At 39.3% G+C, this 1044093-nt stretch overlaps 1 protein-coding gene across 1 annotated transcript; it reads left to right on the forward strand.

Moving 5' to 3' along the window:
* The first annotated feature begins 365014 nt into the window (after nucleotides 1-365014).
* On the forward strand, nucleotides 365015-874847 carry TAFA1 (TAFA chemokine like family member 1). Its single transcript, XM_052647367.1, has 4 exons — nucleotides 365015-365132; nucleotides 758211-758351; nucleotides 869021-869145; nucleotides 874830-874847. The coding sequence occupies exons 1-4, from the start codon at nucleotides 365015-365017 to the stop codon at nucleotides 874845-874847; spliced, it is 402 nt and encodes a 133-aa protein (XP_052503327.1).
* The last annotated feature ends 169246 nt before the right edge of the window (nucleotides 874848-1044093 follow it).

A 1044093-nucleotide genomic window follows, 5' to 3' on the forward strand; every position in this document is an offset into this window, starting at 1 on the left:
AGGGTGACCCTTTAAGTTCCTGACACGCTGAACAACAGAGAAGGACCCCAGACAAGGGAACCTCTAAGTGCCTGAATGGGTGGGGTTATGGAGAAAGACTGGCCAAAGAGGCCTTCTGATCTCCAGCTATAAGAGGCTCAAAAAAAGACTCTTATAGGGCCATAACTCCTGCAGTGAAGGCAGTCCATGTCCCTGCACCCTTGGCGCCACCAGGGTCCCTGCAAGCCAAGTGGCTATGCCACCTTCACACTCAACTCTCACTAGGGCAGAGATGCCACAGGCAAAAAAATCTTGCATCTGTGCACACAAGGTCATTTTGGTAGTGTCCAGCTCTTTGAGACCCTATAGTCTGCGACCTGCCAGGCTTCTCTGTCAGGGCGGGTCTCCAGGGAAGAATTCTGGAGCGTATTGGCTAATACTGGTTGCCACACCCTTCTAGAGCGCTATACTTCTGTTGCCCTAGCCGCCAACTCCTCTGAGTACCTGGTGCTGCCAGAATCCCTGCAACCCAAGCAGCTGCACCACCTCCACACCTGGCCCTCACAGGGGCAAACCTAAGTCCTCCAGGGGAGCCATGAGAGCAAACCCCAGTGGAAAACCCACATGCAGAGGTGAAAATAAAACCACAACTGAAACCCTGGGGCAGTGGGGCTAAGGAAGAAGACCCGAAACTTTCCCACCAGCTGTACATGCTGGAGGTTAAATCCACAATATCAGCTAGGCAGACTCTGTGGCTATGGAATATATAAAAAAACACTGAAAGCTCCCACGAAAGAAAACACAGTAGTTCTAATAGCTGTGGACATTGGAGGCAACAACACACAGGAGTAGGACCCAATTAGAATCTGAGATGCCACCACAGCAGGTCCAGAGTTGAGCACAGTGTTGGAGGGCATCCTAAGGAAGTGAGGTGGACTGTGACTCCCAAAGAGGGAAAGGACTCAGAGCAGTGACTCAAGAAAAACATTTATTATTTTTAAGTTTTGACTTGTTCTGTAGATTCTTTTGGATTTATGTCCTCCCCCCTGCCCCGTTGTAGTTGTCAACTTTATTGGCACTATGAAATCTAATTAAGATTTTGAGCTTTTTTTTCTCAGTCACATTTTTTGTTGTTGTTATAAACCTCTGCCTCTACATTGGGCTTTTGCATTTCACTGGAGTCTTTTTTTTTTTCTTTCTTTCTTTCTTTTCTCTCTCTCTTTTTTCTTTTCTCTATTTTTAATTTTAATTTTTAAACTTATTATTATTTTGTCTACATTTATTCCTTTGTTTGCTTTTCCTGGTGTTCTTTTTCCCTTGCAGTTAATCTTTAATGTATATAAATCTTCTTCATCTACCTCTATCTAACTTTACATATCTATTATTTCTTTCTATTCTTTCATTCCTTTCCTCTGCATATTTGTTAGATTTGTTTACAGTGCTTTGTTTCCCACTTGGTCCTTGCTTTAGTTTAGCTTTTCAGTTTGTGCTTAATTAGTTTTGTTCTTAAATGGTAAATATAATTTTTAACTACTTTGTTCATTGGGTCAATCTACTGTACTTTATTTTTTTTGGTGGACAGTTTTCACTTTGCTTATGGGTGTATATGTGTATGTGTATATTCCATTATTTTAATTAATACTTGCTTGATTTGGTAACTGCCATTTGTCTGGGGTTCATCTTCGGTTTCTTGTTTTTGGTGTTTGTTTTCATCTCACTTAATGCCATAAAAAACCACTTGTGGAATCTTTCTTCCTGACCAGAGACAAAGCCCCGAGCCTTTGGTATGGGAGCACTGACTCCAAGAAGCTAGACTACTGGAGAACTACCCCTCAGTTCAGTCTCTCTGTCGTGTCCGAATCTGCCACCCCATGAATCAAAGTGGGCCAGGCCTCCCTGTCCATCACCAACTCCCGGAGTTCACTCAGACTCACATCCATCAAGTCAGTGATGCCATCCAGCAATCTAATGCTCTGTCGTCCCCTTCTCCTCCTGCTCCCAATCCCTCCCAGAATCAGAGTCTTTTCCAATGAGTCAACTTTTTGCATGAAGTGGCCAAAGTACTGGAGTTTCAGCTTTAGCATCATTCCCTCCAAAGAAATCCCAGGGCTGATCTCCTTCAGAATGGACTGGTTGGATCTCCATGCAGTCCAAGGGACTCTCAAGAGTCTTCTCCAACACCACAGTTCAAAAGCATCAATTCTTTGGCACTCAGCCTTCTTCACAGTCCAGCTCTCACATCCATACATGACCACTGGAAAAACCATAGCCTTGACTAGATGGACATTAGCCAGCAAAGTAATGTCTCTGCTTTTGAATATGCTATCTAGGTTGGTCATAACTTTTCTTCCAAGGAGTAAGCGTCTTTTAATTTCATGGGTTCAGTCACCATCTGCAGTGATTTTGGACCCCAAAAAATAAAGTCTGACACTGTTTCCACTGTTTCCCCATCTATTTCCCATGAAATGATGGGGCAGGATGCCATGATCTTCATTTTCTGAATGTTGAGTTTTAAGCCAACTTTTTCCACTCTCCTCTTTCACTTTCATCAAGAGGCTTTTGAGTTCCTCTTCACTTTATGCCATAAGGGTGGTGTCATCTGCATATCTGAGGTTATTGATACTTCTCCTGGCAATCTTGATTCCAGCTTGTGTTTCTTCCAGTCCAGCATTTCTCATGATGTACTCTGCATATAAGTTAAATAAGCAGGGTGACAATACACAGCCCTGACGTACTTCTTTTCCTATTTGGAACCAGTCTGTTGTTCCATGTCCAGTTCTAACTGTTGCTTTCTGACCTGCATATAGGTTTCTCAAGAGGCAGGTCAGGTGGTCTGGTATTCCCATTTCTTTCAGAATTTTCCACAGTTGATTATGATCCACACAGTCAAAGGCTTTGGCATAGTCAATAAAGCAGAAATAGATGTTTTCCTGAACTCTCTTGCTTTTTCCATGATCCAGCAGATGTTGGCAATTTGATCTCTGGTTCCTCTGCCTTTTCTAAAACCAGCTTGAACATCAGAAAGTTCATGGTTCATGTATTGCTGAAGCCTGGCTTGGAGAATTTTGAGCATTACTTTACTAGCCTGTGAGATGAGTGCAATTGTGCAGTAGTTTGAGCATTCTTTGGCATTGCCTTTCTTTGGGATTGGAATGAAAACTTACCTTTTCCAATCCTGTGGCCATTGCTGAGTTTTCCAAATTTGCTGGCATATTGAGTGCAGCACTTTCACAGCATCATCTTTCAGGGTTTGAAATAGTTCAACTGCAAATCCATCACCTCCACTAGCTTTGTTCATAGTGATGCTTTCCAAGGCCCACTTGACTTCACATTCCAGGATGTCTGGCTCTAGGTGAGTGATCACACCATCGTGATTATCTTGGTCGTGAAGATCTTTTCTGTATAGTTCTTCTATGTATTCCTGCCACCTCTTCTTCTGTTAGGTCCATACCATTTCTGTCTTTTATCGAGCCCATCTTTGCATGAAATGTCCCCTTGGTATCTCTAATTTTCTTGAAGAGATCTCTAGTCTTTCCCATTCTGTTGTTTTCCTCTATTTCTTTGCATTGATCGCTGAGGGAGGCTTTCTTATCTCTCCTTGCTAATCTTTGGAACTCTGCATTCAGATGCTTATATCTTTCCTTTTCTCCTTTGCTTTTCACTTCTCTTCTTTTCACAGCTATTTGTAAGGCCTCCCCAGACAGCCATTTTGCTTTTTTGCATTTCTTTTCCATGGGGATTGTCTCCTGTACAATATCACGAACCTCTGTCCATAGTTCATCAGGCACTCTGTCTATCAGATCTAGTCCCTTAAATCTATTTTTCACTTCCACTGTATAATCATAAGGGATTTGATTGAGGTCATACCTGAATGGTCTAGTGGTTTTCCCTACTTTGTTCAATTTCAGTCTAAATATGGCAATAAGGAGTTCATGATCTGAGCCACAGTCAGCTCCTGGTCTTGTTTTTGTTGACTGTATAGAGCTTCTCCATCTTTGGCTGCAAAGAATATAATCAATCTCATTTTGGTGTTGACCATCTGGTGATGTCCATGTGTGGAGTCTTCTCTTATGTTGTTGGAAGAGGGTACTTGTTATGACCAGTACATTTTCTTGGCAAAACTCCATTAGTCTTTGCCTGCTTCATTCCATATTCCAAGGCCAAATTTGCCTGTTACTCCAGGTGTTTCTTGACTTCCTACTTTTGCATTCCAGTCCCCTATAATGAAAAGGACATCTTTTGGGGGTGTTAGTTCTAAAAGGTCTTGTAGGTCTTCATAGAACCATTCAACTTCAGCTTCTTCAGCATTACCTGTTGGGGCATAGACTTGGATAACTCTGATATTGAATGGTTTGCCTTGGAAACAAACGGAGATCATTCTGTCATTTTTGAGATTGCATCAAGTACTGCATTTCGGACTCTTTTGTTGACCATGATGGCTACTCCATTTCTTCTGAGGGATTCCTGCCTGCAGTAGTAGATATAATGGCCATCTGAGTTAAATTCAGCCATTCCAGTCCATTTTAGTTCACTGATTCCTAGAATGTTGACGTTCACTCTTGCCATCTCCTGTTTGACCACTTCCAATTTGCCTTGATTCATGGGCCTGACATTCCAGGTTCCTATGCAATATTGCTCTTTACAGCATTGGACCTTGCTTCTATCACCAGTCACATCCACAACTGGGTGTTGTTTTTGCTTTGGCTCCATCCCTTCATTCTTTGTGGAGTTATTTCTCTATTGATCTCCAGTAGTATGTTGGGCACCTACTGACCTGGGGAGTTCCTCTTTCAGTATCCTATCATGTTGCCTTTTCATACTGTTCATGGGGTTCTCAAGGCAAGAATACTGCAGTGGTTTACCATTTCCTTCTCCAGTGGACCACATTCTGTCAGACCTCTCCACCATGACCCGCCCATCTTGGGTTGCCCCGCGGGCATGGCTTGGTTTCATTGAGTTAGACAAGGCTGTGGTCCTAGTGTGATTAGATTGATTAGTTTTCTGTGAGTATGGTTTCAGTTTGTCTGCCCTCTGATGCCCTCTTGAAACACCTACCATCTTACTTGGGTTTCTCTTTCCTTGGACGTGGGTATCTCTTCACAGCTGCTCCAGCAAAGTGCAGCCGTTGCTCCTTACCTTGTATGAGGGGTATCTCCTCACCGCCGCCCCTCCTGACTTTGAACATGGAATAGCTCCTCTAGGCCCTCCTGCGCCTGCACAGCCACCTCTCCTTGGACATGGGGTTGCTCTTCCCCGCTGCTGCTGACCCTGGCCTCGGACGTGGGGTAGCTCCTCTCAGCTGCTCCTGTGCTGTCGCAGCCTGGCACTCTTGGCCAATGCCCCTGACCTCAGTCGTTGGGTAGCTCCAGCCGGCCGCCACCCCTGACCTCGGAGGTGGGGTAGCTCCTCTTGGCTGCTGCCCCTCAGGCATGGCGTCCACCTGGCTTCCGTAACTAGGGATTATCAAATAGTGAAAAATCACACAAAGGAAGATACTTGAATACAAGACCCAGCACCACCCAACCACCAGTAGCAGTCTGTGCAGGACACCTCATCTAAACAACAAATAAAATGAAAATACAAACACAATCATCAGCAGACAGGATTACCACCTCACTCAGCCTTGCCCATTGAGGAAAAACAAACAAACAAGAAACTCAGCACAAACATCACCCTATATGTAGTTTGCACAGATCACTGGACCAACCTTAGGAGGGCAGAAGCCAAAAGGAAGAAAGAATTCAACCTTGAAGCCTGGAAAAATGAGACCTCAAGCACAGTATATTACAAAAAAATAATGAAAAGACAGAGAAATACTACACAAATGAAGGAACAATCTAGAAACATAGAAGTCCAAATAAACGAAGAAGAAATAGGGAAGCTACCTGAAAAAGAATTCAGAGTAATAGTAAACATGATCCAAAACCTTGAAAACAAAATGGAGAAAATGCAAGAATCAATTAACAAAGACCTATAAGAATTAAAGAATAAACATATAGAGACAAACAACACAATTACTGAAATTAAAAATATTCTTGAAAGAATCAATAGCAGAATATCTGCAGCAGAACGAAATCAGTGAGATGGGTTATAAAATGGTGGAAATAACAACTTCTGAAGAGCAGAATAAAGTAAAAAGAATGAAAAGAACCAAGGGTAGTCTCAGAGACCTCTGGGACAATATCAAACACACCAACATTCGAATTATAGGGGTCCCAAAATAAGAAGAGAAAAAGAAATAGTATGAAAAAAATTTTGAAGAGAATATAGTTGAAAATATCCTCAACATGGAAAAGGAAAGAGTCAATCAAATCCAAGAGGTACAAAGAGTCCCATATAGGATAAACCAAAGGAGAAACATGCAAGACACATACTAATCAAACTAACAAAGACTAAATACAAATAAAGAATATTAAGAGCAGCATGGGAAAAGCAACAAGTAACATGCAAGGGAAATCCCATACACTTAATAGCTGATCTTTCAGCAGAAACTGCAGGCCAAAAGGAAATGGCAGGATATATTTAAAGTACTGAAAGAGGGAAATCTACAACCAAAATTACTGTAACTGGCAAGGATCTTATTCAAAATTGATGGAGAAATAAAAAGGTTTTCAAACAAGCAAAAGCTAAGATAATTCAGTGCCACCAAACCAGCTTTACAACAAATGTTGAAAGGACTTATATAGTTAAGAAATACAAGAGATGAAAAAAGATCTACAAAATCAACTCCAAACAATTAAGAAAACGGCAGTAAGAACCTAAATATAAATAATTACTTTAAATGTAAATGGATTAAATGCTGCAACCAAAAGCACAGACTAGCTGAATGAACACAAAAACTAGACCCATATATATGCTGTGTACAAGAAACTTACCTCAGACCTAAAGTAACAAATGGACTAAAAGTGAGAGGATGGAAAAATATATTCCATGCAAATGGGAAGCAAAAGAAAGCTGGAGTAGCAATCCTCATATCAGACAAAACAGACCTTAAAATTAAAAAAAAATATTACAAGAGATAAGGAAGGACACTACATAATGATCAAGGGATCAATCCAAGAGAAAGACATAACAATTGTAAATATCTATCCACTCAACAAAGGAGCACCTCAATGCATAAGACAAACACTAACAGACATAAAAGGAGAAATTGACAGTAACACAATAACAGTAGGAGGCTTTAACACCCCTCTCACACCAATGGACAGATCATCAAAACAGAAAATTAATAAGGAAACACAAATCTTAAATGATACATTAGATGAGATGGATCTCATTGATATCTTCAGGACATTCCATCCAAAAGCAGAAGAATACACCTTCTTCTCAAGTGCACAAGAACATTCTCCAGGATAGACCACATTTTGGGTCACAAAGCAAACCTCAGTAAATTTAAGAAAACTGAAATCATATCAACCATCTTCTCCAACCACAACACTGAGATTAGATATCAATTACAAGAAAAAAAATCTGTAAGAAACAAAAACACATGGAGATTAAACACATTTCTAAATAACCACCAGATTACTGAAGAGATAAAAAGGGAAATTAAAAAGTTCTAGAAATAAATGACAATGAAAACACAGCAACTCAAAACCTATGAGATGCAGCAAAACCAGTTCTAAGAGGGAAGTTTATAGCAATACAATCTTACCTCAAGAAACAAGAAAAGCATTGACTAGACAACCTAACTTTATACATAAAACAATTGGAAAAAGAAGAATAAAAAAACCCCAAAATTAGTAGAAGGAAAGAAATCATAAAGATCTGAGCAGAAATAAATGAAAAAGAAATGAAACAATAGTAAAGATTAATAAAACTAGAAGATTGTTCTTTGAGAAGATAAACAAAATTGACAAACCTTTAGCCAGACTCATCAAGAAAAAGAGAGAGAAGAACCTCATCAATAAAATTAGAAATGAAAAAGGAGAGGTTACAACAGACAATGCAGAAACACAAAGGATTATAAGAGACTATTATGAACAACTAAATGGCATAAAATGGATAACCTGGAAGAAATGGACAGATTCTTAGAAAAGTTCAATCTTCCGCGATTGAACCAGGAAGAAATAGAACTTATGAACAACCCAATTACAAGCACTGAAATTGAAGCTGTGATAAAAAATTTCCCAAAAGACAAAAGCCCAGGACCATATGGCTTCACAGAATTCTATCAAACATTTAGAGAAGAGCTAATGCCTATTCTTCTAAAACTCTTTCAAATAATTGCAGAGGAAGGAACACTTCCAAACTCATTCTATGAGGCCACCATCACCCTGATACCAACAACAAAAAAAGACAACACACAAAAAGAAAACTACAGGTCAATATTGCTGATGAACATAGATGCAAAAATCCTCAACAAAATTTTAGCAAACAGAATTCAGCAACACATCAAAAGCTCATATACAATGATCAAGTTGGGTTTATTCCAGGGATGCAAGGATTTCTTCAATATACACAAATCAATTATTGTGCTACACCATATTAACAAATTAAAAGATAAAAGCCATATGATAATCTCAATAGATGGAGACAAAAGCTTTTGACAAAATTCAGCATATATTTATGATTAAAACTCTACAAAAAAAATGGGCATAGAAAGAACCTACCTGAACATAGCAAAGGCCATATATGATAGTTCAGTTCAGTTTGGTTGCTTAGTCATGTCCGACTCTTTGCGACCCCATGAATTGCAGCACGCCAGGCCTCCCTGTCCATCACCAACTCCCGGAGTTCACTCAGACTCGCGTCCATCGAGTCCGTGATGCCATCCAGCCATCTCATTCTCTGTCGTCCCCTTCTCCTCCTGCCCCCAATCCCTCCCAGCATCAGAGTCTTTTCCAATGAGTCAACTCTTCACATGAGGTGGTCAAAGTACTGGAGCTTCAGCTTTAGCATCATTCCTTCCAAAGGAATCCCAGGGTTGATCTCCTTCAGAATGAACTGGTTGGATCTCCTTGCAGTCCAAGGGACTCTCAAGAGTCTTCTCCAACACCACAGTTCAAAAGCATCAATTCTTTGGCGCTCAGTCTTCTTCACAGTCCAACTCTCACATCCATACATGACCACAGGAAAAACCATAGCCTGACTAGACGGACCTTAGTCGGCAAAGTAATGTCTCTGCTCTTGAATATGTTATCTAGGTTGGTCATAACTTATCTTCCAAGGAGTAAGTGTCTTTTAATTTCATGGCTGCAATCACCATCTGCAGTGATTTTGGAGCCCCCCATAATAAAGTCTGACACTGTTTCCCCTGTTTCCTCATCTATTTCCCATTAAGTGATAAGCCTACAGCAAACGTTATTCTCAATGGCCAAACACTGAAAGAATTCCCCCTAAGATCAGGAACAAGACAAGAGTGTCCACTTTCACCACTATTATTCAACATAGTTCTGAAGTCCTAGCTACAGCAATCAGAGAAGAAAAAGAAATAAAAGAAATACATATTGGAAAAGGAGAAGTAAAGCTCTCACTGTTTGCAGGTGACATGATATTGTACATAGAAAACCCTAAAGATAGTGTCAGAAAATTGCTAGAGCTAATCAGTGAATTTAGCAAAGTTGCAAGGTACAAAATCAATGCACAGAAATCACTTGTATTTCTATATACTAACAGTGAAAAATCAGAAAGATCATTTAAGGAATCAATCCCATTCATCACTGCAACAAAAAGAATTAAATATTTAGCAATAAACTTAACTATGACACCACCCATATGGCAGAAAGTGAAGAGGAACTAAAAAGCCTCTTGATGAAAGTGAAAGAGGAGAGTGGAAAAGTTGGCTTAAAGCTCAACATTCAGAAAATGAAGATCATGGCATCTGATCCCATCACTTTATGGGAAATAGATGGGGAACCAGTGGAAACAGTGTCAGACTTTACTTTTTGGGGTGGGGGGTTCCAAAATCACTGCAGATGGTGACTGCAGCCATGAAATTAAGACACTTACTCCTTGGAAGGAAAGTTATGACCAACCTAGATAGCATATTCAAAAGCAGAGACATTACTTTGCCAACAAAGGTCCATCTAGTCAAGGCTATGGTTTTTCCCGTGGTCATGTATGGACGTGAGAGTTGGACTGTGAAGAAGGCTGAGCACTGAAGAATTGATGCTTTTGAACTGTGGTGTTGCAGAAGACTTTTGAGAGTCCCTTGGACTGCAAGGAGATCCAACCAGTCCATTCTAAAGGAGATCAGTCCTGGGTGTTCATTGGAAGGACTGATGCTAAAGCTGAAACTCCAGTACTTTGGCCATCTCATGTGAAGAGTTGACTGATTGGAAAAGACTCTGATGCTGGGAGGGATTGGGGGCAGGAGGAGAAGGGACGAATAGATGGATAGATGGCTGGATGACATCACCAACTCGATGGAGGTGAGTTTGAGTGAACTCCGGGAGTTGGTGATGGACAGGGAGGCCTGGAGTGCTGCCATTCATGGGGTCGCAAAGAATTCGACACGACTTAATGACTGAACTGAACTGAAGGATACAAAACAACTATACACAGAAAATTATGATACTGATGAAAGAAAGCAAAGATGACATTAACAGATGGAGAGATATTCCATGTTAGAGAGATATTCCATGTGCCTGGGTAGGGAGAATCAATATTGTGAAAATGACTATACTAACAAATGCAATCTGCAGATTCAATGTGATCCCTATGAAATTACCAATGACATTTTTCACAGAACTAGGACAAAAAATTTCACAATTCATATGGAAACACAAAAGACCCTGAATAGCCAAGTAGTCTTGAGAAACAAGAATGGAGCTGAAGGAATCTAACTTCCTGACTTCAGATTATGCTACAAAGCTACAGTCATCAAGACAGTATGGTACTGGCACAAAAACAGAAATATAGATCAATGCAACAAGATAGAAAACCAAGAAATAAACCCATGCACCTATGGGTACCTTGTTTTTGACAAAGGAGGCAAGAATATACAATGGGGCAATGACAGCCTCTTCAATAAATGTTGCTGGGAAAACTGGATAGCTAAATGTGAAAGAATGAAATTAGAATACTTCCTAACACCATACACAAAGATAAACCCAAAATTGATTAAAGACCTAAATGTAAGACCAGAAACTATAAAACTCTTAGAGGAAAACATAGGCAGAATACTCGATGACATAAATCAAAGCAAGATCCTCTATGATCCACTTCTAGAGTAGTGGAAATAAAAAGAAAAGTAAACAAGTGGAACTTGATTAAACTTAAAAGCTTTCTCACAGCAAAGGAAACTATCAGCAAGGTGAAAAGACAACCCTCAGAATGGGAGAAAATAATAGCAAATGAAACTACAGACAAAGGATTAATTTCCAAAATATACAAGCAGCTTATACAACTGAATACCAGAAAAACAAACAAACCAATCCAAAAGTGGGAAAAAGACCTAAACAGACATTTCTCCAAAGAAGGAATGCTGCTGCTGCTGCTGCTAAGTCGCTTCAGTCGTGTTTGACTCTACAGATGGCTAAAATACACATGGAAAGATGCTCAACATCGCTCATTATTAGAAAAATGCAAGTCAAAACTACAATTAGATATCACCTCACACCAGTCAGAATGGCCCTTATCAAAAGACTACAAACAATAAATGCTGGAGAGGGTGTGGAGAAAAGGGAACGCTCTTGCACTGTTGGTGGCAATGTAAATTGATACAGCCACTGTGGAAAATGGTATGGGGATTCCTTAAAAAACTAGGAATAAAACCAGCATATGACCCAGTAATCCCACTCCTAGGCATATACCCTGAGGAAACCAAAATTGAAAAAGACACACTATCCCATTGTTCATTGCAGCACTATTTACAGCTGACATGGTCTCCTTCGGTGTCTGCCGCCGAGGACTTTGGGTCTCTGGACGCACGCCGGGCTCTGGACCTTTGGGCCGCCAGCTGGCGCCTGATTCTGCCCTTGCTGCTGGAGCCTCCCGCCTGGGCCTGTGCGCCGGCTCCTGTGTGGTGTTGTCTGGCTGACCCGACCCGTGGTGCCACCTCTGGTTTCTGGGCGACCCAAGGGAGGCGGGGCGAGGCGGCATGGGTCTTCTACCCTGTGCACTCCCCGCTGCGGGCACCCGGTGGTGGCTGGGACGACCCCTGCCCTGTGGGCTCCGTGCCACGTGTCAGGCGTTCTCCTCTTGGGGTCATTGGCCACTCTCGCCTGAGGCAAGGTGGGAGGTGGAGGTTGCTGGTGAGGCTTAAAGCCAGCCCCTCTGGTGACTGTCCTCACCGTGCCTCCCCCCGCTCCACCTTGGCTCAACTGATCGATGTGGTGTGGTCGTACTCTCCCGGGCTGAGCCTAAGCCGTGTCAGACGAGGGACGGGCGTTCCCAGTGAACGTGTCCGCTCTTCTCGGTCTGTCTACAGGCCCTCTCGCTTGTCTTTCCCCCCTGCCCATCGAGGAGGTTGAGGAAGGCAGGGATTGGGTGACACACGTATCCCATTGTTCATTGCAGCACTGTTTACAATAGCTAGAACATGGAAGCAACCTAGATGTCCATTGACAGATAAATGAATAAGGAAGTAGTGGTACATATACACAATGGAATATTACTCAGCCATAAAAGGAACGCATTATAGTCAGTTCTGATGAGGTGGATGAACCTAGAACCTATAATACGAGTGAAGTGAGTCAGAAAGAGAAAGATAAATATCATATTCTAACGCACATATATGGAATCTAGAGAAATGGTACTGAAGAATTTATTTACAGGACAGCAGCAGAGAAAGACATAGAGAATAGACTTATGGACAAGGCAGAGAGGAGGAGAGGGTGAGATGTATGGAAAGAGTAACATGGAATCTTACATTACCATATGTAAAATAGATAGCCAATGGGAATTTGCTGTATAGCTCAGGAAAGTTAAACAGGGGCTCTGTATCAACCTAGAGGGGTAGGATGGGGAGGGAGATGGGAGGGAGGTTCAAAAGGGAGAGGATATATGTATATCCATCACTGATTCATGTTGAGGTTTGACAGAAAAACAACAAAATTCTGTAAAGCAATTATCCTTCAATAAAAAAAAATTTTTTTAATGCAAAAATCTATAGGTATACTGCTGCTGCTGCTGCTAAGTCACTTCAGTCATGTCCGACTCTGTGCAACCCCACAGACGGCAGCCCACCAGGCTCCCCTGTCCCCGGGATTCTCCAGGCAAGAACACTGGAGTGGGCTGCCATTTCCTTCTCCAATGAATGAAAGTGAAAAGTGAAGGTGAAGTCGCTCAGTCGTGTCCGACTAAAAGGTGCTAAAGAAGCAAGGGGACAAATGCAACTTCCCCTTTTCTACCCCCTAAGTTGGGGAAATTCATCCCAATTGCAGTGAGAAGGGACCAAAAGCATGGCTTATGAAGCCCCTGAACTCCCTCCATCCAGGCTGCTCAGAGGAAGCAGGGCCTCAGAGCAAAGGCAGACATGACCCAGAAGCAGCAGAGGCTTCAGCACTGGAAGGGGCCTAAGGCACAGAGACAGTAAAGAACTCAGCAGCTGCTTCCCGAGCACCACACTTGACTCAGGGCCAGGGAAGTCCCTTTACCACTCACCTGGGGCTCTGCTTAGAATCCCAGCACTGAGGCTGTCTGTGGAGGCGAGGTCATAGGTTAGACTAAGATTTTTCTTTCCTTCTAAAAAATAAAGTGCAGTCAGAAAGTTGAAGTCAGAACTTAGGCTAAATTATTTTTAAAATAACAAAAATTAGCAGTTATGACAAATTTCACCATCTGTCTTTGAACCAAAGATTCGTATCTGTTGTATACATTCTGGAGTTCCAAGAATTGTCTGGAAATAAACAGGGCTCCCTGCTATGGGTCACCCATCATGCTAGTTTGCCTGAGACAGGGGCTTCTTCTGTCTTTCAATGCTAAAATGTTAAAACTGGGAAAGTCTTGAACAAAACGGGAAGAACTAGTTACTCTTGCTGCCAGTGAAACAGTTATAAAATACAGCTCCGAATAAGAACAAGTTTTTGAAAAGGAGAATATCTAACCAGAGCTGTGTTTGGAGGAGATCAATCTCCTTACTGTATGTAGGGTGAGCTGGGAACAACAAGAGGCTGGAGCCCAGCTCAAGGGGTACAGTGGCTCTAGTGAAGGGAGAGAATGCTTGAAATAGGAAAGAGACTCTAGGAATACAGAGGAGGGGCAGGATTCAGAAGACCCTGTAGTGGTAAGTGACCATACCACCAAACTGTTCTATATGGAGTCAGTTTTGATGACTAAATAGAACCTTAACTATGCTGGCTAATTTAGGCAATGGGTCCTTAACAAATAAGAATTAGAAACCCTAACTTAGGTGATAGAATATTTTCTATCTTTAGTTCTGTCAGTTTATACCTACCTATTTACAAAGACTTGGGAACACATTCCCCATCAGGCTAGGCTAGTGGTTTTCAACCACGGAAGACTTTGCACCCTTCCCCGAACCCCAGGGAACATTTGGCGATGTCAGGAGACGTTGTTGGTTATCACAACTGGGGCTTCTACTGGCATCTTGTGGGCAGATGCCAATGATGTGTCTAAACATTCAACAATGTGAAGGGTAGCTCTCCACAGCAAAATATTAACCAGCATTGAATGTCAATTGTTTCAAGATTGAGAAACCCTGGGCAATGTGAAAGAGCATGAGAAAGCATGGCCATCACTGTAGAGAGCATATAGTCTAAGCCTGGGTAATGATGGATGCTTTCATCAAAAATATTTGCTAGAGTAAATAAACTTTTTCAAGTCAGGTGTTTTTTACCTCTGAATTTCCGGGATCTTGCACATAGTAGCTGTTCAATAATTGCTTAATGGACAAAAATTAAAACAACAGTTATCTTTTATTGAGTTTTTTACTGTGTGTCAGGCATTTCTTTAAAATATTGCTTACTGTTCGTAAGAACCATTGGAGTTAGATACTATTTTTGTTATTCCATTTTGCAGATGAAAAAATAAGAAAAACAGATAATTAAGTCAGTTTCTAGCAAGAAAAGGAGCCAATAATGGAGTCCTTTTTAATCTGACTCTAATGTTTATTTTATTAATCATTACATGGCTCCATCTCTGTTTTAACATGGACCCAAATTGGGTCGGGAATAATCAAATTTCCAATTACCCAAATGCTGGAATAAATGCCTTTATAAGCTTTATAAACTAACCTCCCTCCTTTTTTTGTTTTGTTTTATTTATCGCCACTCTCTAAACTTGCTATTGCTGTATGCACATTGAATTTATAAAGTACCATATTACTCAGGAACATTCTATTTTTTTACAGCACAAACATTTCCAGATGTATTACTGCGATTTATGCATTAATATCACCAGTTGGTGTGTTTGATATTACTTCAGTAGATAAGAAATCCTTGAAAGGAGGCTTGATGATAGCAGTGAGCAAAAATTGTCACTTCTCTTCCTATTAAAAAAAAATCTCATTCTATTATTTTGGGGTGAAATGTAAACCAGCCCATTTTCATCTTATTCCTTGCTTTTATTATTCTCTCAGTAACTTTATTTAAGAGGGAAAAAAAAGTTTAACTGAGATGGGGAGAATTCAATAGCAGTGTATAGTAGGCTCAAAGAATATATGCTGCTGCTTACAGCCATTTGGCTGTCTGATTGTTGATTGCTTTCTGAAAACTCAAAAAACAGGAGATCAATATGTTGCAGGAGAAGTCTGCTTTAGCATCGTGGGAATCTTTCTACACTTTAGTGCTATCAGCAGGTGACCAGAATAGACTGATGCTACAAATAATTCATAAAAAGCCTTCCACACTTTTCACCATCTGGCCCCAGCTTATCTTTCCCATCTCATCTTCCATCCTCACCTACAGTCCTGCCTCCGAAGTGAAATATCATTGACTGAATGTGCCTTAGATGTTCACCTTCCAGGACATTCAGATGTTTGGTCTCAAGAATCCCACTGTCCAAGGTGAAGAACAATTTGTTCTTCTAAACCAATTTTGAACATCATGTCCAATGAGAGGCTTCTCCTGCCCTAGTTCTCTCTAATCAGAAATCATTCACTTGCTCCCTCATTCACCAAAGTTTTATGGAGCCCTCTGTTGGCTACTACTGAGAAAATGGCAAATAAGACAGATTTGGTTGCAGCGCTCATGGAATTTACAGCCTAGACAAATCAAGAAAAATTAAGGACTGCCTTCCTTGGTTTCCACGCTGTTGCTTTTTTTATTTCTATATTATGTCTTTATTTTTTTTATTGTGGGCCCACCTCTGAGCTTCATGAGGGATTCAGTGTCTTATTCAGCCCAGTCTCCTATACACGGTAAACGTTGTTACAGATTTGTCAAAAATTAAGTAGAGTGGTCCAGTCAGAGTCATTTGGTTTCTTCCATTTTTAACTATCCCAGGATTTGCACTCAGTTTATTCTAGGTCTGTGCTATTCGATACATATGGCTAGTTAGTGCCTCCTGTGTCCAGTCTGAAGTGAGATGTGCTGTAAATGAAATCCTGTGAGATATATACTGGCTTTCAGGGATGTAAAATACCTGATTAATAATTTCATATTGATTAGTTACCAAAATGACAATGTTCGATTGTGTCAGATTAAATAAGCTACATTATTAAAATTAATTTACCTGTTTATTTTTACTTTTACAATGTGGTTATCTGAAAATTTTTAGTTGTATATGTGGTTTCCTTTTTATTTATGTTGGACAGCACTGTACTGGATTCTTGCCCTCCACTTCTCTGACTTCTCTTCCTGGAGCAAGCCCTTTTGTGGCGCCCCCGTAACATTCTGGTGTCTGAGGTGAAAGTCCTTAATTCTGGATTTGTCTGTATATAGCATGTGTTATCTGTTTTGTCTGTGTATAGCATGTTGGCATCCTAAGTTGTATCTACCAGACATGGCTGGGAAAACACAAGGATATGAATTCTTGCCTTTTTTTTTTGGTCTCCCCCAAGACTCCTCCTGTCCACTCTGCCAAAGCTTCTTAGTCTTCCTCTTGGAAAGATCTGGTCTCTCTTTCCCTGAACTAAACTACCTCAACTTCTTGGCCTAATTGTCATGGCAGAAGGGCTGTGGATGGGGGAAACCATTTTTCTTCAGAGAAGCAAAATACAGTTTGATATTTAAAACTTTCATTCCCTCCATATTTGTTTACTGATTGGATGAAATATTCAGAACATTGAGCCTTAGCTGGAGTTCATCTTCTGTGAAATGAATCTTAACTTTATTCTCCTTTCTAGGCCCCAAAGCTTGGGAGGAAAGCACCTTTTGTCATTGTTTCTTTCATTTGTAATACTAGAGAATTTTTTAGAGAGGGAATATTGCACTAAGCCTCACAAGGAAGGACATAGGCTTTCTAGAAACCCACTCAAAGGGTAAATATTGGTTTTGCAAACCCAGAGTGACTCACCAAATAAACTGAACCATTTATAATTTCCCCAGGATTTAAAATTTTAAACCATGAGAATTTGAGTTTTCTCCTATGTAAGAATGGAATTGAAGGGTTTCCTCTAGGATTACTAGTTCCATGTCTTTCATATTACTCAAGGCTCCAGCTCACATTCTTAACAGTTCAATATAAAATAATTCCTTCTTTCAAAACTGCACCCATAATTAGGCTGTAGCTACACTAAGGGTATCAGTATCAAAGCTTCTTGGATGAATCTCTTTGAAAAGGTTGCTAAGCAAAGCCTCCATTTTATTTTACAGAATGTCAAATGATTACCCCTAGATGTTTGTCCTGTCCTTTTAATTCCTAATCTATAGTACTATCAACAAGCTGGTACTCCCCTTCTGAATTGTGCATCCCATTTTTGCCTATGGCAAATGTGAGTGTTGTTATTTTCCTCAAATAAGCTAAATTGTGAATTACATCAGTTTATCACAGCCAAACCTCTTTTTAATTGCAGATTAATCTCAAATGTCCCCCCTCCAAATTAAAATGAAACACACAAAACACTGCCAACTGTTTCTCCACCTCTTCCAATGTGGAGTATATCCAAAATGCTATGAAGTATTCTGATAGATTGAGCCACAGTAAGACACATAAACATTTAAAATCACTTGCATCTTCTTTGCTGTTTGGGAAAAATGTTAACGTTTGCGTCACGGAGGTTGCTGGTAAGTATGAGAGTCTGTCTGTTGATTACTTTCTGCTTTCCTTTGAAGAATGAGTTTTGCCAATTTTCAGTTGGATTTCTGCCATTTGAGATCAAGTGTCTGAGGCTGCATTGTTTATGAGGAAGGACAGAACTATCAGGGGCAGCCATTAAAAACATTAATAATTAATGTTTTAGGGTAGTGTTTTTTTTTTTTTTTTTTTTACGGAAACTTTCACTTGCCTCTCCTTTTTTAAAATTTAAGTATAGTTGATTTACACCATTGTGTTAGTTTCATGTATATAGCAAAGTGATTCTGTTATACACATATATTTTCAGATTATTTTTCATTAAAAGTTATTGCAAAATATTGACTATAATTCCCTATGCTATATAGCAAATCTTTGTTGCTTATCTGTTTTATGTATAGTAGCTTGTTTCTATTAATCCTATAATCCTAATTCATTCTTCCCTCTCTTCTTTTCCCCTTTGGTAACCATAAGTTTGCTTTCTATAAGTCTGTTTCTGTTTTTTATATAGGTCTATTTGTATTATTTTTTAGATTGCACATATACGTGATATATATAATAGTTGGGAGAAGGCAATGGCACTCCACTCTAGTACTCTTGCCTGGAAAATCTGAGGGATGGAGGAGCCTGGTGGGCTGCAGTCCATGGGGTCACTAAGAGTCGGACATGACTGAGCGACATCACTTTCACTTTTCACATTCATGCATTGGAGAAGGAAATGGCAACCCACTCCAGTGTTCTTGCCTGGAGAATCCCAGGGACGGGGGAGCCTGGTGGGCTGCTGTCTATGAGGTCACACAGAGTTGGACACAACTGAAGCGACTTAGCAGCAGCAGGAGCAGCAGCAGCAGCAGCATATGATAGCTGACTTACTTCTCTAAATATAATATTCTCTAGATCCATCCATGTTACCACAAATAGCCATAGTTCATTCTTTACTATGGCTGAGCAATATTCCATTGTACACATATACCACATCTTAAACCAACAGTCTGTGATGAGCACTTAGGTTGTTTCCATGTCTTGGCTATTGTAAATAGTACAACTATGAACATTGGGGTGCATGTATCTTTTTGAATTAGAGTTTTCATCTTTCCTGAGTATATACCTGGCAGTACAATTGCTGGATCATATGGTAGCTCTAGTCAAAGCTATGGTTTTTCCAGTAGTCATGTATGGATGTGAGAGTTGAATCATAAAGAAGGCTGAGAGCCAAATAATTGATGTTTTTGAACTGTGGTGTTGGTGAAGACTCTTGAGAGTCCCTTGGACTGCAAGGAGACCAAACCAGTCCATCCTAAAGGAAATGAATCCTGAATATTCATTGGAGGGACTGATGCTGAAGCTGAAGCTCCAATACTTTGGCCACCTGATGTGAAGAGCCGACTCATTTGAAAAGACCTGGATGCCGGGAAAGATTAAAGGCAGAAGGAGAAGGGGACAACAGAGGATGAGATGGTTTCATGGCATCACGAACTCAATGGACATGGGATTGAGCAAGCTTCGGGAGATGGTGAATGAAGGGAAACCTGGCGTGCTGCAGTCCATGGTGTCGTAAAGAGTCGGAGATGACTGAATGACTGAACAACAATGGTAGTTCTGTCTTTAGATTTTTAAAAGGAAACTCCATATAGTTCTCCATAGTGGCTGCACCACTTTACATTTGCACCAACACATTTACATTTCCGTTTCTTCACACTCTCTCTAGAATTTGTAGACCTTTTGATGACAAGCCAGTCTGACCAGTGTAAGGTTATACCTCATTGGAATTTGATCTGCGATTCTCTAATGATTAGCAATGTTGAGCATCTTTTCATATGCTTGTTGGCCAACTATATATCTTCCTTGAAGAAATGCCTATTTAGGTCTTCTGTCCATTTTTTATTGGCTTGTGTGTATTTTCAGTATTGAATTATGTGAACTAGAGCAGTTTTATTAACAGCACAGTTGAAGGGAAGGTATGGATATTTCCCACATACCCACTTCCACCACACGTGCATAGCTTACCCATAATCAACATCCCCACCAAAGTGGTACATTTGTTACATAATGATGATGAAACTACCTTGATGCATCATAGTCTCCCAAAGTTCATAATTTACATGAGAGTTTCCTCTGTGCATTCTATGGATTTTGATGAATGTGTAGTGATGTGTATCTCTCATTATGAACAGAGGAGTTTCACTGCCCTAAAAATCCTCTGTGCACCACCTATTCATTCCCGACACTCCCAACTCTGGCACCCATTAATTTTTTAGTTTTGTCTCTGTAGTTTTGCCTTTTCATAATGCCTTATAGGTTGAGTCAAACAGGATATAGTCTTTTCAGATTGGCTGCTTTCACTTAGTCATATGCATTTGAGTTTTCTTCATGACTTTTCATGTCTTGGTAACTCATTTCTTTTTAGCACTGAATAATAGTCGATTGTCTGGATTACTACAGTTTATCCCTTTATCTACTGAAGGATATTTTGTTTACTTCCTGGTTTTGGCAATTAGAAATAAATAAAACTGCTGTAAACATTTATATGCAGGTTTTTGTGTATATGTAGGTTTTCAAATTCTTTGGTTAAACACCAAGGAATGCAATTGCTTGGAGAAGCAACTCACTCCAGTGTTCTTGCCTGTAAAATCCCAGGGATGGAGGAGCCTATGTAACCCCATAGGCTACAGTCAATGGGGTTGCAAAGAGTCGGACACAACTGAGATCTTATGGTAAGGATATGTTTAGTATTGAAAGAAACAGCCAAACTGTACTGCAAAGTGGCTGTATCATTTTTCATTCCCACCAGCAGTGAATGAGAGTTTCTTTTGCTCTACATCCTCACAAGTATTTGGTACTGTCAGTTTTCTGCATTTTGTCCATTCTAGTAGGTGTGTAGTGATTTCTCATTGTTGTTTTCATTTGCATTTCCCTGATGTTATGGGAAGTGAGATGACCATTTTAATAGCTGTTTATCTTAAGTTTATCCCTTGATTTCTACAAACTTCAGCACCCTCATTCGTAAACTATTAATGGCAATACATATCTCGCATGATTCGATCCAGGGGACAATTATAAATAACAAATGTAAATGTATGATTCAAATAGACCTTCAACAGTGAAGTTGTGAGGATTCACAAAGAGATAATGCCCAAGTGTCAGACAAGTCAGCCCCCTTTCAGTTCAGCTCAGTCACTCAGTCGTGTCCGACTCTTTGTGACCCCATGAATCGCAGCACGCCAGGCCTCCCTGTTCATCACCAACTCCCGGAGTTCACTCAGACTCACATCCATTGAGTCCGTGATGCCAGCCAGCCATCTCATCCTCGGTCGTCCCCTTCTCCTCCTGCCCCCAATCCCTCCCAGCATCAAAGTCTTTTCCAATGAGTCAACTCTTCACATGAGGTGGCCAAAGTACTGGAGTTTCAGCTTTAGCATCATTCCTTCCCAAGAAATCCTAGGGTTGATCGCCTTCAGAATGGACTGGTTGGATCTCCCTGCAGTCCAAGGGACTCTCAAGAGTCTTCTCCAACACCACAGTTCAAAAGCATCAATTCTTTGGTGCTCAGCCTTCTTCACAGTCCAAATCTCACATCCATACATGACCACAGGAAAAACCATAGCCTTGACTAGATGGACCTTAGTTGGCAAAGTAATGTCTCTGCTTTTGAATATGCTATCTAGGTTGGTCATAACTTTTCTTCCAACGAGTAAGCATCTTTTAATTTCATGGCTGCAGTCACCATCTGCCATGATTCTGGAGCCCCCCAAAATAAAGCATTTTGGATTTCATGAACTAAGATAATTAATTTTTTTTTGACAGAGCTGATAGAAAGTTGATAAACTTTACTTTTATCTTGTTAAGACACTAAAGAAGAAAGTCAATTCAACTATCATTTACTCTCTATTATTTTATCTAAAAGAAAGGAATTTTTGCAATGATGACAAAAGAAAGGAAATACGTAATCCAAGAAAATAATACTGTCATTTAAATTTAATAAATACAGCTTGTGAAAGAAGTTCTTACTTTTTTTCACTTTTCTATGAATGGCAAAAACAATTTATCTGAAGCAGGCATTGGTTGGACTGATGAATTCTCAGGAAGGCCTGGAACTCTTTCTTTGTTGATGTGCTTGTCCAAAACCATGTTTCTCTCCTTGGCTGTGTGCCTCTTGTTTTCTGAATGGTCAACATGTAACAGTTATATCTTACTGGGAAGTAGAATGATGTTGACTCTTTTTTTTCTCCCATTGAGATTAAATTTAAATTCTGCTGTTTTAAATGCATCCTTTTGTCAGGTTTACAGCTTTCTGATCTATTTTCAGTGGCTCTCCATCTGACCTGACAACATGCATATGGGTGCTTGTTCACTGATGTTCCCATCTGTACATATCTGCTCACATTCTCAGGTTTAGCATGCCTTATTTTGCCTTCCCATTTTCAGAATACTACAAGTGAACTCCCTGAAAATCTTGTCATCCATGGTGTTGTTTATAATTTTTTAAGAAGATATTCATTTATACTGTACATTTGGCATTGATTCTTACCTTAAATTTTAAGGTTGTATATCCTACAAAACCGGGCATTTGGTTTAACATATGTATCAACAGAAGAAGTGTGCATTCTGTAACCACAGAAAAACACATGGGATTGTCTCTATAAGAGTGAAAAACTTGGAGGAAGAATGTCAAGTTGATATAGAATTAGAATTTGCGTTCAAAGATTAGCTTCTTGATAATATATAGACTAAGACCCTTATTTTCAGATGGAAAAAATTAGCATGCTAGAAGGGGAAAGATCTGCTGATGGTCACATGGGAGGTTAGATCCTGGATAAATAATTGTAAAATCATGTTGCAAAAGATACTGTATTGGTGATGGAGCTGTTAAAGAATGTCTACTATTCAAGAATTACTTCACTAGTATTGCACTTAGGATTTTGGATTATGACCCCCCTATAACTTAATTGTGATTGTCCTAAGACTTAAGTATATTAATTGCCCTGAAACTAAGATCACAATCATAAAGAGTTAAGAACAGAAATCGCCAATATAAATAATGCATTTGTATCCTAAACCAAATTTCTGGTTACGCATTCAGTACATATAGAGGCAGTTCCCAGTAATTGGTTTGGTGTCAGAAAAAAATATTTTGGCCCTTGGTTCTGAAACTCAGTATTTATATGAACTTCAATAATTTATTTAATTTCTTTCAGATTTAGTTTCTAACCTCTAAAATAATAATATTACCTTCAGGGGTTTTTTTGGTCAGTAGTTTATATTACTGGGATAGTAAACAAGTAGGGTATTGTTTCACTGGGGTAAGGCTGTACCTTAAAGGTTACTGCTCTGAACAATTTTGCATTATTAATACAGTTAGGAGGGCCAAATTTAAATGATCAGATACAACAAGATTATAAGAAGAATTGTGTAAAAAATATGAACAGGATGAAATATATAATAAAACAGTACAGGATGGTTCATGGCATCATATGTAGCAGTATACGGTATGTTATGGTATATAATATGGGTAGGCAAACCATTGGCCTGCTGCCTGCTTTTGTAAACAAAAGTTTTATTGGAACATAGCAATGCTCATTCATTTATATATCTTCTGTAGATATGCTGCTTTTGTGCTACAATAGCATGGTTGAATAGTTGGGACAGAGACCATATGCTTATGAAGCCTAAAATATCTCATCTGGACGTTTACAGAAAATGTTTGCTGATCCCTGGTATATATGTATACTGATACTATGGGTTTGTTTCCTTTTTTACTGGAAGACAGCAGAGCAGCCTGTATTTCCTGAACACTCACTGTAGTGCCTACCTCATTGTTCTGCACATGTTCAGCCACCTATGCATTCAGTAGCTTACTTTTACTATTTTCTATAACTTGAGTAAAAATAAATAATTAACATAAGGTGGCCCAAGTACCTTCTGACATTAGCACTGTAAAGGGCTAAATACTTTCCTAAAACCTGGTTCATAAAACCACTATCCCAGCACAAACCTTGCTGGTTTTATCTTGGTAGTTCTAAAACTTAAACAAGCCTCAGAATCACCTGGAGGACTGGCAAAAGCAAACATGGCTAGCACCATCCAGATTTCTGATTTAAGAGGTCTACTCTAGAGCCACAGAATTTGTTTTTTGTTTGTTTGTTTTGTTTCTTTGACTAAGCCGCATGGCTTACAGGATCTCATTTCCCCAACTAGGGGAGGAACTAGGGCTCTGGCAGTGAAAGCACTGAATCCTAACTATTGGACTGTCAGGGGGTTCCCCAGAATTTGTATTTCTAATAAGTTTGGAGGTAATGCTGATGCTGCTGGGTCACAGACCACCTTTGAGCATCACAGACATCTGGACTCTTTGCACAGGATGATTGAACTGCAATCTCCACAAGGTCCTGAACTTAGGCATTTCATTCATTTAAGCATATCCAGTCTCTGTTACAGGGCCTGGCACATCTTTACTGGGCACTCAGCACATGTTTGTCAAATGGATGAATAAAAATCCACTACCAGCTCAAAAATAGAGTTTCGTGGATCCTGAGAAAAGACATCTGAGCCCATTCTGAAAGAGAAAGCTTGGTGAGGCCTTTTCAGGACACAAGATTCCATCTTGATCACATCCGGACATTCATATGGCATGTATTCCCAAGTCCATGACAGCCATATTAAAAAAGTCTACTGTAAGTAAAAATGGGCACTCTTTTGGAAACTTTCTGGTCCACGAATGCTGCTTTGTGAGCTAGACCAGGTTCAAACAGCTTATTCTTGAAGGCCCAGTTTATAACTACTTCTTGCTTTGCAGGCAAAGAGGTAAGATGAAGGCAATTATACAGATATGTTTATAATCATTTAAAGTGTCATCATTTAAAATTATTTTTCATTTGAAGACTATGAAAAGGTAGGCAACTGGCTGAATTTGGCCCGTAGGCTGTGCTTTGCCAACCCCTGAGTTAGACATGAAAGAAAATAGAAGGAAGATCAGAAAGAGTAAGGAGTAGGTCTAAATATAAATGCTGAGGGGGAGGAAAAAGAAGTTAGGAAGGTGAAACCTAAGTAGAAACCCGTTTTATTCTTCTATGTGGGCCTGCCCTGAGACATTGATATCTTGTTGAAAACTGTGATGGACATAACATTATGAGCCACTTTCTAGTTTAACTCAGGGCCCATGATCCTGGTTACCTCTCTGTAACCTGACAAAGCAAACAGCTTTGCTTCAGTGTGTGTATGAATAAGCTGCACCCTTTACTTTATTCTAACAAATATAACTAATCTAGTCATTTGCAGCTCTGTGTTAGAAGAGGCAGAGAGTATTGAGCTTTAAGCCAGCTTTTTCACTCTCCTCTTTCACCTTCATCAAGAGGCTCTTTAGTTCCTCTTTACTTTCTGCCATTAAAGTGGTATCATCTGAATATCTGAGGTTATTGATATTTCTCCCAGCAATCTTGATTCCAGCTTGTGATTCATTCAGCCTGGCGGTTTGCCTGGTGTACTCTGCATATAAGTTAAATAAACAAGGTGACAATATACAGCTTTGATGTATTCTTTTCCCAATTTTGAACCTGTTTATTGTTCCATGTAAGGTTTTAACCGTTGCTTCTTGACCTGCATACAGGTTTCTCAGGAGAAAGGTAAGGTGGTCTGGTATTCCTATGTCTTTAAGAATTTTCCACAGTTTTTTGTGATCCACAGTCAAAGTCTTTAGCATAATCAATGAAGCAGAAGTAGATATTTTTCTGGAACTCCTTCGCTTTCTCTATGATTCAGTGAATGTTGGCAATTTGATCTCTGGTTCCTCTGCCTTTTCTAAATCTAACTTGTGCATCTGGAAGTTCTTGGTTCATGGACTACTGAAGCCTAGCTTGAAGGATTTTGAGAATGACCTTGCTAGCATGTGAAATGAGTGTAATTGTGCAGTAGTGTAAAATTGTTTGACATTGCCCTTCTTTGGAACTGGAATGAAAACTGACCTTTTCCAGTCCTGTGGCCATTGCTGAGTTTTCCAAATTTGAGGGCATATTGAGGGCAGCACTTTCACAGCATCATCTTTTAGGATTTGAAATAGCTGAGGTGAAATTTCATCACCTCCACTAGCTTTGTTCCTAGTAATGCTTTCTAAGGCCCACTTGACTTCACACCTCAGTTTGTCTGGCTCTAGGTGAGTGACCACACCATCATGGTAATCCAAGTCATAAGTCCTTTTTTGTACAGTTCCTCTGTGTATTCTTGCAACCTCTTCTTAGTCTCTTTTGCCTCTGTTTTGTCGTCATTTCTGCCCTTTATTGTGCCTATCTTGGCATGAAGTGTGCCCTTGGTGTGTCCAATTTTCTTAAAGGAATCTCTAGTCATTCCCATTCTATTGTTTTCCTCTATTTCCTTGCACTGTTCACTTAAGAAGGCTTTCTTATTTTTTCTTGCTATTCCTTGAATGTCTGCATTCAGTTCAGTATACCTTTCCCTTTCTCCCTTGCCTTTTGCTCCAGTGCACAGGTTAAGAGATTCTGGCACATAGTCTTTGTTGCTCCACAGCACATGTGATCTTCCTGGATCAAGGATCAAACCCATGTCTCTTGAATTGGCAGGATTCTTTACCATTATGCCACCAGGGAAGCCCCATTGTAATTTAATCTTCAGTAGAGTGACCCAAGTGTGGATGGTGCCAGAAGCTGATTCTTTCTAACTAAGGCCTGTGGAGAATCCTACCTTTAATTGTTGCTACACAGGACCCTGGAGCTGTTTCAGTTGTTATACATTTTATGGCCTGTGTTTTTAACTTCTCCTTTGATTCTTTGAGCTACACCAAACATATTTATTTTTGCTTTAAAGAGTTTGTTTTTATTTGTTACTTGCACACGTGCACATACATACACACACACACATTCCGATGCAGAGATTTCTAAAAATACCTATTTCCAGGCCTCATCCCCATCCCAACAAATGAGAATATATGAGAATAAGATTCTAGGACTCAGGAGCTTGACTGAATCTTTAAGTAATACTAATTCAGTTTGGCAACCCTGGACTAAATGCCACTTCAGACACACTGTTGCCCCTGAAACTCTGTGCCTCCTTGCTGATGATTTGGAGTGGGGCTGCGCAGCATGGAGTCTGGTTCACGCCTGTTCTCCTGTAAAGTAATGATCCTCCTCTCTTGAACCTTATTAAGTTGTGAAAACTCAAGTCAAGTGAACAAACCATCCAAGAACCCTGCACAGATAAGGTGCAAAGGGACATTTTCTATAGTCTTACCCTGCTCGGGTCTAGCTCCGTGACCTTGGGTAACACGTGTTTCGGCACAGCTGCATGCTTGTAGAGAGGGTATATTTCAAGAGCAGGAAGCCCTAAGGTTTCTAAAACATGAGCTCTTATGCTATGTATGGATATGTTTACTATTTATTTTTAGCTCATTTTATGTACTCCCTCTCTCCTAATATAAGCTCTATGGGGACAGGGACCTTTTGGTTTGGTTTATTTCTGTTTCCCCAGTTTCTAGAATAGTCCCTGCCACCTTGTAGGCTCTCAGTACTTTTAGAATAAATTATTTATTTATTTTCCATTTTTAGAATGAATTAATTTTTGAAAAACATATTGTACATTAACTGAAGTTTTACCAAAAGTTTTGTTATTAACTATCAACTTGAAAACCTTGCAACTATAGCAGTATTTCCAAGCTCAAGGCTAAGATGAGCTATGTCAGAACTACTCGAAAAACTTAGAGATTCCTAGGTTTGTTCCTGAAGCTGTTGATTCAGTTATCCTAGGGCTTTGTATGATATATTATTACTACTGTTACTGTTGTTCTTATTATTTTAGTGGTGGCTGTTCTGAATTTCATTCTTTAAGCACTTGACTAGATGATTGTTGAAGTCCCTTTCCACTTTGACATCCCAGCAGATGGTTCTGATGAGTAAAATAATGCCCAAAACGTCACCAAAACATCTCTGAGATCCATTCCCTTCAAAGTTTAGTTGTCTTCACAAGGAGGTGCTGATGTTACCTCGGAGGGTTTTACTTCCTTGCTTTAAGTAAGGTCTTGGAAAAAATCCCCATAAAGTAATTTCATTGCTTTGTGACCAAGGGCAAGCAGAAATGGTAGGGGGAGAGCTCCACAGTCCTCTTGGAGCTCTTGGGTTTCTCAAGATAGTAGAAGGTACTGTTTATGAAAATATCTTAGGTGTGTTCCTTCCCTGTGGCAGGCAGGACGGATTAGGCAGTGAGAAGGTTGACATATTTTTCTGTTTGTGCAGTTTGAAACTCTAGCAGGGGAGATACATATTAAACAATGACACAAACAAGAATTTAAATTACTATCATGAAAGGTGAAACACGGAGGGTTTTTAGAACAGTGAAACTATTCTATATGGTACTATAATGGTGGATACTTGTTATTATATATATGTCCAAATCCATAGAATGTACACCAAGAGTGAACCCTAATATAAACTATGGACTTCGGGAGATACTGTGTTATTGTAGTTTCACTGATTGCAGCAAATGTCCCACTTTGGTGGGGGAGGTTAATAGTGGGATAGGCTGTGCATGTGTGAGAGAAAGAGGTATATGCAAAATCACTATAATTTCTTCTCAATTCTGCTGTGGACCTAAAACTGCTCTTTAAAAGTCTTATGCACATGTACCCTGATGTTCACTGCAGCACTATTTACAATAGCTAGAACATGGAACAGTATTCTTGCCTGGAGAATCCCAGGGATGAGGACCCTGGTGGGCTGCGACCTATGGGGTCCCACAGAATCGGACACGACTGAAGCGACTTAACAGCAGCAGCAGCAGCAGAACATGGAAGCAACCTAGATGTCCATCGACAGATGAATGGATAAACAAGCTGTGGTACATATATACAGGGACTCCTACTCAGCCATAAAAAGGAACATATTTGAATCTGTTCTAATCAGGCGGAAAAAACTATGGCCTATTATACAGGGTGAAGTAAGGCAGAAAGAGAAATATAAACATCGTATACTGACACATACAAATGGAATCTGAAGAGATGGCACTAATGAATTTATTTTCAGGGAAGCAAAGGAGAAACAGACCTAGAAAACAGATCTATGGACATAGTGAGAGGAGAGGAGGGAGAAGGGGAGATGTATGGAAAGAGTAACATAGCAACTTACAATAACATATGTAAAATATATAGCCAGTGGGAATTTGCTGTGTGGTTCAGGGAACTCAAAGACGGGCTCTACCACATGGCCTGTGAAGGGTGGGATGTGGAGAGAGATGAGAGGGTGGTCTGGGAGGGAGGGGTTATGGGCGTATGGAAAAGAAATTCAAAAAAGTAAAATGGCTGTCTGGGGAGGCCTTACAAATAGCTGTGAAAAGAAGAGAAGTGAAAAGCAAAGGAGAAAAGGAAAGATAAAAGCATCTGAATGCAGAGTTCCAAAGAATAGCAAGGAGAGATAAGAAAGCCTTCCTCAGCGATCAATGCAAAGAAATAGAGGAAAACAACAGAATGGGAAAGACTAGAGATCTCTTCCAGAAAATTAGAGATACCAAGGGAATGTTTCATGCAAAGATGGGCTCGATAAAGGACAGAAATGGTATGGACCTAACAGAAGCAGAAGATATTAAGAAGAGGTGGCAAGAATACACGGAAGAACTGTGCAAAAAAGATCTTCATGACCCAGATAATCACGATGGTGTGATCACTCACCTAGAGCCAGACATGTGAAGCTGGAATGTGAAGTCAAGTGGGCTTTAGAAAGCATCACTACGAACAAAGCTAGTGGAGGTGATGGAATTCCAATTGAGCTATTTCAAATCCTGAAAGATGATGCTGTGAAAGTGCTCCACTCAATATGCCAGCAAATTTGGAAAACTCAGCAGTGGCCACAGGACTAGAAAAGGTTCATTTTCATTCCAATCCCAAGGAAAGGCAATGCCAAAGAATGCTCAAACTACTGCACAATTGCACTCATCTCACATGATAGTAAAATAATGCTCAAAATTCTCTAAACCAGGCTTCAGCAATACGTGAACCGTGAGTTCCAGATGTTCAAGCTGGTTTTAGAAAAGGCAGAGGAACCAGAGATCAAATTGCCAACTTCTGCTGGCTCATGGAAAAAGCAAGAGAGTTCCAGAAAAACATCTATTTCTGCTTTATTGACTATGCCAAAGCCTTTGACTGTGTGGATCACAATAAACTGTGGAAAATTCTGAAAGAGATGGGACTCCCAGACCACCTGACCTGCCTCTTGAGAAACTTATATGCAGGTCTGGAAGCAACAGTTAGAACTGGACATGAAACAACAGACTGGTTCCAAATAGGAAAAGGAGTATGTCAAGGCTGTAAATTGTCACCCTGCTTATTTAACTTCTTTGCAGAGTATATCATGAGAAACGCTGGGCTGGAAGAAGCACAAACTGGAATCAAAATTGCTGGAAGAAATATCAATAACCTCGGATATGCAGATAACACCACCCTTATGGCAGAAAGTGAAGAGGAACTAAAAAGCCTCTTGATGAAAGTGAAAGAGGAGAGTGAAAAAGTTGGCTTAAACTCAACATTCAGAAAATGAAGATCATGGCATCTGGTCCCATCACTTCATGGGAAATAGATGGGGAACCAGTGGAAACAGTGTCAGACTTTATTTTTGGGGGCTCCAAAATCACTGCAGATGGTGATTCAGCCATGAAATTAAAAGACACTTATCCTGGGAAGAAAAGTTATGACCAACCTAGATAGCATATTGAAAAGCAGAGACATTACTTTGCCAACAAAGGTCCGTCTAGTCAAGGCTATGGGTTTTCCTGTGGTCATGTATGGATGCGAGAGTTGGACTGTGAAGAAAGCTGAGCGCCGAAGAATTGATGCTTTTGAACTGTGGTGTTGGAGAAGACTCATGAGAGTCCCTTGGACTGCAAGGAGATCCAACCAGTCCATTCTAAAGGAGATCAGTACTGGGTGTTTTTTGGAAAGACTGGTGCTGAAGCTGAAACTCCAGTACTTTGGCCACCTCATGTGAAGAGTTGACTCATTGGAAAAGACTCTGATGCTGGGAGGGATTGGGGGCAGGAGAAGGGGACGACAGAGGATGAGATGGCTGGATAGCATCACCAACTCGATGGACATCAGTTTGTGTGAACTTCGGGAGTTGGTAATGGACAGGGAGGCCTGGAGTGCTGCAGTCTATGGGGTTGCAAAGAGATGGACACGAGTGAGTTACTGAACTGAACTGTAGCTGATTTCTGTTGATGTATGACAGAAAACCACACAATTCTGTAAAGCAATTATCCTTCAGTTAAATAACTAAAAAAAAATTTTTTTTAATAAAATGCAATTGCTAAGAAAAAAAACTAGTCTTCCAATGAAAAAAAATTATCATGACCATTTCCTTAATTGGGGAATAGCAATTAAAACAGAAGAATTAAGTATTTATCTTTAGTGTTTCTTGCACGAACAGCATTTTAGGATAAGCAAAGAGTCCAACCTAGTAAGGGAATATTCTTTGTAAAAGGGCTTTTACTAATAAAGGGGAAAAGAATAAGGGAATTCACAAATCACCATTTTATTACTCTTAAATAGTAATGCAGATCACACTCATCAACAAATAGAACCATTAGAAGGAAAGTTCCTGGGGAACTTGGTGAGGGAGGGATCAGGCTGATACATTCATTTGCTCACCTGAAATATACTGTCTCAGAATTCTAGAGGCTAGAAATCTGAAGTCCAGCACTGCTGCATTCCCTTCAGGGACTCTGGAGAAATCCTTCCTTGTGTCTTCCAGCTTCTGGTTGCTGGGTTTGTGGCCACATCGCTCCAGTCTCTGAATGCATCTTCTCACAGGCTCTCTGTGGCTGTCCCAAATGTCCTCTGCCTGTCTTTAATGAGAATACCTGTGATTGCATTTACAGTCCACTCAAATGATCTAGGATAAGTTCATTTTTTACAGTCCTTAAATCAATCACATTTTCCCCCCATATAACATAATATTCACAGATTCTGGGGATTACAATGTAGAATTACATTTTAGAAAAATATATTTTTGGGGACCACATTCTTTCCACTACATGTGTCTGCTGTTGGGGTGTGCTATGAAGCACATGGCATCACTTGTCATATTTTATTACCACAAAAGTTATATCTGAGTATAATAAAGCCTGTAGAGTTATGATCCTGCCTGAAAATATTGGGGATAGAGAAATAAGTGAAACGACTCTCAAATGTGTCAAAACCAAAGCAGAACAATCTATAAACTAACATTTTTTTTTCTTTTTGTATAATGGCATAAAAAATGGTGAGAGAGGACTAGTCTAGAATAAAAGAGATTTGAGGACATAGTATCCTTAACTAATTAAAGACATAATTTTTGGTCTTTGTTTAGATACTAATTAGGCCAAAGCAGCTCTAAAAGACATTTTTGAGGCAATTGGGGAAATTTGACTTTAGACTATTAGATGATACTAAGGAATTGAAATGAATTTAGTCAGCTGTGGCAATGGCATTATAGTTGTGTCCGGCACCTCTTGTGTCCTAGATCTGGTCCTCTCAGCTCTGTGTTTATCTAGCTGTTCCTGTTGGTACACAGAGCTGTACAGGTGGAAACTGATAACACCTCTGTCAAAGTGCCTCACAGACCTCCCAGCTTCTGCTCCGAGCTTCTCTTTGCCTCCTGCTGATCACCAGTAGCTACATTTCCAGCCCTTCTGTCTTATTCTGAAGCACTCCATTGCAAACCTGGGAGTGTAAAAAAGTTAATACCTATCCCATGGGGAATCCCTGACTATAGGCAGTATGGGAACTGTTGGATAAGCCCCTTTCCCCACTTTGGTCACTCTATGCACAATCTGAATAAAATTGAACAGCTTGTCAAGGACTCCTCCACAGAATCAAGCCCCAGGTGTCCCCAGGGCTGATCCTCTTGTAATGCATCTTGAGTTGGCTTTCCTGCCTTGCCTATTCCATTCTTCCCAGCCCTGCTTTCTCCCTTGGGATCACCTCCCAAAGAGATGACTTGCATACCAGCCTTTGTTTTAGGTTCTGCTTTTGGGGGGAACCTTGGTGGATACAGTGGTTGTGAAAAAATTTATCATTTTTGAGGCAGTCATTTTGAAGACTTCAGAGATGAAATGACATGATCCCTAGGTTTGGCTTTAAATATTTCATCAATATACAAGCACTGGGGAAGACAGTATGGAGGTTTCTCAGAAAACCAGAAATATAACTACCATATGACCCAACAAGTCCACTTGGGTATATATCCAAAACAACAACAGCAAGCAAAACACTAATTCGAAAAAATACATACTCCCCAATATTCATAACAGCATTATTTACAATTACCAAGAGATGGAAACTACCTAAGTATCCATCAACAGATGAATGGATAAAAAAGATGTGATATAAACACACACAGACACATACACAATGGAATACTGCTCAGCCATAAAAAAGAATGAAAATTTGTAATTTGCAACAGGATGGGTCATACTAAGTGAAATAAGTCAGAGAAGGACAAACGACGTATGATAGCACTTTTATGTAGAATCTAAAAAACAACAGAAAGTAGTCAATATAACAAAAAGAGAAACAGACTCTCAGATACAGAGAACAAACTAGTGGTTTCCAGTGGGAAGAGGACAGTGAGGAGGATCAACACAGGGGTAAGAAATTAAGAGGTTCAAACTATTATGTATAAAATAAGCTACAATAATATATTGTACAATACAAGAAACAGAGACAGTATTTTGTAATAACTATAAATGGAGTACAGCTTTTGCAATTGTGAAGCAACTATATTATATACCTATGGCTTATTTAATGTTGTACATTAACAGTACTTCAATAAAGAAAATAAAAATAAAGATTTCATGAACATAAAAGAAGAAAGAGAAGGAAAGGGGTAGATGAAGCAACATAGTAAATTACAACAGTTTTGGAATCTGAGTGTTGAGTATATCAGAGAACATTCTTGAGTATTTTTTAATTTGTTGTAACAAAAATGCAAAAAGTTAAAATTTGTATAAAAGCTTTGAGGTAAAGAAACAGAGTTCTCTTGATAATGTATACAGAGGACCTAGTCTAGCCTGAAGATTAAAAGACTTCTGATGAAGTGGCTTTTAAACAGTGGCTTAAAGAACAAAATGAACTTTTCAGATCCCGTTTCTCAAGGCACTTGTGGTACCTTGGTGAATTGTACCACAGTTTAAGGATCACTTTTGGAATCTTGCTTAGAATGCTAGATAAACAGCCTGCCACTCATGTCCTTCTAAGGCATTTGTTTGTTTGTTTTTAGCACTTACTGCTTCCAAATATCCCATTTCCCCCTGTGTTGAATGTTTCTGCTGTGGGTGATAAATCATTTTGAGTGAAATATAATTCATTCACCTGTAGTCACTGATTGTATCTCCCAGTGACTCTTTGAACCTGGATTGTTTCTTTTCTTTGTTGTGAATGGTAGAGAGGAAATAGGAGGATTATTTTAGGGTGGTCCAGTGCTGTATGAATTGCCTGGTAAATGTCATGAAATAGTCTTTTTGGGCTATTTGTGACATTAGAATGCCTAGATCTATTTGATGCCAATGGGTTCAAGCCAGGTTCTCTGTGCTGTCATTTTGTGCTGTGAATGAAGCGGCAGGAGGGGTTTTCCCCAGTTAAAGCACATTCATCCTCTATACACAGAGGGGAGAGGAAGATTTCTGTGTCGCTAACTGGGTTATGAAAGTGCATTTTGCCAATAATTTCAGAAAATAACCAGTCAAGTCATTCTTTTTAATTTACTTTGCTTTATAGTGTCTTATTTACTGTTGTTTTCTCCACTGGTATTGACATTTCATTCCCAAGGCTTACTGATAGTTACCAGTACTATTCTGTGATTACCCCTTGCACATTTGCTTTCTCTATCTCAAAGTACTTTTACAACTATATCTCATTTAGACCTCAACAAAACCCTGGGATATTTTCTCTCTTCCTTTCTTCCTCTTTCTTTTTGCTCTTCTTCTTTTTTTTTCCTCCTCCTACTTCCCTACTTTAACCTGTGGGATCTACACTAACTCCAGTTAGTGTCAGCACTGAAGTGAATTGTAGGACATCTACCTCTATTGCTTGGTGTAGGGGAATTCCCCTTTTCCCCCATTTGGGGTCAAAGTTTATGAGTGTAATAGATGAGAATTTAATTTCCTAGACAGAATCCCATGTTCGTGTTGATGCTATCATCACACTGTAGAAATGAAGATTCACACAGGTCAGTCACTAGTTGCTTAAACTTCCTAAGTACTCATCTAGTATAGCATAGCAGTTAAGAAAGGGGAGTTTAGAGCCACCAAGACACATTCTTTATCCTTTACTAGCTGTGAGAACTTTTGATGCCTCTGTTTATATTCTGTAAGGTTAACAATGGTAATGATTTCATTACTTTCATTTCATTACTGGCCACCTCATGAGAAGAACTGACTCATTGGAAAAGACTCTGATGCTGGGAGGGATTGGGGGCAGGAGGAAAAGGGGACGACAGAGGATGAGACGGCTGGATGGCATCATCGACTCAATGGACGTAAGTTTGAGTGAGCTCTGGGAGTTGGTGATGGATAGGGAGGCCTGACGGGCTGTGATTCATGGGGTCACAAAAAGTCGGACATGACTGAGCGACTGAACTGAACTGAACTGAATGATTTCATTGGAGAAGGAAATGGCAACCCACTCCAGTGTTTCTTCTTTTTTTTTTTTTTTCCTGAAGAATCCCAGGGACGGAGGAGCCTGGTGGGCTGCTGACTATGGGGTCGCATAGAGTCAGACACGGCTGAAGTGACTTAGCAGCAGCAGCAGCAGCAATGATTTCGTGGTGCTATTGTGAAGTCTTACTGAGCAAATTCGCAGAAAATAATCTACATAGAGTTTAGTATCTAGGAAGAGGTTATCACTGCTCTTCATTTGGTTGTTAAATGTGTTTTGAATACCTACTCTTTACTGGACATAGGCCAAATGCTAAAGATGCAAAGGTGAGCCCTGTTTAATTTACCCTTGAGGAGTTCACAAAGTGTTCTGAAATTATTTTTATATAGCAAAGCAGAACTATGGTAAAAAACAATTAATACTTAAAGCCTCCCAATTCACAGAGTTGCAATGATATGCATCAATTGTATAGTCTGACAAGGCAATTAATTTAGCCCTATGTATGACCATAACTGATTTTCAGTCTGACAGTTTCCTTTTGTGCTCAATGCCTGATGCTGTCATTCATTCCAAAGAAATATCTTTAAAGCAACACTCTTCGAAAATTGTTATGTTAAAACATTATCAGATAACCTAATGCAATTAGAGCCACACATTGCTGATGTGATCAATTTCAAAACCTCTAGTTTGAATATAACACAGAATGATATATAGTTAAACTCCACTGAATTTTTCAAGTTAGATTCCATGTTATTTTAGCTGAGTAGGAACTTACAGAGCCTGAAGGCACTAGGAAAATATAAGCATCTGAAAAAAGAAAAAGAACATAGACTACAGCTATGTTTGAAATTTAAATTTCATAGAAACTGGGGAGTCACAGATTGTTATGATACCATGTAATATCAAATCATTACTAATCATTAACTGGGTTGGTTAATTATTACAAACTTTTACAGCTGTGCAGAGGTCAAACAGGGAAGAAAACAAAAGATGGTTATAAGCCAAAGACTCAAAGAGGTGTATGCAGTTTTACCGAAAAATATTTGCTGGCTTCGGGGCAGAGCAATGAGTACCCCAGGATTAACAGCGTCTTTACCCCTCCTTGATGCTGACAGAAGTCACACACTTTGAGTTTCTTTATTTGCAGATGAAAAATATTGGAAAATTATCCTGTACCTTGAATTTAAGGATGTAAACCAAAATAAATTGACCTATCTGGGTTGATGCTTCAATTTCATTTTAGTGAAAATATAGTTTAAATGAAATACAACATGAGACATTTCAAAATCTATTTATCTGATTAAATAATTCAAAGACATGTCTTAAGGAACAGAAGCCATATGATAGTGAAAATTTCCTGTTTTCCGAGATGAGCAAGTGCATTTCCTCCCAGTATGGGTTTGCCTAATCCTTCTTGCTTTCTAACATTACTCTAGGCACCCAAATCTTTTCTCCTGTCTTAAATGAATAGATCCATCTGTATCTATTATCCAGCTAATATGAGTTGTCTATTGACAATGTACATTTCCCAGCTAATTTTCCAGCTATTTCCATCCCCTCAATCTTTTCCCCGTCTTTCTAGGGTTGTTTGACTTCCCCTAGTTATGTCTTACTGTGATCACACATTGGCATTTACTATTCACTCTCTGTTTTTGTTTGTCTGTTAGTTTTTTCTACATGATAAAGTCCTATTCACCTTCAAGACCTCATTTCCAATATCACCTCCTCCATGAGGTCTTGGCTATATTTCTCACGTGACTCTTGCCCTCACTGTTTACATTATCTTAACTTATTCCTTTGGTTTGGGTCTGCCTAAGTGGACTCTGGACTTTCAGAAGGGCAGGACCATATCTCATTCATCTTTGTACGTTCAGAGCCCAGCCCAGGCCTGGCACATGGTAGGTCCTTCATAGACATTTGCTGGATGCAGGGTTTCTTTATATGATGACTAGCATCATTTACAAAAACATCTAGCTAAGGGAAGCAGTGCAGTGAAATCCAGCTTGCCATGGTGTGTACCCTGATGTAGATCTGTAGACGACCTAAGGAAGGGCAGCTATTTTGTAATTTATTTACCAAAGAGGACCCCTTTTTACAGTTTCCATAGGGGCTATTGTACCTGGTAATAGCAGACCTGGTTGGACGGGTGGATAAACAAACAAGTGAATGAAGTTCCCCATAATTCCTGCTGCTGCTGCTGCTAAGTCGTTTCAGTCGTGTCCGACTCTGTGCGACCCCATAGACGGCAGCCCACCAGGCTCCACTGTCCCTGCGATTCTCCAGGCAAGAACACTGGAGTGGGTTGCCATTTCCTTCTCCAATGCATGAAAGTGAAAAGTGAAAGTGAAGTCACTGAATCGTGTCCAACTCTCAGTGACCCCATGGACTGCAGCCTACCAGGCTCCTCCATCCATGGGATTCTCCAGGCAAAAGTACTGGAGTGGGGTGCCATTGCCTTCTCCGCCCCATAATTCCTAGGACTCTTAAAAAACAAAAAAAGCTAAAGAAGCTTTTCCACTGGGCTAAAAGTACTATCTAGTCTAGATATCAAAACTAATCAGATTCAACAAGTAATTGCTCATCTCTTTATTCTAATTGATCTCTGACAAATGCTGTGAAGGATAAACTTTGACATCTGTATCTTTGATTGTATTACTCCATTGGCAATGATATCTAAATGATATTTGAATGCATGAATTTCTTATGATAATTCTGTGTATACCATCCGTCTTTCTCTCCTATAGTAATGCCAACTCTTAAACATTATACAGTGATACTGAAATGTGTCAATAAAGAGTCTATCAGATGTTACCTAAATATGTATATACTCAGTAATGGCCCCAAGGTTTAGCTGTGTAAGAACCATTACAAAAAGAAAAGAAGAAAAGAAAAAAAAAATCACAAAAATTTCTAGGCAAAAGGCAAGCTGTTTAATTGATTTAAAATAAATATTTTTGTTATAGTGGATTTTTTCCAGCATACTGAAAATGCTAACCCCTATATTGAAAAATCCCGTTTCCTATACCGGAAGAGAATATTGGATATAATCTCATTCCTTCATTCACTCATTAACTTACTGAAAAAATATTTATATGTCTTCAGTGCTCACTGTAATGCTTAACATATGGTAGATACTCAGTGAGTATATTGAATTTATTTACGTGTTCATTCTTCCATTAATATTTATGGGAAAGCTACCACAAACAAGATACTGCTAGGGATATGTCGCTGATCAATGAAGAGAGTCTCTTCCCTCATGGTGCTTAAAATAATTGATCTATATTACAGTTTTCATTCTGAATGAGTAGATTCTATTTTTAAATATTCTAATAAATGAAATATTTAATGAATAGTTTTCAATTCTGGCTACACTTTAGAACTACCTAAGATGCTTGTTTATAATATTTATGCCTGGGCTCCTAACCCAGACCAGTTAAATCAAAGAAAATGAAAGTGGGAACCAGGCAGAGCTAATTTTTTCAAAGCTTGCCAGGAGATGATGAGGCATGGCCAAGACTGAGAATACTAAGTCATTTGTTACCCTTTGGACTATCACTGTTAGTAGTTGAATTGTGTCTCTCTTCCCCCAAAATGCATATACTGGAGTCCTAACCCTTAGTATCTCAGAGTGTGACCTTATTTGGAAATAGAGTCCTTACAAAGATAATCAAGTTAAGATGAGATCCTTAATGGGGCTCTGATTCAGTGTGACTGGTAATCCCTATACAAAGTTTATATTTGGAGACAGACACCCACATATGGGATAACAGAGGTAGGATTGATGCTTTTACAAACCACAGAATGAAGCCCCTCAACCTGGGTGACATGCTATCTCTTTGCTCTTTCCAAGACGCATTATTTCTATTGAGGCAAAGTGTTGAAATGTAAATGACCATCCCACCTGGAGCTGGAGTCTGATAGCCTGATTCCATGATGAATAATCAATGCACAATAATTCCACTTGCCAAGCAAAGCTCAGGGTTAACAGTAGCTGCTTCTGGCAGATCAATAAAGTACTCGAAGACACTTGTTTCAGTGGTTCTTTAAATTGCACATCATTTGCTCTGCTCCGACAACATTCAAGTCTTGCCTCTTTAAGTTATTGTTTTAGCAAATTCAATTTACAATTACTTTCAATATGAAAAGCTTAAGAGATTCAGTTTAATGCCTTATTAGCTATAAAATCAACCACTGTTTCAACTGCACAGCACAAGGAGCCCTGAAAAGGCTTTTGTTGCTTGCCTCAGCTTTCCTTCTGAGTTTCTGACTGAGTGACAGCTTCTTCAGTTTCAGAACTGTCCTCACGATACTTGATTTCTGAACTCCTAATCGTTGAACCCAAATTTAAATATCATTTCCCTCCAATGTCAGGCATTTCTGGGATAAAAACAAGCTACTTTAAAGACATGACTCCCAGCGGTGACTTTTTGCTTGTCAAATGTGAATCCATGCAACGATTTCTAAAGCTCATACTGATGCAGATTTTATTATAATTTTTTTGGTTGTGCCAGATGGCATGCGGGATCTTAGTTTCCCAACCAAGGATTGATTCAACCTGCACCCCTTGTGGTTAAAGAATGGAATCTTAACCATTGGACCTTCAGGATAGTCCCAGATTTTGTTTTTAAATCAAGGGACAAAAATGGCCATTACAACAGGTGGGCCTTATTACAGGTTAAGAGGAGAGTCTGTTGCTGTGTTGGTTGAATCATTTCTAGCAATGGATATACTAAATGTTAAAAGTGAAGAAAATTCTCACTATGTCAAATATAACAGACCTTCTTACTATGGTGCACTAGGTCCCACGAGATCCTTTCAGCACCTGTTTCTCGGAACTCAACTTCAGCCACCCTCCTGAAGTCATTGCCCTCTTGCCCCCAAACTTGATGTCCCCAAGGCATGGAAGCCTGATCTCATGTGTTTTGACAGATAGTTTTTATTGATAGAAAGCTGTTCCCTCACAATTTTTTGCCTGGCTTATTTCTACTCAACATTCAGGTTTCTAATTAAACATAAAAAAACCCCAGAAAACCTCTGAAAGTCTCTTTGTCTCTGCCCACCTCAGTCACTCTCCCTTTTCCTGCTTTGTTTTTCTCACAGCCATTGCCTCTTTGTACGTAAAATTATTATTCATTTCACCATATTTAAATCATCGGTCTTTCTCTTCCTTACCCTCAGCAGTAGATGTAAAAGGCCTTGGAAAAAGGGACCATTGTTGATGTACACCTGTTTGTCCACCACTGGAGATTGGCATATAGTTTGCAGTCCATACATAAATATTTGTTGGATGGATAAATAGCTGAAGCACTACTTTACTTATTGTTGCCTAACAAACTACCCCAAAATGAAGTAGCTGAAATCAAACCCCTTGAATTCTTTGTCTGGCTTGGTGGGTGGTCAGACAATTCTGCTGTTCTCTCTGGGTGGTCTGGGCAGGCTCCCTTGTGATGGCCAGGGTGCCTGAGCTTCTTTCTGTTCACATTCTTTCATCTCATATTCTTTTTTTTTTCCTCTTTCATCTCATATTCTTTAATTTTGTCAGGCACAGTGATCTCAGGGCTTCAAAAGGTGAAAGCAGAAGCTGTAAGGCCTTTTAAAGGCAGACTAGAACATGTGCAAAGTCACATTTGCCAGATTCTACTGGTGAAGAAAGTTAAAAGACTTGCCAAAATTTAACTGAGTAACTAAATAGACTCGGCCTCATGACAGGAGTGACAATGGAGCATGTGCACAGGGAATGTGACTCATTCAGTTCAGTTCAGTTCGGTCCCTTAGTTGCATCCAACTCTTTGCAACCCCATGGACTGAAGCACGCCAGGCCTTCCTGTCCATCACCAACTCCCAGAGTTTACTCAAACTCATGTCCATTAAGTCTGTGATGCCATCCAACCATCTCATCCTCTGTCATCCCCTTCTTCTCCTGCCTTCAATCTTTCCCAGCATCACGGCCTTTTCAAATGAGTCAGCTCTTCGCATCAGGTGGCCAAAGTACTGGAGTTTCAGCTTCAACATCAGTCCTTCCAATGAACACTCAGGACTGATCTCCTTTAGGATGGACTAGTTGGATCTCTTTGCAGTCCAAGGGACAATTCTTCGGCACTCAGTTTTCTTTATAGTCCAGCTCTCACATCCATACATGACTACTGGAAAAACTATAACGTTGACTAGATGGACCTTTGTTGGCAAAGTAATGTCTTTGCTTTTTAACATGCTCTCTAGGTTGGTCATAACTTTTCTTCCGAGGAGTAAGCATCTTTTTATTTCATGGCTGCAGTCACCATTTACAGTGATTTTGGAGTCCCCGAAAATGAAGTCTGCCACTGTTTCACTGTTTCTCCGTTTCTCCATCTATTTAACATGAAGTGAAAGAGTCGGACGTGACTGAAGCAACTGAACTGAACTAAACAGATGGGACCGGATGCCATGATCTTCGTTTTCTGAATGTTGAGCTTAAAGCCAACTTTTTCACTCTCCTCTTTCACTTTCACCATGAGGCTTTTTAGTTAATCTTCACTTTCTGCGATAAGAGTAATGTCATCTGCATATCTGAGGTTATTGATATTTCTCCCAGCAATCTCGACTCCAGCTTGTGCTTCTTCCAGCCCAGCATTTCTCATGATGTACTCTGCATAGAAGTTAAATAAGCAGGGTGACAATATACAGCCTTGATGTACTCCTTTTCCTATTTGGAACCAGTCTGTTGTTCCATGTCCAGTTCTAACTGTTGCTTCCTGACCTGCATACAGGTTTCCCAAGAGGCAGGTCAGGTGGTCTGGTATTCCCATCTCTTATAGAATTTTCCACAGTTTGTGGTGATCCACACAGTCAAAAAGTTGGCTTAAAGTTCAACATTCAGAAAACGAAAATCATGGCATCTGGTCCCATCACTTCATGGCAAATAGATGGGGAAACAGTGGAAACAGTGTCAGACTTTATTTTTGGGGGCTCCAAAATCACTGCAGATGGTGACTGCAGCCATGAAATTAAAAGACGCTTACTCCTTGGAAGAAAAGTTATGACCAACCTAGATAGCATATTCAAAAGCAGAGACATTACTTTGCCAACAAAGGTCCGTTTAGTCAAGGCTATAGTTTTTTCAGTAGTCATGTATGGATGTGAGAGTTGGACTGTGAAGAAGGCTGAGTGCTGAAGAATTGATGCTTTTGAACTGTGGTGTTGGAGAAGACTCTTGAGAGTCCCTTGGACTGCAAGGAGATCCATCCAGTCCATTCTGAAGGAGATCAGCCCTGGGATTTCTTTGGAAGGAATGATGCTAAAGCTGAAACTCCAGTACTTTGGCCACCTCATGCGAAGAGTTGACTCATTGGAAAAGACTCTGATGCTGGGAGGGATTGAGGGCAGGAGGAGAAGGGGACGACAGAGGATGAGATGGCTGGATGGCATCACTGACTCGATGAAAATGAGTTTGAGTGAACTCCGGGAGTTGGTGATGGACAGGGAGGCCTGGAGTGCTGTGATTCATGGGGTCGCAAAGAGTCAGACATGACTGAGAGACTGAACTGAACTGAACTGTACTGAACACAGTCGAAGGCTTTGGCACAGTCAATAAAACAGTAGATGTTTTTCTGGAACTCTCTTGATTTTTCCATGATCCAGCAGATGTTGGCAATTTGATCACTGGTTCCTCTGCCTTTTCTAAAACCAGCTTGAACATCTGGAAGTTCACAGTTCGAGTATTGCTGAAGCCTGGCTTGGAGACTTTTAAACATTACTTTGCTATTGTGTGAGATGAGTGCAATTGCACGGTAGTTTGAACATCCTTTGGCATTGCCTCTCTTTGGGATTAGAATGAAAATGGACCTTTTCTAGTCCTGTGGCCACTGCTGAGTTTTCCAAATTTGCTGGCATATTGAGTGCAGCACTTTCACAGCATCATCTTTTACGATTTGAAATAGTTCAACTGAAATTCCATCACTTCCAGTAGCTTTATTCATAGTGATGCTTCCTAAGGCCCACTTGACTTCACATTCCAGGATGTCTGGCTCTAGGTGAGTGATCACACCATCGTGATTATCTGGGTCATGAAGATCTTTTTTGTGTAGTTCTTCTGTTTATTTTTGCCACCTGTTCTTAATATCTTTTGCTTCTGATAGGTCCATACCATTTCTGTCCTTTAATGAGCACTCATTATGGGATCATTATTATAAATAACTGCCTTAAATGATATATTTTTGTGCAAACAGCCCATTTGACCTCTAAAGGAGCATAAGCTTTGCGACATAGGATTCATGTCGTACATATTTATATCACGGACGTTCGCATTTCTATTGCCTCTCAAAATACCCCACATACCACAGACCATATACATCTCATTGTTTTTTGCTGCCACTGTTGTATTTTAAAGTGAAGTGAAAGTGAAAGTGAAAGTTGCTCAGTCCTGTCCGACTCTTTGTGACCCAATGGACTATACAGTCCATGGAATTATCCAGGCCAGAATACTGAAGTGGGTAGTCTTTCCCTTCTCCAAGGGATCTTCCCAACCTAGGGATCAAACCCAGATCTCCCGCATTGCAGGCAAATTCTTTACCTGCTGAGCCAGAAGGGAAGCCCAAGAATACTGGAGTGGGTAGCCTATCCCTTCTCCAGCAGATCTTCCTGACCCTGGAATCGAACCGGAGTCTCCTCCATTGCAGGTGGATTCTTTACCAACTGAGCTATCAGGGAAGCCTATTGCATTGCTCTATTTAGGATACACTTTATTTTTACACTCACATCAGTGGACATGGAGGTACATGTCCAAAGACCTTGATGATGCTGATGCTGATGCTCAGTCATGTCAGACTCTTTGCGACCTCATGCACTGTAGCCCACCAGGCTCCTCTGTCTTTGGGGATTCTCCAGGCAAAATACTGGAGTGGGTTGCCATGTCCAAAGACCTTAGGTACATCATTTGAAGAAAATGGGAGTGGATTCTGGAATAAATTATATTGATTGTAACTCAGACATTAAATTTTTTTAATTCATTTTGCAGTTGAAGAATTGATCTCAACAAGGCAGGCAAAACAAAAATAGATTGGTTTTATTGAATTCACAGTGACCTGATTAAAAAACATAGTCGTTATGAGGAAAATAATTTTCTTTCTTATTTCATTACAGACTCTTTTTCCTTCAAAAATTTATTGGCTTGATATAGTAAATAAAGAAGATGAATTTTACTTAGAGTTGTGCAGAATTGTTTGGAGGCAGTTAGGAAGCATGTTTCTTATTTTCCTAGAATATATCTTTTAATCATCATGTATTCAGGTGATTGCAAAGCTTGTTTGGATCAAAAAGGTGCCTCTGTGTGATGCTTTTAATTTTTGAAGGAGCAACAAACTGATGGTCAATCATAAAATTCACATTGAGCTGACTTAGATCTTTTCTCCTTAAAGAAATTTTGAAGTGTGAGTCACTATGTGAAATCTTTCCTTGGAAAATGAAACACACCAGTTCAATTGAGAAAATTTCCAGAGGATAGAGGTAATAGAGAAGAAAGTAAAAATCACCTCATCTCCTGAAATCTCATCTTCAGTGTGTATGATTAAGATGTAACTTTCAATATTTAATTAAATTTTGAGTGCTCCTATTTGAACCCAGGAGACATTTCCTGATAATTTCACACTAACCAAAGTGCTGCTACCAAATAGATTTTAGATAACTTAGAATGCCCTGTTATAGGAAATTTCTGTGTAAACTCCCCCTAACAGAAATCACATTTGGATAGCAAGGTGTCCTTTTATACATTATCTATGCTTTTTACAAAAATTGGTATCCTACTGATCCTGTAATCTATACTGTTTGTAAGTTAATATTTTTTTCCCCTGAAAAATGTATTGTGAAGATTCCAGCTGGGGACATGATTTGTCAATCTGTCTAAAGCTCCACACAAAAACAGAGTAACTAGACAGCGAAAAGGAAGCCTTCAGAGGATATCTGGCATAAGGCCATGACACAGCATCTCTCACAAACTCCACATGCAGTCCATGGGGAGAAGTGTGTCTACACAAGTAACAGACATGGTGCAGTAAATGCTTTGCTCTGAGTATTAGTGGGGTGAGGCCAAGGCACAGGGAGTCCCTATAAAACCTTCACAGAGCATCGCAGAATATTTATGAGGAAAAATGCCATGTTGTTTATTAGGGGTAAGCTTCGCACATAGTATTGCTCATATTCTTCTTCCTCATTCAGACTTATTTTTTTTCTTGCATGGTACTAGCTGATATTCTGAATTCTAAGAGTTGCTTTCTCGTTTTGCAAAATCAGTTACAGATTGTTTCAAGAAAATAGGTCTTGTCATTTGGGAGGATGACTACAGTCCAGTCCTTAATTAGAGTTGGACTCATTGTTTGTCTGCTCTCCAGCAGCAGCAATATTTTATTTTTTCCAGCTTTATTGAGATATAATTGACATATAACATTGTGTACATTTAAATGAACAAAGTTGATTTGATATTAATATATTGTATACTGTATTAATATATTGCAGAATGACTACCACCATAGTTGATACCTCTATCATGTCACATAATTGCCATTTTCTTTTTGTGGTGTGAACATTAAGATCTACTCTCTTGGCAACTTTAAGTATGTAATGCAGTATAATTAACTACAGTCACTGTGCTATACATTAGATTCCCAGAATTTATTAGTATTGTAACTGAAAGTTTGTATCATTTAGTGGCTATTTTTGTTATTAGTATTTTTCAACAAAGGGCACCATACACAAATAGTTGCCAGTTTTAGGTGTTTAAATGCAAATATAGAAGGTTGTTAAATCCATTATTTCTATGCTTTGACCTTTGATATGTTTCAACTTACAGTAGATAGAGTTTGATTATTAAACAATTACTGAAGCTTGTATCACTTTTTTATAAAACATGCTGGCAATATAAGTGATGCATGTCAATTTCAGAAAAATTATAAAAGATTTATTAGGAAAGGAATAAAAGGTTACCTATGCTTCCAGTTTGAGGAAAAATTGCTGTTTAATGTTTGAGTATATATTCTTTCAGAATTTTTTCTATTCAAGTATATTGTTTTCTCTAAATGAGATAATGACATATACTGTTTGCAATCTGATTTTCTTTTCACAATTTCCATAAATAATTCTCCACAGATTTATTTTAAATGGCTTTATGGTACTTTATTGTATGGGCATACCATAATAAATTGACTGATCACCTATTATTATTATATATTCACATTGTCTTCATTTATTTTTTACTTTCATGAAACTGATATAATAAAAATTGCACATTTAATTTGGCTAACTTGTACAATTGCTTAATTAAAAAAAATAACGGGCAATAGAATTAATGGAGAAATATATATGCATTTAGTGCTTTCAATCAAATTACCGAATTGCTTTTCAAAATGTACCATTTTATATCTTACTAGAAATGCAAGATGATACCCTCTTATTCACAAGTAATGGATTTTTTTGCAAGTAATGAATTTTTCTCATTGCTATTTTAATTTTAATTTGATTATTACTAAAGTTAAACATATTTGTTATTTATATTTCCCATCTACTAGTCGACCACAGGGAGACTCTACAGTAAATAAGAGAGCCTAATTAAATTGGGCCATGAAGTATTTATTGACTGGTCCTCAACCCAGTGATTTAGTATATTAACAGAAGCATTAAAAAATAAACTTTGGTTTATCTGTGTTGGAATAATGTACAGTTTTGAAAAAGAATTCAGCAGTCTTCTACGTATAGAAAAGAAAAAAAAATCAGTAAGGAATTTTACATTAAAAAATATAATGCAGAATAATCCATATAGTGAAATACCATTAATATAAAAAACAAGCAAAAAGAACTTAATTTTTTTACAACTAAAATTATTTTGTTTATGGATAAAATTTTAATTTCATTATAAATGTTATTTACCTGTTTAAGTTAAAAATGTACAAAAGCTTATTTGTTTTGAAACTCTTTCTCACCTCTGTCCCAGCCACCTGACTCATTTCCCTAAAGGTTATCAATTTTGTTTAATCTTTTTAACCTTTTCAGAAATATTTTCATGCATTTAAAATAAATAAAGAAAAATAAATGCGTTTTAAAAAATAAAGAAGGCTGAGTGCCAAAAAATGGATAGTTTTAAATTTTGATTCTGGAAAAGACTCTTGGGAGTCTCTTTGACTGCAAGGAGATCAAACCAGTCAGTTTTAAAGGAAACCAATCCTGAATATTCAATGTAAAGACTGATGCTGAAGCTGGAGCTCTAATACCTTGGCCACCTGAAGTGAAGAGCTGAGTCACTGGAAAAGACCCTGATGCTGACAAAGATTGAGAACAGAAGAAGAAGGTGGTAGCAGAGGATGAGATGGTTAGATAGCATCACTGACTCAATGGGCATGAGTTTGAGCAAACTCCAGGAGATAGTGAAGGGCAGGGGAGCCTGGCGTGCTGCAGTCCACGATGTGGCAAAGAGTCAGACACAACCTAGAGACTGAACGACTAAAAAATAAATAAAAATGGACACATACTTTACACAGTGTTGTATACCTTGTTTTTTTTCATTTGAGAGTATATTTGAGACCTGTCCACATTTATACATAAATTTTCCTGACTTGTTGCTTGCTGCCTCAGAGAATTTTATTACATGGATGAGTCTTTTAATGGTCTTGTAGTAATACACATTAAACTTTTTCTTAATCTTTTGCTAGTACTAAAAACACTGCATAAATATATAAATATGTATTTTCAAAATGAGTTGTAAAATGTCTGAAAGCTTAAAAAAAAATAAGGTTGACTACCACCATGGCTTGAAGAAAGTAGGGAAAACTACTAGGCCATTCACTTATGATTATATAGTGGAAGTGACAAATCGATTCAAGGGATTAGATCTTATAGACAGAGTGCCTGAAAAACTCTGGACAGAGGTTTGTAACATTATACAGAAGGCAGTGATCAAAACCATCCCCAAGAGAAAGAAATGTGAAAAGGTAAAATGGTTGTCTGAGGAGGTCTTACAAATAGATGAGAAAAGAAGAGCAGCAAAAGGCAAAAGAGAAAAGGAAAGATACAGGCATCTGAATGCAGAGATTCAAAGAATAGCAAGGAGAGATTAAAAAAAAAAAGCCTTCCTAAGTGAACACTGCAAAGAAATAGAGGAAAACAATAGAATGGAAAAGACTAGAGGTCTCTTCAAGAAAACTGGAGATACCAGGGAATATTTCCTGCAAAGATGAGCAAAATAAAGGACAGAAACAGCAAGAACCTAAAAGAAGTAGAAGCCTTTTAAAGATCTTAAAGCTTTAAAGATCTTAATGACCTGGATAGATGGTGTGATCACTCAACTAGAGTCAGACATCCTGGAATGCAAAGTCAAATGGGCCTTAGGACACATCACTACAAACAAAGCTAGTAGAGGTGATGGAATTCCAGATGAGGTATTTCAAATCCTAAAAGATGATGCTGTGAAAGTGCTAAACTCAATATGCCAGCAAATTTGGAAAACTCAACAGTGGCCACAGGACTAGAAAAGGTCAGTTTTCATTTCAGCCCCAAAGAAGGGCAATGTCAAAGACATTTCGCATGCTAGCAAGGTAATGCTCAAAATCCTTTAAGCTAGGCTTCAGTAGTACATGAACTGAGAACTTCCAAATGTTCAAGCTGGATTTGGAAAAGGCAGAAGAACCAGAGATCAAATTGCCAACATCCATTGGATTAGAGAAAAAGCAAGAGAGTTCCAGAAAAAACATCTATTTCTGCTTCATTAAATACGCCAAAGCCTTTGACTGTGTAGTTCACAACAAACTATGGAAAATTCTGAAAGAGATGGGGATAGCAGACCACTTGACCTGCCTCCTGAGAAACCTGTATGCAAATCAAGAAGTGACAGTTAGAACTGGACAGGGAACAATGGACTGGTTCCAAATAGGAAAAGGAGTATGTCAAGGCTGTATATTGTCACCCTGCTTTTTTACCTGCTGTGCAGAGTACATCATGCAAAATGCTGGACTGCATGAAGCACAAGCTGGAATCAAGGTTTCAGGGAGAAATATCAATAGCCTCAGATATTCAGATGATACCACTTTTTAGGAGAAAGAGAAGAGGAACTAAAGAGTCCCTTGATGAAGGTGAAAGAGGAGAGTGAAATAGCTGGCTTAAAACTCCACATTCAGAAAACGAAGATCATGGCATCTGGTCCTGTAATTTTATGACAAATAGATGGGGGAAACAATGGAAGCAGTGAAATACTTTATTTTCTTTAGTTCCAAAATCACAGCAGATGGTGACTGCAGCCATGAAATCAAAAGACACTCGTCCTTGGAAGGAAAGCTATGACAATTCTAGATAGCATATCAAAAAGCAGAGACATTACTTTGATGACAAAGGTCCATATAGTCAAAGCTATGGTTTTTCCAATAGTCATATATGGATGTGAGAGTTGAACCATAAAGAAGGCTGAGTGCCACAGAACTGATGCTTTTATCTGTGGTGTTGGAGAAGACTCTTGCAAGTCCCTTGGACTGCAAGATCAAACCAGTCAAATTCTAATGGAAATCAGTCCTGAATATTCATTGGAAGGACTGACACTGAAGCTGAAGCTCCAATACTTTGGCCACCTGATGCAAAGAGTCAGCTCTGGAAAAGACCCTGATGCTGGGAAAGATTGAAGGTGGAGGAGAAGTGGACGACAGATGATGAGATGGTTGGTTGGCATCAGTGCCTCAAAGGACGTGAGTCTGAGCAGACTCCAGAAGATGGTGAAGGACAGGGAAGCCTGGCATGCTGCAGTACATGGGTCACAAAGAGTTGGACAAAACTGAGTGACTGAACAACAACCTCCATGGAAAAGGAAAGGAGAAAAGAGTGTGCTAAGGGAGGATTTTAAATCATATAACATGAACATTTTTAATTTTCCTTTTTTTTTTAAAAAATCAAAGCTTGACTGCTTTGAATTTTAAAATCATTAGATTATCAATTTTCCAGGGTCCATCCCAAGCCAGGGACCAAATCCAGGTCTCCTGCATTGCAGGCAGATTCTTTACTATCTGAGCCACCAGGGAAGCCCTAGATTATGAATGGTGATTTAGATTCAGAATTATGGTTTGGAAAGATAAGTACATTTGGGAAGTTGGCACTGGAAAGAAGTTATAATGAAAAGTTAGACATTTCTAAACTAATCCCTTCTAATCCTGTTAGTGGTGATTAGGCAGATACATACCAGTTCACAGAGGAAAAAAGAAGAGCTTTTGTCCTTTCTTTTTAGAACCTCAGTTCTAGAAAGAAATAGGCTTAGAACTTGACTTTTTTCTTTAGACTAACAGATTCCTCAGATGAAAGTCAGGATGACTGAAGGCTGGTGGGGAAAGTTTTCTATAGTTGAAGAAATTATACATACATTAAATATCTATGTAACTCTCTGTCTAGAGGCACATTTGTAAATTAACAGTGATTCATGTTAAAATAAAGATTTATACTTTTAAAATGATTTATGCTGCTAAATGTTGACATTAGACTTTTCGCTGAATCTTAATATTTCACATTGTAATGCTTGATTAGATTGAATATTGAACATGAGAATGAGTACCAACATTTATAAAAAATGACATAATTTATTTTGTGAAACCAATTCCAAATACATGAAAACATGGGACTTGAATTAATTCATCAAGAATATCAATAAACTGATAGATCAGGGGCAGTTTCATTTCAATCATAATCTTTAAGCTATAGTCACAGAAAAATTACTTATAAAGAAGCCATATGTGTGATTAATAGGTTGGTAGTGGTACTAATTACTCATTAGAATGCAAGGACTAAAATATACTAGGACTTGAGAAAATAGTGATTTTTCATTACAAGTATTGGCTGGGTCCCAAATTCTCAGTGAGATTGTATTCTGAGCTTTACAGGCATGGTTTTGATCTAAAATGAGAGGGAAACTATCTTAGGAAGGTCTAAAGTTACTCTAACATAATAAGACCTTTCTTTAGTATATACTTTTCATCAAAAGTCCCTACCTTGAGATAAAGATCTAGGTTTCTGTCTACATATATTTTAAAAGTTAAAAAATTGAAATATGTAATTTATTTTAATCTATTAAATGCTTGATCATCTGACAAGGTAATTGTTCCTCCACTCCCCATGGCTAATTGCATGGGTGGTCTCTGTGGCTGTTTAAACAGTAAAACCAAACTTTAAGATTCATAAATTCAATTGGACATCAGATTAGCAGCATTAATCATCATTAGAAGACAACTAGTGCATGTAAGGATGACTTTCTTATATATTAAAAATATTTTCTCCATCATTACCACTGAACCTGCAGCTCAGAGTAGAGGAAATCCTGCTGTTAGGTAAAGATGAATATCCTAAAGTGTTACTTTTTGCACTTTTTATGTGCTTCAGATTAGTTGAAACACTTCAACTGTTTAGTAGTGATAGGGACTCAGTGAAGCTGGGATAGTGTTTTATTTTATATTCAGGATATATAGTAGGCATTCAGTAATGTCTAATGAATGAAAAAGCCAGGAATCTGATTTTCCTGTGGGCTCCTCACCTTCTTGCTGTTCCATGACTACAAACTACAGTACTCTCTGATGCACTGAAGAGAACACTTTCATTCCAATCCCAAAGAAAGGCAATGCCAAAGAATACTCAAACTACCGCACAATTGCACTCATCTCACACACTAGTAAAGTAATGCTCCAAATTCTCCAAGCCAGGCTTCAGCAATACGTGAACCGTGAACTTTCAGATGTTCAAGCTGGTTTTAGAAAAGGCAGAGGAACCAGAGATCAAATTGCCAACATCCGCTGGATCATGGAAAAAGCAAGAGAGTTCCAGAAAAACATCTATTTCTGCTTTATTGACTATGCCAAAGCCTTTGACTGTGTGGATCACAATAAACTGTGGAAAATTCTGAAAGAGATGGGAATACCAGATCACCTGACCTGCCCCTTGAGAAACCTATTTGCAGGTCAGGAAGCAACAGTTAGAACTGGACATGAAACAACAGACTGGTTCCAAACAGGAAAAGGAGTATGTCAAGGCTGTATATTGTCACCCTGCTTATTTAACTTCTATGCAGAGTACGGCTGTATATTGTCACCCTGCTTATTTAACTTCTTTGCAGAGTACATCATGAGAAACGCTGGGCTGGAAGAAGCACAAGCTGGAGTCAAGATTGCTGGGAGAAATATCAATAACCTCAGATATGCAGATGACACCACCCTTATGGCAGAAAGTGAAGAGGAACTAAAAAGCCTCTTGACGAAAGTAAAAGTGGAGCGTGAAAAAGTTGGCTTAAAGCTCAACATTCAGGAAACGAAGATCATGGCATCTGGTCCCATCACCTCATGGCCAACAGATGGGGAAACAGTGGAAACAGTGTCTGACTTCATTTTTTTTGAGCTCCAAAATCACTGCAGATGGTGATTGCAGACATGAAATTAAAAGATGCTTACTCTTTGGAAGGAAAGTTATGACCAATCTAGATAGCATATTGAAAAGCAGAGACATTACTTTGCTAACAAAGGTCCGTCTAGTGACGGCTATGGTTTTTCCAGTGGTCATGTATGGATGTGAGAGTTGGACTGTGAAGAAAGCTGAGTGCTGAAGAATTGATGCTTTTGAAGTATGGTGTTGGAGAAGACTCTTGAGAGTCCCTTGGACTGCAAGGAGATCCAACCAGTCCATTCTGAAGGAGATCAGTCCTGGGTGTTCATTGGAAGGACTGATGCTAAAGCTGAAACTCCAATACTTTGGCCACCTCATGTGAAGAGTTGACTCATTGGAAAAGACTCTGATGCTGGGAGGGATTGGGGGCAGGAGGAGAAGGGGACGACAGAGGATGAGATGGCTGGATGGCATCACGGACTCGATGCAAATGAATTTGAGTAAACTCTGGGAGTTGGTGATGGACAGGGAGGCCTGGCGTGCTGTGATTCATGGTATCTCAAAGTTTTGGACATGACTGAGTGACTGAACTGAACTGAACTGAACTGACCCAAGAACTTAGGGAAAAAGTATCATTGGAAAAGATCCTGATGCTGGGAAAGATTGAAGGCAAAAGAAGAGGGTGGCAGACAATGAGGTGGCTAGATAACATGACCGACACAATGAACATGAGTTTGAGCCAACTCAGGGAGATAGTGAAGGACGGGGAAGCCTGACAGGCTGCCAGAGGTTGCATGTGGTTGCAAGGAGTCTGACACAACTTAGTTGGTAAACAACAACAATCAATACAAATCCACCAGTGCCACTGAAAGAATATATTTGCCAATAGGAAATCAGTATCATCATCATTCACTGGAAAGACTTTGAATTTGAATTCAAATATAGAATTTGACTTCTATTATTTCTGTAATTCCACTTTACAAATAAATCTAAGTAAAATAATAAGGTTAAAAATGATGAATATCCTGAAAGAAATATTATAAGATGCAGTCTGAAGAACATCAGATTTTATATTTTGGATTACTTAGAAGTAGACTTCTAAGTAGGAACTATTATTTTCACATGAGTAACACCATTAATTTTCACAGGCTAACAGCAACAACAAAACACCCCACCCCTCCCCTCAAAACACTTTCATTTTAATTAAGCTTAGAGATAAGTGCTGTGAATCACAGGGGTGTTTGCTCTTAACACTGGATATAGAATAGAGACCTTGATGCTTTAATTATAATTTTTTAAAAGGTAGGGAGGACTCTAAATATATTACTATTACAAATAGCTTAAAAACACTGAAACACCAAGTTAATATTTTGTGTTGTGAGAGAATTTTATTTTGTGAATGATGAATCTTGTGAAATTTTTGCCTCTGTGGTAAAGTGAAAGTTCAGCAGTCCTTCCCTGTTCATGGGATGTGAGGGAAGGGCAGAAAAATCCCCAATACCATAAAGAATTAAGAAAGTACAAATGATGAGAAGAAAATATGGACATTAATTTGGATCTTTTTCTATCCATAAAGTATCCAGTGTATTCTTCTAGTAAGATGATCTAGCTTTAATACATGAATACATAGTAGGTCATAGTACCTTTTCTTGAAGAGGTAAATTAAAATTCTACTTCCTCTTTCTTCCAAGAGAAGTTTGACTAAAATGACTTGTCAACATTTCAGGGATGATGGGAAACTGAAATAATTGTTCTTATACTTGAAATTTCGACTCCTGACATCTGAGAAGACCCATAGAAACAAATATGTTGGTTATGCAAAGCTTTTCCTAAACCTACTGAATTAAGACAGATGACCACATTTGTAAAGTCTTAGTGCTGTCTGAAAATGTGAATTTAGAGGAGAACATTTATAGCATTTTAGGGCACCTGCTGGGCGATTTTACGGGCAGTCTTCCAAGGAAGAAAACTGTGATTGGGCAGAGTCTGTGGCCTGACAGCTCTGGGCTGGCGAACAGAGCGACATGAGGGTCTTCAAGACAGCTTGACGAGCAAGATGTTAGTCTTGCTGAGTAAACTATCTTAGTTTACACTCTTACCTTGCAAGATCATGTGTTTCTTGGAATAAGCCTCTGGGTAATATTAATTTCTTTGAAATATTTATTTTTGTATTTTATATTTTACACTCTACCTTCCAAGATCAGGTATTTCTTGGAGTAAGCCTCTAGGTAATATTTGTTTGTTCTAAGTATTTTTTATTGTAGAGGAAACATACCCCACTTAAGATTATGTAATATGGGGAGAAGGAATTGTATTATGTGACAGGCAGCCTCTAAAACGGCCCTAATGATCCCTGCCTATGAGTATTCATGCCCTTATATAATTCTCTGCCTTTGAGCCTGGGTTAGTCTAAATGGTTTCTATGAATAGAATAGAGGGGGAAACAAAAACAAAAACATGATGTATTGTTACCTCAGATTGGATTATAAAACATTGTGATTTCCATATTGCTGTTACCTCTTTTACTTCTTCTTGTAGACCTTGCTCTGGGCAAAATAAGCTGCTATTATTATGAGTAACCCCTTGGAGAGGTCCAAGTGGCAAGGAATTTGTGCGTCCAGCCAACAAACATCAAGGCCATGAGGCCAGCCAATAGTATAAGTAAGTTTGGCCTCCGATCCTCCTCTAGCTAAAGTGTGAGAAGACTGTTGACCCAGCTGATGCACCCTTGTGAGGCCTTGATGCCCTGCTGACCTGTGCCCAGATTCATGACTGTCAGACATTATGAAATAATAAATCCTTGTTATTTTAATTTACTGTTTTGGGATAATTTCTTAGGCACCGTTAGATAGCTAACACAGGTTGGTTTCACTTCTCAGGATGCGTGAGTATACTTCTACTGAGATGTCTGCTTTTTTCAAAAGAAGTGAATTTATTGGCTGAACTACTGGTTATATTTGCTAACTCTATTAGCATGATAATAAGACTTGAGAGCAATGTATCACGTTATATTCACTTTTATTTATTTATTTTTTCTTTTTTGGCTGTCTTGGGTCTTAGTTGTGGGTGCAGGATCTTTAGTGGCAGCATGGTAATTCTTTAAGTGCGGCATATGGGATCTGTTCCCAGACCAGGGATTGAACCCAGGCCCCCTGCATTGGGAGCGTGGAGACTTAGCCACTGGACCACCAGGGAAGTCCCCGTCATGTTATGTTTATTAGGAACATTTATTCCTTCTGCTCTGTAGAACGTGGCCACATTTGAAGCAGATAGTAACTATTCTATGAAGGAACAGCTAAAGGGACTGATGTGGAGTTAATGCTTCCTTCATGAGCATCCTCAATTAGTGCCTTGAAAGGAGTAGGAAAAGGAGAACGTCAAGGCTGTATATTGTCACCCTGCTTATTTAACTTATATGCAGAGTACATCATGAGAAACACTGGACTGGAAGAAACACAAGCTGGACTCAAGATTGCCGGGAGAAATCTCAATAACCTCAGATATGCAGACGACACCACCCTTATGGCAGAAAGTGAAAAGGAGCTAAAAAGCCTCTTGATGAAAGTGAAAGAGGAAAGCGAAAAAGTTGGCTTAAAGCTCAATGTTCAGAAAACGAAGATCATGGCATCCGGTCCCATCACTTCATGGGAAATAGATGGGGAAACAGTGTCAGACTTTATTTTTGGGGGCTCCAAAATCACTGCAGATGGTGACTGCAGCCATGAAATTAAAGGACGCTTACTCCTTGGAAGAAAAGTTATGACCAACCTAGACAGCATATTAAAAAGAAGAGACATTCCTTTGCTGCCTAAGGTCCGTCTAGTCAAGGCTATGGGTTTTCCTGTGGTCATGTATGGATGTGAGAGTTGGACTGTGAAGAAGGCTGAGCGCCGAAGAATTGATGCTTTTGAACTGTGGTGTTGGAGAAGGCTCTTGAGAGTCCCTTGGACTGCAAGGAGATCCAACCAGTCCATTCTAAAGATCAACCCTGGGATTTCTTTGGAAGGAATGATGCTAAAGCTGAAACTCCAGTACTTTTGCCACCTCATGTGAAGAGTTGACTCATTGGAAAAGACTCTGATGCTGGGAGGGATTGGGGGCAGGAGGAGAAGGGGACGACAGAGAATGAGATGGCTGGATGGCATCACGGACTCGATGGATGTGAGTCTGAGTGAACTCCAGGAGTTGGTGATGGACAGGGAGGCCTGGCGTGCTGCGACTCATGGGGTCGCAAAGAGTCGGACGTGACTGAGTGACTGAACTGAACTGAAGTAGTTTCTCTCTACCTTGGCGCATTTTCCTTCAGCTTTGTCTCTTTATCACTTAGCGGGCCTGAAGTTTGCTTGAGAAGAGTAGATGTATGCCTGAGACCCCCTTCAGAAGCTGGATTTTCCAGCCTTAGCCTCAAAGGAGCATTGCCAGAGGCTGCTGAGCAGTGAATCCTGACCCTCCCATTGTCTGTGATCCCCTCGACACCATCCATATAACAGCTGCTTGAAGGAAACAATTTCCTTCTCTGATTACCAACCCAGGCAAATTCAGTTACTGGGAGGCAGGTGTTTCTCAGAACTTTATCATTTATTAAATGTAAAAGTGTCAAGAAGGTTATTCTTACAAAATTTTAAAACAGACACAAGGTCACTGAATGGGACAAGGAAACCTAGAGTGTAAACCCAGCAAGAAATGGCTTCTAGGGTAATTTGTAAACAGGGAGTTGCCAACGTTGTTCTGAAAATTTTCAAGATAGCAACTTTCTCCAAGCCACTGTTAACAAGCTAATGAGTTCAATTGCTCCTGCTGGGGATATGAGACAGGCAAGAACAGTCAGAATGTATTTGGGTTCCATGTGTCTCCCAGTCAACTTTGGTCTCAAATGTGGATTCAGACAGAGTGGGGCTAAATTCCATTTGTTTCAGATATGCAACTTATTTTGGGCTGTACACATTGACTTAGATAGTTTGCTTTTGGATTCATGGAATTTATTAGCTCTTTGCATCTCTATTTTTCTTTTCTCTATCTACCAACTTTTGTGCCCATCCATTACCTATGTGTCTCCGGTTTTGTAATGTCTGTGAAGATGTTGAACAACAACAACAATGACAACAACAACAACAACTAATGGCCCAGGTGATGTCTGTTGACTGTCCATGGACAAATATACATAGAGCAGGCACTATGCAAATTGTACCACCTTCGTCCATCTGTCCTTACAATAGCAGTGTCCTTCTGGATAGTGATCGCAGTGGCACTCCTCACAGTAGCTGGGTGGCCTTGCTTGTTCTGCTGTCGGTGCCTCATTTTTATCATCTGCAGTCTATTCTGCCAACGTGAAGAACTTAACTCATACACAATTTATACTGAGAGTGTTTGCAAGCCATTTCTGAGGTTTTTATTTAGGAAAGTCAATGGCTTACGTGTTGGGGATTCTGTTCATATTGTCTAATTTGCTATATTCCTTTATTCAGGTATGCTGTTTCTAATTCTGCTGTGAAGTTGGCTTCCATCTGTAAAGCTTCAGGGCCCCCAAATGTCTATATTTTCTATAGTGTTCTGGGGCTGAGGCATCCAAGGCCACAGTTTGAATCATTATATCAGAGAAGAAAGGTATTGAGCCTTTATTAACCTAAACCCTAGGGTAGAAGAGTCTCCTGGGTAATCAAAAAATTCTAACTAGTTTCTCAGGCTAGGTTCAGGATGAGGGCGTTCAATGAAGCAGGGTGTACTTAGACGTTGAAGGTGGAAAAGGCAGAGCTTTGGGGTGAAGGTTGGTAATGGGACGTGCCTGGAGGGCTAGAGTTTTAATCAAAAGGCTAGTTAATAGTAAAGTGGTTCCCAAATGGGCAGTACATTAGAATGCACATGTGATCTTTTAAAACATACTGAAGCTGGTTTCTATTCCAGACATTCTAATTCCATTATGTGCAGTGTTACCCAGCACGAATATTAAAACAAACAAAAAAAAATCACCATCAATTTTAATGTACAGCAAAGGCTGAGAACCACTGGAGTAATGGCCAAAGGCTTAAGCTTTAAAATCAGATCTTAGTTCAAATTCCAACTTTACCACTAGGCTACATGACTCTGGTCTAGTTTTTCAACATCTTTGAACTTGAATGTTCTTTTTTTTTTCCTTTCCTTTTCTTTCTTTTTTCTTCCCTCCCACCCTCTTTTCCTTCCTTCCTTTTTCTTTTGTAAACTGTAGAAAATAATAATATCTGGCATATGCAGCTACTAATATTAACACTAAATGTATGTTCATTAGTGTCCAGCACATAGTAAATTCTTGGAAGACATCAGCTAGTGCACTACTGCCAGAGTTTCAGTGTTCGGAAAGGGCTTCATGGTGGCTAAGGCAAAGTGTACTTAAGACAGCGTAGCACGGAGGATAAACGAGGCTTCCTTCCTACTCTGGCTTCTCCCTCTGGCTGCTTCCAGGAATCAGGCAGGGGGAATATTTGACAAAATCGCTGTCTGTTATTCCCCAAGGGTTCCACCTTACAGGGTCTCATCAATCAACCCACTTAACTTATTACCATATGTGTAATTCTGAGGTGTGTGTCAAAGGAACAAGTTTGTCATGGTTGCTCTAATTATGGGGCAATCAGATAATATATATTACACATGAATTTTTATGGCAGGTCATTTAGAAAATATAATTTAACAAAAGAGAGAAGTGGTCTAAGGTTTAATTAAACCATTTTAAGTGCATTTTGGACTCATAATCTGTGGATTCATATATTTCAAATTTGTGTTGAAAACAGCCAAGAATATACTCAGGACTGTCAGTATTTAATTTGCGGAAAGATGTGTGTATTTTAGATCCACATTGTCCTTTATTTCATTTTTAACTAGAGCTAACTATACATTTTGTAGACACTCTTATCATTGTTGGCAGATGGCTGCATTCATACTAATGATCAGTGTCTTTTTTAAATTAAACTTTTCAATTTGAGATGATTATGATTACATAAAAAAATAGATTCATATGCAGTTGCAAGAAATTAAACAAACTGTTTCCCCAGTTTCCCCCCCAATGGTAAAACATCACAAAGCTATAGTACAATATCACACCAGTATATTTTTTTAAATTAAAATTTAAAATTTACATTGGAGTATAGTTGACTTGGGGCTTCCCAGGTTGCTCAGTGGTAAAGAATCTGCTTGCCAGTGCGGGTTAAATTCCTGGGTTGGGAAGATCTCCTGGAAGAGGAAATGGCAGCCCAGGCTGGTATTCTTTCCTGGAGAATCCCGTGGACAGAGGCGTCTAGTGGGCTACAGTGTAAGGGGTTGCGAACAGGTGGACATGACTGAGAGGTCGAGCACACCTGCATAACTGCCTTACAATGCTGTGTCAGTGTCAGGCACACAGTAAAGTGACTCAGTAATTTATATATTTGTTCTCTTTTAGCTTCTTTCCCCATATTCTTTATCACAGAATATTGAGTAGAGTTCCCTGTGCTATACAGCAGGTTCTTGTTGATTCTGTAGTTTAAATATATTACAGTGTATAAGATAATCTCAAGCTCTAGTTTATCCCTCCTTGCATCCCACTTTAACCCTTTGGAAACCATTAAGTTTGTTTTCTAAGTCTGCAAGTTTGTTTCCGTTTTGTAAATGAGCTCATTTATATCATTTTTATTTCATGCATAAGTGATATCACTGGATATTTGTCCTTTTCTGTCTGACTTTTTTCACTTGGTATGATCATGTGCAGGTTCATCCACATTGCTGGAAGAGGTGTTATTTCATTCTTTTTTAAGTTGCTGAGTAATATTCCATTGCAAATATGTACCGCATATTCTTCACCCATCCAACTGTCAATGGATATTTCCCTGGCTTTCAGCTTTTGCTGTTGTCAAGTGTGCATGAAATTTGGGGTGCACGTGTCTTTTCACATTATACCTTTTCTCCTCATGCAGGCCTAGGAGTGGGATTGCCACTTCATGTAGTAGCTCTATTTTTAGGTTTTTTTTTTTAAAGGAATCTCCACACTAGTTTCCATTTGGCTGTTACCAATCTCCACCCCCTAAAACAATGCATAGGACTGCTGCCTTTTCTCCATGCCCTCTCCTTCATTTACTGTTTGTAGACTTTTTTTTTTTTAATTTTAAAATCTTTAATTCTTACATGTGTTCCCAAACATGAACCCCCCTCCCACCTTCCTCCCCATAACATCTCTGTGGGTCATCCCCATGCACCAGCCCCAAGCATGCTGTATCCTGCGTCAGACATAGACTGGCAATTCAATTCTTACATGATAGTATACATGATAGAATGCCATTCTCCCAAATCATCCACCCTCTCCCTCTCCCTCTGAGTCCAAAAGTCCGTTATACACAGCTGTGTCTTTTTTCCTGTCTTGCATACAGGGTCGTCATTGCCATCTTTCTAAATTCCATATATATGTGTTAGTATACTGTATTGGTGTTTTTCTTTCTGGCTTACTTCACTGTGTATAATCGGCTCCAGTTTCATCCATCTCATCAGAACTGAATCAAATCAATTCTTTTTAACGGCTGAGTAATACTCCATTGTGTATATGTACCACAGGTTTCTTATCCATTCATCTGCTGATGGACATCTACGTTGCTTCCATGTCCTGGCTATTATAAACAGTGCTGCGATGAACATTGGGGTACATGTGTCTCTTTCAATTCTGGTTTCCTCGGTGTGTATGCCCAGCAGTGGGATTGCTGGGTCATAAGGGAGTTCTATTTGCAATTTTTTAAGGAATCTCCACGCTGTTCTCCATAGTGGCTGTACTAGTTTGCATTCCCACCAACAGTGTAGGAGGGTTCCCTTTTCTCCACACCCTCTCCAGCATTTATTGCTTGCAGATTTTTGGATCGCAGCCATTCTGACTGGTGTGAAGTGGTACCACATTGTGGTTTTGATTTGCATTTCTCTAATAATGAGTGATGTTGAGCATCTTTTCATGTGTTTGTTAGCCATCCGTATGTCTTCTTTGGAGAAATGTCTATTTAGTTCTTTGGCCCATTTTTTGATTGGGTCGTTTATTTTTCTGGAATTGAGCTGCATAAGTTGCTTGTATATTTTTGAGATTAGTTGTTTGTCAGTTGCTTCATTTGCTATTATTTTCTCCCATTCAGAAGGCTGTCTTTTCACCTTGCTGATATTTTCCTTTGTTGTGCAGAAGCTTTTAATTTTAATTAGATCCCATTTGTTTATTTTTGTTTTTATTTCCAGAATTCTGGGAGGTGGATCATAGAGGATCCTGCTGTGATTTATGTCTGAGAGTGTTTTGCCTATGTTCTCCTCTAGGAGTTTTATAGTTTCTGGTCTTACATTTAGATCTTTAATCCATTTTGAGTTTATTTTTGTGTGTGGTGTTAGAAAGTGATCTAGTTTCATTCTTTTACAAGTGGTTGACCAGTTTTCCCAGCACCACTTGCTAAAGAGATTGTCTTTACTCCATTGTATATTCTTGCCTCCTTTGTCAAAGATAAGGTGTCCATATGTGTGTGGATTTATCTCTGGGCTTTCTATTTTGTTCCATTGATCTATATGTCTGTCTTTGTGCCAGTACCATACTGTTTTGATGACTGTGGCTTTGTAGTAGAGCCTGAAGTCAGGCAAGTTGATTCCTCCAGTTCCATTCTTCGTTCTCAAGATTGCTTTGGCAATTCGAGGTTTTTTGTATTTCCATACAAATCTTGAAATTATTTGTTCTAGTTCTGTGAAAAATATGGCTGGTAGCTTGATAGGGATTGCATTGAATTTGTAAATTGCTTTGGGTAGTATACTCATTTTCACTATATTGATTCTTCCGATCCATGAACATGGTATATTTCTCCATCTATTAGTGTCCTCTTTGATTACTTTCATCAGTGTTTTATAGTCTTCTATACATAGGTCTTTAGTTTCTTTGGGTAGATATATTCCTAAGTATTTTATTCTTTTCGTTGCAATGGTGAATGGAATTGTTTCCTTAATTTCTTTGTCTACTTTCTCATTATTAGTGTATAGGAATGCAAGGGATTTCTGTGTGTTGATTTTATATCCTGCAACTTTACTATATTCATTGATGAGCTCTAGTAATTTTCTGGTGGAGTCTTTAGGGTTTTCCATGTAGAGGATCACGTCATCTGCAAACAGTGAGAGTTTTACTTCTTCTTTTCCAATTTGGATTCCTTTTATTTCTTTTTCTGCTCTGATTGCTGTGGCCAAAACTTCCAGAACTATGTTGAATAGTAGCGGTGAGAGTGGGCACCCTTGTCTTGTTCCTGACTTTAGGGGAAATGCTTTCAATTTTTCACCATTGAGGATAATGTTTGCTGTGGGTTTGTCATATATAGCTTTTATTATGTTGAGGTATGTTCCTTCTATTCCTGCTTTCTGGAGAGTTTTTATCATAAAGCGATGTTGAATTTTGTCAAAGGCCTTCTCTGCATCTATTGAGATAATCATATGGTTTTTATTTTTCAATTTGTTAATGTGGTGAATTACATTGATTGATTTGCGGATATTGAAGAATCCTTGCATCCCTGGGATAAAGCCCACTTGGTCATGGTGTATGATCTTTTTAATGTGTTGTTGGATTCTGATTGCTAGAATTTTGTTGAGGATTTTTGCATCTATGTTCATCAGTGATATTGGCCTGTAGTTTTCTTTTTTTGTGACATCTTTGTCAGGTTTTGGTATTAGGGTGATGGTGGCCTCATAGAATGAGTTTGGAAGTTTACCTTCCTCTGCAATTTTCTGGAATAGTGGGAGACTTTAATACCCCACTCACACCTATGGACAGATCAACTAAACAGAAAATTAACAAAGAAATGCAAACTTTAAATGACACATTAGATCAATTAGACCTAATTGATATCTATAGGACATTTCACCCCAAAACAATGAATTTCACCTTTTTTTCAAGTGCTCATGGAACCTTCTCCAGGATAGATCACATCCTGGGCCATAAATCTAAACTTGATAAATTCAAAAAAATCAAAATCATTCCAAGCATCTTTTCTGACCATAATGCATTAAGATTAGATCTCAATTACAGGAGTAAAACTACTAAAAATTCCGACATATGGAGGTTGAACAACACACTTCTGAATAACCAACAAATCACAGAAGAAATCAAAAAAGAAATTAAAATATGCATAGAAACTAATGAAAATGAAAACACAACAACCCAAAACCTGTGGGACACTATAAAAGCAGTGCTAAGAGGAAAGTTCATAGCAATACAGGCATACCTCAAGAAACAAGAAAAAAGTCAAATAAATAACCTAACTCTACAACTAAAGCAACTAGAAAAGGAAGAATTGGAGAACCCCAGAGTTAGTAGAAGGAAAGAAATCTTAAAAATTAGGGCAGAAATAAATGCTAAAGAAACAAAAGAGACCGTAGCAAAAATCAACAAGGCCAAAAGCTGGTTCTTTGAAAGGATAAATAAAATTGACAAACCACTAGCCAGACTCATCAAGAAGCAAAGAGAGAAAAATCAAATCAATAAAATTAGAAATGAAAATGGAGAGATCACAACAGACAACACAGAAATACAAAGGATCATAAGAGACTACTATCAGCAGTTGTATGCCAATAAAATGGACAACGTGGAAGAAATGGACATATTCTTAGAAAAGTACAATTTTCCAAAACTGAACCAGGAAGAAATAGAAAATCTTAACAGACCCATCACAAGCACGGAAATTGAAACTGTAATCAGAAATCTTCCAGCAAACAAAAGCCCAAGTCCAGACGGCTTCACAGCTGAATTCTACCAAAAATTTCGAGAAGAGCTAACACCTATCCTACTCAAACTCTTCCAGAAAATTGTTTGTAGACTTTTGATGATAGCCATTCTGACTGGTGGAAGGTGATACCTTGTTGTAGTTTTGATTTGCATTTCTCTGTTAATGAGCCATGTGGATCATCTTTTCATGTATTTTATATATATATAAAACTGGTGTGCGTTTAATTTACCTGTTGAAATTGGCTTCTTGACGGGCTGCTTGTTTTGAACATTTTTTCCAGTTACCTACCCACGGACATTTCTCAAGGGCAGATAGGCTTTATAGCCCCGCAGGCCTTGGAAATATGAAGTGACCAGAAGCAATGGTTTGAAAGTTGTTGTTCCAGAAAATGTCCACAGGGTGGCAGCACTTCTCAGAGCCCCTCTTGGATTCCTGGGGTAGCCAGTGGGCTGTGCTTAGTCACTCAATCATGTCCGACTCTTTATAAAAAAATTTTTTTATTTTTACTTTATTTTGCTTTATAATACTGTATTGGTTTTGCCATACATTGACATGAATCAGTCACGGGTGTACATGAGTTCCCAATCCTGAACCCCCCTCCCACCTCCCACTCCATATCATCTCTGTGGATCATCCCCGTGCACCAGCCCCAAGCATCCTGTATCCTGTATCGAACATAGACTGGTGATTCGTTTCTTACATGATAGTATATATGTTTCAATGCCATTCTCCCAAATCATCCCACCCTCTCCCTCTCCCACAGAGTCCAAAAGTCCATTCTATACATCTGTGTCTCTTTTGCTGTCTCGCATACAGGGTCATCATTACCATCTTTCTAAATTCCACATATATGTGTTAGTATACTGTATTGGTGTTTTTCTTTCTGGCTTACTTCACTCTGTATAATAGGCTTCAGTTTCATCCACCTCATTAGAACTGATTCAAATGTATTCTTTTTAATGGCTGAATAATACTCCATTGTGTATATGTACCACAGCTTTCTTATCCATTCATCTGCTGATGGACATCTAGGTTGTTTCCATGTCCTGGCTATTATAAACAGTGCTGTGATGAACACTGGGGTACACGTGTCTCTTTCAATTCTAGTTTCCTCGGTGTGTATGCCCAGCAGTGGGATTTCTGGGTCATAAGGCAGTTCTATTTGCAATTTTTTAAGGAATCTCCACACTGTTCTCCATAGTGCCTGTACTTCGTGTCCGACTCTTTGTGATCCCATAGACAGTAGCCCACCAGGCTCCTCTGTCCATGGGGATTCTCCAGGCAAGAATACAGGAGTGGGTTGCCATGCCCTCCTCCAGGAGATCTTCCCAACCCAGGGATGGAACCCAGGTCTCCCATGTTGCAGGCAGATTCTTTACCAGATGAGCCACTGGGAAGCCCTAGAGAAAGTCGTGTTCCTGGGTTGTGGGTTAGAGTGGAACGTGTCAGAAGAAACAGCCCAGAGCTAGTGTCTCTTTGCTTTGTCCCCCTTACTCTTCACTCCCCAGACAAATCCAGCCCAGATGATCCCCCATTCTTTGCGGACACTAGGCTTGGCTGAGCTGTAGGAGGGCCCCCTGGGATGTGGAGATTGGGGTCCCGTGCACATGGGACCAGGCATTCCAGGTCCAGGGCGTCTGATTTGCTGGCATATCCTTTCCTTGGGGCCAAGGCTGCTCAGGCTCCAGTGATATGACACCAGCCCAGGTCAGCCAGGCCTGAGGGGAATACCATGGGCATTTTTCTTTTTAAATTTGATTTTTATTTTATATTGAAATATAGTTGATTAAAAAAATTTTTTTTCATTGTAAGGCAATCCTGATTCACTTACACATACGGAGACCACACTATTCCTTCGGATTTCTTTCCCCAAACATGTTATTACAGTGTGTTCAGTAGAATTTCCTGTACTATATAGTAGGTCCTTATTGATTACCTTGTTTAAATGTATTACTGTGTAAATGTTCATCCCAACCTCCTTTTTACTCCTCATCCTTTAGAACTGTCTTCTTTGGTAACCATAAGTTAATTTTCTAAGTCTGAGAGTCTATTTGTGTTTTGTAAATGAGTTTACGTCTCTAATAAGTGATATAATAGGCTATTTGTCCTTCTCTGTCTGACTTCTTTCACTTAGTATGATCATGTCCGGGTCCATCCACAGTGCCGGAAAAGGCATTATTGCATTCTTTTTTATGGCTGAGCTATATTCCATTGTATAAATATGTACCACATTTTTATCCATCCATCAGTGGACACTTTGCTTGCTTCCATGTCTTGGCTATTTCAGTAGTGCTGCAGCGAATGTTGGGGGTGCATGTGTCTTTTTGAATTGTATTTTTTCTTGGCATACAGGTCTGGGAGTGGGATTGCTGGATCATGCAGTAGCTCTATTTTCACTTTTTAAAATGAACCTCTTTTCCATCATGGATGTTACCATTTTATATTTGCCTAAGAGGGTTCCCTTTTCTCCATGCACTCCCCAACATTTACTGTTTGTAGACTTCTTGATGCTGGCCATTCTGACTCATTCCAGATGATACCTTGTTGGAGTTTTGATTTGCATTTCTCTAATAATGAGCTGCTAAAGCTGAAACTCCAGTACTTTGGCCACCTCATGCGAAGAGTTGACTCGTTGGAAAAGACTCTGATGCTGGGAGGAATTGGGGGCAGAAGGAAAAGGGGACGACAGAGGATGAGATGGCTGGATGGCATCACCAACTCGATGGATGTGAGTTTGAGTGAACTCCGGGAGATGGTGATGGACAGGGAGGCCTGGCGTGCTGCGATTCATGGGGTCGCAAAGAGTCCGACACGACTGAGCCACTGAACTGAACTGACTGAATAATGAGCTATGTGGAGCATTTTTCATGGACTTAAAAAAAAAAAGGAAAACAGTGCGCATTTAATTTACGTCTTGAAATTGGCTTCTTGAAGGTCTGCCCTGTTTGGAACTGTTTTCCAAGTATCTACTCCAGGACATTTCTTGAGGGCAGGTGTGATTTACTGACTTGCAAGCCTTAGAAATAATGCAGTGCTCAGTAACACCAGTTTGAAAGTTGTTGTTACAGAAAACGTCCACAAGGCGGCAGCATTTCTTGATGCCCCACTCAGGTTGCTTGGACAAGGAAAGCTAAAGACAAACTCCTGTTACTGGGTTGTAGATTACGGTGGAATATGCTAGAAGAAACAGCCCCGGGCTCATGTCTCATACTTCATCCCCCTTACCCTTCACTCCACAGACAAATTCCAAGCATTTCGCTGAGACCACTATGTTGAGGGTGCCGTCATACTTAGGGGAGGTGACTCCCAGGAAGGAGCCTGCCAGGGGGAACCCCACCAACAGGAGACTTGAAGAGCAGGGGACTTTTCAAAGCTCTTCCAGCCCCGAGAGTCCACTGTCCTTTGAATGCACTAAGTTTAGTTGAGCTGTTGGAGAGCCTGCCTCTATCTAGAGATTGGGGTTCCATCTACAAGGGACCAGACCCTCCAGGTCCAAAGGGGGCTAATTTGCTGGCAGGTACTGTCCTTCCCTCTCGGCTCCACCCCAGTCCTGCCTTGGGAACCAAGGCTGCTCAGGCTCTGGGATGTGATATCAGCTCAGTTCCCCCATTCCTCGGGGGAATATTATTGTGGTTTGTTTTCTCTTTAAATCAATTAATGGTGTTGGAATGCTTCCTGAGCTCCATTGCTGCTGATGAGAAATCCATTATCATCCAAATTGTTTTCCTTATAAGTGTCATTACTCTGTTGCTGTCTTGAGGAATTTTATGTCTGTAATTTTCAGAAGTTTTGTTGTGATGGATGTTTCTTGGAGCTGCAGAATGAAATGTTGCCCCCAAATTTGTATGTTTAAACTCTAACCCACAATGTTACCATATTTGATGATATGGTCTTTAAGGAGGTTGTTGTTCAGTGGCTAAGTTGTGTCTGACTCCTTGCAACCTGATGGACTGAAGCACACCAGGCTTCCCTGTCCTTCGTTATCTCCTGGAATTTGCTCAAATTCATGTCTCTTGAGTCAGTGAAAATCATCTCATCTGCTGCCCTCTTCTCCTTTTGCCTTCCATCTTTCTCAGCATCAGAGTCTTTTCCAGTGAGTTGACTCTTCACATCAGGTGACCAAAATATTGGAGCTTCAGCTTCAGCATCAGTCCTTCCAATGAATATTCAAAGTTGATTTCCTTTAGGATTGATTGGTTTTATCTCCTTGTTGTCAAAGGGACTCTCAAGAGTCTTCCCTATCACCACAATTCTTCAGCACTCAGCCTTCTTTATGGTCCAACTCTCAGATCCATGCATGACTACTGGAAAAAAACATAGCTTTGACTAGACGGACCCTTGTTGGCAAAGTGATGCCTCTGCTTTATAATATGCTGTCTAGGTTTGTCATGGCTTTGCTTTCAAGGAGCAAGCATCTTTTAATTTCATGGCTGCAGTCAATGCAGTGATTTTGGAGCCCAAGAAAATAAAATCTGTCACTGATTCTACTTTTTCCTCATCTATTTTCTTTGAAGCGATGGGACTAGATGCCATGATCTTAGTTTTTTGAATGTTGAGTTTTAAGGCAGCTTTTTCCCGCTCCTCTTTCACCTTCATCCTCTTTAGTTCCTCTTCACTTTCTGCCATTAGAGTGATATCATCTACATATCTGAGATTGTTGATTTTTCTCCTGCAATCTTGACTCCAGGTTGTGATCCATCCAGCAAGGCATTTCTCATGATGTACTCTGCATAGATGTTAAATAAGCAGGGTGACAATATATAGCCTTGTCATTCTTCTTTCCCAATTCTGAACCAGTCAGTTCATATATTCACTCCTTTTAGGAGGTATTATATGTCAATTGAGATTATAGTATGAGGTGCTAATCTGATACAGCTCATATCATTATAAGAAGAGAAAGAGACTTGAGATCTTTCTCTCTTTTCCTCTCTTTCTCTCCCCTTCTCCCATCCACACCCCTCTGCCATGCACACACAGAGGAAAGGTCATGAGAAGACATACTAAGAAGACAGCTGTTCTACAAGCCAAGAAGGAAGGATTCACCAGAAAATCATTCTGCCAGCACTTTGATCTTAGAGTTCTAACATGCAGAACTGTGACAAAATTAAGTTTTGTTATTCAAGTCACCCAGTGTGTGATATTCTGTAACAGTAGCCTCAGCAGATAAACACACTTGCTGTGGATTAAAGAAAAAATTACACTCTTTGGGATTTGCTCGAGTTTTTGAATCTGTAGGTTTTTCAGTTCAGTTGCTCAGATGTGTCGAACTCTTTGTGACCCCATGGACTGCAGCACGCCAGGCTTCCCTGTCCATCACCAACTCCCGGAGCTTGCTCAAACTCATGTCCGTGGAGTCAATGATTCCATCCAACCTATTTGTCCTCTGTTGTCCCCTTTTGCTCCTGCCTTCAATCTTTCCCAGCATCAAGGTATTTTCCAATGAGTGAGCTTTTTGCATCAGGAAAAACTATAGCTTTGACTATATGGACCTTTGTCATCAAAGTAATGTCTCTGCTTTTTTAATATGCTGTCTAGGTTTGTCATAGCTTTTCATCCAAGGGGCAAGGGTCTTTTAATTTCGTGGTGGCAGTCACCATCTGCAGTGATTTTAGAGTCCAAGAAAATAAAGTCTGTCACAGTTTCCATTGTTTCCCCATCTATTTGCCATGAACTGATGGGACCAGATGTCATGATCTTAGTTTTCTGAATGTGGAGTTTTAAGCCAGCTATTTCACTCTCCTCTTTCACCTTCATCAAGAGGCTCTTTAGTTCTTCTTCACTTTCTGCCATCAGGGTGGTGTCATCAGCATATCTGAGGTTATTGGTATTTCTCCCAGGAACCTTGATTCCAGCCTACACTTCATTCAGCCCTGCATTTTGCATGATGTACTCTGCATATAAGTTAAATAAGCAGGGTGACAATATACAGCCTTGACATACCCTTTTCCCAGTTTTGAACCAGTCTGTTGTTCCATGTCCAGTTCTAACTATTGCTTCTTGACCTCCATACAGGTTTCTCATGAGGCAGGTCAAGTGTTCTGGTATTCCCATCTCTTTCAGAATTTTCCAGTTTGTTGTGATCTACACAGTCAGAGGCTTTAATGTAGTCAATGAAGCAGAAGTAGATGTTTTTCTGGAATTCTTTTGCTTTTTCTATGATCCAACAGATGTTGGCAATTTGATCTCTGGTTCCTCTGCCTTTTCTAAATCCAACTTGTACATCTGGAATTTCTCAGTTCATGTACCTTTGAAGCCTAGCTTGAAGGATTTTGAGCATTACCTCACTAGCATGTGAAATGAGTGCATACAGACCCAGGGAACTTACCACTGTGTTGTTCCTTGACTCCCCAAACCCGCAGATCATTTGTCTTCCTTTTCTACTTTTTTCAATCTCTGTATGTTTCTATCATGTGTAATGCCCAGAGTTTTTAGTTGTAGTTGACACAAGGAATAGGAAAAAGCATGTTTACTCCATCTTCCCTGACATGAAAGTCCCTCAAACTGTCATTTTAATGGCTAATGCTTTTTAATTTATCACAAGGTGCATCTTGGCTTCTCTAGATTAGAGAAAACAAACACAAGGTTTCTTTTCATTTGTTTGTTGCCTGAGTCAAGAGAACACCCTAGAACCGGTGTCAAACAGCCTTTGGTAATAAAGTTAGCATCACAGTCTCCCAAAAGGAAATGTTGACAAATATATTGTATATTTTACAATTCAGGGCTGGCCTTTTACAGGTGCCTTTAAATTTGTGCATATTATGACGTTTTTTGTTTGTTTGTTTTGTTTTTTAAATCTTGAGTATCTTGTTAGCATACTGCCAGCAACCCATTCTGTTTGGAGTTAAAACCTTTCCCTGGACATTAATGTTGTAGAAAAGGCAGAAATCAGCACTGTAAAATTGTCTTATTTTATAATCAAATGTCAACTAATTACTCAAATAAGTTAAAAAGCCTTGCTCATTTTTAACCAGGATTATATTCATTTTCAGAGGAATAAAAGTCTTCTGTTATGAAATATCTCTCTTCCTCTCTCACCTCCCTATTATAAAAAGTTAAGTGTTATTTTATCTGGGTTTTACTATAGGGGTGGTATAAATGACCAGATATATTAAGCATAGTCTGCGTGGATGCATTCATGGAAGAGAAACTTACAGCCATTTGTCTATGGAGCAATTTTAATCTGCACTGCCTTGTGCTTGGAAGACTGATGGTCCACTTCGTGGAGTCCCATGGGGAATCATTTGATTCAGTTTTTCTTCCCAAGCACTGTCTTACCTTTCACTGGGATTGTGTCCAGGAAATACCCAGTTTTCCATTCTTCACTGCTCTCAGCTCGGTTCATCTCAGGAAATCACTTTCTTACTGGTTCCCAGGTTTTTAAAATTGGCTATTGAGATAGATTTTTACATACTATAAAATTTACCTCTTTAAAGTGAATTTTTGAAAGTATAGTTGATTTACAATGTAATATTAATTTCAAGTGTACAGCAAAGTGTAATCTTTGCCCTTACAGATTATTGTAAGATGTTAAATATAGTTTCCTGTTCAACAGTATGTCCTTCTTGTTTATCTATTTCATATCTTGTAGTGTGTATTTCTTAATCCCAAACTCCTAGTTTATCCCCCCTTTCCCCTTTGGTAACCATCCTTTTGTTTTCTATGTCTGTGAGTTTACTTCTGTTTGGTAAAATAATTTCATTTGTATTACTTTTTTTAAATCCCACATGTAAGTGATAGCATATGATATTTATTTTTCTCTATATGTATTACTTCACTTAGTATGATAATCTCCAGGTTCATCCATGTTCCTGCAAATGGCATGCTTTCATTCTTTTTTATGGTTAAGTAATATTCCATGTGTCTATGTATATATGTACATTCAGATGGTAAAAAATCTTCCTGCAATGTGGGAAGCTTGGGTTCAATCTCTGGGTTGTGATGATCCCCTGGAGAAGGGAATGACAACCCACTCCTATATCTTTTCTGGAGAATCCCATGGACAGAGGAACCTGACAGGGTGCAGTCCATGGGGGTCACAAAGAGCTGGACACGACTGAGTGACTAAGCACACGTGCATGTACATTCATCTGTTGATGGCCATTTAGCTTGATTTCATGTCTGGCTTTGTAAATAGTGCCACTATGAACACTGAGGTGTTTGTGTCTTTTCAAATTAGAGTCTTTGTCTTTTCTGGATATATGTGCAAGAGCAGGATTGCCCATGCCTTTGTTTTAACTCTGGTCGCAATTCGTTTCCCTTACAGCTTCAGTTACTTTTAGAAATCTCAAAATCACATTCTCTTCTTAAACTAATATGGGAACAAGACCTGGGGAGATTAAAGTGATTTTGTTAAGATATGCATGTTGATAGTGAAAAGAGAGAAGAATTCCAGTTCTCTAACCAAAGAAAAAGTCTTATTATATTTCTATGATTTCTTCTTTCTTTTTGTTACATTTCTATAATCTTCCCGGGAACAGAGGAGGAAAGAATAAAACATTACTAACAATGGGCAGAGGAACCAAAGATCAAATTGCCAACATCCGTTGGATCATCGATAAAGCAAGAGAGTTCCAAAGAACAGACCACCTGACCTGCCTCTTAAGAAATCTGTATGCAGGTCAGGAAGCAACAGTTAGAACTGGACATGGAAAAACAGACTGGTTCCGAATAGAAAAGGAGTACATCAAGGCTGTATATTGTCACCCTGCTTATTTAACTTCTTTGCAGAGTATATCATGAGAAACGCTGGACTGGAAGAAACACAAGCTGGAATCAAGATTGCTGGGAGAAATATCAATAACCTCAGATATGCAGATGACACCACCCTTATGGCAGAAAGTGAGGAAGAACTAAAGAGCCTCTTGATGAAGGTGGAAGAGGAGAGTGAAAAAGTTGGCTTAAAACTCAAAGTTCAGAAAACGAAGATCATGGCATCCGGTCCCATTATTTCATGGGAAATAGATGGGGAAACAGTGGAAACAGTGTCAGACTTTATTTTTGGGGGCTCCAAAATCACTGCAGATGGTGACTGCAGCCATGAAATTAAAAGACGCTTACTCCTTGGAAGAAAAGTTATGACCAACCTAAATAGCATATTCAAAAGCAGAGACATTACTTTGCTGACTAAGGTCCATCTAGTCAAGGCTATGGTTTTTCCTGTGGTCATGTATGGATGTGAGAGTTAGACTTTGAAGAAGGCTGAGTGCCAAAGAATTGATGCTTTTGAACTGTGGTGTTGGAGAAGACTCTTGAGAGTTCCTTGGACTGCAAGGAGATCCATCCAGTCCATTCTGAAGGAGATCAGCCCTGGGATTTCTTTGGAGGGAATGATGCTAAAGCTGAAACTCCAGTACTTTGGCCACCTCATGCAAAGAGTTGACTCATTGGAAAAGACTCTGATGCTGGGAGGGATTGTGGGCAGGAGGAGAAGGGGAAGATAGAGGATTAGATGGCTGGATGGCATCACTGACTTGATGGACATAAATCTGAGTGAATTCTGGGAGTTGATGATGGACAGGGAGGCCTGGCGTGCTGTGATTCATGGGGTCGCAAAGAGTCGGACACGACTGAGTGACTGAACTGAACTGAACTGAACTGTGCTTTATTGATTTTGCCAAAGCCTCTGACTGTGTGGACCACAACAAACTCTGGAAAATTCTGAAAGAGATGGGAATACCAGACCACCGGACCTGCCTCCTGAGAAATCTGTATGCAGGTCAGGAAGCAACAGTTAGAACTGGGCATGGAACAACAGACTGGTTCCAAATAAGAAAAGGAGTACATCAAGGCTGTATATTGTCACCCTGCTTATTTAACTTATATGCAAAGTTTATCATGAGGAACACTGGGCTGGATGAAGCACAAGCTGCAATCAAGATTGCTGGGAGAAATATCAATAACTTCAGACATGCAGATGACACCACCCTTATGGCAGAAAGTGAGGAAGAACTAAAGAGCCTCTTGATGAAGGTGGAAGAGGAGAGTGAAAAAGCTGGCTTAAAACTCCACATTCAGAAAACTAAGATCATGGCATCTGGTCCCATTACTTCATTGTAAGTAGATGGGGAAACGATAGAAACAGTGGCAGACTATTTTCTTGGGCTCCAACATCACTGCAGATGGTGACTGCAGCCATGAAATTAAAAGACACTTGCTCCTTGAAAGAAAAGCTTTGACTAACCTAGACAGCCTATTAACAGGCAGAGAAATTACTTTTGCCAAAAAAGGTCCGTCTAGTCAAAGCTATGGTTTTTCCAGTAGTCATGTATGGATGTGAGAGTTGGACTATAAAGAAAGCTGAACACCAAAGAACTGATGCTTTTGAACTGTGGTGTGGAGAAGGCTCTTGAGAGTCCCTTGGACTGCAAGGAGATCTGACCAGTTCATCTTAAAGGAAATCAATCCTGAATATTCATTGGAAGGACTGGTGCTGAAGGTGAAACTCCAAACTCTGGCCACCTGATGTGAAAAACTGACTCATTGGAAAAGACCTGATGCTGAGAAAGATTGAAGGCAGGAAAGGGGGACGACAGAGGATCATATGGTTAGATGGCATCACCAACTCAATGGACATGAGCTTGAGTAAACTCTGGGAGTTGGTGATGGACAGGAGGGCTGGCATGCTGCAGTCCATGGGGTCACAAAGAGTTGGATGTGACTGAGCGACTGAACTTAACTGAACTTAACAGTGGATGATCAATGGTAGAATAGACTCAAATTGAGAAATGTGAACAAAATAATTAGTGACCTCTAATTCGGATTTTGGAAATCTCTGGAACCAGCCCACATGGTATCAGAATGTGGAGACAGCTTGTGTGGGTCTTCTTTGGTATCCTTACAGAAGTATTCTAAAACATAAACTATAAGTTGACATTTGTTGTAAAATAAATCAGCTCTTTTGATTGAAAGTGACGAAAGCCAACTAAAAATGCTTGAAATATAAAGGACAAATCATTGGCTCATGTATTTAAGGAACAGGCTTGAGACACAGGTGTTTAAAATGTGTAGTCAGAACTTTAATTTTCTATGTTCCTTGGCTCTACCTTCCTGTGTTGGCTTAATTTCCAAGTAGGCTCAGTGGTTGCTTTTTGTTGTTGTTGTCTTATAAGCAGCATCAGGCTTGCCTCTTACAAGCTTAGAAACTCTAGGGGAATGAAGGTCTTTTTCCTTAGAGTCTGAGTAAAGTCATGCACCTTGGTCCTGACTAGAACTGCTAAGATCACGTGCTCATCTCTGGACCAGTCAGTAAGGTGAAGGCCGAAATGCTCTGATTAGCCAACCCAGGACTGAATTCCCTGAATGCTTCTTAACTTCAGAGATGGAGTCAGTAAACTTCATAAACTGAGAGTGTAGAATTTTTTCCTCTGAAGGAATATTGAGATCAATGATGATCACCTGATGAAGGGGGAAGGGATGCCAGAAGGATAGATTGACATGTATCTGTTACGTATGGAGGAGGTGGTAATGCAGAGAATGAGGTCTGGGGAGAATTATTCCCATGAATGCCAAGGCTATCATTACTGCTGTTGCTGGGTTAAGCACTGCTGTTGCTGGGATGGGATTCTACAGGTTCAAATTTTTCACGAAATTTGTTTCAGAATCTTTCTAAAAGTTTTCATCTGTCGCATCCATTTTATTTAAAGCTGTATTTGCCAAAATATGAGCCTTCAAGAGACATTTAAAAGTAGAAACTTATTATTTAATTTTACTTCTTTATTTAACAATAAACACCAAGGCTGTATGAACATCCTTGTGAATATACGTTTTTCTAGCAAAATTACAGGCCAAATGAGTTTGGGGGCTAAGCTGGAAAAGTAACTACCTTTTATAAATACCTTTTTTAATGGAAAAATGAATTTCATGTTCCACATAACTGGTTTACAAATGGACCATTGAAATACAATCCATTGACAAGCCCACACTGCTAAGCAATCTGGCAGATACGTCAATGAACTTTAATTACACGGAACCATTTTGATAAATTTAGTTTTCTTCCTCTACTCAATAACTAAGGATCTACCTGGAGCAAAGTCAGAGCAGATATGATCATACATGTAAGAGTTGGGTCAACCATGTTTATGTGTACAGATGATGTAGAGAGGACCATGCTAAACAGAACTCACTATCCTTCCTAGTGAGTATAGAGGAGAGATTAAGAAAGTGTTCATATGTCCAGGGAATTATCAGGAGATCTTATTTTCATAAAGATAAAAAGATCTTAATGACTCTTAAGATAGGCAGACTCTTTGAGCTGATGGCTTTGGAGAAGTCCTTTAAAAGAACATAATTCTCAAGAGAGAACTTCCTAGGGGTGTGGACAAGCAGTCCTGATTGCCCTTGTCTGCTACCTTTGGTTTCCTGACTTGTAAGATTAATGGCCATGAGGTTAAACACAGTTCAGTCTTTCAAGGATTTCATCCACTCATTCATTCATCCTTTCATTCACTGAGACACACAGGTCCAAGAATCTGAAATGTGGGGACAGCCAGCCTCCAAGCCCCAAGCTTATGTAAATGTTAAATTCTGACATCTGCTCAAGCCCCAGTGTGCAGGGAAGTATCATGAGGCCTCACCACAGGTGTTGAATCCACTTGAAATCTGAGAAATCCAAGAATAACCAAAGAGTTAGACTGAAAGGATGTCCTCAACTGAATCGAAAAGTTGTTTAATTCCAAGATAATCTCTCAGGAAGCGTTTGTGATGTTGTGCTGGGAAAATAGAGAAACAAATAAGGAAAGATCTCGAATATACATTCTAATGGAAGAATTGATGTGTAGAATTTCATTATAATACAAGGCAGAGAAAACAGTTGCCATGCTGGCAGTATAAGCTTTGGGCCAAAGGAGGACTCAGGACAGCTTCAGTCCCACATTCTTGACCTTGTCTGGAAGCTTCTGTCTGATAGCCTTTGGCTCCTACCATTTCTGCCTTCACCTCTTAGGTGAATATCTTACTCTTTGTAGTTCCAGAGAAGAAGAATCCCCTGACCCAGAGATTCACAAATTTTCTTGTTTCATAATACTTGTAGACCAAAAGAAATGCCTAACAGTTTTGTTTGTTAAGTAGATTAAAATAGATAATGAATTTGCATCCTAACAACTTAGTAGCCATTTGAAAAAAAAAACACATGTACTTGAATGAAAAAAAATATTCCTTCCATTCTTTCATAACCACAGTTACTTTCTGATGGGTGTGTATGCTTGTTGAGTACTGCACAATTTTTCAAATCTTGGCATCGGATTGAACATTGACATCCTTATTTGCAGTTACACAGTGATTTTTGCAGGGCACTTTTTTAGTGCCTGGCATGTTGCAGTCCATGGGGTCACAAAGTGTCGGACATGACTGGGCAAGTGAACAACAATAACAGCTTTTCATCACAGAAACCTCTGAAAATCCAACTTTGAGAAGGTAGGGTGTCCTGAAAGGAGCTGGAGGTAATGTTGAAGCTGTGGAATACTGCAAGCTAGTAATTCATGCAGTGTGGGTGGATCTGGAATATCGCTGTGTTTCTCTCACAAGTTTAGAATCCCCTGTAGCACTCTTACGTTTGTTGCAGTGCCCTGTGCATAGTCTGGGAACCAGGACCTTAGTGGTCTTTCCCCTGTTCACTTTGGTACAAGAACCTTCTCCTAGTGTTATCCATGGCCTCTATCCCCACGTCCTGTTTTCAGGTTTGAACAGGGAATGAGGGATTTTGCAGTCAGAATGTGGACTTTGTTGCCAGTAAGCTGAATCAAGATCAGTTGTGTTGAACTGGACTACGTCCATGGAGATGAAGTATTAAATCTGGAGAAGATAATGGAATACACTTATTACTTGAGTGCAGAGTCAACATGGCTTGATGTATTTGTTTTTTCATGATTTGGAAGCACTCCTAAGTCTTGAGGTCCTCACCACAATTATTTACTAACATGGTTCTAGTTCATGAGTTCACTGAGGCCCAGTTTATAGATTTATGTTGTCAGAATACCGATTTTATCTTCACTGTACTGTACAACATAGCATTTTCTAACTAGACTAATATGAAATTGGTCTAGAGCTTCAGATGGCATTCCAGCCTCTGTTTTCTGAAAGCAATGAGAACGAGACATAGGATTTTAAGTAGGATTTTAAGAAATAGACTTACCTAAATATACTTACCAAAATTCTTTTTCAGGACAGAAAATAGGAGCTGTGTAAAGGAGTTAAGGTTTCTGAGATATATAATAAGTCCATTTTTTATTTAAGTGAATTGTATTGCTCTGTGATTCCCCATCAGTGGAATCCGTAGCATTCATTGGCTTAAGGGAAAAGACAGTTATCACTCAGGACAAAGAAATCATTGTTGAACTCTGAGTCTCAGAGAGAATATCCTGGACTCCTTACAGCACTGATTCTTCAATTTTAGCGAGCATCAGAATCACCTCGAGTGTTTGCTAAGCGATAGATTGCCGGGCCTCATTCCAAAATCTCATCCAGAGTTTCTGATTCAGAAGATCTGGGGTAGGACCCAAGAACTTCATTTCTGATAATTTCCCAGGTAACACTGATGGTGCTGGTTTTGAGAACTGCTGCCCCCCTCCCAGAGGACAATAATTCCTCAAGATCGAGTGTACCAGGAGAGAAAGGAGATTTATAAATTTCAGAGTTTCCATTTCCATATCAAAAGCAAAGCCTGGGGTTCTAAAACTGGGTCTTTCCTGTAAATAAATGTTAGTAGGCATCCCCAGACAAGATCTGAAGTCACCTCTGCTGCTGGAGAGAGGTGACAGAGAGGTGGGACAGGAAAAAAATGACAAAAGAGAGACCAGCTGCCTCTCCCTAACCTTAGAGTCTAATTTAAATGGCAAGAAGCAACGATCCTTAGGAAAGGCCAGGGAACCAAATATTATCCAAAGCCAGTGCCCGTTTTCTTGCCTTGAAAGTTATCCGTTCTGTCATGAAAACTTTTCTGCTATGGTGTTTCAGTACTTCTTCCTATTGCTATTAGGTTTTCTCCTATGCATAAAGAATTATTCTTACTTCAGAATCCAAGATCTAGCTTCATGAAAGTTTCACATACTTGAGCACTGAATTTACTGATTACTTAAAATAAGACGTCACTCTATTGCCCAATGAATCAGTGTTTTGCAAAGTATCAAATATCTCCCATTTTTGTATGAACAGAAGGTTCATTCAGGACTTCTAAGTGTTAAGAAGCTTCCTTATGTTTCCCACTGAGGACAAAAGTTATAGTCTTTCTGCAATGGGTACAACCCTGCAATGGCATTCTTTTCCTATTTGGATACGACAGATACCCTCTCAGGAACTAAACTCATTTCTGCACAATGTACTTGAGACTTGGAGAAGTAAACCACAATTTATCTCCTGTAAATAGCACTCCCCAGTTCAGAGCATAAGGCAGATAACCTCAATGTGAACTTTGCCTATGGATGTTTATCTACAGCCTCCAAGTTATATGGATTTATTCCCATAATATACAGACCATTTTGCAGATAATGTCGAGAGCAAACATTTTATTACTGATTTCTTGTAAATTACACATGGCTGTGTTTTAATGGATTTTCCTTCCAAGCCTCAGTCTCACAACATGAATAGTTATACAGATTTTTATTATGATCTTGAATATTGACTTTTAATTATGCACTGGTTAACAAAACAAATAAGGCTGTCATTTCCATCAAGGGAGCGTTAAAGATGGAGGGTATCTTTTGACATCCCTCCTGCTTTCCCATCCCAGTACTGTTTTTTTAAACATCACCCATACCAGGCATAAAAATGTTAAAATCTCACATAACTTTAAGAAGACCCTGGAGCAGTTTTTAATTATGTTTATCGCAAAGGATACATAGCTTACAGTAATGATAGTTGAAGGGCACCTTAGCAATCATATTCAGCAGTAAGAAGGACTGTTCAAAGGGGCATAGGATGCATTATTTCCAGCTCAGTAAAAGACAGACTAGAAAACATACTTTAAATTGAAGCCAGAAAACGTAGACAGTACAATGAACTTCCTGACCACCAGGATATCAGGGGAAACAAGTCATTAAAAAAATCCAAGGACTAACCTCCACTTTTTCTGGTATGTTTCAGTTCTTAAGATGGCCTTGTAGAAACTCAGCATCTGATGGCAAAGGCCCAAGAGTCCTGAAAATCTGAAGTCAGCATCCAGAAATGTTGACCCCCCCAACACCACTCTCATTTGAAGGCCCAGTGATCTCATCTTTGAAGATAAAAAGAGGTGGTAAGGAACTTCTATAGGGTGTTTATATTTTTAGATTCTGTTTCTGAGTTTGAGGAGGGTTAAAGCCTTTTGAAATTTCTTCCTGGCCATTCAGGCAGGAAAATAGGTCAAGAGCTCAGTAAGACCAAGGAGATCAGCGGTTTATTTCTGTATGCCAGTTACCATTCTTTTAAACTCTTTGTTCCCAAAATATCCTGTCCTGTAGTATGTCCTGTTTGGAAGTGTTAGAGGAAAAGACAAGTTCAAGATATTTGAGTTCTCAATGAATGTTCGTTGTTTAATAAATCTCGGTAGGAGATACAAATGAGTGAATGAACAGATGAAATTTTGACAATGATACGAATGGTATAAATAGGTTTAATGTATTTTATTTAGAACTACAGAAAATTGGAGTTCATTCAAGAAATGAATCTAATCCATTTTTAAAAACTCAGTTTTAAACTCATGGAGCAAAAAAATAATTTGCTCCCTCCTTGCCCTCCACCCCCAGCTCCCCCAAGAATAATAGTATCAGAACTGGGAACTGAAGCTATGAAGCTAGTTCAGTGATATTTTCCTTATATTTTACTCTTCTGGGATGCCAGTTCTCTCTGCAGTTTGTCTTATGGGAAAACCCTGGAGGTTTTTTTGTTTGTTTTAAATTCCTGTGCTGCTGCTGCTGCTGCTGCTAAGTCACTTCAGTCGTGTCCGACTCTGTGTGGCCCCATAGACGGCAGCCCATCAGGCTCCCCCGTCCCTGGGATTCTCCAGGCACGAACACTGGAGTGGGTTGCCATTTAAATTCCTATACATAACAACAAAAACAACAACTGAAAAATCCCCCAAACCAGTTATTTGGCTCAATCAGGGAACCAAAGAAACTACTCTCATGTCCTGCACGGTATTAAAATTCTTTATTCGCTCCTTGGTCTACCATGCCAACTTTGCAAACCAAAGAAAACAAATAAGATAGTCTTAATTACTACAAGAAACCATCACTACACAAAACAGTAGTTTTGTCATTATCTTAAAATTTTACAGGCCCTAGCCAAACAGTGAGAAAAATTGTTGCTGGAAAATATCAACTACTTTAGGAGTCAACAGACTCCTTCACGTCTTCTCAATTGATTAATCTCTGACTTACTGGTTAAAACAGAATGTAATCCAGGGATTCCATGGAAAAAGGTCACTTTGACTAGCTGTATTTTGAGAGCAAAGTGAAAAGGGGGGGCATTTTTCTAACACAAGGAACTTTAAGGTTGTCTTAATACTGTTAGAGAAAGAAGCACCTGCCTGATAGAATTGCAGCTTCTATGGCCAATTATGAGGAATTCTTTCTATCCCAATGATGGAATCAACTCTTAACAAGAAATGAAACAGCATAAGCCCACTGTGACTTGAAGAAGCTATGTTTATTTCAGATTCTCAAGGAGCCATGTGTTGTTAAACAAAATATAAAATGTGCAATAAACTTTAGGTATAAAGGACTTTGTTGGCTATAAAATTTTATTTTACTGCTGTCCTCCTATGGCTAAACACGTTCGAGATCAGTAAAGTATTAAAATATTCAAGATGACAGAACATGAATCCTAATTCCAGAAACGCAGTGAGAATGAATGACAGGGGGCAGACACAGAATGCCTAAAACTGTCATCTGTGTAAAGTCCATCATTTCAGTAGGTACTTAATTAAAAAGGATGTGGAGGGTAGAGTGAATATCCTTAATTGATCATTTCCATTACTCTTCACACAGACACCAGTTGGAACTGAGAGTGACAATTCTGAGCCAGAATCTCCTTGTTACAGTGAGTCGAAGGCAGGCATATCCATCTCACTGACACACACAGTCAGGATGTTGCGGTTTTCCAGAGGCCCAAATTATTCTTGTAAATCTATGGGAGACATGCATACTGTTCTAAATTTCCCTGAATGTGCAGGAAGAAAAGGATTTGTACTTTAAAATAGAAAACCCCTATATACCGTCTGAGGAAAGCCTTTGTTACTGAAACAAGTCTCCCTGTGAAGAATCGTAGTTTCCAGGGGAGCTATCCCTACTAATTAGACTCAAGGTTGATTTGGACAACAAAATTGTATTATATTCCCTCAGGACAGGAATTACTAAATAAGGGGAAGCAAAATCTTAAAAAGGAGGGAACAGTGGAGTTTCCTACTGAACCCTTGCAAAGTAGGAGAATTGGAAAATTCTTTTGGATCTTCTGTCAGACTTAAAAAATATGATTAGGATGATGTCACAGAAGCCCGTTATTTTTGTTTCTTCTGGAGTAGCACAGTTACATTTAAACTTGATTTTTCCAAGTTCCAGCCTTCCGGTACATGAACATGTGGTTTAAGGTGTCTTCTGTTGCTTTTGCTGTTCCCCTGTGTGTATATGTGTGTGTGGTGTAGGATGAGGGTAGGAGTTCTCATTATTGTATCCTTAGTTTTAGTACAATACCTGACACACAGTCGGATTTCAATCTGTACATTTTAAAAGAAGGTATTTTAGAACATTTACTTCTGTTCCTTATTTATAAAAATCATACTTTTTCATTGTAGAAAAAAATAAAAAGGATAATAGAAATAAAATTCACTCATCATCTAACATCCGGTATAATTAGTGTTAATGCTTTAGTGTAATTCCAAAAAGTTAATTTGTGTATGTATATATGTATATGCACAAGTATACCTAGAAACCCAGAAGTACACACACACACACACACTTATATACATACAGCAAACAATTAATATAAAACCAGATTCAGTTATATATTCTTTTCTTCAACTTAACTTTAATGAGTTAGGAGAGATATTCTACCGAGTAGATAATTGCTTACAGAGTTCACAGTGTCCACTCAATAAAAACTCTCACACCATGAATTCCACAATCTGGGGTTGAAGAAGTTACCTTGTGTTTCCCTTACCTGCTAGTAATACCATATATTGAGCAATTACTAAGTACCAGAAACTCTGCAAAGCATTTGCTCAGTTTGGTTCAGTTGCTCAGTCATATCCGTCTCTTTGCGACCCCATGAAACGCAGCACGCCAGGCCTCCCTGTCCATCACCAACTCCCGGAGTTCACTCAGACTCACGTCCATCGAGTCCGTGATGCCATCCAGCCATCTCATCCTCTGTCGTCCCCTTCTCCTCCTGTCCCCAATCCCCCTCAGCATCAGGGTCCTTTCTAATGAGTCAACTCTTCACATGAGGTGGCCAAAGTACTGGAGTTTCAGCTTCAGCATCATTCCTTCCAAAGAAATCCCAGGGTTGATCTCCTTCAGAATGGACTGGTTGGATCTCCTTGCAGTCCAAGGGACTCTTAAAAGTCTTCTCCAACACCACAGTTCAAAAGCATCAACTCTTTGGCGCTCAGCTTTCTTCACAGTCCAACTCTCACATCCATACATGACTATTGGAAAAACCACAGCCTTGACTAGACAGACCTTTGTTGGCAAAGTAATGTCTCTGCTTTTGAATATGCTATCTAGGTTGGTCATAACTTTTCTTCCAAGGAATAAGCATCTTTTAATTTCATGGCTGCAGTCACCATCTGCAGTGATTTTGGAGCCCCCCAAAATAAAGTCAGACACTGTTTCCACTGTTTCCCCATCTATTTCCCATGAAGTGATGGGACCGGATGCCATGATCTTCGTTTTCTGAATGCTGAGCTTTAAACCAGCTTTTTCACTCTCCACTTTCACTTTCATCAAGAGGCTTTTTAGTTCCTCTTCACTTTCTGCCATAAGGGTGGGGTCATCTGCATATCTGAGGTTATTGATATTTCTCCCAGCAATCTTAATTCCAGCTTGTGCTTCTTCCAGTCCAGCGTTTCTCATGATGTACTCTGCATATAAGTTAAATAAGCAGGGTGACAATATAGAGCCTTGATGTACTCCTTTTCCTATTTGGAACCAGTCTGTTGGTCCATGTCCAGTTCTAACTGTTGCTGCATATTTATAAAAACTAAAAATTGTAAGAAAAAAAGTTTAACATGATAACTACAAAGTTAATTACAATACAGTAATTAACACTGCTATATGTTATATATGTTTTTGAACCATGGTGTTGGAGAAAACTCTCCAGAGTCCCTTGGACTACAAGGAGATGAAACCAGTCAATCCTAAAGGAAACCAGTCCTGAATATTCATTGGAAGGATTGATGCTGAAGCTGAAGCTCCAATATCCTGGCCACCTGATTCAAAGAACCAACTCATTGGAAAAGACCCTGATGCTGAGAAAGATTGAAGGAAAGAGAAGAGGACGACAGAAGATGAGATGGCTGGACGGCATCCCTGATTGGATGGACGTGAGTCTGAGCAAGCTCTGGGAGTTGGCGATGAACAGGAAAGCCTGGCGTGCTGCAAAGCATTTGACTCATGGTGAAAGTGAAGTCGCTTAGTCGTGTCCGACTCTTTGTGACCCCATGGACTGTAGCCTACCACACTTCTCTGTTCATGGGATTTTCCAGGCAAGAGAACTGGAGTGGTTTCTGTTTAAACCTTCACAACAACTTTTGGAGAGAAATACTATTAGGATCTTCTTTCTAAGACCTGCAGTGTGTAAGTAATTTTCTCCAGTTCGCCCAATGGTAAATGAAAGAACTGGGTTTTGAACCTGGGCTTCCCTGGTGGTCAGTTTGTAAAGAATCTGCCTGCAATGGGGGAGACCTGGGTTCTATTCCTGGGTTGGGGAGACTCCTGGAGAAAGAAAAGGCTACCCACTCCAGTATTCTGGCCTTGAGAATTCTATGGACTGTACAGTCCATGGGGTCGCAAAGAGCTGGACATGACTGAATGACTTTTACTTTACTCACTGCCTAATTTAGATCCTGAGCTGAATTCTGGGTCTATCATTGCCTTGACTATGACCAAGACTATGTTACACATTTCCACTTTCCACCTTTTGATTACCTGGTTCTTTTAATTGTATTTCTGAAATATCCCCTGTTTTCCAATCCCCCCAAAATACCTTAACTCATTCTTTCTCAATAGAGACAGTCTGTCCTCTGGTGAGACATTTTTGTTGCACATTGAAGGGGGATACTACGGGGCATCTATTGGGTAGAGGCCAGGGACATTGCAAAACATTCTACAATATTCGAGACAGGCTCCCACAGCAAAAGAATTATCCAGCCCAAAATGTTAATAGTACCAAGGAGCCCTGCTTTAGCTCATTTCTCTGGGTTCTCTTGTCTAAGTTTCATGCTCATCCACACTGCTGCTTTGTCTGTCTCTTTAAACACAAACACAGATAAAATCGTGTCTCTCTCTTGCTCTGTTTAGCTCTGTAGTTATGGAGGACTGCTTGGGTCCAAATACAGATACAAATAGTTCTAGACTATATAACATTAGGCAAGTGTGAGGATTTTAACCCTTCACGGCTCAGATAGTTAAGTCCTTGGTAAATGTTATCCATCATTAAATATATATATCTTTGGAGGTTTTCAACTTCTTGCAGAAGAAAACCCAAACTCAACCCAGAATTCCAACTCTTACACCATAGAGACCCATCAGCAGCCTCTTCTCTGGGCTATTGGCCTGGATGACCTGTGCACTAGCTGTGCAGGACTACCTATCAGTCTCTAGATTCATGGAGACTTGCATGTCTATGTCTTTGCTCATGCTCCCCTGCCAGCCTGGGAAGCCCATTTCCCTGTCCCCACCTGGAAGCATCTGTCTGTAAGACTGAGGTCAAACGTCACTTCTTCTGTTTAGCCTTCTTTTCTACTACTCAGATGTACTTACTCCTTCCCCTAAATGATCAAAATATTTTTGTTATTCAATCTGTCAGTCCGCCCATCCATCCACCCACCCATACATCCATTCATTCATTGGTTATAATACATAGTAGTTAAGATTACAAACTCTGAAATCAGATTTCATTAGTTCATAATCAGGTTCCAAAATGAGATTTATGAAATCTTGAACAAGTTAGTTGGCTTTAAAAAGCCCTATTTTCCTTGCCTTCAAAATAAGTGTAGTAATAATATGCAGTCAATAAATTTATTGTGAAGATTAAATGTGTAAACCTTTTACCATATTGGTTGCTATGGACAAGCCCTAAATAAATGTCAGATTTCACCCAACTTGTACTTGTTGAGCACCTGCTGTGTGGCAGGCCTTCTTCACATTGTGCCTTGAATTAGAACCTGTGGTGCATGTTGCCCGCATCTCTCACTGGATACAGCGCTAGTTGCAGAAAGGTAATTTTGAAAAATCTCTTCATATCAACACTTGAAATGTAGGTGACAAAAATACAATTTCTGCCAATACACCCTCTATGTTTCATAAAACTGTGCTGGTCAGTATTTCACTCTTAAGATGCTATTTATACATCTCCTGGTGTGAGAAGTATGGCTGATAAAGGAGTCTACTATTCTCCTGCAGTGATAGACCCCCCTTCATTTCCAAGCCACCTTTTAAGCTGCCTCTCTGGGCATAATACAATCAAAAGAAATTTCTTCATGACTATAATACTGGCCTTGAGCCTCCTCAGTTACTCTGGAGCAGGAGAGATGATGTCAGTGACATATTCTTATAGAAGGAACTCAGTGACTGCTTAATTTTACATGTGGACTTTGAATGTTTTGTATTATGCTAAAATTCAGATTACAGTCTTCTCACTAAGCGAGTGGTCCAATCTGATTAATGTAATGCATTCTCCTCTGTTGCCCAACATTGCCAAAGGCAAGGTATTACTTAGGGAACCACCCCTTTCCCAACATACACTCACATAAATGCAAAATAAATAGATCTGTACAATCATTATTGAGCTAAAATAGCACTTAGAAATGTATTTTTATTGTGAAAAATGGCAGAAAAGAGTTTCTGAGTGTTTGTGGTGCTGTAATGTAAAAGCCAGATAAATTGGTGCCCAGAAATCTGACATTTCAAAAGCCCAAGAATATGTTGCACTTTTTCTGATATTCCATTTTTGTAATTCTCCCAACTATTTTTCTTCTGCAAAAAGCAATCCTGTGCCCAGGCAGTTCAATTAGAGCATTGTAAAATTGTCAGAATGACTTCAACATAAGTGCCCCTGAGCAATAGGCATAATTTCGGAGAGAAACAAGTTCTGTTCTTACCACCCTGGTGTGGGCAATGGTGTTAACTAGCTTGAAGAAAGAATGTACTATCTGTACCTTCTCCACTCAGTTAACCAGCCTGGAGAATTAGAAGCATACTGTCTCACCTCACAGCGGGTTCTTGTTCAGGGCAATTCAGTATCTTTGAGTCCTTCTTTTACCAATAGCACCCTCATTGTCCTCTCAATGTATATGTACTAAGTGGTGCCACCTCTGGGTGGCAGTTTTGTTGTTGTTCAGTTGCTAACTTGTGCCAGTTCTTTGAGATCCCGTGGACTGCCAGCACACCAGGCTTTCCTGTCCTTCCCTGTCTCCTGGAGTTTGCTCAAATTCATGTCCATTGAGTCAGTGATGCTAACTAACTATCTTATTCTCTGCCTCCCCCTTCTCCTTTTGCCTTCAGTCTTTCCCATATCAGGGTCTTTTACAGTGAGTCAGCTCTTTGCATCATGTGGCCAAAATATTGGAGCTTCAGCTTCAGCATCAGCCCTTCCAATGAATATTCAGGGTTGATTTCCTTTAGGGTTGACTGGTTTGATCTTGTGTGTGTGTGCTTAGTTGCTCAGTCATGTTTGACTCTTTGTGAGTCCATGGAAGGTAGCCCGCCATGCTCCTCTGTCAAAGGAATTGTTTATTTTATTGATCTCTTTCAGTTCAGTTCAGTCGCTCAGTCATGTCCAACTCTTTGCGACCCCATGAATTGCGGCATGCCAGGCCTTCCTGTCCATCACCAACTCCTGGAGTTCACTCAGACTCATGTCCATCGAGTCAGTGATGCCATCCAGCCATCTCGTCCTCTGTCGTCCCCTTCTCCTCCTGTCCCCAATCCCTCCCAGCATCAGAATCTTTTCCAATGAGTCAACTCTTTGCATGAGGTGGCCAAAGTACTGGAGTTTCAGCTTTAGCATCATTCCCTCCAAAGAAATCCCAGGGCTGATCTCCTTCAGAATGGACTGGTTGGATCTCCTTGCAGTCCAAGGGACTCTCAAGAGTCTTCTCCAACACCACAGTTCAAAAGCATCAATTCTTCAGTGCTCAGCCTTCTTCACAGTCCAACTCTCACATCCATACATGACCACAGGAAAAACCAGAGCCTTGACTAGATGGACCTTAGTCAGCAAAGTAATGTCTCTGCTTTTGAATATGCTGTCTAGGTTGGTCATAACTTTCCTTCCAAGAAGTAAGCGTCTTTTAATTTCGTGGCTGCAATCACCGTCTGCAGTGATTTTGGAGCCCCCCCAAATAAAGTCAGACACTGTTTCCACTGTTTCCCCATCTATTTCCCATGAAGTGATGGGACCGGATGATCTCTTTAGTGCATGTCAACTAATTCTCCACTTGAGCATGGGCTCACCTTAGGGGCTTATTTGCTGCAGAAATGAGACTGTGAGCAAAGTTTTTCTGTAAAGTGTCAGGTAGTAAATATTTTTGACTTTTCAGGCCATACCCATCTGGTCTCTGCCATAGCTATACTGCTCTGCTGTTGTAATTGGCAGTGCAAACAGGCTTGGCTGTGTTAGATGGAAATTTGTAAGATTAAATGAAGACTCAGAATTGTCCCACAGGTCATAGTTTGCCAACTCTGGTATTAGGTCATAAAAGATGTGACTTGTGCTGTTTCTTTCTCTTTCAATCTAAAAGGACAATATTTCTAGAGTAGTTTTAGGTTCATAGCAAAATTGAGCAGAAGGTACAGATGTTTCCGACATACCCCCTGCTCCATCCATAGCCTCCCCCATGATCAACTTCCCTCACCAAGTGGTACACTTGTTGCATTACATTGATAAAACTACCATGACAAATCATAATCTCTTGAAGTTCATAGTTTACATGAGGGTTCACTCTCGATGTTGTGCATTCTGTGGCTTTGGTCAAATGTATAATGATATTTATCTCTCATATTTATGGTATCATGCAGAGGAGTTTCATTGCTCTAAAAATTCTCTGTGCTCCACCTATTCATCCTCAACTCCCCCAGCCCTGGTACTAACTGATCTTTTTACTGTCTCTGTAATTTTGTTTTTTTTTTACAGAATGCTGTATAGCTGGAATTGTAGAGTGTGTAGTATTTTCATACTGGCTGCTTTCACTTAATCATATGCTTTTAAGATTCCTTCATGTCTTTTCACATGAATGGACAGTTCATTTCTTATTAGCACTGAGAAATACTCCATTGTCTGAGCGTACTACAGTTTATTTATCCACTCACCTACTAAAGGATAAATTTTGGTAGTTATGAATAAAGTTTTTGTAAACATTTGTGTGCAAGTTTTTATATGGATGAAGTTTTCAAGTCATTTGGGTAAATACCAAGGAGTACGGTTGCTGGATGGTATATTAGGAGTGTGTTTTAGTTTTGTAAACTAAACTGCTAAACTGTTTTCCAAAGTGGTTGTATTATTTTGCATTCCCACCAGCAGTAAATGAGAGTTCCTGTTGTTTCACATCCTCACCAACATTTGGTGGTGTTAGTGTTCTGGATTTTGGCCATTCTAGTAGATAAGTAGTTTATTTTATTGTTGTTTTAGCTTGTATTTCCCTGTTATACGATGTAGAGCACCTTTCCATATGTTTGATGTCTGCACATCTTTTATGGCGTCTTACTCTCCATTCAAGCCACCATGTCCAGCTGCCTTGAAAGCCACCTTGCTAAAGAGGCCATGAGGAAAGGCTAAGTAGAGGAAGAAGGAGATGTAGAAGTAGCCCCAGCTGCCCAAGTCTTTTCTCACAGATCTATGAGGAGGCAGTCTTCAAGATGAGTCCAGCCCAGACAAAATCTATCTGACTGCAACCATGTTGTGAGACCCCCAGGAAGAACAACCTAGCTGAGTGCAGTAATCTCCAAAAATGGGAGATGATGGGATGAGCATATGACATAGTCCTAGCCTTTCACTATGTTCCACCAACCTGCACATATTGCTTCCTAAAGATGCTTACTCCTTGGAAAGAAAGTTATGACCAACCTAGATAGCATATTCAAAAGCAGAGACATTACTTTGCCAACAAAGTTCCATCTAGTCAAGGCTCTGGTTTTTCCTGTGGTCGTGTATGGATGTGAGAGTTGGACTGTGAAGAAGGCTGAGCGCCGAAGAATTGATGCTTTTGAACTGTGGTGTTGGAGGACTCTTGAGAGTCCCTTGGACTGCAAGGAGATCCAACCAGTCCATCCTAAAGGAGATCAGCCCTGGGATTTCTTTGGAAGGAATGATGCTAAAGCTGAAACTCCAGTACTTTGGCCACCTCATGCGAAGAGTTGACTCATCGGAAAAGACTCTGATGCTAGGAGGGATTGGGGGCAGGAGGAGAAGGGGACGACAGAGGATGAGATGGCTGGATGGCATCACTGACTCGTTGGATGTGAGTTTGAGTGAACTCTGGGAGTTGGTGATGGACAGGGAGGCCTGGTGTGCTGCAATTCATGGGTCGCAAAGAGTCGGACACGACTGAGCGACTGAACTGAACTGAACTGAACTGATAGGGATGGACATGCATCTCAGTTTGGTCTGGTGACACTCAGTTCCTTGATCTTCACAGTAAGAAAGAGTGGACGAGTTCTCTTTTTGTTATGCTTCCTACTGGATAGCATGTAAATCTGGGGATGCTATTGGACATTTTGGCAGCATCCAGGGACACCCTGTTGAAGACAACAACCAGTGAAGAAAACAGGGCTGACTTACTGAGAGAGAGAAAGAGAGATAATGTGTGTGTATGTGTGTGTGTGTGTGTGTGAGAGAGAGAGAGAGAGAGAGAGAGAGCATCTATGGAGCCATTTCTGAGGATTAACCCTGGGTATTCCAGGTGTAAGAACCAACTGTTGATTACATATATTCAAAAATCATAATTACAGGTTGACCAGCTTTTTAAAAAATAGGCACAATCAGGTCAAGAAAGCAATGTGTACAGTTTTCCCAAACCCCTACCTCTTGCCTTCTTTCAACTTCCCAATGGTAAACATTATCTTGAATTTTACCAACATATATCAGTTCTTTCTCTTTTAGAGCTTTGTAGAAATTTAATCATATATTATATACTCTTTTCATGTGACTTCTTTCATCCAGTGTTCTATTATGACATTTTTCCTTGCTGTTGTCTGTAGATTTAGATTATTGATGTGCATATCTGTACAATTTATTTAGCCTATAGTTGATGGACATTTCTAGTGTTTGCCTATTATGAATAATAATGCTATGAAGATTCTTGAACATGTCTTTTGGTGAATACATATACTCACATTTCTACTGGGTATGTACCTTACAGTGAAACTCCTGAATCACAGGGGATACACGTTAGGCATTATTCAATAGTACAAAATCATTTTCCTAAGTGGATCTTCCTTCAGCAATGTAGAAGAGTTCTGACTGACCCACTTTCTCTTCAGCACTGATGTATTTCCATCTTACTCATTTTCATTATTCTGCTAGGAATAGTACAATACTGCATTGTGCTTTTAATTTACTTGTCCATATGACTCATGAGGTTGATAAATTTTTATTTATGTTTACTGATATCCTTTCTGATGAAGTGTCCAAGTCTTTTGCTTATTTATCTATTGGGTTAGCTCTCTTTTTCTCATTGATTTTAAGAAGTTCTTCACATATTCCAAATGTGAATTTGTTTTGAGGAAATGTAGGTACGTCAATACATTTTTAATTGTGTATTTGAATTAGGACTCCCTCCCTTAAAACTGTGGGTTTTTTCTTAAAAAAAGAACATAGCTTAGCTGAGATGCTTAATCTGGACCCCAAAACAGTTGTACACTTGCTGTTCCATGAAGGGGAAAGCCCGGAAGTTATGGCTTAGTTGAACAGTGAAGAATTTTTCTGACTCTACCACATAGGCCCTTGTTATGAACTACAAGTTCATCAGGTAAGCAGACAGAATCACAGGTCATGCCCCCTTCCCTGCTAAAATAGGCTGGTTAGAGGGGAAGGGATATTTAACTTGAAATGGGCTGCATGGTTGAATTCCTAGATTTTCTTTTTCTAAAAAAATATTTCTTTACAATCAAACTAGCATAGTGTATAGAAGTACTTGATAAGTAACACTTGCCATGAGGCATGTTAGTTCTCTGCCCAGTGATTGAACCCACACTCTCTGCATCGGGAGTCTTTACCACCAGACCATCAGGGAAGTCCCTCCCTGCACTTTCTATCCTCTCAATTTGACTTTCTCTATTTGTCTTTCAAAGGAGGTTGCCGTAGTATGCACTGCATTGTCAAATGTTGCTCCCCTGTGCACCAGACTCTGATGATCCTCCGGTTGGTCCTTAATGATCTTTTAGAAGCCTGGAAAAAGAAACCAATGCATCACTGATTTCAGTCATGAAAAAGCAAGTGGTGGGCCTTCTAGGCTTTCAGATTCTTCAGGGAATTTCCTAACTTCATAAATTCTTTCTTTCTTCCATGCCATTAACAGCGAGATCTAAATCAAACAAAACACTTAGCATCAGTGGGAGAAAATGTCTTTTCCACTCTCTTCTGAAAGCTACACTCACCTCCAGGTAAAACATTGAAATGTGGATTTTCAAGCCCTTTTCTTTCTATATGGCCTCATCATTAAGTCACCTTTGAAGTGTATGCTGGTAGAAGAGTCATGTGTAAATTAAAAAAATAGGTAGCTAGGATATGTGAAACAGATCGCCAGTCCAGGTTCGATGCATGAGACAGGGTGCTCAGGGCTGGTGCACTGGGATGACCCAGAGGGATGAGATGGGGAGGGAGGTGGGAAGGGGGCTCAGGATGGGGAACACATGTACACCCATGGCTGACTCATGTCAGTGTATGGCAAAACCACTACAGTATTGTATAGTAATTAGCCTCCCATTAAAATAAATAAATTAAAAAAAATACATAGCTAGGAAACTAGTAAAAAATAGAAAATGACAAATTAGTTAAAATAGAAATAAACATGCACCAATTGATAAGAACACATTTGCCTTAGGATTTTTAATATACTTGACTCTAGAAATCAGATATACTAAAGGATCAAGAGATCAGATATGCATAAGAAATATTTTATTAACCATTTTGATGACTTGCAAATAGATTTTATGTAAATAATAAAAACATTGGTCACTGCATCAGTTCAGTTCTGTTCTGTTCAGTCGCTCAGTCATGTCTGACTCCTTGTGACCCCATGGACTGCAGTACACCAGGCTTCCCTGTCCATCACCATCTCCCAGAGCTTGTTCAAACTCATGTCCATCGAGTCGGTGCTACCATCCAGCCATCCCATTCCCTGTCATCCCCTTCTCCTCCTGCCTTCAATCTTTCGCAGCATCAGGGTCTTTTCTAATGAGCTGGCTCTTCGCATCAGTTGACCAAAGTATTGGAGCTTCCGCTTGAGCATCAGTCCTTCCAATGAATATTCAGGACTGATTTCCGTTAGAATGGACTGAGAGTCTTCTCCAACACCACAATTCAAAACCATCAGTTCTTCGGTGCTCAGCTTTCTTTATAGTCCAACTCTCACATCCATACATGACTGCTGGAAAAACCATAGCTTTGACGAGATGGACCTTTGTCGGCAAAGTAATGTGTCTGCTTTTTAATATGCTGTCTAGGTTGGTCATAGCGTTTTTTCCAAGGAGCAAGTGTCTTTTAATTTCAGGGGTGCAGTCACTGTCTGCAGTGATTATCAAGCCCAAGAAAATAAAATCTGTCACTGTTTCTACTGTTTCCCCATCTATTTACCATGAAGTGATGGGAACAGATGCCATGATCTTAATTTTCTGAATGTTTCATTTTAAGCCAGCTTTTTCACTCTCCTCTTTCACCTTCATCAAGAGGCTCTTTAGTTCCTCTTCACTTTCTGTCACAAGGGTGGTGTCATCTGTATATCTGAGGTTATTGATATTTCTCCTGGCAATCTTGATTCCAGCTTGTGCTTCATCCAGCCTGGCATTTCATGTGATGTACTCTACATAGAAATTTTAAAAAGTAGGGTGACAGCATACAGCCTTGACGTACTCCTTTCCTGATTTGGAACCAGTCTGTTGTTCCATGTCTGGTTCTAACTGTTGCTTCTTGACCTGCATACAGATTTCTCAGGAGGCAGGTAAGGTGGTCTGGTATTCCCATCTCTTTAAGAATTTCCCACAGTTTATTGTGATCTACACAATCAAAGGCTTTGGTGTAGTCAATGAAGCAGAAGTAGATTTTTTTTCTGGAATTCTCTTGCTTTTTGTATGATCTCTCTTTGGCGATTTGGTCTCTGGTTCCTCTACCTTTTCTAAATCCAGCTTGAACATCTGGAAGTACTTTATAGTAATGCTGGCTACAAATAGTTAAATTGTTGTCCATGAAAATAAATCAGTGAGGGAGCAGTGACTTTTAACACATAAGCATGGAAGCCTAGTTCAGTTCTCCTCCTCAACATGTTTCCATCAGGTCTTAAGATCAATTAGAGTGTTTTTGCATGGGATATGACTGGTATCTAGAAGGAAGAGAAGCTCAAAGGATTAAGAGATAAATACTTATCCTGCCTTATCCATCCTTCCCAACAAACAGACTGATAAAAAAATAGCATCAATCTCTTTAGGTTGACACAGGCTTAGGAGGCCAAGTTCACTCCTGTGGGTGTACTGATACTGAAGTTAGTCTATCAGATGTCATGAAGCTCCTGGCCTTTACTTTGGTAAAAGGAAAACAAGATGATCAGATTGCAAAACCCATCAACTTTAATATCTGATCATGTCTAGACAGTTGATGGCCCTGCCTCTTAGGACAGTAGTCAACTGCTTTGCATCAATAATTGGATATAAGGGCATTTTTGAGATGCTACACTTTTTTGTCATATCTTGCTGTGCCAAACATCTATCTTTGTACATTCATTATGGCATAAATCAGTGGACTTAGTACATTTGGTTTAAGTTCCTTACAGAAGAACCAAGAGGGCTCATTACCTTAAAATACTACCTGTGGACAAGTTAGGAAAATGTTAGCTAAATTTTAAGCATCTAATGTGTATTTGCTGCAATAGAATTTGAAAGCAATTGTCACATCTGAATTTGGATACTGGTTTTAAAAACAGTATCATTTACATTTATAATTAAGGGAAGAATTCAAGATAGTATGGTAAATAATTTTGGGCAAACTGAAAGTGTTAGTTGCTCAGATGTGTCTGACTCTTTGTGACCCTATGGACTGTAGTCTTCCAGGCTCTGTCCATGGGATTCTCCAGGCAAGAACACTGGAGTGGGTTTCCGTTTCCCCCTCCAGGGGATCTTCCCCACCCAGGGAGAGAACCCAGGTCTCCTGCATTGCAGGCAGATTCTTTACCATATGAGCCACCAGGGAAATGAGAGAAAAAAGTCAAATGGTAAAATAGCAATAAAAGAGTGAGAGGTTAATGATACTGACAAAAATCATAATAACATCACCAGTATGTATTTGTATAAACATTGATTTGCACCAGTTTTACATACAGACTAATCCTGTGGCATTATATTGAGCCAATCCATATTATACTCGGGCTCCCCTGATATCTCAGTTGTTAAAAAATCTGCCTGCTATGGAGAAGGCCCCAGTTCAATTCCTGGGCCAGGAAGATCCTCTAGAGAAGGGATAGGCTACCCACTCCAGTATTCTTGGATTTCCCTTGTGACTCAGCTGGTAAAGAATCCACCTGCAATACAGGAGACCTGGGTTCAATCCCTGGGTTGGCAAGATCCCCTGGAAGGGAAAGGCTACCCATACCTGTATTCTGGCCTGGAGAATTCCATGGATTGTATTGTCCATGGGGTTGCAAAGAGTTGGACATGACTAGGCAACTTTCACTATTATACCCATTATAGAAAAGGATACACTGGATGACTTGATAAAATCTGTTTTAACAGGCAGAGCTAGAACGGGAATCTCTAATTTCCCACTTGTTCAAATAGATGATAAAGTGAAAGTGAAAGTCTCTCAGTTCTGTCTGACTCTGTGACCCCATGGACTATACTGTAACTGGAATAACAGGCAAATGTGGCCTTGGAGTACACAATGAAGCAGGGCAAAGGCTAATAGAGTTTTGCCAAAAGAATGCACTGGTCTTAGCAAACACTCTCTTTCAACAACACAGGAGAAGACTCTACACATGTACGTCACCAGATGGTCAATCCTGAAATTAAATTGATTATATTTTTTGCAGCAAAAGATGGAGAAGCTCTATACAGTCAGCAAAAATAAGACCAGGAGTTGATGTGGCTCAGATCATGAACTCCTTATTGATGAATTCAGACTTAAATTGAAGAAAGTAGGAAAAACCACTAGACCATTCAGATCAGTTCAGTTCAGTTCAGTCACTCAGTCGTGTCTGACTCTTGTGACCCCATGGACTACAGTATTCCAGGCTTCCCTGTCCATCACAAACTCCCGGAGCTTGCTCAAACTCATGTCCACTGAGTCAGTGATGTCATCTAAACATTGCATCCTCTGTCATCCCCTTCTCTTACTCTTCAATCATTCCCAGCATCAGGGTCTTTTCAAATGAGTCAGTTCTTCACATCAGGTGGTCAAAGTATTGGAGTTTCAGCTTCAGCACTAGTCTTTCCAATGAATATTCAGGTACGACCTAAATCAAATCCCTTATGATTAAACAGTGGAAGTGGCAAATAGATTTAAGGGATTAGATCTGATAGACAGAGTGCCTGATGAACTGTGGACAGAGGTTTGTGACATTGTACAGGAGGCATGGATCAAGACCATCCCAAAGAAAAAGAATTGCAAAAAGGCAAAAAGGTTGTCTGAGGAGGCCATATAAATAGTTGAGAAAAGAAGAGAAGCTAAAGGCAAAGGAGAAAAGGAAAGATATACACAACTGAATGTAGAGTTTCAAAGACTAGCAAGGAGAGATAAGAAAGTCAGGGATCAATGCAAAGAAATAGAGGAAAACAACAGAATGGGAAAGACTAGAGATTTTTTTCAAGAAAATTAGAGATACTAAGGGAACATTTCATGCAAAGATGGGCTCAATAAAGGACAGAAATTGTATGGACCTAAGAGAAGCAGAAGATATTAAGAAGAGGTGGCAAGAATACACAGGATAACTATACAAAAAAAAATCTTCACGACCCAGATAATCAAAATGGTATGATCACTCACCTAGAGCCAGACATCCTAGAATGTGAAGTCAAGTGGGCCTTAGGAAGCATCACCATGAACAAAGCTAGTGGAGGTGATGGAATTCCAGTTGAGCTATTTCAAATCCTGAAAGATGATGCTGTGAAAGTGCTGCACTCTATATGCCAGCAAATCTGGAAAACTCAGCAGGGGCCACAGGACTGGAAAAAGTAAGTTTTCATTCCAATCCCAAAGAAAGGCAATGCCAAAGAATGCTCAAACTACCACACAATTGCATTCATCTCACACGCTAGTAAAGTAATGCTCAAAATTCTCCAAGCCAGGCTTAAGCATTATGTGAACCGTGAACTTCCAGATGTTCAAGCTGGTTTTAGAAAAGGCAGAGGAACCAGAGATCAAATTCCAACATCCGCTGGATCATCAGAAAAGCAAGAGAGTTCCAGAAGAACATCTACTTCTGCTTTATTGACTATGCCAAAGCCTTTGACTGTGTGGATCACAATAAACTGGAAAATTCTGAAAGAGATGGGCATACCAGAACACCTGACCTTCCTCTTGAGAAATCTGTATGCAGGTCAGGAAGCAACAGTTAGAACTGGAAATAGAACAATTGACTGGTTCCAAATTGGGAAAGAAGTATGTCAAGGCTGTATGTTATTACCCTGTTTATTTAACTTACATGCAGTGTACATCATGACAAATGCCAGGCTGGATGAAACACAAGCTAGAATCAAGATTGCCAGGAGAAATATCAATAACCTCTGATACGCAGATGACACCACACTTATGGTGAAAGTGAAGAACTAAAGAGCCTCTTGATGAAAGTGAAAGAGGAGAGTGAAAAAGTTGGCTTAAAACTCCACGTTCAGAAAACTAAGATCATGACATCTGGTCCCATCACCTCATGGCAAATAAATGGGGAAACAATGGAAACAGTGAGAGATTTTATTTTCTTGGGCTCCAATATCACTGCAGATGGTGACTGAAGCCATAAAATTAAAGACACTTGCTCCTTCGAAGAAAAGCTCTGACCAAACTAGAAACTGAAAGTGAAGTTGCTCAGTCATGTCCAACTCTTTGTGACCCCATGGACTTTAGCCTACCGGGCACCTCCATCCATGGGATTTTCAAGGCAAGAGTACCGGAGTGGGTTGCCATTTCCTTCTCCAGGGGATCTTCCCTACCCAGGGATCAAACCCGGGTCTTCTGCATTGTAGGCAGATGCTTTTACCATCTGAGCCACAATAAGAGAGGACCAAACTAGACAGCTTATTAAAAAGCAGAGACATTACTTTGTCAACAAAAGTCCACCCAGGCAAAGGTATAGTTTTTCCAGTAGTCATGTATGGATGTGAGAGTTGGACTGTAAAGAAAGCTGAGCAGTGAAGAATTGATGTCTTTGAACTGTGGTGCTGGAGAAGACTCTTGAGAGTCCCTTGGACTCCAAGGAGATCCAACCAGTCCATTCTAAAGGAAATCAGTCCTGAATGTTCATTGAAAGGACTGATGCTGAAACTGAAGCTCCAATACTTTGGCCACCTGATGCAAAGAACTGACTCATAGGAAAAGACCCTGATGCTGGGAATGATTGAAGAAGGGAGGAGAAGGGGATGACAGAGGATGAGATGACTGGATGCATCACTGACTCTATGGACCTGAGTTTGAGTAAGCTCTGGGAGTTGGTGATGGAGCCTGGTGTGGTGCAGTCCATGGTGTCACTAAGAGTCGGACACAACTGAGTGACTGAACTGAACTGAACTGGACTATACAGTCCATGGAATTCTCCAGGCCAGAATACTGGAGTGGGTAGCCTTTCCTTTCTCCAGGGAATCTTCCCAACCCAGGGACTGAACTGAGGTCTCCTGCATTGCAGGTGGATTCTTTACCAGCTGAGCCACAAGGGAAGCTCAAACAGACAATAAGAATAGCGCAAAACAAAAACACAACCTCTACAGAATTGAAATTGGCTTTGGGGAGCAAATTATCATTTGCTTCATTTCTATTACATTGTAATTATCACTTAGAGCTACTGTTGCTTTTGCTTTTATTCATGACACTGTGCTAGTTACTCCATTTAAAATACACAAATTATTATACCTATTTTCCAGGTATAATTTAATTAATTAAATTAATTAATTAAATTAATTAATTAAATTTGTCAAAAGTTACATATAGGAACCACCAGAGAAAACATTACCAATATCCTGTGAACAAACATGGAAACTAAGAACAACAGGAAAAAAACCCCTATAGAACCCTGTGCCAAGACCTTGGTTTCTAATGCCATTCTTCAAAAAAGAAACCAGGGTTTCTGGGGAAAATGTCTGATTCTAGGACTGTAATAGAAAATAAACAAGATTTAGCCTGGACCTTTGTGTGGAATCAGGAAATTAAGTGCTCTGAAAAATGAAAGGAAAAAACCCACAGTGATGGGGTGCGTCAAAGGGACACAGAAGTGAAATGAAAGAGCTCCTAATGGCCAAAAGTGAAACTATTTGAGGAATAAAATAAAGTAAAATTGGATTACAATCCAAAGTGTAAAATAAATATCAGTGTGTCTGTACTGATATAAATAAGTAATTAAATAAAATAACTGGAGAAATATACAAATCTCCTCTGCAGAAAACTACAAATACTTTATATAGACACTCTGCTTCTAGGAAGTGGAGCATAACTCCCCACCCCTTAAATGTGAGATGTTCACAGTAACTTGCTTCCAAAGAGGACAGTATTAAGGGGGAGAGTAACACAATAACATGGTGGAGAAACCTGACAAGCACTATCTCAGCCAAGTGAACCAGGTCAAATGATAAGTAATAAGTCTAGCTGATAGCATGTACCCTTGATATGATATGATGAGAATGGCATTTTTCCTCTATGGTCTTTCTTCCAAAAACCTTGTAGCTAGCTCCAGTCTAATCATGAGAAATATACCAGATGAAGCTTAATAGAGGGACAATCTACAACATACTTGAATTTGCTAAGTCACTTCAGTCATGTCCGACTCTGTGCGACCCCATAGATGGCAGCCCACCAGGCTCTGCCATCCCTGGGATTCTCCAGGCAAGAACACTGGAGTGGGTTGCCATTTCCTTCTCCAATGCATGAAAGTGAAAAGCGAAAGTGAAGTCGCTCAGTCGTGTCCGACTCTTCACGACCCCACGGACTGCAGCCTACCAGGCTCCTCCGTCCATAGGATTTTCTAGGCAAGAGTACTGGAGTGGGTTGCCATTGCCTTCTCTAACACACTTGAATAGTACTCCTCAAAACACTTGAGATCATTATAAGCTCAGCTGAGAAATTGTCCCAGCCAAGAAGAACCTAACTCTTTAGAATCTTTAGATGTTACAAGTACATATGGTACCTGAAGTGGAATCCTAGAACAGAAAAAGAATATTAGGTGACAACTGAAATCTGAATAAAGTATGGAATTTAGCTAGTAATAACACATCAATATTGGTTCATTAATTGTGACAAACATACCATACTGATGTACGGTGTTAATAATAGGAGAGGGATATGTGATATATCAGAACTTTTTACTATCTTAGTACCTTTTTCATAAATCTAAATCTGTTCTATAATGAAATCACTGTTCAAAAAAACTTCTCTAGGCTTGAAATAAAAAGTGGGAAAAGCAAGCCAGTCAGAAGAAAACGTATTTATTTACTAATTATCAGTTCATCTGTTTATTTGTTTGCTTATTTGTTTACTGGTAATTGTTAATTGTTCAACAAATATTCTTTCATGTCTACTTTGTGGTGGTACAGTCCTAGTTGTAATGATACCTCAGCTCTACAATGGGCATCTAGTGACTGGCACAGTCCTAGGGAAGAAGTTGTATACTATATTGGGTAGTCCAAAATTCTAGGGCAGTGAAGTGCAGTGCAATGAGAGGAGAGAAGTATTGGAGGGGGTGGTGGCAACTGGAAGATTACTGTGGATAGAGAATTTCCCTAATTGGAGTTTGATTATAAATTATATTGCATACACTGACTGGTCTGTTGAAAATTACTTTGCTTTTTTGATGATATAATCTAATGCTTTGTAGTGTTACTCAGAACTTATAACGACTACCTGTTTCTGGTTGACTATAGCACTGCTGTTTTCTGAAAGTAGCAAATAAACCATTTTATGAAGCTCACCATTTTGGGTCTGCAACATAATTCAACAGAAGTTGGTCTCATTTCTTAAGTCTCATTCTGTAAAAGAAATGATTGAATTATACTATTGGGTTATTTTGCCTTTCACCAGGAGTATATTCTAATTGCAAAACTTATTTTCTAATTGAAAAATATATTGAACACAAAAAATGAAGTTCTCAAAGCATTTGGACACCTGTTTGTTTCGTAGTGACCTCTGCAATGTTGAGGAAGCTAACTAGAAATATATCCTCAACTTGATGATCTAATGGCTACACTCCAAACCTCCAGATATAACACATAGCATAAATCTGTGTTTTCTGAAAATATAACATTGTGTTCCTGAGAATTTCAGCATGGAAATGATCTCCAGTGTAAAATCTATATGAGATGTATGGAACTCTCTACAAGGAATATTGGATTATTGCACTCTGTAGCTTTGAAAACCATCTTTCTTGGATGGCAGCAGAAAGTTTCAATACACTTGCATGAATTATAGATGATACTCAGTACTCTTGTGAAAGTAGCTACAGGATGCTTTTCTCAGACCTTTCAGCCTATGTTATTATGCATCTGTCACACCAAACATTTGCCTGTGGAATTGCTTTAGTATTCTAGACATTTTTCAGTATGTTGAACATAGTATTCAAAGACTCTTTTTTTTCCCCCTCTCCTTTTAACTCTGAGAATAGTACAGGCATGTATTTAACCTGGAAATGATGTCATGGCTTTTAAACAATTAGCCCCAAAGAGGAATTGATTTCAAAGAAAGTCTGTCTGTGAAGGAGTTGGGAACAAAACCAACATTGATTCTGAAGTAGAGCTTTTTAATAGTTCAGACTTTTAGGTGCCTAAAAATGAACATCTTGTCAGTAGAGAAATGGGGTAGCATACAGATCAGAGGCCCCAAATCAACATTCTCCTTTCCAAAGACCTACTGCTGGCTTAGTTTGCATGTTCTTCCATACATTTTTTGATGTTCTCTCTATATACTGTATACATTACCAACATGAATGTTTATCATTTCAGCAATTTTCCTAGTTACAGACTAAATAAATAGCCACTTGGGTTTTTAGAAAGTACTTATTGTTTAAAAGACAGTGAAATGAAGTCAGACTCCTGAATATATAAAATGGAGATATATTCAATTGAAAAAAAGAGTATTTTATATTTTAATTCACAGTCTTTTTTACTTAGCAAAAAGTAAAATTTAGTACCTTAAAATGGTTTTCTCATTAATTATAAGTTGGCAAAGTCTCCAAAGAAGGGGACCATGACTGTGTTTGATATTGGATCATGTAGATTTTTTCAACAACATAAAATATTAATACAAAGTGCACTAGATATGCAGTTTTACTAACTCACATTGTTTTGAAAGGAAATTATAGACCAAAAATACACCTTAAGAGTATGCAGAGCCAAGACTGGTGGACAATGAATCCATAGTATCCTACAGATTCTAGCATCTTCTCTAGGGTTAACTTTTTGAAATTTACCATTCTCATTTGTAATAAAATTTTAGTAGATTTATAGTACGTAATTTAATATTAGAATCATGAAGTTAAAAGGGATCTTACAAGTTAATTACAGGGTCACCCTCACCAAATCAGCAACTTTGTGAAATAGAATTAGAAATGCACAATAAAGATTCCAAAGGAATTAAATAATGAGAGCTCTAAAAGGGTAGGGTGTGGAGTTCCAATTCCAGCTCCAACGTGTAATGTGATTGGCAATCTTTTCCAAACAATCTCATCCTTACAACAATGACAAAAAAGCTAAATAAACTGACAAATCAATGAGCTTTCTTAGCTGCATCAGAGAACTGAGGCCCCAGGGCAAATCACCATCTGAAAGTCTGGAGAGACAGAGGAACATTACAGAGAATCTCAGTCAAGATCAACTTACCTGGAGCAGAAGACACTAGAGTCACAAATTGGTAGGAATGAATTGATGGAAACTGAGTGTGAATTAACTTGAGAGTAAGAAACTTTCAGTGTACAGTCTTAAGGGGACCCTCACACTCTCATGAGTTTGAACTTGAGGAAGCTCACCAAATTTCCATGGTAATGATCCTAGGGAAAAGCCGTCTTGTTTTGGTCAAGTGGGGAAAGCTACCCTTTTGAAGTACTTTCAGGACATTCTCCATAAAAAAAGACTTACTCTTCAAGGGTATTGGAGCTTTATTTGACTTGGGAAGAGGGCTATAAGGCCCGTTTAATCTTCAAGTGTCACCTAAAGGAAGGAAAAAAAAAAAAGCCTAAAGAAAATACTTCCGAAGGTCACAACCCAGGGACTCAGGCCCATTAACAGACTGACATTTAATAACAATATTGTAGAATGCCTTCCTCTACCCACACACAACTCACCACCACATCAACAAGGACTCCACAAAAATAACAGTGAATTATGACAGAAGGAGCTATGGGACACAGACTTTGTTTAAGAAGGAGTTCTTAGGAAAATCCAATAGTGGAAGAAGCTAACAAGAACACGAGAGGAAACTGAAGCATCTGGTATGCGTAGCTACAGAAAATATTACACATAACTCAGTTCTTAGACAGGTTAACATAAAACCACACAGTAAAGACCACTTTGTCTTAATTCCCATTGCCTGATATATCACATCTGACTTTAGAAAAAAACTTACAAGACATGCTAAAAGGTAAGAAGCAAGGTAGTCTGGAGAGACAAAGCAAGAACTAAAGTCACATATGACAGAACTTAGGATAATTCAGTAGGGAATTTTAAATAACTATGATTAATGATGTTAATTTGCATGCTGCAGTCCATGGTGTCACAAAGAGTTGGACACAACTGAGCAACTGAACTGAACTGAATGACATTAAGAGCTCTAATGTAAAAAGTAGACAGTATGCAAGAATGTATGAGTAATATGAACAGAGATGGAAGCTCTAAGGAGGACTCAAAAGGAAATGATAGAAAAGAAAAAACAACAACACTGAGACAGAAATGAAGAATACTTTGATAATCTCATCAGTAGCCTGGACACAGACAAAAAAATAATCAGTAAAACTGAAGTTATATATGTAGAAACTTTATAAACTTAAATGCAGAATTAAAAATGAATGGAAATAATAGCACCCAAGAATGTCCAAGAATTGTAGGACAATTGAAAAAGGTATAACTTATGCATAATTGGAATATATGATAGAGAAAATAGAGAAAATTATTAAAGTGATAATAGCCAAGAATTTTCTAAAATTAATGAGAGACACTGAACCAGAGATTCAGAGGTCTGAAAACAGCAAGCAAGATAAATACCAAAAATCTAAATGTAAGCATATCATATTCAAACTGGAGAATATCTAAGACAAAGAGATAATCTTGAAAGAAGCTACAAAGGGTTTACAAGCTTATCTGTAAAGGAATAATGCTAAGAATTATATCAGGGTTCTTATCAAAAACCTCAAAACCATGCAAGAAGTAGAGAATGAATAAAACATACAAACTGTTGAAAGAAAAGGTCCCACCTAGTATTCTGTATCCATCAAACTTGTTATTCAAAAGTGAAGGGTATATAAAGATTTTCTTAGATAAACACTGAGTGAAGCTGCCACCAGTAGGCTTGTGCTCTCAAATGTGCTTAGCCGCTCAGTTGTGTCTGACTCTGCAACACCATGGACTGAAGTCTGCCAGGCTGCTATGTACATGGGATTTCCCAGGCAAAAATATGGAATGGATAACCATTCTCTTCTCCAGGAGACCTTCCAGACCCAGGGATCAAACCCAGATCTCCTGCATCACAGGCAGATTCTTTTCCATCTCAGCCACTAGGCCTGCCTTGCTAGAAATGTTAAGAGACATCTTCAAAAAGAAAGAAAATAATATAGGTCAGAAACTTGGATCTACATTAATAATGGAAGAGCATTGAAAGACCGCATAAAAGTAAAATATATCCTGTAGATAAGTGAAGTAAATGAAAGCAGTGGCAAAAGGGGCTGGAGGGAGGAAGAGAGAGTGCTCTATTATTTGGTGACTGCACTACCCAGGAATGCTTCCCTGGTGGCTCAAGATGGTAAAGAATCGACCTGCAATGCGGGAGACCTGGGTTCGATCCCTGAGTTAGGAAGATCCCCTGGAGAAGGGAATGGCGACCCCCTCCAATATTCTGGTCTGGAGAATTCCACGGACAGAGGAACCTGGAAGGCTATAGTCCATGGGATAGCAAAGAGCTGGACATGAATGAGTGACTTTCAATTCTCAGGAAGCATAACTGTGTTCATTGGTTGTGGTTACTTATAAAGGCATATTGCAAACTATAGGAAAACAACTAAAATATTAAAAAAGGAAATACAATTGATATGCTAAGAAACTAAATGTAATTTTATAAACTATGCTTAATTAAAGGAACTCTTTTTGACACCCTACCAGAAGTACTAGCTAGTGAAAAGACAAACAAACAAAAAAGGAAATAAAAGGTACACAGATTGGGAAGGAAAAGAAAAATGCTGTCTTCATTTGAAGATGACATGTGAACATTTCTATTTAGAAAATCCCAAAGAACAAAAACAACAACAACAAAAATCCTGAAACTAATAAGTGATTATAGCAAGGTAGTAAAATGTGGTCCACTGGAGAAGGGAAAGGCAAACCACTTCAGTATTCTTGCCTTGAGAACCCCACGAACAGAATGAAAAGGCAAAAAGATAGGACACTGAAAGATGAACTCCCCAGGTCAGTAAGGGCCCAATATGCTACTGGGGATCAGTGGAGAAATAACTCCAGAATGAATGAAGAGATGGAGCCAAAGCAAAAACAATATCCAGTTGTGGATGTGACTGGTGATAGAAGCAAGGTCCAACGCTGTAAAGAGCAATATTGCATAGGAACCTGGAATGTTAAGTCCATGAATCAAGGCAAATTGGAAGTGGTCAAACTGGAGATGGCAAAAGTGAAAGTCGACATTGTAGGAATTAGCGAACTAAAATGGACTGGAATTGGTGAATTTAACTCAGAAGACAATTATATCTACTACTGTCGACAAGAATTCCTTAGAAGAAAAGGAGTAGCTATCATATTCTACAAAAAAGTCCAAAATGCAGTACTTGAATGCAATCCCAAAAACAACAGAATAATCTCTGTTTATTTCCAAGGCAAACCATTCAACACAGTAATCCAAGTCTATGCCCTGACCAGTAATGCTGAAGAAGCTGAAGTTGAATGGTTCTATGAAGACCTACAAGACCTTTTAGAACTAACACCCCCAAAAGATGTCCTTTTCATTATAGGAGACTAGAATGCAAAAGTAGGAAGTTAAACACCTGGAGTAACAGGCAAATTTGGCCTTGGAGTACAGAAGGAAGCAGGGCAAAGGCTAATAGAGTTCTGCCAAGAGAATGCACTGGTCATAGCAAAAAACCCTCTTCCAACAACACAAGAGAAGACTCTACACATGGACATCACCAGACGGTCAACACTGAAATCAGATTGATTATATTCTTTGCAGCCAAAGATGGAGAAGCTCTATACAGTCAGCAAAAACAATACTGGGAGCAGAGTGTGGCTCAGATCATGAACTCCTTATTGCCAAATTCAGACTTAAATTGAAGAAAGTAGGGAAAACCACTAGACCATTCAGGTATGACCTAAATCAAGTCCCTTATGATTAAACAGTGGAAGTGAGAAATAGATTTAAGGGCCTAGATCTGATAGACAAGAGTGCCTGATCAAATATGAATGGAGGTTTGTACAGGAGGCAGGGATCAAGACCATCTCCAAGAGAAAGAAATGCAAAAAAGCAAAATGGCTATCTGAGGAGGCCTTACCAATAGCTATGAAAAGAAGAGAAGTGAAAAGCAAAGGAGAAAAGGAAAGATATACACAACTGAATGCAGAGTTTCAAAGAATAGCAAGAAGAGATAAGAAAGCCTTCCTCAGTGATCAGTGCAAAGAAATAGAGGAAAACAATAGAATGGGAAAGACTAGAGATCTCTTCAAGAAAATTAGAGATACCAAGGGAATGTTTCATGCAAAGATGGGCTTGATAAAGGACAGAAATGGTATGGACCTAAGAGAAGCAGAAGATATTAAGAAGAGGTGGTAAGAATACACAGGATAACTATACAAAAAAGATCTTCATGACCAAGATAATCATGATGGTGTGATCACTCACCTAGAGCCAGACTTCCTGGAATGCTAAGTCAAGTGGGCCTTAGGAGGCATCACCATGAACAAAGCTAGTGGAGGTGATGGAATTTCAGTTGAGCTATTTCAAATCCTGAAAGATGATGCTGTGAAAGTGCTTCACTCAACATGCCAGCAAATTTGGAAAACTCAGCAGTGGCCACAGAACTGGAAAAGTCAGTTTTCATTCCAATCCCAAAGAAAGGCAATGCCAAAGAATGCTCAAACTACCACACAACTGCACTCATCTCACATGCTAGTAAAGTAATGCTCAAAATTCTCCAAGTCAGGCTTCAGCATTATGTGAACCGTGAACTTCCAGATGTTCAAGCTGGTTTTAGAAAAGGCAGAGGAACCAGAGATCAAATTGCCAACATCCGCTGGATCATCAGAAAAGCAAGAGAGTTCCAGAAAAATATCTACTGCTTTATTAACTATGCCAAAGCCTTTGACTGTGTGGACCACAATAAACTGTGGAAAATTCTGAAAGAGATGGGCATACCAGAACACCTGACCTGCCTTTTGGGAAACCTGTATGCAGGTCAGGAAGCAATTGTTAGAACTTGAAATGGAACAACAGACTGGTTCCAAATAGGAAAAGGAGTATGTCAAGGCTGTATATTGTCACCCTGCTTATTTAACTTACATGCAGAGTACATCATGAGAAAAGCTGGGCTGGAAGAAGCACAAGCTGGAATCAAGATTGCCAGGAGAAATATCTATAACCTTAGATGCTGTATGTAGTGATTTCCTCCACCCACCCCCCCTCACCCCCCCCACAAAGACATTATGGAAGAGTGGGGCAAAAAAAGTGCAGTGAAGAAACTGACAAGCACTACTTTGGTCAGGTTATCAAAGTCAACATCAACAGCTATAAATCCCATGGATATAAACTGATATAATTTAATGCAAATAGTGTTTTATCTCTATAGTATTTTCCCCTAAATCCAAAGCCTCAGTATAATTACAAAACAAATATCAAAAAAGGCCCAATAGAGGGACATTGTACAAAATACCTGACAAGCACTCATCAAAGAGTCAAAGTCATGAAAACGTAGAAAATCTGAGAAACTGTCTCAGTCTAGAGGAGACAGACAGGCTAAATGTAACATGTATCTTGGATGGGATTCTAGGACAGAAAAAAGCCATTAGGTAAAATTTAGGAAAGTCTGAATAACATATGGGACTTAGCTAATAATAATGTATCTTTGGTTTATTAATTGTGACAAATATACCATTCTAAGACATGTAAGACATGTACCATTCATGTAAGACATGAATAATAGGGGTAACAGTCTACAGAGGCTTGGTGGGCAGATATGGGTACTCCCTGTGCTATCTCCTTATTTGTTCTGTAAATTAAAAGCTGCTTTGAAAATAATACTTATTGAGGGTGGTCCCGAAATGGTGGAGGATTAGGACGGGGAGACCACTTTTTCTCCCCCACAAATTCATCAAAAGATCATTTGAATGCTGAGCAACTTCCACAAAACAACCTCTGGACGCTGGTGGAGGACATCAGGCAGCCAGAAAGACAGCCCATTCTCTTCAAAAGGAGGTAGGACAAAAGATAAAAAGAGAGACAAAACAGTTAATGAGGAGACCCATCCTGGGCAGGGAGTCGTGAAGGAGGAGGTTTCCAAACAGAAGGAAAGCCTCCCATTGGTGGGTCTGTGGGGAGTTTTGGAATCTCAGAGGGCAACATAACCAGAAAAACAAAAACAAAAACAAAAACCCACAGAATAGGCTCCTAACCACCACTCCCAGTGGAGAAGTAGCCCAGACGCTGGCGTCTACCACCAGTGAGCCGGGGCTGGACAGGGAGGCGCGGGCTGAATGCTTAGGGTAAAGGACCAGGCCTATATGCCCTGGGGACAATCTGAGGGAGCAAACGTGAGATAGCAACCCAAAGCGTGGGATAGCCAGAGAGAAAAATAAGAGAACTTTCCCGTGTAAAGCTCTTACCTAACACGCAGCCTGGCCTGCTCACAGAACAAAGGATTGAGTGAATACCAAAGGAGAGCTAGTTGGCTGTGTATAGGCCCCTCCCCCGACTGGAGGCAGAGAGACAGGCAGGCAACAGCCAGAGCCGGAAGGCGAGGGGCAATCTCTGCCCCAGAGACCAGCATCCTCCACCAAACTATGAGCAGGCTCTCAGTTGCTAACAAAGTCTTCCTGGGATCCTAGATGGTTAACATCTGCCAAGAGGGTCGCAGCCTGAGATCAGCTCCCCAGAGGAGACGCACAATACACTAGAGACGGTGCTCTTGAGGTGCACCTGGGAAACTGAGCAGCCAGGTTGGGGAGGTAATTAAGATGCATGGTCCACCTGGGACAGTGCTCTCACCAAGCACCTGGTCGCCTGAGTTGCTCAGACCTGGGGAGGGCACAAAACGCATGCCCAACAGAGTCTGTGTCCTTGCAGAGTACCCGAGAACCTGAACCTGAGCAGCTTAGACCTGGGAAGTGCACAAAATGCAGGGCCTGCTTTGGACAGCACCCCTGCAGAACAACCTGGAGCCTGAACAGTGTAGACCCAGAAAGCACATGCCACTGTGAGCTGGGGCAAGCCCAGTGTGGTCCATACACTGTGAGCACGCCCCCCACATGCCAGTGATATTTGTTTGCAGTGTTCCTCCCTCCCTACAACACAACTGAACAAGTGAGCCTAAATGAGTGACCACCTTCACCCCCTTGTGTCAGGGTGGAAATTAGACACTGAGTTCAGTTCGGTTCAGTTGCTCAGTTGTGTCCGACTCTTTGCGACCCCATGAATCGCAGCACGCCAGGCCTTCCTGTCCATCACCAACTCCCAGAGTTCACTCAGATTCATGCCCATCGAGTCAGTTATGCCATTCAGCCATCTCATCCTCTGTCGTCCCCTTCTCCTCCTGCCCCCAATCCCTCCCAGCATCAGAGTCTTTTCCAATGAGTCAACTCTTCGCATGAGGTGGCCAAAATACTGGAGTTTCAGCTTTAGTATCATTCTTCCAAAGAAATCCCAGGGTTGATCTCCTTCAGAATGGACTGGATGGATCTCCTTGCAGTCCAAGGGACTCTCAAGAGTCTTCTCCAACACCACAGTTCAAAAGCATCAATTCTTCAGTGCTCAGCCTTCTTCACAGTCCAACTCTCACATCCATACATGACCACAGGAAAAACCACAGCCTTGACTAGATGGACCTTAGTCGGCAAAGCAATGTCTCTGCTTTTGAATATGCTATTTAGGTTGGTCATAACTTTTCTTCCAAGAAGTAAGCATCTTTTAATTTCATGGCTGCAGTCACCATCTGCAGTGATTTTCAAGCCCCCCAAAATAAAGTCTGACGCTGTTTCCACTGTTTCCCCATCTATTTCCCATGAAGTGATGGGACCGGATGCCACGATCTTCATTTTCTGAATGCTGAGCTTTAAGCCAACCTTTTCACTCTCCTCTTTCACTTTCATCAAGAGGCTTTTTAGTCCCTCTTCTCTTTCTGCCATAAGGGTGGTGTCATCTGCATATCTGAGGTTATTGATATTTCTCCTGGCAATCTTGATTCCAGCTTGTGTTTCTTCCAGTCCAGTGTTTCTCATGATGTACTCTGCAAAGAAGTTAAATAAGCAGCGTGACAATATACAGCCTTGACGTACTCCTTTTCCTATTTGGAACCAGTCCATTGTTCCATGTTCAGTTCTAACTGTTGCTTCCTGACCTGCATACGGATTTCTCAAGAGGCAGGTCAGGTGGTCTGGTATTCCCTTCTCTTGAAGAATTTTCCACAGTTTATTGTGATCCACACAGTCAAAGACTTTGGACACTGAAGAGACTTGCAAACAGAGGAAGCCAAAATAAACAAAGAAGAGGGAACCACTTTGGAAGTGACAGGTGTAACAGGTTAAAACCCTATAGTTAACATTGACTAAGCATTGGAAGGGGCCTATAGAACTTGAGAAGAAGCTGGAACAAGGAACAATCTGAAACTGAACTGACACTACACTGCCCACAACAGCTCCAAAGAAATTCCTAGATATATTTTTACTATTATCACTTTTTATTTTTATATTTTTAAGTTCTTTATTACTCCTTTAATTTTCATTTTATAACCTACTATTACCTTGTGAAAAAAGACCCTATTTTTAAAGCAAATTTCATATATATATTTATAATTTTTGTGATTGACTTTGTTTTGTACTTTTAATATTGTATTTTTGAGAATTTAAACTCTAGATTTTAAATATTTGCTTTTTGCTATTTTATTATCAGTTTTGTACCTTTAAGAATCTAATCTTCAATATCCATTTTCACTTAGAGGTGTGATTACTGACTTGATTGCTCTCTCCACTTTTGACTCTCCCTTTTCTCCTCTAGGTCACCTCTATCTCCTCCCTCCCACTTCTCTTCTCTACTTAACTCTGTAAATCTCTCTGGGTGTTCCAGACTGTGGAGAGCACATAGAGAATTGATTACTGGCTAGACTTCTTTCTCCCCTTTTGACTCCTTCTCTTCTCCTTCTGGTCACCTCTATTTCCCTCCTCTCTCTTCACTTCTCCATGTAACTCTGTGAACTTCTCTGGGTGTCCCACTGTGGAGAATTTTTTCACCATTAACCTAGATGTTTTATCATCTGTGCTGTATGGATGGAGAAGTCTTGAGGCTACTGTAAGAATAAGACTGGAAGCCAGAGGCAGGAGGCTTAAATTCAAAACTTGAGAACACCAGAGAACTCCTGATTTCAGGGAACATTAATAGACAGGAGCTCATACAAAAGCCTCCATACCTACATTGAAACCAAGCTCCACCCAAGAGCCAACAAGTTCCAGAGCAAGACATACCACACTAATTCTCCAGCAACGCAGGAACACAGCCCTGAGCATTAAACTACAGGCTGCCCAAAGTCATGCCAAATCCATAGATACCTCAAAATTCACTACTAGACACTTCATTGCACTCCAGAGAGAGGAGATCCAGCTCACTCACCAGAACACAGACACAGGCTCCCCTAACCAGGAAGCCTTGACAAGCCATTAGTTCACCCCCACCACAGGGAATAAGCTCTGCAATAAAGAGGAACCACAACCTTCCAGCCTACAGAAAGACCACTCCAAATACAGCAATCTAAACAAAATGAAAAGGCAGAGAAACATTCAGCAGGTAAAGGAACATGATAAATGTTCACCAAACCAAAGAAAATAGGAGGAAATAGGGAGTCTACCTGGAAAATAATTCAAATAATGATAGAAAAGATGATCCAAAATCTTGAAAACAAAATGGAGTTACAGATAAATAGACTAGAGACTATAGTCTATAGTTAAGAATTGAGAAGATGCAAGAAATGTTTAACAAGGACCTAGAAGAACTAAAAAAGTCAATGAATAATGAATAATGCAATAACTGAGATCAAAAGCACTCTGGAGGGAATCAACAGTAGAATAACTGAGGCAAGACCTCTGGGACAATGTTAATGCCCCATTGTTCAAATCATAGGAGTCCCATAAGAAGAAGACAAAAATAAAGGTCATGAGAAAGTACTTGAGGAGATAATAGTTGAAAACTTCCCTAAAATGGGGAAGGAGATAGCCACCCAACTCCAAGAAACCCAGAGAGTCCCAAACAGGATTAACCCAAGGCAAAACACCCCAAGACACATATTAATCAAATTAACCAAAGAAAACACAAAGAGTAAATATTAAAAGCAGCAAATAACACAGAAGGGGATCCCCATAAGGATAACAGCTGATTTTTCAATAGAAACTCTTCAGGCCAGAAGGGAATGGTAGGACATATTTAAAGTGATGAAAGAGAAAAATACTACAACCCAGATTACCATACCCAGCAAGGATCTCATTCAAATATGAAGGAGAAATCAAAAACTTTACAGACAAGCAAAAGCTGAGAGAATTCAGCACCACCGAATCAGTTCTTCAACAAATGCTAAAGGATCTCTAGATGGGAAACACAGAAAAAGTTTATAAACTCAAACCCAAAACAACAAAGTAAATGGCAATGGAATCATGCTTATCAACAATTACCTTAAATGTAAATGGGTTGAATGCACCAACCAAAAGACAAACACAGGGTGAATGGATACAAAAAAAGGACCCCTGTATATGCTGTCTACAAGACACTCACCTCAAACCAAATGACACATACAGTCTGAAAGTGAAGGGCTGGAAAAAGATAATTCATGCAAATGGAGACCAAAAGAAAGCAGGAGTAGCAATACTCATATTAGATAAAATAGACTTTGAAATAAAGGCCATGAAAAGAGACAAAGAAGAAAACTACATAATGATCAAAGGATCAATCCAAGAAGAAGATATAACAATTATAAATACATATGCACCCAACATAGGAGCACCACAATAATAAGGCAAACGCTAACAAGTATGAATGGGGAAATTAACAGTAACACAATAATGGTGGGAAACTTTAATACCCCACTCACACCTATGGATAGATCAACTAAACAAAATTAGCAAGGAAACACAACTTTAAATGATATAATGGACCAGTTAGACTTATTTATGTTGGAGCCTGGTAAGCTGCAGTCCATGGGATCGCTAAGAGTCAGACACGACTGAGCAACTTCACTTTCACTTTTCACTTTCATGCATTGGAGAAGGAAATGACAACCCACTCCAGTGTTCTTGCCTGGAGAATCCCAGGGTTGGCAGAGCCTGGTGGGCTGCCGTCTATGGGGTCGCACAGAGTCAGACATGACTGAAGCGACTTAGCAGCAGCAGCAGCAGCAGCAGCAGGGCATTTCACTCCAAAGCAATCAATTTCACCTTTTTCTCAAGTGCACATGGAACCTTCTCCAGGATAGATCACATCATGGGCCATAAATCTAGCCTTGATAAATTTAAAAAAAATGAAATCATTTCAAGCATATTTTCTGGTCACAATGCAGTAAGATTAGATGTCAACTACAGGAAAAAAAAACTATTAAAAATACAAACAGACAGAGGCTAAACAACATGCTGCTGAATAAACAACAAATCACAGAATAAATAAAAAAAGAAATCAAAATATGCATAGAAACAAAAAATGAAAACATAATAACCCAAAACCTATGGGATTCAGTAAAAGCAGTGCTAAGGGGAAGGTTCATAGCAGTACAGTCTTACCTCAAGAAACAAGAGAAAAATCAAACAAATAACCTAACTTTACACCTAAAGCAACTAAAAAAAGAAGAAATGAAGAACCCCAGGGTTACTAGAAGAAAATAAATAATAAAAATTAGGGCAGAAGTAAATGAAAAAGAAACAAAGGAGACTATAGCAAAATTCAACAAAGCTAAAAGCTGGTTGTTTCAGAAGATAAGTAAAATAGACAGACCATTAGCCAGACTCATCAAGAAAAAAAGGGAGAAGAATCAAATCAACATAATTAGAAATGAAAATGGAGAAATCACAACAGACAACATAGAAATACAAAGGTCTACTATTAGCAGCTATATGACAATAAAATTGACAACTTGGAAGAAATGGACAAATTCTTAGAAAAGTATAACCTTCCAAAACTGAACCAGGAAGAAATAGAAAAATTTAACAGACCCATCACAATCCTAGAAATCAAAACTGTAATAAAAAATCTTCCAACAAACAAAAGCCCAGGACTAGATGTCTTCATGGGTGAATTTTAGCAGAAATTTGGAGGAGAGTTAATACCTATCGTACTCAAACTCTTCCAGAAAATTGCAGAGGAAGGTAAGCTGCCAAACTCATTCTATGAGGCCACCATCACCCTAGTACCAAAACCAGACAAAGATGCCACATAAAAAGAACACTACAGGCCAATATGATGAACATAGAAGTAAAAATTCTTAGCAAAATTCTAGCAAACAGAATCCAACAACATATTAAAAAGATCATACATCATGACCAAGTGGGCTTTATCCCAGGGATGCAAGGATTCTTCAATATCCACAAATCAATCAATGTAATACACCACATTAACAAACTGAAAGATAAAAACCATATGATTATTTCCATAGATACAGGGAAAGCCTTTGACAAAATCCAACATCCATTTATGATAAAAACCCTCCATAAAGCAGGCATGGGAGAAGGCAATGGCACCCCACTCTAGCACTCTTGCCTGGAAAATCCCATGGACAGAGGAGTCTGGTAGGCTGCAGTCCATGGGGTTGCCAAGAGTTGGACACAACTGAGCTACTTCACTTTCACTTTTCACTGTCACGCATTGGAGAAGGAAATGGCAACCCACTCCAGTGTTCTTGCCTGGAGAATCCCAGGGATGGGGGAGCCTGGTGGGCTGCCGTCTCTGGGGTCGCACAGAGTCGGACACGACTGAAGCAACTTAGCAGCAGTAGCAGCAGCAAAGCAGGCATAGAAGGAACATACCTCAACATAATAAAAGCTATATATGATAAACCCACAGCAGACCCTATCCTCAATGGTGAAAAATTGAAAGCAGTTCTCCTAAAGTCAGGAACAAGTGGTGTGTATTCTCACCACTACTATTCATAGTTTTGGAAGTTTTAGCAATAGCAATCAGAGAAATAAAAGGAATCCAGATTGGAAAAGAAGTAAAACTCTCAGTGTTTGCAGATGACATGATCCTCTACATAGAACCCTAAAGACACCACCAGAAAATTACTGGAGCTAATCAATGAATATAGTAAAGTTGCAGGATATAAAATTAATACACAGAAATCCCTTGTATTCCTATACACTAACAATGAGAAAACAGAAAGAGAAATTAAGGAAACAATTCCATTCACCACTGTGATGAAAAGAATAAAATACTTTGGAATAAATCTATCTAAAGAAACAAAAGACCTATATATAGAAAACTATAAAACACTGATGAAAGAAATCAAAGATGACACAAATAGATGCAGAAATACACCATGTTCATGAACTGGAAGAATCAATATAGTGCAAATGAGTATACTACCCAAAGCAATCTATAGATTCAATGCAATCCCTATTAAGCTACCAGCGGTATTTTTCACAGAGCTAGAACAAATAATTTCACAATCTGTATGGAAATACAAAAAACCTCCACAAGCCAAAGCAATCTTGAGAAAGAAGAATGGAACTGGAGGAATCATCCTGCCTGACTTCAAGCTATACTACAAAGCCACAGTCATCAAGACAGTATGGTACTGGCACAAAGATCAATGGAACAATATAGAAAGCCCAGAGATAAATCCACGCACCTATGGATGCCTTATCTTTGACAAAGAAGGCAAGAATATATAATGGAGAAAAGACAATCTCTTTAACAAGTGGTGCTGGGAAAACTGGTCAATCACCTGTAAAAGAATGAAACTGGAACACTTTCTAATACTACACAAAAATAAACTCAAAATGGATTAAAGATCTAAATGTAAGACCAGAAACTATAAAACTCCTAGAGGAAAACATAGGAAAACACTCTGACATAAATCACAGTAGGATCCTCTATGCCTCACCTCCCAGAGTAATGGAAATAAAAGCAAAAATAAACAAATGGGACCTAATTAAACTTAAAAGCTTTTGCACGACGAAGGAAACTATAAGCAAGGTGAAAAGACAACCTTTAGAATGGGAGAAAATAATAGTAAATGAAGCAACTCATAAAGAATTAATCTCAAAAATATACAAGCAGCTCATGGAACTCAATACCAGAAAAATAAATGACCCAGTCAAAAAATACGCTAAAGAACTAAACAGACATTTCTCCAGATGGCTAGCAAACACATGACAAGATGCTCAACGTCACTCATTATCAGAGAAATGCAAATCAAAACCGCAATGAGGTACCATCTCACGCAGGACAGAATGGCTGCTATCAAAAAGTCTACAAACAATAAATGCTGGAGAGGGTGTGGAAATAAGGGAACCCTCTTGCACTGTTGGTGGAAATGCAAACTAATACAGCCACTATGGAGAACAGTGTGGAGATTCCTTTAAAAATTGGAAATAGATCTGCCATATGACCCAGAAAGGACACACACACCAAGGAAACTGGAATTGAAAGAGATACATGTACCCTAGTGTTCATCACAGCACTGTTTACAACAGCTGGGGCATGGAAGCAACCTAGACGTCCATCAGTAGATGAACGGATGAGAAAGTTGTGGTACCTATACAAAATGGAATATGACTAAACTAGTAAAAATAATTAATTTGAATCAGCTGTAATGAGGTGGATGAAACTGGAGCTTATTGTATAGAGTGAAGTAAGTCAGAAAGAAAAACACCAATACAGTATATTAATGCATATATATGGAATTTAGAAAGATGGAACGATGACCCTATATGTGAGACAGCAAAAGAGACACAGATATAAAGAACAGACTGTTGGACTCTGTGGGAGAAGGCGAGGGTGGGAGGATTTGAGAGAATAGCATTGAAACATGTATATTACCATATGTAAAATAGATCATCAGTCGAAATTTGATGCATGAAACAGGGCACTCAAAGCCAGTGCACTGGGACAACCTGAGGGATGGGATGGGATAGGGAGGGAGGGGGGAGTGGGGTTCAGGATGGGGGACACACATACACCCATGGCTTATTCATGTTAATGTATGGCAAAACCACTACAGTGTTGTAAAGTAATTAGCCTCTGATTAAAATTATATTTTAAAAAGAATAACACTTATTATAGCATGTCTTATCACTGAGAAAATTTTATACATAATGATATTAATCTATGGTATGGCTTAGAAGAGCTTCCCAGGTGGTGAGAGTGGTAAGAAAAAACCACCTGCCTGTGCAGGAGAAGTGAAAGACACTGGTTTGTTACCTGGGTTAGGAAGATCTCCTGGATGAGGGAATGGCTACCCACTCCAGTATTTGTGGCTGGAGAATCCCATGGACAGAGGAGCCTGGCTGGCTATGGTCCACAGGGTTGCAAAGAGTTGGATACAACTGAAGCGATTTAGCATGCACGCACATAGCTTAGAAGACTAATTTACATTTTAGCTGTTATTTCATAAAATAGTATTTAAGTTTTCAAAAGAATTGCTCCACCCAACCTATCTATGATGTTGTTTTATTTACAAATATTTTCTTGCAAATTGAGACACTCCTTAATGGAAATGATTGATATATTCATAATTTTTTAAAAGAATTCAGTTAAGTGTTTTTTTTCTTGATGCTTTAGATGGCACAATTAATTCAAAATATTAGCACCTCTCCTAACCAACCATACTTGTAGGTTATCATTATCAATAACAAGTACACATACATTGAATTTTACACAATGTTGCAATGATATCTTGGATGAATTCTACTATGAAATATTATTTTCAAAGTAGTGTTATGTTTAAATCCTGATCTGCTAATGTACTAAAAATGAATTATGCAAATTGTTTAATTTCTATATTTTTTTACCTCAAAATGGGTTATTAAGAAGAGTAACCTTTTTTTTTCTTAGTATAAGTTAAGACAATCAGTATAAAACTCTTAGCACTGAGCTTAGCCTATTTTAATATTAGCTCTTGATACTGTTATTACCTTATAGGGCATAAAACGAGCTTGGGAGTAAAAACAGCATAAGAGATTAATAATGCTTTACATTTATATGGAACCCTAAGGCTTTTAAAGGGCTAGATGCATGTGAAAACATTTAAAAAAACACTAATACTTTTTGCAGATGTAAAAAATAGGATTTTTTCTTGGAGATTTTTGCAGATCACTTCAACTGCACAACTCTTCTGTGAGGTCAGCGGGGAAAATATTTGTCTTGATTTTATAAATGAGGAATTGAGATTCAGAGGATTTACCAATGAAATCCATCACTTCCATTATGCCATCTTGAACAAATTCCCTAAATTCTTTGAACATCAGCTTCTCCTTCTTTATGTAATAAATGTACTGCCATTTACCTTTAGGATGGTTGCTAAATGAGTTAATGTACATTATGTACTTAGCTTCATGCCTGATTTTCTAGAAATGCTAAAATAATTATTATCACATTGTATTACTTTTGTATATTTTTTCTGTACTATGTTCAGCCTCACAGAGGGGAACAGAGTGAGTAGACAGTTGAGATAAGGGTTATTATTTCATTTCCATGATTCAAGACTGAGTTTGATCAATGTGGTTTCCAGATTCAAGGTTTTATTTGTTTATTAAGCATTTATTGAACTCTCATAGCCAAGCCCTGAATGAGATACAGTGGAAAGATAAAGGCAGCCTAATTTTTTTTTTCTCAAGGAGACAATAAACCTGTATAAATAACTTAAAGAACATATAGGGAGAGGATATAAAATTTTGCAGAAGCAGGTGAGATCACTCTATATTTGTAACATACATAAAAGAAAGTATGTGGGAATAGGTGGCATTTGGATGTGGTTTTGAACAGGGAGTGGATTGTGTGGCACACAGTTGTGTGCTGGGAATACGCATTTCTCAATTGGTTGACAGACTGTATTTCATTCTTTCAATAATTGTCAATGAAATAATAATTTTTATAATAAAAATAAATGAGCTTTTCTGTTATACATATTTCCATAATGCTCATCAGTTCACATACAATTGTTAATAAGTAATGATGTTAATTTAACACAAAAGTGATATTGGAGTTGCACAAGCATTTCCTTAGGCAGGGAAAGCTGGAATGATGGAAGTAGAATTATAAACTTCAGCAGAAAAGGATGGACTTTCATGTCACCTGTTGTTCATGCAGGAGACTTCTCGACTCCATGTTGTTGTTGTTTCTCTTGCTAAGTCATGTCTGACTCTTTACAATCCCATGGACTGCAGCATGCCAGGCTTCTCTTTCCTTTACTATCTTCCAGAGTTTGCTCAAACTCATGTTCATTTGTTGGCAATGCCATCCAACCATCTCATCCTGTGTCACTGCCTTCTACTCCTGCCTTTAATCTTTCCCAGCATCAGCTTCTTTTCTAGTCAGTCAGCTCTTCACATCAGGTGGCCAAAGTATTGGAGCTTCAGCTTCAGCATCAGTCCTTCCACTGACTACTCAGGGTTGATTTCCTTCAGAATAGACTGGTTTGATCTCCTTGCTGTCCAAGAGACTCTCAGGAGTCATCTCCAGCACCACAGTTCAAAACATTAATTCTTCAGTACTCAGCCTTCTTTGTGATCCAACTCATATCTGTACATTAACTACATGTTAAAGAAAGATAAAAATAAATGCCTGCATCCAATATTCTCCCTAGAAAGGAGCACCTCCACAGTACCTGGCTCTTGTCTGCAGCAGATTGCACTTCCTGGTGTGCCCACCTTAGCAGCAGCCCCACTGACTCAGAACTTTCTTTCCATCAACATTGATTCTGCTCTTAAGCCATCATTAGCACTGTATTGTTTCTTGTTCATTTATATTTCCTTTAAGGAAGTCTCATGCTGCTGCTTTCTTGAGCTGTTCAGATTCTCTTCCAAGGTACAGACTGTTTCATTGTTGATTTGGTTGTGAACTTGAATAGGGTTTGGTGTACCCATAACTGTATTGTTTTTCCAACAAGGGCATCATTTTTAATATACTATCTTATAGAACACAGATGTTTTGTTCAGACCACATGTGTCATCTTCCACCAAGTACTCCCCTTAGATCTTGGCAAAAGACATCTTGGGCCCCATGCTTTAGAAGACACATCTCTGGCACTCCTCAGGGTAGAGTTTATGTGGTTAGGGAGAAAGTGCTTGTGCAACCTTCTAGAAAATGCTCTCTGTACCTAGACCTAGAGTTTTCTAGATTCTACTTACAAAGCCTGTGTGAGCTTCTTTCTGAATCTCTCCCACTCAGGACAGATCAAGCTGACAGTTCGGAATACCTAGAACCAGAGTGTATTTGAGAGGCAGTTATTTGCGGGAAGTGGGCTGGGATTGGACATGCAGGACCTCACAGTGTGAGATGGAGCTGTGTGTGTGAAACAAAGGTGAGCAGGGCCTGGCATGACAGCTGGAAGCTGGCTCTTCTCAGGCTACCATTTCTGCTTTAGAACAACAAGGACTTTGATAATTCTAAATTAAAATCTGACCTTGCAAGTCTTTATGCTGATATATTTGTCAATGTATGAACTCACAAATTTATTGTCAAGCTCCAATTCTTTGGCCACCTGATATGAAGAGCTGACTCATTAGAAAAGACTCTGATGTTGGGAAAGATTCAAGACAAAAGAAGAAAGGAACAGCAGAGGATGAGGTGGTTCGATAGCACCACTGACTCAATGGACATGAATTTGAGCAAACTCTGGGAGACAGTGAAGGACGGAGGAGCCTGGTGTGCTGCAATCCATGGGGTTGCAAAGAGTTGAACACGACTTAGCAACTGAACAGCAACAACAACAACATCTGTCAATGTAAAAAGAGACTGTGTTTACTTAACACAATGTGAGATTGAAATATTTAGCTCTGTTAGTCATCTTACTCTGGACCTGGACAATATTAGAGGCAGAGCTTGTTAACAGTAAAAGTATTCATGCTAAGAAATTGAGCATTGGACATGAGTGTTCCATCTGGTTTGAAAGAGCCTTCACCTTAAGTTGTAGTACATATAGATTTAAAGGAAATAGTAAAGTAAGTTAGAATAGTTATTTCCAATGATTTTCAAAGCAATATAGAGGACATCATTATTATCTTTGCCATTATTATACTTTAAATCAGCATTCTTTACCCCTCCCCCTAACATCCACCCCTATTCTGATAACCATGTCCTGACTGTAGGATCAGACACATGATCATTCTGGGTCCATGATGTCTTTCTAGAATTTTCTTGACTGAAGGTGGTAGGATTGTTGCTTCTTGACCTTAAGTGTTGAATATAGAAAGGAAGTGACTCCAGATCTATTGGGGCCATGTCCACTCTTAAACAAAGGGTCTAAGATAATAAGGTCAGCAAGGGAGAACTGAAACAAGCAAAGTGTCAGTAGAGAAATACTGGGTACTCCTACTTCCAGACAGCCTAGGACCTGCCTTTGGTGCTTTGTTCATGCAAGTCAATAAATTATCACATTGCCTAAATTAGTTTCAGATAGATTCCTGGCATTTCAACCAGATTTCAATTTTGACTGGCACAAGTGCCTGTTGAGCATAGAATCTCATACAGATCATTGCACTGGAAATGGAAACCTCTCAATTATTCTTGTTCATTGATTGTGGTGAACAGTGGTTTGACACCACTGTTCATTAGAGGGAAGGCAGTTTTCTTTCCAGGAAACATTTGAAAGGTGTGAGGACATTTTTTGTTTGTTACAACTGGGGATGGGACATGGGTGGAGAAAAACCAAGGATGATGCTAAGTATCCTGGAATGCACATGACAGCCCCCTATGACAAACAATTATTTGGCCCCAAAGGGCTTCCCTGGTGGCTCAGATGGTAAAGAATCTGCCTGCAATGTTGGAGACCTGGGTTTGGTCCCTGGGTCAGGAAGATCCCCTAGAGGAGGGCGTGGCTCTCCACTCCAGTATTCTTTCTGGAGAATTCCATGGACACAGGAGCCTGGTGGACTACAGTCCATGGGGTTGAAAAGAGTCGAACATGACTGAGCGACTAACACGTTCCCTAACATTAGTGGTGCCAAGCTTGAGAAACCCTGATAACAAAGGGGAAAAAAATGGGTGGGAGATAGGAGAGCTAGATTCTAATTGTATTTCTGTCCTTAACCAGAGTGTGACCTTTATACAATTTATTTCACCATTTTGGACAGATGTACTTGCCTGCATTCCATAAAGTGGCTGAAATAAATGACTTTTAGGATCTACCCCACACTTAGAGTATTTTATTATCTTTCACAAAAATGGGGTTTGTTTTTTTCCTGCTTGCCCCCTTTTCTATCAGTAGAATCACGTTTGTGAATTTTCATTACCTGTAGTTTTTCAAACTGCCCTGGTCTTTTTCTTAAAACTCAGTGCTATACAAACCAAATTTGCAATATACAAAGTTATCTCTCAGGACTTTACATAAAACAATATTCAAGAGCTTCAAACTTGGAGTGACATTTAAGGATAGAAACAGTCAGATAAAAAGATAAGTTTCTGATTTGCTCTAAAATGAATTCTCTGAATCTGCATTTCTAAAGCTTAGTGGAAATGGTTGCTTCAGTTATTATGCATGGCAAGGTAAAATTCCCTCAGCCAGGAGGATTTAATCGAAAACCTTTCCTTATTTCTGCAAGCTACAAAACATTTTCCCCTTCCGTGATGATGAACTTCTCATGAAATCTCTTTCATATGTGACTTACATAGCCTTGGTGACAGCCTTTACCTTCCAAATCAACTAATGGTAAGAACATGGTGACAGATTCTACTGCTGGGGAACATTAGTGAGGTAGGTGGTGAAAGGTTATATTTAATCATATCACTAGAAAATCTTGTGCAGCCAGGGTACAGACAGCACTCAATTACATTTGCAAAAGAGACATAATCATCATAAGATTACAGTGTATTATAAAATAGATATCAAAGTGAGAATAATATAGGAGGGGTCATGAAATGCAGAGATGGAATTAAGTCAAGAAGTGTTTATCTCATGAATACCTGTGGGGTGCTTTGTTCTCTGCCAGTCATGGGAGAGGATTGAAAAACCAGAACATGGCTCTTACTCTTGAGCTTCTAATTTACTTGAGGGGACAAGTCATATATGGAACAATTAGAACAAAAACCAAGCTGTGACTGTTGTGGAGGAATTTATGAATTCAGTGAAGGAGCTGTACTTTGTGGAAAGGAACAGGCAGGGTGGAGGAGGACTCTGGTTTAGATTGGAAGGAAGGGAATTTTATTAAAATATTTAATATTTCCTACTATGAAAATGCCTTAGTCCTTCATTTTCCTGACATATTCATTAGTGTTTTTCATTAAGTGTAGTGTGCCTTTATGTTGAAGGCAATATTCTAATGCTGGTGAGCAAATATACTAATGGTTCAGTTCAGTTCAGTTCAGTCGCTCAGTCGTGTCCGACTCTTTGTGACCCCATGAATCGCAGCACGCCAGGCCTCCCTGTCCATCACCAAATCCTGGAGTTCACTCACACTCACGTCCATCGAGTCAGTGATGCCATCCAGCCATCTCATCCTCGGTCGTCCTCTTCTCCTCCTGCCCCCAATCCCTCCGAGCATCAGAGTCTTTTCCAATGAGTCAACTCTTTGCATGAGGTGGCCAAAGTACTGGAGTTTCAGCTTCAGCATCATTCCTTCCAAAGAAATCCCAGGGTTGATCTCCTTCAGAATGGACTGCTTGGATCTCCCTGCAGTCCAAGGGACTCTCAAGAGTCTTCTCCAACACCACAGTTCAAAAGCATCAATTCTTTGGTGCTCAGCCTTCTTCACAGTCCAACTCTCACATCCATTCATGACCACAGGAAAAACCATAGCCTTGACTAGACGGAACTTAGTTGGCAAAGTAATGTCTCTGCTTTTCAATATAGTATCTAGTTTGGTCATAACTTTTCTTCCAAGGAGTAAGCGTCTTTTAATTTCATGGCTGCAGTGACCATCTGCAGTGATTTTGGAGCCCCCCAAAATAAAGTCTGACAGTGTTTCCACTGTTTCCCCATCTATTTCCCATGAAGTGATGGGACCGGATGCCATGTCTTTGTTTTCTGAATATTAAGCTTTAGGCCAACTTTTTCACTCTCCACTTTTACTTTCATCAAGAGGTTTTTTAGTTCCTCTTCACTTTCTGCCATAATGGTAGAGACTAATAAATAAGATAAGTAATATGCAGACGGTGTTAAGTTCTCTGAAAAAAATGTGGAGAAAGGAATAGGGAGCAGTGGGAACGTGACATTCAAGCAGACACCTAGACATGGTTTGGGAGTTAGTCATGTGAATATCTTGAGGAGAAGCATCCGAGATAGAGGGAACAGCCAGTGCAGAGGCCCTGAGGCCGGGATTTGACTGGCGTATTTGAATAATAGCAGAGACCAGTAAGGCTGCACTGAAAGATGGAGGGAGGGGAAGTATAGGCGGTGCAAGGTCAGAGGGGTACAGTGGGAGTCAGACCATGCAGGACATGGAAAGCGCTGACCTTTTCTATGATGGTGTTTATGTTTGGAAGCCATTGAAAGGTTTTGAAGAGAAAAATGTCATCCTCTGACATGTTTTAAGGGATCACTCCAGGTGCTGAAAATTGACCGCAGAAGAACAAGGAGATAGTAGAAGACATTTATGATACTATTAGAATTATTTGGGTGATAGATAATGGTAACAATGAAATCAGTGAAAAAGTGGTCAGGTTCTAGATGTATTTTGCAGACAGAAACAACAGAATTTGCTGATAGATTGGGTATGAGGTATTAAAAAAAATGCGAACAATCAAGGAAAACTCCAAGATTTTAGGTGTGTTTAGATAAAGTTTTGGAAAACTAAAGTATGAGGACAATGCAATACTTCTCCAAACACATACTACAAATATGTATATTTCTCTAAATACTCAGATGCCGGAGTTCATATATATATTTGTATGCAATTTGGAGCCAAGCATAAACCACTTCAGCGTATTTACTCACACATGTTAACATCTGGTTATGTCAATCACTCAGAGTTGGTTGGGGTTTGGGTGTTTTTTATTTGCTTTGCTTTGTTTTTACAAGTGCTCAGCCTTTTATGACTGAAGAAGAAGTTGGGTAGTCTCTGCTTCCTTCCTACTTTGTTGTTTTAGTTAAGCTTTTGTTTTTAAATAAGTAGCTTTCTTTAAGTAGCTTAAAGAAGTAATACAGAGTGATCCTGGGTGCACTTTACTCAGTTTCTCCAAATGATAACCTCTTACAGAACTATACGGCATCATATTTTAAGTTATTAGCCTAGATTCAGTCAAGCTTCAAGACAATTCAATCACTAAAATCCGTAATTTTCAGGTGGTCCTTACAAATACCCCTGTTTCCCTTACTCTACTCCCTGATCTTAATGACAACCAGAGCCCTGTTGTTTATGTCACACTTAAAACACTACCTTTTTTGCTTTAAGGAAAAAAAGACAGTGACGCTGGAATGTGTTTAGAGAAGAGCTGTTTAGGATGGGGAAGGACCATAAAAGCATGATATATGAGGAAAAATAACTGAAAATGTTATAAAGAAAATCAAACTCAGAGCAAAGATAAAAAATTGAGCTCTTTTCATGATTTTGAAGGGCTTACCATGTGCATGAGGGCTTAAAGTTATTCTGTAGGAACAATGGATGAAGCTTCTTTAAAAGAGATTCCATTTTCAATTTCAGGAAGAACTTTTCAGACTGAGGAAAACTGTTACTGATTACCTCAGCAGGAGGTAAATTTTCTTTTGGTCCAAGTAAATAGAGGTTAAGTAATCACTAGCTAATAATTCAAGAATTTTCTAAGAGTTTGAACTGTATAATTTCCTTTCAATACTGACATTGTATAATTTTTTTCTTGGTGTGTTCATTTAGTTTAAATTTTTATTAAAGTGTAGTTGATTTACAATAGTGCATTAATTTCAGGTATATAGCATACTGATTCAGTATTTTTAGATTGCATGGCATTAAAAGTTATTATAAGATAATGGCTATAATCCCCTGTGCTATACACATTTAGTTTAATTTTTAATTGAAAATTTTTTGTGATATTGTAGACTAATATTAGTTGTAAGAAATAGTATAGAAAGATTCTGGGTACATTATGTTCAGTTTTCACCAATGGTAACATTTTACAAAGTTATGGTATAATATGGTAACTAGTGTATTGACAGTGATACCATCCAGCAATCTGATTCACATTTTCCCAGTTGTATTTCTACTCATTTGTGAGTCCTGTACAGTCTTATGGGGTTCCTTGGTAGCTCAGAGGTAAAGAATCCACTTGCAATGCAGAAGACATAAGAGATACAGGGTTGATCCCTGGGTTGGGAAGATCCCTTGGAGGAGGGCATGGCAAACCACTCCAGTATTTTTGTTAAAGAATCCCATGGACAGAGGAGTCTGGGGGGCTACAGTCCACTGGGTCGCAAAGAGTCAGACATGACTTAAAAGACTTAGCATGCATGCATGCATGCATACAGACTTATTATATGTATTTGTTGTTGTTCAGTTGCTCAGTCATGTCCAATTCTTTGTGACCTTATGGACTGCAGAAAGCCAGGCTTCCCTGTCCTTCACTATCTCCTAGGGTTTGCTCAAACTCGTGTGCATTGAGTCGATGATACCACCCAATCATCTCATCCTCTGTTGTCCTGTTCTCCTCAATCTTTCCCAGCATCAGGGTCTTTTCCAATGAGTCAGGTCTTTGCATCAGGTGGCCAAAGTACTGAAGCTTCAGCTTCATCATCATATGTATATGTTCTTATATCTGCCACCTCAGTCAGGTCATGAACAGTTCCAATAGCACAAAATGATCTCTTATGTCACGCTTTTATTTATTTTTTTCTTTTAACTGAAGAATAAATACTTTACAATATTGTGATGGCCCCTGCCATACATCAGCATGAATGGGCCATAGGCACACATGTGTCCCCTCCCTCCTGAACCCCCTTCCCACCTCCCTTCCACCCTATCACTCTTTGTTGTCACAGAGCACTGACTGGGTTCCCTGTGTCACACATCAAACTCCCAGTGGTGTTCTGTTTTACATATGGTAATGTGTATGTTTAAGTGCTATTCTCTCAAGTCATCCTATCCTCTCCTTCCCTGACTGTGTCCAAAAGTCTGTTCTTTATATCTGTGTCTCCTTTGCTGCCCTGCACATAGGATTATCTGTGATTCCATATATGTGCATTAATATATGATATTTGTCTTTCTCTTTCTGAATTACTTCACTCTGTATAATAGGCTCTAGGTTTACCCACCTCATTAGAACTGACTCAAATGAGTTCCTTTTTCTAGCTGAGTAATATTCCATTGTGTATGGATAACACAACTCCCTAATCCGTTCATCTGCTGATGGACATCTAAGTTGCTTCCATGTCCTAACTATTGTAAATAGTGATGCAGTGAACATTGGGGGTACATGTGTCTTTTTCAATTAGCCTCCATAGTGGGATTACTGTGTAATATTGTATTTTTATTCCTAGTTTTTTAAGGAATCTCCATATTGTTCTCCATGGTGGTTGTGTCGGTTTGTATTCCCACCAATAGTGTAGAGGGTTCTCTTTTCTCCACACCCTCTCCAGCATTTATTGTTTGTAGACTTTTTGATAGCACCATTCTGATCAGTGTGAGATGGTACCTCATTGTAGTGTTGATTTGCATTTCTCTAATAATGAGTGATGGTGAGCATCTCCTCATCTGCTTTTTAGCCATCTGATGTCTTCTTTGGAGAAATATCTGTTTAGATGTTTCATCAGTGTCTGATGATTTCTTTCATCAGTGTCTTATAATTTTCTGCATACAGGTCTTTTGTCTCTTTAGGTAGATTTATTCCTAAGTATTTTATTCTTTTTGTTGCAGTGGTGAATAGGATTGCTTCCTTAAGTTCTATTTCTGATTTTTCATTGTTAATGTATAGAAATGCAAGGGATTTCTGTATATAAATTTTATATCCTGTGACTTTACTATATTCATTGATTACCTCTAGTAATTTTCTGGTGGCATCTTTGGAGTATTTTATCTAGAGAATTATGTCGTCTGAAAATAGTGAGTTTTATTTCTTATTATCCAATCTGGATTCCTTTTATTTCTTTATCTTCTCTGATTGTTATGGCTGGGATTTCCAAAACTATGTTGAATACTAGTGGTGAGAGTGGGCACCTTTGTCTTATTCCTGATTTTAGAGGACATGCTTTCAGTTTTTCAGCACTGAGGATAATGTTTGCTGTGAGGTTGTAATATATGGCCTTTATTATATTGAGTTATGTTCCTTCTGTTCCTACTTTCTGGAGAGTTTTTTTTTTAAATCATATATGGATATTGAATTTTGTTGAAGGCTTTCTCTGCTTACATTGAGGTGATCATACGGTTTTTATCTTTCAATTTGTTAATATAGTGTATCACATTGATTGATTTGCCTATATTGAAGAATCCTTGCATCCCTGGGATAAATCCCACTTGATCATGGTGTAGGATCCTTTCAATGTGTTGTTGGATTCTGTTTATTAGAATTTTGTTGAGGATTTTTGCATCTATGTTTACCAGTGAGATTAGCCTGTAGTTTTCTTTCTTTCTTTCTTTCTTTTGTGGCATCTTTTCTGGTTTTGGTATCAGGGTGATTGTGGCCTCATAGATTGAGTTTGGGAGTTTTCCTTCCTCTGCAATTTTCTAGAAGAGTTTGAGCAAGATGGGTTCTCTAAACTTTTCGTAGAATTCACCTGTGAAGTCACCTGGTCCTGTATGTTGCCCTTTTATAATCACACCCACCTCCCACTTGTTCCCTTCCTCCTTCCCTCCCTCCCACGTCAGTCCCTCCCCCTGCCCCCTGCCCATGTCCTTCACCCTACTTCTACCCTGGGGCAACAACGAATCTGCCTTCCATTTTGAAAATGTTGGCCATTTCAAAAATGTTACAAAAAATGGAATCAATAGTATGTACTCTTTTGAGATTAGTTTCTTCCACTCAACATGATTCCCTAATATCCTTCTAAATGGTTGCTTGTATCAGTAGTTTATCTCTTTTACTCCTGAGTCATAATCCATGGCATGGTTGTGCTGTAGTCTATTTAACAGTTTGTGTAATGAACTTTTGGACTGATTCCAATTCTTGACTCATAGATAAAACTGCTATAGATGTTTGTGTACAGTTTTTTGGGGTGAAAATAAATTCACTTCTCTGGAAAATTTCTACTGGAGTACAATTTCTAGGTCATATGGTAGTTCCATGGTTAGTTTTTAAAGAACCTGCCAAAGTGTTTTCTAGAGTGGCTGTACGCTACATTTCCAGTCTTTTATTTTCATATTGTGGTTTGTCTTCTTTATGTGAAATTATAATTGGGCTAAATGAACCACAATTTGAGAAGTTTAGAAACTTTGCAGAAAAAAAAAGGTAAGTATGTTCTGTACTAATTTGGAGAAGACAAATTTCTGTTTAACTAAATACCTCTATGTAATAAATTCACAAAAGATGCTACTTAATAACAGATAGTATAGTTCTTTTGGGTTTTCAAAGAAACTTTTGTTAAAATTCTACATGACTCAGCTCTACTTAAAACCACAACCACAGCCACAGGGATTAAAGGAAAAATATAAAGAGTCAAAAGTCTTTTCTATGAGTTGAGCAGCCCATTTTATGCCTGGATTCTTGTGTACTTATAGCTGCTTATAGAATATCCCATCCAGATTTGCAAGATGTTCTCCTTGAGGTTGTTCGCTTTCCCAGACCTGCTTTGATGTCCTAGAACTACTAATGTGGACAGGATGAGCTGGGCTACAAAAGGATGTGAGGATACTGAAAAAGAAAGTATCACACCTCCATCATGCATCCCATCAGAGGGAATGTTTGGAAATAGAGATAAATTTTGATCATTGTTTTCATCCTGGGAACAATAAGCTCATAGTATAAATTATAGTATTTATAGTTATGGCTACCATCCTTGAGTGTCTGCTATGTTGCAGAAGCTGTGCTAGATAAATTATAATCATTGTAAGGTGTCTTCAAAATAAACTTGCAAAGAAGGCATTCTTTTATCTCTAATTTATAAATGACGGATCTTACACTATTAGAAGTTACTACATGAATTTATTAGTTTTGTCCATGAAAGTGATCTGAAAATTGTTATTAATATCCATGCTGTCGTCATTCTAATGGACCCTCAATTCCCATTTTCACCAGCTGTTAGTGATTTCTCCATTCATCATGACGTATTACAGACTGTTGGGGGACAGGAGAAGAGTTGTTGGGCTAGATGGTAGAGGTAGAGTGGCTTAAGATACATGAATATTATTACATTTATTATATTATAGCTACAGTATATTATAATATATATAATATTATAGTTATATCATATTTACATATTATATCATAGTTACAGTTAATATATTTATAACATAATATATATACATATATATTATACATACATATAACATATCATAGTTACAGTAACAATATTTTTATTATGCTATTGTTTGTTGAGATTCTACCATATGTCAAGTTCTTTGTTTAAGACATGTAAGATCTTAATACCAAACAGCAACCTATTAGGGTGTATGATTTTCTTGTGGCTCCTGAAGCAGCCATGCAAATAGATGAGGAAACAGGCTTGAGGAGGTGAAGTAATTTTCTATTCCGTCACACCACTGGAGACGAACCATGCTAGAATTTAAATAATGACCTACAGAAAGGAAATCAATCCTGGGTATTCATTGGAAGGATTGATGCTGAAACCGAAGCTCCAATACTTTGGCCACCTTACGGGAAGAGCCGACTCGGTGGAAAAGACCTTGAAGTGAAGTCGCTCAGTCGTGTCTGACTCTTTGCGACCCCATGGACTGTAGCCTATCAGGCTCCTCCGTTCATGGGATTTTCCAGGCAAGAGTGCTGGAGTCGATTGCCATTTCCTTCTCCAGGGGATCTTCCCGACCCAGGAATCGATCCCGGGTCTCCCACATTGCGGGCAGACGCTTTACCGTCTGAGCTACCAGGGAAGCCCCTAATGCTGGGAAAGATTGAAGGCAAAAAGAGAAGGGAGTGGCTGAGGATGAGATGATTAGATAGCATCACTGACTCAACAGACATGAATCTGAGCGAACTCTGGGAGACAGAAAAGGACAGGGGAGCCTGGCGTGCTGCAGTTCATGTGGTAGCAAAGAGTTGGACACAGCTTAGTGAGTGAACAACAACAACTGACTTGAAAGCCCTTGCTGTGTTTATTTGTCTGGGTATCTATATAAATGTGAACACACACACACATGCCACATTTGTGTATATGTTTGCCAATTATTAGAGACATTGGAGACACTTGGTTTTGAAACGTGCTAAAGCTTACAAGCATGATATACTAAAAATTAATTTATCAGTAAATATGAAAGATTATATTACTACATTTAATTTTTCTAAGTGCATTTAGGAATATAAAACTTTTCTTCATGGTGCTAAGGTGAACATTTCACTTAAACATCTTCCTGCAACAATAGACATAAAGTGATTTTGAGAGTTTTTATGACTCTTGAGCTTGAAGTCAAAGCTTGTGTAATTGTCAACAATTAATAGAATATTCAGAAATAAGATCATTATAGTGTTATGATCATTGACATGGTTTGTTCATGCTGATTAGCTCTCCAGTCTCAAAAATTCATCTTTATACTTAATGCTTAAGTTTCTTTGTGAGTGGTAATGGAAAACTTGTTTACTTGTGATGGATTGTAGATAATTTCCAACCAAGCAGGAGTTCCGTGCTCTCTTCCTTTTTCTATACTAAACACTTCCTGAACTGAATGGATGATTAAATCTTTCTTTTCTATGCTATTGACCTTCTTTATATTAATTGTTCTTTACATTTCCACCATCTCTGATATCTCCTAAGAAAATATGATTATAAAGGTGACTCTCCGTGTTGTGACTGAGCATATTGCTTACTTCATTGTGACAGTATTTAGTGAGTGTTGCCTCTTGGCCAGGAACTCTGCAGGGTACTCAGGGCAAGGAAATGGCTCTGATATCACCTGGCCTTCAAGGGACTCCCCATCTGGTAGAGGACACAGTGCAGAATGATAAGGGTATCTGTGTGAGAAATGGACAAAACCTCTTGGAACAGATGAATAATTGTCAGAGTAGATGAGCAAAGATGGCTATCTGCAAGGGATGATATCTGAAATGGGTTTTGAAGGATATGCTTTCTTTTTGGATAAACAAGCAAGAACTTTATCTTAAATAGAAAATGTTTTTGTTCCTTCACTTTGTTCTGGAACTTATTAAAAATGTTATGTTGGTTTTGAGTCTGTGGGCTCAGAATCAGAAGCTAGGATTTGATGTATTAGGAGTTTCACTTTCACGGTATGCCAAGGTAAAGATTGCTTGGTACAAGTACTCCTTTTGTAAACAATAACTGCCCCAACTTTTTTCTAGTTCCCTGATGAATGAAAGCCAAATGAAAATCTTCATGGAATATACAAATAAATCTGTCTTAAAACTTATTTAAAATCAGGAGATTAAATGCAAGCCTTCTCAATTCAAAACACTTTTTGTTTTCATTGTAAGTGAAGTGTGTATCCAAAAGCACAAATTTAAGGGGGACTCAGTATGTCAGAAAGTTGAAAAAGGATCCCCTCCCCATCAGCTCTAAAGATTGCTATATCCTTGATAAATACAATTCATGTGTCCAGACTGACGGTGGAAGTCATTTCCTGAAATGCTGTATTGAGACGAATTCTGAGTCAATATCAACGTTCACTGGGTAAAAGTGATCAGTCATCAGGGTATGTGTATGTGTGTACAAGGTTAATCATGGGTTGCATTTCTGCATCTCTCAATCAGGAAAATGATGAGCCTCCAAAATGACCTGAGAAGTTAGCTCACCTGATATTTAAATAATTATGAGCACCCCCCACCCCAGACACCCATGAGGAATCAACATCGCATTTTCAGCAAATTACTGAGGGATGATTTTCTAGTGTTCTTCCTTGTTAGAATGTAGCATTTTCAAAAGTGCAGCCATGAAATAGGTTGACATTTACTATGATTTTACATAAAATAATGGTGTTGGCTAGAGAATGATTACATAATAATAAGCACTTACTTTTACCTTTTTGCATACTTTATATGAAATAATAGGAAAACAATTTAATTTTGTGATATATCCATGAAAATAACCACTATAGCTTGGCACTTATAGCTTGACAATGCCCTGTAGATACTTCTATACAACAGAGAAGGCTCTCAATAAATACATGTCAAATGAAAGAATAAGTCCCAGAGTCCCATGGCAAAGGGAGTAAGAAAGAGGCTAGATGTGGGGAAAAATTAAGACAAAATTTAAGTTGAATTTTTCTGGCATACATGAAATATGGGATGGCAAAGGGTCCTTCACTGTTTTATTGCCACTTCTTAGGGAAGGGCTGCGTAATTCATTTGATGCTTCTCTTCCTGTGACTTATGCTGTCATCCCAGATTCATGGTAATGTACATTTACAGCACTCCAAATTGACATATATTCTTTCTCCACTGTGATTTCAATTCCTCTCTACTTCTGCTGTTTCTCCAGGGGAAGGGGTTAATCCCCCAAAGGTCCCCCTAGGGTAATGTTGTAGGTGGCATTGTCCCAGGTAAACAGTGTCAGCAATGCAGTCATTCCAGTGTGCATTAAACAGTGAATTTGTGTATAGCTTCTAGCTGGTGGCTAAAAGAAAGTTTGGCGTGCTTACCTAGGCCAAATATTTGTGAAGCAAATAGGACTTTTTTCATGCTTCTTATACTCTATTCTAATCAGAAAAAAAATATTTTATGGGTTATAGATAAATAACATTTAGTGAGTGCTTGCTCTGTTGCCAGATGCCATGGAACCTCTTTGTAGACATAATGTAGTGGATTCTTTCCAAACCACATCAGGGACCACCTATTATTGTTTCCAGTTTTCTACTGGAAAAATTGAGTCTTAAGGAGCATAACTAATTAGTCTAAGATTGTACAACATGTAAGTGTCAAAACCTAGTCAAATCAAAGAAAGTCAGATACCTGTGTTTGTACCCTAATCACTGCACAATGTGGCCTCTTGAATGAAAACTGTGGTTGACATCTTTCCACTTGCTTGGCTGATTTAATAGTTATTCCTAGAAGCTAGCAGCCTAGAGAGTTGTGTCAACCCTATAGACCAAACATCAGGAATGTAGTTTATAGCTTGAACAAAATGTCCACATGTAAAGGAGAGTGCCAGAGAAATAAGACACTGGTTTCTTTCCCTCTGTTTTCCAATCTTTTATTCTGGTCTTAAAACTGCTTGGTTATAACGAGCAAATGTTATTGGGTGAATAAATGTTCATCCAATATACCATTTTTGACATAAATAATGTAATATCTAAACAAGGCAGGAACTGGTTTAAATAAAATATGTGAAGCCTGGGTCTTTCTTGTAATAATTTGAAAAATATCAATAATGCTGTCAGTTTAACAGCAGAACATGCTATCTGCTCCTTTCATCTTCCTGGTTATGTTAGAAAAAGGAAAAATGCACCCCTTCACCACACTAAAAATTGTACTTCCCACCACCACTGTCTGAAGAGTTTGTTTTAGGAGCCCAACATTTAATTTTAGAAATGAGCAAGCAAATATCTATGTCATGTTTCTGAAAACTTGAGGAAAGTGATCTGGTTTAATAAGCAAGAACACTGACTTTAGAATCACATTACTTGAATTTGAATCTTAGCTGAGAAACTTTGAATATCACACTTACTTTCTCTGAACCTCTGTTTTCCTATGTATAATAAAGTAGAGATAATTATATCTACCTCAGAGAGTTGCTGTGAAGATTAAATGAGATAATTCATGGGTATCAGTTTATTAACCAACTTAAATTTCAGGGAGGTAAAAACAGGAAAGAGCATCATTTATTTTTTCCTCCAAACACAATTTTCAGTTTCTTATTCCATAAGGTTATCTAGTTGGAACCATGGCTATAAGTAACATTGAGTGATAAGAATAATTTCTTCCTTGTAATTATCTTAGTTTGGATTGACCCCTACAAAAGGACTATAAGACAAGAATTTGGGTGCAATTAGCCTACTGGGCTTCCCTGGTAGCTCAGAGGGTAAAGAATCTGTCTGCGATGCAGGAGATCTGGGTTCAATCCCTGGGTTGGCAAGATCCCCTGGAAAAGGGAATGGTCGCCCACTCCAGTGGTCATGTATGGATGTGAGAGTTGGACTGTGAAGAAAGCTGAGCTCCGAAGAATTGATGCTTTTGAACTGTGGTGTTGGAGAAGACTCTTGAGAGTCCCTTGGACTGCAAGGAGATCCAACCAGTCCATTCTGAAGGAGATCAGCCCTGGGATTTCTTTGGAAGGAATGATGCTGAAGCTGAAACTCCAGTACTTTGGCCACCTCATGCGAAGAGTTGACTCATTGGAAAAGACTCTGATACTGGGAGGGTTTGGGGGCAGGAGGAGAAGGGGACGACAGAGGATGAGATGGCTGGATGGCATCACTGACTCGGTGGATGTGAGTCTGAGTGAACTCTGGGAGTTGGTGATGGACAGGGAGGCCTGGCGTGCTGCGATTCATGGGGTCGCAAAGAGTAGGACACGACTGAGCGACTGACCTGAACTGAACCCACTCCAGTATTCTTGCCAGGAGAATTCCATGACAGAGGAGCCTGGTGAGCTACAGTTCATGGGGTCACAAAGAGTTGGACACAACTGAATGACTAATACACAGCCTATCTGGAAGGTGGTTCAAAGTAGCATAAGTGAAGAAATGGGGAGAGAGGAAATAAATAATTATTAGTAAAAATGTTATATGAACAGGTCACTACTCTGAGTAACTAGGGCTCAATGTCTGAAATTCCACATGCAACAGACCTTAGAACACTGTCTTTAGAGAAAGGTGAGCATAGTAGATGCTTGTGATTCCTGAACTGGATCCCTTTACTGACCTAGTGTACATGGTCTCTAGTTACTCTGAACTTTGGGTTTCTCACAGCCTCTCCTCCCTACCCCTTCTCTGGAGTGTTGTCCTTGCTTAAGGACCTTTCTATCCCAGCTGTCAGTAGCACTGACTGACTTGTATGGGGATACAAAAGCCAGCCTTTTACCTCCAGGGAAACATTTCTGCTGCATGGTTGATGGCACAGAGCCCTCTTCACCATGGACAGGCCAAGGCCAGCCTGACTGTGGCTATACCTAACTTGATTCTTTCCCCTTACTTTTTCTGTTTCTTTCCTTTCCTTACTAGTGTCTCCTGATATGTCTACAGTGCTTAATCTCACACATTTAAAATCCCTGTCTCAATCTCTGCTTCTAGGGAACTTGATCTGATACAGGGACATTGGGAGCAATTATTCAACATTGTTCATCTCCTGTTGGTTGAGGGTTTGGTAATGTTCACTATCTGCTGCCTCTTCTCCCCATTTGTTGAGGCTGTTTCCAGCCAGCATTCCCTTCCAGCTCTAGAAAACTTTAACAGGAAATGAATGTCAGCTTCTTGTTTCACAAATGCTCCCAAACTTAGGGGACACATGTGAAACTTTTTCCTGAGTCTTGTCACTGAGCTCTGTATAGAGAGGGATGGGGAGAATAGTGGGAAATTGTAAGATTTTTTTGTAGACCTGAAAGCAATCTGCTAGGGAATGAGACTATATGGATGTGAGAGTTGGACTATAAAGAAAGCTGAGCTCCAAAGAATTGATGCTTTTGAACTGTGGTATTGGAGACGACTGTTGAGAGTCCCTTGGACTGCAAGGAGATCCAATCAGTCCATCCTAAAGGAGATCAGTCCTGAATATTCATTGGAAAGACTGATGCTGAAGCTGAAGTTCCAACACTTTGGCCACCTGATGCAAAGAGCTGGCTCATTTGAAAAGACCCTGATGCTGGGAAAGATTGAAGGTGGAAAGAGAAGGGGATGACAGAGAATGAGATGGTTGGATGGCATCACCGACTCAATGTACATGAGTTTGAGTAAACTTCAGGAGTTGGTGATGGACATGGAGGCATGGTGTGCTGCAGTCCATGGGGTCGCAGAGTCGAACACGACTGAGTGACTGAACTGAACTGACTGAGGGAAAGAGACCCTAATCCCCTCATCTTATATTCAGTCCCCAATCTCTTACTGAAAACTTCTTCACTTGGTTTGTGGAATGGCTACTAGTGTCAACAACCATCCTGGCTTAACCAGTCTGTCCTAACTCTAGTCTTCTACTTATACAGTCTGAATCAGTGATGGGTGTGAGGGTCAAAAGACCAGTTTGGCCATCTTTTTTGAATAAGGGGTTATCTATTGCCTCTTTGGGACTTCGTTAATTTCTAGAAGTCACAGAAAACATTCTGCCTAATAATTTGTATATGCATATTTAAATTAATACTTAAATGCTCATTAAGTGGTAGCTGTTAATTAAATTAAAAAATTAGTTTCTAACATCTTTGATAAGCCAGCACATTTTACTGCTTGTTTTAATGATGTGACTCGGCACGTTTGATGTAAAGATCGCAGGGCCTACGAATCAGGACACCTGGGTCAGCGTGGATTCAGTCTGTGACCTTTTCCAAATCATTTCACCTTCCAAGGGCTTTGACTTCACAGCTGTCAAATAGGATTATCAAAGCTGCTTAACATATTTCACATGGTTGTTATAAGCCTGAAATGAAGGGAAGAATGCAGGAGCACATTTGAGACTGTAAAATACTGTCAGGCAATGATTAATAAAGTCACCCACTTTTATAGGAATCTACCCAAAGGCATTTTCCCCTTCTCTTCAGATACACAAATCTGACAAGCTGCTGTGGCTGAGACCTGACTCATTTGCAGCAAACAGATGCCATGCTAAATGATGACAAAGTGATAAACATATGTAAATATTTCATATGGAAGTGAAATCAATATGGACACATGCAAAAGACACAGTTCCAAGACTGGGAATGCCAGGATATGCATAGTCACAGCAGAAAAAGACACAGTGTCAGAGTGGATCATCAGCTAAAATCAAGCCCAGTGTTGTTATTTAAAATCTTACCAGAAACTATTAATAGGCATGGACCATGCATAATTTTGCCCTTTGTTTCAGACTTCATGATGTAGTATGCTGTTAATCTGGCAAGTGTGTCATATAGAGGAAAACAGGCTGGGTTCTAATCCCTGCTCCCTGGTGACTCTAAATGCACCAACTACCTTTCTAGGTTTTTTGCTGGTTCAAGGTGGCATCGTTATGTATATCTGTTCACATCAGTTACAGATAGTATGTCTTTCTGTGTGTAAAAGTGTTTTGAAAATCCATAGTTATGTTATAGGGGTAGAGGATATTAAACAAGTGAAAAAAAATAGATGAAAAAAAAATCCAGAAGAAAGTGAATAAACAGCTGGATAAGAGGAAGCTGGAAGGTGTCCAATTCTATCACATCACTGTGGGTTGCCCAAAAGAACAAGTGTCTCTAAATTTCGTAGTGAAAGGGAAGGAGGAAGAGAAGGCAAGAGAAGTTGAACGGACTCAGTGAGATAAAAACAGAGTAGAGAGTCCCAGCGTTGGACTAGAGAACCTAGAGAGGTGTGCAAGCTGCAGGTATGAAGGCATACTTTACGTGGTATGGACACTCACTTGTCCAGTGCCAGAGAGTTTTTATAAGATCTCAAAAGTGTAGCCCTTTGAAATGGCCCATGGTCAACACATGAAATCAGGCTTTAAACAAAAACCAAGTCAAATAATTTTTGAAAAAGCAGAGATCTTTGTTATGAAAAAAATTAACTTAAAATGTTTACAAACTGAACAGAATAGAAATCAGTCCTCTTACATACCCTTTACCCAACTTCAATATTATCACCATTCTGGAAAGACAAATTCCTTTAGGAAACATAGTATTTAAACATTTTCATTTGGAAGTAATTTCATATAAGAAAAGAATAGAATAATATACAGCAATATAATAAAAATAGAATAATTTTAAGTAAGACTAAGAATAGTGTGAAGAATATGCAGGAATCCTTTGTCCAGATTCACTTACTGTTAAAATTTTATTCCTTTTTGTTTGTCATTGGCACAAGTGCAGCACATTTTCTCTCATTCTCTGTAACATTTTCTTTTTCTGAACAACTTGAGGATAATTTATACCAACTATGGAAATTTACCCCCAAATGTTTCACCATGTATTTCCTAAGAATAAAGATACAGTCATATATAAACATATACTAATCTCATAAATTTATATTGATAGAATTTTATTATGTTCCAAGTATATCAGTTGACCATGACATGTATTTTATAGCATTTCTCTTCCTCCATTACAGTATCTAGAGTAGAGTCAGGTGTAGTATTTACATTTTCACCTCTTTCTGTCTCCTATAGTATGGAACATTCCTCCAGTCTTTGCTACTTAAGATGCTGACAATTTAATTTAATTTAATTTATTTATTTATTATTTTGTATAGATAAAATAATATCATTTTAATTTCTACATCTTTATTTTTTAAATATAAATTTATTTATTTAAATTGGAGGCTAATTACTTTAAAATATTGCATTGGTTTTGCCATACATCAACATGAATCCGCCACAGGTGTACACATACATGTTCCCCATCCTGAACCCCCCTCCCACCTCCATCCCCATACCATCTCTCTGGGTCATCCCTGTGCACCAGCCCCGAGCATCCTGTGTCCTGCATCCAATTTGGACTGGTAATTCGTTTCACATATAATATTATACATGTTTCAATGCCATTCTCCCAAGTCATCCCACCCTTGCCTGCTTCCATAGAGTCCAAAAGATTGTTCTATACATCTGTGTCTCTTTTGCTGTCTCGCATGCAGAGTTATTGTTACCATCTTTTTAAATTCCATATATATGCATTAGTATACTGTATTGGTGTTTTTCTTTCTGGCTTACTTCACTCTGTATAATCGGCTCCAGTTTCATCCACCTCATTAGAATTGATTCAAATGTATTCTTTTTAGTGGCTGAATAATACTCCATTGTGTATATGTACCACAGCTTTCTTATCCATTCATCTGCTGTGGACATCTAGGTTGTTTCCATGTCCTGGCTATTATAAACAGTGCTTTGATGAACACTGGGGTACAAGTGTCTCTTTCAATTCTGGTTTCCTCGGTGTGTGTGCCCAGCAGTGGGATTTCTGGGTCATAAGGCAGTTCTATTTGCAATTTTTAAAGGAATCTCCACACTGTTCTCCATAGTGGCTGTACTAGTTTGCATTCCCACCAACAGTGTAAGAGGGTTCCCTTTCCTCCACACCCTCTCCAGCATTTGTTGCTTGTAGACTTTTGGAGAGCAGCCATTCTGACTGGCATGAAATGGTACCTCATTGTGGTTTTGATTTGCATTTCTCTGATAATGAGTGATGTTGAGCATCTTCTCATGTGTTTGTTAGCCATCTGTATGTCTTCTTTGGAGAAATGTCTATTTAGTTCTTTGGTCCATTTTTTGATTGGGTCATTTATTTTTCTGGAATTGAGCTGCAGGAGTTGCTTGTATATTTTTGAGATTAATTCTTTATCAGTTGCTTCATTTGCTATTATTTTCTCCCATTCTGAAGGCTGTCTTTTCACCTTGCTTATAGTTTCCTTTGTTGTGCAGGAGCTTTTAAGTTTAATTAGGTCCCATTTGTTTATTTTTGCTTTTATTTCCAATATTCTGGGAGGTGGGTCCTAGAAGATCCTGCTGTGATTTATGTTGGAGAGTCTTTTGCCTATGTTCTCCTCTAGGAGTTTTATAGTTTCTGGTCTTACATTTAGATCTTTAATCCATTTTGAGTTTATTTTTGTGTATAATGTTAGAAAGTGTTCTAGTTTCATTCTTTTACAAGTGGTTGACCAGTTTTCCCAGCACTTGTAAAGAGATTGTGTTTTCTCCATTGTATATTCTTGTCTCCTTTGTCAAAGATAAGGTGTCCGCTATTGTGTGGATTTATCTCTGGGCTTTCTATTTTGTTCCATTGATCTATATTTCTGTCTTTGTGCCAGTACCATACTGTCTTGATGACTGTGGCTTTGTAGTAGAGCCTGAAGTCAGGCAAGTTGATTCCTCCAGTTCCATTCTTCTTTCTCAAGATTGCTTTGGCTATTCGAGGTTTTTTGTATTTCTTTTTTTTTTTTTTCAAAGAACATAATATAGTTTATTTCACTGAAAATTACATTTTATACAATGTTTTAGTACATAATTTTGAATGAATTCATCTCAATAACTTAAACAAGAATTTTTAAGTAACATGTACTTCTCAAGCAAATAAGTAAATAAATAGAAGAATGTAATCAGAGAAATAAGTACATGAGTAACAGGGTAAATAGGTATCTCCAGACAGGAAGATTTATACAATAAATAACAAAAAACACTTTTTATTTTTTGTGATTGACAGGGCAGAAATATTAAGCTCCATCTTTCTTACAGAAGATTTAAATCAAGAGACATAAGGAGGGCTCCTTAAAATCAAACAATTAGCACCCAGGACTGGATCCTAAACCAGTATCTTCTAACTTTTAACTTTCTCTCTATATATGTATAGTACTCTATAGTTTATAAAACATGCCCACCTAATTTGTATTTCTATACAAATTGTGAAATTATTTGTTCTAGCTCTGTGAAAAATGCCGCTGGTAGCTTGATAGGGATTGGATTGAATCTGTAGATTGCTTTGAGTAGTATACTCATTTTCACTATATTGATTCTTCCAATCCATGAACATGGTATATTTCTCCATCTATTTGTGTCCTCTTTGATTTCTTACACCAGTGTTTTATAGTTTTCTATACATAGGTCTTTAATTTCTTTAGGTAGATATATTCCTAAGTATATTCTTTTTGTTGCAATGGTGAATGGAATTGTTGCCTTAATTTCCTTTTCTACTTTCTCATTATTAGTGTATAGGAATGCAAGGGGTTTCTGTGTGTTGATTTTATATCTCGTAACTTTACTATATTTATTGATTAGCTCTAGTAAATTTCTGGTGGAGTCTTTAGGGTTTTCTATGTAGAGGATCATGTCATCTGCAAACAGAGAGAGATTTACTTCTTCTTTTCCAATTTGGATTCCTTTTATTTCTTTTTCTGCTCTGATTGCTGTGGCCAAAACTTCCAGAACTATGTTGAATAGCAGCGGTGAAAGTGGGCACCCTTGTCTTGTTCCTGACTTTAGGGGAAATTCCCTTGATGCTTTTAATATTTGTTCGTTGTGTTTGATCTTTGTTAATTTGATTAATATGTGTCTTGGGGTGTTTCTCCTTTGGTTTATCCTGTTTGGGACTCTCTGGGCTTCTTGGACTTGGGTGATTATTTCCTTCCCCATTTTAGGGAAGTTTTCAACTATTATCTCAAGTATTTTCTCATGGTCTTTCTTTTTGTCTTCTTCTGGGACTTCTATGATTCGAATATGGGGTGTTTTACATTGTCCCAGAGGTCTCTGAGATTGTCCTCATTTCTTTTAATTCTTTTTTCCTCTCTGATTCATTTATTTCTACCATTCAATCTTCTACCTCACTAACCCTATCTTCTGCCTCCGTTATTCCACTATTTGTTCCCTCTAGAGTGTTTTTGATATCATTTATTGCATTATTCATTATAAATTAACTCTTTTTTATTTCTTCTAGGTCCTTGTTAAACCTTTCTTGCATCTTCTCAATCCTTGTCTCCAAGCTGTTTATCTGTGATTCCATTTTGTTTTCAAGATTTTGTATCATTTTCACTATCATTATTTGGAATTCTTTATCAGGTAGATTCCCTATCTCTTCCTCTTTTGTTTGTTTTGGTGGGCATTTATCCTGGTCCTTTATCTGCTGGGTATTCCTCTGTCTCTTCATCTTTTTATATTGCTGTGTTTGGGGTGGCCTTTCTGTATTCTGGCAGTTTGTGGAGTTCTCTTTATTGTGGAGTTTCCTCACTGTGGTTGGGGTTGTATGGGTGGCTTATCAAGGTTTCCTGGTTAGGGAAGCTTGTGTCAGTGTTCTGGTGGGTGGAGCTGTATTTCTTCTCTCTGGAGTGCAATGAAGTGTCCAGTAATGAGTTATGAGATGTCATTGGGTTTAGAGTGACTTTTGGCAGCCTGTGTATTGAAGCTCAAGGCTATGTTCCTGTGTTGCTGGAGAATGTGTGTGGTTCATCTTGCTCTGGAACTTGTTGGCCCTTGGGTGGTGCTTGGTTTCAGTGTAGGTATGGAAGCGTTTGATGAGCTCCTGTTGATTAATGTTCCCTGAAGTCAGGAGTTCTCTGGTGTTCTCAGGATTTGGATTTAAGCCTCCTGCTTCTGGTTTTCAGTCTTATTTTTACAGTAGCCTCAAGACTTCTCCATCTATACAGCACTCCTTTTGAAGACAATGGGCTGCTTTTCTGGGTGCCTGATGTCCTCTGCTGGCATTCAGAAGTTGTTTTGTGGAATTTTCTCAGCGTTCAAATGTTCTTTTGATGAATTTGTGGGGGAGAAAGTGGTCTCCCCATCCTGTTCCTCCTCCATCTGAGGACTGCCTGATACTGACAATTTAAAAAATTAGTACAGCCACTATGGCGAACAGTGTGGAGATTCCTTAAAAAACTGGAAATAGAACTGCCTTATGACCCAGCAATCCCACTGCTGGGCATACACACCGAGGAAACCAGAATTGAAAAAGACACATGTACCCCAATGTTCATCAAAGCACTGTTTATAATAGCCAGGACATGGAAGCAACCTAGATGTCCACAGCAGATAAATGGATAAGAAAGCTGTGGTACATATACACAAGGGAGTATTACTCAGCCATTAAAAGAATACATTTGAATCAGTTCTAATGAGGTGGATGAAACTGGAGCCGATTATACAGAGTGAAGTAAGCCAGAAAGAAAAAACACCAATACAGTATACTAACACATACATATGGAATTTAGAAAGATGGCAATGATGACCCTGTATGCGAGACAGCAAAAGAGACAGATGTGTAGGACGGAATTTTGGACTCTGAGGGAGAGGGCGAGGGTGGGATGATTTGGGAGAATGGCATTGAAACATGTATACTATCATGTAAGAAATGAATCACCAGTCTATGTCCGATGCAGGATACAGGATGCTTGGGGCTGGTGCACGGGGATGACCCAGAGAGATGTTATGGGGAGGGAGATGGGAGGGGGGGTTCATGTTTGGGAACGCATGTACACCCGTGGTGGATTCATGTCAATGTATGGCAAAACCAATGCAGTATTGTAACGTAAAATAAAGTAAAAAATAAAAATAAATAAATAATTACACTTCTCCTTTGTACCCATTTGTTTTCATAGAATTCTCCTCATTTGGACTTTGTCTAATGTTTCCTCATTATTGTATTCAGTTATGTATTCTTGACCAGAATACTGAATAGATGATGGCAGTGTGTCCTTCTCAGATGTCGTATTTGGAAGTAGAACACTCATCTACCCCTAATTGGGGGTGTTTATTTTGAACACTTAGTCAGGCTATTGCTTGATTTCTCCACTGAATAGTATATATATATATATTTATATATTTATATATTTCCCTTGCAACATGGAAACAACCTGTGGGGAGACACTTTGAAAGCATGTACAGATTCTGCTCCTCATCAAGCTTCCCTCCTAGGGTTTAGCATCTTTGGAGGAGGGCATGACAACCCACTCCAGTATTCTTGCCTGGAGAATCCCCATGGACAGAGGAGCCTGGCGGGCGACAGTCCATGAGGTGGCAAAGAGTCGGACACGACTGAGTGACTAAGCACAGCACAGCACATAAATCTTGCCAGCTTCAGTTCTTACTACTATTATTGCAAAATGCTGATTTTCTATCCCAGTACACTTTCCACATTTATTAAGTATTACATGGCATTCTATTGTAAGTAAGAACCTTCCCTTTCTTTCTATTTATTACCAATAAGGAATAATGGATTGCTTTTTTCATTTCAACTGGCTTTTGGTATATTACTACATAGAGTTAATTATTTGGCACTGAAATTGTCCCATATTGATAGTGGGAGTATTTTTAAGTTGGCTTCTGTGTCTGGGACATGTCCCCAAAATAAGTTTGAACACTTACTTTATGACATAGCAAGGTGTTCCAAAGTCTCGTACCTATTCACCCAAACCCTGGCATTGGCCATTGCTCTAAGGATCTCTGGTTGATTTTAGGGGGGAATGATATTAAATCCTAGCTCTTGATACTGAGTGTGCTCATTGCACCTGGAGTGTGGCATTTTGGCCCCTTCAGTGCATAAAGGTTGGAACCATATGCATGCATAAACACATTTACATATATACACTTGCATACATATATTCTTAAACCTATGCACTTATATATGCATATGCACATACATATACATATCTCTAAATAAGAATTCACATCAATATCCCCAGTTTCTAAACCTTCCTTACGGGGTTCTTTCTTGTTTTTTCCCATTTTATGTTTTTATGTTCCCTCTTCTTGATTGATAAAACTGGCTCCCAAATTTATTTACTTGTTCCATCTTACAACACATCTAAAATAGTTTCACAATTCTTTTGCCCACTGCATTACAAAAAGCAAGCCATATTAAAAACAGTTCAAGATTTGTTTGCAATTCTTACCCTCACCCCATTCTGCCACAAACTGAGGGTGTATAGTTAGTTACAAGGATTAATTCCTTCTTTTCTCTTTCCCTCCTTCTTTTTCTCCCTTCCTGTCTCTCCTGTTCCACTTAAGGGCAGTTATGGCATTTGTTTGAAAAACAATTGAATTTATGTTGTTTAGTTGACTTCCTGTTTTAGTGTTCTTTTCCTTCTGTATATATGCATATGTGTACATTATATATACATTTGTATATATACGGTGCTTCCCATGTGGCACTAGTGTTAAAAAAAAAAAACTGCCTACTGATGCAGGAGACATTAAGAGATGCAGCTTCGATCTCTGGGTTGGGAAGATCCCTGGAGGAGGAAATGCAACCCTCTCCAGTGTTCTTGCCTGGAAAATGAAATGGACAGAAGAGACTGGCTGGCTACAGTCCATGAGGTCCAAAAGAGTGGGACACCACAGAAGTGACTTAGCATGCCCAAACACATATATTAATACATAGGAGATTAAAGCCTTCAGAAAGCCTAAAAATTTTTTTAGTCTAACTAAAATTATTTTTTAGTCTAACTAAAAAATAATATTCACAGATATCAGTTTTTTCTTCTCCACTCCTTTCCCACCCCAACATGACAATATATTAGAATAAAAGTATTCACATTAAACCTAATTACATGGTTGTCTTTGGGGGAACAAAAAGGAAATGGGTTAGAGGTGAATTGATCAGTCAGTTGATCAAAGCGGGAACCTTGCACTACGGGGCAGTGAAGATGATATACATAAACTGAGAGATAATACTGACTGTACTGTCAAGTACTTAGGGTTAAACATTCCCCCTCCCCCCAAGATCCCATAAACATGCAACAGCATTTCCCAATGTATGTTCTACAAAACACTAGTTTCATAAGATAGCTCTGAGCGGAAAAAAGTTGTTTTTGGTCAAATAAGAATGGGTAATAGTATATATTTGATCCCCTTCCTGGAAGGCTTTCTGTTAAGAAACTAAGTGTGTTTCTATAGTTTTTTTTTTTTTTTTTTTTTAACTCAGAGAAAGAGAGAATAGAAAAGTAGTCACCAGAGCCTGGGAATGGGGAAAATAAGGGGAGGCTGATCAAAGGGTACCTTTTTTAGCTCTAAGATGAATAAGGTCTGAGGGTCAAATGTATAATGTGGTGACTGGTTAGATGGCATCACCGACTCAATGGACATGAGTTTGAGCAAGTTCTGGGAGATGGTGAAGGACAAGGAAGCCTGGCGAGCTGTAGTCCATGAGGTCGCAAAGAGCTGGACTGAAGTACAATAATAATAATAATAAGCTCAGTATACCCCTTACTTGACATGAATATCTTTAAACAAATATTTTCTTATCTTTTAGAAATAATCTTTAAAGGGACAAATTTTGAATAATTTGGGTCCATGTACTCAGTGAACATTTACTGAACTCTTATTCTATACTGGGTGCTGTTTTTGGTGCTATGGGTGGACAGCCAACAAAACAAATAAAGTAACTGTCCTGGTGGAATCAATAGTTTAGAAGGTTTGTAGGGGAAGTGGAGGCAGGCAGAGATATCATACAGTATCCACTAGCCACTCAGGAAAGATGAATGCAGGCTGCCAATCCCCTTTCCTCCTTTGGGAATACTTCAAAATGCTGACCCAAAGGAAATAAATAAATAAATAAATAAAGTGGAGTAAATGCTGCAACCAGCTTGGATGCTAAGCATCAGGTCCAGAATGAATATATCAAGAGGGCTTCTTCATCCTTCTATGTCATCTGCACACATCTGAGCACAAGCCAAAAATTAAGAGTAGAAAATCACTAAAAAAAAAACCCAAACAAAACCACAAGGGAAAAATTCTTGAGTTTTTAATCACATTCCCATGTTGATAAAATATTTATGAGCTCTCTTTCAATTAATTAGGATAAACTATGTAACATTGCAGGAAACAAATTGAAAATTTAATAAAGTAAGTTCATTTCTAATTTCTTTGAAAGAAAGAAGCTAATTATATTTAGTTCTGTAATTATAAGTTTAATTAAAATGTAATGCAAAATATTCCATAAACTGAAAACAGTGCTGAGTAATAAAATTGGGCCTTTAATACAATTTGCTCTTTAGATGAAAATTTATAATTTAAAATGAGGTCTTTAGTGTATCATTCTCCAAAAATTTCATCCTTTCGGTCTAGATTTAATTTAACAACCTTTCTATAATGACTAATTAATGTTTATTTACTGTTTTAAACCTGTTTCCTTCTGTTTATTGCATGCTGAAAATCTCTTTTTCATTGGCTTTAGCCATTTTCCTTTTAGACTTGGTTTAAAGAGACACCCGTATTTCCCTCTTGCACATCATAATTTACAGCACATCCCTTCTGAGTTGGAACATGGCTTGAGACTTTCAGTGACTCAAAACTTGAAAGCTCAGATGCCCTTAGAAGTATGTTCACATATCAGTAGCCTTCACCTGGCTGACACGGAGATGATATGATTGCTCCAGGCAGACATGCAGGTAAAAGGAAATTTAGATCCTCTAAAATGAAATTAGGAAGATGATGAAATGACCTTTCGGTGATGTTTTTAATAATCATTTGCTCTCATACACTTATCAGAGGAATAGAGTAGACTAATAGTTTGCTCAGATGTTAGGCTTGAATCCCAAAGTCAACTGAAATTTGGGGCCATTTGCTGTGATGTTGAAGTAATATCCATTTCTAAAGGCCTTTCTGACTGTTCTTTAATTTGAAAGGGGCTCTGCTTTTACCCGAATCACAGAGGTTTGTGGAAGGGAAATGACACAGTGAAAAACTCACTTTTTCAATTCTTTATTCTTCAGCATTCAAGAAGGATTCACTGGTTTCATCTGAGTCAGTTTAAAATGACTAAAAAATATTTATTGAATGCACAGTGTATAAAATAAGTTATACTTTCTGTGCAAAGATATCTCCTTGAGGAGTCGTTGAAAATTGCATTTCTGTACCACTGCTCCTGCTCTCACATTCAGACCCACGTTTGGTGTGGATCCCAGTGATCTTATTCAGTTAGTTAGAAAAAGGTACTGAATGTTTATAGGCTTCTAGAGTTGAGTAATACAGTCCTAGAACTTATATCTCTGGAGGACAATGTTCATTGAATCAGTGGTTTGTTCTGCTTCTATTGGAGCAGAACTGACCTTGCCTCTGCAGGAGTCAAGATGGTTGAAGAAAGGAAGGAATAAGTAGGGAGAGGGGATTTTTAGCTCTTTGAACATAGGGAATGAAGGTCCTGTTGCCTATGATTTGGGTAACTTGCAGGGTGATTACCTCTATTACAGGGTAATCAAGAAAAGATATGCTAGGGGACTGTTAGCATTCAGGGTAGTGATGGATGCTTTGCTTTAGGGCCCACAACCTTGAGACCCCATTCCTTGAACACTCAAGAGAGAATATTTCTAGAACATTCTGAGAACATTCTCTTTGCTTTTCAAACCTCCTGATCTTTCCAAAAGGAATTGGTGGCTTCAGGACGGGACTTTATATGCTTCATCTTGGTCTCTTCCATGTGTCTACATGTAACTGCGGGTCTGCATGTACTGGGTACTTTAGTTATTACTGCCTAATTATAATTGATAAAACTATTTGAAAAAATACTTGGAAAGGTTTTGCTCATTCTAATAGGTCAAGTCACAAAAGGAACACATTTAGCAAAACCTCATCATCTCTCCTACTCTTGTTCCACCAACATACTTAATGTAATGAATGTGAGCATATTCATTATCTTCTGCGGTTTCAATGTCGTTTTTTTTTTCTTTATTTTTTCACCAAATAGTGTATGAAACACAATAACTTGCATCTTCTTTTCAAGTTTTGTAAAAGCATGCACTTCCCTGTGGAAGTCTGCTCTTACAGAACATGGATATACCTGGCGAGGGCATCACAATAAAGAATAGGGCTGTGGCACATGAATGAAACTTAAGGATATTATGCTAAGTGAAATATGTCAGTCATAAAAAGATAAATACTGCATGATTCCATTTAGGTGAGTTATCTAAAAGAGTCAAATTCATAGCGCAGAAGGTAGATTGGTGGTTGCTATGGTTTGGGGGCAGAAAAAGATAGGAGGTGTTCTTTGGTGGGTAAAGAGTTCCAGTCATGCAGAATGGGAGAATGTTCTGGGCTCTGGTATACAACAATGCAAGCACTTGACAATATTATAGTGTATACTTGGAAATTATTGGGTGGGTAAATTTTATGTGTTTTATTGCCACAATTAAAAAAAAATAATGTATTGTGCAAATACTCCCTTGTCAACAAAAACTACATCATCCCCTGAAAAAAAAAGAGAGAAAAAGTCTGTGGTCTTTACAGTTCTGGTCTCTGAGCAAGAAGCCTTCAACTCGGTGGTTCTGGGAGGGTGTGGCAGGGAGACTGTGTTTTTGCCCTTAAGAGGCATTTGGCAATGCCTGGAGGCATTTTCAATTGTTGCACCTGTAGGGGATGCTTCTGGCATCTAGCTAGTAAAGACCAGGGATCCTGTGAAATAGCCTACAATGCACAGGACCACAACCTCCCTACAAGCAAAGAATTACCCCGCCCAATATATCAGTAGTGCCAAGATTGAGAAAGTCCAGCATGGAGGAACTTTAAAGAACAGAAGGAAGAATCTGTTCTCATGCTTGTGAGAAATTCTGCCTGGGAAGACTACATGGTTACCTGTATTTTCTGTGCAATGCTTTTCCATTTATTTTCCTATTATTATGGACTACAGATTTGTGTCCTCCCCAAAATTCATATGCTGAAATCTCAACATCCAGTGTGATGGTATTAGGAGGTAGGGCTTTGGGGAAGTAATTAGGTCATAAGATGGAGCCCCCATGAAACAGATTTGTGCTTTTATAAAAGGGACTCCAGAGAGCTTTCTTGCCTGCTCTCTTTCTGCCACGTGAGGGTAGAAGAAGTCCTCTTGGGAAGAGGCCCTCGCCAGAATCCTCCAGGTGGACGTCCTGATCCTGGACTTGCATTCTCCCCAACTGTAGGAAACAAAATTCTGTTATTCAAGTCACACAGTCTATGGTACTTTGCTATAGCAACCTGAACTAAGACACTTCTTTCACCCGAGTGTGGTGTTTATTAATTGTGTCCAAGTGACCCCTTTAAGCCTCAGATTCCTCGCAGGTTTAGTGGACCCAATGTCAGTCTCTACCTCACGGAACTATTGCAGGAATTCAAGGAGATGGGACAACTGAAAGCACATAGCTCTGTGCTGGGTCTAAGAAGTGCTTCATATGATTATGTGATTACTATTGTTTGGCATTCAGGGTTTCACTGAATAAACGGAAATTACTCTATGTATTTCACTATGAAGTGACTGAATTTTGGGAATTAGAGGCGTGTGCAATTTTTGGAAGTTGTGAGGGAGGAAAGGCCAGGAAAGCCACTTCTAATCATCTCAGCCTGCAGCCCTAACAGGCTGGTTGTTGTGAACACTCCCTGAAAGCTGCTGTTACTTTCAACAGCTCCAGGAAGTGACTGGTTCAGTCTGCACGACCTAGGGGAAAGAGCCCAGAAAACATTGCCCACCACCTCACATACCTACAGCACTGAAGCAGGGGATGTGTAGGGTGCACCCAGAGGCTGTTGCAGATCTCCCAGCTGTTGCAGTACCTCTTCACACTAGTAATCACCTGCTTTCAGCTTCTGTTCACCACTACTTGTACCATTGATTTTCCCTGGCAGAATCCAACCTGGAGAGGCTTTGAGAAAAGGATTGTGGGAATTGTTCTAGCACTTTCTGTGCAATGTAGAGGGCACCCCACAAGGGAATGACAGTGATGTCAAGGTGACAACAGACAATTGGCATACTTTGTCATTACTCTTATCTCTGTAGTTCTTCAAAGCAGATACTATTCTCACTTTTTTATTTTTATTTTTATACTTTACAATTCTGTATTGGTTTTGCCATACATTGACATGAATCTGTCACAGGTGTACATGAGTTCCCAACCCTGAACCCCCCTCCCACCTCCTTCCCCATATCATCTCTCTGTGTCATCCCAGTGCACCAGCCCCAAGCATCCTGTATCCTGTATCGAACTGGTCAACCACTTGTAAAAGAATGAAACTAGAACACTTTCTAACAGCATTCACAAAAATAAACTCAAAATGGATTAAAGATCTAAACATAAGACCAGAAACTATTCTCACTTTTTAAATGAGAAAAATTGCTGCTCTGAGAGGGAACATAATTCTTCTTAAAGTCTGATTTGTGCCCAGACCTGAATTCTAAATTTAATACTCCCCTCCAATCCCACCATCCCCTAGATGGGTAGAAAAAAAACTAGCTACCATTTTGAAGTCATTAATGAGAACAAAAGATTTACTTTCCCATATATCTTTCTGTCATAGGTCTATCATTATTATTCACTTGGGTTAAAATACTGAATTATCTTTTAAAGTAACAGTAAAGTAGTAGGGGTAGATATAAAGGCTTTATTGATTATTAACACCTTAGACAAGATATCTTTTTCATCAAATTAGGGTATTATGTCAAGGAAATCCTATTGACCCTTTGACTGATTTCCTTGAGGAGCAACGTCATGGAGAGAGTGGACTTTTGAATTTGCCTCAGGTTTTGTAAAACATAATTTTATGTATTTATTTATATTTATTTTGGGCTATGCTGTGGCTTTGTTGCTGCATGAACTTTCTTTTTTTAGTTGTGGCAAGCAGGGGCTGCTCTCTGGTTGTATTGCATAGTGCTTTCATTAGAGTGGCTTCTCGTTGTGGAGCCCAGGCTTAAAGGCCCATGGGCTCCAGTACTTGTGACTTCCAGGGTTTAGAGCACTGGCTCAGTAGTCATGGTGCAAGGACTTATTTGCTCTGTGGCATGTGGGATCCTCTTGGATCAGAGATCAAATCCATGTCTCTTGCATTGGCAGGCAAATACTTTGCCATTTGAGCTACTAGGGAAGCTCCTGTGGGACTTTAAACGTTCCTTTAGGCAATTTAGCTTCCTCTGAGCTTTGATATTCTCATAAATAGGAAATGACATCATATACCTCAGAGTTTGATATAAAGATAAAAATAGGATAATATCAAGACAAGGTAGAGAAAGCACCTTATTTCATTTCATGCTTGTATGAAAAATACTCGAGGTGCATCAGTGTGTTAGGTGCTATGTTAAGCATCATGAGAAAAGATGTGGTTCTGGGGTTTATAACCTACTGTGTCTGGGAGAAAGGTGTAATATTCAAGTAAAGAACATACATAACACAAATACATAAGATAATACAGATTTTCATGATTACTGTGAAGAAATAAATAAGTGATAGGTGAAAGGATGGGGCTGTGGAAAAGTATTTTTGATGGGTTTGAAACCGTTTACCTCAGACTGGGACTTGAACCCACGTGGCTGGGACTGGAACCCAGTCAAAACACACGGTACCTGTTTTAGGACCTAATGAAGCTTAGGTCCTTGAAGTCTCACTGCAGAAAGAATTCAGTGAGAGAAAAAGTGACATGAGGCTTCCCAGGTGGCATGACTGGAAAAGAACCTGCCTGCAAATGCAGGAGACATAAGTGATGGAGCTTCAATCCCTGGGTTGGGAAGATTCCCCAGAGAAGGAAATAGCAACCTATTCCAGTATTCTTACCTGGAGAATCCCATAGACAAGGAGCTTGATGCATTACACTTGATGGGGTACAAAGAGTCAGACATGACTGAGCAGCTAAGCATGCAAGAAGTGGATTTATTCAGATTCAGAGAGAAGCACACTCTACAAACAGAGTGTGGACCATCACAGGCCATGAGTGCAGCTGCAAAATGTGTCATAGTTAGTTTTTATAGGCTGGGTAATTTCATATGCTAATAAGTGGGAAAATTATTCCAAGTATTTTTGGAAAGGGGTGGAGATTTCCATGAATTAAGCCACCCACTGCCCACTCTCTGGTCTTTTGACAGTGCCTTGGAACTGTCATGGGTGTGTCATTTAGATTGCAATTGAGGATCCCTAAGGCAATGGCACCCCACTCCAGTACTCTTGCCTGGAAATCCCATGGATGGAGGAGCCTGGTAGGCCGCAGTCCATGGAGTCGCTAAGAGTCGGGCACGACTGAGTGACTTCACTTTCGCTTTTCACTTTCATGCATTGGAGAAGGAAATGGCAACCCATTCCAGTGTTCTTGCCTGGAGAATCCCAGGGACGGGGGAGCCTGGTGGGCTGCTGTCTATGGGGTCACACGGACTCGGAAAGCGACTTAGCAGCAGCAGCAAGGCAATGCCAAAGAATGCTCAAACTACCACACAATTGCACTCATCTCACATGCCAGTAAAATAATGCTCAAAATTCTCCAAGCCAGGCTTCAGCAATACGTGAACTATGAGCTTCCAGATGTTCGAGCTGATTTTAGAAAAGGCAGAAGAACCAGAGATCAAATTGCCAACATCTGCTGGATTATAGAAAAAGCAAGAGAGTTCCAGAAAAACATCTATTTCTGCTTTATTGACTATGCCAAAGCCTTTGACTGTGTGGATCACAATAAACTGTGGAAAATTCTGAAAGAGATGGGAATACCAGACCACCTGACTTGCCTCTTGAGAAACCTATATGCAGGTCAGGAAGCAACAGTTAGAACTGGACATGGAACAACAGACTGGTTCCAAATAGGGAAAGGAGTACCTCAAGGCTGTATATTGTCACCCTGCTTATTTAACTTCTATGCAGAGTACATCATGAGAAACGCTGGGCTGGAAGAACCACAAGCTGGAATCAAGATTTCCAGGAGAAATATCAATAACTTCAGATATGCAGATGACACCACCCTTATGGCAGAAAGTGAAGAGGAACTCAAAAGCCTCTTGATGAAAGTGAAAGAGGAGAGTGAAAAAGTTGGCTTAAAGCTCAACATTCAGAAAATGAAGATCATGGCATCTTGTCCCATCACTTCATGGCAAATAGATGGGGAAACAATAGAAACAGTGTCAGACTTTAATTTGGGGGGCTCCAAAATCACTGCAGATGGTGACTGCAGCCATGAAATTAAAAGATGCTTGCTGTTTGGAAGAAATGCTATGAACAACTTAGACAGCATATTAAAAAGCAGAGACATTACTTTGCCAACAAAGGTCCATCTAGTAAAAGTTATGGTTTTTCCATTAATCCTGTATGGATGTGAAAGTTGGACCATAAAGAAAGCTGAGCACTGAAGCATTGATGCTTTTGAATTATGGTTTGGTGAGGACTCTTGATAGTCCCTTGGACTGCAAGGGTATCAAACCAGTGAATCTTAAAGAAAATCAGTGCTGAATATTCATTGGAAGGACTGATTCTGAAGCTGAAGCTCCAATACTTTGGCCACCTGATGCAAAGAACTGACTCATTGGAAAATACCCTGATGCTGGGAAAGATTGAAGGGGATGACAGAGGATAAGATGGTTGGATGGCATCACTGACTTGATGGACATGAGTTTGAGCAAGCTCTGGGAGTTCATGATGGACAGGGAGGCCTGGCATGCTATAGTCCATGGGGTCACAAAGAGTCAGACACAACTAGTGACTGAACCAAACTGGACTATGACATTCTTTCAAAAATTTTACCCTGCCCCTTTCCCTCCTGTTGCAGGTTAATCCATCCTAGGAAAACGAATATTTGATCTAAGAATTGAAACATAAATTTAATTCTTTCTGCAAATTCTAATTCAAAAATATGCTATGTTCTAGGCACTACAATTGAAACAGTGTACAAAACTGACAGTCTCTGCCCTCATTCTTAGTGAGGGGAGATAGATATTAAAAAAAAATTACGTAAATAATTGTATACTATCTCAAAGGGCAGTGCATTCTATGAAGAAAAATAAAGTAGAAAAGTAAAATAGGGCACATGTCCTTGCTAAGAAGTCACTGGAGTAGGCTCTGAAGGGAGTCATAGGTGAGAATATCTTGGGGAAGAGTAGTCCAGGTTGTTGGAAAGGCAAAAGCATTTTCTCCTGAGGCAGGAGTGTGTCCACCAGTTTGAGGAAAGTTTGGAAACCAAGGTGAATGGAGTGGAGTGAACAGGGAGAGGGTGGTAGAAGAGAAACCCTGAGAAGTAGCAGGGGTCCAGAGCACATGGGGCTTTGGAGTTTACGGTAAAAATGTTGCCTTTTTCTTCCAGTCAGATGGATGACCCTGACTGTGTGAAACAGACTGTATTGAGTGTTTTGTCAAAAGTTTTCACTTTCATCTCAGGTTCAAAGAATTTGTTAACAAAATAAGCCACTCATTATACACAAATAAATAATGCCAATATTTATTAGAGAATTATCTCGCTTACTTTCAATATGCTAACATTAAAAGAAAAGAGAAAGAGAAACAGCAGAGGATACACTACCAAATTAGGTTTTGACCGACATCCAGACTTGGCGCTAGGAAGTCCCACGTCACAGCACATCTAGAGTCCCAACTGGGAAAAGGTCCCAGGCCGCTCATCAGCTCTGTGGGTGAGACTTCAGAGACTGCATTTTAGGTTCCCTTTATAATGGGATGCCATTTGATATCATCATCAATCTGTGAGCAAATTGCAGCACCAGTGTCATGCTAATGATGTTTGTTTTGTCTTACAAAACTTGGAATGTGATTAAGCCTGGGGCTTGGTTGTCCAGGGCCCCTCCAAGGGCTCAAGAATCTCAAGATTTGCCCCCTATCTTATCTATGGTGCAAAAGTCTTGCACTTACAGTAGGCAGTCACATTCACTCGCAGTCAGGGCAGTGTCCAGGCAGGTGAGAAGCAAGGCCAGAGGCCTGCTCTGCTTTGTCTCTGAAGCCCAAACAAGACTATTTAATTTCCCTAACAGGGAGCAGGGATACCCATTAGGATGTTAGGGCAATAATCCAAATGAAAGAGGACAGTGGCTGGGGCCAGAATGGTAGTAGTGGTGGTGATGATAAATAGCTGGATTCTAGATGTATTTGAGGGCTTCCCAGGTGACTCAGTGGTAAAGAATCCACCTGTAATGCAGGAGATGCAGGTTTGATCTCTGATCCGGGAAGATCTGCTGGTGAAGAAAATGGCATCCCACTCCACTATTCTTGCCTGGGAAATCCCATGGACAGAGGATCCTGGTGGGCTACAGTCCATGGGGTCACAAAGAGTCAGACATGACTTAGCAACTAAACAACAACAGATGTATTATGAGAGTGAAGGCCAAAGGAGGGATATACTGAAAGACTTTATGTTAGGTGAACAAGAAGGAAGAGTCATGCATGTCTCCAAGATTTAGGGCTAGAGCAGTTCGGGAGATGGAGTTTTCATGTATCAAGATGGAGAAGCAAGTTTCAGGGAGAAAATTATTTCTGTTAAGGTCTTATTAAGATGCCTCTGGATATCTACACATGAAAATGGAAATCTGAAGTTTAAGGAAAAGTCAAAGATAGAGATCTCAGTTTGGGAGTTGGAAACATAGTTGGCACTCAAATCCATGAAACTAAGTGAGATCACTGAGGAAGTGATTGTAGACAGAAAAGAGGTCCTAGGTCTAAGCTCTGGGGCCCTGCTATTTACAAATGGAGTAGGTAAAGGGGTCCAACAGAAAGAATCTGTTAGCAAGACAAGTGAAAACCAAGGGAAGAAAGTGCTTCAGGAGGAGAGGTAGTTCAACTGTGTCACATATTGTGAGTAACTCAAGTAAGACATACACTGAAAATCCTTTGGATTTAGCAAAGGTCACTGGGGATCTTGGCATGAGCAGTTTTGACATAGTAGTATGGGCATAAACTTGATTGGAGTAGGATTAAGAAAGATTGTGAGAAAAGGAATTAGCTTCTCTTTGAGGATCAAAGAAATGGAAACTCAAGACAGAAGACAGATGTGAGGTCAGAAGAAGGTAAACTGTTATTTAAGAGTCCCTGGAACTTCGAGGTGCAGAAGTGTTTCATAATCACTTGGGAAGTGAGAGATGGTGCTTATTAAAACAGGACAGCTGGGTTTACTTCCAGAGTTTCTGCATTAGAAGGTCAAGAGAGGAAGTGATGGGGGGGACACACACAAGAATGTGCATTTTTATCATGATCTCAGGTATCACAGTTGTTGCTGGTCCAGGAAGTTCATTTTCAGTATCATTACTCCTAGTCATTGATTCCTTTGTTGACCCCTCTATCTAAAGTAGCGTCCACCCTCCTATCATTTTCTGTCAGTCTCTCACTATAAGAATCTGCCTTATGTATCATTCATTATTAAAATTCCCATTGGTATAGTCTTCATAGGAAAATTCTGTCTGCCTTGTTAACCATTGTTCCTCTTGTGTGTAACACAGTGCTTGTTATACAGCTGGAACTAAAAAGAAAAAACATTGGAATTAATTAATAAATGAAGGAATGAATGAATAAATAAAGAATTCCAACAGTGATGAGCATTGTTTTGTACATGTTTTGAGACACCTAACGCTTCTTTGGAACTGTTTGTAAAGAAAAAAACATATCTTGCCAAATGGCACATCAAAATATTGAATTAAATTTCAGCCTCTAAGACACTGTGAGGGATCTGAGCAGGCTATTTACATTTCAAAATTCATGGTAACCAGCCCAGAGATACCCAATGTGGCTGTTATGTGGTACTTCCAATGTGATCATGTAGCTTTCACAGAAAATGCTGCTTGAAAGTAATAGATTTAGTCATTAATTATTTACATGTAGGTCCCCAAATGTCTCTATTTTAGAGACCTCTCTCTAGTGTAAGAGAAAATAGTTAAACAATGCTTTGGTCTTCAATGCACTAATTAGCCTGTAATCCAAGCATTTGTAGCAAGCATTATATAACACATCTAGGTTTTACATGAGGGATATTTAAGGCCTGTTCGGTTGGAAGAATTTATCTGTCAATCCGAGACTCAAAAAAAGAAGCAACTAAAACAGGGCAGTCAGGTTCCTGTTGAAGTTTTTTTTTTTTTTCCAAGGGTGTTAAATGAAAACATCTCTGCTTGATATTCATCATTTGGCAATGACCATTTCATCACTCAGGCAACATGAATAAAAGATATTACTCTTAGTCATTAGCAACTCAGTCAGGGAATAGAGAAAAATTGAACATTTAAGAACATTTTACTTTTCTGTCATTTCAAACTAAATGACACTCTTAAATGATGGCCAGTCAAGCCTACAGAATCTGTTAGTAACTCGACAATAAGTGTGAGGGATGCCAAAACCCAAAGGAATCTCAAACTTGCATTTATCAGGCTTGTCACATCATTGCTACTAGTAATAAAAGCTTTTTTGTTTTATGTTGTAATGTCTACAGAGAATAATACTTTTTTGCACCAGAGTAAAAAGTAATATTGGAACATTCATCATATTCTTTTATATAATATGGCCTAAAAAGGTTTAAAATTGACATTCATTATTTTAAGGCTAATTTAAAAGCCTGATGCATTTATAGAAGTTTTTCTGGTTGCTTTTTATAAAGATCCAATATTTAATAGTCATTCAATTTTCAGAAGCATTTTCTTGCATGGATTTTGTTGGGTTCCCAGCAGTAAATGCTCAGATTTTAATGGAGGTGGTGACCAACTTATTGGTGTATTTATTTTCTTGTAATCAGTAAGATGCTGGTCCTGTTGTATTGCAATGACCAAAGAAACAAAGAATTATCATTTGTCAAGTTCTGTGAGATTTAATCGGAGTCTAAGCTTTCACTCTTCTATTTTTTCTTTTTTTTTACCCTCAAGGTCTCTAAAACACTGACTCAATGAAAGAAAACTTAATCTAGGAAGTGAAAAAGAACCCAAAACTCCAGGCACAGTTGATATGGATTGCCACAATTATATGTACATTGATTTTTACATGACTGCATTCAGAAACAAAACACCGTCCTCTGTGATCAATTCATTTTCAGTTCTCTTTTAAGATAAATTAAAAACAAAGTGAATCCAAAGTGAAGAAGCAAACATTTCTCAAGAAGCAAACATGTATTTATACACCCCTCATTTGATGGACAGCTAGGACAACAATTGAATTCTCTGAAGCTACTAGTAATTTGCATAGTAAAGCAGGTGTAATACCGGGCTAGAAATTCAGATTTAAGACAAACTGCTATACTGGAGAAGTACAAGATTCTAATTCTGCCACTTAATCATCCAAATGTTAGAGCAGGAAACAGGAGGTATAACATGACTTGTATTTTTTGTGGGCTACCAGCACTCATGCTAGCACAGTATTTCCCAGAGAATAGCACACAAATCTTCTGGTAAAATGCAAATTGATGTAAAGAGGTACATTAATCAATGCATTTTGTTTTACTGCTTAGAGATTCATTTTCTTTAAACTTTCATTTATTTTATTTTAATTTTTAAAAATATTTATTTATTTGGCTGTGCTGGGTCTTAGCTGTAGCTCACAGGATCTTTTAGTTGTGGCATGTGGGATCTAGTTCACTGACCAGGGATTGAACTTGGGCCCCCTTCATTAGGAGCACAAGGTCTTAGCCACTGGATCACCAGGGAAGTCGCTAGACATTCATTTTTATATTTATTAAATATTGTTCAATTCAGTTCAGTCACTCAGCCATGTCCGACTCTTTTTGACCCCATGGACTGCAGCACTCCAGGCCTTCCTGTCCATCACCAACTCCCAGAGCTTGCTCAAACTCATGTCCATCTAGTCGGTGATGCCATCCAACATCTCATCCTCTGTCGTCCCTTTCTTCTACTACCTTCAGTCTTTCCCAGCATCAGGGTCTTTTCCAATGAGTCAGTTTTTTGCATCAGGTGGCCAAAGTATTGGAGTTTCAGCTTCAACATAAGTCCTTCCAGTGAATATCCAGGACTGATTTCCTTTAGAATTGACTGGTTTCATCTCTAACGATATTTGACCTAAATATTGTTAGAACCTCTTTTCTTTTAACTTCATTGATAATATAATTAAAGCACAGTTAAAGAAAGAGCCAATGTAAAAGAATTAATGAAGATAATAGCATGGGGTACTCAAAGTTATAGGAAAATGTGAGTGACTGAAGGATGAAAAATACTGCTAAGGTTTAGTTATTTTTCTTTCTCCTAAGACATCATTAAGCTGTGTTCAAAATTTGCAAGGTATTTGAACAAAAGGATGGGAGAAGAGAGAAGGAGTGAGGGAGGAAGAGAGATGGATCTGACTTTTGGAGAGTTATAGCTGTTGAAAGTTTCTCGGAGAGGAAAAAGAAATATTAAAAACTTGAAAATGAATTCAAAATATAGAGAATGATATTCTGAACACTAACTCAATAATGATCAACTGATGGCCAGTCCTGTTTCCTCTGTATCTCTATTCTCTCAGATTACTCTGAGGCATCCCACATATTATATTAGTTCATCTGTAAGTATCTCTGCATATATCATTAAAAGATAACAACCACTTTTAAAAACAAAGTAGATTTCCAGTCTCTGGTCTGGATCTTATAAGCTGCCACTCTGTCCTAAAAGTTTACAGATAAAAATATCCTCTTGTAGAAAATCTGGAGAAACTGACAAAAAATTACTCTTGGAAGTAACAAGTGATTATAGCAAGGTTAATATATAAAAATACATTGCTTTCCTATATATGTGCAATGAGGAGGTGGAACTGAAATTAGAAACACACTATTATTGACATTGTTTGCTATTGTTTAGTCACTAACTCATGTCTAACTCTTTTGTGAGCTTGTCAGGCTCCTCTGCCCGTGGGATTTCCCAGGCAAGAATACTGGAGTGGGTTGTGATTTCCTTCTCCAGGGGCTCTTAATAACCTCCAAAATACAATAGCTAGGTTTATGTCTAACAAAATATGTATATGATGTATATGAAGAAAACTATAAAATTCTGTTGAAACATATCAAAGATGGGCTAAATGTGAAAGGAGAAGTACTTCATATTTATGGGCAGGAAGATTTGATACTATCAGGTTGTTCTTTTCAGCTTAATCTTTAGATTCAATTCAATCCCAATTAAAATGCCAGCAAATAGTTTTGTGGAAATAAAACTGTTTCTAAAATTAAATGATGAGGCAGAAGATTCATAATTGCTACCTCAGTATTAAAAGAGAAGAACAAATTTAAGGGACTGACACCACCAGACTTTCACAACTTCTGTAAAGCTGTAGTAATCATGAGAGCGATATTAGCGAAAGGATAGACAAATAGATGAATGGAACAAAATGTGGAGGGCAGAAATAGACCTATATACATACAGGCAACTGATCTTTGACAAAGGAACAAAGGCAACACAATGGAGCAAAGACAGTCGTTACAACAAATGTTGCTGGAACAACTGGACATCTGTATGCAAAAAAATGAATCTAGACACAGACCTGATATTCTTGACAAAATGAAGTGAATTGCATCAGAGACCTAAGTGCAAAATGTAAAACCGTTGAACTCCTTGAAGATAACACAGGAGAAAATCTAGGTGATCCTGGGTATACTGTAGGCTTTTGAGATACACACCTCCAAAGAGGCACAGTGCATTAAAGAAATAATAAGCTGTCCTTCACTAAAATCAAAAACTTCTGTCCAGCTAAATATAGTGTCAAGAGAATGAGACCATAAGCCACAGCCTGTGAGAAATTATTTGCAGAAGATACATCTTTTAAAGGACTGTTGTCCAAAATATACAAAGAAATTTTCAAACTCAACAAAAAAAAAGATACTCTGGTTAAAAAATATATCATAGCCCTTAACAAATCCCTCACCAAAGAGAATATGCAGATGGTAAATAAACACTTGAAAAGATGTTTCACATCCTATGACATCAAAGAAATGAAAACTAAAAATAAATTTAAAAAAAAATGAGATGCCACTCACTTCACATCAGTTAGAATGGTAAAAACCCAAAGCAATGATCGCATCAAATGGTGGTGAGGATGTGAGGCATGAAGAACTCTCATTCATTGCTTATGGGAATGCAAAATTGCGCAGCCACTTTGGAAGACAGTTGGCAGTTTCTTACAAGACTAAGCGTTCTCTTAACCTATGATCCAGCAATCATGCTCCTTGGTATGTACACAGATGAATTTAAAATTTATGCCCTCACAAAAACCTGCACTGGGAACTTTATTCATAATTGTTAAAACTTAGAAACAACTCAGATTCCCTTCAATAGGTGAATGGATAAACTGTGATATATTTGTTTACTAGCTAAGTTGTGGCCAACTCTGTGCAACCTCATTGACTGTAGCCTGCCAGGCTTCTTTTTCCGTGGGATTTTCCAGGCAAGAACACTAAGGTAGGTTGCCATTTTCTTCTTCAAGGGATCTTCTTGATCCAGGGATCAAACTCCCATCTGCTGCTTGACTAGCAGATTATTTAGCACTGAGCCACCTGGGAAATGCACTGGAATACTTAGTGCTAAAAATAAATGATCTATCAGGCCACAGAAAGACATGGAAGAAACATAAATGCACATTACTAAGTGAATGAAGCCAATCTGAAAAGGCTAAATATTGTATGATTTCCGGAAAAGGCAAAATTATTAATACTTACAAATGGTAAAAAGATTAGTAGTTGCCAGGGAGTAGGGGAAGGGAGAGATGCATAGGTAGAGCACACGGGACTTTTAGGACAGTGAAAAATTCTGTGTGATACTACAATGGTGCATACATGTCATTTTACATTTATCAAACTCATAAAATATATAACAACAAAGGTAAACTGTAACATATATTATGTACTTTGGGTTATGATTTATCAGCAGAGATTTATTTATTGTAACAAGTGTAGGATTCTCATGAGGGATGTGCATAGCAGAGGAAGTTGTATGTGTATGGAACTCTCCATACATCCTGCTCAATTTTGTGAATCTGAAACAGCTCTAAAAATTAAAGTTTATTAATAACAAAAAGTACAGTATGATTTTTATACCAAATAAATGACAGTAATTCCCGGGGCTTCCCTGGTGGCTCAGAGGTTAAAGCGTCTGCCTGGAATGAGGGAGACCTGGGTTTGATCCCTGGGTCAGGAAGATCCCCTGGAGAAAGAAATGGCAACCCACTCCAGTACTCTTGTCTGGAGAATACCATAACAAAAAGTACAGTATGATTTTTATACCAAATAAATGACAGTAATTCCCAAATACCATCAAACATCCACTCCATATTTACATGTCCCTGGTTGCTTTATGAATTTATTTTTGATTTTCAGTTTACTTCAGTCAGATTCTAAATAAGGTCCATATGTTGCCATTAACTGATTCATATAATCTCTTTTAATCCATAGATTATCCCCTCTTTCCTTTACTTTTTCCTTGGTATCTATGTTGAATCAACATAGAGTTTCTGAAGTCTTGATTTTGCTGATTGTATCTTCATGGTATCATTTAATCAGTTTGTTGCTTGTATTTTTGAGTGGCTAGTGAGATTGTTTTGATAAGACAGTTTTGATTTTTTTGGTGAGAATACTTTAGGTGGTATTGTGTGCATCTATCAGGAGTGTGTATAATCATCTGGTCTTGGCTTATTTTGTGGACTTAGCCATGACTGATGCTTATCAAGCGATTCCCTGGTGACTCAGACAGTAAAGAATCCATGTGCAATGCAGGAGACCTGGGTTCGATGCCTGGGTTGGGAAGATCCCCTGGAGAAGGGAATGGCTACCCACTCCAGTACTCTTGCCTGGACAATCCCACGGACAGAGGAGCCTGTTGGTCTCTAGCACAGGGGGTGACAAAGAGTAGGACATGACTGAGTGACTAAGCATGCATGGTGATTATCAAAGTCCTTATTTCATTGGGTGTTACAAAACAATGAAATCCTAATTCTAGCATTCCTTCTGCAATTTTTAGCTTAAATACTCCTCTGTAAAGGGAAAATTTCCCTTATCAACTATTGATACCTGGAAATAGAGTTCATTTAAGAAAGATAGGGTATATTTTTAATTTCTTCCCTCTCATTTTTTTATTTGTTGTTGGTCAGTTGCTAAGTCATGTCCAATTCTTTGCAACCCCATGGATTGCAGCATGCCAGGCTTCCCTGTCCTTCACTATCTCCCAAAGTTTGCTCAAATTCATGTCCGTTGAGTTGGTGATGCTATCTAACCATCTCATCATCTGCTGCCCCTCTTCTCCTTTCAATTTCAATCTTTCCAGCATCAGAGTCTTTTCCAGAATCCCTTTCATTTACCGGTTCTAAAAATAATGTGGCTATTCCTCTGGTAAAAGTGACCAACAATATAAGAGGTGACACAGTCAAAATCTTGCTGGCAAAATTGTATCATTGAATTGGCCCTTGAGTCAATTATCAGTTGCATTGTACCAATGTGCTCTTGGTTTTAACTTTTATTTTCTATTTTAGTGACAGTAAATGGCAATCTTTAAGCTATCATAGAGCCTTTAATATCAAGACTAACATCTCTTCATTTTTTTGGTGCCAGTCACCCAATGTGTCCAGCCACCTGGCATGTAACATATGAATGAAGTGGTTCAGGTGAAGGTTGTGGCCAACAGGAAGGTGCACCCTCCCTGAGGGTGGCAGAGGTTACTCAGCTCTGGCCAACGTTACCCTATAGAAATTGTGTGATGGTGGTGGGGGTGGGGGTGGGATAGTATAGCCAGACCTTCAAAGTAAGCTGGTGTTCTGAATTTTTATATGATGTCTCCTGATTTTTAAAACCTGTCTAATAGTGTGAAATTTTAAAACACCACCATACAAGGTCAAAGAAAATGCATCTGCACACAGATCTAGCTTATGGCCTGCCAATACATCATTTCTAATCTAGGTAATTTAACTATTTTCATTTCTATTGCTTTAGTTATTTTCCTTTTGGAAGTTAGGGGGACATGTGTTCCACTCCTTACTCCCTAGTCTCCCTCTCAATTCTGGATTGTGACCACACATTGGGAAGAGCTAATCTAGCCCAAAGGCTTCACTTTCCTGATGGGACACTGGGGCTCAGAGAGGAGGACTTTTTACATGAAGTTGACTGACTGTGTGGATGATCTGAACCTTGAATCCAGACCTAACGTTGGTACAGTGCACTTTCCACCGGGTACCATGGCCTTTTGCTGGCAAAGCAATTGTCCAGCACCATCATCACATCTCCCTACCAGAAGATCTGCTTTCCTAGGCCTTGGCCTCCCATCACTTGTCCTGTTGTTGTGAAATAGCGAAGGGAGAAAGAAACTAACAATGACCTAGAACCTGCAATGTTCTGAATCCCATCCTAGATGCATTATATTTGTTGCCGTAATAATTGTCACACAAAATCCTCAAGATGTGGGTACTATTATGTTTTACATAGATGAAAAAAACAAGGCTCAGAGATTTAAGTAACTTTCTTTGGGCTACAAAAGTACTAACAGAATCAGGTCTGTGTGACCTCAGGCCTGTTTTTTTTTTTTTTTTTTAATATAACCTCATACTGCCTCCCAAGCTCCCAATGACACTCAATGTCATTTTCTTAATTTCTGCAGCACCATAACCTAAGCCAGATGGCTACAGTAGTAGTGCTGCTTTCCTAGAGGACAGCCAAGGACCACAAACAGCATGTCGTCCTGCAGGTTGCTCTCCCATCAGATCTACTACTTTTTTTTCCTTCTCTTTGAATTGCCTTTCTAGAACTCATTGCCAGAACAAATCTAATGCCTGAGTTAGGGACCTGCAGGAAATAGATAAAACATTCAAATGGGGTATTTGAGTTGAGTATTATGAGGGGATTGTTATAAAAAGTATGGGCAGTGTTAAGAGAAACCAGGAAAGGTGGTGAAGCACCCCATGGCTAGCAGCAGCGGGGAGCAGTTACTGTTGCCCAATCCCAGCAGTAGTCTTGGAAGAACACAGCCCCTGTGTCCTCACAGCCTAGCAGGGAAGGAGCTGGGGAATAAATGAGATGAAGTCGCCTCCTTCCATCAACAATAATAATAGAAATACGACTAATAATAGAGAAGGGAGAAAGTGGAACTGGAGGGCCAAAAAATGATACAGGATATCTCCCCTGCTTTTCTATAAGCTGCTGCCACCAAAGTAGACAGGAATCCTGTTTTGAAGGGCATTTCTGTTAGAAAAGATCAGAATGCCTCCTCTTCATTCCCAGCTTCACTTCTGCCTCCCTGGCTGGAGGCCCAGCCAGCTCGCATGCAGACACACCTTCAGCTCTGCACTGGCAGAGGAGAGAATCTCCACCATCTGGGTCAGGCAACTGGGGTTTTCAAGTTCATATGATCATATCTTGAGTAGAAAAGCTGCATTCTTTCCCTAGCATATCTACACCATTAACATCTGTATGTTCCTACCCTTTCCAAAGCCCTGTCCTGTATTCTCATTTCACTCTCTTGCTTTCTCTGGCCCTACTCTTTTTCCTTCAACCCTTGGGATTATTTCTTCCCCAAACCCCACTGCTTCCAGGCTCAGAATGCCAACGAATCAAGTTATTTTCATTTTATGAATATGCATATATAAAACCCAAGATATTTTCTGAGAGAAATTGCAAATTTGATCTGCAAGAAATATGATGCTATTTCTGCCAATGGGTAGAGGCATTGCTAAATTACACCAAGGGCGAGCTAGTTGTGTGCTCTCAGAAAGTGTTCTGCCCTTTTGGGGAGCAGAACTACTTTTTTCAGGCTGGTGATGTTTTTTGGAAAATGTCTTTTCATTTTGCAAACAATCATAAAAAGTTGGATTTTTACCCTCTTTTAGAAAAGATGATGTATGCTCTTCTTTGCACAGATGCGTAAGTTAAGTGCTTTGCTTTAGAAATCCTAGTGTGTTTTTTTTTTTTTTCCTAAATCACATCAGGATTTCCTTCCTCATGGTTAAGTCCTCTTGCAGGTAGTCAGCAAGAATATTGCAATTTGATACTCTTTGGGTTCTTCTCTTGTAATATAAGGAGAAACTTCTCCCCTTCTCCTCACATTTGCTTGATGCATAACAACATGTGTGCAAAAAGAGTATGTATTATTTTTTTCACCATCTGCATCATGGTACAGAGAGCAGCAAATGAAAAAGAATGAACAGTGGGAATCTTAGTCACGAAAACACCTCAAAAATTGAAAGCTTATGCCTGTTGAACTTCCTTGCAATTGACAAAGATGGACCAATATTAAGTTATTTGTATGCCTGCTATATATGCCTTAATTCCTCTCCTAAGCAAGGGGTGTCCTTAATATTAACTTTCCTTTGCTCTTTCTATTTATTGATGCTGCAGCAGCATGGCTAGGCTTAGAGCATAGGCTCTGGAGTCTGACAGACAGATCTAGGTCTTTGTATTGGTTCTTCCACCCTTTAGTGACATGACTTTAGGTAATCCCTTAAATTCACTGAGTCTCAGATTCCTCACCTATAAAATTAGGAAAATAGTGGTACCACTACAGAAGAATTCCATGATTATCAAATGAACCAAATGCATGTAAATCATTTAGCACCAGGCCTGACATATAGTAAGTGCTATTAGGGTCAGTCTCATTTGGTAATTCCAAAAGCAATGCCACCTGTGGACTTAACCTTACTCCTTTGTAAGAACTTTTTTTTACAGACGTTTACATTAAATTTCTGTTTTTAGTATCCTCTGTCCCAGTGATTTGGTTTTGCATCATTCACAGAATTCTGTAGGTGCTTACTTCATTGAGTGCTGTATTCTGAAATGCCCATCCTTTTCCTTAAATCCGTTCATATACTGAAGTGCTAGTACATCTGATTGATGGGCAGAGCTTCCTGGGTCCTTTCCATCCAAAATAGTAAAGCCCTCATCTGCTTTTGAGCTTCAACAAGTTTTCACTTTGCCCATTGTTCTAAGACCTAGCCCAACATCATTATATGATATGAATTTAGAAAGTGATCCTCTCATTTTTAATCTCAAGTTATGAGTTCCCTTGGGAATTCCCTTTGTGCTCGGTGGTTTAGACTTGTTACTTTCACTGCTGAGCACTGAGTTTGATCCCTGATTGGGGAACTAACATCCCACAAGCTGTGTAGCATGGCCAAAAATATAATAAAAATAAATAAATGAATAATGTGTTTCCCCTTTATCTGTCATCTCACATTTCACTGTTACTTTGGCTCTATCATCTAATCATTTTCTGTTGTCTGACACAATTTATTCAGAAAGAGAATATAAATTTTAATCTTAATTGTTAAATACACCACTTTTTATTGAAGTATTTAGCACATATCACTGAGCGGTGTGGACTGTTCAATTTCTAGTTTATTGGTGCAATTAAGATATCCTTTAAAACAGAATAAAATACAATTTTCCTCCTTACTTTGAAAGGAATGTTAAAATGTAAATTATTTTTAAATTTTTAAAATATTTGTGAAGAATAAAGAACAATGATATAATGAATGCCTGTGTATCCATTACTCAATTTGTGGGGAGAAATATTACCTTTGAAATCCCCTTAAGTACCCCTGAAATCATCTCTTTCTCTCCTCTTCAGAAGTAACACCATTTATTGAATTTATCATCTTTGCTTTTGCTTGCATTCCAATGAGTATATGAATATATCACAATTTGCTTCTGCATTTTATGTTGATGAATTTTTGAGTTTTTTCCAGTGTTTTTAAAATTAAACATTTGGTTTGCAATAATTGTAAACTCATATGAAGTTGTAAAAATACAATGATGTCCCACATAACCTTTATTCAGTTTCCCCAATTGTAATGTCTTGTAAAACTCTAGTACCTATTGACATTGATGTAGTAAAGAAAGATACAGAACATTTCCATGAGCATCAGTTCATTTCAGTTCAGTTGCTCAGTCGTGGCCGACTCTTTGCAAACCCATGAATTGCAGCATGCCAGGCCTCCCTGTCCATCACCAACTCCTGGAGTTCACCCAAACTCATGTGCATCGAGTTGGTGATGCCATCCAGCCATCTCATCCTCTGTCGTCCCCTTCTCCTCCTGCCCGCAATCCCTCCCAGCATCAGAATCTTTTTCAGTGAGTCTACCCTTCACATGAGATGGCCAAAGTATTGGAGTTTCAGCTTTAGCATCAGTTCTTCCAATGAACACCCAGGATTGATCTCCTTTAGAATGGACTGGTTGGATCTCCTTGCAGTCCAAGGGACTCTCAAGAGTCTTCTCCAACACCACAGTTCAAAAGCATCAATTCTTCGGCACTCAACTTTCTTCACAGTCCAACTTTCACATCCATACATGACCACTGAAAAAACCATAGCCTTGACTAGATGGACCTTTGTTGGCAAAGTAATGTCTCTGCTTCTGGTTTTTTAATTTATTTTTATTTTAAAAATTTATTTATTTTAATTGGAGGCTAATTACTTTACAATATTGTATTGGTTTTGCCATACATCAACATGAATCCGCCACAGGTGTACACGTGTTCCCAATCTTGAACCCCCCTCCCACCTCCCTCCCCATACCATCTCTCTGGGTCATCCCAGTGCACCAGCCCCAAGCATCCTGTATCCTGCATGCTATCTAGGTTGGTCATAACTTTCCTTCCAAGGAGTAAGTGTCTTTTAATTTCATGGCTGCAATCACCATCTACAGTGATTTTGGAGCCCCCCAAAATAAAGTTTGACACTGTTTCCACTGTTTCACCATCTATTTGCCATGAAGTAATGGGACCAGATGTCATGATCTTCATTTTCTGAACGTTGAGCTTTAAGCCAACTTTTTCACTCCCCACTTTCACTTTCATCAAGATGCTTTTGAGTTCCTCTTCACTTTCTGCCATAAGGGTGGTGTCATCTGCATATCTGAGGTTATTGATATTTCTCCCGGCAATCTTGATTCCAGCTTGTGTTTCTTCCAGCCCAGCGTTTCTCATGATGTACTCTGCATAGAAGTTAAATAAGCAGGGTGACAATATATAGCCTTGACGCACTCCTTTTCCTATTTGGAACCAGTCTTGTTCCATGTTCAGTTCTAACTGTTTTTTCCTGACCTGCATATAGGTTTCTCAAGAGGCAGGTCAGGTGGACTGGTATTTCCATCTCTTTCAGAATTTTCCACAGTTTATTGTGATCCACACAGTCAAAGGCTTTGGCGTAGTATAGAGGTAGCCATATTCACTTTCTGCAAACCTCGCCTCTGTCTTTAACCCAAAGCAACCCATAATCTAGTTCCCATTTCTATAATTTTCTCTTTTCAAGAGTTTTTTGTAAATGGATTCTTTTTATTGCAAAGGCCTATTCCATGGTATGGATGTATCATAGTTTGTTTAAACACTTACCTGTTCAACAACATCTGGTGTTTTCAGTTTTTGGCTATTATAAATAAAGCTACTATGAGCATTTGGGTCCAGGTTTTGGTATAACTCCAATTCTTCATTTCTCTATGTTAAATGCCCAGGAAAGCAATTGCTGGTTCATATGATAATTACATATTTAGTTGTCTAAGGAACTGCTGAATGGTTTTCCAGAGTGACTGTTCCATTCCACATACCCACTGCTGCTGCTAAGTCACTTCAGTCGTGTTCGACTCTTAGTGACCCCATGGACTGCAGCCTACCAGGCTCCTCCATCCATGGGATTTGCCAGGCAAGAGTTCTGGAGTGGGGTGCCATCACCTTCTCCGACATCACTAGCATGCTTCAATAATTCAGTTTCTTCTCACCCTAGCCAGGTTCCAGTATTGTCATTGCACTTTATTTTACCTATTCTGATAGGGGTACAGTGGAATCAGATGATGGTTTCTATTTTCATTTCCATAATGGCAAATGATGTTGAACACCTTTTCATCTGCTTATTTACCATCTATATACCTTCTCTGGTGAAATGTCTTTTCAGCTCAGTTCAGTTCAGTCGTTCAGTCATGTCCGACTCTGCGACCCCATGGACTGCAGCAAGCCATGCCTCCATGTCCATCACCAACTCCTGGAGTTTACTCAAACTCATGTACATTGAGTCAGTGATGCCATTCAACCACCTCATCCTCTGTTGTCCCCTTCTCCGCCCTCCTTCAGTCTTTCCCAGCATCAAGGTCTTTTCCCATGAGTCAGTTCTTCACATCAGGTGGCCAAGGTATTGGAATTTCAGCTTCAGCATCAGTCCTTTCAATGAATATTCAGGACTGATCTTCTTTAGGATGGACTGGTTGGACCTCCTTGCCATCCAAGGGACTCTCAAAAGTCTTCAACACCACAGTTCAAAAGCATCAATCCTTCGACACTCAGCTTTCTTTGTAGTACAACTCTAACATCCATACAGGACTACTGGAAAAACCATAGCCTTGACTAGATGGACCTTTGTTGGCAAAGTAATGTCTCTGCTTTTTAGTATGCTGTCTAGGTTAGTCATAACTTTTCTTCCAAGGAGCAAGCATCTTTTAATTTCATGCCTGCCATCACCATCTGCAGTGATTTTGGAGCCCAAGAAAATAAAGTCTGTCACTGTTTCCATTGTTCCCCCATCTATTTGCAATGAAGTGAAGGGACCGGATGCCATGATCTTAGTTCTCTGAATGTTGAGCTTTAAGTCAACTTTTTCACTCTCCTCTTTCACTTTCATCAAGAGGAAATGTCTTTTGCCTGTGTTCTATGTAGATTGTTTGCCTTTTTAATGTTGTTCTTTAAGAGTTCTTTAAGCATTCTGATTAGTTGAACTTTGTTGAATGTATGGTTTGCAAATATTATCTCCCTATTTTTAGTTTGTCTTTTAATCTTCTCCATAAGATCCCTAGATCCCAGCCAGTTTGGCTTCTCTTTACTTTGTAGTTCAGTTCAGTCATTCAGTCGTGTCCAACTCTTTACGACCCCATGAACCGCAGCACGCCAGGCCTCCCTGTCCATCACCAACTCCCGGAGTTCACTCAGACTCATGTCCATCCAGTCAGTGATGCCATCCAGCCATCTCATCCTCTGTCATCCCCTTTCCTGCCCTCAATCTTTCCTAGCATCAAGGTGTTTTCAAATGAGTCAGCTCTTCACATCAGGTGGCCAAAGTAGTGGAGTTTCAGCTTCAGCATCAGTCCTTCCAGTGAACACCAGGACTGATCTCCTTTAGGATGGACTGGTTGGATCTCTTTGCAGTCCAAGGGACTCTCAAGAGTCTTCTCCAACACCACAGTTTAAAAGCATCAATTCTTCTGCTCTCAGCTTCCTTTTAGTCCAACTCGCACATCCATACATGACTAATGGAAAAGCCATAGCCTTGACTAGACAGACCTTTGTTGGCAAAGTAATGTCTCTGTTTTTCAATATGCTGTCTAGTTTGGTCATAACTTTCCTTTCAGGGAGTAAGCGTCTTTTAATTTCATGTCTGCAATCACCATCTGCAGTGATTTTGGAGCCCCCCAAAATAAAGTCAGCCACTGTTTCCACTGTTTCTCCACCTATTTGCCATGAAGTGATGGGGCCAGATGTCATGATCTTAGTTTTCTGAATGTTGAGCTTTAAGCCAACTTTTTCACTTTCCTCTTTGACTTTCACCAAGAGGTAGTTCTTTTTCACTTTCTTCCATAAGGATGGTGTTGTCTGCATATCTGAGGTTATTGATGTAACTTTGTAGAGTTATATATATATATCTTCCCCTAACCCCAGCAGGACTTTAGTTACATTTAGTGGGAAGAATAAGAAAAACTGCCTCTGCTCTTTATTCCCAGAAATGTAAATGGCCCACTACTTTCTTTTCTTTTTCTTTTGCCTAGGCCTGTGCTGTTTAATACATTAGCACAAGTGAGTGTTCTAATTAAAATTGAAAATGAATTAAAATAAAACATCCAGTTCTGCTGTCTCAGTTGCCACATTTTAATTGCTCAGTTAGCCACATGGGGCATGTGACTACTATATTGGACAGCAAGATTATAGAATATTTCCAGCATCATCAAAGTTCTATTGAGCAGCACTGGCTTGGAGTACATACCCAAGAGCAGAACTACTGGGTAGAAGAGTATGAGCTTCTTAAACTTTATTATGTAATGCTAAGATGTTTTCCAAAGTAGTTGTATTGATTTTTACTTCCATTAGCAGTGAATAAGAATTTCTATTGTTCCCTATTTGTGTTAACACTGGGTAGGATCAGACTTCAAAAAAAATTTGTGCTACTGATGGGAATAAAAATTGTAAGGTACTATTTTATCATTTACTAAGGAGAATGGCTATCTTGTTATGTGGTTACTGACATTATGAAGGAGGCTGTTCAAATCTTTTGCCCATTTTTCCATTGATACGTTTATAGTTTCCTTACTATTTCATAGAACTTTAAAAATGTATTTGCTGCTCATATTTTGTCAAGTAGATGTACTGAAAATGGTTTCTCCATTTTGTAGCTGTCACTTCTCTATGGTGTTTATTCATGAGTGTAGGATACACGAAACTAAGGTAACAGACTTTGATTGTCAGTGAATAAGGAAGGCTGATGTTAGTAGGTGATCCCTGATATTGAAGCTATGCTTTAGAAAACACACAGTAAAAGAAGGAAAGTTGGGTCTTCTGTAGGTGATTTCTAAGTGGGAGACCTGAAAGTGGTTTCTGTCACTCCTGTCCAAACTGCATCTCATTATGCAGCCCCAGAGGAGGCTGGGAAGTGTAGAATGCTCCCACACTGATGTTTGGGAGTACTCACGGTTTCTACCACATGGTGCTTTATATGAACAGATGCTCTTAATTTTAATGTAATTGAACCTAACTCTCTCTGTGTTTTCTACTTCTACTATATTTAAGAAATCTATCTGCTGCTGCTGCTGCTAAGTTGCTTCAGTCGTGTCTGACTCTGTGCGACCCCCTAGACGGCAGCCCAATGGCTCCTCTGTCCCTGGGATTCTCCAGGCAAGAACACTGGAGTGGGTTGCCATTTCCCTCTCCAATGCATGAAAGTGAAAAGTGAAAAGTGAAAGTGAAGTCGCTCAGTCGTGTCAGACTCCTAGCGACCCCATGGACTGTAGCCTACCAGGATCCTCTGTCCATGGGATTTTCCAGGCAAGAGTACTATCTCTACTACAGATCAACTCCAGAAAAAATGGAGAATTCCATGGAGGGAATGGTAAAGTCATTTTTTATGTTGCCTTCTAAAATTTTTATACTTTTGTTGTCATGTTTGGATCTTTAATTCCTATAGAATTGTTTCAGTTAGGTGTTAATTTTGTTTCAGAACTATTTATAGAAAAATTCCTGCTTCCCACTAATCTGTCAGTTGAACTTCCATAGTTGTATGGATATATTTCCGAGTTCTCCATTCAGTTCCACCAGTATATTCTGAGATCTATCCCTGGACCACTATAATCATATCTTAAATATTAGATTTTATAACTCTTGATATCTGGTAAGGCAAATATTTCCTGTATATATTTCCTGTTAAGGGCTCTTTAGACTACTTTTGGCCTTTGTCCTCTAAATTTCACAATCTTTTCTGTCATGTTTCAAAGTAAAAACTATTCAGATGGAAAATATGGATCATATGGGGGAGAAGTGACATTTTTACAGTACTGAATCTTCCCATCTATGAACCATGGTACATCTTTACTTAGCTCTTATTTAAGTGGTTTCAACAGAGTTTCACAGGTTTTTGATGTCATTAAGGCTTCATGCATCTTTGGTTAAATTCATTTGTTGGTGCTGTCGCAAATGGTATCTTGTGATATTTACATATTTCACCTTTTATCCTATATGGAAACTTTTTTTTTTTTTGTATATGTGTACTCTGTTCTTTTTAATTTATAAATATTTCCTCCTGGCTTCCATCCAGACACAAGGTTTAGATGGCTAATTTTATTTTCTACTCCTGAGAGGTACTGTTTTGTTTCTAGTTTGCCTGCTGAAGGTATAATTTTCTAGTTCAGGTTAATGTGTGGAAGCTCCTAGCAGGTTTCCCACTCTGAAAGATTTTCTTATGCCTTCACTCTCTGTGAGGCCATGCAAAGTAAAGTTCAGAGTTGTCTGGGCTCAGAAGATGCCTTTAGGGTAAAGGTGAACTCTGGTCCTCAGCTTACCGTGCTGTGCTCCCATTTTCCTTTAACTGTAGGTCTGTGAAGCATTCTTACCTTCTCATCAATTTGTCAAAGCAATAATATAGATAGATATTCATACTTTAGCTTACTTTAATTGAGAGCTGGTTAGATTATTTAGTCTGCCCTGTTGCCAGAAACTGAAATTGAGATACAGGTACAGATATATATATATACATATATTTAAACACCTTCAAAAATACCTATACTGATTCTTAAAATATACCTCTATAATAATTTTTAAAGGTTTGCCATAAATAAATTATTTCAGTTGAATTACAAATCTTGATAGGAAAATATTATCACTCTATCTTCTTAAATAGTTCCTTCCCCCACCCCCTCATTTTTCTTTCTTACTTGGCTGTTAAGTCAATAAAGTGCTCTAAGGCTTGTGGTCAACAAAGTTATCTTATTCTTCTTGTTAGAGGGATTGACATTAAAAAAAAAATCCCACTCAGTTTCCTAACACCATGGTCAACACTTTATATTCTGAGTAGGTGAGAGTCGGTGGTAACCTTGCTAGATTTTGCAAAGTCAAGTTGTCTCTAATATAAGCTTTCTTCCCTTTCTTCACAATGAATCAACAAGTGGCCATTGAGTTTCCACCACAAATCTGATATGTGATAATGGCAAACTTGTTCTGATAGCAGTGGGATGTTAAACCAGATCTTCCACGGGGTGAGAATCTGATTAAACATACCTTCTATGATTACTCTAACCCTGCACCTTCTTTTACAGGTTCCTTATAGCGAATTCTCAGGGAGACTAAAGTTTATTGCTTTTGGAGATTTCTCCTTTGTGGTGGTAAAGCCAGTACATAAAACACAGAAATAATTTAAGTCCTAAAATAAATCCAAATCATTATAGTTAACATTAAAATACTTCAAGCAATATCCATATATATTAACTTCCTTTTACTTGAGAAGTGAACATTGGCCCATAAATTATTGTATGTGGGTATATAATATCTTGTTAGAGATCTGTTGTAAATCTTGTTCTATAACTTCAAAAAATCTGATAAATATATCTCATGAAGTTAGTATTTGCTCAGCTCATTAAAACACTATCCTTTTGAGTGGTTGATAAAGTTAATTGATATGTCTTCTGAATACTTTAAATGTCATTAAAATACTTATGTTTTAAAAAAACTAATCTCTGCTGCTGAAAAAGAAAATAGGATAAGGAGATAGAAAAAACACCCATTATTTCATTACTCAGAAAAAAACACTACAGCATTTTCAAAAATGCTTTATTACAAAATAATTTCAAATTTACAGAAAGGTTGTAAGAATAATACAGAATAACTTCATGTACCCCTCACCTAGATTGCATATATATATAGAGAAATATATATATTCTATATTCTGCATATATAAAACCTATTATTTCCCATATATGTAATTTATTTTATACATGTATATACACACACACATCAGTTCAGTTCAGTTCAGTTCAGTTCAGTGGCTCAGTCGTGGCCGACTCTTTGCAACCCCATGAATCGCAGCACGCCAGGCCTCCCTGTCCATCACCAACTCCCGGAGTTCACTCAGACTTACGTCCATCGAGTCAGTGATGCCATCCAGCCATCTCATCCTCTGTCGTCCCCTTCTCCTGCTGCCCTCAATCCCTCCCAGCATCAGGGTCTTTTCCAGTGAGTCAACTCTTCGCATGAGATGGCCAAAGTACTGGAGTTTCAGCTTTAGTATCATTCCTTCCAAAGAAATCCCAGGGCTGATCTCCTTGAGAATGGACTGGTTGGATCTCCTTGCAGTCCAAGGGACTCTCAAGAGTCTTCTCCAACACCGCAGTTCAAAAGCATCAATTCTTCAGCGCTCAGCTTTCTTCACAGTCCAACTCTCACATCCATACATGACCACAGGAAAAACCATAGCTTTGACTAGACGGACTTTTGTTGGCAAAGTAATGTCTCTGCTTTTCAATATGCTATCTAGGTTGGTCATAACTTTCCTTCCAAGGAGTAAGCGTCTTTTAATTTCATGGCTGCAGTCACCATCTACAGTGATTTTGGAGCCCAGAAAAATAAAGTCTGACACTGTTTCCACTGTTTCCCCATCTATTTGCCATGAAGTGATGGGACTGGATGCCATGGTCTTCGTTTTCTGAATGTTGAGCTTTAAGCCAACTTTTTCACGCTCCTCTTTCACTTTCATCAAGAGGCTTTTGAGTTCCTCTTCACTTTCTGCCATAAGGGTGGTGTCATCTGCATATCTGAGGTTATTGATATTTCTCCTGGCAATCTTGATTCCAGCTTGTGCTTCTTCCAGCCCAGAGTTTCTCATGATGTACTCTGCGTAGAAGTTAAGTAAGCAGGGTGACAATATACAGCCTTGACGCACTCCTTTTCCTATTTGGAACCAGTCTGTTGTTCCATGTCCAGTTCTAACTATTGCTTCCTGACCTGCATATAGATTTCTCAAGAGGCAGGTCAGGTGGTCTGGTATTCCCATCTGTTTCAGAATTTTCCACAGTTTATTGTGATCCACACAGTCAAAGGCTTTGGCATAGTCAATAAAGCAGAAATAGATGTTTTTCTGGAACTCTCTTGCTTTTTCCATGATCCAGCGGATGTTGGCAATTTGATCTCTGGTTCCTCTGCCTTTTCTAAAACCAGCTTGAACATCAGGGAGTTCACGGTTCACGTATTGCTGAAGCCCGGCTTGGAGAATTTTGAACATTACTTTACTAGCATGTGAGATGAGTGCAATTGTGTGGTAGTTTGAGTATTCTTTGGCATTGCCTTTCTTTGGGATTGGAATGAAAACGGACCTTTTCCAGTCCTGTGGCCACTGCTGAGTTTTCCAAATTTGCTGGCATATTGAGTGCAGCACTTTCACAGCATCATCTTTCAGGATTTGAAATAGCTCAACTGGAATGCCATCACCTCCACTAGCTTTGTTCATAGTGATGCTTTCTAAGGCCCACTTGACTTCACATTCCAGGATGTCTGGCTCTAGGTTAGTGATCACACCATCATAATTATCTTGGTCATGAAGATCTTTTTTGTACAGTTCTTTTCTGTATTCTTGCCACCTCTTTTTTATTTTTTTATTTTTATTTTTTTTTGCCACCTCTTTTTAATATCTTCTGCTTCTGTTAGGTCCATATCATTTCTGTCCTTTATTGAGCCCACTTTGTATGAAATATTCCCTTGGTATCTCTAATTTTCTTGAAGAGATCTCTAGTCTTTCCATTCTGTTGTTTTCCTCTATTTCTTTGCATTGATTGCTGAGGAAGGCTTTCTTATCTCTCCTTGCTATTCTTTGGAACTCTGCATTCAGATGCTTATATCTTTCCTTTTCTCCTTTGCTTTTCGCCTCTCTTCTTTTCACAGCTATTTGCAAGGCCTCCCCAGAGAGCCATTTTGCTTTTTTGCATTTCTTTTCCATGGGATGGTCTTGATCCCTGTCTCCTGTACAATGTCATGAATCTCATTCCATAGTTCATCAGGCACTCTATCTATCAGATCTAGGCCCTTAAATCTATTTCTCTCTTCCACTGTATAATCATAAGGGATTTGATTTAGGTCATACATGAATGGTCTAGTGGTTTTCCCTACTTTCTTCAATTTCAGTCTGAATTTGGCAATAAGGAGTTCATGATTTGAGCCACAGTCAGCTCCTGGTCTTGTTTTTGTTGTATGTATAGAGCTTCTCCATCTTTGGCTGCAAAGAATATAATCAATCTGATTTTGGTGTTGACCATCTGATGATGTCCAAGTGTAGAGTATTCTCTTGTGTTGTTGGAAGAGGGTGTTTGTTATGACCAGTGCCTTTCTTATCAAAACTCTATTGTTTTTGCCCTGCTTCATTCTGTATTCCAAGGCCACACATAGGTGTATATATATTTATGTTTATTTTTTTCTGAATCATTTGATTGAAAATTGCAATTATCATACCCTAAGTGTATCATATGCCTAAGTGATATCATATGTATCATAGGCCTAAGTGTATCAGGATATATTTCCTGAGACCAAGGACCTTCCATTACATATCTATATTTCTATGATCAAATTGGGAAAATTTAGTATTGATACAATATCCTAATTTAAAATGAAATCTGTATTCAGATTTTGTCATTTTTTTTTCAGTAATGTCCCTTATAACAATTTTCCCCCAATCCAGGTTTCAATCAAGAATCCAGTATAGAATTCAGTGCACATAACTCTTTGGTTTCTTTTAATCTGGAACATTTCTTCAGCCTTTCTTTATCTTTTATGACACTGACATTTTCGTGGAGAAGAGGCTAGTTGATTTCTAGAATGAGTCTCAATTCATCTGATATTTCTTACTTAATTTTGAAAGGGCTTTGAAAGAGTTGTATAAACTCACTGTCAGCCCTGCCTCCCATTCTCTCTTGAGATCCTAATTTACTGACTTCTGTCCCTATCATTCTCCCAAGATTTCTTTTATTCAGGTCACCAGTGATCTTCATGTCACAAAATTCAATGGTCATTTCTCAGTCCTGCTCTTATTCAACCTTTCAGGAGAATTTGATAGAATTTATCTTATCCTCCTCTTGAGGGTATCATACTTTCATCACTAGGCTTTGTTCATGTAGCTCTTTCCTTTATCTCTTTGCTCAGTGGTCCCTCCTACGTTTTGCTGGACTCAAGCTTCTATGATGTAAAAAACAAAAGAATACGTGGCTCAGTACTCAGACTTCTTTGACTTCCACACTTCTTTTCAAGGTAGTTTTACCTGATTAGAAAATTGATTTAAATACCAGTTCAAATCTATAAAACCAGTCTAGAATACTCTTGAACTCTATATCATGTACCCAACTCTCTATCACCCATTTGGAACTCCTGTCGATTACCAATCTCTTCTGCCAGTCTTTGCACTCTATTCAGAAAAGAGTACTTACAGGGCCACTACATAACATGGTTTCACACTGATGTGCTTATCTAACCTCCTACTTCCTCTCCTCTTACTCTATCCCACACACCGAGTACTTTGGACCTTACACTTGCTGTGCCCTCTTCCTGGAATCTTGGTCCCTTAGATACGTACTACATGACATATTGTCTTACTTCAGGCTTTTAGGGAAATAACTTTTCATCAGAGAAGTGTTTCTTAACTACTTTGTATAATGTTGAACTATTCCCTGCACCAGCCCTATCACTCTTTATTCAATATTCTTGTTTTATTTCTCTTTGTTGCACTTATTACTATCTTAAATGCAGTCTCTCCACTCTGCCTCCTCCCCCACTAGAACGCTAACTTCATGTGCACAGAAATTTTGCTTTGTTTATTCTCATATATGCAGATCTTAAAATAGTCCTTGACTCATAGGAGGCTTTCAGTAAACATCTGTAAGGTGAATGAGTGAGTATCCTTTTAGATCTATTTGGTACATACAGGGGTCTACTTAAAACTTATTTGGATAATGCTCTCTATGGTTCTTTCAATTGATTTCTTACTTAGTAGTATGTCCTGAACATCTTTCTACATCACCAAACACAGATCTAAATCATTTTTAATAGCCTCAGAATATTCTGAGGTAGTATAACTGCTTTATTCAACCTTAACTGATAGACAACTGGATTGTTTTCATTTTTTTGCTATATCAAACAATGTTGTAATGAATAACCTTATATTGAAGTATTTTGTAATCTAATTCATCAAACAACTATTGGGTATCTGCTTTATGCAATTCACTGTTCTGAGGAATGGGTTGGGAAAGCAGAGACAAACGTGACATGGTTTCTGCATTCTGGGAGCTTATGACCTATTCAGAGAGACAGATGATGATAAATTAGGATGATATATTTTAGAGAATTGTGAGTGTTGTATGACCAGTAGAGAAGTACAATGAGCAAGCAGAAGTCAGAGATGGGGACAATCAGAGATAAAGAAAGAGACAGAAAGGCTAACTGGAACTATGTATTTTAATTGGGTTTTGGTAAAAGTTTCAAAAGAAGGTTGGGGAGAAAAGAGTGCCATATAATCAGAGGATGGTGGGAATATCCTTGGATAAGTTAGGTTTCTAATTCTCCTGTCTAGAACAGAAGATGAGTGAGGGATAAGGCCAGAAATGTAGGTTGAGGCAGGAGCATATGGCAGATAAGAAATCATTGTCAAGTCAAAGGATCCAGAGATAGAAAATACTATACAAATGGACCCATTCGACATATCAGATTTTTCATTTTGGGGAAAACAGTTTGCCTGGACTCTCCTGGGCTGAGGGAATGCTGATTCATTATTTCTAGATATTCTGGTATTTGAAGAGAAACTAAAAAAATCTGTCTTTTTAAAAAACTTCCTGACTTTAAAATGCTGGCTATCAACTCGTATTTTTTTCACAACTTCTTTTTGTGAACCATAGAACTAAGTAATAATAACAATAAAGCCCCCAGTTCACTCATTCCTGATGGACCATATGCATCCTGTGAATCTCCAATTTGTAAACACTGCTCTGAACAGACACTGTCCATTAACATGGTGAATTTCATTCTTTTGGACCTTAAACCACAGCAAAAATCCCATTCTACATTGAAACCTAATATACACATGCATAAACACAGATAAATGAAGCAAAACTTTCTAGAAAATAATGCTCAATACTAACAATAGACTTAACTGAAACAAAAGCACTTTGATCTATTCTACTTCAAACTAATCTATTCTATTATAAAGATAAATGTTTGACTTGACCTACTAAATTAACTTCAGGGCTCACAATGGTTTCAAATTTTATTAAAAACATTGTACTGACTATGATGGTTCTTTTATCCTCTGAATCTATGTTATGTGTGTGTGTGCTCAGTCATGTCCTACTCTTTGCAGCCCCATGAGCTATAGCCTGCCAGGCTCCTCTGTCCATGGGATTTTTGAGGCAAGAATACTGGAGTGGGTTGCTATTTCCTACTCCAGGGGATCTTCCTGACTCACGGATTGAACCCCTGTCTCTTGAGGTTCCTGCATCAGCAGGTGGATTCTTTACCACTAGCGCCACCTGGGAAACCCCTATCGGTTTGGCCAAATAGTTCATCTGGGTCTTCCATCACATCTCAAGGATATTGTTAAGACCTAAAATCTTGTTATATTGCTTAAGAGTTGCCTTCTCAGGTATTTAGAATTTAGGAAGCCAACCAGAACATGAATAGCTCTGGGTAGGATCTGCGCTTTTCTCTTAGCCCCATGGTCTCAGGAATAAAACAAGTATTTGACTCTTGGATGCTGGAACTGGGGCCTCTGAGGGTCTCCATCAATCACCTTTCATATTCTGAGTCCCAAGAGCCTTGAGTCTGTAAGCCTATTATTGAGCTGGAGGAGATGGTCAGTGCGTGTCGGTGAAGAAACTATCTGTGACTAACAGCTACCTCCCCTCCAACAATATGTCTGTGAACCTCAGCTTGAGATTGAGATCCTCTAGACCTCAAGGTCAAATTGAGTCAACTGACCTCTTCTCCAGCTCCTACTTCAACTCCAGTCTAGGTCCTGATCAGTAGATTCACTGTGAAGCACGATTCATAAAGGACCCTCATATTTTAAGCTTTGTGTGATCATGTGATCAGAATCCTTCTCAGTTACTAAGAAACACAAATGATTTTAGTTACCTTGGAATTAAATGTAGCCTAGAACACATCAATATTTGTCAGGATATATTGCAAATGAGCTACTGTATTCATAATGGATGTGTCACCATCATAAATACGACAAAAGGACATTTTCAAAAAGATGATTATCCACTCTGATGGGAGAGAAATACAAGCCTAAGAAATTAACATTCTCACCACTGCCTTGTCTCTCTTTGCTTTGCATTATTTAGGGATCTCTGGTGACTTGACTGAAGGCCTCCCTGCCCCCCGAAACCCACAGAGTGCTGAGCTTTTGGAATACACACCACCCTCATATCAAAGGAAGAACCCCTGTTGAAAGAGTTGACGTTTCCCCTCTCATCTCCAGGTTAATGGGAAGACCTGTATTCAGAGGTACATTTGTCTCAGTGGGAGCACGGTAAGACATCTTTGGTATTGATTTATATTGGTTGCAGGTACATGCTGGATCAAAGCACATGAGAGTGGGAGAAAGAAGTCAAATGCAGAGTTGATCCAGGGGAAAAATTGAAATATAGGGCATTTTACTTCCTTGTGTAGCTATGCTGTGTAATAATAACTGGCCAACATTTATTATTTATTATTATATTATTTATATTTAAATTTTATTTTTTATTATAGCATTTATTATTTATTCTTATTATTTATTACTGAACACTCATCATGCACAAGACCAGTAGTTCACAATCCTCCTGTCTATTCAAATATCTTTGGGAACTTTTTAAAACTACAGTTGTCCTGGCCTTACCCTCAAAGACTCTGGTTTAACTGGTCATGGCTGGGACCCAGGAACAGCTTTTGGATGATTCTAATATGCAGCCAAGGTTGAGAACCACCGTATTAGATGCTATTTAAAAGCTTTTAAATTAATAGCTCTTTCAATCCTCATAATGTCTGCATACTTGCTATTATTATTGCTATCCTCAATTTTCACATGAGAAAAGAGAGATGAAGAGAGTTAAGCATCATACCTGTGAGCATACAGTCCAGTAAGGGGTGGAATTCAAGTCTGAATCCAGGCATTTGGATTCCAACATGCAAAGCACGTTTAATGCCTAGATCAAGGGCAAGAGGAACACTTTCTGCCAGGTGTTTGGGGCAAGAGTCACGAAAAGATAACTGCAAAGGAAGACGAAAAAGAGTAGAAAGTCTAAAACATCTGCAGACCTGGCTTTATGGGTGTGCAACCGTACATGGGCTCAGACGGGCCCCATACATGCTTTAATGCTGTGTTGCTGTCTTTAAACTCTTAATACATTTTGAACAAGAAGTCCCACATTTTCATTTTGCACTGGGCTCCACACATTGTATAGTCAGTCCCAAGTGTCAGACTCATGGAAATGAAATACTGGCCATTTTCCTTGGTTTGATGGTGAGGGAGGTGATTGCTTCCCTGGAGTGATTTCAGTGATTTCCATACTTTGAGAGCACTTTTCCTGCAGCTGGAAAAACAAACATCAAAGGCCTTGACAAGGGAACAACAGAACCATGAGTTGCATGCACTCAGATGCAAAGGGCCAGAGTTAGGGGTGGATGAATAAAAAAGAGCAAATATTCTAAAAGATAGGTTTTTGCATCTTTCTCCATAATGATTGCTAACATTTACTGAATGCTTTCTATGTTCTAAGCAGTTCAGTGTACATTTAGCGTACACGCATTGTTTCCTTTAATCATTATCAGTCTATGAGATAAAAGCTATCATTTATCCCCTTTTTATGGCTGAGGGAAATGAGATACAGAAAGGTTAAACAACATTCAAATTCACATAAGAGGAGGAACTGAGCTTTTAACCTGACCTGTGCACTGCCCCACTACACTGTGGTGACCCTTAGAACATAATGGACCAATTCCTATGTGTTCACCTGAACTTCTGATCACTGCACTCTCCAGAGATGTTCCTTCCAATCTCCTCTCTCCTAATTCCTTTATGTGGAAAGAGTGAAGTATAGCAAACATAAAAAAAAAAAATTGAAACTAGGAAGCACTAGTTCTTGTCCAGTTTCATCCCTGCTGTTTACTAGCTAGATAACTCTAAGCAAGTCAGTTTATTAACATATTTATTTTTACCCCATCATTGCCATTCAATAATTATTCATGAGAAGTAAAGTGAAGTGAAAGACGCTCAGCGGTGTCCGACTCTTTGTGACCCCATGGATTGTACAGTCCATGGAATATTGGAGTGGGTAGTCGTTCCCTTCTCCAGAGGATCTTCCCAACCCAGGGATGTAACCCAGGTCTCCCGCATTGCAGGCGGATTCTTTACCAGCTGAGCCACCAGGGAAGCCCAGAAGCAGTCACAAGGAGCCGGGCGTGCCCGGTGCGGGGCGCAGGGCGTGGGCGCCTCGCGGCGGCTGAAACCCAAGAAGTGAGGAAGGGGGAAAGCGATCACCGGTGGCCCGACTCACCCGAGCAGCCAGCAGCGAGGACGGCAACTGCCCACGCTCGATCCATTAGGGGCGCAGCACGACGCTTTGGGCGTAGAGGAAGTAGGGGGTGACCCTCTTCTTGGGCCCGCCGCCCCGGCGGCCGGGGAGCGGGAGTGTTAGGCACTGTGGTCCGTTCTTAAATTTCAATAGCTAATACTAATAGGTCTCTTCCCTCTTGGGACATACCTCATTCTGAAAAGGGATTTGAGGTACTTAATTACCGGTCTCAGTTTCCATGTTTGTTAAAAAGAAAGCAGATGTGAATTGAACTGAGTTGTGAAAGAGAGTGATGGGAGATAATAGCTATTTAAATGTAAAAATGGAAGGATTGTGAGATGATGTACAAATACAATCTGTTGTTACGTGGGTTTCCACCTTCTAGACAGTTCGGGCTATTTACCAAATTCCCAAGTGTGGCTTGTGATTGCATGGCCAGCTATCTCATCTCCTGTTTGAATCCTACACTTCCTTTAAGACTAAGAGCAAATCCTATCTATTTCAACTGATTTCTTTTTCCAGAATTCTGTAAAACCTAATCTTAACAAAGATGGTGGTTCTAAGAGTAACTATCTTTTATGGAGCACTCACCATGTGTCAGATGCAGTGACATCACTCGTTTGGATCAACTCTTTAAATTCAACCCTTGCAACAACCCAATGAGATAGGTACATTATACAGGTGAGCGGACTAAAGCTAGGGAAGGAGTACTGATCCCAGATACTAATACACGAGTTAGGATCCAAACACTATTTTGCGTGGGTCTAGAAGGTCCCATGGATGGAGGAGCCTGGTAGGCTGCAGTCCATGGGATCGCTAGGAGTCGGACACGATTTCACTTTCACTTTCATGTATTGGAGAAGGAAATGGCAACCCACTCCAGTATTCTTGCCTGGAGAATCCCAGGAACGGGAGAGCCGGGTGGGCTGCCATCTATGGGGTCGCAGAGTCGGACACGACTGAAGCGACTTAACAGCAGCAGCAGCAGTTAGTGTTCAGGCTCTTAAACACTGCTGTGGTCAATCACTAATTTACTACTTTTGTTATTACATAAATATATGATATGTACAACTTTACATCCATTCAAATATTAGTATTTAACATATACTACTTTTGCATGTTGATATAACTCAACTTATTCAGTACTTAACTTAAAATATTATTGTACATTGACTTAGAACATATGTCATGTGTTAGCTTCCAAGCTCCTAAAGAAAACTATATTTTAGGCTTCATGTCATATGCAGCATTTTAAATCATGTCTTTCACAGTGTAAATATTCAAACATATTGATTGACCAAAGTCCAAATGGAAAATATATAATAATAACTAATCTCAGGTCAAGTAAAAAAAATCTACAAAATACTTTATATGTGTTTTCTCTTTATATGTATAATTTCTCTTGGTTTGACATCGCTTCTTTGCTGTTGAAATTTTTAGAATTTTATTTAGAAAGATTTGCTTTTCTCCCAGCCAAAGAGTGGTTAATATTATTGAGCATTTTTCCATATCCCAGGTATTGTCCAAGTGCTCTTCTACCTGCTTTCAGTCATTTAGTTTTCATACACAGAGTGGATGTAATCAGGTACTTTCCTGCCTGATTTACCCTTGCTGCTGCTGCTGCTGCAATTACATTACATAGAGAATCTGCCTGCCAAGCAGGAGTTAAGGATTCAATCCCCAGCTCGAAAAGACTCCTTAGAGAAGGAAATGGCAACTCACTCCTGTATTCTTGCCTGGGAAATCCCAGGGACAGAGGAGCCTGGCAGACTATAGTCCATGGGGTTGTGAAAAAATCAGATACGACTCAGTGACTAAACAACGACAACACTTTACGTTTACTCCTTGTAACACCAGTGCTGAAGAGGAAGCAAACCTGTTTTCAACTCCAGAATGAGTCTGATTTGTTTCCTATGTCTTTGATAGTAATTGGTATAGGGACTCAGGCATAAGATAGCCAACCATTTCTGGACAGAATAATTGGTTCAGAAAATGGCATGTAACTCCGTGTAAGCAAAGGCGACAGGAAGGGATGTTTGCTGAGGGCATTTGGAAAAGAGAAAGTCATGGAAAAAGATGACTTCCCTTGGCTGTGAACAATGTTGTGACAGATTATAGTAGCCTTTTCACTGCCAGCTCAAAGATGAGGTCAACAGAGAAAAACGAAAGAACAAGACAATCCCAAAGTAACAGATTCTGGGTCCTGGTTAATCTGCCCTATCTGTAGGATTTTTCATATGTTGAGCCAATAAATTCTCTTTATCATTTAAGCAGAGTTGAAATGGACCTTCTGTTCCTTGTCTCTAAAACTGTTTTATTACATAAATACTCTGTATGTTGAACATGAGTGTCTGTTAAGTTGCTTTAGTTGTGTCCGACTCTTTGTGACCCTATGGACTGTAGCCTGCCAGGCTCCTCTTCCATGGGATTCTCCAAGCAAGAATACTGGAGTGGGTTGCCATGCCTCCTCCAGAGGGTCTTTCCAACCCAAAGATTGAACTTGTGTCTCCTATCTTCTGCAATGAGAGGTGGATTCTCTACCACTAGTGCCACCTTGAAAGCCCCTGTTATATAATATACCACTTTTAACATAAAAGGATATAAAGAGAATCAAAATACAATAATAATAAAATACATATAACATCTGCAGAGTGCATAATATTTTAAAATTTTCCCACTATTCATTTTTAATATAAATTTATTTATTTTAATTGGAGGCTAATTACTTTACAATATTGTATTGGTTTTGCCATACATCAACATGAATCCACCAAGGGTCTACACGTATTCCCCATCCTGAACCCCCCTCCCACCTCCATCCCCATACCATCCCTCTGGGTCATCCCAGTGCACCAGCCCCGAGCATCCTGTGTTATGCATCAAACCTGGACTGGCGATTCGTTTCACATATGATATTATACATGTTTCAATGCCTTTCTCCCAAATCATCCCACCCTCTCCCTCTCCCACAGAGTCCAAAAGACTGTTCTATACATCTGTGTCTCTTTTGCTGTCTCGCATACAGGGTTATTGTTACCATATTTCTAAATTCCATATATATGCTTTAGTATACTGTATTGGATTGGAGAAGGAAATGGCAACCCACTCCAGTATTCTTGCCTGGAGAATCCCAGGGATGGGGGAGCCTGGTGGGCTGCTGTCTGTGGGGTTGCACAGTCGGACACAACTGAAGTGACTTAGCAGCAGCAGCAGCAGCAGCAGCATACTGTATTGGTGTTTTTCTTTCTGGCTTACTTCACTCTGTATAATAGGCTCCAGTTTCATCTACCTCATTAGAACTGATTCAAATGCATTCTTTTTTGTTTTTTTTCTTTATTTTTTATTAATTTTTTAATATCACTTAATTTTTATTTTTTTTTTAATTTTAAAATCTTTAATTCTTACATGCGTTCCCAAATATGAACCCCCCTCCCACCTCCCTCCCCATAACATCTCTCTGGGTCATCCCCATGCACCAGCCCCAAGCATGCTGTATCCTGCGTCAGACATAGACTGGCGATTCAATTCTTACATGATAGTATACATGTTAGAATGCCATTCTCCCAAATCATCCCACCCTCTCCCTCTCCCTCTGAGTCCAAAAGTCCGTTATACACATCTGTGTCTTTTTTCCTGTCTTGCATAGAGGGTCGTCATTGCCATCTTTCTAAATTCCATATATATGTGTTAGTATACCGTATTGGTGTTTTTCTTTCTGGCTTACTTCACTCTGTATAATAGGCTCCAGTTTCATCTACCTCATTAGAACAGATTCAAATGCATTCTTTTTAATGGCTGAGTAATACCCCATTGTGTACATGTACCACAGCTTTCTTATCCATTCGTCTGCTGATGGGCATCTAGGTTGCTTCCATGTCCTGGCTATTATAAACAGTGCTGCAATTAACATTGGGATACTATGCTATGCATTTTAATCTCATTGAGATTCTATAAGTGTAATAACTTAGGTTACATAGAAAAGATTGCAGTAGAATTATATCTAATTTACGAGATAGGCTCCATAATTATATATATTTAAAGTTACCTTTGAGAATCCCAGCCTTCAACACATACAACTTAGCCAGCTTCCCCTTTCTATCTCTTATATTGTTCATTCTATTGGTCAAAAATATTTATTGAGCACATTCTATGTGTCATATATTAGCATGGAAACATGACAAGTTCTCTGATCATATGAAAGTTACTTCCTACTGTATAAGAAAATTATTAAATAGATAAACATCGTAATTATAAACTGGGATACTTTCTGGAAATATTGGGATTACTGAGGTCAACAAGGAGAAGAAGACTTCTGTGAAGGTTTTCAGGGAAAACTTTCCTGAGGAAGTGACTGAGCCCTGAAGGGTGAGGATTGACAAATGCCCAGGGGACCATTGCAGACAAAAGAAAGAACAACAATGGCAAAGACCTCGGCTGGGAAAATGTTTGATGTATGTGAGGAACAGAATAGTCTACCTGGACAGTAGTGAAAGATGGGGAAAGAATAGGAGATGAACTCACAGAGGAAGATGATGGTTATATGCCAAATCTTTCTGTAGAACATGGTATGGGAATTTGAGTTTTATACTAATGGAGATGAAAGGCAAAGTCAATGCAAGACTTTGAGCAATGTAGTGGCATGTTTTGATTTGAGGTTTAAAAAAATCATCATGACAAGGGGTAAGAGAGGAAAATAAACCAAGTTAGGAAGCTACCGAAGTTCAAAAAAGTTTTACTGATGTGTGGTTGAAAATATTTCCAAAAATATTTTTGATGAAAAACCTGCAGACCTTGGTCATGTTTGGATGTTAGTAGTGATAAAAGGTAAGAAAGGCATCAGTGATGATGCTTAAGGTTTTGTCTTAATCATTTGGGGGGAGAGGGATGCCATATTCAAAAACAGGACTATAATATGAGCATTAGAATGAGAACAGAAGAGCTCTTTTTAGTACCTCTCAAGTTTGAGATACATAGGGGCATGATATTGTGCAATTTGAAAGAAAAAACAAAGAGAGGTCTAAATGATCTGCTCAAGTTATATGATAAATAAGTGGAGATCCTGAGCTTAGGTGCGTCTGAAAACACAGGTGGCTCCCTTCACCCCAAGCCCACAAGATTTTAGCAGTGACTGACCAACTGAGTTGTCATTAGATTATCGAACATCTCACAAATAGTAATGAATACATGCTTACATGCTTCACAATGGCAGCAACAGCTTTGAAGTGTTTGTGAGCATCTCCATTGACAAGCCCCACAGAGCCAAGATGGGAATGTCAATAGTGCTACAAGGCTAAGTTGGTTGATGGAATGGACAGCAGTTATTTTCTTCCTTGGCTAATTTTCCTGTCCTTTGGGGTATCGTCATCTCCAGTATTTCAACTGTAGAAATTTCTCTTGCCAGTTAACTACAGAAGCTATATACAGCAGTTGTGTTATATAACAGAGTTCCATACAACAGCATATACTATTAGGTGAAATCAGATAATGATACAAATTATTATGACTTTATTCTTGCCCACTCTACCATTACTATGAATAATATCATTCTATATTTTAATCTTATTGTGTCCTTATATGAGCCTGATGATTTAGGTTTTACATGCATTGTTATGATTATTATTGTAGTAGAGTTGTATCTTATTTGATTCAGTTCAGTTCAGCTCAGTTGCTCAGTCATGTCTGACTCCTTGCTACCCCATGGACTGCAGCATGACAGGCTTCCCTGTTCATCACCAACTCCCAGAGCTTGCTCAGACTCATGTCTATCGAGTCAGTGATGCCATCTAACTATCTCATCCTCTGTCATCCCCTTCTCCTGCCTTCAATTTTTTCCAGCATCAGGGTCCTTCCAATGAGTCAGTTCTTTGCATCAGGTGGCCAAAGTATTAGAGTTTCAGCTTCAGCATCAGTCCTTCCAATGAATATTCAGGACTGATTTCCTTTAGCATTAACTGGTTTGATCTCCTTGCAGCCCAAGGGATTCTTGAGTGTCTTCTCCAACACCACAGTTCAAAAGCATCAATTCTTTCTCACTCAGCTTTCTTTATAGTCCAACTCTCACATCCATACATAACTACTGGAAAAACCATAGCTTTGACTAGCTGGACCTTTGTTGGCAATGTAACGTCTCTGCTTTTTAATACACTGTCTAGGTTGGTCATAGCTATTCTTCCAAGGAGCAAGTGTCTTTTAATTTCATGGCTGCAGTCATCATCTGCAGTGATTTTGGAGCCTAAAAAATAAAGTCTGTTACTGTTTTCATTGTTTCCCCATCTATTTCCCATGAAGTGATGGGACCAGATGCCATGATCTTAGTTTTTTGAATGTTGAGTTTTAAACCAGCTTCTTTATTCTCCTCTTTCACTTTCATCATGAGTCTCTTTAGTTCTTCTTCACTTTCTGCCACAAGGGTGGTATCATCTGCATATCTGACGTTATTGATATTTTTCCCGGTAATCTTGATTCCAGCTTGTGCTTCATCCAGCCAGGGATTTCGCATGATGTACTCTGCATATAAATTAGTAAGCAGGGTGACAGCATACAGCCTTGATGTACTCCTTTCCCAATTTGGAACCAGTCTGTTGCTCCATGTCTGGTTCTAACTGTTGCTTCTTGATCTGCATACATATTTCTCAGGAGGCAGGTCAGGTTATCTGGTATTCCCATCTCTTAAAGAATTGTCCACAGTGTGTTGTGATCCACAACTCTGTTCTACTCACAATTCGTAAAATGGATGACTTCTCATTTGGATCACGCCATATCAAAAAACAGAGACACAATACAGCAAGATGCTCACTCTTTCTTCATTCCTTTTTCTTCTTTTCCGTATTTCCCTCCATCCATTCCTTCCCTAAATTTTATGGCCTCCTACCTGGCACATATTATTTTATACACTGGGAATACAGTGATGAACCGGAGTGGCACACAGAATGCAGCAACAATGGTCTAGGTCCCCCCGACACACAGTCATTGCCATTAATGATAGCAAAACTCTTGTATGAGAGATATTGTTTCCCTCTCTGGGCACTTACATTTGAGTTTGCATAAGCTAAACTCCAATAACACACAATTCTGTATTCCAATAATATATATGAAGAAATAGACTTTGTAAATATAGTAAAGTTGTTTTGAATCTAAGTTTTCAAAGTTCAAGTCCTAAGTTCTGTCTGCATGAGTATCTTTCTCACTCCTTTACATAGTCTCTTGGGCCTAAAGTCTGTTGGTCTCCATGTCCAGCCTAAAATCTGACCACTTGTGTCCTTACTCTTGCCTTTTGCTTACTGACTTTACCCTGTGTAGATATGAATGTCTAAGTATTTATCCTATTTGTGCTCCATCTCTTCAGTCGTATCCAACTCTTTGCAACTCTATGGACTATAACCTGCCAGGCTCCTCTGTCCACAGGGTTTTCCAGGCAAGAATACTCGAGTGGGGTTGTTACCCCCTCCTCCAAGGGATCTTCCTGACCCAGGGATCAAATGTGTGTCTCCTGCAATGCAGGTGGATTCTTTACCCACTGAGCCACCTGTGAAGCCCTATCCTAATCTTAGCTTTACCTTAATAAAGGAAGTAAGAAAAGGGTTCTTAATGTCTTCATGGCTTGGTCTTCTTGAAATCCTTGACTCTTGGTCAAGATTAGTCTAGGCATGGCTATTCAATAGGAAGGGCCTGACTTCACTTTACTGACATATTGCCCTTCCAGCTTCCCCAGAGATTCCATTATATTCCTACAGCCCAGGTAGGAGACTGTCATTGTTACTGAGGATAAAGCTATTTAGGTGAATGTCCCTCTGCAGAATCATTTATCTTCCATTCCAATTTATACAATACACAAGGCTCTGATCAAAAAAAAAACAAAAAACCAAAAACAAAACGGTGATTTATTAGGGTTTCTATTTAGGACTGTGTTTAAAGACACTATGCCCTATGTTGTGGGGTTGTTAAAGCAAGAAATATCCAAATAATTAAATTTAGAGTAGAAAAATTGGTGTGAGGGAGGAGAAAGCGTTTTCTAAATTACATAAAATTCTTACTGTTAAGACTTTAGAACACTTTGAGTGTGTCATGTCAGGTTGTCCTTTCCCATTACTGGGTAAAAGTAGAAAATCTAAGTAATGTCTCTTCATTTATCTGAATGTGCTGTGTTACAGAGCTGGTTTAAATGTTTTGGAGTAGTTGCCACTGCAATTTTATGATATAATGACTTGGTTTAATGTCCTGCTGGTACAGTGAAGTTTTTACATTTACCTGAGATAAGGTATGAAAGGAAACGAATGATTACTTACAAACAGGAAATTTTACAAGTTAGTTTTTAATAATAAGAGAGATTAAAAAATGAAGTCTTCTGTGAATAGAGCAGTATCATTGGGTAGAAAGAATTGCTATGAACTGGGTACTGAATTGCTATGCCCTTATTTCACTGTGGAACTTTAAACATTTTGCCACATGTCTGGACCTTGGTTTCTGTCAAGGTAAGTAATGTTAGCTGCAATGCCAGACAACCTCAGCATTTCAGTGATTTAATAAAATAAAAATTTCTTTCTCATTCATTTCAGCCTAAGGAGTGTGTATGGGGAGGGGGACTCTGACTTTTCCATATTGTAACTTCATCATCTTTAACACATGGTCTCAAAATTACTACTATTTTAAAGTTTTCTAATGGTTAACACCATTGCCCTCATGAGGAAGCCATCTTTAACACTAAAGTTATTTTTTTTCTTGTAGGATATTTTTCCTCTTATCCTTTTCTTACCACACTGAATGACTACAGCATTAATTTGGATAATAATGGAAGAAACATATCTCTTTGATGCTAAACTATTGTATTCCAAGAAAATGTTTAGGTTGTAGCTCATAATATTTTAGATTTCTTAAAGGTTTTAAAATAACAAATCTAGTAACATTTCAGTTTGATCATTCCAGAAGTGTTCTTCACAAAACCTCAGCCATAAAACCAAAAATGTCTAGTTTATTCAGAAGAAAGTTATTTTTTTTTCAGAAAACATTTCCCCAAATTCTTTTATGGAATTACAGTTTTTTTTTTTTTAAATCCAGATTCTTCTCTCTTTTCTTTCTCCTCCAAGAAGAGCACTGAAATGCTAAGTGTTACCAAGTAGTCTTTTTTTCCCTTTTATTTAAGTAGACTATCTACCAACATCTTGAGGAACACATTTTGATTAATGCCATTGGAGGAAGTAGAAAGAATCAGAAGACTGTAATAAAATATTGAAAAGAAATTAAAAAATTGTATTTGGAATGGATTAATTTGATAAATATGTGGGACAAATTGGTGAAGGATTGGACCAGAGAGACATGCAAATACATTTGAAGTCTTTAATTAAAACAAATAACCCAAGTTATTATTAAAACAATAACCCAAGCCAAATAAGCAAGTTTTAAAAAAGTAAATGAAAAACATAGGACTGTTGAATCTGCTATTTCAAAAGAAAAGAATTAAAAAAAAAAAGACTGAACAATAACTCAGAGTGGTAAAAAGGGGGAAAGCAGTATATAGACTATAGAAGACAGGATAGCAGGGTAATTAAAGACAATAGTGTTGAGAGAGATATCTTGGAATTTGTTTCTTGGCTCTGCCTTACTACCTATGAGACTCAGGGAAAGTGGCTTCACCTCTCAGACCCTAAACTTATTCTCTTGAATACACAGACATAATTAGAATAACTACTGCATGCTGTTGTTGAGGATTTAAAAGCATATTGCAAGCTCTCATAAAGGAGCTTTTATTATCATTTTCCTTTTTTTATTGAAGTATCGTTGGTTTACAATGTTGTATTAGTTTCAGGTATATAGCACAGTGATTCAGTTCATATATATATAAACTGAATATACATCATATATGTGTATAAATAATATATATGTATATTCTTTTTCAGATCCTTTTTACCTTATAGGTTATTATAAAGTATTGAGTATACTTCCCTATATTATCACTTTTCCTATTGATTTTGATTATTTTTGAGAAATTTGGAATGAAAACTGGATTTTTATTATAAATAGGAGATTCAGTTATTTTAAAATGTTTTTTGGAAAAACTATGGCGCCTCATTCTTCAAACTACTATAAGGGGTGACACAGCATGACTAGTAAAATGTAACTGTGGTTGCAGGGAGAAGTCCATTTACTTGCTTCCATTCCTTTTCCACCCTGAGGAAGAAGCAGTGTAGCAAACCAGGAAATCTATAGTTTATTGCTTGAAAACCATGGCTAAAACTAAACCATCAGTGGCAACATTAAAGATGAACTGTGAGAAGCTCATGGTACAAGTAGAAGATCTGTTTCCTCATAGTAGAGACAAATAGATATATCCTATCCAGTGTGAAGCATATGGGGTCCCCCGAAAACTGAATTCAAGTGCTGTAGAGGAGAAAAAGTGAATTGCTTTCATTATTCCAAATGAAAATTTAGGTTGCATGATAGTTATTATAACTTTGTGGGGAAGATGCTGGGACTTATTCACTCTCAGATCCCCAGTGACTCTTTCAATATATGCCACTTAATGGTATGCTCAGTAAATAGCAGAGGAATAAATGAATGATGAAACAAGTGGATAAAGGAATAAATCTTTGCATGAAAGGGGCTAGTACACATGGAAGGGTATAAATAGATATGAAAAAGAAACACTTAGAAAGAAGAATAAATCCAACTTGGCTACAACTAGATGCACTGAATGAAGCAGCAAAACTTCGTGATTTGTAAGAAACAAAATTGCTTAACTACACGATCCTCTTTGAGGTTTAAAGCCCACAATTCTATGTTTTATGAGTTCTAACATTCTAACTCTTTAAGCTTAACTCCAGGCTGTATCAGTAGTAGTACGTTTGATAGAAATTTGGGATTCAGGAGGAAAAGCCCGTTTGGAAGAGACGATAAAAGAACATACTTTGAGATCTATTGTATTAGAATATCGGACATTGAAGCAGAATAGCAGACAATGGAGATATGGAAGACACTAGAATGCATAAAGATTCAACGTCGTGGTTCCCAAGTTCCTTCCCTCCAGGAGAATAGTTTTGTGGTGAGGAGCAATCTGCTAACTGAGCATTTTCTTTGTGCCCTGAGCATTAGTCCTTATGTAATACCGAAGGTGTGGAGAGCACTGGTTAATTGGGTGAATTGGCATGGAGGTCAGTGAATAGGGAGATTAAAGCAATGATAATGATAATACCTTACATTTACTAAGCATAGAGTGTGTCAAGTACAATTGTATTTGCATGTATCTTTATAGCTATTATATATTATTTTTCTGTTATCATTACCACACAGTAAATATTTTAGACTTTGTTGACTGTACAATCTCTGCTATAGCTACTCAACTTTGCCCTTGTAGAGGAAAACAGTCATAGATGACATGTAAATGAGTAAGAGTGGATTTGTTCCAATAAAAATTTATTTGCAACCCCTGGATGTAGGTCATCACCCCCATTAGTGTCTTTTAATCTACAAAACCAACTCAAGTCTGTCTATACCAGAGCCTGTTCTGTTAATCACACCACTATATTGCTCAAAATAGGCTTCAGAAAAAACTGGATTGGAAAGAAAAAACTGGTAATAGACACAGGGAGATGAGATGGCAAAAGTCCAAATGTGGTCCAATAACACTAAAATGAGGGAGATGAAGGTAGCAATGGCTGGGAGAGAATGAGTATTGGTCCATTGTAGGGATGGAATCTGCATGGATTGCCAACTGATGGGATATATGATGATGAACTAGAACCGGGATCTGAAAACAGATCCTGACATTGTACTTGTTTAAGCTGTGACTGTTAAAACAGAGAAAACACCACTTCACCAAGATGAACCAGCTCTGTCTTTATGCATCAAAACACTGCCTTATCCCAAGCATGAAGACAAGACATGGAGTATGACCATCAGTGCAAATCTCCTGAACAAACTCTCTGTCTGACCAGAGCCTCAACACTGGTACAAGCCCATCTTCCCTTCTTGAACTGGCCCTGACTTTGCTTTTAATCACAGAAATACTTGGAAAACCACTTGGCACAGTTGTCCAGAGGAAGTCCCTGTAAATCTGTGACAAACTATGTCACTCCTATAAATGTTCTTGCAGCTACAGATGGTTCACAGGGCCCCAGAAATGCCCTTTGCATGTTTCAGGTTAGTTCTTATGCTTTTGCTGGCCACGTTGCCCATCTCTGAGAGATGCCACAGAGTCTGTGCATGGCTCAGTGCCCAAGCGTTCTCTACTCCTTTCATTGGAGACAAATTCTTTTTTCCTGTTTCCTACTTTTTGTAGCTATGTGTGAGTCTAAGCTAGGGTCTGCCTTCAATTGGAGCTATTTATTCCCAAGATTGTCTCCTTAACTTGACTGGAGGCAAGTTGAGGGTTGATGTTCTTCTAGTCTTTGGATTAGAACACAGCGGGTCTGCTAGTTGAATACAACATCAAATAATAAAGGTCCCAGAAATCTCAGCTGGATACAGGAGAGGGATGAGGGACTATGAGGGCTCATGAACAAATTTTTAGAAACACAGAAGTAGAGATAAAGACAATGTTTAAGTTTTCACAACATCTTTACATGCCAGAGAAATATGAAGTGAGGTGTACTTCCTTCTGGTGATAAAAGAAACATTTGGTAGCAGACATTTTTTTAACTTTTTAGTACACATACCTAAATAGATTTCAGGTGCTCAGAAAATTTAGAAAATAAGAATGCCATGAAGGTAGAACTGATGTTATTACTCTCACTATAGAAGCTGCTCCTGTCAGGAGCTCAAGTTTCCAGTCTGCCTTACAAGTTCAAGCACGGGCTAAGACAAACTTGGTCTATCAGGCTGCCCACTCCAGGCTTTGAGTGGTTTCTTGGTTTTGGATCTTCCAAGAGCTCACCCTGAGGCATGGTTTTTGGCTGGTTTGTTTATTTGGGGAGTAATCCCTAGTAGCTCAAGGGGAGGAATAGAAAAGTGAGGGGGAGGGTAGAGAAAGCTCACTAAAAGGAATGTTGATGAGCAGATTACAGCTATAAACAGATGAGTTGCAATCTTCCTGACTACTGTTTAAGAACGCTTCTAGAAAGCAGGCAAGAAGAGCCTCAGTTGGGCTATTTAGCCACCAACTTCTACACATCACTGGTTGAGGTTTTTCCCAGCGCATGGGCCACATGAGCTCCTGACCACCAAAGAAAGTCCTAGGAGGCAAAGTAAAAAGACACAAGAGAGATGGGAGGTTACCAGAGTGACAAGAATTGCTTGCTGTAGTCACATCAGTACTGGGCCTAGGGAATATGGGGCAGGGTGGAGGGGCATCAACAGCAGCTGCTCCATGTTGGGGACCTGGGTGCTAAAAGAAAAAACAGCAGGGGAATCTTCTGTAGTAAGGGAATCCTGGCTGAAGCACTCAGAATCATGGATCATCATCCATCAGAGGAGAGTGCCGCAGTAGTTAGGGATTTATTCTGAGGTCTTTTCATTCAGCCTTCATGACCACTTCTTCACATCAGGTGGGGAGGAAGCAAAACCTTGGGGAGGAAAATATAACTTGTCCATGATTATACAATTACTATCACAAGAAAAGATGTTCCTATTCAAAAAGTGCTTAATCAATAGTCCACAAACGGTGGCTGTTCTTAAAATTGAGGGGAAATTAGAATGTTATAATAATACTAATAGTGACAATTTCAGCTCTATGTAGAGCACATGTCAATGTGCTTTCTTATACATCTTGTTGACTTTGTTTCTTTCATATCGAGGTAGTTCTAGTCTCTTTTTACAGATGGGAAAACTGAGGCTCCAATACGTAATAATTTGCCCAAGAAGCTATGGAATCAATTGCAGTCTAAGTGCAAGTTGTCTGAGTCTCTACCCAGCATGAGCCCACCTTCCCTGCACCTCCCAGTAGGCAGCAGCTGACAAATGTGCTATGCAAACAGCGCAGTTCATTTCCCTTGTATGTGTATGCCTCTCTGTATTCAATTCCCATGAAACCTTTCATGAGGTTAAAGTATCTGTTTGCAGAAGTTTTGAAAAATCCCACTGTTGCAAAGGTAAACACAAAATCTTATACATATTTCAGTTTCCCTAGTTGCAGAATGGAGTTAGCAAACAGTTGATGTAACCACCTGGTTCTCTGGAGAGATGAAAGATTTAGAGGGGATGTGAAATCTGGAGAAATGGTTCCATAGAGAATTAAGACCCTTTTAAAGGAAGTCTCTGATTGTTACAACTGGATATATGCAAGTATTTCCTCAGGGTTTAAAAAAGAATGAAATTAGATTTTACAAAATATTTTCCTACTATCTCCTACTACTGACAATTTGCTGATCTAAACATCTGGATTTTGTGTGCTTTCTCTCATTTTGGAAAGACTAGGTATGAAAGTGAATGGCATTCCAGATGAAATGTTAGAAATTTTGGCTGTACACAGTTGTCCCCATAACCTACAGAAATGTGTAGCTCTGCCAAGACAGGTGATGTAAGGCTGAAGGATGGAATGGGTCACATTAGAGTCAGTTCTTTTTATCATCACCCCCAAATGCACTGAGGTGGTTGCAATTTTCGACACACTGAAATCTCTGTGTTAATTAAGTCATGACCTTTGCATATTTGACCATTCAGGTTTTTTTTCTGATGCTCCCAGGGTAAAAATGAATATGAAAAGTAATTAATCCCAGGCCTCGATTATTGGACTATTAGAATCAGATAACAAAATAGTTCCTCTTGGGTTTCTTCCTGATACAAATGTCAAACCCAAAGGGGTGAGAATAGATTAGCAAAAGAAGAACATTATTAGAAACTGGGATCAACTAATGTATGCATAACTGCTCATTTGGAATGAATATGTTGTACAAGCCAGCAGAAAGAGATGCTATGGACTGGGAATGCTGTATCAAGATGAATTTTTATACAGAACATATATGCTGAGTGGTTTCCCAGATAGCTCAGTTGGTAAAGAATCCACCTGCAATGCAGAAGAACCCGGTTAAATTCCTGGGTTGGAAAGATCCACTGGAGGAGGGATAGGCTACCCACTCCAGCATTCTTGGGCTTCCCTTGTGGCTTAGCTGGTAAAGAATCTGCCTGCAACGTGGGAGACCTGGGTTCGATTCCTGGGTTGGGAAGATTCCCTGGAGAAAGGAATGGCTACTGACTCCAGTAGTTGGACATGACTGAGTGACTTTCACTCACTATTTGCTGAGCAGGACTGGGCCATTCTTCAAGTTAGCTCTTTTGGTTTATCTGTTAACACTTAATGAAATACATCATACTCAATGGCTTAAACAAAACCCATTTTATTTATTTGATCCCAAATCACAGCTGGACTGCTCCACTGGGGCTGGAAGCTCCACTTCTAAGATGGCCTCAGGCACATGGCTGGCAAGGTGCTGCTGGCTGTTGACTGGGAGCTTGACTGGAGCTCCTGGCTGGGGCCTCAGTTCTCTTCGTGTGTCACTCCACATGACTAGGTTGGACTTCTCCCAGCAAGGCAGTTTTAGGAGAGTCAGATCTAACCCGACAGGGGCTTCCCCCAGAGTGCAGAAGCCAAAGCCATAGGCTTTCTTAAGACAAACACGTCATCATTTCTGCTACATTCTTGTGGTCACAGAGAGGGTCCAGGTTTAAGGGGAGGGGGCTACTCATGGGTATGAACACCTGGAGTATCCTTCATTAGAGGCCATTACAGTCTAATATGTCAGCTCTGTATATAATAACCTGGAACCAATTTATGCACTTTCCTTTGAGAATTTGTGTGCAAAGATGTGAAATTTTTCATGGTGCCCTGAGATGGAGTGTGCAGCCATCCTTATTGGCTGGAGAAGAATGTGAGTGCAAGATAGGTGTGGAACTGGACATTTTGAGATGTTGAAGTAGCACTGTTCGACAAACTGTTTTCAAAAATACACAGTTATTACCTGTTTGTACTTGTAAAACGCCAGGAACAATGTGAAACCCATCAACTACTTGAGATACATATGTAGCATAAATTATTTGAATAATTTCCCCGTTATGCTTTCAAGCAATGAAGATTTTAAGCAATTTGATTTAAATATTAATACATAGTACTAAATCTCTGTTTCTCTGGGAAAATTGTGGAGACGGGTAAAAATGTCAGCATACAGTTATCATTCAGCGGGCACACAGCATCCTTTCTTCTAGGTGGGGAAAAACTGTAACCTACCAATGGAGGAAAATCCCTTCTGGTAAAATTCAGACTTAAGTATTACTGAACATACCTCCATCAAACATGGTTATCCTTGCCAGCATCATTAAAATTTGATAATTCATTACTTAACTTTTTGGAAATGTATCAAAATTAGGGTCTCTACCCTTGCCAATGAGACTTTTAAAACACATCTTGGAAGTTTATATCCTAAAGCAATGTACCCGTTGATCAGTTTTTGAACCTGCAAGTTTCATGATCATTTTCATAATGAAGATTTCTGCCTGATCTTAATTTCCCTAAAGACTGCCCAGCTTCTTAGAAGGGATATTTCCTAATTTATATACCTTATTATGAGGTAGCATCAAAGAAGATGGCTAAGTACTTGTAGCCTGAGTCATGACAAAATGAGGCTAGTCAACAATTACTGAAAATGCTCTCTCTCTGCCACACACAGTGTTAAATTATTATTATCCCCATCTCCATGTCACTTTTTTTTTCCAAAAGAAAAATCCTGAAATACACAAGAAATAATTATGAAATTAGCAGAGCCAGGATTCAAACCTTCACAGGTTTGTGTCTAGGTCTAAATGATGAATTCTTCTGGGGCCCTCTGCTAAAGCACACCTTTCTAGACTGGTGGTTCTCAAGTGTGTTCCATGTACTGGGACTTGTGGGAGGGCAGAATTGTGATCCCAGTCTAAATCTACTGAATCAGAAGCTCTGGGGGCAGAGGCCCAGTGATGTGTGTTTTCTCCCTCCTAGTGATTCCAATACATGCTTAAGCTTGAGAATCACTTATTTTGACATCTACTTTGAGAAAAATGCTATAAATTACAGGTTTCACTAATTAGTGCTATGATTCCAAGGGCTTCTCAGGACATTTACTACTCAACAAAGATCAACATACCTCAGAGAGTGATTCACATCCAGCAAACATCCCAGATATAACTTGACAAAATGATCTTGTCTTTCACATTTGGCTTAGAATCTGAATTTGTCCCATTTCCCTACTCTCCAGTTGAGTCTATGCTTCAGTTTCCTTGTATTAAAATACAGATAATGATGCTTGCTTTCTTCTCTCACAGAAATACTCTAAAAAATAATGAACTGTATTAAACTCTTTCAGTTCCTGGAAGAAAGGCAGTATATAAACACTGTATTAATATTTGAAACAGGTTAACTTTTTCTATGTGAATAAAAGTCTTTTTTTCTTTTGGTAATCAAGCATGCTGCCTTTTCCCCAGGGAGTTTTTTGATTTTTTTCAAAAATTTCTTCTTTAAAGGCACAAGACAGATTTCTTTCTCAACACCAGGAGGAAGAGTATCAAGATTAGAAAGTACTTTTTCTGAGAAATGCTAAAGTTTTAAAAATTCTTGATTTCACTAGTGATAAGAGAGAATGTCAGAGAAGGCAATGGCAACCCACTCCAGTGTTCTTGCCTGGAGAATCCCAGGGACGAGGGAGCCTGGTGGGCTGCCATCTATGGAGTCGCACAGAGTCAGATACAACTGAAGCGACTTAGCAGCAGCAGCAAGAGAGAATGTGGCGATATACCAGGAATAGTAGGTTAGAGATCCAGTAATGCCAAGTTAAGCTATTTTACTTTTTAGTTTTATAAATTAGGGTGGCCTCTTCCTCTTTCTTGGCTTCATTTTACCAAACTGTAAAAAGTGACAACGTAGCACAGAATTATAGAATTATAGAATACAATTATAGAATCACTGGGTGTGATCCTGACTTGGCTATTCATCACCTGTGTGACTTTATGGGTTAGTCATGTACCCTCTCTGATCTTTTATCTCCTCATATGTAAATTGACAATGTGTGTGTGTGTGTGCACGTGTGTTAGTCACTCAGTCATGTCTGACTCTTTGTGACCCCATGGACTGTAGCCTGCCAGGCTCCTCTATCCAGGGAATTCTCCAGACAAGAATACTGGAGTGGGCAGCCACTCTCGTCTATAAGGAATCTTCCCAATCCAGAGATCAAACCTGGGTTTCCTGCACTGCAGGCAGATTCTTTACTGTCTGAGCCACCAGGGAAGCCCACAGTGAGAACAGTGAAAGGATTAAATAAGGCAGTACATTTAAAGTGCTTAGCTCAGTGACTGGCACTCAACAAGGAGTGCTGGCTATTGTGATCATTAAAAGAAAGTCATTTGTATACTAGATAATCCCAGAGAGGTCTTGCTGCTTTGGAATTTTAGGATACCTTTTGAAGTTTCTCTCAGACTCTCCGGTTACTTTCTTCCCTAGGACTCAACATTCAACCTGTAGTAACAGTACTTACTATGGGCCTGGACCGTTCAAAGCACTAGGGGTACACTGAGCACAGATAAACATCCTTGTCTTCAGAAGCCTTCATGCAAGGATGAGCTGGCCTTTCTTGAACTCTTCAGAGTGTGTGGGAGTACTCAATACATCTTAGTTCCATTGAATGGAATTCCTTTTTTGGACTGAAAAATCTTCAACACAAATAGGAAAGTATTTTTCTTAGCCTTCACCTATTCAAGGTGATAGATACTCCCTTTGATGAGTGTTTTGCTTGTTTATTTTTATGAAAGACTAGGTTACCTCTCAGCAAATGTGTAAAGAATTGTGGGAAGAAGGTGAATGTCCTTACTTCTTGCCTGGATTGAGAGATGACTTCATAAATTAGCGTGGGTTGGGGAAGGAAGGCATAGAAGCTTAATTAACAGGGAGCAAAAGACATTTTTGGAGAAGGCAATGGCAACCTACTCTGGTACTCTTGCCTGGAAGCTCCCATGGACAGAGGAGCCTGGTAGGCTGCAGTCCATGGGGTCACAAAGAGTCAGACACGACTGAGCGACTTCACTTTCACTTTTCACTTTCATGCATTGGAGAAGGAAATGGCAACCCAGTCCAGGGTTCCCTGGTGGCTCAGAGATTAAAGTGTCTGCCCACATTGCAGGAGACCTGGGTTCGATCCCTGGGTCGGGAAGATCACCTAGAGAAGGAAACGGCAACCCACTCCAGTATTTTCGCCTATAGAATCCCATGGATGGAGGAGCCTGGTGGGCTACCGTCCACGGGGTCGCAAAGAGTCGGACATGACTGAGCAACTTCACTATCACTTTCTTTCCAGCGTTCTTGCCTGGAGAATCCCAGGGACAGAGAAGCCTCGTAGGCTGCCGTCTATGGGGTCACACAGAGTCAGACACAACTGAAGTGACTTAGCAGCAGTAGCAGCAGCAGCAAAAGACATTTTAAAATCTGTGTCACTGCCAATCCCTGTTTGCAAGTTAAGACGAAAGGGGTTTTGAAATTTAGCTACCTGTCTGTGTAGAGGAGTATTCATTTATCTAGAGGTTTAGGGAAATCTGAGATTCTGCTGCTCAAACCTGTTGGGAGGAACATGTTAAACCTTTCTGGATTCAGACAGACAGTCTTCCTCCTGATGTTCTCTCTCCATAGCACAGGAAGAGCAGTGCCAGGTCTCTGCTGATCTAAACATTTTAAGCAGGAAGGAGCGCACTTTTATTTCTTATGATATAAATTAAACATCATTGCAGACATCAGGCTGGAAAAAGTTACAGGAACTTAAGGCACTTCCAGCACTTGACTAATGCAGTCTGGTCAATGGGTCTGAGAGGCAGTACGATCACCAGCAGGTATGGAGCCTGGGGTGATTCCTCGCCAGCCCCACAGACAGGCTGGGGCTCAGGAGGGCAATTATTCTGGCTCTGGATGCTGTGTCTCACCCACTCCGCTTAGGTCTGGAGACGGGAATACAGGCAGAGAGATGGGACGAAAGAGCCTAATCATTATCTCGCTGCAGCACAGAATCATGGTCAGGGCCAGCTAAGAAGGATCCAAATGAGGGGCCAGGCTGGGCTGGTGAGGGAAAGAGCAAAGCACTGCCCATGCTAGAGCAAAAGCCATACTTGTCCACATGGAAAGGGTGTGTAGTTAATGATGGGGCCTACTGGCAAAATAAGGTCAAGTCCAGATTGCTAGGCCAGACTGCACACCAGTTTAGCATCCAGGGAGACAGGTTATAGTGGGTGTACTATTTTCCTAGTGTACCCATAGGGAATCATCACAAACTTGATGACTTACAGTATATATTTAATATTTCTCAGTTCTGGAGGCTACAAGTCTCAGGTCAAGGTGTTTATAGGGTGGGTTCCCCTTGGAGGCTCTGAGAAACATTTCATCCAGTACCTTTCCTCCTGGATTCTGGAGCCTGCTTGGCAACTGTGGGGGCCCCTGACTTGTGGGTGCACCACTGCAGTATATGCCACCCTCCTCATATCATCCTCCCCCCTTCTGATAGGGACTCCAGATCTCATATTGAGATTCTTACCTACTTCTACAAAGATTCTTTTACCACGTAAGGTTGCCTTTTCATGTCTGGGGTTTAGGACTTGGCCATATTTGCTTTTGGAGCCACCATTCAACCTACTACAGTAGATACAGAATCAGAAACTTGGGTTTTTAACCTTAATTAATAGTATGATAATAGATACACGTTATTTTTATTTGCTTTTATTTGGCTGTGCCAGGTCTCAGTTGCAGCAGGAAAGATCTTGATGGACAGGGGCGAGACCTTCATTGCGGCATGTGGAATTTTTAGTGGTGGCTTGTGAACTGTCAGTTATGGTATCTGGGATCTAGTTTCCTGACCAGGGATCCAACCCGAGCCCCCTGCATTGGGAATGCAGAGTCTTAGCCACCAGACCACCAGGGAATTCTCAATAACTACACTCTAAGCTTTTACCATTTTTCAGGCACTCATTCATGAATAAAAAATATTTAGTGAGCATCCAGTATATGCCAGGTAAAGTTCTTGAATCTGGGATATTAGGAATAAACAAAATTGGCAGAAATCTCTCTTCATGAAGGCTATACTTTACTGGGGGTGGGTGGAGATAAACAAATGACAGATTGATTATATGGAACATCCAAGAGATGAACACCATAGAGTAAATTATAGGAGGTGAATAGGAAGTGCTGGGGAACAAGAATGGTGCCAATTTCATAGGATAGGCCAGGAACGCCTCAGTTAAGGCTACTATCTGAGCAAAGACTTTAAGGTCGAGCAGGCATGAGCCTGAGAGAAGACTGGAGAAAAAGTCTTGCAGGTTGAGGAAACAGCAAGTGTTGGGGGGTGGAGGATAGAAGATGAGTAGATGGGTCAGCCAGGCAGAAGGTGAGTGAACAAGAGAGAAGAATCGAAGTAGCTGAGTAGAATTGGGAGAGGTAACGGAGGCCAGATCATGCACATACAGCTGGCTATCTACTATAAGGACTTCAGCACGGACTCACAGTGGAGTGAGGAGCCACTGGGGATTTTGAGAAGATGTGTGTGACACGATGTGGTTGTATGATTGTAGCGTCGCCTCTGCAGATGTATGGAAAGTAGACTTATGTGCTAGTGAGTGCAGAGTGGGGGAGGAATTTGGGACTATTGCTTTAATTCCAGAAAGTGATGTTTGGGGCTTGGACCACAAGAGACTGGGAGAAGTGATGGAGTGCTGCATGTGTTCTGAGGCTGGAACTACTAGAACATGCTGATGGTTGAACGTAAGGAATCAGTGATACTTTCTCTTAAGGTGGCTTTAATTTCTCACATAACTGCAGTTAGATAGTGCAGTGACTGGAGTCACCTCAGAGACTTCTTCATTCACATGTGCTGGCTCTTGGTTTAGATTTTAGCTGGCATTGTCAACTAGAACATCAACACATGGCCTCATGTGACCCAGGCTTCCTCACAGCATGATTGACTAGGTTTCAGATACAAGTGTCCTAAGAGAAAGAATCAGGTGGAAGCTGTATTATCTTTCATGGATTGAGTCTGTGAAGTCACATAGAATCAGTTTTATCATACTTATGATCAAAGCAGGAATCCCTTTAACAGAAGGGGTGTAGACACCACTGTTGCTGGGGAAGGAGCAAAGTCACATATAAGTCACATAGGTAAAAAAAGCATATAGGATGAGAAAGGTTATTGAAGTCATTTTTGGAAAATATGATCCACAACTAAGTGGAAAGTATTACTACAGGGGAAGTTCATCAAGGCAAGAAGGCTTGATAAAAATAGATTGGGCTCTGGGTTTAAGCCAGGCACAAGTAAACAGAGGGAGAAATTTAGAGCAGGTAACTGGAAACAGCCTCCTGGAGTTGCAGCAGAATAAGCAGACAGCATCATCCACCCAGATGACAATGAATGTCTGGACCCAGATCAGGAAAATTCTGCTCATTGTTGCATTTTTTCCTATTATTTTTATGATTTGTTCCTAAACTTATAAAAGGAGCCAGGTAATAATGTTATAGGGGAAAAAAATAAAAGCTATAGGGAAACATAACAGGAAAACAGTTACCCATCATCCCACCATAGGTCCAGAGCCAATGTACATGTGCTGGTGTTGGCTAGGTCCTGTTGTCTGCTTGGGTGAACCCCAGAGCAGAGCATAAAAAGTCCAGGTTTGGAAATCCCACACGCCAGGTTTAAATTTTCTTTTAATTGGATGATCTTGAGCAGTTCTCTACGCTTCAACGTCCCAATCTGGAAAATGCTGGTAATTGTGAAATAATTCTATAATGCAGCCCAGGGACTAGAAAAAGTAAGTACTCAATGCACATTAGCTTGTAATTTTACTATTAAATAAATACATCATTCTTTTTATAAAAATGGTCTCATTTACAGAAACAGCATGCATGCTGTTTTGTAACTACTTTTTTTTTCCGCATAATTTTACCCTGAACATATTTCCATATGACTCTGGATACAGACACTTTTATCATTGTCTTTATGAGATGCACACCTTTGCATCATACACATGAACTACGGATTGTTTAATAGATTCTAAATGTTGAATAGTTAGCTTTTAAAAAATTAATTTTTACCTGTTGATGTAATATTGCAATAAACTTAAATATTTGTCTAACTATTTTCTTACTATTTGGCACATTTGTTCAATGAACAAATGAATATTTACAAATTTCTAGAAGTATATTTGTTAGGCCCAAACTTTGCCATTCAAGAGTATTTTTAAATTTACATTATACTATGAAGAATTTCAAACCAAATAAAATTAGGAAGGATTGTATAATGCACACAAATATATGGCTAGCACTTGTAATTATCCTGTTAGCATTTGCTTTATTTGATTGATCCGTGCTTTTCTTGAGTGTTTAAAAATAAAACACATCAATCATGACATTTTATTCTAATCCTAGTGTGTCTCATAAAAACATTTTCCAGCATGCCTGTTATATCATTATTATATATAAGAAAATTAAGTATAATACCCTAAAATCACCTAACACATTTATTTTAAACTTTCTGAATTTTCCAAATTGCCTTTCACATCTTTTACAGTATTTTTTTTTTTTTTTTTTAAAAGCAGGACCCAATCATGAACCCGAGTTACCTTTGGGTGTTATTGTCTCTTAAGTATTTTTCCATCTAAAGCAGCCCCTCCTTACTTTTGTTTCCCATTTTTAATACTGATTTGTTGAAGCATCAGAGCTGGTTGATCTTTTCACCTTCTCACCATTAAAAAAAAAACAACCCAAACCTACCTTATTTTAAAGAAAATGCTCAGAAGTGACATTATTGGGCCCAAAGGTCATCCTGATTGTAGACAGCCCTCCTGGAGTGAGTATGGACTGCTCCAGAATGGTGCTCTACTTGGTAGACAGGTATTTTGAAATATAAAGGTTAACTTTGGCTGGCTGCTGGGGAGGTCTCACCCTTCCAGCAGAGATTCAGGGGTGTGCTAATTTTATTTGTATTGCAATATAGTTGCTTCACAATGTTGTGTTAGTTTCTGCTGTACAATGCCCTTCCCCTTGGTCCTCCTTCTCACGCTTCCTCTCCATTCCTCCCCTCTAGGTCATCACAGAGCTGGGAACACCCTGTGCTATAGAGCAGCCTCGCACTAGCTAGCTATTGATAGAAGTTTGTGTGTGTGTGTGTGTGTGCTCAGTCGCTCGGTCGTGTCCTATTCTTTGTGACCCCATGGACTGTAGCCTGCCAGGCTCCTCTGTCCATGGGATTCTCCAGGCTAGAATGCTGGAGTGGCTTGCCATTTCCTTCTCCAGGGATCTTCCTGACCAAGGGATCAAACCTGAGTTTCCTGCATCTCCTGCATTGGCAGGTGGATTATTTACTACTGAGCCATTGGGAAGCCCTGACAGAGGTTTGCTCTTCACTAAACCTTCCTTTTCATGCTGTTCATGGGGTTCTCAAGGCAAGAATACTGAAGTGGCTTGCCATTCCCTTCTCCAGTGGACCACGTTCTGTCAGACCTCTCTACCATGACCCGCCCATCTTGGATTGCCCCGCAGGCATGGCTTGAAGAAAGGCAATGCCAAAGAATGCTCAAACTACGGCACAGTTGCACTCATCTCACATGCTAGTAAAGTAATGCTCAAAATTCTCCAAGCCAAGCTTCAGCAATACGTGAACCGTGAACTTCCTGATGTTCAACCTGGTTTTAGAAAAGGCAGAGGAACCAGAGATCAAATTGCCAACATCCGCTGGATCATGGAAAAAGCAAGAGAGTTCCAGAAAAACATCTATTTCTGCTTTATTGACTGTGTGGATCACAATAAACTGTGGAAAATTCTGAAAGAGATGGGAATACCAGACCACCTAACCTGCCTCTTGAGAAACCTGTATGCAGGTCAGGAAGCAACAGTTAGAACTGGACATGGAACAACAGACTGGTTCCAAATAGGAAAAGGTGTACGTCAAGGCTGTATATTGTCACCCTGCTTATTTAACTTCTGTGCAGAGTACATCATGAGAAACGCTGGACTGGAAGAAACACAAGCTGGAATCAAGATTGCCGGGAGAAATATCAATAACCTCAGATATGCAGATGACACCACCCTTACGGCAGAAAGTGAAGAGGAGCTAAAAAGGCTCTTGATGAAAGTGAAAGAGGAGAGTGAAAAAGTCGGCTTAAAGCTCAACATTCAGAAAACGAAGATCATGGCATCTGGTCCCATCACTTCATGGGAAATAGACGGGGAAACAGTGTCAGACTTTATTTTTTTGGGCTCCAAAATCACTGCAGATGGTGACTGCAGCCATGAAATTAAAAGACACTTACTCCTTGGAAGAAAAGTTATGACCAACCTAGATAGCGTATTCAAAAGCAGGGACATTACTTTGCCGACTAAGGTCCATCTAGTCAAGGCTATGGTTTTTCCTGTGGTCATGTATGGATGTGAGAGTTGGACTGTGAAGAAGGCTGAGCACCGAAGAATTGATGCTTTTGAACTGTGGTGTTGGAGAAGACTCTTGAGAGTCCCTTGGACTGCAAGGAGATCCAACCAGTCCATTCTGAAGGAGATCAACCTTGGGATTTCTTTGGAGGGAATGATGCTAAAGCTGAAGCTCCAGTACTTTGGCCACCTCATGCGAAGAGTTGACTCATTGGAAAAGACTCTGATGCTGGGAGGGATTGGGGGCAGGAGGAGAAGGGGACGACAGAGGATGGGATGGCTGGATGGCATCACAGACTCGATGGACATGAGTCTGAGTGAACTCCGGGAGATGGTGATGGACAGGGAGGCCTGGCGTGCTGCGATTCATGGGGTCTCAAAGATTCGTACACGACTGAGCGACTGAACTGAACTGAACTGAAACCTTCCTTAGGGTAAGAAAGACTACTCTACATTAGCTCCAGAAATGACACTCCGGTTTATTGCGCAAGGTGGCCTGAAGTCCGACACAAAACAAGATATTCTGAGAGATTTCATCTGACTCCAACTTCAGAGGCAGGTAAGTCTCTTCTGGGTACATTTCTGTTCCTGCTGGTAGGGTGGCTGAGAGCAGACCTAAACAGTCACAATGTACATCAAAATCCTGGTTCTGCTTGTTACTAGGGTAACATGTTTCCTTGGAAAAACCGCTTAAAATTCCATTCTCTTTGGCACTTAGATATGTGCAAGGGATTGAGCCCTTTCTAATGGACCTGTCTGCTGTATGTACTGTCAAGTGGCAAAGACAGCCTCCTTATCCTCCAAGATAGAACTTCTCAAACATTTACGTACATAAGAATCACCTGGAGGACAAAGAGGGCTCATGATAACCAGGTGACATTTTGATACAGTTAAATAAGCCCAGGCATCTGCTTTTCTTCATGGGCACCCTAAGGGATTTTGACTTAGGTGGTCCAGGACCATACTTGAAGAAATTCTTTTCCGGGAACCTCAATTTGCTTGTCTGAAATAGGCAACACTTTATAGCCATTACTGTGTGCCAGATACCCTTCCTTCTACTTTAGACACATTGACTAACTCAGTCCCACCAGTCACCATATGAGCTAGATATTCTTTGTTCCCATGTTTTATTGATGAGGAAATTGAGGCTCAGAGAAGTTAATTGGCCTAGATCCACACTGTTAGTAGGCAGTAGAGCCAAGATATAATAATACATGTGGAATATGGTGGTGTAAAACTTAAATAAAAAAGTACCTCTTACTGAATTGTAAATGCAGAAGTTCTTAAAGTAAGAGGTTGTTACTACTGTTGTTGATGTGCAGGGAGTATTTCCCATTGTGGCCAGAGGTATGTCTGAAGTATGCTTTTATTGAAACTGAAGTCAACTAGTAAAGAGTAGATGAATGCTTGGTGAATAAAGAACATTCAGTGTGTGCTTACTGAATGAGTAAATATGTTCCAGTATGGATACTCCAATACCCTGCAAAAGTTAGTCCTTGAACCCAGGCACTGATGACATACTTCTCTGTGTCCTCTTGTGATTTTTCCTCCTTGTCCGGTTCTGCTTTTTCTAAACAATATCACCAACTAGAGATCCAGTTGATCAATCATGGCAACTGTGGATTGCCAGGTGACCTTGAGGTGTTTGTTTTCTCCTGTCCATCTGCTATATTGATATAGTGGGGAAATCTTTGAACTGAAGCTTTTCAGGGAAGACTCCTAGCATTGCTCATTGAAACACCCCATACTGTGCTCCTTCAGCCACTTAAGGCTTCCAGTTTGTTTACATAAAAATGGTATTTAAAAGCACAGGCATGGGTTCAATTGTTCAGTTCTGACATTAGGGAAATAGATTCAATTCTTGAATGTGAGATGCTTCCTGTATCAGATGATATGATGTCAGTAATTTGCAATGAGAGCTTTGGAGATATTTTGCCTGTGTTTGAATCTCAGCTCAGTTGTTTATCAGGTCTCTGAATGTTGGGAAAATAACTTGCCTCATCTGCACAATGGGGCAAATAATATCTATGTTAGAGAATTAGTTTAAGGATAGACAGTGTAATATAGTAAATCACTTTGGCACAGTGCCCAGCATATAGTAAATAATCACTAATGTTAGCTGTGTTATTGCTATGAAAATGAGGTCATATCTACTCTTTGGGGAGTTTGAAAAAATGTAAAGTTCTCTGATGTTTTGTAACTGCTCTATAAATACTAATTGTTAGGATTACTATCACTGTACCTAAAGGTTAAGCTCATAAATTTATTTAAACAAATTTTTAAGCTCACAACTTTATAAGAAAATTTCCAGTGCTAACATTTTCTGATTTAAAAACAAAACAAAATAAATGAACTTCTTTGAAGGGTATGGCATCCCCACAAGATATAGTCATGTGATGTTTTGGAGGCTGCTTGGGTCATGAGGAGCTCTGAACTCAGGGTTGCCTTCCAAGAACAAGCTGTTGGCTTTAAGGACAAAGATTGATATAGATGTTTCCAGTGAGAAATTTCAGTACCTTAAGATTAGACAAGATCATTGAGATTTGCTCTTTTTTTTAACTAATGGAAATGTCAGTCCTTTTGAGTGTTGTTACATTAGTCAGTTTTGGGATAAGAAACGTACAGTCCTAAAGTCTGCTTTCAGAAACCAAAATTGAGTCTTTGGATGCCTTTTCTTGAAATTCTGGTAAACGTATCTGGTTTCCTTCAGGTAAATATAAGATGCCCAGGTAAACTTGAATTTCCAGTAAAAATATTTTTTTTAGTATAAATATGACTACCTATATATGTATGGGTGAGTATATCCCAACTATTGTAAATAGTTATTTGCTAGATTTGGTAATCCTAGGCTGTGGTACACAGCAATGTTTACAGTGGATGTAAATCACCTGGGAATTTTGTTAAACTATGAAATTTGATTCAGTGGATGCAGTGTCAAGACTGTTATTTTGAGGACCACATCTGAGTGGAAAGTGTGAAGGATAGAGTTTCCCAGGCTTGCTGGTTAGAAGAAATATCTGTGGTGGTGATTGAAAATACAGATACTTTGCTGAAACAAAATACCACAGACTGGCTGGTTTAACCAACATAAATTTATTTTTCACTGTTATTGAGGCTGGAAGTCCAAGATGAAGGTTGGTAGGGTTAGGCTTCTTCTGAGGCTTCTCTCTTTGTCTTGCAGATGGCTGCCTTCCTGTTGCCTTTTCACAAGTTCTTTTTTCTGTGCCTGTTTGTCCCTGGTGTCCCTCTGTTTGTCCTATTCCCAATCAAGTTGAACCAGGACGCACCCTAACAGTCTCATTCACTCAAGTAACTATTGCTACTTTAAAGTCACATATCCAAATAAAGTCATTCTGAGGATGTGCCAGTTAGGGCTTCAACATATAAGTTTTGGAACAGGGAAATAACTCAGTTGGTAACAAGATCTGAGACTCACTGAGACAGAATTTCTTTTGGAGGGGTTTTCAGAGGCTGATCCATTTCACCAGCTTATCAGGCAAATCTAAGACATCTGGTGTGGAGCAACCATGCTTGGACTTGAGCCTAAATCAGAATCACCTGAAGAACTTATTAAAACCCCCAAGTGTTTTATTCAGGAGGTTGAAGTGAAGCTCCAGTTCCTGCCTTTCTAACAAGCAGCCATCACTAGAATTACCAACTCAGAAGAATGCCTACACCTTCTGGAAGAGCAGGGCAGTGATAACATGGCTTTTCTGTTGCTCTTGTGGGTACTTCCTGAGATTAGGAGGCAAGAGCTCTTGGGGACTCTAGAGCCCTGTGTTAGATGAAAATGGGTCTTTGTGATACATTTTCTACAAACTCTAAAATGTAGGAAACAGTCAGTGTATTTTCATAAACAGAAAAAGACTGATTTTTAAAAATTTTCCTCTTATTCTATTCTTGAGAGTCAATGAACGGGCTTTTAGTCTTGTCACCATTGTGGTCTTTTCGTTAAATAGTACGTATTAGATCCCATGAGGTCATTTTCCAAGATATGATGGGGGATTGAAGATCAAATCATTTACCTACTGTTGTGAAGGAAGAGTTGGAAGGACCTAAAATCATGTGATTACACCTTCAGTCTCCTGAGAAACTGCTTGCTACAACTACAACTAAAGTTCCTGAGACATGAGTTACTTTGATATTGATCCTGTTAATAAACATATAAACAAACTCTGCAGGAACAGAAATCAATAGTTTTTTTTGTTTATTCATTTTTTTAGAACGTCTCTAAATTACTTACAAGATCGACTCTTTCTGACGTATTAAAATTCTAGAATTTAGCCCATCCAGGTAAATACAGAGGTCTTCAGAAAATGTACCTTTCTCAATATTACAGTCTCAAAAGAGTCTCTCATTAAAAACCAATGCTCATTTCCTTTTGTTTTACTGGAGTGAGATGTAAATGGTTGATTGGCAAGCAATTTTAAATATCTTGTTTCTGCAAGGAGATCCAACCAGTCCATTCTGAAGGAGATCAGCCCTGGGATTTCTTTGGAAGGAATGATGCTAAAGCTGAAACTCCAGTACTTTGGCCACCTCATGCAAAGAGTTGACTCATTGGAAAAGACTCTGATGCTGGGAGGGATTGGGGGCAGGAGGAGAAGGGGCCGACAGACGATGAGATGGCTGGATGGCATCACTGACTCGATGGACGTGAGTCTGAGTGAACTCCGGGAGTTGGTGATGGACAGGGAGGCCTGGTGTGCTGTGATTCAGGGGGTCGCAAAGAGTTGGACACGACTGAGTGACTGAACTGAACTGAACTGATAATCATGGGACTGTACATTGATGGTTTTATTATTATGGATAGCAGTTCAGAGTGTCTCTTGGGAGTCCAGGAAGTTGTTGGACTGTTATTGGGTGCTCTTAAATATGTTGTTTTCAGAGCTTAAGTTCCCCTTTGGTGCAGTGGATTTAAGAATACTACCTACCAGGACTTGGGTGAAAATTATGTTTGCAATACCACTGCTATGTGCTTGGTGACATAACAGCTTCATACATGGGAGGTGTCATTATTTATATGATTATACATTAGAATATGTTAACACTATTTTTTTCTACTCATTTTATCTTTCTTGTTTTCTTCTTTTCTTTGTTCTTCCTCACTGATTAAAAACGAGGTCTGTTTTGAATAATGGTACTTTGACCAGAAACATTATGAGTAGGACTTTTGTTTGTTTGTTTGTATTTGATTTTTAAGTAACAGGGAAACTGAGACCTGAGTTTAAATAACTTGACCAAGATCAACCGGCTGATTGTGACAGAGAAGAATATGAACACAGGATTCTGGTTGCCAATGCCATTTTCTTAGATTTATGCTCCTGTGATTATTCTTGGACTCAAGATAAAGAGTTATTGGATTTTGAAGTGAAAACTGATATAGAGGAAAAAATGTATAATTCACTGCTGTTAATTTGGTGGCAAACCATCCAGCTGATTGATTGGTAGAGCCCTCTGTCTCTTTGATAATAGTGTTTGGCTGCTGGGTTCATTAATATTTCTGCTAGATGCAAAATATTATGTATAGAATGAACAAAGAGCAAGATTCTATTGTATAGCACAGGGAACTATATTCAATATCCTGTAATGGCACCATAATAAAAAGAATATGAAGAAGCATATATATATATTTGTATAACTGAATCACTTTGCTGTATACCAGAAATGAATACAAAATTATAAATCAACTATTCTTCCAAATATTCTTCAATATAAAATGAACCATGCACTCTGATTTGAACTGCATAAAAATTTTAAAAATTCTCAAAAAAAAAATTACTTTAGAGATTTACCAAATTTGAAAATTTAGAATTCCTGAATAAAAGGGAAAGTTGGTTGAAGAGTAGAACAAATCTGTTGAAAACTGAAATATGATATTCAAAATAGCTAGTCATGCTAGATGTTGGGGTATTAGTCTATTGAAGTGTTAATGCTTTAGTTGCTGGATTGAGGAAGTTCTGGGCAACCAGGGTAGACGTTGGATTCTTGGGAGCTGAGGATAGTGGCTATTTACCAACAAACAAGCATTTACCATGGGCACAACAATATCAGTGTGAACAGGGTGGATTTCTGTACCCAAGTTAAAAGACTAGGTTCCTTAATATCACCTTCTCTTTGGATAATCAATAAAAAATGATGTTATACAAAGCCAAATTTGCAACACCAAGATTTTTAATTTTTCTGAAATAATAAGAAGTATAAAATGAAAGTTAATATCAGGGTTTTAAATTAAAAATGCTGCATAATCTTAATGACAGGTGTGCATCATAATAGCCTATACAGTTTGCTCAAAATTCATCTGCCTATGAATTTTGCTACAATTTGATTCAGGGAGAGTGGAGTTTGTGGAATCTGTGTTTTTGAATCCTTCCTAGGTGCCTCTGGTCCCTGCTGTATTGGATATCTTCTGTTTTACCCTCCAGATGTATACTCAATTTTTCAAATTTTTTTTTAACATGTTCTGTTCTGTTTTCAAGAGGCCTGGGTCTGTGGACAGTCTTGGTGAACTCCTTTACTTTCTGCCTTCCTGTTGGGAGCAGCCAGTGGGAAGTCCTGCCAGGATATGGGAAGAGGGAAGAAGGGAGAGGCTGGGACATTGTATTCCCTTGGCTGTCTCCTTAAGGGATAACTTTGGACTAGCTGTCACTTTGCCCAAAGATCACAGCTCTTTGGGAGGTGGTCCTCTCCATATGTCTCTTTCTGTCCAAGTTCCCATAACTGCACCCTCTCCCAGCTCCTTTCAGCTAAGCAGAGGGGACAGCTCTGTTGGCACTAACATCAGAGCACTAGTATAGCCTTTAATGGTTTTCTTATACCATTTGTAAATAGTCCCTTTATTTAACTCTCTTCATTTTTCTATTTGTGCCATTTATTTCCTGCTGGGACCCTACCTAAGCGACACTGTCTTATACACTTCCCTAATGTTTCTTTAGAATTAGAGGATATTTAAGGAATATGGTTCCCATTATCAACATTCTGACTCTATCCATAGCTCAGATAATTCAGGTGGGATTCTGCCATGGTTAGTCTCTCCCAGGTTCAAGAAGAGATATGGAAAACAGGCTGGAATTCTAACATTTACCTTCTAACATCCTACTTGCTTTGTGTGAACTGTTTGAAGAAAGGCTAATCCCAAATGGCAAAGGACAAATAAATTGAGGATCATCCTGTGGACAGAAAACTCAAGTGGACTTTGTTTCACTCAAATGATACAATATGATTAAAATATAAAGGAGTTCGCTCCCAAGGAGGAACACTTAAAAGGCCTTAACTAGGTTTCTGTTTGGCAGCAGAATTTTATGCCTCTCAGTATTTGCATGGTCAATTAATCCCTTAAAGTGATGACTAGTAGGCAATTTATTTGGATGGTACAAGAGGCTAATTGGTAATATTGTTATACAAAATCTTGTAGGCAAAAATTATGCCTGTCTTTTAAAAAACGTGCCTTTGGTATTTGAAGAGAAAGCTTTAGTGCCTTGGGCCTCAGAGGAATTCAGCCTGCTGATGTCAGAATTAATGAAGAATATGGAAACTTAAGTGAGGGATGGATGGAGTGAAACATGCATTAAAGATTAATGACAGTAGACTAGTGGGGGAGCCACATTTTCTGGTGATCAAAGACTCTGAGGCTTTCATCTCCCAGTGCCTGGGAGAATGTTGAACATCTTGGAATTTGTCGTATCGCCTATTGGTTATGTTTTATCAGCCTGCTCTCCAGCAAGGTGCTCCAAGGGAAACCCCTACCCTCCAGTTCTGATCTGTTCATTCATTCAGCAAATGTGTTTTGAGTACCTACTCTGTGGAAGCGCTGTTTAAAAAACAAATGGTGACAAGTCAAAACCCATATATTTGCCTTCTCTCAGGGAGATTATAGTGTAGTGAAATGGATGAGTTTTCTTAAATAAGAAAGTAAATGAAACAGAGCAGGGCACTATGGTCCTTTCCTCCCCTCCCCTCTATCCCCTCAACCTGTCTTTGTCTGTAGAAAAACTTTAGCTACAGAATAAGTTTAATCAGAGGAGAGAGGAGAAAAGCAAAGAAAAAGAGTCAAACAAAACCAAATAATAACAGTTTAGTCATTAAGCAGAGTCAAGGACCTTTAGTTCCTCCTCAACAGCTATTGGTAATATTCTGAGCTATATTCTTTGAGCTGTTCTGTAGATACTGAAACCCCCACCAAGTGGAAGAAGTTAACTACATGATGACCAGACCGTAGCCATGATAAAAGCTGTCATAATTCCAGGAACTTATTTCAAAGAATTGAGAAACCAACCCTGGAACTGAAGACTTAATTTAATTGAAAATCACTCAGTTGTGTCTGACTCTTTGTGACCCCATGGATTATACAGTCCATGGAATTCTCCAGGCCAGAATACTTGAGTGGGTAGCCTTTCTCTTCTCCAGGGGATCTTTCCAATTCAGGAATCGAACCCAGGTCTCCTGTGTTGCAGACATATTCTTTACCAACTTAGCCACAAGGGAAGCCCTATGCTACTCAAAGGAATCAAGATGTTCCTCATAAGACCAATTTCAAGATGACTGTCAGAGCTGACTGTGCAGTTTCTAAGTGTAGCTCCTCACTCCACCTATATACCCTTGAAACTCCCATTTTTAAAGCTCTTGCCCACTGATTATCAGTAGGGGGAGTCTCCTGCCCCAGGTTGCCAGCCTCCGCAATAAAGGAAGGTTTCCTTTCCAACCAATCTTGCCTCTTTATTGGCTTTCAAGTGGCCAATAGCCTGACCCCACTTTCAATAACATAAGAGCATACTGACATTCTTTGTTGGAGAAATTACATTTCTTGTAATAGTGTTTAATAGGATAACAAGAATTTCTCCAGTTTCAAAATATCCCAAACACTGGATGAAATATGGTAAGAAACATTTCATAGGTGGGATTGAACATCTCCAAAAGTCAATAAAATTCTCAGAGGCCAGAAAAAAACAAACTGAAACAAAAGAGAGGAGCGTGAAATAAAGATCTGGTAGCTTTGTTTGTGGAGCAAGAGGGGACGATTCTCACAGATAGCTCATAAAGAAACAGTTCACCATGAATGTGAATCAGCAGATATACTGGGCAATAGAATTTAAGCCCTCCTGACCAAGTGATGTTCTGAAAGAATCAAGATTGCACCCAGAGCACTGAACCACATCATCTGATCTAAGGTGGGCCAGGCATCTGTTGTGGAAGCTTCCCTAAAGATACTATGTGTGGAGAGGGCTCTATGGGATAAGTGGGACTGGGGAGTCAAGGCCAGGGCTGGGCAGTCCTAGCAGAAAGTTGACCATGTGATACATGTCTGGGCCAGATGGGTAGTAGTACGTTGAAAGGACAGAAAGGCTACTGGGGCCGGTGAGAGAGAATGAAAGGGAAAGCTCTTTAGTTCAAGACTGAGCAGCTTAGTTAAAAAAAAACTCCAATCTTTATAGGCAGGATTTTCATCTGCACCTGAAAGTCAGTGGGCAACTCTTAAAGATTTTAAGTGGTGTGAGTTGCTCTTATTAAATCTTCTTTTTGCCACTTTGTAGAGTAGGACTACAGTTGGGTAAGAGTGGAAGATGGTCCAGGCAAGAGCACAAGTGCTTTAAACCCTAGTGGGGATCAGAACCCCTACTCTTCTGTTCTTCTGCCAATCTGGAACCACGAAGCAGAGGAAGGGAAAGAGAACAAGAGGGAGAGATGGGAAGTAGCGGGCATATGGAGTTTTCTTTTAAAATGTTGAGGAATGAAGAAAACATAAAACTATAAAAATTGTATAGCCCTAGGATTTTCACATCGATAAAGGTTTTGTTTTGTCAGTCTTGTTTCATGTTTTTTTTTTTTAATGTAAAATAAACAAAGCATAACATATAATGTTCATTCCCTTTATCCCACCCTGTGCCCATTTGCTCTCCTACCCTCTCCTGAGTTAGAGAGGTGAACTTCACATCATGTTTCTCTACTTCTGGGAAATAATTTTCTAGATAATTTTTGTATACATATGTATAATATTGAATATTTAAAATATTCAGAAATTATACTATGCTCTAATAATCTACAGGGTACCTTTTTCACTCAGCATTATGTTTTTGACCTCTGTTCATGTTGAATCACATACATATGGCTTTTCATTTAAAATTATACTGCATCCCATCTTAATTATCTCCTTCTACTGATGGGTGTTTGGGTTGTTTATAATACAATGTCACAAATGCTGGTGTAAGCATTCTCAAACAGTCTTCTGGGACGCAACAATAGTTTCTATAGGTTACATATTAAAAATGGTATTGTTGAGTAGTAAATTATGTCCCTTTAAAAAATTACTGATCTGTTGCCAAATTGTTCTTAGAAGTGGTTGTAGCAACTCAGTTGCTTCCAGAAGTTTACACTGTCATTACTTCATTAGGTCAGCCCTTTTTTCCCACCAATTTGAGAAGTATAAAATGGTATTCTGTTGTTACTTTAGTAGGTGATGCTTTAGGTTGCTACTTGAAGTTGAGCTCTTTTTTTTTTTGCCCTATTGGGACCAAAAATGTTTTCTACATTTTTGTTTGTCCACATGTTTGGCTCATATTTTCTAACTCACATGTGGGCTTTTTGTTTCTTTTGCCCATGTCTTGCATCTTGTAGGATCTTAGTTTCTAGATCAGGGATTGAACTTAGATCACAGCAGTGAAAGCACCAAATCCTAATGACTGAACCACCAGGGAACTCCCATTAGTGGACATTTTAATCTGTTCTGAACACTGTTTCCTAACTGTGTATGAATTACAAATAACTATTTGTATTCTGTTACTTGTTCATATTATTTTACATTATCTTTAAGTTGATACTTTTCATTCAGGTGAATTTTGTTCTTTCTTTTGTGAATTGTACTTTCTCTTTATTAAGGGCTTCTTTGATGCAGCATAGCAGAATGGTTAGAATATTTGTCTCTGAAACTAGACTGCCTGAAATGGAAGCTGAATCGCTACTTTCCTATCATATCCTGTCCTGTCCACCTTATCTTATCACATTGCATTCATGAAGACCTTGAGTACAAGGTTGAATAGTAGACATGTTTGAAAGAGGCAGATCAATGGAGATCCTTGTAAAGTTGCAGCATGGTCTTGACTGGGAAGTATGAAATTCTTTAGTTTGCCTTGTGTAGCAGGCACTGAAGATGGCTTTTGTTGCTGATGCCACATCCTCTCAGGGGCTTTGGTCAAGTGATCATTTGCTCAGAGCTGTGTTATAATACATCAAGACAGAAAGGCTGAAAACTATTTTAGGTTCACCACTAATTTGCTGTTTTGACATCATTTACTCTTAAGTTTTCATTTTATTTATTGATGTCCCTTACTAGACTCATGAGGATAATGCAGGTCAATATTCAGTTCACTTCAGTTCAGTTCAGTTGCTCAGTCATGTCCGACTCTTTGCAACCCCATGAATCGCAGCACGCCAGGCCTCCCTGTCCATCACCAACTCCCGGAGATCACTCAGAGTTGCGTCCATTAAGTCAGTGATGCCATCCAGCCATCTCATCCTCTGTCATCCCCTTCTCCTCCTGCCCCCAATCCCTCCCAGCATCAAAGTCTTCTCCAATGAGTCAACTCTTCGCATGAGGTGGCCGAAGTACTAGAGTTTCAGCTTTAGCGTCATTCCTTCCATTACTTATCCAAAACCTGAAATATCGGGCTGGCCAAAAAGTTCATTTGGGTTTTCCTGTAACATCTTACAGAAAACTTGAGCAAAATTTTCAGCCAGCCCAATAATACCTGGCATATTATAGAGGAGAGTGGAAACTTTGGCTTAAAGCTCAACATTCAGAAAACTAAGATCATGGCATCTACTCCCATCACTTCATGGGAAATAGATGGGGAAACAGTGGAAACAGTGTCAAACTTTATTTTTTGGGGCTCCAAAAATCACTGCAGGTGGTGATTGCAGCAATGAAATTAAAAGACGCTTACTCCTTGGAAGGAAAGTTATGACCAACCTAGATAGCATATAAAAAAGCAGAGACATTCCTTTGCCAAGAAAGGTCCATCTAGTCAAGGCTATGGTTTTTCCAGTGGTCATGTGTGGATGTGAGAGCTGGACTGTGAAGAAAGCTGAGTGCCAAAGTATTGATGCTTTTGAACTGTGATGTTGGAGAAGACTTTTGAGAGTCTCTTGGACTGCAAGGAGATCCAACCAGTCCATTCTAAAGGAGATCAGCCCTGGATGTTCATTGGAAGGACTGATGCTAAAGCTGAAACTCCAGTACTTTGGCCACCTCATGCGAAGAGTTGGCTCATTGGAAAAGACTCTGATACTGGGAGGGACTGTGGGCAGGAGGAGAAGGGGTTGACAGAGGATGAGATGGCTGGATGGCATCACTGACTCAATGGACATGAGTTTGAGTACACTCTGGGAGTTGGTGATGGACAGGGAGGCCTGGTGTGCTGCGATTCATGGGGTCGCAAAGAGTCGGACACGACTCAGTGACTGAACTGAACTGAACTGAACTGAAATGATATCTATAAAATAGGGTCCTTGAAATTAACTCTATCTCCCACAGTGAGTTAGAAAGATTCAATCTGATGTGCTTTGAAAGGTACCCAGAGTTTATGATGACCATAGGTCTTGGTGTATCACAGCAGACAAGGAAGCATAAGTAGGTGATAACATTTTCCCCACCCTAGAGTGTGCATTCTATGAGAATAGGAATCTTGTCTACCTTGTTTATGCTTGTCACCCAAGTACCTAAAATAGTATCTAGAATTCAGGTATTTATTGAATGAGTGGAATAGAGTAAAATTTAATCAAGATCTTTATTTTACTCACAGAAAATAAAGGAGAACTTAAGTTGAATCCAGGGGTTTGATATGAAAACATACATACGAATGAGGGTGAATAGGAGAAGAATGAAAAAGGAAAAAAAAAGCAGAATAAAAAATGGATAAGAAAACTATAAAAGAGAATAAAGAAGACATTGTCTAGGACTTATAGAAATTCTAGACTGAAAAGGTCAATTTGATGTTTGACTTATCTTTCTGAGTGGGATCAATAGAATAACCAATCTGATTGCTTAAAACTGGTCTTAGTAAGAGAACTGCAATTTAAGTGTAAATTCTTGCTTTAGTATTTTTAAGTCTATGAAGAAAGATGAGAGACAAGAGTCTGCAGATCTCTGACCTTTTTCATTCTTTGGAAGTGCCTTAGAAATTGGACAGTTGCCTGTGGTCTGAAAACAAGAATAATGTATCCTAAAGAACTCTGAATTTAAACTTGAGTTTTGTCTTTTGTAACTTTCTCTATCCTCATAAAACTAGTTTTAGTGGGAATCTGCTGGTTTTTCTTGCCCTGCATCTATTGCCTTTTTAATTTTTCTCCTAATAGCATCCAAATTTACTCTGGGAAGTAACTTCCTAGCTTCATTCATTTGATTTGTGTTAGGATGGGCTACTCTTCCATTGCCAGGAATGGCCATGTGATAATCAGAATAGACCAGTTTCTTTTGGTGACAGTGCTTGACTCAAGAGATGGAGCACAGAGACCAAGATAGGAGAGGACACTCACTCTTGGAATTTTGGTCTAATTGTTGGGAGAGAGAAGTTACTCTTTAACTAGGGCTTCTGCATTGACTAACATCCAAAGAAGAGAACCCACCCCCAAAGAAAGAAAACTAATGAAACTGAGGTCTTAAGATTATGTATGAGTATCTGAATCCTTTCTTCCTTGAAGCTCTGTTTCACTTATGTCAGCCAGCACATTCTCGACTTCATTTAGTTTGAGTGGGCATTACCTTGCAATTCAGAAGAGTCTTGATTAATACATTTTGATTAAAAAAACTTTTTAATGGAATTTATTCTTTAGAAAGCAAAGCCCTCAGACCTAGATTGGTGAAAGTCAGGAGTATATGTCATCTAGCCTATCTAAGTAATTAGTTATTGAAAACATATCTTTAGAAACTTAACCTCTCAACAATGTTTGTGCTTCTATAGCTATAGGCGGTTGAATTAGATGATCTCAAGGTTATTTTGAGGTCAAAGTGTAAAAGTCTGCAACAGCCTCTCTTTCAATGACCTTATGATCTCTCATATTTGCTGACCACTCCTGCTGACCAAGACTAACTCTTACCATTTTCCAGAGTATGCCCTGCCATTAACCTCCCTTTCTTATTTCTGCCTTTGTTTCCTAATGCCTCATAACATAGGAAGACCCTGCAGCTGCAGTAATGGTGATGTAAATAGCTACCATTTTAAATCCTCACAATACCAAGAACTTCACATCATTTCACTTAATCTTGCCAATAACTTAATGAAATAGGAATTAATATGAAATATGTAATCACTGATCTAGTATAAAAATCTTGGATTTATTCAGTTTAACTTCACCTCACCTATGCACCAAGTGCAGACAGGTATAATTTTTCCATCATCACCTGAATTAATGTCCAGAGACTCATTATCATTTGAGGGACTTATAGGTTCCTTAAGAGATAAGAGGTGTATTCATGGGGTGTCAAGGGACAGTCAGGTGAAATATACCAATTCTTCTTCCATAAGTAAGCATTTTACTCCTGCTGGGTTTATAGGTGATCTTCTGTTCTTTTGGCTTTCAGGGAAGGTCAACTGACACGTTCCTTGTTTAACAATAGCTGCACAATTAGTGATGGGAATGCTGACTCAATCTCTCACTGATCCTCTAGTCTATATGAGCTGTGCTATGCCCAGTGATCCTTCTGTGAGTCTGGATATCTGGATCTTTCTGGGAAGATGGTTTTCAATCTTTTATGGAAGTTGTCCCTGTGTAACAACTAACCTTCCAGAGCTTTTTGAAAATCTTACCTAATTCTTCTACTTTTCTTTGATTCTTCTGCTGTCTTTTCCATTTTCTCCTTCTTATTCTTACTATTTTTTGGTAAACATTCATTTTTCTTGTTTTTTAACAATTGACATGAATGTGTCAAACCCACATGCAAATTTTTGGCAATCAACCCTAAAGTTGCTTTTTCTTCAAAATCATGAACTTAAATGAAACCGTGTCAGGAAGTGAAAGGAAAATTTTAGACCTGATCTTTGAATTTCATAAAGAAAAAAGAAAAAGAGCTAACTTTCTCTATTAAAAAATTGTGAAGAGTCTAAAACCACTTCAATCCTCATTTTACAGATGAGGAACCAGAGGCTCATAGACTTTGAGTCAAATCAAGAGTTATAAAGCTGTAGAGTTCTGGGTCAAAACTTGATACGATTAAAAACAAAGTCCTGCTATTCTCCACTGAGCTTAGAGGAAGTAGGAAGGATTGGCCCATGATATATTCTTAGGAAAATTATTCTAGAAAAATGTCACAAACAATGGTTTTTAGCAAAAAATTCTGTAAGTCACAAGTTTTGTCAGATACTCTTTTCCACAAATTGTTAGGGGGAGTGAGCCAATGAAACATTTAAAAGCCCATGTAATTTTCTGGAAAAGTTTGAGTAAGATAGGAGTTAGCTCTTCTTTAAATTTTTGGTAGAATTTGGCTTTTGTTTGCTGGAAGATTTCTGATTACAGTTTCAATTTCTGTGATTGTGATGGGTCTGTTAAGATTTTCTATTTCTTCCTGATTCAGTTTTGGAAAGTTATACTTCTCTAAGGATTTGTCCATTTCTTCCAAGTGATTGTGATGAGTCTGTTAAGATTTTCTATTTCTTCCTGATTCAGTTTTGGAAAGTTGTACTTTTCTAAGAATTTGTCCATTTCTTCCAAGTTGTCTATTTTATTGGCATGTAGTTGCTGATAGTAGTCTCTTATGATCCTTTGTATTTCTGTGTTGTCTGTTGTGATCTCTCCATTTTCATTTCTAATTTTATTGATTTGATTCTTCTCCCTTTGTTTCTTGATGAGTCTGGCTAACGGTTTGTCAATTTTATTTATCTTCTCAAAGAACCAGGTTTTAGTTTTGTTGATTTTTGCTATGGTCTCTTTTGTTTCTTTTGCATTTATTTCTGCCCTAATTTTTAAGATTTCTTTCCTTCTACTAACCCTGGGGTTCTTCATTTCTTCCTTTTCTAGTTGCTTTAGGTGTGCTGCTGCTGCTGCTGCTGCTAAGTCACTTCAGTCGTGTCCAACTCTGTGCGACCCCATAGACAGCAGCAGCCCACCAGGCTCCCTTGTCCCTGGAATTCTCCAGGCAAGAATACTGGAGTGGGTTGCCATTTCCTTCTCCAACGCATGAAAATGAAACGTGAAAGTGAAGTCGCTCACTCGTGTCCGACTCTTCACGACCCCATGAACGGCAGCCCACCAGGCTCCTCCGTCCATGGGATTTGCCAGGCAAGAGTACTGGAGTGGGGTGCCATTGCCTTCTCTGCTTTAGGTGTAGATTTAGGTTATTTATTTGACTTTTTCTTGTTTCTTGAGGTAAGCCTATATTGCTATGAACCTTCCCCTTAGCACTGCTTTTACAGTGTCCCATAGGTTTTGGGTTGTTGTGTTTTCATTCTCATTAGTTTCCATGCATATTTTGATTTCTTCTACGATTTGTTGGTTATTCAGAAGCGTGTTGTTTAGCCTCCATATGCTGGAATTTTTAATTGTTTTTTTTCCCCCCTGTAATTGAGATCTAATCTTACTGCATTGTGGTCAGAAAGATGATTGGAATGATTTCAATTTTTTTTTGAATTTACCAAGGCTAGATTTATGGCCCAGGATGTGATCTATCCTGGAGAAGGTTCTGTGTGCACTTGAGAAAAAGGTGAAATTTATTGTTTTGGGGTGAAATGTCCTATAGATATCAATTAGGTCTAGCTGGTCCATTGTGTCATTTAAAGTTTGTGTTTCCTTGTTAATTTTCTGTTTAGTTGATCTATCCATAGGTGTGAGTGGGGTATTAAAGTTTCCCACTATTATTATGTTATTGTTAATTTTCCCTTTCATACTTGTTAGCATTTGCCTTACATATGGCAGTGCTCCTATGCGGGGTGCATATATATTTATAATTGTTATACCTTCTTCTTGGATTGATCCTTTGATCATTATGTAGTGTCCTTCTTTGTCTCTTTTCACAGCCTTTATTTTAAAGTTTATTTTATCTGATAAGAGTATTGCTACTCCTGCTTTTTTTTGGTCTCTGTTTGCATGAAATATCTTTTTCCAGCCCTTCACTTTCAGTCTGTATGTGTCCCTTGTTTTGAGGTGGGTCTCTTGTAGACAGCATATATAGGGGTCTTATTTTTGTATCCATTTATCCAGTCTTTGTCTTTTGGTTGGGGCATTCAACCCATTTACATTTAAGGTAATTATTGATAAGTATGGTCCCATTACCATTTACTTTGTTGTTTTGGGTTCAAGTTTATACACTCTTTCTGTGTTTCCTGTGTAGAGAATATCCTTTAGCATTTGTTGAAGAGCTGGTTTGGTGGTGCTGAATTCTCTCAGCTTTTGCTTGTCTGTAAAGCTTTTGAATTCTCCTTCATATCTGAATGAGATCCTTGCTGGGTACAGTAATCTGGGTTGTAGGTTTTTCTCTTTCATTACTTTAAGTATGTCCTTCCATTCCCTTCTGTCCTGAAGAGTTCCTATTGAAAGATAAGCTGTTATCCTTATGGGAATCCCCTTATGCGTTATTTGTTGTTTTTCCCTTGCTGCTTTTAATATTTGTTCTTTGTGTTTGATCTTTATTAATTTGATTAATATGTGTCTTGGGGTGTTTCTCCTTGGGTTTATCCTGTCTGGGACTCTCTGAGTTTCTAGGACTTATGTGACTATTTCCTTCCCCATTTTAGGGAAGTTTTCAACTATTTTCTCCTCAAGTATTTTCTCATGGTCTTCCTTTTTGTCTTCTTCTTCTGAGACTCCTATGATTAGAATGTTGGGGTGTTTCACATTGTCCCAGAGGTCCCTGAGGTTGTCTTCATTTCTTTTGATTCTTTTTTCTTTCTTCCTCTTTGTTTCATTTATTTCCACCATTCTATCTTCTATCTTATTTATCCTATCTTCTGCCTCCAAAATTCTACTATTGGTTCCCTCCAGAGTGTTTTTCATCTCATTTACCCTAATACCAAAAACCAGACAAATATGCCACAAAAAAAAGAAAACTACAGACCAATATCACTGATGAACATAGATGCAAAAATCCTTAACAGAATTCTAGCAAGCAGAATCCAACAACATATTAAAAAGATCATACACCATGACCAAGTGGGCTTTATCCTAGGAATGCAAAGATTCTTTAATATCCACAGATCAATCAATGTAATACACCACATTAACAAATTGAAAGATAAAAACCATATGATTATCTCAGTAGATGCAGAAAAAGCCTTTGACAAAATTCAACATCCATTTATGATAAAAACTCTCCAGAAAGCAGGAATAGACGGAACATATCTCAACATAATAAAAGCTATATATGACAAACCCACAGCAAACATTATCCTCAATGGTGAAAAATTGAAAGCATTTCCCCTAAAGTCAGGAATAAGGCAAGGGTGCCCACTCTCATCACTACTATTCAACATAGTTTTGGAAGTTTTGGCCACAGCAATCAGAGCAGAAAAAGAAATAAAAGGAATCCAGATTGGAAAAGAAGAAGTAAAACTCTCACTGTTTGCAAATGACATGATCCTCTACATGCTGCTAAGTTGCTTCAGTCGTTTCCGACTCTGTGCGACCCCACAGACAGCAGCCCACCAGGCTCCCCCGTCCCTGGGATTCTCCAAGCAAGAACACTGGAGTGGGTTGTCATTTCTTTCTCCAATGCATGAAAGTGAAAAGTGAAAGTGATGTCGCTCAGCTGTGTCCGACTCTTAGCGACCCCATGGACTGCAGCTTACCAGGCTCCTCCATCCATATGATTTTCCAGGCAAGAGTACTGGAGTGAGGTGCCATTGCCTTCTCCAGATCCTCTACATAGAAAACCCTAAAGACTCTACCAGAAAATTACTAGAGCTAATCAATGAATATAGTAAAGTTGCAGGATGTAAAATTAGCACACAGAAATCCCTTGTATTCCTATACACTAACAATGAGAAAACAGAAAGAGAAATTAAGGAAACAATACCATTCACTATTGCAACAAAAAGAATAAAATACTTAGGAATATATCTACCTAAAAAAACAAAAGACCTATATATAGAAAACTATAAAACACTAATGAAAGAAATCAAAGAGGACACAAATAGATGGAGAAATAAATATACTATGTTCATGGATTGGAAGAATCGATATAGTGAAAATGAGTATACTACCCAAAGCAATCTATAGATTCAAGGCAATCCCTATTAAGCTACCAACGGTATTTTTCACAGAACTTTTGTATTTTTTATGGAAATACAAAAAACCTCAAATAGTCAAAGCAATCTTGAGAAAGAAGAACGGAAGTGGAGGAATCAACCTACCTGACTTCAGGCTCTACTACAAAGCCACAGTCATCAAGTATGGTACTGGCACAAAGACAGAAATACAGATCAATGGAACAAAATAGAAAGCCCAGAGATAAATCCATGCACCTATGGACACCTTATCTTCAACAAAGGAGGCAAGTATATACAATGGAGAAAAGACAATCTCTTTATTTTTTATTTATTAAATATAAATTTATTTATTTTAATTGGAGGCTAATTACTTTACAATATTGCATTGGTTTTGCTGTACATCAACATGAATCCACCACAGGTGTACACATGTTCCCCATCCTGAACCCCCCTCCTACCTCCCTCCCCATACCATCCCTCTGGGTCATCCCAGTGCACCAGCCCTGAGCACCCTGTATCATGCATCGAACCTGGACTGGTGATCTGTTTCACATATGATAATATACATGTTTCAATGCCATTCTCCCAAATCATCCCACCCTCACCCTCTCCCACAGAGTCCAAAAGACTGTTCTATACATCTGTGTCTCTTTTGCTGTCTCGCATACAGGATTAACATTACCATATTTCTAAATTCCATATATATGTGTTAGTATACTGTATTGGTGTTTTTCTTTCTGGCTTACCTCACTCTGTATAATAGGCTTCAGTTTCATCCACCTCATTAGAACTGATTCAAATGTATTCTTTTTAATGGCTGAGTAATACTCCATTGTGTATATGTACCACAGCTTTCTTATCCATTCATCTGCTGATGGGCATCTAGGTTGCTTCCATGTCCTGGCTATTATAAATAGTGCTCTGATGAACATTGGGGTACATGTGTCTCTTGCAATTCTGGTTTCCTCTGTGTGTATGCCCAGCAGTGGGATTTCTGGGTCTCATGGCAGTTCTATTTTCAGTTTTTAAAGGAATCTCCACACTGTCCTCCATAGCGGCTGTACTAGTTTGCATTCCCACCAACAGTGTAAGAGGGTTCCCTTTACTCCACACCCTCTCCAGCATTTATTACTTGTAGACTTTTGGATCTCAGCCATTCTGACTGGCGTGAAATGGTACCTCATTGTGGTTTTGATTTGCATTTCTCTGATAATGAGTGATATTGAGCATCTTTTCACGTGTTTGTTAGCCATCTGTATGTCTTCATTGGAGAAATGTTTGTTTAGTTCTTTGGCCCACTTTAAGACAATCTCTTTAACAAGTGGTGCTTGGAAAGCTGGTCAACCAGTTGCAAAAGAATGAAACTAGAACTCTTTGTAACACCATACACAAAAATAACCTCAAAATAGATTAAAGATCTAAACATAACACCAGAAACTGTAGAACTCCTAAAGGAAAACATAGGCAAAACAATATTGTGACATACTCACAGCAGGATCCTCTATGACCCACCTCCCAGAATATTGGAAATAAAGCAAAAATAAACAAAATGGACCTAATTAATTAAGCTCCTGCACAACAAAGGAAACTATAAGCAAGGTGAAAAGACAGCCTTCAGAATGGGAGAAAATAATAGCAAATGAAGCAACTGACAAACAACTAATCTCAAAAATATACAAGCAACTCCTGCAGCTCAATTCCAGAAAAATAAATGACCCAGTGAAAAAATGGGCCAAAGAACTAAACAGACATTTCTCCAAAGAAGACAAACAAAGGGCTAACAAACCAGAACTGAAAGAGACACATGTACCCCAATGTTCATCAAAGCACTGTTTATAATAGCCAGGACATGGAAGCAACCTAGATGCCCATCAGCAGATGAATGGATAAAAAAACTCTGGTACATATACACAATGGAGTATTACTCAGCCATTAAAAAGAATACACTTGAATCAGTTCTAATGAGGTGGATGAAACTGGAGTCTATTATACAGAGTGAAGTAAGCCAGAAAGAAAAACACCAATACAGTATACTAACACATATATAAAGAATTTAGAAAGATGGTAACGTATGTTGCCCTGTTACAGGGTATTTATGTTTGCCCTGTTACAGGGTATGTATATTAACCCTGTATGCAAGACAGCAAAAGAGACACAGATGTATGAACAGTCTTTTGGACTCTGTGGGAGAAGGGGAGGGTGAGATGATCTGAGGGAATAGCATTAAAACATGTATATTATTATATGTGAAACAGATCACCAGTCCAGGTTTGATGCATGATACAGGGTGCTCAGGGCTGGTGCACTTGGATGACCCAGAGGGATGGGATGGGGAGGGAGATGGGAGGGGGTTCAGGATGGGGAACACATGTACACCCATGGCTGATTCATATAAATGTATTGCAAAAACCACTACAACATTGTAAAGTAATTAGCCTCCAACTAAAATAAATAAAAAAGATTTTTTAAAAATCCCATGTAAATTTCTAAACATTATATCCCATAATAGTCCTTGACAGTGAACACTCTGAAATTCATAGCTTGAGGCACACTCCTAGGCATTTGTTTTTGTTCTATGTTAAAAAAATAAACAAACAAAAAAACTTTGGTAGTTCTCTGTATAACTTTACTGATTAAATTTTGCAACCAATATCTGTTTTTAATTCTTTCATAGCTTTGTTTCTGAATATCTAGTGAGGTATGGGGCTATTTTAAATAATATTTGTCCTTATATAATAGCTATGAACATAGTACTTTGCCATCCTACAGAAAATGGAAATTACTCTTTCTGCATGAAAACCTTTGGCTTCACAGTTCACATGAAAATTTTTGATGAATAAGTTTCTTCTCACCTATTCTTGACTTACCTTCCTGCTTTATTTCTGTGTCAGGATATGGGAAACAAAAAGGTGTGCATTTAATATCCTAAGAGAATCTGGCCATATCCAAAGTGGAGTAGTTACACAAGGTTAGACTTGCACAGGCTCATAAGTATGAGCCTAATAGTGAAATCTGCTTTCCATTAGCAATTTCCAACTGCAGAAACTAAATAGCATTTGGTATACAAAGTTAGACTTTCAAATGAGGGAGTACCTGATGCCAACTTGTTGCTTTATAACTATTTGTCTTTGCTGACTAGAGGCCATTGAAACTTATAAATTTCTGGTATTTTTTATGTTGTACATTTTCTTTCATGGCATGAGTATTAATCCTTGAATAGACAGAAGTACAAAGGTTTTATCCTCTTGTCTGATGTAGACAATGTATCAGTTGCTCTACACTGGATCAAGTTAGAAAATTGTGTGGACATGTTAAGTCAGTTGCTGTGACATCCCAGGTAATGTTAGAAATGCTTCTCCACTACTTTTCATCAAGAACTAAGAGGTTTGTGTTGAGGGAGGTGGGAAGTGGGGGTAGGGCTTAAAGTGCATCATGAAGGATTCCTTATAATATCAAAGTTGGGAGGGAGAGCTACAGTGAAAAATGCCAAAATGAAAATAAAAATCTACAGTGACAAGCTAAAAGGTGAGCAATTCCCTTAAGATTATTTCTGATTACAGTGAAGTTTCAGAGGCATCAAAAAATCCAAGAGTTGTTATCAGGATGATCTGGATTAAAATCTACTTATGAGGGGAAAAGTAGAGATCTTAGCTGACAAGCACTGCTTATATAATGCAGCTGCTTATTAGATGATACAATTTTAGGTTAAGCCTTGAGCCACTGCATATACAGTATTATCAGGTTATATCTAGAACGTAAACTCCTTTAATAAGGCAGTTGAGAAGTTGAGGCAAGTCCAAAATTCTAAGTTGGCTTTAAGAAAGACCAGGAAATGTTGCTCAAAGACACAAAGACCAAGTTAGAGCACATTTTTTTCTCTCTGGCCTGTTAATAGTTCAAACTTTACATGTCATAAATGGAATTGGTAATTTCCCCCTCAAATTTGCTTTTTATTAAGTGTTCTCTATCAAGTGGTAAAGGGTATACAAAATAAGATTAAAAAAGAAAATGTGCCACTTAGCTGTGAGTTTGGCACATGGCAAACTCTCAGGGAAGAAAGTACTACTGTTACCTGCAATCTCAGATGAAAAAGCTGAGTGTCACTGAAGTTAGGTGGTTGAGTCAAGACAACACAGGCTTCAGAGTAGGAGGTAAACTAAGGTCTCTCTGAACTTGGAGAAAGCTCATAGTGTTAACCAGTAATTGCTTCTGCCTCTCAAGAGTGTCTAATATGATTGGATAATGGTGATCAAGTGGAACTAGGTTATGATGTCCACATTCTCTTTTGACTTGTTCTGGAAGAATTGCTACTTTCCTTTGGGTTTTTAAAGCTTCCTGCACCACTCTTTCATACTTTGAATGTTCTTTTCAACTAGACAGAGAGGGTACTGCATTAGCTATTAAATTGGATACTTGACCATATATTAATTTCTGACTGAAATTTTTAGAACTTCAAAGACTTGAAGTAAAGTTTAATGGTGTTTTGGCTGTCACTGGAATTAAAAGTTGAGTGCTATTGTATGCTGGGTTTTGTCCCCCCTTTAGCTGATATTTGGAGAAGTAATTATCCTCCTTGAGGCTTGCAAAGAAGTGTGTACTGTGAAACAGACAATAAAGACAGACCTCTTGAGGTGTGCCATGGATTATTTATTTCCCCATAATAGTCCTCTCTGAGAACAACACACTGTCTATATTTTTGACCCACTGTAACTTTTTCCTTAATAGAAAGGTAAAGAGACCTTAGATATCATAACTAAATCACACAGTATTCAACCCACCAAATTGTCTAGTCCTAAAGGTTGCCAACACAGGGAAGCAAAGGCAGAGTTAGCCATCGCCAGATACTGATTAAACACACCCAAAGTGGTCGTTCTCCTGAGAGGTTCCTGAGGTGGACAGAGCAGATTACTAATTGTCCTGTGAGGAGTTTATCCTTCTACATTCCCTCCTTTCACTACACCAGGAGCAGACCTCTTCCCCTGGTTAAAATTTGTAAGTTTTTATTGCTTGTATTTTGATTTGCTGGTTGTTGGCCTGATATCCCAGTTAAAGCAGCATATCTCCTGCTTTCTCCTCTATTATGACACTCTGAGTCATCTTTATGTGCTAGGTTAATGCAGGGGAGCTCCTTCTCATCTTTGAGGAGTAGACAGACCAGTTTTCTCCTGAATTATTCAATACAATCTCTGGTTTGAGGTGTTCAGGAAATGCTTGATCAGTACCTGTTAACTTGGTATGCTTAAGAATGAGGCAAGAAGATGATGAAGCCGTGATTCCCTCCAAATAATAACCACAAGATGCTTTCTGTATCAGCTCTACCTGTGGCATATGCAACATGAACAGCAGCAGTTATAAGCCTTTTGACATTAGGAATATTTGTTGTATTATGGGAACCATTGACCAGATAGGAAAGAAATGGGTGACAGGAAGTGATCTATAAGACAAGAAGGCATTGTGGGGTTTGTGGGAACTAAAGAGGGTTTGTTACATCTAAAAGTACCAAATTCAATCTCTGGAAAAACAAAAACAAAACAAAAAGTCATCCACAGACCTTTTAGACTGTTAGTTGTTGGGTTCTGATTAAAAAGAAACTGGGCCAACTTCAGAGAAAAGCATCATGAGTATCAGGGGTTCAATCATGTCCTAGGAGGAATAGTTGGAGCCAAATACTTTATCATACATGAAGAGAACTCAAAAGGAAGATAAAATTTTCCTTAGATATCTGAAGGACTGACCAGAGTGAAACAGGACTTAGTGTCTGAGGCCAGTATTTGGAATCCAGAGGAAGAAAGAGATTTCGCTTGGGTATATTTGTTTGAGATTTTGATTGAATTCTGATGAGTAATGAGTTACCATCACTGAAAGAGTTCAGGTTTATCTTGAAAAACGTATAGCTGACATGCTGAAGAGGTGTTTAGTTTGAGCATATTATTTATTTATTTTTTATCAATTTTGCTACTTTATGATTTCTTGAAGGTCAAGGTGCAGAGAGTCATTCTAGGTGCATGGATAGGATGAGCATCTTTTCACACACAGTGCCTTGCAGAAGGAGTAGGTGGGCTATTTGTTCACTATGTCAAAGCACCCTGTAACTAGATATATACCAAGTAGAAGAACAGATAGACCTCTTCAGCCTTAGGCAAATCCCAACTTTGAGGTGCATAGATCACTGAAAGAATATTATGCACTTCATTTCTTTTCTTTTTTTTTTTTTTTGCACTTCATTTCTTAACAGTAATCAGCATTAACAAATACGTAGAAAAATTTTCACTCAATTATTAAATAAACAATAGCTTTACAGTCTAGAGAATAAAGAAACTAATTGTCTAGTAAATTGGGCTTCCCAGATGGTGCTAGTGGTAAAGAACCTAGCTGCCAATGCAGGAGACGTAAGAGATCAGGGTTCAATCCCTGGGTTGGGAAGATCCCCTGGAAAAGGAAATGGCAACCCACTCCAGTATTCTCACCTGGAGAATCCCATGGACAGAGGAGCCTGGCAGACTACAGTCCATAGGGTCCTGAAGAGTGGGACGCAACTGAAGCAACTTAGCATGTACAAGCATGCCTAGTAAATTAGTTATATGTCATAGCAAAACAAATTATCCCAGACAATTTGGCTGGGAACAACAATAATCATTTCTGACTGCATGACTTCTGTGGATCTGGATTCTGTGAGTGGCTTAAGCTGGGCAGTTCTGGCTCACAGTGTGTCATGATGTTGTAATCAAGATATCCACCAGGGCTACAGCTGTCCAAGCTCAACTGAGTCTAGAGGATCTGTTTCTGTGGTTTACTGACACGGCTGGCAAGTTAGTACCAGCTATTGGTGAGAAGCTTGAGCTTCTTCCCACTTAAGATTCTCCAGAGGGCTACTTGAGTGTCCTTGTAGTATGGCAGTTGGACTTCTCCAGAGTGACTGGTCCAAGAGCAAGCAAGGCAAAAGCCATAGTGTCTTTATTTGAAATCACACTTCTGTTTTGTAATATTCTATTGGTTTCACAGGCCAGTCCTATTCATTGTGGGAAGAGACTACACAATGGCATTAACACCAGGATGCAAGAAACACTGGGGACTGTCCCGGGGGCTGGCTATCACATGTCTTCTGGCTACCCGTGTGGATTCATGTCTCAAATAGTCCTCCAAGTTTGAAGCATCTTAGTCAAGGAGAATTTCATCATAATTCTATATTTCAGGGTTTGTTTTTTTTTTTAGTTTTATTTTTTCCTTCACTCTTTATAAGGGTGTTTTGAAGCACAGCTTGACAGCATTCAACCCTAAATCTCTTAGGGAGTAATTCCTCACAAAATCTTTTGTAGTTAACCACAAAGAGCAAATAAATTGGGAAAAATCTTTAAGAGCAGATATTGAACAATCTAATATTATTGTTTGAAGTATTTACTTGTTTGAAAATTTTAAGTGTTTTACTAAGTTTAACATTTTAAGTTCTTATAATTTCTGGTATATAATTAAAAATTATATATAGGCTTGGAAATTTATATTGTCCTTCATTGGTTACTGACATTTAATCTACTGCTCAAATCCTGATCAAACTCTATTTTTTAAAGTGAGGAATTCGTAAAAGGAAGGTTTTACTGAGTCCATTCCATCAGATTTTGGATGGATTTACTAAACCTATCAAAGAATTGCTGTGTCAGAATGTATCACTTTTTAAAAATGGGCACTTGCATAAGATATTTTTGTTTTCCTGGTTATAATATTACAGCACTGTCAGCTGCTGATTTCCACCCCCCTTATACCACAGATTGTTATAGTATTTAACGTTTATGTGTTCTCTCTCAGTACCAACTGGGGCTATGGCCAAAATTCTGATTGGGAGTGGGTGGTGGGATTGGAAACTATATATGTGATGGCTGAACAGCTGTGATAATCTATGTTTTAGAGGCAATAATCATGAATAATGCAAATTTAGCTATTAAAAGAGAATGAGGGGATAACGTCTTACTGGGTGGGAATTTTAAGGAAAAATGATAGTTTTAGAGTTATAATGATAATACCTATGGCTAGGTGTCAGTATTATTACTCACTATACACTCAGTTTGAGGATGAAAATGTAACATCTTTAAATTAACCCCTGAAGAACAGATGATGGGACATCCATATGATGGTGTCCCTTCTGAAAAGTCTTTCTCTGCCTGATTCCCCTAAATTGGGTCAGTGCTCTTGCTGAGAGCTCTCATATCTCCCCGTATTTATCCTCTGTTAGCAGTTTTTATGACTTATTGATTCATTGATACCTCTCACAAGAATGTTGATTCAGTGGAGTGGGATTACTATTTAATTCCCAGCATTGAGAAAGCTATAGGCAATACTGTTAGTCAGTAGACCTTTAACAGTAAGTGAGGGAAATGTAACTCAGGTAAGCATGACCATGAAAAGTAGCTTATTACTCAATATAATGCAAAAGTCTTTTGGTATAAGGCTTCAGGCACGATTGGACCCAAGTACTCAAAAGTATATGTATCTCCACCTTGAAACTTTTTTCCTTAGTACTGACACTGATTTCAGATAACTTCTTCCTTTGGGGTAACAAGATGGCAACCAGAATGTCCTGTGTTTATGAGAAGGGATTTTCTCTTTCTCAGTTATCCCAGCCTAAGTGGCAGGTGCCAAAACACTTTGCTTTGGTGAAGCCATCTGTGGTCACATGTTCTGAGCAATTCACTGGGAGGTACAGAAATCTAGTAATTGATACAAGCTGTCTACAGATAAAAGACCTGCCAAGAAGGTGGAACTAGAAGGTTTTGACTAGATCACTTGGTTTGAGAGAAAAGGGAAGACTTTCTGACCAGGCAAATTAAGGAGCAAAGACCAAAAAAGGATCATGGATGTTGAGAAACCAAAGAGGCAAGTAATTGATGGAAGTAGGATTTGAACCTCCAGATATTTGAACATGTATAACTTCCCTGGTGGCTCAGACGGTAAAGCATCTGCCTGCAATGCAGGAGACCTGGGTTCAATTCCTGGATCGGAAAGATCCCCTGGAGAAGGAAATGGCAATCCACTCCAGCACTTTTGCCTGGAAAATCCCATGGACAGAGGAGCCTGATAGGCTACAGTCCACTGTCCATGGGATCGCAAAGAGTCAGACACGACTGAGTGACTTCACTATAGCACTTAGCCACAGTTATGCCACATTGCTCTCTTATGAATGCTATCCTGTAAATGCTTTTTTTTTTTTTTTTTTTGCTATTTTTATATCTTTATATACTAATGCAGTTTCAAGCACTGAGTAGGGTAAGGTATCTCCAAACCATCTGGAGAAGACAGAAGGAGTTGATGTTTTTAGCACTCCATATATCGGTTGAACAGATTTTACCCACCTGAATGATAAAGTTAGGCATAATTCTAAAACTGCTAAAGTAACAAAAGAATGATAACAATTGACTCAAGTGTGATTTCTAAAATAGAAAGCAGATATATTAATCTATAAAGGCAATGATTTTCCTGAAATGAATATCAAAGCAGAAATTAAATTAGTGTTCTTTCACAGAGGATATTGAGACAAAGTAGTATGTCATTGTTTAATCCATAAAGATCCAAATGCTATTGGTTGGTTCATTGGCTGTACCATATCCACATAGGAGATAAGTAGAAGGCACTTCCCATTTCAGTTTCATTAAGTGATCATATGCCTTCAACACCTCATTTTCTTAGTTGCTAGTATTCTTTTTATACTCCCCAAACAGACACTCACTTAATGTTCATACATGTGCAAAAGCAGAACACCCAATTCCTCAGACACGTGAAATATTGCATAATGTCTGATGTATTTACAAAGAGTACTTTGTATTGGTGTCTTTGCACTGAGGTCATTTTCTCTGTTAGAATTTTAAATGCATGCAAAATATAAGTAGTTTTGAATATGATTTATTATTAATTGCCATTAAGATTTACTGGAAACCTTATTATGTATCGGGCCCAGGTGCCAAGCACTTTATAAATGCAATCTAATTTAACTGACCAGTATTTGTATAGATTAATAGTGGTGCGGATAGAGTAGAGGCAAAATTTATTTACCTCCTTCCTTGGAATTCACTTTAGGAGAAAGGTTATTACTTCCTTATCTCCCTTTCGAATTAAAATAAGTGGCCAAGACAATGGTGTCTGTTTCCTCCCCAGATCCGTATCATTCAGAACCTGTCTGCAGCCATGAGTAAGGTGGCTGTGAGTTTCTGTCCCATCCAGATGTTTCAGACCAGACTCGAAGGCAGACAAACACGTCCAGTGGAGCAGTCACTAGTTGTACTGGTGACCTTGTCTTTGGCACATCAAAAGAGCCTCACTGAACAGTTAGGAAATACGTGGACTCTTCTATGATTGTGATAGGGAATTGGACCCTTCTTTTAAAACAACAGTTTAAAAGCCAATGAATAAATTTTGCTCACAGTTTAGTCCAAAGATTAAAAAGAACAAATACTAACAGTTTCTAAATCATAAACATTTAGGTAATAAGGGGTAAATGAATTCCCCATGCAACCAGAACTATGGACAAATTTGTAACATCAAGTTTCCACTTGGTGAGTACTTGTTATACTAAAACACAAGTTTCCATTTCCCAGCTGCCAGTGAGACCTCAGGACTATAACTGTCCTTATTTTGTGTATATTTTTGTGGGTTAATTGTAGTAAGATATTATGGTACAGGTTTTGCCTCAACTGATATAGTTTTAATTATCATATTTGGTCAGAGATATTTCTGGTTAGGTTACATAAATGCTAGAGATTTTAGAGTGTAAAGAAATGGCATATTAAATGTTCATCAAACAAAAGGAGTTAAAAAAAGACCAAAGAACTACCAATCTGGGATTTTCACCTAGAAACATAATGATCCACTTCTATGGCTTGGCTTGCTCCACAGAAAGGGAGAATCACTTCTGGCCAGCTGTTGGTTCTGCAGCGTCTTGGCTGTCGCTGGCAGGAGGAAATGCTTTTCCTTCCCTCAGGCAGAAAAGAATTTGGAATTTAGGAAAGCACTGAGGAAAAGGTCACGTTTGATGGGAAAGGGCATTTGTAACAGCTGGTGAATACTACTTTTGTTTTTATGAATCGTTGGCTATTTCATATGCTAGAAAGCATTTTTATTTTTATAGAAAGTTCTGAAGTTTGTATAGAAGTATTGGTCTCTGTTTTTCAAAAATTCAGATTTTAAGATAAGCCTTGGTGACCTCAATGTTTCATTACAGGTAATCATTTTCAGCTTCTTAGATAAGGTAAAAGAATGTGTCACTTAGCTAGTGATGAACTCAGCTAACTGCCCAGCTTCAAAATCTCAATGAGACTTTGATATTGTTGATGTTTCCTATGTTTAGTAATAGTTATCCATTGATTAAAATAGAAACTAATAGCCACTTAGATTCTTTGGGAAAATGGCTACCAAGTGAAGGTGAAGACGAGGTAAGTTGAAAAGTGGACTATTGGTGGGGTAAAGCCATGCAGAGAAAGCATGTGTTTCTTGATGTGATTGAAAAGGAAGCCACCAACCTGTACTTATCAGTTTGAGCATTTGCAATGGTCTCATTTTACATTTGCCTCTGAAGATCAGGACATGACCGTCAATTAACATATGTGCTTTAGTAGGCAGTTTTATTTTAGTGTAAATAACACTGTAGTCAGAAGGCTGATCACTATTTAGGATGGGGTGAAATGAATAAACAAATGGCTTAGTCTTCAACGCTCCTTATCTTCTAAACAATTACAAAATCTGATACTGGCATCTTTCCCAATCTTGACACTTCATTTTTTCCAGAAGTAAAATAAGGGAGAGATTTAAAAAGAAAGAAAGATGGGGAAACCAGCATAGTGCAGGCTATAAGTCAACCTTGCACTTGTAGATGAAGAAAGAAGCATAGAGGTGACATCACTGAAAATGATGGAGTAGGACTTCCAAAAGTTTCCTCCTTCATAAGAGCAATGACAAAACTGGATGCATTGTCTGAATAAACTTTTCCAGAACTTTGGAAATGAGTAAAGACTTGTTAGTAACCTGGAAAGTGTTCATTCAAGAAAAACTGGAGAATTTTCATCAGAGGAGAGAGCTTTGCTGCACTTTAACTTGCTTGGCTTCCATCTCCCTCCTAATAGCTCCACAGTAGCACTGAAAACCAACAGATCACAGTTATTGTGAAAGAATGGGAAGATAGAATGTGGTTGGAGCTTCTTCAAAGTCACATTCCCAGATAATTGTCATTATTTGACCTGTATGATGGTTCCTGGGTCTTCCCAGGTAGCACAGTGATAAAAAATCCATCTGCCAATGTAGGAGATGCAGGTTTAATCCCTGGGTTGGGATGATCCCCTGGAGTAGGAAATGGCAACCCACTCCAGTATTCTTGCCTGGAAAATTCCATGGATGGAGGAGCTGGATGGGCTATAGTCCATATAGTCACAATGAGTTGGGCACGACTGAGCGACTCATTGCAATGGTTCCTGAGAAAACCCCACCTGCAAAGCCATCCTTATTTGACCTGACTTATAGCTCACTGAGTGAAGAGAGCCTTAGTGAAGAAAGTCTTTTCCATGGGGCTTTTGTCAAAAATATGTAGAGAAAAATGTTTAACTTTATGTCTGTCTGAGGCAATGGGCAACAATTGGGGCAAACATAGGCAAACCAAAAAACTTAAAAGAAAAATCTAGGGAATGAGATGCCCTTTATAAAGACTCTGAAAAATTCTTCTTGTTTCTTGGAATTTAGAAAGTCATACACATGTGTAGGGCTATGTGCATGCTCAGGGCTTTGTGAGTGCTGAGAAAGACCTGAGATAAATGTCCTAAGCTCTCACCTCTGGCTCACTTTGAAGTTCTATATAAATCTGAACTCAAGACTAAGGTAAAGTTGTCAGCTGGCTGGCTGAGTGTTAAGATGTGCCCCAACATGCACACCAAGATTCTAAGCAAAGACTGAGACACCTACTGGTTTTAAGAGTTTAAAGAAATTTCTGTTTAATAATTAGCAACTACGAAGCTAACTGTCAGAGAAGGCAATGGCACCCCACTCCATTACTCTTGCCTGGAAAATCCCATGGACAGCAGAGCCTGGTAGGCTGCAGTCCATGGAGTCACTAAGAGTTGGACACAGCTTAGCGACTTTACTTTCGCTTTTCACTTTCATGCATTGGAGAAGGCAATGGCAACCCACTCCAGTGTTCTTGCCTGGAGAATCCCAGGGATGGGGTCGCCTGGTGGGCTGCCGTCTATGGGGTCGCACAGAGTTGGACACGACTGAAGTGACTTAGCAGCAGCAGCAGCAGCAAGCTAACTGTAAAGCATCTGCCTACAATGTGGGAGACCTGGGTTTGATCCCTGGGTCAGGAAGTTCCCCTGGAGAAAGAAATGGCAACCCACTCCAGTATTCTTGCCTGGAAAATCCCATGGATGGAGGAGCCCGGTAGGCTACAGTCCATGGGATTGCAAAGAGTCAGACACGACTGAGTGACGTCACTTCACTTCACTTCACTTCAAGGTAACTGAGCAGACATTTCATTTACCAAATAAAACAGAGAATACAGATTTTATAAAAATAGTTCAGAAAAGTCACTAAACAAATAACAATCAGCAATAATAACAAACTCTGAGAAAGTGGGAGAATATAATTTTCAGAGTTTCCACATATGTCCCGTTTTCAACAAAAATTATGAGACATGAAAAGAGAGAATGGATAGCCCAAACAGAGGAAAAAAGCACATGATAGAAACTGTCCCTGAGGATGCCCAGATGGTGGACTAAGTAGATAAAGATTTTAAATCAACTATTTAAAATATATATTCAAAATAACTTAAAAATATCTTATTTACAAAATCAAAGAAAATATGACAACAATGTTTCACCAAATAGAGACTACCAATAAATATATAAAAGTTATTTAAAAAAAAACAAACAGAAATTCTGGAGCAAAAAAATACAGTAAGTGAAAAAAAAAAACTTACTAGAAGGGCACAAAAGCAGGCTTGATAAGGTGGAAGAAACAATCATTGAACTTAAAGATAGGTCACTTGAGGAACAGAACGAAAAAGGAAAGAAGAAAAATGATTAACAGAGCCTTAGAGGTCTGTAGTGTATTCAAATGTATGGACACACACATAATAGGAATCCCAGGAGAGAATAGAGCAAGAGAAGTAGAAAGAATATGTGAAGAAGTAACGGGTGAAATATCCCAAATTTGATAAAATAAAAACAAAACATTTATCCACATATCTAAGAAGCTCAGTGAGCTCCAAGTAGGATAACCTCAAAGAGAGTAACACCTAGACAAAACATAATCAAATTGTTGAAATGCAAAGACAGAGAAAGTCTTGAAAGCAGCAATAGAGAAATAACTCATCATTTACAAGATTAACCTGATTTCTCATCAGAAACCATGGACAGCAGAGGCAGTGGGGGTGGTATATTCAATGTGTTCAGAGAATAAGAATGTCAACCAATAAATTCATTAAATCTATCCTTCAAAAATAAAGGAGAAATTAAATCATTGTAACATAAATTTGAAAGAATGTTGTATACAAAAATTAACTCCAAAATGGATCAAAGACCTAAATGTAACAGCTAAAACTATAAAACAGAAGAAAACACAGATGTAAAGCTTCATGACCTTGTCTTAGGCAATGGTTTCTTAGCAATGCCACCTAAAGTGCAAGGAACCAAAGAAAATCAGATCAATGAATAGCATCAAGAAAGTAGAAAGATAGCCCCCACAATGGAAGAAAATATTTGCATAAACACACACAATGGATAATATACCCTTTTTGATATATGATATAATAAAATATTTGTATATGATATGAGATGTTATCCACCTTCATTCTTTTGTATGTGGATAATCCAGTTGTCTTTATATCATTTGTTGAAAAGACTCTTTTTTATCAGTTGACCCTTGTTTAAAATCAATTGATCAGACATTTATGGGTTTATTTCTGGATTCTTAATTCTTTCTCCTTGATCTATATAAATATATATCTTTATGCTGTCACCACACAGCCTTGCTTTCTGTAGCTTTATGCTAAGTTTTGAAATTGGGCTTTGGAAGCATTTAAGGTATGGACTGGAGAGAAGGGATCCAGTTTAACAGACAGCTGAAACAAAGACACATTATAATTTTTATGTTCAGTGCCTCAACTGGGGAATTTCCCAAACTGCATTTTGCCACTTGAGTCTATGTCAAGACATACAGCCAGAATCCTAGTTTGTATGACAGATTGAACAAACATCACGTGGGAGTGCGGCATTTCTGAAATTTGAGTCACCAAGTACTGTTGTGGTATTTTTTGCTATAGCCACTTACCTACTTTTTTCTTACTTTTTCTATGAATTGATTCACGTTAAATGCCTAATTGTTTTAAATGACAAATCTATGTTAAGTACATCATAAAAAGTGTTATCTGTGAAAGCAGGGGTTTTAATTGTTGGTAATATTTCTTCTAACACACATTAAAATAAATACATAATTATTAAAAATAAAGTTTGCACAGTTAACACCTAAAATTTTTTAGAAGCCATAAGGCGTATGAATAATCTATTTTGTGAGACACTGCTATTTGGAAAGAGCCTTCCTCTTTGGGATTTATTTGACCAGGTTTCTGGTTTCCATTATACTTTGTCATTCTTGATGAACCAGACAAATTCAGTGACCTTATCTGAAAAATGTGAGTGAAATATTTTATCTCATTTTAGCCATTATTCATTGAAGACCTCCTGGAAGTCATGATCTTGGGATCAGGGTCAGTGATCTGACCATGAAATTATGTGGTCAGTTTGTCTATTACCTACTGTCATGAACTGATGTGTATTTGTCTCCCCCAAAGAAAAGTTATTGTCCTAACCCCTAATACTTGTCAATGTGACCTTACTCAGAAATAGGATCTCTTCAGATATAATTAGATAAGGTCACAATGGATTAGGGTGAGACCTAAATCCAATGACTGCTGTTCTTATAAGATGAGAGAAATTTGGATATATGGGCACATTTTGAAAATGCCATGTGACAATGAAAGTAAAGATTTGAGTGATGGGTCAATAAACTGAGTAACACTGAGGATTTTCGTTAACCACTAGAAGCCAGGAGACTCAAAGAAGGGCCCTTTCCCTAGAGCCTTAGAGGGAGCATGGACCTATTGACACCTGGGTTTCAGTCTCCTAGCCCCCAGACAATAAGGGGATATATTTCTTTAAGTCATCCAGTTCATAGTAATTTGTTACAGAGCCCTAGGGAAATAATACACTTATCTTTTCCTTTCTGTGTGAACTAGATGAGGGCAAAGGTCTCTCATTTTTCACTACTAATCCTCAGGTGCTGAAACAGTTTCTCACATTTACCAAATACTCAATTTCTTTTCCTTTTTTTTGACTGAATGAATCAGTGAGGCTTGTTAACGATCCTGCTGCTGCTGCTGCTAAGTTGCATCATCGTGTCCGACTCTGTGCGACCCCATAAACGGCAGCCCACCAGGCTCCCCCGTCCCTGGGATTCTCCAGGCAAGAACACTGGAGTGGGTTGCCATTTCCCTCTCCAATGCATGAAAATGAAGATGAGAGTGAAGTCACTCAGTCCTGTCTGACTCTTCGCGACCCCATGGACTGTAGCCCACCAGGCTCCTCTATCCATGGGATTTTCCAGGCAAGAGTACTGGAGTGGGGTGCCATTGCTTTCTCTGTAACAATCCTGAGAGTTATACGTTTATTGTATTATTGAATAAACCAAGCCTAGGAGAGTTTGAGAAACATGTTCAAGTTTATATAACTAGCAAATAGTGAAGAGTCAAACTTAGATAATCTAATTCCAAAATCTCTGGCCTTTTCAGTGGCTCAGTTGTGTCCGACTCTTTTCAGCCATATGGACTGCAGCACGCCAGGCTTTCCTGTCCTTTACTATGTGAAAAATATAGAGCTGCTGGAACCAAATGATCTCAAGGGGTCGATGACAGCAAGTTTTTAGAAATCATCATGTGCATGCATGTGTGCTCAGTCGTGTCCAGCTTTTTTCGTCTCCATGGGCTAGAGCCCACCAGACTCCTCTGTCCAAGGAATTTTCCAGGCAAGAATACTGGAATGGGTTGCCATGCCTTCCTCTAGGAGATCTTCTGATATAGGGATTGAACCTGTGTCTCTTGTGTCTCCTGCATTGGCAGGTAGATTCTTTACCACTGCACCACCTGGGAAGCGAAAGATCATTGCTAAATATCAAGTCATTGCTTACACTTATTGAGTATACTTATTGAGATTGTAGTAAAATTGGGACTCCTAGAGAGAAAAGTAATAAGAATTAGTTTCCATTTTTGTTAATTCAGTAAGTAGAGAGTCAGACACGACTGAAGTGACTTAGCAGCAGAAGCAGCAACAGTGAGCACTTACTATGCACTAGAATCCATACATATTTTACTCAACAGATTATTTAATTTGCTTTTCATAGGTGCAAGTTGAAATGATTATCATTTCCATTTTACACATGAGGAAAGTGAAATAAAGTCATGCAACTTGATGAATATCACAGCTTGGAAGTGGCCAAACCTAGATTCAGTCCAGACTTTGAAACTGTAAATCTCAATCGCCTGAAATTGTTCCACCTGTTCTACAAATCCTAGTTCAGCATCTTGCAGCCCAGGAAAACTTCCTTTCATGTTTTACATCTTATGGTATATTCCTCCTTTGTACCACTCTTCTGGCCCTTCCCTCTACTTTGGCTGCCTCCCACACTTACATATAACACATGCATAATCCCCCTAGCTCGAGCTGGTGATATAAATGATGCCAAGGAAGGACCTGTGTGGATACCTGAGACACATTGTCCAAATTTTCCTGGATGACCACATTCTGAATTGGTTCAGACTACCATGTTGCCTCTGACCTTCTTAAGGTTTTTAATCTTTTGCATTAAAATCTCTTGGGTATGTTTGTTAAAAACTTATTTTCTAGGGCTTCTCTTCAGACATATTGAATCAGAATGTCTCACAGTGGGATCTTTCCAAACTCAGCGTATGTTCTTGCAATGCCAACAGTTCAGTGACTTCACTAAAAAAATTCTCTTTGTGTTACAGGTGTTAGTTGAGATGTTCCAGTCTTTAAGAATGTTTCTTTTCATCCCAGGCTAAAGATGAGACTCTCCTGCCCTGTTTTCCCATCGAGCAGCTTGGTATTTAGCATTTTGCATGCTCTAATATGCCTGCATCTTTACATGTAAGTCTCCCTTTGACTTCTCTGTGAGCTACTTGGGGCCAAGGTCTTTCACTGTATAGCCCATGTTTTTATTGCAGTCCTTGGCATTTACAGGTGGTCAGTAATAAAACAGACAAATGCACCAATAAAAAAGAGATAATAGAATTAATGTGCAATTAGGAACACTTAATTTTTACTCAAATTTCTACCAGGAATGCATAGGGACAGAATATGTCTTCTATGTTTAGTGTTAGCATTAGTGTTGCCCCCACACTCAACCATTTTACCTGTTGAAAGATTGAGTCAGAATTAATTGTTACAGAAAAACAAAAGGAAACCACAAGAGTTGATGGTATTGTTTGTCTTACCTAGTTTGAGAAAGACACAAATGCAGTCAATTTAGATGTCAGTGGAACAACAGCCTTAGCCTCCTAAATAGTTTGGGGCAGATTTGGCTTCTGTGGAAATGCAGGAAGAAACCAGTAATGACAGACACATAATTTTGCAAATCATAGTATTTCAAACAAAACACACCTTTTTGGGAATCCAGGCTATCTATAAATCAGAGGAGCTGACTTCCTGTTCTCCTAAAATCTAGGAGATTGTTACTTGCTGATATCATATGGCAGGTGCTTTATTGGCATTTAATAAATGCTTATAGATTGGATTTAAGTAGCTAGTAGCCTTCACACTCCTGTATATGAGAATAAAAATATGCTGCTGAGAAAAAATTTCTTTGTGGACCACATGTTTATACAAATCTGCCTTGCAGAGGAGAAAAAATCTACTCTGTTCACCCAGTCAATGAGCTTGTGGTTTGTAGAAAAATCCTTGAATCATGCTAGCAAATATCTTAGGCTCAATCTTGAGTTTGTCTCTAACCAGATGGCCTTTGATACATTTGACTTTTCTTAAGTTTTTATGTCCTTACTTCTCAAAGGAGGAAAGCGTCAGCCTCTTTATTAGCTCATGTGTTTATTCAGAGGATTTAATAAGACAATGTGCTAATGAGAGTTTCTCTTGTATATAAGAAGTAGTCACTTAGTAAATATTAGGAATAAATAAATAAGTAAACAAACCAGTGTGTATGAAAGAGCTTTAGAGTTATAGAATTACTAAAGATTATGAAGCCTGCTAAGAGATGAGAAATTTCCAAAGAAAATTATTTCTGAAGGACTCAGGTTTCTTCTTACTTAGAAAGAAATTTGAGCACTATATTATGTCAGAGTAAGACCTGAAGGAGACGGGCCATAGATTGGATAAGTTTGACAGAAGGAGTAAAGCTAAGGGCTTATAGAGAGAAGAAATGATTGAAGCCCAGGTGAAGTGTTTCAGAGTGGGCCCATGAACTGCCACACCTTGGGATCTGAGGCAAAAAAAAAACAACAACAACAAAAACAAGCTGATAGCAGTGGGGAGGGAGAGCAGAGAAGAACGTAAGGTGAAAAGCCAGCTTCTTGTACTACTGTTGATAAAGTTTCCAGCATACATAAAGAGTTCACTGGGATCATAAGCAGTGATACACTGGTTAATGTTCAACAGTTAATTCTTCAGAAACAAAAAGACCTGACTGTAGCGTTAGCTTATCTCCATATACCCACTATGTCTGAATTCAAGCTACCATTGGTTTAAAAATGGGCTTGTAAAACATTTAATGGTCAATTCTCAGGACTATTGTGAGCCAACTCTAGCAATAAGAAAATTTATTATGGAGAGTTTCAAGGAGCAGAGAGAATTGGCTGATAAACTCCCATGTCCCATTACTAGCTTCAGTAATGATCCAACCAGGCAAATTCCTGTTTCATCTGTACTCCATCTGCTCCTTCATCCCCAAATTAATTATTTTGAAACCGGTACTACAATGTCTCTAAAAGGGAAGGACTCTTTAAACATAAAACCATAATACAAAAAATACTAATAGCAATTTCTTAAAATTATCAACTATCCAACCTGTATTCCAATTTACCTGATTATATATATACATTTTGGTGATTATATATATATACAATTGGAGGGGGTATAGAATTGTTTTATTCAAATCAAGGTCCAAACAAGAGCTACTCATTGCATTTACTTGTTGTATCTCTTTTTTTTTAAAATTTATATATATATATATATATTTATTTATTTTAATTTTAAAATCTTTAATTCTTACATGTGTTCCCAAACATGAACCCCCCTCCCACCTCCCTCCCCATAACATCTCTGTGGGTCATCCCCATGCACCAGCCCCAAGCATGCTGTATCCTGCGTCAGACATAGACTAGCGATTCAATTCTTACATGATAGTATACATGATAGAATGCCATTCTCCCATATCATCCCACCCTCTCCCTCTCCCTCTGAGTCCAAAAGTCCGTTATAGACAGCTGCATCTTTTTTCCTGTCTTGCATACAGGGTCGTCATTGCCATCTTTCTAAATTCCATATATATGTGTTAGTATACTGTATTGGTGTTTTTCTTTCTGGCTTACGTCACTCTGTATAATCGGCTCCAGTTTCATCCATCTCATCAGAACTGATTCAAATGAATTCTTTTTAACGGCTGAGTAGTACTCCATTGTGTATATGTACCACAGCTTTCTTATCCATTCATCTGCTGATGGACATCTAAGTTGCTTCCATGTGCTGGCTATTATAAACAGTGCTGCGATGAACATTGGGGTACATGTGTCTCTTTCAATCCTGGTTTCCTTGGTGTGTATGCCCAGCAGTGGGATTGCTGGGTCATAAGGGAGTTCTATTTGCAATTTTTTAGGGAATCTCCACACTGTTCTCCATAGTGGCTGTACTAGTTTGCATTCCCACCAACAGTGTAGGAGGGTTCCCTTTTCTCCACACCCTCTCCAGCATTTATTGCTTGCAGATTTTTGGATCGCAGCCATTCTGACTGGTGTGAAGTGATACCTCATTGTGGTCTTGATTTGCATTTCTCTGATAATGAGTGATGTTGAGCATCTTTTCATGTGTTTGTTAGCCATCCGTATGTCTTCTTTGGAGAAATGTCTATTTAGTTCTTTGGCCCATTTTTTGATTGGGTCGTTTATTTTTCTGGAATTGAGCTGCATAAGTTGCTTGTATATTTTTGAGATTAGTTGTTTGTCAGTTGCTTCATTTGCTATTATTTTCTCCCATTCAGAAGGCTGTCTTTTCACCTTGCTGATATTTTCCTTTGTTGTGCAGAAGCTTTTAATTTTAATTAGATCCCATTTGTTTATTTTTGCTTTTATTTCCAGAATTCTGGGAGGTGGATCATAGAGGATCCTGCTGTGATTATTTATGTCTGAGAGTGTTTTGCCTATGTTCTCCTCTAGGAGTTTTATAGTTTCTGGTCTTACATTTAGATCTTTAATCCATTTTGAGTTTATTTTTGTGTGCGGTGTTAGAAAGTGATCTAGTTTCATTCTTTTACAAGTGGTTGACCAGTTTTCCCAGCACCACTTGTTAAAGAGATTGTCTTTACTCCATTGTATATTCTTGCCTCCTTTGTCAAAGATAAGGTGTCCATATGTGTGTGGATTTATCTCTGGGCTTTCTATTTTGTTCCATTGATCTATATGTCTGTCTTTGTGCCAGTACCATACTGTTTTGATGACTGTGGCTTTGTAGTAGAGCCTGAAGTCAGGCAAGTTGATTCCTCCAGTTCCATTCTTCTTTCTCAAGATTGCTTTGGCAATTCGAGGTTTTTTGTATTTTAAAATCTATAGGTTCCCTCTTTCTTTCCCCACCGTCTTTATTTTCTTTGTGATTTGTTTGCTAGGGAAACCAGGTCACTTGTAGTTTTCCATAGTTTGGATTTTGCTGGTTGCTCTTGCATGGTATTACTGATGTGTTCTCCTGTCCCCAGGTTTTTTTGTTTTTTGTTTTTTTTTTTCTGTACAGTGATAATCAGATTCAAAGCCTTGATCTGATTTTAGGTTCTCTGTATGTGCAGGTGTGTGTATATGTGCATACACATGGGTCTTTTATTATGGAACATATTCTGTCTGGTTCTCTTTCTTTTACTGATACTAAGATTGATCAGAGAGTTCAGCCTGAAATGGATGACATTCATTGTTGCCCAAAATAAAACCCCAAATCTGAGATAAATATTTTCTTTCTCTGTCTTGAAGATGGCTTTTTACCACAAACACATAAATCAATATACAAGTATAAACAGTTACTAAATCAACCCATCTATTTTATTCATGATCACTTCACATTTGAAAGCTCTTGCTGTGTTTATTTTCTTTGAGCTGAATTTGGGGCTTTGACTAGTAAGCCATAAATCCATTTTTTAATGAAATACAACTCATCATGCTACTAATGCCAGATTGGAAAACATTCCTTGCTAAATTTTTTTTCTTAACATTGGTTTGGTAGGTAGTAAGCATTCAATTTCATTCTGTTCAGGGTAATACACCACAAAATCAGTGTTAACATTAGAGAAACTTTTTTTCTTGACTGTTTAATTTTTGATGGACACAGCATTACCAGGGCCATTCAAATCTGCCAGGTTGTACAGGCAGGATTTGAAGGGTGCCTAAGGTATGGGCAGATGAACAAGTTCTATCACCTGGAGTTTAGCTGCTGCTTCTAACTTTCTCTAGCCACTAGTTAGGCCTTAATACACTTAGAAGGTTGCTCTTCTAATTTGAACTGTGTGAGACTTTGGCTGGAGGGTAGTTCTGTGTCCTAGTGATAAAAGAACACATAAAACAACCCAGTGCCTGATCATTCTCCCTGGCTGTCAGTGAATCATGTCTAATAGCATCTCCATGCAGTTTGTGCCAATTTGCTTGCAATGGCATCCTTTTCCGTGGGCTTGCTGCTCGGCAGGCCCTGAAGCAATCTATGAATAACTTCCCAACAGATGCTGTTTATGAATTGAAGCAAATGGCTTCCCTGTTTCTCTTTTTTCTCACTTCAATAATTTTCAGTTACATTACGATGAATATTTATAGTCCTGTAGCAGTGCATAAAAATGGAGAACAAGCGGACCTGGGCATTGTTTCATACGTGAGTGCTGTTCTAATGGGTTTTGGCTGACTGGTTTTAATAATGTTCTGTTGATGGACTGAAAAGAGGATGCAAATTGTAGATCAGTCATTTTCATTCACTGTTTTTAGCAGGATGAGCCTTGATGGAGCACTGGCTGCAACCGTCGCACGCGTATGACACCTTAACTCAGCAAAACAGCCCGTCCTGTTGTATGTCTGTCTCCTCTTGATATGTCTTTTGAGTAATTTCAAATATGTGACCGCAACAGGGACTCTGACACTCACATAAGGGCTCATTAGGTTGATTTTACCACTTTCCACAGGTACAATCATTTGTGATTCAGGTGACTAGCTGCATTAGAAACCGTAGCCCAACTAACATCCTATTCCTAGGAATTAAAATGTGAAACCACAAGGAATGTGTTGAATTTGTAGAAAGGTACTGGGTCATGTTTTACTCTAAAACGTCTTTTTCAAAATGCTTCATAGTTCCCTGTTCTCTTAAATATTACAAAAATAAGAGACTTATATCTAAACATAGCTCTTGAATTTGAGTCTCAAGAAATTACTCTGTCTTCAGTAGCTTATGTTTCGAATGAGCTGATATACCTTACTTGCGTTTTCTACTTACAATAATGAGTCAGTTAACTAGCCTATATTTTCCAAACCATTGACTGTGTCATATTGGCCCACATACAAATAATTGCCTCTTTGGCTATTTGCTTATAAATAGAGTGCTGAAAATTGTATGTAAATATATATATGCATGCACAATGAATATATATTGAGGCCTCCCCAAATATTCAAATTGTCCCATTTTCTACTCTTGCTTTATGAAATGTTCACCAACTACTGAAATGAAACCATATTTTTTATGCATGCATTCCTGCAATATCTTCACCACCTATCATTTGTATGCTATACACAGAAGGTTGTGCTGTAACACAACAATAAAAAATAAAAAAGACAATTTGAAGAGGAGTGTGTTTCCTGCCCTAACTGCAAAATATGCAAAGAGTGATTTTCCTTTGAAAAGGGGCAGTATAACCCCCAATTCTGAAATGTTCTAAAAATTAACAAAAAGCTGAGGAATTTAATATTTGATAGAGAAAGGTTATTTTTAAAGAAACTAATATACAGCATAATGCCTCAAAGGGATTATCCTGCCACAAAAGTGCAGAAATACAAAACTCTGGAAAGATTTCTAGGCCTAGAGCAAAAGGGCTTAAGAATAGAGTGAGGTCCCTACTTTTACAGAACAATTCACCACAGCACTTTTCATTTGTTTTAAATAATGGCAATCAAGGAAATGGCAACCCACTCCAGTACTCTTGCCTGGAAAATCCCATGGACAGTGGAACCTGGTAGGCTACAGTCCATGGGGTCGCAAAGAGTTGGACACAACTGAGCAACTTCACTTTCACTTTCAATCATTGTCAAAGTAACAAATGTAAATGCTATGTGAAACTAACATGAAAATTGTTCCCCTCACTAGGATAACTACAGTTAGCAGTGATTTCTGTATAGTCTTCCGTGGTTATATTGAGTTTGTAGCATTCGTACTAGAATGCTTTTTTTCATGTATAAGATTTTCTCTTTCTCTATTGGAAATTTCTAGATCTTTATTTCCTGTTTGCCTCTAGTTCTGTGGTCAACAACTGCTCTGATTTCTAAGAAGGCAAGTCTTTTATTAAATTTGTTTTCTTCCATGTTACCCCTTTATTGTTGTTGTTTAGTTGCTAAGTCGTGTCCAACTCTTTTACAACCAACTGGAGTTGGTTGCCATTTCATTCTCCAGGGGATTTTCCTGACCCAGGGATCAAACTCAAGTCTCCTGCATTGGCAAGTGGATTCTTTACTCCTGAGCCACCAGGAAAGCTGATATTGTCCATTCACTGTACAGTAACTTACAGTTTCATTTTAAAGAAGACTTTTGAAAATTAGGAGGAGACTTTGGGGAAAATCATCTTGTTTATGGTTCTTTTTATAGTGGTCATGTCAGGGCCACTTCCCAGTGCACGGGTGTTGCAAAAATATTTGAGTGTGGAGGACTGTGTGTGAGAACTGACACTGAGAATGTTTTAAAGTCACACTAACCCTGCTGGGCTTTGAGCCTAAATCTGTGTGAGACTGAAGACATTCTCTTGAATAGTGTGCTTCCCTCAACCTCTCACAAGAACTCCCTAAAGAAAGAAGTAGGACAAGCTCACAGATAGAAAAGGCCATCCCACAGGTAGCATGCTCCAAATAAAGAAAACATTCTGGATCAACCTCTGCCTACCAACTGATTCTCCCCTTTCGCTGATTAAGAGCTAAAATTGTTCCCACATCAGGCAGAAATTGGAGCAATTAGGATTGTGAAAATCATTTGGAAAATGCTTGTGTTTATGGGTGCCCAAAAAACTAGAAATAATGGGATTTATCACTATTATTATATAATATTATTAAAGAAATCTTCAAAGTAAAGGAAATAAAGTATTATTTGTGTTTCTAGACTTTATGGACATGCTATTAGAGAAACAAGAAGATACAGATCATTTTTTTTCCTCCTTAAAAAATACTTTCTTACATTGCGGTCTTTAATATATTATTGCTTGATTCTGGTATCTGAGGTGACTAAATTGCCCTGTTATGTTTGTCACGTCTCCGCTTTCTCATCTGTTCTGTCATATTCCTCCATATAGTTCATTTATCCATCCATCTCTTCATTTATTTGACAAATAATATTTGTTGAGCAATTACTGGCAGTCAGTGTAGTCAGCACTAGGAATTCCCTAGTCAATAAGACAGAGCTTGAACTCACCCTAAGGGAACAATACCTCTAATGGATTTTTGGAAAATCACAAAGCTCATTATGACATACTGAGATAAATGTTAGAATAAATGAGAGGAATGATATGCAATGTGCCTAGACAGGTGGATTTGGGGTAGAGGCGGATGGTGTATAAGCAGAGATCTGAAGAGATCTGAAGGCTAGATAAGAGTTAGCAGTGAAAGATTTAGAGATGATATAAAAGGGTTCCATGCTGAGGGACCAGGATATGTAAAGACCAAGTGGGAACAAAGATCATGACTTTGAGAAGAAATGAAAGAAGGTCTGGTGTCAGAGTAGGATGGGTCAGGGGGAGCCTGGGTGGAGATGGAATCAGTGTAAAGGCATCATTAGAGGTGGAGACCAAAGAGGTGAGGTGTGGATGGGGTCTGATTTTAAAAGGCTGGGGAAGGCATGGTAAACACCCTGTGTTCCATTATTCTGAGGGTCATGGGAGTTCAAGATTAGTTTTAAGCAGAGTAAGGATATGAAATTTTCATTTTGGAAAGACTGCACTATGAATACGGCATGACAGGTACACTGGGAAAGCCAAGACTGAGGGCAGTGAGGCTGCTGAGAATGCTGCTGTGGTCCAGTTAATAGGTGATGGTGGTCTTAAGGGAGGGTGTCCAGAGAAGTAGACTGACTAGCATCCTTGAAAACCACTAGCATATTAAAAATCACCATCCGGAAACCACTAGGTTGCTTGTTGGCCTTTCCTCAACCTGACATTCTAGATGTTTTCCAATATGGAGCTTGCTGCCCGAGTTAACCCTTGAAACCCAACAGGAAACTACAGTTGGGGTCAATAAGAATTCTTTATAGTGTCTTGACAAAACTTCCTTTTCTGTTTTCCCAGCCTTTCAATGTTTTTATTATTTCCTTTGTTTGCCTTACCCATGTTCTCTGTGAATCTTTCATTTAAATCTGCATACATTCAGAAATTTCATTTAAGTTTGGTTTATCTTGAAAATCTGTTGGCAAACATATAGGCTTTGGTGTTGGGCATACATAGGTTTAAGTTTTGCTGCTGCTGCTGCTAAGTCGCTTCAGTTGTGTCCAACTCTGTGTGACCCCATAGACGGCAGCCCACCAGGCTCCCCCGTCCCAGGGATTCTCCAGGCAAGAACACTGGAGTGGGTTACCATTTCCTTCTCCAATGCATGAAAGTGAAAAGTGAAAGTGAAGTTGCTCGATCATGCCCGACTCTTAGCGACCCCATGGACTGCAGCCTACCAGGCTCCTCCATCCATGGGATTTTCCAGGCAAGAGTACTGGAGTGGGGTGCTACTCAGTATCAAAGTGAGTTAGGACATGTTTCTTAACTTCCCCAAACTCTGTTTCCTTACTTTTAAAATTGGTCGCACCACCACCACCACCACCATCATCATCATCATTAATCTTTAAAGCCAAACACTAATTCATCACAATAACATTTATAGCATCTGCTTCATTAGCCCTGGGAAGGGGCCCATGATTTATAATAAGCATCTCCCTGAAATTCCAAATTGTATGTGGAAAAATGTGTTAGTTCATGTTTCTTTTTCACTGGGTTCAAATTCAAACATTTTAAGATAATGTAGACTAAAAATTCCATTATTGGAAAAATCAGACCTTCTAAACATTAACACCAACTGGCAAGTATAGGTTCTAAATTATTTTAGAAATTACATATAAAACATATTATTTTACTCACATAACCTAATAACTAGAGGTTAAAAATGATGGTTTCCCAGTTACCATAAAAGCATGCATTTTTAAAAAACATATTTTAAACAGCACAGAAAGTATCTAATAGCAATTTGTCATTGAAATTACTTTTTTTTTCCCCTGGACAAAGCATTCAGAGTCAATCAAAAACCAATCAACATAAACACTAATGTAAACTATAATTAAAGATGACAAATAGGTTCTTATGTGATGTTAAATAATGTATTTATAAAAATCCAAAGTAATACTTAATACCAAACCATCAATGTCTAAAGGACGCATGCCAGTGACATGCCTGCCAATTTCTGTTCAAATTTTTATAGATACCAGCAACTGACTATAAATCCCTTATAGGGCTGCATATACTAGATGTATGAGTCCTGTGATATTTTAAAGGTAGTTTAGGTTTTCATGTAGGGATGACTCACTTTCAGTCAACTCTTGATATTCAGTTGATGTATTGATAGAGTTGCATAATTCTGATTTTTTTTTTTTTTTGGTGGAAAGAGCAGAGATATCTCCGATGTATTTGGAACTTGAAGGCCAGATATCTCGCAGATGTTAGCTGAAATCAACACCTATAAGAACTTATATGAAGCAAAAAAAAAAAGATGCTGTCCATTTTAAAACAAGGGCTTACAGGGAAAAAGACATATCTAAAAGGAAGCCACCATTTGGGAAACAAACAGGGCTGCCATGCTGCACACCTCCAGGGGTTGCCAGTTCCATTGTGCTCCGATGAATATCATCCACACTGGGAAGTAATTATTCCCAACACAGAATATGAAGGTATAATACCAGTGCATTCAGACTTTACAGAAATATCATGATAACCAACTTATGGGTAAAGGGGCTGAGTATTTTGAAGAATCGAGTAGTTTATATTTAAATATGAGGGTTGCATTCTAAGCCTTCAGTATTTCTAATGAGTTGTTTAATGTTTTATATGTCTAATGTGCTATCTGATCAATAAAGTATAGATAAAAGATACTGTACAAACTTATAGCTTATATTATTAAAGAACACAAATTTAAATTGATGACTTGAGTTTGTGCTACTTGCAAGCAAATTTCTGTTTCAAATCATCGGCTGTTTATTTTGTATTTCCCTGTTTGAAGATAATTTTCTAAAGGGTTCATATATCTAATGGAGGAACACACTGATCATTTTCTTTAAACTTTGGTTCACATTCTGTCTGCATGTCTGACTTTGAATTCGCCTGTATGAAGGATTCTTCCAGGCTCTTTTCATAGGCATTGAGGAAGGCGGAGGGCTTCTGTGAATCAGATGTTGTGAATATCAGGCATGGCTATAGCAAAACCAGCTGGTAAGATTTACTTCGTCAGGAATAAGGATAAAAATATCTCTTCCTCCCTACCAGTTAGAGAAGTTAAGCAACAGGATCACCTGATCAGTCAAGTCAGTTCTTTGAACTCAGTCAGTCCTCAGGTTGTTTGCTTTGTCCTTTTTATCACTTGGGTTGAAAAAAGTCTTGCTAAATAACTTGTGATTTCTGTCTTAGGTGCATTGGTAGTGTGCTTCTCATGGACTTGGCAAACATATCCAGAAAAACTGATGAAGTGTTTTAAGATCTAGATTTCTTCTTTCTTCCTTCCTTTCTTTTCTTTCTTCCTTCCTTCTTCTCTCTTTCTTTCTCTTTCTCTGTCTCTCTCTTTTTACTGTATGTGCAGAAGTAACGATATACTAAACTGACTATATGGATTGTACTTTTTTCCAGCTCTCTTCAAGGTAAAAATAACTATTTACTGAGTATTGACTGTAAGAAGAGTGCTGTACCTTAGCAGTTTAAATATAGTATCTAATTTATTCTATGCAAGAATCCTACAAAAGAAGAATCTGTAATGTTTCCCCCTTTTATAAATGAATAAACTGAAGTTCAGAATGATTACGGAATTTGTTCAAGGCCAAAAATCCAGTGTTTATATCTAGGCATGTTAGACTCAGTTTTTCTGTAACTTTTCAATAACTTATCTGACAATTATATAGACCTGGCAGGAGATTTCATTTCTGTAGATACAGTTTTATCAACTGTATAATGAAAGGTCCTCAGTAAGTTACTTCTAAGGCTTCCTGCAATAATACAAAATCTTGATTCCATTAATCCATTGCTTTTCTATAGGATATAATTCAGTGCACTTCAGTGTAATGAGTGCCTTTCTTGGTCTCATCCCTGTTCAAGGGGGTTAGTGAATAAATTAGCCCTTATTAGGACTTGTTATGGAGGGGGTTTTGCCTAGTAATTAAGAATCTGGTATGGGGAGGGAATGGGAGGGGGATTCAGGATGGGGAAAACGTATGCACCCGTGGCAGATTCATGTTGCTGTATGGCAAATCCAATACAATATTGTAAAGTAATTAGCCTCCAATTAAAATAAATAAATTTACATTAAAAAATAAAATAAAATAAAAAGAATCAGAAACAGTATTATCAAATATGTCTAACGTACTATTCTCCTCTCCAGAGGTCAAAAAGAGAAGTCCTTCCAAAAACTAAAAACTTACAGGCAGATTCATTAATTATAAGATTTTGCACGTTCACATTTTATTCCAGGAATCATCAGGGCAGATATATAAATATTTTAAAAGTAGATTGCAATGCCTGTTTTGCAGACAACTAAAGCAATCAGCTAAAAATTAATTTTTAAATGATACTTGTTGCATCTCTAGGGTCCACCCTGGCAAGATTGAAAAAAGAGCCCTTTCTTCACTCAATTAAGAATACCACAATGATATCTCCATTTCTCTGTGTTTTCTCTCAGCATGAGATGACTCAGCCAGAAATAGCACGATAATATCGCAGATGTTCCTTTGCTCGGGTAGCTGGTTAATGCTTATCTCAAAGATATTTTAATACAAACACACAACTGTTCACCCTGTTTTATGGCTGTCAGAATTTTGCCTCATATTTAACAAATGGAAGTTTATGAGCATTGACTCAGGTTTACTTTTTCCCTCAATGTGTTACATGGATAACTAAATGCTGGAGAGGGTATGAGTCACATCTGGACTGATAGGCTATTGGATTCAGGTTGCTCATCTGGTCTGTCAGCTTCCATCAGCTTGATATCCCCAAGCTTCACTCTCTATTGTTAAGACCAAAAGATCAAAATTTGATTCTAGAGTCTTAAGCAAAGTTTTCCCTGTTCTTGACAATGAACTATGTTTAATAGCACCGTGTCCTCCCTTTGCTCCAGGTATGACTTTGTAGAAATATCGAGACAGTTTGCTCAACCATCATTTTCAAATGATTTTTTTTTTTTTTTCCAGATCTGACTCAGTACACTGAACAAGGCTTTGGAACCAGGCACATGTGGCTATGAGTTTTGACTCCCTCTTGATTTAAAGGTCCGTCTAGTCAAGGCTATGGTTTTTCCAATAGTCATGTATGGATGTGAGAGTTGGACTGTGAAGAAAGCTGAGTGCTAAAGAATTGATGCTTTTGAACTGTGGTATTGGAGAAGACTCTTGAGAGTCCCTTGGACTACAAGGAGATCCAACCAATCCATTCTGAAGGAGATCAGCCCTGGGTTTTCTTTGGAAGGAATGATGCTAAAGCTGAAACTCCAGTACTTTGGCCACCTCATGTGAAGAGTTGACTCATTGGAAAAGACTTTGATGCTGGGAGGGATTGGGGGCAGGAGGAGAAGGGGATGACAGAGGATGAGATGGCTGGATGGCATCACTGACTCGATGGACGTGAGTCTGAGTGAGCTCCAGGAGTTGGTGATGGACAGGGAGGCCTGGCGTGCTGCAATTCATGGGGTCGCAATGAGTCGGACATGACTGAGCAACTGAACTGAACTGATTTAACTGTATGACATTGGCTGATTCATTTACACTTTGATCTGGTCCCTTGCAATCTTCCAGCCTCATCTTGAGCTTCCATTTAATTTTACTTCAGTCGTAACTGGTCTTTTTTGCTTTATTGCAACAAGTTTCAGGATTTGCCTCTAGAGAATCTGAAGCCCCAGACTGCTAGGGGGCTGGTATACCTGGGGAATTCATTGTGCGCGATACCGAACTAGGCGCAAGGCTCTTAACAACGACTTCTACATGCTCAAAAGTCAGTCTCCAAAATTACTGAGATGAGCCAGAGGCCTATTGAAACACACAAATAAAAATGAGGCTGATAAGCAGACCCTTCCAGCTGACCTGCTGCAATTCTTACTCCAGTCATGGCATGATAAGCAGCTGGAAAAATTTAAGTCTAAAAAATTTACAGCTCTGAATGAATATTAAGAAGTCTGGTTCCAGGCCAAATTCAATGTATGATTTCTCAGACCAATGATAAGACTTTTTCCAGCAGGTTGTTGCTCTCTCCACACCAGACTTGGCACACAAGTCCCTCTCTCTTGCCTGTCTTCCCTTACTCTTTTGTCCAGAAAGATTCGGGAGCCTTTGTTTGGGGCTCCAGGATGAAATGATTCCCCCCACTATGTACATTGTGTCCACGTGACCTTCAACTACTACAATTCCTTGAGGGGCAGGAGAACTATGGGGGTCCGGCACCCTTCTTTTGCATCTCAGTTGCACTATCATAGTGAGCGACTGAAGCCATGATGGTTGTTCTCATTTGGGCTCATTGTCCTATCGGGCCACCTTGACACCTGATTGCTTAACCAAGACGCCACTGTGTTTCCCATTCTGTGTGCTTCAATAGGAACAAGATGGAAACTTAAGATTTACTGAGGAAATGGCAACTCACTCTGGTATTCTTGCCTGGAGGAATCCCATGGACAGCAAGCCAGGTGGGCTACAGTCCATAGGGTCACAAAGAGTCGGACTCCACTGAAGCAACTTAGTGATTGTGTGTTTGGCACAGTTTTAAGTACCTTACAAAAATGAGCTCATTTGAAAAAATTCAAAATAGGTATTGCTTCTGTCCCCATTTGTAATTGAGATAAGTGAGACAATAAGTGGTTAAATAAATTGCCTAAATCTTGTAGAGGTGGTAAGTGGGAAAATAAAGATTTGGAGTCAGGTAATGTGGGTTCAAAACCTGTACTCCTGACCTCCATGGCACATGACTCTCCTTTCTGTTTCTTGAAAGAACTTTTATCCTCTGCCTGTGACTTCCAATATGTTTCCATCAATCAATCATGTGAAAGCTGCTGGACATCAGGTCTGTGTCATTTTCCTCCTCAGGCCTTATGCACAAGAAGTCTGCTCATACATTCAGCCTACAGCCTTGTGTTCATCAGCTCAAAGATCCTTTTCTCAGAGAAACTTTCCTTGACTCATTTCTGCATTTATTCTCATATCCTTCTGTACCTCTACTTTGAGTACTGGCCACAATTGCAATCAAACAATTATTTGTTAACTCATCTCCACTGCTAATGTCAGGTTCCCTGAAGGTAAAGGTCTTGACTCTTCTGGTCATCAATGTACATCCATAGTGAGGTGTAATGCAAAGCACATTACAGAGCTTAATGTAAGACTTGTGCTTGAATAAATAAAACTTTATTGTCTGCTGCTGCTGCTGCTGCTGCTAAGTCGCTTCAGTCGTGTCCAATTCTGTGCGACCCCATAGACGGCAGCCCACCAGGCTCCCCCGTCCCTGGGATTCTCCAGGCAAGAACACTGAAGTGGGTTGCCATTTCCTTCTCCAATGCATGAAAGTGAAAAGTGAAAGTGAAGTCACTCAGTCCTGTCTGACTGTTAGCCACCCCATGAACTGCTGCCTACCAGGCTCCTCCATCCATGGGATTTTCCAGGCAAGAGTACTGGAGTGGGGTGCCGTTATTGTGTGCAAGTTTCCTCATTTATAGAGAAGGAACAAATACAATGATCTTACTTGGATTTTGTGGAGGTGAGATATAATGTATCTAATAGCATATAGAGTAAATCTTGGCATATTGTAGTTGCTCAAAAAACACTACTCATTATTAGGTATGGTAGCAATAGTATTCTTCAAAATTTTTTTTGCCTCTTTTCTGTGGGATGATTTTACAATCCTGATTCTTTGAGGTTAGGTTAGGCCTTGCAGAAGTGATATAAATTGTTTTCAAGTTGAAATTATGAAAGTCATTGATCCTCCAGTGCTCTCTTTTTTCCTCCACGAAACTGGCCAAGTCCCAGACATGAACTCCTCCTTCAAAGATGAGGCATACTTGAGATTCTGTTTAGCCCAGCCTTACTTCTACTGACATCAGTATGAAGTGCAATCCAGAACTTAAACTCTGCTGCTGCTGCTAAGTCGCTATTGTAAACCGATGAGATTTTGGCATTGTTTTGCATGGTGGTAAAAATTAGCTTGAGCTAACTGATATCTGAGTCGAACATCAAAGCCGATACATTATTATGTGTTATAGTGTATCTTTTTGGAAGTCATTTTATGATCATGCTTTTCCCAGTATCAAATGCTGTCTTAACAATTTGATACATACGTGAATGTATGGACAAAATAAAGTAATAGCTAACATTTATTAATTATAGTAATTTAATAGCTTTTGTAAAACTTATTAGGTGCAGAACAGTTAGAGTAAATGCTCTGAGGATATACAACTCATAAGTGACAAAGCCAGAACAGCAGTCCAAGTGTTCAGAGTTCAGAAGTGTATTCCATCATGTCACGTTTATAAATACACAAATATATGGACATTAGTAGAAACAAAAGCATCTACAAATTGCTACAATGGAAACAATGAGAGACTTTTTGGGCTCCAAATCACTGCAGATGGTGACTGCAGCCATGAAATTACAAGACGCTTGCTCCTTGGAAGAAAAGCTATGACCAATCTAGACAGCATATTAAAAAGCAGAGACATTACTTTGCCAACAAAGGTCTGTGTTGTAAAAGCTATGGTTTTTCCAGTAGTTATGTATGGATGTAAGAGTGGACTATAAAGAAAACTGAGCACTGAAAAATTGATGCTTTTGAACTGTGGTGTTGGAGAAGACTCTTGAGAGTCCCTTAGACTGTAAGGATATCCAGCCAGTTAATCCTAAAAGGAAATCAGTCCTGAATATTCACTGGAAGGTCTGATGCTGAAGCTGAAACTCCAATACTTTGGCTACCTGATATGAAGGGCTGACTCATTTAAAAAGACCCTGATGCTGGAAAAGATTGAAGGTGAGAGGAGAAGGGGATAACAGAGGATGAGATGGTTGCATGGTATCACCAACTCGATGCACATGAGTTTGAGTCAGCTCTGGGAGTTGGTGATGGACAGGGAGGCCTGATGTGCTGCAGTCCATGGGGTTGCAGAGTCAGACATGACTTAGTGGCTGAACTGAACTGAACAAATTGCTAAGAAGAATGTATATCATTGATCGAATATGATTTAGTTTCATCATATAGAAAATGAAAGGATGGACTGTGTTGAGAATCTTTCTCAGATCTCAAGTTCTATCATTTAACTTTCTTTTCTTCTGTGAATATGATTCAGTCAAGAAAAAGATCAGTCCTATTCATTGGAATCTCCCACCTGTTGCCCTGCAGGAGACAGTGGGTGGAGCAATGGTTCAAATTCACAGATGCTTGGAAAACATACCTTCATGAGAGTTGTTCCCAAAGCGATTATTCAACACTTCCCATTCATTTACTGACTTAATAAAGACTTAAGAGTGTCCACCATAAATATATAACCAACCACTCTGAAATTGGTAGGATGGCCCAGAGTACTGAGAGAGATTTTTGGATTCTCTATGATAACTCATAGAAAAATGTGTGCTTTCATTTTGTTGAAAGTGTAAAATATGAATATACACACATTTTGAATCATTTAGGAGGTAAATGGAAAGTTGAGGAGGAGCCAAAATGCTAGAGTTGTTGGAAGCAATGAGTTTTGAGTCATGCAGATTCGGTTTCAAATCCTAGTTTTATCTCTGTGTGATGCTGAAGCTTACAGTCCCTAAGTTTCACATCCCTTATCTGTAAATTGAGGATGATAAATTCCTAAATCATATGATTACTATCAAAAATAAATTAAATTTTTTATCATTACCTAGTGTTTAATAAATGTTCCAGAATTAATAAAGTAGCTATTATTTATAATTACCATTAATTATGAAACAAATCTCTTAAAAGGAAAATTCTACATTGTAATATGCTGGCTAGGTACTTATTAACCAAGATGTCTCCCAATGGACTTCTCCATGGACTGATAATGTCATGAATGCTACCACAGAAAAACTGGCTTCCTTTTAAAGATGTTAGCACTATTTGGCAAACAGGAAAAGCCCCGCATGCCCCAACTGTGATTCAACACAGTGTCTAAGCAGCACTTAGATAAATAGATATCCCAAGGAAGAAACTGTTTTAGCATTAAAACAAAATCAGGTAAAGACAATAAAATACAGCAAAACAAATATATTTTATAAATATAAAGTGAAAACCAAACCACCCTGGCAATTACAGCTTTCATATGATTTATGTCTTTAATTTTTCTAAATCAGTGACCCAAGAAGTATTGGCATAAAAATTTCAAATTCAGCAAAAACCTAAATCACTATAAGGAATCACTGGTTTTTTATTAGTTATTTTCTTTCACTGACTTCTCCCAAACAAAATGAATTCTTCCCTGAGTGTGGCAAAATGAAGGAGTGTACTTTACTAAGATATTAATGTTATCGATCGGTGATTCTTAGCATCCAATATGTCACAGAAACACAGAAACACAACCTGACTGTGAAATCAGCACTGTTGTATTACCATTCAAAGCTTCCCCCCACCCTACCTTTGCTTCTGTTAAATATTAACACTTGATATCACATTTATTTGATAGAAATCAATAGAAATGGAGTCTGACTAACTTGGGTTAAAAAAACACTTTTTAGAAAGATAAGGTATAATTCAAAAAGTCAAGAGAATAGGTCCTACCGAAGCCTCAGAAAGGGACAGAAATCAATGCCAGCTTCTTAGGAGGCATGGACAAATGACCAATCATTTCAGGTCCCCTCAGATGTGATGAAAGAGCTGCACTGAGTTCCAGTTTTGAATTGCTTCACTTAAAATTCATATATTTGGGAAAAACTGTCTGATTCTTCATAGGCCAGAGGATTCTTCATAGGCACCTTGATTATCACTGTTCACAGTGAGGAGATGTTCCTCACATTGGGGATCCCCACCTCCTCAAATGTTTGCAGTCTTATCAACTAAAATTTTGATTTTAGTCCATAATCTGAAGTGTGAGCTAGATTACCAAAGCCAGACTTGTGAGACTTGGTTGTTCTGTGTTCTCTTAGATTGTATATTTGTCTGTTTGGAATCCATTTGTTACAGGGCCAATTGAAGTAACTTTATTTTCTTATGTTTTATATTCTTGATGCTTTGGCATCTGGGAGGCTTATAGATCCAGGGAGATATACACTTCTCAGGGCTGACCAATTCTTAGAGACAGCAGGAGCTCAACCAGGAGCACATTTCTCATGTGCAAACCCACCAATCCCAAGTCTATTGCCCCAACCACCTCATTTATCTAGTTCTTACAACCATGCCAAGATTTCCCCTGCCGTAAACCATCCCAGAGCCAAGGACCATCCCTATGCCCCATAGTCCCCTGGAATGACTAAAACTTTGCCAACCCTAAGCTGTTTACTTTGTGCTACCTTGCCTTTCCTGTAGAAACTGCAAATACAGGCTCTGGCCAAGACTTTCCCCTTGCCTTTGTCTGTCTTCTGCCTCCTGACCACCTCAGTGCTCCCCTTTTGGCCTTTTGTAGTGTGGTATGTTCCCTTCTCATGTGAAATGTGAGCACCAAATTCTTCCTTTCCTGGCATTGGCCTCTCTGTGTTATCACTCAGTCAGACCACTCTAAATTAAATCCTGGGTATAACTTTAGAACAATGGCAGACCTGATTTTAAGAATGTTAAGAATAACCACCTCTGGCAGTTAAGGTTGAAGAATGAAGAAAAGTGTGGGTGTGCTGCACCCTTTTGTTTCCACACCATTGCCCCACCAAGGACAGGAAGGATGTGTGTCCTTCTATCTAAACCCGAGATGGGAAACAAGGGGAATGCCAAAACTGTGGTATCCATCTCTCTCTCTTTTTTTTTTTAAATTAGACCTGTGGGCTTCCCTTGTAGCTCAGTCAGTAAAGAATCTGCCTGCAGTGCTGGAGACCCGGGTTTGATCCCTGAGTTGGGAAGATCCCCTGGATAAGGAAATGGCAACCCACTCCAGTATCCTTGCCTGGAAAATCTCATGGACAGAGGAGTCTGGTGGGCTGCAGTCCATGGGGTTGCCAAGAGTTGGGCACAACTGAGCGCCTAACACTTACTTACTTCAAACAGAGAAGAATAAAGCACAGTGTATGGTTTTACAGAGGCATTGAGAAAGAGATTCCACCCAGGAGAATTTTAAGGAAGGGACCCCAGACAGAGGTGAATGGTAAGAAGTCCTGGGCTAGAAGGGAAGTTGAAAGTGGCCGGCTAGCTGGACAACAGGCAGAGCTAGTGTCATGGGAACTCTAGTCAGAAGCTCTCAACTGGAGAATGCCCCAGGCTCAGCTGCTAAACCATGGCATCCTTCTTGGATTAGATTCTCCAGGCCTCAGAGAGCAGTTTGCAGAAGAAGCTCTGGAAGAATGAGCATGGGAACAAGAGAAGCCAACCACACCCTCTGTGTTCCCTAATTATAATGGTTTTAGTGTACCTTGGACTGGACTTTAGTTACTGAAATGAGATTGCTCTATGACTTGAGAAAGCTAGGAGAAACTAAGGGACTTTTCCAGTAGCTCAGGTAGGAAGCAGAAAGGACCAGCATGCAGTCTAGGTCAGGAGAGACAATGGGAGCAACTAGACCAACTTTTTTCATGGTTGTAACTGGTTGAGCACAGCATTTTTCACATGTTGTTGTTTATACAAACAGGAAGAACATGGTAGACCCAAGGAAAGAAATCTACTACTAAAACAGTGTCATTACAGAACAGATACAGTAATTAGAAATACAAAGGGACAGAATCAAAATTGAAAATTAAATTATTGGCATAGAGGAAAGACTAGACATAATCATAATGGATTCTGATGAGAGCAGAACAACAAGAATGCTAGCAGATGAATAAGACTAAAATGGCTGACGTGAGAAGAGCTGATCTCCCTGAGGAGGCTGTTCCTCCAAAAGGGGAAAAAAAAAGCCTAAAATGAAGAAAGAACTACAGCTGCAGATCAACGAGCACACGTTGACACACTGATCCACGAATACATTCAGTCCTTCTGATTTCTATGTGTAAAAATAAAATCATGTACTAGGGTAAGAAATCAGGCTGGCCTCAGACCATCCCATTGGAATATAGCAATGTCCAATGCCTGAAGACAGAAAGCAATGTCTATGGTGTTTTGACACAGACAGAGTACCACCCAAGGAAACATTACCTGGCAAAGTTGCTTTTATTTCTAATGGCTACAGAGTTCACTTCAGTTCAGTTCATTTCAGTCATATCCGACCCTTTGCGACCCCATGAATTGCAGCACACCAGGCCTCCCTGTCCATCACCAACTCCCAGAGTCCAACAAACCAATCTTCATTGAGTTGGTGATGCCATCCAACCATTGCATCCTCTGTTGTCCCCTTCTGCTCCTGTCCTCAATCTTTCCCAGCATCAGGGTCTTTTCAAATGAGTCAGCTCTTCACATGAGGTGGCCAAAGTATTGGAGTTTCAGTTTCAGTCCTACCAGTGAACAACCAGGAGTCATCTCCTTTAGGATGGACTGATTGGATCTCTTTGCAGACCAAGGGACTCTCAAGAGTCTTCTCCAATATCACAGTTCAAAAGCATCAATTCTTCGGTGCTCAGCTTTCTTTATAATCCAAATCTCACATCCATACATAACCACTGGAAAAACCACAGCTTTGACAAGATGGACCTTTGTTGGCAAAGTAATGTCTCAGGTTTTTAATATGCTGTCTAGGTTGGTCATAACTTTTCTTTCAAGGAGTAAGCGTCTTTTAATTTCATGGCTGCAATCACCATCTCCAGTGATTTTGGAGCCCCCCAAAATAAAATCTGACACTGTTTCCACTGTTTCCCCATCTATTTGCCATGAAGTGATGGCACCGGATGCCATGATCTCAGTTTTCTGAATGTTGAGCTTTAAGCCAACTTTTTCACTCTCCTCTTTCACTTTCATCAAGACGTTCTTTAGTTCTTTTTCACTTTCTGCCATAAGGGTGGTGTCATCTGCATATCTGAGGTTACTGATATTTCTCGCAGCAATCTTGATTCCAGCTTGTGCTTCTTCCAGCCCAGTGTTTCTCATGATGTACTCTGCATAGAAGTTAAATAAGCAGGGTGACAATATACAGCCTCGACGTACTCCTTTTCCTATTTGGAACCAGTCTGTTGTTCCATGTCCAGTTCTAATTGTTGCTTCTTGACCTGCATACAGGTATCTCAAGAGGCAGGTCAGGTGGTCTAGTATTCCCATCTCTTTCAGAATTTCCCACAGTTTATTGTAATCCACACAGTCAAAGGCTTTGGCATAGTCAATAGAGCAGAAATAGTTGTTTTTCTGGAACTTCTTGCTTTTTTGATGATCCAGCAGATGTTGGCAATTTGATCTCTGGTTCTTCTGCCTTTTCTAAGACCAGCTTGAACATCTGGAAGTTCACGGTTCACGTATTGCTGAAGCCTGGCTTGGAGAATTTTGAGCATCACTTTACTAGTGTGTGAGATGAGTGCAATTGTGTGATAGTGTGAGCATTCTTTGGCATTGCCTTTCTTTGGGATTGGAATGAAAACTGACCTTTTCCAGTCCTGTGGCCATTGCTGAGTTTTCCAAATTTGCTGGCATATTGAGTGCAGCACTTTCACAGCATCCTTTTTTAGGATTTGAAATAACTCAACTGGAATTCCATTACCTCCACTAGCTTTGTTCATAGTGATGCTTCCTAAGGCCCACTTGACTTCACATTCCAACATGTCTGGCTCTAGAGGAGTGATCACACCATCGTGATTATCTGGGTTGTAAAGATCTTTTTTGTATAGTTCTTCTGTGTGTTCTTGCCCCCTCTTCTTAATATCTTCTGCTTCTGTTAGGTCCCTACCATTTCTGTCCTTTAACGGGCCCATCTTTGCATAAAATGTTCCCTTGGTATCTCTAATTTTCTTGAAGAGATCTCTAGTCTTTCTTATTCTATTGTTTTCCTCTATTTCTTTGCATTGATTGCTGAGGAAGCCTTTCTTATCTCTCCTTGCTATTCTTTGGAACTCTGCTTTCAAATGGGTGTATCTTTTCTTTTCTCCTTTGCTTTTCACTTCCCTTCTTTTCACAGCTATTTGTAAGGCCTCCTCAGACAGCCAGTTTGCCTTTTGCATTTCTTTTTCTTGGGGATGATCTTGATTCCTGTTTCCTGTACCATATCACAAACCTCCGTCCATAGTTCATCAGGCACTCTATCAGATCTAGTCCCTTAAATCTGTTTCTCACTTCCACTGTACAGTCATAAGGGATTTGATTTATGTCATACTTGAATGGTCTAGTGGTTTTCTCCACTTTCTTCAATTTAAGTCTGAATTTGGCAATAAGAAGTTCATGATCTGATCCACAGTCAGCTCCCAGTCTTGTTTTTGTTGACTGTATAGAGCTTCTCCATCTTTGGCTGCAAAGAATATAATCAATCCGATTTCGGTGTTGACCATCTGGTGATGTCCACGTGTAGAGTCTTCTCTTGTGTTGTTGGAAGAGGCGGTTTGCTATGACCAGTGCATTCTCTTGGCAAAACTCTCTTAGCCTTTGCCCTGCTTCATTCTGTACTCCAAGGCCAACTTTAACTGTTACTCCAGGTGTTTCTTAACTTCCTACTTTTGCATCCAGTCCCCTATATTAAAAAGGACATCTTTTTTGGGTGTTAGTTCTAGAAGGTCTTGTAGGTCTTCATAGAACTCTTTAACTTCAGCTTCTTCAGCGTTACTGGTTGGGGCATACACTTGGATTACTGTGATATTGAATGGTTTGCCTTGGAAATGAACAGAGATCATTCTTTCATTTTTGAGATTGCATTCAAGTACTGCATTGCAGACTCTTTTGTGGACTATGATGGTTACTCCATTTCTTCTAAGGGATTCCTGCCTGCAGTAGTAGATATATTGGTCATCTGAGGTGAAGTCACCCTTTCCAGCCCATCTTAGTTTGCTGATTCCTAGAATGTTGATGTTCACTCTTGTCATTTCCTGTTTGACCACTTCCAATTTGCCCTGATTCATGGACCTAACATTCCAGGTTCTTATGCAATATTGCTCTTTACAGCATAGTACCTTACTTCTATCACCAGTCCCATCCACAACTGGGTGTGGTTTGTGCTTTGGCTCTATCCCTTCGTTCTTTTTGGAGTTATTTCTCCAGTGATCTCCAATAGCATATTGGGCACCTAACGACCTGGGGAGTTCATCATTCAGTGTCCTGTCTTTTTGTCTTTTCATACTGTTTATGGGTTCTCAAGGCAAGAATACTGAAGAAGGGAACGGTTACAGAGAGACATTATCAAATATGAAAGAAATCAAGAAATATAATTCTATGAGCTGTTGTTGGAAGAAAAATATCTTGAAAACTGAAGTCAGCCAATTGAGTGATCAGTCAGAATGACAAAGCCAGGAATGATAAAAGGTCCTCTGAGAGCACTGATGGCATTTGAATATAAATATAGTATCTTTTAGATACATGACAGTAACTCATTTGTCTCCATTCTACCCTCCTTTGATAGTGCAAAATTATAACAGTAGGTCCTTCCTTCCCCAGCAGCTCTATTGGTTTAGGTTGGACTAAAGTTCCTAAGTTCTATTCTTTCTGCCTTCAGGCCCCCACAGAAAAGTCTTGAATTTTCTGTAGAGATGCTGCAACGAGTAATCAGGAGCTTGTGGTTTCAGGTTGGAGTGAAGGATACCCCATTTGCCTTCTCACCATTATGAATCCAGGCAGCATGGTGTGGCCCTGGGAGCGGTGGTTGTGATGGCAGTAGTGTCTGGGGTCTGTGTAGCATTATGTTTTAAATCAAGGAATTCTGTCCCGGGAGCTGTCCTGTACACTGTAGGATGTTGAGCCTCTATGCATGAGATGCCCATAGCACCTGTCCTCCTCCCCAGATTTAACAACCAAAACTGTTTATAGATATTGCCAGATGTCCCCTGGGGTTAAAATTAACTTCTATGGAGAACTACCCATATACAGTCAGGTAGCCTATTCTACAGTCCTTCTCTTTCTCTTGTTTGGTTTTGTTCTGTGTTAACATTTGAAAAAAGGGAGAAGGTTTCAAATATTTACACAGAGCAAGAATTTTAGGACAAGGATCACAGCATGGCTTTCTATCACTGGAACAGCAGGACTGTGTTTAGGGAGGCTGAATTACTCTCTACCTGGGGGTATATTAGGAGCAGTGACTGAGCATCGGGTACTATTCTCCACAATCCTCATTCCAGGAGTCTTTGAGGAGTCTCTTCTGTCCTCAATAATCTTGTGATACAGGTCTTGGGATGTTAGAAAACCGTATAGTAGAAGAGTATTTGAGGAAAAGAATTTACTCTGCCTCACCCTAGGGTCCAGTGCATTATTTTATCATATTTGTTATGATATTAATTCATGGTGCTCTAAGAGGTACAGTTCTTATATTTTGATAAATTATAAAATCTCTCTTTTTTTTCAAATTAACTTGGTTGAATTTTATTTTTTATTTTTATTTTTTTTGATTTTTATTTTTACTTTATTTTAAAATACACGCCACGGGTGTATTCTACTTCCCTATCCTTTATTATCTGTTGAATTTGGGGCAGACTTTTTATAGCATCACTTTTCAGATTATAAATTATAATTAATACATGTTCATTTCAGAAAATCTAAAAAATATAAAGAATACAATAAAAATTACCTGTAATCAAAATGGCCTCAGATATTTATTTATGTTTGGATACATTTTTTTAAAATGTCCTCTCTTACCTATCACTATATGTATGCATGCATTTATTTGTGATTATATGCTCCTTAAACCAAATGTCCATGTTAATGTGTAGTTTTCAAGGTGCTTATTCACATAGTCACATGCTGTATTTTATGTAATATTCCACATAACATTACAATGAAAATGCGAATTTTCTTCCCATTATTCTAAGTTTGTGCTTCTAAGGGCTACTCTTCTCCATCTTGTCTGTGCCATTCATGTATTCAATAAGTATTGAGTAGTTCCAGGTTCTGGCTTCAGCACTGAGTGAGAATGCACAGCTGAGCAAGAAAGCATTCCTGCCACTGAGGAGCTTTTTAAGCCAAGACACATAAAGAAACAAACAATTTCAGTTCCGTTTTCATTGCTGTCATTGACACTGAAGCTACTTTTCTGCCATTATTTAAAATTAGGTATTAAGTTCCTAATTACACAAAGGATTGATTTTGGCAGGAAGCTAGGGAAAACATGCTGATAAGACACAACAGTGAGCTGGTGACATCAACCAGAGGTTAAGGACAAGCGCATTTTTGCTAAAGAAGGCAGGGGTCAATACCTAATTGGTAGGAGAGCTGGAGAAGTGATCAGGGGTGCACAACACAATTGGTTGTTGGCCCAGCCAAACCTGGGAGAGGCTTTGAAGCAAAAAAAAATTGTAAGAGAGAAGGACCAATTCATGATACCAGCTGGTGGAACACTTTATGCTGAGTGTTACCTGTTGCTTTAGGGTTCAACATCTGCACCATTTATTAAATAGTACTGTAGCAGAAGTCACTTGCCTCCATCCCTTGCTTCCAAGCAGCCATACCCCACAGTCATCAGAAACAGACAGACTTGGCTTGGATTCACTAGATGCATGGAAGAAGTTCTGGATGTCAAAAATTCTAAAGTCACGAAGACTGTTGACATCTTACTGCAGTTCTCCATATATTAGGATTTTAATTGGCCAAACAGTAGGATAGTTAGCTCTGGTTACAATTAATCACGATGACATTTTGCTGCTCAAAGATATCTTGGAAGGTATTTTTGACCAAACTCTTCTATCTGTGAGAAAGCACCCTGTATTCTTTCTATGGATCTATGGGTGACAGTATGAAATCCAGGGTATATGTTTCCTCTTACATGCTCAGCATACCTACACCTTTTTCTGTGGGTGTCAGTTGTTTACCTTGTGTTCTATTAGTGGAAAGCCCTCAGTGGAGGCTTCTGATCTTATGGTTTTAGGGTTCTGGTCTTCCTTCCTCTGGGGACAAAAGCCAGACTACTTACTGTGTGAATTGCATTGTGCTTGCTGTGGTGGAAACCACAGCAGTTCCAGCCTCAGTTCTGGACCCACAGAGCTCTGGCTTTCCCAGTAGCTTCCAGGAAGGGCTTTGTACTGTAACCCAAATGTGCAGGAAGATAATAGACCATGGGGAGAACTTTGGCCAGTAAGTGACAGGAGAGGGAAATGAACCAGCAGATGAAGTGTTGCTACTGTTGCCCTTGATGGGTCGTTCTTATTGATAGCCATCCAGTGTGGCTTATGAGGGACTGGGTGACTGCTCTGTGTTCTTCTGGGAAGCCAAGGCCATCATAATGATTCACCATCTGGTCTTGGTTGCCTTTCCTTTTTGCTTGAATTCATTCTTCTCCTCAGTCTTGCTTCCCTAGGATTAAATACCCCTCCATAAAGAGGGAATGCATTTTTAAAAAGTATGTCCTACCAACCACAGGCTTCCTGGTGGCTCAGACAGTAAAGAGGTAGGGGACCTGGGTTCAGTCCCTGGGTTGCAAAGATCCCTTGGAGGAGAGCATGGCAACCCACTCCTGTATTCTTGCCTGGAGAATCCCCATGGACAGAGCAGTCTGGCAGGCTATAGTCCATGGAGTTGCAAAGAGTCAGACATGATTGAGCAACTAAGCACAGCACACTGACCATGATGGGAAACAGATAATTCTTAATTTTGACTTCAAATTTCACAAACATAAATGAGGAGTTTATAGGCCATCTGAACATTATTGCAAAATGACAGATTTCATCTTAACAGGGCAGTCACTGGCAGCAAGCCTATAAGGTCACTGTGCCTATGGTGTGAAAGTGAAGGAATGAGCTTAAAGACCATCCATCTGTGTTTGGAGTGTCTTAGAGAAGTGCGTTCAGAGAAGGCACTGGCGATCCACTGCAGTACTCTTGCCTGGAAAATCCCATGGATAAAGGAGCCTGGCAGGCTGCAGTCCATGGGGTTGCTAAGAGAGTCGGACACAACTGGGTGACTTCACTTTCACTTTTCATTTTCATGCATTGGAGAAGGAAATGGCAACCCACTCCAGTGTTCTTGCCTGGAGAATCCCAGGGATGGAGGAGCCTGGAGGGCTGCTGTCTCTGGGGTCGCACAGAGTTGGACACAACTGAAATGACTTAGCAGCAGCAGCAGCAGAGACGTGTGTTACCGGATGCAAGCATTAGGTCATTGGGCATGCCTAATGAGGAGAAGTGTGAATGTTTATAGGCAGAGAGTTCAGTACACTGGAAGTGATATTGCACAAATCCCCAACCTTTTGACTCTGTCCCTGCAAAATGTGTCACTGAAAAAGATGAAAAGACTAATGCATCCTACTCGTACCTACTATATTCCAATCAGCCAGCTGGGTATTTCTACTAAGGTATGACATGTACCTGTTCAACCATATTTTCCTAATTGAAGATGGCATCAACAGGAAAAAGTTCTCAGGCATAAAATCATCATACATGCTTAATATCAAAGGAGATGTTTTCAAATGAAAATAAGGTCCCTAATGCAGAAACTAACAGTTTTACTAGATGAAGTAAATTGAAACAATTGGCTGCTGAGAAATTTTTGAAGGACTGTTTGAGGTATCTAATATCAGTATAACCTTATTGCCAATTTTCACTCCTGTCGACAAATAACTTAGAATGTTTTCTAGAAGCAGCAAGTTAAATGCCTGACATCTGCCGGGAACTGAGGAAGCAAGCCAGAGCTCCCACATTCTGGCCACTGTTCCTATCTGTTGCGGGCAAACTTTTTAGTACTAATAAATGTTTTTCTTGTTCCTGATTTAGTCCCAGCTCCATGATTATTTTACTGTAACTTTTCTTTGACAGCTTATTTCCTTTGCATAGTCATTTGTTATTTAAAAAGGAAAAGAGGGAAATGAATAATACATACATTTTAAAAACTATCCTTTCTCAACTCTCTCACTATGGCCTTCTGTGTTTTTAGTAGTTTGTGTGTTGGAGGAGTGTTTGCAGTATTCATGACTTGAACTTCTAATTTATGGGCTCTTAAAGCTACACTAATCATCAGCACAGTATTAACACTGTACTCTAAGGATTTTCCTCCAACTCCTATTCCAGACAAAAAGAACAATCTTAAAAGTAATATTCAACGATTTCAATAAGCAGGCAGGTCAGGTTAGAACATGAGCCATTGGCATTGATGTGTGGACAGTAGCATTAGAAGAAGTTATTTACTACATGAAATGCCAGCCTTGCCAATTTTTAAATGTTAATGGCCTTATGGTGAAGATGAAAGGTTTATGCATTCTACCTAGGGATTTCAGAATTTTGCAATCTGGGCATAGGAATGGCTTGATTATCTAATAAATCATTTTTACTTCTCTTTAATTATAGGTGTTTATAAATTTTTATAAATTTAAAAGCAAAACTTTCTGGTATGTTGTGTATAATAATTGTGCCTAAAAGACTGAATTTAATATGCAGGATTTACTGATTTGAGGGGAAGACAAATTTTTTTGTTAGTCCTGGGGGGAAAATGAACCAAAATAAATTTTAAATGGATTATGCAGATTTGTCTAAGCAGATCCAGAATGTTCACTGCATTTACGGGAAATTCTAATTGACTTATTGTAACTTGAGTGTATCATATTTAGCAAATTAGAAAGAGTTGCCCAGGGCCCAGCTTATTCTAAGGGACTTTGCCTAAATGTTCATAGAATCACAGTTCATTACTTAATTTTTATTTTGAAGCTACTTTAAAAATGTTCAACTCAAAAAATATCTTACATTTGGATAATATTCCTTAGAAGTGTTTCACCTTAATTGATTTCATACTAGTTGCAATGTTTTAGAAAGCTATTCTTAGAGTCTTTATTTTAAAAAATGATTAAAAATTGCACAAATTATTCATGAGATGCTACTATAGTTAATAATAGGTGATGTGCATGTTATTTGTATGAATGATACCATGAAATATATCAGGAAGCATTATCCAAACAATTACTTAATAATAGAAAAGCTATATGTTCTCCAATCTGAAATTACTTATAGATTTGAGAGATTTAGAGAAATGTACTACCTTTTCTCTGTTCGTTTCCAAGGTAAACCATTCAATATCATGGTAATCCAAGTCTATGCCCTGACCAGTAATGCTGAATAAGCTGAAGTTGAATGGTTCTATGAAGACCTACAAGATCTTCTAGAACTAACACCCAAAAAAGGTGTCCTTTTCATTACATGGAACTGGAATGCAAAGGTAGGAAGTCAAGAAACACCTGGAGTAACAGGCAAATTTGGCTTTGGAGTACAGAATGAAGCAGGGCAAAAGCTAATAGAGTTTCACCAAGAGAACGTACTGGTCATAGCAAACAGCCTCTTCCACAACACAAGAGAAGACTCTACATATGGACATCACCAAATGGTCAACACTGAAATCAGATTGATTATATTCTTTGCAACTAAAGAGGGAGAAGCACTATACAGTCAGCAAAACCAAAACTGGGAGCTGACTATGGCTCAGATCATGAACTTTATTGCCAAATTCAGACTTAAATTGAAGAAAGTAGGGAAAACCACTAGACCATTCAGATATGACCTAAATCAAATCCCTAACGATTATACAGTGGAGGTGAGAAATAGATTTGTGGGATTAGATCTGATAGACAGAGTACCTGATGAACTATGGACAGAGGTTCGTGACACTATACAGGAGACAGGAATCAAGACCATCCCCAAGAAAAAGAAACACAAAAAGGCAAAATGGCTGTCTGAGGAGGCCTTACAAATAGCTGTGAAAAGAAGGGAAGCAAAAAGCAAAGGAGAAAAGGAAAGATACACCCATTTGAAGGCAGAGTTCCAAAGAATAGCAAGGAGAGATAAGAAAGCCTGCCTCAGCAATCAACGCAAAGAAATAGAGGAAAACAATAGAATAAGAAAGACTAGAGATCTCTTCAAGAAAATTAGAGATACCAAGGGAACATTTTATGCAAAGATGGGCCCGTTAAAGGACAGAAATGGTAGGGACCTAACAGAAGCAGAAGATATTAAGAAGAGGGGGCAAGAACACACAGAAGAACTATACAAAAAACATCTTTACAACCCAGATAATCACGATGGTGTGATCACTCCTCTGGAGCCAGACATGTTGGAATGTGAAGTCAAGTGGGCCTTAGGAAGCATCACTATGAACAAAGCTAGTGGAGGTAATGGAATTCCAGTTGAGCTATTTCAAATCCTGAAAGATGATGCTGTGAAAGTGCTGCACTCAATATGCCAGCAAATTTGGAAAACTCAGCAATGGCCACAGGACTGGAAAAGGTCAGTTTTCATTCCAATCCCAAAGAAAGGCAATGCCAAAGAATGCTCACACTATCACACAATTGCACTCATCTCACACACTAGTAAAGTGATGCTCAAAATTCTCCAAGCCAGGCTTCAGCAATACGTGAACCGTGAACTTCCAGATGTTCAAGCTGGTCTTAGAAAAGGCAGAAGAACCAGAGATCAAATTGTCAACATCTGCTGGATCATCAAAAAAGCAAGAGAGTTCCAGAAAAACAACTATTTCTGCTCTATTGACTATGCCAAAGCCTTTGACTGTGTGGATTACAATAAACTGTGGGAAATTCTGAAAGAGATGGGAATACTAGACCACCTGACCTGCCTCTTGAGATACCTGTATGCAGGTCAAGAAGCAACAATTAGAACTGGACATGGAACAACAGACTGGTTCCAAATAGGAAAAGGAGTACGTCGAGGCTGTATATTGTCACCCTGCTTATTTAACTTCTATGCAGACTACATCATGAGAAATGCTAGGCTGGAAGAAGCACAAGCTGGAATCAAGATTGCTGGGAGAAATATCAATAACCTCAGATATGCAGATGACACCACCCTTATGGCAGAAAGTGAAGAAGAACTAAAGAACCTCCTGATGAAAGTGAAAGAGGAGAGTGAAAAAGTTGGCTTAAAGCTCAACATTCAGAAAACGAAGATCATGGCATCCGGTGCCATCACTTCATGGCAAATAGATGGGGAAACAGTGGAAACAGGGGCTGACTTTATATTTTTGGGCTCCAAAATCACTGCAGATGGTGATTGCAGCCATGAAATTAAAAGACACTTACTCCTTGGAGGAGAAGTTATGACCAACCTAGACAGCATATTCAAAAGTAGAGACATTACTTTGCCATCTGTCTAGTCAAGGCTATGGTTTTTCCAGTGGTCATATATGGATGTGAGAGTTGGTCTATAAAGAAAGCTGAGGGCTGAAGAATTGATGCTTTTGAACTGTGGTGTTGGAGAAGACTCTTGAGAGTCCCTTGGACTGCAAGAAGGTCCAGCCAGTCCATCCTAAAGAAAATCAGTCCTGAATGTTCATTGGAAGGACTGACGTTGAAGCTGAAACTCCAATACTTTGTCCACCTAATGTGAGGAGCGGACTCATTGGGAAAGACCCTGATGCTGGGAAAGATTGAAAGCAGGAGAAGGGGATGACAGAGGATCAGATGGTTGAATGGCATCACCAACTCAATGGAGATGAGTTTCAGTAGCCTCTGGGAGTTGGTGATGGACAGGGAGGCCTGGCATGCTGCAGTCCATGGGGTCGCAGAGTCGGACACGACTGAGCAGCTGGACTGAAATGAACTGAACTGAACTACCTTTCCAAAGCTGAGTTCAGGAATAGGTAGAAATTTCTGTGACCATATTCAAGTTGGAATTTCCATTAACCTTTTTGAGAAACATTTGATCAAGACTATGCTGTAAGCTAAGAAAGATGTGAAATAATTTAGTAGCCATAGAGGATAGCTTTCTAACCACCCACTAGTGGAATGTAGTCAAAAAGTACTCAAGTTTTGTATCATCAAAGATAACTGTCATATCTTTTGATACCTTTTAGTCTTTTATGTATACAGAGCCTGTTTTTGTTTCATACAGTGCCATGTTCAAATATGAAATGAAGTTCTGTATTTTAGTTTTGCTATACATGTTTTTCTATGTAATTGCAATACAGTAATGGTGACATGACAGTGTGAGAGTGAAACTGTCAGTTACTCAGTCACGTCTGACTCTTTGTGACTACATGGACTGTAGCTCTCCAGATTCCTCGGTCCACGGAATTCTCCTAGGCAAGAATACTGGTTGTTGTTGTTATTCAGTGGCTCAGTCATGTCTGACTCTTTAAGACTCCATGGACTGCAGCATGTCAGGCTTCCCTGTCCTTCACTATCTCCCAGAGTTTGGTCACACTCGTCTATTGAGTCAATGAAGTCATCCAACCATCTCATCGTCTGTTGCCCCCTTCTCCTCCTGCCCTCCACTCCTCTTGGAGTGGGTAGCCATTCCCTTCTCCAGGGGATCTTCCCGACCCAGGGATTGAATCTAGATCTCCTGCATTGCAGGTAGATTTTTTTTTTTAAACCGTTTGAGCCATCAGGGGGACATGAAGGTGTCAGGTAATCCCTCTTGAAGAAAATAGTTTAAAAAGATTCATGTCTAGAATTTGCCATCTGTATATCCTCTTTTGTGATTTGTCTTTTCATGTCTTTTCTTGTTTTCTAATTCCTTGTTAAGGTTGTCTATATACCCTAGGTATAAGTCTACAGCAAAATATACATTAAAAGCACAATGTGATATCACTGTATACTTATTAGAATGGCTAAAATAAGACTGTTGATGAAGGGATGGATAAACTTGATCACTCATGCTGAAGGGAATGAGAAATGGTAAAGTAACTCTAGAAAAGAGCTTGCAGTTTTTTTTTTTTAAAACTAAACCTACGGTTGCCAAATGATACAGTGATTATTCTCTTAGGCATTTGTCCCAGAGAAATGAAAACCTGTGTTCACATCCACAAAAATAGCAAACTATATGTAAATGTTTATAGTAGCTTGATCCATGACAGCTAAAAACTGGAAATATGCCAGATATCCCTCAAACAGGTAAAGTCTAAAGAAAATGTGTATATATTCATTCTATGGAATACTACTCAACAATAAGAAGAAAGTAGCTATTGATATAGTCCACAGCTTTGATGAATCTCTTGGGAATTATGCTAAGTGAAAAAAGTAAATCCAAGATAATTATATAATGTTTGATTCCCTTCAGATAATATTTTGAAATGACAATATTCTAGAAATGGAATACAGACTAGTTGTTTCCAGGTGTTAAGGGAGGTAGATGTAGTCCTTAAAGGGAAGTTCATGGGATCCTTGTGATGAAAGAACTGTCGAGTACCTTGACCGTGGTGGTGTGTACACAAGTGATAAAATTTAATAGAATAAGACACATTCACACACAAACACAAGTGAAACTGGGCAATGTGGAGAAGATAAATGTATTATATCAGTGTCGATACCATGGCTGTGATTGATACTACATTGCAGTTTCCCAAAATGTTCTTATTGGAAAAATTGAGTAAAGTATACCTGGAATTTCTCTTAATTATTCCTTACAACTTCACATAATTCATAATTATCTCAACAAAATCTACCTCAACTTCCTTATCAGATGATAGATCAGAGCACAGAAATGTCTGAGCTTCAAAGCAGAACTTTCAAAAGTGGAAAGCTTCAAAGGTGCTTAAGTCCGAAATCTAAGTATAAACTCTACTCAAATTCCTAATTGATCACAAAACTACACATGCTTGGAATTAAGACAGCCCAGGGGGGAAAAATGTCAAGTAGAAACTAGAGAATCTGCTGCCTCTAAAATTCAAAGCTATCTGGTGGTAAGGTTTTTGAGTTTGCTGTGTTTTTGACTGAGTGTGTGCTCCAAATCACACACAACTTAAGCAGCAGAAAGGAGAATGCTTCTTTATCTTAAATATCAGAAGCATGAAGCTGGGACTGGAAAAACATCTGGAAATTTAGAGAACACCCCCCCCCCCAGAAACAAAGTTCCACTGAGAGTGAACCCTAAAATCTAAATGTAAAGTAGACGCAAATTTTTGCTGACAGCCAAACTATGCAGGCACAGAGAGACTCCCAGGGGTCGAGCCAAATAAGCAGCAGCTGGAAGCCAAAGAAAATTGATCAAACACCAGCTGCTGCACATTGTAGGGAGGACTGTTTCACAGTTTGATTCAGGGCAAGAAAATTTCCTTTAGAACAAATAGTAAAACAAACAACCCAGTCATCCTCAGACTATCCCAGCATCACTCCAAAGTATAATCTACAGGATACAGTTTCAAAGCAAGAATTACTAGATATGCAAAGCAAGAGAGTGCTTCTTTGCCTAACTATGAGTGACAGTCAATAGAAAATGAAATTGAGTGGGCCCTGACAATGCATTAAGCAAAGGTTTCAAATAGTCAATTTAACATACAGTCAAATACTTAAAGGAAAGTATAATATTAATGAGTAAACAGATAGGAAATTTAAACAGAGAGATGTAAGCTAAAAGAAAAAAAGCAAAAGAAAATTTTGGAACTATAAAGTATTACACTGGGTATAAACACCTCAATCTATGAACTCAACAGAAAATTAGAAATAGCAAAAGAAAAAAAAAAGTCAGTGAAATTAAAGTATCAGTAGAATTGCCCAGTCTGGACAACAGGGGGAAAAATATTTAGCAAAAATGAAAAAAACTGTAGAGGACTGTGGAATAATATTTAACAGTCTACTATATGTGCAGATGGAGTCACACACGGCAAAATGAGAGAGAAAAAGGGGGAAAAAACTGAAGAAAGATTGGTCAAATCTTCTTAAATGTGCAAAAGAAAGTCCATTAACTGAGAAATCCAAGAAGTTCAGTGAAGTTCACATAAACACACACACACATACACCCCATAGTTCAATCTCAATATACCATAGTAGAACATCTGAAAAACCAAAGATAGAAACTGTTGAAAGACACATTATGTGCAGAGAACTAACAATATGATCAACAGCTGACTTATCACCAGAAATGATGTGGGCAAGAAAACACTGGACTTACATATTCAAAATATAGAATAAGTAAACAAACAAAACCAACCAAACAGCAACAACAACAACAAAAACCCCTGGCTGTCAAGAAATCTAGAGTTCCTACAGGTATTCTATAAATATGAAAATAAGATAGAACTTTTTGACAAAAATTTACAAAACACGATGCTAGCAGACTAGCATTTCAAGAAATATTAAAGAACTATCTTTAGGTTCAAGGGAACTGACACCAGACAGTAGCAGTGATGTTCAGAAAGAAATGAGAAGCACTGAAAAATGTACATATATGGGGAAACATAAAAGATTATACAAACAATTTTTTCTCTTAATTTTTAAAAAAAGGCAGTGTAGAATGCTTAAGGTATATTAGTATATATGACAATTAAAGAACAAATGAGAATGGGTAAATGGAATTATAATGTTTCAAGATTTTGGTATTTTAATCAAAGTCATAATTCAGTGCCAGGCAAAAGTAGATTGTCATGAGATAACAATGTATTTTGTTATTCTTAAGCACCTAATAAAAATAATGTAATAAATATAGTCAAAATTTAATAGGGATTAAAATGACTTACAAAAATATTTTCAGAAAACCAAAGAAGAGAGGAACAAAAATGAGAGAAAACTAGGAGATACATACTGCAATGGCAGATTAAAATACTGATGTACAAAAATCATGTTGCTATAAATAGATTACCTATTCTAATTGAAAGGCAAAACTTGGATTAAAGAAAAAAGATCCAACTGTTTTCTTTCAATAAGAGATATATAGGGTATACAAAGAAATTAAAGGAAAATGATGGTAAATAATTCAGTATTCAAAAAGTAAGCATAAGAAAAAGGGGATGGATATAATAATATCATATAAATCAGACTTTAAGACAAGGATTAATAGAGACAAGGAGAGATATTTGATTCAAAAAAGATCAATGCAACAGGAAGATAAAGCAATTATAGGTTATGTTTTTGTTGTTTAGTCATTAAGTTGTGTCTGACTCTTTGTGACCACATGGAGTGTAGTCCACCAGGTTCCTCTGTCCATGGGATTTTCCAGGCAAGAATATTAGAGTGGGTTGCCATTTCCACCTCCAGGGGACCTTCCCAATCCAAGAACTGAACAAGTATCTCCCGCTTAGCAAGGCAGATTCTTTACCGCTGAGTCACTGGGGAAGACCATGGTAAAACGTTCATACACATTTAGTTCTCAAAATATCTTTATAAACCATATATTGTTATTACACTTATTTTTTGTAAATTAATTTATTTAATTTAATTGGAGGCTAATTACTTTACAATATTGTAGTAGTTTTTGCCATACATTGATGTGAATAAACCATGGGTGTACGTGTGTCCCCCATCCTGAACCCCTCTCCCACCTCCCTCCCCATCCCATCCCTCAGGGTCAACCCAGAGCACCAGTCTGGAGCACCCTGTCTCATGCATCAGACCTGGACTGGCGATCTATTTCACATATGGTAATATACTTGTTTCAATGCTCTTCTCTCAAATCATCCCACCCTTGCCTTCTCCCACAGAGTCCAAAAGTTTGTTCTTTACATCTGTGTCTCTTTTGCTGTCTCACATATAGGGTCATCGTTACCATCTTTCTAAATTCCATACACTTGTGTTAATATACTATACTGGCGTTTTTCTTTCAGACTTACTTCACTCTGTATAATGGGCTCCAGTTTCATTCCCCTCATTAGAACTGATTCAAATACATTCATTTTAATAGCTGAGTAATATTCCATTGTGTATATGTACAACAGCTTTCTTATCCATTCATCTGCCAACGGACATCTAGGTTGCTTCCATGTCCTAACTATTGTAAACAGTGCTGCAAAGAACATTGGGGTACACAAGTCTCTTTCAATTCTGAGTTCCTCTGTGTGTATGCCCAGCAGTGGGATTGCTGGGCTGTATGACAGTTCTATTTCCAGTTTTGTAAAGAATCTCCACACTGTTCTCCATAGTGGCTGTACTGGTCAACCACTTGTAAAAGAATGAAACTAGAACAATTTCTAACCCCATACACAAAAACAAACTCAAAATGGAGTAAAGATCTAAATGTAAGACCAGAAACTACAAAACTCCTAGAGGAAAATATAGGCAAAACATTCTCTGACATAAATCACAGCAGGATCCTCTATGACCCACCTCCCAGAGTAATGGAAAAAAAGCAAAAATAAACAAATGGGACCTAATTAAATTTAAAAGCTTTTGCAAAATGAAGGAAACTCTAAGCAAGGTGAAAAGACAGCCTTCAGAATAGGAGAAAATAATAGCAAATGAAGCAACTGACAAAGAATTAATCTCAAAAATATACAAGCAGCTCATGCACTCAATTCCAGAAAAATAAACAACCTAATAAAAAAATGTGCCAAAGAACTAAACAGACATTTCTCGAATGAAGACATACAGATGGCTAACAAACACATGAAAAGATGCTCAACATCACTCATTATCAGAGAACTGCAAAGCAAAACCACAATGAAGTACCATCTCACGCCAGTCAGAATGGCTGCTATCAAGAAGTCTGCTGCTGCTGCTGCTAAGTCACTTCAGTCGTGTCCAACTCTTAGTGACCCCATGAACTGCAGCCTACCAGGCTCCTCCGTCCATGGGATTTTCCAGGCAAGAGGACTGGAGTGGGGTGCCACTGCCTTCTCCAATCAAAAAGTCTACAAACAATAAATGCTGGAGAGGATGCAGAGAAAAGGGAACCCTCTTATACTGTTGGTAGGAATGCAAACTAGTACACTTATTTTAAAGGCAAGGAAAATAGGGTTTCATAAACCAAGTAACTTATTCAAGATTATATAAACTTCATTCTGGAATTTGATTTTGAACTAACAAAATCATGTTCCAGAGCTTGTGATCTTAACTACTACATATTATATCCAATGAATAGATGGATAGATGGGTGTAAGGATAGATGGAGTAGTAGAAGCAGCCCCCTTGGTAATTGATAGAATAAATAGCATTCACCAAGACACACCAAATGCAGGGCCATAAAGCAATCTCAGCGATGCCATGTATATGTGTATGTGTGTGTACATATTCTTTTTCCTTGTGGGTTATTACAAAATATTGACTATAATTCACTGCACTATACAGTAGATACTTGGTTATCTATTTTATATATGGTAATGTGTATATGCTAACTTCTAAACTCCTAATTTATTCCTTCCCCCACCTTCCCCCTTTGGTAGCCATAAGTTTGTTTTCTATGTCTGTGAGTCTGTTTCTGTTTTGTAAATAAGTTCATTTGTATCATTTTTTTTTGAGATTACACATATAAGTAATATCATATGATATTTGTCTTTGGCTTACTTAGGGTGATAATCTCTAGGTCATTCCATGTTGCTGTAGATGGCATTATTCCATTCTTTTTATGGTTTTATGACTGAGTAATATGCCATGATATACTGCTTAGTTGCTTCAGTCATATCTAACTCTCTGCAACACTATGGACTGGAGTCTGCCAGGTTCCTCTGTCCATGGGATTCTCTAGGCAAGAGTACTCAAGTGGGTTTCTACGCCCTCCTTCAGGTGATCTTCCTGACCCAGGGGTCAAACACAGGTCTCCTGCATTGCAGGCAAATTCTTTACCACTGAGCCACCAGGGAAGCATATATATATGTATTTATCCATTCACTGTGGATGAACATTTGGGTTACTTTCATATCTTGGCTATTGTAAATGGTGCCGCTATGAACATTGGAGTGCATGTATCTTTTCAAATTATGGCTTTCTCTGATATATGCCCAGGAGTAGAATTGCAGGCTCATATGGTAGCTCCATATTTAGTTTCTTAAGGAACCTCTATACTGTTCTCCATAGTGGCTGTACCAGTTTATATTCCCACTAGCAATATAGGATGGTTCTTTTTTCTCCACACCCTCTCCAACATTTATTATTTGTTTTTATTTCTTATGGTTTGTAGTTTTCATTGTATTTGAAACTTTAATTATCATTATCCATTATTGCTGGTTAAATCTGAATAGTGCATGATAAATCAAATTAAACAGAAAATATTCTTGAGCCATTGCATATAAGGCTATCTGATATTTGTGACATTCAGGCCCATTGAGGCAGTTTGCATTTGAACTGGTTCTAGGCAATGCAAATCCTTTGGAACAAACTATGACAAATTTGGAGGCATTATACCATTTGGATTGTTCCATATTGGGGATAATTGGCACTCATGATACTTAAAATACTTCATTAATTCTTTTTAAAAATCCTTCTTCATGGATATAGGGATTATCTCCTTCCTGTAAGAAACTTTGGCATTTAAAATCTGATTCTGCTACTTAGTGTCTATGAGATCCTGATAAAATTTCCTAATCTCTCTGTTTCCTCATCTTTAGATTAAGAGTGATAATTATCCCTATTTTTCAGGAAGGTTGTGAGGACTGAATGAGGTAATATGTAGAGGGTGCCAATCAGTGCCTGCAACTTACCTACTGCTAGATAAGTATTTATCATCATTGTAATCCATTTTCCTTGTTAATGCTGTGTTTTGATAGAATAGGTTTAAAAGTTTTATAACAGCCATTGTAATTAGTGATTGGATTAATGAATTAAGTTGAATGGAAGAGAAATTTTAACCAGTATTTTTAATAATGTCATTCTTTCCCAACTCATCTTCCACAGCAGTTATCTTGTCTGGGGATAGGGGCTCAATATGGGTTGAATGAAATAGATTCCTGTTCACGACCCGAGCAAATACAATAACCTTGTTGACCCTATTAAATTAGAAGTCTGAGTCCTCATAGGTGACTTGCTTGCTAATTATAATTCTCTCTTCTATGAGTAAAACCTTAACAACAATAACCAAACAATAACAAATAACAAAAAAACTTAGCCATAAAATGAAGCCTTTCTACACTGAATTATTGCTGTCTCTGCCAATTTCAACAGTATTTTGAACAGAATACTGTGTTTTATGTAAGATACCTTAGGGTTATCTGTTTGCTCTTATTGAACTCTGTGGACAGCAGTGTTGTCATGAGATGTCCTTCCTGATCCACGAGAGCCAGACTTTTGAACACTTCTGTCAGATGCTGTATTATTGTCTCTTCTTTCCCTAAGTGTCAGACACCACTTCTTGCTCAGTGTGTGTTTTACCAGCTCCCCTTCCCTTTCTTTTTTTTTTTTTTTACAATAGCTATTATACAGAGAAATGAAATAACTAAAACTGTTCGAAGTATGTATAAAATAAGAGTAAGTCATTAGTGAGTATGCTTTCTTAGGAGTAAAATACATCAGTTGAGATCAGTTCAGTTGCTCAGTCACGTCCGACTCTTTGTGACCCCATGGACTGTAGTACGCCAAGCTTCCCTGTCCATCACCAACTCCTGGAACTTACTCATACTCACGTGCATTGAGTTGGTGATGCCATCCAACCATCTGATCCTCTGTCGTTCCTTTCTCCTTCTGCTTTCAATCTTTCCCAGCATCAGGGTCTTTCCCGACGAGTTAGTTCTTCGTGTCAGGTGGCCAAAGTATTGGAGCTTCAGCTTCAGCATCAGTCCTTCCAATGAATATTCAGGAATGATTTCTTTTAGGATTAACTGGTTTGATCTCTTTCTATTCCAAGGAACTCTCAAGAGTCTTCTCCAACACCACAGTTCAAAAGTGTCAATTCTTTGGTACTCAGCTTTCCTTATGGTCCAACTCTCACATCCATACATGACCACTGGAAAAACCATAGCAGCTGACTTATTTTACACATCTAGAGCCTCTGGATTCTGTTTTGGGTCTTATTTACCCCAATCCTCCATCCTCAGTTGAATTTCATATATGAATTGAGTTAAAAAGTTTCTCCATCTGTAAGAACTCTTCTTGTAAGATGTCTTATATATCCATGAGCTCAACTGGTAGGTATTAGTTAGTTTTATTTTTAAAACAAATGATATGGATAAGACTTGTCTTTGATTATTTAAGACATGAACAGGAAAATATGAGGATTTAAAGGTAACAATTCCTAAGTACTAGCAACAATATACCACTTGGGTATGCAGTGGATTTTTCAATATTATAAAAACTTAGTTTTTGATCAGCACTGTCTAAGTGTTATAGTCTTCATTAAGCATCTGATTGATGGCCAAATTTGAATTTTTATGTTGCTAAATGTATAAAATAATTCAAATGTAACTAGGATTTGGGGTAAATGGTTCACCAGGTCCCTCTATAAATAGCTGTCAGTTCAGTTCAGTTCAGTCACTTAGTCGTGTCCGACCCTTTGCAACCCCATGAACCACAGCACACCAGGCCTCCCTATCCATCACCAACTCGTCGAGTCTACCCAAACCCATGTCCACTGAGTCAGTGATGCCATCCAACCATCTCATCCTCCGTCATCCCCTTCTGCCCTCAATCTTTCCCAGCATCAGGGTCTTTTCAAATGAGTCAGCTCTTTGCATCAGGTGGCCAAAGTATTGGAGTTTCAGCTTCAACATCAGTCCTTCCAATGAACACTCAGGACTGATCTCCTTTAGGATGGACTGGTTGGATCTCCTTGCAGTCTAAGGGACACTCAAGAGTCTTCTCCAACACCAGAGTTCAAAAGCATCAATTCTTTGGTGCTCAGCTTTCTTTATAGTCCAACTTGCACATCCATACATGACCACTGGAAAAACCATAGCCTCGACTAGCTGGACCTTTGTTGCCAAGTAATGTCTCTGCTTTTGAATATGCTATCTAGGTTGGTCATAACTTTCCTTCCAAGGAGTAAGTGTTTTTTAATTTCATGGCTGCAGTTACCATCTGCAGTAATCTTGGAGCCCAGAAAAATAAAGTCAGCCCCTGTTTCCACTGTTTCCCCATCTATTTGCCATGAGACAATTATTTTTAAAATGGATCTATCACTTGTGGTCAGCTGTATAATAGCAAAGTGAATCTCCCTTACTAGGAAATACAGCAAGCCATTGTCTAAAATAAAGAATGAGGTGATTCTCAGTGATTCTCATATACACTTGATATAGAGCTGCTTTTAATATTTTTTCTCATTGTTTGGGCTCTAGGCAATGCGATGGAGGTAATAATGGCATTTTCATAGATGCTGGCCTGCTTTCAGAGAAGACTTTCACAATACGGAGAAATCACAACTTTTACCATTAGTTTAAAGTAAAGGATCTGATCTTGCCTGCTCTAAGTCACATAATTCTCATTTTATGTTAATAGAAGTTATGCCTAATTATCAAGGGGAGAGTAGATTTCTAAATTATAGTCTCTTCCAGAAGAGTTATGAGTATAACCTCCATTAACACTGGGGAATATTAAGAAGGCAACTCTTTGAATGTTGAGATAAAAATATGTCCCTCTAGTGGAGGGTTATATTTTATCCATAACTGAGTAATTTTGACTCAAGTGACCTATATTGAGAAATAGATTTAATAGCGGAAAGACTGTGGATTGATAGATCCCTGCCAGGCAGAAACAGAAAGTTCAGTGCATTAACAGTAAGTGGAGGAATATAGGACATGATGTTATTCCCAAAATTATCAGGAAGAGAAAATAATAGAGGGGAAAAAATAGTGTGAACTCTTGCCCACCCCCACCTCCCTGGATGTTCAAGTTAATGTCTCCTCAGATGGAGTTTTGTATCAGATTTCTCTTTTGAAATGGTGAGTGTTTTATAGGCTCTTATCTAATCAGAAATAAACCAAAAGCATTTGTTTATTTTTGTAGCAGTCATTGTGCCTTCAGTATGCAATTCTCTGAAGCCCATTTGCTGATGTTCTAAGAAAATTTGCTGCCTCATCTGTGATAAAACCAGCACACACAATCATCTTCCAATTTAAAGTTCAGATAGGAATGTTTTCTCATCTTCAGAGCAGTCTAAAAGTCTCTCTCTAAAATAAGAATTGCTTCTCCATAGAAGGAAGTCTGGGGAGTAAGTTACATTGGTTCTTTCCGTTCCTTCCTTCCTCTCTCCTCTTCCACTGTTACCCTCATCCTGCTCCCTTCTGCCTTCCTCCATCCTTTCTTCTTTCTTTCCTCTCCCCTCTTCCTCCTTCCCCTCCCTTTTTGCACCTTCCCTGATCTTTCTTCCTCCCACATTAGTTCCTGTAACACTGCTGAAAAAATCTGTCCCAGATTTTAACTTTGAGATTTTTATACACCCAGAATTTAATCTGATTATTTAGGAAACACTTGCAGATTCAATTTGCTGTAGTAACTTGTTACTGTTTTATTGACCTGATGTCTTTAGGACTTAGCTAGCATCATCTGAAGTGGGTGGTAAAAGGAAAAGGAAAACCAACAAATAAGAAAACCCAAATAACCTGTATTCTTCACTATGTAGTGTGGGTGCTTAGTTGTTCAGTTGTGTCTCACTCTTTGCAACTCTTTGGATTTAGCCCACTAGGCTCTTCTGTCCATGAAGTTTTTCAGACAAGAATACTGGTGTAGGTTGCCATTTCCTCTTCCAGGGGATCTTCCTGACCCAGGTATTGAACACGAGTCTCCTGCATTCCAGGTGGATTCTTTACCACTGAGCCGTTGGGGAAACCCTTCAATATATAATACAGACTAAAAACTGTTTCAAAAGTTTTGGAATTGTATCACTGTTTTGTTTTTGTTTTTTTCTTTCTGTCCTAGGTGCTTAAGGGAATTTAGATGTGTCTGTGATGCATTAAACTATTTTTAAAGCTAATTTCAAGAAGAGCAATCATTAAGCCCACAAACATCACTCTGAAAGATGCAGATTCCTTAGCTGTATAACTTAGCTTCTGAGTGGGCATGGTTTTTGATCTTTGAACTGAGAGTTTGTATCGGCACAATCACTTCCTGAAAGATCTAATTATTTCCAGGCTTCAGTCCATAAATCAGCCATTTTGACATTCAGTAGTACAGCTACCTTCCTTAAAATCTAAGGATATAGATTGATTTCTCACATAAGCGTTCTGAGAAAACATAAGACTTGCTAGTATCATTAAAGCAATAAAATATTTTTAAAGAATTATATGCTTAAAAGAACTTGATCCAAGTTGAAACTCAATCTGTTTTTGCCTTTGAGGCTGATTTTATTAAAATCAGTGATTTTATTGAATATTTATTTATTAAAATCAGTGCCGGGCTCAACACATAGTGTAAGTTCATTAAATGTTCATTTATAGGGAAGAGGAGGAATGATCTCTAGGGACACCAGTTTCCCATGTGTAAAACCAAGGACTGGCCTAATTCAGGTCCCTTTCAGATCCACAGCCCCATGACTGAATCTTAAGCACACACTTCATGAACCATGAACTGGTGATAAACTAGTCAAGCCTTGGCTTCTGGCAAGTGAAAGTGTTATTCGCTCGGTTATGCCTGACTCTTTGTGACCCCATGGACTGTAGTCCACCAGGCTCCTTTGTCTATGGGATTCTCCAGGCAAGAATACTGGAGTGGGTTGTCATTCCCTTCTTCAGGGATCTTCCTGATCCAGGGATGGCCAACTTTCTGGCAATCATACCTTGTCCTTTTCTTTGGTGAAAGGAATAAAAATGTGAAAGTTGAGTAAAAAATCTGAAGTATTTAGCAGTCTTCCAGATGCTGGCAGATTTGTCATGACAGTCACCCCAGAGCATTGACATCTGTATCCCTTGACTTGTCTGGTTGAAGGTTCTGCCTTAAAATCTGTCTATACTGATGTGATGTGATTTCTAAGATAAACTAAAATGCAAAGGAGCAAGAAGGTGAGCAAGTCTACATGTATACACATAAATATATATGCATGTAATGTATATATACACTTATATGTAATGCATATATAGACATAAAATGTATCTATGTTGCATAGATTAATACATTATGTATACAAACATTCAGTATCTCTGAAAAGATGCATAGGAATTGGCATGAGATTGCCTTTAGAATGAGATACAGGGAAGAGGACAAATTTAATTTTCACTTTATGTACCTATTTAAATTTAAAAACAAGATTAAAAGTAACTTCTCCTACGTAACTATTCTGGGGCTAAGCTGATAGTAAAGCTGATCTCTTCAATTAGATGTCTCCTAATTATACATCAATAGTAAGGTGCTTAGCCCAATATCTTGACAAAAATCTCTTGTACATATGTTGGTTAAATTGCTTTTTTATAATGTGATAGATGGAAAATGACCAGATCACTGTTAGTTAGAGTCTAAGCGTTGGCTTTCTCACTGTAAATCTACAGGAGTTCCATTGAAAAAGAAATGTAGAAGGTTCCAGTGCAGGTTGAGGCATTTTTGTAAGTCACCTCTAGGTCTGTGTATATGAATGTGTCATTGAAATCTTGTGGGCTGTCTGAACATACTATATAATGTAAAGGAATACTAAGTTGTAGTTGAAAAAGAAAATTTTAAAGAATTGATGAAAAAATGCATAGTCTGTGTCAGTTAGGTACAGTTGAAGAAAGAATCACCTAAAATGTGATAACTTAAAGCAGCAAGCATTTGCGTGGTCCATGACTCTGCCGGGCTGTCCTGGTGTGGGTTGGTCCCCCTCATGTGTGTGTGGCCATTTGGGAGTGACCGTGAAAGCTGCAGATTGACTCTGCTTATTAGCTTGGGCTCTCACGCCTGTCTGGGATCAGCTGGGCTGACTGGCCCGTGGCTCACATGGTCTTCCCAACTCCTGCACGCTAGTCTGAGGTTGTTCCATGACCAAGGCAAAGAACAAAGTGATGCTCACGTGACCTCTTGAGGCCCAGGTCTGGAATGGACATTACGCCTCCTTTACTGCATTCTCTTGGCTGAGCACTCCACAAGCCAGCCTGGATCCAAGGGGCTGAGAAGTAGACTCTGTCTCGTGATGGAGGGGGCCTTCAAAGCCATTTTCTAAGAGAAGGGGTCCTAGAAGGGAAACCTCTTTTGCCACATGGTCTTGAAGCTTTATGGCAAGGACCCTAAGTTGGGTAAAAGGAATATATTTAAATTTAAAAATTTAATTTTCCAAGTAGTTTAAAAAAAGAGTAATTTTAATGTTTTGGGAGGAATGTATCACAGAAATTTCATCTGTTTTATTTGTTTTCATATTTTTCTACCACAATAATAATAGTTATAATTTGCTGAGAACTCCTAACACACTGGATGCTATCAACTCACGAGTTAATTTATATACATTTATCTCTCAGGTTTACTGCTATAATGTAAGGTCTCATTCCACTTTCTTTATTATAAACTGAGTTTCATCAGTTGACTGACAGTAGCAGACCAGGCCATTGATCTAGATCTGTGTGGCTATAACATTCAGGACTTTCCTTTGCCCAGTGGAGTTCCATATCTGGAATTAATTTTTGTGACTTCAACTGTGGATGTGCCATGGAAGGTCCAGATATGGGGATTGGGAGAGAATGAAAGAGAAAGTGATTTAAATATTATGGATAAACCAGCTAGCCATTTTACCCGATAAATATGTGTCCTAATGGAATCCTGATTTGACAGCTATAAATCTACTGTTGGTTTCCCTGATAGCTCAGTTGGTAAAGAATCCACCTACAATACAGGAGACCCTGGTTCAATTCCTGGGTCAGGAAGATCCAGAGAAGGGACAGGATACTCACTCCTGTATTCTTGGGGTTCCCTTGTGGCTCAGCTGGTAAAGAATCTGCATGCAATGCAGGAGACCTGGGTTCGTTCCCTGGGTTAGAAGATCCCCTGGGGAAGGGAAAGGCTACCCACTCTAGTATTCTGGCTTGGAGAATTCCATGGACTGTATAGTCCATGGGTCACAAAGAGTTGGGCACAACTGAGAGACTTCACTTTCACTTTCAAACCTACTTTAACACAGGTTATTACAGCTCCAGGTGCCTCTTAGGTGAATGTGATTTTGACATTTTTGTTTCCTTTTAGGAAGATGGCTCTAAATGTAAGAGAGCTCTTTTACCTTATGGTCAATCAGAGGGAAAAATGATCAAATTAGTGTTAGAGGGGGAAAAATTATCTTGCAGGGTTGTGAGTTGTAATGCAATCTTTGGTCTGTCACATTATTGGAGAATTTTCACAGGTAATTTTGACTGTGTGTGTGTGTGTGTGTGGGTGTGTGTGTTTTGATAGCTCAGTCATGTCTGACTCTTTGCAACACTATGGACAGTAGCCCACCAGGCTCCTCTGTCTATGGAATTCTCCAGGCAAGAATACTAGAGTGGGTAGACATTCCCTTCTCCAGGGTATCTTCCCGACCCAGGGATGGAACCTGTGTCTCCTGCATTGCAGGCAGATTCTTTACTGTCTGAGCCTCCAGGGAAGCCCTAATTTCAACTCTACATACTCTTTAAGAGCAAAGTTCCGATCTTAATCCACAGTAATATGCAAATTCAGTTAACTATGCTATATAGTATTTTCTGGAGAAATAAATTGTAATGTTTGTATAATAAAATGCTTTTTGAAGTGGGGTACAAAATATTTATTCTGCATTCTTCAGGTATGTTAATATAGTTAAGTCTAACAGAAAAATAAGTGGCATAACTACGACGATGCTACTGTAATGCTACAAGAACACTGCTCCTCCATTTTGTGGAAGAACTAGATTTTGCATCATGTTTTATGAATGTATCATTAGTTCATTTGTAAAGAATATTCTGCAAGTAAGACGATAGTCTTATTATTAAGTACACTTAGCTGTTTAAAATTAACATAAACAGTGTATAAATTGAAGTAAGCAAATGAAATTATTTTGTCACAAGCGTTTATAAAGAGACATGCACATAGGGCTTCCCTGGTGGCTCAATGGTTAAAGAGTCTGTCTGCAATGCGGGAGACCTGGGTTCGATCCCTGGGTCAGGAAGATTCCCTAGAGAAGGAAATGGCAACCCACTCCAGTATTCTTGCCTGGAGAATCCCATGGACGGAGGATCCTGGAGAGCTACAGTCCACGGGGTCGCAAAGAGTCGGACACGACTGAGCGACTTCACTCACTTCCACTTTATGCACATAGAAGTGTACAGTTAAATATATCTTCACAAGTTGTATACGCCTGTGTGAGCAGCACTCAAAAAGAAGCCCACTAGAAGCCCCCTCATGCTTTTGTCCACATATGATCCCCCCAACCTCCAGAGTAACCACTATTTTGACTTTTGATAGGATAGGTTAATTTTGCCTACATTATACTTATAGAATGGAATCAATGGTCTCCGTCTTTTTGTTTGTCTGACGTTTATTCAACACTGAATTGGCAAGTTGGTCTGTGAGACTGTATGTTATTCGGATGATTCATCCTCATTTTTGATGAGTGAATATACTGCTATGAATCCATTCCAGAGACATGAACTTTTGAGTAGTTTCCAGTTTCGGGCTATTAAAAAATGCTGGTCTGAATATTAAAATATTTAAATACATACCTTTTATGGACATGCACACACTTCTGTTGTGAATGTACCCAGGAGTAGAAATTTTCAGTCATGGACCATTCATGTTTTCATCTTTTTTCCGCTGACTTTTTTTTAGCCTGTATAGTTACCTTACCTAAAATACTGTAAGACTGAAGTTTCATATATATTATAAGAGAGAAGATATTATTTTTCAGAATTATACTGAAACTCACCTTCATAAAAATAGAACACAGAAAAATTATAAATTTAAGTTAAAAAATTATAAATTAAAAAAATTTTAAATTTTAAATTTAAGTTAAAAGTGATGGTAGTCGGTTTGTGTTATTTTTTGTATCTCCCTAATCAAACTGTTAGGACTGACTAACCCATACTATATATTCATTTAAAAAGCAAAATTTTAATATAACAATCTTTTTCCATTGGAGTTTTCTTTCCAAGTATGATCAAGGCCTAATTAAAGTTAGAAAATAGTCTTTTCAAAGCAGTCTTTTGCATTACAATCCTAAGACAATTCTATGTAGAAGAACTACCTGTGGCTTCATTTTCTCAGCATATGCTTAAGTTAAAGAAGAAGCCCATGGATACAGGCAAGTTCCCCTTTTGCATCTCAAAAAATAAGCTATTTAGCAAAATAGTAAATCTCTAGAGAGCATATGATTTTTGGCGAATTACATTTTCATTAGTTTTTGATTAGGGAATCATGACTTTATTATAAAGTCAATAATAGCATTTTTGTGAATTGCTCAATAAATTATAAATAGATAAGAAAAAGTTAAAATAATATAAATTATTGGAAGACAGTATTACTCTACAAATACAATGATGGCAGGATTTTAAAAGTTGGAGTTTCTTAGTTTAAATATTGTGCTTCAAAAGGCTTTATAAATCAAAGATATAGTCATTTTCAAATGATATTATTTTGATTTGATTATAGGCATTGGTTCATTTATAGTAACCCTAGTGGAAACAGCACAAGAAACACTGATTCATGTACAGTTAACCACTAATTATTTAAATTATTCTTTAAAATAAGACATATGAAAAGAGGCTGTTCATATTCATTTACAGGTCATGACTTTTCTGAACGATATTCTTATCTTATGGATAAATAGTATTTGGTGTGGGCCAAGTATCTTTTAAACGTGTAAGCCACATTTGGGGGACTGCAAAAAAAAAAAAATCCCATAAAAATGAGTGAAATACTACAATTTGCAGCAATGTGTATGGTCTTAGAGAATGGTATATTTAGTGAAATCAGACAAATATTATATAAATCACTTTTATATGGAAACAACAAAAAAAAAACTCTATACAAAATAGAAACAGATTCACATACACAGAGAACAAACTATGCTTACTGAAGGAGAAAAGCAAGGACAGAAGAATAAATTGGGAACTTGGAACTAACAGATACAAGCTACTATATATAAAGTAGATAAGCAGTAAGGATTTACTGTACAGCACAAGGAACTATATTCCATATCTTATAATAACCTATAATAGACAATCATCTGAAGAAAATACATAACTGAATCTCTTTGTTGTATACCTAAAACTAACACAATATTATAAATAAAATATACTTCAATTAAAAAGTACACATTCACCAAATAACATGGAAAACACTAACATCTATAAAGAAAAGGAAGCATTAAATATAACGTTTCCTAGTCATTACCATATTAACACTTTTAGCATCCTACCTGGTATATGAATGCCTAATGAGTGATAGCAAAAAAAAAAAAAAAGGAAAGAAAGAAACAAAAACAATGCTAAGTGCTGTTATTAGCTCCAGCTATCAAGGAACCTTATTTTACAAATAAAGACATTAAAACTCAAAAAAATTAGAATAAGTAGATTGTCAAGCCAGATAGCTAATAGTCTTCAGATGTAGGATTCAAATGATCCTACATGGATTATATCATCTTTTAAGCTATCTAGATGTACAGTCAAAGGAACTTCGTGAAGGCAAACTTATCAACATAAACAGGGAAAGGGATTGTGATGAAAATATGAAGGTGTCCTAGAAGAAGTGACATCAGAAAAAGTATTCACAGTAGAAGAGTTCTTGGAGATATTTCACGACATTGAAACTCAAGGATAAAATGTTGGAATGTGATTTGTACTTAGAAAGGGCTATGACAATTTTCCAAGGCAAGAAAAGATGCTGGCTGGGTATCATAAGTCCTGTGATGTAAAAGAAGAAGGCAAGCAGAGTTTAAACTACCCTTGATATGATTTTTCTTTTTTAACAAAGAAATAAAACACCTTGTCTTACTCAGCTTGGAATGCCATAACAAAATACCACAGACTGGGTGAGTTTTTAAAAAGCAGAAATTTATTTTTCACAGTTCTGGAGGCTGAGAAGCCTAAGAACAAGGTGCTGGCAGGGTAGATTTCATTCTGATGCATCTTTTCTTGCTTGGCTGGTGGCCATGATCTCATTGTATGCTTCCATGCTTGTTTGTGTGCTTGCACACAAGGAGAGATAGAGATCTTCCTCTTTCTCTTCTTATATGGCCATTAATCTTAATAATCTTAATAGATTAGGGACCTACCTAAGTTATCCATCTTAAGGATGAGGACACATTTATCCATCCACTCCCAGTCCCCAAGGTCAGAAGTAGCCGCATGGACATGAAGTACCTCACAGGCTCAGGAATTAACCACCCTTTTGTAGGTACCCCATGCCATGACTTAGATAAATTCTGGAGAAAGAAGAAAGAGATACGTGAAGACCGGCAAAAATTTCACATTGAAAAAAATCTTGAGGCTATTTCATGACATTGAAAGTACAAAGAATAAAATATTGGAAGCTGATCCAACTTTCAAAAGGAGTGAGTTACTGTGAGGTTGCACCAGCACCAGGTTGATCAAAACTTGGAAGAAAAGCATCTTGACATCAGTAGCTAGAGAGAATGATGGGACAGGAGGATGCAAAGAGCTATAGTATGAACTATTTAAAGAAATAAAAGGTGGAATAAAAATGAGCATCCGACTTTTAAAAGTTGTCAAAAGTAAGCAGATATTTGACAAGTGAAAATCTATTTTTATATCCAGTATAGCCAGCTCTTTGATATTAGAACTGTGCTAGAAAATAAACATTTGTGATTCATGAATGGAAATATATACAGAAAAAATTAATTCAAAGATTATTAGATATAAAAAGTCATTAAATAAAAAAATAAAATCTCAACTCACTAGGTAAAGGGAATAATTCTCAACGTGTTTCCACTTCACAAAATAGCTTCAAAAAATATAAAGCCAAAGTTGTTAGAAACACAGAGACAGTCTAATATCACATTAGGATATTTCTATAGCAAAGGGCTGGCACATGTTCATCGTATTAGATATTATTTGTTTTATTAATCTTTTCAATTTTACTAGTTCCTTGAAGACAATTGAGTCTGACTTTTTGGCATACAACATGAAACTATGTTATAAAATTTCCATGTTCACCAAGAAGAATGTGTCCCATTTACTTTTTAGGCAATGTTCAGTCTGTACTTTCTAGAGAGCCAGGCTTATTAATTGTCTCCCTCAAATCTTTTATAAATTTATAAATTCACTAATTCAAAGAAAGCACCAGACCAAGATGACTTTCTAGGAAAATTCTACAGCACTCTCAAAGAACAAATCTTTCCAATTTCATGCAGATTCTTTCACAGAATACAAAAGGAGAGATTACTCAACAATTCCATTGTATGAGCCAAAGTGGAAACAAGAAATGGTTTCATTCATAAGTATAAATGCAAATATATTAATCAAAATAGCAGCAAAATAAAATTTGGCACTATATACAAAAGGTAATGTATCAAAACTGAGTTTATTCCAGGGATTCAGAGGTAAGTTAACCTCTAGTGTTTCTTCAGTGATTTCTTGCCCAAAACACAGGCAACCAAGGCAAAGGTAGACAAGAGGGATTATATCAAACTAAAAAGTTTCTGCATCGCAAAGGAAACAATAAAATAAAAAGGCAACCTGTAGAATGGAATGCAATCAAATTGCAACCTATGCATTTGTTAAAGGGTTAATATTCCAAAAATTGTAAGAGATTCTTTCAATTCAATAGCAAAAGCAAATAACCTGATTTGAAAATGAATGAGCAAAAAACAGAACAGACATTTCTGCAAACAAGGCAGACAGAGGCAAAAGGTATATAAATGGATGCTCAACATGGCTAATCATCAGGAACAATGCAAATCAAAACCACAATGAGATATCACCTCATGCCTCTTAGAATGGCTATTGTTTTAAAAGACAAAAGATATCAAGTGTTGGCAAGGGTGTGGAGAAAATGTAACCCCCTGCATTGTTAGTGGGAATGTAAATTGGTACGGCTACTTTGGAAAAGAATATGGAGGTTCCTCCAAAAATTAAAAATAGAACTACCATATGATCCAGCAGTATCACTTCTGGATGTGTATTGAAACAAAGTAAAATCACTAATGAAAAGACATGCAACCTCATTACAGCATTATTTGTGATAGCTAAGACACAGAAACAACCTAAATGTCTACAAACAGATGAAAGGATAAAGAAGATGTGGTATATACCCACAATGGAATACTACTTAGCTTTATAAAATAAGGAAATCCTTCCATTTGTGAAAATATGGATAAACCTGGAAGACATTATACTAAGTGAAATAAGCTAGACACTGAAGACCAAATACTGCAGAAAACCTCTTACATGAGAAGTTTAAAGTAGTCAAACTAATAGAAACAAAGTAGAAAAGTGGTTGCCAGAGGACTGGAGAAAGACAAAACGGGAAAGTATTAGTCACAGGACACAAGGTTTTAGTTATGCTAGATGAGTAAATCCTGGAGATCTTGGGAACCGCATAATATCTATAGCTAACTATATTGTATTATATATTTAAAAATTTGCTAAGAACATGGTAAAATGTGTCATGTTTGGGGGGCTTCCCAGGTGGCACTAGTGGTAAAGAGCCCACCTGTCAATGCAGGAGATATAAGAGACACTGTTTCTCTCCCTGGGTGGGGAAGATCCCCTGGAGGAGGACATGGAGACCCACTCCAGTGATCTTCCCTGGAGAATCCCATGGACAGAACAGCCTGGTGGGATACGGTCCCCATAGTCACACAGGGTTGAGCATGACTAAAGTGACTTGGCAAGTACACATACACATAGTGTTTTTCAGTTCAGTTCAGTCGCTCAATCATGTCTGACTCTTTGCGACCCACAGACTGTAGCATGCCAGGCCTCTCTGTCCATCAACAACTCACGGAGTTTACTCAAGCTCATGTCCATTGAGTGGGTGATGCCATCCAACCAATTCATCCTCTGTCGTTCCCTTCTCCTCCTACATTCAGTCCCTCCCAGCATCAGGGTCTTTTCAAACGAGCCAGTTCTTTGCATCAGGTGGCCAAAGTATTGGAGTTTCAGCTTTAGCATCAGTCCTTCCAATAAATATTCAGAATTGATTTCCCTTCGGATGGACTGGTAGGATCTCCTTGCAATCCAAGGGACTCCCAAGAGTTTTCTCCAACACTATGGTTCAAAAGCATCAATTCTTTGGCGTTGAGCTTTCTTTATAATCCAACTCTCACATCCATACATGACTACTGGAAAAACCATATCCTTGACTAGATGGATCTTTGTTGGCAAAGTAATGTCTCTGCTTTTTAATATGCTGTCTAGGTTGGTCATAACTTATCTCCCAAGAGCAAGTGTCTTTTAATTTCATGGCTACATTCACCATTTGCAGTGATGTTGGAGCCCCCAAAATAGTCTGTCACTGTTTCCACTGTTTCTCCATCTATTTGCCATGAAGTGACGGGACCAGACGCTGTGATCTTAGTTTTCTGAATGTTGAGGTTTAAGCCAACTTTTTCATTCTCTTCTTTGACTTTCATCACCAGGCTCTTTAGTTCTTCTTCACTTTATCCATAAGGGTGGCGCCATCTGCATATCCGAGGTTATTGATATTTCTCCAGGCAATCTTGATTCCAGCTTGTGCTTCATCCAGCCCACCGTTCCTCATGATGTACTGCATATAAGTTAAATAAGCAGGGTGACAATATACAGCCTTGATGTATTCCTTTTCCTATTTGGAACCAGTGTGTTGTTCCATGTCCAGTTCTAACTGTTGTTTCCTGACCTGAATACAGATTTCTCAAAAAGCAGGTCAGGTGGTCTGGTATTCCCAACTCTTAAGAATTTTCCACAGTTTGTTATGGTCCACACAGTCAAAGGCTTTGGCATAGTCAATAAAGCAGAAATAGATGTTTCTCTGGAAGTCTCTTGCTTTTTTGATGATCCAGCAGATGCTGACAACTTGATCTCTGGTTCCACTGCCTTTTCTAAAACCAACTTGAACATCTGGAAGTTCACGATCATGTACTGTTGAGGCCTGGCTTGGAGAATTGTGAGCATTACTTTACTATCGTGTGAGATGAGTGCAATTGTACAGTAGTTTCAGCATTCTTTGGCATTGGCTTTTTTTGGGATTGGAATGAAAACTGACGTTTTCCAGTGCCGTGGCCACTGCTGAGTTTTCCAAATTTGCTGGCATGTTGAGTGCAGCACTTTCACAGCATCATCTTTTAGGATTTGAAATAGCTCAACTGGAATTCCATCACCTCCACCATCTTTGTTTGTGGTGATGCTTCTTAAGGTCCACTTGACTTCACATTCCAGGATGTCTGCCTCTAGCTGAGTGATCATCTGGGTCATGAAGATTTTTTGGGTATATTTCTTCTGTTTATTGTTGCCACCTCTTCTTAATATCTTCTGCTTCTGTTAGGTCCATATCATTTCTTTCCTTTATTGTGCCCATCTTTGCATGAAACATTTCCCTTGGTATCTCTAATTTTTTTTAATAGATCTATAGTCTTTCCCATTCTATTGTTATCCTCTATTCTTTGCACTGATCCCTGAGGAAGGCTTTCTTATCTCTTCTTGCTATTCTTTGAAACTCTGCATTCAAATGGGTATATCTTTCCTTAAGGTCTCCTCAGACAGCCATTTTGCTTTTTTGCATTTCTTTCTTGGGGATGATCTTACTCCCTGTCTCCTGTACAATGTCAGGCACCTCCATCCATATTTCTTCAGGCACTTAATCTATCAGATCTAATCTCTTGAATCTATTTTTCACTTCCACTGTATAATCGTAAGGGATTTGATTTAGGTCATACCTGAATGGTCTAGTGATTTTCGCTACTTTCTTCAATTTAAGTCTGAATTTGGCAATAAGGAGTTCATGATCTGAGACACAGTGAGCTCCTGGTCTTATTTTTGCTGACTGTATAGAGCTTCTCCATCTTTGGCTACAAAGAATATAATCAATCTGATTTCAGTGTTGACTATCTGGTGATGTCCATGTGTAGAGTCTTCTCTTAAGTTGCTGGAAGAGGGTGTTTGCTATGACCAGTGTGTTCTCTTGGCAAAATTCTCTTAGCCTTTGCCCTACTTCATTCTGTACTCCAAGGCCAAATTTGTCTGTTACTCCAGGTGTTTCTTGACCTCGTACTTTTCCATTCCAGTTCCCTATAATAAAAAGGACATCTTTTGGGGCTGTTAGTTCTAGAAGGTCTTGTAGGTCTTCATAGAACTCTCCAACTTCAGCTTCTTCAGTGTTACTGGTCAGGGCATAGACTTGGATTACTATGATATTGAATGGTTTGCCTTGGAAACGAACAGAGATCATCCTGTCATTTTTGAGATTGCATCCAAGTTTATATGCAGAGTACATCATGAGAAACGCTGGACTGGAAGAAACACAAGCTGGAATCAAGATTGCCAGGAGAAATATCAATAACCTCAGATATGCAGATGACACCACCCTATGGCAGAAAGTGAAGAGGAGCTAAAAAGCCTCTTGATGAAAGTGAAAGAGGAGAGCGAAAAAGTTGGCCTAAAGCGCAACATTCAGAAAACGAAGATCATGGCATCCGGTCCCATCACTTCATGGGAAATAGATGGGGAAACAGTGGAAACAATGTCAAACTTTATTTTTTTGGGCTCCAGAATCACTGCAGATTGTGATTGCAGCCATGAAATTAAAAGACGCTTACTTCTTGGAAGAAAAGTTATGACCAACCTAGATAGTATATTCAAAAGCAGAGACATTACTTTGCTGACTCAGGTCTGTCTCGTCCAGACTATGGTTTTTCCTGTGGTCATGTATGGATGTGAGAGTTGGACTGTGAAGAAGGCTGAGCGTCGAAGAATTGATACTTTTGAACTGTGGTGTTGGAGAAGACTCTTGAGAGTCCCTTGGACTGCAAGGAGATCCAACCAGTCCATTCTACAGGAGATCAGTCCTGGGATTTCTTTGGAAGGACTGATGCCAAAGCTGAAACTCCAGTACTTTGGTCACCTCATGAGAAGAGTTGACTCATTGGAAAAGACTCTGATGCTGGGAGGGATTGGGGGCAGGAGGAGAAGGGGACGACAGAGGATGAGATGGCTGGATGGCATCACTGACTTGATGGACGTGAGTCTGAGTGAACTCCGGAAGTTGGTGATGGACAGGGAGACTTGGTGTGCTTCGATTCATGGGGTCACAAAGAGTCAGACATGACTGAGCGACTGAACTGAACTGAGCTGAACTGAACTGCATTTTGGACTCTCTTGTTGACTAGAAGGGCTACGCCATTTCTTCTAAGGGATTCTTGCTTACAGTAGTAGATATAATGGTAATCTGAGGTGAAGTCACCCATTCCAGTCCATTTTAGTTCGCTGATTCCTAAAATATTGAATTCCTAAAATGTTCACTTTTGTCATCTCTTGTTTGACAACTTCTGATTTGCCTTGATTCATGGACTTAACATTCCAGGTTCCTATGTAATATTGCTCTTTACAACATCAGACTTTGCTTCTACCACCAGTCTCATCCACACCTGGGTGCTGGTTTTGCTTTGGTTCCATCTCTTCATTCTTTCTGGAGTTTTTTCTCCACTGATCTCCAAAAGCATATTGGGCACCTACTGACCTGGGGCGTTCATCTTTCAGTGTCCTATCTTTTTGCCTTTCATACTGTTCATGGGGTTCTCAAGGCGAGAATGCTGAAGTGGTCTGCCATTCCCTTCTCCAGTGGACCACATTTTTGTCCACATGACCAAAATGTCCACATGACCACAGTTCTGTGAGAGACCACAGAACTCTCCACCATGACCCACCCATCTTGTGTGGCCCTACATGGCATGACTCACAGTTTCATTGAGTTAGACAAGGCTGTGGTCCATGTGGTCAGATTGGTTAGTTTTCTGTGATTGTGGTTATCAGTCTGTCTGCCCTCTGATGGAGGGTAAGAGGTTTATGGAAGCCTTCTGATGGGAGAGGCTGAGGGGGAAACTGGGTCTTGTTCTGATGATGGGGCCATGCTCAGTAAATCTTTAATCCAATTTTGTGTTGATGAGTGGGTCAGTGTTCCCTCTCTGTTATTTACCTGGGGCAAAACTATGGTGGAGGTAATGAAGATAATGACAACCTCCTCCGAAAGGTCGCCTGTTTGTACTGCTACACTCATTGCCCCCAACCCTGCAGCAAGCCACCACTGACCCATGCCTCCACTGGAGACTCCTGGACAGGTCTGGGTCAGTCTCTTGTGGGATCACTGTTTCTTTCTCCTGGGTCCTGGTGTCCACAAGATTCTGCTTGTGCCCTCCAAGGGTCTATCTGCCATTCCTGTGTAAGTTCTGGCAGCTCTTTGGTGTGATTAATGGTGACCTCCTCCAACAGGGCTTATGCCATATCCATGTCTGCTGCACCCAGAGCCCGTGCCCCCGCAGCAGTCCACTGCTGACCCACACCTCCACAGGAGATGCTCAAACACAGTTCTGTCTCAGTCTCTGTGGGGTCTCTGGGTCCTGGTCTCTGGCAGGAATGTGGTTTGATTCTAAACATGAATTCACTCCCCCTACTGTCTTGTGGAGGCTTCTCCTTTGCCCTTGGATGTGGGGTATCTCCTCAAAGTTGCTCCAACGTCATGCAGCTGACGCTCCAGCACCTACCATCTTGTGGGGCTTCTCTGACCTTGGACGTATCTCCTCATGGCCACTCCAGTACCATGCAGCCGCTGCTCCAGTGCTGTGCAGCCATAGTGTTTTTACAACGCTCAAAATTAATGATAAACAAAAAGGGTGGGGGAAACATTTGGAAGTGATGGATTTGTTTATGGCAAAGATTGTCATGGTGGTTTCATGGATGTAATGTTGTTGTTTAGTTGCTAAGTTGTGTCCAACTCTATGTGACTCCATGGACTGTAACCCACCGGCCTCCTCTGTCCATGGCACTTCCCAGGCAAGAATACTGGAACGGGTTTCCATTTCCTCCTCCAGGAAATATTCTCGACCAAAGGATCACACCTGCATCTCCTGCATTGGCAGGCAGATTCTTTACCCCTTGAGCCACCAGTATACTTAATGCCAAAGACATTTAGATGTATGCTGCTGCTGCTAAGTTGCTTCAGTCGTGTCCGACTCTGTGCGACCCCATAGACGGCAGCCTACCAGGCTCCTCTGTCCCTGGGATTCTCCAGGCAAGAACACTGGAGTGAGTTGCCATTGCCTTCATATGTACAACTTTTTGTGTGTCAGTCATACCTCTCTTAAGTGGTTCTTAAACAAGTTTATTTATATATTTTCCACATTAATGCATTGAAGAATAAAACCCACAAATTTTCAATAGATGTCAAATAAGCTCTTGATATTTCTCATACTCATTTATGATAAAACTTGAGCAAACTGTGAATAGAAAAGTCTTTCTATTTTTTAAAGTATTTCTTTAGTCTGTTAAACAGTATGAAAACCTACAGCAAACATAATTCTTAACACTAAAACAATAGAAGCATTACATTTCAGACTAGGAACAAGACAAAGATGCCAACTTTTACTGCTACTGTACAATATTGTACTGGAGACCCAGCAAGTACAGTAAGGAAAGAAGGAGATGCAAAGACTCTAAGAACTGGAAAGGAAGAACCCAAGCTCCCACTTTTTTTTTTTTTTTGGCATGTGATTATATATAAATATACATAAATATATAAATAAGTGTATATAAATTAGTTAATAGACTATAACAAGGTGGATATAATACTGTCAATCAAAATTTGCAGTTATATATAAGCAAAGAATTTTTAAAACACAGTTTTGGAAAGATAATGTTACACTGAACAACAAGGTATGTACAGTATTTAGGAATAAATTCAACAGTAAGTGTGCAATTATAACACATTATTACTTTATCTGGGGATTCCCAGATGGCACTAGTGGTAAAGAACCCACCTGTCAATGCAGGAGACATAAGAGATGAGGGTTTGATCCCTGGGTCAGGAAGATCCCCTGCAGGAGGGCGTGGCAACCCACTTCAGTATTCTTGCCTGGAGAATCCCATGGACAGAGGAGTTTGGTGGGCTCTACAGGATTGCAAAGCGATGGACACCACTGAAGCAACTTAACATGCATGCATGCATTACTTGCATTACTTTATTTTAAAATATAAATAAATAATAATATGTAATCACTTTTATGATAGGAAGGCTTAATATTATAAAAATGTTATTCTTTCAAGTTGACATATAGATTATATAAAAGTCTCAACAGAGTTTTATAAAAGAGCTTTACAAACTGATTTTAAATTTAAATGGAAGATCAGAAGCCTGAGAACAACCAAGAGACTTCTGAAAAACAAAAAAAGGAAAGAGAAAGAATGTGATAGTATTAGCTCTATTAGATAGGAAGAACTATGATAAATTTATAATAATCAATAAAGAATAGCATGATAAGCAATTTGACCAATGGAACATACCCAAAAGCCCAAAAGGAAAGCCAAACTTATGTGGCATTTTCATATATAATGGAACTTTTGCAAAGTTATGGAGAAAAATGAACCTTTCAATAAATGGTACTGGAACAATTCATTATTCAAATAAATAAACAAAAGAATAAAATGAGATTCCTGTCTCATGCCCATAAAGAAAAGTAGTACGTGATGAATTCAGAGCTTAAATGTGAAGGCAAGTATCTACAATTTTAGATTAAAATATAGTTTTTTTTAAATAGCTTTAGAATTAAAGAAGTTATAATACAAAAATGGTTGACAATTGTATTAGTTTCTTGTGCTTGCTATAATAAATTACTGCAAACTGGGTGATTTACAGTACAAAAATATATTCCCTAATGGTTTTGAAAACTACAAGGTACCTCTACATTCTGAATGCTTTAAGAAAGAATTACTCCTTGACTCTTCCCAGCTCTGGTCCTTACTGGAAGCTTTGGTCCAGTGACCCTATTTCAGTGTCTGCCTTTGTTGTCATGTGATCTCCCCTGTGGCTGTTCTCTCTCTGTGTCCTCATTTCCCTTTTATAAGACATCAGTGATAGGATTTAGGGCCCACCCTAATCGAGTTCAACTTCATCTTAATGTGATTTTATTTGTAAAGACCCTATTTCCGGATAAAGTCTCACTCACAGGTGCTGAGTGGACATGAATTTTGAGTGGGACACTATTCAAGTCAGTACAACTGTGCAGGAAAAGGTTGATAAATCTTTTAACTGTTTCCTATAAAAAGAATGAAAAGACACAGAAGGTATCAGTAATATATTTAATGGGTACTTTTATATGAATGTAATAACTATATAAACAGTTGATATGAATCAATAAGCAAGAAAAATAACCCAGTAGGAAAATTGGCTGGGGTCATGGATAAACAGTTTTCAGGTAGGAAAACATATGTGGTAAATTACCTAATAAAAATGTGCCAAAATTGCTTAGTAAGCAGGGAAACACAAATTAATATCACAATAAAATATTATTTTACTTTCCCTAAATTATGAGTCTGACAATACCAGGTATTGGTAAGGATGGTGGAATAGCAAAAACCCATACATTAATATTGAAATTGTTCATAGAAACATTATTTTTAATAGTATATACATTAGGAGAAACCCAGTATTCACAGATAGGATAATTGAAAGGTTGTGATATATTCACTTAGTGTACTATTATACAATAATAAAAAATAGATTAACTGTAGTTACATACGACAGCACCGTTGATGTTTCAATTAAGCAAAATTATTTGACACAGACACATATGATCAATCTGTTTAAAAAAGCAAGAGATTAATATAAAATTCAAGACAGTGGTTACCTTCAGGGAGGAGGCATAAAGAGCACACAAAGATGTTGGCAATATTCTAGATTCTGGGTGGTAGATTTCTGTGTTGATTTTATTAGACATCACAGGGTAGATGCATGTTATCAACATATACACTTTGTGTGTAGCAAATATCTCATAACATAAACAAAATAAAATTCATGTTTAAGGGTCATGGTATGGGAACACAGGTACATCCAACACTTTGAAACTAGTCTCATTTTAATAGCAGTATTGATAGATTAAGGATTTAAGCAGACAATAGAATATACTGGCAAATCCCTGGAGTCCACTGCTGATACAGGAATCCTGACCCTGTCATTGACTAGCAGCAAGATATTGGGAAAGTTTCTTAATTTCTCTTTACTTCCATTTCATTCTCTTTTAAATGAGGAGAAAAATAGGCCTGGCTTTATAGCGTTGATGTGAAAATTATTTGAAAGAAAAAGGGTAAAGCATTCAGTTGCTTGAACACATAGTAAGTGCCTAGTGAATATGACGGTTAGAGGTCTGAAATGGGTTCCCTGGCACCTGTGACATTGCTCTGAAAAGGCTTTGCAGAAAAGGCTAAGTAGCTGCTGTCCCCTTTGCCTGGGCTTCAGAATGAACACACAGGAGCCCAACCCAGGATGAGAAGCCAAGCCCCAGTGGGCCTCATTCTGAGTCAGGCAGGGCTGCCTGAGTTTAACCAACATGCAGTTAGAGAAACTAAGAATAAAAAATTGTTGTTAAGCCTGTAAGTCTTCGAGTATTTTGTTTGCAAAAGTAATTAACTGATACCTGAACTGCTATTATTATTACTGGTATTATTAATATTAAAGATTTCATAGCTAGTTGCTACAGAATCTGCAAAGGTTGTCTCATTCACATTAGTTGTGCCTAGTCAGGTTGGATTTAGTGCCTTGAAAGACTAAGAATTTTCCGTTTCTATCTCAGGAAGCTGCCAGCAGCATGCATATCTTATTCCTGTCAACTTCGTCTTTCCTGTAGCCCCAGAATACATAGGTTTGAGTCAGCTTGGCTGCAGTACTCTGGCATCATCCAAAGGACCTGAGGACAAATGAGATGTGCTCTGTTTAGTTTAGTTAAAATTATCTCTGTTATGAACATTGTCCTTTACCGTTAGAGCATCATTATACAGCCCATAAACTACCCAACACACTGTTTTATTGATCTGCAATGCAACCTGCCTAGTAGCCAGGGTCAAAATCATGTTGCCTCTTGCAGAATGAAGAGCCCTAATCTCAGAACCATTGTAGTGACTTGCCCAAGGCCACAAAACTTGTAAAGGGTAACACTGGACTGAAATTTGCCACTTCTGGTGCCAAGTACTGCCTCTCTTCTACTGTTTCACAGATACCTTTTAATACCTCCAATTTTCTTGCTTGAGAATATACACTTTTCTACAGACTGGGTCACCAACAGACTGGGTCAGTCTCTTATGTCACAATGATGCCATGGGAAGTGTGCTAACACACAGGTAGCAACAGTCTGCCATTCTGATGTCAGGCAAATACATGGATTGTAAAACTAGCTTCTGCAACTCCAGGTCTTTGTTGATTCCTCAAACTGTGTTTGGTTAGAAGATCTGGAGATGCGAGTGCAGATGAGACAGGAACAGGTCTTTCCCTGAAGAAATGTGGACATACCTGAGGTCGTTAACTGGCCTGTGTATTAAATGGGACTGTAGAACCAATGCCCAAAGCCCTCTTTTCCTATGCTTATTTAGAAGTTAAGGTATCATGTGACATGAATTAAATAATGAATTTATCATATTTTCTTTAGGACTTCTGCACAAACAGAAACACAGTAATTGAGGCTTTCCAAGGATTGCCCCTGCTTAGAACATTATCAGACATCTTTGTGAATTCTTTTAAATAAGGTTGCAATATTTAAAATCATATGTCTTATTTTTAAGAAATAAGACTATATAAGAGTTTCTAAAAGTTTCTTGTTTTCTGAAAAGAAGTGGGTTCTATGATATTTAGTGTAGTGATGAAGACCTGGGCATTTGACTGTCTAAATTGCAATCTCAGTTCTACCACTTGCTGTTTGTGTGACTTTGATGGTGGCGGTGGTCTTAGTCGCTAAGCCGTGTCTGACTCTTGCAACCCCATGGACTATAGCCCACCAGAGTCCTCTGTCCATGGGATTTTCCATGTAAGAATACTGGAGTGGGTTGCTATTTCCTTCTTCAGGGGATCTTCACAACCCAGGGATTGAACCTGTGGACCTGCGTCTCCTGCACTGCAGGCAAATTCTTTACCTCTGAGCTACCAGGGAAACCCATGTGACTTTGGACAAGTTATTTAAGATCTCTCGCCCTCCGATTTCTCATCTATAATTTAAGACAGCTAATAAGACCTTTATTGTAGATTTTGTGAAGATGATTCAACATAATGTATATACATTGCCTAGAAAAATAACTAGCATTAGTGGCTCTTCAGTTCAGTTCAGTTCAGTTGCTCAGTCATGTCCAACTCTTAGCGACCCCATGGACTGCAGCACTCCAGGCTTCCCTGTCCATCACCAACTCCCAGACTGAGTAGGTCTTCACAAGTTAGCAATTCATTACAAATTGTTCCTCAACCAGATATTAGCTGGGTATGGCCTTTGGCAAAAGATCTCACCTTTGTCAATCACTTCATCTGAGCAGTATATGGTATGGATTGATTTATCTGAGTATTATGTGTTGGCTCAGAAATTGGACTTGAGTCAGAACTACTTAAGTTTCAGATTCCATGGGCAAGTAACAGGATATCTCAAGGCTCTAGTGCCTTATGTTTTTTGCTGGAAATAAGAGAATCTACCTCATAGAACTGTTCAGAAGATTAAATGAGAGAGTCACTTAGACACATGCCTCACGCATGCCAATATTTTTAAAAATGGTAGCAATGCTACAACTATGAGGGAGTTGGAAGAAAGAGCTAATGTTCATTATTTTTGTCTTTATTGGTTTGAGAGTGTTGCCCCTAAAAACCTCTAAGAAAAATGTATTGGGTTGACCAAAATGTTAGTTTGGGTTTTTCCATAACAGCATAGGGAAAAACCAGAATGAACTTTTTGGCCAATCCAAAATTAGAATCAAGCCATTGACAGCTTTGTACTGTTAGTTGCCTGTCCCTGGATTGTTGGTCTCTGGCTCCTCTTAGGCATTAGCTTGGCTTGTTCTTGGCTTTGGGCCCTCCCTCCCTAAAGAGGCATGTTCGGGATTGAGCCACAATTCATGCACATGTATTGGGTCCCACAGCTCACAGTGGCTGTCAGTATGCTGCCTAAAATACCCTCTCCTTGAGAGCATTTTTCTGAGTTGTCATCCGCTGGTGGTTGGAATAGAAGATTCCCCTCAAAAGTCCCTTCCTCCTGAGTTAGATTCTACTTTACTGACAATTCTGCAATTCCATTTCTGCGCATCTTTTACTCTACTCCAGGCAGGTTCTATCCTTTCTGATCTTTTATCAGTACCTCAAATACTTCTGTCTTTCACTCTAGCCTGTAAAAATCCAGGTCTTTCCACCTTTAAATGTCTGACTAGAAATCTTTCTTCCTTCACAGTTAATCTGAAATTCTCTTTTTTATCTAAATTTATCACATTTAAAAAAATCTAAACTTTCTACCATGGCCTGTAAAGCTCTGTCTGCTCTTGTCTGCCTCTCTGATGCCATATCCTGCTTCTCTTCAGTCAAATAAGCCTCTGTCTGCTCCTTTAAGACTTTAAGTTCATTATCACCTTGTCACTTTAGCACTTAACTGTTCAACTCTGCCTAGAAAGCTTTCTTCCAAAATATTTCCTGGTTGGATTTTTTTTTTGGTCTTAAAGAGGTCTTTCCTGACCATCCAAGAAAAACAAAAGCAAAAAAATCTCATTCTTATTCCCATCACTCTTGTACAGTGGTTTTCAGCTGGGGAGGAATTTGCCACCCCTGCCCCCCGCAAGGGGATATGTGGCAATGTCTGGAGATTTCACTGGTTGTTTTACCTGAGAAGGTGCTATTGGTATCTAGTGAATAGAAGCCAGAGATGCTACTAAACAGCCTACAATGCACAGCACCAATCCCATCGTAAAGAATTATTTGACCCAATATGTCAGTAGGGTTGAAGTTGTAAAATTGCATTGAGGATTTTTATTTCCTTCAAGGAAGTTGACATTCTTTGAAACTATCTCGTTCATTCATTCTTTTCTTTATTTGGTCTGTCTCCTGAATTAGGATGCAGGCTCCATGTGAGCAGGAATCTTGCCTATCTTTGTCAGTGTTTCATCTCCTGTGTCTACCATGGTGCCCAACACTTGGTAAAAGCTTTATAAGTTTTAGCTGAATTACTAAATCAATCAGTCAAGAAGTTTTGGTAGAAAATTTTACTGCGCATAGTACTTAACCACATTGAGTCATACATGGTGTGTGTTTGTATGTGTATCTGTGTGATGGTTATTTGTGCATGTCCTTGGATTATATTGGGCTTCCCAGGTGGTGCTAATGGTAAAAACCTGCCTGCCAATGCAGGAGATATGAGAGATGCAGGTTCGAACCCTGGGTCGGGAATATCCCCTGGAGGAGGAAATGACAACCCACTCCAGTATTCTTGCCTGGAGAATCCCATGGACAGAGGAGCCTGATGAGCTACAGTCCATAGGGTCACACAGAGTCGGACACGACTGAAGTGACTTAGCACAAACACGCTTGGATTATATACTTGCTGGCAGGGATATGACCCTGCAATGACTAGTATGATGAAGAAAGATATGATGGCTGAAATGAACTCCTTAGTAGGAAATACCCAATGCCCATATTTTGCTTTTCCTTTGTGTTTAAAGATCTGTGTAGCAATCGTCTATATCATACGCTCGTGGTTTTCTTAACTGTGCTCTGCTGAAGGTCCTCTACTCAGTGGTTCTTAGTACTTTTAATTCTGATTTTATTTTTAACTACCTAGTATATTAATAAAACCCAATATACACTTTCATAGTAACTGTGAATCAGTTTTAAACATGTTGAAATTCCAGGTTCACAAGCTTTTTTTTGTGCAGATTTTGAAATACCATCCCATTCTCTGAAACATACACCCTTTTTCTATATGTAGGCAGTGCTTGAAAGTCTTGATAAACAGGGATTGTTTAACTCTGCAAAGTGTCACTGAATTAAAATTCAGAAGTGCACCTGTCTGCTCATTTAAAACCAGGCAGGTAAGAATAAGCTCAATGGAAAGGCCAGCAGCACACAGTGAGGTGACAAGAACGTGTGTGGTGTGCACTGGCACTGTCCTGTTCTGGAAAGTTTCAGCAGTTTTTTAAGACTGATAGAATGTAGAATTGAACTTTACTTGTTGTCATGGATTTGGGGTACTATATAATCCCTTTGTTCAAAAAAGAACCAGTGTATCCACGTGATGCTTATTGAAAACTGTCTCCATCATTCCCACACTTCTGCAGTCTGTGTACACAGGAGATTAAACAAATTAAAGATCAGAGGGACCTATGAACTTTTCCCTTTCCTCTGGAAAGGAGGTCAGGGAATTCAAGAAGACCATGTAGATATTAAGGATATCTGATCAAGCTAGTTAATTGTGTTGATTAAAATTTTGTATCTCTAGTAAGTCTTCTGCTTGTACAAAATGCACACTGTTCTTCCATTCTGATGGTGAAATTGCCTATTTTTCATCTTGTACTCAACATTTTCTACTCTATGTATTTGGAAGTTGTGATTTTAGGTTTATACTAGTTTAGAATTTTTTATCTTCTTAGTGAATTAAATTGCTATTGTGCTTAGTACCAAAATATTACTATTTATATGAATTATTTTTGTCTTAAAGTCTATTTTGTCTAATATTATGATTTCTATACTCATTTTCTTTTAGTTAATATTTACCTGATGAATGGAGCTTCCCTGGTGGCTCAGTGGTAAAGAATCCACCTGCTGATGCAAGAGATGTGGGTTCGATCTCTGGGTCAGGAAGATCCCCAAGAGAAGGAAATGGCAATCCACCCCAGTATTCTTGCCTGGAAAACCCCTTGGACAGAGGAGGAGCTGGCTATAGTCCACAGGATTGCAAAGAATCATCTTCAATTCCCCTAAGTCTTCAAATTTAGATCTATCTCCTGGAAATAGCAGACAGCTGCTGGATTTTTTACAACCTGTATGACAATTCTGTATGTTGTCATCATGTGATTTACTGCAGTCTTTTTATCTTTTTTCTTTCTTCTCTTTATATTGATAATGGATTTTTTCCTTAGTTCTCCTTTATGACTTTATTTGTTTAAAAGTTCTATGCTGTATGTCGTTTAGTATTACCCAAGCCAAATTCACTGTAGATGGTGACTGCAGCCATGAAATTAAAAGACGCTTACTCCTTGGAAGGAAAGTTATGACCAACCTAGACAGCATATTCAAAAGCAGAGACATTACTTTGCCAACAAAGGTCCATCTAGTCAAGGCTATGGTTTTTCCAGTGGTCATGTATGGATGTGAGAGTTGGACTGTGAAGGAAGCTGAGCACCGAAGAATTGAGCTTTTGAACTGTGTTGTTGGAGAAGACTCTTGAGAGTCCCTTGGACTGCAAGGAGATCCAACCAGTCCATTCTAAAGGAGATCAGTCCTGGGTGTTCTTTGGAAGGATTGATGCTAAAGCTGAAACTCCAATACTTTGGCCACCTCTTGTGAAGAGTTGACTCATTGGAAAAGACCCTGATGCTGAGAGGGATTGGGGGCAGGAGGAAAAGGGGACAACAGGATGAGATGGCTGGATGGCATCACCGACTCAATGGACATGAGTCTGAGTGAACTCCGGGAGTTGGTGATGGACAGGGAGGCCTGGCGTGCTGCGATTCATGGAGTCGCAAAGAGTCGGACGTGACTGAGCGACTGAACTGAACTGAAGGTGTTGTAACATGTCTGCTTATCTTAAAGACATCTGAAGTTAATATTTTTATCATACTACAGAATAATATAAAACCTTACAGTTGTTTATTCTAATTATCTCCTCCCAACTTAAATAGTACCATTATCCAGTTTCAGTTTTAATTATTCCTAAATTAGACAATATTATTATATTTTATAATGTTAGTTATTTTTAAATTTACTCACATATGTACCAGTATATTTTATCACATTTCTTAGCCTTTCCATGTGACATAATTTTTCTTCTGCTTGATATGCATCCTTTGAGAAGATCCCCTAGAGAAGAAAATGGCAACCCACTCCAGTATTCTTGCCTGGAAAATCTCATGGACAGAGGAACTTAGTGGGCTACAGTCCATGAGGTCTCTAAAGAGTTGGACATGACTGAGTGACTAAACGAGAAGAACAACAGTAATATATCCTTTAGCATATATCAAAGATACTTCTAAAACATACTAAACTGTAGTTGTGTAACTTTTACTTGGTGGACACGAACTTGGGACAAACTCTGGGAGATGCTGAGGGACAGGGAAGCCTGGCATGCTGTAGTCCACGTGCTCGCAGAGAGTCGGACACAACTTGGTGGCTGAACAACAACAGCTCTTACTCTTATGGTAGTGTGTGTGAGCAAATTCTTGATATCATTAGCGATTAAACTTTAAAACAAAGTTTGCTGTATTTCCAGTTCTGGGTCTCTAAATTAAAGAGAATGGAAATATCACAGGTGGAAATACTTAAATACAAACACAATGACTACTGTTACCTTGAACTACACGATGTTTTCATATTTGTTGGTTACAATTAATCGATATCAGAAATTTTACATTGCTTCGCCTCATATTTATAGTTATATATAAAGGCACAAACACAGATAATGAGAACCAAAGCTTGATAATAATCTTAAACTAATTCTAAATATTTTAATTGATCACAGTCGCTTTTTTATTGATGGACACTAAGAAGAAAATACAAATTTGAACATACAAATAATTTATTTTAATAAGATATCACTTTAGTTTGTTTTACATATTGGGTTTCTGCAAAATATTCCCTTTGAGAATGCATTTTCTCTAACTAAACCAAACCAAAGTATGAAGCATGTATCTTGTCCTTAGATATCTAATTCTTAACCTGTTTATTACTCTTTGATATAGAAACTTAAGATTTACTGTTGTTATTAATATTATTTCAAATCAGGATATTCACTGCTTCACTCTGACTAACATACACAAAACTTTTGAAGAAACTTCTACAAATATGTGAGTTAATCCAAATTTTTCTCTCATATTCTGTCCCTGACATTTCTCTCTCCAAAAGTAAAGGGTAATTACAATTTATATCTTTAACTGCAAGCTTTTCCTAAAATTCTTTAACTACTTTTTAATGTGCAATCTTGTACTCTTACTTAGAAGAGCATTTGATGTTTGTGATAAACCAGTCAAGAATACATGAACTATTAAAAATTCAGCTAATCATAGTGCTTAACTGAACTATTTCTTATTAAAATTTTGCGTGTCCTGGTAAAATATAAAATCCCTTTAGTTGACTTGTTTTGTTGACACAGAATGTTGATGTAGAGTTTTATTATGATAATACAGTCAAAATGACTTTTCCCTGGCCTATAATATATTTCCAGTTAATATAGCTCATGGAAATAAACATTATCATTCCCATTATGTTACCCTATGTCCCATGATGACCTTCTTTATCTCTTGACATATTTTTAGAACTAAAGATCTAATTTTGGTGAGTAAATACAATAAGAACAACAGTTAAACAAATTTAATAATTATGTAACTGGTTGACATTTTTACTCTTAAGAATTTTATGTTAATGATTTAAGTAGATATCTATTTTTAGAACAATTTTCCTGTGGAAAGATTATTTAATATAGATTTTAGGTTAAAAACCACAATGCAGGTATCATCTTCCTCACCAAACACTAATCATCACTATTATCTTAAAAACAACCATTGTTACCATTCTTTACATCATATTCTCTACAAATTAAGTTAGTTCATTGTATCCTCAGAATGATGCAGAGAAGTACATAGAATATGTAATATTCCCCAATTTAGAAGTGAGAAAAATGAGCTCTGTGCATTTTAAGTGACTTAATCAAGCCAAGACTCGATTCTAGACCCTCTTTTTCTCCCTAGTGTTCATTTTCCTCCCTCCTGCAGTCCCAGTACCTGCAAAGCTGACACCTATCACCTGTAACTACCAGTGATTTCTATATAAACTAGAGATAATACCTTCTTACAATAATTTTTGAATCTCAAAATTGAACACATGATTTTAGAAGATTAACCTATTGTAATGCCTTAGACATTAGCCACAGTCTGTACAGACTTAAATCTGTATTGTCCACCTTGATAGTCACTCAGTTTAGTTCAGTCGTGTCTGACTCTTTGCGACCCCATGAATCGCAGCACGCCAGGCCTCCCTGTCCATCACCAACTCCCGGAGTTCACTCAGACTCACGTCCATCAAGTCAGTGATGCCATCCAGCCATCTCATCCTCTGTCGTCCCCTTCTCCTCCTGCCCCCAATCCCTCCCAGCATCAGGGTCTTTTCCAATGAGTCAACTCTTCGCATGAGGTGGCCAAAGTACTGGAGTTTCAGCTTTAGCATCAATCCTTCCAAAGAACACCCAGGGTTGATCTCCTGTAGAATGGACTGGTTGGATCTCCTTGCAGTCCAAGGGACTCTCAAGAGTCTTCTCCAACACCACAGTTCAAAAGCACTAGTTCTTTGTCATTGTTGAGCACTTGCAAGTAAATAGTCTGAACTGAGATGTTCTGTAAGTATCAAATCCACCCTGGATTTCAGAGTATATATGACAAACAGAAAGTAATAGAGCTCATGAATAATTTTTAATATTATATGTTGACATGAAAATATTTTGAATGTAATGTGTTTAATATATTGTTAAATTAATTTCATCTATTTACGTTTTTTAAATATGGTTGCTGCTGCTGTGTCACTTCAGTCGTGTCTGACCCTGTGTGACCCCATAGACGGCAGCCCATCAGGCTCCCCATCCCTGGGATTCTCCAGGCCAAGAATACTGGAGTGGGTTGCCATTTCCTTCTCCAATTCATGAAAGTGAAAAGTGAAAGTGAAGTCGCTCAGTCATGCCCGACTCTTAGCGACCCCATGGACTGCAGCCTACTAGGCTCTTTCGTCCATGGGATTTTCCAGGCAAGAGTACTGGAGTAATAATATACATGGTTCACATGTATATTTCACACTGTAGTTTTACTGAGCAGTACTGCCCAAGAATTATCATTTTTCTTTTCACTCTTTATTTAACATGATTTTCCTTTTAATGTGATTGAAACTTTTATGCCAGTACTTAAGCCTCATATTAACATATTATGTGTTTATTTCCTGTATTTGGCATTCTACACTTTTATTTAGAACCTTCTAGACTATTTAGAAATTTATTAAAATCTTTCTAGATATTTGAAAAAATTTTCAAGTTAGAATTTCAGATGGGTCCTAAAAGTCTAGTTTGTTCTAAAAGATGCATAAAGGTAGAGAGAGAGTTAGATCACAAAGCAGTTTTATCCTGCAAGGTTAGAACTTGATAAATGGTAACGATAATGATAAAAATTTAACGATATAGTAAAATTTTACTGAATAAATACACTGAGAAAGTTCTGGCTGAGTTTCCTCATCAACTATATATATATGTCTATATATATATATAATATATAACTTCCCTTTTATATATGTATAAATATATATCGGTTAGAATTATATCAATTAGAACTATATAATATATATCATATATAATAGTGTGCATAATATGTATTAAGGTATTAGTTTAAGGATATATATCTCCTTAAATATATATATATTATATATAAACTTTATAAGTATAAATATATTTATATATACATATACATAAATTTATATGTATATTTATACTTATAAATAAATATAAACTATATTTATACTTATAAATATACACACATACAGCTTTCCCAATTTGTGTGAGTGTGTATTTATGAGTTTTTCAAGGATCAAGTGAGTTTGTACACATATAGCACAGCACAGTGCCAGTCATAAACAATAAATCTTAGATTTTATTATATTATAAATGTTTATTGAAGAAACCTCAAAGATCATAATATTTTCCAAATGATCTATGGTACAGTAGAACTTCATAGCTAATATGGGAGTGATTGTTGAAAAAAGACAATTGTAGAAACATATATAAATAACATTATTGTCTTTTGACATCTTTTATACACTTTTGCAACTGTGTTCTTTATGTTTATATTCTTAGAATTTCACCACTAATGGGGAAAGGATAGGTTATTATCTCATCAAACTTCATTAATGAGCAGATGAAAAAGATGCCACCCAAAAAAGTTAAAAGTCATGTCTTGCACCCAGATACTTATTGAAGAGAAGCAAGACAATAGTGGCATTTTATTAAGTAGTTGCCACAGGCTGGAGGTGTGCAAAAACTTTGAAGATTGTATCTCATGTAAGCAATTATGCAAACAACTAAAATAACTACTGTAACTTCTCCTAAACATATGTGAGAAAATGAGAGCTGGAAGACATTGTCTTAGTTGTCCAAGGTCCCCTCGCAGGTAGACTGAGAATCAATGTATACATTCTAGTTTGACTTCAAAACTTGTGGGCTTGATCTTGTATTTTGTTTTCCTTGTTAGTTTTATTATTGTTGTTTTTAAAGTAAAGTGTCAACATACAAACTCTCTACTTTTGGTTAGTCTATAATGAAGGTGGATTGGAAGCATCTTGTTGAATCTAATTGGCAGCAAATGCCAGCACAGAAAGGAGATAGTCCAAGATTTATGGTTATGGAGCCCTGGGCTAACACCTCAGACAGGCCCTTGATCTATTCATGTCACTGGGAATGAACATACAGGATAAGGAATTAGCTGGGTTATGATGGACAAGATATATAGATATACTTCCTTGCGGGACATATAAAGTGATTGAAGGAGCAAATGGACTGTGAAAAATTAACTTTTTGCTTCTTCTCAGTTTAGAGACATCAGAGCTTAACTTTTATCTCCCAACAAAAGCATTAAGTGATCAAACAAATTTCAGGATCTTTAATTTAACAGACCTGGTATTAATGGATTAAATAACTTTAAAATTAGGTAAAAGAAAATTGAATTAATTTAATTGCTTGCTAATGAAGGAAAAAAATCAACTTCTTCCTTTATTATTACACTGGTTAAAAAATTATCTTAAGTAATGTATTTGAACTAATATAAGGTCTACTGGCCATATTGATTTGAACAGTCAAATTTGATATGGAGATGACAAGAATTCTTTGGATCCTTCTAGCTTGAAAAATAATCCTCCAAAAATAAATAAATCATTCATTCCTAACTTAAGGTGATGGCAGGAAGAATGGAAGATGAATACATTTTATTTAAACCAAAAATATTGTTTCTAGTTTACTGGATCCAGTGAGTACAATAAAAGATTGTTTGATAAAATTCACATGGAAACTGGCTACTTCTGGTAAGAGTGTGTGTGTGTGTGTGTGTGTGTGTGTGTGTGTGTGTGTGTGTGTGTTAGTCACTCAGTCATGTCCAACTCTTTGCGACCCCATAAACTGTAGCCTGCCAGGCTCCTCTCTCCATGGAATTCTCCATGCGAGAATACTGGAGCGGGTAGCCATTCCTTCCTCCAGGGGATCTTCCCCACCCAGGGATCAAACACAGGTCTCCTGAATTGCAAGCAGGTTGTGGCTCAGATGGTAAAGTGTCTGCCCGCAATGTGGGAGACCCGGGTTTGATCCCAGGGTTGGGAAGATCCCCTGGAGAAGGAAATGGCAACCCGCTCCAGTACTCTTGCCTGGAAAATTCTATGGACGGAGGAGCCTGGTAGGCTACAGTCCATGGGGCCGCAAAGAGCTGGACACGACTGAGCGACTTCACTTTCTTTACCATCTGAGCCACAAGGAAAGCCCAAGAATGGGTGTAGTGGTTTGCTATTACTGCTATAAAAAATTAAGACAAACTTGGTGGCTTAAAACAATAGAGATGTGTTATTTCTTCTGTAGACCAGAAATCTCACTGGGTTAAAAATCAGTGGGTCAGCAGGGCTTGGGTGCTTCTGGAGGCTTTAGCAGAGAATCTCTTTACTTGCCTTTGCCAACTTCTAGGTCCTGCCTGCATGTTTTTGCTTTTGGCCCCATTCTTCCATCTTGAAGGCCAACAGAATAGCATGTTCAAATCTCTCCCTCTGACTTTCACACGTGCTCTATCTTTCTCGTCTCTTTTTTCCACTCTTCAGGACCCTGATGGAACCAGCCTTCCTTAAAGAGATACAATTTCTTTGTGCTGTCCCTGTCTTCCCTGTGATCACCTTTCACACCCCTCTCTTCACATCTCTTCAGTGACCAAGTTTTAGTAGTCACAGGTCCTACTTTAAATTACTGTTGTTTCGCTTAGATAGCTTATTTGATTCTATTCCACTCTTATCCTAGAGGCTTTATCCACCAGATTTATCTGAGATCAAGTTCACTTAGTCACCTGTTCTCTTGGGACTTTGGACTAACCCACATACTTGAAACAATACAAACTTGAACGTATCAAGTTGGATGCTTTTTCTGCATCCAACTGGCATTGCTCATTCCATCCTGTCCATATAATTCCTTCTATGCCCTTCTACTATTCCTAGAGTTCACTATATCCATTTTGCCACGTGTTCAGTTGTTCACAATGTCTGTGTGTGTACAGACACACACGATATCTGGATGTATACAGATGCTCATGATATCTGGCTGTGTGGACAGGTGTACATAGTATCTGAATGTGGATACAGACACACACCTATAATTATATGTAATTTATGGGCATAAGTATTTGACAGAACACACCCACTGAAGAACAGCATCCTGTGCTTGTGCTAGGTATTTGAAAAGTTTAGAAGGTGAATGATATAGAATCAGTTATGATGAAATTGTGTAGATAGATTTCTCAGAAGAGATTGGTTGACAGGAAGATTCTCTCTGTGTGAAAACCAAACCTTGGTCTCTGGGACTCAGACAAGTCTCAGTATTGAGGCAAATCTTATCACAAGACCATGTGCTGTGCTTAGTAGCTCAGTCGTGTCCAACTGTTTGCGATCCCATGGACTGTAGCCCACCAGGCTTTTCTGTCCATGGGGGTACTCCAGGCAAGAACACTGGAGTGGGTTTCCTTGCCCTCCTTCAGGACCTTCCCAACCCAGGGATCGAACCCAGGTCTCCCACATTGCAGGTGGATTCTTTGCTGTCTGAGACACCAAATCACTATGGAGTCAGCTTATTAAAGAACTATAGTCCTATATTAAAATGGATTACTACTGGTGGATTAATGTTAGACACTAAATGTTATTTTACCATGTATTTTATCCCTTAATATAAACCATGGTATGAAACAAGGATACCTATAAGTGCTATATTCAGATTTAATAAATAGTAATTTTTTCCGTTGAAGTTTAATAAATAATTTAATAAGTCTCCCACCAGAATCCTATGGAATTCCAAATAAATCAGTACATTTTCAGTTTAGCTGTTTAGCGGTTGTAATGAATCCTTAATGTCTAACAGCGTCTACTGTTTACATTTGCCTGGGGTCTCTAAAACATTATGAGATGAAATGATTTTTCTGCTCCTTGGTGTATGGCTGTCAGAGGATGAAAGTGTTTCATGAATTTCATATTTGAGCGAATGACTTCCATTCTTCAGTCTCTTGTGGGAAAGGAGAAATAGGTGGGGCTGCATTGAATGACACGCTGTCTTGTCTAGATTGAATTTGTTATGAATTGCATGGTTCTCAATTGTACTCTCATGCATCCTTAAAACAAACCATGAATTCTATGGGATGTATTTTGTTCTTTGCTGAACACTAGAAATATATAAATGAGGATTTAAAGGCCATGAAACTGAAGCTGGTATAAGGCTGCAAACAGCATGCTAATTTTCTTTAGAAACATAAAAGAGAGCTTGTTTTGAATATCATTAAAAGTTTAATAAGAGTTCCTTTCAAGACACTATACAAAAGCAACTCCACAGAAAAATAAATATGTACCCATTAGCCTTTGCTAAAATGTACCCAGATTTTCAATTATGCAATGCTTGTAAAGCCAATGATTTCCTCCTTTTAGAATCACTTAAAACAAGTGCTAAGAATTATATTGTTATTTAAATAGGGAACATTCATGTATAAAGAATGGATTTCTGTCTAAACATAAGAGATTGCAGAACTAAAACATGATTCTGTTTTAACACTTTGGACAGTTCATTAGGAGGAATCAAAACAACACAGAGAATCGAATCAGTTGGCTGGTCTCTGGGGAACATTTGGTCTCTATAACCTCTTCTATGAGCTCAGATAACCGAGTTCATTCAGCAAATCTCCACGAAGGTTCTGTTATGGCTACCCTTTGTTCTAGGAACTGGGGTATAATGCTGGACATGTTAGCCAATATCCTGCCAAAGCCTGATGGCACTTACTTTTTACTGGGGTGACAGACACAACTCAAAAACAAGGTAACACCTAATGTAAAGTCAGCTGGTTAACTGTAAGCGCTCCTAGGGCAAATAAAGGAAGATCAGGGCCAAACTGACAGGAGTGTGACGTAATTGCCCAGATTTAACTTTTCTCACAAGGGTATTTACCTTATGATTATTATCTGCATGAGAATTTAAAGCAGCTTATACAAATGGACGAGTTTGAGCAAGCTCTGAGAGATGGTGAAGGACAGGGAAGCCTGGTGTACTGCGGACCATGGGGTTGCAAAGAGTCAGACACGACTGAGCGACTGAACAGCAATACAAATAACCAAGGCACAGAATAATTATATAAATATTGGTGGGAGTTTGCTATAATTATATTCTAAGGTTAAATTAGATCACAGAAATACACATCTTACAGCCTGGTTTAGGTGCTGCATATGAGCCATACATTTGGCACAGAGGACTATTCAAGGAATCCGTAAGACTGTCTAACTTCAAAACTTGAGTTCTGCCAAGGGGTTCAGGAGAAGAACATTTTGCTGAAATAGAGACACAGAAAGTTTTTTTCTGGGATGAATCAAACTATGCAACAGAGTAGATGATTCTTTGACATCCTTTGATGTCAAGAAAAACAATTAAATGTCTAAGTATCTCAGCATTGTAGTTCATTTTCTCCTCATCTTGTTTTGTATTTTTGTTTGTTTGGTGTGTGTGTGTGTGTGTGCTGTCCAGAAATGTCTCAAGGCCCTCCAAGACTTTAAGGAAAGCTATGGACCCTGTCCCCTGATTATGCTGTTATTGTTTAGTTGTTAAGTCATGTCTGACTCTTTTGCAGTTCCATGGACTATAGCCTGCCAGGCTCCTCTGTCCTTGGGATTTCTCAAGCAGGAATACTGGAGTGGAATGGATTGCCATCTCCTTCTCCAGAGGATCTTCTCAGCCCAGGGATCGAACCTGCATCTCCTGCATTGCAGGTGGATTCTTCACCACCAAGCCGCCAGGGAAGCCCCTGTCCCCAAATTATACCCACCTCTAATTGGGCACACAATGTCAAAGAAAGTCAAGGAGGTCTGAAGCCCAAACAACAATCCAATGATGTCCATTTCCCCTTTATTATAATAGCATGAAGAAGACAGTAACATACTGCTGTAGGCTCTGATTTTTTTTCTTAAATCACATGCTGATATTCTTTGGCCAGTTATTAACAGAACCATATGTTTTGAAAATTAAGACCTTCTGAGAAAAATTAAGGCACCCAGAAAGACACTGGTATCTCTGACCATATGTTAAACAGGTTGTACAAGCCAGCTTTCATATTGTATCCAAGTCTATCACCATTTATGTCTACATTTTTTAAGTGTCTACTTTTTTCTTTCTATTTTATTCAGTTATATTTTTAAGTAACATGGAAAGAAATTATGTGGCAGTGTGTATATCTGCTTGTCAGTATTATTTCATTTCCGAGGAAATTGAATTAACTAGGTAGCTAATAGAAAAGAATTGAATACAGTTTTTTAAAAATCTCTCTATTTGAGCCAAAATTGAAACTCAAATCACAAAAAGTAATACCAATCTGGGTGGATAAATGTCTTAATTGCCAAGAATCACATTGTAACAGTTCAGTTTGGCATCATTAAGAGTATTTCAAATTATTATATCACCTACTGGGACTCATTTAATCATGCCCACATTTGCCCACCTGACCTGCTTAAAAAAAAAAAAAGAATCAGAATAAAAATGCTCATTGTGATATGATATAACTTTACTCATATTTCAGAAGTGCCTTTTCCATTGTCTCTTTTTTTTTTTTTTCCATTTTTTCCCCCATGGTATTCAAAACCTGTATTGGAAGCCAAGAAAGCAGAGGGTGGAGAAGTCATTAGTTACCATGAAAGAGAAATAAGGTCTCTGCATGGGGTACACAAGTCTTTGGCACTCCAGTGGTGGTACTGAGTTAACGAATTGTAAAAACCTGCTTCTGTTCTGAAGACACACAATGGTAACACCCAGCAGGAGGAAAAAAAGCACTTTTTTTTTTTTTTTAAAGAACATAATTCCTTTTTAGCGTAAATTTCTTTTCAGGTACACTTGCATAAGCACTTGTTTTATATGAGTGGATCTTTTGATATACAGTGGGTGTGTTTCTTGATAATTCAATACCCATGAGAAATTTCTAACTTGAGTCCTATTTTCCCAGAGAAGTTGACTAGATGTTGAGAAAACTTTTTATTTATGACTTGCTAGTGTGCTGATCATTGCTTAAGATCAGAAACCATAATTAAATAAATATATCCTTACAACTGCTGGCTTGAGAATATTCTCTAGGGTTATCACATATGAGGCAGTGAATCAATGCCTGAGATTCAAGATATCTTCCCTGATGACTTTCGATTTGGGCCTGTTTTGGGGGAAAGAGGCATCTTTTTGAACCATGGTTAGTTTTCTGTTCCTGTGGTATATTAAAACACTATGACTTAATTTCCCTAATCATTAATTTGCTTATCATTGAAAAATAGAATAAAAGTAGTGCCTATGGCATAAAGTTGTGGTCAGGATTACACACGTTGATACATGTGAAACACATAGAACTCACATAGGCATACAGGCAGCACCCAATGGAACTGGCAGTCATGATATGAGGGTACCAGGTTTTCTCTCATTTGGCATATTCATGGATTTCTCTTTATATCCCACTTCATTTCTAGCTGCTCTAAAGGGTGACATCCTATCTTTTTTGGTGTGGTCCAATTTTGTATTCTTAATTTAAAAGTGTAAAAGTGTGAGTCCCTCAGTCTGACTCTGCTACAACCTCATGGACTGTAGCCCACCAGGCTCCTATCTTCATGGAATTCTCTAGGCAAGAATACTGGAGTGGGCAGCCATTCCCTTCTCCAAGGGATTCTCCTGACTCAGGGAGCATCTATACACATCTTAGTGTACCCGTAATTTGACGGGTGAGTCCTATCTCAAGTGCCCCCAAGTATTTCTCTGCTGTTCTGCTTCAAGACTTATCCTAAAGCCATGAGCAGTTATTATATACAAGGAAGATAAAACCCACAGTAAATCTCAACTATTAGAGACTAAGAATCTATAAATGGATCAGACTCTTTGGTTTTTGGTGGGAGCATTCTAGACATATTCTACCTTGTTCTCAGAGACCCCCGGTAGGAATGAACCTAGTGGCTTAAAACCATCACCAATTCAATATTCCAGCTTAATTGGATTTTTCTCCTTTCATGCTTCCTGCTTCTGGGATCATCTCTCAAATAAATTTCCAAGACTTTGACTCAGGCTCTTTTGTGGAGGAATCCAACTTCCAAAATAGAACATAGCCTATATTTTCACTTGGACCTCACAACTATATTAGTGGAAATTTTCAGATTATTCCTTTTTGTATAATGTAACAGCAAGGAGACAAACTGAAAGAAAACTAATTTTATTTATGTAGAAAATCCATAAACCTACGTACCTTTCCTTGAAATTTTTATGGGCCTCCATGTATTAAATGAATTATCAGTAGATAAAAACTTAGAAATCCTAAAGATGCTGACTTCTTTATCTTATTAATAGTTCTCTAAAAGAAACAATCCTATTTATAGTTTTCTGTCTTCACTTGTCTATTTTCTAGGTGTGGTTTTTGCATAGTTCTTGTGATTTATTACCAATGATTAAACTCACTTTGAAGCTGGACATGAATGGAGTCTATGGGGAGATATATCAATACATTTGAGGGAAGAAAAAGAAAGCAAATTTTCATCCTGTGGCCATTTTGATTGACTAGTCAGCCCAGCCATAACTTGTGCTGTTCACCAATTGGCCAATGGAGCTATAGCTCAAATCTCAGTTGGTAGGCCACCTCTGCAAAACCAGTTTGTCTTGCCCTGTAGGCATTTGTACAGTATCCCGTGTCTATCTTTCTGACTGTCAGTTTAATCTCTGGTTATTATGATGCTTTACTTAGCCTTTTCCTTGTAGGGGAAAAGGTTAGTAGTTTTGTTTTTTTTTTTAAAGAGAGAAAATTAATATGGACTCAGGCTACTGGATCCTTCCCCTGTGGAAACTTAGCTTGCAACAATAACACCCTGGAGGGGTAAATCTTATCCAATATTGCTTTCATCATGCAAACCAGTAGCTTTTAGATAGGATTGAGCTACCAGAGTTTGGCCTGCACAGTGATAATGTTTTAATTTGAATTGCTTGTCAATTTAAAGATCAAGGTGATATCAACAAAAATGAATATTTTGAGCTTCTGAAATCCTGGAAACCTTTATAAACTCACATCTCTAGCTCTTTATTGCTCACAGAGGCTAGAGCGTAGTGTCAATGTTCTTCAGTCACAGATCACCACGGTCCCCTCATCGGTGTCCATGGTCTCCTCACAGATGCCAGTTCTTAATCCTTGACTCTATTTTCTTGCTCGTCATCTGCTTCACCCACTTATACTGCAGTCTGGCCCCCAGAAGATTTGAATTTCAGTTTCAGTATTAGAAAGGACACAAAATAACATGACTTCCCTTTTCTAAAGTCAAAATAAACCTAGGATACAATAGTACAATTTAAATCAGCTAATTCTAGAGCTTGCCAGGGACTTTGGAGTTTGATCCAAACTCCCTTAAATTACTGATATGGAAACTAGGAACAGAGAAGTTAATTCTGCATTAGCTAATGATACAGTGTATCAGCACTGCTGCCGCTGCTAAGTCACTTCAGTCGTGTCCGACTCTGTGCGACCCCATAGGTGGCAGCCCACCAGGCTCCCCCTTCTCTGGGATTCTCCAGGCAAGAACACTGGAGTGGGTTGCCACTGAAGTGGTCTAAATAACACTTTGAAGATGCTTCACTTTTTCCCTTGAAATAGAAAGGACATAGGCTATGTCTTTGGTACCCCACTCCAGTACTCTTGCCTGGAAAATCCCATGGACTAGGAGCCTGGTGGGCTGCTGTCTATGGGGTCGCACAGAGTTGGACACGACTGGAGCGACTTAGCAGCAGCAGCAGCAGGCTATGTCTTTATCTAGGATTTTGATTGTTTCAAAACTCATCTTTTAAAAAAAAAAGTTAAGATATTTATAAAATACAAATTGCAAAATTGAGAACCTTACAAACAGCCAAGAAATAAAACCATTATATTTTGAAGACATCTCAGTAGCTATTGTGAGCTTTACCTTCAAGATGATAAATCCATAAGAAGGTGAGAGCACACAGGAAGTGGAAAAAGAAAGTGTTAATAGAAAGAGGCTATAAATAGGTTGAATGTATGATTCTAAGTATTACTTTTTTTGGTCATTATTAACCCTAGTAGTTTGTTTCATTCTTCACATTGGAAATTTCTTCCATGGTAAGATTCCGGCTTTATATAAAAAGATAATAGGTATTCTAACCTATTTTAGGACCTTTGTAAAGGTCACTCTGGGAGTGATCTGAGAGCTTTAACAGACATGCTCACTGGCGTCCTCATTAGCTACTGAAACAAAAACTCTTAAAATTCAAAGAATTCTGAGTTGCTGTTAGGATGGAGTAAAGGGACACTTTTTTTCTTTCAAAGGCAGTAAAAAAAAAAAAAAAAAAACCCTCAAGTGATGACCTATAGGGTGTATTAAGAATTTCCAGACTTGACAGGTGCTTGGTCTCTGAACTGGCTGTGCATGGACATGAGTGGAGGGGAAGCTGGTGACATGCAGAGGTCATATAGCTCTTATTAAGTAAGCGCTGTTCTCCAAGAATGCTAGGCTTTCAAGGTATCATGGTAATTCAGATCTCTTATTTATGTATTTGTTGTCTATGAATTAACCCAAATGCTCCTCCCCCCATCCAAATAACACCCAAACAACACATACCGGTCCCTGCTGCTGCTGCTAAGTCGCTTCAGTCGTGTCCGACTCTGTGCAACCCCATAGACGGCAGCCCACCAGGCTCCCCCATCCCTGGGATTTTCCAGGCAAGAACACTGGAGTGGGTTGCCATTGCCTTCTCCGATACTGGTCCCTAGGTACTTTTAAACAGGTGCTTCATATTATATACTTTTTATTCTAATAATCGTGCAATTGGTTTCTCTGCTTCTACCACTCACCCTTTGGTCACCCTATTCCCCAGCAGCATCCAGCTCAAACAGAAGTCCCCTGTGTCACCCCTTTAATCTAACCCTTGAAAAGCTTTTGGCTCACACACAGCAAAGATCTAAGTTGTTACAATGCCCAATATGTCCTATGACAAGGATTCTCAAAACATGGCCCCTGGACCAATGATATCAGCATCAGGAACTTGTTAGACGCGTATATTCTCAGAGCCTACCCCAGATCTGCTGAAACACTGAGGGTCCAGGGGTGTGCCCAGCTCTCTGTGTTTTAACAGGTCAGCCAAGATTCCCTGGTATTTAGATTCTCTTCCACTTGGACCTGAATGCTCTCCCTTTCCTAACCTGACCACAGCCACTCTGGCCTCCTTGCAGCTACATGAACCTGCTGTGTCCACTCCTGCTACTGAGCCTGTGTACTTGCTGTTCCCTCTTCCTCAGGGGAGCTGTGTGGGTGCTCCCTCACCAACTTCAGCTCTTTCCTCAGATATCATCCCCACGTTGAGCTTTCCTTGCTCACTATATTAATTTCCTATGGCTACTATTATAAAATACCAAACTATTGAGAAGGCTTGAAAAAAAAAAGATATTTATTTATTCTCCCAGGGTTCTGGAGGCTACAAGTCCAAGCTAAAGTGTCAGCAGGGCCACATTCCCTCTCAGATGCTGGGTCAGTCCCTCCTTGCCTTTTCTTAGTGCTGGTGATGGTCAGAGGTCCTTGGTGCTCCTTCGTTTATAATTGCAATGCTCCAGTCTCTGCTTCTGTAGACACATGATGCTCTCCCTGTGTGTCTAAACATTATCTTCTAATCAAAAGACAATAGTCATATTGGACCAAGAGTCCACTCCACTCAAGTATGACTTCTTCTTAACTCATTATATCTGCATAGATTCTGTTTATAAATAAAGTCACATTCTGAGGTCCTGGTGATTAGGACTTGAATTCCTCTCTGGAGAAATACAATTAAACCCTTAATACCCACCCTATTTAACACTGCATTCCACTGTCAGCACTTTCTATCCCACATTTTTTCCTTTTCTTTTTGCTGTGTATCACTTCCTCAAACTTCCTGTTTTACTTAGCTATTTGGTTTACTGTCTGGCTCCCTCCTCTGAAATTTAAGTTCCATGATGACAAAAATTCTTGTCCTTTTTGTTTTCATTCTCGCAATGTCCTCAGCTCTTACAACATACCTGGCACACAGTAAGTGAGTGAAGTCAAGTGAAGCCACTCAGTAAACCTATTCTGAATGAATGAAAATGAAATAGCTTAACAAGGCCATTTCACTGTTAAGAAGTCTGATTACCACAAAAATAATCTTTGTCTTTTTTTTCACTCCCTGGAGGCTAGGCATGCAGAGGGTAGTATGAAATACCCTCCCCCCACCCCCCCCCACCCCCAAACAGTCCATGAAATTCTCCAGGCCAGAATACTGGAGTGGGTAGCCTTTCCCTTCTCCAGGGGATCTTCCCAACTCAGGGATTGAACCCAGATCTCCCACATTGCAGGCAGATTCTTTACCAGCTGAGCCACATGAGAAGCCCAAGAAATGCTAAGTTCATTCTAAAACTAATGATAAACCTGTAGGTGGACTGGGCTTTCTCTCAGGGCGAGAGACTCAAGGGAAGCGCTAGAACTGGGGATCTTATTGGGTTCATAAGCCAGAATCCAGGAAATGGGCTGCTATCAGCAATATAGTTGGTGAAAGCAGGTCAGGGAGTAAAAAGCTCCTACACTGGTGTCTCTCGTGCCTGGATCTTGACATTGCTCTTCACTCACTCACTCACTCATTCCTTCAGTCATTCAAGAGATTCTTGGATACCCAAGCGCTACATTCTGGGCTCCAAGTTTGGGATACAAGACTAGGTCTGTGAACTTATGGAACTTGCACTGTATCAGTTCGGTCGCTCAGTCGTGTCTGACTCTTTGCAACCCCCTGGACTGCAGCACGCCAGGCCTCCCTGTCCATCACCAACTCCCAGAGCTTGATCAAACTCATGTCCATCGAGTTGGTGATGCCATCCAACCATCTCATCCTCTGGTGTCCCCATCTCCTCCTGCCTTCAGTCTTTCCCAGCATCAGGATCTTTTCCAATGCGCCAGTTCTTCACATCAGCTGGCCAAAGTATTGGAGCTTCAGCTTCAGCATCAGTCCTTCCAATGAATATGCAGGACTGATTTCCTTTAGGATTAATTGGTTTGATCTTCTTGCAGTCCAAGGGACTTTCAAGAGTCTTCTCTAACACCAAAGGTCAGAAGCATCAGTGTGCAAAATGTACTGTATGCATCAAAAATGTACTGTATGAGGGGATAAAATGTAAGTGAGTGCATGGTTGTACCACAGACACTTTTTTCATGGGACAAGACTTGCTTGAGGTGTCTTGTTATCCATCCCAAAGAAAATCAGTTTCCTTTCATCTGCTACTGCTAAGTCACTTCAGTCATGTCCGACTCTGTGCGACCCCATAGATGGCAGCCCACCAGGCTCCCCCGTCCCTGGGATTCTTCAGGCAAGAACACCGGAGTGGGTTGCCATTTCCTTCTCCAGTGCGTGAAAGTGAAAAGTGAAAGTGAAGTCACTCAGTCGTGTCCAACTCTTAGCGACCCCATGGACCGCAGCCCACCAGGCTCCTCCATCCATGGGATTTTCCAGGCTAGAGTACTGGAGTGGGGTGCCATTGCCTTCTCCATTCCTTTCATCTAGTAGGTACAAAATAATACAGGTGTTTAGTAGCCAGGTGGGAATTTACCAGAACAGACCCTGGATTGGACTGTCAGAGGTAAGGCTGCTGCTGAGCAGATCTTGTTTTTAGAGTCAGTACTTAAGCACACCCCTGCATAATGGAATTGAAAAGAAAGAGCTGATTAGTGAGGTGGATTAGCACGTGAGGCCATAAGCTTATACTGAAGTTAACATTTCTTCTCAGCCATAAATGAGCCATATAACTTTGGAAAAAGTTGCCTAACCTACCTGAGGCTTCATTTTCATATCTATAAAATGGCATTAACCTTTCTGTGTCATGAGATGGACATAGCTGAAGAATATAAGCATGTAGCCCAGCGGCTGGTCCATAGTCAGCACTCACTAATCCTATTCAGGGGAAGACACAAATCTAGAGCTGACAGATTTTGAATTTGGTAGATCTTTGCTTATCCTTAGTGATATCATGGGATAAAAGAGATGGAGCTATGGAAACAACATGAGCCAGAGATCTGAAATGTGAAACACCTGCCCGTATCAAAAGGTGGACCATTGTGTCAAGAACGGCCAAGAAAGTTACAACCTTCTCTTTTAGGAGAGTTTTTACTTTTGACTAGGTATGAATTTGGGGGTGACAAATATAAAGGGAGTTTCACAAAACACTACAGGGCAGTGACCCATAGTATAACACAAGATTTCATCCTGGTATTGCTAAAATTATGCAATATCTCTCTTTAGCGATCTCTCTGTTTATCTCTCTTACAAAAGACAGCAGTGAATTAAAACTGAACAGTAAACTGCAGTCTCACCATATGTCTCGAGAGAGGTATAACATGGGCCTGGCTGTCATTCAGATTATTTGGGAAGGAAAATCACTATATGTTTACCAGCCTCGGATTGAGCACCCTGTACAGAGTTTGAACCAAACTATTAAAAATACTTCCTCAAGTTATTTCCAGGGCTTCCATTGTCAATAGAAATGCTTTGACAGTGAAGTTTAGTAAAAGCGTTAGTTACTCAGCCATGTCTGACTCTTTGTGACCCCATGGGCTGTAGCCCACCAGGATCCTCTGTCCGTGGAATTCTCCAGGCAAGAATACTGGAGTGGGTAGCCATTCCCTTCTCCAGGGAATCTTCCCAACCCAGGGATCAAACCTGAGTCTCCTTCATCACAGACAGATTATTTACTGTCTGAGCCACCGGTGAAATTTAAGTCACTGATAATTCAAATGACTTTATAGACTCTGCTAACTAAAACACTGAAGGTAATAAACTCTCTTCCATCTTCTTCTGTCCTATTTTTTTCCCTCAGATTTTCCTCACCTGGCCACTGAAGTATGGCTAGGATGTCGGGCTGATGCAAAAGGGTCATTAATCAACAACCATGATCTTTGCTAACCATTTGGTGCCTTTGGAAAACTATATCTGTAGCCGCAATCCAGTTTAAAGCTGTGAGAATAATGTGTGTGTGTGTACTCAGTTGCTCAGTCATGTCCAATTCTTTGCAACCCCACGAACTATAGCCTGCCAAGCTCCTCTGTCCATGAAATTTTCCAGGTACGAATACTAGAGTGGGTTGCCACCTCCTCCTCCAGGGGTTCTTCCTGATCCTGGGAGCAAACCTACGTCTCTTATATCTCCTGCAATGGCTACCTGTGTGAATACTAGCATGTTTTTAAAAATTCTGGACCTAGACAAACAAAATGTCCTTTTTAGAGCAAGGACGTCATCAGTGTTTTAGAGAGGCAGAGAAAAAGAAAAACGCAAGTAGCCGCCATTCTCCTTTGCTAGAATCTCCAATGTGCTGTCAAGATATCAGTTTGCTGGCCCACTTCTGACTAAACATAAAGATCTTTTTTTAAAGGTAAGGTATTTGATATACATTTTTCTATTCTGGAAACATGAGCTGTGGCCTTTTTAGGTCAGATATATAGGTCTCATTATGGATGGGACCCAGTGCCTGCTTTATAAACTGATTGCTGTTCTGTCCTTGCTTACCCTAGTGCAGAGAAGATGTTCAACCCAAACAGGCATCTTTATGCTAAATGACCTTCCCTCAGCCTTCTTCTCGTTATAACTTCACAACATGTCAGCAGCATTGGATTAAACTAGGTCTGTTCAGTAATTCCTTGAGCAGTGGGTTTTCTTATTTAAAGCAATACAGGAGAGCTCTGCTTTGTCGCCAGTACTAGGGGGATGGTTTTATGTGGAGACATAATTTGACTTAGAATATTCCCACTTCTTGTAGCAGTGTGCTGTATTTTAATAGAGTTCCCATATATTATGCAAACGAAATGTTTTACAGACTCGTCACAGATGGCAGTTGGAAGTGACTATTGGACGATCACTCCTTACCATCTTCTGAAAAACGATGAGCTTGATTTGTCTCCCTGTGATCCCTAATTTGAGGAGCATAAGCCATAGAATTAACAAAAACTTCTGAAGAGTTATGCAGGGGTGGGAAAATACAGAGTTCTTTGAAGAGAGACTAGGAGAAAATATCTTCCTGTGTGGTTCCTAAAAGACAGAATTTGATGCCTTTACTAATAGGTATTATTTTTTTTTCTTTTTACTACATATTATGCATTGTGCTGGGAGGAAGGTGAACGGAGAGAAAGGAAAACATATCTGAAAGCTTTGGGGGCTGTTTATTTCCTACAGAGTTAAGCACTGCTCATTAGCAAAATTGTAGGTCAAATGTTTCCATCTTACTCATCTCCTTTCAGTCCTTCCAGACCAATTTTGGAACATCCCCTAAACACCATATTTTCTGGAATCCGCTTTCTGCTTCAGGTGCCCTTCACGTCTCCCTGGGCCAGCAACTCATAACCATCTAACCTCTATTTCATAAAAAAAGAGCCTTTCCCCCATTTTCATTTATTACTCTTGTTTCTAAATCTGGTCACCATTAACATCTCCATGGAGTTTAGCTTATTTATTGAATGAGCCACATTTTGTTTTAGTGAATGCAATTTGGCTGAAAGAAATCCAGTGAAGCTAGTTCAGTAGAAATGGGGATTGTAGACAGAACACTGAGAAATTTCATAGAAATAGGGTATGGGAAACACTGTAATGCCAGGGCCTTTTGGAGATGGGAGGATCTGGGGGTCTCAACAGCCACAGAAGCTACCATTTTCCTTTGAATGCTTTGGTGCCTTTTACATGTCCTTAAATTTTTGCCCTGCCACCAACCCATAAATGTTTTACAGTCCTAAATCCAGCTTCCTTGAAGTGGATTGGCTAGCCTGACCTCACCTTTCCCATTTATTTTCCTGGTCAGTGGTCAGCCTATAGTTGATTCTTCCTCAATTTGGGTATCCATTTCTGGTCCAATCAGATGATGCTGGACTGGGCTGTACTAAGGGGAGAGTATGGAGGAAGAGTCATACATACATGGAGTATCAGTGGCTATGGTCAGAGACTGATAGTTTGAGAAAGGGGTGTGAAGTGAAAATCACTCAGTCACGTCCGATTCTTTGTGACCCCAAGTGACTGTATAGTCCATGGAATTCTCCAAGACTGAATACTGAAGTAGGTAACCTTTCCCTTCTCCAGGGAATCTTCCCAACCTAAGGACTGAACCCAGGTCTCTTGCATTGCAGGCAGATTCTTTACCAACTGAGCTATCACAGAAGCTAACAGGGTGTGGCTATATCCACATATGGTCCCACTTATCCTCAGAGACCTTTATGGAAAGGTTGAACTTTGGGAAGACGCTAAAAGGAGGCATGGTGGGTTTTCACTTATACTGAGATTGTGTTGCATAAGTATTTCTTATTTTGCTCAGAGTTTATTCCAGACAACAATTACAAAATATTAATAGAAGACTTACATCTGCTGTGTGTGTGCAAGTGCGCTATGCACACAAATGCAGTAGGGACAGGAGAGGAATACTATATACTTTTACTGCTGAAAAGGACCTCAGAGATCCTCCAGCCCACACATTTCACAGATGAAGAAAGCCATACTTTTAAAGGTTATGTGACTGGCTTAAGGGCATACAGCTATTAAGTGGCAGAAAAGAGACTCAGTTCTCTTAAGTCTTTATCCAATGAGCTTTATAACCCAGCTCTATTATATTTTTCTCTAGAAAAAAAGTCTTTATTAATTGAAACAGGATCAAGCATATACTATGCTTTGTCATCACATAGTTTGCTTATTACCTTTCAAACCCTAGCTCAAAGCTTCCCACTCGAAAGGGCCACCTGGACCCTGCCTGATGTTGGTCCCACTCTTTATCCCTAGGATTTCTATTATATCATTACTTTCATAGCTTTTTATTACTAGTCCTAGTCCAATCTTTAATCACCTCATTCATTTTTTCTCATTTTCTTCCTTTGTGAGAATAGGAGATTCTAAGAAGGTAAAGGTTGTTTCTCTCCATCATGTTTGTATCCTCAGCGCCTGTGATCATGTTCAGCACATAGTAAGCACATATCCATAATTAGTTTGACCTTTGCAAAGTTAATAAATATAAATGTTAAAATAATAAAATTGTGGAGGGAGCACACAGACTCTTTTCTGGTCATTCATACTTCTTAATTATTGAGATCATGCACATTTTTATATCCCTATGGTATTAAATTCTCTAAAGGATTCTACCTATTTTTCTGTGTCATGTCACAATTTCAGGCTAAAACAAAACCAGGAACTTATAGCAAAGGGAACCAGCAACATCTGATTCAGATGTGGCTTTACCTGTGTGGGTATGTTCTATGTAAACTGTGAGTGCGTTCGTGACAGGAGTAACTTGGCTTAGAGATGCTGTACCCCAAATATCCTTTCTGTTTGTGAGTATTCCTGTGACTCTCTGACGGTAAGAGCTGTTCATTCTTATTTCTGGCTCTTGGCAGCCTACAGATGCTTCCTGTTAGTGCTCCTGGCAGGTTCCTGGTGGGGCCTGTTGTTTACTGCCCTATCTATCAAGTCCTATTTATTTTTAAAATAAACTTTAAGTATACTGTAAACTCCTTTCACAAACAGATTTTTCCTCCTCTTGTACACTTGACAAGCCTCTAAAAGAAACAGCAGCTCTGTCTCATAAATATCTGAATCTGAACCTTTTAGGAAAGAATTATACTTAAAGTACCTCAAGAACAGAGATGATCTCAGTCCAAAATCTCCTCTGCCACTACTAATTCTCTCTCGCTCAACTTCTCCCTCCCTGCTACTCTTTCTCTCCTTTGAATCCCTTCTTTTTTTGTATTATCTCATTCTTGTTTCCATACTGCACTCTCCTTTTGCTAATCATCCCATTCCAGGTTAAATTCACTAGTTGAAACTGCCATTCATATCTTCCTTAAATACAGCTTATATAATGTAAATGTCTTTAGCAAAAAGATTAAATAAAGGGTTTCCTTTTTTGCAAGCTCACCACATCTAAACATTTTACATCTCTTTCTTGGTCCTTAAAAACCTACTATTCCTTTACTCAGTAAACTACTGTTTTCCAGCACAAGGAAAGTATATTGACACAATACAACATAAAAGAACTTAGAATTTAGAGTCATACTGACTCTGCTGCTGCTGCTGCTGCTAAGTCGCTTCAGTCATGTCCAACTCTGTGCGACCCCATAAATGGCAGCCTATCAGGCTCCGCCATCCCTGGTATTCTCCAAGCAACGACACTGGAGTGGGTTGCCATTTCCTTCTCCAGTGCATAAAAGTGAAAAGTGAAAGTGAAGTCGCTCAGTCGTGTCCAACTCCTAGCAACCCCATGGACTGCAGCCTACCAGGCTCCTCCATCCATGGGATTTTCCAGGCAAGAGTACTGGAGTGGGGTGCCATGGCCTTCTCCGATACTGACTCTAGGTTCAATTAAAACACTGCTACTTTATTAACACTAACTTTGATGAAGTCTGCTAACTTCTCTTACTGAATTTCCTCATTGGAAACGTGTTTACCCAATATTTCTTTGGGTAAACATTCCTGCTATTCTCTAAATATTTCCAGCTCTTCTTCTGATCCATTTCACCAGCACTTTTCAATATAGGCATGGCTTTATGGCTTGTTTTTGCTAATGCAATCTGAGCAAAGGTGCTATATTTCACTCATAGATGGAAGTTTTTCTAGAGGCAGGGTGAGATTTGCTATGGTCCCTGCCCTCAGAGCGGCAAATATGAAAACATGTGTTGAAAAGGAAGCTTCGTCACCTTGAGATCTTGGCGGTTAAGACTAAGCACACTCTGCTACTGATCCACCAAGGATGTGCAGCAAGAGATACCAGGTTCATTTGTTACTGCAGCAAGACTTGTTCTATCCTTACTGATATGTTTACTGTACAAGACTGAAGGATGAGTGAAAATATATGTAAAGCATCCACATAATATGCAGTCAATAAATGGAAGATGTCATCATCAGTAGTATAAGTATCATCTGTGACAATTGCTGCTTTGCTAGTTTTTGGGTGTATTATATTTTTTCCCCATTATATACTATACATATGTATTTACTTTTCTATTTACCCTTCAATAAACTATGAGCTCTTTGAACAGGACAAGATACTTCATATGTCCTTATTTAGCCATTGTCAGTTAGGTTTGGTATCTATTTCAACTAAACACTACCTTGGCAGAATAGAAGCATTTATAGATAATACAGTAAAAATGGGTGTATTTGTGTTCCCATAAACAGGAGGCAGACCCTAGTTTGCCAACCCCTGATTTAGACTCTCTTCTTATCCCCTGCCTCTTTCTCCTTTTCTACCTTTCCATATTAGTTTGTCTCTTTCCCTTATGGGTGTGGCTGTGCTTCTGCTGCCATAGGTACAATTTTTCCTTGTAGCAAATAGAAATGGCCACCAGTAGCCCCAAGTCTATGCTATAAAGGAAGCAAATCTCTTTCTCCCTGATGTTCCTCTTGAATAATGTGCCACACTTGGACCAACCTCTGCTGAGAGGGCTTGGGAATTCCTGATTGGTCAGGCCTGAGTCATGTGACTACCCCTGCCATCAGAGAATGGTTCAGATATGTTGACTGATAAACCCTTCAGGACCACCTGGGGTAGGGATGGGACAAAAAGGAGTACTTGGTAGAAACAATAGGCTGCACTTTATAAGCCTCATTTCTCCTACACATGCAGAGAAGCAGGAAAGAACCATTTCTATCCATTTTTCACTGGGTAGTAGCCTTGATACTTTATAGCCAACCTCACTGGGCATTCCTCAAAGACCTCCTGTGGGATCTGGAAACAAAAGCACTGCTAGAGGTTTTGTATAGATGGTAGGTGAGAAGCAAGAAAGAGAACAACCAAGGAAGGCACTTAAACTTCTGTCTTAAACACTTGGTTAAGTAGATGGACAGGGAAGCCTAGTGTACTGCAGTCTATGGGGTCGCAAAGAGTTGGATACGACTGAGCAACTGAACCGAACTGAGAAGAGGTGCCCTGTATTCAGATGGCTACAAATCATTTCCCAAACTGCAAAAGAGGAAGCAGCAACATGGATAATTCCCAACTGGCTTCTAAGTACTTTTTTAATGATCTGAGAAAACTCACAAAACTTTACAAAAGGTAATCAACAGAGCAATAAGATGGTATATGAGTCAGGACTTGCTGGAAGCTATCCAAACTCCTCTCTGTAATATGGGGAACACTTGCAAAGTCCTAATGTGAAATGCCATACTAAGGGAAAAGACTTATTCATCCTAAAGGTCATCACTGGCTACCATGGATATCTGTTGGACAACTCAAAATCTGAGTCAGTTTGAGATACCAGTACTTCCTCTATTTTTACTTGGCTCAGAAAATTTAATGAAATTATACAAATCCCTGAAATCTAATATTTTTATGTGATAAGATTGTGTAAGAGGAGGAGGTGGAAGAGAAGTTTGGAAAATGTGGTGACAGATGGCAAGTGGGCTCAGGCACATAGCGTTCCTATATATAGGGGAGGGGACAATCTGGTTAATCAAGGGGTGGGGGGAGTATTTTTAAATTTAGATTCAAGTATTTTATATATTCAGAAACATCATTTACTGAAGCAGCCTAGCTGGATAGAACTTTAAATTTTTTTTTGGTTGGGGGTGGCTTGTGTGATATATATTTTCAACAGTTTTGCATATTCTTTCATGACGTCTGCATTTGAAAATCAAATGGTCTCTACAGGCTTTGAGTATGTCTTTTGAGAAAAGGCTGAGAATATCTATTTCTAGAGAGAGTTCCTTCCAAGGAAATTTAATGACATTTAAAAAATTAGGGTCATCACAGCTAATTTAGCAACATTTGAAAATTAAAGTGAATGTTTACAATAAAGACTTTATTCTTTAGTAGAATGAACAATGCACTGGAATGAGGACACTTGAAGTCCAGACCCAATTCTAGGTATCATAAGACCCAGTAGATCGCGTTGTCTTCCATGAGTCATTTTGGCTGTTTGGGTCTTAGTCTTCTCATTTTTTATTTTTTGGCCGAACCTCACAACATGTGGAACTTCCCCTACTGGGGACTGAACCCATGCTGCCCGCAGTGGAAGCACATAGTCTTAACCACTGGACCACAAGGAAAGTCCTCAATCTTCTCATTTTTAAAATGAAAGTTTGGGTTAAATAATCTTTGGGGTATTTTTAGTTTTATATTCCCACTGCTGCAGGCTGTCTCTTATGTCTGCTCAGTCATGTCTGTGAACTTCTCCAGACAAGAATACTGCAGCGGGTTGCCATTTCCTACTCCAGGGCATCTTCCCCATCCAGGGATAGAACCCACGTCTCTGACATCTCCTGCATTAGTGGGTGGATTCTTTACCACTAGCACCACCTGGGAAACCCAGGCTGTCTCTTCATGCTCCATTAATTAGGATGCTTTTGGTTGAAAGTAACAGAAAGCCACACTCAAACTGCCTTAAACTATTACAGGGAAAGTCTAACACTGAGTGGACTTAAGAGTCTGGTTCAGCGAAGGACATTTTTTCCATACTTGTTTCCTCTGCTTTTCATGGTATCAGTCTCATGCTAAGATTAGCACTGCTTCATAATGACACTGAGTCTATGACCTGCTCCCTTTCTCAGGTCTGGAGAAGAGAAAAAAAAAATTACTTCCTAAAACTGTCTTGGATGAATGAAAAAAGGTATCTTTCTAAGAGATCTCTGCAAACCTATCCTCGCGTAATTATTGGCACAGATTGACTTTTGTGCTCATCCCTGGTTATGGCAGGGAACAGGGCTACCCTGAGCCACAAAAGAGACTCCTAGAACCAGCAGTTAGCTCAGCACAGGACATTGTAACTAAATTATAAAAAGTCAAGCTTGGGGGGAATGTATGTAAGCGGAGCAATCATGGTGCGTACTAACCATCTCTTGGAATACCTAAAGTTCACATAATCTATGCACTTAAATATGAGGTAGGAAAAAAAAATCACAAAGTAATGAAATAGAGGTCTTATATGGTAAATATTATCATATCAAGCACATAGTAAGCTTTCCATAAAGAGGTACTGGAAACACTGGCCTAACCCTAAATCTGTTAAAAGGGAGAATGTGCCTCTTAGTTGGCAACTAATTAACAAAATATCACAGGTATTTATGGGGTTGCCATAGTGACCAAACACTGCAGTAAGGTTTTGTTTTACTGCAGTGGCTTTCAAACTTGGCTGCATGTTGGAACCACACAGAGAGCTTTGAAAGTACTGCTGCCCGAGTCGCACTTTCACAGATCCTGATTTGATTGATCTAGGGTAGGGTCCGAGGCATTTAGAGTTTTACAAACTCCCCAGGTTATTGTAACTCACAGTCAGACTGCGGACCTCTGGTTTAGGGAATCCAAGTGTGGGTGTGCTGAACTACTCTATCCTACCCGCTTTAGTCATGTTCGATGACTCCCTTGAACTCCTCTTTATAATTCTCTCCTCCTCTACTCTAAACTAGCAACTGCTAGATCTCCTAGCCTTGGGACTCCCAGAGATACCACATGTTCTTCACTACAGTACGAACGTGAAGGTGGAAACTAAGAGTGGGAAAGGCCTACTTTCAATATGGTGTGGTAGGAGAAAAGGACAAGAGGGTGGATGAGAAAAAACAAGAAGCAATTCAAAAAGCCTTTCTGGCACTGGGCTGTGGTTGGAGATGCACATTTAGGCATTCTCAGACTCAGATTCCCACACAAACACCCATACACATACAGACACATCATCTGAAATTCTTCCCAGCCTCCTCCCTGCTCAGCCCACCGCCAACCACTTGCTTAGAATATTGCTGCAAATTCATAAGACATCTAAAACATGAGAATGAGAAATGGCTGTGTTTATTCACTCACTGACACATTCCTTTATTCATCTAGTCTATAAATAATAATTGATCACCTACTATGTGCCAGGTACATTGTCAGAGGATGAGTGAACAGTGATGAATAAAACAGGAGTTTAGAGCAGGTACAAAGGCTAGAAAGCTTTTGGAGTGTGTGAGCAATTTCTATCTTATATACCAGTTCTTGAGTTCTGTTCTCTGTACTTGGCTTATTACATGAATGCATCCTAAAGGAAAGAATACCAAAGTGTATTACTGAGAGAAGTTAAGAGTGACTAGAGCATAGTGAATGTGGGAGTAGATAGGGAGGAATGGGATGATATTTAGATTGAAAACATAGGCACACTTTGGTTGTGTTGGGTCTTGTGGTCTGTGGTTTTTAAACCACATTAAAGTCATCATGTGTTTTCAAAAAGGGAGTGATAAGGTCAGGGAAAATCTCTGTGAGACCAGAGGGATAAAAAAAAGAGCCATCTGGGAAAAGAATAGATGAAGGAATGTTCCAGAAGGAGGGAATAAATTGTGCAAAATCTTTGACTGAAGAAGGCAATTTGTTTGAAGGACTGAAAGGCACTATGCTTTATCTGGGGATATGGAGGTGAGAGATAGGCTAGTGAAGTGAAAATAACTATCTAGTGATCACAAGATCACTATCACTGTCTAGTCTATCTCTCACATCCCCAGATAAAGCATAGTGCCTTTCAGTCCTTCAAACAAAATGCCCTCTTGACTCAAAGATTTTGCACAATTTATTCCCTCCTTCTGGGACATTCTTCCATCTATTCTGCAGCACTGAACAGTAGATGCTGTAGAAAATGTGGCTGGCACTGAATCTTTCAGAGACTGAGGGGTGTCTTACAGGATGGCGCTAGACAGAGGGGTGGCCAGTCTAGACTTGGGAGGCCAACAAAAAGTCCATGGAAAATAATGCACTAGAACTAACTCTAAAAAGTGATTTGATTTAGAGGAGAGAAAGGGAATAGGAAAGGTAAGTGGAGGTGAAAGAGGGGGGCAAGAATGTTTCAAATTTATAAAGCTGAGGTTTCAAAGACATGTGAAAGCATCTTAAAATGTAGAACCAAATCTTCGTTAGAGCCTAGAGATCAAATTTAATTTTAAAAGTTTACAGAGACTTATAATATACCTCATATTCTAATATGCATCTTAACAATAATCCTTTGAATTAGATATCAGTATTTGGCAACTCAGGAAAAGTTACTGGAATAAGATTGGACAGTTAATAAGAGATGCTGCTGAAAGAAGGACCCAAGATGTCTGACTCCACAGTCCATTCTCTTAGCCCTTCTATTTTGCTGCCTCTCTGACCAAGTCAAAAAGCAAAGAAATAAAGGAAGGGAATGCCAAGGAGATATGGATTAAAAGATATACATATCTATTTTTCTATACATTTTTCATTTCAGGAAATTATTTCTTTCTCATAATTAAAATTCAAACCAGATAAAAGAGAATAGATAATCAGCCATATTAAAAATAAGGCAAAGACCAGAAGAGAAATTTACTTGAAGGCAGATCAGATACAAACCGACAGTGTCAAATAAAGTTCACAAGATTTAAGCCCACACTAATCAGCAGGGATGTATGCTTTTCGGTTGCAGTTAACCATTGGTATCATATATGATCATGCAGAGAAAAGAAAAATCTTTTTGTTGTTAATTCTCTGTCTTGCATAGGAAGAAGTTTACTGCCATAAAAGTAAGAAGAGTAACCACAATTTACAAGCAATAAAGGAATGTGGAAAGCTTAGAAGGAGAAAGATATTTTAGGTTGATTATCTAGATTAAGTTCACCATTAGAGGAATTGTTATTGACATTGGAAAATGTGATATTTTCAGAGAAAAAAATACATCATAAAACATATTGTATAAATTGTATATAAAACATATTATATATCAGTCAGTCAATCAGTTCAGTTGCTCAGTCGTGTCCGACTCTTTGCGACCCCATGAATTACAGCATGCCAGGCCTCCTTGTTCATCACCAACTCCCAGAGTTCACCCAAACTCATGTCCATCGAGTCAGTAATGCCATCCAGCCATCTCATCCTCTGTCGTCCCCTTCTCCTCCTGCCCCCAATCCCTCCCAGCCTCAGAGTCTTTTCTAATAAGTCAACTCTTCCCGTGAGGTGGCCAAAGTATTGGAGTTTCAGCTTTAGCATCGGTCCTTCCAAAGAACACCCAGGACTGATCTCTTTTAGAATTGACTGGTTGGATCTCCTTGCAGTCCAAGGGACTCTCAAGAGTCTTCTCCAACAACACAGTTCAAAAGCATCAATTCTTTGGTGCTCAGCTTTCTTCACAGTCCAACTCTCACATCCATACATGACTACTGGAAAAACCATAGCCTTGACTAGATGGACCTTTGTTGGCAAAGCAACGTCTCTGCTTTTGAATATGCTATCTAGGTTGGTCATAACTTATCTTCCAAGGAGTAAGCGTCTTTTAATTTCATGGCTGCAGTCACCATCTGCAGTGATTTTGGAGCCCCCCCCAAATAAAGCCTGACACTGTTTCCACTGTTTCCCCATCTATTTCCCATGAAGTGAAGGGACCAGATGACGTGATCTTAGTTTTCTGAATGTTGAGCTTTAAGCCAACTTTTTCACTCTCCTCTTTTACTTTCATCAAGAAGCTTTTTAGTTCCTCTTCATTTTCTGCCATAAGTGTGGTGTCATCTGCATATCTGAGGTTATGGATATTTCTCTTGGCAATCTTGATTCCAGCTTGTGCTTCTTCCAGCCCAGGATTTCTCATGATGTACTCTGCATAGAAGTTAAATATGCAGGATGACAATATACAGCCTTGGTGTACTCTTTTTCCTATTTGGAACCAGTCTGTTTTTCCATGTCCAGTTCTAACTGTTGCTTCCTGACCTGCATATAAGTTTCTCAAGAGGCAGGTCAATTGGTTTGGTATTCTCATCTCTTTCAGAATTTTCCACAGTTTATTGTGATCCACACAGTCAAAGGCTTTGGCACAGTCATAATAGTCTCTTATAATCCTTTGTATTTCTACTTTGTCTGTTGTAACCTCTCCTTTTCATTTCTAATTTTGTTCATTTGATTCTTCTCTCTTTTTTTCTTGATGAGTTTGGCTAAAGGTTTGTCATTTTGTTTATCTTCTCAAAAAGCAGCTTCTAGTTTTATTAATCTTTACTATTGTTTCTTTCATTTCTTTTTCATTTATTTCTGCTCAGATCTGTATGATTTCTTTCCTTCTACTAATAGGCTGTCTAGTAAATGTTTTTCTTCTTTCTTGGGTAGGATTGTATTGCTATAAACTTCCCTCTTAGAACTGCTTTTGCTGCATCTCATAGGTTTTGAGTTGTGTTTTCATTGTCATTTTTTTCTAGAAATGTTTGATTTCCCTTTTGATTTCTTCAGTAATCTAGTGGTTATTTAGAAATGTGTTGTTTAATTTCCACGTATTTATGTGTCTTACGGTTTTTTTTTTTGTAATTGATATCTAATCTCATAGCATTGTGGTCAGTGTAGATGGTTGATATGATTTCAATTTACTTAAATTTACTGAGGTTTGATTTTTGAGCCAAGATGTGATCTATCCTGGAGAATGTTTCATGCACACTTGCGAATAAGGTGTATTCTTCTGCATTTGGATGGAATGTCCTGAAGATATCAATGAAATCCATCTCGTTTGATGTATCATTTAAGACTTGTGTTTCCTTATTAATTTTCTGTTTTGATGATCTATCCATTGGTGTGAATGGGGGGTTAAAGTCTCCTACTATTGTTGTGTTACTGTCATTTTCTCCTTTTATGTCTGTTAGTGTTTGTCTTATGTATTGAGGTGCTCCTATGTTGGGTGCATAGATATTTACAGTTGTTATGTCTTCCTCTTGGATTGATCCCTTTATCATTATGTAGTGCCCTTCCTTATCTCTTGTAATATTCTTTAATTCTAAGGTCAATTTTGTCTGATATGAGGATTGCTACTCCAGCTTTCTTGTGCTTCCCTTTTGCATAGAATGTATTTTTTCATCCTCTCACTTTCAGTCTATATGTGTCTTTAGGTCTGAAGTGGGTTTCTTGTAGACAGCATATATATGGGTCTTGTTTTTGTATCCATTCAGCCAGTCTGTGTCTTTGGTTGGAGAATTTAATCTATTTAAAGTAATTACATTTAAAGTAATTACTGATACATATGTTCTTACTGCCATTTTCTTAATTGTTTGGGGTTGATTTTGTAGACCTTTTTTCTTCTGTTGTATTTCTTGACTATATAAGCCTGTTTAACATTTGTTGTAAAGCTGGTTTGGTGGTATTGAATTCTTTTAACTTTTGCTTGTCTGGAAAGCTCTTTTATTTTTCCATCAGTTTTGAATGAGATCCTTGCCAGGTACAGTAATCTTGGGTTTATCCTGTATGGGATTCTTTGTGCCTCTTGGATTTGATTGTCTATTTCCTTTCCCATGCTGGGGAAATTTTCAACTATAATCTCTTCAAAAACTTTCTCATACCCTTTCTTTTTCTCTTCTGTTTCTGGGATTCCCTATAATTCGAATGTTGGTGCATTTGATATTGTCCCAGAGGTCTCTGAGACTATCTTCAGTTCTTTTCATTCTTTTTACTTTATTCTGCTCTTCAGAATTTACTTCCACCATTTTATCTTCCAGCTCACTGATTTGTTCTTCTGCTTCAGATATTCTGCTATTGATTCCTTCTAGAGTATTTTTCGGAGAAGGCAATGGCACCCCACTCCAGTACTCTTGCCTGGAAAATCCCATGGGTGGAGGAACCTAGTGGGCTACAGTCCATGGGGTCACTAAGAGTCAGACACAGCTTAGCGACTTCACTTTGACTTTTCACTCTCATGCACTGGAGAAGGAAATGGCAACCCATTCCAGTGTTCTTGCCTTGAGAGTCCCAGGGACGAGGGAGCCCAGTGGGCTGCCGTCTATGGGGTCACACAGCGTCGGACATGACTGAAGCGACTTAGCAGCAGCAGAGTATTTTTAATTTCAGTAATTGTGTCATTTGTCTCTGCATGTTTATTCTTTTTTTTTTTTTTCAGTTACCTTTATTTTTATTTTTATTTTTTTTGAACACTTTAAAAATTTTAAATTAAATTTTTTGTATAGTTTTTTTTTTTTAGTATTAAGTTTTTTATTTTTTTAATTTTAAAATCTTTAATTCTTACATGTGTTCCCAAACATGAACCCCCCTCCCACCTCCCTCCCCATAACATCTCTCTGGGTCATCCCCATGCACCAGCCCCAAGCATGCTGTATCCTGTGTCAGACATAGACTAGCGATTCAATTCTTACATGATAGTATACATGATAGAATGCCATTCTCCCATATCATCCCACCCTCTCCCTCTCCCTCTGAGTCCAGAAGTCCGTTATACACAGCTGCGTCTTTTTTCCTGTCTTGCATACAGGGTCGTCATTGTCATCTTTCTAAATTCCATATATATGTGTTAGTATACTGTATTGGTGTTTTTCTTTCTGGCTTACTTCATTCTGTATAATCGGCTCCAGTTTCATCCATCTCATCAGAACTGATTCAAATGAATTCTTTTTAACGGCTGAGTAATACTCCATTGTGTACATGTACCACAGCTTTCTTATCCATTCATCTGCTGATGGACATCTAGGTTGTTTCCATGTCCTGGCTATTATAAACAGTGCTGCGATGAACATTGGGGTACATGTGTCTCCTTCAATCCTGGTTTCCTTGGTGTGTATGCCCAGCAGTGGGATTGCTGGGTCATAAGGGAGTTCTATTTGCAATTTTTTAAGGAATCTCCACACTGTTCTCCATAGTGACTGTACTAGTTTGCATTCCCACCAACCATGTTCATGGATCGGAAGAATCAATATAGTGAAAATGAGTATACTACCCAAAGCAATTTACAAATTCAATGCAATCCCTATCAAGCTACCAGCCATATTTTTCACAGAACTAGAACAAATAATTTCAAGATTTGTATGGAAATACAAAAAACCTCGAATTGCCAAAGCAATCTTGAGAAAGAAGAATGGAACTGGAGGAATCAACTTGCCTGACTTCAGGCTCTACTACAAAGCCACAGTCATCAAAACAGTATGGTACTGGCACAAAGACAGAAATATAGATCAATGGAACAAAATAGAAAGCCCAGAGATAAATCCACACACATATGGACACCTTATCTTTGACAAAGGAGGCAAGAATATACAATGGAGTAAAGACAATCTCTTTAACAAGTGGTGCTGGGAAAACTGGTCAACCACTTGTAAAAGAATGAAACTAGATCACTTTCTAACACCGCACACAAAAATAAACTCAAAATGGATTAAAGATCTAAATGTAAGACCAGAAACTATAAAACTCCTAGAGGAGAACATAGGCAAAACACTCTCAGACATAAATCACAGCAGGATCCTCTATGATCCACCTCCCAGAATTCTGGAAATAAAAGCAAAAATAAACAAATGGGATCTAATTAAAATTAAAAGCTTCTGCATGTTTATTCTTTAATTCTTCTGAAGTGAAGTGAAGTGAAGTGAAGTGAAGTGAAGTGAAGTCACACCTTCTTGTCCAACTCTTTGCAACCCCATGGACTATAGCCTACCAGGCTCCTCTGTCCATAGGATTTTCCAGGCAATAGTCCTGGAGTGAATTGCCATTTCCTTCTCCAGGGGATCTTCCCAACCCAGGGATTGAACTCAGGTTTCCCACATTGTAGACAGATTCTTTACCATCTGAGCCACCAGGGAAGTCCAAGATTACTGGAGTGTGTTGCTATTTCCTTCTCCAGGGGATCTTCCCGACCCATGGGTCGAACCCGGGTCTCCTGCATTGCAGGCAGATGCTTTACCCTCTGAGCCACCAGGGAAGCCCATGAAGTAAAGTGAAGTGAGGTCACTCAGTTGTGTCTGACTCTTTGCAACCCTGTGGACTGTAGCCTACCAGGCTCCTCTGTCCATGGGATTTTCAGGCAATAGTCCTGGAGTGGATTGCTGCTTTCAATATACTTTCAATATACTTTCTTTGTGTTTAGTCTTTGTTAGTTTCCTTCACTTGTGTAGGATTTCTCTGCCTTTTCATTATTTGTTTTAAACTTATTGTGCTTGAGGTCTCCTTTTCCCAGGCTGCAAGGTTGAATTCTTTCTTCCTTTTGGTTTCTGCCTTCCTAAGGTTGGTCCAATAGTTTGTGTAAGCTTCTCATAGAGTGAGATTTGTGCTGGTTTTTGTTTGTTTGTTTTTCCTCTGATGGGCTAGGCTGAATGAGGTGGTAATCCTGTCTGCTGATGATTGGATTTATATTTTCATTTTGTCTGTTTTTTAGATGAGGCGTTCTGCACAGGGTGCTAGTGCTGGTTGGGTGATGCTGGGTCTTGTATTCAAGTGGTTTCCTTTGTGTGAGTTCTCACTATTTGATACTCCCTAGGGTTAGTTCTTTGGTAGCCTAGGGTCTTGGAGTCAGTGCTCCCACTCCAACGGCTCAGGACTTGATATCTGGATCTGATTCCACAGCTTCGCAGCTTTCTGCTTCAGTTGCTCCAGGTCCATTCATCCTTGAATATCCTCACGGAAGAAACTACCAAGTGAAATTCCAGAAATAATTCTGTTCAAGGCCTCAGCATCCCAATTCTTCTGCAATGTCACCTGTTCTTTTTCTCTGCAACTCCTTGAGAAGCACCGTTGCCTCCTCACTGACTCCAGAGGTGGGAGTTTGCTGGGGATGGAGCTACACTACTCCTATCCCATCTGCACTGTTACTTACAGACCAGGACTCTCTGATAGGCGTGGAGGAGGGAAAGAGATTCAAAGAGGGAGGGGAAGCTTACCTTTCCAAAACAAAACCATACTGCTTTTAAGTAGAAAAAAATACAAAAATGGCAAAGTACTTTAGTCCTAAAATATATATGAAAATACCACCAGCTTTTGTCCACACTGTGGTTGTTTTCAATATTCATCCTTTCTTCCAATTTATTGTCCTGATTTTCATGTAAGTGACTTCCCTGGTGATTCAGACAGTAAAGCATCTGCCTACAATGCAGGAGACCAGGGTTCTATCCCTGAGTCAGGAAGATCCCCTGGAGAAGGAAATGGCAACTCACTCCAGTATTCTTGCCTGGAAATCCCATCGATGGAGGAGCCTGATAGGCTACAGTCCACAGGGTGGCAAAGAGTCAGACACGACTGAGTGACTTCACTTTCACTTCATTTAAGTATCAGACCTCCCCAATTCCATTCATTTCTTTTGGAGGAAGTTAATTTCTCTCTTGACTTGGGTTTGGGACTAATGCTGTGGCCCTCAGTCCAGCCATGTGATCTTTTCCCCCTGATCAAGGTAGCTGGCTCAGGGAGGGGCAAGTGATCCAAGACAAGCTAAGGAGCTCCGAGAAGTGGCTTGCTGGGGGAAGCTAATGAAGACTCTTCCTTGCTTATCTCAGGAGAGCTTCTTGAAACAATCCTTTTTGTTCCCATACGTGGATGAATATGATCATACCTCAGACAGCTTTTGGCCGCTGTGTTTCATCCATGATGGGAAACGTACTTTAGAATGACCCCTTGCACTGCAGAGAGAAAGTTGAAACTGAGCTACATCCTTGATAGCTTAGTGGAGTTACTGAGTCAAACCCACCAGGAGGGGAGCCCCACCTGTGAACAAGGCACCTTTAAGAAAACTTACATCCTCTGTTTTATTTACTCCAGTTTGCATTGTTTCTGAACTTTTCCTATTACTTGTAACCAAGCTCATTTTACCTTCTTCCATGTTATCCTAATTCTGGAAGGTTACTGTGAGGTAGTTCAGATTTTTCTGCTAGCTTACTAAAAATTATTTGATGTCATTGCATTTATTTTCCTTAATCTAGCTAACGTATTTTAGAGCTGTGCTGTTCAGTACAGTTTCCACTAACCATATGAAGCTATTTAAGTTTAAATTAATTAAAATGAAATAAAATGAAAAATTTCATTTTCTTGTTTGCACTAAACACATTTCAAGTACTTTATAGCCACATGAAGATAGAGGCTACCATCTAGGTCAGCACAGATACAGAACATTTCCAGACTCAGAGAAAGGTTTACTGGATAGTGCTATGAAAGAGAGAGTGAGAGAGAGAGAAGAGAAGAGAAGAGAGCATATAAGATGAGGAGACTTGTATTCTAATGTGACCCACACCAGTGAACTCACTGTATTCCCTCAAGAAAGCCTCTTCCCTTTCTTAGGTCTTTTTATTTCTTGTATAACAGAGAGGCTGAACAAGGAGGTTTGGGGGAGATTTCTTCTAGGTTTAAAGTAATGAAATTCTAAGTGGTTTTTTTTTTTTCTTCAATTTTTAACATTTGTAGATTTTTGTTATTCTTCAGGGGTCAGCTGTGAATTGTACCATCAGATCATATTTAGATACTAAGTACCAGGGCTGAAAATTCAGGACAGTTTTTTTTTTTTTTTCTTCTAGCAAAAACAAACAAAAAAAAGTATCCAAAATAGATTTAGTGGCAGGTAGGTAAGGGTTTAAACAATACATGGGCCACTTTCTTTCACTTAGTGTCAAAACAATAGTCTCAAACAGAACAAGGCAGTCATCCTTAATATGTATTGCTACTTCATACATGTGTACTACCAAAAAGAACAAATAAAGCCTTGGAGGAGGGCACAAAATATACTTATTTCTGAAAAAACAGTTGATCATATATGCCATCTCGATAGTGGCCTCATATTTTATTTTTGATTCATTGATTATTGTTTATTTACACATACAAACACTTGAGTCTCTACTATATTCTACACAGTGTGTGTGTGTATATATATATATATGTATATATATATACATATACATAAATGTATATTTTTTTGATTCTGACAATAGAGGAGTGAACAAGGTGCTAGTTCCCCTCTTATAGTGTTTACAGTAAAGAGATAAAGCAGATATCATAAATAATTCTAGAAACAGTTATTTACAATGGTAATTAAGGCTACAGAGATGACATACTGTGAGAGCACATGTCAGGGTGACGATTTGGTTTGGAGCATTCCAGAAGACAACTGAGAGAAACCGTATCCCACTCAAGGACCCAGGAGTGTAGTAGGAGCTGAGTGAGTGTTTGTAAAAGATGAGCCTAGAGAAGTAGACAGGGGCCAACTCTTGCAGTCAACCATGGCCATGAATTGGGGCTTTGTTTTAAGCACAATGGGAAAATCACTGAAAGGTTTTCAAGGTTTGCTTGGGTGGCATGATCAACATGCATCTCAAACCCATTCCCTCTGGTGGCAGAGTGGGAAAGAGATGCATGGAATGTTCACATTTGAAGGCAAGTGGACTAGTTAAGGAAGTATTGCTATAATTCAAATGAAAGATGATGGTATTTGGGGGGTATATGTTTGAATGGACAGGGAGAAAGTAGAGAGATTTAAGACACAGAGTCTGTGTAGGGCCATTTCTTAGGTCAGAGTGGGTATGGGAGATAGTGACTATGAATCTGGCTACGGATCTGAGTGTTTTATAAGCCAAAGAAATCATGTTATTGTTTTTATTATTATCACCAAAGCAGTCATTTTCACAACCTTTATGTGCTCATAATATATATTCATATTCTCATTATAAAGAGACCACTTGTTCTTTAAAAGTTCAGTTTATTTATCACTTTCATTGGTGCAATGGAAGTGAAGCTGTTAGTGGTTTCAACTTTTTTTCTGTTCTAAAAAGAGAATAAGGAGATGAGATGTGGAAGAACAAAAGAAATGACCTTATTCTTTCTTTTCCTGCTGCCTGGAAGACAGACAAGATAAGCAGTGAGGAATTATAATTGATAAAGTAATTGAAGAGATAGGCTGCTGGAGGTGAAAAATGAGACTCCTACATGAAGGTTATCTTTTCCTCTGGCTGAAGAGAAATCTTGCCTTCCGTTTCCCTTTTCTTACAGTTACTGAAAACTCTGGCTTGTGTATCCACATCCAAATTACCAAACTGAGAGTCACCAAATGATTCAGCCTCTGCTCATTAAGTCTTATTTCTGGAGCAGTTTTTTGGCTTTTCTCATGGGTGTGCTTTTGCTTGGCTTTTTACCTTATGGATGCTGTACATTTTTATGAAATAAGTTGTCTCTTCTTCACTTCTGCTGCTAGGAGGTTTTCAGTCAAATTAGTACTTCCTCTGTCACTTGATGGTTTGGGGTTCACTTTCAAAGTTCTCATTAGGCTTATCTTACTTAGCTTATGTGGCTTTTATCTTTATTTTGTATTTTTTTTTTCATTTCTTGGCAATATCATTTGCCTAGAATTTGGTTGCTTAGAGCTTCGGTTCTGAAAATCAAATATGAGTTTGCATCAAAGGTGTTCAACCTTATGAGAAGTATGACATTAGTTCAATCACTTAACTTCTCTGAAATTTGTGTTTTCACTGATAAAATAGAGATGACTGTAATACAGACCTATTTGCATATTTGTGAGTATTAAATGAGACACTGCATGTGAACGCTAAGGGGGCTTGGCATATAAAAAGATTCCTCTCTCTAGACAAAAGGTATTAAGACAATAGCATCATCATTATTAATACATGTTCATCAATCATCACAGATATTATATATTATGTAACTCATATTCTCTTGTACTTCATTTGCTTTCTCTTCATTTTTCCCTCATCTTAAATGTGTTTTAAAACAATACAAGGTACAGAATAAAGAAATAAGATACATTTTATTTAGGTCCCAAAGTAAGACTAACAAGCTAGGGATGTTGTTGTGTATCTGATATGGGCCACATATTAGGACACCAGGGGAGACAGAAAAATTTTAAGTGAGTTCCAGACAAAGCATGATGTAACACAAACAATTTATGCAATTGTGTTACAGGAGAAAGATAGGGTAGCATTATTACTTAGCCAAGGGAAGAGGTATATTGTCTTCTCATAATCAGAGACTGAAAACAGACGTTGTCAGCCAATTGATGGATAGCCCCAGTGACTACAGAAAAGAGAAACTGAGTTTCAGTGGTATAGAAAGCATCTAGATTAGAGATAATGACAATGATCCTCTCATCCATAACTTCATTTCCATTAGCCAACTGAAATGGAACAAGAAAAAAACAATAGAGTTGTGAAATCACAACCCAAATTGTGTTATTTCAGGAAATACTTAGAACTCCTTTAAATGGCATACATCTAAACCACTTTCATTTGCATTGGACTGAAACTTGGCATCTTTCTCAGTCCAGATGTAATTTATTTAAATTCCTTTAGTTGTTTTTTTAATTTAGAAATATGCATAGACATAAAATTTTGCATGTCTCAAATGTGTTTTTCCTGCACACTTGTGAATTCAAATTAGCCAAATTATTAAGTGGCTTGTTCCTAAACTAAAGTGAAAACGGATTTTATTTCTAATGCCAAGAAATGGAAAGTGTGGTAATCAGGGAACTGAGAGATTTTCTGGTGGTACTTCGGGCCTGGATCCAGGATTTTACCCCTTTAATGCGTTTCCCAATTAACTTACTAACACAAAGTATATATGAATTTTTTGTATTTTAAAACTGTTTTTAATCATTTGAAGAGACCAAGGGTGAAGTCACACCCCACAGGATGCAGGTTTCCACTGGGAAATCCCCTTTGGACATTTCTGTTGCCCCCAGTCCTTCTCTTCCTGAGCCTCTAGAGAACCTCTGCCTCTCTCTCTTTCTCTCTCTGTTTTCTGCCCACCCCCACCATTTTTCCCCTTTCCAGGTTTCTGCCCTACTGGTTCCTCTATCCTCCATTCCTCCATCCCATACCTTTCATTATGCAGGGCAATATGATGAACATTCTTGGCTATGTAAACATTTTGAGTTTTATCTTTTACCCTCAATTATTTTCATTGGGTCTTCTGAGTAAACATGGGTTTTTCCACGGGGAGAAGTTCTAGTGAATATGATTTTCTCTCTTTTTTACATAAACAGATGTACATACACATAGATACTGTATTTGAAATTATATCTTTAGGAGTTTGGCCCCACTGAGTAGGTATCTTAAAGTCCTGTAACTGGAAGGGCTATAATAGTGGTGTGGTAGACCTTTGCCTTTTGCAATATCATGCTTGTATAATGGAACCAGCCTGGCCATGGGCATGTGAATGTTCAGTTTATAACTCCTGGTTTATGAGAATCTGAAGGGATACTGGCTGCAATAATCAATGCTTTGGATTTATAATGCTCTGATCAAAAATCTCCAGTGGGTATCTATACCATGGAGCTCTGTGAAGACATGAACTAGGCCTGATGTATATATTCTGCTATAGCTTAGGGAAGTAAATGGAACATAATTCAAGTAATACATGATTGACATAGATTAAAGTATCAGTCAGGACAGACTAGGTTATATTGCAGTAACAAATAGCCCCCAAATCTCAATTGCTTAAAGAACACAATATTTCTTATTTACTATCTACATCTGTTGTGAGTGGCAAGGTGAAGATGAGGACCCCTGCTCTTTACAGTCTCTCAAGGATCCAGGAAGATGGGTCCTGTTCCAGAGGCAAAGAGCAATCTGAAAAGTGTTGCTTCAACAGTCCTTCAGCCTCAAAAAGATACCATCAGTCTGGTTGACACCTCATTGGCCAAAACATTATGGCCCACCCAACAAGAAAGTGATCAGGTGATGAAGTCCTTTGATGGCCAAAGGTGGAAAGGCTTCTTTGAAAGGCGTGAGAATAACTTTGCTTTGCGTTGGGAGAATGGACTAAATTGCCTTAAGTGTCAATATTTGTTGATGCTTATATTATTAGGGAAAATGATCATTGGCAGCAATACAATGGACAGGGTATTTAGAAAAGAAAATGGAGCTAGTCTGACATTCTTGTTCCATCATATGCAAATATAGAAGCCACTTAAGATTGAAAGGGAAAGTCATTATTCCAATCTTTTTAAAAAATTCTAACAATACCTATCTGAGTGCCTTGAACATAATCCATTAGTATGTATTTCAAGTTTATTAAACTGAATCATAGATAAGAAATGATGTTGAACCTGTCTAATCCCTAGAAATGAAAAATATAATGTACAGTTTTCAAAATGGTAGCTTTTATTAGCAAATGTAAAAAGTAAAAGTTGCTGAGTCATGTCCAACTCTTTGTGACTCCCTTGGAATTCTCCAGGCCAGAATACTGGAGTGGGTAGTCTTTCCCTTCTCCAGGGGATCGTCCCAACCTAGGAATTGAACCCAGGTCTCTCACATTCTAGGCAGATTCTTTACCAGCTGAGCCACAAGGGAAGCCCTTTCCTTCTAATTTTAATGCATTATCATAGCAAAGGCTTCCCAGGTGGTGCTAGTGGTGAAGAACATGCCTGCCAATGGAGGAGACATAAGAGATGTGGGTTTGATCCCTGGGTTGAGAAGAGTCCGTGGAGGAGGGTATGGGAACCCATTCTAGCATTCTTGCCTAGAGAATCCCAAGAACAGAGGAGCCTGATGGGCCGCAGTCCATAAGGCTGCTAAGAGTCAGACTCGCACACACTAGCATAGCAAAAACAAAACAAAAAGCCATGAGGTAAAGACTGCTTTTCATATTTCTACACTTCAAATGCCTGGAATATACTCAGCATGTAAGTCTTGAATGAATATATAATAATTTTTGAAGACTGTATTAATTGTAAAGAAATAAGAAAATATAATGGCTAATTTTGGAGGGTAGGTTTTTTTGTTTTTTTTTTCTATGAAGTATTTAATCCTAGTGTTTAGGAGATGGGCTCTTGACCCAGATTGTTGGGGTCTGCCCTATCACTTAGCAGCTATAATACCTTGAGTTCTCAATCTCCCTATTCACTCTCTGGTTCCCCATTCATGAAATGAAGAAAATAATAATGATATTTATCTTATGGGGTTGGTAAAAAGGATTAAATTACACCTTATAAACAACATACTTTGGAGTAGCATCAGCACATGGTGAGGGTTTAAATACACCTTACCTACTGCTACTGTGGGCTTCCCTTGGTGATTCAGCAGTAAAGAATCTGCCTGCCAAGGCAGGAGATGCCAGTCTGATCCCTGAGTCAGGAAGATCCTGCAGAGAAGAAAATGTCAACCCATTCTTATATTCTTATCTGGAAAACTTCATGGTGAACTTGGTGAGCTGCAATCCACAGAGTTGCAAAAGAGTCAGACACAACTTAGCAACCAACCAACAACTGCTACTGTAGTTTTAATCACTTTTGTCTTGAGATTGAATGGTGTGAGCTTACTATATATATTCACCAACTCAACAATAATGAACCATAGAAATGAAATACACAATCACACCTAGAACTTTGGCACTCGACTTACTTTCACTCTAAGATTTGTATTTACTGTTTTCTTGAAATTTGTTTAATGATGAGCTTTAATAAACAGATGTTAGGGTCCAAGCTACTCTGTGCAGGACCAGGGATGAAGAGTGATGTGTTTGAAGGGTGTCTCAGTGTCTCACTTTGTGTAAATGGAGAGAGAGAACGATAGCTTCTGAAGATGCACTGCAACATCAAACTTTCTTTATAATGACTGCGAAAGCCCAGAGAGTACTCTGAGGCACTTGAAGAGGTTGTTGAAGCCAGAATATTATAAGAACTACCTTAATTTTGAAAAAAAAAAAATAAAGACTATACAGTATGATGTATGACAGCGGCAATCACATCAGTGGTATTTTCCCCCTTGTTCCCGAGCATCTAACACATAGTAGGTGCTTTATAAGTGGATAACTGATTGATTTATTTGAGTGAATCATTGTCAGTGCAATCTGTAAGTGAAAACTAGGTCACTTCCTATGCATCGTTTATGTGTAGGTACCATCATATCTATATTTTCAAAGAAGAAAGTGTCTAAACCCTAGCACTGGAAACAAAATGTTGAACTTTTGAGTGTTTCCTCTTCCCACCCCGGCATATTATTTGAAGGAAATTTTTATAAAATGTCTTGAGCATATTTCTTTGTCAAAACCCACTCTTCAATGCTGAAAATGATGTATTTCTATGTATTAAACATGTTTTTAAAAAAACTCAGAAGGTTTGTTTTAAGCTTACTCCTATAAACATCTATACTGTAGTCTAGGTAGATCATGTTCCCACATTTAGCTGCTGAAATAATTGACAGACTTAAATTTGTATAAACTCAACAATATTTTGGGTTAACTTACTGGTTAAAAGAACCTTAAAAGGTAAGAAATGGCTTATATTTTTCACTTTCCCATTTGCTGTTAGAAATCTAACACCCATTAACACTATCAGTATTTTGCAGAATGCTTTTTTCTTTTGTTTCTCCTTCCCTCTTTCTTCTTTTGGTAAATGAACAGTATCAGTAAAATCTCTAACAGAAAGTACTGGGCAATACAGTGTTAAAGTGCTGCTTGAGTTGTTCAATAGTTAGTGGGCAGGTATTACAATTCACTGTAGCTGTAATAGAGGGTAATGTCACTTTAAGACATGTGATACTTTACAGAGGAGGGATGTATTGAAAGAGACTATTGCTACTTACAGCGCCGTATAGCAGCCCTGCTCCTACATTTTGCTGCCTTACTCTGCCCTGAATGCTCTGGAGTGGGGATGGTCCGTCATTAACTATAAACTGATTCTCATCAGGAAACTGCACATTATCTCACCATCATTTCAAAGGTCTCGTCTGGCAGAGGTGACGCCAGGAGATGATTTAAAGGTGAAAATGACAAGGTTTCCAGCCCTCAAACCTTGGTTCCTTTTCTGACAATACAGTCTGAATGAACCCAATGTCTTCTTTACTGTGGAAGTAACATCGGAAGAGAAAAACATATATATATTTTTTTAATCCTGATAAAGAAGATTATTGGGAAGCTCTTTTTAAAAAAAATCTCCAATTGTGGCACAGATGGATTTTAGAAAGTGTTAGAGCTTTCCAATGAACACTAATAGAGTACTCTGCTCTTGGCTGGATTTTTCAGGTAAGAAGCCTCTTTAAGGATTTAAGATTCAGAAAGCAGATTTGAAATCTATTTAGTCAGGTCTAGAGACCTATGTAAGGCTGAATGCATTATTTTGGGGGGAAACACCTATTAACATAGAGATCACCTCTTGCTAAGAGAGTGAGCAAAGAGAGCTATTTGCAGGAGCCTTAGAAGTAATGTTAAGAATTAAAGAAAGTCAAATGAAAACAAAAATAAAAAGAAGGAAAATATTGCAAATGTCAAACCACAGCAATTTTGAGTGCTAAGATTTATATAGGTGAAGAAGAGAAAGCAGTCATTGAAAAACTGTTAAGTTTTTATCCTGGTAGGGTTTTTTCAAGTTTAGATGAATTCCTAGTACATTTTAACTGAAATTCACAAAGTCTTTGCATGCCACCATCCGCTCTATTTTGCCTTTCTATAATTTGCAGGCAACCAGATGCATTCATTTCAGAATTCATAGGAGGGGTGTTGCTTTTATCTGAAGAGAATGCATCTATGGTACACTGATAGTTCTGAAGACAATGAGGCTAAATCTGTTATACACAAAAGTAAACACTGGGCTGTGAAACTAATTATAAAGTGAATGGTCCATGTGAATCACAGACCGGGGCATGAAAGGCATCATGCTGTTGAACATAATGTTTTCCTACTTTGCACTTAATTATGGTTGTCACCATTTGTCTATTATAATTTTAAAACCCTTCTTAAAGACTAAGTCTCTCTCTCCTAAAACCCACAAATTATCTCGTATTTTGTCTGTATACATACACACACACACACAGGTATAATGTATATATTTTGCTTACTGAACATCACAGCTTTTGAAAGAGGGCCAATTTCCACGAATAAAGAAGCCACACAGGGAGGTCACTAGGAGGTTTTAAATGTAGAGTTTAAATACTTGAAGTATATGATTTGACAGTGGAAAGATGAAAAAAAGAAACAATCTTGGGTCCAAAGCTCTAAGAGAAAAGCATACACTTAACTGGATTCTTATATAGAAAATGCTTCTGTATCACTGGCTGAGTAAGGACGATGCTTCAAGTTTGATTAATTTGGCAAATATGAAATGCAGCATAAGGTGTTGTTTGAGAAATTGGACAATATGTAGCACAGTTGAGCTTTTGTACCTCCTAGGATTCTCATAGGTGCTGAGAAGACTGTCAAAGTTTCAGCGCCTGAGAAAAGGTGGATGTTCGTCCATAAATACGTATACCACCTGTATATGCATATTCATCAACACTCAACAAATGCCACAATAAGATCTTAGGAGGCAAAGCAATATTGTAAATTATGGTTTGCTTTAGGAGAGATGCATAGATCTTAGATCTTGTATCTGAAACTCGTTTTGGCTGAAGACAATTCCTTCTGATTTTAAGTCCAGCCCCAAACACCAGTTCTTTCAGGAGATTACAACATGCCTCAGAGAAATGATTTCTTAGTTTAGAAGACAGCACTGGAATTAAAAATTCATGACTGTAGAATTGAAAAAAAAAAATCCACTCTTTCCTTCCAGGCTTATGTCAGACTTGCAATGAAGTTAGAATGAACAGGAGCATGCAGCCTTTCAATGCCTGGAATAACTATAGCTTAAAGATAATTGTGTAAAAGAGGATATTTAGTCAGGGTATAGTGTTTCAAACTGCCTAACAGATAGTCAAAAACTTTATTTCTGTATTTCAGCTATCCTAAGAGTTTGGTTTTGCAGAATTTCAAAAATGGATTCATGATCTCATGGAGAGTGATTTCTCTCAATCCCACTTTATGCCATGACCTCTGCCAGGTCATTAATTCTAGCCAGCAAAGTAGCAAAGGGACATGACGTCTGAGACACCCCTTCTCTCATCAGTGGGACTGACAGAGCTGGGGGCTCAAAGCCGGGGGTAATTCTTCCTTTCTAATGTTCTCTTTAGAGAATGGCAATGGTCTCTGCGATGTCCTGGGTCCTGTATTTGTGGATAAGTGCTTGCGCGGTGCTGCTCTGCCATGGATCCCTTCAGCACACTTTTCAGCAGCATCACCTGCACCGACCAGGTAAGTCGGAGGCTGGCTCCACAGTAGCCTCCAATCTCCAGCCTCACTGTGGTCTTCTAACAGATGGTTGAAGGCAAGTGACAGAAAGTGCTACAGTGTGGGCAGCTTGCCTCGGAATTCCAAGACTTACTGTTGGCTGGATGCTACGGGGAGTGTGGGGGATACTGAAATGCCATGGATGTATTTCCAATAACTGTTCGGAAAATGTGATTCTGTCTAGGAGTCCCACCATCCCTTGGTGCATAAAGTAGAAGTCTTTTGTTTGTGGATACCTTGGCCAATAGTGAAATATTCTGCAAAAGGTGGGATAACTTTCAAGACTTGAAAAATTTTTAAAGAGGCAAAATACGATATTTGCAATCGAGAAAGTGTGTCCATGATCCTGGGCTGCATTTGTCTGAAGCATAGATACCATAATTTTGGTGTGTATGTGGCTAAGGATTTTGTGCGCATGTTAGTGCCGAAATTAACTTTGGAAGTAGTTTGTCAATGAAAAAAAATTAAACAGCAACTTACTATTTCTTGTCTGGTTTGTCTCCTCTCTTTTCTCCTCTCCTTCACTTTCTGTTCTTCCGGTATGCTTGGTGCCTTTTATTTTTTTTCCCTATCTCTCTTGGCAGTATCGGGGACAAGTTCTCTCTAGCGTGACTCCCCCGCCCGCCCCCCCCCCCCCCCCCCCCATATCGAATTTTATGTTCCAGATGCATTTTTCTTTCTTCGTTTTTCTTTTCAGAGTATATTTCTCACCCTTCCATGGTCTCACTCTTCAATCTGTATTTTTCTCTCCTTCGCCGCTCCAGCTTTCTCATTACTATTCCCTCAGCTCGACTGTCCTCACCCGTCCTGGTTCTCGGAAAGGTTGCCTTCCATTTTCGGCTTAGCTTCAGCCCTTGCACTTATTCCTCCACCTTCAGCGCACCCCATTCCCTCCCCCGCCCCCCATCCGATAGCCAGGTCCGGGCTCTGGGGACCAGTTGCGCGCTCAACCTCCGGATCCTTAGTTCTCTAGCGCTGCCAGCTTTCCACACACACTCCTTCCCTTCCAAATCCCTCTCTGGCTTTTTCCCATCCGCCCGGCTTCCTGCAGCTGCGTGGTCCAGCGTCTATGCCTTTGCCTTTCCCTGCCTCTGCAGCCGGCCTGGGCACCCATCCTGGGCTCTTCAACACTGTCTTCCAGCAACGCCTCCCAGGGCGCTGCTTGCTGCTTTCCTGGCTCTGCTTCCTGGCTGGGGGCGGGATCGAAAGAGCGCTGCTGCCGCCCAGGTTCTCCCCTGCGGGCTGCGGGCGAGCGCACCAGCCTGCTGAATGCTGCAACTTGGGCCGCCGCGAGAAGAGGGGTTTGGCGGGGCCTTAGCTTGAGGCAGAGGCCCGGGGTTGCCTCTGGGCTCCAGTTGCCCTTTCTCCACGCCCTGGGTCGGGGAGGGATGGCGAGGGGGCGTTGGTGCCCCTGCAGGTGGGTATGGAAACGGCTTTGCGGATGCTGCGCGCTGGTATTTCTGCTCCACGTGTATTCTGAGACTGGATCTACCACTGCCAGAGTCCGAGGCATCAGTGCGGAGTTGGAGGAAAAACAAACGTGGATCTTGGAATCCCCAGGTTACCTCCAATCAGTAGATGACCAATCTGCTCTGGAAAAAAAAAAAAAAAAGTCTTTGAGTTGTTACATAGTCATACAAATAACGTGAGAAATTTCTAGTCATGATAATACTTAACGATAAGCATGCATAACAGAAACAGCTAATGTGAGTGTTTTAGACAGATTCTGAAGGTTAATTCACGTTGCTTGGCTTAATTCTTATTCAGGTAGGTGTGATTTCCCACCGTGTTGCTCAGGAGACTGAAGTTCTGAGGGTCTGGGTGACTTAAGTTCACAAAGCTAATATCTGTCATTGGAGACTTCGATCTGATTTCATCTCCAAGAGCCTGTTTCCCAAAGAGGAAATAATGCCTCAAAGAGCAGAGAACAATTTTGCCATGTAGCCTTTTTGAAGCTTTGTGAGAACCTTCATGTAATTCAAGAAAACTTTCCAGTTATGTCAATACAGGGACTCATTTGAAGTGCATTCTGAAAGGTGTCTAGGCAGAACTGGTGAGGGGTGGCTTGTGGGGATGACAGAACTCAGGCCAGACCATCAGTACGCGTGCATGTGTGTGTGCGCGCACGAGTGTGTGTAAGTGCTCACAGGTGCTCTCAGTCATGTCTGAGTCTTTGCATATGTCACTTAACATTAGTGACATAACCCTGGGTAAGTCACTTTTCTTCTCTGGGCCCAATTTCTCATTTAGGGGTATTGTGGGGAGTGTAAATAAACTAATCTTCAGAAAAGTACTTCATAAACTATAAAACTCTTCAGAAATATCAGGAATTACTGACATCCTGGGGCTTCCCTGGTGGCTCAGATGGTAAAGAATCCACCTGCAATGTAGGAGACCAGGGTTGGCCTCATGAGTGGGGAAGATACCCTGGAGAAGAGAATGGGTACCCACTCCAGTATTCTCGCCTGGAGAATTTCATGGGCAGAGGGCCTGGCGGGCTGCAGTCAGTGAGGTCACGAAGAGTCAGAAAGTGCACAACTAACACACTTTCACCACTTAATAGACTACAAACGTGCGTGTTGCAGATGTTGAATTAGTGACGTCTTGCTATTCACACAGCTAATTATCCTTACTGATAACAATATTGTTTTTACTCTTGCTGTTAATTTTAACTATGTGATACCTGGCTAGAATATACCACCAAATTCCACCTGTCTTATTTTGTGCCCTATGCATACAGTCAAGAAATATGGCACTGTTTGCAATGAGTTTTCACATAGACTCTCTCTCAGTTAATTGATTAATATATTAGATTATTTTTGGTGAAGGGTTGTGGCTATGTAACAAGTAAAGTTATGTCTTTGTGGGGCTTGTTATCAAAATATAATAATTTTAAACTGGGAAACACATCATAGGTTCTCTCTGCAATTAAATTCAGTATTTTTTTCATTGTTTACTCTTAGTAATTGCTTATTATCATCAGTTCATGGTTCATCTGTACCTCGAATACTCCAAGAAACTGCAGCACTGAAACCAATTTCAACCCCAAGAACTTATACGTTTGAGACCTATTTCAGATTCATTGATGAAATGAAGAAACTATAAATACTCCCTTCTAGATGCAGAAAGATGAAAATAATATTAAAGTCCAATGTTTCTATGTATTAGGTTTATTCAACTTTCTTGGGTTTTCAACAATAGCTGCAAAGATTAAAGTCATAGATCTTGGACACAGCAATATTCTACATTATTTCAGTAAGAAATACAATCTCCTTTAATGCAATCTTCAGTCTTGATTTTAAGGGAAAATGTATGCTTCCTGTGATGAGAGTTGTGATGTTTCCCTTCATGGGTCTTAAATCTTCAGGGACACTAATGAAATGTGTATGAAAACAAGAGAGAAATCAGGGCCAGTTATCTGTGACAATCCCCTCCTTCAATGAGCAAATAAATAAATAAATAGCTGGATAAATGAGCAAAAAGGAAAAACATAATCTCATTTTCTCAAATCGGTTAAAACAAGTGACATGATGAGAAAAAATGAGACACCAGCAGACTCTGAGCTTTGCCACATTTGCCTAAGCTTGAAAAATCGCCTCTTTCATAAAGTAGGAGCTGGCAGACACCATGTGCATATCAAGTGTCTGGGAAATGTGAAAAATTACACATCTTTCACTCAGAGCCCTGGATGGAATGAAGGCTTTACAGTTGCCTCCTCGTCTGCTTAAGAATGTCTGGTCCCCCTCTCTGCAGGCTCTTATAGGTAGCTTCACCATCATCTCCTACACTGTAAGATGGATAGTGCTCTGATCGCAAGCAGCCAATCTCAATCTCTCAAGAAATAATCCACTCCACTGACAGATGAGTGAAACTGGATGTTCCCCTCATTCAAACTATGCCGTACCTGGATGGCACCAGGTAGCCGGAGTCCTTTACGGGAAATGGTTAGAGATTTGGGCCAATTTCTGCTGTCAGCCCATAGTATTAGGACCTTGTTTCTGTGAGGTCGTGAATTTGTGATCTGTCTTTTCAATGCTGTTTCTACACAAACAGAATGAGAATATGTTAACTAGAAAACGGACTGAATTTAATGTATTCCCCTGCAGTCCCAAAGTGCTTCCTATTTTTCATATTTATAGTATTAGGAATGCACCATTTGTTTTCAGTGACTCACTAGTTAAGGAAGATTAAAACAGTCAATCAAATGAAAGTGAATTTTAAAATTACACAAATAAGTAAAATGTGCTATAGATTAACAGATTTGTAATATCAATAATTTAATATTTGGCTAAATCAAGTTTTTTATTTTGGGAATGATGTAGAAAATTAGTGTAATAACTTGAAGAATACTCATGCCTTTTAAAAAATATGTACATTAAAGCTAGAAGAAGGACATTTAATTTTAAAAAGACAGACTGAACAGTGAAAACTCAGAGTGGTATTTCATTGTTTCCAGAAATTAAAATAAACAGCTTCAATTCTTTATAATCACCAGTTATTATGTGACAGGTGAAAAAAGATGAGTGGTTTGCTAAACGTAACTTTCTGATATAGGATTATTTTTTCCTCTTATGGGTATAAGATTATGATAGCAATTTTAATGGTTACTTAATTTCAAGCGTGAGGGTACATGGGTGTGGGTGTGAGAGGTTGTCCTTGAAATTTAATAAAATATGGATGATTTCAAAATACTTTAGTGAGAAAAAATCTTTGGGATTCTTTAGCAATTTAAAATTATAAAGATAAATTACATGAGACAAGAAGTTGTAAATGCCTTATGAATCATTTATTCTCGAGTCACTGCTATTTTATTGACAAGGGTGTATGGAAGTATAAAAAGATGACACTGAATAGAATTGTCTGTGTAACTTATACTTGGTTTGATTTAAAGCTTTATAAAGCAAACTGTACTTAGAGGTATTTGTTTGTGACTTAATTATTACATACTGAACATTACCATCCATTTTAAAGTGAGTGTTTTTGTAAAGATTGGAAAGCATTCTTGTATACCTTATACTTATTTTTACCTTACTGTTATATATTACTTTATTGAAAGCTGCTTATGGAATATGTATTAGAATACCAAGTTTCCTTACAATAAAGGGTTGTTTTATGATTGTAGTATAAAAGAAATAGTGAAAACAAGAGTGGTTGTATATTAGATATTTAGAATGTGTACCAATTCTAGATGGCTAAGTGTAGTGAATTGGCCTAAGGACTGGAGCAGACAGGTTGTTATTTGGTGTAACTGGTGCTGGTGATAATCCGTTGATCATGTGTTTGATGATATTGACCTCATCCCAGAATCAAAGTGCAGGCATGAGCATTTGATGGTGGCTCAGATGATAAAGAATCCACCTGCAATGCAGGAGACCCGGGTTCAATCCCAGGGTCGGGAAGATTCCCTGGAGGAGGCAATGGCTTCCCATTCCAGTATTCTTGCTTGGAGAATTCCATGGACAGAGGAGCCTAGCAGGTTATAGGGGTCACAAAGAGTCGGACATGACTGAATGATTAAAACTTTCACTTTTACACTTTCTTTTCAAAATCAAAATCAGGTAAAGATGCAAATAAAGATTTTCTGACATCCCCATGAATTTATAAAAGAATTACTACAATGCAGTCTAAGTACTGTTACTTATGACCTCAAGCCTATGGCCTTAGTTTTATACAACAGTGCAAACACATATTTAGAACTGGCATTAATGAACAGTAGTCTTCAGTTGTTCATCTCTTTAAAGTTCATTTAAAATGAAAACTGCTTTTTAAAAATCTTCCAATTTTGAAGTCTGTGTAAAAATTCAAGGCTTGGGTATAAAAACTGGTACATCATTAAAACAACAACAACAACAACAACAACAACAACAATCTGCAGTGTTTTCCAAAATGTAAAATGTGGAAGTCCTGACACAATTCCATTTCTAGATGCTTATACTAAGAAAATGATTGGACAGGTTTAAAAAGATGTATGTTTAAGGTTTAGTCACTGAAACAGTAATTTTGATGGCAAAAAATTAAAGGAAGTTTCCATCTCTATCAAAAGGGATGTGCATGCATGCTTAGGCACCTCAGTCATGTCTGACTCCTTGTAACTCCCATCAACCATAGCCTGCCAGGCTCCTCTGTCCATAGGAGCAAAATAGTTTGGAGAAAATATTTGTTTGTACATGCGTAAAAAATATCAGAAAAGATAAAAACATTCTTTATACGTTGTTAGTTAAACCTGATGGGAGGATAGGATTGACTTGACTTTTTATTTCCTTTAATTTTGAAAAATTTTCCAAATTCATTTCTAGGATGGGTATGTAATGATCTTTAATGAAAAGCTTAAAATCTTAGCTATAGAGAAGTCAATGATTAACTTAAAAATACATCAATGTTCCTTCCCAGTTTAAGGAAAAAGAAGCAAATGTAGGTTTCAAAAGTATCATTAGGCCCTTTTCCTTCTAAGAGCCTTAATCCAATAAAATATTCAGATTAGCATTTCCCAGTTCAAAAACACTGTCCCCTCAAGATGCTCTTTGGAGAAAAACTATTAACTGCTGCGGAAACACTCACTGTATGATGAGTCTTTCTCTTGGAGATTTGCAGTGTATGTGAGTGTATGAAAATTCTGAAAAGGTTTGCTGATTGTGTTTAAAATTTTCCAAACTTTTTTTTTTTTTAATTTGGAAAACATCTACAGTGCCTAGTCATATCACATGCATTGAGACGTATAGGCCTAGATAATCCTGGAATCATGTAACATTCATCTTTTTATCTTTCATTTCTAGTAAGGAACTTAGCATGTAGTAGGTACTCAGAAAATATATGTTAGATTATTAAAGAAGAAGGAATGACTGTTCTGGTGGAATCAAACTCTCCTTCATTTTTTCCTACTTATGTGTGAGTGTTTGTGTGCCTACGGTTGGGTACATGTGTGTCTATATGTGTGTTTGTAATGGAGAGTGGTATAAACACTAAATTGTCACTGTAACATATGCATGTGTTTGTGCGTGTATCTCTGCAGTATCTTTGGGTAGATATTTGACTCTATTCAATATTTAACATTAATCAAAAGCCATGGCTCAGATGGTAAAGAATCTGCCTGCAATGCAGGACCAGGGTTCGATTCCTGGATCGATCCCTTGAGAAGGGAATGGCTACCCACTCCAGTATTCTTGCCTGGAGAATTCCATGGACAGAGGAGACTGGTGGGCTACCAGTCCATGGAGTTGCAAAGAGTCAGACACGATTGAGTGACTAACACTAATATTATAGTACATTAATCAAAATGGTCCAAAGAACATACTTATAGCTGTAGTAAAAAGTCAAATCCCTACGGTTTTCAGTCACAGCATGAGTTTTTACTTTTTCCTATAGACTGGAAAATATTATAGGTGTGCTCTTGAGGGTCTGAAAAGGAAACTTCACTTAACAAATAGGAAAAGGACTTCTGCTTTCAAATCTTTTGATATCAAGAAAAAAATATTCACTTTATCTTTGCAGAAGGAAAAAAATAACACCAGACCAGCAGTTTATCATTTATTTGGGATAAATAGAAGAAGAAGAGTTATTTTGCTAGCAATTTGTATAAACTAAGTGGATTCCCAAAGATAGTGTCCTCAAGGCATTTAGGGAATCTTCTCGGCCTGCTGTTTCTTTCTCTTTCCCCGAATTTATATAATAAATGTCCAGAGAAAGAAAAGAAAAATGATATATCACAGCACCTTTCTCTCAGAAGACAGACATCAGAGTGATCTGCCTACTCCTTAAGCATATCCTTTCTCCTTGCAGGGCAGGAATCCAATCAAGCTTTCCCCTCAGTCTAAAAGGGAGGAAGACTTTCTACATCCTCAGCAAAGGCCATCTTCTGTTGATGAAATTACCTGTGTTTACTGTTACCTTGCCCTTACTAGACCTTCACTTGGAGATGTATCTCCTTTATACCTAAGACTAAATACAAGCTTGAGTCTGTGTATATCTAAAGGGATTTTCCAATTTCCCACTTGTGTGGGTGAAGAATGGACCTCTTGAGTCACATGCTTTGAAGTGAATAAATGTCACCTTCCAGATTTAGATGAATTACCGCACAGTGCAGGGGAGTGGGGGGCGGAGGAGGGGTGGTGGTGATGGTGGTGGTGGTGGAGGGGGGAAGGATTTCAATGCTCCTGAAGTTGACAGGAGGCCAGCAGTTCATCCTATCCCTGGATTAAATACTATGTAGGTATTTAATCAATATTTGCTGAGCAACTAGGCAAGAGTTTTATATCCTTAAAAAATGCACATATTGGTGGGAAGCACCACTTTACACCTTCCCTTATACCTACTGGTGTTGAGGAAAGAGCCAGAGTAGGAGTAGGACACTGGAGCTTTCAGCATCTCACTTCTGGTATCAATTGCAAAGCTCCAGATTAGAAGGTTGGGAGGAATCAACCGTTTTAATATTGCTCCTAGCAACTCCGAGGAGGTGATCCATGCATTCCACCAATAGTAAAGTATATGCTGCCAAATAAGAAAGCTTTAAGCAGCCCAAGGAACTGATTCATTGCCTTTATCCATTTGATAGAGCAAGAAGCAGTACAAAATCACCTTTGTATATTTAAAAAGCCTTCTGCTAAAACTATTTGAAAACTTTCTGGATGATTTCATAGATGGAGAAGGCAAATAGCTTCACAGACCAGGTAGTTAACAAAAATAATTGGATCAGCCTGGAGGCCAGATATTACAGAATGCTGAGAACTGTGGCAGCTTCAGAGCGTATGCACATCTAGAGGGCACAGCAGACTTCACCACACCTGAGACGGGCTCAATGTGACCCGATCATCCCATATTTCAAGGCAAGTCAGAAACCTAGAATTTTATGTGTAAGTTCCTTATCTTTTAAATGTCAAGTGGGCCAAACAAAACTTGACTCAGGGCTATATCCCCCTTGCAAGCTGTCAGTGGGTGACCTCAGACAAGATTATCTCCGGCTCCAACATTTTATGATTCCTAATGAATTTATGCGAGCACAGTGGAGAGAGGTGAAGGCAGTAGGGCCGAAAGGGGAATCTCAATGCAGATCTGTTTTGTTTTGGCCTGCTTTAAAATTATGCCTGTGGATGAGTCCTATTTTGAGTTAAATTCAACATGTTAAAATGCTGTGTGTCTCTGAGCCTTTTATACACAGTGAACTACTATCACTAGGGGGTCTGACGAACAGAGAGCATTTGTATTATGAAGCCAGTGGCCTAAGCAGAGGTCTCATTTGAATCTTAGCTAAAAGTCAATTAACTTAACTTTAGATTACAGCTAAGCAGAAAGAGTAATCTGTAAATGTAATAAAACAGAGGGAAGCATCAGACAGCATAATGATGCCTATGTAAAATCCTTTATTTATTAAAGTTCTCAAAATCTAGTCTGCAGTCCACTAGTGGATTATAAATTTATCTTGAAACCCAAGGTGTTTTTTTTTTTTCTTGTTGTTATTCTTTTAGGCAAATGATTTAAGATTTTATGTACATTCATTTTGTATATGAACAGAGGCTACTTAGTAACACACTGGCTGAGTTATCATTCTTCCCAAATGACATGTAACTAAGGTTTACTGAGCTTCCTTAATTCAGTATTCTACTAAGAAAACTGGCTGCTGCCTCTGGGAAACATTGCAAAGTGCCTGCATGCAAATAATTAGAACTCATGCAATTTGGCGAAGGATAATTTGTTATCACTGGATCTTGAGTGTTGTTTGAGTTGTTTGTGATTTTCCATTGCTGTGGTCCTTGCTTTTTAATTATAAATTGGTGTTGCTTCAGTTTCATCATTATCAATTAAGTTTGCTGTGGGTTATGTCATTAACCCTATAGTCTATAATAATGCGTATCTGCATACTTGGGGGTTTAAATTTGCTAAGGATTAGACTTTGAAACATTCTTTGGTTGTGGTTAGAAATGATTCATCGATATGCTTATTGTAAAACATGTGTTTGTATCACTGTCAAAACTTATCTGTATGGTGACACTAGTTTAGTAACATTTTATATATTGCCTGTGAACCTACGCAACATAAATTCTCAAGAGAAGAAACATTTTTGGGGTTATTTTTATGTCTGTAAGGCATTGTTTCATAATATACTAGCAGATTAATAGGTTCATCTTAGTTTACCAAAATAATGAGTGATTCATAAATGCATCTTTCCAAGTATTTATTACCCAAGTATTTTCCCACTGGAAGTGGAAACAGGTAGAAATTGAATATTGCACCTCCGCAGGGTTGTTGAGATTAGGAAAATTTGAACACCACTGTTCTTTGAAGAAATTGTATCTAGAGGCCAGACCTACTGGAACTCTGAATTAAAAACTATATGACAAAGCAAAAAATAAAATAATAAAATCATTTTTTTTCTGAGATAAAGTGGTAAGATATAAGACAGGAGAAGAGGCTACTTGGAAGATTCCCAGATGAGGTCTTGTTAAGTCGAATTGCTTTTGTAGCTTCTTACACTTTTTATCTGATGAAAATGCAAGATGCCATGCACTGGACATGTGTTTGAGAAAGTAGGTCACTGGGTGAACATTGATAGGGCAGCATTTTTGACAGTTACTCCCAGGATTGTTTAGAAGAAAAAGCAGATTTATGGCATACACGCTGCCAATCTCCAACCCTCTATCTATCACAGGCCAAAGAATCAATCACAGTGATTGTTCCCACAGAGCCTAATGTGATTTCAGAATCTTTTTCAATCCTTCTCTGGACACCACATACTAATTGATTGACACAAGCAAGTTGAGAGTTTTTGACCGTCCCTGCTGGTTCATTGACCATCTTTAGAATCCCTCTCCTATCCAAAAATGCATGCCACAAAACAGTTCGTAAAAAATAAAAAGATCCAAAGTGTGGTTAAAGCAAATATAAATAGCCACACACGTCTAGTAATGATGGTTTAAGGTAGTGGATCTTTAGTCATTCTGTCAGCTTCTAATATTTGCAGAACTTTCTTTTTATTTAATCCAAAAATTTTTGATTACTTTCCCCATTCTTCTCTTATTCTATGTCAGGGACACAGCTGCTTGTCGTAGGAGCTCTAGTCAATTAGGTGCTTAATCATAAAGCATGAAGCACTTCATTCTGAACAGAGAGGATTTGAGAAGCCCTCATAGAAAGCTGGATTTTGTGTTGGCTTTGAATATTGGGTAGGAAGTCAGCTAGTGGGAAAGATCAAGGGTACCACACTGAACCAGAGGAAACAGAGCAAGGAAAGTCTTAGCGGAAGGTAAGGGGGATAAGGTAGGACTGCGACCTAAAGGTCTATAGGCCCTAAACTAGTTGGAGAACTTCATATTATTGCAGATAAAGGGAAAGCAAGATTTTGTTGTTGTTATTGTTTTGTAATCTAAAGGTTGCCTTATCAATGTACACTGATGATCACAGATGAACAGCTAGTTAAAATGGAAGAAAGAAGCCCCAGCATCCACAGTTTGAGTCTATGTGGAAAGCAAATCACTTAATAATACAAGACAAAATATGCTACTTCTGCTGATTCTTAAAGTCTGGTTGTTACATTAGAGTAAACGACATATCTCTTATGTCAAAACCTAAGGATAATAATCTTATTTTTAATGGACAACAAATTTAATGTGTTATTCAACAAATGTTTACGAACTGCCTACTAGGTTCAGAAAACTACGTTTCCTCAATAGTTATAGCAATGCCTCTTTACTATAATCACTGGTTTAGTGTCGCCTTTCCTGATTGGATCACCATTTCTGTGCGGGTAGGGAACCGAGCAGTCTGGGGCTCCCTGACTGGGTGTCTGGCCCATGTGCGTGTGATTAATCACTCAGTCATTTCCAACCCTTTGTGACCCCATAGACTGTAGCCTGCCAAGCTCCTCTGTCCATGGGGATTCTCCAGGAAAGAATACTGGAATGGGTTGCCATGCCCTCTTCCATGGGATCTTACCAACCCAGGAAAGCCCCATCTGGCCCATGGTTCTGTGCTGTGCTTAATTGCTCAGTCATGTCCAACTCTTTGCAACCCCATAGACTGTAGCCTGCCAGGCTCCTCTAGGATTCTCCAGGCAAGAATACTGGAATGGGTTGCCATGCCCTCCTACAGGGGATCTTCCCAACCCAGGGATCAAACCCAGGCCTCCTGCATTGCAGGCAGATTCTTTACCAACTGAGCCACCAGGGAAGCCCCAAAGTATGGCTAATAATTAAAAGCTGAGAGGGAAACTTAAGTTATATCTTGTCTTTCACTCAGGTGCTCTTTCCATCACAACCAAGTATTACTTTTAGAATATCAGCAAGTTAGTCTTGGTTTAATATAATTACAAAATAAATTTCTATGTTGTGAGGCACTGTTAATAGGCCCTGTGTCTTAGGCTTGGCCACATCATGCTATAATTTTAATTTCCTGTGCTCAATAGAACTTTAGTGTTCATATTCCTTTGCATACAGGCCTGACTGAGAGCATGCTTTCTTTGCTTGTTGCATTAACAGGACCTCATTTTCAAGTATTTTTTTTTATAGGGCTAGGGTCTTATAATGTTTTGTTTTGATTTTTAGACTCTGGAGGCCCTTTGCTTGTGCTCCAGCAGAGGAAGAAGCAGCATAAGATGAATCTACATTTATTAGACTCAGTCTTAGTGTAGATTTTCTGTTTTACTTAAAATGAAGTTATAAATCATTCACAGTGGAGAAGAATTCTGCCTAAATGCAGTTTAACTTTTTGATAAGATTTTTTGGCATTTATCATGTTGAGACTTTATAAATTATCTAGAATATTGTAAAGTGGGCTGACCTTTCTGGTAAGTGGTTTGATCATTTGCAGCAGTATCTTTTTGCTAAAATATAGAATTTGCTATCTTTCAAATAAAACTTGCCAGATTCATAACTCAATAACATTTTTGGTAGAAATTGCTTACACAATCAGACCTGAAATTTCCCTTTCAAATTCCTCTCACCATCAAAACAAATCCTTTTGTTTGTTTGAAAATGTCCCCATGGCCAGTGGTGGCAAATTCCTGAAACGTAGTCAACTCTTCCTATAACCATACATTGCACATATGATTGCTAATCAATTATGACACTCTGTATTTTCACCTAGATTCAATCTCCAAATCCTTCCAAGCACTGTGTTCCAATCATGAGCTGTTAAAAGAGGTAGGGATGCTTTCAAAAACAACCACAACCACCACCCCCACAACCATCATCATTCAGCACCTACAATGTCAAATACAGTACAAAGTTTCTTACCTGGACTTACTTGTTTAATTTTGAGGTGAGACAGTTGTCCATTCTTGAGCTATGCTGTTCTTATATGTAATTGAAGTCCCCATCAAGATGGGATATATTATTCATTTAAAATAATGATATAAATAAGCATAAACATGTAAAATATTTAGGATGGTACCTGCAGCAAGACAGTTATACCCCATTTGTGTAGCAACTGTGTACATCTTTGGGAATGAGATAAAGAGCTGACTTGCTTGCAGGTTTTTTACCTGATCTTACCCTTTTTGCCACCTGTGATCCTTGGCCAAAGAAGCTGTAGGAATTGGAGTAGCTTGGTATGCTCATCAAACCAGGAGTTCTCATCCTAAGTCTATCACTACTAGCTCCAAGTGTGGACTAGACATTATAATTCTCCCTGCCTCACTCATGAAATGGGGATTCCTGTTTATAAAATGTCCACCTTGCTGACTTACATAAGGAATAGAGAAGGTATCCTTTCTATATCTGCCATATAGTACTTGTCTAGAACAAAGCATCTCACTATATTGTTATATAAATTTATGAATGTCACAGCAAAGATGGTATAGAAGGACTGCTTTATACTAACATGTATACCCATAATATTTTATTCTATAAGATGATGCATATAGAAATTTTATAACTTAGGCTTATTTGACTCACTTTATGAATACATCTGAGAATTCTGATAATAAAATTCATGTACTCAGAACAGTCAAAAGGTAGGGATTTTAGAGCTAGTCTCTACTCTGGAATACATAATGGTTAGCCATTAGTTCTAAGTCATTATGACCAGGTTAATACTCACAGTATACTTCCTTTCAATAGCAGGTTGTGTAGGTAATTACTGAAGAAGGTGCTCTAATCCATAAGTTTGGTAGAGTCTGTATGATGTCAAATAATAGGGAAGTTTGGTTAATTAATTAAAACATCTGGCCAATATTTCATTAACAAGAAATGGTCTAAAAGTCAGCATTGGTTCTTTGTGAGTCTCAGAATGGGTTATAATTGTATTAAAACCCTATTAAAAGAGCCACTAGTCAACAGAAATCTTATACTATTTATCCATATTTCCTCAGTTGTTTCTTTTTCCATTTATAGTGTTGTCCTTCCAATAACCCATCACCTCTTCATCATAAGACCCAACTGCTAAAGGAAGTAACCCAGGTGTATACTGATTTGCACATTAGTACCTAAACATTCACAGTTTTCATCCCAGGGTACCATTTTTGTGTATTATTATGTGTTACCCATATTTTCTACTTTGAATGCAAAATGATTTCTTTGTGTATTAAGGATGGCTTAAGTAGCATGGTGTCTAACATTTTGAGCCTTAGCAAAAGCAGCAACACAAAATAAAGTGCCAGTGGTCAGTTTCTTATGTTTTAAGACTCCAGGGAATTTGAATTAACATAAAAGAATAGCCTATGCAGTTAGAAGCATGGATTAAATATATTATAAGATGATGATAAATTTGCAATTACTGTTTAAGAGTCTCTTAAGAACCATATCCAATGTATCCAAGAGCTCTCTACTGAAGAGGTCAAAGCCTTATAGAAGTCTTGATGAGTTACCTGATAGAACTTTATCTCTTTTTTACTGTCTCATTAACATACTTCAAAAATGCTGTTAAGTATTTCTGGCAAGCTGAGCATCAGAGTAATTTTACAGTAGTGTAAAGGATTTATTATACTCTTTTCATGAGCCTATTTATATTCAATAGTGACATTAATAGGTTGCCAAAACAAACTAGAGTTAATTGTATTTAATTAAATTGTTGAAAACAACTAAGGGTAGTTTATTATTATTGTAGGCAGAAAGCTCTATTGATGTACTTACTTGTGTGAATAAGATCTGGGGTAAAGTTCTTTCTCATGGGTATGGTATTATTCATCAACAGAAAGCAATATAAAAATGCTAATTTGAGAAAGTTGTTATTATAATAGAACATTTGGAAGTGGAAGCTTCACATAACATTTATAATTTTATATCCAGTATTAGATAGATAAAGTGGGGTTTCTGCCAAAACAGACATCCCTATTGTCCTACTATGCATCCTGAGGAGTTCCAAGACCTTCTATTCATCTCTTCTTCCTTCCTTTGAGGGAATATTCGGTGGGGGAAAGGTCTAAGATCTGGGTCAAGTCTTCTGTGAAAAAGATGCTTTAAGTGAGACCTAAAAAAGTGGAAAAGGTGAGACCAAGAGTTACAGATGTAGTTTGGACAACAAAGAATTCCAGGCAGGCAAAGATAATAGCATTATGAACATCTGGAGTCAGAAAAGAAGATGCATGAAAAAACTCTAAAGAAGATCAGATCATGGAAAGGGCACCTCTTTGTCATGTTTTAAAACATCTAAATGTTTTGAACATAATAGGAGACAAAGAGTATATGCTGACTTTGGAAGGGAAAAGCTAAATTAGCACTTCTCCTCCTTGTCTGAGATATATATATACAGTTTTACTAAGTACCACGTGCCCGGCAGTGTGCTAAGAATTCCATATTATTTCATTAACCCTTATACTTACCACTGAAGGCAGCTACTCTTGTTCTCTTCTTTCTACCAATGAAGGAAATAGGGTTCAAAGAGTTTGAATAACTTGCTCAAAGTACACAGCCAATAGGTGGTGAAGCTATGATTTAAACTGGGTTTATCTAGTTCCAGATCCCATGCTCTTCATGTCTATAGCACTAAAATTATTTGCCTCTACCAGCATCATTAGTTTTAGTTGTGATGGACAGAATTAAGAAGGAAATGAATGTGTTTCAGAAGAGGCTACAAGATGCTATGATGACCAATCAGCTCCAAATTTCAATGGCTTAAAGCACAGAAGTTATTTCTTGCTTATGGTACTGTCCTCTGGGGTTGGCTGGAGACTGTGGTCTGTGCTATGGTTAATCCAGAATTAGGAGCAGCATCTGTCAGTCATCATGGCAGAAAAGAGGAGAGAATTTGAGGTAACATTAGCAAATAAATGCTTCAGTTTGGAAGTGACGCATGTCACCACTCACGGGCCAGATCTGGTCATATGGCTCAACCCAATGGCAAAAAGCCAGAGAGTACAAACCTATCATGTTCCCAGAAGGCAAATAACAGGAAATATCTAGTGAAGAGCCTTCATGGTAACTGTGAAATGCCTTAATGACTAGGAAATATTTTCTTTGTTACAGTGCCCTTTCATTCTTAGATATCCAAATTTAGATATCTCTGCTTATTTTAGTCGGAGAAGGCAATGGCACCCCATTCCAGTACTCTTGCCTGGAAAATCCCACGGACGGAGGAGCCTGGTAGGCTGGAGTCCATGGGGTCGCGAAGAGTCGGACGCGACTGAACGACTTCACTTTCACTTTTCACTTTCATGCACTGGAGAAGGAAATGGCAACCCACTCCAGTGTTCTTGCCTGGAGAATCCCAGGGATGGGGGAGCCTGGTGGGGTGCCGTCTATGGGGTCGCACAGAGTCGGACACGACTGAAGCGACTTAGCAGCAGCAGCAGCAGCAGCAGCAGCTTATTTTAGTATTTGGATAAGGCTCTAGACATTTCAGTTACTCAGTCTATAAAGACGATAATCCAGTTAGTTAATCTAAAAAAGCAAAACAAAACCAGATGCAATGTGACACCAAGCCTGCAGTTTTGTTTTGTTCTGTTTTCACATAGCTGACTTTTGAACAAATGGGTGTCACAGGGCCCAACTCCCCGTGTAAGTGAATGTGAAGCAAACCTCTGGGGCCATCAGAGACCATGCAGTCTTATCCACTGAGTCCTTTCCCATAGCAAACACCTAAAGCACTTGCTTGCTCACTCCCTCTCCTTCCCTCCCTCTACCCTCTCATTTGTGTGAGCCTAATAGTTGCTTTTGAACTGTGGTGTTGGAGAAGACTCTTGAGAGTCCCTTGGAGAACCAACCAGTCCATCCTAAAGGAGATCAGTCCTGGGTGTTCATTGGAAGGACTGATGTTGAAGCTGAAACTACAATACTTTGGCCACCTGATGTGAAGAGCTGACTCATTTGAAAAGACCCTGATGCTGGGAAAGGTTGAGGGCAGGAGGAGAAGGGGACGACAGAGGATGAGATGGTTGGATGGCATCACCGACTCGATGGACATGGGTTTGGGTGGACTCCGGGAGTTGGTGATGGATAAGGAGGCCTGGTGTGTTGTGGTTCGTGGGGTCTCAAAGAGTCGGACACGACTGAGTGACTGAACTGAATCTGTGAAGTGTCCATCTCAGAGGAGCCTGGCGGGCTACAGTCCATAGGGTTGCAAAGAGTCAAACACGACTAAAGCGGCTTAGCACACCCAAGCACACACAATGTGTGAACTGACCTCTGTTTTAAGAATTGTTGCCAGTGACCAAAAAGTCAAAGCATTCATTACTCTACCATCTGGGAGGCTGCTGTTTGCTTTAGACGAAACATTTATAAAGCATATTTAGTAAGAAAATATTATTTTTATATTATCTTAGTTATTTTTTAGTCTTGCTATTTCCTTTTTCAAAACTGTATCTGTTCCTAGTTGGCAGGCAGAGAAATCAGTTATGGATCATATGTACCCATTTGTCATGGATTAATGCATATAAATGCTCTGATGAAGGCAGGAGAGAAAGGCTGTAAGGACAGATGCTGACTTTGGAAGACAAAAAATTAATGAAGCTAGGGAAAACAGTGATAGCATAGCGCATTGCAATTGTAGGTGCTAAATGACTTATTTTCATACCCTAGGAGTATGGTAACATTTTTCCTCTCTTCCCTCCTTTAATTAGGTGCTCTTATAATCCATAGTGGCCTCAGCTGACAAAAAGTTGTTTTAGGAAGAGTCAGGCTTCCTGGGAGCTGTTATTTAACAGACAGGGTGTTTTTCTTATTAGTTACAAAACTGTGTGTGGATGAGCAGACAAAGCTGTAATTCACCAACATGTGTCTAAAGGAAGAGAAGAAAAAATTAGGAAGACTAGATTGGTCCATCAACACTTCTGTCACAAATGTCATTACCAAGCAGCATTTCCCATGGATGGTTCAGGAAGACGACACATATCAGGTTTAATCCTGTTAAGCATGGCTTCAGTCTCTAACTTCCTACCTCTTAGAGGTGGAAGAAGGCTGAGGTAATTATTTTGTCAGGATTTTAAAGGACTTTCAAGACTGTCTCCTTGGTACACACAGACACACTTGATTAAACATTGTTAAATTACTTAAAAATAATAATTAGATAACTTAAGAATGAGGAATTGCTTTAACAGTTGTCTAGATTAAGCTTTCCTTGGACAATTCATTTGCCTCAAAATAACCCCTGCCAAGTGGTCATGGATTCCCTGGTTGGGTCCTTTGATTTGTTGGGGCATTCAGAAATCAGGACTTATTTTTTGACCTACGTAAAATTCTTTCAATCATAAAACTGATTTGCCCCCATTCTCAAGCCTCTTCCATCCATAGTTTTATTCATCTCAGTTAATGGCAGTTTCAGCCTCCCCATCCTTTTCATCAAAACCCTGGAATCACCCTGCACTCCCTCCCTCAAATTTCATGTTCAATCCATCAGCAAGACTATACTTCCTGAATGAGTATATGTCTATGTCTAATTGAATCACTATGCTGATCTGAAACTAACACAACAGTATAACTCAGCTTACTCATTAAAAAAAAAAAAAATAGACTGTTAATTCCCTAACTTTAGCATATACCCAGACTCCAGCCACTTCTCACCTTTCCCCTGTTACCTCTGTGGTGGATTCTCTTAGATCCCCACTGGCCTCCTTGCTTTCCATTCAAAAACAGACACAACTTCTGTGTTTGCTGGCTCTTGCTCTGCCTGGAATGTTCTTCCCTAGATATATGCATGAAGTACATCCTCACCCCCTTCAAATTTCTGCTCGAATATTGCCTCCTGTGTGAGGTCTCATACAACCATTTTATATTAATTCTTATTTCACCCTCCTCCCAGCACTTCAGATCCTGTACCCTGCTCTCCTTTCACAGTAGTAGCATTTGTGGCCTTTTACACTGATATATCCTTCACTTATTTGTTAACTTTATTACTTGTCTTCCCCCATTAGAATCTAAGTTCCGGTGGCTCAGAGGTTAAAGCGTCCGCCTCTAATGTGGGAGACCTGGGTTCGATCCCTGGGTCGGGAAGATCCCCTGGAGAAGGAAATGGCAACCCACTCCATTGTTCTTGCCTGGAGCATCCCATGGACAGGAGAGCTTGGCGGGCTACAGTCCACTGGGTCTCAAAGAATCGGACACGACTGAGCGACTTAACTTTCACTTTCACTTTCCATAAGGACATAGATTTTCTTTAACCAACCTTAGTCCCTGATGTATCATAGGGCACAAAAAAGACTCTTAAGACATGCTGATTAACTAAATGAATGAAAAAATGAAAGAGGAACTTTAGGACCTCATGAAATAGAGCTCATTCTTTCTTGGTTCAGTTCAGTTCAGTTCATTTCACTCACTCAGTCATGTCCAACTCTTTGCGACCCCATGAATCGCAGCATGCCAGACCTCCCTGTCCATCACCAACCCCCGGCGTTCACTCAGACTCATGTCCATTGAGTCAGTGATGCCATGCAGCCATCTCATCCTCTGTCGTCCCCTTCTCCTCCTGCCCCCAATCCCTCCCAGCATCAGAGTCTTTTCCAATGAGTCAACTCTTTGCATGAGGTGGCCAAAGTACTGGAGTTTCAGCTTGAGCATCATTCCTTCCAAAGAACACCCGGGGCTGATCTCCTTCAGAATGGACTGGTTGGATCTCCCTGCAGTCCAAGGGACCCCCAAGAATCTTCTCCAACACCACAGTTCAAAAGCATTGATTCTTCGGCACTCAGCCTTCTTCACAGTCCAACTCTCACATCCATACATGACCACAGGAAAAACCGTAGCCTTGACTAGATGGACCTTTGTTGGCAAAGTAATGTCTCTGCTTTTGAATATGCTGTCTAGGTTGGTCATAAATTTCCTTCCAAGGAATAAGTGTCTTTTAATTTCATGGCTGCAGTCACCATCTACAGTGATTTTGGAGCCCCCCAAAATAAGATCTGTTTCCACTGTTTCCCCATCTATTTCCCATGAAGTGATGGGACCAGATGCCATGATCTTCATTTTCTGAATGTTGAGCTTTAAGCCAGCTTTTTCACTCTCCTCTTTCACTTTCATCAAGAGGCTTGTTAGTACCTCTTCACTCAATAAAGGACAGAAATGATATGAACTCAACAGAAGCAGAAGATATTAAGAAGAGGTGGCAAGAATACACAGAAGAACAGTACAGAAAAGATCTTCATGACCAAGATAATCACGATGGTGTGATCACTCACCTGGAGCCAGACATCCTCGAATGTGAAGTCAAGTGGGCCTTAGAAAGCATCATTACGAACAAAGCTAGTGGAGGTGATGGAATTCCGGTTGAGCTATTTCAAATCCTGAAAGATGATGCTGTGAAAGTGCTGCACTCAATATGCCAGCAAATTTGGAACACTCAGCAGTGGCCACAGGACTGGAAAAGGTCAGTTTTCATTCCAATCCCAAAGAAAGGCAATGCCAAGGAATGCTCAAACTACCACACAATTGCACTTATCTCGCACGCTAGAAAAGTAATGCTTAAAATTCTCCAAGCCAGGCTTCAGCGATACATGAACCGTGAACTTCCTGATGTTCAAGCTGGTTTTAGAAAAGGCAGAGGAACCAGAGATCAAATTGCCACCATCTGCTGGATCATAGAAAAAGCAAGAGAGTTCCAGAAAAACATCTATTTCTGCTTTATTGACTATGCCAAAACCTTTGACTGTGTGGATCACAATAAACTGTGGAAAATTCTGAAAGAGATGGGCATACCAGACCACCTGACCTGCCTCTTGAGAAACCTATATGCATGTCAGGAAGCAACAGTTAGAACTGGACATGGAACAACAGACTGGTTCCAAATAGGAAAAGGAGTACGTCAAGGCTGTATATTGTCACCCTGCTTATTTAGCTTCTGTGTAGAGTACATCATGAGAAACACTGACCTGGAAGAAGTACAAGCTGGAATCAAGATTGCCAGGAGAAACAGCATTCTTTCTACTCCACATTAAATATTGTAAACTAAGTATTCATAAATTACCTGCTACAGCATTCAGTCCCCTGCTGAAAAGGAAATTCTTTCCTAGATCCATTGGTCCTGATCCTCTGAATTGGCATGCCTCTATTGGCCACAGGAGTGAGCACCGGGGTTGGTCTGAAGCCCACAGTCCATGGCCAAACCCTGTGATAATAACGTGAGGAAGAAGGAACTTTTATAATCTCAGTTTTCCAGATGAATAAATACAAGCTCAGAGAGGTTAGGTAGCTTGCTCAATGTCACACAGCTAGCAAATGACTGAGCTAGGGTTCAGACCCAGACAGTAGTTTATGACTGTCATAACTCTAACTTGTGTGACCTTATTTCAGGAAAGGGGTGCACAGTTATCTTAGGATGTCACTCTTATGGAAAACAAACAATAGGTTCAGAATTTTTCTGAGTCTCTTGTAAGACCTGGGATGTTGATTACCTTTTGTGGTAGCCTGTTTCAATATTGGATAGCTGAAATGATTAGATTCCTATACCCCCATGATGCTTAGCAGAATCCTAGGGAAGAACATCTGGATGGTTTTTAGTTCTGTGGCAGGCTTTAGAACAAGCTCAATATGTTTTCCATAAAAGAACCATTTAGATGTAAAGACAGTATATCTCTCCTAGGACATCCTTTTCCAGGCTAATTGATTGTCATATGAAATAGTGCGGCCGTGAGCTAACACAGGACTATTGCCTGTGGAACCCCAATTTTTATTTAAACAGCCCAAGGTCACAATAGCTGTTTTGGCAGCCCTACCAACCTGCCAACTCAGATTGAATTTATCATCAGTGAAAACCCCCAGGTCTCTTTCACACGCCATAGTGAAGTCATATCTCCTCAAGTCTCTGTTTTCACAGTTGGCTATTTGGACCCAAGTGTGGATTTTAAATGTGTCCCTGTTACTTTGTATCTTGTTAGATTTCAACCTTTATTTCATCTTACTGGAAACTTTCAAAATTACAATTCTCTCATCTAATATTTTAACTAAACTACCCAAACTTAATGGTTTTGAATGAGTAGAGATATCTACAAATATTAAAAAAAAATTTTTCCTAAACATGAATAAAATAATCCTACATTCTAAGATGCTAACATTTTTGTGAATTTAAGAAGATGCTATCATTTTGTGAATTTCGGATTTGTAAGCTGCTTCTTACATATGTGACCTAAGAGATGGAAATTCCACACAAAATATTATTTGGAAGAATAGATAATCTCTGAGAGCTTATTCTGTAGCAGTGTAGTCCAGGAAAAATACAATGAGAGCCAAATAGGTCATTTAAAATGTTCTAGTAATCACATTTCTAAAGCTTAAAAAAAGAGAAATTAATTTTAATAATTTTTTAACCCAATATATCTATACTATGACTGTGTAACAAGTTTCCAGAGATTGGGAGGCTCTAGAGAGCAATCCCTTCTTTGTGTCTTCTTCTCATGGATATTAGTACTCCTTGACACGTGGCCCCCTCTCTCCAGTCCGTCTTGTCTCCTCCTTTGCAGTCTGTCAAATATCTCTTGGCCTTACTCTTAGAAGGACTCTTGTGTTTGGAAAGAGAGCTTACCTGGATAATCTGGCATAAGAGCCTCCTCTCAAGGTTCTTAATTACATATCTTTTGCTGTGTAAGGTAGCATTCCCTCATTTACATGTGAGATGATATTCACCAGTTCTGGAGATTAGGCTGTTGATGTAACTTTTGGAAGAACGCCATTCAGTCCACTCCAGATATCATGCCCGTGCATGCTAAGTTGCTTCAGTCGTGTCCAGCTCTCTGAGACCCCATGGACTGTAGTCCTCCAGGCTCCTCTGTCTGTGGGCTTCTCCAGGCAAAAGTACTGGAGTGAGTTCCCTCAGCCACTAAGGAAGCCCTGTAATCAATATAGAGACTTATTAATGCAATGTTTGGGCTTCCCAGGTGGTGTTAGTGGTAAAGAACCTGCCTGCCAATGCAAGAGACATAACAGACACAGGTTCGATCCCTGGGTTGGGAAGATCCCCTTGAGGAGGGTGTGGCAATCCACTCCAGTATTCATACCTGGAGAATCCCATGAAGTGAGGAGCCTGGCAAGCTATAGTCCACTGGGTCTTAAAGAGTTGGATATTATTTTTACTGTACTAAGTCTTTGGACTCTGGTGTGTGTTCTATACGTACAGCACGTCTCAATTTAGATTCCAAATTTTCATTAGAAAGACTTGATTTCTATTTAGATATTGTAAAATTTAAAGTTGGAAAGATAGATTCACATACTTGAGTTTTTCCACACTATTGGAAGTTTCTTAGTAAGAAATCACACAGCAGTTTTAAAATTTAAATTAAATAAATAAAGTTTGCAACTCTTTATTTTTGGTCTTACTAACCACATTTCACATGCTCAGTAGTCAAATGTGGCTGGTGTATTGCAGCACTAGAGCTTACTTCAATTATTAATTGTAAGGCATAATAGCCAGTGCATTGGAAAAGACTCTGATGCTGGGAGGGATAGGAGGCAGGAGGAGAAGGGGATGACAGAGGATGAGATGGCTGGATGGCATCACCGACTCAATCGACATAAGTTTGGGTATACTCGAGGAGTTCATGATGGACAGGGAGGCCTGGTGTGCTGTGACTCATGGGGTTGCAAAGAGTAGGACACGACTGAGCAACTGAACTGAACTGAACTGAATAGCCAGTGTGCTCAGACTTATAGTGCTGACAACTTTAAGTGGCACCAAGTTTTTCATTTGCAATACAAGTATCTCTGAGCATCTATAGTGTGTCAGGAATTGGAAACACAATAATAAACAAGAGAGACAGTATCTCTCTCTCATGGGATTTTCTGTCTGAATTCACATTTGTTTTCTTACCCTATCTATGTCCCACTTGACAGGAGTTGGTTTGGGATAATAGGGATGTAAACTAATGGAAATACATCTGAAAATGTTTGCCTATGAAGCCGATTTAATCTACGGCAATACTGTGCTCAGAACTTTGGCAGAACTTTGTTTTGGGCTTTCCATCAAGCATGATCTAAATGCCCTTCTAAGTTCGTCTAATTAACTTCTTTTCAGGACATTAACTTGATGTCTTGTAAGATGAAGAAATAAGAGAATATAGTTAAAATGTCAGGAGAATGAATGTAACTAGAAATAAAATGGATAGCATTATTAATAATAGCAAACAGTAATGTCACATCAGTAAAACAAGTTATAAAGATAAAACAACTTTATGCTTTTTCTTGACCAGCACATATCTTAATGGTGTTTTAAGCCATTGGTCTTTTATATAGTACAGTTTGCCTGGGAGGTTTCCCAAATAAAATGCTGATTGTTTGTTTGTAATAACAATCCTAGGCTGAAATGTGCCCTTCTTAGGAAGAGAAAGGATGTGCTCTTTTTTAGTGGTTTTGAAAAGACCACAAGTCAGCTTATATATCACATTACAAGAGCTTAGATTTAATACCAGAAAGAACTGCACCAAAAAAACTATTGTGGCTTTTGAGATGGTCAGGCAACTAAAACATGTTGCTACTACTTGGCTGGCATGCATCAATTTTCAACTTTGGAATTGTTTCTTAACTCAGAATTTCCTATTCAGAATCAATTCCCAGCAAATTTTAGGGGAGAAAAAAAGCTTATTTAAGAGCAGAAATCTGCAGTCAGTTGGAAATATTTTAATGCAATCATTATTAGAAAAGGATAAATATTCAGTAGGTATTGGGGCCTGGAATTATCCATATGGAGAGACTGATATTCAAGTAGTTTTCTAGTGGGATGTCTGGTGACTAATTTTATGTCCTACCTGGATTCCAATTTCATCCTTCCAACATTTATGTGGTGCTGTAGTAACACTGTTAGGTGCCAAAAGAGAAGAGAAATAAAAGTAGATCTCATGATCAAAGCTCTTAAAATGCAGTGAGGAATGCCTAAAGAAGGAACAATTATATAAGGCAAAGAGGAGGAAGTACTGAACAGAGGTTTGAGGAGGAGAAACCAGTAATGATTCTAACCTGGATTTAGACCAAGGTTAGAGAGAGGCTCTCGTTCATAGAGTAAATGGCAGATAAGTAGGCTGGACAGATAGATGAGAATAATCGTTTCCATTTGCCTAGTCGTCCTAGTTTGGGGGACTTGTCATAAATCTCAAAACCTAGCATCACAGAGTGGCCAATAATTTCAAACAAGTCATGAATAAATGAAACCAGGAGTTTAAAAAGTTTGATTTAAAAAAAACTCCCAGACTTCCCTGGTGGCTGAGTGGTAAAGAACCCGCCTGCCAACGTAGAAGACATGGGTTAGACCCTGATCTGGGAAGATCTCACATGCCGTGGAGTAACTAAGTCTGTGCACCACAGCTATTGAATCTGTGCTCTAGAGCCTGGGAGCCACAGCTATTGAGCCCACGTGCCACACTTACTAAAGCCTGCACACCCACAGCCTGTGCTCCACAGCAAGAGAAGCTGCAATGAGAAGCCCCCACTCTGCAACTAGAAAGTAGGCCCCTCTCACCTTAACTAGAGAATAGCCCTTAAAGCAATGAAGACCCAGCACAGCCATAAAATAAAATAAAATGATATATAATAATTTATATATAATAAAATAAAATTATATACAAAAAGTTGAAAACAAAACAAAACTTCAGGCTCCTTTGTATAAACATCCATTCCAAACAAAGTAGAGCTGTACTGTTTTTTTCAGGGAGTTGTTTCAGTGACTTGCGTCTTCTGCTACATTTCCTGTGGTCTCTGTTTTCAGTCTTACTGTACATAATGCGAGTCGTCTCCCATTGTGATAAATCAAGCCAGAACTGAGGAGCCACAGTTCCCCTACTTAATCTCTAAATTATACCTATTTGAATCTTCATATAGATTTTCCATCTCTAATCTGCAGGGTTTATTTATTTATTGGACACATGGAACATTGAGTGCTGATTGTTTTCTTTTCCAAGAGATTTCATCATGTTTTTAATCTTAAGCCTCAGGCAGGTACCATCATGTCTTTTCAGAATGTTTGGGAGTTTGACCAGCCTCCTCTTGGCAGAATGAACCAAGGGCTTATGTGGTCTGTGTCTGAGCTTCACTAGTTGGATCTCTCACAATATTTTTGTATTTTTATAGAGTTCTAGAAGGTAGACAAATCTCTCTGGTGAGCAAGTACACACAAGAAAAGGAAACGTGAAAGAAGATAAGTCTGCTAAAATGGTCAAACAAGGGCAAGTTTAGTCAAGCTGTTGTTTTTATCGCTTCTCCCTATTTCCTCCCTCCGTCTGTCCCTTACCCCAGACAAGTTGTGGACACCTAGTTCCCACCCAAAAGCCAGTCTCATCCCAGTAGTATACTTAAAAAGAAATGCCAATCAGAGAGCAAAAGTTTTAGAAGGTAATGCACACCTTGGCTGACACACAACCTCTTTCAGAGGTAATACAAAAGGACTTATACCTTTTAACATGGAGTGAGACCGCTCTAATCCTCCTCTTCAGCCCAGTCTCCTTTTAGCCACTACCTGGGTCCTTGTCTATGTTTTTCCAAACTCCAAACCACTCCTTTTCTATCACCTGGCTTGGCTTCCCTCTTCACCCTCCCTCTCCTCTCTTGCCTCTGCTTCTACCCTCCCAGACTCCTCTGTTTCCTTCAGGGGAATCCCAAGCCGTTTCTCAAGTACAGAAATCTGTTTCTCTGAAGACTAACCTTCATACCATCCTGCCCAGCAAAGCAAAAGGATCTTCCTTTTGTTATCTTTGCTCACATGCCTAACACTTCTTAGCACTTGTAAATTTATCATTTGCTCTGTTGCTCTGCCTTCTTCACCTTCTCACCTTTATGTTTTCCTTTCCTGCTCCCAATTCTTCATTCTATTCCTTTTCTTTCCTGTCTGTAATGCATGCATGCAGGTGTGTTAGTCGTGTCTGACTCTCTGTGACCCCATGGACTGTAGTCGTCCAGGCTCCCCTGTCCATGGAATTTTCCAGGCAAGAATACTGGAGTGGGTTGCCATCTGATACTCCAGGGGATCTTCCCAATCCTGGGATCAAACCCGAGTCTCCTGCATCGCCTACATTGGCAGGTGGATTCTCTACCATTGTGCCACCTGGGAAGCCCTGCGGGTAATATCCTTTTATTTCTTTCAAAATTAAATCAGAGGAAAGAACATTTGATATATATAGTTGATGAAAATATATATACTTAACGACCATTTAGGAGAGCAATGCCTAGTTGTGAACCACTTTTACAATCATGAAAAAGTGGCTAAATTGTCTTCAATTTCAACAGGAATAGATAGTATCTCTTGTAATTTTTCCACATTTTCCATTGACCTAGTTACTGTTTGATCATATGGAAGTGCGGACCCAAACATTTTTCTGCGTCTGAGCTTTTATACTCACTTCCTTTTCTGCCAAGTTGCTCAGCTGTCCCAGTCTTCACCTTCTTTCTGTCCTCACAGCTGGGGACTGCACTTTTACTTTCAACACCTGAAATATCTGGAACAATCTGTCTCAAAGACATTCATCTTTACATCTTTCTTTTACGAGCATTGCATTACTATGTGTTTATTTTTTAGTTGTATAGATTTTTTGGCCTGTGTGTTTTTAAAACCATTCATCATGCAAGTATTTAGCATCTGACATTGATCTTCACATCACATCATATGTTAGACGTTTCTTTTTTAGACAGGAATATTCTCCATCAAATTTTTAATGCACCTCTGATAGCCAGTGCTTTTGTATATTTATAAGCCAATATAATATGACAAATACCAGTTTATGACTTGTGGATTAAACGTATGCTGGACACTTCCTTACTAAGGCAATAGATAGAATAGAAAAATTAGCATTTGAAGAATTTTTTTGAAAGCAGGCAGTATTTATTCTTTACTGTAACTGGAATATGTCTCCCTGTCTAAAACCTTTACCAGAGGACAAGTTTATCAGTGTGCAAATACTAGAAATATACGATACAGTCTCTGCTGGGTTAGACAAGATGAACAAACAGATGCTCTGCTTGGGTTTCTGAAGGAAACTTTTGGTTTGGAGTTTGATGTAATCTTCAGATCAATCATTTTAATAGCGGGACAGACAGGTGACAATATCAGTGTAAAACAAATGACAACACCATTAGACGAAAGAGGAGCAAAATAATATAGTCAGAAGCACGATAGTCAATGTGAATTGATCCCTCAGCTTTGAACTATAAACTAGATATAGCAGTGTCTTTTGTAGTATAGCCCTGCCTCTTTGCTAACCCATGGGCTTCCCTGGTGACTCAGATGGTAAAGAATCTGCTAGCAATGTTTGAGGCCTGGGTTTGCTTCCTGGCTTGGGAAGATGCCCTGGAGAAGGGAATGTCTACCCACTTCACTATTCTTCCTTGGAGAACCCTATGGATAGAGAAGCCTGGCTGGCTATAGTCCATGGGGTCACAAGGAGTCAGACACAACTGAGCAACTAATACTTTCATTTTTGCCTATCTTTAATGCAGATATGAACTCATTTATAGATTGAGCCAAATAGTACCTTTGGCTTATAGCATATATAAAGTCATGTATTTATTTATTTATTAAAGGAAAATTGCTTTACACAGTTTTGTTGGTTTCTGTCAAACAAGCTGTGTAGTTTTAGCATAAAGGGGGACTTCGTTTCCCTAGAAGACTTCCATCACTTGATGTATGTTCATATTCATTATGACAATAAGAAACTTAAAAGCAATAAGAACTAATATGCAAAATTATGATGTTCTAAGCACTATTCTAACCTCCTTACTTGTGTTAATGAATGGAATCTTTACCATAAACCTGTAAAGTACTACTATTATTAACCCCATTTTGCTTAAGGGGAACCTGCAACACAATTCTTCATTGTCTTGCTGGATGATGTCACATGTTCAGTATGTGGAGGGCAGGGGGTAAGGATTTGAGCCCAAGCAGTCTGATTCCAGATGCCAGTCTCTTAAAAAGATCTTAAGTGGGCTACTCCAGCCTGGCCTATCATAGGAAACTTCAGAGAATTCCTTTATGAAGTGGTGCTTTCAGCCTCTAATTCCTGTCTTTCTTGGGGTAGAGCATGAGGAAGTCACTATTATCCTTTCATGTCCTTGCTTGGTGAATGAGAACACTCTCTGTTTTAAGATGTAAGCCCCAAGGATCCTCTGTCCCTGTCCATATGAGCGTTTGGAGGAGAGAGAGCTGGGTACATTATTGGTTGGTGAGGACAGGAATGCTGGGAGGAAAGTTTGGCTGATTGTGTGGGTTGGCAAATATATGTCACTGTCTTAGAAAGGAGAAATAAAAAATTCTACATACCAAGGCAGACATCTTATCTGCTCATCACCTTTACACATCTATCCTCAAACTGGATCCCAGGTTGGAGGCATATTAGGGCTGATTCACAGACTCTCTTTATTTCTACCTGAAGATTATGTTTCTGAGTCACTCACCCAACATTTACCTAAGGCTGCTAACAGTGAATTTGGACCTTCTCCACATTCCATCAGGACCTTAGCTTGGTTTCTTTTTCAAAGCCCTTAATTCTAATTTCTTTCCCAGATCTTTCCTTATTTCAGACAGATTTTAAAGAAACAAAGCGTCTCTCTGATTTATCACATGAATTCAGACCTTTCTTTCAGATGATTATGATTCATTCCAGCCTGTGGTCTCATAAGTCCATTGACAACTATTTCATCAGCACAAAACTTCTACTTCACCTGTAAGCATATGCTGTCTTAAACCCCAGACTCTCTTTGTATACATTTCCTCATATTTTCTCTATGATGTTAAATACTTAATATATTTGGTAAAAAGAAAACTATTGATTGTTACTATGTCATTGCTCCATGAACTTGTTTTGTCATATTATGAATACTTTTTGATTACCTGTTTAGAATATCACCTTCTGTTTCCAAGTAATCCATCTCCAAGATCCTGTGACTAGAATGGCCAAAAATGCAGGGCAGGGAGGGACAAAAGAAGGGTATGGAATTAACAGATACAAACTACTACAGTTTTTAGGGGAAAAAAAGAAATAAAAACCTCATCTGTGGCCATTCTGGGATCAACAGAAGTTTGAATACTTTCTTTTCACATTAGATTTCTTTTGTTTTCTTATTCGTTTATTGAACACTTGTTGAGCTCCACAAAGAGCCAACTTCTGGGCCAGGAACTTAGGAAGTGAAACTGAGTCCTGGCCTTAGAAGTTCATAGTCAGGTGGGGCAGACATACAATGGATAGATGTAGCATGGTAACTGCAGAATTGCAAAGAACTAGGAGGCAGTGATTAGTTTTCTTTACCTCCCCCCGCCCCTGCCCCCAATCCTTGGGGAGGTTAGGGAAGAATTAACCAAAGTGGTGGTAGCTTCAGTAAGTCTTTAAGCATGAGTACATTTTTTCCAGGCAAAAAAAGGTGAGAAGAGGGCACTCCAGAGAGGGAAGAACTTGTAGAGAAGCCCCAGAGCATGAACAAGTGCAGTGTGCTCCTGAAAATGCAATAGCGCAGAATTGCTGGGAAGTGACATATACAGGGGCCTGTCTGGAGATGATGCCAAAGAGGAGAAGGCCAGATTTTCAGGGCCTGGTGTATCATGCCAAGAAATTTGTACTTTTATCTTGCAAGTCTGTGATGAGTATCCCGTAAGGCACAAGTTCCATCTGATTCTACCTAACCCAATGATTCTGTTTGAGGTTGAAAGATGAAAAAGCTGCCCTCCAAAAATATCCAGGTATTAGCTTTCTACGGATAAACTGCAGCTTCCATCTTTCCCAGTGACAGTCTTCTGTTCAGTAAAGTAGGTAATCCACTTTTGGAAGAAGATACAGTGCATACATGGGCTTTGGTAAAACTAGTTTCAGTTTTAGTGGAAAAAAAATTCAGCCCATAAATATTTTTATCTTTTCTGCATTAGGTGAAAGGGGTCCTTTTAAATGGTTTTCAGCAGGGAAGAGACACACTGAGATTTGGATTTTAGAAAGATCATTCCAGAGGCGGTATGGAGAAGGAAGGTCTCCAGCAAGATATATTTTACTGCTCTGGAGGTTTAATTTAAGCAAATCCTTTCTAAGCATCTTATGGCCAGATAGGATGAAAGAGAAAGAAAACAAATTCTCACTCTACCGGTGGGAATGCAATATGAACAAAATTGTGTGGTCTCTCTCTTGTTCCTTCTCTCTGAAACACAAAAGCAAGGAAAAGAAAGACAAAGAAAACCACAAGGAACCTTTCCATATAATTGCATAAAACCCTGATGTCATTTGAATTATTATATTCTACATGATTCTCAACTGATTGTACCATTAACAGACCACAGAAGAAGCATTAGGAAATTCCACAGTGGTAATGAATTTTGCCTACATATATTTAGCTTAATGCACTCTTCTTTCACCTTATAGAATACTCTATCATGTTTTATCATAATTTTAAAGACTGTCATTGTCACATTTAAGAACAATAGATCACTGAGTCTGAGAAGTCTTCCTTGTACTTTTTTCATGAGTCACTTTGGGAAGGTGGTGGGAAAGAAAGAATTTGAAAGAAATTGAGACAAGTAATTAAATGCTTTTGATAACCAAGGTTCTGTGTCATAGGAATCTTTAGTCAACATTTTTGGAAATGTCTAATTTCAATAGAATTACATTGGAACCAATGTAAAATTTTCTATTGAGATCATTATAATAATTTATCCAAATGCTTTGCATAAATCAGTCTTCTTTCCTGGACTGTAAGCTCTATGAAGCTAGGATTCACATCTCTTTCTGCTTATAGCTGAATGCAGGGTATGTGGCATGGAACATGGACTCTAGCAGAAACTCAGTAAATGTCAATTTTGTGAATAAATAATGCCTGGATGGATGCAGTATTGATCTAACCACTGAAAGGTTGAAGACAATGATGAGATTAAAAAAAGGAAAAGCTAAAATCTGATGTGGAGTAAGTGTAGCTTTCCAGTTCTCCAATACAGTTTTTTGAAGAGACTCTCTTCTCTTTGTATTCTTGCCTTCGTTGTCATAGATTAATTGACCATGTGAAAATGGGCTGATTTCTAGGCTCTGTATTCGGTTCTGTTCATCTATGTGTCAGCTTTTACGCCAGTGTCATACAGTTTTGAATATTGTAGCTTTGTCATAGAGTTTGAAACCATGGTGTGTGATACCTATAGCTTCCTCAGATAATGTCTCTTCCTATTCAGGATTGCTTTGACTATTTGGATCTTTTGTATTACTTGTTCTAGTTCTGTGAAAAATGATATGGTTATTTTGATAGGGATGGCATTGAATTCAAATATTGCTTTGGGTACTATCAGTTCAGTTCAGTTCAGTGGCTCAATCGTGTTCGACTCTTTGAGACCCCCTGAACTGCTGCACGCTAGGCCTCCCTGTCAATGACCAACTCCTGGAGTCCACTCAAACCCATGTCCATTGAGTTGGTGATGCCATCCAACCAGCTCATCTTCTGTCGTCCCCTTCTCCTCCTGCCCCCAAACCCTCCCAGGATCAGTCTTTTCCAATGAGTCAGCTCTTCTCATCAGGTGGCCAAAGTATTGGAATTTCAGCTTCAACATCAGTCCTTCCAATGAACACCCAGGACTGATTTCCTTTAGGATGGACTGGTTGGATTTCCTTGCAGTCCAGGGGACACTCAAGAGTTCCCCAACACCACAGTTCAAAAGCATCAATTCTTTGGCGCTCAGCTTTCTTCACAGTCCAACCCTCACATCCATACATGACCACTGGAAAAACCATAGCCTTGACTAGATGGGCGGGCCTTTGTTGACAAAGTAATGTCTCTGCTTTTTAATATGTTGTCTAGGTTGGTCATGGACAGGGAGGCCTGGCATGCTGCAATTTGTGGAGTCACAAAGAGTTGGACTGAGTGACTGAACTGAACTGACTGACTGAGGTTGCTCATAACTTTCCTTCCAAGGAGTAAGCATCTTTTAATTTCTGGCTGCAATCACCATCTACAGTGATTTTGGAGCCCCCAAAAATAAAGTCAGCCACTGTTACCACTGTTTCCCCATCTATTTGCCATGAAGTGATGGGACTGGATGCCATGATCTTCGTTTTCTGAATGTTGAGCTTTAAGCCAACTTTTTCACTCTCCTCTTTCATTTTCGTTAAGAGGCTCTTTAGTTCTTCTTCACTTTCTGCCATAAGGGTGGTGTCATCTGCATATCTGAGGTTATTGATATTTCTCCTGGCAATCTTGATTCCAGCTTGTGCTTCTTCCAGCCCAGCATTTCTCATGATGTACTCTGCATAGAAGTTAAATAAGCAGGATGACAATATACAGCCTTGACGTGCTCTTTTTCCTATTTGGAACCAGCCTGTTGTTCCATGTCCAGTTCTAACTGTTGCTTCCTGATCTGCATATAGGTTTCTCAAGAGGCAGGTCAGGTGATCTGGTATTCCCATCTCTTTCAGAATTTTCCTCAGTTTGTTGTGATCCACATAGTCAAAGGCTTTGACACAGTCAATAAAGCAGAAATAGATATTTTTCTGGAACTCTCTTGCTTTTTTGATGATCCAGCGGATGTTGTCAATTCGATCTCTGGTTCCTCTGCCTTTTCTAAAAGCAGCTTGAACATCTGGAAGTTCATGGTTCACGTATTGCTGAAACCTGGCTTGGAGAATTTCAAGCATCAGTTTACTAGCATGTGAGATGAGTGGAATTGTGTGGTAGTTTGAGCATTTTTTGGCATTGCCTTTCTTTGGGATTGGAATGAAAACTGACCTTTTCCAGGCCTGTGGCCACTGCTGAGTGTTCCAAATTTGCTGGCATATTGAGTGCAGCACTTTCACAGCATCATCTTTCAGGATTTGAAATAGCTCAACTGGAATTCCATCACCTCCAACTAGCTTTGTTCGTGGTGATGCTTTCTAAGGCCCACTTGACTTCACATTCCAGGATGTCTGGCTCTAGGTGAGTGATCACAGCATCATGGTTATCTGGGTCCTGAAGATCTTTTTTGGGCACTATGGTACTGTTTAAATAATATTAATTTAATTTAATTTTAATAATTTAAATTCTTACAATCTATAAGCATGTTTATTTCCACTTGTTTCTTCAGTTTATCTCATCAGTGTCTTATACTTTTCAAAGTACAGATCTTTCACTTTCTTGGTCAAATTTATGCATAAGTATTCTTTTGATGCATTTGTACATGGGATTGTTTCCTAAATTTCTCTTTCTCATAGTTCATTATTAATGTATAGAAATGTAACCAATTTATGCATGCTGATTTTGTATCCTGCTACTTCCCTGAATTCATTCGTTAGTTCTAATATTTTTTTGGTGCAGTTTATAGTGTTTTCTGTGTACAGTATCATGTAATTTGAAAATAATGTTAGCTTTCCTTCTTCCTTTACAATTTGGGTGTCTTTTATTTCTTTTCCTTATCTGAATGCTATTGTCAAACTTCCAGTACTGTGTTGAATAAAAGTGGCAAGAGTGGGCATTCTTGTCTTGTTCCTGATCTTAGAGGAAAACTTATAGCTTTTCACCATTGAATATGATGTTAGCTATGAGACTGTCGTTTATGACCTTTATTATACTGAGGGGCTTCATTGGTGGCTCAGATGGTAAAGAATCTGCCTGCTATGCGGGAGACCCAGGTTCAACCCCTGGGTCAGGAAGATCCCCTGGATAAGGGAATGGCAACACTCTCCAGAATTCTTGCCTTGAGAATTCCAAGGACAGAGGCTGCAGTCCTTGAGGCTGCAGAGTTGGACGTGACTGAGAGACTAACACTTTCATGTTCCCTCTATGGCACTTGGTGAATGTTAAATTTTGTCAGATTTTTTTTCTACATCTATTGAGATGACCATATGATATGGTCATCATTTTTTCTTAACATGGTGTATCACGTTGATTTTTTTGCAAATACGGAACCATTCTTGCACGTCTGGGATAAAACCCACTAGATCATAATGTATAATTCTTCTAATGTCTTGTTGAATTCAGTTTGCTAAAATTTTGTTGTGGTTTTTGCATCTATGTTCATCAAGGATATTGCTCTGTTATTTTTGTTTTGTTTTTGTAGTGTCTTTGTCTGGTTTTGGTGTTAGAGAAATGCCAACCTTGTAAAATGAGTCTGGAGTTGTTTCATTATCTTCAGTTTTTTGAAGTAATTTGAGAAGGATAGATATTGACTTTTCATTGAATGTTTAGTAAATTTCACCTGTGAAGCCATCAGGAAAAGGACATTTGCTTAATGTGATTTTAAAAAAATTTTTTGATTCAGATTTCATCACTAGTAACTAATTTGTTTAGATTTTCTATTTCTTGCTGACTTTCTTGGAACATTGTATACTTCTAGGAATTTATGTGTTTCTTTCACATGAGCAGTTGAGTTCAGAGCCTCCCTAGGCTGCCATCTTGGTCCTCTCTTTAATTTGAAACTTTGCAGATCACTTATTGACTTTTACTTAATAAATAGACATTCCTAAAATCATATACTATCATTTCATGTGTATGTTTTTTGTATAGTTGAAATAATATCATTATTCCTATTTGACAAATTTTGGCCCCCTCAGTGATTATGCTGGAATTTATTTCATAATTACATTGTAATGGACAATTCAATTTCTTTCTTACCATTTAAAACAATGTTTCAGTGAACAAGTAGGATCTGTCAAATGCAGATCTTGAGGCATATATTAGAGGGCAGATAGTTTCCTTGAAGGTGATTGTTTCTCAGAAAAGGGGAGGAGGTCTATATGTGTTGCTTCCATAGCAGATCATTGCTCCAGACAATTGTAACTCGATTTCACTACAACCATCTGGGGAATGGTGCACAATATGTCTCTGAGAAGTCCTATTGAAGGATTAACAAACAGGTATGAATCCATCAACTTGAGCTTGTCATTGGCTGTGGGCTGCTCCCAGATGTATTATATTAACTCCACAGCACTTCTGACCGACTGTCCTGTGAATGGGCTGAACATGGCCCTGCATTCATGTTTCTAGAAAGTTCCCCATCAGGTGCTCACAGGAGGAAGCTGTCAGCATGAAGGGATGCTGGTTGCTGAAAGAATATGGGCAGGGCATTTAGAATATCTGCTACAACGTTCCTGTGCATGCTTTCTTGTACATTTGTGTCTGTATCTTAGTAAGTATTTTAGGGGAAAATTTTGAAATTATTCTTTCAATACTTTTATCTGGACCATGTGTTTTGACTGGATGTGTTTTCTTGTGGCAAACTCTTTTGCAAGGCAATCTTCTTACTCACCTGCTGCCTTGTTCAGTTCTATGCAGAACTGTTTCTATTCCTTTTGAGCTTTCTCCCCTGCTGAGTCAGCTATTTACTTTAATTGTCTTGAAACACTCTGGACCTCCTGATAAACAATCCAACTCCGTACCCTTCTCCCAGGGGAAGTTTACTGCTCCTATGGTTGGGTTTCAAGTGAATAGAGTCAAAGAATGCAGTCACTACTTAAGTGACTCTGGAGCTGAATGCAACCTGTGTGTCCAAGAAAATCTTTTTTAGTACGACTAAACAGATTGTAATTTTTTCTGGTGCTCCAGTGGTGAATTAATGATTTATCCATAGCCACTACAGCTTCGTTTTGAAAAGGCTATTAGATTTCCTCTAGTCCAGGGACTCATAAATGAACTTTTTGGCTAACTCAAAATCATGGCTAGTAGTTACACAGGCATGTGCCTTACTATATAGTCTCAGTATCACCTGGGAGTTTATTTGAGGTTCACATCCTAAGGCTCTCCCTCCTCCACACCTACCAACTCAGACTCTCCTGGATTGGGACTCAGCAGTCTGTTTTAAAAAGCCCTTCAGAAGATTTTGATAACCACTAAAATTTTAAAATAACAGTTGTAGCTGTTTATAATTCACATTAGTCCAAGTATTTATGGCCAATTAATTTTTATAAAATAAAATTTCCTTTTTTTTGAGGAAAATAGCAAATTTTTTCCCATTTTAACAACTTCTTTTTTTCTTTAATAACATATCACTAATGAAGATTACAGTGCCTAATGAAGATTACAGTGCCTAATCTGTACATATTTATGGACTATGCAACTGTGAGGGCAATGCTATTTTGAAAATCATATCAAGACAATTCTTTTGTTTTGCCCAGCACATCAAGGATTATTGTAACCACAAAAATAAATTATCTTATGGTTATATCTTTTCAATAATTTTAATCAAATGATGTGATTATATTTTTCAAATATCATGACTAGTAATTATAGAGCATGTACCTCACTGTAAAGAAATCTGTAATCCCAAACCCTGAAACTTTTATACCAGTCCCTTTCCCCAGCATTGTATGGGACTGCTGACATTCACAATAGTCTCTCTGTGGAGGTTCTTCTACATAAAAATATATTTATTGCTTGTCAAATGATTTGCTTAAAAAATAATCTAAAGTAACTTATTTGGTTTACCAGAATTCAATTATATGCATTCCAAGAGTTTATACACAGATTAAAGTGAAAGAGTACAGCATATATGCCTTTGAGCTTGTCTGGAAACATTCTTATGATGATGATTTCATGAATTTTTGCTCTGTCCTCGTGAAAGATACATTTTTTTTTGGTCTTTCATTTTCCTAATATGAATAGATAGGAATAACTCGAATGTAGAAAGGCTCAGGAAATTAGGTTGAAAAGGTTTGAAATCGAACACTTTGCCATTACATAATTTATTTATTGGAAAAAAAATATTTATTGAGTGTCTACTGTATTAGGCATTGTGCTGGGTGCTGGGGCTGTGTGAGGAAAGAGGACAGAGTGAGCTTCCAGTCCAAGACGGGCAAAACCCATGCTCTTTAGTGCATTCCCTGCTACACACCAATATTTTTCCAAGTTCTTACAATGGTGGAACCCACTGATTCAAACTGTATCTTATCTAGAAGTTCAACATCTAGAAAATAATGTTTGAGTTATTCTGGAGAAAGGGAATACAGAGCACCCCATGAATCCTAATCTCCCAATGTAGCTCTTGATATTCCACGGAATATGGTTTGAATACTGTTGACCTAGCATGGAGGTGGCAAACATATTTCACAGAAAGATTTTGCTAGATATGGTCATCATATTAAAAAAAAAAAATCTCAAACTATTTGCCAATATTTACAAAATGAAGAAAGATCTAGGATTCTGGATTTTCTGAAAAAATTGGCAGATCTGGCCACAATGAACTTTCATTTTCCCACTGCTGCTAAGTTGTTTCAGTCATGTCTGACTCTGTGCGACCCCATAGATGGTGGCCCACCAGGCTCCCCCGTCCCTGGGATTCTCCAGGCAAGAACACTGGAGTGGGTTGCCATTTCCTTCTCCAATGCATGAAAGTGAAAAGTGAAAGTGAAGTCGCTCAGTCCTGTCTGACTAGTAGCAACCCCATGGACTGCAGCCTACCAGGCTCCTCCATCCATGGGATTTTCCAGGCAAGAGTGCTGGAGTGGGGTGCCATTGCCTTCTCCGCATTTTCCCACATTTGGCTACAATTCACCATGGACTCCATCACTCCCTGTTTAATGACTACTGTTTTCTTGCCCTAATTTATAACAGCTGCCTTGAGCTTGTAGGGTATTCTGTTTATAACCTCAACTTCCGATCTGAGAATTTAATCAATGTAAAATAGTCGCAATTGAGATCAGAATAATCCTTTACATTTATCTAACTCATAGGGTTATATTCCTATGCAAATATTGTTTTCAATTTTGATTAATGGAAGCAGAATTTTATATATAATTAAATGCAGCAATGTCTATAGTGTGCATTATATGTGTGTGCATACTCATTTAACCCTCACTTCACATCTCTTGTAAGAGATAATTTTTCTCCTGCTCTATAGATTAGAGATACAGAAAACTGTACTGTGATTTTAGTTCCTAAACTTCACATGTACATTAATTTCCACTTCAATCACAATTTATATTGTGCTGTTCTGAGTTTACGTTAACAAAAGGAGGTGGAGTATTTTGTGTGAAAACAGTATCTTTTGTTTCACTGTTTGCTATATGACTCTGTCTCTGCTTGCTTAAATAGGGGAAGGTGGTAATCTTGGAGGGAAAAAGAAACTGTTAAAATTGTCTTCTCTGTAATTTCTCATTTCCGTTCCTTTTAAAATCACCTAGTTCCTCTGAATCTCTTACAGTTTTTCTATTTGGGATGAGAGAAGAATTGTTTTAAAGAATTGATTGGAAGATTAACTTGCTAAAAGAATTTCCTTCCCAAGCACAGACTATCCAGATAGAATAGGCAATATTATTCATTTTCTAAGAAATTACTCACAAAATTTTAATTTTTGGTGATGTATGTATTTGATGAAATACTTATTTTAATGTATGTTTTGGAGAAAAGTGATTAAAAGATTAGCCCACCTAAAACACATAAGCATTTATTATATTTTAGAAACTAAACACATTTCCCTTAATATGTATCAGACTTTTTCAAAGTAGATTGATTTTACTTTTGCTTCTGTGGAAGAAGCCAAATTCTTCACATGAAAAATAAAAATGTGAGTTCATTATTCATAGAATTTTCTATGAGATCTTTTTCTCTGGAATCTAAAAGTAATGCTGGAGTTTTGCTTTTTTTTTTTTTGTTTCTCCCTGAATCCTAAAAGAGGCTGGTGCTACTTGTAGGATTCAAACTTTTTTTGCTCTTCTTGTTTTCTTTCTTCTTGGGCCATTCTATACAGGATGCTGCTTGCCAGAATCAAAACCTGCCTAGGTTGCTGCTGATGGCATTCATTTCAAAGTATTTCTAAGAGATTCATATGGACATTTTTCAAGGAAAACTCATTCCTGTTTTCTGACCTGAATCCCCTTCCCATCATTCCAGCCACTCCTTCCACTGAGGTAAAAAGGTGAGAAAATTCATAGCCCTCAGCATTAGGGTTCTACCCTTTGAAGATCCACATTTGGTACCATGGATGACAAACATGTCATATCCTTTGATTTGGATGGGAATTGTTTCTATCAGTTTGTTCATTTATTCATTCATTTAGTTACTGTCTACTCCAGGATCTCAAAGAATTATGTACTTCATCCTCCTAGCATTTATGATAATTCTGTTTTTTACCTTTATTTTTGGTTCTTTAATTAGTATCTTGCTCTTATTCCCTGAACTGTAAACTTAATGACACTAGAGACTTTTGTACTTTCATTGCTGACCATTGGAAACCTAAAGTCTATCAAGGTGCCTGTTGAATATCTACTGAGTGAATACACAGGGCTTTCCAGGAGGTACAGTGGTAAAGAATGCCTGCCAGTGAAGGAAGACGTAGGAGACACGGGTGTGAGGTCCCCTGGAGAAGGGAATGACCACCCACTCCAGTATTCTTGCCTGAGGAGTCCCATGGGCAGAGGAGTCTGGCAGTCTACAATCCGTGGGGTTGCAGAGTTGTACATGACTGAGCAACTGAGCAAGCACACGAGTGACTATATGGATGAGCATGTTCTTTGTCCCCCATTTGCGGGACCTTAGTTTGGCTCTGAACTTTCTGCAATGACCTGGGAGGCCCTGTATAACTCAGCCCTGGTCATCTCCCTGATTTCTAGTCTTACTACCTATTTTCACCTTTGCACACCGGCATTGAGCTATGCTTTATTATGGTTAAAAAGCATATATATTTTCTTCTGGGATGTTGTATGGTTTCATATTGCTATATTGATATTCATATTGATAGCTACAAAGAAAGAGAGGGAGAATAAGTCTGGTGTTTAAGAAAGGTCATGGGTTTTGGGAATTGCATCAGAATTCAAACCATAGACCAGCCAGTTAGTGGTTGTTGGACCTTGGGCCCATTTAAAGGCTTTCTGAATCTCATTTCCCAGTCTCTAAAATGGGGCCACTGTTGTTGCAGAAAAGTCATGAGGATTAGACATAAAATGACAAAATGCCTGACATATAGAAGTTATTTGAGATAGTAATAATGATCATCATATGCAGCACAATTGCACTAATCAGCTGCTGTTGTGTAACAAATATACACATAATCTCAGAGCATAAAATATTAGCTTTTTTTTTTCCTTCAAGTCTCTGTGGAGTAACTGGGGGTACCTTTGATTTATCTTAGCTAACCCACTTATACAACTGGGAGTCAGCTGATATTGGCTGGGAAGCTCAGAGATGTGAAACCAATCTGCTCCTATAAATTATGTTTCACAAGGGCACAAGAGGGGGGAGTGATAGCACAGGTGATTTGTATATATTATGATGATTTATTTATCACATAGCTACTAGATGATCTCTTAAATCCTTTTTAGCTATCTAATCATTCATTTTATTATTTTCTCAAGTTTTATTCCATTTTGAAAACATGCCAAAATTCTCAAAGGGCAACATTCTTATGGTGAGACACCTTGTATTCTAGAGAAAATTTCATTCATAAATGACTATGAGCTGTAAATAATCTGAAGTGTTCTAGTGATATTGTCATAAATTACTTAGTAAAGTTTGGGGAATTCGCTTAGTTACATGTTTTAATTAACTTGCCCCATTGGCAGCACATTTTCCCTAATAGGTTTACAGTTCCTCTTAGACTTACAGTAAATCCTTCATTTTTCCCTTATCTCCATTATTTGTGTAAGCCATATTCCCATCGAGGATATTTGCTTTTGCAACCACAAATGTTGGATGGGATACAGTTATTTTGGCAGTAGTTCTCAGTATTTGAAACAAATCCATATCTTTATTTAATTTCTCTACTACTTGAAAAATTGAAATGCGGGTCTAGATAAAAATTTTTTATATTGTTTCTTATAATGATAAGGTTATGTTTAGTGACTACTTGCAGAGTATAAAATAATTCATCTTGGAAGACATGGCTAAGTAGACTTTTGGAAGTTGTAGCTTCCTTAATCTCAGAATTTACTTAATTTAACTTTTTTAAAACTTTTTTTTTTCATGATAAGGAACAGTTATTGAGTTTGCAATCATACATTTTCAACTTTTTAAGCAATTTATTAGTTATAAGTAAGCCTTCTAGAAATAGATCAACAAAATTGACCAATTTAGGGTCTAATTATCTTATTGTTAGGATCAATGTTGAATAGATAGATTTTTTGATAATAGTAAATATTGACTAAGTGCTTGCTATGTTTAAGCATCATGATGAATGTGGCCTGTGGCTTATCTCATTTAATTCACACAATACTGTATATGGTAGGTACACCAGGTGAATTTATAAATAAACCAAAATCCAAGGAGATTGTGTAACTTAGCTGGTTAGACAGCCAACCAGTAGCAGAGCTAGGAACTACTGTAGGTAGACTGATTCCGAATCCTGGGTTGTGAAACATGAGAAGGTAAAACCTGCTGATATGAATTTATTCTTAGTAAGTAATATCATACACAGAATATTGATTTTTAAAAGAAAAGTACAAGTAAAAGTGCACCAGATGTATCATAATTTGTTAGACATAAAATGTAAGTGCTTTGCTTAACAATTCGGGGAGAGCTTTTGTTTCATTAGTCATTCTAGTGTAATATCTATGAAAAACTGTTTTAATATTTAGAAGAGTTTTATCTCCTTAATATATCCATCTTCATGATGGTAAGCAAGCTGTGGGTTTGCCCACATTAGTTTCATAATGTACTTAGAACAGTTTTCCTCTCCTTCAGATAATTCTAAGGTGTGGTATGAGGTACTGTCACATTTTTCAACATAGGAAACTCCTGTAGAGATTCAAAGTGATCCTTTTCAGATACCAGTATAAATTCATCTGAGTCCCTGAACTCAGGTATGAAACAATTCTGAAACAATCTTCCAATTGAAATAAAACATACAGACAATATAAGAAAAATAAATTCAAGACAGAGCTCATCACAAAGGATTAAATTTTACCCCAAAGAGAAGTTTATATGAGTAGCAGTTTCTTTTAATGAAAACTGAAAGCCCTCATCTCTGGAATAAACTAGGAATTCATACATTCTGTTCTTTCTTTTGGAATGCCATGTAACTTCATTGGATTCAAACTGCAGTGAGAGAAAGCTTCCTTTCTGCCTGTAACAGGCATCTGAGTTGTCATAGCAATATGGTTACAAAGAGTAGAAGCTCACTTAAGTAATGGAGGATAGGAATATATTAGAAAAATTTATAGATGAAGAACCAAGGAACAAAGCAACCAGGCTTCGGGAAGATACCGCCTCTTAACTTCTTGGATGAGTCTAGATATGTGATAGAAATCTAACCTTCTAACTCTATCACTCTACTACAAGAGAAAGTAAAAATGTTAGTTGCTCAGTTGTGTCTGACTCTGCAGCTCTATGGACTGTGCCTGCCAGGCTCCTCTGCCCATGGAATTCCCCAGGCAAGAATACTAGAGTGGGTAGCCATTTCCTTCTCCAGGGGATCTTCCCAGCCCAGGAACAGGCATACAATTACTGTAAGAGCCTGAAAGGTTTAAGTAAATGAATCAAGTTGGCCAAGTATTTTGACAGATGATTGTGAGAGCTGTGGTAGCTATTTTATGACCAAGAGGCAGAAGCTAAGGTAAATGCAGAGGAATCAACCTGATATCATGGAATCGTTAAGGTAACCAACGCTACAAGGTCCTGTTTCCGTTCTTCCTGCTTCATGAAATATAACTGCTGTTAGCTGAGTACTCTGTTGCTGCCAAGTAGAAGCATTCTGAGACTCTGAAAATCGTTAATACTAAATAATACAACAGTTTTGATTACATGAACATATTGGGCAGGACAAATACAATCAGAATTCATGGGCCTTGGAAACAGGCTCAAGGCAGACCTGTCATGTATAGTTGGCCAGATTTTTCACTGTACAAGTATAAGGAGCACCAATCACACAATTTAAAATGTACAACATGTGTTGGTCCTGTCTGGATTCCTTATTTTCTCTATCTGAGACCATTCATTTTCTTAGAAATCTGCTTTTAATAGCACATGGCTATTAAAAGAAAATAATCCCCAAATCTTTGCCTGTAATGCCTGAGGTAAGGGCAAGTCAGGGGTGTCAATAAAGAAGGACTTCTCCCCTTGGGAAGCAGCTCTTAGCCACCAGGCAGGATGTATGCATGACAGACAGCGTGATTTCAATGCTTCTTATTATATGAGGATTGTGAGCTGCGTATAAAGAATTACGGTGGTGGTATATCCTTCAAATGTGTGATCTTTAATCCCTAATAAAAAAGAGAATGATAGTCTGTTTTCCACACTGAAGAGAAATAGACGTGTGATTTGGGTATGTGGCCACATATGGATTCTGAATCTCCACAGAGTTTCATAGCTACTCTAAGGCCTGGTAACTCCTGATTGTTTACTTGGAGCTTAAGGGAATATTCTGGGCCATGGCCGATAAGGGAGCACAAGCAAGGGAGTGTATAGATGTTACTTTCTCAGGCTCAGGAGAGGAAAATTGGCCTCTGTCCCTCTCTCTCGGGTGCTGGCAGGGAAATGGACTATCCCTCCTAGATAGGGAGGCGAAGAAGCAGAAAGAAGGCTTCGTGTGTGCGTGTGTGTGTGTGTGTGTGTGTGTGTGTTAGGTGCATGTGTGTTAGGTGTGTGTGTTTCTCTCTGAAAGGACTTTTATCCCTCCCAAAACAAACTCTGAGACAGTGTTGATAGCTATCTATTTTTCCTGCATAGTAGAGAAAGGAGAATAGGAATATCCAGAATGCCCCTATAAGTGACTATTACTTGGGAATGGTTTGGTTAAGAGTGGACTCTGGAGCCAGATGGCCAGGTTCAAATCCCCACACCACCAATTACCAGCTGTGTGACTGTGGGCTAGATACATAACCTCTCTGGGCTTTAGTTTTCTACCTATAAAAATGGAAGAAATTGAAATACCCTCAGACATAGAATTTGAGATAAGAATTCAAATATAGGTAGTTTATTTGGGAAGCGTTCCTAGGGAACATAGGTTGGGAATTGGGCAAGTGAAAGAGGGAAGGGAGAAAGTCAACAGAAGACGTGTTTTCAAAACCAGTTACCACAGTGAAACAGGGAACTTGGGGAATGAGTATAGAAGAGACCTCAATATATTCCACAACAGGGGCCAAGACCCTGAAGAATTTATGGCTAAGCTGTTGAAGGTTGCTTGTGTGTTATTTATTGTCTGGTGCTTCCCACTTGTCCCATGCTTGAGCCGAATATATTCCGAAAGCAAGGGAAGAAAAGCCCTCACTGTGTAGATGTGACTGCTGGGGAAATACGAGCAAGACACCAACAGCATCTGCTGTCACATGCCATGATGCCTCATTGGGTTATTCAGAGGATTAAATGAGTTTCCACAGATGGCTGCCGAGAGGAGTGCCTGGATCATAGTAAGCCCCAGCCCTGTGCTGCTGCCACTCCTGTTGTGATCCATAGAGCCCTGTGGGTTAGAGCCTGGCTGTCACTGGGCTAGGTTCAAGTTCTCTTTATGCTAAGTCACTCTGGTCGTGTCCGACTCTGTGCGACCCTATGGACAGCAGCCCACCAGGCTCCCCCGTCCCTGGGATTCTCCAGGCAAGAACACTGGAGTGGGCTGCTGTTTCCTTCTCCAATGCATGAAAGTGAAAAGTGAAAGTCAAGTTGCTCAGTCATGTCTGACTCTTAGTGACCCCATGGACTGCAGCCCACCCGGCTCCTCCATCCATGGGATTTTCCAGGCAAGAGTACTGGAGTGGGGTGCCATTGCCTTCTCCGAGTTCTCTTTATACTACTTACCATTGGAGGGACTAGCTTCTTAGCCTCTAAAGCAGGGATAGGCATCAACAGATCTTTTGTGCAAAAGGCCAGGAGAGAATAGATACATGTATGGTTATATATGTATGTAACCATGTATCTATGTAATAGATATATGTATGGTTGAGTCCCTTCCCTGTTCACCTGAAACTATCATGTGTTTGCATGCTAAGTCACTAAGAGTGGTGTCTGACTCTTTGCAATGCTATGGACTGTAGCCCATCAAGCTCCTCTGTCCATGGGATTTTCCAGGTAAGAATACTGGAGTAGGTTGCCATGCTCTTTTCCAGGGGATCTTCCTGACCCAGGGATCAAAACTTCCTCTCTTAGGTCCCTTGTATTGGCAGGTGAATTCTTTACCACTAGCACCACCTGGGAAGCCCCAAAACTATCACAATATTGTTAATTGGCTATACCCCAATACAAAATAAAAAGCTAAAAAATAAAAAAAAATATTTTAAAAAAGGCCAGATGGTAATACTTCTCATCTTTGTGAGCCCTGTAGTCTCTGTCTTGACTATTCAACTTGCTTTTCCAGAGTAAAAGTAGCCTCAGACAAAATGTAAATGAATGGGTGTGGCTGTGTTCCAATAAAAAATTGCTTGCTAAACCAGGTGGTGGGCTAGATTTGACTCTTGGACCATTGTTTGGCCCATAAGCCAGTTTATCTTTTCCACAACTATCTAAAGTGAAATAAAAAATAGTGTTTACTTCGCAGGAGACAGTAGAGCATGGACTGTGATATTAGAATCTGTGTTGGCCTGCCAAGTTTTGGATCCCAGTGGTTATATTTTGTACTTTGATAATTTTACACAAAACATTTATTCTCTGTAAATCTCAGTGTTCTCATCTATAAAATGGGAAAAGTAAGAGTACTGCCCCATAGGGTTGCTGTGAGGATTAAATGGATTATTCCATGTCCCATACTTAGCATAGTGACACATAATCAGAACTCAGTGTTTCCAACACACTCATTTTGATTTCTATCACTCCTCTGCGCTTTCATTGGAAGAATCTACTGAAACTCTACTTGGGCAAAAAGATAACAAGATAGTTCTTGGTATCCTTGCTGAGATTCAGATCTGGCACAAAGATTTACCAGTTAAATTTGAGCAACTTGTTAAACTGCATGGACTTAGGTCAGTGGTTCTTAACTAGGAGTGATTTTACAATGTCTTGATGGTAAAGAATCTGCTGCAATGCAGGAGACCTGGATTTGATTCCTGGGCCAGGAAGATCCCCTGGAGAAGGGAATGGCTACCCACTCCAGTATTCTTGCATGGAGAATCCCATGGACAGAGGAGCCTAGAGGGTTACAGTCCATTGAGTCGCAAAGTCAGACACGACTGAGTGACTAACTTCCTTCCTTCTTAATTGGGGTGAGGAAACTACTGGTGTGTGTAGAGCCACCATGCTGCTAAACATCTCTCAATGTACAGGATAATTCTGTACAGCAAAAGCTTATGTGGCCCAAAATACCACTCATGCTGAGGTCAAGAAACCCTGGTTTAGACAGAATATGTCCCTTCTCAACTTTTACCCTCTAACATTTGGCAATATGTCTATCACAACTTTTCACATGAGTTTTAAATTGTCATCATGATTTGTCTGGTTCACAGGCTTCCAAAAGATGCATGGAAATATTTTGTCAAGATAAATAGATTGAGGTGTAAAGTATTATATTTTTGAATGACATTATCATTTAAAAAATTCTCTAGATGCCTGGTTGACAAAACCACACACTTTATTTTCTGCTAAAACAATTTTAACTGTTGAGGAATCTTTTTGACAATACGAATGATGTTCTTTACATTCCATATCTTTCTGTCAATCGAGGACAGTTTAAGATGATAGAAGACAGCCTCTCAAATCTGTCATCTTTGTTGTGACGTAAAGAAACCTTTCTCTATAAATTACCAAGGTATCTGGCAATGGGAAGTGTGCAAGGCTATTATTTATACCTGTTTAACTCTCAATATTATGACAGTATGATTTTTGAAACGGACTATCTCAATTCAAAATGCTTTCTGTTCTGAATTTCACCACATTGGAGTGATTGTTAATAGCTCTTCACTGTCAAGAAATCACCATGACCTCTTCTTTCTCTTATTTTTAAGTGTTGATATATTCTCAACTTGACAGATGAATTTGTTAGAGAATTTTTATTAAAAGAAAACAAAACAGCTCTAAATAGGCTATCTCCAACCAAACATCCCTTCTGAGTGACAGTCTCTTTTCTTTCGGCGCTCAGTTTTCATTTAAATCTCTGCAGGTTTCCATGACTACTCTGGGTCTTCAAACGGCCTCACAGTGTTCTTGCATCCTCCCCTAATCCATGTGGAACATGTGGGCTACTCAAAGACAGGCATCCTACTCAGAGAAAATACCCCGTGAATGAAGTGAGGCGAAGTGAAGTCGCTCAGTCGTGTCCAACTCTTTGCGACCCCATGGACTGTAGCCTACCAGGCTCCTCCGTCCATGGGATTCTCCAGGCAAGAATACTGGAGTGGGTTGCCCCACTTCCTTCTCCAGAGGATCTTCCCGACCCAGGTATCAAACCCGGGTCTCCCTCATTGGAGGCAGACACTTTAACCTCTGAGCCACTCAGAGAAAATACCCCATGAATATACCCCATGAAAATTCCATGAATCAGTACACAGAGCCTTGACTGAGAACTCTTGAATACTCCACAATTTGTGTAATTTTACAGGGTACTCCTGAAAGCTGTATTGTAGCTATGCTTGTATCCTGACTTTCTCTCTTGTTGGGACATCACCATTTATTTGTTCATTTATTTATTTTGCCAATAAATATTCATTAAGTTCCTTCCGTGTGCCTGGCGTAACAGTAACACAAAGTCCCTCATCTGGTTGACTTAAATCTTGGGGCTGATGCCCTGGGATGACCCAGAGGGATGGGATGGGGAGGGAGGTGGGAGGGGGGTTCAGGATGGGGAACACATGTACACCCGTGGTGGATTCATGTCAATGTATGGCAAAACCACTACAATATTGTAAAGTAATTAGCCCCCAATTAAAATAAATAAATTTATATTAAAAAAAGGATAATTAAAAAAAAAGATAAAACCATGACTCTCACACAAATGCAAAATGAACACATGCCAAAGATTTTGACTGTTAATGGGGGAACCAATAATATGGTTCAAATAAGAATTGGATTTATAGAGATTTATCATTTCTATTGGACAATATGCATTTACCTTGCCACCAGCAAGAGAGAAAAGATTTATTTCAGCAGCATCATCTAAAATTTAACTTTTTCTTCTCACAATTGCAAAACAGATTAGTGAAAAACAATCAAAGATGTGCACCCCATGTTAATCAGTTTATTTCTGAGGGATCTGTTGACATCCTTCAGCATTCTGCAGCAGTCTTTCTTGATTCATTTTAAAGTCTTCACAACTTCTGTTAATACTAGAACAGTGTTCAAATAAGGAGTCATTTCAGGTAATGGTGAGTGTTCAGTTCAGTTCAGTTCAGTTGCTCACTCATGTCCGACTCTTTGCAACCCCATGCATCGCAGCACGCCAGGCCTCCCTGTCCATCACCAACTCCCGGAGTTCACTCAGACTCATGTCCATCGAGTCGGTGATGCCATCCAGCCATCTCATCCTCTGTCGTCCCCTTCTCCTCCTGCCCCCAATCCCTCCCAGCATCAGAGTCTTGAGTGTACTGAGAAACAAAGCAGTGTGCTATGGAAGTAGGTGGTTGGGTGAGGGCAGTTTTTAGAGGGCAGAACCAAGAGGATGTAACAGAATTGTTTAGCTGGGTAAAGTAATACACCCAACATTACCTATTTAAATTTTAACAGCTGTGATAACTTATTCTACAAGTGGAAAATGATATTTATGGCATCAGTGTAGGCTACTAGCGGAGTCCATTGGTAGTTTTTTCACTAGAAATAAAAACAAAATTAGATGTATTGACAAGTCTTCTCCATGTCTTTTTATTACCCCTTCTGAAACTGGATGTCCATATTTTTTTTTTACAGCTTTTAACAGTTTCATTTTATGTATTTTTAGTACATTAGTAACTATGTAGCAGCACTTAGAATTGTCTTACATTTTATTAATGATTGCTTATAATTTTGAGTATGTTTTCCATAAGATAATTTGTAATTTTATGTATAAAATTAAAATATCTGTTTATTATTTTTAACAGTAAAATTAGAAAGCTATTAAATTTTTGTTGTTTTATTAATGTAATTTAAATTATCTTATCTTTAGCAGAGATAGAGAGATTAAACAAGTTGCCTCTAAGTAAAAAAGGAGCAGGTTTAATTTACAGTTGCTTGAGAAGTTTTATTTTTATAAATTTTTTAAAGACTTATTTTGTTAATTTTTTTATTGATGCATAGTTTATTCACAATATTACATAAATTTCAGGTGTATTTATTTTATTTTTATGCAGTGGAATATGTCTGCTCTTTTTTCATAAAATTTATTTTACAGTAGTTTGTGTAGTATAGAATTACCCAAATGGCTTTCAGAAAGGCAGGGCCACCAAAAATGAGAAAATCCATTAAAAAATAATTTTATATTTTAAAAAGTACCAAAATAACCATCAGATAAGTCAGAATTTCTTCTAAACTTTACTTATTTGAAGTTTTGATATGATTTTAATTTTGATTTGCATCAAGATTTGGCAAATTATAGCCTATGAGCCAAATTGGCCCACTTTTATTTATTTTTTTTTGTAAATTAAATTTTATTGGAATGCAGTTACACTCACTTATTTACATACTCTCTATGACTGCTTTCATATTGCAACAATAGAGAAGGTGGAGACTATGGGACTTGCAAAGCCTAAATTTTTTACCATCTAGCCCTTTAAGGGCAGTTTTGCCAACTCTTGGGCTACATAATTGGTGGGAGCTCTGATGTTGTGCAGAGTACACCATGAGAAACGCTGGACTGGAAGAAACACAAGCTGGAATCAAGATTGCCGGGAGAAATACCAATAACCTCAGATATGCAGATGACATCACCCTTATGGCAGAAAGTGAAGAGGAACTAAAAAGCCTCTTGATGAAAGTGAAAGAGGAGAGTGAAAAAGTTGGCTTAAAGCTCAACATTCAGAAAACGAAGATCATGGCATCTGGTCCCATCACTCCAAGGGAAATAGATGGGGAAACGGTGGAAACAGTGTCAGACTTTATTTTGGGGGGCTCCAAAATCACAGCAGAGCCATGAAATTAAAAGATGCTTACTCCTTGGAAGAAAAGTTATGACCAACCTAGATAGTATATTCAAAAGCAGAGATATTACTTTGCCAACAAAGGTCCATCTAGTCAAGGCTATGGTTTTTCCTGTGGTCATGTATGGATGTGAGAGTTGGACTGTGAAGAAGGCTGAGCGCTGAAGAATTAATGCTTTTGAACTGTAGTGTTGGAGAAGACTCTTGAGAGTCCCTTGGACTGCAAGGAGATCCATCCAGTCCATTCTGAAGGAGATTAGCCCTGGGATTTCTTTGGAAGGGCTGATGCTAAGGCTGAAACTCCAGTACTTTGGCCACCTCATGCGAAGAGTTGACTCACTGGAAAAGACTCTGATGCTGGGAGGGATTGGGGGCAGGAGGAGAAGGCGACGACAAAGGATGAGATGGCTGGATGGCATCACTGACTCGATGGACGTGAGTTTGAGTGAACTTCGGGAGTTGGTGATGGACAGGGAGGCCTGGTGTGCTGCGATTCATGGGGTCGCAAAGAGTTGGACACGACTGAATGACTGAACTGACCTGAACTGATGCTGGGAGGGATTGGGGGCAGGAGGAGAAGGGGACGACAGTGGATGAGATGGCTGGATGGCATCACCGACCTGATGGACATGAGTTTGAGTGAACTCTGGGAGTTGGTGATGGATAGGGAGGCCTGGGGTGCTGCAATTCATGGGGTCGCAAGGAGTCAGACACGACTGAGCGACTGAACTGAACTGAACTGAACTGAATCTTTTCATTTGTTCATTTGTTTTTCATATCATATATTGAACACATATTTGATAAGTAGGCACTGTGTGCCAGAGATCAAGGGTTACAACACAATGGGAGAAACAGTTTTATGATCTCCAGGTTCTTAATTTGGTACTAAACATCTTTCCTTTCTTTCTTTAATTTTTGGGGTGATAGATTAAAGAATGTTCTCTAAAGTTTTAGTAATGAGATCTTTGCCTCCATACTTTGGCTTAGTATCTCCCTGAAGCAGACTCTCAGGCAAGGATTTGGGTGCAAATATTTTTCTGTTGTTGCTGTTAAAGAAAACACCCCCTAGAGTGGGGAAATAAGAAAGGGAAGTGAAGGCAGGTGGTAGAAGGAGCATTATTAAGCCACCTGCCTTGGTAAAATATTCCCAGGAAGAAAGCCTTTCAGGCCCCAAAATGCAGAGATTGGCATCTAGAATTTGCCTGGAGACACTGAAAGATCAGGAAGATATGAGTGAGGCAACACAATGTTTGTTAAAACTTTCATTCCTGCAAGTACTCAGATCCACTTATGACCCATGATAAGTTGCCTTTGTTGTATAGTAAAGGGTTGGCTGGACACAACTTATACAGGAAATTTGATGGGGAAAAGCTTCAGTCCTGGCTCTTAGACTTGAGCTGCAATTGAAGTCCATAATCTCTGTCCTCTCCCGCCTATTTTAGATTTCTTTTCCTCTTGGCCAGCAATTATGTTGGTCCCAGGTGTTCCTCCAAAGAGGGCAGAGCATTCTTTCCTGTATCAGAGTCAATGTATAGTTCACAACCCTGAATTGGGAGCCAAAGATAGAAATAAATCATTTACAGATTTGCCCCTGTGATAACTCAAGTAGTGTCTACTTGACTTGGAGCTAGAGATGTCAGTTATACCATCTGGCCAAATGCCGTTACTTAAAATGGAGCCCTACCCAAGCCAGCCTCCTCTCATTAGTGTTGGGAGAGGTGACACTATGTGTTTTCTTCACTCTTCTGTAGCTGACCACGTAAATAATTCTATTTTTGTGAGACCACATCAATTTAACTGCCTCATTTAAACATGGATCTTTGTCACAGAAAAGATGGTAGGATGGAAACAATTTACTTCCTTTCCATTTTTATATGCTAGAGACAGATGGTGCTACTGGAAAAGAAACCTCCTGCCAATGCAGGAGACGCAGGAGATGCAGGTTTGATCCCTGGGTCAGGAAGATCCCCTGGAGAAGGGAATGGCAACCCACTTCAATATTCTTGCCTGGATAATCCCATGGACAGAGGAGCTGGTGGGCTACAGTCCATGGGGTTGCAAAAAGTTAGATACGACTGAAGCATCTAAGCACAACAATTATTCAGACAGTTAACCTGACAATGGAAGAGTATGGTAGGCAAAAAAAAAAAAAAAAAAATTAGCTCCCTCAAAGATGATCATATCCTAATCCACAGAAGCTGCAAATATATTACCTTACATGGCAAAAAGGACATGGCAGATGTGCATGAATTACAGATCTTGCTATGGGAAGATGATCCTGGATTATCTGGGTAGACCTAATGTAATCACAAGTGTCTTAAGAGGGGGGCTCTAGTCAGAGTCAAGAAGATGTGATGATAGAAGAGTGGTCAGAGTAATGTGACCAGATGACCTTGAATACAAAGAAAGGAGTCATGAGCCAGGCAGTGGAAGTAGCCTCTAGAAGCTGGAGAAGGCAAAGCATGAATTCTCCCCTAGGACCCTCAGGAAAAAATACAGCCCTGCTAACACCGTGATTTTAGGCCCATAAGACTCATTTCAGATTTCTGAACTCCAGAACTGTAAGATCATTTATTTATGTTATTTTAGACTACTAGTTTTGTGGTAGCTTGTTCCAGCAGCAAGAGGAAACCAATTTATAGGGTAAAACAGATTATAATCATCTTTGGAGCTAGAGCAGAGGCAAAGATGTTTGTATTTCTGGTGAAAGTATAGTGTAGATGCTGAGTATCTAGGGACTGAATAAGTCGCATGGCTCTATAGTTTATTTGCAATGTGACCTTTAGAAAGTTACATAACAATTTTGAGTCTTGGTTCCCTCACCTATAAAATAGGAGTCCTAATAATATATGTCTTATAATGTTGTGAGTGTTGAATAAGATTATCTATATAGTGCACTTAAGAGTACTCCTAGAGCATACTGAAAACTCAAAAACATTGACTATTATTGTTGTAATCTAAAAATAATGATTTTTGTGCTTGTGATGATCTCACAGTTTACAGTGTTCTCATAAACTTAAATCAATCCTGTGAGATTGTTTTGCTTTTTCTCTCCCTCATGGAGGGGATAATGGAAATTCCCAAGGTCTGAGACTGGCTCCTAACTCAGTGCTCTTTTTCAGTACTGAGTCGATGATGAAAATATGACGCAGTAAGTGCAAAGTTTCAGAGATAAAGAAAACGCAAATGTGCTTCAACAATGTCACATGCAAAGCTCCACGTTTCATAACGTCTCAGAATGCAGTTGGCTTCCTTTTATTGGGTAGAGTTATATACTGATATCTAAGTTTCCCAACTTTTAAAACTTTTTAGTTTGGTTACTTTTAATGAATAGGCCATATTAAAAGGCTCATATAATTTTCCAAAAGACTGCTCTGTATTTAAGTTCAGTCACTGACTACCGAGCGAGATGAGCTCTGGTGACAGAAAAAAAAAAATGTCATAAATTGAGAAGTTTCAGGATCAGAAGCTACCAGTGGATTGCTGAAGATGGGACCAAATTGTGGAGAAGTTTGCTATTTTATATAAAATCCTCACATGCTGAGTAATAAGTAATCGTTCCAATCACTTTCAGGGTATGAATGATGTCAACATGCCTGCTTTCCTGACAACTCATATTTCCTACAGGAGGCTGAGAAAAAGCATTGAAGAAAATTCATGATAATGGCTTGAAAAATAAACCATATGATAAGAGGAATCTTGTATTGATACTTGATGCCATTTATAATGATAGTAGGGCTTTCCTGATGGCTAAGATGATAAAGAAGTCTGCCTGCAATGCAGGAGACCCAGCTTCAATCCCTGGGCTGGGGAGATTCCCTGGAGGAGGGCATGGCAACCTACTCTAGTATTCTTTCCTGGAGAATCCCATAGACTGAGGAGCCTGGTGGGCTCCAGTCCATGGGGTCCACTTCAGACAAGATTGAAGTGACTTAGCATGTTCACACTCATAATAACAGCAGCAATGCTTATTGAGTGTTTTGAAAGTGCCAGTCACTGCTCTAATCATGTTTTAAATATAAAAATACATTTATTCCTCACAATGACCTGATAAAGTAGAAATGATTCGTTGTCCAGCTTTACAGATGAAGCAACTGAAGCAGAAAAGCTAAATAACTTAGAGATCACAGAGTTATTACGTGTCAGAAGTGGGATTTCAACTCAAGTGACCTGGCCCCAGTGTCTACATTCCTACTCACTAATAAGCTACCTCGAAAGTTAGAGAACAAATTTCTGAGAGAGCAGAATACAGGAGAGGTGAATTTTCAGAGGAAAAGAAGGGGATGCTGGGTAGAGAATACACAGTCAGGTAAGACACCATCATAGGGTCCCTGAACTCTGTGGTTAGCAAGGGCCATTCAGCGTATGTTTGTGCAATGACAGATGGGATCTGGGAGGTAGGGAAACAAGTTGAGAGAAAGGCCTCATGAATAATGTTTACCTATTCCATGGTTTAGCCAAGGGATGGCACTAACTTAATACATGAAAGATTCAGAGGAAATAAGGTCTTGGTAAAAATGTGTTTGTTTGATTTACTGACTCAGTTGGTAATTATTAACCCAAGTGCCATGACAGAGAGAAGGTAATTGTTTTTACTTAGAAGAGCACCTGAGCCTAAATTATTGGATGCACATAAATCTATTTTTGTGAGTCAGTGGTGGTGGGGGTGGGGCTCCATAGACTTGTTCTGGCTTCTTCAAGTTGGGGCTGGATGCCATAGCTATTCACATCCCATTTGGAAGGCTAAAGTGAGAGAATTTGTTCTGAATATTTAAGAAGTCTTTCTCCTTTGATAATCAAGGCTTGCCCAAGCAGAACTGGGAAGGAAGATAAGTTTATCTTTGATGTCTCCACGTTATCCTTTAACCTGCGTGCTCCTCTGCTTTGAAAATCCACCATTGCAACCATATGTATGTGTGTTTACATACACACATAGCACCCCACATTCCCTTGTTCCCCCTTTATCATTGCTTTTATACCAGCTGGTTGGCATTCACATGTGCAGATGTTGGCTGTATGATGACTAATGAAACTTCAAGTTGTTACCACCAGCAAGGGTATATTTTATTTCAAAAGGTATTGTTGGAGGCCATGATACCTTACCTTGTAAGAGGGAAGCTAGAATGGGGGAATCGCAGAGAGAGAGGCTGATGGGTAGACCAACCAGTGAGATTCCGGGCCTTTCCTGGGAAATCTATACATTGTATTTTTATAGTGGATTTCCATTTTGATTATGAATCACATTGCCCTAGCCTGCATGAATGTGGAGAAACTGGCTTTGACTGAGACCACGTCCTGGCCTGTTCTCCGTTAAGCCATGGGTCTTTGTCATGGATGTCAGACACATACGCCTCAGAGGCAAGATAAAAGAGTTGGAGGGGCAGTCTGGAGAGAGGCTATATAATTTTATTGAGCAATATTTCTTCTTTAAATGGGCTCATGGATAATTCAATTAGCTGGGTTTTGATTGCTCTTCTTAGCGGGTAGACTCTATATAATGAAAATATGGATTCTTCATGACCCACTGTCACAAGCCATCTTGTCAAGATGGATGATTCAACATCATCCCATAGTGTGTTTTGACACTGGTTCAGATTTGACGCAGGTTCAAATTCCTCTTTAGCGGTGTGTGTATTGTGTGCTCTCTCTCTGGATGTTTCTCTCACCTTTTGTGGAGATAGAGCTAAGAGTTGTAGAGAGTAAATATCTACTTAAACTGAGTGGACAATGGCCATTGCAGAGGCCATGACCTTTTCCCAGTGGAGAGCTCTGGGACACAGCATGTAAGAGTTTGTCCTTCTCATCAATGCTGGGTGCTGATGGCTTATGTCTGGTGGCAGAATTTGAGGACATTTATTAAGCCTCAGGCTAAGAGGTTTCATATCTTGATTATGAAAATGACATAAAACAATTAAAAAATATAGTATTTGATAAGTTTCTCTATTTATACGGACCTTACATATCAATAATTCTACATTCAGTCTGATATGCCTCAAGGAGAATGGGGAAAGCAGGAGCAGTCCTGAGAAAAGAGACTGAATAAGGTCCCTGTGATGAGATGGTTTCTCTATGAGAATGGACTAGAAAGCACAGTGGGAGTCAGCTTAGGGATAGCAGGTCTGAGGAGGGATGTACACATATCCACAGAATTAGAAAGGGGTCAGGAGTGATTATGTGCCTTTGTTTACCACATCCCTAAAAACCAAAGGTTTTGTTCAAAGCTTGAAAGTGATGATTTAAGATGTAGAATAACAGATGCAGTTGGCACAGGTCATAAGCACTATTGATCATGTACAGTGGCTTGAAAGAGAAATAGATTCCAAAGAAGAGCAGTTTAAAAAGTGAAGAATAAAACTATAGTTGATGATTAAAGGTGCATTAAGAACATTCAGGAAATATCTCTATTTTTGAGGATGAGGTCATTTTTCTCCGCAAAACATCCTTCTGGGAAAGAGGGGGAACTTGAACCACTTGTCAAGCAGGGTTTCTCCCTTTTTATGTTTCCTGAATATATGACATTTATCCCTGATCAAAATGGGATTTTCCTCTTTTCTGGCAAGTGTAGAAATGACACCTCAAACAATTTGGTCTCTGTTCTCAAATTCATATTAAAGACTTTCATGTTTTCAGCATATATATATATGTGTATATATATATATACACACACACACACACACACTAGGCATAAGAAAGTAGTATTTTTATTGTGGAAGCTGTCAATTTATCTCCTGCTACTATATTTCTAACCACCACAGCCTCTTGGTAGATTATCACTTATGCTTTTTAAAAAGATAATTTTACCTTTGTTTAGACTAGGTGGTTTCAAATCGAGATGCTTCAGAGCAGGTGAGTAGGCAAATAATATAGACTACTGAGATGGCTCAAGGTGTTTGTTGCCCAGTTGTGCCTGACTCTTTGCAACCCCATGAACTGTGTAGCCCATCAGACTTTCCATGGAATTCTCCAGGCAAGAATACTGGAGTGGGTTGCCATTTCCTTCTCCAGGGTATCTTCCTAACTCAGGGATCGAACCCGGGTCTCCTGCATTGCAGGCAGATTCCTTATCATTTGAGCCACCCAGGAAGCCCTGAAATGGGTCAGGTGCACTTCAATAGGGAATGGTGAGGACTGTAGCAAACTGGAGGTCATATTCCTTTGGTAAGGGAGGCTTCTGTTGCTCACTTTCAGCCAATAGTTGCCACATGGGGCTCTAGGCCCAAAATTGTGATTCTGTACAAATATTTTATAGAGATGCCAGAAATATGCTCAAAGGAATGAAGAGTTCTGTCATGTGGAATGATGTGCAGGCCCCCAAAACCTTAGTCTGTGGCTTCTGGAGAATAGTCTGATAAAGGGAAAAGTTCAGCAAATGAACAGAGAGCGACAGCAAAGCATCAACAAAACAGAAAAACAGGTTCCTGGCCTAACCAACTCACATAAAATAAACAACCAATTAAAATTATTTTCTATGTATGTACAGGACCCTAGGCTTTGTCCACTGGAAAATCTAAACAGTAAATCAAACTATGTGTTGTGTTAGCTGCACATTGAGAGTAGGGGCACATATTTCTGTTTGGAGTAGGATAGGCGACTTGGGGGTGGGGTGGGTAATATTTGAATTATGATTTGAAATATAGATATGACCTGATTAAGAGCGAAAACATAATGAAGAAGCAGTCCTAATAGTTGAATTAAGTGAAGATAAGTCTATGGTAGGGAAAGATGGCTATTCCTTTCCTGGGACAATGGTGACACTATTTTGATCATTAATTTGATCAGTAAATATAATTCATTGAAAGCACCAGTTATTGAGGGTCTTAAATGACAGCCTGAGGATTAAGAGTTTTATCCTCTAGCAGGGGGTTGCCAATTCAAATGTCTTTAAAGGCCAGACAGGAAACAAAAAAGAAAACTTAATTTGGATAGGAGTCCACTGTATCTAGATGAAAAAACAGGCTCGGTTCCAGTGGACTGTTGCCATGTGGAAATGCAGAACCAGCATTGCCCACGAGAAGTTGGAAATCTAAGTTTTTAGTTTTTATTTGAAAGTTACGGTTTTTAAATGTTGGCAGCACATGCACATGAAAAAAGAAAAGTGTGAATCGAAGCTTATTTGGAAGCCCACATGTAAAATAAACTTAGATCTGCGGGGGAACAGGGGGAAGGTTATCATGAGCCTATATTCTCTCCATTCTTGAGCCAATTGGGGGTCTCTCATCAAAGAGTGGACTTTAAATGCTCCTGCTACTGATAATAGGAAAAGATAAAAGATATAATTTTGGTATGCATTGTAATTATAAATATGTAAAAAGATGCATGCACACAGACAAGAAGCATTAAATGAAGATATTTTTGTGTGTAAAAAGATTTTTTTCATGTATTATGCTTCATATTATAGCATAAAATTTTAAATTAGAGACACATTAATTAAAATATTTTTAAAAGTTTAGAAAAAAATTTTTTTCCAAATCAGTAGTTTAAAGCAGAGAAAATTCAGGTTTGTGAACTTGAGCAAAAACATAATTGTATCTTTATCTCTTTTATCCTCTAACTTAAGTGTAAAACTTAATTCAATTATGAAATATTTACCAAACCGTAGAAGCTTAAGTGTTACCCTTGTGACTTTGTCACCAATGGAAATCCCAGGAAAATTTCATACTGTTGAAATGCAAATAGCTGGAAGTCATAGTTAGACTTATTACTATAGATACTTGAAACCACAGCAGTTAGCAGACTCAGATCATGTTCTTCCATGCATTAATAAAGAAGTACATATACTACTATGTCACATATTTAAAAAATACTATTTTACAATAAGCGCTTTCATTTTTAATCCATATTTTAAGTGTTTTAATGATTACATTGAGCAGAGTCCATTGGCTTCACCAGATTGCCAAAGGGGCCTGTGACAGGAGAAAAGTTAAGAAGCCTGGCTCTGAACCAGTAAATAAAAAGATTTTCCACTGTGGAGGTTCTGAGATTGCTTTTTGTTTGTTTGTTTTTTACTGCAAGGTTTCCTATCTGGGGTATGAAGGTGAGAACAACCTTTTCAATTGGAGTTTCTTCCTGCTTATAAAGATTCAGGAGTAACTGGGATAATTCATTGTTGTGAAACAGAACAAAAAAGAATAAAAAAAAAAATTGAACACAGTTGAGTTCAAATGTAAAAAAACAGAATAAGGGAGGAAACTGACAGAATGTTGCTATATGTTTGTACCTGCGGCAAACCAAAATGAGGAAATGAAAACGTGATCAAGTGGGACCTCAAGTTGGTCAAGCTGGCTCACATAGAAATCATCCAAGTGCACAATTTCTTCAAAACAGAAGTAGGGCATCAATATTCTGGATGGTGGCTGGGAAGCAGGGAGCAGTCTCTTAGCTATTTAGAAAAAGCATCTTCTGAAGCATTTTTTTTTTTTTTTCACCTGAGTGGTGATTAAAGGACAGAGTTTCCATCTCCTGGGGAAATGTACTGACTGTGACCAAATTAGCTCTGAATTTGCTATTATTTAAATGCAGGTTCTTGTATTTATTAAAATGAAGTGACTGTCATGTTAAAATTGAAAACGAGCAGTTGCACATGCAAATTATTTCTAAAGTTCAACTGCTGCTAAATGAGACGCAGTGCTCCTAAACTTAGAAATGCTTAACATAAATTATGACCTAATTAACATTTGCATGGTAATCCGGACTTCCTACAGCTTATTCTGCTAATTAACACATGATAAATGAGCACATATTAATATTTTATTGTAACATAACTTGTCCAAGAAAGTGTCTTAACTCCTTGGAAATATTTTGTGTATGTGTGTGTATATTTTTCTATTTCCTGCCTGAGAAGTGTCCTATTTTGGCTTCTGCTGTTATATAATTTTGATGATAAAATTGTTTCATGTTGTAAATTTAATAAGACAATGAGGCAAGCTCTAGGAGTGCTTTTCCCCCCTTCATTTAAATTCTTTTTTCCGTACTCTTTCTGGGAAATATCTGCATTTTTGAGAGAGAAAAAGGATGGCCTTGGTATGTACATCTCAACTAATTATCACTTGTCATGGTTAGAATTTTTAATACCTGCATTGTGGTTGACCTGCACTAAAGGAGTCATGAGTGACTCTAGACGTGTTGAGTAGAGCAAAAATGTGTATAAAGGTATGCATTTTGTACTTAGCAAATGATTTCCTATTGGTCATATATTCAGCTAGTTTGTGTCTTTTAACCAAATCATGACAGCCATCAAGTAAGCTAGGGAGACAAGAAAGCTTCTGTCTCTAGCAGGGACAGGAAGTATCTTTCAATATCCATCACTTTCATTGTTGTTGGGTTGTAATTTTTCAGTTTTGGCTTACCTACCTGGTATACTGTAGGGGACCAGATGCCATGATGTTAGTTTTCTGAATGTTGAGCTTTAAGCCAACTTTTTCACTCTCCTCTTTTACTTTCATCAAGAGGCTTTTTAGTTCCTCTTCACTTTCTGCCATAAGGGTGGTGTCATCAGCATATCTGAGGTTATTGATATTTCTCCTGGCAATCTTGATTCCAGCTTGTGTTTCTTCCAGCCCAGCATTTCTCATGATGTACACTGCACAGAAGTTAAATAAGCAGGGTGACAATATACAGCCTTGATGTACTCCTTCTCCTATTTGGAACCAGTCTGTTGTTCCACATCCACTTCTAACTGTTGCTTCTTGACTTGCATATAGGTTTCTCAAGAGGCAGGTCAGGTGGTCTGGTATTCCCATCTCTTTCAGAATTTTCCACAGTTTATTGTGATCCACACAGTCAAAGGTTTTGGCATAGTCAATAAAGCAGAAATAGATGTTTTGCAGGAACTCTCTTGCTTTTTCGATGATCCAGCGGATGTTGGCAATTTGATCTCTGGTTCCTCTGCCTTTTCTCAAACCAGCTTGAACATCTGAAAGTTCACGGTTCACGTATTGCTGAAGCCTGGCTTGGAGAATTTTGAGCATTACTTCACTAGCGTGTGAGATGAGTGCAACTGTGTGGTAGTTTGAGGATTCTTTGGCATTGCCTTTTTTGGGGATTGGAATGAAAACTGACCTTTTCCAGTCCTGTGGCCACTGCTGAGTTTTATGGGGAAACAGTGGAAACAGTGTCAGACTTTATTTTGGGGGGCTCCAAAATCACTGCAGATGGTGATTGCAGCCATGAAATTAAAAGACGCTTACTCTTTGGAAGGAAAGTTATAACCAACCTAGATAGCATATTCAAAAGCAGAGACATTACTTTGCCAACAAAGGTCCATCTAGTCAAGGCTATGGTTTTTCCAGTGGTCATGTATGGATGTGAGAGTTGGACTGTGAAGAAAGCTGAGCACTGAAGAATTGTTGCTCTTGAACTGTGGTGTTGGAGAAGACTCTTGAGAGTCCCGTGGACTGCAAGGAGATCCAACCAGTCCATTCTAAAGGAGATCAGTCCTGGGTGTTCATTGGAAGGACTGATGCTGAAGCTGAAACTCCAGTACTTTGGCCACCTCATACAAAGAGTTCACTCATTGGAAAAGACTCTGATGCTGGGAGGGATTGTGGGCAGGATGAGGAGGGGACGACAGAGGATGAGATGGCTGGATGGCATCACCGACTCGATGGACATGAGTTTGAGTGAACTCCGGGAGTTGGTGATGGACAGGGAGGCCTGGCATGCTGCGATTCATGGGGTCGCAAAGAGTCGGACATGACTGAGCGACTGAACTGAACTGAAGTGATACTGTAGGGGATTTTGTTTGTTTTAGTTTGTTTTACTTGGGACTACCAAGGATGATTGCCAATTGGTGTCTTACTTAATCACTTAAATCTGAACATGGGATCTTTGGGAGAAGATTTTCTAAATCAGAGTGAGAGCAATTGACTATGGTGAGCAGTGCATTGAGTTTTCTGGAAGCCCATTAGAGAGAGGGGCATCTAACGAGCAACTGAGCTCAGAGTCAGATACAACTGAGCGACTTCATTTTGCCTTTTCACTTTCATGCATTGGAGAAGGAAATGGCAACGCAGTCCAGTGTTCTTGCCTGGAGAATCCCAGGGACAGGGGAGCCTGGTGGGCTACCGTCTATGGGGTCACACAGAGTCGGACATGACTGAAGCGACTTAGCAGCAGCAGCATAGTGTGTTGCTCTGTTTATAAACACAACACTGGGGTCACTGAGCAACTTTTCTTGCCTAATGCCTAAATGTTACTCGTGGTCTTTCAAACTCATTCCTTTTGAAAGTGTTTTCAGCCATACTTCTTACACCAACTGTGTGAGATATTCTCCACCATTACTGGTTCTCCAACTCTCTGGTCACCTACTGGACATCCTACAACCCAGTTCCATTCTGATGCTGTCTACTTGGATAAAGGTTAAAGGCTCAGTCTCACAGAACTGCTCCTCATCCCTAGCAAATATTGCTCAAAGTCCCAAGCCTCCCACAGTTCTGAACAACTGGGTATGCATTGAGGGTTCCTACAACCCCTTCCTCAGACTGGCAGATTTCCTAGAAGAGCTTATCGAAGTCAAGAAACACTTTACTTACCATTGACAATTTATTTTAAAGGATATTAGAAAGCATACAAATGAACAGCCAGATGAAGAAGCACACAGAGTGAGGTCCAGAAGGGTCCTAAGCACAGCTCTATCCCCTCCGTGGTGTAGTATACTAACTTTCCAGTACTTGCATGCGTTCTCCAACTTGGAAGTTCTTCAAACCCTACTGTTTAAAGATTTTTGTGGAGGTTTCATTTTGTAGGCATAATTGATTAAATTATTGGCTGCTGGCTCTGGGCACTGGTAACTAGAGACTAAGAACTAATCCACACCAGACAAACACTCCTGGCTTGAAAAAATAAAAAAAAGAAGTTTTGAACTGACTATTAGGTAATAGATAAGTTACATAACTGATGCATTCAAAGTAAGAAGTACAAAGTGGAGCAAGATTTTCAACTTGTGGATGACTGTAGCTGAGATGTCATTCTGTCCATCAAGGATCTTCATGCCCTGATGGGGTTAACTTTCTTGTAAATCTGCTCTTTCAGAACTAGACATCTATTTCTAGCTCAGAGTCCTCTTGTTTATATTAGCTGGCTCTTTCTGCTGTTCTGAGGCTTGAGATATCATTGTATGACAATGCTGATGGTTCTCAGCTTTTAAATCTTTAATCACACCAATTCCTGTACTTGGGGTCATGTTACTTAAGTAGGCGCCACTATTCTCGGGAACAGAGCTACTAAAATAAAAGTGTAACTGTGTCTTCTCTTCCCCTGTGGTTTCCCTGTAAGAAGCCCCAAAGAACATGGCACTGGAAACCACAAACTAATTTCCTTTCAAAATTTTCTCTGTCTGATCAAGGGAGACCCCCGTGTTATGGTTAGTTACATGGCTAGCTTTCTCTCTTTCCGACCTTTTTTTTAGTGAATAGAAAAGTTGTTCTGTTTCTTCTCCTTGGGTCAAATAGTAGTGAAAAACAACCATAATAACCATAGGACTAACCTTTTAAGTATTTTGCTGTGTCTTAGCTGATTTAATCCCCCACATTGTTACACATAAGACTCTACTATGTAGATTATTTGTGATGCATGTATCCAGTCTCTTTCCTCTGAATTTTCAAATTAGTAGGTCTGGAGTGAGGTATGAAATTCTGCATGTTAGGGATGATTTTCAGAAAAAAGAGAAACATGAATTCTTTATCTTGGAACACATATGCTGGATCATTCTGATGAAGGTGTTGCTAGGACTGCACTTTGGGAAACAATGGACTAGATGCACTATCAACCACTAGGATGGAAAACAAGCAACTATATCATACCAGGAAGATGGGCGGGGTGATATCGGTAAATCATGGAAGATGCTGGAGGAGGTGAGGGTAGTAGATAGGAATAGAACTCTGGAGCCAGGCAACCTGAATTCACATTCCAGCTCTGCCATTTGCTACATGTGTGACCTTGAGTGAGTCATTTAGCCTTTTTATGCCTCAGTTTTCCCACATTAAAATGAGAATAAGAATATTAATAAAAAGAGCCCTTGGTGAATATGGTCATTGGAAAAATTGAATGAGTTCATACTTGTAATTTGGTTAGCCTAGCACATGATAAGTACTACTCAATTATTTGCTTTTATTATGTTTTTATTTGAGGGTGGCTGAGATTTAAATAATGAGGAGGAGTCTGCCAGGTCACTTATCAGATGTGGTAGTAGCAGGTGGCCATCTCAGCAGAGCAGATTGTCTGAGGGCAAATTTAGAAGAACAGAAGAGTCAGATTTCTGTCTTGAGAACTGGATGAACAGCAATGCCATTAACTGAGATAAAGCATAAAGGAGTGCTTACAGATTCAATAAGTTCAGTTTTGGACTGTGGAGTTCGTGGTATCCAGAGTAGAATGTCTGCATAGAGATGTGTACAGCCAGCTGGACATTATGGGTTTAAAGTTTGTATCACTGGTTTGATCCGAAGTTTCGAACACATGGCATAATAAATACAAAAGATTGGGAAACTGAAAAGGATGCTACAAATATAAAGCATTCTGAGCAGTATTATCCTATTCTTGCAGTTTTCAGCAATAATTATTTATTTTAGGGTACAAAGAACTCCAGTGAAATTTTTCTAAAAAGGAATAATATACTCTTCTCCCAGCTCATTAGAAGGATTTCTGAAGAGAAAACACTGTGTGTAGTGACATGCATCTAAATTCTAGACTTTCAAAGGAAATTTTCAGACAGGCCATCCTTGTTCTTGGTTAATTAGAAAATAAAAACCAGCCGAAGAGACCTCCTTTTGGCAGATTTTTCCATTTGTTGTGGGGTTCTATGAGGATGACTTAGACCTATGGCTTTATTATAAGAAAAACAGCATTTTTATGGATTTACAGACTATTAGACTTAGAAGCACCCTGATAGTATATTCTCTGTGATTTTAAAAAAAAAAAAAGGGGGAGAGACTCACTGAGGCTGACTGATTTACTTTAGATTTCATAGCATATATATGACAGGACCAGGCTCTAAGAGCAAAGCCCGCTGGATTGGGACAGTGGGTTTCTCTGGGGTTCCATACTGGCTCTCATTTTTTAGCATTGAAATAGCTATCTCTATCTATCTAATCTTTGCACCCCTTGATTCTTTTTTCCCTTTCTATTATTTACCTTCCATCTAAGGAGAACATAAAAGTATGAATAAATATAGCACTACCAGGTTAGACATGTCGCTTGGAAATTCTGCTCAGTGAAACATGGCATATTGGTTTCAAACTGTCCAGTAAGATTTGGTTATGAAATTCTGTTGGATTAAAATGTTTCCATGTCCTTTTAATAAAAAAGGACGAGTGTCGCAATCTTTTGCGCAATCTTTCTTTTTCCCCAAGGACGTGTTAGTTGTGGTAGTGGTGGTAGAGACAGTAGTGAGCAGTGCAGCAGTCATGGTAGGAACCATAGAAGAATGATGGTAGCAGAAGGAGCAGCAATGATGATGGTGAGGGTGAGGGTGGTGATATATATTTCTTAAGCGCTTTCTGTAGGCCAGACACTCTATACATAGGAGACTGTACAGAATATAACTCAAAACTCTAATGCTCAGGTTCAGATTCCTGGGCTTGTATCCCAGTGAAAACATTTCCTGGCTATTTGACTTTGAGCAAATACTTAAATTCTTGAAGTCTCGATTTCCACGCGAGTAAAAATAGAGAAAATGAAAGTGCCTATGTGAAATGGATAAAGTGAGACTAAAATGAACAGAAAAGTACATAAAGCATCTGGCAAAGCTTATAACCCACACTCTGTGATGAAGGCTTTATTTTTATCCCCATTGTACATATGAGAACACTGAGGCTCAAGGAGCTGAAATAATTCCCAAGTCTTTTTTTCCTCATGGTAGTACTGGAATTCAAATCCAAGTCTATATGACTCCTCACCTGGTTCAAAACCACAATGTGTGTGTTCTTTGGAAAAGTTACTTCAATCTTGGGTTTTGAATATTGCTTCTTAAATCTTGAAAAACCTCTTTGCATTTGTTATCCGAAGGCTTTATTTTTTTTTTTTTCAACATATAGGATGTTCCATTTCTGAATCTTCTGAAATTGTTAAAGCAAGATGCCTCTGTTGTCAACATTAGTCTTTTGGGTCATAAATGGTTGGCCTTTCCCAGGAACCTGACAGCTGACAAAAGGTACACATTTGACTTGCAAGAATGAAGGCTGAAGACGGAACAAAGTAGTCACTGAAGATAGATTCAAGGCCAATAAATGCTGTTGTTAGAATATTATTTAAACCTATAAATCTGACTGCTTCTTGTGCATACAATATTGTGTTGGGACTGGCCAGCATTGGATTCTTCTTTATAGGGATTGCATAGTTACTGCCTTCCCTATTAATTGGCACTGGGGATAAAATTAACTGGTGTTTGACTTTCCACTGAAGTCTGGGACCCCTGTGACTCTGATTCTTACGCCTAGGCTAATAAACTGTTAGTCACCTTCAGTGAGTTTTCTTCCTCTCTGTTTCTTTTCTGTAAGCTGATTCAGAAACCAACTTGTAGTTTGTGGTAAGAATATTGAAAACCTAACTAGGATGTTACATTCAACTCCACAAAGAAAAGATCACTTCAGTAGAATTATAATTAATTGCTTTCCTTTTACACCATTTTAAGTCCCAAGAATTTTAACAAGGGGGTTGTTGAAAGTAAATGCTGTTTTGTTACATATTATGAAGGAGCAGCAATTAAGATATTGTCTAAGTAAGTTAACCTTTTAACCCTTAGATATATTCCAGTTCTTGCAAGTGGATAGAAAAGTAGTAGGTGTCAACATTAGAGCTGAAGGACTGAGTACCATTTTCTTTCAGAGGAAAAAAAAAGCCCTCCCAATCATTTAAGAAAAACTGCCATCAGCAGAATTAAATAAGCATCATGGAAATGTTGTGAGATATTTTTGCTCTGTTGCCCTTGAGAATTTTGTTCTGTTGCCCTTTGAGCAATTTTAGTGAAGGCTGAATGGAAGAGCTGGGACCTGAGACCAGGTCTTTTGGGTCTTAGTTATCACCGGGCATCAGAGTTTGATAAAAGAGAGCGAAATACCAAAATGCTCTCACAAATACCAATAAGCCATCAGGAGTCTTTGCATTATTTCTATTTCCTAATTAAAAGTGTCCCTCATTTTTATGCCTGGAGCAATTTATATAAACCTTAAATATAGGATCTGCTGCTAAGTCACTTCAGTCATGTCCAACTGTGCGACTCCATAGACGGCAGCCCACCAGGCTCCCCTGTTCCTGGGATTCTCCAGGCAAGAACACTGGAGTGGGTTACCATTTCCTTCTCCAATGCATGAAAGTGAAAAGTGAAAGTGAAGTCACTCAGTCGTGTCCGACTCTTAGCGACCCCACGGACCGCAGCCTACCAGGCTCCTCCATCCATGGGATTTTCTAGGCAAGAGTACTGGAGTGGGGTGCCATTGCCTTCTCTGTAAATACAGGAGACACATCAATATAAGTGAGTATAAGCCTGAACTTTGCTGGCTGATAAACCTGGATTTAGGCTTTAAGCATGACATGGTCTAACTTTGTGACATCAAATAGTTATTAATCCCTCAAAGTCTTTTTTCCATGTCTGTAAACAGGAGCCATTGATAGTGCCTAAATTCTTTTGGTTGTTTGAGGATGGAAACATAGAATTCCAGTGAAGAAAACAGGACAGTGCTAAAGTGTACATAAGTGTTGATGAGGATAGTGACAATGACAAAGATGATGATGATTTCCTTTGTAAAATGTGTTATAATGATTTGTTTCTGCCAACCTCCCCCACTAAACAGTAAAAGCCTTTAAAGTAGGAGTGAATTGTATTTATGTTGTGACCGCAGAGACTTATACAGTGTTGACTGTCTTGTTGTTGTTTAGTCACTCAGCAGTGTCCAGCTCTCTGCGACCCCCTGGACTGTAGCCCCCCAGGCTCCTCTGTCCATGGAGTTTTCCAGGCAAGAATACTGCAGTGGGTTGTCATTTCCTACTGCAGGGGATCTTCCTTACCCACAGATCAAACCCATGTCTCTTGCGTCTTCTGCATTGGTAGGTGTATTCTTTACCACTGTGCCACCTGGGAAGCCTTGACTAATTTGGAAGCATCTAATAAATATAGGACTGAATTGAATAAACTGAAGTTTAACAGAAATTGAGGCCTGGCTTACATTACTGATTATGCTGCTGTTTGACATTGCAGAAGTCATCTCCTCCCTTGGTTTATCCAGTTTTCCATATATAAGGAGGAGGTATCCTACTTGCCCTTTAGATCTGCTATAAGAATGATTTTAACATTCAGTGGAAAATTGTACCTTAATTTGTGAGGGATTAATATTTAATATTAATGAAGTTCATAGCCATCCATTTCCCTTCATTCATTTCTTTTTTTTTTTTTTGTAGTTGCAATATGCTTACGAGCTTAAAGGAGCCTGAATGAAAGCATATGAAGGCCATGCCTTATGTCACACACATACCAAATGACTGAGTGCCTCTCAAATCAGAGGAGATATCTGTCTAGGCAAAAAGAGCATTGCAAGCAGTAAGAAAATTAATTGAGGCATTTAACTGCACCAAGCCCCAGCCCTCACCTATTCATTTCCAAGCAGTTAAGTATTTTAGGTGATCGTCACTTTTGTCCTTGCTTCAATTACTTGAATTTTAATTACTTGTTTTCTATAGATCTTATATGAACATCATTTAAAATGTTTTTATTCATCAAAAACACCATGGATGAATACCCCCTAATGATCATTATGTGTGAGCAGTGAGATTATAAGTGATTTCTTTGTTCTTTCTCATTGTAAACCTGCTTTAATTTAGGCTCTTTTAGTGGCATGGAACAGACTTATTCAGGCTGGAGCAACTGAGTGAATGCTTATGGCTGTGAGGCTAATGGGGAGCTCCTAAGAATCTGAACAGGCACTGTTACACTGTTGAGGTTCCCCAGAAATGGAGATGAATGCAGAGCATCACTACAAACCTCTGTCATCATTCCCTCTTCCCTGTGGCAGATAACGGCTTCAGCCACTTTACTGGTCTTGGCTCCTTTTGGTGTGTTTTCTTACTTCTGGTCCATTATCAACTAGCCTTCCTTCAATCTTTGTTTGGTATTTTTCTCTCTCCACTTCTGTTTCCTCATGGTCTCTGCTTTTTCATCAATTCAGCTCACTCACCACAAAAGATTCAGTATGAATCTCGCAGGTTATCACCACCCCTGGCCCTTACAAGAGACCGAAGATGGAGATAGTGCCTTCTGCAGAGCTTAAAAGTGAATTTTATTTATTTTTTAACTTTTATCCATTTCAAAGATTATACCTACCTATGTCAATAGATACAAGTTTCTCTCACACATTCAGAGTTCACTAGAACTACCTAGTCATTCAGAGATTAGGAAAAATGTTTGTTACAACATTAGATTGTCTGTAGTTTGAGCGGGTTTTCAACAAACGCCCCCAGTGGGAGGACTTTGATAATCATTCTCTGAAGTGTCCTTATGGGGGCTATGCTTTTCCCCCAGTCTTTTTAAACACTGATGTACCAGCTGATGGACAACTACAGCACCCAGACATCCCTTCTGGAGCAGAGGTGCCCAGTGTGGATAATTCTAGCCACAGGTTTTGATCTACATTACAGAGCTGAGTGCTAATTCTGGTATTTGAGAAAACCAACACCAAATACTTGAAATTCACATTCCCTCCTGCCCTGAAGGGATTTTTCTCTGTTCATAAGAGGCATAGCCCATTTATAAATACTAAAATGGCCAGTCCTCAATCAAGACATCTGGAAGCAGCGGATAACCTGATGTTCTGATTTGATTAGCAGTTCAGAATCAAGACTTCTTGAAGAGGAAGCGAAGGTCACTTTCTCTCTTTTTCCAAAGTGTTCTGTGACCACAGACATTTCCAGAACATAGTCCTGGTTATTGAGGACACTGATTATCGCCTTCATCCGGGAGAGAGACCCCACCAGTGTCAGATGTAAGGAACTGTCTAGGGTCCTATGTTTGGAATGTCTTGGAGATGCAGGTTGTTTCCTGGGTGGTCCACACAATTTGCAGATTTCTCATCTTTCTCTCTGCCTTTTCATTCCATGAGTGTGAGCCATGAATTTTATATATCTCTATTGCCTGATTGCTATCTCTCAGTTGTATGTTAAAACAGCAGTCTTACCTCTCATGTTCATTTATTCTTGAGTCAAAAGACTGACCAACTGCATAAAAAAGCATTCTCACTAGAATTTCCCCTCTGATTTCAAAATTGGTTTCTGAATTGTTGTCTTATTATTATTTTTTTAAATCTTTATTCTGTAATGTGCATGTGAGAAAAGGAGCATGAGATAGTCATTTACTTTTAATTTAGCCTAGAGAGTGACGTGGTCCCATCATTTCATGGGAAATAGATGGGGAAACAGTGGAAACAGTGTCAGACTTTATTTTTTGGGGCTCCAAAATCACTGCAGATGGTGATTGCAGCCACGAAATTAAAAGATGCTTACTCCTTGGAAGAAAAGTTATGACCAACCTAGATAGTATATTCAAAAGCAGAGACATTACTTTGCCGACTAAGGTCCATCTAGTCAAGGCTATGGTTTTTCCATTGGTGATGTATGGATGTGAGAGTTGGACTGTGAAGAAAGTTGAGTGCCGAAGAATTGATGCTCTTGAACTGTGGTGTTGGAGAAAACTCTTGAGAGTCCCTTGGACTGCAAGGAAATCCAACCAGTCCATCCTAAAAGAGATCAGTCCTGGGTGTTCTTTGGAAGGAATGATGCTAAAGCTGAAACTCCAGTACTTTGGCCACCTCATGCGAAGAGTTGACTCATCGGAAAAGACTCTGATGCTGGGAGGGATTGGGGGCAGGAGGAGAAGGGGACAACAGAGGATGAGATGGCTGGATGGCATCATTGACTCGATGGACGTGAGTCTGAGTGAACTCCAGGTGTTGGTGATGGACAGGGAGGCCTGGCGTGCTGCGATTCATGGGGTCGCAGAGTCGGACATGACTGAGCGACTGAACTGAACTGAACTGAAAGACTGACAGCAGCTCATTGCCAGTAATATGTGATCTTGAAGCTGTCAGTCTATTGTGATATAAACCCATTTTCCCAGACAGTGAGGGGCCCATTGGAGAGGAATTCTTTGATTTTATTGGATAACAAAAAGCTTTAGGTAGTGTTCTCTTAAATGATTTACAAAAGGAATCTTTCTCCTTGATCAGGATAATTGAGGTTAACATGAGAGTCAGAGTATCATTTTTCTTGCAAGATCATCATTTTATCAAAATAAAAAGAGTCTTCAACAAGACACCCCACAAATCCCAAGACAGTAATTACACTCTTGGAGCTGGAAATCTTGCATGTTTGCAGACATTTTGGAGTTCGGCATTTGTGGCTCTGCGCACACTATGAAATATTTATGCATTGTTCAAATAACCCTGCTTAGTTACTATTGGATACCTACTGTTGTACAGGAATTGCATTTAGAAAGGAACTGAATCTAATTTGCAAAATCCATAAAGCTATCATACGCATATACACAGTGGAAATTTTTCTGAGACAATAGTTTAACATACTAGTAAATAGATGCTTATTTGGTTTGGAGGATTTTTTGTTATTTGCAGCAATGAAAAAAATCACTTACTCTCAACATATTGCAATTAATTTATCAAACATGAAGTTGCCAATAAAATTTGACTTTCTATACCAGACATTTAAAAAAAATGATTACTGTGCATGCAGTAATCCATTTTACTAATGCAAAAGCATAAAAATAAACAATAGATTATTTATAACTATCACCTAGAGAAAGCATTTTAGAAAACACCCTTCTTGATTACTGTTTTGTTTTTCTTCCTTTAAATATCTCCTTTCCTTCCTTCCCTTCCCTTTCCTTCCTTCCTGGTCTTCTTCCATCCCTCCTTTCTGTCTATCCATTCATCTGTCCTTGTATTTAAAACATGGTGTTATATTAGATATAAACTTTTTACAGTTTACTTTGATAATGAAACAGCATACTTTGAGTGTCTTCCGAGCCAGTAGATATACTTCTACTTAACAGGGATTTTATTTCATTGTATTAATATTCCATAAATTATATATCCAATCTCTTATTACTGGGTATTTATATTTTTTCTAATTTTTGACTAATATAAACATTTCTAAACAGATAAAGAGAATTAAAATTCATTTATTCAATAAATAGTTATTGAACTGACACTATGTGCCACATACTGGGGTTATAACAATATTAAAAACATCTCATGTTCTGTCTTTCTATAAGTCCATGATAAATAGATAAAACAAGATCTTTGAAATTTAGATTAGGGTAACATTTGTTTTTCCTGAGACAGTCTTTATCATCTGTTAGAGAAGGTTAATACTTCTGGTTATTATTTTCCAAGGCCATTAAAAGGCTTTCTTCCTGATTTCACACTGACCAACTGTAACTCCACTTACTAACTCCAGTTACTCCAGTCACTAGGGATGGTGAAAAATGGCCACATTCTGGATCTACATGGAAGGTAGAGATGACTGGATATGCTGATGGTTAGGATGTCAGGTGAGAGTGGAAGATAGAGATGACTGGATATGCTGATGGTTAGGATGTCAGGTGAGAGTGAAAGGTAGAGATGACTGGATATGCTGATGGTTAGGATGTCAGGTGAGAGTGGAAGGTAGAGATGACAGGATATGCTGATGGTTAGCATGTCAGGTGAGAGGGAAAGAGATGTTCAGGTGGACTCTACAGTTTTTAGCCTGAGAGAGTAGGTTGTCAGTCACTAGCTGTCAATCACTGATTGGTGGATAGGAGGGAGCAAAGGTTTCATGGAGGCAGAGATGAGGGTGATCAGCATTTTGGTTGTGAGGTGTTTATTAGGTGGAGATGTTCAAGTCTGAAATTGGATGCATGAATCTAAAGCTCAAGAGAGAGAAGTCAGAGTGGGAGATTTAAATTTGGGAATTATCAACACTGGCCAAGTGATCTTAATCAAGGCAATTAATCTTTCTGTACCTCAATTTAATCATCTATAAGATGGGTATAATGCCTTTTTGTAAAAGTTAAATGAAATAATACAAATTTTGTAAAAATGTCAGCACACTACCTGACATGGTGAGTAGATGATGAATATTACCTCCTCCTCCTCCTTCTCACTATGATGATGGATGGATGGGTAGGTGGATGATTGCAGTGTTGATAAATTAATTAATGTGAACATTTTTAAAACCCAGGTCAGAAGTTCAACTTATTTTGGAGAAATGGAGAAAACATAGGTTCATCTGCTTTCAGTGTAGGATATAGAGGTATAGGAAAAAAAGCAGATCCCAAAATACATTTAGATTAGAGGTTTAGTAACTATGGGTTATTAATTACATTTTCCAGGGAAACCAAGCCATGAATCCCAGGGCTCATATTATCATGGCTGACTATGCCAAGTCTAATCTTTGTGGTTGAAGTGTGGTCCTGACCTTCCTTGCCTAGATGGAAATGTTAACTAAAAAAAGCATTGTGTAGTCCTTGAGGTGCTCAGAGAGAATCCTTTTAATAATTCAGTCAACTGTATTTACATGGTCTCTTGATGTCTGGGCCAGGCCTTGTTAGGAATAAAGGATAAAATATTAAAGAGAGAAATATAAACAATCCTGGCTTGAATTACAATTTCTAGTTAAAAAAAGTGTTCATGACTCACAGAAGCTATTATGTGTGTAATCTCTGAAAATGGAATTGGCTGGCTGACCTCCTAAGAGTCCCTCTTAAACATTAAGTGAATATTTCACTATAATGACCAAGACTTTGCAGTTGATGTTAGCAGACTGCCTGCTCACTAAAAATTTGCAGTCATTCATTCAATCACCAAAGCTGTGAAGAGCAATTAATATGAGCCAGACATGCTACTAGCTGAGAATTGCAGTTTTTGAAGTTATGATGGCCAAGTTTCTGCTAACTCAGTCTTCTCTCCAACACATGAAACACATTTCTGCAAAATATATTTCATTTTTTTAGAAAGCAAACATTGATTTTGAGATACTTAAAGATTTGCGCACAAAAGATCCTGGGTACCCTTTACCCACTTCCCCTCAATGGTAACATCTTGTAAAACTATAGTTAATATCACTGTAGGGATATTGACAATTTATTTTTATATTAAGAAATGAAACCTTAAGACTATATTAAGATTTGGAATCACAAATGTAAGATTTAAATATACAAGTCTAAAGACATGTGACGATATCTCAGCTAATGCTATTTTCCCTATTTGGTACCCTATGCTGCTTCCCTCTGTCTGTGACCCTGTGAGTCTGGATACACCTTCTGTATTGCTCTAGGGATTTTTGTATACACCTCCTTTTGTGACACTCAGCTCACAGGAAATTCCTTGTTTAGAAATCTTTCTTTTGTGACTCAAATCTCAAATGGCAAAAATTACATCTACTATTCACTACTGAGAATCCCAGGGATGGGGGAGCCTGGTGGGCTGCCGTCTATGGGGTCGCACAGAGTCGGACACGACTGAAGCGACTTAGCAGCAGCAGCAGCAGCAGCAGCAGCACTGTTTCTATGGCATCTGACAAAGTATCTGATGCAGAGGGTCTTATTTGGATGAGAGAATCAATTAGTCACCCCTGTGACAGGTCTTCGAAAACTAGGATGTTAGTGGTGATGCTTCTTCAAAAGTCAGTAAGACCTTTCTTCTCTAATTACAAATCTATTCTCAGAAAGCTTTCCATCCACCAAAACAACCAAAATACGAATGTGATCTAACACATGTGAGAAAGTTATTGTTCTTCAAAACAATCTAATCTGAGTTAAATATCAATCCATCAGTTACTGAAATGTCTTGAAATCAGGTGTGAAAAGTAATCTATTCTAGAATACTTTTCTTGATGAAGGATTTTTTTTGGTTCACCCATGACTCTCTCGACTATCGTAGCTGAATGATTTCCCTACAAGGTACCTACAAGCTGGCTTCTCTCTGGGGGATAATGGAACTCTGATTATTTGATGTTTTAAATAGCTTGGCAGATTATCTGAAACAAATAGTGTAATAAAGAAGTATACCCTAATGGTTAGCTTCTGAGAACATATCTTAAAAGCTTTTCATTGGAAAGTTTTGTTTTTTGAAGCTGGGAATAACTGGCTGATTTTGAACCATTCTCATTTCTTCAGAACTCTGAGCCCTAAGCTTTAAATGGATATCTGTGTCTGATCTGAGACATTCCAAGATTGCTCAGTCTGTTGGCTGCTTTGTTCCATGGCACTGAGAAGTCACTTGGGATAAAATTAAGAGCCAATTAGTCATGATATCTATCTTAATAGAGCTTATTTTCTAGAATAAAGAATAGGAAAAAATATTAAGTGAGCAAAACAACAAATTAAATAATTATAATTTTTGAAAAACCACATCTAGTGAGTGAATGAATGAACATAAAGAGAGAAAAGCAGCCCTGAAAGGCAGAAACTAGCCTCAAACACACAGAGGTGGGCCTTGATTTGCTCCTGTTGAACATAAAAAATTTCACAAATCAACATCATCCTTTCTGAGACTGTAACTGATCAAGACAATGACATTGTAATCATTTTTGAATGCAGATAAAAACATGAACATTGTCCAAACCAGAAAAATGACCAAACATTTCTCCATAATAGTTAAAGCAGCAGTGACTGCTGCTTTTTTCTTTCACAAATCACTGGGTGCTTACATTCTAGGTGAGAATTATTAAGATACCCAATCACAGAATTATCCCAGCTTCCTAGCAGCATCCCACACAGAGCAAAGTCTCACCTCCTTGAATCATCTCCCAGATGACCTAATTTCAAATCCTACAATGAACCCTTTTCAATACTTCTCCCACCCACCTCAGCCATGGTGTTCCCCAGGGTGGACCTCTTTCTCCTTGCCATAAGGCAATAAACACAACATTACTCAATTAAAATGTGTTCCTGCTGCTCTTTGGTTTGAAAAGTGAATGCTGCTGCTGCTGCTGCTGCTGCTGCTGCTGCTAAGTCACTTCAATCGTGTCCAATTCTGTGCGACCCCTCAGACGTCAGCCCACCAGGCTCCCCTGTCTCTGGGATTCTCCAGGCAAAAACACTGGAGTGGGTTGCCATTCCCTTCTCCAATGCATGAAAGTGAAAAGTGAAAGTGAAGTCGCTCCGTCATGTCCGACTCGTAGCGACACCATACCAGGCCCCTCCATCCATGGGATTTTCCAGGAAAGAGTACTGGAGTGGGGTGGGGTGCCATTGCCTTCTCTGGAAAAATGAATGAAAGAAATTTTTTCAGATATCTAAAGCTTTCTTCACTCAGATTTAATTGCTGACTCAAATTTAGAATAAAACTTACTAAAATTTGGAAACACACATGAAGAAGAAAATGGTTTATCAATAGTAACTTGATACAGAAAAAAAAAATTAGAAAGACTTGAAAACCTGAGTGATTCTCAGAAAGGAAGGCTCTTAGCAGATGGAGGTCAGTGTATGATTTGGGAAGAGGTCTATATGTGTCTAGGTAGACACTGGAAAGAATAGATACCAGCATGGGAAAGATTTCAGCTTATTCAAAGAAGAATTTTAGACCAATGAGAGAGCTCTTGTGACAAATGGGCAAGAAAAGAAGGAAATTGAGCCATGTTCTGCTGGTAAGTTCTTCCTTCTCTCTTAAGTAAATCTTAAATGTAACTTCTTAAGCAGTTTTTATCAAAGAGCTTGTAAGTACTTCAACAGGCAAAAGAACTCTTCTTCCTTCCAAAACACATCTCTCAGAAATCATAAACAGAAGTTCTCAATATCTGGACACCTACCAAAATAGCAATTGCACTCCCCAAGTGTGCCAAAGTAAAATCAGTTGGCTCTATGTGCATACAGAATAAGGCAGGATAAATCCTAATAGCTGAGTCAGGAGCTAAATCTTTATCCAGGGATCAAGATTTATATACTACAACTCAGCTTTATTGTTTCTAGCTGCATACGGTTGGCTGGGAATAGCTTAATTTTAGGCATTTCTTTCACTGCTAATTTTAAACAGTCTCTCAGATTGTCTGAGTTTCTTTTAGATACATATTCATAAATTAATATTTGAAAGTAACTTTCATATGTGTTAATTTCCTCCCAAAAGGTTTCCCTGTCCTTCCTCAAAATCCAAGATGGCATTAGGTATAGATGAAGAGCTTTTGTGTACTCACAATGATGCAGAAAGGAAAGCTGGAGCGAGTGAGGATGGGTGGCTTAACTATCCCCTGGGTTCTTTTGGGCTCCATTGAGATCATTCTTGTCCAGCATGGTGACTGAACATCGTTCTCTGTATGTCTATCAAGTTTACAGCTGGTGAAACTGTTCTTTCCACACAGTGGGACCTAGCTCCTCTCCTTTCCACCTCCCATTTCACACTCTAGAACTTGGTCTCATTTGGCTCTTTCTGGCCCAGGTGATTCTCCTTGTTATCAGCTATGATAATATTAAATGGATGCTCATCGTCCTCATGTCAACTGTAAAAGAGAACCTAAAAATTAGCATATCAGTGGCAGGTTCTTGGTTCTTAATTCTCAGCTACTGCTTGTAATATCCAAGAGACACTTTAAAATCTTTCCCATATCATAGACAATCCATTATACACTATGCTGGGTTCTGGGAAGGTGGATCAGCCTGAAGGAGTTACCTTTTGACTATGTCATGTGGCCGATTATATCCTGCAGAGCTTTGACACCTTAAAAGGGTGAACTTTGGTTGTTCTTCAGTCACTCAGTTGCATCTGACTCTTTGCAACCCCATGGACTGCAGCATGCCAGGCCTCCCTGTCCATCACCAACTCCCAGAGCTTGCTCAAACACATATTCATTGAGTCGATGATACCATCCAACCATCTCGTCCTCTGTCATCCCCTTCTCCTCCTGCCTTCAATCTTTCCCAGCATCAGGGTCTTTTCCAGTGACTCAGCTCTTTGCATCAGGTGGCCAAAGTATTGAAGCTTCAGCTTCAGCATCAGTCCTTTCAATGAATATTCAAGATTGATTTCCTTTAGGATTGACAAGTTTGATCTCCTTGTAGTCCAAGGGACTCTCAAGAGTGTTCTCCAACACTACAGTTCAAAAGCATCAATTCTTTGATGCTCAGTATTCTTTATGGTTCAACTCTCAACACCTTGGCAGTTGCATTTTTTTTCTTTCAAGTTGAAAGTAGAAACCTGCTTATGACATTCCATGTCAATGTATCTTGTGTTTTTATTATTCCCTTTCAGGACTGGTCCTCAAAAGTGGATAGGGATTGATGAGAAATAAGAACTCTAACTGCTGGTGCCCTTGGAAGCATTCTCTATCTCCCTTTGATGGAAACTTATGTCATGTTCTATTCTGAATTTTCTCTACCAAAGTCATATAGAAAAGCCTGTATATGCAGTCACCAGATTTGTCTGTTGATATGGAGAAGGAATTTTGAGAATTTCTTTTTTCTTTTTTGACAAGGTCCAACTATCAGAACTATGATCTTGTTACAGACTCAAAATAAATCTAATTTGACAGCCAACACGAAGCATAGGTTTTGTTATTCTAGATGATCCCCTTTCTCTGAGGCACTGAAACCCATTAGGGTAGGAGAGCCCTAGGGTATTATGATTTAAGATGAATGAAAAGTACATCAATTTAATATTTTCAAAAATATTGTACCTATCAAAACTCTAATTCCATGCAGTCATGATTCCTACCTTTGATGGGTTCATGGATGTTTAAATCATTCATCTGCTCTGAGTCAATGAATCTTTCTCTGACATCTTTAATTATTTGTTTGTTTATTGAATGTACTGCTTATTGTATCACTTCTTCCTTTACAATAAGATCCACAAGGACAGGAATCTTTGTTTTTATTTACTCACTCATGTTACTGGTGTCTGGAACTTAGTAGGGCCTCATAACTATTTGCTGAATGAATAAATAATGAATGGATACAAGAAACAGATTCTCTTATGCTCATTTAGCAACAAATATTAAAAAGATAGTCAGGTCTTACATACAGCTGAGAAAGGAAGTTGTAATGATATGCACTGAAGAATGCTTAGGAAGTGTCCATTAGGTACTGTGATTACAGCAAGTATCTGAGATATGTGTCAGTTCTCATGGAAGAAGAAAGGAAGAGATATTAATTGTAATCCTGGCTATGCCATTTATTAACCATGTGATACAAGTAAAGTTATCCAAGCCCTATGAGCCTCAGTATTTGAATCTGGAAATTGGAAATAGGGTTATTATCTTATGGTGCATTCTCTTGGCAAAACTGTATTAGCCTTTGCCCTGCTTCATTCTGTACTCCAAGGCCAAATTTGTCTGTTCCTCCAGGTATTTCTTGACTTCCTACTTTTGTATTCTAGTCCCCTATGATGAAAAGGACATCTTATTTGGGTGTTAGTTCTAGTAGGTCTTGTAGGTCTTCATAGAACCATTCCACTTCTGATTCTTCAGCATTACTGGTCGGGGCATAGACTTGGATTACTGTGATTTTGAATGGTTTACCTTGGAAATGAACAGAGATCATTCTGTCATTTTTGAGATTGCATCCAAATACTGCATTTTGGGCTCTTTTGTTGACTGTGATGGCTACTACATTTCTTCTAAGAGAGATTCTTGCCTACAGTAGTAGATATAATGGTCATTTGAGTTAAATTCACCCATTCCAGTCCACTTTAGTTCACTGATTCCTAAAATGTCAATTTTCACTCTTGCCATCTCCTGTTTGACCACTTCCAATTTGCCTTGATTCATAGACCTAACTTCCCAGGTTCCTATGCAATATTGCTATTTATAACATCAGACTTTACTTCTATTACCAGTCACATCCACAAGTGGGTGTTTTTGCTTTGGCTCCATCTCTTCATTCTTTCTGGAGTTAGTTCTCCACTGATCTCCAGTAGCTTATTGGGCACCTACCGACCTGGAGAGTTCATCTTTCAGTGCCTTATCTTTCAGCCTTTCCATACTGTTCATGGGATTCTCAAGTCAAGAATACTGGAGTGGTTTCTCATTCCCTTTTCCAGTGGGCCACATTTTATCAGAACTATCCACCACGACCCATCCATCTGGGATGGGCCAACACGGCATGGCTCATAGTTTCGCTGAGTTACACAAACACTATCTTCCAACAACATAAAAGAAGACTCTACACAGGTACACCTTAAGACTCTTAAGAGTCTTCTCCAACACCACAGTTCAAAAGCATCAATTCTTCGGCGCTCACCTTTCTTCACAGTCCAACTCTCACATCCATACATGACCCCATAGCCTTGGCTAGACAGACCTTTGTTGACAAAGTAATGTCTCTGCTTTTTCATATGCTGTCTAGATTGGTGATAACTTTTCTTCCAAGGAGTAAGTGTCTTTTAATTTCATGGCTGCAGTCACCATCTTCAGAGATTTTGGAGCCCAGAAAAATAAAGTCTGTCGCTGTTTCCACTGTTTCCCCATCTGTTTGCCATGAAGTGATGAGACCAGATGCTATGATCTGAGTTTTCTGAATGTTGAGTTTTAAGCCAGCTTTTCCACTCTCCTCTTTCACTTTTATCAAGTGGCTCTTTAGTTCTTCTTTGCTTTCTGCCATAAACGTGGTGTCATCTGCATATCTGAAGTTATTGATATTCCTCTTGGCAATCTTGATTCCAGCTTGTACTTCATCCAGCCCAGCATTTCTCATGATGTACTCTGCATATAAGTTAAATAAGCAGGGTGACAATACACAGCCTTGACGTACTCTTTTTCCTATTTGGAACCAGTCTGTTGTTCCAAGTCCAGTTCTAACTGTTTCTTGACCTGCATACAGTCATAAGATGGGATACATGCCTCAGGGAAGTGTGTGATAGGGAAGTGGGTACAGCAAGCATATGTACACATTATTATGAGGGAAGATAGTTATGGTAGAGAGAGGAGCTAAGAGTGCCAGTCATATACAAAGAGGCTTTTGGCTCAGTCTAGGACATCCTGGAATGTGAAGTCAAGTGGGCCTTAGAAAGCATCACTATGAACAAAGCTAGTGGAGGTGATGGAATTCCAGTTGAGCTATTTCAAATCCTGAAAGATGATGCTGTGAAAGTGCTGCACTCAATATGCCAGCAAATCTGGAAAACTCAGCAGTGGCCACAGGACTGGAAAAGGTCAGTTTTCATTCCAATCCCAAAGAAAGGCAATGCCAGAGAATGCTCAGACTACCTCACAATTGCACTCATCTCACATGCTAGTAAAGTACTGCTCAAAATTCTCCAAGCCAGGCTTCAGCAATACGTGAACCATGAACTTCCTGATGTTCAAGGTGGTTTTAGAAAAGGCAGAGGAACCAGAGATCAAATTGCCAACATCTGCTGGATCATGGAAAAAGCAAGAGAGTTCCAGAAAAATATCTACTTCTGTTTTATTGACTATGCCAAAGCCTTTGACTGTGTGGATCACAGCAGACTGTGGAAAATTCTGAAAGAGATGGGAATACCAGACCATCTGACCTGCCTCTTCAGAAACCTGTATGCAGGTCAGGAAGCAACAGTTAGAACTGGACATGGAACAGCAGACTTGTTCCAAATAGGAAAAGGAGTACGTCAAGGCTGTATAATGTCACCCTGCTTATTTAACTTCTATGCAGAGTTCATCATGAGAAACGCTGGGCTGGAAGAAGCACAAGCTAGAATCAAGATTGCTGGGAGAAATATCAATAACCTCAGATATGCAGATGACACCACCCTTATGGCAGAAAGTGAAGAGGAACTAAAAAGCCTCTTGATGAAAGTGAAAGAGGAGAGAGAAAAAGTTGGTTTAAAGCTCAACGTTCAGAAAACTAAGATCATGGCACGTGGTCCCATCACTTTATGGAAAATAGGTGGGGAAACAGTGGAAACAGTGTCAGACTTTATTTTTTGGGGCTCCAAAATCACTGCAGATGGTGATTGCAGCCATGAAATTAAAAGATGCTTACTCATTGGAAGGAAAGTTATGACCAACCTAGATAGCATATTCAAAAGCAGAGACGTTACTTTGCCAACAAAGGTCCGTCTAGCCAAGGCTATGGTTTTTCCAGTGGTCATGTATGGATGTGAGAGTTGGACTGTGAAGAAAGCTGAGCACCGAAGAATTGATGCTTTTGGACTGTGGTGTTGGAGAAGACTCTTGACAGTCCCTTGGACTGCAAGGAGATCCAACCAGTCCATTCTGAAGGAAATCAGTCCTGGGATTTCTTTGGAAGGAATGATACTAAAGCTGAAACTCCAGCACCTTGTCCACCTAATGTGAGGAGATGACTCATTGGAAAAGACTCTGATGCTGGGAGTGATTGGGGGCAGGAGGAGAAGGGGACGACAGAGGATGAGATGGCTGGATGGCATCACCGATTCGATGGACAAGAGTTTGGGTGAACTCTGGGAGTTGGTGATGGACAGGGAGGCCTGGTGTGCTGCGATTCATGGGGTCGCAGAGTCGGATTCGACTGAGCGACTGAACTGAACTAAACTGAGGACTCTTAGGTCCACCAGATGGATACTGTGATTTCATAATCCTAGCCTCAAATTCAGTGTTTAAAACTGCTTGTCAGTAGGTCTGCTGTGAACCTTTAGACTGCATTCAGCTCAGTGCAAATCTAAGCATTCTTTTCCTGATCATTATTTATTATTCCAGCTATCTGTTTATCCAACATCAATCTGTTAATCAATAAAGGGATATTTCCTGATATTCCTTGCAATGAATTGATAAAGAATATTTCCTGAGCACATATTGTCTTTCCAGTACCTCGCTCTGTGATCAGAGATACATGAAATTCCATTCCTCTCCTTAAGAAGCTCCCAGTTTTAGGAAATGCAGGGGGAAATGCAGATTGCTGTAGCCAGGAGCAGAAATAGAAGGCTGAGAAACAGCGGAAGTTGGTGTTTTCACACTTTGCCAGCACCACATGCGTAGGGACCTGGCCAACCACTCCAGATACTGGGATGTGTAGACCCTGTCGTGACTGTGGGAAAGGCGCAAGGTGAATCTCCGAAGAGAAGGGAGGTCTCAAAGGTCCCACATATCAAAATAGAGAGGTTATGCAATAGAAAGAGCCTCCCTCGTTTTTGAAGCAGAGGAAAGGGGAGCAGCAGTAGAACTAGAAAGCTGTCCAGCTCTTGGGAGAAGGCTGAGGCTGGGAGGATTTTGCCCAAGGAGTATTAAATGAGCTTAGCTTTTTCTTCAGAGAAGGGGTAGGGTGAGACTTTATTTAACAACCAAATGCCTTGTCAAAGACAAAAATGAATCCTAGACTGTGTTTCACTTTTTACAAGAATAAAGATAAAGGTGTTACAGTAACTTTTTGTCATTTCTCCTCTGGAAATTATAGCTTTAGATTCTGGTGGAAATTCTTTCTTTCTTTCCTTCCATGCTAATTCATTTCAGCAAGACACATCAAGAGTGGCTTAAGCTGATGGGATTTCTTTAAGTTTAGAAGAGACAATTCTCTTAAAATTCTCCCCCAACAAAAATTTCTAAAACCACTTTCCAGTTCTTTAAATACCCTGAGCTCAGGATTTAAAAACCTGTTGCTTTACTACTATTCAATTATCTACCTCTCAGGTAACTGTGATATTATAATTTTGTGACATCCTATAGTGCTATCCAAGCATTCAATTATATGTGTAGCAGGGTTTTATACTAACCTAATTAATAAGGGAGGGGACTGGGTAGAGGCATTAATATCTGTTAACTCATCACATGCACAGGAAGATTTTATTTCCCATACTGAATTTCTATCTATACACACAAAATTTTAGCTGGCCCTGAGTCTCAGACCCATGGTTATGTAATAAAATCTGTAATTTGCTATTCTGTATTATGATTATTAGAACTTCACTGATCAATTTCTGGGACGATAGGAAAAAGATGCCTGGACTTGCAGGCTATCTCAGTTAGGAATCTACTTCCACCACTTGCCAGGAAGAAAACCACATAATTGTCTGGTTTTCAGATTTTTCATCACTTATAGTCAATACCATCCTCCCGCCCAGGCCAACTACCCCTGTTCTCATCTTTGGTCCTTAGGGTCCAGCTCTGCTTTCTGCCAGTTGTGTCCCTCCCCAGGGAATCTTCAGGCCCAGAACTGTGTCCATCCAGAACCCATGCCCTCCCTACCTCCCAGGCTGTGAGTATTTGAAACCCCAGGATTCTCAGTACACCCTGAACCTGTTTTCAGACTCTGCCTGAGTTTATTCTATCAAGGTAAGGAAAGGATATTGCGGGTGTATAGACATGGTGTGACCGAAGAGTAGATATTTCTGTGTTAGAGATAAAGGACTTGGGTGTCTGAAATCATGTGCTTAACTCTTAAGACCAGAGACTGGTATCAGGCATAAGAGAAGGGAGGCAGGCTGGAGAGAGGATCTCCATTTGTAGTCTTGCTTCCTGCCCCTCCAGTATTGGGTCAGGCTTGCTTAGACCCTTGAGTACCTGCTCTTTAGGAGGAGATGCAGCGGGATAAGCTGCTAGAAGGATAGCCTAATGCTTTTAGGTTAGAAGTGTCGTGGGCTAAGTGTGTTTAAAGATTTTCTTGTTCACAAATATGCTTATTAACTACTGTCACAGTGATGTCAGCCTTAGAAATTTATTCCTTGAGTTTTAACACTGAATATTTGTTGAAATATAGAAAGCTCTTCAGGGGTGCAAATACATCTAGATTTTTCACCAGCAGCAATTAACATTTTTGCATGTGTTTGTCCCATTAGCCAGTCACTTACCAAGGCTCAGGGTAAACACACAGGTTTCAGTAACTTTCACTGGTTGTGAATTACTGTCTGGAAGATTATTAGAATTCCTAATCTACAAGGAATTTCTAAGTTACAGGTTTCAGCACTATAATAATAAGTAATAATATAATAGTAAGTAACTAATCAGCACTGTAATAATAAGTAATGAATACGTAGTTAATATTCATTGAAGATTTGCTATGTACCTGGTTCTGTTCTAAGCACCTTGTATTGTGCTGTGCTGCGCTTAGTCGCTCAGTCCTGTCTGACTCTTTACAACCCCAGGGCAGTAGCCTGTCAGGCTCCTCTGTTCATGGGGATTCTTCAGGCAAGAATGCTGGAGTGAGTTGATATGCCCTCCCCCGAAGGATCTTCCCAACCCAGTGATTGAACCCAGGTCTCCTATATTGCAGGTGGATTCTTTACTGCCTGAGCCACCGAGGAAGCCCAAGAATACTGGAGTGGGTAGCCTATCCCTTCTCCAGGGGCTCTTCCAGGCCCAGGAATCGAACCTGGGTCTCCTCATTGCAGGCAGATTCTTTGCCAGCTGAGCTACCAAGGAAGCGCTCTAACCACTTACAAGGATCATATCATTAAATCCTCGTAGAACATAGGAAGTGGATTCTTTTCTTATCCATACTGTAAAATGAGAAAACCTGAGGCTCAGAGAGTGTAAATGATTTCCCCAAATCCTAGAGTTAATAAGCAGCAGAGTCAAACTTTGAACCCAAGTTTCTGATTACTCCTTCACATTTGCTTAAGACTCCTGCTTTATTTGCATATGTCTTTTATCAACCTAACTTACTGACTTATCATTCGTGTGTCTCCAGTGCACTATAGGAATTTGAAGTCTAATGTTAGGCCATCTTGCCTATAATAATTGATCTGTATTGCTTTTATAATTATAATTGTCCCATTCTAAACTCAGTAGCCACTTTATACCAGTCTCCTACCCTGATCATTAAGAGGCTTGGGAGACTGCCAACATTCATACTAATATGGGTCTATTGTGTTTATTTAACTAACCACCAAAGTGATAAACTGGCATTGAACAATTCCAAGGACAATTCCATAAGAATCATTATATCATTCAATTAAGTCTTTATTGTTTTGTAAGATTTATGGCAGATATAAAAATTTTAAATGAGAAAAATATATGTAAATATTGTGAAATACATTAACAGAAAAACATCATTAATTTTTTATTGGAATTAAAAATATTACAAACCTAGAATATATTGTCACCTTTCAAGGAAATGATTTACCTTTATATCTCATTTATTTGTACACTATTACTTTGGAATAAACTTCCTGTCTTTTAATGAAATGGGAGTGAAGATCTTTAACTCTGAACCAGGGGCCAGGTCAGGCCCGCAGCCTGTATATTTTTAGATAAAGTTCCATTGGAAAAAAAAACTGAACTAATTTGTTCACATATTGTCTATGACTGTTTTTGTGTGGCAACAGCAGAGTCAAGTATTTGTGATAGAGATCACTGGCATGCAAAGAATAAGATAGTTACTATTTAGTCCCTTATATAAAAGTTTAAAGACTCTAAGCAATTTTCCAAACAGAAATGTTGGTTGATATATATTTCAATAATAATTTAAGAGTCCCATCTAACTGGAGACATTCCAAATTGACTAAAACACATTTGTGTCAAATGCAGTTTCAGTTCAGTTCTATTCAGTTGCTCAGTCGTGTCAGACTCTTTGTGACCCCATGAACTGCAGCACACCAGGCCTCCCTGTCCATCACCAACTCCAAGAGCTTACCCAAACTCATATTCATTGAGTCAGTGATACCATCCAACCATCTCAACCTCTGTTTTCCCCTTCTCCTCCTGCCTTCAATCTTTCCCAGCATCAGGGTCTTTTCAAATGAGTCAGCTCTTCATATCAGGTGGCCAAAGTACTGGAGTTTCAGCTTCAACATCAGTCCTTCCTAGGAATACCCAGGACTGATCTCCTTTAGGATGGACTGGTTGGAACTCCTTGCGGTCCAAGGGACTCTTAAGAGTCTTCTCCAAGACCACAGTTCAAAAGCATCAATTCTTCAGTGTTCAGCCTTCTTTATAGTCCAACTCTCACATCCATTCTTGACCACTGGAAAAACCATAGCCTTGACTAGATGGACCTTTGTTGGCAAAGTAATGTCTCTGCTTTTGAATGTGCTATCTAGGTTGGTCATAACTTTCCTTCCAAGGAGTGAGCGTCTTTTAATTTCATGGCTGCAATCACCATCTGCAGTGATTTTGGAACCCGAAAAAATAAAGTCTGACACTGTTTCCACTGTTTCCCCATCTATTTCCCATGAAGTGATGGGACCAGATGCCATGATCTTAGTTTTCTGAATGTTGAACTTTAAGCCAACTTTTTCACTTTCCTCTTTCACTTTCATAAAGAGGCTCTTTACATCTTCTTCACTTTCTGCCATAAGGGTGGTGTCATCTGCATATCTGAGGTTATTGATATTTCTCCTGGTAATCTTGATTCCAGCTTGTGCTTCTTCCAGCCCAGCGTTTCTTATGATGTAATCTGCATATAAGTTAAATAAGCAGGGTGACATTATACAGCCTTGACGTACTCCTTTTCCTATTTGGAACAAGTCTGCTGTTCCATGTCCAGTTCTAACTGTTGCTTCCTGACCTGCATACAGGTTTCTGAAGAGGCAGGTCAGATGGTCTGGTATTCCCATCTCTTTCAGAATTTTCCACAGTCTGCTGTGATCCACATAGTCAAAGACGTTGGCATAGTCAATAAAGCAGAAGTAGATGTTTTTCTGGAACTTTCTTCCTTTTTCCGTGATCCAGTAGATGTTGACAATTTGATCTCTGGTTCCTCTGCCTTTTCTAAAACCAGCTTGAACATCTGGAAGTTTACAGTTCACGTATTGCTGAAGCTTGGCTTGGAGGATTTTGAGCATTACTTTACTAGTGTGTGAGATGAGTGCAATTGTGCGGTAGTTTGAGCATTCTTTGGCATTGCCTTTCTTTGGGATTAGAATGAAAACGGACCTTTTCCTGTCCTGTGACCACTGCTGAGTTTTCCAAATGCTGACATATTGAGTGCAGCACTTTCACAGCATCATCTTTCAGGATTTGAAATAGCTCAACTGAGATTCCATCACCTCCACTAGCTTTGTTCATAGTGATGCTTCCTAAGGCCCACTTGACTTCACATTCCAGAATGTCTGTCTCTAGGTGAGTGATCACACCATTGTGATCAACTAGGTATTGAAGATCTTTTTTGTACAGTTCTTCTGTGTATTCTTGCCACCTCTTCTTAATATTTTCTACTTCTGTCAGGTCCACACAGTTTGGGGTTTCTAAAATATTCAGCCAGTTAAAAACAGCATGTTTTCTTTTACTGCCACATTTATTTGAGAAAACTTGCAAAATCAAGGTGAGGTTCCCTCAATCCTATGGTTGTTCTTTAAGCAAAACTATGTTTATCAAATTTACTTATTACGTGGAAATGAAAAGGCACAGAAACCAATGGAAGGTTTGTGATAAAACCCAGAATCTGGTATTTACTTTTTTCTTTAAAGCAGAATTATAATGGGAAAAGGAAAGTACCAAAGTTCATGTGAGTAATATATTTTTTCTACTAAATAAAGTTAAAGTAAAAAGAAAACATACTCACACTTGTTTCCCACTAATAGAGGTCTGTTTTCAGAGACCCATTTCTATACAATAAGAATACAAATTAGTATTTTCATACTTTGATTGGATCATTCAATTAGTTTCTTTGTAAGAGGCAGAATTTCCCTTACAATTGCCTCCCTGTGTAAACCAGGCTTAATCTACCTGGTACCCCCGGATTAATCACCTAAAGCCTAGCAGACAGAATGTCAGAAACAGATGTTGGTTCAGAAGACAAAAGGTGGTAAAGAATACAGTTTTCACCAAGTGAATTTGATGACCCTAATTCAACCACCCTGGTGGCTCAGAAAGTAAAGAATTCACCTACAATGCAGGGGACCTGGGTTTTATCCCTGGGTTAGGAAGATCCTCTGGAGAATGGAATGGCTACCCACTGAGTATTATTGGCTGGAGAAGCCCACGGGCAGAGGGGCCTGACAGGCTACAGTTCATGGGGTCACAAGGGGTCAGTCAAGACTGACTGATGAGTAACAATTTTTTTTTTTCCAACTCAACCACCGTTTTTGGTCTCTAACATTTTATCCTGAGGTATGCCTTTTTTTGAAAGAAATCATAAAAATGCCAAAGGGAAAGTCTTGTGTCTACTTTGATATACAAAAATTGTTATGGTAGTAAAAAGGAATGTAGATTTCAAAAATGTTGCTGGAACAATTTGAAATTCATATGCAAAAACAAAGACTTTACCCATATATCACACCATATACAAAAATTGACTTGAAATATATTAGAGACTAAATGTAAAACCTAAAGCTATGGAACTTTTAGGTGAGTGATGTCCAAAAGGAATGGTACACCAAAATGGAAGTGTCCAGCAGCTACTCTGTTGGATAGAATAGCCACTAGCTAGTCAGGTTACTGAGCACTTGAAATGTGATTAGTGCAACTTAGGAACTGAAGTCTTAAATTTATTTAATTTTAATGAATTTGAAGTTAAACTATCTACATGTGACTGGTAGCTGTTGTACTGGACATTTGAGTTTCAGAGAAAAATATAGGAATATATATTTGTAACTGGGATTTGGCAAATATTTTTTAGGATAAAAAAGCAGATATCATAAATGAAAAAAAAAATGACAAGTTGAACTTTATAAACACTAAAAACATGTGCTTTTTAAAAGATAGTAGCAAAAAATGAAATGACAATTTACTGAGAGAAAATATTTACAACCAAATACCCAATAAAGGACTTGTACTGAGAGTGTATAAAAAATTCTCAAAATGCAATACTTAGAAAATAAAATAGGCAAATTATTTGAACAGACACTTCAAGAGAAATATTCAAAAGGCAAATAAGCATAAGAAAAGATATTCAACATCTCCAGGCATTAAAGAAAGTCACATTAAAACCACAATGTTACATACCTGATAGAGTGTCTAAAATAAATTGCTTAAAAACTTGAATAAAAAATGCCAGCTAGAATGTAGAGCAACTGGAACTCTCATACATGGCTGATGCAAATGTGACATTTCAAAGCCCGGTTAGAATAGTTGGGCAGTTTCTTATAAAGTAAAATACACACTTATGACCATTGCTGTGTTGGAATCAGTCCTTAACTCACTCATGAAAAGCATTCACCCGACTCCACTTTTAGTGGTGCCACATGGGAAGCTTGAAATAGGCTACGTGGGAGTCTATACTCAAGCACTGGCAAGTGCTACACATAAAACTTTTCTTCAGGGGAAACAATTATTAAATATCTACTGTTCAGTGGAGTTCAGTTCAGTTCAGTCGCTCAGTCGTGTCTGACTCTTTGCGACCCCATGTATCGCAGCACGCCAGGCCTCCCTGTCCAATACCAACTCCCGGAGTTCACTCAAACTCACCTCCATGGAGTCAGTGATACCATCCAGCCATCTCATCCTCTGTCGTCCCCTTCTCCTCCTGCCCCCAGTCCCTCCCAGCATCAAAGTCTTTTCCAATGAGTCAACTCTTCGCATGGGGTGGCCAAAGTACTGGAGTTTCAGCTTTAGTATCAGTCCTTCCAAAGAAATCCCAGGGTTGATCTCCTTCAGAATGGACTGGTTGGACCTCCTTGCAGTCCAAGGGACTCTCAAGAGTCTTCTCCAACACCACAATTCAAAAGCATCAATTCTTCAGTGCTCAGCTTTCTTCACAGTCCAACTCTCACATCCATACATGACCACAGGAAAAACCATAGCCTTGACTAGACGGACCTTAGTCAGCAAAGTAATGACTCTGCTTTTGAATATGCTATCTAGGTTGGTCATAACTTTTCTTCCAAGGAGTAAGTGTCTTTTAATTTCATGGCTGCAATCACCATCTGCAGTGATTTTGGAGCCCCCCAAAATAAAGTCTGACACTGTTTCCACTGTTTCCCCATCTATTTCCCATGAAGTGATGGGACCGGATGCCATGATGTTCGTTCTCTGAATGTTGAGCTTTAAGTCAGCTCTTTCACTCTCCTCTTTTACTTTCATCAAGAGGCTTTTTAGTTCCTCTTCACTTTCTGCCATAAGGGTGGTGTCATCTGCATATCTGAGGTTATTGATATTTCTCCCGGCAATCTTGATTCCAGCTTGTGTTTCTTCCAGTCCAGCGTTTCTTATGATGTACTCTGCATATAAGTTAAATAAGCAGGGTGACAATATACAGCCTTGACGTACTCCTTTTCCTATTTGGAACCAGTCTGTGGTTCCATGTCCAGTTCTAATTATTGCTTACTGGCCTGCATACAGATTTCTCAAGAGTCAGGTTAGGTGGTCTGGTATTCCCATCACTTTCAGAATTTTCCACAGTTTATTATGATCCACACAGTCAAAGGCTTTGCAATAGTCATGCAGTGCATATAGCCTAGAAATTGTAGTCCTAGAGAAATTAAAAAGTATGTCCATCCAAGTACTTTATATTACTGTTTATAGTAGCTCTGTTCATGCTTACCCCATACTGAAAATGAACAAAATGTTCATCAGTTGGTGAATGGATAAACAAATTGTGGTACATCAACAAATGAAATACTCAGTTCAGTTCAGTTCAGTCGCTCAGTCGTGTCTGACTCTTTGCAACACCATGAATCACAGCACGCCAGGCCTCCCTGTCCAATACCAACTCCCGGAGTTCACTCAAACTCACCTCCATGGAGTCAGTGATACCATCCAGCCATCTCATCCTCTGTTGTCCCCTTCTCCTCCTGCCCCCAGTCCCTCCCAGCATCAGAGTCTTTTCCAATGAGTCAACTCTTCGCATGAGGTGGCCGAAGTACTGGAGTTTCAGCTTTAGCATCATTACTTCCAAAGAAATCCCAGGGCTGATCTCCTTCAGAATGGACTGGTTCGACCTCCTTGCAGTCCAAGGGACTCTCAAGAGTCTTCTGCAACACCACAGTTCAAAAGCATCAATTCTTCAGCACTCTGCCTTCTTCATAGTCCAACTCTCACATCCATACATGACCACAGGAAAAACCATAGCCTTGACTAAACGGACCTTAGTCGGCAAAGTAATGTCTCTGCTTTTGAATATACCATCTAGGTTGGTCATAACTTTTCTTCCAAGGAGTAAGCGTCTTTTAATTTCATGGCTGCAATCACCATCTGCAGTGATTTTGGAGCCCCCCAAAATAAAGTCTGACACTGTTTCCACTGTTTCCCCATCTATTTCCCATGAAGTGATGGGACCGGATGCCATGATGTTCGTTCTCTGAATGTTGAGCTTTAAGTCAGCTCTTTCACTCTCCTCTTTTACTTTCATAAGAGGCTTTTTAGTTCCTCTTCACTTTCTGCCATAAGGGTGGTGTCATCTGCATATCTGAGGTTATTGATATTTCTCCCGGCAATCTTGATTCCAGCTTGTGTTTCTTCCAGTCCAGCGTTTCTTATGATGTACTCTGCATATAAGTTAAATAAGCAGGGTGACAATATACAGCCTTGACGTACTCCTTTTCCTATTTGGAACCAGTCTGTGGTTCCATGTCCAGTTCTAATTATTGCTTACTGGCCTGCATACAGATTTCTCAAGAGTCAGGTTAGGTGGTCTGGTATTCCCATCACTTTCAGAATTTTCCACAGTTTATTATGATCCACACAGTCAAAGGCTTTGCAATAGTCATGCAGTGCATATAGCCTAGAAATTGTAGTCCTAGAGAAATTAAAAAGTATGTCCATCCAAGTACTTTATATTACTGTTTATAGTAGCTCTGTTCATGCTTACCCCATACTGAAAATGAACAAAATGTTCATCAGTTGGTGAATGGATAAACAAATTGTGGTACATCAACAAATGAAATACTCAGTTCAGTTCAGTTCAGTCGCTCAGTCGTGTCTGACTCTTTGCAACACCATGAATCACAGCACGCCAGGCCTCCCTGTCCAATACCAACTCCCGGAGTTCACTCAAACTCACCTCCATGGAGTCAGTGATACCATCCAGCCATCTCATCCTCTGTTGTCCCCTTCTCCTCCTGCCCCCAGTCCCTCCCAGCATCAGAGTCTTTTCCAATGAGTCAACTCTTCGCATGAGGTGGCCGAAGTACTGGAGTTTCAGCTTTAGCATCATTACTTCCAAAGAAATCCCAGGGCTGATCTCCTTCAGAATGGACTGGTTCGACCTCCTTGCAGTCCAAGGGACTCTCAAGAGTCTTCTGCAACACCACAGTTCAAAAGCATCAATTCTTCAGCACTCTGCCTTCTTCATAGTCCAACTCTCACATCCATACATGACCACAGGAAAAACCATAGCCTTGACTAAACGGACCTTAGTCGGCAAAGTAATGTCTCTGCTTTTGAATATACCATCTAGGTTGGTCATAACTTTTCTTCCAAGGAGTAAGCGTCTTTTAATTTCATGGCTGCAATCACCATCTGCAGTGATTTTGGAGCCCCCCAAAATAAAGTCTGACACTGTTTCCACTGTTTCCCCATCTATTTCCCATGAGTGATAGGACCAGATGCCATGATCTTTGTTTTCTGAATGTTGAGCTTAAATGAAATACTACTCAACAGCAAAAAGGAATAGGCTGCAGTTAAATGCAATAACGTGATTGCTTTTTAACAAAACGTTAGATTTAAGTGAGAGAAGCCACAATAGATGACATTTTATAAGAATGGAGCAGGAAAAATTATAGGGACACAGAAAAAATTAGTAGTTGCAGAGACTAAGAGTGAGGGAAGAGGGATTAACTACAAAGGACCACAAAGAAATTTAAGGGTGATGAGAATATACTATATATACCTCTGTTGAAATGTATAGAAAGTTACACTTCAAGCTGGTGCAGTTTTTATTGTATCTAAATTGCATTTCACTAAGTCTCACTTTGAGGAAAAAAACAGATTTCCTCTGGAAAAATACCTGTCTTGTACTTTTTGTTTCTCTTGTAAAGAAACTTTTCTGAAAACTTACATGAAAGCAGTCACAATGTATAAGAGAAGTTGAGAGTTTGGTGAGGGAATCTCTTTCTGTCTCTATCTCTGTCTGTCTCTTAATCTCTCTCTCATTTAAAAATAAAACTGCAAACGTGAATTAATCTAGATGTTTCACTTGGGACCTGAATATGCAGTATTTTCTTTTAATACATTCCACATTGCCCCAATTATTTGAGTATAAAAGGTATTCTTGAATTACCAGGCAGCTCTAGTTGGTATTAAATCATCAAATGGGTGTTTAGGGACATGCCACATCTTACATCAAATTAAAGAGCTCAGAATTCTTCATGTTTATCAAGTTTCAAGGAGTGGTTTGATTTCATATGATTTCTGATATTCACAAAATAGCAATAAATAACAATTTTAGTTTCAAATCCAAATTCAAAGGGCTAGAGTCTTTAATCATAATTTAGCAACTGTTTCAATTTACTCCTTGTATTTTTCTTGATTTTACAGGAGCCCTTGGATAATTCTATTTTGGTCATTAGGATACTAATTCTATTGAACATTTGGTGGTTTTATTTTTTTCTTTTTATTTATTTTTTTTCAGATTTTTATTTTATTTACTTTACAATACTGTATTGGTTTTGCCATACGTCAACATTTGGTGGTTTTAGTCGCTAAGTCGTATCCGACTATTGCAGCCCATTTATTATGAACCAAATTATCTATTCATGCCCAGGCCTGGTGATTCAATGCTAAAGTGTAAGGGTCAGGGAATACAGAGATTAACAGGCTGATTGGATTTGTTTTCCAATCATATTGTGTTTCAATATTTCCAGCCACGTTTTCCAAGAATTTAGGGTTAGTAAAAGCAAAATCACCTTTAGCAAATAATTATTAGATAACTCTATGGGATGAATGTGACAATGTATGACAATTTATTATTTTTCTTCTTAAAGTGTTTATTTTGTATAACAAAATGTAGACACTTGCTCAGACAAGGGCAATAGGAGCTGTTTTTTTAAGTGAGGTTTGCCAGTTGAACTGACTTGTAAAAAGTATTACTGTAATAAGTATTATCTAATGCATCAGTAGATTCAGAACCCCTCAAAGTAAACCAAAGTATGTTCAAATTAGAAAACTTCTCTCTGGAATGTACAGTGTAGTAAAGCCAAGATAAGGTAGTGGGAGAGATAACTGATTTGAAATTTTTTACAGAGTTAAGCATTACAACATGCACTGGCTGTCATTCATTCATACCTATTTCTGCTTGGGCTATCACAACATTGATTGGTGAGTGGCAAGTTTCCTGGACAAGCTTACCAGACTAGACATGAAGTGGGAAGAAAATTAATTCAGACAGCTTAAACCTTACAAGTATATTAGTAATTTTTAACACCTTGAGAATAGTGTCATTCCTGATTAGATGAAGATGTACAAATACAGCTAAATGAGATGTTCAAAATTAAATGAGATGTGATATTTTAAATTTCTGAGTAGTTTTTGTGGCCTTTCATTATTATAAAAATATAATATGTAGAATGAAATATTAAAGCAGAGATATAGAAATAGTAAATAATTTTTTCCCAATGGCAGTTTCACTCAGTAACATGTTACATATTTTAATATATGCATATATACAATGGCACCCCACTCCAGTACTCTTGCCTAGAGAATCCTGTGGACAGAGGAGCCTGGTGGGCTGCAGTCCATGGGGTCGCTAAGAGTCGGACACGACTGAGCGACTTCACTTTCACTTTTCCTTTCATGCATTGGAGAAGGAAATGGCAACCCACTCCAGTGTTCTTGCCTGGAGAATCCCAGGGACAGGGGAGCCTGGTGGGCTGCCATCTATGGGGTCACACAGAGTCGGACACGACTGAAGTGACTTAGCAGCAGCAGCAGCAGAGACGTGTATTTTAAAAATAAAAGCTTTATCATTGTATACATCTACTTCTACAGTTTTTCTCAGTGAAAAACTTATCATTAACTTCTTTCATGAAAATATATTAGTCTTCCTCAAGGCAGCATATAATTAAGCTCTAAGATGCATTTTGATGTATTTAGCTGAACCTCTAAGAGAATATTTAGTTTTTCTATTTTTTTCCCCTATCATAGTGTACATTTTGTGTCAGTTATTTGCTTACTAATGTGACTGTTTCTTTGGATATATTACTAGTAGCTTATTTTTGTGGAGAAAGGTTGAAAAAAATTCTGTTTTATTGGGGAGGATATTGAGTGGTATTGAGAGATTTGAAATGAAGAATAAAAGGGAAGGACGAATTCATAAGACCATGACTGGATGAATTATTTGAGTTTCAGCAAGTGTATTTAGATATCTTCTATACGCCAACATTCTATCACATGCTTTTATGTGTTCTTTCTTTTTGTTGACTTAGATTTATAAACAATTATGACATTTTCAACAGTGTCTCCCCTATATAAAAAAGAGGTCTTTTCACATTATTGTTGACTGGAATTTGTTGCATGGAATAAAAAGCATAATTTCAGGGATTGGTAAATGCTATTAATGAAGTTAAATGAGGCAAAGCACAAGAGTCCAGAGAGAGAAGGACTTAAACGGGGTGGTGAGTGAAAGCCTCTTGGGTTTCTCTTCTTGTTTGTTTTTAGTGAACTCTTCTTGTAAGACACAATATTCAAGGAGAAACTGAGGGTCCAAGAGGAGATATAGTGAGGAAACTGCTCTTTCAGAAAAAGGAAACAGCAAGTACAAAGCAAGTAAAGCAGGAACTAATTTGGATTATTCATTAAAAAAAAATATGTTAGTATGCCTAGAGAGAAAGGCAGGGTCCAGACCATGGAATGCCTTGAAGGTCAGAGCGAAAAAATTGCATGTTAGAGAAACGGCACTCTGAGTTCAATGGGAAGCTCTTAGAGATGCTTAAGCTGGGGCATCATAATCTGGTTTATGTGAATTGTGAGGCTGATTTTAAATGTTTGGTGAATGGACTATAGGAGACAAGGGTAGAAACAAGGTGGGATGATCCTGAGGTTGCTTAGGGAAGAGATGACGGGGGCATTACAAATTGCGAGCAGATACAGCTTAAAGTACATTTTTCCCAGTTTTTTTTTTTTTTAATTTTTTAACTGAAGAGTATTTGCTTTACAGAATGTGGTGGTTTTCTGCCATATACCAATAAGAATCAACTATTGGTACACCCATGTTCCCTACCTCCTGGACCTCCCTCACATCTCCCTCCCCACCCCACCCTTCAGCCTGTCACAGCACCCCTGTTTGAGTTCCCAGAGTTATACAGCAAATTCCCCTTGACTATCTATTTTACATATGGTATTGTAAATTTCCATGTTACTCTCTCCATACATCTCCCATGTCCATAGGTCTGTTCTCTATGTCTGTTTCTCCAGTGAAGCAAAACATAGGACTTACTGATGAACTCACTGTGAAGTATGATGGAAAGAGATAAACTGCCACCATCAGAAAATTCTCTGACAGAGAAGTACTTCTAACAGAGATTGAAAAAGTTGGAATCCAGAACCCACTAGGGATGGAGTCCATACAAACCCTTTCTACTTTGAACCGGGATCCTGAAGGGTGGCATCCTGGGAGTGAAGATGAGCCACAAATAAGCTTAATGTCACAGGAACTGTATCATAGTAGGAGTTCCTTGAGTCAGCCTAAAAAATCTCTCTCCTTAACAGTAGCATTAACATGATCCTAAATTGCTAGGTTCAAGACCTCAGGCTGAAAAAAAATATATTATCCTTCCTAGAGAAATATAGGGTATTTATAAAGCTGAAATTATTTCTACAAATTACACTTTCAATAAAATTTCCATAGCACAATCAAAAATAACAAGTTACACAAGATTTAATATGCTGCTGTTTCCTGGGCCTTTTGGGCAGGAAATATCTATTAGTAGATGCTTACTCCTTGGAAGGAAAGTTATGATCAACCTAGATAGCATATTAAAAAACAGAGATATTACTTTGCCAACAAAGGTCCATCTAGTGAAGGCTATGGTTTTTTCCAGTGGTGATGTATGGATGTGACAGTTGGACTGTGAAGAAAGCTGAGCACTGAAGAATTGATGCTTTTGGACTGTGGTGTTGGAGAAGACTCTTGCAAGTCCCTTGGACTGCAAGGAGATCCAACCAGTCCATCCTAAAGGAGATTAGTCCTGGGTGCTCATTGGAAGGACTGATGCTGAGGCTGAAACTCCAATACTTTGGCCACCTCATGCGAAGAGCTGACTCATTGGAAAAGATCCTGATGCTGGGAGGGATTGGGGGCAGGAGGAGAAGGAGATGACAGAGGATGAGATGGCTGGATGGCATCACCGACTCGATGCACATGGGTTCGGGTGGACTCCAGGAGCTGGTGATGGACAGGGAGGGCTGGCATGCTGTGATTCATGGGGTTGCAAAGAGTCAGACATGACTGAGTGACTGAACTGAACTGAGCTGAGCCTTCTTAACAAAAATAATGGAAGCCAGAGAACAATGAAGTAATGTCCTCAATGAACCAAAAGAAAAAAAAAAGCTGCTAATCATTAATTAATTCTATGGCCTATAAAAATAGTCTTCAAAAGGAAAACAGAATAGACATATTAATGGAAAAGAGTGAGTGATTTGTCCATAATACCCAAACTAAAAGCTAAAGGAAGTTCTACAGAGGAAAACTGTTCCCAGAGAGAATGTTGGAGAAATAAGAAAGAATAAAGAATGAGAGAAGTAATAAATAGATTATGAGTATAAACTGCATATAAAGAATTAAAATATATAGCAATTATAGCATATGGGTCATGTGGGGGTCAATTGGGCTAATGTATTTTAAAATTCTTGAATTCCTTGGGAAGAGATTGTAATTTAAATTACTAATTAACAGTAGATTAAAATATGCTAAAAATACACGTAGCCATTATAATAACTCTGGTTGCCATTATAATAACTGCAAAAATTACAATGTTTAAAAAGCTTAGCAAAATAAACATAGAAGAAAAGAGAAAGAGGAAACATAGAACAGGACACATTTAAAACATTAACAAGACAGTAGATTATTTAAACAGAAATATACCAATAATTGCAGTAACTGCTCCAATTAAAAGCCAATCATTTTTCAGATGGTTATTTTACTAAAACGACAGGAAAGATACTCTATAAAATACTAACTAAGTAGAGCTGGTGTAGCTATAGTAATAGCATAAATATAAAACCAACTATAAAACAACATTACTAGAGGCAAAATGAGGAACAGTATTATAATACAACACTCAATTCACCAGGAAGATATAACAGTTCTAAAGTTGTGTGCAGTTAGGAACATGGCTGAAAAAATACATACAGAAAGATGGTTATAGTTATAAGCAGAAATCACGGTGAGTAATTAAAATCTTGTCTCAAATATATTCTGTTTTTAACTATCCTTGTCCTTTTTGTTGGTTTTCCAAGCCATTGTTCAAATGCATCCTTCATCCTATGGAACACTCATATTCTGTATTTGACTAATTGCTTTTTCATAATGTCATTTACCTTTGCTTTTCTACCTTTCATTTCCCAGTAAGTTGGTAGATAGTCCTGGAGAGTTGATTTGATGCAGGCTCAATTTATTTTAGAGTAGATTTCTTCCTGGATGGTGTTATATACTTTTTATTGCAACTCTTCATGAGGCATATGATTAATCAGTGGGTTTTGGTGAATAGGGGAAATTTTTGATACCTCTTGCTTAGTAGCTAATATAACAAGCAGACAAAATATCAGTAAGACTAAACAAGATTTTAAAAACTCAGTGGATTCTTTAACACTGTACCAAATAATTGCAGGAAGCACCTTTTCCCCCCAGCACATGTAATACAGTTATAACATTTACATTATTTTAGAATAAGTAAGTTTCAACAGATTAAAAAAAAACTATGTTATAGGGTATATGTCTTCTGACTAGAGTTTAATTAATGTAGAAACTGAGTACAAAAAGGTAACAAACTTAAAGGGAAAGTCTTCAGCATGTAACCATTCAGTTCAGTTCAGTCGCTCAGTCGTGTCCGACTCTGCGATCTCATGAACTGCAGCATGGCAGGCCTCCCTGTCTATCACCAACTCCCGGAGTTTACCTAAACTCATGTCCATTGAGTTAGTGATGCCATCTAACCATCTCAACCTCTGTCATCCCCTTCTCCTCCTGCCTTCAATCTTTCCCAACATCAGGGTCTTTTCAAATGACTCAGCTCTTCACATCAGGTGGCCAAAATACTGGAGTTTCAGCTTCAACATCAGACCTTCCAATGAACACCCAGGAACGATGTCCCTTAGGATGGACTGGTTGGATCTCCTTGCAGTCCAAGGGACTCGCAAGAGTCTTCTCCAACATCACAGTTCAAAAGCATCAATTCTTCTGCACTCAGCCCTCTTTATAATCCAACTCTCATATCCATACATGGCCCCTGGAAAAACCACAGCCTTGACTTGACAGACATTTGTTGACAAAGTAATGTCTCTCCTTTTAAATATGCTGTCTAGGTTGGTCATAACTTTCCTTCCAATGAGTAAGCATCTTTTAATTTTATGGCTGCAATCACCATCTGCAGTGACTGAAAAATAAAGTCAGCCACTGTTTCCATTGTTTCCCCATCTATTTCCCATGAAGTGAGGGGACTGGATGCCATGATCTTAGTTTTCTGAATGTTGAACTTTAAGCCAACTTTTTCACTCTCCTCTTTCACTTTCATCAAGAGGCTCTTTAGATCTTCTTCACTTTCTGCCATAAGGGTAGTGTCATCTGCATATCTGAGGTTATTGATATTTCTCCCAGCAATCTTGATTCCAGCTTGTGCTTCATCCAGCCCGGCGTTTCTCATGATGAACTCTGCATATAAGTTAAATAAGCAGGGTGACAATATACAGCCTTGACGTACTCCTTTCTCGATTTGGAACCAGTCTGTTGTTCCATGTCCAGTTCTAACTGTTGCTTCCTGTTAAGTAAATTATCTACTTGTGTTTTAGGTGAATATGCTATATGAAATTAAATAAATTCCCTTTTTGTTATTTCCTAGGAATTTTTTAAACAATGAAATAACATTTGTTTGTCACTTTTCTGCATTAATTGAAATGACTTCCCTCTTTTATTCTGTTAATGTGGTATGTTACAATTAAAAATCAATCAACTTAAGGAATTCTGAAATTCTTTACAAACCCTGCATGGCATTATATATGACTGGAATCAGTTTACTAATATTTGTTTACAATTTCTGAATCTATATTGTAATTTACCTATAATTTACCTTTTCTGTAATTCCCTCTTTGGGAGTTTTGGCAGGCTTAACAGAGCTCCTTAAGGAATTGAGTTTTGCAATCTTTAATATTTTGTGAAAGAAGTTAAGATTGTTATTGATTCTTTCCTAAATGTTGGATTGAAATACATGATGAAAGAATCTAGGCATCAAGGAAACTAAGCAAAATTAAATGTAATTTCATAGTTTAAAAAATTCTTAAGACATAAAAGAGAACTTCAATACATTCTATTTGCAGAAAACACAAGTAGATATTATACTTCATGGTTAAATGCTGAAAATTCCTTCTCTGAGCTTGTTTTAAGTCACTAAGTTGTGGAAGAGTTTTTCTGTCAGCAACAGTTAACTAAAAAAAGGTAATAGACTTAAATGGATACTGCACACAAGAGCAAAATGAATGACCATTTAAGTGTAGGAAGATGCCCAATCTCATTACTAAGGGAAATACAAGACCACAATGAGAGCCCTACCAGAAGAGCTAAAGTTAAAGACTAACAATCCAGTGCTGATAAAGATACAGAACAACTTCAGTTTTCATGCGGTGCTGGTTGAAATGTAAATTGACACAAAATGCTTTGACCAACACATTGGCATTAGCTAACAAAATTGAAAGTAAAAATATCTTGTGAATCAGCAATTTCTTTTCTAGATATGAAAAACATGTATACTGGGACATATAAAAGAATGTTCAATTCAACATAATGTATAATAGTCTTAAAGTGAGAACAGTGCAAATATTCATCAATTTATAAAAACATAGTGATACATTTTTACAATGGAATAGAATACAACTATGGAAAAAAATACAGTTAGGTAAAAGCAACTACAGTTAAAAGCAGAAACTTGATGAATTGGATAACAGAAATCAGATATATACCATATATTATATTACATAATTAGAAGAATATATACAATATATGTGTATGTGTTAGTCAGTCATGTGTGACTCTTTGCAACCCCATGGACTGTATAGCCTGCTAGGCTCCTCTGTCCATGGAATTCTCCAGGTAAGAATACTGGAGTGGGTTGCCACTCCCTACTCCAGGGGATCTGGGCCTCCTGCATTGCAGGCAGATTCTTTACCGAATGAGCCACCGGGGAAGCCCAATACTTTAAATATATTCGTCCAATTATATATACCTCAAAAATAAGCAAAACCAAACTAGTATAATTTATAGTTCATAGATGATCAAGGTATTAAGAAAAGCAAAGTAATGGTAAGTATAAAAATCAAAACAGTGGTTACAATTATCATGGAGGGAGGGGCTGTAATTGGGAAGGGGTACCCAGGGGTTTTCTTGGATGTTGGCAAAGTTTTATTTCTTATCTTAAGTGATACTTACATGAAGCCGTGCTATATGTTTCAGGTGCTTGCTGTGAATGCGTTCTATTCCAGAATTGAAACGTGAGAGAGAGAGTTCAAGAGTGGCAGGTGTGAATGCATTGCTGAAATCCGCCTACCCTACTGTCCCCCCTGCTGTTATGACAACTGTTTTGTCTATGAAGCAAAAATTTGGTTGACCGGGTGGATTTAAGTCCTCCTTTAGAATTTTGGGACTTTAAGTGCTAAAGGAGAAGCTAGTACAATTGGAACCTCACAGTCAACGATTCAATTAACCCGCAGATTCAGAACCTGTAAATAGGCAATATGGACACTTTTATGTGTTTTTACATAAGGAACTTCAGCATTCATGGATTTTGATATTGTAGGAAGTCCAATTTTGACACATGATCCAGATAATGAGCCCCAGAATTAGTGAGAAATGACATCCAATGGACCAGGTTGAAGTTTTGATGTAATCTGAGCCACAACCTACATTACCTGAGGTGCACTTCAGGTGCTTTGCTCCCTGCTTTCTGGGTGACTTGAGTCATGCCTCATGTGTGTCCATCCCTGCCTGTCAGTCTCAGACTTGGCAGCAGCAAACATAGGGGGATGCAAATCAGAAGGTGCTTTTGCCCGTGCTCAGGCTCAGTCGCTCCGTTGTGTCGGACTCTTTGTGACCCCATGGACTGTAGCCCACCAGGCTCCTCTCTCCGTGGGATTTTCTAGGCAAGAATACTGTAGTGAGTTGCCATTTCCTCCTCCAGGGGATCTTTTTGATCCATGGATCAAACCTGTGTCTCTTGCATCTCCTGCATTGGCAGGTGGATTTGTTTCTACTGTGCCACCTGGGAAGCCCAAATCAGAAGGTACCTATGTCTTATCAGTTCATCCCACATGTACTGCTCCTCTATCTTATCTTTTTGTGGCAAGAACATTGTTTATCTGTGTAATTCAAAGCCTGCTCAGTATATCTAGGATGATTTAAAATTGTTAGTAATACTGATACTTGTGTAGCACATGTCCTATTGTTCCTAAAACACTCCTGTAAAAATAAAATATAGGAATGAATTACCCTCTACAATTAATGTGTAAAATTATCCTCCAATAAAAATGTCTACATCTGAGAAATTCTTAAATACTAACATGGAATTTATGTCATACATGTAATGCATATGTAGTTAGTTTTCTCGTGTGAGTGAAGTGTAAGTATTTCTATCAGCCAAACTGTTTACAGTGCACATATTTTGTCCTTTGTGTGTTGAGGAAGCTAATTCATTAATAGTTCATTGATTCAGTTTTGCTATTTCTTATTTCTCCATCACTGAAATTAATACTAATAATTTTTCTCAACCATACCTCTAGAAACAAAGGTTGTTTGACCAGATATCTCACCTGCAGAACTTTCTGAAAAGTATTCCTCTTCAAGCTCTACCCTACACCCATTGAATGAATTTTTTTTCCAGATGAACTTCTGTAATGTGGATTTTTGACAGTCTATTAAGTAGCCAGATTGAAACCTTTAGTTTAGAAGATGTTGGAGGAAACTATTTTTGAAAAGAAATAACTGCGTATCATTTAACATTATCTGAAACGTCTTTGTTTCTTTGTGTGTCTCTGTCTCACTCTGTCTCTTCCTCCCTTCCTTTTTTCCTTTCTCTTCTGCATTCCTGCTTTCTTCCCCTCCCTCCTCACTCACTCTCTCTGCTTTCCCCTTGTCTCTCTGGTGGAATATAACCTTTATGAAAACAAGTCCTCTGGACTCAGTTCACCACTGGTTCCTAAAATGTAAAACAGAAGTTAGCATCTATGGCCTACGAGCCTAATTCGGCCCACCTGCCCATCCTTACAAATAAAGTTGTGTTGGAACACAGCATTGCTCATTTATCTAAGTATTATCCGTAGCTGCCTTTATGCTACACAGGCAGAACTGAATAGTTTGGAGACAGAGACCATCTGGTCTGCTAAACCTGAAATATTTACTATTTGCTCCTTTACAGAAGCAGTATGCTGATCCCTGATCTAGAAGAATGTGTCCAACTCTTTGGGACCGCATGGACTGTAGCCTTCCAGGCTCCCCTGTCCATGGGATTCTCCAGGCAAGAATACTGGAGTGGGTTGCCATTTCCTCCTCCAAGAAGAGTTAGTTATAGTATAGTGAGTTCTCCATAACTGTTGAACATTGAATAAATGAAAAAAATCATTTATCAGTGTCTCCAAGCAACTTTCTTTTGCCCAAATAAGTTTATTTTTGCAACCTACCCTTAGTGAATCATTTTTATTATACTGTGGTCTCTCTTAGAAAATTACTCCCCTCATTGTATTATTAAATGCCCTTCATTTCCCTTGGAGCTAGTGTGGGGTTTTTGTTATGCTAAAGTACAATGAGATATGGGAGTGTATGAATCAGTTTAAGCATAACTACTCAGGAGTACATTAATTAGACACCATAAGATTTGTTCCAGCTCTCTTTCATTCTCAGGAGAGTGGCAATAGTGTATCAGATTACAGGTTAAATGCAGAACCAAGAATGGAATGTGGTGTGTTACAGTGGCAAGTTGGATTTAATGATAAGTTATCAGTATCCAGGAATGAAGTGCATTATCTTTTAACAGATAGCTAACAGAAAATATCATGTGGACTGATTTTTAGGTTTGTCATTCCATTAGCTGTTTATAAACTTGCACAGTAGACCTTTTCCCCATATTCCTTGGTTCTTCCTTATTAACTAAAAAAAGAAATCTAGATTAGTTGATGTTTGTTTATAGTTGCTTATTATTTTATTGATTTATAAATAGGAAACTAGATAACAGCCAGAAAATATGGTAGAATCAAAATTTAATTTAAAGGTTAGGTTTTAGAGGTTTTCAGTACTGCATTATAGAAACTTTCATATAGTCTAAATGACCTTTGATTTTCCATAACTGACACAAACGTTTTTGTTAAATTGTGGTAAAATACACATTACATAAAATTTACCATCAAACAATTTTTAAGTATGCAATTCAGCAATGTTAAGTACATTCACACTGTCGTGCAACCAACCTCCAAAACTTTTTTGTCTTTTAAAGACGAAATGACAAATGTCATTTCAATGAAAATGCTGCTTTTCCCACTCTCCCCAGCCTACTGCCCTCTTGCCATTCTACTTTGGGTCTCTATGAATTTCACTATTTTAGGAACCTCTCATAAGAGGAATCACGCTATCTTTGTCCTTTGATGAGTGACTATTTCACTTAGCACTATGTCCTGAGGTTCATTCATGTTGCATTTACAGCCTGTGTCAGAATTTCCTTCTTTTTTAAGCTGAATAATATTCATGTGTGTATGAGCTTCCCAGGAATCCGCCTGCCAGTTCAGGAGATGCAGGAGATACAGGTTCAATGTGTGAGTCAGGAGGATCCCCTGGAGAAGGGAATGGCAAACTATTCCTGTATTCTTGCCTGGAAAATTCCATGGCAGGCTGTCCAGGGGGTCACAAAGAGTATATATGACTGAGTGATTGAGCACATATGTGTATTTATCCACTCATCCTTCAGTGGACATTTGGGTTGCTTCCACCTTTTTGATAATGTGAGTAACACTGCTATGCACTTGAGGGTACAAATCTATCTCTTTGAGACTATGCTTTCAATTCTTCCGGGTATAGAATCAGAAGTGTAATTACCATATCATATGGTAATCCTATTTTTAATTTTTTTAAGAATTTCTATACCATTTTCCGTGATAGATATACCATTTTCCCTTCCTACCAACAGTATACAAGCAAGCATTCCAGAATCTATCACTAATACTTGCTACTTTCTGTCTTTTAAAAAGTTAGTAGCCATCTTAATGGATGTGAGGCAGTATCTCATTGTGGTTTTTGTTTGTATTTCCCTAATAATTAGTAATACTGAGCATCTTTTCAGGTACGTATTGGCCATTGGTACAACCTTTTAGAAAATGTCTAATTGACACCTTTGCACATTTTAAAATTGAGTTGTTTTGTTGTTGTTGTAGTAGGGGTCCTTTACACATTCTGTGTATAAAGCCCTTATCAGGGGGTTGTAAATATTTTTGTGATTTTTAAATATTTTCTCCCATTCTACTGATTGCTTTTTCACTCTGTGGATTGTGTCTTTGATGCACAACTTATAATTTTTATGCAGTCACATTTATCTATTTTTACTTTCATTTCTTGTGCTTTTGATGTCATATCCAGAAAATCATTGCCAAATCCAATGTCAAGAAGAATTTCTCCCATGTTTTCTTCTAAGAGCTTTATTATTTTTTTAGCTCATACTTTTAGGTCTGATCCATTTTTAGTTAATTTCTGTATATGGTATAAGGTTAGGATCAAATGTTGTTTTTTGCATGTGGATATTCCGTTTTCTCAGCATTACCTATTAAAAAGACTGTCCTTTTTGCATTGAATAATACTGGCACCCTAGTCAAAAATCATTTGACTATATACACAAGAGTTTATTTTTGGGTTTTCTATTCTATTCCTTTGGTCTGTATGACTGCTTTTATGCCACTACCACAATGTTTTGGTTACCATAGCTTTGTAATAACTTTTGGAATTGGGAGACCTCCAATATCTTTCTTTTTAGTATCGTTTTGGCTACTCAGGATCATCCTTGCAATTTAGTATGCATAGTTTCTTGCAAATCTACAAGGTATCTTTAGGTTCATAGAACTATTCACATGTTAAAAAAAATACAGTGAGGGGAGGAGATCCATATGCAAATATCTGGTAGGAGTTTTTGGTTGACCCATTCTTCCTTTGGGAGAACTGTGAAATCCTCAACACCTGGGACTGGGTAAAGACTAGTCAAGTAGCCCTTTTTGCAGCCACAGTTAGCCAGTCAGTGTTCAAAGTAAGTCTCCAAAGCTTAACTTTTGTGTCTAGATCTGTTTACTCTAGTGAGGGTTACAGAAATGATACAGCTTCACCACACCTGAGGTAAGGTTGATAACCTTGAGGTAAACGGCTATTTGAAGACACCACTGTCCATGCCGAATATACTTTTTTATGGGTCTGCTCTTTTATGAAAACTCATGAAAGAAGTATGTTTTACTGTGTGCCTTTGAGGATCATTATTCTAGAATCCACGGTAATAGATATTTTCAGGAGACATTCACTCAGTCGTGTCTGACTCTTGGCAACCCCATGGACTGTAGCCTGTGAGGCTCCTCTGTCCATGGGATTTCCCAGGCAAGAATACTGGAGTGGGGTGCCATTGCCTTCCCCGTTCAGGAGACATAGTTATCCTAAATAATGGAAATGACTATATGAAGTACTGAAAGGGTAATGCACTTTTCCCAGGGACCTGTCACCTTTGAGAATGTGAGGGTCTGCCTCAATCTTTCATTGACAAATGCCTGAAAAGCTACTTAAAGACCATTTAAGAACTTTATGTGTAACTTGGATTGAGAGCTGAATTGAAATTCAAATCCTATATGGGGTCAATAGTCTCTTCTTTCTTCCAGCAGCTTTGTTTTGTCTCAGCTAATTTCCATTACTGAGTCAGCAGAGTTGCAATAACAAGCCAGCATGTAAATTCTCCAAATCTTAATAAAGAGAAGTATATTTTAGTTCCCTTGCTAATAATATTTCTACAGGCTATAGGCTAAAAATGCTTTCTATAATGTATTTCGTCCTAATTATTCATAAGATACGATTTATCAATAGAATTTTCAAATGCTGCTCATGAGTGTGTGTGTGTGTGTGTGAGAGAGAGAGAGAGAGAGAGAGAGGCCCTCATTAGAACTGGAGCCTCATATAAGTGAACTCAGGATATTCCAGCTTGATAATTATTAAATGATGGAGAAAAAATAAGAATGCTTCCCTCTGTTTTTAAAAACCCCAGCAGAACTCATTATTCTGTGTCAGTGGCTCTTTCACATATGCAAGCTTATTTTTGGTGTTCCAAGAAATCTGAAGTTCACTAACAAGGTTTTTGAAGAACGCTCTTGAACTGAATGTACGAGCTGTAATTGAATAAGAACAGTATGTGTTTGGAGTGCAAATGAACCAGCTGGGCTACAAAGTTCTCCATGGTGCCCCTAATTCAATAATCACATGTTTTCTTTTTCTGTCAAAATGAGGCACTGTTCATGGTTGAACATAAAAATATTATCACAAATGGACATAATTTACTATTTTGTGCAACATTATAACTCTGTCATCTAGATCAATTAAAATACAGCATACACTATGATTTCTAACAACATATGACAGTGAAGTGTAAATGGAGTGTCCTTTACTTGAGAAACTTAATTCTTTATATAGGCCTGAATTTTGCAAGGAATCATTTGGAAGTATAGCAGGAAAATTAATTGCAAGATGTTTATATGTTGGTTCTTTGTATCTGTAAAAATACCAACTAATGTTTCTAGAGCACGCAATTTATGCCAAGCATTCCTTTCTTCCTATTAGACAACATCCCTCTCAGGTAGCCTGGGAAATAATCAAACTAGGTAGAGCCTTTGGCACATCTTTAAACAGTATCCTAAAGGCATACACTAAGACAATATACTTAGGTATATAGTCCCTTTATATTCATATCTATCTCAAGAAGTGGACTTCCTTTGTGGCTCAGCTGGTAAAGAATCTGCCTGCAGTGCAGGAGACCTAGGTTCGATCCCTGGGTTGGGAAGATCCCCTGGAGAAGGGAACGGCTACCCACTCCAGTATTCTGGCCTGGAGAATTCCATGGACTGTATCGTCTATGGGGTCTCATGAAGTAGGTGTTCTTTTTATCTCCATTTTGTAAGGAAGAAAGCTGAAGTGTGCTAGTAAGTTGTGAGTCTGGAATTCAAGAGTCATTTCATCTAACTCCAGAATTGAATTTTCATGATGCTCCTACTGTGTTGGTACTCTGATACAACTCTTCTCTATATTATTTTTATATCATTTATTTTCTAGGCTCTCTTTATATTTTAACTCAAGTAATAATTTTGAATATTTCCCACTTAACAATACATTAAGGTTTTCATCTCCTCCATGGCAATGACACCTGTACTGAAAGGAATTATCCATGTCATGGGCAGATTTCATCCTATTTATAGATGCATTGGCCCAGAGGGAGTTTTGTCTTCTATGCAGTGTAAGTTAGAAAAGATTAAATAATCATGTATGTCCCAGGAGAAGCGCAGACTGGAAAAGAATTGTAAATGAGATGAAGATAATAGAATGAGAAGATTCCGAGCTAAACATAATATGCAGTTTAAGGAATCCACATGGCAGGAACACTTACTCTTGTGTGAGGAGAGAAAATGAGTTAAATGTGAATTTAGGACCATGTTCTAATGAAAACCAGTGTCAAGATAAACCTAATAGTTTGCCATTGGCATAGTTTATGTGTTTATCGTAAAAATGCAAAGCCTGGAAAAAAGCACGTTGCTTAAAATTCCATGAGCAGAACATGAAATAAATGAGAAATTTATTTATTTTTATGTTAAGATTTCAGCTGCTCTTATTCACTATAACTTACTTCATGACATTTATAATGTGGTGTGTGTGTATGTGTCTCATTGAAGTTTCATGACTCATTGAATAGTGGATACTGACCCACTGGAAATAGCAGTGAAGAAACTAGCAAGGTTTAGAACTTTCTCTTTCAAAAATATTTCTGTAGATTTATTCCTTTTTTCCTCCCTTCCTTCCTCCCCTCCCTACCCCAGACAGTTCTTGCACATGAGTTTCTTCTTGCTATCGGAAGGTGTGTTATTCTCCCTTTTCAACCTTCCATCAAGCTCATTTTCTGGTTCACCTCCTTAGGTGCTAAAGATGTGTTTTGAGTGCAGAGAAGTTAAGATGGTTAGAGGAGCAGGGTTGACCAGAAGCATGGGAAGAGTGGGCTGCTGCCTTTAGGTTACTGTTTAAAGGTGTGCCAAAAGCTCCACATAATTTGATTATTTCCCAGACTACCTGAGAGGGATGTTGTCTAATGGGAAGAAATAAATGAAGGACTCTGAAGAGAACAATGAGAAGAATGGAAAACAGTCATTTCCTCTTGCACAGCTTGCCCAGACCGAGAGGAGTCCTGCCTGAGATGATTCAGAACTTTCTGTATTGTATGCCCAAAACATTAGGGTGGATAGTCATGTTTGCAGCCAGCTTCAGGCCTGGTGAAGACGTCTTTATTTGTCTGAAATGGCAGATGGTCTGTTCTTGATGATAGAATAGACCAACGATTGAATCTATTTCATTCAGCATGTGTTCATCTCTTCTCAACTAATGCAATGGCTTGACCTGTTGTTGATTTAATAATCAGCTAGTTCAGTGGTATATCCACTGGAAATATTTCTAAATCCATACAGTTGTCCATCTGATATTTGATTGTAGATTTTAAAATAGTGATTGTCCTGATGTTTCAAGCCACCTTTGCTTTCTTAACCAGCTGTGCTATAAGAACATTTACACTACTTTTGTACTCTGATAAAGAACAACATTTTAAAATGTGTTTCACTCACTAGAAACTTTAGAAATCACTGTCCTTGAGGTCTCCTTGTTTTGTCATGATTTCCTTAAGTCAAACTATGGGACAAGTGTGAGGATTGTTGTCCTTTTAGTGTTGAAACCCTTGCAATATTTGCTGATTTGCCGACCTATGTTAATCACTATGTATAAAGGATTTTTTAAGTATAAGTTAATGTTGCCTTTGGCTTAATTAATTAAAATTTTAATTGTGCTGGCTGTAAGCTTCACCACTCACTGGTAATAAGGATTGTATAATGAGTAGAGGCTGGGAAATGAGAGAAGACTCTTCTCTTTCCTTCCCTTTGTGCTCCCACTGCTCTTAGCAGTTGCAGACTCTGGTCCCTGCATATTTTCTCCAACACCTCCTTGGGTAAAACTTCCTTTGGAAATGTCTTCACAGGCTTCACCTAGAGAGGTCCCTGCGTGGACCATGGAGATACTTAGTGAACGGTGATGTCTCTGAGACTGGATGAAATCATGTGTACGTGTGTACTTGTGAGGAAAGGCTGTCCACAGCATTGCAAGATCTTAAATGGAGACATGAGCCGCTAAGTTAAGAGCTAGGGCTCCTTTCACAAAGAATGTGTGGCAGTGGAGCAAGTAATGACAATATCCAGTGATTTCCATGTTGAAGACACTGTGCTATAGAATTTTGAAATATTTTCTAAGACTTTAGGCACTGTGATAATGCCCATATTGCAGGTGAGGAGACCAGTGCTGGGGAGAACTTACATGAATCAAGATTTGAACCCAGGAAATGTGAGTTCAGATCCTGAGCTCCCAGCCCTTCTATTGAACAGGGGCTATGGAACCTGGTCTGTCACTGCCTGGCTGTAATGTGTCACTACCCCAAAGAGTAGAATTTTTGCTACCTGGTAGCATCTGTTAATATGGATATGAGGGTAAGAATAAGGGGTAAAAGGTTGGGATCAGGGTCTCAGTTGATGAGCTCTCTATTTCCTCTCAGTTCTGGAATAAAAACAAACTGATTCTTCCTCCACCAGGCATTGACTGAGGCTTTTGTGAGATCTGAGAACTCTTGGTTGTATACTAGACACAGACAGGGAAGAGATGCAGATGACTGGGGTGGGAGTGATGCCTGATCTTTCCATTAGGCTGAGACAGACTGAAAGATGTGGTGAGTAAGAAATCAGAAATCTGACTGGTAGGCTTGAGTCTTTGCCCTGCATCTCACTAGCTGTTTCACCCTGGGCGTATCTTAAAATTTTGCTGTGCCTCGGTTGCCTAATCTGTAAAATGGGGGTGATAACAATGGTATCTTTGTCACTGAATTATTGTAAAGATTAAGAGAGATGAACTAGGTTTGCCACTTAGATCAGAGCCTCGTGCATCTGAGGGAGTGAATTGTGCTACTATTGTTATTCTTGCTATTGTTTTTACTACCATTTTGTTGTTGTTGTTTTGAAAAATTAGCACTTAATGTGCTTTGAAAAGTGAATCTGATCACCACACCTGTTTATTTGATCTTTGGCTATGAGCTGAAGGATGTTCTAAATGGGCAAGAGAAACACAGTCCCTGTCTGTGGACATGTGGGATCTAAATGCTGAAGCCCTTTGTGTTTTTCAGCTCACATGCAGGATCCTGGCACAGGGCCTGTCAGAGAAGCAGGCCCTTATTAAAATTTCTGTAAAAGGGTGACTGTCACTCTGCCTTTGGCATCTCATGTCTCATTCCCTCAGCTTACCCCTCATCTGAGGCACAGCTATGGTGGGCATTGCCTTGGGGTCCCAAACTCACTTCGTGCCAGCAGTACTTGCCTCAGATGCCCTCAGACTGTCTGCTACAAGGTCTTTTCCAACACTGAGAGAGCCCATGTGTGAAGGTGGCCTCAAAGAAACCCTTAACCAAAGAGGATACTTCCCACCCTCCAGATGGACAGTCCTAGAAGGTGCTTTCAGAGTACCTTCTCCTACAACAAAGGCATTCAAAACACTCCCTCATCTTGGGTTTTACCCTTCACTGTATCACTCTCCCTGTTCTCTCCCTCCTGTCTATAGAATTGCCTTCTAAGTAAACAACTTGCACAGAAGTGCTTGTCTCAGCCACTGATTTCTGGGACCCACACTAAGACATGCCCTCTTCTAGAACCCTAATTCCAAAACCAATATCATTGTGCAAATCCCCTGTAAACTCCATTTCTTCCTTTTGCTGCTGTTTCCAGTGCCTAGTGTGGAGTCTGATACAGCCTAGGCACTCAGTAAATGCTAGTTGAGTGACTGAATCAATGAACAAATGAATCAACATGCTTTTTAGTACTTGATAGTGAGCATGTAGGTTGGGTACCACTCAATCTTATTTACTAAATGCTGTACCAAAAGCATGGCGACTGATTGTCAAAATCTTCCTTGGAGGGTTCTTATATCTTAACTAATTTCTTTCATCTTTAGTTATGGAAAACATTGTTTTTCTCTGCAATCCTGAAGGGAAAAAGTGATAGGCTCAGTGATTCTCTAGCTTTACAAAAAAATGTATATTTCCAAAGATAAAAATGTTTTACATGTCAGCAAATATTCATTGGTCTTCTATAGACCCTGTTCCAGTCTGGGATAACAGATAAGAGTGAAGTGTTTGATGCAAACCTTATAAGAGGGAGCTTATAGACCAGATGCACAGTCAATACTACACTACAGGGCAATGTTTGGGTGCCAGGAGGTTATAGTCCAAGATGCATCATGTTATATGGGAGCTTGTTTGACCATACACCTCACTTGCTAACAATAACAACACAGAAGCCCTCCCAGGCTGACTTGAGAAAGTAGAATATTCTTCAGTATGTCATATTTCTACTTCATTACACAAACTCATTTGCATGAACTCCTCAATGCAGTTAGTTCACAACTGCAGCCTTTCTAAAGGGAGATTTGAATTTTAGAACATTTAATCTGCAGAATTTGATGAACTCAGTGTTTTTGCATATTGATTTCAAACAATGATATAACTACCACACCTGAAAATACAAAATGTTTACAACAGGACTTCACTGCAAAACCAATTAGTACAAACTGAAAAACTCATGAATGAGCTTTATTAACTGACTTTTGACTTGATCAGACCACACGTAACTTTCACAAATTAGAAGTCTAGAGTTAGTGCGCACGCCTGTGATTCTCTGGATCACTAAAGAGAAGGAGGAAGTCTTTATAAATTTTTTTAAAAAGAATGGTTTTACTTAGTGGTTCATAATGAAATATTAAGGCCATTGACAATGTCAGAGAGACAGAAAAAATGGTATAAGGGCAGGACATTTGAATTAAGCTACCTAAAAGAGACAAAAACGGGAAGGACTAAAGACCTCAGCTAGTTGCCCCAGTGGCTTTTGCTTGATGTCTTGTTAGCTTTTAAAACTGCTTTTAGTTGTAAGATGGAAAACTTGAGCATAGGTGAGATGGATATGAGAGAAAAGGAAAATATCTGGACTCAAGAAGAAAAGAAAGAGACATTAAGTGGGTCTTAAAAAACTGGACTAATGGGTTTGGGTGGACATGACATTTTTGTTGCTGCTGATAATGGTGAAGAAGTAGAGACATTAAGTGGATCTTAAAGAACTCAGCTAATGGGCCTGGGTGGACCATGGTGTTTTTGTTGCTGCTACTGCCTTTGCTAACGACGAGGGTGGTGATGCTAAAGGTAGTGGTGATGATGGTGCTACTGACTGGTGATAATGATGATGAGGGGATGATGGCGGTGCTGATGGTGGAGGTAACAGTGGTGATGGTGATGCGATGGTGGTGGCAGTAGTCAGCTAATATTTATAATCCAGGAACCATGTTTCTCTTAATTTTTATAAGTATTCACTGAAGGATTCATTTTTATAATAATGATTATTATATCATTATGATTAGTTTTCAAGCTGAACAAACAGGCTTAGAGAGGTCACACAGTTAACAGTGGAGCCAAGACTCAAACCCAGGTAGGCTGACTCCAGAGGCCAGACACTTAATTTCACCTAGTCTTTATCCAAATCTGCATCTTGTGCTTCAGTTTAAATTCATCAAGATCAGAGACCTTCCAAATTCAGTTTTAAGCAGGACCTTACATCCTGCTGCTAAGAGACTTGAGCGTAATGAATAGAAAGCTGTGCTCAGATCTTGAAGTTAATGACTAACAGGCAGGACTTCCACCACAACTTTGTTAGCCAGGCAACAATTTCATTAAGTAGACAAGCTACTTACAGAAGGATTGTGAGCAAGGTGGTATTGTGTTTTAAAGGTCAAAACTGGTTTCATGTAGATCTAACAAAGCCAAGAATAAAGTGTGATTAGAAATCAGCAGCTTTCTTCATAGTCAGAGCAGACCCTCCTCCCCACACATGCACAGATACCATTCCTAATTATCTAGCAAGTCTCATTATCTGTCCTCCCTGTTCTTATCCCCACCTGATATGATGTAGATCCATTCCATAGAGAGGAGATGTGTGGTACTTACACCAGTACCTCAGGAATCATTTAGCCATTCAGTAGCTATGTCCTTAACTCAATTTTCTTCATATAACTCAGGCTCAGTGAATTAACCTTAAACCAAGTGTTCCCAGCTTTGAAAAAAGAAAAAGAAAAAGAAAAATAAAAGATTTTACTTAAAGTTTATTTCTAGGAAAAAGTAGTTTCCAAAAATTAAGTGATTATGTGCAGCTTTTGTCTTCTGTCGTTTAAGCCTGCACTTTGACATCAGAATGCCTGCCCGCCTGCTAAGTTGCTGCAGTCATGTCCGACTCTTTGCCATCCTATGGACTGTAGCCTGCAAGGTTCCTCTGTCCATGGGATTTTCTAGGCAAGAATACTGGAGTGGGTTGCCATGCCCTCCTCCAAGGGATCTTCCCGACCCAAGGATCAAACCCCTGTCTCTTATGTGACAGGCGGATTTTTTTTTTTTTTACCACTGAGCCACCGGAGAAGTCCTTGACAGAATACAACAAGCTAATCAAAACTCTGAAGGGGGCACAACTTATCCTCATCGTTTGATAACCCGTATTCTGTTAGGAGCATCTTCTCTTCAAAAATATCATACTATACAAATGATATTGTACAAAATAATAAGATCACACATTTAAGAGGTGCTCCTATTTTTCCAGGAGCTGGGCTAAGTACTCGACTTGTATTGTTCCATTTCATCCTCATGACAAACCTTAGGGTGGGTGGGATCTTTGCTGTCATCTGTCAGGTACAGATAAGTTAGCCAGGGATCAGAGAGGTTAGGTAACTCACTTAACATCACACAGTTACTAAGTGGTAAAGTGAAGTCACTCAGTCGTGTCCGACTCTTTGTGACCCCGTGAACTGTGGCCCGTGGCTCCTCCGTCCTTGGGATTCTCCAGGCAAGAATACTGAAGTGGGTTGCCATTTCCTTCTCCAGAGGATCTTCCCGAACTAGGGATCAAACCCAGCTCTCCCGCATCGCAGGCAGATGCTTTAACCTCTGAGCCACCAGGGAAGCCCACTAAGTGGTAAAGCCAGGATTTAAATGCTTTGACTGCTTTGCTCTGCTCTTGCCTCTACTTGTGTTTAGGGTTAGGACAGAGGTCATACTAGCCTAACCACTGCTATTTCTCATCCCAGCATTTAAAAACAGCCATTGGGTATAATGCTTAGAAGTACACATGATGGTTACCCATCAGCTGGATGAACTTATGCACGTAACTCAACCGCTTCCAGGTTCAGTTTCTCATCTGTTATTTGGGGATCATAATGGCTACTCCATAGGCTTCTTGCTAGAGTCAGGAATACTGTATTCCCATGATGTCTTACCTAAGCCCCACTTTTCATTTTGTTCTGCAGTGGGTATCTTATGTTTTTGATGCCTAGGCAAGATATTGACTCCCTAACCTGGTAATTCTTATCCAAAGGACTGATAATTATAATGTAAGTACAACGTATTTTCTCTGTTGGAAGATTCTTAATTTTAGAAGTTCTCCTGCTGTCTCAATAGCACCTTTTACATCTCCATAATATTAATACAATGCTTGCCAAACTGTGTTCTATAAAATCCCCAATCAGGTGGTTTGAAAGAAAAGAGTTCCTTCTTTAAATAAGTAGGAAATACAGCATTCTATTGGTGATTCATTAATTCATTAAGGAGCCATACACATTAATGCATTAAAGGCCCTGATAAGTCCTGCAATATAGAAGCCTAGAGGGGTATTTGAATATCAAATGCTTATTTTCATATCTTTTGAGCAAATGTTCTCCAGTTTGGGAAATACTGGGATAGGGGCTTAACGACTTTTACTTTATTATTCATTAATTAAATTTTCACAACAACCCTGCCAGGTAGCCAGAACTGTAGATATAGAATCCAATGAGCTTCACTGAGGTTAAAAAGTTGGCCTACAACAAAGCAGTCATTCATGTGGGAAGCTGAGGCTGGAAGAGAAACTACTTAATATCTTTATCTTGAATTAATTTTGAACAAAACTCATTATCTTTTTAATTATTTAATTCCCCAAATTTTAGGCATTAGAGGAGTTTGCTGCTGACATTTGGAGCAGTGAAGCCTTTAGGCAAAAGGTACAAGTTATTCCTTCTCCAAGACACAACTCAAACTTTTTCATTTATTTCCATTTTTGCTGCTGCCACATTCAGCCAAACCACCTAGGCCTCCGCCTCAGCCTCCTCATGAGTCTCCGTTTCTCTTCTTCCTTTTCCACCCAGAAACTAAACCGCAAGCCACCGCACACCATGATGTTCTCCCACGCTTGGTGCTTCGTCGCTGACTCGTGTCCGGCTCTTTGTGACCCCATGGACCTCAGCCTGCCAGGCCCCTCTGTCCGTGGGATTGTCCTGGCAAGAATACTGGAGTGGGTTGCTATTTCCTCCTCTAGCTCATCTGGTTCTCCCATACGACCCTCTAAAACTTCCCTTTTCTTAAAATAAAACCCCAAGTTTAACCCCTGAACTACATATTCATCCTGTCTGGCTCCTGTCCATCTCCAACTCTTTCCTGTCAATTTCCCTGTCCTACCATCTTTCTTTTTATTCACATTTCTCTTCCTTGGGTGCATCAGAACTCTTTTCTGCCTTGGATCCCTCTGCTTCAAAGGTTCTTTCCGTACCAGATCTTTGCAGAGATGATTCCATCTCATCCTGGATGTTTCAGCTTAAATGTTACCTTCCCCACAAACCCTCCCTGCCACCTACCCAGGCCCGCTCTAGCCCATTACACTGTCCCTTTCCTTCATAACACAGTCCATGTCTTTATCCGTTAGTTAGCTTGTTGCTTATCTACCTCTCCCAAATAAAAGGCAAATTGCATGAAGACAGAGACCTTTTCTGACTCTTCACCACTTCATCCTTAGTACTGTGTAACGCATGGCACATAGTTCTCTTAAGAAATACTTTAGGGAAAAATCCATGTAGAATGAATGAATTGCTGAATTATGCTCTTCCAAGATCATTGCTTGCACTGTATATGACTGGTCACATATGTGATCTTTGAAACCATCTTTAAGTGGTGGTTTTTTCGTACTCATCAGTGGCTCTATTACAGCTCCTCCTAGGGGATCCCACATTCTCCTCCACTCTCAGTAATGTGTAAAGTCTCTCTCAACAATCACCCCTAAAATCACACACTCATCCCCAAAAGGATAAGATCTTTAAGGTGGCTGTCAGAACTGGCTAGCCATTTAGTTGACCTCTGTTCTCCCCAGCAGAAGAGCATAAATTAATTACCTTCAAGTCTCACCCTTCCTGCATCCTTATTTTTATTTTTAGACTTCTCACCATCATGCTACTGCCCTTTGTCAGTAGCTTAGTAATCTGCTCCTTACTGATTAGTGCTTCTCTGGGGTAAATTAAGCAAACTTTTTAGCTGCTGCTGTAAGCTTTAGGGTTTTCCAGTGGTACTAGCAGTAAAGATCCTGCCTGCCTATGCAGGAGACTTAAGAGATGTGGGTTTGATCTCTGGGTCAGGAAGATCCCCTGGAGAAGGAAATGGAAACCCACTCCAGTATTCTTGCTGGGTAAATCCCATGGACAGAGGAGCCTGGAGGGCTGCGGTCCATGGGATCACAAAGAGTCGGACATGACTTACTGACTGAGCACACACACACGTGTGTGTGTGTGTGTGTGTGTGTGTGTGTGTGTGAGTCACTCAGGCTACATGCACACAGGAGAGCTACTAAATCCACAAATCAAGCACAGGCATGACTACTGATCAAGCTGCGTCATGAGTCCCACTGCAGGGGGCTAGGCTGCACAGAACCTTCAGCAAGTTCTTATCTTAGAGTCACTGTAATGTTGTGGTTAGAGTTCAGTTCTTATAGCCCAAGGACCTGCATGAGAGTTCTGGCTCTGCCACTACCAGATGAGGACTGGGGTATGTTACTTAGTTTCTTTGCTTCAGTATCTTCATCTGTGAAGTAGAAATACTTAGAGAACCTCCACATCTGCTGGGAAGCAACATATGAAAGAAACCATTTAACCTAGTATCTGGAATGTACTAAGCAGTCAACATATGATTTAGGAAGCAGTTAACACTGACTTTCTTTGGACCCTGTGTGTTTTTTCTTCCTTATCACAGTAGCTATCTAGTTCCCAACTTCCAAGAAACTAGGATCCAAGGGCAAACAGTCAAGAGAACAGAAGTTTATTGAGGGGATCAGACACCATGCCAACAGACAGGAATCAAGGACAGGGAAGACACAGTCCTTGCCCTTAAAGATCTTAGAAACTAGATGATGGAAGATGATTTTCACATGGTAAATGACAGTTCTAAGTAAAAATACAATTGATTGGACAGAGAATTAGGCACAGAAGGAATGGAGACTTTTCTGAGGTTGTAGTGGTTAGGACTGGCCTCTTGTAGTGTGTCAGATTCAGGCTTGACCTCAGAACAGAGGTGAAAATTAGTTGAAATGGCCAATTCATGATGATAACTAGCAAGGAACTCTATGATTGGTTAATCGATAGACATTAAGGGAGCTAAAATGGAATTGACATTTGATTGATTCATGTGATCAAGACCACCAATATTTACTGGTTGAAAACATCTCATGGAGCAGATAAAATGTCAAGCAAGTTCATCTCTGACCTCTAATCCTCCCATCAACTGCATGAGGTCATCTTCTTGGTGTTCCCATCACCACTGGAGAAGCTGGCTTTAGAGAAGATTCTATAGCTGTAGAGGAAAGCCTTGTACAGAGAATGGCTTGTACAGAAGAGAAGGGTGAGAATGCAAACTAGGCACTCAGGTGGACAGGGATTTGGCGATTTCAACAGCAAATAGATCTGCTGTTCTGAAGTGGAACAAGGACTTAGTTCTGTAGAGGAACAAGAGAGGAAATCAGATCAACACTCAAGTGGCATTCAAATTCTTAATAGGATGAGTTTCTGAAAACACCTCCGATGTGTGTACAAAAAGATGCCCCTTTGCCAAGTGTAATCTAAAGATCCACAGGTCTCCTTTGTGAGCCACTGTCACTTGGAGGGACAAATTTGATTTTGGGTTCCCTGATAGCACAGTTGGTAAAGAATCTGCCTGCAATACGGGAGACCCTGGTTCAGTTCCTGGGTTGGGCAGATCCACTAGAGAAGGGATAGGCTACCCACTCCAGTATTCTTGGCTTCCCTTGTGGCTCAGCTGGTAAAGAATCTGTCCGCAATGCGGGAGACCTGGGTTCGATCCCTGGATTGGGAAGATCTCCTGGATAAGGGAAAGGCTACCCACTCCAGTATTCTGGCTTGAAGAATTCCATGGACTATATAGTATCAAAGCGTTAGACGCAACTTTCACATTCACTTTCTTTTGTTTTCTTCAGGTTGAAGAACAGTTGGTTCTGGCTATCAGTCAGTGTAAGTGGCCTGCTGGCATCTCTCCAGAATAAATTTTTTTATAGTTCATTTAAACTGGAGTTAGCTTTAAAAGTGACATTAAGAAAGATGGACCTTCCTTGGTGCCTCTTCTAAGATATCTACTTAGTTTAAGCAAACAAGTAACTGTAGACCTCATGTTGTTTGTATGGAAAGTCCAAGTGATGAGGAGGAGATATAAAAGTAGATGTAAGAGCAGAGCCTCCAACCTTAAGGTAATTATCACGGGAAGACAAGGACATGAATCCTGCCTTTTTTCTCTCCTAGCAGGAGATGGTTTAGTTGGGACTGGTTTTGAGTTTGTACAACAGAAACCCCAAATAATAGTGTCTTAGAATAAGATATAGGTAATTTTCTTCTCTGTAACTTGAAGCCTGTACTTGTCTCCAGGTTTTGTGTGGCCTCTGGCTTCTGAGCTTCCATATAATTATGACTTGTGGCTCACCTTTCAGTCATCAGATGGGTGTTCAAGACAGTAACAACGAGGCAGGAAGTAAAACTAAAAGGGCGCATGTCAGTCAAATAGAACCCTGTTAAAAACCTTTGCTGAAAAGCTTACCCAAATCTTCTAATTACATTTCACTAAGCACAAAGATGGGGAAACAGTGGAAACTGTGTCAGACTTTATTTTTTTGGGCTACATCACTGCAGATGGTGACTGCAGCCATGAAATTAAAAGACACTTACTCCTTGGAAGGAAAGTTATGACCAACCTAGATAGCATGTTAAAAAGCAGAGACATTACTTTCCCAACAAAGGTCCATCTAGTCAAGGCTACAGTTTTTCCAGTGGTCATGTATGGATGTGAGAATTGGACTGTGAAGAAAGCTGAGTGCCGAAGAATTGATGCTTTTGAACTGTGGTGTTGGAGAAAACTTGAGAGTCCCTTGGACTGCAAGGAGATCCAATCAGTCCATCCTAAAGGAGATCAGTCCTGGGTGTTCATTGGAAGGACTGATGCTGAAGCTGAAACTCCAGTACTTTGGCCACCTCATGCAAAGAGTTGACTCACTGGAAAAGACCCTGATGCTGAGGGGGATTGGGGGCAGGAGGAGAAGGGGATGGCAGAGGATGAGATGGCTGGATGGTATCACCGACTCGATGGATATAAGTTTGGGTAAACTCTGGGAGTTGGTGATGGACAGGGAGGCCTGGTGTGCTGTGATTCATGGGGTCGCAAAGAGTCGGACACGACTGAGTGACTGAACTGAACTGAAATGAGGCACATATATTTGTAAGATAGCCTGGAAAATACAGTTGTTTATCTGGGCACATTGCCACCTCTTAGTTAAGAGGAGGGTGGATGGATTTCAGTGGTCATCTATCAATATCAACCAAAACATTGGATACCTAGCTCTGGCCAAAAAAAAAAAAAAAAAAAGTATAATTTCTTTTCTGACATGGTTCCAGGATTCAGTGATGGGCCATGTACTTTACATGACTGAGGTCCTGCATTTGAATTTTGGTATTTCCTGATTTCCAGGCAGCGTGAAAAAAGAAGCACAGACTCTGGAGTATTCAAGACCCCGGTTTAAACCCTCTGTGGCTACGGTATGGAAGAAAGAACCTGGGCAGATTGCTTACCCACTCCAAGTCTCTATTTTCTTATTTTTGATGAGCAAATGCAGTTATGAATATATAGTATCTAGCCTTGTTCTTGGAATGTAGTAGATGTTTGAGAAATTTCAGTGGTATCTGTTGAATGCTCAGAGTTGGAAGCGGACTCGTAGGGCTTAAACCATTTGAGCTTGCTGAATAGCAGTTTATTTACATGGTTTGTGTTAAAATACAATCATGGTTTCCTCTTCCCTTTCAATCTATCAGGATTTTTCTCTTCATTTTTTATTTAGGCAACTGTAGGCATGACTGCAGGTGGATATTTCACACATATTTAGGGGGAGGGTAAGTGTATATCATGTGTGCATAAATATATTTCCTTTCACTAAAACTCAGGCAGTTATGCTGAAATGTAATAAAGGAGCTGAAGTTTGCTTACGTATTCTTTAAATAAGTCTCAATCAGCAGAGAGATTGGATTTCAGAAAGATGAGCTTGTACGTATTGCTCCAGTTTTGGCTAATGCCCCTCAAGAGTGAGAGAAAAACTAGTGGTTGCCAGTGGGAGAGGGAAGGGGAGAGAGGCGACACGGGGGCAGGAGGTTAAGAAGTATAAATTATTAGGTGTGAAATAAGCTGTAAGGATATATTGTACAACATGGGGAACATAGCAAATATTTTATAAAAACTATAAATGGAATATAACTTTAAAAAATTGTGAATCAATGTATTGTATACCTGTAACATATATAATATTGTGTATCAACTCTACTTCAATTAAAAAAATGAGAGAAAGTGTAGCTAAGGCAGCACATGATGGATCTATGTTTTCCTCACACTAGGGAAGATCAGCAGACAGAGTTCAGCAGTTTATCCCACTGTAAGAAAACCCAGTATTTAGGAGGGGAAAAATCTTTAGACAAAGGATTGCCATTAGGCTTCTATTAAATATGACACCATGCATATACTTTTGAAATGTACTTTAATTTAAATCCGTGGAGTCAGGACACAGTTCTTCTGTAAAGCGAGGCATACTCACCAAAGGACAGAGCGTATTCTCGATACCCACAGAATCACGTTGTAGTTAAATTAGTGGGGGCAGAACTTACCATCTCTCGGGGGTTGCTGCGGCATTTCCACTGACAAGTTACAGGCCGCTTTTCTGTAGTGTCTGTTCTTTACCTGGAACAGCTTCTCCATGGCAACCCCATTCACAGAGGGCCTTCATTACATCTCTCTTTGTAACTGAACACAGTGGAAAGGAAGTAGAATATATATATTTTGTGTGCATAAAGGAGAAAGGGAAGGACTACAGGCTCTGAGGAAAGAAAAGAGGATTTTTTTTTTTTTCTCAATTTGCCTCCTTCCTGGATGGATATGGGTCAAAAAGAAATGAAAATCACCAATACTTCGGATTATTTGATTCATTAGTGAGTGTCCCAGTGAGATATGGCCTGGACCAAAATTCATATGTATCTCAGTTGATACTGTTTTGACCCAGTGGTTTGCTGAAATTTTAGTCGCCTTTTCACCTGTTCATTGAGGACTGCCTTTAGCCACCCAGGCCTGGAGCATTTGGTTGAGGGGAAAATCCCAGAATAGCATTTTCAAGAACATAAGTTGTCAGAAGAGAAAAGTGAAAACACTAGAATGAATGATTTTTCCATTATTTTAAGAATATATTGTTTTCTAGACTTTTTTTTCCCAAGGTCTAAATAAGAGTACTGTATAGGAAAATCTCTCTCTTCACATGGTATAATTTAAGAGGCTCCTCTAAACAGAAAAACAACACAAGCAAAAACCATGAAGAATTCAGTCACTTTAAACTACCCCATACAAATGCCCTGATTATTTTTATCTTTCTAAGTCTTCTATTTTTCATTATTCTTTCAATTTTATGATTAAATGGAGGAGTAAGCACTGACGAGGTATTGACCTTCCTTCAATGTTGTGTCTTTCTTAAATAATTTATTCCATCAGATTATATTCAGCCAAAGAGAGTTGGATTTTAAATCAAGAACGTATAGTGCACATCACAGAATGCCTGTAAATAACAACAGCAGTAGGGGATACAATATTGCATGAATGAAAGTTCTAGAAAATAGGAAGCCCTGGAGTACACAAAAAGCAAAGAAACCCAGATCAGTAAATTGATGGGTGCAGAGGTCTTCCTGCTCTGAAATTTTGCTGTAGAGTGAAGTCAGTTCAGTTCAGTTCAGTTCAGTCGCTCAGTCGTGTCTGACTCTTTGCGACCCCATGGACTGCAGCACGCCAGGCCTCCCTGTCCATCACCAACTCTCGGAGTTTACTCAAACTCATGTCCATTGAGTCGGTGATACCATCCAACCATCTCATCTTCTGTCGTCCCCTTCTCCTCCTGCCTTCAATCTTTCCCAGCATCAGGGTCTTTTCAAATGGGTCAGCTCTTCGCATCAGGCGGCCAAAGTATTGGAGTTTCAGCTTCAGCATCAGTCCTTCCAGTGAATATTCAGGACTAATTTCCTTTAGGATAGACTGGTTGGATCTCCTTGCAGGCCAAGGGACTCTCAAGAGCCTTCTCCAAGACCACAGTTCAAAAGCATCAATTCTTTGGTGCTCTGCTTTCTTTATAGTCCAACTTTCACATCCATACATGGACTACTGGAAAAACCATAGCTTTGACTAGACAGACCTAGAGTGAAGTCGAGAATGATAAATGGAAAGGTTGCCTATCACACAAGTCGTCTCCCCTGATACGCATTCCCTTTGGACTTGTAGTTGTGCTGGTCAGTGTGTTTGGTTAGAAAGTAAGGGTGTGACAATAAATCATGCAAGAGGTGTAGAGAAAGGCCCGAATGAGCCATCTTGTCATCTGTCTGACACTAAAGCTTGATATTTTCCCATAAAGACTGTTGAGTGAAAATTGGATCTGTGATATTTGGCAAGAAATGGCAATGAGGTTGTGTTGGTGACAGGGTAATAAAAATGTCCAAATCCATCTCTTGACAACCCACAGATACATTTATTAAAGGTATTTTCTTGTTGCCAAATATCCTGTTAACACACATGATTAACCTTAGCTACCATTTAGAGTGAAAAAAAATGTGGATCCAACGAACAGATGATTACCTCCAAAATATTAGGGCAAAGAACTTGAAAACGCATCATGAAGTATGTTTTTGCAGGTGCCCCATGTATGAGCCTCCTCCTACCTAGGAATCATGAGAAGGGTTACATGGCAGTGACATCTGTTGTTCATTGAATATATATGTGCCCTGCCCCAACATTTTCCAATCTTTTGGCAGTTAGGCAGCACTGTGGACTAAGGCCAATGGACTAAGAGCAGAATTGGTGTGTTCTTTGTGGGCTGAAGCATTTGAGCCAATGCAAGATCCCCCAGGTTTTACATCGCTTGCCATGGGTATCATGCAACATGATGGAGCCACAAGGCAGAAGGATAGGATACATACTGAAAATACATGCATAAATGTATGGAATTTGGAAATGCAGGAATGGTGCCCATCCTGCATCAGATTCTGTGGCATAAGTCAGAGCTTCTAGCACTTTCTCTATCCTGACTAATAAACCTGAATGTTTGTTACTCAGTCTGAATTTCTGCAGCCACTTGTTTAGTATGAAGGAAGCTTATGGAGCAGGTGTTATGGTTGTAGGCTTTGTGGTTAAACAGAGTGGGATCGGAATCCTAACTCTACCACTTACAAGGTGATAGATGATGGGAAAATGATTTACTGTCTCAGGGCCTCAGTTTCTTCATGTGTAACATGCAAACTCCTTACACAGGGCAGTTTCTATGAAATAACTAGTGGCGTAAAGCACTTAGCATTTAGTGCTCAGCACAAGATGTGTATTCAGCAGTATTGGCAGTTGTCTTTGTTGTTGTTACCAATAGTTGGTTTCTGTGACAGTGAGGCTGCATTTAGTAGGGAACTGAATCATTGCAAATCTTTTCCAGGTAGAATTAGGATATGTTTGACATTGCTGGAAGTTGCTAGAACTGGTGGAATTGGGGCTCTGAATGCCATGATCAAAGGGAGAAAAATCTGAATGACTCAGGATGTGACAGTTCCTCTGCTCTTTGAATTACTGTTCCTGAGTGTGGCCGTGTAGAATCAGATTGGTTTTGTCTTCTATTTTAGATTTGCATGGATGTACCTTTAGAATTCTGGAAACTATCAACTTATTTCAATTGTTAAGGAGATCCGTTGGGAAAGGAATTTCCACTGTGTTGTTACATCCATTATTATATATAATATTTATTTATGTTAACACATGCAAACATTGACATACCAAATACCAGGTCAATTAACCATAGAAATTAATTGTATATGTAAATAGCAGTAAGTGGAGAAATATGCACCATTGGAAATTAGAGTTGGTAATAGGTTCTATAAAGTGAGCACTGTTTCCATAATATGTGGGTATGAATAATTCCCCTTGAAACACCAAAGTAATAATGTACTGTAAGCATTGCTTTCCTCTGCAGAATCTGCCAGGAATTCAGTGGGAGACAAGTAACATTATGGGAAAATATTGATTCACTGCAGGCACAGTGACTCTAGTTATAGTAAAGAAAGAGTCTGTGGCCGTTTCTTTTCTCACTGTATTCTTATTTGGAAACTAAATATGTGGAATTGCTTACTGTAATTGGCATATTTATGTTGCTTTCTTTGATGGGATGAACTAGAAAATTCCTTGGGCCTCAATAATTTTTTCATGCCCCACATACCTTAAGGTCATGAAAAAGTTGAATTCACACAGTTATGTCAGATCTGGCTTTTGCATTTTGATTATGCGTGGAGTCTGGTGTAGGAATATCTTCCAATCAGTAGCAAAACTTATCTTACTTATTTGCACTCATCTCCTGTTCCAACTCAGTCCATGTCAACATGGGACACTGAGCATTTAGTGGTTAAGAGATAAGCTCTTCCACATTGGCTGATTCCTCTGCTTTTTAGCTCTCTGTGACTTGTGAGCCTCATTTTTCTTGTCTGCAAAATGGGGATGATAATGGAACTAAACTGATTGTGCAGTTGTCAGGACTAAATGACATAATGCATGTGAAATTCAAATAAGTCCTCCTTAAACATCAGGTATCACCTAACTCTGCTTTCCTGTGTATCCTCGGCTCAGTTTCACAGTTGAATCTCCAATTGCAGTGAATAACACATACTATATTAGTGAAATCAGTCTCAAGTTCCAGCCTGTCACACCATCTGTCTCTTCAAAACTTAGTTGGGAGGGTTATTTGGTGACAGTAGCACTTGACATCAGTCATCAGAATTGACTCAGAAAATGAGGCAGCTTGGGGGCCAGCACCCCTCTTTATTCATTGGACACAAAGGTGATCTGTTTCCAAAACTTTGAAGGACAAGAACCAGGCCTTTTACAGAGGTAGCTGAGTATGATGCGGTCTGACTAGAATAGCAAAATAAATCTCCTCTTCCACAAAGCCCTTGCTGATTAAACTACTGCATATCCCAGTCAATAATCACGCCTTTTGGTACTGAAATGACAGTCATCTGAAATAATATCTACTACTTTGGAATTACATATTTCTTAATGGAAGTGCATCTGTCACCTCTTCCCATCTGTGAACTTCTTTTTGATTGGCCACTATATACAAGGTTCTGTGATGAATACTTTCCTGACGTTTCTTTTTTTTTTTTTTTAAGTTTTTTATTTTTTTAATTTTAAAATCTTTAATTCTTACATGTGTGTAAGCCAGAAAGAAAAACACCAATACAGTATACTAACACATATATATGGAATTTAGAAAGATGGCAATGACGACCCTGTATGCAAGACAGGAAAAAAGACGCAGCTGTGTATAATGGACTTATGGACTCAGAGGGAGAGGGAGAGGGTGGGATGATATGGGAGAATGGCATTCTATCATGTATACTATCATGTAAGAATTGAATCGCTAGTCTATGTCTGACGTTTCTAGAGGTGCGTCCTTGGTCAAGTTCCTGAACCCACTGTGTTACCATCTGTAAAATAGAAATAATAAGAGAACCTGCCTCACAGAATTTGGTATGAGTATTCAATGCATGAAAGCACAGTTTTAGAGTAGGCATGGAGCAAACTGAAAATGTTCAACGGGCAGTAGTCACTATGACCACTTTACAGAGAAGGAAATGGTCTCAGGAGAGTTAGACAATTTGTTTAGGGATTTAGGGCTCACTCTGTCTACCTTTAAATTCTCAGCATTTAGGTCTTTCGTTGTTGTTCAGTTGCTACGCTATGTCTGGCTCTTTGCAACCACATGGATGGCAGAACACTAGGCTTCACTGTCCTTCACTATCTTTCGGAGTTTGACCAAACGCATGTCCATTGAGTTGGTGATGGCATCCAACCATCTCATTCTCTGTCTTTTACTTCCCTGCTTCATAGCATCCACTGTGAATAACTACAAGTCCAGGGACTGCCATCCTTAAAAGCTCCTTACTGTCAGTTGAAGTGAGCCCAGTGGGCTTCAGAAGAAATGTACCAAATCTTTGTTGGAAATAGACACAGCAGAAGTGTCCTAGAATAAATCCAGTTTTCTGCTGTCTGAGATTCGGAGACCATGGAGTTATGGAACCTTGTACCTAAGCTAAGGCTCCACTTCTTACTTTGACAGTCTGAACTCTTTGGAGCATGAGAATAACCAGAGGGGAGCCACAGGTCAGGTGCTGGCAGGAACTTGTGAGAGTCTACTTTTCTCATGCAGCCAAGCAGCTCCATGAGAGACAGCCAACGTGGCACAAGGCACCTATTTCCAAGAAGGATAATTTAAAACAAGACTAAAATAGCACACAAGAAAAAATCTCCTTTCAGTCCAGCTGTGCATAATCTATTCTCACTTCAACCCCTGCTCAACTCAATTCCATAACCACCAACGTAATATAAAAGGAAGAAAGAAAGGAGGTAAGTCCTTTATCAAGAGAGAGAACTTGGGTGGTCAGCAGGTGCAGTGGGTGCTCCTGCTTTTGCCTGACTGGCATCTATTCTTCCATTTCCTGGTTACTCCTCTGCCCCCTCAGTCTACCTGGTTCAGGTGTGGTGCCAATTGCAGGAGTAAGGACATGATCCAGGTCTGAGCAAGGTGAACTAAATACTGAGACTTTCACCAGAGTGACCGGGAAACACACATTAGGTCTTCTGGGCTTGACAGTGGAAGAATGTATGCTTGGACCTCCTGGGGGTCACCACCTCCCTCCTGGGAGGACCTTGATGAGAAAGAAGCCAACAGTAAGGAAAGAAAAGTCAAGAAACGGAAAGGCAGATTCCCAATGATCTCTTGAGCAACTGGATTCTGCCTAACCTGAAGCTTTCCACTGGGCTTCTCGTCTATGATAAGAGTTGATAGATGTCTTCCTATTTATTCCTTCTAGCAGTTTTGACTTTCAATCACCTGCCACTGAAAGAGACCAGATTAACAAATTTGAGATATCTGCCCTCCCCAGGTCACTTTTGATCACACTTCTTGTGATCACTTGGAATTATCTGTGACCATGTAAGTTGTCTTTGAAGAACCTGAGGTCACTGAGCTTCTTGACTCTTGGATTTCACTTAAAATTTTGAAGACTATGCAAGTTTTATTGGGGAAAAGTGAAGAGTATACGTCAAGGAGAATAGAGACCATCTACAGGACACTTTTATTTCATACATGAGAAAAGAATAATAATTATTAGAAAAAAAAATTTTATGACTCATTCAAGTTCCTCAAAGTCTCAAAAGAGAGGTATTAATATCAATCTCTATTGCATACAGGGAAAAGCAGAACCTGGACAAATTAAATAAGCTGCCCAAGATGATATAGTTAATAGCTGGTGTGCCTGGGATCCAGAAACATATAATCTTATTTGCACATGGCAGAAAGGCAAGCTGGAGACCTATAACCTTCTTCATGCCAGGGCATCTTTAAGCCAGATCTGATGCTTTGGTGTGGAGCCCACAGCCCTCTTCCCTTACTTTCGTTTCCATGGTGCGCCTTGCATCTACATTCCTTGAACATTCTTGCATTTGCTGGGGGTGGGAAGCCTTTCTCCAGACCTCAGCTTCAGATGCTGCCCACCCAACCATCTGTGGCAACAGATTTGTGTGTTATCAATTAAAGTCTAAAGGAAGTTGGCAAAACCTCCTACTTCTAACAGGATGGGCTAAAGCAGTTCCTGTTAAAACAGAAATGGGTTGTGTCTGTGATATTGGTAATTGGTAGCCTTCCAAGAGCACTTTAAATACACCCCGTGCCATGAATTGCTCAGCTCTGATTCTCTTTAAGACATTCCCCTCAGACAGAGGTGGCTCATTTCCAAGGAGTGGACCATGCAGAACTACATAGGGTTCCCCTTGTGGAAAGCAAAGAAACATCCACAGTTAACAGAATCTGGCTGGCCTGAGGTTTTTCACTTTGGGACTCACTTTGGAAATCACAATTTTTTTTTTTTTAATCTATAACATCTTCATACATATGGTATGTTGTGCCCCATTTATAGTCACCAAGACTCCTTAGTTTCAGCTGCTCTGGAAGAGTATCTATGTTTGTGAGAGGCCTTACTCAGGGACTCCAAAATATCATGTATATGAAAGAGCCTGTAATTTTAAGACAGACCATCTCTAGCACATGCCCCTCCTTCTGTGAAAATCTGTCTCGCTGTTTTTGCATAACTAGATGATTTGAATTTTCACATAGAGATTCGCAAAATAAATCCGAGTGCTAAGTGCTTAGTCACTCAGTCGTGTCTGACTCTTTGCAACCCCATGAATAGTAGCCTGCCAGGCTCCTCTGTCCCTGGCATTATCCAAGCAAGAATACTGGAATGGGTTGCCATTTCCTTCTCCAGGGGATCTTTCCAACCCAAGGATTGAAACAGAGTCTCCTGTGTCTCCTGCATTGCAGGTGAATTACCCACTGCACCATTGAGGAAGCCCCCCAAAAACGTCTACTGTATGCAATTTTCTGTGATAGGCCCTGCTGCTGCTGCTGCTGCTAAGTTGTTTCAGTCGTATCCGACTCTGTGCGACCCCATAGACGGCAGCCCACCAGGCTCCACCGTCCCTGCGATTCTCCAGGCAAGAACACTGGAGTGGGTTGCCATTTCCTTCTCCAGTGATAGGCCCTAGAGGAATAGAAATTAACCATGTATGGTTCCTGCCTTCATGAAAAAACGTATTGTCCAATATATAAGCCTGGCTAGTTAATAGAGAATTAGGTCGTTCTGACTACAAAAAAAAAAAAAAGAGTTCCACATCATCTTGTGAAGAAACGTATTTCTGAACTTCTGAACCATGGAACTTCAGTCCCACTATAGGTAGGTCCTTTTATTGTATAGCAAAATGCAAAGAAAGATGCTCTTGCCTGCTCATTGCTCTGTTTCTCAATCTCGGTGTGTTTACTTGGGAGCCTGATAATTCTTTCTTCTTGGGCTACCCTGGCATTTTATTGTGTTTAGGGGTATCTCTGGCCTCCACCTACTAGGTACCCTTGGGGTTCAGCTGGTAAAGAATCCGCCTGCAATGCAGGAGATCTGGGTTTGATCCTTGGGTTGGAAAGATCCCCTGGAGAAGGGAGAAGCTATCCACTCCAGTATTCTAGCCTGGTGAATTCCATGGACTGTATAGTCTATGGGGTCACAAAGAGTTGGACAGCACTGAGTGACTTTCACTTTCACTGGCCTCCACCTACTAGATGCTGGTCGCAACCTCCCATCCAGTTGTGATAATCAAAAGAGTATCCAGACATTGTCAAATGTCCTCTAGGTGGTTGGCTGGCTGCGGAGGAGGAAGGGCAAAGTCACTCCCAGTTGAGAACTAAGACCGAAGGTAAATGCGTAAGAGTGGAGAAGTTTTCATGTGTTGATCCACAGAAAAATCTGCTTCCCAGTATTTTCTAAAAGAGAATGAATTTGTCCTATGGTGGTCCAATTTAATGGGGAAAGGTGAGTCCTTCCTAGAGACAGAGGAATGGACTAAGTGACCTCCCAAGATCCCTATGGACCCTCGAACTCTTGGACACTGTTTATTCATGACCTGGCCTGATTCCTCTCTCTTTCTGTCCCTGTGGGCCTGTACTAATGATAATGCTTGTCAGCAGCCTTACCATCCAGCACACCTTTATGTCCGCAGGAAGCCTGGAGGGGTCTTCTTTTGAGAAAACTTAGGAGAAACATTTTTTATTTTGAAAGAGAGAGAAGAAAAATTAAATCTAAGGGTTGTGGAAAAATAACTTTCTGTGCTCTTAGGTACCAAAATCAACCATTTGTTAGAACCGAGCTTCTACTAAAGTGTGAAAAATTCTTGGAAGGTATTTCCTCAATTTTGTCATTGTTGTTTTATCAGTTCATTTCCATGAGCCCTCTAGCTTGCTGTCTGTCAACTGTCTAGGCTAGGCTAGGCAGCTAGAAGTGTACCTCTCGTCTTTTATTCTTAAGGTCCTAACATTTGTCCCACGGTTGGTAAGCGGGTTGTGCTGCTGCGAAGAAGCTCAGGATTTCAAAGTTTTAAGACCTGGTTTTGAACCTTATCACCATTACTTCTGGACTTGGAGATTTTAGGAAATATTTTAAAATTTTCTGCCTTCTTCTCTCCCTAAAATTGGAGATGGTAAAACTTTCCACTAGACCGCAGTGAGGATAAAACAGAGAGTAGCTGTTTGTAGATTTCACAATGACTATGCAAAGTATTTGTCAACATGATTAGACATTGTAATCATGTAGCAAATGTTGGTTCAATTATTGTCCACTTATGCAGGGTTCTTAATTTCAAATCAGGGCAAACCAAGACCATGTCCCCTAGAAACATATTCTAGCCACAGTTTTTTAAAAAATTTATGTATTTATTTTTATTAAATTTGGCTGTGCTGCATCTTTGTTGCTGTGCAGGCGTTCCTATAGTTGCAGCAAGTACGAGCTACTCTCTAATTGCGATGCCCAGGATTCTCATTGTGGTGGCTTCTCTTGTTGTGGTCCCTGGGCTCATGGGCACAGGCTTAACTGTCATGATGCATGGGCTTTGTTGTTCAGCGGCATATGGGGTCTTCCCAGACCAGGGGTCAAATCCATGTCTCCTGCACTGGCAGGTGGATTCTTTACCACTGGGCCACCAGGGAAGACATACCACACTTTCTATAACCAATCTGTTGTCAAACATAATTCCCAAACTCTCCTGTAATTTCCCACCTCAATATTCTATCCTATTCAATAGATTTTTAAAAGTCAGCTTTTCTGTAGTGAAAACATACTCTTTGGAGTTAGATTTACAGTCAAATCCCCACTCTACTATTTGATGTTGAGTATAGAACATCATTTATAAATCCTTAAAAATCTCCTTGTCCTTATCAGTAAATGGGGATGATAATAGATGTTGACAATATAATGACTGTAAACTGAGTCAAAGATTCCTGGACTCTATTTAAAGTGCTCAAAAAGTGTTACTGATAAACTTGACTAATAAAAGTTCTTTGACAAAACTGATAATACACAGGCTCTGTCTTCCACACAGTAGACTGTCAGTTTTGAAAAGACTTCTTGGGTTTCCCCCATGCACCCTATGTTCTATGTGACTGGCGCCCCCTGGAGTTGTAGAGCCACAGCCTAGGGTTTTCCTGCCTTTCCGGGGAATGTTGAAGATACACTGCAGAAGAAACTACTGTTGATACATAAAGGTTTCCTCAAAGCCAGAATGATGAGACCCAGGAAGGGGTTTAAAAAGTGATGGATGAGAGTAGGGCTTCTTAAATTTTACTGCATCTAGTCTTTCTTGAGGATCTTGTCAAAATGCAATCTATGGTTTAGTGGGTCTGGAACAAGACCAGAGATTTTACGTTTGTAACAGTTTTCCCGAGTGGCTGCTGAGGCTGTTGCAGGAACCACACAGTATAGCGAGGTTCTAGACTAGAAAGATTATCTTCGTCACATCTTTTTTCTTTAGGTGCTGTCCTTCTTTTTAGGAGATGCCTGAAGGTGTTACTGAATTCAGGCTCCATCAAAACATCCCTTCTCCTGTGCCAGAACTCATTAAGTCACTGTGGAACAAGGGTCCTAGGAGGTGCTCAACCTCAAAGGACTCTGCTGCTGCTGGTGCTGCTAACTTGCTTCAGTCGTGTCCGACTCTGTGTGACCCTATAGATGGCAACCGACTAGGCTCCTCTGTCCCTGGAATTCTCCAGGCAGGAATACTGGGGTGGGTTGCCATTTCCTTCTCCAATGCATGAAAGTGAAAAGTGAAAGTGAAGTCGCTCAGTCGTGGCCGACTCTTAGCAACCCCATGGACTGGAGCCTACCAGGCTCCTCCGTCCACGGGATTTTCTGGGCACGAGTACTGGAGTGGGGTGCCATTGCCTTCTCCTCAAAGGACTCTAGAGTGAAATAAATATGCTCAACACTACAAACTTCCCATCTTGGAGACCCACAGGATACAAGAGTGTATCAAAAACTCTGAGAAATCCTACTATCAAGAAACTAGTTAAAAAAACATTCAGTTCAGTTCATTACAGTCGCTCAGTCATGTCCGACTCTTTGCGACCCCATGAATCGCAGCACTCCAGGCCTCCCTGTCCATCACCAACTCCCGGAGTTCACTCAGACTCATGTTCATCGAGTCAGTGATGCCATCCAGCCAACTCATCCTCTGTCGTTCCCTTCTCCTCCTGCCCCCAATCCTTCCCAGCATCAAAGTCTTTTCCAGTGAGTCAACTCTTTGCATGAAGTGGCCAAAGTACTGGAGTTTCAGCTTTAGCATCATTCCTTCCAAAGAAATCCCAGGGCTGATCTCCTTCAGAATGGACCGGTTGGATCTCCTTGCAGTCCAAGGGACTCCTAAGAGTCTTCTCCAACACCACAGTTCAAAAGCATCAATTCTTCAGTGCTCAGCTTTCTTCACAGTCCAACGCTCACATCCATTCACGACTACTGGAAAAACCATAGCCTTGACTAGACGGACCTTAGTCAGCAAAGTAATCTCTCTGCTTTTGAATATGCTGTCTACGTTGGTCATAACTTTTCTTCCAAGGAGTAAGCATCTTTTAATTTCATGGCTGCAGTCACCATCTGCAGTGATTTTGGAGCCCAAAAAATAAAGTCTGACATTGTTTCCACTGTGTCCCCACCTATTTGCCATGAAGTAATGGGACCGGATGCCATGATCTTAGTTTTCTGAATGTTGAGCTTTAAGCCAACTTTTTCACTCTTCTCTTTTACTTACATCAAGAGGCTTTTGAGTTCCTCTTCACTTTCTGCCATAAGGGTGGTGTCATCTGCATATCTGAGGTTATTGATATTTCTCCCGGCAATCTTGACTTCAGCTTGTGCTTCTTCCAGTCCACCATTTCTCATGATGTACTCTGCATATAAGTTAAACAAGCAGGGTGACAATATACAGCCTTGATGTACTCCTTTTCCTATTTGGAACCAGTCTGTGGTTCCATGTCCAGTTCTAACTGTTGCTTCCTGACATGCATATAGGTTTGTCAAGAGGCAGGTCAGGTGGTCTTGTATTCCCATCTCTTTCAGAATTTCCCACAGTTTCTGGTGATCCACACAATCAAAGGCTTTGGCATAGTCAATAAAACAGAAATAGATATTTTTCGGGAACTCTCTTGCTTTTTTTGATGATCCAGCATATGTTGGCAATTTGATCTCTGGTTCCTCTGCCTTTCCTAAAACCAGCTTGAACACCTGGAAGTTCATGGTTCACGTATTGCTGAAGCCTGGCTTGGAGAATTTTGAGCATTACTTTACTAGCATGTGAGATGAGTGCAATTATTTGGTAGTTTGAGCATTCTCTGGCATTGCCTTTCTTTGGGATTGGAATGAAAACTGACATTTTCCAGTCCTGTGGCCACTGCTGAGTTTTCCAAATTTGCTGGCATATTGAGTGCAGCACTTTCACAGCATCATCTTTCAGGATTTGAAATAGCTCAGCTGGAATTCTATCACCTCCACTAGCTTTGTTCGTGGTGATGCTTTCATTCCAGGATGTCTGGCTCTAGATGAGTGATCACACCATCATGATTATCTGGGTTGTGAAGATCTTTTTTGTACAGTTCTTCCGTGTATTCTTGCCCCCTCTTCTTAATATCTTCTGCTTCTGTTAAGTCCATACCATTTCTGTCCTTTATCAAGCCCATCTTTGCATGAAATGTTCCCTTGGTATCTCTAATTTTCTTGAACAGATCTCTAGTCTTTCCCATTCTGTTCTTTTCCTTTATTTCTTTACATTGATCGCTGAAGAAGACTTTCTTTTCTCTTCTTGCTATTCTTTGGAACTCTGCATTCAGATGCTTACATCTTTCCTTTTCTCCTTTGCTTTTTGCTTCTCTTCTTTTCACAGCTATTTGTAAGGCCTCCCCAGACAGCCATTTTGCTTTTTTGCATTTCTTTTCCATGGGTATGGGCTTGATCCCTGTCTCCGGTGCAATGTCACGCACCTCATTCCTAGTTCACCAGGCACTCTATCTATCAGATCTAGTCCCTTAAATCTATTTCTCACTTCCACTGTACAATCATAAGGGATTTGATTTAGGTCATACCTGAATGGTTTAGTGATTTTCCCTACTTTCTTCAATTTCAGTCTGAATTTGGTAATAAGGAGTTCATGATCTGAGCCACAGTCAGCTCCTGGTCTTTTTATTGTTGACTGTATAGAGCTTCTCCATTTTTGGCCGCAAAGAATATAATCAATCTGATTTTGGTGTTGACTATCTGGTGATGTCCATGTGTAGAGTCTTCTCTTGTGTTGTTGGAAGAGGGTGTTTGCTATGACCAGTGCATTTTCTTGACAAAACTCTATTAGTCTTTGCCCTGCTACATTCCACCTTCCAAGGCCAAATTTGCCTGTTACTCCAGGTGTTTCTTGACTTCCCACTTTTGCATTCCAGTCCCCTATAATGAAAAGGACATCTTTTGGGGGTGTTAGTTCTAAAAGGTCTTGTAGGTCTTCATAGAACCGTTCAACTTCAGCTTCTTCAGCGTTACTGGTTGAGACATAGACTTGGATAACTGTGATACTGAATGGTTTGCCTTAGAGACGAACAGAGATCATTCTGTCATTTTTGAGAGTTGCATCCAAGTACTGCATTTCGGCCTCTTTTGTTGACCATGATGGCTACTTCATTTCTTCCGAGGGATTCCTGCCCACAGTAGTAGATATAATGTTCATCTGAGTTAAATTCACCCATTCCAGTCCATTTTAGTTCACTGATTCCTAGAATGTCGACGTTCACTCTTCCCATCTCTTGTTTGACCACTTCCAATTTGCCTTGATTCATGGACCTGACATTCCAGGTACCTATGTAATACTGCTCTTTACAGCATCGGACCTTGCTTCTATCACCAGTCACATCCACAGCTGGGTATTGTTTTTGCTTTGGCTCCATCCCTTCATTCTTTCTGGAGTTATTTCTCCACTGATCTCCAGTAGCATATTGGGCACCTACTGACCTGGGGAGTTCCTCTTTCAGTATCTTATCATTTTGCCTTTTCATACTGTTTATGGGATTCTCAAGGCAAGAATACTGAAGTGGTTTGCCATTCCCTTCTCCAGTGGACCACATTCTATCAGACCTCTCCACCATGACCCGCCCATCTTGGGTTGCCCCGCGGGCATGGCTTAGTTTCATTGAGTTAGACAAGGCTGTGGTCCTAGTGTGGTTAGATTGACTAGTTTTCTGTGAGTATGGTTTCAGTGTGTCTGCCCTCTGATGCCCTCTTGCAACACCTACCATCTTACTTGGGTTTCTCTTACCTTGGTCGTGGGGTATCTCCGCACAGCTGCTCCAGCAAAGCTACTCCTTACCTTGGATGAGGGGTATCTCCTCCCCGCCGCCCTACATGGTTAAATATAGAATGGTGGTTTTGGTTTAATCTCTAAGTTGTGTCCATCTCTTATGACCCCATGGATTGTAGCCCACCAGCTTTCTCTGCCCATGGGGTTTCCCCAGCAAGAATACTGGAATGGTTGTCATTTACTTCTCTAAAATATAGAATATCTCTTACATATTCTGCAAGTGTCTTCAAACTAGGTTGGTTACAACTTTTCAACCTCGTGAGGTAGGCACTATTATTATCCTATTTAACGGGTGAAGACATTGAGATGTAGATATAGAATCCTTACCTCAGTTTTCTAGCTAGCAATGTCAAAAGTGGGCCCACTGTGTACATTTCTAAAGCTTATGTGTAAGCTCACTTCTCTCTTGATGGGAAACTGAAGTTGGCAACATGGGAGACAGAACTGGGTTCTGGGTTGTCTGCCATATTTGGTCCTTTACCTTGACATATAACTCTACCCATAAAACTGCCATTTATTTCAGTGGAGATGCTGCAAAGGAAATGAAACAAAATCTCTAGTGCTGAGAGGCAAATACTGTAATCATCTGCATGACTTGATTCTTTATTCCAGTAATATGAAAATTGTCAATTATGGATGAATTATGGATGCTACAGATACCTGTAATTTGTGGCTGCAGTTTTGTAAACACATGCAGCTGCCTTTAATTTTATTTTACCAGTCATGTAATTCATTAGCACACACCTGCAGTTACCAAAGATAAGGAGGCTAATGAAGCTAGTTTTCAGTTTCCACTATTTATGTTTTGTGCACCTCTCTGTTTAATTACCCCTCTCAGAGGTTGAGAAATTGGTTAAAAACAGATGCATTTCAAGAAGGAGCCTGGTGATTATCCTTTAAGAACATACTCACATTTCCACCTCAGCCATTGACTTAAATCATCGCTTTATCAGCCAAAGCCCAGGCATTTTGGAAAAGGAGAGGACTGTGAAATTGATTTTTTTTTCTCTTCTTGCAACTGTTATGGCAGCAAAGGCTAAAAATGGATTTGGGAGATAGCCCTTGAAGGTCCACTAACATCAGAGCCATTGTTAGTGCCCATGGGTTCCTGCTGCTCCACCATGCGTATGGGCAATGCCAATGAAGGAAATGAGGGCATGCAACACTGGACTAGCAGGAAGTACTTTCTTAAGCCTGCCTCTTCTTTATTTCTTTTGCCACTTGTTGAAATTAATTGAAATTAATTCCTTGGGTTCTTTCTGATTGTTTCTTCTCCCCACTCTCACATCTATAGAAATATGAAATATTTTGTATGTTTTTTCCTATTCTCATCTTGCTAATTACTTCTAAAAGTAGTATCTCCATGGTAAAACCACAGTAATAACAAAAATAGTGCACTCATCCTATGTTAAGCATTCTATTAAATATTTTACATCAGATATTTCATGGAGTCCTGAACACAACCAAATGAGACTAGCTTCATTTTCCTTTGGAAACCAGAAGCTAAGTGACTCATCAATGTCTTGGCTCTTCTAGTAAATGGGACCTTGGTAATTTAAATTCGGAACAACCAGTCCTCCTTCAAAGCCTGTCCTCCATGTCAGGATGACTTATAGACCTGTACCTTGTACAGGTATGCTTATTTCCTCCTCAACTTTCACCATGAACATCCTCCCTTGTGTAGCTATGCCTATTATACAAGCTGCTAAACCAGTTCCATTGCCTACTCACTTCCGTGTTTAGGGCATTGTTATTCTTTTTTTAAACAGGAAAAGTTTAGGGATTGCTATTTAGTGTACAAGACTTTTCAGTGTGAGACCTAAAACTGTACTGGTAAGCCATTAAACTTAAGGACATTAGTCCTAAGTGGCTTTAGGCCAGATAATAGATGAGGTAGGATTTTTTTTTTTTTTTTGTATTTTCCCATCTTTTGTACACTAGAACTTTTATCAGACTGAGTCTATGTCCTCTTTTCCACAGCAAAATTTATATAGTCTATGTTTCATTGCTTCAAGGTCTTGTATATTTCTAATTAGTAATAATTGGTTTATCTGAGAAGCTAATCCATGTAAATGAATTACCAATAGATAACCATTGTTGGAGTCTTATGGTATGAGAGGCTTTGTGCTAAATACTTTATAAGCTTTATCTTGCAAAGCCCTCTATGATGGCTTTATTATCTTCATTTGTAAATTAGGAAGCTGAAGCATAAAAAGATTAAAAGATTACCCGTTGTCCTCGGTATCGCCTGTAGGCAGTAGAAACAGGATTTGAAATTCATTTGTGTATTATTTTAGTCCCTGAGTTCTCATCCACTTGTCACAGTACTATTTCATAAAGTATGGCTACCTATATTGAAACCATCTAGACTGCTTGATGAACATGGTGATTCGTGGAGTGATCAAAGGTCTACTGAATCAGAATCTATCCATAAGGAGCTTAGGAATCTGCAATTTTTACCATTTTCCCAACTGTCCCTGGACTCCATATAAATTTTACTTGGGTTAAAAAGCTCATGACCTTTTGGTAAGTCCCTCAAAAAGTAACTACTAGTATGGTGACACTGGTATAAATCATTGAGTGAAACAATTTTGGACAGCTTATAATAAATGATACCTGAATACGCCACTGCCAGGAAAATCTGACCCTGTTGCTATCAGCTTAATTCATCCCCATGATATTAGACTTGCTGCTTTTAGAGAAACCTAATGGTGCTGAGAAGACTCTTGAGAGTCCCTTGGACTGCAAGGAGATCCAACCGGTCCATTCTGAAGGAGATCAGCCCTGGGATTTCCTTGGAAGGAATGATGCTAAGGCTGAAACTACAGTACTTTGGCCACCTCATGCAAAGAGTTGACTCATTGGAAAAGACTCTGATGCTGGGAGGGATTAGGGGCAGGAGGAGAAGGGGACGACAGAGGATGAGTTGGCTGGATGGCATCACTGACTCGATGGACATGAGTCTGAGTGAACGCCGGGAGTTGGTGATGGACAGGGAGGCCTGGCGTGCTGCGATTCATGGGGTCGCAAAGAGTCGGACATAACTGAGCGACTGAACTGAACTGAATGGTGCCTGGAAGAAGCATAAAGGTAATTGATTTGCTTATGTACAATACATTTTGATCAAGGTGCTTACACACAGTCAGAATGAATTGTGCTTTGGGTCACTTCTTCTCTGTGTGGGCTTCATTCTTAGGTAGCCACTTCGAAGGAGTGATGGGATTGCCTCCACCACCTCCAGGTTTATCTACTGCCAGGTTAGAATTTCCAATGGGAAGAGTACATCTTTCAACACAATTCCTTCAAGAGCCAGATTACTACCATAACTTCCCTGAACCAAAGAGAAGATGGGGATGGCATGCCCCCCAAATTTGGCCAGACTTGGATCCTGTCCACAGGATTCTGAAACTGCAGGGAAGAAGGAGTGAAAGGTGGAATCCAGCCATTGATGAACCATAAAAACTGATGGCAAGAGAGGCTTGGTTCCCAAGGGAAACTTAAGTGTTAATACTCCAAGTAAAGGGAATGATGGACAGGCAAATCAGTAGTTATCCTTTTCACCATGAATAAGTAAAAGAAGCCACACTCTGCTCATGGCTCTGCTGTTGTCTTTCTCCTTGGTGTTTGGATGTAGCATAATTTTCTATGCAAATATTTTTAAATGTTATCAAATCTAATGTAATCCAGTGGTCTGTGTGGTACATCTCCCTATAGATCAATATTCACATCAGACCCAATTAGTGTTCTAATAGAATTTATTTCCCAGATGCTTCAAATCAGTTAAATGGAAAAAGTGGCCATGATAGTGTTGCCCTCAACCTGCAGCTAAAAACTGCTGCAGGTTGAGGGCAACAGGATTGTCCTAACTGGAAGCTGACAAAGAGGCCAGATGAGGGGCTGGAGAGAGTGGAGACTTTGTATGAAAATTGAACAATATGGATTGACATGAGGGTATTTCTTAGATGTAATTTGAAAAGCTCTCCTATAGCTTTGAAGAGTTTTGGAATTGAGCTCTTAAAGTAAATTTATTTCATTTGTTCATATTTTATTTATTTATAACCCCCAAGTATTAGCATCATGCATATTTTCAGAGAGCACTTCATGGGTGGTTAAGATTCTTATGCTGGTCTGATCAATCTCTGGTGTTCTCCTGGTAGAATGGCTGAGATGGCAACTCTAACCTTGACACTTTTCTTGAGCAAGAGAACCCTGTCAGTATGACTCAAATGAAGTTGTTATTAAAACAACCTGTGATGTAAAATACTTGCTTTTTATGATGCTTATTGCTGGTATGTTACTTAGACTGTTACATGGAAAATCCAATTTTTGTAATATTAAAGCTGTGCACAAACTTAGGTGTGAATCGTATATTCTAAATATATTAACTCTTTAATTAATATATTAATTAATTCTTTAATTTTATTTTCTTTCCTTCACATTTTAGGGCTGATGAAAAATTCTGTCAGGTGTTTTATTAATCAGTAATTAATGTTAGCCATTGTATTAATAATAAACAGCATCCAATTCTTTGTGGCTTAATATCATATGCATTTATATGTCTCAGTCTTGTCATACATAGTCTGATTGCATACTCGGCAAATGACTTTTCATATGGTGGTTCAGTGGATCCTTCCATCCATTTTCTGAGCATCCTCATATTCTCTATTGCAGCAGTCAGCTAGTGAGCAAACAGAAGGTGTACAGGACATCACCTGCTGAGTTTCAGGGTGAATGTTGTATGTATTACTTCTGCGCGTATTTCAGGGGCCAGATATGGCAAAGTTAATTTCTCTGTTCACCCAAGAGAAAGAAATGGGTTTAATGAATATTCGACCACTTCCTGCTACCATCATTCCTGGGACTTTCTTTTGCTTCTGGGCTGCAGTAAGATCTAGGGAATTTAAATGCCTGCTATGATCACAGTTAGCAAAGTTCTTATCCTCTTACCTAAGCCCATGGCATTTCACTGAGTCTTCTGTTTCTCTTCTCCCTTACCTATGGTAAATAGGACAAGTTGGGCATACACAGGATATATGAGGATTAAGTTGGATCCAGACCTGAAGAAAATACTTACAGAAACCTTATCCACAGCTGTTTTCCTTTATTTGCTGCAATCTTCTACTACACTGCAGTTTCATGAAGTAATTTCAGGGTTATTAAATGTGAACAGCTTAAAGTTATGTAATTAATTGCACTCAGGTTTGGTTACAATTACTGATTGATCCAAGCCTGCCAGCTTAGCACCTGGCAGCAGTCAGGAACACGGCAGTGATGGCAGGCAGGTGGTTGCAATAATTAGGTTGTTATTCCCCCCTACCCCCAGCCTCAAATACCAGGTGGTCTAAACCCTGGGGTCAGGTAGACTGCGTTTGGCCCAAGGGTGCCATTTCTGATTCTGGAGTTCTTTTGAAGAAACTGAGGGCTGTGGCAGGGCATGCTAGTCGATGAGAATAGGGTAAACAAAGCACAAGAACCCTGCCGGCTTTCCTGAGGCAGAACTAGGGGCCAGGATCCTGACATAAGGTCCGGAGGAACAAAAAGACTCTTTAACCTACAGTCATTGTATCTGAGCTTTTGACCTGCAAGCTTGCCTCTTCTAACCAGAGTCTTGGAAGCAAGGAGGGATGAAGACCTAAAGGTAGGCATGTAATCTGAATGTACAGGCAACGTTACGTGGTACACATAAGCGTGGGATTTAAAATGAGGCAGTATTTTGCCTGTTTGTTTGTTTGCTAGCTCAGTTGTTTGGGGCCTTTGTTTCCTCCTGGATTTGCTTCGTATTAAATGAGAGACTTTAGGCAAATTGCTTGACTTTTTCAGGCCTCAGTTTTTTTCATCTGCAAAATGGAAATGGAAAATATGGTGTGAAGTGAAGTGAAGTCTCTCAGTCGTGTCCGACTCTTTGCGACCCCGTGGACTATAGCCCACCAGGCTCCCCCGTCCATGGGATTCTCCAGGAAGAACACTGGAGTGGGTTGCCATTTCCTTCTCCAGGGGATCTTCCTGACCCAGGGATCGGACCCAGGTCTCCTGCATTGGAGGCAGACGCTTTAACCTCTGAGCCACCAGGGAAGCCCAAAGTATGGTGTGGTCTCTACTAAATGAGAAAATGAGTAAATGTTGCTTAGCACAATATCTGCTGTACAGTAAATGGATCCACTATTGTTAACCTGTTTCAACCGTCTTGTCTCCAAAAGAGGAGACCTACACTTTGAGCTAGGATGGTTGACAATAAATTTAAAGTTTGAAATGCAAAACATTGTCATCTTTATTTTTATAATAATAGCTACACTTTATTGAGTGTAAATTTTGTGCCAGGGGAAAAAATTGTCTTACATTATCTTTAACTCATATTATCTTTAAACTTGAAACAGATATTAACATGTCCATTTTACAGATGAAAAACCGAGGCAAGGAGAGATTGTTACTTCTCTCAGGTTTATACCTATTTTTAGCTGCTAAATGAGGGAGATGAGTTAGAACTCAATTTTGTTAATTCTATCACCATTAACTAGTGTGCATTTCTGACTTCATAAACCCTGGAAGTAGTGATCTCAGGTTCTTTATTGCAATATGAACAAACTCACTTTTATGTTGGAGTGCCAGGTAATACTAGCTCAATGTGTGTTACAATTCAGATTACCCTCAGAAGCAATCAGTATGACTTTGAAACCATGCATTCAAAGCATATTCAGAAAGGATCCAGGGAAATTATTTTTTTTAATTTATTTCATTTTTTTTTTATTTAGTAGCTTTTCTCTGTTTTTGTTTGCTGTTTTTGTGCTTTAAAACGTGCTCTGGATCATCCTATTGAAATCCGTACTGAAGTCAATATTCAGTAGTGTGCAGGAAACTTTTGATAGGTCTGTGATCTTAAATCAGAAATTCATTGCCACAAGATATTAAAAGTAACTACAAAAATGGTGATTACTATTCTGTCAAGAACATCTGATAAATAAACATTTTCTTTACTGGAAGTGGAATTCTCCCAAATGCCGTAGAGAGGAAAGAAAAAAAAAAAAAAACCTTGCTTGGAAGACACACAGGAAAAATTATTGTTTGTTTTCTAAATGGTTTGGAGTCCTTTTGGAGCTGTCTTCCAATCAATAGAAATGACTAAAAAGTCCTTTGGTTTCATCTCCTAGGTTTTATGTTTCCCATTTATTTAACCAAGATAATAAAAACTCATATGTGGTCTCTTCAGTCATTTCCAAATAGGGCTGGCATCTTTAGTTTATCTCCAAATAGCTTTGGCTGCAAATTTCATTTTAGAACTGTCATTATCATAATCACCTGCTAGTTGGATAGCCAGACATCACCTTTGGTTTTCTTACTAACAGAAATAACACTCTGGTTTAAAAGTCTTGGGTTATGAGCATGAAAAATTATATCTTGTTTTTTGGCCCTTGGAGAGGCCCGTGAGACCTGGGCAGCTTTCACATTTTGAGCCTTTCACTCTCAGGTGTATCCTCTCAGCCTTAAATTTACCAAGTTCCAGAGATCAATACCTTCAGTAAGAATCAGCTGAAATTAAAATCTGTGTTGAGGCTTCACTCAGCCCCCTTACAAAACCTGCCCTGAGGAGCAGCCCAAATATTCAGGCCCCAGTGAAATGGTTTTTGCTGATTCTTTATTCTCCTGACAGCTGAGATGGATAGGAAATAGGCTTCAGATTTTAGTGTATCTTTTTCACTGATGTTCATCCTACTGAAGTTTGCTCTGTGCTGTAGCCAGTTCAGAAGTACCTGTTCATCGTATCATGGGGTCCAAGCAGCTCATGTCCCAACATTCCACAGGAGTCCGTACTTCTCCAGGAGTCTGCCAACCTTGAACACGTGATGTGTACCGTGTTGTGGAACGGTTTCTGTTCCAGGTGTTGATTTCAAGTTCAACTTGCAGTGTGTAAACTGTATAGATTACTTATAGAGGTGATGTCAGTTTCTCTTTATTGAATCTCGATGGCACTCAGACTAGATACAGTATGGCTACATTTATGCCAGGCTGCAGATGGATATGAGGACACATCAGTGTCCAGGTTCAATGCATGATGCTGGATGCTCGGGGCTGGTACACTGAGATGACCCAGAGGGATGGTACGCGGAGGGAGGAGGGAGGGGGGGTTCAGGTTGCGGAACACGTGTACACCCGTGGCGGATACATGTTGATGTATGGCAAAACCAATACAATATTGTAAAGTAATTAACCTCCAATTAAAATAAATAAATTTATATTAAAAAAAGAAAAGTCAACCAAGACAAATTACCAGGATTAGTCAAGTTTACTCTTTCTTCCATTAAATATATGATGATAATTGGCTTGCATAGAGAGTCATGTAGTGTGAAAAATACTCTTAAACCCTAGAATCATTGAGATGAGAGAGTCTCAATTTGAGAGGTCAGGAATTTGCAACCAAATTATCTTTCTCTTCTCTCCCATTTGCATATTACTTTTTTCTTTTTCAAAGTAAGTGCATTTGATGTCATGTAATTTGAATAAATGTATGCTATAACTTTATAATATGTATTTTGTATCAGGAGAGGGCATTTTGCATGCATAGAGGTTTAAGAGAGACTCTTATAGTGTCTGTGGGAAATATATGCATCTTTAAAGTTAGCCAAGCCAATGCTGACTGAATGAAGGAATTCCAAACACTGAGGAAGGGCCTGACTTTTTGTTCAATCTCCTGCTCAGTCAACTGCTGATTATTGAGCACCTCCCATACTGTAAGCTTTGTTTAATTTGCTGGGGATACAGATGAGAAGGGTACCAACCCTGGTCTCAAAGAGCTCGCAGCCTGGTCTGCAAGAAGAAAGAGTTCGTAGATAGCAAGGAAGCAAGGATGGTAGAGAAGCCCCAAAGAGATCCATGATTTTTGTCCTCTGAAGCAGGAGTCAGCCAATGACAGTTTGTCGGAGCTATGCTGGCCCATCAGTTGTTTTTGTAAATATAGATTTATCAGAACACAGTAACACTCATTTGTATAACTATTATCTATGAACAGCTGTTATGGCACTGCCACAGCAGTACTGAATAGTTGAAACAGAGGTTACATGTCCCCAGAGCAAGAATCCTTTACTGTTTGACATTTTCCAGAGAATTTTTGCCAGTCACTGGTCTGGAGGTAGCCAGTGTCTGACATCACTTTTGGTGAATGAGCTGGCAGAATAGAGAGTTGCTAAATTCAGTGTCCTAACTGTGACTTCAGTTAGGCTCCTCAATTCTTTTCTGCATCTTTCTCAGTGTGCTGGATGACTGTTCATGTGAGAACTATCATTCTCCCTACCAGAATGAGTAAATTGCTTTCCCTTTCTCCTATGGTTCAATAGTGTGGACTCTGTCAGCCTCTGACCATCAAATTACCACAATTACATATTTTCTAGTTATTCTCAGCAAGTGTTGTTAACTAGGTGTGCACCAGTGTGACATAGGGACATTCTGAAAACATTCCAAGAGGAATGTTCTGAGCCCAGGCAAGAATCAAAACAAGAAATATACTCTTGCCTCAGTGATTATGTTATCAGAAAAACCTGAAGTGTTTTATAGTGAGCTCTATGTCCAGACTCAGAATGAGGAATGACAAAATTTTTAGATAAATTGGTTTGTGAAATATTTATGTGCATTTTAGTGGCACAGACAGGAGGTAATCTGTTTTGTATTGAATCAGCTTGGGACAGAAAAAAGAAGCACAATGTTAATGAGATTTTTTAAAGCCACTTTTAAATTCATGTTGGCAAAAGACAAATAGTCAAGACGTTTAATTTCTATAAACTTAACGACTAGAGAACAAATAAAGCTTTATTAACATAAATAAAAGCAGCTTTCCTTTCAAGGGCATAGCCATTTTTCTTTCGGTGTAATGTTCTGAAGGACTGTTCTTGTCTATGTATTGATCAGCTTTTTCTAGTGTTTTTAGTGAGATTTTAACAAAGTACTGTTGATTTTGAGAAAAAAAAATTGAAAAGAAAAACATAGGATGATTGCAGCTTGATGCAATGGGAAAGCTTTTGATTTGGGTGTTAGCCAACAAGTATCTTCATACTATTTTTGCTGTGCTCTTGCTAAAAAGCCTTGATAAGACTGCATTTTGATGTGGCAGTCACTTTATTAATTAAGGTAAAATATAAACAAAATTAGTGGCAAGTAACATTAAGCAATTGGAACACCATTTCCATTACTTTCAGCAGGGCAGACATAACAGGTCAATGTCTGTAGATACCTTCTTTCTCCACAGAGCCAATCTCAACATTTTTCTCCAGTGAGTTTTCTGAGCATCTAATGTTAAGAAATAGGAACTGCTATGTAAAGTAAAACCATTTACCAATAAACAAGTACATGCCCTCTGGGTTCTTGGATGATGTGCAGTGTCATAGTAATGTTTTTTTCTCAAGTATTCTGTAGTTTTACCTTCTGCTAGTAAACCAACATTTTAAAGACTGCATATGTTAAGGTATGGATCGAACCCAGAAGAATGAATAAGCCCTTGGTTATTTAAGGGAGAAGAAAATTACAATGAAAGTTTTAACTTTGCCTTGCCTTAAAAAAGTTCCTGGGAGATAAAGAAATTAATATTGTTTAAAAATACATTTACCATTGGTTACTGTTGAAGCATGATCTCTAGACGCAGCTCTAATTTAGTACTATATACTGTTTGAAATCCAGTGGTTAGTACATTAAATAGAAAACCTTGTCTAATACTCAAGATTGTGGGGAATTAAAAACATTAACCCCTGATATATTAATGTCTTGGTAAATTTATTATTGTTATTATATAGACCATATTTGGTTGCTCAGACTCTCAGCCATGTCTAAACATTTGCAACCCTATGGGCTGTAGCCTGCCAGGCTCCTCCATCCATGGGATTCTCCAGGCAAGAATACTGGAGTGGGCTGCCATTTCCTCCTCCAGGGAATCCTCCCAACCCAGGGATCAAACCAGCATCTCTTATGTCTGCTGTATTGACAAGCAGATTCTTTACCACTAGCACCACCTGGGAAGCCCTTATTTATGAGATAAAATATTCATGTACTTCTTAAAAAAATACTTTCTGCCTGAAATCTGTTTTATAGATATTTCTCTTCTCTGTCTCCAGTTTTCTGTATTGGTTTGTGGTGTGTGTGAGTGCTTGTGTGTGCAGAGGAATCCCTTACTATATAATGGAAAACTACCAACAGATGTTGACATATCAGAAAGTGACCCTAGAGTTTCCTGAATTCATTAATATAACCCAGAGGTGAAAGACACAGCCTACACGTTTAAGAAATCAACAGAATGTGTCATTTCAGCACGGAAAGGTGGATGAAGCTATAATTGTTGGCACTTAACATGAGCACTGCATATATCTCTTCACTAGTACATGCTTTTCTGATTTGGAGACCTAAACGAAGGTGAACTAAAGGGAGAAAGTTTTCTTCATGTGAAGTGATTCCTACGCATGGCTGTTTGGGTGCATGCTAGGTAATTTTTTATTGTTCCCATCGTTGTTCAATGCCTGTTGGCGACTTGTTAGGAGAAAACTCTGAATGGTAAGTGTAAAATCCCACCAGACGGCTTGGCAGTAGTAAGTGCTCACTAAATGATAGCTAGCTATTTTTTGTTGTTTTTGTGCTTTCCATCTTTTTGTGTCTCCTAAATACTGTTCTGCAACAAATATTTGACCAGTATTTCAGTTCAGCTCCTTGAAGATTGAATGGCTTCCTTTGAATCCTGGATCAATTGCTTTCCCTGACTGACTCTGACACTACTTTATGGTCAAGCTCTATGATCTTAAGAGTTTCTGAACTCATTTCCTCAGATGTGAAATGGAAGATGATAGTAGTATCTCCTCTTAGGGTCATTGGGGAAATTAAGATAGTACAGGTGAAATATCTCAGTAGAAAGTAAATGATCAATTAATATTTACTATATTATCAAATTTATTTCAATGAGACAATAAAGGCTTTTTTAGTATTATTGCATTTGTCTCTAAATTCACATTCTAACCACACTCACCCCTGTCCTCAGTTTCTGTTCTTGTGCTTGCCTCTTTTGGATGGCTTTCCTGATGAATCCACAGGAGACGACCCACCTCTGTAAGCCTTAACTAGATTACAAAATACCAAAACTTCCTTTAAAACAGAATAGCCTCCAAGGAAATATATCTCTTTTAATTTATAACCTCAGGGTCCATCTGCGAACACATAACTTCTGAAATCAAACTGACAGAGAGCAGTGATTCTCAATGTCTGCATGTGTAAGAATCTTCTAGTGTGTGTTCTAAAAATGCAGATACTCAGGGTTCTTCCTGATTGGGTCTGTGGTAGGATCTGGGTATCTTTATGTTTAACAACCACCATAGAACTGCACCATCCAGTTTGGCAACCCATGGCTACACATTTGTCTTACTCCATTCAGGCTACTATACCAAGATACCTATGGACAGAGTGGCTGATTTCTCTCAGTTCTGGAGGCTGGAAGTGCGAGATCAGAGTGCTAACATGGTACAGTAAGGGCCCCTTCTGGGTTACAGACTTCTTGATGGATGATGAAATAGCAGAAGAGGGGGCTAGGAATCTGTCAAGAGCTTCTTCTATCAGGCATAACCCACTCACAAGGACTTCATCCTCCTGAAGGCCCCACCTCCTGTTACCATCATCTTTGGGAATTAGGATTTCAACATGAATTTGGCAGGAACATAAACATTCAGGACATATAGTTAATTAATATGTAAATCAAGGTAAGCTAAAATTAAAAATTCAAATCCCCTTTCACAGTGGTCACACTTAAGCATTGAGTAGCCACATGTGGCTAGTAAATGTTTTCATCATAGCAGAAAATTTATTAGAAAGCACTGCCTTGTACTATTTTGATAAACAGCCTCCTTCAATCACACATTAAGAAATGTAGGAATAGAGCCATATTTATGAAAACTCTCTTGTATCTGGTGACTTCAAATTGAAAAACCTTAATTATTTAAATTGCTCATGTCTAATAATTTAGTAAACAGAGCAACTGCAACAGCAGATACAATACTTATTGAGGATATTCTTGATACTTTCTGTCAGATGCACCGCCTACGTTAATTTCTTCAAATCTCTAAATGTTCATAAGAATTGGTATGTTATTCCTATCTTAGAGGAGCTCAAGGCTAAGAAATTTGCTCAAGTGCTCAAGGTCATTCAGCTATTGGCTAAATAGTGAGCCAACTTGCAGTCTTAAGGCCAACACTTACTCTCTTCACTTCATCAGCTGATTCTACCCATAGATAGGCATTAAACTGGTTTTAACGTCTGAAGTTGATGCTTCACTTTGGACCTGAAAAATACTCTAGTGAAGTGTACAAAAAAGGAAGTCAACCCTAAGATCCTTAAGTCAAAGCTTAAATCTTTCATTTCATTTACCTCCTTCAACCCAGGTCAAGTATCATCTCTGCATTCCCATAGTTCTCTCTACTTACTCATCTCTATTAGTGTATAATTCATTCCGGACTGAAATTAGGCTATATTCCCCTTGTAAACTATGACATTTCTTGAGAGTAAAGACTGACTTTAATTCATCCCAAGTACTTGGTATATGGTAGATGCTAAATCAGTTTCAGGTATGTGAATTCATTAAAGACAATTTTTGCTAATCAACTGGAAGATTGACTGTAAGGATGGGAATGACCATGTAAACTGTCAAAATCTGCCAGGGACCATGCTAAAGAACACCCTTCTGGAACTTGTTAGGCAAAAAGAGACTGGATAGAGTTTGGAGTTCCACAGATCGTTTAGATCACTGTATAATTCCTTTAAAATTTTCTGACCCTATCTCCTAATCTTATTATTTATGCAGATATCCCCTTTCTGCTGACCAGTGGCAGAATGCTTATGCGTGGTTGAAAGTACTTAACTTTTTTAAATTTTTTAACAAGTATGCTAATCTTAGGGATGATGCTTTCGAGCTCTGGCATCATTAAAATACTGTCCTATTGCCATTCTGCAAGTCACTGCTGAGTCAGCACCTTCACTGCACTCTTTCTTTTCCAGGCTTTCTAATTTGGCCATAAAATATCACTCGGGTTAGAAACTTAATCACAGGAGGTCTTACTTCTGAAAGGTGTTTTTTTCAAACAGAATCACAAACTACATTGTTGAATATGAACAGTATTGTGGGATTCACAAGTATTACAGTGGAATTCTGAAAAGGGCCTTTAAGGCATTATAACTTATGCTGTTACCTGAAATGTTGACACTTCATCATGGAAGTGTCATCAGGCAAGTTTTGAATAGATCCTTTTCTTCCCTCTCGGGTGATTGCCCAGGGTATATTATGTAGACTATTCCCAGTTTTTATAAAATCAACAAATTTCTCATTTTTGCAGAATCTCTTCTTTTTCATTATATTCTGTATACCATTTCCATTTGCCTTTGCTCTTATTCAGATTTTTCCTCATGGTCTCATCTGCCATGTTCATTGTCATTGCAAAATGTGTGTGTGAGAGGTATCTACATGGAGATTAAATTGTTACCTAGTGCTTATGGTCAGCTCTCAGAATTTCCCATATGATTACCCGCTGGTGAATTGTCTATGATATATTTTTTCCTACAATTTGACTTTTCCCTACTCATCTGGATTATAACCAAATTGCCTCTTTCTCCTATTTGAAAGCCTTTAGTGACTTAAAAACCCTTTGTAGATTCTTTGAGATATGTCATTTGAGGAATGTATTTTGTCTTCCAAACCTCATAAAATATGTTGAGTTTCAGTTGTTTAAATGAGCCTATGAATACGCCACTAACCTGTAGTATCTGGAACTCCTTTGCATATTAGCAATAAACAAAGGCTGGCTGTTCTTGAACTTGTACTCTGAGCACAAGTTTTCATAATGGATAGCTAGGAGGATCAGGGGTGAAGTTCAGGCCATGGTGCAGCAGCCCAAGAGCTTGAAAACAGGTGGACAGCTGTGAAATCTGCATTCATGCATGGAACTCTTGGAATTTTAGAATCTTCAACGTAATGAGTGACTTCCCAAATAAACCAACCCTCCTAACACTGAAAAATATTGTTGAGTTTGCTACAGGCTCTGTGGCAAATGGTGGGTATTCCAAAACCCTTTCTCCCACCAGCCAAACCGCCTCATCGGCAGCAGGGAGACCTCCCCACACACAGATTCTGCTTCTTCCCACATCTGTCTGAGGGCCTAAAGTAAGAGAAAGATTTCTTAGGGTAACACTTTGATCTTAAGCTATCCTAGGATGAATAATTATCTAAGTTGATCAGCTAGCTTCTGAACATAAAGTGCATGGATGTAGCTACAACACTAAGCTTAGAGAGTGTTATTTATCCATGAGCATCTGGTCCCTGCCAGGTACATGGCTCTGCTCTGCAGATGTGAGAGGTAAATGTATAACCTCTACCCTCGAATTGCCTGCAGTCTGTGATGCAAAACAGAGATCTAGCCAGCCTTCTTCAGTCCAATTTAGTGTTAAAGCTTTAAAGTGTTATAGTAAAACATTCCTTAGGTGTTTTCTGTGTGCAGGCAGGGTTCTAGGCTGTGGAAGTGCAACAATGCACTAAACAGACAAGACCCTGCTCTCCTGCTCCCAGGAAACACAGGCAACACGCAAGTCATTAAGCTTGGGAGGGAAGGGGCTTTGTCTTGCTCACTGCTGTATCCCCAGCATCTAGAGCAGTGCCTGGCACATTGTATGCACTTGACAAATATGTGGAAACTTGAATGGACATAATTATGAGTAAAATGGGCTTCCCAGGTGGCTCAGTGATTTAAAAAATATCCACCTGCAATTTAGGAGATAATGCAGGAGACACGGGTTCAATTCCTAGGTGGGGAAGATACCCCTGGAAGAGGGTATGGCAACTCACTCCAGTATTCTTGCCTGGAGAATCCCATGGACAGAGGAGCCTGGTGGGCTACAGTCCATAGGCTTGCACAGAGTCAGACATGACTGAAGCAACTTAGTACCCACATGTATGCACACGTGCGCATGCACACACACACACACATATGAATAAAACAAGGGCTACAGTTGCTTCGGAAGGGAAACTATTTGCCTGGTGAAGGTGATCAGGGAGGAAGGTAGGTGAAGAGGGGAGAGCTCATTCTGTATGCGGGGGCTGGAGAAAGAAAAGCAAGAGGTGAAGCAGTAATGGCAGATGGAAGAGGGAGAAGTCCAAGCAGAGGCAGGGGTGAAAGACTATAGCTCATTCCAGACACTGAAATTCACTGTGACCAGAGCTCAGAGACCAGACAGGCGAGTTGGAACTCGATCACGAAGTTCTTATTTGCCAAGGAAAAGGTTTTGCTATCTCAGGGAGTCTGGGGACACCTAAAGGTTTTTAAGCAAGATGGACCTTGATCCCATCTGCCTTTCTGGGTTCTTCCTTTCCTGAACCACTTTCTCTATCAATCTTGGTTTCTGTTTCCTCTTAGTGCGTTTTGTCCCTCAACGTTTGTGTCAGCCAATCATACAACCGCTTCTTCCTCTGAGGTTTTCTCGGATCATTTCTTAAAATGAGCTGAGTTCCGTTGTGTGCCCCCTTGTTTGGATAGTAACTAAGCAGCTTACCATCTCAAGATCTCTAGCAACAAAAAGACACCTTTCCGGAGCAGCTCAAGTGGCGCATTGCATAGTGGGAGAGAGACCCACTACTGGCAGTCTGGCTTCGCACATTAAAAATTAACAGTGTGCAATATACAGCAAAGCCTGCCATGCTCCTCCCTCGTGGAGTTCATAATGGGAGAAAACAGCCTTCCCTGGAGGATGAGGAGGGAGCACTTTCATACAGAGGTGCCAACTGAATCATCAAAGGGAAATTCTGCATATCAAACAGAGGGCAGAACTCTCAGGAAGAGGCTGTAGGTTTAATTGCCCATTTGTGAGTCCTGAAATGCTCTTACAGGGTTGTATAAACGCCAAGGGAAGTACATCTGCCATGAAGCCCTATGCAGAGTAGAATTGCAGTAAATATCTTCTAAATGATAAATAAGATTGATGATGTAACCTGGTCACTTCTGGCAGATGCCTCAGCAGTAAGGATATTCTGGATATCATTTATGGAGGCTTTATGATTTAGAAAGCCTTTCTTTCATGTTGCCTCTTTTGTCTTCGGCACTAACCAGAACAAGACAGAAATTTGCACCATGATCAGGAGGAGTCCTAGGAAGGTTAAGGGAACCACTGAAGGTCACATGACTAGTTAGTGCTGTGGTTGGGACATGAACTCAGGTCTGCTGAGTCAGAACTTTGGCTCTGACAGTGTGACTCGCATACTGTAATAATCTAATTCCCAAACTATAGTCTTAGATGATTGCTTCAAAGTCACCTGGTAGGAGGTAAAATGCAATTTTGAGGTCCTCCATCAATCAACATCTCTGGAAATAGGGCCCCAGAAATCTGCATTTTTAATAACAGCATTCAAGAGAATCCTTACTGCAGAAAATTTTGAGAATGACTGCACCAAAAAAAACACCTAACACAGGCTGAGACACTTAGTAAAAGTTCTAACAGTCTCAATTATTCCTAGATAAATCTTATTTTTTTATTATAGTTTATTTTTTTAATTTTAAAATCTTTAATTCTTACATGTGTTCCCAAACATGAACCCCCCTCCCACATCCCTCCCCATAACATCTCTGTGGGTCATCCCCATGCACCAGCCCCAAGCATGCTGTATCCTGCGTCAGACATAGACTGGCGATTCAATTCTTACATGATAGTATACATGATAGAATGCCATTCTCCCAAATCATCCCACCCTTTCCCTCTCCCTCTGAGTCCAAAAATCCATTATACACAGCTGTGTCTTTTTTCCTGTCTTGCATACAGGGTCGTCATTGCCATCTTTCTAAATTCCATATATATGTGTTAGTATACTGTATTGGTGTTTTTCTTTCTGGCTTACTTCACTCTGTATAATCGGCTCCAGTTTCATCCATCTCATCAGAACTGATTCAAATGAATTCTTTTTAACGGCTGAGTAATACTCCATTGTGTATATGTACCACAGCTTTCTTATCCATTCATCTGCTGATGGACATCTAGGTTGTTTCCATGTCCTGGCTATTATAAACAGTGCTGCGATGAACATTGGGGTACATGTGTCTCTTTCAATTCTGGTTTCCTCGGTGTGTATGCCCAGCAGTGGGATTGCTGGGTCATAAGGGAGTTCTATTTGCATTTTTTAAGGAATCTCCACACTGTTCTCCATAGTGGCTGTACTAGTTTGCATTCCCACCAACAGTGTAGGAGGGTTCCCTTTTCTCCACACCCTCTCCAGCATTTATTGCTTGCAGATTTTTGGATCGCAGCCATTCTGACTGGTGTGAAGTGGTACCTCATTGTGGTTTTGATTTGCATTTCTCTGATAATGAGTGATGTTGAACATCTTTTCATGTGTTTGTTAGCCATCCGTATGTCTTCTTTGGAGAAATGTCTATTTAGTTCTTTGGCCCATTTGTTGATTGGGTCGTTTATTTTTCTGGAATTGAGCTGCATAAGTTGCTTGTATATTTTTGAGATTAGTTGTTTGTCAGTTGCTTCATTTGCTATTATTTTCTCCCATTCAGAAGGCTGTCTTTTCACCTTGCTTATATTTTCCTTTGTTGTGCAGAAGCTTTTAATTTTAATTAGATCCCATTTGTTTATTTTTGCTTTTATTTCCAGAATTCTGGGAGGTGGATCATAGAGGATCCTGCTGTGATTATTTATGTCTGAGAGTGTTTTGCCTATGTTCTCCTCTAGGAGTTTTATAGTTTCTGGTCTTACATTTAGATCTTTAATCCATTTTGAGTTTATTTTTGTGTGTGGTGTTAGAAAGTGATCTAGTTTCATTCTTTTACAAGTGGTTGACCAGTTTTCCCAGCACCACTTGTTAAAGAGATTGTCTTTACTCCATTGTATATTCTTGCCTCCTTTGTCAAAGATAAGGTGTCCATATGTGTGTGGATTTATCTCTGGGCTTTCTATTTTGTTCCATTGATCTATATGTCTGTCTTTGTGCCAGTACCATACTGTTTTGATGACTGTGGCTTTGTAGTAGAGCCTGAAGTCAGGCAAGTTGACTCCTCCAGTTCCATTCTTCTTTCTCAAGATTGCTTTGGCAATTTGAGGTTTTTTGTATTTCCATACAAATCTTGAAATTATTAGAAACGAAGGAGAATGTTTCTCCTTTGTGTGCAAACTGCAAAGCCACACGTGGAGTAGATCTAAAGATCAATTTCAGCGTCATTTGTCAGAGGATGCAGTCCTGTTTTATTCAGGTTTTGACTGCAAATATGCTGATTTGGGGTCAATTGATTACAATTATGAATGTAGAAAATCTTGTCTGTTGGTGGTAATAAACTTCTTAGACACAAAAGGAAATGATAACAATGGCTTTTGGTAACAATGTTACCAAATGGTAACAATGCCTACACCTTATTTTGAATTCTTTTCTTAGCTGGGTAGCATTTGCAGTAACCGTGGGCACTTCAATTTCAATGATGAATAAGGGTGTGACTGTGAACCAACTTAGCATTTTTGGAGGAAATAATTTATTTATGTCTCCTAATGTTCAAGCAGATAATGTAGTAATCACATATTCATTCTCCATTTTTTATTTATATATTTGCCAGAGTTTGAAACAAGTAGTTTAAAACTATACAACGTTATGTTTCTGGAAAGAGTCATAATTTAGATGTTGATTAGTGTAAACAGCATCTGGGTAATCTCTATCCAGCCTAGGAAAGTGGAAATTCAGAAGACACTGGTTTTTCTTTAGATACTGGTGGCAGATTATAACTGTGGTCAATAACTTCTGGTTTCAGTGGTTTAGCTAAAATTATCTATGGTAGTTTGAAGTTGCTTTGCCCACCATGAGGTTGAAAGTCTGTAGAGAAAACATTAAAGAGTCTAAATCTGCTTCTAACTTAAGAAACTAAAATAAGCACCTGTTCCTTTCTATCTGGAAAAGAATTTATTGGGACTAATAAATAGGTGATCATTTCCTGATTTCTCAGTCATAGCCAAGAGTCTCTCTCAGTAGAACACCCATGTTAAAGAAGTTGGGTGCCATCTCTACCTTTTTTTTGAATTCTTAAAGTATATAATCTCTCATTTTCAGCACATCATTTATCTTAGTAGTATTGTTATTGGAACATGTGCCTCTTTATCCACAGGGTCTCAAGCTAAATAGGTGGTGTAGCAATAAGCTGGTATCATGTCCTCAAATAATTCATGCCTCCATGCACTTGTGCCCTTCCCACATTGAACTGGAGCTGCCGTTGCATGACCAACAGAATGTACCAAATGTGATGATGCATGACTTCCAAAGCTAGGTCATAAAAGGCACTGGAGCTTCTTCTTGTTCTGTTGGAACATTAGCTCTGGAGAACACCAGCTGTCATATCATGATGATACTCAAACAGCCCTTTGAGATGAACTGAGACCCCTGAATAAGAGCCAACACTAAGCTGCCAGCCTTAAAATTGAATTGCCTGAAAAGTCAATCTTCCAGAGCCAGTCAATATCTGAATATGACAAAGTAGAGCCCAAGCTGGAACCATTCAACAAAGTGACTTCAATATTCTTTTCCACAGAAACCAAGCAGCAATAGCTGCTTGATTACATAAACCTGAACATCTGTTTAATAGATAGGAATTTCTGGCTAATACATGATGATCATTGCTTTAAGCCAATGCGTTTTAGGGTAATTTGTTTCTCAACAATAGATAACAAATACAGAATTTCATGGCCAAAGACAAAAGCATGATGTGAAAGTTTCAAATTACTGGATGCATGCCAAACTCTGTGATGATCATGAATCTATATTTCATTCTGTTCATTTTGTGGAGAGAGAAGTTAGTTTTTAACTAGGTTTTAACAGAATAGATTATGGTGGTAAGATAGAAGAAAAAAAAAAACATTTAATTTGTGGTAAATTCTCAGAAGATTGAAGGCTGGTTGCCTTCAGTGGTTCGTCTGAAGATTTGCTGTCCTGGTAATGATAAAGTATGTTAGTCGCAAAAAGGACACATTTTGAAAGTTAAGAAGACGTTTTAAGAATCCCTTCCAGGAGGAAGGACCTCCAAAAATCTTCCTTTCCACAAAAGAAGTACTTACTCAAGAAAAGAAGCAGAATATCAGTTTTGATGCAGAATATCAGCTTTTTAATAAAAATATCAAACTTTATGATAATTGGGATAGAAAGCAAGTTTTTAAACCTAATAAAGTATGTCAACAAACCACCCCCCTAACAATTAATATCACACTTAGTAAAGACTAAATACTTTCTCCTCTAAGATTAGGAACAAGAGAGAGATGTCTGTCCTCACCATGTCTATATTATTTTGGAGGTTCTATGCATGGAATTTAGACAAGAAAATGAAATAACAGACATACAGATTGGAAAGGAAAAAGCAAAACTATTTCCATTTGAAGATAGTATGATTTTATTTTATTTTTCTAAATTGAGCACTTTTTAAATTCTTTAAATAAATTTATTCATTTTAATTGAAGGCTAATTACTTTACAATATTAGAGTGGTTTTGTCATACATTGCCATGAATCAGCCACGGGTGTACATGTGTTCCCCATCCTGAACCCCCCTCCCAGCTCCCTATAGTATGATTTTAATATAGAAAATTCTAAGGAATCCACTAAAAACCCATTAGAACTAATAAATGAGTTTGACAAAGTTCCAGGATACAAGATCAATACCAAAAAAAAAAAAATGTATTTCTGTGTTGTAGTAATGAAGAATCCCAAGGTGAAGTTAAGAAATTCTATTTATACCACAAACAAGAGTAAAATACTTAGGAATAAATTTAACAAAAGAAGTACAAGATTTATACATTGAAAATTACAAAACATCATAGAAAGAAATGACATACCTAAGTTAATTTGAAGCATTATATGTTCATCATTGAAAGTTAATCTTGTTAAGATGAAAAAAACTGTCCAAATTTTTCTACAGGTTTAATGTAATTTCTGTAAAAATTCCAAGCTACTTTTTATTTTTTGCATTTTGACAAGTTAATACTAAAATTCATATGGAAATAAAAGTGACCCAGAATAGCAAAAATAGGACAGTATATTTCTGGAATTACTATATAATTTCAATCCTTATGCCGTATATATTATATATTCTCTTATGGTATGTGAAAATCGCTGTCGTGTCTGACTCTTTGAGACCCCATGGACTATACAGTATGGAATTTTCCAGGCCAGTATACTGGAGTGGGTAGCCTTCCCTTCTCCAGTGCTCTTATGATATCGGTTATTTACATTTTTGGACAGTTGATTTTAACAAGGATGCCAATTCAGCTCAATGGCTAATAGCTTGTCTATTCAACAATTAGGTAGTTTCATGCAAAAAAAAAGAAATGAAATTCGAGCTGTATCTCACATTGTATAAAAAATAATTCATAATGGATCATAGAACTAAATTTAAGAGCTAAAACTACAAAACTTTATAAGAAAATGAGAGTAAACCTTAGTGACTGTATTAGGCAACAGTTTCTTAGGTATGACATGAAAAACAGAAGCAACAAAGGAAAAAAATGAATTGAACTTCATTGATTGTTATTTATTATTATCACTGATCTTTTATATTTAAGGGACACTACCAAGAAGTCAAAATACAACTCCAGAATGGAGTTGAAAATAATAATTTAAGATTTATTTGGAAATAATTTCAAATCACACAACTGATATAAGTATCTAGAATATATAAAGAACTCATAACTAAACAATGAAAACAATAAGACAATTCAATTAAAAATGGGCAACATATTTGGATAGACATTTCCCCAAAGAAGATTTGCAAATGGCTAATAAGCCCTTGAAAAGATGCTCAGAATCATTAATCACTCAGGAAATAGAAATAAAAATTAGAGTGAAATACAGCCTCACACCCACCAAGATGGCCAATATAAAAAGAAAGACAATAACAAGCACTGGAAAGGATATAGAGAAACTGGAACCCTTATATACTCATGTATTGCCACTTAGATTGTAAAATGGTGCGGACACTCTAGGAAGTAGGTGATGAATTCCTTGAAATGATAAAAAGCAGAGTTACCATATAACTCAGCAATTCCACTCCTAGGTGTATACCCCAAAGAACTGAAAGCATTCAACCACCCAAAATCTTGTATACAAATATTTATAGCACCGTTATTCATAACCCAAAGCTGAAGACAACCCAAATGTCCATCAGCTACTGAATGGATAAATGAAATGTGGTTTATCCTAGAAGGGACTATTATTTGGCCATATGAAGGTACAAAGTGCTGCCACAGAGTATAACATGCATAAACCTTGAAAACATTATGTTAAATGAACACAGCTGGTCAAAACTGCTATATAATGTATGAAACTCTTTATATGAGATATCTAGAGTAGGCAAGCCCATAGAGATATGAAGTTGATTAGTGGTTACCAGGGCTGAAGGTAGGGAGAAACAGGGAGTGACTGGCTGGTATACTAGTTGATACGGGGTCTTTTGGGGGTGACAAACTGTTCCATACTTAGATAGCAGTGATGACTGCGAAACGCATCATACTGGATGCTTGGGGCTGGTGCAATGGGACTACCCAGAGGGATGGTATGGAGAGGGAGAAGGGAGGGGGGTTCAGGATGGGGAACACGTGTATACCTGTGGTGGATACATGTTGATGTATGGCAAAAACCAATACAATACTGTAAAGTAATTAACCTCTAATTAAAATAAATAAATTTATATCTTAAAAAACCTCAACATTCAAAAACCTTTTTTAAAAAGTACTGAATTTTATACTTTAGGGTGAATTTTAGGGTCTCTAAATTATATCTCAATAAAGCTGTAATTTGGGTTAAATGTAGCCATTTGAATTAAGACAGCTATTAAATCATCGCCATGATGTGTACATTCAGCAGAACGCTTTACTGAACATTGTTGGTAGAGATTTATTACTGTCCTGTCAATAAGGCAACACAGTATCAGAATGAACTACCTCCGTGGGCCAAGAATAAGGGAGAACCTAGCTAGAATCCTAGTTCAAATTCTGACAGCATGTACATATGTGCTATCTGCAAGTCACTTCTTGATTCTGAAGTAAAATGTGGGGATTGTATCAGACCAGCAGTAGAAAAGTCTGCTCCAGGTTGTCATCTTCAGGAGCTAGAGAATGTGGCGCACGTTCTTGTGACAAGAGGGCAAGAGAGCAGAGCAGATCTGATTTTATCTGTTTTATGGATTATACAGTGTTTTGCTTTCTTGGCTAAAAAGAAAGCTTCACACTTCCCAGATTAAATAATTGCTGAAGGACTTTTCAGCTATATCACTCTAAGATCTGTATGTAAAGACTTTCCTCTTAAATACATTTCTCTGTGTATTTTAAATATACATGTTTTCTGACAAGTGGGAGCTGTAATCCCTCCAATAAACACAACAGAACATGTATTCATTTCTGTAGTGCGCTTGATAGCTTCTTCATATTTGTCTCTAGGTTGATTTTGTAATCTCCCAGTATATTTGGATCATGTGACACATTTTGAGCAAATTTTCCAAGCTTAATAGCAGTGTTCTGTGTTCATAGCTTGTTTTATTTGTTTTTTTTTTTTTCATAGTAGAAATTAGAATCTGTAGTCATAGACTGGCCAATTATCAATGTGATATTTTTTCATACTGAGCTTAGGGGTTTTGAGCCAATCCAACTTCTAAGATTTTCCTTGAAGGTAATGGAATAGCCTTGTGTTATAAACAGGATTTAATCCTTTTGAGACATTAGACATGAAAGAAACAGAGGGAATCATAGAAATAGTATAATACAAGGTTCCTTGTTTCTCCTATTTTAGATTTTACATGTCTGAGAGTTCGTATATTTATGCACAGAGTGTATTTTGAAAACCTGAAACAATAAATTTTCAGGATTCAAGATTTAAAGGATGAGGGATGTGAACCTTCATAATTGCTTTCATGCTGCTTTTTTGTCTTTTTTTTTTTTCTTCGTCTTCTCAGCATTAATTTTTTTTCTTAAGATTTTTTTCCACTAAATTAGCAATGTGGTATGTCATTCTGGTTATTTGCCTTTCTTTGTGGTCTTTTTAAGCAATTCCCTTAACTTCCAGAGTCATTGATTTTTCAGAAGCTTAAAAAAAAGCAGTATAGTACCGCTATTAAAAGAGTGTTTAGGTAACAAGTTATAGAATTTTTTTTTTTAATCGTTTCTCCAATTTTTAAGAAAACATACATTCTGGATGTGAGTCTGTCACCTAACTTATTTCCAAAATGATTTTTGAATGTTATAAAAATGACACCAGGGTAACTAAAATCTCTTGTAGAAGTTCCATTCCAAGTAAACAGAACATGGACCAGCAACTTTGTCAGTGGGTTCAGTCGCTCAGTCGTGTCTGACTCTCTGCCACCCCATGGACTGCAGCACGCCAGGCTTCCTTGTCAATCACCAGCTCCAGAGCTTGCTCAAACTCATGTCCATCAAGTTGGTGATGCCATCCAACCGTCTCATCCTCTGTCGTCCCCTTCTCCTCCTGCCTTCAGTCTTTCCCAGCACAGTTCAAGGCCCCGTTACAAATATGCAGAATCAAAATATGAATTTTAACCAGATTGCACTTGGAAAGCACATTACATTTTGGGAAACACTGGTTATCATGGAACCAAAAAATGGTAGCTAGTATTACAGTTTGAAAGCCGAATTACTGCTGTTGAAGGCATTAGAGAAAATACAAATAAAAATGCAACTTGCAGATCATTTAGTATCCTTTTTAATTTTGGTAACTTTTTTCAAATTGAGAAGGTTTATATTATTTCAAGTGTTTTCTATAATGGCAGACAGAACCATTTTGATGTCACTCATTAAAATTTGCATGATTCATATTTGCCCTAAAAGTTCCACACCCACACTTACAAATACTCTATTCCAAAAATATCCCGCTAACCCCCGACCAGTGTGTTTGTACATTTAGACAATGCTCCTTCTGGGATGCCCAGGCCACATAAAATTGCAAAGAGTTCATTAGAACAGTGTCACTAGTATAGCAATAATTAAGGTTGTATCAGCAATTTGAGGGCTTATAACTGTGCTGTAAAGTTGTACTCTGGAATGAAACTCAGCACAAAAGCTCAACCTGGGAGTAGATTATTCGCCAGATCTGGGAGGAATGTGAGGGAAAATTGATTTGGTTGTTTACGATTCGCTATATGTCTCTTCTGATTCTTGGTGGCATTTGAATTAAGATGTTTTACGGACTGGTGATCATCATGAACTGGAATTTTCATGGATGTCTTCATAGACCTTACTCAAACTGTAAATATTACAGGAACTCAGAGGACGTCACTGTTTATTACATAATTGAGGACAAGCATGCATAGGAATGTAGTTAAAAAAGAAAAAGGAGTAATTCTAATCAGGCAGAAATGGTAACATATTTCATGGAAGTAGGACACAGTGAATTCCTTAGTTGCCTCTACTTTTCTGCCAAGGAGACCCCTAAGGCATGCTCCTATGGACTGTTCTGGGATATTTAATTGGTAAATCAACATTAATGCTTAGGAAAGTTTAGATCCAGCTTTTTTAGAAAGCTACTATGCACTTTTGACTTCCTTTAGTTATAGCTACAGAGCTAGTGGCTAAAGGGAAAATTCACACACACAAAAAAAAATCCTGGAACTCTGTGCTCTTTTAGTATCACTTTGCTCTTTTGAAGAGAGAAACTTGACATCCTGAGACTTCTAGCTGTAGTAATCAAGAATATAATAGAAGTGCACTCTTATTATAGTCAATTTGTAATTAGATACATCGTCGTCTTGGGTACAAGTTTAACTGTGGTTTTAGGCAGTTATCTAAAATGTATCCCACTCTAAAAAGGAACTCTTGATTTTCAACTAGGGATTTACTATTAATATTAATGGTGTGTGTTATAGTTACCAGCTAGAGCTCTTGAATCAAACAGAACTGGTTTCAAACACTTGTTCCCGCTCTCTTCACTCTCTGTCTGGTCTTTGGGCAAGTAACTCCTATAAACCTCGGTTTCTGCTTCTCTAATGTGATGTCGATAAGAGTAGCTACTTCAGAGGATTGTTATAAAAGTTAACAAAATAACTCGGCCAAACAGACTGCTTATATGTGACAGCTATTATTATGTTATGCAACAGCTGAAACAAAATGACTTTTCTGTGTCATTTATTCATTCACTCACTCATATTTATCAGTTGTTTTCATTGTGCCAGACACTCTGATTAGACGCTGTACAATGGTGAATGGGCTTCTCGGATGGCACTAGTGGTAAAGAACCTGCCAGTGCAGCTGACATAAGAGATGTGGGTTTGATCTCTGGGTAGGGAGGATACCCTGGAGTAGGGAATGGCACCCCACTCAACTATTCTTGCCTGGGCAATCCCATGGAGAGGAGGAGCCTGGCGGGCTACAGTCCATGGAGTCGCAAAGAGTCGGACGTGACTGAAGCAACTTAACATGCACACAAAATGGTGAATAGGGTAGGCAGAGTCCTTTCTCATTTAGCTAATAATCTGGTGGAAAGAAGTAATCAGACAAGTAATCATGGGTTATGATTAGTGTTAAGAAACAAGCAAGGGGTTAAGATGGAAATAAACCAGGGAAGAGGGGCATGGTAATTAATTCAGGATTCAGAGAAGGCTTCTAGGAGGCAGAACTTATAAAGCTGATAATTGAGCGACAAAGAGTAGAAAAACTCAGGGAAAAGCATTCCTGATGAAGGATCAACATGTGTATATGCCTTGGTATGCCCAGGGATCTGAAAGAAAACCAGTTTGCCTATGGCAGAGACAGTAAGGCAGAATAAGATTAGCCTGGAAACAAAACTAGTGAGCCCAGTTTCTTACTCATGTAAGTTTGGAAACACTAATTCAAAAAAGTACATGTACCCTAATGTTCATAGCAGCATTATTTATAATTGCCAAGACATGCAAACAGCCTAAATTTCCACCAACAGATGAACGAACAAAGAGAATGTGATATTTATCTGTGTGTATACACTTACACAACAAAACACCATTCATCCATCAGTTCAGTTCAGTCACTCAGTCGTGTCCGACTCTTTGTGACCCCATGAATTGCAGCACGCCAGGCCTCCCTGTCCATCACCAACTCCCGGAGTTTACCCAAACTCATGTCCATCAAGTCAGTAACGCCATCCAGCCATCTCATCCTCTGTTGTTCCCTTCTCCTCCTGCCCCCAATCCCTCCCAGCATCAGAGTCTTTTCCAATGAGTCAACTCTTCACATGAGGTGGCCAAAGTATTGGAGTTTCAGCTTTAGCATCAGTCCTTCCAAAGAACACCCAAGACTGATCTCCTTTAGGATGGACTGGTTGGATCTCCTTGCAGTCCAAGGGACTCTCAAGAGTCTTCTTCAACACCACAGTTCAAAAGCGTCAGTTCCTCGGTGCTCAGCTTTCTTCACAGTCCAACTCTCACATCCATACTTGACCACTGGAAAAACCATAGCCTTGACTAGACGGACCTTTGTTGGCAAAGTAATGTCTCTGCTTTTGAATATGCTGTCTAGGTTGATCATAACTTTCCTTCCAAGGAGTAAGTGTCTTTTAATTTCATGGCTGCAATCACAATCTGCAGTGATTTTGGAGCCCCCAAAATAAAGTCTGACACTGTTTCCACTGTTTTCCCATCTATTTCCCATGAAGTGATGGGACCAGAGGCCATGATCTTCGTTTTCTGAATGTTGAGCTTTAAGCCAACTTTTTCACTCTCCTCTTTCACTTTCATCAAGAGGCTTTTTAGTTCTTCTTCACTTTTTGCCATAAGGGTGATGTCATCTGCATATCTGAGGTTACTGATATTTCTCCTGGCAATCTTGATTCCAGCTTGTGCTTCTTACAGCCCAGTGTTTCTCATGATGTACTCTGCATAGAAGTTAAATAAGCAGGGTGACAATATACAGCTTTGATGTACTCCTTTTCCTCTTTGGAACCAGTCTGTTGTTCCATGTCCAGTTCTAACTGTTGCTTCCTGACCTGCATATAGGTTTCTCAAGAGGCAAGAACAATTTTGTCATTTGCAAAAACATGGATGGTCTTGAAGGGTATTATGCTAAAGTGAAATAGATCAGATAAAGACAAGGACAATGATATCATCTACACATGAAATCTAATAATTACAACAAACCAGTGAATATAACACAGAGTCACAAACCAGTGGTTACCAGTGGGGAGAGGGAAGACAGGGTAGTGTAGGGTTAGGGGATTAAGAAATATAAGCTATTACACATAAAGTAAGTTACAATGATTTACTGCATATGTTATACAACAAATATTTTATAGTAACTATAAAAAGAGTATGAAAAAGGAAATGGCAACCCACTCCAGTATTCTTCCTGGGAAATTCCTTGGACAGAGGATTCTGGCAGCCTACAGTCCAAGAGGTCACAGAGTCGAATTCAACTTAGTGACTAAACAACATTAAATGGAGTATAAGCTGTAAAAACTGTGAATAACTATTATTGTACACCTGTAATTTATATTGTATATCAACTATACATCAATTATATGTATGTGTGTGTGTATTTAGAGAGAGAGGGAGGACCTAGTAAATAATCCTAGAAGAGGTTATATAATAAGATTGACAGTGTAAGAAAATGCTTCAAGCTGCTGCCCTGTGGAGAATGGCCTGAAGAGAATCCAAGGTGTCACCCTGAGCTTCCTCCTCACTGATCAGAGGGGAAATCCTCAACCTTCCATTGCTGGGGCTATTTTGTATCTGATTAACTGTGAGATGTTAGATACTTTCTTCATTCTGCACGTATCAGGGAGTGGAGGAGCTGGTGCTCAGAAGGCATTTATTTGCTAAGTAAGAGCAGCTTTTTATAGCAGAACCACTTAAGATTGCACTTAACTATTGTTTTGAGACTCACTTCATCATTTAAAATTTCATTAGGTCATAACATATTTCCAGGAAAACTATATTACATCTCCCCACCTTCCCTGCACAAAACATCACTTTTGGTATTTTTAAAATTTAAAATTCAAGGACATGTACCAGATCAGCATATTTCTCTGATTTTTCTCCTCTCTAGGTCAAAAATATTTTTAGGCATGTTATAACACTGTAAGACTAAACGACCTTCAGAATTTAATTTGAGTGCATAAGTAACAGAGTGAGACTGGGAGTTTATTAGAACACCTGATCTTTTTTGTTTATTTTGTTCATCTCTCCTTTTTACTCATTTCACTTTGGTACATTTCCTTTTAATGTACTGTGTGTATGTTGCTGAATTATTAAGTAATAATATAATAACAAGTACTTATCTAGCGCTTTACTCAAGGACTTCTTACTTGCAACTTTACCCCTGGCGAACACTGAAAATGTTTTCTTTTTATAGTTTCCAAAGGAAACTTTGGAGTGAATCTGTTTCTTCTTGGTGTATCCCTGCAATGAAAAAATTTCCATTTATTATCAGATAAATGAGTCGGATGATATGTTTTTGTTCAGTTACTCAGTTGTGTCTGACTCTGCCACTCCATGAAAGCAGCATGCCAGGCTTCTGTGTCCTTCACCAGCTCCCAGAGCTTACTCCAACTCATGACCATTGAGTCAGTGATGCCATCCAACCATCTCGTCCTCTGTCATCGCCTTCTCCTCCTGCCTTCAATCTTTCCCAGCATCAGGGTCTTTTCTAATAAGTCAGCTCTTTGCATCAGGTGGCCAAAGTATTGGAGCTTCAGCATCAGTCCTTTCCACGAATATTCGGGACCGATTTTCTTTAGAATGGACTGCTTTGATCTCCTTGCTGTTCAGGGGACTCTCAAGAGTCTTCTCCAACACCACAGTTTAAAAGCATCAGTTCTTTGGCCCTAAGCCTACATGGTCCAACTCTCGCATCCATACATGACTGCTGGAAAAACCATAGCTTTGACTATATGGACCTTTGTTGGCAAAGTAATGTCTCTACTTTTAATATGCTGTCTAGGTGTGTCATAACTTTCCTTCTAAGGAGCACGTGTCTTAATTTCATGGCTGAAGTCACCATCTGCAGTTATTTGGGAGCCCAAGAAAATAAGGTCTGTCGCTGTTTCCATTATCTCCATCTATTTGCTATGTAGTGGTGGGACCAGATGTCATGATCTTTGTTGTTGAATGTTGAGTTTTAAACCAGATTTTTCACTCTCCTCTTTCACTTTCATCAAGAGGCTGTTTAGTTCCTCTTTGCTTTCTGCCATAAGGATGGTGTCGTCTGCACAGCTGAGGTCATTTGTATTTCTCCCAGCAATCTTGATTCCAGCTTGTGCTTCTTCCAGCCCAGTGTTTCTCATGATGTACTCTGCATATAAGTTAAATAAGTAGGGTGACAATATACAGCTTTGATGTACTCCTTTTCCTATTTGGAACCAGTCTGTTGTTCCATGTCCAGTTCTAACTGTTGCTTCCTGACCTGCGTACAGATTTCTCAAGAGGCAGCCCAGATTGCTGACTCACAAAATTCTCTACTGTTTTAAGCTGCTCAATTCCAGAGTAATTTGTTATGCAGTGATAGATAAATAATATTCCATATTACTTCAGAGGAAGATGATGTGTTGATTAGCATGTGCAAAAAGCTTGCCTTGAGATGATATAAATTAAGGTAGTAAGTGTCTCTATTCCCATGAATGTAGTTTCCTTGTAATGGCTGATGTTGGAGATCCTCAGTAACCAGGAAATGAACAAAAGGTGACCAGTGAGAACTTAAATGCTGTGAGAGACTTGCACTAAAATGTTCTTACAGTGCTACTTGTTCAGTATTGTTTGAGCTTGTTCTTCAAGTCTCTTTAGATGTGCCTCCAGATACTCTGATGATCAAAACTGTGTGTCAGACATAAAAAGGCTAGAAAGTATTAACCACATTAAGTTTTCAGAATACCAGACTCCTATAGGAGACTACTCGAAATTATGCAGATATTTGGCATAGATTGAAGATGGAACCTTCTTCAATCTATAAAATAGGGTGAAATCTAGGAAAGAAGCAGAGTAAGGCTAAACACAGTCTACAAAGATCTGGATACGATTCTTTACCGATAAACTGGGTAACCCTTAGTGGATTACTCAGTATTACTTTGTCAACTGGAAAATAAGGTACTGTTCACTTTTGTATTTAGCAAGCTGTTTAAAAGTCCCTGTATTGTAGCCGTTATTATGCTCAGTTTGGAGATAAAATGAATCAGTTATAGAGTGCTGTGCATGCTGTCTTCAGCTTCTGAGGTTGTGGTATTTGAATAAAGCCTACACACAATGCAGTAGTATTTTATTCAAAATTAATTTGACAGCAAAATGTATTTGAATATGGAGATGGGAGGAATTATTAGTGCTAGGTTGTTGCTTCAGCTTGTGTTTCTGCTAATACTTCATTCCTCTGTTCCTCTAGCAAGCTGACTTTTTTTAGATTAGCCTAAATTTCCTTTTAAAGTGCAATGATATTCATATATATATATATAGATTTTAATGTGTATTTTAATGTAAAACTGTCAAACCATGTCTTTGTATAAACCTTGCATTTCTGTAAACCTTAGGAAAAGCCTATTGCTTTATGCATTATATACACTTCTTAGTAATTTCACGAACTGAATTTCTTGTTTAGTAATCATGTCATGCTTTATGAACATTGTTTATATTTTATGCATTTATGTGGTGGTGATAAACATAGTCAAGGCTATGGTTTTTCCAGTAGTCATGTATGGATGTGAGAGTTGGACTGTGAAGAAGGCTGAGCGCCGAAGAATTGATGCTTTTGAATTGTGGTGTTGGAGAAGACTCTTGAGAGTCCCTTGGACTGCAAGGAGATCCAACCCGTCCATTCTGAAGGAGATCAGTCCTGGGTGTTTTGGAAGGAATGATGCTAAAGCTGAAACTCCAGTACTTTGGCCACCTCATGCGAAGTGTTGACTCATTGGAGAAGACTCTGATGCTGGGAGGGATTGGGGACAGGAGGAGAAGGGGACGACAGAGGATGAGATGGCTGGATGGCATCACTGACTCAATGGAGGTGAGTTTGGTAAACTCCAGGAGATGGTGATGGACAGGGAGGCCTGCTGCTGCTGCTGCTAAGTTGCTTCAGTCGTGTCCGACTTTGTGTGACCCCACAGACGGCAGCCCACCAGACTTCCCTGCCCCTGGGATTCTCCAGGCAGGAACACTGGAATGGGTTGCCATTTCCTTCTCCAAGGCATAAAAGTGAAAATGAAGTCGCTCAGTTGTGCCCAGCTCTTAGAAACCCCATGGACTGCAGCCTACCAGACTCCTCTGTCCGTGGATTTTCCAGGCAAGAGTACTGGAGTGGAGTGCCATTGCCTTCTCCGACAGGGAGGCCTGACGTGCTACAATTCATAGGGTTGCAAAGAGTCGGACACAACCGAGTGACTGAACTGAACTGATAAACATGAGCTGGATTTAGTTGAAAATAAAAAGAAATACTACTTGTATATAAGTTCATGCAGTTCATAGATAAAATGTTAAAAACATAAATCACCAAAATCATGCTTCTGTTATCAGTTGGTTCTATAAACCCTCCTAAATAATTATACCACCATAATATCCTGGCACTATTCAACATATTTGACCTGAAGGGTGTGTATGTGGTTTTATCATCAGTCACTAGCATACCCTGGCCCTTCCTTCCAGTGAAAATGGTGGTCTGAAAGGGCTTTTTCTCTTCAAAAATAAAAATTGTTTGACTAATCATGCCAAGTTCACCTTTTAAAGTTTTCCCAGGACCATTCGTTGTCCGTTAAGTATGTGGAGCAGATCGAAGGTTAACAAGTCTTAATTGGACTTCATTAAGTGATAATATAAAATCTCGAGCTCCTCATTATGCCCCAGGATTGGACAGCAGTGTCATAACATCACGGAATAATGAACTAGAAGGCATGCATTACCATGCCTTAGAACACTCCAGCAACTTATTATGTTTCAGATGTATTGTCTCAAGTGAGGTGCTTATTAACAGCTCAGTCATGTCCCCATTTTGAGAACGAGCTACATCTTCAGTATAATGAAGACTTCCTGATTTGGACTGTAAGGATTTGTAAGATCCTATTGGAGCCCATTTATCTTTCTTTACTGTTTATTTGCTGCCCTCAACCTTGAGAAACAAGGTTACTTGCTCATTCCAGAGCTTGTGCTATTAGCTTGAAACATAGCTTTTTGGTCATGCATCACTTTTGAATTTAGCGACTGTCCTTTTCTTCATCTCCTGTGTGTTGATTCCAAACCCACTTTCATAATATAGAGGATTAAGATAGTGTATTTTCTGCTAAGCACATTCTATTTAGATCAGAGTCAGTTCTATGGTTTCCCTTTGCTCTGAGACTGGGAATCTGTGCATAGAAAGCAGTCGTAACCGTAGTTAACTTGTCAGGGAAAATGGATGCAGAAATGTGCAGTGGAGTGCCATGTGCTTCAGAGATAACCACGATGAGGGATAATGAGCTAACCTTGGCCTTTAGTAATGCAAAGCTAATGTACTCAGAAGGACACTGCCCTTCATCACAGTTTAGTGTAATTACTCCTAATCTGTAACCTGAACAATAAACACAAACATCTTATCCAAACACTAACATTAAGCTGGTTTTCCCCAGAATGTCAGTATGACATTGTACGTTTGTATGCCTTAGAGAGGAAAAGGACAGCAAAAAGTGCTATGGTCGCTCTGAACTTTTCTATGCATTTCTGTGAATAAAGAATCAAATGACTGAGTTGACACTTACGTTTATAACTCAGTTGGCTGACAGAGGATGGTTTGGTGATGAAACAGATCACCTCCACAGGAAACATTCCAGCCATCTCATCCTAAATCCTACATGAAAGCAATTATCAGATTCAATGGGCTTTGCAGGGCTGCCGGCTTAGAAAATTATTACAGTTCATATTTTGGAAACACCATGGCTAGAAGGTATACCAACATATTTTTTCACATTTAAGATGATAAGCTCTGTGTGTGTGTGTATAAGAAAAACAGAATGAGAGTTTTATCTTTCTAAGTATAAACATTGAACTTTAGCTCAAGAAAATAATCCAAAATGCTACAGGGTGTCTTTTCTTGTATTCCTAAATTAGGTCTACTGATGAGCTCCTGTGTATACTGGGAACAGAGAAGCTCCCATTTGCTAGCAAAACAGGTGTTGAATAAATATTAGGTTTGGGCAAATGAGCAAAGATTAACTACTCATTTTTGTGGAACTGCTCCAGGAAAAGAAAGATTTCAAGTCCAAAGTATGGGTGTTGACTGTGATATGTATAGATCTCTCACAGTGGCCTGTGGACCACTATTTCACTTCTGAAATATTAATACATTGGTTCCTGAACATAATGTTGTGAAGCAGGTTCACAGGTGCTGAAGCCTTGAAAAGGGTATTCTACACAGACACCCAGGAAGTCATTGTATATGCTTTACTTGAACAACTTTTGATATAAATTCTGTTTCTTGCTTGGGATGATGTTTTTCCCTTTCAGTTTAGATTGATAAATATTTAACTCTGCTTTGTGACTTACTCTCCCCAGAGAGCTATCTCAGAGTCCCTGTTCCCATGAAAATCCTCAGGCTCTTAGGGAAGACAGACATCTGAACATGCGGTAAGCACGCACTTGGACTAATCCCTGTTGGGACAGCAGAAAAGACAGCCCCGAGGATGGCATTCAAGGTCCCTTTAAGGATGAGTAAGAGTCAGTCAAGAGAAGGGAAAGAGGGAAAGAGAAAAAGAAGGGACTTTCCCAAATAGAGAAAACCGTATTTGTGGACCGGACCAGCGTCGATAAAACAGAGTAGATTTGAAAGATGGAAAGACTCAATAGTTGGAAAAGGGAGTGAGTGAAGTTTGGGGCTTGAGAGGGGCTGGGCAGAAGTGAAAACTACAGGATATCATAGACTTCAGTTCACTAGTGTTTGATGCTTTCATATCATTTTCATGGTTTTGTCCACCAGGGTTCCCGCTTGTACATTTCCTTAATACATTGCTGTGCGTTAATGTACTTCTTAAACAAATTTATTCTAAAGGAAAGAAAGTGTCATATCACCATGTATATATGACACCAGTTTCTTCTCACGTAAACAGGTCACTTTTTAAAATGAAGCTGAAACCAAACAGTTGTTAAATCGTAACTCAGCATTGTTGCCGATGGGAGATGACGAGCATAGAGCCTGCTCTTTGTCAAAAATGGAGCAAGCGTTAGGAAGGAGGTAAAGTTACCCCAGCTCCAACATGAGACTTCCTCCCTGGAAAGGAAGTTAAAACCCAAACCGCCTTCTTATTGTGAATTCATAAATACTTGGTGCCTTCATCATGTGCCCCCTCCCACCCTTAGAGGACTGTCTACTGTTAGCTTGAAGGTCTTCCATAATACATTTCTCACTATTGGGGAATAATTATAAATCCTGTAGGTTTAAAATTTTTGTCTTAAAGACAATAAACTCTTCTAGGGAAGTACCCAGAACTGCCTGAAGCCAGAGAAGCAAGTTGAAATGGCTTTGAATTCTGCTCTGTTTTCAGCATTCAAGTGTGATTTCCTGCTCTAAAGTGTAATGTAGCCCCTTCTAATTATAATAATAATAGGTCACTGAGTAAAATTCATTTTACTAAGATGTTTTTCTTTCACTGTTTTTCCCCTCATCACTTACACAGAGAAGGGCATGTAGTCGTTTTCAGTAAATAGATGTTAGTAAGTGGTCACATTCATTGTGGCTTATCAGTTCAGTCACTCAGTCGTGTCCGACTCTTTGCGACCCCATGAATCGCAGCACGCCAGGCCTCCCTGTCCATCACCAACTCCCGGAGTTCACTCCGACTCAGGTCCATCGAGTCAGTGATGCCATCCAGCCATCTCATCCTCTGTCGTCCCCTTCTCCTCCTGCCCCCAATCCCTCCCAGCATCAGAGTCTTTTCCAATGAGTCAACTCTTCGCATGAGGTGTCCAAAGTATTAGAGTTTCAGCTTCAGCATCATTCCTTCCAAAGAAATCCCAGGGCTGATCTCCTTCGGAATGGACTGGTTGGATCTCCTTGCAGTCCAAAGGACTCTCAAGAGTTTTCTCCAACACCACAGTTCAAAAGCATTAATTCTTCGGCGCTCAGCCTTCTTCACAGTCCAACTCTCACATTCATACATGACTACTGGAAAAACCATAGCCTTGACTAGACGGACCTTAGTCGGCAAAGTAATGTCTCTGCTTTTGAATATGCTGTCTAGGTTGGTCAGAACTTTCCTTCCAAGGAGTAAGCGTCTTTTAATTTCATGGCTGCAGTCACCATCTGCAGTGATTTTGGAGCCCCAAAAAGTAAAATCTGACACTGTTTCCACTGTTTCCCCATCTATTTCCCATGAAGTGATGGGACTGGATGCCATGATCTTCATTTTCTGAATGTTGATTAGTGGCCTCTAAACACATGCATTTTAAGGTTTCTCATACTGAAAGAAAATATGTTTTTGAATTGTTGGTGCATTGATATTTCTGTATTTAAAATATGCTTCTAAGCAGTCTCTGGCATCAATTACTAAGGAAACGGGGCTCTGCTATCTCCTTACCCAGGTTTACCAACACAGCTCAGCTTCTGTGTTAACACAGTGGACTGCGGGTCAGATGTCCACTGCAGGAAAGAATCTTTGTTTATCCCCACCTGGAAATGGAAGTCGTCATTGATTCTACTGCAGTCATCTTTGCCGCCTCTTCACCTTCCTCCTGCATCTGGGTGTCTAACGTCCCTGGTCTATTTCCTTTCTTCTTTTCTTACTCCATCTGCATGTCTTTTTCCCTTCCCTTTCTCCAGCTTCCCTCTCTGCCTTTCTCCTTGTCTCTAATTCATTCATCAAGGACTAGTGTGTGCCAGAGTCTTCACTAAGTGCTCAGGATGTACTGAATTTCTTTTGGCTGCCAAGAAAGCTCAAGCTTTTGGAAACGACACATTGATTTCCTCCTTTCCAAACTTACTAGTAGTCCTCACCCACAAAGTACCCTTCTAAAAATCCTCTGTCCTCCTTCCCTCTATGGCTGATAAGTAGATCTTTGAAAACATGTAAAACTTGTGAAGTCAGTGAGCCAAGCTAGTTCCCTAACTCTGCATCCCATCTTTAAGTCTGCACTCTTTGCTTCAGGCCAAACTTTCATGGAAATTTGGAGTATGTTTGAAAAAAATTAAGCTGTAATTCTACACTAAGTCAATTTTGCCTATCATTATTTGGTATGGATAAAGAATAAAACATGAGCATTGCCATTTTTTTTCCTGCCCATATAATTTGACATTATTTTCTCTGTATAAGCAGCCTCTCAAGGTATCTTTAAAATTTTAGTTTATGGAAGTATAAACACAAAGGGTACAGATCATAGATGTACTGTTTAATGAGCTATCACAAGGGAAACACATAGATCTAGCAATAGAACATTATCAGCGACTTAGAAACTTCTCTCGTGCCCTCCTTGATCACCCCCAGCCAAAGGTATTATCATAACTTTTAACCCTTCAAATCATTTTTGAACTTCATATGATGGGCTAATACATTGTGGCTCCATTTGTTCAGCAAAGGTTTTGTGAAATTGATTATCTTGAGTGATGTAGTCTATCACTGGGTGGTATGATTACATGACAGTTTCTAGATATCCTCTGTAATATTGAATTTCAGTCTTGGGCTATTACAAATAACTGTCCTGTGAACTTTATTGTGTGTATATTGGAAGCATGTATTTTTATTGGATATATACTTAGGAGTGGAATTTGAGGTCATTATATACGATAATAATTTGTTTATCTTTAGTAGGAAATGGCAAGCAGTTTTTCAACATGCTCTGCAAGTTTATACTTATGCTAGAAGCGATGTATGATAATTCTTCTCTTTAAAACCCATGTCAGCACTTGGTTCTGTTTGTCTTTCTAATTTTTGCCATTTTAGGGAGTATTTGAGGTGGTATTTTGGCTTTAATTTGCATTTTATTAATTACTAATGAAGTTGAGTGTTTGTTGATTGACTTATTGCCCATTGGAATATTCTGTGAGGTCACTGTTTAAATTTCTTGCCCATTTTCTACTGGATTGTCTAGTTTTGTTTTACTGATTTTTAGAAATTCTTTTATATTCTGAGTGTAAGACCTTTCTTATCCGTGTTGCATATTCTATTCTGTGGATTATCTTTTCATTGTCTTAAGGGTATTTGCTTGCTTGCTTTGAAAATAAATGGGATTCTTTTTTAACTTTAATACCGTCAAATTTCCCAGTATTTTTTGCATCCTGTACAGGAAATCTTGGGTTAAGATCAACTAAATTCCATGCTCCCTAACTTTTTTGGACATTGGTAAGAGCAAGTTTACAATGTTGGTTCCTCATATCACTTACTAGATTAATTTTTTAAATGGCTATTTGACTGTAAAAAAGAATATTGAAATAGACTGTTTTCCCTTACTCCTATTCTTCCTGTTTTAATTTTTTTGTTTTGTTTTGAAGCAGTCTTTCTAAATATTTTTCCATATAGCCTTTTGAAACTAGTAGCCCATATATCAGTTAATGTTCATAAAAAAGAATCTGGCTCTTGCAAAGTAGTCTTTGTGTTTCCATTAAGCAGTTTAGAAAGAAAGGATAGTAGGTTTTCTTAACTCTGAATTAGATTCCACATTCTTTTGCACTGAGGACAAAACCCTAGATGGGTAGGGAGAGATGACTTTTTGACATTGACCAACATCTTGTGTGATTCTTCTTCTGGTTAATTTTTATTGTTCAAGATAATTTCAGTCATTCCTCTTTTTGTGGCCTGCCATTTCTGTTTCATTAATGGATTGAAACCAGGTACATGCTATGCGACTGGGGGGTAGGGGTTAGTGACCATGCTCAAGTCTTCATAGATCCTGGCTATAGTTGTCATGTTTAGATAATCACTCTCTTGTTGGATTCCCACTGGTGATTATGTATTTAGGGGCTGATTTATACCAAAATCCTTTGTAAAATGATCTAAAATCTTGGAATGCAAAATAATAGTTTTTTCAATTAACTATTTTATTTGGAGGATAAAATTTTAAGAAGATGCAGTCTACATCCTATTCATCTTTATATCGTCAATGGCTAGTCACATGCTAAGTACTCAGTAAATGTTCGCTCAGTGAAAGAAAGAATGAATGATATTCTTGCATACCTGTCCCATCCTAGAACTCTTTAACTTCAACATACCCACATGCCAGTTGTCTGATATATGGAATCTAGCCCCAGAGAGCAACGTTTGTTTTAAATGTTGCTTCATATTGATTTTTAATAACATTCAACTCTTCCCTTGTGTTTATTATCTGTTTCATAAATTCCTGGCTGTGTATTCCCAATTTAAATATCAGCTCTTGGATCGGCAACCCAGTTCAGTTCATTTGTCAAAAGTAGCTGTTCACTCAAAGCTGTACCCAGTACCCTGATTTTATGGCCTAAGTGAAAGTTTCACAGTTCTAGAACTAGCCCTTTAGAAGTTTCCAAAATGGGTCAATGACTGGTACTCTATTAAAGGAGAACAAATTAAGAATTATACAAGGTATATCCTACATTCAGATAAAAATAGCCTGAATCACTGGCTCCACCTAATTAAATGTGACCTTGCTTCAAATTATTTAATCTTTCTGAGCCTCAGTTTCTTCAACTTTATCTTCAGGATAATAATTATACCTCCCTCATAGAAATGCTTTGAATATGAAATAAGATAACGTAGAATACAGTCCCAGCACAAAGGGAGCTGCCTTTAGTATTGATTTTGTCTCTTTTGTAATTCTTATCGGCACATTGCCACTGTTAGTCATCTGTACCAGGGAATTTCTCCTGGCAGGTGAGTGAACTTTGGAGACCCAGTTAGAGAGAAGATGGCTTTGAAGAGGATGGATTAGAACGAAAGAAGCTAGTGAACTTCACAGATACTTATATCAAGCTACAGTGGCTAAACGAATTGTCTTTCTCCACTTGAAGGAGATTCTGTCAGAAAAGCTACTATTAGTCATGTGGAATCAGCCCGCTCTCTGCTATGAATAGTGTCAGAAAGAGATACTAACGAATTCTAACATTTTGTCATTCTTTTTTTTCCCTTGAGTGTTCATTCTCAGTCACCAAAAGCTTCTTTTGTGGCTATATTATCCTGCAGTGAAAGAAATGATTAATTAGATCACAGCTTATCTGGCATTTTCTACATTATAGCCTGGCTGTCTTTCTGATACAAAAAGGCTGGCTACAGTTTTGGATAAGCTGTAGGTGATATCAGCATGCCTTTCGGAAAACATTTCCAAATATTTCCTGAAGGTGCTTCCACACATCTGTTTGATTTCTATGAGTTTTGTTTTCTGAAGAGAAAATATTGAGGTAGGAAGAGTGCCCTCTTACAGAGTCTGTGTTTCTCACAGTATGTTCTTCAGACCACCTGCCTCAAGGTCATTTGAGACATGAGTAAAACATGAAAAAACTAGGCTGTGCTCCAGTCTTCCTGTTTTTGTTCTTTGTCAATAGGAGCCTTTGCATTTTTAGTGGATACTTATGTGATTCTGCTGTACATTAAGTTTGCGGATCACAGCTTTACCCTAATAAATAAAGGTACGTGTGTTGAGAGGATTTTGTGAGAATTGAGTAGCTCACCACATGGGCTCTTAATATTTCAAGTATATCTGTATGAACCAGAAAAGTATGACTTCTTCATTTATTTCTGATTTAATATATATCTGGTGTTTCTTCCAAGTAATATGACCTTCTAGTGAAGCCAGAGTATGAATGACATAAAGTATCTATACTAAGACACAATTTTAACAAATGCCTCCACTTCACACTGACATCCTACCAGTTTCAGTTACTAAGTATGTTGTGGAATTGTTATTTTAGAGATCTTAAAAACTCGCCTACATAGCTGGTTGAATTCAAAGATTCAAATTCAGCTAGTCTAAGATGGAGACTTCAAACATGCCCTAAAGCAAAGCCCAGTGAGTGATCTTCAAATGACCCTTAGAAAAGGGAGTAGTAAATGCTGTTCTATGATGAGTCTACAGTGTGTCTATCTTATTTTGTTTTTTTTTTTTAAATTTAGTGGCAAATGCATTTTAATACATTTTGTCTGTATGGTGTACTTTCTCTTCTAATATCCCTCCTATGAAATCCCGAATAACAAGGCAAAGAGCTGAGTGTGTGCTCACAGCAGCATGTATCATCAATTTAGAGTTTAAAAGTGTTTCCCACAAGACACATAGGGATATCATCATGGAAGCATTTATTAAACCTGCTCAAACAGTACAAAACCTTGACTACAGTCAAAGTGAATCATTTTTACTGGTAAATTGAAGCTGAATCTTGTGGTACACGAAAGGTGCTATGTTGAAGTTGAATCCAATTATTTTTCCCTTTTTGGTATCTTGATTGCTTCCGTTTTAGTGTAGTTACTTGTAGAACTGATGGAGTAGAATGTCTAAGGAAGTACTTGTAGATAGGTCAAGTTCAATACTAGTAAGTTGGACTTTGCGCATCAGCTCTGCTTAATTCTGTTGTCATCAGAGAATGTTGTATTACAGCAAAAACAGTAGAAATCAAGGAGGGGGAGAGAGGACTCATTACACAGGGCCATTACTTGACTTAAGGTCCCAACATGACAGATAAGCTTTATGTCATGTAGATTCGGAGCCAATACTACGGATCCATAAGGTACGAGGTAATGGGCACTTGGTTTTCACTATGGGCAATTTAGGAGACCTGACTGATGTAGTCATTATACAGCATGATCTGATGGTGTTTGGTCATCTCCACAGTGCCGCAATTTCTCACTTTCATTGACTCAGTCATTCTTAGGTGAATTCTCATTGTCCCTATATTGCTTCCTTTTTTATTCTGTTTCTCTACTTTTGTATTGGTTCCACTTTCCTTCCCAAAACCCTGCCTAAATGTATCCCTAGCTTTAATTCCTAAGTATCTGTCTTCTGAGCTATGAGGTTTATGTTCACTCTGGCACAATAGTCATATACTGAGTGACTACTATGTGCCAGACTCAGGAATTATAAGGGAATAAGCAGCATGGCTTCTGTTCCCATAGGGATTACTATAATTAAAATTAAACTAATAACCTTCAGTTATGAGTAATCCTGAGGGTCTTGTATGTAGCATAACCCACTCCAGTGTTCTTGCCTGGAGAATCTCAGGGACAGGGGAGCCTTGTGGGCTGCCATCTATGGGATTGCACAGATTCAGACAATACTGAAGCAACTTAGCAGCAGCAACAGCAGTATATAGCATGGTGACTATAGCTAATAACTGTATTATATACTATACATTATATAATTTTGTAAAAGTAGATCTTAAACTCTCATTAAAAAATGTAACAGTGAGGTGATATATAAATAATTTGATTGTGGAAATCATTTTATGATGTATACATATCAAATCATATTGTACATTCAAATACATCACAGTTTCATTTGTCAATTATACCTCAATAAAGCTGGAAAAAAGTAAACAAATGAGATTAAAATTGGAATGAGGGATTTATTAAGAAGGTAAAGGACCCTCTGAAAGCTCATAACAAGGGGCCTTATTTAGGCTAAGTGAGTGAAAGACCTGGTTTTGGAGGGCGTGATGGGCCGCCTGAGACCTGAAACTCCACTATGAGTTAAGTCGGGCATGGAGGGACCTACGGTTAATAATCCAGCAGAAAGAACAGGGCATGGAAGTGTGCGCAAGGAGGTCCGCGGTGGCTGAAAAGCAAATAGCGTGACATACAGTAGAGTACCCTGGAGTCTACATGGTGGGCAGCGAAAATCATTCAGGGCTTCTTAAACTTACTGCAGCTTGTTCTCTGGGGGCAGAGAATGTCAGAATAACAGGAGATTTGGAAAAGTCTTACTTTTGCTCATCATGCTATTAACTATGGCCCTTGGGGAATGGGATCTGGTAGGAGGGAGATGGGCTTCCCAGCCGGTGCTCCTGGTAAAGAAACCACCAGCCAATGCAGGAGACAAAAGAGACGCGGGTTCAATCCCTGGGTCAGAAGATCCCCTGGGGGAGGGCATGGCAACCCACTCCAGTATTCTTGCCTGGAGAATCCCATGTCAGAGGAACCCGGTGGGCTACAATCCATGGAGTCACAAACAGTCAGACAAAACTGAAGTGACTTAGCATGCATGCACAGGAGAGAGATACCTCATTTTAATTTTAGGTACTTGTCTATCATCAAATGTTTATTAACCTTTGTATCTAGAATTTCTTTTTAATTTGAAGAAATAATGAGACATTGTGCTCTAGCTTCAGCATTTTTGCCAAAAGTGTCAAGAAAGAAACCAAGAAGTTAAATAGAGTTTACACAGAGAAAACTTGCCCCCCAAAACTTTCCTTTGAAACTTAAACAAGAAAACAAAAAGGCTATACTATGCGTTCTTCCAGTGAGCCTTCTTCCCTTGACAAGCTTTGGTACTCACTCTTTTTTTCCCCCCTGTGCACTGTTAAGGGCAAGGAGTTAGGCAGAGTTCTGAAGTCTGCTGCATTCTTGAGAGCATAGCTTTCATTGTTATTGCGAAGACATTTTTTCCCCAGGCGAAAACATCTCTGAAATGATTGTGAGTCAACAGGAAAACATGATTTTGTTGACAGAAATTTTGTTTTCCCCAAGTTTCTCAAGTTACTTAGGCTTTAAAACTAATTTGGGAAAGAAAAAAAGAATAGATCTCCTCTGTATCTATCTTAGATGCTGGCTGTTTTAGTCAGGTTTCTGTTGCTCTAATGCTATGTAGCAAGCAATCCTCTGAATCCTAGTTGCTGACAACTGTAAACATTTCTTTACAGGCTCAAGGGTTTGCTGTTCTGAGACTCAGGGAAGATTAATGTCTATTTGGGGTATGTTCTTCCTTTGGCAAAGGGCTGAATCTCAACAGGGTTAGTGGAATCTTGCAATACATCTTAAGATTATGGCTTAAACCCATGCCCACTTCTGCCCACTGGTCAACGTATGTAAAATGGCCAAGCTGAAAGTCATTAGAACAGAGATGCATACTCTGCTTTCAATAAAGGAACTCATTATTACCATGTCATAAGACAAAGTCACTCAGTCATGCCTGAGTCTTTGTAATCCCATGGACTGTAACCTGCCAGTCTCCTCTGTCCATGGAATTCTCCAGGCAAGAGTACTGGAGTGAATAGCCATGTCCTTCTCCAGGGCATCGTTCCAACCTAGGGACTGAACCCTGGTCTCCTACATTACAAGCAGATTCTTCACCATCTGAGCCACCAGGGAAGGCCTGTGTGTGTGTCTAGAGAGAGAGAGAGAGAGAGAGAGAGAGAGGGAGAGGGTTCCCAGGTGTTGCTGGTGGTGAAGAACCCACCTGCCAGTGCAGGAGACATGAGACATGGGTTTGATCCCTGGGTCAGGAAGTTCCCCTGGAGGAGGGCACAGGGCAACCCACTCCAGCATTCTTGCCTGAAGAATCCCATGGATAGACGAGCCTAGCAGACTAGTCCATAGGGCCACAAAGAGTCAGACACAACTGAAGTGACTTAGCACACACACACGTGTGTGTGTGTGTGTGTGTGTGTATATATATATATATATATATGAAAAAATGTTGCTCTAGGTATTGTAGGGTGCATGGCTCTACCAACAGCTTGGTTTCAGACTTCTAGTCTCCAGAGCTGTGAGAAAATAAATTTCTGTTGTTATAAGCCAAATGGTAGCTCTAGGACACATACTTCAGTGTATGAAAGCTTAGTTTTGTCTCCTTAAAATGGCAGTGGCACCAGTAGCTGTCCCCTTGGGTTGGTGTAAGGTTTTGTTTGTAAAGTGTATATAGCATAGAGACTGGTGTATAGGGAAGTATTCATTACAGGTGAGGCTTTGCTATCATCTTCCTCATCATCCTCCTCAATCAGTGGTAGTTGTCTTCTCCTAGATTTTTCTCTGACTGTTGTTATTGTTTAGTCACTCAATCGTGTCCAGCTGTTTGTGGACAGACCCCATGGACTGCAGCACACCAGGCTTTGCTGACTTCCAGAGTTTGCTCAAACTCTTATCCACTGAGTCAGTCATGCCATCCAACCATCTCATCCTCTGTCATCCCCTTCTCTTCCCACATTCAGTCTTTTCCAGCCTCAGGGTCTTTTCCAATAAGTCAGCCTCTTCCCATCAGGTGGCCAAAGTATTGTAGTTTCAGATTCAGTAACAGTCCTTCCGATGAATATTCAGGACTGATCGCCTTTAGGATGAACTGGTTGGATCTCCTTGCAGTCCAAGAGACTCTCAAGAGTCTTCTCCAACACCACAGTCCAAAAGCATCAATTCTTCGGTGCTCAGCTTTCTTTATAGTCCAACTCTTACATCCATACATGACCACAGGAAAACCATAGCTTTTATAGTCATTCTTTAAGTACAGCCACTTAATTTCCTATAAATCTGTTCAAACTGCGTGTGTCCCCTCTGTTCATCTATGTCTGGGTCCTCACTGTGCTTCTCTTGATGGCAGAGGAGGGTAAGTGTGTGTTTGAAGGAGTTGGGAATATAGTCAGAAATAGTCCATGACATTTCGAAATGTTCTTTCAGGCTTCAACTAAATTAGAGTTTATGCCATAATATATGTGCATTTACTTAAATATAAATAAGTACACTCAGAATTACTATCTAGGTTGCTTAACTTTTAAATCCTCAAATGGAGAGTTCAGGTCCTAGGAAGTTATAATATAAGGCTTCCTGTTCCCATCCACTCCCGCTACCCCGAGTATACTGTTGTAAACTCCTGGGCTTATCAATATCCTAGTCTGATAATGAGAGTTTGAGGATTTCTATGTAGATGTTTATGCCCAAGTCTTAGCTGAAATTTCTTATTATGGCCTCTCCGTTTCTAAGCATCAGTACCTCTAGGCCAGTGGTTCTCAAGGCAGGAGTGCTTGGACTCCCCAGGGGACATATGACAACATCTGGAGGCATTTTTGTCATAGCTGAAAAAGCTACTGGTATCTAGTATTTAGAGGTTGGGGATGGTGTATAAGATTCTACAGTGCCTAAGATGGCCTCACAAAGCAAAAATTATCTGGCCCAAGATGTCAACAGCACAGAGGTTGAGAAACCCTACTCTAAACTATGCCAAAGATGATAAAGTTGTGTTGGGTCATGTCAGCCATAGAGATTTCTACTTTTCACTAGGATCATCGCCATATAATATTTAATTATTTTCCCTCTGTCTCTCCATGCAAATTCATGTCTTAGTTGTTAGTGTATCCCTTTTAGCTCCTAGCACTGATTCTGGAACAGTAGGCTTCAGTACTTGTTGATAGATGGAATCTACTGCTGTGAAGATGACCTGTGCCCATGTCACCTGGCCACTCACAGATAGAAAAATATTTCTCTCTTCTTATGGTTCAAATAGCATCAGAAATGCATAGAATTTCAGAGGCAACAGGGTTCTTAGAATGTGGGTCATATATCACAGAGCTGAGGTTTTAGGGGGAAAAGTGATCCTTGAACAAGGGTAGGGTGGAAGCTGCTCAGGAATCAGAGACCTGGTTCTTCCCTTCCCTTCTGTGTGTAGGCAACTTCCCACTGAGCCCACACATTATTCTGTTCTACATAACTTGTTACCTTCCCCTAAGCCTTCAAAGAGTTGAGTGGTAATAATATTCTCACATCAATGGATAACTTGTGTTTAATTGGTTGAGCTGTCCTCCTGTCCTCCAAGAGGCATTCTCAGTCTCCAGGAACAAATTCATCAGACCCCAAATCCTCAAGGTACTCTGCACACTGCAGTTAAAGCTGTCATCACATTATATTATAACACCTTTCCTGCTCCACAGTGAACCCCTAATGGCCCTGTGTCTCTCTCATCTTTGTAAATAAAGATTTTCCCCAGCACCTGGAACATGATGGGTGATCAGGGAATGTTTGAACGGATGAATGAATCTACTGGTCAATCCATAAATCAGTCCATCATTTTGGATGATACTTCTGTGGGGTCTACATCTGTCTGGCTCACCTGTTTGCCAGTGTACATTCAGCATTCTTTCGGCTGAGGAAATCAAGTTCCAGTTCAGTTCAGTTCAGTTGCTCAATCATGTCCGACTCTTTGCAACCCCATGAACCACAGCATGCCAGGCCTCTGTGTCCATCACCAACTCCCGGAGTTCACCCAAACCCATGTCCATTGAGTCAGTGATGCCATCCAACCATCTCATCCTCTGTCGTCCCCTTGTCCTTCTGCCCTCAATCTTTCCGAGCATCAGGGTCTTTTCAAATGAATCAGCTCTTTGCATCAGGTAGCCAAAGTATTGAAGTTTCAGCTTCAGCATCAGTCCTTCCAATGAACACCCAGGACTGATCTCCTTTACAATGGACTGGTTGGATCTCCTTGTAGTCCAAGGGACTCTCAAGAGTCTTCTCCAACACCACAGTTCAAAAGCATCAACTCTTTGGCATTCAGCTTTCTTTATAGTCCAACTCTCACATCCATACATGACCACTGGAAAAACCATAGCCTTGGGAAAAATGAAGGGAGGATTATTGCTTTGGAAATTTTCAAAGAACCAACATGTAATTGCATATGGGATGCAAAAATGATATTGTGATATTTCTCTCTCATTTCTCCTCTTTCTGCTTTTCTGTGTTGTATGCTGCATGTCCAACTCTCTGTGGCCCTGTGGACTGTAGTCCACCAGGCTCCTCTGTCCATGGGATTCTTCAGGCAAGAATACTGGAGTGGGTTATTATTTCCTCCTCCAGGGGATCTTCCCAACCCAGGGATTGACGCTACGTCTCTTACATCTCCTGCATTGGCGGGCGGGTTCTTTACCAGTAACACCATTATTTTATTTTTAATTGGAACCAGGGTCTTAGACTACTGTTGGCAGTGCTCCATGTCCTTGGCCATCTCATAAACTGAATCTCTCAACCTAGTGGGCAGTGGGTCCCTGGTGAGGACTAATGCCCTATAACCTTTGTAGAACAGTTCTAAGAACTTACAAGGCATTCACCAACAACTGAGCCAATCGCATTGGCCACAAGGATGATCATTTCATCAGGGCCAACCACAGAACCATCCGTCTGACTGGAGGAGGTTGAGATAGTCCCAGCCCACTGCATGGAATGGATCAGGGAAGGAAAAGGTATTTCATCCCCAGGAGAAAAGGCAGAAAACCACTGCTGTACAAGAGCATAGGGAATGCTCAGGATGTGAGATAGCCTATCACAGCTTCAACATGTGCCACTCCTCTGTCTTCCTCAAAGCCTAAAATCATGCTTTATATCCCAGCAGTAATTGGTGAATGTATATATAGCCACCAACTGAAGAAAATGTGTCATAATTTACTATGTAAGGTGTTGCCAACACACTGGTTTATTTAGGATGATTTGCCAGCATAGTGTATGAAAGATTTTCTAGCCCATAAATAGAACATTTATGCTCTGCTAAAATATGTCTTCCCCAGCATGCTTGCTGTCTTGCTTTTCTTAACAATAAAATGATGAAACTGAATGTGTAAGAGAATTGAAAGTGTAGGGTTTGGAGTATATGCCTTTATCAGATCAGGGGTATCTTTTGGAATTACTTGATTTTTACCTGGTAGGTCTGATAACAGTTTAATCAGAACAAGCTCCTCTGGGGCTCAGGAAATGGAATACTTGTGACTTGCAATGGACACCAATTGAAATTTAGGACCACAGTATCTCCATATCAGCAGCAACATCTAATTATTAAGAAGGAAAGGTCAATTTTGTTGTTTTTGGCAGGGTAGTTGTATTAAATCTAACTTTGTTGACAGGGAATACTCAAGATTATCCTACAGAAATGTGCAATCAGACAAGGCATGAATAGATCTTTGTCAAAACAGCAAGCAGGGACTCTTTGTTTAAAAACATAACAAATATTGTGGCCTTAGGCTTTGGTGGTTAACTGGGTTCCAAATTCACTGATGAAAGAAAAGCATTTTGAAACTGAGATCTATAAGTCTTAGAGTGTTACTTGCATTCTGTATTTAATTGTTCCTGAATACAGATAGATGGATTGGGTGGTTCTGAGATGCATATTGTATATACTTAAATATAATATAACTCTGGTCCTGCTAGAATGTTAGCTCAATAGATGTAGAGATTGTCTGTTTTGTTCAGCATTGCATCCTCAAGACAGCATGTAGAAGTTGTTCAGTACTCAGTAAATGAGTGAATGAATTGTAAATGATTTAAATTTAAATGATTTAAATGAATTGTAAATGATTTTAAAATTAAAATCATGATGTTTCACTTAATATGTAGATTTAAATATTGGACATATATATATTGCTTAGAACCATAGGATCATTCATAGCATATATTAATTCTTTTAGTGTATCAACATATATCTGATGGGCAACTATTTCACTGGAGTGTTGAACTCAGAGAGAGTAAATAACATCATTTCTGAATGTACTAATTAGAACTCGATCAGGAGCAAGTGACCAAGCCTTACTTTAAATTATCTTAAGTGAGGAAGAGGAGCTTATGTTTTGGGAAGTCTAGAGGAGGAGAGTTGACCTCAGGTGTAGCTGGATCCAGAGGTCCTATTGATGTAAACTGGATTTTGACTCTCTCTTCCATTTTTTTTAAAATTTCTGCTTTCCCCTGGTTTGGGTTTAGTTATTGGACAGAATCTCCTGACCTCGTAGCAAAGATGGTGATGAGAAGGTCCATACTTACATTGGCTTTAGAGTCAGTGATCCCAGAAAAATTAGTCTAGTCCTTCACCCATAGACCTGAAGACTGACCTTCATTTGTGACATTGCTCACCGCTGAACCAATAACTGTGGCCAGAGGAAGGGAGGCAGGAATACTCTGATAGATCAGCCTGAATCATATATCATCACTGGGGCAGGGAAGGTATAACTGGGACTAGCAGCCCATGGGACTCCTGCGGAATGAGAGAGTAACACTGAGATATATATATTGCAATATGTGAAATAGATAGCTAGTGGGAAGTTGCTGTGTAACACAAGGAGCTCAACCCAGTGTGCTGTGACAACCTGGAGGGAAGAATGGGATGGGGGAGGGAGTTTCAAGAGGGAGTTTCAACACACATATTCTTATGCCTGATTCACAGCATTGTACAACAGAAACCAACACAGCATCGTAAAGCAATTATCCTCCAATTAAAAATATTTTTTTAAAAAAAGAAAAGAGGCAGATCCCCAAAGTAAGGACACAGTAAAAGCAACAACCACAGATGTCCAGATGCCCACCATATTCCCGCTAACAAGCTTCCTGTGTAGAGTTTGAATTGATTTTGATGGTAAACTTTTGCACCTCCCTTATGAGCAAACTGAAATTGTCAAGGCTGAAGTGGTTTGCTCAAGGTCATCCGGTAAGCTAATGACTAATCTATGAGATAACTAAGAGCTAGAGTTTCCCAGTCTCGAGCCTATTCCCATTGCACTATTTGGCCTCCCAGATGCCCTATAAACCTGCTTCCCTTTTTTCCTTTCACTTGAAGCATAACTATTCCCATTTAGTATATCATATCTTATTACAGAATTATAAAGTAGACTGGCCAAATTGCAGTTCCACATACAGTATAAAACTGACCTTGTATATAATGAGTTGAAATTCCATAACCTGGGTAAGCCCAAGAAAATGAACCATGACTTAATAGCACTCCAGTGCAAGGATTATGTGTGGGAGGGTTTCTTTTAACTTATTCTATAAGGTATGGGTGGTTTTTAGACATCACACTCTTCCTGAGATGATTTAAATCAGTTCAATAGCAAGGGTTTGTGCTTTATGAGCTGAAACTCTTAGTCGATAAACCCAATGGAAATCATTGCAAGGAACGAGGCTCCGGCTGTGTTCATTTCACAGCCCCTCTTAACAGTCTGTGTTGTCCAGCCAGTATCCATGGTAATATTCTAGACTTTGTCCTTAAAGCAAATGACTATGAGGGAGTTTGGGGAATGGAAAAGAAAATAAGGCCGGGAGCCCATCAGGACGTTGTGACTCTGGGCAAGGCACATCACCTCTGAATGTCACTTTCTTCATCTGTAAACTGTTGATATTTATCACTGCATGGCAAATGGAAGGGGGGAAGTAGAAACAGTGACAGATTTAATTTTCTTGGGCTCCAGAATCACTGTGAACAGTGGCTATAGCCATTAAAAGTAAAGACGCTTAATCCTTGGAAAGCTATGACAAACCTAGACAGCATATTAAAAAGCAAAGACATCACTTTTGCCCATATAGTCAAAGCTATGGTTTTTCCAGTAGTCATATATGGATTTGAGAGTTGGACCTTAAAGAAGGCTGAGTGCAGAAGAACTGATGCTTTCAAACTGTGGTGCTGAAGAAGACTTTTGAAAGTCTCTTGAACAGCTAGGAAATCAAACCAGTCAATCCTAAAGGAAATCAACCCTGAATATTCACTGAAAGGACTGATTCTGAAGCTGAAGCTCCAATACTTTGGTCACCTGATGTAAAGAGTGGATTCATTGGAAAAGACACTGATGCTGAGAAAGACTGAGTAGAGGAGGAAAAGGGGGCAATAGAGGACAAGATGGTTAGATAGCATCACTGACTCAGTGGGCATGAGCCTGAGCAAATTCTGGGAGAGGGTGAAGGACAGGGAAGACTGGTGTGCTACAGTCCATGGGGTCACAAAGAGTGGGACACAACTTAGCAAATGAACAACAGCAACAAGTTACTATCATCAGGCAAAGGTGAATTTAAAGATGGGAAATAGTCTCTAGGTTATCTTTTCTTCAGACCACTGAATATGTTTATAATTGCTGTGACTTTCCACAGAAATAGGTTACAAGTAACATAAGTGATTATAAGCAGTATACCAGAAAACCAAAATGATTCTTCACATAAGAATTGATGAAGGTAAGAAAAAAAAAGAATAGATGAAGGAAAAGAGGAATTAGTCATAAAATTGATCCTCCTCACATTAATAAGAAAATATATTAGGTAGGAAAACACTAACATGGAAAAAGTAAAAAACAGGTAATGCAAACATTTTCTCTTCAGCTGAACTGCACTTTCAGGAAATATGCAAAAGCATTCTGAAGTTACAACACTCTAGAATCCTTTGCAGTCACTCTGACACAGAAACAATATAATTAAGGACACGGTCCAAAATTTATTATTCCACATGTCACAGGGAAACTGGAATGATTTGAACTATTGTCATTCTTTGTTCTATGTATTATTTTTAAACCACATATTTACACAGAAATGACCAACAGTCTTTGAGTAGTAAAGAGATTTGGGGTAGATTTTAAATTAGGTCCATCATTATGACATGAGATACACTATGTGTTTGTTAAGTGAGGAGGATAATTGCTGATTTGAATTTACTTCTCTGTCAATGTAGATAAGATTGTCTAATGTGTCTGATTTTTCTTAAACTGCTATAATATAGTACCAATTATGCGCTGTTACTACTCATTTGATAGAAAAAATAACAATTTCTAAATGATATTATTCAGGACTCTTCCAGTTGCAGATAGAAAAATTGACTTAAACTAGCTTAAGCAGAAAAAATGATTTATTGGCTCACATACATGAAAATAAATGATACCATGGTTTCAGGCATAGCTGGATCTGGTTGCTCAATGTCAGTGTGAATTATGCTCCTGTCTGACCTCTGCCATCCTCTCGGTTGGTCTCGGTATCAAGTGAGGTCTTCCTGTATGAACACAAGAGAGCTATCATCAGCTCCTGATTTATATTCTTATCATCCTAATTACCTTAAACCCAAGAGAACTTGTTTTTCAATTCATTCCAGTCAAAGTGCTGGTGTTGTATCTCACTGAGCCAAGTTGGGCCACATGCCTGAACCTGAACCAGTTACTGTAGTTTATAGAGTGAATTACGCTGATTGTCCAGACTCAAGTCACATGACTTCCACAGAGCCTGGGGTCAGTCATACACAAATCATATTGACAAAGAGTGGAGATGACTTTCCCCCTCAAAGTGATGGATATGCTTTTTCTAAGAAGGTAGACTGCTTTAACATCAATAAAGTTCAGAAGTTGTATGTATGTAGCACGTGGCAAACTAAAAGGTTAATACCAAGCTACCTTTTGGGGATTACACTGAATGTTACTAAACTGTATGATTGATGGATTTTTAGAAAACAGCCATTTGTCAACCACAAATTGTCAAAAATTAAGAGACTGCCCTCTATTGAATAATACAGAGTGAATTCTTGGTAACCAAGATCCCTAAATTTACTATTATCTGAAAATTCCCTATTCTTGAGCAAGGCTTCAAGATCTAATACATTATGCTTCTCTGTGTTTTCCAAATTAAATTATATTAAAATGTCACAGCTAATTAAAACTGGTACTGTTTCTATACACCATCAGAAAAAGTCATAAATGTGAAAAATACCACATGTTAAAGGTTTACCTGTGCAGTGGAATATCATGATTACTGGGATTAACCTTTCCTCCTATTCCCTTGGTGAAGTGACAAGCTTCACAGAATAGACAGTGATTATCACCATGTCAGGTCAGTTTTCAGGGCCACACCTCAGATTTACTGAGTCAAAAACTTTGGAAGTGGGTCTCATAGTCTGTGTTTAATTAAGCCCTCCAACTGATTGTAAAGTTTAAGAACCACCAACTTTTCAATGTGAAGTGTGTGTTGTCAACAATTTTATATCAATAAAGATTCCATACAAATTTTATTCTGATAGTATTAGCAGCAGTAGCAGTTGTAATAATTAATTACTAATCTCACTATAAGTCATTGTGGATATCTCATCTATGATCACACCTGCAGATATTAGGTGGTCTTATTATTCCCATTTTACAGAAGAGGAAATTGAGCGGGGAAATGAAGTGATTATAAGGTCACAGAGCTACTAAGTAACATTAACCTTTATCATCCATCCTATTATGATTTTGTTGCTTAGAAAGCTACTCTCCTCAGGCAGCAATAGAGCAAGGGAGTAACAAGACTCAGACTTTGATAGATACAAAGCAGAATAGTGAAAGACCTTTCTATTCACATGAATGTAAACCTTGTCCATTTTATTTTTAGTTGAATGGGAAAAAAGGCAGAGTTATTTTTAAATAGTGCATTTTCCATGGTAAAATGCAAAATGCCTATCATAACTGGGTAGAATATGCAGGGATTGGGAGCCATCCTTTCCTTTTGTGAGTGACCTGTGAACTAGTACCAACAGTGCCATTTTATTTCAGCAGCAACAGCAGTGCCCACCACACATTTATTGCATTAAAGGTCACTATGTTGACTGGATCAAAGGGCTGACCAAGTTCCCATTCCTTCTGGCAAGGTGGTTATGACAAGCAGAATTGGTGCAGTGTACCTCAGTGTGTCTTTTCTCTTGGCTCTGAGTCCTCTTGAGGTGCATAGTTTTGGAGAACCCTTTCTGTGCAGATTAGGGTCTTGCTAAATTTGAAGAAAGACCCGAATCCTCTCTTCACTGATGCACCTTTTGTCATCAGTCAGGAGAATCTATTAAGACAACTTGGATTCTCTCATTCAGGGAATGGCAAGCTCTTGAGGTGATCTGAATCCCCCACATACTTCATCCTTTTTATGAGCAGAAAGCAGTGTTACTCGTCCCTGAAGAATATCTTCGCCTCCATCTTTTCAGTGTCCCAAGAAGCTCATCTTCCCCAACCTCACTCCCTGGTGTGCATGCCCTAAAAGCGGAATCCCCTCCTCTTGAGTGTAGTGGGTTTTAATAATCAGGTAAACACTTTAGAAGAGGCTCTAATGGTCACGTGGGCCACCTGATGAAAAAAGCCAACCCACTGGAAAATATCCTCATGCTGCAAAAGATTGAAGGCAAAAGGAGAGGAGGGTGGCAGAGAGTGAGATGTTTGGATTAGCATCACCGACTAAATGGATATGAGTGTGAGCAAACTCTGGGAGGTAGTGAAGGACAGAAGCCTGGCTGCTGTGGTCCATGTGGTCACAAAGAGTTGGATGGCTTAGCGACTGAACAACTGCTACTACTGATGGTCAGAGACAGAAAACTCTGAGAAACTCAAAGATGCAGAGGCATGCATCCTGCTACTTTACTTTTACTAAAAAAAAAAAATTCCATATAATGAATAGGGCCACATGAAAAAGACCTGAGCATGACCTCTGGGTGCTGAGGTCCCCAGCCAACAGCTCACCAAAGGAAAAAGGAATCAGCCAGAAGATGAATTCTGTCAGTAAGCTGAGGGAGCTTAGAAGTACATCTTTGTCTGGTCAAGCTTCCAGATGAGGACACGGCCAACCAATACCTTGATATCACCTCCGTGAGACCCGGAGCAGAGTATCCAGCAGAAACCTGTCAGACTGCTGACACACAGAACTGTGAGATGATAAATGTGTGCTGTTTTAAACTGCTAAATTTGAAGTAATTTGTTATGCAGCAATAGAAAACTAATACAACCTGTAACATGCTTAATCCTCCATCCAGAATACTATATTATGTAGCGGTAATTTCTAAGATTCTTATACCAAAACGAGATAATGTGGTTCTGAAACAAATGGAATGCAACACAGAAATGTTGTGATTCTCATGGACAATTAAGTTAAGAGGGTAGCATATTATATTATCCATTGTCCCTTCTTGCTTCTTAACCAGTTTAGCCTCCATTTCCCAGTGCAGTATTATGTTATGTGTCTGTTCTCGGCAGTTTGCAATTTTCTGGCTTCCAATGTGTTTACACAGTGATTCAAAATTGCAGTAGCATGTTTTGATTTTTTAAACTGTTGAAACACTCTGATTCTATTAACAAATGCTGCAGTATTCCTAAGACTTTTTCCCTTGATATTGCTCATGTCTACTCTGTTAGAGAACTTATATTTTTGTTTTATAATACAGATACATCCATGATAAAAGGTACAAAAGCCAACACAATTTATATATAATTGAATGTTTCAGATTGAAATTTGAAAATACATAGTACAAGTCAAAATATGTGAAACCTATACTGGCTGAAATTGCAGACCTAACTTTTAAGCTCATTAATATCAGTTTTTAATTTTTTTCTGAAACATGGTTAAACATGATATGAAAGTACCATATTCTATGACAAATTTTTTTTTTCTTTTTGCTGCCCTGTATTTGTAATGAGCTTGTGTTTTAGAGAAAAAGAAAGGGAGGGAATAATTGAAACTATCCTTCCTATTACAACCAAGCCTGATTTCTGAAGATGTTTTTTCTATTATTTAGTGTCTTCCATTTGTTTTACCTTACAAGTGTGATTCAGTTATCAGAACCTGAGGAAATTGAAACTGACTTATGCGATTTCACCATGAACATCTCTACTCAAATCAGGAAAACTGAACTTTGTCACAAGACCTATTCCTTCAGGTCTTTTCTCTGAAATGAGAGTCTGCCTTAGTAAATGTCAATCCTTAGAGTCTAGATGTTATCACCACGATCATCAATGGTAACTCACATTAATTATGCACTTCTGTGATCAGAGCTTTGCTAGGTGCTCATCGATTAATGAAATTTGATGGCTGCTATCTTGGGATTTGCTCTCCGGGTTCGCATGCCCTATGAAATTACCTGACTAACAGAGATTGAACCATGTGGAAGTTCCAGTTTGTCACCTCTATCCACAATTGACTTGGCATAATGCAAGCCATTTATGGAAGCTGATTTTTATGTCCACCACACACTGTCTCTGCTTTGCAGGTCTGACTATAAAGACTTAAAAGTTTTTCCTACACTTGTACCCATTCTTCACCAGACTCATTTGGGTAGCCACCCTGCTGTCACTGCTATTTAATGCAGCAGTTGCTGCTTGCTACTATTTTTTTAATAATACTTACTATGTTCCAGATACGTTTTAATAGTGTATTGGTCAGCTAGTGCTGCATGGTAAACTATACTGGGACTTACAGATAAAAATTCAGGACTGGCTTAGCTGGGTGGTTCCAGCTTGGGGTATCTGATGAGGTGGCAGTTAAGATAGAGCCTAGGGACTGCAGTTTCTGAAGAGTTGAGTGGGGCTGGAGAATCCAACTCTAAATTAACTTACTCATCTGGCTGGCAAGCAGATGCTGGTTACTAGAAAAAGCCCTTCCTTACCACTCAGACCCCTCTGTGAAATGGCTAGGATCTCTTCTCAATGTGGCAGTTAGCTTCCATCAAAGCATGGAATCCAGGGAGAGCAAAGTGGTCACAGATCTGTATTTTGTAACCTAGCCTTGGAAATCATACACATCCTTTCTATAATATCTTATTGGTTATGTAGGTTAGCACTATTCCATGCAGAAAAGAACTACACAAGGGCAAGAACACCAGGTGGCAAGAATTATGGGGACCATCTTGAAAACTGACTACCAGATGTAGGTATATCATACAAGTTTTGCCTACAGAATGTATTTTGTTCATGCTCTTCTCAACTATTAGATAAATTTCCTGTCTTGAAGGATGTACCGAAGAGAGTAGATTCTGAACATCCTAAATTTAGTGCCTTCACTTTCATGATATTAATGCCCAAATCTAGATATTTGAAAGTAATTACTGAACTATAACAGTCTGTCTCCATTCTAGGCACCAGAGATGCTGTCATGATTGAGGTAGGCAAGACACCAGCCCTCACAGAGCTTATATTGAGGGATAAGAGACTTTAAAGGAATAAATAGGCGTAATGCTGAGCATCATAATGAAAACAAATTAGTGCTGAAATAGAAAATAATTGAGAAGTGGAGGTTACCTAAGATGAAGTGAAAGTGAAGTCGCTCAGTCGTGTCCAACTCTTTGCGACCCTGTGGACTGTAGCCCACCAGACTCCTCCGTCCATGGGGTCTCCAGGCAAGAATACTGGAGTGGGTTGCCATTTCCTTCTCCAGGGGATCTTCCCAACCCAGGAATTAAACCCACGTCTCCCGCACTTCAGGCAGACGCTTTAACCTCTGAGCCACCAGGGAAGCCCATACCTAAGATAGGGTCCCACCAGTAATGTTTAGTCCTAGACCTCAAGCAAGACTGTGGAAACTGATAGGAAAATGGGCAACCCTGGGGAGTAGGGTCAAGTCAGAGAGAAAGAGCAGTCATGTGCCTTTAGAGCAAGAAGCTTGGCCTGTTGAAGAGCTGGGAAAAAAACCAGCATGGCTGAGACACACTGAGTAGAGGGGAGAGGACTGAACAGAGGGGAGAGGACTGAACAGAGGGGAAAGGGAGGAGAGGTGATGAATGCAGAGAAGACCGATGTGGAGGACCCACTTCCAAGCTGGCTGCTGGCAGGAGGCTTCAGTTCCTAGTCATATTCATAGGGGTCTCTCCCAGGGTGCTGCGGGTCACTTCTAAATGCAATAGGAGTCCTTGAATTTTAGTAGAGAATCAGAAGGATGTTCTTCATATTTCAGGTTCATTAGCCTTGCCACTAAGTAGAAAACAGATGGTCAGTTTCAGCTTCTGTTTTCTCCCCCTTTTGGTCCTCTTATAGGACCAAGTGTCTTTAGCTTTAGACCTTGCAATGTGCAGTCACTCTTCCCCCCCCTACTATTAGAATATTGTTAAAACAATAAGCACTTTTTGAAAAGTTAATCACTGAATGAGCCTAGCCAAAGTGAGAAGTTGAGACAATGATGGGGATGTTGGAGCAAGGAGATAGTTGCTATGGAGATATTCATCCTTATCTAGTAAGCATCTTTGCTTGATTCTGTGTGTGTCCACTCAGCCCTGTGATTGCTCAGACACTGAGCAGCTAGATGAGATTACAACACACCCTCCAAGCCACAGGGGGAGCTGTCATCTTTCCACAATCTCAAGATATTGAACTCACCCTCAATAACATTCCTCAGGGTGCAGCATCCTCGAGTCGCAAATGGTGGTTTTTGTAAAAATATTTTAGGCAGAGGAAAAGTATGACACAAACCTAGTAGTGTTACCAGTTACTCTACACTTCAACAGAAATTGGTACTCGATTCTTTCGGGTGATATAATTAATCAGTTTTAGTACTCCATGCCAGTAGAAACGAAACCAACTCCAGCTAATACATGTAAAAAATAAATTTATTGGATGACGGCCAGGAGACTTGGGAAACTGAAGAGATTGTTGGATATAGAACTTTGGGGTAAACCTAAAATCACCATCTGTCCATGAATTAAGATGTAGCATCTAATTTAGTGTCTTCAGATTGTCAATTCTGGAATGAATGGGTTCTATCATTCATTTTTGTTGTTTATTTTCCTTTTTTGTGACATTTTTATTCATATTAAAAATCTTAAGAGAGAGTTTCTTTAACTTAGCAGTATGTAGTTTCAGTTCAGTTCAGTTCAGTCTCTCAGTCGTGCCAACTCTTTGTGACCCCATGAACCACAGCAAGCCAGGCCTCCCTGTCCATCACCAACTCCCAGAGTCCACAAAACCCATGCCCATTGAGTTGATGATGCCATCCAATCATCTCGTCCTCTGTCATCCCCTTCTCCTCCTGTCCTCAATCTTCCCCAGCATCAGGGTCTTTTCAAATGAGTCGGCTCTTCGCATCAGGTGGCCAAAATATTGGAGTTTCAGCTTCAACATCAGTCCTTCCAATGAATAGTCAGGACTGGTTTCCTTTAGCATGAACTGGCTGGATCTCCTTGCAGTCCGAGGGACTCTCAAGAGTCTTCTCCAACACCACAGTTCAAAAGCATCAATTCTTCTGCACTCCACTTTATAGTCCAGCTCTCACATCCATACATAACTACTGGAAAAACCATAGCCTTGACTAGACAGACCTTTGTTGACAAAGTAATGTCTCTGCTTTTTAATAGGCTGTCAAGGTGGATCATAACTTTCCTTCCAAGGAGTAAGCGAATTTTAATTTCATGGCTGCAATCACCATCTGCAGTGATTTTGGAGCCTAGAAAAATAAAGTCAGCCACTGTTTGGAGAAGTAATATTTCAGAAGAAAATCAGGGTGCTGTTACCAGAAGTGATATTTTCCCTTCTACTCTCAAATCCCTAAAGTTCAGCAGATAGGATATTGCTTGTATGAAAGATATTAAATCTTAGGGAAAATGTCATTAAGGCTGTGGATTCTACCAATACAGTCAAGAAGACATTCAACTTACATATTCAAGTTAATTTGATCAGTAAACTACAGAAAGTTACATGCCATGTCTTTCTATGTAATAAACCTCCAATTTAGAAATTATACCCATAGTAAATGCTTGAAACCAGAGGGTGTGGCCTGCTTAAATCTTCTTGCCATTTGAGTCCCTGAAAGTTCTACTTTAATCCAGAAGAGACTTTCGCACATTCTTCCAATGTTGAATCAGATGCACTTTGATTTTAAATGTACTTGACGTTTGCCTATTTTAGCCTCAGGATGGGTATTGCTGTTGTTTAGTCATTAAGTCTCGTCTGACTCTTGGCAACTCTGTGAACTTTAGCACTCCAGGTTTCCCTGTCCTTCATCATCTCCCAGAGTTTCTCAAATTCATGTCCTTTGAGTCAGTGATGCCTGATGGATGTTATCATATATAAAACACAACCATGTAAAAATGACTTAACTTCAGAGTTGGTATTATTATTCATGTTATCATCTATCTATCTATCTATCTATATATATGTATATATACACACTGTGCTATACCATTGAGTTGTATTGAAGATAATTCTCAATTGATTCCGACTATCCCAGTCAAATACATTAGGATTGATTTCTTGGATTAGTTTAGAAATGGATTAGTTTCCATTAGAAAGAATGGATCAGCTAGGCTATTGGTCTTGTCTTTGACATACTTAGACAACCCAGCATTCCACATCAGCATCATACTGGGTGCCTTTGTCTGCCTTCTCATTCCTTCCAGTTACTTAAAGAATACAGTCATTTCCTTAACCTACTGGGCATTGTTGGAATGATAATAACTTATAAATTCAATCAGGAATTAAACTCTATCTATAGAAGCTTCCCTGGTGGCTCAGAGGTTGAAGCGTTTGCCTGCAATGCAGAGACCAGGGTTCAATCCCTGGGTCAGGAAGATTACGCTGGAGAAGGAAATGGCAACCCACTCTAGTATTCTTGCCTGGAGAATCCCATGGATGGAGGAGCCTGGTGGGCTACAGTCCACGGGGTCACAAAGAGTCGGACACGACTGAGCAACTTCACTTTCACTTTCTATAGAAGCTGTAGTTCTTTGCGGCATAGGTAACACAATTTGGTAGTCTTCCAAAAATTTTCCAATTAAATTCCTTAGATGCTGTGAGATCTTTCCCCCCTGTAAAAAACTTGGCATCATAGAGTTCTAGTCTTCTAACCACATGATCTCTGCAGGGTAGAAGAACAGTGCTTCACAGTACAGTCTCAGAGTTCAGAGAGGCCAGAATTCAAATCCTAAAACCATTTTTCTGATCATGTGACTCTGGAAATTTTACTTTATTTCTTTGGGCCTCTGTTTCCTTGCTTTCAAATAAGTAGAATAATAATAAGTGAGGTTAAATAATGTTATACATGTTAAGTGCCTGTGTTTTGCACACAGTAAGAAATCAGAAAGTGTTTTAAGTTAGCAGCCACCACTTCACTTTGTGCTTACAAAATGCTTTGTAAGATGTTCCCAGTCTCCTCTTATACAAACAGTCTTTGGTTATTTATTGTACTCATAAGAGAATCCATTGTCCCAGTCTTTTAAATAATGAATACTAGATGTTTTCTTCTGATGGTGACAAGCAAAGAGACCCCAGGGAGCAAGTGGGAACTATGCTACAATCTTAACTCAAGTGTCATAATAAGGAAGAAAGTTAAAGTTTTGTTAGAGGCTGTATATACTGTTATTGATCTGTGAAATAAAGGGCACTCAGATTTCTGCATTATTTAATCATATCAATATAAAGCTCCATAAAACTACTTTAAATTCAGTGATGTATCATTCATCCAGTGTGCCAAAGAGTTTCATTTTAAATTAGCATTGTTTTAACTGAAATCAAAACTATAAGGTAAGGCTTAAGAGGAATAATAATAAAAACAAAACAACAACAATAATAAATAGATTGTACTCAGTGGGCCCAGAGTACTTTCCATGCATTATCTCACTTACTATCACACTAAGCAACATGGTTTTTAAAAGACATAAAAACACGCTCAGTCAGTTCAGTTCAGTCGCTCAGTCGTGTCCGACTCTTTGCAACCCCATGAATCACAGCACACCAGTCCTCCCTGTCCATCACCCAACTCCCGGAGTTCACTCAGACTCACGTCCATCGAGTCAGTGATGCCATCCAGCCATCTCATCCTCTGTCGTCCCCTTCTCCTCCTGCCCCCAATCCCTCCCAGCATCAGAGTCTTTTCCAATGAGTCATCTCTTCGCATGAGGTGGCCAAAGTACCAGAGTTTCAGCTTTAGCATCATTCCTTCCAAAGTAATCCCAGGGCTGATCTCCTTCAGAATGGACTGGTTGGATCTCCTTGCAGTCCAAGAGACTCTCAAGAGTCATCTCCAACTCCACAGTTCAAAAGCATCAATTCTTCGGTGCTCAGCTTTCTTCACAGTCCAACTCTCACATCCATACATGACCACAGGAAAAACCATAGCCTTGACCAGACGGACCTTAGCTGGCAAAGTAATGTCTCTGCTTTTGAATATGCTATCTAGGTTGGTCATAACTTTCCTTCCAAGGAGTAAGTGTCTTTTAATTTCATGGCTGCAATCACCATCTGCAGTGATTTTGGAGCCCCCCAAAATAAAGTCTGACACTGTTTCCACTCTTTCCCCTGTTTCCCCATCTATTTCCCATGAAGTGATGGGACCAGATGCCATGATCTTCGTTTTCTGAATGTTGAGCTGTAAGCCAACTGTTTCACTTTCCTCTTTCACTTTCATCAAGAGGCTTTTGAGTTCTTCTTCACTTTCTGCCATAAGGGTGGTGTCATTTGCATATCTGAAGTTATTGATATTTCTCCCGGCAATCTTGATTCCAGCTTGTGTTTCTTCCAGTCCAGCGTTTCTCATGATGTACTCTGCATAGAAGTTAAATAAGCAGGGTGACAATATACAGCCTTGACGTACTCCTTTTCCTATTTGGAATCAGTCTGTTGTTCCATGTCCAGTTCTAACTGTTGCTTCCTGACCTGCATATAGGTTTCTCAGGTGGTCTGGTATTCCCATCTCTTTCAGAATTTTCCACAGTTTATTGTGATCCACACAATCAAAGGCTTTGGCATAGACAATAAAGCAGAAATAGATGTTTCTCTGCAACTCTCTTGCTTTTTTGATGATCCAGCAGATGTTGGAAATTTGGTCTCTGATTCCTCTGCCTTTTCTAAAATCAGCTTGAACATCTGGAAATTCACAGTTCACGTATTGCTGAAGTCTGGCTTGGAGAATTTTGAGCATTCCTTTACTAGCGTGTGAGATGAGTGCAGTTGTGCAGTAGTTTGAGCATTCTTTGGCATTGCCTTTCTTTGGGATTGTAATGAAAACTGACCTTTTCCAGTCCTGTGGCCACTGCTGAGTTTTCCAAATTTGCTGACATATTGAGTGCAGCATTTTCACAGCATCATCTTTCAGGATTTGAAATAGCTCAACTGGAATTCCATCACCTCCACTAGCTTTGTAGTGATGCTTTCTAAGGCCCACTTGACTTCACATTCCAGGATGTCTGGCTCCAGGTGAGTGATCACACCATCATGATTATCTGGGTTGGGAAGATGTTTTTGTACAGTTCTTCTGTGTATTCTTGCCACCTCTTCTTAATATCTTCTGCTTCTGTTAGGTCCATACCATTTCTGTCCTTTATCGAGCCCATCTTTGCATGAAATCTTCCTTTGGTATCTCTAATTTTCTTCAAGAGGTCTCTAGTCTTTCCCATTCTGTTGTTTGCCTCTATTTCTTTGCATTGATTGCTGAGGAAGGCTTTCTTATCTCTCCTTGCTAGTCTTTGGAACTCTGCATTCAGATGCTTATATCTTTCCTTTTCTCCTTTGCTTTTCACTTCTCTTCTTTTCACAGCTATTTGTAAGGCCTCCCCAGACAGCCATTTTGCTTTTTTGCATTTCTTTTCCATGGGGATGGTCTTGATCCCTGTCTCCTGTACAGTGTCACGAACCTCATTCCATAGTTCATCAGGCACTCTATCTATCAGATCTAGTCCCTTAAATCTATTTCACACTTCCACTGTATAATCATAAGGGATTTGATTTAGGTCATACCTGAATGGTCTAGTGATTTTCCCTACTTTCTTCAATTTAAGTCTGAATTTGGAAATAAGGAGTTCATGATCTGAGCCACAGTCAGCTCCTGGTCTTGTTTTTTGTTGACTGTATAGAGCTTCTCCATCTTTGGCTGCAAAGAATATAATCAATCTGATTTTGGTGTTGACCATCTGGTAATGTCCATGTGTAGAGTCTTCTCTTGTGTTGTTGGAAGAGGGTGTTTGCTATGACCAGTGCATTTTCTTGGCAAAACTCTATTAGTCTTTGCCCTGCTTCAGTCTGTACTCCAAGGCCAAATTTGCCTGTTACTCCAGGTGTTTCTTGACTTCCTACTTTTGCATTCCAGTCCCCTATAATGAAAAGGACATCTTTTTGGGGTGTTAGTTCTAAAAACATGCTGCTACTGCTACTGCTAAGTCACTTCAGTCGTGTCCGACTCTGTGCGACCCCATAGACGGCTGGCCACTAGGCTCCTCTGTCTCTAGGATTCTTCAGGCAAGAATACTGGAGTGGAATGCTGTTGCCTTCTCCAATGCATGGAAGTGAAAAGTGAAAGGTAAGTCGCTCAGTGGTGCCGACTCTTAGCGACCACATGGACTGCCACCTACCAGGCTCCTCTGTCCATGGGACTTTCCAGGCAAGAGTACTGGAGTGCGGTGCCATTGCCTTCTCTGAAAAACATGCTAAGAACATAGAAATTGAGGCTACGACAGTCTGAGTTGAAATTTGGGCTATGTAGCATCAGCCTGGTTATTCTTCATGTTATAGGAAGGAGGGGCCCTCCAGATCCCTAAGAGTGGGCTCTTGTCTAACACTGAGAAAAGAATTGTCTGAGGAGACATGTGCTGACAAAGCAAGAGACTTTATTGGAAGAGGGCCCCCAGGGGGAGAGCAGCAGGTTAAGGGAACCCAGGAGAACTGCTCTGCTGTGTGGCTCGCACTCTTGGGTTTTATGTTGATGGGATTAGTTTCTGGGTTGTCTTTGGCCCATCATTCTGGCTCAGAGTCCTTCCTGGTTGCTCATGCATTGCTCAGCCAAGATGGATGCCAGCAAGAGGGATTCTGGGAGGTGGATGCACACACAGTGTCTCCTTTTGACCTTTCCTGAACTCTTCCAGTTGGTGGTGGCTTATTAGTTCCATATTCTTTTCCAGGACCTCTTGTTGTAAAACAACTCATGTGAATGATTACTAGAGAGCCTGGCCAGGGTGGGCAGTTTCAGTCCGTGTGCTTTCCCTAACACTGACATTCTACCTTCACCATCTGGAAAAAAAGAATTACATAATTCCTGAAAAATGGAGGGTTGGAGAAAATCTAGGTGATGGAGTGTTTAAGTTTTTAGATAAAACACCAAAAGCATGATCCATGGAAAAAATGCCGATAAACCAGTCTTTACTAAAATAAAGCATCTGTTCTGTGAAACACTTTGCTAAGAGAATGGAAAGACAAACTGCAGACTTGGAGAAAATATGTGCAAAACATATATCCAATAAAACCATTTGAATGGCTGAAATCCTAGAAACTGACAACAGCAACTGCTGCCAAGTATGTGAAGCAACAGGAATTCTCTATTTACTGCTGCTGGAAGTGGAAACTGGCCCAGCCACTTTGAGAAATGTTTGGCAGTTTGTTACAAAGCTAAACATTGTCTTACCATATGACCCAGCAATCATGCCCCTAGGATATATGCACAGCTGATTCTAAAGTTTATGTCCACACTAAAATGTGCATGTAAATATTTATAGCAGCTTTATTCAAAATCACTTCAAACTGGAAGATATCCTTCAACAGGTGAATGTATAAACAAAATGTGATATGTTCATAACACAGAAGCCACAGCCATAAAGAGAAATGAGCTATCAAATCACGAAAAGATACAGAGAAAAGAAATGCATATTGCTCCATGAAAGAAAAGTTTACAGGCATGATTCCAACTATATGACATTCATAAAAAGTAAAACTTCAGAGATCTTTAGGAACAGAAAATAGTTCAGTGATTGCCAGAGATAGAGAAGTTCAGAGTTGAATAGATAAAGCACAGGGGATTTTCAAATGTGGTGAAACTATTCTGTATGATTCTCCAATTGTGGATACATGACACTGTGCATTTGCCAAAACTCATTGAAACTTACAAAAGAAAGAATAAATCTTAATGTTTACAAATATACAAAAGTCATTTGAGAGGTCTAGGTAATCCCAAATGAAAGCAAAAGTGATTTTAAAAACTATTTATAATAAAACATAAAATAGCCTCATTGAAAGGAGTGGGGAAAAAACAATAGTGATAAGTAATTTGGGGAATAAGTAAAGCTTGTAAAACGAAAGGTAAAAGAAACTGTGTATAAATACTGTACTCTAGCTGCTAATGATGTATCCACAAGAGTTAAATGTGTATAAGAACGTGTACATGGTAAGTGAAAAGCATTAGTAACTCAGTCGGGTCCAACTCTTCGCGACTCCGTAGACTGTAGCCCACCAGTCTCCTGTGTCCATTGGATTCTTCAGGCAAGAATACTGGAGTGGATTGCCATTCCTTTCTCCAGGGGATCTTCCTGACCCAGGGATCGAGCTCAAGTCTCCCACATTGCAAGCAGATTCTTTACCATCTGAGCCAACTAAACACACATGTATTTTCTTGCACTAGTGCTGAGTATATCTAATGTTCATATCTTGGTTCCTAATGCCACTATCTGATAAAAGAATGCAGGAATCTTTGAAGAAATGGCTAAATCAAGAATTGGGGCAGAAAATAAACAAGATGAGCCTAGGACATCTTACAGTGCCAAAAAGTGACGAAGTGCACAAGAAACCGGACATCCCACACTGAGTCAAAAAAGATCATAGACACCAATTGAAAGAACTCCCAATGAGCAAAATTGGTTGGGGGGGGGGTGGTGGTGGAAATTTGAGCAAGAAAATAAAGTAGTAGTGAATTGTAACCCAAAGTTTAAAATAAATATCTGTGAGTCCACAGTGTTTCCTGTTTCTGTGGGCATATGCTAAATTGCTTCAGTTGTGTCTGACCCTTTGTAACCCCACAGACTGTAGCCCACCAGGCTCCCCCGTCCATGGGATTCTCCAGGCAAGAACACTGGAGTTGGTTGCCATTTCCTCCTCTAGGGGATCTTCCCAGCCCAGGGATGCAACCCATGTTTCTTATGTCTCTTGCATTGGCAGGTGGGTTCTTTACCACTAGTGCTGCCTGGGAAGACACTATAAACAAACAATAGAATACATATACACCTGGAAAAGAATAAAGAAATCTACTATGCAAAATAATTCCAAATAATTTATGTAGATACCCCCTCTCCTCAAGGAGATGGGTGCAAAACTCCCCATGCTCTAAGTGTGGGCTGTTTATAGTGATTTCCTTCTAAAGTGAACAGTGTAGAAAGGGTGACAAGGACCAGTAACTTTACAGTGAAGAAATAGAACCAACATTACCTCAGCCAGGTGACTGAGACTGACATACACGGTGATGCCATGTTGAGAATATGTCCCTTTTTTTTGTAAGAGATGAACATGAAACTTGATCTCTGTGGTTTTCCTCTTCAAAACTGGTAATCTTAGTCTTACCATTAGAAAAACATTTAAATTGAGGGATATTCTACAAATTATATGATTGGTACTCTTCAAATCTGTCAAGATAATAAGAAAACAAGGAAAATCTGAGAAACTCTTTCAGTCAAGGGAAACCTAAGAAAACATGATGCTTAAATGATAGGGATCCTGGATGGTGTCCTAGAATAGAAAAAGGACATTGGGCATAAAACTAAGAAAATTTGATTAAGCTCTAGTTAATAATAAAGTATCAGTATTGAATTACTAATTACAACAAATGTACCATACTAATGAAAAATAATAATGTATAATAGCAAAACTGGAATGGAGGATATAGGAACTCTACTATAGTCACAGTTTTTCTGTTCAAAAAAATAAGGTTAATTTTTTTAACAGAGAGTTGGTATAAGTGAGATAATGTAGATTCCAAATATTTAACATGTATGGATTTATTTCATTTTTGATAAATGCACTTAATAACTCATAAAATCTTCATGATAACCCTGTGTATTGCCTAACTCAGACGGTTAAGTGTCTGTCTACAATGCGGGAGACCCGGGTTCGATCCCTGGGTCGGAAGATCCCCTGGAGAAGGAAATGGCAGGCCACTCCAGTACTATTGCCTGGAAAATCCCATGGACAGAGGAGCCTGGTACGCTACAGTCCATGGGGTCGCGAAGAGTCGGACACGACTGAGCGACTTCACTCATTATCATTTTTATTTTAAATGGTATTTAGATTGGAAGAAAATGAATACCCTTCACAGTAAACCTCTAAAAATAGGCTAAATGGTTTGTGTTTGTATGGCTTTCTGGGGAGGGTCCAAAGCACTCACCATGTCTTCAGGTCTTTAAACAATATGTTCCCCAGAAGTTGAATCAACATCCTGTGGGACATGATGGTTCAAAGTTCCAGAATTAATTCAATGTGAAAATTCCAGCTTTTCAATTATAAATGTAGAAGCCTAATAAAGAGTCCTAAAATTTCCATTTACATGTATTTAAATAAATGAAAAATTCAGTTTATCTTCTCAACATTGTAGGAAAAGTACCTTGAAGCTATGAATGCTGTTCTAAAGTCTCAGTTCATACCATGTTTTGATGGAATGGTGCATTTAGGAGAATCAAATGTGACTTAATATAGAGGTTAATTATTAGTTTTTTAAAGGGAAAAATGTACTCCTGATAATCCAGATTCCTATTTATTGTGGTTAGTTACCAAATTACCACATGCTTGTTGGGGAATAAGTAGCAGCTGCTCCTTTAGAGAACCTTCCCTGATGGCTAAGCAGTAACAGAATTGACCTGCAATGCAGGAGATGTGGGTTCAATCCCTGGTTCGGGAAGATCCCCTGAAGAAGGAGATGCAACCCATTCTATATTCTTACCTGGAAAACCCCATGGACAGAGGAGCCTGGTGGGCTACAGTCCATGGGGTTGTTGGTCTTAGAGTTTATCATGTGCTCATCAGTCCCATTGTCTTGTAATTTTATATCTGTGTGTAACTTCATGCTTGATCCTATAGGGGTCCAGTCTATGAAAGCGAGTAACTCCTGCCTTCAAATATTAAAGTGCATCCAGATAGAAGAGAGACAGAACTTATTCTCTGGAGTGTTGGGGAGCAAAACTTATATAAAGGTTCACACTTACATTGACTTGAGTTTCAGGCTCATTAACCTGAGGCAGGTATTGACTTATGAGGTGTAGATCTCTTCTGCCTGCAATAGCTGATGTAAAGGAGTATCTGAATCTGGAGTGGACTGAACGAATGGCCCCTGAATTTCTGTCACACTTTGAAAGTATACAGTTGTTTCTCTGGTAACATCAGTTTCTTACCGTCCATGACTATCACAAATATAACTTCATTTCATCTTCTCTAAATGTGAAATCCTTTTGAGTGTCCTTGATACTGCTGAAGGATGTCTAAATAGTACTGCTTAATTCGTAAGCATTCTTTTTTTTTGAAATTATTTTAAACCAAGATGTTCTCTAAAAGGATTTATAACTTACCATTAGAAATCCTCTTCATTGCATTTTAGCACTTTAGGATTTTGTTGGGATTACGAAGGGGATTTCTTTTTATCACTAGGGAAATACGGTTGCAGCTATTATATCTTAAAAGTATAAATCGTAGACATAGTTTGACAGTGAGAAATGAATTTATATTCCACACCGAACTTAGTCTTCCTTATAACCCAAAGACATTTTTTTAAACAATTTTAATTTCACAAGAAGTATAATAAAAGAAAACCCAGGGGAGTTCAATCCACTTGTTTACTAATATATACATTATTGAATATCAAAATATAGTTTAGAAAGCACCGTACTTAGGAAGCAGTGCTATTATAGCGCTCTGACTCTTCTCATTCAGCTCTGTCAATAACAGTTGTACATAAATACAGGTGTCTACATAATCACTTACTCTAGTCCTGTTTCTGCATCCAGTCCCTTCAACCTGCCTTCTTATTGACTGTCAGATAAGAGCCACTCTTTGCCCTTGGGAGGTCCCTCTTCTCACACGTGGCTGATTGCTTTCTTCTAGGCCTGCCAGAGAACGCTTCTCTCATGTTTCACCTTTTAAATGGGTCATCTGATTCAATCAGTTTCATCTCCAGGATGATCTCCCTTCGAATTAACTCAAAGTTAACTGGTTGGTAATCTGTAATAGTGAATGCTATCCTATCATATTCATTGATCCTGCTCATGGTCAAGGGAAGAAATTCTGCGACATGTATATACCAGGGAGCAGGAACCTTGGGGACCACCCTCAATGCTTCCTGTCTCAGATAGGTACCAGGTTGGGCTCAACATTGGTTGTGAGTCTGGAGATTGTAGTTTGTTACCAGAACAAACAGAATACCTTGTACCTACTGGGCAAACTGAAAACAAGATCTTCAGTAGTTATCAAAGCATAAGGAAGTTTGGTCCTCTCCAACAATTTTTGGACTTAATATGACAGTTGATAAGTTTCATATGGCCCCTTAGTTATTTATTAATTGTGTTATTTACCTGTGGCTTAATTACACAAGTGACAATACAAACTGTAGTAGAGCATGAATTAGACCTTTGAAACCAACCAGTCTTAATTAGAAAAAATGGCCATTTAGCTTTTAAATTCAGTTCATTTATTAACTCAGTAAGACAAACTAGTGTATGTCACTGAGACAGGTACCCTCAAAGAGCTTATAATTTTGTAATATAAACATGCAAACAGTATCTTCACTACAAGGCTGAATGATGTCAGTGCAACATGAGTGAACATACAAATTGTCCTCCTGAGTGAACAAATCACAGAAAGACAAATAGCCTGTATCACTTATATGTGGAATCTTAAATTTAAAAAAGGAGCATACAAATGAAGTTATCTGTAAAACAGAAGTAGAATTACAGATGTAGAAAACAAACTTATGAATGCTGGGGGGTAAGGAAGGGAGAGATAAATTGGGAGATTGGGATTGACATGTACACACTGCTGTGTATAAAATAGATAGCTAATAAGGACCTACATATTGGTAAGGATGTGAAACTCTACTCAGTGCTCTGTGGTAACCTAAAAGGGAAGACAATTTTTAAAAGTGGGGATATATGTATACATATGACTGACTTTGCTGCACAGCAGAAAATAACACAACGTTGTAAATCAACTATGCTCTTTTTTTTTTAAGTAAGTGAGATCTTGTGAATCTCAGATGCACGCATGCAGTCTCAGTTGTGTCGACCCCATGGATTGTAGCCCACTAGGCTCCTTCGTCCATTGAATTCTCCAGGCAAGAATACTGGAGTGAGTTGCCATTTCCTGACCCAGGGATTGAACCCACATCTCCTGCATTGGCAGGCAGATTCACTGCGCCACCTAGGAAGTGGCTCTCAGACGAGGAAGTGCTGAATTCAAACCGAGTTCGTTCCCACGGATGTGGGGGCATGTGCACCAAGGCTAGCAGCAGAATAGGGTAGCAAATGTAATACTCACTACAGCTTGAAAGTGCAGAGAAGATGGAATTTCTTTAATTTGTTTATAATTAATATGGTCTTTTCCCTAAATCCTTTACCCACTCATTAGTGCAATGAAGAACAACTCTGGGGGAATGTCCAGTCAGGTTTTACAATTTGTCTGATCTGTTCCCACAGTCTCTGTAGGGAGATTTCAGGACCTTGTACAGAAATGACCAGGGGAAAACACATTCAGCTTCTCAGGTTTCCACCATCACCTCCAAGATATTCTCCAGGGTGGTACACACGTGGAAGGCATGGCTCTCTCGATCTCTTCATGGAGAAGATGAGTTAAGGCCCTTAGGTCATGGTGTCCTGGGCTCCTCTGCCCACTGAGTGATAGTCCTTCTTCACTTCTTCCTTGTTTGTGCTCTTGGCTTTGGGAGTCTTGACTAGTCTCTCTTGTTTTCACTCGAGTGCGTGGAGCTCCTGGCTGACTTAGCCTTACATTGTTCCTACCGGCATGGGTGCCTCTGCAGACCACCTGTGACCTCCATCAAGATCCAGCTTCCATGGTTTGCATTAGGGCCCGAGTCACAGAACTCTTACTCCTGCTAATGCACTCCTGTCAGAAGCCCCCCAGTCACATCCTCAGCAGCCTCTAGTCCTATCCCTACCACACAAGAATCAAGTGTGGCTCAGGGAGGCTACGTCTGAGGGCTTCCCTCCAACTGCTCTCATGTCTATCAATGTCCTCAAACTGGGGTGAGAAGCAGCCCAAAGACTGTCTTGTTCCAGTACCAGATGCCAGTTTTCATTTGCCCATCTGATTACCTCCACTCATTGGGCTCTGGCTGGAGTGAACAATTAAGGCCCAGTTTCTCTCACTTTCTCTTCTCTGCCCTCTTTCCCATCATTAACTAGGGCCCCAAAAGGATAGGTTTGTCCTTGTTCATCTTTTGTCTGGATATTCTTTATATAAAACCCTAACACAAAGAGACTAGGTTACCTCTTGATATGTTAAAGGAGAAATAAAATAATTTCAACTGTATTTTCTCAAGAAAATAGCCTGGTTTGAAAGGCAAGTGTTTTGCAACAACATTTACTTTCATTTTTAATAATAGAAGCAAAAAGCTACCCTACACTCCTGACATCCCTCCTCTTCTACCTTGAAGCAAATGGATGCACAAACAATTAAGGAAAAAGTAGAAAAAAAAAAGTCAAACTGAAAAGAGAGAAAGCACATTAATGTCCTTAAAAATCATTTCAGAGAAGGTTATGTAGTATTTCACCAAGCTGAGTATTTAGGTAGAGAGAAGAGAATGAGGAAATACACAGTGGGGACATTTTCAGTGAATAGAATACCCAATAAATAGGATGTGACTGTGCTTTCTGATTCTTCTAACCTCTTAAGATGCACCACTAAAAATCATAATAATTTGCCATATAAGCTGAACACAAAAATTGCTCCTGATTTGTGTAGTAGAATGAGAATTCACGGTGTGTTTGTTGAACACAGAAATATAATAGGGAATGACACCTGGAGGTTGCTTTGGGGCCAATTGTCGAGAGCTGATTCCCTCAAGATGAATAATGGTTGGTCCTGAGCAAGCCAAAACTCCTCCAACTTTTTATTTTCATGATTTTATTGAGGGTGAGAAGAATGCAAGAGAAAGCCTGACTTATTTAAGCTTGTGCTTCTGATTTACAAGAGAAAAGCTCACACATGCAGCACCATGCATTTTCAGAAGAACTGCAGGGAGCCTGAGGAATAAAGGCTGACAGGGTTCAGCTTGTCCTTTAGGGCAGACTTTATCTGATGTCATTGAGAAAGAAATCTGCTGTTAGATAATTGTTCTTTTCATAAGATAAATTTCATGCCAGAGAGGAAAGCACTATATTGTCCTTCCCATCTCCTCTTCTGATAGATCTTTATTTGCAGAATTTAAAGTAAGGCAGTTAGAGTTGGTCTTTACCTCATTGTCTCCTTCTCTGATGGCTTCTGAGGTCTTTGATGAGTAGGGCTACTTTTCTCTGTATTTCCTTGCCTTCTCAACCCTGCTGTTTCTAGCCTAGTTTTTCTTTCTTTTTTTTTTTTTTTATAACCTGGAGAGTATTCAGTATCTATTTGATCCATTAATGTCATTGAATTAATTTTCTTGACTTTATTTGTACAGCATCATTTTCTCGTACAATCTTAATTCCTGACAGATGATTACTCCAATTCATACCTTAAGACTTTTTTTTTTAACAATGAGGAGAATTTTTTTTTTATATATAACTTAGATTCTATTGAGCATCCTTAATGATCACATTCGTTTTTATCCTTAAGGCTTGATTTCCCCTTGGGAAGAAATCAAGACTTTCAGACCAAAGTTTGGTGATCACCATCTGGTCCCATCACTTCATGGGAAATAGATGGGGAAACAGTGGAAACAGTGTCAGACTTTATTTTTTGGGGGGCTCCAAAATCACTGCAGATGGTGACTGCAGCCATGAAATTAGAAGATGCTTACTCCTTGGAAGAAAAGTTATGACCAACCTAGATAGTATATTCAAAAGCAGAGACATTACTTTGCCAACTAAGGTCCGTCTAGTCAAGGCTATGGTTTTCCCAGTGGTCATGTATGGATGTGAGAGTTGGACTGTGAAGAAGGCTGAGTGCAGAAGAATTGATGCTTTTGAACTGTGGTGTTGAAGAAGACTCTTAAGAGTCCCTTGGACTGCAAGGAGATCCAACCAGTCCATTCTGAAGGAGATCAACCCTGGGATTTCTTTGAAAGCTGAAACTCCAGTACTTTGGCCACCTCATGCAAAGAGTTGACTCATTGGAAAAGACTCTGATGCTGAGAGGGATTGGGGGCAGGAGGAGAAGGGGACGACCAAGGATGAGATGGCTAGATGGCATCACTGACTCGATGGACGTGAGTCTGAGTGAACTCCAGGAGATGGTGATGGACAGGGAGGCCTGGCATGCTGTGATTCATGGGGTCGCAAAGAGTCAGACACCACTGAGCAACTGAACTGAACTGAACTGATAGGTGATCAGGATGCACGGTCCTCTTTCTAGCTAAACTAGTCATTGTGATTTCCTTGAAGGCCTATGAGATGATTTTTTAAACGCATTTCCAAAGTACTTAAGGGTGTGATAGCTTACCAAGCCTTTCAAAATTTTCACAAACACTTAGAAGGAAATCTCTGCCAAACAGAAAGCTGGGGTTTCCACTCAGTGTTTTTTTAAGAAGGGAGCACTTACTATGTCCCAGACACTATGCTAAGCACTTTATACACCTCGTGTTATTCAATACAGTCATCCAGTATTTACAACCAAGGTAACTGAGCCGTAGAGATAAAGCAACTTTAAAATCATTCCTTATTTTGTTCAAGGGGTGTGTATTTGTATACATATATTGGGCTTGCCTACTGGCTTAGATGGTAAAGAATCTGCCATCAGAGCAGGAGACCTGGGTGTGATCCCTGAGTCAGGGTAGTCCCGTGGAGAAGGGAATGGCAACCCACTCCAGTATTCTTGCCTGGAGAATTCCATGAACAGAGGAGCCTGCTAAGCTAAAGTCCATGGGGTTTGCAAGGAGTCTGACACGACTGAGTGACTAACACTTACACACATATATACACATAAGACTCCCAGGCTGTATTCACGTCATAGCCATGCCCTTGTAATAAAAATCTGGCTTTGCAGACTTTCATCTACAAAGATGTAGATAGCGTGCAAGCTGTCCCCCAAGCTTCCTAAGTGATGTCCCAAACATTTAGCCTTTCAAGAGTTTTTCCCCCATGCCCACTGACAGGATGAGGAAGTTTAAATAATGGCAGGATTGTATTAGTAATGATTATTGATCTGGGGCCATGATGGATGCCAGTCGGGGAAAACAATTCATGATGCAACCCAAGTTATTAGCAGCCTTGGGCTGAAATTTATGATGGATCAAAGCTCTCTGGATTTCAAACTGATTTATTTTAATATCTGTATTTAAAATTGAGTACAAGGCAGTGGGGTCATGTTTCTGTGAATGCCTCAACATTAAATGATTTGATTAAACCTTAATCCATTGTTTTCTTTTTCCAGAATGTAGTTAATGAGAGTAAAATTTATTGAGCACCAATTTTATGGCCATTAACTATGTGAGCCTTGACAAACTGCTAGTATTTTAGAGTGTTTTATATCTCCCTTCTTGACCAATGTTTTCTGGTTGGCTGCTCACATTTGACATAAAGTCTAGAACACTTTAGAGAGATTTAAATGCATGTCTAAATCACATTCAGTAAATAAAGGTAGATGTAGGCAAATTTAAGACAAGCTTACACAAAAGAATTAAGATTAATACTAGCACTCGTTCTTCTTCGAGTGGGTTTCTTCCTCCCCAGTACTCTGACCCCCAGCTTATTAAGTTTAAGTTCAAACACAAGAGATTACACAGACTCTTTAGGGTTCCAGCTCTGACAAAGGAAATCATATCATTTACATAAATTTTAATTCTTCTGTTTTTAAAAATTGTATCATCTAAGCTAAAGGACTGCTAATTTAATTTTAATTTCTGTGGCTAATCCTTGGGCATTTTAGAAATCCAGACTTAGAGGGGTATCAAATATGAGGAGTGTGTTGTTGCTTGACAAACTCTGTGGCCTGTGGCTTTCATTCCCAGGTAGAGCACACACTTGATAACAGAGCATCACGAGAAGGACTGGCCACCAGTTACCTTTGTGCTGAGGTTCACAGGCTCTCGTTTTTAACAACGCCCTTCATTGCTCCATGCCTCAATCTCCCTGTCTTTGAAATGAGCCTTTTATCCTGAATGATTCCTGAAAGGCCTTTAACTTCTATTCATAGTCAGTAGTAAAGAGGAGACTTTAGATTTGCAATGGGGCAAGTGGTGGAAGACAGGGTGAACGGGCCTGTAATTATGTGCTTTGGTGTTTCACATTTCAGAAACCTCTGGGTTCTGACATTTTATTTCTTTTTTGGGCGACAGTTATATTGCTGGGTTCAACTTACATAGTCTTATGTGTGTGAGGGGATGCAAGTAGGAGTTTTCATGACAATCTATAATTTCTAATCAGGATCTTATGCTCATGTATTTATAGGGACTATTACAGGATCATCTCTTTAAATTGACCTCCACCAAACAAATCCATGAGAGCAACAGTCAAAATAGATCACCTTATAATTCCTGCCTGTGGTGGCAATATGGTACCACGGAAGGAGAGCCAGCTGGTGACCTTGAAAAGGTCACATCTCCTCTAAATATGTTTGCCCTCTCTGCCTCAGGGCATGGTTGCCAATAGTGATAAGAAATGCATATTCCCTGAGCACCTGCCAGGCACTGTATCAGGCGTCCGTCATGCACAGTAGATGGCAGTGTGTTGAGAGAGTAGATCAGGGAGTCAGTCCCTTGGTTTAAGTCTTGCCTCTACTACTGACTGTGAGACCTCAAGCAGGCTATTTCATTTCTCTAAGCTTGACTTTCCACATCTTAAATTCTTTTTTGTCTTTGTTCTTACTGGGCAACCTGTGGAATCTTGAACAAGTTTTCTAATGTTGCTGAGCCTCTGATAACCCATCTCTGAAAGGGAAACAGTAATAATACCTGCATTTCAGGGTGGTCATGAACCAAATCAAATAAACATAACTCATATGAAAATTCTCTGGGAACCATCTGGCAAAATGGAGAGAAAAGATAGTGTCATATGTCAGTTGACAGCATAGAGTGGTGATATGACTGAAAAAATAGTTTCACCAAAAGGAGTAGTTATGTCAAAACAGTCCCTTGGCATGTGGTCATTAAAAAGAAAGAAAATTCAAGTTTTATTTTTAGAGTTCAATTTACTTACATTCAAAGACAGACAGACAGATGGATGGAAACATACTGTGATTTCCTTGGAGTCAAGCAGCCCACCTTTCCACACTGTTCCTTAGCATTCCTTGATTAGACAATTAAAAGCAAGGAGTCAGGTTATAGCTCAAAATGAAATGATTTCATGCCATGTACAAATGCTTTCCACTCCTCAGCAGACTGATAAGCTCAGAAGTGTTTGACACCCTGTCATGTTCATTAACAGAGAAACAGGACCAACCATATTATCAGAACGACAGGATTCCTGTCTCTGTGTCACTCGTTCAGAGGAGTGGCTCTTATGCTTCTGAGGGACGACGTTTGATGTGGGCATATGAACTATCACTTCAAAATATTTCCTCACCCTCCTCCTTCTCACTTCTTACTCTCATCTCTGTCATTCTTTCTGTGAGGTTCCAACAGAGGGGAGAGACACACGTTTCGTCACTAAGTCATGTCCAGCTCTTTGTGACCCCATGGACTGTAGCCTGCCGGGCTCCTTTGTCCATTGGCATTTCCAGGCAAGAATGCTGTAGTGGGTTGCCATTCCCGTCTCCAGAGGATCTTCCCTCCCCAGGGATGGAACCTTGCATCTCCTGCATTGAAAGGTGGATTCTTTACCCCTGAGCCACAGGTATTAACAAAAATAAAACTTGTGATATATTATCCTTCACCTCAAGAAGCTTGTAATTTAAATGGGAAAGGAGATCTTAATCATTCCTTCCCATCTCTTTGGCCTCCTTCATTTTAGCTTCCACTGTAGAGCACATTTGACAAGATGCTTCAATGTATACTTATTTCACTTAACACTCTGGACTTCCCTGAGATGAAGACACAGCATGAATTATTTTCATTGTTTTGAAGTCTGAAAAATCTTGGTTTTTGGCCAAGGTCACAGATCCAGTAATTCTTAGAGACTGATTGGTCCCTTCCAACTCAGCCTCTCCTGATGCCAGCGCTTCCTCATTCTGCCACACCCATCATGCCTATTCTTTGGAAAACAGTTCTTAGATGAGACAATGACCACCAAGAAGTGCCATCAGGAAGCCAACTAGGAGTTTGGAGGAGCAAAGTGTACCAATCTGTCCTAGTTGTTGTGGGGCACACGATAGAAGCTGATGCATTCTCTGTCATTTAGAAATTATTGTTGGGATGAAGGAGCCAAGATGTAAATGAATGGAACACTGAGTTGCTGTGAGTCTGGAGTCAAGTGATCATTGTTACTGGTGTCATTTAGTCTTTGAATATTTCAAGATTTTTTTGGGGGGTGGGCAAGTGGCAAATATCTTGTAAATCTGACATATTCAAATACTGCGTGCCATATAATATATAATCATATATAATGTATCATATAATTTTTAGCTATTTGCAAAATTAATATATTTCCTAAGAAAAAAACATTTTTTAAAGGTAGATTAGCTTGTATCTGAACTGAACTGAACTGAGCTTGTATCCTAACAATATCTGTTTTGGTTTCATACAACAGGAGTAGAACTAAAAATAAATATGTCATTAATCTCACAATACATCCATTAATTTCCCTTTCTGCTAAAAAGCAATGAAATTGTGGTTTAAGCTGCTTTAAAAACATTACATGAAGAATGAGGAGCGGGGATGAAGACAGATTAGAACATAATTATAGGGGCTGGAACTCAGCCAGGTTCTTTTATGCCTTGCCAAGTTGGAGACAGCCAACCTCCAGGTGAACTTGGAAGATGAGTACTTCAAACTCAGAATGCCACCTCCTACATAGCAAGACTCCACGCAGCCAACTGGGGGAAATACTGACTCATAAAAGACCATCAAAGGGCAAAACTAAGTGTAAGACTGAATGGAAAATGGAAAAAAAAAAAAAAAACCCACAATACTGATCACTTCTGTATTATAGCAGAGAGTGCTGTATTTTTTCCCCGACTTTGGTCAGAGATATTAACTTTCTCTCTGCAGATCTGGCTTAAATCCTTGGTGAATTCCCAAACAGGGTGTGAATTTATCACTCAATATTGGGAGCATCTGGGGTTTTTCACTTTATTAAAATGATCCTTTTTTTTCTTTCCCACCACAGATGCTCCATGGAGCAAGGTCTGTACATTATAAGTGAAAAGTGATTCCCCAGAAGGAAATCTTTTATCTCGAGCTGTAACTTAAAGTTGAGTACGTACTCTATTTTGGAAGCTGCTTTGTGAAGAAAACAGCAAAAGGCTGAATGTAGAGACAGGTTGACAAATGTATTAGTATCTAGTTTGCAACTGGGTCTCAGGATGGCAAGACAGACCACAGCCTAATTCAGCAGGTGTATTTGAGGTTCACTCGTGTGTAAAGATGGAAAAAATAAAAGTAGTGACCTGATTAGGTAATAGTGGAAATAAAATGAGATCATGCATGTAAAGAATCATCGTGTCCTCTGACATGGTATAAACCCCTGATAAATATTAACTAAGAGAATATCAAGGTAGCCTGATAACTAGACTTAAAAATATTTCTATGGAAAATAAATATATTATCACCACACAGTTTCTGTTCTATATAGTGGTACCATATAGCTCTATACTTCATGTTTCCTTTGCTCTGGTTCAACTGACTAGGATTTGTTTACCCACCCATGTCCCCTGTCATTCTATGAATGTTTCAAGAACTAGATTTATTCTTATTATCTACCACTGGCTCAACATTACTAGTTCTCAGTATATACAAGTTTAATTGACTTGAAAGCAACAGTTCTTTGTTTCTTAGGGAAGTATACCGAGATTGGAATAAAACCATCTGATCTGATGTTAAGTTTGCAAGGGAAACAAACCACTCTGTGGTTAAGTGAAAGTTGAAAGAAGGAGAAGAACTGGGAGAAATAAGGAAAAGGGGAATACTGTGGGGACTGTGTGCCAAAAGCTTGCCCCAGGAAAATGCATTTTGCCTGAAACAGTTTCCTCCTCTAACCCCATGGCTGCCTACCCTCTGCCCCCTCCCCATATGGCATCTGACTCAACTTTGGAAAACCAGGTGGCTTGATATTCATCAAAGTGGAGAAATCTTGGCTACTGACTTTATATTTTTGAACCAAGTAAGCACAAGAGTCTTAGCAACATTTTGTGTTGCAGTATATTTGGAAGTTATACTGAATGTTTCTTCACTGATTTTCTCTATTGGCAGTCAGGCACGTAACTAGGATTTTCTATTGCTCTTTCTTATTTTTTTCAGTGTTCAAAAAAAACCCACATGTTTTACCTCTGTGAAATAAACATGTATAAGATATCCTTATATGCTAGCTAGAAAAATATGTAAATTCTTGGCAGGATGTCTAACTCTAAAACAGAAAATATACCTGTGGCTCTACAGTCTAAAATATCATCTCTTCACCATTCATTTATAATTGAAACAGGGGAAAATACCCCTCCAGTAACCAAAGTAGTAACACTCCAATGTTGCAAACTACTTTGCAAATCTGGAAATATAGACTGAAATACAGCATGGCCAAACTCATTGTAATACAGTGACAAGTTTTTTGTTTTTTTTCAAATTATCAATCTTACTTTTTGGTGGATGGGGTAAGATGAAAACTAATAAAGTTGAGATCATTGTGATATTTTAGCAGCTCCTAATAGTGTGCATCTGTTAGACCAAAGTTGTGCTGTTAATTCTTTCAAGTCAGATCTATTTCAGATGATAACTCCTCCACTTATACGTGCATTTAAAACCCTTTAATCCTCAGCTTTTTCATCTATATCATGGAGATATTTATAGTGCCTGCCTCAAACAGCTATTTATGACAACTAAATGTGATAATGTATGTAAAATCCTTAGAACAGCAAATATATGGCAGTTTCTTTGTAAGTATCTTTCAGTCTTTACTAAGTACCATCTCTAACCTCAAGAATCTTATCATATTTACTGTATTTTTCTCAGAGACAGTAGGATGTTTTCATCCACACCTTTGTTTATTTAAATATATGCAAGTATTTGTGTATTTATGCATATATATAAAAGTGGAAGGTCTAATCCTTTCCACCAAGTGAACAGAAACTAGTTTTTGTAATATACTTTCCTGACATTTTATTATAAACATTTCAAATACTCATAAAAATATAAAAATTATACAGTAAACACCCATTACCAACACGTAGCTCATGCACTTACCATTTTATTATATTTGCTTTACCACATTTCAGTCATTCTATCCGTCCCTCCATCATTCTTATTTTTGCTAACAGCTTTATTGAGATCAGTTTATCCACCATCAAATTAACTTGTTTTCAATGTGCAATTTAATTATTTTTAGCACGAAGTGCACAGCCATCACCACTCTCCAATTTTAGGACATTACATCTTCCCAAAGAGATTCTTCATACCTGTTTGTAAATACTACCTCTTCTCGCCTCAGCCCCCAGCAATTATTAAGCTACTTTATGTCTATATAGATCTGAACAGCCGTAAGTTTTAACCAACATCACAAAGATTCATGGGGATGCGCCTGTCCTGTGACTCTTGGGATTAAAAGATCTCAAAAGAAACTGTCTATAACCAGAGGGACCTAATATTTTTCACAAAGAAGAGCTTATGTGCAGAAAAATCTCCCTGCAGTTTATGATGACCCTGATTCCTTATTCCCAGAGCACTAAATCACTCCCATTTTACTGATGAGGAAATATAATGCAGGAAAGAGGGTCAGAAGCACTGAAAGTGTCCAGAAAGCTATGACAGTGGTAGAAACAAGCCAGGGGCTACCGTTTACCTCTCTGCTCACTGCTCCGAGGCTGGCTTGGTTGAGTATCACTGCACCTCTATGAAACAAATGGCACCGGATGGAGGAGTATATACAGATTAACCAGCAGCTGACATTTCTGTGGGTTATCGGCCAGGATGGTGATTGCGTGAACAGATTCTCCAGGATGGCATTTGAGAGTGAAATCAAAGAACAGTGATGGCAGATGTTTGGAAACCACATTTGGAATTGGCCTCTGAGAGAAAGGAGCTGGATGCTGATTTGGTGGGTGGTAAGGGATGTCCATGGTCTTCTCAGAGGGGAGTAGCTTCTCTGGCAGGATTCCACTCAAACAGATTTAGGTTTCTTTTACATTAAAATCCCCTAAAGATATATATATGGGGATAGGAGGGAGCTAGAGGAATGCCAACATCATGTGTTAAGTATCTAATCTTTCAGAGATAAAATTGTCAGTGCTAACCCAAAAGAGAGTATTTAGGATTTATCAGCTCCTCTTGTTGTTTGGTCGCTAAGTTGTGTCTGACTCTTTAGTGACCACATGGATTGTAGCCCACCAGGCTGCTCTGTCCTTGGGATTTTCTGGGTAAGATTATTAGAGTGGGTTGCCATTTCTTTCTCCAGGGAACTTCCCGACCCAGGGATCAAACCCCTGTCTCCTGCATTGGCAAGCGGATTCTTTACCAGTGAGCCACCTGGATGCAATTAAAATATTAAAAAAGTACCAGTTCTTCTGCCTACTGCTGCCACCATTTCCATTTTTCTATTTACAAAAAGATTGGCTTTTAACTTAAGTGATCCTGCCCTGGATTCCCTCTTGTGACTGTCACCCGGCCCATCAAAGCTCTGCTCATACTTCTTAAGTGGAGTCATCTCTGCCCACATTTGTCACTAGCAGGTTAATTTCTCTTATATTTTATTTTCAGCCTTGGGAAACTAAAAAAAAAAAAACACTCACAAAACAAAAATTAGCATTTATGGCGGTTGTGATAAATGTACTTAGATTTCCTTAGACTACTCAGTCTCTGAAAATTTCAGGGTGAAAACCCAAGTGGCCTAGTGTCTATATGGAACATCTTGCTTTGAATTTCTGGCATACTAGACACACTCAGTAAATACCTGTGAAAGGAGTGAATGAGACACACAAATGAACACTTAAGGTCTTTATTAAATACTTGAATCATTCATTCCTGGCTCCTTGTCCCATACATATGTGTGCACACACACAACATACACACACACACACACAGACATTCCCTGGAGTTTAAACCATTTAGCTCTTAAAGGCTAATAGGCATTTTCGTCTTAGTTCAAGGTGAAGGAGCTATTTGCTGCTTCTGTATAGGTCATAAGGACTTGAATGCCTCAAATATGACAACTCTGTAGAGAAACTTTGAGTTCAGTTTGGTAGAGTGTTAATTTATTTAATATAAGTGATTTGCTTTTAGTTAAACACCTTTCCATCCCATTTGGTACCATGCTAGCTGCAGAAAGCATTTTGGAAATGAAGCCCTTATGACCTGTTATCTTTGTCTCTGTTATGTTGGTAGCATCTCTAACATGTAACTATGAATTCTGGGTATGGTTTTGAAATGTTTTTGGAGTAATAACAGTTTCATCCTTAAACCACATATAATAATCCTTAAAAAATAGGTGGTATTATGAAAATTAAATATCACCTTGTAAATTGGTACCTAGTTAAAATAAATTACAACTGGCAGAAACTGGAGAACTTTATGTCTGTAAAACACCTATTTCCATTTTTCCCGCAGAGTAGGTAGACCTTATGATCTGATTCAGGCCACTCCTACTCACTCAATATCAAGTGTGCTTGGTCAATCAAATCTTCTTGTGGCCCATAGTATGCACTGAGACTCAGACCTGGGACCTACCTAGATAGATTGGCAAAAGGAAACTGTCTTTCTGTTAGGCTTGAAACTGGGAGAGCATACACCTGGAGCTTCCTAGAACAACCATATGCATTGAAACTTCTTCAGGGTGAAGACAGAGCACAAAAATAGAGCTGATATATAGCAAAGAGAAGGGGCTTCCCAGGTGGCACTAGTGGTAAAGAACCTACCTGCCAGTGCAGAAGACATTAGAGATGCAAGTTCAATCCCTGTGTTGGGAAGATCCCCTGCAGGAGGGCATGGCAACACACTCTAGCATTCTTGTCTGGAGAATCCCGTGGACTGAGGGGCCTGGTGGGCTACGGCCCATAGGGTCCAAAGAGGCAGAGACGACTGAAGCAACTTAGCACACATGCATGGCAAAGAGAAAGATGGATTCCTTATCATGGGGGTTGAGTATCTTATTGTCACCTATCAAACGGATCTATTCTAGGATTTTTCCATTAGATGACTATAAATTTCCCTTATTTGGTTGAGTTGGTCTTTGTTGGATTTTTGACATGTGCAGCTGGGAGCCCTAATTAATGAACTGCTATATATGTTAGCAGTGAAACGACCACAGCATCCCATTCCTCTGTCAGTTTACCAGGTTCTGCATGATTGAATCTTGGTAAAATCTGATCATCTGAAAGCTCATAGTTAAGCAGAGTAGAACCAAGGAAAATGATCACTTTATTTCAAAAAGCTGGGAATTCTGAAGCCATTTAATTATTTATACCTGTAATTCCTTAGGGCATATTGGATAATACTCTAAACTTTTTGGAAAGAAAAATTGGAAAGATTGTTTTGGTCGTAGGTGATTTCAGTAGTTCATACTTTAAAACTATATATTTCTATAAAGTAGCCTATTTAGAATAAAATTATAATTACTATTATTACTAAAATTAGGAAGTATCATTCTTTTTTTTAACCACTCCATGAAACATGCAGGATCTTAGTTCCCTGACCAGGGATCGAACCCATACTCCTTGCCTTGGGAGCACAGAGTCAACCACTGGACCAACAGGGAAACCCCAGAAATGGCATTCTTTTATAGCAAAATACAGAGTTGAGGCTAAAGTCACCCCGTTTCATTTTTTTGATATAGTACTCTGTGGCAGAGTTATAGTAACAATAAGATGGGCTGAAAGGAGATATTAATGGAGTAGGTCTCAACCTACTCAGGAGACTGATATTAACTAACAAAGTACATAATGGGAAAAAATGATAGAGCTGTTGAAAGCCTCTGTATTAGACCAAATGTTTTAATTGTGGTTTTTCATATTCAGAGAGAGTTAATATCATTCATGGGAAAATGTACATCTTAAAGTACATTTTAATTATTCCTCCATTAGACTGTCTCTGTCTGGTTACATAATTGTGGTTTCATGGAAGGACATCAACACTTAAACTGCTTCTTTGAACCTCTGAGCTGAGTAATGTAAGAAGCAGCAGTGCCTTCTCATGAGATCATGGTCATGGAATCCTTTATGGAGGATCATTGAGACTGTGTCAAGGGGAGCTCATAAACTGAGTGCTGGAATTAATGGGGCCTCAGTAGGAATCTCAGTGGTGAATTAGATGCTCTAATCAAAATTAGATTGTGTTCACTAAACAGTAAACCAATGAATAACATCTCTAGCATATGTTAGTATTGTAGTACAAGTTAGACAATGAAGACTATTAATCTTTAAGCAGTTAAGTAACCAAGTTGGTTTGTTTCAAACATTACCCACACATCAGGTGCATGTGGATAACTAGGCATGTATGTATGAATTCACATATTTTTGAACATAATTCATGAAATACTGGTGAATGACACATCTTAGACATAGGTGATCTCATCATATACATATAATTAAAATCTGTACTTTTCTCACCTTCCCATTTCTTTTTTTTTGCTTTAAAACTTCTTTGTTGGTTTTTGTTCAGTTTCAAATATATCCTCACTCATTATAAAAAAGTAAAAGTATACCCAAAGATGTTGAATTAGTAGGGGTCCAATTAGAAAAGAGAAAACCCACATAGTAATTGGAACAGGAAGTTTAATATAGAAATTGTGAATTGTAATAGGAGATAGGGATATCAAGGGATTTGTTGCTAGAAATTAAAAGAGAACCCTAATTAATGTCAGAATAGCAGATATAAGGAACAGTCACTACCCTTAGCGCTGAAATGGAACACTCTAGAAGAATTTTCCTCCCCTAGGTGGAAACCTGGACCTTGTTGTGTTTCATGGGCCTTGTTAATTTCAGCAGCTAATTTTCCTTATTGGTTACATGCACTGGATAGAGAAGAAATTCAGGATTTTCTCTATGAGGGATTGGCCACTTGATGCTAAATATCATGACAGGCAGAAAGATTCTCTACACCAATTAATGCATCTCCTGCAGGTGAATTGTCCAGAAATGAAGCTTTCATGTTACATGCATAATACATTATATGGTCCCTAATTCAGCTGATTTTTGAAAAAAAAATTTTTTTTGATGTTTTGATGATGACAACTTGGTAGGAGTTTAAATGAGATTGTGACAAAATGAGATGCTGGCAGAAAGTGACAAAGTACCAAAGGGAGGAGTGGAATTCTTTTGTTAATTCTTTCCTTTGCCAAAAAGATGGCTGATGATTAAATGTTTCATAATACTTTAATGGGCTTCCCTAGTGGGTCAGTGGTGAAGAATCTGCCTGCCAATACAACAGATGCAGGTTCAATCCCTGGGCTGGGAAGATCCCCTGGAGAAGAAACTGGCAACCCTCTCCAGTACTCTTACGTGGGAAATCTCATGGACAGAGGAGCCTGGTGGGCTCCAGTCCATGGGGTCACAAAGAGTCAGACACAGCTTAGTAACTAGACAACAACAACAACAATTTCTTAATAGAAACATGGCCATTTCAAGCAAGTGCCCTTTCTTGGCATTTTATTTTAAATATAGCAGTGTGTACAAGTCATTCCCAAACTCTCAACCTATCCCCTGCCAACCCTCCTTCCCCGTGTAACTGTAAGTTCTCTAAGTTTGTGAGTCGATTTCTGTTTTGTAAATAAGTTCATACATAGGTAATTGTAATGCTAAATCCATATTTTGGTCTCTCTTCTGTCCATGGCTCCTATCAATGCATACCTAATTTTATAAGAGAAAATTGACACCCAAGGGAATGTTACCTTCTTAATGACTATATAAGTCCATTGATTAAACTTAGTTTGCCTTGAAATGTGAAAATTAATGGTCTGTGGAGTTCTTTTGGAATGAAACTGTAAGACATTTCCCACTTTTTGCTTCTTTATGGATTGACTTAAGCTAATCCTCTGGTAGCTTTACCCAGATGGAAATACTTAAGCTAAATATTGCTTTTTGCACATAAAATTTTTACAAGAGAGTGATTTTGTGAGTCTCATACTTGAATTATGGCAGAGATATGTATTTATACTTATCTGGACAAAAATTAACTTTAATGGATACCTTAATCAAATGAGAAATAACAAGTCTTCTTAGTTTTCCATCTCTCCCTTTTATCTCATTTTGTATTTGTTAAGAATTTATTATTAATAAATGTAACAAAGAGGGAAGTAATGTCCAGGAATGTTTAGTGCTGACTTAAGCTGATATTAGAAAGGTTATCAGCAAATTATTGGAGCTCAGGGGTCCTGAAGGGATAACATATACAGAATATGTTCCGGACTTTGATTCACTGACTGTGTATCACTGTCCTTTGGTAAAGAGCAAGACAGGCAGGGAATATGGCGAGGAAAAGACTTGCTTCTCATGACTCCAATTTTGTGATACAACTGTGTATTTTCTAGAGGAAAACATATCAAATATCGAGGGACTTTCCCCCTAGATTAGTGGGTTTTTTTGTTTTTGTTTTACTTTTTCATTCCACTCTTTGTATTTCTTAACACAAATTGTGCTTATGAGATTGAAAAAATACACAGGTGTTTCGTGGAAAGAAAAAAAAACAACTCGCTTATATCCTTACATTAGAATTCAACACATTTTCTGAAACTGCCATGAATTTTTGCAAAGCCTTTTTTTTTTTTTTTTTTTCCAAAGAACTCATGGACTATCTTTTATTAATTTGTCTGGCCTGGGGAAAAAAAATAAAGCAGATACGCCTCTAAGTCTAGGGTTTGTGGCACAGAGGCAAATAAAATTAACCATGAACACATTATTATAAAAAGCATTAAATAATTGTGGGTTTTGGCCTCATTTATCTCTTCCAGAGAAAGCTTTGGAGCTATGAAATGAGATCTGGTGTGGATATTCTCATATTTTTTTCTTTGATTGAGTGGGGAAAAAATATCTCCACTGATATAAACCATCATAGAATATTTTTGGCTTGCCTTTTTAAAACTAAAGTATGAAATTTTTACATCTTCACCATGGTTAGGTCAGTTATCAAAGATCTAAGGGAAAAGTTGAAGTTACAAAATAATACTTTTTTTCATAAAATCGCTATTTCATATAAAAATGTGCCACTTGATCCTATTGGAAAGAGCAGGAAATGAGTGATGCCTATTTATTACAGGTTTAAATAGAAGAAAAAGAATACAGTGGTTGTTTGGTGATCTTCTGTGTTATTTTTTCCATATACCCTGAGATGGCACAAATATCTTCTGAAGATATCCGTGGACAAATAATTTCCAGTGATATTTTATTTTTAAGGTTTTCTGGACTTAATATATAATGGAAGAAACTATGCTGAGAAGTCCATCTTTTCATGACTTTAAAACAACTTGTTTTCAGCTACGAATGAATTAGTGCCAAGGATAGCACTTTGGGGAAAACAGAGCATGACTCTAACCTCAAAATTGTCCTTTTCTAAGGATATAATTAATCTTTTCCACACATGGCTTTGGTGGCACTTGTTGGGTTGTTGTATCTTAATTCTCTGTGAATTGACCATTATACTTTCATATGACTCCTTTTTAGAAAAATGACCCAACTTTGCTTCTCTTTGGGGGGCAATGGGTAGGTGAACATGTGACTGGACAGAGGAAAGAAAGCATGTGGCAGGCACTTGGGCATCACACTCAATTTAATGCTTGATTCAGAGGTTTATTTTACTTCTCCAGCAGAACAAAAACTCCCAGAAGTCCAACTAACTTCAGAGCCAAAGCTCGAAAGCAGAACCAACAGGAAGCATAAGATGTGAGAAACACATTGAAAAATCGATTTTTTGAATATCCTGCAACTTTGTAAATTATCTGAGGAGGACCGCATATTACATACAAATATGGATCCAGAGATTTTGTGTTGCCATTTTGTTGTGTTAATTTTTTTTAATCCTATCAACCTTGAGTTTGGCCTGACTGACCTCTTGTTCTGCCTAAAGTTGCAGTAAAAGAGCCTACGGCACTTTTAACTGACTGGCAAGCTGGAGATGATTTCAGAGTAAAGGATTCCCTTGGCATGAATGAGTTTAGGGGACTCTCTTATTAAGGTCTGTTCTCTGTCCTTATACTGTTCTATGTCCCCCTACGACATGATGAATAAATAAGAAAAGTTTCTAATAACCTCTCCATTCTTGTACACACAAGAATTTCTAAAGTGTTCATTGAGTCTTTAAAAACTTGCTGTATTCAAGTATTCTTCTCAGATACTTCTCTGCACAATTTACTTAGTAAATCTCTCTTTTCTTAAATATTAGAAATAGTGATATGGGTAACACCCACCATAAGCTGTTACAAGTTCTAAATTAGTAGAGTCTACATTAATGAGGTTTTACTGTACATTAAGTATACTACATCTCTAGTACTTGTGCCTAATGAATTTTCACTCCTAGTAATTAGGTGTTGTTTGGTTATGATTAGAATCTTTCATATCACCTAGGTTAATCACCATATTAAAGACTATTTGAGAGTTGAAGTCATTTGCTGATCATCACAGATTTAGTTACAGAACTAAAAATGTGGTTCCTTTTCCCTACTTCAGTGTTACTGATGAGAATTAAGTACAGGCATATATTTTCCTATAAACTGTAATTTCGATGTAGAGTACATAAAATCTCGCTCTACACATTCTATGTAACACTGAGCATATGGTGATTCCTAAGCAGGGATGCGAGGTGTGGAGACGTGTGTGAATGTGTGCTGGAAGACGTGTTGAAATGAACTCCCTTTTCCATCTCTTATTTCCCAGGAAGCATTTTGATATTTATTCTCCTGGATAGCTCAGGCACCACTGAGCTTTATGAGATTTCATCCTGAAATCGTATGTTTGATCCTTAAATCTTTGAAATCAGCATAATTTTTTAAACTCCTTCTGTTGCAATCATAACAGAGTCATAGCAGTTTGTATCTAAGTGTCCAGAGATCTCACATGTACCCTTTATCCAGTCTCCCCCACTGATCACATGCTGCATAATTATAGTTTAGGAATAATTATGCTAGGAAATTGGCACTGGCATAATCCACAGAGTTTATTCCGATTTCACTATTTCTAGGTGTATTGGTGTGTGTATGTCTGTGTAGATCAATGCAATTTCCTCACATATGTAGCTTCACTAACAACCACTTCCACAATGTGTGTTAGTCTCTCAGTCGTGTCCAACTCTTTGTGACCCCAGGGACTGTAGTTCACCAGGCTCCTCTGTCGATGGGATTCTCCAGGCAAGAACACTGGAGTGGGTTGCCATTTCCTTCTCTAGGAGACCTTTCCCACCCAGGGATTTAACCCGGGTCTCCTCCATTGCAGGGAGATTCTTTAATGTCTGAGCCACTTCCACAATGAATATGCTTAATTACACTGTCCCCATAATGTTGCATTTATATAACACTATAACACTACCCCTTTATAGCCACATCTGCCCCTCTTGCCACCCCAGCTCCTCACAGCTGCTGATCTTTTCTCTATTTCTATGACTATGTTATTCTACAAATACTGCGTAAGTGAAATCATACCATATGTAACTTGTTGAAATTGACTTCTTTCCATTCTTTGAAGTTTATCCAGGATGTTGTGTGTATCCAAGTTCATTCTTTTTTTAAACTCTTAGGATAAAGTTGTTTATAATATTGTTTCTGCTATACAATGAAGTAAATCAGCTATATGTATAGACACGAATCCCCTCCCTCTTGAGCCTTCCTCCCACCCTGCCCCCCTCCCACCTCTAGGTCACCACAGAGTACCAAGCTGAGTTCCCTGTGCTAGACACCAGGTTCCTACTAGCTGTTTTACATATGAGAGTGTGTACACATCATGCGCTTAGTCACTCAGTTGTGTCTGACTTGTTGCGATCCCACAGACTGCAGCCCACCAGGCTCCTCTGTCCACGGGATTCTCCAGGCAAGAATATTGGAGTGGGTTGCCATGCACTCCTCCAGGGGATCTTTGCAACCCAGGGATCGAACCCAGGTGTCCCACATTGCAGGCAGATTCTTTACCAGCTGAGCTACCAGGGAAGCCCTATGTAGATAGATAGATAGATAGATAGATAGATAGATAGATAGATAGATACAGTGTTATATACATCATAGTTCATTCTTTTTTTATTGCTGAGTAATATTCCAGGTTATGGATATGCCACAATTTGAAGGACATTTGGGTAGCTTCCTAGTTACTGTTTATTAGGAATAAAGACGCTATGAACATTCTGAAAAAAATACAGGTTTTCAGTTTTCTGAGGAAACTGATTTCTAGATCATATAGTAAGTTCACTTTTAGCTTTTAAAGGAATTGCCAATCTACTTTCCAGAGTGGCTGTGCCATTTTCATTCCCAACAGTAAAGTTTGTGTGAGCTAGTTTCTCTGAGTCCTCACCAACATTAGGTTGGTCACTAGTTTTTTCATTTCAATATGCCAGTGGATGTGTAGTGATACCTCATTGTGGTTTTAGTTTGCATTTTTCTAATGGCTAATAATGTTGAACATCTTTTTGTGTGCTTATGTATCATTTTACTGACAAAGTTTTCCTTCTCTTCCGTGAAATAACTGTTTTACCTATTCTCTAATTAGATTGTTCTTTAATGGTGAGTTTTAAACAAGTCCATTGTTATACACATGAATTGCAAAATAAGTCCTTTTGCTTTCTATTTTGTCTTTTCATTTTCCTATTGGGGTATTTTTATGAAGTATAAGCTTTAAATTTTGATATTTTTCTTTAATCGATCTTTTATTGTCAAGTCTCAGTATTCCTTGCCTAGTCCTACCTAGATCCTGAAGATTTTCTTTTGCTTTTTTACCTAGAGATTTGAATGATATATGTTTTACGTTTAAGTCCATAATCCACTTTCAGTCATTTTTAAAGATGCAATAGGAGGTTTATGCTTATGTCTTTTGCTTGTGATGTCTAATTATTCCAACACCATTTGTTGAAAGGTTATTCCTCCTCCATTGAATTGCAGCATATTTTTTTAAGATGTATAGCTCTTAAATAAGTTACATGTGCTACATAATAATAAATAGAAATGTTGAAGGACCTACTCAGTGCTAGGCATTTTAACTGTGCAGTCTCTTTACCTGCATTATTAATCATATCTTATTTGCAGGAAAAAATGTGGGCAGTATTACTTTCTTCACTTTAGAGATATGTAAGCTAAGATTTGAAAAACATTGTGACATGCTCAAGGACATGAAGGTGGTACAATCTAAAGGTAGAATTAGAAGTCAGATCTTTGTGATTTGAAAGCATATATCATGCTTAATACTAAAATGTTTTACCATCAAAAGAAACTCAGAGTCAAAGCTTTTCATCTTTCAAGCCATTATTATGTTGTATAGTAAGAACTGATGACTTCTTTGGCAGGTACTTAAAAATATTTCTTTAGCTTGAGAAATCAGCTATCAGTTTGGAATCTGGTTCTGGAATTTGACTAGGCTTTTGCCATATTAAATATAACCATTTTAGAAAATGAAATGGTCCCTTCATCTAGTATCAGTTTTTAACAATACTCTTTGCTATGCTGACTGGGAGATGGTGAAGGACAGAGGCAGGGGGTCACAGAGAGTCAGATATGACTTAACAGCTGAACAGCAACAACATGCCAATAGTAACAGCCAGAGCATCTGACATGTTTTGGCCTCTTTTCATTTGGTTTGTAATTTAACAGAACGTCTTCCAGAGCCCTTTACTTTCTCCACAAAGGTCATGCAGCTAAGGGTGACTTTCCCTATTTATTGAGTCTCTGCTGCTGCTGCTGCTGCTAAGTCGCTTCAGTCATGTCTGACTCTATAGATGGAAGCCCACCAGGCTCCCCCGTCCCTGGGATTCTCCAGGCAAGAATACTGGAGTGGGTTGCCATTTCCTTCTCCAGTGCATGAAAGTGAAAGTGAAGTCGCTCAGTCGTGTCCGACCCTCAGCAACCCCATGGACTACAGCCTTCCAGGCTCCTCCATCCATGGTATTTTCCAGAAAGGAGTACTGGAGTGGGGTGCCATTGCCCTCTCCAATTGAGTCTCTAATTCTTTTTTAAAATCTTGAGAGATGATTTTTCTGGACATAAACCTATAGTAATGATTTCTATGTGATTTACATGTTACACCCTCAATTTACATACATTTCCGATGTGCTACTTTTCACTTCATGGAGGCTTGCTTAGATGTTGCATATTAAAGCAAAATGAACAACAGGGGTCATCTAGTGCCATATGTTGTCTGGAAGATGATTAGCAGGGTTTTTTTGTTGTTATTGTTTTTAAATCATAGTTCTCCTTTTGTTCATCAACATTTGGTACTTGGTCACCTGTTGCAAATAGGAAAACTTGAGGATAAAACAAAACTCAGAAGATGAGTTGGTTTGCTTCCTCTACTGATTACTTGTTGTGTGACCTTGAGTAGCCCATTCTGAATCTTCCGTCTTGCTGGTGGGGATCAGAAAGAAAATAAATGCTTTACCCTTGAGAGTTAGCTTTTATCATTTCCTTGTTTTGTGATATGTATGAGCTAGCCTTTCAGAAGCAAGAGTACATAAGTTAGGGGTTATTTTACAGGAGCCATAGGAAGGGCTTATCTAGGGCAGTAAGCAAGACTCAGGCATGGGTAAAATTAACTGTGGTACAGATCAGTCTCCAGCAACAGAAGCTCACTGATAAAAAATAAATAAATTTTTAAAAAAGAAGAAGCTCACTGAGGACAGGAGATCTGTGTGTTCGACTCCCTGCTCCATCTCCAGGGTTAACAACAATATCAGACACTACCCACATTCAGCTATTTCATTTCCTATTTCCCCATCTGCACGGAGAGCTTGTAAGGTAGTAAAACTAGCCACATATGCCTTGGAACTCCATGCTCCATCCTAAAGCAGTGTTCCAGTTCCCTGGGTATCTATTGCTTGCACTATGCTCTCCAGAAAAGCTTCCCAAGTAGTCCTGATCATGCTGGGGAAAAAAAAGTAAACCAAGAAAAAGGAGTCCTGGGTGATCTCAGTCAGTCAGGCTTCCCTCCCATGGTTTCATTATTCTGTCTGTAGAGTGATGAAATGAGTCCAGACTTCACTGTTCTATTGAAAGTATGAAATGTATGTATGAGACTGTACAGTGACTGGATTTCCCAAATGGCAAAGCATCATACCCAACTCTGAAGAGGACTGTCACTGTTATAACAGTGAAGTAGTAACCAACTAAGATTTGGTTCTGTTGCTGCTCAAATCTTAGTTTTAATGCTTGTATTAAAATACACTGTAAATGGGCACAGTCTCATTTTTCCTGTATGTAAAATGGGGGTAAGATTGGGTAAATCAGAGTATTCAGAAGGATGATAAAGATGAGAATATGGGATCGAGCTGCTTGGGTTCAGATGCTGGCCCTGATGCTTACTGAACTTCTTGCCTCTGTTTCTCCACCAAGAAAGTGCCATATGATAATGGTTGTTCATGAGGTTGACATGAGAGTGAAATGAAATGACATAAAATGATTAGCAATAGCCTTGGCACATAATAAATCTCCATAAGCACGAGTTATGATATTGCCTTGATTAAGACCCCTAGTTACCCTACAAGTTCTCTCTCCTTCCTCCCTTTCCCTATCCTGGACCTGGAAAAATGAGTGTGATTCGAAACACAAAGAAATCTGTCATGTATCATCCTGAAGACAATCCACCTAGAATGTTCCCTCAGACACTAAATCTCTTTCTTCTGAATATTTTCTTTGGAAGAGATTCTTTCTCTTATTATGAAAACTTCTCTAATTTTTTTCTGCTTTTAAAGAAAAACCTACAAAGACCAAACAAAGTCACATGCACAGATTTTTTTTTTCTTTTCCCCGAAGCATCACCAGAGCTCACATCTGTCCTATTTCCAGCTCTGGTGTCCTGAGGAGGACTTCCTAAGAGGGGCCGCATTTGGAACTTTGTCAGTTTTACAGTGCTTTTTGCATGAAGCCATCTGAAATCCTTCTTTCTCTAGATTTTTGCTGAGGGGCCTGGCAGTGATGGGTTGGTCAGGATCCACATACACTGGGACCAGGTTCTGCAGAACTATAAGGTTGGGTATGTTTTACTCTCTCCCCACCTCCACCATTTATATATGCACTTTCTGAATTGTTTCCATTTTCACAAGTTCCTTTTAACCAATATCTGAGTGCAGCCCTATGGGAGAAAGGAATATCATAAGCATGATTTTTTTTTAATAGTAACATAGCTGTGACTTTACCGCAGAATGGGAAGAGGAAAAAAAAAAACTCTCTCTCTTGATCAGATGATTAAATCAATGTCTTCAGGGCATCTTAGGCTCTGAGCTCTCTGCAATGTCCTGTATTAAACCTGCATCAACTAGTCTGATCACTCTTTCTCTTCATTTGTGTGGAAATGAGTTGAAATTCTGTCCTTATTAATAATGCAAGTAACTTTGGAAAGGTGACTTAAATTTTCAGGATGTGGTTTATAGTCCTTATAAACTGAAGCCAATTTGAGTACCAAACCACTATTAGCTAAAGGGCAGAATTACAGATGAGTAATTCTGGAGTACTGAGTTGCAAAACTGTTGGGAGAAAAATCTCATTTTAAGGGGAGGAGGGATAAATTAGAAGATTGGAATTGACATAATCACACTACTATATATAGATAGATAAGTTTGTACATAAATAGATAACTAATAAGGAACTCTACTCAAAACTCTACAATGGCCTATATGGGAAAAGAATCTTAAAAAAGTGTAGGCATATGTATTTGTTTAACAGATTCATTTTGCTGTACACCTGAAGTGAGCACAACATTGCAAATTAACTATACCCTAATGAAAAGTTTTTTTTTTTAATCTTTTAATATCATCTTAAGATCTGGACACTGAACATAGGGTGATGTGAGTCTTTAGAACATAACTGACTTCTAATGGATGATTGTAATAAAATTATTTATCATATTAATTTCTAACACTAAAAATATTCATTATATTAATTTCTAACAAAAATTATGCAGTGAAAATATCACATAAAGATTTATTTGTAAAGTCAGAGGGTAGGATTATTGATTTTATAAAACTAAGAAATTCCCAGTTCTGTTCATTCAAAACCCTAATAAGAACCATTAAGTGGAAACACTTCATAAAGTTATATAACTTTAGATCATTAGTGGAGAAATTTCAATTTGCCTTAGGCTTAACGTTTCTAGAAATAAAATTAAATTATTGGGAAAAGATTAAGAATGAGAATGAAAAAACTTTGAAAGAATAAAATTCGTAAAATGACTGAAAGGAGACATCAAAGTAAACATCTTTTTAAAATTGGCATGACTAGTCAGACAGTAACCCACACACAAGCCACCTGGCTTCAAAAACCCGATTGAAATTGGCTTAAGCCCCGAAAGAAATGTAGTAGCTCAAGTGAGTAAAATAATACAGAAATAAAACCAAACCTAGGAACTAGATGATGTCATCAGGATTTGATCTCTCCTAGTCCCTTACTCTGTCTTCCTTACCTGGATTTCACTACCAGAGAGGACCTTCCTTTTAAATCAGGGTATTTGAGGAGTTCTCCCACATGTACATTGTTGCTGTTGTTCAGTCACTCAAGCATGTTCGACTCTCTGCAACCCCATGGACTGCAGCACACCAGGCTTCCCTGTCCTTCACCAACTCCCGGATCTTGCTCAAACACAAGTCCATTGAGATGCATATTGAGGTGGTTTCACTAATGTTAAAACATACAAGAAATGCATTCTATGGAAAAAAATACTTCAGTGAATAACTGTAAGTTCTCATCACCTCTAGTCATATTTCCTGCCTCACTGTCTGGTATAATGATTCTACTTTAGACTTCTCCACCTGCCAGATGTGTTACCCTTAAGAAATCTCAGTGTGCTGATCTGTCCAATGTGGGTAATAACAATACCTTCTGCAGAGGTTGGTTATCATGGTGCCTGACAGAGGGTAATCATAGGCTGGCTGAAATGATTGCTGAGGCATTTCAGCTTCGTTTGGAAATGGTCTCAGAACTAATCAGACATACTTGCTTGAGTATTCCAAGAACATATAAAATACACTGATGCTCAGTATTAGGGTACTGGGGTCTTCACCAGGAGTTACACTACTCCTAGCTCAACATGGCCCCTTTACCTAGTTTATCCAAGGATTGCGCTTACCTTGTCTTTCTAGCCTTCTGAGAAATAACCAGTGATATTTCCTAGTTTCAAGAGACTAGTTTTCTTTGCAAAACATTTATGTACTCAGTCATCTTGCATACTTTGAAGTTCTCACCTATTCCTTTTTCAGGCAACCAGCCTCTCAGGCAAAATGAAAATTGCTTGAGCGGGAATTTGAAGGAGAAAGGCAGATTTTTAGTGAAATTGAGCAAGCCTAAGTGACCCTTTTAGTCATTTTTCTAGCAATTTCCTTCTTCTCTGGAGCCTGACCCTGTAGGACAAGGAACTAGTTCAAGTCAATTACTATTTATAAAGGGCATAATTACATAAAAATCAGAAAAGGAACCTAATTTCTCTTATTATGGTAATGTAATGGTAATTTTTGAAAGAACTACAATGCATATGATAAAAATGACATTTGCTTCCTTTGGATTTCTCATTGCTTTTAGTTTAATATTACCATTTTATCCCCAAATCTCTAATTTATCAGCAAAACAGCAGTAAGTGGCAGTTTGTAGGTTATCTTTAAGCAAGAAGGCAAAACGAAACAAATGATTGGCTAACAGCACACCACTGTGGCTAATACACTTCTCACGGAACAACATTCACAATTCTCCCCCCAGATTCAGAGGACAGACCCTTGAGAGCTTGGATGATGACAGCAGATCCAGATTTAGCTGCCCAGAAAGCTGTTCACAGTCTTAGACCCCAAGCTGCAGGGCTTGCGTCCAGTTCCCTGCCCCCATCTTGTCATTTCCTATTCTTTTCAACTACTTTAAAACACTCTTTTCTCTGGAAACTGGATGAATGCTTTACACATGTTCCTTCATTTCCTCTACATACTACTTACATATTATTCTACCTACTACTCACAGCCATCACTGACTCAATGGACATGAGTTTGAGCAAACTCCGGGAGGTGGTGACGGACAGGAAGGACTGGTGTGCTGCAGCCTGTGGGGTCACAAAGAGTCGGAAACAACTGAGCGACTCAACTGGCATCTACTTCTCTGTTAGGATTTCTATTTGTCTCTTTTTTGGCATTTTCCTTCCATTCACTCATACACATCAATGAACATTCATGGAATGTCAGGCCACACACTAGGCGCTATGGATATAGCAATGTGAATGAAAACGTGCATTCTAATTGAAAGAAAGACAGTAAATGGAAGGTGAGGAAGAAAGTAAAGGACGAGGAGAAACCTCCACAGAGATGATATTTGAGCAGAGGCCTAAATGGAGCCATGATGTGAACTCAGGGTGGAAAATATTCCAGGCAGAGGAACCATCATGTACAAAGGTCCTGTGGCAGAGACAGGGTTTGTAAGAAAAGAGCAACACCTCTGTGGGTAGGAGGGACATGGGCTGGGAGCCCAGGACCTCTTAGGCCAGGTAAACACTCTGTATTTCTTTTTGATGATAAAGAGAAGCCATACATGATTAACAGCAGGCGAATGACATGATTTACCTGCAAGGAAACAGAAACTAAAGAGATGTTAAATAACCCATTAATATTACGCATTTGGGAAACCCAGAGCCAGGACGGGGTCTATTCAATTCCCGAGCCTTAATCATTAATAATCACAGTGCTGCTTTTCAGTTATTCAGTAGATAATTCTCTGTTACTGCCTCATAAATATATATATGCTCTGTTACTGCCTCATAAATAAGCTTAACCCTTGAAACTAACTACTTCCTTCTATTGATATTCCCTTACTCAAAATCTCAACTGACTTCTTATCTTATTACTTAACTTTCACCAACTCTGCCCTTCCAAACACAGAATCAATTATTAGTTCCTTATTAAAGTCAGAGGATGTATCTTTCCTGTCCCATTGGCCCTAGTACTATTAGAGCTTTAGCTGTGTGTATTCCATCTTCTCAAGATTTCTGAATACCCATCAATTTGGTACCAGTTTACCTTTTCAATCTCACCCCTCCTTATTCCCTTACATCTCTTATTGGTCACCTATCGGCAGGTTATATTTAGAACATACGGTCTTTTAAAAAAAATGCATGCAAAATTAGGTTACTGAATTCTCTTAAAAAAATAAATCATGGGGGGCGGGGGCATATTCCCACAAGGCTGAAATTGAGCAGCACCCACCCATTTTGTATGGGCCATAAACTCTCAAGTTCTCCACAGTGTCCATAGCCAGACACCCACAGGCATCATTTGTAGCCTGTCTGATCCTTAGAAGCATTCTCATATATTTTGACAATAGTTACAAATGGTGGCTATAAGTACTTTCTGGAGCTGGACTACCTGGGTTCAAATTCCAGCTTTAAGACTTACTAATCTTCCTAACTTGACTGGTGAATTAAGCTTTCTGTGGCAACCCTGTAAAATATAGGTAATACGATACCTACCTCATATCTCTGGTGTGATTGAATTAATTAATACATACACAAGCATTTAGAACAATGATGGTCATAGCAAGCAGTCGATAAGTTGCTGCTTATAATTCCTGCTGTTTATCAGTAAAGTTGGTACACTTGGCAATTGAACATACCTTTTGCAATCCTATCTCTCTACTCTTGTGTGCCTTAATCTTCTATCTCAAATAGCCTATCCAGTCTTCTATGATTACTGAATTCTATCCATCTCTTAAAATCTTCAGTCTTTCCCCTTTATGAAGACTTCACCAACTGCTCTAGCTGCTTGTTTCTCACTGCCCTGCATTCCTCTCACTCGGATTTTTTGTGCTACCCATTGTGTACTCATCTCTTCCTTTGCATTGGCATTTAACTGTCTCATATTGATGATTTATCTCTCTAATCAAATTGGAGCATCCTAATGAAGATGTATGACAGGTAGCGATTGGGTCTTGTTTCAACTTGCTGGCAGATAGTTGGCACCAATGTTACAGAGTACAAAATTTATTTTCTGAAATCTCATGAGGGAAATGTTTATCATGACATTTTTCTTGGCTAACAAAACTAAGTTAGAAGGTCAGGTTTCTGTCTAATCAGTGAAATAGTGAAAGAGCCAGTTATGAATAACACAGTTAGAGCTTTGAAATGGCTTTTTCACCCCTTCTAATACAGGTTGATGTGGACTGAAGGTCATTACTGTGTAACACTGCTTCCAAATTGAAGGTCATTATCATGTGGCAACTATGTTATGATTTATTTCCTTCCTACCTTATAGAAGCAAGAAATCTAATTGGAAAATCTGTAAAAATAACCAGGGGATCAGTTTCATTGGAGTTTGGCCTTGGTCTTCAACATGGATAAAAGACCAAGGATGAGAATTCAACATATAATAGGTTATATAATGGAGATGATGAAATTAGTTACTGGGAAAGTGTGAAAACCAATTACGTATATCAAGATTGAACCTAACAAGATGTTTGTCAGTGAGGATGGGAGGTTCAGAAGTATTCTTTTTCACTAATGTCAGAGAATGCTTCCTAAAAGTCAGTCAAACGGAAGAATTACTTAAACCTGAAAGGAAAATACGTGTCATTTTTTGCTTAAGTCTCTGAAAGGAAATACTTTTCCATATGCCATCATGGTGTGGAGTGAGCTATAATTACTGAGACCACTTTATAAATCCTACCGCTGGAATTTATCCACATGAAAACCAAAGAGATCTTGTGATAGATAGTTATTACCTCTATGGAGGAATGTACAGGAATATTACAAACAACCTTGACTTCCCTAATGGCTCAGATGGTAAAGCATCTGCCTACAATGTGGGAGATCTGGGTTCAGTCCCTGGGTAGGGAAGATCTCCTGGAGAAGGAAATAGCAACCCACTCCAGTACTCTTGCCTGGAAAATCCCATGAACGGTGGAGCCTGGTAGGCTACAGTCTGTAGGGTCACAAAGAGTTGGACACGACTGAGTGACTTTACTTCACTTCACAAACAACCTTAGGTTTTAGCAGTGGATCTGCCACAATTAAGTCCCAGTTTTCTGAATGTGACCTTCTAGAATGTTCATGTCTGACTCTATCAAAGGTCATGATCCCATGCAGGAAGAAGGGAGTAATGAAATTGATTAACTAGAGAAAACCCAATTAATCCTGCTGGAAGCAAACCAAACCCACAGTGCCAGCTTATATAGCACAATAAATAGATAAGGTAATTTGATACTTTGGTTAAAACTAGCTCTGAATGTGACAGCCACTTGGCCCCATTGAAAAGATAAGGAGAAAATGAACTTTGTAATAAATTACTTGTCACTCAAGAGATCTTTGATTTGCAATAGGAAAAATAACACCTCAAAACAGAGATGATTTTGCAAAACAACAACAACAAAGAAATAAGTGCTAGTGAAATGGATGAAGAATATTCATTCATGAATATTCATTCATCTACAACCCCAAGCTATTAAAGTAGAATGATCCAATCCAAGAAGTGTGACTAGGTAAAGAAGGAATAAAGAGAATACTGTAGTTCTCAAATAACTGTCTATTAAATATTATTGTTTTTCATTTATTAGGTTTGTCCTGAAGACCTATATTTTACAAATCTGGTTTGTGTCCGATTTAAAGAAATGTAATCTATTTACATTTATTGGTTTGGTTCTGATGCAGGTAATCATGGAATCTAGATAGATAAAGATATTGGCCCACTATTCAGTGTACCAAAGAATTGTGAATTGAAGACTTCAAGATCTTGAAGTTTAATCAGCAGTCACCAGTTTTATTTCTTAAATGTGATACCAGCTGGAAAGAAACCTGTATATCCCACTTACTTCTGATATCATAAGCTAACTGTTGTCTATAGGTCCATTTAGAGGTTACTAGAATCAGTGGCCACAGCACAGGAAATCACTACAGAAATGGAAAATCTATGCTAGAGATTTTTATAGTTTGTTTTGTGAGGGACAATGATTTCTTTAAGGGTTCCTGAGCTTCATGGGATTTGTGTTTGTCTAATATGTCTGCAAAGTAAATGACTACAGGCACGCTGATAGAAATTGAAACACTAGTCCATTTTCTCTGGCTGACAACAGCAGTTAAATCTGTTTAAAAAAATGGAGATTTCAGTTTCAACAAATATATTTTTAATTACTAGAGAAGGATCTAACGAATTACTTTTTAAATGACTTTATTTACTAATATGGCTCTCTTTCAGAACCCTATCTCTGCTACAATACATACTATTTATCAAAGCCCAAAAATGGCATTAAAACATTTTCCAAATATTATAGTTTAAAATCAGACGAGATGGCTACTCCTACTGCTTTTAAGTTGGAATATTACACCAATCCTTCCAGGTGTGGAGCAGAATAAGATAGTTTTTAGTCTAGGGATGACTTCCAGCAGGAGGTAATACTGCTTACTGACTAAACAGTTCCCACATTTTCTAAATACACTTTGTCACCTCAAAATGTCTCCCTTTAGCCACAGAGAAATGCCAGGGTTTCTCTTGAACTAAAATTCCATTAGCACTGAGATACATCATACTGATTCAGAGCAAATAGACTGGCTGTGAGATCAAGACATTGATTAAGTTCCTTCCCATGATTGTATCTACACTTCTGTAAAGTGGGGATAATAATTGTACCTATCTTTTCACATGGTAGTGTAAAGTCACATTTAAAATAGGGCTTGCTCTGTGGTGTTATTTATGTGCTGTTACTGTCTTTTAGGGAGAATAATTGCTTTGTTGAGATGATGAGTAGCACTCTTTACTAAAAGTCTCAAGTGTCTAAGAGATAAGGGTGTCATGTAGAGCATCCTATTTATAAAATGATTTTTTAATTGTTTAACGTACGTAGTCTTACGTCCAGTTTAATGGAGACAGCCTTGACTTTGTGCAGAATGTTATTTGGGAGCTGTGGGACAGGAGGAGAGCAAATTCAACTGTAGGGTTTTAAGCCCAGAGGGTTAATTATAACATAAATCAGACTAGGCGATTTGGGAAGAGAAGACTGAAAGAGATTGGTGTCTATTTATGTTTATCAACTGGTGCATTCACTTCCCCCGCTTCTCTCTGCTGCCGCCTTCTCTCCCCTGAGTTCTTGTTGTAGCCACAAAAGTTACATCTCCTCCTCCACTCTGTTACCCTGTTTCCTACAATGCAGCCTGTGTGATTTCTTGTGATTTTCTGCCACGTCACACCATCCCCCTGGTCAATTGGACTTTGGATAAATAGGAAGCACCAAGCTTCTGCTTCCCTCTCTAGCTTTGTCTCTCCTCACAAAGAGTGCTCTCACTCTACTCTCCTTCTCTCTGATCCTTGAAGTATTTCCATCTTCAACACATGACTTAAATTGATGTCACATGTCGGTTTTGGTTAATCAAGGATCGTATGGTGGCATTGACTCCTTTTTTTTTTCTGCTGATTTATTTATTTATTTTACTTTGCAATATTGTATTGGTTTTGCCATACATTGACTTGAATCTGCCATGGGTGTACATGTGTTCCCCATCCTGAACCCCCCTCCCACCTCCCTCCGCATCCCATCCCTCTGGGTCATCCCAGTGCACCAGCCCCGAGCACCCTGTATCATGCATCGAACCTGGACTGGCAATTCATTTCACATATGATAATTTACATGTTTCAATGCCATTCTCCCATATCATCCCACCCTCGCCCTCTCCCACAGAGTCCAAAAGACTGTTCTATACATCTGTCTTACATACAGGGTTATTGTTACCATCTTTCAAAATTCCATATATATGCATTAGTATCTCGGAGAAGGCAATGGCACCCCACTCCAGTACTCTTGCCTGGAAAATCCCATGGACGGAGGAGCCTGGTAGGCTGCAGTCCATGGGGTCGCTAGGAGTTGGACACGACTGAGCGACTTCGCTTTCACTTTTCATTTTCATGCATTGGAGAAGGAAATGGCAACCCACTCCAGTGTTCTTGCCTGGAGAATCCCAGGGATGGGGGAGCCTGGTGGGCTGCCTTCTCTGGGGTCACACAGAGTCAGACACGACTGAAGCGACTTAGCAGCAGCAGCAGCAGCATTAGTATACTGTATTGGTGTTTTTCTTTCTGACTTACTTCACTCTGTATAATAGGCTCCAGTTTCATCCACCTCATTGGAACTGATTCAAATATATTCTTTTTAATGGCTGAGTAATAGTCCATTGTGTATATGTACCACAGCTTTCTTATCCATTCATCTGCTGATAGTCATCTAGGTTTCTTCCATGCTCCACTTTCTCTGTCTCTTTCAGAAAATGTGTAATCAACTCTCTATTTACTCTGGAGAACTTCCTTTAAAATACTTTTTTCAGAATAATTAGAAACTGTTATATAACTTTAGTCATTTTGTTTAAGAGTGGTTGTCGTGGTGAATCCACATGTTCAAGGAAAATTTTCAAATTAAAATATCAGATAAAGTTAATGCCAAGGCACAAGAAAAGCCAGCTGCTGCTGATGTGGTTTTGAAATCATATAGAAACTATACAAATTTATGCCCAACCTTGGAAGCCTTCACCTCCAGCATCATGTAGGGCATGTTTTGCGGAAGATATTATCAAAGATACCCTAGCATCTCTCCATTCCACATGCGGTACAGAGTCCAATAGCAGCACCTGGGAACTTTCTGGAAATTAAGAAACTCCAGGCTCAACCCACACTCATTGAGTTGGAATCTGCAAGTTATTAATAACGTCTGAGGATCTACCATATAACATGGAGACCATAGGTGATGACACTGTATTGTGTACTTGAAATGTGCTGAAAAAGTAGAACTTAAATATTCTCTCACATGCACAAAAAGAGATACATATGTACAGTGATGGATGTGTTTAAATAACTTGAGAGAGTCCTTTCACAATTTATACATATATCAAATCATGGTGTACATTTTAAATATCTTACCATTCTATTTGTCAATTATATGTCAATAATGCTGGGAAAAAAGATGCCGAGTTTGATAATTATTAAAATCTGCTATATTAGCATAGGTCCCTCCACATAAAATTAGCATATTTATATGAAAATGTACACAGAAAATTGGGGCATTTTTATAGAATACTGAAGTAAGAAATTAACATGCTGTTTAGCTGGCAATGCAAGAATTGTGTTCAATTTAGAATAATTTATGTCATCCCAATTTTGATTTTCATCTCATCATAGTTCTGTTGAACTTGGAACCTCTTTTTAAAAGACTCTCATCAAAAACCCTTTCTGAGACTCTGATCACTTAGATCTCTGTTTAATTTTCATCAGTCATTATTAACATGTGTTGATTTCATTTTCTTTGTCTTAATCATTTCTTGCTAGAAATTCTAACCATGGCATTCTCGCTGTGTATTCCAAAGGGGCCCTGGCCCTGCTGCTTTCGACATCAACCTAATTTGAGAGGTCCTTTTATGTGAAAATGACTCACCATCATCAAGGGCAACCCATTCCTTAATTAAAGATGATTATGCTAGCCACCCAAGCATCCTAGCAGGACAATTGACTTTTTGGCCGCATCACAGTTTACACCCCCAGTGGGAATTTCTATGAATTCTGAAGTCTCTGAAAGATGTTTTGATCTCTCCCTCTAGGGAGAGGAAGTTTTCTAGGACAGAGATGCTATGTGAAGCTTGAACTAACTGAGTTCATCTCCAGACCCAAGAAACAGCATATGAACGGAAAAGCATAGTTTTGCAGCCAGTATGAAGGAGAGTTTCTGCAAGGCTTGTTAAGGAACTGGCACCTAACACCCAAGTCTCTTCATTTCCATGGCCTATGAGCACTGCTGAGTGCCAGGGAGGCTAACTCAGCTCTCTGGAAAGGTCTAGTCTGCATGACTGGGACATGGGTAAAGTAAGTGCCAGGCCTGAGTAGTACTGGGCTCTTTTTCTCCAGGGTACTTCACAGCTCTTGCGTGTCATGTTAAAGCATTTATACCTGAAAGTAGAAGTTACGGAGAAGAAAAAAATGAGACAGTAAGTGGAATGCTAACATCTTGAGTTTCTAAATTGAAAGCATACTTAGATTAGACTCCCTGACACAGTCATCACATGCTTTTTCTTTTTACATGGGCCTGGCTGCTGCCCTTAAGGCCATAAAACATTTCCTTCCTAAGGAAAAGAAGTGAAAGTGTTAGTCTCTCAGTCCCATCCTACTCTTCATGACCCCATGGACTATAACCCGCCATGCTCCTCTATCCATGGGATTCTCCAGGCAAGGATACTGGAGTGGATTGCCATTTCCTTCTCCAGGGGATCTTCCCACCCAAGAGATTGAACCCAAGTCTCCCTCACTGCAGGCAAATTCTTTGGCATCTGAGCTACCAGGGAAAGAAAGCGTCTACAATAAGGACAGCATTTTTAAAAAGTGGTCAGCGTTGGGACTGAATTGAGACAGAAGTGGAATGCCATCTTTTTCCATAGTGCAATTTAATTTACAGCCAGGTTGATGCTTAAACTTTTATACTCTGTAATGATGTTGTCCCTGCAGTTGGTGGAGAAGGAATTTTGATCTTTGACTTAGAAGAATGAGGTTGAGATATTTCAAAACAAAAGTCTTTAATTGAAGAGATATATATCACATGATATGCAAAGTTGAGAGTTTAATAAGACATAGAACTACTGTCTTGACCTTAAAGTAAATCTAAGTTACCTTAAGTATTGATAACTCTGTGTCCCACTTTCATGTCATCATTAATGATCTGACATTTGGTTTGCTTTTTATGGTTTATAGAGAGCTTTCACAAACAGAAACTTGCTTAATTTTTGCCTCTCTGGTGTACACAATATTGTTATTCTCTCTTTACCAAGATTTGTTTCAGGTTTGAAATTCTGCATTTCTAGAACTGCACTTCTAACGGGGCTGCAAACTATTTTATGTGGAATGGGAGCCTGGGACATTCCAGAAGGCAGAGAAAGGGGTCCCTGGCAAGAGCTAAGAAAAGTACAATTCCCAGATGCGTGGGGTTGCGCAGAGTGGGGAAAGGAATGCCAAAGCATCTGGCTGCCTGTGTTTGGCTGTGGTTCTGCCTTCCAGAACCTTCCTCTCCAGGGACTGCTGCCGAGCTCCCAGGAATAAGTGTGTGATTTTAATTGGCTTGTTACCATAATTTGAAGCTACATGGCCTGCCTGACTGGTATTTAATGAGGCACATCCACTCTTGGGCTCAGTCAAGCAAAAGAGGCTTCCTTGGATTAATGCACTCGAGTTTCTCCTGTGAATCTTGCTCAAGGAGCAGGGGGTTTTGGGTTCCAGTACAAATAGGTTTTCCACTGTTAGACTTCCTGCATGCAAATGGTCCTTGTTCCCAGGGGATACTTTAGCAAGACAAAGTTGAATCTCTGTTCTCAGTTATCCAAATTTATTCCCACCCCTTGATGTAAAGTGGTCCATCAGAACATGTAGGTGAAGTCTTCTGAACCCATACTGCAAGGAAACCAAGCTTGTAAACCTCAAGTAGCTCATGCAAGTTACACAGAAAATTATGTATGAAGTCAAACCTTGAAGTGCAGCTGTGGAATCTTAGCGCCTGTGGACCTGGTGGTCACAGGAATGACCTCACCTAGGGATGGAAAGCTCTCTATCACAGCCTTGACTTAAGTGAGTTTGTAGAGTATATATATTTGTGTGGACTTTCCTGCCTGAAAAGATAATTGATTCTGTCAAGATTGCTCTGTTGAATTCTGTAAATTTTGTGCTATCCTGCACATGTTGTTTGAAAGATTTCATTTTTAATATTTAAGGGGTGGGGTGGGGAGCTCTAAGCCTTACATTACTCTGTGTAACTTTTCAAGTCTGCCTTTTATAATTCTGAGTGCTTTTTCTGTGACTCCTTTCCTCACATAAGAAAACAATGAGAATATCACTAGCACTCGATAAATCTCTGTTAGACAATTGACAGATATTATTAAGGTTGCTAGATGATGCTATGGATATGAACTGGCAAAGAGGACTTAGTTTTGGAGTTGTTCATAGTCATGAGCTCATTAAAAGAGCTGTAGTCCCTTGCCATTGGCAGTCCAGACAATTCATTTTATTTTCTCTTTGTGTTGGAATGTTCAGACTCTGTTGAAAAGGTGTTAAAAGGTGAGGCATATTTTGAGAATCGTTCTGTCCCTCTCTTTTATAACACCAGCTCCAAAAATAAAGTTCTTAGGTATTTGACTGCCATTATGAATCCTCCTTATTGTGAAAAGATATCTAAAGTTTTGGCTCCAAAAGATAGTATTGTTTAAAAAAAAAAATAAAAGGACAAGCCAGGTCAAGATAGAAGATAAGAGAGAGAGAGCACCATTTCAGTTTCAGTGAAGAAAGATATATTTTCACGTGTTGCCTAAAGTTTGACATTTTAAGGGTTAGCAGATCCAAACCAGAGACCCAAAGTTGCTTGGCCCCCTGACTCAATGGACTGTGGGTGCTGAGAAGTGGAGGGGTGGGCAGGCAGTTCAATTGTCAGCTAAATATGAGTCCTTGAGGTATTTTCTTCCTGTGATATTTGACCTCTCTTTCATGGACATTATCATCATTTTTCCCCACTGGGAGAAAATACAGTGAAGGAAATGAAAGGTGAAGCAATAGAAAAGAAGATAATGGATGAAGAAGAGGGAGAGGCCAGACACCCTGACCCCAGGAGAGAAGGGTCAAAGGAAGCCCTTTGGTTTTCTTCTAGAAACTTAAAAATATCCACTTCTTGACTGATTGATGTTTCCAATCTGCTTTCTTTACGACTTGCTATAGGGCCTAAACTCACTTGTTCCTTGCACTTTTCCTCCGTTTGAAAGAAACCAGTCAGTTGGGTAATCATGATAATTAAAAAAGATGTAAACTTTCAGAGTGGCTGACACTAACTCATTACACTAAGCTGCCTTGCTTGACTGAACTAACATTAATTCCAATATCCTGTTACGTCAGGCACATCAGAGTTGCCAGCCAGTGGAGATATTTCTGCTTTCCTTCCCTTTCTTACCAGGAAATTCCTTCCCTGCTTCCTTCTCTCCCTTCTTTCCTCCCTCTATACTTCTCTCCATCCCTCCATCCTTGCCTCCCTTCCTTCCTTCCTCATTCCTAATGAGGAAGACAGTCCTCATGTCTCCCATTTATGTTGATGACACTCGTCCAAGGACCACACTTAGATCACATGTTCCAGACAAGTCTATTCTCATTTTGAATGAGCCTCTGAATTACCTGGGGGTCTCAGTTCACTTCAGTTCAGTGGCTCCCCCTCTTTGAGACCCCATGGACCGCAGAAGACCAGTCTTCCTGTCTATCACCATCTCTTGTGTTGGCTTCAGTTTCAGGAATGCTCTCTCCACACAGTGGCAAGGATGGCCATTAGCCAATCAAGATCTGTTTCCCATGAAGTCAATGAAGTTTCAATGAATCACAGAACTCCTGCTTCCCAAGAGGACCCATAGAAGTCCAGAGTTCAATTTTGTAAGCCTGGCTTTGTCACAGGTTCATCTCTGAACGAATTATGTGGTTGAGGATATGAAATTATTTCCCTCTAACTGTACAGAGCTTGGTCACATAAAGCACATCACTACAAATGGTACAAAGATTATTTTCCCAGTAAAACTGGGCTATTGTTTCAAAAAAAGAAAAAAAGAATGAATGAATTGTGGGGTAAGAAACACAACTGATATTTCCAAGTTCCAAAAGTGTGTCAAAGTGATAAATTCCTTTAAAGAACTTGGTAAAGAGAGATAGATTCCAAAAAAAACATGCACACACACACACACACACACAAAAAAAAAATTAGAGATTGGAAGGCTTTTCAATAAAGAGAATAAGTATCATATTCTGATATCTATTACAAACAAGGTGTTGTTAGCAAATACTTCACAGTTTGCAAAGTGTTAAAGTTCAGGTGCTGAGCATGGGGGAAATACTTGGGTAACAGCTACCTGAATTTCGTCTGTCAATTTCAATAGTAGGGTTTACTCACACACTTACGTGTGTGTGTGTGTGTATATATATATATATTTATTTATATTTATGTGTGTGTGTGTGTGTGCGTGCATGCTCATGTGCACACTTAGGTGCTCATGTGCACACTTAGTTGCTCAGCCATGTCTGACTCTTTGCAAATACATGGGCTATATATAGCCCGCCAGGCTCCTCTGTCTATGGGTATTCTCCGGGCAAGAATACTGAGGTGGGTTGCCATGCCTTCCTCCAGGGGATCTTCCCAACCCAGGGATCAAAACCAGGTCTCCTAAATTGCAGGCAAATTCTTTACTGTCTGAGCCATCAGGGAAGCTTATATAAATATATATATATAGAGAGAGAAAGTGTATATATAAGTGTATATACTATATATATATAGTAATGTACATATAGGTGTATGTACTTATATATAGTAAGTGTGTGTGTGTGTGTATATATATATATTAAGTATGCAAATATAATTAAGTGTTAGAGTTCCGTCATATCTGCCTCTTTGCAACCCCATGATCTTTCCAACTCAAGGATCAAACCCAGGTCTCCTGCGTTGCAGGCAGATTCTTTACCATCTGAGCCAACAGGGAGGCCCACACACACACATACACACACACACACACACACATTTATTTAATGTATAAAATAAACTTATTCACCTCAGAAATGGCAATGTGATGCCAGCCAGAGGATTTTACTCAAATGATTGAAATGTGGTTAAGTGATTTTCAAGTATATAGCGATTTGCACTATGTAACTATAAATAGGTGCTCTGGGAAAATACTCTTTCCCCAATCCTATTGACTTATGGAGATGTATGAGGAGATCTGAGCTCTGAGCAGAGTGAAATATGATTTTGTACTAAAGTTTCTTTCTGCCAAAGATAAAAATCACTTTACATAAAGAGAGCCTTATTCTCACCAAGTGACAAGCTGCTCTTTCATAATAAAGCACAGTATTCTGGTAAAGCACAGTATTCTGGTAAAACACATCAGCTCCTGTGAGCTATTGGAATACCATTCAGGGAGGCAGAGAGCAGGGAGCTCAAAAACATTGGCTTTGGTACCAGTCAGCCTTTCTTGCCTGGCTGACCTACTCAACTTACTAATAATAGGTTTCCTCATCTCTTTAATGACTGTAATCAAACTATCCAAAGCAAAGGGAATCATGAGGACAAAAAGGATAAAACCTATTACATGGGACCTGGCATATTATGCAGTCACAAACAATTGTTAATGGGTGAGGATCCTCTGGAGGAAGAAATGGCAACCCACTCTGGTATTTTTGCCTGGAGAATCCCATAGACAGAGGAGCCTGGCAGGCTATAGTCCATAGGGTCACAAAGAGTCAGACTCCACTGAAGTGACTTAACATGCATGTGGCAACTCCCCCCCGCCACCCCCCTCAGTGGCTCAAGCAGTGAAGAATCCACCTACAATGTAGGAGACACAGGAGACATGGGTTCAGTCCCTGATCTGGGAATATCCCCTGGAGCAGGAAATGGCAACTCGTTCCAGTATTCTTGCCTGCAAAATCTAGTGAGCAAAGGAACCTGCTGGGCTACTGTCCATGAGGTCACTAAGAGTTGGACACGACTAAGCATGCATGCATGTCCTGTCTTGTGTCTCGTGTGCCACTTAACGTACATGAGAATGCAGCAAGTGGACTGTAACAGCTCATTGCACATTAGGTAAAATAGTCATTTTAGTCTATTTTTTCAGAAACTTACTGGATTAATCTAACACTGATTAGTCAGTGTTAGATTAAGAGAGTATAAAGATTTTTTGATACTTATAATTCATCTCTTTGGGTTGTAATTTCCTCATCTATGAAATGAGAGATTCAAATACAATTTTTTAGGATCCTCTGAGACTGTACAACTCTAAAATTCTCAGTAGAACATTTTGATACCTTTAGATTTTGAGCATTGTAATAACATACTGAATGTTTTCAAAATAGAGTTAACTTTTATGTTAGGCTAAGCAATGATTTAAGCGTGACTGAAACTGCTGAAATATCATAAAAACATTTCTTTTAATACATTCACGTTCATACAGTGGGACATGGGAGGCCAGAGCTTTGAATTCAACTCACATTCATTCCTTTATTCCATAAAAGTAAACTGAGGGCCTCTGCATCCTTCACTCCATGATAAGTGCAGGACTTATATTTTAACTGGAAGGAGGGGGTAAAAATATGTAACAGAAAATACATTTATAAATCATGTCACAAGTTAGGAAGAAAAGAAAGTAAACAAGAGAAACAAAAATATTACCAATGTGGGGAGCCTTGTTTTCATTTAGCAAGCTCTCTAAAAGGAGGTGACACTTAAGCTAAGATATAAAATAAAAGGAATCCAAACATGCAAAGGAGGGAAAGAAGAGCATTCCAAGCAAAGGGGAAAGCAAGTGCAAAGGCCCTGGGCTAAGAAAGATAAGTATGTAATTGAAGAACAAAAAGCCTGGCTGGAGCATATTCAGTTGGGGAGAGAAAATAATATGATATGTATATGAAAGTAATATGTAGCTGGAAAAAGGAAGGAGCCAGATCAATGAACTTGTGTTGTTGCCAAGACCTTGCATTTTTTACTTGTGCATTGAAATACTGTTGAAAGAGATTAGAATGATTAAAGTTATGATTTAAAATCACTCTTGCTACTGTAGAGAAACACAGGAGGGTATTACAAAATGAAAACAGGGAGACTAATTAGAAAGCTATCAGAGAAATCCAGAGAAGAGAGGTTAGTTAGCTATGTCAGATGGTGACAGTACAGTGTAGAGGAAGAAATGTTTCCACCTTACCTCCATCTGTGTTAATTTGACATAATTTCTTTTCATCTCTGGGACTCCGTTTCGCTATAAGATAAGCACGTAGAATGCAGTCTCTAAGGACTCTTCTAGATCAGCATTTGGTTCCAGCTCACAAATATCCTAAGCCAGACCAACCTGTCCATAAAATCTATTTGACTTTAGTAGGACTTAGTGATCTGCTCTGGCCAGTTCTCAGCCATCCCCCCAAGGCAGAGATGTGAGAAACTAGTCTATGTCTTACTGAGAGCTGCGGCAGTTGGCCAGCCTTAAAATGGTGCTATATTCTGTTACCCTCAGAATGACTTCACAATGGTTCACTCAGGTCCACAGATGAATTTCCACTTCCAAGTTCGGACTGTAAGTTTCATATGTCCAGATTATGAATGTTAAATCTCACTCTATGGTGTTTAGGGTGATGCTTTTCATGAAGAAGTGCACAAGATGAGAAAGAGCTATGATGAATGTTTCATAAAACGAGGGATTCAAAAGAGAAAATTCTCCAAAACTCCTCCAACATTTTTCTTTCCAGTGTTCAGATAAAAATGGTAAATTAATAGAAGAGCAAAACTGTATGGGAGGCCAATACATTCAAGGAAAAGCCAAAGTTCATTTCTGCCTGCAGATTCAAACACTTGTCGGCAGATCAATAGGAGTTTCTCAGTGTGCTTTGCAAAAATCGTTCTGCAACTAATACCTCAAGGACAAGACTTGTCCTGCTTTGGCCACTGCAGATGTTTGCCTGGATTGATGTGGGAAGTGATATTTTCCACTGGGAGGACTTCGAGGGAACGTATAGTTTACTCCATCCATTAATCATCAAACCTCAAAAACATAGTGAAAGTTTTGGTGTTTGCATGTTTTTTTCCACATAAAACTGTGTTTGCTTTTCTGTATGTATGTGGAGGGTGTTTGTGTGTGTGTGTGTGTGTGTGTGTGTGTGTGTGTTCCTAGTCTTAGTCAGAAGTTCAATTATATGCTGCTTCTTCAATTTAATTATAACTATGCATATATGCCCTCTTTCTCTTTCTTGTTTAGTTATACTCTATAGAAGATCTTCGATTAGCTAAGGACCTTGTTTGCATTTTTGTTGTTGCTGGAAAATTAATATTTAGTTCACACGCAGTTTGCAGAAGCACAGTAGAGGTAGGTTTATAAAATTAATATTTCTTGAGAAAAAAAACCAAAGGAAAAGTTACTTAGTGTTTTATTAGCTTTTATATTTAAAAATCAGTTTCAGATCTGCAGGACGGAGTAATTTAAGCAGCATGTATTTGTGGAGCATGTATCATAAGGAAAGAATCAAGGTGGGCATTGGGGTGGCAACAGTAGACTGGAAGACAGGGGCTCTGCCTTCATTGGGCTTCTAGCCATAGAGAAGGCTGGCAAGGGGGCCAACAATTAAAATGCAGTTAGGAATATCTGGGAGCAAGGCAGAGGGCAATTTCTGTGGATAGTGGAAGAAATCATGCTTAAAGACAATTGCTGAAGGATGAATGGTTACTAGTCAGAAAATGAGGAGAGAGTTTTAGTAGGAGCAGAGTGATGTCCAAAGGATCAGAAACTGCATGTTCTGATGAAGAAGCTGATGAAAAACAAGACCAGTGCGGCTGAGAAAGAGAGAGAGGGAGGGCAGAAGAGCTTCAGGTAAGACCACTCACATCCTCAGACCTCACATCTTCCAGGGCCTTGAAGAATCGGGGCACGTTTTTCCAAAAGTCATTGTTGAAGAGACAAACACTAAACGAGGAAGCAAGATGTTTATAGATCAAGAGTGTGAAACAGGGTGGTGGGACAGAGAGAGCTTAGAAGAGACAATAGCTAGGATGAACAGGAATGTCCTCTCTGAGGGGCAGACATTTGAGTAGAGACCTGAATGGCACAAAAGAGCCAATAGAGAAGAGATTTGAAGCAAGGCTAGTGCAAGCAGACGAGTAAACAGGGCAGACACGAACGAAGCAGGACTGGGCTATGTGTTAATAAACAGAAATGAGGAAATGGTTAACTGGAATTCGGACCTGGGCCCTGAGTCCACATCCAGAGTTCATGTCACTACCTTCAAATGCCATCCCCTATCTGGGCCCCCTGCCCTCCAGGATTTAGGAGTATTTTCTCTCTCTTGGCCCAGTAAACGTGTGAGCATTGGCCATGTCTGCTCACTGACATCTGTGCACTCACTCTCTGGCCACTGGCTAGTCCTTATGAGATAGTGAGTGAAAATGTGTTGTGTGAAGCTATCTCTAAGAAAAAGTGGTCACATGTCTAGTGTTGGGATTCTAAGACTGAGAAAGAAAACACTTTCAATGCTGAAAACTAATTGGTAATTTAAGACATGACTGAGCGACTTCACACCAAGAAATCCAAAAGTTAAAGCAGTCAAATTACTCGTACCAGTAGATACAGCCTAAATAACAAGACAGGGAATCTATGTGTGTGTGTGGATATATATATGTGTGTATGTGTGTGTGTATTTATTATATTTATTTATGGAGCTTCCCAGGTGGTGCTAGTGGTAAAGAACCCTCCTGTCACTGCAGGAGATACAAGAGACCCAGGTTCAATCCCTGGGTCAGGAAGATCCCCTGCAGAAGGGCATGGCAACCAACTCCAGTATTCTTACCTGGAGAATCCCATGGGCAGAGGAGCCTGATGGGCTATGCTCGATAGATCACAAAGAGTCAGACACAACTGAAGCAACTTAGCACACACACACACACATTCACACACACACACACATATATAATACACACACACACACATATATGTATACACGCACACACGTGTATATTTTTAGCCTCAGTACTGTGAACATTTTGGACTGAATAACTCTGTGTCATGGAAGTTATCCTGTGTATTGTTTAGCAGCATTACTGCCCCCTGCCCATGAGGTACCAGTGTTATCCCCTCAACGGTAGCAACCCCAAATGTCTCTAGATACTGCCTTATGGTCCAGAGGAGACCACTAGTATAAAAGTATTCATGCCATGATGCTTTAAAAAAATGTTGTAAAAATTGTTGCACCACCCAGAGGGGTTTCAGTTGATTTGTCTGCAAAGTTTTACAGAGAGGCATGATAAATGTGCCCCCTGAATTGAAATACTGTACATCATACATGCATTTGTAGCAGCAGAAAACAAAGATGCTTAATTTTTTATTATTTCTCATGGTGAGTGTTCAGACATCCATCAATGTAAAAGAAACCATTTTCAAAATTTTTCTTTATAAATATGTAATATAATTGTAAAGTAAAACTCCTCTATCATCCTGATGGGGGAACAAACACTCATCTTACATATCGAGCTTTATCCGGATCTCATTCTATTTTTTTCAGTGGAGGGAGGGAGGTGGGGAAAGGTTCGATTTGCAATATGTTGATATCTATGGAATAACATAGTTTCACTTTATCATTAAGCCCTACCACACAGCTTTAATAATTTTTAAGAATAACTTTGTTTTTTTTTTTTACTGATTTTAAATATTCAGAAAATACAGGCAAGTATACACGAGGAAATTAAAATCATCCATAATCTCACCATCTAGAGCTAACTGTACATTACTCTTTTATAGATTCCCTTACTCTTTCACTGAATTATGTACCCAGCATTTTGCTAAGGCTGAGAATTTATGGTGGACCAGATGTACATCTTTAGATGAAACTGATCTGCACATATATTAGCGTTTATATATCCGATCCCTACTTATGCCAGGTGTACCTAGATCCCTGGGTAGTTAAATAATGCTTGGGTGGAAAATTGTTTGGATCTAAGTGACAGAAGTCGAAAGAATATGAACAAATCAATGGCTTTATCTTATTTATTTATTTATTTTTTTGTTTTGTTTTTTGTTTATTTTACAGTACTTTATTTTTTTTTAATTTTTATTTTTACTTTATTTTACTCTACAATACTGTATTGGTTTTGCCATACATTGACATGAATCCACCACGGGTGTACATGTGTTCCCAAACATGAACCCCTCTCCCACCTCCCTCCCCATAACATCTCTCTGGGTCATCACGGTGCACCAGCCCCAAGCATGCTGTATCCTGCGTCGGACATAGACTGACGATTCGATTCTTACATGATAGTATACATGTTACAATGCCATTCTCCCAAATCATCCCACCCTCTCCCTCTCCCTCTGAGTCCAAAAGTCCATTATACACCTCTGTCTTTTTTGCTGTCTTGCATACAGGGTCATCATTTCCATCTTTCTAAATTCCATATATATGTGTTAGTATACTGTATTGGTGTTTTTCTTTCTGGCTTACTTCACTCTGTATAATCGGCTCCAGTTTCATCCATCTCATCAGAACTGATTCAAATGAATTCTTTTTAACGGCTGAGTAATAGTCCATTGTGTATATGTACCACAGCTTTCTTATCCATTCATCTGCTGATGGACATCTAGGTTGTTTCCATGTCCTGGCTATTATGGAGAACAGTGTGGAGATTCCTTAAAAAATTGCAAATAGAACTAACTTATGACCCAGCAATCCCACTGCTGGGCATACACACCGAGGAAACCAGAATTGAAAGAGACACATGTACCCCAATGTTCATCACAGCACTGTTTATAATAGCCAGGACATGGAAACAACCTAGATGTCCATCAGCAGATGAATGGATAAGAAAGCTGTGGTACATATCTTATTTATATAATGCAGAGTTTGAAAAAAACCATTCAGGTCTGATTCATTCCACACTTGCTTTGGGAACCCAGGTTCCTTTTAGTTTTCCTTTGTACCATCTCTAAAATCATGGATCCATTACCCCAGTGCTTGCAAAATAGCTTCTCTTTCTCAGGTATTCAGTTAGTTTCCAAGCTAGAAGGAAGGAGAAGGGCAAAGAACAAACTGTAGGGGCCTCCTGAATTTGGCCCTATCAACCAGCTTTCTCAAAACTTAAAAGAGCTCTCCCTTTGACACCCATTTATATCTCATTGGCAGGAACACTGTCACGTGGACCAAGATACAAAAAGGATAATAGTGCAAAATTATACAAAATTGAAAGCAATAGACTTCCTCCTCAAAATAGGCATATTTCTCCCCCAAGTAACCATTAACTCTTCAGTATTAGACTTCCAGATACTTGCCTATGTACATACAAAGAGAGCCATACACATAAACATTAGGAGTTTTTCTTCCCACTGAAAGGCATGATAAACATTTTTATCTTCTCAGTGATATATTATTGGCAGTCTTCTAGATCAGCACGTTTAGATGTATCTTTAGAAATAATAATTGTACAATCGACCTCATTATGAACATGTTTCGTCTTTGTAGTTATGTAGACTCCAAGTTACTTATTATTACAAGTAAACCCACTGACATCTTCTTTGTATTGTATCCATACACAAATGGCTGTGTTCTTCTGTAGATATGCTTTCTAAAAACAGTTACTGGATCAGTATATGTGAAACATTTTTAAACACTCTAGCATTTACTGTCAAACTATCTTCCAAAAGTCATAACTACTTGTACTCCTGCCATCCATGTATGAGTTTGCTTTTCTCATACTTTCATTAGCAATAGATATTATCCATATTTTAATTTTTTTAGCTACATAGGCAATAGTGTATCTCAGGATGTGCTTATTTTTCAGCTTTTTATTATGAAGCATCTCATGTGTACTCAAAAGTAGAAGAAATAGTACAATACATGCTCATTACTCATCATCCAACTTCAACAGTTACTAATAGAATGCTACACTTGTTCTATCTGCATGAGGTTTTTCTTAATTTTCCTGCCATAGTCTTTTTCATTTTTCGTTTGTTCATCTTTCACTCCTCATCCTAATACCAGTTTTGATTTCAAGCATCATACCTGTGAGTCAAGTTTCCCATCTAGAGTAGAAATAATATATATGTAGCATGAGGCTTATCACTTCCCCCTCTGCACCTGGTAGGTATCATGAACCAATGAATGCATCAGTTTGCCAGAAGCCCAGCCTATCTTTGCAACCCTTATTAACACAGGGCTTTAGACCAGTAGGTCTCAAACATTACCATACTTAAGCATCACCTGGAGAGCTTGTTAAAACACAGCCTTGGGACTTCCTTGGGGGTACAGTGGATAAGAATCTGCCTACCAATGAGAGGGACATGGGTTCAATCCCTGGTCCAGGAAGATCCTACATGCTGCAGAGCACCTGAGCCTGTGCTCTGAACCCCCCATGCCACAGCTACAAGTCTTTGTGCCACAATTACTAAGCCTGTGTGCTGCAACTGCTGAAGCCTGGGCACCCAAGGGCCTGTGTTCCACAAGAGAAGCTACTGCAGTGAGAAACCCACGCACTGCAACAAAGAGTGGCCCCCACTCACAGCAACTAGAGAAAGGCCATGCACAGCAATGAAGACCCGGTGCAACCGAAAAGAGAAATTTATGAAAAAAAAAAAAAAAAAGTTTTAAGAAAAACACAGTCTTGGATCTCTCCTCCATAGATTCTCATTCAGTTAGGTCTGAGATGGAGTCTCAGATGCTGCATTTCAAACAACCTGCCAGGTAACATTGATAGTGTCTGTCTACATGTCACATTCTGTTAACATTACTCTAAGCCATGTCTGACTCTTACAACCCCATGCACTGTAGCCTGCCAGGCTCCTCTGTCTGTGAGATTCTCCAGGCAAGAATACTGGAGGGGGTTGCCATTTCCTTCTCTGGGAAATGCAGATTCTTTTTTTTTTTTTTCATTCAGGGGGTTTGCTGCAAAGCCTGCAGTTCAACTTTTCTAACAAGCTTCCAGGGCACACTGCTATTCTATAGCCCAACTTTGAGTATCTAGGTCCTCAATGACCACTGCCAGAAATGGTGTATCAGGTGAATCAATTGCCTATGTCTGACCAAGACAAAAGGGCTTCCTTTATCTCAAAGAGTCTTAAATATGACTCTACAAACCAGAACCAAACTGGCTACAAAATATGCAACTTAGAAACTTGTGTTGAATTTTAGATTCCAGGGCCCTTCAATGAGAAATTCTGATTCAATAAGTTTGAAGTGGGGCCTTGGAGTCTCATTTCCTTTAGTCAATTCTGGGGCACAGGTAAGTCTTTGAGCCATTAGGTTACATGTCATAGATGGTGATGCCTAGGTAGGTGTTCTTTCTTGGATGTATCCGGTCCCTCTCCAAACCATCCATCTTATCAAGACACTTGTATTTGCACTGACCATTTATTATACATGACTGCTGAATGTTGGGAGCCATGCAAAAATGAAGCAGAAGTTGGATCAGAGGTGCTTCTACTTCTCTAGACATGACAATCTGGTGAAAGGTAGAAACGTAAGAATACATAACCAAACACATATAGGAAATCAGAGAAGAAAAAAAAAATCTTCCTTATTTCCTTCTTTTTGAAAGTTCATTCAGCACACTCAATAGGAATTTTTCCATTTCAGAAAGAAATATCACAAAAGCATAGAAATGCCAGGGTGATAGTTTTTTCCTGTAACATTAAGTCATAATATGGGCTTTGCACATGGGTTGTATTCCTGACTATTAGCTAGGCTTGAAAGTATAACACATGTTGTTCATTACTGGTACATACTACAGTGGGGAAATGAAACACCACCTAGAGAACCATAGCTTCCTTCATTCCTTGACTCAGGGAGAATTTTAATCTGTAATCTTAATAATGTACAACTGTAGTTTTTGAATTTTAAATAATGTGCCAGTTGCAGTCTTGCATAGCATTCTGAGTCTCCCAAAAATCTTATTTTACAAAGCTTCCTATGCAGGGTGTAAAAATCAAAAAATGCTAATAACATAAATGATATGGTAACCATCTGCTGGATAATGCTATTTGCTGTCACTGAGATACTGATAGAACCACTTGAGAAAACAGAATAATGGAGAGGGAAAAGAATGGTAATCAAACATCACAGGACTCTTCAAAGGGGGAACTGAGACATCTTTCAGCAGTGACCTTTATAACACTGCTATTGGACTAGGACTGTAATTGTCCGTCACTCTCTTCAGTGGTCGATACTCCACTCGCCACAACTCATTCTTTCAATACCATTGATCCCTTTAACAACATTGGCTTGCAATCACTCTTTGTAAGTTACAAAGTTAATGGCATTCCTTCTGCCCTGCTTTTCAGTTCACTGTTAGGCAGTCTCAACATTCTGTCTTGATGAATGCAGCCTGGTAAGTGAATTAGGAAATTCCTCAAGTGGTAGTATAGAGTTACTTCTAGACAGGTTATCGTTGTGGTTAAAGGGAGGCATGGGTATCAACTGACAGCCTCCCATCGTCATTAAAAAATTCTACCTCCACCTTTAAAGGAGTTGATCTAGCTTTGAGCGTCCTGATTTAGTTGTCTTTTCTTTCCTGCACAGTGGGATGGTTAGAAAGATTTTGATCTTGTGTGTACTTATTTCTTAACATTTTGGAATCTTCTTATGGAATAAAAAATCCATACATTTCTAATAAACTATTTTATAAGATGTTACCAATTTAAAGTTTATACACAAGTCAATTTTTATGACAGCCTTATTTAATAGGCATGATAAATGTTTTAATTGGGGCTTTGCAGCTGAGTAAGGCTCAGGGAAGTTAAAGAAATGAACGGCTGTGAACTGGCAGTCTTATACACTGCAGAACAACTTAAAGTTGCACCAAAAAAATGATGTTATGTGGCTGCTGCTGCTGCTTCTGCTGCTGCGTCACCTCAGTCGTGTCCAACTCTGTGCGACCCCATAGACAGCAGCCCACGAGGCTCCCCAGTCCCTGGAATTCTCCAGGCAAGAACACTGGAGTGGGTTGCCATTTCCTTCTCCAATGCATAAAAGTGAAAGTGAAGACGTTCAGTCCTATCCGATTCTTAGCAACCCCATGGACTGCAGCCTACCAGGCTCCTCAACCCATGGGATTTTCCAGGCGAGAGTAGTGGAATGGGTTGCCATTGCCTTTTCCGGTTATGTGGCTAAAACCCTCATTTTCTGACTCAAAGCTTTTTCCACTTCATCGTTTTGCCCTTAGGGTTATCTTTTTAACATATTAAGATTTTCTTTTTAGTGTTTTTCAAATCAGACATGCTGAATACACACTGTGACATCAAGCCCTAGAATCAGTTATTTAAGACGTTTTGGTTTTGCTGGGCACCAATTTCCACATTAACCATTCTAAATGAAGCATAAAGCTACTGTGGGAAAGGAAGACCAGGGGAATGCAATTAGGATATTTCGTTTTATTCTATACATAGCACCATAGTGATACAGATGAACCCACTTTGTATTCATATTCACATTTCCCAGTCATCTGGACCATGGATCACAAACATCTGTCATTAGCTCTCAAATTCAATTAAAGGCATGAGGACTTTGTGTTTGATGGAATAGTTCTGTTGGCTTAGATGAATTTGTATTTTTCTTCCATGGAAAGTTTCTATATTTCTCAGGATACATACAAGAGTGGATTTGCGGCACCATTGTTCTACACTTTGATTTTCATTAATATAAATTATCAGTATTATTTCTGTCCACAGAAGGGAGTGAGATGGCTTTGCTTTTATTACTATTCCTGATTATGACAGTCATGAATAACAGGTGATGAGAACGCATGAGGAACGTTCTGAGTTCAGTTCAATCTATCAATTGTGTCTGACTCTTTGTGACTCCATGGACTGCAGCATGCCAGGGCTCCGTGTCCATCAACAACTTCTGGAGTTTACCAAACTCATGTCCATTGAGCCACTGATGCCATACAACCGTCTCATCCTCTGTCATCCCCTTCTCCTCTCACCTTCAATCTTTCCCAGGGTCTTTTCCAATAAGTCAGTTCTTTGCATCAGGTGGCCAAAGTATTGGAGTTTCAGCTTTAACATCAGTCCTTCCGATGAATATTCAGGACTGATTTCTTTTAGGATGGACTGGTTGGATCTCCTTGTCAGTCCAAGGGACTCTCAACACCACAGTTCAAAAACATCAATTCTTCGGCGCTCAGCTTTCTTCACAGTCCAACTCTCACATCCATATATGACCACAGGAAAAACCATAGCCTTGACTAGATGGACCTTAGTCAGCAAAGTAATGTCTCTGCTTTTGAATATGCTATCTAGGTTGGTCATAACTTTCCTTCCAAGGAGTAAGCGTCTTGTAATTTCATGGCTGCAGTCACCATCTGCAATGATTTTGGAGGCCCAAAAAATAAAGTCTGACACTGTTTCCACTGTTTCCCCATCTATTTCCCATGAAGTGATGGGACCAGATGCCATGATCTTTTTTTTTTCCTGAATGTTGAGCTTTAAGCCAACTTTTTCACTCCCCTTTTCACTTTCATCAAGAGACTTTTTAGCTCCTCTTCACTTTCTGCCATAAGAATGGTGTCATCTGCATATCTGAGGTTATTGATATTTCTCCCGGCAATCTTGATTCCAGCTTGTGCTTCTTCCAGCCCAGCATTTCTCATGATGTACTCTGCATAGAAGTTAAATAAGCAGGGTGACAATATACAGCCTTGACGTACTCCTTTTCTATTTGGAACCAGTATGTTGTTCCATGTCCAGTTCTAACAGTTGCTTCCTGACCTGCATATAGGTTTCTCAAGAGGCAGGTCAGGTGGTCAAGTATTCCCATCTCTTGCAGAATTTTCCACAGTTTATTGTGATCCACACAGTCAAAGGCTTTGGCATAGTCAATAAAGCAGAAATAGATGTGTTTCTGGAACTCTCTTGCTTTTTCCATGATCCAGCGGATGTTGGCAATTTGATCTTTGGTTCCTCTGCCTTTTCTAAACCCAGCTTGAACATCAGTGAGTTCAGGGTTCACATATTGCTGAAGCCTGGCTTGGAGAATTTTGAGTAGTACTTTACTAGCATGTGAGATGAGGGCAATTGTGCGGTAGTTGAGCATTCTTTGGCATTGCCTTTCTTTGAGATTGAAATGAAAATGGACTTTTTTCCAGTCCTGTGGCCACTGCTGAGTTTTCCAAATTTGCTGGCATATTGAGTGCAGCACTTTTACAGCAGCATCTTTCAGGATTTGAAATAGCTCAACTTGAATTCCATCACCTCCACTAGCTTTGTTCGTAAGGCCCATTTGACTTCACATTCCAGGATGTCTGGCTTTAGGTGAGTGATCATATCATTGTGATTATCTGGGTTGTGAAGATGTTTTTTGTACAGTTCTTCTGTGTATTCTTGCCACCTCTTCTTAATATCTTCTGCTTCTGTTAGGTCCATACCATTTCTGTCCTTTATCAAGCCCATCTTTGCATGAAATATTCCCTTGGTATCTCTAATTTTCTTGAAGAGATCTCTAGTCTTCCCATTCTGTTGTTTGCCTCTATTTCTTTGCATTGATATCCAAGGAAGGCTTTCTTATCTCTTCTTGCTATTCTTTGGAACTCTGCACTCAGATGCTTATATCTTTCCTTTTCTCCTTTGCTTTTCGCTTCTCTTCTTTTCATAGCTATTTGTAAGGCCTCCCCAGACAGCCATTTTGCTTTCTTGCATTTCTTTTCCATGGGCATGGTCTTGATCCCTTTCTCCTGTACAATGTCACGAATCTCAGTCCATAGTTCATCAGGCACACTATCTCTCAGATCTAGTCCCTTAAATCTATTTCTCACTTCCACTGTATAATCATAAGGGATTTGATTTAGGTCATACCTGAATGGTCTAGCAGTTTTCCCTACTTTCTTCAATTTGAGTCTGAATTTGGCAATAAGGAGTTCATGATCTGAGCCACAGTCAGCTCCTGGTCTTGTTTTTGTTGACTGTGTAGAGCTTCTCCATCTTTGGCTGCAAAGAATGTAATCAATCTGATTTCAGTGTTGACCATCTGGTGATGTCCATGTGTAGAGTCTTCTCTTGTGTTGTGGGAAGAGGGTGTTTGCTATGACCAGTGCGTTTTCTTGGCAAAACTCTATTAGTCTTTGCCCTGCTTCAGTCTGTACTCCAAGGCCAAATTTGCCTGTTACTCCAGGTGTTTCTTGACTTCCTACTTTTGCATTCCAGTCCCCTATAATGAAAAGGACATCTTTTGGGGGTGTTATTTCTAAAAGGTCTTATAGGTCTTCATAGAACCGTTCAACTTCAGCTTCTTCAGCATTACTGGTTGGGGCATAGACTTGGACTACTGTGATATTGGATGGTTTGCCTTGGAGATGAACAGAGATCATTCTGTCATTTTTGAGATTGCATCCAAGTACTGCATTTCAGACTCTTGTTGACAATGATGGCTACTCCATTTCTTCCAAGTCATTCTTGCCCACAGTAATAGATATAATGGTCATCTAAGTTAAATTCACCCATTCCAGTCCATTTTAGTCCACTGATTCCTAGAATGTTGATGTTCACCCTTGCCATCTCCTGTTTGACCACTTCCAATTTGCCTTGATTCATGGACCTAACATTCCAGGTTCCTATGCAATATTGCTCTTTACAGCATCAGACCTTGCTTCTGTCACCAATCATATCCACAACTGGGTATTGTTTTTGCTTTGGCTCCATCCCTTCATTCTTTCTGGAGTTATTTCTCCAGTAATCTCCAGTAGCATATTAGGCACCTACCGACCTGGGGAGTTCCTCTTTCAGTATCCTATCATGATGTACTCTGCATATAAGTTAAATAAGCAAGGTGACAAAATACAGCCTTGATGTACTCGTTTTCCTATTTGGAACCAGTCTGTTGTTCCATATCCAGTTCTAACTGTTGTTTCTTGACCTACATACAGATTTCTCAGGAGGCAGGTAATGTAGTCTGTTATCCCCATATTTTTAAGAATTTTCCACAGTTTGTTGTGATCCACACCATCAAAGGTTTGGCATAGTCAATAAGGCAGAAGTAAATGTTTTTCTGGAACTCTCTTGCTTTTTCAATGATCCAGCAGATGTTGGCAATTTGATCTCTGGTTCCTCTGGCTTTTCTAAATCCAGATTGAATATCTGGAAGTTCACAGTTCATGTACTGTTGAAGCCTGGCTTGGAGAATTTTAAGCTATACTTTGCTAGCATTTGAGATGAGTGCAATTGTGCTGTAGTTTGAGCATTCTTTGGCATTGCCTTTCTTTGGAATTGGAATGAAAACTGACCTTTTCCAGTCCTGTGGCCACTGCTGAGTTTTCCAAATTTGCTGGCATTTTGCGTGCAGCACTTTCACAGCATCATCTTTCAGGATTTGAAATAGCTCAACTGGAATTCCATCACCTCCACTAGCTTTGTTTGCAGTGATGCTTCTTAAGGCCCAGTTGACTTTGCATTCCAGGATATCCGGCTCTAAGTGAGTGATCACACCATCATGGTTATCTGTGTCATGAAGGTCTTTTTTGTATAGTTCTTCTGTGTATTCCTGCCATCTCTTCTTAGTATCTTCTCTTCTGTTACGCCCATACCATTTCTGTCCTTTATTGTGCCCATCTTTGCATGAAATGTTCCCTTGGTATCTCTAATTTTCTTGAAGAGATGTCTAGTCTTTCCCATTCTGTTGTTTTCCTCTATTTCTTTGCACTGATCACTGAGGAAGGCTTTGTTATCTCTCCTTGCTATTTTTTGGAACTCTGCATTCAAATGGGTTTATCTTTCCTTTTCCCCTTTGCCTTTCATTTCTCTTCTTTCTGCAGCTATTTCTTTTCCCTCCTCAGACAACCATTTTGCCTGAGTATATTTGTGCCTATGTGTTTATTTGTGCCTAATCCTCCCAACTACTCTCTGGGGGTAGTTATAGTTAGCACCCCCATTTTATAGAGGAGGAAATTGAGACTAAAGGATAGGTAGTGACTTGTCCAAGTTTACACAGCAGGTAAACAGTAGTACTGACATCATACCCTATTTTCAAAGTCTGGCACCCATTCTCTTATAGACTGGATTTATTCCGTCTCTCCTGATATAAAACAAAACTGTGGGCCTCTCCTAGTACTAACAAAAGAAATCTCTTCTGACCTTGGTATCCCAGGAGCTCCTATAGTCATATATCTGACCTCCCTCTTATCAAAGTCATTTCCTTCGTACATCAGGAAAATGAAAACTATTTTAAGATCCTTTTCAGTGTGTAGTCTCTCTTTCAGGCTGAAGGTACTATTTCTTTTGAAGGTAAGGTGGCAGGCCTCCTTCTCCACTAATTCTCCAATTGTTTTTGTCCATGCTCCATTTTCTTACTTATCACCTTGAACACTTACTATGTGCTAAGTATATGTTATTTTATATTATCTAATGGCACCCCACTCCAGTACTCTTACCTGGAAAATCCCATGGATGGCGAGCCTGATGGGCGGCAGTCCATGGGATCGTGAAGAGTCAGACATGACTGAGCTACTTCACTTTCACTTTCCACTTTCATGCATTGGAGAAGGAAATGGCAACCCACTCCAGTGTTCTTGCCTGGAGAATCCCAGGGATGGGGGAGCCTGGTGGGCTGCCGTCTATGGGGTCCCACAGAGTCGGACATGACTGAAGCAACTTAGCAGCAGCAGCAGCAGCAGCAAGCACATTATGTATATTTTCAGTCTTCACCATAGCCTTATGAAGTAGGCATGAGTGTATCCTCATTTTAGATATGAGGAAACCATGACTTAGAAAGTTGAACTGAGTCATCCAATGTCTAACAATGGAACTGAGATTTCACCAAAGATGTCTGACCTTATTCTCTCTTCCCTAACTTTTCTTCAAAAGACTTGTGTTTGTTCAAATAAAGTCCACATAAGAGTATCATTCTCATAGGAATGGATGCCACATTTTATAAAGCTAGGGGTTCTTGCTATCCTCTAAGTTAAGGATGTATTAACCAAAAAAAAAAAAATCTCTAAGACCATCATTTTGGATGACTCACTTCTTACTACAAAACTGAGAACTTTCAAGGTTCCTTAGAAAATTTTTAACTCCTTGCAGTCTGCTATGCTCTCATGAGTATGAGAGAAATGGTGTAGCTATAGCAGGCTCATGGAGCCTACAACCCAGGGAGCATGTTCTCTTCCCTGAAGATCACCATCCATTACAAGGTTCATAGCAAAATCAAGGCTGGGAAGAACTGCCAAAGCATCTCATCTGTATAAGCAATGATTGGTCATCTTCTCCAGTGAGTCAAGTATTTGCCCAATGTGCTCAATCATTTCATGCATAAACTCTCCCACCTTTTTTTCAATGAGACGTTCTGAAGTATATAAAATTCCAAGTTTTGTTCTTGTTCAGTCACCCAGTTGTGTCCAACTCTTTTCAACACCATGGACTGCAGCACACCAGGCCTCCCTGTCCCTCACCATCTGCCAGAGTTTGCCCAAGTTCATATTCATTGCATCGGTGATGCCATCCAGCAATCTCATCCTCTAATACCCTCTTCTTCTGCCCTCGATCTTTCCCAGCATCGGGGACTCTTCCACTAAGTTGTCTGTTCACATCTGATGAACAAAATGTTAGCGCTTCAGTTTCAGCATCTGTCCTTCCAGTGAAAATTCAGGGTTGATCCCCCTTAAAATTTACAGGTTTGATCTCCTTGCTGTCTAAGGGACTTTCAGGAGTCTTCTCCAGCACCACAGTTCAAAAGCATCAGATCTTAGGAGTTCTGTATTCTTTACGGCCCAGCTCTCTCAACTGTACATGACCACTGGGAAGACCACAGCCTTGACTATATGGATCTTTGTTGGCAGAGTAATGTCTCTGCTTTTCAGCACACTCTTTAGGTTTGCCATCACTTTCCCCCAAGAAGCAATTGTCTTCTGATTTGATGGCTACAGTCACAGTCCACAATGATTTTGGAGCCCAAGAAGAAGAAATCTATCACTACTTCCACATTTCCCCCTTCTATTTGCCATGAAGTAATCAGGCCACATGCCATGATCTTAGTTTATTTAATATTTAGTCTGAAGCTTGCTCTTTCACTCTCCTCTTTCACCCTCATCAAGAGGCTCTTTAGTTCCTCTTTGCTTTCTGCCATTAAAATGGTATCATCCACATATTTGACGATGTTGATGTTTCTCCCACCTATGTACTTGCCATGAGAAGTATGAATTGTATAAAATTCATGAATTGTATAAAATTCCAAGTTTTCTGGTAGCTAAATCCTTGGCCTGATTCCTGGAATGAGTCTTTTACTTTCAGCTTAAAACAGATGAACTAGAATCACTTTCTGTCCAGCATATACCAGAGCTCTGGGCACATATCTTAAATCTCTCTAAACTCCAGTTTTACTCATAGTACAATAAGAATGCTATTGTATCCACATTGTACTTTTTGGTTGATTATGGAATATAAGCTTTTTCTTTGTAGCTGTAGTTACACTGTATTGTAAAATTCTCAGACCAACAGATGTTGTAGATGTAATGTGTTTTATGATTATAAAGGATCAGTACTTAAAGCAAACAAGTAAGCTATGCACACAAGGAGGAATGCTTGAGACTGTTCTGCCATACCTGTTCACCACTAGAGATTTCATAAGTCCTGTAAAATGCTAACAAGAAGAGAGCTCTGAATCTGCATATATCATCTTATGCTCTTTCTTTTAGTCTGACTTACTGATTCTCAAGCTTTATCAAGCTTAAGTATTACTGTTTCAGGTTATATACACCAAGCCACTCTGCCCTACTGTGTAGACAATTCAAGGATTTTTAGGAATAACTTTTGCATAAGTTTCTTATTATCTCTAAATGTAAATTCATCCTCCTTGTAAGAGAAAACTCTGTGGCATTACTGCTTATATTCCTGGGTGTATTCTGGTCCAAGCACTTACAGTGAAACCTCCTAAATGTTTCTGAGCCTCAGTTTCCTTCTTAGTAAAATGTAGTAATAAAACCCACCTTAAAGATTTTAGTGAGGACCTAATTCAAGACTAGGTACCAAAAATTCTGTGTGTGATGGGTGGCACACTGTATCTGCTTAGTAAATGTTATTTCCTTTCCCATCTTACATTCCCTACAGCCCATCCCATGCTGAAAATCAGAAATGGGTGGTCATTCCCGGTTCAAAACCATGCAACTGTTTTCTCTTGTCCTTAATTTGCTTTCGTACATTGTATAACTGCATAAACTCCAAAATACTCATTGATGAGTAGAGTTCTTTTGGATAAATGGTTGTGCGGTTTTGCATGTCTTGTCAAGTTAGATGAGTAAAAGGATAGATACATCAACTTTAACCAGAAGCTAAGACCTGAGATTTCCCTAGGAAACCTGCTGTTCTATATGATCTTACAGAGGCTGACAGGCTTTTGATATTGAATCTGTTTAAGTGCCCACTTTGGCCAAAGAATTTTGAGAGAGGGAAGAATTAGATGAGATTTGAGTCTTTCCGTGTTAAGACTCACCAACCTTAACTGCATTTTTACTGATATCAGACACCACCACATGAAAGAGCATGTTCCTATTAAAGTCTCAACACTTGTGAAAGTTGTTGGCTTATTCTTAATTTGGGGTGAATTTGGGAGTTAAACATAAATGCTGGTACTGCTCATCCATCAATCAGTGCACACCCTACAAGATGACCAATATTTGAAAGATTGATAATATAAAATTAAGTACTGGTGAGGGTATAGAATAACTGGAAATTTCATACTTTTCTGGTAAGAATGTCAAGTGCTAAACCACTTGAGACAACTATAAATCTGTAACAAAATATTTGCTTCCTCTATAACCAAGCAATCCTACTCCTAACATATGTCCACAAGATATTAAACAGTTATGTCTTCAGAAACATCATATATGCTTTTAGCAGCTATATTCACAACAGACAGTATCTGTCCATAGGAAAATGGTAAATGAATCATGATGTGTTCATAAAATTACACAGCAATAAAAAAGAACCAACTACACATACATTCAACACATGTATGAAACTCAAAAATTTTATGTTGAATGAAATAACCAAGTTATAATACAAAAGAGTTCATAAGGTGTAATTCCATTAATGGGAAGTGCACAAATAGGCAAAAGCAATCTATGCTCTTGGCAGTACAGATACCATAGTCAGATAGTATCAGATATCATAGTCAGATAGTATCAGATATCATAGTCAGAATAGTATCTGTATTTGCCTGTGGTGGGTAGCTGATGGCTGGAAAGGGTCACATTTACATCTTTATGTGAGATGAAAATGTTCTAAATATTGATATGGATAATGTCAATATATAAAATTTATAAAGATGTGCTTTAAAGATTTATAGATTTCATTACATTCATATTATACTTGAAATTCCAAATAACCTATATATTGCCATGGAAGAGATTTATTAGCATAAGATATATCACAGGAAATTAGTGACTTTCTATGAAAAACTTTCTGAATATCCAGTTTCTTCAACAAATAAGTACCATTGAAAAAAGGGATAGAGAACTACTATGAAAGGTTTAAAATTATTTAATAAAAAATAAACATCAGTCAAATGCAATTTATGTGAACTTTCTTTGGGTTCTAATTTATTTTTAACTTAGGTTTATATTTTAGTCATTTGGGGGAAAATTGAATGTGGACTGGTTGCTAAATTATATTAAGGGTATAGTACTAATTTTATTAGATGTGATCATGCTGCTGCTAAGTCACGTCAGTCATGTCCGACTCTGTGCAACCCCATAGATGGAAGCCCACCAGGCTCCTCTGTCCCTGGGATGCTCCTCTGTCCCTGGGATTCTCCAGGCAAGAACACTGGAGTGGGTTGCCATTTCCTTCTCCAAAGCATGAGAGTGAAAAGTGAAAGTGAAGTCTCTCAGTCGTGTCCAACTCTTAGCGGCCCCATGGACTGCAGCCTACCAGGCTCCTCTGTCCATGGTATTTCCCAGCAAGAGTACTGGAGTAGGGTGCCATTGCCTTCTCCGATGTGATAATGCTATTGTGACTCAAAGTAAAATGAGAGTGTTTCTGGGATTTTCATTATATATTTCAACCAATATGGTGAGAGCAGAGAGGTGAAACAAGAAAGGGTAAGTGTTCCTCAGGAGTAAATCCAGTTTTATGACTTGAGTGACTAAAATATAATAAAAGTAATAGAGCAATATCAGAATGGCATGAGGGTATGAGTAATGAGTCCAGGTGTTTATGTCCAGGAGATTGTGGGCTACGTGGCCAGGAGCTCATCACTGAGCTCTGGACTGGAGAGGAAGATGGAGGGAGTCACCAGTCCTTCAGATTGCGGCTCTGAGTTGTGTGGGGGTATTTTCTGCATTGATTCTTTTTTAAACATTTTATTTTATATGGAGTATGGTTGATTTACAATGTTGTGTTAGTTTCAGGTCTATAGCAAAGTGATTCTGTTATATACATATCTATTCTTTTTCAGACTTTTTTTCCCATGTAGAGTGTTATAGGATATTGAGTAGAGTTTCCTGTGCCATATAGTAGGTCCTTGTTGGTTATCTAGTTATATTTAGTAGTGTGTATATGTTAATTCCAATTTATCCCCCCCCACACACACACACACATTTCCAATTTGGTAACCATACATTGGTTTTCTTTCTGAGTCTTTCTGTTTTGTTAATAAGTTTATTTGGATAAATTTTTAAATTCCACAGATAAGTGGTATCATACAGTATCTGTCTTTGACTGATTTATTTGTTTAGAATGATAATCTCTAGGTCCATCCGTGTTCTGCAAATAGCATTCTTTCATTCTTTTTACGGCTGAGTAATATTCCATCATATGTATGTACCACATCTTCTTTAACTACTCATCTATAGATGGATATTTTGGTTGCTTCTATGTCTTGGCTGTTGTGAATAGTGCTGCTATGAACATTGGGGTGTATGTATCTTTTAGAATTATGACTTTCTACAAATATATGTCAAGTCGCAGCTCTGAGTTTGAAAGAGAGCAGATGAATAGAACAGAAGTGGGCAGAAGCTGAAGTCCCTCAACCCTCAAAGAGTAGACAAGTAAAGTAGAGACCCTCAAGAATGCTAAGAAGGATTAATGAGGGAGAAGTGGGAGGAAAATAAAAACCAGCAAGCCCAGGAAAGTTGGGAATAGAAAAAAGTATCTTTTGAATATCACTCGGCAAATATTTTCTGAGCACGTGCTATCCAGGCCCTGGGATCGGGCTGTTGACAGGTCACTGATGACACCTTCCTGGGGCTGTCCTAGTGGGCTGCCTGGGGACAAGCACGAGGTGGCAGTAATGGAAAGCAATCAAGACGCTGAGTGGTTGGTTCCTCTTACCAGAATGGTAGGAGAGAAAGCAGAGTGAGCTGGTGATGGAAATTTGAAAATGCTCTCTCCTCCTAGAGCTGATGCAGCAGAGGATCATCTTCCTGCGAGAGCCAAGCCCCTTGACACTGCTCTCATCATAGGCCCATCCTTGGTGTGATACAATTGGAATCGAGATTCATTGCATTCCAAGCAAGGAAGCTCAGCATAGGGCCCTGCAGTCAACCACACTGCAAAAAAAAAAAAAAAAAAAAAAAAAGCCGGAAAACAGTAATCTCTCCAGCAGAGAATTAAAGGTGACCTACTTTTAGACTTTTGGGCTTAGCATGCCCGAGTGGAGACCCTATTTGCCAAGTCTCGGCCCACGGTTAATTTACTTTCGTTTTATTTTTCCTACTCCTGGATTGAATTATCATCACCTTCCTGAAAAGCTGTGTGTGTAATGGAAAAGCTGACACCAGCCAAAGTGGATTGTAGCAGCCCAAATGAGTCTCCTATTATCGCCCTATTACATGAGGAGCAGCCTTCTCTTTGCCCTTCATTCATCACCTGCTAACTATGAAAACCTAATCAAGCCACTGTGTTTTAATGGCAGAACTTCTGCTCCCTGACTTGCGCTGCCCAACCCACCCCCGCCCGGCCCCAGTTCCAGGAGCAGACAGATGAGTTCCATTTGGAGCTGAAATTATTGTGTGAGAAAATCACAGTTAGGGGCAAGGAGATTTTTTTCCTTTGCCTCCATGGGACAGGAAGCATTAAAGTCCAAAACAGACTCACACACTCAGACCAGAGGACTTCAGCTTTGCCTTGTGCCTCCTGCTGAAGGCTTTCAAGATCCCTCCTGGTGTTTTCATAAGCATTTTCAGGGTATTAAAAATATATCCTAGGAAATGATTTTAATCGTGGGTGTTTCCTGGCCTGTGTCTCACACAGTATACACTTAGGACAGTTTATCCCGCCCCTCCACCGTGCCCTAAAGCAAGGCCCATTTGTGAAATCTAATTATATCTGTTTCTTTCTTTAAAAAGAAGGACATTTTTAGATCTTTCACCAGGCACATTTCTCATGCTTGGAAGATTTTTGTTTGATTTTTTTTTTTCCCCTTGAGGGGGGATTTTATTTATTTATCTATTTATTTATTTACTTGAGAGCCCCCAAATGAGTGGAGGCCTGATATTTATTAATTTTAACACCAATTTCCACAGGACACTGTGTAGGAGACAATGTAAACTCTCGTTAGTGAAGCACTTCAGTTCTGAAAGCTTCTTGGCTGTCGCTTCCCATTACTTTTTTTTTTTTTTCTTTTTAGTCATGGGTGATCTCTCCTTGCAGGCCTGAGAGTTCATGAGAGTTCATGGCTGTTTCTAACTCAGAATTTGCAGAAATAGAAAAATATGCTCCTTGAGATCATCATTCTCTCCTATTTGCAGCTGCTCAGCCCTAACAAGGGCTTCCGTGGTAGCTCCACCGGTAGAGTCCGCCTGCAGTGCAGGAGACCCCAATTCTATTCCTGGGTTGGGAAGATCCCCTGGAGAAGGAATAGACTATCCACTCCACTATTCTAGGGCTTCGCAGGTCACTCAGCCAGCCACCTGCGATGCGGGAGACCTGGGTTCGATCCCTGGGTGGGAAGATCCCCTGGAAAAGGAAACAGCTACCCATTCCAGTATTCTGGCCTGGAGAATTCCATGGACTGTATAGTCCATGGGGTCCCAAAGAGTTGAACACAATTGAGTGATTTTCACTTTCACCAATTATAGGGCAAAACACAACTTGGTTCCAGACCCACGAGTGATCCCTGCCATTGTCACAGGCACAAAAAGAATTTTTTTTTTTAAAGCAGCTTTGTGAAAATGGATATATCCTTGGGCTAGTGTTTGTGTTGAATCTCAAACCCTTGGTGAAAGCAGAAATGAGGGAAACAAAATGCAGATCGAATCCGGGGAATTTCCATTTCCTCAGTTCGGTTTCCTAGAGAATCAGTCCATAGAAGATGATGATGCCATTTGCACCAAGTCAGAGTGGCTGTTTGTCAAGGGAGTCTAGCATTCTATTTGTATTCTTACCTAGCCCACATGTTTAATGATGTCTCTTCTCCATTTCTCATCCAGACATATTTTTTTAATCTGCTTTCAATGCTAATACCTCGCTGTCCTGTTTTTCAAATTAAATATTGTGCTTAAAATATTAATACTCCTTGCTCTTTGATTCTTTGTTTATTCATCTTATGCAAAACACCACAGTGAGCCCTCCATCTGTATTAACTGCTACTGTATGGGCAGATTCAATAACTTATTAATGACTTTTCCATGATATGAAGAGCTAGGGCTTTATATAATCATGCAATTCTTATTCAGAAATGCTCTGCTGCTACTACCCTGTAGGGAAAAAATGAAATACGTCTATCTTTTCAAAGAAAAAATGACTTGTTTTGTGAAGACCATTGTCGAGACCATTAAGTATTGAAAGTAGGCCAAGTTACTTCAGTCTCCAAGGAAGTTAGCTCATGCCTTGGAGTATCTGGGTATATACATTTTTGTAAAATTTTTTGAAGTTAAAACCATGTACCATAAAGGTGTATAGTTCAGTGAATTATCATGAAGTGTACAGTCAAAAATAGTATATGTTTAAGGTGCCTTATTCTTGTCTCTGGCCCATATTCTGTTGGGTTATTTCTGCTTTGTGTATGATTTATAGGTGGTGTTTGTATACATTTTTATAAGGCCTAGATATGAATCTTCTGTCTATTGTATGTGTTAATAACCCACTATGGAGGCTATATTTTCACTCTTTTGATGTCTTTTGATGAATTGAAGTTCTTAATTTTATTGCAGTCCAATTTATCAAGCTTTTCCACTATGGTTAGTAGGGAAAAAAGTGTTTTTTCTGTTTTAAATATCTCTCCCTGTTCCACAGTCATGAAGTCTTCACTATTACCTCCTAGATTTACTGCTTGTCCTTCATAGTTAGGTCTACTTTACTCAGAAATTTACTTTAGTATTTGTGTGAGAGTCACAGGATATCACTAGAATGTTTGTGGAAGATGCTTGCCTTGGCTAGTTTATCTCTTATATAGATCCTTTTGGCTGCAATATGGAAGATGGACAAAGTGTGAATCAGGGAGACTATTTGAATCTTCCGCCTCAGTAGTTCAGGTGAGAAGTGATTAGGGTAAGGACTTGGGTGGAAGAAGTGAAAATGGAGAGAAATGGCTGGATTTGAGATATGTCTCAGAGGTTGAGCCTTCTAATTCTACAGTTGGAGGGAGAGAAGAAGCCAACTTAAGGAGGCTTCCTTGGTTCTTGACTTGAACAACTGGGTGAGTGATGATATTATGGGAATGAATGAGTGAATGAATGAACCAGTGGACATGTCCAAGATAAACAGGCAAGTCATTGGCCAAACTTGAGCTGCCAGGTGTTTAACTTTTTTCCACTATGCCAGCATAATTCAGAGAATATTCCACTGAAGTCTAGTTTCAAAGTGTTACAGAAAAACAAAGTAACAATCTCTGGTTGCGTAATTTGGGATATTTTATGTATTAATTCCCTTGGTGATTTAATATATACATTACTTAAGTCTCTGAGAACCTCTGCAAGAACAAAAAATATTTCTTTGGCTTTATGTAACCTAGTATTTCTCAATTTTTTCCCATAAAAGCATTCTAAAAGGGAGACTTGTTAATATTTCCATGAAATGAATGTTAATATTCTATGGAATCATCTTTAGGAAAAGTTTTTCTTCAGTTTACTACCATGTTAACATATATAAAACACAAACACACACACAGTAGACTATGGCCTTACTGTAGTAAATATCATTGTTTTCAAGTTTGTTTATTTTTGCAATCTTACACAAGTGGTAAAATGTCTTTTAACTGCCCTTTCTCAAGGGCAGTTCCCTGTGTTATAATAATTGAAAATTAAGAAGTTACAGAGTCGTAATTAAATTGTCCCCTTTGAACCTTTGTTGACTGAAGCTGCATATTAACCACATCCCATTCAGACAGGAGTAGCAAGAAATATTCAGAACACCAACTGCTACAAGATAACATAACAAGCTTTGACAGCTTCCTAATTACCTGACTATCCAGTAGTTAAGAACTCTTTAACACTGTAGCAATTTTCTTCTTTGCACATAAGTCGAAAGGTATATCTAATTTGCTATTTAATTGATATCTATATTGCTGCTTTAAAAGGAAATTACACTCTCCAGTATGTTTAACTATTAATTTGTAACCTTTGATCTGCATATGAGAAATAATTATAAAAAGAAACTACTTATGTTATCAACTATGATGATGTCAATAATAGATAAATCTAGAAAATGGAACTAAAAAGGAATCTTTTTTTTTTTTTAAGCAAGCTTTTTTCCCTCAAGGTCTAACCCACTTTCTGTTTAATGGCTATGTATTCTTGCAAATTTCATTTCACCCTGCTGAACTTTCTTGTTCTCATCTGTAGAATGGGGAAAATAACCAACTTAGGGTCACCCCAGACATCAAATATAAAATGATGCACATACAAGGATTAGAATGGAATCTGATCCATTGAGATCAATGATAGGGCTTCAGCACAGAGAGTACTTTTTACTTGCCTTGTGCTGTGCTAAGCTCTTAACAGGCATATTCTTGGCTGAAATCGAAAGAGCCCTGTGAGTTGGGTAGCATCACTGATCCTGTTTTATAATAACAGCAACAAGAAAAACAAAATGTGGCCTAAAGTCTCCAAGTAACATGGCCAAAGCCAAAGAGCTAGTAAGTGATGGAGGTAGACTTTGACCTAAGTCTATCAGTGTGCAGAACGTCATACTCTTCCTACTGAGAGAATCTTGTGAAAATAATTATTCTATAAAAGAAGTGGTGGAAGCAGAGAGTATCTATACATTAAGGTAGTGTGGATGGACAGCCATTATGGAGAATGGTATAGAGATTCCTTAAAAAAAAAAAAATCTAGGAATAAATCTACCATATGTGTGTGTATCTGGGTGTGTGCTCCATTGCATCCAACTCTTTGAGACCCCGTATAGTGCACCAGGCTCTTTTGTCCATGGGATTTTGCAGGTGAGAATACTGGAATGGGTTGCCACTCTCTTTTCCAGGGCATCTTCCCGATCCTGGGATTGAACCCACATCTCTTGCATCTCCTGCTTTGGCAGGTGGATTCTTTACCATCAGCACCACCTGGGAAGCCCTAAATCTTCCATATGACCCAGAAATCCCACTACTGGGCATATATCCAGAGAAAGCCACAATTCTAAAAGACACATGTACCCCCAGTGTTCGCTGCAGCACTATTTACAGTAGCCAGGACATGGAAGCAATCTAGAAGTCCATCTGCAGATGGATGGATAAAGAAAATGTGGTACATATATACAATGGAATATTAATCAGGCATGAAAGAGAACAAATTTGAGTCAGTAGTAGTGGCGTAGATGAACCTAAGCCTGTTATGCAGAGTGAAGTAAGAAAGCAAAAAACAAATATCACATGTTGAAGCATATATATGGAATCTGGAAAATTAGTATTGAACCTGTTTGCAGGGAAGGAATGGAGACACAGATGTAGAGAATGGACTTGTGGAAACAGCAGGGGAAGGAGAGAGTGAGATGAATGAAGAAAGTAGCATTGACATATATGTACTATCATGTGTGAAATAGATAGGTGAGAAGTTGCTGTATAACACAGGGAGCCCAACTTCATGCTCTGTGATAACCTAAAGGGGTGGGATGGGAGGAGGGGAGGGAGGCACACGAGGGAGGGGATATATGTATAATTATGGCTAATTGTAATTATTGTATGGAAGAAACCAACACAACATTGTAAAGCAATTTTCTTCCAGTTAAAAAAAATACTAAAAAACAAAGGAAAAGAGTAAAGTAGTACAGACTGAAATAACTTGTCCATTCCCCACAGAAAGGATCTAGATCATGCTTAAAGATGGTTTAAACTATTATAAACCAAAGTGATATTTAAAACCTTAAAACCACCAATCTCACTAGACTTAATACTTCCTTTCAGATAAACACATGCTTGTTTAGAGAATTCTGGGTTAACTGCCATACAAGGACTATCAGAAATAAAATTAATTTCCTGCCTTTAAAAAGCTAATAGTCTAGTAGGGAGAGAATACAGTGTCAGGCATACATTATTTTATCCCTAAGTATATGAGAGGTAGCTCCTTGAATATGATGATTTTAGACCAACACAGATAAGATTGTAACCAAACATAAGATATGACGTCAGTCAGTCAGCTCAGCCACTCAGTCATGTCTGACTCTTTGTCACCCTATGGACTGCATCACGCCAGTCTTCCCTGTCCAACACCAACTCCCAGAGCCTACTCAAACTCATGTCCATTGAGTCAGTGATGCCATCCAACCATCTCATCCTCTGTCATCCCCTTCTACTCCTGCCTTCAATTTTTCCCACAATCAGGGTCTTTTCCAATAAGCCCATTCTTCACATCAGGTGGCCAAAGTATTGGAGTTTCAGCTTCAGCCTCAGTCGTTCCAATGAATATTCAGGACCAATTTCCTTTAGGATAGACTGATTGGATCCCCTTGCAGTCCAAGGGACTCTCAAGAGTCTCCTCCAATACCACAGTTCAAAAGCATCAATTCTTCTGCAGTCAGCTTTCTTTATAGTCCAACTCTCACATCCATACATGACTACTGGAAAAACCATAGCTTTGACTAGATGGACTTTTGCTGGCGAAATAATGTCTCTGCTTTTTAATATGCTGTCTAGGTTGGTCGTAGCTTTTCTTCCAAGCAGCAAACATCTTTTAATTTCATGGCTGCAATCACCATCTGCAGTGATTTGGGAGCCCCCCAAAATAAAATCTCTCTATTTCCATTTTTTCCCCATCTATTTGCCATGAAGTGATGGGACTGGATGCCATGATCTTTGTTTTCTGAATGTGAGTTTTAAGCCAACTTTTTCACTCTCCTTTTTCACTTTCTTCAAGATGACAGAGAGAAACACTTTTTGAGAGATGTGAACAAGGAGTATTTGGGTAATTGCAAAAGGTTTTTTAGAAGAGATGGCTCTTCATCTGGATGCAATTAGAATACGTGTGTTGACTGGACCATTTGACTACAGTTGTACACAGAAGGATATGTCTGGTACGCACTTGTCAGTTGTTCCTAGGAAGCTCAAGGTAGTCAGCCTGTTTGGAAGTAAACTCACTAGGAAGTGAGAGAAAGAGTGATGTTTCCAGGACAGGGAGTTTATACTTGATGGAAAACAGACTCTTCAAGATGTTTTTTAAGTTGCATGATGCCTTTGGTTTGTAACTTTTTAAGAATTCTAAAAATGATTCAGCAAAATTTCTGAGAAATATACCCTTCAAAAATTTTAGAACCTTATTTCTTTATTTCTACAAATACTGTTTCAATTTTCATTCATGTCAGATAGACTCTCATTACCTTTTTGTCTCCCAGACCAAACCAACCTAAGCATCAGCTTTTTCCATACAAGTTACATCAAATGTTGTAATTCTAAAGATCTAATGCAAAGATGGGCTGGATAAAGGACAGAAATGGTATGGACCTAAGAGAAGCAGAAGATATTAAGAAGAGGGGGCAAGAATACACGGAAGAACTGTACAAAAAAGATCTTCATGACCCAGATAATCAAGATGATGTGATCACTAATCTAGAGCCAGACATCTTGGAATGTGAAGTCAAGTGGGCCTTAAAAGCATCACTACGAACAAAGCTAGTGGAGGTGATGGAATTCCAGTTCAGCTATTTCAAATCCTGAAAGATGAAGCTGTGAAACTGCTGCACTCAATATGTCAGCAAATTTGGAACACTCAGCAGTGGCCACAGGACTGGAAAATGTCAGTTTTCATTCCAATCCCAAAGAAAGGAAATGCCAGAGAATGCTCAAACTACCGCACAATTGCACTCATCTCACATGCTAGTAAAGTAATGCTCAAAATTCTCCAAGCCAGGCTTCAGCAATATGTGAACTGTGAACTCCCTGATGTTCAAGGTGGTTTTAGAAAAGGCAGAGGAACCAGTGATCAAATTGCAAACATCCACTGGATCTTGGAAAAAGCAAGAGAGTTCCAGAAACACATCTATTTCTGCTTTATTGACTATGCCAAAGCCTTTGACTGTGTGGATCACAATAAGCTGTGGAAAATTCTGAAAGAGATGGGAATACCAGACCACCTGACCTGCCTCTTGAGAAATCTGTATGCAGGTCAGGAAGCAACAGTTAGAACTGAACATGGAACAACAGACTGGTTCCAAATAGGAAAAGGAGTACGTCAAGGCTGTATATTGTCACCCTGCTTATTTAACTTCTATGCAGAGTACATCACGAGAAATGCTGGACTGGAAGAAACACAAGCTGGAATCAAGATTGCTGGGAGAAATATCAATAACCTCAGATATGCAGATAACACCACCCTTATGGCAGAAAGTGGAGAGGAGCTAAAAAGCCTCTTGATGAAAGTGAAAGAGGAGAGTGAAAAAGCTCAACATTCAGAAAACGAAGATCATGGCATCTGGTCCCATCACTTCATGGGAAATAGATGGGGAAACAGTAGAAACAGTGTCAGACTTTATTTTGGGGCACTCCAGAATCACTGCAGATGGTGACTGCAGCCATGAAATTACAAGACGCTTACTCCTTGGAAGAAAAGTTATGACCAACCTAGATAGCATATTCAAAAGCAGAGACATTTCTTTGCCAACTAAGGTCCATCTAGCCAAGGCTATGGTTTTTCCAGTGGTCATGTATGGATGTGAGAGTTGGACTGTGAAGAAGGCTGAGTGCAGAAGAATTGATGCTTTTGAACTGTGGTGTTGGAGAAGACTCTTGAGAGTCCCTTGGACTGCAAGGAGATCCAACCAGTCCATGCTGAAGGAGATCAGCCCTGGGATTTCTTTGGAAGGAATGATGCTGAAACTGAAGCTCCAGTACTTTGGCCATGTCATGTGAAGAGTTGACTCATTGGAAAAGACTCTGATGCTGGGAGGGATTGGGGGCAGGAGGAGAAGGGGACGACCAAGGATGAGATGGCTGGATGGCATCACTGACTCGATGGACATGAGTCTGAGTGAACTCTGGGAGTTGGTGATGGACAGGGAGGCCTGGCATGCTGCGATTCATGGGGTCACAAAGAGTCGGACACGACTGAGCGAATGAACTGAACTGAACTGAACTGAACTGAATGAAGCATACTTAGTCCATGCTAAGTTGACTCTTGTTTGTATCATTGTTAATAGCTATGTGCAATTCTTTAGTCTTGCCTACTTAGAGGCTCAAAGAAGGACCATACATTATCTGTCTATATTTCCCATATCATCTTCTCTGTGACTTTTCTTCTTGGTCTTTTCTCATTTACCACACTTCTTCCCAGAAATGTTTCAAACTTTTGAAGTTCTCATATATATATAGTTGTAAGTTTCATGTGTTTGCACCATCTTTTGCTTCTCTCTTCTTTCCCATTTTGTGAGAACCCCTCATTTTGTGAGAACCCCTAGGAAAACATAATCACTTCTCCATACTCATCCACAAGTTAGATTAAGAGGTCTTTCATTGAGTACTTCTCCTTTGCTCCTTCATTCCAAAAAGCCACATATTCAATTTTGTACCTTTTTAAAATTGTTAGCATAAAAGGATGCCTTTCTTTTTTCTAAATACCTTAGATTTGTACTAACAACAGGAACCTGATGGCTAAAACAGTTTCACTGGAAGTTTCCCTTCTCTGTAGACTAGAAGTGCTTAACCCTTCCTAGTAGAAAAGATATTTAAATAGTTTAATAAAAGTTATAAGTCCTCCTCCTAGGGAAAGAAAATCTTATATTGTCAAAATGTCAGATGAATAAGGACTAAAACCTCTCCCTTGCCTCTTTCTAGGCATGTGGTCATGGGCATACTACCCGCTTCTAGTCTTCTGGCAAATATTAGCATCTATATATTTGGGTTTTCATGAGGAGTAAATGAGACAACTCTATATAACAGGGCATAGCTTGTTGCCTGGATTAATCAGTGTTTGTTATCATGTTCTTCATAAAGCATTTGTATTTAGTGACTCAGGCTTTGCAGTGGGAATGGAAGTCAGGGCAGGGAAGCTAGTCTTTTGAGACTTTTGTGAGAATCTGAAGAGTAATTTCCAGGTCAAGAACTGTGCTGGGAAAAGCATTTATCATTTCATTTCCAGGCCAACCAGGGGTCGCTTCTTGCAGCCCTCTTATAAATGAGGTCAGGGAGAAAAACAAACCTTGTTGAAAAACACAAAGAAACAGAACCTGGTCAAAGCACAGAGAATCTGTCTGCAACACCAAGGATTAAGAATTAGGATTGTTTTGCTCATTTACCATTCAGAGAAACATTACCAAAATATCCTCTTAGCAATTAAGAAAATTGCCTCTGATTTAATTATCGCTTGAGTCTAGAATATCTGTTATTGTCTAAGTATGCAGTAAACAAAAACAAACCAGATTTTAGCATGGTATACACCATCCTCCCCAGGTCAAGTAATTGATTTCATTTCATTTCATTCAGTCGCTCAGTCGTGTCTGACTCTGCGACCCCATGAATTGCAGCGCACCAGGCCTCCCTGTCCACCACCAACTCCAAGAGTTCACTCAGACTCACGTCCATCGAGTCAGTGATGCCATCCAGCCATCTCATCTTCTGTTGTCCCCTTCTCCTCCTGCCCCCAATCCCTCCCAGCATCAGAGTCTTTTCCAATGAGTCAACTCTTTGCATGACTTGGCCAAGGTACTGGAGTTTCAGCTTTAGCATCATTCCTTCCAAAGAAATCCCAGGGCTGATCTCCTTCAGCATGGACTGGTTGGATCTCCTTGCAGTCCAAGGGACTCTCAGAAGTCTTCTCCAACACCACAGTTCAAAAGCATCAATTCTTCAGCACGCAGCTTCCTTCAGTCCAATTCTCAAGTCCATACAGACTGAATTACCATAAGGTAATTCAGAGTAACATTACTCAAGATAGGTAAAATGCAAGCCAGATATGTAATTTTAGTATTTGGATCACCAACCCTCATAACTTTTTCTTTGAGTTCATCTGATCTCCATGTTTGTTGTTCCTACCTACAGTCTCAAAACATATGATGTGTCTCTCCAAGTATATATCTTCTTGAATCAGTTTTAGCTTCTTCCCAGTGTGAAGATGGCTGTCTTCTCTTTACATGTGGGAGGATATCCTTACAATCATCCCTCTCATGTCTTTCCTTATTAGGGCGCTAATCCCATCAGTGAAGGCTCTGCCCTCCTGACTTAATCAACTCCAAAAGACCTCACGTTCAAATATCATCCCACTGAGGATGTAGACTTCAACATGAATTTTGAGAGGACACAGTCAGTCAGTAGCACGTAACCATGTGCAGACACTGTACTCAGTACTTGGTTTTCAGGATACATGGGGAACAGACCAAAATGACTGCTGCCCTTAGGGAGCTTCTTATTGGTGGGAGACTAGTTTATCCAGTAACCAAATGTAAAAAGTCAACTGTAATAAGTAGCATAAAAAGATATGGCTAACAGTGATTTTGAAGATTTGGGGAGGAAATGACTTAATTGAAGAAGTCAGGAAGGCTTCTATGATTGAGACTCAAAGTATGAAAAAGAAATATTAACTAGATCATAGGAGAGAGGAGGAGCACGGACCTTGTACATACATGGAACAGCATGTACAAAAGCTCAGATAATGTACAGAATGAAACATAATGGCACATTCAAAGAAGTCAAGGAAAACCCCTGAAGCTAGAACTTAGACAGCAAGCAGGAGTATAACACAGGATAACATTGAAGGGGCAGACAGGGACAGATTCTGCAGGACTTGGTAGGCTTTGTCTCAAACATTTATCTTTATCAAAATCTAATCTGATCCTCATTCTAATAGGGCATTCCTTTTAAGGGAGCCTGGCATGCTGCAGAACATGAGGTCACAAACAGTTGGACACGACTGAGCAACTGAACTTTCATTAACTAAGGTTGTTGAGAGTATTTAAACCATCGCTTGTCTGTCTTCAACTTTTTAAGCAAACCATGAATTAATTTAGAATCTTCTTATATCTTCAGAATAGTCACTCTAAATTCAGGATCTTTATCCTGGTGAGATTTACAACAAAGTAGATGATGGGACCTCCTCTCCCAACTCCTGGAGTTTCTGACTTCACAGACCTAGGATGGGACACAGACATCTTTATAATTTAAACCTTCTACTAGTGATTCTGATGGGCAATAAAGTCTGGAAACTATTGCCTTAGATTTATTCACACATAATATCAACATCAGTGGAATAGATAATATTACCAGCTGCTTTTGGAAATTATTTAGTGGGGAAGTAATTTACAGCAAGATCTTCCTCTCCCAATGTAACTGGGCTTTGTGATATTTTATTTCTTGAACTTCTTGGGGATCTTCTCTATTAAGAATATATCTATGTGTTTATATCCCTTCTTTTGCTTTCTTCCTTGCAGAATTTTGGTTCTTTATAAGTTGGTGTCTCTATGTATTTTGAAACAATTATTACAACAAGCTCAGTGAGTCTAGCATTTTCAGATAGTACTATTTTTATCTTATTTTTCACTTAAAAAGAACTTGCTATAATTCAAATGCTTTCTTGCAGTCAATATTTTTTTTTTTTTTCTGAACACTTCAGAAATAAGACAAAGATAGTTCCTCTCTGACTAAATTAATTCACTGGACCTGGAGATTTGTTTCTCTGACCTTATCTGTTCATCTATTTTCACCTATTAGGCAGACTGAGGTGTCTGCCATTGGTGTAACCATGCTGGAGGGCCTGTTCCCACAATTCTTGATAAACAAAGAGTGGACCAGTAACATGACTACCTTGACATCAGTGAGGGGTGTCAGGGTCCAGCCCTGGTGGATCCAGGGAATTCGAGGGAGGACAGAGTCAGCATCTTAGAAAGGACTATTTAATTAGAAAAGAGAGATTAGGAAAGAAGAGTGTAGTAGGAAAATTAGTGGAGAAAAGAGGCTGAATAACTTGGTTTATGTGGAGAGCTAATAAAGTCTCAAGACAAGAAACTTGCACCACCTACATAGGCCACTGGCGCCCGCTTGAGTAGTGGAGGGTGCCCCGCCTTGGGCTCCCTCTTGCGTGGGTCTTAGAAGCCAGGGCAAGTAAATAGACATGGCAAGCCTCCACGCTCCAGACGGGAATTCAGCCAGAAAAAAAGAGAAGGAGAAAAGACCACATGGGGGAAACCAGTCTTTCCAGTGACTGGTCCATCCTTTATTTTTCAGGAAAGCTTTTTATACTTTTGATTGTACATAGAGATCAATGGATGTACAAAGTTATGCAGGGTCAGCAGCCCTGACTCTTATCAAGACCAGGCTTTCTCTCTGCATATCTAGCTGTATACACAAGTCTTAGGTGATTTACATCATCTTCTGGCCAGGAGGCCTATTAGCATTTTATGGCCCTTTTCTGATAAGGGTCTGTCAGCCAGGAAACTTATTTGCCTTAAAAGTGTTGTTCTTACTAAAGTCTGGTGCCACTCTCAGAAAGCACTAATTAAGGTTACATTCTTACATAGCAAGGACACAACAATTTATAACAAGGAAAGAGGAGTACAGTGATTTATAACAAAGAGAAAATTCACTAACTCAAAAGTCTAGTGTTGCTAACATCAAAACTACTATATTCCTTTTTCTATATCTCAATTACATTGATTAATATCCTCCAGGTGCCTAAAAGATAAAGAATATGGAGGCCTGGCAGCAGTCATTGACTCAACAATGAAAACCCATCATCAATATAATTCTAGCTTTTTAGAAAAGGTTCTGTATCTTTAAGATGCTTTAAGCTGCATGCCTCTCGTGGTTGGGGGGCCGTAAACAATCACATGTGTAGTTGTAAAAATCCGGACAGACCGGTCAGGTAAGTTAGAAAGCTATCAGAGGGGTTTAAGCCAAAACATTCTTTTTATGCCCAGGAGACTTATTAACTGGAGCTCTAAGTTAATTCCTTTTAGAGGAAGGTGGTGGGGGACAGCCCCTGTTAATGTCAGAAGCGTAAGCGAAAAGCATAATGCAATATGGCAGGCAGACTCTTGTTTTGAGGGTAGATGCTCAAGAAAATTCCAGCAAGGCTCCCTTAAGGCTGGACTTGCCTTTGCCTGTCGGACCCCTTAACCTGATGACCTTTGCCACGGGCAGGACTCCTTGCACTGGCCTCCTCGTGCTGGCTCCCGGCAGTGGGGTGGACACCATTTCTAAAAAGAGCCATTGAGATGCTTCTGGGAAGAATTTCAAATAGGGGTCTAACATATATAATTACTTCATTTGGACTACTTGAAGTGAGAGGCCATATAGAATTGGGGCTTCAGGGGCTATCAAGAGGCCATGGACAGATGGTTGTGCTTGTCATATGCTGAGAAGCTGTTGGGACAGGGCATAATGAAATAGAGAGAAAATTGAAATGAAAATGGCTGGAAGTAACAGGAAGAAACTGAAGGAGGCTGCAGCAGTGATAGAATATCTTATAGCTGAGGTAATGGAATGGGTAGGAAGAGGGGCAGAAACACAGAAAAGGAGGAAACCTGAAAAGAAAAGAGGTGATAAAAAGAACAAAAACAGACAAGATAGTGGGGTAGAGATACACAGGTGAGAGAAATAATGATAAAAAGAAGTGGGAAAGAGTAAGGGAGGCCTTCAGATACACGGAGATAAAGAGCAGTTGCTTTTCTCTGAAGACTTTATTCCTGTCGTGAGTGTATCTGGCTATCTGGCTTTCTTTCCTGCCCTCAGATTCTCTGTTGGATTGTTAGTTAAACACCATTTTCCTTCCAAATATTATTTATTTGTCTTTTTTCTAATTTGTCTCATTAGAACTTACCTATGTTATTTATCTTTTCAATAGTGCCATTTCCTTGATATTCCAATCTAACACTGTAAATTTTGGTTTTCTAATTCTGTTTTAAAATAATTTTAGACTCACATAACCACAAAAATAGGACACAGATTTGTGACCATCACCAAAATCTGACACTTAAAAGGTGACATATTCACGTAGTTAAAAAAACAAAGTAATATTAAAAGATATTCAGTGAAACATTGAAATCCTCATTGTATCCCATGATCATCTTGTTCCCTAACATAATGATCACTTTTACTATTCTGTTTTGTTTCCCTTTCATTCATCCATTTGAAAATATAAGCAGACTAGTGTGAATTTTATGTTCTTTATGTAAAAGCTCACTTATATAAAGTAATCTTCTTTCTGTTTTCATTAATACAAGTTGGGCCTCATTTCTTATTTTCACACAAAGCATTTCTCATTCATTTTATAGGTGTATAGTATCCCATTGTATGTATGCTGCACCTTGAATTTACTTACATGTTTTGGAGTGGCTTTTTACACCAGACCAAGATGCCATATATCTCACAAAACAGGAGTCTTGGGGAAGCTTGAGAGAAGCTGTCCAAATGTGCCCCAGTAACCTAGGGCAAATCTATCAGATGGAGAGGAGCAAAGTGGCCTGGGAGCAGGGAAAGCAAGGTAGAATTGAAGCAAGAGTACACCTCTGCACTGAAAAGATGAATTTTTTCTAATCAAAGAGAATATCACCTGAACTATTTAGGATAATGGGGTCATAACTGAGTTAAAAATTGACATTGGAGACTCAGTCCACACACTGAAAATTATCAAAAATCTATTAGATGATTGTCAGTTGATGCTTATGTGGGAAACAAAGAAAGAATTTTACTTAACTGTCAAGGCCAAGTTGAAGAAGAGCTTATATTTCAGAAAGATAGGATAAATTAAATGTACATATTTTAGAGACAGACTTTATAACTACATTTATTCAGGTTGGTATTCTCTGTTCATCTTATCCTAGTTCATTGTTAATTATTCACCTGAACTTTATTACTTTACCATTGTGATTAACAAAAGATATTCAGGATTTATTCTATAATTTCTGCTGAGTGTGTATGCATATGGTTAACAGAAAGTCAAATCCATGTAAAGTATCTTCTGTGATCACTACCATAGATCAGATATTTTCCTTTACTCTAACTGAAAGGAAGAGATAAATTCTCTTAGGTGGAGTTTGAAAGACCAAGGTGATATCACATTAAACCTTAACTCATTAACAAAAACTAGAGTAAGAGAGATGTTTTTTCCTAGCACACCCTGTGATCTTTTACTGCTTTTGAGATTCTGAGAGTTCCTAGGAAGGCTATTGAATTTAGTAATCTTTGTGAACATCTTTTATTTGTCAGGCAGTGTATACATGTCCAGGAAGGAATTTCTTACTCACAGAGTGCGCTGGTTGCTTCCCTAAAATGTAGCATGGTCTCTTCCAAATAACAGCTAACTACACTGGAAAAATGAATGGAATTTAGGTGCTGGTAGCTGACAATGGCATTAAGCTTTCCCAGGCACTTGTATATATCACCTTTTAAAAAGCTTTCTTCTCAGTCCTATTTTGAATCTCTGTTCTCTTACTCATTTGTTTGCCTATTGTTTACTCCCCCACATGAAAATGAAAGTTCCAGAAGAACAAAGTCCATTCCAGTCTTGTTCACTATCATACCCCTCACATGTACAACAGATTCTGGCACATAAAGATACTCAATAAACCTTTTTGAATGAATGAGACAGAGGCAGCAGTCTAACCTACAGTAAAGACCTCCATTCAGGGAGACCTAAATTCCCATTGCCTCTTTGACATTTGCTAACTATGTAAATCAGCAAGGAAAATAATCTCTGGGCTTCAGTTTCTATATTTATAAAATAGGACTAATGGATTAAGGGCCAAAATACAAGTTCCAGAGCCAAAACACTCAATTCTATCATAGTTCGACTACTTACTAGCTATTTGTGATCTAGGGCAAGCTACTTAAAACCCTGTACCCCATTTGTCTCATTTGTTTAATAGAAGAAAATATGAATAATCTTCCACATCAGATATTTGGAGGACTGTATATTCTCCTATGGTATGTAGCAAGGTGTCTGGTATATACTAAATGCTCAATAAATACTTATATCAGCATCATTTACTGTGAGAATCAAATGTAGTAAAAGTACTTTCACTGTATAAGTAACTACACAGGTTGTATACTTCCTTATTACTATATCACCTTCTGAAGTACACACACTTGTCTTCTAGTACCAGGTTTCTAGAACCACAGTGCTTTTACAAACTCATACATATGATGGAGATCCTTCCAAATACTGGCATACTGATGGTGTGAGATTTTTGGCAAAGGGGGCTTTTGATCAATCCTAATGTAGTACATCATATGAAATGCCAGGCTGGATGAAGCACAAGCTGGAATCAAGATTGCTGGGAGAAATATCAATAGCTCAATAACCTCAGATATGCAGATGACACCACCCTTATGGCAGAAAGTCAAGAACTAAAGAGCCTCTTGATGAAAGTGAAAGAGGAGAGGGAAAAAGTTGGCTTAAAACTCAACATTCAGAAAACTAGGATCATGGCATCTGATCCCATCACTTCATGGCAAATAGATGGGGAAATAATGGAAACAGTGACAGACTTTATTTTGGGGGGGGGGGGGGGGGGCGCTCCAAAATCACTGCAAATGGTGACTACAGCCATAAAATTAAGAGATGCTTGCTGCTTGCAAGAAAAGCTATGACCAACCTAGACAGCATATTAAAAAGCAGAGACACTACTTTGCCAACAAAGGTCCATCTAGTCAAAGCTATGGTTTTTTTTAGTAGTCTTGAATGGATGTGAGAGTTGGACTATAAAGAAAGCTGAGCACCGAAGAACTGATAATTTTAAACCATGGTGTTGGAGAAGACTCTTGACAGTCCCTTGGATTGCAAAGAGATCCAACCAGTCCATCATAAAGGAAATCAGTTCTGAATATTCATTGGAAGGACTGAGGCTGAAGCTGAAACTCCAATATTTTGGCCACCTGATGTGAAGAACTGACTTATTGGAAAAGACCCTGGGAAAGATTGAAGGCGGAAGGAGAAGGGGATGACAGAGGATGATATGGTTGGATGGCATCACCGACTCAATGGACATGAGCTTGAGTAAGCTGGTGATGGAGTTGGTGATGGACAGGAAAGTCTGGTGTGCTGCAGTCTATGGGGTCGCAAAGAGTCAGACACAACTGAGTAACTGAACTGAATGTAATACTTGAAAGGTGGTCATTTGACCCAACTCTTACAGTTATAGACTCTTAAGAATTCAAAATATGTCACAAAAGGCAAAATTCTTATAGGAAGTCACTGGTTTGATGACATTAATTGAAAAGCAGTTAAACCACAGACGTTCCCCTTATTAAGATATATATATTTTTTAAAATAGAAGCTTTTATACTTGTGTTATACTTGTGTTACTCTATTTCAAATTTTAGAGCTGCACCGACAATATGGTGCTTGGTTAACAAAGATAGACATTACAGTAGTGGAAAACTGAAGTGTACAGGAATAGCTTTACCCACAAAGAATAAGGCAGGGCTATTTGTAAATGACAGAAATCTGAAATTGGATATTTAAATATGGCAAATGAATGTGACTAAAAGGATGTGGAAATATTGTAACCATATTTTCACCTGTCTCATATTAAAGTAGAAAATACTCGATAGCTCTGTGATTTAAATGATATATATATGATGTGAGCATGTGTAAAAGAGAAGGTTGCATTTAGAATAAGCTATCCAAAATCCAAATGCTGTTAGAATTTTATTTGTAAAAGCCCAAGTCAATACAACCAAATATCTAACCACAGCGAAAAACCTTTTTGAAGTTTTGTTTATACTTGAACTGAGCTAAAAGCCATTCCCAGATGGCTTCACTGGTAAAGAATCTGCCTGCCAATGCGGGAGATACCGGTTCGATCCCTGGGTGGGGAAGATCCCCTGGAGGGTGAAATGGCAACCCACTCCAATATTCTTACCTGGAGAATCCAATGAATAGAGGAGCCTAGCAGGCTACAGTCCATAGGGTTGCAAAAAAATCAGATATGACTGAGCTTGCACACAAAAGATCTTCCAGGTTATTACTGTATGCATTACTGGTAATTTTTTCAGTATGTAACTCTTTTCTAAATAATATGAATAAGGGGTGGGATTTAGATCTGCAGCATGTCCTATGTTCCCTCTACATATTGGTACATCCGTGAAGTTTCAGCATAATACCTTATTTCCCAGATTTGTAGTAATAACAGTCACAGCCATTCCTGAGGTGCTCAGGAAGTGAGATAAATCTTGAATAAACTGTCAGTTTATTCTTTACAAGCAGCCACTGAAGTATAATACAAAAGTACTTAATTACCTAAAGAAGTTGAAGAAAGCCTTGACAAGATCACAGTTTGTAAATAGAGAAACAAACAAAAAATATTCCTGTTGATGGTGATGAATTACTTGGTTAGTTCATAAAAAGAAGTAAAGATGACCCTACTGAAGGAAGAGTTTGCAGACGAGGGATTGTTTGGTTGCATTTTCATTTGTTTTGTGTGCTTGGCTGGCCAGACAAAGAGTCATATGGAGCAGACCCCATAGAATAGGAGCTAATCTCTATCAAGATGTTTCCATTTTACTTCTCAAGCAAACAAGCAAAAAATAGAATTTGGAGCATTCTGTTAGTTCCCTGGAAATGCCAATGCCAAGTACTATAAATTGGGAAGCTTAGCACATCAGAATTTCATTTTAATTCTCCCCCATTTTTGAAGTCTAAAAATATGAAATCATTGTGTTGGCAAGAGCTTGCTCCCTCTTCTGGAGATTCTGGATAGAATTCTTTCTGATTCTTGCTAGCTTTTAGTGGTGGCCATCAACTATTGGCATCCAAAGGCTTGCAGCTGCATAAATCCAATTTCTGCCTATGTCATCATACTGTTGTTTTACCTTATGTCTCTTGCTTCTGGTGTTTTACTCATTTTAGAAGGATACATCATATTGGATTAGACCCACCCTAATGAGTGCATCCCAACTTGATTACATCTGCAAAGAAACCTTTTAATAAGTAAAGTCATATTCACAGGTGCCAGAGGTTAGAACTGTAACATATTATTTTGGCTGGAGTCGGGTAGGATGAGGGCAGTAGGAGTTATCACAATTCAACCCATAACAATGGCATATGGAAAAGGGAAATTACTAGATATTTGAAGTTGTTCTTGCAGAGAAAAATGTAAACTAGAAAGCTTCAGATTTCAAGAGTAGATCCAACCATTGGGAGATCACTAGAGGTAGTTAAATGGTACCTGATAATTGTCTAGTCAGAGACCCCATGGCGTGTTACCTAGCTGGTTGCATTTCTTTAAAGTTGCATTAAATTGTACCTCATTTTTACTGGGTGGGGTTTTTTCAGTGGGTTTAGTGCCTAAGGGGAAATAACAAGTAACTCTCTGAGTTTGACCTTGCAAAAAATGTAATTAAGTGACAGTAATTATCAGGCTGCTATTAACTTTGAAATATCTGACACTTGCATACCATCCAAGTTTGCCTGAGTCTGATTTTCAGACTTGAAGAAACACAGTTTTTGAACTCAAATATGCAGCTGTGTGTGTGTTTAAATTTATATGCTGTCAAAAATATTTTTTGACTGAAAAGTTTAAACTTGGTTTCATACAAATTAATTGATTCTCCCCAATGGATAGATCCAGATCTCACAGGAGATATAGCTAGTCTCTGGAACCACAATGTGTGAAAACCTGTCCCAATAACAGCTATTTGTCTCTAGTATTTGAACCACATTGCAGGTTCCTGAGGGTCAGGTTGCCCAAAGGCAGCCACTGTACCTCCTGAGTCGCTATCCTTGGTGCTGAATCTTCACTGTACAGGAAGGAAAGTCACTCAGTCTTGTCTGACTCTTTGCGATCGCATGGACTATCCAGTCCATGGAATTCTCCAGGCCAGAATACTGGAGTGTGTAGCTGTTCCCATCTGCAGGAGATCTTCCCAACCCAGGAATCGAACCCAGGTCTCCCACATTTCAGGCTATTTCTTTACCAGCTGAGCCACCAGGGAAGGGATCTTTTTTTAGAGTTCCCACATTCCAACCCCACCCTTACCTCAAGGTTCCCCATGAGACAAATTATGGATCAATTTGCATATTTTCAACCATTTTGTGTCAAATATTCTCACTTTTTTTTCTGTAAACATTTGGTGACATTTCAAGGCAGCGTTATGCAGCGGTTAAGAAGACAGTCTTGGGAGCCAGCAAGGACTGGTTAAAGGACTCCACCACATGACATTGGAAAGCCATTTAATTTATATCAGCTTCTATTTATTTATTTGTAAAATGCTAATGATAATAGCATAATTGGAATAATGCATGATAAAAGTTTAATATACATTGCCCAGCACATACCAATGTTCCTCATCAACACTGCTAACTTTAGATATTATTTATCATGTCACATTTTCTAAGATGAAAGTCCATTTTATCATGCAGTAATGAAAGCAAATTTCTTAAAATATTTATATTTACCTCATTATTCCAAAGTTTGGAATTATTTGGGTTAGCTTGAGGGAAAATTTTTAACAACTCTGCAGTGCAACATAGGAAAGAAGATGAACAGTTTAAATAAGTTTTCTAGTATCCCAGTGCAAATCTAGAGCAGTCTTGTATGTAAGTTAATCTCTAGGTCTATAAATAGAGAACAGCTACAAATTCTGCAATTCCAACAATATGATTTTTCTATAAATAACATCTATTAAACAGTAATATCTGGTGACATGTATGAATATCATGACATTTTAATTTTATCAAATTTACTAGATGCATGTCTTCATCATCCAGCTCTCTTTTATGGGTTTTATTGGACATGTGTCTCTACTTTGCCTTGAAACAATTTTTGAATTTTATCTGTTTTATCTGATTGTTGCTTTGCTTATTTTAGCAAGGCAAAACATTTGAAAGGGCTGGAGGTTTGAAGTATACCCCAGACTCCTTTCTTGATTTAACATATTAGTTTCATCTGAAGAGTTTAAGCATGCATGAGAGATTGGCTTCCCCAGGACTGGGAAGACATAGAAAGGGTATGAACTCCATGTGAGGTGAGTCTGAGATCAGGGTTAGAAGTATGCAAAGATGCATAAAAAATGGCTAATCATTACATCAGAGACTCATAATTGCCCTTGTTACTTCACTGATTTGTAATATGATTATGTTAGCCTTCTTAAATGTTCCAAAATAATTATCTACTTTAAAAAGATAGTGCTGATTTCTAATAAACATGTGTATAGTCACTCCCCTAAAATACCAAGTATAGTAATAAGTTGGGTGATATAAATGGAAATTTCCTAATTTGAAAATGAGCTTTAAAATAAACATGCAGACACTCAAAACCTAGGATTTACAAACCACTAATATTGTGTGAATTCAGAGCCCTCATGAAGGTTTACAACTTAATAAAGGTATTCCTTATACCAGACACTCTAAATCCCACAATATTTTATTGATTTCTATTGCTTATCACTCTTTGAAGTTTTGTTTGCTTTCTTACTCATTTTTACCTATTCTAACATTAGCTCTGTGAAAGTAGAAAACATATCTTGTCTATTGTGTTTACCACCATATCCTCAGTGTAGAATGTACTAAACACAGAGTTAGTGCTCAAGGAATATTTATCAATAGCAGTAGTAATTTTATTCTTCAAGAGTAGCATACCCATAATATGTACAAATACTCTAGTATCTTAAAGAGGAAAGAAAGAAAGAAGCTATAGGATTATGACTAAATTATTACCATTTTTAATTAAGCTTTTATTTTATATTAGACATCGGTTGTTTTACAATATTGTGTTAGTTTCAGATATACAGCAAAGTGGTTCAGTTGTTCATATACATATATCCATTCTTTTTAAGATTATTTTCCCATATAGCTTATTACAGAATATTGAATAGAGTTCTAAGTGCTATACAGTAGGTCCTTCCTTGTCGATTATCTATTTTATATATAGTAGTGTGTATGTGTTAATCTCAGATGCCTAATTTACCCCTCCCTCCCCCACATTTCCACTTTGGTAATCATAAATTTATTTTCTGTGTCTGTGTGTCTGTTTTGTAAATACGTTCATTTGTATCATTTTCTTAGGTTCCGCATATAAGTGATATCAGGAAATTTGTCTTTTTCTGACTTATTTCACTTAGTATCATGATCTCTAGGTCTGTCTCTGTTACTGCAAATGGCTTTATTTCATTCTTTTCAACTTTCACATCCTCTCAGTGCCACAGCACTAATAAATAGCTTAGATGGATTTGAACTTACGTTTGTCTTACAACAAAACCATGTATTAAGTGTGAAAAAAAAAAAATAGTACATACAATGGGAGACTCCAGGACAAATTTACCTGTTTTCCCTCTAGCCACCAGAAATCATTCTTTGTGCATAAATACTCTTTATGGAATTTGTATCATACAGATTTTTGTTAGCATTGACAGAATTTTCCACTTAAATCTGCTTGGTCAAAAATATAAAGTAAGATAAATAAATGCATCAGCCCAGAAAATTGAACAGATTGGAGGGATGGCTCTAACAGAGGCTTGATCTAGCGCTCACATTATATCGTCCAGACCCAGTTTTTCTCTCCATTTCTACACCTCACTTCCTTGGAGTTAACATGGCAGGTGGGGAGTTCTAGCAGCTCCAGGCATTATGCATTCTCTTTCATGTCAGTGGAAATGGGGAAGTTCACTTCCACAGTAGTCAAGGCTGCTGCCAGCCCATATGGCACGTTTGTGCAAATTAGAAAAAGGTACCCCTTTCTCAAGGAAATTTCTAAAGTTGGTGGATGATTTAGTAGTAATAATTATCAGAACATACATAAAACACTGTAAAAATTAAAACAAATCATACTATTGAAAATAGTAAAGCAGCATGTGTAATTTTTTTAATCATAAAGATTAAGAATCCAAAGAAACTTACATTGTATTTGGGCTTCCCTGGTGGCTCAGACAGTAAAGAATCTACCTGCAAGGCAGGATACATGGATTCTATCCCTGGGTTAGCAAGATCCCTGGAGAAGGGAATGGCAACCCACTCCAGTGTTCTTGCCTAGAGAATTCCACAGACAGAGCAGCCTGGCGGGCTATAGTCCACGGGGTCGCAGAGTCGGACTATCCCTACTACACTATACACAATTACAGGTTTTCCTTTCAGAAAAACAGAATTGTTTCAAAGGTTATCTGCACCAACAAATCATAGACTTCACCATCTTTCTAGTGATAGTGGAGACTCTAAGTAGTGTTCGCTTTGAGGAATCATATTCTTGACCAGTGACAAATATTTACCAAGTTAACTATATCCTGTTTTAAAATAAAAGTATGTGAAATTTTTTCTGGTCAATATTTTCATACTTTTTAACAGGGTACATTATAAATGTTAGAAAACTATGTGTGTGTGGTTAGCGCCTCATATTCTGATTTCTCCTCATTATTACATTCCTTACTATGTTCCTCAGTCAGTTTCAAGTTTATATTTTATGTTGTTGGAGTAGTTCATGTTCATGTCAAATTTTCAGATTACATCTAATCAAACAGTAACATAAGCTACTATAAACTTGCACTTTTAAGGTGATTTATGTTAATGTTAAATATAGTATATGAGAAATGTGTTTTAAACTTTAGTTTTGAGTTATAGAAGGTACAATCATGGTATTCATATTTGAACTGAATTTCATATTTTCTATGCTGGAAAGCAAATGTTAAAGCTAAAATATTTGACATTTATGTGCCTTCAATTGTATATATTTTTAAAACATTACTTCATTTCTCTTCAGATAGTTTCTTATTTTCTCCAAGTGCTTTATATATGCTGAATTTTGATTGCTCACCATGTTACTTATAGCATTAGTTTGTTTAAAATGTCATACTAAATTCATATTACACAAATATATTAGTAAGAGAATAATTTTGGAAGTATAGTGTTGTTTCGTACCTCAGAATCTATCTGCTTTTTAAGCTCCTTGCTTAGAATCACACGTTATTTTTGCTGATGCTGGGTTGGTAGCCTTTCCCTTCTCCTACATTCTTCTCCTTCATAAGCCAAAGCATAATGATCTATAGCCACATTGTTAGAACAGTAGTCTTACTTTCATCTGTTTGAAACTTGTCCAAATATGCTGATTTTCCTAGAGCAAGACATCCTTGTGCCATCTGCCCCCAAAATTGTTAAATATATAAATCACTTATGCTGGCATTAACAAAGATATGATAAAATTTTAGAAAGGTCAAAATAATGAAAATATATGAATATAAATGGGACCCTCTCAGATATAATGCCCTTCTTCAGGGTACAACCTGGACAAATGTGTATATCCTGAAAAGAACACAAAAAAAAGTCCCAAAAGTCAATCCATTTGACCCTTGATGGCATGACGTGAGTCATTTGCATAAGTCAGTCGCTATGACTGGGGCATGGACTATCCTGATGACCGTTGCCTCTACTCTAAGGGCCTGGGATTCAAGTCAGTTTCAATAGAAGCCTGTGGACTGGGAGTAGAGAGATGTTTTCCCTTTAAGAAAGGAATGCAAATATTAGCCTGCAGAAATAACAGTTGTGCCTTGCATGTTTGATTACAGAAATAACTAGAAATGTAGGAAAGAATCCATTTCTCCACATTAAGCAAAACCACAGTTTCCACTCCATTATTCTCATGTATTCCTGCATAGTATGAAAATGACTCCAATTCTTGCTTATTTTCCTAGATTTCAGGGTTTTGTTGAATTCAGTGTTTGACCATTGTTTTTTCCTATGATGGCCTATGAAAGATCTTTAGGAAGAAACAACCCTGTGTGCTGAACACACGCTTCAATTAGATAGCAATAGTTGACGTGGGCGAGTAAAGAAATGCACGTTTCTTTATAAAATTCAGATAGGAACACCTGTTCCTCTTCACAGAGGAGTTGGTCATATGTTCAGAGCTGAGGTTTATTTGGATACTTTATTCATAAAGGAAATCAATATCTGCCACTTTACGGTAGAGTTACAGCAAACTCATCCGATCTGCACATAACCGTTCCTGCCACTTCCTCAGTCCCCTGTGCTCTCATTTTCCTGATATTAATGTTCCACTCGTTAAATGTCTACAAATAATTCTTACATCAGAATCACATATTATTGGATAAGAAAAGGTTGACAAATTTTTTCTTTTGACAGGGTTCATTTTTGAAAGAGAAAACATCACAGTACACAGAAGTGGAGGGTTGTGCGCGCACACGCTGTTTAGAATAGCAACTCGTCGATGAATGAAAGTCACTTTGCCAATAATATTAGTTACTTCACCTGTAAATATGTCTAGAAAGCACTTTTTTATTCAAAACATTAAAAGTTGTTTTTTTTTTTAATATATGACCTATGATAAGAGAGTTCAGCCTGTCCTCTTCTTCTTAATGAAACAGGAGAAGATTTCGCATAGAAAAGATCACAAATAATATCTAAAGGCATACTTGGGTCCATAGTTTGAAAGAGTTAGTTAAAATTATACTTTGGTCATTCCTGGGTCTCAGGATAATTAGGCAGTGACAGTGATAATTATACGTATAATATGTATGTATATGTCAACAATGAATGGAGAATACAGTATATCAAGAAAATCATCAAATACACATGAAAAATTGTCTTTCTCTGTTAAAGAGGACTTCAGTAAGTAAGAAACTGTGATATTCTTTCCTGAAAATCGTGAAAACCACACTTATTGTGGTTTATCTAAAAGTTAACCATTTATCTGAAAGTTCTGCTCTTTCTAGATGCACATGTCTTTCAACAGTTCACCAAGCAGTTCGATTCTATGATTTCTGATTGGAAAGTGATGAAATAGAGCTGTAGAACTGCCGCCTTAAATCAGCTTCACAGAAAATTCTCAGAGACGAGTTTATATGGTTCCCAGGTTGGTGAACACATGCTTGGCTCTTTCATGTTCAGTTCTTGGTGGCAAGCTATGATGTTCTCTCACGTTGAGTTGGGAATGGTATCCTGGCCATCCGACTCCATGAGATGTGTGTGGAAAATACATGAGCTTTGGTGGGACAGAGAACTTGGTTTTTCCTAAGGCCTTTACACTGAGTTAATGATGAATCCTCAAGCCTTAAAACTCTAACGATTTCTCCTGAAGATACATTACTCAATTAACTTTATTCTTATGCCAGACGTGAACAGCTCAAAATAAATAAATACATAACTTCACTAAACTTCCTTGAACAGTTCCACATCAAACTTTAAACTATCCTAGAATCTGACAAATCAAATCATTTTAATGAACCACAGCAAGCAGCTCATGTTGAAACAGCTGTAAGCACAATATGCAAATCATGTTTACTGGTAGCTTATGCTCCAGAGAAATAATCTTTATATGACTGCTTTATTATTTACAGTAGTTTGGAAATTTAATTTTTGTCAACATTGACAGATGCCATCCATGTTAATACTTGGACTGCTATATATGGGAAAGGCTAAACATATGCAGAAATCTCATGTTTGTGAGCTGATAATGTGGTTGACAAATGGGTTTAACAATATCCAGTCATTTCTGAGCAATTGACGAAATTCACCTGAGGTCTGTGGTAACAGTGAGGCGGAAGGTCAGAGGAATATGAATGAAGAAAGAAGAAAACGAAGGCTCTGGAGAGCAGTGCATATAATGAAAGCATGACAGAGGATGATTAATTATATTTCAGAGCCAGATAATTCCCAGAGAGTATGTGTGTAAGATAAAAAGTTTCTAACCTTTCCAGTTGTAATTAAATGAGGGATTCACCAATCTGAGTAAAAAGTACTTCGCTCCATCACCGTACTAATGCACATATTGAAATGGTTTATTTTAAATAGGTCTTTTACTGCTTGACTTGTAAAGCTGACAAAGCTGGACACTAACTTGGAGATGAGGAGGTTTGCCCCCTCACCCCATCCCATGCCCCGAAGAGAATGCTGTTCCTTAGAAAAGATCAAAATGATTAAATAAAATTACAGTGCCTTGGAAAATTCACCTGCCTTAAAATATCTCATAATTTACTCTCAAGTGAAAAGGAAACAAAACTAATTTTCTACCAACACTGTTTCTTGTTGCTTTGGATTTCAATCTTCCACAAAATAATGTGTTTATAATGTTTGGGTTTCTCATAATGTTCTGCCTTTGAGAGGTTGCTAGTTTGCAGTGTTCTGGACTTTTCTCTCTCCTTTTCTTGGTGTTTGCTTTCAGACAAGGAAAAGTAATGGGTCTAGAAAACATACTGAAAAACCTGATAGTTTTTATGAGGTAGTTTGAGTTCATACTAAAATTAATTAAATTCCCAGATTTTTCAACAAATATTTAGTGACCGTTTTGTGCGTGCCTGATGCTGCATTAGGCACTGGGGGATTGAATGCCTACAACAGTGCCTGGCACACAGTAGGTCTCAGTAAATAAATATGGAATGAATCAGTGAAATAGAACTATGTATCATTATTTTGATTTGATGACTTGAGTCAATTATCAATCAGCTTTCTTAAGACATGAAGAAAAAAGTAGAACATAGTTAATAAACATTTCACAAGTGTTTTGATAAATGGAAAAATAGCCTTATACTGCCATTATTTCCTTCTATTTTTCTATTACAGTAGGATGGTGGCATGAATGTGACTCACAGCCAAGTTAACATTTGAAATAGATGGTACTAGGTAGGACAAAAAATTAATCAAACTAAATATATATTCATTGAAGAGTCAATAATTTGTGGAAGGAGATGGCTGTAAAGTTGATTAATGGAGAGGTGTTTGTAAAAAAGGATTCAAGTGCTCACTACAAAAGGCTGTAATAATTTTCTGGATAAAGTAGAGATGTTGTGTGTTTAAAAGTCTCAAATATCATGCTAAATCTCTAGGGATTTTAGAGAGGTTCCTCCCCCCAAGTGAAGTACCATAAATTAGTGAGGGTAGATTAGATTATGCTGCATTAACAATCAACCCCTATGTCTCAGTTACTTGCTGAAATCAAGGCTTATTTCTTAATTAGGCTGCTTGTCAGCTGCAGCTTTACTCTGTCCCTTGGCTCCCAGGACCTAGGTTAAAGAACAAACATCTATGAAGAATATTGCTGGTCGCTACAGCAGAAAGAACAGAAACCTAGAGAACTATATGTTGGCTTTTAAAACCAATGGAGCCTGGCGGGCAAGTCTACATGAGGTTGCAAAGAGTAGGACACGACCGAGGATACACAGCACACCAAAAGTGACCCCCAACATGTCCATCCATGTTTCACTGGTTACAGCAAATTGAATGACCCCTCCTGAGCTCACCTCAGGGAAGGATACCCGGGGACAAGAAATATAATATTTGATAAACTAGGAATGCAACCTACCATGGTTGATTTTCCTAATTTCTCTTCAGCATATAGGGAATGTCTTTATCAGGAATCTTGACAAGGAGTGTCAGGGATGGGAGGGTGGGTAATAATGTTGAAGTCATTGCAAACTCCCCAGGGGCTGAGATGTGCTTTCTTTTGTTCACAGTTAGGTCGCCTGTACCTAGCCCAGTGCCTGGAAGATGCCAGATGCTCTGCAAATATCTGTTGTTTACATGATCAGCTTTAGTACATTATTTGTGAGGCCCAGTGTAAAATGAAAATGCAGGGGTTTTATTCCCCCAAATAGGGATAAAAGTACTGTTAGAGCTATGAAAATGTATTTTCCTCTCTCTATCTTTGACATGGTGCTTTCATTTGCTATTTAATATTGAGATTACTTAGGCACAGGGATTCCTGCTGGTGAAATCAGACTCGTATGTGTGCCTGGGAGCCCCACCCCATGTCCCACCAAGTTGCCATGTCCCACCAAGTTCCCATGTCTCTACTTTGCAGTCTTTCGATGCTTATCTTGCCACTAAGGAACTAAGACCCATGAAGGCAGTGACATACTGTGGTCATACCATAGTGCTTTGTAGACACTTGACAAAGATTCCGTTCTGATCATCTTTCTAACATTATACCATTTTGATTTACTGTTGTGTTTTTCTTCCTCCCAGAGTATTTTTTCCTTTCTTTTTTGAAATTTATTTATTTTTAATTGGAAGATAGTTGCTTTACAATGTTCTGTTGGATTCTGCCATACAACAACAGTCGTAGGTAGACACATGTATCATCCTTCTTGAACTTCCCACCTCCCACCTCATCCCACCCCTCTAGGTTGTCACAGAGCATTTGATTTGCTTTTCCAGTTTCCATTAGATTTTATAGAAGAGAATAAATATTTTTAAAACTGAGAATTTTTTTTTTTTACCTAGCTCTTTGCACTTCTGAAGAATATATCTTTCCATATGATTGCTTACAACATTCTAAGGTAGTCTGGTGTAGGTACACTTGTTTACTTGATAATTAACTGAATTTAAGCCTTCTGAATTATGTTGTCTTCAATAAAGATGCACCATGTAATGCGTCTAATAATAAAATAATTGAATCCCAAAATTTAAATTCATAGCTAGAAGACAAAGCTCATAACATGGGTAAATGTCCAATTTTTCAAAGAATTATGTTAATGGAGAATCTCAGAAGACAGTGTTTTATTTGAATATTATTCTTTCTTCTCTTCCTCTTCCCCTCCTACAAAAGGGTCCTCAGCAAATAGATCCTTTTTACTTGAGATATCTTGGCTCCTATTAGCCATACTGAAGTTTAATTTTTGGTTCAATTTAACAACATGTAAGGAACATCTATGGACTTCCCTGGTGGCTCAGAAGGTAAAGCGTCTGCCTGCAATGCAGGAGACCTGGGTTCGATCCCTGGGCCAGGAAGATCCCCTGGAGAAGGAAATGGCAACCCACTCCAGTACTCTTGCCTGGAAAATCCCATGGACAGAGAAGCCTGGTAGACTACAGTCCATGGGATCGCAAAGAGTTGGACACTACTGAGCGACAAAAAGATTGAATCCTACAAAGAGATTTGATCCTTGGATGTTACTTCTAAACTACTAGAATCCAGTTCAATGTGTATGATTTTTAAAGCTCGAAGTCAGACTAATTTGAGAGAAGTATAAACAGTCACAACCAGTAATAGTACAAGTGAGATAACTATAATAGCGAGTTGGCCAAAAATTTCCTTCAGGTCATTCTGAAACAGCTTACAGAGAAACCCAAATGAACTTTTGGCCAACATGATATCTACAGCATAAATTCTCATCTGGGGGTTATTTGCCCCATTCCCCCACCACCACCTCAGAGGACAGTAAAGATGTCTGGATTCATTGTTGTCATGACTGAATGGAGAGTATTACTGGAATCCAGCGGGTAGAGACCAGGAATGGTGTGAAGCATCTCATCTTACAAAGGACAGCTCACAGCCAACAAATAACTATGTACCCCAGAATATCAGTACTGTAAGGCTAAGAAACTCTGACCTAGAAGGTCCATCCAAAAAAAAAAAAGATAGGTTTATCCAATATCATCTACACATGCATTGGTGGTATCTGTCATTCTTACCACTAAGGATTTTGACAAAGTTAAATTCATTCTGGGCTTTGCCCCTCAGGTAAAAATCATTTTTCCACATCCCCATTTCAAAATTAATTCATCATCCTCAAACAGAATAAGAATCTTTTTTCTTCTTTAAAGTTCAAAAGAGACATTTCTGTATTAGAAGGATTAAAATCCTTCATTCTGGTTTAGTATTCCAAAGATAGAAGGAACTAGCTAAGCCATGGTTTGGATCCAATTTATCCTACTGAGCTATTTAAAGTCTTCATTATCATAAAAATAATTGGTAGTTTTCATAGTTATGTTAGAATGGTTGTTAGCTTTGATAAAGCAAGTAATGAGAATACTACTAAGACAGTGTTTCTTCTAAAATGACTTCACTTGAATACTTTAAGTCCAATTTGAATATATATGTATATGTGTGCATTTGTGTATGTGTGTATATATAATTGTGTGTATGTGTGTATGAGTGTGTGAGTTTATATATATATATATGCAAAACAAATCCTTCTGTGCTTACAATTTACCTGCAAATTTGGGGACAGAGGATAATAATTAAGCCCTTTCTCTTATCTCCCAAATTCCAAGTCAGTTGAGGTTTAAGTTATATGCATGAAAATCATAATACCGCCTTAGCTTTACTAATGATACAGCCAAGCTGAGAACAAAGCTTAGATACATGGCCACAATCTGGCTTCTTTGTGTCGTTCCCTTTATGTTGAACATGCCTACGTGTGGTCCCGGCTCTTTCTGTCCTCAGATCCATGCATTATCCTCCTTTGCTCTGTCTGTGTAGTGAGGCTACATTGTCCTGGCTCCAGTGCTAGCTAGTTTGAAGTAACAGGAGGTCCAGAAGTGTTGGGAAAGAAGAAACAAGAGAGTTTCTCCCTCCCTGTCTCTACAGCATCTTTGGCAGCAGCTGTCTCCCCCCCATAGTCCTAGACCTTGCTGAAAACATCTGCCATGGTTCCACCTGCTACCGGTAGATTCCGGAACTGAGGTCCCTGTGAAAGCACCTCCTTTCACTCTTCTGACCCAGAGCCAGAGGGGGCTTCCTGCTGCTGATCCCCTACCTCTCTTTTAGCTTCTCACCTCTTACTCAACCTCTGTGACCAGCTTTCCGATGAAAACCATGTTCTAAAGACTCTCTCACACCTATACTCACCAGAACCCAAGGTTGCCCCACAGAGGCAGGATCTTGAGACAACACCCCGAAAACAGGCTCTTCCTCAGTGGGAGCCAGAAGGGTTCCTGCTCCTTTTCTTCCTCTGAATTCTCCCATCGTATAAGAACCCCACTTCCCAAGAGGACAAAGAGAGAAGGCCCTAGGGAGGAGCTGAAGAAGGTCTACCTCATTGATCTCCTCCTGGAGCATGACCTAGAAGCATCCGTGTTTCTTCTACACTGGAGGCAACATTGACCACACAGTTATGAGACTGAGCTCCAAAACCAGACTGTCTGGGGTCAAACCTCTGACCTGCCTCTCACTGGCTATGTTATGTAGGCAAGTCAATTAGCTTCTCCTTTCTTAGGTCTCTTTTTTTAAAAATAGGAGCGAATGTGGCCTACTTTATAAGGCTATTACAAGATCTATGTAATCTAATAAACAAAATCAACTAGAGCATCACTTGGCGTCTCCAACAGAGTCTAGGACCATAGCGGGGAGAGAGATGCTTCTTCAGATACTGTGGAGGCAGAGAGGGAGAAACTCTCGTTTCTCCTTTCCTAACAGTTTCCAAACTCCCATCAGTAAAAGATACATCTCTGTCTTAAGATAAGTCCCTTTGCATTTCAGCTATGCCTGCTAATGTGTGCTAACTCCCTTCATTCAAGTCCGACTCTTTGTGACCCCATGGAGTATAGCCCGCCAGGCTCCTGTCCATGGGATTCTCCAGGCAAGAATACTGGAGTGGGTTGTCATATACTCCTCCAGGGGATCTTCCTGACCCAGGGACTGAACCTGCATCTCTTACGTCTCTTACCTTGGCAGGCAGGTTCTTTACCACTAGCACCACCTGGAAAGCCCTATTTTAGCTATGTATTGTGCCTGCATGCTCAGTCGTGTCCAGCTCTTTGTAACTCTGTGGACTGTAGCCCACAAGACTCCTCTGTCCAAGGGATTTTCCAGGCCAGAGTACTGGAGTGGATTGCCATTTCCTCCTCCAGGGGATCTTCCCAACCCAGGGATTGAATCCATGACTCCTGTGTCTCCTGCATTTTTGGTGGATTCTCTACTACTGAAACATCGGGGAAGGCAATATTTTATATTGTAATATAAGTAAATATATTTTAGCTATATCCATTATCAAAAGCAGAGAGATCTTTATTCATAGCCATGTATACATTAAGATTGTTCCAGAACATCACAAAATATCTTATAAATATAGATGAGCATTATGAACAATGCCTAGTGGCAGAGAAGGCTACTTTTCTAATTTCATGGGCTTGGAGCCACAAGCCAAATATTCCTACTAGGTACCTTTATGGAACACATTTACATTTTTCTTCCAACTCTACCATTATTGCTTTACTACAAAAGAGAATTTTAACCTACCTGCTAAGTAAACTACTTACAGCTCAATCTTTTAGTAAGATTAATGCTTCCATAAGATTTGCTGAGTTTGTACCATGTCTTCCTGTTCTTCTCACAGCCATAATATTCCTTTAGAAAGATACACACTTCACTCAAGAGATCCAGAAAGTCATTCTGTTAGTTAATTCTCACTAAGATATCAGTGCCAATGCCTCCACTATATTAGCATCTGCAGATCTGGAGAAGTGGTATGACTTGCCCAATCAAGTTCATATCGTTAGAGACAGAGTTTGGAAAAGAATTAAGTAAATCAAATTAGTTAAAGAAGGCTCAGCTCCTCCCATTGTATCACAGGGCCTCATTTACCTCGAAGAATAAATATCAGGGCCAGTGGGGATCTATAATCAATATTTATAATGTCTTGGAAGGGGTACCAATGCTTATATTAAAAGATGTTTTGAAAAATTAATTGTACGGAAAATCCTAACACAATTTTGCCAAATTTCATCTCACCTTAAACATTGGCTTCACTCTGAACAGGCTCTCTGCCCTAGATCCAGATGAAGTGAATGCATCCCTGGGAGAGATGCTATCTCCTCCAGACGAAATGGATCAGGATTTATGCGGCCACCTGTGTAACACATTAGCGGCCACCTGCAGACCTACCCAGCTGTGTAAAATTCATTGAAATGAATAGATTCAAGTGGCTAGAACTTGGAAACAGGTTGAAGAGACAGGAAGTAGGAGCCAACACAAATGCAAAGAAAAATTGGGGACAGTCAGAAACCAAACAAAACAAAACATTGAATTTTATACACAAAAGAAGTAGGGACATCTAAGTTAAGCGCAGGTCAGTGATTGACAGTTCTTCGGCCAAAATGTATTAAATTGCCTGTCCTCATGTATGGAGCTGGGTAATCTGGGCTGTAAAAATGATTATTTTTCAAGGCTGACATGCCCATAGTTGTCTTAAGCTGAAAGGGAGGGGGAAAGAATAACCAAGTATCAAAGATTGAAGTTGAACCAAATGGCACAAATATTTGTTTATTCCTTTAGCCTGTGAGATCAGCTGGAATTCATTTCTTGAAAAATAATTCTCAGAAGCAGCATGACATAAGGCAATGTTTATCAAATGCCAGCACTTGGTGGATTTACTATGAAACAAATGAAGCCATGCTTTGGAACTCTCCATTTGCACAGACCCCTGCATTGTGTTCCACGTGGGGAGGGGGTGCTAGATTTCAATCAGGAGTAATTTCTGTCTAACCATTTCTGATAAAGTGCCTAAAGGAATATCAGGAAAAGGGACACCTCCATCTCTAAGACTCCAGGAATCCTTGTATTTTTTTCTGATTCTCAATAAACATTACCTTTCCTACCTAATTTTGTATTTTTCTTAAACAGCTCCTTCCACTCACAAATTGCATAAGCTTTAGGCTTTCCAAACCCAGGTCCCTTCTTGGCAGTGCTGGTCCATGGTGAAGATTTTGCTCTGCCAAAATGAAATGAGGAAAATGAGAAAAATGTAGAGACTTTGTCATCAAGACAAGTTAATAATATTAACCATAATTTTGTGGGTATTTTTAAAAAAGAATTATGGCCATAATTATGACATAGTAAATGTAATTCATTTAAAATGATCTTCACCTAATAAAAAAAAATATACAGTCAGTCCCCCCTATCTGGGGTTTCCACATGTGTAGATTCAAACAACTGAAACCATTTGGTGTCATTTCCAGATAGGGTGGCTCTAAGGAGCTCCAGTACCATAGCCCTTTATGTCTCAATGCAGAAAACAATTCAGCGAGAGGCAAAGTGATAGATAAGAATTGATTTGTTAGAATAGGATGCTTGTGAGGTTTACAAGCAGGCAGGTGAAAAATGCTGCACCCCAAGAACTTATGGGGCTACAGTTTTATAATCAAAGGAAAAGTGGGAAAGGGAAGAAGAACATCTTTGTCTTTCCCGAGTAGACATCATGCTTCCACCTAGCAGCTTCTCCTCCAGGTTGTCCATACATGGCCAAGTTAGATCAATAAAGTACTGTTTTTTTATGAGTGCAGAGAATATGTCATAGGGAACATTAACTTACTGAATTCACTGGGCAGGATGCAGTTCTCATGTCACCATTGATTTCCTGTTTGGTGGCATGCCACATGCTTCTGTTGCAAGGTTTTGTGGTTAAGCAAGTCTACTTTCTTGACTATTGACTTAATTTTCAGGGGTCTCACAAAGTTGTTGTTCTGTTTTTTTTTGGTTGTTTGTTTGTTTTTTTAACTTACAATCCCATAGTGGGATTGACTATTTAATCACCTACTTTGTCTCTTTATTCTGTCCCTATCACAATCATGAAATTAAAAGACACTTGCTTCTTGGAAGAAAAGTTATGACCAACCTAGACAACACATTCAAAAGCAGAGACATTATTTTACCAACAAAGGTCCATCTAGTCAAGGCTATGGTTTTTCCAGTGGTCATGTATGGATGTGAGAGTTGGACCATAAAGAAAGCTGAGTGCCGAAGAACTGATGCTTTTGAACTGTGGTGTTGGAGAAGACTCTTGAGAGTCCCTTGGACTGCAAGGAGATCCAACCAGTCAATCCTAAAGAAAATCAGTCCTGAATATTCACTGGAAGAACTGATTCCAAAGCTGAAACTCCAGTATTTTGGCCACCTGATGCAAATAATGGGCTCATTGGAAAAGACCCTGATTCTGGGAAAGATTGAAGGCAGGAGGAGAAGGGGGCAACAGAGGATGAGATGGTTGGATGGCATTACCGACTCTATGGGCAAGAGTTTGAGTAAACTCTGGGAGTTGGTGGTGGACAGGGAAGCCTGGTGTGCTGTGGTCCATGGGGTTGCAAAGAGGTGGACACAACTGAGCAACTGAAATGAGTGAACTGATCACAATCATAAAAATATCACAATGGAAAATATTCAGGAAACAAATTCCAGAAAGTTCCAAGAGGCAGAATTTTAATTTGTCATGGGCTGACAAAAATTTACATAGTATTTACACTGTAGCAATTACTTTGTATTAAATATTATAAATAACAGAGAGATATGGCCTACATGGGGGTTCATGGTTGAAATGTCTCATTATGTTGACCTCGCAAACAAAGAATAAAATCACAGTGACCCTTGAGACTGGCCAAATTGCCCAAATGACATTCTATTTTCTTACTGGCACCTACCTGCTCAAGGCTATGAGACCACCAGATTCCAGACCTCCAGCTATGTGACCACAGCACTCAACTACAGGCTAAAAATTAAGCATCCCTTCAGAGAATTTTTCATTGATGGGGTATAAGAGAGACCCCATCAGAATAGGATTCTGATGGTTCTGCTTAAGGGCCAATCATCCTCTCATTTCCCTCTAATAAATTTCCCTTTTTGCCTGACTGCCCAGCTTGCTCTATTTTTCCCTGCAGTTGCCTTGCATTCTGGTGACACAACCCAGAAGGGAAGATCCACCACAACTGGCTAGGCTCCCTCCCTTGGACCTTGCTGAGAAACTGAGCCAAGCTCTGGGACTGGACTCTCCACTTGCCTTGCTGGGCTGACTTCCACACACCAGCCCACATTTCAACCATGAGCCCCCATGTAAGCCCTATCAGAGAGGATTAAAAGTATAAGGGAGGATGCACATAAGTTATTTGCAAGAAATACTGTGCCATTTTGTACAACAGACTTGTGCATCTGTGAAGTGTCCAAGAATAAATACTCCCATAGATACCAAAGGATAATTGTATTTCAAAATTCTCTGTCAGTACAGCCAAAGAGCACTGGAGAATAGAAGGAACATTACCAAGTCAGTAAAAATTGGGCTTGTTTTTGGGAGCCCACACACGTGGGAAAGTATGAGAATTTGCAAGATTGTGAGGAAGTACTTTTCATAAAACTGATTTTGCTCAGGTATTTGGGGAAGGTTTCACAATTTTGCTTGGAATTGGATATTTTCAGAGGTAAGAAAAGGAGTACGTCAAGGCTGTATATTGTCACCCTGCTTATTTAACTTCTATGCAGAGTACATCATGAGAAACGCTGAGCTGGAAGAAGCACAAGCTGGAATCAACATTACCGGGAGAAATATCAGTAACCTCAGATATGCAGATGACACCACCGTTATGGCAGAAAGTGAAGAGGAACTAAAAAGCTTCTTGATGAAAGTGAAAGAGGAGAGGGAAAAAGTTGGCTTAAAGCTCAACATTCAGAAAACAAAGATCATGGCATCTGGTCCCATCACTTCATGGGAAATAGATGGAGAAACAGTGGAAACACTGGCAGACTTTATTTTGGGGGGCTCTAAAATCACTGCAGATGGTGACTGCAGCCATGAAATTAACAGATGCTTACTCCTTGGAGGAAAGTTATGACCAACCTAGATAACATATTGGAAAGCAGAGACATTACTTTGCCAACAAAGGTCCGTCTAGTCAAGGCAATGGTTTTTCCAGTGGTCATGTATGGATGTGAGAGTTGGACTGTGAAGAAAGCTGAGTGCAGAAGAATTGATGCTTTCGAACTGTGGTGTTGGAGAAGACTCCTGAGAGTTCCTTGGACTGCAAGGAGATCCACCCAGTCCATTCTAAAGGAGATCAGCCCTGGGTGTTCTTAGGAAGGAATGATGCTAAAGCTGAAACTCCAGTACTTTGGCCATCTCATGCAAAGAGTTGACTCATTGGAAAAGACTCTGATGCTGGGAGGGATTGGGGGCAGGAGGAGAAGGGAACAGCAGAGGATGAGATGGCTGGATGGCATCACCAACTCAATGGATGTGAGTCTGAGTGAACTCCGGGAGTTGGTGATGGACAGGGAGGCCTGGCGTGCTGCGATTCATGGGGTCACAGAGTCCGACACGACTGAGCGACTGAACTGAACTGAAGAGCAATTCTATGATTGGGTATCTTGACAATTTCAAGAAGTAGGTGGGAGAAAGAAAGTGGGGCTGAAGAAGTAATTAGTAAATAAATAGCTGTTGATCATATGAAATAGACACAGGGAGTTTTGGTCATTTTCATAATTTGGATCATGTTCTTATGCTCAGGTAGGATTCTAGGGATGGGTCTCTTTTTCTTGTTCTTCTTCATGGTCACAAAAGTGGCCTTATCTGATGGTGATTGGCTTTTGTTCCATGGAGTTAATTTTATTCAGCAGGAAAACAGTGTGGTCTGTTAGAGCTAGATTTGCACAAGAACACTAGAGAGGGGTGTCTTCCCGTATCTCATCTCTCAATATTACAACTTCTCCTGAAATCTGAGTTCATGAACCATTGCAATAGAGAATAGAAGTCTGGCCTTAGAATTGATGGGTTTGAGTCTCTCTCTGTTCCCTTGCTAGATGTGTAATTCTAGGATAGTCATTTTACTGGCCCTAAAAGTCAGGGCCATATGTTGCAGGTGGGAGGTTGAGTTAATATTTGATTCCCTGTAAAGCCTGTGGTTAAGAGCATCCTTAGTTTACTATGAATCTCAACCCCCACCCCACATACTATGTGATCTTCCAACTAGTTATTCAACCTCTTCCTCACCTCTAAACTGATGAAAATATTAATATCTATTGCTAAGGATTATTTTAATGATTTAATTAGGCAACATATGTAAAGACTTTAGAGCCGTGCCCAGCTCTAAGCCTTGCTATATATTTACATCCAGTAGTATGATGCTGATGGTTAAGAAGGTCACTGTCACTGTTAATTGTGTAACTACTGTGTTCCCAATGCTGGGCTGGGCATACAGTTCACTTTTAGAGGCTGCAATGGCAGAGAGCTTTTGGGTGAACTAGTTGAGGTTTAGTTGTATTCGTTGGATTAGTTAGATGCAATATCTGATATGTATTGAGTTCAACACTGTTTTCCATTCTTGTAAACTCTATAAGGATTTCAAAGGCTGCTCTAAGCCTGCTGTTTTGAGTAAGGAAGATGAGATCCGAGAAGGTTAGATAATTTGCCTGAGAAATGAAGTATTTCCTGCCATGTAAACAGTGTGAGTTCCTGAGCCCTAAGTGCACCCAAGAAGGAGACGAATACCTGTGACCTGGCAGCTATTAGGCTGCAGCCACTCCCTACAGTGAGCTCTGAGGAACTCAGGATGTGAAAAACGCAGGATACTGGCCCCATATAGCTGAGATGCATATAAAAGGAATAATTTCAGTGATCCCAGACGTTTGCATCTTCCCATAAACAGGAAAGTGCTAAATTCCTTAAGCTGGGATATCTGCCTTTCTTTAATTAACAATACTCTTTTGATGTTCAAATTACCTTCCCTTTGTTGTAAAACTTCTGTATAACCTGGCTCTTCCCCTCACCTCCTTGGAGCAGTTGTCACAAGACTACTTGAGATGCTGCCTCCTGGGCTTAAGTCCTAAAAATTTCCACCTAATAAAACATAACTCTCAACTTTTAGGTTGTGACTGTTTTGTAATTAGCATGCCCAATGACACATATTGTGCTTGTGATAAAGGAGACTTGTACCAGATCCCAAACTCTTAGTCATGCCACTGTGACCATGGCATTTCTACAGTATGGGGCTATTGATGTGAATCTTTTGGTCATAGTGTTGAAGGAGGTCATTTGGAATAGATTTAGAACAAGTTAAAATGTTTGAGAATGCAAGAAAATGGCAATGCCAAAGAAAATGTAACTAAAGGGTCTAGCAGAAATTCCTGTCCTTTTAAATCCCAAAGTGCTGGTTTCCCACAGTGGCTTATTTTCTTATTTGCATAGGACAAACAAGAAATTGCAATTTTGAAGCTGACAGAGAACATTGAGTTTCCTGTTAGCTTATGCCAGTGGTGAAGGAAACCCACTTGTGAAATGTGCCGTGTATCACATGTTCACGTTTAAAGGTATCTGTCATTGTTTTTAATGAGCTGTAGTTGCTGCATATTTTGCCTTGTGTCATTGACAATTACATTTGGAAATTAAGCCTAGGAAGGAGAGTCAATTAAAATAGAATAGGCAGATTAAGAACCATTGAGAATTGGTTGGGTTCACAGATCTTTTCTGTGTCACAGAGTTATTTCCCATTCAAATTGTCTACATATTCATATCAGCCTGGGGTGGGTTTACCTGAGAGTTTGCGTTCAACAGATTCTTTCTCTTGCCCTGCATAACTGTGCTCAGACTATGCCATGCATGCATGCTCAGTGCTCAGTGGTGTCTGACTCTTTGCAACCCCATGGACTATAGCCCACCAGCCTCCTCTCTCCATGGGGTTCTTCAGTCTATGCCACCCTTTACATGTTCAGCAATTTATCAGGATCTAATGTTTAAAAAAAAATATGAACTTCTTTATCATGGAATATAAAAGAATGATCATGACAGAGGAAGAAAATTAAAATTTATACACAATGGAGTATTACTCAGCCATTAAAAAGAATACATTTGAATCAGTTCTAATGAGATGGATGAAACTGGAGCCCATTATACAGAGTGAAGTAAGCCAGAAAGAAAAACACCAATACAGTATACTAACACATATATATGGAATTTAGAAAGATGGTAATGATGACCCTGTATGCGAGACAGCAAAAGAGACACAGATGTGTATAGTGGACTTTTGGACTCTGAGGGAGAGGGAGAGGGTGGGATGATTTGGGAGAATGGCATTGAAACATGTATAAAATCATGTAAGAAACGAATCGCCAGTCTATGTTCGATGCAGGATACAGGATGCTTGAGGCTGGTGCATGGGGATGATCCAGAGAGATGATATGGGGTGGGAGGTGGGAGGGGGGTTCATGTTTGGGAACTCATGTACACCCGTGGCGGATTCATGTCAATGTATGGCAAAACCAATACAGTATTGTAAAGCAAAATAAAGTAAAAATAAAAATTTAATAAAAAAAAGAAAAAGTAAAGTGTTCTTATTACTTGATACACACATTAGCAGATGTATTTATGGATATTCTCTCATTTAATCCTCACAACTCTGGGAAGCAGATATTATCATTTCCTTTGAAAAGATGAAGACATAGGACTGAGAGATGTAGTGTGACAAACCCAAAAACCTTAAAACAGAGTTCGGGCATCTTCAAATACAGGATTTCAAAACTATAGACTATGTTGCCCAAACTGCTATATTTGCCAAGAATATTTTGATATTAACAGGGAGATTTTATAAAGATTTTGGGGCTTATCACTTGGTTTTAATGAGAAGGAAACTTTATAAAAATCTTTGCTGGTAGCTCAGGCAGTAAAGAATCCAGCTGCAATGCATGAGACCTGGCTTCAGTCCCAGGGTCTTGAAACCAAAATGGATTTGTAACCAAGGGGGGACAATATGAGTTAAGCAGCAGCCCTGATTTTAGACCATCCTGGGTTTGAGTACTGGCTTCACCAGATATTACCAGCCTGAAATTCTGTTCTAAATACTTAACATTACTAAGTTTTAATTCTCTTATCAGTAAAATGGAGCTACCAATACTAACTTCACAGGTTTGTTGAGAAGGTTAAGTGTGTGTGCATGTGAAGTTGCTTCAGTTGTATCCAACTCTTTGCAACCCCATGGACTGTAGCCTGCCAGGCTCCTTTGTCCATGGGATTCTCCAGGCAAGAATACTGGAGTGGGTTGCCATGCCCTCCTCCAGGGGATCTTCCCAATCCAGGGATCGAACCTGTGTCTATTAGGTCTCCTGCATTGGCAGGTGAGTTCTTTACCACTACCACCTGGGTTAATTCAAATATATCCATGACATAGAGCTGAGTACCAAATAAGTAGTCAACAAAGGGTGTTAGTTGAAGTGTTGTTATTGCCCTGTGTAAAGCTGGATATTATTTGTTTATAATAACTAAAGTGTTTGAAAATCTCCACCCTCTCTCTCAGTAATGAAAGGACTTGGAACTTCCCTGGCTGTCCAGTAGTTAAGACTTCACCTTCCAATGAAGAGGATGTGGGTTCAATCCCTGGTCAGGGAGCTAAGATCCCATAGGCTTCATGGTCAAAAACTAGAACATAGAAAATAGAATCAACATTGTAACACATTCAATAAAGACTTTCAAAATGGGACACATACAAAAATCTTCAAAAAAGAAATGATGATATGACTTTTCATTGAAGAGGTATTTCCAAGTAGCTCATATTACTTTAAGCAGTTCATAGGGCCACCTTTAGTCCTATCAGTCTCTGTCAAGAGAAATAAAAAGACCAGGATAATCTACAACCTGGACATCCCCCAAATCATTGATAACTATCATTTGGGTTGGCCACAAAGTTCAGTCACTGTTTCTATAATATGCTATGGAAAAATCCAAATGAACTTTTTGGCTAACCCAATACTATAGTTTTATTTTGTAATATAGATGAGTTTTAAATAGAGGTATCTGAATATTGAAATAGCTGATCATAGTTACTATGGTGTCTTCTAGGGCATATTCATAGCTTGTCTTTGTTAACATAGATGATCTATGTGTGTAGAAAGGCATTTCTCTTTGCTGCCTAGGATCTCATTTTTCTCATATGGCTTAACTAGAAAGCTGGCCTCAACTTCTATATTTTTCCACATGGCTTGTTTTCATGAGTCAGCTAGTTGGTGATCAACTAGGATTTTGTGCCACTCACGCAAATGCATTCCCCAGTGTCTGGCCTGGGCTGTGTGGAGTGTTGAAATTACCAATTTCGTAAAATTGCTTTTGATGTTGGCTAAGATGCTATTTTTATTGAACACAGCAATTGGTACCCAGTTTCAGAAGGACAGTCTCTTCTTCTTGATGATCCTATTTAGTTTCAGATTTGTGTTTGGGGAAAGTAGTTATTACACAGCTTTGAAGCCCCTTGAGCTGCAATTGCTGAGAAAAGTGTCTGCTGGGTCAGGAAGCTAGTTGAAGCATTTCAGCTGTTTTCTGAGGTAACAAACTGATGTGACTGCCCTGTGCACATTTCAACTTTGGCAGATTATCACAGATTATTTAGGGCATTTTCCAAGGACTTCTTGTGTAAACCAGCAGGCTAACATGAAGCACAGTTACATTACCCTGTTTTTACTGTGCAGGTTGCTTTGAAATTCGCTATGCCTGAGAAGCAACTCACAGATAATACTAATGTACAGACACTTTTTATTTCTTCATTTCAGAGAATAAGCTCTCTCTGTATAATGAATGCATGTATAGCCTTGCAGTTCCCAAGACCAGACACAATTGAAACTGAACTAGAAATTAGAACTTAATGATAAAAAACAATGGCATGGAAGCTAAGGGGAAAAGAGAGCTTGTGGGAAACCAAGAAGAGTGACAGAATATAATGAAATAAAAACCATATAGGATGGCAAAGAGTAAATGGCATGTTGGTTCCAAGCTATGTGCAAAATGGAAAAAAATAAAACTTTGTGATGCTGCTATGGACTGTGATGCTGTCGATAGAGGAATAGAGCATTGACTTTGTTGTGGCCATTTTAATGGCTAATCTACCATTTTCTGTATCTCAGCTTCCAAAGTCTATCCCTCATGGGTAATCTACACCAGCATAGTCATGCAAATCAAGTTCTGTTACAGGATACATCTCATTAGGCAGTGATGGCTAATGATGCACTGAGTGAAGACTGGCTTGAAAGATCAGAAACCTTAGTGACTCTTGACTATCAGTCTTTGCTTTATTTAAGCAAAATTCCTGTGTGTTTGCTGCTTTATTTTGGTTTTAATGCCCTCAGTCTCACATGATGACCGTTGGCTTTCTACAAGCCTCAGGCACACATCTTTAGTCTTAGCTGTCAATAAACCCTATACTTTGGAAGACATTTACATTTGTAGAGCTAAAATCAGGAGTACCACAGACACCCTGTGGCAATGTATGAGTGATCTCTGAACTACCATGTTTATGATGATGCTCTGGGCAGAGAGATGGAGAAATAGCAGGTTTCTCATGCCTCGTGAATTGAATATTATGTAAACAGGTTAATTTACCTGCTTGTACATTAAATTTGCATTCAGTTCAGTCTCTCAGTCATGCCTGACTCTTTGTGACCCCATGAATCGCAGCACACCAGGCTTCCCTGTCTATCACCAACTCCCAGAGTTTACCCAAACTCATGTCCATCGAGTAGGTGATGCCATCCAACCATTTCATCCTCTGTCGTCCCCTTCTCCTCCAGGCCTCAATCTCTGCCAGCATTAGGGACTCTTCAAACGAGTCAGCTCTTTGCACCAGGTCTCCAAACTATTGGAGTTTCAGCTTCAGCATCAGTCCTTCCAATGAACACCCAGGACTGAGCTCCTTTAGGATGGACCGGTTGGATCTCCCTGCAATCCAAGGGACTCTCAAGAGTCTTCTCCAACACCACAGTCAAAAGTATCAGTTCTTTGTCACTCAGCTTTCTTTATAGTCCAACTCTCACATCCATACATGACTACTAGAAAAACCATAGCTTTGACTAGATGGACCTTTGTCAGCAAAGTAATGTCTCTGCTTTTTAATATGCTGTCTAGGTTGGTCATTGCTTTTCTTCCAAGGAGCAGGCATCTTTTAATTGAAGGCAGGAGAAGGGAACGACATAGGATGAGATAGTTGGATGGCATCACTGACTCAATGAACATGAATTTGAGCTAACTCCAGGAGATAGTGAAGGACTGGGAAGCCTGGTGCACTGCAGTCCACGGGGTCACAAGGAGATCGACATGACTTAGCAACTAAACAACAACAAAAAAAAATGGGGAAATAATCCAAAACGTTTATCAATGAGGAGTGTGTAAACAAAATGTGGTATACCCATCCAATGATGTGCTTAGTCTCAGTCATGTCCATTTCTTTGTGACCCATGGACTGTAACCACCAGGCTCCTATGTCCGTGGGGGTTCTCCAGGCAAGAATACTAGAGTAGGTTGTCATGCCCTCCTCCAGGGGAATTTCCCAACCCAGGGATCAAACCCAGGTCTCCCACGTTGCAGGTAGATTGTTTACCATCTGAGCCACCAGGAAAGTCAACCATAAAAAGAAATGAAGTACTGACATGCTACAAGGGTCATACCTGAAAAACATTATGCTAAGTGAAAAAAGCTAATCGCAAAGGGTCTATATTGTATGATTACAGTTATATATAATATCTGGAAAAGGCAAATCCATACAGACACAAAGTGAAATAGTGGTTGCCAGGGGCTACAGGGAGAGAGGAATAGAGAATTACTGCCTAAAAATCGGGGTTTCCTTTTGGAGTGAGGAAAATATTACTGAGCTAGATTGTGGGGATGTTTGTTCAATGTTGTGAATATGTCAAATGCTACTGAATTTTATACATTAAAATGGCCAAACTGGTAAATTTTATGCTATAAGACCTTTGCTGCTGCTACTGCTAAGTCGCTTCAGTCGTGTCCGACTCTGTGCGACCCCATAGACAGCAGCCCATCAGGCTCCCCTGTCCCTGAGATTCTCCAGGCAAGAACACTGGAGTGGGTTGCCATTTCCTTCTCCAATGCATGAAAGTGAAAAGTGGAAGTGAAGTCGCTCAGCCCTATCTGACTCTTAGCGACCCCATGGACTGCAGCCCACCAGGCTCCTCTGTCCATGGGATTTTCCAGGCAAGAGTACTGGAGTGGGGTGCCATTGCCTTCTCCGATAAGGCCTTTAGGATACACACAAAAATAGTCCAGGCACATAATAGGTATTTTAAAAATACTTGTTGAATAAAAAAATGAATGTATACCTGAGATAACAGACTTTTAAAAAAAACATTATGGGCTATGTTGGTCACTAAGACTGTATTTACCTCTGTCGCAGATAGAAGCATTTCCTTTGTGGTAATCTGAGGTCAAAACTAGTCATCTTATGGGAGATGATTAGCAAATTTTTATGAGTAAGGTATTTATATGTGTTTCCCTTTCCCAATTCTTTGAGATAGGAATAGAGAATATCCATACTGTTACATATATTTTGATACAGTGCTGCCATGATGTATTTCAGTTATTTCTTTGTTGGCTTTGTCATATTTGTGAGAGTGCTCTGAAAACCTGATGAAAAAGATCCTTAAGTAGAGATAGTCATGATAATTAGGGAGAGCTAGATATTTCAAATATATATCTATCGGGCTGGCCAAAAAGTTCATTCAAGGTTTTCCATTAGATGGTACAAACAAAGCTTTTGGCCAACCCAATACACTGGACAAAGTTAAGGGTTGTATAAGTCAGAATAGATTCTCAGTGCTTCTCCAACTATGTGTGCAACTCACTTGCAGCCTCTGTCTCAGTAGTTGTGACCTGGGGCCTGAGATTCTGTATCAATAATCTCCCAAGTGATAATGATGCTGCTCTACCATACACATCACACATTGATTTTTGCTGTGGGAAGAAATGAACTCTGAAATCCCAGTGTTCTGACATTCATGCTATGTGTTTTAAACACTCTGTGGGTCTCACTCATGCAGTGTGTCTTCCTAGACCACTTCCCTGTTGACTCAGACGATAAAGAATCTGCCTGCAGTGTGGGAGACCTGGTCTTCCTATGTAAGGTTATGCCAAGTGCAGATTGAATGAGATACTGAGCTCTACAAAGTCTCTTAGGGACCCATATCAGTGGAGGACTTAATATCTCATACTTGAACCACCCAAGGGATGACAAATGAGAGGGTTAGAAAATTGAGCCCCAGCAATTAAGTACTTTGACCTGAAGGTATCCCATGTCACTTACAATCATATTTCATTAACATGATTCACTTCAAGGAAGCAGAAAAATACAATCCTCTGTATATTCACAAGTAGCATAGAACCATATGTTGAAATATTAGTGAATTTTAGGAACTTAAGTTGAGGGACTGTGCTTGCAGTTTCATCATGTGAACAAAATAGTTCACGAATCATTATTCACAAATTTCATAAGAAGTACATTTGCCTTAAGGTTTCAGTTACATGCTTTCTGTTTACAAGAGATTTGGAGTGATTTTCTTCCTCCTCATAAGATAAGCTAGTAATTCTTTTTGACTAATAGAGTTTTGGAACCAAAAAGACTTGCAGAAGTTATTTCCAATCCTCTTATTTACAGAGGCATAAAAAAGAGGTAATCACTTTTCTTTTCAGAATAGGAACATCAAGTCTAGAATTCAGTTATTTTGACTTCTGTGAATTTTTGCATGGCATGACTCCTTGTTTATTACTCTGATCAGTGGCAGACAGTGAGTGGAACAGAAACCAGCTTCTCCATATCCCTGGTTAGTATATGTGATCTTAAAAAGAATTTTGTGCCTCTTTTAGTTTTAAAACAGTTGAATTAGAATGGACTTTAGATGCTGAATTGGAGAAGGAAGTGGCAAGACACTCCAGTATTCTTGCCCAAAAAATCTCATGGACAGAGGAGCCTGGCAGTCTACGGTCCATGAGGTCACTAAGTATGCACATACCCAACTTAGATGCTGAATAACTCAAATTTCTAGGCCATTGCAATGGTGTGTCTGTATAATGGGACCATTTTTTTTTTCTAATGGAGGATTCATTTCAGTTCAGTTGCTCAATCATGTCCAACTCTTTGCAACCCCATGGGATATCCTACAAAATTTAAGACAAATGAATTTACACATACAAACAAACACAAATAATGACATCAGAAGGCACATAATCATATTCCAAACTTGACAGATAATTGAGTCCACTTACTGTAAGAATTTCCATTAATTCTAGAATTTACAAGCTACATAATGGATGATGTCAATAACCAAGATGAACACCAAGTTGTCTTTGACTTATCTCCTTAAACAAAATTTTCTTAGGAAGTTACATGACATGACAAACTTCAGTTACGGAAAACATTTCTTAGTTGCTTTTTCAGGTTTCGATTCATAAACATTCTTTGTGATTCCTGAATCCCAATCCAATGCTTTTAACGTTTATCATGTGCTCCTCTTCCTCCTTAATATACCAAATTGGAGAAGCAATGGGTCCTTAAGAATGGGGAGCCAGCACCATCCTTTGCCAGCTGAACAACCTTAGGTAAAACATTCTGACAATTAAATTTTTAATCTTATAATAAAAATCCAATACCCACTTTGCAGAGTGGTTGTGAGGATTAGAAACAATATACTTAAAGTCTCTAGCAGAAGGTCCAGGTCACTGCATGCATTGTTTAAACGTGCTGGTGATTGTTTTAATGCCAGGTGATCTGAGCTTTCAGCCTGAGAACCTCAGTCCTAACATCTTGCCCTACCAGGACAGCAGCTTCGGTCTCTTGTTTCCATGCTTTCAGGATCCTCCCAACTGACCACCTTGCAACTTCTCCAGAGTTAATTTGTTATGCTGAAACCCAGTTCAGGAATTGCCTGTGCTTAGTTGCTCAGTCATGTCTGACTCTTTGCAACCCCATGGACTGTAGCCCACCAGATCCTCTGTCCATGGGATTCTCCAGACAAGAATACTGGGGTAGCTTGCTATGCCCTCCTCCAAAGGAGATTCCCAACTCAGGGATCAAACACAGGTCTCCCGCATTGCAGGGAGGAGAGCCACCTGGGATTTCCTTAACCCTTTTAAGAAAAGCTAGAATTTTTTTTGTGTGGAATTTCATACATTTTGGCACCCACCAAAGAAAGCAAATCTATGAGGCACAAAAAACACTAGTTTGTGCCCCCACCCCACCCCCGCTCCATTAAGTTTAGGTCAAGTCAGGTCAGTTCAGTTCAATTGCTCAGTCATGTCTGACTCTTTGCAACCCCATGAATCACAGCACGCCAGGCCTCCCTGTCCATCACCAACTCCCAGAGTTCACTCAGACTCACGTCCATCGAGTCAGTAATGCCATCCAGCCATCTCATCCTCAGTCGTCCCCTTCTCCTCCTGCCCCCAATCCCTACCATCATCAGAGTCTTTTCCAGTGAGTCAACTCTTTGCATGAGGTGGCCAAAGTACTGGAGTCTCAGCTTTAGCATCATTCCTTCCAAAGAAATCCCAGGGCTGATCTCCTTCAGAATGGATTGGTTGGATCTCCTTGCAGTCCAAGGGACTCTCAAGCGTCTTCTCCAACACCACAGTTCAAAAGCATCAATTTTCGGCACTCAGCCTTCTTCACAGTCCAACTCTCACATCCATACCTGACCACAGGAAAAACCATAGCCTTGACGAGACGGACCTTAGTTGGCAAAGTAATGTCTCTGCTTTTTCAAAGAACAATCTTCACACGATCTGTTTGACAATGAGGTGGTCCTCATCTGGTGCGTGAGGTGGGGAAGGGAAGTTCCCATCCTCACTCCAGACTGCTGAATCAGGAAGTCTGGCGCTGGGCAGGATATACATTTTAAAGCAGGTTTCTGGGTGATTCTATGGCCTCTAATGTGGGCATAGACTAGATGAAATACTGTCTTTTGAAAATAATCACGAAACAGTATCTGGGAGACATGCAGCCAGGGGGATTGTTGCTTTTAAGGAGAATCATGACTACATTACTAAATAAGGAACACACTCAGCTAAATTTTACTTTCTTCTTTTGTTTATTTTTCAATTGCAGGAAAAGTGCTTCACAATATTGTGTTGGTTTCTTCCATACAACAACACAAATAAGTCATAATTATATATTTATCCTCTCCCTCTTCAGCCTCCCTCTCTTCTCCCATCCCTAAATTTTACATTATTTACTATTCACCTGTCTTATCTCCTCCATCCAGAAAAGAGCATTAGGTCAACGAACTCAGAGACACCGTGTTCTCAACAAATTTCACTAATTCACTGTAGACCCCTTGGGTGATTTTTCTAATCACTTGGTGGGTCTCTGTCAAATTAGATTAGCCTGTGTTCGAGTACAAAGCTCAAAGTCCTTTGGGTTACAACTCATTTGCTTATTTGCGTGTTTGTTCTTATTGTACAAGCTTAGGTTGAAAACTCTCCTCCCTTGTGAATTCTGGGCTACCTGTTATAGATTTCAGTGTCTGTTGTGAACAACACTTGGATAAGGCCATGCCTTAATTTTTACGTATATAATAGAACTCATCCATCAAATTTTATAGAGACTTTTCGGTATGGTCTGTGCTTAGCAGTGTTCAAAAAATAAATTCCTGTTCCAAACCTGTGTTTAATTCCAAAGCAATTGCCTTTGGCCATGTTCTTCAGTCAATACTAAATATGTTGCCTTGCAGGTGATTCTGTTTTATTAGTGAGTTCAGACTCTACACCAAAAATAGGCTTCTCCCCTCTCTTCTCAATTTCAGTTAGTAGTGATGCTTTTGTAAATAGTAAATGCTTAATAAAAATAATCCTAGTAGTTATTAATTTTGAGTTTTCATTATGTCCCATATTCTATGTTGAGCACTTTATAGAGGATAATTTTGTAGAGAGAATTCTCAGTTCATCTTCACTAGAAACTTGTGAAAGAAATAGTATTGTCCTCTTTTAATTGATAAAGAATAGAGCGGCTCTAAATATTTGAGCCAGTATTCAAAACTTTGTTCCTGAATTCCACAGCCTGCGCAAGTCTGATTTATATTTGTTATTTAGTTTCCAAGTCATGTACAACTCTTCTGCACCCCCATAGACTGTAGCCTGCCAGGCTCCTCTGTCTGTGGGATTTCCTAGACAAGAATACTGGATTGGGTTGCCATTCCCTCCTTCAGGAGATCTTCCCGATCCAGGGATCAAACTCACATCTCCTGCATTGGCAGGCAGATTCTTTACCACTAAGTCATTAAGGAAGCACCTGATTTATATAAACAGTTATTTGAAAAAAGTTTAATTTCTGCCTACTGTCTGAAAACTACATTAGTCAGTTATTGCTATAACACTGCTCCATAACATATTACATCAAAACTTGCCTGCTGAAAATAAACATTTATTTAAATAAGTATTTATTGTACTCTCATTGAGTTGCCTGGAGTTTGCTTAAGCTCAGCTAGGCTTGTCTAAGCTTGGATCTGAGCGATCAGCTGGATTCAAGCCTGTGCCCTGTTCCTTTAGTCTGGGGCCAGGATAAAGAAAAGCAGCTTCTAAGGGCATTGTCTTCTGGACAGAAGATAAACACACAGTGGCTCTTGAGGACCTGGACTAAGAAGAGACATACTGGAGGCTCCACCCACATTCTGTATGGACAAGACTAACATCAGTGTGATGGGAAGTGTGGACATGAGTGTCCACTACCATGGAGAGGGGTAGATGTGGAAGAATCACAACAATGACTAAATACACAAGAACAACTCTTCATATTTTCTCCCTGTCAAAGACGTGATCGGATTATAACCAGCACAGCATTAAAAGAACTGTATTTTGTCTGTAAGGTATAACAGGATTTTATTTTGTGACTCTTATTAAAGTCATTCTTTCATCATTTTATAACATTTTTACCACAGATGACTTAGTTATAAAGATATAGTGAATTGCATTATTAGACTCAGGGACGATGTATATACCTCGATCATTGTTTTAAAGACAATTATGATACTGAAGCTGAAACTCCAATACTTTGGCCACCTCATGTGAAGAGTTGACTCATTGGAAAAGACCCTGATGCTGAGAGGGATTGGGGGCAGGAGGAGAAGAAGACAACAGAGGATGAGATGGCTGGATGGCATCACGGACTCGATGGACGTGAGTCTGAGTGAACTCCGGGAGTTGGTGATGGACAGGGAGGCCTGGCGTGCTGCGATTCATGGAGTCACAAGGAGTCGGACATGACTGGGCGGCTGAACTGAACTGGACTGATGACAGCATGCAGTCTTCCCAGGGAGCACTAGTGGTAAACCACCCAGCTGCCAATGCAGGAGACGTAAGAGACATGGGTTCAATCCCTGGGTTGGGAAGATCCTCTGGAGGAGGGCATGGCAACCCACTCCAGCATTCTTGCCTGAAGAATCCCATGGGCAGAGGAGCCTGGCAGGCTACGGTCCTTAAGGTCACAAAGAGTCAGACGTGACTGAAATGACTTAGGACTCATGCACGCATGACAATTTGCATGGTAATGGCCACCAAATTTGACAGAAAAAGTAAGTTTGAGGGTCAGTTGTTTTTTGAAGATGTGATGTATACTACAAGAAACACAGGAAATTTGTGTATTACTGAAAGTGTATTATTAAAACTTCTTTTGACGCTTTATATTTTGGTAGAACTATGACTTAAATCCTCTTGTCCTATATAGAAACATATTTCTACAATGTACACAATTCTAGTTAAACATTTTCATTTTTTTTTAATATGCAGCCACTGATACTGTTCCTAATGTAGATTTTTGAGGATACAAAAAATCAATAAGAATATCTGTCTACTTCTTTTATCTTCTTTGCCATCTATACTAGCCTCTAATCAGTGGTGTGTTACTAAACCAGCCCTCAAAAAAATTTACAAAAATAGGCTTTGAGATGTAATACTTGCCGATTTTTATGGTGTAAATATTCCCAAAGTAGCTGCCTTCAGTTTACCAATGGCTTAACAGCCAGCTCACAAAACTCTGCTATAAGCCAGCTCCCACAAACTTCTTCTACTATAAATAATACTATGTGTTCCATTGAGGAGCATTTTTAGGTCCTTTAATCTTTTCTAATTATTCTTTCATATATCCTGCGTTTGTTCCCATCTACCATCAAGACACTGAATCATGCTTAAGTGATTTTTGAAAACCAGTATGAAAATATTGTGTTTGAAGCCTGTAAGCAAGCCACGGTGCTTTTGGTGTGCAATGGAAATTACATACTGTACAGCAGAAGGTAGTTTAGAATGATAAGATATTGCAGCATTTCATTTGGTACACATTCCTCATGATATTAGAAATAAGCTAATATTCTCTTTGAACTTGAATAGCCAAAGTTTCCCTGAGTCAAAGAGGACATCTCCTTGTCTACCCGCCAGTTCCATTTGAGATGGGCCATGAGAAATCCTTAACTAATTCTGCTGATTACACTGAGGAATGTTGTTGATATGATATGTATGCCATCTTGCCTTTGTCATGTGAATGGACGTGGATTAGAATGGGGGGAAATAGTCTCTCATTTGCCCGGTGATAAGCAAAAGTGCTAAAGCAGGGAGAGTTTATTTTTAAACAGTCCTCCTGTGCTGTTTTCCTTCCACAGCCAGTTCCCCAGAATTGAGTGATGACCTCATATTCTACACAGAATATGTAGAATTCTCTTCCCGTTCTCTTTCAATGAATATTCCTTAGTACAGAAACAGAAAAGCTCAATCATGTATAGTTTAGATACATTAACATCTTTCAAGGATTTCTCGGAGTAACTGCATATCAGTTCTTTGCTCTCATTCATTCACTCCTCATAGGCAGTATGCTACCTGCCCTGTCTTATTTGTTAGGAAGGATGCAAAAGTGAATTCTACCTTTTGAGAAGTTACAGTCTAATGGGGAAGATAGAAATCTGACTTTTAGCCACATTTCTTTAATATCAGGAGGAGAGTGATGGGCCCATTGAGATTAGTGTTACAGGTTCAAATCAGAGAAAATAGAGTTCATCAATGGGAGCGCTGGAAGTCAGAGAAAACTTCCTGGAAAGATCACATTAATCATGGGTAAGATACTAACATAGAGAAGTTGGGAAAGAGTGAGGTAGTTGTTTTGTTCCTTTGATGATATTTTATTTAACACAGATTCCCTGCAGAAATAATAAAAATTTCACAAGCTAATGGTGAAATACAAAATAATGTTACTTAATAAGCCAATAAATAAATAACATTCTTTAAAACAATGATAGATGAATTATATGACTGTTCCAGGTGAGGAGAGATGAAAGGAATAAAGTCCATATTTAGTTTGCAGTGTATCTTTCTATGAATTGGTTCTCAGGAGAGAGTTTCTCCAACCAAGAGTTGGTGTCCAGCTGACAGTGCAAAATCAAAACTCCCTATAGTTAGAGCATGTTGCTACGGAACAAAGGTGCTGGTGTAGGCGGGCAAGATGATCTCATTTGTGGGACCACTGCATGGTTTTCACCACTATTTGGTAGAGTCATCTTTTCTAGACAGGAGCTATTGCCGCAGGGTCTTCAGAGAGCTATTTAGATCAGCGAAGAGTCTCCTTGCTCAGCTTGAACACTGTTGGAAAGCCTTAAGTAACTTCACTAAAGCCTTCGCTAACTCTGGTATTTATCTTGGAAATGTCTCCTCACCATAGTTGCTTGTTCATATGCTCTTATTGATAAGCCACCAGCATGGCCCCTCAGAGGCCAAGCTACCTGGTACCCATTGGCACCATGCATGTTGGTGACAGCATCCTGACACAACAACTTCACTTTTTTATCCAAATAACTTTACTTAGAAAAACAACTTGATTTTGTCATGAACAAGTGGATTTAAAGTCATATCAAACCATGGCACAATAATTATTTTCCTGAATAGAAGCAGTCACAGAAGTAAAGATTCAGGGAGGGGAGAGTAGCATGTAAAGACCAAGAAATCCTGGTTATTTCCATTTGGCCTGAGATTAAAAAAACACAGAGGAGACATGGAATTTTAAAAGTCAGCTTTATTAACAGGGCCTTCAGTACCAAGGTGGTTTGACAGCAAAGAGCACTGAGAGTTGATAGTTGAGTGAGGTTACATTTGGGAAGTGGAGCTTGCTAAAGAATATGCATCATCAAATTGTTACCACTTTCTCCTAAGTCCAGTCACACTTTTAGATGATGGGTGGGTGGGTGGATAGTAGGAATGTTTCCACCCTTCTGACAAGTTCTGCAGGCTGGCTGGCCTTTCTAAGCAATGACAACTGACCTCGGCAAGAGTAGGATAAAAGGTATAAACCTACAAAATAAGGGCTGCCTGTGCCCTCCATGCCCTCAGTAATAATATGTCAGTGGAGTTAGAGGCCCAAGCTAGCTTGGAATTGACCGTTAGAAGATGCTAGAAAATCTGAGTTTTGCCACCTTAATGCAGAACAGCAGAATGGATGGCCTGCTGGCTTTTGTTTTGGTTCTCTTCTCTGATCCTCTTTAGAACCAACAGCTTCAACCGAGTATCTTTAATCAACTCCAAAGGGCTGTGAACTTGTTTATTTCAGTAACACAGCAGTGAGATGGAGCTAGTTAAATTTAGCTAAAACGTTAAGTACCATTCAAATATTATTTTTCTCTTTCTTTAACTGTACAAATCCCGTAGAAAATACGATTTTCATGTCTTAATTGAGATACCGAAAGTGTCTTTTATTCTCAGCATGCTTGAGATAGCAAAGTAATTTTCAAACTGAATGTGATTGTCTCAGACCGTCATGATTCAAATATTTAATCTAAAGGGAAAATTCCCAGAGTGCTTCTCTCATCATTTCTCAGTTCTGCAGAGAATAAAAGCCTCAACTTTATATGATCTGATATTATTTCCATTATTGGTATTACGCTGTAGGCAAATATCCTTCAAGAGGCCAAGTTTCCTTCCTTCATGCTTAGAACTGTAGACATCACAAAGGCCCAATCTGGCCTTGACAATATGAGCTGCTGCTACCTTGTAATCTGGGGAGAATTTAATAACAATAATTTTACTTTATGCAGTGCAGCCTTTAAGATTTCATAGTAGATTCTTTACACACTCAAATTATCTTTCCTTTTTCGTAAAGCCTTTTTCAGTTCATGGATCACATTTCCTACAGGTTAGTTGTTTTAACAAAGTGCTATCAGGTGAACTGTGTAGGCGTGGGTGAGATTCTATAGATTGATTACCTGGGGAATTGGATGAAAGAAACTTACTTAGCAAGCCCCTGGAGTCATTTTGAGCTTTCTCATTACCCATTAAGAGGAAAATGTCATCCACTAACTCTCTTCCCTAAATGGCTGGCATTTGCATACATCCCAAACAAATAAATGTTACATCTCAAGCAGTTTTCCTCCAAGTGTAGTCTTCTGGCCACCTACGTATAAATCTCCTGATGAGAATAAAAAATGTAGACTTCAGGGGGAATAGAGAACCAATAATTCAAAAAAAGAAAAAAGCAATTCTTAGGCTCACTGAAAATTGAGACCCATTGGTTTCTGTGCTTGGCAGTTTCACTATTTAAGTTATCCTTGCAACTTCTATACTTGCTTTGTTGGTGTTGGTTTAGTCATTAACTCATGTCCGACTCCTTGCAACCCTATGGACTGTGGCCCGCCAGGCTCCTCTGTCCGTGGCATTTCCCAGACAAGCATACTGGAGTGGGTTGTCATTTCCTTCTCCAGGGGATCTTCCTGACCCAGAAATTGAACTCGTGTCTCCTGGATTGCAGGTAGATTCTTAACCACTGAGTCACCAGGAAAGTCCCATACGTACAGATAGTAGCCTCCCCCATATTTGTAGGTGAAGGCCAATGAGGCCAACAAAGCTTACGTCCATGTTTTTCAAACTGTGCTGAGTCACCTGTGGGCACTGCCTCGTTCTCATAGACACTACAGAATATTTTAAAATTTTCAGGAAGTTAGAATGATACTCAACATCTCTTGAACACACTGAAGCTCAAGGTAGTTCAGTCTGAAACTGCATATGTTTTTTTTTTTCTTTTTTTGTATTTTGTCATGTATTTTAAATTAATTTTTGTTGGAGCATAGTTACTTTACAATGTTGTATTAATTTCTACTGTACAGCAAATGAATCAGCCATACATATTCATAACCCATCTCTTTTGGAGTTCCCATTCAGGCTAGATATTTTTGATGATGTCATATCTTTGTATAGCTGAGTTTCAGTAGTTGTTGCAATCACAAGCACATATCATGAGAAAATCAGTGTGGAGCAAGAAATAAGAGTAATGGTATCTAAGAAGTTGTGCAGAAATACCATTTTGCAATATTTTATATACATTATCTTTATCCATATTATCTTTCAGATTATGCATATTATATTTTCAAATGGTTGTTAAGTTGTTAGGACATAGATATCTGTTAGGTTGCTTGAACTGACTACTTATAAATGGAAATGTTAAGTATTTGCGTCTAGATACATTGTGAAGAAACTGCTGATATACTATAGGTGCCAAGTGACAGGACAAAGCTCAGAAACCTCTGGCTAAGGCATGAATATGAGGAAATAAATTACTAACCTGAGTCTACCTATTTTGACATGTTCTGTCTATACACCAGTGCATCTTAGATCATAATCTCAGCAAGGGATTCCAGAGGACAGGTGTGCGCATGAGCCAGCTCTGATGTGATACACCTTTTTTGTCAAAGTGATCATCATAAGCATCCTCCCCTTACTCCAACAAATGGTCAGTGAACCAAGTATCAAGTGACCTTGACTCCAGCCCTGAATTTGCTCTGTTGTAGCTGTGTGACTTGGGCCAGGTCACTTAGCTTCTCCACATTTCTAGGCTTCATTAAGTCCCCTATAGCTAATAACAGAGATAAGAGCAAGAATAATAATAAACATCTATGCACCTATACCCAATGGGCACTCTGTTAAACGTTTTGTGTCATTATTATTTGTGTTTAACCTTCAAATATCCTTGAATTTGTTTCTGTTATTATTCCTATGCCACAGATGGGCAAGCAGATTAGAAGGAGGTGAAGCTAACTCAGGCTTTTCAGCACCAGAACTCGTTCTCTTAATCCTTGTCTATTAGTTGTTCAGTTGCTCAGTCGTGTCCAACTCTTTGCAACCCCGTAGAGTGATACATAAATTGATTTCGATTTAGGTTCGTATACGGTTTCTTTAAAATGAAAAAGTTAAATCGAGTGCCTCATTCATATTTTGATCTCAGGAGATCAATAGCAAGTGGAGTCTAGTAAGACGTTAGCCTTTGCTAACAGTCTACCATCCAGGGCCTGGGAGGGATCATCATTTTGGACTAGGCCATTCAATGATCTCTCAAGATGCTATGTCCTGACCCAGCCGCACAGACATGTCATTGAGAAATAGGCTGCAGTGAACTGGAACAAAGTGGGCAAGCAGGGCCAGGTATCCCCTCTACCTCATCCAGGCAAAAGAGGCTTAGAAGTGTGAATCTGGGACCAGGCAGGTGTGGCTATCCTCTTCCCATTTGCCTGTAGTTCTCATCACGTCAGCTTTTCCTTATATAATGGGACAAATGTAGAAAGAGAGCCTTTTACATAGAAAAATCCTGACTCGAGAAAAATAGAAAAGAGATTCACATCACTCAGGGTATAAGGAGTCAGAGAAGCTCTTGAGAAGCTAGAGTACAATGATGTGAGGAGTAGGGTGACACCTAAACTTGACAGGCAGACCCAGGAGATCATGTTCAAGCACTTTGTTAAGGCAGAAATATACGATTCCTTTCAAATTTTTCTTCTGGCCTGGAACATACTCTTATAGCCAGAATTTTCTTTTCTTTCTTCTTCATTTTTTTTTTTAAGAAAACCAAGTCTCAGCAAAAAGTGTCATGTCTACCAAATGATTGTGTTAGAATATTTTAAATGAAGATTCTGAAAAACCAGGGGCACCTCATTGGAAATTTATACATTATTTTTAGGTGTGGGGAGGTATAAGTAGGAAAAAGAAAGTTAGAAGATGTACTGAAAATTCTTGGTAATGAAATACTCTCTTTCCTTATTAGAGAGATACGAAAGATTGGCAAGAGACTGCGGCTTGTTAAGTTACGTATCTGGTTTTACCAGCCAACCAAAAATCTTCTTAGAATTGTTTTAGAAGGAATGGCCAGCTACTTATTTACTGTTCTTTATACACAGTTTCTCTAGGAACTACCCACCTATATGTGGATCAGCTTTGACTATTTGAGAAGCTAAAGTATTTAAAAGTACAAGAGGAGTGGGTAGTTCACCAAAATGGAATTAAGCTTTATATGTCTTTCTTGGCTTAGACAGTAAAGAATCTTCCAGCAATCAGGAGACCCAGGTTCAATCCCTGGGTCCAGAAGATCCCCTGAAGAAGGGAATGGCTAACCATGCCAGTATTCTTGCCTGGAGAATTCCATGGACAAAAGAGCCTAGTGGCCTATAGTCCATGGGGTCACAAAGAGTCAGACATGAGTGAGTAACTAACCCAATCACTTTTTATTTACCAGGGGATGCTGTTTTACCTGGTATTGGCCTTATCTGAGCCCCAGAAAGGAGTTCACAAAGGGGTTCTTGCAGCATAATTATCTCCAAGTGAGAGTACCTAGAGAGATACCTTAAGTTACAGTTTTTCTGAAGACAGCAGAAGAGTTGATTGACAATGATTGCTAACACTTTTTCAAACCCCTTTTTTCTATCACTGTACACAGCGTTTGATTTACATTATCTCATGTAAATGCAAAGACAGCCTTCAGAGGGTCCAAGTCACAGAGTGACTTGCACAAGTTTAAAGTTTCTGACTAGAGTTGTTCCATACTCCTCAGTAATGAGCTGTATCAGTTTCCCAGATTCTTGCCCTGACATAGGTATCTATTTATATATGTTTATATAGTTTATTTTATTACCCATATTTGTATTTATAAATATATATTTATATAACTATACATTTTATTGTGTATAAATTATTGTATAATTATCATATATAATTATATATTTTATAAATATATGTTATGTTACATAGCATGATGGGGTAAATTCATTCAACTGATAAAGGCAGCTGGAGGGCTGATGAAATCATGAAATAGGATGTGTGATAGAACTGTCCAGGTTCTGTGGTTCAGGCTGGGGTGGGGAAGAGGGCGAAGAAATGGCAGTATCTTACTTTACATGCCCACGTATAAAAACAATTAGACTAAAGAAAGCATGGGGAAAAATTCTGATAGAAGTCTTCAGATCTTCCTAAGAGCAAACAGCTGCTACCTTTCTTAAACTAAGGAATGGTTTTTGCTTTGCTCCAGTCTGTTTTCCCCATTGAGTTTCTAGGATCTTATTCTGGGTCAGGAAGATCCCCTGACAAGGGAATGGCTAACCACTTCATGCCACCTGCACTGAGATGCCCTGTTCGGGAATTACAGCTGTTATTATACATCATATTCAGGTGGAATATTCTTAGTGCTTATATTTTAGCAGAAATTACAATCTTCACTTTCTGGTCCTTTATGAAATATTTTGCTTTTTCTTAAACATACTCATTAAATATTAGCTGCTATTTACCATTTAGCGGGAATGCCTTAGAAGATGCTATAGCTTTATGCAGCCTGCATGCTCTCTCTGCCTCTCAAACTCTTTGCTCTGTAGAGACTGCTTGCAAAAAGCTCACTTCTGGCTTCAAATCCAAGTTAGAAAAAGTTCCCCTGTAGTATATATAGCACTATAACACTTTCCATGTGACATAGTTAGCCCTGTAGGACACGGCTTGATAGTCTTATTTTATAATGGATCAGACAGTAAATAATTTAGGTTGTACTAATCGTATGGTTTCTGTTGCAACTACATGACTGCCATGGGAGCGTGAAAGCAGCCATAGACAATACGTAAATGAATGGCTGTAGCTGTGTTCCAATAAAACTTTCTTTACAGCAGATATTTGACCCATGGAGATGGATTTGGCCCATGGGACACAATTTGCTGACCCCCACTCTAAAATCACTGGCTCTGGCTTTATTGTGTGTGTATGTATGTGTGTGTGTGTAAGAGCCTTACTTTGTAATCACATAAAGAATCCGCCTGCAATGTGGGAGACCTGGGTTCGATCCCTGGGGAGAAGGGAAAGGCTACCCACTCCAGTATTCTGGCCTGCAGAATTCCATGGACTGTATAATCCATGGAGTGGCAAAGAGTCGGACACTACTGAGTGACTTTCACTTTCATAGTTTAGCCACAGCCAATTGTGATCTGCTTTTGAAAGGGCATATTTTGGGATTATAATTATCATTCTTTGCAGTGTGTTCACTGGTAATGTCTCTGAACAGCTACTCTCCTATGGAGATTCTTTCTCTGAATCTCCATTTGGAATGGGTGACTACAAGTTTTCATGGGGTGACATGATGTCAGAAGATTTGGGTTCTATCCTGGTCCTGTCACTTACCAATTTCACAATGTTGATTTTTCAGAGTTTTTACATGCTTTATCTGTAAAACAGACATACTTCACAGGGAAATAATGGTATATAGAGTAGAAGTTTGTTTTGTTTCTTTTTTATCACGTTATGGTCTTTACCTCTATGTGCATATCTAGAGCTAGTTACTTCACCTTTTTAGCCTCAGTATCATTGCCAGTAACACAAGATAATACCCTTTGATAATTAAATGAGATAATGTATGTAAAGTACTTACTGTAGACCTTGGTACATAGTAATTCTCTACTAACTTATTATTTTTGTTTATCACTATAGTTATAATGGTGGAATGCTTCATAATTTCTAAGCCAGAGTATACATTTGGACACAATGTATGTCTCAGTTTTCCTCTTGTTTAAAGTTTTTCTAACTGGTATAGTTTCAGTTGCTTATCTTGTCTTATACTGTCAAATGTATTTGACTTTTTGAACAACAATTTATTTCATCTTACAAATATGCTTTTTTTTTGAGCTAGAAATTTAGGAGAAATAGTACCAATGTCAAGCTACCCAAGACCTTTATTCCTAATTTTAGCCTCGAATACTTTTGAAAGGGACATTCAAACTATAAGAACCAAGTTAGCCCACTTTTTTTTTTTAACCCTTAGTTAAATTTAAGTTTGGGTCCTGAAACACTAATGAATTATCAAGGACTTCCTTCTTGCTAGAATTCTAACATAGTTCAACCCAAGTTTCTTTATGACCCTTGTTTTCTCTCCTTTCTTCTCTATCCTCAAAACCTCTGCAAGCAATTTTTAAAACTCAACATGAAATGTAAGAATGAATTACTGTAACCCCTCACCAGCCACAGGGATCATATTCCTTCCTGAAAAGTAGCATGGTTGGAAAAGCTGCATTAGAAAAGATCAAGGACTCATATAAAATAGAAGGTTGGAGGAAAAGCAATAGGTATTGCTTTTAATAATTAAAAAACATGCTTGATAAAAGCTCTAGAAGGCTTTGCTTCTAAAACAAACTGGATTTCTGATGTTAAACTTTATTAGTAGTAATCACTTCATAATATATGTAAATCAAACCATCATACTATATGCCTTAAACATATACAATGATGTACATCATTTATTTGTCAATGAAACTGGAAAAAAACATTTAAAACCTTATTAGAAGGCTGATACCAATCTGCTTCTTATTCCTTTATGGAGGACTGATATGTTTGCTTGTTTGTTTTCTGGAAAGTTCAGAATCATTCTGTATGTGTTCAGGAAACTGCAAATTTTCCTAAGGCGTCATAAAAACTGATGTAGATTTTCCCACAGCTCTGTTATTTAGGCTGTAACTTTTCTTTGAGATTTTCCCCTTAAATCAGTCTTTGGTATCTTTAAACTCAAAGTCCTTTTTGCCTGTTTTTTTCTTTGTTTCTACAAGCAAAATTCTTTCTAATTGCCAAAGATTTCCACCACACATCATAGTACTTAAGTGCCTATTTTTCTGGACGTGATATTCTCTTATAAAAAAAAGTATTACAGGAATAAATATACTATCTCTCCTCTGCCTTATAGAGTCATATTCCAACCATAGGTACAAGAGGAAAAGTGAGGACAGGTGACCCTAGGACAGGTGACCCTTGAACAACATGGGTTTGAAATTTACAGTTCAGTTCAGTCGCTCAGTCATGTCTGACTCTTTGTGACCCCATGAATCGCAGCACGCCAGGCCTCCCTGTCCATCACCAACTCCTGGAGTTCACTCAGACTCACGTCCATCGAGTCAGTGATGCCATCCAGCCATCTCATCCTCTGTCGTCCCCTTCTCCTCCTGCCCCTAATCCCTCCCAGCTTCAGAGTCTTTTCCAATGAGTCAACTCTTTGCATGAGGTGGCCAAAGTACTGGAGTTTCAGCTTTAGCATCATTCCTTCCAAAGTAATCCCAGGGCTGATCTCCTTCAGTATGGATTGGTTGGCTCTCCTTGCAGTCCAAGGGACTCTCACGAGTCTTCTCCAACACCACAGTTCAAAAGCATCAATTCTTTGGCACTAGGCTTTCTTCACAGTCCAACTCTCACATCCATACATGACCACAGGAAAAACCATAGCCTTGACTAGGTGGACCTTAGTCGGCAAAGTAATGTCTCTGCTTTTGAATATGCTATCTAGGTTGGTCATAACTTTTCTTCCAAGGAGTAAGCATCTTTTCATTTCATGGCTGCAGTCACCATCTGCAGTGATTTTGGAGCCCAAATAAATAAAGTCTGACACTGTTTTCCCATCTATTTCCCATGAAGTGATGGGACCAGATGTCATGATCTTCGTTTTCTGAATGTTGAGCTTTAAGCCAACTTTTCCCCTCTCCTCTTTCACTTTCATCAAGAGGCTTTTTAGTTCCTCTTCACTTTCTGCCGTAAGTGAGGTTTCACTTATGCATATCTTCACTTTCTGCATATCTGAGGTTATTGATATTTCTCCCGGCAATCTTGATTCCAGCTTGTGTTGCTTCCAGTCCAGCGTTTCTCATGATGTACTCTTCATATAAGTTAAATAAGCAGGGTGACAATATACAGCCTTGACGTACTCCTTTTCCTATTTGGAACCAGTACAGGGCCACTTATATGTGAATGTTTTTCTACAGCAAATCCAACAGTACTATACTGTCCAGGGTTAGCTGAATCCATGGATGCGAAGGAACTGCTTATTTGAAGGGATAACTATAAGGTATATGCAAATCAACCTCTGAGTTCTTTAAGGGTCAAATGTTAGCTCTTCAGCATATCTATTGTATTTGGACATGCAATGCTTTTAGAATTTGAGCTGGCATGCAAAAATTTTACACACAAAAAAATCTAGATCAGGATCAGCAAATTTCAACTATAAAGGGCCAGATAATAAACATTTTAAGTTCCAAGGGCTACGGTTCTTAGCTGCAAATACTTAACTCTGCCGCTGTAGAGAGGATGCAGTTATAGGTAATATGTAGACAAAAGAGCATGACTGTTTTTCAATAAAACTTCACTTGAAAATGCAGATGGCAGATTGGAGTTGTCTCTGGCCTGAGTTTGTACACTCTTGATCTAGACTTTCACCTCCTCTTGGGGCTAGAGACTAGAAGTTCAGCACCTCTGTGTCTGTATTCCCATGTCACCATAACAGCCCTGAGCCAAGTAACAAGTGTTGCTTTTAGACACAGCTGAGTAGTACATTCGCCATGGCCCTCACGCCTTCCTGTGAAACTCCCAAGCCTCTTGCCTTGATTCATTAGCAATGTTTTTCTGGCCTCTGTAGAATTTGGAGTCTTACAGCCAGCTTAAGGGATGTAAAATGAATCATGCGTATGCAGAAATATTGGTATATAAATAGCAAACAGTATTTTAAAACTCCGGTCAGCCAAAATATGGATGATGGCAAGACTGCAGTTAAGAAGAAATTTATTTGTACTCAGTGATTAATTGGCTTTGTTTGATAGAGCATTGCTTCAGAAACTGTGGCTGTAATCTCTGATCTAGAAGTACGGAGAGTTTAACTTTGTGCACAAATTTGGAAAACCAAAAAGCTGAGCCTGATTTTATGTAGAATGAGAGCTAGATGCTGTTTTTATTTAAATAGTTTACACCAGTGTTTGGAATCGAATGACAGGACAGAGCTTCTCAAAGCCTGGCCCCTAGACTATTGGCTTCAGGATTATAAAGGGTGGGAGGTTGCTTGCTTATCATTGGATAGGAGCTGAAGATTCCTAGGCCCACCACAGATTTCCTAAATCAGCCTTCCAGGATCTGCATTTTTAAAAGTTCCCAAAGTGTTTCCTTGTTTCCTGTGTGTGGCAGAGTTTGCAAAACTGCTCCCATGAAGCAAATGTAGGTAGTGTACTTCCTGTTTGTTTATTGAATGTAATTAAAACTACTTTTTAACAAAAAAGCAGCAGATGCTTCTCAGAACAGAGTCAGTTACACATTAGAATATTTATTCCAGATACAATTCAGGACTGATGAAGAGTTGCTTATCTGTGGCAGGAAGATCTCTATGCTGGGTCTTCTCATAACTAGCTGTATGGCCTTGGGCCAGCCCCTTAACCTCTCTGGCCTCACTATTCTAACCGGAGGGCAGAAATGAGGGCTTTGCTAAATGACCACTGAGACCCTGTGTAGCTGAACACTAACTTTAAAATTGTATAAAAGAAATGCTGTGCTGGAGCATATGGTGCCTGTCATATTTTGCTATTAAGTCAGAAGAAAATTACTCCTTAATAGGTGCCTCGCCAGGGCTTCTCACCCTTGGCTGCACAATGACATCACACAGGAGCTTTTAAATACTGATGTTCAGGCTGTTCTCTGGATCAACTAAATCTAAATCACTGGACAGGGGACCCAGGCAGCACTGTTTCTTGTTAAGTCTCCCCAGGCGGTTTTAATGTACAGCCGAAGGTCTAAAACACATATCCAGAAGGTTATTTGATTACAAGAGTCACCTGGGGTGCTTTTATGGAGCAAACCCTGGTCCTGGATATTCTAATCCATTGAATGAGGATTGAGTCCTGGAAATCTCTTTTAAATGAATAATGGATGTGATTGTCACGGTCAAATGAATGTGGGGAAAGACCACTCAGAAGGTTGCTTAGCATATCAAGCAGAGTTCAGTGTGAGAGAGAAAACCGCTCAGTGTATTAGAGAATAAGGGATATATAATAGGAGTATGGCTACACAGTCGTGGAAGGAGCTGGAGAAGTGAGAGTTGGAAAGAGCTGGAAGATCTGAGAAAAGTCACTAACCAGCTCCCACCCTGAAGGTGGACAGGAAAGGCGCTTGTGTGGGAATGTGGAAAGACAGATGCCTCTACCACTGGCTGAGATGCTCATGGAAGTAAGGGTGTTGTCCCAGAGTCTGATTGTGGACCTGGGGTCACTGATGACCACCAGAGTCAGCAGGGGTGAGGGAGTCCTCATCTGTCTTTGAATACCTCTAACTTCAATGGCTTCAGAAGCTCACTTGCATTTCTGTTCCAACCAACTCTGACTCCAAAAGGCAAAGGAGAACTTGGAAAATGTAATTCCAGGTTAGCCAAATTGGCACTATAGTAAACCGCTTGGAAACCCACTTAGGAAATAGCTTCTTTGTCACTCTAAGAGCATTCCTTTTCACAAATGAGGTTGCTGCCTCGCCACTTCTTAAATTGTGCCTAGTGGAGAATAAAAGCTCACTGCGCGGGTCTGTTGCTCTCCTCTGCTGGAATCAAGCCATTTATCTCTGGCTCTGAGTCTTCTCCTGCTTTAGGCAATTCACCAAATCCCTTGCTCCTTGGACACAGGAGAAGCCTATATTCTAAAGTCTTCTCTATCCTCTGGGAGTCACACTGGCAAGAAGGACTTGCATGCAAGTGTCTCTGTTTCTTGAGTCAAGACACACATCTTATTAACCAAGTAGAGCTGACCCTGGCCTTATCGTTTTACGTGGGTGGTACAACCATGTAATGTGACTGTTGTGGTACGAGTGCCATAGTAGTAATTCTCATTTGGCAGTTTGAAAGTTTCTTGATGCTTTAATGGAACGAGTGTTTCTGAACTGGGTTTATGGATAAGTACTTCGTTTTGTATTCATAACCACTATTTGCTGCATAATCTGACTTTTCATGCAACAGTGGCTTCAGGGAAGTAGAGAACAATAGAAGGAAAACTCTAAATATTCAGGAAAGGTAGTAAGGAGAAAAATCAAGCCTCAGGCAGAGAACAGGCGAGGAAGGCCAGTGGAGAAGAAAGAAAAGGGAGCAGCTTCAACTATAACAAGAGCAACAACAGTTCAGTCACAAGATGTGTGTCTTGACTCAAGAAACAGAGACACTTGCATGCCAGTCCTTCTTGCCAGTGTGACTCCCAGAGGATAGAGAAGACTTTAGAATATAGGCTTCTCCTGTGTCCAAGGAGCAAGGGCTTTGGTGAATTGCCTAAAGCAGGAGAAGACTCAGAGCCAGAGATAAATGGCTTGATTCCAGCAGAGGAGAGCAACAGACCCGTGCAGTGACTTACCGTGTGAAGTATAATACTTCATGAATGAAAGGTAAAAAGCTTGCTTTATTGCAAGTGTGGAGTAAAAAAAGAGTAAGTTCTATTACAAGTCCAGAATTAATCCGGCTTGGCCCGATCAGTACAAAATGGAGTTTCTAGACAAAACACTGCAGCTAATTCTTGAGACTTTAAGTGAAGTACTTTTGATCTCTGGGCCTCTGCTTCCTCATCATTAAATGGGACACTTGGACTGAATTAGAGACGGTATATTAGCAGCCTGAGGGCTGCATATGTATTAAGTGACCCTCAAGTTTTGGCCACAGGGTCTTTTTTCTTCAACTTATTTAAAAACTAAACTCCAGACTTAATTCAAATTTCATTTGTTTTTCTACCATTGTCCTTTATCCCAAGATCTAGTCTAGGATACTATAATGCATTTAGTACAAGGTGATTTTTTTGTTTAAGTGAAATGGTCAATATTTTAAAGTGAAATATTTTACATAAAAGATCTGGATTTCACACTTTCCTTGAAGGCTCAAGTGATCTGATGATGATAGACCTGTGTGCCTAACTTGGTAAGTTTGACCATAGCAACGATAAGCTAAAGCTGAGTCACCACTGCCCCTTTATTTACTTTATTTTTTTAATATTCTTCTATTTTAGCTCTCCTAGGTCTTTGTAGCATGCAGGGTCTTTAGCTGTGATATGAGAACCCATAGCCTCGACCTGACCGGGAATGGAACCCAAGCCCCCTGCATTGGGAGTGTGGAGTTTTAGCCACTGGTCCACCAGGGAAATCTCACCACTGCCTCTTGAAACAGGACATGTGCCCTCCAGTTTGCCACAGTCTCCTCTATTCTCCATTGCCTGCTGGACAACAGACAGTAGCCATTACCATCACTTGGCACCTCCAATTATAGTACAATCCGGAGGCTATGGACCATTCATTGCACTCATAACTCCAAAAAGTGAGAAATCAAAAGATAGCCTGACAGTGTATTTCCAGAGAAATTGGACAAAAATGAATTTGAGAAAATAAAGATATATTTAAATAACCAACCCACTTCCCTCATTTACATAAGCTTCCTGGCCAATGTAGACATTTTGCTTTGAAATCCCTGAGTAAGAGCAGCTTCTCTAGTTTCTTTCTTCATCGCCATTTGAAAAAGTAGCCTTTGCAGTTAGGCCAGGGTTCTCAGGAAAACACAGATTCCTTTTAACTGAGACTAAAATGTTTCCTATTTAACCCTCTCTTACAGAACATAGGAGTTCAGAACTTAATCCCTGATATGTGATTTCTGTGCTCTTTTAGATCCTTTAACTTGGGTCTTGAGAAGCCAGATTGCAGTGTAGTGAAGACAGTGGGCTTTGAATTCAAAATTACCCAGTTTCAAATTCTGAAACTTCCCTTTGCCTCATTTCCTTTTCTTAAGATTGGGCTAGTGAATTGGACTTAGCCTTTAAGGTTGTTGTAATAGATCAATGAGCTAAACTATAGAAAGGACTCAAAATAATGCAGGGCATGTATGAAGTGCTTTGGCCAGGGTAACAATTATCACCATCATTATGTCGTCATCATACCTGGATGCTGAAACCCCATTAAAAAAAAAAATCCTGATCCCAGAATGCTTTGTAATTATGAAGATTTGTATATGGTAAAGAATGTTAGGGTATACTAATGTTTTGTGAAATTGATTGAGCATATTTTATGCAGCTCCAGGAAAAAATCAGAACCAAGGATGTAAAAGTTAGAGGAAACAGATGTTGGTTCAACATGATGAAGGCCTTTCTTATGTTCATAGATAGGAAGCAATTGAAAGGGTTGTTTATGAGGCAAAAAACAACCTGTCACTTATGTTCAACCAAAGACTGCAGGACTGTCTGCCAGGAATGTTGTAGATATCTTGTGTCCTAGTGGTAGCCATGAACTATGTGTGAGTGTTTAAATTTGTTATTTAAAATTGAATATAATTCAAGATTTTTTATTAAATAAAATTAAAAATTCAGCATCTCCATCTTACTAGCTACATTTCAAGTGCTAATAAAAATAGCCACGAGTGGCTAGTGGCTACATTATTGGACAACATAGACATAGAACCTTTCCATCATCACAGAAAGCTCCGTTGAATAGCATATTGTAGAGGCAGGTCCTGCACTGGATTTCTGAATTCGATGACTTGGGAAAGGTCAGTCCATGTGTAAGAGGTATAAAGAAGGAACTGAGAGTCTGAGTAGTATGAAGGTTACTTATGCAAGGATTTCTGGTTTTCACACACATGCATGGCCCCAGGCAAAGCACTGTCTGAGTCTCAGTTTCCCCAGCTGTGTAATTAAAACTTGCCCCCAAGTGTGGTTACCAGTGCAAGTGGAGGGAAGTCAGGCTCAGCGTTTGGCACAAGCAGGACACGCAGATGCTTGCCTTCTCTCTTTAGCCGACGGGAAGGAACCATGGAGAGGCTGTGATCTCAAGTACAGCAAAGCAGCCACACTGGGCCAGCCTCCCAGAGAGCAAGATGTTTCCAAAATCGATAGCTACCATCAGCGCACACTTAACCATGTATCTCGTTCTGAGCTAAACTCCTTGCATACATTATTTTATTTAATTTCCACTGCCACCCTGAGAGGTGGTTTCTCACACAGTCCTAGTCCTGAGGAAACCGAAGCTTCAAGCAATTATGTGATCTGCCCACAGTTATCAGTGGCTGGATACAAAATTCAAATACATATTTTTTTTTTTTATTATTGTATTGGAGTATAGTTGATTTGCAATGTTGTGTTGGCTTCAGACGTACAGCAAAATGATTCAGTTATACCATATACATATATCCACTCTCTTTCAGGTTTTTTCCTCATATAAGTTATCACAGAATATTGAGTAGATTTCCTCATGCTATACAGTAGGTCCTTGCTGGGTCCTTATCTATCTTATTTATATAAATGAGTGTATATTCATTCTAAGCTCCTGATTTATCCCTCCTCCACTAAATGTGGATTCTTTTAGCTTAAGATGATTGCAAAGTGTAACTGTCAATATATTAATACATAGATTCTTATATATGATAGAATCTGTGTAAGAATATTAATGTATCATCTCATTTAATTCTTCTAGGTTTCATTTTATAGGTAATTGTTTAGTTACTTATAGGTAATTAAACCTTTAATTTTAGAGGTAATTGTTGGAAGATGTAAATACCTTATTTAACAAATCATATATAGGAACTGGTTCAGCTGGTATTTGGACCCAGTTCTCTAGAACCAGATGTTTGACCACTGTGCTCCCAGCATAGCTTCCTTGTTTATAAATGAACAAAATCTTTAAGGATGATGTCCCCCTGAACTTTGTCATACAAGAATAAAGAAGCCAAGGATATCTTTCCCCATCCCAATGATACTGTAAGCTCTAAGTAGACTAGAATTATTTCTATAATATTTGTTCCACCTAGGTCTCCCAGAAATGTACAGAACATATAGGAATAAAATAATTCTTCCTAAATAGAATCAGGTAAATCTTTCAAAAGAACAGGTTTACCAAGAAACATTTCATATTCAGCAATTTACTTTAGTGAAACCCTGTCCATCTTCATGAAGCAAAACAGCGCTCATTGTATATGTATTTGTGATCACTTTAATTGTTGATAGATCCGTCATCAAGGTAGAAAGGCCTCCCATTCTCAGAGAGGAAACTAGGCTATGGAAGGAAACTAGGAGAAAAACACCTCGCTGATCTGGGACCTGATGGTATGTTTTTTGGATTTATTTTATTGTTGTTTAATTCCTTAAAAAGCTGTGATGATGATTGTTTACTTTTAGGCAATCTTTACCCCTTCTATTGTGAAGAGAGATCTCCCTAGGCTAGTTGGTGTAAGTTTCTCTGCTAAACCAGCCATGTAGAAAACTCTGATGAACTAAACAACTGGTTAAAGAAGTATTACTGAGACGGAACACAGGGGGATAAAATCGCTCTTGGCAATTGCATTCTGTCTAAGCATTCTAATTTTTGTTTGTTGTGCAAAAGGCTGCCTGAGGGTGGGATGACCAGGTATTTTTATATCTCTGCTGGGGATGTAAATGTTCCTGGAACTTGTGGATTTCAATTACATTTGTTCTCGGTCTCAGAAAATTATGAGAAAGATGCTCCATTTTATTTTTGATTTTGAATCTTTGAAACTGAAGAGAGGATTTTTCTTTGAAAGATGATAAAATGATATCAGATGATGAGAAACTTCAAATATTACACAAATGCTTAGATATATTTTACATATTGGTCTGTTGTGCTTTGTTGTTTTTAAAAATAAAAGTATTATGTATTTGTTAAATAGATTGTCTTGTCAATAGGTTGTTTTGGTGATATTTTCAGGGAGCCAGGCTTGAACAAAGCTGTTTATTCTTACTTTGGTAGTAAAAATATATCTGTATTGAATTCTACTCTAAGAATTATTATTAACAGTTAGATGTGTATATTTTTAAACATTTTTCTGTGCTTATTTGAACTCTCTGTATATATAATTTTGAACTGTCTTTACAAAAAAAGGGGATTATTCTAGTTCTTTATCTTAAACTGCATTGCTTTCATATCCTAAATGTCTTTTCATGTCTTCTTTCTGAGCTAGTTATACTATTCACAATTATAATGCCGAAAATAGCCAGTAATTACTGAGGACATACCATATGTCAGATTCTGTACTAAGATATTTAGATCAGTTATCTCATTAACATTTCACTAAATCTGAGGCATTTTCCAAGTTTTATCATTATCTCTGTTTTACAGGCAGGGAAACTGAAGCTTAGAGGCTCAGTAGAAGTAGCTCAAGGAGCCATGAACCAATGGACTTCCTCAGCCACAGTAGGATACAACTTACTTTTTATAAGGTTGAATATTATCCCATCTTATGGAGGTCTCCTTATTGCCACCATGACTTGGACTGACCCCCTTACTGTCCTGATCACCCTCATGTCCCACCCCCTAAATCTCTAGTCCACTCCATTCCTCAGTCAATGCAGTCAGCCACATCCTCAGCTGCAGTTACAGTTACTGCTGATGAATGACTGCTCTTCTTTCAGAATAAAACTCATAACCTTCAGCGTTATAAGCCATGTGGCATATACTAGTGATAATGTTATGATTCTTAGATACAGACGTAAAAAACTTCCAGTAGCATTATGGAAAAGATAAGAATCCTTACCTTGTTATTTTAATCATTGGTACCCACTGAGTGCTTTGAATTGAATTTCTACTTCCAACCTTCAATCTACGTTTAATGCTGCTTAAGGCAGAAGTTGCTTTTACATATGGAATTCATTGGGTATCCAGTATAACTGGGTCTCACCACCACCAAGTCTATTTCTTGCAGGAATCCGACAGCATAAGTTTAGTGCCCAACGCACCTTTGCCTACTCCTGGCCCAAATATATATCTGTTATGGGACCCTTCTCCATGAAGATATCTCCTTTTTATTGTTTAAACATGATGCACATATGTGAAATTCTCCCTATATGTTCTGTGGCAAAAGGCAAATATTCTTTAAATCATGTTTATCTGAAATTGCCAAAGAGATTCAGATAATTCTTGGGTTGGCCACTGTGGTAAGCAGAATAATGCACACCCCCCAACACACAAAAAAATTTACACCTCCTAATCCTAAAAACTGTGCATATATTACATTGAATGACAAAGGGAAACTAAGGTTACAGACAGAGTTAAGGTTGCTAACCAACTGACTGGTATAGGGAGATTATCCTGGATATGCTGGGTGGGCCCAAAGTAATCATCAGAGTCCTTAAAAATGGAAAAGAGAAGAAGAGAGTAATGTGATGTGAGGAGGATTCAGTCTGTGGTTGCTGGCTTTGATGGTAGAGGCATGAGGGCATGAACCAAGGAATAAGGCAGCCTCCAAAAGCTGGGCAAGAGAAGGAAACAGCTTCTCCCCTAGAGGCTTCAGTAAGGAACAGAGTCTTTCCAACCCCTCGACTTTAGCCCAGTGAGACCATGTTAGACTTCTGAACTTCACAACTGTCAGATAGTGAATTTATGTTGTTTCAAACACTTAAATTTGTAGTAATTCACTACATCAGCAATAGGAAAGTAATATAGCCTGCAAATACTCCTTCTTAGATTACCAGGCCATGACTAGACCCAAATTTTATTTATACTGTCAAAGCAGAGGACTTTTTCCATCATAGGAACCAATTTTCTCTTTTTGTACTGAGCCATTTTGTAGATTCCATTACTGAAGACCTTGAAATGAGATGGACTAACAAAACATGGATAACTCGAACAAGAAAATTCATGTCTTGGCTCCCTTATGAAATCTTACATGTAGAGGGTTTGTGGCTGTTCATTCTTATTGGTAGTTGAGTATGGTTTTTAGATCTCAACATATTTATATTTATCAGAATTCAATCCAGGCCCCTATATTATTCACTGCTATGATTGCATATTGATACAGATGCCCCCTCTTGAACAATATGAGTAAACAACCAACTCCAGTGGCTCTTCAATTCCATGCCTCTCAACATTAAATGACGTGGAGATTTGGCAGAGAATGTTTATTCAACAGAGCCTCATAGAAACCTATAATATTCAGAGAATCCTGACTGCAGTACTAAGAACATCACTTTGGAGCAACCACTTTTATAAATGCAAAGTTTCTATGGTTAACAATTTAAATGCTTAGTAGAACATGGGTGCTTCTTTCTGTAACGTTGTTTGCCTAATTACAGTCAAAATGCATGACATGATAGACATCGTGGGGTCCCTGTGTTACTGTTGGAGTAACTTACTCAAGTTTTCCTCCCAGAAGAGGATGCCAACTCCCTTTATACTACACACACACTAAGAGAGAAAGGGTTTTGCAGTAGAAGGAAAAGGGCAAAATTCACCTGATTTGTTACTCAGCAGCTATACCATCTCATGTGGATTTTTTAAATCACAAGTGTTCCCTCTGTAGGTTGAAAATATCACATTGGTATCACTAATATTTTTATAGTTAGTCACTTGAAATACTGTCTGTACACATAAGTATGACATATGCTACTATTTAAATTCACAGCTTGGCCTCATATGAAGACAAAACAATGCTAGAATCACTGACTCATATGGAAATGCTTATATTTGATGCTAAAACAGAAATCACTGTACTATATATACATTAGCATTTTGACAACATATTGCAACCCTGGAAAAAGTTGTATAGTACTCCAATGAAAGCTAGATGTTATTCATAACAGTTATTATTCCTTGAATATTAGAAAAGCCTAATTAGAGGCTTTTAAATCAATAGCTTTAATGTTCAGAAGATACAAGTTTCTGGTCTTCCTTTTTGCGATGATGGATTAAAGTGTGCCAAATTTTACGCTAAAAAAATAATAAGACAAAATACAGTTCTGCTGAAACCTTGAATTAGCACTGACACTTGAAGAATGACCTCACAATAGTCTTCAAGTATTGAAATAATTACAGGAGAGTACCACTAGTTGCCTCCAATAAGCATTGAGCAAAAATAAACAGGTTTAAATTGTAGCACATCAGGCTTGGGTAAGACATAAGGAAAAGAGCAAAAGAACCAATATTTCCTGAGCAGGAACGATTTGTTACCTTTTATTTTGGATGACTTTGCACAATTACTTCATTTATTTGTGATGCAAAATATCTGTGGGTTGTGTCTTCTTATTCTCATTTTACATATGAAACTTGGTCTCTGAGAGGATCATGATTTTTTCACAGAGATAGTGAGTTAGGAGTTGTCTCAATCCAAAATCAGTTTGAACTAAATCTTATAAAGTAGATAGTATTGTCCCCACTTAATAGAGAAGTAAACCAATCCACAGAGATGCCAAGTGACTTTTTTTAAAGTCTCATAGCTAGTGTATGGAAACATAGCGTACTCTTGACCACTAAGTTGTTAATAAATTATCCTAGCTAGAGCAAGGCAAAGAAATCCTTGCCACTTTTAATCATGTCATCAGAAAAGGCAAGTTGAAGGAAACGTAAAAAAAAAAAAGTGATGATAATTAATATACATTTCATAGCCTAGATACTGTGTTTGATTCAAGGAGCACATCTCCAAAATTTTAAAAAATAAGTTACAAAATGACAAGATGAGAAACTTAAAGAATGATACGGATCAAAGGATTAAAGAGGGTAAGGATCTTCCCAAGTGACACAGTAGTAAAGAACCTACCTGCCAGTGCAGGAGACACAAGAGATGTAGGTTCAATCCCTGGGTGGGGAAGATCCCCTGGAGGAGGAAATGGCAACTCACTCCAGCATTCTTGCCTGGAAAATTCCATGGATAGAGGGGCCTGGTGGGCTATAGTCCATGGGGTTGTGAAGAGCCAGACACAAATGAGCACTCACAGCACACAGTACAAGAGTAACAAAGATAAGGATATGTTTCAGAGGAGACTTATTTCTAGGGAAATGCTTTCCACTTATGTTTTGGACTTCCCTGGTGACTCAAACATCTGGTAAAGAGTCTGCCTGCAATGCAGGAGACCTGGGTTTGATCCCTGGGTTGGGAAGATCCCCTGGAGAAGGAAATGGCAACCTGCTCCAGTATTCTTGCCTGGAGAATTCTATGGGCAGAGGAGCCTGGTGGGCTACAGTCCTTGGGGTCAAAAAAGCAACTAACACTCTTTCCACCTATAAATGTAGAGGCATGAAAGTTTATAACCTGTAAGCATACATGTTTGCATGGAAACTTGGATATATACTTAAGACTATGTGTTCTTCAATACTCTATTGCAGTACAAATTTGGGGTGACATTAACTGAAGTAATAATAAAAATAGCTCACACTGACGATTTCTTTAATATGTGGTAGGCAATATTCTAAGAACTTCACGCATGCTGTGTGTGTTAAGCTACTACAGTCATGTCCGAATCTTTGCAACCCCATGGACAGTAGCCCTCCAGGCTTCCCCTGTCCATGGGATTCTCCAGGCAAGAATGCTGGAGAACATTGCCATTTTCTTCTCCAGGGGATCTTCCTGATCCAGAGATCAAATCTGGGTCTCCCACCTTGTTGGCAGATGCTTTACCCCCTGAGCCACTAGGGAAGCCCCAAGAACCTCTATATGTCCATTTTCATATTGATTTTTACATCTTTACGGTAACCCTATGATGTAAATAATTCTATTCTCAGATTATAAGTCTTAAGCACAGAGAATTTATTTATCAAAAGTAACATAGAAAGAGCCAGGGCAGGGATCTGAGCCCAGACATCTAGCTGTGGAGTGTCTGCTACATATTATTTTTACTTTGGATGACAATCAGCCTGTCTAAGAAGGAGCATATTCTCTTAACCTTGGTCACAAGACTGAAAGAGCCCTTTATTGAAGGTGGGGATGGGAGAATAATAAGCATTGTAATCATTTCTGTTGTAGCATCTAACATATCCTAAGCAAGCACTATACTTAAAACTTCATATACATTGTTTTATGAACTGATCAGTAAAGTATGCTTAGGTACATTTTACAGATAGGTAAAACTGAAGTTCCTTCCTAAGATCCTCAGGAACTTTCCTAAAATCGCACAAGTAGTGGTGATAGATCCAGACTCTAATGTAGGTCTGTCTTATTGCAAAGTTCCTTTTCTGGAAACTATTTGCTGCTTCTTATGGAATTAGTATTGGCATTCAGAAGATTTGAGAGCCAACAGTTATACATAATTTCTAATGCAAGGACCATGGCTACCGAGGGCATCTCTATACTGTATCTGAATGTATTTGTGGAACTGCCACAATTATAGAAGAAGGCAAGACTCGTGGTTTGGATGCTCAAATAATGGCATGTAGGAAAATTTAAGTTGCGGAGGGGTGGGGGGGTGGAGGGAGGTGGATACTGATCCAAAATATCAAGAATGTAAGTTACCATGCAGAACATTGCAAGTAAAGACAGGTACATGCCCTTCACAGTCTCTCTCTCACTGTGGTAGCTGAGCCTGACAGAAATGTCACAGAACCAAGTGGGAAGTGAAATGGCTTGAATCTTCACTTCCAGAAAGGGAAAGAGGCCGTAGGACACTGGTATAAACTCAGAAATTCACAGTCTTCTTTTAAGATCTTTACATCATGTCCCTGTTTTCAAACCATTACACAATGTGGTGTTGATTTTTCTCAAGCCAGAGTGTTCAAAATGGAAATACTGCATTGGATGGAAATGTAAAGTCACAGGAGGTGGTGAAATATACTGGGCAGAGATGCACTGAATCCCTTGCCTTATAGCAAGGCAGTCTGTGGCAGAGTTTCACAACATAAGTTTGAAGTCCAGACAGTTCAAACCCAACCAAGCACTTTGGACAAGTAACTACTCTAAGCCTAATTTTTCTGTCAATCAAGAAGAATAATAGTACTTACGTAGGATCTGTGGTGGAGAAAGCAATGGCACCCCACTCCAGTACTCGTGCCTGGAAAATCCCATGGACGGAGGAGCCTGATAAGCTGCAGTCCATGGGGTCACACAGAGTCAGACACGACTGAAGTGACTGAGCAGCAGCAGCAGCAGCAGCATCTGTGGAAGTGAAAAAGAAAAATGAATATGGAGTGCTTAATTTAGTGTCTGATGAATAGTATGTGCTCAGTAAATAGAGCCCACTATAATTATTAGAAGCAAGCTTTAGGATACAGAGTCAGGAATCATACCTGCCTCTCTAAAGCCAGATATGTTCAAAAGGTTTTTACATTCTGACCTGTCTTTAGATTATTACACCCTGTATGGCGACCATGACTCAAACCTGTAGAATTTACTGTCCACATCTTCTGCTGCTTCTAAGTTAGCCTTGGTTTCCTCACCTCTTAGACAGGGATAATGACAGGGATAAACTACCTCCTGAGGCGGTTGTAAGAACTGAGTGAATTATGACCCATAAAGCACTTTGGACAGTACCAGCACATGAATGGCCAACTTGTCTGTTTTAAAGTCCAACCTGAAGCTTTAAATGGGATGTCTTATAGTTCCTCCTTTGGAAATGGGAGTCCTTAGAAAGGACTGGTGCCACTCTTGGGTAATCATAATCCATTTAGCAGCTCCTTGCTTAACGTGGTGCCTTTGTCTTAGGAAGTATGCAGTGGTGGAATTAAAATAGAGCAAAAGGAAACAAGACTAGATCAAATGAACTAAGCTAGTAATACTGTGCGGTGTCCATCAAAGGTTACAAGTTGTGATTTTTCCCCATCAGGAAGGAAAGGATAAACCTATCAAGGGTTTACGAGTCACCTATAAGTGAGGAGACAACAATGGAAGAGGTGTTTCATGAAGGAGATGCTTCTAAAATCTGATGAAACTCATATTGGGATTCTGCGGTCTACCAACTCAGACCAACAGCAGAATCATCTGAGAAGCTTTTAAAAAATTCTGTAGCCTAACCTACGCCAGACAAAACACAAGGTTTTCTGTGACAGGATCTGCATTATCAGGTTGTTGGTATGTTGGTTGGTTTGTTGTAAAGCTCCCCAGGGCCTTTCAATGGTAAGACAAAGTTGCAAACTGGGGTATATAAAAGTTCTAGTAAGGCAGGTTCTAGGATAGAGACAGAATGACAAAGGGCAAGTGCTTGAATGCGGGGGAGCGGTTCTATTGTCTGTAAAACTAATGTTCAACATTAATGGCTCACTTAGCTGCTGTCTATATCTGGTGGTAAAGCAGATTAACTCAAATGCAAACAGCTTATATGTACACATTCCCATACGTTTATTTCAATCCCTAGTGATGTTCTAAAAGCTAATTACAATGAAAATAAGTCATCCTGTGTGTAAATATACATGCAGTTCTTCCAGTTAATTGCTTGGAGCTTTCATTTTGTCCACAATCCCAAGTGGAATAGGAGTTTTTTTTCCCCTTAAGTAACAGACAACCTGGGTAGCCTTTAAAAATGTGTTTAACATCACTATTGTCTGTTGTAATTTCTTAAACCAAATTTATTAGATAAAATAACCCTACAAATAATGTTAGGTTAATATAGGTTTTTCTCTGGTCACTCATCTTTCTGTCAAAGGAAGCACTGAACATTATAGAATTTCGTCCAATAAAAAGGGTGGGTGTGTCTCAGTTCCCAGTGAGAGATAATATTTGCAGTCACAAGTACCCGTGACCTCATTCCTATACCTTGAAATTATTCTCATAGGCCTTAAAGCATTTATATCTGTGTCCAGAAGGGATGGCATAGTCCAAGAAAATAAAACCCCTTTCTACAGAGCATCCCAAAAAGTACCTCATAAGGACAGCTGGAATGTTGAGCTGACAAGTAATGTGAGACCATCTTGAGATCTTTAGTGCCCTTTGTAAAGAAAAAATGAAGATTATAGATTGTCTTCTCTCTTTCTTCCTTAAATTCATCAAAATCATTTTTAGATTATGTATTTGCATTGGTCAAAATGGAAAGGAGGATGCAAAATAACACACTGTTTCATCTGTGCCACCAGCATCTTCCCCAACAAACCCCTCTACAAACCCGAGGAAAGTCGGGGGCAACAACCAGTGGAGTCAGCTGCAATTTAGAAGCAAGACAACACCTCACATGAATGTATTCTAAATTCTTGGTTTACACCTATTCTTCTCTGATGTGAATATTTTCATATTAGACAGAACAAAGGTATGGTGGAGAGTTACAAAATTACTTAAGAAAAGCATCTAATGAAAATTAAATGTATTGCGTAGGACATTTAAAAAAATGTATGTAAATGGCTATTATTTGATATAAACTTCCAACATTATATGTAATATATATCAAGTGCTTTGTTATAGCAAATACTTGTCTAAAGTAGGTTTTGTAACCCCAACACAGCATGCATAGTCAGGAGACAGACATTCTGGAATATCAGTCTAGTGTGCACACAACATACACACACAGGCCCCCCAACAAAAATAGAACTAAAGTCTAATATATAAATTGCTTCATAATGGATGTTTATTCTATCAACAATAATTGTAATAGTTAGATGAGCTCTGACGAACCCTTGGATCCAAATTTCCTTTAATAGTGTATGTGAAGAAAGAGGTGATGCATTGGTTAACGTTACATGTCAATAGATTAATGTTAAAGTTCAACAAAATTGTACAAAAATAAAGTGAATTATTTATTCTTTGCAGAGAAACTATACCTTCAATTAAGGTGATGTATGTGTTTAAGCACGTTATTGAAACAGGCAAATATTTATGAGACCAATTTTAAAAATCAGTACTGTAAAAAATGTTTTCCCACTGGTTATTGGCCAACAGTGGTCACAGTTCAAAGACTATATTGTCCTATCTGGTTTCTGAATGATCTTTCTCCCTTCACCGATTGTATTTTTATAGCTCTTGTTGCATTTAAATCCTCAATTTCTTAGGGATTTGCCATCACTCTCTCACACATTGTTTTCAATCTCAATATAAATTGGCTCTGCCTCTTGCATTGTTTCTCCAAATACTCTTCTTGTTAAACAAGGGCTTCTTTTTCTAGAATTCTTATTAGGAACAAGTCCAGGTTCCTTCTCAAAATATTTGCAAGTGCCCTGCCTTCAGAAGACAAAAGAAATCTTCCTTAAGTTGAGAGGAAATAAAATAAGACCACCCATATGCTTTCAAAACACTCAAGAGATTTCATGGCAGAATATACATTTGTTTTAAAGTACAGAGCATTCTTTAACAAAAAAAAAAAAAAAAACTTTGCACTGTGAATTTAAGCAAAGTACAAGAAATAGCTGAACTCTGCAAAAATTCTAAAATGAATTGTTGACTACTTAAAAGAAATAGATGTTATAAATCAGATAGTGGAATTCTTTTATCAAGAGTGAAAGACAAGAGCAGTGGTATCAAAACCTTAGATGAATTGGAAGTTGTCTTCATGAAACCACATGTAAAAGCCACAAAAAATCTCTTAGAAAATTGGAGAGTGAGTATTCTTTTTGTTAAGCCTTCTTCCTTTTCTGTATTGCTTTTTATTTGTTTTTTAATTGTCTGAATTCCCTGATCACTGAGAAATGGAATAAACTATGGGATGCTGGGAAGGCAGCTGGGAGCACATAGAACTGATACCTGCACAACTCGCTTTGCATGGTGTGGTCTGAGACACCTGCCAGTCAGTTCCAGTTTCTAGCCATTGAGGGAGCAAACAGGGGAGCCTGTTCCACTGGAGAGAGAAAAAGTTTTGATCAACTTACTTGACAGTCATCATGTGATTGCATCTTCTGGTTGACGAAGATATTTGAGGTGTAATCTTCCAGAACACTATTTTTACTTTCACCCTCTTTAGCTACTTTGGTTTAGTTGTTTGTTCCCATAACTGTAGCTCAGTCATGTCCTACGGTATACCAACCCCATGGAGTATAGTCCTCCAGGCTCCTCTGTCCATTGGAATTTTCCAGGCAAGAATACTGGAGTGAGTTACCATTCCCTTCTCCAGGGGATCTTCCTGACCCAAGGATCAAACCTGGGTCTCCCACATTGCAGGCTAATACTTTACCATCAGAACCACTAGGGAAGCCCCAACATTAAACTAGTATAATGATATATAGATATCAGTGAAGAAAAGAAAAGGCCAACGAAGCTAGAAGCATTTTGTTTTTCTTATATTATCGACTCTTCTGTTAAAAGGAGATTGTGATTTTTTTCCTCTCCCCATTGATACAATATAACTAAGCACAAGTCCACCCTTATTAGAAACAAAACCTCTTTGAGCCTTTGCTTCTCAGAATTTTTATAAAGTTAAAATGTTTGAAATCCCATAATGCAGATGTTGCCACCTCAAATGCATACAGGATGCAAAAAATTAAGAAATAACCAAAGTGACCAAATGGGAGACAGAAGGGAGTGGTGAAGACTGTGATAAACAAGGGAACACATGCTAATTCTCAGTAGGAGGGGGCTGCCAGTCAGTTTCATCACCAGCTAATTACTCCCCTGGGGGCATGATGGCCCAAAGTTGCCAAATATTCTGATAATTTTCAGAGAAATCAAAAAATCTAGATTCTTGGGTGAAGTTTTATCCTAATTCAAACTTATGAAAACTTCAATCAAGGTGAGCCAGTATTGAATGAGTCAATTTTTGTAGGCAGTCTGAGACCAGTGGTCAATACACATAATGTATTTAACAAAAGTACCTTCTTATTAGTCTCACTTTTATTTGATTATGAGTTAAATAAGTAAATTATTAAGAATGTTCCATTTAAAAAATCAAAGAAACATAGAACTTCAGTGTCATTTGTTTGTTTTGGAAATGCAGCAAGACAGTGTTAATAACATTTGTGGTCTGGCCAGCCTAGATGAAGAACATAACTTTGCAGCATTGAGGGATCCTCTGGGCCCTGGTGGCAGTCTGACGGGTCAACAATAGCTGAAAAAGTACATTCAAGTAAAGAGAAAGACTGTTACAGATGCTGTGCTATGCTTAGTCGCTCAGTCGTGTCCAACTCTTTGTGACCCCGTGGACTGTAGCCCGCCAGGCTCCTCTGTTCATGGGATTCTCCAAGCAAGAATACTGGAGTGGAATGACATGCCCTCCTCCAGGGGATCTTCCCAACCCAGGGACTGAACCCAGGTCACCCGCTTTGCAAGTGGATTCTTTACCGTACACATGCTGATCCAAAGTCTAATGGAAAATAGACAATCCCAGAATCTGACAGCATGGAATCTCAAACTGCGAGTTAATGAGCACTTTGATGAAGGAGGCCAGGTGGATTTGGAGATGAACTACCAATCTTTGGTGCTCCTCTGGCATCTGCTCAAAATGCCATTTTTACTAATTGCTAGTCACATGACAAATAGCCTAATGTGGAACCAGCAGGTGATGCAAAATTGCAGGGCAAAGAAATTTCAGAACATAACACAGCATAGTCTTGTGAATGTAGAAGCAAATGAAAACTGAACTAGAAAAGCACAATTTGGGGAATAAAGTGCAAAGACCTGCATACAACAAAGGTTGGATTAATCAAATGAAATAGCACAGCCAATCAGATGGAAAAAATAAAATAAAATAAACCCAGCACTGAAGAAATCGGTGATTAGAAACAAGAAGTGAAAGACACAAAGGAATAGCCTCAGTGAGAAGCTGAACCCAGGAATCTGTTGGAAAATACAAAACTTATTTGAAAAACTGTCAAGGTTTATAAAGGAAGCCTGTGTGCAAGGCCCCCAATCCGTCAGCAGGCAAATCTCCCACTGGAGAAAGAAATGGATTTATTTGGCTTCCAACTCAGTGGGAAGAAATTGGACCCTCAATATGTAAAGTTCACAGTTAATATATCTTTCCTGTTTCACATTGCAAGTTTCCACTACCATTTATTGAGTACCAGGGTGCTGCCTACAAGAGGATACAGATCATTGCCTTGCAACTGTGGCCAAGAGAAAATTGTCCAAATGATTATACCCTCATACAGGTGGTTCAAAAACGAGCATGAAGAAAAAACATATATGTTTATGCATGCTGCATTTAAAAAGATGGCAAACAACACCACTGCCTGTTCAGACAGAGTCTTGTAAGGGTCTCCAAAGACCAAGAAGTTTGAGCCTTCGTTATGTTTCTTTCGGATTGCCTGCCTGCTGTATTGTAAGCACAGTGAGGACATGAGTGTTGCCCTTTTTCACTGATTCCATTCTAGACCCTCACGTGGTGCACAACACATAGCAGGTATTAAAAAAAAATTGTGGAATGAAAAGTAAATGAAGGAAAAAATGAATTAAACCAAATAGCACAACCTTGGCTAATAACGATAACTACTAAGTGATGAGTGGACTTCCCAGGTAGCTCAGCTGGTAAAGAATCTACCTGCATTGTGGGAGACCTGGATTCGAGGCCTAGGTTGGGAAAATCCCCTGGAGAAGGGTATGGACAGAGGATCCTGGCAGGCTACAATCCGTGGGGTCTCAGAGAATTGGACACAACTGAGCACAGCACAAACGATGACTAACTGTTATCAAATCAGGTCTTGCTGCACACCACTTATAAAATCAGTACTCACAAATGTTGATAGAAAGGAAGTTTGCTTTCAACCAGAGTGCCCACAATCTGGGGAAATGGTGGTCTCAGCATCCCCCAAAATCTACCTCCAATCTATACAGCCCTGAAAGCTTTTAAAGGGAAACAGAGAAGTTACCTCAGTTTAGCACTGAGATGGGGGGTCAGAGTAGTTGCCATTCCCCACTTTATGCAGGCTTGTTGACTCCTTGTGACCTTTCTTTAGGTGCAAACCTGTTCACACAGTTTGTCTGAGAGATTATTGAAGAAGAAACTAGGGAAGGAATCTAGTCATCTATTAATTGCTTATTCTCCATTCCTACTTCTTTGAACTATGAAAAGAACAAAAAAGTTAGGCAAAGTATTGTGTGATCAAAAGGTAGGAATGGTGTGCTAGGACCAGAGATGAGCAGAGTTTGGTGTGCTCGATTTCAGGTTGCTGTCAAGGCAAAGTGTCACCTCCTGCAGAGAGCTCTTTGCTGGAAAGAACTTTTTCCTGCCAAAAGCTTCTCCCATAATTACTATGCCTCTAGCTCCTCCAATGTTTCTTACAATGATTTTCAGGTTACAGAGGAGGCATCTGAGGCTAAGAAGCTGTGAGGGATTGGATTGAAGTCACATGACTACTAGTGAGCAGCAGAAGAGAGATGTGAACTGGTGGCTAGTTAAACTCTAAAAGGGTACTGCTTTCTTTACACCATTCTGTTTAGCTTCACAAATAATAAACTTCGGGGGAGTGGTTTAAGCTAGTCAGAGTAACGCAAGACTTAAATCCAGGTAATTTACTCTAATCCATCTGCCCTTATAACCACAGCGGCCATAGCTGCTTTGTTTTCCTCACCGCAGCCCCAGCAGACGGTACCGTTTTTAGCCTGATCAGCAGCCCCCAGCACACTCTGGCTATGAAATAAATGTTGATGTCAGAGCTGCCATAAGAATCAGAAGTCATTTCATTTTATATCAAGACACGAGCCACCGTCTGGAGGACCAGATATGCCAATCTTAATCTGAAGCCAGATTTTCAAATCTGACTCCAATGCAAGGGAAATGCTTATCAGCATTCACACTGAAAACTTGGGTCACTCTGCCCAGCAAACATTCATTTTGTCAGGACCCTCTTTCATGAGTGAAAGTGAATGGATTCTGCAAACAGCTAGAGCCCATTTCTGTATTAATTCAGACTCCTGTTTGACAAGAGTAGAAACCCATTTGAGCAAGAATGAAACACAAGAAAGAAATGTATCACAAGGGTATAGAATCTCTCCTTGAACCTAAAGGAAGGAATGCATCGAAGACTCAGAAATAGACCAAAGATGGGGTTACCTCCTCTCTGTATCCCTCTACTCTGTAAACTAGCTTTTGTTTTTGTTAACTTACATAGTTAAACATGGTCAAACCTACAACTTCTGTGATGAAATCCAGTCATTCAAGAGATCAAGCAAATGGGTATAAGAATTCCATGTCCCCTTTGATATATTTTTGTCAATTACCCATTCCTGGCCAATCAGCTGAGGAGGTAGGGGTCATATTTTATGAAATATGATTGCCTATACTGTCAGAGAAGGCAATGGCACCCCAGTCCAGTACTCTTGCCTGGAAAATCCCATGGACGGAGGAGCCTGGAAGGCTGCAGTCCATGGGATCGCTGAGGGTTGGGCACAACTGAGCGACTTCACTTCCACTTTTCACTTTCATGCATTGGAGAAGGAAATGGCAACCCGCTCCAGTGTTCTTGCCTGGAGAATTCCAGGGACGGGGGAGCCTGGTGGGCTGCCGTCTATGGGGTCGCACAGAGTCAGACACGACTGAAGTGACTTAGCATCATACTGTAGCCATATAAACAGAGCAAACAGTGAGGGGCTTGTCTTTGTAAGGAGGAGGGGACTGAGGGAAAGTGGATTTTGAGCAGATTAATCACTCTCTGTTGCCATCTGTACTATTACGTATATGCACTTATAAAAAGAGAAATATCCCTATGGGGTACAATTACATACAGAGTAGAATTAGAAGGGAGAGGTTACTGATTGTAAAGGTTTGCACAGATTAATATTTATTAAAATTAACTGGCTCTTTGAACACTCTAGAATTCAGTAAGCCTTAATGCATAAAATGACTATTAAAAATTCCCACAACTGTTCTGTATTATGCAACTCCTCTCCTCCTCATCTATTTCTAGAAATCACCATACTGTGTCAGTATCATTGTAGGAATGCACCATATGAGTCTGTATTGATGAGAGTCACCTACTTCCAGGTCTTCTAGTTGTTACATTACTTACTAGGCCTTCATGTGAGGTAAATGTTTCTAACCCTGCTAGAAACTCCAGCTCAGCCTTTTCGAATTTTCTCAGTGATCCCAGGAGCTCTGTCTTTATATGTTCTGTACGGATCTCATTACTTTCAACAGCTCTTATCTCCCTGCCTGCAAAATCATCCTCCAGGCGAAGAGTTTTAAAAAATTCTTATCTACCACCACCCTTTTCTTGTGATGATGGTACAGTTGACTCTCCATAGACTAATCGCATTTCAGAATCATTGTATGTGCAGATAGATTTATGTGGTGTTGAGCTTATCACAACCAAATCTTTGGGGAAGAAGGTCCCCTTTTGACATAACGCTACTAGGAGTTTTCTGTTTGTTTTTCAGAGCTACCAACTGATCTGTAATCCTCTCAAATATAAAGAGCCTTTTTGCCTTCTGTTTTTCACTTTACTTTTTGATCAGCTAATGTCATCTAAGGCAAGAGCTTCCTTTTGTTCAAGAAAGAACTGCTTTCAATTGTGAATTCTACTCTAGATGGTGATGTTCTCATATGGTAATGTCTAACAGGACTTTCTAGTACTGTGGAAATAATTTCTATTTTGATGCATATAGTTAATTAAAATCATGAATTCTGGCTTACCTACATAAAGTAAGTACATGTTTGGAATCAACTCAATGAGTATATACTGTGTGCTTATGCCGTGCAAGTAACTGGGCAAAAAAAAAAAAATGAAGATGACTCAGATGTTGTCCTATGACTTTAAGGCAGTCACGATCTGTATATTCTGTCTATAAATAAGTCCAATCAACTCTCTTGTCTGGAAGAAGTCAACATCAGAGTAACTTATAGACGATTTCCAAGGACTACTATGAATCATTTTTCTTGATTTAACTCAATTCATTAAAACAGATATGAGGTTTGCTTCTTCATGGTCCACATTCTCAACTGACAATAATAGCTATTATTTTTTGAGTTCCTTCTATGTGTCAGGCTCTGTGCTAAGTACGTACATACACATACACAAGTGATTCAAATATGCAACCAAGTTTGAGACCCTCGCTGTAGCTCATTTTTATACATACATATATGAATCCACCAAGGGATTCCAAGGCATAGTCAAGGGTGAAACCTTAGCTTTTAGTTCCACTAGTCCAAAATGAATCAGAATCTCTGGACAAGCAGTCAGGCATCTGTATATTTTAAAACCTACCAGAGACTGCCCAGTGAGTGCCTGAGAACTGTTAACGTGATGATGTTTTTCCATCTATCTTTCACTCCATTTCACACTTTGTCTCCTGGTCTTCAGTGGAACATGAACCTTTGAGTTTCACATTCTCATTCTCTGTCAATTATATGACATTCTTGAGTGGGAAAGCGACAGCTCTGTGCAAAGGTTAAGTGCTTCAACATTTAACCTTGGAATCCACTATCTTGGGGCTATATCCTAGCACTGTAATTTACTAACTGTGTGAGCTTAGGCAAGTTAACCTCTCTGAACCTCTTGTTCCTCATCTGTGAAACGAAGATAGTAATAGTGCCTGGGATTAAATGAGATAATGCATGCAGCTAGGCTGTTATGAAAAACAGGGAAAGAATGGCCCTCCACAATTTTTTTTCCCACAGAAGGGAAAATCTTTTGCCTATTCTTTCAAAAATGTTTCCAATGAATATTAAAAACTGTGGTGTTTGCCTAGAAAAAAATCCTTGTCAGAGTGAAGTCCTTGGTTAGTTATCATGTATGTTCTTATTTTTTTAATTTTTATTTACTTATGTATTCTGCTATGCCAGGTCTTAGTTGCAGCACAGGGGTCTGTTAGTTGTAGCAGGCTGGATCGTTAGCTACAGTGTGCTGACTCTTTGTTGTAGCGTGGCACGTGGGCTCTAATTCCCAGACAGGGATCCATCCTAGGCCCCCTGCATTGGGAGTGTGGAGTCTTAGCCACTGAGCCACCAGAGAAGTCCCCTATTACGTGTTTTGAAATGAATGGTGAACTATCATACATTGTTGGTTTTTTTCTTTTTTATATATATTTTTTTCAAGTAACAATATTCCACAGCAAATTATTCTTTATTTTTAAAACTTTTAATTGGTGGATAATTGTTCTACAGGACTGTGTTGGTTTCTGCCATACATCAATATGAATCAGCCATAGGTATACCTATGTCCCCTCCCTCTTGAGCTTCCTCCCACCTCCCAGCCCATCCCACCCATCTAGACTGTCACACAACAGCTGATATAAAAATCATGCTTAAAGTTCTCTTCGGCCTAAATAATTTATAGCAGCCCTCTCCACCCTTATCGATGTCATTATGAGTTCATTTTCCTTCAAATAATTTCACAGCAAAGAGAGAACATACAGTGAATTATGAGTTACAAGTAGAATGCCTTCCCCCAAACCTGTGTAAGGATGGCAGAAATCAAAGGTAAAGCTAATTGAAGCTCTTCCAAATTTTTCAAGACAGCCTGATCATTATAAATATGAGTGGTCCATTTTCTCAAAATTGAACTACATTAGTGTTTTGTTTGAACTTCCATTTCAAACTGGCTTTTTTCCCTGGCATTTAATTACATTCTGATAGAGGAGTCACTTCCCAGGTGGCACAGTGGTTAAAAAGAATCTGCCTGCCAGTGAAGGAGATGTGGATTTGATCCCCAGGTCAGGACGATCCCCTGGAGAAGGAAATGTCAACCTACTCCAGTATTCTTGCCTGGAAAATTCCATGGACAGAGGAGCCTGGTGGGCTACAGTCCATGGGGTTGCAAAATTGAACAGGATGAGCACACACATACAAAGGAATAGGTAATAGTCAGTGCCGTAGTGAGTGGTTAAGAAAACAAACTCCCAAACCTGAGGACCTAGGTTCGTATCATGACTTTTCAGCTTCTAAACTGTGTAATTTGAAGCAAGTTACTAACACCTCTGGTTCTGTTTGTGCTATAAAATTGGAGATATTAGTAGTAGAATAGTTCCTATCTTATGACAACTGAATGAATTAATCTAAATGAAGCACCTAGCACAGTATGTGGCATATTGTAAGTAATTTCAAATATTTGATATGGATGGTTAGTCCGGGGTGTTCATTGAAAGGACTGATATTGAAGATGAAACTCCAATACTTGGGCCTCCTGATGCAAAGAGCTGATTCGTTTAAAAAGACCGTGAGGCTGGGAAAGATTGAGGGCAGGAAGAGAAGGGGAGACAGAGGATTAGATGGATGGATGGCATCACCGACTCAATGGACATGAGCTTGGGTGAACTCCGGGAGTTGGTGATGGACAGGGAGGCTTGGTGTGCTGCTGTTCATGGGGTTGCAAAGAGTCGGACACGACTGAGCGACTGAACTGGAACTGGATTCATAATATTACTATTAAACATATCTCTTAAACCATTACAAATCACAACCTCTGAGCCAAATCCAACTCACCTCCTGTTTTTGCAAATAAAATTCTATTGGAACACAGTCCCATCATTTACATGTTGTCTCTGGCTGCTTTTGTGCTTACATGGGCACATTGAGCAGTTGAGACAGAGACCACTAGGCACCCAAAGCCTAAAATATTTACTATCTGGCCTCTAGCTGTTTACAGAAAAAGTTTGCTGACCTCTGCTATAAGCAAGGGACTGTGCTAAATTTAATCCCCACAACATGAAAAATAATTTCTGTATATAACACTATGTGGTTACTATGTTATCCTTATTTTGCATAAGAAGAAGCAGAGACTCAGAGTTATTATGTAAGATAATACACTCAGCAGTCACACAACTAGTAAATAACAAAATTGGAACTTAAAGCACATTTTTATGACTCCAAATACATGTCTCAGATGAGGTTATGTAGTTCTTTAATGATATGTGCCAACTGTGATGGTTCCTAGTTACTTTGCTTACTTTGTCTCTAATCTCATATGTGGATGACACAGAGTACATATTTTAAAAGCCCATCTTCAAGACAATCAGTTCCATTTCATCCATGTTGAGAACTCGTGCAGGTTGCTATGTGCCTGATCTAGTCTGTTTTCCCATCTCCATCTTTGTTGACATCCAGCTTCCCCTTCCTGGGAGGGAAATATTTGCCTTCACCAACAGCATTGCCTGCAGACAGCCAACTGTGCCATTGATGGGGAGGGTTGTAGGCTGTGGCTTTGTTTCCTCTTGGCTGCCCTGTAGGTAGTTAGGTGTAAGCCAATTGAAATGCCAAGTGTCTGAAGCTTTGCCTGCCAGAAGCTTATTTTGTTGAAGAAGGTTTGATTTCTCTTTGATTCACTTTTGAAAGATGTTATATGCATAAGAATTAAGTCCTAGGAGCAATGTCCCATGAGATCAATTTGCAAGACCCTTTAGTTTAGAAAGAAAGATCATTCTCTAGTGTCTATGTTGGTTTGATATGGAAATACATACACTTGCCCTACATCTTGATTGCCAGTGTGCTCAGAATTTGCTTTGTAAAGTCATGCATTAAATCCATACTCTCTGCACCTTAATGTTCCTTTTTGGTATCTGCATATAGACACTCTCTAAAGGATGAAGCCCTTAGGCCCAAGAAGAATGTGATGGAATAAATCTCAAATCTGTGCCTTCATAAAGCCATCTTTGTTGTTGACTGAAAGCAGGACTGAAAATTCTGGTGACTGTAAATCCAGACAGTATACTTCCACTGATAATTAGGTTTCTTACAGATCTGAGATCCTCTGTGCTAGACTCAAAACGACAGTTGGTAGTTCATTTTGCAAAAGGGCTTATTCCAAAACTCTAAGAAAGACATTATTAGATTGTCAAGTGGTTTTGGAGTTTTCCAGTTACATAAAAGCATCTCCTCAGGATCTTTTGCTTCATAAAATGTTTATAAAGCCTAATTAGCATTTATTTGTCCTCACTATGCCCAGAAGTTGCCTGGATAGCACTATTTAATATAAAAAATGTATATTAAATAGTACTATCAGGGCAATTTTTATAAACTTTTTTTTTAATCAGAGGTTAATTACTTTACAATATTGTGGTGTTTTTTCCTGTACATCAACATGAATTAGCCACAGGTGCACATGCGTCCCTCGATCCTGAACCCCTCTCCCACCTCCCCCTCCACCCCATCCCTCTGGGTTGTCCCAGAGCACCAGCTTTGAGTGCCCTGCTTCATACATCGAACTTGCACTCCAGGCAACTTTTGTGTGTAGTCATTCGTGCCACTGCACCATGGAAATCGTATGCCTTAGTGAAGAGTCTTGGTATTATTTTACCCTGCAGTCAACCTTCAGTGATTACACAGCATCACCGACTCAATGCACATGAATTTGAGCAAAAGTCGGGAGATAGTAAAGGATAGGGATGCCTGGTGTGCTACAGTCCATGGGTTTGCAAAGAATTGGACACAACTGAATAACAAACTGTACCTGGCATTATGATGGGTGCTGGGGAAGTAAAAGCATGAGGATATATTAGGGTCATCTGTGTGCCCAAATTTCCTTTCATTTCAAAGAGTCTTCTTTCTTCTCTCACTTAGGATGTCATTTGTGAGTTCTCTGCCAGAGTTAAGGATGCCCTGACAGGGTCATCAGTAGTACTTACAGTTTCTAAGAGTGACATGGCAACCTGTGTGTGTGTGTGTGTGTGTGAAGGAGCTCATGGTTGTTTTCTGAAACTGTAGCCTTGGAATGTCATTTATACATTATGCATTTCATTCAGCTCTAGTTTTTATACAAAACAATGATTGTATTCCTTAAACAATCTAAACCCTTTCTGACTATTATCATTGAAACTAATACTTGAGATTTAAGGTGACATTTCCTCATTCCATGAAAGAAATGTGTGCTATTTTATGATTAAATATGAATTATTAATCACAAAGCATATTCTGTATAATTTTAAAAAGCATATTCGGTATTTCAATATAGCATTATTTTTAGAAATCAAATAAAATTCCTAATGTCTTAACTTACATTATGAAAACTTAGGCTTGGAACTTGACTGTGAAAGACACGGAAAAACAGTCTTAGAAGGAGTTTGGAGGGAATATGCCACTGAATGAATGCATATTGAAATCACTAGCTTTCAATTTTCCCTTTATAAAAAGTTACTATGAATTTAAAAGAAAAAAAGTGGTTGAAATAATTAAACTAGATACTCAGCTTGTATTAATGAAGGCTCAAAGCTCATTAGCAGTTTTAGTAGCCACATCACATGCATGATTATTCACTCAGTCATATTTGACTCTTTTCGACCCCATGGACTATACCCACCACGCTCCTCTGTCCATGGAATTCTCTAGGCAAGAATACTACAGTGGGTAGCCATTCCTTTCTCCAGGGGATCTTCCCCACCAAGGGACTCAACCCAAGTCTCCTGGTGTCTACTGCACTGGCAGGTGGAGTCTTTAACTGAGCCCCGTACTACATCACATAGAGGCCTCATTCTGAATTCACTGTCCATTTAAATCGGTCTCCTTTTTTCAGAGCCATTGCTGCTGTTAAACCTCTTTTCCATGTATACTTACACCTTTTTTTCTAATAGGTTGTATCTAATATTTATCTCTATTACTTCTTGCTATCTTCAGCTCATTATCCCATGAATTTCTTTCAAAATCTTAGCACCAACCTCTTATTTATTAGCTCTCCCTAATAGATCCCCAGCATCTTTAGGTATAGATAGCAGGCACACTGGGTCTTCATTGTACCAGGCTCCTTTGGACCTCCTGGGTCTCTATTCCAAACTGTGAAGCTAGCAATCAATTCTACTAGACCTTTTTAAAGAGTTTATGGCCATTTGATGTCTTTTGAATATAAACTTAAGTGACTAAAGGGGCCTTTTGAATGGTCTTTCTAAAGCTTAATAATTAGCCAACAATTTTATCACAATGGACTATAGATCTCATGTGATTGACCATCAGTGCTTTAGCTTTACTTCAAAAACCTATTTTGTAGAAAATTAGGTTGTAATTTTTTGCATTGTTAAATGATATTTATCTGAGAAACTGACCCAAAAGAGTTATTGTACACTGGTGGTTAAGAAAAGGGTTTTTATTGTGAAAGTTAATGAACCACAATACAGGTCACTTTAATTGTATTTTATATGTGAACTTTTTCTACAGTGAAAATAAGAAAATTATCTCTGCCCATGAGTCAAAGATAACTTTTTAATTAAAATAAAATTGTGAATTCTGCCAGCTACTATATAGTCTATATTGATAAAGACAGCCCTATATCTTTAAAGTTTATACTTGTAGATGCTGGAAAACATGTCTGTACGACCTCTACCTTGAATCAAGGAGAACTTGAATATACTTATAAGTCTGCAAGTGTTTTGCCTTGATTTTACAATTATTCCATCTGTGGCTAATCATAGTAGATATTTGACAGCGCTTCTTAAGCTCAAATTTTTTTTTCCCCCAGAGGAAACACAGAAAAAGCTTTCATCAGCCTGGCCTCTTTGTAATTAATTTTTTCATTTTTATATAATCTTTAATAACTATCTCATTTTTCTAGCTATTATGAATTAAGGTACCCTAAATAACTTTGTACATGCAGCTTTGTTAACTTTTGTAAGGATATCAGTAGAAGAGACTTTTACAATTGATATTACTGGGTCACAGAATACATCCATTTAATATCAATAGATAGTGCGAAAAAATGTCTGTTAATAATTCCCCAGTTGTGTCTGTGCCTGCTTTTATGTAATATCATAAACTCTGGACATTAGCCTTCTTTACCCTTTTTATAAAAATGATTAGAAAAAAATATTTCCAACTTTACATTTCCTAATTATAAAAGAGGGTCTGTTTTTCTTCATTTATTTCTTTACTTTAAAGCAAAACTTCTGTTGAGATGGGGGGTCTTATCAGTAGGAAGTCTAAAAGGCTTCAGTGTTTGCTTCTTTTTAAGATAATTTTTAATTGAAACATTATACACTAAGAACCCACTCCAGTATTCTTGCCTGAAGAATCCCATGGACAGAGGAGCCTGGTGGGCTGCTGTCCATAGGGTCACCCAGAGTCGGACACAACTGAGGTGACTTAGCAGCAGCAGCAGCATGCACTGAGAAGCTGGATTTAGAAAAGGCAGAGGAACTATAGATCAAATCGCCAACATCCATTGGATCATTGAAAAAGTGAGAGAATTCCAGGAAAACATCTACTTTTGCTTCATTGACTACGCCAAAGCCTTTGACTGTGTGGATCACAACAAACTGTGGACATTCTTAAAGAGATGGGAATACCAGACCACCTGACCTGCCTCTTGAGAAACCTGTATGCAGGTAAAGAAGCAACAGTTAGAACTGGACATGGAACAACAGACTGGTTTGAAATAAGAAAAGGATTATGTCAAGGCTGTATATTGTCACCCTGCTTATTTAACTTATATGCAGAGTACATCATGTGCAATGCCAGGCTGGCTGAAGCACAAGCTGGAATCAAGATTGCCGGGAGAAATATCAGTAACCTCATATATGCAGATGACACCACACTTATGACAGAAAGTGAATAAGAACTAAAGATCCTCTTGATGAAAGTGAGAGAGAGGAGAGTGAAAAAGTTGGCTTAAAGCTCCACGTTCAGAAAATGAAGATCATGGCATTTGGCCCCATTACATCATGGCAAATGGATGGTGAAACAGTGGGAACTGTGAGAGATTATTTTGGGGGGCTCCCAAATCACTGCAGATGGTGACTGCAGCCATGCAATTAAAAGACACTTGCTCCTTGGAAGAAAAGCTATGACCAACCTAGACAGCTTATTAAAAAGCAGAGACATTACTTTGCCAACAAAGTTCCATCTAGTCAAGGCTATGGTTTTTCCAGTGTTCATGTATGGATGTGAGAGTTGAACTATAAAGAAAGCTGCTGCTGCTAAGTCACTTCAGTCGTACACGACTCTGTGTGACCCCATCGATGGCAGCCCACCAGGCTCCCCCATCCCTGGGATTCTCCAGGCAAGAACACAGGAGTGGGTTGCCATTTCCTTCTCCAATGCATGAAAGTGAAAATTGATAGTGAAGTCATTCAGTCATGTCCAACTCTTCGTGACCCCATGGACTGCAGCCTACCAGGCTCCTCCATCCATGGGAATTTCCAGGCAAGAGTGCTGGAGTGAGTTGCCATTGCCTGAGCACCAAATAACTGATGCTTTCGAACTGTGGTGTTGGAGAAGATTCTTGAGAGTCCCTTGGACAGCAAGGAGATCCAACCAGTCCATCCTAAAGGAAATCGGTCCTGAATATTCATTGGAAGGACTGATGCTGAAGCTGAAACTACAATACTTTGGCAACCTGATGCAAAGAACTAACTCATTGGAAAAGACTGATGCTGGGAAAGATTGAAGGCAGCAGGAGAAGGGGACAACAAACGATGAGGTAGTTTGAAGGCATCACCGACTCAATGGACATGAATTTGAGTACACTCTGGAAGTTGGTAATGGGCAGGGAGGCCTGGCGTGCTGCAGTCCATGGGGTCGCCAAGAGCTGGACATGATTGAGTGACTGAACTGAACTGATAGATACACTGAGAAAAGCATACAAGTCATGAATGAACAGCTCAGTGAATTTTTACTAACTGTATTCATTTTGATACCACAATTCACATAAAGAAACAGAATAATACCAAAATCCACCAACATCCCTTGTGACCCCTTTCAGTCACTGCTTTGTCCTCCAAGGGAATTACTTTCCTAAGTTTTCATACCATGTAGTTTTGCCTTAAAAAAAGACATTTAAAATAATTAAAATCCTATATCCTCTTTAGTATCTGGCCACTTTTTTGCCTTTGTTCCATACAGGAGTAGATGGCTCATTCTCATTTCTGTATACTGGTCTACTACATAAACATACCAGAAATTTCTTCTGCTGTTGATGAACATTTAAGTTCTTTCCAGTTAGGGGCTGTAATGAATTAAGCTGCTATAAACATTTTTGAAAAGTTCTTGGATGGCTGCTTTCATTATTCTTGGGTATATACTGTTGGAGGAGAAATATTTTTAGGTTCCATGGCTGGTCTAACAGCCAAATTGACATTAAACAGATGAACAGGAGAAAAATTAAGTTTAATTACATGTATACCTCCTGTATTCTTGGGAGAGACTCTAGAAAAGTGAATAACTTACCAAAATGGACAAAGCCACTACCTTTATACTGTCTTTCAGTTCAGTTCACTTCAGTCACTCAGTCGTGTCCGACTCTGTGACTCCATGAACTGCAACATGCCAGGCCTCCCTGTCCATCACCAACTCCTGGAGTTCACCCAAACTCATTAGCTAAAGACAAAAGATACTGGGGTGGGATCAGTGAGTTATAGGAGATGACCAAAAAGAGCACAGTACACAAGGGTTGGTTTGCAGATTGAAGTTCCTGCTGTCTCCATTAGTAGGAGTTGTTAAAAACTGAGTCATGCTCTTCCTGGTATAACAAGGGAGACACCCATACAACTGGAGTTTCCCTTAGAAATGTAAATAATTTTTTAAGAAGAGTAACTTCTAGTTGGCTTTCAGAGCTGTTTTATGCCCCAATTTTCTTTAAAATATCAGCTTAAAATAATTCATATGCCCAAGAGGCATATTTTGACTGTAGCCTGGCCAGCTAGCGTCCAGCTAGCATCCAGCTACCATCCATGGGGTCGCAAAAGAGTCGGACACGATGGATCAACAACAACAACGACATATTAAGATATATACCTTTTTATCTAAGCAATTTACCTACAAAGCAGGGCAACTTTTGTTTTCCAAACATCTCCTCTCATTTTCCTATGAATGACCTGCTTTCCCTTTGTATCTCCAGGCCCCTAGCCCTTTCCTTAGCTCAGGATGCTTTCTAAGCCTCAACTACCTGACTACCCTTTGAGTCTCACATTTCTGTGAGCTCCTGTACCTATGAAATTAAATTTGTTTTTCTCCTCTTAATCTACGTTATGTCAATTTAATTATTAGACTAGTCAAAGAACCTACAAGGAAAGAAGTTTCCATCTGCTTCACAGGCAAAATAGGAATAGTTCAGGCTTTGTGAGCCAAAAGCCAAAACTGAGACTATTCGCGGATACTTAGATATCATGGTAAAGGGAAGACAAAACTACACACAATTTTCATTGCTGAAATTTAAAACATAATAATAGAGTAAAACTGACTATGTCTGTAACCTTCCAACACAAAGAGCAGCAGTAGCCCTCCGAATGCACTGAACTCACTCAATTCAACCACACATACTCAAGTAGAACTGAACTAGAGCCAATACAAATAGATAAGAATTTTAATAATGCTAACTCTTATGATTTTTTCTTGGATATTTCCTGGAGTGGGCATGAGATGTATTGACTTAAAAAATAGTCACAACCTAGAAGTTGAGAGTTCTGTTTTATTTGGTGGGAATTTTTAGGACTTCAAGCCCTGGAGACAGCATCTCAAGTGACCCTGAGAGAACAGTTCAGAGGACCTAGGGGGAGGAGTCAGGTTACATAGAAGCTTGTAACAAGAGGCAAGTGGTCTGAACATCAAAAGATTATTGTTAATTAAGGAAAACCAATGTCTCAGAATTTAGCACTTTTCTATGTATGGGAAGATGCAAGAGACTGGGCTTAGTGAAATCATTCCTTTTATATGCATCTCACCCATCTGGCGCCAGCATCCTGGGATTTGATTTTTCACACCTTAGTTCCTTGCTCACCTTGGGGAGTGACTGCTGGCTGCCAATAGCCAGCATTGTTCTTCCTGGGTGCCCTTGGGGTTCAGAGGTTCACATTTGGAGGGCCAGCATCGTGAATCATGCATGGCTGTGACATCCTTGTTCACTGATATGGCAGGAAATATCCCATTTCACAGATGGCCCTCTTGAGTCAATTGTTTTCCCCTTTTGATTTGTCTTGTCTCCTACGCTGTTAGCGTCTCTCCAGTCTAATGAAGGACTTAGTGACTTTCTGAGGTAATTTTGACCTAACGTGTTTTGGCCATTCCTCCATGGGCTTCTTAAAATTAACTCTGTTTAACAGATAAGAGGAACTGATGGTTAGAGTCATTTATCAAGGATTCCACAGTTAAATTCATCCCAGAACTAAGGGTAAAATCACACGCTAAATAGTCAAAATCTGTTCTCTTGACTGCCGTTTCAGATTGCTCCTCTCAGCTTCCAAAGATGACGTGGAACCAAAGAAAAAGTGAGGTGATGAGTTTAGGGGTGAGAGATTGGAGGGTGTGAAGTGACTGAGGAGGAAAGAAGACATTCTAGGCCAGGACAGAGGTCTAAGTGAATCTGTGGAGGAAAAAAGGAGAAAGGCATTCCTTGTGTAAGACTCTTCTCTGAGGACCTTGCATTTTCACAAACACTTGTCTGGAAACAGCATTCTTCCAAATGGCTTTCATGCATTATTGAGTGCAGTGGAAATTTGCTATGTGATGCCTAGGCCTCCTCAATAGCTTCAATTCCCATGTTGACCCCATTAACCTGAATATAATTTGCTGTGAAGAAGAAAACTTTAGCCTTAGGTTGAAATTTATGTACTTTTCAGCCAGCTTTTCCCTAATGTTATTTCATTACAAGCATTAACTTACATAGCTGTTTCTTCAGGGAACTCAAAACTTTAGTAACCATATTCTGCTCTTCAGATTATCACTCATAAAATGTGTGCTGACGAACTGACATCTAACCAAGGAAAAGCAGTCTTTTTTTTTTTTTTTTCAGACTTCTCACTGCAAGGTCTCTTTATGTCTGACTTATCTAAAGGCATAAGCTGAAATTCTGAAAGATGGCATTTTTTTACATTAGGTGGTAAAATTTCTCTCTCATTTAGTCTAAATAAGTTAAAGTCTAAATTAATCTATTTCTACAAGTTGCTTCTACATTGCTCAGATGTCAGTTAATCAATACTGTTCGGTCATAAAAATGTTAAGGTCTAATTTACATCACTTAAGAGTTGAAATTCAGTGTATTTGCGTCAATCAATATAATTAAAACATCGAAAGTGATGATTATGAAGTTTTACAGTTTGAGTCAAACTGTACTGAGCTGTTCATATTTATTACTCTATTTATTCTTCTCAAATACTTAATGAAGTTATTCTCACAATCCCATTTTACAAAACTCAGAGACTTTAAGAGATGCATGTTTTACATGACCTAGTTGGGATTCAAACCCATGTTTGGTTTACTACTGAGCTCAAGAGTCTTCACTATAATATTTTACCAATTCTTTCATGACTCTGCTGTTTGGAATTTCTTAACAACAGAGGCTCAGCCATCCAGTTGCCGTGAGTCAGTTCACCCGATTGTTTAATTGCTAGGAATCAATATGGTGACTTTTTTGGACTTCATCTGCAGTAGATGTATCATAAAATCATTATCTAATTGATTCTCTCTCCCAATTGGTCTCAGTAAATTTAAAAGATGACTTTTATTACAGGAACACTAATAGTAACAAAGACAGCTACACAGTTTGTGCCTTTACTATGTTTCAGGCACTGTATCAAATACTTTATGTGCATTTAAAAAAACTAAGTTCTCATAAAGATTCTACATACAATGTTAGAACCCTAAAACTAAATTCCCAGGGTATCATAGAAAAGTGTTTTGTCTTTGTACCCAGTTCCTGGCACACAGCTGGTCAAAGTCTTGGACTCTCTAAATTAATAAGTGTATCTCGTATGCTAATGAGATGACTAGTGGTGGGGGATCCCGAGATAGTTTCAGGACAGAAGCTGATCACCAAAATGACCAAGGTACCAGGAAAACCAAGGTATAAGAGGGTTGGAGAGAAGCAGGCTGGAAGCTGTGTTAATCACAAATAGCCAGCAATTTAAATCAATCATGCCTATGTAAGGTCAATAAAACCTTCATAGAATGACAGGTTTTTGAGAGCATCTGAGTTGGTGAATGCTTTGCGATGTGGGGAGGTGGCAGTACCTGGAGCAGTTATAGAAGCTCCACTTAAACCTCCCTCCTCCCAACCCCTGACCATACCTTGTCCTAGGCATCCTTTCTATTTGGCTGTTCCCGAGTTGAATCATTTATAGTAAACTAGGAAGCATAAACTGCCTTCCTGAGTTTTGTGAGCCATTCCAGCAAATTATTAAATCATGAGGAGGAGTCATGAGAACCTCTGAAGTTATCACCAAGTCAGACAAAAGTGCAGGTAGTTTGGCCATCCCATTTGCAACTGTTGTCAGAAGTGAGGTCGGTGTTGGAGGACTGAACCCTTCAACCTGTGGGGTCTGCACTAACTGCAGGTAGTTAGGGTCAGAATTGAATTAAATTGAATTCTTGGATACCAGTTGTTGTTGGGGACTTGGAGAAGTGACATGAAAAATAACACCACAGAATTCTTTAAATAACTGAAGCCAATACAGTAAAAAAGAATTTATTAGCACATTTAAAGAAAGAGCCCAGAGTAAGAGCCAGCAGTGTTGGATCTACACGAGGGCCAGGTCCATCACTATCTCTTCTGTCCACTGTTCTCCAGATCAGTTCTATTCTTCGCTGAATCTCTGAAAAGATCGGCTTGCATCTAGTCCAACAGAAAGTAAGTTTTCTCCCAGTATTTCTCCTTAGCCTTGATTCAGCCTGATTGAACCAACTTTTGGATCACAAGCCCATCTTCAGACTAGTCTCCATGACTGTAGAAGGACTGTGCTGTGTGGCCAGGTCTAGGTCACAGTTCCATCCCTGAAAGCTTTAGTTCACCTGCCCTACATGGACTGCAAATAAGGTGGGAGTAGTTACACCCCAAAGGAAACCTGACATGCTCTTATCAGAAGAAAGAATGAAAAGATAGGCAAGTAAAAACAGTTGGGGTTTGTCTTACTAACTGGCAAATTTCGACATGTCAGTTAAACTTCCTAACCCTTAATTTAGTTGTCCTTAAGTTCTTTCCTTCTCTGAACAATCAGATTCTTAAAGACCAAAATGTACATGTTCATACTTGTTTAGATCTTATGAGTGCAGTTGATTTTTAGGCGATGTCTTTGGTAACTGAAATCAAATATCAAATGAGGTAGAGATTTTTTACCAGAAATTACCTAACTAATCCCTAAACACTGGAGGAAAAGTGTACCACGTAGTATGAGTTGACAGACATGTAGATTCTCCCCAGAGGTTCCTTTAGATTGTTGATAGAATCCATGTCCTTGCAGTTGTATGACTTCCAACTAGGGACTACTCCCAGTGCTTCAAGGCCATTTGTAATTCCTTACCATGTGGACATTTCCATATATCCTCTCCCAAAATCAGCATTGGAAGTAGAATGTCTCTGTGGTTGTTGTATTAATAGTCATTGTTCAGTTGCTAAGTTGTATCTGACTCTTTGCAACCCCATGGACTGCAGTAAACCAGGTTTTCTTTTCCTTCACTATTTCCCAGAGTTTGCTTAAACTCATGTCCAGTGATGTTATCCAACCATCTCATCTTCTGCCATCCCCTTCTCCTTTTGCCTGCAGTCTTTCCCAGCATCAGGATCTTTTCCAGTGAATTAGCGTTTTGCATCAGGTAGCCAAAGTATTGGAGCTTCAGCTTCAACAGCAGTCCTTCCAGTGAATATTTGAGCCTCTTTAGTGCATATTAACAAGACTTGATGATAGAGGTGGAGCTGCAGATACAGAGATACAGATAAAAGATCATTATGGGAATGACATCACATTATCTTAGCCATCTCTATAACCTACTCACAGAAGTGGTATTCTATCACCTTTGCCATACTATATTCCATACTCTGTATTCTAAAAATACCATCCTCACTAAGGGGAGAGCCTTAGACAGAGCATGAAGAGGGGACCACTCTAGAGTCTGTCACAGGCCTCATCCTTAGGTATTTGCTCACCCTATTCTTTGAACCTGAAGTGTCTATCTCCTATCACCACAAGAACAAATACTCCTTGAAGGACCAAAGACCTGAATCAAATCCTCTTACTTCAGCAAGTCTTACTCAATCCATTAGGATGAAGATAGTATCTTGTAATCCTTCAGACACTCCAGTAATGGAAAGAGTCTACCCTCTCAAGGCTCTTACTACTTTCTACTTTGAATTATGCATTTTTATTTTCTCTCTGTCTTAGGTCTCTGACTAGATCTTTGAAGTTAAGGATACTTTATTTCATTTTCTCATATATTTCTTAAAGCATTTATCAAAAATTGTAACATGTACCAATATATCAGAACCACATTTTGTTGCAAGTAATGGGACTCTCATCTGGGTGGTAGGTTAAGCAAACTGGGAGGCATTTATTTTTTCTCATTCAATAGAAAATCTGGAGGCTTGTTTGGTGACTTGGCTTCAGTTGCTTAACACTCTCCAGGTTAAAGTCTCTATGATTTTCTTGACCTCTTCTTTGACCTTCCTTTCTCTCATTGGCACAAAACAGCTGCTATATTTCCAGCTGTCTAGCCTTCATTTCAGATAGAAAGAAGCAAAAAATAGTAAATAGGAAGGGGCAAGTGTTACGTAAGGAAAGCAAAGTCTTCCTAGATATACTTAGCAAATTTGCGTATATAACCCATTGACAAGAACTGTGTCACGTGTCCATCATAGTTATAAGGGGAACAGAAAAATAGTTTTGAATGCATGAGTATATGGTCCTCTGATCAAAATTGTTGGTTTAGCTCTATGAAAAAGAAGACAATAAGTATTGTGACCTAACAGGGGAAGTAGAGGAAGTTTTCCCTCAGGAGGTGGCACTGAGATAGAGGTCAGTTTTGGAAGCTGTCTTAGAGTTCTGCATGTAGCAAGTGTATAGAAAAGAAGAAATTACCATTGCAGAGAATCTTCTTAATATCTTTGGTATAACTCAGCTTCATGACTCTTTGTGGTAGAATATATAATTCAAACTAAAAAAAAAAAAGCATGTTCTGCCCAAAGTTAGCTGCCAGCTTCAGGCAGAGCTGTATCAAGTAGCAGTAACAATAATGCCAGGAAGCACTCTATTTTTCCACTTGGCTTCCCTCTTTGTTGATTCCATTCATTTGCACTCTTATATGTCATGGTACTAAGATAGTGGCAAACTCCTGATTTACATCTTTTCATTAGAAAGACTTCCAGAAAAAAATATTTTCCCAAGAATGAATAGTTTACAATTGGATCTCATTGTGTACAGCTTGAGCTGGGACTGGAGCAATCACTTGGTCTCTAGAGAATTCATAATCCACTTAGTTAGTTTTGAGTCTTTGCACTCTTCTGGATCAGGGGTAGAACCAACAACTTCAAAACTCTATGAGCTAACATTGGAAAAGAGGCCTTTGGCTCCCTAAGGAAAACAAAGAAGCAAGTACCAGTAGAAGCAGCAGAGTTTGCTGGGCAGATAAAAAGAATAGAGACTTTTCTAGTCTGTAGTAGTATTCTATTTTCTGTTCTCTGTAGAAGAACAGAGAAACTTCTTTTTGGAGAAAGTTTCCCCAATGGCTCAGTAGGTAAAGAATCTGTCTGCAATGCAGGAGACACAGGAGAAGCATGTTCGATCCTTGGGTCAGGAAGATCCCCTGGAGGTGAAAATGGCAACCCATTCCAGTATTCTTGCTGGAAAATTCCATGGACAGAGGAGCCTGGTGGGCTACTGTCCATGGGGTCTCAAAGAATTGGACACGATTGAGTCGGACACAAATAACACTTCACTTGCACAAAGTAGAAATGACTAATGGCATTAGTGACTGCCACAGTTAATAATAGCAATACTAAAAACAAACACTTTTTTTTAAAAATTATACTCACCCATTCAAACTCATTCTACTTTCTCAGAAATCTGAGAATCAATCCAGCCTGCTTTACGTAAACCAGAAGGCAAAAGTGACTGTATGTTTTTAGATTAGTTGAGTATGAGATTTCCAGAGAGCAGGGTTTCAGTAGGACTAATACCCTTCCCTCAGTCACCAAATCCACACTGAATGCCCTGGTGCTCATGTACTCACATAAACATGCCTCCCTTTGTGCTGAGCTGGTGGAGCAGGTCAATTAAGTGAAGCTCATTTCAAGTGCAGATGGTCCTGTGTAGCTTCATGTCTGCCTGGTGGCCAGACTAAGTGATTTCAGATGGCCTCAGACTCCTGATCACATCCATGCAGCCAGGAAGGAAAGGAAACCTTGTTTATCATCTTGATAAACAGTCCCTTTCAATGCCTCCGGACGCTTTATGTAACTCGGTAGAGTCAAATACTATTAAATTGTCATCACTGTCAAAAAGAGAAGTAATAAGTTTTTCTACCTGAGTCATAGTTAATGACTTCTACAATGTGTAACACAAATCAGAGTTTCTGTTTGCCTTCTTTTCCCCTAAATGTGTGTTTTCTGATCTTGCTGACTGTGGAGGAGAGGCACAGTCTCATGATATGAAGAAATATATACTTTTGTGATTACCTCTCAGCTACACCAATAAAACACCAAGATGACAAGGGCCAGATCCTTGGCTGGGATGAGATATGTGCACAGAGGAGGAAGCTGAGCGGCTATATCTCATTCCCGTTCTTCATGGATGGCATCGATTTGAAAGATTGTATTTCATGGGTAAAAGCCTTGGAATGGTTCCACCTTAGTTATCACTAAACATATTTACAGAAGCAAATTTAAGGTCTCTTAAGGGGGTAATACACCTTTTTTATTCTCATCACCTTAAAGAATAATACATGAGTCAGATTAGGCTGTATTAAACTGCAATAACAAACAACCCGCAACTCTCATTGGCTTAAAACAATGAAGGTTTATTTCTTGATCAAGCAATATGCCCTTTGTGGTTCCTCAGTGAGGCTGTGTTTGGAGGTGTCACCCAGGAACTGGAACTGCTGGAGAAGCCAATATCCAAAATAGGGGTGGACACACTATAGTCCATAGACCAAATCTGGCCCAACATTTGTTATGTTTTGTTTTGTTTTGTTTTGTTTTATATAGCTTATGAGCTAAGAATGATTTCTACCTTTTTCAATGGCTGGAAAAAATCAAAAGAGGAATATTTTATGACCCCTAAAAAATTACATGACATTCAAGTTTCACTTTCCATACATAAAATTTTATTTATGCACAGCCATACTTTTTATTTATGTTTTGTTCACGGTTGTGTTCCAACTGCAGAGTTTGGTAATTGCCACGATCAGATGGCCAACAATACTAAAAACATTTTTGACCTGAGACCTTTATAGAAAAATTGGCTGATCCCTGATCTAAAACACTGCTGATTACTACACCAAGAAGAAGAGAGTTCCAGAGTCTTCCACAAGGAATTAAAAGCTTGGTATGAAAGTGAGCCCTGAAGGCTCAGCAGTAAGGAATCTTCCTGCCAGTGCAGGAGACACATGTTCGATCCCTGGCTCAGGAAGATCCCCTGGAGAAGGAAATGGCAACCCACTCCAGTATTCTTGCCTGGGAAATCCCAAGGGCAGAGGAGCCTGGTCGGCTACAGTCCATGGGATTGCAAAGATCAGACACAACTTCGCAACTAAACAATATCACGAAAATGACAGATCACTTCCTTTAATACAGAAATACTCAAATGGCCCCACCTCCCACAAGGGGACTGGGAACTACCCTAAACCTATGGGGAGGAGAGCCAGAGATAGTCATTCAGAAGTGCTGATGGTTACAACAGCTAAAATTAAAAATAGCAAGACTATCAACAGCAAACACTTGTATGGTTCTTATATTCAAGCATACTTCAAGTGCCTCATTGATCCTCACATCTCCCTAATCATGAAAGTATTGTTATTTTCCCCATTTTACAGATGAGGAAATTAACAATAGAAAGCGTAAATGATCTTCCTGACATAATACAGATCCCAAAGGGTGGAGGCAGCATTTAAATCCCATCAATATGGCTCTAAAATACAATCTCAAATGCTATTGTCTTAAATATCCTACTACACATGGATCCTTTAGGTCTAAGTCCCAGCCATTGACAATGCAGAGACCACTTCTTCACAAAACTGTTATAGAGTTCAATGTGTGTGTGTCTTAATCGTTCAGTCATGTCTGACTTTTCGTGACCCCATGGACTGTAGTCCACCAGGCTCCTCTGTCCATGGAATTCTCCAGGCAAGAATACTGGAATGGGTTACCATACCCTTTTCCAGGGGATCTTCCCAACCCAGGCACTGAACCCTGGTCTCCTCCTTTGCAGGCAGATTCTTTACCATTTGAGCAACCAGGGAAACCCATAGGATTCAATAGACATAAGCAAAATGTTAATTTTAGTATTTGTGTAACAGATTTCCTAAAACTTAATAATTCACTTTGGAGTTTGAGAGTAATTAGACCACGCTGCTGCTGCTGCTAAGTAGCTTCACCATAGATGGAAGTAAAAGCTAATGCCTATGGATTTTCATGTGGTTCTCCTGTGGGTACCACAGAAAGGACTTAGAATTTAAGATCAGCTTAAGACTCAGCAAGAGGACCCAGCAGAGAAAATCAGACCCTAAAATAAAAATGCTTCTTTCAGGGGATGTTATTTTAAAGCCATTTCTCCTTGGATCATCTGAAATTGTATCTTGATCTTCTCGATTAGCTTCTAAGCTAACTCAGGAATATTGTTCCGTGAGTGTGTATTTTTGTTTAGCTGGAAGAAAATATGTCATAAAATAGTTATGATTTAGAGATAATAGATTCTGAGCCATTGCATTGCCTGCTGTCCTTCTATGTTTTGATAATGGAGTTTGTGTATTGTCATTATTCATGTTCCTTTTAATATCCATACACTCACCCATGGAGACTAATAGAAGAATCCCATTTTAAGAGAATTAGTTTTTAAAATTTATTTTTATTTATTTATTTTTGGCTGCCCTAGGTCTTCATTGTTATCGTATGGTTGAACTTTCTCTAGTTTTGGTGAGCAGGCACTACTCCTCTTGAGGTGCGGGGGGCCTCTCATTGCGGTGGCTTCTCTTTTGGAGCGCAGGAGCTGGGCTGTGGGCTTCAATAGTTGCAGCATGCGGGCTCAGTAATTGCCGATCGTGGGCGCTAGAAAGCAGACTCAGTAGTTGTGGTGCAGAGGCTAAGCTGCTCCATGGCAGGTGGGATCCTCCCAAACCAGGGATCAGACTGGTGTCCCTTACATTGCAAAGCAGATTCTTAACCACTAGACCAGCAGAGAAGCCCTCCTTAAGAGAATTTTTTAAAGTTTATCATTGTTACTGGGCTTCCTTCTCAGAGGGTATTCCTGCTGGTATGCCATTAAATAAACATCACAAAGAAACAGAATAAAAATGAATAAAGACTTAAGAGCAGATGAAGCAAGGATGCAAAGCAGAAAGCAGGCAGACCACCCGTCAATGCACCAACAGTTCACACATCTGACAGGAGAGTCTTGGAACTTGAAAACTAAAAGCTTCCATTTTCCGACCTTTCGGAATTGTGTCCTTCCATCAAAATTCATGTCACATATAACTGCTTCTGGTAGTGTCTTTGAAATTGGGTTTCATTTTTTATGTGAACAGTAAGAAGAATGTCAGGTCTTATTTATGGTGGACATGCTGTGTGCTGGTCAACGTATTAACAGCTATTTATTATAATCAGTTTGCCTGCACTCACTTAATCCTCATACTCATTTAGTCCTCACAACAACCCTAATAAGTTAAAATTATTCACGTTTTACAGAAGAGAACTCTGAGACATAGAATAGAAAACAATAGGAAGCTGATTTAGGACTTGAACTTTGGGGGCCTGACTCTACAATATTTTATCCATTTTGCTCTACTGCCTCAGACATGACTGTTTGGCCCAGAATTTGTTTCTTTTTCCTGCATTTGTCTACACTGTATATACCACAGAACCCTGGGACAGAAGAGATGGTAATTTGTTTAATCTCAAGTATAAACAAATCAAGCAGCCATTTTGCCCTCCTTGACCAAGACATGCTTAAAGAGCCATTAGTGTCTCTCTTGTCAATGATTTACAAAGACACTTGGAGCTTCCTTCCAGTCCACTGGGTCAATAAAGCATTTTTAACACAGTCTTAAATATGCATTTCTGACATCCGCTACAATAGATTCCAAGAGAGCTATTTATAAGGCCTTGATCGAGAAGTCCTATAAAAGTGAATATCAAAACACCTGTGCTTCTTCTTACTTTACAGCTTTTAAAGAAAGGAACTATTCGCAATAGAGTGAAAATGCTAGATCCAAATTATCATGTCAGTCTTAGCATTCCTTAAGCACGTTTTATTCATTTCCTCCAAAAGTTGGCTTCCACTATAAGCAGATGTATCCTGGCTTTACCATTAATGAGGACTGAAGTTTCCTTATGGTTACTCTTAATTGTAATTTCATTTTTCAATCATTTTTCTTAGAGTAAAAATCTTTTCCTTTGTACAATTTGGCTCTCCCCCAAACCAAAGTTCCAAGCTGATTTTTCTAGAAGGTGTATTAGAAGGTCAGTTCAGTTCAGTTGCTCAGTCATGTCCGACTCTTTGCGACCCCATGAATCATAGCACACCAGGCCTCCCTGTCCATCACCAACTCCTGGAGTTCACTCAAATTCACGTCCATCAAGTCGGTGATGCCATCCAGCCATTGCATCCTCTGTCATCCCCTTCTCCTCCTGCTCCCAATCCCTCCCAGCATCAGAGTCTTTTCCAATGAGTCAACTCTTCGCATGAGGTGGCCAAAGTATTGGAGTTTCAGCTTTAGCATCATTCCTTCCAAAGAACACCCAGGACCGATCTCCTTTAGAATGGACTGGTTGGATCTCCTTGCAGTCCAAGGGACTCTCAAGAGTCTTCTCCAACACCACAGCTCAAAAGCATCAATTCTTCAGTGCTCAGCTTTCTTCACAGTCCAACTTTTACACCCATACATGACCACTGGAAAAACCACAGCCTTGACTAGACGGAACTTTGTTGGCAAAGTAATGTCTCTACTTTTGAATATGCTATCTAGGTTGGTCATAACTTTTCTTCCAAGGAGTAAGCATCTTTTCATTTAATGGCTGCAGTCACCATCTGCAGTGATTTTGGAGCCCCCCCAAAATAAAGTCAGCCACTGTTTCCACTGTTTCCCCATCTATTTCCCATGAAGTGATGGGACCAGATGCCATGATCTTCGTTTTCTGAATGTTGAGCTTGAAGCCAACTTTTTCACTCTCCTCTTTCACTTTTTCAAGAGACTTTTGAGTTCCTCTTCACTTTCTGCCATAAGGGTGGTGTCATCTGCATATCTGAGGTTATAGACATTTCTCCCGGCAATCTTGATTCCAGCTTCTGCTTCTTCCAGCCCAGGGTTTCTCATGATGTACTCCGCATAGGAGTTAAATAACCAGGGTGACAATATACAGCGTTGATGTACTCCTTTTCCTATTTGGAACCAGTCTGTTGTTCCATGTCCAGTTCTAACTGTTGCTTCCTGATGTGCATACAGATTTCTCAAGAAGCAAGTCAGGTGGTTTGGTATTCCCATGTCTTTCAGAATTTTCCACAGTTTCTGGTGATCCACACAGTTAAAGGCTTTGGCATAGTCAATAAAGCACTTCTTTGCAAAGGCTACATTTATTATTCAAGTTCATTTTCTGAAAAGACCACATATTGGATACTCAGGAAAAGATCCCCAAAGAGGATTAATTTGTATCAGTCTTTCATTTTCTCCCTTCTCTTCTTTCTTCCTCTGTCTTTTTCCTATCTGATGCTTTCCTTCCTCCCTCCTCTGCTTTTTTCTTTTCTTTCTTCTTTCCCTCATTCAGTTATTTAATTACTCATAACCTAGCAAGTACGAGAATGTCTACACCAGGTACTGTGGGCTTACCAGGTGGTGCAGTGGTGAAGAGTCTGCCTGCCAACGCAGGAGACACAAGGTTCATTTCCTGGGTCAGGAAGTTCACCTGCAGAAGGAAATGGCAACCCACTCTAGTATTGTTGCCTGGAAAATTCCATGGACAGAGGAGCCTAGCAGGCAACAGCCCATGGGGCTGCAGAGTTGGACATGACTGGGCCACTAAGCGCGCGCACACACACACACACACACACACACACACACACACATACAGACACACACACAGACACACACACAGACACACACACAGACACACACACGCGCGCACACACACACACACATTCCAGACACTAGGGATAAAGAAGTAAGCAAGATGAGCTTCCTGCCATTATAGTAGCCCAACAGGATGGAGAGGTGATAAACCAGTCATTCCAATTAGGAGACATGGGGGACAAAAGCTAGTCTTTGGGGAAGAGGTTCATTCAGCAAATAATTACAGGCCAGAAATGGACCCAGTAATAAAGTAATGAAATATAAAAGTTGCTGCTCTTATGGAGATAAGAAAAGTGAAATATTCTTTAAAACTGCCAAAATAGTACATTGTAAATATTATTATGGGGTAATTACATGAGATTGTAGGGTCATATAGAAGAGAGATATAACTTACAATCTGATTCGGAGACCACCTAAAGAAGACCTTAATAGTGAGTACAGGAGTCCCTCTCCTCCCAAAATACAGAGTTTAGACTTACATTAACTTTAAAAAAAAAAAAAAAAAAAGATTATTTTCCATCTCAACCTTACACTCTCCCCTAGCATCTTCTTTCCCAGAAAGCTTGGTGTTGTGATCATTTCAAATTGCTTGGCTACACTTGGTCATGGACATGAAACCATCAACACCAAAATATACTAGTGTCAAATTCTCAGACAGATAAAAAGGATTAGATATTAGCAATCTCCCACAAGTGACCATTTTTAAGTTGTTGACCCAGTTTGTAGCTCAGATCAATCAGTTTTGTCAGTATAAGCTATTTCTACTAGATGTCCATGGCGGGGTTGTGGGGGGAGGGTGGGGACAAACCATTTAAGATCCCAATCATCAGATTTTTAGCCATCCACCTGCCAATCATTCCTAATCTCATCTTCCCTTTCCATCAAGGTATATAATTGTCATCCACGGGGACTCTCTTTCAGAGAAATATTATCCTTAGCAATTTATCTTCTGTTTGTTTCCTCACCAATACAGGGCAAGACAGCGATGCATTGGATTGGGAAGAAGGGATCATTGCTAGGAGCATATTGGGCTTGGAAATTTTTGTAAACTTTTCCACCTCAGAGAGAGTTACTGTTGCCAGAAATAATCTTGAAATGCTGTCTTTTTTTTTTCCTTTGGGGCTATTAGGAACTTTCTCTTCCTGTTAAAAATAGGTTTTGATAATGCACTCTAAATGCTGACAAATCCAAAAGAAAGAGCAGACAGAAAAAGTGGAGAGCTGCCCTGGGGAGCTTCTCGGCAGGGGACTTGCCCATTGCCTCCTGGGAAACATGGGGTAAAAGAGTGGGAAGCTGGCCGCTGTTTTAAAAATGTGTATTGGAGGGAAAACTAGGAAACTGATGTCCATCTAACATATCTAACTTTTTCAGATTGGCCTGCATTCATCATGTAATTACTGTATTTACCTTCTAATCTGGAAGAACAATAGGGCCCCCTTCTAAGATTAGATTTAGGGTAAAAGGCTAATTTCTTATATTTCACCTTAGGTGTGTTTTCTATAGACAAAGCCATGATACAAACCACAAACTAAAAAATCTGAATAGTAAAAACAAATCCCATACTGGCTTGTATTTATGACACATTCTCTGCCAGCAGTGAAAATGTTACTTCACCTCTCTTCTTGGCTGGTCCTACAGATGCTGAGTGAAATCCAGAAAAGAAGCAAGTTTCCAGGTAATCCATAAGCAAGAAAGGAAAGCTCAGTTTTCTGAGCACTTAAATGACTTTGCTTTGAGAGGCCATAGATCATCTCAAAATCATTTTGACTTGGATTGAGACAAAATTTAGAATGGTCTTTGGTGCCAAAGACTGAAAGGCATTTACATGACAAATATTATCATTATGATTTTGCAATAACCTTGATAGTTGGGTTTGAAAGGACAGTTCACTGGGTAATTCTTAAAATGCAGATAAAATAGATTTAAAAGAACAATTTTCTAGTTCCCAGAAAGGGTTATGATAAACCTAACTCTTCCCTTTCACAGGAACCAAATCTGGGAATATTTTTATTTTCAGTCTCCTTTTTGAAGTAGCCGGCTAGTGAGGCCAATAGGTAAAGAATACTATAGTCAATTCCAGAGGGTCTTGAAAAGTTTTATCCATGTGGTTATTATAGAAATCCAGAATTTTATTTCTTTTCACAGAATTGGATCAGCCTCTCCCTGGTGTCTTGGGTGGATCAAAGTAAATGTGGGCTTCTGATATAGCCAATAAATAATAATAATAAAACACATAGAAATTGAAAATGGGGAATATATCTTACCAACTTACTATACAATTCTGTACCAAAGACATCTAAACATCTCAGAAACAGTAAGTTCCTTGTTAAGTGATTGTGCAGTAATCCACGACAGACTTGTAATTCACGTTTCATTTTGTTCAATCATCCATCCATCCATCCAGCAAATACTTGTCACTTGACATTAGCTTTTGAGCTACTCATCAGCCGAGTACAATGGTTTTCACTTTTTCCTTAGCAAAGGAATCCCTTTGAAGGATTATACTGAATGTTAAAATAAACATTTAAATAAAACATTGAAGTGCTATACTGAATATTAAAAATAAATTATCAAGAGTTGCTTTCTCCTTTCTTCTAGTGGATGTAACTGAACCCTTTCAGATAATCTGTGAAGTCTCAGGAGGCAAAACTTGAAAAATTCTAATCAAAGGACTGCATATCTGAGCTTTTTCCAAAAAACTAACTTTTCTTTTTTTTTTTTTGGTAATTGCAAGCCTATGGACCAGGGTTTCGTAGTTAGCATTCTAAAGAAAGATTAGATTTCTACTGAAAGATTACATTTCTCTGATTGACTGTGGCTAGGTCAGTCACAAGCATAAACCTTGGGAATCAGATCTGTGTATGGCAGGGCCCATCAGACATTCTGAATGGCAGGGTCCTGTGGTTCTCTGAGACCCGGTTCTGGTCTCCACACTGGTGTACCTGAGCAGTAGGTGTCACTGAAGCCATAGTTCAACTTGTCAAGATCAGATGAGCTCATTATTTACAGCAACCCCTCTGGCTTCCAGTGTGCAAATCCATCATCCATTAGCCTAAGGAAGATGTGGCCTGGGGTCATTGACTTTATATACAAGGTTTTAATGAAAATGGAGCACTTGTCAATTCCCTGTTCCTTTTCAGAGAAAAGGCAGCATACGTGCCAGGGTGGGACTGGGGAAAGGATACATACATGGGGTCAGAAGATCTAAATTCTGGTCCAGATGCTGACAGGTACTTGCTCAGTAAAATGTGGGCAAGTGTTTAAGCTGCTCTTGATGACACTTGCCTCCTCTGTAAAAGTGAGGGGCATCATGACCTCTTTGGGCTTTTTGAGTATGTAATAAATTGAAGCTTTATACAGTATCTACCATGATGAGAGTAACGTATTAATAGTAAATAGTAAATGGTTAACACCTGGAATACTATTATCATTGCCGATTCTTTTATGGCTACGTCATTTGGCTGCTTTAAGTCTCCATCCTCACTCAAAAAAGTACAGATGACAATAGTCCTATTTCTATCTTTGAACAGTTTTGCGGTTTAAATGAAATATGCATCAAAAGTACTTTTGAAATCCTAACAATAATGTGACAGACAATGTTTAATGGGAAACATCAGGAATCCCTGTCCTTGAGAAAATTGCAGTCTACGGAGAAACATACAAAAAGCATAATACATAAATTATATACTGTATTTGGTAAATTACAGGTACCCTGGTGGCTGGGTGTGGGGCAGTGGCTGGCACAGAGCAAAGTGAAATCATGGGTGCTGACTAAAGGAATTATGATTTCAATGAGTGAAAGTCACTCAGTTGGTTTCAATAGGGTGGTCAAAAGTGTCTCTGATGACATTTGGAAAAGTTATGGAAGAGTTGAGAGTGAGCCAGAGATCCACTGGAAGAGTGTCCTAGGTGTTTCAGTGTTCAACTTGTTGAGGCAGTTTGCTCTTTAGAGCTACACCTCTGTGAACCAGAGCAACCCCCAAGAGGAATCACTCCTGCCACGTTCAGCCAGTAGTCTGCAAGGAGACCAGTGGCGCTGGAGCAGAGGGAAGGAGAGAAGGGTGGAGTAAGTGAGGTCAAGGACACAGGTATGGGAGGGGTAGGTAGAATGCTTAACCCCGCTAGCCTTCTAAACAAAGTGTCAAACTTCCTTTTGGAAGTTCTTTATCATCAAAGAAAGTCTTGTGACAAGATGCAAAAAATGTGTGAGTTTGGAGTGCAACCGACTTGGGGCACACTTGTGTGACTCTGGGCAGCTTATTCAACTTCCCTTTCATCTGTTAAGTGGGAACAATGCCTTGTATAGTTCCTGGGAGGTTCAGAGTTAATGTAGGTAAAGTGCCAAGGACAGCACCCAAATCAGAGCTCACTAAAGTGTAGTGAGCACGGAGCTGACAGGGAACAGAATTCAGTCATTTACAACAGTGCTTCCCTGGTGGCTCAGATGGTAAAGAAGCCGCCTGCAATGCAGGAGACCCAGGTTTGATCCCTGGGTTGGGAAGATCCCCTGGAGAAGGAAAGGGCAACCCACTCCAGTACTCTTGCCTGGAGAATCCCCATGGACAGAGGAGCCTAGTAGGCTACAGTCCATGGGGTCACAAACAGTCAGACATGACTCAGTGATTAAACCATCACCACAACAGGGCAGTGAGAACTGGCTCTGGGCCTCCAGAGGCCACCTCCTTGTCCACATTATCAAACTTAGTCAGTAATTCAGATGATTTGGCTTGTCTGTCACCCTGCTAGCTTGGCTCTAAATGAAACGAGAGCTTTCATATGCTTTGTGCCATTTTCAATCAAAAATGTTGCTCCAATCTTACATTAAAGTTAAGTGGTGACTTTAGAATTAGTGGTATTTTCATGAAGTATAAAACTAGTTATTAGTGACTTGACTGGGGGCACTTGTTGCTGACAATTATAAGCTAAAGTAACATGATTGCAAGTGTTGATGTTAAAGAGTAAACTGTGCCTCTAGCCCTGCTCTTTCATTAACTGTCATCCAGTGATGGGTAGGTGGTGAGACAGAAATACTTTTCTTATCATTCAAGTTCAAGCCTGCTTACTTCCTGCTTAGAATTCTGCAGCAGCCTCTTGTTTCTTCTTCTTTGCCCTCTCTCACCCCTCCTGAATGGGGTCAAAGAGTGGATATGGTGTCACTCAAGAGCAGTATCCAGGTCATATCTTTCCTAAGCTTCATAGTCATGTTGTACCTCATTGCAATGCAGAATCACCCCCAAAGCCTCTCCCTGGAGAGGGAAGTCCTCTTCTGTTCAGTCCTGTTTCAAGTCCTCAGTTCTACCTGTTCCAATATTTAAAATATTGTCCCAGGTATTTAAAATATCTTGACTCTCCTTAGAGATATGGCTAATTCTAGGACTAGGGCAGGAAATAAACACAATGAGGCAGAATCATAACATAGGGCCAGAAAGAAAAGAAGTGCTTTAAAAAAGAAGAGGAAGAAGGCAAATCAACCAGAAATGCTCATAATGGCCAAATCTGGACCATCTTGATCAACAAAATAAATAGCATAGCATTGGATTATAACCCAAAAGGATAAATAAATAACAATGAGCCATGAACTCATACTGGTATGATGAATTCATCGATCAATTAATATAAATAATTTGCTGATGTAAATAATAAATAATTAAGTAAATGGAAGAGAGCAGACCTATATACCTTGTAGAAGGATTTCCAATAATTGTAATGGATACAGCAACCCCACAGAGATGGAGACAGAGCATAAATAACTCTGCATTCTCCAAGGATGGGCTGTAGTCAGTGACATCCTTCCAAAGAGGACACCATAGAGAGTGGAGAAGGAGTGCAACTTTATGGTAGAGAAATCTGACAAGTACTGAATCAACCATGTGATCAAGATCAACATCAAGAGTGATAAGTCATGTGATGATATGTACTCTTGATTTGATGTCATGAGAACGGTACTGTACCTCGTGGTCCTCCTCAAAAAACACATAACAGTTTAATCATGAGAAAACCATAAGAAAAATCTCATTTGAGGGATATTTTATAAAAAACAAAACAAAACAAAAAAAAAACACTGCTCAAAACTGTCCAGGTTCTCAAAAAGGAAAGAATGTCTGAGAAACTGTCATAACCAAGAGGAACCTAAAGAGATAAGATAACTAAAATTAATGTGGGATCCTGGAAGTATCCTAGCATAGAAAAAGACATTAAGCAAAACTAAGAAAATCTGAATAAAGCCTAGACTTTAGCTAATAACACTGTATCAGTATTTGTTCATTAATTATAACAAGTGTAGCATAGTGATGTTAATATTAAGGGCCTAAAACTAGGAAATATGTAGTAGAGTATGGGATATATGGGAGCTCACTATACTATCTTCATAAATCTTCTGTCAACCTATGATTAAACATTTGTCAATCTGTGTCAACCTATGATTAAATATTTGTTTTAAAATCATGTTCCAACCTCTCACATTAGCAAAATGCTTCCCCTTCATTGTCCCCTGCTGAAGTCCTACCCTTCAACTCAACTTCAGTAGCCTTCCTAATTCTTTAAAAAGGGATGGGTGTCCCCTTCCATCTATGTTCAAAGTCAATACTTATCATGTTGATTTTCATTAACTTACTTATTCTTTCATTCATTCAACCAATAGTTATGGATTACACACCAGTTATTGGCCATAGTGCTGTGGAGTGACAAGCAACAACCTTCACTCTGACCAAGCTTACAGTTTTATGGTTACAGTCGTGCAAGCAAATGTGTATAGTTCTAAGAGAATGAAAAATGGTGGAGATTAGGAAATGTCTCTAAGGATCTGACCTTTGTAATCAGTCTATGCATTTAATGTGTGAGTGGTAGATGGAGGAATGGAAAGACAGGAAAGAGTATTCTGGGAGAAAACCTATTTGAACTTTCCTGAGGCAGAAAGGAGGGCAGCATCCCCAAAGAAATATAACATCAGTGTGATTGGACATTCCCAACATAGGCACCATATATGAACTCAACTATGTGTCAGGCTCAGTGCTAATGTGTGTTACCTTGGTTAATACTTACTTAACTCTGTGGCGCAAGGTTATTTTTATTGGTACTTTACAGATATGTGTACTTTATAGATAACAAAACTGAGGGACTTGAACAGTGACAAGAGCTGAGATTCAGGCTAAAACAGGTTTGTATGAAAGCACAAACTCTTTCATCCTATTGAGGAAGACACAATTCATCTGCTTAAGTCAGAGATTTTTTGTTTGGTTGTTTTCAGCTGTCCGTTACTATGTGGGCTCTTTCTGCTGGTGCTGAGCAGGGACTGCTCTTCATCGTAGGGTGTGAGCTTCTCACTGTGATGGCCTCTCTCGTGGTGGAGCACCAGCTCTGGGCACGCGGGCTTCAGGAGCTGTGTGTGCAGGTGCAGTGGCTGCAGCATGTGTGCTCTAGAGCGCAGGCTCAGTATTAGTAGTTTTGGTGCTTCACCTTAGTTGCTCCGTGACATGAGGGATCTTCCAGGACCACAGATGGAACCCATGATACCTGCATTGGCAGGCAGATTCTTAATGCCTGCACCACCAGGAAAGTCCAGTCAGAGATTCTTGTGATTGTTCCCATCACATTATACCAGGGTTTCTTGGCACTATTGACATTTGGGTCGGATAATTCTTTGTTGTGGGGTCTGTTCTGTGTACTGTGGGATGTTTAGGGGCATCCCTGGCTTCTACCCACTAGATGTCATTAGCTCTCACCCTCTACCTGGAATGACAATGAAAAATGTCTTCACACTTTGCCACATTTGATTGACAGTGAGGGGGAATAGCAAAACAATCCCATCCCCTGCCCTTGGGTTGCAAGCCCCTGAGTTACACTGTTTCAGATCGGGATGGAGTTGTGTTTAAATTCTTCCCTTCCTCCTGTCTTCCCTCCCTCTGCTCCTTTTCAGTGTTTCTTAAGTGCCCACCATGTACAGGCTGGATACACATCCTGTGTAGTTTAGAACACAGTAAACTGTAGAAAGATTGAGGGCAGGAGGAGAAGGGGATGACAGAGGATGAGATGGCTGGATGGCATCACTGACTCGATGGACGTGAGTTTGAGTGCACTCCAGGAGTTAGTGATGGACAGGGAGGCCTGGCGTGCTGCGATTCATGGGGTCTCAAAGAGTCGGACACGACTGAGCTACTGAACCTATAGACAGTGGTTGCTTAACAAATGCTTGAGGAATTTCTGCCAACAGAGTCCTAAATGCCTAGGATTCTAAGTGTTATGGACAAATGAAAAACATTCTTCCTGAATGCAAAACTTGACGTTGGTGAAATAAATCCCAAGCTTCTGATCACTTGGAGTACCTCTTATGTCCCTGGAGAACTGGCTTAGCTGGTATCCTTCAGGCTGAAAAGATACACTTGAATTTCACTGGCATTTAGACAGACCCAGCAGAGCACCTGTTAAGAACCTAGCAGAGAGCGGCATACGTTAGGATGCCAATAAATGCTGAAGAGAGCATGGCTGATCTGTAATAAATAAGGGAAGCCATATGCCTTGGTCTGTAATTTGAGATTCCATTTGAAGCACATACTGATTTTCTTTTTCTCTCACTTCTGGGTGAGATCTGGATTGGGGAAATGACTCTTCAACTAGATTTTCTATTCAGCTCCCTTGAGAGTGAGTGGGTGCTAGGAGGGAAAGCTCATTTCAGGGCAGTTTTCTTGCCACTGCAGGTTCTATACCACTGGAGTGTCAGTTTCTTGTCATTAGTGGGAGCTCAGAGAATTGTAAACACAAAGATAATGCAGGGGTGAGCTCTCCAAATGCATTTAAATCTCATAGCATCTTTATTGTGTGTTATCTCCGAGCATTCACTGCTCCACTACCTCTCCGTACATACAGCCCAGAAGTGTTGCCTCTTGAGGGCTCTTTGTTGTTGCTCTTTGTTGCATTTAAAATGTTGTGCCCTGATGCCTGTCTTCTCCCAGATGACACGACACATCCCTTGTATGCAATCTTGTATACATGTATAGATACACGTTGTAGGAGAGAATCCCATAGTAACTCTACTTTATGGAAACCCTTCCCTTTACGTTTCTCACTTTCCGAACCCTTCCACTCCCACCTGCACATACCTGAATGGCCACTGAATTATCTCTAATCGGCATCCCCCTTCTTTCTCTCTTGCCAGAAGGAGGGACGTGTGAAGTGATTGCTGCGCACAGATGTTGTAATAAAAACCGCATTGAGGAGCGGTCGCAAACAGTCAAGTGTTCCTGTCTACCTGGGAAAGTGGCTGGAACGACAAGAAACCGACCTTCCTGTGTCGATGGTGAGTAACTGGTTTCACTCCTGTTTCTATGGGTTCATCTGTGTTGTTATGGTGTATAATATATATATTTTGTTTAATCTAAATATGGTTCAGGATAATAAAGAAGGTGCCTCTACAGTGCTACAAAGTTAGATAAATACCAGCCCTTTGCATAGAGTTTGAATTCTTGTTTGTCTGGCTCTAGGTTTTTCAAATAGCTGTATTTGAATGTGTGTTAGACAAGATAAGGTGAAGGAATTTTTTCAAGTCTATGAGTTTGAGGATCCAGCTCATTTTGGAATTGATTTTGGATTGAGTTTATGTATAATGATGATGATTAATGTAGTAAAGATAGTAATACCTGACAGGCATTCAGTCTGTATTTAATGAGCATTTACTCTATCCCAGGCACTGCTCTAGGGCTTCATTTATATTCAAGAACAGATAGATGTGCCTGAGAGTTCACCATTTGCCATGCCCTGTCCTAAACATTTCTCATGCATTATTTCATTTATTCATCCATCTTATGTCTTGCTATATAACAATTCACATTCCCCCCGAAGCAGCAGGCACCATCTCACAGTTTCCATAGGTCAGGAATTCAGCTTTGCTGGGTGATTCTGGCTTTGGGTCCCTTCTGTGGTTGCAGTCAAGATCTGAGGACTTGACTGATGTGGAGGATGGTTTTAAGAGGGCTCTTCACAGAGCTGTTGGCAGGTGGCCTCTGTTCCCTTCCACATGCACCCTTCCAAAGGAAGCTAGGTGTCCTCACACCATAGTGCCTGGCTTCCCGCAGAGTGAGTGGCCCAGGAGAACAATGTAGAAGCCACAGTGTGACCCTTTTCTTTTATGGTAGAGCCTCAGAAGTTATCCTTTATTGTTTCCACACTATCCTATGGGTTATATAAGTCAACCCCATCTGTCCAGATGGAAGTGGATGAAAAAGGCTTGAAAACCTGAAGGCAAGGACCACCAGGGTCGATACACTTTCCCTGCCATTTTAAACAGGAAGAAAACTGAGACTTAGAATGGTTCATTCATGTTCCATTGGTCCCATGATTGGTCAGCTATAGCTCTGCTAACTCTTGAGATGAAACTGACTGACTCTAACAACCAGTCTTGACCACCATCTGTAAACAATTTTATATGCCTGTCAAACAGAGAGTCCACCGTTCAAAGGGATAACAGATATCTCTCCCCATCTTTATCTTTCATCATTTTAGAGCCAGATGTAAGTTGACCTTCAAAATCTTCAGTAAGGAAATCAGGACTCAGAGAAGTGACTCACTTGCTCTGGTCATACAGCAGGAATTATAACCTAAACCTCTTGACTTAGGGTCCATGGTCCTATCTCTAGATGTAGATGGAGAAAGATACCTTCTGGATTGGCTCATGTTGTGTATTTTCATTATGAAGCATTTGGCGGTTAGAAAGAAAACATTCACGCACAAACTGGAACAAGAAAGGCGAAAGTTATTTTTTAAGAAAACAGAGAAATCCTGGGGAACTCAGTTATAGGAAATTCAGCCAAATGTCTTGGGATTCATAAGCTGTTTAGGCAGCTTCCATCTTGTTTTCTTTGTTTTGATCTTTCTTTCCCTCATTCTCCTCTGTGTAGACTGGTTCCTTCAAGGATTTTATCTTTTGCTCTCCCATAACGTAGGGATTGGCATAAAGCTTTTAATTTCCATGGTACCAACTCTGATCTCACTTAGCATCATGGTATACAACAAGTACATGTGACCCACTTCCTGTATCTTAACTTTCCTCGTGGCTCAGATGGTAAGGCATCTACCTATAATATGGGAGACCTGGGTTCAATCCCTGATTTGGGAAGATCTCTTGGAGAAGGAAATGGCAACCTACTCCAATACTTTTGTCTGGAAAATCCCATGGATGGAGGATCCTGGTGGCTACAGTCCATGGGGTCGCAAAGAGTTGGACACAACTGAGCGACTTCACTTCACTTCCTGTATCTTAAATGCCATCTCCAAAAGACTAAATATGATTGACCTGGCTTGGGTCTCATGTTATCCTTTGTCCAATCAGCCACACAGCAAGAGGGACAAGCTCTTGGGGCATTCTGTACCATGGGAAGATCAAGCTTTTTTATTTTTTTTAAAGAAGATGTGAAAAAGTTAGATTTAGGAATGCACTGTGATCTGTAGTTCTCAATTAGGGCAATTCTCAGGAGCCATTTGACAATGTCTGGAGACAATTTGGGTGCAGATATCTGGTACAACTGGAAGAGTGCTACCAGCAGCTGGTATGTACAAGACAAGGAAGCTGCTCACCAACTTACGATGCACAGGACAGCTCCCACAGCAAAGGATTATCATGCCGCCAGTGTCAGTGGGGCTGCGGTTGAGAGACTTGTGCTATGACTTTTTAGTTATTCCAGATCACAGGCAGTACCATAAGGCCCCTCCACTGCAGGGAAGGCAGGCAGCTAGACCAGAAAAGCCATTGCATCCTCTTAGAGGAGGAAACTCTTGGCCCCTAAAGCCAATAAACATTATAAAACCATGATGATTTCTCCTCTTCTCTGCCAGAGAAAGCAGTGAGTCTCTTAACTATAAACCTCCATTTTGTTTCCAGTTCCTTTTTTTTGTTTGTTTAAATCACAGATTACCTAGAAATAGAATTGCCTTCAGGATCTGAAGGGAGAACATAGGGAGCAGCGCGCTGTCTGTGCCGACACAGGGGGAACTGGCATTTGGCTCTGAGTTTCTCTGAGAAGCTGAGCCACATATCGGTAACTTTTGTTTCTCAGAACAAGTCTGTCTGACTTTGAAAACTCGGAGCCCTTTAGTGTGGTAGGTTTAGGCAGGAGAGCTGTTAGTGTCTATCTTCTGAGCAAAAGTCAATAAAGTAGAGCATATTCTATAGCCTCACACTCATTGTTTCTAATTTCCAAAGCATCCTACTCCTCAAAAATCTTGGAATCCATTGGCCTGTGTAGTAAAAAGTGTCTGTGTTACTTTGATCAAAACTGTTTTAAGGCCTGGATCTCTACATGCAAACTGAGTAGGAAGTGAGTATATAAAGGAACAATTCCAGTGTAGTTATGAAGACCATAAACTATGAAATTAGACACAAGTGGAATCCCAGCTGTACCAGCTGCTAATGGGATGATCTTGGGCCAGTAATGTTGCTTCCTAACCTGTTTCCTCATTTGTAAATGGGAATAATGATTGTTTTCGCTTCATGAGGTAGTGGTGAGAACTAAGGAAATCATATGTATAATGTGCTTTGTCTAACGTCTGGTTCTCCTCAAGTGCTCCTTAAATGATGGTATCAGTTTTCTGTCTTACTGATAAGTGTGGGTAATGCTTAGAAACAGACATTATTTTCTGAAGTTTTGTTTCATAGTAATTAAATACAATGGCATTTTGGCCACTATATTTTCTTGGAACTGCTTCTAAGTGTTTATACTGGATATCACTAATGATGGTCTGTCTTCTTCTGAAATGTATATTCATTATAAGAATTTTGAAAACTACAGCACATCCATACATTAAAATCACCCATAATATTATTGCTTTGTAAGAAAATAAGTATACCTCTTTGAGGTTGAATCCATTGAAAGAAACTCACAAACTAGACATTTTATTGAACTTAAATGTTATAGTACTATTTGATTGACAGCTTGTTTCTGTTAATATATCAGGTTGGCCAAAATAGTTGTTTGGGTTTTTCCATAAGAAAATGAACATTTTGGGCAACTCAATATGATGAACATTTTCCAACTTAATACATACTCTTAAAAAAACATTATTGTTAATAGCTACACAGAATTTCAGGGTAGGATGTACCACTATTTATCTAACTATCTTCCACTTTGGCGTATTTATGATGTTTCATACATTTCCCTTCTCATCCTAAAAATGGATAGAAACGAGTTTCTCTCCATGACAACAGTTGACAATCCAGATACCACATTTGTCTTAAGCATATTTTGTTCTACATAGTGCATTTCCCAGGGTAAGTGTTCCAATTGCTGTTATTTGCTTTCCTCTGAAATTGCAGGTCAGTTGCCTTTTCTGCAGTGTTTCCAAAAACAGAGGCACAGCTTGATTTTTCAAAATGTTTATATTGGATTGTTTGAAGATTCATAATCTGAGACCAGATTGTTTTAAATGGGGCATACATTTAGCAGTATAATCTTAGCAACTCATTGAAAAGTATAATACATGATATTTGGAAAGATATTTAAGGAGTGGACTTTTAGTTTAAAAGTGATATTCTGTTGCCTAATAATACCAAAATACCAAAAATACATACTCAACAACCTAAATTTTGGCATAGTCTTTTACAGATATTTTAGGAAGCATTATACAATTGGATGTGTGCCTAGCACTATTCTGAGAGAATATAATTTGCTACACTAGAATTCACATCATGTTGTGTTTTTATTAATTATTCTATAACTCAAAATAAATGGAGTGGACCCCGTGCTCAAGATCTTTGGTTGAGATCAACTAAAAATGTAGTCTTTCCATAATCTCCAATTATTTTCCAGAGACTAAATTTAGAATACAATAAATAAGAAGATGATGGAAGAAGCATGATTATTTATTTAAGAGAAGAATTTTTCCAAGCAGATGATGTAAAACAAACAAACAAAAAACCTAATTTCTAGGAGGCCTGTGAAGTTGTATTTTATTATTCTAATTGATCTATAGTGGCATAAAAAGAGTATCAAAGTCTTAAAAATAATTGACTATAAATAGTAAGAATGATGATAACAATAAGAAAAAGAGTGGCTAACATTTTCTTGAAGGCTTACCATATACCACGTTTCCAAGTCCTTCAAATCTGTTTATTCAGTTCTAACCCCAGACCCATAAGGTGTAACCTTCAATTATTTCCGTTTTAATCACCAGGAAATTGAGGCTCAGAAATTGAGTGACTTGCTCAAAATCTTATAGCCATAGTGGCAGAGCCAGAAGATCCGCCTGGCTATCTGACTCCAAGGGCCCCATTTAGCAAGCACAGGCAAACCACAATCTAAGAAACACATGTTTTATTCCAAAGGCTTTCTTGCAGAATGCCAGAATATTTGCATGAGAAGAGACAGACAGTGCAACTATGACGGATACTTACAGAAACATTCAGTACTTTGGGTAATACTTTCCCCTTTCCTTTCTGTGTCTTTGAGATGGTTGATTGATTACCCTTCCTAAGGTCATTGTCATTGAGCAATTAGAAGCATTTGTGTAAATAATGGCTTCAGTTTTGTAGAATGATTGAAGTGTCGTCATTTGGTGGGGGGGGGGGGGGCACGGAATAAAGTGTTTGATGGGAAAATTGTCATGCAGTTGTCTCTATTTTGTATTTTTTCATGTAGTTTATGTTTCTAACTTAGACAAATACGTGGAAAAAATCATTGTAACTGCTGCTTAGTGAGGACTTTTCGTTGATTGTGAAGTTTTAGTGTCAGTATAAGTAAGAAAAATCTCCATGATAAGTTGATAGGCCTTCCTTTCTCATTCCTTGTAACTTACGACCATTTCAGTGACTGATTGGTAGCAAATTTTACCTGGTATTCTTGTCTTCTTACACTGGGATTACAAGCCAGAGATAGGAGCAAGAAGAGACCGCCTCACATCATAAAACTTTCTAACTTTCTCAGATACAGAAACCCCAGATTATTTTGTTTTTAACCATTAGTGTACAGTTAATACGATGAAAAAGGCATCATACTCCTGGCTGTTTCCTTAAAGAGAAACTTCCAAAATATATCACTACATTTTGTTCCGGGCTTTTCTTGACCGAGTTTCCAAGGTAAGAGCAAAAGAGACAAAGGGAAAGATAACACAAAGACTCAGACCCAGGAAAAGGAACAGAATTACAGAAAAGGAGGCCCTCAGTCAGTGAACTGGAGGGACATACAAAGAACAGAGAGGCCTGGGAAAGAGGAACCAGGGAAGAAAGGATAAAAGAGACAGAAGACAATGGATGCCTGCAAGGAATATTAAAACATCTGTCCATGAAATTACTTCATTCATTTTTCCAAACAACTTGTTTGTATTATCTCACAGCATATAACTAATTTAACAAACTAAAGTGTTATTTGGTAGATTGAAACTTTATTTCTTTTTTCAAATTTTATTATTTGAGATTCCAGGACCAGAATCTCTCTAAAACTTGCTTCTCAAGATTGCTCCTTTGGAAAATACATAAGAAAATTTTCTTGACCACATGCCATTATATTCCCATCATGAATAGATAGATTAGAGAACTGAAGAAAATTTGAAATTCAGTAACAATTTTCTGTAGAATAGCATGAAATGCATACGAGAAATACTGCATATTATAGCCCCTTCTTAGCCTTCTAAAACATGATAGCATATTAAAGGCTGTGAGAAGCTCTGCAGACCAGGAACCTATAGAACTTCAGTCCAGTATTCCCTAAACATATTTGACCATAAAACCCTCTCCTATGTAACACTTGTTTATATCCTGCAGACCCAGTGTTCCATGAAATGGACTTAGGGTCATGTTGGTGTTAGACTGTTTAGACTGTGTTTTTGTTTTTGTTTCCAGGAAAGTGTTTTAGGTCTTCCAAGACCAGTCGATAACTCATATTCCTTTGCCCATAACTCAGTGTTTTGCCAAAGAATAGCTTTTCCAAAGACCAAACAGTGCACAACAGGTCTTGGCAGTAATGTGGTTTATCACATTTCAGTGACATGTCAGGCTCAACTTAGGTTTGGAAAGCATCTAGAGAACTTCCAGGGAGATGTAGTTTGAAAAAGCTTAAGCCCTTATTTTTATTCACACATATTACATATTTTAGGGGACAGAGAAGATGACCTATTTTGGTTCTGCCATTTGTTACTCAACATCCATACATAACAAATAATGAATTCCTATGGTGGACTAAGGCTATACGCCACAGTAGCTATCTATGGTCCCTTCATTACAATCTCTGTTTAGTTTTTCTCGCTCTTTCAAAGCAGACTTTGGCTTGTTTAATAAACAGAAGTCTGAGTTCAACCATTTTCTTTACGAGCTGTTGCTGAAAGGAGATTCTACGGTTCTTGTAGGAAGGTCTTTTATAGCATAATTAGTATAATTGTTGCATTTCCAAGAATAATTTCTGAATTGTGTAAATTTTCTTTTGCTCCCCTCCTTGACACCGATTCCTGCCCAGGTAGGTAAGGAATTCAAGTCTACATTAGTCAGAGCAATCAATGAGAGGAAGGGCATACAAGAGCTGACAGAGTTTTTAGACCATCTAATAAATGTGCTGTTTCTCGATTTGTTCCTTGTCAGGATAAAGAGAACGGTATTCAGTTTTCAGGTAATCCCATACCTCTAAGTGTGGGTGTCACTTTTCATTTTTTAGTTTAAAGCCATAGGTTCCAACTCTGAGAGCCCACTGGCAGAAACTACTGTCAGACGTGTTCCTTGGGTCCTTGGCTGAGCAGTGGGAAAACTGGCTTTGCTTGCTCTTCGATGGGACACTCCAATTCCCGCAGGATTCACCACTCCTTCTTACACACCAGGCTCTGACACATTGATATTGCTTACCTGATCCCTAAACACAGTGGAATGTATGGCTCCTGGCTCAGAGAGCCATTTTCCTAGTATTCTAAAGCTAATAAGCATATCACTTGTTGGAAGAAATTTGCTCTTTCATATAAAAGTACTAACCTCGATAAATTCAAATGTTGTTGTTTAGTTGCTAAGTTGTGTCCAGCTCTTTTGAACCCCATGGACTATAGCCCACCAAGATCCTCTGTCCATGAGATTTCCCAGGCAAGAATACTGGAGTGGATTGCCACTTCCTTCTTCAGGGGATCTTCCCAAGTCAGGGATTGAACCCACATCTCCTGCATTGGCATGCAGATTCTTTACCACTGAGCCACCAGGGAAGCCCCATAAATGGAAATACATGTATGCAAAAACAGCAAAGAAAGGATCAAAATAAGAATAGTCCTCCTCCTCCCTTTTTCCACTAATCCTCTCACATCGTATTTGCCAGAGGGAATCATCGTCACCAGATTTCTGTGCATTATTACAGATAATATCTATGCACATGTAGACTTATGGATATACACATGAAACTCAGTAAATCAAAATGGTGTCACATTATTTTTAAAATGGTCTTAACCTTTTCATTTTTAACATAAAAAATATCTTAAATACTTCACTCTTTCTGTAAAAGAATAGCTAGTAAACATGAAAAAAAGTGCTTAAATTCACTCAAGAGAAGAAATGTAAATTAAGCTCTGAAATGTAATGTTTCAGCAGTCAGTTATATGCAGAGATGAAAAGTTTAGTAATATGCAGTATTAAGGAGGGAAGAGAGAAAAATCACATATAAATTATACTCAATGATAAACAGCTTACAAACTCAACTAGTTAGCCACTTTCCTTTATTTGGTTCACTGAAAAGGAGGAAGATAAATAGGAAATTTTCTAATGAGACTGGATGTTTGGGGAACATAATACAAATCACATGCATTATAACTCCTTTCCTTAACTTTATTTAGCCTCAGTTCTTAGACATATAATTCACCATATTTCCTCAACAGGATTGGGTTCATGAGTCCAGATATCACCAAAGAAATCTCAGAATTTTGATGTCCTTTCCAGGGAGAAAACTAAATATGGAAGTATATTTAGTGCATATTTCTTGGTTTTGTTCAGTTGCTAAGTCACGTCCAGTTCTTCGTGACTCCATGGACTGCAACACACCAGTCCTCCTTGTCCCTCACTGTCTCCCGGAGTTTGCTCAAAACATTGCACTGAGTTGGTGATGCAATCTAACCGTCTTATCCTCTGCCAACCTTTTCTCTTTTTGCCTTCAATCTTTCCCAGCATCAGGGTCTTTTCCATGAGTCAGCTCTTCCCATCAGGTGCCGAAATATCGGAGCTTCAGGCTCAGTCCTTCCAATGAGTAGTTGAGGTTGATTTCCTTTAGGACTGACTGGTTTGATCTCCTTGCTGTCCAAGGAACTCTTCAGATTCTTCTCCAGCACCACAATTCAAGAGTATCGGTTCTTTGGCCCTCAACCTTCTTTATGGTCCAACTGTCACATCCATAAATGACTACTGGAAAAACTGTAGCTTTGACTATACAGACTTTGCTTGGCAAAGTGATGTCTCTGCTTTTTAATACACTAAGCTTGTCATAGCTTTCCTTCCAAGGAGCAAGTGTCTTTTAATTCCGTGGCTGCAGTCACTGTCCACAGTGCATTTAGAGCCCAAGAAAATAAAATCTGTCCCAGCTTCCACTCTTTCCCTTTCTATTTGCCACACTTGCACCTAGATATAGTAAATCCTATTGTAAAGCCCATCTATGTAGCCACTTGAGAAACACAAAACTCTCTGCACAAACATTTGTCAGAGTGTGTAAATTGGTGCACATGTGTGTGTGTGTGTGTGTGTGTGTGTGTGTGTGTGTGTAATTATGATGGAACATATCCCAGGTTGTTGTCAGTTATCTAGGTGGAATGTACTTGGTTACACAGAATTCCAAAATCATCAATAAGAAAATTTCCCTAACATAGCTCCAAAGTCATTGGTTTCCATTTATCTACAATGAGCTCAGGTGTTTTCAAAGACCTGTTCTTGTCTGATATGAAAGCACATTTAATCAATTTTTTTTTTTTAGAAAGGGGAAAAAATGTTGTTCTAAATCTATGGAGTCAGGTCCTCATCCCTCTAGCTTGGCTCCAGCCTAGATAAGGTAAAATTTCAGGTCCTGTGTTATTAATGTGCTGTCCATATGAATAATGAGTAAGCCTGGTGAATTATTTCACACTTCTAGGAAAATCTATAGCCCTGTCCTTCTCTAACAGCACTGGAAGCTACTGAGGATGCTGGTCCCTTTCTATGTGGAAGATTGTGATAACTTCATCTAGGAAAGTGGTAAAACTCTGTCCCCTTCTGAGGCCCATGTAGAAATTTATGCAGATGAATAGTATTTTGAAAAATCAGTACTGTATTCTATCAAGCTCTTTGAAGTTTTGAGGGTCTGCTCCCAGCTTAAACAATAAGATGTGAATTACACACCAACCAGAGAAGAGATGCCCAAATGATCTTTGTTAAGTTCAAAAGTCATTCAGAAACTCTGGTAGAAAATTGAAAGATGAGAATTTTTTGCCCTCAAACTGATATGGATGCCATGAGCCTAGGAAGGGAGAAAAGAAGGACCACATGAATAGGAAAACTCAGGGACTGAATGCACATCTCCTGCGACTCCTCCATTGGCAGGTGGATTCTTTACTACTGAGTCACCTGGGAAGCCTTAAAATTCAATGGACTCAAATTCAAGGTCAGCAGTATTACTTAGGCCTGCTGACTCACCCTGGTTGGGTGGTTAACTAGCCATTCATTCAAGGGAAGGTCACATTCCTTCAGATACGGAATGGCATGCTAGTGTGACTCAGAAATGATCATTCACGTTCTCCTTTGGTGCTTACATGGCATTGTTGCTCTGTGCTGGGCACCTGTTCTCATCAATCCTCTCAGTAGGGGCTCAAGTGAAAAGGGAAGTTATTGTGACAATATACCGGGGCTATCATAGAGTACCGAGAGCGGAGAGTGCACAAAGGAGGCCTCAAGGCAGCTCAAACTGAGGCGAGTCCATCTGTGCTCTTCACAGCGTTCACAGATGATGGTCACCTTTCCTCCTGGGCTCTTTCTGGATATCTGCTTCATTCTCTTACCTGTAAACAAGGGAGGTTAAGTCCTTATCAGCTGGCAACGGTCTCATCACCTATATGGGACACGAGTTATAGTATGAATTTAAAACTGATCATTGTACTAGCTTATAATTATTGAGCTCTTAATAGGTGCCAGACCTGTGTATTACTTTATGTATTTCTCATAACAGCAGCCTTATAAGACAGGTACTATTATTATCCCATTTTATAGAGGAAGAACCGGGTGCCTTAGAGAGGTTAAATCGTTTCTTCTAAGCATGGTAGCAGGAGATCTGAGACCCCAAATGAAGAACTGCTAGAAATGATGAGTAGGAGCCAGCACTGAAAACCTAGGTAGGGAAGGTTCAGAGTGCCTCCCACTTCATGTATTCCCTTCCTTGGGAGTGACAGCATCTTGAAGGCGTCTTCAGCATACACACTCATCATTCCCATCACATATCTTTCAAATCCATCATTTTCTCATCATCTCCTAATTTTAATACAGTATAAACTTTTCTCTTGACCCTGATTAATCCCTCTGACAAAAATGTGCCCTCAGCACTTCTCCCGCTACCCCATCCCACTCCAAGCTCATCAGCCAAGTTACAGCACCAGCTCCCGAGGCCTTTCCTCAGACCTATGCACCCAAATCTAACAGATAACCCTTCTCTGTGTCCCTGGCATATCCTGGATAATATTTGTCAGAATTTACCATAATGTAGTATAATTTTCTATTGACTTGTGTCTAAAGGCAATCATCTGTTCATCAGTAGTTCTTTTCAGAGCATTGAGTATGTGCCAGGAATTACGCCAAACACATGTTCACATAATGATGAACAAAGTTAGTTCCTTGCTCTCATGGAAACTACAGTCCAGCCAGGAAGACACATCTTACTTTAATCATACATCAGATTGTTCAAGTAGAAACTGCATGTTCTGGAGCAAAGGAATTCAGAGAGTATGTAATAATAAAGAATCTAAAGGAGGCTGGGAAACTGAGACTTCTGGGAAGAAGTGACAAGAGGTCTGAGTTGTGACTTAAGCTTCTTGGGTAAAGAGCATCCCAGGCAGAGAACAGCTGGGCAAAAGCCTTGGAATTTGATCAACAACTCGAGGAAATCATTGTGGTTTTCTCAAACAATAATGAGATCATATGCCAGAAGAGATTGAAAACATAGGCAGGGGTCAGACAATAGTTTTATAATTGAGCTGTGCGTCTCTAGTTCTGAGTATAGTTCTTGTAACAGAGATGTGCTCATCAAATGTTTAGGGAAGGCAGCAGTGCAGCAATCTGCTGGGGGAAATTGAATGATAAGTCAACTTGGAACTTGGTGAGTGAGGAGCAGCACTGAGAGTCCTCTACTTAGACAGAAATCTGCCTCTGTAGTGCCTGACAACAGATTTTAAAAACTCCCTACTGACACTTGAGACAATGCCAAATCTAAGCAAATCAAATTGCCTTTTTGATATTCCCGCCTTCCACACACACTGTTATCCACATGGTAGCTGTCACCCGAATGTTTCAGTCTCCCTATGCTGAGCCAGACACACTGCTGCAAAGAATGCTCACCAGCACCTCCAAATCAAACAAGCAAAACTTTCTGATAGAAATCGCAAGTCACTGCTTTTCAATTCTACTGTCTGACTTTAGAAAATATTGTAACTACTAGGTTCATGATGGGAGAAGGCAATGGCACCCCACTCCAGTACTCTTGCCTGGAAAATCCCATGGACAGAGGAGCCTGGTGGGCTACAGTCCATGGGGTCGCTAAGAGTCGGACACGACTGAGCGACTTCCCTTTCACTTTTCACTTTCATGCATTGGAGAAGGAAATGGCAACCCACTCCAGTGTTCTTGCCTGGTGAATCCCAGGGACGGGGGAGCCTGGTGGGCTGCTGTCTATGGGGTCATACAGAGTCAGGCACAACTGAAGCGACTTAGCAGCAGCAGCAGCAGGTTCATTATATCAGGCAGGGCATCAGGGTAAAGGGCTGATAATTTGAGGTATATTTAAACATGGCAGCTAACTACAGGCTCATGTTAGTTTATTTTCTTCCTGATTAACCTATATGTTCTTTGACTCTAGTTCATTTCATTACAAATTTACAATGCCCTGATCTATGTAGCAAAAAAGGAAAAGAAAACTTCCCTAACACATATACCCAATGGATGCCTGACCAACCCATTCCTGAAATCTGAGGTAGTATGTAAAAATTCAGATGGATTCAGATTATATAAGTCTATTTTGTAAAGAAGGAAATAATGAGAAAATTGTTTTTCACATTACTGAGTCCTGCTCCCTTCAAAATCCTCAAGCACATAGAGTTGAGAAGCAGTATAATAAAGCCACAGGCACACTATAAAAATTCTCCACTGTACTAAGAGCTGTTATAGATAAAGGATAATAATGACTGCAGGAACTGGAAGTTGGGGAGTACCATGTGTCAGGTACCCTGCTGAGAACTTTACCAGCATTTTCATGTCAGAACTTTACAACAGCACGAGATGGGTGGGTACTGTGATGATTATCCCCATTAACAGATTCATCCATAGAGCCTCACCAGATCCTGCACTTCAAATTGCTGAATTAAAGGACATTAAGGAGCTTGACTTTACTTATCCTTCTTCTTGTGTTTGTATGCTGAAAATTTTTATTCCATTTTAATGCAAATGAAAAGGAAGACCTCAAGTAGAGGTGTGTTCCATCACTGATTATTCCTAATGTTCCAGGTGGAGAAAAAATATATATAAAGAGAAAATTTACATAGAACTTTTGATCAACGGTAAAGTTTTTCAGTGCACTCAATTATTCAGATGGATAAATGTTACAAATGATCTTGCAGCCTGCTGACTGACTGATTTTTGGTATGTCTTTAAGAGTTAATACCATTTGTCTAAAGCCTGTCATTTTTGACAATATCATCTTATAGAATCTGTAGCATTCAAAAGAAAAATGTCTAATACTACCTTCTAAGCGAAAAATGATAGAGAAAATGGCCCAGGAAAATGCCCACATACCGAAGATTCATTCCACAAACACTGTTGTTACTGAGCATCAGAGACAGTGTGACCTAATGATTATGAGATCTAGGGGAGATGACCGTAAATGGGTGACTTCAAGACTGTATGAGAAGGATTAGCCCAAGGCAGTCTGAGAGCCAAGGTGAGGGTATTAACCCACTGTAGGGAAGAGGTCTGGATGGTTTCCCTGCAGAATTAACATCCAAACTGAGACCTGACTAAGCAGATAAGACAATACAGTAGTATGTTCAAGGCAGAGGAACAGTATATGTACAAGTGGCGTCAACAAGGGGCCCTATGGATCCAGAGAAGTGAAAGATGCTTAGTGTGCCTGGAGAGAGAAGAGTGTGGATTAGGTCTGGAAGAGGTGAGACCAGAGCGTTCCCTAGGATGAACTCATGCAGCACCCTGGTAACCAAGATGAGGCATTGGAACTCTGTCCAAAAGTGGTGGAGTCTGGCGCTAAAGGATTTTGTGTTGATAAATGACATTCAATTTCCTGAGAGTTTTTCACTACCTAGTAAAGGAATCAAAAACATTGCTTCTACCATAGCTCCTATTCATTGTACTTAAACTTATGTTTCTAAGCAATAGTGAGATTAAACCCAAGAAATGCCAGAAAAGATGCAAGTCAATTCTAATATTTAAGTCAATGCTTGCTCAGCAAAGGTGCATCAAATTTGCTGGCCAAAAAAAAACTGAGTGAAGATTATGCAAGAGGACATTCATCCCAAAGGAAACCTGAGCATCTAATTAGCTGGAGGACTAGAAAGCCCTGATTTGTGCATATTCAAAAGGTCTAGGATGAGAGTCCAAGGCTCTTCAGGAAACCTTTTGGTAATGTATCAAGATCACCACGGCAAAAGGAGAGTTGATTTCAGTTAGAAAGAAAAAGTGAGAAAGACTGAGGTGATGATGTCTTAACCATGGAAGAGGAGATACTTCACACTAGGAAGATTAAAGGGTACTGTGAATTCATCCAGCTGCACATTACAGTCATCAGAGAGGTTCTTAAAAACACCAACGTCTTGACCACATCCTTAAGTATTTTTATTTCATTGAGAGAGGGTGGGACCTGAGTATTTGTATTCTTTGAAAGCTCCACAAGGATAGTAAAATGTAAGCAGATTTGAAAACCGAAGGTGTCACAGCCCAGACCATGGGCTGAGGAGGAAGGCAGTGTGAGTTGGAATTCCAGCTCTTTCTAGAAATATTCATTTTGCTCTTTTAATTTTTATTTGCAAGCATTCCATAAAACATTAAGTTCAGTTCAGTTCAGTCGCTCAGTCGTATCCGACTCTTTGAGATCTCATGAATCGCAGCACACCAGGCCTCCCAGTCCATCACCAACTCCCGGAGTTCACTCAGACTCATGTCCATTGAGTCCGTGATGCCATCCAGCCATCTCATGCTCTGTCGTCCCCTTCTTCTCCTGCCCCCAATCCCTCCCAGCATCAGAGTCTTTTCCAATGAGTCAACTCTTTGCATGAGGTGGCCAAAGTACTGGAGTTTCAGCTTTAGCATCATTCCTTCCAAAGAAATCCCAGGGCTGATCTCCTTCAGAATGGACTGGTTGGATTTCCTTGCAGTCCAAGGGACTCTCGAGTCTTCTCCAACACCACAGTTCAAAAGCATCAATTCTTCGGTGCTCAGCTCTCTTCACAGTCCAACTCTCACATCCATACATGACCACTGGAAAACCCATGGCCTTGACTAGATGGACCTTTGTTGGCAAAGTAATGTCTCTGCTTTTCAGTATGCTATCTAGGTTGGTCATAACTTTTCTTCCAAGGAGTAAGCATCTTTTAATTTCATGGCTGCAGTCACCATCTGCAGTGATTTTGGAGCTCCCAAAAATAAAGTCTGACACTGTTTCCACTGTTTCCCCATCTATTTCCCATGAAGTGATGGGACCAGATACCATGATCTTCATTTTCTGAATGTTGAGCTTTAAGCCAACTTTTTCACTCTCCACTTTCACTTTCATCAAGAGGCTTTTTAGTTCCTCTTCACTTTCTGCCATAAGAATGGTGTTATCTGCATATCTGAGGTTATTGATATTTCTCCCGGTAATGTTGATTCCAGCTTGTGCTTCTTCCAGCCCAGCGTTTCTCATGATGTACTCTGCATAGAAGTTAAATAAGCAGGGTGACAATATACAGCCTTGACATACTCCTTTTCCTGTTTGGAACCAGTCTGTTGTTCCATGACCAGTTCTAACTGTTGCTTACTGACCTACATATATGTTTGTCAAGAGGCGGGTCAGGTAGTCTAGTATTCCCATCTCTTTCAGAATTTTCCACAGTTTCTGGTGATCCACACAGTCAAAGTCTTTGGCATAGTCAAGAAAGCAGAAATAGATGTTTTTCTGGAACTCTCTTGCTTTTTCCATGATCCAGCGGATGTTGGTAATTTGATCTCTGGTTCCTCTGCCTTTTCTAAAACCAGCTTGAACATCTGGAAGTTCACGGTTCACATGTTGCTGAAGCCTGGCTTGGAGAATTTTGAGCATTATTTTACTAGCATGTGAGATGAGTGCAATTGTGCGGTAGTTTGAGCATTCTTTGGCATTGCCTTTCTTTGGGACTGGAATGAAAACTGACTTTTTCCAGTCCTGTGGCCACTGCTGAGTTTTCCAAATTTGCTGGCATATTGAGTGCAGCACTTTCACAGCATCATCTTTCAGGATTTGAAATAGCTCAACTGGAATTCCATCACCTCCACTAGCTTTGTTCGTGGTGATGCTTTCTAAGGCCCACTTGACTTCACATTCCAGGATGTCTGGCTCTAGGTGAGTAATCACACCATCTTGGTCGTGAACATTAAAGGTGGCTTTATATGGATATATCCAACACAGCAAGATAAAGATAAAATGTACAGATATGAAAGAAATTTAACTCTTACCCCTCTGTCCTTAGTTTCCTCATCTGTAAAAATGGGAGAAATTAATAGCATGTCTCTGATAGGATCAGCAAGCATTACATGAGTTAGTGAACAAAGTGATTTACAAATTCCTGGCAGATAAGTGCTCAATAAATGGAAGCTGGTAAAGAATCTGCCTACAATGCAGGAGACCCCAGTTCAATTCCCGGGTCAGGATGATCCCCTGAAGAAGAGATAGGCTACCCACCCAAGTATTCATGGGCTTCCCTCATGGCTCAGATGATAAAGAATCCACCTGCAATGTGGGAGACCTGGGTTCAATTCCTGGGTTGGGAAGACCCCCTGGAGGAGGGCATGGCAACCCACTCTGGTATTTTTGCCTGGAGAATCCCCATGGAAAGAAGAGCCTGGAGGGCTTCAGTCCATGGGGTCACAAAGAGCCAGACATGACTGAGCGATTAAGCACAGCACATTTTTCTTAAACCAGATCTAGGTAATAGGAGAAACAACGACAGAGAGATGGAAATCGCAAGGCATATTCCAGGAACACCGATTAGTTTGGCTAGTGCTTCAGAGAATAATGGAGGCTTCCCTGGTGGCTCAGATGGTAAAACATCTGCCTGCAATACAGGAGACCCAGATTAGATCCTTGGGTCGGGACAATCCCCTGGAGAAGGAAATGGCAACCCACTCCAGCATTCTTGCCTGGAAAATCCCATGGCCGGAGGAGCCTGACAGGTTACAGTCCATGGGGTCGCAAAGAGTCAGACACGACTAACGGACTTCACTTTCACTTTCTTTCAGAGAATAATAGAAAAAACCATTTAGAAAGGCAAGTTGGGGCCAAATTGCTTTCTTGAGTTCCAAGCTAATGTTGGAATATGAACAAGGGTTCATTAATGGATCATCTAATAACATAGTCCCCAAATTGGAGGCAAGGAGGTATACACTGTACAAAATAGAATAAATTCAAGGATTTCTCAGAGTCTACTCCAAAACTTGGACTCTGATTTGAATTTAACACAAATGTAGAATCAACAGATGTCTCTGAAGAGTTGAGATCAAATCAACATAGAGCTTCAAAAATGAGCAGCGAGTCACTGGACATTAATAATCCCTGGTGCCCAGATGCTCGTCTTCCTGACACCTTGGCTCTCGTTCACATAGTGAATTCCATTTCTGTTGCCCAGATACAACCCGCTTTATTAGGAATCTCTAAATAGTGCTGGAAATGATTTCTGTTCCTTTCCCTTTTCATTTATAAATATTTCCAAAAATGAGTAAAGGTGACTTAGATGGAAGCGCCAAACACAGCAGGGAGAGATAAAATGTAATACAAACATGAAAGAAGTCAGGAGGCAGGGAATAGGAGGGTAGGAGACTTCAGAGGAGACCTTAAGGGACATGAAGATGCTGAGAGTAGGCCATAAGGACCTATAAATATGCCAGCAGTGGGGTGCAAATTGGTTTAAAGCCTTCTAACAGACAATGTAAAGAAGGAAACAAGATGGGTTACAAGATTCAGAAGGTCCCCAGCTTAATCCAGGCAATTGCTAAAGAGAGAAATAGCTCTTTCTGGGACAATGCTAGAGAAAACTATCTCCAGATCTAAATAATGAGGCTACTGTGTGAAACTGTAATAACGTTGTCCACATCCAAGCACCCTAGTAGAGCGTATGACACGTAGCAGCCACCAATACATATTGAGTAAATAAATGATAGAGGAGAAGCAGGGAGGGGACCTGTCCCATACATCACTAAATTCATGGGATGCTCTGCCAACATTCCTAGTGTGGGCTGAGGGACTCCCACAAGTCAATAAAAGTAATTCTGAAGGTTGTGTGTGCAAAATGGCCCAGTGCAGGCATCAGTACTCAGCTAGTCTGGCTGAAACCAGAAATAGATTATAATGCCTATGGAAGGAATCCACTAGGCACTATAATCTACCATGACAGAGAGTCTTCCCTAAAGACTTTCTCTCCACTGAGCATCTGCCAAGTGTTGCGGGGTAGTAATTTGATATTGTACTCCTCTATAACTCCAGCTGCTGGATTTGTGTACTTAATATGATAGCATTCTACTTCTTACCCACAGCCCAACTAACTGGTGTGTACCTGAACAGCAGGGGCTCTCCTCCAGGTGGAGATTCAGAAGTCTCCATCCTTCCATATTGTGGCTCTGTCAAGTATGGCTGCTGCGGGCATCCACACCAAGGGCAGACAGGGAAGAAAGCCCACTGATTTCTTAGCCAGCTTGGCCCAGAAATGGTTCACCTCACTTCTACTCACATTGCCTTAGTGAATGGTCCTACCCTGTTGTAAGACACTTGGAAAACTGAATCCCTAGTAAGGCAGGCTCTTCCCAGTTATATCCCTTGCTCCAAGACAAAATAAGACGGGAGCTCTGGAAGGCATCTAGTTGTGTCTCCTTCAATACTTAACTCTTTTCACCCACTATATCCTCATATACACAAAATAAACTTCCTGTCACCCAAAGAGACCACCTGAAGTTCAGGGTCTCCAGGTTGTGCGTAGTTTCTTCATCAGGTCTAAAGGCAACTCCTCTTATAGTCTGGCCTCCTGAAACCATTACAGGCATGATCTGTGCCTCATCCCAGCCTACATACTAAATATATAGGTGTTGGAGCAAGGGTAGCATTAGTTTAAACACTCTCTTTCAGAGGAGTAAAGAAAGAAGGAAAAACAGCAGTCACGCCATTTTCTAACAATATAAAGTCCTGCTCAGTGGGCATTGTCAGGACTACTACCTAGGGCTGTCTCCCCATGGCCCTGCTTCTGCCTTCTGACACTTTGTCCTTGTCCTTCATCCTCCATGGCATCATCTGAAGGGAGTGGCAGGGGATGTGCCCTCCTTGTGGCTCTGTAGCATTTACAGCATACATCTTATTCATACTAATTTGGGAGCCCAAGAGTTGATTTAAGCACAAACAGCTAGTTTTTTTAACCTCTGAGCAGAGTTCCCTCAAATACTCAGAAGGCTCCGATAAACACTTTTTTCCCACTAGTGACCACTTCCAATGTTATTTCTTAGAAACAGTTCTCAAGTCTGCTTTAGTTCTTTGCTCTCTCACCCTCCTTGACACACACAATTTCCACTCACGTGCCACTGGACAAGAATAGTCACATGACCCTTCCTGAATGAAGGGAGCCTGGGAAATGTAGTTCTCATCTGAGCTTATCAGTAACAGAGCTATACAGTGGAAGGGATTACAAATATTAGATGAAGAGCTAACCATTGAAAAATATCTCTCTGAGAATATTTGCATAAACATAAATAGTCTTTGATGTACATGTAATATACAATGCTCCCATTGCTCTTCTTTTAATTAAAATAAATCAGAGCTCAAGTCCTACCGTCATCATTTGCAATCCCTAAAAGCTTAAGTAAGCATTGCTCTGTCCCTTCTGAATATAACATATTTCATAAGATTGTTTTATGGAATAATATATTTAAATGATAAATTATGTAAAATTATGTCCAGTAATTTTAAATGAGTGACATTATCTTGATAATTATAGTCACTGTCTGTGTTTAAGATTTGTAGTAACCCAATGATAATGAAACAGGACTCTGACATGCTCTTATTTACATCTTTAAGGCGTTTCATGCTTTATAAACTTTGCATTTTGAGCACTCTATTTCCTTTTCAGCAAAACTAACAGATTTACTAAGACACTTGCTTAGCAGTTTATGTATAATACATGGTCTATCTCTGCTATTTTAATTTTGCATTTTATGAAAGTGTTATCAAACACTCCAGTCCTGTTGGAAGAAAATCTTCTGACTGGACACCAAACAATGTATAATTTGATCCAAATTTGTGTGGCGGTAAGATGCACACCTTTGTAGAATTTAGCACTGAAAGATTATCTGCTTTACAAGATTATTGTTTTAATCAGTCAACAAATGAACAAATGATCTATGCAATGAAGTATGGGCAAACTAATTTTCTCACAGGAATTCTCCATGGATAATTTATGTTGAACAAATATATAAACACGAGTGCAGTTGCAGACATTAAAATTAGCATTCAGCATGAACAGTTTTTGAAATGAATTCTAGCTGTAAACTGGGTAAGAGAGAATTCTGTTTGGATGAGACATATGGTCCCCTAGGCTAAAGCAGTGGTTCTCATGCATCAGAATCACCTAGAATCCTTCTTAAAACAGTGTGTTGGGATCTCATCTTCAGGGTTTCGATTCTATACATCTATGCTCAGAAATACACATTTCTAAAGTCTTCTAGTGATGTTGCTGCTGCTGCTCTTGAGATCCCTCTGGAAGACTCACTAGTCCAAAGTCTAGGTCAGCAAACAACATGCACCCCAGTCTGACACACCGTTTGTGTTGTAAATAAAGCTTTATTGGAACACAGCCACCCTCATTTGTTTATGCATTGTCTATGGCTGTTTTCACACTATAATGGCAGAGATGAATAGTCTCAGCAGAGACCATACGGCCTGCAAAGCCAAAAGTATTGAGTATCTGTTCCTTTGCAGAACGTTGGCAGACCCCTGGCTAAAGAATAGGGAAGTGAGAGTAGAAGATGGCAAGAGACCTGGGCTTTGCCTTTTCATTTCAGTTCCTTTTATTGCCTTGAGTTAGGGATTCACTATGAGCTCTTCAGCAGCGCAGTCAATTAAAGGACAAATCATTTATATATGCCTGTCATTAAGGGATGAAAATTAAAGGGAATTGAATTACACACTTCAGTACCCAGTTGCTACTAGATGGATAGAAGGCTGACATCTAAAAAGAATCACAAAGTCAGCTTTTTTCTCAAACCTTTCACTCCTGGAAAGGACCCAGTGGTTAGCTTTCTCTCCCGAGACGATGGAGAGGCTCCCTCAGTATCACAAATGGTTTGCTATCATGTCCAGTTAATTAGGCACCCATGCCCACCTGCAGTTGAAACACCGGAAGTAAAACAAGGGATCCATCAGACAGAACCAGGTGATCTGACAGTCGCTACTTGATGAGGTCATCTTCAGTGGCATAGACTAGTCAAAAGAGAGAGAGCTGTTTCTTTGTGGTGACCCCCTGGCTTTTGACCACTATACTAAAGGACATAAAATACCTGCCCATTGCATTTTTGAGTCTAATAGTGAATGTTGAAGGATCAGATTCTCTTTGGCGGTATTAAGTCATTTGCTGTCACGATTTGGGTAAGAAACCTTAAAAGGACTTTTGTGGTGTTGGAATGATGTCCCACACTTTGAAAGTGAGGAGTAGGAAAGGAAACTAGCATTCGTTGAATATCCCTAAATACATCATGTACTCTTCTTATATCTGCACAGGTCAGCTCTAGTACACATCACGGAAGCCCCACGGAGTTTGCTGTAGCATATTATATTCCACAGAAAGAAAAACTGAGCTGTAGATTACTAAACAGACTTCCTCGGCTTCACCCACTACTCAATGCCAGAGCAGGATTGAACTGTGGACCAACAACCACCAAACAAGTGGCTGTTCTACTCTGCCCGCTGCAAATTCCCAACCCTGAATTTTCTGGATGTGATCACAATGTGGCACTCATTCTACTGGTGTGCCTCTTGTCTGCTCTGTAGAAATGCCTGGTCCCAGTCACCTGTGCCATTGTCCCTGAACTCTCTAGTTTATGGTCTGATTATTAACAAGTGAAAAGTTCATGTTACAGATGCAAACAATAGGTAGATGAGTATGGACAGTGGTTGAAAATGATAAAAATATATGTTTTCATAGAGTCATGTCTCTGAGAAGCATGGAGAAGTATAGCCAGGCCCATCAACAGAATTAATTTCAATGCTAAAAAATAAGTTCCATCTCTTGAGTCACTTCTTATTAATAAACACAATGTATTTAGAAGGATTCTGGAGCTACGCTCTAGCTTGGTAGGAAAGAATATAATAAACAGTAATCAGAAGAATAAAACATAACATACAACTTGACAGGTATGGGACCAAACATTTTAAACATATTAACTTGGTTATTTTTGAAATAATCCTATAAAATAAGTTCAAATGAGGGAACTAAAGTACCAAGTTTAAACAATATGCCCTATCCACAGATTCAGTGATATTAAGTGGCAGAGCTGGGCTGTGAGCCCAGGAATCCAGCTGTAGAGTTTGTGGAGTGTGTGGTCATTTCTGAAAGAAGGAACAGGAGAGTATGCATCCCTGGGGTACCCTCCTACTGAAGGGGTCCTGTATCTGCTTTGTACCATGGAGCCCCTAACCATCTTGTAAGACCCATTAACCCCTTCTTAGAATAATGTTTTAAATGCATAAAACAAAACACATGGGAAAACTAAGAAATATATTAAATATATATATCTATTTAATTATATCAGTTTAATATATATAATTATATATAATATATATTTAATTATATTACTAAACATATATATTTAATTAAATATATAGTAGTAGCAGCCTGGAGAATTCCATGGACAGAGGAGCCTGACAGGCTATAGTCCATGGAGTCACAAAGATTTGGACACGACTGAGCAACAAACACTTTCACTATATATTTATTAATTAATGTAATATATTAAATTTCATTTGTTAAACTATTCTTAGAAGTAAATTTCCAAAAGAATAACATACATGCTCCTTCATTAATACAAAAAGTTACAGGAGCCATCAATGAATCTAAAACCAGTTGTAATTTGGAATAATGAAGAGCATAAACAACATTTTAAAGAAGCTCTAACAACTGTACTGTGATATGAAAACCTTTGTGATTTCCATTTATGACAGAATGAGTCACAGCCTGCTGATTCTAGTGTGGTTTGTTGCCTTCTTAGATAATTGAAGGAGATGCTAAATTTCCGTTAAAGGTTAATGAAAGTGAAGATGTCATTTTTTCTTCTCACTTAAGGTCACAGACCCTCTAGATTCTATCCACTGTGACTAAACTGCATTAAGAGTAGCTCTGATGTTATAAAAGGAAAACTGAATATGAAAGGCAGAGTAGAATTTAATAACGTTTTTGTAATTGTGTCACCTGAATACATCTTCTAGACTCTCTGAATTTTCATTTTCTCACTGTAAAATGGGAATAAACCTCTCTTATGGGACTAATGTAAAGGGGGAAAAAAAAAACCACACAGTTGGAAATGACTCTATGAGGTGTAAACCCTTTTTTCTATGAGATCTTGATCATTACTTGAGACGCAACTATACAGTGGTATAAGAATGTGAGCTGCCTGTTACTCAGCTTCCACTCTTACTGTTTAAAAAAAATTTTATTGGCTGCCTACTGTGTGTCCACGCTGGGATAGGTTTTGCACTGAAGCACAAATGAATGAGATAGGTAACTGCTTTTAACGAGGTTGCATTCTACTGTGGGAAATATAGTCATGTCTCCATGAAATGGTGAAGGAAGTGCAGTGGAGGAGGAGAGGCACAGAAAAGAGGCTGAGAGGGCTTCCTGTAGGAGGTGATGCACCAAGCCTTTGTGCGAATAGAAGTTAAGCAATTAAAGAGATATTGATGTTACTGTTAGAGAGGACAGTATAATAAGCAGTACAGAAGCAAGGTATGAGCTTATGGATGCAGGAAATGAGACTCATTTTTGCCATTGCCAGAGCATAAAGCTCTAGAGAGGAGAGGCATTTCTGAGCAATAAGGAGAGAAAGGTTGAGGTCAGAACATGGTAGTTCTTGCCTTCTGTATTCCACAGGGGATGGAACACCCTCATGTCTTTGCATAAATGATTTATCTGGTCAAATCAGTGTTTTTGGAAGAGGTTGGAAGAGCTTGCAAATTACTGACCTTCTGAAAAAATCTAGTTTACATATGTATTTGGCAGTATGTTGAATTTTTAAAATTCTTCATGTATTTAAAAATCAGGAGACTATACTTCCTCCAGGCTTCTATTGGTGGAAGCTAACTGGTGATTGTCGAATTTGGACTGCATGTGGGCTCTCCAGGTGGCCTTGATCCCTCTACTCTTTGTATCCTTGCCAACACTGAGCCCAAATAAGCGAGGCCATTTATTATCAGGTTCACTGCACATTTTTCTTATAGCAAAGAAATGTTTCTCCATACTCATGTCTGTGTCAAAAGTGGGAAAGTGAAAAATAGATCAAGAGGACCATATGCTTCAAGCAAAATGGGAAAGACAGTATTTCCTTTCTTACACTAGCATGCTTCACTCATTCCCAATGCCTGACTTTGAGCTTGACATTTGGGTTTGCAGCTCCTCTTGCCAAAGTCATCATCATGGACTGATGGACTCCTAGAGGATGGATTTCATGAAGCAAAACTAGAGGCAGGAAGAACAATTGGCTGATGGCTAAGATGCAGATAAGGAGTAAGAGTGAGAGTTAAAACTGTGGTGCTGAGGTTGGAAAGGAGAGTGGATTTATATAGTCCACAGGTGATATAATCATAGGGTTCATGGTTCATTGACTGAGGTTGAGAGAAGAAAAGGATGATTTCTCTGGTCTCTACTTTGTACAGTAGAGGCTGCTGGTGGTACAATAAGAGAGAAAAAGCCAAATTAGGATGAAGAATATGAAATCCATTTTAGACAGGTTGAGTTGGATATAAACTGTGACACAAAGTATCAGTATTGAGTAGAAAGTTGCATACATGAGCATGAAATTAGCAGAGAGATCTGGGTTAAAAGTTTGGATTGGACTAGTCAGAAGAGACCATGTGTAAGTGGATCCATAAGAATGAATTCCATCAGTCAGGGAGAGTCTGAGGTTCAAGAATGGCATGTGGGCAGATGCCCAAGAAGCAGTACATTTAAGGAGTATATCCCACAAAATAAACCCAGAAAAAAAAGAAAAAGCAGACAAGAATGAAAATAATCTTGACATAAGGGTGTAATGGAGGCCAGGAAGCATATTTTAAAGAAGTGTCAAACAAAACAAAAAGTGAAGTTGGTCCATTCATTTGGGAAATTTGGAGTTCATTGTTAATCTTAGTGAAAGTAATTACAGTGACATTTTAAGGAAAATGGAAGATAACAATAATAATTACATAGCAGTTATTACATGGCTGCAGAGCCCTAAGTGTTCTACATTTTAACTCATTTAAAACAATAACCTTATGAGATACTACGTTTGTCCCTGTGATACAATGAGAAAACTGAGGGACAGAGATATCATATAATTTTCCCAAGAAAACAGCAAGGAAGTGATGGAACCAAAGTTTTAAACTCAGGAAATCTACTCAAGAGTCCAGATCTTGACTTCAGTCCTATTGGACTATCTTTTCACACCACAGTGGGTAATAAACAGTATGATTCAGTTTATACCTATTGTCTCAACATCCTACCAAAGAATCAGCAGTTTCCAGATTAGATGGTAAATTCCATCTGATCACTCCACTCAGGTAATGAATGGACAGACAGGAAATGAATCACAGTTCATAAGTTCTCGAGAAATATTTGTTAAATCAATACGTGAGACATTTTGGCTACAAGAGGAGAAGAGAAATTAGTACCTAGAATGATAAAGACTTGAACATATTAATCAAATTTAAAGGAACTTGCCAGAAGGGGAGAAACTTGTGAAAATATACCAGGAAGTAACTGACTTATTCAGTGATGTCTCAAAGGGAGAAACAGGGGATGCTAAAGGCATTTCTTCATCACAAAGGAAATAAAGGCTATAAGATCTTTATCCCTGAGCTCATATTCCTGTGAGAACTGGACCATAAAGAAGATTGTGTGCCGAAGAAGTGATGCTTTCAATCTATGGTGTTGGAGAAGACTCTTGAGAGTCCCTTGGACAGCAAGGAGATCCAACCAGTCAATCCTAATAGAAATAAACCCTGACTATTCATTAGAAGGACTGATGCTGAAGCTGAAGCTCAAATACTTTGGCCACCTGATACAAAGAGCTGACCCATTGGAAAAGACCCTGATGCTGGGAAAGACTGAAGACAGGAAGAGAAGGGGTTGACAGAGGATGAGATGGCATCACTGACTCAATGGACATGACTTTGAGCAAACTCCAGAAAATGGTGAAGGACAGGGAAGGCTAGCATGCTGCAGTTCGTGGGGTTGCAAAGAATCAGACATGACTTAGCAACTGAACAACATATTCCTGTCTTTTTCTCTATCTGTACTTTCATCTGTAAATTCAAAATGTATTTATTGAGTACTTATGTTATAAGCATGGAGGGATTGGCTTTGGGGAAAAAAAAAAAAACAGGAGAAAAACCTCTGCCAAAAAACCTCTGCAACAGGAAAAACAGAGGTACATAGGTATAAAGACACGTAAAGACAGGATGGAAAGCTGACAAAGACCTTGGGGATGAATTAGACTCTTTCCATAAGAGAGGGGTGACAGCCATCTGCCAAGACAGAGTTGTGTGAGCTTGAGTATAGACGGTGGAGACTTGGAAGAGTCAATGACCCATTGAAAAATGAGATGAGGGTTAGCTGATACATACAAGGGATAAAGGGCAGTTCTGATGGCCTAGTGTTTGAGACTAAATATTTTATGATGAAAATATGAGTGTAGTTCTGTTTCTGCATCAAGGTTTTTCTGGACACATGTGATGGTAGGTTAGAACTATGAAGGAATCCAGGTGGCTTTTGAGGGAGTAGCCCAGATAACCACCCAAGAAAGAAAGAGAAGCTAGGGGTAGGGAAGATGGGGTTGGAGAATAGGAATTTAACTCCAAAAAGGCAAGTTACTTTCTCTTACACCCAGCTTCAGTGGAATGTATCCACTACTATCCTTATGCAGCTATGGAGACCACACTAAACCTGGAACTTTTATTCAGCTCCAAAAGATGTATCTTATTCTCCAGATAATGGCCCATGTTGTGTGTTGAGTAGCCATATGAGTATAAATACTGGACCAAAATGAAGACTTAACATCGGTGTGCCCAGTCAAAGAGGACATTCTTGTCTTCCACCAGGGAGATGTTCCTGGACGAGTGCAAAATTGATTGTAAATCCCTTGTGTTGTTTTCTAGATATTGAACATACCCATTTAACATAGTTAATGTGTTTCTGACATTCACACAGTGTCTAGCAAGCTTTGGACAATCATTATTTAAAGCATTTTACTGAAAGTATCCCTGAGTAGTTCCTAAACATTGCCTTCTTTTTCAATCAATTCTGAACATCCCTGAAGAGGGAATTGTAAATGTTGAATACTGTAGTTGTCAATCATGGGCTCATTCACTCGCCTCTTTGAATGATAATAGAAATCCATTTGAAACCCTACAAGTAGCCAGATACTCATTTTTTCTCTCATTGCTATGGCATTGCTTTATTTCACTAAAATTGAGACATTGGATTAATCTCTAGAGACATAAGTGCTCGCTAACCTTGAGAGTTACCCAACTCAAGATTTTCCAATGCTTTTTAAAGAATAATGGGGTTTGAGTGGATCAGAGGCAGTGCCCCAAACCCTCTGTCTTGACAAGAGAGCCATTGCAGACAGCTCTCACCCTCGTGTAATTCGTGCTGGGAAGTGACAGGTTGTATATTAGGATATGAAAATATCTCCAATCAGAAAACCCAGCATGTTTCAAAAATGACAGAAATTGTGCATGTTATAAGCACAAGTCTTCTTCAAGCCACTTTTCACTCCCATTCTGATCAACATGCATGCTGTAGTATCAAACACAGCAACTGGTGCCCAAAATGAGACGATGGAGTGTAAATGTGCTTGAACCAGCAGGTGAGTAGCAGTGTGGAGTAGCAACAGACATTGTCAGTGTAGAATACAAATGCAAACCTCTTCATCCTCAATTATATTTTGATACATTCTCTGCATAGAATATCAGTGCCATCTAATGAGAAAATGTTCAGCTAGGCCATTTGGCAATGAGCAACAGATTTTGTGTAAGCATCTGGCACAAGAATAATTTGACAAACAGCAATATGCCACAATTGTGTTAGATAACTTCTAAAAACCTATTTGTCAAGCTGAATGCTCATTATTCCTGGGATGTTATTCATCAACCCCATGATTTAAATGACAATTAGCCACACCATTTACATTGTAGTCAGGGCGTGCACATTTCCCATAATCCTCTCCTTGCTAATTTTTTATTGGTAAAAATGCAGTAACTTCTACAGCTTCTCACCTTGGCACTCTGCTGGAAATCTGAACTCAACTTCTGAGTGCACCTGAATAAATGAAGCTTAAGGAGGAGGGCTGAAATGAAAAATTATTTCTTTGCACATCCCATGGAAGTTGAAGTAGGTTAACAGATGTTCATTACCAATGGGGCACCTTTAGAAACTTGGAAATTTACAGCCGTGACTGCAATGGAGTTTTTAAATGAGCATTCCGCAACTTCAAAATATGAGATCTACTTAGTCAGTCCAGGAATTGCAAAAGGATAGTAGCAGCTTTCCTGGGCTTTTATCATCATTTTGTAAGGAAAAATGGTCGCCCTATATATTTTGGCTCTTGGACCTTCTTCCCTATTGCTCCTACTGAGCTTGATTTTATTGCTCCTTGAGTCCCTCTGGATTTCCCCAGTCTATCAATTCCCAGTTGGTCTTGGGGGTCCTTCCTCCCCGATATTAGATCTCAGTGTCTGCTGCACTGTCTTGCACCAGAACTGTGAACTTGGCAACCCATGTCTCTAGTCTCTCACTTTATCCTGTTTGATACAGGCCCCAGCTCTGGATTGGGGATTCCCAGGTGGGTCAGTGGTAAAGAATCCACCTGCCAATGCAGGAGACACAGGAGACACGGGTTCAATCCCTGGGTCGGGATGATCCCCTGGAGAAGCAAATGGCAACCGATTTCAGTATTCTTGCTGGGAAATCCCATGGACAGAGGAGCCTGGAGGGCTACAGTCCATGGGATTTCAAAGAGTCATACACAACTGAGTGACTGGACACAATGCACAGTCTAGATTAATAGAAAAGTCTATTACCTTAAAACTCATTCCCAAGTTTTCAGAAAGTACATCAAGTCTTTGGCTGCTAGGACACAAGGTAAGAATGATTTCATCCATCCTCACCTGAGCTCTCAGTGGCAATTCCTTATTATTGTTGTAGCTAATCCACAATAGCTGTTGTTTCAGTCCTTTATTCCCTCCTTGAGCCCCAGTAGCCACCTCTCCTCATAACTTTTCAGATTGCATAAGAGTTATCAAGAATGTTGACTCAAAATGCTCTTTACCTAACACCACTACACAGAGATTCTATTTCAGTAGGCTAGAGGTGGGGAATTCAATGAATCTGCCTTTTAAACAAGTATCCTTGGATCCTGATGAGGTTTTCCTGTGGACTATGCTTTGAAATAGTTTACCCTATCACTCTTGGGTAAGGAGATGAATCCATGAAGCATTTTTAGCCATCTGGTCTTATTCCACTATAGCAGCATTATGTATGAATCAGTAGATGTACATTTGATTAGCCAGAATTACAGCTTTTGTTTTCCCCGACAGGGATCACTTACTTGTTTACTGTTTTATCACTTCCAAGAAAGCTCAGGAAAGTTCAATGTTTTGTCCAAAGACATCGATTCAATTCAATATTAGAACACAGGATTTCGAGTCTAAGTTGATCATTCACCCCAATCTTCCTACAAAGCTCTGTTGATTCTCAACCAGAAATAAATAACATAATGGCAACTACTAGTGTGACATTTCCAAATGTTTTATATGCAAAGCCTCCATATGTAGTTCACTTAGACCTGCTTGGGTGAGGATCATATGTGGCTGGAGTAGAGAAATATTTGAATAGTGTTTTTCACTATTTAAAACTGTATCATGACTCCTACAGGAAAAGATAAATCATGTTATATTTAGTGATAGCTTAGGCTCCCTGGGAAATAGACCTTACCCATTTGCTTGCAGGAGTTATATTAAGTGAAGTCTTCAGGATCAACCCCTGGAGAAGATGTGAGGCAGAGAAGCAGGGCTGGCAGAAGGCAGAGTTGAATGGCGATATAGTCATAGCAGGGCTTCCCGGGTGTCTGAAGTGATAAAGAATCCACCTGCAATGCAGGAGATGAAGGAGACTCGGGTTCGATCCCTGGGTCTGGAAGATCCCCTGGAGGAGAGCATGGCAACCCACTCCAGTATTCTTGCCTGGAGAATCCCACGGACAGAGAAGCCTGGAAGGCTATGGTCCATCGGGTCAAAGAGTTGGACACAATGGAAGCAAACGAGCAGGCATGCACACAGTCACTGCAAAGCCTCAGCCAGTCCATAGGGACAGCCCTTCAGAGTTGTTCTTTCTCTAGCAAAGAATTAGTCCCTTCAGCAAATTTGGACAACTCAGCAGTAGCCACAGGACTGGAAAAGGTCAGTTTTCATTCCAATCCCAAAGAAAGGCAATGCCAAAGAATGCTCAAACTACCGCACAATTGCACTCATCTCACATGCCAGTAAAGTAATGCTCAAAATTATCCAAGCCAGGCTTCAGCAATACGTGAACCATGAACTTCCTGATGTTCAAGCTGGTTTGAGAAAAGGCAGAGAACCAGAGATCAAAATGCCAACATCCACTAGATCATGGAAAAAGCAAGACAGTTCCAGAAAAACATCTATTTCTGCTTTATTGACTATGCCAAAGCCTTTGACTGTGTGGATCACAATAAACTGTGAAAATTCTGAAAGAGATGGGAATACCAGACCACCTGACCTGCCTCTTGAGAAATCTGTATGCAAGACAGGAAGTAACACTTAGAACTGGACATGGAACAACAGACTGGTTTCAAATAGGAAAAGGAGTACGTCAAGGCTGTATATTGTCACCCTGCTTATTTAACTTCTATGCACAGTACATCATGAGAAACGCTGGACTGGAAGAAACACAAGCTGGAACAAGACTGCCAGGAGAAATATCAATAACCTCACAAATGCAGATGACACCACCTTTATGGCAGAAAGTGAAGAGGAACTAAAAAGCCTCTTGATGAAAGTGAAAGAGGAGAGTGAAAAAGTTGGCTTCAAGCTCAACATTCAGAAAACGAAGATCATGGCATTCGGTCACTTCATGGGAAATAGATGGGGAAACAGTGTCAGACTTTATTTTCTTGGGCTCCAAAATCACTGCAGATGGTGACTGCAGCCATGAAATTAAAAGACGCTTACTCCTTGGAAGAAAGGTTATGACCAACCTAGATAGCATATTCAAAAGTAGAGACATTACTTTGCCGACTAAGGTCCATCTAGTCAAGGCTATGGTTTTTCCAGTGGTCATGTATGGATGTGAGAGTTGGACTGTGAAGAAGGCTGAGCGCCGGAGAATTGATGCTTTTGAACTGTGGTGTTGGAGAAGACTCTTGACAGTCCCTTGGACTGCAAGGAGATCCAACCAATCCATTCTGAAGGAGATCAGTCCTGGGATTTCTTTGGAAGGAATGATGCTAAAGCTGAAACTCCAGTACTTTGGCCACCTCATTAGAAGAGTTGACTCATTGGAAAAGACTCTGATGCTGGGAGGGATTGGGGGCAGGAGGAGAAGGGGACGACCGAGGATGAGATGGCTGGATGGCATCACGGACTCGATGGACGTGAGTCTGAGTGAACTCCGGGAGTTGGTGATGGACAGGGAGGCCTGGCGTCCTGCGATTCATGGGCTCGCAGAGTCGGACACGACTGAGCGACTGAACTGAACTGAATGTAGGGGGAGAGGATGACTTTGGGCAAGGAAGCTCTCTTCAAATGAGAGCAATTCTCAGTGAGCCATAAGCCACCATATGAGCCAAGAGAATGAACTACTTGGTCCTGAGAGGGGAATCTAAGCCACACCATCCACTGCAAGTAACAAGTTCCTAATCTTTAAGACAATAAGCGATAATAACATTTAAAAAGAAAAATAGTAGATGGGTTTTTGAGTACTGAGCTCTTGAAATTAGTGAAAAATGTGTACATTTTTATACTTAGATCTTAAATTCACAATCTACATCTTAGACATAAGTAATTTTTAAGCAGGGACTAATTTCAAAGGCTTTTTTGGGGGGAGTTCTCTTTATCTTTTAATGCAGTAGGAGAAGTAAGCAATGATTCAGCTTTGAATGTTCATTTTTGCAAAATACAAGTTCTGAGAATTGAATAAATATATCTAAATCCTGGTTCTGAGGACAAAATAAATGGAACTAATACTGGTTTTATGGGAGCTAAATGAAAGTGTTTGCAGTTGATAGAAAGTATTATCTCATCCTTGAAATGAGTGATAAGATCAATACAAAGAAATCTCATCCCTGCTTTTCCCCTAATTCCCTATTTGCCCATATAAGACTTTCATTTGAAGATGCCCCAGTCAAATGCTCATGAAGTAATGTCATCCCCAGTGAAATAAAAGAAATTGATAAATAAAGGTGAACTTCTCACATGTAATCAGAAATACCTGAAGCTCTGGAAATATAATGAAGCTATGTTTGACTCATCATGAAATGTGGGCTGTGTTTTCAGTATTATTATGCTTATATTCACACAGTAATTAACCACTGCTTTGTTACTTAGGGAAACAAATGCACTTTAGGCCCTTTGTTGGAGTTTGAGAGATGAACAATTACTCCATCATCTCTGAAAGACCTCAAGGTCTTACCTTCAATCTTGCAATGGATTTGAGAAATAACTTTTTAGGTCTCAGAAGCTAAGGGAAATGAGGGTGTTTTGTTGTGGTTGTTTTTTTGTTTTTGTTTTCATGCCTCTTCTCCCTACAGCAAAACTTAAGGTGTAAATTGTTAGGAGAGCATTAATGAAGTTATAAAAGAAAAGGGACAAAATGTACATTTTCAAATCTCAGTTCCAGATTTGGGAGGGAACTTTAGAGCACATCTGATTCATCATTGTTCTTCCTCTTGCTTCACGAGAGAAATCGATGTATTTTTCCCCTCACCACTCTTCTTTCTGGAGTCTGGTTCCTCCATGAATAAAGGATTTTTATATTTCAATACTGTCACTCAGGGAAGAGGCAGACTTTTAGCATAATAAGGTGCAAGGAAGGTGCCAGTAGAAGTAGAACCATCCCAATAAAAGAAGTTGAACAGTATTTTTAGATACATCATTCAGAGGCAAGATCTCTGCAAGACTTCCTCTCCTCCATATCCTGGGTTCAAAGCAGCCCCTGCTCATTCCCAGGAGTGAGGAAGGAGCATTTCCCAGGAGAAACACAGAGAATGACTATTCACCTACACAGATGCCAGGGATGGGGGAGACAGGCCTTTTTTTAAAAAAAATATTCTGCATAATTTTTTTTCTTTTTAACTTTCTATAAAAACTTTTTATTTTGTTGGAGTATAGCTGATTAACAATGTTGTAATAATTCCAGGTGAACAGCGAAGGGACTCAGCCATACATATACATATATCCATTCTCCCCCAAACCCTCCTCCCATGCAGGCTGCCCCATAATATTGAGCAGAGTTCCATGTGCTATACAGTAGGTCCTTGGTGGTTATCAATTTTAAATATAACAGTGTGAACATGCCCATCCCAAACTCCCTAACTATCCCTTCTCGCAGTCAACCCCCCACTGCCCACCCTCAACCATAAGATCATTCTCTAAATCTGTGAGTCTCTTTCTGTTTTGTAAGTAACTTCATGTGTATCATTTCTTTTTAGATTCCACATATATAATAGATGTCATACAGTATTCCTCCTTCTTTGTCTGACTTACTTCACTCAGGATGAAAATCTCTAGGTCCATCCATGTTGCTGCCAATGTCATTTTTTCATTCTTTTTAATGGCTGAGTAATCTTCCATTCTGTATATATACACCACATCTTCTTTATCCATTCCTCTGTCGATGAACATTTAGGTCACTTCCGTCTCTTAGCTGTTGTAAACAGTGCTGCAGTGAACATCAGGGTGCCTGTGTCGTTTGAGATCTTGTTCTTCTCTGGATATATGCCCAGGAGTGGGATTGCAGGGTCATATGGTAGCTCTATTTTCAGTTTTTTAAGAAACCTCCATACTGTTCTCCATGATGGCTGTACCGATTTATGTTCCCCCAACAGTGTAGGAAGGTTACCTTGGGAGACAGGATTCTAAAGGGCTTGTTAGCAGAAAAGTTGCTGAAACTTGTTGCCAGAGTTTCTGATTCCCTAGAACTAGATCTCAGCCTGAGAATTCACATTTCCAGCAAGTTTCCGGATTATGCTAGTTCTACCAGTGATCTGGGGCCACATCTAGAGAATCATTGTACCAGACACACTCAGAAAATTTTAAAGGCATATTTAAAAAAAGAAAGATGTCTCAAAGTGAGATCTTTCTTCTAAACCTCAAATGCAAAACAGATTAAACTCTGCTCTCAGAGTTCAAAACAGGCTTTTTTATAAAATATTCTGGAAAGAAAAAGAGTACAAATAACGTGACTAGTTACCCACAAGGAGTCTGCACTAATTATGCTGCATACATGTACACATCCCATATAAAGATTTTTAGCCAACTGAACATGAGTATGTGACCCAGCTTGTTTTTCTTCCCACCTTTCCTACTGGAATCTATTCATAATCTTAGCTTTCATCGTTGCTCTCACCGAATCGTAAATTTTGGTAGAGGTGAGAGCTTGAAGAGGGATCAAAGCTTGATCCATATACCTCCATCATCCTATTGTTATACCCTCTCGACAGACAATGGCCTGTCTGGTTTCGTGGAAACTCTGGTGCTAATAGAGCACAAACCTCCCACAACATTTCCTCCTAATGTCATTAAGAATGAAAACCTACCTCAGTTACCATGTTCATCTCGTCTCAAGGAGGAGGCAGTTGCGCTTATGGTCCCGTTTGCCTCCTTCCAATAATGTCCTGTGACTCAGGGCAGGGCAGTAGCCTCATCCATCTGGTTACTCTTCCTATGATGGCCAGGGTTCTGGGGCACCTTTGTCTGTTAATGCATAATGAGTTAACACTTTTAGGGAAAAGACATACTTGCTCCCAGAGTCGTTCTCTAGGTTGCAGTATAGAAGTTTCGAGTAAGAAAAGGGGGAAAAAGTCACACAGTGCAGCAGTAGGAAAGTTAATGATTGTAAGGCACTGATAAGACAGAATAAATTTTGGCTCATAAGAAGTAAAGTTTTGAAGACTTTGGGAAAATTCTCAATACAGTGGTAGGTATAAAAGGGAGCTTAGGAGAATGGTAGATTTTTGCCTTTTTCTTTATATGTTAATGTGTTTTGAGTATTCTTGAACATTTGCATATATGCACAGAAACCTGACTTTTAATAAACTATAAATATTTATTTTTAAGTACAAAATAAGTTAATTATAAGTAGAACATGTTAGGTAAACTTAATAGATAACAGATTCATTTTGTAGAAAGCAAGGTAGTTACTGCTATTTATTTATAAATATATTTCATTATCATTTGTTTTGTATTAAATTGTGTCATGAGGGAAGTTCATTGTCAGAGTGAACTGTTAAAACTTTGGGCTTATGTAATATGCTAATATATTTTTGTAAATAGAATAGTCTCCTTTGCCAGTAACCAGACATTTTCAGGTTAAATCATGACATATATCCAGTACTTCTTTTTACAGTCTAACAAGCATATTGAAATTTCATGGAACGTATATATTTTACCTCTCATTGGTAGGGAAAATTTACCTTTTATTGTGTGTGTGGCGTATGTACCGTTTCATGAATTCCCAAATTAGCAAGTACTAAGATAAACAAAAGCACTCACAAGGTTTGTTATTTTCAACTTAAGTGGCCTATTTAAAAATATGGATTAAACTATTGTAAGCAACTCATTCTCTCACTTCTTTGTATGGTACATGCTTCTTAGTTCTTTGATTTCTTATGATTATTATAATTTTAGCTGAAAGGGCATCATAGAATTTTCTAACACATGGAGGGGGGCATAGATTTCTATCCAGGGTGACACATTGATTGAGTCAGCCAGTAAATTAACAGCAGCAGAACACTATTAAATTTTAAACTTAATTGCCTTCTCTTCTTAATTTCTATGGATATAATCAATAGATGCCAGAAAAAAGTTAAAGGAGTTATTAAGCAAGCATCTATTTCCTGGAGCATAATGGGGAAAAAAAAGAAACTGTTTCATCTCAGAGTCAGTGCAAAAACACTTGTATTTCAAATTCAGTCACTTACAAGGTTTTTGTCAAAAGGCTTTATTTTCATTGGTTTCTCCTAAATTAGCTCTTTTTCTTAACAAGCAAATGGAAATTCTAGTTGTATAATCAGTTTAGCTTTCTCTCTCGATCTGCTCCTAGCTATCCTTGCCTGCTAAATTTTATTGTGTATCTTCTCCATCTTTGCCATGTGTCAACTCTCTTTCCATCTCCACGTTGAATCTGTGTCCTGTGTTCCAGATTTACACAGAAAACAGCAACTCAGTATAAAATACTGAGCGTGTCCACATACCCAAGAATAAGCCCTACCAGCTGGAACTTTTGGTATGGTGTGGGGTGAAGCTAACATCTGATGACATATTTTGCATCATCTGTGGGATTCAGGTTTCTTTTCCTTGAGCTGTTTCTACTGAATTATGGGCTATAGCTTAACAGGCAATTTCACAGCCTCTTGAATCGCCCTTATCAATAAGATACATATGGTTACAAAATAAATAATTGAAAGAATACTGGGTGTAAAATAAATTCAGTGAGCTACATGGGTTGAAAATAGTGTTAATCCTTAAGTGAATGAATAGGCTTATGATTTTCACTTTATTTTTTAAAAAGTGCTATGCCTCACTTGACCCTTTATAGATTTGAATTAATGCATTCTTGATGAGGTGTCATTTCATTTTTGTAGGCAAACTTGAGTGTATGCCATTTCCTTTAGCCATGTAGGGATGATTCGTGATTACTCTCATTATTGCCCAGATTTCTGTTCATTGTTTCATTGTGTTGAGCTCCTTCCATGTACAAGGTGCTGGTCTTCTTACTAGAGCTGTGTAGGTGGACAATACCCTGGCTTTCATTCATCTTGCAATCTAGTGGGGTAGAACAAAAATAAGAGTACAAAACAACTTATAAATGCATAAATAAGATCCTTTCCAATCAGGAAATTACAAAGAAAACAAAGCCAGGTAGAAGCAGAGAGAATTGGAAAGGAGGGATCTGCTTTATACTGAATGGCTAGCGAAGGTCTCCCAGAGAAGATACCTTTGAATTGAGACATGAATGGACAAGAAGTCAAAGGTTTCTGGGGAGACATGACAGGAGGTTCATAATCCCCAAGGTTGGAGTGAGTCCATAACTTTTGGAGAATACTCACAAGTCCCTGCTCACAAGTGCTGGAGAACAATGGGAGGAGAGCATAGCATGAAGGAGGGAAGCTAGGGTCAGATGGCGTAGGGTCTTGTAGGACACAGAAAAGGGGATGTTTTTATCCAGGAAATGGCAAGTTTTAGGTGGGATTTAAGCAAGGACAATACGATTATATGATTTCTCTTAAAAAGGATATAGCCCAATGCCTGCTATTTGAGAATAAGTTGAAGGTAGAAGAATGAATGAAAGGCAGTACAGTAATGAAGCATCATCTCTTTCTACTCTCTCTTGTTTTAGTTCTATATATTTAGGAAAAAATACAAAGAAATATATATTTAGGAAAAAATAAATGTGTCTTGCTCAATGCTCAAAATTCTCCAAACCAGGCTTCAACAGTATGTGAACCGTGAATTTCCAGATGTTCAAGCTGAATTTAGAAAAGGCAGAGGAACCAGAGATCAAATTGCCAACATCCGTTGGATCATCAAAAAAAGCAAGAGAGTTCCAGGAAAATATCTACTTCTGTTTTATCCACTATGCCAAAGCCTTTGACTGTGGGTCACAACAAACTGTGGAAAATTCTGAAAGAGATGGGAATACCAGACCACCTGACCTGCCTCTTGAGAAATCTGTCTGCAGATCAAGAGGCAACAGTTAGAACTGGACATGGAACAACAGACTGGTTCCAAATAGAAAAAGGAGTACGTCAAGGCTGTATATTGTCACCCTGCTTATTTAACTTCTATGCAGAGTACATCATGAGAAATGCTGGACTGGATGAAGCACAAGCTGGAATCAGGATTGCCGGGAGAAATATCAATAACCTCAGACATGCAGATGACACCACCCTTATGGCAGAAAGCAAAGAACTAAAGAGCCTCATGATCAAAGTGAAAGAGGAGAATGAAAAAGTTGGCTTAAAACTCAACATTCAGAAAACTAAGATCATGGCATCCAGTCCCATCACTTCATGGCAAGTAGATGGGTAACAGTGGAAACAGTGGCTGACTTTATTTTGGGGGGCTCCCAAATCACTGCAGATGGTGACTGCAGCCATGAAATTAAAAGATACTTACTCCTTGGAAGGAAAGTTATGACGAACCTAGGCAGGATATTAAAAAGCAGAGACATTGCTTTGCCAACAAAGTTCCGTCTAGTCAAAGCTATGGTTTGTCCAGTAGTCATGTATGGATGTGAGAGTTGGACTATAAAGAAAGCTGAGCACCAAAGAATTGATGCTTTTGAACTGTGATGTTGGAGAAGACTCTTGAGAGTCTCTTGGACTGCAAGGAGATCCAACCAGTCCATCCTAAAGGAAATCAGTTCTGAATATTCTTTGGAAGGACTGATGCTGAAACTGAAACTCCAATACTTTGGCCACCTGATGTGGAGAGGTGACTCATTTGAAAAGACCCTGATGCTGGGAAAGATTAAAGTCAGGCGGAGAAGGGGATGACTGAGGATGAGGTGGTTGGATGGCATCACTGACTCAATGGACATGAGTTTGAGCAAGCTCTAGAAGTTGGGGATGGACAGGGAGGCCTGGCATACTGCAGGCCATGGGGTCACAAAGAGTCGGACATGACTGAGCAACTGAACTGAACTGATGGGACTTGCTAAGTGTAAAAGTAAAGGAGAAGTCATTGAGATTCTTTCTGCTGAGGCAGACAGTTTCCCCCTTCTCCCTTAACCTATAGATGCCTGACTTTATTTGGACAGCAGTCCGCTCCTGTAAGATCAGCCCATTCTCCAGCCCTGGGAGATGAGTCATGATGCCCTAATACCAGTCCTCTTTGCTAATGATTGGTTTAAGGGAGGGCACGTGTCTTCATTTTAGATATGGAAGGAAAGATTCCTTGTAGGGTAGGAGGTGGGTAAGAGCGGAGAAGAGCAGAGAGCAGTAATGAACTTCTTAAAGGATATTGCTTCTTGTTGAAAATAGAACAGGAGATCTCCTCTTCTTCATGCCTTGAGCACTGGTAGAAATGACTGGCATTGCAGCAATCATCTCATAACCACACAGTGACCAAATCTAACATGATGAGGATCATAAACCAGAAAGAAAAAAACTTGAATCTGTGCAGCATCAAAACTGTGGAACCATCAACATCTAGACAATTCTGTCTTCCTTGTTTAGGCCACTATTGGTTTAGCTGTTCTTTTTTGACATTTACTTATTTATGGCTGTATTGGATCGTCATTGCTGCACATGGTCTTTCTCACACTGTTTGCAGTGTGCAGGCTTCTCCTTGCAGTGGCAGAGCACAGTCTGTAGAGTATGTGGGCCTTGGTAGTTGTGGCTCACAGGCTTAGTTGCTCTGTGGCATGTGGGATCTTCCTGGTCTAGGGATCAAACTGATGTCCCTTGCATTGCAAGGTGGATCCTTAACCACTGGACCAGCAAGGAAGCCCTGATTTGACTGTTCTGTTACTTGCAACCAAATACAAGCATTCTTTCATTTTACTGAATAAGTCTGATGTATAACATTGTATAAGTTTAAAATGTACAGGCATGTTACTTTGATCTATTCATGTATTATAATATGATTGCCAATGTAGCAAGATTTATCATACTACATATTAATACTTAAAATACAACATTTATTGTCTGTATTCATTACACCTTGCATTAGATTTCAATGGCTTATTTACTGCTTGTTTTAAGTTTGTTCCCTTAAATGTTATCACTATTATCCTTTCCCCACCCAAACCCCTGATACCCACCATTTTACTATTTTCTACAGGTTTAACATTTTTAGATTCCACATATACCATGCTTGTATTTCTCTGTCTAATCTCACTTGGTGCAATGTACTCAAGGTCCACCCATGTCACTAAAAATGGAAGGATATGCTCCTTTCTCATGGCTAAATAATATTCTTTTAAAATTGCCACATTTTTTATCCATTTACCTGTTAATGATCATTTGGGTTGTTTCTATTTCTTGGCTATAGCAAATAATGGTGAGATAAATATAGAAGTGCATATATCTCACCAAAGTCATGTTTTTATTTCCTTTGGGTATATCCCCAAAAGTGTAATTGCTGAATCATAATGGTAGATCTAGTTTTAATATTTTGAGAAAACTCCATATTGTTTTCCTCAGTGGTTGCATCAGTGTTCATTCTTATGAACAATGGGTAAAGTTTCCCGTTCACACATCCTTGCCAGAAGCTGTTGTATTTTGTTTTATTGATGATTGCCACTCTAACCATTGTAAGGTGACAGGTTATGCAGTTTTGATTTGCATTGCCCAGATGATTAGCAATGATGAGCACATTTTCATGTGTCTCTAGGCCACTCTGAGGTCTTCATTGGAAAAATGTCTAATTAGTTCTTTTGTCCATTTTTTAAATAATTAATTGATTTAATTAATTAATTAATTTTTTTTAACTTTACAACATTGTATTGGTTTTGCCATACATCAACATGAATCCGCCACGGGGGTACACGTGTTCCCCATCCTGAACCTTGTTCCCACCTCCCTCCCCACAACATCCCTCTGGGTCATCCCAGTGCACCAGCCCCAAGCATCCTGTATCCTGCATCAAACCTGGACTGGCGATTCGTTTCACATATGATATTATACATGTTTTAATGCCATTCTCCCAAATCATCCCACCCTCACCCTCTCCCACAGAGTCCAAAAGACTGTTCTATACATCTGTGTCTCTTTGTCCATTTTTAAATCACATTGTTTTGTTATTAAGTTGACTGAGTTTTTAAAATACATTTTAGGTAGTTTGTAAAAGTTTTCTCCCATTCTATAGGTTGTGTTTTCGTTTTGTTAATTGTTTCTTTTGCTGTACTGAAAATTTTGAGTTTGATGTAGCTCTATTGTTGATTTTTTGCTTTTGTTGTTTGTACTTTTAGCATCATGTTCAAAAAAGTCAATGACACAGCTAATACCAATGAGTTTCCTTCCTCTAGGAATTTTATGGAATCAGATCTTATGATTAATTTTTTATTCATTTCAAGTTAATTTGTGTTAATGGCATGAGATAGAGGTCCAGTTTTATTCTGTTCCTCCAATTTTTCCAGTACTATTTTTGAAGAGACTGTGCTTTCCCCTTTGGTCATTCTTGGCTCCCTTTTTAAATATTAATGGATTCTAACCTCCAGTGCCTGTTTGTGCCAAGACAGGGAAAGGGAGATGAAACTCAGATCAGTCCCATTGACTACTTATACCCATTCCTGTCAAGAGTTTGCCCCAAGAGGGCACTGGAACTGTTAGATAAAATGAAGTTTTTAGATTATCACTGGATTTCAATTACAGTATTTGTGCTCTCCTAGACCCCTATTACCATTAATAGTTGAGAGCTGACAATATTTTGGAGATCTATGAGGCTTCCTCACTGGTGAGCTACATCCGGCATGGGGCCCACATTATCAGCAGTTTTCTATTATCCTCAAATCTGGTTTCTAAGAAAGACATATGTTTGCTGCCTACATGACTTTAAAAACTGCCAACTCATCAATATCTGCAGCACTTTTAGTAAGAAATGAATTCCACAAAGTGTCAAATTATTCCTTGTCAAAGTGGTTGGTTCATTGGAAATTTACAGAAGAGAAGAAAGAAGAGGAAATAAATAATATACTACAGTGGCTCAAATTGAAATCCTTTTCCAAGCAGTTGTTAAGCTTAAACCCGGAAAAGGCATGTTTTTATATTTTCTTTGTTTTGGTATTCTAGGATGATGAAAGAAAGAATTTGTTAAGAAACAATCAGGAGACTTAATTTTTCTCCACATAGAAAGGAGGTATGTTAGCCACTGGAAAGCATGAAGCATTATTCATATATCATTTGTTTCTCACTTTCAAGGCTAGTTATTCTGGGTTTTTTTTTTCTTTTGCATAGTCAAAGAGATGTTTAAGGAGATATTGGAAGCTTCATCGGCTGTCTTACAGGGGCAAGTTCATTCTCCTATGGGGCCAGATATTAAAGGACTTGGATTCATATTCTGGTTCAAATACTTATTGTATGACCATATACCATTGACTTATGGTATCTAAGCTTAGTTTTCTATCTGAAAAATGAAGATAATAATAGGACCTATAAAGGATTTGATTTAGGTCATATTGAATGAACTAGTGGCTTTTCTACTATCTTCAATTTAAGCTTGAATTTTGCAATAAGAAGCTCATGATCTCAGCCACAGTCAGCACTCTCCCAGTGCTGCAAAGAGTTGGACATGACTTAGTGACTAAATATTAGTACCTTTAGGTACACTGTAAGGATTGAACTTTAAAAGTACATATAAAGCCCTTGTGGTGATGGAACTGATATCTTGACTGTTATATTGGGTGTGTGAGCTTACAACATGTGCTGAAATTGCTTAGAAGTAAATACATGTACACACAAGAAAAGCTGGGTAAATCTGAATAAAATCTGTAAAATCTGGTTGTGATATTGTACAGTAGTTTGGCAAAATGTTATTATTAGAGGAAACTGGTAACGAATCCATGAGGTCTCTAGTTTTTGTTTTTGTTTTTACAACTGCAAATGAACATAAAATTGTCTCAATTAAAAAGTAACATTTGGCTCAGTGACTGGGACATCCTAAGTCCTCAGTCAGTGATAGCTACTAAGTGCCTGCTTGTCAAATAAACTATTGCCACCCAGAAGACTGCTTCTTGTATGGGTTACAAGAGCATAAATAATGAGGAATTGTATATCAGTCAACCTTTGAAGAGAAAAGTGTAGGCCACTCTACTCTAGATACTTTGACTAGCTAGACATTTAATATAAGAATGACAGGCTCACCAAAATGATATGAGGGCCCAGTGGAGGGAGTGAGGAAGTGGTTAAGACACCACATTCAAGAAATCTTGATGATCCCATTTGCTTTCAAGACCAAAGTGATTTTCAGAAGAACCCACAGACAACAAAGCAAATTAGTGTCTGTTATCTCAGCTGCCTGAGAAACCTCAGTAGCTCAGGAAAGCTGTGAGCTGAACTGCCTGCCTTTAACTTCCACCAGAGAATGATGGCTTCTATTTCTCTTCCACCTACAAAACCTCCCTCAAGTGGCTCTCATTGACTACACGTGTATTAGTCGCTCAGCCATGTCCTGCTCTTGGCTGCCCCATGGACTGTAGCCCCCCAGGCTCCTCTATCAACAGATTCTCCAGGAAAACCAATGGAGTGGGCTGCCATGCCCTGCTCCACTCATTGGCTAAATCTAAGCAGAAAACGTATGGGGGATGAAATTCTAGGAAATAGTATTCTAAGCTTCTTCTCGGTAACAAATAGGAAATGTAGACAGGGACAGTGGTGATTGATGATGATGGCAATAAAGGCAAAGACAGTAATGATGATGATAATGGTGATGACTGTGGTATGAATCAGTGACAGAAAAATATAGGAGAGATGAAAACGGAAGAATTTTCTATCATATCTCTGGTGGCATAAATTGCTAAGTGGACTTTCTTCTTAACCATCCAATCTAATACTTTCATATTTACCACAAGGCACTGAAGGTCAAGTGATCTTATTAGTGGATGGCAGTGTTTCTGTAATGAAACTTGCTACCAGATAGCAATGGCCTTATCTGTTTGGTTTGTTTCCTCTCAAGTGGAATTGGCCAAAGGTAGAATGGTTATCAGAGATAAGGAACTTCAGGTCCAACAATCTGTCTACCATGGGAAGCTAAGAAAGGAGAGCCTCAGGCAAAAAAAAGTGATGGTTTTCCAAGTCTTAATCACTTGGCTTCCAGTTTGCTACATGCACAGAAAAGACTCCCTACTTCAGTTTCCCAGCCCTATTTACTCCATCAAATACCTTAGATTTGTATTATTGTTGTTTATTTCCTTTCTTGAACTTTCACAATCTGTAATCATTTTATTCACCTATATGCTTGTTTATTCTTCATTTCTTCCCTTACATATTATAGTATTTAATCCCTGCAAGGAGTATAACCTTTTCTAAATTGTTCTAATCCAAATCTCCAATGATTAGACCACCTGAAACATAGAATGTACCTGGTAAATTCATTATTTGTTGCATAAAGAAAGACTTAATGAAGCAGAGGTCACCATGGACAAAGTGGATTCGCTTACAGCCTAGTATGAAGTGGTATATTTGCAAGAAAATGTGCCAAACCATTTCCTAAATACCTTACATTGTTGTTCAGTCACTTTGTCTGACTCTGTAACCCCATGGACTGCAGCACGGCAGGCTTACCTGACCTTCACCATCTCCCAGAGCTTGCTCACACTCATGTTCATTGAGTCAGTGATGCCATCCAACCATCTCATCCTCTGTCGTCCCCTTCTCCTCCTGCCTTCCATCTTTCCCAGCATTAGGATCTTTTCAAATGAGTCAGCTCTCCACATCAGGTGGCCAAAGTATTGGAGTTTCACCTTCAACATCAGTCCTTCCAATGAACACCCAGGACTGATCTCCTTTAGGATGGACTGGTTGGATCTCCTTGCAGTCCAAGGAACTCTCATGAGTCTTCTCCAATACCACAGTTCAAAAGCATCAATTCTTTGGTGCTCAGCTTTCTTTATAGTCCAACTTTCTCATCCATACATGACTACTGGGAAAAAAATAGCCTTGACGAGATGGACCTTTGTTGGCAAAATAATGTCTCTGCTTTCGAATATGCTATCTAAGTTGGTCATAACTTTCCTTCCAAGGAGTAAGCGTCTTTTAATTTCATGGCTACAGTCACCATCTGCAGTGATTTTGGAGCCCAAAAAAATAAAGTCAGCCACTGTTTCCACTGTTTCCCCATCTATTTGCCATGAAGTGATGGGAATGGATGCCATGATCTTCGTTTTCTCAATGTTGAGTTTTAAGCCAACTTTTTCACTGTCCTCTTTTAGTTTGATCAAGATGGTCTTTAGATCTTCTTCACTTTCTGCCATAAGGGTGGTGTCATCTGCATATCTGAAGTTATTGATATTTCTCCCAGCAATCTTGATTCCAGCTTGTCTTTCATCCAGCCCAGGATTCTCATGATGTACTCTGCATAGAAGTTAAATAAGTAGGGTGACAATATACAGCCTTGACATACTCCTTCCCTATTTGGAACCAGTCGGTTGTTCCATGTTCAGTTCTAACTGTTGCTTCCTGACCTGCATATAGGTTTGTCAAGAGGCAGGTCAGGTGGTCTGGTATTCCCATCTCTTTCAGAATTTCCCACAGTTTCTGGTGATCCACACAGTCAAAGGCTTTGGCATAGTTAAGAAAGCAGAAATAGATGTTTTTCTGGAACACTCTTGCTCTTTCTTGCCAACAGATGTTGTCAATTTGATCTCTGGTTCCTCTGCCTTTTCTAAATCCAGCTTGAACATCTGGAAGTTCACAGTTCATGTATAGCTAAAGCCTGGCATGGAGAACTTTGAGCATTACTTTGCTAGCATGTGAGATGAGTGCAATTGTGCAGTAGCTTGAGCATTCTTTGGTTTTTCCTTTCTTTGGGATTGAAATGAAAACTGACTTTTTCCAGTCCTGTGGCCACTGCTGAGTTTTCCAAATTTGCTGGCCTATTGAGTGCAGCACTTTCACAGCATCATCTTTTAGGATTTTAAATAGCTCAACTAGAATTTCATCACCTCAACTAGCTTTGTTCATAATAATGCTTCCTAAGGCCCACTTATCTTCACATTCTAGGATGTCTGGCTCTAGGTGAGTGATCACACCACCGTGATTATCTGGATCATGATGATCTTTTCTTGTACAGTTCTTCTGTGTATTCCTTGCCACCTCTTCTTAATATCTTCTGCTTCTGTTAGGTCCATACCATTTCTGTCCTTTATCGAGCCCATCTTTGCATGAAATGTTCTCTTGGTATCTCTAATTTTCTTGAAGAGATCTCTTGTCTTTCCCATTCTATTGCTTTCCCCTATTTCTTTGCACTGATCGCTGAGGAAGGATTTCTTATCTCTCCTTGCTATTCTTTTGAACTCTGCATTGAAACAGGTATGTCTTTCCTTTTCTCCTTTGCTTTTCCTTCTCTTCTTTTCACAGCTATTTGTAAGGCCTCCTCAAACAGCCATTTTGCCTTTTTGCATTTCTTTTTCTTGGGGATGGTCTTGATCCCTGTCTCCTGTACAACATCACGAACCTCCCTCCATAGTTCATCAGGCACTCTATCAGATCTAGTCCCTTAAATATATTTCTCACTTCCACTGTATGATCATAAGGGCTTTGATTTAGGTCATACCTGAATGGTCTAGTGGTTCTCCCTACTTTCTTCAATTTAAGTCTGAATTTGGAAATAAGGAGTTCATGTTCTGAACCACAGTCAGCTCCCAGTCTTGTTTATATACCTTCTCCATCTTTGGCTGCAAAGAATATAATCAATCTGATTTCAGTGTTGACCATCTGGTGATGTCCATGTGCAGAGTCTTCTCTTGTGTTGTTGGAAGAGGGTGTTTGCTATGACCAGTGCATTCTCTTGACAGAACTCTATTAGCCTTTGCCCTGCTTCATTCTGTACTCCAAGGCCAAATTTGCCTGTTACTCCAGGTGTTTCTTGACTTCCTACTTTTGCATTCCAGTCCCCTATAATGAAAAGGACATCTTTTGGGGGTGTTAGTTCTAAAAGGTCTTGTAGGTCTTCATAGAACTGTTCCTCTTCAGCTGCTTCAGCATTACTGGTTGGGGCATAGACTTGGATAACTGTGATATTGAACAGTTTGCCTTGGAAATGAACAGAGATCATTCTGTCATTTTTGAGATTGCATCCAAGTACTGCATTTCAGACTCTTTTGTTGACTGTGAGGGCTACTCCATTTCTTCAAAGAGATTCTTGCCCACAGTAGTAGATATAATGGTCATTTGAGTTAAATTCACCCATTTCATTCCATTTTAGTTCACTAATTCCTAAAATGTCAATGTTCACTCCTGCCATCTCCTGTTTGACCACTTCCAATTTGCCTTGATTCATGGACCTAACATTCCAGGTTCCTATGCAATATTGCTCTTTACAGCATCGGATCTTGCTTCTATCACCAGTCACATCCACAACTGGGTGTCGTTTCTGCTTTGGCTCCATCTCTTCATTCTTTCTGGAGTTATTTCTCCACTGATTTCCAGTAGCATATTGGGCATCTACCGACCTGGGGAGTTCCTCTTTCAGTGTCCTATCTTTTCACCTTTTCATACTGTTTGTGGGATTCTCAAGGCAAGAATACTGAAGTGGTTTGCCATTCCCTTCTCCAGTGGACCACATTTTGTCAGAACTCTCCACCAAGACCTGTCCATCTTGGGTAGCCCTACACGGGATGACTCATAGTTTCATTGAGTTAGACAAGGCTGTGGTCCATGTTATTAGATTGGTTAGTTTTCTGTGACTGTGGTTTCAATCTGTCTGCCCTCTGATGCCCTCTCTCAGCACCTACCATCTTACTGGGGTTTCTGTTACCTTGGATGTGGGGTATCTCTTCACAGCTGCTCCAGCACAGTGCAGCTGCTGCTCCTTATCTTGAATATAGGGTGTCTCCTCTGGGCCGCTCCCCACTCCAGGGCCATGCACCTGCTTCCCGCTACATAAGAGTTTTCTAATATCATAGTGCTACTATGTGAGTATTATTGATCTCATACATAGGTAACAAAACAGAGGCTAAGGAGATTGAGTAAACCAAGGTTACTAAAATTATTCAGGATGTAAGTTCTTATGTTTCCATAGCATGTAGTTTCACCACAATTCCAGGCTGCTTCACTTCTCTGAAGGGGCTAGAGACAGGGGTTACAGTAGGAATGTGGCACTTGTCCACTTGTCCATTTGAAAATCTGAGGCTTTGCCTAAGGGTTAATATCACACCTGTGTCCCACTACTGAAACACTGTGAAGTTAGCTGTACCATCCAACCAAGTCTATTCAGTCATCAGAAGTTTATCCTCATCTACAAGATTTAGATGTTGTTTTATTGAAGCCACCAGGGTCATGCTCACTAAGATATGGATTCACTGTGCAAATTTGGTCTTCCAGGTAGTCAGAGATAGTTAAATGCTGCTTCTGAAGAACAGTGATTATCTAAATAACTGAGTTTACATGGGTGTATTGCAGCTTCAGCATCTTGGTTTCATAAACCTTTGAAGATTATTTTCCTACCTATGTTCCCAACCATTTCTATTACTTTTCCATGAAAAGTAAACTTAGACAGAGGTCATACATAGAGAGGTGTCCAGAGATTAAGACAAAGGGAGTCAAATAAATAATCTCTAAGATACCAGTCTCAAGCAAAGGGGGAAAAATAGCACAAGAAAGAAACAATTTAAGTGGCAGAGATAACTTTGACTCCTAGGACAAAGATCTTGTTTATCACATTAGTGGCTGTGTTTTTTTTCAGTAGGACTGTGTTTTTTTCTGTTGAACATAAGAAATGTGGAGTTTCTCACAGGTAAGATGTGATCTGCTGAACCGATTACCTAAGGTTTTACTTTCTTATCAAAGCGGCTCTGTTCCTTTGAGTTACTCTTGATGTTGAAATTGAAAATCCCCTTTACTCAGGGTCAGATGTGAAAAGGTTCTGGTACCACCTGCTAGAGCAACTTTTTAAATGTTGACTTCTCATTTTGAAGGAGCTGACCTGAAGCTGTTAAGTCTGAGATAGCCACTGTCTTCAGAAACCTACTGGCATTCAGCACAGTAATAAAGTGCTTAGAATCTGTCCTGTTTGGCACACAGGTTATAAAAGGGAAGCATGGAGTTCAACTAGTCTTTTTTTTTCCCCAACTTTACTGAGTGTAATTGACAAGTAAAATTATAAAATATTTACAGTGTTTATACTGTGGTGATTTGATATATGTATATATCTTCCTTTTTATTTTAGTAAGAGCATTTGTTCTACTTTTTTAGCAAATTTTAATTTTAACTGTACTTGTTCAGTCACTGAGTCATGTCCAACTCTTTGCAACCCCATATTATACAATATTCATGATATAATATAATGTTATCAACTAGCTACCATGTTTTACATTGGATCCTCAGAACTTATTCTTATTATAACTGAAAGTTTATACCTTTTGACCGATCTACTCCTATTTCTCCTATCCTCCATCACCATCCCAGCCCCTGGTAACCACTTTTCTACTCTCTGTTTCTGTGAGCTTGACCTTTCTCCACCCTCCCTAGATTCCAAATATAAGTGCTACTATATGGTGTATTTGCCTTCATCTTTCTGGCTTATTTCTCTTAGCACAATGCCCTCAAGATCCATCCATAGTCTATGGAGAGTAGAAAAGCAAGCCATTGTCTCCTTAAAAATAGAGACCAGGAACCAGAGAATTTAATTTCAGGTTTAACCATCTTAAAGTTCACACCTATTCCCAATTCACTACATACTTGAAAGTGTGGAGTAAGAATGAATATGGTACGATGAACATTGGGGTACACGTGTCTCTTTCAATTCTGGTTTCATTGGTGTGTATGCCCAGCAGTGGGATTTCTGGGTCATAATGCAGTTCTATTTCATTTTTTAAGGAATCTCCACACTGTTCTCCATAGTGGCTGTACTAGTTTGCATTCCCACCAACAGTGTAAGAGGGTTCCCTTTTCTCCACACCCTCTCCAGCATTTATTGCTTGTAGACTTTCGGATCACTGACATTCTGACTGGCGTGAAATGGTACCTCATTGTGGTTTTGATTTGCATTTCTCTGATAATGAGTGATGTTGAGCATCTTTTCATGTGTTTGTTAGCCATCTGTATGTCTTCTTTGGAGAAATGTCTATTTAGTTCTTTGGTCTATTTTTTGATTGGGTCATTTATTTTTCTGGAATTGAGCTGCATAAGTTGCTTGTATATTTTTGAGATTAGTTGTTAGTTGCTTCATTTGCTATTATTTTCTCCCATTCTGAAGGCTGTCTTTTCACCTTGCTTATAGTTTCCTTTGTTGTGCAGAAGCTTTTAAGTTTAATTAGGTCTCATTTGTTTATTTTTGCTTTTATTTCCAATATTCTGGGAGGTGGGCTATAGAGGATCCTGCTGTGATTGATTTCAGACAGTGTTTTGCCTATGTTCTCCTCTAGGAGTTTTATAGTTTCTGGTCTTACGTTTAGATCTTTAATCCAATGTTCATCGCAGCACTGTTTATAATAGCCAGAACATGGAAGCAACCTAGATGTCCATCAGCAGATGAATGGATAAGAAAGCTGTGGTACATATACACAATGGAGTATTACTCAGCCATTAAAAAGAATACATTTGAATCAGTTCTAATGAGGTGGATGAAACTGGAGCCAATTATACAGAGTGAAGTAAGCCAGAAAGAAAAACACCAATACAGTATACTAACACATATATATGGAATTTAGAAAGATGGTAATGATAACCCTGTATGTGAGACAGCAAAAGAGACACGGATGTATAGAACAGTCTTTTGGACTCTGTGGGAGAGGGAGAGGGTGGGATGATTTGGGAGAATGGCATTAAAACATGTATAATATCATATATGAAATGAATAGCCAGTCCAGGTTCAATGCAGGATACTGGATGCTAGGGGCTGGTGCACTGGGATGACCCAGAGGCATGGTACGGGGAGGAAGGAGGGAGGGGGTTTCAGGATGGGGAACATGTGTATACCTGTGGTGGATTCATGTTGATGTATGGCAAAACCAATACAATATTGTAAAGTAATTAACCTCCAATTAAAATAAATAAACTTATATTAAAAAAATGAGTATGTTCACATGATTAAGGAAACCTAATAAATATCATTTTTCCGAGTTGGCTTAGGATGTCTTCAGTTGTTAGGTACCTGCCTCTGATTCAACAGTTCCAACTACAATATATGATATGACCTGGGCCTCACTAAATTAACCCAGAGTGAATCATTTTCAAATATCTGTCCTTTAAAATTTGTAGGAAATTTTTGCCAAGATCAAAATTATTTTATATTGAAGTATATAGTTGATTTGGGCTTCCCTGGTGGCTCAGTGGTAGAGAATCCACCTGCCAGAAGATGCGGGTTCAATCCCTGAGATGGAAAGATCCCCTGGAGAAGGAAATGGCAATCCACTGCAGTACTCTTGCCTGGAGAATTCCATGGACAGAGGATCCTGGCTAGCCACATTCCATGGGGTTCACGAAAGAGTTGAACACAACTTAGTAACTAAACAGCAACAATAGTTAATTTACAATGTTGTTTTAATTTCTGCTATATAACAAAGTCTGGAGAAGGAAATGGCAACTCACTCCAGTACTCTTGCCTGGAAAATCCCATGGATGGAGGATCGTGGTAGGCTACAGCCCATGAGGTCACAAAGAGTCAGACACAACTGAGCAACTTCATTATCACTTTCATAGAGCAAAGTGTTTCAGTTATATGTATATATGGTCTTTTTCATATTCTTTCCCATTATGGTTTATCATAGGGCATTGAATATAGTTCCCTGTGCTAGGACCTCATTGTATATTCATTCTGGATATACTGGCTTACATCTGCTCACCCCAACCTCCCATTCCATCCCTGCCCCAGTTGTTCCTTCGTTGGATTCTTGTCTGTGTCTGTCTAGGTCTGTTCTCTGTGTCTGTTAATCTGTTTCTGTTTCTTTGATAGGCTCATTTATGTCATATGTACGTGATATCATGTGTCATTTGTATTTGTCTTTTTTACTTACTTCACTCTCTATGTCAGTCTCTAGGTCTATCCATGTCGCTAGCATTAAGATGGCATTGTTTTGTTCTTTTTATGCTGCATGAGTAGTATTTCATTGTATATATGTACCACATATTTCTTCATTCATCTGTTGATGGACATCTAGATTGTTTCTATGCCTTGGCTATTGTGAATAGTGTTGCTATGAACATAGACTTGCATGTATCTTTTTGAATTATAGTTTTGTATAAATATATTCCCCAGAATGGGATTGCCAGATCATATGGTAATTCTATTTTTTGTTTTGTGAAGAACATCCATTCTGTTTTCCTTAGTGGTTGCACCAACTTACATTTCTACCAGCTGTGAAGAAGGGTTCCCTTTTCTGCACACCCTCCCTAGCATTTGTTATTTGTAGACTTTAATGATGGCCATTCTGAGCAATGTGAGTTGGTACCTCATTGTAGTTTTGATTTGCAGTTCTCTAATAATGGACCTTAGAAAGCATCACTACGAACAAAGCTAGTGGAGGTGATGGAATTCCAGTTGAGCTTTTTCAAATCCTGAAAGATGATGCTGTGAAACTGCTGCACTCGATATGCCAGCAAATTTGGAAAACTCAGCAGTGGCCACAGGACTGGAAAAAGTCAGTTTTCATTCCAATCCCAAAGAAAGGCAATGCCAAAGAATGCTCAAGCTACTGCACAATTGCACTCATCTCACACACTAGTAAAGTAATGCTCAAAATTCTCCAAGCCAGGCTTCAGCAATACGTGAACTGTGAACTTCCAGATGTTCAAGCTGGTTTTAGAAAAGGCAGAGGAACCAGAGATCAAATTGCCAACATCCACTGGATCATGGAAAAAGCAAGAGAGTTCCAGAAAAACATCTATTTCTGCTTTCTTGACTATGCCAAAGCCTTTGACTGTGTGGATCACCACAAACTGTGGAAAATTCTGAAAGAGATGGGAATACTTGACCACCTGACCTGCCTCTTGAGAAACCTATATGCAGATCAGGAAGCAACGTTAGAACTGGACATGGAACAACAGACTGGTTCCAAATAAGAAAAGGAGTACGTCAAGGCTGTATTTTGTCACCCTGCTTATTTAACTTATATGCAGAGTACATCAGGAGAAACACTGGGCTGGAAGAAGCACAAGCTGGAATCAAGATTGCCGGAAGAAATATCAATAACCTCAGATATGCAGATGACAGCACCCTTATGGCCGAAAGTGAAGAGGAACAAAAAAGCCCCTTGATGAAAGTGAAAGAGGAGAGTGAAAAAGTTGGCTTCAAGCTCAACATTCAGAAAATGAAGATTATGGCATCTGGTCCCATCACTTCATGGGAAATAGATGGGGAAACAGTGGAAACAGTGGCTGACTTTATTTTTTGGGGCTCCAAAATCACTGCAGATGGTGACTGCAGCCATGAAATTAAAAGATGCTTACTCCTTGGAAGAAAAGTTATGACCAACCTAGATAGCATATTGAAAAACAGAGACATTACTTTGCCAACAAAGGTCCGTCTAGTCAAGGCTGTGGTTTTTCCTGTGGTCATGTATGGATGTGAAATTTGGACTGTGATGAAAGCTGAGTGCCGAAGAATTGATGCTTTTGAGCTGTGGTGTTGGAGAAGACTCTTGAGAGTCCCTTGGACTGCAAGGAGATCCAACCAGTTCTTTAGAAGGAATGATGCTAAAGCTGAAACTCCAGTACTTTGGCCACCTCATGTGAAGAGTTGACTCACTGGAAAAGACTTTGATGCTGGGAGGGATTGGGGGCAGGAGGACAAGGGGATGACAGAGGATGAGATGGCTGGATGGCATCACCTACTCGATGGACATGAGTCTGGGTGAACTCTGGGAGTTGGTGATGGACAGGGAGGCCTGGCGTGCTGTGATTCATGGGTTCGCAAAGAATCAGACACGACTGAGTGACTGGACTGAACTGAATGATTAACAGTACTGAGCATCTTTTCATGTGTCTTAGGCCATCTGTGTTTCTTCTTTAGAGAAATGTCTCTTTAGGTCTTCTGCTTATTTTTCAATTGGGTTATTTGGTTTTTGTTGTTGAGTTGCATGAGCTGTTTGTATAAAAGAAATACAAAACACATTTGTAACCTGAAAAATCTTATATCAGTGTTAATTATAGTTATTATTGATACAATAGTCAGTTTTGGTGATACCATGAAATGAGTAAATTCCATCACAATAGCTATTGTGGTTTTCTGTTATCTTTATCAATTAATAATACAGTACTGAGAAGCTGCTCAAATTTACATGAACACACCCATTCAGCACTCAGATGAAGAAACGGAACATATCAGCCCTATTTTGTGTCCTTTCAACTTCTTCCCCAAGGATATCTACTCTCCTGACTTCTAACACTCATATATTAGTTTTAACTCTAAAATTTAATATGAATGAAATTAAACACAATATACTATTTTTAAGTTTATTTGTTTAACTGAAGAATTATTGCTTTACAGAATTGTGTTGATTTCTGCCAAATATCAACACAAATCAGCCATAGTATATATATGTCCCTCTTGAACCTCCCTCCCTCCTTCCTCCCCATCCCACCCGTCTAGGCTGTTACAGAGCCCCCGTTTGAGTTCCCTGAGTCATACAGTGCAGATGACATAGAGACATGGGTTTGATCCTGGGTCAGAAAGATACCATGGAGGAGGGCATGGTGACATTCCAATATTGTTGCCTGGAGAATCCCATAGGCAGGATTTCAGAGAGTCAGACACAACTGAAGCTACTTTTCATGCACCTGCACATACTTCCTTAACACGATATAGTCTTTTATGTCTTATTTTTAGCTTCATTTGTTTGTGAGATCATCCATGATTTTTTGTATAATAATTGTGTTGAGTCTCATTGCTTTGTAATTTTATTCCAGAAAGTGAACATGCCATGTTTTGTGACTTAGTCTACTTTTCATGGGCACTGAGGTAGCTTCCAGTATGGGACTATTACAAATATTACATGTATAGATATACACATATGTTAGTGTGTCTATTGAATATAAACCTGAGAGTGAAATTTCTGGTTAAAAGAATATGCATTTTTGTCAGCTTTAAAAGACACTAACAGACAGTCTTCTGAAGAGTTTCCCATTTATACTCCTACCAGCAGTGAATGAGAGTTTGAATTGCTCTACGTATTTGACAGTACTTGGTGTTTACAAGTTTGGTGGCAGGAGGGGTTAATCATACTGATGATGTATAATAATATACCATCATCGCTTTAATTTGAGTTGTAGAACTGGAGATTTCCAATGAGGTTCGCAGACCATCAGTGATATAAAAGCCGTTCCACTAAGGGCTTGGGTATCATTCGTCTATTCATGAGAGATTTGGATCTCGTGTTTTATTCATTAGAAAAGGGAGGAAGTTTTTCAGTCATAAAATGGAATTTTAAAGCTAGAAGGAGCCTCGGAGATTAGGACTGAAGTTGATCCTTAGAGGTGTGATAGACACTCTTCCTGTGATTCTTGGATTCTCACCGGTGACAGCAGGAGCATTTGCTGTCTCATTAGGTACTCCCAACTTGGCTGCTTTCTTTGTTTAACAAATCAGAACACGGTGTGCCAAGTTGACAGTAGAGTTGAGGAGAATTCTCAGCAATGCTTATTATTATTATGTGCTCAGGATACCTGTGCATATTTATTTGGGCTGCTCGTGCTCCTCAACAATAACGAAAAGTCAGCAGGCCCTTCCTAAATGAGAGGTCTGCAAAACTTCCAGCAAACTGTTCGAGAAAAAACATCCAGCAACTTCTAGGACATGAAGGGAAAGTAAGAGCAAAGACAAGTAAAAATTATTTTCAGTAAGGCTTAGAACCTGCAAAACATGGATCACTTTCTCAATGAATATTTATTCACCTCCCATAAAATGCTAAAAGTTGAAATAATCATCCCTCCCTCGAATTCTGGAATCTTTTCTGTGCATGGTAGTTGATAAGCTATGAGAGATGATGAATAAATGTAAGTTTGTATAGATTGAACCTACCAATTTTAAGACATTGTGACAAGTGGTCCTCAACATCTGTTCCACGTTGAGGCATCCAGCAGGTTGTTTTTTTCCCCCCCATTAATATAAGAACAAGCTGAACTGTAACTTGTAAGTGTACAGATGTTGAAAATACTGTTTACATGGGTGGGTAAATTGAAAAATTCATACAAGTGCCATGTATGCAAACACCAAGCTCTGTACTTCTATTTTATCAGAGAGATTCCAGAGAGAAAAATAACTTTATGGAATATTCAGACATATACTAACTCATATATAGCCTTCCCTGGTGGCTCAGATGGTAAAGTGTCTGCCTGCAACACGGGAGACCTGGGTTCGATCCCTGGGTCAGGAAGATCCCCTTGAGAAGGAAAGGACAATCCAGTCTAGTACTCTTGCCTGGAAAATTCCATGGATGGAGGAGCCTGGTCGGCTACAGTCGATGGGGTCACAAAGAGTCAGACATGACTGAGAGACATCACTTTAACTCATATATAGTCATCACATTTATATTATTATGTAGATATATGTATGTATGTTTATAAATATATATAAGAATACACAGTGCTCTAAGGTATATGCATGTATATGTATGTAAGGTATATGTATGTATTTAAATACATATAAGAATATATAGTGCCCTACAAACAATAGCTCCACATACACACATAAACTTACGTGCTATAAGTGTATTTATGTGAATATATGTATTCCTGTGCCCTGCATAAATGGTAACTCTAAGCACTATGTTGTTGTTCAGTCACTCAGTCATGTCCAACTCTTTGTGACCCCATGGACTACAGCATGCCAGGCTCCCTTGTCCTTCACTATCTCCTGGAGTTTGCTCAAATTCATGGCCATTGAGTCAATGATGCCATCCAACCATATCATCCTCTGTCATCCCCTTCTCCTGCCTTCAATCTTTCCCAGCATCAGAATCTTTCCAAGTGAGTCAGCTCTTTGCATGAGGTGGCCAAAGTACTGGAACTTCAGTTTCACTATCTGTCTTTCCAATGAATATTGAGGATTGATTTCCTTTAGGATTGACTGGTTTGATCTCCTTGAGGTTCAAGGGACTCTCAACAGTCTTCTCCAGCACCACAGTTCAAAAGCATCAATTCTTCAGCACTCAGCCTTCTTTACGGTCCAAGTCTCATATCTATACATGACTGCTGGAAAAGCCATAGCTCTGACTCTACAGACCTTTGTCGGCAAAGTGATATCTCTGCTTTTTCATAAGCTGTCTAGGTTTGTCATAGCTAGGTTATAGCTTGTTTTTTTCTCACTGTCTAGATCTTATAGCTTTTTGAATGTCCTAAATAAGAGTTCTTCAAGGGTTTCAGGAATCATTATCAGTACATCTCTCTTATTTTTGAAACAGCATAGATTCCATTGCAGGCATCTATCATAAATCAGGTGAATGTTCTTTTCCTGATGGATCTTTCGGTTCTTTGTTGTTTTTTTTTCCTATTAGAACGATACTAGTTGATATATTTATATAAGATGAAACTTTATTTTCAGGATAGATTCTGGAAAACATGCATGCTTAATCAGCAATCCCTCTGAAAGAGAAATTTTGGACTGATTTCCAGGTGTTCTTTACATGCTTGTCTCTGCAAGTGGACATGACATCAATTCTACTCAAATCATAGGAATACAGAGGAGTGAAAGCATTCTTATGACCAAAGGAAGGTGTAATGAATGCTTCATAGGCACAAAAAGAAATCTGCATATGTATAGATATATATATATATATACACACCTCTACTTAGAGAGGAGTCCACAAATTATTTCCCAATTAGCTAGTGTAGTTTCAGACAAGTCTTATACTTCCCCAGGCTTGGATTAACTCATTTACAAAATGAGAAACTTGGCCTAAATCAATGGATCTCAAAGAGTTATCCACATACCAGTAATGTCAGCATAACTTGGAAACTTGTTAGAAATGTACATTCTTAGGGTCTGTTCAGGACCACCTGAGTCAGAAGCTATGGTGGCAGGGCCCGAGACCTATGTTTCATTGAAGTCCTGAAGGTCATTCTGAAGGATCCTGAAGTTTGAGAACCTTTGGCCTAAATGATCTGGAATAACCCTTCCAGCTCTTAGGATCTATGAACTTAAATCTTCAAGACCTTATGTGTCTGTTTCCTTCCTTTTAAATTGTAAACTTTTTGAGAGCAAGAAGTAGGTCGGGAATCTAATTAATTGCCAGTACTTTTTGCTTCGTGTAGCAAGTAATGAGGGTGTAAGTATTATAAAAATCCTTCATAAGCTTGGCTACCTTATAAACAGTAATGTTTTTTTTGAATGTGCACAATTTATTCCCAGTATGTCTTTACTGTATCTGATACATAATCCCAGATCCTGTGATGACACCCATGAGCTATTCATTCATGTTGTGACCATTATTTGAATTCTGACTTTATCAGGAGCTATCAGAGAAATCTACTGAGGAATTACTATGCCAACAGACATGAGGAGCCTATAAACAGTGGGTGTTGTAGTCAATTTTTACAAAGAATATTACCACAGGCAAGTTATGTCTTGCTCAAATAGTTAAAAATAATATAGACTCTCAACCTCAAAGTTATTTGTTTGGAACCTAAAAGAGTTTTGGAAGTATCACCTACCTCTTTTGTCATTAAAAACAACACAGTTTTTGGGAGGCAGATTTTCATTCAGATCTAGAGTTTACCCTGATTCACTGCATAACTTTGGACAGTTTGCTTAACATTGCTAAAACTCGTTCCCTATCATCTCTAAAATTAGGATATTGCTTACCACAAGTGGCATTGAGAGACTTTAATTTTTTAATTTATATAAAACAAATACAAATGTTTAACACTTAGGTAAGTATCAGTGAACAGTAGCTTTTTTCACTGGTTGAAGCTTTTGATCAATAATTTATAACCTTGTTTCTGGATGAGTGATATAGAAAGAAAATTTCTAGACATCAGGTTTCTTCATCTCTTTTCCTATAGTTGTGGTCTAGCCCCTTTCATTCCTCTTCATCTCCTTCTGTAATATAGTACAGCCTTCTAGCTACAGTCTTCCCAAATTTACCCTACCAGTTACTACTGAAGTAATCCTCCTAAAATACAATCTTTGTATGGTTATTCCTTACTCAAGAGAAGAATGGTTAAAGTCCATGTTTACATATATTTTTCAGTATGTATTGGGCTCTTCCTCTATAGTGGTCTCTGTGTTTGTATGCTGAGGATACAAAGAGCAAAGTCCTGTTTCAAAAAGCTCGAAGCCCCCACAGAAAAGAAGCAAGGTAACCATTTACTCCCATGTGGTGTGAGCAGTGCTGATGTAGAGGAAAGCCCAAGGTCACAGGAGACCAGATCGTAGGATTCAACTGAAGCAGCAGTAAAGGGATCTGTGAAGACACCCAAAAGAAAGTGATGGTGTGTCCATTAGGACTTCAAGGACAAGGTAGCAGACATCCATGATTTTGAGAGCCACATAGCTCTCATTTCCTGCTTCTCCTAATTTTCCCCAGGAAGATCATACTCTTCCCCTTCTGTTATATGGTCTGCAGACCTCACTTTAGCAGGCTGACAATTGACCTAGCTTTGAGCCAGTTAAAATGCCACATCCTCTGTCCAGTGTGAGCAAAAGGTTCATGCATGGGCCTACGGTTTAATTAGAACCAATTCAGAACAGTCTCTCTGGGACTTCCGGAACCTTATAGCTTTGGGAGCTCTTAGAAGCTGTTTTGCACCACAAGAGGAAAACTGTGTGCGATTAGAGCCAACACAGAGGAAGAAGAACATGGTGATGGAGGGAATGAACGCAGCTCCTGCTGACATAGCTTAAACCTCTGGACCAGGCAGTCCCACACTCGTTTATGGAACCAATGAATTCCACTTCTTTCTTAAACCAGCCAGCGTCATTTCTGCTGTCTCTTGCAACTAACATAGGACTTCACCAGATGTAGGGAAGAGAAACGTTTCCAACCAAGGAAACGAATAGAAAGGTCTGACCCTGGGAGAAGTCAGTGCCTACAGGCCTCTGCGTGTGGTCTGGCTCAGCTGGAGCCTAGGATGGAAGAGAGGAAATGGCTTGGGAAGACACCAGTGAGACAGACAAGGCCCAGCTCATAAAGGATCCTGCATAACTTCTATCTATCTGTCTATATATCAACAAAGGTTTTCTGTAAAGGGCCAGATAGCAAATATTTTTGACTTTGGCCAAGAGTCCATTTATGGTCTCTTACAAATCATCAGCTCCACCTTTGCAGCAGGGAAGTAGTCATTAAAGAATATGTAAACAGGGACTTCCTGGTGGTCCAGTAGCTAAAAATTTGCCTTGTAATGCAGGGGATGCGGCTTCAGTCCTTGGTCAGGGAACTAAGATCCCACACGCTGCAGGGCAGCTATGCCTGAGCTTAGCCCATGCACTCAAATGAAAGATCCTATGTGCCATATCTAAGACTCAACATAGCCAAATAAACTTAAAAAAAAAAAAAAAGATGTAAACAGATGAGCATGACTGGAGGAAGGGGCCAATCAGTGTAAGGTATGGGGAGGGGAGGGAAAGTTGGCCTATGGCCCATAGTTTGCCAATACCTGATCTATATAATATTTCATGGGGGACAAAGCACATTTACAAATGTTCTATAAGTATGTGAAAAACATTTAAGAGGAGAATGTCTTTTATACACTTAAAAGAGGCAAAAAGCCGGTGTGACTGGAGCCGAGAGTTTATAAAGACACATAAGAGGAAATCAACAGCCAGATCACTTAGGGCTTTATAGATTGTGATATAATAAAGCTCAGACTTTGGGCTATGGGAAGCTAAAAGAGGATTTTTAAGGAACATGATCTATTTGATTATAGTGCTAGCCAATACAAATATATAATTTTAAATTTTCTGCTAACTGTTGCAAAAAGAAACATGTGAAATTAACTTCACTGATATAGCTTCTTTAATCCAAATGCATTCAGAATATTATAATTTCAACATGTAATCAGTATAAAATTATTAATGAGATTTTTCCTTTTTTTTTTTATCTTCTGTGCAACATCTGTGAAATCCAATGTACTTTTACACTTAAAGCTCATTGCAGCGGGAACTGTCTGTATTTCTATGGCTTGATAGGCACTTAGTTAGTGGCTACCATGTTGGGAGTTTCAGGGAGATCTCTGACTGTCATGCAGGGAATGGATTCTTTAGAACCAGAGTGGAAGCGAGGGGAAAAAGTTAAAAGGCTGCTGCACTGATCTAGATGAAAAGTGATGGTCCAAGGTAATAGTAGCAGCAAGATTAATTTGAGATATATTGAGATAAGGTCTGATGAATTAGTTTTGGGGAATGAGGTGAAGAGGGGATTGAATGATGATTTCTAGGGGTTGGTATAAACAACTCAGTTGTTGGTTCCATTTTGTGGGTGAGCAAAGTCTAGGAGTGAAAGACACCAGGCAGGAGCAGAATGAGGAATCTGAGTTTAGATACATTAAGTTTGGGCTGCCTATTAGGCAGCCAGGAAAGCAGTTAAACAGAGTGGTTCTGTCCCAAGGATCTATCATTAATCTTATGGGCAGAGGTAGTTTTTCATATTTCAAAATCTTTGAAAAAGCAAGTTTTAATCTACATATACTTGGCCCACATTCTCCCCTTCTCCCTTCTCCTCCTCCTGTTTCTAAAGAGATTGATTTCACTTTGCCTGAGATGCTACAGTATTTTCAATTTAAATAGAAACCTCAAATAAGTTGGATTTAAAATCTTCTTGGGGAAAAAGGAAACAATTTGTTTGCTAGAGTTTAATTTCAAGGCAAGAATCATAACCAGGGCTGTTTTAACCCATCTCTTGATTGCCTTCCATGGCAACACGTGCCCTTGCAAAGGTGGAGGGATTATTGAAATTTCAAGGAGGAGGACGGAGCTGTAGCTACACACTTGAGGAAGCCATGAAAGGGCTCATTGGTTACAGTCCCCAGCCTCTAGGGCTTCTAATCCACCCAGAACAAATAAGTGTCTTTTCTCTTCTTAGCGATTTCCACAGCTACAGGCTACAAAATCTCTCTTGATAGTCGACTCCGCTACCTTCGACTCCGCTACATTATCTCACGCAAGCCAGCTGGGGGAGAAGGATAAATGCTGTCAACTCACCAGCTGCTTTAACCAGATGTTTACCTGATTCCAGCCAGTTGTTTCCAAATGCCCACTTGTTTAAATGAAGCCGCACTCTTCCTAGGCACACTATGTAAGTAATAGTGGCTAAATAAATCTGAACATTTTCTTTCTGCTTTGCCAAAGGCTTCCTTAGAAAGTTAGGAAAAATCCATCAATCCTTTTTTTCCCTCTGAGACACAGGAGAAGTGGGTTCATTCCTTGGGTCAGGAAGATCCCTTGGAGGAAGGCATGGCAACCCGCTCCAGTATTCTTGCCTGGAGAATCCCATGGACGGAGGAGCCTGGCAGGCTATACAGTCTATAGGCTGGCAAAAGTTGGGCACGACTGAAGTGACTTATCGTGCACACACTGGCAAATGCAGGATTTAGATACTAAAACTGATGTATCTCATGGAAATTTACTGAGCTAATGTTGATACAATATTGAAACCCGGTCCTTCCCTACCATATTTATTAGGGAATGTCTATGATATTTTCATTCTTCTCTAACACTCCAGAAAAGAAAAGAAAAAAAAAAAGTTTCCATTCTTCTCTGACACTCCAAAGGCAAATTAGAATTACTGTAGAAGTCTTTGTGTCTACTGGATAGAGAATTCAATATCAAGACAATTAGATTTGAATGCCCAGTTATTCATTTATTAGCTGATTCAGGGCCCCTCATTGGCCACTTGCCTGAGGGCAGTTCATCACTGATTAGCACCTTGAACTCTAATCTTCAGGAATCTTTGAATACCAAACTGAGCATTTTGCTACAGTAAGAAGCTAGTGCAAGGATTTGAGAGGAGAGCTCAGAATTGCTGACTCCAGGCACTGCTTTTAAAAGTTTCACGTATACTTCATTTAAATTTGGTAGCAAGGAAAATTTTATTCATTGCTAAATTCTTATTGAAACAGACTTGAGCTGCTTTCTTAACAACTCATTTAGGCTAAAGTGAAAATCGCTAAACAAAAAAAGCAGCCCATATTTATGAGATTGTTTTTACTGTATTTTGTCTACATCAGAGCAGCCAGCTAAAGAACTGGGAAGATCACGGGATTCTGTTTTGGTTTGCTTGCATCATGTTTTTTGGAACTTTGGATTTGAAAGCTATCAGGCAAGGTATGAAGTCTCCAGTTCCTTAGCATTCTGGCCATTACCTGCAGTCTGAAACTGAACCACATTTACAAGTTCAGGCCATCTGCCTGGCCCCTGGGTGCATTTCCATTTGCAGGCCCTGAGTCACACCATGCCTCCATGCCTAAGCACAGCCTGGACTTGGAAATCCCACAGAAATGGGTTCAGATCTTCCCCTTGTCATATACTAGTTCAGTTGTTGCTGCTGCTCTTCACTTGCTCAGTCATTGCTGTTCAGTTGCTCAGTTGTGTCCGACTCTTTGCAACCCCATGGACTGCAGCATGCCAGGCTTCCCTGTCCTTCACTATCTCCCGGAGTTTGCTCAGACTCATGTCCATTGGGTTAATGGTTGCCATCCAACCATCTCCTCCTCTGTCACCTCCTTCTCCTCCTACCTTCAATCTTTCCCAGCATCAGGGTGTTTTTCATTGGTTTCTACCAATGTTATTAATCTTTCTAAGCCTCAGTGGTTTCTGCAGAAACTTAGTCTTTCTAAGTCTTAGTTTTCTCATCTATCAAAAGAGGATCTTGACTCACTTTTTCAGAGAGCACTTGCAAGGTCGTTGTTCTAAGAGAGTGTGTTGTGCTTACGCAAGCTACCTTGGTTGCTCAGTTGGTACAGAATCCATCTGCAATGCAGGAGACTGCCTGCCATGCACAAGGCCCAGGTTCAGTCTCTGGTTTGGGAAGATCTCCTGGAGGAGGAAATGGCAACTCACTCCAGTATCCTTGCCTGGAAAATTCCACGGACAGAGGAGCTCGGTGGGCTACAGTCCATGGGGTCGCAAAGAGTTGGACAAGACTGAGCGACTGACACTATTGTACTTATTCAGCAAGTGGCGCAAAGCATAGCGTCGTTTAACAATGATGATCTCTCAGATCTGTGGAATGGACTCATGTTTAAGGCTATCAACACAGCAGTAATCCGTATAAATGGTTAACATTTAATTACCCAGATATCATGACATCTGGGCATTTGGGAACTGAAGTAAGATAGATAATTGAGTTACCTATTTCTATCTGGTTTCTTGGCATTGTATCATCATAACTAGTGCTTTCCAAGGCTTCTCAGAGGCAGTTTGGCTTCACCCTGTGTCATTGGTATGTTCATTTCTGAAACCACTTAGACTAAATATGAGTTTGTTGTGAAGCTTTATTTCCAGTAAGTTTTGACAATCAGCCAAGGACAAAATGAATTAAAATACCAAAAATTACAACCCTTGGGGATCCAATTAACCCAAGCAAGGTTATTTTTAAACTTAAGAAAAGATAGAAATGTTATGATGGGTCAGAGAGTGTTTGAAAACTTCAGAATTTAATTGCAAATAAGAGAGAATGTCAGTTGCCCAGGAATGTGACCTAAATCCAAAATATTCTAATGTCAGCAAAGGTTTTGGGAAATTTGTTAGTACTCTTTGCCAAAGTTCAGGTGGTTCTAATTACAGTCACAAAACCATGGAGAGCTTTTCTTAAGAACGTACTGTGAATTTCCTTCATTATTTATTTGACAAAACCATGTTCTTGGTTTTAATTTTTCACAGCCAGTTAATTATGCTTCGTTATATGATTCACCAATTATGGCATATTTGTGAAGGGGGAAGTGTGTGTTTATTTCTATAAACATTGAAACGTCTGTTAATGTCAAACTGTTCTCTCTACCAAAAGGTGATGTGATAAATTATAAATCAGTCTTATTGGAACATGTAGTCTTTCAGATGTTTCTGCTTGTTCTTTTCATTGGTGTGTGTTGGAGAATTTCCATAGAAAGAAACACCTGTGTGATATGATATCCACAGGCCTGCAGTAATAAGCACAGATTTCCTCCTTATAAGCATTGATAATCAGCGACCAGTAAAGATGGATATAGACTAAATAGATGAATGTATTTTCAGTACAAACCAATGTTGTGTGTGGAAGACAGTACTTGAGATTCTTAAAGACCGAAACTTTGTAGCTCTGGGTTCATGTAGCTCTGTCTGAGTAGGCTCTACTTGAGAACCTTCCTTAAATTCCCTGAGCCTTACTTTTCTCATCTGTTTAATGGCAATAAAATATCTCTACCACCAGGTTTTGTAAAGGTTAGCTGAGATGCTGGATATAATTAGCATAATACCAGCAGTGTGGTAAGTGCTCAGTACCCGGTGTTTATTGTTGTCTCACTGCTATTTCAGGTGGTGGTAGAGAGGCTGCTGGTCATTGATTGCCTTTCTGTGCCTCATTTTCCTCATCTCTTAAAACGAGACCACATAACTTCTAGGGTCCCTGTGAAGGTTGAATACATGGCTCTGTCACCATTGGCATCATCAACAGAACTAACTTCTATTATGAACTTAGGGATTTGAGACACTCTGAGCAAAATTCTTTACTTTTATAATCCCATTTAATCCTCACAACTTTCATAGTATTATCCCCATTTGGAAGATAAGAAAACTGAGACTAAGAAAGATAAGAACACTGAGAGTCACTTCACAAGTCACATAGCTAGTCACAGAAAGATTGGGATTTTATGTCTTGCATATATTAACTTCACAGGCTTTGCTTTTCATCATTCTATCATAATGCTAGCATTTACAGACTCAGACTGCTTTGTACCTAGGAAGGTAAAGGTAGTGAATGAAATAAGTTGGGGTGGGGGTGGGTGTGCCAACTGGAGAGGAGCCTGCCTCATGTAAAGGGTAGCCAGTCCATTATCATGAGGAAGGAAAGAGAGTCTAATATTACCATGTCTCTGATCTTTCCAGAAAAGTTCAGGACTCAGATTTTTATATGAAATCTCCTGGCTATTAAATGCTGACAGCTAATTCATATTTTAAAATGCTGTGATGGTCAAAGGAAATATATGTGCACGCAAAGTTCCGCTTGTAGTATTGACTCTGTATTATTCTCTAGAATAGTGATTCTCAAATGTGATCTCACCCCTGATGGTGGTGTCCCCTAGATCCTTTCAAGGCAGCTGCATGTTCAAAACTTCTTTCACAATAACGATAATTTTTTTCCATTTCATTGACACTTGCACTAATGATACAAAAGAAACCATGGGTAAAATCGCTGTTGCCTTAGCATAAATTAAGGCAGTTTCTCCAAAACATACCAGTAACCATTGTTTTATTCACCAACACATGTTCACAATAAAATGTTTTAAAATGGCAGTTTTACTTAAGAATAACATTATTAAAGCAGTAAAAGCTACTCATTTATTTCATCTAAACCTCTGAACACATATATTTTAAATAGCCCATGAGATAAACTGATAAGTTTACATAAAAGTATTTTTTTCTAGAAGAAGGACTAAGTAATTGATCAGAGAGCAAACTAAACTAGCCACCTTTTTAACGGAATATCATTTTTATCAAAAAAAGTTGACAAACTATGATTATTCCAATTTATTTTTTGGCATATAGTTTCCTTATTAAAAAAAAAAAAAAGTAAGCCTGTCACTTCCAAGGGAAACAACTGACAATATTTGTTGGCAATGATAAAGCTCAAGCTTTCAAGTGAAAAATTAAAATTTTGGAGAACTTAAGCTTGACAGATTCCCAGTTCTTACAGACTTCTCTGATATAATTGGTAGTTATATTAACAAATGTGATTTTTAAAATATAATAACATATGCCAATATTTGAAAAATCTGCTTAATTCAGTAAACCAATACATTCCAGTGAATATACTACAGAATCTTACATGGAGGTAAGATCATTCAAAGTGAAAGATGAATGAACTGTCATGTTAATAAGTATGGAGAGTTCACTGATACAATTTCAGAGCTGTATTGAAAATAAACTTTAAGAAATGACTACTTTTTGAGTTTTGAGTAACAAAGAATATCCACAACTATCTTTAAAGACTCTTATGATAATATAATATTCTTTATATAATAGTAGGACCCCCCCCTTTTCCTGCTACACAATAGACTGAGTATGGAAGCAGATATGAAGCTCCAACTTCCTTTTATTAAGCTAGGTGTTAAAAAGATTTACCCACTGTAACACAAGCCACTCTTCTTGCTTATTATTTCATGTTGAAAATGTAATTTCTTTTCATTATAATAAGTAAGTATTAACATGAGATTTATTATTATTATGTTTCAAAGATTAAACCAATAAATATATGTTTTAATTCCTAATTCAGTATTCATAAATAGTAGCAGATAAAGTTATTTGGGATCCCCAACCATTTTTAAGAGTATAAAGCGATCCTGAGACCAAATCATATTCTCATCACTCCTCTAGAACAGTGCTATTCAAAGTGTTGTTTATGGATGAGCAGTGTCAGCACCACCTGGGAAATTGTTAAAAATGTAACTTCATGGACTCTACCATAGACCTACTAAATCAGAATCTCTGAGTGTGCATCCCAGAAATCTGCATTTTAACAAGTCTTTTAGGTGATTTTGCAGCTCACTAAAGATATTTTGTTCTACATCAAATTGTATTGATCACGTACCTCATCAGTTAAAAAAACAGTTTGAGTACATACCCTCAATTTATGTATACTTACATATTTATCTATAGATTAGCACTTCTGCACTATTTCATGAATACCAGATAGAAATGGAAACATGCACAAAACTAGAAATTAGAGAATGTGATGTTTTATCCTCTGTGTATTGCACCTCTGTGTGGAGACTGGTCCATGTGGGTCCCCAGTTATAACTACATTGCTTCATATAGTAGATTTGTAAACAAAATTCCCTTTCCTTCTGTGATTGAGTCTTGATCAACTAAGAAGCAGTGCCTCTTTCTGGCCCTATTCTGTTTCAAGCAGTGCACTTTTTCACATCAAGCCTTTCCCAAAACACTCAAAGAAGGCTTCTGTGTCACAGATTCTCTTTTATAAAAGTTGAGGCACAAAGCAAAGGGAAGCCAAACTACAAAGAGAATTTCTGAGTAAGCTGCTTTTCTGATGGTCTGCATTCCCTCTTTTTTTTCCTGAGTTCATCTGATCTCTCCGTGAATGAAAGAAACCAATGAATGAATCAGAAAGGAGTGTTTTCTCAAGTTCTGTTGTTTCACTGTAGTCTTTCATTCTTCATTTTATTCATGGATGACTTTTTTCCTGAAGTTTCGAGATAAGTGACTTTGGACTCTAAATGATTGTTTGTGATGTTTCCATATTTATTTTGTAGAAAAGGCAAGAGAAAATCTAGAAGAAACATTTTGTTGTTATTTTTTTTCTTGGTGTTGGAAGGAAAGCCTCTTTTTAAAAAAAAGAAACTATTGTGGGAAGACATTTTCACCTTCAAGTTCCTGCAAACTTAGCAGTAAAAGAGGAAGCATGTGGTTAAACCATGTAAATATATTCCCCACATTAGCCTGATCACAAGGAGGAGCTGGAGCAGGTTTTCAACATGGATTTCTCAGCTCTACTCCATCTACTGAGTATAATCTCCAGGGAAAAGAACTGGGAATTTGTTTATTTATTTATTTGGGGGAATTTGTTTTTTGACAAACATTTTAGATGACTTTTTATGATCAAGCAAATTTACATGCTGCGTGATTCAGTTCAGTTCAGTCGCTCAGTCATGTCCAACTCTTTGCGACCCCATGAACTGCAGCACACCAGGCCTCCCTGTCCATCACCAATGGCCAGAGTCTACCCAAACCCATGTCCATTCAGTCAGTGATGCCATCCAACCATCTCATCCTCTGTCATCCCCTTCTCCTCCTGTCCTCAGTCTTTCCCAGCATCAAGGTCTTTTCAAATGAGTCAGCTCTCCACATCAGGTGGCCAAAGTATTGGAGTTTCAGCTTCAACATCAGTCCTTCCAATGAACACCAAGGGCTGATCTGCTTTAGGGTGGACTGGTTGGATCTCCTTGCAGTCCAAGGGACTCTCAAGAGTCTTCTCCAACACCACAGTTCAAAAGCATCAATTCTTCAGCATTCAGCTTTCTTTATAGTCCAACTCTCACATCCGTACACTACTACTGGAAAAACCATAGCCTTGACTAGACAGACCTTTGTAATGTCTCTGCTTTTTAATATGCTGTCTAGGTTGGTCATAACTTTTCTTCCAAGGAGTAAGCATCTTTTAATTTCATGGCTGCAATCACCATCTGTAGTGATTTTAGAGCCCAAAAAAATAAAGTCAGCCACTGTTTCCACTGTTTTCCCATCTATTTGCCATGATTAGAAAAAATGAAAACAGATTTAAGGATAATGAACCATATTTAGTTATATATTGTAAATGGGCTTCCCAGGTGGCACTAGTGGTAAAGAACCTGCCTGCCAGTGCAACGAATATAAGAGATGTGGGTTCAATCCCTAGGTCAGGAAGATCCCCTGGAGGATGGCATGGCAACCCACTCCAATATTCTTGCCTGGAGAATCCCATGGACAGAGGAGCCTGGCAGGCTACAGTCCACGGTGTTCCAAAGAGTCAGACACGACTGACGATACCTGGTATTTTCATTCAATGAGCAACATCCCCTGGGGACTTAGTGCAAAGGGATGAGATGGTGCCAGGAATCTGTGTTGACTCTTTCCAAAAACAGGCAATGGTATTAGTGTGGTAGAATATTTTAGAGATCCCCGTTTGGATTCTGATAAACCAGATTCCATGTATGATCTTATTTGCCATGTATTCATTTGTGAGCTTAACCTCTTTAAGTCTGTTTCCTGAAAATTAGAGCCAATAGTATCAACTACAGGGTTGATGGTAATGATTAAATATAACACTTTGCCTGATAAAAATTTTAGGCTTTCACTAACTACCTTTGTGATCAAGATCTAAACCTTGATAAGCCTCAGTTCCCTTCTCTGTACAACAGAGATGGTAAAAAGAACTAGCTGGGTCCCTGTCTAATAGTTGAGGGCCAGTATCCATTCTCTTCCTGCTTTGTAGAAGAACCCATATTCAAATTGATTATCAAATTGCACAGCTAAAAATGTACCCCAGACTCTCATCACAGACAAACGTGGCCTTTGCAGTATAAGTTCTAGATCTTAGACAGTCCTTCTAGAGAACTTTCCTCCCTTCTACCATTTGCTGCCACAAAACAGATGTGAAAACTCTAGTGGTCATTTTGGATCATGCAATAATTTTGTAAATGGAAGTCATACATGATGAGTGAATTCCTAATTTCAAGCCCAGGGCTATGTACCTTTTAAGTTACCTTCCTTAGAAGAAATCAAACTTCTTTTTAAGCCCCCTGGTGGCTCAGAGGTTAAAGCATCTGCCTCCAATGCAGGAGACCCTGGTTCGATCCCTGGGTTGGGAAGATCCCCTGGAGAAGGAAATGGCAATGCACTCCAGTATTCTTGCCTGGAAAATCCCATGGACAGATGAGCCTGGTAGGCCACAGTCCAGGGGGTCACAAAGAGTCAGACACGACTGAGTGACTTCACTTTCACTTTCATTCTTGCACTAATGCAACTTAATGCAATTAAGGAACTCAGTGCAATTTCGAATTGGTGCACTATCTCATAGGGGTTTTGGAAGGATAAAATTAGGTAAATCATGTGAAACAGCTGTACAGGGCCTGGCACATGGATCATGCTATTAAAAATGATAACATTTATTTAAACAAGGCCTAGATTTCACAGGACTTGGCAAAGGTCATGCTGATTCTCCGCTGGACTGTGGACAGTGTGATTTTCTGTGGGGCTAAGTCACAGCCACGGTGGAAAACAAAGAAACACACCAGAAGCTCTCTTAACTGGCCTCTAACCCAAACACCAGGTGAATGGAGACTGTCCCTCCCCTCTGCAAAAATAACCCAATGGAGACCAGCAATGCAGTGAGGCTTCTATTAGGTCACTTTCTAGCTTCCCTGAGTATTCTCTGTTCTCACCTGTTGAATGGTATACTTACCAAGACTCAGTGTTTTCAAAACTTTTCATGCCTGTTATATTTGCTATTGAAATATGCGATTCAATTTTATATAATATACATAATTTAAGATTTTGAAAAATTCCATCAAAGAGAAACATTACCCTTTTGTACATGGGAATAATCATTTAGAAATTTGGAAGTATTCTGTGTTCTCCCTTAAATTCTCATTTTACTTGAAAGAAAACAAAAATGGCATCAAGCATGATGCTTAATAAATGTAGTTTATACAAGAATGACTACTTGGAACCTCAAAATCTGGACTCTTGTTTTGAGAAAAGTCCTCAGCTTTACATCTTTAAGTTGGCAAATAATTGTACAATTAGTAGTTTTAAGTTGCACTGAAATATATATGAGGTTTGTGTAGCAACTTGTCATTTATTGCTTTCACAGAATTTTCAGCTCACCAGCTGCCATTCTCAATCATTTTGGGTTGGGGGGCACACTTTCAGTTCCATCCAGAGTCCACACTGCTGCAGGCAGTGCCGGAGGACAGATATCTAGAGCAACTCAGGGTTGATTGTGAGGGTTCAGAGAGACACATGATCCCTTGGCTCCCATGTGGACCAAAAAAGAAAGGAAACTGAGAAAGGAATTTACATCAAAGCAAGTTAGGAAACGCCAAACTTTCTTCACAGGCTTAAAGGGAAAAGTGATCTCCATGGACAGTGATTTAAGAGGCATCCTTTGAAGGGCTCCTGTTTGTTCTGCAGGATTTTCCCACTTGCCTCTTGAAATAGAATGATAGTGAAACTTCTTTCCCTCAAGCAAGAGAGAGAGAGAAAAAAAAGACTAAGAGACCTTATCAAATCAAATAGCACTGTGTCTATGGTTTGTGTGAAGAATGCTTGAAGTTGTTATCCTCTGGGACCTGGAAGGAGGGTAGCAAGGCTTACCTTCTTATCCACCATGATCAGCATTAAAGAGTATCAGTGCCAATGTAAATAAATTATGAAACAACATAGTATCTTAAGGAAGATAGTTTTCAAGATGGTCTTCATCAGTTTCTTCCCTCTGTGTGTATGTGTGCTGCTCTGCATGTCCAGACGTTAAGTGTAACTCCTTTCCCTTCATCCTGGGATTTCGTTAGTGTTTGCTAGACCAATAGAATGTGAGAATAGTCATGTTCTAAACCTATAACTCTAGCTCATAAGAAGACTTGCTGTTTCCCCTGATATTGTGGAATTACCCCTGTTGGAATGATCCCTATCAAAACCCAGCTTCATTGCTGTGGGAAGTCCAAGCCGCATGGAGAGGCCACGTGTAGGCCCTCCAGTCAGCAGTCTCAAAAGCATTCCCAGCCAATAGCAGCATCAGCTGCCAGCTCTCCAAGTAAGCCATCTTTGATGCCGAGACTAGTGAACACTTTAAATGTCTAAAGATCCCAACTGACTACAGCCTCAGGAGAGACACTAAGCAAGAGCCACACAGCAGAGCCTATTAACCCCCAAAATGGAAAGAGCATATTGCTGTTTTAAGCTACTAAATGAATGTCAAGACTGGGTTGATATGAATCCTGACTATGCCTATATTATCTATATAAATACAGACAGTTACTTAACCCTTCTCTACCTAGTTTCTTCATCTTTATGGTGTGGGTAATAATATTACCTGTCTCATTAAGTGGTCCTTAGGACCCATATGGTTGTCCTGCATTTAAAGAATATAGCATGTAGTAAGATACCATCAGCAACACTATTGTCATCATCACCTTTACTGTTACCAACACTGCCACTACCATTGACATTGATTTTTACCAGTTTTTAGGAGGAAAATGAGAGACCTCTGATTTGGCCTTCAGGAAAAAGCCAATGAAAATCAAAAACAAAAATGACCAGTTTTTTCACAGTTCTTGGAAAGATGCCTTTTACATAGTAAATGCTTGGAATATATTAGCATTTATTATAATATCACTGGTTTTTTTTTAAATTGTCAGTGTTCCTGGGTAAACTATTCCAGCGTTCTACCAACTATTCACATTTTCAAGACATATTTAAATCTTTTATTGTCTCTAAGGTAATGGTTCCTAGAAGTGACACAATTTAATCACTTAATATATGTCCATTAATTCACTCAACAAGTATGAAGTATCAGCACTATGACAGATATTTGGTACTGGAGATATGGCAAGAAAGGAAGACATATTCAATGTGTAATTATAAGAGTATAAGGGGAATTTAAAAAACAGAGAAGCAAGACTTCGATGGTACGTTTTAGAGGACTCCAGCATGATCTGGGACTGGAATATATCAAGAAAATCCTTTCTGGCCAAGCTGAGACCAAAAGGAAAGATGAGTAGGCCTATGACAGCAGGTCACAAGGACACAGCTGGATGGTTGGAAGTGCAGAGTGTTGGTGTGCCCGACTAAAGAAGCAGCCAGAGTAAATATCTTTAGCTAGCAAAGAGCCTGTTTCCTCAGGAAATGAAAGTAGATAGAGTGTGACTGCATACAGGAAAAAAAGCTTGAGAGGTGTCTGGAAAAGTAAGCAGGGCTTTCTACACTCAGATGAAGATTTTGACTTTTTCCTAAAGATATGTAGAAGACAGTGAGGGGTTTGGAGTAGGAAAGTGACAGAGAACAGTGGATTTGTTTGTTTAAATGGCTCTGACTGTTTTTTATAGAAAGGGCTGGAAGGATACACATGTAGCCCAGGAAGAAGAGCTTGCACTGGGAAGTGGTGGTGTGGATGGAGAAAAATACTCAGGAATCACCTGCCATTGGATAATTATCCCCAGTTTGTAGCCAACTAATGGAATTTTCACCAAAGATCCACTTGGATCTGATGCTACTCCAGGAAGCATCGCCTATCAGAGACACTGATTACCAATCCCTTGCTTGGTAGTCAGTAGACTCTTCACTAACAGTGGCTTGGAGTTCAGTCCCTGGTATTATTAAAAAAAGATGAGAGATTTTTGAGTCAGAATTTGAATCCTGACTCAGCGATTTTTGACTGTCGTATGACCTTGGAAAAAATCACTTCTCTGTGCCTCTGCTTCCTCTTCTGTGAAATAGACATAAGCCCTAAGTGTCTACCTCATGGGGTTCCAGTGAGGATTAGATGTATGGAAAGTATTTGTAATCACCCCTGGAATGAAGAGAATCTTCAGTAATAAGTATTATTTTGTAATCATTCATCCCACACATATCTACTGAAGCAGGCACTGGGATGTCCCCATGTTCAAAGATATTTATACTCAATAAGTATTGGGTTAGAAATCACAGGGACAAGTGGGTGCTGGAAGCTGAGTACAGTGCTGGAGCTGTGCAAAACATGAATATCAAATCAGAAAAGCACACTTGGCTAAGTGAGTATGAGAGGCTGTATCTCCTGAAAGCAGAGTCTATTATTTAAAAAAAAGAACAACAGCAACAACAGAAAGGCTAAGGGTATTCGTGACTGAAAACATGGTACTTGGAGAGCCCAAAATGTCACTGGAAGTGCAAGATGGCATGAAGACATAAAGTTTTCTTTCAAAAGGCAATTTAAGTAGAGGATTTTTTTGAAAGTCTATTCTGGATCATAAAAATGCGCGCACCCCCCCCCCCAAGTTTTTTGGTGTGTTTTTTTTGTTTTTTTTTTTTAAAGATTACTATTTTAGTGGTGGTGGTGGTGGTTTAGTTTCTAAGTTGTGTCCAACTCTTGCAACCCCATGGACTGCAGCCCACCAGGCTCCTCCATCCATGGGATTCTCCAGGCAAGAATACTGGAGTGGGTTGCCATTCCCTTCACCAGGGTATCTTCCCAACCCAGGAATCAAACCCAGGTCTCCTGCATCACAGGTGGATTCTTTGCCAACTGAGCTACCAGGTGGCTCAGACAGTAATGCGTCTGCCTACAATGCTGGAGACCAGGTTCAATCCCTGGGTCGGGAAGATCTCCTGGCAAAGGAAATGGCAGCCCACTCCAGTATTCTTCCCTGGAAAATCCCATGGATGGAGGAGCCTGATAGGCTACAGTCCATGGGGTCACAAAGAGTCAGACACGTCTGAGCAACTTAACTTATTTTAGTGGCCTCCATGTAGAAGGAAATATTTGAAGTAGAGTGTGTTTCTAGTGGGTCATGGTTAGGGTGATTAACTTTGAGATGGTCTTGAGAAAGAAGAATGGAACTGAAGGAATCAACCTGCCTGACTTCCGATTATACTACAAAGCTACAGTCATCAAGACAGTATGGTACTATCACAAAGACAGAAATATAGATGAATGAAACAAAATAGAAGGCCCAGTGATAAATCCACACACCTATAGACAGCTTATCTTTGGCAAAGGAGGCAAAAATATACAATGGAGAAAAAACAATCTCTTTAACAAGTGGTGCTAGGAAAAATGGTCAACCACTTGTAAAAGAATGAAACTAGAACACTTTCTAACACCATACACAAAAATAAACTCAAAATGGAGTAAAGATCTAAATGTAAGACCAGAAACTATAAAACTCCTAGAGGAAAACAAAGGCAGAACACTCTGACAAAAATCACAGCAAGATCCTCTATGACCCACCTCCCAGAGTAATGGAAATAAAAGCAAAAATAAACAAATGGGACCTAATTAACTGTAAAAGCTTTTGCAAAGTGAAGGAAACTATAAGCAAGGTGAAAAGACAGCCTTCAGAGTGGGAGAAAATAATAGCACATGAAGCAAGTGAAAGAATTAATCTCAAAAATATACAAACAGCTCATGTAGCTCAATATCAGAAAAATAAATGACCTAATTAAAGAAATGGGCCAAAGAACCAAACAGACATTTCTCCAAAGAAGACATATAGATGGCTAACAAACACATGAAAAGATGCTCAACATCACTCATTATCAGAGAAATGCAAATCAAAACCATAATGAAGTACCATCTCACACAGGTCAGAATGGCTGCTATCAAAAAGTCTACAAACAATAAATGCTGGAGAGGATGTGGAGAAAAGGGAACCCTCCTACACTGTTGGTGGGAATGCAAACTAGTACAGCCACTATGGAGAACAGTGTGGAGATTCCTTTAAAAACTGAAAATAGAACTGCCATACAACTCAGCAATCCCGCTGCTGGGCATACACACTGAGGAAACCAGAATTGAAAGAGACACGTGTACCCCAATGTTCAACTCAGCACTGTTTACCATAGCCAGGACATGGAAGCAACCTAGATGTCCATCAGCGGATGAATGGATAAGAAAGCTGTGGTACATATACACAATGGAATATTACTCAGCTATTAAAAAGAATACATTTGAATCAATTCTAATGAGGTGGATGAAACTGGAGCCTATCATACAGAGTGAAGTAAGTCAGAAAGAAAAACACCAATACAGTATATTAACGTATGTATAGAATTTAGAAAGATGGTAACGATGACCCTATATGCAAGACAGCAAAAGAGACACAGATATAAGGAACAGACTTTTGGACTCTGTGGGAGAAGGTGTGTGTGGGATGACTTGAGAGAATAGCTTTGAAACATGTGTATTACCATATGTAAAATAGATGACCAGTCCAAGTTCAATGCATGAAACAGGGCACTCAAAGCTGGTGCACTGGGACAACCCTGAGGGATGGAATGGAGAGGGAGGTGGGCGGGGGGTTCAGGACGGGGGACACATGTACACCCATGGCTGATTCATGTCAATGTATGGCAAAAAACACAACAATATTGTAAAGTAATTAGCCTCCAATTAAAATAAAGTAATTTTTTTAATGGTCTTCAGGGACTTTAATGAGTACAGGAGATGTTCTTTACATTTCCTTAGAACTGGAACCTTGAAAGCCTATCTCCAGCAGACATGTATTGGCTGGAGCCTAAAAGTTGTTAAATTTTCTCTTTTGCAACATTTTCCCTCTTTATCCTGGTAGAAGTCAAAATAGTCAACTTCATGTGATTAAAATGGAATTGTAGAAATCGTTAAAGAGATACCTTTTCTCTCAACTCTCATAAAGCAGCCTGGCTATAAAATATCTTTTGAGATCCATGCAGAATTTTCATGTATACTAAGGAACTTATTTTGTTGGAGCCAAACTGAGAGGAATAATGATTATCTGGAGCAGTACTTTCTATGGAAACCCTTTATATGTTAATTTTTAAAGGTATTATTTATTGAAGCATCAATGACTATTTGAGTCATTTTTAATATGTTTTGGCAATGATATGACTTGAGAACTAAGGTCTTATTTGGTAAAACTTCATTATTTTTATAGCTGGGGAAATAAATATATGAGTAAGGGAGGTGATTCCCCCAATGTCTCACAGTTAGTTAATGGAAGTGAAAGGTAAGCAAACTTATATTTGTCAGATTCTCCTGGTTACAAGTGACCAAAAACTCCATGAAAACTGGCTTAAGGAAAAGGAGGGATTTATTGGCTTACATACAAGTAAATTTCAGTGGTAAAACTTATCAGCTGGGGAAACAGACAAAACACAAATAAGCAGTACCAAGCTGAAGACTTGATCAAGGTCTCAAGTTTTGTCATCACAGTTGATTTCTATCCACCTCTTGGTTGTGCTTTACAATATCTTGCCTTCCTTCCTTCCTGAACTCTTTGAGGTGGCCCAATAGCTGCAGGCTCACAATTTCTAGGTTTAAGTGCCAAGGGGGAAAATGGGTCTCTTCCTACAAGTCTTGGATTGGCTTGAATCAGGCTGATGAGTTTACTTTACACTATGTTGTGTTCTAAGCCAGTGCTTCTCAAACTTTCCATCATGAGGACCTTTTAATCATTTTTTATAAACATCCAGTATGTAATAGACCAATAATTTTGTAAAATACAATTAAATATGAATTAGCACAAAATGAAAGGAAAAGAATTATATTTATAAAATACATAAAATTACTCTATTAAAGTGATATAAAATTTTCTAAACACTTATTCACAATTTTGGTACTTGTAGACCCATAGCCAGGGGTTGGCGAACGGCAATTCACACACCAAATCTTGTCCCTCATGAGTTGCTAATACAGTTTTATTACAAGGCAGCATGACCATTTCTTTACATGTTGTCTAGGTTGCTTTCATGATACAAGGACAGAGTTGAGTAGTTGAACAGAAACTGTACAGCCTGAAAGATCAAAATATTTACCATCTGGCCCTTTATAGGAAAAAAAAAATTGCCAATTCCTACTTCAAGCAATCCCTGTGACCAGAAGACTGTGAGTTTATGATTATCTGAGAAGTCACAGACCCATACCTAAGCACATGGATGGGGAGTAGGAATGGGTTGATTCTCCAAAAGGAACTTGTAACCCAGCTACCAAAAGAATGGGAAACATTCTTTTTATTGTAAGAAACTCATTCTTAGAACATGGCATAAGGTAAACTCTTCTTATTCAAGAGAATGGGAAGCTGAATTCCTTCAAATATCTAGTATAGAATTTGGATCTTGATTTTCCCTCTTAATATCCTGTTTTCTTGATACTGTTTAAAAATGAATACTGAAACCTCAAAATGTGCCTTAAATGAAATCTGGCTTGAAAAATAGTCATCTCAAATCCTTTGAGGATTGAAAAGTAATAAAATATGCAAAGGAACAAATAAATAATTTTAAATGTTATTATAATAAATTAATGAGCCCAACCATGATAAGATATAAAATAACTATAAAATACTTAAGGCTTCCCTAACTCTCATTTCCAGAAATGAAAATAGAAACTATTTGGAGAGTTTATTTATTTAGAAAATATTTAATAAATATATACCATGAATATCTAAACACTGAGCTAGATATTGATTCTTTCAAGAGACTTGAAAGGAGGGACAGGCGAACTGTAGTCAGTGGGTAATTAAATAAAATCACTGCAGGTTATAATTAGGCTATCATTTAACTCCAGCAAAAGGGAGAAAAAATCGAGATTAATAATGGAGGATGTCCTTTAGCAAAAGGCCTCTACAACAAAGTGGTGTTGAGGCTAAGTTCCACAAGAAGAACAGTGGGTGGTTAGCCGAGAGAAACGTAGACTATAAATATTCCCAGCAGAAGAAAAAGCAGGTCCCAAGTTCCCGGGGCAGGAAAATCTGGATCTGTTCTAGGAAATAAAGCCAACGTGGTTGGAGAGAATAAGCAAGAAGAAAAATAGTCCAGAAACATTTGGAAAGTTAGAAGCAAAATCATTCAGGTGAGGCCTTAGGACATGCAAATTCTTTCCTGAGTCCATAAACTGGAAAAACATCGAAGGGTTTTAACCAAATGGACAATATGGTTTGATTTGCTTTTACAAATACTGCTTTTACTACTGTGTGTTGAATGAATAATAGTAATGATAATAATGATTGACTCATTAAGGGCAACACCTTTTAATTTAGAAGCATTAAGTTACTTAAACCTCACAACTAACCTATTATTAACTTCATTTTACAGATAAGTATTATGATTACACTTTTTATTGTCTGCTAGGAAAAATAAATATAGGTCTTCCTTGGTTCAGAACACACAGAAACAAAGGCTGTCATCAAACACAAAATAGTTTTTAATGGAACCTTACGTCAAATATCTTGATCTGTGATTATTAATTATTTCACACAGTTGGTGGATTACTAAACACTGAGTAATTGAATAGAAACAGAATGTATTTATTCCTGGGAACACAGATGAATATAGACAGACTAGTAGATACAATCCCAAACACTACCAATATAGCAGATTATGAGAAATTCTATTTCTTCAGAGAGTCCCAGCCCCAAGCTCTTTTTTCTGTATGTTTACTCCTCCCTAACTCCTCCACACACATTCTCATCTGCTACCTTCAATCTACGGAGTCAAACAGCTCTTTCCTGATGCTCTTAGAAATAATAACATGCAAAAAAGGATAGTTGCCAAAACTTGTCTTGACCACATTCAAAGACTCAAAACCAACCCTGAAAATTATTCTAAGGCCCCAAAGAATTGAAGATACATATTCAAATCAACTTCCTTACATAAGTGCTCTGAGTAGCATTATTCACAATAGCCAGAAGGACTTCCCTGGTGGCTCAGACAGTAAAGTGTCTGCCTACAATGCAGGAGACCTGGGTTTAATGCCTGGGTTGGGAAGATCCCCTGGAGAAGGAAATGGCAACCCACTCCAGTAGTCTTGCCTGGAAAATCCCGTGGATGAAGGAGCCTGGTAGGCTACAGTCCAAGGGGTCAAAAAGAGTCGGACATGACTGAGTGACTTCACTTCACTTCACTTGGGACATAATCCAAATGTCCCTCAATAGATGAATAGATAAACAAAATGTGATCAGACATAGGGGAAAAAATATTATTCAGCCATAAAATGAGGTAAGATACTATACATGCTACAACATAGATGAATTCTGAAAGCGTGGATGAACTTGAAAAATTTTTTTGAAAGACCCATATGTAAAAGGCCACATATCATATAATTCTGTTTATATAAGTATCCAAGATAGGCAAATCCTAAGTGCAGAAGAAGCCAATGGTTGTCAGGGGCTGTGATTAGAGGGACATGAGGAGTGATGTTTAATGGGTACACAGTTTCCTTTGGGGACATTGAAAATATTCTTGAACTAGATAGTGGTGAGAGTTGTGCATTTTGAATACACTAAAATCCACTAAATTGAATACTTGAGAATGGCTAAAGTGGTGTGTTTTGGTGATGTGAATCGTACCTTAACAATTAAAAAAAAAAATCATGACAAGAATCATTCCTTCTAGGGAGGCATTTCAGGCAAAAAGCTATTATGTGTGCATTTCTCCAGAAAGAGGCATCATTTTCTGATAATACATATTTTGGAAAGGAAGCCAGTGAAACAGCACTGATGGATTTGGTTTTGGATTTGAACTGAGTGCTCAATGCAGAAAGAATGCAGAAGTAAATAGCTGGTGATGCTCTTTACCACAGTGATGGCTATGGTCATCATCATTGTACCATCATCATATAATCTGGATAACTTGATAATCACAGGAAAAATTAATCCAGTGCACAGAAAACGGAATCTTAGTGCATACTTTCTGGCTGCTTTCTTTTTGATGGTTCTATCTTTAAAGCATAAATTTGTGGTGAAGGGACAAGGAAAAGATGAATAACCCCATTTTAGTCTTGTTTATGTACAACCAAATAAAAAGCAAATGGTAAGTCCAGCCATGGAGTTTCTCCATCCTCTTTGCCTGCTGTAGGCATTTTTCTGTATGGCAAAACCAATACAATATTGTAGAGTAAAAAAAAAATTTTTTTAAGGAAATAAAATGATTTTAAGAGGTAAAAAAAAAGATCTTTCTTATGATCTTTACAAACATAAAGATCTTATGAACAGCCCCGCTTTCCTTGCCCAGTTCACTAGGTTGACCAAAAAAGAAACTACCTGCTAGGCCTTTGTTCTGAAAACTAGCAGGGCTCCTTTGTGGCCACCCTAAGCTGAGTTGCTCTAAACACAAACTGTCCACAGAGCAGGCAGTTTTGTGTTTGTCTGCTTCTGTCCTGGGGAGGACCTCCCTGGACTCAGATTGTGCTCCTGAACACCTTAACTAGGATTGTAACCAGGATCCAGGCATGATACACTGTCCTGCAGTGTCTGCCACTGAGACTTTTGGCTGACTTGATTAGTTTCACCTGGTCCACACAAACACAGTCACAAGAGGCCTGCCCCTGTCCCTGTCATGTCACCATATATCAGTGCCCTCACATCTGACTCAGTCTCTTTCAAAGAAAGAGTGAATCTTCTACCATATCTGAATGGCAGTTACCAATCCTTTTCTTATCCCTTTACTAAAAATTTGCTATCTAACCTCAACATTTTGGCTCATGAGCTTTACATTTTCCCCCAACTTTATTATCAACCAAAATATCAATGGCCAGTAAAAGTCTATCCAAAGGTATTATTAGCAAGGCTGAGAGATAGTGCTTTCAACTTTGTGCTATGGTGCACATGTGTACTACAATCCCTTAAAGGATCAAAATATGATGGAGAAAGAAAAATTGCTCCTGCTAAAACTGAGGCTATTTACTCTAAACTAAAAGTTGCTAGAAAAGGCTGTCAGATGGTGTAATGGATGGACTGTGTGGAATGCTAAGAACAGAGCGCATCTTGCTGCATGTGTTAGAAGGTAAGAAGTGTGACATTCTGATAAGCAGATACTTAAGGTCTGAGTATGTTTCCTGAAACATGGGAGAGCCACCTCCTCTGGATATGAGAGAGCAGAGTCAAGGCAGCAAATGGCTGTACCCAAACTGTGACATGGGGAAGGAAACGGCAACCCACTCCAGTATTCTTGCCTGGAGAATCCCATGGACAGAGGAGCCTGGCAGGCTACAGCCCATGGGGTTGCAGAGTTGGATATGACTGAGTGACTAACACTAAACTGTGAGGAGGCTTGGGAGGATGCCCCAGTGCAGAATGAGATAACTGCAGAGACGGAGTTAGTCTAATCCTTTCAGGTTTCCACCCAAATTCCTAGTGTTTAGCAAACATAGAAAGTTAAGAACCTCTGTCAGGGAGATAGTTATACATGATACAAGCTATATTCTTCTGACTTCTGCTTTTTATCTTTTAACAAGTTCTCTCACCTTTCCTGACATAACTAACCCATCACCTTATAATCACACTAACCTTATAATATAATCTTATAATCACATTTTTCAAGTTCAAGAGCCATATTTTAAATTCATCTCCATGGTCTTGTATTATTTTTCTACTGCATAACAAATTACAAATCTAGCAACTTAACAAGTATTTATTAACCCATAGTTTATGTCTGGAGTTAGTAGCTACATCTTCCGCTCAGTGTCTTGCTGCTGTTGCTAAGTCGCTTCAGTCGTGTCCGACTCTGTGCAACCCCAGAGATGGCAGCCCACCCGGCACCCCCGTCCCTACGACTCTCCAGGCAAGAACCCTGGAGTGGGTTTCCATTTCCTTCTCCAATGCATGAAAGTGAAAAGTGAAAGTGAAGTCGCTCAGTTGTGTTCGACTGCTAGCGACCCCGTAGACTGCAGCCCACCAGGTTCGCCTGTCCATGGGATTTTCCAGGCAAGAGTACTGGAGTGGGGTGCCATAGCCTTCTCCGGCTCCGTGTCTTACCAGGCTCAATTGAAGTGCCAACTGGGCTGTGAGGTGCCTGGCTTCAGAGGGTTATTATAACTAGTTTATGTCCTTTCTGGGCTCCAGTGGAAATCCCACATTGTATGTAACTTTGATTCCCCATCAAGCCAGGAAAAAATCTAATGCCATTGTCATGTCTCATAAGATCCTTAATGATCTGTTCCCACCTCCTTGCTCCATGCTTCCTCTCATGTGCAGACAGTTGTAAAGATGATCCCTCTGCCTCCAGTGCGACATTCTTTCCTCCTTTGTATCACTGTCTCCTAACAGACATCTTCCTTGATCACCCTCCAAGGCTGAGTCTGGTGCCCTTCACCTGCACTTACTCTGCTGTAGAACTTACTACACTAAACTGCAATTGCCCCTCAACCTGACTGTCTCCCACTGGACTTGGAGGAACTCAAAGGAAGAAAGCAGACAGTGCCTTGGACATCCCTGTATCCCCAGTGCTTTGCACTATTCCTGGTGAAGGAGGCTTTCAGGTGATAAAGTGATTCCTTACAAACACACACACACACACACACGTACATAGTCCTTTTTGATAGCTTTCCTCTCCTCAAAAAGTCAAGAGTTTTGAAGAGAAAGCAGTTTAATCCTCTTGTCTCCTGGAAAGTAGCTAGCTTCCTTGTTAACCCAGAGAATCACCCATGGCTGACCATACTCACCAGTGCATGTCCCACTTTTGTGTCTCAGGGCATCTGTGTAATACTACCATGTGATACTCCCAGATTTTATGCTGCATCTAAAGTTCAGAGTTCACTCACTTCTTAGGATAAAGAAATGAAAACTCAAAAAGTTGTGTAAGTCAAACAAGGTGACATAGTTAATTACCAACAGAATGTAGACTTACACTGGGGAATTTTGACACCCAAGTCAATGTTCTTTCCACTGTATCATTTTACATAGTAAAAAGAAAATATGAATAAAACAAAAATAAAAATGCAGGAAAGTGACAGATTTATCGAGTTCTACGAAAGAGTAAAGGGGAAAAATCGACAAGGTATTCTTCTTTGGCTCTCAGGTAAATAGAAATTTGCTCCCTGATGTAAATCAGCTCACTGCAATCCTTAGGATTTTATACCTTTTGATTTTAGTCTGTTCTTGCTTATTCCAAAGAACAAGAGAAAGGTCAGGTATCTATTGTATTGATTTTCCAGAGCGTATATTAAGACGACTCAATTGCAAATGCATCTCTCCACTGTGCCATTTCCTTGCCCCTGAAAGGGGAAAAAACTCATTAGATGTTTTGCAATCGTATTTCATTTGCTTTCCACATTCAAGATTGCACCCATTGCTGTTTTTTAAATAAACATATAGTATAAATATCTGGGTAGCAATAAATATGGAAATAAGGCTCAGCCTCTTGCTATGATAAATTTAAACATGAAGTAATCGTATGGAAACAAATGTGAAAATAATACTATTAGCAAATGCAGTTGTCATAAATGTTATTAACATAATTATCTTCATAGATTTGCAAGGTTTCTAATCATATATTTCTACCAGCAGTCAAGTTGAAATTACTTATTTCTTCTAGAACATGATTAAAAATATGCTAGAAATGAAACCCATTTTCCTTATATTAGAACAATAAAATTAAAGTAATGGAACAGAGGCAAGGGTGTGTGATCTGAGCAAATATCATGAGTTTTTATCCTATAAAGTGATTCTAAGGACTCTCTTAATTACTCTAAGAAAATAGATATTAAGTATTATATTATAAAAGATCATTATTTCAAATTTTGCAAGAATACTATTATTTAAATATGAATTAATATTCCCCAGAGTCATTTTTTTTTTACTTTTTCATGGTAGTATTAGTTACTGTAGATAAACAATTTACTAAAATAATTAATCTATCTTTACTATAACTCTCAATATACTTAACTATTCAAATTAAATTGAGTTAGACAAGGCTTTGTCACAAGCTCTGTGGTGTTGGAGAAGACTCTTGAGAGTCTCTTGAACTGCAAGGAGATCCAACCAGTCCATTCTGAAGGAGACCAGCCCCAAGTGTTCTTTGGAAGGAATGATGCTAAAGCTGAAACTCCAGTACTTTGGCCACCTCATGCGAAGAGTTGACTCATTGGAAAAGACTCTGACACTGGGAGGGATTGGGGGCAGGAGGTAAAGGGGACGACAGAGGATGAGATGGCTGGATGGCATCACCGACTCAATGGATGTGAGTTTGAGTGAACTCCGGGAGATGGTGATGGACACGGAGGCCTGGCTTGCTGTGATTCATGGGGTCGCAAAGAGTCGGATACGACTGAGCAACTGAACTGACTGATTCAAACTAAAACCAAATATGTACCAGGAATGGTTCTGGGTAATATAAGCAATGATAGTAACCATCAACATCATCATTAACAAAATATATTGTACTTGTATGGGACTTCCCAGGTGGCACTAGTGGTAAAAAATCTGCCTGCCAAGGCAGGAAAATTGAGACTTGGGTTCTATCCCTGGGTTGGAAAGAGCCTCTGTAGGAGGAAATGGCAACCTACTCCAGTATTGTTGCCAGGAGAATCCCATGGACAGAGAAGACTGGTGGGCTACAGCCCATGGGATCGCAAAAAGTCAGACATGACTGAGTGTCTAAGCACAATGCATGATTGCACTTCTATATGCCAGGACTTCTTCTAAACTCCTATATCAACTGTTTAACATTTAATCACTCAGACAACTCTCTGAGGCAGGAACACTATGATTATCCCTATTAGATGAAAGAGGATACCAAGGTTTTCAGAAGTCATATAACTTACAGCAGGTTATGTATATCTGGGTTTCCCTGACTCCACAGTGAAAGTTTCAACCATTTCACATGCTGCCACAGAGCTTGTGATCTATTGACTTGTTTATAAAGTTCACTCTATTTCGTTCACCATGTAGCAGCCATAGATTTATTTCCCACAGTATAGAAATGAGGGACTTTCAAAAAAAAAAAAAAAAAAAACTCTTTAAAAAACATCCTTCATTGAAATAATGCCATTTGCAGCAACATGGATGGACCTAGAGATTATCATACTAAGTAAAGCAAGCCAGGCAGAGAAAGGCAAGTACAATATGGTATCACTTGTACGTATAATCTAAACTATGACACAAATAAATGTATCTATGAAACAGACTCACAGACATAGAGAATAAATAGGCTTGTGATTGCCAAGAGGGAGGGAATAGGATGGGCTGGGACTTTCAAATTAGCAGATGCAAATTATCATATAGAGAATGGATAAACAGCAAGATCCTACTCTATAGCATACGGAACCATACTCTTTATCCTCTGAAAAACCATAATGGTAAATTATATATATATATATATATATATATATATATATATATATGAATCACTTTGCTGTACAGCAGAAATTAAGACAGCATTGTTAATCAACTATATTTAAATAAAATTAATTTTTTAAAAAATCATTAACTTTTAAAAGTAAATACTATTTTATCAGCATTAAGCACAATGAGCAACTACCTTAAGAAAATATACTTTTAAAAAATTAGTAGTATCATTCAGTTCAGTTCAGTCGGTCAGTCGTGTCCGACTCTTTGCGACCTCATGAATTGCAGCACGCCAGGCCTCCCTGTCCATCACCAACTACCGGAGTTCACTCAAACTCACCTCCATTGAGTCAGTGATGCCATCCAGCCATTTCATCCTCTGTCGTCCCCTTCTCCTTCTGCCCTCAATCCCTCCCAGCATCAGCGTCTTTTCCAATGAGTCAACTCTTTGCATGAGGTGGCCAAAGTACTGGAGTTTCAGCTTTAGCATCAGTCCTTCCAAAGAACACCCAGGACCGATCTCCTTTAGAATGGACTGGTTGGATCTCCTTGCAGTCCAAGGGACTGTCAAGAGTCTTCTCCAACACCACAGTTCAAAAGCATCAATTCTTCGGCGCTCAGCTTTCTTCACAGTCCAACTCTCACATCCATACATGACCCAGGAAAAACCATAGGCTTGACTAGACGGACCTTTGTTGGCAAAGTAATGTCTCTGCTTTTGGATATACTCTCTAGGTTGGTCATAACTTTTCTTCCAAGGAGTAAGCATCTTTTAATTTCATGGCTGCAGTCACCATCTGCAGTGATTTTGGAGCCTAAAAAATAAAGTCTGACACTGTTTCCACTGTTTCCCCATCTATTTCCCATGAAGTGATGGAACCAGATGCCATGATCTTTGTTTTATGAATGTTGAGCTTTAGGTCAACTTTTTCACTCTCCACTTTCACTTTCATCAGGAGGCTTTTTAGTTCCTCTTCACTTTCTGCCATAAGGGTGGTGTCATCTGCATATCTGAGCTTATTGATATTTCTCCCAGCAATCTTGATTCCAGCTTGTGTTTCTTCCAGTCCAGCGTTTCTCATGATGTACTCTGCATAATAAGTTAGATAAGCAGGGTGACAATATACAGCCTTGACGTACTCCTTTTCCTATTTGGAACCAGTCTGTTGTTCCATGTCCAGTTCTAACTGCTGCTTCCTGATCTGTATACAGATTTCTCAAGAGGCAGGTCAGGTGGTCTGATATTCCCATCTCTTTCAGAATTTTCTACAGTTTATTAGCTCTCTATAATTTTCTTTACCCACCATCAGAAGTCCAGATACACTCCTACAGTCATTGTATCTATGTAATGGCTGAAAGTCTTGCAATGGCCTAGGAGGCATTAGGACCAGAAGGGTCAGCTGATACTTTTTAATCCATTCTGTGTGTCAGTTACAATTCTTAATTCATGTTATCTCACTTAATCAGCACAGCATCAGTATTAAGTAGTTAAGTATTAAGTAGGTTCTTGCCTTCAATTCTATGAGAAACATGGAATTAAAAGTGCTTAAAATGTGCAAGATTATACAACTTGTAAGTGGCTAAAATGGGATTTAAAGCCAATTTAAAATAAATAATTATTTTATCTGATATCAGCAAATCATCCTGACTGTGTTGTTATTAATATGTTATAAAATTAGATCTTGAAAAATTTCTCTTGAGGAAAAAAATAAATTAACTTTTTAAGAACTTTGTTAATCTTGACTTTTGTACATTTTCCAAAACACATAGGTTCCCTCATGCAATTTCAACAACTGTGTGAAGTGAGTGGTATACCCACTTTACAGATGGGAATCTGAGATTTAATGACATAACATGATCAGCTAAAGTTGTCACCTACGTCGGTATTAGATACTGGACTAGAATTCAGGTCTTCTTAGGACTTCAGTCCACTTTACGTGAGTCCACAAGTGCCTCCAGAGTGGCGAGCAAAAGACATGAAAAGGGTGTAGAGCTCAGAGCCCAGAAGTGGCAGGGTGCTGCTCGTGACAGAGTAGATGGATTTACGCCATGTGATGGCTAATAGAGGCTGGGCTGATTGAATGTCAGGTATGGTAGGCCAGTGCCATCCAATAGTGATGGAAATATTCTATTCCACACTGCCCCGTGCCACTTTTTGAAGAGACTTGTCTTTTCTCCATTGTATATTCTTGCCTGCTTTGTCATAGTCATATATAGCTCTTAAGCCCTTGAAATGTGCCTAGTAAAATTGAGAGGTTAAATTTTAATTACATTTAATTGTAATTAATGTATATGTAAATAGTCACACATGGCTAGTGGATATTGTATTTGACAGTACTGGCATGGGACATTTTTAGCATTAACTTCAGGAGTCAGCTTGTGGCTCAGCTTGTAAAAAATCCACCTGTAATGCAAACCTGGGTTTGATCCTGGGTTGGGAAGATCCCCTGAAGAAGGGGAAGGCTACCCATTCCAGTATTCTGGCCTAGTGAATTCCATGGGCTGTATAGTCCATGGGGTCACAAAGAGTCGGACACAACTGAGCGACTTTCATTTTCAGGAGTCAGACCTGTCTTTCCTGCTGACACACGTCTATTTCATAAAGACCAATACAGCCAAATAAGTACCCCCCTAAACTGTGAGCTCTAAACAACTTTACTTGCCTATTTCCAGTTGCCTCCAAAAGCACTAACTCTGCTTAATTAAAGAGTTAAATTTAAAATTCTATGAAGGAAGCAGGACAGTTATTATTCCCATTTTACAGATCAGGAAAATAGACCTCAGGTCATCAAAGTAACTTACCCACTGAGACATAAGCTAATAGTTTTAACCATCATGCTGTTGTGCTTGTTTATTTTTTCCCCATTTCCTTTTGATCACACTATGCATCTGTACTTTTATGTTTAGAAGTACAATTGGAAAGACCAGAATGGCCTCTGAATTAAAAGCCCTCCTATATGGGCCTGGAAAAATTATTTTTAGATGTGTCCTTAAATTGCCTTTTTGTTTGTATTCCTCCACTTCTGAAACTGAGACGTGATGTTAATTTGAAGCGGTCCTTCTTTCCCTCGTTTGCATTCTTTCTTTCCATTTCACCTTTGTCCCATTAACATAGCTTTCCTTGGTAGAAACTTCTTCAGTTGGAAGAAACAGAATTCATTTGATTTAAACAAAAAGTTTATTTTGCTATGAAATAAGAGGCCACAGCCATTATTTTCTTCAGACATCACTCCCTCTCTCTCTCTATCCTTCTACCGCTGCTTCTCTGTTGGCCTTAGTCTCAAGCTGTGCACCAGTACTAATAAAAATGCTACCATTAGTCCCAGTTTTGTCTCTTACCTAATCACCACCAAGCAATGAAAGGAGAGTTCTTCTTCCCAATAAAATTCACAGAACTCCTGGAATGAATGTCATTGATTGACTCAGGTCGCAACCCATCCCCAAACCAATCATTGTGGCCAAAGAGATTGTTCTAGTCTTTAATGTTGCATCATAACCCCACAACTTATTGGCTTAAAACAATTTTTTATTACATCCTATGATTTTATTGGTCAGTAATTTGAATGTGTCAGCAGGTTGATTCTTCAGTTAAGACACTGGCAGAGGTTATTGCATGGTATTTAGCTGGTGACTAGACTGGACAGATCTGGTCCAAAATGGCTCATTTACCTTGGCTTAAAGTGGGTGGATGGAAGGATGGGTTCATCTGGGATTATCAACATGGTGTCTATGCCCTTTTCCAAGATGATAGTTTCAGGATAGCTGAACTTCTAACAAGATGATCCAGGACTCCCAGAGAGAGGATTCCAAGAAGCATAGATAGAAGCTACAAGGCTTTTCAGGACCCATCATAAGAAATCTCAGAATGCCATTTCTGCTGCATTTGTTTGGTCAGGCAAGTTACTAGGGCCATCCTAGCTTCAGCAGAAAGGCAACAATACTTTAATTCTCACAGAGTGAAAGTGCTCGGTCAGTCCAACTCTTTGCGACCTCGTGGGCTATACAGTCCATGGAATTCTCCAGGCCAGAATACTGGGGTGGGTAGCTGTTCTCTTCTCCAGGGGATCTTCCCTACCCAGGAATCGAACCCAGATCTCCCACATTGCAGCCGATTCTTTACCAGCTAAGCCACCAGGGAAACCCCAATTCTCAAAGAGAGGAGTGGCTATTTTTCTAATTTTTTGCAGCAGTCTTTAACCTGCAGAGAGATAGAGCGACCTGATTGGGCAAACCTGGTCACGTGCCATCTCTAGTTCCGTAGGGTGGGATCAGATTAACCTAAAACATCAGACTAACATTGTAAGGAGAGTAGTTCCACAGAGGAAAATTAGTATCTTGTTGCCAGTAGACAAAGAAACAGATGCTAGGTGTGTAAAAACAACAGCTATGTTACAAACTGATGCTGGCATCACCAAACCTATGCTTCCAACAGGCATTCTGGAATTTTAAAAATGAGTAAGAAGTTAGGACTCAGCCTGAGTTTGTACCCTACCTTGCGCCATCCACAAGTTGGGCTGTTTACTTAAAATCTGAACCTTACCTTCCTATAAAATGTGGATGATAATAGCTTTTCCAGAATTGCTGCAAGCATTAGCTGAAATACTCTATATAAAATACTTAAGATTTGCTCAGCAAATGTTATCCCCCTCACTTTCTTTCCCAATGAAACCTCTTCAGCCGTAGATGTGAGCTTCTTATGAAATTAGCCCTTCCTTTGAGAGTGGCATAGGAGATAGTAGCCTAGGGAGTCTCAAATCTGTAGAAACCAAGCATTGTTTACAGGCTACATCAGCCATTACTTCCCAAAATCCAATTCACATTGTTCAGTTTGATCAATAAACACAGATGCAGGTTGGTCTCTGTTCACTGGAGAGAGAGACTCTATGCATCTTTGCAGTGACATACTATTTCCTATTTCATCTTCAAAATTCATTTCTCTCAGATTCTTGAGCATCCAAGGCCATCGGTCTCTTAAGGAATATTGGAGGTCACTCAACCCATCATAATAATGAAATTTTAGGGCTGAATTTCGCTTTTCTTTTTTATTGGTCATCACTAATAAAACTTGATTGATTAATATTTTTATCCTGGACATTCAGGTGCTAGAAGCTGTCTTCCAAATTCAGCCATTAGATAAATGCATCTTAAAGTACCAGACCGATGACTTCTCAGCCTGGCACTTTTCATCATGGAGCCAGGGCTGAAAGGGAGCTGTCCTTCAAGAAATGTCAGCCTTGGTTGATACATTTTTTAATGTGAATGCCAGCTAAAAGACTTATGCTAGTAATGTTGCAGCTCTTCCATAGCTTACAGTTTCATTTATTCATCTCTCATTAATATGTCTGGTTCTTGAATGCCATCTAAATAAAAGTGGTCTTGGATTGAAAGCATTCAGGATAGTGTTAAACATCTAAGGATAGCATTAGCTCTTTCTCCCTCCTGCTTCTTGAAGAAGCAATGAAAGAGATTATTTCATTGTGATCAGTATGCAGGGGTCATACCCCTGGTGATAAATGAGATCATTTTAGGTAATAATAGGACACTAAATAATAATGAATACAGAGTAATTAATACTTTTTTTCAGTTTCTTTCTGTCAGTCTGATGTCTTGAAGAACTCAATCAGGTGCTACTATTGTGTTTTTAATACCTGTCTAAAATCTGCTCATTGTCAATTTTCTTTTTTTTAAACAGACCAAAGACATCAGTTTAGGAGGGCAGCAGTATCTAACTAGATATTGTTTGGGTGAAGGTTATGTTTATATTTTTGATGTGAGAACAATGCTACTACTCTACCACATAGAACAAGGAAATAAAGGTCCCTTTTCATATAAATTCACTTCAGTAAAAGAAATACCCCCTAAAAGTGGTAACCTATGGCTTAAAACTCAGATAGAGAGCTCTCTATTTGGGTCATAGCCTCCTGCTGTTTCTTTTGTCCTGAATTCTTGTCTATAAATCAAGGATCCCTAGTTGGGCTTGCAGCCTGGATGCAGGGAAGGATGCAGAGGCCTGTGGTCACATGACCTCCAATTGGCAGAGTGATAGAGATGCTGAGCAGATATCCTACAGGCTACCCCTGATGGAGATCTGAACTGAAGGAAGTACTCCGTGAGAACAGATCGCTTGCTTCTGCCAAATGAATTAATTCATCTCCAGTTCCATCTACTAAAATACACTTTCCAAATGTGGACCATGGCCCTGGAGAAGAAATTCATCTGACAGAGAAACAGTACCACTCAAGATCAAAGAAAACTTGCTCCAGATCAAAAACAATCCTTTCTATCATTCTCATTGAATCTTTGATTTGCTACAGCATTAGCATTTTTATAAAGCTGATTTAATTAAGACCTTGATCAAATTCCTTAGTATCTAGAACACACCCAGCCTCTCACCTTCTTGGCTTCCTCACAAACACACGCACATTTTTGCTCCAGAAATTCTGAATCACCAATACTTCCCGAAGTACAGCTTTCTAGACAACAATTCTGGGTTGTACACAACTTTATCTCCACTGAAAGTATCCATCTCTACTTTGCTTACATTGCAAATTACTATTTATCCTTCCACATTTACATCAGGCCTCACTTTTCCAAGTCTTTCATTGGTTCTGAGGAAGATTGCTTCAGCTAATTCACAATTCTTCCCCTTACTAACAATGTGAACATGGGCAAGATATCTAACCTTCCTTTGGTTGAATTTCAGTTCAGTTCAGTCACTCAGTTGTGTTCAACTCTTTGCAACCCCATGAATCACAGCACGCCAGGTCTCCCTGTCCATCACCAACTCCCGGAGTTCACTCAGACTCACATCCATCAAGTCAGTGATACCATCCAGCCATCTCATCCTCTGTCGTCCCCTTCTCCTCCTGCACCAAATCTCTCCCAGCATCAGAGTCTTTTCCAGTGAGTCAACTCTTTGCATGAGGTGGCCAAAGTACTGGAGTTTCAGCTTTAGCAGCAGTCCTTCCAAAGAATACCCAGGGCTGATCTCCTTTAGAATGGACTGGTTGGATCTCCTTGCAGTCCAAGAGACTCTAAAGAGTCTTCTCCAACAACACAGTTCAAAAGCATCAATTCTTTGGTGCTCAGCTTTCTTCACAGTCCAACTTACATCCATACATGACCACTGGAAAAACCATAGCCTTGAAGAGATGGACCTTTGTTGGCAAAGTAATGTCTCTGCTTTTCAATATGCTATCTAGTTTGGTCATAACTTTTCTTCCAAGGAGTAAGCATCTTTTAATTTCATGGCTGCAGTCACCATCTGCAGTGTCTTTGGAGCCCAAAAAGATAAAGTCTGACACTGTTTCCACTCTTTCCCCATCTATTTCCCATGAAGTGATGGGACCAGATACCATGATCTTCATTTTCTGAATGTTGAGCTTTAAGCCAACTTTTTCACTCTCCTCTTTCACTTTCATCAAGAGGCTTTTTAGTTTCTCTTCACTTTCTGCCATAAGGGTGCTGTCATCTGCATATCTGAGGTTATTGATATTTCTCCCAGCAATCTTGATCCCAGCTTGTGCTTCATCCAGCCCAGCGTTTCTCATGATGTACTCTGCATAGATGTTAAATAAGCAGGGTGACAATATACAGCCTTGATGTACTCTTCCTATTTGTAACCAGTCTGTTGTTCCATGTCCAGTTCTAACTGTTGCTTCCTGACCTGCATATAGGTTTCTCAAGAGGCAGGTCAGGTGGTCTGGTATTCCCATCTCTTTCAGAATTGTCCACAGTTTATTGTGATCCACACAGTCAAAGGCTTTGGCATAGTCAAAAAGCAGAAATAGATGTTTTTCTGGAACTCTCTTGCTTTGTCGATGATCCAGCGGATGTTGGCAATTTGATCTCTGGTTCCTCTGCCTTTTCTAAAACCAGCTTGAACATCAGGAAGTTCACGGTTCACATATTGCTGAAGCCTGGCTTGAAGAATTTTGAGCATTACTTTGCTAGTGTGTGAGATGAGTGCCATTGTGTGGTAGTTTGAGCATTCTTTGGCATTGCCTTTCTTTGGGATTGGAATGAAAACTGACCTTTTCCAGTCCTGTGGCCACTGCTGTTTTCCAAATTTGCTGGCATATTGAGTGCAGCACTTTCACAGCATCATCTTTTAGGATTTTAAATAGCTCAACCGGAATTCCATCACCTCCGCTAGCTTTGTAGTGATGCTTTCTAAGGCCCACTTGACTTCGCATTCCAGGATGTCTGGCTCTAGGTGGCTGATCACACCATCGTGATTATCTGGGTCATGAAGATCTTTTTTGTACAGTTCTTCCATGTATTCTTGCCACCTCTTCTTAATATCTTCTGCTTCTGTTAGGTCCATACCATTTCTGTCCTTTATTGAGCCCATCTTTGCATGAAATGTTCCCTCGGTATCTCTGATTTTCTTGAAGAGATCTCTAGTCTTTCCCATTCTGTTCTTTTCCTCTGTCTTTGCATTGATCGCTGAGGAAGGCTTTCTTATCTCTTCTTGCTATTCTTTGGAACTCTGCATTCAGATGCTTAAATCTTTCCTTTTCTCCTTTGCTTTTCACTTCTCTTCTTTTCAAAACTATTTGTAAGGCCTCCCCACATAGCCGTTTTGCTTTTTTGCATTTCTTTTCCATGGGGATGGTGTTTTTTTTTTTGTGGGGATGGTCTTGATCCTTGTCTCCTGTACAATGTTATGAACCTCTGTCCATAGTTCATCAACTACTCTATCTATCAGATCTAGTCCCTTAAATCTATTTCTCACTTCCACTGTATAATCATAAGAGATTTGATTTAGGTCATACCTGAATGGTCTAGTGGTTTTCCCTACTTTCTTCAATTTAAGTCTGATTCCATTTCCTCCCCTCTAAAATGTCAGTAATTCTTCTCAGCTCACAGATAGTATAAGTCGATGTGTCTATATGTTGCAAGTTGATGTGTCTACTTGTGCCTATATGTTTCAAGATGTTAAGCTTCTTGGTCTAAACTGTACAATAGGAAATGGTCAATTAAAAGATTCCAGATGATTGCCTAGTGGTTTTGTATCAACTATGCTCTGCTGCTGCTGCTAAGTCGCTTCAGTCGTGTCTGACTCTGTGCGACCCCATAGATGGCAGCCCACCAGGCTCTCCCGTCTCTGGGACTCTCCAGGCAAGAACACTGGACTGGGTTGCCATTTCCCTCTCCAATGCATGAAAGTGAAAACTGAAAGTAAAGTCGCTCGGTCATGTCCGACTCTTAGTGACCCCATGGACTGCAGCCCACCGGGCTCCTCTGTCCATGGGATTTTCCAGGCAAGAGTACTGGAGTGGTGCCATTGCCTTCTCCGATAACAAAGCAGTACACCTTTACTCAAAATTTCACATTAAGCCCTGTTGTTACAGTGATAGTTTTTTTCTCTGAGAAAAGTTGTCATCTCAGAAATTGAAATGAAAATGGTGTTTGAGCTTGGTGCTTGAGACTCAAGCCAACTTATAAGCTCAGAGCATTAGAAAAAAATTCCTTAGGCCTGTCTTCTTCCCAAATCACATCAATTCAAATACATTTTCAAACTCTTTCCTACTGGCTTGGACTCAGGTAGAGATACATTTCAGCCTGCTACAGGTAGAATGGAAAATGATTTTAAATCAACAATAAATAAATACTAGAAGCCCTTGCTTTTGTTGCTCTGTTTCTCTTTTTCTTTTGATGGCTCATTTTCAGTCCTTTCCCAGTTTCTTTCTTTGCTCCAGCCAGCCTCAGAAGATACTTCACCATGAGAGCAGTTTCTATATGTGTTCCTCTTCTTGCCCAAATAGTACATCGAAATGAATCTTAATAGTTTAGCAAAATTGAATTTAGCTTCCCTAGACCATAACAGTTAGTATTACTCCATTGTGAGCATATCTGGATTGTAATTAAGAAAATTCAACATTACCACTGACACTGAATTGCTCTGGGAAAATGCCTAATTTACATACAGCTATGCTAGTTTGGTATCTTCCACATCTGGTGAGTTGTGAAGGAAGGTGTGACTGTGCATGCAAATTGGAGACACACACAATGAGGACAGAAAACCACTCTCAGGACTGTCTATATGTCAATTGAATTTCTGAATTTGAATGCCAAATAAAAGGTCGCTCTTTGACGAACGTGAATATTTAGTAGTTGGTGGATAGAAATGGCAGGATCTGGCCTAGGCACGCGTATCTGCATTCATTCATTCATTCATTCAGGTAGTCCAGATATTTATTAAATACCTTCAGTTTTACTTAGGATTGTATTAGCTGGTGAGTAATAGAACCCCCAACTGTAATAGCTGGAGTAATAGGAATTGATTTTTCTTGGTTAACAAGAAGTCCAGAGGCTTGGATTGTTGACATTGATTTAATGACACAAGTGCCAGCCTTGCAGCCATTTTCCTGAACGTTCCTTGGTGAGGGCCACTGAAGTTGCAGCTGTCATTTAAATATTCAAGACAGGAAGTGGCGGGTGAGGGGGCAGGTAAGGAGCAGGTTAGCAGTGAACTTTGTAGAACTGGGGTCTAGGATGGCCTCAGCCACAATCTGACGGTCGGCAGGCTAATTACTCCAGGAGGGCATCAGATCGGAGAGCTCTTCTCAGCTCACATGACCTTTCATCATGGTCAGCTCAGCATTCCAGAGGGCAGCAAGCCCCAAGCAAGCAAAAGTACTTTCGATCTTCTTCCTGTCATGTTTGCTAACTTCTAATTAGCTAAACAAAACACACGGCCAAACCCAGACAAAAGGAGTGAGGAAATAGACTTCATTCACTTCCTGATCCAAGGAGAGGTGAAGTCACATTTTAAAGGGTGGACATAGAAGAAGAGGAAGACAGTGCAGCCATTTCTACAATCAAAATGAAAAGGTAATATCACCTGACATGAAATAATAAATACAAAAAAATAAAAATGAATCAGAATTACTAAATTCAAGAAGACTCTTCAAACCACCATGGAAACCATAGTCGTCCCCACCTCCTCCAGAGATCTGTAGCCCTCAGATGGGGAAGTACTTTTCTGGCTTCTAGGTATTGCTGTTGAATTTTAGGAACACATTACCTCCTGCTTCCAATGTAGGTAAACTTAGAGGTTTTCACAGAGAAGGCAATGGCAAACCACTCCAGTACTCTTCCCTGGAAACTCCCATGGACGGAGGAGCCTGATAGACTGCAGTCCATGGGGTTGCTAAGAGTCGGGCACAACTGAGCGACTTCACTTTCATTTTTCACTTTCATGCATTGGAGAAGGAAATGGCAACCCACTCCAGTGTTCTTGCCTGGAGAATCCCAGGGACAGAGGAGCCTGGTGGGCTGCCATCTATTGAGTCGCACAGAGTCAGACACAACTGAAGCGACTTAGCAGCAGCAGCAGCAGCAGAAGTTTTCAATTTAGCATGAACAGTAAGGATGTGTGGCTTGAGGCAGTAGAACTATCATTCTGAACTTTTTGCAGCTGGGTGCATCGAAAACATTGCCATATTTATATTGTTGGCTTTCTTTGATTTTCTAGCTTTCCTTTTACCATCATCATGAACGTGAAGAGTTGCAAACTGTCAATGTTGTGAATTTACCCATATATGTGGTAATTTCTAAAGGCTAACTCTGGTAGTTTAAATAAAGTTGTTTGATATTTTAGGCATTAGCTATTTAAAAATAAGGACCTTATATCATTTTTCATTTGCTCATCTACCTTAAACTCATCAAAAAGCTTTGACATCACTTTTACGTCACTCAGACTGCCTGTATTGAATGATGATAAGCATAGAGCAGATAGTCTATAGCTATTTTCTGATAAATGAAGCTGATCTTTTCCAAACTCTCCCAACGATTCCACCAAATTGACCATCCTAGTTGTAGGGCATTATATAAGAAAACATAAAGAAAGCACCAATTGTTATTTTGCATTTCTCAAGGGATTGGTGAATGAAGGCATATGCCAAAAAGATATTGCACAGTTCTTGCTGAATTATAAAAATAACCAGTTATCAAAATATTTTGCCATTTCAAACACACACACACAAATAAAATTAGCTTCAAGAGCACTCTGTGATCAGGGTTTACATGTCTCATCCTCACATGAAAGTTGGGTTATGTTTTCTGAAGTTAAATTAATTATAATAAGTCAGAAGGCATCAAAGTCTTCCCCACAGACTGTGTGGGCATGGTAGCATCACAGCGTGTTTTTGTCTCATTTTATCAAACATTTATGAGACAGGCGTATAAAGCACTGACTGCCATCAATTCTTCAGTGCTCAGCTTCAGTCCTCCCCAAATTTCCATGCTCTCTTGTAATTCAACCAACCACGCATAACATCCTAATGAAATAAGAGAAACAATGTTTCCCATTCAATTCCCCAGGATTTGGCTTCTAAGGCAATGGGTAAAGTCATGTTTGAGACACTTCTCTCCAGCTTACTATCAATTTGCAAAGATCTGAAGAGACCTAAGAGGTTCCGGGTGTCCTGTTCTCTCTCCCTTGTCTGAAGTCTCCCTCAGTGCCAAGAACATCTCACTGGGAGTTTGAACTTGCCTTTAATCTAATCCATTTAGAAAATGACTCACAGTTTATTGAATAAAATCAAGAAAATTGATACCTTTTCATTAGGCTGACAGTCTTTTCTACTGCTGGCATCTGAAATATGTTTTCTATTTAAATTTTATTTATAGCAATCTTCTCTAGTGGGAGCAAAATTAAAATGAAAGACCTTACAATCAGTGTGCAACTTTCCCATTACAGCTCAGATAGCAGGCACTGGTTTTGCAAAGGATCTTGATGCCAAGAATTTTATGGGAGTAATTTAATATTTGAGATCGCTTACAAACTGGAACCAACCAAAGTGATAGTTTTGTATGTCAATAACTGTAAAAGTGATTACCTTACCTATGAAAAGGAAAAAATGGTACTTAACTAATATTATTTGATTCTATTAAATCTGTAGCCAGTCTAGAAAATAAACTATATTATATAGTCTAATAATAACCTTTAAAGTTACCTTTTCAAATTGAGAAATAAATATAATCCCTCCAAGGAGCAGTTTCTCATGTTGTAAGAACAAAGAGCTAGCACCCAAAAGGTATACAGATGTATAAGTGTCTTGAAAGTTGCTTGTAAATATCATTTTAAAATCTGATTTCCCTTTTGATTTAAAATGCAGAACCATTGTGGAGTTCCTCTTTATACCCACATCAGTGTTAACCCCTCTTCCCATTTATTGCCATGAATGTAAACGGATTGAATTTACAATCCATAGGGACACAGAATTTCAGAAGGACAGTATAAGCACTTGTTCTGTTCACAAAGAGCAAGATTTTCCACACCAGGTTAGCTAAGCCTGAGCAATCCATGTGCAGTAGCCACATACTGTCCACTGGGGACCTCCAAGAGATATCAGTGCACACTAAGGACTCCAGCATAGTGGTTTTGGTTTTGTTTGGGCCTTAGTGCCTTCACTATGCCATTCTCTTTATTCTGTGACAGCCCTTCCAGTCAGATTTCTTCAGGGAGGAATTATTCACAAATAAATTGAGACCTTATTATTGTATTAGGTCACTCTTTTGATAGTCAAGCTGGACTATGAAAGTTGGCAGTTAGCTGGGCTCACTAGGTAAGCAACATGTTTCTGTACCCCTCAAAAGACAGACAAAATCCATAATTCACTGAAATCATTAACAATGCAAACAAGTATTGGTGTAGCTGTGCAGAGAAATGGTACTTTCGGTGGGAAATACCAATTAGTATCAAGTTTCTGGGGGGCTTATTGATGATATATATCACAAACACCAAAGTGAAGTCACTCAGTCATGTCCAACTCTTTGCGACCCCATGGACTGGAGCCTGCCAGGCTCCTCTGTCCATCAGATTTTCCAATCAAGAATACTGGAGTGGGTTGCCATTTCCTTCTCCAGGGGATCTTCCTGACCTAGGGATCGAACTCGAGTCTCCTGGACGGCAGGCAGACTCTTTACCATCTTAGCCACCAGGGAAGCCCAAGCACCAAACATCTTTTTTTTTTTAACCTTTTGACTCAGAAATTCCACTCCTTGGAATTCATGCTAGAGAAATAAATACGTTGCAAAGATGTATGTGCAAGGTCATTCATATAAGCATCCTTTCTAATAGCAACCAACCAAAAAAAAAAAAAAAAAGACAACTTTCCAATAATAGGGGATTGGTTAAATCAGTTATACAGCCCTCCTATGGGATATTATGCAGATATTAAGATAATGATGCCTCTTACTTAATAATAGGCATGTGGGAATGTTAATGATTTAGTGTTTAGGTTTTAAAGAAGGGTACAGACCATACGTGTGGTATGATATGATATATGTTTGTATGTATGTGTTGGTAAATACATTTATTGAAGCAATTTAAATATATATATTAACCACCTACTATGTGCTAGCACTGTTCTAGCCATTTGGAAATACAAAGTCCAAACCTTCATGGAGCTTACCATCAGGTGGGAGGAAAAGAGTAGTATTAGGTCAATAACATATTCTGTAAATTCGGGTAGTAGTATGTGCTATGAAAAAAAGCAAAGCAGAATATGAGGGGAAGTGGCAAGGTAAGAGAGTATGAATTAGTTTAGATAAGTTATCCAAAAAAGGCCACTTAGGGAACAAAGAATTGAAATGAGGCCTGGTTAATGTCAATTCTCGGAGAAGGCAATGGCAACCCACTCCAGTGCTCTTGCCTGGAAACTCCCATGGACGGAGGAGCCTGGTAGGCTGCAGTCCATGGGGTCGCAAAGAGTTGGACACGACTGAGCGACTTCACTTTCACTTTTCACTTTCATGCATTGGAGAAGGAAATGGCAACCCACTCCAGTATTCTTGCCTGGAGAATCCCAGGGACTGAGGAGCCTGATGGGCTGCCGTCTATAGGGTCGCACAGAGTCGGACACGAGTAAAGCGACTTAGCAGCAGCAGCAGCAGCAACAATGTCAATTCTGGGAGAACATAGCCCAGACAGATGATTAGCCAAATAAAAAGAGAGAGAGAGAGAGCTTTACAAGTGTGCAGAAGAGCTAGAGGGGCAGAGAGATGGTAACAAAACGGGGGGAGATGGGTGGAGATAGGGATGGTGGAAAATATGGGTTGGGAGATAGGAAGAGCCAGGTGATGTGGATCTTTGAAAGCCATTGTAAGGAGTTTAGGATTTACTCTCTGTAATGGGAACTGTTGGATTAAAGAGATGAATGATAGGAAATTATTTGCATTTTTAAAGATCATTTTGGATGCTATGTCATGAATACTCAGAGGGAAAATCTAGGAAAAACATACCGAAATGGAGCAGTTTATCTCTGCCTAATGCAATTAGGTTTATGTTCCTTTTTCTAATTATCTGTATGCTTTGAATTCTAGAAAAGAATATTTATTACTTTTAAAATTAAGGAGGGGAAAATGTAAAGTTTTCTACTGTTGGAAAAAATAACAAAATGTCACTTCCTATTTACTGTAAACTTCAGAGTTAGTCTATAACATAAAATGTTAAATTTGAGAATACGAGAAATGTACAATAGGATTTTTTGTCTAATAACTGATTCTTTGTGTTCTTTCTTAAGCATATATTTTAAATTATGTGCTTACATAAATGCAATATATATATATATGAATTAAGTTCAAAAATAAAAGCATCAGTTTAAGAAAAGCAAGACCAACATCCAGTGTTTGAATTATACGTGGATGCATGAATAGAGTTGTCATGTATTAAGAGCACGAAATAAGCCAGAGACTCCAGTCCTGGTGTCCAGACCACAAAGAAGGATATTACTGCTGACAGGAATTAGGAGTGCTCCCTTAAACTGGCAAAGGGTCTGAGAATTCTCTTACCAAGCAGACAGCTTTTTTTTTTTCCCCCTAAAGCAGTGGGGATGATACCCTTGCATCCTGATAAGACAGCCCATGACAAGCACAATACTTCTTTGTGTTTTATCTTAAAATTCAGGTAAAGTTAACCTTTTATCTCATAAGAAATGTACTTACTTGCTTCCGTATGAAGATACTTTGGTGATTACTTGGTGGTTAGATTACCTCCTTGGTGAGGACTTCTTTCCTGCCATCATGCTGACACTCTAAATCAGATCCACTTCGTTTCCCTTAAAGCACATCATATTTTTCTACATATCACTATTTGTAAACACATGTTGCCCCATCATTACATACAGTGTTTATTTCCTACAAGAGATTATGTGCCACTTCGGGGTAGAAACCATGTCTCTTTTATGTCCAGCACAATACTTAATGAATAGTTTTCAAATGAATAAAAGATAACTTTTTTCTTCAAATACCTTCAAGGAAAACTATTACTCAAGGAGACTGTACCGCATTTATCTTGTGGCTTTAAGTATGACCCATTTCACAATCCACATCCTCACCTCTACCCTCACCAGGATAAAACTGCCTCAGTTTCAAAAGCACTAGAATAGAATTAGTAGAAGAGAAGTAATGCTTATCAATTCTATCATCAGCTATTAATTCTGTGTATGTCTCTGAAATATATTATAGATCCTATAAAGTAGTACAGTCTAATCAGTACAGTAAAAAAGCAAATATATGTCTCCCAAAACTGGGATAAACGCCCATTAAAAAAGGCACTCACTCTCTGTAAAGATAATTCCATGAATGCATACATAGCTGGCTAGAGGACAGATGGATAAATAATAGTAATAATTTCCCCTGTGTTGAGCATTGAGCTTATTAGGTATTGTGCTAAGTATCTTATTTCATCTAAAATTCACAATTACAGTGGTGATTTTTATTAACTCCATTTATAACTCAGGAACCTGAGACTTGAACCAAAGAGCTTTCAGAAGCCATTCTACCAATAAGTGATGGAGTTAAGGTTCAAACCTGGGTCGCTCTATCACACACCCAAGAGTTTAGAGTCTTAACCATTCCCCAGTCCCTCCAAACTGGATCCAATTCTTAAATGTGAGCTTACAAGAAAGAGGGAGCTTAGAATATCTACAGACAATGTTATTCAGTGCCCTTAATTTTCCATTTGCTTTGATAAAGATAATCACACACAGGGAGTCACTGCAGGTCTTTTGAAGAAGAGCCTCGTAACAGCTGTTCCAAAAACCTGCGCAAAAATGGAGGCTGGAGAGCTGTCCCATTCTTCTAATGGAATCCCAGCCATTGCTTTAAATTGCGTAACAGGCTGCACAAAAATGAGCCTGGAAATTTTTCATGATTGATATACTTATAACCTACTTCTGGGAACATGAATGCAATCATATGTTCAGTCATTTAATTTATGCTCAAACTCTCATAAGTCATAGAAGCGAGCTGAGAGTTTGGCATAATATTGAAGAACAATGGTGTAGTTGCTAACTTTGTGAAGAACTGCCTTTTCTTTTTGGGAATGATTTTATTCTCTTGAGTACTAAAATGATGCTGCTGCTGCTGATAATAATAGCTAATATTTATTAAACATTTGCTGAATGCTAGACAATACTAAGTGCTTGGGATGAATTTCTCATGTGATCCTCACAATCCTTTGAAATAGTCACTATTTTTTCTTTCCCTTTTTTGTTTCATTGTTTTATTCATTCATTTATGAGTGAATGAACCTGTCTTAAGCTACTGTGTCCCATTCAAAGATGAATGTAATATGATCTGTGCACTCAAGGAATTCACTATCTAGTGAGTAGAGGGAGTATGCAGGCATATGAACTGTTTGCTGTCGCTGTTGAGTTGCTAAGTCATGCCCTACTCTTTGTGACCCCATGGACTGTAGCCTGCTAGCCTCCTCTGTCTATGGGATTTCCCAGGCATGAAGACTGGAATGGGTTGCCATTTCTTTCTCCAAGGGATCCTCCCAATCCAGGAATTGAACCCGGGTCTCCTGTTTGTCAGGCGAATTCTTTACCCTTGTGCCACCAGAGAAGCCCCTGGCACATGAGCTAATAAGTTAATAATTAGTGTCCAGTGTGGTTAGGATTACAATTAACATGGTTGAGATACTGGCAATTGTATTTCCCCCAATTGTTCTTAATATCACTTTCCACTCTTCCGTGTTTCACAATTCTAGAGCAGGCAACCAAAGCTCAAGACCTGTCGCTTCTCTGTCTGAATGCAGTGGTGCTTACCTGGCATTTCAGGTGCTTGCTTCTTCCTTCTTGCATCTTGCATATCACTGCCAAATTCATCTTCCCCCAGTCACTCCTATAAATAGGTCCTCCCTTTGCTTGGAAAATCAAGAATCCTTAAAAAATAAGTTAATGACAAAACAATTTTTTTTAAGCTCAGGCTCCTTGCTTTAAGAAACTTCTACAATCTTACTAAGAGTTTCTATTTTCCTACTACTCCTAATCGTGAGGCTGCTGTTCTCGTACATTATCATATTTACTACTGGAGGAGCAATTTTTGTGCATTTATTTCTCTTTACCATGATTCATGCTAAAATACCAATAGTGTTCGTATTGAAAAACCCTGAGCCAAGCTGTAGGCTCTCAGGGTCGGGACTATGTCATGTTCATTATTTTATTACTCTCAGCAAATCAGGGAGCTTTGACTATGCAAAGTACCCAATAAACATTTGCTGAACCACAACTCAAACATTATCTGCTGAAATGATTTTTTAAAAACGACAATTGTTAGACAGTATTTTTTAATATATATTAAACCCATTGCTTATTATATCCCATTCTATTTTCATGGGAAAATTCCTCACAGTGAACAACAACAGAAAAAATTTTTTAAAAATGGGATTTCTGCTCCATTTACAACTTATCACCAAGAGATGGATTCACTCTCCTTTTATAGTCTGTCTTCTGCTTGATAGCAATAGGACCTGGTATAAGGGCGAAATCAAGACTCATGATTAAAGTGGCCTTAGTGATTTTAAGAATCTCTCAAGGAAAGATGAACATTCTTGAAAAAGTTGAAGATCAGATATTTCCTGAACATGGCACATTCATAGAATCTCAGAATCCCAGGGTTAAAAGGGACTTTTAAGATTCTTTTTCACTATCACCACAGATAAGAGAGAGTTGGGTTTTACAGCTGATATTTAATTAATTCAGTTCTTCTAAGAGAGAAAAGTTCTTAGAGAAGTTAGACATCTACCTCATAAGTTTCTTATGGATTCATAAAGTGTTCACTAGTGGGAATTTCTCTTAAAATGCTATGACAAATGAAATGAAGCAACATGTAGCTAAGACTAGCAAGAAACAAGTGTGATCAACTGTTCCTTCCCAAATTATTTTTTAAGTTAATTTTGCAAAAACCTGAATGATTTTGTTTCCTGCAAGTGTTCAGGTTGATACAAAATTTATTTTCAATAATAATAGAGCAGAGAGAATTCATTCATCCACTCTTAAGTCAATACATGTTTTTCTTAGAGAACTATGATTTTTAAACTCACAACTAAAATGAGTTCGCATTATCATGGTGGAAAACATGGGTTTTTATGGTCAAGCAGGCCTGAATTCTTGTGTAAATTTCTGAACTCTACCTGTATAAGCTTCGGAAAGTTACTTAAACTTTGTGGGCCTTATTTTTTTTAATCTAAAAAAACAAATGGTCTCATGATATCTACTTCATAGGATTGCTTTGAAGAATGAAATAATACATTTAAAAGTATCTAACATAGAGACACACAAGAAGTATTTGGAAATGTCAGTTATCATTTGTATTATTGAACTGACCATTATAATGCAAGGTATCTTAGAATTATTTCTATTTACAGTTTTATTATTATACTTACCTCTGTAAGAAAAATCATTAAAAAAAATAAACTAGCATTAATATTAGCTCATTTTATTAAATCCAATTGTTCATTCCTTGTCCAATATTCAGAAGGTTTTCAGTAGCTTCCAAATTGGGAGAAGAGAAGGCAATTTTTAAATCCTTTCTTTGTGAATTCTTTAAAAGATATTTCAGGGAATGTGAGTTCATAAAAAAAGGGGGGGATGAGAAACTATATTTTGACCTAGGCCATAAAATAATAGGTATTAAAATGACTGTGTAATGCATAAAGCAGAAACAACACAGGTCTAATAGCATCTTAAGAAAAGCGATCCTGGAAAAATGAACTAGATTCCAAAAAGCCGGAGGGAATACCAAGTCATCAAACTCCATGTAGGAGAAGCAACTGTAATATGAATTTTTCGAGACCATCAGCAGATCTGGGACATTTTTATTCTTAAAAAGCTTTTTCTCTTTCCCTCCATGCTGGTGAGTCTTTATAAACTTGAATTAAAAGTGATACTCAGGATTTGAGGTGCATTCCTTTTCCTACAGCCTACATGTTCATGCGGGAGATATTAATGCTTGAGAGAAAGGGGAGAAGCTGCTTTGTTAGCTTGCAACAAAGTAGGTCAGCTGTGAGAGGGCAAAGAACAGCCTGAAGAAGATGGAACGGGGTCCTTTAGAAAGAGGCAAAGATACTAACGGCTGACCTTACCAGCAGTTATTCATTATCTGTGAGCCTCTGTGAATGAAGGGGGACAGATGCTAAATCTAAGACCTTTGGGAAAGGCAGTTTCCCCTCCAAGCAAAGATCATAGGGTCTCTGTTCTTGGTGGTTGAGATGCAGGGCACAATACTGAAATATTAGGTGGGCTTTAAGGGGACAAGCATGGCAAGTGTCATTGGCTTGTGTGTGACCGAACTTAAGCCAGAAGGGAGCCTCAGCTTGGAAGCTCTCGAGAAGCACTGCCAAACACTGACTTGTATCTTATGTTCCTGAAAGCTTTGCCATTTGGTTTTATTCCCCTTCAACTCAACATATGCTTTTCTTGCTTCCAAAATATCTGCTTCTCTATTTAGTATTGTCAACCTATTAGTTCACACAAATAAGGCCTCTTAATTTATAACAAGATTCTTCTTCTACTCCACATCCTGATGTTGAACCCTACTATTAAAAAGAAAATCATTCAAAGCATTCATAATCATTTTGGACCCTCAAGAATAGTGATCCCCACCATTGTGGTACCTGGGACTGAGTTTGTGGAAGATAGCTTTTCCACGGACTGGGTGTGGGGGGATCTTTCAGGATGATTCAAGAGCATTACATTTATTGTGCCCTTTGTGTTAGTCGCTCAGTCGTGTCTGACTCTTTACAACCCCATGGACTGTAGCCCGCCAGGCTCCTCTGTCCATGGAATTCTCCAGGCAAGAATACTGGAATGAGTTGCCATTCCCTTCTCCAGGAGATCTTCCCAACCCAGGAATTGAACCTGATTCTCATGCCTTGCAGACAGGTACTTTACTGTCTGAACCACCTGGGAAGCCCTTTGTGCACTTTATTTGCAATGTAATGCCACTGCTGATCTGAAGGTGAAACAGGTCCATGGTCCAGAGGCTGGAGACCCTTGCTGTAGAGGATTTGTGTTTTCTGTTTTTAGCCTGAGTTTTTCAAAAATATCACATTGTTTTGCACATGGATAGAACAATACGCAAGATTTTTACTTCCTCTGCTTGCTCTGTCCAATGGAGTTGTGTTTTCTGTGATTTGGTCTAGTCTACATGTAAGGTGTATATCAAATGTAGGCAAAGTTATCCTTGAAAAAAAATCTTTCAGTTGACCATAGAGTAGATATGATTTTGCATATGTAATCCTGCAGAATAATTTTTGTTCAAAGGGAAGTTTGAGGAAGACTGAATTCTAAAGGAGGGGAAGTCTGAAATAAGAAAAGTGTGGAAGAGGGAAACTTAAATGCAGATAAATGGATGTTTAAGCCATTCTGCTTCTGAGGTAGCAGTCTGATCTCTCTAGGGCATGCTGGATGGATAGAGAATTTTAATGTGCTCCTGCTTCCCTATACCATGAACCCCATTTCATTTTAACATTAATGCCCTGTGATGTTAAGAGATGTCCTGTGATTTCTTTGTTTTGTTTTGTTTTTTAATTTAAATTTATTTATTTTAATTGGAGGCTAATTATTTTACAATATTGTATTGGTTTTGCCATACATCAACATGAATCCACCACGGGTGTACATGTGTTTCCCATCCTGAACCCCCCTCTTACCTCCCTCCCCGTACCATCCCTCTGGGTCATCCCAATATACCAGCCCCAAGCATCCTGCACCCTGCATCGAACCTAGACTGGCAATTCTTATATGATATTATACATATTTCAATGCCATTCTCCCAAATCATTCCCCCCTCCCTCTCCCACAGAGTCCAAAAGACTGTCCTATACATCTGTGTCTCTTTTGCTATCTCGCATACAGGGTTATTGTTACCATCTTTCTAAATTCCATATATATGTGTTAGTATACTGTATTGGTGTTTTTCTTTCTGGCTTACTTCACTCTGTATAATAGGCTCCAGTTTCATCCACCTCATTAGAACTGATTCAAATGTATTCTTTTTAATGGCTGAGTAATACTCCATTGTGTTTATGTACCACAGCTTTCTTATCCATTCATCTGCTGATGGACATCTAGGTTGCTTCCATGTTCTGGCTATTATAAACAGTGCTGTGATGAACATTGGGGTACATGTGTCTCTTTCAATTCTGGTTTCCTTGGTGTGTATGCCCAGCAGTGGGATTTCTGGGTCATATGGCAGTTCTGTTTTCAGTTTTTAAAGAAATCTCCACACTGTTCTCCATAATGGCTGTACTAGTTTGCATTCCCACCAACAGTGTAAGAGGGTTCCCTTTTTTCCACATCCTCTCCAGCATTTATTGCTTGTAGACTTTTGGATCGCAGCCATTCTGACTGGTGTGAAATGGTACCTCATTGTGGTTTTGATTTGCATTTCTCTGATAATGAGTGATGTTGAGCATGTTTTCATGTGTTTGTTAGCCATCTGTACGTCTTCTTCAAAGAAATGTCTATTTAGTTCTTTGGCCCATTTTTTTGATTGGGTCGTTTATTTTTCTGGAATTGAGAAACTATAAGCAAGGTGAAAAGACAGCCTTCAGAATGGGAGAAAATAATAGCAAATGAAGCTACTGACAAACAACTAATCTCAAAAATATACGAGCAACTCCTGCAGCTCAATTCTTTGTTGTTTTGAGACAAAATATCATGGTAGAGACAACGTGGGAATGTGAGGGATTGAAAAGTGACTTTTTTTTTTTTTTTTTTTTTTGGATAAAGACCTAGAGTTCCAGTTCAGTGTAAAGACAGCCATTTGGAAAGTATCACAAAAGAAACACTCACAGATATGTTAAGGATTTTTCATGAAAAAGCCAGGTGAATTTGATAAAAAATAAGAATAAAAAAACCAATGCCTTGAGGATCCTCAGAAATGACCAATGCTTATGCAGAAATCATTTTCACTCAAGATATTAAAGCTCTGGGGCTGCTTGATTTGTACTGAGTGAATCCAGTCTCTAGTTTTATAAAATCTCATTGTCCAAAAAAGTGTGCTATAAATCCAGCCACTAAATTCGTTGCCAGCTTCCTAATGTGGTCATCCTCGGTGTCACCCTAAAAAGTAGAGCTGTTTTATCTGAGGCTCAGGTTTTAAAATTTCCACTCATATCACCTCAAACACATTGAAAGGAAACACACTGAAAGCTCACATCAAATATACTTTTGACTGTAAACAAATAGTTTCCTTTATTATGACTGTTGGTTTTAATTTCTCAGGCTTTCTTTTGTACTTTCCATCAGTTCACTTTTTTCTATTTTTCAGTAGGCCTTTGAAATTCTCAAAGGCCCTAGGCTGGGAGATAAACCCTAATGCTGGGGGTAAATAAACTGGCCTTTCTGAAAAAGAACAGCTCGGTCAGTCATTCTAAAGAACATTTAGTCCTTTTGTCCCTCACACTGAAAAGAAAGTACCAAATTCTTGATCTACAAAACAAACGCAGAAGTTTCTCTAGCAAGTAAATGCCCCCATTCTTCATATTTTCATCATACAAGGAGATTCTGGACAAAATGTAGCTTGATGAAACCAGATGGCATCATTATATTTGCATTTGAAGATGTTTTAAGTTAAAATCTTACTCTTCTTAATAGTGTTCTTACCCAATCATGAAAGGTTAAAAAGGACCTAATGTGTCTCATAGAACATTAACATCTATAGAAGGACACAGTCTCATGCCCAGATTGGATGAATTGCAAACAAACCTGTTTCCTGTCTTTGCACAGCCTCCATTGTGATCGGGAAATGGTGGTGTGAGATGGAGCCTTGTCTAGAAGGAGAAGAGTGTAAGACACTCCCTGATAATTCTGGATGGATGTGTGCTACAGGCAATAAAATCAAGACCACAAGAGTAAGTTTTTTGTTTTTTGTTTTCCCAAATGTCTCATGCATGTTACAAACTGTACTGTTTGCCTTTGGGTTATATAAAGAACACCCAGAGAGGCTTTGAACAGGAGAGAAAGAAGCCTTTTCTCCAGCAGAAACTATTTTTGATGGTTCAGATCAGTGTCCATCCATCAAAGAGAAGTTAGAGATTGAACTTGACTTCTCCATACTGAGCAGTTTAGTGTGTCTGTTATGGACTCATAAACAAAGTTAGGCTGCCATCGCCGAAGGGAAGAGGGGCAGTGAGGCGCGTATTTGGATAATGCATTGGACATCTATGGTGCTCAGAATAGATAATAAAATAAGATCTTACCTAATTCATCCAGATGGTTTTCTAAAAAGCTCTGCATTTAAGTACTGCTATTTTCTTAAGGTTGTTTAAAGGAATTTTGATGCCCTTTTAGGGAAATGAAAGGTTTCTCTGATGTGAATAATTGTTCTTTGCTTTGTGTGGTTGAAACAGGAATTGGCTTCAAAATATGTAATGATGTGTATGAGGCTACCCAGCCCATCAGAACTGGTGTCATGAGGCTGGAAAAGGTTAGAGAAGCCAGTCTAGGCCAGTTGTTGACTCTGTAGTTGCTGGTTCATAAGAAAGTTTGAAAGTTCTAATGAGGGTACTGAGGGGGGGTCCTTTAGGGTGTGTAAGACAGTAACTATTCACTACACAAAACTCTATTAGTACAAAAGTCTATTTGTATTTTAACAGTCAGTATGGTGATATGTACATGAACCATGAGAATATCAGCCCTGTTATGTGTGAATATGTTGCAAGTATTGGGTCCTTTTTAAAGCAAGCTCCACTAGTTAAAATTCCAATATGTTGAACTTGTAAGTTTCCAAAAGAATGATCCAAATTTCAAAGGGCATATCTGATTCCAGCCCCTCAATCATGAGTCTTAACCTGGTCTTTCTTCTCAGAATTTTCATTTCAAAAAATAAAATTGGTTCTTGCATTTTTGTGATGCAGAAAACATAACACTTTATGAAACTTTTTATAAGTGAAGGCTCTGTTTTTCTAGTTTAGTTGCCTATGCTGACCACGTTAGCCAGTAAATGGCTCTACGTCCCTGGCTTGCAGCCAGAAGGCTTGTCAAAATCATCCTATCTTGTTAACCTACAAATTGAAGGTGCCAAGAAGTTCAATCTGGACTATTGTATTTCATTTCAGTGCAACATCTACAGAAGAGAGTGTTTAAAACTGAACCTAGTTTGTGCTAATATCCCAGAAGTCATCTTAATTAGCTGGTCTAGAGTATGGATTTTTTGGTTTCCCTTTGGCTACATTTTTCATGAAGGTGATTTTACCAGATAATTTGAAGCTACCCTTGCAAGTTAGTTTTAAGCTGCTCTGTATTTTAGCCAGTATGGTTGGAAATCAATAGCTGTTGTTTTGAACATGTTGTTGACATACTCTCTGCCAAATCTGCATTCCCTATTCCAAGTGATAACCAATCACCCTTCATTGACGGTAATCCTTGCTCTCATAGTACCTTCAGACTTAAAACTCCTTAAAGAACAATAATGCAAGTCAAAATATTTCAGAATTTAGGTATGTAAAGTTTCAAGAGTACCAATGAGAAGACTCTTTGGCTGACAGAAAATAAAACAGAACAGAGAAATTGTTAATGCTGCTTATTTGTGACTCATGTCACTTTCTTTTATTTGGCTTTCATAGAGTATATTTTAAAGCCATCATGCTTGCGGTAATACATCCTAGACATTCTTCTGAATCACCAAAGTACGGTGTGTGGAATCTGATCATGGTAATAGAGTCAAGTACACATTGTGTTCACTATGCCATAGGTGGGCTGAACGCAATCCAAATAGTTGAACAGTATAAGAGAAATAAATCACCCTTACAGGCAGTTTAAAAGCAGAAGATGTACCTGTTTCTGATGTGTACATCTGTTTCAGGCAAAGAAATAAGAGAGTCCTCTATAGCTATGTGTGTGGCACATCAGTCAACTAAAAATTCTCAAGTCTCTCTTTAGAGAAGGAAAAGGAAGGCAGTAGAAAAAGCTGAATGTTTCAGACCTTACGAAAACCCAAACACTGCAATTGACATATTTTCTTCCCCCTTCTTTACAAAGAAATTCATGATGAAATAAACACTTTTAAACACAAAAGCCACAAGTTAAGTCCAAATGATATACACAGGCGCTCCATCCCATATAAATGGTTAACACCAGTCCTTAGATCATACGCTCTAAAAAATAGGTTTTATATGAATTTTTCTAGTATCCCTTGTGTGTTTTCCCCCATCGGAGTATAAATATGCCTACACACTTCAAATGTTGACCCTAGCAATTTAACTTTTAAAAGTTTAAGTCACAGATGTATTTTAATTAGGAATCATATGTTTTTGCTGTTCTTTAAGAAGTAATCTTTAGGGTAAAAAATTCAAGACCTTATTAAAGTAAAAGGAAGAATAAAGAAAATCACTTCTTTTTGTTGTATGGGTAAGATTGGCTCAAAGAGTTCTTTAAGAAAAAAACAAAAGCAGAAAACTGAAAAACATACTCAGACTGCTAATGGCAACTGTAAATTTCCTGCAAACTTATTTTTTAAAAGGAGATTCAGTGTAAAGAAATTTGGAGGAAAGGTTCCTGGGACTTCAGGCTTTCTCCCTACATTTTATTTTTCCATATAAACTCCCTATTGTGTGAGTTACTTCCCAACTAATCATCCTAAGCCAAAATTCTCAGCATTTTTTGAAATGTCAATAAAGAAAAGATGGTTTAAAGTGTGCCCTAATTTAAATTTTTAGAATGCTCATTTTTTAAGGAAGGTGGAGAGTAGAAATTCAGTGTTTCATTTAACCCACCAGATACCACAGAATATAGACTAGCCAGGGTAACAGGCCACAGTCTGAAGGAAAATCTTGGGGAAATTGGATCTGGGTGCAATAAAACTCAGAAGGAAGGAGAAAAGATAAGTGGAATCAAGCAGAGGCTTCCCTTTCAGGAGACTTGGCAGAATAAACCATAGGGAAAGAGGAAACTTCCTGAATGCCATGCTATGGAGAGAAAGTAATCACACTTGAGAGGTGCTCCAAAAATTTGGCACGGGCACAGTAAGATAGATGCCTTCTGAGAAGAAGCTTGGTGCATCTGGGTGAAGCTTCTTGGCTGAACTTTAACACTGTTCCTGCTTGATCATAGCTTACATTGTTTTATCAAATTGCTTTGTTGGGAATTTGGAGCAAGACTAAACTACCTAAATATTGGCTAGAGATTTTCTTCCTATAGTTTTAGATATCCATTAGTTTATCCCTTTTCTTTAAACTGATATATGAAAAACGTAAATTGACTAAATTTTACCCCCGTTCCTCCTTGATCATGGCTTCAGTTTTTTTTTTTTTTTTAATTACATTGCTTCGTAGGTAGTTTGTAGCAAGACTAACCTGCCTAAATATTGACTAGAGATTTTTTTCCTATGGTTGTGGATACCCATTGGTTTATCTCTTTTCTTTAAGCTGATGAAGGAAAAGCAGAAGTGTGAAAGGTGAAGAGGCTGTAGTCTATGTATTCAGGAAAGAATCTACTACCTTGTGTATTCAGGAATAATGACTTAATTCAGAAAGCTAGACTTCCCCTTTGAGGAAATAAGTTGTCTGACAATGCTGTAATAATTTATGTGTAGAAAGTGAACAATGATTGTTTGGGGACAGGAAGAGGAAGGGAATAAAATGAGGACAAATCCAAAATCACTCGGGAAGGAAAATTAGTAGATTAAAATACCAGAACGTAATCTGGTTTTATATCTGGGCAAATATCAAGCAATTTCTTGGATTTCCTTCATCCAAGTATGTTAATATCTTTCACATTAGTGAGGAGATCAACAGTTAGTGTACTCTGTAATGTCTCATTCCCTAAAAGAGTAAATTACAGACCTCAGATTGCAATCTAACCCCTCAGATTATATACCTAACCACAATAGCCATCTTTTCAGATGTGATATGCCCTGTGACTCACCCAGTGCAATTCACCAGAGTCATTTGTCCACAGCCTCCTGGCCTTATCCTCCTAATGGCTTTGCGTATCTCCACCGACTCTAATCACCCCAGTGTTGTTTTTTGTTTTTAATATAACTGAGGAGTAAAATACCAGCTTTGACATATTGCAGCTTCTTCACTCCAAATTCCAGCAGGCATGAAAGGTTCTGAGAGTCTTGACAGTCTTGATCTCATCTGTTCGTTTTGCAAGAAATGCCTTTGAGAGAGAGAGAGAGAGAAATGATGGGGAAAGAGGGGAGGCTGGAGTGGGAGTGGCATTTAGAGACTGCAGGAAGGAAGAGTACACTATCTTCTCAAAGAATAAACTGCTGTCAAAATTGCCACAAATGATCCAAGTGTGCTCATTCATTTCTTTAACTAATAAATAGTATTAAACATGTCTTCTCTAAAGTTAAAGTCTTGGGAATGTGATGATGGTCATGACATGGCCCCTGGCCTTCCACGAAGGATAGAGCCTAAAGTCGGGTGGGATGGGGAGAGAGGGAGGGTCATTACACATTTTTTTTTTTAAAGGCAATTCCAGATTAGTTTTGGAAATGTCTTTTTCTCCTTCCTTTCGGTGGAAAAGAAGACAGTGAAAACAAATGTCATAAACACCACTGGACTATAAGAAACCAAAGTTTGAAAGTATCTGTTATTTGTATGGAAAGAGTACAAAAATAAATGTGTGAAGTTTTCTTATACATTCTGCCCCTGGCCCAACCAACTTTTGAATGCAAGCATGTATTACCATTCCTACCTAACCCTGAAAGCTTTAAATGGACTTCACTCCTGGACTCAGAATACTCAGTTTCTAAAACTATAAAGAATTAAGAGATGATGGAGAAAACTGTTTTAAGTCCTAGAACTCTAGAATAGAACCTTCAACTTTATTAGAACCATCATCATGCTCTAAACCAGTGATTCTTCATGCATGCATCCTTCTGAATATGAGTCTTTGGGACCATTATTTGAATGGATTGAATGACATCAGCAGTTATAGAAGTATGCCATTGATTGCCCTTGAAAACTATATCATTGTTTGAGTGGAACAGTTTCTCGCCTTGCAAAGGTCTCTTAAATTCCTCAACAGGTGTGATCCAACCTTGGCAATGACTTCACCTTATACCACCCCTCTGCATCTTACAAGCGACCAACATGACAAGGCTAGTGAATTTCCTTCTCATGACATTCTCATCAGACAGACATAGGAATAACTACATAATTTACAGAAAGAGTCCAGTGCAGAATGAAAACACAAAACCCCTTTTTAAATATTACTAAGAATTTCAAGATGGCAGTTGCAGGTCATTAAACCAAGTGTGAAGTCCTTTTTGGCACAGGGCTCCCCACAGTTACGTAGGTTGCATACCAATGCTCGCAGTCTTGCTTAACCATTGCTCCAAGAGTCTGTGTCCTCGCTTGTGGCAAAAATTAATGAATTGATAAAATATGGTGGCCTGTGCATGTGCTTTGATCACCGTTTGAAAACTACTGCTCTAGGCTTGAACATTTTTTATTTCAGTGCACTTGAAAGAAGCAACATCCTAAAAATTCATGGTGTCCTTAATTTTCCTCCTAATCGTCTTTCTTTGTGCCTTCTTTTCCTTCTTTTCTTCCTGAAATTTCTTTCTTTCTCTCTTTGCTTTCAGATTCACCCAAGAACCTAACAGAAGCATTTGTTATAGTAATAAAGGAAAATCAACTCTGCGGAAAATACATTTTAAAAAGTTAAAACATCTTATACATTAGAAGCCAAATGGATTTCTTATTTGCACTTTGACTGATTACCAGATAAGCACAGTGCTTTTACTGTGTATCACAGAGTATCCTAGAGGGAGAAGACCTGAAGTTTTGGCGGCACCATGGAAAGTGGGTTAAGAAAAAAAAATGGGTTTTCTCAATGCAAATTTTTTGGGATTACGAAGAACGATCAACTATCTTCTCATTTGGATCTATAGTTACTTTGTACCACTTGAAATACATGTATATACATAATATTTTGAAATATTATATATTCTCTTCAAGAAATTAACTGTACCACTGTTTGAGACGGCTGGTGTACGTCTTTGAGTTTTGGATGTTTTGTTTTGTTTTCTTATCATTTCTTTTGCTATCGGCAAGGAAAACGTGCCCTTTTGAGAGGTGGGCATGGCACTGACACTGGAAGGCCAGCTACAGGTGGACTCCTGGAATCTGAGGCATCAAAACAATACCGAGGCAAGAGCTCCCTTCTGTTTCTACAGATGGCCCAAGGAAGCACATCATCCTGACTTGTTGTTTTCTATCCTGTACAATATTAGCATGCAAGCTTGGCTTACATAACCATACTTTATATTCAATTGATATATAATACCGTTCTAACCTCTTCCAGGAAAATATTTTTAGAACTACTAGCTTTTCCACAGATAAAGAAAAATGAGGATTCTTGAGGGAGCCACTCCACCATGCTGTTAAGACTCCGGCAGAGTGATGGTCAAATATGGATCCCGGTATTGAGTTCTGTAAATACAGTGTCTTAAGGCTTTGTATAGCTATCCTAAACTGCAGAAATGTCCTCTGATTAAATCCAAAGTCTGACATCATTAATAACATAGTGCTGTAGCAACAAGTCTTATCATGGCACCTCTTTCTACATTTGATTTGATTTTTCCAAGAATATTTAGAGATCTCTTCTGGTGAGATGGAAAGACTGTTAAAGCAGTTAGGTTTCAGAATGATCTGTGTGACCAAATGTTGGACAGCCCTATTAAAGTGGTAAATAACTTCTTTCTAAATCATTGTGTCCTCTTCCTTTGCCATTTATTTTCCCTCAATCAGCGTTAGCCAAATCCAGAGAACATTCATGTAGTGACATATAGTCCACAAGAATTATTTGCACAAGGTCATTGCTGCCATCATAACCAATATTTCCAACTCTAATAATCTGAAAACTAGAAATTCATTACTAGAAGTTCAGTGTCCTCAGCCAGCAAGATGAAATGTCAAATCCTATTATTGGGCTTCCATAGTGATCACCTGGATGATACATATAAGGCTCAGCCCCCCAAAGATCAGTTTGTGTCCATCTTCTTTTTTTAGAGTTACTTAGCTGACACTTTTAAGAAAGACTATCTACTTAAATTCTTGTTTAAGTAGATATGTTAGCACTCTGTAGAGCATAATATTACTGTACATTCCTGTTACTTATCAGATCATACTGCAAGTGTGTTTTTTCCCTCCAAAGTCTTTTCTCCAGAATATGTGTTATTAGGGCCTGTTACTAGATCAGTGGCACAGTGGGTCTCCTAGAGTGGATTTTTCAGTTAACCTTTGGGTAAAATCCAGAGGCTCTTTCATCTCTTCTAATATACCTTGAAATCTGATTGAATATATAAATACTCTAACTAGGTGGATTTGTTCTGCATCTTGAATGCCTATAGAAACATCCAAAAATGGAAATGGAAACCTTATTGCAAAATCTGAGCTTCCTAAACACTTTAACAAATATTTTCTAGGAGGTAGCATAAATTCATATCAACAATTCAGACTTGCTTGAATTTTGTGGTCCATATCCATGTACCATGTAATATGTTACAAATTGATTTCATCTATAAATTTCAGAGGTGAAAACTGAAGTCATAAATCCAAAGATTTATCTAGAACAGTACATCCCAAAATGTGGAGCAAGAGACTTCTATAATCAAATATATTAGGGAAATTTTTTTCAACAAAATAAAGTAGAAGTATTTAAAGGGATTCTCAGAGCCTTTAATACATCAAAAGATACTGTGTGTCCTCAAGAAAGACTAAAACGGGGGAGTAAAGTAAAAGGCTTCCAGAATCCAAGCATGCTGAGTGGTCCTTGACTAATGGAGCACTCATTTGCTGACTAATAGAAGCTGCAAGAAATTATTTCTTTGTGAGGATAAATTTACTGCATTGTCATGTCTTCAGTTTTTCTAGAGAACCAGACGTCTGGATTTTTTTTTTTTTTTAAGAAGTCTGGATTTTTACATACAGTCTTCTAACATTCTTAAATAAGATGAACCAAAATGAGACTATTTCCATTAAAAAACTCTGCAAGACTTATTACTGCCCAAAATATTTGACCATGTGGCCTTTTCTATAAGATTAGTATTTTCTGAAATACCGTTTGAAGAGTGTTTGTTCTGAATCAAGAAATCCAATGAGAAGCAAATGTTTTTCTTTCCTATGGCCTCACACATGTAGACCGTACTCATGATTCTCAATATGTGGGGCTCACAGCTTTTTCTGTTCTGTAACTAGAGCCTGTAAGTCAATGAAAGACCCAGTCTAGAGGCCCACGTCTGTTAGTTCACCTCCTGTTGTTCACTTAATGCGGTAAATTCCCTGGGATAGAGTTGGAAGAAAAGAGAAGGGGGAAAAAAGAAAGCATCACATCAGAATCAAGCAATCATCCAAGAAAACAGTGAAAATATTTGTAAATGTCATCAAATTCAGTTTCCATTTATCCAAGTCCCTTACCAAAATGTGTGAACTGTCAACTTGTGTTTAAATTTAACTTGCAGCAGTTTGGGGAATTTTCAGTAACTACCATCTGCCTATTGAATCTGAATGTATATGGTTTTAAAAAGTATATCACGTATTTCTGGTTAATAAAGAGCTCAGTGTGGTATGACTAGTACTGATATTGAGCTTTCGAGTCAAGAATGATGAATAATATTATAACATAATTAGAGCAAATGCCAAGGGTTTCATCCAAATCCTTTCTCAAGGTAAAAGGGAAATATGACTCAGTTCATAAGACAAAGATTATCAAGGAAGGTAAAGCTTATTTGCTGACTTTTTTGGTGTATAATTGCATTTATCCATAAACAGACTTGGCAAGCACACTGAGATGTTTAACTATTTTTTTCCCATTATAGAACAATGAAGAATGTTTTCACCAACACACAATTCATATCTTTTTCTGATCAAATCCAATGTAACTTTCACCAAGCAATATAGTGACTTTATAGTGCAGTATATTATGCCACCTTGCATTGTCACTGATAAAATAAGTTATGAAGGGTATAAAAACTGTTTATATGAGACAATTCACACATTCCTCACCTGCATGGGATATGCACTCCTCCTTGGAAGGTCAAATATCGTGTCATGAATGAGTTTCTGTTTTAATTAAACTTGACAGTCCCATTTCAAAATCTATTTGGTTTTGCTTGACAAAGTGTATCATGTCTCTTTTCACTGTCTACCTTCCAAATAAAAGATTTAGTGTCTAGCAAATTCTAGGGCTCAAGTCACTTCCACCTAGTTTATAAATATAAGAAACCAATGTAAAAGGCATTCTAAGGAATGTAGAGACTCGGAGCTCATGCAGTAGTGATAGAATATGATTTTGTAGTGCCCACGGACATTATACAAAAGTGATAAAATAATATTCACACTTCAAAGTAAATTTAAGGGGAAGCTACTAATTGCACCAACACACACAAATCTCCTTCTAGTAAAGATTTTAAGATTTTAGGTTGAATAGTTCAGGATATTTTTTCCTAATGAAAGATCTCAGGAGCATCCCAGTGGAAGTTACATTTTGCTGACATCTTTGGTCCACAGTGGCTCTCATTTATTTATTTTATTTCCTTAGGTAGTTTGTTTCATTTTCAAAAAGAAAATGTTCAGCTCTCATCTATTGATTTTGGTAGCTGGCTACATTATTTTAAAAAAATAATAATAACCAATTACCAAACATGAAAGCCAGGACCCCAAATATAACTGGCTATATTTAAAGTCCAGCTCTACTTCCCACCTCCTTAGAGAGTCTCTAACCCCAGATTAGATTCCACTCATGCCATGAGGAAAAACCTGAGGCCAGACTTTCCTTATGACAACGGTGCTCAACAACTTGGATATGTGGCCATTATTTACAGAAGGGTTAGAAGCTTATTCATATGATCTGTAAATATATTTTAATTAGTATTGCAATATAGTTTATTAATAATATTGTTAGTTTCTGCTGTATAGCAAAGAGAATCATCTGCTGCACACACACACACATTCATATATCCACTCTTTCTTAGATTCTTCTCCCATATAGGTCATTACAGAGTGTTGAATAGAGTTCTCTGTGTTATACAGTAGAACTTTATGGCTTATCTATTTTGTATATAGTAGTGTGAATATGTCAGTTGCAATCTCCCAAGTTATCCCTACCCCTCCTTTCCCACTTGGTAACCATAAGTTTGTTTTCTACATCTGTAAGTCAATTGCTGCTGCTGCTGCTAAGTTGCTTCAGTCGTGTCCAACCCTGTGCGATCCCAGAGATGGCAGCCCACCAGGCTCCGCCATCCCTGGGATTCTCCAGGCAAGAACACTGGAGTGGGTTGCCATTTCCTTCTCCATTACTGTTTTATAAATAAGAAAATTATAATTATTTCACAAGTAGTTCCCAGCCAGGGCCTACAAAATATATATGCCAACAGGAGCTAGGCAAGTAACACTTGTTAGCTAACCAAGGTCACATGTCACTGCCAAAGCACACATGATTAGGATAGCGATGTTGTACCTGGCAGGTTCCAGCAGGCCGCATTTGGTCCCAGTCTATTACTCCCGTTTAGCATTGGTGGCTAATATGACCCAGTTCTTCTGTTTTGGGGGTGTTCTATAAAAAAGTCCAGAAATTTCAAGGTTTATATGAAATCTCCAAATTGTGCATATTTATAATTTACTGAACTTTTATTTGTTAAAAGATATGACTGAAGATTCTATTCTGTCTATGAGACATTGGTTTGCAAATCGGCCTACAATGGCATTCTTCTCAGGATCTGCATTCTTGTGTACTTCCTCTGGTGGTAGAAAAAATGCAGTGGTATTAGAGCTTGTCTGCAGTCCATTGCATGTAACCTGAAACCGCTCCTGCTTTTGCCACTGGGAACCCTATGCGCACAGCAATAGATATCATTTATACTCGAATAGGGGCATGCCAGGGCTGCAAAAAGAGGTCAGCCCCTGTACCAGAATAGAGTAAATGGACTAAACCTCCATAGATTCCACTGTTGGGGTCACCAAACCACTGTGGGAGCCAATTTTAGGGGCTGGAAAGAAGCAGTGTCAGGTCAGAATCTCCCACAAGCAGCTGCTAAAACACCTGAGATGCTTGAACATTTAGTTTAAGAAAAAAATGCTAGGTACTACCTGCCCAATGGAAATGGCCTCCTCCCTCTGCTTTCTCATCCTGCACACACTTCCCACACTCACGTGTGTGAATTCTTAAGTTCTTTGTCCTGTGATCTGGATTCTCCTCAAGAATGCCAGATGGAGAAGCTCTTAAGGCCTCTCACCCCATCACCCCTTTCATTCAGCTCACCACTGTCATATTTCCTCTTCTCCCTTTTACATTCCAGACTTAAAAAGCACTGTATGTATTTTAAAATGTTCTAGGATTGGAAGCCAAAAGGGCCCCCCCGAAGATTTGGGTCCTCGCCCTCCACTTATAACCTAGAAAACTTGTAACCTCTTCCTCTTGAGTTTTCCTGTCTGTAAAATGCAGATCATTGTACAAAGTGTAAAGGTTATGCGAAGACTAGGAAACTAGAGAAAATGGAAATGTGTTATACATGGAAAACAATAGGTAAACTCTTGTTCTCAGATTACTAGACAGATCTCTGTTCAACTTTGTAGAATTCCCCATCTGCCATTACTATTGCTAATGTTTTTAAACCACTGGAAAATGCCAATATTATCTACACTTGATCCCTGCCATTAAGACTTGAGTTGGTCAGAGTTCATGGCCAGAGTTGTCTGGTTTGTGGGACAATGTCCAACAACTATGCACAATGTCATCACCAGCCTTCTCCCTGCCCCCCACCCCCCAATCTTACCCTCTTGTCATTCAGGCAAAATATTCATACAAATTCACACATGATCCTCGTTAGTGCATGGGTCTGACCTTTCGTGATGTCTAGTAGAACTTTTTGTAGTGTGAAAATACTCTGTATCTGAGTTGTCCAATATGGTAGCCACTTGCTCCATATGGCTATTGAGCACTTTGAATGTGTCAACTGTGATGTAAGAAGAGGTTTTTACATTTATTTAATTTTATTAACTTACTAGACAACCACATGTGACTAGGTGGCTACGTTACTGGACAGCATAGCTCTGTTTTGTCTTTCAGAAGTACTAACACTGAGCCCCAGTTGCCCAAAGTCATGGCATGCTCATAACCAAACATTTTATTGACTTCCTTTCACTTTCTGTCACTTCCTCACTTCATTTTAGTGCTGCCTGGATTTACCTCTCAAATACGTTGCTTGCATTGAAATCTCTGTCTCAAGGTCTTCCTATGGAGAGACCCACCAAAGGCAATATTTTAAGATGACCACCCTATTTCCAAAATGGACAGAAATGGAAAGGGCACCAACTAGAACTGAGGAGATCAGTAAGGAGGTTTTTGTGGTATTTAGTAAACATATGTGGAGCATTTCCTTGTCAAAGCCTGAGGACAAAGCAGTGAATCATGCTTTTCCCTTCATGGAGGAGCTGATAACTTAGATTCAGGTCTCAGCTACATCAGTCAATTGCCACTTTATAGACTCAGTTATCCAAGGCCATCGTGATAAAATAAGAGTAAGGTTATGCTGTATCTCTTGGAGGTAACTCAGACAGAGAAAACTTTAGTCCCTTCTGATTCACCTTGTTCCCAGCTAGCTAGCCTCATTGCCAATGAACAAGATTCAAATTGAACTAGCAATAAGGAAATTCCAAGTTTGTCTCCAATCCTAGTATTTTCTAAAAACCACGTGGTAAAACGTGGATGGCATCCTAGAAAATGCATTGGGTTAGACGAACCCTGAGCTCTAGTTATAACCCTGGGAATGACTTAAACTTCTTGCAGTGGTTCTCAGAAATGGCATTCTGTGCAGGCAACCACACATTGTAATTGTAGGGGAAATGGTGAACTAGTTAAAGTAGCAGTTTGAAGTTTTAAAGGACATAGGCATAAGATTTTGCAAGGCAAATAAAGAGTGAAGACTATATATGACAGTGATAGAGACCTCTAAGAATATGATAGAGCACTGACTTATGACTTAAATTGACTTCCGGACATGGTAAGGTCAATGTAAAAACCTTTTTATAGCTATATTAGAAAGACACAACTACTGGGTGAAGCCAGTGGTATATAGGAGATGGAGAATCCAGGACTTTCTCAAGCAACTATGTTGCTTCTGGTTTTTCTATGTTGATAAAAGTTACCTGCTGGCTAAAATGTCTGGAAGGGATGTTATTAAGAGAAAAATAACTCAAGATAGGGGAAGAAATTTGGAAGAGAACATCTAGTCCTCCTCAAGGATTCAAGTACCCAGGGTGCAGTGATGGCAGAAGGAGGGAAGCTCTAATTTGTACATATTTTTGTTGATCCCAAGCTACAAATGACAGGTTGGGAAGAGATACATTTGGTTGGCCCTCACAAGCCTGTGAGAGCCAGCTTCAGCATACCACTGTGCAAGGGAAATGACATTCCTAGTTCAAAAAACAAAAAAACCCTGTCCAAATATTACCATGCCAGTGCTGGGGAAATATGCACCTCTAGGAGGGGTTCTAGATGTCTAGTATGGGTTAAGTACAGTTTAAATTGTTTGGGAAAGGAAGTACATTCTTTTTTTTTTTTTTTTTTTTTAAAGCTTTATACAAATGTACTTTATTGTTTTAAACAGAAGAGGCAGAAAATACTCGCATATAACAAATTCTGGCTTATAAATGTAGTTTTTCAGTGGTGATATCTCTAATCAGCATTCAGGGATTTTTTTTTTTTTTAATTTGTTTCACTGTGTCTTGAGCACTGATATTAGAGAAAAGCACATTGGCGTAAAGTGTAAACCAGTGTCTCAAAACACTGGAAGAACTTGGAGAGCAAACATGATTTTTCTTACTTCCTCTAAGTAGTCTTAGTAAAACAAAAGGTGATCTTTGGCATAGATTCATACTTTAAAGGCATTAATATTGCATTTATATCAGTTAAGCAACTATACAAAGATGCTGAGGGCCTTGAAAATCATTATCAGTTAAAAGGTAATAGAGGAAGCCTGAGTGTACAGTACCAACTTAAGACAAGTTTTACACATTCGATGTTAGGATCTAACACGCATTTGAGGTGGGGAGGACATTCAGGCAAGGGTCTTACTCCTTTACTCATCCAGTTCTGGCTTTGGGAAGAAATACAGTTTCATGTGCTGGGGAATGCTTAGACAGCAGTGAAAAGTACAGGAAAGGAAAAGCTCCCTTCTCTCACTTTGCTAATAGGAAACTTACGGTGATAAATATTATACCCATTACTCCCTTGAACAGCTGTACTTGGGAGGGAGGGGAGGTTGCAAGGGACTTGGTTGTTGTTGGCCAAGGGAGGTAGGAATTTCTGAGGACTATTTCCCATTGACTCATCCCCCAGAGTGCCAGAATTCCAGTCTGCAAATACCACCTCCCTTAGGTAGGAAGCGTCCTTCAGACAGGATTGCCTTTCCATTAAACACTCCTGGGGGCAAGCACCAATTCTCAGGACTGAATTTCAAAAGGATAAAAAGGATCTTCCAAAATTACAAAACAAACATTTATCTTTCTGAAATCTACAGCTCAGAGATCCTAAGGTCAACCCAGGGCAATATGCTAAAGTAGATCATTTAAGAATATGGGGGGGGTGGATAATTAGGGAAACAATGATTACCAGGAGCCAGCTTGGGTTCGCTGAGAAAAAAAAAATCATGCCAGACAAGTTTTTCATTGACCTCATTGTTTTCTTTAATTAGTCTAAATTATTTTTTTAAATGATTGACATATGATGTCTAGATATTAAAAAGGTATGAGTCTAAGCTAAGGATTGGTGAACTGTGGCCCTTACACCAAGTCTGGAGTGCTGCTTGTTTTTGCAAATAAAGTTTTATTGTAATACAGCTACTAGTTTGCATAATGGCCATATAGCTGCTTTTGCAATATTATAGCAACTGAATGACTACAACAGAGATATTATGCTCAGAAACTGTAAAGTATTTACTACCTGGCTCTTTACATTTTGCTGCTCCCTGGTATATTCTGGAGAAGGCTAGACGAGAGTAAAATTGTGCGAGCTCATAAACATAATGAAGAGTGGCATTCAAGTGTTTCTAATTTCCAGAATAATTGTATCCTAGAGAAAGACTTCAAGTAATAGAATCCTGAGTCCTGTCCTAGCTGTGTCCTGTGCATTGTTTTATTATCAACTGTGTGAAAGACAGTTCTGACACACTATACAGACCAGTTTTGCAGATAATCCACAGTCAAACTGGTCATCGACTACCTGGCATGATTAAATCAAGTTCAAGCAAGTAGACAGAGGAAAGTAGGATAATCAGAAACAGTTGAAGGAGGTTGATGCTTAGATTCATGGAGAAAGAAAAGTGGGTCAAGAATGAGAAGTGAAGTGAGAAGCTGTATTTAAATATTTAAAGGTCTCATTTAGAAGGGGTTATAGTAGTTTCTAAGAGTATGTGCAATTTATAACTAAATATTTATCAGTTTAAGAACAACTTACTTGATTGACTTTGTTTAGTAGGTAATGGCTTTGTTGCTATGAATGGTATTCAAGCATAGACGAGGAGAACTCTTAGGGGTGCTGAATCTGAGCAAAATCTGGGAGATGGTGAAGGACAGGAAAGCCTGGTGTGCTGCAGTCCATGGTGTCACAAAGAGACAGATATGACTTAGCGACTGAACAATAACATAGAAGGATTCATGCCTAAGGAATCTTGTACTTCTCAGAATTTGTGATTATCTGAGCCTAATTTCTTATTGGTAGAGTGATGATTGGTAGAGAAGGGGACGACAGAGGAAGAGATGGTTGGATGACATCACCAACTCGACAGACATGAGTTTGAGCAAGCTCCGGGAGTTGTTGATGGACAGGGAAGTCCATGGGGTCGCAAACAGTCAGACATGACTGAGTAACTGAACTAAACTGAGAGTGAAAATAGAATTCAAGATACTCTTTAAGGTCAGATACTTACAACATAACAAATTCTTAGGTTCTGAAGAGCAGCTCTGACTGCTTACATTGAGATTGCTTGATTTAGACATACAGATGTTCCTTAACAGCCCCAGAAGCCTTGCTCATGGGTAAAGAAAAAGCTCTTCCTTCCCAACTTCTGTAGCATCTGTTTCTTCAGGCTCCAGCCACACCTGGAGCAAGCCAGCATAATCACTGATCAGTCAGTGAGAACCATAATGGGGTGAAGATTTTGCCATAAATCAGCAGTCCTTGTTAGACTGGCCAAAAGACTTCAAGGCTATTAAGTCAACCAGAAACAACTGCAAAGATGAACCAGTTAGAAGTCTGAGAACAAGGAAGCAGACCCAAACCAAATCAGTGAAAAACAAAAAGGTCGAAGACAGGAGTTGGTTTAAAAATGTAAAACTGAGCAAGTCCTTGAACATTTCAGCCAGATATGTTTCTACTACCTTTTTAGTGGTTTATCAGATTATGGATATCATCTAATTATTTTTTTTATTTTTATTGTGATAAAAGTCACATAATATAAAACATACTAGTTTAAACATATTTAGCTATACAGTTCAGTGGCACCAAGTACAGACACACTGTTGAACAAATCTCAGCATCATCCGTCTCCTGAATTTTTCACTTTCCTAAACTGAAACTCTGCCATTAAACACTAACTCCCCATTCCCCCTCCTCACCTTCCATCCTCTGCCCCTGGCATCTACCAATGTACTTTCTGATCCTATGAATTTGACTACTCTAGGTACCTAGTAGAAGTGAAATCAAATAGTATTTGTCAGCATCTACTATATATTGGAATGAACTTTTCAGTTCAGTTCAGTCGCTCAGTAGTGTCCGACTATTTGCGACCCCATGAATTGCAGCACGCCAGGCCTCCCTGTCCATCACCAACTCCCGGAGTTCACTCAGACTCATGTCCATCAAGTCGGTGATGCCATCCAGCCATCTCATCCTCTGCCGTCCCCTCCTCCTCCTGCCCCCAATCTCCCCCATCATGAGTCTTTTCCGATGAGTCAACTCTTCACATGAGGTGGCCAAAGTATCAGAGTTTCACCTTCAGCATCAGTCCTTCCAAAGAACGCCCAGGAATGATCTCCTTTAGAATGGACTAGTTGGATCTCCTTGCAGTCCAAGGGACTCTCAAGAGTCTTCTCCAACACCACAGTTCAAAAGCAACAATTCTTCGGTGCTCAGCTTTCTTCACAGTCCAACTCTCACATCCATACATGACCACAGGAAAAACCATAGCCTTGACTAGACGGACCTTTGTTGGCAAAGTAATGTCTCTGGTTTTCAATATGCTATCTAGGTTGGTCATAACTTTCCTTCCAAGGAGTAAGCGTCTTTTAATTTCATGGCTGCAGTCACCATCTGCAGTGATTTTGGAACCCCCAAAAATAAAGTCTGACACTGTTTCCACTGTTTCCCCGTCTATTTCTCATGAAGTGATGGGACCAGGATGAATTTTTAAGGTTAACTTAATATATGTCCTACACATTATACCTTCTTTCTTCCCCCTGTGCTATGCAGCAGGTTCTCATTAGTTACCTACCTTACCTACCTTATACACAGTAGTGTATATATGTCAGTCCCAATCTCCCAGTTTATTCCCCCCTTATCCCTTGATATCCATATATTTGTTCTCTATGTCTGTGTCTCTATTTCTGCTTTGCAAAGAGATTTCATCTGTGCCATTTTTCTAGATTCCACATCAGTTCAGTTCAGTCGCTCAGTTGTGTCTAACTCCTTGTAACCCCATGGATTGCAGCATGCCAGGCCTCTGTGTCCATTACCAACTCCCAGAGTTTACTCATACTCATGTCCATGGAGTCAGTGATCCCATCCAACCATCTCATCCTCTGTTGTGCCTTCCTTCTCCTGCCTTCAGTCTTTCCCAGCATCGGGGTCTTGTCTTTTTTTTAATTTATTTATTTTATTTGGAGGCTAATTACTTTACAATATTGTAGTGGTTTTGCCATACATTGACAGTATTTTTGCCTGGAAAATTACATGGACAGAGGAGCTCTGTGGTCACAAAGAGTCGGGCACAACAGAGCATGCATGTAGACACAGAAAGTGTAACTGAACACATATTTGGCTGCTCACCACTCAACAGACAATAAATTGAGAAGCAAGCTTCAGTAGAGAAGAAACATGCTATGTTCAGAAAAATCCAGCAACTCTGAAGATGCTGCCCAACGCTAGTGACGATTTTTAAAGGGAAAAAGGGGAAACAGTTAATTATTAAGCAGGAAGTCAGAGTCTTCATCATTTCTCCATTGCATGCAGGCCCGTTGACTTACCCCAGTCTTACTTGGATGCTGTCTTGCTCACATGGTTCACCTGTAATTGAATGTTCTCTTGCCCACATGGTCCACCTGGGCCCGCAGAGTCTACCTGCAGATTTGCTAAGAGGAACCTAGGGGTAGAGAGTCAGTCATTCTTTAACTGCTTAATTCTTCATTCTTCCTTTTAATCCAGGAAGGGAATCAACAAATCAGGTAAGGTGTTATATTTATTTAGAAAAGCAGAAATCAGGAGCAGAGTTAAAAGTTGCCTAATGAACTCATCTTTATGTTTAAGGTCTAAGCAAAACAAGGATGAGCAAACAGAAAAGGGGACCAAGGAGCTGCTTACAAAAGTAGATTCTTTTCCAGGGGATAGAAGAGGGAATGGGAAAGCGACTGCTAGTTGGTTGTTTGAGGCAGATGAAAATAGTCTGAAATTAGATATTAGTGATGGTTGCACAGCTAAAAACCATTGACATGTAAACAGTTTTAAAGTGGTGAATTGTATGAAATGCTAATTATGCCTCAATTTTTTAAGGGAAAAAATACAAAGATATTATTTTTTGTATCTGAGCTCAATTCTGGGCTCAAAGCATCATAAATGGATTTTCTTACGTACATTAATCTTCAGTGTGACATTACTAAGTCAAGAGGACAGTAATTCTCCCTTGAGCAGGAGTATCTCATGCACTTCAGGGTGTACAGCCTTCCTCCTCCTTGCCCACCACACAGTAATAACAGCCCACAACCACTGTAACAGTCAAGAAATCACTGCACAAATGCCCACATGATCCTTGAGGATAAGATACTACCCTTGTTGAGATCTGCAGTCGTAACAATAATCAAAATAATAAATGCAAAAATAAATGCAAAAATCAAAAATAATCAAACCATATAAATATTTTGCACCATGACTTTCTTGATTTCCAAACTGACAGTTAGTCACCACTTACCATTACTTAGGGCTTCCCAGGTGGCCCTAATGGTAAAGAACCCGCCTGCCAAGGCAGGAGATGTAAGAGACCCAGATTCGATCCCTGGGTTGGGAAGATCCCCTGGAGGAGGGTATGGCAGCCCACTCCAGTATTCTTGCCTGAAGAACCCCATGGATAGAGAAGCCTGGCGGGCTATAGTTCATAGGGTCACAAAGAATCAGACATGACTGAAGTGACTCTGCACACACCCACCATCACTTAGAGACCGCTTCAAGGACTACTGAAGCTGTATTTGTTGGTGATTTCACCTGCGTCTCCTTCCCATTACATGTGATTTGTAAAACAGCCATGCAGAATATACTCTTGCCCAGTGATCCATTAAATAAATTGCAGGATTCTGTTTGTTTAGGTTTTTTTTTTCTAAATTAATACTATTAAGATGTGTGGTATTTCTCAGAATTTGCAGTTCAGTGATGATGTGTTTCTCAACTCATCATCAAGAAGGAACTCAGCAACTTTATAGTTCAATGGTGGTTTGAGGTAGAGGGTTTAAAAAAAAAAAGGCTTGCCAGCTATTTAGGAAGTTTTTATGTTCCTCAAAGATACTTTTTATTCTTACTTGATTTTGCATTTAAAACAGCAGTTAAGAGACCCTCCAGGCACAGACTATGGTTTCAAATATGAATCTGAATAGCTGTTGGCAGAGTTGAAGCACCAGAGGCTGCTGGTGTCAAACACATACACACACACACACACACACACACACACACACACACACACACACACACACAGAGCAAAGAATTTTTTCAGGTTTTTGTTTCATGAATTGGCCCCTACCAAGTGCTGAAGGCTTAAAATCAGGATCTAAGTAGTTCCCAAAACACGTTTTGGTACACACAAGGCGATCTCTTAAAGGTTTCAAGGAGAGTCTAAAATTCTCAAAATACTTCATTTTTATTTGCAATCTTTTTCAAAATAAAATACACCCCCAGAGTAGGTTAGAAGGGCTGGCGATGCAACCCAGACTTTCTCAAAAGTAATTCCCAGAATGCTGGCCATGGACTGAAATCACAGCGAGAATGCTTCCTACAACTTCTTTGAGCCATTGCCACTCATGGGATGGGGTTTTAATGAAATAGTTATTTGGCTTTAAACATTGACTCTAGTCCCAAAGAGAGGAGAAAAGAAGGCATTTTACTTAAAAAAAAAAAAAAGCCATTCTCTTCCTAAATACAGTAGTGGATTTTTCAAGTTCATAATATTATTAGTGACATGTCTGGTATTTTTCAGTGATTGTTCCATTTGGCACTGCAACTTCTGCAACTGGAAATAAAAAATAAATGAAAAACTCTTTTGGTCAAATATTATAATCTGAGCATATAGTTCATTATCTCATTGAATAAACTGGAATCTAGTTTTCAAACTGATCACTCAGCATTTCAAATTTGTTCAAGATGATTTCTAAAAAGAATAAGAAATCAGCCCGAATAGAGAATAAAGATTTGGGTCAGATCAGAAACACTCTTAGAGAAACTCAAGATAGGCTCAAAGCCTACTGGGGAGATTCTTTTAATTTATAAGAAAATGGTGGTCATTATGTTGGTTTTATAACTTCTGAGATGTTTATCAGATTTCAATGACATCTGAGAGGTATGTGTATGTGAGACATACAGATTTTATAGAGGGGGCTTTGGAGTCCTACAGGTTTTGGATTTGACAGCTGTAAACCTAAATTAAACATGTGATTTAAAAGTGAATCTTTAGAGACCTTGCCCTCCCCTGTGAGCTCTTCAAACTGCCAATTCTAAGGTCAAAGCCCCTGAACATACTTGAGAATTTCTGGCTTCATTTTGTTCCATGCTGGGGCTCTTTTCCTTTTTTAATTTTTTTTTAATTACAGAAAGTTTGAAGCATAAGCAAAAGAAGATCAAATAATATAATGAACCTGTTTACCCACCAGGCAGCTTTGACAAATACCAGTACACAGCCCCTCTTCTTTTGTCCACATCACCACCAACTGCCCCCACCCTAGATTATTTTGAAGCATATCATACCATTTCATCTATAAATATGTCAGACTATATACAACAAGGAATTTTTTTAAAGACAATTTTTTTAAAGTCACAATATGATTACTAATCAACAATGATGTCATTAATATCAGAGAACAAGTCAGTGATATTTGTGCTTTTCTGATTGTCTTACAATTTTTCAGTAAAGTGCTTGAGTCAAGATTCAAATAAGTCCCATCCATGACAATTGATTAAAGATGTGATTTGCTTTAAACTAATCAGAGTGAGGCAGTTGGTGTGAACCAACACAGTGGATTATAGCCTGTTATATTTTCTCTTGATGAGAACCACCATCCATGAAGTTCATCAAAAAGCCCATTCCCTAGGATGGAGGAAGATTGAGAATGTGTTGCAGAGTAAGCACTTTATAGAGAACAAATTGTATTTTCACAAACCCTTTTTAGTTGAGCAGAAGTAGGAAGAAGATGGAAATAAAAGAAGACCCTTTAAAGAAAAAAATTGTTTCAGGTCAGACTAGCTTTTCCTGGAAGAGGATTAAGCCCCGTGATAGGTGTCTTAACACTATCAAGCGTTTTGCTCTAACCCAATAAACTGGATCTTTTTCCTGCTGACGAGAGACATAAAATAAGCATAATATCTTAACCGTGTTTCAAGCAGATGAGCTGCAACCCTAGTGTTTGAAATGGTCTGATGCACTTCAACCATTACCTGTTTCCCTCCATCACAGTTCATGTTACACAGTATGGTTCAGTGAGGCTGGGAGCAAGTGGGAATTTGCTGTAAAATCAAGCAATGATATTGTTCTCTTGGCAAAGTAACGTTTACATAATAATATGAAATCAAATGTTTCTCTTAATGACTCTTTAAAAGAAAAATTGGCTGGAAAAAAAATAGCTGTGACAAATTAATAGGAGGGCAAAGGTGTTTCAGGAAAAAAATAACAACAGATGCTAGTAACATCTCTCCACATTCATTGCCTATGATTGAAGCTATCTCTTTTTGAGTTTTTTGGTCTTTTTTGCTCAAAGCAGCATACATTTATTATGTCAACTTTCATGGGTTAGAAGTACAGGTACAACATGACTGAGCTCTCTGCTTAAAGCCTCATAAGGCCAAAATCAAGATATCAGCCAGTGCTGACTTTTTTGCCTGTTTAATTTTTATTAAAGTATGATTGATTTACAGCATTGTGTTAGTTTCAGGCACATAGCAAAGTGAATCAGCTAGTTATACATATACATGTATCCACTCTTTTTTAGATTCCTTTCCCATATAGGTCACTACAGAGTACTGAGTAGAGTTCCCTGTGCTATACAGTATATCCTTATTAGTTATCTATTTTACATACGGCAGTTTGTGTATGTCATTCCCAATCTTCCAATTTATCCCTCCCCTCACCTTATGCCCTGCTAACCATAAGTTTTTTACATCTGTAGCTCTTGTTTCTGTTTTGTAGATATATTCAACTGTACCTTTTTTTAGATTTCACATATAAGTGATGTATGATATTTGACTTTTTCTGTCTGACTGCAGTTAGTATGACCATGTCTAGATCCATCCATCTTGCTGCAAATAGCACTATTTCATTCTTTTTTATGGCTGAGTCATATTCCATTGTGTGTGTGTGTGTGTATATATATGTGTGTGTGTGTGTGTGTGTATATATATGTATGTATATAAAGGAATAGATATTTATTTATCTATTCCTCTGTTGATGAACTTTTAGCTTGCTTCCATGTCCCGGCTATTGTAAATAGTGCCTCAGTGAACACTGGGGTGCATGTATCTTTTCAAATTACAGTTTTCTCGGGATATGTGTCCAGAGTAGAACTGATGGATCATATCGTAGCTCTAGTTTTAGTTTTTTTAAAGGAACTTCCATACTGTTCTCCACATTGGCTGTACCAGATTACATTCTGACAAACAGTGTAAGAAGTTTCCCTTTTCTCCACACTCTTTCCAGCATTTATTGTTTGTAGGTTTTTGGAAGATGGCCATTCTGACTGATGTGAGGTGATACCTTATTGTAGTTTTGATTGGCATTTCTCTAATAGTTAATGATGCTGAGCATCTTTTCATGTGCTTGTTAGCCATCTGTCTACTTTGAAGAAATGCCTATTTAGATCTTCTGCCCATTTTTGATTGGGTTTTTGTTGTGTTTTTTTTTTTTAATATTGAGCTGCATAAGCTGTTTGTATATTTTGGAGCTTAATCCCATATCATTTGCTCCATTTGCAAATATTTTCTCCCATATAGATGAGAGGATCAAACTATTGTCTCCTACCAGTGACCTCAGAGTTGCTTAACAGGCTGCACAGGCAAAAGCAGGTACCATAACAAATGTGAAATACCTGAAGGAAAAGCTAACCTTGAAATCAACCAGGTTTTAACAGATAACTAGATATAGACATTTTTTACATCAAATACCTAGATCATGGGTCAACAAACTTTTTTCCATAACGAACCAGAAAGTAATTATGTTAGACTTTGCAGGCAGTTATTGATTTCTGCCATCAGAACATGAAAGGAGGCATAGACAATGCATAAATACTTCTATTTAATTTATTTACAAGATCATTTACAAAAGCAAGCAACAGGCTAGATTTGGTGTACAAGTTATAGTTGGTAGACTTCTGATACAGATGATGACAGAAATCTTGCTTTCATGTGGGAATTTGCCACTTAGCTGCAGGTATGAGAAGAAATGTGCAGATTATACATTTTGTAAGTGGCTCAGGTAGGAGGTCACAGCCCAGATATCTACAGGTTGACAGCTTTCAGCTACATGAAGAGATGTAGGTATGTATTAAAAGGTTGAAAGTGATGAAGACATAGCCAGGTAGAAAGACCTTTCTCTCCCAGTGGAAAGGGACCCTGTTACTCAGCTGTACCTGACTGTCACCATGTAGAAATGTCCAGCAGCTCCATCTCCTTGAATGGTTCAGTGAAATCTCCCTATTTCTGAATATCTGAATATTTAAATATAGAAAATAACTAAACATTTTTAGGACAATGGGAAAGCAAACAACAAATCTCAGGGAACCCAGAAAAGTGTTGAATAGACACATAGTAGATTCTCAATAAATAAGTGTCTGAAGGGCAAGAAGGAGAGAGAACCAAGAAGAAAAGAGAGACGGAGGCAGAGAAGCTGAGAGGGAAAACAAGCAAGGAGAAAAGCAGAAAAAATGAAAAGAGACAAGTGGACAAAACCGTTTCTTTAACCACCAGTTTTCAAACTCTGGGCAAGAGGCTACATCCCAGTCATTCATACATGGCATCTGCACAGGCCTGATGACACCATGTGTGTTAGAGGAGAGGTTTTATATTTCTTGAACTGACATGATGTGTGCTATTTTCAACCTAGTAGGAAGCAAATAAAGTGAAGACCAAGAGTCTGGAGAGAGAAATCTCGATTTTTGTTTCTGCCCTGCACTGTGGGGCACCACCAGACTTCATCGTCAATGCCCGTGTAGTTGTATTCTCTCCCTCCCTGAACACGAGTCATCAGGGAGTTTTGTAGGAGCGTCAGTGTGCAGTCAGAGTCCTGAGGTTCTGATTTAGTGGATCCAGTATGATGCTCCAGCCTTGATATATTTTTTTTTAATGCACCCCATGTCATTCTAAAGCACAAAGTAGAGAATCACTAAACACTAAGGACGTATGTGGTGTTAGGAGGATAGTTGGGCATCCCAGCTGGCTCAGCGTTAAAGAATCCGCCTGCCAATGCAGGAGATGCAAGAGATACAGGTTTGATCCCTGGGTCAGGAAGATGTCCTGTAGTAGGAAATGGCAACCTAGACTTACAAAGAGCAGACTATACAGAATCCCTTCAGCTTGCCATTCAGGGATGTCTCCAATGATGGTCTACACTGTGGAACTGAGTCATCCAGCAAACTCAGCAATTAACACAATTTCACTTCCTATCCTTCCCAAAAGTACCATCTGACCTATGTCTTGTTTCAGGGATCAGTCAACTATAATCCATTATGGGCTTTTGTATGGCCTATGAGCAGGAATGATTTTTTACATATTTAAATGATTGAAAAAATTCTTAAAGAATAATCTTAGTGACCTATCAAAATTAAAAGAAATTCAAATTCCAATCTATAGTGAAAGAAAGTGAAGTCGCTCAGTTGTGTCCAACACTTTGCAAACCCATGGACTGTAGCCCGCCAGGCTCCTCCGTCCATGGGATTTTCCAGGCAAGAGTACTGGAGTGGGTTGTCATTTCCTTCTCCAGGGGAAATTCCAATCTATAAATGAAGTTCTATTGAAACCCAGTCATGCCCCTTCATTTACATATAGCCTGTGGTTGTCTTTTCACTGCAAGGGCAGAGTTGAATCACTGCAACACTAACTGTGTGGACTGAAAAGTCCAGCATATTTACTGTCTGACCCTTTACAGAAAACCTTTGCCAATCCCTGTCTTGGAGAGTATAAACTCTTTGATGTGAAAAGACTAACAAATATAGCATCTTGAACATGTCGGTGGGTTAACCCAGCAAGTGTTTATCTTCCCCATATGTCACAGAGTCCTCCCATGTGGCATCATGATTCTTAACCTTTTCGTGCCTCGGACCCTTTGGGAAGTCTGGTGAAGTCTGTCAACCCTTTTTCAGGATAATAATTTTCAAATGCATAAAATAAAATATGTAGAATTTAAAGAAAAATAAAATTCAATAATCAAAATATTTTAAAATGTGACATAATAATATACATGCTTCACTACTAAAGAATTAAATAACAAAATCTGGCAACAGGTTCAACAACTATCATAACTTTAAAACAGTAGTAAGTGTAAAACACTATTGAAATATCTGCAACAACTAAGTGATATGAAAAATCTGTGATTTATCCAGGTGACAGTCACAGGGAGTACTTAAATCATTGTGGTTATTTGCCTACATTCATAATAGAAGGAGATACTAAATTTAAGTTAGAGTTTCATGAAAATAGGGATGTAATATTTTTCTAGCCAAGGCTGTAAACTCCTTGAATTTTATCCATAGATCAAGCAACCAGGGACTCAACGTTATAAATTCCTGAGAGGCTCTACCATTTCTGAGACAATAGAAACATCTGTTTGAAACTCTGTTTTCCACTAGCAGGCAGGGAAGAGAGAGCAAGCACAGGACAGTCCTAGAAGTGGTAGAAAATACAACAGCCCACATTTCACGAAGCAGAACTCCAGTTTATTGGAGATTTCAGCAGAACCCACCTGACTGCAAGAGAGGCTAGGAAATGCATCCCAGGCTGTGCCCAGGAAGGAGGAGAGACCTACTTGGTCAACCCTCAGCTGATCTCTACCACAGCCTCTTCTCCAGAGTATAAAACACCACAGACTGACTGGCTTAAGCAACAGATTTATTCTCTCACAGTTCAGGAAGCTAGAAGTCCCAGGTCATGATGCTGCCTTTCAGTTCCTGGTTGATAACCCACCTCCTAGTTTGTAGATGGCCCCCTTCTCACTGTGTCCTTACATGGAGAAAGGAGAGCACTTTTTGGTGTCTCTTATTAAAAGGATGCTAATCCTATGTGTTCAGGTCCCCACCTTTAGGACCTCATGTAAATGTCATTGCTCCATAAAGGCCCTATCTCCAAATGCAGTCCCATTGAGGGGTTAGTCCTTTGAGGATAAATTTCGGGAGAAATTCACATTTAAGTCCACAGCAAAATCCATGCCAGGTTCTCCTTTAAGGCTTAGAGAAAAGAGGCTGTTTTGTTCAGAGTCTTCCTGGTGGCTTGATCTCAATATGGTAAACAGCTCCACGTTTTCCCATTTTCATGTTTTATCCCGAAGCAACAGAGCATTACATTAATTGACTTGTCTTATTAATTCAGTAAGCTGCTTCCAGGATGAAATGCTTAGATAGGCTTGCTTGTTTGGGGTCCTTTTTGGTTGTTGGGAGAAAGCTTCAAGGCTCAAGCCGTTCTGCTGTTTTTCACAGTCACTGAAAATTTTTATGCACTGGTGAAGATTCACCACATTTGGAATTACTATGAACTTCTAGTTTCTCATTATATTATAATTTAATTCACACTTTTTAGTATGATAAGAATGTATTGGGTAGTTCACATATTGTAGTGGGATATTTGCTCGTAGACAGTTAATATTGTGCTTTAGCATTTATCTTAAAGGGAATTTAATGCAGCAAATTTGACAGCTTCAATTAAAGCTGATGGAAGCGCTCGTGTGACAACGCTAACTGCAGCCTAAAACAGCGGAATAAGGACTTCGCTCAAATACTTTCTTGAAAATGAAATTAGGAAATCAACCAAGTAGAAAGTGAAAACTTTCTACAAATACAGGGGAAAATCTAGATATTTAATTATCAAATCATTATGTTGTATATCTTAAGCTTACACAATGTAACATGGCAATTATATCTCAATAACCTGAGGTTAGGGGGAAAGTATAGATATTTAAGAGGCTAAAATCTTTCAGGAGTTAAAATAAATCTTGATAGGAACTTATTTATTAAAAGACTTCCCAGACTTACATTGTTGAATTTCTTTTTCCCCCAAATCCTTTGGTACAGTACAGATGGGTGCCTAATGTGTGTTTTTAATGAAATCTCTATTGATGATGATAAATATGCTATTTTGTGGAACACAAGGATAGGTACTAAAGCATGGCAAAAGGATGTTTTTAAAAGTTGTTAGCAATTTAGACACTAATCTCAAGGACAATTGGAAATTTACATTAGTATTATAAAAGCAGCATTTTAAAGCAAAACTAAAGACAGTCTCATCTTCCACAAGGACACAGATGTGCGTGTATTTTTCTTTGCAGAGAGGCAATTTAACACAAGATTTTTGCAAAAATCCAAGAAGATTTAAAATGCTTATTCTACACTATGTTTGATATATAGAGTCTACAAAGCAGCTCACATCTAGACAAGTGGGTTTAATACAAATAAATATTCATGGTCCAATGCCCACTTAAGCCTGGAACAAAATGTTGAAGTAACTAAATATTATTTTAAGCTTTCCTCCAGTGTATTGTACCAAACCTTGATGCAAATCAAAGGTTAATGCAATGCATTAGGTAAAAGGGTTTTTATTGCATAGAATTGACTTTCAAACAGGTTTTCCAGTACTAATATTGGGAGAACTGATAATGACGAAAAATACAAAGTCAATAGCTTGGACTTGCAAATCTTATGTGGTCTTCTGTTAGCTGTAGAATTTCACAAGCCACTTCCTTGCTTCCACATAATACATAGCAAAAGAACTGAAAACATGTGAATCCGTGCATTCATTTGTTCATGTGAACATTTATTCTCTCATTCAAAATTCATTCATTTATTGAACAAGTATTTCTTGAATAATTACCTTGCAGCAGGATTTTCCCCATTCATTAATTTCATAGCACTTTTTTAACCCATACATTTCAGGAATACATTCCCTGAGAAACAATAATTCAAACAATAGAGACCATATAAAGGAAAAAAGTCTAAAGTCTCCCTTCACTCTTCCCAACGCCACAGATTTCACCAGAACTAACCAAACCTAGATCAAGAGACAACAACCAGTAAGCCGAGAGGATTTTATTTTTATATAATTCATGAGCTAAAAATATTTTTTATTTTTGCAGTTTAAAAGAGTTGTTTACAAACAAATGCATAAATAATATCCAACAGAGACTGTTAGATGAGCTGTGGAGCCTAGAATAATTATAGTCTGGCCTTTTACAGAAAAAAAATATTTGCCTACTGGCATAGACTTTCAGACCTTTCTCCTAGCATATATCTGCATGTGTACATATATAAAAACATGAATAGACACACAGAAATCTAGAGTTTTGTTTTTCCATTTGTTTATAGAAGAGAAGTTGTATTTATTTGTTCATTGCACTCACTACTCTTTTTTTTTTTACTGAATAGTGTATCTCTAAGATGGTGCTATGTCAGTATATTTATCTCAATTTCTCCTTTTTTAACTTCTAGTAGTATTTCATGCCTGTTTCCTGTTCCCTTCATCTATAAAGCCATTGGCCCCTCTTCAATTTGGAGCAACAACTTCTCTGAAGACTCTCCCATACACGTCCTCAGTTTATGTCTCAAATATGTGTCCTTGTCTTCCATTTTAATCATCCATCCATTTATTTCTTCATTCTACACATTTTTTTGACACATACTATGTATCAGGTACTCTTCCAGCTGTTGAGGATTCAATAGTGAATCCAAAACTCCTACTTCATAAAATTTAACTTTCTAGTAGAAGAAACAGAACCCGTTAGTGAAAAGTAATATGAAGCAGGGAAGGAAATGTCAAATGGTGGGGCTTGAAATTTAGATCATGTGGCCGAACATGCCCTCCATGCAACAATGACTTGAGGAAAGACCCTTGCGAAACAAGGCTGCTGACCCTGAGGATACGTGAAGGAAGACGTTCCGGAATTGAGGAAGCAGCAAATGGAAAGGCCCTGAGATGGGCAAATGCTTGATGAGTCCAAGGAAGAACAAAAGTAACAGGAAGAGCAGTGGGCCAGAAGCAAAGAGAAAGTGTTGATGGTTTCATGCAGCACGATGACAAAGCTCGTGATAGGAAAGGAGGAGTGGAGACAAGGTTAGTAGGTAATAAGAACCTGCATTATGTGAGTTAAATTGTGGATTATTATGAGGACTTGGGGTTTGACTCCAAATGAGAGGGAGCTGTGGGAGTATATTGAGCAGAAGAGTAATGAGGTCTAATTCTCTTTGAAACAAAGTTACTCTGGTTGCTTTGTTGAAAGTTGATTAAAGAGGCAAAAATATAAGGATGGAAGCAGTTAGACCAGTTAGGAGGCTATGATCATAATCTAGGTGAGATATGCTGGAGGCCAAGAATAGGGGGGCCTTGAAAGGGAGTGTATTATGGAATAAATGTTTGTGTCCCCCACCGTCAAATTCATATGCTGAAATCTTAACCCACCAGTTTTGGTATTTGGAGATAGAGCCTATGGGAGGTGATTAGGGATAGATCAGGTCATGAGGGTAGGGGGCCCCATGATAGATTTTAAAAGGAGGAAATACAAGATGAGTATCTCTCTCTTCACATCAGTGTGTAAGATATGCTGCAAAGGCAACCATCTGCAAACCAAGGAGAGGGCCCTCAGCAAGCACCACCTCTGTCAGCATCTTGATCTTAGACTACCAAGACTCCAGAACTGTGAGAAATGTTTGCTGTTGAAGCCACTGGTTGATGGTAATTTGCTATAGCACCCTGAACAGAAGAAGACAGGGTAGTTAAGAAATAGAAGCTATAAGAAGCCACGAGGAGAAAAACCAGCTTTGTGACTCCAGCATACTGACCCATATGAGGTAACACTCTCATTCCAAAAATGACGAAAGTATGTTACAAGATGAATTTTCAACTCTCAAAAACAGGCCAAAGGCAGCCTAGAAAGTAAATCTTAATGTCTGAGATCACACCTTATGTGTATAAATATCCTTAAGGTAGGGTTTTATTACTTAAGATCAAGGCCATGTTCTGGTGAAACGTCATCTTAGAAGTTTATTTGTAAGCCCCATTGTGAAAACAGTGAAACTAGGAGAAGGAAATGTTTTCCTTTGCAACTACTCCAGGAAAGAATCCAGTAATATATGTGCAAGTTTTTTTAATAGAAAAAATAAAGAGTTTGAGCATATGCCAGAGAACAAGGAGATCCCCAGAGCATAGGGCTGTTTGGCAACAAATATGAGTAGAAGAGGTCAGAGCCTAAGGAACAGCAGAGCCAGCAGTGGTCATGAAGGCTCTTGGCCAAATCCCAGGGGTCTATTTTCAGCAGGTTGGGATAGCTCTGGTGGTCACTCCAGCATCTTCTCTTCTTGCGGGCTTGACTCCCTCAAGTTGTCAATGGAGGCCACATTCCAGCATCCTTCCATTTCTCCACCTGAAGAGTGTTTCCTTTTTCTGTCTCCCAACAAATTCAGAAAGTTGAGGAGAGTTCCACTGAGTTGAATAGCTTCTCAGAGGCAGTCTCGGGGGCAAATTCTAAGTCAAGAGTCTCAAGAACATTGTGGAGAATCTGAAATTCAGAATGTTCTGTGCTTTGAGTTGAACTTTATATACCTTTAAACAATACTGATGCTTGTGTACCGAAACTGGACTTAGTATATACTAACATGAGTAAGATCATTCTGAAGTGTGAGGCACAATGAGGTTAGAAGATATCCAGACAATTATTATTTAATTTCTTTTTCTAAGGAAGAGAAGTCCAAGATGTATTTTAAACTTTGGGGGGGGGGGGGTAAAAAAAACTAGTAATAATTTTAAATATAGTAACACTCTTCATACCACTGTATATATTGATTGGATTCTTTTTGTTACAAATTATAGAAAAAATGACTCAAACTAACTCAGAAAGAAAGTGTATTGGCTCATCTAGCTGTGAAGTCCAAGAGTGGACACAAACATACAAGAAATTTACATGTTGGGTATGGCAGATTCCAGGGCCTCAGATGATATTCAGCTGCTTTTCTTTCTCCACCTCTAGTTTTACTTCCAATCTGCGTTGGCCTCATTTTCATTCAACTATCATGTAATTTGATAGATCACAGACAAAATCATACAGAAAGTAGGAGGACTAGTCTCCCAAAGAAAGTGGAGCTGAGAACACAAAAAACTTTTGTCCACTATAACTGTATTTCTCTTTTTACTGAGGTATAATTGATTTACATTATTATATTAGTTTCAGATGTACAGCACAGTGACTGAATACTTTTATAGATTATATTCCATTTAAAGTTATTAAAAATAATGGCTTTATGTCCCTATGCTGTACAATATATCCTTGTAACTTATCTATTTTATACAGAGTTGTTTGTATCCCTTAATCCCATATCCCTATTTTTGCTCTGCCCACGGATAACTAGTTTGTTTTCTATATCTGTGGATTAATTTCTGTTTTGTTATATCCATTTTTTTGCTGTTTTGTAAGACTCTACATGTAAATAATTCAGTCAGTTCAGTTCAGTTGCTCAGTTGCCTTCTGGACTGCAGCATCCCAGGCTTCCCTGTCCATCACCAGCAGTTTACTGGTATCCATCACCATCACACTCTGGTGTCCATCACTGGAGTTTACTCAGACTCATGACCATTGAGCTGATGATGCCATCCAACCATCTCATCCTCTGTCATCCCCTTTTCCTCCTGCCTTCAGTCTTGCCCAGCATCAGGGTCTTTTTCAATGAATCAGTTCTTTGCATCAGTTGGCCAAAGTATTGGAGCTTCAGCTTTGGTGTCAGTCCTTCCAATGAATATTCAGGGTTGATTTCCTTTAGGACTGACTAGTTTGATTTCCTTGCAGTCCGAGGAACTCTCAAGAGTCTTCTCCAACAACACAGTTCTAAAGCTTCAATTTTTTGGCACTCAGCTTTCTTTGTAGTCCAACTCTTGCATCCATACATGACCACTGGAAAAACCATGCTTTGACTATATGGACCTTTGTCAGCAAAGTAATGTCTTAGCTTTTGAATATGCTGTCCAGGTTTGTCATAGCTTTTCTTCCAAGAAGCATCTTTTAATTTCATGGCTGCAGTCACCATCTGCAGTGATTTTGAAGCCAAAGAAAATAAAGTCTGTCACGATTTCCATTGTTTCCTCATCTATTTGGCATGAAGTGATGGGACCAGATGCCATGATCTTACTTTGTTGAATGTTGAGTTTTAAGCCAACTTTTTCACTGTCCTCTTTCACCTTCATCAAGAGGCTCTTTAGTTCTTCTTCCTTTGCTTTCTGCCATAAGAGTGGTGTCACCTGCATATCTGAGGTTATTGATATTTCTCCCCACAATCTTGATTCCAGTTTGTGCTTCATCCAGCCTGGCATTTTGCATGATGTACTCTGGATGTAAGTTAAATAAGCAGGGTGACAATATATAGCCTTGATGTATTCCTTTCCCAACTTGGAACGAGTCCATTGTTCCATGTCTGGTTCTAACTGTTACTTCTTGACCTGCATATAGGTTTTGCAGGAGGCATGTAAGGTGGTCTGGTATTCCCATCTCTTTAAGAATTTTCATGGTATTTTGTATCTCTGTCTGAATTATTTCAGTTAGCATACCACCTCTAGGTCCATCAACAGTGCTTATACATTATACATCTTATACGATTCCCATAACCTGAGGGTTTTCCATCCATCTCCTGCCTTACACATTCCACATAACAGCCCAAGTCTCTATCAGTGCATCTTCTGCACCCAGAGGGCATATACTGCCTCTCATGCACTTTTAGAAAGCAAAAGTTGACTATGTTTATTTCCTGTACCAAGACAAACAGCAGTCTCTGTCACCACCAGTAGTTATGATAGGGTTCATTTCTAGCCAGTGAATTTAATTGGCTATGTTTCTAGAGTGCCAACATCAGCAGAGCTTCGCCAGTTCATCAATGACTGTTATTTCATCCACTGAATGAAATCCACCCGCTGAAAAGGGCATAAATCCACAGCAATAAAGACATTCAGTGGTTAAATAGTCCCTAGCATGTATGACTGCTAGATTGAACAATGAGCTCATAGAGAAACTGTTACACTGAACACTGGCTCTTATGTGGATCTCAGAAGAATGGGGTTCAATAGACAGAGTGAGGGTCTTCATGGAGCCTTAATTTACTTTTTAAGGACCCAAGGGCTTCATCAAAAGATAGCTTCACTTATGAGAGTGTTCCACGGAGATAGAAGTGAAATTTTACAGCAGGTAAAACAATAGCCTTTGGCATTAGAAAAGCTTGGGCTTGAATTCTCTCTCCACTCCTTGCTTCTTGGGTAACCTCAGGCAAGTCACTTAATCTTTCTGAGCAGACATACCTCTTTCTGTATATTGAAGGTAATGATGTACCAAGTCATAGGGTTCTTAGGATCATTAAATTAGATAAGCTTCAGAAAGTAATTAGTACAGTGCCTGGCACAAAGGAAGCACTCAAGAAATTTCCCTCCAACAAATTCCTTCCATTCCTGTACTCCTTGGGACCAAAAAAGCTGTGTCTCTAAATACATACCCAAGTTTATCATGCCCTCACTCAAAGATCACTCCTGGCTTCCTAGCTTTTGGTAACACTGAAACTCCTGAAGATAACATACAGGCATTCACAGTCTATTCCTCTGCTATCCTTTCAGCCTCACATCTAGACTCTTCTTACCTTGAATGTTTTACTGCACCCATAGCAAACTCATCACTGTACCCCACTTGCTCACAGTCTGATGCCTTCTCTATTTTCTCCCCTTTGCCTGGAATGCTTTTATGGAGGGCTCAAGACCTTATTTAGTCAAGGATCACCTTATTAGCTTATATTTATTAAGTACATATTGTATGCCCAACACCATGATGATCAACCACTCTATGATGTGGTACTATTATTAGGAATCAGGAGAAATCTGAGACTTGGCAAAATGGAATTCAGCAGAGTGATCCAGGGATACATGTCCAGGAAGTGGCAGAGTGAGAATTCAAATCAGGGCATTCTGACTCCAAAGTAACTGTATTAGTTTCCTATTACTGTTGTCCCAAGTAACCACAAACTTTGTAGCTTAAAGCAATGCATACTTGTTATTTTCCAGTTCTAGACATTAGAAGTCCAAAATGAGTAGTAATAGGTTCAAATCATGGTGTCCGTGGTGTCAGCAGGCTATGTTCCTTCTGAAAGCTCTAGAGAAGAATCTGTTTCCTTGGCATTTCTAGATTATAGGCACTACCTTTGTTCCTTGGCTCTTGACCTCTTATTCCATCTTCAAAGCCAGCAGTCATGGTAATTATTATCCTTGGTGGCTCAGATGGTAAAGAATCTGCCCCCAATGCAAAATTCAATCCATGAGTCAGGAAGATTTCCTGGAGAAGAGAATTCTACTGGAGAAGGGAATCCACTCCAGTATTCTTCCCTGGAGAATTCCATGGATGGAAGAGCCTGGTGAGCTATAGTCCATGGGATCACAAAGAGTTGGACACAACTGAGCAACTAACACACACACATCAAAATATCAGGTTGTACACCTTAAATATATACAATTATCCTTTGTCAAATATACCTTAATAAAGCTGGAAAAGAAATATTTTTTTAAAACTTTGCAAGCAAACTGTAACTACTACTGCAACAGAGAGGAAAACAAAAACCACATCAGCTTAGATTGTTTTGTTCTGCATGGTATCTGTCTGTGAATAATCTGTGTTTACTATTTAGTAAGCTATACATATATTTTTATAAATCTGATTGACATTTAGGTATTTTATAACACACAACAAATGCCAGAGAAAATTAAATTTAAACCTCCCCCACCCCAAAAATGGAAAATATGAGCACACCTATGCTGTAGGGATTTATGAAAATTAGATGAGATTTATGAAGAGCTTAGCTTAAGATCTAGCAAATTCTTTGCATCAAAGAAATGCTAACTAGCTAGCTATAATTATCATTTAGGATAATCCTTTGCTTTTTTTATATTAAAAAACAGCCCATTATGCAATATAACAGAATAATAGTTCAAAGTGTTTACCAAAGTCCTACTGACTACTTCCCAGTACAGATACCAACCATCCATTTTAGGAGTCACATGGAGGAACACCAGTTGTAGAAGTTACACAATTTACTACTGAGAACAAAGGTGACATCCTTAGCTCTCAGTGGTGGAAAGAATGAACAGGAAAAGATGTTTTCTTCCTGCCCCTGGATTCTAGAAAAACCCTCTAAGCTATAGACAGAAAAAAAGAATTTGGATGAGAAGAAAGACAAGACATTCCAGAGGCCATTTACTCTGCCTCTCCTTCTTGGAAAAAGTCCTGGTGAAGAAGAGGGGAGACAAACTCACAATTGATTTCAATTTGGGGTCTGGAATAGAGAGGACTGGTACCCTGCCAATTCTCTCTCAAACTCTGGTCGTTAATAGTCTCAAAGACTTGAAAGTAAGCGTCAGGGAAGAGTAGCTCTCATCTCCTGTGGACCTCCAAAAGATGAAGGACAGCAATCAGACCATTAGGAGAGGTCCCAGAAGACAGAGGTTGGACTGAAAGAGCTGAATGAGCCCGGAGTCAAGAGTATGAAGAATGGAGAATGACCTGAAGGCAGAAGGATGAGAGTTACAGCAAAACTTGATTATCTCAAGGGACAGAGTTGCTAACGCCAGTGACCATAAGCTGTGATAGGTGAAGTGCAAAAACATAGACTGGATAGCACACCCCAGACTCAGGCAAAATACATTTTGCATATTTAAAAGCTCTAAGAAAATATCAAGATATAATAAGTCTAAGATCTGGCATCTTATATCACCTGTCTTAACCCTGGGACATGTACTGAGTTGGAGGAAGGAGAGAACGTCAAGATGGTTGTGTGAGATCTTCTCAATGATCCTGAGTTTCAGCCCAGAAGTAACTTAAATAAAAATCTCTGAACTGGACTGACAAAATACTGAAAAGTGTTAAGCTAATTTTTCTCTCTGGGGAAGTTGTAAGTCATAAAATCAGAAAGTTTCATAGAAGTAAAGTTCATTTTTGCACACCTGAGATAATCACTATAAATCGATAACCCACCAACATCTGCCTTTCAGTAACTCATTTGCTCAAGTTGTCACATTTGTGACAACTATGTTTAAAAGAGCTTAGGTTGCATTTTACATTGTGTATTCCATTAGCAGTGCCAGCGGCACTGGATTACTGAAAAGACCCAGGGTGGGGTGTGTGATTTAGGGCATAGTCCTTGCTTGGTAAAGTATGACAAGTAGAATCTGCTAAATTAATCACCATTTGTTCAGGTGCTGCTCCTCAGATGAAGAAACAGAGAAGAGTGAAGGGTTGAGAGGGGTAATTGTCCATGTGCTGCCCTGAAACCTTGGTGACCAGTTCTAGAAATCAAAGTGCTTACTGCATAGCTCAGGTTTGGCAATTTTATGCAGAGGGTTATGTCTCAGTCAGTTTGGGTTGCTATAACAGAATATCCTAGACTGGGTGGCTTGTAAACAATAGCAATTCATTTCTCACAGTTGCGGAGGCTGGAAATCCAAGATCAGGGGCCAGCAGGTGAGGGCCTTCTTCTGGGCAGCAGACACCTTCTTGTATCCCTACGTGGCCAAAGGGGCTAGGGAGCTCTGTGGAGCCTCTTTTATTAGGAGGTTAGGATTTCCACACATAAATCCAGGTACAACACAAACATTCAGACCATAGCAGGCCAGATAGTAAATATTTTAGGCTTTGTGAATCAGAACATCTCTTCCGCAACCCCTCAACCTTTCCACTACACCATGAAAACAACCATAGACAATAAAGGAGTATGACTGGGTCTGAATAAAACTTTATTTACCAACAAGAAAAAATAAATTGGATTTGGCTCACAAGTTACAGTTTGCCAACCTCTAGTCTAGCTTATCTGCACCAAAGTGCAGCCAGCTGACAACAACGTGGGCATACAAATGACCTTGCCCAATGGATAAATGTAACAGATACAGGAAACCAGGGGTATTTTGGGTTTTGTTTCATGGCCTCCTTAGGATCTGTTTCTATTAATGTCCTTTGGGAACCACCCTTACCCTACCTTCAGCCCACATGATTTTGTTTAGACTGGACTCTTGGCCTCATGAATAGAGAATGGGATCCTAATCTAACCAATGAACACACCTATCCTCCTAGCCACAGGGATTGATGCAGAGATTGGAAAGAGATCCCAACTTGTCCAATCAGGATGAGACTTGTGGAATGTTCAATAAGGGAGAATTCTTCCAAAGCAGACCCAGAGACAAAGATTAGAGTGTGAATTTTTTTTTTTTTTTTTTTAAGAAGCAATCCCAGGAGACACTTGGTGTTATCTAGCAAGTTATAGCTGAGGGAACTTGGAGCGTCATCCTACTGGGGGATTCTGGGAGTTAGTGTAGAGCAGGAGCCTCAGAGGTAGCCCACACCAGGGTACATCAGTATCCCTCGGTCACTGGTTGAGGGTTACTCTTCAGGGGGTTCATCCCTGCTTGTTCTTACCTGCCCTGAACACTAGCACAGTGGCTGTTTCAGCCACAAAAGATGACCTCAGGCAAGAGGTACAGATTCTAGGATGTGGAAGTCAAGGCTTACTGCACTGAAGTAAGCCCTGAGAGGGAATTTCATGGAGGTCCTGCATCTTTTGCTACCAGAGAATTTCATTAGAACCCTTTTAAGTTTATGAAGAAACTGGGGTATTAGTTGAGTTAGTTAGAGCCTCTGAATCACACTGCACCAAAGTCATTAAATGGACATTTTAGTTACATGAGCCAACAAATTCCTTAATTGCTTAAATGGTTTGAGTCAGACTTCTTCTGTATGAATCAAGAAGGACTAAAAAAATTACATGGGAACTTGGGTCACAAAGTGTTGGACACAACTGAGTGACTAAACTACCACATCATGTGCAGTAAGTAAAAGATGGATGGTAAAGATGGATGTACTAATATTGATTCACTGCTCATTCATAGTTTTGGGGGGTTATAGAATTCCTAACATTATAGGTTGGAGAAGGCAATGACACCCCACTCCAGTACTCTTGCCTGGAGAATCCCATGGATGGAGGAGCCTGGTAGGCTACAGTCCATGGGGTCGTGAAGAGTCCAACATGACTGAGCGACTTCAATTTTACTCTTCACTTTCACTTTTCACTTTCATGCATTGGAGAAGGAAATGGCAACCCACTCCCGTGTTCTTGCCTGGAGAATCCCAGGGACAGGGGAGCCTGGTGGGCTGCAGTCCAAGGGGTCACACAGAGTCGGACACGACTGAAGCGACTTAGCAGCAGCAGCAATATTATAGGTATAGATATATTAGATATGGATTATATACATCATCTGTATTGGATATACATGTATCATATATCACCCATGCTGTCATGTGCTTAGTCATTTCAGTCATGTCTGGCTCTGTTGGTTTTTTTAATTTATTTTTTAGTTTGCATCTCTTAATTCCCTGTTCCTATCTTGCCTCTCTCTCTTCCCACTGATAACCACTAGTTTATTGTCTGTATCTGTGAGTCTGTTTTTGTTTTGTTGTATTCATTTGATTATTCTATTTTTTAGATTCCACACATAAGTGATAATATATAGTATTTGCCTTTCTTTCTTTGACTTATTTCACTAAGCATTATGTCCTCTAGATCTGTCCATGTTGTTATAAATGACATTATTTCATTCTTTTAATAACGGAGTAATAGTCTATTGTATATATATACATCTTCTTTATACATTCATCTGTTGATGGACACTTAGGTTATTTCCATGTCTTGGCAATTGTAAATAACGCTGCTATAGACATCAGAATGCATGTAGTTTTCGAGTTAGTGTTTTCATTTTCTTCAGATATATATCCGAGGGAGTGAACTTGGTGGATAATGGTAGTTCTTTTTTAGTTTTTTGAGGAACTTCCATATTGTTTCCATAGTGACTACATGCATAAGAAGTCACCTCATTTGTGTCCAACTTATTGTGATCCTGTGGACCATAGCCCGCCAGGCTCCTCTGTCTATGGGATTCTCCAGGCCAGAATACTGGAGTGGGTTGCCATTTCCTTCTCCAGGGGATCTTCCCAACCCCGGGGATCAAACCCATGTCTCTTAACTCACCTGCATTGGCAGAAAGGTTCTTTACTACTAGCACCCCCTGGGAAACCCATAGTGACTACACCAATTTACATTCCCACCAACAGTGTACCAGGGTTCCCTTTTCTTTACATCCTCATCAACATTTGTTATAGACTTTTATATCATAGTTATGTCTGACTCTTTGCAACCTTATGGACTATAGCCCACCAGGCTCCTCTGTCCGTGGGGATTCTCCAGGCAAGAATACTGAAGTGGGTTGCCATGCTCTCCTCCAGGGGATCTTCCCAACCCTGTGATTGAAGCCAGGTCTCCCACATTCCAGGCAGATTCTTTACCATCTGGGCCACCAGGGATGCACAGGAAATATGGAGTGGGTAGCCCATCCCTTCTCCAGGGGATCTTCTCAACACAGGAATCAAACTGGGGTCTCCTGCATTTCAGGCAGACTCTTTACCAGCTGAGCTACTAGAGAGGCCCATGAATCATCAATATTTATGTCTATATCTGTATCTACATATACAGGGATGTAGTGCTATATTCAGGAAAGAGCTACATACGTATGTTGAGTTTTAAGAGTTAAGAAAGCCTACAATGTAGGATCTCAGAGAAAGGTCACCAAATCACCACAGTCCTTTCATCTATCCACATGACGAAAACCCATGATTATTGGCTTCCATGTAAAGCAACACCCGTGCAGAGTTGCCCAGCAAATTCTCGGGAACTGTTTAATGAAAGTGATCAATGTCTGTTCCTTGGGAGAACTTATTTTTGTCCACAATCTCTGTGCTTGAGCTTTCTTTCTCTCATTTTCTCCTCTTCTATTTGCTCAATGGAATTAAAGGATTAGCATTGAGATGGTCAGGACAAATAGAAGAGGATCCGAAGATAATAAGACCAGAAAAACCAAATGTAGTCTTTCAGAGAAAGTCAGAATGTCAAGGGAGTGAGCAAAGGATGACATATGCTTATGAGAGTGGGAGAAGGGTCCCAAAAAAACAAAATATTAAAAGAAAAAAATTGTAATGCCTGGAGCATACACACCCCCCCTTTTTTTGTGTTCTCAGAAAAAATGGAATATATTTCTATTATATTTTTGTTTGAACTGGTATTTCGTGTAATATGATTCTCTGCTGATCTGTGCTTACTTAGGCTAAGGTAGCTTGTGAAACGCTGTTTAATCTGTGATCTGTGTGGTTCAGTCTTTGCTGTCCACTTATTTAGGAGTCACAGTTCAAAAGCCTACAAGTAGACTAAGATGGATTCCATTCATTCATTCCAATTTATCTTGAACAACCTCTATGTCGGCCACTACTCACGACACTATTGATGCAACAGTACACAGGCTAAATGAAAAGCACTCTCAGTAAGTTCACATTGAGTGGAGAGAGGCAGATGATAATCTAAATAAACTGAGTCACATTAGATGATCATGAGTGATGTGTGCAAAACACAGCGAGAAAAATGACTGGGAGTTCCGGGAGTGAAGAATCTCTTTTGAGATGCTGACTTTTAACCAAAACCTGAAGAGGCTGAGGGGTGAGTCACGTAGATATGTGAGGAAAGAGCATTGCAGCGGGAAATGCAAGTGCAAACGCCCTGAGGCGGGAAAGCCCTGAATCTTTCTTGGAATTCTAAGGAGGTCAGTATGCAACTAGAACAGGCATCAGCAACCTTTTTCTGTAGAAAAACAAATAATACAAAAGATTAGGGTCTCCATAAAAAGCACTCAGTCCTACCACTGTGGTCTAAAAGCTGCTATAGACAGCAGGCCTTTGGTTTAAAGGAGTGAGTAGGTAGTAATGAGACCTGAATATATGGGGCCTTATATATCATCATAATAGCTTTGGATTTTAATTTGTGTATTAGTCAGGGATCACCAGAGAAACTACCCAAAAGAACCAATAGGATAAGTGAGAAAGTATGTGTGTGTATGTAGAGACAGAGATTATAAGGAATTTGCTCCCATGATTATTGAAGCCCACAAATGCCCAGATCTACAGTTGACAAGCTGGAGACTCAGGAAAGCTAATGGTGTAGCTCTAGTCTAAAGACCAGCAGCTCTGAGATGAAGGAAGACTCAGTGTTTCAGGTTTAGTCTAGAGGTAGGAAAAAAAATCTGATGCCTTGCCCAGTTTGAAGACAATCAGAAAGGAGTTACCTCTCATTCAGGAGAAGGTCAGCCCATTCGTTCTAGGCAGGCCTTCAACTGATTGAACGAGGCCATCCACATTAGGAACAATGATCTGATCTATACTCAGTCTAACAGTGTAAATGTTAAACCCATCAAAAAAAGAAAAAACTTTCACAAAAACACCCAGAATTGTGTTTGACTAAATATCTGAGCACCCTGTGGAGCAGTCAAATTGACACTTAAAATTAAACATCACATTTTGCATGGGATAAAGAGATATTAAAGGGTTTTCAGCAATGAAATGACATAATCTGTTTGACATATAAACCATGTCACTCTAGTTGGTGTACCAGGTCAGACACAGGGTGACCAGCTACGAGGCTCTTTCAATATTCCAGGTAGCAGATAGTGGGAGTTGGACAGAGGTGGTAGCAGTGGAGGTGGGGAGAAATAACCAGATTCTGATTACTCTCAGAAACAGTTAGACTGGTTTTTGATAGTAGCACTGGTTACACTTTTTAAAAAATCTATTGAAATACAGTTGCTTTACAATGTTGAGCTAATTTCTGCAGTACAACAAAGTGAATCAGCTGTACATGTAAATATATTCCCTCTTTTTGGGATTTCCTTCCCATTTAGGTCACCACAGAATGTTGAGTAGAGTTTCTGAGCTATACAGTAGGTTCTCATTAGTTACCCATTTTGTACATAGGCGGGTATATATGTCAATCCTAATCTCCCTCTTTGGTGTCCATACGTTGGTTCTGTATGTCCATATTTCTATTTCTGCTTTGCAAATAGGTTAATTTGTGCCATTTTCTAGATTCCATATATCTCTGTTAATACTGTTGTTGTTGTTCTGTCGCTTAGTTTTGTGTGACTCTTTGCAACCCCATGGACTGCAGCATGCCAGGCTTCCCTGTCCTTCACCATTTCTCAGAGTTTGCTCAAACTCATGTCTATTGAGTTGGTGATGCCATCCAACCATCTCATCCTCTGTCATCCTCTTCTCTGCCTTCAATCTTTCCCAGCATCAGGGTCTTTTCCAGTGAGTCAGCTCTTCACATCAGGTGGCCAGTGTACTGGAACTTCAGCTTCAGCATCAATCCTTCCAGTGAATATTCAGGATTGGTTTCCTTTAGGATGAACTGGTTTGATTTCCTTGCATCCCAAGGGACTCTCAAGAGTTTTCTCCAGCATCGCAGTTCAGAAGCGTCAGTTCCCATGCTCTCATGCTCATTCTTTTTTTATCGCCCAGCTCTCACATCCTTACATGACCACTGGAAAAACCATGGCTTTGACTAGATGGACCTTTGTAAGCAAAGTAATGTCTCTGTTTTTAATATGCTGTCACGTGTGTCATTGCTTTTCTTCCAGGAGTAAGCGTGTTTTAATTTCATGGTTGTAGTCACTGTCCACAGTGATTTTGGAGCCCATGAAAATAAAAGCTTTCACTGTTTCCATTGTTTCCCCATCTGTTTGCCATGAAGTGATGGGACCAGATGCCATGATCTTCATTTTTTGAATGTTGAGTTTTAAGCCAGTCTTTTCCTCTCCTCCTTTACCTTAAGAGGCTCTTTAATTCCTTTTTGCTTTCTACCGTAAGGGTGGTATCATATGCATATCTGAGGTTATTGACATTTCTCCCTGCAGGCTTTATTCCAGCTTGTGCTTCAGCTAGCTTGGCATTTTGCATGATGTACTCTGCATATAAATAAGCAGGGTGACAAGGTACAGCCTTGATGTACCGCTTGCCTGATTTTGAACCAGTCCATTTTTCCATGTCCGGTTCTAACTGTTGCTTCTTGACCTGCATACAGGTTTTTCAGGAGGCACATTAGGTGGTCTGGTATTCCTGTCTCTTGAAGAATTTTCCACAGTTTGTTGTGATCCACACAGTCAAAGGCCTCAATATAGTCAATGAAGCAGAAATAGATGTTTTTCTGGAACTCTCTTGCTTTTTCTATGATCCAACGGATGTTGACAATTTGATCTCTGGTTCCTCTGCCTTTTCTAAATCCAGCTTGTACATTTTTCTCTTTATGACTTACTTTACTCTGTATGACAGTCTCTAAGTCCATCCATGTCTCTGCAAATGGCACAAAATTGTGTTCATTTTTATGGCTGACTAATATTCCATTGTATATATGGACCACATCTTCATCCATTCCTCTGTTGATGGACATTCAGGTTGTTTTCATCTCCTGGGTATTGTAAATAGTACTGCAGTGAATATTGGGATGCATGTATCTTTTGGAATTACGGTTTTCTCTGTGTATATGCTCATGGGGAACAGTATGGAGGCTCCTTAAAAAACTAAAAATAGAACAGACTACATTTTCTGATTATATGAGTATGCAAGAAAGATTCCAGAAGGCTGGACTCCAAAACTTTGTCCTGAGGAACTTAAAGGACTGAGTTTTCCTCATCTGAGATAGGAAACATGTGAGTAAAGCTGATTTGGGAGAAAGCATAGGAGTTTTGGAGAGGTGGTATTAAAATGCTTATTAGATACCCAAGTGTCAGAGTAGGTGCTATCATCTGAATGTCTGTACTCTCTCTCCACAAATTCCTATGTCAAAATTCTAATGCCTAACATGACAGTATTTGGAGGTAGGGCCTTTGGGAAGTACTTAGGTCATGAGTGTGGTACTCCCATGGATGAGATTAGTATCCTAAAAAAAGAGACCCCGCAGAGATTCTTTGCCTCTGCCACCACTGAGGATATAGCCAGATGGTGCTGCTTACGAACCAGGAAGAGGGCCCTGGCCAGAACGCTATCTTGCCAGCACTTTGATCTTGGAATTTCAGCCTCCAGAACTGGAAGAACTAAATTTCTGCTGTGTATAAGCTATCCAGTCTGTGATATTTGGTTGTAGCAGCTCAAATGGACTAAGACAGCAGAATAGGCAGTTGTATATACCATTTGCAGTTCAAAGTAAGGAAGGGACTTTCCCTTACATAAATTCATAAGACCATTTGAGAGATTCGACTCAATAATTTCAACATTTCCTCTTTCGTATTTGCTTCACATACCTGAAACTCCTTGGCACTCTCTGCCTACAGCCCACCCTCTCCCTACCCTGTTAACACCCAACCTTCCCTCTTCCCCATGATTTCCCTGAATCTCTCACCAGGTCTACATCCACCCCCTCCCCAATTCCTGTCTGGGTCTTACCTTCTCTGCCCTTTGCTGGATCTGTATCCCCAGGTCTCCCGGCTTGGAAAAGGCAAGGATTGCATTACAAAGAGGGGAGGATTAAAAGAGAGTTTAGACTGGAAATTATGCATTCTTTTGGGCAGATATAAGGATGGGTGAGATCTATAGACAACTCTATGATAAGCAATAGCAATAATAACCATATATGTATGTTTGTATATGATTTATAAGTAGCTGATGCTCATTATATCAGTGCATATTTATTAGTACATAGGATTTTAGTATAAAAATTCTGGAAGTTTAAAGATTATCTTGTCTCAGTCTATCTTTTTAAAGGAAGAAACTGAGAACACAGCAGTGAAGTAACTTGTCTGAGCTTCACGTTTTCTCAGGAGTGTACTCATTTATTAATCACCATAGCAGTGTAATGTGTGTACAGATGTATGTATCTCTCATCAGTGTAATAAATGGAACAGCTACACGTGTAGCCCTGTGGCAAGTGTTATATGTTCAGAACTTCTTTGAGTCCTTACAACTCTATGAAGTAGGTAAAATTAGCTCAGTTTCACACGCAAAAAAAATGTCCAGAGGGCTAAACAGGTGCAATGACTGGCCCTGGCTCACTAGCTAGGCAGTGACAGAGCCAGGCTTAGAGATTTGTCTAAATCCAGTACTTTGCCTGCACATAGCTCCCTTTCAATCATGAATCATTACATGTGTTGGTATAAAAATGAGAAATAGGAATGATCTATATTATATAGTATTCCATTCTCCCTGAATTTCTTTCAGTATGGTATGGACATGTTTGGAAGTCCCTGTGATTGAACTTCATAAGCTCTGAACTTCCTCTGAATGGCCTGGCTTTGTCTTCATTCATAGTTTTGCTTTTCTCTCCTATTATTTGCAAGAATGCACATGTCCTATAAATGGTAACAGTGTTGTGAGAGAGAGGAATAGAGTACCAACCTATCCGAAAAAGAAAGCACACACAGAGGAGAGAGCATGCAGGCTCTACCAGCGGAAAAATTGCAAGCAGAAATTTGACACGAGCAAGTGTTAGGAACTTGTGACAACCAAACATAAGGAAGTGATCGTTGCCCACTCTAAACTAACGGCACTTAACAAAAAGAAGACACAAACAAGCTGTGGGTCTGTTCCTATTTCCGTGAACTGTCATATTTTTCAGCCATATAATTTTTTCAAGGTAAATTCCAAAATATCATCCTGTAGAGGAGGATTGGAAAGGAGTCTTCTTCTTACTAAAGAGAATTTCGATAGAAGGGAAAGCAGGAAAGGTAATAGAGCTGTCCAGGGACACAAGCTTTTATTTTTAATTTGTAGATGCTGAAGTCATTGTTTCCATTCATTACACTCTTTCCATACACTGTCTTATGTGCTCCACTATAGAAATCCTTTCTCCTTTTGTCAAGTATATCTGATATATCTCACTCTTCCAGGCAAGCAAAAAGGCAAGGAAATTTTGTGCAAATGCAAAGAATCTTTGAATCAGTCTGATGGTTTCATTTTGCTAGGAACACTGTATGGTGTCCGTGAATTGCGTCCATAACTTTCCTGCATTTTCACTCAGAAGGTCTGGACAAAGAGTAGGCAGTAAATGTCAATATGATGCATTTTAATTTCTGGAAATAGACTATGGCTTCTCAATTTGACATAGCTGACATTTTCAGCTAGATAATTCTTTGCTGTGGGGGGATATCCTGTGTATCACAAGATGTTTAGCAGTATCCCTGGCCTCTCCCCACAAAATGCCAATGGCATTCTCCCACTAGTTATGACAAGCAAAAATGCTTGTGGAGAAATGGGTGATTTCATGGCTGGGGAAGGAATAACATGATGAATTGAGTATATCTCTTAGTATCAAGGATGAAAAAAAGATAGTTATCAAAACACACACACACAAACAAATTCAATGATGGTGTATGTCAGATGAACACAGAAGAGCTTACAGAGGCCAAAGCTGGAACAGTTTAAGCAAAAAATAAGAGTATTGGGTTCTAATGCAAAGTATAAAATCAATATCCGTTAAGTCTATATTAATATAAATAAATGATTCAACAATTAAATGGGGATAATGGACAGTCTCATCTGCAGAAGACTTTCAAGTAATTTATGTTGACACTCATTTTCATACACACACACACACACACATATCATGAGTTAGGCAGTCCTCAATGAGGTATGGGTAACTCCTCCCTCCTTAAGTATGGACTACGCATAGTTACTCACTTAAAAAGAGCACAGCATGAAAAGGAGGGATAAAATGAGTTACTTCACAGTAAAGAGACCTGACAGACACTAACCAGCCACGTGCTCAAGGGCAAAATTAGCAGTGGTAAGTCATGGTGATTGTGTGTGCCCTTGATTTGATGTGATGAGAATGACACTGTCCTTCTGTGGTCTGCCTTCTAAAACCCATAACCCCAGCCTAATCATGAGGAAAGCATGGACAAATCAAAGTTGAGAAATATTCTAGAAGATATCTGACCAGTTCTCCTCAGAACTGTCAAGGTCATCACGAACAAGGAAACTGTGGCAAATTGTCAGAGCCAAGAGGAACCTAGGGCTTCCCAGGTGGCTCAGTGGTAAAGAATCCACCTGAAATGCAGGAGATGCAGATTCGAGCCCTGGGTCTGGAAGATTCTCTGAAGAAAGAAATAACAACCAACTGCAGTACTCTTGCCTGGGGAATCCCATGGACAGGGAAGCCTGGCAGGCTACAGTCTGTGGGTCACAAGAACTGGACATGAGTAAGCAACCAAACAATAACTATAGACACCTAAGCACAGATACCTAAACCGATTGCGGGATCCTGGAACAAAAAGGGACATAAGATAAAAGCTAAGGCAATCTGGATAAAGTATAGAATTTATTTAATAATAATGTATTGATATTGGTTCATTAACTGTTACAAATTGCGGTTCAGTCACTAAGTTGTATCTGACTCTTTGTAACCCCATGGACTGCAGCACATCAGGCTTCCCTGTCCTTCACTGTCTCCTGGAATTTGCTCAAATTCATGTCCATTGAGTCGGTGATGCTATCTAACCAACTCATCCTCTGCTGCCCTTCTCCTCCTGCCTTCAATCTTTCTGAGCATCAGGGTCTTTTTCCAGTGAGTTGGCTCCTTGTATCAGATGGCCACCATATTGGAACTTCAGCTTCAGCATCAGTCCTTCCAATGAATATTCAGGTCAGGGTTGATTTCCTTTAGGATTGACTGGTTGTATCTCCTTGCAGTCCAAGGAACTCTCAAGAGTTCTCCAGAACCACAGTTCAAAAGCATCAATTCTTCAGTGCTCAGCTTTCTTTATGGTCCAGCTCTCACATCCATACATGACTACTGGAAAAACCATAGCTTTGACTAGACAGACTTTTGTTGGCAAAGTAATGTCTCTGCTTTTTAATATGCTGTCTAGGATGGTAATAGATTTTCTTCCAATGAGCAAGCATCTTTTAGTTTCATGGCTGCAGTCACCATCTGCAGTGATTTTAGAGTGCAAGAAAATAAAATTTGTCACTACTTCCACTTTTCCCCCATCAATTTGCTGAGAAGTGATGGGACCAGATCCCATGATCTTAGTGTTTTGAATGTTGAGTTTTAAGTCAGCTTTTCACTCTCCTCTTTCACTCTCATCAAGAGGCTCTTTAGTTTCTCTTCATTTTCTGCCATTAGAGTGGTGTCATTTGCATATCTGAGGTTGTTGATATTTCTCCCAGCAAACTTGATTCCAGCTTGTGATTCATCCACCCTGGCGTTTCACATGATGTACTCTGCATATAAGTTAAATAAACAGGGTGACAATATGCAACCTTGCCATAATCCTTTCTCAATTTTGAACCAATCTGTTGTTCCATGTCCAATTCTAACTGTTGCTTCTTGACCCACATACAGGTTTCTCAGGAGGTAGGTTAGGTGATCTAGTATTTCCATCTCTTAAAGAAATTTCCACAGATTGTTGTGATCCACAAAGTCAGAGACTTTCACATAGTCAAAGAAGCAGAAGTAGATGTTTTTCTGGAATTCTCTTGCTTTTTCAGTGATCCAATGGATGTTAGCAATTTGATCTCTGGTTCCTCTGCCTTTTCTAAATCCAGATTGTACATCTGAAAATTCATGTACTGCTGAAGCCTAACTTGAACTATTTTTAACATTACCTTGCTAGCTGAAATGATTGCAGTTGTGCAATAGTTTGGACATTATTTGGCATTGCCCTTTTTGGGGATTGGAATAAAAGCTGACCTTTTCCAGTCCTGTGGCCACTGCTGAGTTTTCCAAATTTGCTGACATACAATTGAATGCAGCACTTAACAACATCATCTTTTAAGATTTTAAAAAGCTCAGCTGGAATTCTATAACCTCCACTAACTTTGTTTGTAGTAATGCTTTCTAAGGCCCACTTGACTTCACACTCTGGGATGTCTGGCTGTAAGTGAGTGACCACACCATTGTGGTTATCTGGACCATTGAAACCTTTTTTGTCTAATTCTTCTATATGTTCTTGCCACCTTTTCTTAGTCTCTCCTGCCTGTTAGGTCCTTACTGTTTCTGTCCTTTACATACCCATCCTTGCATGAAATGTTCTCTTGCTATCTCCAACTTTCTTGAAGAGATCTCTAGTCTTTCCCTTTCTACTGTTTTCCTCTATTTCTTTGTATTGTTCAACAAGAAGGCTTTCTCATCTTTCCTTGTTATTCTCTATAACTCTGCATTCAGTTGGGTATATATTTCAATTACTTCCTTGTTTTTCACTTCTCTTCTTTCCTCAGCTATTTGTAAAGCCCCCTCAGACAACTACTTCACCTTTTTGCATTTCTTTTTTGGGGGGATTTTGGTCACTGCCTCCCATACAATGTTACAAACTTCTGTATATAATTCTTGGGCACTCTGTCTACCAGATCTAACCCTTTGAATCTATGAGGTCACAAGAGTCAGCCACAACTTAGGGACTAAAAACAATAAACAATAAGAAGAGGAGCCTAAGGAGACAGGTGCTTAAACCTTATATGGGATCCAGGAACAAAAAGGGACATCAGATAAAAACTAAGAAAATCTGAGTAAAGTACAGAATTAATTTAATAGTAATGTATTATGTTGGCTCATTTATTGTTACAAATATATCATACTAATTATTAACATGAACAAATTACCATACTAATTATTAATGTGATGTTATTAATAGGAAGAAGTGGGCATGAGAATATGGGAAATTTGTTACTATTTCTGAAACTTTTCTGTAAATCTAAAATAATTCCAAAATAAAAGCTAATTTTAAAAAAATCATTGGATAGTGCCAAATGTCCCCATGAAGGCAAAATAGCCCCAAACTATGGCTTTAACATATCTAGTTCAGTCTCACATCCTCCACTTTCTAGCTGTATGGCCTTGGGAAAATTCCTTAGCATCTCTGAGCCTCTGAAAAATGGGAATAAAAATACCTATCTCAGAAGATCAGTTTGAGGATGAAGTGAGGGAATGTAAAGTGCAGGCTGACACCTAATAAGCACTTGATAAATGTCACAGTGGTAACACTTGCCACGATCATTATTATTATCAATTCACTTGGTAGGACTAAAGCACTACTGACATAGTCCTATTTGTCCCTAGACTATCAGGCTCCAGGAAAAAAAAAAAAAAATCTTTAAGGGTGAACTGGGTTTAGACAAATCTCCCTGCTTGCCTTGAAGAACGCAATGTGCCTTTTAGAAAATGATAAACTCTCCCCTGAACCTGCAGCGTTTCTCAAGAAAAGCCCAAACAGTGATCGACAGTGGCATTTCCTGGCCTAATACCGAATCAGCCTAGCTGTCCCGCATCAAATTTCTTTTGGTTAAACTCATTTATTGAATCCCAGAGTGAGAAAGGCAAGCAATAACACAAGTGGAAGATGAAGCCATCTGTCTGGCCAGGGAACAAATGGGGAAGTGAGAAGAGTGGGCTCCACCGCATGAAGGGCACAGCCTCTGGTGACAGATCCGTTAGGTCAACCATCCCTGGAAAATGTTTCCCATCTACCCTCTGACTGTTCAGTGCTAGAACATCTTAGTCATCTCACCACCCACTCTTCAGCCTCTTGGACTCAAAACTAGTTAGATGTAATGATAGTGTTAGGAGTTTAGGGCTAAAGGAAAATTCAGAGAGCCATACAGTTTACATTTTCACAAAGGATGCAGAGTGAAACAGGACAAAGGCAACCTCTGTTGCAGCTCCTTGTTGCAAGTGAGGCTAAAATGAAGCTCAGCCTCAGGCAGCCTTCCATGTACCTATTGATGTGGAAAAGTATGATCCTAATGTCAGATTATCTCGGTTTCAGATTCCTCCAGAGTCACTTCCAGCTGGGTGACTGTGAGCCAGGCTCTGCCCCTTCTTTGAGGGGACATTTTATACTCCTTCTTTATAAAATGGGGTGTGATTACGAGGAATAAATGAAGGAATTTTTAATAAAAGAAAATCAAAAGGACCAAAATGGCCACAATTGTCAGAGACCTGATGATTCTAGACGGACTGATCCTGAAGACTGTTACCTCTGGAAGTTCAAGGACACAAAAGCAACACACTGTATCTGCAAAGAGGGTCTTGGTTCTCTCCAGCCAGGGCCCAGAGGGATGCCCCAGAGGGATGCCTTCTCCCCTTTGAGCTAAGGTCTGAAACTCTTGAGGTCAGAGTGGAATCTGTTTTCTCACAGATTGTGTGTTCAGTTACTAAGAGATTATTTGAAAGGCAGTGATGGAAACAGCTTAGTCCAAGCAGTCTTTGTGGGAAGGAGGTGCTGGAGAGCAGGGTAGGTCCAAGAGAGGGTGTGAGATGGAGAGTAGGTGTCCCAGCTCTGAGAATCAAGTGTAGAGAGCGTTGGAGCCATCACCTATCACCTATGCGCCAATGCATTAATTAATCTTCACATTCTTGAACCTTGACCTTTTTCTTGGATCTTGACCTTTGAAATCCTGATTTGAGCCCATTTTCCAGGATTTGGCTTCTTTTATTCAAAAAGTAAGTTTTAAGCACCCACTGAATGCCTAGGCATGGGAGATACACTAGTATTGATTTGGCCAAAAGTTTTGTTTGGGTTTTTTCAGTAAAGTGTGTAACAGAAAAACCTGAAAGAACTTTTTAGCCAATCTAATAAAAACAAGCAGGCTGCCAGCTGGCCTTCCAAAGATAGGAAACAAAGAATAGCTAAGGAGAGATACATGTGAATGAATAATCAAGACAGCCTTGGTGATGAGCTCTATAGAGAAAATAAATCCAGGTTAGCAGACAGTGACTAGATTTGAGGTGACCTCCAGACAGAATCGAAGAAAGTGCCTCTGAGGAGATGGCATTGGAGATGAGCTCTAAAGGGAGAGAAAGAGACAAATATGCAATGATTTTTAGAATTATCCAGGTGGAATCAGCAGCCTGAACTAAGGATATTTTTGATTGCTTCTTACTTTTGATTTGAGCACAATTTACTGAAATCTGATCATCTGATTTCTTCCTGTTTAGGGAAGTGCTTTAGACTCTGCTTATGAAGACCATTTGTTCATTCATTCATTCCTCCATGCACCCAATTATTTATTAAGCACTTCCTAGTGGCAAACACTAGAAATAAATAGTGAGTAGATCAGACGTGAGTTCTCGTTCAAATGGAAACTGAGTTTACAGAAACTAACCTCAAATTATGTCAGTGGCTAATGCCCCAGATAGTAGTTTCTTGGAAGGATGTTTCAGAGCCCCTACCTTCAGTTCAGTTCAGTCTCTCAGTCATGTCCAACTCTTTGCAACCCCATGAATCACAGCAACGCCAGGCCTCCTTGTCCATCACCAACTCCTGGAGTTCACTCAAACTTGTGTTCATCGAGTCGGTGATGCCATCCAGCCATCTCATCCTCTGACGTCCCCTTCTCCTCCTGCCCCCAATCCCTCCCAGCATCAGGGTCTTTTCCAATAAGTCAGCTCTTCGCATGAGGTAGCCAAAGTATTGGAGTTTCAGCTTCAGCATCAGTCCTTCCAAAGAACACCCAGGGCTGATCTCCTTTAGAATGGACTAGTTCCACCTCCTTGCAGTCCAGGGACTCTCAAGAGTCTTCTCCAACACCGCAGTTCAAAAGCGTCAATTCTTCGATGCTCAGCTTTCTTCACAGTCCAACACTCACATCCATACATGACCACTGGAAAAACCATTGCCTTGACTAGACAGACCTTTGTTGGCAAAGTAATGTCTCTGCTTTTAAATATGGTATCTAGGTTGGTCATAACTTTCCTTCCAAGAAGTAAGTGTCTTTTAATTTCATGGCTGCAGTCACCATCTGCAGTGATTTTGGAGCCCCAAAAAATAAAATCTGACACTGTTTCCACTGTTTCCCCATCTATTTCCCATGAAGTGATGGGACCGGATGCCATGATCTTCGTTTTCTGAATGTTGAGGTTTAAGCCAACTTTTTCACTCTCCTCTTTCACTTTCATCAAGAGGCTTTTTAGTTCCTCTTCACTTTCTGCCATAAGGGTGGTGTCATCTGCATATCTGAGGTTATTGATATTTTCCTGGCAATCTTGATTCCAGCTTCTGCTTCTTCCAGCCCAGCGTTTCTCTGCATAGAAGTTAGATAAGCAGGGTGACAATATACAGCCTTGACATACTCCTTTCCCTATTTGCAACCAGTCTGTTGTTCCATGTCCAGTTCTAACTGTTGCTTCCTGACCTGTATATAGGTTTCTCAAGAGGCAGGTCAGGTGGTCTGGTATTCCCATCTCTTTCAGAATTTTCGACAGTTTATGCTGATCCACACAGTCAAAGGCTTTGGCATAGTCAATAAAGCAGAAATAGATGTTTTTCTGGAACTCTCTTGCTTTTTCAGTGATTCAAGGATGTTAGCAATTTGGTCTCTGGTTCCTCTGCTTTTTCTAAATCCAGCTTAAGCATCTGGAATTTCACAGTTCATATACTGTTGAAGTCTGGCTTGGAGAATTTTGAGCATTACTTTACTAGCATGTGAGATGAGTGCAATTGTGTGGTAGTTTGAGCATTCTTTGGCATTGCCTTTGTTTGGGATTGAAATGAAAACTGACCTTTTCCAGTCCTGTGGCCACTGCTGAGTGTTCCAAATTTGCTGGCATATTGAGTGCAGCACTTTCACAGCATCATCTTTCAGGGTTTGAAATAGCTCAACTGGAATTCCATCACCTCCACTACCTTTGTTCATAGTGATGCTTTTAAGGCCCAGTTGACTTCACATTCCAGGATGTCTGGCTCTACATGAGTGATCACACCATCGTGATTATCTGGGTCGTGAAGATCTTTTTTGTACAGTTCTCCTGTGTATTTTGCCCTCTTTTTAATATCTTCTGCTTCTGTTAGGTCCAGACCATTTCTGTCCTTTATCAAGCCCATCATTGCATGAAATGCTCCCTTGGTATCTCTAATTTTCTTGAAGAGATCTCTAGTCTTTCCCATTCTGTTCTTTTCCTCTATTTCTTTGCATTGATCACTGAGGAAGGCTTTCTTATCTCTTCTTGCTATTCTTTGGAACTCTGCATTCAAATGCTTAAATCTTTCCTTTTCTCCTCTGCTTTTCACTTCTCTTCTTTTCACAGCTATTTGTAAGGCTTCCCCAGACAGCCATTTTGCTTGTTTGCATTTCTTTTCCATGGGGATCGTCTTGATCCCTGTCTCCTGTACAGTGTCATGAATCTCCGCCCATAGTTCATCAGGCACTCTGTCTATCAGATCTAGTCCCTTAAATCTATTTCTCACTTCCACTGTATAATCATAAGGGATTTGATTTAGGTCAAACTTGAATGGTCTAGTGGTTTTCCCCACTTTCTTCAATTTAAGTCTGAATTTAAAAATAAGGAGTTCATGATCTGAGCCACAGTCAGCTCCCAGTCTTGTTTTTGGTGACTGTATAGAGCTCCTCCATCTTTGGCTGCAAAGAATATAATCAACCTGATTTCAGTGTTGACTATCTGGTGATGTCCATGTGTAGAGTCTTCTCTTGTGTTGTTGGAAGAGGGTGTTTGCTATGACCAGTGTGTTCTCTTGGCAAAACTCTCTTAGCCTTTGCCCTTCTTCATTCCGTACTCCAAGGCCAACTTTGCCTGTTACTCCAGGTGTTTCTTGACTTCCTAATCTTGCATTCCAGTCCCCTATAATGAAAAGGACCTTTTTTGGGGGTGTTAGTTCTAAAAGGTGTTGTAGGTCTTCATAGAACCATTCAACTTCAGCTTCTTCAGCATTACTGGTTGGGGCATAGGCTTGGATTACTGTGATATTGAATGGTTTGCCTTGGAAATGAACAGAGATCATTCTGTCGTTTTTGAGATTGCATCCAAGTACTGCATTTCGGACTCTTTCGTTGACCATGATTGCTACTCCATTTCTTCTAAGGGATTCCTGCCCACAGTAGTAGATATAATGGTCATCTGAGTTAAATTCACCCATTTCAGTCCATTGTAGTTCGCTGATTCCTAGAATGTCGACATTCACTCTTGCCATCTCCTGTTTGACCACTTCCAATTTGCGTTGATTCATGGACCTGACAGTCCAGGTTCCTATGCAGTATTGCTCTTTACAGCATCGGACCTTGCTTCTATCACCAGTCACATCCACAGCTGGGTATTGTTTTTGCTTTGGTTTCATCCCTTCATTCTTTCTGGAGTTATTTCTCCACTGATCTCCAGTAGCATATTGGGCACCTACCAACCCAGGGAGTTCCTCTTTCAGTATCCTATCATTTTGGCTTTTCATACTATTCATGGGGTTCTCAAGGCAAGAATATTGAAGTGGTTTGCCATTCCCTTCTCCAGTGGACCGCATTCTGTCAGACCTCTCCACCATGACCTGCCCGTCTTGGGTGGCCCCCTACAGCATGGCTTAGTTTCATTGAGTTAGACAAGGCTGTGGTCCGTGTAATCAAACTGACTAGTTTTCCGGGGTTATGGTTTCAGTGTGTCTGCCCTCTGATGCCCTCTTGCAACACCTACCGTCTTACTTGGGTTCCTCTTAACTTGGACGTGGGGTATCTCTTCACGGCTGCTCCAGCAAAGCGCAGCTGCTGCTCCTTACCTTGGATGAAGGGTATCTCCTCACAGCCGCCCCTCCTGACCTTGAACATGCAGTAGCTCCTCTCAGCCCTCCTGTGCCCGCACAGCCACCACTCCTTGGACGTGGGGTTGCTCCTCTTGGGAGCTTATTTTTGAGGAAGTCAGCCATGGCTCATAGATAGAATCCCAAAACTTGATTGCTGATGGATGTTGGGAAAACACTGTACTTTGAGGTCAGAAAGAACTTGGCTTCAAATCCTAGCACTGTCACCGTCTAGCTGTGAGACCATGGCAAAGTTACTTCACCTCTCTGAGTCTTAGTTTTCCCAACTGTAGTATCTAGTCCAGGGTTCAGCGCTAAGCAGGAGCTTCATAAATGATTAAGGTAACACTTTCACTCAGTTTTGCTGTCTTTTTGAGTAAGTAAATTGTACTTTTTGTTCTGTGAGAGAGCAAAATTGTGTAGAAATGGGTTTTTTTTTTTTAATAAACCTAGTTTAATCTGACTTTTACAAAAACACTATCAGATCCCCTTAAAATCCAAAGAGGATATTTAGCCCAAAGGTATCTATACCACTCTCTAAATTAAGACATTCTTTCTCAACAGAGCTTATCTAAGTGGTCCCTTTCCTAAAACCTGGATTCTCCAGTTGCCTGTACAATAGCATTAATTAAATAATTATCTAACATATGCATGTATGGGATATAGTCAAGCTATTATTCCTGAACTTTGGGGACTATCATGTCAAATTCATGCAAATACCCAGAAAAACAAAACAAAACAAACAAACAAAAAAGCTCTGTGTCTTAGCTTTTGGTGGAAATGGAAAATGAAATTAATGATGTTGGATTATACCTTACTCTCTGTGCCTTACCAAATATGGAATCCAGAAACGACCGCATAATGTTAACCCCCGTAATAAACCACTTCTCAGAACAGTTTAGCTCTCATTATAAAAGGAAACAGATGTTGGCATTCCTATCTGTCATACATTCTACATCTGCCAAGTCCCTCCATGAGTTGGTTCAGGGAGACTCCCAGGGGAGAATTACTTCCTGGGTTTCTCAATCACCTCCTAGAATAAGGATCAGTGGGAGAAACAGAGAGGTATTGTACGAAGGTCAGTTTCTAGCTATGTCATGCACCAGCCCGTAACTGGCAGCAGGGAGCCACACTGCTGATTTGTACCGAGGCCCTGGGAGTTACTCAGCTGTATTAAACTATTAGGAGGAAGAATAAAAATCGAAACAGATCGCATCCATTTGAGGTGAGCTGTTCAAAATGCGTTCACTGGGAGTGTTAAATTCAATATAGATGACAAGGTCGGATGAGACCCACTGCCTTATTCCAAGCAGATTAACGTTCAAGTGCTCACCACAGGATATCACTGCACACTTCATTAGATTACACTCCTCACCTGAAACAATAACTGTTAAATTCCAAACTCCATCTGAGTCTTGGAAATTGTGCCTCAGAGATACCTTAACCTTGGGACGGGCGGCTGAATGGGAATTGATCTGTCATCTTTTAGAACTGGCAAGAGCTAAGAGTTCACAGATTGACACTCACATGACATATTCTGAATTCTGCAGTTATTTCAGCTTAACAAGAGACTTGTACAGTTCTGTCCGGCCCAAATTGCTGCAGCCCTATAAAATATTATATTGGAATCACACTCCCAAATAGGACACTGCCCTCGCTGTGGAAGGTTGTTTACATTGAAATTATGTCTGCCTGGTGACCCTCTGGCCAAATTTGTCATCAGCTCACTTTGGCCAAAATTCATTTTTATTTGCACCATTTTGAGGTCATGAAGTTTAACCTGACCCGTGAGAATAGAACCACAAATTTTCAACCCTTTCAGGTCTGTTTCAACTTCATCTTTCTGTGCCTTGTTCTTACAGGCTGGGGGCTTATGTTCCTTGATCAATCTTGTGCTTTCTTAAAGTGACAATGTTTTACCCAGATGTTATTTTTCACCTCCCTAGCCCTCCAAGATGTTATCTATCTTCCATACAAAAGAAATATCTTCATGATTACAGCTGGCATTCAGTCTTTGCTTCAGAGAATGAACTCACTCATTCATTTAATTAATATTTCAGTTGAGTACCTACTATGTGCCAAGCATTGTTTTAGATCCTACAGTTGCAATGATAATACTGAGAGAATCTTTGGAACTCACATACTACTCAGAGTGAAAGACGAAAAAGTCTTTCTAAGAGGTGACATTTGTGAGAGATCTGAAAAGATCTGGGGGAAGAATATTCCAGACAGCTGGGACACCAAATACCATTCTCTGGGAATGGGAATAGCTTGGTTGGTTAGAAAAACAAAAAGTATCTAATGCAAAAAGAATGTGGACCCAGAGGTAGGTGACCTTTCCAGCCCTGAGCAGGCATTTAGGATTTTATTCTCTGAATGATGGAAAGTCATCATAGGGCTTTAGGAGGAGAAGGACATGATCAGCTTTAATGTTTTTAATTAAATTTTGGCTCATTAGTAGCAAATAGGTCTATGGCTTATGCCTAATACATTGTTGTTGCTCTTCAATCGCTAAGTCATGTCCAGTTCTTTGTGACCCCATGGACAAGAGCACACCAGTCTCCCCTGTCCTTCACTGTCTCCCAGAGTTTGCTTAAATTAATGTCTATTGAATCACTGATGCTATCTAACTATCTTATCCTCTGCCTCCCCCTTCTCTTTTTGGCTTCAATTTTTCCCAGTATTGAGTCTTTTCCAATGGGTTGACTCTTCACATTAGGTTGCCAAAGTATTGGAACTTGAGCATCAGTCCTTCTAATAAACACTCAGGGTTCATTTCCTTTAGGTTTGACTGATTGATCTCCTTGCAGTCGAAGGGACTCTCAAGAGTCTTCTGCAACACCACAGTTCAAAAGCATCAGTTCTTCAGTGCTCAGCTTTCTTTATGGTCCAACTCACATCCATACATGACTACTGGAAAAACCATAGCTTGGACTACATGAACCTTGATTAACGAAGTGATGTTTCTGCTTTCTTAATATGCTCTCTAGGTTTGTCATAGACTTCCTTCCAAGGAGCAAGTGTCTTTTAATTTTCTGGCCTCTTTCACCATATGCAGTGATTTTGGAGCTCAAGAAAATAAAACCTGTCACTGCCTAATATATGATAGCTTAATAAAGCAGGCTTTAGTAATTGCGTAGTTCTGAGTTCAAATTCCAGTTCTGCCATTTACTAGCTCACCTTAGACAGGTTATTTAATTTCTTGCCTTAAACCCTTAATGGCAGCAGACTGAGGATGATAGGAAGGCAGACCTGCCTTCTTAAGTAAGATCATATACATGTCTAGTACATAGGAAATCACAATATATGGTAAAGGTTATTTATTCATTGACAGATTCATTTGTTTGTCTATTCTTCAATATATATTCAACCACTGATATTCTGCCTCTTCCAAAATCTTGCATATAGCAACATTTTTATTTAGCTGTGTGTTTTTTTTTTTTTGAGCATTTGACTTCCTGTGATCACTCTCCCAACTTTTTAATACAAAGAAGTTCCACACTTGCCATTCCTCCATAATTTTGTGCTTCCTCAAATCACAACCCCTCCAATGAATCTGGAGCATTCCACATATAAGCACATAGATCATAGATTCCCATTCACCAGGTAAATACTGAGCTGTTCTCCCTATAATATTTGAGGGATAAGGTTTTGTGGTGCTAAGTGAGTGATCCTCAACCTTTAAGACACCAGAAACTTTGGCCACATATTAAAGCAGTTAAGAGATTGAAGGCAGCAGTTAATGAATCTGTTACACCTACAATACAGTTCTTTAAAACAAGGTAATATTTCAGTGTGTGATCATCATCATTTTTCTCCTCTTTGTTGATTGCTGTCAACCCAATGCAGACTGTTTACTTCCTTACTAAACTCCCTAATATACCCACAAAGTAAAATTGTTGAGTGTTCTAAGAAACCCGAGCTCTTTTCTGCATGCTGACTTGATATCATGACTAGACTCTTCTGACTGACAGCAGGTGTTCTCTACTGATAGAGCCGCCTCAATCTCAGGACAACCTCACATTCGATGAAATCACTGTAATATTTAATATGAACCCTCAGTTGTAGAAGGTATTAATACATACTGTTCAAAATGTGAAGGCAAAGACCTGAAGGATTCACAGCACCCTAGTAAATTTGTGAACCCCTTTGCTAACCACTGAAACAAGGATTGTCACTGGACTCCTAATTTTTATTTTCAAACAGCAGTAACTGCTCCTGGGATCATACCACATAGACTGTGATATTGGTACACAAACTCCCAGCCTAGCATTTCATTAAAATTTTCCAAAGTCAAAGAGGGCTCTGATATTTCCTGAGAACTGTGTCCTAACTCATTGTGTCCAGACAGGTCTGTGACTTATGAAAGATTTCTCAGAATGACACTTCTTACAAATTTAGACTAATGAACACATCCAAAATTCTAATGCTCAGAGCATGTCAAAGTCAAGTCTGAAGTTGAGAGGCCCTATGAAGAGTGTTTCCAGATGCCACATCTGGATCTTACGATCATTACATGACATCACTCTGATTAAAGGCTTATTAAGATTTGAGAAGCCATAAGGAAGAAACAAAGGTCTCTATGTAGACATCTGGACGTTCAAACCCTCAGCAGTTAGCATAACTAGAAAATCCTTAGCAGTAGATGAGTGTGAAAAACCTCTAAAACACCTTTCCTTGTTCAGCATTTGAGCCAGTTTCCCACTAAAATAATCTGTTTGAGGAGATGATATAGAAGAATCTGAATACGAGGGGAGTGGAGGGCCAAGAAAAAGTTAGATCTAAATTCAGCTTATAAATTAAATGCATGCAAGCTCCATCTCTATTGTAACTCCTATTTGACCTGCTAAACCCAGAAAAATTTTATAAAAATAAAGTCTATCTATCTAACATTCTCTATTGCCCTTGCATTTCTTTAGTATTCCAGGTGGAATGCCAGAGCCTGGGATGTACTCACAGTAAAAACATACATTGGAGAGTCTTTTTAAAATTGATTTATAATTGGCATACAATATTATATTAGTTTCAGGTGTACAACATAGTGATTTCGTATTTTTGTACATTACAAACTGATCACCACACTAAATCTAGTTACCATCTTTCATTATACAGGTTGAGTGAGTGAGTGAGTGAGTGAAGTCGCTCAATTGTGTCCGACTCTTTTCGACCCCATGGACTGTAGCTTACCAGGCTCCTCCATTCGTGGGATTCTCCAGGCAAGAATACTGGAGTGGGTTGCCATTTCCTTCTCCAGGGGATCTTCCCAACCCAGGGATTGAACCCAGGGCTCCTGAAAGTTTATTACTATCTTATTGACCTATATGTTGTACATCTCCATAACATACTTATTTTATAACTGAAAATTAGTACCTTTTAATCCCCGTTACCTTTCTTGCCCAACCCTTTACCGCCCTCCCCTCTGACAACTATCAATTTGTTCTCTGTATCTATGTGTCAGTTTCTGTCTTGTCTAGTTTTTTGAGATTCCACATATCAGTATGATCATGTAATATTTGCCTTTCTCCGACTTGTTTCATTTACCCCCTCGATCCATCTGTGTTGTCACAAATGGCAAGATTGAATTCTCTTTTACAGTTAAATAGTATCACATTGCATATATACCAGATCTTCTTTATTTATACTTAAGTTGCTTCCATATCTTAGCTACTGTAAATAATACTGGAGTGAATAGTGGAGTGCACCTTTTTTTGAATTACTGTTTTTGTCGTCTCGTAAAAACCAGAAGTGGAATTGCTCAGTTGCTTGGTAGTTCTATTTTTAATTTTTGAGGGAACCTCTCTACTGTGTTACTGGATGGACTGTACCAATTTACATTCCCACCAACAGTAAAAGAGGGTTTCCTTTTCTCCACATCCTCACGGACACTGGTTATTTATTGTCTTTTAATAGCTATTTGACAATAGTTTGTTGTCTTAATAGCTATTCTGACAGGTGTGAGGTGATACCTAACTGTGCTTTTGATTTGCATTTCCCTGATAATTAATGATGTTGAACAATCAGTATGTCTTCTTTGGAAAAATGTTGACTCGGGTCCTCTGCCCATGTTTTAATCAGATTGTTTGGTTTTTGATATAAAGTTGTATGAATTTGTTTTTTGACACTGAGTTGTATGAATTCTTTGTATACTTTGGATATCAAACAGTTAAGGATAGTATCATTTGTCAATATCTCCTCTCAATCTGTATGTTGCCTTTTCATTTTGTTGATACTTTCCTTTGCTCCATAAAGCTTTTAGTTCAGTGTAGACACATTTGATTATTTTTCCTTTGTTTCCCTTGCATGACAAGACAGATTCAAAACAGATGTTTCTAGGACTAATGTCAGAGAGCTTACTGCCTATGTTTACTTCTAGGAATGTTATGGTTTCCAGTCTTAAATACATTTAAGCCTTTAATCCATTTTAAGTTTATTTTTGTATATGATGTAAGAAAGTAGTCCAGTTGAGCTATTTCAAATCCTGAAAGATGATGCTGTGAAAGTGCTGCACTCAATATGCCAGCACATTTGGAAAACTCAGCAGTGGCCACAGGACTGGAAAAGGTCAGTTTTCATTCCAATCCCAAAGAAAGGCAATGCCAAAGAATGCTCAAACTACCGCACAATTGCACTCATCTCACATGCTAGTAAAGTAATGCTCAAAATTCTCCAAGCCAGGCTTCAGCAATACGTGAACTGTGAACTTCCAGATGTTCAAGCTGGTTTTAGAAAAGGCAGAGGAACCAGAAATCAAATTGCCAACATCCACTGGATCATCGAAAAAGCAAGAGAGTTCCAGAAAAACATCTATTTCTGCTTTATTGACTATGCCAAAGCCTTCGACTATGTGGATCACGCTAAACTGTGGAAAATTCTGAAAGAGATGGGAATACCAGACCACCTGACCTGCCTCTTAACAAACCTATATGCAGGTCAGGAAGCAACAGTTAGAACTGGACATGGAACAACAGACTGGTTTCAAATTGGAAAAGGAGTATGTCAAGGCCGTATATTGTCACCTTACTTATTTAACTTCTATGCAGAGTACATCATGAGAAACACTGGGCTGGAAAAATCACAAGCTGGAATCGAGATTGCCAGGAGAAATATCGATAACCTCAGATATGCAGATGACACCACCCTTATGGCAGAAAGTGAAGAGGAACTAAAAAGCCTCTTGATGAAAGTGAAAGAGGAGAGTGAAAAAATTGGCTTAAAGCTCAACATTTAGAAAATGAAGATCATGGCATCTGGTCCCATCACTTCATGGGAAATAGATGGGGAAACAGAGGAAACAGTGTCAGCCTATATTTTGGGGGGCTCCAAAATCACTGCAGATGGTGACTGCACCCATGAAATTAAAAGATGCTTACTCCTTGGAAGAAAAGTTATGACCAACCTAGATAACATATTCAAAAGCAGAGACATTACTTTGCTGACCAAGGTCCATCTTGTCAAGGCAATGGTTTTTCCAGTAGTCATGTATGGATGTGAGAATTGGACTGTGAAGAAAGCTGAGCCCCAAAGAATTGATGCTTTTGAACTGTGGTGTTGGAGAAGACTCTTGAGAGTCCCTTGGACTGCAAGGAGATCCAACCAGTCCATTCTGAAGGAGATCAGCCCTGGGATTTCTTTGGAAGGAATGATGCTAAAGCTGAAACTCCAGTACTTTGGCCACCTCATGTGAAGAGTTGACCCATTGGAAAAGACTGTGATGCTGGGAGGGATTTGGGGCAGGGGGAGAAGGGGATGACCGAGGATGAGATGGCTGGATGGCATCACTGCCTCGATGGACGTGAATCTGAATAAACTCTGGGAGATGGTGATGGACAGGGAGGCCTGGCATGCTGCAATTCATGGGGTCACAAAGTCAGACACGACTGAGTGACTGAACTGACTGAAGAAAGTAGTCAAGTTTCATTCTTTTGCTTGTAGCTATAGCTTTCCCAGTACCATTTATGGAAAAGACTGTTTCCCTCATTGTATATCCATTGTTGTATATTACTTGATCATGTAGGTGTTGGTTTATTTCTAGCCTCTCCAATTTGCCCATTGATCTATATGCCTGGGTTTTTGTTTTGGTTTGGTTTTGGGGTTTTTTTTGTTGTTGTTGGTACCATCCGATTTTGATTATTATAGTTTTGCAGTAGCATTATACCTCCAAATTTTTTTCTTCTTTCTCAGAATTGCTGTGGTTGTTTGTAGTCTTTTGTAATTTCATACCAATTTTCAGATTATTTGTTTTGGTTCTAGTAAAAATGCCATGAATATCTTGATAGGGACTGCATGGACTCTGTAGATTGTTTTGGGTAGTATGTACATTTTAACAATGTCAGTTCTTTCAGTTCATGAACAGAGAATATCAGTCTATTTTTTTTTGTACCATCTTCAGTTTCTTTCATCAGTGTCATATAGTTTTCAGAGTACTTGGTTAAATTTATTCCTAAGTATTTTACTCTTTTTTGATGCAGTTTTATTTTTTAATGCAATTTTAAATGGGATTTTTTTGCCTTCTCTTTCTGATAGTTCATTATTAGCATATAGAAATGCAATAGATTTCTGTAAACTATTTTGTATCCTACAAGTTCACTGAATTTATTTGTTGGATCTAAGAGTTTTTTGGTGGAGTCTGAAGGATTTTCTATATATAGGACCATGTCATCTGGAAATAGTGACAGTTTTATAGAAGTGGGTATCCTCATTTTTTTCCTGATCTTAGAGGGAAAGCTTCCAGCTTTTCACTGTTGGATTTGATGTTAGCTGTGGATTTATCATATACAGCCTTTATTATGCTGAGGTATGTTCCCTTCATACTGACTTATTGAGAATATTTGTCATAAATGAATATTGATTTTTTTCATATGCTTTTTCTTTATATATCAAGATGATCATATGATTTTTTATCCTTTGTTTTGTTAATGTAGCATATTGTATTGATTGATTTGCACTTGTTAAATCATCTGCCTCTCCAAATGAATCCCACTTGATCATAGTTTATGACTCTTTTTAATGTATTGTTGAATTTGATTCGCTAAAATTTTGCTGAAGACTTTTCATCTGTGTTCATCAGGGATATTGGCCTGTAATTTTATCTTTTTGTCATTTCTTTGCCTTAGTTTTATTTGGAACCCTCGAGGCTTCCTTGATCTGGATATCTGTTTCCTTTCCTAGAATAGGGATATTTTCAGCCATTCTTTCTTCAACTAATTTTTCTGGCCCTTTCTGTCTCTTCTTCTTCTGGGAACTTTATAATGTGAATATTATTCCACTTGATGTTGTCCCAGAGGTCCCTTAAGATACCCTCACTTTTTAGAATTTATTTTCTACTTTGCTGCTTTGTCTGGGTGATTTCCATTGCTCTGTCTTCTAGCTTGCTGATTCATGCTTGTGTTTCTTCCATTTTGCTCATGAACCCTTCTAGAGTATTTTCCAGTTCAGTTATAACTTCTGTGCGTTGCTTTCTTGTATATTTCTTTGTTGAGGTTGTCTCTGTGGTCATCCATTCTTCTCCTGAGATTGGTGAGCATCTTTATGACCATTGCTTTGATCTCTTTATCAAGTACATGGCTTATCTCTATTTCATTAAGATCTTTTTCTGGGGATTTGCCTTGTACTTTGGTTTGGAACATATTCCTCTGTCTCCCCCTTGTTAGGTCGAATGGTTTCCTCTCTCAGTCATAAAGGAAGGGTTTTGATAGGAGCTGTTCCATGTTGCCTAGAAGCACAGTTTCACCTGGCCACCAGAGCTATGGTATGGACTGCGCTGTGCCCACTAGCTTGATAGGGCTGTGGCTGGTGCACAGGGAGGGTGGGGCTCAGGGTGCTCCCCTGTCTTGTTGTGGCTCGGCCACTAAAGGGAGAGGGCCGGGTTTTGAGCTGCTTGCCCATCGCAGTTGTGGCTTGTCTGCTGCAGAGGAGAGTGAGGCTTAGGGTATTCAGCCAGGATGGTTGTGAACTGGTTGCTGCCCATGCATGGCAAGTCTCAGAGTGCTTGCCTAACCCTGTGGCAGCTCAGCTGCTGTGTAGAGAGAGTGGATTCAGAGGACTGGGGGCCAACCTTTTTGTTAGCAAAAAATATGCTTACTTTAATAGCAGATGCTCTCTCCCTTTCCTACCACTTCTTCCCTTTGCAGACTTCTGATAATTCAGATTATGAATAGTTTTAGCTTTAAACTAGAAAAGAAGCTATGCTCTCTTATTCCCTCAGCAAAACGAGGCCATTCTATTAGCTCAAAGTCCACTCCATATGTGGACTGATGTCAGCCATGGAAGTCAGGGGTGTAAACAAAATAAGGCCACCATGCAAATGTTCTTGAGACCCTTCTCGATACTTCATAGCATAATGAAATGGAAAGACCGTGGGCTATAGACTGAGATGGACTTTGATTTGAAACTTTATTATAGTTATGTAATTTTGCACAAATCACTAAACCTCTTTTTACTTCCACTTCCTAATTTGTGAAAATGTCACATGGTTTTGGCAATGAATAAGCAAATCAACATATATGATCAACCTTGTTATCAAACATAACACGCAGTAGGCAATCCATTAAATAGTAGTTGCTTTGCCATTAATGGTGTAGCTTCTATTTTTGCTGCTGTTCTTACCAATAACATATCTGGCCCGTACTACCCACTGAGGAAACATTAGCTCTTGTCTATTAAGCCCTTTTCACTCACAGCCATCTTTGCCTTCTCTCCTTTCCAGCCTACTCCATGAGGCACCCTGCTGGCTTCCTGGTGCAATCCCAGCCTTTGTTCCAGCCTTCCCACTGGCCTGCCTTTCTAGCTAGATGAACTGGAGCAGAAATAAAGAGGCAATGTTCTTTCTTTCTATCATATACCTAAGGGAATTTGTTTTAGTCTTTTGAGAACATTCAACTCTCCCTCCAGCTCAAAGTAACTCTCAATGAGAGAAATCATTCATGGGAAACCTGGGGAGTCTACTGAACATCAAAGCCAGACCAAACTACAGCTGGTCCCCTCTACAACCCTCTCAAGAACAGGAAAACAGCAACGGAAAAACTAGAATGAGAGGATAGACAGTGGGGGAACCAGGGTGAAAAACTCCCGTGGCATTTACATAACACAGACAGGCTGAACTCAAACCACCATTTCAAAGAAATTCCAACCTAAGACAAATTCTCTGCCACAGAAGCAGCACATTTTCATACCTTAAACTTCTTGTCATTCTCATATGAAACCTGCAAGTCCATATTAAGAGACCATTGTCTAGAAATTGGAAGCGTTAGAAATGATGAATAAAGTTACCTTAAGGGAAGTCTCTGAGCCCAAGCTGGCTTTTCTTTTTTTCCTGTTTAGTTTATCTTGTAGGCGTGTTAAGAATGGATTGCTGGCTTTTAAATGTAGGTTATTATTTGGCTGTTTATTCAGAAGTTGCTATTTTGGACTCCCTGTGAGTTTCTGGCTTTCTGATAGGAAATTTAATAGCTCATTAAATGGTTTACCCAGTCATTTCCTGCCCCCTACCCCAGGCTTACTTTTTGCTGTTGTAATGTGTGATGCAAAATTTGGAGATGTACCCTCGTGTTAACAAATAATGCTGGATAAGGAACCATACTCAGCCCAGAACACAGGGAAGCTGTTTTTTGCTTTTTTTTTTTTTTTTGTAGTGTAAATTGAGTTCATAAGAAGTGTACGAACCATTACTGAAATAGTGGTATAATATTTCCAAACTTCTTTCATATGCGTGATCTCATTTAATTTTCACAGGGTAGAAAAGTATTCCTCCATTGAAAAAGAGCTTTTGTAGTTCCTACTAAGTGCCCAACATTGTGCAAAAATGCTGGATCTGTAATTCTAGATAACATCATGTGTCTCTTCATTCTCAAATGAGGAACCTGGTTTCAGGAACATCAAGTGACTTTGCCAAGGTCCCCAGATAGTGAGAAGTACCAGGTTCTCTGATTTCAAACCCCACATTGATTTCCACAGAAGAAATTTAGAGCTGAGTGGGGCCTTGCAGATTACATAATTCAATATTTTTATTTTATACATGAGAGAAATAAGTATTCTGCCCAAGGTTACATTTAACAAATAGTTGAATGAGGATGGGAACTTACATCCCCCAACACCTAGTGCATTGTTCTTACCCAAAGGATAGCTTTAAATGTATTGTATAATTATAGTGTTAGTCATTCAGTTATATCTGACTCTTTGTGACTCTATGAACTGTAGCTGGCCAAGCTCCTCATCCATGGACTTCTCCAGGCAAGAATGCTGGAGTGGGTAGCCATACCCTTCTCCAGGCGATCTTCCTGACCCAGGATTGAATCTGAGTCTCCTGCACGGAAGTAGGATTCTTCACTGTCTGAGCCACCAGGGAAGCTCCAGCCACCAAGAGAGTATATTTTTAAGTCATATTCAAAAACCTACACTGTTTACTAGAGAACATTCTCTAGAATTCTTTTTCTAACTTACATTCCCTTGGAGGAAATGATCTTACAATATAGCTGAAAATAATGGACATGATGATAATTAATGTGGCTTGGCACATGGTAATAAGCTGTTAGTTGAATACACTAATGGCCTATGAGAGCCTTTAAAAACTCATGTTATTTATGTGGGTGTTAGTTCTGGCCTCCATTTAGATCTCTGGAAAGCAAGCACTTATCTTATGTATCTTTTTTACTCCCACAGTACCTCACATGGTCTCTGACAAAAACCATATGTTCGGTAGCATTTATAAAAGAACCATCCCCTAAAGAAAGAGTACTCAGAATTATTACTGATACCAAAGAACAGTTATTTGACAGAGGCTGCTGACTTTCTCAGTCCAACCAGAATAGTTTTCTATCTCCCTGCCTCTTTGGTTAAGCCAGCTAATGTGCTTCTATAACTTTGTTGAGTTTCGATTTGTGTTTAAATCTGTGTTTGTTAGTTAGTTATTATAACTCCGATGTCATTAAGTTGGAAAAAGTTCTTACCAGCCCTTGCACAGTTCAGTTCAGTTCAGTCACTCAGTCGTGTCCGACTCTTTGCAACCCCATGAATCACAGCACGCCAGGCCTCCCTGTCCATCACCAACTCCCAGAGTTCACTCAGACTCACATCCATCGAGTCAGTGATGCCATCCAGCCATCTCATCCTCGGTCGTCCCCTTTTCCTCCTGCCCCCAATCCCTCCCAGCATCAGAATCTTTTCCAATGAGTCAACTCTTCGCATGAGGTGGCCAAAGTACTGGAGTTTCAGCTTTAGCATCATTCCTTCCAAAGAAATCCCAGGGCTGATCTCCTTCAGAATGGACTGGCTGGATCTCCTTGCAGTCCAAGGGACTCTCAAGAGTCTTCTCCAACACCACAGTTCAAAAGCATCAATTCTTCGGCATTTAGCTTTCTTCACAGTCCACCTCTCACATCCATACATGACTGCTGGAAAAACCATAGCCTTGACTAGACGGACCTTTGTTGGTAAAGTAATGTCTCTGCTTTTCAACATGCTATCTAAGTTGGTCATAACTTTTCTTCCAAGGAGTAAGTATCTTTTAATTTCATGCTGCAATCAGCATCTGCAGTGATTTTGGAGCCCAAAAAGTAAAGTCTGACACTGTATCCACTGTTTCCCCATCTATTTCCCATGAAGTGATGGGACCAGATGACATGATCTTCCAATCCCAAAGAAAGGCAATGCCAAAGAATGCTCAAACTACCATACAATTGCACTCATCTCACACACTAGTAAAGTAATGCTCAAAATTCTCCAAGCCAGGCTTCAGCAATGCATGAACCGTGCACTTCCAGACGTTCAAGCTGGTTTTACAAAAGGCAGAGGAACCAGAGATTAAATTGCCAACATCCACTGGATCATCGACAAAGCAAGAGAGTTCCAGAAAAATATCTACTTCTGCTTTATTGACTATGCCAAAGCCTTTGACTGTGTGGATCACACTAAACTGTGGAAAATTCTGAGAGAGATGGGAATACCAGACCACCTGACCTGCCTCTTGACAAACCTATATGCAGGTCAGGAAGCAACAGTTAGAACTGGACATGGAACAACAGACTGGTTCCAACTAGGAAAAGGAGTACGTCAAGGCTGTATATTGTCACCCCGCTTATTTAACATCTATGCAGAGTACATCATGAGAAATGCTGGACTGGATGAAGCACAAGCTGGAATCAAGATTGCCAGGAGAAATATCAATAAGCTCAGATATGCAGATGACACCACCCTTATGGCAGAGAGTGAAGAGGAACTAAAAAGCCTCTTGATGAAAGTGAAAGAGGAGAGTGAAAAAGTTGGCTTTAAGCCCTTGCACAGGAGTCTTCAAAAATATTAGCAACTTAACTGATGATGGCTTCCATGGAAATTAGATGTCTTAAGAAACTTAAACATAAGTCAAGGAAAAAAATAATAAAATTGACAATGACACCCATTTGGCCATCGGCCATCATCCTCTGGATAGTAATTACTTCACTACTGCACTTTTATATCTAGAATTCTTAATGGAATAGTGGGATACAGGACAAGTGGTACCATCCTGAGGGTAGCAATGTAGTATTTGCAGCAGAAGACCCTACCTCTCCCTTGAAAAGCATTCTGCCACAAAAAGAGCTTGAGAGAATTGTACACATGGGTTACAGAAGCAGAAGAAAGCCAGGACCAGCTGCCTGCTGGGTGGATTTATGCAGAGGTTGGCACGCCCTGGCAAGCTGAGTGAAAGCTTTGGGCTCTCCACAGCCCAGCGGCACCTGTTTAACATGAGAGGGTAGGAGAAATGCAGAATCTCTGTCTTCTCTCCAAAACTATGAAATCAGTATCTGTATGTTAGCAAGGTCCCTCCAGTGATTTCATGCACATTTATCTCCATGTAACGGGGTGAGATAAAGAAGAGAGAAAAGCCGAGAGAGAGGTACATCCAGTTGTTATGTCTAATGACAATCCCACGCCACCCACTACCCTCCAGTCAGTGTCCCTAAGAAAGAGGTCTAAGAAAGACCGTAAGGTTGGCAGAACTGGAGGTTCGTTCTTCCTGTTGGTGTATCCTGTGTCAAGAGAGCCAAGCAGAGTTCCTCTATCAAGATGACTTGGAAATAAAGGCTTTCGTAAGGATTTTATAGAACTCCGAAGTGATAGCAAGTAACATATACAGTGTGTGTTAGTCGCTCAGTCATGTCCAGCTCTTTGTGACCCCCTGGACTATAGCCCACCAGGCTCCTCTGTCCATAGAATTCTCCAGGCAAGAATACTGGAATGGGTAGCTATTTCCTTCTCCAGGGAATGTTCCCAACCCAAGGATCAAACCTAGGTCTCCTGCATTGCAGCAGTAACATATTGCTCCATACTAATTCCTTCAGCCAAAGACTGTAAATGCCATCTGTAAGACACAGTGAGAGGAGGAGGCCTGAGAAAGCTTATCAGTTCATACTCCAAAGATAAGAGAATAAACTCCTTGGAACCCAGTAATAAGACTTCAGAAGTATAAAGTCCTGGATAGGAAAACTAACTTTTATTCACCTTTCATACCTGTACCTTTGCTTACAGTGGACTGTAACTGACTTGCAGAACTGAATATGTGAATAAAAGAGAAAATCTAATTCAGTCGTCTGGGAGGGAAAGAGAACCCAGAAAATTTATTATGCATTGTCTGACCATTGTAAGGGATCTATTTTTGTATACCTGAGACTGATATTTGGGGAGGAGTTCTAGATTTACAATCTACTTTAGTTCATTCAAACTCTATTTTGACATTGAACTTTAAAAGTTTTGAACTGTTCTTCAGTACCAACAGGTAACCTCTTAATTTCCAATGATTCCATCCACTAATAAATTTTTCCATGAAGGAATCTATAGTCTAACCAATAATATGTGCATTCCATTTTCTTGGGCGGAGCAATGGAAAGAGTGATAAAGAAAGTTGATAAGCTCTTATGGCATGCAGGGCTATCCTCATGCAAGTAGGCTTACTGGGGAAAATGAGATCCATAGGGCATTGCAGGGGTGTATGTGTGCATGTGTGTGTGTGTAGGGAAATTACACAAGAGAATGAGAAATAGACAAGTATCTGTTGGTTCCAGACCCCTAAGAAATCCTTCAGAGTCTTGGTCACAGCTTTAAATCTTCCCCAAGCAGAGGGGAAAATAATGCCTCCTAAATGTAGTTTCATAGACTGGTAAAGCTTTTTCACTTTCCCAGTGTAGTTTTTCCACTCCCAGTTGAGTGAGGAGCTGCCCAAGGAAGCATCCCCCTTCCTCAAAAGGATCCTTACACTTAGATATATAAATTCCCATTATCCTAATTAGCATAATTTCCCTTTCTATTAAGGTTTTTGAGACAAAGTCTTAAATGCTGCTTTGAAACTTTGAGGAGTAGCAATCACCTTAAACATAGAGTTGTTTTTCCTCTCAATTCACCTCTTGAGACATTTAAACCCTACAAAAAGAAAAAAAGAAACTCTTTAAGTTTTACTGTTATAATATTCTAGTAATAGGCAACTTCAGAAATAAGATAGTGCCCTGTTTAAAAGAAATCTAGTTTGTGATAGATTTAAATATTCTTTTCCCACCCACACAACCCCAGATGGCCAATGGGCTGGTTGCTCAATTTTGGGGTTTATGGGGTCATGATTATCTTAACAAGTTATAGGGTTTTGTTACTTAGTCAAAAAAATAATTAAACTATGCTTATACAGAATATATCTGACATAATATCTTTTCATATGATTCCTGAAATCACCCTCCAAAATAGGCAGAAACATATGATTAATTTTGTTTATAAATGAGAAAATTGAGCTGTGTGAAAGATTAAGTGATTGCCCAAAATAGCATATCTGGGATTATAACGCATGACTCATTTGCTGGCATTATTTCCCTACTGAAAAACTGCCTCTTGTGCTTCTAGGAAAAGACCATTTCTCTGAATTCTGTATCATGTGTTGTTGTAAACCATGACAGCGAAAACATCAGTTAATGCATGCGATGTTTTGGTCTGGGTGAAAAAAAATCCCATCTTTGTAAATTATCTTCACTATTTCACCTGTACCTCCTTAACAACAAGTGAGAGAGTTCTTCAAAGGACATACACGAATTATCAGAAGGGAAGAGGCCAGGGGCCCACACAAGGCCAAGTTCTTAGTAGAGCTGGCTCCTCTCCAAGGTGCTGATCTGAGATGTTGTCCACAAAAGCAGCTCTGGTTCATACTTCTTGCAGAGTATAGCATTGTATCTGTTATCGCACATTCATTTTTTACCCGTGTAGTGGGTGTCTGCTATGCGTCGTAGCAATACATCAGAAAAAAAATTTTTTTTAAGGGCTGGATCCCAGTGAGGTGCATAAAGTGACAAGTATCTCAGTTCCTGAGTAAATAAAGGATGGCTTCAAAGAACACGCACATTTTATCTAAGTTTCGGAAAACATGTAGCATTTGGGTTGAAAGCTGAGGCATCCTACGTGGAAGAATAATATCCGTGCAAAAACATGGAGATAGGAAATCTCGTGAGGAGCAGTATTGAGCTGGAGAGTTAAATAAAATAGGATACAAAGTCAAAGATGTGGGCAAGTGCTGAATTTATACAGAAACCTTGTAGAACCTCTGAGCTTTCCAGTAATGTCATTTTGGGGAAATGAGTTTTGCAATGGATTATATTTTGTGTAATATTGAATTTCTTTGAGGTACTATCAAGTCAATCCTCTCAAGCTGCCAGTGAGGTGATGGAGTATAGTGACAAGGACTTGGGAGGAGAAGGATCCAGGTTTACATCAGGGCTCTGCCATTTCCAACTATTTGGTTTTGGGCAAGTTACTGAACTTCACTACAAGTATCTACTAATTGATAAAAAATAGGATTATAATAATTCAGTCAAGTTATATCAACTTCCTAATGCTTATCAATAAATGAAGACATTACCTGCTTAATGAGTTTAGAGAGAGAATTATGCTAGGTAATATCTCTAATGCATCTTGCCCATACATTGCCAATACTCAGTATATGTGTTTGCACTTCACTGGATTCCCCTATCTATGCACCAGGATTTTATAGACTGGAATTTTTTTTTTTGCATATTCCATCCTAATGATTTTATACCCTGTCATTTGGATTATTTCAAAACTGCTTTTGTTTATTTGAGTGTATTTGAGTTTTCTTTACCTCACAAACTTGCTTTATCAGATGTAAACATTCTCTGATCCAAATATTCATACCGGGATGTATGAATGTGTATGTAATAGAGATAGAAAAAGATAAAGATAAAACTGATGGAAGATACTCAAGGTAGATAATGTGCTGTGGTCCCTTCCCATTGGTATGGTTTCACCTGGAGAAGCTACATTAATGGCACTTTCTGAATCATTTACTTGAGCTTCCATCTTTCCCATTCAGGAAGAGCCAATGAAGTAACATTTGTTCTTAGAGTCTTACTCTAATGGCTGATTGTAATGGCAAAGATACACCTTCAATCTCTTCCAGAGCTCAGAATTTCTAGGATGTCTCTCCCTACTTCTTTTCATCAGAAAAGAATCAGCTTCTTAAAAGTCCCTCCCTGCAGAGATCCAGACACAGAGAAAAGACTTGTGGACATAGCCAGGGAAAGGAGAGGGTGGGATGAATTGAGAGAGCAGCATTGAAACATATACATTACTATATGTAAAATTAGATAGCCAGCGGAAACTTACTCTATGACGCAGGGAGCTTGAATCCAATACTCTGTGGTAACAACCTAAAGGGGTGGGATATAGTGGGAGAAGGGAGGGAGGCTCAAGAGGGATGGAACATAGGTATACCTATGGCTGACTCATGTTGTTATATGGCAGAAATCCATACAATATTGTAAAGCAATTATCCTCCAATTAAAAAAAATTTCCTCCCCTAAAAGAATTTATCAGAATCTGGGAGGGCCTATCTGTCACTGGGTTTCTTATTCCTAAAGCTCAAGCAGCAGACAGAGGAAATATTAATGCATCAAATATTTTATCTTAATTAGGGAGACACAGTTAATAAATCACAGTAGTTATCTGGCTGTTCCCATTGACCAGTACAAAGATGCAGGCTGATTTTGTGATACAGAGCTAACGCACACTTGCTACATCTACACTGAACATTAGCACCAAGTTGGTTTATTATTCCAGTTGTCAATATTAGATCATCACGAACAACTTGAAGAATTATCTCCTACACACCCTCCACCTCTCTTAAAACCAGCATCCCTTTCAGGTGAGTGCTGTGGAGACAGACAGTCCTGGTCCTAAGCTGAGGCAACAGAATCCATTGCCAAGGTGCATCTCTTTGTTCATGGAACCACCCAACGTGTGGCATAAACTGCCACTCCATCACTAACAAAGAGGTATTGTGTGACTGCTGTCTGTCAAGTACTGTTTTAAGATCTAGCAATAAACCAAAAAATAGAAAACTTTCATCATTAGAGTAAGCTTACAGCCTAGCTAGAGAGAGAGATAAATATATCCATATCTATTGTTATATTGGGTGAGAACAAAGAAAAAAGTGAATTAACAACCTGTCCATGGAAGCAGGAAATGCTTGAGAGTGAGGCAGGGAGTTGTAATATTTCACATCTCCTGTGGCCAGGGAAGGTCAAATGGAATGGGAAATATTTGAATAAAGACCTCAGGGAAGCAGGAAAAGGAGCCATGCACACATTCAAGGGAAGAGCAATTCAGGTAGAGGAGGTGAAAAGTACCAAGGTCCTGAGACAGAAATAAGCTTACTGAGTTTGAAAAACAGGAGGAGAGCCGTGTGGCTAGGGAAGAATGAAGTTGATGCGGTTAGAATAGGCGTTCAAGATCAGACCACGCAGGGCTTTGGAAGTCATCACAGGGACTTTTGTGTTCGTCTCTGGTGATGTGAAAGCCACAGAAAGATTTTGAATGAAGGAGTGACAGGACAGGTCTTAGATTTTCAGAGGTTCACCCTGGCTCCTATGCATCTATTTTTAAAAGGCTTAGTGAGCATATACTTAGTATCAGGCTTGAGGCCATGTACTAGGGACAGAAAGTTAAACAAAATCTGTTTTATTTTTCGATTGCTGGGCCTTACAGCAGCTATTTATACAAGATGTGGAAACGAGTAAATGTGTTACTTAATTCAGTCCGTAGGCAAAGACCATGGATTGTAAGTAAGTGAGGATATAATTTTAGCCCAGTGCTGAGTGCCTCCGCCATTCCTGTATATTACCTTTTATTTGCTTTCTGGCAAACACATTTTTTACAGTCTCATCCATTACCTTCCCTAATCTGACAAACATTTCCTTTCTTATGGCTAAACTAGAACTATATACATTCAGCTAAAAGCAAGACACATTTAATCAGATTTCAAAAAGTCAGTTTCTCTCTATAAAAAAAAAGATGTGAATTATTCAAAAGAGCCTTATCATTATTCATCAACTATGGATAGCTTTATGGAGAAGTAAGCAAGTAAGGGGTGCTAAAATCACTTCCTCTGCCGCTCCCCCACAAAACTGGCAGATACTATATGTGAGTCCTCAGGCAGAATAAACATTCTCAGACCACTTTGGGGGTAACTGATATGGCAAAAAAATTACCAGAGCCCCAGACCAGTCTCCCTAATAACTACCATGACACAAAGTCACTTCTTAGTGTTGTTGTGTCTATGACATATTTACAAATTCTGTGTTTGCAGGAGGGAAATAAGTGGATATATTTTTCACATCTAGTATATTAGTCAGCTTCTGCTGCATAACAAGTTACCACAAAGTCTCAGTGGCACATAAGAATTAGTAATTATCTCTAGTTTAAGTTTCAGCAGATCTGGTATGATTTGATTCAGAGTGTGGGTTGAGGGATAATGAAGGAAACCTGGTTCATTCTTTTTCTTTTCAGTGTTGAGCTAGTATTTTATTTTAATATTTCTTTTCCAGTTTTATCAAGTTCTATTAGTTTAAGTATAAAACATAACAATTTGATGTATGCATATATTGCAAAATGATTACCACAATGAATATATTAATATATATCACCTCACATAGTTACAATTTTTTCTTATAATGACAGCTTTAAAAATCTACCCTTTTAGCAACTTTCAAATATAAAATACAGGAATGTTAAAGTCATCATGCTGTATGTTACAGCTCCAGAACTTATTTAACTTACAGCTAAAACCCAGTTCATTCTAATGTACGTGGAAACTTTTTTTTTTCAACCAACTCCCAGGGCCTGGCCTTTAAGTCCAAATTCTATTTATCCCTACTATTCATTGAACATCTGTGGCTTAAAGTTTAGGAACTGGATACTTAACTCTGGAAAGATAAGACAGATAGAAAGATAGATACATAGATAGACAAAAGGTCTGTTTCCATATCTATCTAAATAGATATGGAGATACAGCTAGAGAACAGAGAAAATGTTGTGGCTGACCCAGTGAGCTAATGAGCACTGAAGTAATGTCTTATTCTTCTCCCATCATCTCCATGGTATCTATCTCCACAGTACCTAGAACAATGGTTAAACTGATTTAAAGTAGAATTTAGACATTGCTTCCAGTCCTGGCCATGTAACTTTTAACACTATCTTTGCCCTTCCTATAAAATGGGAGTAGTAGAGGGCATCCGCAATGGATACCAGTGCATAAACAACTAGTGGGTTAATTACACTTTGATCAAGGCAGGTTCAGCAGCGAAGAGGTTGGTGATCGTGCTGCAGCTGATGTCGGTCACGGCCGTGGGCATCACATTTTTCGCAGCCTAAATGATGGGCAGTTCAAGGTGTTCAGAAAAGTGGATGTTAGGGAATGCTGCCTTGAGAGAATTTAGGGGGTAGGTGTGACTCTGTCAGGGGACATATATCCTTATAAATGTGAAACAAGTAGTATGAGAATAAGTTTGACTAGAATTTTATTTGTATATTCACCTTATGTTAAATTTTATGTGAAAATATATTGTATCATTCTCCTTGATAATAAACCAACCTGGTTTTTTACTTTGAGAAGAAATATATGCTTATTCCAACTTCTTTACCTTCAAACATTGTATGCCTGGGAATTTAAATGTGACTGGGGAGAGGGCAATTTTCTTTGCTATCTACTGAGCTGTTGGTTATTTTTGCTATAAAATATCATTCTCTCCACCAAGTTTCCCCTTGTTACAATTTAAAATGGGCAAGTGATCCACACTCAGAGAGGGGAAAAAAAAATTAAGCCAAGCTCTATTGGAAAGCCTGACAGACCCTTAACAATAGCATTGCTACCAAATGTTAGTTCTGTAGTTTATAAATAATTCATTGATCACAGGGCTTTGAATAGTTCTATCAAACTCCACAAGAAGAAGTGGCAAATTATTCTTCAACACAATCATTTGTTTTCATCCATGAAAAATAGTATGCATTAATATCATGGCAAATAAGAACTGAAACTCCAGCCAGGCAATCTTTTAGAAGAGTTTTGTAGATGAAAATCTGTGGCACTCCGTGTAAGATTGCCCCTTGTGCCATCACTGCATGGAGTCACTGTTCTTGTTAATTTGGTGTTCTTGTAAGTTTGGTGGTTGACCTTCAGAAGTGGTTCTGAAATTCTGCAACATTATCAGTTCTCAAAAAAGCCTAGAAAAAAACACAGGTGAATCAGAGTGTGTAGGAAATCAACTATGAAGTCTGTGAGACAACCAGTTGTTTTATCTGCCGTACTTGGCTTGGTGTATGAATCCGGTTTTCTCATCTGGCAATTGCAGACAGAAAAATATAGCTGCACATAGTTAAACAGAGGATAGATAGGTAGGTAAATAGATAGATATTGGATGGAACAAATAAGGAAGCTCAGAGGGAGAAAAGGTTCTATATATCCTTGAAAAATCAGCATCCAGATGAAATATCTCTGAAAAAGACCACTGTAGTTGGTCTTACTTTCTAAACAAGCATGATGGATGAAGTTAGAGCAAAGTCCTAAAGGATGAGATGATCCAAAGTGATTTCCTCCTGGTCATACCCAAATATCCAAACGGTTAAGACAACAAATCAATGGCAGCACTTTATACAGGCATCACCGAAGGGTGCCAATTTAGCCTGATGGAAATGAGTTAAAAGAAGCCGAAAAGTAGCTGGAACTACATAGTCACTCCCCTCTCTCCTGAGTGTCTGCCTATACATAACTACTGAAATTGCCTTTTTTTTTTTTTTTTAAGTCAAAAGCCAGGTAAGCAATGAGTCGCATGTTTCAGAATCCTAATCATGTTGGAGGCAGTATCATATTATACCTGGACCATTGGACTGAAAACAGGAAAGATCCAGGCTGTGATGTGAGTCAGCTCTTGTGTAACCTCAAATGAGTCACTCTACCTTTCTGGAATTCCGTTTTGTTGTCTTGATCATGAGGCAGCTGGAACAGAGAAACTGCTGAGTGCATTTTAGCTCCGAGCATGAGGCAATATGCAGAGGTCAAGAGCATGGGTTTTGGCAGGTGGGCCAGGCCTACCACTTAAATAGCCTTGTCTGTGAAGTTTCTTAACTTCTTTAAGTCTCTGTTTTCTTATCTGGAAAATGGGCTTAGTAGTAATGTCCACTTCACAAGAGATAGTTTATACATATCACCCTGAAACACCATATACAGTTTATAAATAGCTGCTGTTCCTTGGGTTGTTTTATAATAATGATTCGTCTCAATTTTTAAAACCAGAAGATGCTATAGGAGAGAAAGATAGTGAGAGACCAGCCATTGAAAAGGAGGCTGTGCATTGATGATCCCCAGGCAGGCTGTATAGTGGTCCACATGACTTCAGGCCATCTTAGGAGATCATATGATAAAGTTAAACCATATTACCAATTCTTTTTTTTTATGATAATCACTTTGTAAGTTTTTAGTAATAGTAGGCAGAGTGAAGTTGGGGTTAGCACAGGAGTGAAACTTTGAAAAATTATTCATTTTGGTAGGAAGTTTTGAAAAATAGAGAACAGCTTAAAAGTTTTTCATTTGTTGAACTTTCTAAATATAAAACTTACTAATCTGGATCTTGTTCAACTCTACATGTTCATTTCTCAATTCTATATTCATTCACTTCTGATGTCTTGACAAATTGTGAGGTAGCAGAATGAGGTGGCAAAAATACCCTTAACTTCCACTGGAACACAATTGCAGTCTGTGTGGGCTTCAGAGACCTGTGCTAAAGGCAGGAGTACCCCCACGCCCCGGGCATTCTCATTATTATTTCTTGAGTTCAGAAGAAAATGTCATAGATGAGGAAACCAACTCCAGAAGAAAAGGGGACAGGCCAAGTTTTCTAAAAGCAGCTTATAAAATATGAAATTGGTTTCCTGGGCCCATGTATTGTGGGAATACTAAATCTGTGCCTTGAATTAAGGGTCTGTCACTTGTTCCATGAAATGCTTGTGTTTTCAAGAGAGGCTTTACGTGACAAATGAAATAGAGGTGAAACAGGGATGTAGGATTTTTCTCAAGAAGTGTTGCTTTGAAGAAAAGTGGTTTTGTTGTTTGGACTTGCGAGAAATTGACTTCAGTAAATAGAATAAGGTTTATTTCAGCTATTGTGACCAATCGATCTGGTTTTTATATAGTCTTAAATAGCATATGTGCCTGAATATAAGGCAAGGTATTTTTTTCAAAATTCACCATTCAGAAAATAGGGAGTCACCTTCCAGTAGAAGTTCATACAAAGTTACTAAAGTACTTTCTTTTGAACTACCAAGCATCATTTAGGGAAAACCAAGCCTGAAAGACACTCAGTCAGTGTTAGTATAAGATACTTGTAGGGTTAATGTTTTACATTTAATTTCTGCTTGTCTTTCAATCTTGAGTATTTCTTTTTGGAGATATGACCCTCACAGTTGCAAAGTGTCAGTGTCATAAGTAGGCCTTTAAAAATCTCTTTAAAATAAAATAGGGTGACAGTTAGTGGCACTGAGGAGATCACAAGCATAGTGAATGCAGAATGAGTGGGGAAACAGCATCCAGATGTTATACAAAGCATGCTTGCAGCTTGGGATAAAATTGCCAAAATTAGCAAAATACCTGGATTCTCCCTTCATGAGTTGCATGTTAAACTAAGCCATGAAGGTGATATGCTCTAGAATGTATGTGTGTGTATGCACACGCACACACTCAATCCTTCAGCTGCGGCAACCCAAAGTGTTTCTAGTCACAGCAAGAGTTACTGAGTCAGAGACGCACTCCACCAGCTGTCAGTGTCTTCGTGGTTTGCTCAGCTACAGAGAGCTGCCTCAGCCAAGGGGACGCTGAGGGCAGCCCACAGCAGTGACTAATGTAGTGGGAAGATAAAGACCTGGCCCAACCTGCGACTACTCTAATGGGTCCAGCACACTGCAGAGCTCTCCACCCCGTGAGCCAAGACTTTGCTGGGCCTGCCTCACAACCCAGCTTCTCTCTTTGCTCTCTTCACCCCACTTCTCACTCCCTCTCCACCTTCCCGTCCACAGATGCTGATCCCTAGTCAATGCCCTGCTCACCAGCCTCTTTTCTCAGTGTTTGTTTCCACAGAATGCAACCTGTACAAGCTGGCTAGAGGGCAGAGGAGGAGGAAAATTATGAGTTCTGCTCCAGGGGGCAGATACGTGCAAGGTACCTATTAGGAAGCTGCAGGGAGGGGATGCCAAAGAAGCAGTTCTGTCTGTGAGCCCAGTGCTCAGGGCAAAGTTCAAGGCTGGAGAGACAAATACAGGAGACAGCAATTCAATAGATGGTATTTAAAGCCAGGCGACCAGATGAGAGCTCTTAGGAACTAAGTATAGAGAGTGAAGAAAAGAGTTTCAGGGATTGAGCCCTACCATTTAGAGGTCAGAGGAAGGGAAACAAACAAAGGAGATTGAAAAAGAAGCAACCAATGAAATAGGAGAAAAACCAGTTGTGTTTGGTATCCTGGAAACCTAAGAAAGAAAGAGTTTCAAAGAAGTGATTAGCCATTTCACAAGTGATTGTGCTAACAGGTTGAGTAAGATTTAGCAAGACAGAACCATAGCTATCTTGACCGGAGTGATTCAGTGCAATGATCTGTGTACAAAGTCTGATCTGAGTGATTTCAGGATAGATCGGATGCAAAGAGCTTCCCAGGTGGCGCTAGTGGTAAACAACACATGCCTCCCTGCTCAATTCCCAAATCCTGCACACACACACATATAAGAGTTGATTTCCAATAGGAATATTTGGGTACAAAAATAAATTGTTCAACTCTTTAAATGTGTCTGCACCTCTGGAAACACTGATAATCACTTTGCTTCACTTAGTTTTCCAGAGATCCCACACTGCTTGATCCCTAAAATACTCTCAGCGGTAGAACATTTATCCAATGACAGATCTGAGTCCACTGATAATTTTATATCAAAAGCCCTGAGATATGTTACAGAGATTAAATCTTGAACTTTTTTCTTGTTAAAACTTTGGGCCATAAAAAGTTTGTTTTTGGGGGGGGGGGCGCCTAATACATATTGAAATATTTTTCCCCAGAATCCACTATTGGTGCTCATGTTTGTTTGTTAGGGCTGTGGTAACAAAGTACCACAATCTTGGTGTCAAAATGACAGAAGGGCACCCTCCACAGTTCTGGGAGCTAGACAAACAGAATCTAGGTGTCAGCAAGGTTCTCTGTCTCTGAAAGCTCTAGAGGAGGAGGAAGCAATCTTCCTGACTCTTCCTGTCCTCTAGGGCAAGTCCTGGCATTCCTCCACGTCCAACTGCGTGACTTCAGTCTCTGCCTCCACGTGCAGACGGCCGTCCTCCCTTTGTCCCCTTGGACTTTACATCTCCCTTTAAACAGACACCCATCCCTGGGTTTGGCTTCCCTGGTGACTCAGACAGTAAAGAATCCACCTGCAATGTAGGAGACATAGGTTCGATCCCTGGGTTGGGAAGACCCCCTGAAGAAGGCAATGGTAACCCACTGCAGTATTTTTGCTGGGAAATCCCCTGGACAGAGGAGCCTGGCGGGCTACAGTCCATGGGATTGCAAAGAGTCAGACACGACTGAGCGACTACGCACGCAGGAACATCGGAACATTGCCGGACTTAGGGCCCACCCCAATCCAGTGTGACTCCATCTTAATTGATTCTAGCCAGAAAGACCCTACTTCCAAATTTGGTCACATTCACAGTATCAGGGCTTAGGACTTGAACATGTCTTTTCGGAGGACACAGTTCAACTTATTAGACAAGCCAACCAGACTTTCTCTGACCCAAGTCACCTCCCACCTATTATCTGGGATCCACCTTAGTATTCCTCAGTGTCTGGCCCAGTGACTGATGCCTTTTATGAACTGACTGACTAGATCTGGGACACAATAAGTATAGAAATAAACCTGTAGAAACATCTGTAGCAATGTGACATTGCCATGACATCCAGGCGTGTATTCAGGGGGCTTAATTTATTTCAAAGGCAATGGGCTGGTTTGGATGTTGTCAAGCTCATCTGGTGAAGTGCCTGTGGCACTGGTCATCCCATGGCTTGGAAAATTGTAAAAACTTTCCTACCTGCTAAGGATCTGAGATGGACTGACATGGCTAACAGCCTGTAAATGGTCACAAATGTGGGGGAAAAAGCTTGCTATCTCCAACTTTTCCCTAGGTATTTACATAACCCAAACCTCAGGTCCTAAACAAAGAATTGCTATTATCTCTGCTAACTAAGTATTCTAGCTCATTCCAAAATCTCCTTTTTCCTTTGAAAGAACACAATCTAAAATAAACGTTCAGTAAATTTCCTAGGGAACAGAGTTTGTTCATTGTTTGCAAAAAACTTTGCAAATCTGTGGGCATGGGCTGCTTTGTTTCAAGACACAAGCCATATAAATTAGGTGCATTTTAAATGCTCTTGGTGATTAAAACACAAAAGTTGTTATTCTAAACGTGAAATATGGAGTTCATTATGTCTCAATGTTATTTTTGTGTGTTGAACACATTTGCTATTGATGACACCGTTTATTTTCCTGCACTTCCAACTTGAACTTCCAAATATTTGTGCATTATAGCAAAGATATTAACTCTGCAAAGAAATTGTTTCTTTAGAAAACTGCTTTTTACATAGAAAAAAAAACCATGTTATTTGATTCAGTGTGACTTATTGGTCTGAGAAAAAAGTAAAAGAAGCAACATCAGATTCTAATACCAGCTTGCTCTCTTAGGGATGACTGTATGGTGGACTCAAATTTGGATAACAATTCGTGTTCGCTTTATTGGCATTTTATTTTTTTGGTTTGGTTTATTTAAAATGTTTTCACTAAACATTGATCAATCAATTGATCAAACTGTGAAAATGATATATGTTATAGAAGATGCTACTTTTCTGCGGCAACCTCCTAGTCCTCTACATCCAGCTGACGCAACTGGTATCAGTTCATTAGGTATCCTTTCAGAAATAGTCTTTGGGCACTGATGTGCATATGTGTGTATAGGTAAGGGCTTACCAGGTGGCTCAGTGATAAAGAATCTGCCTGCCAATGCAGGAGACATGATCCCTGCATTGGGAAGATCCCCCAGAGAAAGGAATGGCCTCCCACTCCAGTATTCTTGCCCGGGAAATCCCACGGACAGAGAAGCCTGGCGGACTACAGTCCATAGGGTCAGAAAGAGTCGAACACAACTAAAGTGAATTAGCACATCCACAGAGGGTGATTTTAGAGGGTAGGTGGTAATTTTAGATAACCAGTATATACCATCCCACTCCATTTTTGTTTGTTGTTGCAAACTCCATTTTTCTTTGCTGTTGCAAATGATAATAACAAAGAAACAACAATCCTAAAATTCAATGACTTAAAATAAGAAGACTGTTTCTCTGCCATAAATAGGTTGGACATGTGAGGTCCAGCCTGGTGGAGAAACTGTTCTCCATACAGTCTTTCAGATACCCAGGTCCCTGCTGTCTGTTGCTTTGCGATTACCTAGGCACTGTCATCATCTCTAAGATCAAAGCTGGTTGCTATGCTCTCTGTATACCAGCTCAAATTAAGGAGAAAGTAAAGACACCGAAGGTATGCAGTTTTCTTATAAAGAGAGTAAAATGAAAGCTGCATCCATCTCATCTCAGTTCAGTTCAGTTTCTCAGTTGTGTCCGACTCTTTGCGACCCCATGAATCGCAGCACGCCAGGCCTCCCTGTCCATCACCAACTCCCGGAGTTCACTCAGACTCGGGTCCATCGAGTCAGTGATGCCATCCAGCCATCTCATCCTCGGTCGTCCCCTTCTTCTCCTGCCCCCAATCCCTCCCAGCACCACAGTCTTTTCCAATGAGTCAACTCTTCGCATGAGGTGGCCAAAGTACTGGAGTTTCAGCTTTAGCATCATTCCTTCCGAAGAAATCCCAGGGCTGATCTCCTTCAGAATGGACTGGTTGGACCTCCTTGCAGTCCAAGGGACTCTCAAGAGTCGTCTCCAACACCACAGTTCAAAAGCATCAATTCTTCGGCGCTCAGCCTTCTTCACAGTCCAACTCTCACATCCATACATGACTACTAGAAAAACCATAGCCTTGACTAGACGGACCTTAGTCAGCAAAGTAATATCTCTGCTTTTGAATATACTATCTAGGTTGCTCATAACTTTTCTTCCAAGGAGTAAGCGTCTTTTAATTTCATGGCTGCAATCACCATCTGCAGTGATTTTGGAGCCCCCCAAAATAAAGGCTGACACTGTTTCCACTGTTTCCCCATCTATTTCTCATGAAGTGATGGGACCGGATGCCATGATCTTGATTTTCTGAATGTTGAGCTTTAAGCCAACTTTTTCACTCTCCTCTTTTACTTTCATCAAGAGGCTTTTTATTTCCTCTTCACTTTCTGCCATAAGGGTGGTATCATCTGCATATCTGAGGTTATCGATATTTCTCCTGGCAATCTCGATTCCAGCTTGTGTTTCCTCCAGTCCAGCATTTCTCATGATGTACTCTGCATAGAAGTTAAATAAGCAGGGTGACAATATGCAGCCTTGACGTACTCCTTTTCCTATTTGGAACCAGTCTGTTTTCCATGTCCAGTTCTAACTGTTGCTTCCTGTCCTGCATACAGATATCTCAAGAGGCAGGTCAGGTGGTCTGGTATTCCCATCTCTTTCAGAATTTTCCACAGTTTATTGTGATCCACACAGTCAAAGGCTTTGGCAGCCTTTAATTCCATGGCCACCCCTAGCTGCACAGAAAGCTAGGAAATTACTGATCTAACTGGCCAGCCATATAGCCAATAAAAACTGGAAAACAGATTTCAGGAAGACCATCATTCTTCCCCAACTTTGTCGTATTCCTTTGTTTAGATGTATGTACTTTCCCAGGTGGCTCAGTGGTAAATAATCTGCCTATGAATGCAGGAGACACAAGAGATGTGGGTTTGATCCCTGGGGAGGGAATATCCCCTGGAGTAGGAAGTGGCAACCACTCCAGTATTCTTGCCTGAAGAATTCCATGGACAGAGGAGCCTGGTGGGCTGCAGTCCTTGGGGCCACAAAGAGTCGGACATAACTGAGCACGATCACTGAATGGTGACTGCCAGACACTGGACTCCCACGGTCATTGTAGCAAACGACTCAGGGGGAGAAGGAAAGTCATCATCCTACGGTGTGGGAAATCTACAAGAAGCGCTCAGGTACTGACAGTTCAAATGATCATGGTCTTGTAGGAAAGAGAGAAAATGACCTGCCCTTGTCATAAAAATGGGCTCCTGTGCCAGAAGTGTACAGTGTAAAAGTCAAACGACATGTGCCACAGTTTTTCAATGAACATTCTTTTTACCCCACATTTGTAAAGTCTGTTTATGTAAGATCATGGTTCTCCAAGTGTGACCCTTGGGAAGCAATAGCAGCCCTACCTGTGAACTTAGAAATACAAACTCTTAGGCCCCATCCCAAACGTCTAAGGACAGAGACTCTAGAGGTGGGACCCAGTCATCTATGTTTTAATGAATGCTCCAGGGGAATTTTGTTGCTTGTTAAAGTTTGAGACCCACCAATCTAAGACTGAGAGAAGCATATGTGAACTTACTAGCTATGTGACTTTAGGCAAGTAACCCCACCTCTTTTCCTTAATTCTTGCATCTGGGAAATATGGATAGAAATAGTGTTTGTCACTGTTATGATGTGTTTCAAAAGAGCTAAAATGTATAAAGCGCTTTTTAAAATGCTTCACATATAGTGAGCCTCAAAAAGATACTGAAGATTATTGTAGCTGTTGTTGTCTTTATTCTCCTGACTTGTAATCTCACTAGCCTGTGGTCCAAAATGAGGTCATGACTTTTAATATATGAGTGAAATGACTCAGACACGGTGCTTCCTGCAGAGAGAATAATGTCTTTCTTCCTTCCCTGGGCCAATTCCCCCCTCACAATCACTCCAAGCTCCCAAAAATGCTTTCTAAAGTCTGGCAGTCATTGACCCCAGCAGCAGCTAAACAGATTGAACAGCTCATTTATAGAAATGGATGAATGATAGTCCTACAAGAGTATCAACCAGAAGCCCAAGTCCCACCAAAATGGCTAATCATTCCCCAGCGTTTGTCATTTTGAGCTCTCACTTTCATGGAGCAATGTGAGGTTGTGGGGAATTGGGGACAATGTCAAGGATCCCCAGCATTGGCATGGGTCAGTCTAAGAGACCAAGGAAGTGGGTGAGTTAGGGGACAGAAGAGCTGTCACCACCCATAAGAAGCCATATATATATAAGCCCTGGCCAGCTTGAGTCGTTCCCACCAGGTGCGGAGCAGAGAAGGCAATCTGTAATCTTTTCCTTGACCAAAGCTTTGTCTAAAGGGAAGCATTTTGGGGAATGCCCTGGAGGTCCAGTGGTTAGGACTCCTTACTTTCACTGTCGAGGGCGTGGGTTTGATCCCTAGTCAGGGAACTAATATTCCACAAGCCATACAGTGAGGACAACAAAGAACAAAATAAAGGGAAGCATTTTTCCTCTCTGCTTTGACAGTGAACTTGAGGTCTGGGGACCCTTCTGAGCTGCACAATAAGGATGCTTGTAGCCTAAATAATTACCTGGAATTGAGAAATGAGTTCTTTTTACCCTCGGTCATCCTCAGCGCTGTGGTTACCGCTTTAAGATTTTGAGGGTTTTCAGATTGGTCACACTACTGGTTTTTACAGTCTCACTCTTTTTTTAAATTGAGATATAGTATTGTATTAGCTTTAGATGTACAACATAATGGTTTGATATATGGATATATTGCAAAATAAGTGTCTAATATTGTGTTAGTTTTAGATGTACCATGTAATGGCTTGATATATGTATATATTGCAAAATAACTACACCACAATAAGTGTAGTTAGTATCCACCACCACACATAGTTACAATTTGTTTTCTTTTTGCCTGTGATGGGAACTTCTAAGACCTAATCTCTCAGCGACTTTCAAATATATTATACAGTATTATTACCTATGGGGCTTCTCAGGTTGCTCGGTGGTAAAGAATCTGTGTGCCAATACAGGGGCCACAGGGGACCATGGGTTCAATCCCTGGGTCGGAAAGATCCCCTGGAGGAGGGCATTTCAATCCATTCCAGTATTCTTGCCTGGGAAATCCTTTGGACAGAGCATCCTGGTGGGCTACAGTCTGTAGGGTCACAAAGAGTCAGACGCAACTGAGTGGCTGAGTGTGTGCACACGCATCATTTCCTATAGTCACCGTGTGGCACGCTACTCCCCAGAATTTATCTTAGACCTGAAAGTTTGGACCTTTTGACCATAAAGTCTCCTATTTTTTAAGTGTGATGGAACCATGTAGGCAGGAAGAAATAAAATGTATCTTGAACAAGTGAAATCCACTAAATAAGTGAGAAAAGTGGAGCTGAGCCCCACTCAAGCCACACTTTAGTAATCTAAGAGGAGTCAGGTATTTTTTTTTCAAGAGATCTCATCATATTACAAAATTTGGGGAATCTGTCCTTTATCTCTCCACTATCTGCCCCACTCCACCCTGCCAAAAATCAGGTCCCTGGTTTCCCTTTGGGAGCTTCATCCCTTATCCTTTCTCATCACGTGTGTCGGGGGGGTTCACCTCACGCTTTTATTTCCATAGCCTCCGAAAGGCCTAAGTTAAGACCCTTCCCCAAGGGACTGGCTCAAGAATGAACATCTGACCACATCAGAGCCACTAAGATACAGGAACCATTTTGGAGGGAGAAAGAGTGTTTCCAGGAATGAGCAGCTCTGGCTTTCTCAGTTCCTATAAAGTGAGGTGTGAGGAGATGAAATCTAGTTACGCTGCAGAAACACTGCTGTCATTACAACGTGCTCAGTTGCGTCCAACTCTTTGTGACCGCAGTGGACTGTAGCCCACCAGGCTCCTCTGTCCATGGGATTGTTCAGGCAAGAATACTGGAGTGGGTTGCCATTTCCTTCTCCAGGGGATTTTCCTGACCCAGGAATCAAACCCGCATCTCCTGTGTCTCCTGCATTGGCAGATGGATTCTATACTACTACTACTCAGCCACCTGGGAAATCCTTATAGAGCAGGAATGGTTGCTAAAGGCAAATGCAGAGCCCAGAGATGAAGGACACTGAGCAGATGGCAGGACAGAGGAGAGCCACTCAGGTGCTGGTGACAGTGTTTGTGCCTTTGGTTTTGTATTGACATATAGTTGATGTATAATGTTGCATTAATTTCTGATGTACAGCAAAGTGATCCAGTTATATATGTACATATATACATATATATGTATGTCCTTTTTCATATTCTTTTCCATTTTGGTTTATCACAGGATGTTGTATATAGTTGTTTGAGCTGTTTAGTAGGACCTTGTTGTTTATCCATTCATTGCATCTGCTAATCCCAAACTCCTGTTCCATCCCTCTCCCCACCCTCTACTTGGCGATCACAAGTCTGTTCTCCATGTCTGTGATTCTGTTTCATGGATAGGTTCATTTGTGCCACATTTTAGATTCCACATATAAGGGACGTCATATGGTATTTGTCTCTTTCTGACTTAGTTCACTGAGTATGATAATCTCTATAAGTCCACCCATGTCTATACCTTTGAATGAAACCCCATGTGAAATATACTGCAGTCTCTAGAGTAGTCTTCTCCGTTGTGTGGTCCCTGCATCAGCAGAGTTAGCCTTAGCTGAAAACTTGTTAGAGATGCAAACGGTTGGGTACCTACTGCAGACTTCCTGAATCAGAACTCTGTGTGGAGTTCCACAATCTACATTTTAATGAGCTTTCTGGGTGGTTTGAATTCACACTAAAGTTTAAGGAGCACTGCTGTTGACCTATGGAGTAAGCTATTAGAAAATCAGCTAGTCTAACTCAACTACAATTATTCCAGAGTTCTCAGTGCTACAGGCCAGTCTTTGCATTTCTTATTAAATCTGGTCTGAATTTGGTTTTTATATTCCTCATCCTTGCTTTAATATTTTTTGTTGCAATAGTTTGAAAATCAAGTGAACTGCCTAAATTAGAATCCTTGCTTGTATTTCCAAAATTTACTGATATATGTTGATTTCTGTTCCTCAGGACAGCTCTCAGAAGGACAGCAAGGATGTTCAGTATGCAAACTCCTCATTGTAGGGAATAGAAAACCAAAGTGCCATCCTGTAAACCTCCTGGCTGGCTAAAATTCTGATCTGGTTCTTTCTGCCGTACGTGGCTGCCTGTGTAGCTCAGTAATTAGACTCAGAGGAGATAAGAGTCGCACCAACCCGGGTTTATGTCCTGACTCTGCTACATGGGAACATTCTAGCTTTTGTGTCTTGGTTTCTTCATCTGTGAAATGATGAAAACAGTTCTCCTTCCTTGAGATGCCTAGTGTAAGGGATCTATGAGAATTAGTATGGGAAGGGCCAAGCACTGGGCAAATGGTCAATAAACGGTATCCATTCAGGATACTATTGTCAAATCCATCATTGCTACTGCACTATAAAATGCAGGGGCTGCATCCGCAGCAGGCTGCACCGAGCCAAAGAGTGTTATCTGGGAGAAGCAGCACTTCGACCCTGCATGGAGTTACCCAGCCAGCTGATTTCCAGGAGCCATCACCCTGGAATTCTCTCGGCCAATCACCCTAACTGAAGCGCCTGCAATCAGCATCACAATGTAATCTCTCACTTCAGCTTCCCATCAGAAGCTGTGTTCCTAAACCTCATCTTCCCTTTCAGGCCATCTTTCTTCTGATGGGAGCGAGGCTGCTGGTGATTAGGAGTTGTTTAAATTGCCATAAAAACAAGGAAAGATTTCTCACTCTCACTAAAGAAGTCATCTGCTTGAATCAGTGGGTGTCTCTCTCGTTTCCATGGATGCTTAATTCAAGTCTGGTCCACACGGAGGATGGTAGTTTATTAAGGATTATGACTTCCTCCCTCCTCTGGGCCGTCTAGACAGTGCGCTGCTCTGGAAGGGGAGGACTCTGTATTAGGTGCAGTAATATTTTTATAGTCGCACATCTCTTGCCTGGCTCTCAGTAATCGACCTGGCCATTCAGCATAGCCACGACTTAAGTCACACACCAGGGACATTTCCCTGAGAGATCTTATTTGGAGTAGCATCTTGTAGCCCCATGAATAAAATGGATCTCTGTTTAATAACTGCCCAAGTTCAAGTTCCAGCTTTGCCACTTAATACCTGTGTGACTATAAGGAATATATTTAGCCACTTGGGGCCTCAGTTTACCCATCTTTGAAATGGGTATAATGGAACCTATACATAGGACAATGATTACAGAATTTAACATTTATTAAATCTTTTGATGAATAAAACTTAATGAATAATATTTGCCTTTTACTAAGAACCTACTTTGTGCCAGACTTCATGCTAACCACTTTACATTTAACAGATAAATTTATCCCAAACATAAATCTCTGTAGTAGTGTGATAGTAGTAATAAACAATAATAATAACAATATTAATAGTAATGACAGAAATAATAATGATAATAATATATGCATTTGGCACTATTGTGCTATGTTTCATCTCACAAAACCTTGTTAATGAGATTCTATTATAATCTCCACTCTATAGATGGGTAAACTGAGACACAGAAAGAGTAAAAATGTAGCCCAAAGCCACACAGATAGTAAGTGGCAGAGTTAGAATTCAAATTCCATCCTCCCTAACTCCAGATCCCAAGCTTTCAATTGCCCACCAGTCAGATCCACATAAATATTGCATCATAAAATTAAAATGTCAGGGTTCAAACTTTCTCGACACATGAGATAGATCAAAAATGTCAATATCATTGTTTTTCCTCTGGGAAAATAATTCCAAATGAGACACGTAAATGGAACGGAGGATTGTAAAGCTTCCTAATTGGTGGTGACGCCAACCCTGTATGCTCTGTGAAAACGAGGGATTATTTTCCAAGTGAAAAATGACTCCATTAGTAACAGGTTTTAAAAACTATAGAGTCAGCACCTTGCAGAAGATACTCAGCTGGGTAATGAAAAAAAAAAAAGTAGAGGCTTTTATAGCATCCAATTACATGACAAGTGAATTACATTTAAAGATATTGGAAAAAAAAATAAGCGATTTCAAATGTGAAATGAGGAGTGTGAGCAACTGTAACTAGTCCTCATATTAAGTTCTTTACAAGCCCCTGGGGGAGGTGAAGAAGTGGTAAAGGATAGCTATGTAATCTGACTTGAACTTGATAAGTCTGCATGTGAGTAAGCAATGTGTCTGATGACCAGAGGCAGAAGGGAAGTCTAAGGCTGGTGATGAGAGGCCTCACTCATCTGCTACCCACTGCGTGCCTGTCCTTTAGTCACTCAGTCGTCTCCGACTCTCTGCAACCCAATGGACTATAGTTCGCCAGGCTCCTTTGTCCACGGGATTGTTCAGGCAACAACACTGGAGTGGGTTGCCATTTCCTTCTCCAGGGGAATCTTCCTGACCCAGGGATTTAACCCGCATCTCCTGCATTCTGTGTGAAGTCCTTCCGATATCCTGTTCTGGTCCTTCCTAAAGTATTTCAGTGGGAACCCTTATGAGCTCCACTTTACAAATGAGGAAACTGGAACTGGGAGAGACTTAGTGACTTGCCAATAGTCGCTACTGCCTGGTAAGGGGGAAACTGGCGTTCATGGCTGGAGTCTGTGTACTTGAGAATCAGCATGCCTCCCACTGCATCATGCTGCCTTTCCCAAAAGAGACCACAGGAAAGAAATTCTAGGATTTGAAGGTGCAGGGTAAATGACTTCTTATCTTTTTTGCCTGATGTCGTATTTAGGTAGAGTTATAGGTGGAGACAAATTGAAGCCTTGCTGTTAAGAAAGGATAGTCTAATGAGAAAGATTAGGACAAATCTCTTCTGGGACTAAGTTCAAGAGAAACATTTGTGGGTGTTTCCTGATGAAGTTTCAGAAAACATTCTACCTGATTGGAAGCTAACATAGTATCTTTGACTACTTGTGATTTACCTAAGGGTTTCTAAACCTCTTTAACCGCAGCACTATTAACATTCTGGCTCAATGACTCCTTGTGGTGGAGCCATCCTGTGTATTGCAGGATGCTAAGTGCCACTCCTTGCTTCTATCCAGTAGATGAGACTAGTACCTCTCCTCCTCAATCATGATGATCAGAAATGTCTCTGGGCATTTCCAAAGGCCCCCTGTGGAGAGAAAGAGCAGCAAAACCGCCCTCAGGCTGAGAACCACTGATCCCACTTGATCATATGCTCCTTGATTAAAACTTGCTGGTGACAGTGAGCAAGCCATCTTTCTCCCATGATTCTAATTCATAAATTAGCCAAAGCCTATGACACACAACATATGCTCTAGTCAAAGTCATTTTGCTGCTCAGTTACAAGGCAAAAAAATCCTTGCCTCTAGAATAGATAGAATAATCTCATGGCTTGTCCCAAGAGATCAGACAGGATTTCTTTGTGGATGAAACTCTGCTGATAACCCAGGGCAAGTTATTAATCTACTCAACCCAGCTAGCTAACACCTTAAGCCTGTTACTGTCAGTAAATGCCAGATAAAGTGTTTTATCAAATGGAGTGAGGTGGCTTTGTGCCCCTCCTCTTCATTGGTAGAAGTTAATTGGGAATTCAATTCATAACTATTACTGGTTGAAAACTCCCCAGATGTATTGGGATGAAATGTGGCAAATCTGACTAAAGGAGAAAATGAGCTCTGTGCCTCTTCTAGCTCAGAGACATGGGTGATGTTACACATGGAAGCAAGAGCAGATCGAGAGAGCCAGTTTTCCCTTCTTTGAGTTGACATGTCTGCCAAAGGATGCCTGAATTCAGGTTTAAGGGAAGGGAGAGAGAACTGAATCCAGTTTATTTTCCAAAATAAATTCATATCATGCCATGGATACGTTTGGCAGAGATGAGGCGGTCAGAAACCGGAAAAGGATAAGAGAATAAATGGCCATGATTGAGGATCAGCTCAGATGGAAGGATAGGATGATGTTATAGACTGACTGCATCCTTTCAAAAATGATTATGTTGAAGCCCTAATCCCTGATGTGATGGAATGTGGAGATGGGGGCCTTTGGGAGATATTAGCTTTAGATGAGGTCATGAGAGTGGGGCCCTTAGGATGGAGTTAGTGTCCTTATAAGAAGAAAAGGAGACCAGATTTCTTTCTCTCTGCAACACGTAAGTACACAGCAAATAGGTGACCATCTGCAAAGCAGGACAATAGCTCAAGAACCGAACCATGCTGGCACCCTGATCTTGAACTTTGCCAGCCTCCAGAACTGTGGGAAGCAAAGGTCTATTCTTTAAGTCACCCAGTATCTGGTATTTTGTTGTAGCAGCTTGAGCAGACTAAAATGAACAATGGAACCACAGAAATTTTATCAGGAGCTAGAAAGATAGCAACATGTTTGAGTCTTTTGGAGTGACCCCCACCATCAGCACAAAACAGGAGATCTCTGGCTTTTTAATTAGTTTCTTGAATTTTATAAATGTGAAAATAATGTGCTATGTTGAAGACTAGATTCTCACTAGCTATATGAGTGCAGACAGATCTCTTTCTTGTTTCCCTTTTTTGGTTTCAATATTAAAATGGGAAAATAATACCAGCCTTGGAAGAGCATCAGAAGGAGAGAATGAAATCCTAAGTATGAGATTGATAGGTAGATAATAGGCACTCAGTAAAGATAAATCTCCTCTCCTTCTATCTGACCTCATCCTGAACAATTTACAATAGGTCAAGCCTAAATTAGGCAGGTTCAGCTAGTATGTGAATGTAAATGAGGGTACGTGATCATTTATAACCTATCTGGGTAATTACCAAACTAGTGTACTTGAGTATGAAAAGTAGTTCTTGTCAGGGTCTCATTGTGGTAAATATCTGAAAGCATTGCTTTTGTAAACACATCCTCAGTCACCCTTCTTCTGGTAATTGCACCTAGTTTCTCCTTTGAGAAGTCTCCTTTTTTTCACTCTTGGTCTATGAGTTTCAGTGGGAGCTGAAAACAGTGTCTCATACACATACACACACACACATAAACATCTTATTCCAGGAAAGAACCCTCCCATGGGTCTGGCCAGTGAGTCTATCAATCATTACCCAAACCAGACCAGAATGAATTAACTGCAAGAATACTGTTCAGTCAGTTCAGTTCAGTCACTCACCCAGGTCCAACTCTTTGTGACTTCATGGACTGCAGCACACCAGGCTTCCCTGTCCGTCACCAAATCTCAGAGCTTACTCAAACTCATGTCCATCAAGTCGGTGATGTCATCCAACCATTTCATCCTCTGTCATCCCCTTCTCCTCCCGCCTTCAATCTTTCCCAGCATCAGGGTCTTTTCTAGTGAGTCAGTTCTTCACATCAGGTGGCCAAAATATTGGAGCTTCAGCTTCAGCATCAGTCCTTCCAATGAATATTCAGGATTGATTTCCTTTAGGATGGACTGGTTGGATCTCCTTGCAGTCCAAGGGACTCTCAAGAATCTTCTGCAAAACCACAGTTCAAAAGCATGAGTTCTTCAGTGCTCAGCTTTCTTTATGGTACAACTCTCACATCCATACATGACTCCTGGAAAAACCATAACCTTGACTAAATGGACCTTTGTGGGCAAAGTAATGTCTCTGTTTTTGAATATATTGTCTATGTTGGTCATAGCTTTTCTTCCAAGGAGCAAGCTTTTAATTTCATGGCTGCAGTCATCATCTGCAGTGATTTTGGAGGCCAAAGAATAAAGCCTCTCACTGTGTCCTTTGTTTCCCCATCTATTTGCCATGAAGTGATGGGACCTGGATGCCATAATCTTAGTTTTCTGAAAGTTGAGCTTTAAGTCACATTTTACTCTCCTCTTTCGCTTTCATCAAGAGGCTCTTTAGTTCCTCTTCCTTTCTGCAATAAGGATGGTGTCATCTGCCTATCTGAGGTTATTGGTGTTTCTCCTGGCAATCTTGATTCCAGCTTGTGCTTCATCCAGCCCGGAATTTTGCAGGATGCCTTCTGCATATAAGTTAAATAAACAGGGAGTCAATATACATCTTGATGTACTCCTTTCCTGATTTGGAATCAGTCTGTTGTTCCATGTCCAGTTCTAACTGTTGCTTCTTGACCTACATAGAGATTTCTCAGGAGGCAGGTAAAATAGTCTGTTATTCCCATCTCTTGAAGAAGTTTCCACAGTTTGTTGTGATCCACACAGTGAAAGGCTTTGGCATGGCTTTGGCTTTCCCAGTTGAAGCTGAAGTTGAATGGTTCTATGAAGACCTACAAGACCTTTTAGAACTAACACCCAAAAAAGGTGTCCTTTTCATTATAGGGGACTGGAATGCAAAAGTAGGAAGTCAAGAAACACCTGGAATAACAGGCAAATTTGGCCTTAGAGTACAGAATGAAGCAGGGCAAAGGCTAACAGAGTTTTGCCAAGAGAGCACACTGGTCATAGCAAACACCCTCTTCCAACAACACAGGAGAAGACTCTACACATGGACATCACCAGATGGTCAATAATAAAATCAGATTGATTATAGTCTTTGCAACCAAAGATGGAGAAGTTCTATACAGTCAGCAAAAACAATACTAGGAGCTGACTGTGGCTCAGATCATGAACTCCTTCTTGCCAAATTCAGACTTAAATTGAAGAAAGTAGGGAAAACCACTAGATCATTCAGTTATAACCTAAATCAAACCACTTAAGGTTATACAGGGGAAGTGACAAATAGATTCAAGGGATTAGATCTGATAGACAGAGTACCTGAAGAACTATGGACAGAGGTTCGTAACATTGTACAGGAGGTACAGATGATCAAGAAAAAGAAATGCAAAAAGGCAAAATGGTTGACTAACGAGGCCTTACAAATAGAAGAGGAGTGAAAGGCAAAGGAGAAAAGGAAAGATATACCCATTTGAATGCCAGTTCCAAAGAATAGCAAGGAGATATAAGAAAGCCTTCCTCAGTGATTAATCCAAAGAAAGAGGAAAACAATAGAATAGAAAAGACTCTTCAAGAAATTTAGAGATTCCAAGCGAATATTTCATGCAAAGATGGGCACCATAAAGGACAGAAATGATACGGACCTAACAGAAGCAGAAGATATTAAGAAGAGGCGGCAAGAATACACAAAAGAACTATACAGAAAAGATCTTCATGATCCAGATAACCACAATGGTGTGATCACTCACCTAGAGCCAGACATCCTGGAATGCAAAGTCAAGTGGGCCTTAAGACACATCACTATGAACAAAGCTGGTGGAGGTGATGGAATTCCAGTTGAGCTATTTCAAATCCTAAAAGTCATATTGCACTCAATATGACTGCAAATGTGGAAAACTCAGCAGTGGCCACAGGACTGGGAAAGGTCAGTTCTCATTTCACTCCCAAAGAAAGGCATTGTCAAAAAATGTCCAAACTACCGCACAATTGCACACATCTCACAAGCTAGCAAAATAATGCTCAAAGTCCTCCAAGCCAGGCTTCAACAGTATGTGAACTGTGAACTTCCACACATTCAAGCTGATTTAGAAAAGGCAGATGAACTAGAGATCAAATTGCCAATATCTGCTGGATCATCAAAAAAGCAAGAGTTCCAGAAAAATACCTACTTCTGCTTTATTGACTATGCCGAAGCCTTGAACTATGTGGATCACAACAAACTGTGGAAATTTCTTCAAGAGATGGGAATAACAGACCACCTTACCTGACTCCTGAGAAATCTCTATACTGGTCAAGAAGCAACAGTTAGAATTGGACATGGAACAACAGACTGCTTCTAAATCAGGAGAGGAGTACGTCAAGGCTGTATATTGTCACCCTGCTTATTTAACTTATATGCAGTGTACATCAAGTGAAATGCCGGGCTGGAAGAAGCACAAGCTGGAATCAAGTTTGTCGGGAGAATTATCAATAACCTCAGATATGCAGATAACACCATCCTTATGGCAGAAAGCAAAGAAAAACTAAAGAGCCTCTTGATGAAAGTGAAAGAGGAGAGTGAAAATCTTGACTTAAAACTCAACATTCGGAAAACTAAGATCATGGCATCCAGTCCCATCACTTTATAAGGGCAAATAGATGGGGAAATAAAGGAAACAGTGAGAGGCTTTATTTTGGGGGGCTCCAAAATCACTGCAGATGGTGACTGCAGCCATGAAATTAAAAGACACTTGCTCCTTGGAAGAAAAGCTATGACCAGGCTAGACAACATATTCAAAAGCAGAGACACTACTTTGCCAACAAAGGTTCATCTGGTCAAGGCTATGGTTTTTCCAGAAATCATGTATGAATGTGACAGTTGGACCATAAAGAAAGCTGAGCACTGAAGAACTCATGCTTTTGAACGGTGTTGCAGAAGATTCTTGAGAGTCCCTTGGACTGCAAGGAGATCCAACCAGTCCATCCTAAAGGAAATCAGTCCTGAATATTCATTGGAAGGACTGATGCTGAAGCTGAAGCTCCAATATTTTGGCCACCTGATGCGAAGAATTGACTCACTGGAAAAGACCCTGATGCTGGGAAAGATTGAAGGCGGAAAGAGAAAGGGGTGACAGAGGATGAGATGGTTGGATGGCATCACTGACGTGATGGGCATGAGTTTGAGTAAGCTCTGGGAGTTGGTGATGGACAGGGAAGCCTGGCGTGCTGCAGTCTATGGGGTCACAAAGAGTTGGACACGACTGAGTGCCTGAACTGACAGGTATTTCAGGACTTCATATTGGGATAAATTCCTGTGTTCAAAAATTTGTTTTCCCATCTAAGAGACTCTGCAGCTGCTGTTCAAATGCTGTTAGAATCATCCCAGGGCTGATTGGTTGGGCATGTGTACTGCTGACCAAACCCCCAGCACCACCTCCATATGCCTGGGAGGCTGACCACAGTCACTGTGTCAGTGCCAGTTGTAAAGAATTTTTACAGTCAGTCAAACAATGCCTCTGTCCCCCTGCAACTATTAAGGCTAAGTCATCCCTTTATAATAAGCAAAGAGCATTCTCTTTCTATGTGACACTGAAGAAAGGATACAGAGATAGCCTCCTTTTTTTAATTGGGATATACTTGTTTCACAATTTGTGTTAGTTTCTACTGTACAAGGAAGTGAATCAGCTGTACATATACATATATCCCCAGCCTCTATGATCTCCCTCCCACCCCCAAACCCACTCCATCCATCTAGGTCACCACAGAGCATCCAGCTGAGCTCCCTGTGCCATAGAGCAGGTCCCCACTAGCTACCTGTGTTACTGGTGGCAATGCATATACATCAGTCTCAATCTCAGCCTCCCAATTTATCCCACCCCCACATGCATTCCATTTGGGTGTGCTCTATTCCTGCCCTGGAAACAGTTTCACCTGTACCATTTTTCTGGATTCCACAGACATGCATCAATATATGACATTTGTTTTTCTCTTTCAGACTTACTCCACTCTGTATGACAGACTCTAGGTCCATCCACATCTCTACAAATGACCTAATTCCATTCCTGTATATGGCTGAGTAATATTCCATTGTGTATAGGTACATCTTCTTTACTCATTCATCTGTCAATGGATGTTTTGGTAGCCTCATTTTACTTTAGCCAAAAAGATTCCAACTGTTGCTTGCTGCCTTAATTCTCCAAACATGAAACAATAGAGGCTGCTTTTCTCCCTTCTACCCCAACCATTGTCTTTTCCAGAAGTTCCTACCAGCACATTTCCTATTTTAATATGCATTTAAGATGCTTTCCTAATCACAGAGGGAAAAGAGACAGATAACAATAGGTCAAGAAAGAAAGGGAAGCAGAAGTATAAGTTCCAAATGATGTGCTGTCGTGATTTGTGATAAATAAAGCAACATAGCATTTAGAAAGGAGAGCCACTAAGGAAAGGTTTCATTTTATTCATAAATTTTTCCTGATGTGAAAAAAAGCAACTTTTTCTTGCTGCTTATTTGCCAAGTAAACTTGGAGAAACATGTCCATAGGAATAGTGAATCCCTGGATACTGCCCCAGCCTGTGACATCAAGATGTTGTTGTTCATTGTTCAGCTGCTAAGTCGTGTACAGCTTTTTGTGACCCCATGGACTGCAGCAAGCCAGGCTTCCCTGTCCACTATCTCCTGGAGTTTGCTCACACTCATGTCCACTGAGTCAGCGATGCCATCCAACCATCTCATCCTCTGCCACCCTTCTCCTCCTGCCCTCAATCATTCCCAGCATCAGGGTCTTTTCCAGTGAGTCAGCTCTTTGCATCAGGTGGCCAAAATATTGGAGCTTCAACTTCAGTGTCAGTCCTTCCAGTGAATATTCAAAGTTGATTTCCTTTAGCACTGCCTGATTTGATCTCTTTGCTGTCCAAGATGAGCATAGATATTTACAAACCAGCAATATCTCAGTCCGTGATTGACATACCAAGCTAGCCTTTCACGTCTACAATCAGTGTCTACCTTTCCAAGAATGAATTATATAAGATGGAGTCTACTGTGCTATTTTGGCAATATTTCTTAGGTACAATTTTTATTAATTTCTCTACATTAAGTCAAAATATATTTCCAGAGTGAGTGACTATCCATCAAAAAGGTCTAGACTAGAAGAAGGAAAGAATTTAAAGACAGACATGATTAAGATGCCTCCAGGATTGTCTGCTTGTGTAACTCCAGCAGCATTCTTACTTTATTAATTCTATGTCAGCAGGAACATAATGAAGAGAGTTTGCTTTTTGAAATGAAAATATAAAGTGGATTTGATCATTAGACATGTTCTTTTTCCTTAACACTGACTAATCCTGACCGGAAAGGAATCTACCTTTTGTCTGGAAACCAGAGACTACAGTTTCTAAGGGCACTGGGTCTCTCTCCCTGTAGATCCCTTTCTGGTTTTTCCAGGGCTTCCTCTAAAGGTTTCAAAGCTAACTCTGTTTCTTCCTCCTAGATAAATGGGAATGTAGGACTGAGGCTGCCATCAGCCTATGTCTCTTGAAACACGTATGTTCCAAGTTCAAGAAACAACAACCATAAGCAGATTAAGGTGCCTCTGTGTCTCATTTCCACATCCCAAGAGACTCTGATGGCCAGGTGTTCACCTTATCCAGAGGGTGGACAAGATCCAGTCACCTTATCCAGAGGGTGACACCAGGAAATACAAACCCCGTTTTATTAATAACCACGGGGTTATTTTAGAAGTAACGCCAAATCACAGATGGTAGCTTTTCAAAAGCCATCTCTGTCATTCCATATTCAAAGTCCCCATTCCTTTCTGTGCTCCTACGCTCCCTTGCCATCCTTAGCTAATTACACTTGTGGCACCTGCTCTCCAAATCCTAGCCTGGAGGAAGCTTGTTTCCCTTTAAGAAGAGCTTAGCCAAATGGTGCTTTTCCCAATGCAGATTTTATACAAACAGGCCCTGAAATTTAAAAGGAGTCTTTAAACCCCATTAAATAACACAGTTCCTTAGCAGGAATATCTCCTGGGACGGGATGTCTGCTATTCAAATGCCATGTTATGACAAGCATGACAGACTTGATGGGGATCTGTTCTGACTCATGACATCCCTTAAATTAGGTTAGGTAGAATGTGTGCAGGCATTCTAAGAAAATCTCCTTGGGGCCCCAGCCCTATTATTTTTGTTAATAGCTCTGAATTATGACTGCCTTCTCCTAGGGCCAATAAACCCTCTTTCCATACTGGCTACATCATGGAATGTTTTTATTACCTGATACCTTACTAGCAAAGCCAGTTGGGCTGCCACACATTAAATATTAATTTACTGTTGTATTTCTTCTCCTCTCCCTCTCTTCTTCCAATAGGCCAGAGTCAGCTTGCCCCACCTAAACTTTAACTTCTGCAAATGTTACAAGGAGCCCTCTAACATTCACTAAAGAAAAGAGTGTTGGGATGCCTTCTAATCCCCACCTTCTACCTCAAACTTGAATTGCAGTTGCCGTTTCTTTGGGGGCAAATGCTCAACTTGCCAGGCATCATTATTGGTTATATATTGGCTCTCAGATCCAATTTAGCGCATCTTGTCCACATATCACTGCAATGTTAATCTACCACTTTATATGCTCTTCCAGGAAATTTGAGGCAGGACTTGTTCAGTGGTAAGCCATCAGGACTGAGTTTCTGTCTGTCTCTCAGTTCTGCTTTCCTGTCGGGCAGCTTTGTGAAGACACCTGAGAGCTGCTCCCAGCTTCAAGCCAGCAGAAGGCAAGAGTCAAATCTCCAGTAGAGCAAAAAAAAAAAAAAATCCCAGAATTTCTATTGATTTAGTTGCAGTCACTGTCATCAAGAGAATAAGATGCTCACTGGTCAAGCCCAGTTCCTCAGTCTGCTCTTAGACCTTCTACTCATTGGAGACCTGGAGCATGCCTCGCCCACTACCCCCACTACCTCAGTTTGGACAACTTAAAATGTCTCCAGACACTGCCAAGTATGTCCTAGGGAGCAAAAGGGACCTAGGTTCAAAATTATTGGCCTAGTCAACCTGGTTGAGTGGCCAACCTCTCCTCGGTTTGCTACAAAATAGCCATTCAGAATCCTGGGACTAACTCTGGCCCCTTAGCCTTCTTGGAAGCATCACTTAGAAGGAATCATTATGCATGAGAACCAACCAGATTCTCAGGGCCCACCTCCAGAGACCATAACTTAATAATCATGTGCAGAGTCACTGAATTTGCAGTTTTTACAGAATCTTTGAGACCCAATCCCCATTCCATAGAGTACGCTTGGTCATTTTGCCACAAGTTCCTTCACTCAAGATCGATTTACTGAGCATGTACTATGCTAAGAATTGCTCTAAAAGCTGGAAATATCACTTCCTTCATTGAGCTTTCATTCTATTGGGGGAGACAGGCAATAAACATAGTAAATAAGTAAATTATATAGTATAAAGAAATGTGGTAAATGACATGGGAAAACATCAAACCTAAATGGGGAGAGGATAGTGGTAGAGTGGGAATCCCAGGAGTGGAGACAGTAGGGTAGACTGGGTGACCTCAGTAAGGGAGTAACATGTGAGCAGGCACCCAGAGGATTGGAGGAAAAATACTCCAGCATGCATCTAAGGGAAGAGCAGATCAGGACAAGGGCAGCCAGTGCAAAGGCCTTGAGGTGGGTGTGTGCCTGATTTATTGAATAAGTACCAAGGAGATGACGTGGCTGAAGCAGAGTGAGCAAGAGACAGAGAATGAGGGGATAAGAGTTAAGAGTAAATGTGGGGGTGAGGTGGGAAGAATATCACATAGAATCTTGCATAAAATTATATGGACTCCATACCATGCAAAGTGATAAAAGAAATTTTCACATATTGCAATGTAAGGAAGTCATTCTGGCTTATACATGGGTTAACTTGAATTTTATGCTAATTAAAAGAGCCTGCTTGTAGCCTATCAAACATACATGGTACATCTACTTTAATTATTAGAGAAAAGGACATACTGACCAAAAGTAAAGAACGTCCATGTTAAAAAGTGAAAACTAAATGCCTCTCTTCCTGGGACACCAGGAAGATATTGCTGGTATTCCTTTGATGATAGGAGTCCCTTCCCAGGTGCCACGGCCACACTGACTCGCTGTATACATGCAGATCTGTTTGTTGTTCTTTTTTTTTACTTTAAAGAAATGTAACCCTGATTGTTTAATATTCTTTGTTCCAACAAAATATAAAACCATGCTTCTCAGGAGTAGTTTCTCAGAGTCATCTGGAAAGCGGCCTTCCAGCCTAGTCTTCAGCTGTTGTTAAGCGGCTGAGTCATGTCCAACTCTTTGTGACCCCGTGGACTGCAGCACGCCAGGCTTCCCTGTCTTTCACTGTCTCCTGGAGTTTGGTGCCTCCTGGAGCCGGTGGTGGCGTTGAACCACTTCATCCTCTATCACCCTCTTCTCCTCCTGCCCTCAGTCTTTGCCAGGATCAGGGAAATTTGACTGTTTGCATCAGGTGACCAAAGTACTGGAGCTTCAGCATCAGTCCTTCCAATGAATATTCAGGGTTGATTTCCTTTAGGATTGACTGGTTTGATCTCCTTGCTGTCCAAGGGCCTCTCAAGAGCCTTCTCCAGCAACACAATTCGGAAGCATCAATTCTTCAGTGCTCAGCCTTCTTTAGGGTCTAATTCTCACATGTGTACATGACTAATGGAAAAACAATAGCTTTGACTATACAGTAGTTCGGCTCAAATAACAGCCTTTTCTGATCTTATTATTGATTGTGTTAGGTACCTAGAATAGGACAAAGGAGTCCAGAATGGCAGTGGCTAAAAGACAAAGAAGGGAAAAGCCCACGAAAATAGAACAAAGGATGGTCCGAGGAACAGAGAGAGAGCCTCATGTGAAACAAACAGCCCTCCTGGCTAGCCCAATTTACATAGGGCAGGCTGAGGAGGAGGAGGAAAAACATTTAAAAAGAGGAGCCAAATTTGAGCCGCTGGCTTCTCTTAGTATCTTTTGGGTTGGCCCACCCTCACTCCTCGAGGATGTATTTTCCTTTGCTTGCCAAATAAAACAGCTGTAACACCCAGCCGTAACACTAGTCCATTCATCACTTCAACTTTTTGCTGCAGTGAGAACCGAGGAAACTACAAATTCCCTGGATAATTGTGTGTTGACTGTTTTCATCGACAGAAACTATGAACGTGTTTTGAGCAGAGACGTGACATGATTTGACTTACATCACATTGCAGAGTTTGAAATATTTTATGGGGATCAAAGACGAGAAAAGCCAGACTAGTGAAGAGGTTATGAGACAGGAGAACAAGGAACTCATTGGTGACATCACTGAGAATGCGTTCAATGCAGTGGTGTGGGCAAAGCCTGGAAAGACTGGTTGAACTGTTTCAGAGCCAAAGTGCGGCATGTGATGCGTGTTTGCATTAACAATTCTTAGAGGAGTTTTGCTCAAGTAGATCCAAAAAGGGACGCTTCAGAGGGAAGGAGCAATGGGATCCAAGAGACTTTTAGGGTGGGAAGGATGTCAGTAGTTTTATGAAGCTGGGAGCCATCTAAGAAGAAACAGACGCTCTGATGACGTGGGAGGAGAGACTCATGAGCTGCTAAGCACATTTGTGAGTGTGAGAGCAAGGACCAGCTCTTGTGCATGAGGAAGTTGTGGCCTTTGGACAAAAGTGTGGTCTGCTTGCCTACCGTGATGACAAGAAGACGATGAAGGTGAGTCAGTGTCGCAGTGGAAGTTTGTGGAAGTCGTCTTGTTAACTCTTTAATCTTCTCAAGGACGGAAACGCCTTGATCATTAGCTAAGAATGATGAATGGGAAAAGGGAAGAGATGTCAGAAAGCAAATGGGAGACAGAGCCGATGTGGTTCTAGTGCCAGGAGTGCAGTTCACACCAGAAGAAGGGTTAAGGGATAGGAAAGTGAGGGAGTCCCTTTCTGCCATGTTGTGTTGAATGGAGGCTGGGGACAGGTAATTTTTTCAGCACCGGGCATTGGTTTTAGGAATGTTTTCAAGACACACCAAGGAATTCATTGAGTCTTAACAAAGTATGGAGGAGAGGGCAAACCCTGGCAGGCAGAACTGGAATTGGGAGACACGTGAAAAAAATACCTTGCTGGGCTCTTATGTCTAAGTTTGATGTTGGCATTGAGTAGTTCTTAATCCTCAGGTATGTAAAGTGTTTTCTTTCTTGCCCTCTCATCACAAGACTTTTTCAAGGTGGGACAGGGAGAAACTGAGACGGTATCTGAAAGCCATTGAACCTCTTCAGAGAACAGCTGCTATAAATCACCGGGTACTCTTCCAGCATTAAACTGGCAGTGTTGGGAAAACATGTCGTTTACAGTGAGGATGCTTGTAATCTTCTGGTCACTGTGTGTTGAATAATAGATAGGTGACTATTCGTTCAGCAAAGAAAATAAGATGGAAATGCATTTTTCTAGAGTTATGCATTTTTCAGAAAAGGACTGAGCCCCTCAACATCAGCCTGGCATAAAGGAAGGCCCGACAGGATCAAGTAAGTTCACTTGTTGACTCATCCTATTTAAATGTCTTCAGGCCTCTAGGAAAAGATGAGCCCAAAATGCACCCTCATCAAAGAGAAAATTGATGGATGAAAATAGATCAGCCAGCCAAACTGGGTCTGAGAGGCAAGACTAGAGATTGGAAGGACTTAATTTGAAAATCACATAATACTGATGCTAAAAAGGAGCTGACTGTATCTTTCCATTTGTTCCTTTATGTCTTAAAAAAAAAATACTTTTCTTCCTTCATGCCTTACAATGAATGTATCCAGATAGCTTTATTTCTTTCAAAGTAGTTGCCTTTGCAGCTTAGCACTTATCCTAGAGCTGTTCACGTGAGCTGCTTTTGATAACTTATGGGGAATCATTTTGCACCTCCCAGCATCCTAGTACATCTGCTTTCAGAGGGATTTACTTTCTAGAAACTATCAGGTGTTCTGAGTCAAGGGCTAACAAATAACATGGTGGATCAGATAGGAAATTTGAAGTTTTAAAGAGGCCTGATTTTCTAGTACAGTGTAAATTACATCTACAATTTGCAAAGTTGATATGAGATGTAAAAAGACACTAGTATGTAACTGTAGCCACTTATATCTGAATTTCCCCTTAATTAGAAATAGCTTTATGTCATTTTTTCTGCTTATGTCTTAAAATGTATACAGAAAACATACAGATCAAGTGTAATCTCACTGCCGAGGTACCTGTGATTTATGTTTTTGCATCTATCTTTTTAAATTTTTCTTTGTTCATATAGAGTTCAAAATAAATACTTATCTTTTGTAAATGGAATTATGATAATAATTTAGCTTGTCATTTATGTTAAATGAGTGCCATTCTGTTAGATATAGAACTAGACATTTTTAATGGCTGCATGATGTAGAGGATTCAAAATGTAACCAGCACCCTCCAGATGGACACTTAAGTGGTATCCAAAATGTTGCTATTATAACATTACCAGGAATGTTGCTGTCATTCCCAATTCTGTTATTTACAAACAGGCCTTAACCTGTTCTGCCTATTCACTCATCCTCCTCAGACTTTCTTCTTGAGGGAACATGTTTTTGAAGAATGTCTGATTTATGGAGTGTCCATAGTCATCATTTTTTAATCTCAAAGTTCAAATAAAAATGGTCCCTCTGTGGCCAGCCTTGGTGTGGATAGTGGCAGTTCTCATCCCAATGTTGGCCTCTTGGCCAGGAGAAGACAAATTGTGTTAAAAAAAAAAAATAAAAAGTTTGCCTGAGTCTCAGTTCTAGCCATCTGTCCCCTTGGGAACCCAGGGGACACATTTGAACATGGCCATGCTCTCCAGGCTCACATGATAGGCTGAGAGAGTTCGTCTGAGAAAAAAAAATAGAGGAAATAGCTTACACATCATCTAATCTATCCTCTGCCTTCTGTAATGAGGTGACCAGGTTCCAGGAAGGCGAAGTCCTCCAGTCACTGTGTGCAGCAGCACCTCGTAGATCTGGAGATCCAGGTTCAGACTCCCTGGATCCCTGGTTACAGCATTCTGTGAGCACAAGTAGTCAAAGGCTAAGACTCCATTTTGGAAAACAGTTCCAATGTTTAACTCATTGGATTTTTTAAAGACCATGGTATATAGTGACTTCCGGATAGTTTTTTGTTTGTTTGTTTTTTCCAGCAACAGTGGAAGGTAGTAGCAACTGTAGAGGAGCAGTTCTTGTTATCATAGCAACTGTTGCTGTGGTGGCCGTGCAGCCGTGATAGCACTTGTGGTTGTATAGTTAGAGCCGTGGAGAGAAGTGCATAGGGCTAGCAATCGTCCTTGTAAGAGAAATAGGCACTGTTTGTGGCCGTTGTTGACACATGGTTGCTGTTGATGTTGTTGTTATAGGTGTAGCTGCCATTGTGGTATAATGTTGGCAGAACTCAGGCTAGCTTCCCTACTGTTTCTTTCATTTTACCTGTCTTACTAAGGTTTCCAATTCATTCTTTTGAACCCGACGTTAAAAGCAGAATTCTCTCTGAGATCCGTGTCCACCATGCTTCTGTGGGGACACCAGTCCTCACTGAGTTCTCTGATGGAGGAGAGCCAAGTCACACCTGCCTGTAGTTCACATCACATCCTCAGTTGTCAGGTGCCCCTGATCCCAGGGAAACTCATGCGTGTTTGAAGCTGTTGGAGTGGCCGTATGTTTAAAGAATGAAGCGAAAATGATGTTTATAACACTAATTTTTCTTCTTCACCTTTTCTATTTGCTTTCTTGACAAAATGGCTTCCTTAGACAAAGTGTGTGTGGCTTTAAATATTTAAAGGGAAAAGAGAAAAAAGTGTCCATAGGCAGGCAATCAATTATAATTCTCACAAATATAACAAGTGGATCACATTTGAGGATACAGTTTCAAGTCTTGTGTATGGATTTATTTATTGACTCCCCACTGATTAAAAGGAAAAACACTGGTAAATTATAACGCAACTTTTTTGTTTTAATTAAGGGCTAGACATCCACTTGAGATGCTCAAAATCAAATTATATTTTTTCTTAACCGTACTCAGATAACGATTCCAAAGGAGAAAATAATTACCTAACCTTCTAAGAAAGCTTGCAGAACTACCATACAACGATTTTCACTAGAAATACTCACATCCAAGCTTCCTCTAATTCATCTGCAGTGATTCAGCATCCAAAATGGTTGTAAGCAGTGACGTCAGTGTTTGTTTAATGTTCCTTATGTGCCACACATTGTGCCAGCGGTCTTTCCTTATGCTGTGCCTCAGTCCAGAACAGTGGTTTTAATCTGGGCGTGATATGGCCCCCAGGAGATACATGGTGGTATTTTTGGTTGTCACAACTGGAATGAGTGCTCTGGCATCTAGTAGAAAGGGGTCAGGGATGCTCCTGAATATTCTATCAACAACAGATTACACTAGCTTTTTACCATTAAAAAAAGAAAATTAAGCTATTGAAAATTCAAAACAAAAATGCAGTGCATCTATCGTGTGCCATATTAACATTCTTAACTATCCAATGAAATATAAAAATGATATGGAATATTTGAAAATTAGAAAGAAACTAAATAAACAAAATAAATCTAATACACTTTCATTCCTCCAAGCTTCCTAGATGTTGTGTTTTAATTTTTGATTGAAGGACATTGCTATACAGTGTTTTGTTGGTTTCTGCTATACAACAATGTGAGTCAGCCATGAACATACATATATCCCCTCCCTCTTGAACCTCCCCGCCACCTTTCACAGTAACCTACCCCTCTAGGTTGTCAAAGAGCACCAGGTTGAACACCCTGTGTTATACAGCACAAAAACTTCTGACTCGCTGCTTTACAGGTGGCATATGGGTTTCAGTGATACTTTCTCACTTTATCCCACCCTCTTATTCCCCCACTGTGTCCATAAATCCACTCTCTACCTCCGCATCTCTATTCTGCCCTGTAAATAGGTTCATCAGTACCATTTTTCTAGATTCCATATATATGCATTATTATACAATATTTGTTTTCCTCTCTTTGACTTAATTCACTCTGTATAACAGGCTCTAAGTTCATCCACCTCACTAGAACTGACTCAAATGTGTTCCTCTTATGGCTGAGTAATATTTCATTGTATATATATGCCACAACTTCTTTATCCAGTCATCTATCAATAGACATCTAGGTTGCTTCCGTGTCCTAGCTATGGTAAATAGTGCTGCAACAAACATTGGGATACATGTGTCTTTTTCAGTTATGCTTTTCTCAGGGTATATGCCCAGTAGCGGGATTCCTGGCTCATATGGTAGTTTTGTTCCTAGTTTTTAAAGAAATCTCCACACTGTTCTCCATAGTGGTTGTATCAGTTTACATTCCCACTCACTGTGCAAGAGGGTTCCTTTTCCTCCACACCCTCTCCAGCATTTATTTGTAGGGTTTTTTTGGTAGCCCTTCTGACCCATGTGAGGTGATACCTCACTGTAGTTTTGATTTCATTTTCTCTGATAATGAGCAATGTTGCACATATTTTCACAGGTTTGTTGGCTGTCTGTATGTCTTCTTTGGTGAAATGTCTGTGTAGGTCTTCTCTGCTTTTTTTTGATTGGGTTGTTTGTTCATCTGATATTGAGCTTCATAAACTGCCTTTATATTTTGAAGATTAATCCTTTGTCATTTGCTTCATTTCCAATTATTTTCTCCCATTCTGAGGCTTGTCTTTTCACTAGAGGTTGTTCTTAATCAATTTTGTTATTAGAGTGTAGGTGATTTACAATGTTCTGTTTCTTATAACAAAGTGAGTCAGTGAGTCAGTTATACATCTACGTGTATCCATTCTTTTTAGATTCTGTTTCCATAAGTCCTTACAGAGTACTGAGTAGAGTTTCACGTGCTGTACAAATGGTTCTTATTAGTTATCTACTTTACAATATGTATAGTAGTGTATACCTATCAATCCCAGTTTATCCTTTGCCCTCTCCCCCTAGGTAATCATATATTTGTTTTCTACATCTGTGATTAAGTTTATGTTTTGTAAATAGGTTCATTTGTACCACTATTTAGATTCCAAATTAAAAAATATCATATGATATTTGTCATTCTCTGCCTGGCTTCACTCAGTATGACAATAATAGATTCATCCATGTTGCAGATGGCTTTATTTCATTCTTTTTATGGCTTCTGAGTAACTCTAAGGCTAACAGAGTTTTGCTAGGAGAATGCACTGGTCATAGCAAACACCCTCTTCCAACAACATGAGACTCTACACATGGACATCACCAGATGGTCAATGCCAAAATCAGATTGATTCTATTCTTTGCAGCCAAATATGGAAAAGCTCTATACAGTCAGCAAAACTAAGACCAGGAACTGACTGTGGCTCAGATCATATACTCCTTATTGCCAAATTCAGACTTAAATTGAAGAAAGTAGGGAAAACCACTAGACCATTCAGGTATGACCTAAATCAAATCCCTTATGATTATACAGTGGAAGTGAGAAATAGATTTAAGGGACTAGATCTGATAGACAGAGTGCCTTAAGAACTATGGATGGAGGTTCATGACGTTGTACAGGAGGCAGTAATCAAGACCATCCCCAAGAAAAAGAAATGCAAAAAGGCAAAATGGTTCTATGAAGAGGCCTTACAAAGAGCTGTGAAAAGAAGAGAAGCAGAAGGGAAAGAAGAAAAGGAAAGATATAACCATTTGAATGCAGAGTTCCAAAGAACACCAAGGAGAGATAAGAAAGCCTTCCTCAGCAATCAATGCAGAGAAATAGAGGAAACAGTAGAATGGGAAAGACTAGAGATCTCTTCAAGAAAATTAGAGTTGCCAAGGGGACATTTCATGCAAAGATGGGCACCATAAAGGACAGAAATAGTATGGACCTAACAGAAGCAGAAGATATTAAGAAGAGGTGGCAAGAATACACAGAACTATACAAAAAATATCTTCATGACCCAGATAATCATGATGGTGTGATCACTCACCTAGAGCCAGACATCCTGGAATGCGAGGTCAAGTGGGCCTTAGGACGCATCACTACAAGCAAAGCTAGTGGAGGTGATGGAATACCAGTTGAGCTATTTCAAGTCCTGAAAGATGATGCTGTGAAAGCGCTGCACTCAGTATGTCAGCAAAGTTGGAAAACTCAGCAATGGCCACGGGTCTGGGAAAGATCAGTCTTCATCCCAATTCCAAAGAAGGGCAGTGCTAAAGAATGTTCAGACTATCAGACAATTTTGCTAACTTCCCAGGCATACTTAGGGTTTTGCTGACAAATGGTTATTTCAGTTTTCCAGGCACTTCCCAGATGCTTGTGCTGGTATATTGCATAAAATCTGTCTCAAAACCCTCAGTACGTGAGTGTGTCTTCTTAAGGCTCCTTCTAGGCCAGTGAGAGCTCAGATTGATGTAACCAAGCCACAGGAGAAGGACTTAGTCTTTCCATGCAGAAAGGAGAATTGCACTGTTTCTCTCAAGCTTATCAAGAAAAATTCCCTCACTTCATCCTTGACCGCATGATATTTCTCAGTTTTACTGCATTTCCTTATTTGCTCATGAGATTCCAAGCAATCACTGAGTAGCTGTCAAATGAGAGGATATGAAACCTTCAAAATTACCATCTAGGGGCTAAAATATAAGAATGGTATTTCTGAGCAAAATGTGCAAAACTTGCATACAGATGGAACATTACTTTTTATGTGTGGAGACATCAGGCAAACCAGGATCAAGTGAAAGAAAATGTCTTTGAAATAACAGTATTTGTGATTTATTCTCATCTTCCGTATTTCAAGCTAATTATCTTTGTTTGAGGTGAAAAACTAAAAAGGGCTTAATCTGTTTTTGAAGTTCAGCTCCATCAAATTAGGCAGAATATATATGAAACTTCTTACTGATGGAACTAGGATCCATTAATTATGTAAAAATTAGTAGCAACTACATTTATAATATTTTACTTCTTGGCAAATTTCATTTATTGATTCCTTAGAGGCAATCCACTCCCGTATTCTTGCCTGGAGAATTCCATGGACAGAGAAGCCTGCCAGGCTACAGTCCGCAGGGTTGCAAAGAGTCAGACATGACTGAGCAACTAACACACACACACACACAGAGGCTTATAATTGTTCTAACTCTCTAAGGAACTAACTGTGCACACCATTGAACTAGCAGTCTCAATTTAAGATCAGGAAAGGGAAACGAAGACTGTGTTTTAATGGTGTAATTTTTAGGTGAAATGTGTAATGTATGTAAAATCTTATATATATATGTTTTTGATTAAGGTAAGAAATGGTGGTGACTAAAGGCTGAATTCTAGAATAAATTAGACATGGAATAGAATAGAAGCTCTGTGGTTGTATTTACTGTTTGAGCAAGTTTATTATCCCCTCCAGGCTGTTTTGTAATCAGTAAAATTGGAATGATAAAAACTTTCTAAAGGAATTGTTGTAGGTAATAATTAAGTGCCTGACATAAAAGTAAGCAAGCTTTATGAGTACTGTTCTCTTATTTCAAGAATATTTTCCTTCTGATAAAGAAGGAGAGGGAGACTAAATTTTTGAACACCCAATTTTCAGTCTATGTAACGTGTAATATATGGGCTTCCCCAGTGGCTCAGTGGTAAAGAAGCTACCTGCCAATGCAAGCGATGCAAGAGACATGGGTTTGATCCCTGGGTCAGGAAGATCCCTTGGAGAAGTAAATGGTAACCCACTCCAGTATTCTTGCCTGGGAAATCCCATGGACAGAAGAGCCTGGTGGGCTACAGTCCATGGGGTCACAAAAAGTCAGACATGAATTAATAACTGAACTACCTTTGGAATGTATAATATACATTTACTGATTCCATTAATAATGACAAAATAAGGGTTATGGCCCTCTTTGCAAATGAGAACAATGAAAAGCAAAGATCAATTACATGAGTGCCCTTGGTCTCACAGCTACCTTTTTGGTCAAATCAGATTTTGAACTAAAGTTGTTGGACACCTAACCCCTGGGCTCTTATCCAGTACCATGCCCTGATGGCTGCTCAATGGTCCTTTTGGGGGTTTTGGAAAGCAGACAGTGAGAGGGGTTCAATAAACCAAGTAGCCTCAAAGGCTACTTCACTTTCTCAGGGCCACCCACTGACAACACCAAAACTGACAGCAGCTTTCTGAGTCCTACCTGTGGAGCTTTCATATCTCCCAGGCAGCTTTCATATCTCCTTGAAGCTTGCTAGTCTCATAATAATTTTTAAAAAAATGTCCCTTAAACCAATGCCCTTTCACCCTTTCTCATTTAAATAAGGCTACTCATGCACTTTAAGCCTTAAAGCTTAAAGCTCAAAGCTCAAAATTCAGAAAACTAAGATCATGGCATCCAGTCCCATCACTTCATGGCAAATAGATGGGAAAACAATGGAAACAGTGGCAGACTTTATTTTGAGGGGCTCCAAAATCACTGCAGATGGTGATTGCAACCATGAAATTAAAAGGCGCTTACTCCTTGGGAGGAAAGTTATGACCAACCTAGACAGCATATTAAAAAGCAGAGACATTACTTTGCCAACAAAGGTCTGTCTAGTCAAGGCTATGGTTTTTCCAGCAGTCATGTATGGATGAGAGAGTTGGACTATAAAGAAAGCTGAGTGCTGAAGAATTGATGCTTTTGAACTGTGGTGTTGGAGAAGACTTTTGAGAGTCCCTTGGACTGCAAGGAGATCCAACCAGTCCATCCTAAAGAAAATCAGTCCTGAATATTCATTGGAAGGACTCCAGTGATGTTGAAGCTGAAACTCCAATACTTTGGCCACCTGATGCAAAGAGCTGACTCATTGGAAAAGACCCTGATGCTGGGAATGATTGATGGCAGAAGAAAAAGGGGATGACAGAGGATGAGATAGTTGGATGGCATCACTGACTCAATGGACATGAGTCTGAGTGAACTCCAGGAGTTGGTGATGGACAGGGAGGCCTGGCGTGCTGCAGTCCATGGGGTCACGAAGAGTCGGACATGACTGAGCGACTGAAGTGAACTGAACTGACTCATGCGCTTAATTGTCTTTCCTGTAATTAGAAATGATCTTTCTTCTTTAAGGTATAAGCCATGCTTTTCTGAGTGATGCTGCTGTCTATGTGAACTCATCATAACAGTTCTCTGTAAGTTTTTTAAGGGCCTATTGCAAGTTCACATCTATAGAGATAGAAACTATTTCCCCTGAAACAGCTGTTGCTTTGAAAAGCACTAGAATTTGTGGAGGGCTGTTTGAAAATTCATCCCTGGATTTTTTTTTTTAACCTATCCATTTCAGAAACACCTGCTCTTTGGTCTCAAGAGTCTGATATAGTAAGCCTCATCTAAACACTCTCTCTTATTGCTATTTTAATTGTGTGATTCTCTATGTCATTCTACTGTAGTTTTATACTAGGCACACCTTTTATGTGGGCTGACCTTGAAAGAAAAAGCAGTATTACATGACCAAATAACCCAATTTTGTCTTCTACTTCTTTTTTCCTATTGGACCTTTCACTGTTAAGGAACCATGATTAAGTATTTAAGATCATTCCTATCATTTGTGATTGGTGAAAATCCCTGTATTCTCAACTCAATAAATCTGCTGGAAAAACTGTAGTTCACTATACTCTTATTACTAGTGGGAGGAGAAATATACTTATCCATTTGGTTGGATTAAATCTATTATATAGTCACAGGTGTTTAGAAAGCCTCTGAAAAATGATTGACTTTTTGACTGAAATATAATTGACATACAGTATTATGTTAGCTTCACATATATAACATTTAAATACATAATAAAATGATCAATGTGCTTAGTCCAACAACCATCTGCCCCATACAAAGTTATTAGTTTTATTGACCATATTCTTTATGCTGTATATTAGATCCCCATGACTTATTTATTTTATAAGTGTAAACTTTACCTCTTACTTCCCTTCATCTGTTTCACCTGTCCTCACTCTACCCTCCTCTGGCAACCACTCATTTGTTCTCTGTATCTATGAGTCTGTTTTAATTTTGTTTTGTTGGTTTGTTTTGGTTTTTAGATTTCATGTATAAGTGAGATCTTATATTATTTGTCTGACTTATTTTACTTAGCATAATACCCTTTACAATGCTGCAAATGACAAGATTTCATTCTTTTCTATGGCTGAGTAATATTCCATTATATATGTATATACACACTTTATCCATTCATCCATCATTGGACACTTAGGTTACTTCCAAATCTTGGTTATTGTAAATAATGATGTGGTGAATATTTTATCTTAAGGCCTAATCTGAATTCCTCATTCTTCTGCCCTACCTCCTGACTAATGGTTAATTTTAACATAAGAAAAAAAATTAACACATTGTTATGAGTTTTTTAATGTTGAAAATGAAAAGAATATCTGGCTCTCTATATATAAGTCCTTATTATATTTTCTCTTGACCTAATGACCACTAGGTTGACTTTTTAAATGTTATAAATACTCTCTTTCAAGATTTATGTTTAATTTAACTTTGTTTTGTGACCACATTAATATTAGTTATATAGAATTCTTATTTAAGTGTTAATTATTCCTATTATACTATGAGTAATTCATTTCAAGTTTTCACATATGTATCTAAATTTTGCATATATATAAAAAATAAATTTTACATATATAAAAATTATATAAATAAAATTTAATATATAAAATTATATTAAAATGTATAAAAGTATATATATAATTACATATATTAAATTTATATAATTATATATAATTAAATGTATGTATATGTAATTTATGTTTGAATGTGAAAGTTCCTCAGTCATGTCTGACTCTTTGTGACCCCATGTCTGTAGCCTGCCAGGCTCCTCTGTCCATGGAATTCTCCAGGCAAGAATAATGGAATGGGGCCATTCCCTTCTCCAGGAGATATTCCTGACCCAGGGATCAAACCTGGGTTTCTTGCATTGAAGGCAGATTATTTACTGTCTTAGCCACTAGGAAAGCCCAATTTATGTATGTGTGTGTATATATATATATATACACATACACACACACACATAATTGTTTTAAGGAAAGCTATATGTGTGATATGCTTTATAAGATTTCTAAGACCAGATTGCTGTTGTCCTGGGAAATGAAAAATTATTTAGGCAGAAATAGATTTCTTGAATTAAGTGTTTTTCTCAAGTGTTGGTGATTCACTTATTTTCTAGTTTTTGCATTATAGAGTCTTGCTCCTTTGCAAGTGACATTTTTCCTTGTTATTTATAAGATGCTTTTTTAAATCCATAAAACTCAAAAGTTGTAATAGGATAAGCTTAGACATTTTGTTCTCATTAATTTTTCTTCAGGCCTTTCTTAAAGACAGAAAAATTGCCTGGTGTTGTTTTCTTTTTTACTTACTCTGCTTCATCAATTCTGTTGTATTTCAGGTTTTCCTCATATGTATTTTTCCCTGTTTCTGACCTTTTCTCCCATTAGTTTTATCTATTTTTGCCTGCATTCTGAGTGTATTTAACAAGGTTGCTACATTCTGCAGTAACTGATTTCCGTGGATATTTTATCATCTTTCACTGCCTTTCTTACTGTTTAACACATTTTTATATATTTTATGATTTTTGTGAATGCTTCATGTTTATTAAAGAATAATCAGAAAATACAAGAAAAGAAAAAGTAAACACTCAACACAGCATCATAGGGATAATTGCTGCTGTTGATATTTATTTTCCCAGCTCCAAATATATCTTACATTTGAAAACTGTCCACTTTTTGACTTTGTATATGTGTGTAATGTATGTTTCATGAAGGTGTTCGTACTACTTGTTAACCTGATTTTTAAAACTTAGGAACAGTTTCCCTGATGATGCATATAGATTTAGTTCAACATTGTTAATAGCCTCATATAAATCTAATTAGATGAATTTTCTATGATGTTCCATTAGCTAAAAGACATCTAAGAGTTTTACAGATTTTTTCTTTCTTATTGAAAAGCTGCTGTACAATATTATGTAAGTTACAGGTGTACAGTATAGTGATTCACAGTTGTTAAAGGGGTCGCACAGAGTCGGACACGACTGAAGCAATTTAGCAGCAGCAGCAGCAGCGTTATTGTAAAATACTGACTCTACTCCCTATGTCGTACAATATAATCCTTATAGCTGATTTTGTACTTAATATTCTACACCTCTTAGTCCCCCGCCTCTAAGTTGCCCCTCTCCACATCCTTCTCCCCACTGGTAACTACTAGTTTGTTCTCTGTGAGTCTGCTGCATTTTTGTTATATTCATAATTAGTTGTATTTTTTAGATTGCATGTATAAATGATACCATAGAGTACTTGTTTTTATCTGTCTGACTTACTTTGCATAATGCCCTCCAGGTCCATTCATGTTGCAGAAAATGGCAAAATTTTCTTCTTTTTATGGCTCAGTAATACTCCACTGTGTATATATACACCTCATCTTCTTTACCCATTCATTTTTGATCCCTGATGATTAGTGACATTGATAACATTAGTTTTCTTCATTGTTTGCTGGTTTCGTGTATCACTGGTGTCTTTTTTTAACTTTAATTACCCTCTTTCTTCTACATAATTTGGGTATTATTTAATTATCCACTTTATCTTTCCCCTGACTGTGCAGCCCTTCAGAGGTGTAGATTACTGTGGAAAGAGTCCCCTATTAGAATCACCAATTGCTTGGGCTATGACATCTCCCTGAGAACTTTTCAAAACTAAAGGGCATTGTTTTTGTTATCTGCTTAATTCTCTGCCTTCTTAGTTTTCCTTTCAATTTTGCTCAGCTAATTTCTTACTCTCCTGTTTCTCTTTGCTGTTTTTAAAAGTTTGTTTTATGATGATTTATTCCGCATTTTTGGTGTTTTTCATAGTAGGATTTGTCTGGAAAAGCTAGCCTTCTATTACCAGCAGCTGGATCCCTAGCTGTTTTTTCATGTTGGAGAAACTTTGTCTCAAAGGCATCTGTGGCCCTTTCCTTCCCATCTTCTCGTATTCCATCAGAACCTTGATGATTGTGCTAGTTTCAGGATACTTAGGTTGAATGTAGTGTTCCGTGCCTCACATGTTCATCTTACTTTTTTGGGGAAAAAAATGTATCTCCTCAGAGACTATATGTGAAAACTGTATTTTCTTGATCCTAAACATAATAACTCTTGAACAGTTTTTAAAAGAATGAAGAGAAAGTGTCTATGTCTCTTTATCCTAAAGGAAATGACAATGAATATAATACTGCATTTCCTGCCAACAGTTTTTTTCTTTTTAATGTAGACAGACAGATACACTGGCCAACTAACTGTGTTTAACAGGAATCACTCTATTATCTCTACGCTACCCAGTAGTGTAGCCACCAGCCACATGGTGCTGTTCAGCATCTGAAATGCAGATAGTCTTTTTTGAGATGTGCTATAAGTGGGAGATATACTCCAGATTTGGAAAATCTATTATTTAAAAAAAAGTGTAAAATATCTCATCCATAATTTTTATATTGATGTGTTGAAATAGTGTTTTGGTTGTATGAGTTAAATAAAATTATGAAAATTAACTTCTCCCATTTTGTTTCTTTACTGTTTTATTATGCATGGTTTCCAGGTTTTAACAATTATTTATGTGAATTTATAGCTGTATCTCTTCTTGTAATTATATTAGAAAGAGATGATGTATACTGTTTTATATTTTTTTTCACTCAGCTCTATAGCAAAGGAAGTTTTGCATGCCATACAGAATTCCTCAAAATTATCATTTTAAAAATAATTCAGTTTTTATCATTTAGAGATACTATAGCATCTTTAAGCTTTAAAAAGTATGTTTTAATTTATTTTGTTAAAGTATAGTTGATTTACAGTGTTGTATTGATTTCTACTATACAGCAAAGTGATTTTTTTCAGATTCTTTTTCATTATGGTTTACCACAAAATATTGGACATAGCTCCCATGCTATACAGTAGGATCTTGTTTATCCATTCTATATGTAATAATTTGCATCTGCTAATCCCAAACTCCCAGTCCCTCTTCCAAAGCCCCTACCTCTTGGCAACCACAAGTCTGTTTTCTCTGTTGGTGAGTCTGTTTCTATTTTGTAGATAAATTCATCTGTGTCATATTTTAGATTCTACATGTAATATAATATGATATTTGTGTTTTTCTTCCTGACTGACTTCACTTAGTATGATAATCTTTAGGTTCATCCACGTTGCTGCAAATGGTATTATTTCATTGTTCGTTATGGCTGAGTAGTAGTCCATTGTACAAAGGAATGATGTCTTCTTTATCCACTCATTTATTAATGGACGTTTAGGTTGTTTCCATGTCTTGACTACTGTAAAGAGTGAACGTAGGGGTGAACATATCCTTTTCCATTACAGTTTTGTCAAGAGGTATGCCCAGGAGTGGGATTACTGGACTTAGCAGCAGCAGCAGCACAACTTTATTTTTAGTTTCTTGAGGAACCTCCAAACTGTTTTCCATAGTTCAGTTCAGTCCCTCAGTCATGTCCAACTCTTTGCAACCCCATGGACTGCAGCACACCAGGCTTCCCTGTCCAGCACAAACTCCCAGAGATTCTCAAACTCATGTCCATTGAGTTGGTGATGCCATCCAACCATCTCATCCTCCGTCGTCCCCTTCTCCTCCTGCCCTATATCTTTCCCAGCATTAGGGTCTTTCCAGTGAGTCAGTTCTTCGTACCAAGTGGCCAAAGTATTGGAGTTTCAGCTTCAGCATCAGTCCTTCCAATGAATATTCACAATTGATTTCCTTTAGGATGGACTGATTTCCTTTAGGATGATTCCTTGCCGTCAAAGGAACTCTTAAGAGTCTTCTGCAACACCACAGTTCAAAAGGATCAGTTCTTCAGTGCAGCTTTCATTATACTCCAACTCTCACATCCATACATGGCTACTGGAAAAACCATAGCTTTGCCTGGATGGACTTTTCTTGGCAAAGTAAGGTCTCTGCTTTTTAAAATGCTATATAGGTTGGTCATAACTTTTCTTTGAAGGAGCAAGCGTCTTTTAATTTCATGGCTGCAGTCACCATCTGCAGTGATTTTGGAGCCCAAGAAAATAAACTCTGACACTGTTTCCACTGTTTCTCCATCTATTTCCCATGAAGTGATGGGACCAGATGCCATGATCTTCATTTTTTGAATGTTGAGCTTTAAGCCAACTTTTTCACTCTCCTCTTTCACTTTCATCAAGAGGCTTTTTAGTTCCTCTTCACTTTCTGCCATAAGGGTGGTGTCATCTGCATATCTGAGCTTATTGATATTTCTCCTGGCAATCTTGATTCCAGCTTGTGCTTCTTCCAGCCCAGCATTTCTCATGATGTACTCTGCATATAAGTTAAATAAGCAGGGTGACAATATAGAGCCTTGACGTACTCCTTTTCCTAGTTGGAACCAATCTGTTGTTCCATGTCCAGTTCTAACTGTTGCTTCCTGACCTGCATATAGGTTTCTCAAGAGGCAGGTCAGGTGGTCTGGTATTCCCATCTCTTTCAGAATTTTCCACAGTTTAGTGTGATCCACACAGTCAAAGGTTTTGGCATAGTCAGTAAAGCAGAAGTAGATATTTTTCTGGAACTCTCTTGCTTTTTTGATGATCCTGTGGATGTTGGCAATTTGATCTCTGGTTCCTCTGCCTTTTCTAAAACCAGCTTAAACATCTGGAATTTCACGGTTCATGTATTGCTGAAGCCTGGCAAGATGAGCTCCCTGACACTAATGGTTTGAAGGGACAGCAGTCTCTGGTCTGAAGATAACTCTAGTCATTTGATCATGTAGAGAGACTCATGAAAGACATTAACATCAGTCAGCAAAATAAAATGCATTTTCACAAGTATGTGAGCAGTTCAGTTGGACTCGCCAACTGCATTTTTGGAAAGAGAGAAAAGTGTATCAGTAGTTTCACACACTGATACCTGAGATGGAGGCATGGGAGATACTTTAGCAAACTTCATAATAAAAACATAAACAAATTACCAATGTGGTACAGATATTATTCTATTGCAGATACCTGGTTATCAAGCAAAATACTAAATACTATTATCAGGTAAAGTGGGAAGACTTTCCCTTAAGACTTCAACTATGGGTAAGAAAGCTGTTGGGAGTTTAAGAAAAATTTAATGTAGACTAAAAAAAAAGTCTTTGATTTTAGAATGGGAAAGAACAATGTAATGATTAGCATTGATGGAAATTGCTTCTTACTTAAATTATCCAACCTCAGTATAATGTCCAAGTGAGTTTGTGTGTTTGTTTACCTTTTTCTTTTTTTAGTGATAAGAGCTATACTTGAAACAACCCTCAATCAAGCCTTGAATCTGCTAAATTAATAGTCAGTTTACTGTTCCAAAACAATTTGGTTAAGTGCTTGTCTTTGTACTAAAGAATATATATCAGAACTAGAAAGCTTCCTTAAAGTCATTTGTCTCTCTTTGTACTCTTCACATCATGTTTATCTACTAAGTTAATTAATAGTGGCCAACTCGTAAGCAAATAGAAGGAATGTCTTGTAATGAAAGGTGTAAAGATTTTGACTGAAAGATAGTGATACAATATGATTTAAATATTGCTTTGTCATTCAATTAAGGCTTATGAAGATTTCGTTTCTTTTTGTTCACCTTTTCATTGGAAAGTCAAGATGTTTGTAAATCCAGACTAATGACAACAGCAGTTAGCTACACCTGCTCACAGATCTATTTGTGTTAGTGTATTTTGACAGGTAGAATGTATTGTAATTTAACTCCCACTGTATGCAGTTCTCTTTTCTTTCCAATTTATAACAATCCCAAAAAGAATGCAGTAAGGGGCATACTTATTCTGTAATATGTTTTTGTTTTCATTTATTTTGTAAACTCATTTCCAATTTAGTTACACTGCCAGCTTTGCCATGATTTATGGTTATAACTTCTTTGTTTTGGTTATATATTTCTATCTGCATGAAAATGCTCTGATAAATGTAAGCTGATATATTTCCAAATTAAGATGCTGTGTTCTGTGTGAGTATTTAATACACTAAAGACATTTTTAACACAATAGCTGCTTGAGACAGAAATTTCTCTTAAAGCACTACTGAGTGATAAAATACACAAGATATGCGTATATGATTTATGAAACTATCACCAAGCGATCCTGTGTTGATTTGATGTCTTTCTTACTAACGGGTAACTATTAATAATTAATCAAAGAGGACAGTTGGTTCAGTCGTTCTCAACAGGGACAATTTTTTCCCTAGAAAACATTTGGTAACATCTGGAAACACTTGTGCTTATCACTACTGAGGGATGGGTACTGTTGGCATCCAGTGGGTAGAGGCAAGAGATACTGCTCAGCATTCTGCAGTGCACCAGACAGCCCCTCACACTAACAAAGAGTTCTTTGTTCAAAACTACCAATAGTGCCAAGGATGAGAAACTCCTGTCTGAGCTGAAGAATTTAAATCCCCTTCATATACTTTAAGTGTGGTCGATCATATTCCTCTAGCTATTAGCCCTTGTCAAAGCAATGCAAACGTACTTGATTGTGCCTACCTCTCTGGCTTGATCTGAATTGGTGAGAGTCTGAGAAATTGAGGTGGTTGAGCTAATCCCATCTGAACCTTCACTGGTTCAGACACACACACACACACACACACTCACTCACCACTCTTTCCATCTCAACATAGAGCTTGTCTCTCTTACCTGTATCCAGGCAGCCCAAAAGTTATCACAGTCATTCTGACTTGCTGACAGCCCACCCCTGCCATGTTGGTTTCTTATGGCTTTTTAATGAACCAATGAGAGAGGCAGTGGGGAATATGGACAGTTAGGCAGCAGCACTGTGAATAGTCACTTGCTCTCCAAGCTAGCTGTGATGCTTGCCAAGCCTCAGCTCTTGTGTGCCTGGCTTTTGAACACCCTTTCAATGTGGTTCCTGTGGAGACAAGTGGCTATGACTTCCCTTTCAATAGGTCTACTGTTTGCAGTCTGCCATTCCCAATGACTTGCAGGACAGAAAAGATAATAGCGAGCTATTCAGAGTCAGTAATTCTGTGTTCCAGAGACTAATTCTACAGCATGTGGCAGACACGCCTTTCTTTCCACATATAGGGTGTGTGTGAGTGTCTTTCTTTGGAAAGCACCAAGGGAATTCGTACGGTTTTACACTCTGGATGGGGAGAGAGAAAAAATTCTAAAGAAAAGGAAGATCTGTCATGTCGCTGCCTCTCCTCTCTCAAACACATTTATTTCTGTTCCTGGGTGTCAATCATTCAACACGTAATTACCAAGTATTTACAACATACAAAGCATTCACGTGGAACTGTTAATACAAAGAAGGAAAAATAAACTCTTCTCTGAATTCCTCCAAAAGTTTGAGGAAAAGGTGAAATGATGTTACACAAGAGAGACCTCAAGGCAGGATGGGATTTATAACCAACATAAAGCTTCCTGGGTGGCTCAATGGAAAAGAATCCACCTGCAATGCAGGAGGTGCCGGTTCAAGCCCTGATCCAAGAAGATCCCCTGGAGAAGGAAATGGCAACTCACTCCAATATTCTTGCCTGGAAAATCCCATGGACAGGAGAGCTGATGGGCTAGAGTCCTCTTGGTGTCACAGAAGAGTTGGACATGACTTAGCAGCCAAGCAATAGGAAGGTGATGATAAGGGATGGCAAAACTCACAAGAGGGACAATAATACATGACAATCTCAGCTCCACTCCCCACTCCCATGCTTGTGGCAGACATAAGATGAGTCCTATCACTCTTTCCTGCTGTACCCAGACAGGGACTCAGAAATCTTTTCATCATCACAATGCAAGTGGGCATAACAACTCAATGGGAGAAGGTGTCTGAGATGCACACTAGTTGCCAACCTTAAACTATAGACTCAGAAGTCACATAGGTTTGGAGAGAATAGACTGATGGGTGGATGGTGTTTCGGTAGCAAGAAGGATATTTCAGGTCTGAGTCTGACACCATAAAATCATAGTGAATGGAAAGTATTTGGAGAGTTCAGAAGCATGTGAGCAGGAAGCTGGTGCTTTATTAAATTAAGTGGAACAGTCAGAGAAGTTGCAAGTTTGGAGAAAATGTCAGAATGGAGCCTTAAAATTATGTACCTCAGCTGCTTCCTTCTTACTCCTCCGTTCTGACGTTTCCTCTCCATATCACCAACTCACCTTTTCCATATGCCCTCTCTTTCTGACATCACCCACCCCTAAGAATAAGACTGTTGAAAAGAGGAACATAAGAATAAAATCAGAGGCCTTTCTTTGTCTTGCTGAACTAGTTGTATAATTGATTACCAATTTCAGCATTCTGCCTAGGTAGGTTTTTATTCTCTTCAGTGATTTCAGGTCTCAGTTTATTGATAATATAATAATGGCAAATACTTACAGCTAACATTTACTAGGTACATCCCCCAATGCTTGATATACATGCATAACTTCATTTCATCTTCAGAACAACTCTTGGAGGATAATTAGTATTAACATCCCCCTTTTGCAAAAGAGACTTAGTTCAGTAACTTGCCCAAGATCGTCTAGTCAGGAACCAGTGGAGATGCCTGGCTCTGAAATCCATGCTATTAATAACACTGTTGTTCGTCCTAGTAGAGACAGATAATTCAAATAAATGATTTATCATGATGAGAAATACAGATGTATTTAAGGAACAGTGAGACATTAACTTCTTCCGTGTGTGTGTGTTTGGGGATGGGTGGAAATATTAAGGAAATGTTTTCCTCTTCATGTTCCTCTCGGAGTTCTGAGGGAAGGAAAACTAAAAATCTGCTGAATGAAGGAAGCACTCAGGTGTCCCCACATGGATTCATTTGAGAACAACCTTAGTGACAGGAGATGAACCAGAAAGTCAGGGGAGGGGAATGAGCTCATTTAGCCACAGAATCTAGTATTCATTTGAGTAAACTTATTGTTTCTGAATAATTCTTTGTCCCAGACATGATGCATTTGGCACAGATACCTGGCCACTCATTCTTTTTCTTCCAAAAACCTGTGAAAAATACATTCATCTGCTCTTGCATCATAGTTGTGGCTCATGCAGTACCTTTTCCTGGAGACATACACACACCTTCATTTCCCTCTGTGCAAGAACGTGCAGATGAAGTCAGGTCTTTCAACACCATCCCAGGCAATCACGGAGCTGTTCGGAGATACCGCTTGTGAAGCTTGTCTTCGTAACTGCTAACACACACACCGGCAGAGTTTGCAGTACTCTGTGGGTCCTTCTGATGTTTGGAAGTCAGCCACCCTTACTGTTACATGGGTTTATTCTGTCAACAGGACAGCTACCTTACCAAGTCTAATTATACACATTAAAAAAGGGAAAATGTGCACATATCAAGCTGGGAATAGAAGTCAAAGTACAACAGAAAAGAGAGACTTCTAATTCAGGAACATCAGTTATCTTTTCCTGTCAGCTCGTGATCTAATTCAAGCACTCTTATGTGGAAGCACTGGGTCAAGAATCCTCCTTCTGGAGTCTTGGGGAATACATTCATTCTTGTCCAGCTGCAGCCAGACTGTGTTTGGAGGCCATTCCCACTTCTTTAATTAGGGGGAAAAATTTAATGTTGTAAATTCATAGCATGTCACTCCTAATTCCTATATAATCCATCACACTCAGAGCCTGCGTGTGGCAGCTCTTTTTAATAAAGGATTGTGCTGAGCACCTGCTGGGGCTAAAACACTTTATCATCTTTGCTAGCTCCAGGAGTTCTAGCATTATGTCATATTTGACTCCAAAAAATATTATTATAAGCCTTGGAATTAGAAACCCAACAATGGAACTAGCTGATTTCAATTGCCTGTGAACTTATCATATTTTGAGGAATAAAACTTGGTAAGTTTTCATTTTAATCAAAACCTATAACAGTATTGGGGGTATTTGTCTGAAACGAATGGTCTCCATCTTTCGGGATGCTATTGGATAATGACTCTCTCATCCATGAATTAATTGTAAAGCTAGAAATACACTAAGAATATCAAATTTTATCCCTCACATAACTTTTTGTTTCATCAACTCAGAGCTTAAAGGATGGGAGTGAAAAGCCATCGAGAGACAATTTTTAAAGTATCTTTCCAACTGCAGCACATGGGAAGGTCATCGGTGCTTGCCGTATCTCAAGCATCGTCCAAGATTAAAGGGGCTTATTGAACAGTCACAAGTTGTTGGGGTAACTTTCAGGGAAAAACTAATTTTCTAATAGTAGTGTCCAAGGATGGAGAAGGCAATGGCACCCCACTCTAGTACTCTTGCCTGGAAAATCCCATGGATGGAGGAGCCTGGTAGACTGCAGTCCATGGGGTCGCTAAGAGTCGGACACGACTGAGCAACTTCACTTTCATGCATTGGAGAAGGAAATGGCAACCCACTCCAGTATTCTTGCCTAGAGAATCCCAGGGATGGGGGAGCCTGGTGGGCTGCCGTCTATGGGATCACACAGAGTCGGACACGACTGAAGCGACTTAGCAGCAGCAGCAGCAGCAGTGTCCAAGGAACATGTGTAAAACCTCCTGTAGTATTTCTCAGCTGAGTGACATCTCCCTCAATACTGAAGCCCAATTCCACAAGTCTGAGCTCTTTTCTGCTTACCCCAGTGGTCTCTTTGCAGTTTGTATTGAGACTATTAAACAACAATATTAAAAGCCCAGTTGGTAAATTATGCACCTGCAATGCAGGAGACCTGGGTTCGATCCCTGGGTTGGAAAGATTGCCTGGAGAAAGGAAAGGCTACCCATTCCAGTATTCTGGCCTGGAGAATTCCATGGACTCTGTAGTCCACGGGGTCGCAAAGAGTCGGACACAACTGAGCGACTTTCACTTTCACCTTTCACTTGGAGTATAGTTGATTTATAATGCTGTGTTAGTTTCTGCTGTACAGCAAAGTAAATCAGTTTTACGGATACATATATCTACCTTTTTAAAATTTTTTTCCCATACAGGTTTGAATAGAGTTCCCTGTGCCATTCAGTAGGTTCTCATTAGTTGTCTATATATCAGTTCAGTCGCTCAGTCATGTCCAGCTCTTTGCGGCTCTGTGGACTGCAGCATGCCAGGCCTCCCTGCCAGTCACCAACTCCCAGACTCAGACTCATGTCCATTGGGTCAGTGATGCCAGTACCATCTCATCCTCTGTTGTCCCCTTCTCCTCCCACCTTCAGTCTTACCCAGCAACAGGGTCTTCCCTAAGAAGCCAGTTCTTTGCATCAGGTGGCCAAAATATTTGAGTTTCAGCTCCAACATATCAGTCCTTCCAATGAATATTCAGGACTGATTTCCTTGAGGATGGACTGGTTGGATCTCCTCGCAGTCCAAGGGACTCTCAAGAGTCTTCTCCAACACCACAGTTCAAAAGCATCAATTCTTCGGTGCTCAGCTTTCTTTATCGTCCAACTCTCACATCCATATATGACTACTGGAAAAACCATAGCTTTGACTAGATGGACCTTTGTTGGCAAAGTAATGTCTCTGCTTTTTAATATGCTGTCTAGGTTGGTCATAACTTTTCTTCCAGGGAACAAGCGTCTTTTAATTTCATGGCTGTAGTCACCATCTGCAGTGATTTTGGAGCCCCCCCACAAAATAAAATCTGTCACTGTTTCCACTGTTTCCCCATCTATTTGCCATGAAGTGATGGGATCAGATGCCATGATCTTCGTTTTCTGAATGTTGAATTTTAAGCCAACTTTTTCACTCTCCTCTTTCACTTTCATCAAGAGGCTCTTTAGTTCTTCTTTGCTTTCTGCCATAAGTGTTGTGTCATCTGCATATCTGAGGTTATTGACATTTTTCTTGGCAATCTTGATTCCAGCTTGTACTTCATCCAGCCCAACATTTCTCATGATGTACTCTGCATAGAAGTTAAATAAGCAGGGTGACAATATACAGCCTTGACATACTCGTTTCCCAATTTGGAACCAGTCTGTTGTTCCATGTCCAGTTCTAACTGTTGCTTCTTGACCTGCATACAGATTTCTCAGGAGGCAGGTGAGGTGGTCTGGTATTCCCATCTTTTGAAGAATTTTCCACAGTTTGTTGTGATCCACACAGCCAAAGGCTTTGGCATAGCCAATAAAACAGAAGCATATGTTTTCTGGAATTCTCTTGCTTTGTTGATGATCCAATGGATGTTGGCAACTTGATCTCTGGTTCCTCTGCCTTTTCTAAATCCAACCTGAACATCTGGAAGTTCACGGTTCGTGTACTGTTGAAGCCTGACTTGGATAATTTTGAGCATGACTTTGCTAGCATGTGAGATGAGTGCAATTGTGGGGTAGTTTGTTAGAACCCTGCATTCAAATGAGTATATCTTTCCTTCTCTCCTCTGCCTTTCGCTTTTCTTCTTTTCACAGCTATTTGTAAGGCCTCCTCAGACAACCATTTTGCCTTTTTGTATTTCTTTTTCTTGGGGATGGATCTTGATTACTGCCTCCTGTACAATGTCACGAACCGCCATCCATAGTTCTTCAGGCACTCTATCAGATCTAATCCCTTGAATCTATTTGTCACTTCCACTGTCTAATTGTAAAGGATTTGATTTAGGTCATACCTGAATGGTCTAGTGGTTTTCCCTACTTTCTTCAATTTAAGTCTGAATTTGGCAATAAGGAGTTCATGATCTGAGCCAGTCAGCTCCTGGTCTTGTTTTTGCTGACTGTATATAACTTCTCCATCCTTGGCTGCAAAGAATATAATCAATCTGATTTCAGTATTGACCATCTGGTGATGTCTATGTGTAGAGTCTTCTCTTGTGTTGTTGGAAGAGGGTGTTTGCTATGACCAGTGCCTTCTCTTGGCAAAATTCTCTGTATAGTAGTGCGTATATATCAACCCCAATCTCCCAGTTTATCCCTCCGCCATAATTTCCCCTCTGGAAACCACAAGTTTGTTTTCTACATCTGTGACTCAAATTCTGTTTTGTAAATAGGTTTATTTGTGCCTTTTTTTTTTATTCCACATATAAGCAGCATCATATGATATTTGTCTTTCTCTTCCTGACTGACTTCACTCAGTATGACAATCTCTAGGTCCATCCATGTCACTGCAGATGGCATTAGTTCACTCTTTCTTATGGCTGAGCAATATCCCATCACATATATGCACCACATCTGCTGATCCCTTCCTCTGTCAGTGACACTGAGCTTGCTTCCATGTCCTGGCTATTGTAAATAGTGCTGCAGTGAACATAGGGCTGTGTATATTGTTTCAAATGATGGCTTCCTCTGGATATATGCCCAGGAGTGGCTTTGGTGGATCATATGGGAGCTCTGTTTTTAGTTTAAGAAATTGCCATAGCATTACACTTCTGTATTTAAAATGGATAACCAACAAGGACCTTCTGAACAGCGCTTGGAGCCCAGCCTGGGTGGTAGGGGGGTTTAGGGGAGAGTGTACACCTGTATGCATGGCCAAGTCCCTTCACTGTTCACCTGACACTATCACAACATTGTTAATTGGCTATACCCCAACACAAAATAAAAGTTGAAAAAAAAAAAAAGAAATCTCCATATTGTTCTCCATAGTTGCTGTACCACTAGCATTGTAGCAGGGTTCCCTTTTGTCCATACCCTCTCCAGCACTTATAGTTTGGAGACTTTCTGATGATGGCCATTACAACTGGTGTGAGGTGATTCCTCATTGTAGCTTTGATTTGCTTTTCTCTAATAATTAGAGATGTTGAGCACCTTTTCATGTGCCTCTTGGCCATCTGTATGTCTTCTTTAGGGAAATGTCTATTTAGATCTTACGCCCATTTTTTGATTAGGTTGTTGGTTTTTTGATACTGAGCTGCATGAGCTGTTTGCATACTTCAGAGATTAATCTCTTGTCAGTCACATCATATGCAAATATTTTCTCCAATTCTGTGGGTTTTCTTTTCATTTTGCTGATGGCTTCCTCTGCTGTGCAAAAGCTTTTAAGTTTAATTAGGTCACATTTGTTTGTTTTTATTTTCATTACTCTCAGAGGTGGATCAAAAAGAAATCTTGCTGCAGTTTATGTCAGAGAGTGTTCTGCTTATATTTTCCTCTAAGGGTTTTATAGTATCCGGTCTTACATTTAGGTCTTTAATCCATTTTGAGTTTATTTTTGTGTACAGTGTTAGAAAATGTTCTAATTTCAAGGAATGACATCACTGTCTTTTGGCACAAAATACCACCACCAGGAAGACTAGAACAACTGTGCTGGCAGGGAAACCGCAGAAAGTGTTTTCAAAAGTTTTGAAATCAGAGAGAAGTTGCAACAATCTTCAACTCCTTTTACAGTCCTCAGATTCCTCATCTTTAAAATGGGGATCATTTTAATTGCAATACAGTATTACCTGTGAGAAAACAATGAGATAACGTACATTAAACCCTTAACCCCGGGCCTAGCACCAGAGGAGCAATAGCTGGCAGCTGCTGTTGTCCTCCTTATCCTTGTCACCAGGCACAGCCAAAGAAAGACAAATACCTGTTGCCGTAACGCAGGGGAAGGCAGGCAGTCTGGGAAGCTGCCAGGTTTTGTCCCAGGAGGAGCTACAGAGCTGAAATGAACAAGCTTACCCGTGTGTCACTGAGCCACTCTGGACCATCATTTCCAACTCTGTCAAGCTGAGATAACCTCTCCCTCCTCCTCCTTTGGCTGAGGAGGTATGTGGTAGCTGATCGACGTTTGTAGAAGAAACATGTCATGGGATAATTATATGGTGATAAATACCTTGCTTCCAGGTCTCTTGTTTCCTCCCCAGAGTATAAAGGTATTCTTGCAGCTCTCTGACTAACATGGCTGGGTAACAGAACCTTCCTGGGCAATCTATCATCCCATTACTTTATAGCTGGAATTTGATTATTTAGTCATTTGGATTCTGCTACAGACTGCTGCATACTGCTGAACAGCACGTCATCAATTAGCGCTCAGTTTTCCTGTTGTCACACCTGTATGTTGGAATGGGCACCTTTGAGACCTCAGGAGTATTCTTGGAGTCTTGAAGACTCAATACTGGCCAGTTCTTTCCTGACACGTAGTTTCATGCATTCTCAGCTAAATATGATGCTTCTTAGGATGCTCTTTTGTAATTGATTTGCAGGCATCTGTTGTAAAAGCAGATGCAACTCATTCAAATCCACACATAAGGATGTCTTGGTTTGAAATGAGAATATTATGTTTTCTCAGGCTCATTATGTGTCAAATGTCAATATGTGAGTTTCCAGTAATGCAGACATGGCTGGTAACCAAAATGGAAGTGTATTTTCACATCCCTGTTTCAGAGCTGGAGACCCTGTAGAAAGAAGCATTGTTCTTGTAAATAAACTCATCACGAACTGGTAGATTAGAATCTCTGTAATTCAGTAAGGTTTACAAAATCAAATTACTTGTTGAAACTATGCAGAGGAAATATCCCCAAAGAACACAGAGAATGATAATGATAAAAGAACATGGTTAATAAATCACACTGCCAAAAACCATTTATCAGACCAGGGAGTGGTAAATACGGTCCAGCCCACTGCCTGTGTTTATAAATAAAGCTTTGCTGTAACATAATCACACTTACTTGGTCTCATGTTATCTACAGCTGTTTTGTCTCTGCAACTGTAGAGCTGAGTAGTTGCGACAGAGGCCGTATGGCTTGCAGAGCCTAAAATATTACTTTGTCCTTTACTGAGAAAGTTTCAGAGGCCCCTGGTCTAGAACACTGGTTATTAAATTATCTTCGTAAAGACTGTTACATACAAAATGTATTTAGACTATTTCTGTGTCCATTTAACCCACAACAGAGTCAACTATGATGGCAAGCGTGTCAAGAGAAGACAGTACACCTAACAATGTATTCCCAAAAGATGTGAAGCGAGAACCGACAAAGTAAGAAATATGCCATATTTTCAATAATGATAGTTAGAGACTTCATATTCTATACTTTCAGTGATGGATAGAACAATTCCATGAAAGATGAATAAAGAAATAGAAGACTGGAACAACACTTTGAACCAAATAAGCTAAGAGACATCTATAGCACACTTTCTCCAACAACACTAGCTTACTCCTCTTTCTCAAGAGCAGATGAAAACTTCCACAGTATAAACCATATGTTTGGCAATAAAGTAAGCCTTAAAATGTTTCTAAAGAATTGAAATCATACAAAGTATATTCTTCAACCACAGTGGAATGAAATTGGGAATCATTAACAAGGGAAATCAGAGACTTCATAAATACATGGATATACTTTGAGATGGATGAAAAAAAAAAGTGCAGTGTGCCAAAACTTAGGGGATGCGACTCACATGGTGTTTGGAGGGAAGTGTATCACTGTAAACACCTATGTTAGAAAAGAAAAATCTCCAGTCAATAGCATAACCTTACATGAGGATACGGAGAAAAAAGGAACTGTTGGCAGAAATATAAAGCCATGCAGTCACTGGGGGAAACAGTATGGAGCTCTCTCAAAAAGCAAAACTGGACCTGCCAAAATGACCCAGCAATCTAATCCTGGGTATATATCTAGAAAAATCCACTAATTTGAAAACATACTTGCACCCCAATGTTCATGGTGGCATTATATGAAATTGTCAAGTTACGGAAGCAACCTCAGTGTCCATCAACAGATGAATGGATAAGAGGTGATATGTGTACGAGTGTATGTGTTCATATGCACACACACACACACACACACACACACACACACACACACACGGTGGAATACTACTCAGCCATGAAAATGAAATTTTATTTGTAGCAACATGAATGGATTTGGAGGGTATTACAATAAGTGAAATAAGTTAGATAAAACTGTATGATGTCACTTCTATATAGAATCTAAAAATAGAACAAACTAGTGAATATAACAGCAGAGAAACAGACTCACAGATACAGAACAAATTCTTGGTTACCAATGGGGAGAGGGAAGTGGGGGAAGGGTAAGGAGTTAAGAGGCACAAACTATTACGTATAATATAAAATGAAGTACAAGGATATATTGGAGAACACAGGGGATATAGCCAGTATCTTATAATAACTGTAAATGGAGTACAAACTTTAAAAATTGTGAGTCCCTATATTGTACACCTGTAACTTATAAAATATTATACAGCAACTGTAGTTCAATTAAAAATTAAAATCTTTTAAAATATGTGAAGTATTTGAGTTGATATTTCTCCAGATAAAATGTTCTGAATTAGATAGTGGTGGTGGCTATAGAACTCTGGATATACTAAAAATTCACTGAATTACATATGTTAAAATAGTGAATTTTATGGTATATGAATTACATGTCAGTAGAAAAAGCAAAAAAAAAACAAAAACGCACAAGGCAGATGGAATAGGTGGTTTATCACTAAATGCAAAGCCTCACATTCATTTACGTCTAAGACAGAATGGTTCTGTAGAATTTCCCATTATTTTCCCTCTCTCCTAAACACATTTCTTTTTAGATATCCATCAAGTTAAAATCCTGTGGGAAACTTCCACTTCTGGAAGGAGGTCCTTATTTCTCCCAATCAGTTCAGTTCAGTTCATTCGCTCAGTCGTGTCCGACTCTTTGCGTCCCCATGAATCACAGCACGCCAGGCCTCCCTGTCCATCACCAACTCCCGGAGTTCACTCAGACTCATGTCCATCAAGTCAGTGATGCCATCCAGCCATCTCATCCTCTCTTGTCCCCTTCTCCTCCTGCCCTCAATCCCTCCCAGCATCAGAGTCTTTTCCAATGAGTCAATTCTTCGCATGAGGTGGCCAAAGTACTGGAGTTTCAGCTTTAGCATCATTCCTTCCAAAGAAATCCCAGGGCTGATCTCCTTCAGAATGGACTGGCTGGATCTCCTTGCAGTCCAAGGGACTCTCAAGAGTCTTCTCCAACACCACAGTTCAAAAGCATCAATTCTTCGGCACTCAGCTTTCTTCACCATCCAACTCTCACATCCATACATGATCACGGGAACAAGCATAGCCTTGACTAGACGGACTTTAGTCGGCAAAGTCATGTCTCTGCTTTTGAATATGCTATCTAGGTTGGTCACAACTTTCCTTCCAAGGAGTAAGCATCTTTTAATTTCATGGCTGCAGTCACCATCTGCAGTGATTTTGGAGCCCAAGAAAATAAAGTCTGACACCGTTTCCACTGTTTCCCCATCTATTTCTCATGAAGTGATGGGACTGGATGCCATGATCTTCGTTTTCTGAATGTTGAGATTTAAGCCAACTTTTTCACTCTCCTCTTTCACTTTTTCAAGAGACTTTTTAGTTCCTCTTCACTTTCTGCCATAAGGGTGGTATCATCTGCATATCTGAGCTTATTGATATTTCTCCCTGCAATCTTGATTCCAGCTGTGCTTCTTCCAGCCCAGCATTTCTCATGATGTACTCTGCATAGAAGTTAAATAAGCAGGGTGACAATATACAGCCTTGATGTACTCCTTTTCCTATTTGGAACCAATCTGTTGTTCCATGTCCAGTTGTAACTGTTGCTTCCTGACCTGCATACAGATTTCTCAAGAGGCAGGTCAGGTGGTCTGGTATTCCCATCTCTTTCAGAATTTTCCACAGTTTAGTGTGAATCACACAGTCAAAGGCTTTGGCATAGTCAATAAAGCAGAAATACATGTTTTTTTGGAACTCTCTTGCTTTTTCCATGATCCAGTGGATGTTGGCAATTTGATCTCTGGTTCCTCTGCCTTTTCTAAAACCAGCTTGGACATCAGGAAGTTCATGGTTCACGTATTGCTGAAGCCTGGCTTGGATAATTTTGAGCATTACTTTACTAGCGTGTGAGATGAGTGCAATTGTGCAGTAGTTAGAGCATTCTTTGGCATTGCCTTAGCTCACCCCATTAATATACAAAAGAATAAACAGGATAAGATCATGTCAGTCAATGTGGTGGGGGGTGGGGGGGAAGCGTTTGACAACATTCAGTACCTATTTGTGATGGTAAAAATCTCTCAGAGAAATAGGAATAGAGTTGAAAGCCCTCACACTGATAAAGAGAATCCACAAAAAAAAGAACATAATATGGTTAATATTACACTTTATGGTAAAAGACTGAACGCTTGCCTCCTAAAATTATAAACCAAGCAAGGATGATTGATTTCACCATTCTTATTCTCTGTGGTACCACAAGTTTTATCCCGGGTGATAAGGAGAGAAAAGAAAAGGCACCCATACCAAAAAGGAAGAAGTAAAACTGCTTTTTTTTTTGTAGATGGTGTGCTATTTAACAAGAAATATTCCAAGGAAAGTACCAAAAAAAAAAAAGTCTCCTAGAATAATGAGTTCAGTGAGGTGTCAAGAAACATGATTGATATACAAAAATCAATTGTATTTCTATATACTCCCAAAGAACACATGGAAAATGAAATTCAAAATACAATATGACTTATATTTGCTCCAAAAATATGAAATGGCTTCTGTATAAACCTATCAAAATCCGTATAGGAGTTGTATGCTGAAAACTTGACCATGCCACAAAAGAAATCAAAGAGAATCTAAATACATGAAGAGAGATTCCGTGTTCATGAACTGGAAGGCTCCCATTAGTAAAAACTAGTTCCCCAACATTAATATACAGATTTTAACACAGTCATTTTTTTTGTCAATATAGAAAATACTACTCTAACATTTATATGGAAAGGCAACAGAACTAGAAGAACTAAAAATAATTCTGAAAAATAAGAATAAAATGGAAGGAAGTGCTCCGTCACTTTGCAGAGTACGTAGTAATCTTGATTTATGTTTGGAGGGACAGACACACACATAAATGGAACTGAATAGGAAATCCAGAGATAGAGTCACTAAGCATGGTTTTTCCTCTTTTTTATTTAATTTTAATTTTATATTGAAGTATAGTTGATCCACGGTGTTGTATTAGCGTCAGGTGTACAACCAAGAGATTCAGTTTTACACATCCAGGTGATTCAAATGGTAAAGAATCTGCCTGCAGTGCAGAAAACCCAGGTTTGATCCCTGGGATTGGAAAGATCCCCTGGAGACAGGAATGGCTACCCACTCCAGTATTCTTGCCTGGAAAATTCCATGAGCAGAGGAGCCTCAGGGGCTACAATCCATGGGTTGCAAAGAGTTGGATACGACTGAATGACTTTCACTGAATCTGGATATCCATTCCTTTTGCAGATTCTTTTCCCATATAGGTTACTACAGAATACTGAGTAGATTTCCCTGTGCCATATCGTAGGTCCTGGCTGATTATCTGTTTTATATATACTAGTATCTATATATTAATCCCAAGTCCCTAACTTATCCTCCCTATCTTTCCCCTTTGGTAAACGTAAGTTTGTTTTTCAGTCTGTGAGTCTGTATCAGCTTTGTGAATTAGTTCATTTATATCCATTTTTAGATTCCACATATAAGTAATATCATATGATATTTGTCCTCTGTCTGACTTACTTCACTTTGTATGATCATCGCTAGGTCCATCCATGTTGCTACAAATGGCTGTATGCCATTTTTTACGGCTGAGTAATATTCCATTGTGTGTATGTACCATGTCCTCTTTATCCATTCCTCTGTTGACGGACATTTTGGTTACTTCCGTGCCTTGGCTATTTAAATAGTGGTGCAGTAGGTCACCCAGGTAGTGCTAGCAGTAAAGATCCTGCCTGCCAATGCAAGAGACATAAGAGACGTGAGTTTGATCCCTGGGTCAGGAAGATCCCCTGGAGACGGGTATGGCAACCCACTCCAGTACTATTGCTTGGAGAATCCCATGGACAGAGGAGCCTGGTGGGCTACAGTCCATAGAGTCACAGAGAGTCGGACATGACTAAACCAACTTAGCGCACATGTTGTGAATCACAAGATGCACGTTATCTTTTCTAATTATGGTTTTCTGAGAATATACACCCAGGAGCGGGATTGCTGGATCATATACGGTCGGCAGAGGTTGAAATGGTTAGATAGCATCACTGACTTAATGGACATGAGTTTGAGCAAACTCTGAGAGATAGCGGAAATCAGAAGCCTGGCATGCTGCAGTCCATAGGGTTGCAGAGACATGACTGAGCAACTGAACAATGGTAGCTCTATTTTTCATTTTTAAAGGAATCTCCATACAATTCTGCATAGTGGCTGTGCCAGTTTACATTCCCCTCAAGCGCGTAGGAGGGTTCCCTTTTTTCCACATTCTTTTCAGCATTTATTACTGGTAGACTTTTTGACTTTGGCCATTGTGAGTGGTGTGAGGTGATACCTCGTTGTAGTTTTGATTTGCCTTTCTCTAATAAATAGCCACATTGAGCAGGTTTTTCAACTGTGTGCAAAAAATGTACCTGTCTAAATTGACTTCTTGAAGGTCTGCCCTGTTTGGATTTCTTTTTCGATTACGTACCCCAGGACATTTCTTGAGGGCAGTTATGTTTTACAGCCCCTCAGACCTTGTGAATATGAAGTGTCTATTCAGTTCAGTTCAGTCGCTCAGTCGTGTCTGATTCTTTGCGACCACATGGACTGCAGCACGCCAGGCCCCCCTGTCCATCACCAACTCCCGGAGTTTACTCAAACTCATGTCCATTGAGGAGGTGATGCCATCCAAGCATCTCAAATAAGCACTGGTTTTCAAGTTGTAGTTATAGGAATGGCCGCAAGGTGGCAGCATTTCTTCATGCCCATCAGGGTTACAGGGGCAACCAGAGCCTTATGAAAATAGTGTTTCTGGATTGTAAATTAGGGTAGAATGTGCCAGAAGAGACACACAAGGGTTTGTGTCTCATACTTCTTCCTTCTTACCCTGCATCCCCCTAGACTAATCTCAGGCCCTGCAATAGAGCAATGCTGATAGTTCCGTTGCACTTGTAGGGGTGGGACAATTCTGAGGCATGAGATTAAAGGTAGGAACTCCCACACCAGGAGACTTGGAGACCAGAGGGATTTTCAAAGCTCTCCCAGCCTGGAGGGTCCTCCTTCTTCTGCATGCAGTAAGCTTGGTTCATCTGGAGGAGGACCCACCTGGATCTGGAGATTGGAGTCCCATCCACAGGGGACCAGGCACTCTGCGTCCAAAGGGGCTCCCTTGTTGGCCCATCCTCCCCAGCTCCCTCAGCTTGACCCAAGGCTGCTCAGGCTCCAGCCCAGTATATGTATACATATACATATACATACATACATACATACATACATACATATACATATACATACATACATACATATATAATTTTTTGAGGCTCCCTTCCCATATAGGACCTGCCAGTGTTGAGTAGCGTTCCTGTGGTCTGCAGTAGGTCCTGGTGGATTGTCTGTTGTTATCTATGTTAATGTGTACATGTGAATGCCATCCTCCTAATGCATCCCTCTCCCCACTTTTCCCTCTGGGAACCATAAGTTTTTTTTCTAACTCTGTGAGTCTGTTGCTGTTTTGTAAATTAGCTCACATGTATCCATTTTTAGATTCCACATTTAAGTGATAATCATAGGACATTTGTTCTCTGTCTGACTTCATATCATTATCAGTAGGTCCATCCATGTTGCTGCACATGGCATCATTTCATTCTTTTCTATGGCTGAGTAATATTCCCATTGTGTGTATATATACACCATATTCTTTATTCCTCTGTCAGTGAACATTTGGCTTGCTTCAGTGTCTTGGCTATTGTACATAGTGGTACACTGAGCCACAAGGTGCTTGTATCTTTTTGAATTAGTTTTCCGAGGACATAGGCCCAGGAGTGGGATTGCTCATCATATGGTAGCTCTATTTTTTTCATTTTCTAAGGAACCTCCATACTGTTCACCTGGTCTAATGGGTCATTTAAGGCCTGTGTTTCCTTATCAGTCTATCTGGATGATCTGTTCATTGATGGAAGTGGGGTGTGAAAGTTTCCCACTATCACTGTGCTAGTGTCGCATTTTATGACTGTTAGCATTCACCTTGTATAATGAGGTGACCCTGTGCCAGGTTTGTATATATTTACACTTGTTATACTTCTTCTTGGATTGCTCGCTTAATCATTATGTAGTATCCTTCTTTGTCTCTTGCAACAGTCTCTAAAGTCGATTTTGTTTGATAGAAGTATTGCTACTCCAATTGTGTTTTGATTTCCATTTGCATAGAGTACCTTTTTCGATCCCCTCCCTTTCAGTCTGCATGGGTCCCTACATCTAAAGTGGGTTTCTTACAGACAGCATATATATGGGTCTTGTTTTTGTATCCAGGCAGTCAGTCTGTCTTTTGGTTGGAGCATTTAATCTATTTCCATTTAAGGTAATTATTGACACGTATGTTCTTATTGCCATTTTGTTCTTCGTTTTGGATTCAGTTTTGTAGGTTCTTTTTCTTCCCTTCCTCCTTTGTTCTCTTGTGACTTGATGACTGGTGTTTGTGTTGTGGTTGGATTGCGTCTTCTTTTTTGTGTGTGTATCTGTTGTAAATTTTTGGTTTGCGGTTGCCTTGAGGTTTTGATGTAGTAGTCTGTATATAAACAAGATTGTTTTAAGTTGCTGGTCACTTAATTTCATATACATGTCCAGTCTCCTGCATTTTTGCTCTCCTCTCCTCATGAATGCTGGTTTTGATACCATGTTTGTGTGTGGATGATTTCCTTCCTTTACTGTATGTTTGCCTTCAGTTCAGTTCAGCTCACTTGCTCAGTCGTGTCCGACTCTTTGCGACCCCATGAATCGCAGCACACCAGGCCTCCCTGTCCATCACCAACTCCCGGAGTTCACTCAGACTCACGTCCATCGAGTCGGTGATACCATCCAGCCATCTCATCCTCTGGCGTCCCCTTCACCTCCTGCCCCTAATCCCTCCCAGCATCAGAGTCTTTTCCAATGAGTCAACTCTTTGCATGAGGTGGCCAAAGTACTGGAGTTTCAGCTTTAGCAGCAGTCCTTCCAATGAACACCCAGGACTGATCTCCTTTAGAAGGGACTGCTTGCATCTTCCTGCAGTCCAAAGGATTATCAAGAATCTTTTCCAAGACCACAGTTCAAAAGCATCAATTCTTCGGTGCTCAGCTTTCTTCACAGTCCAACTCTCACATCTATATATAACCACTGGAAGAACCATAGCCTTGATTAGATGGACCTTTGTTGGCAAAGTAATGTCTCTGCTTTTGAATATACTATCTAGGTTGGTCACAACTTTCCTTCCAAGGAGTAAGCGTCTTTTAATTTCATGGCTGCAGTCACCATTTGCAGTGATTTTGGAGCCCAAGAAAATAAAGTCTGATACTGTTTCCACTGTTTCTCCATCTATTTCCCATGAAGTGATGGGACCAGATGCCATGATCTTCCTTTTCTGAATGTTGAGCTTTAAGCCAACTTTTTCACTCTGCTCTTTCACTTTCATCAAGAGTTCCTCTTCACTTTCTGTCACAAGGGTGGTGTCATCTGCATATCTGAGGTTACTGAGATTTCTCCCTGCAATCTTGATTCCAGCTTGTGCTTCTTCCAGCCCAGCATTTCTCATGATGTACTCTGCATAGAAGTTAAATAAGCAGGGTGACAATATACAGCCCTGACGTACTCTGTTTCCTATTTGGAACCAGTCTGTTGTTCCATGTCCAGTTCTAACTGTTGCTTCCTGACCTGCATATAGGTTTCTCAAGAGGCAGGTGGTCTGGTATTCCCATCTGTTTCAGAATTTTCCACAGTTTATGGTGATCCACACAGTCAAAGGCTTTGGCATAGTCAATAAAGCAGAAGTAGATGTTTTTTCTGGAACTCTCTTGCTTTTTCCATGATCCAGTGGATGTTGGCAATTTGATCTCTGGTTCCTCTGCCTTTTCTAAAACCAGCTTGAACATCAGGAAGTTCACTGTTCATGTACTGCTGAAGCCTGGCTTGGAGAATTTTGAGCATTACTTTACTAGTGTGTGAGATGAGTGCAATTGTGTGGTAGTTTGAGCATTCTTTGGCATTGCCTTTCTTCGGGATTGGAATGAAAACTGACCTTTTCCAGGCCTGTGGCCACTGCTGAGCTTTCCAAATTTGCTGGCATATTGAGTGCAGTACTTTCACAGCATCATCTTTCAGGATTTGAAACAGCTCAACTGGAATTCCATCACCTCCACTAGCTTTGTAGTGATGCTTTCTAAGGCCCACTTGACTTCACATTCCAGGATGTCTGGCTCTAGGTGAGTGATCACACTATCGTGATTATCTTGGTCATAAAGATCTTTTTTGTACAGTTCTTCTGTGTATTCTTGCCACCTCTTAATATCTTCTGCTTCTGTTAGGTCCATACAATTTATGTCTTTTATCGAGCCCATCTTTGCATGAAATGTTCCCTTGGTATCTCTAATTTTCTTGAAGAGATCTCTAGTCTTTCCCATTCTGTTGTTTTCCTCTATTTGCATTGATCACTGAGGAAGGCTTTCTTATCTCTTCTTGCTATTCTTTGGAACTCTGCATTCAAATGGGAATATCTTTCCTTTTCTTCACTGGTGAGCTTTCCCATTTGTAATTTTCTTGTTTCTGTTTGCAACTTTTCCTTTTCCACCTAGAGAATTTCCTTTCACATTTTTTGTAAAGCTGATTTGGTGGTGCTGAATTTTCTTAGCTCTGCTTGTCTGTAAAGCTTTTGATTTTCCATTAAATCTGAAAGAGAGCCTCACTGGGTAGAGTATTCTTCCTTGTAGGTTTTACCTTTCATCACTTCAGATAAGCTGTACTACTTCCTTCTTGGCCAATTGATTTTTGACAGTGGTGCAAAAGCAACTCAATGGAGGAGTTTAGCCTCTTTAGCACATGCTGGAGCAATTGAACATCCATAGGCAAAAAATGAATCTTGACTTAAATTTCATGTATTATAGAAAAATTAGCTCAAAATGGATTATAGATTTAAATATAAAATGTAGAACTATAAAACTTTAGAAGACAGCATGGAAGAAATTCTTCAGAACCTACCAGGGTTTGTTGAAATGTTGTTAAACATGACATAAAAAGCATGATCAAAGAGGAAAATTGATAAATTCTACTTCATCAAAGTTTTAAAGTTTTACTCTGTGTAAGACTCAGTTAAAAGGCAAGCTATAGAGTAGGAGAAAATATTTGCAAACTACATTCCTGTCAAAGGATTCATACCTATAATGTGTAAAGAACACTTAAAACTCAACATGTAAAATGATGAAAAAAAATCTGTCACTTTCTTGTAAAAAAAAAAAATTACACGTACAATTACCACTTGACACAGCAATTGCACTCTTGGGCATTTTTCCCAGAGAAATGAAAATCTAATGTTCACTCAAAAACTGACACATAGTTGTTCATAGAAAACATATTTATAATAGCTAGAAACTGGAAGCAATCAATATATGCCTTAATAGGAGAATAGACTAAAGAAACCGTGGTTTATCCCTGCCATGGAATACTACTCAGCACTTACAAGAAACTATTGACATAAGGTAAATTTCAAGGGCATCAGGCTGAATTTTTATAGAGATAGAATTCGACATTAGTAGTTATCAAGGATCAGGAATGGTGGGTCACAGGGGAGTGTAACTAGAAAGGGAGCAATGAGTGAGACCTAGGGTAATTGAATAGGTTTATATCTAACATCAGAGAAGGCAATGGCACCCCACTCCAGTACACTTGCCTGGAAAATCCCATGGACAGAGGAGCCTGGTAGGCTGCAGTCCATGGGGTGCTGAGGGTTGGACATGACTAAGTAACTTCACTTTCACTTTTCACTTTCATGCTTTGGAGAAGGCAATGGCAGCCCACTCCAGTGTTCTTGCCTGGAGAATCCCAGGGACTGGGGAGCCTGGTGGGCTGCCGTCTATGGGGTCGCACAGAGTCGGACACGACTGCAGTGACTTGGCAGCAGCAGCAGCATATCTAACTGTGTGGCACACACACGAAGGTTGTATCAGTGTGAAACTCCTGCTTTGGGCATTGGGCTAGGGCTATGTAAGATGGAACCCGTGGATGATCTGGGAGAAAGGTACGAGGGACCCGTATCTCTGCTATCTCTGTACTTCTGTAATGATTTCAAAACAAAACCTGACAAACCCGAAGGAAAACCATTCACACTGGAGGGGCAAGCTTGTCAACCTGCTATTTTCCTAACAACTGTCTGCATTGTTTAAAGTGTCAAGTTCACTGAGATTAATCTGCCGACCCTTCAAACCCTCTCAGATCCTGATGGGCAAATTGAGGACCTGTATCCTTACAGTGTCTTGGTGCTGTCTGGACAACTGCATTTCCCATACAAGTGGAAGATGACAACTTCCACTTGTGTACCTGTTGAATGCATGGCACAGAGAAAGGACTATCTAGCAACTGATGTGTGCCACACCACAGATGTTGCAGAGATCAGAAGAAAACAAAAGGAAACTTTCCTTTGTTTATTGACTTTCCTGTTTTTTAACTGTGAAACCAGGGAATTACTTTTGCTTCCCCGTGTCCATTGAAATACTAAAACAGAGTTCAGACATGACACGTGATCAAATGTCTAAATATATCATCAGGCACTTTTACCTACAAAGGCTTTACTCTGATTCATTAAATCAACCTTCTCTAGGGGTCCTCCCTGGGGATACCGTAAAACAGAGCTTGGTTTTGTAATTTGTCCTTTTGAATACCTGTATTTCTTTTCAAATGCAGTCATTAGAACTGACTTGATATCAGCCATGATAAAAAAGTATCTTTTTGAGGGGAACTTTTCAGATAAAAAGATGAAAGAAATTCTCCTTTTGTTAGGCAAAGATTACGAGAAAGTAGAATGAAGATGTTTATTAAAAAATAATTATGGCTTCATGGGAGAAAAAAAGAAAATACGCCTCTTTTTCTCTCATGGTTTTATTTTGTCATTGTTTCTCTGGCTTCCCTGGTGGGTCAGATGGTAAAGAATCTGCCTGGCAGTGCAAGAGACCCTGGTTCTATCCCTGAGAAGATCCCCTGAAGAAGGGAGTGGCACCCCACTCCAGTATTCTTGCCTGGAAAATTCCATGGACAGAGGAGCCTGGTGGGCTACAGTCCATGGGGTCACAAAGAGTCAGCCACGACTGAGCGAATAACACTTTCATTTCCACCCTGGACCAGTGCTTGGAGTAGTGGCCCAGCTAGAAGGGATATCTTTCTCTAACGGAAAGAAATGTTCGGCTGACCAAGGAAACCTGGAGTCTGATGTTCAGAGCACAGAGTTGGTGGTCAGCACTTGCATAGCTGCAAAACCAGAAGAGAGTTTTTTTCTCCAGGCCCTGCTTGCTCCTCCTCTGAGCCATGAAAAACAACCTCCTTCTAGCTAATTACACCCTGTTGGCTCCTATTTTCTGCTGAGACAGGGTCTCAGCGATTGGGATGATGTTCCATTAAACTCTTAGACGCGTGCTTTCTCATTTCACAGTCTTGCTGACGAGACTTCACATAATGTCTCTTTACTAAAATCAATTAGTGTCTTATCAAATTTTTAGTTAAGCAGTTCTCATTTAAATTTACTTACTTTCTAAGAGCTCACATTCCCAATTCTGGATAGTCTTTTATGTAATTACAGAATTAATTATAGCATTAGGCTCCAAATCTCTCTCCTTTTGACTTCTATTATCACCACCCTGATGTGGCTTTGTTTTTACAATGCCTTCTCTGAGGGGAGTTGGATTTGCTGAAGCCTTAAGGCACTGAAAATGACTCGAGGTCCTGATGTTACTATTTACTAACATTTACTGTCAAATTGCAAACTTCTATGAAAGACTAGGGGCTTCAGATGGTAAAGAATCTGCCTACAATGTGGGAGACCTGGGTTGGATTCCTAGGTTGGGAATATCCCCTGGAGAAGGGCATGGCAACCCACTCCGGTATTCTTGCCTGGAGAATCCCATGAACAGAGGAGCCTGGAGGGCTACAGTCCATGGGGTCTCAAAGAGCTGGACATGCCCGAGAGAAAGACTAGAAAGACTAGGGAGGAACGTGACAGAAGGTGTGAATCTTAGCTCGAACACTTCCTGTGTCCAGGGCGGCTTCTCATTCTTTCTTTCAGTCTTTTCATCTGGAAGATACTGGAGAGCTATGATGCTCCACCTTACACATCCTTGGTGTCTGGTAAAAATCAATTCTCTTTCTCTCTAGGGATTTTTGTACACTGGAGCCAAAGATGTTTTAGGCTTGCATCGAAATCTAAAACGTGAGGGATTGGATGGAGAGGTAATAGATGAATTCTGATGGCTATACAAATCTCTCTCCAAACTTTCTGACACGTGACATTTCTGGATTGGTGAGACTCACATTTGAGAGATAAAGTTGAAAGAGTGATCTTCTTGGGGTGTTTCAATAGTCGATAGAATGTTATTTCTAGGTATCTGGAAATTGTCCTCCCTGGCATGCAATAATAACTCAGTTTAAGTTAGAATGACTTGGTGAACCCAGAGAATATCTAGAAGGAGATCAGTTAGAGATTAAATATATTAGTGAATCTGTCTCAAAAAAAGATTGTGTAAAGAAGGAATCTAAAACCACCCATCCTCCTTCCCCTTAATACTTTATATATGAGATCTCTGCCTGTATTTTAATAAAATGGGATTATACTAGATAGTTCAGTGTAAATCAGTACCATTTTAACAGTTCTATAATATTTACTGCTTGGAAATACTATAACGTATTTAGCCACCTCTTCTTTATAATAACTTCATTTTGAAACCTTCGTTTGACTCATAGAAAGTTACCCCCCAAAAAAATATATAGTAGAATTTATGTGTACCTTTTAACCAGATTCTCCTGATAATAATATCTTACATAAGTATAATACCATGTCAAACCAGAAAAATAATGGCAGTATAATCAGTCCTTGTTATTCATGGATCCTGAATAATGAGGTGCTCAAATTTGTGAACTTGTCTACTGACCAGAATTTATTTGTAAAACCAAAATCAACAGCCTCAGTCCTTCCACAGTCCTTTGGACATGTGTCTGCACAGAAGATGAAAATTTGTAGTTGCTCCATGTAAATGTTCACAGCAGAGGCTAAGCATGGAGACACTCTGCCTTCTTGTTCCAGCTCTCATAATACGATCAAGTGCCTTTTATACAGTCCAGTCTATTTACCACCATGTTTTCTTGCATTTTTATGCTTTCTGTAACCAAATTTACTGTTAAGATGGCCTCCTGGCTAGTGCTTCTGTGTACAGGAAGGCTGCCGTATGCCTTATGGAGAAAATGTGTGTATTAAAAAAACTTCATTCCAACAGAAGTTACAGTGCTGTTGGTCATGAGTCCAATGTTAATCACTCAACATTATACATTACATATAGTGTCCTTAAACAGAAATATACACTGAAAAAGGTAATGTGCTGATATTAATAAGTTGATGAAATATTGTCCCTGGAAGCCCATAGAAACACAGCCTTGTGCTTCCCATAGGAGCAATGATTCAGGATTCATTCAGTCAGCGTTCCTGGTGATGCTGTAGGCCATACCCACCGTGAACAATCAGAATCGCCTGAACAAAGCTGGTGAGGAGCGGAGTGAGTAGGTCTGTCTCTTGCACACTGCAGGTGGAAATGTAGGGTGGCACCACAGCTCTGTAAAACTCTGGAAGCTTATAAAGTTAAACATACATTTACCATGCAACCTAGTAATTATACCTCCTGGATATTAATCCCAGAGAAACAAAAACTGTACCTTGGAATTTGTAAGCTTATGTCTTTTGTCAAATTTGGGACATGTTCAGCCATTTTTCAAAACATTTTTTGAACTCCATATTCTTTCTCCTCTCCTTGTGGGTCTCTGAGGACATGAATGTTAGATCTCTTGTTATTGTATAATGTGCCTCTAAGGCTCAATTTATTTTATTTCAATCAGTTTCCTCTCTGTTTTTCAGATTAGGTGATTTCTATTAGCCGATCTTCAAATTCACTGAGTCTTTCATTATTTCAGTTCTGCAATGAAACCCATCCAGTGAAATTTTCAAAAAAATATTGTCATATTTTTCAATTCTAAAAGTTTAATCTGTTTCTTCTTTGTGTCTTCTGTTTTATTGTTGAGATAGGCCGTTTTTAAATTTGCTCAGGAGTGTTCATAGTTGCCTGCTGCAGCATTTTTGTGACAGCTGCTTGAAAAAACATTGTTAGAAAATTGCAAAATCTGTGTCTTTTCAGTGCTGGAATCTGTTGCTCACATTTTCTCACTTGAGTTGAGATTTTTCCTTTGACTTGATATGATGAGTAATTTTGGACTGCATCCCAGGCATTGAATATTACACTATTAGGATTTGGTTCCTATTTAAATCTTCTAATCAACCTATTCTAAATACTTTTCCTAGTTCACTCTTGTGGTTCATGGTTCAAATATCAGTTTAGCTTATACAGCCTCCACAATGCTGTTTTCTTCCCCCAACTTGCATGTTACTTGGATGATAGGAGTCGACACTATAGTGTCCTCAGTGGTGGCTGGAGGTGGGAAGAGGAGAGACACCTCATCTCTGCAGGATGGGGAAAGAGGGTGGAGTCTTCTGCAGTGACAGACCTAGGGGAGGAGGGGCCACCGCGTTTCTGCAGAGAAGGTTGAATAAAAATCTTGCTCACAGGCTCCACAGAGCCAGGGTGTCCCCTCATCATCATGGTGGTGGAGTGAGGGCACACATCAGAGTTCTACCCACAGGAGAGGAAAGTTGCCTTATCATTCAGAGTGGAAATCATGGAATTCAGGGTTTTGCCGCAGGCTTAGTAGGAAAGGAGAGCTATCTGATTACAAGGATGTGGCAGGCAGGGGTCTGATCAAAGCCTGCACAGGAAGGGGACACACCTCCTTGCCCCTGCAAGAATGTGGAGGAAGTCTTAGTTCATCCCCTATCCCTGCAGGGGAGGGATACGCACTTTTGGAGACAGAGATGAAGGACAGAGTTCCTGCAGATCCCCAGCTGCAGTGCACACTGGGGGAGGGATGGCTACACAGGGTTTTCAAGGTGGCCAGTGTCCAACTCTTTGCGACCCCATGGACTGCAGCCTACCAGGCTCCTCTGTCCATGGGGAGTCTTCAGGCAAGAATACAGGAATGGGTTGCCATGCCCTCCTCCAGAGGATCTTCCCAATCCAGGGATCGAACCGAGGTCTCCTGCATTACAGGTGGATTCTTTACCAACTGAGCCACCAGGGAATCCCAAGATTATTGGAGTGCCGTAGCCTATCCCTTCTCCAGGGGATCTTCCCAACCCAGGAATCAAACCAAGGTCTCCTGTATTGCAGGCTGATTCTTTACCAACTGAGCTATCAGGGAAGCGCTATCTAATATCAAGAACAGGCAGATATGGCCAAAAGTTTCTATTCTGTTGGATTGCCCTTTTCTCAGTCCTTTGTGTGAAAGAAAGCAGGTTTTGGGGGGAGCTATGTTTTGTCTACACCCTTTGGCATTTCTGGGTTTCAGGTTTCTCCAAACCCAGCTGGGTTACACAGACTACAAGGGGAAAAGAAAATACAAATCAGACATCACTTCTGGGTTGTTCTTGCATTGCTGAAAAAATAAATGTGCAATGTGAGTTGTCAGTTACATTTTGGGGGTGCAAAATGAGGACTACAGTCTAAGAATGAGCCTCTCGGATATCTCTGAAGAACTGCTCTGAAGTGAGGGGAAAGGTAGTATGTATTGATTTTAGTGAAGAGGAATACAGGCAGTCAAGCTCAGATTTTGGCAGAAAGTTACTGCTAATCATAAGAAGTTTGTTGCTAGGCTTGAGGACCATTTTATTGTTCCGCCACTAAGTCATATCTGACCCTTTGCGACCCCATGGACTGCAGCACCCAGGCTTTCCTGTCCATCACCAACTCCCAGAGTTGGCTCAAACACATGAGTTTGATGCCATCCAACCATCTCATCCTCTGTCCCTCCCTTCTCTAGCCTTCAGTCTTTCCCAGCATCAGGGTCTTTTCCAGTGGGTTGGCTCTTTGCATCAGGTGGCCAAAGTATTGGAGCTTCAGCATCAGTCCTTGCAATGAGTATTCAGGGTTCATTTTCTTTAGGATTGATCGGTTTGATCTCCTTGCTGTCCAAGCGACTCTCATGAGTCTTCTCCAGCACCACAATACAAAAGCATCAATTCTTCGGTGTTCAGCCTTCCTCCTTATGGTCCAACTCTTACATCCGTTCATGACTACTGAGAAAACCATCGCTTTGACTCTACAGACCTTTGTCAGCAAAGTGATTTATCTGCTTTTTTTAATATGCTCTCTAGGTTTGTCATAGCTTTTCTTCCAAGAAGCAAGTGTCTTCTAAGGCTGTAGTCACTGTCCACAGTGATTTTGGAGCCCAAGAAAATAAAATCTGCCACTGTTTCCATTTTTATCCCCATCTGTTTGCCATGAAATGATGGGACTAGGTGCCATAATCTTAGTGTTTTGAGTGTTAAGTTTTAAGCCAGCTTTTCCACTCTCCTCTTTCACTCTCACCAAGAGGCTCTTTAGTCCCTCTTAACTTTCTGTCATTAGATTGGTATCATCTACATATCTGAGGCTGATGACATTTCTCCCAACAATCTTCATTCCAGCATGTGATTCATCCAGCCCAGCATTTGGCATGATGTACTCTGCATATGAGTTAAATAAGCAGGGTAACAATATACAGCCTTGTCATACTCCTTCCCCAATTTTGAACCAGTCCATTGTTCCATATCTGGTTCTAACTGTTGCTTTTTGTCCTGCATACAGGTTTCTCAGGAGGCAGATAAGGTAGTCTGGTATTCCCATGTCTTTAAGAATTTTCCACAGTTTGTTGTGATTCCCACAATTAAAGTTTTTAGCGTAGTCAGTGAAGCAGAAGTAGATGTTTTTTTTTCTGAAATTCCTTTGTTTTCTCTGTGATCCAACAGATGTTGACATTTTGATCTCTGGTTCCTCTTCCTTTTCTAAATCCAGCTTGTACATCTGAAAGTTCTTGGTTCATGTACTGTTGAAGCCTAGCTTGAAGAATTTTGAGCATTACCTTGCTGGCATGTGAAATGAGTGCAATTGTGTGGTAGTTAGAACATTCTTCGGCATTGCTGTTCTTTGGGATTGTGATGAAAACTGACCTTTTTCCAGTCCTGTGGCCACTGTTTTCCAAATTTGCTGGCATAGTGAGTGCAGCACTTTGACAGCATCATCTTTCAAGAGTTAAAATAGCTCAGCTGGAATTCCATCACTTCCAGTAGCTTTGTTTGTAGTAATGCTTTCTAAGGCCCACCGGAGTTCACACTCCATGATGTCTGCGTCTAGGTGAGTGATCACTCCATCATGGTTATTGGGTCATTAAGAGCTTTTTTGTACAGTTCTTCTGCGTATTCTTGCCACCTATTCTTAATCCTTCTGCTTCTGTTAGACTCTTGCCATTTCTATCCGTTATTGAGCCCATTTTTGCATGAAATATTCCCTTGGTATCTCTGATTTTCTTGAAGAGTTCTCTAGTCTATCCCATTGTATCATTTTACTGTATTTCTTAGCATTGTTCACTTAAGCAGGCTTTCTTCTCTCTCTTTCCTATTTTTTGGAACGCTGAATTCAGTTGGATATACGTTTCTCTTGCTCCTCTGCCTTTCACTTCTTTTCTCAGCTATCTGTAAGGCCTCCTCAGACACCCATTTTGCCTTCTTGAATTTCTTTTTCTTTGAGATGATCTTGGTCACCACTTTCTGTACTGTGTCACGAACCTCTGTCCATAGTTCTCAGGCACTCTGTCTATCAGATCTAATTCCTTGAATCTATTTGTCACTTCCACTGTATAATCATAAGAGATTTGATTTAGGCCATACCTGAATGGCCTAGTGGTTTTTCGCTACTTTCTTCAATTTAAGTCTCAATTTGCAATAAGGAGCCCGTGATCTGAGCCACAGTCAGCTCCAGGTCTTGTTTTTGCTGACTGTATAGAGCTTCTCTGTCTTTGGCTGCAAAGAATATGATCAATCTGATTTCGGTGTTGACCATCTGGTGATGTCCATGTGTAGAGCTGTCTCTTGAGTTGTTGGAAGAGGGGGTTTGCTATGACCAGTGTGTTCTCTCGACAAAAACTCTGCTAGCCTTTGCCCAGCTTCATTTTGTACTCCAAGGCCAAATTTGCCTGTTGTTCCAGGTATCCCTTGACTTCCTACTTTTGCATTCCAGTCTTCTAGGTGAAGAACCAGAGGAACCAGAGATCAAATTGCCAACATCCACTGGATCATGGAAAAAGCAAGAGAGTTCCAGAAAAACATCTACTTCTGCTTTATTGAATATGCCAAATCCTTTGACTGTGTGGATCACAACAAACTGTGGAAATTTCTTCAAGAGATAGGAACACCAGACCACCTTATCTGCCTCCTGAGAAGTCTATATGCAGGTCAAAAAGCAACAGTTAGAACTGGACATGGAACAACAGACTGTCAAAATCAGGAAAGGAGTACGTCAGGGCTGAATACTGTCACCCAGCTTATTTAACGTATATGCAGTATACATTTTGCAAAATGCTGGGCTGGATGAAGCACAAGCTGGAATCAAGATTGCCAGGAGAAATATCAGTAACCTCAGATATGCAGATGACACCACCCTTATGGCAGAAAGTGAAGAAGAGCTAGAATCTCTTGATGAAAGTGAAAGAGGAGAGTAAAATGTTGGTTTAAAACTCAACATTCAGAAAACTAAGATCATGGCATCTGGTCCCATCACTTCATGGGAAATAGATGGGGAAACAGTGACAGACTTTAATTTTGGGCTCCAAAATCACTGCAGCCATGAAATTAAAAGATGGTGACTGCAGCCATGAAATTAAAAGACGCTTGCTCCTTGAAAGAAACACTATGACCAACCTAGATAGAATATTCAAAAGCAGAGACATTACTTTGCCAGCAAAGGTCTGTCTAGTCAAAGCTATGGTTTTTCCAGTGTCCATGTCTGGATGTGAGAGTTGGACTATAAAGAAAGCTGAGCGCCGAAGAACGCTTTTGAACTGTGGTGTTGGAGAAGACTCTTGAGAGTCACTTGAACTGCAAGGAGATCCAACCAATCCATCTTAAAGGAAATCAGTCATGAATATTCATTGGAAGGATTGATGCTGAGGCTGAAACTTCAATACTTTGGCTACCTGATGTGAAGAACTGACTCATTTGAAAAGACCCTGATGCTGGGAAAGATTGAAGGCAGGAGGAGAAGGGGACAACAGAGGATAAGTTGGTTGGATGGCATCACCAACTCAATGGACATGAGTTTGAGTAAGCTCCGGGAGTTGGTGATGGACAGGGAGGCCTGGCGTGCTGCAGTCCATGGGGTCACAAACAGTCAGACACGACTGACCGACTGAACTGAACTGATGATGAAGAGGACATCTATTTTTGTAGTCAGTTCTAGAAGGTCTTGCAGGTCTTCATGAGGAGCATATGTCTCTTTAAATGATTTTTATGCTTTTCTAGATATGACAACCCACTCCAGTACTCTTGCCTGGAAAATCCCATGGACGGAGGAGCCTGGTAGGCTGCAGTCCATGGGGTCGCAAAGAGTCAGACATGACTGAGCGACTTCACTTTCAATTTTCACTTTCATGCATTGGAGAAGGAAATGGCAACCCACTCCAGTGTTCTTGCCTGGAGAATCCCAGGGACGGGGGAGCCTGGTGGGCTGCCATCTATGGGGTCGCATGGAGTCAGACACGACTGAAACAACTTAGCAAGAGCAGATGTGAGAAGATGCAAGAAATTGGGCTGATACCATCTTTTCCTGAAACTTTCTATCTGAAGCCCTCTTCTGCCTTTTTTTCCTATAGTACAGAGTACCTCCTTCCTCGTCTGCACCATGGACTCCCATCAGGGTGTGCTGAAAGCTACGGTGGCCAGTGACTTCAAGTGACCGTTTTCAGTTGACCCCTGAGTCCCCAAATTCCAGCTTGTCTCTGTCATCCATCTTTGAGCCTGCCAGGTTTTTAATGGGTTTTGTCCAGGGATTTCTGTTGAGATCAACATTGTTGAGTAAAGCGGAATGCACTGTCCTCAGAACCAGATGGCAATATAGGATAGCTGGTAATATAGGATTTCTGATTGCTAGCCCTTCTGAACAGTTCTGGGATTCCTAGTCTTGCCTATGCCACTTGGCCTCTTACTCCCTCACATTTCTATAAGTAGAAACCTTGAGACAAGAAGGTTGACTGCTAAGACTCTTGGTGCGGTATGTACTGGGTAGTGTCACAGCCCTTGCAGCTCCTGTTAAGTATTCTTTCTTTTTAATATCAGCCAAACTGACATGAGAGACTATTCTTCAACATCAGCTTCTCATCAAAGATTGCAAACCATCTGGCCTTCTTGTTTCTCTTCTTTTGTGAATTATTACGCCTTTTGTTTGCTTTTGTATTGAGGTGCTCGTCTTCGGCTTACTGGTTTGTATAAGTTTTGTGTATATGGATATAAATACTTTGTTTGCCTATATAAGCTGCAAATACTTGTCCCAGTGCAACTTTTAGTTGAGTTTCTGTGGTTTGGCCATGCCCCAGATTTTGCTTTTTATGGAGTCAAATCTATCACTTTTTATAAATTTTTTCTTGCTGAGGAGATTGACCTTCCAGGTCCTACTCTGAGCCTGAGGAGATCTCCTTCCCCCTTTCAACCCCTTTTTACATTTGAAATGTCAGGGTGGGGAAGAGAAAGTGATACAGCTCTGTTTAAAGTGCAGGAAGATAAGTGGAGTAACAAATGGGAAGACCTCCGGTAGGTTTCTATCTAATCAGAAGTGAAGTAAGAGCTGTTCAAAACCACACTCAAACCCATTTTCTGCTTGACTCCGTCTGACCGCATCCCAGGTGCCTACATCACCACATCAGAGCCATCGGAACTGATTTTCTACAGGAAAGACCCTTTCCCGGGAGAACGTTAGACATGGTGTCTTGTAAAGATTCCCCTCCCCTATCACCGCTCATCATCTGGGCTCTAGTAGTGAATCAGGAGAGACTGTGATTGAAACAGCTTATGGCATCATCAGATAGTGGTTTTTCTGACTCTGACAGTTTTAAGAGTTGTCACTGACTTTTTTCTCCAGCTGAGGCTTGGTGGCTTTCCTTCCCTCTTCACTGTGGCAGTAAGGACCTGTTTCAGTCCTGTCAGATGGGTAGAGCTCATACATATTTAAATGTCTCAAAGTGTTGTCCTGATTCCTGTTTCAACACATGCCTCCACCTAGCTGACCTCAGCAGTCCACCCTATCGATTTGTGTGTGAAGAGAGACTGTATGGATTGTTTTTTATGTTTTCTTTTCAGTTATTGCATGCTAAAATAATAAGGGCATGATTAAATTTTCTATGATGTCTGTGTACAGGCAATAAAGCCCTGAATGTTGAAGTTAATATATGTAACAAGAAAGCAAGGGTGAAGAGGCAATTCAAAAAGAGGGCAGGCCAGTTCAGAGATGGATGCTGAACTCCTGATAGCAGGATTTTAGATTTGGAATAGAGGACCCAAGTTCATCTGCTTGCTTCCATCCCTTGGTTGTTAATTACAGTTTTCAATTAATAATTCAGTGTCCTGAACTATTTTGATAACTCCTCTTTAAGAGAATCAAAGCTGATAATTAAAGGATGGGTCACAGACCCTATCCACAGAGAGCAAAGGCCCAGGTGAGCAATATGAGAGGGCAGTACCATTGCTCATGCCTCTCATGGGAACCGAAGAGAACAGGAAAAAACTCCAGCACGAGCTTGCAGTGCCCTGCTTTGTTCACAGCCCCAAATCGATAGTACAAAGACTGCCCAACATGCTTCAGTAACCAGTTATCAATTATTTACCGGGCTCTTTTGTTCAGAGTTTCTGTTTACAAGATTACTTTGTAACTAGAAATGGTTGTTTCCTTTCATGCGGCTGCTGGCTGGGGGCTTGAGTCTTTTAGGAGATGAACCTGAAAGAACGGTGTTTGTGTATGTCCCACATCCCTCAACTCAGACTACAGGTTCAAATCAGCATCACTGTGTAATACATCTTTCCACTGGTGCTTGGGATTCCCCCAGATAGGTATTACAGACGCAAGACTGACCTCTCCATGTAGAAAGCGTAAGCATTTTCAGTATCTGCCAAAGGACAGCGAAAGTCAGGGGGAAGCCATGCCTCTTGAGTCGTTTGCAGAGTTTGGCCTTGCCCACCTTTTCTCAAGAGATTTAACTCACTGAAAAAACCAGGAGAAAATACATTAAGGTCCAGTCTTATTGTTGTTCAGCCGCTAAGTCCTGTCTGACTCTTTGTGACCCCATGGACTGCAGCACACCAGGCTTCCCTGTCCCTCACTATCTCCCGGAATTTGCTCAAACTCAGGTCCATTGAGTCAGTGATGCCATCCAACCATCTCATCCTCTGTCGTCCTCTTTTCCTCCTGCTCAATCTTCCCCAGCATCAGGGTCTTTTCCAGTGAGTCAGCCCTTCACATCAGGTAGCCAAAGTACTGGCGCTTCAGCTTCAGCATCAGTCCTGCCAGTGAATATTCAGGGTTGATTTCCTTTAGGATTGACTGATTTGATCTCCTTGAAATCCAGTGGACTCTCAAGAGTCTTCTCCAGCACCATAATTTAAAAGCATTGATTCTTGGGCACTCAGTCTTCCTTATGGTCCAACTCTCACGTCTGTACATGACTGCTGGAAAAACCATAGTTCTGACTACATGAACCTTCATCAGCAGCGTGATGTTTTTTAATACCCTGACTAGGTTTGTCAATGCTTTCCTTCCAAGGAGCAAGCCTCTTCTGATTTCATGGCTGCAGTCACCGTCCACCGTGATTTTGGAGCCCAAGAAGAGAATATCTGCCACTGTTTCCACTTTCCCCATCTATTTGCCATGAAGTAATGTGACCAGATGCCATGATGTTAGTTTGTTGGTTTTTTTTAATATTGAGTTTTAAGCGAGCTTTTCCACTCTCCTCTTTCACCCTCATCAAGACGCTCTCTAGTTCCTCTTCACTTTCTGCCATTAGAGTGGTATCATCTGCATATCTGAGGTTGTTGATATTACTCCTAGTAATCTTGATTCCAGCTTGTCAGTCATCCAAGCTGGCATTTCACATGACAAACTCTGCGTATAAGTTAAATAAACAGGGTGACGGTATACAGCCTTGCCGTACTCTTTTCCCAATTTTGAACCATCCATTGTTCTGTGCCTGGTTCTAACTATTGCTTCTTGACCTGCATACAGGTTTCTGAAGAGAGAGGTAAGATGGCTTGTTAGCCTCATTTCTTTCAGAATTTTCCACAGTTTGTTGTGATCCACACAGTCAAATGGTTTAGCATAGTCAGTGAAGCAGAAGTAGATGAGATTGTTTTTTTCTAATTCCCATGCTATCTCTATAATTGAACAAATGTTGGAAATTTGACCTCTGATTCCTCTGCCTTTTCTAAATCCAGGTTGCACATCTGGAAGTTCTCGATTCAACTACTGTTGAAACCTAGCTTGAAGGAATTGGGGTATAACCTTACTAACATGGGAAGTTACCAAAACTGTCTGATAGTTTAAACATTCTTTAGCACTGCCCTTCTTTGGAATTTGGATGAAGACTGATGTTTTCCAGTCCTGTGGCCACTGCTGAGTTTTCCAAATTCACTGACATACTGAGTGCAGCACTTTAACAGCATCATCTGTTAGGCTTTGAAATAGCTCAGCTGGAATTCCACCACCTCCATTAGCTTCATTTGTCGCAACACTTCCTAAGGTCCTCTTGACTTCATATTCCAGAATGTCTGGTTCTCGGTGAGTGGCCACACCATCGTGGTCACCCTGGCCAATAAGCCTTTTTGGTACAGTTCCATGTGCTCATGCCACCTCTTCTTAACCTCTTCTGCCTCTGTTAGGTCTTCACTTTATCACGCCCATCCTTGCATGAAATGTTCCTTGATATCTCCAGTGTTCTTGAAGAGATCTGTAGTCTTTCCCATTCTATTGTTTTCCTGTGTTTTTTCCCACTGTTCACTCAAGAAGGCTTTCTTGTCTCTCCTTGCTCTTCCTGGGAGCTCTGCATTCAGTTGGGTTACATCTTTCCCTTTCTCCAGTATCTTTCACTTCCCTTCTTTCTTCAGCTACTTGGAAAGCCTCCTGAGACAACACTTGGCCTTCCTGCATTTCTTTTTCACGGGGATGGTTTTGGTCCTTGTCTCCTGTACAGTATTATGAACCTGAATCCACAGTTCTTCAGGCACTCTGTTTGCTAGATCTAATCCCTTGAATCTGTTCATCACCTCCACCGTATAATCATAAGTGATTTGATTTAGGCCATACCTGAATGACCAGCAGTTTTCCCCACTTTCTTTAGTTTAAGCCTATAATGTTAGGTTTTTGCTATATGAGTTTTGTTATAAGGAGGTGATGATCTGAGCCACAGTCAGCTCCTGGTCTTCTTTTTGCTAACTGTATACTGCTTCTCCATCTTTCCATCTTCTCCATCTTTACGTTCTTGGCTGCAAAGAATGTAATCAGTCTGATTTTGGTATTGTCCATCTAGTGATGTACATGTGTAGAGTCGTCTCTTATGTTGTTGGAAAACTGTTTGCTATGACCAGTGTGTTCTCTTGGCAGAATTCTGTTAGCCTTTGCCTGCTTCATTTTGTACTCCAAGGCCAAACTGACCTGTTAAGCCAGGTATCTCTTGACTTCCTCCCTTTTGCATTCCAGTCCCCTATAATGAATAGCACATCTTTTTTTGTTGTTGTTTTATAGTTTGGTTTTTTAGTTATATAAGATCTTATAGGTCTTCACAGAGCTGATCAACTTCAGCTTCTTCAGCATCGGTGGTTGGGGCATAGACTTGGATTACTGTGAGTTGAATGGTTTGCCTTAGAAACCATTTTTCTCTCATTTTTGAGTTTGCACCCAAGTACTGCATTCTGGACTCTTGTTGACTATGAGGGCGTCTCCATTTCTTCTAAGAGATTCTTGCCCACAGTAGGAGATACAAAACAGCCATCTGAATTAAATTTGCCCATTCCCATCCAGTTTAGTTCACTGATCCCTAAGATGTTGATGTCCACGCTTGCTTGCCATCTCCTGCTTGACCGTGTCTAATTTACCTTAATTTATGGACCTAGCATCCCAGGTTGCTATGCGATTGGATTTTACTTTCACCACCAGCAACATCCACAACTGAGCATTGTTTCTGCTTTGGCCCAGCTGCTTCATTCTCTCTGGAGCTACTGCTAGCTGTCCTGCACTCTTCCCCAGTAGCAGATTGGACACCTTCCAACCTGGGGGGCTCATCTTCCAGTGTCTTGTCTTTTTACCTTTTCATACTGTTCCTGGGGTTCTCACGGCAAGAATGCTGGAGTGGTTCGCCATTCCCTCCTCCAGTGGACCAAATTTTGTCAGAACTCTTCACTATGACCCATGCATCTTGGATGGGCCTGCATGGCATGGCTCATAGCTTCATTGAGTTACACAAGCCCCTTCACCACAACAATGCAGTGATCCATGAAGGGGAAGGTCTAATCTTAACAGACCCCAATTTCCATCAGTTGTGTCTACTTAAACTTACTCCCCACTTTTGAGCCCAGGGCCTGCTGTTTGCTTTCTTTATTTGTTTTCTTCCCCACTGCACTGGGTCTTCACTACTGTACAAGTTTTTCTCTAGGTGTGGTGAACAGGGGCTCATGCATGGACGGCACGGCGCATGCGCTCATTGTGGCAGCTTCTCCTGTTGCAGAGCACACGCTCTGGGGCAGGTGGGCTCAGTAGTTGTGGCACACAGGCTTCATTGTCCCATGGCACGTGGGGTCTTCCTAGACCAGGGATCGAACCCATGTCCCCTGCATTGGCAGGCAGATTCCTATCCGCTGGAGCACCAGGGCAGTCCTTTGCTTTTTTTGTAGGAGGTGACTACTGGATTATGGGTTGCTCACAACAGAGGCACCACTTTTACAAGAGTTTATTATTTGCTCACCACCATGCTAAGAGTTTGTTGATATAGAATTCTTATCAAAAAAAACTCCTTCGGGCTGTATATATCATCATCCCCTTATCCCCATTTTATACAGAAACTGCAGTTGATGTATAAAACCTTTGAAAAATGAGTAGCAGAGCCTACATTCAAACTTTGATTATTCTTCTGACTCCAACACTTCAACTCTCTGCCAGTGTTGCGGCGTTTCAGTGAACTCAATAAAGAATATTATGTTCTTCCATTGTATAGAACATGAATTGGCCACCTTCTCTGCAGAGTAAATACCGTAGACTTTGTGGAACATGCGGGCTCTGTCACAGTCTGCTCTGTGTTGTAATATGCAAAGCTCGAGGTGCTCCACACACACAGCATGGCTGCGTTCTAATATACCTTTACTAACAAACCCGGGCTGGCTGAATTTGACCACACTTTACCAATCCCTAGTGTAGAAGAGGGCTTCCCTTGTAGCTCAGCTGGTAAAAGAATCTGCCTGCAGTGCGAGAGACCTGGGTTCAATCCCTGGATTGGGAAGATCCCCTGGAGGAGGGCATGGCTACCCACTCAAGTATTCTTGGAGAATTCTTCCAGGATTCTGGAGAATCCCCATAGACAGAGGAGCCTGGCGAGCTACAGTCCATGGGGTCACAAAGAGTTGGGCACAACTGAGTGACAAAGCACACAGTATAGGAGAACCCAGGTAGGACTTTAATTTGAGATACAATTCTTAATAACGCTTCGCCTCGTTCAGAGAGACAGCTCAGCAGTGGGTTAATCCTTGGCCAGTGAGTCCCTAATTGCCCATCACTAAGAATTTCACGCAGAAGCATGCTCCAGTCTTGGAGAAATTACCTATTAAGATAACACAGGCATGATGGACAGGGAAGCCTGGCGTGCTGCAGTCCATGGGGTCGCGAACAGTTGGACTGAATGACGCAGGCACCTCGATGGGGTTGTTTCCACAGACATTGACAGAAGTCAGCTCCCAACTTTGTGCACTAATCAGTTCTTTCCAAGATACCATACTACAAGCAGATATCGAATATTCAAGTGAGGGTTGCCGGCCGAGCGGGCAGGTCATTGGGCTGGGATGGGTAGGGGGTGGTATTGTGAATTGAAGGGGCCGCTGTCTCCACTCCAGCTGATGACACTGACATGGAAGAATATGGGCTCGGTGTCACTGCATCTTCAAAAGGCCTTAGAAATCCATGGAACATATACTTGAGATCCATCAGCACTTACACAGCCTCTGACTGAAACTTACATAGAGAAGGGCTGGTGTACTGTCAGGGTATACAGTGGGGAAGAGAACTTTAACACTGCTCATACTAACAGCAGCTCAATTAATTTTTCATATTATACCAGACAATAGCATTTTTTTTTAAATTATTCTTTGGGGTCGATTTTTTGTTGTCTTCTATTTAAAATTTTATTGGAATATAGTGGATTGAAAATACTGTCTTAGTTTTGGGTGTGATTTAGTTCTAATGGAAATATATTCATTCTTTTTAGATTTTCTCTCAAATAGCTTATCACAGAGTATTGAGTAGAACTGCCTGTGCTGTATAATAAGGCCCTTGCTGGACCTTATCCGTCTTACGCATAGTAGTGTGTACATGTTCGTCCCAAGCTCCTGGTTTATTCCTCCCCACGTCCTTCCCCTTTGGTAACTATAAGATTGTTTTCGGTAACTGTCAGTCTCTTTCTGTTCTGTAAACAAGTCCATTTGTCTCGTTTTTTTTTTTAATTTCACATATAAGTGTTAGCATATGGAATTTCTGAAGTATGTCATTTCGTATGATAATATCTAGGCCTGAAAGGTTGTTGTTGAATCACGACGCCGGGATTCTTGGCCCCCGGAGGAGAAGAATTCAATCCGGGGCCAGAGACGAGGCTTGATCGCTCAGAGCTTTTGTGTAATAAAGTTTTATTAAAGTATAAAGGAGATAGAGAAAGCTTCTGACATAGGCATCAGAAGGGGGTAGAAAGAGTACCCGCTTGTTAGTATTAGCAATGAAGTTATATACTCTCCAGTAAATCCAAAGAATGTCTGGAGGTTGTAAAGACCTCATCAGACCCACTCCCATAATTTACTTTTTAAGATAACGGAATTAGCCAGAAGGTTTAATCCAGAGACTGTCCTCAGGCAGAATACATTGTTGTTATATAATCCTTGTAAAGAGCAGGTCTACTCCCATAATTTACAGAATTAGCCAGAAGGTTTAATCCAGAGACTGTCCTCAGGCATAATGCACTGTTGTTCTATAATCCTAAGGAATGTAGAGAAGGAAAAAGAGTTTCTCCTTTCTTCCTCCTTGAGAATTCCAGACCCCTCTCTCCTTGGGGACCCCTAGACTTCTTATCAACCTGCCTAGGACATGACTCTCTCAGGCCCATCTCTGTTGCTGCAAATGAATCACTTTATTTTCTTTATGCCTGAGTAGTATTCCATTATATGTGTGTGTGTGTAGACATATACATATATGACTTCTTTATCCAATCATCTCTCAATAGACATTTAGCTTACAACCATGTCTTGGCTATTGTAAACAGTACTGGAGTTAATACTGGGATACATGTGTCTTTTCAAAGTATGGTTTCCTCTGGATTTATGCCCAGGAATGGGATTGCTGGATCATATGGGAGCACTATGGTTAGTTTTTTGTTTCTTGGTTTTTTTTAAATAATTATTCATCTGTGCTTGGTCCTAGTTGCTGTATGCACCTTCTTCAGTCATCACTGTGGTATGCAGAAATCTTTACTTTCGGAATGTGGGATCCTCTTTATTTATTTATTTGTAATTAGTGGAGGCATGCAGGAACTTCAGTGATGCATGTGGGATATTTCGTTGTGGCCTGAAAACTCTCACTTGTGACCTCTGGGATCTCATTCCCTGATCGGGGACTGAAACTGGCCCCTGAGTTGGGAGCACCAGGTCTTGAAACTGAACCACCAGTAAAGTACCTATTTTACCTTTTTTTTTTTTCAGTGAAAATCCATACAGTTCTGCATACTGACTGTACCAACTTACATTCCCACAAACAGTTCACTTCTCTCCATAACTGCTTCAACATTTACTGTTTATAGACTTTATGATGCTGGCCATTGTGACCTGTGTGGCGCGATACCTCATTGTGGGTTTTTGTTTTCTTCTTTAAGGTTCATGTATTTATTATTTATATTTGGCTACCCTGGGTCTTTGTTGCTGTGTGGGCTTTCTCTAGTTGTGGCCAGCGGGGGCTACTCTTCCTTGCAATGCACGGGCTTCTCATTGTGGTGCCTTGCCTTACTATAGAGCACGGGCTCTAGGGCACGCAGGCTTCAGTAGTTGGCACTGGCGGGCACTAGGGTGTGGGCACAGTAGATATAACGCACAGGTTTAACAACTCCGCAGCATGTGGAATCTTCCCAAGGCAGCGATCAAACCCACGTCCCTGGCACTGGCAGGCAGACTCAACCACTGGACCACCAGACAGACCTGATACTTCATTCTCGTTTGGATTTCAGTTCCCTAATAAAAAGGCATGTGGAGCATATATTCATGTGCTTCAAAAAAATATAAACTTACGGTATGCTTTAAATATATCCTTGAGATTGGCTTTTTAAAGGTCCACTGTGTTTGCCATTGTTATTCAATTAGCTACGCGGGACATCCTTAACGGCAAGTAAGGCTTTTACACCTCAGGCCTTTTGAGTATGTGGTACCCAGAAGCACCAGGCTTACCGTTGTTGTTCCAGGAAATGGCCACAAGGCGGCAGCATTTTCTGGTTTCCACCGCCCTCCACTCAGGTGGCTCAGGCAAGGAAAGCTAAAGAGAATTCCTGTTACTGAGTCGTAGATTAGAATGGAATATCCCAGAAGAAGCCATCCAGAGCTCCTGTCTCATTACTTCTTCCAACGTACAGTTCAAGCTCCAGACAAGTCCCAAGCCCTGTCTACACCACTATGCAGAGGGAGCGGCCACAGGGAGGAGAGGCGCCTCCAGGAAGGAGGCTGCCCCTGGGGACCCTACCAACAGGAGACTCGGAGAGCAGGGGTCTTTTCAAAGGTTTTCCAGCTGACAGGGTCCACGTCACTGCAGTGCACTGGGCTTGGCTGAGCTGTAGGAGGGCCCGTGTGGGTCTGGAGATGTGGATCCTCACAGGGAACCAGGCGCTCGGTTTGCAGTGGGGCTTATGTGCTGACACCGCCCCCGCCCCACCTCCCCACTGCCTCCGCTCCACCCTGTCCAGCCCTGGGACGCAAGGCTGTTCAGGTTCCAGAAATGTGTCTACCAGGCCAGGTGCCCGAGACCTGAGGGAAATATCATTGCCATTTTTTTTCTTTCTAAATAAATTTTTATTTTCTATGAGAACATAGATGGTTTTCCATGCATTTCCTTTTTGGTGTACACCAACCTGATTCAGTTACACCTACCCATAGATCATTGCTTTTTCAATTCTCTAATCATACATGGAGTTACAGCGTGCTGGGTGGAGTTCCCTGTGCTATACAGTCAGGGTTTGTTGATTATTTAGTTTAAATATATTACTGTGTACATGTTAATCCCAACCTCCTAGTTTATCCCTCCCTTCCCACTCTCTTCCTTGGGAATGACACAGTTGTTTTTGAACTGGGGGTGTCTGTCTTTTGTAAATGAGTTAATTTCTATCTATTTTGAGGTTGCAGGCACAAGTGTTATCAGTGTCATTTTGTCCTCGGTCTGAGCTCCGTCACTTAGTATTATCATGTTAGTTCCACCCATGTTGCTCAAAAAGGCCTTACTTTATTCTTTTGAATGGCCAAGGAACAGTCCATTGGATTTATGTACCATGACTTCTTTAACCATGGAAGTCTCGACGGTCATCTTTCTTGCTTCATCTCTTGCCTGTTGTCAGTGATGCTGCTGAACATTCGGGTGCATGTGTCTGTTCCAGTTCTGCTTCTTACTTGTGTCTGACCCAAGAGTGGGAGTATGAATCATGTGGTACCTCTTTTGTTCATTTACTAAGGAATGTCCATACCGCTCTCCATCGTGGCTGTTACCAATTTTCATCTCCCAAAAAAGGGGCATAGAGGGTTCCCTTTCCTCCATACTCTTTCCTGCATTCACTAACTGTAGATTTTTGGTGACAACTATTCTGTTGGATGGGAGACGATACCTCATTGTACTTTTCATTCAGTTTCCTAAAAATGAGCCATGTGGAGTATCTTCTCATGAGTTTAAAAATAAATGAAAAAACCACCCACAGTGTACTTTAAATGTATGCTGAGATTGGCTTCTTCAAGGTCCACTGTGTTTTCAATTCTTCGATTTCTTCCCTGGGACATTCTTTAAGGGCAAGTGCTTTTTTTTAAGCCCTTCAAGCTCTGTGAGTATATGTGGTGCCCAAAACACTAGGTTTCAAGTTGTCGTTACAGGGAATGTCCACAAGGTAATGCCCCACTCGGGTTGCTGGGGCAAGGAGAGCTCAAGAGAAAGGTTCTGTTCCTGGGTTATAGATAAGAATGGAATGTGCCAGAAGAAACAGTCCAGGGCTCCTGTCTCATTACTTCATCCCCCTTACGTTTCAACCCCCAGACAAATCCCGAGCCCTGCCTACACCACTATGCTGAGGGTGCTGTCATATGTAAGAGAGGCGACCAGGAAAGAGGCTGCCCCTGAATTCCCCACCAACAGGAGACTCGGAGAGCAGGGGTCTTTTCAAAGGTTTTCCAGCTGAGAGGGTCCATGTCTCTGCAGTGCACCGGGCTTGGCTGAGCTGTAGGAGGGCCCGTGTGGCTCTGGAGATGTGGATCCTCCACAGGGAGTTTTGCAGTGGGGTTTACTTGCTGGCACCACCTCCCCAACTGCCTCCGCTCCACCCTGTCCAGCCTTGGCATCAGGGCTGTTCAAGCTCCAGAAATGTGTCACCAGGCCAGGTGCCTGAGACCTGAGGGAAATAATGTTGGCATTTTGTTTTTTAATTTTTTCTTTTCTGTGGGAATATAGATGGTTTTCCACGTGTTCCTTTTCAGTATAGACCAACCTGATCCCTTTATACATATTCATGTATCCATTGGTTTTCAGATTCTTTTCCCATACATGTTACAACAGTATGTTGTGTGGAACCCCTGTGCTATGCATTCTGCGCTTCTTGCTTATCTAATTTGAATATGTGATTGTGTATATGTTAGCTTAACCGTCCTAATTTATCCTTGCTTTCTGACCTTTGTTTCCTGGTAACAGTACATTCCTTTTTGATCTGTGGGTGTCTATCTGTCTTATTAATGAGTCCATTTCTGTCTGTTTTGAGGTTGTAAGCATAAGTGATATCAGGGGCAGTTTGTTGTTTTTCTGTCCGACTTCGGTCACTCAGTATTATGTTTACGTCCACTGGTGTTGCTGGAAAAGACATTATTTTATTCTTTTTTTATGACTGAGGTGTATTCCATTGTATGTGTTATATATGTGTGTGTGTGTGTTCCACATCATCTTAATCGAAACCATGTCTGGATAGATATCTTTTCTTCCATCTCTTGGCTGTGATTTGTCTTTGCATCCGGGTCCAAGAATGAGACGGCTGGATCGTGTGGTACCTCTTTTGTTCATCTATTAAGGAATCTCCATACTGCTCTCCATGGTGGCTGTTACCAATTTTCATCTCCCCCCAAAAAGGGCATAGGAGTGTTCCCTTTTCTCCATGCCTTCTCCTGCATTTACTGTTTATCAATTTTTGGTGACGGCCATTCTGTTTGGTGGGATATGATACGTCTTTGTAGTTTTCACTTCCTTTCCCTGAAAATGAGCCATGTTGGAGCATCTTTTAGGGAGTTTAAAAATTTTAAAAACAAAACACCCATGTTGTGCTTTAAATGTATGCTTGAGATTGGCTTCTTCAAGACCTACCCTGTTTTGAATTCTTTTTCAGTTACCTCCCCAAGACATTCCTTAAGGCAAAGTGTTTTGTTTTTTTTTTAATAGCCCTGCAGGCCTTGTGAACTGGAGAAGGGAACAGCTACCCACTCCAGTATTCTGGCCTGGGAAATTGCATGGACAGAGAGGCCTGGTGGGCTAAGGTCTGCTGCTGCTGCTGCCAAGTCACTTCAGTCATGTCCGACTCTGTGCGACCCCATAGATGGCAGCCCACCAGGCTCCCCCATCCCTGGGATTCTCCTGGCAAGAACATTGGAGTGGGTTGCCATTTCCTTCTCCAGGGCTAAGGTCTATGGGGTCGCAAAGAGTTGGACACGACTAAGCGACACACTTGTAGATTAGAATGGAATGTGCAGGAAATAAGAGTCCAGAGCTCCCGTCTCATGACGTCTTGCACCTTACAATTAATTCAAGCTCCGGGCAAGTCCCAAGCCCTGCCTACACCACTAAGCAGAGGAAGCAGTCACACATAGGAGAGGTGACTCCAGGAAGGAGGTTACCCCTGGGGACCCCCCAACAGGAGACTCGGAGAGCAGGGGTCTTTTCAAAGGTTTTCCAGCCCAAAGGGCCCGCGTCACTGCAGTGCACTGAGCTTGGCTGAGCTGTAGGAGGGCCCGTGTGGGTCTGGAGATGTGGATCCTCACAGGGAACCAGGCGCTTGGTTTGCAGTGGGCTTGCATGCTGCCTCCGCCTCCCCCACTGCCTCCACTCCACCCTGTCCAGCCCTGGGACGCAAGGCTGTTCAAGCTCCAGAAATGTGTCACCTGGCCAGGTGCCTGAGATCTGAGGGAAATACCATTGGCATTTTTTCATTTTAATTTTTTTATTTTCTATGGGAACATAGATGATTTTCCATATGTTTCTTTTTTGGTGTACACAACCTGATTTGGTTACACATATGCATATATTTTTTCATGTTCTTTCCCATGCCTATTATCATAGCATATGGAGTGGGCTTTCCGTGCTGTGCAGTAGGTCCATTTTTATTATCGAGTTTAAATGTATTACTCTGTGTAGGTTAATCCCAACTTGCTAGTTTATCTGTGTCTTCTTACCTTTCTTTTTTAATAAGTTTCTTTTTCAACTCTGCGGGTCTCTCTGTGTTTTGTAAAGAGTTCATTTGTGTCCATTTTGAGGCTGCAGGCATCAGTGATATCACTGCCTGTCCGTCATTCGGTCTGATTACAGTTGTGCAATAAGCCATTTATTTTTCTGCCAATGGCAGTATCGCCTTCATTTTCTTAACTCCTGTGTGTATATGCCCTGTGTCCTCTGTGCCCACTCCTCTGTGAGTTTAGCTTGCTTTTATCTTTCAGCTGTTGTCAGTAGTGATGCATGACCGTTGGGGTGTATGTATCCTTCCAAATTCTCATGTGTTCCGACTGCTGCTCAGCAATGGGATTGTTGGATAATATGGTACTTGTAGTTTTCGTTTTTTAAGAAACTTCCAACATGTTTTCCATAATGGCTGTACCAACTTATATTCCTACCAAGAGGAGGTATTCCTTTCTCTGCACGCTCTGTCCAGGAGTTGTTGTGTTTAGTTTTTGGTGATGGCCTTTCTGAACTGAGAGCTGATGTTGTGATTTGCATTGCCTCCATTATTAGTGATATTTAGCATCTCTTCATGTGGTTTTGTCCATTCGTATGTGTTCTTCTGAGAAATGTGTACTTAGATCTTCTGTGCATTGTCTGATTGGATTCTTTATTTGTTTGACATATGGCTGCATGAGCTCTTTGAATAATTTGGAGGTTAATCCCCTGTTGGTGCCACATATCTAAACTTATCCTTGCATTTTGTGCGTTGCTTTGTGTTTTATTTATGGTTTCCTTTGGTGTGCAAAATGTTTTAAGTTTAATTAGGTCCCATCTGTTTATTTTTGTGGGTTTTTTTTTTTTTCATTACTTTAGGAGGTGGTTCAAAAAAGATATTGCTACAATTTGTTTCAAAGAGTGTTCCGCCTATATTTTCCTCTAAGAGTTTTATAGTGTCCCACCTTATATTTTAGTCTTTGGTCCGTTTTGAATTTATTTGTGTGTGTGGTATTAGAGAATGTTCTAATGTCATTCATTTATATGTCGCTGTCCAGTTTTCCCAACACAACTAATCAGTGTCTTACAGTTTTCAGAGTACCTCTGTCTTCTTGGGTAGGTTTATTCCTAGGTATTTTATTTGTCTTGTTGCAATGGTAAACGGGATCGTTTCCTTTTTCTTTCTGATCTTTTCCTGTTAGTGTATAGGAATGCTGGTGTCATCTGTGTGTTAATTTTGTATCTTCCATCTTTACTGAATTCATTGATGAGCTCTCATAATTTCCTGGTAGCATCTTTATGATTTTCTATGTGTAGTATCATGTTATCTGCAAACAGGGAAAGTTTTACTTCTTTTCCAATTTGGATTCCTTTCATTTCTGACCACCTTGGTTAGGTCTTCCAAAACTATGCTGAGTAGAAATGGTGACAATGGGCACCCAGGTCTTTTTCCTGATACAAGAGGGAATGCTTTCAGTTTTTCACTGTCAAGAATGATGCTAACTGTGAGTTTCCAACCATTTTTTTTTAATACATAAAGAATACAGTTTTTCTTGTAATCTCATGTTGAAGTTCAATACTGAATACTTTTTCCAATTGTTTTTAGTGTTGGAAGTGTGACATTTTTCATGCATGTATCCAGTGGCAAAGAGTACAGTGGACATAGGGTTCGATAGATTTATTTGTGTGTAAAAGGATGAAAAATCTCCCCCAGAACTCTGAGGGCTCGTGGGAAGGTTCACTAAGTGTTGTTGAATTTGCCGTGTCAGCAGAATTCCACTTTTCCAAGGGCATGAGCTACAGGCGTCTGTGTAGTTCTGAGCAGCACCCTGGAACCTGAGGGAGCATTCTAAAATTAAGGAGGTTGCTGCTGCCTTACGAGAGGCCCTGTCCGAGTCCACAGGCCTAGCAGGGCAGCCGAAAGTCCTAAGATGGGAGAATCGAATGTCTCTCCGGCGTTGAGACCACTTGCGCCACCATCTGACAGCCAGAGGTTGACATGACCGATACCTCCTTTGGTATCTTTTGTGGGTTTTTACAGAATTCAAAGCAAAGACTCCTATCTGCTTCCCTACCAGAGAAAAAAAAAAGGAATGATAACACTAAAGTGCTTCTCAAATACCCATTTCAGAGCTGACTTGCGAACTAGGTATAAAGAACACTTTGAAGCAATAATGGATGAAATGGCAGCTTCCATACCCGCCACTTTCCCAAATGGACTGTTTACTCCCTGGAGGTAGTTTATATCCTGGAATGAACCTCAAGGTGAAGCGATGTCATTTTTACTTGATCTTGTTTGGGGCAAAAGATCAGATGTGTGGCTGAAAAACTAAGACATTGTCTCATGTTCCACACAATTTCATTTTGACTCGCTTCTTTACAATGGAACATCTTATACTAAAGGCAGCAGAATGCATGTAAAACATTATGAATGGGCCTCAACTTACTAAATCTTCCTACATTTTAAATTCTCCTTAGTGCTACATAAGTTTTGGAGAAGAAACAAATTAGTGATCTCTATATAAATTTCCATATACTAACATTAAACTTTATGTAAAGTTTTCACATTGATAATAAAAATTTGCAAGCCTAAGAATGTTAACACCAAGTCTTATGGAATAAAACAGTCACAAAAGTGTGTACACCAAACACCATCAGTGAAACTAATTTTTTTACTTACTAATATGAGAGTAACAATTCTGGTAAGCATCTAGTCAATCAGAGTCAAACAAAATTTAGCAAACAAGTAGCTATCACCTTTCTCCATTCCTTCTGCAAGACTGTTATTGTTACAAACAATACAATAATATTATTTTCTCCCATAATTGTGACAGGACAGGGATAATCAACAGTGCAGAAAGTATGTTTTTGGCATTTAACATATAAAATGTATTCCATATTGTTATAGTGGTATCTATTTAATAACATTATGCATTTCAAATCTGGGTCACTTGTTGTCTGTAATACATTTCTGCATGACAGTGTCTGAGAATGTGTGGAGACACAGCTGCTGCAAAGTCATTTAACCAAGAAAAAAAATGACTCAGATTTTACTCACATTTTAGAAATGAGATAACTAATAAATAAAGAGGGAAGGCGCAGGGCTAACTCAGTCAGAGTCTAAAAGTTCTGCCGTTAATGACTTTTGTCTCAGAGTTAGTTAGTAAAACAGTTTGATTGACATAAACTGGCTCTAAGAAATCACCCTTGATCTAAACAGAAAGTATTCTATATTTTCAATGATTTACCTCTCTGCCTACGCTTAAGCCATAGAAATCCCAGCAGGTTTCCTTTCTGTTGTGTATCTGTCACGAGAGGGCTTTGGCTGTAAACTATTGGGGTTGATACACTTCTTAGCACTGGGTGAAATGGCACACAGAAGTCACAATGGGAGCATTTTATTTCTGCTGACCTGCCAAAGGACCTTACAATGCAGAGAATTTAAAAGCAGTGAAACAAATGCACACACAGTAACCCCAACATAAGTCCTTCTATTCCTCAAGGTTTATAAAATAAGTTTTCATCACCAGTTAATCAGAGGTCATCAATCTACATCTGCAAAAAAAAAAAAAAAAAAATGTTCTGCCAAAATGTTTTGTTATTTGGACGCTTTCAAATGACCAACACAGGGCTGAAGGAAAAGTTCACAGGAGGAAGGGAATGAGGACCCTCAGAAACAGGTCCGTGCTCCTGTGTAAATGCAGAGAGAAGCTGCAGACCCAATCTTCTTCCTTCAGTGATGATCCGTTTCTCCAACTTCCAATTTGTTGGTCCAGAGTTTCTTGGAGGTATGCTCCTTAGGAATCCAGGTAGGCTGTCCGCTGTGTGTGTGTGGCAGCCCATGGTTGTAACTCACTGTAGTCAAGTCACGAGGCAGTGAGAGCTGGAACAGTTAAGTAAACACCACCATTTACAGCAGAGATGCCAATGTGACGTGGGTAAAATCTAAGACAATTTCCCACAGAGTCCAGGACCGCAGTCCCAACAGGAGAGTGCTGCAGCCCGTCCCTCCTCCAGCGTGGAGGCACCTCTCTCTTTGCTACCGTGTTACCTGAAATGAATTTTGAAAGTTAGCATTCAGCACCCTAGAACCACCAAAGGTATTCCTTCCTCTTAACAGACCCAGAAGTCCCTGTCTGTGTCAGATGTGTACAATTAATAGTCGGGCCCCTTGATCTGTAACCAACCTCTCCCAATCAGCTGTTGACATCAAATTCTATTTGTCTTCCTTTTAGGTTGCGAGGAAAACACACCCAAAACATTCCACAACATGGTTATAGGCCCTAGTTCTGTATCTTGTGGGGTTTATATAAAATCCCAGCAGATTAGGTACATTGATTGCTCATCGAGGTAACTCAACATATGCTAAGACATGCTTTTATTAATGGGACTAAACTTTTGCCAGATGAGTGCTGATTTAAATCAGTGTATGTCAAGGATCAGAATACTGCCTTTGTTATATTTTTAAGGAGCCACTAAGCACAAGGTAGTTAACTTTTGTTTTCAAAAATAGGTTATTTTATAAAACTACAATATTTTCTGAAAATGTGGTGGTGGTTTAGATGCTAAGTCGTGTCTGACTTTTTGCAACCCCATTGACTATAGCCTGCCAGGCTCCTCTGTCCATGGGATTCTCCAGGCAAGAATACTGGAGTGGGTTGCCATGCCCTCCTCCAGGGGATCTTCCCGATCCAGGAATTGAACCCAGGCCTCCTGTATTGCAGGCAGATTCTTTACCAACTAAGCTACAAGGGAAACCCTTTCTGAAAACCTACATCCATTGAAAAATGTGTGGTTTCTTCCACTTTCAAGCACCCAGGCTCACCATTACTGGCATCTAAGAAAACAGGTCTGCAGTTTCTATAGTTTGAAATCATCGTGTAATAAACTGTACAGGTTAGATAATCAATACACCAACTAGGAATAAATAGAAGCATAATATGTTAACCCATCCACACCATCTGCATACTTCCAAAGTAAATGATACTCTCCGATCACACAGTCATCGTGACTACTCAATGTCATCATCCAATCAGGTACGTATTCACACTTCAGGTATGCCTTTAACTGACACAGTCCTTTATTTGTGTATTCTGAAACTGCTCTTTTGTTTGCTATACAGTATTCTCAGCACAAATAGTATTAAAACCCTTTCCTCGTGGAGCTTAGCTAAAATAGGGAGAGAGATAGTTTTTCTGTGAAACACCAAATGGTAGAGTATTTTCAGTTTTGCAGGCCACACCGTCCCTGTTGTATCTATTGCACTCTGCCTCCATACCGTGAAAGCAGCCATAGGCAATACATAAACCAGTGGGCTTTGCTAGGTCCCAATAATCTTCATTTTTGGATGTTCAAATTGAAACTCACAAAATTTTCATGCTAAGAAACGCATACTCCTTTTGTTTTTTTCCCCAACCATTAAAAAAAAAGTACAACTCATTCTTTCTCTGCTGTTTTAAGGACCTGTGAGCTAAGGGCTGGACAAATAGGTAAATTAAAAGTATATCAAAAGGTGATAGAGTGTATGGTGCCCAGGACTGGGGCAGGGAGGGGAGACGGCCACTATTTCACAGAGGCTTGTCGGGGAAGGAGGTGCCTGCAGAGAACCTTGAGAGAATGGGGCCCTGACTACTTGAGGGAAGAACTGTCCAGGGAGAGGGAAACGCAAGGATTTTGGCCTTTTTCTAAGGGAGGCACAGAGATGAGACAAGGAATGTGGTTCCAGGCTGTCAACTCAGAGAGACCACTTGGTAAGAGGGGAGCCAGCAGGACTCGTGACGAATACAGGATGTGCAGGAAAGGCGTCAAGGACAGCTCTCGGGTCTTAGGCTTGTGCAGCCAGAGGAGGAAGTGGGTCATTTTATGCACAGGGAGGACTCGCTCTCTCAGCCTCAGGTTCCTCGTCCGCTAAATGAAAAACAGTAGCATCTACCCTCCTGAAGTTGTTGTGAGAAGGGAATGAACTGCACGAAGGGTGTGGTCGCTACTTGTTGTGAGGTTCGTGCTCAAGGAACAGTGACTGTTGTCATGGTAGCTGTTCCTGGATCTTTCTTTCATGCATCTGTTTCAAACCCAACCATCTCTATAGTCAGCCAAGTAGCAGTCTACATCTAGAATGTAATTCTCAAAAGCATCTTATTTGAGGAAGCTCATTCTCCACATCCAACCCTTTTGGGAACCTTTCTGCACTGATGGTTGGATGAGATGCTTTCAGATTTAGTTGCTTTGAAAATTTTTGTCTTGCTGATTGTAGGTGGAAGGTGCATTGCATCTTGGTGGATGAAAGGTTGCTATCGTGTCGCTATCAGCTCCACTCTCACGTGACACTGTGCCTCGAAGAGTTCAGGCTCTAGGGATCAGAGAAGCTAAGACTTCAGGATAAGAGTCACCTCGGCGCAACCTTGAAAGACAAGTGGACTTGAGAGGTGGAAGGGGATGGAGAGGAAGGTGTGGACACATAGGCCTGTCTGCTGAGTAGCCATGAAGGCCCATCCCAAGATGCTTATATTCTACATTTTCTAGCAGTTACCAAGGGGCATCCATCGATGATTCCAGGAAGGAACCTGGGCAGGGACCTCACCCTCGTGGCACAGAAAGCCAAGATAAAGGTAGGAACTGAGAGCAGGTAGGGAGCTCGAAAACCGAAGGTATACTGTTTGCTCATCAGAATCTCCCTAAGAACAACTGTTTTTAAAGTATGGTTTTCTAATCCCCATCCCAGAACATCCTAGAATGAGGCTCAAAATAGTTGTATTTTTAACAAGTTCCCGTGATGATTGTTCTACAGCCACTAGTATCATGAAACAGTTATACCGTGGTGGTAGAGAGGACACGGAGAAGGCGATGGCACCCCACTCCAGTGCTCTTGCCTGGAAAATCCCATGGATGGAGGAGCCTAGTGGGCTGCAGTCCATGGGGTCGCAAAGAGTCGGACACGACTGAGCGACTTCCCTTTCACTTTCATGCATTGGTGAGAAGGAAATGGCAACCCAGTCCAGTGTTCTTGCCTGGAGAATCCCAGGGACGGGGGAGCCTGGTGGGCTGCCGTCTATGGGGTCACACAGAGTCGGACACAACTGCAGTGACTTAGCAGCAGCAGCAGAGAGGATAAGGATGACCTGTTGCAGTAGACCAAGAGCCAGAGGGAAGGGTATCAATTAGAGACCAGTGAGGAAGGAACCAGAGCCGTTGGTCACCTTAGATCCTGAGGAGAGGGAGGTGTGGACGAGAGTGTCTTACCTCCTACCTCTAGCTTTTCCAGTATGAAATACTGCAAACACTTGGACACTTAATAGAAACTCTGAAGAACAAAAGGAAGCAATGGGATCAGGTAGGATGCTTACATACACAGTTACCGAAAGAACTACCTGTTTTCCAGCTTTAGCACTGCTGCTGTGTGGGGCTATACAACTCTGTCGCGGGGACAGCCCTGTGCATTTCAGGATGTTG

This window comes from Budorcas taxicolor, chromosome 1 (genome assembly GCF_023091745.1).
Source record: "Budorcas taxicolor isolate Tak-1 chromosome 1, Takin1.1, whole genome shotgun sequence".
NCBI classification, from domain to species: domain Eukaryota; kingdom Metazoa; phylum Chordata; class Mammalia; order Artiodactyla; family Bovidae; genus Budorcas; species Budorcas taxicolor.

Coding starts and splice junctions, on each gene's coding strand:
- TAFA1 (XM_052647367.1), top strand. CDS start 365,015: ATGGCAATGGTCTCTGCGATGTCCTGGGTCCTGTATTTGTGGATAAGT. Junction 365,133..758,210: donor GCATCACCTGCACCGACCAG/GTAAGTCGGAGG, acceptor CTCTCTTGCCAG/AAGGAGGGACGTGTGAAGTG. Junction 758,352..869,020: donor CCGACCTTCCTGTGTCGATG/GTGAGTAACTGG, acceptor GTCTTTGCACAG/CCTCCATTGTGATCGGGAAA.